Source organism: Aptenodytes patagonicus, chromosome 1, assembly GCF_965638725.1.
Source record: "Aptenodytes patagonicus chromosome 1, bAptPat1.pri.cur, whole genome shotgun sequence".
In the NCBI taxonomy this organism is placed as follows: domain Eukaryota; kingdom Metazoa; phylum Chordata; class Aves; order Sphenisciformes; family Spheniscidae; genus Aptenodytes; species Aptenodytes patagonicus.
In genome coordinates this window covers 192,197,515-193,342,661 of record NC_134949.1, presented here as the reverse complement: position 1 = coordinate 193,342,661, position 1,145,147 = coordinate 192,197,515, and the positions used below count along the sequence as shown (strand labels likewise).

Here is a 1,145,147-nt window from a genome sequence, read left to right as displayed (position 1 = left end):
CGCGCGCAGCTTCCGTCTCTGCTCGCGCCCGCCGTGGGGGTCGCGCGCGCCGTCCGGAGGCCGTTACGGCCGTTACTCGGCCTCCGGGGGCTCGGGGGCCGGCCCGTGTGCCGTACTCCCCTCACGGGAGCAAAACCCGGCTTGTGCCTGTCTGGCCGTGGGGGGGACGCCCCGCGTGTCCCTGTCAGGTCTGCCCCCCTGGATCTTCCCGGGCGCGCTCGCAGTGCGGGGCGTGGGCTCCTGCAGCGCGCCCGCAGGGGAACCTCTGCAGGCAGTCCTCGGTCCCGTCCACAGCAGCAGCGTGGGTCGGCACAGTCGGGACCAGGATCTGCCCCGCGGCAGATGGGTGGTGCGGCGCGGAGCGCGGCGCTGCTTTCCGTGCCTGGCGCCGTAGTTGCAGCCTTTGCAAAGCCCTCGGGAGGTTGCGTGCCTGCGAGGTGGGTCGTTCCTGCCTAGTCAGCCTGGGCTGGAGGCCTGCCTTCTGGTTGCTCATGAAAGCCTCTCGGGCCAGGCTTGCTTTCCAGCTGGCTGGCTGGCTCAGCAGGGTAGATGGGTTAGAGGCTAGAGGCTGGAGTCTGGTTTGAGTCAGACAAGGCACAGACAGAAGACTGTCAAGCCCTGTCTGAAACTCTTGTGCTGCTCCTTCCTTCCCACTCCTTTTTAAACTAAATGGTGCCAGATTCCCCTGTACATCAGGTGTGCTATTTACCCCAGAAAATACACAATTGACTTTCAAATCCTCATGAGTTATGGGAGATGTGTATTTAACCGTATGTGCTGTTGGGGCCTGGGGTTTCGTTGCATGGAAGCAGTCTCACGTAGCTTCCCAACATTATTCCATTTAAGCAGCAGCTCTGTCGGACACTAACCCGACAACAATGAGGACACAAATGAGGAAGTATGTGGAATGATAGGTGATGCATAGTCTAATGCAGTTGGCTAACAACTGTCCCCAAAAGAGAGGCCCAGAATCTGGACAGGTCTTTCTGAGACTCGGCATACGAGAGTCAACCTCAGGAGGAGGAACAACAGAACCAGAGTTCCGCTGTGGCTAAAGGCGCAGACAACATGGCATGTGGTTGCAACAGCTTCTAGAAGACAGAAAAGAAAGAGCCCCCAAAGCTGAATTCGGCAAGAATCCGAAACTTTGTATACTGGGGAAGGGGGTAGGGAAGAAAGAAAAAAAAAAGTCATAAAAAGATGCTAGCCTTGTAGCTTTTTTGGTGCCGGGGGGTTTCAAAGTCTAACCTGCCCACTTTACAGAGAGAAAGACAGACAGAGACTGCCCTGACTTCCTTATAAGTTCTGTTTCTCTTCTGGCTTATGAAAAAGATGGCGGCAAACTTTTTAGCAGGGCCTGTTGCGACAGGACAAGGGGAAATGGCTTTAAACTAAAGGGAGGTAGATTTAGACTAGATATAAGGAAGCAATTTTTTACGCTGAGGGTGGTGAAACACTGGAACAGCTTGCCCAGAGAGGTGGTGGATGCCCCATCCCTGGAAACCTTCAAGGTCAGGTTGGCCGGGGCTCTGAGCAACCTGCTCTAGTTGAAGATGTCCCTGCCCACGGCTGGGGGGTTGGACTAGATGACCTTTAGAGGTCCCTTCCAACCCAAACTATTCTGTGATTCTATGAAACTACATTTTAATTTACACTAAAAACTAATAAGTTGTGCGACAAAGCCCACAAACCATACACAGACTAGGTGGATAAAAGAAACAAAGGATTACTGGTTCTAAAGTATGTCACAGTGTTAGCTAAGTGGGACGAATAAAAGGTTTCTCATATTCCCAGGGACTGCAGGTCCCTATGGGATGGGGAGAAAGTAAATGAATAATAGAATCAAATTTAACTCAACTTAGGCATTATTTCAGTGCCCACTGAGACCAGCCTGGCTTGGAAATACACTGTCATTTGAGTAAAAAAATCTTAACCATTTTGCACATCTTCGGTTAACCAAAAAAAACCCCTCCTTTTGACCAGCTCCTTCATTCAAAATACTTTTCAGTTTTCGTGATAACTAAAGATTCTGTAAGAGGATTTTGTTGTTTTTCATGTATCAAGACTTACAGTAAGTAAAAAATTGCCAAAACAAAATAGATCTGGAAGCAATGTAAACACGAGAAAGCATGCTTTAAAAATAAATTCAAGCGTTTTATTCCCTTTGTTTCATAATTCCCCTTAGACTATTCAGAATAATGAGTTCCTATGGCTCCCTGCCAAAACCTTGAAAAAAATCAAGATTTACCCTCGCCAGGAAACTAGGAAACATAACCCACAGCACACCATTGTTTGTCAGAAAAAATGTTTTTTTAGACAATAATAAAAATGGGGAGGGCTTTGAAATAGTGATTTATATTTTTTTTACAATTGATTTAAATACTGCCTATGTAAAAGCACAGGGAACTTGGCTGGTTAGTCAACACTTCTTAAAATGTATATTAATTATGAAGAAATAGAGTAACCGTTTCTGGGCTCTGGTATTTTGTGTCCTGTTCAGTTTTATATTTTTCAGGGCAGGGCCTGGCCAGTCAGAGCCCGTCCCATTGCCCCCAGCCAGGGAGCAGGGACAGCCCCAGCCCGGGGCATCAGGCACCTCCCTGGGGACAGGGACGGGTCAAGGCCAGTCTGGAACGTCAGCCCATGTGTGGGGGTCAGGATCAGGCCCGGTGAGGGGCCTGATGAGGTGAAGCTGGCTGGCTGGAGTCATGCACCTGTACTGTTTTCTGCCTGCTCTTTCAGTATCAAAAATAGGCATCTTAAGAATCTTTTTGTCAGAAATACTGTCATGTCCCTGGAACTATCCTGAGTCACTGTCTGCACCTGTCTTTTAAGCTTGATATTTTCAGGATCACTGGCTTGGAGCAACTTGTTGAAAGATTACCTCAGACTGACTTGTATGTCATCTCTCTGAGGTATTGAATGCCAGTTCTATAAAAGGAGATGAAGAACTGCTCTGTGACTTTATGGCCGTTTTCCATCCATTTTCTTACTAGTCCCTTAGATTTTTTCCTCTCTACATGAAAGCTACACAGTTGCATGATTGTGTCAGTGGTTGCTTTTTTTTTAATGATACTACCTCTGAAAAATGTCCCTCTATAACTAAAGCTTTATTAAGTTCAGGCAAGACTTTAAATTATATCCAATAAACTACACTAATGTAATTTATAATAATACGGATTGCCTTCTCAAAGGCAGGTAATTTATAGTCTTTCTATTCCTACCTTGAACAGGAGACATAGCATATGCTTCTTGTCTCAAAACCTGGGTAAGCCTGTTCGTTGATACCCTCACAGCAAGCTGGGAAGGATCTGCCACGCTTCATACTATTCCCCCCAAAAAAAATCTAAAGCTCATAAGGTAATAATTTCATTAATGACTTTTAGTGGCTTATCTGTTTATAACATACCCTTCTGCTCCCCAGCCCAGCTACCTGCTTCTACGTCTGCACTGCTTCTGGACTGTGCCTGTATGAACGTTTGTGAAATCAAGCAGTTGAACTGCTTGAAATCAAGAGGTTGAACTGAGAAGTCTAGAAAACAACCTGCTTTCCTTCCTTTTTGCTGATCCAGTTCACCCGCATAATAAATGTGTCAGCGTGGCACTGAGGATAGCACACAGACAACCGAGAATGGAAACAGCTTAAATGGGCTTGTTCTGCCACCGAGTGCATACCCATGTGTTGACTGGCTTTGCCATTTAGACCCTGCTCAGTGTCTCCTTGAAAACACTCTTGACACACCTACCAACTACAAAACTGGAACTTTTTGTTTGAGTGCATGATTTCATTAGTCATCCTGTCATGAATCTTTGGCCTGGGTTCGACCATGGCGTTTTATCTCTGACAAGGGTTGGGTTTATGGCATTATGGTATAATGCGATGACATTTTCTGGTTTCTTTTCACTGAATGTTTCATGAATCTGTTGTTTCCAGTGACATGTTTGAGAAGTCATTTTTATTTGCGTGTTCATGGATATTTTAACTTCTTTTTTCAACAGTGAAAATCGAATAATCTTTACATATGTAACTATGTTGCAGCTATTATTACCACCCCAACATCTGTTGGAGGGACAACACGGCAGGGCATAAGCAATCCGGGAGGTTCCTGGAATGTGTCAATGATAGCTTCCTTCTCCAAGTGGTAGAGGAGCCAACGAGGAGAGGTGCTATGCTGGACCTTGTTCTCACCAACAAGGAGGGGCTGGTGGGGAGCGTGAAGCTCAAGGGCAGCCTGGGCTGCAGTGACCACGAAATGGTGGAGTTCAAGATCCTTAGGGCACCGAGGAGGGCGCACAGCAAGCTCACTACCCTGGACTTCAGGAGAGCAGACTTTGGCCTCTTCAGGGATCTGCTTGGCAGAGTACCATGGGACAAAGCCCTGGATGGAAGAGGGGCCCAAGAAAGCTGGGTAATATTCAAGGATCACCTCCTCCAAGCTCAGGAGTGATGCATCCCAACAAAGAGGAAGTCAGGCAAAAACGCCAGGAGGCCTGCATGGCTGAACAAGGAGCTCCTGGACAAACTCAAACACAAAAAGGAAGCCTACAGAAGGTGGAAGCAAGGACAGGTAGCCTGGGAGGAATACAGAGAAATTGTCCGAGCAGCCAGGGATCAGGTTAGGAAAGCTGAAGCCCTGATAGAATTAAATCTGGCCAGGGACATCAAGGGCAACAAGAAAAGCTTCTGTAGGTATGTCGGGGATAAAAGGAAGACAAGGGAAAATGTGGGCCCTCTCCGGAACGAAATGGGAGACCTGGTTACCCGGGACACGGAGACAGGCGGAGGTACTCAATGACTTTTTTGCCTCGGTCTTCACCGGCAAGTGCTCGAGCCTCACTGCCCAAGCTGCAGAAGGCAAAGGCGGGGACTGGGAGAATGAAGAGCCGCCCACTGTGGGAGAACATCAGGTCTGAGACCATCTAAGGCACCTGAAGGTGCACAAGTCCATGGGACCCGATGAGATCCACCCGCGGGTCCTGAAGGAACTGGCGGATGAAGTTGCTAAGCCACTCTCCATCATATTTGAGAAGTCGTGGCAGTCCGGTGAAGTTCCCACTGACTGGAAAAGGGGAAACATAACCCCCATTTTTAAAAAGGGAAAAAAGGAAGACCCGGGGAACTACAGGCCAGTCAGTCTCACGTCTGTGCCTGGGAAGATCATGGAACAGATCCTCCTGGAAGCTATGCTAAGGCACATGGAGGACAGGGAGGTGATTCGAGACAGCCAGCATGGCTTCACCAAGGGCAAGTCCTGCCTGACTAACCTAGTGGCCTTCTATGATGGAGTGACTACAGCAGTGGACACAGGAAGGGCTACAGATGTCATCTATTTGGACCTCTGTAAGGCCTTTGACAGGGTCCCCCACAACATCCTTCTCTCTAAACTGGAGGGGTATGGATTTGATGGGTGGACTGTCCGGTGGGTGAGGAATTGGTTAGATGGTCTCATCCAGAGGGTAGTGGTCAACGGCTCAATGTCCAGATGGAGATTGGTGACGAGTGGCATCCCGCAGGGGTCCATATTGGGATGGGTACTGTTTAATATCTTCATCAATGACATAGACAGTGGGATGGAGTGCACCCTCAGCAAGTTTGCAGATGACAGCAAGCTGAGTATGGTGCAGTCGACATGCCAGAGGGACGGGATGCCATGCAGAGGGACCTGGACAAGCTGGAGAACTGGGCCCACGTGAACCTCATGAGGTTTAGCAAGGCCAAGTGCAAGGCCCTGCACCTGGGTTGGGGCAACCCCCGGTCTCAATACAGGCTGGGGGATGAAGGGATTGAGAGCAGCCCTGCCGAGAAGGACTTGGGGGTACTGGTGGATGAAAAGCTGGACATGAGCCAGCAATGTGTGCTTGCAGCCCAGAAGGCCAGTCGTATCCTGGGCTGCGTGAAAAGAAGCGTGGCCAGCATGTCGAGGGAGGTGACTCTGTCCCTCTCCTCTGCTCTGGTGAGACCCCACCTGGAGCCCTGTGTCCAGCTCTGGAGCCCTCAGCATAAGAAAGACACGGACCTGTTGGAGCAGGTCCAGAGGAGGGTCACAAAAATGATCAGGGGGATGGAACACCTCTGCTATGAAGAAAGGCTGAGAGAGTTGGGGTTGTTCAGCCTGGAGAAGAGAAGGCTTTGGGGAGACCTTATTGCAGCCTATCAGTACTTAAAGGGGGCTTATAAAAAAGATGGCGCAGACTTTTTAGCAGGGCCTGCTGCGACAGGACAAGGGGGAATGGCTTTAAACTAAAGGGGGGTAGATTTAGACTAGATATAAGGAAGAAATTTTTTATGCTGAGGGTGGTGAAGCACTGGCACAGGTTGCCCAGAGAGGTGGTGGATGCGCCATCCCTGGAAACCTTCAAGGTCAGGTTGGCCGGGGCTCTGAGCAACCTGCTCTAGTTGAAGATGTCCCTGCCCACGGCAGGGGGGTTGGACTAGGTGACCTTTAGACGTCCCTTCCAACCCAAATTATTCTATGATTCTTTGATTCTGTTATTGGTTTTTCCTTCCCTGGAGTTTGATCTGTAACCTACGTAAGTCATCTTCCAAAACAACATGCATGAAGGGTGTAATCCACAGAGTCTATACTGAATTCATCCCTCAGTTGGCCAGTTATGTCCTGCTGACAAATGAGTTCTCAGAGCCAACTTAATAGGCCTTTTAATGCAAAATGGAAAGCGTCACAAACTAACCTTATCAAAAGAGGCATTGTACTACATAAAGACGGTTTCAGATGCTACGAGATTCTTATCCAAAGGCTTGGAAGGCTCTCTGGATTCACATCCTTTCTGTGCATTGTGTTTACTTAGAGGATGCGATAACACCGTCACTATGTTACACAAGAGCGTACAATAATAACGGGAGCTGGCTGGGAAGCGAAATTTTTATTCTACAGGAAATTCCAGCTTGTCAATATCTTGTTTCATCGAGTGCTGGAACAAAACATGGTGGCTCTGCAGCCTTTCTGGCAAAAATGGAACAATCTGTTTCTTTTCCAGCTGACAAGCCTGGGGAGCCAAGAAACCAACTGAGCAGTCAGCATATTGCCAGGGAGCTAGATAGCCAGTCAGCTGAGCTACAGTAAGCAGACAGCTTGGTTGGATTTCTGGCCAGCAGCCACAGCCAGATCACAGCTTAAGCTTCTGTAGAAAGTTTTGATGGAACCAGGATGATCCAGCATTTCCAGTGCCAATCTGTTCAATTAGAAAATGTTCAAGCACCCTCTCAATGACTGACTACTGTCAGAAAAGAATGTAACTCTACTGCACTTTGGATTCCTTACGGATTTCTTCAGCTTTTGCCTTGTGATTTATGCACACATTTATTGCTAGAATGAGCTGATTAAACCAATTAATTTTTCCTCAAGGTTCAATGATGATACCCAAGCCCATGAGGGAGTTTTCAGGGTTTCTGTCATTGCTAGTTTTGTTATTATTGTTATTCAAGCAATGTTGCATGCCAGCAATACCTAATAGTAGCTGCTGTGTATGCCTGCTAACCAGAAGGTACAGTTACTGTAGACAATACACTATTAGATTAAAACAAACTCTTATTTCTGCTATCAGATAACACACTGTTGCATTGTCTTCAGTCCGTATTTGTGGATAATTTTAAGTTAGGATGAACTTGCCAAAAATGCAATAGTGAGGCAAATATATCTTCTGAACTAGGTAAAAGATACTGATCTTTACATTAGTAATGTTGAGGTCAACACCGATACAGAGAGCCCCCTTCATTGCCAGAACTAGCCGTGCTCAAGTGCTAAGTTTGCTGAATATAACCTTAAATATTATGGCAGAACTCTGGCAGTGTTCCAGTTATCTTTCCCTTTTGGTGTTTTTTTGGAAAAGGTATGGGACAAGTTTGTAAAAACATGACATCTTTGCCTTCCTGCAGTTTATGATTATGGTATCATTGTGGAAGGTATCAGCTGCTTTTTTCAAATGTTTAGATAATTTCTGTTTTAGGATAAATCTCATCATTTCTTAAATCTGCAGATACTGTACACTCTGTACACTTCTCTCATTTGTTTCCAACCAGTTGCTGCACGTACTTCCTCTTTAAAGCCCAGAGATGTCATATACCATCGTTACTTCAACTGTGGTAACTCCAGGGAACAATGAATTCCGTTGTAAATGTTTAGTGGTAATTAAATTTTCTGCAACGTCATCTATTTAAGAACTCTCTAATACTCCTGCTGTGAAATCAGAGGAACAACAGATGCTTTACTGAGTTACATCTCAAATCTTGTTCCTTCCACATGTAAATTAAACCCGACTCTTATTTTGTCTCTCAAATTCAACTACTGCAGAGATGCTACAGCAGTCTTGGTGAATTCCATCCTCTTACCATCTGGATTCCAAATAAATTCTATGGCAGTTGCTTTGCTTTTCATTGACCTTTATATTTTCTATGCATGGCCCAGTTTATTGCTGTTTTTACAGTTTATTCTTGAACTGGAAATCGTTTGCATTGTGAGTCTTTTCCCACAATGAAAATAATTTCATGTACTGTTCATGGTGTGCTTGCTTCTTCATTCCTGTTGGATTTGTCATACAGTTTGCTGTGTGCTGCTGCAACGTATCTTAAAATGCGCTTTTCATCTCAGATGCAATAACTTGAGCATATGTTTAAGGTTTAAGTCAGTCTCATTCAATATGTCCATTTGGATTGCCTGGTTTTATATTCCACATACAAATAACTGCTGTCATGTGTCATTTAAGTCTCTCTGATTCTTAATTTCTTCAGTGCTGCCACATACTCGGAGATTCTTTCATTTCCTCCCTGATTCAATATATAAAAGAAATGTTCTTTAAACATGAGCACATTTTAATGAAAGTGTTATTGTCTTTTCCATCAAAATATTGAAGGGAAACTACCAAATCCTTACACTGCTTGGTGACACCTTTTCAGCAATAATAGGAGTATTCATAGCTTCTCCCAAACTTCATTTTCAGTTCTCTCAAAAAAATAAAAAGGAACTAGGAGTGACAAGGAATCAGTCACCTAAGACAAACAAGGAGTGCCTCACTCCTCCATCCACGTGGTTGTATAAAAGCTCACTGTAATACAAAGAATCCCGAAAAGCCTTATGTCAGAGAGAGGGAATTATTACCCTGAGGGGCTGCCGTTGTGAAAAATGGCCACTGTTAACACTCCTTTCCAAGGACCTCTTTGCAAATCACTGTTTGAAGACAGAAAGTGTTGGCCAGAGTGAGACGAACAGAAATGCCTGAAAGAAATATTGTGCGTTCTTCCCTACCGCCGTAAGATTTCTGAGTAGTTGTTTCTAAGCTACCTTTGCTGAAGACTATTTCATTTTCCCAGTGAAATTTTTCCAGGAAAACTTCTCAGCTCAGAAATGTTACATTTACACAGTCTATTGAGAACCAAATAAGTTAAATTTTTCAACTGTCACTGAAGCTGATCAGAGCAGAAATGTAGAATGTAAACAGTGTCTGAAATGTATTTCCAGAATACATCTACTTTAGCTGAAGTCCTGGGAGTGATGATCACCCCATGTACTCCTGATATAGGGAGTACAGCATCCCGAGTCTGTTGGCTCAGTAATGGAATGGGCAGGTAATGATGAATTACGCCTGAGTCTAAATAAGAATGATTTAAAAAATTTCTGCATCTAGAGATATGTGGATAATGATCACAGTAATGTCTATAATATTCTGTCATTGTCAAGGTGCAGCTTGAAAAAAAGCAAGTCTGGCACTTTCTGGAAGAAGCAGCTCTGTGATTTTGCTTGACCACTAAGACAGGACATGAATGGAACAGATCGTAGCTGTATATTAAAATCAAATTGTTTCAACTTTAACGATGTGTCATCATTTACAACTGATAAGACACTGTTCTGTCTATAAATTAATGGAAAATGAGAATTAATATTTGCTTTCAGATAATTGCCCAGGTCACATGCTGCATAATAAAGCAGATGTGCTATAGATAAGTCAGAATTTGATCCTGAAAGCTGTGTTGTAAAAAAGTACTAATTTTTTTTTTCCTTATTTGCCAAAAAGTTTCCAGAATTACCAGCAGCTTTGCATTTCATCGGCTTTGAATACATGGAAATGTTGAGGCCTGTCCCTGCAAGATGATTATCTTGAGACACTGCAGTCAAAAGGTTTGTTAAGTGTTTTCCTGCTACTACAAGTTAGGTAAGGATTGACCAGCTGTGATTTTCTGTTCTTTGGGGGCAGTGAAGGTGGGGTACAGGAAAGAAATTAGTGGCTGAAGCCTCTATAATACTCATATTTCTTTACTTTATGCTAAAAAGTCTACAATAGTCATAAGTGTAGAACCATCTGATCCTTTATGAGCTGACGTTAATGGTATAATAAAGTCACTGAGAGGTAAGTTACAATAATGTACTGGTGATCGATTCTTTAGTAATATACCCTCTAAAACACATCATACCAAAGGAGAGAAATGGAACTGGATTTCATTTCCCCTAGAAGCCCAACTTTACCATTTTTATACCAGAAAATGAAGCTACGTTAATCTGATTTAGCTTATTCATTGGCAAAATAATGTTGATTTTTCAGGGCATCGAAAGCATTTTTTTATGGTTGAAAGCTGATTGATATGAATGGTTTGTGTGGGGAAGAACTTCAGGGTTTCAGAAGAATCACCGAGGAATTTGCGTGCGGCTTTTGTTAGGAAATAGCCTAATGTTTTGTCTTCCCATCCTAGTTCTCTCAGGTTCTGGCAAGGCAGGTTTGCCTGAAGGCACACTTTCTCCTCCTGCCTCCTTCATCATCCAGGGAGGGGGAACCCTTTGGAGCTTTGCAGCTTTGAATGGCTGATTTTCCTTATCACAAAAAATAGAGGGTTTTTTATGAGGCACAGCATTAGAACACACAAGTCCACACCTGATAGCTGTGGGGGAAGAGCCGAAACCTGAGAATGTACTCAGGATCCAGAGTACAGATTATAGCCTTTTTGTTTGTTTGTTTATTTTTAATTCAAGGCATTTATTTTGTCCCCTTCTATCTCAGGTGTGCCAGGGGAGGATGATTTTCTATGTAAATGCACTTGAAGAGACTGCAGAAACCTGATATATATTGAAGATGTTAAGGCTGAGTTTCTAAGTAACCTTAATTTCAGTTTTATAGATGACGAGTTTTAAGATATTATTTTAAAATTTGAAATTAGTATTTATAATTAATATAAATAATAAATTGCAACTTAGCATGGCTATATGGTATATCTGCGGGCAGTATGTGTGTATGTGAGAGAAAAATACACACTGTGCTAGAGAAAATACCTTATATTCATTAAAATAAAGTGTTCTACTGAGGTCTTTAATTTTTAATGTGGGTGTTTTCCAGTTCTGTTCAGGAAAGATAATGATGCACACTGCAGGTGAAGGTGGCTTGCCAGAGCTAGGAGTGCTGCTCACATTGTGGACTGAGGAAGAGAGTACCATATAGCCAGACCATTATGGTCCCTCAGTCTTCAGAAGCATCTGGGAGAAGGCAGAAAGTGAATTTAAAACTATCGTGCACTGCGCCCTCCTCCCTCTGTGCTCCAAAGCACTTCATAAATTCTCCCCACATAGTGATCTCTAGAGCAATCCTGAGATGGTGGTGTACAGCTCTTTGTAAAGTACGTCTTGGTTCGTTAGAAAGAAAAACCTAATTTAAAAATACTGATGTACTGTGTGTACATAAAGGACTGCTGGTTTTTGGACTATATTCATTATAATTAAAAAAAAAACCAAAACCCCTCTCTGACATTCATCTGAAGTGTGATCATACACACTTCTCTTTTCATTCAACATCCTTTTACCATGGATGATACAGAACTAATGTGAGATGATCCTAAGTCAAAAGTAAAGTTCTGCCAACAGGACAGAGCACTGAGGAGCATGATTACAGATTTTTTTTGTCCATCTATGCATGTGCTATTTTTACCAGTGACAAAATACTCAGTCAGTGTGACATAACAGATCTCCTTTGAAATACCTGACAAGAAGCTGCACAAAGCGCACATGCAGTAGCATATAGTACAGTTTGCACACTGTTCTTGAAGAATGCAAAGCTTGCTTTAATATTCAGTCTTTCTGTAATTTTCTGAAATTTATGACCAAAAGAAGCTTGTTTAGACCTCTTCTTCTATTACATTTCCTACCACTGTAGAAATGTCAGCATTTCCATCCCAGATCCAACAGTCCAGCCCATATTCCATCTCTGACAGTAGTTAACAAAAGATGTGTTACATGAAGGTGCCCATTATCCAGTGAAGACCAAATATAGAAAACAGTTATTTATAACTTCTGACGTTTAATAATTTTCTTACATTTTACAGTGTGAGACACAGGGTTTCTACAAATGTTCTTGTTAGCGATACAGATTTGATCCTCTAGCTAGTGTTAAATTTCCTTTTTTTTTTTTTTAAATTAAAGTAAAAGCTCTGCATTTCTTTAAAAGCAAATTAGAGTGAGAAATTACTGATTTTTCACTTTAACTGAAAGGCTAAACCCATGCAAAAAAGGAGACTTATCAAATACATTGGCAGCCATGCAGGGCTGAATTTAGCTATGCTATACCACACACAGGGCTGAATAGCTCAGTATTTACAGTTCTTACAGATGCACAAAAAGCCCCAAACTCACCTCTCACTTGACATCACCGAGAGATTTATCCAATTTATCCAATGCAAAATTCGGACAGGATTGACCATCACCAGAATTTAGGCACACTGTGGGAAGGGACATAGGATAATTAATGATGGCAGATGGTTGGGTTTTCTCCTTCTGTCTCACTGGGAGGAGGAAGAAAGCTCCAGCAAAGTGCTGGGATGAAGTATCTTCCCGGGACACTGGTTACATGTCTAATCAGACAGCTACAGAATTAGTAACATCATTCCAAGCTATGCTTTCCGGCTTTCTTTGGAGATGTCACATTCCGGTATGGAAACTACTTAGCTCATGATTTTTTAGTAGCACTTGTGAAGGACTGGGGCTTTTTCTTTCCTCTAATAGTGTCTTGGTGTTGTTCTGGAGAAGAAGTTGTCAGTGTTTCTACCTTAATTCTGTTCTTCTTTGGTGAACCTGAGGATGCAGTTTCTGCCAGCTTGCTGATGGTGAAAGGGGAAGATCATGCTCTCTTTCCCTTTTGTCATTCCTCTTTTCCCCCAGTACTACCTCCTCCTTGGGCCAGTCCTGGTGCTAGGTCCTTCTATCACTTGATTTAGTTCATTAACCCAGCAGATCCCTGCCATGTTGTTGTGGTCGTTGACGCTTCTTGACCATGTTAGGGAGTTATGCTGGTTGACAGAAAGGTCTGACAAAAAACAGTGCCGGAGCTAAGTAAGTAGCAGAGAGCAAGGCAGGGAGCAGGCATGGCATGTGAAATCATAACCTAAAATTTCTATTCTTTTGACTATAGCGTAGTATGTCTTGAAAAGTAGGTGAGCAGCTCCATGGTTTAAAGGGAGTGCAAATGAGGGAGCAAACCAAGTTGTTTGCGGTAGGTTTCTCGCTGTGATGAAGCTCTGCAAGCAGTAGGTGGCCTGCTTTTAAAGGAAATGAGAAATCCCAGCCATTTCAGTATGCAACAGACGATTAAAAGTACAGTTTACACAAGTTATGCAACTATTTTCTAAATCATGCTATTCTGTGATGAATTCAGGGAATAGCAGTTTTTATTTATTGTGGTGCAGTGAAATCACAGAATATTGTACTCACTTCATAAATATTAGAGGAGATTTATCAGGTTGTTTAGACATGGGAGCAAGTCAATAAATGAAAACTGCCTGTGTGCAGGCTCTTGCTCTACCTTAGTTTAAACTTCTTTCATAGAGACGTAGTTGAATTACTTCATACTTCCTGTGACAGACGCAATTGCCACAGCTTAGCTGACATGGCATCCTGTGACATGATCATGAGTACGAGCCACTGGAGACTGTATTTTCAACTCAACAGCCATGGCAGCCATTAAGGATTAAATCTGTACACTGAAACAATATCATCTGTGTTTTCAGAAATGCGTTTCCCCATCCTCATATTCATACTCCAACACCTCTGTAAAACGATAATCATGTGCTTGAAGGAAGAGACACCACCAGTGTTGGTGTTGGATGCCCTCAAAGACACTGAGGGCCAAAGGAGAATGGAAGGTAAGAGATGCACCTGCCCTGCAAAGTGTGGTGTTATCAACAGGCTTTTCGCTCCAGTTTTATTTTTGACTGTCAACAGGGGAGGACAAGAGAAAAAGGTGGGATTCAGAAAGAGAAACTGCATTTTAGCTGAGGTATTGCATGTCTTCTGGGAAAGTCCTGCTAGCAGTTGTAATTTGTGTATCTCTAAAAGAGAATGACTTCTATTCTAGGCCAGTAAAAAGCGTCAATGCAAAAAAGAAACACTTCGACTTATTATAAAGGTCTTGAACCGCTAAATAAAAAAACCCCATCAGTTAATATTGAAAGCAAACCAAGCTTTGGTGAAATAGTAAGGGACTCTAACAAGAAACTGCAACAGCATCGTTACACACACCTTATGCTCAATGACGCTTTAGGCACCAGAATCACCCAGTGCCCCAACTAAGGTGCAGCAGAATTCTAGCGTGCCACGGACCCTAAAATTCTCATTTTCTCTGTTTAATGGGGGAGGTGGGAACCTGACGGCAGCAACAAGTGAGTCTGGCAGCCAGAATGGGAACATTAATGCGTTGGTAAAATGTCATGTAAAACATCTTTCCAGCACCGTGCTTCCTCCCAGGCAAACCCCTTCTACCAACCCAAAGGTAGCCTGATGGTCAGGCTCCCGCAAGTGTCAAAGCAAGTACGTCTACTAAGGCTAGGAGTCCTCTTTAAATTAAGGGAAAATATTTTTTCTTTCTACTTCCCCAGGGATTAGTCTGGGTATCAGAAACGTCCAAACTGGGTATTAGATTAGCAGATGTAAAAGAACCACAAGGATTTATGTCCCAGGCTTTTCTCCATTTAATCCAGCAAGGGAAAAAAGTCTTTAATAAAATCCCAGATTGACCGGCCATCTAAGAAAACATAGGACATTGAATCTTGCTTTCAAAATATATACATTTTGAGAGGGGATTTATGTTGAAAAAATAAGCCATGACCTATTGTTGGTCCTGCTAGCAAACGATATGGGTTAATAATTTAACTTCTATTTAAAAACCAGCACTTCATCAAACCTTAATTGAGCTTAGTCAGCCATTAGCTATGGTTCTTATTGACTGAGAAATAAATGGTGATTGATTGGCCTGACATAATTAATTGTTATTGCATTTTTCAGGAATTTAGGTTCGTTTGCCCAGGCTACTCTTTCCACAATGTCCACAATGAAGATTTAATTAATATTCCTATCAATATTTTAAATAGGCTCAAGATTCTGGGAATTACATAGTAATCGTTTTCATGGCTGAGTGGCCACAGGGAGATGAAATTATATTGAAAATTTTAATAATGAGGACATCTGATTTGTAAAACACTATATACCTTCCTAAGACAACTCTCAGAAGGTTTTACACTGAAACTGTAAAACTTACGCTGTTCATTTCTTGATGCTGTGGTGGAGCAGGGCTGGCACAGGTATTGTCTACTCCATCTCTCCCCGTGTAGCTGTCTAATTCCTTTATAAACTCTTTAAGGAACATATTTAATTTTAATTCATATACAAACTCATTCAATTGTTTTCTTCTGATGAGCTAAAAAAGATAACAAATGACAGATGTGACTTTAACTGGCATCTGGAAAAATAATTTCAGATTTCAACTGGATTTTACGAGGCAATCGATGCTGTCTGATGCTCTCCCGCCTCTTGATCTCAAGCGCCCCTCCTGTACCAACACTTCCTTGGGTTTACGGTGGTTTACGGTGTGGAAGGTGGAGACCCAGAAGAGAGGGAGCAAGAGAGACCGAATGACAGAGCAGAATCATGTAAAGCGGATTAGAAAGTCAGTGCTTAAAAAAGAAAAACTCACTTCATAACATACGGTTTTATTCAAGCACATGGGTTTTAATTTTAGGAAAGGGTTGCCTACACAACTCCAGGCAAAGGCACCCTCCTCTGAACCAGCACTCTGGCTCAGGTGAGGAGTTGGCCCCAGAAGCCACCTGCTCCTCCCAGTGTTTGTAGAAGCTGGCAAAGGCGAAAGGATGGCCTGAAACCTTTACCTACCAAGCTTTTTGTGCAGGTACTCTGAAGTAACTTGTGAACCTACTACACTTAAAAAAGCAGCTTCCCCTCACTCCAAAGAAACCATGTTTTGGAAGCAGCTCCATGGCATCTTCAACCACTCTTAAATTTTCTTCATTTTTATTCATCTGAAAATAGCCCCCTAACGTTTCTGATTGACCAAATTCATACTTTTAAGCCAAGTTAGCTGGAAAATCAGTCATCAAGCGTAAATCAGAAGCACATACTCTTATACTGCTTGCAGGCTCCTGCGTGAACACTTGCTGACTTGACCTTCAGAGAGCTGATGGCTTCAACAGCGGGTTGGAGAAGCTGTGCCCGGAAGTCTCAGCAAAGCGGCATTCCCTGAGGGTGAGGGAAAACATGCCGTTCATTGAATAGTTATGCCATTAGCAGATTACTGTTACCAGGGACGGTGCGTTAGGGATTCAGAGGTATTACATGTGTGATTTTTAATTAATGAACTGATTTACTCGGAGGATAGCGTGACTGCCAGGAGAACGTACATCTGCTGTTACACCGATGTCGCTAGGAAGCAGACAAATTTTTTCTGGAATGAAGTTGAAGAAAGGAAATTGCACTTGGCAAAGTGTATTTGGGAAATGACGGTAGGCACCTGAGAAGGGCTGAAAGCTTTGGGACACGGGAGAGGCAAATACAGCTAAAGGGCAGAGGGGAGGAATGAGTTCAGAGGGGCAAGTGCAGGCACAGCTGTGCGCTGCTGTCAGGGAAAGGAAATGGAAACTAAAGCCCGAGCAGAAACCCTGCTGCCTCAACGAGGCATTTGCCACGTCCCAGGATGTCCCATTTCATCACCGTGACATCTATCCATCTCTCCCTCTATAAAAAAAAAGATGCACTTCCGTGTAGATCCCCTCGGTTCTCAGCTAAAAGAGGAGGACTCGGGCCAGCTGCTGCTCTCACTCATCTCTTGTGCATTTGGCCGGGACAGAAGCTGTTGCGCCCGCCTTATGTTTTGTCATGCTTAGAGTACAGATTCGATCCATGACGTCTTCCTGCCATTAGATGGCTGGGGACAATCAAGGCCATGGTTCTGTTCACATAGGTTATTTTATTTTCTAAAAGTATGCTTATAAATATGATCAGAACTGCAGTTATATAATTAGAAAATAGCCTGTAATAACTCCAGAGGAAATGATACGAAGATCTAGTTAAATACACAGCCAGTTTGGGCTAACGCCATGCTCCCACAACTGCTTCCAGGACAGGGGCAGATTTTAATCTAAACACAAACTTTCAGTGGCCTGAATGGCATAATTTTAAAATAATTTTCTTTCCCACTTTTTACCATGCCCGCTGTTCTAATATTCTAATATTCTAATATTCTCGTATTCTAGCATTCTAGTATTTGAATATTGTAATATTCTAATGTTAACATTAAATAAGGGAGCTGGTCATACTGCCATCAGTTTCATTTTTGCCCTTGTAGTTTGTCACTCCATCCCAAATAAATCTAAAACATTGATTTTGTGTTTTAGACAAGACATCTATACAGCCCTTTTTGATAAACTGTCTGGGCAAGAACTCTATTAGATTTGCTTCTAGGGATTTGCTTCGGGACTTCTAATTTGAACTCCTTCCTGTCTACCACCACCTTTTTTTCAGATTTTAATGAATTTAGTTATGGGAGTTAAAAGTTAGCACAATTTCAAAGTCTTTATCATCAGCTATTCAGTGTCACTGGCATGAACGGATTGATTATACACAAGTACTAAAATATATATTGTGGTATGAAGTTCATCCATTTACCAAACTCTTCTTAAAATTACTAAAAACTTCCCTAAGTGCATCTCCCAAGTTAAGGCTTAGAATGCAACCAATTTTTTCACATTCTTTGACTTCCTATTCGCACAAATCTAACATACAGGCAAGCCTACCTTTTGTTAAGTCTTACTGCTAGAAGCAATTCTGGAGAGTTCATGGTGTCAATACACCATCATATCCAGTCCCCCCATATACTGCAGAGTGCCATCCCCAGTGATGTCCCCTACTTTGCCTCATTAGCTATTTCTCCTAATACAGTCTCCCATTTATGCCACAGCTTTGATTATTACAACCAACCATTTCCGTTTAGTTAAAGAAATGGAATGCACACAAAACACACCCAAAATTAAAGTATGGGCTTCAATCCCAAGAGATTTGTAAGCACCTGGAATTCGTTGTGTGTTAAAACCGCCAGCTCTGACCTTTAAGCATTCTGGGTTATCCATAAAAATGCCTCTCCCACGTACGATCACTTCAGGACAATAGGATCCCAACCACAAGATGACTGCCTTCATCAACCACAAGATTATTGCCTTCATCGACGGACTTAGGTTCCTGTACGCTGTGTTTTTCCTTCTGTATATGCCACCGATTGTAGTTACTCTCGCATCACATCTTGTGTTAAGTACTGGCCTAGTAGCTCACTGACCTATAACACGGTGGCTGATGACGGCCTGCAGAATTGCCCTCTGTCTTCAGGTCCTGGCATGGAGTCAACTCAAACGAGTGTTTCTCTGGGTTGGTGTTAGAGAGGTTCAGTATATATACTACTAAGGAAAAACGTGTTTGTTTTACTGCCGCTTACCTTGGAAAACACGGGCACTACTGTATATTCTAACGACTGTTGTTACTATGGATGCAGACGTAAATCTATTTTTACCTTTAATATGACGTATGCCAGCAAGACCTAGTGGAAGATCCCTGCAAATGTAAACACCTACATGCACAGTGACCTACTTACAAGTTACATGAGGGCTTGCGCGTAGCCATATAAAGTATGTTTAAAAGCTGTATTCAAAGCCTGCAATTTAAACCAATTTTCAGGCAGTGTGTGGCAGACTGAATAGAAATGATGCTTGATAGTCATTCACCCCAAATTTATTTAGTTTTAACATACAGAGTTTTCTTTTAAATTACAAAGGCTTACACTGTGCCAAGGACTTGCCATTGTATTGATTTCAATGGGGAATTTTGCTTTGGATTTGATGACATTGGTAGCAGTCCACGTTTTGAGTGGGTAACATCCAAAATTCAGTGTCATGATGTTCAAGGAGTTCCATTGATTTCCAGACACAGAAAGAATTCAAGGACTTAGGTACATCGAATGCATTCTGTTTATTTGAGAAGGAAGATCTCATACGAGTGCCCATTATGGAAGGCATCTCTTATCATGTACAATAAAATCAACCATTGCTTCCAGCAGAATACAAAAATACACATCTCAGTGACTTCCATACAATAATAAATATGTAATCATGCATCCAACAATAAAAAGGCACGGAAAACTGGTCACTTAGTAGTCATAAAAATTACTAACTATATTAACAAAGCCACCCAAATTATCTGTACAAGGAAATGTAATAATATATTCCAAAGGTGAAAACACATAAAACATCTTTAAAATAGTATATGCAATAAATACCTCAATTGTTTTTTATATATTAAAAATAAAACTGTGCCATTGTAAACAGTATGTAAACAAACAAAATTCACTGTTCCTTACCATTATTACAAGTAAATAAAGCCAAAAGTTACACCCCTGCTCTGTTAAGATATACTTCATTGGCAAGTTTTGTCAGGCAGTTTAGTTTTACTCTTTTCTGCAGCAAACAGAGCCCACTATGTGTGTGATTGTAAGTACTAGAGCAATCGCTAAGCTTCAAAACTGACTACCCAGAACGTCGTAGGTCATCAAATAGTCAGAACTGAAACCAGGAAAAGCAATTTTTGCAGTTTTACGGACAAAAGTCATTTATTTATACTACATATAATAGTGTCAGTAAAACTTAGCCGCTTATATACCACTGCTCTCCTATAGGTCTCGAGGGGGCTGTACAAAGGTGGTAAGCGTCCTTACTCCCACGGGCAGAGAAAGCGAGGCACACAAAGGTTAACTGAGTTGCCCCCAGTCTTGCACCAGCTCCGCGGCAGGAAACTAAAGGCAGAATCCAGATCCTCCAGCCACTGCCTCCTCATTTCCTCGCATACCCTCTACTCGTCCTGGCCTTTCAGACAAATAATGGTGAGTCATGAACTCCAGTCCCGATTACAATTACAGAGAGATAACGAACATGCAAAAGGAAAGTTGTCTGCTCACTCGGGTGCCCATCTGCTCCCACTAATAACCACGGAGGTTTGCCACTGACCGCAGCGGGAGCACAATAGGAGCTTTTTTCCCCCAAATCTGTAATCGGATCCACATTAGCAGACCAGTGAGCCCAGGCAGAGCCCTGCGTAACCTCCACGAGCCTACTGATTGCCTCGACTGTTTGTTCTTTTGAGGTCTGTTTCTACAGCCAACAAACTCCTGGAAAGTTCAACCAAGGTGCATACTTCCTTCCTTATTAGCAAGGGGAAGAGTAGGAATCTGAGTATGATCCTTTCTTAAACAAAATTATAGGAAAAGATTCCTGGGAGCGGTGGGCATTTGCACAGATGTCTTCAGAAAGAGCCTCATGGGGGAATACGGCTGGCTTGCTATTTCTTCAGCTTTCGATAACATTGGCATAACTACCTCATTTACAAATCCTACTGTATCCCTGGGATGACCATCTATGATGAATACAAACTTACCTGTTCCGCACACATATATTTGAAAGTGCATGATAGCTCTTGTTTGAAAATGGTATTTTTAGCCTTAGATGAAGAAATTAAGATGCATCTGTTTAGCTGTTTCACAGCCTTATGTCTTTTTACAGGAAGAATATACTTAGAGCATACACAATTGAAAGATACCCTGGAAAGGGATTTAGGAAGCGCTGCATTACGTTTTTTTTCCTCCCTGGTGCTATAAAAGAACTGATCCTTCTGTCTCTAAACAAGTGATTTCTCTTATGTCAAGCAGTTGTCTGATTTGCCTTACCTCTTAGTATTTTCATAACTCTATTCATCCGTGAAATATTAAAAGAATCATTCTACAGACTGGCTCTGAAGATACCTTCATGTCTTGACGAGAAGTTTAAAGCCATATACTATCTAACATGTTGGTTTTCGATAAGGTACTTTCGGATAAGGTACTTCAAGTGTCTCATTCCAGATCTGCAGAGCCAGGTGAGCTGTATGAAATCAGTAGGTATACAAAATAGATGGGACTACTTTTTATTCATCAATAAATAATTCTTCATTTTCACCTGCCAGGCTGCATGCCCTCTTTGTGGAGAGAGGTATGAAAGGTGATCTGTTTTTAGAAGATTCTGTATTAAATCTTACAAAAGTTATTTTAGAAAGTATTTTCTTAGATGTATTCAAGGACCAGATCAATGAAAAATTCTGTACATTCTCTGAGGCATATATTCCCACCTGTGTTGTAGTTTGCAGGTTCTGTAGAAAAATCCAAATAGCAACTGCAGATTTCACATTGGGAAAAAATAAATACATTTACTCATTTAAAAAAATTATCACAGTAGGAAAATAGCCAGTAAACAATAGATTCAGAGGGGTTTAATCTTGGCCCCAGTGAGATCAATGGGAGTTTTGCCAAGGATTTCAACAAAGCCAAAATTTCACCCAGAATCGTATACAATTCTTTAGCTGGCAACAATCATAAACATCCTGCCACTCCATTGTATAAGTTAAATATTAATAAGCATCTGTAAACATCCTGCAATTCATCTGATATAAAAAATATTATAATAAAAACAATGCAGCATCTCAAGCATTGTATAAGTTTTTTTGGCTCTACACACAAGTCGGCGTCGTTATATTGGGCAAAACCAGGGTATGTATATACATATATATGTACAGGTGTGCACGCACATACACACGACAAACTAGATACTACATATATACACACACGCACACGCAAATACTGGCAAGAGAACAACATTCATAGGTATGACATTTAAAAGCCTACCGATGATCAATCTGATGATAAGTATGACGTGAGGAGCAATTTCTACCTACCCAAATCCCCTGTGGGCTTACACACAAATGCTAAAACTGAAATACATGAGCAATCTCCAAGGGGGACTAAAGTGCAGTTTAAAGCTAAGCAGATGCCTAAGTCCCAACAGATCTATATGTTTGCGAAGATGATGAATTTTCCTGTGGAGTGAAGAGGACCAAGGGGAAACGAAGGGCAGAAGCTACCGAGTGCGCAGCAATTTTTACCTAAACCAGTATAAATCACGTTAGATGTTTTCATTTTCTATTGAATATGTTTTGAATTGAGTGGAAATCGTGTGTTTCAGCTTTTTGCTACAAAATGCTATTCAGACCCAAATATATGAGTTATTCAGAAAACTAGACAGTGTCACATCTCTGCAACACTTCCATGTGCACTTTATGCATCCACTCATGCAAGTAAGCGGATGTTACTACAGAATTAACTAACAGCTGTACTTGACTGGAATACTAGTTGAAGTGACAAGCCTGGCTAATGAGAGAAACCACCCATGTTGGGCTGCGATCCTCTCATGACCTTCAAAATACCTTTAGATGAAGTTTGCTTTTTTAAATGCCAGAACATACACTACAAATACATTCATGCAATTCCATAGTGCTCGGCATTTAAAGATACCTGCTCTGGACGTACAATTGTGACAGTGAGAAGTTTTGTTAGTACTAACTGATAGATTTGCCATCACCGTGAATTAAGACAGGAAGCTGCTAGTATTATATGTCATTAAATGATTTGTGTATGATGACAGCAACGAAGAAGGGCCAGATCTCGGGTGCAGAGATCAGGCCCTCTTCACCTCTCAGAAGGTCCTCAGCAGCTTGTACTCTTTACGTACAAATCCCATCTATTGCACGTCTCATCTTCTGCTGTGAATATTATCTTGCCCTTTGATGATCCCCTCAACATACAAGCTTCAGCAAACGAAATTACTAGGTAACTGGCAGCTTTAGGGAGGTCCCATGTTTCAGCTCTTTTAGGATTCAAAGGACATGATGTAAGAGAGTGGCTAATGAAACAAATTATTTCAGGACAGGTTCACAAACTGTGCTCCTTGAGGGGAAAAATGGTAATTTTTGTCATATATGGACAACTGCATTTTTCAAAGTGCACTTTTTAAGGAGACAGAAATCCAGGACAGAAAGTACGGACACAAGTGACAGATGCTTGTAGAAAATCCTCTGAAATCTGGATAAGCGGTACAGTCCAAATGCCTATTTCAATATATAGAGATGGCATGTTGTGAGAGGACAGTGCCACTACAAACCTTCACAGTGGGTATCTGCATGCCTGTGTGCTCATTGTAAACCTTCACAAACTGTCCAAGTAGAAAACCTTATATTCTTAAAATTCTCATTAAGGGCCCCCAGGCCCTACTCTAAGCACACACGTTCTCTCCCTGAAAAGCAAGACCAAGCAGTTTCGAACGGCTTTCCTCAACCTCCCCATTCACATAATAATTGTAACTGCAAAGAGAATTAGTCCCAAACAGAGTGTACTTCAGCTAACATGGGGAGAAAAACAGAGTCCTATCTGTAACTCTTTCCCTGTTAATGACATCCACATCAGGTTATTAATTAAACTAAAAAGTTTTCTATCCAATTAATACTTTATTTTAATAAAAGTAGGACTTAAAATGCGAATTCACTTTAAATATTCATAGTAGGGATTTGGGGCACTGTGGGGATTTTATTTTTGGCTTTTCACATGGTTTCCATCATGAAAACAAACTACCCAATTTTACTTTTAGTTCATTTCTTCCTGGTTTCATCTTCCAGTTCACATGGTCTAGTATAACATAACTATACCTGTATCAAACACAGCTTCCTAAAAGAATAGTTTCCAATGAATTTGGAAAAAAAAATAATTCAAATTACTTTAAACTTTGTACCATACTGCTTTTACCTTCAGTATCTTTTCAATCCTAACACTAATCTTTCAATCATACTACAAATATATTTTTCCAAGTGTTTGTTCCATAGAATAAAATATAGTCGCTTGCATACTTGTCCTACTAATAGCTACCAGAATTTCTAGTATTTTCAAAGTCTTACACAGGTGGTGGAGTTAGCCAAAACACTTCTCTTTCCAAGGGCATTCCAGTAGCTAGTGTTAATTGTTAGTGGTATGGCAAGCTAAATACAGCTTTCAGCGGGGATTGCAGGAGTATAACTTGAAGGATTTTAGTCCACCATGGCTACGCTAGACTTCGGAGCCTGAAGCCCTGGTCAATCTAGATCTCCTGGGGCATCCTACAGCTTTTTCCTAGCCTGCCTGTCCAGCTCTTCTGAACGGAAACGGGGGAAGACATGCGAGGGTCTCGTCTTGCCAAGCAGCCGGGAAGTCATCCAGACACAGGAGCTGGGAAGCAGTGTGAGAACATTAGTAGAGACGTGACCTGTGTTAAACATAAATTATGCAACCAGCTTCTTCTGCCCTTGCTAATATAAGCAACAGGTTATATGAACTCAAAATCCCATCAAAAAGTGTATATAAAAAGCGCTTGTGTCAACCGGGAGACAAGGTCTTCAATTATTTAAAATAGATGTTTATAATTCTACCAAGTAAATATATGAATTTTGTGTTGACTGCTCTGAAGGTGTAGGTCTTTAACCACTGCAGCTAAACTCATTACAATTTGTCCAGGAATACTCTCAGGTCTGTAATTGCCAACATTTTGTTAGTTTGCCAAAGTGTTAACAGTGCTAATACTTCATTTTTTACAGTTGATGAGGGGATAACATTTTAAGTTTAATTCTACAGGCTGAAAAAAAACCTTTCAAAAACATTTTTTTCAGTTAAAATATTGAGGGCAATCACTATTAAGCCTACAGAAGTTGCTATGCATTTTGGTATTAGCTCCAACTGGCTACAGGAATAGTCTCCTAGGAGTCTCCAGATGGCTTCCAAATGGAATATAATTTCTGAGAAACAGACTGGGCTTCTGTATGGCAGAAACGAGCATTTCAAGTACATAAGCTAACCATTAACAGAGCTATTAAACCTAATGCAACAGTAGTAGAAAAGAACTAGAAAATTTTTTTCTTTTTGTAAAAAAGATCCATTTCCACACTATATTCTATATATAAATACAGGAATTTATACAACCAGTAAAGATCTTCTATTGATAATTACCAAATAATGTTTTATCAATCCTGCTGACACTACCATTCATCTCTGAAGAGGCAGCAGAGATGTTTTAAGTCCTGTCCAAACTCCTCAGCTTCCTCAAGTCATCAAAAACTCCTCCTTTTACGTAAGACAGCAATACAGTCATGTACAGTTCCTGCAAACATTAAATCTTCGCAGTTAGAATAAGCAGCATCAAACCTGGATGATATGAAAATCATACCACAAAACATACAATCTATGAAAACAGAATCAAAAAAATGGGCGAGCCCGTGGTATAAATGTAACACTCAGGACGCTGCAGTTGAGAGGTACTTATGTGATCGGGGTGAAAAAATAAATTTATAATTATATACTTTTCTGTGGCTCTCACTTACTCAGACGAGTGACAAGATGATTTCCTGGTTGTAAGCTAAATATATTGCTCCAGCTCGGTTATCCTCAACAATATACATCGCTTGTGACTTCACCTTTCACAAAGACTTTTTGCAATGCTAATTATTAGTTACCAGAGCTGTCAAACTTATATGCAAGAACTTAATACTTAGGGGCACAGAGAGAGCAATGGAGAAACAGTAGTAAACATTAGTAATGCAATCATTAATAGGAAGCATCGAGCAAAATGGAATCACTGCGGGGGTTTTTGTCTTACATGTCCATTGTGGAATTATCTATGTATGTGTAATACGTAGTTTTACATCTTTTTTTAAAGTAGGACTATGGAACATCCTCTCATATTTGCTTTATATATTAATTTTCCATTACATGTGAAAAAGGTCTCCTGCCAGTCTTCCCAAAAGGAAGACTAGATGCACTGAAAAACACTGATAATTTTACCCTTGAAATAAGATCTGTTCATTACGAAGGCATTATGAAATTTTCATTAAGTGAATTAGCATCACTGAGTTCAATTAAAAACTCAAAACTGGCAGGTTATCTATTTCTCTACAAAAAGCACAGGAAAATATGAAATGGGCCATTATAAAAAAAATCAGTTGTTCTTGTTCGCATTACAGTTATACAACATTGCAGTATGAATTTCTTTGGGCAGGGATGGAGAGAGAAAGATGATTTCTATTTATTATTTACAGGACCAAGCACGTTTACTCCAGTCCCAAAGTAAGAAATACTGGATTGAAATAGTCTGGGAGGGTTTTTGATCACACACTTTACATTTTACTGTTCTTCCAAGTTTAAAATATTTTTCTTTGAAAGAAAGAGATGTTCAAGAGAAAAAATAGTGGTTAAAGGGAAATACATAAAAATGTATCGCAAGGAAAATTTGCAATTGCCATCATATAAAAAATTTCATTTTTGAACAAGTTTTTTCTTTAAAGTATTGTAAAAAAACCCCAACACCTGCAACCATGAGTTTGCCTGATTTCATTCAGTTTCTAAGAAGAAGGCATTAGGCATTATAAAGGCAACACTTGCATGACCCAAATCAGAGGTTGCTACAGCAATTGAATACAGTGAACTGGAAAAACCCTATTCAAAAATGACAAAACAGAAACATGCTCTTAGCAATCTGCTGCCATTTTAAAACATGCATTTCTCCTCTTCCTCTTCCTGAGGTGTAGGGCATTTCACCTATATGAATACCAGCCACTTCAAAAAAATGCCGGTTGCTCTGTATTCCTTTCAGATTTTGAGGTATGCTGACTGACCACAGAAATCAAGCGTATTCGTCTAGGAGCAAAAAATTCATCCAGTAAACTTGGTATAGTGATTTTTTGTCTTGATTAATCTAGCATGTTGAATCAGGCTCCACAAGATCTATTGGGATAACTTGTTTTCCAAAAAACTAACTACTTTTAGGGGATGTGTTTACCTTATTTTCATTGAAATATTGGGATGTATGCTTTGAAGCACTTTAAACATCAGGATTAAATTATAAAGAATTCAGTTCTTTAAAAAGGTAGCTATGTATGTCCTTAGTTCTAGGAGCTGGGACTTTTACAGCAGTAAGGAAAAAAAACAATACTTGGAAATTACAATAATCATGAGATAGTAACCCTGTGTTCAAAAGTCTTTCTGTAGAAAAGCCACATCACTAAACACAGTTACGACCCATGACCTCGGCAGAGAAACCCCGTAAAATATTTTGAGCCTCCTTGTCAGACGCATTTGGATTTGATAGCCAACACTAGTCTAAGGCATAGAGTTGCATAAAATTTGCTCTCCTGGGCATCTAATAAATACAGCATAAATGATGCTTACAATTTTTTTCCTACTTGCACATTTTAAAAAAACTTCTGCTTAGGACAATCAAAGTTAAATTCTTTGGTGGTCATGTAAAAAAAATGAACTATACAAAGACAAGTGATCAGTTGTCCTATACTGAGGTAATTTGAGGAGTGCCATAAGAACATTGCATTACAAACACCACTTGCCCATTTTCCCTTGCATAAAAGCAGCTCCCATTTTTTAATATACTCAGCGCAGACCTCTACAGCAACCCGAAGAGATCCTGTTCCATAGCCCATCTTAACGCACGGCAGATAGCAAGGCTGAAAGTTGTAAAGAGAGTGTATCCTACAATCAGGAAAGCAAAGAAAGTTCTTCCATGTATTATGTCCTTGAATCGACCAGGAAGATTAACTACATAGTCTACTGTAACATCGATGTACTAGAATGCTGCCACACATTAAAATATAGCATAGCTTACGGAGAACAAAGAGAAAAGGAAATGCAACTTGCGAAGATTTGACGGATGCCATCTGAACATTATTAAAGGGGTCAATGTCAAGTACATTAAAAAAAATATATAATCTTTCCATTGTTTGCATATGCTTTTCATACAACAGCGTGAAAATCATGTCACTTGGTAAAGGGATTTTGGCTTGTTTTTTATGGAAAACCTAATGGAACATAGCCTTTTACTTTTGTTTGTTTACCAGAATAATCAATTATGTCCACAGAGCTCCCAGAGTGGTGCTTGTTGAACCTACAGCAGCAAGAGCACATAGTACTATAATTGGATATAAACAAAGCCTATTTTGCTCCTTTTGAATTTTTTTTGCAATAAAACAATGAGGGGAATAGATTTTACTTTCCAAGAGACGATTCCCGTCTACTTTCCAAGGGACGACTCCCATCGTACTCATGAGAAAGGGAGGGCAAAACTGGGATGCAGTACTTGACGTTGGCCCCTTTAACGGGGAAAATAAGCTTTGGAAGAAACAAATGAAACCTTACTCTGCTGCCTACCAGGAAAACATAAATAGATACTAAGATACTCTTTAATCTGTAAGAAATGTCAAACCTACTCGATTAAGTAAAAGTCAAGTGTTCCTCATGCCGCAATGACGCATTGTTAGGAACAGCAAGGAGAGAGCGATTCTGTGCAAGTTTTCTGGCAGGTGGTGCAATATCATCTCATCTCAAACATTTGAGTAGGTTTTTTTGTAGATATACGCAAATTATTTTTCTACTAGATTAACATCTTTGTGAAAAATTAACCAGGAAATTCAATTATGAAGCTATGTTTTGTTTAAGTAAACTGTAAATAAGCTTACAAGTTCTGGTCTAACGCAATTTCTAAACAAAGATGTTTTTCATTTTTTAACCTGTTTACACTCATGGATTACTATCTTGCATGTGATTCATCTTTGCATGCATAGCGTAAAACCTTAGAGTTTGTTTTTTAAATTTTTATGATCTACCGATGTAGGAGTGCTGACAAGAAACAAATTGATGACTTTGTAAAGAAACGCATACAGAGACATTTTTAAATTAATAGTAAGTTAGTAATGAGTAAAAGCTTACCCCACAAAAATCAAATCAGCTGCTACATTTTAAAACTCTTCTTATGTATGATAACTAAAATGAATTTTCCTGTAAAAATTTTTCATTAGTCTTTCAACCTGCTTTTTGAATAATAGAATAAATAAAACCATTAGTGCCTAAAAGTTCAAATATGCTACAGATGTTTAAGATAACTGAATAACTACATTAAAATGCACCATGAGAAAATTCTTTATCATTTTCCATGCAGGAAGCCAATTGATATTTTTGTGAGGTACCGGTCTTTCAAAAATACTCATAAGTTAGTTACCTGATATACCTTCTGTACATGGTATATTTAAAAATCTAACTGTACAGTGTTTCAATCATATATAATGCATATAATCTGCTGAATATGGCACAAATGCTAAGTTTCCACACCCACACATCCTCTGCCGTAGAACACATTTTAGGCATAACACAACACTGAAGAATAGAAAAGTGCCTGAAACTGAAAAAAAAAAAAAAAAAAAGACACTCAAGTAGTAATAAATTAAATCTCATTCAAACCGATATAAAAGTTGTTCAAGTGTTTAAAGTATCAGATGTGTCATGCAACAGAACAACAGACGATTCAGGCAGGCACACCATGCATTATAGTTTGCATTCATGGTATCACAAGGTATCTCTCCCCCATTCTGCGTGGCCAGTGAGTGCTGGGTACCTGCGGCACTGCTAGGCTCACGTGTTGAACCTCCAAAACCTCTCGGTCTCCTGCACGGGAGGTTTTATGAAGCTGTGCCTCGGAAGGATAACCGGACAACCTCATGCTGTACAGTGGTATCTTGCTGCAGTGCAGTGTAAAGAGAGGCATACTGAGCTGCATGTAAGCAAAGCAATCATTTCTCGATTATATTTTCCAGTCAGTGCAGTTCACCATAAACCAATCGATTTACCAAAATGTGCTTATCTGAACTGGCCAAGTTTGCACACCAAGAAAACGTCTTCGCAGAACATACCACCTTTTCTTTTTTTTTGGCACAAATCCTTTTGTACGCTTGCAGCAAGCTCTTCACCATACAAGAATTCAGAGATACTAGCCTGTACAAACACACCGGTGCTTATTCTTCCACAGAGTAAACTACAAAGACAGCTAAGTGCCTGCAACAGCTTTGCTTCTCCAGCAACTTTCCCTTCGCTCTCTAGGGAGAGCACCAGCATAATTACACTTCAGACAAAGGGGTGTTCTTGCCGAGCTCTTTAATTCCCTGGAGAATTCGCTTCATATGACCCACTTTCGTTATCCCCAGGTCCTACAGAAATTAAAAAAAAAAAAAAGAAAAGAAAAAAAAGAGAAAAAGAAGAAAGTTTATTTACAGAAAAGGAAAAAAACCCCAACCCATTGATTATGATCTAGCCATGCAACAAATGTCTAGAAATGTGCTCGCTGCAATCAACGATAACCGGAAAACATTCTATGGCACTAGCAAGTGTTGCCTAACAAAAAAAATTGCTTAGAGCATACAATGAATGCCTCTCTGTCTTGCAGACAGAAAATTACTTACCTGCAATAATGACAACCCAAGGCACTGCAATATCTGTCAAAAACATCTTTCGCTTGACTTCTAAGTCCAAAAACCTTTCGCAATTTCTGGCAACAAAAGAACAATCTCCCCCTCCTCTCTAATACAGCAATCAAATGCTTGGTAGGATGTGATGGATTAGAGCTTCTGTCCAGCAATGTCACTTGATCTGAGGCCCTGTGATGTCTGTTTTAATCAACAAACGCACACATCCCCAGTTTCTCGAGGGAAAGTGGATGTAACGGCTACAGGCATGTAGGACAACTTCCCTTTAGAGAGCAATAGAAAAGGTAAGCATTTGTTTTTCATTCCAAAAGGCTTACGTCTCCTAACATGGATCTTCTCGATTAGAGAGCTGTAAGAAAAATTCTCAGAAACATGACAGTCACGTCCCAAAGGAAAATGTAAAAAGCACAAGCGTATATCTCCTTGTAGCCACCACTAGAGCAATCACATCAGCTGAAATGTTTCTAATATTAGATTCCGGGACCCATCTCCGTACGAGTGACAACAGACAAGAAATTTTTGCAGCAAACCTCTTCCAGCATTAATAACAGCTTTAGCAGCATCCTTTTTCAATTTGACTGGTCCAATGGTCAGAGGAGCCGCTGTGCTAATGATGCCCAACTGCACTAATGAATTTTCAGCTCAGTTTGGTGGAAATCTGCTTCCCTTACCTGTAAAATCCAGCTTTGAAAAACTCTTTAAAATCCTTGTGTTAGTGATGTTGAGCAAGTGGCAGATTCAAACACTACTTATTTGTAGAATAAACCTTATATAAATAGATTGTGATTAAATACAAAAACCTTAGAAAAGTTTCACTATCTAGTTTTCTGAAATAGAAATCCTTTCATTTTAATAGGAAGGTTTTCTATTATGAAGACATTAAAAGGAAGGGAGTGTAATTAAGCAGCTTGAAATAATTACTCTCATACAGAGTGAAAAATGAAACCATATATAATATTCTGTACATACTCTACGCAAAGACTGTATCTACCTTTCTACAGCCACAGAAACTTCAGAAAATCTGCACTTTATATTACTTAAAAGTGTTAGCATGCAATTAATTTCCTCCATTTCTCCAAAGGAAGAAAGAGGTGGTAAGTTGGGCATGAGTTATTTTATTGTAAATGTAGCACAGCACAGATTAAACAGGTGGATTAATTTTCAGAGAGTCAAGATTGAATTCTGATTACGTTAGAGATGGAAAAAAACCCGGGTTGTTTCTTCAGTTGAAAACTGTCAGTATTATAAATACATGACCATCCTTTACAGCACTTTGGCACAAAGGTGTCAGCATGAAAGAGTACAAGATATGTTCATAAAAGTCCCCAAATCAAGTGCTGTTCGTAAAACTATCTGAAGAAAAACTGATTTTCCACATCACATCAATTTATATTTTGTTTCCGCTAATGGTCATCTCACTTATAAAAAAAATGTAGTACTAATTTTTAAGTTAAGAGAATTGATGTAGGTAGTAGTTGTTAAACTCGTCCCACAATGACAGTAATATTTATCATTTTAGATTTGGAGAATATTTTCTTTTTTATGCTAAACTTAATTTTCCAATGAATCAAAAATACACACGACTATTGAAACTACTGAAATAGCCTAGTTGTTATGTGGAGGAAATCCTACATAAGGAAAAACCCGTGAGGATATTTTCGAAACCACAAGAAGCCACACGTGTTAAAGGTTAAGAACTTGCAAATTCTTCAGAACAAACATTTTTCATGAGTAGAGCTTCTGTTGGATAAGCAACATAGTGAGATGCTGCCAGACTTCTAAGATCAGAGGAAAGAATCATATTATGAAACTCCCAGAAAACTCAGCCACTTTTTCCACCAACCTTTACAAAGTATCGTTAACAACACCTATGTTTCAGGGGCAAGAGGTTTTGGTTTTCTTTCTGTTCCAGTTGAAGATGCTGTAATGTAGATCAGAACAGCAAGTCTCAAGAGCCTCATCGCAATTTTTGGGACCCTTTTGATAAATTCTGCCACGTTTCCAGGGGAAAAAAAAAACAACCAACAAGATAAACTCTGAATTTTTATGCTTGTGTAATAGTTTCGTTTGGAGGAAATTAAAATTTATACATTCGTGACACTAGATGCTATCTAGTATTCTCAGTTTACTACTGATGGAGGAAAGTTTGCAGAAATTCTCTCATCTCAGACTAAACCAGCAGCCTATCATGCATCATACAAAAAGCAAGATCCCCAAAGATGTCTGCATTTTTGTGCATGCATGAGTTTCATCACTATCTATATAATCTGTCCATATCTAATGAACAAAAATTCAAATTGACTAAAATATGGTTTTGAAGACAATACGCTAGCCAGAGTTTGAGGAAGAAAATGGTCCTTCTTTTTCCCCAGCTATGGCCTTAAAACTACAGGATCGCCTCTCCTTCTGCTCTCCCAACCCACTTTGCCATCTCTAGGCCTTCAGCAGGTAGGGCTCAAAAAATTCTCAGAAAGAAAAAGGAAGGTTGGGCAAGAAAAAGCTGATGAAAATTCTTGCAACAGCTTTCAGGAGTTCTTTGTCTGCATTATATTATGGTGATTGCCTGTCTGCTTAGCCAAGAACCCATTTATTCCAGGTTTGCCCCACAGATTTTGGCCAAGCATACCACCAATGTAATACTACCAAACAATTTATATAAACACCCCTTAATATTAACATCTTCCAGATGAGAAACCTACCCTACTTGCATTCCCAGTGTCAAAAGCCATCTAGCATGCCCGAAGTCTGACAAATCTTACAATACATTTTAAATGCAAACACGCTACTGTGAAACAGAGAGATGAAATGCCGCAGTCCTCAGCACAGACTTCAGCTTGACTGGCAGTGCTCATCAAGCTGACATGAGGCATGGAAACCCTCTCTCCAAATAAACCAACATTGCTATGGAGCTCTAAGGAGATGTCACCCCAGTCCTACCAAATGTGTTGCAGTTCTGATTATTACTAAGTTGTGTGCATAGGAACAAGGTTATCAATGCTAAGATGCCAGTATTTATTTCAGAAAAATGAGAGTCTAGTTTTCAATGAGTTTGCTTGTAAAAGAAGGTTAAAAAAAAATCACGACAAGCTTTCTTTCTACAGCTTCTACAGCAGAGTTCACAATTCACTGCCCAGCCCTTCCTCAAGAGAAAGATAATCACATGGGTGTAAAAGTCTAAGATTAGGCATAGATAGGTCTATGCCTAAATAAAATCAGGCATAGGAGGCTGGAAAAAGGGTATTACTGCAGGGGCTGGGTGGAGAGAATTATCTGGTTCCTCTTGGAGGTGTTCTCCATTTGCCAGTTGCCACACACAGAGCTAACCAAGAATGGGATCCACAAGCTACGCAGAAATATAATTAGAGGTGTCCAATTATTCAGTCAACGTATTGATCTATTTCAGTGATGAGTGCAAAGGAAGAGGGTTTCATCAAATCCTTTTCTGTACTGCTTTTCATCTCTACTTTTGACCACAGAAAGAAAGGTGGGCCCAGAGGATTCAATTAAAACAGGCAACGATTTTTCCTGTTGTCGACATGAGAGGTAATGGAGGTAAATCTATTGCACATGACTTAAGAGCTTGTGAATCAATGGCGAGCCCATTTAGCTTGGCAGGAAGCACAAGCCTTGCACTGGAGGAGAGGCTGTAGACAGATTACAGCTCTCAAGAGCACTGAAGACTCATCTGCACACCTCGATAGCCAAAGGGGGGAAAAATTAACAGGGCAGCTTGTGATGTGTTCCTCATTTCCTAGGTACCACATTACACTTCTTGACACCAATTCAGGTCACTAGTCAGAAAACTGCAGGCTCCCCGAGCCATCCTTAATTGGCTCCCTGCAGAGATCATGCCCCGTATGTGACAAACAGGATGAATGTTAAACTCTGCTATTTAAATTCAGCATTGCTACATAGAGTGCAAGCCATGCTTGGCCAAAAGCCTGGCCTACCTTATGAACAGCATTGCCCTGGAAGCTCTCAGCTCTGCTAACGAGCAGATGGGGCAATTCTAGAGCAAGACTTCTGCTAGCACAGAATATACCCTTGGAAATTTGCATAGAACGAATCCTCGTCCAGCTATGCTGAGCAATTTAAAACCTCATATGTGCTTTCAGGCAGCACTAGATAGAGGGGACAGTAAAAGTCTGTCTCTCTGTAGGCTCTAAGACAAGCTTTTACATATTTCAGGGCATAGGCCTTTGTGGCGGGGTTTTATTTATGCTGAATCAGCATGAGTCTTAGCAACAGGGATAACAGGTTGATGATTACCCTGCTGCAGATATTTACTTGGTTGAAGTGCCAGTCTTCTGGGCATGCAGTCAAATTGGTACCTATCAGAAACGAGGCATGGCCAGAAGCCATGTCTAGTTTAACACTGATCTTACCCACCATCATTTATTCCAACAAATTTGACATCTTGATTTTTTTTTTAAGATTTCTTAATATTTTAGCAAACCTATGCATTGTGTGATGCTGAGTTTCCCAGCTAAGTTTTAAATTTGTTCAGTGCCCATTCAGAACAGGGACTTGCAACATCCATCACTGGAACACTGTGGGGGATTGCTTGGACAGTTTTCTATTTCCAAATTTTTGCAGGGAGGGACTGTCCTGAAACTGTCCCTCCATGTCAGGAACTATCCTGAAAGAAAGGAATTTAACTTCCATGGAAAGAAGCTTAGGTGATCTAATACCAAAGGGTAAAATAACACACAACAGCCAAATAGATCATCTCAAACACAGCTATCTTTAGCAGCTGCATTCTACTGCAACAGTCATGCAATGTAAGCACTACCATATAACGTCAGGATTTCATACTATGTAAGAAACTTCACAAAAAATGGCACGTTTGTATGAAAGTATTGCCTCTATCTGGAGACCACTGCACTGTGGCTAGAGCAATGACTTGCACTCTAAATGTGAATGTTTGCGATTTATACAATAACCTATTTCCTCTCTTACGTGCTAAAAGCAGTTGCAAAACACATTATCAAGAACTCATTACTACTGAGTTCCCGGAAAAAGTAATCTAACGAATCCCCAAAGATACAGCCTCTATTACATATAATGGATGCACTTAAGTCGTTCTTGAAAAAGACCAGCAAGCTCAAACAACAGCCTCAGACTGCTAGGTAACATTTCTCCCTGCAAAACTTATCAGTCTGACCTCAGAGGAAGAAAGTTTTACAATTTTGGAGACAAAGGAAGGTGCTCTTTTTTAAATCTATACAGCTAAAATTAGGCAGAGGTTGGTCAGGGATGAGAAAACCTATTGTGAAGGTCTATTTTGACACACAAACACCAACGCTATGTAAGTCCAATGCCGCAATTTATTAAGCTGCTTATCACTCTCACACGCACTATATCCAATATATACACAATAAATCACCTGAAGCAGAACAGCTGCTCGTAGCTGCTGACCTTGCAGTAGATAGATTCAAAATTATTATCACCACCTTCAACTGATTCATACTGATCCTGTTTAATGGAAACGATGAACTCTTGAAGATAACATTGTATTACACTGATGTCAGTAAGATATCAAACGTGCTTTTCCTATGCCTTCTGACATAAACTATAATGCTATCATTCTACATAACGTGCAAAAAAAGGAAATTTCGGATAACACAGATATTCTTGGTTGCAAGTACAAGTCAGCACTTCAGAAAATCAGGCCAAAGGACAGCGTGTATTAGTTTATTGCATATTTGCACAGTGTAAGCCAAGCTACAAGCACATAACAAGTGCAGGGAAAGAAGAAAAGTTGGTTGTTGTTTTGTCAAAGAAAATGGTCAATAGCAGAAAAGTAGCACAAAGGAAATACCTTAAGATCTCGCCTTTCCAGATGTAAAAGCTCAGAGCCTCGGATGTCATGGCTGATGAAGATTTCTTTGTACTCTCCCAAACTGAGCAGATCCAGCCAAGCAGCAACTTCATCTGTGCCCCATTTTTGAACTACCAAAGTTAAGAGCAAAACCCCCTTAATTTCTACATGCTCAAATGCATCACAAGCAAAGGTTAGGCCAAAGAGAGTGGAAAACAGAGTAGAATTGCCGTGCTAGCAAGGGGAAAGGTTAGAGGTGTCATTTCCACAAAAACTGACAATTTCCTTTTTACATGCAGGTTACAGGTTAGCAGTTAACATGAGAAAGTATCTAAACAAAGTTGGGGTTCTTTGCTTTGCAGCCATGCTTTCAGCTTTACTCCACTTTCTTCAGTAAAGCCTTTAAAACCTCATGTCCCAACAAATTCACATTACACCATCTTAGGATCAGTGACGCAAAGTCTGATGTTGTTCTGCTTTATACCATTAATTTATTAGTAGTCATCCAGGGAGAGGAGAAGCCTTCAAAAACTAATTAACATGTAAAATTAAAATATCAACCATACCTCAAATATAGCAATGGCAGCAAGCAAGTCCAGTTTTAATTAACATTTTCTAGTATTCTTAATTAATGCAACAAATATTCTTTAAGCTACTGTGTTACACAGCCCATTAATAAGCTCTCTGTAAAACATTGTTCTCTAAGGTTAGTTGCCCACATTAGTTCTAATAAGACCACATTTATTGAAAAAAAGATAGTTATGCTACTTATTGCTATAATTTTGCAACTTCATTCAATGCTGATTAGTTTTACAATGAAGTGAAAACTGAAGTCTAATCTGAAATCTAAAGTCTGATCAACACCTGCAAGATTTTGACCAACTGTCCATTAAAAAGACAAAGATGTAGAAACAGTTTTAGGACCATCTGATCACTGATTAACTCCTGGACATAATCTTAAGGAAGTAAGTTCATAGATAAGAGTGGGAAGAGAGGAGAGTGGAGTTTGTTCAACTTCTTCTAATTAAGAAATCAGTATTGACTATCATGGCTTTTTATTTGATTTGTCTCAGTTGCTGAACTTAAAACCCATCTGAAATTTAAGAATAACTGGTTAATAAAACCAGTGTGATAAAAGCTATTGCGCACCTTCTGAAACTAACTTGAAAAACCTGAATTGGAGCTTCACAGGGAAACGATGTGCTTACAACTTGTATTGCTATGAGTTAATCAAATGTAACCACAGCAAAGACACAGGTCCTGTCACATGATAAAACTATCTAAATATTTTCACAGTAGTTCTTTGGTTCACTTGGAAGTCTTGGGGTCCTACTGAATGCTTTCTAAATGCATTGAAAGAAATCTTCATCCTAATGAAGATGCCAGTTAGCTCAGTTGCTTTTCGCTTTGACTCTACTTTTAGGTAGAGTGCATCATTTCAGCTCTTACCAAAAACCCCATAAAATCACATTGTCCCCAAATGCTACTATTTTTCTTGTAATGTCAAAACACATACCAGGCTGAGGGCTGGTCTTATGCTTCTGAACTTTTTCTTTTTTAAACTTTGGCACTATGCGAAACACTGTACTTCTGTTGTTTCTTTTAGCATAATCCAGAGGGGGGTCCTGCATGAAAGAAGAGACATAGTTACCTTTAATTAACAGAAAACAACAGTGAAATTACATGCTTGAGACGGTAATTCATAGTTAACCTCAAAAACTAAGACCAGATTTTACTTCCATAAAGAATAATTTCAGGATTTAACTCTATACTTGTTTCATTTATTAAATAACCATTCAAAACCTTTAAATTCACAAAAGGGAACAAAACACAAAAAAAGCAACAAGCTTAGAAGCTTGTTCACAGCAGACAGAAATGATCCACCATCACTACTGAAATTGCCTCTCCAGATTCTAACTTACTCTTCCCTATCAAAAGAAATTAGAAACAAGAAGTATTAACCAAACTCACCTCATCATCATTTGGTTGAAAAACGTAATAAAGCCATGGTATCTCAGCAAGTTTTCTCAACTCTATTTCCACGCTGTGCAAAGCATCAGACAGCAGCTCTTCATGGGGAGCTTCTAACTGCTGTTTATAAACAGGCCAGAAAAATAGTATTTTTAGTTTTGTTAACATACAGCATTTAAAACTAGATACGTTGTTACCACACACAAACAGATGACTGCTTCATGGTGAGTGTAAACAAACAGTGAAAACAAATAAACTTACCAAATTAAATTTTCCTTCAGAGATGTGTCAGACCACTCTGACACTACACTTAGTATGGTCCCAACCACAAAGAGATGACTGAGGCAGCTGAGCCTTTCGGTGCAGACCAGCTGGACCTAGCTGTCAGTCACTGTCATCATTCACTGCACTCCTGAGTCTTCACAGAGCAAAAGTTATCTGATAACACCAATACTAGAACACACTAGAAGTAGAAACTACTAGCACAAGGGAGATAAAACCTGACCAGAAGAACAAGAGCCTGGAAAATTTTTGTATGAAAAGTGGTGTAAAAGAATTGAATAGATGGTAGTAAGCCTGAGTTAGTATTTGCAATTGTCTTCATATGATAGATCACTCTCTCATGGTCAAGTAAGAGGAAATGGATCTTACCGAAGATGCTCCATTCCCAAAGGTCTTCCAGTGGTGATACAATACCTGCACTACCCCTTCTAAACTGGTGAGACATGGAGCGATAGCCACTGCTGCTGGCTGGGGGTGGGAGGAACGGGGACCAGGCATGGAAGAGGGACACGACTGCAGCCACAGGCGGGAAACAAAAAGCCAAAGACATCAGCGAAGGCCAAAGAGGAAAAGAAAGTGGCAGCAGTGTAAAAAGCTTAGGACTTGCTGACCTACGGGAATTTGGCTCCATCAACACTTTGAGAACCCCATGGAGGTACCAGTTTTCCTTAAAACCCTGGTCTGAAAACTATTCTGCAGCTGTTTTGTGAGTCGAACCTGTGAGGAAGAGGTAAGGCAGGCCACTGATCCCTGGCAAAGCTGTTTTGGCCTTATCGGGGGTTGCTGAAACACCATTTTGAGGTAAAGAGTTGAATCCTGGAACGAGTTGCTTGGAATCACTAATAAAGCAATCTGAACATCTATTTCTCTCTTTGAAGTAAAAGTAGTCCCAAAGCAGTGCAGAATATCCTTTTGAAAGGATCTAATTAAGTTGTATCCTAGTGAATGCATTTTTAAAATGGAGTTGTAAGAAAATCTTTGATCTCTAGTGCTGGAAAAAGATTTTGATGTTGTTGGAGTTTGGTGATAAATTACAAGCCCCCTTTAATTTATCCTACCTAACAAAAACTTCTTTCCTTTGCTTCAATAGTTTGCATATGTTACCACTTTTCAAAGGAGAGACATCTTTAGTAAGATATTGCTGTTTAGCATAGTAATACTGTAAATATAAGCTCCCTCTTGCTATCGTGTTCTTTTCTCTTCTAAAGCTCACAGAATTCAGTGCCCATAAGGAGACTCTGAGCTTTATTTGCCTTCCCTTTTTTTTCAGTTTGAACAGTTCAATTAATTTGGAGCACAGTGGAAGACCCACCTGTCTTTGAAGAAGTTAGAACTTTTCTCTCGTTTTCATTTTTTAAAATTATTTATCTATTTTATATAAATGAATGAAGCAGAGAGTTATCCCTTTCTCAACAAGCACTTATCTAATTGCTTGATTCTCAAAGGAAAACATTGTGCTTGAGGACAAAAAAACTCTCATCTGATGGTGAGAAAGCGTATGCATTGGCAATATTGCTTCTGAAATAAACCCAAAACAATAGTGAAATTCTGGTAAAGGAAGAGTCAGCAATTTAGGGTAAATTCTCCTCCTACAACATCTTGGAGAAGCTTCTTATTTCCAAGATGGAAATTAACACTATGAATGAAACAATGAAAAGAAATTATTTTTTCAATTCCTTCCCAAAGGAAATTTTTAATATGAAAATATTTGATTTCAGTGGGCTCAGATAATTTCATTCAGTTGAAATGAAACATTCTGTCATACTTCTCCCTTAATACATTGGAAAACTGTAGTATATGCAACAAAGCCATCAATTTACTGCTATCAGGGCTTTGATCACAAAAAAGAGGCGTGAGAGAGAACTGAAGAGGCAAAGAAAAAAAAAACAGGAGGAAGATATAGAAAGAAGGTCCATCTTTGTCAGAGAAAGATAATTTGGAGAACAGTGTATGATGGCAGCAGCTGATGCATCAAGCAACACCTTACATTTCATCTGTCTCTATTTTAATAGAGTGAGGGGCCAACATACATGTAGCTTCAGCATTTATAAAATACATGGCAATAAGGTTAACCAGGGTGCCTTGTTGTTGTGAGTGTGAAATACTGTTCTAAACAAGCATGATGTCAAATGAGTGTAATGGACACCTCTGGAAGATTATCTCAGTATCTTTCAAACAGCCTTTTTATTAAAAAATGGGTTTGATGTAGACTCATTAAGACATTTGCACAGATCATAATGAGAAGCAGAAGTACAACATGTAAAAATCAGAAATGGACAAATGAATCAAATTAAGCTTTGGAGCCTGAACAAGGGACCAGTTCGACAACACAATGAGATCACAACTGGCTACAGAAAAGGTAATGTTTCCATGGGAAGGTTTCCATAATAACATTATTTCCAGACTGCCTTGATAAATTACACTAGTCCTAGTATGGCATCACCAACTTAAATCTTTTCTTCTAATTCCTCTTCCTAAACTATTTTAAAATTTAAACAAATTTCTCTGTTTTGATTCCCCATTCAATCTGAAATATGGGGGATTAGTAATAGCAATTTGAAAAAAACCAGCAGATATTTTTCCCTTTTCTTGGACAAAAACATCTAATGAATAACTTTCCCTTCTAAAAACTCATAAAATAGATCATATGAGTCTGATCTTTGACTATTTCTAGAACTTATATGGTTATTAGCCTTTAGACCATATTAACTTCTTGTTACTGTAGAATAGACCCATACCATTTATCACTTGTGTAAAAAGGTATCTGAACCTGCACCAGTAAGTTTCATACGATAACTCAGCTAAATGAAAACATTCCTATTTATATCCATTTTTAATTATAAGACTTAAATAAACAGTAAGTTAGTAATAAATCTGCTTTTGAATCCAAAGAAAATGTAACTGTTCCTACTGAGTATCTTCTTAATATAAAAGTGGACCAGCAGAGAAAACCTGACATCTTTCTTCTCTTCACAATGTCACATGTAGAAATTTTCTAATTATACATCAAGGTACAACAATTCTTGAGCAGTCTTCATCATTTTAGGCACAGAAACACTAGCCAAAGAAAAAGATGCAAAGTCTTCAGTACCATCAGAGGTCTACTGAACACTTATCAGTTAGAGGTTATAAAATAATTCCTGACAGGTGTTAGAACAAGGGTGAGATTTACTTGCCCAGATTAGATCTGTAGAAGTTGAATGTATGAGTCTGAACAGCTCTCACCCCAGGTTCTCTTTAAACTCTGAAGATGGTCACATAATAGAACTCCGGAAGTTCTCTTAAATGCTAAACCTCCAGAAGATGATTTATCTTTTTCTAAGATAGGCCTCCAAGACAGTTGAGTGTGTACCAGCCTCAACAGGGATACTTATTTCTCTCCATTGACTACTAAAAAGAAGAGCCCAGGCAATGACCTTTTAGATATCTGAAGTGAGGTAAAATGGATGCCAATCTAGGACAAGAATTCATAACTCATTCTGATCCAAACCACAAATGCAGTGTAATATCCTCCAATTGGCCTTACAGAGCTTCTTGTAGCAGGTCATAAATCCTGTGTCAATTTAAAAAATCAGCAAAGAACAAATCACAGATAATCTCAATGAGGGAATAAAACCATGTATTTTGTCACCTTACCAAAGGAACTCTTCCTACTAGCAGAGATTCAGTTTCATTATGCAGGGCCTTCACATTGACAGCTATCTCCATGGCAGTGTTTCTGGTGAGGCTCTGGGGAATAAGAAGCATAAAAATTATTTGAAGTGATGCAAGTCAAACTGCAAATAAGTACTTTGGGCTTAGAGCAGAGATCTTAAGCATCTTCTCCTAGGAGAAATACATCAATTCAGCTCTACACTGACAACTTCTTCAGCACTGAGAATAGAAAACAAAAATGTAGTATCTATTTACTGTCTTTTCCCCAACTTCATTTAATATGACCTTATACAATCCTGAAGATCATCAAGTGACCAGCCACCTGTGAGATGAATCTACGATTTTTATGGATGACAAAGGCCAGCAGAAAAGTTGTGGGCCTCATTTATTAACAACTGTTGATCCGAACTGTTCACCTTATCCTTAGAAGAAGTAAGCCACTAGCTGTATTTTAAGAAGCAAAGGTTAACTAATATATTTACCATATGTAAATTTAGGTCAGATATAGGCAGCCTCTACCTAATTAATCTTTTTGGGGTCCAGTCCTTGAAAACACCCAGATTGTCTAAGTGTGAAGAGAGAAACCAGGAAACTCATTTCCCCTCACCCCCTTTACATTCTCTGCATAGCACTTGGATAACAATTAAGCATGAAAATGTCTAAGAACGCATCCACAAGAATTGACCTGTACGTAGTAACAGCATTTGTTCAGCCTTTGTCATGCCTCCACTCTGTGTCTGGGAACATGCCTACACAGTTGTCTGCAAGCAGATGTGAGCTTACTTGGCCTATTGTTTTTGCTGTTTGCTGACACGAGTTTGATTTATTCATGCTCAGAGCTACATTAGTACACCGCCTCACTTGATTTAATAAGCACTGCTGCATCACTTCAGGATGAGCACCCCTGGCTGTGGACCTCCGTTGCAGATGAAGCGAATTCTTGGCTGCTTCCGAAAGGCAACAGACATACCCTTACCGTGCCCCTAATCCAAACTCCCTATCTCCCTTTTGACTGCTCACTCCCCCCTGCAACACCACCCAGAAGGTCTGCATTTTAAGTGTCGTTAATGTCCCTTTCTAATGTCCCATGTTCACAAAAGAGAGTAGCAGGTGGGGAGGACACTGATAAATGCAGAAACTGCATCTTCTGCCTTCTCAGATATCGTATTGATCTAACATCAGGAGGGGACTCTCCTCTTTAATACTCTTCTGTAAGAAGGCAGTTCTCCTAACTCCCATTCCTGGTATTATTAATAAATTTCAGAAACATTGAGCATGATCTCTACCGAATTCATCAGCTGTGGGGTATTTCCCTATGCACGTGAAGGGTTGAGACCCCCTGCTGCTATACAGAGCAGCACCTTCAGAACCTGAAGTAACTTTCCCTTTACTTTCACCTTAGAAAAAGTGGCAAGAAAGGGGAGAAGATACAGCATCCATTCATCTGTTAAGCAATTTCATTTAAATCTGAGCATGTGTATGTATATTTAGAAGTCTTGTTTATCAAAAACTTCAAGAATTATCATCCAACTTGTTTTAATATGGGGACAAGGAGTACAATACAGCTCCCATGTCAGAAGCTTAAGCATACAGATATTATAGCTTATTTACTTATACATAGATTTCTGTTCTTCCTTTACCTCAGGAAACCTTGGGTTGGCTTTATTTAATGCATGTGAACATGCATTAACGGCATGAGCAAGCTCCTGCTCCAAGAGGCCATGTATTTTTGCTGCTTCACAGATCCTACAAAAATATAAAGAGAGAGAAAAATATTTCTTACCTCCTTTAAAGACTAATTCTTCCGAGTACACAACATTATCAGATGACAAAATATATAAAGATATGTTTCACAAAACACTTTTAAAAAAATATAGTCCTTTATAACAGAAGTTGAAATACAAGTATCTCTTCAAGCAATACAGCGCCTCATATAAATCATATCCATAACACAGAAGATTTATTCTGCTATGAAATACCGAGACACATTTATTTGTCTTAGAACACAAATGGTATGCAAAAATTGTACCAAAAAATGTTGGGGCTATTAATTCAAATAAACTATAGAGGAAAACCCTAGCACATTAAGATAACTTACTTGAAGTTATCTTAAAAGCCATTACACCTATTTCACAAGGCATATCCTTCAGACGTGACATTAAAATTGACTGCAGTCATTTGAGATTATGGGAGGTCTAGCTGTAATTATAACCTCAGGACCATCTCTAGAACAGTAAAGTTTTTAAGCTGTCTTGGCTAAACTTCACTTTGGATAATTTATAACCTAAATTATTCTTCTATGTCTACTTAAGTCACAAGTACAGTATAAAAAGAATATGTCGTTCTTCAGTTCCTTTCTTATGTTATCAGTGCAACTCAACAGATACTCCAAGAATTGATTTTGATGCTTAAGATAATTTGTTATCATGATGAACTGAATAGCAGCTTTATAAAATGTTCTGATTTAAAAAAAATGCTTTTCTTAAAAAAATCTAGGCTTTTTTTTCTGTGAAAATTGAAGTGCCTTTTTTATTAAAGTACTTGCATCTCAGGAAGTAAGTACTTCTTGAAAATAAGCAAGGCTGTGGGATCAATTTTATACCATCAGCCCACTATCATCTCAACTCAAGTAAATTACTGAAGTGTCCAGGGGCACAGAGATGAGGATTTTGAGCATTAGGAATGAAATAGAAAGCTGCAATAACAATGAATGAGTGGGTGAATGCAAAAAGGTATGAAGATTTTATCCGGCAATTTGGGCTCCTTGAATGTTGCTGTGTTAACTGTTTACTTGTACAATATTTTAAGAAAACTTTCCATTCTATTGAAAAGTGCTCATCTTTTTGAAATTGTGAGTAACAAGGCTTTAAAGAGAAATAAGGTCAGGAGAAGTTAAGGTCAGGTGGATACATCCGCACTGCTGACTTCTAAAGTTGACTTCTAAGGGTTTTTTTTCAATAAAAATATATTTGCTCTTGCATAAAATGAGAATTTTTAATCAAAAGCCTCTCTGCAAAGAAGCTTTCCAATTTTCCATTTCCACTGCTCCTTCAGAAAGTCAGTTTTCACAAGAAAAAAAATACATAAACACACAAAAATAAAATTACAGAAATACATAAGAAAAGCATAAATAAACAAGTTGAGCCTTAAAAATAAAGTAAAAAAAAACCAAAAAACAAAAAAACTGATAGAGTGGCAACTAAACATTAATCAAAAAACAGGGAAAATATACACTTCTAAGTCTATGTATGCATTTGCATGAATAATTCAGTCTCGGTGTCTAGGTTGCCAATCCAAACTTATTAATTTTACTGTACCTGGTAATAAGTTCTTCTGCAGCTTGTGAGCACAGCTGGATCTGTGCGACTTCTTCTTCTGTAGCCAACTCAACAGCCTGCTGAGGGTACAAGGGAGATCGAATGACAGGCTTACAGGAATCATACTTCTGTTTGTCTTCCCAAGACTTCAGGGTGTTTTCAAAGGCCTAATCAAAATGAATTATACATTCAGTTCACAGCATTTGGAGTATTCTTATTTATTTTAAAATTTAATTTTATATAAATTTTAATTTCTATAATATTTTCATTAAAATTAATTTAACAAATTAATTTAATTTTAATTTTATATAAATAATACAAGCTCTATAAATAATGACATTAAATTTAACTTTTTTAAAACATAGTGTAGAGAATAAGTCACTTCTGAAAGCTTGCTTTCTCTTTCTCCCTCCTTTATCCTCAATAAGCATCTTTCAAACTAAGAACACAAAGACAGTGATAATACAAGCATGGATAGTAAGATCCAAATCTGAAAGTAATATAAGATTCAAACCTAAAAAATGGTGGGAAAAAGTAACAAATTTACTAAAATGTAGTTCAAATGCCATTAACCGCACCCTAAATTCACCATCCAGTTAGTGGATGGAGAACTGAGGGGCAGATACGCCTTTCACACAGTAATCCTAGACAAGCGTGAACTCTCCAGTGGCTTTGTGACTAGGTTCTGCACGTGCCTCTTCTGTCTGAGACCGGGTGGTGGGGGAGAGGGAGGATTAGTAGAACAGAGAGAGACAGGAGAGAAATCTGCAGAAAGTTATTCTGAAAAATGGACTTCATAGAACTTTGGTATTTATGCAACTGTGCCAGAACCTCCAGTATGTGATTGTGTATTATACACCTAGAGAAGAAGAAGAAGAAGAAGAAGGAGAAGACGATGGGGGGGAGAAAAGAAAGAAAGAAACAAATATATATAAAATTTTGATCATTCTTCTTCTTACTATATATTAATAAGAATACAGGAATAGCACTAGTAACACTGATAAAAGCTGACAAAGAGCTGTGTGACATACAAAAGAACAATTCTCTATCTATCTGGCTTATAGAAATTATGCAACTCTAAGTAATCATGTAAGTTATATAGATAGTTATAAAACATTTTTATAAGCACTGTTTTGTTCACGTTATAACTGAATCAAATTGTTACAGAAACAATGTTAGTAACAGTATTTCATAACATACTCTGTCTCGTGTTAACATCTGAGCTCTGTTTTTATGTATGATCTTAATCACTCCCGGGGGCTGGATCCATGCCTCTCCATCGACTTGCACTGGAACCCCTTCATCACCGAGTATGGTGATCTTTACTGACCGACACTGGAAAAGAACAAACACGTTATTTTACAGAGCAATAAATACTAATGAAACTGACGGGCCACCTGAAACATGTTGATTACTAGGAGCTGCGGCTTCCCTCCAGGTTTGTCTCAAGGATGAAGCACTTTTACACCTCATTTATCATTGAACACAATTTGTTACCCGTTAAAATTAAAACAATGTCAGCACTTTATTAATGTATAGGGTGGTGGTCATCAAGAGTACCGCTACTTGCCATCATCCCAAACTGCTGCCAACCATGTTGCATGCTTTCAAGTAAGAAACAAACCTGAGCTATCCTGTGGTGCTGCAGTTTGATGACTCTTGAAACTGCCATCTGCATGCTGCCAAATACCGCAACAACTTCTAAGATTTTATCATCAAATGATGGAGCCCCAAATATCTGAAAGGAAAAGAAAATATTCCATTTTTGATGGTAAATCTAGTGCTTAGATTGCATTTTTAATGAAACAGATTAATTTACAGATTTGTTTTCAACATTTAAATGCTCTAACTTATTTACTGTAGAATAACTACACTGTGTCTCAAAAGTCATAGGAGTGAGATACCGTAGACAGTAGGCAAATATTATTTTAAAACAGCAATGCTAGTAGCATTTCAAATATCTGAACAACAAGGCATATCCTTATATAGGAAGGATGGCAAGTTTCAGCGTGCCGACTAAGAAATGTTTTTCAAGGCAAGATGAAAGGCCAATTCAAATCTCTGCTTGGTTAATGTACTTAATATCTAAGAGGTTCTTGAAGTTAAGAGGAATAATGGTGGTTTTCTTCTCAGAAGTGCATATCTTTTTATATTCTGAATTCTCTGGAACCAACATCCGAGTCCGTGCTTGGCTTTGTTAAACAGAGCTTTCATACTGAAGAGGATCTTGCGTGCGCTGTATACAATTATCCGCTGTAAATATGAAAACCACTTCTGTATGGAACAAACGTCCTGATATCCAGCCAAGACACTGAATTTCCATAAGCTTACACAAAGCGCACGAAGTCTCGTGTGTGCCATTGCCACCTGGTGTCCTGCAGGGAGATTCAGCCATGCCACACAGCAAGTCTTAGGCTGGAGTTCAGCTGGGTCTGGCAGGAGATACCATACTAAGGTCACTTTGAAGCTTGACCATTTCATCCTGATATGCAATAGGGAGCAATGAGGGAGAAAAACCAGCAGGAGAAATCACTCCAGTAAGAGTTTAACGGGTAGAGAGATCACCTCTCTGAGTGGTACTCAGACTACCTCATTTGGCACCATGGGCAGAGTAAGCTGCATCAGAGGCACCTGAGAGAGGATTTCCTGGAGGTGAAGAATAAGAGGGTGCAGATCCAGGACCGCGTAATCCAGATAGTGTCTGCAGCAATGGCTCAGGGAGGGAGAGAATGGGGAACAGGGTGAGGGACTTTGGTCCCCGCTGCCCACCAAGCCAGTAGGAGCCTTCACCCCAGTGCAGTGAGCGGTGGCTTTGGCCAGGAGGCTGAGGAGGGCTTCTCAGGGAAAGGGCTGCACAGCACAGTTGCCACAGTTTAGTGCCACATCCAGGTGGCACTTCCCTTCAGAGCATCGCAGCATTGCACAGATATGTCTTGAGCAGATGAGTGTCAAAGAACAAAAGTGCAATTTTACTGGGTCTAGACTGTTTTGAAGCAAAAGGTTTCTCCATTTTTCCAATTTCCATGGAAATTTTTCCATTTTTCACATGGGGATGTGAACGTCTTGAAAAGAGCAAAGACAGTGATTTTGTTATTCCAAGGTAAAAAGTATGGAGAGTCTGTGATCCAGCTTTAACAAGTATAACTGACATCTACAGGGCCAGTTCTGCATGGGTTAAGAAAAAGTAGTTGTAAAATTTCATTTATTTTGTGCTTCGATTTTAGCAAAAGGATAGGCAAACCACAACCCAGTCTGCTGTGTCTCTCCGCCAGTAAAACATGTCTGTACTGAAAACCAACCATACTTTTTTTTTTTAATAAAGGCAAACAAATCTCTACGGACCAACGTTCAAGAAACAATTCCCTCCTTCCCTGTTGCAGGTCACGTTTCCAGCCTGTCTTCTGGACACCAAAAAAGCATGCCTAAACAAGCCCCGCTCAAGTCAGTAGGCGTGCAGCTGCCCTGCTTGGCTCACTGATAATGTTTCAGGAATATTTGCAGCTGTCAAGGGAACACCTTTTTTGTGTCCAGGTAAGCAGAACCAGCAGCACTTCAGACCACCACCACCACCTCTGATGATCAGTCACTCAAGACTGCACTAAAGCAGTGAATTACGCTCCTAACTGTCCACAACAAACATGTCACTTTGCTGGCCCATCTGATCACCAGAAGACTAAGAATATCAGTAAAACCGCTCTGAGACACACACACACACATTTGCTGTATACTGGTATGACAGCTAGGACAGATCTTCTCTCCCAGTGAGGTAGTCCAGGGAGAAAAATAAACTCCTGAACAGGAGCTGAGCAGACACTAGAGATGCTTTCAAGTGATGAATATGAACATGGAGTATATAAAAACTTTAGATATCCATAGCCAAATATAAACAGAACTGCCATCCTCTGACATATACCAAAAATAAGAACAGGACATTGAAACATGTTTAAATATTTTTTGTGACTTTTATATATGTGTGTGTGTGTGTATGTATATAAGCAAAGGATAATAACTCACAAGAAACCAAAAGCATTTTGGAAAAAAAGGTCCTGGATTGTCTACATTAAAATCACAAGCTAATTTGCAACTACAGTTTTAGGTGATTCAGACCTCACACACACTAAATCAGGACATGCAGAATTAGCATAATCTGCTAGTAATTACAATTGTTGCACTGTGCGTGAAGTGGATGGCAGCAGTAAGACTGCTCCAAGTTGTAGGACATTTAAGTATCTGAGTAGTGTAATGTTTCTTAGGAGATGTGAGGAAGAAGAGAAAAAAGATATCTTAAAATATTTTAGAAGCTCATTGAAAATAATATTTAAAAAACAGATTACTACCCCCACTATATTATCAGTCACTAAATGCATCAGTCCTCGTTTTCTGAATCACCATCCCTTAGTCCAAAGCTGTTTGAAGAACAGGTGGAAAATTCAGGTATAAACTGTTGAGTGATTATCCTTGTCCACCTTGTTTATTGTTAGAATATAGCAAACAGAGGAATCTATGCTTTGAGAAACCTTATTTACAGGAGTTTGTAAAACAATATAGAGAGAAACTATTTGTGTCTCTGCTTATAAAATTAGTTTCTAAAAATACTGTCTCATAGAGCCATTGTTTAAAAAAATAATTAAGTCTTATTATGAACATTTTGCTGGAATGGACACGACAGAAGGCAATAGACAGTGAAAAATCACGGGATATATTTTCAATTAAAAAATCAAATACAAGACAACACAGTTTAAACTCAAACAGCCTCCCTGAATAAGAGTTGCTATCCAAACCATACTCTACTACTATTAAAATTAAATGAGAAGAGCAGCTCATGGTATTTATTGCTGGTTTTGCCCAGGAGGTTACTTCTCTTTAATGTTACTCACATCATCTTCTTTGGTTCCACCCCAAAAATTAGTCCCACCAGCATAGCTGGGAATGTTTAGCACAGCTATGCCCTGCAGACTTGGAAGGGGGATGTACTGTCCGTCACACTGTAATGGATAAAAGCTCATTCAGTATATAAATAATGTGATAAAAGTAATCAGCCATTTTTAATACATGATGATTCAACAGAGCTGGCAGAGGAGGATGGAGTCATTAATAAGTTGACACAAGCCTATTCTATCCATGCTGTGAAGCAGCTCTAATAGAAACATCTTCTTCCCAATCTTACCACCAATTTTTGCGGAGCTGAAAAAATACTAGTATCTACGGCAGAGGTGTTCCATGATTTTTCAAAGACACATTTTCACGATTTCACATTAATTAAGTCTATTAAGCAGGGGAAAAAAAAAAAATAAAAAAAATCCCAGAATATTTCTGGCATAGCCACAAACATGAAGTTAAACGTAAGTGTTGTTAGCACTTGTATACTTGCCTTCCTGTAAAAATAACTCACTCTCCTCCTAAAAGTGCAAAGGCAAATCTAGGAATGACCCCACACTTGTTACCCTGGCCATGGCTAGGTGTTGTTGATTTTGCAGGTAAGAGATCGCTCCTGTGACTGACCATTTATTCCCTCTTTCTTACGTCTTTATCTTCCGAAACCCATAAGCAACTCCAAGTCCTACTCAACACGATCATGGGATGACGTAGGTCAATCTCACCTTACTTATGGCCAAGAGTAAATTTACAGACTTCAGTGAAATCACCCTTGACTTACAGCAGTACAACTGTCTGCAGAGGTGAGCCCAATGATCTCAAACCATTCAACTGGGAGTCAAAAGTGCGGTCCTGCAGCAGTGCCACAAGCGTGGATTTCAAGCAAGTTGATCATAAATGCTGGATTCAGGTGTCACTTTGGGGATCATGAATTTGCAGGTAAAGCTGCCTTTAAAGAAGACTGCTAGATTACTGCAAGTTACCAGTCCCACAGAAGGATTTTAAATTTATACAAATGAAATAGAAATCCTCAGGAAGTAAGGACAAAATCTGTAGCAATTTTATCAGGAGGAGAGAGAGATGCAAAATTATTTCCAGAATGTGCTTAGTGCTCTCTTTTTATGATTTAATCTCAGCGACAAGACAGAATTTAACATTTTAATCAAAATGTGACAGTATCCAAAATATGCTGTGATATTAATAGATGCTGCACATCCATTTGTATTATAGTAGAGGTCTGCCTCCAGTTCCTGAAATTGATATTTTTAATTTTCCAATGCCGTGCGCCTCATCACATGTTTTAACATGAGGCTAATATTATGCAAAGCAATACTAAATATGAAATTTCTACTTGCTGGTTTACTTCCAGAAATATTCAAAAATAATTATGGAAAGGTCAGGTTTGAATGCCTTATTGAATCTTATTTGAATCTTACTCAAAAGATCCTTAAATTAGAATTCTATCTGCAGCATACATAATGTTCTTTCCTGTCATTATATTCACTAACTACTGCATAATTCCTTGATAATTACTCGATCTTTAGATAACAGCAATCTGCTGCTACCAGACAAAATCTTCCTTTATCTCAGAGGAGTGATAAAGAGTTCCAGTAACTTAAAATTATTCTTTCAACTTAACAAGTTATCTTCATATAAATATGAATGAATACACTTCCATATGAAATGGTTAGCATGAAGTAAAAAGAGAAATTATGTATGTTCTTGGTCAAAATCCAGCCTAGATATTCTCTGGATGAAAACAACTGTAGCCATCCCACAGTCCTTTTTTGCATTTGGTAATCATTTATATCTCCTTTAAGCTCCCAGTATCATGAAGAAGACTTAGATTTTATGTTGGAACTTAAAAGACAAAAAATAACTATGTTTCGATAATATACACTTAATTTCTTGTTGCTGTGGTAATACCTTGCTTCTTTTGTGTGACTGTCTCAAACACCTATTAGAGAATGTCTCTATAGATGTAGCTGGGCTTGTTGTGATGCACATTCAGAATCTCTCCTCTTATGTCAGGAATTTTTGACTAAGATCATCTGTGTGCTCTTCCTATACGTGTAATCAAGCTTTCAGATAGTTTAAAATGAACCCGAAGGATTAAGACTCCTTATCTCTTTCCTTCTGTTTAGTGTATGATCATTTCTGTTATTCTCCTTAAAACCTGGTCTCCCCCTTTAATGCAGTAAACATTAAGAAACATATCCTATCTATACAAGAAGATTTCTGAAAAAACCCACAGTAATTACAAGAAACATTATACTGGGTATGTTGGGATATTTAACTACTGACATTTTACTCCAAAAAAACACCTGGGGAACCACCTCTTACATAGCACATTTTTACACAGTGCCTTTGAGGTCAGCTTGGGTTGACGTAAGAACTCTAAAAGGTTTCAAGAGGAAGCCCAAATTCTTCACTACACATTGCGGAAGCAAAAATACTCATTCTGCCCATAAATAAAATTTACCTCAAGTTGAACTTTTTGTTCTAAGTTCTTGTAAGTTCTCTGCAGTAGCTCTTTTGTGCCAAGAACTCCATACCACATCATGTTTTTCGTCCGACTTCTGAAAACGGGTAAAACAAGATTCTGTGATTCTACGATTAAGATTCACATATTGATATACACACACTATTATGTCTTGTATTTGTAGGATGAGAAAAAGTTAAGAAATTCAAATAAAGAGATAAGGAAAAGAAAATAATGGAAACGTCTTGGCTCTGTTACTGACAATTATATTACCTGCACTTTTCAGGGTGCTCTTCTCGCTTGTTATTAAATTCTAGTGAAATTTTTGCATCTAACCCAATTCCAAAGTAGTTGTTCATGACACATTTTTCTGAATATCCCTCCCTGTTAGAAGAAAAGAGATAATTAGGTGTACATTTGTATAGTACCTGGACACACAGAGCTTTGACCAAGATTGTGGTTGGTCTCAGAACAGATACATCAATCAAAAGACATCAAGAGATGTTTCCTCCGAATCTCCCTGAGGAAACCCAACTGCAGTCGAAGAGACAGATTGGCTGCTAGCTCCTTTGCAAGTGCACGTTACTCCCCGTAGGACAAAGAAGAAACTGTAACACCTCCCCATCTTAGCACTAGCTCCACCATACCCAAAATTAACAGTGGAATATGAGGAAAGAGCTGCCCCAGGCACGGCTCTGAGACAGCAGCACCACAGCGGGCCGAGCACCCAGGCTGTGTTTAGGCATGCTGGTGCTAGATGTTTGACTGATGCTGCTGGCACAGCAGTGCTTTGTTTCAGGGGAGCCGCGGCCCACAACCCAGACACTATCCATAAGTCTCTGCCAGTGCTACACCCAGTTCTGGGAAGCCGAGACAGCTTAGGACGCAAAATTTCCACCTCACTGCTGCAGTCCTTAGGGGAACACTCTTCTTCTTCCTCCACTACGATGTGCCCAGACCTGCTTCAACATCTTGCTGGTGGCTGAGCTTGTGTTCAGACCAGCAGTTTGGGCAGGAAAACCCAGCTCTGAAGGACTGCTGGCCTCCTCCTCTCCGAGCCAGTGGGCAAGGGGTAAGTGAGCAAACGTCTCATTATTTCTGCTGCTGCAAGACAATTCTGCACTACTCATATCTAAAATGGCACAATCCAACCTGTTTTCAGACCTTGAAATGGTCTGAATTCCATTTCAGACCTACTGCCAAATGACAGCAATACAGAATTTCATGATGAAAAAAAAGATTACAAAAAAGTAAAAAAAAAGCTTAAGAAAAGCAAACTAAAGCAAAACAGTAAATTTGGAAAAAAAAAAAATTCTTACAGTGAATCTGGATCTGGGTCAATAAACGGCGTAGCACCAAACGGATCGATGTTTGCTAGCAACATTTTGCTAATAATTGAACTTCCTGCAATAGAAGCAGCTAGACCAGCCCTCAAACCTGATTAAAAAAACCAGAAAAAAATAACAAAAAAACAATTTGTATTGGATAAACAGAGAAACATGTATTGTCATAATATAAGCCACATATTGCGAGACATTTTATTAAATCCATATAGGGAATGATTGTGTTTCTATCTCAGTTTTTACCTATATTGGTTATCTTTTCAGGTCTCTGGCTCTCTTGAGCAGAAAGGCAGCTATGCTGCGGTGCGGTGGCTGACTCTTCAGGTACCACCATTGAGAAAGAAAAAAACAAAGAAAATTCAGGATTTCAGGCCAACACTCACTGGCTGGCATAGTAACCAAATGGGTGACCTAATGTCCAAAAAGACTAGTAGAGCTTTTTATTTAGTTTAATCTTCACCTCCAAACTGACCATGATTTTCCTTTGGTCCTTTCCTTTGGAAATATTCCTAAGAAATACCCTCACCTTTTTTACAACTGCAAGACTCATAGTTTAACTTAATTTGTGGAAAGGTCACAGCCTTGCCATGCCTACCTTGACTAATATCAAAGTCACTCTGCAAAACACTGTGTAATGCATGTAAACAAAGAAAAGTTCTTTTGAAAAGCATTCACTTAAATTGACCTAAAGAGAAATGTAAGCTCAGTTCCATTATGTTTTAACTATACTAATGAAGTTAATTAAAATAGTGTTTTACTGATGCCCCCTAGAATTAATTGCATTTGCATAAGAACAGATTTTTTTCAACTGTTTTTACTGCACAGAAGCTTTGTGTAGTTTCAGTTACCCATTTCCTGAGAGGTATCTACAGATACCTCTTATTCAGAGGGTTGAACTTTAAATGGCTCTGTCCCTCGGCCCCTTCATAGCCTCCACTGATTAGGATGAACGATAGAAGGACTTGGGGGTACTGGTGGATGACAAATTGGACATGAGCCAGCAATGTGCGCTCGCAGCCCAGAAGGCCAATCGTATCCTGGGCTGCATCAAAAGAAGTGTGGCCAGCAGGTCAAGGGAGGTGATTCTGCCTCTCTCCTCTGCTCTGGTGAGACCCCACCTGGAGTCCTGCGTCCAGCTCTGGGGTCCCCAGCACAAGAAAGACATGGACCTGCTGGAGCAGGTCCAGAGGAGGGCCACGAAAATGGTCAGAGGGCTGGAACACCTCTCCTATGAAGAAAGGCTGAGAGAGTTGGGGTTGTTCAGCCTGGAGAAGAGAAGGCTTCGGGGAGACCATATTGTGGCCTTTCAAAATATAGAGGGGGGCTTATGAGAAAGTTTGAGAGACTTTTCACCAGGGCCTGTAGTGACAGGACAAAGGGCAATGGTTTTAAACTAAAAGAGAGTAGGTTTAGATTGGACATAAGGAAGAAAAATGTTTTACGATGAGGGTGGTGAGACATTGGCACAGGTTGCCCAGAGAAGTTGTGAATGCCCCATCATTGGAAGTGTTCAAGGTCAGGTTGGACGGGTCTTTGAGCAACCTGATCTAGTGACAGATGTCCATGCACATGGCAGACGGTTGGACTAGATGACCTTTAGAGGTCCCTTCCAACCCAAACCACTCTGTGATTCTATGATTCTAAAATCCTGAATTTAATTTTTCATCCTCCAGAATCAAACGCAACACTTCTGCTACATCTGGTGGTGTGCCAAAAGATCAGGAATCTTCTACATTATTTTGCATTTCCTACTATGTGATACAACACAAAGATGTGTATGTTGGTTCAAACAAATTCAGGGCTCCTGGCATGAAGTAAAAATTATTATTTGACAGCAAGCAGGGGAACAGAAGGCAATATTAAAGTAGTGTAAGGAACAGCAGATTTCAAAATCATAATTACCTGGACAGATAATTCTAGTGTTAAGCACTGGGAGGTTTTCCTTGCTTGCAGCCAAAGCTGGAGCAGAAAAAGAGCCCGTCTGAGAATGGATACCTCGGCTTGTACGTCGATCAGGAGATCTTGGTGCAGTTTTAACTGTGCAGAAGAAGTAAAAGTAAGAGCACTAATTAGACCTATTATGACATTACCAAATACAGTTTTTACATCCGTGAAAATACTTCAAAAGCATTAATTTGATCTGTTACCATTCCGTGACAAATGTCCTTACCCCTCACACCACAGTTTTTCTTCTAAATACAGGGAAGAAAACTCAGAAACAGATCAAGTGACAAGCACAAATTAAAATGAATAAGTGTACATGGCATTCAATGTGATGAGTTCCCAATTTTGCTTCAAGCTACTAGCAAAAATTGAATTATATCCACCTTAAAATGCAACAGTATTTAATGCTCTAGTAAGCTTCTGATAAACATGTTAATGAATTAATACAAATTTAAAGTTAAATTCAATGTGTATTTACTTATACCTATATTATATAGTGCATTATTATTTATAACAATTTTAATACAGATAGCTATTCTAACCCATAGGCCTGATCAATAATACCTGATCAAGAGCCATGCTATTTGCTTCAAGCAGCTAAAATGGACCCCCTGCCTGCTTCACGTTTCTGAAAACCTCAGACAAAACTCTGACATCTTTATCTACAGCCAACCTGAAAACTGCAAGGGAAGGGAAAGCCATGTTCAGACGTTCTTGTCTTCTGCAGTTAGAGAGATCATTGGGGGAGATCGATTTACCATCATCTTTTCTTTTTCACAAGAAAACCCAGCAATTCCCAAAATAATTGAAAAAACTTATTTGTTAAAATTGTCCGGAAGATGGATCAATAAAACCTTGTGACAGATAGCAAAGTTTGGTAGCTGATCAAATTGTTGGTAGCAAAGGCAGGTAATGGCTCAGGAAAAAGAAGGAGAAGAAAATCAAAGGGAAAGAGAAGATGTTCACAAAGAGGAACTGGTAGCTCAGTGAGGCCAGTTATCCCCGGGGCTGCCTCTGGAGGTGATGAAGAAGGTAGGCTTTTCAGAGGGCAGACCTCAGGTGCTTCAATTTACTTTCCTGGCAGAACTTGTTTCATGCAGACTGAGAGAATATGCCAGTGCCTGCTTTAGCCTGGGGAAGTTAATCTTTGTGAAATTCAGCCCCGTCAGACGTAGCCAGAAATTGGTGCCCCAGGGAAGAAAGTTTGGGTATTACCGAATGCTTTGCTATAGCATTTCCATGCGCATATAGAAAGCTTTTACACACCAGATGATCATAGACATTTCTTGGCTACCTCCGCTCCAAATTATCTCACATGTTAAAACTACTTCAGCTTAGGAAGTCAACCTTGACCATCTGAAGAAGCTCAGAACAAAAAATGAAATTATTTCAAAGTGATCTGATATACTCCTCTCAAAACCTGAAAACTAATTCAGTAAAAATAGAATGATTAGGAGTAGCACCAAGAAAGCAAAAGAAAAACACCACCAGGAATGTGGTGGGAAGGATAAAATACACCCTTTTATGTGGCAGGAGGGGCACAGATCAGTTCACGTCAATCATGATAACTCAGCCTGAGAGTAACGTGGGTGTACTGTATGAAGACATTAATGGAAAGAAAATGCAGAGTGGGAAAATCTAGAGACAAAGGTAATAACAATAACCAAGGTTTAGAAATTGTGTTCAAATCAATTCAGGCCAGGATTTGGGCACCCACTTGTTTTTTTAAGTGATGATAATCTAGTATGGAACAGTCAATGAAATGGCAAATTCTTCACCCTCTTGTATCCCAGGAATAAGGTTTCACACCTTTCTAGATGACTTGCTTAAGTCAAACAGAAATTATTAGATGCAGGACAGGGATAAGTGGGTGAAATTTTCTGGACTGTTTCATATGAACTGACCAAGTGGACTAACAGCCCCTTCTGACTTTAACATCTGTATAACAGCCCTAGCAATTATCACAAAATGCTATAGTATTGCATGATAACAATACAACACAATGATTTGTATCTGTGCACGACAAAACACTGTAATATAAAGTTAAAAAATGAAAAGAAATAAAAACTGCAAGTGATATCTAACAAGAGTTATTAAATATTTAGAGGAAGGTAATTAACATATGGAAAAATACTATCTTCGTCAAATGACCAGGAAGATCCTCGGAGGGTAAAATATAATATTCAGAACAAAATTAACATTGATTTTTCATAACGCTACTGAAAAATTCACAATGCTATTCACACAGTCTGTTCTCTCTGTACTTGGGCACAAGGCAGTTACATTAAATAGGAAAATCAACAGAGCAGCTGCTCTTTATTTGACAGATGAGACTCATGGGGATAACTGCAATAAAGATAAACTTTTGCTGTTCATGCTCTGATAAAAACAACAGAGTCCTAATGAGTAAAACTGATGTTTCATTGCAGATAATTGAATTCATGTTTCATGCTTTGTCCCTGAACACCTATCTTCCACTGACAGCATTAATATGCACTCTATTTCACACATATCAGATGTAGGAAGAATAATACAGCTTCCCAATAAATGCAGAAATTGTATCACCAAGAAACAAGAGGTTTATATATATTTCTACATATGGATATACATATGGGTGTATTTTTATTTTATTATATATCTATGGCAGTAGGATTGGGTCATCCGTAGGGCCAGCATCCTCTATGAGCTACTATTAAAACTGGACAACCAACACACATTGATTCCTATAACCAAGGGAAAAGGAGAGGGGCCAATGAAGAGACAGTCACTGGAGAAAGTCTGAAATCCATTCCTGGAGAAAAGGAGATGTGAGATTCTGAATCAACAGAAGCCCCAAGAGACTAATGTTGTATTTCTACGGTAGGTGCCACCAACACAGGCACCAGCTTCCGAGCAGAGCCTCACGAGGACACCACCTTTTGAGGATGTTGGTGTGGGTTAAGGTAACAGAAGGAGATGCAAATCCCAAACAACTTTGCTCATTTTGCCACAGGAAGTTGCTCAACAAATATCTAGAGGATGGCTTTTGCTGTCCACCAGCTACCACTGTTTCTCCCTGACTCGCACATCATCTCGAGACCTCACCTGCAGTGCATCACTGTCCACTTTGGTAATATGGCAAAGACTGAAATTTCCACCTATAGTAAGAAGCAGCTTTCCTAAAATTACTATGCAGCTTGAGACTCTTGAACAACCCTGGCACATGAACTACCAGTCAACACAAAATGCAGTATTGACGTTTGTGATGGAAAATGTCCAAACATGACCTCTGGCTGGATTGGCTTGGTGACAAAACCAAGCAAGGGAGGAGGTAAGTAGAGTCCCTTATAGACAAATTGTCCTTCCTTCTTCCACTGCAGCCACTCACTGGCAGATTTCATAAAGGACACATGAAGGAGATATTTTACCCTATCATCTGAATGTGGGAATTAGTACTACGCTATTTCAGGACATGACTATTCTTAAATACTGTTTTATGTACAGTAACCAAACACTGAATAGCCAAAAGGAAAGCTTAGTGACAAAATGGGCTGTTACTTTATGAAAATGCTACCTTCCAAGCAAGTTGTTTTAAACTCAGATCATTCAATATTCTGATTGCTTTGTACAACTATCGATAAAAATAATACAACTGCGCTCTTTCTGCTGCATTTGAAAACCCAGCATGGGCTACCCACGCTGTCTTCCTTTTTTTGGAGAGTAACCTGCAGAGCCCCACAGTGAGGGCACGATGATGCTCCTACAGGAAAGCAGGTGCACTCAGACAGCAGCAGATGATAAAGTCCACCCGACGAAGGACAGAGCAAGTAGGGGGCTCTACACCTCGGAAAGCAAGAGTAGCTTGGTATAGTGGCTTGCTGTATGGCTTGCTATACAGCGGCCAATAGCTGCAAGGAACTAGCTGGACTACTGACCTGTCTTTGGGACAACAACACAGGAATTTTTTCATGGGAAGGAGCCCAAGGATATTGAAGACTTTAGTTCAAATTCCTGCTCTGGATTAGGCAAATAGAAGGGGTGACCTTAGTACTGCAATTCCTCAGGAGACTTCCATGCTCCAGCTTCTATTATATTCTTTCCCGCTTTACGCTGTTCCACTTCATATAAAAGACTTAAAATTTCATTCTCTCCATTCCAATAACTGTCTCCAAGTAAGTTCCCAGCTGAGACATCAGAATTTCATTGTCAATACAATGAATAAATATGTCTGTTTCACACAATTTGAAATCCCTTCAACAGAAATGATTGACAGAAATTCCTATAATGTACCCTAAAACGCCTACAACTGAGACACGCTATTGCCACCATGACCCAGGCTCTAGTCCCTGCTCAGGTTCACGTAGAAAGGTGTAAACACTGGATTAAATGCAGGCACTTCTTTCCCCAAGTACCTTCTCAGCTTTGTACATCCATTCCAAAAGACTGTTCATCTCATCTCCCGCATTTTTCCCTCAACTTTTATTTATCGAGATCTATTAAAATTTGTGACTAGTTTCCAGTGAAAGAGCATGCTACTGTTTTTAATTATGGAGCCAACGATGCTCCATAATGCAACTATAAGAAGACTGAATAATTTGAAATTATTTTATTCCTAATTTACTCACTTGATGGCGACTCAAGTTCCTTTGTATCTTCCTCTTTTTCCTCTTCTTTGGATTCATCCAATTCTTTGCTATATTCTAGTGGGGACTGGTTCACTTGTTCTTCACTATGAGCATTCTGCTCATCCACAACTGCTTATTAAAAAAAAGACAAAGTTTCAAGATCTTTAAAGAAAATCTGCAAAAATGGAAAATTAGCTTCTTTTTTTCTGTAGCGTTAACTTTCAGTTTAAAAATATTAACAAAAGATTTCTATTGCCAATTCAGTGAAAAACAGTCTAGCAATCCTGTGCCCATTGATAGAGATTTACTGCCGGAAATTTTCATTTTGTGGAGGATAATAGTTACAAAAGAAACACACTTTTACATGTGCACACACATGTATTCATATATGCAGACAGTCATCACCATCCAAACAAGCTGCATTTCTTTTCCTTGAAGCTTGTAATAAGCACATAATTTTATCTACATAAGAATGTAGAAATCAAGCTTTAAAAATGAAAATTTATGCTAGTTTAAAAAAAAAAAGGAATCATTATTCTATCAGTAAGGATCAAAACGTTGCTGATGTGCACCTTTTTCTGCTTGTTCAATGATCTGCCTCACAGCCTTCTTCAAGCTGTTTGCCCGGAGCATTAACTGTTCCCTCGGTTTGAAGAGTTTCTGGGTGGAAGACTTTGAGACACACTCTGCTAATTGCTCTTTACTTTCAGACAAGGATTCTTCACTTGAAAACTCCTCCGCTTCTTCTTCCACAATGGGGGGAGAGATAGCTGGGAGGATGGGAGCAGCCTGGGCTTCTGTGTGAAGAGCCTGGAGCAATAGGTCTAGCTTCTCATTTAACTCTGAGCACTAAGACAAAGTGGAAAAGAATACACACACACAAAAAGCATTTGAACGTGCGAACATTTTCAGGAAATTAAGTGCCAGATTATAGGGAGGGATCTAATTTCTCCATGAGGCAGAATTTAAAATTGTCTGTGTCTAAGTGTCTATGTCATTGTCTCTGCAAAATCCAAACCCAGGCTCCATATTTCATAATATCAGATTATCAGTAGGTCTGCATGGGTTTTTGCAGACTCCGTGACACCCAACCAGATTAGAGCAATTATAACAAAAACCCCCTACACTCAGACTAACATAACACACTGTGCTAAACTCAGCCTGCCACATAACCAGGGTGCAGATGAGATCTTACTCTTCTTCAGATGGCCTGCAGCACAGAGAGAACGAGCACAGATTTGCCCATATCATGCATTATAACAAATTACGGGTGCTCAGTACCCCAATTTGAAGAGATAACCTATGGGGACATGCCTAGCTGTTAGACTGAAAACACATGGTCATGTTGGGGTTGGGTTTTTTTTTTGCAACACAGCTGTACATTTAAGCAAGTGAGTTGTCACAGAGCAAAGAGGCTCAAGCCAGAACCAAACACTGTCAAACACCTCTACCCCTGACTGAGCAGTTGCTCTCTAGGTACACTGGAAAAGAGGTGTTTTTCTATGCTTAAGGGAAAGGAAGCCAACACTGTTTGGCCCTGGAACAGTAAAAAAGAAAATTCATTTTCTAAAATGTGCACTGAATAGAAACGTGAACCAGGAACTACCATTTAGCAAGCACATTTCCTGACTCTGGGATTGTTAGTGATTTTGTTTTCTTCTTTTCTTTTCAGCTTATGTAAATTTTGTGCCTCAGACCAAATCCTTCTGGGTTTTTTTCAATGCTTTTGCAACATGATCTCTACAATTTACAGCTTAAACCATTATTTTTAACACTGTAGTCTCTCTTCCCTTCATTCTCCCAGCATACTCTTTCTTCATTATCCCATTGTTTTCCTGCAGTTAACTTAATCCCTTTCAGAGAAAAGTGTAACTCCTAATGCAGAATATTTCCATTTATCTCTATGTACTTTAGCATGTACTTTATCCTTTCTGAAGGAAAAAAGTGTAAACAGAGTTTATAGAGATCTTACAGTTTAAAGATAGTTTGGAAGTAACTGTTCTATGCACTATGAAGAGAAGAATTTTAAAGTCACCAGTTGAAATGGAAGTCAAGCTGGGCATCCTGGAGAGGTTTAAAAATTAAACACCCATGAACTATAACACAAAAACACAAGTTTAAACCAGAAAATAGTCATTGTCTTACTTTAATAGCCATGGCATCAGCTTCCTCTGCATTTTCCATCGGTTTTTCATAAGTCTTCCCTATTTTGGCAACAAAGTCCTTTACAGTTTCACATAATATTCTTCAGATAAAAATAGGAGAGGGGAGAAATCAAATTAAATTAAATAGATATGTTTTGAATATTAAATTCTTATGGCAACTGGTTTATGTGCATACTGCTATACACCATTCTTGTTGGAAACTGAACTCTGTGATCATACTTGCAAAGCAGATGATACTGTTTTCCATGGCTTGCCAAATTCAAGCGATAAGCTTTAAAACAAAAAGTCTTCCTCCCTTTTTATTTAAGACTTTGCACACATTGTATGTAAATCTCTTATTTCTAAGAACTGAAATAAACATGACTAATTTTATTCATTCCCTTGCTTGTACACCTTCCATACCAGAGTTGTCAGCAAACTTGCCTTCACTTTGTTAACTTCAGACACAGTCTTGCAAACTCCCATGCGAAGATGGAGCCTAGAAACCATGGAGAAAATCTCCTGACTTTAATGGAGCACTTCTTAGATGAAAGCATATGGCCACACGCGTCCCATTGCACCACTCATGCTTTTGAACCATAGCTGACCCTGAGGCGTATCTATGCAAACTACAGTGGCTGCAATGAATTTTCATGGTGTAAATCACAGGAAGACTTGGTTCTTATTCCCTACACTGCAGACAGACGGCAAACTTACTAACGAGGTGTGGATAATTGCTTAGTACTGTTCATTGGTTGAAATTTATTTGACAGAAACGAAACAGATTTAACAAGATACAGACCCAATTTAGAATTTGGAGTTAATTTTCAACATGTGCTATGTATATTTTATAAATGAAATTTTATTAACTTGCTTTTGGCAGAAAAAAAAAGAAATGTAATGACATTCGGATGTATTTTTGAAGACTCTGTGACTGGTCTTTTGCATATCGCAAAATACAAGATTTTTTTCACAAAGAAGGTATACACAGAATACTTCGATTTCAGATGATGTCCATGATTTGTCAAGTAATGATCTCTCATTTTTAAGTGTTTCAGTTTGGGGAAAAAACCCTGTTGTCTGAGACCACTATTTATTGAATTGATATAGACAGAGCCATGACAAAGCTACCTAGCCTGAAGTTTGCCTTCACATTGGTGAAGTTGTTTGTCCTCTTAATGATATGGATATGCATAAAACAAAACAGAAAAAATGTAATGTGAAGTTGATCACATATTTGCATTGGTAACAGTAAGTTTCATATTTAAGCTGCACGCTGATTTGGAGTGATTTAAAATCACTTCACATTAATATATGTGACTTTATTTTTTAAATGGTGATGTATTTAGAATTAAGCTATGCATTACAATTGTACCATAGAAAAAATTTGCAGAAAAAACATCCACTCTAAAATATATAAATTAAGATATATTAAGCCAAGCAAGCGAGGCCAGCCATAAGAAAATCAGGCTCACACAGAAGGTTATTATGGTGATGATGTTACACAGGGGATTTATCCCACACATTGTACATAAAAAGGATCAACTCACTTGGCAGATGATATGACAACTGAGTGCTGATCAGAATTGAGAATTTTTGCAAGATGAGCAGCAACTGAGTCCTCATAAGCAGATATCTGAAAACAGAGAAAGAAGACTTCGATTTCCACACGTTTCAGCATTTTAACACCTACTAGTGAGTTAAAACACCTCAAAAAATAGCAGGATTTCCATTTCAGATCTAATAAGAGGACATGCAGCTGGCAACGCAGATTCTACCTGCATACTGTATTTTATGTACCAGATTTTTAATATTGAAAGTAACACTGCATCTGAGAACTTGATGCACAGCTCTTTTGCTCCTGTAGACAAAACAGTAGGTTATTTCTAGGCTACAAATAGTCCACAAGGCAGAAAAAACTACTTTCTTTCTAGATTTATAACAACCTCAATTATTATAATCTAATATCTTTTATTTCTAAAACAAGCGAAGTTTCCCTCAGACTAAGCTGCTCAACTAAGAATAAATCAAAAGTTTGCAGTTATAATCCTGAATTTTCTTTTTACTGCCAAGTGGGATCTTACTCCCCAAGTACCCCTACTGACAAAGGCTGCTGAACTGGTATAATTTTATCAAAACCAATCCTTAAGGAGCAAACCATTTAGGGCTTAGTCTTTACAAGAATGTTTGGGAGAATGAACATGTCCACTGTCCGTCTTTTCTTGCACAGAAGAATTATAAATCCTGAAATACTCAGGCAAAGATTTGGAATGGATCAGATTCACATCTTCACGTACTATGTAAGGAAGAAATTTTTTACACTGAGGGTGGTGAAACACTGGCACAGGTTGCCCAGAGAGGTGGTGGATGCGCCATCCCTGGAAACATTCAAGGTCAGGTTGGACGGGGCTCTGAGCAACCTGCTCTAGTTGAAGATGTCCCTGCCCACGGCAGGGGGGTTGGACTAGATGACCTTTAGAGGTCCCTTCCAACCCAAACCATTCTATGATTCTATGATTCTATATCCCATCTTAAGATAGGCATGGATCCAGACCTCAGTTTTAAAAGAAAATTCTAACCAAATTCCAAACCTAAAGCTAAAAATAAATGCAGTTCTGAAATTTTCTGATGGCTTCCTTTAAGAATCTCTTAAAATCTCTTAGTGTGTTTTTGCCCTTGATATGGAGCAGGTAGATATTCCACTCTTTCTTCTTCCTAAAACGCAGCCTTAGTTGTATAACTCTGACAGTAAATCAGTTTTCATTTCAAGGGAAAAAACAGTATGTAAACATCTGATCTGTAAGAACGAACTACTGTTGTTCAAACATCAGTATAAGACTTCTGGAACCAAACCAAGTGAAATGGGCCAGTCAAATCTGGCGAGTCAACAAATGGTTACAGGGCTGGTGCCAGAGTCAGGGGTTCGGCTACTTCGACCGTGGGACTCGCTTTGAGAAACCTGGTATACTGGGGGCGGACAGGGTCCATCTGTCAGAGAAAGGGAAGAGCATCTTCAGTCATAGGCTTGCCAAGCTGGTGAAGAGGGCTTTAAACTAGAGATGCTGGGGGAGGGGAACCTCAATCCATCCCACTCCTACCAGTTTGATGCCAGGGCCAGCAATAGATGCCCAGAGCCTGGAGAAGGAACACAGGTCAGCAGGAGAGCGCCTGAAGAGCAGCACAAAGGAACTCCAGCCAGTAAGACAGCTTCATCGGGGGCCCAACTAAAATGCCTCTATGCAAACACACGTAGCATGGGGAATAAGCAAGAGGAGTTAGAGACGTGCGCACGCCTGCAGGGCTACGACCTTATTGGCATCATGGAGACGTGGTGGGATGACCGGAGTGTTGGGATGGAGGGATACAGGCTCTTCAGGAAGGACAGGCAGGGGAGATGAGGAGGGGGTGTCGCCCTCTATGTCAATGACCAGCTGGAGTGCATGGAGCTCTGCCTGGGGATGGATGAGGAGCCGACCGAGAGCTTGTGGGTCAGGATTAAAGAGAAGGCAGGGACAGGTGACATTACAGTGGGGGTCTGCTACAGGCCACCCGACCAGGAAGAACGAGCGGCTGAGGCCCTCTATAGACAGATAGCAGCAGCCTCACGCTCACAAGCCCTGGTCCTCATGGGGGACTTCAACCACCCTGACATTCACGCAAGCATACAACATACGCTGCCAGATACAGCCTTTTTGCATCTCTAGCAAGCTGTCAAAGGTTATAACCTCCTTGCCAATTAAAACAGTCTGAATTATTAAATTATTCAAGAACCTGCTGATTAATTATTTCTTCTCAAGTACTTTTGAGTTAAAGTTGATGTGCATTAACTTTCTTAGGCATATATTATTTTCTCATTTTTAGTCAGACTTTTCATTCCAATTAATTTGATTAAAGGATTTCCCTCTCCCTCAAAATCAAAACCTCATCAGATAGTACAAGCACAAATCTAGTCTGAAAGACAGACTAAGCTTTTCTTTGAGGTCACTTACGATTTCGAGCTCTCTGAAAAAACAAAGAGAAAGTTGGGTGGTATCACCTGATCTAGTCACTTTTACAAGCTGCAAAAAGCTTCTTTCTTTCTTTCAGAATACAACCCTTGCCTTCGAAATATTGGGGTTTTTCAATGCTTATTCCAAACTCAAGATAGCCAACATTCTGCTTTTATATATGTATTAAAAAAATATTTTCATATATTTTCATGTATTATTATAGTATACATAGTATTATTATAAAACATAACACTATATCATTATAGAAAAAATAAGTATATTCTTATATAAAAATAATTATATAAATATGAAATATTTTATTATATAAGGATAAATATATTCTTATATAAAAATAACATATACTATATATAATATATAAGGTAATATGTAAGATATAAATGTATTTTTCAGGAAGAAATTTTTCTGACTGCTCTGCTGAAGACTCCTTACCTTCATTCATTTTTGGCAAATAATACAGAACTGGAAACCCTAATTATTTGAGGTACACACCATGAACAGACATTAACTCAGTTCAGTTAGCAGATCACAAAACATCTGTTTCTATTTTTCACGCAAGTGCTTCAATTATAAATATTGTCATGCCAGAAGCTCAAAGTTCAGTATATGGAGCAACAAAACAAAAGTAAAATTTCACCTGGCATTCCTCCGACTCTTCTGTAGTCACTGGAAGAATAGAAGGCTTTGCTGGTAATTTCAGTTCATACGACATTATACTCCACCTAAAAGAAACATAACAGCTTTTAAGTTTCCAGATTATTAGTTTTATCTTTTCTTCAACATATGAACAAAAAGAAACTTCAGTGTCACACCGACGCTTAAAAAAACCCCAAACAAAGCATCTTAATTTTTAATTGTATGCTAACTGAATATGGCTGAAATAATTGAGACTGAAGATAATAATTGGTTTTATTGCTTAGATTTTTTGTTAGTGATTTGATGATGAGCCTTCTTTGTGAACAAATCATGGGACATTCAATGCAGGCAACAAAGGTTTTCTAGCAAAACATTCACAGTATAAGAGAATTCATGCAAACTAATTGCAGAAGTCAAAGGAAAATATATGTGTTACTAGAGAAAAAGCTCCAAGGTAACATTAGCTTTTCATCTCAACTAGGGGAGGGAGGCATGAGAACAAAGCAAATGGTGAACTATCTTCATTGACATACATATATTTTTTCCCCTGGTAAAGGACAGTATTCTACAGCATAGATAGTATGAAATCGCTAATAGCAACATCCTTCAAAGCCTGCTGAAAAGAACAAGTAATCACTGCAGATGGCCTTGGGGAGCAAGTCTACAGAAATTAGAGCAAAAAAAGACACTGGGCTCTTTTCAGTACAGAAAAGACAAACATGATTTAATCTACAAATCTTTCAGAATGCCCAGGCCAACAATTATTTCTAAGGATCAGTAACAAGCATTTCTCTATGTACTTTGCTGTAAAATGATCAAGTAGTATGCAGAAAAGCTTAACGTAAAAAAGGACTTGTTTCTCTATCTCATAAAAAAACCCCTAAAATAAAATCCTCTTTGATCACATTCAGGTGTTTGTAACTACAGCAAGAACAGAAACACCCATGAGAGAAAGGAACAGAGTAAGAAATACTCCTCTCAAAAACAGTGTGTTACACCTTCATTGGAATGACATGACCACCACCTTCTCTGACTTTTTGTAAATTGGGATTGCTCCTTTGCTTTATGGATGGAAACGACACAAAACAAGGAGTGGGAAGATCTCTTGTTTTTGACTAAGAAAATGCCTCCAACAAAAATATTAGTAGTGGATCAAGCCAAAGATCCACTTAGCCCAGCATCTTTTCCATGAAAGCACATGATGAGAGTTCTGCCCACATCCAAGGACAGAAAGCTCAGGTGTTTCCTAAAGAAAGATGCTACCTTTAACAGTATTTAATAGTGTGCATGGAGTCTGTAAAACTGCCCTAAATGGTTTTGAATCTATACAATTTCTTAATGCTTACAAATTCTTGTAAGAGGCAGTTATGCAGCTTCACCAGTTATGCAATAAACTGTCTCCTTTGTTCACCTTTGGACAACACGCTTCCTAGATTCATCAACTGCTCCCCCCTCTGACTCTTCAGTTTAAAAAGGATGTTGAAGAGCTGTCCCCATTACTATTTCAGCTTCCCTCATGATTATGATCTGCACTCTAAAAACCAAAACCACTGAACATTAAGTCTCTAGGATGGATTTAGGCCATCAGAAACCCAAACAAATACAATTTGAATCTCATTGTAAATCATGTATATGCACATTTAGGTTTACCTGTCTAACATTTTCGTGCTGGCTCGTTCTAGTTTCTCCAAAATCTGAGGAAGTTGTGTATCATCATCACAGGATCCTCCCCAACCAAGGACACGAGCAAGGTCATTTCCAGTACCAAGGGGTAACACTCCTAACTGACACTGAAACACAACACAGGAGCAAATCTACTATTGAAAACTAGAAAGAAAAAGTACGAACTATTACACATGCTTGTTATTTCAAGCAACACATGTTAATTATACAGCTGATGCCTAAAGCTTGTAAATCAAATTGTGTAATCCAGATACAACCTGTCCTGTTTACGCCAGTGAAAATTTTCGTTTATGAGTAACTATTGAGTTTGGCCCATATCCACATACATGACAAAGAACCAAGTCAAGGAAAAGTAAGGGTACAAAATTAAGTCTAGTAAGTATAGTCAAGGAAAGTAAGTATACACACTTGCCTGTTTGTGCAAGCTGAGCTTATCAATTTCTGACAAGACCCAACCCACGCTTCCATCGCCGCCACACACAAGAATCCTAAAGTTGTCAAACTTCTGAAATAACCGCAAACTGCAGAGAAAATGCAGCCTGTTAGGGCCAATTATGTCCATTAGCAAGAGAGCAGTTATATTCATCAGCAACTGTTACATGAAAATATGCTGCATGGCACCTTTATGGTGGTTCTTTCCTTGTTCTGGGGTATGTGGATACAACCAATTACTTAATAAACCTATCTGAATTCCATCTATTGCTGTATATTCCACTTATACTGACATTTCTGATAAATAACATGCCGAGCTTTACTTTAAAAAAATTTCCCTTGATATTGTTTTCAGGATTTTATTAATATTATTTTATTAATTTTATGACTAATAAAAAAAAGTCTTTCTAAGCTATGAAATTGCAACTGCTCTATGCTTCCTACTTCAGCCAGAAGAACAAGGCACCATGGGGAATTTTTCACGAGAGAAGGTTAAGACACAACGACAGGATGTGCTCCACAATACGGATAGGCTTTTGCCAACGTGTGACTAACCAAATGCAAGGACAGTTGGAGGCAATTATTACACGTAAGGTGATCACAACAATGTAAGACAAATAATACTAGTATTTCATATTAAATCCTTAAAGCCGTATCCTGCTTTCGCGTCCTACAGCTCTTCCTCCTGTTCTCTGACTTTTAAGACTTACAGGATGCAACACTTGGGCACTACAGGAAAGGAGGACAAGAGAGACAGAACAAGCAGAAAGGTGAGACACAGAGGAAAGGGGAGTGAGATGTGAAGAAACAGCCAAGAGGTAAAAACAACAGGGATTTAAACTAAAAAAAAAAAAAAAAAAAAAAATTAGAAAGTAGAAGCTCTTAAAATAATAAAAATAAATGTTTATTTTTAATGCATGTTATTTTCCAGAATATGTATAATCTCAGAAATATTTCTAAAAAGCAACACATTAAGATCACAGATTTTTGAAGCATTTATATTTTTTCTAAAGAAAATAATGTCATTTATATATGATAAATAATGTCACTTGTATATGATAGGCAGATACCTATTCAGAACAAAAGATGCAGATATTTAAGGAAAAAAATGTCGATACCAGAACAATTTCTCCTACCCTGAGAAAAGAGAGAAAAACCCCTAGAAATTCACTATCTCAAAGAATACAACTCTGCTTTTTAGATCAACTAGAAAAAAGAAGACATCAGCACGACCTGATAGAATAACTGCTAAGGATCTCTCCTTGGAAACTGGGAAAAATATTTAAAAGCAACCAACCTGACCTACCAAAGTGAGCCTCCTGAACCATGCTGCTGCTAGGTACAACTAGATGAAACAAGAGAACTTGCAAACAGACAGACATATTTTTTCAGACTGTCCTCTCTCAAAACTTGTCTCTCCAGTTGAGATGAACCTTCTTTACTTTTATCCGTCATTATAATTACATGTACGAAATGTTAGCCAAAAGGGACTTTGATTGAATTCGGATTTAAATCAGGGTTATAATGAAAAGAATATTACAGCTTAAAGAATTAATGTAACATGTCCATAACATAGTACTAACTATAAAAATCCACATCTGTATTCCCTTATATTTGTATTATTTGCCCACTGTTTGAACTGAATTTTTGTGCATTTGTCTATATTTTTATCATGTAAGCGTAATTCTGCATCTTTAAGAGTACAAAAATTAGTGTTTCTAGTTGCTGTAACTGATATTAATAAGCCATTTAACCAGAATGCTACATCTGTGTGGAATTAAGTTAGGCAACAGAAAAATATGCATGAATTTAATCTTTATAAATGTGCAAAGATGCTTGGGTTTGTGGCCACCACTATGCAAATTTCATCCCTATCTCTCCAATAATCAACCCTTAGATTTTGCAGAATGCCTGATGGTTTTAATTGTGTTCTTGCTCCAAATTTTGTGAGATGCTCATTTTCTTGACCATTTGCATATGTTGCCTAAACCATATTTTGAATGTACTTTTCAGATGACAAAAGTTTTAGTGTACTCATCCATCACCCACTGCAGACTCCCCCGCTGACATTTGTGTTCAGAATTCAAAAAGATACAGAGTACATTTAGACAATAGTTTTATTCCATAGCTATTCACAACAAAGTCACAGGAATATCTGAATTACACATATGAAATGGAAGAAAAGCACCTGGGCAACTGTGCATAAAGGCCCTGATTCAGGAAAGCATCTAAACATTCGTAATGGTTTTGAACCTTACCAGTTAACAGAAGTCAAAGCTAGCCAAAAAGCCACAAAACACTTGGGCTGATAGGTTTTGGTTGGAATTTTCAAATGAGTTTTTCTAAAAAGAAAATATTATCCTACAATCCCTTCACCCACCAGAATTCACCCTGAAATTCTGTTATCTCTTAGATTTTAATTAGGAAGTCACAGGTAGATATTGGTGATAGAATTATCACAATGAGGGGACAACACAACACTATACTTCACACTAAATTCCCTTGCGGAAAGGATTGCTCAAGATTTCCAAGGTCATTACCCTAAGTGAGGTCCTCCATTCATTAAATCGAACACCTGAGCTGGATTTAACGACTGTTTGAATCGACGAAGAAACTTTACTCCCTGATTGTCTCCACTCTTTGAGTTAACAAAAACTAAAAGAGGACTGGCACAGGATGGCGGGCATGTGGCTTTCCAGAAACCTGTGAACATAGTTAGAAAGAATGAAATAAATAAGGCTTTCTAATATGAACAACACAAAAAGAAATCATGGGAAAGAGGAAGAAAGGGATGAAGGACAAAAGGCGTACATTTTATCATGCATAATGTAAACGCTAAACTGAGTATTAGCCCTGCAAAGAAAACATAATTGCTCAAGATTTAGCAGTTCATTTTTTCTTTCCAGTATTCTCAGTGCCTAGATTTAGTAAAATCCTGAAGACAATAGCTTTATTGTTTTTCCACAGTGAAAAAGTTTATTAACCTTTTAGAATACTTCTCAAATCTCATCTTCACAGATTATCACATAATTAAATATATATTTCAGTTACAAGTGTTTGGTTTTTAATCTGATTTTTCATTAACCTTACTGGGTTCAACTGGATCATCCACGTCTGTATGAGCTTTCTAAGAGTACTCACAGATTTTAAAAGTTACTGTACTCAGTTGCTCCCAGGTGAGACTTTGCATGAGAACTTTTTTCTCAGACTGAAGTTATACTATTAATTATAATAGAATCACTGAACAGCAGACCTTCAGCTGTGATCCAAAGCTTATTAAAGTAAATGCAGGTCTTAACTAATTACAGCAGGCTTTCTATAAGGCCCTTAGTAAGTAGTACTAATTGACACTGTTGTCACTAACATGACCAGTCCATGGAAGTAGTGGTTTCTCAGCAACACTTCAAAATCAGACATCACAGGTATAGGCTTTGACATTTGTTTCAGGCAATATTAAAATGACTATGTTGTTTTCAATTACTAAAAAAATTACTAAAGCTACAAATAAAAAATTGGCATTAAAGGATGCTAATTGAATTCCACATTATCATAATGTATAATTTAAAATAAGGTTTGATTAATTTATTTAAATGCCAATAAAAATAATTTCACATATGGAACAATCTTTCTAGCATGAATAATAAACAGCAGCATGACGCTCTGGTCTAAGACACCACATAGCAAGTAAATAGAGTGAATATATACAACATAAACAATCACTTTTACTGACTTCATACAATAAAATTCATTAAATTGTGTTAAAGTTGTTGGTCTACATTTGCCATCAACACAAACTATAAAATTAAAGCAGTTAGATTTCATGATACTCCTTATTAAATCCACTCCCTGCCTTTAAGTGCAGTCTCCCACTGCTCACGCGTCTCTTATTCTGAGCCACCAAAGAGCACCTCTGAGTTTTGAACGTTTGCTGGATTTTTATCTGTGCGTTGCAGGATTCTTACACTGCTTATATTTAAAAGAAATTTAGAGAAGCTATGGAAGCAATTCCTCTCTTTAGCCTGGTAAAGTAGTTGTTGGATCTGAGACATTCAGCTAGCTTACCTCTGCATAAAGCCAAGTTATCCAAAATTTGAGAACTCACAGAATGAGTGATGCATGCCAGGCAGGCATCAGCCCACTTCGTCTGAGGACTCTGGTCATTCACTTGAAAAGTTTCCAAGGCTCATAAATAAAACGGGAGAAAATTTCTACTGGGGAACTTTCAAAAACGTTTTTTAAATCATGTCGGTTAAATAATCCTTTAAAAAGCTACACGGAAAATTATACTTTTCTCTAAATTTGAAGACTGCATTCACCTGCTCAGCAGAAGGATTTTAGCCTTGTTTAGTTATACAGATCTCACTAGGCACTGCAAGTCCAGAGCTACCACTGAACACACTACAATACTACGTACCATCAGAGTCTATACTGTTTAGTGCTGTTGGAGGTATGATCGATACCTTACATTGGCCAAGTGGACATTTACGAGGATACAGATCTTTACAGGCAGTGTGAACCTACAAAAGAAACAAAAAATTATTTCCCTACAGTGGAATTTTGGGGTGAAAGTATAACTGATACAGTATCTATGTAACAAAAATGGGCTAACATATAACATTTAGGTGTAGAGGGAAGAGGAGTGAGACTGGAAAAAAAAATGTGTGAGTGTTCAACCACAAAGGCTTGTTACTCATTGCACAAAACATAAGTTTGGAGTACTTCACCTTCAGCTACCCCTATAGCAGATATGAATTGTCCTTTCAAGGGAATCGCTTACCTCCATCCACGAGCAAGGGAGGACCAAGTTTCCAGCAGCCAGCATCTGTGCTGGGGGCAGCAGGCACACTGTGCACATGCAAAGCAATAGCTCTGTACATGCCTGGTCCACCTGGCTGTTCTGGAAGATGTTATCTGCACTAAAGCTAGCACACCTACCAAGCCAGACCAACCTGCCAAAGGTGGGTCCCATAAACGATGCGTTGTAGAGGTCTCTTCCATAGTTATGGGAAAAACAGGCACATGCAGAGGGTGCTGCACTTCACCTAAATTTCATATCACCTCTGGAGATGGCAATCATTTCCCACTGCCTACACACAGAGCCTCAGACATCTATATGCCGAAAGCTTCAACAATAAAAAAACCTGCTGACTTTCCATTTCTATACCCTAGCATATGAAACCCATCTTTTTAGACAAGTTAAAAAAATGAAGAGAAAACTATATTTTGGGGAAACAGCAATAGCATGTTCAATCAGCAACCTACAGAGTGTCTTGAAGAAGAGAACGTCAAGATTTTGCAGTAATAAAAATGTTACTACATTAATATTAGTAAATATTAATAAATATTAATATTACTAATATTACTAAAATATTATTACAGCAATATCTACAATAAAAAGACAATAGCATATGATTATGAGGCATACGGAACAGGCATTTGAACCTTCAGTTATCAGTTAGGAGAAGGCAGAGAAAACGCATGGGATGATAACACCTATTAAAGAAAAGCTGCATCTGTGGGCGTATTAAAAATTAACTGAAGCAAGTAGGACAGTCATGAGAAATTATGAATGTTAGAGAGACCTGAGTTTGCAAAAGCTGCCTGCTCCTACTTAATCCAAAAGCACGGTTATGAAATGACAAAATAAAAATAATGGCGAGCAATAAAGCTGGCAAAATCCTAGACGCTTGGACGTGGTTCATTGCACCTACCATAGCTTTACACCAAAGGCACTTCCAATCTTGCAGGCGTAAAACACTGCCACAAGTCTTGTCACAGACTGCGCATTTGGCACTGACGGGCAGATTACCCTCTAACCACTGGTGAGGCATAGCTATCTGTGAAGAAGTAGTCACAAAAGTTAAATACTCAGAAACAGAAATTAGAGGGTTTTGTCTCTCAAATGTAGGTGGATTTAAACTATTTCCCACAGCTCTACCCTTTCATCAAAGAAGCACGTATGGCTGACCAGGATAAGCGACACTGATGCTTGCAAGGCAACAGCTATGAATGTGGACTATGGTGGTGTTTCACATGCTAGGCAGAAAACGTGACAGCTGAAGAAGGGAGACACATCTCATTCAACTATTCGTGGTACTAACCACAAAACAACAGGGCAGTTAAATCTAGAGACTCCGTAATACAAATAAGTACACATTCACTTAATGTTAACTACATGACACAAACCAATTGAAATAACTAAAATTCAGAAGAATAGGCAGGACAGCAGAAAACCTCTGTGGATTTACGTACCCCCTCACCATGGCTGGTAAGTCACAGCTCCATAAAGCAGTCCCTAAATGCAGTGCAAAGCTTTACTCAGTGCACTCTTTGTCCCGTTAATACCACGGGCAACTCAGGACACTCATAGGTATGCAACTTAGTACTAACCTTCTAAGAAGAAGTTTCACGCCAGTGGCACATACACAGTTGTGTTTCTAAATATAACCCATCTATCACAACAAACCTCTGAAAAGCTTTTGTCATTTCTCCTGCTAATTTTAAAATTCCTGCTTTCATCAGTAAAAAGCCCCACACACATCAGTGAATTCCAAACAGGCCTCCTGGGGAACAGCTATTGGTAAGGAGGACACAAAATAGATTGCCACAGCACGGTAACAGTATAAAATACCACCTTTGCTTAAGAGCAGTAGGAACTTCTGGGAGCAATTCTCCAGCTTCAGAGTTTCTCTGCATGCGGCCTTTAAAATCTTGTAACACGGCTGCAATCTAGTGCCCACAGATACTAAACTTGTCTTGTGAGATAAGAATATAACTTTTGTTCTAAATACCACGTTAATCTTTGAAAAGTGTTCAGGAATATAGCCACCTACCATTAACTTCAATGGGTCACATGGCAATATTTCTATGCTTAGCCTTTTTTTTTCCCCCCATAAAGAAGAAACAGCTTTGGAAAATACTGTAAATATGAATAGTACTTACACCATCTTCATCTTCAATGATGTCTTTTCCAATTGAGGCTAATGTAGTCCATTTGCAGTTATTTGTTGCTCGGACAGCACATCTTTTATGTGCTTTAAACTTACACACTGGAAGGCACACATAAACATGTATACTATGTTATTTGCTGTATTTCAGTGATACATATCTTTAAAAAAATTACAGATATTCCATAAAACAGCCAAGTACACGTCACTTAGTGTTGCACACATGACACAACCCAACTAAAAGAAAATTCAGTTCATAATCACTCCAGCTTTAACTCTCTAAACTGAGTTTAACTGCTTAGCTGTAGCCCATTTCAGCCCATGTGCCCTGAAATCCACATCGGTTCCCATTTTTTCAGGTACAATGCAAGGTACTAAAGTACAAATATATCTTTAACTGTGTTTTTGCCTTTTCTATTCCTCCAGTGACACAACTCAGATACCTGGTTTAAATTTGCACGAGGTGATGGGAGAGTGTTTCACAGAAGTATTTTCCTTCAGGAGCTCTGTTTTTTTGCTTAAAGGATCCCTTTTGGGCACCATACTATGCCTGTTTTCCCAGAAGCTGAGGTAGTGAAGGGTTAGGTGGTGATATATTTATTCAGGATACTGGTGGTTACAATATTTTCCAAGAGGTTACATTAAGTGAGGAAGAGCCTGACTTCTTACTGGATCGTTCATTAAAAATCTTACTAATTGGAATACTCAGCACCAGTGTGTAATACAGGCAGACATTTTGACAATCTAAATAACTATTTATATTTTGTTCAACTCAATTACTATGACTAGTTAATGATATCATATTAGACCAAACAGACTGACGCACCCAACTGTGGGTATTTCTGTTACTGGAAGTGTATGAGATCATACAATTTAGAGTGCATTATATAAATTATTTTGGCAAAGACCATTAAAGGTTTATGAGAACTAGCCAGCAGACCAGAAGTAGTAGTCTCTTTTCAAACAAATATTTGACAGGAAACTATCAAAAGCTTTGGCCCATCGCTTGTCCACCATTAAAAAACATTAAGCCATGGTACAAAAGGTCTTGTGAATCATACATTTCTCATTTTAATTCTACTGATCCATTGCCAGATCAATTTAAAAAGTGAATTGAGACTATGTAGGCAACATCTGAGTTTGAGAGCAAGCCTCATTGTTCTGGGAGACGTGTGAAAGTATGTGCTTAGCTCAAAGAAAGAGAAGGAAACAGAAAAAGGAATTTTGTTGCTTTTACAGTAACTCCCCTGGTCATTTCGAAAAGCAGCATTCATAGACTCAAAGGGTGCAAATATCCCATATTCCTCAACTAACAGGGTAGGCTCGCATTTTCAGAACAGATCAGCATCATATTGTGTGTTTGCCAACCTAAGCTGGTTCCAAGCATCTAAGGAAATCAGCTCTGACAGAAGCACAGAAATAAAGGCTGCATTTTCAAGTGATGGGCCCTGAGCAGTTTTGCCACTTGAATGTTTTGGAGAAGATATGCCACTGAATTCAGCTTCCTACTCATAAATGATATGCATTTGTCTTTGCCACACAGATCAAAGTACAACAAATCAGGGATGAGGGGCAATAGGAAATTCCAAATTACGAAGGCATTACAAAGTAAGGGAATTTTCAAATCCTATTGAGCTACAATTCAACTAGATCTCAGGTTTAACCTCTGCTCTCTCAACAAGGCAAGGACAAATTCAAACCCAGGATCTGAGGAGCTGCAGCAAGCCACACCATGGATGGCAAGTGACAGCTAATGTTTGCTTTGTGGGTACAGTATATAACTTACCAAATCTCAGATCAGACTTTCTGTAGGTCAACCCCCTGCAACCCCAATATCATCAAACAACAATTCATGTTACTCTGAGCATTAAACATTATAAAAAAAAATGACCTTAAGACACAGATGTAACTTTCGAGCAAAATACATAGCAGTACAGAAGAGACGGGTACAGCAAGGAAACTTTTAAATCAAATCTCAACCTTAGAGTTGAGATTTAGTTATAGTTTATAGATATAGTTACCACTACCCCCTAATTTCTTTTGTCTCAGATGACACTGCATCCCATTCATGAATCAGTCTGATCTCTGAAATCTTTTGGAAACGTGCAGACATACTGCTAGACATCAATGGCCATTACTTCGCCAATGGAAGTTAAAAAACAAGAAAAGGAAAAATTTAGCCAAACCAAATCTAGAATTTTCGTAGAACATTATTTTAAATTTTAATTTCCCGTGTAAATGTTTCTAGCTGGAATACGAAGCAGATCTCTCAGAAAGCCAACCAAGAGAACCACTGAATGAGCAAACAGTTGTCACACTGGTACCAACATCTGCTGTCAGACACAGTGATTAAATCTAGAGCTATTATTATCTATAATGAAGAAAAGTCAACATTACTGAGTGTTATCATAGGATCTCTTGCTCTGAAAATATACATCTTTGTTGTAGAACACTTCTGTTTCAAAGGCCTTTCATTCTAACCACCCACCAATTAATTCAACTACATTGGCAGGACACTCAATTTTTTTACCCCCAAACTTACCACTCTACCACCTATTTTATGATGAGTTTTCTCTTCTGTGTTCTTCAAAGAAGAACTGGCTCAGACTGTTCTTTTCCAACTTCAAAGGCCAAAGCCAAAGTTTTGAAACTGATCTGAAGATCCCTGAGCTGGAATCTATAGTTTAAGTTGTCAAGATAGAAGGATTTGTCTTCAGGTATTTCAAGAAACCTGCTGTTTTGTTTCCAAGAATACTATCACATGACAGATGGACAAGCCACAGTGAAAACAGTGTGACTCACGTGAAAACAGCAACCTAACTTCACTCCCATTTGAAGTTTATGTCTATGTTACAAAGGATAAAATTCAGCAGTTTCTCACTAGTTTTACTATTTTCACCCCAATAAATAACTCTCTAAGTTAATTTAATATTACAAACAGTGTTAAAAGAATAGTCATATTACAAAGTCAAGTACTACAAAGTTAAGTTACTCGTGCAACTTAACTTTGCAATATAGCTTTGCAATACAGCTTCTGCATGTAGGTGTAAAGTCTTCAGTTATACGATCATACATTTTTGAGACTAGGACCCTCATTCACTGCATGCAATGGACGGTTCGTGATAAGTATGCAGCTGTGCCATACTCTGGTTCATAATAATTTTCAACCGGTATTTGCCTTATTTACTAAAAGCTAATGAAATACTGCTTTTTAGATATTCATTTCTTCCTGGCCTTTTAAAATTATTATTATTATTATTATTATTATTATTACGCTCAGTACTACTACAATTAAGACCTTTTTTTCCAATACTGTATATCTTCAAAGTATCAGTGACTTCAGAACAGCTTCAACTGATTTTTGCAGTTATAGAAAACTCAGCATTTCTGTGATACAGGTCCCAGTTTATAAACAACACACAACTACTGATTTGATCAAAAATCTTATTTAAGTGATTTCCCCAGGATTACAGAGGGGCACAGTGTGATTGATACAAAGTCACAGAACACAGTTTTCTATTACTCCTTAATTCTTTAACAATGAACATCCCTTCTCTTCCTGACCGTTTCATTCACTATTCACTCTTCAGCCTGTGCAGAAAATGCGGCAAAAATCCTGGAGACAATGACTACCCAAATAGTGCATGTACAATACCCTGTGCAGTGGGTAAGAAGAACAGGGGTTTTGTGGATGAATGTTGTGGAGATCAGTCCTTTAGAGCTAGCTAGAGCAACGCAACACACAGACAGTATTTGAAAAGTGGATTATCTTTTGAGAAGACATGCATCTCAAAGGAGTGCATGATTAAATTTTTTAAAAGTCAATTGTTTTTTGAGCAGTAGAAAGAATGAAGCCTGGTTTGATATGAATTTACATCTTCAGTTTGATATACATATCGATTCTTTGACTTCTAAAAAGACACAAGTTCACACTACAGTCTTTTCCCTAGCAAAGGTATTAACATACCCTCTTTTCCTACACTGGCTTCCACAAAACTTACAGGAGTATCTTCAGGGTGACCTGCAATTAATTTGGTCAACCTTTGCCGAAGGCTACTGGGAGGGAAGGTGTCCTGAAAAAAGAAGGCACCTATCTTATCTCCAAAAGAAATGAGGCTTGTTGTGTGGTCAGGCTGAAAAAAACAGTCGTGTAGCGCTGCTGGAGACCAGCAGCTCTAAGAGAATTAAATATTACAGGACTGACCTTCTGAAGTATTGTAAGTTGCAAAATATCAGCAATGGGATTTATTTTTATTTTTACCTACTGTTAACAGTCAAGAATCAGACCACAAAGAGTACAAAGACTCTAAGCTACTTTCAAGATAACTTGGTGTGCCAGTAACCCAAACCACTGAGAGGAGGAAGAGCTCCAATATCTCTTGAGAAGAACATCTCATGCTTCTCAATACAAGACATAATAGAGTAGCCTGGGATCAATGACCACACAAATAATTGAATTTAGTATAGATATAAATGGATTCCCAGCGTAAAGCAGTGCTGGAGGTTTCAGATACCAGGCATGAATATTTAAACGTTTTAAAGATGTAATGAGAAAAAGTAGCACAGAACATGTCTGGGGAATCTTAAGACTCCATACTTCCTACATCATCTCCTCAAACAGTGTATATTGCTAACACAGGGTAAGTAAAAAAAAATAGGTGGTGAAATGCATTAGCAGTGCACATGACAGAAGCAAGTAAATATGAACTCAGTCACATAAGAATTTCAGAGAAAGAAGTAGTATCAAACCAAAATACACTTCTTAGATGAAAAAATTAAGGATGGTTAACACGTGTTTTTATACAGAATCGGGGACAAAGTATGAGTATTCCAGTAAGACAGTCAACTGTCAAATGATTTAGATTAGATGCATAATTAAAGTTCTCCTTTTAGTTTTAAAAAAACTTGGGAAAAAAATAAAGAAAATAGATGTAAACTAGTATCTAAGAAGTCGGAGGAGGTAAACTTATTAATAGATAAAATAATTTCATAGTATCTATATCTAAACCAATCCAGGTCATACACATTTATGAAACTGTGGACCAGTGAAAACAAATCCAAACTACCTTCATGAGCGATTCGTAAAAACTGCTGAAAGATCAACTGGCATCAGAAATGTGGATAAACGTAGCATTAGTTTGTAATAAGTTATGCAGAAAGGTGACAAAGTCCAAATCTGGAAATTAAGGAAACTTCCTTAATGTAAAGTTAATGCCAACACCTTGGAAATTAAAACCATATGTAGAAGCAAAATAAGACACTGAAAAAACAGAAAACTATGAACCACCACCATTAACATTGATAATCTTACAAGAATAATTCTTGTTAAACAGTGTTTTAAAATAGCCATAATATTAACTTATGAAAGGATAAATTCTTTATGAAAGGAAAGAAGTCTTTCCTTTCCTCTGCCTGAGCAAATATAACGGTATTTGTACACAGAGGCAATACAACTGCATTTTAGTTAAGCACACGATACTTCCATCTGCCAATATCAGACATTGAAAATACCATAATTGCCTTAAAACTGTCCAAACAACTTATATACAGTGGAAAACATACACCAGAGAAGCTGGAAGTAACTATGCTACTCCTAATTTCTACGAAATGGGTTCGTCTCGTTCCTTGGCAACTGCACCATTAGCTACATTAAAACCATGGACAATTTAGGACAGTGGGTTAATGTTTCCTTTGTAAGATTTCCTTAATACACATTATTATGCTCAGACCTCAAGTATTATAGCAGCATCAATAACAGAAATGCATTTGCAGTTGGGTAACATGCATCCAAAAAATCAAGTTTTGAATGGTGTAACTGTAACTCTTTTCTGGACAGTTAGCTATTTTGGTAATTAAATATCTCTGCATTTCATATATATCATAAGGTCACACGGATGCTTTATTTTCTGCTGGATTCTAACACAAGCAGACTTGTTACCACTTTTTCACAGAACTTGCAGCAGAAAATAAATAAGCTGTTTCAGATTTATTATAAATAATTGATTGCGAAATACATTTCTCCAGATAAGCTTAATGCTGAAGTCTTAGCCACACCTCCTTTTAGTTTGTGCTGGATTTCATCTATTGAACCATCAAAATGCAAAAGCGTCTACATCTCTACTCCCTCACTACATGAGAGAATTTTTAAAGCAATAAATCTGTCCTCATCTGTCCTGCTTGTACTGCAGGATCAGGCAGCAGCAACAGAGCAAACAAGAATTGGAGGGGAAGAGGTCGTAGCACTGAACAAAGTGTTAAGAATTTTTATAGATTTTGGGCAGAAACTACCATTATGATTTTTTTCCTGAGGAATGCCGATTCTGCAAACTAGTAAGACTATTTCGTTTCACATTTTTGACGGGCAAATCAAATAAATCCTATCTTTTCTTGCAAACCGTCCACACAGCACATTCCAAACTGGTCGCTGCAGCAGAAGGAACCGCTTTATTGAGATGAGTTAGAAAAAGGCACCTGGAGCACGAAGAAGGTGAGCCAGATCATTAGCAGTCCCTCTGCCCAGAAGAAAGTCGCTCTAATGAATAGATATCTCCCTTCAGGCTTTTTTCTGACTCGTTATTTTCAGAATCATTACTCGTCTGAAACTTTCAGCCATCTGTCTACATACGCAGCATTATAAACAGGGGGAAGAACGCGTTTATTTTACCTTCACAAGACAGGCCGTGAGAAGTGACTCCAGAGAGGCTCTCTCTACACACGTTACAGAAGGTAGGTCGGGCATGGGAGCAGGCGTACCAGTTATGCATCCCTGAGAAATGTTCCACATTAAACTGTGCGGTCTAGTAAAGGAGAAGTTAAGACAAATTTGCAAGTACAGAACACAGCTACGGTGACTGAAATTACCTATGGTTCCATATTACAGGGGATGACAATGCAATGTTCACCAAAAGTATTTTCCAAAGGGTATTTAGCCTGCTCTCCCTCCAAACTTCTAAACAAAAGTGTGATAATAAGCTCTCATTTCGCTAGTAAAGGTCTTAACAAGAAGCTTCGCTCTGACATTAGACACGCTTTTCACACTAAGGAGGGTGAATACTCCCGTTCTGTGTCCTGTAGCTTGATCTGTTGAGGTAGAACAGGTTGCACCAAGAGGGATGTCAACTTACCTCATAGTGTTCTCTGGACTGAACGGACTTCAGAGAGCTTATCCAGTCCTCCATTTCTTTTCTGTTCTCAGCACACAATATTAGCCTCCTAAATGGAGTGATTATCTGAAAAAGATAACGCATTCTGATTAATCCAGATATAGTAAAAATCATGATAGGCTATAATAGTTCCAGTACTCTTTCCTGCAAGATGATGCAAAAGGAAGACATGCCCTAGATCACAAGATATTAAATGCTTAAAAATATTTTCTTTAATACACTACCAACAACGAAGGAGTTTGCTTTTCCTTTTTCAGTTCCCAAGATTCGAATCAGGCTTCGGTATAGGTCCTTACAATCTATATTGATCATTCCTCCTTCTCAGCTCTTTGTCTATGCACTGAGATTGAAATACTCAAATGGCAGGCACTGAAACTGCTAAAACAACCGTTCTGGAAATTACTAATTGACTAAGATTGCAATCCTATTTCATAACAGCATTATAGCAACTGCAAGGTCCACTCCAATTGCTAGAGACAAAAACACATCAAAATCAAAAGCCTGGAAGCATTAAACAACAACAAAAGCTTTCATCATGTATATTGGTATTAAATTTATACAAATTTAAACATACATAAATTTAAAACAGAACTTTCTATATAAAACTCAGTATAAGAACACATACAGATCTTTATAAAAAGACACAGAGAAGAAAAACAAACAGCTGAAATCACATCCTGCTAGGATGATTGAATGGATTCCTGGAACGAGTTGATGCTGGGGATTTTTCAGTGGTCTGGAGTTGGATTCTAGAAACCTGCATATGCTGTATCTAGGAGGTTCAGAGTATAAGCTGTTTTCCCCGCTCCCTCACCAGTAGAAAAATAATGAAAATAACAGGAAGGCACCACAAACTATCAGCTAACTCCCACTGATATTATTTTGAGCACTGCACTAAAATAGACGAAGCAGTTACTTACATAGCAAAGAATTTAAAACAAAATAAGTACATGAAATTAAAAGAAAGTTATTTGTTTTGTTGTAGGAAGTCTGAAAAAGAAAATTAAATCCTTTATCAGTCTTATGCATAAATCTATTGCATAGTATGTACCACCCACACTTGCAAATTACTTAAGTAAAACAAAGAAAGGACCACCAAAACATGATAGCTGAGTATTGTTTTAAATGCTACAGGCTAGATATTGTAACATTTGCACAATATTAGTAAACACTTATCTACATTTAGCTGCATTTACTTACCCAGTCTCTGCCGTAAATAGTCTCTAGCCTTGATTTGTCCTATCCACTTCTTCATTAAACTGAGCTGCACTTTAACATATCTCAGAGGCAATGTAACTGAAGTGCAGCAAGCTGCAAGTCACATGGAGGGGAGGCAAAAACCCCGTGGGCTTGCTTTTTTTTTTTCCTTTTTTTTTTATGTACTCACTTCACATGGAATGGAATAGTTTCTCTGTTTTCTATTTCCTTCAATCTTGCTTAAGCTTTTTAATAAGGTTTATTAGTAGCTCTCCACGGCTCTTCCTAAAGAACAGTTAATGCAAAGAGCAATGCTTCTCTCATTAGTTTGGAGCCAAACAGACGCTTTATTACTTCAAAATGTTTTTCTAGGCCAGGTCATCAAATGAAGCCCAGAAAAGCCATTAAATCATAATATAACCCTGGCTCCAACAACAATCAGCATTCTGCTGGAATTTCCAGGTTTCAGTGGACTCAGAAATCTTATTTGGGCAAATACACCCACCAGATTACTTCCTATAATATAGCATGACATTATAATATGGATTAAGTAAGGACAAGTCCGCCCAAAACTCTGCACTTTGCGTCCATCCTTCCCCCACACTCATTACCGATGCTAACCTGTAACCAGATGTTGTGAAATGCCATTAAGCAACAACAGCTGCATTTATTGCTGAAGACTCCTGACAATCTTGATCTTTTCAAGTAATATTTATTTATATTACTCATGTCTTTAATACTACTGATGACAGAAATCCCTTGTGCATCCCCCCACTCTCCCCCCCCCAAAATCAAGGCCTTAGTTCAGTTGTTCACACGTAGTTATCTAGTGCCAATGGAGATGCCCTTTGGTAGCCAGAGCATCGGCACGGGGCAGGTAAGTATGACAGAGGACTATAGCACCCAGAACGGCAGCTATAAATAAGCCAGGTGGGACACCAAAGGCTATCTCAAAAGGTACTACACACCCATGTATTGGCAACCAAATCACGTCACCAAACATTGCTAACTAATGCATGTAAACATACCAGAAATTCCTATATCCCAACTTCTTATTAAATTCAGAGCATAATGAACTTAATAAAGTTCAGAGCATTTCAACAGTCTAAAAGTTAAATTATATACTGACGATCACATGAATGTAGGATCAATTATTATTAGTGCTATAAAAATAAAGTGGAAAGTTGGAAGACATACATATTTGTAAATATAGGATCTATAACATGATGGTTAAACTACATATTCTCTTTGATTTACATATTTTAACAACAAACTTCACGAAGGTATATGATAACATGAAAAAAGACAAAATGCATTATATACAAAAAATGTCAACAATGCTTGATTTTTTCTTAAAAAAAAAAAAAAAGAGAAACAAAGCAGTCCATATAGGTTCTCATCTATTTCAGTCTACAAAATCATGGAGAAGATGTACTCTCATTATTTATTAGATATTTCACGCAACATAAGAACTCAGGAAACCAAGGAAATTATTAACAAACAACAAAAAGTGTTTTTTCCTAAATGTAACACATTATTTAGACTTGAACAGTATTCCCAAAGGATACTGAGGACACCAGAAGTATAAGTGTCTAAAAAGGTATTTGACAAATTCATCACGAATAGATGCATCATATACAATAACATACAATATCCGAAACCTTCAACTTAGCAAGTCTTCAAAATCCAACAAGAAGTGAACGTTGGGAAGTTACGCAAGAGGAAGAATCACTGTATGTGCTCTGCTGCTTATACTCCTTTCTTGAGTACCTGCTACCGCTATTACACTACTTTGGTTCAGTATGGTTTTATGAGCTTTACGCTAACTCAGTATAGCTGTTCTTGCTTGTCCTAAAGTGAGAATGACTTCCTATACCTTCTTATTTGCATTTACACAGAAGGCATGCTTTCTTATGGATGTTTACAGAATGTTATGATTAACTAACTTGTGGGACATTTAGAGTGCATTCATTAAAGACAGTTGAACCTGTATGCAGACATAATCAAAATTAAAATGGATTTAATTGTCCTTAAAACTATTTTCCAGCCATGTAAATTTGGATGTTACTAGTAATCTTATCTCATTGCATGTAGTCGTATTCAAAGCCCTGTATCTTTTCTTCTACTGACCAAAGTCAGTATCTTTTCTTCTATTATATATTACCTTTTTTTAAAATTAATGCTCGCTGCCCCAAATATTGTTATTTATCTATCACTCTGAATATGCTAAACTCTCAACAGACAAGAAGAAATTGTATAATACAATGACAAAGGAAGTGTCACAGGAACTACTGGAAGACCATTGAGGTAACATAAGAATAAGAAAACTCTTAAATCTTGGAGGAACTCAGGTGCTAATGGTTCACACACTGACAAAGCAGGAGACAAATCAAGAAGGATGAAGACAGACAAAAGGCCTTAAAAATAAATAAATCAAGCAGATTTAATTTAGAAGATTAAGTTACTTTGAAAATTTTCACTGTTGTCAAGTAGCCAAGAAGAAGTCATTGCCGATTTTGGAAGAGAGAGTTATCAAAGCCAGATACTGCAGTATATTGGAAAGTAATGAAATTGAGGTAGTGGGAATAAAAAACACTTTTAACGCAGTAGGTATAGGGAAAGAGTGAGCATATACAGTCTCAAAAGTTGAAGGCAAACAACACAAGTCCTAAAACATCATAGAGAATAAAGAATGTCTGGATAGGAAGAAAAATGGTCCATTACTGTGATAATGTTCCTTTCTATTCAGAAAAATAGGGGACTTTTTGAGTGGGGAATGAAGGAGAGAACAAGAAGACATTGTTCAGTCTGCCACCATATAGGTCTTGCCATAAATTGGGATTTTTGCACATGTTGACACTAGGATAATTTGGCTTCTAAAAATATACACATACTCATATATATATATATATATGTACATACACATCTGGAAACTACTTTGATGAAAATTACACAGTCAAGTTTTGGGCCACTACTGCAACTTTTCTTTCAAACAACACCTATTAGGAACAAGCTTAACATCTTGAAAGGAAATAAAATTGCCATTAAATTTAGTGTAAATCTGAAAGCACCTTTCGCTTTCAAAGGGGCTAACTTTACCAATAACATTCTATATGCCTTCAACCCAATGGGTTTAGATTTACGATCTGTAAAATAAACTCATAGAGAGTTCAATTAAAGCCTATTGCCTAATTTTTAATATATTTAATATATTTTATCATATCAGCAATATATAAGAAAATACAATTCCCAAAGCTTGGTGGCTACATTTCTGGTTTCCTTTACCGATTCAAAGAAAAATGCAGACACTACATTTGCTAATCAAGAAAATAACGGTCTACATCTCAGCAGCAACACAGCAGCTATTGTAAAGCACCCTGCTTCCTGCAACATGATATTTGCATTAAGGCACCTTCTGCTGCTCTAAACTATTATCAGGCATTACACTAATAGCACTTTCTATGGCCGATCTTGAATTGACTTAGTAATGTAGAAACATCACTTAGAATCCGAAATGGGCAGGGAAATGGTTTTCCTGTTCTTTGAACAGATATTTTTAAAATATCTTTCTGGAACTAATGAAGAGAGGGTGATATAAAGAGAGCGAGCACCCCCACCTCTCCTCTTAGGGACCGCACCCGATGCCTGGGGCATGAACGTAACAGATTTAATGCTGTGTAACTTCTCAGTGCTTCTAGACATTGGCGAATGAGTTCTGGCAAATACCAGGATAACATGTTAATGCCTTGCTTGCTTTCTGTCTGCCCCTATATTTCCCTGTCCTCATGCAGGTGGGTCCATATGAATGCGACGTATGAATGCACCTCCATCACAGTGGTGGGAGTAGACCGCTGGGGTCATTGATGCTCCCGTACCTACCAGAACTTGTCTGCAAAAATCACAGTGCTATCAGTTGGGCAGCTTTCTACAGTACTTTAATTTCTTGGATTCAGGATACTAAATGAATTATAACAGTACTGTCACTGTCAAAGGTGTAGTTGGTGCTTTATGGTGCTTTATGGTGAATCGTCACTATTATTTTTCAAGATGAGCCGAGCCAGGCAAAAGTATAAACTACAAAGGCTGTGGAAGATTTAAAAGCAAAGCGAGTAATAAATGGCTATTATATTTGCCCAAGTACAATACAGAATTTATAATCAGAACAATTAGCTCTGTCTACTCCACTAAAACGTTGCTTCCCTCTTTTTGCTGGCCTTCTCCTATTTCACTGTTGCCAAGCTCACAAGTAATGGAAGTAATGTGCGGTTTGGGCCCCCATGATAAAAACTCCTAGGAGGGGGAAGAAAAGGGTTAGTCCCACACAGCATCTCCTGCACCAGTACACCAGGACAAATGGGCTTAACTAAAAGGTGGGACAAAAGCGGTTACATCGCAGAAACAGGTATAAGGTCTACTCTGACTTCACTCTGCAGTAGAATCCAGCCCGGATAATTTAGCAAAAATAAAGGAGCATCTCCCAGAATAGATCCAGGCACATGAAGGACAAGAAAGTGATCGGGAGTAGTCAGCATGGATTCACCCAAGGGGAAGTCATGCTTGACGAACCTGATAACCTATGATGAAGTGACTGGCTTGGTGGATGAAGAGACGAAGGTGGATATCGTCCACCTTGCCTTCAGTAAGGCTTTCAGGACTATCCCTTAAGATCCTCATAGAGAAGCTGATGAAGTATGGGCTGGATGAGCAGACAGTGAGGTAGACTGAAAACTGAAAACTGAAAACTGGCTGAATGGCTGGGCCCAGAGGGCGGTGATCAGTGACACAAAGTCTAGTTGGAGGCCAGTAACTAGCAGTGTAGTTAATACTGTGCCAGTCCTGTTTAACATCTTCATTAATGATCTGGATGATGGGGCAGAGTGTACCCTCAGCAAGTTTGCTGATGACACAAAACTGGGAGGAGTGGTTGATATGCCAGAGGGCTGTGCTGCCATCCAGGAGACCTCGACAGATTGGAGAAACAAGCTGAGAGGAACCTCATGAAGTTCAACAAGGAGAAGTCCAAAGTCCGGCACCTGGGGAGGAGCAACCCCAGGCATCAGTGTATGCCGGGGGCCACCCAGCTGGAAAGCAGCTTGGCAGAAAAGGACCTGGGGGTCCTGTTGGACAACAAATTGAACATGAGCCAGCTACGTGCCCTTGTGGCAAATAAGACAAATGGTACCCTGGGCTGCATTAGAAGGAGTGCTGCCAGCAGGTCTAGGGAGGTCATCCTTCCTTCACTCAGCACTGGTGAGGCCACACCTGGAGTACTGTGTCCAGTTCTGGGCTCCTCAGTACAAGGGAAACATGGACATACTCGACATAGTCCAGGAAAGGGACACAAGGATGATGAAGGGGACTGGAGCATCTGACATATGAGGAGAGGCTGAGAGAGCTGGGACTGTTTAGCCTGGAGAAGAGAAGGCTCAGGGGGATCTTATTTATATAGGTAAATACCTGAAGGGAGGGTGCAGAGGACGGAGCCAGGCTCTTTCCAGTGGTGCCCAGTGACAAGCTAAGAGGCAACGGGCACAAACTGAAACACAGGAGGCTGAACATCAGGAAACACTTTTTTATCGTGAGGGTAACCAAGTGCTGGCACAGGTTGCTCAACGCAATTGTGGAGTCTCCATCCTTGGAGATATTGAAAAGCTGTCTGGATATGGTCCTGGGCAGCCTGCTCTAGGTGGCCCTGCTTCAGTAGTGGGGTTGGACCAGATGACCTTCAGAGGTCCCTTCCAACTCCCAAATCACTCTGTGATTCTGTGAAAACAGAATCCAGGTAAATCAAGTAATCCAGTTACGACATGTCCAGCCTCGAACTGTAAAACAGATGCAAAAAGTATCCAGCAAAGGTCACTTTGTCAGAAATCTACAGTTCCCCAAATTTGACCTCATGTATCCAATGTCAACCAACTGCTAACAGAAAAATATTATTCCTTCAGAATTATAACTTTAAAATGAGACAGTGACAAGAAGCAGGGTAGGAAAGTTTCATGAATTTGGACTGAAGAATTAGAAATTTATCTTAAATCAGTATTTAAATATAGCAAAAACAATAAACCATTCTTATAATTGTAAACTGGAAACTGCTATATATAGTTCAAGGCCTGCACGTTTCTTTAAAGTCCTTACATAAATATTTGTTAAGCACATTACTTTGCACTGCTGTGCCCTTAGCTCCGGCTTCACCAGCTCATTACACGTCTATCAGATGGGATGGCTTCTGTGCTTAAAGGAAAACATTTAGTTATATATTTAATGGCATTAGGTGCAGTTATACAAAATAAAACAGCACGTGACTATTTTTTCATCTGTAATAGCAGATGCCTGTTTAAACGTCATCCAGCTGCTTGAAGCCAGGGATCCTTGTTCACTAGAAGCAGGAAATTTATTCAAAGTTTACACCAATGGCTTTGTTTATAAAATTATTTGGTATACAGGAACTGCACTAAGGGATACTTTTTAAGGTTTCTCCAGGTATTTTAACCACTTTTAAAGCAAGAAGAGAAAGAAATGTCAGAGAATAGGTAAGTGTAAAACTGCAGGAAGAATGAAATCTGACAATCCTCAGTGCTTGTTCTCCAAACACCCCAACTGCTTCACCGGTGCTGTACCATGAGTTCAGACAAGGAAATAAAATATGGTTTTAATACATTTACTTCTATGCAAATCTTATTGTGTTTCACAAATTAAAGAAACTGTTAGAAAACTAAAGGAAGTAAAAGAGACATTTTCTGTGAGCTATTCTTGAAAAATTTCTGCTTAAGCTCAAAATCTGTAGAAAACAAGCTCCAGGCAAATGTAACTAGAACCAAAATGTACAATATAGCCCAGAATGGTCACATTTTTAAGCATCCCCTTGTCTCCCTCTTCTGAAAAGTGTTCAGCTTTCTTGTAATAGCTCAATCCCAAGTGATTTATCTATGGATTTTAGCCTCACAGCTGAAATACTTTATTGCTTTTTCATAATGAAACTTAAAGCTTCAATGTCTCCAGACACTCTAGGGAAAGGGAGACAGCGCATCAAGTCCGAGATAAGGAGCTTAAAACTTGAAAGTCACACCCAAAGCTACCCAAAGAGCTCTCAGCTTCATTACATTTTTTTGTCACTGTCAGAGGGCGGGGGAAAATGAGCAAATGCTAAATGGAGGAAAAAAACCTAAGTGCATCACAAGTGCACACTAATTGCTTTTGTCTAATTTTTTTTTTCCTCAGCATATTAATTTGCTATTTCAGTTTTGTTCTGTTTCTAAGCTGCCTGAATATAGAAGAAGAAAAAAAAAAAAAGAAAACCCTGAGTGGAAAATTGAACAAAATGGAATACAAAGCACTTCCCCTCTCTTTCTGTGGTTTGGGTATTGCTCAGGCTGGGAGCATCAAAAAGCCTTCGTCATTTAGAGGCTAATCAGCATCTGTATGAAGCAGCAGATAGTTCACAACTAGGGAAAAACTAAATCCATCCCAAGAGTTAAGTTACCCGTGCAAAGCTGAGTCACGCTGGTGAGGCCAGCACAGGAACTTGAGCTGTTTCCAGCCATATTCTACCTCCCAGAGATAACAAGAGGCCCCGAGATCTTCATGGATGTCACTCCAGGACCTCTGTCAGCCCTGTGCTAGACTGCAAACGGGGCACGGGGAACGTCTGGATATGCCATTCCCCCATCTTGAAACAGTGCCACGCACTGACCCTTCTGATAACACCAAAGGCAAAATTTAAAATGCAATGTTCCTGGGAGTGATATTCAGCTCAGAGAGGAAGGCACTTTAAGTAAAGACATCTACAAATGTGTCTGAACTCCCACCATCATCACTATATACTCTTAGCAATGTTAACACTCAACTGGAATGCAAAGGAAATTTCAAAGTGTATCCAAACTCAGGAAATTATTGCACATTTGAAGGATAAATCTGATGTAAAGTCTGCTGAGAGGAATCCTAAAGATAGCACCACACACAGTACAGAGCACTTCACTGATACTTCTTTTGTTTTCCTTCACACAAATAATTTCATAATACTAACGTAAGCTCATTATCCATATCTGGATATTATCGTCATCATCATCATCATCATCATCATTATTATTATTATTATTGTTGTTGTTGTTGTTGTTGTTGTTATTATTATTACTGAAATTAGTATGCAATTGAGTTAAGATACACCTATAGCAGACGTTCATGCAGACTAAAGAGTGTTCACACAAGACTGTGTCCAGTTAAGTAAATTTAATGTGTAAACTATTTGAAATTTGGTTTATGTAAATTCATCAAGAAACAGAAACATGTTTCCAAACACAAATCCATTCCTTTCGTGTCCCTGTGGTTTATTAAAGGGAGAAGTCAAGCAAGAGTGTCTCCCTTCAAGGGAACATCAGCAGAAACTATATGTAGAAATTTACTCAAAATACATTTTTCACAAAGAAAAAAAAATGCAGATAGCTGTGCTCCAGAGTTTTCCTACAGAGCAAACCAGAAAGTTTAATCATCCAGGCTAAGAACAAGGCAGTGAAAAAAGCTTGCTTAGCAATAGCTGAAACCAGGGGAAACCACCCCACACCTGGAACAAGCCAAAGCCTTGTGAAGATGGTTGCTGACCCCATGATCCCAGGTGTCTCCCAACACAGGAGTAGCAAGATGATTTCACCAAACTACAGAAATAAGAAAGACGATGAAAGCGAAGCAGCAGAAAGCCCAGAAAAGGTCCGTGCAACCTTTAGGTGAGTGGCCCTCGGAAAAAAACAGACTGAGGTAGAATAGTGTCTGAAAGAGGCTTGAGGCTATGAGTAAAGAAACCATCTCCTGATGTCCGCTGAGACCAAACTGCAGTAAATTGCATTTTGTAAACAAGCGGGACAGCATCAGAGAAATACCTCCACTGGCACCCATAAGCTTTTCTGCACTTAAATACAGCTCAAGACCCTGAACTTTGGGCAAATCAAGAGCCAGTAATAAAACTGAATTGATGTTAGATTATTTAAATCGGAAAAAAACAGTATTGGGATAATTATTCCAACTTTGGGACGATCTCTCTTTGTCTCTGACATTCAAAAAGACAGAAGACTCAAGTGCCCAAACCCAAAGATGAAAGATTTTAAACTCCTTTGGGAAAAGGCTCTTCTCATTTCCTCTTGATGTAGCTTGGGGAAGGTTAAGCAGTTCTCACATTCCCTTAAGTTCTCGTAGTCCCTGAAGAAAAGTCTCAATAACAACTCCGAAAAAATCTGGGTGGCAAGAAAGTAAGCAAAATATGTCCAAGCCTAAGAAATTAACACTATCTCTCCAACATACTGCAAAAGTCTGGCAATGCAGTCTGTTTTCCAAGCCCATCGTGAATATTAAAAGTTAATTTTCTAAAATCGATTAGAAGCAGCTAATCTCAACAATGAGCAGAGAGCTGACTGATGTCAGAAGCAGCAGGGCTGAAATAAACTGCTAAAAAGCAATACACCCTCAGGCCCAGTTGTAATATTCAACTTGAAATTCCGACGAATCGCAAGAATTGAGTTTCCAGTACAACTGGGCAACCTCCCATTAAAAACAGCGGCTGTACAGGAGGATTCGAACATGAAAAGAATTGGTTTATGCTTTAAGCTGGTTCCACATAAATTATATGCCAGTAAACTTTACAACCCCAGCCAAGACGCAGGATACGGTACATTCAGAAATATGGATAGGAAATAGGGTAATCAGAGTTCTGGAAGAAAACAATATAAACTGGAAGAAAACAATATAAATTTTAACCACAGTTGAAGCACAGTTGCTCCAATGGAGTATTTGGCTTCACTAACCTATAAAAATACCTAACCATCTCAAAATAATGGGTCAAAGGAAAATCAGCAGATATAAATGTTTAGTTTTTCAAAATCTATCCAAATTTACAGAATATCAAGGAAATCGCAGACAACTGGATAAAGATTTTTTTGTTTAAAAACATACTAAGCAGAACCCTCTGCTTTCAGGTCAAAGTGAACTGATAAGTCTGACCAAAAAAGTGGAAATTGGAGAAAAAAAACCTTTAACTTTTTGTGACAAAATTACATTCAGGGATTAACTTTAATGAAATGCCATTCATGTTTTGTTTTTTTCTTTATATAATATGAAAAAAATACTTTACACCAAAATTTAATCCCTTTAATTTGAACTAAATTAAGTACTTCTGTTCAAAAAAGTTAAAACATCAGGTTGACCCATAATTATTTTTAGTTCAAGTCATTGAACTGAAAAGACCAATTATTTTTTAATTCCCATCATGCGATGAAATGAAAAGCTAAGGGACATAAAAAAAGTAAGAAGGAATAATAGGAATTTTTAATATGGGAAAAGATTAATAGATAATAAGCACCTTATTATTCTCTTACAAAATTTTGTGGTGCAATTCTTAAACTGGAAGAGAAGTGTAAAGTAGCGATACGGGAAAATTTACAGACAGCACAAAATTTTGATTACTTAGTTCCCCCCCTTGATCACCAAGGCACTTCAGAGCGAGCCAAGCAAGGTATTAAACAGACAGTACAGTGACTTGAAAATCATAGAATCGTAGAATCATTGAGGTTGGAAAAGACCTCTAAGATCATCGAGTCCAGCCGTCAACCCAACACCACCATGCCCACTAAACCATGTCCCTAAGTGCCGCATCTACTCGTCTTTTAAATACTTCCAGGGATGGTGACTCAACCATCAAAAGGTTCAGTGTTAGTAAAAACAAAGAAATACACACCAGAGAAAAAACACAGAAGCATAGAAGAAGTATTTATGAATTACAGACAGCTCCAAATTAACAGGAAAAGGATCTTAGTATCATTACAGAGGATAAAAAAATGCATAATGCGTTGCTGCTGCAGAAAACAGACAAAATGTGGGATCCATAAGGAATGTAAATGAGCATTAATTTAGAAAATAGTCCCAAATATCCATGACTTGTGCTCCCTGAGTGCCAAATTGGTCACTTCACTTACAAGATGGTGCTGCAGAATAATAGTCAGAAGAACAGCAAGAATAGGTAAGAGTATAGAAAAATGTTTACAAAGATTATTTACCTTGGAAAATAGTCAAATCAAAAGGAGGTAATAAAAAATATAAAATACAGAACAGACAGTTTATAGGTTTCTGCTGCCTTTGCCTCATAACACTAGGTGAGAATACTTAATTAAAGCCCAGCACATTAAGAGTTCTCCAAGGAGGTACTTTTCCACAGAATAAATAATTAGACTCTATGGTCTACAGCATCTAAACTAAGCACTAAAACCAAGAAATCAGCAAAAATTTATGATATTAGGCATTTTTGCAAGCATACCCAGAATCCTAGTAATCAGTGTTATTGGCTGGAATATAATCTCTCATTTCCAGCCAATTTCTAATTACTAAGAATTGCAGTAGGCTTTCCAGGACAGCAGATCTGTCTAATGCAGCTTCATGCAGATGACCACTTTTGGAAGATGAATATTCCACAAAAAGCATTTGATTCAGCACCTGATTCAGAAAGCTGAAAGCAGGGGTCTACATTTTAGGTGCCCTGGATGACAAAGCTCCTATAGTAGCTAAGGGAGGATTAGTTAATAATCAGTGGAGTTTATACCAAATTGAGCAGTAACAGGAATCTACTTTAAAGAACTACTAATTTTATCCTAGATACCTAAATTTAGAGATCTATAAACCCATCATTGAGTCCCACCCTGAAGTTAGGGCAAGCTGAATCCCCATCCTGAGTATCATCTAGCACGTTAATTCTCATATTCCTGCAGGGCACCTTCCAGAACAACAGTGAAATTATTTCCTCTGTTACTCTCAGATGCAATCTAGCCAGGATTTTCACTTTTCTGAATATACATATAGTAAGAAATGGAGTGTCCGTTGCTTTGTGTAATTCTTAGGTGCATTTGCTTAACCCAAATCAAATGTCTAAAGCCAGCTATATGAAGTAATGCCTCAAAGCCAGTAATTCTACCCTAAAATTATTATTTTCCATCACATTTATCACAAAAAAACATAACTTAAATAAATGTTTCAAACATCAGTTTGGATGGATTAAATATAGTTGCTGCCACACGATGCCTGTGCATTTCATGTGAGGCTCTAGGATAGATTTATAACCCTGGGCATTCTATATATCCACGTGGCTCAACAACTGAAAGGCAGCATGGTTAACATCTACAGATTTTTCTCCTCAACAATATGCATCAGTTCTTCATCATCAAAAGCAAGGCAGAGGTAGAAACCTAAGCCAAAAGCTAACCTGTCAAAACCTCCGTTTAAATCACAATTCATAATCACCTTTGTTGCCCTGAGGAACTTTGTTAATTGAATATGCCTGTTCAAGAATTATTTTAGTACTTAAAAATCCCATTCCTTATACCTATTAGAACAAAAGCATGCCACCAATGTTCCACATGCCCATGCTTGCATGCTGGAGAGCACTATTCAGCCTCATTCAGTCTCAAGTCTTGTTCTGAGAACAATAAAGAGATTTTTCTAAATGCACTTGAGATATCAACAAGCCATCTTCCATCCCTGCAAACCAAAACGCATAAGGAATTACAGCTCTCAGCAGAATTGGTCACTGCCCCATCTGCTTGCATGCAATAAGGATGGGAGACTGATTCATCCCCAAAGTCTCCCCAAAGAGGTGACATGCTGTGCAACTACACTCCTCAGGTTGTGCTGAGACAACATAAACCACCCCCTGAGGCAAAGCAAAGTGCTGTGGAAAAAACGTTCAGCAGAGTACCCAACACCATTACAAGGACTCAGCGCCCACCCACGCCACTGAACTGTAGGCATGGGGTGAGCAAAAGCCTCTGTGGGCTCCTGATGTGGCTGATGGAGAGGGTGATGCACATCTTTGATGGGTTGAATTGGCTTCTTGAACCTCTTCTCTCTCTTCCCACAGATTTAGGAGACTGGTACCTAACAAGCAAGTAGGAAGAATCTGGCCTTGAGGGTCTCATATAACGACTCTGAAGTCAAGGGACACCTTTTCCTCTATTTAAGAGCCTCTAGATGAGGATGCTCAGAACTACAAAACACCTATAATCTATTACAAGGCACCCTAGTGCAAGCTTGTGCACTAGGAACTAGTTGCTAGAAATGAGTTGGTTGTTCATTGAAAAGTAGTATCATCAGCAATAAAGAAAAAACTGAAACAGATGAGCTGGTTTAAGTTTAGCAGCTCCTCATTTTAATTAGCAGATATTTATTTATCTCAACTTTCCCGTTAACCTCAATTTGTTTGTAGGAAGAAAGGAAAAGTAATTCTGGTGCATAAACACTGATATTTAGTTACATAAAATATTCTGCAAGCATGCGCATTACAAATAAACTCAACCTTAAATCTGTGTGTTATGACTAATTTTAGGACTTGAGTTTTATCCAAAAAAAGAGCATGGAAAATCTTGACACACACACCTCTGTCTCCAAACAGACAAACTAGAAAGGGCAAAAGAAGGCAAACCAGTAGCTTCTACAAGCTGGGGGTAGGAGATTGAGGGGAGGGGGGGATTTAAGTGACATGACAAAAGGATTTGTAACAAAAAGAAAAAAAAAATATAAATTTTTAAAGGTGTGTTTTCCTGGAAAAATGGTCATTTTGTGTATATCCCATCTACATAAGTTTGTGTTAAAAATATTCTCTATTGAGACAAAGAAACAAGAGGGGTACATTAATTAGAGAAAGCTAAAGTTAAGGATTTAATATTTGCTTTTTTTAACAAAGAGAATGCTAACAGAGCACTTAGAACATAAAGGAGAAAAAATAAGTAATTCTAAGAAAGGCTGGATTATCTTTTTTAAGATGGAAGGGGAAAAAAGGCAGACACACATGTTTCTTTTTATTTATAAGGACTATTGCTGGAAAGCTAACCACCCACCCCACCCTGCCCGACTCCAAACCAGTGCAGGCAAGGCCAGAGATGTCTTACTTCACTGAGCTGTGTTGCTGGGAGACTAGGTTAGGCAAACACAAAGAAAGAAGCCAGAAGATTAAGCGAGATGACGACTATTACCATATTTCACAGTCAAATCAGATGACACTTCAATCCAGGAGAGCTATAAATCCAAATGATTTTTCAAAATGAATTTGAAGACTCCTTAGAGAAAACACTGTTTGCCCTAAATTACCCAGGACACGAAAATATATAGTGTCTCCAAAGCTGTTAAAGCTGTAGCCCCTGAGATTTCTTTTTGCATTACTGTCTTCCCCAGAAGTCTTGATACTAGATACAAAACATGCCTTTGGTGAAGAATGAGATACTGAGTGGGCCTAAAGGATTATAAAGGATACCAAAACACCAAACATTGTAAGGAAAAAAAAAAAGAAAAAAAGAAAGAAAAAAACCCCAAAACATGCCACTCTTCTTCCTCACACAAAATTACACCAAGATCATAGAATCACAGAATATCTTAAGTTGGATGGGACCCATAAGGATCATCGAGTCCAACTCCCTGCTCCTCACAGGACCACCTAAAACTAAACCATATGACTAAGAGTGTGATTCAGACGCTCCTTGAACTCTGACAGGCTTGGTGCCGTGACCGCTTCCCTGGGGAGCCTGTTCCAGTGACCGACCACCCTCTCAGTGAAGAACCTTTTCCTAACTTCCAACCTGAACTTCCCCTGGCGCAGCTTCATTCCATTCCCTCGTGTCCTATCGCTGGTCACCAGAGAGAGATCAGCACCTCTCCCTCTGCTGTCCCCCTTGAGGAAGTTGTAGCTTGCGATGTGGTCACCCCTCAGCCTTCTCTTCTCCAAGCTGAACAAGCCAAGTGACCGCAGCTGCTCCTCATTAAGTCTTGCCCTTAAGACCTTTCACCATCTTGGTCACCCTCCTCTGGACACATTCTAATAGTTTGATGTCCTTCTTATATTGAGGCACCCAAAACTGCACACAGTACTCAAGGTGGGGCCACACCAGTGCAGAGTGGGACAATCACCTCCCTCGACTGGCTAGCTATGCTGTGCTTGATGCACCCCAGGACACAGTTGGCCCTTTTGGCTGCCAGGGCACACTGTTGACTCATATTCAATGTGCCATCAACCCAAACACGCAGATCTCTTTCTACGGGGCTGCTCTCCAGCCTCTCATCTCCCAGTTTGTACGTATAACCAGGATTACCCCGTCCCAGGTGGAGAATCCAGCACTTGCTCTTGTTAAATTTCATACGGTTGGTGATTGCCCAGCTCTCTGGTCTATCCAGATCTCTAGACGAATGTCGTATTTCATGATTCAGTGATCAGTAGTAACATTATAGCTAGAGTTTTCTTAATTTTCTTTTTCCCATAATGGAGGCTACAGTGCAGGAAATTTGGGTCTTTAGGCTGAGCCTTATATCCTGTCTTGAACAGTAGGTGACTGTCATGACTGCTGGGATCCTCAACTCATCATCTTTGTATGCCTCATTATTCCTCAGCTATCCTGATGCCTGCATGACAGCTTTACTTCTGGCCAGGAGCAAGGCAAAGCTTCTAAGCAACAGCAAGAACCTTTTCAAACGGCAAGCTGGTACCTCACACAGCCACCCCCTTGACTGAGACCTTCCGTCAAAGTAGTCTTTTTAATTGCATTCTTAGTCAAAAGAAACTTAGACTGACATAACACACTGGACTGTCCAGTCCAACGCGAACACGTCTTTGAAGTGCTCTGACTACTCCAGAAGCTGCCTGGCAGGTACCACAGCAAGGAAGACCTGATGAAGCTTTCAGGAGGCTTGCGTTGGACTGCCTTGGAGAACAACAACCAACACTGGTAACATGGACAACCTGCGAAATTAAAATCCTCAGGAAAATGGAAAATCAGCATTTTAACAGAGAATAACGGGATTTGCAGGTTAAGAAAAATGATGCCATTTCAGTCAGCAGGAGAACTCCAGACCTTCAGAAGGACAACTTTACCCACAATCTTCCTCATAGCTAGTTCTTGTTCAAAAAATTTACTTTTCCAGAGGTTAAGAATCAGCAGAGGAACTGTATCAGACGTTATCACTTAGTTCCAACAAAGCAGCTGAACAATTGTCGTGGTTTAACCTCAGCCGGCAACTAAGCACCACACAGCCGCTCGCTCACTCCCCCCCAGTGGGATGGGGGAGAGAATCGGAAGGGTAAAAGTGAGAAAACTCGTGGGTTGAGAAAAAGACAGTTTAATAGGTAAAGCAAAAGCTGCGCACACAAGCAAAGCAAAACAAGGAATTCATTCACTGCTTCCCATCGGCAGGCAGGTGTTCAGCCATCTCCAGGAAAGCAGGGCTCCATCACGCGTAACGGTTACTTGGGAAGACAAACGCCATCACTCCAAACGTCCCCCCCTTCCTTCTTCTTCCCCCAGCTTTATATACTGAGCATGACGTCACATGGTACGGAATATCCCTTTGGCCAGTTTGGGTCAGCTGTCCTGGCTGTGCCCCCTCCCAGCTTCTTGTGCACCTCCAGCCTTCTCAGTTGGTAGAGCATGGGAAGCTGAAAAGTCCTTGGCTAGTGTAAGCACTACTTAGCAACAACTAAAACATCGGTGTGTTATCAACATTGTTCTCACCCTAAATCCAAAACACAGCACTGTACCAGCTACTAGGAAGGAAATTAACTCTATCCCTGCCGAAACCAGGACAACCATAAATGGCAAGACCTGTGTGTAAAACACACTTGTGAAGTTACAGAAATAGGGATTTATGAACATGCTTTGTTTCTTATACCAGTATCAGAATCAAGGTACAACTGTGAAGACAGCTTTTCCACATGACTTGGAAACATATAGGGTTATGATCAGCAATGAAAAAAATAAAATACACTTCAATATGACAGAAAACCAAAAATGTTATCATAAGAAATTAAAACAATAACACAATTACATTTGAATCAATTCAGCATGTCACCTCAAAGACAAACTACAGCAAAAAACCAAGCTGTACTAATAAGTACTAACGAAGTACTAATACTGAATCTTGCTAAATTTTTAATGCCTTGTATCATCATCTTGTGAAGCAACTGTTATCTAACATTCTTACTTCTGCTAAAAAAAAATCACAGAAACAAAATTATTAATAGCTGATGTGATATTGTTCTGATGCGTTATACCATTTCCAAATAAAGGACATTTTATTTCCAAACAGAGGAAAATAAGAAGCAATTGAGAGAATTCTTGATTTTCTTAGTAACAGTCTATCCACAGCTTTCAAGACCAGTATTATAATGGTTCCATACCGTGAAGCTGTTGTTGACATTTTTTGTGCTCGATTCAGCTACGCTGGCATCTGACAGGTCAACTTCATCAAATATTAGAGACTGTGAATGGAAAAGAACATAAAAACATTAAATGTAGTCTGAGTCCACTTTCAGATATGCTTACAGTCTGTGTTTTCATTTCCTTGTGTCCATTCCAATTGGAAAATAAAAATAGAGAAAAAAAGTGGTGAAAAAATAAGAGAACACTGATGATGTGACAAAACTTCCTATTTGACCCCTAAACACAGTCCTATTTGCTATCTAAGTGGTACATGAGATCATAAAAAAGTGGCTCCAAAAAATATATATTGCTTTAAAATCTCTTTTAAAGATTTTTTTTTTAAAATAGATGCAGCTTTGGGGTGTCTACTGTGTAGCATAAATGTGGTGTCAGAAGAAAAAGATTCACACTTAGTGAAATACAAATTAATTAATCAGTTTTAGGATGGAACTCTAAATTCATGAAGGGGAATCTATGATACGGTATCCATACAAGAAAACGAAGCTCAAGGGCCTGAAGAGATCCCTTCCACTCCTTTGTTTGATGTTTGTTTGATGTTCCAGAAAGAGAAATGTATGTCTTCTTTAAACACCCCAGCCTCTGGCAAGGGATTCATTAGGTTCTGTGAAACTCATGATGGGTTTTGAAGCACAGAAGGGAAGACCAACAAAAATGCCTCCCCCTTTTTTTAGCCATACCATGTTCTTCCTCTTCCATGCCATGGGAAGGAGAATCGATGCTGGGGGAGTTTCAGCATGTCTGGATTCAATGTTACAGAGTATTTGTACAGTTGCCTACTCATTACACCTCCTTTTCTCATCTTTATGACACAGATGATGTTGCCATTCTCAGAGCTCTTATCTGCCATGTTTATTAAGTCTTTACATAAACTGTTCGTGGTAGTACCATGTGCAGAGAAGTGTGATGACAGAGGTACTTCAGTGCTGCGCTCACTGGAGAGAGGATGTTTTCCTTGATTCATCACAGCCACACAACTGTGCACCATGCAATTACAGTCATACAGTTCTAGAAAGAGAGGTCTCCATGCCTTAGTAACAGTTTTATTGAGAAGACCAGGCTATGGAAGATGACAGAAACCTGAAGCGCCTCACCTACAGCTCCCATGAGTCACTGCAACCCCACAGGGTAAAGAAAAGTAATGCCCACCGCTATGGAGCAGCACAATCTGAGCCAGCCCAACAAGCCAAAATGCTCTCAGTCCCGACCCTGAGGGGGAGGGAGGAAATGCCTTTCGGAAAGAAGACAAGTATTCCCCTCTGCCCACCCCCAATTTTCCCACCAAAAATTTCAATTGATGGGAAACAGCTTCTTCCCTTATATATCAGTTTTGGCAGAAAATCTTCCTATCTTGATTTCACATAACCATTTCCACCTCTTTAACGGCAATATGGGCATCAGAGTAGAAGAGTTTTAATGGAATTCAGTTTGAGGGATAACTTCTGAGCATTATCCAATTTTTATTTTTTTTTTTTAAATGTTAGATTTGACTGCCTAAGAGCCACCCACCAAAACCACCACACAACTCCTTAAGATGAATTTATTATTTGTCTGAATAGTCAAAAAGGTTAAAGTAACTGTCATAAACTTCATTAAAAAAAACCAAGAGAAATCACCAATCTTCCTTAGTTAAAGTTAATTTAACACACTACATCTTATATACAGCAGTTTTTTAATAAAACAATCACTAACAAATCATTAAATAATTATTATAGCACTTATAAATCTAAACAAGATTGGAGTTACAAGTATATGGCATTAGACACTAATAGCATAGAATTACCTTTGAATCCTTAGCATAGTAAAGGGTACGACCTCGAAGTTTGAAATAACGCTTTTTCCACCTCTGAAAAGAACTGGTTTGCTTCAGTAGTAATCCTTCTTTTATACTGGTCTGAAAAATATTAAAACACAGGAGACAAGGTAAATACGTATCTAAATAGCTACGCATATAGATGAAAGTTACGCTTTTTAACATTTACGTTACACCTTATATTAAATTCACACACTGTGAATTTAAATTTGTATCTATTCACATTAAATTGAGACTAATTCTCTGGACAACCAGACTTTGCATTGCTATCTTTTAAACAATGACGGCAAAATGCTAATTTTACATGTAAACCGAAAAGGCAGTTGAGAGGCATATAATTATTGTGAAGATGAACGCAAAATAATTCAACTGTCTGGATAGCTGCAAACCCACAAATATTAAAGTAAGCAGCAACTGATGGTGGCAAAATTCAGAAAAAAAATGCTAAAAACCATCTACACAAGGTCATTTCCAATTCCAAATTTGATTATGTGAGGAGAAAAACCATTTCCACATAGGCACTAATTCAACAAGGTACTTAAACGTGTGTCTGATTCAAGCACATGAACTATGCCTTTAAAATAGAGGGAATGATCCAGTATGATGCAAGTCATGCATGACTTCAAGTGCGTTGCTGAACTGAAGCCTTCAGCATGAAATCAGCTTACCATTAGGAATAATTATTACATGGAAAGTGTGAGAACAGTAACAGCTAGGGATATTTTTACCAGGCAAATATTTTTAGTCAAAACCCGATCCAAACCTTTCCACTGCAGACTGAACCCTGCCTACATAAAGCCCATTTTTTGAAATGAGTAAGACACAAATTAGTATATTTTAAACGTATATGCTGCTTTTGCTAGCGTGTGTGGGATTCAGATGAAATGACGTGACACAGCATACTAATTGTATGAGTCTCGAAACTGATTTTCTTTAGCTTTGAAGCACACAAAGGGTATGAGAAAAAGCAAGTGCATTTGGATATTGTATTCCAAAATGGTCTCTAATATTTCCAGAATATTTCCAATTTGTAGTGTGATAATGTGATGCGAATCTTATAATACAATTTCTAGACAATGTGATATAACCATCATTTGAAGTTATTCTAGACCTTTTCGAGACTTAACCAAGACCTGACCTAAAGTTCATAAACATCTTCTTCTGTTATCAGACATCAAATTGTCTTTAACTTTAATGCAAGTAATAAAAATACAGAAAAAGCAGAAAGCACTTTAGTGTTCCTACCACTCCCTTGAAATGAGAAATATCACTCTTACATACATACATCGCACCCTTTATTTAGATGCTCCTAACGTCATGAACTAAGAACACAGTCCAACAATCACAAAGCAATTGAATTAATGCTCTCAAAAAAGCAACCCTCTCAGATGAAACGTCACAGCTGAAAGTTTGGCTTTATCTCACTTTACTTCACGTGCCAACAACCTGGACCGACACATTCGGTCAGCCCTCCTGCTCTAGCTAAGGGGTAGCAATTCCCAGCTGAAAGTGTCTGCTCACCACACACCATTTTAAGATTGCCTGCAATTTTCTGACCAGACCCTAAGATAAGCTAGTTTTACACGTTATAAATAGATTTAATCAGTTAGCAAATACAAGCACTTATTCAAAGCTGTTTGTTGTAGCTGTGCAGCACTTCTCTTTCATATCGCTCTCTGAGATTTCGGACGCTCATCACATGGGATGGGAGTAGATGACTTTTGTGTTTATCAAGGGTCGGAAGATGTAAGACCAGAGAAATTCAGTTCCAAGGAAACAGTACTCCACACACACGGCAGGCATTGACTTACTGGAAAAATTTCCAAAATGGAAGGAAATCCACGTTCCTTAAAACGCACTATGTGTACTACGAGACACAGAACAACGTTATACTGAATATTTTCAGGAATTTTAAAATCTGTTCAAAGAACAGATATCTCCCTAAACCTTGAGCCATTACTCATTAAAGAATTAATTCACTCTTTCATGTCATTTTTATGCCTACATAAGCCATTTCCCCTTATTTCTACTCACACCTTAAAACACCAGTATCCCTAAAATCAAATCAAAAACTTCAAAATTAGACCTATTTTGCAAATCAGCCATTTAAAATTAACTCCCTAAAGTTGGCAGTAAATAACCATGCAGGCTCTACAGAATGTATTTTTGTATCATCAAAATTATTAAAAAAATACTAGACTGGTAAACATTTACCCAAGAACTGTAAGCACTTCATGAAGTATACATGTGAAGTTTACGTTTTACCACTAATAGATATACTGGGCTGAGATCTGAGCATCTTAAATAGACAATTCCACGGCTGCAGGCATCAAAATTGAGCATAAAGCTTTGGCCTGATATCCTTCATTAGCTTCAGTTAGCCTTTAAAATGTGCAAAAAACTTCCAGCTGCCAACTGAGTCATTAGGTAATCTGCTAATAATGCTTTCCTGAATCTACACACAAGTCACAGGACTTACAGTAATACAAGATTGGAAGGGACCTCTCAGGTTGTTGAATTTGGGTCCAGATTATTGCCTACAACCAGGTCACGTAAAGTTTTTCAAAAGCATTGATCAGGCTATAGCTACACCTTAAGAAAGCGATCAGTACCTTTCCCTCTCCCAACAGCAATTCAGACAGTGCTCCAAGATCTCGCTGTTCTCAGAAACCTTCTTCTAATTAATCTCAGCTGGACGTTAAATCTGAAGCATAAGCAATAATCACTGCCAGTTATATTAACTACTTTCCTACTGTAATTTAGGAGAAACAAGTGCACATCCCACAATCCCACGCTACCTCTCACTTTTACAGAATCACCTCTCATCTGCTTGCCAAAACGTCTGACTTCCCCATACAGCATCTTGTATCATCTAGTAATACAACATCCCTCCAAAAGTATGAGACTACAATAAGAACAGAACAGAACAGAACAGAATAGAATAGAAGAGAAGAGAAGAGAAGAGAAGAGAATCACTATTATAGAATCACTAACAATCCTGACTACTTTAGCCATTAACAATTAGGAAAATAATTCACAACATTACAATCACAACGCCACAGTGCTCCATTACAATCACAACACCACAGTGCTCCACAGTGGTATATTTTCCTGAAGAACTCTAATTATAAAAATCATAGCCACATTTCATAAAATTAAGAAGGTGTGTACATATGTGTTCAATTATCCAAGAATCTTGAATACAACCCTACATCGCCACAATCTAAATGACAAAAATAAATGGGATTTGTGGGTATTCTGATCATGAAAAAATGAGAAGCATCTCCTTTTATATCAGCAGAATTTTAAATATTCAGTATATAACACTTGAAAATTCAAAACTAACAGTTTTAATTTCAAAGACAACCAACCACATTGCCTTACTTCTCATTCACTCAGTTTGTAAAATCCCACATTTGCGAAAAAGTCAAATTTTTTACATCTGCTGCTGCTAGAAAGACCCAAAGAAAGGAGAAAATATTCTGAATTTAGAAAAGAAAACAGTAAACTAAGTATGGATACATTATTGGCAACTGCAAACTAAAACACTGAATGATTAAAGATAAAACTCTCCCCTTGTGCTGGTTTTGACTGGGGTAGAGTTAATTTTCTTCATAGTAGCTAGTATGGGGCTATGGTTTGGACTTGTGCTGAAAACAGTGTTGATAATACAGAGATGTTTTTGTTATTGCTGAGCAGCGCTTACACAGAGTCAAGGCCTTTTCTGCCTCTCACACCACCCCACCAGCGAGTAGGCTGGGGGTGCACAAGAAGTTGGGAGGGGACACAGCTGGGACAGCTGACCCCAACTGACCAAAGGGATATTCCACACCATATGACGTCATGCTCAGCATATAAACCTGGGGGAAGAAGGAGGAAGAGGGGGATGTTTGGAGTGATGGCATTTGTCTCCTCAAGTAACCATTACACGTGATGGAGCCCTGCTTTCCTGGAGATGGCTGAACACCTGCCTGCCGATGGGAAGGAGGGAATGAATTCCTTGTTTTGCTTTGCTTGCGTGCGTGGTTTTTGCTTTACCTATTAAACTGTCTTTTTCTCAACCCACGAGTTTTCTCACTTTCACCCTTCTGATTCTCTCCCCCTTCCCACCAGGGGGGAGTGAGCGAGGGGCTGTGTGGTGCTTAGTTGCCGGCTGGGGTTAAACCACGCCAGTCCTTTTTGGCGCCCAACATGGGGCTTGAAGGGTTCGAGGTAACGACAGGTTTGATTGGAATGTGCTAGACTGAATTTATAGCTGTTATAGCTGTTTAGCTATTAATTGGCAGGCTCCTATGCTTGCCATGGGGCTTGCTTGCCTCACTGTATATTAGAGTCTAGTGCTCGTTAGTGGCTGCTTTTTGCTTTTGCTGCTTGCTGTACTGCTGCACTGCTTATCATCTTACTCTGCTGTGCCTGGGAACATTTTGATAACAGCAATGGCCACGCGCCTGGGCTGGCAGATGGCCAGGGCATCGCTGCTTTTCTGTGCTGCTGTACTGGAAAGGCTGGAACTCCAGTGTGAACTCGAGTCAAAAGGACTGTGACCTGTGGACGAGTCCACGCGGGAGCAGGACACCCCGAAGCGTCTGTGGCCGTGGATAAGCCCACGTCAGAGCAGGTACATCCTGAAGCATCTGTGGCCGTGGTTACGTCTGTGCCGCAGCAGGTACTCTGAAGGGATTGTGGCCCAAGGATAAGTCCACACTGGAGAAAGTACACCTCGAAGCATCCATGGCTGTGAACAAGTCCATGCTGCAGCAGGTACACCTTGAAGCATCACTAGCTGTGCATGAGGTCATGCTGGAGCACCTCAAAGCGTGTGGCCATGGATAAGCCCATGACAGAGCAGGTACGCCCCTGGAGGGACTGCAGCCATGGGTAAGGCCATGCTGGGGCTGGTTTACTTCTGAAGGGACTGTGGCTGTGGGTAAGGCCATGCTGGAGCAGGTGTATCTCTGAAGGCATGTGCCCATGTTCCTACGCTGGAACAGGTGCACCTCAAAGCAACTGTGGCTGTGGATAAGTCTATGCCACAGCAGGTATACCCCTGGAGAGACTGTGGCTCATAGATGAGGCTCCACTTGGAGCAGGTACTGCCCTAAGGGACTGCAGTCTGTGGATAAGTCCAAGCTGGAGCAGGGGCAAGGGGAGGAGTTTCATTGCAATGTTAAACCCTATAACCTGGCCCAAAGGGACCATGGGTGGAGACTGTAATGCAAAGACCTTTAAATTATTGTAACCCGGGATTTGAGTTGCATGTTACAGGAATTACTATAGCAGGAACCACCTGAACCACTGGAGGACAAGCCTTACAAGAAGCAGTGCAAGTGCAGCAGTGATCTCACCTGAGCTGGCTTTGGTGCCCAGTAACTCTGCGCAACACACCACCTCTCCTGTCCTGAGTGACCACCGTAACAGATGGAGCCCAAAGTCATGGACTAAATGAAGTCAGTAGACATTTGGTGGACATTTGTGGACATTTCACAAGGGTGGTCCACAGACTAGGGGAATGGTATCTCTGTAATATATCAAAGGATGGGAAGGGGGGTGGTGGGTAATGAGATTGTATTGGATAGCGTGGGACCTGACCATGACATAAATGGCATGGAATAAGGGGTGGAGAATGTGCTGGGTTTGACTGGGATAGAGTTAATTTTCTTCATAGTAGCTGGTATGGGGCTATGTTTTGGATTTGTGCTGAAAACAGTGTTGATAACACAGGGATATTTTTGTTACTACTGAGCAGCGCTTACACAGAGTCAAGGACTTTTCTGTTTCTCAACACCACCCCACCAGTGAGTAGGCTGTAGGTGCACAAGAGGTTGGGAGGGGACACGGCTGGGACAGCTGACCCCAACTGACCAAAGGGATATTCCACACCATATGATGCCATGCTCAGCACATAAAGCTGGGGGAAGAAGGAGGAAGGGGGGGATGTTTGGAGTGATGGCGTTTGTCTTCCCAAGTAACCGTTACGCGTGATGGAGCCCTGCTTTCCTGGAGATGGCTGAACACCTGCTTGCCAATGGGAAGGAGGGAATGAATTCCTTGTTTTGCTTTGCTTGCGTGCCCGGCTTTTGCTTTCCCTATTAAACTGTCTTTTTCTCAACCCACGAGTTTTCTCACTTTCACCCTTCTGATTCTCTCCCCCTTCCCACCAGGGCGAGTGAGCGAGTGGCTGTGTGGTGCTTAGTTGCCAGCTGGGGTTAAACCATGACATGAAAGCATCTGAATCCCATGGAAACAAGCAGAGAAGGCATCAGAGACAGGCAGCATTTAAGTGATAATATTTGCAGATGTCAAGATAATAATTGGACGTGCTGCTCAAAATGTGTCAGGAGAGTGAAGAAAAGAAGATCAGGAAATTTCTGAAAGTGAGGAGAATGAAAATGAGAACAGCAAAGTCCATAAAACAGGGCAGTTCAAATGTAAACAGGAAATAAAGAGGGTGAAGAAGAATTTTAAGATCTCCTTGCAACAGATGCTCACACTAAGACTAAAATGTTCCTTAAATACTTTGAAAGATGAAAGGCTGCTAGGGGGTTGGCAGGATCATTTTTCAACGGAGGTATGAAAACGGTACTCAAGGATGAGAAGATCACAGCAAAGAAGTTCATCAAATTCTTGGCATGTGTCTTTACCAATGAAGATGATGAGATGGTATCTCACACAACATGTTCTTCGTAACATCAGAACAGCTACATCAACATGAAGCAAATATACAGGAAGTACTAGATCAGCCAAATCATTAAGTCATGTGGACCAGATGGCACTGACCTGAGAGCTTTGAAGGTCCTGAAAGGACCACTGATACTAACTTCCAATCCTGCTAAGACTGTAGAGTCCATACAAAAGAATAATATTGCTGAGCCCATACACATCCGATGGGAAAAAGTCAACAGAGCTTTTGTAAAGGAAAATACTGTCTTGCTACCTGCAGGGAGTTCAGGGGGTGGAGAGGAAGGCATGTGGATAAATGAAGATCCAGTGGACCTGGATTTTCAGAAAGCCTACGACGAGACTTCCCACCAAAGACTACTGAAGAAATTAAGTTAGAATGGAATTGGAAAAAGGGGTTTTTTGTGGACTGAAAGTTGCTCGAGGGATAGGAAAAGCAAGTAGGACTTAACAGTCACTCTCTCTTCTGGATTCCCAAGGAATCAGGTTTATTCAAATTCAGTGACGCAAAGAAGGATCACACAATGAAATCTTCAGATTTGCAGAAGATACTCTTTGTAGACTACTCTTTCCATGCCAATGGTGAGGAACTCAAAGGACGTTATAAAACTGAGCAAGAGGGCAAAGAGGCAGAAGATGAGCTTCAGCCCAGGTCAATGTAAGATGCTCTGCTTCGGGGAAAAAATCGAAACCTCACTAACATTCTCACATGAACTTTGAGTGGAGAAGAGATCTGGGAGTCACAGTTCACAGCTCTCTGTGCTCAACCACAGCCAGAAAAGCCAAAAAACTTCGGCTGCCACCAAGAAGAGTAACAAAACCAAGGCAGAGGATGTCATTTTGCTGTTATATAAAACACTGGTGTACCAGAGAGTTCTGGTCTCTCCAACTCAAGAAACAGGGTTAAGAGAAGGTACAGAGAAGGGCAACTCAAATGATTCAGAGGACAGAGCAGCTGCCTTACAAAGAGAGACTAAAAAAGCTGGAACTCTTCAGTTTGAAAAGCAGAAGACCAAGGGGATAATATGATCAAAGTTTATAAAAGCATTAAAGCAGAGTATGGTGAATGCAGAACTATTGCTTACCAAATCCCACAATATTATAACAAGGAGGAATATGATGAAACTATATTCAGATCAGCTTAACAAAGATAAAAAGCAGCACATCTTTACATAGCAGGTAGTGATTTTATGAAGCTTGCTCTCACAAGAGATTGTAGAGGCAGACAGCAACAGCAAGTACAAAAAAAGGATTAGACAAATTCAAGAACACCACCTCTATATGTGGTCCCTTTAATCCACCATGGGGCAGTACCAGGAGAATGGACTGGAGCCAAACTCACGTGCTGCTCCTGAACAGCCTTTCCTGTTCCACTGTTGAAGATGAATTATTGTCTGACCCAGCAAAAAATTTCGCAGGTTGGATTTTTCCTGCTATGTTGACGGTATCTCTTTTGCTTTAAGGTCTGATGTTTGTGTTTGTAAGTGGTCCTAGGCCCTCGTTTACCAAAATAATTAATATTTGGATTGTTGACAGACCAGGCCATTAAAAAAAAAAAAAAAAAGAGACGATAATATTTGATATTGTTTAATGCCCTCCTGTGATACTTCCTATTCGTATGACTTTGCAAAGTTGAGTACTGAAATAAAACCAACCCTCTTCTTTTTAGTATTATGGAGAGTTTGGTACATTTTCACCATCTGCACAGGTATGGCTTTAGGCAGACAGAGTCTTCACTACGTTACAAGGTAAAGTCTCACAGCTCATATTAGCTCAGAGCCCCTTAAAATATTCCGTGTGTTCACGGACACACTGTCATGTGTTCAGTAGATCGAAAGTGACTTTTATTATTAAAAAATGTGAGAAACAAACTCTTGATTTTGATTAAAATTATGACCCGGGAATTCCAAGCTTGTGATTTTCTTGACAATCTCTATCTTGACAGCAGCTTCCATTACTGTCACTTACGCTGACAGATTTTTCACTAGTTATGTCAAAATAAAAAGAGACTTTTATCTACCAAGAATAAAAACTTCATCAGCTGCTCAGTGCAAGGTTACATTTTTATTGAAAATTCCTGATCATAGTGAAGGGAGCCTGACATCTGAAAATTAAAACCAAACCAAGAACTATGTTACACCTATGAATTTATACAGCTAAAAATGGTCAAAATAAACTTGAAAATCAATATGATCATGATGACTATATAACATTGCTTTAACTTCAAGAAAATCTTAATAAAAAGAAGTACCATCAAGAACTGATCACTCAGTGAACATGTGGAGCCATATCGTGGGGTACCTAAAGCACCATGCTTGCCTCAACTGAGATGCCCCAGACTGCTGCTGCTAACGCATTCTCCAGGTTACATTAGTGACAGAGAAATCACAAAAAGTGGCAAGTTGCATACGCTCAGTCTGCCATTGTTGATGACAGTTGTCCCTGTCCCATTAAAGAAAAAAACAGTCTAGCCAGCTTTGAGAAAACAGCTTTCCAAAATCTCGGAATGAAAGCCAGCCACACTCCCCTCCCTCCCTACCACAACACTAACCTGTGATTAAGCATTATCATTTTTGTGTAATAATAAAACAGTATGTTCTTCCAAAGTTATTCTTATAATCCATATTTTTGGGGTCCTTTATGTGGATAGACTCTAGCCTAAGTGAAACTGTAATTCAAATAAATGCAATTATACAGCTGCATACAGTGCACTTTTTCCTCAACCTTGTTCTCCCTTCATGTTCCCTTCCAGCCTATGCTGAGGAAACAGATCTTGCATTATTGTTGTTAAAAAAAAAAAAAAAAAAAAAAAGCGCAGCTTTCAGCTTCCTCTATTTGGAATATATGGTAGTGTAGTAAAACATGAAGTAAATATGAAATTGCAGAGAAATCGCCATAATAAAAATATCTTGGTAGAAAGATGAAGTTCAATTAGCAGATTGATTTAAAAATAGAGGTTATAGCATGTATCAAAAATGAATAGGATATTGCCATATTAGGATGAAACATTACACCGGGAATTAAAAATAAAAAAAACCAAAACCAACCTATTTTAGATATAAACTTGATACTGGATTGAGAATCGGAGAAGAAACTTTATCTGCAGTTCAAGTATTTAAACTGCTAACTTCCACCCATGTACAACACGTTGATCTCACTCTGTGTTCTCATTAATCAGGGCACGAAACAGCTGTAATACACTGAAAAAGGATAAAACACTTCATAGGGCTGTGACTTAGTGTGAAAGATTTAAGGGTCTTGGTGTTATTACACAACTCAGCTAACTTAGTCTTAGAGTAGTATTTTACAGCTACTGTTTGGAGCTTCAACAGCTGTTCCTTTTAAAGTACACATGCTCTGAGGAGAGAGATTTAAAACAACTAAGTCTAACTGGTTTTGAGACAGAAGAATATAAATGGTACGTATCTCAGAAAGAAAAAAAAATAAAACCCATAATAAACAGTCAAAGCACTCAGCTGGCAAGATTTTTCTTTACCAGGGTTATTTAGGTCTTGGTCTCAACTAAATAGGAGGAGCACTGAATACACTTCCCGCTCTGTAAACTATATGCAGTACAGGTCCAAAACAAACCATTTTGCCACCTCACACAGCAAAATGCGGAAAAAAAAAAAAATCCCATTACATTTCCACAGAAAAGAGCAAACTCTTCCTCTAGTTCTATCCAGTGGTAATACGCAAATAACAGTTGATCAGTTACTTCAAGAAATTACAAAAGCATCATATAACAAAAATATATTAAACACCGCTACAAACTTCTAAGCAATCTTTTCTTGAAAACAAATTCTAAGTTAAGCTTGTCGTAACAACCACTCTGTGTTTTACTTCTTGCAGTTTTAATTTTCCCCCCTCCAAGAATGTTTTAACAAATTCCAGTGATGCTGTCAGACTTCCTAGGAGCTACACTGGGCAGAAAGGAGCCTACGCAGAGCCACTTAGAGCTTGTGACTCTCCAGGGAAAGCTGGGAACAACTCATTTCCTTCTTGCAGGCTTTTTCCACACCTCTATCTGTCTTTCACCGATGAAATTACGAAAGAGAAAAAGCTTTTAGCAACAGAAGTCACACAAGGCCAGGAGGAGTTGTAGAATAGAATAGTTCGGTTGGAAGGGACCTACAACCATCATTAGTCCAAAACATACACATTGTAAACATACAATTTCAGGAAATCTCAGTATCATACAAATGTGTTTAAAAAGAGTAAGTTCTTAGAATCTTTATATTTATTCACTTCTTCGAAGAGATGAAAAATGTAAAAATACCATCCCATCCATTCACTCCTTAACCTTTTCTGAATTACCAGTCAGTTAGAAAGTGATCGGTCATTGCAGTTGGTATCTCACTCAATACTCAAGTCTATAGAGACAAATAGACACCAATTTCACAGATGCTGTAGCCCTGTGATCTGCAGATTCCTGATATGTTTAGAATTACAAACAGAGAAGCTGATTAACAGAATACCCAAGCATTCCTGAATTTTTATAGTGTTTCTGATTGCTGCAGATACAGAGATTACATGCTTTAACCTAATTAAGTGGCTGCACTCCATTGCAAGTTTATATTGGCCCCAATTTTGTTTTACTGGATGGCACATAAAATCCTGGATACACATTAATCATGTTTTTAATTACGTTTTCTAGTATTTTTCCACTAACAGTCTTACCTTAATGCTCTACTTCTAGAATAGTTAAATCAATAAAACCTTTAATTCCATAATAACTCAAAAGCAAGGATCTCGCTTACCTATACAACTTTTCAGGCGTGGGGAGACAAATAAGAATATATTTCCTACTATTGAGAAATTCATCTTGAAGTGAGAAGGCTGGGAATCTAATTTGAGTGACTATGGTAAAATTATACTAGTGAAATATGCAACAAAGAAAAAAAAGCAATGTACAGCAACAGGCACTTAGAAGAGCTCATGTATTACAGATAGTGAAAAATCCTTTTGATTATGATCAAAATTATTTAGAGAAAGCAGAAATACAGGCTAGATATGCCACAGATTGGAAATCCATTCCCAGTTTGACCACAGATTTTATGTGTGACCTGGGACACATCAGTTACTGTGTGTTCTTTGGTCTCCACACTGCAAAAAAATACCTTCTTTATGCTCCTCCACAAGAGTCTGGTTGGAATTTCTTACCATTTTATTGAGCATCTCACTAGAAGTGGCATTTCATTTTAATAAAATTTGTTCATTAATGACTTTTTGAATGATGGGGACTTCAGAAGTAATAAAAATGGAACTAAAAAAATTCACAATCCCTATCCTTTATGATCAGAATGATAGAAAAAAAATGTTAAAAAGCACAGAACTGTAAACAAAGCTGCAGGATAAAAAGCTGCATTTTGAGACAAGGAATAACACAGAACTTTTTTAATACTTGTACTCGTAACTAATACTGTTACAGTAGGTTAAAGTTACATATATTCACAGTGCAGGAGCATAGTTGTTGCAGAATCACAGAACAGCTGAGGTTGGAAGGGACCTTTGGAGATCCATCTAGTCCAGCCCCCCTCACAAAGCAGAGTCACCTAGAGCAGTTCGCCCAAGACTATGTCCAGTTGAGTTTTGAGTATCTCCAAGGATGGAGACTCCACAACATCCCTGGGCAACCTGTTCTCCAGTGTTCAATCACCCTCAAAAGAGAAAAAAAAGAAAAAAAAGGCAAAAAAAAAGCTTTTTCTTGTGTTTAAATGGTATTTTCTGTATTTCAATGTGTGCCCATTGCCTCTTGTCCTGTCACTGGGCACCAGTGAGTCTGGCTCTGTTTTCTTTACACTCCTCAGATACTTACACATATTCATAAGATCCCCCTGAGCCTTCTCTGCTCCAAACTAAACAGTCCCAGCTCTCTCAGCTTCTTCTCATATCAAAGATGCTCCAGTCTTTTAATCATCTTTGTGGTCCTTCACTGGACTCTCTCCAGTATGTCCATGTCTCTCTTCTACTGAGCAGCCCTGAACTGCACACAGCACTCCAGGTATGGCCTCACCAGTGTGGAGTAGAGGGTCACCTCCCTTGGCCTGACGGCAATACTTCTCCTAATGCAGCCCAGCATACTGTTGGCCTTCATTGCTCCATGGTCCTTCTCAGCCAAGCTGCTTTCCAACCAGTCAGCCCCCAGCCTGTACCAGTGCATGGCATTCTTCCTCCCCAAGTGCAGGACACAGCAATTGCCTTTGCTGAACTTCATGAGGTTTCTGTTGGCCCATTTCTCCAGCCTGTCCCTCTGAATGGCAGCACAGCCATCTGGTATGTCAGCCACTCCTCCTCATTTTGTATTGTCTGTACACTTTCTCCGGGTATACTCTGTATTATTGTCCTGGCCATTAATGAAGATGTTACATAGCATTGTCCCCAGTAACAACCCCTGGGGCACACCAGTAGTGGTTGACCTCTAAGTGGTCTTTGTGACACTGATCACAACACTTTGAGCCTGGCAGCTCAGCCAGTTTTCAGTCCATTTATCCAGCTTGTACTTCATCAGCTTGTCTATGAGAGTGTTATGGAAGACAGTGTTAAAAGTCTTGCTAAACTCAAGATAACAACATCCACTGCTCTCTCCTCATCCACTGAGCTAGTCACTTGGCTGCAGAATGCTATCAGGTCAATGGCTTCCTCTTCATAAAACCATGCTGACTCCTCCCAATCAACGTCTTGTCTTTCATGTGTTTGGAAATGGTTTCCAGGATTATTTGCTCCATCACCTTCCAAGGGATTGAGGTGAGGCTGACTGGTCTGTACTTCCCCAGATCCTCCTTCTTGCTCTTCTTGAATATGAGTGACATTTGCCTTCTCCCAGTCCTCAGGAACCTCCCACAGTTGCTATGACCTTTGAAAAGTAATGGAGAACAGCCTTGCAATGCCATCAAGCAGTTCCCTCAGCACTTGGAGATGTAGCCCATCAGGTCCAGTGGACTTGTGTACATGCAGTTTAAGTGTTCCCAAACTTGATCCTCCTCCACCTACAGTAAGTCTTCTTTGCTCCCGACTTTCCCATTGGTCTCAGGGACCTGGGATTGCAGAAGGCTGGTCCTACCAGTAAAGACCAAGGTGAAGAAGGCATTGAGTATCTTGGCCTTCTCCATGTCCTTTAGCACCAGGTCCCCTGCCTCATTCAGCAGCAGGCACAAGTTTGCCCTAGTCTTCCTTTTTCTGCTGTTGTACCCGTAAGAAGACCTTCCTGTTGGCTTTCACATCCCTTGTTAGATTCAACTCCAGGTGGGCTTTGGCTTTCCTAACCCCATCCCTGCATGATTGTTTCTCTAAATTCCTTCTGGGTCACCTGCCGCTGCTTCCACCTTTTGTACGCTTCCTTTTTATGTTTGAGTTTTTTCAGAAGCACCTTGTTCACCCATGCATCAGACTGCTCTTAAGATTGTAGGACTATCACAAACAGCCAGATTCTGTCTCTCTGTCTTTCACTCTACCTTTTGTTAGTTCTAAAAGTGAAATTCCTTGTAGCAAAACCATACCTTTTTTCTAAGTTTGCTTCTCCTATAATTCCTTACAAATATTATTGAGGTACCCCTTGCACAATTTCTCCAAATCAGGATTTTCTTATATGAAAATCTAGCAGTTCTAGATAATGTCTGGAGCCCAAATTGGCACCAAAAATCCCAGTTCCCATTACTGTATTTTAATGAATTTGGAGTTACTAAATTTAGTACGTAAATATTTTATAGCTTGGTGTATTTTGGAGAAAAATAAAAAAAACCAGTTTGTGATATAGTACTGAATAAGTGCCAAACAGATCTGAAGTTTACTTTCCAGGCCACTAACAGTCCTCTGTAACCTCTGGTAGGTGGCTTATTCATTGCACCTCAATTCTGAACAGGCAGAAAAGGAATAATACTTCCTCACCTCAAAGAGACATTATGCTGATGCATTCACTTGTTTGTGCAGCTACATATAAACATTACCTGTGTACCTACTGAACCACTATAAATTTAGGAAACAGATTATCACCACCAGAGTGCTGACGAATTCCCCAAAACAGCAAGGCACTTTTAGTAAAGGACAGGTGCTCAGCTGTTTCTAGCAATTTTCATGGTAAAATCCTATTTTCCTTCCCAGTCTTTAGTAGCAGCCCTGGTGGAAGCAGAATACTCATATTACAATGAGAGGACGAAATTCTCCCTTTTGAGACGACCAGACTGGAGAGCAGAAGAGTAACATACATCGGACCCTCCCTTCCCCTCTGTTTACTGATGGGAAATAAGAGCCTGTAATTACTTTTGAATTCACATTCCCTTTGTGACCAGGCTCATTCATGCACATGCTATTTTCTCTCATTCAGAAAACACAGTAAAGCTTCTTCTCCCAAAACACACATCTCTGACCAGAACAGGGCAGAAGAGTAATTCTCAGAGTTTTATACAGCATGGCTCATGCTTGTCTATCCATCAAGGAACCTGCCTCTTCTCCATCTCTATATAGGGTCCGGCTCTTATTCTGTGTCCAAACCCTTGAGTTGTGGAATACAACGCAATGCCTCACTTCAGTCCATGGGAAAATCAGGGAGTGGATCCTCTTGAAACATAGTCCTGGGCACATGAAGGAGAAGGAGGTAACTGTACACAGTTAGCATGGACTTACCAAAGGTAAATCATGCCCGAACGTCGGGGAATCTTTTCTAAGACCCCTGCATCAGACAATAGCACAGCACCATTCCACTTGTTGTTCAACAGCTCTTATTGCTAAAATATAACAAATGTAGTCGTCACTCACTCTTCTTTTGGTGAGTTGAGCAGTTAAGTATGGACTTTGCCTTTTCAGTTTTAAACAGCTTGATGGTAATATTTTCCATTTAAACAGTTTAAATTGCTATTAACAAAACAGCCCTAGTATAAAACCAAGTAAAACTAGAAACACGGAAATAAATATGCTAGAATAAAACTTGACTATAGTTGTCGTTGGATTTTTTTAATTGAGGAAAGTATTCTCCATATAAATAAATTCTCAGTTTTATAAAATATGTCACTTTACATATCCATGGTGTAAGACGACTTGGCACCTTGAAGGTAAGAGCATTTATGTGTGTTACAGTGTGCTTGCTTTCAGATTGTGATGCAAAAGCTACTTTCCAGAGGAGCTAAAAAAGGCAAATTCTATTTCAGCTTCAATAAAACCTCAAAAATATTCTGAAATGTTTGTTTAACAGTGTATCCTCCATACCCACTAACAAAATCAGAGACTCATAAAGGACCTAGAAGAGGCATTAGAAGATCTTTTAGCCCACACTCTCCTCCAAGGTAATACTAACGGTATACAGATTTGCAGAAACAGGTTATCTATCATCTTATTAGGTGTTCCATTTTTTCACTTGAATTTTTTTTCTGGCCCATTTGTTGGCAAAAAGGCCACTATCATCCAACATCTGCATCAGAAGACAGAAACACATGAACAGTAGAAGCGCTGCATCTCATAAGCCTGCATTCATTGCTTCTGCAGAGTTAATCTTCACATGTCCAGCTCCCAATCACAGAATCCCTAGACAGAATGATAGGGGGTCTAAAATCTGGCTTTTCACATGACCTGACTGTCGTTACAAAAATACACCATCCTTCTTCCCTTTCTATTTAAATGAGGTCTGCATCTGCCTTTGTCAGCCATCCTTAGACTATTCCCATACAACATTTGCCTAAGATGTTCTTAAAGCCCCCAGTTACAGAGATCCTCTACCATTAAAATGTTTTCCCTTGTGTAAACTTCCCTTGTTGCACTTTAAACCCATGAAGTGCTGTTGTAGGACAATAATACAGATGTAAAACGTCAATAAATGAACTCAAAACTCAAAGGCCATTCCTAATTTACAGTACTTTGTAAGGAGAAAAACAGGGAGAACAGCAATCACTTGATAGGACAATTGTTATTGCTCTTCGCTTGGCATGCCCCAATTTTCTTTTGTTCAAATCACGCTAACTTTTCATCAGGAGAAATTATTATGAACATGCAGTTATTAAACGAGTCATAAGGTTGTTCTGCTTTTTGACCAAACCAATAAATTTACATCTAGAAGTATTTTTAAACAGAACAAAGACGGAGAATTGCAAATGTTTTTCCACAGAGGATATAGGTTATGAAAGTCTTATATCCTGCTATGTACTAAGATTAGGCTTAGCATACAGCCCTTGAAGTAGATATGATTATGCTGTGTGAAATCTCTCAATGAAGTACCATCTTCAAGAGCATTTATGAGTGAGAAGCTCTACTCTCCTCTGGGATGTGGATCGAGTGTCCTATTTATTTCGCTGGCCTTTCACATAAAAGTGGAAAGCATGGAAAATATTTTTTAAAAATAGATGTGGTTAATCAGATTTCCTCTTATGTTTCCTGATCATGTTTCTTTGGTATCTACTCTCTTCTGTTTAAAATACTTTTATTCTCATAATTGCTTACTTGTGTTTAATACAGGTACTCTAAACTTTTGAGATTCATCCAATTTCTAAGCATTAAGTACTTAAGGAACGTCTGCAGTTGCTATCTTTTCCCTGTGATAAGAGCTGGAGGACTTTGCCAGATAAACCCTAGAAAATCTTACCCATGCTTTCTCCTATGCTGTGACGGAAACAGAAGGGAAGGTGCAGCCACTGTGCAACGTTTCAGGTTAAGCAGCCAACAATAGTTAGTCTGAGTTGAGACACCACCATTAGGAGCTTATATGACTGAGGCACAAGCACGCATGTTTCAGGACCAGTAATTTGGAGCAGAAAGGCAGGGCAGGTGCTCCTTAGCACTAAACCCACCAAAACTTCCAAGCCAGAGCATCCCATTTTCTTTGCACACTTGCGCTGGAGGCTGGGTTACGTTAGAACTTTCTCCATGCACAGAGGAAGTCATAGAAAACAAGCTAAAATCATTAAAAATACATTAATCAGATCTAAGCTGCATGATGAAAATTTTAAATCTACAGAATGATCTTCAATCTTCTTTCAAACTAGCTAGGCTTCAAAGAAAAGGCTAGGTAATTATAGTCTTATTCTATCTTAATTCCAAGAAAAATAATTCTAGCTATTTGTTATAATGCTTTTCTTGTTAAAAAATGAAAACCCCTTTAGATGGAATATTTTAAGAAGAAATGATTAGTCCAAAATCTCATTTGCACAAAGATACTGTGAGTTTATTAATTGGTTCCAGACAGTAGTTAGAGGTGCTGATCACAAGGACCTGGATGAGAGAAAGGTGACAACAAAGTCAAAGCACCCACATCAAGAGTAATTTCTGAGTCCCCCGAATTTATCACTCTCACTTCTTCCTACCAGATTCCTGATATGGTCTTATACTAGCAAGAAGTCTGGGAATAAATGTGATTAATACTCCTTTTTTCTTCTTTTTTTTTTTTTTTTTTTTTTACACCAAAGAGGTGCTTCTCAAACAGTTAAACCATTTGTACACGTCATATCTTGCTATGCTAGCCCCCCTGATTCGTCTGGGGAAACAGAAGAAAAACTACACTTGCCTATTTATATGTATGATACGCTGGCTTTATTTATCTGGGCTGAAACTACCATCACTAGCAATTCTAGAGACACAGCAGTTAACACCACAAAAAAATGGATGTTTCCTACAATCTAAGACAAGTTTCAAATCAGCAGTGCTGATTTTAAAGGCGTTCCATTGATTTATCCCATCAGCTGCAGAGACTGCAAGTGTTTTCCTTTAACACCACAGCTACTAGCCAATTTTCAGGTTGCCAATTGAAAGGTGATCAATCAGTGAAACTGGTTAACAGCAGCCAGGGATTTCAAGAGGGCATTTGATCAAGCTTCATTGAGCAGCAGCCTCTAAGGGTGCTCATGTGCTCTACAGTTACTCAAACTGATAGAGGATTATTCATCTAATGACATAGCTGCTGCTTTCAAACTATCGTTCAAGACGTTGAATAGGTTTTCCATACAAATATGAGCATACAGCAAAAACGTAAGGTATTTTATTTAGAAAAGGGAAAATACTTCTCACCAGACTTTTCTCTCTAAACTACAAATCAGAATTGCTAAACTCTCAGAGACTTTCACTTGCACTTCAAACTGTAGCTCCATACCCTCAGAGAGGGCAGAATATATCAAGGTCTAGGCGTACATTCCCTTCCATTAAAACTGGCGTGGTAAATGGCCTGTCAACATAATACCATGGGCACCATTGCCAACAACACCCTTAAACCTCTTTATTCTCCGCTGGAAGTCATGGTTTAATTTATATACCTGTTAGTTAATGAAGGTTTTAAACTCACAAGAGAAGCCCATGGGGGAAAACGCATGGACAGGCGCTGACAAGCTAATAGATGATGAGAACAGCAGGAGGCCTTGAGGTAGGCTGGTTATTGAAGGCTAATGGGCTCCTCCATCTTCCTAGGGCCCACCCCACCTATCTGGAATGCAGCACCGAGCCACAGAAGCCCATTTAATTAATGGGTCCTGCTAGGCACCAGGCCTTTTGCTTTTTATCTGCATTAGAAACTGGTTGGGTATAATTCTGAATGAGAAGGCTGAAGGTTTCTTCATGTGTTTTCTAATATACCTTAAGGTTGACAGAATGAAAACACTAATTTTCTATATGTAAAAAAAAATGACTGTCCAAGTTTGAGACAAAGATCAGGGATGTTGTAATTTTTAGATTTCCAATACAGAACGTCTTTTTAATTATTATTTATAACCCTCTATTTTAAGACTCAACTTCAATGGGGTGGGAGGTTTATGAAAAACATAACTAAAAATAAAAATTCTGACACATGAAGCACAGTGACTGGAGGGGGGGAAGTGTTTTCTTTGCAGGTTGGGGTTTGTTTTTTTTTAAGAAGTTTTACAGTAGTTTTACTTTATGCTGCCTTAATCACCAAAGATGAATGCAAAGCCTGCTGTGCTGTGGAGCATCCTTTTGGTGCCATTTATTTTTGGACCAAAAATGGGCTGAATCTGGTCCAGGGCACAAAACAAGGAGTTACCACCCCAAAGAGCCTGCAGCTTTAAACAATCAAGATACAAAAAGGATGCAGTAAGAAACCCTGAGGAAGGAATACGTCAATTTTTAACTAAGGAGCAACAAAATTTATATTACTGTTTGAATACCAAAAGGAGATGAAGGCGTTTAAGTGGAGAGAGAAAAGTGGCATGATATGCATGAAATGAGAAAGAGGATCCTTAAAGCAGCACTGGCACAAAAAAAAAGACAAGGAAAAAAAAGACAGGATTATTACGTCTAGCATCATTGCCAATGATGGGAAAAGCCACACACAAATCAGCAAGGGTCTCTTGCAGTGTGAGCCTACATCCTCTGATTTACAGTAACCATTCACATATGCTATGAATAATCAATAATTATTCATATGAATGATGATATTCATTATGAATAATCAAGAACTGAGAAAAACTACACTTTGGAGCCTCTGCTTAAATTTGTTAACAACATTTGTTATCATTTGATACATGGTGTCACTGAAATCACAGAATTGAGTTTAGCTGTTTAATTCACCTACCTAGAAACCTTCTCAATTGGATCAATATTGAAACAGAGAGAGAATGTGTACTAACATTGCTATCAAGAGGGGGGACATCTTTCTGGATAAGCAAGCCCCAGCAGTATTAAACAGGAGAGTGATATAAAGTACATCTCCTCACCTACTGGTAAGCAAAGTAGAATATTCTTGTTCTAAGGATATCTGGAAACTGGTTCTAACCAGTTATCTGAGGAAGATCCACAAAAAAGTATAAATACAACCAATTTTAAAATTACACTAACATATCTCTAGTATGAAAGAGAAATAATCTATGAGCAGAGTCCAACTAGAGTATAAATGGATATGTTAACAGTAGAAACTGGGGAAAAAATGAAAAAGTGGAAACCACTGTTTACTTCAGAAAAGATGTTGGATAATATTAATACAGAAAATTTTTATTTTCTGTCTCTTAAGAATGATTCATGTATTGTTATCTACAAATTAGGATTTGAACAATAAATGATAACCGCTGACCGCCTTTTTGTATTTAGTGAAGATCGAGACAGGTTCTTGAAACTGATGGAAGAAAAAGCCCTCTCCACCCTGAACTGCCCTAGCGTACTACATGATGCTAAATTTTACATAGAAGATGCAACAGAGTTACTCCAGGTCTTGATGGTTGGCAAAGACTGTAATTAATCCTAGAAATTACTTGCTATAATTGCGCCAGTAGTGAGGATGAAGATAATATGGAAGTTGTCTATATAAAGGAACCACATATTAACTTTCCATGGGACCCACATATAGGTGAGAATACGCAATCGCAATAACCAAATGAGTTAGCTTACAATGCAAGACACAAAGACAGCTCCACTATCAATTTGGTACTAATTGTAAGGAATTCTGATAGAATTTAGAATTTAGATATGACAGTGATAACTTTGACTTTAAAGGTACATCATTAGCATGCACGAAAATAAATTGATCCTTTATAAGTTCTAAAAGATATCGTTATGACGCAATAAATCATTATGAAGCAAGTTTTCTGCAATGTTTCAAAAAATACATTGTAATTATTTCTAAAATTTATTACATATTGCGATGACACAAAATTATTAGGAAACAATAAATTTTTTTTTTTTTAATTTAACGTGAGCATTTCACACTCCGCATAATTAGTACCTGCCTATACTTCCTGAAAAGAGATAATAAACTGGTTTATAACTAGTAATTCTGCTTTCTACAACAAATAGGCAAGTCAGACTTGGCTACAATAAATAGCCAAACAAAGAGTATTTCCACACCTTCCCAGAAGTTAGCCGTTGCTTTGAACCAAGCATTTATTTCATTAATGTCTCTTGCATTTCCTTCTGAGCACTCTTGTTCTTTACACTACTCTTTTACATAGCAGGATGTCACGGACACTTCCAATGCACAGACTGTTTCTGGACATAAAAACTACGTTGGAAATAAATACTGCGCCTAATATTTTAATACAAAATAGCTGATGCCAATGAAATCTCATGTTAATCTTCTTCATATACCTTCCATTTTATGTTTTACAGGTTATTAAAATGATTGTAGATTCTATACCTGAAATTTCCAGGTGTTGTTTCTCTAATCAAGCCATAAAAACTGTTGGAGAAGCTAGTTCTTATAGCAACTTCCTAAGTAACTCTGACTTTGTCACAATATTATGTGAAAAGGAGAACACGTACTGATTTTTATAATCTCCCAATACTCTACATCTAATGTGTTGAACAAATATTAAGATAAAATGCAAACACAGTGTCCTTCTAAAAATGGTAATTTCCTTTTAAATGAAAATAAACCACAAAAGCTTTTATTCCTTTTTATAAAAACTGGATTATAGCTAATGACCACGCGGGGGTAGTAGTGTGATGGTAATGCTCAGGTACAGTGTCTTGCGCCCAGCAGCACACAGCAACGCAAGCATAGTGGCTGTGTGAAATAACTGCATTTCTGCAGCCGGTTTTTGATTCTTTATAGCATACATACTTTAACCATAGGACATACATACATGTGGCCAATTGCAGTATCAAAGTCTGAAATTTGGGAGACTCAGGAAAGAAGTGTTCTAAGTTATCCTTTCATTCTAGAAAGGATTTGTTGTAGAAAAACAGAACAGTCACAAATTAACATTTAGTGAGAAAATATATAAAAGAGTTTTGGCAGTCATTTACTGAAAGCTGACATTTTCAATCCCTAAGTTACAAAAGAGTAAACATTTTTGCTAAGGCAAGTTGGTAAGTTATCAGTGATTAGCCACTTCTGGCCTTAAACATAGATTTGAATTTTCTATACATAAAAGAGGATGCTCAGGCTTTACTCTTATAAAAAGAAAGGTTAATTCCTATTCTCTTTTTACTGTAAAATAGGGTCAATCTTTTTTTCTCTTACTTACATCAGCCAGTATCATAAATAACTCACAAGAGTTGGTCTTGTGAAAGTCACTTCTCTTTTTTAAGTTTATAAATATTTATTAGATTTGTACTGCATGCAAACATAATAGAGGAGAAAAAAGGCGAAAATGGTTACTTGCTATATAAATAGCTGTAAGTACACACAAGATCATACAGTGCAGCTAAGCCTTATAACAAACTGGTTGTGCCATATGATTTGTCCTTATTCAGCTATGTTGATTCACAGACTTATTATTTTACTCACATATATCCTATTTTTGGTATATAATAACATATATTACAAATGCGTATTATTTTTACACATATAGGGGTCCCAAATGCATTTGATAGCATTGTTATACACGGTCAGAGATTGCCAAGAGAATACAGGCAGGCAAAGAAAGAAGTCTTGAAGTTGGCAAGCCAAGCTGAGCTACAGGCCACCGATTTGTTCCTCTCCAACCTTTTTTCCCCCAATGCTTTTGCAAGCAATATGTTGCAAAATCAATAAACTCCAGCCTTCCTGCAATCTGTGTACCGACAGCATTTGTACTAATATCGAAAGAAGTATTGTTAAGGGCTTGCCCAGACTTGAAAGTTGATGCAGATTATGGGAGTCTGACACCAAAGCGTAATAGCCAGTCCATAACCCAATGTGCAGTCACTCTTACCCTCCAGCAAAAGCATCACATTCCTGTTTTGCTTAATCCCCAGCTAAAGAACTTCTTTGCTGTCAGGATGATTCATTAAATCAACAGCTACGTCTGAAATAATTCTTCAACAGAGCAAATTCAGCTCTGACAACCCAAGAAAAACACAGGAAGACAAAAAGAGGTCAGAATGGGGCAAGGCATTTCATGGTAAAAACAGATAAAGTCAGGGTGGACAAGTGAGGGCAGCATCACCTTCAGCAGTTACCACTAAACACGACAAAATTCAAGAGCACGAAACTTATTTGCCACACCAACTCTCTCTAAAGAAGAGGAGGTTGCTTTTAAACAGGAGTTTCAACTGCCTGGCTAAATACGATGTCATCTCGCTTTATCTGAATAATTTTACCATTTTATAATAATATATTAATTAATATTAATTAATATAGTATCACCACTGTAATACCTAAGGGCTTCATTTGTTAGTTAATACCCTTTTTCCTAAGCCAGACAAGGCTGAGCAATTTGTGCTGGCACAACTATGTTGGTAACTAAAATGCCTGTGTTAAATAGGCTTAAAATGACCATAATCAAAGGGGATTAGAAAAGCTATTCTTGTTTTTACCTTGTGTGTTTGCTAAATCTTTTACAAAACAGTTGCTTTAATTGTAAAATACGGTAAAGAGTCAGTTCTTCCCCTTTGTAAAGCTCTCCACAGTGTAGCAGAGAAAGACATTGCAAAACAGTAATAAAACAGGAAAATGCAATTTAAAAAAACCACACAGTGTTTTAAGAACATGACAAGTATTGAAAATTTCTTTGAATTATTTAAAGTACTTCTGCCCTTTCATCTGCAACAGTCAAAGCTTGCAGGCATTAAAAGAAGGTAAGAGGAATAGTGTATTTTTAGGCTGAGCTGCTGATATGCAGAAAACTTAACTGACTTGCGTAAGGTCACGGTGAGTCAGCACCAACAGAACAGTGAATCGAAATCCTAATCCCGTTCTCAAACTACTGGATTGACTCATTTCCCACATCCAGTTACTCTGCTTGTATTTTATGCAATACCCCGCTCAAACCATGAAGTTGCTTCTGTAAATGGAATTTTTCGTGTTACAGCCCACTCTTGAAAATCAATCAATGAAACATTTAATTACTTTTTAATGAACTTCTGTGATCTTGTTTCCCATGTCATATTGTATATCCTTGCTTAATGCTAGATAAATGAGTCAAGTTGGGCATTCCAGATGACTGATATAAAACAGTTTTAATGGATCTTCTTAGGAATGTTTCTACAAAAAACCCTGATCACAAAATAAGTACGTTAAAACCTAGATATCATCATATCTGTAAATCAATGCACAATATTCTTCAGGAATCAGCTGCTCTGGCTTAGAGAAAAAAACAACATACCTTAAGATTTTTTTCATACGGAACGACCTGACCATTTCAAAACGCCAAAAGGTACTAATAAACGATGCCAAAGTTCCTAAGAAAGTTCGCTCTCCCAATCTCATGAAAGGTCCCCTGCAGAAAAAAACACTTAAGAAGAAGTCTGAAAGAAAACCAGTTTAGCCTGGATCTGATCACTGAAAGCTCCAGCGTTATCTGCTGAAAAGAGAGCAGTGTCTTACTCTGCCTCCAACTGTTACGGACAACATAGGTCAAGAGTCTATGCAAATACCGAGGGCTTCCCCTCTGCACTTCATCTAAATCTGTAAACCTCCATGTTTCAAACTTCACTGAGAGGAGTGAGAGCTGCTTCTCTTGTTTTGGGGAGCTTTGCGGGAGTCAAGAAGAGTGTCATAAATGCAGCTAATCCATTCCTGTACAGCAGAAGCCACACTGGTCTCAGGGACGGGTGAAGGCAATTCCACTTGGTTGGTAGGTACCCAAAGGACATGCCCAGCCAGGTTAAGGAAGAACCCAAAACTTGACTCTGATGGGCGCCAGGGAGTCAGATAGCCTTTCCTGGCATTACCTCAAATGCTGGCATTTGCCAGCCACGCTCCAATTTCAAAATTCTTTTTCATCTCCTCATTCACGAATGAACCAAAAGGAAGGGACAAAAAAACTCAGTTGTTAATATATTAACTGCTGCATATAGGAAATAGTTGAATTTCTTATCGTTCTGTTGCAATTTCCTCATACCTCCCAAGGCTCCAGCAGCATAGACTATCAGTCGCATTATGCGAAGTAGGAAAGATGTGAAATTCTGCCTGGAGATAGTCATCACACAAAGATTTCTTAAGCCGTATGTTACATTTCTAGAGCAAAAATCAGATGCATGATACACCTGGTTGTGATAAGCAGCCTGGAGACTATGAAATGGTTAGTTCACTGTTTAAAAGAACATCCTCCTGAATGTGAACCCCTCTAAAGTACCTGAAAGTCTATAATAACATAAATAATATATTGTATTTACTTATATTTATATATTTTAAAATATTTAAAGCAAACCCAGTATATCTGAGAAAATTCAAACATATAAAAACAAAAAAAGGTAAAGAACACAAAATTTGGAATAGAGAAGAGCAGACAGTGGCTATGGGGCCACTGGACGCCCTTCCTACACATCACCTCTTTACTCTTCTAAAGCTACCAATGTGAAACCCTGTTACCAATTGCTCAAGACCTGGAAAATTAGCTGCTACCTGGGAGCACATGAGGTGTTATGGGTTACTCCTTGAAAAAGGCTGTGAACTCATGGGTGCTATAGTAGAAAACATTCAAAGCCCAGAAGAAAGAAGAGAAACAGAAGAAAAATCCGCTGACAGTTTCCACTAAGGTTTTTAAGACCGCAAACTCAGAAACACTCTATTTTAGTTGCATTAGAAAGTGGTAGAGCTGTAATGACACACGTCTGTATGACAACAGACTTTCACAGATGCTGTGAAAGTCAGACAGATATATTAGCAAACTGAATTTTTGCCAGCATAAGTGACATCAGTTGTCTGAAAAATTATAAGCTGTACTAGGAAAGAATTTTAACAAACTGTACTAGAAAGCTTTTGGTGTTTTTTTTCTATAGTTTGTTTAGATTCCTGATGAAAAAATAAAAGTAATCACACTCCGACCCCACACTCACAATGACACAAGTTTCTCTTGGGTTTCATAGAATCATAGAAACATTAAGGCTGCAAAAGACCTCTAAGATCATTGAGTCCAACCATCAACCCAACACCACCATGACCACTAAACCATGTCCCTAAGCGCCTCATCTACACGTCTTTTAAATACCTCCAGGGATGGGGACTCAACCATTTCCCTGGGCAGCCTCTTCCAATGTTTAACCACTCTTTCAGTAAAGACATTTTTCCTAATATCCAATCTAAACCTCCCCTGGTGCAACTTGAGGCCATTTCCTCTCGTCCTATCGCTTGTTACTTGGGAGAAGAGACTGACACCCACCTTGCTACAACCTCCTTTCAGGGAGTTGTAGAGAGCGATGAGGTCTCCCCTCAGCCTCCTTTTCTCCAGGCTAAACAACCCCAGTTCCCTCAGCCGCTCCTCATAAGACTTGTGCTCCAGACCCCTCACCAGCCTTGTTGCCCTTCTCTGGACACGCTCCAGCACCTCAACGTCCTTCTTGTAGTGAGGGGCCCAAAACTGAACACAGTATTCGAGGTGCGGCCTCACCAGTGCCGAGTACAGGGGCACCATCACTTCCCTACTCCTGCTGGCCACACTATTTCTGATACAGGCCAGGATGCCATTGGCCTTCTTGGCCACCTGGGCACACTGCTGGCTCATGTTCAGCCGGCTGTCAACCAGCACCCCCAGGTCCTTTTCCGCCAGGCAGCTTTCCAGCCACTCTTCCCCAAGCCTCTAGCGCTGCATGGGGCTGTTGTGGCTGAAGTGCAGGACCCGGCACTTGGCCTTGTTGAACCTCATACAGTTGGCCTGGGCCCATCGATCCAGCCTGTCCAGGTCCCTCTGCAGAGCCTTCCTACCCTCGAGCAGATCAACACTCCCGCCCAACTTGGTGTCGTCTGCAAACTTACTGAGGGTGCACTCGATCCCCTCATCCAGATCATTGATAAAGGTACTGAACAAGACCAGCCCCAAAATTGAGCCCTGGGGAACACCGCTCGTGACCGGCCGCCAACTGGATGTAACTCCATTCACCACAACTCTCTGGGCCCGGCCGTCCAGCCAGTTTTTGACCCAGCGCAGAGTACACCTGTCTAAGCCGTGAGCCGCCAGCTTCTCGAGGAGAATGCTGTGGGAGACAGTGTCAAAGGCCTTACTGAAGTCCAGGTAGACCACATCCACAGCCTTTCCCTCATCCACTAGGCAGGTCACCTGCTCATAGAAGGAGATCAGGTTGGTCAAACAGGACCTGCCTCTCATGAACCCGTGCTGGCTGGGCCGGATCCCCTGGTTGTCCCGCTCATGCCTTGTGAGCGCCCTCAAGATGAACCGCTCCATAATCTTCCCCGGCACCGAGGTCAGGCTGACAGGCCTGTAGTTCCCTAGTTTCAGATCCCAAACCCCTGTGCAGATGCATAAACACTGACTGAACGAATTCCGCAAGAACACTTGTCTAACCCTAACTCTGAAGGAATCAAGTCCAAAAAGGTTCTCCGAACTGTCAAATTTGACAAGTTAATGTCAAATCTATGTTAGAGAGATCATCAGAATGCATACTCCACTCACTTCATAATTCTAAAGCTGGACAGAACGAAGGGTTTCAGTTAGTTTGAGCTAGTATCCAAATTCAAGACCTTTATGTTCCATTTCCAGGAGAACAACTCCAGTATCATCTGTCCACAAATCTTCAAGAAATGCAAGGTATTTAATGTGAAAACATGGAAATAATGAACTCTATAAAATGCTAGTCCAGACTGCACTCTTCTGCGCTGCCTTCTGACACACAGACAGAAAATATTGCTGAATTAAAGACTACTTTATTTAATATAGTGGTAAAAGCACTCCTCTTGCTTAGAAAATATATACCTGTTTTAAAAAATAAAGTGGCTCAGAGCACAAAATACCCTAGACCAGTAAACCGAGTATTGATGTGATTACATTATCCATTGGTTGGGCAGGTGCAATTTTGAAACAAGTCTAAAAAAATTATGTATTTCCAATTATTTATCTTGGAGTAAAGAAATGTTGGGGGTTTTTTTAGAAAACCAAGACTGGGATCAAGCTTTCCAGATTCAAAAACCCTCCCCACTGATTCACTAAGTAACCTTGGAAAGCTTTTAACATCTTCCAGCACCCGAGTTTCCCATGATATGAAGTGCGGACAATGCCTCCGCCATCAGAGAAGGCGAGGAAGTCATTATTTAGCCCGTGTACACAGTTTGATCTCCACGTGTTTTACAGTGTGCCAGGTTATTTTCAATGCATCCTGCAATGGATATAAACCAAATGATCATAACTCATAGAGAAAGCACTACTTTTTGCTTATTAGAAGACCCAGCTTTACAGTCATGACCTCCAGAAGCTGAAGTATTATCCTTATACCTTCTCCTTCTATGTTTTTCTAACATAGAACACTACCATATATTTTAAAAGGAATGTTAAGATCCACAGTTTACCAAAATACGTGCATTATCCATTGCTGGTTCAAAATATTTATGATCAAATGTTCTAAAAATGGGACTATTCATACCACAAGACTGGTATGTTTCACAAAGTCTAATGGAAGATCAGTTTCGTAAGTAGAAAAAATCTAAAAACATTATGAGAAGTGTGTGGGGTTTTTTAACTGAAACGGAATAATCTCAGGAGGATGCAGAGGTGTAATACAGTCATCACTGTAATTTTAATATCTCACTTGTGCAAAAACTTCATATTCTGGCATATCTAAAGAAACAAGTTTTTTGCACAATTTTTCTGCTCTTGTAGAGCAACTGTCTACAATAAAGTAGATCCCTGCACTAAGTAAGGCTAGTTAATAAAAGCCTTCAAGCATGTAGAGAACAGGTTTTTTTCCACTTATGTATTATGTCTCTAACTGTGGAATATACAAATCAGTATATTCTATTTACTGCCATCAGAAACTTGCATCTCCATCTACACAACAAAATTAGAGGTGCAACTGCTTCTCTGCTAAATCACTTCCTCCAGCTCTGCTTGATCCAGAAGAGAGCTAGATCTACCTTTTGCTGCTGAAAGAGTATATTCTCAGGTTATCCATCTTCCCTCTCTGCAAGTAAAAGGAATGCTGATTGCAAGGGAAGGGCAGAGGAAAACTCCAAGTACATCCCCTCTTGTGGAGGACTTCGTATGAAGTTTGCTGAAAGTATTTTTCAGCAAAGACGACAAGAATGAGGAGGAACTACATTTGAAGTAATATCACCTTCTCAAATTGCTATGTTACTCGTAACAATAATGTGGAGCAGCAGGTCCCTAACACTGCTTTTGCGGATTTTCTAAAACTATGTGCCTATGGCACTTCAGGAGCCTAAAGACAGATACTATGGGTGCCTATAAATTAAAATCATACTGCAATGCAAAAGACACTCAATACCCACATTCACTGAGCCCTCTCCCGTTGCCTTAGAAAACAGAGAAAAATAGATGCAAGTGGTTCCTCTCCTCATGCAAAAACTAACACAGAACCACTCCCTGCTTTACAAACATTTTTTTTCTGATTAGTTCAGCCAGAGCACACCCAAACTGCAGCCACGCTCTCCCCAGCAGCATGACCTCTCACAACCTTCCTGGTAGGCTTATGCAACCAGGAAACCAAAAGCAATTCTGTGTAACTTGGCTAATTTCAACCCATCAGGCCATTTTAAATTCAAAACAAATAACTGTCCCCAAATTTAGAATCAGCAGGAAAAAGTGATTTGGAAAATGAGTATAAAAGCACACTGGGAATTCTGAAGGCTCTGACATTTCTTCCCATTTTTCAATCAAATTCACAAAAGTGTTTTACTTGAATTAATTGCTCCTTTCCAGTTGTGAAATAGAGAATATTAGAATTCAGTAACCTGTTAAAAATGGAAAAGTCTGGCTGCTAGGTGTGCATTTCTGTCACAATTTCAAATGAAACTTTCACCCCACACTTGCATTAATCAGATGCTTTATGCCAAATTATTACTTCAATAAATCTTCAGAAATTGCATTTCATTGGTTTGACTTCAAACTTAAGGATATCCTTCATCAGAAGACCATTTAAAAATTAATGTTATAACAGCTTCCTAAGGAAATACAGTCTTTTTGAACATTTACACCCAGACTAAAAGGCTTAAGTAAAATTCTGACGTATACATGAGTTGAACATAGAGAATAGTTTCCAGTGTCACTGAAGTATGGAAGAAGAAGGTTTTCGTATGGATACGTGAGCGTGAGCTCGTGAGCACCAGTGATACACATAATGCTTACAAAAATCTTCCGTGCTGCAAGCTATCTGCATACAGAGAGGCCACATCTCCATCTCCTCCTCCGCAGGTGACATCAGGAGACCAGATTTTTTCGGTCACACAAAAGAATATCTTCTCTTTGTGGCACCTGTCTTTGTCTGAGATCACCAGGCTCAAACAACCCAACAAAAAAGTGTAAGTGGGAACTGGGACAAAAATTGCCATCTGTAAACAACTTCATGGGAAGTTTGAGGAACTTCCTGGAAGTTTGAGGAAGCTGTACACAACTTCATGGGAAGTTTGAGGAACTGCACACCACGTACATGCTACTGCTACAGAAGGCAGGGAAATTACGTTTTGAAGGAAGGGATGAAGGGAAAAATCAGAGCCAGAACATTCCTCATTATATCACACACATTGATCCCTCTTCCAAAAAGGCAGATGAACAGGAGAGGACAGTGAGTTTTCTACACAGCCTAAGAGGGGGAGCATGAAAAGAAAAAGAAGGGCCATCATCTAATTGATTCTACCTAAGTGATCTTACCACGGCAAGAGATAAGATCTCTGGCAAACAGCTAAATTTTGCTATATTTTGCAACTGCAGCTCATCTGAAGCACTGGACAGCTGAAAAATGAAAATGTACTGGTTTTTTAAGCGGAGATGACTCCAGATACAAGAAACTTGGCTTCACCACAGCCTGGTTTACTTTCTGTCTCCATCTGCTGGTACGTCATATTGCCATGTTAGATGAGTTGATATTTTAAAACTCCGTTAAAATGTCTTTAAAATATAATAGGGTGGTGCAGCATCCATTAGCATCAGCAGAATTACATCTGAAAGTTTATGGGGAAAAAAGTCCATTAAAAGTTTCGCCTCTGCAATGGCATTCAAAATCGCTTCAAGTAGAACAGTCAACGATGGATGCCTGGAGCCGAAACAAATATACACTCTCCAAATGGTTCATTTTTATCACATTTAAGTAATGATTTACTTTAAAAAGAGTAATGAACATGATTTCCTTTGGCCTTAAGAAAAGCTTTCACTTTTGCCATCATTTCTAGTCTACTCTTATTTTCTCACATAGCTAAAAACGATTTAAAGAAAATCCTCACGTTTACACACCGAATTATCAAATAATAACAAAACTGAAACTTTTATACACACATACAAAGTAATTGTTTAAAGAGTGACTATAAAGCACCACTGCTCACCGCTTTACTGTTACTTTAGTACTCAAAGACAAATAGAAATCCCTGGCTGGTCCTCAAATCGCTCTGTACTCAAACTTTGCAAGATAAAACCTATGTCATAAACCTGTTCATAAGCAAGTTCCTGATAATGTTAAACTGACCTTAGATTCATTGCACCCGAATTTATCAAACACCTATTTTTGTCATGACCACATTTATAATAATCATACCAGGTTATGGGAGGACAATACAGCAGGGAAAAAAGGAAAACGAAATCAATACACTCAATAGATACACATTAATATACACAAGGTAGCCACTGGAAGAGATGCCAGCTTGTCCTAAGTTTTCGGTTGAAGCTGCAACTCCAAAGTTACTAAAAAAAAAGTCTTCCTTTGGAAAAATTGATTCTCATTTACAAGCCAGTCACTGTAGTTTTGCATCAATCCAATTGTTTCACTTCAAATTACTGAAAGACAATATAGAACAATAATTATTTGGAAACAGATAGGAAGCTAGGCAATTTGTGTTTAATATAGTGAAATAATTGCAAATTAAAAATATAATTTATCAAAATTTGCCTTATCTATATGCAGCTTCTTGTCAGGGTGTAAGGTTTGGTTCAATAGTCTTCATATTAAAACAGAACTGCAGAGAGGAAAGGGTTTTAAAAAGACTCCATCCTTTAAATATAAGAAGAAAAATTCTGGTTAAGATAATTATGCATATTAATTTCTAATGACACTGAGTGACAAAAAAATTAACAAATATTCACTCTGTGGTCCTGATAGACAAGTAGAACATCCATTTTTATATTTTAAAATAAAATATCCCATTTTAGTTTCTCTCCAACTACCTAACAAATGGCTGATGAAGCTTCCAGAAAGGCTGAAGACAGTTAGTTGAACATATTCTTCTCAAAGCACAGTCCAGGGCCAGAGAGGGAAGGATGTGAAAAACCTGTTTCTTCCGTCACTTAGTGGCATTTTTCAAGAAACTGAGGCAGGAGACAGTTTTATTTTAAGATCTGGATCAATTGCTCAGCTGGTGAGCTAAGATTTACCAACCATGAGCCTGCTCATCAACCAGCACGCGATTTGGCTGCCCACTTTGCCACCCAGACCCAGCTCACTCAAGCAGTGATGCGCCCGTCTTTGACCACGAGAAAGTATTTATGTTCAGAGAGAAAAATATTTCTTAGTTGCCCCCATCCCCTCCCCAACACCTCTGCAAGGGCGTACACCAAGGCAGGGACGCTGTTGGTGGCCACCTCTGACTAACATTCCAGTTTCTGACCCAAGTCTCAGAGGAAAAGAAGCTTCTGAAGACTAAATACCCTCCTCGTAAAACAGGGTTTGGAACCGAAAGCCAGGCAAAACCACTTCTTCCATCAAGCAGAAGCCATTTTACTGAATTTTTGCAATGCAAATTTCTTATTTCCACCCCATGTACCCAGGAAAAACACCTGTAAGGAAACCTTGGCTGTATCACATTGATACAATTTGCGGTAGTCAAATCAGACAAGCAGTCGGCAGCCCTCTACCTTCTCGCATGGCGATGGGAAACTCTAAAACTGCCTGTTGCTACCCATGTCTAAATTGAGAGGGCTTTGCTTAGTGTTAGCTGTCTGCTGTAGAAAAGTTAACACAAAAAGAAACATAATTTCATCGATTCCTACTCAACTAAAATGCGTACCCTTTGGTAGCTCTACATTAAAAACGTGTTACGTCAAAACACCCGTAGAAGCTACATAGCACCAGGTTCTTCAACCCTGACTTTCCCTTTTGCAGATATACCGGAGAACATATCGCATCCACATTTTTTCATTTATGTTTGCAATATTACAGATACAAAGAAAAATAACAGGTTTACTCTTTGTGTTCAAGCATCAGATTTTTGGTGGCTTGGGGGAAAAATGCAAAAATTTCCAAGTAATTTCTGAAGAGATTCTCACAAGTAATAACCTTGGCAAACAAAGCCTTACTTCCAAGTATGCATAATGACTTGGTAAAATTAATTACTTTCCTTTTTAACCCATTAATCACCTGGTTTTCATTCTGGAGGAAGCCCAGAGTTTCATCTTCCTTTGTACTGCAACATTAAATCAAGAAAATTGCCAGTGGCAAAATAAACATCATAATACTTCATGTAAGGTTTCCAAGATTCTGGTGGGAGCTCTGTACAGAAGTATTTCTGTACTCCGGGTTACGACATTCTGTTATTTAAATATTAATAAAACAGTGATGTAAACCACATTAGAAAAAAAAAACAAATCTTTTCAATTAAGTTTATTTTTAGAACAAGTCCTAGGATTCCGAATACAGCAGCGTTTTCTGAACACAGTGTTTTTCCCTTAAGATTTCTCACTGGCAAGACTCCATAATCTACTTGGTTCAGTGGTGGGAGGTGAACTTTTGTAGAGAGAACAGAGGCAGTTTAAAGGGCACCTCAGAACATTTCTAAATGGACAGTCAACACACTCAATAGCTGCTACAAAGGTTTAACACAATAAAAATTGCGATTAGAAGTAAAATTTAGAATTTTTCACAGCATGAAACACCGACGTATAAGGAGTTTTTTCAAGAGCATTTAGTAAACTAAACTCTGAGGGATACAACAAGGAATATTAACTCACAGCACAAGAGAAATGGGGATAAGCAGTGCTATAACAAACCTAATTTATTCACCAGACTGATGCAGTCTGGCCTCGACCAGATTGTATTGTCACATCTCTCAATGGAAAAAAAAAAAATTCAAAAGTTGTTATTAGGGGAAAAAAATATTTCTTTAACATTTCTGGATAATAGCCAGCAGTACAGGGCTATGTCAAGATGATGGAATAACCCAACCTTACATCTCTAAGCATCACGGTCACAGGAAACAGAGGCCAAGGCTAAAATGTGACCCATTGTGGGAGGATTTAGTTAATCTCAGGCTTTAAGCAGAGCGATTTATTTCTTAAAAAAAAAAAAAAAAAACAAAACCATAATTAAAAAAAGAAGACATCGATAGTTAAGTACACGGGTCACACTGTTAGTTTAGTAACTATAAAATATCCATTCGCGCTCTCCATGTCACACTTCCATGAGGGGAACGATATGCGTCTCTCTCGCGTACATTCCCTCGACAGATCAGTCAGAAGTGAGACGTAGCTTTGAACTGTGTTACTCAAGAAGAGCAAACACCTCCAAGAAACCACCGCTCCGTTCACTACCGATTGGCAAAGGCTCTACTGTAGTTTTCTTAGAAACGGGATTTTTTCATTCCTGCGAAAACACCTGCTGCTGATGGACAGCTGTCATTTTAACAGAAGTATTAGTAACGCTTAAAGCTTAATACCAAGCTTTTCAACAGAGGACCCGAAAGTGTTTGCTTGTACGCATTTACAAATACATTTAGCACGGGATATGGGGGAGCAGGAACCCCACTGCACAGTTAGGAGAAACGGCAGAGTCCGTGCCTAGCGTAGGGTTAAAGAGGAAGGCTGGCAGGCGGGAACAGGAGGCGGCTGCCAAAACCTCCACTTTACAAAAACCATTCCTCCTCTGCAGCTGTGCTGCTCCCAGCGCCCCGTTAACCAAAGGTGCACGCGCGGGCAAGCATGATCAGAACGTGGCTCCGTAAAGGGAATCATAAATACTGCACTCCCAAAGAATGAGCAGCATGTATAAATACTCCAAAATAAAAACAATCTGTCACTAGCAATGTAGAGAGGTTTCCTAGTGGGCAAAATTCTGACACTGTTAAGGGTCAAGCAGGCAAAATGCCAGAGGTAAAGTGAAAAAAGGCAAAATAAAAAAAAAACCCTCCCCCCAAATCCCTAAGCACCTCTTAAGTCTATGTAATGCTCATGATTCACATAATCACGCTTCTGATTACACTGACGTGCCAAGGTTTCCTTTCTCAAGTGACAAACTGGACAAGTTACTGGTCCCAGCTACTGTGCACTGGGAAAGCCAAGCATGAAAAACAGGTACATCGGGACCTATTGGAAGAATTCAGTGTTTAATATGGACCTTTTCTTTTTGCGGGTGTACAATAAAAGGGGGGTGGGTGAAAAAGGAGTTGAATTTTTGACACAAATGACTTCAATAAAGAAATATACAGAAAAACCTCATATTTAACAAAACAGAGCTTAATATTCAGGTACATCACTGAGGACACTTCTTCCAGGAATTCTAGTTGTCCCATACAGACATACCTGGAAACATTACATCAGTAAACAGCCACAGTATTTAACAAGAATCACAATCCCATTTAGCAAAGATCAAATATAGGGATAAATGTCAAAAATAAGCATAAGAAAAGCTAGCTTTTCTTCATACGAACTATATAGTAGCTGCAGTATACAGGCTGCTTACATACCTTACATGCACATATCTCTCTAAGGGGAAGGAAAATAGCAACAGACGTGATACTGGACTTCATCATAGGTCTGGAAGATAAGTGAACAACTAACAAACACGGGGACATACAAGAAAGAAGGAGAATTAATACCCTCTCAAAAAAATGCCCAAAGGCAAGAACAAAGTTCCTCTAATCATCCTGCAAACAGTCCCAGCCTGGAACACACTTTAAGACAAACCCCATGTACATATGCTTCCTAAATACGAAGAACTTGAGTAAAAACGCTGACTCTCAGCCATGGACATAATTTCAAGACATCCTTGTAATAATATAATAATAAAAAAAAAGGGGTGAGAAAAAAGAAATAGTACAGAAGGTGCAAGTCCACTGCACAGGTCTGCACTGCCGCCCATCCCAGTGATGTCTGATTGCTCACCACAGCACAAGAGCAATTAATGGGGACAAGCAAAATCAGCGGTTTCATGACAAACTGGGGAACCGTGCTGGGAGGCAAAGAGGTTATGTTCCAAAAGTTTTATTTCTTTATTGTTCTTTCTAGGATAGCAGGAGTGCAAGAGGTAAAGGAATAGACTTTTACAGTCGTTGAAAGCATACCTGCTACCTTAACATATCTAAAAATACAACAACTGACGCAGGTACTGTTTTGCACTTTTGAAAGTACAGTGCCTGCTTGCAGTTCACCCCATCAATCAGCACTGAAGATAAATAAGGAGCACATCCCTACAGATTTTAAATCCTCTTACCCTAAGTACCATACATTTCTAAAGTCTATGTTCATTAAAACACATTGTCCAACACAAGTTTTAAGAAGTGCCTTCCTTCTGCTCTCCTCACCTCCACCAAGCACGGAGAGGGGCATACAGAAGCAAACCTTTCTCAACAGAAACTGTGCCTTTAGGTGAAAAGTACCCAAAAAGTGAAAGCTCTTCTCCCAAGAAAACCAAAACCAAACCCAGAGCATGATCCTCATAGGTGACAAATACCCTCCATAGACATTTAAGCTGATGAAGTACGAAGCTGATTTCTCTGGATTGGGACAAAACAATTTCTATGAAGTATTTAAGCTCCAAAACATGACTGCAAAGAAACAGTGCCTGGTTCTTCAGGCTCCTCAGTTTCCGAATAGTAAAGTACTGTATAGGGGACTAAAGCTCTGTTTCTACAAGCGTCCAGATTGGGCTCCACTTTGGCAGCAGTGAGCGGTCCAGATGCTCCCTCACATCGAAACGTGCTTGGGATTCTCATAATATCTCAGAAGTGTCAGATCTGGCAGGTGTTATCAACATAAATGTGTGCAAAACCTACACCATATCAGCAGGAAAGAGGTTTTCACAAAAGAGGCAGCACAATCACTTCTATTGAGGAACACACAAAAGCACTGATGGTCCAGTAGGTCACAGTTTAATGTGTTGGTCCATGATGCAAGAAACCTATGATTGCACCCCCTTTTTCAGCTGGAGAGGGCCCAAACCCATATGTCCCTTTTGACGACAATAACTTCACTAGGAGCTGTTTAGCCATGAAGCAATTGCCTTCAGCAATGCTGAAGGTGCACCACTTGGCAAAAAATACTTAGCAATGTTCAAAGGGCTTCCAAAAAATCAGCATGACTCCATGCGCCAACAGATACTTCCCCAGAAAGCATCCGACCTAGGTTCTGACCTCTGCTCCGTCAACCGTTTATGCAGTGCATATTATACAGTCACTGGATAAACACAGCTATGTATTTTTCGGCATTGGATGCATCACTTTGCGGATTTAATACTGTGATTTTCAGGCCATGACATCATAATAATGTCTTTTGCCACTTAACTCTTGAAGGAAGTGAGCTCGATGTCTAAAACATAACCAGAGCAAACTTTTAAACCAAAATCTGCATCTCTGAAGTTATAAGAAAGCCAGTAATTTCTGCTGGCTTTGTCCTTACTTTCCTTCTATTTCTGCAGAAATATGACCTGACTGTATTTTTTATCCAGAATTGTTGAGGCAGTGCTGTAGTACTTCCAGAAATGCTACTTGACCTCTATTGAATCCACAAACTTTGACTGAGTCTACAAAAAAAAGCACAATTTTATTTCCAGAATGAAATAATAATAATGATCTGGTTTTACAGATGTATTTAGATCACAAAATCTTGTAAATTAGCATCTCAGTTTTACATCTGTACCTTTTTTTTAGTTTCCTGTCATTATTGTTCTTACGCTGTCAACAAGCCAATTACCTTAAAATAACCACCAGTACCCAAAAATAACTATTTTTGAATGTGCAATGCTATATTTGACACTCATTCACCAATTAATATTCTGGTTTTAGCACGTCAGTTTACAAGTTTTCAAATCTATTTTAATCTCTACAAGTACTTTGGTTGCTGAAATTTTATTTAAAATGAACTATCACAGAAAAAACCAACCCCCTTCCACCAGGTTAATGCTCTAATGTCTAGGCTGCAGATAATCCCAAATAGATGCTCTCATGAGTTACTGAGTCATTTAGCGCCAAGGCAAGTGAGAGGATTACATTTGTTTAAGACACAACAAAAGCACGTGATATCCCGTGCTATACATCCGGATACTACTGTCATGAACAGGGAAGCAATTCTGAGTACAGCTGCCAAATTACGCTTTTTTCCAGCATGAGCTCCCAACAGGGAGCACAGCTTCTTCCTTTTCTGCATTGATACAGCGGTCCCAAAGGCAGACGCGGCAACCTGTTATGCCCGGATCTGATTCAAGGTCCCCTCCAAGTCAACAGCAAAAATTCCTTTGTTTTCAATGGGAGGAGGATTAGGTTCCCAAAGAACTTGCAGTTCAGCTTCCCTTGTAAGTACCTTTTCACCCCAGGACCTACATGGCTTTTCACAGCATCCTATCTCACCTTCCCCCTCCCTATTCTCAGCTCAACTGTACGAACAGAAAAATCTCTGTGCGTGTTTGTAATCAAATGAGGTGCATACTCCATTTAGATGCACATTTGGGAGCACTCCAGAATTTTATGCTAACTCAGACACACATGAAGAATTAACCGTCTGTGTTACCCCATCTGTTGCCTACTGTACTTCAGAGCAGCCCAGAACAGAGTTTGGCACATCTCATTTTCTTGCCACCTAAAGCCAGAATAATTTTTTGTGACAAAAAACAATGCGAGAGACTAAAATTGTACGGTTTTCTATACTTTGGGATAGGGACTGCTGTTTCAGACAATGTTACAAACATGTTTTCTTTGGCAACTTATTGGTTTGCAAATCGTGTTTGTTAAATTATTTGTAGTCTGCAAGAACCGAATAAAAAGGAAGTTTTATGCATTAGACCAATATAAAAGTAAAAATAATTGTATTTAAAAATAACTATTTTTTTTTACTCTTTCTTTAAAGAAATGGAGACAATAGACGTTCCACACTGCATATTTAATAGCACTTTAGATGTGTTAACTCTTAAGAAGTAAAGTAATATCTGTCTCCTGAAATACATTTTAGTTCCGTCTAAACAGTAAGCAACCAAAACTGAAATGCCAGTCATAAATATTTAGTAAATACAATTACCCATTATGTTACTTTATTAGCATTTCTGCCAGAAAGAAGAAGAAAAAAAATTAGCACCGAAATACAGTGATACTATTTAGGACCGTGGCATTTTGGCTTTCACTTATAGACAACAAAATACTGATCAGAATCAGACCTGATCCAAGAGCCCATGAGAACATCAAATGTTGATATGCTACGGCATTTGGTTTTAGAGAACAAAAATTTCAAAAACAGCCTGTGAAATCTAGATTAATGTTTCAAATTTTGCATCAAAAATCGCCTGCAAGTGCAAAAAAGGTTTCTGTATTTCACACCTACTTTTCTTATCTTGTATTTATCATAGTATTTCTAAAAACAACACCTTACAAATGCTCACATGGGCAACTACGTTAAAGTCAGTCTAGAGGCTTCGATGACTCTTTGCTAATGTCATCTCAGAAAAGAGGAACCTGAAAGACACAATGGGTGAAAACGCAATTTATACCCTGACCAATCTTATGTCAAAACTGAAAGTAAATTAACAAGTACAGACTTCTTACAGAATATAGACAGTACTGAAAAAATTATGATTTTTACAAAACACTATAAGGCGGCCAGGAAAAACAGCTTGGCAAAGGCATGACTTGTGAATCAGGGATGGGGACTCAGTTCCTACCTGCCACAGACTTCCTGATGATTGCATTATGCAAGTTTTCACTTCTCTTTTTTACCTTTATTTCACAGTTGGAAATAGCAAAAATACTTTTTTATTCATAGAAGAGGGAAAAGCTAAATTTAGTTATTTTGATGATTCATTCAGATACAATTGCCATGGGAATCATTCTAATATCCAGAATAAGTTAGGCAGACGTTACTGGCAGAAGTTTCAAATAATCCTTATGCAATATCAAATCATACTGCGGTCTATCGAACAATCAGAAGGGAACCATCTATTCTTTTAAAGAGCATTCACACAACATTTCCAGATAAGTGAAAAGACTGTATGACATGATGAATTTAACACAAGTGTTAAATAGTACGTTGTCCTATTAAATGTTTTTAATATACATCGTCCTAAATAATTTAAGAAAGTGGTTTTATACTTATATTTTCTGGAAACATCTAGAGTCAGTTCAATGCCTGCACAGATGACAACAGCTTCTTAATTTACTTCACTAGCCTACCAATGTGGGAGCACTGCTTGCCTTTATGCAAGGGAGAAAGTATAACTCTAATCAGGGACTTTCTAGAGTAGAATACACAGTTTATTTCTAAATATAAAACCTTTCTCTGTGTACATTTAAAAAACTTTACACAAAGCAGTCAATTTTGACCTGAACTGTTTAGATGAAGAGCATGATTTTAGCTGCAGGAACCCTAGAAAGAATGTTTTGAGACTGTTTAGGTTAATACCCGCAAAGTTGTTCAAGTCTAATCAGAAATTAAAAATGATAACAAGGCCAGATACTCTCACCTAGGTAATAGATGGAATGAAGCTCAGATAGACAGAATCTCATAATAGAGTTTTAATGCAAAGCAAAGCATCAAGATCAAGTACCTGACTTGGGGATGTTCCCAGTAGTACTTACAGCTTAAATTAAAGGGTAATCTACACTTCAAAAGTACAATCACTCAAGCTAACCTGCAACACAGTCATTTGAATTTACAATTTTTTCACTATAAAACATTTGAGTTTTTACACGTCGTTATATCGATTTTGAAAGTGTATTTTGACACTGAAGTACCTTCGCCAACAACTTCAGCAAAGTAAATGTGTATATCTAACTGTCCTAAAGTAATGGTTGGTTATCTGCCAAGTCCTCCAATTATTAGTCCTCATGCTTTTCTGGCTACGTGGACAGCCCAGCTTTTTATCTGAATATCATAAAAGCTAGAGAATTTATGCATTGTATTAGGTCATCATGGACCCAACATTAGCTTGCAATTTAAGTGTGAGCACACAGTCGGTGACTATGATGCAGAATTCATATGCAGTGTTACATCCTTTATTATTTGAGTATCAACATGGCCTCTTGACCACCATGCCATTGGGGAGAAGTGTTTGAAAGTCTATCTGTACTTTGTCCTGCTTTGTTGATAAACCTCCAGATCACTGTGTAGGACCAGAGTACTCAAATGCAGCTCCATGTCAGTGGTTTTCAACCTTTTTTTTACCTGGAAGCCCCCAAAACAAAGGTATAGACCTCTGAATAGTGGTTTTACACTCTCTGACAATAGGCTTGCCCTTCTCTACGACTTTTTGGAAGCCTGTGTCCCTAGACACCAATTAAAAAATGCTGGTTTTTGAGAAACACACTCCAACAAGCTAGAAGATAACATTCCAGTTTCCAATATAGCTCTTGGGGCTGCAGTATCTATGAGACTATTTACTGTAAAAACATCTCACTGCTCAACCAGTCCATTTTCTGGGAAATTCCCCATCAGTGACAACAACAATAAAATTCTTGGATCTTATCACCAAGAAAAACAAGAGACATAAATCCATGAAGGCCATGAATCTGAATGCAAATGCTGGATGATACAACACAGTATCAAGGGACAAGGCTATGAGGCAGACCATTCATAAAGTTCACGCATCTGGCCAAGCATACTTCTTAAGGGTCACCAGACTAATGCAGTAGGATCCAGATTCCATTTTTTTATAAAATCAACTCCAAGTCATGATATCAGACACTCTCCTGAGCGCCAGCATTTCTGGTGTCATAAGACAGGTGAGTGCAAGTACAACCAGTTTCCAACCCTCTCTTCTTCTTTTCCCTATGGCTGCTGGCACTTCCTTAATATCAGGTAAATAATCTACGAAGAATCAAACATGTTCAAAGAATTCCTGGGATCTCCAAGGAAGGAGAGAAACTTTGAAGGGATGGGTTCCCAAAGGAAAGACAAAGGAACGGATAAGGAGGGACAAATTAACGAGAGACAAAAGAACAGACGATTCTTACAGACATGATTTTTGGAAATGGTGGAGATTGGCTGGAGGATAACAAGAAGATCACGTGGTTAATGATTGTCACATACTTTATATGTACTCTTGCAGTCGTCAGTCTTTCAGCACTTCTGAGGTACTAGATGCGTCCCTTAATGCTCTCCAAAAAAGTCTTCTTCTGCAGCTGTGGACAATAAGATTCCCTTTCCTCCCTTAATCCATTCCTGCATTGATGGTGAAAGGGAAAAGCATTAAAGCAATGCAGAAGGCTCTACCATCACGGATCTTAACAGGCACTATATTAGTATATTGACTGTGTGGCAAGGTTTTGGTAGTGGAGGGGGCTACAGATGTGGCTTCTGTGAGAAGCTGCTAGAAGCTTCCCCTGTGTCTGATAGAGCCAAAGCCAGCCAGCTCCGAGATGGACCCGCCGCTGGCCAAGACCGAGCCAATCAGCGACGGTGGTAGCGCCTCTGATAACATAATTAAGAGGAGGGAAAAAAAAAACCTGCGCAACTGCAGCCGGAGAGAGGAGTGAGAGTATGTGCGAAAAACAACTCTGCAGACGCCAAGGTCAGTGAAGAAGGAGGGGGAGGAGGTGCTCCAGGCGCCGGAGCAGAGATTCCCCTGCAGCCCATGGTAAAGACCATGGTGAGGCAGGCTGTCCCCCTGCAGCCCATGGGGGTTAATGGTGGAGCAGATATCCACCTGCAGCCTGTGGAGGACGCCACGCCAGAGCAGGTAGATGCCCAAAGGAGGCTGTGACCCTGTGGGAAGCCCACACTGGAGCAGGCTCCTGGCAGGAGCTGTGGACCCGTGGAGAGAGGAGCCCACGCTGGAGCAGGTTTGCTGGCAGGACTTGTGACCCCGTGGGGGACCCACGCTGGAGCAGTCTGTTCCTGAAGGACTGCACCCCGTGGAAAGGACCCACGCTGGAGCAGTTCGTAAAGAACTGTGTAAATCTCACATAAAGCATTCCAACGTTGCACAATGCACACACCAGCATGGGCAGTGTTGCCAATAAGGCTTCACACACAAGCAAAGCAAGATGTTTCCTGGCATGTGATCCTCAGAAAGAGTCCCTCCTTCTGCTCAAAACATTCATTAAACAGCTCATTATGCTACCCAGCTCTCCCAATATCCACAGGCTTGGACTCCTTGCTCTCTACCAAAACAGAACAAAAAACAGAAGGCATCCAGGGAAAGGCAGGTATTTTCCCTCTCCTTAGAGTGTGGCCATCAGATATCTCATTTTGCCTTTCAGTTTTGCAAATGCACATTCCGTTCTAATTCCATAACTACTCAGAAAATAGCTGCAGCACCTTTCTCCCACCCATGTGTCCTCCCAAAAAGGCTACAGAAGCAAAATTTTGTCACTACAAAAGGAATCTAAACCATTCAAAACTTTCACCTTGAGATTCCTTTCCAGGAAAAGACATGCTGATGGTGCCAATAGAATTGGAAAGCTCAGCCTTAATATCCTACCAGTAAAACTTCCCGTATGGTACTTCATCTTGTGATCAGGAAAGAAAAGTATCTTTTGATAACAGCTCGGAGTTCCTCAATACAGTAGCTCTGAATTTCCACCTACCAACATCAACCTGGTCAGCTCTTCATCAGAAGCACATGGGAAGTAAACTAGATATGTTAAGGTGAAAAGTGATAGCCTGCTTCTGTATTTCCAAGGCGAGTTCAGATTTCTAGGAAAGTGTTTCTTATGACTGTGAAAGTCATCTCATATTTTCAGGACTACCCACTCACTACTAGTAGAAAAACTCCAAAGCAGCATCCACTGACGAACTGCATGCTTTCTGCCAGTCCCCTGCCACTCTGGTTCTCATTGCAGAAGTTCAGTTAGGGCTCGCAGCAGCCTGGTTAAAATCAGCACTGAGGAGATTAATGACTGGCAATTTTTCAGCGCTGATGGTTCTTTACCCACTCTGGGTTCTTCCTCTACCAGCCAACATATACTACACTGATGTCCTGAGCGTATATTGAAATTTTTAAAGGTGACGTTTCATTTAAAGTGCAGGGTAGTCCCTAATTTGGATCTAGCCAAGGATGCATACTGGTTTAAAATGTATCCACCCTGTTCATACCAGTAATTTTTACTAAGATAAAACATACTGAAATGAATCTAATTTAAAATTAATTGAGCACTGTCACACAGGATTGGTTCAAGTTCAACTAAATTGTTTTGAAAAGCTGTTTTGCATTAATCTGGACAGCTTGTCTGCAAGTCCAGACATTGGGACTTTAGACTTCTGCGATTTCTTTTTCTTTTTTTCTTTTTTTCTTTTTTTTAAGCACAAAAGTAAGACAAATTAGGGGTCAGATTTGGTTTTAATGAAGCTGTATTGAAAAAATTATGGTACAAGGGACAAGGGGCAATGGTTTTAAACTGAAAGAGGGTAGATTTAGATTGGACATAAGGAAGAAAAGTTTTACGATGAGGGTGGTGAGACACTGGCACAGGTTGCCCAGAGAAGTTGTGGATGCCCCATCATTGGAAGCGTTCAAGGTCAGGTTGGACAGGGCTTTGAGCAACCTGATCTAGTTGAAGATGTCCCTGCCCATGGCAGGGGGGTTGGACTACTTGATCTTTAAAGGTCCCTTCCAACCCAAACTATTCTATGACTCAATGATTCTCCTAAAACTGGTTCAAGACCTGCTCAACTCCTCCACAACACATAGCCATGGGAAGTGCAGTTCTGTTATCTACATACATGGAGATTAAGAAAGAGATCAGATTAAGAAGGGGAAATGGGAAGATTAGGCCAAGGAGTCTTTCAGACCTGAGAACCCATTCTAAAGGTCCCCGAGCAAATATTTTTTAAGAAGTTGCTGGATCCACTGGTCATTTCAAAGACTGAGGGAAAAAGGGATGAGCCCAAAGCTGATGTTTTTTCTTAAAAGCCGTGACAAATTTTCTTCAAAATACAGTAGAAAATTGAGCTACTATTCAACAAAATACACCAAGTCTACAGGATGAAACATTAATACAAGCAACATATACAAATGTTTACAGTTAGCTGACCAATCTGTAAAGAGTCATATAAAAATCAATCAACTCAAGGAATGACAAAACTTCTTTCCATACTACATTTTTATCAAAACACAAGGCTTACTTGCATTTGGACTATGAAGTGGTAGACTGCACATCACCACCTTTCTTATGTACTCCAGACTGTCACATGAAATGTTTCAAGAACTGGGGACCCACCACATTAGTGCTGAACACAAAATAGGATGGCAATGCGTGTTGAAGTTTTCATGTTGTAGACCAGGCAGAGTCATCCGGGGTTTAAGAAATGGGCATAACCCTCCAGAACAATTCATGTAGCACCCAGCTTGATGGGGGTCAGCTCTGTTTGTGAGCCACCTTCTGGCCACCACTCTCACTATGGGAAGGGCTTTTATGTTCTTTCGGGGATTCTCTCTCATTGCATGAGTAGTTTTGATACAAAGGCACTAGCACAAGATGGGCAAAAAACCTCAACAGATTCTGGATGCCCAAAGTGAGCCATAAGAGTGACTGATCTCTCTGAAGAACTCAAGCCCATGTGAAGTGCAGCAAATTGAGTACTACTCCACAAAAGGAAAAAATAACAATCAAGGAGGAAACATGCATTAGTTATTCATAAAGTCTAGTCTGGAACAATATGTGAAATTAACTGGGGCTTCTTTGTAAATGTCATTTGTCACAACTTTAAAATCTCAGAACTTACTTAGCATCCACCAGCAGCCCTGATATACAAAACCTTCCTCCCCAAACCTGCATCTAGTAAGACAGCTGTGACAATGTGTGTGAGGTTTACACTCTACTACCAACAACCCCCACTTCCTACTCAAGACCAGACAACTGAAAAGGGCTATTGAGAGTCTACACACTGACACAATCAAGAAACTCAGGTTAAAGTGTGATAATTTCAGTGTTCAGCACTATCAAGGTGAAATCAATTAAAAGAAGGGCATTCTATATATACACTATGGGCTTGAAGTAATTTATTTCAAACTCAATTAAGCTACTGGTATCTCCATTTTCAAATATTTGTCTGTCATTACCCTTTATTCATATAATTGTGAGGAAAATCTGTTTTAGTTGATATTTATCCTGGCTAAAAATAAGTAAGCACTTACTTCTCAGCTGTTTCAACCTCTAATTAAAACCAGTTCTACAGCCAGACACAGACACTATGCTAAGAAGAAACAGCCTCGAGTAACACAATTTTCATTGTTAAAGAAAGTGGTTCATAAGCAATTATATCTTGTCAGCTCTAACAGTTAATCTAACCTCTTCAATGACACCCAGTTATTTTCACACTCAACATCCTGCCACGAACCAGTAATTATGGCCCATATTTGCTATCTCCGCTGACACTGATTTCCAGACTACAGAGACATAGGCAAATGAACTTATAACCTTAAGATAACCAAAGGACACTAAAAAGGTTATTTTTTGCAACATGACATTTATTCCTGAAATTGTTTGACCATTAAACAACAATCATTTCATCGTTTAATCTGATTCTAACCAAGACTCTGCTTCAAATGGAAAGCTTTTCCACTGTACCATTTTTTTCTATTTGCAGCAACTCATTAAAACAAAATTAATACATGACGAAAAAACTGCAATGAAGGGGAAAAAAAAAACCCTGTAGATCTTATTTTGCTCGAGGGAGATTAAAGATTTCTCTTGCTGGAGAAGGCAGAGAAGGGAACATTAAAGTTGTCAAGCAGTGGTTGCACAAGTATGGACTCCAAACCCCTTCTCCCACCTTCCCAAAAATGACTGGCAAAAGACATCAGTTCTCAACGTTTGGTTGCAGTCTGACAGAACGCATGCCAGAACATCAGCAATAACCTCTGAGAAGTCAGGGAGTCAGGGAAGTACACCTCAGGAAGACCAAAGAGAAAAACATCATCCTTGTCTTTAAAAAGAGGTAAAAGGGGGAGCCAAAGAATAACGGCCAAAGTATTTTTCCTAGGAAAATACCGAAAAATACATTAGGGTAACAAACCTGGGGGTACAGCAAAAGCAACATGTTCTAAAACTTTTTGACAATCCCTCGTGACATTCTCGTCACAAGATATGAAGTCAGTCTTGTGTGGTTGTAAAAGTGGCTGGGAAACTTTACTTGGGGAAAATATAAATGGAAACACGACATTTTAAAAAGTAATATGGGTTATTTACAAACTTCATGAATTTGAAGGTCATAATTGAAAGACGTGCTCTCACAATAGCAAGTATCAGTGGGTATTTGAACAGATTTTTCAATTAACCATTGCAATCTCAATAGTAAGTATAAGCAAAATACACTATAGGTATATATTTCTACAGATTTGCCTGAGAACACAAGGTATAAGGTGTGCCTGCAGAGATTGCAAAGGAATTTAAGGATGTTAAGCACTAAAAGAAGGAACTGAAGAGATTGCATGATCCTATTCACCTGCTGTGTACAGTTGATTCTTAAGACACAGACAGTGTATTACATCAACAGAATGTGGTACATCATCTGTGATTTAAAGTGTTTTCTCTGGTGTCCTCTCCTATTTACAGCTGATAACCCAAGCCACAATACAGCTGATTTTAAAACGAATGATACTTTTAGTAGTTACTCAAGTGGGAGGTTGTTAGAACTAGTGCTACTTTGCATGTAATGTCTGGTCCAGCAGTTTTGCTGGAGTAGGATATATCTTTGAAAAGTTTTGCTTTAGGTTATTGACTAAAAGTTTCATGTATGTATGTCACGTATATCGAATTTAACACATGTAACTACTATCAACAGAAGTCTGAAGCCTGTACACTGGACCAAGTTAAGCAGCACAAGAATTTTGTGTTCTCGTGAAGCAGATCTTCCAGATCTCCTTGGTCATAAAACCAAGTAATTTTCTTTTAAAAGAGCTGAGAAATTTGAATAAAGTCCACCCAATAGGTTACAGTTACTTAAATTTTCCTGATGCAGCCTTCTATACAAGGGGGTCAAGTGTTTAAGGAAAGAAGGAAAATGCAGAGTATTACTAAACAAAAGGAAGCTCTAGGACATCACCCTAGTCCAAAACATATTTCATTAATACACTTTTCTTTTTTCTGTGGCTCAGTGATGTTATCAAAAGTCCAATTCCAAAGGACCAGCTCTCTTGGTTACCAAACTGCAAGATTTAAAACTTTTCTATTCCATCTTTTATTTTCCTTTTCCTTTCCCACATCCACGCTCTGTAGTTTGCCAACTGCCCCTCAGTGCCCAAATTTCCACTGAAAGAAAGTTCTAACTCAGCCAAGAAAACTGAAAGAATTTGGAGGCTGCACAGATGGGAAATCATTACATGAAAACTTTTAAAGACATTAACTGCTCTCTCACTTCCTCTTACAATGAGGAGCTCTTCCAATGTGCCATAGACAGGATGTGCCAGGAGCTCTTCTAAGGTGCCATAGACAAGGCCATATCTAAAGAAACAAATTCTATTTTAAATCAGATTAAAATTCATTTATCCTCTCAATACAATGTAAAAAATAAAATTAAACAAAAAAAATCCCCAAAGAAATCAACAGACATAAAGACAATATTCTCCCCCCTCTGCATCTTCAGGCTATTGGATCATTCTTATTATACAATAAGTAACCAAACTCAGAGAGGTTTATGAACAAATTTAGTCTAGTCAAACAATAAATGGTGGTTCAGCAGCCAAACAGGTTTGGATATCCATGTACAGCTTGGAGAACTGCCTTGGACAACAATTCTTCACAGTGCAATGTCCCAAACACAGAGATTCACTGTAAGAGCGGAAAGTGAATTAAATCAGAGCATGATTTCCAGTATTTAACATCTTTTCCCTTCCATAGAAATTTTCTCTTCTTTTCTTTTGCTAAGCAAAAGAGTTATTTTCTGAGAACAAACTAAATATAGATAGAAAGAGGATCAATCCTACAATACAGAGCACACTCTGGAAAATCCTAAACCAATGACACCAGTCACATTCTCCAGAAAACTGAGAGAAAGGAGGTCATGAGTTTGTAACTGGAAGCTGCTCGTCCCTACTATGCCTTTTCTGCTGAGTACTCAAAACAGGTGATGTCTTCTTCTCAAAATAAACAGGAGATAAAACGTCTGTTTAAACATTCACCATATTGTACATAGTATATTAAGCAGCCTGTATAAGGAATACTTTGGTAGATGTACTTTCCTTCGTTCCTGAAGCTCTCTAGGAACATAACAACAAAAAAATACGGGAGTACAGAGAGCTGAGCTATAAATAGAAATTTTTCCTACTAAAATTATTACTAGAATTTCTTGGTAAACAACTTTAGCTGAAAGAAGCCTGAGACAAAGTTTGATACGATCCTCTTGCAACCCGCAAAATAGCCACTTTTAGCCAGACTTTATAAAAAACCAAATAGAGAAGCTACCGCCTGGAATAAGACAGGCCATCAGAGACATCTAATTATATGCCGCAACACTTTGCAATTTACACAAAACAACAACAAACAAAATAAAAACCACTCCCATTTGTCATACAGGAAATTAAAAGCCCTAATTATACAATCAGCGTTAGCAACACAAATGTTACTATTCAGGGCAAGAGAAGCATTTTACAATCACAGGGGAAAAAAGAGGAACAAAGAAACAAATATTTATACTGGCTCTATCTTTAGTTCCAAAGTATGATCACACTACATTCATTGAACACTTTTTTTAAGTGACAAAGTCAAGCACTCGGAAACTAACTAAAACCAGAACAGTTTGGCTGAGCAATCATAATTTAGCTCTGTAAATCACATATATATTTTTACAGTCCTGTAATTACAAAATGATACGCTATTTCTTCCCACTGGAGCCTCACTCCAGGCAGGTGAAGCAGTGAGCGGGATATAAGATGTTCGAAGAGAAAAAAAATTGTGTATTTATTTTTATCCTGATCATTTGGGGATGCCACGCCACCCAGTCTTTATGTTGGCTTCAGAACTGTTAATTTCCTTTTAATAAGACACTTTCCACCATCATGTCATTCAAGCATCAGTGCATGTTATCTTCTTATCTAACCTGTGGAGTAAGAACATGCTACCTTTCTCCTTTTATAAATAAGGACAGCGAATCACTGATGGAGCCGAGGGCAGAACTTCACAACTTGTCTCCAGTCACAGATTTGCAGATTGCTCATTCCTGTAGATCACAGATGGACTTAGCATTTAATGTTCCCACGGACCTCAGGAGAAGTGAGAAGAGTCCAGTTCTGTCATACATACCATCCAAAAAGGGGATGACTTGCAATTTTAGTGGCCATGCATCCTAAAATTGCTTTAACTAATCCTTTAAAGAGGAAGCAAGGCTCATATACAGCCTCTTCTGTACATCATTCATCTAATTCATAAGAACACCCTACCTGTCCTTGTAATCTCTAGCTTCATTCCCTACACGCATGGTGATCTATCAGGTGAGACACGGGACCTACAAACTACAGCGCCAGCGGCTTGCCCTCACCCTTACCGAGTTTCTTGAGCCCTGCCCTTCTGTTAAACACGTACTATTAAATAAAAAATCTGCCCTTCTCGCAGTTTCTTCTTCCCAGTGTTACCATTCCCTCCCTCCTTCCCAGTAATGCCTCCCTGTGCACTGCTGACAGCAGTGTGGGACCAGATTTTGATAAGAATATTTGTGCTCAGGCAGTGTTTTGACAAGCTGCCAAAATTCTGCAGACAACAAAAGCAACAAGAGAAAAGAATATCTGTTTTCAATCTTTTGTAACTGAGCTAAAAAAACACTCTAGGATTTCAAGCAACAAATAAAAAGCACTTTTTTTGGCTTTGCAGTTATCTCTGCTGAATTCCAAAGACGTGCAGTAAATAACAGATTTAATAGAATGTCCTTTAAAAAATAATAAAGGTACAAAAATCTTTCATAATGAAAAGGGTTAGGCAACCTAACCTAGAATAAAAGGACATCAACTGCAGACTCATGGAGCCCTTAAAAAAAAATGAAAAGTGCAGTTCCTCAGACAGCAGCAGTAGCCAAGGGCTAGATAATGTGCAAATCCCAAATTCACCTCAGTGAAATGATACTTCTGCATCCGTGCAACGTTGGCCTCATTTCTTCCTTTCCCATCCCACACTCTTCCTGATCTACCAACTACGTGCAATTAAAATAACGTTGCCTGAGGCCGTATCACTTCTTTCATAGGTTTTTTTTTTTTCCCAAAGATAAGGCAGGGGAACAAGAGGGAACCAACTAGGAGCTCAAATTCAGAAGAGAAGAGAGACACAACCCCTGAATCAGTAGCTACCAAAAGCACAGGCCCTGTCACAGAAAACCATCATAATTTTGATCCTAAGTGTTGAACTACAAAGTAAACTGTACAAAGAAATCTCCATGGAGGTTTCTATGGAAAATATCCTACAATGCAGCTTCAAACAGCTGTGGGGAGAAAAAAACCAGTCCAAGTCCCCAAACTCTGTGTAACCTACAACACTGAAATCTCCTTGTTCTGGTGCTCAAAATATTAAACCCAGTGAAAAAGCAGACCTCCTTCTTCAGCAGAACTACAGCAAGGAGTGTTGTAAAAGTCTAAAAATGTGGACTATACAGGATTATGACTAATTGTTTCAAAGCTGTGTGAATGGCTTAGTTTTCAGTGATCCTGTCAAATCATCCTCTTGGCATTCACAAAACATCCACACAGAGGCATCTTTCTTCAAAACTTTCATTATTTAAATGTATTCAACAGGTTTGATTTGGCTCTGAATTGCAGGAGATTCATTGCTCCGAAACATCAATATACCATTAGATTTTCCTTCAACAGCTCGCACCGTGCTGCTAATGACTCAACAGGGAAATTACATCTGCGTTCCTCTGCACATCTAGTCTTCTCTTGGGACGAGGACAAAATGCACATCCTTAGCCTAGAAACTCCTTCTTGAAATTCAAGCACTTTCCCCCCCAATGTCCGATTAGCTTCTAGAATGAAATTTATTTTGCTAAGCATAGACAGAAGGCAGTCTCTGATACAGCAATGACTTGGTCCATTAACGTCTTTGAGAACTGCGATCAAGTTTTCAGCTGTCCCTAAAAACCAGTTGGGGATGTAACAGGAATTGCAGAGCACAGCAGTGACACAGCTGGATGCAGACACAATGTGGACGTGGAGAACCGCTATAGAGCTGTTCCCCCTATGGTGATCAGCGGTCCACGCGCTAACAGTGGCAAATGGACTAGTATGTCCTTTGTCCCCCTCGTAAATCTGCCCCAGCAGTGGTATGGGAAAGAAAAGCTACCCAACACTATGCAAGAGGAAACCACCTCTCATCCTTCAAATCAAGCGTAGGAATAATTTAGTCAATAGATTATTTGGTCACAAAAAAGGCGCAGGCTCTTTCTCTAGTCTAATACACTCAAGAAAAAAACTGGCTGATGTTTAACTGCGCTTTCAGCATGGGCTTGGTAAACACCCTGAAGAGTACAGCTGGATCCTCTTTTGGAAGGATGGGGTGAACTCTACTAACAAGATGAAGTTGAAAAATGCTATTTCAGCCTCTGTCATCACTTCATTAGGTTTCTCCCTATTGTTGGAGGCTAGAAGACTTTTTCCTCTAAATAGTTTCATTTTGTGTCATTAGGCTGCTTCCTTTGTAATTCAGAATCCTACCTGTGATTATACCACAAGTTTGACTTTAAGCGACACAGTAAAAATCCTCTGTGAGCAAAGCATCTTTTTTGATACCCTTTTGTTATCCTTGCAAAAGCTGATGCAAGTAGCAGGCAGTACTGTGGGATCCATCCCAGCCAGTCCCCCTAGCCTGCCTGGGCAGGCAGTGGAAAAAAGGTTTTTCTACCATTTGATGCACTTTATCCTCAAGTAGGCATCTAAACCAGGCCAGACATCAACCTAAAGGTGCCCATTTCTCTCCACTGATTATAAAGTGGAAGTGACCGGCTCAATATTAGGAAAGATGAATATTACCTCTGCCTGTCATTTTTCCTGGTCTAGACTCATTTCTGCTTTGCGGGTTTTTCTCCTGTTACTGAATAGCATAACCTGTACACTTCTAATTTCTGTTTGCTCTTCTTTGCCAATTCTCTCTCTGGGTTACAACTCCAATATCTATTTTCCACCACCAAAGATTCATTCTTACCAAATGTCAGTTGGATTCTCTGCATGAAAAATACTGTATCTTAGCTAAAATAAAAAAAAAAAAAAACCACACACAAAAAAACCCCAAAACACGAACCAAACACCCCCCCAAAACCAACTAATGAACACAAGAGCTGACTATAAATGTAATATTTGGATTCAGGGTTTTGGTTACTGGTAAACGTTGGGATTTACTTTGATCAAGGCAGATGAAAGCCAATCCTGACAGTGAAAATCCAAGCAGATGACTTGTTTTTGCAGAATCCTCTCTGCATACAAATTGCCAAAGAGCTTGATGATGCACCCAATGCAGGGATTAGAGTCACTGCAAAAGGGTGATAAATAGATAAAGACCTAGGCTTTATCTATTACTACCCACTGTAGGTTTTCATCATTATTTTTCATACTCCTGGGATATTTGCATGTGTACATTATACATGTATACCACTATGTTCATTCCTCTTCTGCTTCTAGCTTGCCTAGCTACCTCTTCCCTTTGGACAGGAATAAGGAATATGCTCCATAGGGAACATCAGGCTCAAACAACTTATTTCTCACATTCTGCTTCTTTAATAAAGTATATTAAGATTAGGACTCAAGCAGCTGAAATAGTCTTTGTATGTATTTTAGCAGTCAGGCCTCAGCAGATTGCTAACAACAACTGTAAGCTGCTGTTTTCTCAGTTTCAGAAGGGAGGGACTATGTCAATTCACACATTTGATGGTTAATAGTAAAGACAGAGAGAACAAGAACAGGAGATTATCATGGTCACCCACAAAAACACACACACACAGAATTAACAGGACTAAATTAGACCATTCTGAAGAAAGGAGTATTTTCTGCTGTTCTAGATATGCTTCAGTGCTTAAATCAAATATGTCTGAATTATTTTTATCAAAAAAATTAATTATCATCTACAAAAATCTTAACATCAATAATTCTGAAGAGCTGGAAATCTCAGATTAACTTGGTCAATGATAAAAAAAACATATTCTCTGATTTCTTGCACTTTTTCTTCATTAGAAATATTACATTGGCCAAGCAAATGAGCTGATGGATTGACTATTTCAAGCAATGCAATTTTAAACTCTTTTCAAAACGTACAGTCATACGTCTAACGAAGTCAAGAATGTCAAATACTCCTACTGGGGACACTCAGCCTTTAATCTCATGCTTCAGATGACCGCAGGCAAGTTTATGAAATATGTCAGCCTTCACATACCCTCACAAGCTGGAAATAACGGTTGTAAGCTCTAGAGAGGAGGTATCTGGACATTCAGCATACGAGAGCAATGAAGAGACGCACGTAAAATGTCACAGTCCAGCTCATTTGGTAAAAGTTGCATCTAGCAGGATGTTTAAAAATGAAATGTTTGTTCCTCAAAGTAAATCACTGAAACATTAAAGCAGAGTTTTAAAAATAGTTTCTTCTATCATGAGAATTTACATTTTTATGTCACTCTATATTTACAAGCAGCTTCTCTACCCAAACATCAATTTGACATTAAAAAAGCACGCATATCAAAGGAATGATATGCAGAATAATCACTGAGCATCAGTGAGTAGAAATTAATTTTAAAAATAAGCCTGTTTGAATAGATTATTTGAGCAATTTAAACATGTGCTTTTTCTTAGGAAAAAAGTAACAATATTACATGAATGACTTCCCTCCAGATTCTACCAGTTGTTAGGTAAAAGTATCTCTTGCTGTGCGTATACGAACGTAACACAGAAGACACAAAACTAATATAGAAGATAACTCAGAAACAGATCATTTATTGAACTGTTGTACCCAAAGACAGTTTTTAAACTTCATATAGTTATTCTCATGCAGTCTAGTGACCAGTTAAAAACTCACATATGAAGAGATTTATGGCTAACGTTTTTCTGCCTAATTCACTTTCTAATTCACTTGTCTAATTTCACTTTTAACAGATATGTTAAATATCTACAGATCCTATGAATTAAAAACTGAGATAGGGGGTTCCAGCACTTCTAGGGAAAACGGGAGATATTAAAAAAAATTACTTACTACTGAAAATGTTAACCCGCGCTTCCTCCAAATAACAAATAACTGTACCAATTACTAACTCATTTCAATCACAAAGACTGAGGATAACTGGCAATACAGCCCTACATTAAAAAAAATCTCGAGGCTGGAGACTGAGCAGGAGGGAGATCAACTTACTTTCACTTTAATTAAGATGTACTAGCTACTAAAGGGAGGAAATTTAAAGGGTTTTTTTAATCACTGAAAGTTTCAACTAAATTTCAGCAACACATTTCAATTTAAGTAAGTGAACTGCAAAACAAATAACTAGAGACTAAATAATTTCAAATTTTATGGTTATTAAAGGTACACCTCTTTTTTACCCAAGACAAACATGCCTTAATTGTAGTCTCAGTGCATAAAAACTCCCTAGCAAGTTAAACAGAGAATTATAAAACTCCATTAGCTTTTCAGCAGAAATTTAGATTAAAAATGGAAATTTTGATGCAAAGTTGCGAAAACTAGGTGAACCATCTCTGACTAATGCTAAAAGTGCATATACTGCCTTACAGTTCTTCATACAGCACTACAAAAAGCAAACAAAACCAGGTGCCGATAAAACCAAGTTTGTAAAGCTTTTTTTCTCTACAAATTGTCAAGGTAGATTATGAGCAAAATAAATGAGCAAAATCAAGATAGATTATGAGCAATATTATTCAGTAGATTATGAGCAAAATAAAATTAAATGAGATGATCAAAAATATACCACACAAATTATCTTCTCACACCATCCAGAATACATTGCACAACAAATTTAAGTTTAAATCTGAGCTAGAGATCAGACCAAGGTTTGCATATCTTTTAACTTAGTGCACAACCGGTTTTGGAAAGGATTGCGGGCTGGAGGTAAAGGCATTGTAGATGGAAAGCAGGCACAATGCAAAACTATGAAGAGTAGTTAAGCTGGATCGATTATGGTGGAACACTGCACTAACAACCTGACAAAAATACTACGTTAAAGGCTTACAGTTTCTAGAATCATTAAAATTATCTGAGATCCCTAATCAAGTAGATATATGAAAAGGAAACGTCCGTTTAGCAGTCTGATTACTCCACTGACTCCTTCACTGGATCTTGTATAGGTATTCATCAGCAGTTTGTTTAAGAAAAGGCATTTGCTCTCAGACCCTCTTTACTGGTTTTAATATTTCCTTACAATGAACTGACAGCATCCCAGTTAATACAGCGAGACCATTTGAAGCCACGATTCCGTTTACTCTTTCCCTTCCAGGCTCAAAGGAAAAGTTAGCCCTAGGTTCTCATATTAACATATGTAACTAGCTATGCAGCCCCCCAAAAAAGATGGAAAATGGGTTATTACTGAGTAGTATCTAAGCCGGTACTTATGTACAAAATATATGCATCTACAAGCAAAGTTAAGAAACTTAGGGGACAGTTACATGGCTAATAACTCAGCCCTAACCACACCAAAAAAAAGGCAAATTAAATTAAATTAAAACACAAGATGCTGGAAATGGATAATTAGAAAACATCCATGATCCAGAAGATCCTGTCAGCTTGCAGCTGTAGTGACTGACAGAATATTGACAGAAAGCAGCCAACCCTGTGCACCAATTACACATCTGTTTAAAAACTGCAATGAAGACATGGTCTTTCAAACCAACATTCATGTCCAAACAATTTTCTCTTCTTTGAGATAAAGCAGGGATGCCACTACATGTTGATTCACCTCGATGGCTTTTGGGGCGAAAAAGAAGAGTGGGGAAAACATGAAACAATACCAAACACATGCTCCTCTGCCGGGAAAACATGTCCAAAACTCCTAAAACCCCTAAACCCCCTAAAAATGTCCATGCATGTAAAATATACATATATAGTGTGCACAGATATATATATGTACACACACATATGTGTGTGTCTGTGTACAGTGTGTATATGTACAAAAATAGTTACGTATGTATATAATACAAACAACATCTCAAAAATATACAAATATATGAAAACTATGTATATTTGTATATATATTTCTGTATATGTTAATATGCATATATGTATATACCTTTATATATGTGCACACACACACACAAAATCTCAGGCACATCTCTTTCTCAAAATTTACATCCCAAAAATAAGATTAAGTTTGGCTGAAGAGAACCAGATAATAAATAACACATTATTTATTAATATATAATTAATATAATTTGGACTGTTACACGTTTCCACAGCAGAGTGCATTAACCGCTTTTATTTCCAGTCCTCTTTTTCGTATTGCTGCTCTGTACTGACAAGCCTGGAAATGAGGAGAGCTACTATACCGTATTCCTGTCTCCAAAGCCCCAAGAGGCACTAATTAATTCATAGGCCATAGCTTAGAAATTTATGAAAGTGAGTATCTGAAACTTAATTGAAGCAAAGGAAAAACTTCCTTTTTTGACTTGTAGGAATTACGTACTGGCCTCTCTACATTTCTACGTTAACCTCTATATTATATTACTTTAATCAACTGTTAAATTTATGTAAAGCTATCAAACCATATGAGAAAAATGTCAAAACTGAAAGTGCTTACAAAACAAGGAACATCAGCTTTAAGTACTACTTACACCCAAAGAAAATTAAGCTCTCAGATTCTACCCCTACATCACGCTCCCCACCTCATCCTTTAGAATCGCCTGTTTCTTGAAAACACCGGCTTTTTACTCCACATGTCAGGTGCCGACCCCCTACTTCTCATCACGAACAGGCAGTAGGTAAAGTAGATGAGCAAAAGAAGAGCATAAATAAACTATTTTTTAAAAATGAAAGTAAGTGGATTTGGGGAAAGGGTGCAGCACCAGGTTATCTCCAATTCACTAGACCATCCCATCTGATGCACTTCAGAAGTGCTCCCACCCTGCGGGGAGATGGAAGGGTTATCACCGCCATTTCACAGATGCGGAGTTTCATCCAGCTGTGTAACGCACTAAGGGAAGTCGAGCAGAGTCTGGGGGCTTCATCTGAATCCTACCCCATGGTTTCCACTAACTGCACTGGGATTTTATTCACTGAAGTTGAACAAAAAATTCACAACGGAAGTGGCAAAACATAACAATGGATTCGTTCTCATCAACTTAACATCTGGTTTCTGAGTTAACATGGAAGGAGTTATAATTATCAAACCAGAGTAATCACAACAAATAGCAAGAGCTCCCCGTCTCCAGAGTTACTGACTTTACTTCCTACAAGTTACTGCTTTTTGCTTGCATCTATTTATCACTTTTTTTTTTTTTTTTTTTTTTTTTTTTTTACAAATTGCAAACACTCTCAATTCTATCTCAAGTGATCCGTCTTTCTAGTTTTTATTGATCAGCACGGTCAACTGGCTCAGTTCTGTGCGTCGAAATTTCATACACTATAAATTGCCTCAGTACAATATGAATTTTAGGTACTGTTACCATATATATGGTCCCATGCATACAGGTGTTCTCCTTCTGGACAAATAAGCAAACGCTCCTTGGTAATCTGGTCAGGACAAGTTTTAAATTAAAAAAAAAAATCTCATGAGAAATAAAATATCCCAGTCCCCAAACATCGTCTGCTCAATGTATAACAGTCATCTAATCGGCAGGTTTTTTCTCAATTAGAGAACAAATTTCCCTCTATGTTTTATGTCATGTACAAGCTGAAATTGTTCCCCTGAACAGCAGGTCAATATCCTATAAAAATGGGTAAATGAAACCTTCTTCAAAAGTTGTTTTCTGAAAGAATCAGAGATATTAAAACTGTTGGCAAAAATTCTTCCTTTTTTTCTTGTTTCTCAAAAACCGTTCACATTTACACAAGCAGAACTGAACCGAGTGGTGAAGACTGATTATACTATCAAGAGCCCCAAAGTAAGGAGGTATGCTTATTAAACCGTGAATTAAATTAACAGCAGAATTCAAGATATTGGAATCTACTCCAGCCAAAATACTACATTATTTTGACGGAAATTTTAACCTCATCCTTGCTCGAGTGGCAGAGCAGGATGGCAGTTAAACCAGGCCTTTGTACAAATTTCAGCGCTTGGGTTAAATGAAGCGGAAAGATTGGACTTTATTCCCCTTCCCACACAATTCATGCTCTACAAATAATTGATTTTCACTTCCTGGTGCACTGCAGGTCTGTCCCAACTTGCTCGGTTATAACAGCCAACACTGGTAGGGCAGATCATGCCTTTCCCTCTTACTCATTCCACTTGGTCTTCTGCCCTTTGCCCAACAAAATATATTTACTTCTTACTCATCTTTTTTTTTCCCCAATCTCATTTCAAAACAGATTGTTTCTTCTCTATCCGACCTTTTTTAGTTAGACTTAATAATCCAAGAAAATACTTCTCAGCACAAGTGGGCAGAAAATGCTGTATCTAGATGAAAACATTTGCATGGACAGAAAAAAGGGAATTAAAAAAAAAGTATGTGCAAAAAGCATAAAAAACGGAATTAAAGTATTTGCTCTGATGGTGCAGTTGTACAGGCATCATGAAATCTCCAATTTATTTCCTGAATTCCAATCACTCAACTGGAGATACTCTGTTTAAGTCCGCCAGTGGGCTGAGATGATGTGAAAACGATAGATATACAGACACAGCCAAGAATCCCGGCTTTCTTCTCACTTGGTTCTGGTTCCCAATTTTTTCCCAGTTATTTCTGAGCCAGATCAAGTTCACCACGCGGGCTGCACAAACCTCCCTCTTCCTTTCCCCATTTCCTTTCTAGTTTTAGACTTAATAGACTGACGTAGCTCCCCTCCTCTGTTAAAAGGCTGTGTTTATCCCCAGTTTAACATAATTCTTTTTTTTTTTGTAAAATTAATCTCCAGCACGCTCAACGGAAGTTTTCCACATGTTCTACTTGGATGAGCGTGTATTAGTTAGTGGGTCCTATTTTTAGCTGTTTTGCCTTACTTTACAGTTTATTTCCTTAAATAGCAATCTGGATATCGACATAGAGCTACGCGGATGAAAAATAAAACATATTCCCTGTTTCACATACATTTAGGGCCATGGAATTTTAAGTTTATAAATAGGAATATCTGAACTGAGAAGGAGTGAAATTTAGCATCGTAAGGTTAAACTAAAAATTTTATTATTATGATTTGGCAACTTACACAGATTTTTTTCATGGGAAATCAATCCACTTAATTTTAGATTTTTTTTTTAACAATGCAGCTGCAGTAGCTGCTACAGAATTTACTGGTAATCTTAATTACACTATCAGCTTTATTCTGAATCTCCTTTAAAGTTGAGGCACCTCAACTGAGGTGGACAGGATCTCCCTCTGGAGGCCTTCTGAGGCATCTTCCTCTCTCTCCTGACAAGGTAGGAAACTTCACTTGGTTGCAAAACAGGTTGGCTCCGGCATGCAAACTCAGCCTAAAGATGCTCATTCTCTCCTTCCCATTCCCATTCCCCATCACCCATATACTGACCTGTATTTCACCCCCTTGCAACCTGGATCAATGCAATGACTGAGGTAAAGAAATTTTTATTTTCTTTTTAAAAGTTATTTTCAGCCCAGATCATGTCAAAAAATCTCGTTTACAGAGCGAACCACAAAACTGCACCAGTGTAACTAAGAGGAGCAAATGGCAACACCAAAAAAAAAGCCATAGGAGGAGACCACCGTGGCAGGCATAAATTTCTTAACAGGGTTTCATCTCTGAGCAGTGATACCAATGGTGAAGAGAATCAGTATGGCTTCACCATACTGGTAGTTTGAGTGCGAAACACTGCAATGAAGACACAAAAGGAAAAGAGCTTGCAAAACCTCACTTCAACTCAGAGGCAAGTGCAATTCCTGGTGGTTTTGCAAAGCTCTGCCCAAGCCAGGGAAAGATGGTAAGCTTCCTGATTAAAGTATCCTGTTCAGTGAAGCTGAGATGAGGGAAAAATCAGATGGTATTTTCAAACATGTTAGCAAGTCGTGTAACCACATTAGTTAACAACACTGGAGTAACTTCTTCTGCAAGGCAGACATATCAAACACAGGACCGGGAGGAGCTCCATCATATAATGGAGCTTGCTGGTTTTCATAGCTTTGATACAAGTTTGAATTAACCGAAATCCCCTTCCGCAAACAATGCAAGGCATTCACCCATGCACTTTTTGATCGGTTCGTTTCAGGTTTTTCCCTTCTTTTCCTCATCTGCATTTTCACCCTACATCCTAGCAAGCTAATCTTCCATAACCACCTAAGCATCCCAGTGACAACCCTAGCACTTAATCTACTTTAATCTTTGACAAATCGGTCCTATCATCTATATGATAATATATAACAAGATATGATAAAATAAAATAACCCCCTTCCTCTGTGGGGATACTTCTGTGCTGCCAGTAACTTCCAGAATGTACTCACTGGGCTACTCCAAATGGGCTTCCCATTTTCATAGTACTTTTTATAGTACTTAAGTGGGAAACTCACTTAGTCAAGACTGAGACTGGAATTTTTTTTCTTTGACTTAATTTTATGTTTAGTATTTTACAGCTTTTTACTAGAACCATTTAATGAAATGAACAATTTAAAGAAGTTATTTTTGATGATGGTGATATCCAGAGCACGCTTCTGCTTCATAGCAATGCAGACGGTGCAATACAGATTATAATGGAAACATCAATAAATCAAACCTATTAAATTGTTTAATACTATACAATGCTAAAAGCTGCCATTTAATAGTCACATTTAAAAGTAACTTAAGTAAAAGAAGAAAGCAGCTGTGTGTTCAACAGGCAACTGTTATCTTGCTTCTTTGTGCTTTGAAAATAAGGTATTTAAAACTATCAATTTATCTACTAGTACATACCAGTATGTATTCAGCAACACGGTATAATGCTCTCCTTGATAGGCTCTAAATACCTGTTCCTGCAATGTCAAGTACATAGTTATTTTAGTAAATTAAGGTTCCCAAGTACCTGTCTTCCGAGTAAAAAGCTTCAAGAGGAAGCTGATGATCTAGCTGTTGCCAAAATGTATTTTTTAAAATTGACATTATAATTAAGAAAATTAGTAAGAAGGCAGTCACAAACCAGTGAGTGTTCCTCTTGTAATAACTCATTATGCGATGTTTTACACTAAGTGTTCATAACTAATCATTTTCATCTTCACAGAAATGGGGATCAAAATAAAACTAGGATAATATTTTTGTACTTCCAGCAGCAACACAAAATCATAAGTTTGGTTCCCGCACGGCAATATTCTGGATCTTTGCTATTGTCAGTGAATGTGAAAAGTTTGAGAAAAAAACATTATGAGGAAGGCGGGAAGATGGTTTCAGCTAAGTGAAATTTATATACCTCAAACTAAAGAAAATTTAAGAAGACAGGTGCTTCACTAGGTATCCACTGCATATTATTAAAATAAACCAGTTACAGAAACAGCATATATTAGAAAGAGAGAGACAGCTGTAGGTTAATAAAAAAATATAATAAAAAATGAAAACAAAACAAAAGATACAGCATAAAGAGACACAAGACCAGAAAGAGCTGAGAAATACTGAGACCAGCTCCAATATACTGATAATTATAGAACAAATCTATTTTAGACGAAACGATGCTCACTGCAGAAGTTTACTGAACTTAAATGCTACTGCTGATATTAGCTCAGTTAAAATCCATCATTCTTAGACACATTTGCCTTTACATAGCAATCTGGTTTTACAGATATACACTTATAGTTTGCAGGCTTACTTTTCTTACAATACTTACTGCTTCACTGATTCTCTAGAATCATGTCTTCGACAAAACCCAGAGTCTAGTCTAACTCTTCTTTCCCAGGAGTTTCCTCACAAATCTGCTAAATACAAGATTTCGAGTATGTACTGTGGCTGTTCTGCCTCTCAAGGTTTTTATATGCCACGGCCCTCATTCAGATTTATTACTCCCCACGTAATCTAATATAGAAAGAATTCACCCGATTGGCTAAACTGCACAGCGAAATGTTTCTATATAAAGCAATATTTTGAGCTTCCAGTTTGGGATGTTCCATGAGCATGACACTTTGAAGGAAAAGAAAATTTCCATCCACAAGTAAATAGAAAGCTACACTCCAAATATTTTCAGCTATTTGAGATATTTTTAAACATCTGCGTTTCTTATCAGCATCGGTGCGGTTCAAACTGGAGAGGAACGTGAGACTGAACCAGTGCGGAGCTCAAAGGAGGCAGCAGCCACTCCTTCTGCTCCTCCTTGCTGCCTACCCAGGGTCAGGTAAGAGACGGGGGCTATGAAGGGAAGAAGTGAAACACAAAAAAGAAAGCACTCCTGCTCATCTCCCAGCACCTTTCATGTTCACACAAAAGCCTTCTTGCAATGGATGACCTCTATGCTACAGGTAATTTAAGGACTGAAATTGAAAGGCGTTAAGTGATACAGGTGGGAACCCAAAATACAGAACCAGGGCAGCAGGGGGTGGGCACGACACGACAGAAAGAAGAAAGCGGGGGTGGATGCAATGGCACAGGTGATTGAAGTGCAAAAGCACTGGAGTGAAGGATGGAGGAGAAAAAGCAAGGAAGAAACGTGAAGAAGTGGAAATACCAGAACCTTTACTGAACAAAAGCCCTCTGCCTCCCAAGGTCACCTCAACCAGTTGAGACCTGACACTTTGACTCATCTACACATCCTAAAAACTTCTACTAACATCTTTAACCAACACCTATATTTTAAAAAAATCATTTTTCCTTGTCTAAAACAGCAGTCGATTAAAGCAATCTTCTAATAAAGAAAAATCAGTTATTTATATTCCAGCATCAAAGAGCTGCACTTGCCTTTGTTCTCATTAAATGCCCCTCATCTACACACATTATCTATTTACTTATCTATAACATAATTGAAACGGCTTAGGTGTTCATTACAGGATGCATCTTCCCTGTTTTGTGAGCATCCTTTTTTAATGCCTATCATACAGTGTGTGCACTCCTGCCAAAGTCAGCTGAGCTCTTGTGTAAATTCAATCCACCAATATACTTAGTGAATGAAAATACAATTCACTTTCCCATGCTATTTTGATTTATACTTTCCATGAAGATATTAACAAAATCAGTGATGAAACGCTTGACACTTCATACTTCTACACAGCAGTCTTAAAGTGGTAGAACTGCCCTACCAAAAGTCATTTTCATGTAGTGGAAAAGGGCATGGGAAAGATTAGATCTGTGAGATTTGCCTTGAACAGTGAGTGAAACCATGAGCATTCAGAGAGTTATTTGTGAGTGAATTGTTCTTGCTACCCAAATACACAGCTACCTTATTCAGGTTCTTATTTAACCTGCTCTTCTAAGGTAATTAATACAGCATTTCACCAGGTGACCTAAATGCTAGGTAGGACTTGGTAACTCCCTCCCTACCGAGCACCAACACAGCCACCTTTTTGGGAGCAGAGCAGATCACCCCCAACTATCTGGAGAAATTCTGTATATTACAGCAGAAGAGAATGAATGCACCCCAGAATGGCTAATGCACACCCGAAAACTAAATTACTGGGAAGAGGGAGGAAAAGGAAAGCAGTCATATCCTACAGAAACCTCTGGCATCAACAGCAAACTACTCCATCAGGCTCCGTGTTAGCAAGTCCCACTGCTGACTGATCGTCATGTGGATAAAGTAAAACCTGACCAGATAACAGAAAGTGATAGAAAGGAAAAGGGACGCCCAAAAGACGAGGGGGAAATGGGACAAATTGCTTTGGAGAGGCACCTTTTTCTTTCCACTGGCTATAGAGGGAGTTTGCGTGACAAGGTAGATGACTAACCTTGGTATCAGTGAAATGAAGTTACATGAATCCCACCTTACCTACTCCTTTCAGAGGTTATTAAAAAAGTTATTATAGTCATAATACGAAAGCTAAATTTCCCTCTACTATCCCGTTAGCTGTATGTATTGCACAATTTTTATGTAAAACAATTTCGTTCAGCAAAGTAGTTCATTTAATTAATTTTTCACATAGTTTTCCTGACAATCTATTTTCACGTCAAAAAGCACTACAGTTTTATATTCAGACTGATGGTTAAAAGCATTTCATTTGACAGATATCATCTATATTTATTTGCATCATAAAGCAGTTTCTTGAAGGCAAAGCATGATAAAAGGAGTATGAATTCTCTAATGAAATAGGTATTAATATTTGTATTTATGAAATTGTAAGTATTTAAAAGTAATTATTCAAAGATTGCTTGAGAAATGTTGCATGGACATCATACGTGGACGATGTGAGCCTAAGTGGCAAGAAGATCTAGCTAGAAAATTCTATCGATCTCAAAAACCAAAGATCCCTTTCCCTCAAAAAAACCCCGTAGTTTAGACTCTTTTTCCACGTTGTCTGTAACAAAACAGATGAAGATCAGTCCATTATTACCAGACACTTTTCCAGATACATCTGCTGTACCTCAACTCTGAAGTTTATTAGTTCATGACTCTATCAGAGAAGCCCAGGAGTAACCAGGTAAACGGAACATAGTTCATTAGCAGCTCTGAACAGAATACATGCTAAGTCGGTGTTGCAACATGCAAACTGAATGGAATTAGGGAAAGCAATTTTAGGTAATGAAATTTTAAGTACTTTATATTCTATTAAGTTGCTTCCAGACTCCATTGGACAAAAGACAGACAGACAGAATCAGCTACAGAGTTAATTATCCCTCTTTTAGATCTTTCTAGTGAAATATCCTGTTCTATTGATAAATTGATTCACCAAACTAACACTGAGGTTTAAAACAAAGAAGTTCATTGAACTGCTGAATTATGGCCGCATACAGTTTTTTTCTGAGAAAACTTGTGGTACTGGCTTTGATAAAATTGTTGGACACAATAGCTACAACGTGTAAAAAAAAAAATAAAGGTGGTGCGATCATTAAAGTATCCATCTTATTTCAAGATCATCCATGAGTTTTTATTGCCAGCCAGTCCCTGCAACCATTGACACATTCACTGGGAAAAAATGCTGGGCACTGCCAAGGTATATTGTTTATTGGCATAGAGACCAAGCGCTGAAATGAGTAGCTCCATCAGGTATGCATGCAGCATAAACCAAACATCACTCGCAACGAAATGATGTAACAAATGTAAAAGCAAAAAGAAAAAGAAGCTGTGAAAGAGAAGCAAGCATGGCGCTCCCAATAACGCGGGGATGGGAGGAGATTTCTAGGGCACTAACTCCAGGCACAGCAATAAAATACCGATTGCGGAGTCCGCTGCTGTTTCTTGAATCGTTTTTTTTTTTGACGCTGTCAAAGGTTGGCTGGCACCCGCTCTTGACAGGTGCAGGAACGCCACGGCCGATGCCAGTCCTGCCCTGCTGACTCACTGTGGCAGGTGCTGCCCACCAATTCCCCCCCGCCGCAAAAAGGGAAGGTGACCCCTCCAGCCATGCCACCCATAGCCGAGAAACAGAGAGAAACCTTAAGCGCCCGGCGGACGCCCAGCCAACGTGCTGCATCCAAAGGTCGTTCTCCAAGGTCACCTTCTTGAAAACTCACCGACAGTTTCTGTACATCCTTTTCTTCTGGTTAAACACATGCGATAAGAAAAGGCGCCTGTGGATGCATAACCAGGACTGCAGACATTTCACAAGCCCCACGGTAAAGAACTACTTCAGCAACTGAGCTTTCAAAAAGGATAGCCGGTTCTTACCCTGTACAATAAAACATTTAATTCTGCTGCCTTTGTTTGTAAGATCAAAGTTCTCTTAGAGGCAACTATGCTCATGTAACAGAAGCGAACTTTTTTTAATTGGTTTTCCAATTAATTGGTTTCCAAGGCTTCCCTCATTTCCTACAAGGATAAAAGGGCCATATTCTCTATCACACCCAAGATTTTGCTCAGAATAAGAACTTCCATTTACTTCACTCACTAAACTCACGAGAAGCTGTTCCCAAGAAAGGATTAAAGCTTCAGGGTTTGAATCACCGGAGCGGATCTACTGAGATCTTTCACTGGCAGTCTGGGAGCTCAAAACAAAACAGAAACCATCCTGACACCCTTCCCAGCAAGAAGTCTTTTGATCTTCCTCCCATGGAGCAGTTCAGAAGCTCCGCAATGAGGCAGAGAAGACCTCTCTTTATTCCATGCCAAAACCCACGTACATTTGGCTACCTCTCCCCCTCCCAAGGGCTTCTATCCTGCCTCCAGCTTATCTCACAAATCATCAGATAAGGCAGGCTTGTCTGTGCCCTGATGGAAAAACAGACAGTTCTTCCATGTAATAGCCTTGTAACAGCCTCCCTAGACATGCTGTTCTCTCTTTTGGAGAATGGTTTCTCTCTAGAAGGGGATCCAGGTGGTCCTTAGGGACTCCTGAGTTTGTCATAGCTGCTTCCTCTTGCCTGGGAATGGATCTTAGCCTAAACAGTCATAAACCGAGGTTTGGTGGCGTGACAAAGCCATTAGCCAGCCGGCCTCCTCCTTCTTTCCCTTCAGGTGGGCATAGTAAAAGGCACCAAACAACTCCGAACCCTGGAACTAATACTTTATTGTAACATACAATATACCTAAAATATTGAAAATTCAGAACTGCCAAGTGAAACATTTAAAAGCTTTGCACACAAACCTCCCCCTAACTACCTACAGCCTTAGAGGCCAAGTCTCTGCTTTGTAGACCAGCAGTTCTCAGTGCTTTCCTCAATTGAACATGTTCTTCAGAAGCCCCTCTGGGTTTCTACAAAGTCTCTCCTTCCATCTCTTTCCATCACTTCTATGGTTCCCCTGCGAATTCCCAAAAGCTAAAGGTACCAACTCCCCCTCCCTCCCTCCCCTCTCCTTGCCAGAGAGGCAAGAGGCAGAAAATGGTAAGCAAGCTGTCTTCTACCCTGTTTCCCACACTCCCGCTCATGTGAAGAAAAAATAGACAACATTTGTACAGGTAACTATGAATAAATCAATTTAAATACTTCTACCATCTGTCATAGTGTTTCTCATTTCCTAATGCAACAAATGATCTGAAAACCTGGTATGAGGTATAGTTGGCTCTTCTTGGAGGTCCAGAAACTACTCGTGAGAACAGAGTAGAGAGTATGCAGAAGGGGTGTTAAGATGGATGTTAAAGTCTCCCAAAGCAATAAGTCTTGTACCTTCATTTTCACAGCAAGCAAAACCTCAGCTCCTAAGAAATCACTGCTTTTTGGCAGCCTATATATTAGCAGGGTGTGTATATTGGCCTCGTCCTTGAACTTAGATTTCTGTTTAAGAGAAAATAAAAAGTTACCCAGGCCCTTTGTTATTCTCCAACTTCTGCTCTGTTCATGATAAAAGACTGCTTTAAATACCGTCAGATTTTCAAGAGCATTCGGCATCAACAACTCCCATTTAGGCATGTAAATAAGTCACTTTGGATTTGCTGGATGCTGAGTGCTCTTGAAGAGCTGGCCTATCTACTACTTCTGTACCACTTCACGCACCACTCACTGGATTTAAAGATGACACTGACAGACAGACAGAGCACTACTCAGGAGTAACTTTGATCGTTAGGCACACAGGGAGAACGGTTCTGTCGTGGTACAAAAATGCATTTCATAATGATACACTCTTCCTCACAACTCTGAACTTAAGTGTTTAAATTACATACTTTGTACAGATGTCAACACTGATAATAAAATGAACTTCCCAAGTACCCTCACTTTTCAAACACTTGCACAATTCATCCTAGGTTGTAGCAGGTGATCACAGAATAGAGACTTGCTCTTCTCTCAGTGCACATGGATACATGTGTTTTAATTTTGCTTGTTTCACATTTTCTTGATACTAAAACACTTGGGAGAGGCTATCATTGAATGGCTGAAGGGAATATGCCATGATTAAATTGCACAGCTTTTGCTTCCAGGCCTTTCATTAGGAAGGTAAGAATTCATATTCTTCTGAAAACTAAAGAGGAGGCATGGACATTCCCAGTTGTTGTCATGGATACAGCTGCCGAGAAAAATGTCATTGTACCCCTGCAGATAAATGCATGTGCCAACTGCTTGGAATACGCAGCGGCAAAACCACTGCAGATGTTAAACATTCTCACATGGCCATCAGGTTCCTCTCGAAATGTGCACTAAATAAAAAAAAAAAAAGTTATTTTTAAACATAAAGGTTATGGCGTGAAGGAAGAAAAGGCTAGGCAGTTTAAAAAAAATGTTGGCACTTTCATAGTTCATGATGTCATGGAGGAAAAAATATTATGGAACAATAGTATGAGTAAAGGATCAAGTGTCAGCCCAACTTCGAGTTATCTGGATTTTGTCAGTGTGTGTTATAACAGTATTGTTAACTACAATAACTGTATTTCTTAGGTCAATGGACGATAAAAAAACAAACAAGTAAAAAAAATAGCAACAAACACACATTGGAAAATTCTGAACTGGGGAAGCTCTGATCCTGATTAGACCATCTCATAGTGTCGGCATTCTTCCTTGGACTAGGGCACTTTGAATCCCTTTCCGCTTCAGCTTTACATTAACTATTTACTAGGGACACAGATCACAAAAAATTAAGAGGTTGAAAACATGAGACTGTTCTTCCTCATACCGTTTTCCATATCCACGGATCTAGGTCCTTGAATGAAGTAAGGCAATTACCAGGATGCTCCTGGAGTTTTGCTGCACACTGGTTAGCAGTATTTCATTGCACCATGCAGGTGGGAAAAAGCAAGTAACGTCCCTACAGAGAGCAGGCAAGGTTTGGGATTCTCCTCTCCTGGTAAAGTGGAAGCACACAACCCCCTCTCCCTCCTCATGTAATCCTTCAGATACCGTGCTCCTAAAGAAGCAGAGAGAGAAGCAAAGGCAGGCTGCTCTAGGGCAATCGTTACCTTGAGTGAGCGAAGCACCGAGGGCTGGTTAGGATGCGGAAAGGTAAGTTTGATGTGAGGCACACGAAGACAAACAAGACAAGACTGGCTCCCTGCGTGCAAAAAGAGGCCTTCAGCAGTGTGGAAGAAATCATCCCAAACTGAGGAGCTAATTCACCACTGTACAAAGACCAAAGAAATAAGGAAGCAGAACTGAGCACCCTGTTATAAATCTCTCCTTCTAAGTATTTTGGGACAGGCCTAAACAATACAATGCCGTGTTCTGCAAAGATATGTGAGCTATCGCTAAATGAAGCACATTGGAACTGGAAGCAAGATAACCGCTTTAGCATGATGTAACACCCCAGCTAATTAGCTCTGTTAGGAACAAAGCCCAAGAGGGCTGCACTGGATCCAGAAGGCAAGCAAGTTCATTTAGGGCTAGCTAGGGCACCTCAGTACGGCACTACTGTGCTCCAGACAGACACCTCCTCGATCTATCAGCTGAAGATGTAAAGCGTGATACAATAAAAATAATAGTAATCATCATCATCATCACAGGAAGAGGCACAGTTTCACTGGAAAAGCAGTTGTGAAGTACATGCTGTAAAAAAGAAAGGTGAGAACACACAATTACACCCCAAAATGTTGGAGTTTTTACCAAAGCTGGAAGGTAACTCCCCCATTTGACACACAAGCAGGCAGAGCACGGATCCTGCCTTAGCACAGATTCCTACACTGCTGCTTTCACAACACGTCATGACGTTTATCCCAGCCAAGAAAATAGCTGTTGATCAGTGTTCTGCCATATCTGATCATCACTATGGCCCAGCACCCTACCCTGGTGTCCACTGCAACACAAAAGTCCTTTGAAGCTATCCAGTTGTTTTAGAAAAGAAAAGCCACAAGAACAGAAAACAACTTTAAGCAGCTCACTCATGGCAGCCATCCCCCCTTCCCACCACTGTAACCAACAGACTTCACAGGCATTTGACATAATGGCTAAGTGTTACGCAATTCGACTAAAGAAAAAAATTAAAAGGCATTTTAAACAAGTGTTCAATAGATTCTCTAGTACCTGTCTCATCTTAGGAGTTGTAACTTTCTCCTCGGGAATTAAAATGTCTTCTGGAGAATCCCCAAGCTCATTTGGCAGGGGAAACAAAAAAGAAGAAAAAGAAAAAAAAAATAATCTGGCCTTTCTAGTTTGACATAGAGGCTTTAAAATATAAGTTCATGTCATAAGCATAGATAATTACGGCATGAGAATACACATTTCAGAACACACATGCCTTGCAAAATGAAAATTTCATCATAGTTACAGAAGGGCTTCCAGTTCCTGCATCCGCATCCCAGTCCTCTGATCCCACTAGCCTACTACGCCTTCCACGTTTGTGTAGCAGACAATTAGGGAAATAAATGTTTTTAAATTAAAATAAGTTCTTATCCTTAGAAGACATACAAGGCTTAGAACATCATCATTTCACTCCTGAAAGATGGAAGGGGTTAGCTAGATTTTTAAGAAGATAGACAGTCATGTTTTACTATTTGGACTCCAACAGAAGTAATTAAAAATATACTCTTAACTGAAATTACATCACGAATTCACGGGTAGGGACCCACCTGAGGAGAAATAAGGAAAACAAAAAATGGAGTGCCTCAGGAGCTACAGTTTGCAGAAAAATAACGAACAATTTCATAGGCTGAACGCTGCCCTCCAGGCAACATCCTCCCTTTTAAGATCCACCCACAGCATTAAGCGTGTCCCATAAGCATCACTAGCTTCTGGGAGAAAAGCTGTTACAAAGCCATTACGACAGGCAATATCTGATACGGTGCTAGAGATGAAACACCCACAGGTCACCTTACTGATCAAGCCGCCCCACGATATTTCTAGGCACACGTGTGCAGCGGCAAGCACAATCACAGGCACTTAAATCCTGTTTCTTGTTTGCTATAAACTTCCTCAGTGTGATCTGCTTACTAAGAACGCAGAAGGTTAGGTGTGCACTAAGCATAGTGCACAAAGCACTAAAATCACACTCTCTCTCTCTCCTACTCCAGAGATACTCCTTATTTTTTTACATCTGGTTCTCAGTCCAGAGCAGGAGCTTACACACAAGTGGATCACGTACTACGTCCTTCCTTGCTGATGCACTGAACACCCTCTCCTCCACTGGGCCTTCATTTAGGCCTCCGTTGGCTGTGACAACACGTGAAGACACTCTAGAAGCTACAACAGTTCTATCTGTTGGCAACATTATGTCCACGTCCAGGCCAAAAAAAAAAAAAAAAAAAAAAAAAAAAAGACTTAGAGGTCACTGAAGGAGACAGTCAAGCTAAGCATTCACTGGGATGTGTAGTTTCAGGTCTCCAAGACGTTCCCCAAAAAGCCGCTCCCAAGTTACTTGGCTGTTTGCAAACAATCCTCTACCTCTGCTTTGATGAAGCTTCAGAAGGAAGCTGTCCCACGCGTTACATTTAAACTGCCCTGATGAAATGTCCTGGCTGCTCTCTCCATCCTTCACTCTCTTCCGCGGAAGCTTTTAGGAACACTAAGCGTATCCATCCCCATTGTCCAAATCCCAGGACGCTGACATTTCAAATCGTACTCTTCTCTATGCAACTCGCGAAAATAACAAAGAAGATAAAAACCTCCCACCAATGCTCAGGCAGCTGCTTGCCTATATGCAATGAACCCGGCACAGGTTGCCAAGAGACTGCAATGATGAGCAGCATTTATTCTTGAATGCTCTCAAATGGGCTTTCACTATATATTAACTCTAAGCAATAAAACATCAAGACCACATTCTTGTTGCAGTTTAGAATTAGTTTTTATAGCCGATATATAAAAGGAGATAGTTGTAATAGACATGCTATGATGTTCCTAACTGGAACTATATAAACAGTGCTTCTATAATAGGCGCTACTCTGAACTTTGTCAGGGAACTGCCTGAACTTCAGGCTTCACGCCTGGCACTGCTTTTCCTGAATTTTAAACCTGAAAGAAACATCTGTAAAGATGAGAATAACCAAGCTATACGCAATGGTTAAGAGCAAATAAATTAAAAAAATAATACTAATCTGAGAATAAGCAATTTTCAGATAGCATGTATAGAAATTCCCCCTGTAAGCTCCATTCCCTAGGGAAAAAATTAAGTGCAGATTCAGTCAAATTTAGGAGGCTCTAAAGAACAGAAAACTCAGCCTATTATACCACTTAGCAAGACACTGCTACTGATATTCAACCTTTCCATCTAAAAATAAGGTAATTTTGCAATTAAAACAAAAGCCACCATTGAACTTCAGGTGTCAGAACATTTTTCTTTATTTATACCTATCAGATGAATAATAATTTTATACACTGTGTAGCTACCTAGAGAACAGAAGTTCTATTACACGTGTTTCTAAGACAGCAGTACTACAGCCTTTCACTATTCTTAGGCATTCATCACTGATCAAATTTTTCAAGCAAAATTCAGCACTACCAACCATTTTTCTCTGTGGATACTGCATATTATTTTTGTCAGACAGCTTAGTATAAATTTCTTTTTGTATAAGTTACATTACATACCTCCCCAATGAAAGAAAAACACAGAAGTGCTTTTCTGTACGCTGCAAAATTCTGCACACATCAAGAATCAGAGGGTTAGTATTGCTTAACACCTTGGGGAGAAGAGTTGCAATCGGTATTTCTCCATTGCCATATGCTGTAGTAAAACTAATCAGTGGTATTAGCAACAACCGACAAAGTTTAAGTGGTCCAAGGTCAAGTAAAAGGGAGGACCAAGCTTGGGCTCAAACAAGAGATACAGTCTTTCAGCTAAACTGCATAGTTTGAGAAGTTTTATAATCACTTCCACGACAAATAATTTACCAGAGGGAAAGCATTAAAAGTATATCCCGGACATGAAAGGTCAAGAAGCCTACGTTTTATCCAGTCCCTGTGCCAAGCGTTTCTTTGCTGCATTTAGATGGGTCGTATTCTGTACCATACTCATGACCTCCGAGTCATCTGTCACCACCTGCAAGAGGTGCAGAATCACCTCCAGTGATGTGGAAAGAATGCTGAAGATGGTGCAGCACCACCCAGACACCCTCAACTGCATCTTGACCAACTGCATCTCTGTCAAACCCTAGGTCATCAAACGTGATGCAGAATGACATCAGAAACAAAAGAAAACATGTAAGTTCTTGCAATTTCCTTTTGTAGGAAAGTTTAGTTTAGTTTAGTTCCCAGTTCCCCTGAGTGCCTCTTAAAACTCTAGCTTTCAAATTTTAACTAAAGCGGCATACAAATAGTCTTACGGCAGATAAAGCACAGCTATAGTAGGAAGACTATTCAAAATAGCAATCAGTCCAGGGAGGTTTAATTTAGAGAGAGAAGAAAGACTTTAAACCTTGATAAGGCATGACATGATTCCATGCCATTGATCTGCAATCGCATAGCTTCATCTGTAATGCAAACAAAAAGTTATTTAGAATACTCTTAATTAGGTATCATAAGTGTACACTGGCACATTACTGAATCTATAAACAGACAGCAACCACACCATTTCACTCCTGCTCCATGTTATAAGGGTATGGGACGGGGGGAGAAGAAAGGCACTTTCCTTTTTTTAAGACCTTTCTTAAAGTTGCACTATTGAAAAGAAGTAATTTTTTTGCTTCTGAAGGTATTTAACCAGGCCTTTAAATACTGACAAATCTTCCTCAGCAGACACAGGTTATCCTTGACACTTGTGTAAAAGGAAGAAAGAGAATACTTAATTTGAAATAAATCAGGAACTGTATTCTAGTGATCTGTTAAGACATTCAGAGGGACATGGCTCTGGGCAACCCAGTGTTGCTCTGAAAGTGTCCCTCCTCTGAGCATGGGGGTGGGACCAGATGACCTCCCAAAGTCTCTTCCAACCCAAATTACTATTATGATTCTGTAACAACCCCCATAAATATTTTTTTTCTAGAAGAAGTCCCTCTCTATAACCTCTCACACCTACACACGGTAATTTAAACTGTGGATTAGCTATAAATAACCTTGGTGTATATTTCAAAGAAAAGGTATAATCATCCTTAGCATAAAATTCAGCAGAAGCTCATTTGCCTCTTGCTCTGGCTGTGACTTACTTTATTTTTTTTTTTATTCAAACAGAAAACCATCAGATTTCCCAGTCATTTCCAACTCCTCACTGTGAGACAACCTCCCAGGGACACAGGTTTATCACAGGCTCAAAGGGTAATTTGAAATAGGAGCCCTTTGTAAAACTGTTGGCGGCAGAGCCCTGGCTGACGAGGGGTGGAGAAGGAGTAGAACCTGTGTTGTTAACTCCTTTTATCTCCTCCTCAGTGGTGCACACAGCAACCAACTGAAAAACTGATTTTTTTTTTTTTTTTTTACCCTAAACAGTGTAAGCAAAAAAAAATTCAGTATTGGTTCGCATGCACACACACATGCACAGGACTACTGGTCTCTTTATGCAAGAAGTAAGACCATCTGAAGTGTACATATAACCAGAACTATGGAAAAATGCAAAGCTTAAAGAAACTGGAATAAAGATTATGTATTCTTTTAAAAAAAAAAAACAAACCAGCTGTTCACTGTAGTTGCATTTACCTGGCAACACCAGGTAACATGAAATAATACACAAAAGTACTGACTGTTTTTTAAACTTACAGCTTGACATTGCCAGCACATTTAATAGCTTGCTTTTGACAAGAGCTCATCAGAAGTTCTGTACTTATTAGGATCTTCTTTTCCTTTGAAATGCTGAAGAAGCAGCAGAACAGAGTTTTGTGATGCAGCACCAGGGACATAGATAGAAATCTGACAACCCTCTGAAGCCCAGAGTATATTTTTTAATTTATTTTATAAAATTACCAAGTAGGGCAAGGGAAAAAGCTTGTCATCTACTAGACAGGATACAAGCACAGACCTTCACTTGTGTAACTGCCTTTGAATTTTTGAAAGCTTATTTGCCAGTGGATTGAGGAAGGTTGGAGACCACCAGCCTAAGCAGTAAAGTGTCTCAGGTATAAATTTTATCTTGCCTGCACATAGTTTTGAGGCACGCTGACCAAAATGTTCTCTCTACAAAATGTTAACCAGTGGACTCAGTACAGGTAAAAGTCCTTTCTTTGCTTCCTAAAGCTTGCCTGCTTCTAGAAGCAGGCAAGAAGCAGCATACAAACGTGTATTAGCCCAGCATTCATTCATAACCAAAAAAACCAAGATGCAGTCAACTGAGCATGAAGACATGAAAGTTTTCTTAAATTGTTTTCCCCCTACAAAAGCATTATAATGCAGACTTCCAGGTTATATGCAAAGTTTGCTTAAACAAGTTCACTCACTCAGGGGAAAGAAAATAAAGTTTAACAACATCAGATAGATGGCTCTGAAGGTTATTCCTGTTTATTTTGTCTGTAATGAGAAGCTGTGTAAATGAGAAAAATATTTTTTATTTCCTTAAAAGCTCTGGTTTAATCGGAAACGTTGGCTCTTCATCTCACACCCAAGTAACTCGCTCACACTAGCTCCCCGTTGCAGACCTGCGTCCTCTCAGCATTCTTCCCAGACAGAATCCACGTGTTATAAATATATCAAGTTAATATACAATAGAAAGAATTACTGTTTACACCACGAACACTGCCATATTCTTTCAGTGATGGGATCCTTGACTCACTAAACCCCCTTTTACCCTATGTGCTCTCTCTTTTTTCACTTTAACAGACCTCTGAGACTGAGGCCAATCAATGTTTGTCTATAGAGTAACTCGTGTGAAGCTCCCCGAGACATCGGGCAAAAAATGACAATAATAGCTGAAAAATCAGCAAAAAGGGTGCATTAGTTTTCAATAGCTCCCCAGTGAACCATCTGCTCCCAAGATCCATCAGTACCACCGAAGGAGAAGGCAGTGCAGAGGAGTGAAACTATCCAGAGGAGCAACCTCATGTATCTGCACCCTCTCCAAGACTCCATGCCCAGCAAACTTTTTTGCCTTGGGCAGTTTCTCTCTTTATGGGGATTATTGGGAGAAACCTTGCAGAGGCACAGGCTGAAAGGAAAAGGGATGTCACCCTTTCTCTGTTCAAATTCCTGAAGAAACCATGACAGCAGCAGGCAGGAAAGGAGGGAGAGAACAAGAAGCAAGATGTCTCTATGGGAGCATTAAAACAAACACAGAAGTATGTGCCCATCCTCACAATCAACAGAGAGTGTGCACAGGGAGGGAAGAACTCTCTGCCCTACAGGTGGCTGGGACTGCTGGTTAGCCATGCTGATCCCTCCTGACATCCTTAGCTGAACCAGAGCAAGCTACCCTTCGCACCAAGAGCTGGGAAGACACCGACCTCTCTCTCACTCCGGAGCATCACAGCGGCAGTAAGGACTACCGGCTGTCAAACTGAAGCCAAACTCGGTTGCTAAATTTAAGCAACCACACAACAGGACATAACTGACCAGAGCAGCATGAGAGCCCTTTAGATCCACTTAAATCTCCGCAGGCATGAAAAACCTCAGCAGATCTTCCCAGCACGAAACTATGCCAGAAGTGCAAAACGACACCAAGGGCACGGCTGGCTCTTCTCAGTGAGCACATCTAGAAAGACCCTGGCATGGGCTGGACATGCATCCTCCCGGTGGCTGCCCACAGAGGGGCTCGTGTTGCTTCCCACCCGGCAAATACATAGGGAGACTCTACACCCACAAGCTACTATTCAGCTTCAAAACCCTATTAAGGTTGCTAAGTGACAATAATGTAGCGTGATCTCACACCATTTGCAAACCCCAAACGTTTAAAGGCAAGGAAATGAATGGTTCAGGTCATCAGAAATCTCATGCCGCCCATCTAATAAACAAATAAATTCTCATCAAGTGTAAAACCTTGCCAAATTCATTACCATAACGTTAACTCTCCCAGGAGTATAGCTCAGGGTTTTGTTATCGTGCTTTCAGTATCTAAGCGGTGGAATATGCCTAAACAGGAACATTAGTCAAATGAAAAACTTAGCTGGAAAAAAAAAAATTATTTGCTCTTTCTTCATAATTGTGCAATATATCAGGATAATTCCTAAATGGTAAAAGTTTTATAAGTCAACTACGTTCTGACTTCGTGTATAAAGTTTTTGTGGCCCACATCCAACAAGCACTTAAGCGCCGGCTTAATTTTAAGAAGTAATTAATCATATAAAAGTGTACAGGACTGAAGTGTTTCAGTATGTGCTTAAATGTTTTACTAGAATAAATCTCTTATTTCATTTTAAATAGCATCTAATGCGGTGGTCTTATTTTTAGCATATCAATAAAATAATAATTTATTTTGGGTCAGCATTAAGCTTGTTTGCTGTGATAAATGCAATGTTTGCATTAAGAAAGAATGAGGTTTCTTTTTATTATCATGTGGAGTATGTAAGTTATGGATGCCCCCGAGCTAGGCTTTTTCTGCCATTGCTAGCAAATTGAGAGTTGTGGCTTGAACAGAGCTACAGTTACTGCACTGTTATTTAGTAGCCTGTTCTTAGGTTTTTAAAAGAAGATTTTGGACAACGCAAGTTACTTTTTGGAGGCAGGAGGGGAAAGGATAAAACAGTAATACAAGGCAGTGGCAAATACAAAGATGAAAGAAAGAGTTATGTCTCTTCATAAAAGACAAAGTCCAGGTACCAAAGTATCAAACTGAAAAAAATGAACAAAGCTAGCCATGCTGTCAATAACTGTATAACATCACATCCACCTACGTTACAAATAACTATAAAGAATCTCAAAAACCTAACGGCCAACCAGAACAAAATATTGGTCTTGTGGTTCCTCTGCAAGTGAGCTACTGAACTGCCTTCACAAGACACCGAACTGTGTCTTAATTATCCCTATCAGAGGAAAACATCTAAAACATCAGAATGACTACAGCATTCTTTTATACCCAAAACTCCGTATTCTGAGCTTCAATGAGTCCACACAAACACACAACACTTCACATTACCTTCTTGCTGCGCTTAGATTTTGAGGTCTCCAGACTATGTATGTTCTCTAGATCCCTTACCAGAAGCATGGCTGGTCAGAGTTCAAAGAAAATGGGAGTAACATTGTTTAAAAAAAAAACTTAGCCTTTTGGAGCGTTCCGGAGGAAGAACTTTTTGTCATCTTCAGTAAGTCAAGAGGATTCAGTATTTCCCTTCAGATAAAGGCTTTGTGATAGCCAGACAGACTATTCTTGTGATCACTACTTCAATTACAAAATCACTGTAGTTCTACGTATTCTGCTGCAGATATCCAGACTAACTTGGCTAGTCCAGCTAGTCATACAGCAGTCTTGCATCTTGGATTCTGATGTAACTGCTGGAAACAATTCAAAATGTCCACAAATTATCTATATAGCCTTACATGGATAAAGACCCAACTATAGAATAGTCCTTTCTTGAGCTCTGGCATGGCTGTTATGTGTCTTTGGGACTCTGCGCATGACGTTCACAAGATAAGGCATCTCGGAAAGGGATTCCCAGTTGTCATTCGTTCTTGAATTAGTCTCTTCTTTTGCTTCTTAAAACCAGAAATTCTCTCTAAACTAAACAAGAAGCTCAGTGTGTTTCACCTGATCTTTTTGACAGAAAAGCGTTCCCCAGCTCCTTGGAACAAAACACAAAATAATCAAAATCTCTTATATTAAAGATGAGAGTCTGATTATCTTGTCTTTTTTCACATTCACAGCTCACCAGCTGGCTGGGGGGGGAAGTATAACTTGTTATTTTTCAGTACAAAATAGCATTAATCCTTTAAAGATTCTAGAAAGAAAGAAAGAAAAAAAAGACCAAAAGCAACATTTTCTTCGAAGACCTGCTTGCAAATATCTACTAAAAACATTACAAGCTTCTCCTTTCTGGTACTTAGCTAGCAATTTAAGCTTTGCCAATACATGCATCACTAAAATGCCTTAGCAGATTTCATTTCAGTTTTATACAAACATGTGTCAGGATTTGGAGTGGTAATGACCACTGTGCCTTAAATAGTGTAACTCTTTCCATTCTAAGCCTGCTCGCTTCTATGTAGCGTGTTCAGTCATTTTTAACTTCCCAAAACTATCATGTCTTTGGCTGAAATTTTCCATTAATGGACCCTTTTTTGAAAGCTTATGCAAAGACAGAGCAAGTATGAGAAGCAATAAATATTGCGCACCATTTCACGCTAAAAACTGGTTTGCTTCGTCCAAGCCTACTCTAGAACTGAATAATATATATATGTATATGAAACCTGAAATATATTACTCTGTGCACGAGTACGTGTGTCTGCATGTATCAGGAGCATTCACTGATGAACTGATTCTGAGTATTTCACTTAAAAATTAGGTTAAAGACCCCAGGATGCGGGGAGGGAATCAAATTTGCCAGAGATTTTACAACAGTTGTGAAAAAAAGTTGGTGAAACATTTTACTAAGGATGGATATACAGTGCATGCACTGAACAAACTGATTTAATTGCAGAGCAAAAATGATGGAAAATACGAATACTGCAGCAGACAGATATCCTGCAGCCTTTTCTGTAGGCACTGCCAGGTGCCAAGAACTTGAGGACGATTTCTATGCACCTGGTCACTTTAGTTCTGCCCCATGCTGTTTATAATAACATGATAAAGTTTAGTGACACTATACGTGTTACTGCCGTTGCAAAATAAATTGCGAATTACAATGCATTTTGAAGCTGTGCAGATTCAGACAATCCTAATGCACATACAGGATCCCCAGTGGGGTTAAATTTGCTACCGTGGCATTCTCCTGAGAACTTCTAGTACATAAAAATCATGTTTCCTTAACCAGAAAGGAATCAACCACTACTTAGCTGAGTAAATCAGGAACTATCAAAGCTAGAAAAAGCAGATTGCATTGCAGAGTGTGATGTTCATGAAGTCTAACGCCGGTATCGACCACAGCACTTTACACTTAGGTGAATTAACAAGCGATGGTAATTGGAGAGAAATGTATACCAGAAACAAACAGGAAGTGACTACTGGGGCTTGGCACTGTCAAATGTCACCATATGGAAGAGGTTAGAAACTTTTTGAAGGCTCAGTTCCTAAATGGCTGGTGTTATCCACTAAGGCCAATAAAAACACAGTGGGGAATTTAATTAATTTACTTTTATTACTCCATAATGATCTAGGATATCTAAAAAAATATATTAAGACCCCAGATAAGATAATTCTAGTAACAACTCTTGCCATTTAACTAACAACACTGTATCATCTCCACTACTTATAACACACTGGTGTTTCTGAACATCTCCCACGTTACAGTAATTTCGTTATTAACAAAAACCACTGGGGGTGAAGGAGAGGAAGAAACCATCTCCCGGATACATTACAAGTGTATTCATCTCACTCAATACACCCTATTTTCTTACATTTCCCAATTTATACTTTCTGCTCCAGAATGTCTGCTTCATCCAAAAACAAACACAAGCCAGATACCCAATCACAGACTTGAGAGCAAAACATGTATCCAGCAGAGCTTTCCCATTAACTGCACACGGACCCATTAAAGTAGGAAGCCAGGTCAGCGATGAAAGCGCTAGTCTTTACGTCCACTTTTTAGCACAGAGTACTCAAGAGAAGATTAGGAACTATAACTGTGCTCATCTGACAACTCTACTTCCAAGTATCCAGGGACCATTTCATTTATTAATCTTGTGCTCGCCCCCAAAATGAGCAGAATTTAAAGAGAAAAAGTGTCAGCTCTAATTTGAACCTTCCCTTCTTGACAGGTCCCAGCTATAAAGAACTGAAGCAAGACCATCTTTTTAAGGAATGTACTTTGCACTACACTGATTAACTTTAAAGAAACTACAACCCAGCTGATGACAGGCAGAGTTTTCGGGCTGCAGCCCAAAGATCTGAAGTCATCTGTTTCATTTAAGAAAGGCACCGACGCTGCCTGTCTTAACCAGCATCTTTAAAAGTGAAGACGACAAATTTAACGCAGACGCATGGAGAACTTTCCACGACTTAAATCCCCAATATAACACTGTTTGTACAGCATCATATATACTACTTCAAAACTGCCTGACTACAGTTTTCCAAAGCCCTCATAAAAACAAAATGTATATTCCAAAAATGTTTTTTACCAAGACACTTTTTTATGTGCTAAATATTCAGGTCTCCCAGAGGGGAGCAAATTGCGGGTAGACATCACGAAGTCAAGAATTGTTTCAACACTCTCCGTTGGGGATTTCAGCTCAAAACTGCTCGAACTTCACAGGGTACCTGCCACCTGTTTATTCCCTTGCATTTCCTCCAAGGAACACATACGAACTCCACAGATGCAACAGCTTCCAGAATGAGGTTTAAAGATGCTGGCTTTAATCTCACAGAAGTACTAATTAATTTTGGTCCTGACTCCCCTAAAGACACCTACTGCCACCCACTGTCACTCGATAACCAAGTATGGGGCTTGAGCAAACAGCTCCTAGGTACAAACAAGGTGTTGGCCCAAAGAACAGTTTAGTTCTTGGCACTGCAACTTGGTCCCTCCTCCTCAGGTTTGCAGACACCAAAACATGTTGATCTTCAAGTTTTCTGTTTGGGGAAATTAATAATGGCATTATTTTGACATAGACATGCCTTTAAAGTACTCTGAAAATGTGAGGAATACATACGCGTAAATTAAAAATACACCCATAACAGAAGTTACATAAACATCTGGCCCTGTCACCCATCCGTTTCTCGTAATGATTTACTGTAAAAGTAGTTCCACTGAAATCAAGCGAGCAGTTTGCAGAGGAAGTTGCTATTCAACGTGGGCAAGTGGTGGTAAAACCGGACAACAGATTTCTAAGTAGAACTGTAAGCATATGATTAGCGTATCACAAACAAGCAATGAACTTCAGTATAATTACATCTGCCAATATAGTATTCTTTTTTTTTTCATTTTCCCATTCTGTTTTTCACCCCCTGCCCCCAGCCACATACTTAATTGTTTTTATTTAGGAAGAAGAAGGCAAAGCTTCAAAACTCCCTTTGAGCACTACAGGTGTTAGAAATCTTTAGACTTATCTTTGTGCTAGCGAAAAGGGTTTGCCCCTATACATACATTTGCTAAATCTTACCATACACACGTTAAAAAAAATCCACTCCTGAGTGATTCTGTCTGCAAAGTATCACCATATGGTAGCTTTCACAAATGACCAACTGTACCAAAACATCTAAAAATAACATCTTCCTTAAGTAAAATAAAAACAATTACCAGCAGAGACTTTTGGGTATAGTTCTGAGCTAAGGAATCAATACCACGTTGCTGAAATGTTTCAAGTAAGTATATAAGCAACCTCCGGAGAAAAATAGCACAGCGTTAAACAGCCCACAAGCATCAATGATAAATGTAATATACATGTTTTGGGTTCTTTCAAAAGTCTATTCTTAGCTGTAAGACAAACCCAATCTATTTAATTAAAACCTTAGCTTACAAACACATTCACCGAGTAAGTGAAGCTTAACAAATCTAATATGAATGAAAGGGACTAGCTGGGTAAAAGAGCAGCTCCCTGACGTTCCTTGCTCTAGCGGTTTCATGTAACCACTGATCACCAACTACTACAACAGCAAACATACAACACCCTCAAACTAAATGGGAGTTGTCTGTCTAAATATAGCTACTTTTAAATAATGCATCGTGAGTTATAAAATAAAGTGCTACTGAATTATTTAACATGGGTCTCATCTTTAACAAAGATCACTTTTAATTAAATGGAAAGAAAGATGTTTATATTCGGGGTTGCATATTGTTGTAAATGGCAACCAGTAAAGCAACATTTTATGACTCCAATTACGTCAGCAGTCAGTTTTTCCTATATATATCTGATTCACAGAAATAGAACTGAGACACTAAGATAAGCAAAAGCATCACTTGTAGACTTGTCTTAGAACTTCAGGCGATCCCAGCTTTGCGTTCATTCACAGCCCTCAGATACAGAATATCCCACCAACCCGTAACAGTTGGTAAGAATTGGCTGAGATCTCATGCTCACAAACCTGTTTCAATAACGTTCATAATCCACACGCTTTCCTTACACAAGCACCAACTAAGAGAGCAAACTCTCGAACACACTTAACACCGCTACAGCTAATAAAGCATCATGCTCTGTCACTTTTAAAACATTTTGAAGACCGCCAGACAGAAGTGGTGTTAAAGCTGAAAGTTTGTGTAGGACTATGTTTTCAACACGATGCAATCGTCTTACGTTATTTACTATAGTAACCCTTCAGCCAGGCCTAACATCTGCAAATGCAAAATCAGCATTTAGCAATAAAATGGGATGACATGTCGTGTTTAGGAGGTTTCAGGAAAAAATTGCTTTCCACCTCGCATAACGGGATACTGCTACTGTTTAACAACCAATACTTTCTGTTTAAAGGTGGCTGCCTTTTGGACGTAGTGTGTGAAGCGAAAGCTCGAAGGAAGAGCAGCAACAACCCAAGAGGACTCCACAAACAGCTCCTTACTAACTTTAATGGGTGCTCTGTAAAGGAAACAACAACACATGACCTATTGTGTGGAAATCAAACCCTAAGTGTGATCTGTCTGGGCCTGCATGGACTCACTTTGCCCCTCAAACCAGACGCTTACAGCAAAAACCCTGACCTTGATGTCACTGCACCCATCGGCTCTCCCCAACGGGGTTTTGTGCAGACCCCATCACTGAATGCGGCCCACGCTTTGTAGAACGTCATAGGATCCTTCTACACAGAAAGTAAGTCAGGTCTCATTATTTTTGTACTTTTAAATGCATGCTTGTTGAAGTTGATTTTACAGGGAAAAACGTGCTGTAAATACACCATCCATCAAAAAGTTAATTCCACCCGGATGACTTCGGCAGCCCGAGCCAGCCAAAAAACTGCATTAGCCCGAAATTTTGACAGCTGCTTTACGTATCCAGCCCCACGAGCGAGGATGTATACCGGTTTACTCCTGTCCCACGAGATGCCTTTCAAAGCGGCAACCGCGTTTCCCTCCTTCGCGGCACTCCCGCTCCCAAACGGGAGTCCGATGTGCCGCCGCGGGCTCCCCGCCCGCCGCTGCCTGCCGCTGCCTGCCGCTCCGGCGGAGCGCACGGCGGCGGCCCCCCGGGGCCGGGGGTGAAGAAGGCGGGGGGGGGGGGTGGGGGGGAAGAAGGAAAGTTGGTGAGGAAAGGGCTCGCTGAAACAGCCCACCCGCGCTGTGGGGAGGCAGGGCGGGATCCCCGCGGCAGCGGTGCCCGCCGCCGAGGAAGAGGAGCCGGAGGGAGGCTGCCCGCCGCTTCCCCCACACCCAGGACGCCAGGCAGGGCAGGGCAGGGCGGCTGCCGGCCGCCGGGGCGGTCGGCTTCCCCTCCCGCCCGGCGAAGCCCCGCCGCCCCGGGGGGCTCTTCCTGCCAGCCGGGGACAGATGTGGACGCAACAGCTGGAGGGGGAGGAGGGGGGAGGGAAGGAAGGAAGAGGCACGGCTGCCTCCCCCCCCACGCCGCCGCTCCCGAGGATGCGGGCGGGATGCAGCGGCCGCCCCCGGCTCCGAGCTGGCCCCGCTCTTGGATGAGGATGGAGAAACTTGCCCCGAAGGCAGCGGGGCTCGCCGGCTGCTGCCCCCCTTACCTTGCTGCGGATCTGGCCCGAGGTGGACACTTTCCGGATGAGTTTCTGGGGGCCCTCGTGCTCCCCTTCGCTGTCCGACGACTCGTCCGCCGGCCCCGCCGCCGCCGGGGGTTGGGGCTGGGGCTGCTGCGGGATCCCGGCGCCGCTCATCCCCGACTCGGCCCCGGCCATCTTCCCGGACTCCTGCCGAGAGAGAGCACACGAGCCCGGCTCAGCCAGGGCAGCCGCTGCCGCTCCCCTCCCCGGGGAGGAGGAGGAGGAGGAGGTGGCGCGGGAGGGTGGGGAAAGAGGCGGCGCGGGGGGGAGGAGACGGAGGCGGCGGGGACGGAGCCGGGAGCTGGCGGAGCGGAGCGGACCGCCCGGCCGCCATCTTCCGCCGCCCCCTCTGACGGGGAAGGGCGGCGGGCCCGCCCCGGACCGGCCACGGCGGGCGCCGCTCCCCGCTCGCAGGGGGCTGGGGCGCCGCCACCCGCCGGCGGGCGGAGCCGGGACGGACGGGCCCGGCCCCCTGCGCCCCTGCCGCCGGGGAGCCGCCGGGAGCGGCCGCCGGCTCCAGGGGGCGCCCCGCCGGCCGGGCCGGCTCGAAGGGGGGCCGCGTCGCAGGTGAGCGCCGGGGCGGCGGAGTGAGTCCGAGGGGCGAAACGGGCGAAAGCGGGTGGAGAGGGCCCCCGGCGCCCCCCGCACCTGCCCGGGCTTCCCCGGACGTCCCCGCGTCCCGCCGCGCCCGCGTGAACAGAGTCCCGCGTGGTTCGGGAGGTGGGACGAGGCACGGGCAGAGAGCGGCCCTCCGGTGTCTGAGCACCTTCCGTTCACGCCCCTCGCTGAACCCTACCGTGGGGTTTATAAACCCAGGCGGCCGTCAGCGGGAGCTGGAAAGCCAAGTTTCAAACGCTTCACGCAAGCACCGCGAAACCGTCCGGCTCTGAACGCGGGTGGCCTTCCCGCGTGCTGTCCGGCCGCGGTTGAGGACTCTCTGGCTCTCCCTTGGGAGCACAGGATGTACTTTTTGGGACTGGATGGACGGCATCTAATGCAATGGGTTCCTTATCCCCACCTCCAACCAGTCAATCCCGTGGTATCCTTCAGCGTCAAAGCGTTGGGCAATTTTGGCAAATGCATACATTGTTTTCCAGTTGTTTTCTCCTCTTAGTTCAATTTTCTTACTACTCTATTCATTTTTGTCTCTGTAAAAGAGGAGCTTTTACTCAGAAAGGGTCAGTTTTCCCTTTTAACCTCAGATCTGGCAGCTCACACGATCTCGAAATGTCACCACATGTTCTGAATTGTGGGACTTCAAAATTATTGTGGCTTGTATGTAGTCAGTGTTCAAAATAAGCATTTAAATCACAGCAATACTAAATAAAACACACAACTCCTAGCTGCATGGACCAGATTAAACATAAGAAAGCAAGCAATACTTGTGGCTTCTATATTCCCACAATTCTATTTATATTTCTAGAAAGGGAACTGACATCTCTTAATATGCTAATATAATGCCGCAGTACCTAAATACAAAGCACTTAATGAGAAAGAGAAACAAACCCATAGTGTACAACCTATCGTACACTGCAGACACCTTGCCATGAACTTAGTTTCACTCTGGAGTATACCAGTTCTTTTATTGGGACCTATTCGTAGTAGGTGAAATTAAGTATTTCCATGAAGCCTTGCAGGTTTTGTGTCTCAGTTCTGTGTTACTGCATCAGGTACTTCAAATGAGATTCTACTACTCTCCTCCACATAGGACCGCTTCTGATAAGTTGTATTGAAAAAATTGTCAAAAGTTACATTTAAAAAATGTCAAAATTTCTATTAAGTTATATTTTAAAGGAATTTTGATCGTATTACCTACATTCCCTATTAGAATAATAATAGGGCCTAAATCCTACCATTAATACCACATCTCAAAATAGATGTTCTCATATAGTCCCTTTTCCTTACAGGCTAATTGTGAAATTAAGGGATGACTGTCTTGTCTCACTCCTCACCTGAGAACGAGTTCTCCTCTTCCAAAAACATGGGATCAAACTTGGGCAAGCGCAAGTGTGTACTGCTCTCAGTGAATTAATTTAGGACACGGCTAGGCAGAAAGATAGGTTAAGAGCAAAGTTGATGGACACTTGTTCTTTCCACCCTCCTTCCTTCCTCTTCCCGACCTTAATTTCAGGACTAGCAAATTACGCCAGAACACGTCTCACTGCAATTCCATGAGCCTTTTGAAGGTAAATGGATGATTGAATGTTGCAAGAGGATGACAAGACAGAGTTTGCTAATTAATGCTAACATGTATTACATGTAATTGCGACTGTGATTTGAGAAATATTTAGTGCTAACAGAACGCCAGCAAGACTGACTAACCCCATTTAATTCAACTGAATTAAACAGCGCTAGCTGAACAACACTAGTTACTGTTAGATATGTTCCCATACTAAAAAAGCATTCAAAATATCAGCGCGTGTGACTGTCGTGTATTTGTATCACCGGACTAGGATCCTGTGCAAAGTTATGTGCAAAACTGTTTACAAGTAGACATTTCACCCACAGAAAATACCTTTCCAAATTCAGTTGAAGAGGAGAGATGAGACAGCAAGGGAGAAAGGCACACAAAGACAGCGTATTACTCAAGTGTATAATTTGGGATTAGGACGTTTGAACTCGGGGAGATCATGAAGTTGACTCTGTTGATGACCCCAAATTTGCACCTTTGGGTGTTTGGGCTTTTTTTAACAAAACATCATCTGGTTGCTTGTTCCTTATGTATTTATACCTCAATCCTAAAAACAGTAGGTGGTTAAAGTGTATTTCCAAAAACAGCCTTCCACTGAAGTTTTGGAATAATAAACGCACAGCACCAGTATCTTCCAGAGCAAGACACTAATCTGGTTTGTTTTCAACCTGCTTTCACAATTGGTTACACTGCAAGCTACTTTAAAAACTTGTCTTCACTTTTATAAAACATTGGACCATTTAGCAATGGATGTAAATACATTGTTTCATCATCTAGTGCATGGAAAAATAGAAACAAGTTAATAATTTGGTTTTTAAATATAACAGCTCCTGTGACATCCAATGGCTATTACAGTGCAAGCTCTAGAGGACCTGGTGATCTTCTTGGGTGTCTGTATAGACAGCTCAGATTTCATAGAATCATAGAATCATGGAATGGTTTGGGTTGGAAGGGACCTCTAAAGGTCACCTAGTCCAACCCCCGCTGCAATGAGCAGGGACATCTTCAACTAGATCAGGTTGCTCAGAGCCCCGTCCAACCTGACCTTGAAGGTTTCCAGGGATGGGGCATCCACCACCTCTCTGGGCAACCTGTGCCAGTGTTTCACCACCCTCAGCATAACATGTTTCTTCCTTCTATCTGGTCTAAATCTACCCCCCTTTAGTTTAATACCATTTCCCCTTGTCCTGTCACTACAGGAGCTACTGAAAAGTCTGTCCCCATCTTTTGTACAAGCCCCCTTTCAGTACTGATAGGCTGCAATAAGGTCTCCCCAAAGCCTTCTCTTCTCCAGGCTGAACAACCCCAACTCTCTCAACCTTTCCTCATAGGAGAGGTGTTCCATCCCCCTGATCTAGATTTCATCTCAAATGCATAAACACTGGTAAAAGACAATCTGTAGGTGAAATGGGAAATAAATACAATTCTTCAACTTCCGTTCACCTTCAGAGCTTAACTATCAGCCCTAGCTTCTGCACGCTTTCTGCACCGTGTGGACGGCATTGTGCATCCTCATGTAGGCTACCCCGTTGTCATCTCCTGACTGCCCGAACACAAAAATTGGGTTACAAGGAGGAAATGCACCAGCCTTTCACTTCCAAGCGAGTCTTACTCATCATATCTTGATAAACTTCAGAGTGCTATGAAAAAATTTTGAAGTACTAGGAATGTTCTCTCAGGTCACCTAATGTGAAGATTTTAGTAGTGACGACCTGCACATGGTAGGAAGTGTCCCTCAAGTACAGTTCAATGAGAATATGGTTTTGACAAAGTACGTAGTGGAATCTGTAAAATTATGGGCTCTAAAATCCACAGTCACCTAATATGTACAGTGTTCTTCAAAATGGGGACACTAAGCGGGTGTTAAGCATTGTTGAAAGTAAACCCGAGTTATTCATTCATGTTAGCATGGAAAGTTGTTTCTACAAACATACACGTTGTCCATGCATAAAGACGGTTTTAAAGATCTCACTGTTTCCACTTGTTCTTCTTTTCAGAGGCATTAGTAGATAATCAGGGTCCAGTTCCAGCCTTTACTGGCTGCTGGTAAAGCTGCCAAAGATAGCCATGAAATTTCACCTCAATAAGGACTGCCAACCTGACTTCCATCCCTTCATCTCGCAGCTGAAATTCTTCCAGGTGATCAGTGTCAGACTCGATATGAAAAATATTGAATAGCACATTTCAGCTCAGTGAATATAGCTATGAATACTGTGGTACAAATGGTACCACTAAAATCCCCTAGACTTCTGAGCAGGCTCTTGAAGAATATGGGGCTATATGCAGCCATTAAAAATACATACGATATTGGCATGCGCTGTGTCTTTTATTTAACACACTCAGTTTCACGCTTCTTAGTAATTGCCTTAAGTTTCCTAACTGAAGCAAGGGAAGACTGGTGAAAAGCGTGAAGGAAGTTTGGCATTTAAAAGGAGATGCTCAACTGATACAAAACAGCTCCGCTGACATCATTTGTGCTCCGGCAATTGATATCAGCTGATGATCTGCCCTTTATATTCAAGGAATCCCAAAGTGCTCGATACATACATGCAATGTGAGAGCGTTTTAACTCAACCACATCCAGTCCCAATAATAGAATGTGTGTCGCTAAAATGCATATGCAACGTAGAAAAAAAATCCAAATACATATGCACTCTAGCTGTGCCGGAGATTATAGTTTGTAATGCAGATTAATGCATTCTTTGATTCCAGGAACATAAATGATTCCAGCTCTAATATTGATTCCCTTCATAACAAGCGTATTTACCTCTTTTTCTCTAGGTCACTTTGGCATCTATAAGCTGAAGGGTAATAGATTTTTTTCCTCCACCTCAAAAAGTTGTTCTCAGGGGATCTGGGTGAGTAATGGTATATGTGTCAGGTTAACAATTCATCATGTTTAAAAGATTTTATTGAATCTTTCCTAGTTTTGATGGTTAGTGATAACTATAGTTTTTAACTGGGCTCCCCAAACTGAGCAAATTAATTTCAGATCCGCCTGTCTGAACTCCCTCTCGCAGCTCGAGTCAGCGCTGTTATTCTTCCTTGGCTTCCTTACTTACCAAAGGGGAAGCCAAAATATAACAAAATGTATGCATACCACTGTTAAAGAGAGTAACTACATCGCTCGTGGCTGTTTCAGGAGTAGCCGAGGCAATCCTGTAACCTGTAGGTTACAAAAGCGTGTTGTATGCTTCAGAGTGAAAAGGTATGAACCAGTGTAGGTCATCAAAATAGAGAATCACTTTGCGAATGTGTGAGGACCCATCTACGCATTTCAAGGGAAAGGTGAAGTCAAGACTCGGGTCTCATATAAGAAAGTCGGGTCTAGAACTTTGTAAGACATATATTGTGTATATTTTGAGTACAAAGCCACCGAATCTCTATTGGAAGAATGCAGGATGAGCCTTACATTTTCTGTTACTTTTATTTAGCTCCATCATGGAGGGTCTAATGCAACTCTTACTGGAGTCAGGAAGAGGTTTTCCATTCAAAAGTGAGCTGTGAATTAAGGGAAGGATTTTACAGAAATTTGACATCCGACACAGACAAGTCCAACCCTGACAGCCAAAGGAGAAGTTGTGGCTCCATTTGATGTCCATTACTTATTTCTCAGAACAGCTATAGGAACAGCACTTCCCAATGCCTTCTGACAATTTGCATAGATAATTAACTTCCACAGATTCAAAACCTGCAATAAATAGCTTCCCCTATCCTGCTGCTCTCTTGCTGTGTTTTGAGAGCGAGGGAGAGGTCTGGGCACTTTTTTTTCCCTTCATCATGCCGTTCTTCACCTAAATCTCCCTTTGCCCCCATTATAATATAAAGTCCTCCTATGGGCAGATACAAAGAAGAACGATGTGGCTTTTGCCACAAGGACTATGTGTTTTACCAGCAGGTGACCAGGTAAAGGATTGAGTGGCTTAGCTGAAATTAGAGTCTTGTGAAGAAATCAGTGCAGTGGTTAACCTTAAAACTGCATTCATGGATGCACTCTTTAACAAATGCAGCAATGAAATGATAAACATGACCCAAATCCTGGCCCTTACTGGGGGGAGGGGGAAATGGAGAAAAAAAAAAATGTGCTTCTTGTTTATCTGAGCCCTGCGCACAGAAGGAAACGGGTTTGGATGCTTCAGCCAGGACTCCGCATTTCCAAGCGGAGGGGCTGCAATCCATCTGCCTCACGAGTTTCAGCTGAGTTTCGGATGACGGCAGCCAATTTAAATGTCACTGTTTAATACGATAACGCATTCGCGGGAATCAGCTTCGCTGCCTTCCTCCCACGATGTCTTCATCTCTCCGGGCAAAAATCTCGGGTTTCCCTTGCCTGATCCTTTTGGTGTCAGCTCCATGTTACCGGAACACGCATACAGCTGTTTTCCCTATCACAGCTGCATCTCCGGCAGCAGCTTCGGGGCTTGAGGACTGCAGAGGGCAGTGAAGGGGGATGTTCAACTTCACAACAAAAATGAGGCTAGTAAAAATGTATTTGGGAGGGCTACAAATCCTAACAGGGAAGGGGGTGAACTTAGTTCACTGTGGGTATCTCCAGGGCTGGGCTGCTGCTTTCCTGGGGGCGAGCACACTGACCCAGGCAAAGCGTGGCTCTCCCCCGGCTGCTCTTTAAAACTGGGCTTACAAGTAAAACCAGGGGCCCTGGACCAACGCAACGAGTTAGCAAAACATGGCACAGCCATCTAAAGGGGAGCTTGGCAGTAGCATGGGTCCATGTTTCACGTCGCCTCACCAAGTTCAGGGCCAGAGACAGCCTAGCCTTGACCTCTCAGCCTGAAATCTCCCAAGCAGCTACCCAAAGCCTATTTTTATCCCTCCCTGCCTGATGTGTGTGTGTGTGTTTGCACAATGGAGAAAAGCCCAAGAGCGGGACCAGACGGCCCTGAAAAGGGAAATCTGATTTTATCGCCTGCTGAGGATGCCGGTGACATGATTTCCTTCGGTTGGAAGGAGGGTCTCCGAGTTGCTTAAACAAACCGCAAAGCCACCGCACCGCAGCTTTCCTCCCGGCCGGTTTGGGCACTCCCCTTCCTTCGTAGCAGCCGAAAGGCACACACTTTCCCCGCACCCCACAAAGCAGGGTGGCAGCGGGGTACCCCAGCCCCGACCCGCTTTGCCGCCACGACGGGAGCGATTCCCAGCCTGGCTACAGAAGAAGGAGGGAAAAAAAAGTGTCTCTTTCTGGAAACTGCCTCCCAACGCAGGACACGTTGCTTTTGCTGTGCTAAGAGAAGGCGTTCAATGGTATCAACATCCAACCCCCCCGGCAAAGTTGGAGGCAAGGCTCCCGGTGCTAATCCCAGGCTTTCCACCCGGGCAGTGAAACTCAGAAAGGGCGATGAGCTCCCCGTCCCCCAGAGGATCGAGCCCGCCAGCAAATGGCCGGACGCGGCGGGGGCGACAGGCTCCCACCCCCCCCCCCCCCACCCACCCCCCCGCTCCCCGCGGGGAGAAGACGAAAGCCGGCGGCCGGGCCCTGGCGCGGAGCGGGGTCGGAAGAAGGGAAAGGGGGGGGCGGGGGGCACCGATAAGGATGACAGCCCGACCCCCCGGCTAAACAATACAGGCAGGAAAAAGGGTAGGAAATGCCTGTGCGACTGCAAGGCACGCATGTACCTACCAGTTCCTCCCAGGCGGGGCTGCGGGCGCTATAGGAAGGGTACCCATGCTCCTCCATCACCCCGCAGCAGGTCCCCTACCTCCGCGGGGAGAGCGCCGACGGGCAGCGGAGCAGGTTACGCCGGGCTGCGCCTCCCTCCTGCCGCTGCCGCTCCTCCGGCTGGCAGCGCTTCCCCAGCGCCGCTCTTCCTCCCCCCCACCCCCGGCCCCGCTCCTCCCTTTTTCTCCCCCGGCCCCGTCCGGGCCCCCTCCTCCCTCCCCGCCCGGCTCCTCTCCCTCCCACGGCCACCGGGCTCAGCCCCGGCTCCCCGGGGAGCCGGCCTGCAGCTGCCGCGCCGCTCACATCACCACCACCGCCGCCGTGTCCTCCGGTGCACGGCGCGGAGCCCGCCCCCGCCGCCCCCTGCCCGCCCGCGGCGCCGCCCCGGGGGCTCCCCGGGCGCCGGGCACACCCGGCTCCCCTCTCCGCCCCGGGAAGCCCAACGGATTACGGGCAAATCGCCTTGGGCATAAGCCGGTTTACAGCCGCTTCGGCGTCGCGGCGGGGCCGGCGGGCGAGGATGCTCCCCGCGGCGCGGCGGGGTCGGGAAGCCCCCTCGGTGTCCCGGGAGCCGCTCATGCCCCGCCGGGGTTATGCCTCCTTCCCTCTCCCCCGGCCCGGCCCGGCCTTGCCGGCATGGCGCGGGGGCGGAGAACGGGGGTCTGCGGCCCCGACGGGCCCGGCTGGGTGTCCCGGGGCGCCGCGGGGGGAGCGCGCTGCGCTGCCCCTCGCATCGCTCTGCTCCGAGGCGAGCCCTCTCTGGGGGCCAGGAGGCGTCAGGGTCAGGGTCCTGGTGCTGTGGCAGCCCTCTGCCCCCGCACCAAGGTTCTGAGAGCGCGGTACCGCACATTTTCACCCCCTTGGGGCAGCCTCTTTCCCTCACAGAGGCACCGGCTGGTCCCACGCGTACCTTAAGACAAGCAGGAGCTGGGACACGGCATGGCCACTGTGGAAAAAGCAGCACGGATGCGTAGGCCATGTCTGACACGGGGTGCCTTTCATTTCCAGGGCCACCACGCCTGCCTTACGCAGTAGCAGGATTTCTCAGCCCTCCATCACGCCTTTTATTAATACACAGTGTGTATACTTCAATCTTCTCGGTTTACTAGTTACCAGCATACCCTTGAACACCAGCCAATGTATTACAACTCTTCAAGTGGATGTTGTATCTCCTACAAACTCAACACTTTCACTCATTTTTTTCTCCCCTTTGTTGCAGAATAGCGGGATACGTGAAAGAGTAGGACTAGAGGGGAGAGTGAGAAAATGAAGCTCAGTCACCATTCAGAATAACGGTGTTCTTCATCCCAGTTTTTCTATATTCCTTTTCATTCCAGCCTGCCCTTCTGAATTTGCAGCTATCATGCTTGATTACAAAAAGTAATCTCTGGGTCATCTACTCGATAAGTGCAAACATCAGAAAAGGAGTTGGATTTCACAAGAAAGAAGAAAGGAATTTGCATTTATAATAGTTTTATTTAAAAGCTATGTTCGTCGTCTTTGTGTTTCAAAGCTTTTTCATACCAAAAAATGTCACACTGCCACCTGAGCTCTAGCTTTTGCAAAGTACTTCGGCAATTTACAAAAAGTAGCACTATTGCTGAAAAAAGGTGAGGTCTTATCTATGCATTTAACTAAGCCTATAGAAAAATCCCACAAAGTTAAGACGGTGTACCCCTATGCCAGGCCCAAAGAAGTGCCACAGCGGTATAGCTCATTTGAGGAACTGAAATTGCTGTATTTTTTCCAGCAGTAGAAAAAGGAACTATTTTTGTTGATAGTAAGTTTATCAGCGGTCTGTTGATGAACTGCTTTGATGGTAAGAGTGTAACCTCAGAAGGAAGCAACCAAGATGACTTAGAGCATTTTGCTTTTTGGAAGACAGCTCTCTAAAACTGATGATAAGCAACAGTTGTCCAAGGATGTCTGGTCTCCTTCCCTTTGTCCCCTGAGCGTGAGATACTGCTGAAGAATGTCATACTATAAAGGGCTTTACACTAAGAACGAGTGTCAGAGTAAGATTAGTCAGCTCCCCTCCTTTCCTCCTGATGCACCAGAGGATCTCACATGACGGTTGTTTATACCTCTCGACATCTGGCCTCTTTAGCCTTGGCCATGCTGGGGCTTTGTGGCAAAAGTGGCCTGCCTTGCATTTCCTTGCTTGCTGAACCACAAAAACTGAAAACTCATATACAGGAACTTTAAGTGCCTCGAAGTTACTTTGTCAGCTCAAGCGCTATACATACCCTTTTGCCCTGAAATTCAGAGAGATTCTTGCTGCGCCTTCAGCCCCATTTTCTGTTTCATGTGCCCTGAATCTTATACCTGTGACTAGAAATGCAATTGCGTTCACCTCATTTCATCCCCTGGAGTTCAAAGCTTGGTTGGCATAAGTGGAAAGCTAGTATAGGCCCCAGAAGATTACAACAACCTACTTAGGTTGAAGGTATGTTTCAAGGTCTTGTTGGATAAGGAGGACAGACATCAGCCGCTGCACAGATCCTGCTAGGTCTAAATGAAAACCGTGCAATGCAGCTTCAGCTCAGCCCTGCCCTTTCGGGCTCCTGCATGCCAAATTTGATTTTTCACTTCTTTCTGTGAAGGAGACAGATTTTGGCCCCTGCTGATGAGCCCTGCCCTGTATGATTTCCCTGGGTGTGACCCCTGCTCACCAGGTCGAAGAGCGCAGTTTCTGCCGAGACCAAGGTCTCTGTGCTGCTCGGCTGAACTGGCTGAAAATCACAGGCAAAGCATTTTGCTGAAAAACGTAATTCTGTCAAAGCCAACACAGAATTTGAGGACAGATGTCAGAATCACAGGACTATTTTTCTTTCGTTCAGGGGTGTGCTGCCACATTTACAGAGGGGCAAGGGAACTGAAGTCAGGCCCAAGGCAAGGATAAGCTTCGTTAGCGAGGGGGTAGAGGAGCTGCCTGCTAAAACAAGGAACAACCAACTGTCCCCTTGAGAAGATGGGGACGTTGGGTTGGGAGAAGAGCTCACTGGAGGCAGCTCTTCATAGCCGTCTTGGGAACAGACAGTGATTCTCCTAGCTGGTCTACCAAACTGCATCAGAACATCCCCAACACATCCTGGGGGTTGGTTTCATTTCATTCTGATTTTTTGATTTTGTTCCAAGTCGTGTTGCTTGTTTGCGTTGTTTGGGTTTTTTTTCTTTTCAAGTTTTTCCACTTAGTCTAGACATTTGGGGTTGAATTTCTTGGTAGTCTGCTCTATCTACAGTGTTCAAAGATGCCTCATCTCCCTCTGTCTCTTCTGTTCCCTGCCCTTAATGACTCAGTGAAAACTGGATCAACAAAGTGAATGTTTCATTATTGACTTTTTTTTACATGAAGCCCATTGAAAATAGTAACACATGCCTGCCTTTTCTAAGCAAAATATTTTGGATATACTGGACACACTGAAACATACAAATTTTGATTCCAGTGTTGTGTTTAGACATTCACAAGAAAGCCCCCACCTCCATAAGTATTTCCCTTCCCTGGGGGGAGGAAAAGGAACTTCCCATTTTTTTTCCTAATTTGAGGTAGAAAGGCATTAAAAGGATGAGATTTTTTACGGTTTTCTGTATTTTTCCACCAGCATTGCCTTTAGCGTATATCACATAAAGAGTATACACTGATTTTCATCAATTTATGCTAACATGAAACTTCCTTCTTTTCTTGGCACATAGTATGCAAGCCTAACTTGAGTAAATTCTTCAAGGATATGTTGTTCTTCATTCTCTCCATTGTAAACGTGCCAGTTGACCTTTTTTTTCTGTTAAAGAATTTTGCATAACATTTGAAGGTAGGATTTCATCAACATGGTAGTTGGGTAGTTCCTGCCAGACAGACAGGTAGTAACAACCCGCAGTAGGTCATAAAAATGATAAATGTATTAAAAGCAGAGCAAAACGCACATACTTCTCAATCTGGTAACCCAGATAGAACTGAAGTAACAGAATGAGTTAAGAAAAACATTTAAAAAATAAAGGTATATTTTTTCAGTAACATTTATAGGCAAAATCAGATATCAGATAGCTGCCTTGAAACCCACTAATTTCTGTTTGTGAGACCATCCAAACTATTGTAGAAATTCTGCTTTTCTCCCAGTTTACAATGCCTGCTGCTTGGGACTGTCTCACACATGGCACCTGAGACATGTTTTTAGCCTACAGTTTTCGTTCATAGACTTTCTCCACCATGTGCATTCTCTCTTCATTGTTATTATTCCTCTCGTTACTCTGATAGCCACTTCTGCGCGTACCTGTAAGAGACAGGATGCTTTTAAACAGTTCCCTGCAGTTTTGGGTTTCACAAGGGGGAAATTATTTATGCAGCTGGCAAAAAGTTGTCTATTTTCTAAACAAAGAGCTTTAAGGAGAAAGAAATCACAGTGAGAAGAAAGCTTTGGGAAAAAGTGTTTTACTGGAGGAGCAGCAGAGCTGTGGAGGGACAATCCACCAGCCCCTTCATTGCTGTCCCACCAGTTTTATTTTCCCTTCTCAGTTTTCCGCCCCCCTCAGTGTCAGCATCTCCTGTCTTCACCTCAACACCTCCTTCTGAGTGGCAGCATCAGGGGCCAACGGGGCCGAAGTGTGTTTTCCCTTACGGACTTCATCCAGAGACATCTGGTTGGTTTGTCATCCCACCCCTTTGGCCACCCTGACCTGCTGCTGTAGTCACAACAGGTGCCCTGAAAGTCAGCAGAAAAATGACGTAAAAGCACAGATGGCTGCAGGTGGCGATTCCTTAAACTGCTGCTAATCTTCACTAATGACCTCTGCCAGTCCTCCTGGCTGAGGGCATGTACTAATACATTCAGTTAAGGGTATTGCTGAACCAGATTTAAGGCATTCTAGCTTGCCATGGATGGTTTCATAAAAATACCTTTGGAAAGAGTCATTCACTCCAATCTCTTGGCCCGAGGCAGCACCAACTGTATCCAAACTCTCCTCCAGAGGCATTGCCTGTTCAAACCCTGATGACCAGGGCTTTATATCCTTCCTAGAGGATGTAGTTAATGAACGACCTAAATCTGCTGTGCTCCAATTTTCATCTCATCCCCCATGAATATGGAGAACCCATTCCATGCCTACTCAGTGATAACTTTTGGTGCATTTGGAGACTGCTGTCACACATTTCTACCCTAAACCAGCCCAATTTCATTCTCATCACTGAACTCTCAGCTCACACTTCCAAAGGTGTTGCCTGTGCCTCACTTGACATGCAGTGCCCATCGGGCACCATGCTCCAGCTGAGGCCTCGCCTTAAATAACATCAGCCTGGGTTTGTCCAGGTGTGATGAACATGCTCCTTGGCTGATCATCCTGACCATTAATGAGGATATTGAAACATCCTTCTAAGCTTGTATATGAAGCAGGGCTTCCTCCCAACGGCGTGTCGTTGGATCTGTGAGCTCCAGGGAATATTTCAGTTGAAACGTGGTTTCCTAGGAAAATGCCACATCAGTGTCAAAAGCTTTAGTAAATTGATGTACATGACATCTACGCCATCCACAGGCCTGATTTGTTTGACATTATTTGTCCTTGAAAAACCTGTATTTGTTACACCCTTCCCCGTTATCTTCTAAGTACTTACAAACTTTTTTATATTGTTATTTTGGGGAGAATTTAAGTTTATGTGATGGATCAGTAATTCCTGAGTTCCTCCCTTCTCTCCCTTTTTAAAGTTTCACTTCATAATACAAGAACTGAACCGATAAAACACAGGATGTATCTTCACCTCATTTTTACATATGAGCCAAATACCTCTGATGGAGTTTTGCATTGGTGGTTACAGACTTTGGGAAGCCTGGCACAAACTTAAATATCTGCTTTGAATTCATTCAGACCTTGCAGGTGCAACTTTTTGACAAACATTTATTCTAAAAGAGAAACAAATAGTAAAGCATAAGGGTTACTAATGTGATACTTTAAAATCACATACAAATTAATAAATATATTACTTCTGAAATGCTCAGAACAAAAGTAAATGTAAACAATCTCTAAACCACTAAAGGTTTATAACGGCAAAATTGGGGTGGGGGAAAAGAGCTTTGTCTCCCTCCTGACACTTAAAAAGGAGAAAACAAGTGGCAAAACTATTTGTATAGAAAATGGAAAGAGTTTAGCCCACCCAACAACTTGGCACTGAGATGAAGCCGTTCCTTTTATCTTTTTATGTGTTCTACTAAGCACAATATTTGAGAGCTTTCCAATTACAGCAAATTAATATGTAAAATTCCTATTTTGGTCAGTTTTCTTCTTGCAGTCTATCACGGTACATGTTCAAATAAAAATTAAAACAGATCTTTTTTCAAAAAAACCCCTGCTTAATACAGGAAAGAGACAGACTGATCCCAGTGGAGTTTTTATTGCTTGCACAAGTGAAAGGAAGAAGTGACAAGATGTGTGTGAAGTGGTGCGGGAGTACAAATGCAGCCATGCGGTCATCCTGAATAAGTAAGATGGACTCGTGGCCATGGTCCTGATATTCTTTGAAGATGAACTGGAGAATACTGAGCCAAATACTGTTGTCATAACAAAAAAAAATTAGTTTTCACAACAGTTGGTGGATGTAGTGCTGAAAACCGCAGAGCATTTTTGTGGCTAAGCCAGTGAGGTATATGCTTACTTTTAAGCATGCGGTTTGTCCCATTTATTTCATTTCCAGCTGTGCTAGTTTTAGCTGGGATAGAGTTAATTTCCTTCATAGAGCTAGTACGGGGCTATGGTTTGGATTTGTGCTGAAAACAGTGTTGATAACAGAGGGATGTTTTGTTTTTGCGGTGCTTACACAGAGTCAAGGCCTTTTCTGCCTCTCACACCACCCCACCAGTGAGCAGGCTGGGGGTGCACAAGAAGTTGGGAGGGGACACGGCTGGGACAGCTGACCCCAACTGACCAAAGGGATATTCCATACCATATGACGTCATGCTCAGCACATAAAGCTGGGGGAAGAAGGAGGAAGCTGGGGACATTCAGAGTGATGGCGTTTGTCTTCCCAAGTAACCGTTATGCGTGATGGAGCCCTGCTTTCCTGGAGATGGCTGAACACCTGCTTGCCAATGGGAAGGAGGGAATGAATTCCTTGTTTTGCTTTGCTTGTGTGTGTGGCTTTTGCTTTCCCTATTAACCTGTCTTTTTCTCAACCCACGAGTTTTCTCACTTTCACCCTTCTGATTCTCTCCCCCATCCCACCGGGGGGGATTGAGCGAGCGGCTGTGTGGTGCTTAGTTGCCAGCTGGGGTTAAACCATGACATGAAAGCATCTGAATCCCATGGAAACAAGCAGAGAAGGCATCAGAGACAGGCAGCATTTAAGGGACAATATTTGCAGATGTCAAGAAGACCGAGGGGATGGTAAATCATGAAAAGGGTAAATCATTGAAATAAATTATTTGGATTGGCTGGTGAGATGAACATAAGCAAATATATTTCTAAACAGCCAAATGCAAAGCTCTGCACTTAAAAACAAAGTCTGTAGGAAACACTTATCTTTATGAGGGATTCTTTAGGGGCTGCCTTGCTTTTGAAAAGGTCTTAGGGGTCATGGTGATTAATCAGCTATATAAGACCTACAGCTAGAATGAAATGGTAAATTTGATTTATGAGTAGAATTGGATCTGTGAACAGAAGAATTTCTGGTACTTTTAAGTGAGTGATATTGCCTCTGTGCTTGGTACTGGGGTACACGCAGCTGCTGTATGGCATCTGGTGCTGTTGTCCACAGTCCAAGACGGATAAGTATTGTTTAGGAAGGGTGCAAGGAAGAGCCTGCAAAGCACCTGAAAGATCACAAAACATTCTTTATAGTTAAAGACTCAAGGAGTTTGTTCTGATTAAAAAGAGAAGTTGAGAGACGACTTAATCAAAGCTTGGAGGTCACAAAACAGGAAAGAAGTCAAGGGGGTTTTTCACGCTACATATGAGCTATCAGAAACTCTACCTATTATAAGTTTAAAATTAGGGCTAGGAAAAAAGACTTTAAAGCAAGGATAAATTAATCATTGGAATAACACACCAAGGTTTGTGGTTCAAAATTTTTAAACCAAAGAATGGGTGTTGTTTTAAAAGAAGTTCTCATTCAAACTCAGTTGTATCTTATGACTTGCTCTATGGAGAACTAAATAATCAACCACCATTATTCTACGCATGTAAAATCTTCTATAGTATATATAGTGTATAATCTCTACTGACTAGATAATCACCAGGGAATCTTCTGAGTTTATAATCATAGAAATAGGATACATCTTCTGTAGGTTAGAAAAAACAACTATTTTATTAGAGCAAATAGGGGCATACAAATATCCTCATCCTGCCCCAAAAGCAGTATTTTTTGTCATTAGAGGAGGTCTGGGTCACTATAAAAACCAGAGCTTTAAGAATCCTACAGCTGAGGCACGTTTTCTGCATCTTCCATCTTATGCTCCCAATGACATCCTAGAGGGTAATGATTGAAGCTGTCTATTTATTAGATATGACAGCTTCCACTGATGAGGGTGTTTGTAATTCTAAGCGAAGAGCAGATGCTAAGATGAAATGTCTTTAATTTTCTAACCACAGAGTTGTTGCTTTGGTAGACTACTGAGACAGCGGTTCTGTGATCATTTAATACCAGCTCTGTGCGGTTGTACGTCATGTAGCAGTACAAATTTGATCAAAATCAGGCAAGAGCATATGATTCCATTTTGGTTGGTTTAGCCAGAGCACACAGCACAGTGTTTACATTCACTTTATAATTTTATGTTGATTTTATGCTGGCTGCAGGAAGACAGCATGAAGTTAGAGTTGCCTAGACAGAGAATACTTGTTCTACATTAAATCTGCTAGGACAAAATTATCTCTTCCATATCTTGTTAACAAATCTGAATCAGTGGAGTGTCTCTGTACCAGTATATTGCATTCTTATGATTATAGTGGCTTTGAGATCTGACACTAAGTGCCCCAAAAAAACAGATTCACTGTATTGTCAAACCACAGCTTGAGAGCCAAGCTGAACTGAGAGTTAAAATGGAGACACCGAAGAGTAATCTCATTGTGCCTGCTCTCCAACCACAAATGGTAGTACTGCCAAGCCCTGGGATACCTTTGAAATTGCCAGTGATTCCTGAAAAGAAAAAAACAAGCAAACAAAAATCTCCAGCCAAAACAGGAACACTTTCATGAAAATAGCCGGAGGTAAGGATGGTTTACTTTGAACTTCCTGTTTCAAAGTCAAGTTGTGTCTCTTTAGATGTAGACCATTATTTGGAAGAGGTTAAATTCCCTCACGTTTAACCTACATTGGATTCTTGGATTTGGGAGGGTGCTGTGTGAGTTGGGCACGCCAATTAATTTTAAGGATGGTAGTAGTCATAGTAAATTAATGATCTGCAAGAATGAATAACTTCTTTGTCAGCTGGCTGAACAATTTTAGAAGCTGTAAAGGTGAGCTGGTTGGAGGTTGGGCCACAATGATTATATTATTTTTCAAAGCTGGAAGGAGGCACAGTGACAAAGATGCACTTTGAAATTAGCTTGGGAGGGAATATTCCATAAAACCCAGCAATATAGGCATTAGTACAGGAATGAATTCTGGTGGACTGATTCTAAGGATGAATGTCTTAGTCTGGAATTACAATATCAGAATTTACAATGTAGGTAGCATGAGAAACAAGGACTTCAAGATGTCTGGACAGATAGTGAGCACAGCCTTTGTGGTGGAAATCTGGAATGAGACACTGATCTTCATGGCAGTAGAGGAACTTGCCCCTGTGAAAGCCAGATCAGGTTCTATCTCATTACTCTACATTTTGAACATTAACTTTAAAAACATGTTTCAGGGCATGGAACAGCCCCAGACAGGGGAGTGTCACCTTCTGATCTGCTGAATTTCACACGGCTTTTATTATGTGAATCCACAAAGGCTCAAGTCTTTATGAAGAGGCATTAACCTCCATGTAGCTAGAACAGTTGCGTGCCAAGTCCTCAAAGCACAAGATTCACAATGTTACTGGGTAGTTTCTGAGGTATCGTTTTGAAGACCCCTGAAAGCACCACTTAATAAAAATACACAGTAAGTCTGATGGCCTTTTTCTTCTTTTACTAGGAGGTCCAAGGGCTCCCATTCTCATGCAGTTTCAGAATGCAGAGTCTCTCATACAGTCATACAGTACATAGGATACATCTTGCCTATTTTTTTTTTTGGCTTATTTTCATCCCACATTGAGAAAATACATAGCTAAAAATACTTCAGGATGCTTTCCAGGGAATACCACCCATGTGTCCCTCAAGAGACTCTTCCATAACATTCATTAACCCACACGGTATTCAATGTTTCCAGTGACAGACTGTGCCTCCATAAATAAGCTGCATAAGTTCCTAATATGAGCTGTGCATTGCATACGGTGGAATGATTGCCTTAAAAGAATGTTGAGGCTACAAAAGGAAGCAGTCATAGAGGTAAGAAATGCCAAAATCAAGGCAGCCTCTGCAAACTCAATATGGTCCTGTTGTGCAAATGCCCAGTCTGAGCCAGTCTCTCATTACGGCCTATTTTTTCCTCCTGGTTCATTCCAACTACAAGTACTTGCTATTCACCGGATGGGAATCTACTTGGTATTTCTTTATATTCTTCATTTGTAGTAACCCTTCTTAGTTGCTTGACATATTACCTTTTACTTCCCATCCATATGGACTAAAAGTAGAGAAGTCAGTCAGCGTGAACACGGCTTAGTTGATGAACAATGCTCTGATCCTCTCTGCATACCTTCCCCCTCTGGTGTGGCAAAGCTGTGTTCAGATCTTCGTGGGACACGCAAAATAACTCATCTGTATTTTAAGGAATTTCCCTGCTGTGTTTCCAAACACCTCCTTTCAAACAACAAGGCCCTGGTATCCCTAACAGTGGAAAGCATTATGCAAGCCAAGCTTAGAGATACTACCAGCTCTTTTTCCGCCTCACATAGCATCACCCTCACAACTGCCATAGGAAGGAAAACTTGATCCATACATCAGCAGTGTCTGTTCATGAGCCATACGCCTTTGAACTACTGGGTGGAGTTATGTTCTTGGGGGAAGTACAAAATCCTGCTTCCCGATGCACTGAAGCTCTTCAGTGAGTATCCCTCCTTCCACCATCCTTCTTGGTTTCAGAGAACCAAATCCTATAGCACGGGTCCCAGGGAGAAGCAGACTTTCATCCAAATGCCAGGTCTGCATTTTTTCCATGAGCAGGCACCTATCAGTATCAGGCTGCAGAAAAAAATCCCACCACCCAAACCCCTTGAACAGGGAAGAAAATAATACATTCTGACTGAGAAATCGTTGGAAAGCCAGATGTCTAAAGGGGGGCAAAGTGTTGCTGCTGCTCTTAACAATGCAATGATTAATGATTCCAAGAATTTGGGATACAGTTAACCCCTTTCATCAACTCATCTAGGTGTATAAATAGAACTTGCAGGATTTGACTCCTTCCTAAGAGCCACACAAATAGCCTATTTTGCATTGGGTTACAACAACAGATTCAGGGACAAATATGACACTGACATGCAGAACTTTGCAGAACCTCCCTTACCATTAAAACAGGCCAAAAAAACCCTGCTAGGCTAACGGGGAAAAAAAATAGCACCATAGCTCTGAACAGCCCCCAGGCACTCTCTTCCGGTTGTGGAAATCTTTCTGTTTGGCCTCTGGAAGGGTGAAGGAGCCCTTACTCACATCTTCCATCTGTGTGTGTGTGTGAAGAAGACGAGCCCTACCAAGCTTCTCTAAGTCCAGTGCCTTCAAGAGAGGGGAGGCTTCTCGGAGCGGGGAAGGAGAGCTGCCAGCTTTGCCTTGAGCCGGTGTTTTCTACCTAACATTACTGAATGGGTCTTCAAACAGGGCTGTGCAGAAGCTGTAAGATGGTTTTGGTTTTTTTTTTTACTATTTTCGTAAGCTGGTTGTTTACTATGAGATCACACATGTTGCTTACTTGCATCTTACGATCTCAGATACGACTACTTTGAAGTGGACCTGTCTAAAAAGGTTATCCACATGTAGCCTCCACTTTCGTGGGGAGCCTTAGTAATCCGCAGTTACAGGGATAAGATCGGCTGTCTCTGAGATCACAGGGTAAAAGCACGCAGAGCCTGCCTAGTGCTGATATCAATTTTACACGCTGAATCGTTGGAGCTGAGGAAGCTGCAGCTGCCAAAAAAATGGGAACATTTTTAAATTAAGGCACCACACGGACCCAGGAAAATTCTTGCTTAGCAAATGAAATGAGGACAAACAGCAAAAGAGAGGTACTTCATTACTGATTTTATCAGCTAACTTTCCCTCAAGGGTGCATCAAGCTTCCTTTTTTTTTCTTTTTTAATCAACTCTCCTGCTAAGTGTAGAAGGGAGGAGAAGTCCAAGACCTCAGTCATCTGTTCAAAGCTGGTTCAAACCAAAGGTGTGCATGGGAAGATCAGTCCCATCACACCAACCCCTGTTTTGCCCTAAGAAGGCAGACTTCAGCACTCTTCACCTTCTGCACTTGCGCAGAGTGGCATCTCCTTTCCCGCTTCCTCCTGCTTCCACGTAGCCAGCGGTTTTGAGTTCTCCAGGGCAAAGTCTATGCCTGAGCTGGTGAGTTATCACAGGGGACTGGGACTACAATGTAAAAGTGGCCAAGGCACGCAGTTATTCAGCTATATTTATCCCTTATGGGAAGGGAAGTGGAAGTAATGTGGAGAGGTATGTTGGTGGAACTGAGCAGCAGGAAGGAGATGACATTTGAAAGGAGGGAAAATGCAAATGGGAATCTACTGAAGGCTAGTTATAGGGAAGGGAAGACGGGAGCTCAACAGAGGAGGAGCGTATGTATCCAACAGTCATCGTGCTGTCAATACATATGTTAGTTGGTGTCGTGCTCTATGTGCCTCCGCATAGCCTTCCCATCAGCAAAGAAGTGAAAAGAGTATATAGGTTTCTTTTTCACATACAGCTTTCTCATTCACTCAACCATACTGATTCCTTTCCACCTCAAGTAAGCAAGTGGATACAAGAAGACAGAAATAAATGAGGATGCAAGAAAGACACACTCTTTCACACTCTTACAATCATCAGACTAAATGTATCGTTTCTGCAGCTCCGTGGAAGGCAATGAAGCTGAAATTAGTTCTTCATGCGTGGATTACGGTATTGCACAGTGATTTTTAGGCATCCATAAAATGCAGTATAAATAGTTTATGCTCCGTCCTAAGGGTGAGGTGTTTTCATTTGTTTACTTCTGTTAGATCTTTCTGCAAGCTCAAGGAAATAGCTGATTGAAAATTTTAGTACACAAGAGAATTATTTTGAAAAAAGGGTGGAAAAGAGTGATAAAATGAAAGTTAAAAAGCACCTCCATTTGAAGAAAGCTGGAAAAATAGTTTAGAAAAACACAGTAGAGGTGTGTAAGCCCAGAAACTACAGGAAAAACAAGCAAAGTTATTATACCCATTTTTATTTGTTCAAGACACAAGAAAATTAGAGAGACATGAAAGGCAGCAGAGGCATCACACCAGACAACTTTCTGATGGATAATGGTCAATCCAATCTTGTTATTTTGTGTTCTTTCTTTGCCTATGCCCAGCATCCATCTGTTAGGTTTTGCTGTACGTCACATCCACGTCTTGAACGCAACCTCAGGTGGACTCAATTCTTAGATTTTCTTCCTGAAGGAATAAAAAGTTCATCGAGGTGGAGGAGAACTGGAAGTCAGTAACCTTTAATACAGAACAGACTCCAAATTCAGGTTGTTTCATAAAAAGTAATCAAAACAAAAAATTGCAAAAAATCAGATTAGCAGGATAGAAACATAAACATTGAACACAATAATAACTGATTTAAATTAAACGCAAGTACATAAGGAGGCTGAACCTTTCAGTCACAATCTGTTGCATTAGTGCACAGATACACAGACTAGTGAATTCTGTTGTTTCTGGTTCTTAAGGAATAAATGTCACTTTGTGTCCCCTGACTGCATCTGAAGTCAATAAATCCATCTGCTGCCTTTCACGCATGCAGAATGCATTTTCATCCCCTCCAATCCATGTTCGTTGGCCAGCTTGATATAATTAAATGGCCTGCACAACACATTCAGATCCTTGAATTTAAGCCATTAATTTAAGTATGCATATTGCAGTCTCTCCCAGGTACTGGAGGAAAGGGGAGCACAAACAGCAATAGTCCTAAGGTACGTCCCTTGCCATTACAGGTTGTCAAACGTGATGTTAAGATATTTGGCAAATAATAAATAAAGATAGCAGCTAATTTCAACAAGTGCAGCCTATTTTAATTTCTTTTTGTAAAACCCTCTCTCGGTGTTCTTGGTAGTGCCTCTGCAGACTGAGGGGAGAGTAGAGAATAACGTATATCTCCTTCCATTAAATAAATATAACACCTTTATTCAATGGCAATATGTTAACTTGTCAAAACTCATCATCTTCATGCTACACAATAAAACATTCCTTAATGCGACACAGTACTATGTTGTCACCTAGCTCACCTAGAAGGAAAATTCCACATAAACTATTTTGTACCATCTGTTGCTTTGCCTAAGCAAGTTTTCCCGTTAGAAGATAACCCCTGTGAGATGTTAAGTAACATCGTGTTTGGAAAAAGTCTGAATAAACCTCTTGCATTGAACCAGTCTTAACATACTAAATTATTTTTTATTCTTCCTCATCTACATATTTCAAATCATATTTTTTCCTTTTTTCAGAGAAGCTTGAATTTCATTCCAATTTTGGGAGAAATGCAAGCCAACCAGCTGTCAATAAAGATTGTCCCATCTTATTAAAGACTAAAACTAAACAGAATTAGTGGTCTTTGATATTGCTCCCACAAATACCATCATTGCTTTTCATCAGTTCATGTGGACACGATTTCTTTTTTAGAGTAACGCCATTGCTAAGGTACCCACACAACTCCACACCTGACTTGCTGAATCCATAACTTATGTTTTATATCAGGTTGTTTGGCATAGAAGTAGAATGAAAACCCTTTGGAAAAGAGAATGTTTTTAAGAGAAGTGCTTTTCTCAATCAGAAGAATAAAAGCAATCTAGATACATTTGTGCTGCACGACTGAAGTTTTGTCTCTTTATTCACATTTTTGGCTAGGTCTGACATATCTCCCACAAGAAACTGTGGATCTCGAGGGAGAGAAGAAGGGAAGAGACTGCAACCTATTATTCACCTGGATGTTACAAAAATATCTTTCATGTGTCAAGTGGTACAATGTAGGTGGTATAATTTGACATTATCGTGCATTGCTACTCGTCTACCACCACACTTTTTAAAACTATCCCTGTCATTGGTATGGTGTCTACACACAAAGTGATCGCACTTTTTCCTTTGCTGCAAAAAAACCCCAGATTTCAAAATACTAGAAGCAGCTCAGAATAGGACTGACTAATCTTCACTAAAATTTATATACCTATATACAAATATACATTAAAAATGTGATTTCCAAGTTTTTATTTTATAGGCATTTATAGAAAGAGAGGTTTCTATTTTATGGTTTATTTTATTAACCAAAAGAATGAGTTTGCAAATCTTTGCAACACGGATTTACAGCAAACCCATGCAGTAATATGGAACTAAATTCTGAGGTTTAAATTAGATTATTAGCAGAACTGACTATTTTACAATCTACTCGGGAAAGTACTAGGCAAAAAGCTTTCATGGCACTTCGCCTTTCCATGAGCGATGTAGCAATATGGGCTCTGGTTACTTGGGCAACTGATCAACAACTTCACCTTGGCTGTAAATGCAACGCTGGGAAGAGATTAAGAAAAGGAAACATGAAGGAGGGAGCTAATTTGAATAGAAAAAGAATAATGCCTAGGATCATGAGCAAGCAAGTAATTTTAGTTGGTCCTAAGTACAAGAAAAAGGACCCGATTCTTACAACATGACAGTATAAAGTTAGGTGGCATTTAAAGAAGAGGTGCCGAGAGAATTTCAGAGCCCTTACCCATCGAGTCTTACTGAAAATGCCAGGTTCTAATTATACACAGGATGAAGAATGAAGGGAATATTTTGTACAAGTACAAAATAAAACATGCAGATATTATCCTCTTCTGGCAGTAGGGAAACTTTGAACTTGAGAAGGTCTAGGTTGCTTATCTGGGGCACACCTTACTATTGTGAAAATACATAGTATTTATTCTAAAATTACTTGGTAGCACTGCACTAAAACCTGTTTTTCCACCTTATAATAGTGACTGTATGAGTCAAAGAGACTGGATACACATACATTATATATCTAACTTGAATATTATAAAAATTACATAGATCAGGGATACAGTTCTATTTTCATTTCTCATTCTCTCTGTCTCCAGTCCACAGTGTGGATTTTTTTTTTTTTTTAACTGTTTTTCAGCAGCAAAGTCCATGGGAAACTGCTTTTTACCTTGCACCGTAGAGAACCTTTCAGCAGGAGGACACAGAGGTGTGACCCTAGGAAGAACCAGGTCAGTATCAATCCAAGTCTCCAACACTCTCACACACTGCTGGGGAGACTACGATAGGAAACAAGACAATGGCTAGAAGTAGTGTGGGATGCAGTCTTTAAACCAAAAGCTCATAGAGTAAGTGTGGATACGTGTGCATATTCTGTAAGGCGTCTGATCTGGTACCTCTTGGCAAGTTAACTGAGGATTTAGAACAATCAAAAATTAAGATAATAAACAGTGGTTTAAAAATCCACTAATTGAAAGGTGCCTTATTATCATTAAAGGGTTGCTTTATTAGGTCCTAAAGGGATTTGCTCTTATTCTGCAGTATAATATTATCATCAGTAATTCCAAAGCAAACAAGCATACTATATTATAACTGTTTCCCGATGATACAAGGTTTGCAGGAATGGCAAATAATGCAGAATACAGGTGACCGAGCCCTCTCAATCATTTGATACGCTAACTATGAAAGTTTTAGGGCAGCCATGTACAAAATACTTTGGAGAGCGAAGCAAAGCGTCTGAGGTCATGGAAGCTAGAAACCAAACATATGCTTTCAGCCTCATCCTCTTAGTAAGGGTGGACACAATCTTTACGGTATAATAGGAAACTGTATTATCTCTAACATTGGTGCAACTGTCACTATAATATAGTGGCCAGCCTTGACACTGGCCTGGACACTGTAAGTGTCCAGTGAAGAGTCACACAAAAGGATCAAAAGGTTACAAAGCTTACAAAACAATGTGAAACACTGTGAAAGTGAATGTGAAACACTGGCACAGGTTGCCCAGAGAGGTGGTGGATGCCCCATCCCTGGAAACCTTCAAGGTGAGGTTGGACGGGGCTCTGAGCAACCTGATCTAGTTGAAGATGTCCCTGCCCACGGCAGGGGGGTTGGACTAGGTGACCTTTAGAGGTCCCTTCCAACCCAAACTATTCTGTGATTCTATGAATAAATTGTTCCACCATCTAACTAAGTTAGCCTTAATTTCTGATCACTGGAATTTCTTGCACCTTTCTCTGTTGGAAGAAAGACTAAATTAACTAAATTGCTGTTCCCTGTAACGGGGAATTAGAAATTGTGATCAAACTAAATCAGACTTTTGCTTAGGCAAGCTAAGAAGATTGAGCCCACTGTTTTATTTTACTGCAATGCCTATTTTTTAATCTCTTGATCAGTCTAGGCTCCTGCTATATGCTCTTAGTTTTTGTGGGAGGCAGAAGGGTTGAGGGGCTCTTTTCTGATATTTGTGTTTTGGCTACAGTTAATGCAAAAGGATCTCCTTGTGTCCTGAGCGAGGAGGAAAATTGTGACAAAAAGGCTGGGCCTGTTGCTGAAAATACTGCTTATGTGTTTCTTTCCACTCTTATTAATCCAATTATTTTAGTGGGTGTGCTCTCAGACACAGTCAGACATCTGACCTCAGACTAAGGATTATTCTGTGAAGGTTTATGCACAAATTTGACTTCATGCACTGCAAATTCAGAGATGAGATGTTCCTGCTGAGTAACACCAAGTAAATGTCGGAGTTCTTTGAGCCCAAACTTCCCATTGTCTCTCTGCTGAAACTAGAATGCAATTGCAAATACTGGTATTAACTTTAAAACGCTTGCAATATCTCAAAGTGAGCTTTGTCCCTTCTGTGAAGATTAGTTAGGAAGTTTTTCTTGGGTGGGTTTTTTTTTTTTTTTTTGCAAACTAAGCCCTGAGGGCAAAACTCACTCCTTTGAGGAACGCAAAGCATGGAGTTGACTTCTGCCGGTTGCCTGCTCTGAAGCTGGGGAAACTTCAGTGCATGGACACAAAGCACTGTCAGTTGAGAGCTCATCTGCAGGATCCTCTCTCCTTTTTAACTCTGCTTAATTCTATGACTGAAATAAGGACAACAGGGTCTATTTTTGGTTTTAAATGTAATTTATTATGTAATTGTTGCTCGGTAAACGAGTTTACGTGGGATACAATAATACAGAATTTCAACCTCACTTTAAAATCTGTCTTACAAATCAGTGTCATGTTGCTACTGGTTTAAGATCAGTGCCGTCAAATATTAACAAAATACAGGAAATATGTCCTTCTTTTTCAGGAAATGCTTGTATCATTGAGTCAGTAAACTGTTTCAGCTTAAGAGAATCAGATTTAAATACTACTTACAGACATGCCTAACATCTTATAACAGCAATAAATATTACTGGTATATTAAGTGTTTGCTTAAATTCAGAAGCTAGCAGATGAACTAAATCTGTGTTAGGTTTTCTCTTCCTGTATATAACATTATATAAGAGCTCGATGAAGCATTTGCTATTAAAACATTTCTGAAAATATTTTCAGGAAAGGTACTTTCTGTACAATATACCAATTTCGGGTCTTGTGCAATATTGCACATAATACATGTATCTTCTGTATATATTACAGGTATGTATTCATTGATAGCTGAAGGGAGGAAAACAGAGAAAACTACGCTTCTTTTTTAAATGGGGATAAACAACACTATCTCATTTTCACATCAAATAACTCATGTTATTTGGTTTTGAATCCTAAACTACTTTATTTTAAATTTAAATTTATTTAAATAATGTGGTATCACTAAACTGATGAAACTTCTGATCATAACCCTATACCTCGACTTTTCCCGTCTTGTAACTGGAGGCAGGTTATAAGATACAGGCTGGATTCCTCATTACAACTCAGCTTTGCCGAAAGGAAGAGGTTAATAGGAATGTCACACTTTTAGTTCCCGTCATTAAGCCCACAAGTTATTTACTCTAACTGCTCTTCTCCTTTGTCCTTCTTGCCGTGGTCTAAAGGATGATTCTGGTCCCACTTCCCACTACCAGCATTCAGCCCATTTATGCCTAGAAAACTATGAGAAAAAGAAATAAAGAACAACGATGCTGGATCTATGGCAGCTAGGGAGCGAGCTTTATGCTCCAGCCACTTTTTGGTGATCGGTGCAGTCACCTTTATTGCCCCAGCAGGTCTTTTCCAGACCTAACATACAACATTTCATGTCCTCCTCTTGCTTTGTAGAACTTCAACAGTAAATTTCCAAACATTATTTCCTCCTTGCATCTGTCTGTTGTTTTGCCTCTCTCTCTTCCAGTTCATTTCACATATTCTGACATGATCCAAGAAAACAACAGATAGCAACTTCATCCAAGTGGGTGTTATTCATGAGCGACTGCAAAACAAGAGCTTGTTTTCCAATAACTTTGGAAAACCTTTAACCTGCCTTTCAGGTTAAAAGTTTCAGAACCTACTGCAATTCTCTAATGTGAGTCTCAAAAGCGAGTTAGGATAGAGTGGTTGGCTTAGGCAGGGAAAGATCTGCTGTTGACTTCAGTAAGCTGGCATTGAGACCTACCCTCAAACAAAATTTTGAATCTAACCTCTACCGACTAGATTTGGATGTGGGATTTCTAATGTGCAATGCATGAGTAGCAATGATAATACAGTCCAGCAGGAGAAACAGAGGTCGTATAAATAAAAGTAGGAGAATGAGAAGTTGGGTGGTTATGTGGGAAACATCTGTTAAAAAACAGTTAGGAGATTAAAAGGCTTGGGCGAGAAGGGAAAGAGGAAAGGAAGAATGAAGGAGAGAAGGAATGAAGGAGGAGAGGGGGATGGGACAAAGGAGGGAAGAAGTAAAGAGAGAAGGAAGGAAGGAGAGAAGGACGGGTATAAAACACAGGAGGGCATATTTAGTCACGCAGTGGTTTTGCTGAACTCCTTCTCCCGAGCACAGTTCCAATTCTTCAAAACTTCAGTTGTGCCAAAAAACCCCAATGAAAACAAATGCTGTAAAAGAGTTACAAACAATGAGACAGATTTTTATTAGATTTCCTTGGGTAGAAGCGGGACAGTATCTGTGTCTTGTCCTGACAAGAAAGTAAGGAAAATTTTCCTTCTGTTCCTCAACAAAAAATACCCTTTGGATCAGCAAAGAAAGAGGAGTGCAAATACTTTGGGCTACATATGGTGATTAGCTATGAAATGGGGAAGTAAGCATATGAGGCATTGGAAAATTTAGCTCAGGTCCCAGATGAAGTTTTAGCTTTTTCTTCTTTTGCTAGGCCTACTCAGCCTACAGCTTAATCAGTACAGCAGGCAACAACTAATATAATTAATAGCTGCTACTAAAGAAAGGGGTACATATTATTAAAAATAGTGTCAGAACATAGAAAAAATACTGAGCATGTAAAAAGCAAAAGTAGGGGATAATCTTTAATTCTGGGATAAAGGGGGACACAACTGAACTAAAATACAGGACATGTCTATTGACACCACTGAAGAGGTTTCAAAAGGCATACAAAAAGGAGTAATTCAAATCAGATAAAGACGTAAGTAGTTAGTTGGCTTTGTCTCACCTGCCTTTGGGTGTCTGAAGTAACCCACTCAGACCTGAGCTAGTGAGGCAAAGTTCCCATTAGAAAAAATAGATGTTTCAAGAGAACAATTCGTGTGAACACAGATAACTGCCTTAGGTCAAGATGAATTTCCCTTTCAGGGTGTCTATTTTTTTTTCTCTGACTATAAGGTGGACTTTCTGTTGACTGCTCAAACTTAGATGACTAATTTCTATTTGCTTAGGTTAGAGCAATTCAAGACAACCCAGGATATAAACTGTCACCAAATAAAGCATCAAGAACTTTGTTGAAATGAGGAAGACTTTTTTATTGGGTCTGGAAGGACTGTGGTGGGTTAATCCCAGCCGACAGCCAAACACCCACACAGCCGCTCACTTGCACCCCTCTCGCATGAGACAGGGAATGAGCAAGCATCTGTGTGGGTACTGGCTGTTGGCCAGGGTCAATCCAGCACAACTTTATGCGTTGGCCAGTCTTGTACTAAAATCCTTTATTTTGCCTATTCGTCGGGAAGACTTTGTAAGTTGGTCAATCTTGTTGAATTAAAGGATTGCTAAATAATTGTTTACAAAACCCTGGAGCTATAAAAGCAATCTGAAATACTGCTATCATTAAACATATTTTGCACTACGCATTCCTTCTGTCAAAAAACAGCAGGAAACTAAACAATGGCATTTTCACACGGACTTGTTAATAATGAGAAATCCTTCCAGTACCAAGAAATAGTGTTTGTGAAATACAGATGTCATATTTTTAGCGGCAACATTTTGCCTGAGCTAACACAGTCAGCAAGAAATTAAAATTAAAATCTAGATTTACCAATACTGACAAGAAAGTAAGAAAAGTAAGAATGCTGAGTAAATTACTCATTAAAAAAAAATACGGATTACTGTGTTTAATTGTACATACTCTTCCTATTTCTTCCACTTCATTTTTTTGGTGATTTCAGTGCAATGGTTTCTTCAGTTTGTCTCCCTCTAGTGGTTTACCCCTTCTGTGTGTCAGCAGAGTCCTTAATCTTGAATTTTTCTTTTTTCTTCACTTGTACTGTGTGGCTACAATGTTATTATTATAATTGAATAATCTATACACAGCAATGCCTCTATTCCATCCCTGATGACTACATCTTTCAAGCTTATATTTGTTCCTATTGCCCCAGGTATCAGCTGTCTGGGCTACAATTCGCACAAAGTATTCTCAATCCTCTTCTCACTTGAAAGAAATATAATTATACCGTATTGGTTTTCAGTCATTCTTTTGTCTCCCAAATCAGTTCAGGGACTGGCTCAAAATGGAGGTCTGTGTACAGCAGCCTTTTCAGTGGTCTAAATTAGGACCTGGCGAAACAGTAAAGCTAGGCACAGTTAAATCATGTCACAAATATGGAATGCCTTTTCTAAGCCTCCAGCAAGTATAATCTTTCAGCGACATAGATATATTCTAGTGCTTGATGGATAAAAGATAACAAGTCCTACTCTGTTTTTCAAAGGATCTCTCTGTAATTTGAGGAAAAAAATATTTAATTATAACAAACATAGAATCTGTCTTGGGCTTATTTGTATTAGCTGTATTATGATCTTAGAGTTTCTGTGATTGATCAGAGCCCTTCTATGTTTAACACCTATAAACCACAAAAAAAGGCTATTTCCTGCCCCAAAGACCTTACGCTACAGAAGGCAGGGCAGCCAAAGAAGTGGACTCAGCAAGCAGAAGGTGGGAATGGAAGGAAGTGATAAGAACTGACAGCAGTTGCTGAATATTATTAGTATTAGCATGGGCTGCCAAACGCCTTTGTGACTGCAGTATTTTATAGGCAGAGGAAAGGTTTCAGGTTTACAAATGCGGATCTGAAGAAAGAAAAGCTCATGACCACTGGTACTGCTATGTCCAAAGGGGCACATCTCTTCCAGAGCACAAGTTTTTTCCTGTGAATACATTCAAATTGTACTGTTGATTTTCTTGCCTTTTGTGCTCATTCCAGATGGCACTGCTGTTCAAGTAGGACATTAAATAGATTCTGGTGTAATTAGGCAATTAGCTGCACAATTAAACCTGAAGTTAGATAAATGCTGTGACCTGCACTCCGTAACTGCTTGTGAAGTGACACCCAGGTTGTTTGTTCCCTGTTCACCGGACTCACACCTTCTCTTCTTCAAATCCCTTCTAGTACTAATGGGAATAATAATAAAGAACGTTAACAATAAAACTCACTGTTAAGTTCCTGCATACCGAGTTACTGAGCCAGCTCGCTTTTACTTGGATGTGTTGCCTCGCATGGCAGTGAGCTGATTCATCTTGCACCAGCTCAGAGAGTGGAGAGAGGAGCTCATACCTATTCCCACTCCCCTTCATATGTCTACCTAGGAAGGGATTTCAGGTGTTGATTTGGCATGGCAAATAGTGTAAAAGGGCATTAGTGCCTTCCCCTTGTAACCAACTGTACTACCTGCTTCCATACCACACAAAAAGACGGTGTTTGGGCTGTCAGCCACTCTTTGTGCAATATAAATCAAAGCCAAGCACACGCAAATCTTACAAAAAAAATCGTCCCTCCCATGAACTAATTTATTGTTCTGCATGGACCAATTCTGCTAACGCCTACCCACTTGAATAACTGTACTCATTCTTTGAAATCAAAGTATGACTGACTAGTTGCATGCAAACTAGGTTAAGCCCTTAAAATCTGAGCTTTTGAAGACAAAACTGCATCTGACATGCTTTGCAGTGCTCTTGAACTACTTCAGCATACTATGAAGTAATAAAATAAAAGTAGAAACGAAGGCAAGGTTTTTAAGGTGTCCTTAAATTGACGTTCAGACAAAACCAATGTTGAACACTGAGAAAGGAATTGTGAATGAAGAAGAGTGTCCCCAGTGTAAATGAAAGCTCCACAATCCCATTTAAGCATTCTTAGAACATTAATCCATTTAGGATACTAGGACAGCAAAGGACCATCGTTCAGGACAGCAAGTGAAAGTCGAGATGGGCTGGGTTACTCCTTCCAACACAGAGAGATACCATATTTCAATTCTGAAAATATATTCAAAAGAATTTGAGATCTTTTATTATTTAAGATGCTCCACTGGGGGCTTTAAAAGTGTTTCTTTTAATAGGCAAAAACCCTACAGCCACTCATAAAAGAAAGAAAAAAAAAATCTACCTCCCAACATATGAGCTAAACATGTACTGCATTACTTTAATCTTCTCATAATTACCATATTCACATTTCTTTCACTTGTTATAAAATTGAATCTTTCCAGACAGACTGTCTGATAAAATTATATAGTTAGCTACAGTACATCAAAGAGAGCAGGTGAAAGTAAGTTGCATATTCATAGATGCTGAAATTCTGGTTTACCTAAAAAGAAAGAGGTTTTTGTGTCTCCTGCCTCTTCTTTTGGAATCTATCCTCACTCAGTGCAGTTGATGTTTCTAATTTTCAATTTGAACTGTTTCATCTGAACATAATGGAGAAGCAAAACAAACAGCTGAAACAACAATCAGATTGTGTAAGGTTTGTCTTTGTCTAGTTTGTAAACGACAATGCTGCTCTACTGAAAACACTAAGAGAATTCTAATCAAGTCGGAGTTTCCCTGGAGGACCTGTGTTAAATAGTCTTGTTCTGAGAATATAGAGATTGTACTTCACTTCAGATACGGACTTTATGAGAGATGAGTATCAAACATTTTCAAGGTCTTTTCTTTTAGAAGGAAAATCCCATCATGGCCTCATGACAGCTGGTTTGGATTTTTTTATTCCTTAAAGATTTTTTTAGGTCATTCTTTAAATACAGATTTAATCAATTTTCAGTTTAAAATTCCCAGAAAAAAATAATCTCATTCTTTCTAATTTATATTAAACACAAGAGATTGTATCAGTGCAAGTCTGTGTGAAATTTCAAATCTCAGACCAGGTCATTTAGAGCTATTTTAAATCTGCACTTTGTGCATGCATAGCCTGTGAAGGTTTTCACTCGGTGTTCATGCAATGCTAATGCAGTCATGACGTGCAGGCCATAACACCTCTTCCTACAGATGACAGCACAGAAGGCACAATTTTGTGTATTTTATTTACATTGACAAGGTCGAGGGGTCAGGCTGCTGATTATGAACTCTTCTGTTAGACGGACCTAGAACATACGCCAGCAGGGGATTCACTGGCAGCTCCCTTAAGCAAGGATTTAGGATATTAGTGTCTAAATGTTGGGTGCTCACCTCAGCCTTCATTCTGGGCTAAATTTTTCACCGTGTGTCACCCACAGCTCTACCCCATGGCCAGCCAGCCAGGTTGACGATATTTTGTGAAAGTAATGCCTACAGAGAGTTCAAAGGTTCAGGAATGAGGCAATATGTATTTTCATCTTTTGAGATTGTGTAAGCCCCACAAATGGCCTCAGGCCCTACTGAACTAATGTTGCAAGTTCCGCAGCTAGAGTGAAGTTAAGTTTTGTTCGTTAACAGCAAACATGAGCTTGTGAGATTGCCCCACAATTTACTGGAATTTAAATAACCTTTGTGATACATGGAATTAGCCTGCACTTAACAGGGATGACACTGAATTATTAATCCTGTCTTCAGGAACTTTGGCATTTTACTGATAATGTTGTGTCACCAGCACATGCTGCCAGTGACACTTTAGAGATTATTCTGTGCAATATTCTGTAGATAGCAAAATGCAATCCATCAAGACATAAACGTTAGGAAAAGCCAGCGTGTTTATAACTTAAGAAAAAAGGAAACCTACCATTTCAACAAAAAAAGGATAAAGATTTCAGGCAAACTTTGATCAGATCTTTTGCTTAACTCTTAATGCAACAGCTCCACTAACATTTTGTGGCTGCCTTTGAGTTGTGGGCTGAGTCTGGAAAAGCTTTAGGGTAAGCGCACATGGGACTGGGATGGAACTACAATGTTTTACCCAGATACTACCCATCCACTCTACTAGCCCACCCCAGTTATAAAGTAAAACACTAAATATGAACCAGTGAAATTTATTCAGCAGACATTTTACATCAGCGCTGGTGTGAGTGAAGAGCATACAAGAGTTGTTTTAGAGGATCATGACAACCATGAAGGACACAGGGAAGGACACCGGAAATCTTTGCCAATGAGCATATGCTTGATGCAAGTACAGCTAAATCAAATAAGCCACAAATAAGCTGATACCCTACACTGGCAATTAATTTGTATCAGAAACAGTGTGGCCAGCAGAACTAGGGAAGTGATTGTGCCCCTGTACTCAGCACTGGTAAGGCCACACCTCGAATACGGTGTTCAGTTTTGGGCCCCTCACTACAAGAAGGACATCGAGGTGCTGGAGCGTGTCCAGAGAAAGGCAACGAAGCTGGTGAAGGGTCTGGAGAACAAGTCTTATGAGGAGCAGCTGAGGGAACTGGGGTTGTTTAGCCTGGAGAAAAGGAGGCTGAGGGGAGACCTTATCGTGCTCTACAACTCCCTGAAAGGAGGTTGTAGCGAGGTGGGTGTCAGTGTCTTTTCCCAAGTAACAAGCGAGAGAACAAGAAGAGATGGCCTCAAGTTGCGCCAGGGGAGGTTTAGATTGGATATTAGGAAAAATTTCTTCACTGAAAGGGTTGTCAAACATTGAACCAGGCTGCCCAGGGAAGTGGTGGATTCACCATCCCTGGAAGCATTTAAAAGACGTGTAGATGTGGTGCTTAGAGACATGGTTTAGTGGTGGACTTGGCAGTGCTACGTTAACGGTTGGACCTGATGATCTTAAAGGTCTTTTCCAACCTAAACAATTCTATGATTCTAAAACACACATTCCCGAGTTCCTCAGATTGAAGTAGTCACTGCCCAGGTGCTGTCCTCTTCAACACGACAACACGCATCTTCAACAATTGATGCGTGGATTTTCTGTCTCTCTCTTCTTGAAGGGGTCATTGTCTTTTCTAGTGTTAATGCTGTGCTATGTGTTCCCTAACTCCATTAGCTCCTACATACACATTGTTAATGCACGCTAGGCTTTATCAGGCTATGAGTGCCTGTGAAGCCAATGAAATCACAGTTTCTGATCATCTCACTAGTTTTGTATGAAAATTTTCATATCAACAGCAGTTTAATTTCAATAACCTAACAATGCCATTTTTTATTTAATTCCTGAACATTTGACTTCATGCAGTTCTGAAATCACTAAACTGCTATATTAGTTTACTAGAAATTTTGTAGTTTTCTAGAGTTAAAAGAAATAACAATTATGGAAATCCAATAGAAGCAACCCTCCTGCCCCAGAGTCCCAATAAAGCATCAGCAGGACAGCAGAGATCTCCCTACCACTCAGACTAACAGCAGGAGTGAAGCAGGTCAGCATATTTTCAGTGGGTTTCACGACTACTTCTATCAGCAGCAGAATACTGGGGGTTCCAGTGGTGTCCAGGACTTGCATAACATAGTGGTCATGGTGCTTTCAGCCCCTGTCTTAACCTCATCCTTCATTACTTTAGTCCATGTAGCTTTTTACTCTCAGCCTACATCCATCTAGTGGCTTCGCCCTGCCCTCCCTCCACTTCCCCTTTGGGTTCCTTGTGCTTAATTCACCATTTTCTAACTGTCCCTTCAGGCTTGGCTCCTCATCTCTCTACTTCCTCAGCCTGGGGAAAGGAGGAGCACTGAAAGCACATCAGAGTGTCTTTGTCTGTAGTGCTCCCTGGCCTTGAAGGAGGAAATAAGAGGGGGAAGTCTGGCTCAACCCATGCAGTCTTATCCTAGGTCATACTTCATACAAACAGAGTATGATGAGTTAGCTGTTAAACTATAATACATTTCCCCAGTTTTCAGAAGCTCATGATTGAGCAAAAAATTGGGGTAATCAAAAAGCATCTTTCTGAAATCAGAATGACTCTCTTAGCAGAATTCTAGTCCTGGTTCTAAAGCACGGGAACGGTGAAGCTCCTAGTTTAAGAACTGTTTTCATGTGGGTAAAACCAGATGCAGATTTATCAGGCAGGACAGAGGTTTTAATCTTCTTTAGTCTCCCCTCAGCTCTCCAATAGCACCAAGGAAGGTAGTAAGCATTTCCCTCATGTGATGCGGCTGCTCAGTTGTGTGGCCTTCCCAGTCACGTAAGGGTTATAGCTGCTCCTGAGTAAAACACTCTTTTTTCTTTTCTGAAAAGTGGCTAAGCTATTTTTGTTCAAGTTTTCAAAAGAAGTCTTCAGCCTGAGGCAGAAATTCAGCATGAGAAATTTCTGCCCAAATTATTAAAGAATGGTGGACTTACTTACAAACTACTGAAAACAGATGGAGTTTGGCATAAGAAATTACAGATGCCATCACTTATGGCCCTTATACTCTCTGAGCATTTATACTGTAACACATATATGAATGTGAATATGCAGTACCACTCAGCAGAGTACTTGTTTTTCTTCTATGTTCCTTCAAAAAAAATTATATAGGTTTTATGGCTGCAATAACGATCTTCAAGAAATGTACTTCCAAGTAGCTACAGGCTGTAAGGTCAACCTTACAGTGAGCAATCAGATGGCAAGAACCTCCTTACCTTGATGTCATTATTTCTTACAAAAATGAATAATGACTTTATCCTTACTTGCTGTTTTAGTTCAGCATAAGAGTGCAAACAGCATAGAATAACACAGAGACAGAGGGGTCTGAACAGATACTAAGAAAGCTAATGGAGTCGTCTTTAATTTCTTGAAAGAAGTTGTCATACAAACAGAGAACAAAAACGTTTCAACCCTTAACTAAAAAGGCAGTAATCATACATTCTTCTGGGGTAGAAAATCTATTATAAACACCATTTGTAGACCAAAGTTTAGCTTTGACTCTTGCCTATTTAACAATAGTGCAGAAGGAAGAGATCATTAGATGCAAAGAAATTATGACTGAAAGCCAGTTTAGGAAGAACCAGGAGATAAGACAGTTTACATTAGAACCTTGGTATCTTATTGGTGGATCCATTTTTTAAATCAACTTGGATTAAAATAGGGGACAAATTTAGGGTTCAAGTCAACAAAGGGACAGCTGTGCATTTCCATTTTTATTTGATTTATATTGCTCCCAGTCGATTCCATACAAGAGAAGCACCTTCTGGTATTACAAAGTCTCGTTATACTGAATTAGAGTGGCTCCATGGAAATCAGTACTTCTATTTGTTCAAAACTGATACACAGCAGAAGAAAACAAGCCAGACTCTCTCTACATCTGGTATCTAAAGCAAGCCATCAGCGGCTACAGATAATTTGGGAAAACAACTATAAATTTTAAACCAAGGAAACTAGTTTTGCCTAACTGAAAAAAGATACAAAAGTAACCTCTTGATCTCAGGAATGAAAATTAATTGGTAAGCAAGGCCTGCCTCTACGGCTTGACTTTCTCTGTTAGTATCGCCAGATGGAACCCACACCACTAGGGAATTGTATGAATTCTAATAGACTTCCTTTTTTGCCTCTTCACATTTTCTGGACATAGTTTCAAAGGGGTTTAATGTTAGACCTACTCTCTAGACAAAGATTTAACAGTAGATGAAGACTGACTGACTTCTATTACTGTAGTTCAGCCAGGACATTTGGGTAAAATTCAGGCCTCGCTGCATTCAATGGGAGATTTCCTACGAACTTCAGATGAAGCCAGGATTTCATCTTAGCTGTCTTCTCTGTTCTTGTGTAGGAGAACTGACTACAGCTAGGCAGAGATGATGCATTGTTCTTTACAGTCTGCACCTGTGTCTAATTTAGTCTTGCAGCTAGAGCTACAGAGCGAAGTAGTTGACAGCTACTAGAGAGAACAGTCTGGAAACTGTCAACTCACAGAGATGCTTTTTGAGCTCTCACTCTTTGGAATAAGCTCTTTTCTGTTTAATCAAAGGAAAAGTATTTTTGTTAAGAAACTTCACATTCCAAATAAGAATGCTGTTAAGCCAGGGAATGAAAATATGAAATAGCTGTTTGTTACCAGTGCTGTAAATCATCTGTGAAAGCCTTCACAAACACACCAGATGCAGACTGCTAAATCCTTCCACTTCATGACAGCACTGAACCACTGACAGAATCGTGCTTTCCATAGAGGAGTGAGCAAGTACCAAATATGTACAGCATATATGCATCAGTTATGATTAGCAAGTGAAGCAGATGCCATATTCAAGCAATAATGTAATATTGTATAGCCAGATAAAATTTCACATGTGAGTATACACATGTATATACAAGAAAAACTGGGTTCTTATTAAATTATACTAAATTTTGAGTGGTGTCATGACAGACAGTATAGCATAAAAACAATGCAACATTCAAGTTGTGCATCCAATTGTTTGTGTATGCATGTATACATGTATATATTCAACAAAATTTTCCTCCCCATAATTATGCACAGAGATAACAATGTTTCCATTATAACTTTCCCAGCAATGCTTTGAAAATCAGTAAATATAGTTTTCTTTTGCTGCAAATGGAAAGTTGGAGGCTGAACTCAAGGCTGAATTTAAAGTTTTGGAAAAGTTGACTAATTCAGAATTTTAAGACAATGCTTTAAAAAGCAAAACATTTTATAGATACATGACTCAGAAAGGGATGAAATTTAAAGCATTTAGCTTGACAGGTGTATATATACACACACACAGAGGTAAAAGGAGGCTTTGTACATTCACAGTATGAAATTACTGTGAATCTGTACAAAATTTTGAAATGTCTCATTATTTCCAGCATAGCATAAAATCTATTCAGTATTGAGGTTATGCATTTAATTGCTTGCATATCTGTTGCAATCTATTTATTATTTTTTCTATAGATATGACAAGAGGATCAACGTAATCTTCTAATTTAATATCCCAGATTGGTAAGATATATTCATAAATGATCCATTGTTATTTTGCCTAACTGAAAAAAGATACAAAAGTAAAGATACATTAAACCCCTTTGAAACTATGTCCAGAATCATAAATGATTCCATTGTTATTTTGCCCCATTGGCCTTCTACTCTTTTCCGCCAGACCTTCTTGTTACTTAGCCTATCTTTAGCTTCCAGCATTTGCGATCTTCAGCTTACAAGAAGTTAGGGCAATATCCATAAAAGGATGTTTCAATTTAGTTTACCGTGCCTTAGATCCAGAAAGCAGGTTCATAGACCTATATTAGGTACTAGGAATAGAACTTGTACCCAACCAATACCCTAGCCAACGGGCAACACTGAAGATCATGAAATCTCACCTCTCTTAAGTGTTCAAAGCACCTAATACTGAGCTGCAGAAATGCATCTAGGACTAGATCAACATTCATAATTCATATCTTTTGGGGGCTTAGAAGTCTAAGTTGTCTACGTTTAAACAGATGCTTAGCTCACTCTTTAGTGGTTGTCCTCTGGGATAGTTGTTCAATGCTGAAAACATGCAGGCAATGGGAGATTTACTGGAGAAAAATTCTCCCAGCCTCATGGACACTGAGATACCTAAAAACTGAAGTACACGTGATGAAGACAGTGACTTGACTCTGGCTTCTTACCTTCTGCTAACCTGCCTCACCATCTTTTTACCGGTGCTGAGATCCAAGTCTTAACTGGATTTTGGCTTAGTTCATTATCGTGAAAGCTTCAGCCTTTCACAAATTATTCTAAAATTTACTCCCGAGCTTTTACATATATCCAAGAGCAGTAACTTCAGTTGAAACAAGCCCATTTTGAAATGTTTCAATAACACCATCTTTTACAAAAATCTCACATCTAAGCCATGCATGTGCAAAACATCACTCCTGAGTAACTTGGTTCAAACTCTTCTTAAAGTATAAAATAACTTCATCTCAAGAACACAGGTGAGGGGTGGCACTGGGACAGAAGGGCCCGTGAATTCAGCAGGATTTAAGAAATCAGAGGTAGGAAATACCTTCGGCGCATGAATTTACCTCAGCCACCGCTGCCCGCGCCTTGTTTTCCAGGGGTTTTAAACGTTTCCAGCTATGGAGTTCAGCCTCTTTCATATAAAAAAAATCACGTCGTCCTCGGAGCTGACGCCCCAAGCCTCCTGACTGAACACACCGGCGGTATCAGCCCCCTCGGCGGTCCGCGCCGAGGGGCCCGGAGCGCCGCCCGCCATCGCCTCCCTCTCCGGCCGCGGCGGCCCGCGCTGAGGGTGCCCAGGGCTCCTCCTGCCATTACCTCCCCTTCCGGCCAGGTCCCCCCCGACTCCATCCGGCACAGCTAGGGGCGAAAGGAGCGGCCCCCCCCGCCTTCCCCAGGCACCCCGGCGGCACAAGCAGGCTCGGCCCTCGGCCGCCACCCCCGCGACCCACGCCGGCCCCTACCCGCCCCGGCCGCCAGTCGGCCCGGCGCTAGTTTCCGGTGGGACTTTGTGCCTCGGCATTTCCCTTCCCCTCCTTGGCTTAGCTCGGCCCGGCCCGGCCCGGCGGCGGCGGCGGTCTCACCGCGGCCCATGCAGTCGCGAGTGCTGTGCCTGGGTGGCGGGGCCGGGGGCCCCGCTGCGCGCAGGGTCCGCCTGCTCCTGCGGCAGGTGCTGAGCGGCGGCGCGGCCGCGGCGCGGTCCGGCCGCCTGGAGGTCAGGGCGCTGCACGGCTCAGGTAACGACCCGTGGTCCCCCGGGGTGGTCCGGCCCTGGCCTCCCTACAGCATCCCCCTGGCTTCCCTCGCCCCGGCCAACCCCCAGGCCGTGACACCGGGCCCGGGGATGTGGGCAGCCCCGCTCTCCCCTCAGCCAGGCGGCCCGGGGGAGGCCTGGAGGCAGGTTACCACCTTATGGCCTGCTGGTTTGTCCAGTTTGCGCTGCCGTCCCTGTTTCTTCTTATGCTCGTGAGTATTGCGTGAGAGGAAAGGGCAGAGTTCAGCCGCAGACTCGCAGGGACGCTTAGTGTGGCTTTCCGTAGCTTCTCTTTCGAAGTGTTTCACCCGCAGTGAAGCAAGGAGCAGCCCCGCAGCCTGTACCTGTGAGAACTGCTCTTCTCCATCAGTGGGCTTATTACCATCTTGCAGTGCTTTCTGTTTCTGCGTTGCGTGGCTTTGTCCTTCCGCTAAGGCAAAGCCATACCCATATCAGGGGTTGCCAAGGCTGATTCGTGTTTGAGTGTGCCTGCACCGTATGCTAACGAGATAGGGGTTGACCTTGAGCTTGCACATGCTAGGAAGGATGACCTGAACTGTCCTGGAATATCCTCTGGCGACCTTTGAGACAGATGATGGGCCTGTGCAGAGCAGAAGTGGCATTTGGAAAAGGTGACATATGCCTGTGGTAGCTGGCACTTCTGTGGATGAATGCCAAAAGCAATAAAGCTACTAAATACAGAGCGAGTGATGAGCAGCTGTAAATTAGGGAGATAGAATGACAGGAGGTGATTCTGATGGTGGGGTACTCGCTAAAGCTCTTAGTTACACCCCTTTAATACCATTTATCTCCATTTTTTTTTTTTTTTAAACTGTTTATTAGTTGATCAGTTCATTTCTTTAAATATGTGTTTGGTTTCTCAAAGAAGAAAGCCTTTCCTTTCTCAAGAAGGAAGCTTTGAGGAATTGATAACCATAAAATTCCTTCAAGAATTTTTGAATAGAACATATTTTATTTGTGAAAAGCACTAAAAAACCTAGGGTTATTTATCTTAAAACAAATAGGAATAAAAGGGCACAAGTTAACAATGTGTGAAACAAGCACCTGAAGAAGGTAGCTCAGCACTTTTCAGCCCTTTGTTGGGATGAGTAAGCTTAAGAACAAGAAGAAATTCAGCAAAAGGAAAATGGTAGCAAACGCAGTATTACTAAAAATACTTAATAATTTCCATGTGATATGGAATGTAACTGAGTGTAACTTAGCAATATTCATGAATACGCTGTATATGTATATGAATAATAGGAGTATTCCCAGTTACAATCAATGATGGTATTAGTTTTGGTAGAAAGATTTAAATCTCAAAGCTCTAGACAATCTTGTAGTTTATTAAAGGCAGGCTAAGAGATAATATTAGGGATATTTGACCTCCCAGCACCTGAAACATCTCATTCATTATAGTGCTTCCTGTGCTTCTGTGAATTTGGGACCTTGGTATTAGGAATACTATTAATTTTTTGCTTTTTGTTGTGTTTTTTTTAATTAATTTTATTTTAAAGATGATTGCATGTGCTCTTGCAGGCCCTATCACTCCTCTGAGGTTACTGAAGTTACAAAGAGAGATGGTCTGAAATTTTGTGTGCAATACGTGTTTTTGCTATTTTTGTGCAGCTGCTGTAGTTACAAGTCTTGTTGTAAGCAGTGTTGAGGTTGCATGTCTTTTCCCTACTGATAAAGAAATTATTTCTGGAAAGGCTGGAAGCTGTTAACAGACAAGTGTTGTCTACCCAGTAATTCGGATCTGACATCCCTGCCAGATCAGATTTACTGTCTGTGATGGTACCTTTTAAGTGTAAAGGAGAGACTGTTGCCTGATTTTGTCCTGTTACACATGAAGGAGCCATGCTTAGCTTTCCAGCTCTGTCTTTGTAACGCGAATATGGCTTGCTCGTGCACTGGGGCTGTGGAAGAACTGCTAGAGTATCTAGTGGTAAAGTTTAAGAGACATCTCAAAGTGAAAGACAGAGGCACTCAGTGACTAAAGGGTAATGAGGAATATCTAGGAAGGGTTTGGGTTTGCACGATTTATTTAATGAGGGAAACTTAATTTATATGAACAAATGTTGTGGAAGGATGACTATCAGATTAATTTTCAATGCAGGTTTCATGTTTCCTTCCAAAAGACTGAAAAGAATCAAGTTTTTGTAGACTACAGTGCTATTTGCGATGAATTATTATTTTAAACACAGTATGAGCTGAACGAAGTGAAGTTCTATGTAACTCAGTTCACTGACGTTTAATTATTTGAATCTATCTATATGTAATATGAAATTTTTTATAAAGTCTGATGGAATACTCAGTATCAGAGATGCTTTAAGGGGTTGGTGGGAACAAATGCTGAATTTGGTGAAAACTGAAGAGCTGGAAAAATAAAAATCATTGCCAGTCAGATAGTACAGGCAAAGGAAGGTCTCTCGTGTGCTTTGCTGGTCAATGTACATAAAACAACTTACACTTAGTTTATATTATGGTCTACACAAGTAACAAACTTCATTCACTGTTTTCTGCAGCTCTGCCTGTCCAGATTCACTTCCCATGCTTTCCAAAACCTGGTCAGTCCCAGTTCCTAATCAAACCTGTGTTTAAAGCCTAAAAGATCTCAGTAATACATACAAGAGTATCTGCTGGATATAACACAGTCAGTTGTGAAAACTATATCAGGCTTCAGGATCCTGTAATGTTAATCATCAGTGTACAGGATCTAAGAGTGATTGTGGCAAAAATTTATAACCTGAAAGAAGACTATGAATGGGACCATGTGTTTAGAAGGGTTTTCGGGTGGTTTTTTTTTTCCGGGTCTATCACTGTCCAAAGACTAAAGGACTGGTTGATGATGGATGTAAATGCTTTCCAGCACATTCCCTTTTCCGACTTTACCTGTGTCATTATCGTGTTGAAGTTCACATGTTGACAGCTGTGAGTGTGGTTCTAGCAATATTTTTTTCACTGGCAAAACCTATTTAAGAGACTTCGTTCTTTCATCTTTCTCTTAACGTTCCTGCTATTGTTCATTGCCTCCGTAGTTGTACTTAGGGGGCTGCATTGTGGTGACTGAAACGATTCCAGTGATTTGATTTACAGCAAGGCCTTACGAACAGTTGTTGCGTCAGCACAACTGAGGAGGCAGCAAATGGAGATGGGAATTTTCAAAGCCAGTTGTTGTGAAAGTTTGCAGAGTTATGCCTGAGTTATTTCAAATTATTCTAACATTTAAGAGAGAAAAGGTTGGTGGCAAAAAAATAGTGTCATTTATTAGACACACTGATATAGTTGGAAGAAAGGGATGAGCTGTCAGGCAGATAAGCTTCTGTACACTCTTCGGTAGGGTTTCACGGTTGTTCCCATGAGTAGATGTCAGTAAATAGCTTCTGAGTTTTAATATTTGTCGGGTGTTCAAAATTTAAATTTTCCTGTTTAGCAACTGTTACAGTCCTGATACGTGTTAATGTGTTCTGCAAGTCCTGCCCATTTTAATACATAAGGCTGAAGTTGAACCTGCTTGGCAAACTCAGGGAGTCAGGATGGTTGCATAGCAGATGCCATAGTGAATTTAAAGCTGTTTTGTCTATTTTGGTTATCTTTTCAGTATATGGGAAGTTTTAAAAACAGTTCTGTTGATTTTCAGTTGTAGTTTCTTTTTAGTTGAAATACATTATTGAAATTATACTAATGCATTTGATCCCTAAGCTCAGTTTAGAATAGACTGATAGTCTGGCTTTTCTGCACCAAGCAAACTGTACTTCAGAAATCTTCATACAGTTTTACAACACTGTGAGCTAATTTTTCACATAAGTAGCACTGGCCACAGAAGATTTGAAAGGGAACACTGGGGATGTGGTGGGCATCTGTTACCGTATGACTACGAGCGGGTAGTGGATATTGCTTTCTACAGACAGCTAGCAGAAACCTCCCACTCATGGGCCCTCATGCTCATGGGGGATTTCAACCATCCAGACATCTGCTAGGAGGGCAATCTGGCATTGTGCTTGCGCTCTTGGTAGTTTCTAGACTGCTGGTAAAAATTTTGTAATGCACATGCCAGAGAGCCTGGTCAGGGATAACTCTTCACTTCATTGGCTGCTCACAAGTAGGGAAGAACTGTGCCGGTTTGGTCATAGATGGCAGCCTGGATCTCAGTGACCATAACATGACTGAGTTGTGGATCTGCAGGAAGGCTGGGAAGGTGAGCAGCAGAATTAGGAAGGTGAGCAGACTTAAGAACTGCAGGCTTTCACTTATTCAGGAGATTGGGAGGTAGAATCCCTTGGATAACAACTATGAAGAAGAAAGGTGCCCAGGAGAGCTTGCAGATTTTTAAAGAAAACTTAATGACAACTCGGGAATGAACCATTCCACAGTGCAGGAAGATTTGGTATGTCAGCAGGAGGCCTGCTTGGCCAAGCAAGGAACTTCTCAATGAACTAAAACACAAAAAGGGGGCATACAAAAGTGGGAATAAGGACAGACAACAGAAGAGGAGCATAAAAGTGGTATTTAGGGACAAAATCCCTACCATCTGACAAACTGCACATCTTTAGTCCAGAAGGACCTCGATAAACTTGAGGACTGGGCCAACAGAAACGTCAAGAATTTTAAGAAGAAGTATGAAGTTCTGTTACCGGACTTAAGTGTTGCTGTATGTCACTACAGGCTGGGGAGGGACTGGCTGAGTAGCAGCTTTGCTGAAAAGGCTATGGGTTTGCAGTGGATGTGTGGTCAAATATGAGCCGACACCTCATAGCAAATAAGGTGAACCACAGACTGGGCTATATTAGGAGGAGCGTGGGCAACGGTAAAGGGAGGGTTCATCTCTAGAAAGCATTGGTGAGGCTCTGTCTGGAATGCTGTGTCCAGTTTCGGGTTCCCTAGTTCTAGGGAGATATTGAGAAACTGATGGAGTCCACTTAGAATCATAGAATCATAGAATCATTGAGGTTGGAAAAGACCTCTAAGATCATCGAGTCCAACCGTCAACCCAACACCACCATGTCCACTAAACCATGTCCCTAAGTGCCTCATCTACTCGTCTTTTAAATACCTCCAGGGATGGGGACTCCACCACTTCCCTGGGCAGCCTGTTCCAATGTTTCACCACTCTTTCAGTAAAGAAATTTTTCCTTACATCCAATCTAAACCTCCCCTGGTGCAACTTGAGGCCATTTCCTCTTGTCCTATCGCTTGTTACTTCGGAGAAAAGACCAACACCCACCTCGCTACAACCTCCTTTCAGGTAGTTGTAGAGAGCGATGAGGTCTCCCCTCAGCCTCCTTTTTTCCAGGCTGAACAACCCCAGTTCCCTCAGCCGCTCCTCGTAAGACTTGTTCTCCAGACCCCTCACCAGCCTCGTTGCCCTTCTCTGGACACGCTCCAGCACCTCAACGTCCTTCTTGTAGTGAGGGGCCCAAAACTGAACACAGTATTCGAGGTGCGGCCTCACCAGTGCCGAGTACAGGGGCACGATCACTTCCCTACTCCTACTGGCCACACTATTTCTGATACAGAAATACTTGAGGGCTACCAAAATTGTTAGGGGCCTAGATCACCTGATGGCGAGGAGAAGCTGAGGGATCTGGGCTTGTTAGGTTTGCAAGGAGAGGCCTAAGGGTGGAGAAATCTGTGGGCAACTTATAATTATAATTACAGAAATGATTAACTCTACTTAATAGTGGCAGATAATATATCAAGAGGCAGTCATCACAAACTGGGGCTTGGGAGGCTCAGACTGGGCAATAGGACAAACCTTTTTACTAGGAGAGTAGTGCAGCAGGGGAAGAGGTTGGCTAGAAGGGCTGTGGCACATCCATCCTTGAAGGTTTTTGAGACTCAGTCAGCCAGAGCCACAGCTCATCAGATCTCGTCTTGGTGGTAAGCTGATGTTGAGCAGGAAGTTGGAGAAGATGACCGGTATTTCTAAAGTGTTTTGGTAACTGATGAAATGGGCAGCTTAGCACTTCTTTGACATATTAAGCATATTACTAAGAGATATTCTGAAATTCCTATACCAAGTCCGTGTGGTATTAAACATATTTAAAACTGACTTCACATTGTAACACTTTTGTAACTGGGCATCATCAGACTCCCTACCTTCAGGGTATGCTATTGGCCCAAACGAAAAATAGCTCTCTGCGAAGAATGATTGTAAGCTTCCTACATGACCAGGTGTCAGATAAGATTCCATGTTCATGTTGTTGATCTTCTACTAATGCAGAAAAAAGTTCACTTCCTGGGGTAAATACCAAGATTTTGTTTTAATGACACTTTGGACTTTAATCAGTAAAGAAAATCATTAGCCTAAAGTAGACAATTGAAAAATCAAGCATTAGCTTCAAAACTGAAAATTAGAAAAATAGAAGGTGTAACAATAATGTTGAGTAGAAATCGAGTAATATTCAAATTTTATGTTTGAAGTAATTATTTTGGTTTCTTAGAGGGAAAGACTTTCTTTCTTTTGCTCATTAAAAACAAGGGTGACTTAAGTGGATTTTTTTGCTTAGATTGGAGATGGGTTTTGTTGTGTAAACATCCAACTATTTCAGTCAGCAGCAGCTGTCAGTCTGCAGCATCCTGTCAGCAGCAGCTGAGCTCCACCTCATCTGTATGTGAAGGCAGTGGTGGTCACGGAGCAAACCTAGTGAGTGCAGGGAATGGGTTTCTGTCCCTCATACTCATGTGTTTGGGAGGCTGCCAGTACCGATATAAGATGCAGAATAGGTTTCAGTGTTACCCAGTGACTATGTGTAATGTTTGCAGCCATGAAGATGGCCAGTAAGAGCTGGTATGAAATGAGAGAAATAAGTAATTTGTGTAGATAGGGCTGATTTTTTTTTTTTTGTCTGAATAATGTATTCAGAGAAGTTGAGGAAAAAGAAAAAATACATCCTGGGAAGTGTCATTTCTCTTTCTTCAAAATAAGTTGGCTCTTCAAGGATGAGGGCCGACACTCTTTTCTGTGCCCTTATGGAAATGTGCTGGATAAATATCAGTTAAAAGCATCTTTTTTTTTTTTTTTCCCCCTCCTTTCCTTCACATTAGAATTAAATTAAGACCTGGAAATATACATTTGAATATAATACAGATTTTGAACTTTCCTCTAACAGGTGTGATCTTATCACACAGAAATTAATGTTAGCAGAGCTTAGCACCTTCACAGTTTTAATATGCTCTTGCTGTTACTGGCTTTTGAGACCAGATAGATGGTTTGTGTACAAGTGAATGTGTAATACACTAAGATGACTGTTGGGGTGTGTTAATCTCACATAAATTAAGGACTGAAGAGGCCAAAAGGCAATAATTTCAGTCACCTAAAAACTCAATGTTACTGAAGCTTCACTGTAGTGTCTTATGAAAACCCTGATAATATAAAGATTTACACATGAGATTGGAACTGTTTCTGTTGTGCACTCAGAAAACTAAACACACGTATAGCTCTGTGCAGGGTGTTTTCTTTTGCTGTAGGATTTCTTTATTTAAAAAATAGCCACTTCAAATTATTAATTTCCTTCTTTGTTCTTAAGGTGTTATTTCACCAGAAAAATGGCAAGTAGGAGAAATAAAACTTCTTTGTGCTTCTTAAGTTCTTAAACAGATTGCATCTCAACTACAGTTTATCTTCGGATATGACCAGCGTTGCTGTAAATAATTTAAACAGCAGTGGCTTTTTCTTCTCAACATACAGGAAAAAATAGTAGGATTAGGGAATAGTTTCTTCTTGGGAGGGGGAGAGGAGAAGGGGGATAGTTGGTGTGATACTAGCTTTTTAATAGAAGACCAGTCAAAGGTGCCAAGTGCACAATAAAGCTGCATCTTCAAGAAGCCTTCTTACTGAGATTATAACATAAAAGCATCCACAGTGGGTCAGAACAAAGGTCCATCAAGTCCTATTATTCCATATCAGAGAACAATGAGTAGGAGATACTGTGGGAGAATACAAGCACAGGGTGTTCATGCAGGGGTGCCCTGCCAAAGTGCTCTCCCAGCCTCCAGGTGCCTCCTCTGCAGCTCAGGGGCTTGGAGCTGGAGGTGGTGTCTTTCTATTCAGTAGCTCTCAGTGGACTGAGTGGAAGAAATAGGCCTGCTCAACTGAAGAGCCCTTGTCAGTTATCGTAAGAAGCAGATTTAGGTATTAATATTGTTTTCTATCTAAAATGTAGCTCTAAAGAAGAGAGCGTATCGGGTTCAGTGCATTGCAGTTACTGGATAGCTGTATGTGCACGTGAGAATTGCCATTTTGCCAGAGATGCAATTCACACCTGTCTATTCCAGATGCAGTAGGAAGAGCTCGTTGCACGTATTGAGGCTGTTTTCATATCTCCTTGTTTCAGAGTCTCTTCAGGGTCCTGTTATTGGGTCACAATCTTTATGTGATGCCAATTTCTGACCCATATTGCAGGGGCTCTTAAATGACCTGCTTTGTCTATATGTTGTCTGCCCCCTGAATGGGACATCCCCCTTACTTTTTGGATTCTGGCTTATTTGGCACTTGTTTTGTTTCAGCAGCCATATCTCTCTGTGTACATCGGGCACTGCTTGTATCCCACTGTTTTCCCCAAAGACTGTGGTACCTAAGATTACTGTTTTCTGTGGGGGAGATAAGAAACCGGGGCACATCTTCACTGGTTTCCTAAGCAAACCTGATACAGGCTACAAAGTCTCCATCGCAAACCCCGTGTGTATAGCTTTTGTCCACAGTAGCTTGGTAGTAGCTTGTGAGATGGGTTGGAGTATTCATGGGCTATTCCATAATTTTTAGCGGAGTCAAATAATTTGGGATACATGTTCTCAAATTATGAGTCTTGCTGATTTAACACCACCATTTTACCAAGCAGGCTGTTGTCAGTTCCTTGCCAGCTGGTGAAACACTGGAAAGAGTCTGTCCAGGATGACATCTCTGTTCAAAGAGTTTGGAAATGCAGTGGAAATGGAGTAACCAAACATAAGATTTTAAACAAGTACAGAAGAAACAAATGAGACAAGAAAATACAGCCCAGGTGGAAGTGTGTGATAAGCTTAGTGGGCTAATCCCCCCGTGCTCATTTAGCTAGGAAAATAGACTCTGCTGTCTTGGTTTCTTGTTGCTTAAAGTTCTATTAAACACTGCTAATATTTTTGCGTTTTGGACAGATGCAAGCTGGAGGCAACATTTGTCTCTAGGCAGCAACAAACCTGTTAAAAGCTGAATGCCCTGACTGTATGCTAGGGATTTTGTGTGCTCAGCTCTCTCCACATCTTGCATATAGTTCCCTCCCAGCCCATTTTTCATGAAAGTTTGTAGGGTCTATTGATGCCTGGAATATTTGTGGAATTTTTGGACATGATTAGATGTGTTGATCAAGGGTTAGCATGTTATGGACTGACATAAATACCACCAGAAGAGATGCATTTTCCATTTTTCACCTAGACCAAACTCGGTTGTGGGAGGTTTTTTTAGGAAGTACAGGAAATCGGCTAAGGCTTTTCAGTACTGTGCCAATTAAAATTCTCTCCTGTAGATGACATCATGATTCCAATGTATTGAAAAAGTCTGACACCTTGTTGTTTCGGCATCTTGTCCCTACTGTGTTTTGGAAGACTGTATGCATGAAAGAGTATTTACAACTTAAGCTGAGGTGATTTAAGCTAGGAGCTAATTAGTCATATACTCTTGTCTCATTGCATGTTGGCTGGGGAATGGTGAGAAAATAAACTGGCACTAATTTCTGAAGGATATATCAGGCAACCTGCTCTTTTTAGAATGTTAAAATTCTTCCTAGTTGAGCTAATGAGATAGGTGTCAACTTTTGCAGGAAGCAGTGGGCTCCTAGGAGGTTTTCATCAACTTGGAGGCATTTTGGTCAATCCTTTGGCTGTTCCCCAGTGAGAAAGAGTGATTGGAGCTGCAGCAGAAGAAAGGGAAAGGGAGATGATGCTTAGCCAGTAAAATAGTTTTTCTTGCTTTAAAACTTAGAGAAGTGGGCAAGACCCTGGGAGAGCCAAAGCCTAGATTTTACTCCCTGCAGTGGTTGTGTCTGTTGTCCAGTGACTCTTTAAGTTATACAACAGTTTCCAGAATGGGGACCAGGCCCCTAAGCTGTTGCGGGACTTCTTTTTGGAGTGAGCTTGAATGCTTCAGGCTGAAGAGGGCACAGTACTCTTAGGTGCATTTGAACTGCAAATTCAACGAGGGCCAGGAAATGAGCTAAAGCTGTAGACTGCTGCCTAATCATTCGCTTAGCCCCAGCTCTGTTTGGGACCATTCCACTTGGCTCCTGCACAGATCTGCCAGAGAAGGGTGCTTAACTCTAGCAGGGAGGGTGGGAACTGTTTGGTGCTGCTTGTCCTTAGGACCAGGGATGAACCCTTGGCCACCTTTTATTTGGCAGTACTACTGTTGCCTAAGTCTCCCACTTTCTGACAAGCCATTGAAGCACTGTATTGTTGCGTAAAATGTGGGAACAACCACCAGCTTACAGCCTTCTGCCAATATTTTAAGGAAAAACTGGGGGGCTGATTATTTGGATTTCAGGAGCAACATAAAGACCCACTTGCAGGCATGTATGTCAGGCTGCGAATCCCAGTCTCAGCATCGTTAAGACCTTAAATTTGGGAGGAAATCAGCTATAATCCTTTCTTCACCGCTTCCTGTTCGTTGCTGTAGGTGTTTCTCGTCTGCTATAAATCTAGTCCTAAATGGGTAACCTTTCCCATGGGTTGTGTGAGTCATGTCAGAACCGGGGGATTCTCAGTCCTGTGAGATGAGCATAACATCTGGGTATGCTGGAAGAGAACTGCATTTGCAGGCAAAACTAGAGTCACTGCTGACTGAAAGGAGAGCTGCTGTATGTATGGGAGGAGTTTTAGTTGCCTCTGGACAAGCTGCTTCTTCAGCATCTCCCTCTCTGGTTCCTGCATTGGTCTTCCAAACTCTTTGACTCCTTACACGGTGCTGGAGATAGGCAACCATAGACTGGGTCCTCTTGGATGGAGTAGGACAAGGTGCAGATCTACAAAAGGATTTTTAGAGTTGGATCTTGTTCGTGGGCTATGTACTTTCTACATCTCGTTTCTGAGAAAAGCACAAGCACAAGAAACAGTTCCAAAAAACTTGGCCTTGATTCATGGAAAGGTAGTGTAATCAGAGTGCTGTGGCAGAACTGCACCCCTGTGCAACAGTCTTACTCCAGTAATCCTCTCCATTCTCATGCATGCACTACAGTGCCTGTTGGGCAGCGGAGGTGGTGTTATCTTCAGCAACAGTAATGGAAAAAACATAATTTTACTAGAGTCATCTTCGTTTCATGGTCTTAATACTTGTGAACTCATTTGCATGGCCCAGATGGTCTCTTGAAAAAAAAATACTTTGAGTTTGTTACCAGTCTGCAGCTCATTTTCTTGGCTTCACAGGTTTTGGGTGTTGTGCTGTTTTTCTGTGTGACCACCGCTGCTTTGGTGCTCACCCATTTCCTGCCTTCAAACTAGATTTCACTTCTGATTTCCACGAGAAAGTATACAGGGCATGCCCTGCAATTTAATTCAAGCCTGTGGTTACAGAAAGACAGATAAGACAAGCAGGTCCTAGTAAGAGACCAGTAAATAAAATGGCCAGGTGCTCTAGTTTTGGTGAAATCCAGAGCAAGAAATGCTTGAGACCTCTCAAACCTTGGAAAGGTGCCAGGTTCTGCAGCCACACAGTCAGTGCAGGAAGGGCCCACTGACATGAAGATGTGGTTTTATACCTCCAACAGATACTGTTTCAGGCTGCTTGAAAACTCAGGAAAATCATCACCCCTACAAGTGTTTCTCACTGCTAGTTCTGCAGACAAACATGCTGAAGTTTTAATTTCAATAAATCGACTATGGTAGCTGGAATGGGATTCTACAGTGAGCTTGAATTCCATAGCTCCCAACAAAGTAAGTTATGGTTATAACAACAGCAACAAAAGAAAAAAGTCAAGGAATATTAATTAAATGTAAGTTGTCCTGGTACCTGATCTATTGAAAAGCAGCAAAGCCTGATTAGTAAACTAATAGTTCTCAAACACGTTAGAGGCTGCTTTGTGACCATGCAGTCAGCCTTACCACAGCAGGCCTATGATTTAAACTTTACTATAAGGACATTAAACGCTTAAAAAGTATCTGGGAACTAAAAGACTTCTTTTCTCTTTTTTAGGTGATACTGTCACTATTGGAGATGTGTCTTTTAAACTCAAAACACCGAAGAACCCAGAACTTGTTCCGCAGAACTACAGTAAGAATCTGCTTTCTTTTTGAATGAGTTTCAAGGCTTTATTCAAAAAACTTTTACTCACGCAAGTCATCCTGACTTTACTGAAATTATCTAAGAAATATGTTTTGAAAAAGCATGCAATTTGGGGAAGGCTATCTTTGCTGAGTTCTTTACTGTATCTCTGGTTCAGCTGGTTATACGGGAACCTCTTAACTTTGAATGTAACTTGGCCCATTGGTCAGTGGGACAGTAAAAGGATCATTTGTGTACGTTTAAATATTTTGTTCAAAAGGGGTCTCATCCAGCAATTGCTTCTAAAAATAATACAGTAATCTCAAACTGTTTGGTCATAAAACTGTGGCAGTTTAAAATTATCATTCAATTGCAACATGATTATATGTCCTAGGAGTTTTCTGCTGTATGGCAGATGTATGGTGTTTTTCTACTGTGATATTTAGTATTCCCAGATTGTCACGTTATTGTTGTCAGCAAACATACAGATCTTTGCAATCCATCAAGTTAATGAGAAGTCAATTGCATAGTGATAAAAAATGCTATCAAATACTTAGAAAAGACACAGCCAATTATGCACATTAACAATGCGCATACATGTACTTCCAATTAATTCGCATTATGTTTTGATACCTTATTAAAAATGCCACAGATATGCAGCCATCTGTATTTCCTGTTTGTTTGTTGAGAATACCTGCTTCTTGAGCTTTTCTTTTTGCACCCTGGATCAGCAAGTGAGTCATGTTTTTATTGTGGCATTTCCTAGGACAGTACAGGCCAACTATTTCCTGAGGATCCAAAATGATCAGTTGCCATTTGTTCAGCACTTTCATATGTAGGCTGCTGGATGTCCGAAATTTAAATTAAAAAAAAAAAAACACTAACGACTGATTTTTCCACCCAGAAAAATTTTCAGACCAAAACCAAGCACGCATGACTTTCTGAAAGGGTATGTAAGTCTTATACTACGCTTAGACAGGGCCAAGCATTGAGAACTCCCAGTGACTGTCACTGCTGGGCTTGCAAGGTTCTACAGCTGGAAACTGAGTGTAGTCATTCACTTCCAGTGAATTTGCTTTCCAACATGTCTAAATTCATTCCATGACATTTTGAAGCAGACACCAAGAAAACTGCTGGGGCGCTGGTTTTTTTTGGTTTTGTTTATTCTTTTAGAAGGATGGCATTGGTAATATCAACAGTAGACTTGCCACTACACAGCTGGCAGGATGGCAGGTAACTGCTGGGAGAGAGATGCTGAGGGCAAGAGGGATGTTACAGGTGTACAGGGGGTGCTACTGGTACAGTATCAGAAAGGGCAGGAGCTGTTGCGTGAAGGTTTATATTGTTGCGTTCCTAGGCAATAGTACTTCAGCTCATCAGACAGGCTTTAGGTGGCCCTGCTTGAGCAGGAGGATTGGACAAGATGACATCCAGAGGTCCCTTCCAACCTCAGCTGTGTTTCTGTGATTCCTGATATTGTAGTAACTGTGGGATAGTAGACCTGTGTTACTATTGACTTGTTTAGATTACTGTTTCTTAACTCTATTCTGACATGCAACATTTCTTCTGAAATGTTTGTCCTTCGAGAGGTGTAGCAGGAATATAGAATCATAGGATAGTTTGGGTTGGAAGGGACCTTTAAAGGTCATCTACTCCAACCCCCCCTGCAATGAGCAGGGACATCTTCAACTAGATCAGGTTGCTCAGAGAGCAATATAGAGAGGAAGATTTTGTTTGCTTTCAGTCTTTGACTAGTGTGAAGTCTGCCAGTAGTTTGGCAGGCCAGGTCATTGATCTGCATCTGGATTGTGGGCTGCTTAATTCCCATACCCCAGTAGGCATCGCACTGTGACACTTTCCTACCAGGTGATCCAAGGTACCAAAGATATCCAATGCCATGTGTCAGCCCTTGCTGTTACGGGGTAGCCCGTGAGGAAAGGGTTTCTGTTTTAGACTGTAACAACACTTCCCATACCTTGTGAGTTCCCTGGGAATGTGGCCAACCAGTTGAGAAATGCTGCTCTGTATTATTACTTTTTATAGCATCTTAAATGATAGATTTTTGCTTTTCATAATCTATTTTGTATGCCTATTTTCTCATTTTGATCATGAAGTAAGGACATCATAGAATCATTAAGGTTGGAAAAGACCTCTAAGATCATCGAGTCCAACCGTCAACCCAACACCACCATGACCACTAAACCATGTCCCTAAGTGCCTCATCTACACGTCTTTTAAATACCTCCAGGGATGGGGACTCCACCACTTCCCTGGGCAGCCTCTTCCAATGTTTAACCACTCTTTCAGTAAAGAAATTTTTCCTCACATCCAATCTAAACCTCCCCTGGTGCAACTTGAGGCCATTTCTTCTCGTCCTATCGCTTGTTACTTGGGAGAAGAGACCCACCTCGCTACAACCTCCTTTCAGGGAGTTGTAGAGAGCAATGAGGTCTCCCCTCAGCCTCCTTTTCTCCAGGCTAAACAACCCCAGTTCCCTCAGCCGCTCCTCATAAGACTTGTTCTCCAGACCCCTCACCAGCCTTGTTGCCCTTCTCTGGACACGCTCTAACACCTCAACGTCCTTCTTGTAGTGAGGGGCCCAAAACTGAACACAGTATTCGAGCCTGTGCGGCCTCACCAGTGCCGAGTACAGGGGCACGATCACTTCCCTACTCCTGCTGGCCACACTATTTCTGAGACAGGCCAGGATGCCATTGGCCTTCTTGGCCGCCTGGGCACACTGCCGGCTCATGTTCAGCTGGCTGTCGACCAACACCCCCAGGTCCTTTTCCGCCAGGCAGCTTTCCAGCCACTCTTCCCCAAGCCTGTAGCGCTGCATGGGGTTGTTGTGGCCGAAGTGCAGGACCCGGCACTTGGCCTTGTTGAATCTCATACAGTTGACCTCGGCCCATCGATCCAGCCCGTCCAGGTCCCTCTGCAGAGCCTTCCTACCCTCGAGCAGATCAACACTCCCGCCCAACTTGGTGTCGTCTGCAAACTTACTGAGGGTGCACTCAATCCCCTCATCCAGATCATTGATAAAGACATTGAACAAGACCGGCCCCAAAACTGAGCCCTGGGGAACACCGCTCGTGACCGGCCGCCAACTGGATGTAACTCCATTCACCACAACTCTCTGGGCCCGGCCGTCCAGCCAGTTTTTGACCCAGCGCAGCGTACACCTGTCTAAGCCGTGAGCCGCCAAACCTAAACTAACCTGATAGCAAAAAAAGTTATTAAACATGGAACTGTACAGAATGATGGGATCTTAGCTAAAATCTGATACTACAACTAAAAGTAACATTTATTAGCACATATTAGGTGTATTATTAGTTGTTTCTCTCTGGGTTTTTTTTTTTTTTTTTTTTTTTTAAATATTCGTGACTGAAAGGAGCCTATGTCATGCTTGGGATACTGTTGTTCATCAGTATTCATGTACTTACAGTAGGATTACTTAAGGTACAAAATTTTGCTTATAAACCTAAATAATAAATTAGTTAAAATTAAGTAAGGCAGAATACTCATGTATTTAATAGCAGAAAATCGATTTAAAATACTTAAGTACAATTTCTTTGTATATTTAAATTTCGGAAATTTTTTTATCCCTTAGTGCTTAAGTTCTATGGTTGTTACTATGGAGAACAAAGTTATATTCCTTTAGTGAAATTAAGTAGATTGTATTGGCTTCATGTCAATTATCTCCTCTTTGTGAGGCATTTAGAGAGTATGTGCATTGCTTAACGCGTTTTTTTCTTGTTTTAAGAGTACTTTTTGTTTTGCTGTGTGAATGACTGCTGTAGACATAAGATGTTTTGGTATAAAATAGATGAACATAATTGCATATTTATACTAATCTATAAGCTGAAACATTATATATTTTGAAATTTTATTATATAACTAATATTACATTTAAATGACTAAGGTACTTACCTGATTTCTTTTAAACTCAGACTAGAAATAATTTGGTCATCCACTTCAGTGGGAAATACCCCTGAAAAGGTCTCAGACATTGTAATGTTTGCAGTGGAATAAGAACTAGGAGGAGGGAATTGAAGCAGTTACAGTTAATTTACTAATACTGCATATGATATTGTTTTCTAGCTCATCATTTGTGTAGAATAGAATGTTTCTGCTTTTGTTATTTTGCCAGATAAAAGCCATGTTAAAATGCAGTGATGTTGAAAGTGCATATCTATAATTTACAGCAAATTTTAGGGACGTCATAACTTATTCTAAACTTAGCATTATTATTCTAGGCTTAAAAATAGCCATAAAAATCTGAAAAAAATTGTAACACAATAAGGAATGTAAATGTATTAAGTACCTACAAAACTTTACCTTTGTCATTTTGTCACATAATTGATACCGAAATATTTCATTCTTTGTGTTACAAAATTAAACTGATTTTAACTCCTTTATTGAACCTTGTTACATTTTGCAGAAATGGATAGGATAGTACTGCTGGTTACCTTATGTTTTCATGTCTTTGCTTTTCAGGTTTTATGCTAGGTACCTAGCAAGTTCTATATGAAGTACTCCATTTTGTGTACTAATGTAAAATATTAATTTGTTTTGCTGTTGTTGGCAAATGGCTTTTTCTTGGAAGATGACAATTAAAGGTACATAAAATCTGAATTGTTTTTATTTTTCTTTTTATAAGTGACAAGTAAAAATGAGTCATACACAAGGGAATTTTTTTAATGGGATTTCTGTCATAACTGTGTCTGACACGTTTTAGACAGAGGGCACTTATTTTTGCACTGCTTGTTCTTTTATCAGTGAAAATAGAACCTACATTTTTAAAATCTCACCATGCCTGAAAAGCACGATTGTTTCTTTAATTATACTTTGGAGAAGCTTTGTACAGCTTTCCATGATAGTTTAGATCTAAAATTGAATTGTGAGTATGCACATTATTTTTTTTTTTTTTTTTTTTTTTTACTTTGAGTTCATGTCAGTGCACTGCTTTCATTAATGGTTTCTGGAAATTTCATGAAAATGACAACGTACTTGATATTTCATATATTTATTAATCTTGACAAAACAATTCCTAACATAGCTTTTCCAGGACACTTTGTTCAATGACAGCAAATCCTCATTAAGGCAGGAAAAGGGATGTTCTCTTGCAACACCATGTCAGCTCTGCAGCTCCCTGAAGGTGCAAGTGCATTTCGGAGTTTGGCTGTAGTTATGTTACATGCAACTGCATTGAATTGTGGAAGATTAATTTCAAACAGTGTGTGGTTTTGTGCTCGGTGTCCTGAGTCTGAGCACCCTCCCCAGTGTGTGATCGGAAGTGACGTGCATGTATACAGGGGTTAAGTGATAAATCCTGTTAGTTTTGTCAGTTGAGATATATAGAAGACTAATTATCGTGAGGAATTTAAACAGAAGGTTTGCGCATATAGTAATGAAATACAAAAAAAGTAGCACTAAATGGATTTCTGTGCTTGAGAGGGAATTGTTTTAAAGTTGAGGAATTTGGGGTTATTTCTCTGCAGTAGGCTCAGTGGTGCCAGCAGTTCCTGTTATTTATTCTTCACCTGAAAGTTCAGTAAGACGCCTCTGTGTCCTTCTCCCAGAATGGTATGCACCACGTGCTGAAGCAGGAGCGACAAGCATGTGTGTTCAGTTATTGCTCACAGTAGGTTCAGATTTGTGCTGGAACGTGTGTTCGTTCTTCTTTCCATTAACTTTAAATCTGAGTGTCAGAGTGCAATACATTACAGAGACGGGTTGTATTGCAGGATGATAGAATTAAGTCTGGCCAGGGACATCAAGGGCAACAAGAAAAGATTCTATAGGTATGTCAGGGATAAAAGGAAGACAAGGGAAAATGTGGGCCCTCTCCAGAACGAAAGAGGAGACCTGGTTACCCGGGACACGGAGAAGGCAGAGGTACTCAATGACTTTTTTGCCTCGGTCTTCACCAGCAAGTGCTCGAGCCTCACTGCCCAAGCCGCACAAGGCAAAGGTGGGGACTGGGAGAATGAAGAGCCGCCCACTGTGGGAGAACATCAGGTCCGAGACCATCTAAGGCACCTGAAGGTGCACAAGTCCATGGGACTCGATGAGATCCACCCGCGGGTCCTGAAGGAACTGGCGGATGAAGTTGCTAAGCCACTATCCATCGTATTTGAGAAGTCGTGGCAGGCCGGAGAAGTTCCCACTGACTGGAAAAGGGGAAACATAACCCCCATTTTTAAAAAGGGAAAAAAGGAAGACCCGGGGAACTACAGGCCAGTCAGTCTCCCGTCTGTGCCTGGGAAGATCATGGAACAGATCCTCCTGGAAGCTATGCTAAGGCACATGGAGGACAGGGAGGTGATTCGAGACAGCCAGCATGGCTTCACCAAGGGCAAGTCCTGCCTGACCAACTTAGTGGCCTTCTATGATGGAGTGACTACCTCAGTGGACATGGGAAGGGCTACAGATGTCATCTGTCTGGACCTCTGTAAGGCCTCTGTTGCAGTCCCCCACAACATCCTTCTCTCTCAACTGGAGAGGTATGGATTTGATGGGTGGACTGTCTGATGGGTGAGGAATTGGTTAGATAGTCGCATCCAGAGGGTAGTGGTCAATGGCTCAATGTCCAGATGGAGGTTGGTAATGAGTGGCGTCCCACAGGGGTCCATATTGGGATGGGTACTGTTTAGTATCTTCATCAATGACATAGACAGTGGGATCGAGTGCACCCTCAGCAAGTTTGCAGATGACACCAAGCTGAGTGGTGCGGTCGACATGCCAGAGGGACGGCATGCCATGCAGAGGGACCTGGACAAGCTGGAGAAGTGGGCCCGTGTGAACCTCATGAGGTTTAGCAAGGCCAAGTGCAAGGCCCTGCACCTGGGTTGGGGCAACCCCCGGTCTCAATACAGGCTGGGGGATGAAGGGATTGAGAGCAGCCCTGCCGAGAAGGACTTGGGGGTACTGGTGGATGAAAAGCTGGACATGAGCCAGCAATGTGCGCTCGCAGCCCAGAAGGCCAGTCGTATCCTGGGCTGCGTGAAAAGAAGCGTGGCCAGCATGTCGAGGGAGGTGACTCTGTCCCTCTCCTCTGCTCTGGTGAGACCCCACCTGGAGCCCTGTGTCCAGCTCTGGAGCCCTCAGCATAAGAAAGACACGGACCTTTTGGAGCGGGTCCAGAGGAGGGTCACAAAAATGATCAGAGGGATGGAACACCTCTCCTCTGAAGGAAGGCTGAGAGAGTTGGGGTTGTTCAGCCTGGAGAAGAGAAGGCTTTGGGGAGACCTTATTGCAGCCTATCAGTACTTAAAGGGGGCTTATAAAAAAGATGGCGGCAGACTTTAGCAGGGCCTGCTGCGACAGGACAAAGGGGAATGGCTTTAAACTAAAGAGGGGTAGATTTAGACTAGATATAAGGAAGAAATTTTTTACGCTGAGGGTGATGAAACACTGGCACAGGTTGCCCAGAGAGGTGGTGGATGCGCCATCCCTGGAAACCTTCAAGGTCAGGTTGGCCGGGGCTCTGAGCAACCTGATCTAGTTGAAGATGTCCCTGCCCACGGCAGGGGGGTTGGACTAGGTGACCTTTAGAGGTCCCTTCCAACCCAAACTATTCTATGATTCTATGACTGTAATTTTGTGCTAACAAAGACTTTTGTCATTACATTTCTCCTTTCCTAGCCTAAGGAAAGATGTCTGTTGTCAGAGATGGTGACTATTTCAGCAGTTTGAGTTTTCATGTAGGCTTGCAACTGATCTGCTACTTGGCTGTTACCACCTAATCCAGAATTTGAGATAGTGGGGTTTTTTGTCAGTAGAGCTCTGAACATTTCACACCATTACCCCCGTTTTGTCTATACTGAGAGTGAGCACAGGGAGACACGGGGACATGGAAACCTTCAGTGAAGGTCTGGGTGGAGCTCAGGGAGTTGCCTGCACTGTTCCTTGTATCTCAAAGCTGGGGCAGCTGAATCTGAATCGTTCCCGAGAGATGTTTGTCCTCCTTGTTCTTAAAATGTGCTGGTGATGAAGATTCCAGAACCTCTCTGCACACTTTGCTCCAGTAATTAATGATTCTTTTGTGAAAAAAGCTTTTTCTGATGCCTCATTTAGATCTTTTTGGACAAACTTTTAGTTCCCTGGGGCTTGTTCTATCTAGCATAACCGTGATGTACAGGTTACTTTTTTCTTCACTGTGATTCTGTCTTGCATATTGGAAAACAGTTGTTATGATTTTTGGTCATTTCTTCTCTGGAATGAATTCCAATTTCTTTAACTTTTCCATGTCTTCCAGACTTTTCGTAATTCTTCTTGCTTTTTTCTAGAATCTCTCAAACTCATTTGTGCTGGACTGAGCTGTTGCGCTCAAAAGCAGACACAGTATGTCCCTCCAGTTGGAGTCTGAGCTACAGATAACTGCTCTGGCTATGTATTTCCCTACGAGTTGTACATCTAACTAAGAATAGTTTCATTTATTCCATGTTTATCTGTCACTAAGAGAAACTTAGTCTTCTGAATCCCATTCATTGTTCCTTCCAGAAAGCTATTTGGTTTTACGTGATTCCTTTATATTCTCTTTTCATTTATACTCACATGGAGAAATATGATTTACCTATGTAGATCTTGTACTTTCCTGTGAAGCAATCGACTCGGAGGAATTAATGATAAATGAGTTTACGGTCTTATCCAAGCAGTAACTTCCCCCTTTCTAAGCCCCTGCAAAGACTTGCAATTTGTGTCCTTACCACCGCAAGAGCAAAAATTGTTGGGATGAAGACCGTTTCTATGAAAAATTTATGAAGAAAAATAGTATTCCAGTGAAAACTGTCTGTGATGTAACAGCATTATGAGACTTTGAAAACTCCTTGGGCTCTGTGCATCAGCATAAAATTGGAAGAGCAGCGGTGTTTTACTTGCGAAGTGCTAAATGAAAGCAGCTGAAAGCAGGCCGCACAGGAGTGCCTCCCTCTAAGCCTCGGCCACGCTGCCTCCTTCGTGGTGTGCTGGGCAGCTCGCTCTCTTCCTTCATTGTCCCCCAGCCTGAACAAGCTGTGAAATAAGTCTCAGTGAGCTCAGAGTTTTGAACATTTTAACTACAAAGACCTCCCTCCTTGTCACCTCCTTCCTTAACCATATTTTACAGCGGTCACCCCCTGTGCTGGATGTACTGCAAATTGCTGTGGAAAGCTAAAGGACCCCCTTGGTAATCTGAAGAGAGGGAGATCTTTTTTCTCCTCATGAACTTTCACCTCCACTGATGAAAGGAACCATTCTCAGACTCTGAACATGCACTGTAGCTAGGGCTCAGGGTATGCAGAGGTCTTTTTTTATTCTGTTGAAAATTATATGTGTTGGTGTCCTCCAAGTTGCCTGTTGGTTATTATGATATTGACCAAACTATAGTCATACAAGGACATGAGCTCTAATGTATGTTGTACCGCATCTGGAATAGATATTCTTGGGAATCGGTTCATTTAACTGTTTGCATCTGAACAGTGGGAAGAGGTAGGTGTCTCCATCATTTATGGGATTTCTTCCGTAGGTGGGACACAAGGATTTGCCAGCAGATACTGTCTGCTATCTCCAGTGAATCTTACGGCTTCTGTGAATGTAGCATGTGCCAAGAATTCAAGTATAAATGAACTGGAAAATTTCCGAGGCTAGCATAGCCATTTCAGTCTTGGTTTTATCAAAAGCTGATTTGTGGATCAAACAAGAGCAGCTGCTGCATTTGCTTCAAAATCTATCTACAACAGTTTCGTCTTTTCTTATTTGTGGATTTCTCCATTCAGCTTCAGCTGCTCACTTTACAAAAAGTTTGTGCAGATTCTGCTAGGTGTTGTCCTACTTATCACATATTACAAAGCAATAGAATGCGGTTTCTTTTGCTGGCCATCCTTGATAGATAGGAATAGCAAATTGTAGCGCTGACTACTCTCCTGCATGTGCCAGATGGTGTCTTTGAGAATACGCTGTAGAGGCTTCCTACGCACCATCCTGCAGATTAAGAATATAAGGCCAGCTACTCAACTAGTGCAAATCAGCAGAGTGCCACTAAACAGATTGTGCAAACCCAGTTTGCATTAGATGCTATCTGACTCATGGGATAATTAATAAAAATTCCTGACGCTTTTTTCAGCTAATTTGTCCTGTCTTCTAAATGTAATAGAAAATGATTATATGCTGCTTGTAGTAAAGCTAATATACAGTACTTGAACAGAGAGGAATTTTTTTCAAGTCATGTTAGAGAAAACAAAAGCTTTGCAATGCAGATGCCACAGTAAAAGTAGTCTAAATATATATAAATAATATTCAAGATACTGTGTGCATCTGAAGTTGCTTTTGAAAAGCATACTGTGCTTTGGAAGCAGTTTATGCAGTATAGACTGCATGTACAAAAAAATTTTGTATTCTTCTGATTTTAGGACATAACTGGGAAACTGAAGTAGGCTTAATATCTGGAGCGATGTACAGATATTACATGTTAGAATAGAAGGAACTGACAAGTGGAAGCTGCTGTCATGACAGTTCACCTTAGGGAATGCTTGCTTTGAATTTTCAGCATTATTTCTAATAGGCTTCCTTTGAGTGAGTTTGCAGATGGTCAGTGTGCTGACTTTGTGATTGAAAACGTATTATAATTGATCCAGCTGTAATCTGTATGTGAGGAGAGTGGTGTGAGTGGTGAAGCAATGAAACCATTTTCTAGGAAATGTATCAATAAGGAATTGTGTCTTTCATGTCCTTTTCTCAAAAAAAAAAAAAAAGGCAAAGTTAGGAAATTATAGGAGATTTTTAAAAGTTGCATTTTGCGTATTAATATTTCGGAGAAAATTTGGACTGTTTAAACACAATGACAATTATATATATATATATATATATATTCCTTAAGGCTTGCAGGGGGATCACATTCCTAAGATTTTAGATTTTTTTGAATGCTGTACACTCATGTTCTCTTTTACATGACAGTTTGTCTTGCAGATGCTGCTGAACATTCTTAAATCCTGTTTCTATTTATGGTACTACTTTTAAGTCTGACCTGAGTTTTTTCTTGAGGCCATCCTAAAAATAAAAAAGATAGCTACACATATTAATGTGAATTACACCAGAGGCGTTTGTAGTCATGCTATGTCAAAGCTGTTTTTGCCATGCTTCTAATGCATGACTTTTGACATGAAAGAATTCAGTGTTTCAGCAAGATTTCCAAGCTTATTTGTCCACTTTAAGTAAAGTAACTTTTTTTTTTTTTTTGAGAACAGCTATTATAAAAATACACTAGAGGCACATTGACACGTTCATACAACAGGTAGGAGTAATAACGAATGTTCCTGTCAGTGAGATCTCTGTCTTGCAATTTTAATGGTACCTTTAATATAATACTTTTTATTTCTGTGGTGCTTTTCAAATTACCATACCTGTCCAGTAGCAAAGTTTGGACAGAGCAGTTCTTCTGGTGTGATGTATTACCCTTTATTTCCCAAAGAATATAGATGATGTGAACTTCCTTAATGTTCCTGAAAATCTCAGAGAAAGGAACATGTTATTCTCTGTGAGGAATTTATTTGCATTTGGCTTGTTGTGCGTGGTACGTGTGATGTGCGTTGTTTTTGGAAAACAGTATTGCAGCAAAGAAGAGGAAAATATTCTTACATTCATATGATCTTACCATACCATATATGACAACTGATCCTGGGCACACTAATGACAGTTGTTTAGAAAACAAAACAAAACAGCACACCTGAAATATTTATTTACAATTAATCTGATAATCCTAATGCATAGATTGCTCACCTACATGTGTATGTTATTCCTGTTCATATTGGTGGTAAGGATATAGTAGATTTCTCTGGAAGAAGATTTCAAATGGTTTTCCTGAGTGCCAGACCAAAACATACAGTTAAAATTTTTGATAAAAGTTTTCCTTAGCCACCTTTATGCTTGAAAAAATCTTCCTTGAATCTCATATAGTCATTTAATACTGTTTCTGTGATCTTACAAAAATGAATTTTAATTCTGGTATACAAAGATTCATCAATGAACTGAAACCCCTCAGAACTGGGGGGCACTATTGCTTGCCATCCTGAACTGTCCCGCACGTACTGCCTCCCCTGTCTAAGCAAAGCTGATGTAGAACCGGGGGTTGGTTTTTAAAATTTTGGCTTCTAATTGCAACTAGTAATGACACTGAAAAACATAAACACCCAACTATTAATTTGAGGATTTCATGGCCTCTTGCTCCTTTCTTACAGCACTTCAGCATCCCAGACACCACCCTTGAGGCTCCAGCTTCAAACCCCATCATTGGTCTTGTCAGATTGTTCTGAAAGCAACCGTATACGTACATGCATACATACATCTCCCTCCTGGCTTGCTTGTGCTCTCCTTCTCCTCCTGCACTAGTGCTTTTTGCTTGCGTCTGAGAAAGGGCCAGGCTTTTCGGGGGGGTATGTGAGGGAGTATTCTGGGATTAGAGCTATGTATGGCAATGGGAATGGTACCCCTCCTTCAGTGTGTTCTTTCTGCATGGTGCTTTCCAGTGCTGCCAACATTTGCATACATGTGGTAAGGTTTTTAGTTTAATTATAATCAGGTTATTGCTTTTTAAAATAATGAGGGGACAGTATTCTTAATAGAAGTAAGTGGATCTGCTTTGAGTTGTTTTTTGTTATGATTTTGGAAGCTGCCTGGTATTGATGTAGTGATATTGCAAAGTTTGCATTTCCTTGATAATTTAATTCTGTGTTTTATTGTGTCAAAATGTAAACAGGAATGCAGTTGTCTGTTAAGAAAATAACAAATTAAATATATCCCTGCACATTAATTATAGTCTGATGCAAGCAAAGTTTTTTTTTTTTGAAGTTCATGATTCACAGAAGCATTGGGATGTAGGCTGGATAAATCTTTTACAAATTATTAATAACATATCTATATTATATTAACTGATGCTGAGAAGTCCACTCAACACTGGGTAATAAAAAACAGTCTTTGCATTGATCAGTTTAATGTAAAATGGGAATCAACAACATTTTTTCTGGTTTTTGTTGGTTGGTGTTTTTTTTTTTGAAGGATGAAGTTGGGCAGAGAAAAAGGCAATGGGTAAGACAGGTATATAAACTTACATGTAAATTGAGTAGCCTAATATAAACTGTGTGTGGAATTCCCTGCTTTTCAGCTATCCAGCTTTAGGACAGCACATCTTTGTGTCTTTGTTTTATTTTTGGAAATAAGAACAAAAAGATGTGTGAATGGCCAGGTATCTAACACTTTTCAGAATTAAATGATGTGTTATCTTTGTGTTTCTTTCAAAGTGACAGATTCTTTGGCCCAGTCTGTAGTCCACCATTTAAGATGGATAATGCAGAAAGATCTTCTTGGCCAAGATGTCTTTCTTATTGGTCCTCCTGGGCCTCTCCGGCGATCTATTGCCATGCAGTATCTGGTAAGTATGTTGGTTTAATTTCTTGGAAACATAGTCATTAATGTCAGTTAGTCATTCCTCTACTAGCCAAATTGTAAAAGGTAGTCCTAGAAAATCTTACAGCAAGCTACTTAGGGGGTAGATAAGTTTCTCCATAAATGTGTTTTCCAAAGTTCAGTTTTTGTTATAGAGGAGTAGGAAGTACAGACATTTTAATACATATTTTTCTGCTTAAACTCCGGGGGGGGGGGGGGGAGAAGGGTTGGAAAACTGTGTTACCATATGCTATCGCAAATGGAGAAACAGTTTGTTCTAGGCATTATGTATGTTAGAAGATTAAGATATCTGACTACTGTTACAGACAACAAATCGTTTTTGCTTCGTTGTATAAAAAAAGAAACGAAGGAAAGGATTTGGGAGAGGAGTGTTCTGGGTAACATTTGGGAACAGTTATTGTGAGTGATTAGAAAGAGTAGATGCATGTATGATCCTCTCTTGGAATGTGGGAAGGACTTGCCTACGTCCATCTGCATAAACTATGGCAGCACCATGTGCAAAATTTCACATTTAAATAGCCGGTGCCCTTAAATGATCAGAAAGAGGGGGTTGTCTGCCCCAAAAGGTGATGTGGGGAGGACTTTGTCAGCCATGAGCTCTATCTAGAATCTGGTTGGGCAGAAGGATCACAAATGGAGGTGTATAAACAATTGTCATAAAGATCAGCCATTTCTTTAAAAATCACAAGATACTCATTCAAAGACTAGCTCTCAGAGGTAAAGCTGCAAGATTTTGAACTTTGGAAAGAAGAGCAAAGAGTTCTTAATTCAGCAAACCAGATATGCTACTTGATAGCTCGATGCATTTCTTGAAATAAATGAGAAGAGTTGGATATAACCTAAAAAGAGGACTTAGAAAACGCCTGATATCCAGGCATGGAACACAGAATGTGTCTTGTTATTTATACCACTGTTTGTATGCACCTGAGCTATATTAGAAAGGCTGCAGCTTACTGTTTCAATGCCATGCCAAACAATTACGTGAAGGCTGGTCTCTGCATGTGAGCTGATAGATGCTGTGGTCCCTTTAATGAAGCTATGTAAGCCTGGAAAAATTTTATCTGCTCTTGCTGAAAGCTACTACTATGTGTTCATACACAGGGCTAATTGTTGAAGAAAACTCTCCTGTATTTCACCTTCTGTTTTTTTTCCTTTAATTATAAGAAAGTACAATTGTATCTACCTGCAGCATAAAGGAATTGGTGGCTTTGTAACCAATAGGCACTGAAAAAGTGGAAAGGAGATAATTTTCATAGGTTTTTATATCTTTGCTTGATTTTTTTCATACAACTATAGTTAAAAGCTGCCTCTTAAGAGAGATCTGTTAAATATATCATACCTTTAATTGAGGGGTAAGGGCTAAGAGCATTTCAGCATGGATCTGTTTCCTAGCAGGTTGCATGATAACCCAGATATGGAAGTAGCAGGAACATCAGGTATAAATACATGTTGGGGTTTTTTTTCCCTTTAAGATAGAAAATTCTAAGTATATCTCATATCGAATCAAAATAACAAAACAATAACCCAAGGGTTCTCATTTTTTAAATAGTCTATAATTTTACAGATGCAGACTGCATCTCATGACATTAAAAGGAGAGAGGATAAGAACAATGTAGTTCACCGGTGTACTGGCAAAGCATGTACAGGTCAAAGCATGTACACAACTACGTCAGTATAAATGTTACTGAGCAGTGAGAGTTGAAGCTTTTCAATCTTTTACGGAAAACTTCTGATTTTTATTCATGATTTGTAGATGCTGATTGTTTTTCAGAGTCCAGAACCAGAAGATTAACTTACAGGATGTTACAGATGTTCAATGGAAAGAATATATAGCTGGTTATTATGTTTTTAGAACAGGTTTGGGGAAAATAAAAGTTTATTGAGCAGAAATTCAAACCATTTTGTTTGAGGCAGAATACACTAAACATTTTAAAAATAAGAGATATTAGATTTTGTTCAGAGTTATTTCAGATCACTGTGCTGCTGCCTAGAGCTCTTTTGTACAATTATACCACTAGGCCTGTTGTTAAAGTTCACTTACTGGGGTTATAGCCTTATTTTTGTAATAACTTCAGACTATTGTCCACAGGAGCTAACAAAGCGGGAGGTTGAATATATTGCGCTATCAAGGGATACCACAGAAACTGACCTCAAACAGCGACGAGAGATCCGAGATGGTAGTGCTTTTTATCTTGATCAGGCAAGTTGCAGTCACACACCACCTAATTATTGTTTACAGGTAGTTTGAAGGAAGTCATGGTTTATATGGGTGGGTGTCGGTCTCTTTTCCCAAGTAACAAGCGATAGGACCAGAGGAAATGGCCTCAAGTTGCACCAGGGGAGGTTTAGATTGGATGTAAGGAAAGATTTCTTTACTGAAAGAGTGGTTAAACATTGGAAGAGGCTGCCCAGGGAAGTGGTTGAGTCACCATCCCTGGAGGTATTTAAAAGACGTGTAGATGAGGCGCTTAGGGACATGGTTTAGTGGGCATTGTGGTGTTGGGTTGACGGTTGGACTCGATGATCTTAGAGGTCTTTTCCAACCTTAATGATTCTATGATTCTATATGATGAAAAATTAGTATGTGGATTATAGACTGACATGTTTCTGATGCAGTTAGAAAGTCTTATATAACACTCTTGATCTCGTTACTACCAAAAATGTTATCTTTACCGAAATCCAAGATTACTCTGTCTCTTCAGAGTACTACAGGGTTGATTTAGGCAGACTATTTTTGATACGCTTCTGTAACGAGGAGTGAGATCCGTTCTGTGCAAGTTAGACAAGCACTTCTCTTGGTATGTCTCTTCCCTAACATTTGTAGCCCGTTAGACGTATTCCTGAAATGAATCTTCTGATCTAGTTTCATTGAAAAAGAGTCTGGTTCATGTATTTTAAGACTGCTCTGTGTTGTAAAACCCAAGCACAGTAAATGGAGACAATTGGGAGACTTGATTTGAAAGCTCACTGCTGATCTGGGCTGAAAGAATGATTTAAACACTCCTGCCATCAGTATTGCCCCAACCCATTAGCTGATTTAGTACAACCATAGAGTGACTTAGATTAGTTAAGGTTTCTCTTTGTAAGTTATCAATGGCATGTCTCCCTTTTGATTATGCAGGTGAAATATACACCTCATTTAGAATGTCTGTTTTCCTAGATACCTAAAATTTGTATACAAGTTAGGTTTCTAATTAAATAGGATGGGTCAGTTTCTCTAATGCAGTGTGAATTTAAATATGTTATCTAAACCAGTTTTCAGTTGGTGGTGCTATAGAGGTTAATGATATCACCATCATACAAGCGATTTGTGGGTGGAAAGGGAGATGGGAACAGGAGAGGAAAAAGAACCTAAAAGCTTTGTTCTCTGTTTTAAAGAAACATTCCCCCCCCCCCCCCCTTTTTTTTATTTCCCAATAATCTCTTTTTCAGCCTCCAAACTTTAAAGAAACCTTTAAATGGATTTTCTTGAAACCATGATAAATGACTTTGAGTGATGGAAGATCCTCAGAATGAAGGATAACAACTAATCCAAATAATTTTTTTGTAGTTATTTCTAGGACTTCAAATTATCTCATGCTTATCTGGAAAGATGAGGGTTGCACAATATGAGGTAATTTAAAGTACTGTACCGTGGATTAGGGCTGTAAATGGCTCCTCATTTACCAGAGGATAAGAGCATTTGTGTAGGCTGTGGGGTTAACTCATAAACTCATGTTAGCTCCATGCCTAACTGCTGTTATGGACAGCCTTATCCTCATGCTTGCTACAGGATAGTCACGGTAACTTACCCCTGGTGTAAGAGCATTAGTTAACTAACGTTTGTAAGAGCTGTATCAGGGACTGTAAGAAGCTCACCGAGATGTGAGATGGTCTGTTAACCCTGTACTTGTCTGAAGACTTTGATCCCAATGTAAGTATGAGGCAGCTTTATTCACTTTGTACAATCTATTTTGAGTGATCTCACTCCAGTAAGAACACTCTAGGAAGATTAGCTTTCTAAGGTAAAGGTCTAAGATTACCTTTCTTCCTCGGTCTGTTGGAATTTTTCAGTTAAAAGGTTTTTACCAGAATCCAGCGCAGCAGTACTTCAGACCAAGACTTTCTTTTAGCAAGATACTAAAATCAGTCAGAATCATGATGTCTTTTCTCAGCTCATGTGTTACTCATCACATGTATAACCAAAGTCTGTTTAAGCTCTGAAGGGAAAATAAGAAAATAAATCATTGGTATTTAGATGAGCACTTTTAAAATATTGGAAAAATGAAAGATGAATCTCATAGATTGTGATGTTCCAGCTGAAGTTTTCTAACCCTGCATTTTAGTTAAAGACACATAAAATATGGTACATGGTTATGTTTAGAACCATGACAGATCTAATTATAGCTCAGTAATAAAAGGGAATAAAGTTTTACAGGTTACACTGGGGCTTGAATTTAATTAATTCATTTAATGATTTTGAGGTTTGCAGATGGCTGTACCAATTCAAAACATTACACAGGCCAGACACTGCTCTCTTTGAACCCCAGACCATGAACTGTTTCAAGACAGAGAAGGCTATCAGTAGGTAGCCTTAACAAAATGCTCCCAAAAGAGCTTGGATTGCTCCCATTGCCATAGGTGAGCTAAAGAGAAGGTGAACTCATATGAGGGACTGAAGATACAGGCTGTGCTTTTCAGATTTACATAGCATTTCTCTTCCTGTGGAATCTCATGTTTGTTCTTCATGATACCCAAGAGAAGACAGCAAAGCTTGAAAGTGTGATTTCCAGAACATCCACTGTATGAATTCTGTGGGTCAAATAAAACTTAGCTGTTGCTTAAGATAGATGAGGCTCTTTGCATGCAAGTCATAATATAGTAATGTAGTTATCTTAAACTTTGAATAATAATATAGTGTAACAAAAGCTGGCATCTTGTCACCAGAAATAACTTCAGGATAGTGAATCATCAGGTTTGCAGACCCACAAGGGTTTGCAAAGTTGTCTGTGAGTGATTGTTAAGATGTTATGGTTGTTTATAGCTCTACATTTAATAGTGACAGATTAAATACTGTAAATTGATATCTCATAGGTTTCAAAACATCGGATATATTTTAATACAAAGTTACTGAATATGATTGCAGTTAGTTATTTAAGATAGATCTGGAAGATAGTGATTTGGAAGCAGTGATTGAAATTCCACATTGAAATATATATTGAAGGGCCGATGTATCAAATATCCTCGCATATTGGCATTTCTTAGTACTAGAGTGAATCAAATGGGAGAAGATTTGGAGTTAGGAAGTTAGAAGAGATATCTGACGAGGGGAAAAAAAAAAGGGGGGGGTGTTATTTACCTCAGAAATAGGGGACCATTAAAATGAAGGTAAACGTTGAATTATCAAATTCATTCCCAATTAAAATCATGTAAAATAAAGGACTTATAATGGGGTAATGGTGAATTATTTGTTTTCTTTCAGGTACTGACAGCAGAAAATTCTGTTTTCTCGTCTTTACCTTGGGCCACTAATTTTGTTTTTCAGCTGTTAATTCACTGTTAAAAGCCTCAGAAATGTCATTATTGCTGTTATTGAGACAATTAAGTAACCTCTTGGTTTTACTCTGTAATTTGTAATTTACTTTGTAATTTTTTAATCTGCATGGGTTAATTATGTTGCGTATCAAGTAATTAGTTAGAATAACTTTATGTTACTTAAATACTTAAATGGCAGCTTGAAATTTTGCTTTTATTGATAGAAGAGCTTGTCTTGCAGAGCGGCTTTCTGTTTCTGTAACTCTTTTTAGTTGAACCACCAACTTGATGGAACCGGTATGGAGATTCTAATATCAGCCTATTGTATTTTCAAAAATTAAGGAATTAGGTTTGATACTTTTATGTCCTTTTTTTTTTTTCCTTCCCATTTCTGATGCAGTTTTGCTTTTTATTGTGTGTTTACAGCTATAAAAGGCACACCTCTGATTTAAACTCTTATTACCACAGCCTCCCACATTTTTAATTACTACATCAAAGGAAATCCTACATTGTTTTAATGTAGTGGATGCAATTGGGAGAGCAGCTAAGCCATTTTGTTAGTGCTTGAGAGGTGTATTGCTCCAGGATTGTGCCACAAACCATGTTGCCTGGAATGCCTGTTTCATTTACATGAAACAAGCTTCCCAAACACAGGCCACTTCATTAAGTGTACAGTCTTTTCTGTTTGGGACAATCAAACTAGCTGAGGTTGGAATAAGTAGAAAAATATTGTATGGTTATGTGCTGAAAAATTACAAATACAGTGTCATGTTTTTGAGGATTTGCTGACTAAGCTGTATCCACTGAGTGGATAAGTATGTATATCACTGTCATTTCTGTATATACAGAGTTAGACTCAGTTTTGGTGTATCTTTGAACTATGTGAACATACTCATTTTAATAGAATACTTTTGCATCCCTAACTGCACCAGCATCATAAGTTGTACAATGATAAAATGTGAAATTGATTGTCAAGATACCAGAAAAATTACCTTCTACCATGGCTTGAAAGACTTCATGTAGTAATCAATTGAACATCCAGAGTAACAGAAATGACAGCTTAAATTGTGCTGTCTGTAAAATGAACATGACATGAAATCCCCCGGAGTAGCACTACACAGACTTGAGTTTGGTTTCTTTTAATCAAAAAAGATTAGGAAGAGAATTAGAAAATAAGACATGAGATTAATTGAATGAAATTATAGTCATATTTGAGAGTGCGTGTGTATACATATGTATATATGTTTGTGTATACATATCAAAAAAATTCTATCTATACTCTAGCAAAGAGATGGGTAAGAATAATTCAGCTTTTAAAAAAATTAACCGGTGAGTGCAAATTGTGTAATTTTGTGACTTATTAACTTCCTACCTTGGAGGTGACAGTGGATTTTTGATGAGCTGGTAAGTTAGCCACAGCAAAGGCATTGTCAGAAGGTATAACTTAGTTGACCGACTGTCACTGAAATATCTGTCTGTCTGGTACAGGGAGCTAGATAGCAAAGTCTGTAGAAAGAATAGGCAAGCAATGTTCTTGTTGTGTCCAACGTTGCACAGAAAGAGGGAAATATTAGGTAGAAACCAACAGTATTTGGATGAAGTTAATCTTTATTGACGTTGACACAGTATATCTTGTCTCTAAAAAGAAAATGCATGATAAGGACCCCTATATAGTAGCCTCTTAACTCGTAGAAGTGATTTTGTTTTAATAATTCGCAAAACTTCTTTTATGTTTCTAAAAGTGTCAGCATTTAACTGGATTTGTTAGGTTAGCAGTTCAGACTCTGGTATCTTGTTCTGATGTAGAGGGCATATAGATGAATGTCTGTGATGTAATGTGAGGAATATTAGGACTGTGTATTTATAATTCCTTATAGATTAAAATCAAAGGTGTGGGCTTCTTTTTTCTTATGTTTGTGACTTACAGACATATTCCACTTTCTTTTCAGCTAGTATTTCCTACAATGCGGGAAGGGGCAATACTTTGTAACGTGGTGTCATAACATTCATAGGCAATGTGGACTCTATGGATGGTGCTCTGAATCAAAGTGATTTACAAGTGATAATTAACTTCATAATCTTTAGATGTCTGCCAAGTACTTAATTTCCTTTTTATTCTGCTACTCATCAGGAAGAAAAATTTAAATAACCCATCTCCCTTATTCTTGTCCAGAAGACAAGAGTTGTATAGAATTTGTTTGTAGATATTTGTACTGGCAACTCTGTTCAGAAACTCAGATTGCTTGCTCCTGGGCCTGCTCTCTGCCAAAGATGCAAAATGTTTCACATACTTGATGTAAATGTACTGTTGTACTAATACACCTGGTGTAAAGTAGCTAAAATGGCCAGAACCTGCCTAGGTGGGGACATAATCTCTTGTAAATACAGTTTGCAGGCACTGTTGCAAAAACATCTGACTGTCATGCTAGGGGAAGGGGTGATGGAAATAAAACAGGTCATTTGACATGTGGTAGTTCAAAAATGGAAAAAAAAATCGTGTGAAGGAAGCTGAAATCAATGGCTGGGGAAGCTAAAATCGGTGACTATGAAATAAAAGACTGTTCTAGTTCTTGTCACATTAACATATTTATGATCTTATCATATGTCGATTCACTTCCTAGGGTAAACTTTTCTAGCCTAGTTTTCTGATTCAAACCTCCAATAAATTCAGGTTGTTTCTTTTTTAGTTGCTTGTCTTTCTGTCTTTCTGTCTGTCTGTCTTTTTTTTCTGTGCCATGGCGTTGCATCATGAATTAGATGCTCACCAGTTCAGGCCATTCTTCCTCACTGAGATGTTAACTACTGCAGACAGCTGGAGTGTCTCTTTGGATACTAACTAGCCTGGCTGACAGTGCTCTGGTATACTGTGATTTCTCTGTCTTTTTTTTTTTTTGTTAATAAAAAAGGATTGAATAACATTATTAAATGCAACTTGCCCTGTAATTTTCCTAACCTCACGGGGGAAAATTAGCTATAAAACCCACCCAGAAAACATTTGATTAACTCAGTGGGGAGGTAGGCTGAATAGTGAAGACGTAGCCCCCCGCCCCCATTACAAAGGGAGAAAAAGGTTGAATTATTTAGTTCTTAAGTTACTTTTTTAATTTGACTAACCACATTAGTTACTATTATATTGATTTTAATAAAACCTGAACATCACATTTGGAATATATATAACTCAGTATATTTGTGGCCTAAATTGTAAAATGCAAAACTATAGTTTATCATCATCTATAAAGTGAAAAATTTTGTAACAAAAAATAGAATACGTATTTTAGGTGAATAGTAGGTCTGTTTGTAATTTCATCTTTGAATGGCATTATATATTCAGAACTTTTTTATTAAATACACTTTATTTTAAACAACTAACACAAGATTTTACAAATATTTAAGGAAAAAGAGAACAGTAAGTTTTTGTAAAAAGTTGAGATCGTTGCTTTGAAACTGGTTGAACATGGCTTTTAATAGCCCTTTATCTTACTACTTAATTTTTGACAATACTTTTATTTTGAAGGAAGTATATTATCACTTCAGTCCATTAAATAGTCATCCATGTCAGCGTTGCTCAACAGCTTTCCTGTTTGCTGAACTCATGAGAGAAAACAATAACTAAGGAATTAAGAGGCCTAAAAACTGAACAAATGTATTGAAAGATATTCTTTGGTAGAGGCATACCATTAGACATGCTGTTTACAGGTATTGTTAAAATCTAGCAAAGTAGATTCCCCAATAAGAGACAGCCTTATATGCTTCACTGCCCTCAACATCTGTTTGTACATCTATCTTTAGACTGTCTCTAAATTTCTACATAATTTGCTATTTCCATATAGGTATTATAAAAAACTTGATGATCATATTAGTTCTATTGCATTTTCTTAAAAGAATAACCTGAGGCACTTACAGTAAATTACAAGTCTTGGTCGATGTCCTCTTCCTTTCCTGGTAAAATGAGGAGTAAAAGCTCATAGCGTACTCCATTCTGCATCTCTGTCATTTGTTTTCCTAGTATCTTTTACTTATTGGTTAGTTTTAATGATTTAAATTTGAAAAAAATTGCTTAATTGTACTATAACCTATGGAAAGAAATTTAGAAGATATCAATTTCCTCTGAGTTTTGTGATATTCAGTAGCTCGGTAGGTTCCAGGGACTCAAATTAATGTCCACTTCCCATCCCTGGAAGACAGGCTGCACCATGGACTTAACAGTTCAAGTTCTGTTAGCCTGCTGCAGCCAGTCAGCATCGTGTTAGCTCAAAACCAGCCAAAGTTTTGTGTTGTCTTTACCAGATGGTCATTAAGGATCTCTTTTCACCATAAGAGACATCTGGACATATCATTGTTGGAATGATACAGGAGTGAATGGAAAGACTTGGGTGGATGAGTTTGCGTGGGATATTGTGCGGGTGGTGGGAACGAGATACTATGTTAGAAGGGACATCTGAAATGTAGGCTGCAGATGTAGGGAAACCTTACCTCATTAGTTCTCATGTTCACTGAGCTACTTGTTCTGTTGTTTTTCCACATCGTAGTTTTGGTTGCTATGCTTGAGTTGGCATTGCAGGGATCCAGTTTTCGGACCGGGGGCAAGTCATCTTCTAAAAACAACTTATCTTGAGGTAGCTCCTTAAAAAAAGACACTTATTACTGATTACATTTGAGCAATTTCTAGCAGCATTTTTTTAATACGGTTCTGAAACGTAGCCTGTACATCATATTTAGAATGATGCCCAGGTCTGAAAAATCAAAGCCCTTTAGAATTCCCCGAGAACCTTCTTCACGGATTTCAGGGCAACCAGAATTTTCTGGTTTATGGTATGCATTTTCCTGAGAAAAGAGAACTACCATTTCAGTTCTGATATTTTAAACTATCCTGTTAAAATTTTTTGTGCCTTTACAAACTATTTTGATTAGCTTTATAAAAATGTCCTCCTTTCTCTGGTGTTTGTGCATTTCAGTATGTGCATTGTGGTGAGCTTTTTTCTGTCCTTCTTCCCTTTCTGACACTGTAAAACTTCATCCATGCGCTTATACACTGTGATTTATGCCAGAATTGGGGTTTACAGCTTCCTGCAGTTGTCATATTTTGCACTGCTCAAGTGGAGGAGCTCACCATAGTTCAACTATGGGAAAGACAATGAAAGTCCGCTTTGGGTTGTTTTGTTCCTAAGGTGTTTTTGCCTTTAAAGATAAAAATACATTTTTGTAGGTGCAGTGTGAAACCAGGGTAAGCAATCTGCATTAGGTATTTGTTGCATAAAGCCATTACTATGAGAGCAGCACTGTGTGAAGGGTTTCTGCTCCCAGCCTGCAGTAGCTGCAGATATTCCCTGGAGCAGGTATCCAGGTTACCATCCTCCCAGAGCCCTAGGAGCATGGGTGGGAGGCAGCAGCGTCTGTCCTCCTCTGATGAGCAAAATAGTCCCTCGCTGCAGTTACAATACATCTGAAAGTAAACATTTAACAAATCCCTCTCGGCCTTTTAACAAGAATTAATACTTTTAATCTCAGGTTTATCATCAAGGTTGCACAATATAAGCTCCCCCCATCAAATTGTGTTTTATGTTAAACATTTAGAACAAACAAGGCTAGTGAGAGAGAGAGGCAGCATAGCTATTTCTGGGTTTTCATTATAGAATTATGAAGATTTGTTTCTTGGAAGCATTTTTAAAAAATGATTTTCAGTGACAGATTGCAAACTGACTTTGTTCCTCTGATTTTTTTTTAATGCATTTTAGTTTCCATACCAATCCATCAATACACAGATAAAACTGAAATAATGATACAGAGGATTCCTTGTAGTATGCCTAGCTTATTGCAAAAACTTATTACCAACCAGAACGCAGAAATATCATAGTTCAGCCAGAGATATGCAGCTGTTTTGGTCCTAAGAGCAAACTTTATGCTATTTAACACAAGAACTTGAGAGGTAGATGAATCATGCATTTATTTAATTGTATTTTGGAGAACAATTTGCAATATTTCAGATATGCTTTGAAGATATTGTACTCATAGTAGCACAATTTGGAAGAAAGCCAATCAGAGTAAAATAGCACCCAGGTAGTGATGGTGTTATCGTTGTCATGGGGTGTCTTTGATTAAGAAGTGAAAAACCATGGTTGTGCATTCAGCCATTCCTGAAGCTGATTACAAAAGGTACATATAGGTAGGCAAAGACCGTGTGTAGCATATCTTTTGAAATATCATTGTACTGAGCAATAGAATTTTGAATAAAAACTTTAAATAGTTTCCAAGCTCTGGAAACTGTGTGCTTTTTAAATTTTGATCCTGTAAGCTGACGATCAGCAGGCAACATAGTGTAGTAGGCTGCTTCTCAAGATTGCACTGCTAACGGAGAGCAACTTCTTTCTTGAAGTTAATGATTATTATATACTTCCTGATATTTGCTGTCTACCCCTACAGCAGATTGCCTTCATGTACGCGTTCAGGAGAGAGATTTATGCTGATACTGGAAGCCTGTTATTTCAGCAAGCCTTCGTCCATAGTGTGCGTGTCTCAACATGAGTTAACAAGATTCTATGGATACTCAAAATGTTTTGAAACCATATGAACAGAATGTGTGTTTTCCTCTGGCTAGTAAAACTCGGTCATAAAGTCTTCATAGACTTATAATATGCAGAATCCAACCAACTTGGCAAATAAATTGTTTGCTAAAGCATATTCTGGCTGTATCTCCAAACTGCGTTTAGCCAAAACAGCATTTTGTTCATGCCAGGTATTGGACTGGCTGCTGGAGACTCAGGTTTTCTATTCAAGCAGGTTGGAGCAGATTTTTGACTTGACCAGTGACCTTCCTGGAGAAGAATGTCAGTACAAAATTTGTCCTTTGTACAAATTTTATGGGATGAGGAGAGAAGAATTTTATATTGCCTGTTAGTAGAGTATGATGTCCTGAATTAACAAAAAAAAAAATCAAATCAATTCACATACTGATTGCTTTTGGAAAGAATTGGTGATTCAGTAGAAGAGAAATAATCTGAGGACTATAAATTGTTTAATGAGATTATTCCAGGTTCCTCAGATACTGATTATGAGGCTAGGTATTAAGAAGTTATATAGAATGACTTTCAGAGAAGGGAACTTGAACTGGAGATGTGTACCAGGATTTGTGAGGGCCTTTTTTCAGTAATGTTTGCTTGAATCCAGATTAGATACAGGAATTATTTCCATTTTAATAACAATGTGAAAAGCTTACGTTATGGCTAATTTGCCAGTAGTTATTTATGCTTCTATACTGTACATAAGAAGCATCTAAATTAGTTAGTCTTATCATTTAGTGTTGTCTTTATCTTCTCAGATGGATCTCTGATTCTGTTGTATGCTTTGTACCATGTAGCAATTCATTTGTTGTGCTGAACTGTTCTTTGTTTCTAGTTTATGCTTACGCTTATACATCTGCTTTCACATGTAATTCTTGTTTTTGTTCTTGTTGTTTTTGTATTCTGGGACCTCTTCGCTACTCTTTCTCATATCTTCCTTCTTTCTCTCTGTCCCAGTTTTTGGCATCTATTGTATTCATCAGAGATTTCCATCTAGCATCCTATGACAGGTTCTTCTGTAGGAGTTTATAGGAGACATGCTGGGAAGAGATTTCATTTGTTTTCCTTTGCAACTGTGCTTGTGTCTAAAATTGTGTTAAAATGTAATAGGAATGCAAAGGAAGACTCTTTGGTGCCTCTAAATGTTGCCTGTGCCTAAACCTGCCCCATTATTATCTGATTAAACTTTTGCAAATTGGAAGTAGACAAGAATGCATTGAATTTCAGAGTCTTTTACTGGACAGTAATTGTGAATATTAGATATGAAGTGTAGTTAATTTACCTGAGTGAATGTCATTGACTGCAAGAAAGTTGCACAAAATTACCAGCACCGGAGTTTGGTTTTACATTTTGGCTCCACATTATGCACTTAAATAAACAGCCACATATATACAACTCTTAAAGTGAAATATAGAAAAGAAAGAACTTTCTATCCCAAAGGCTCCAAAGGATTATCAAGTTAATGGCTACATTTTTATTCTGGTTTTGTAGAAGACCGTGTTCAGTCAGGGAATATAATTCTAAATATTTTTAATTTTATCACATTTTTTAACATCTGATTATTTATAGCACTATTTTGTTTTCATCATCCATGTTTGGTTTCAATAGACTTATGTTCTAGTCAGACTAACACAAGGTACTGAGGATGAATTACACTGGTGCATAACCAGAGCAATCCAAAGGAATACCTGACTTTTTTCTAAATATTTTAATATAATTGTAAACATGTAAAACCACCTTGATTGTATGTTTTCTGTATAAATAGCTGTCCCAGAATTGTTAGATGGTGTTAAAATACCTGAAAAATACGAAATATTATGCAACATCAAAAAGAAAAGGTGCCACATACTAATATATACTGGGTATACACTAAAATGTCTGCAAGGTTTTACATTTTATTCTGTTGGTACAAAATACTGGAACTTATTTTTGTCAATCCCTGTAATAGTTAGGAGATAAAAGTCCAGCTCATGAATGTGTAGCTGTTAAGGCAGTCAGCTGTCACTCTTCCTGATCACTACTGATGTGAATCTTACTGATTCTTACAGAAATGACTACTGTTTTGGGAAGCACCTGGAGGTTCTTTTTCAGCAGGATTTCATGAGATATGTAATGTCTATTTCTATTATAATACCGGTTTTTTATTTTTGAAAAGTGTGCAGTTCGTGCGGCTACCGAAGGCAGAATCCTTGTGCTGGAAGGTTTGGAGAAGGCTGAGCGGAATGTCCTGCCAGTGTTAAACAATTTGCTGGAGAATAGGGAAATGCAGCTTGAAGATGGGCGTTTTCTCATGTCTGCAGAGCGTTACGACAAACTTCTGCAGGTATGGAAATGCTGTTTGGATTTTCAATTTTTGTTTTTGTTGATAGTGCTGAAATACCATTGTGAAGGGGAGAGTATGTATGAGCCAAATGGGGGAAATCTCAACAAGGTGTTTTTTCTGGGATGTTCCATGGGATGAAATAGGCAGAGTGAAAACTATGTGAGAAGTCAAACTACTGCTTACAACAACAAAAAAATATTCTGTATCTTGTCTGTCCACATGAAAAAGAGTAGTCTGTGTTAACCTTGTATGAAGCCTGTATGTTTCTAAAATGTGAAAGCCGCAATGTGAGAGTAACCAAAATATACTTGTGAAAAGAGATTTAAGTTGAAATTGTTCCCATGAAATTCAGATAATGTCTCAACACTGCAATTGCCTTGTTGCTAAGCTTTTAAAATGATAGGATACCAAAAAAATGAGGTCAAGATAAGCGACACTATATTCATCAGTGCTGTCTTGCTTTTAATTTACAAAAGTATATGTAAACAGCCAATGTAAATTATAGGAACTGGTTAGAGAATTTTCTTTTGATAGGAAATGGGATTTTAGTGTCTGCTGCCATTGCTACTTTAGCCATTTTCCTTTTTTTCAAGATTTGAGTCCTACTGCTTAAATTTGAGTGGATACTTTTCAGGCTTTTGGGCACCTCAGTAAATTTCATCAGACAGTTTCCAGTAGTACTCCGCATCTTACTCTCATGTGCTGTAGTTTCGGATCACATACCTGTCAGTCTCCCGTAACAGTCTGTCCCCTGCTCACTTATGTTTCTGTCGGTCATACCGAACTGTGGTTAGGTATATAATTCAGGCCCATGTGGCACAGGAAGGAAATTTGTAATAAGCCACCTGGCATTGATCCTGATTTGTACGAAGTTGCTAATTATGCTGAAGTACTGTAGTGGATTTCTGAAAATATATAATGATTTCTTATGCCTCTCATCTGTGGTTACAATTCTTCTGATCCATGCCTTTTCCAAAAACATGTTTATGATATTTAATTAGTAGATGCAGTTGTTGGAAGCATTATTATTATATTTTAAAAGTAGACTTTTAAAATGTTAATTGTATTTAAAGACTGAAAATGAGAATTCAAACTTAGACAGGACTTGGTTGCAATTATGCAAAGCATCTTCCTCTTTTCTTTTCCTTTTTAACACTTTTCTAATGATAAAATGTTTCAAAATGAGTGCCTCAGGCACGCTGCTAATAGTATATGAATTAAATAAATCTCTTGCTACAATACTAAATCTAATATTGTTGTTTTGTTGTTTGGGGAATATTGTATTATATAAGCTAACGTTCATTTTCTCTTCTCCTGTGTGAATAATTACTGTACATCTAGGTCTGCAGGAAACGTACTCAAGTATGGTTTCAAGGAAGACTCAGCTGTGATGTGGGAAGACTAAAGAGTGCATTTTTTGTATGCAATGGATCTTTTACATGACAACAACTGAAATACAACATTTAATGTCCTCATGAAGGAGTCTAGTTCTGTATTATTGCCTATAATAAAGCTTAATTTGTAAATGAAACTTTTTAAATGCAGATTATAAGAGGGGGAAAAAAGAAGAAAAAAAAACTTGATGGTGACCCACTTCTAATGTTTTAGAACAAAATAAATTTTGTGGTCTGTTTATTTTCTATTCTTTGTGAAAACAGTGTTGTAATGATACCTTTTCAACTTTAACCATCTGTGGGGTCTTCAGTCAAATTGCTACAGGCCTGAAAGCTGCACCTAATCAAGCATTCCGTCTATGTTCATTTGGGAAAAACTTGGTTTTACCATCCACAAATTTGACTGGTTCCATGCTTTCTAGTCCCTCTGAATGAAATATGAGAAGATTACCACATTTAGGCTGAAGGACCAGGGCTGTTAGTCAATCTGTAGCTTAGTCATCATACGTTTTTAATGATGTAATGGTTTTTTCTTCTTGTTGCTTTATTTTAATTAATTTAGGATCATACAAAATCAGAGTTAGATTCATGGAAGATTGTTCGGGTTAGTGAAGATTTTCGAGTGATAGCATTGGGCCTGCCGGTACCTAAATACTCTGGTAACCCTTTGGATCCGCCCCTTCGCTCTCGATTTCAAGCTAGAGACGTTTATCATCTGCCCTTTAAGGTAAGTACCGTAGCTGTCCTGGGTTCGGCTGGGATAGAGTTAATTTCCTTCCTAGTAGCTGGTACAGTGCTGTGGTTTGGATTTAGGATGAGAACAATGTTGATAACGCACCGATGTTTTAGTTGTTGCTAAGTAGTGCTTACACTAGTCGAGGACTTTTCAGCTTCCCATGCTCTACCGACTGAGAAGGCTGGAGGTGCACAAGAGGCTGGGAGGGGGCCCAGCCAGGACAGCTGACCCAAACTGGCCAAAGGGACATTCCATACCATGGGACGTCATGCTCAGTACATAAACTGGGGAAAGCTGGCCAGGGGGGGCCGCTGCTCGGGGACTGGCTGGGCATCAGTCGGCAGGTGGTGAGCAATTGCATTGTGCATCACTTGCTTTGTATATTCTTTTATCATTATTATTATTACTTTATGTCAATTATTAAACTGTTCTTATCTCAACCCACGAGTTTTCTCACTTTACTCTTCCGATTCTCTCCCCCATCCCACCGGAGGTGGGAGGGGGGGCAGTGAGCGAGTGGCTGTGTGGTGCTCAGTTGCTGGCTGAGGTTAAACCACAACACTAGCAGAAGAGTTGGATTATCTGTACTGAGTAGAGCTAATATTTTGACGTTATGTTTTACTTAACCTCACCTCTGAAAAGAATCCTTGAGTAACAAATTGATCTTAAAGGGTATTTTTCATACTGGGGCCTAATAAATTCCTGAAAAGCAGGCTTAGAGCTGCCAAGGAATGCTGCAGCAGAATAACTTCCGTAAAACATATAGCCCTAAAAGAAAGATTTTATAATCTTTCTTCTTTTTTTTTTTTTAAATAAAATTAATTCTGTGTCAAGGAGCGAGTAGACTCCTCATGTCTAAATTAGAGGGAAAAACAGAAAATGCCTCATACATCATGAGCTGTGACCCACAGTATGATCCCAAAATTAATTTACTCTGTGATTTTATGTTCTATTTTCAGGACCATCTTCAGCTATTATATTCAATTGGATCAAACATTTCCACAGAGAGGTAATTTTTCATAATTAAAAAAAAAAATTGAATGAATGAAGAAAAGCGATGTCTTTCAGGATTCCTTGCTATTTTGTGTCTTCTATCGCTGCATAGAGACCAGAACTGAAGAAGTTTTTTAATATGTGTGGGTGTATGCTCACACAGCTTTTTGTATGCAGCCTTCATATAATGAATCCTTAATGCTTTAGAACTTCAATCACACCTTACTTATTTGCGTTCAGAAATAGTTTCAGCATCTTACACTTTATTTAACTTTTTAGGCTTTAGTATTATAAATATAGACAGCATGTATAAAACTCTGTAATTACTTTTTCCTATGCAGAATTTCTCAGCTCCTGTCTTTTGCTACAACTCTCTGCTCTCAAGAATCTTCTACATTGGGACTTCCAGATTTTCCTTTAGACAGCTTATCGGCTGCAGTTCAGATTTTGGTATGTGCATACACATGTGCTGTGAAACTGTATGGGCTTACAATTTCTCAAAATTAGATCTGCATTATTCGTGTTGTTAGAAGAAGATTAACATGAACATTTAAAAAATAAACCCAAAAAAACTAAGGATGGTTTGAGGGAGAAAAGCCCCAGGTCAGATATCTCTGGGTAATAGTTTAACCAAGTATATAGCATAATACTGAAGAACAAAGTATGGCATGACACAAGATTTGTGATGTGATTAAATTTATATTAGGGCAGTCTTTCTGCTTTCCCTGACAGGCTTTTGTCCCTTGGACTTTGTAATTACATGGTAAAAGGTCAAAGTAAAACCAGAAGGTGCCTCCTGAAGGAAGTCAGGGAAATGAGATCTGCATAAAGAGAGAGAGAGGGGTTGGTACCCTTTTGCATGAGGGAGGATATGGTCAACCTAGGAGGCTAAAATACTAGGACAGCTTCTCAAACCCTCTCTCCAAGGTGCAGGTGTCTGTAGAAAGGACTCTTAGGATTAATTCTCTGTTGTCTCCTGTGCAATCATTTTACCTATGGTACTGCTCAGTGGCAGGTTACTTCTACGTATGTTATTGGATTATATATATTAAAACATACCAATTACTTGTGTTACTGTGGTGCTCAGTCCCCTCAGTTGTGCTGGGTACTTACAGACGTAATTTTTTTTCTGAATTAGTGATACTACATCAGATGTTAAGAAGTGATTAAAATTCAAGTTCAGAGAAATGAAACGGTATTTGGAGGGCTTTAGGAAAGAAATACATGTTGGATTTTAAAATAAATTGCAACTTTTTATTCTTTGAGCCCTGTAGTGAATAATTATTTTTAAATGAATGCCAGATGGCTTTCAGAGTAATGGAAAGAAAATGAGCCCTAAGCTATTATCTAAACTATGGAATGAAGGAAGCATTTTATTTTACATTAGAGAATGTGAAGTGTTATCATTGTGTGACAGTGTCTTTTTTAGGTAGATGAGAACTGTTTCTTTTAGAATTAGTTTTAATTACTTGGTTTTCTAAGCTGACTGTTATCAGTGATTCTAGCTACAGTATTTTTCCTTTGCATGCTGTGTCACTGCCATCGTCTACTTCTAGCTTGGTTGATTTAGCCGTTTAAAAGTGTGGAGGGAATGCATTGTAATGACTAGCTTCTTATCTTCTAGCATGGATTCACATAGTCCCAAAATGTATTTTTTAGGTTGAAAACTCCTGCCTGCTGAAAGGGAGAATTTTTTTATAGGGTGCTGTTCTGAAGAGGCTAATTTCATACATGCCACTGTAATTATTATTAATTTGAGATAATGTAGAGATATTATATGTTATGTCTTTATATATAGACAGAGGGCTTTTAAAATGCAATAAAGGGCTCCCTGATCCTTTAAGCAGTACATTTACTACAGTGCCTTAAATGGTTTATTTTTACTGATCTTTTTTTAATATGGAATAATATAAATAGTATTACTGATTATAAGTATGAATTGAATTATGCATTTCATAAAATATGCATCTCCTGATTTCATTTCTAAGCAACTCTTCTTTCAGTTGGGTGCCTATGTAAATCCAAGTGTATAACTGAAAATCAGTTGATTTTATTTGAATTATATTATTTACTTCTTACTTACTTTGTGGAAGGCTTAAAAAAGTAGTGCCAGTCCACTGACTGTTTTTCACTAGTGTTTACACACAAGTAGTGCTTAAAAATTTGCAAGTCTTTTTTGAAACAAACAAGCAAGCATTACTTTAGGGTTTTTGAAACACTTTTTTCCACTGTGAAAGGCTTTATGCATATATTTCTTGAGTATTTATAAATGCACTTCCATTTCTTTCTCTATTACTGCAGCAAAATAATTGAATCTTTGTCTAGTTCAGACAACAACTGACAAAAGAGTTAGTACTTAGAACTAACACAAGGAGATACTAAAAAAAAAAAGTTGTTTTCAATTTTGTGTAGAAAGTGCAAGCATACTTAGTAACTCATTTCAAAACAAAACAGTTTTGAACAAACTGTTCAGAAATTTCTAGGAATTGATTTGTTAAGTAGAATCTGTACAATGTAATAGAATCAAAATTAAATACTAGAAATTGCTGTGAATGACTAGATCATTATTGTAATATAGATTTCTTGTCATATTGATTCTTTTCTAGTAGTACTATGAAACTCAAGTTACCTGCGGTGGGATTTGTCTCTCCTAACCTTAAGTGTCTTTAGGTATCTGAGCCAGTCACTGTAGCTTCCATTTATGCACAGAAAAGTAATTTTTAGGACATAGTTCTTCTAATCTAATTTAGACTTTTATATTATAATGAATTGCATCTGAGAAATGCCTGTTTTGACATTTGATTGAATACTGCATGTAGTGGTCATTTGTGTATTGCCCTTACAGTTTTATTTTAAGTTCAGTGCTATATAGGATTTTCAGGTTAATGGCTGATGATAGAATGAGCCAATCATTTTTTTTAAATTTGTATTTTTTTAATTTGAATTAGGATTCCTTTCCTATGATGTCAGTCCAGCATGTTATTGACCGGCTTTACCCCTATAATGTTTTCCTTGGCAAGGAAGGCAGGACTGCAGTCAAAGATGCATTAAAAGTAAGTATTGCACATATATATTATAATTCCAGGGAGCGATGGATTATGACAGTAGTTCTCCTGACTACTGTTACTTCACTACTTCTGTAAAAAAAAAAAAGAAATCTTAAGTAAACTAAATGGCTACGTTATTGCTAATGCTAAAACAGTATTGAAAAAAAAACCTAAGCTGGTAGATTCCCTGGAGGTATTTAAAAGACGTGTAGATGAGGCGCTTAGGGACATGGTTTAGTGGGCATGGTGGTGTTGGGTTGACGGTTGGACTCGATGATCTTAGAGGTCTTTTCCAACCTCAATGATTCTATGATTCTATGATTTCATTATAGTGAAAGGTGAAACCTCTATGTTCTGTAGAATATTAAGACCTCAGTTTCAAGACTACAGAAAAACCCTCATTACTTAAGTGGTTAATTAACTTGAAAGTAGCTACTTACATGGTTAAGGTAGTCACATGCTTAAAAAATACCTTTGGCATTTGACCTTTAAAAGGAGATACTAAAATGACAATAGAGCTCACATGCACAAAATACATTCAGTATAGCATGATTATAGATTATATTAGTTTCTGGGTTTGGTCTGTGTTAGCCTTTTGTTACTTGTTATTGGTCAGATCTATTTTGTTGTTTTGTTCATGTTTAATAATAGCTTACAAAGCCTATAATTATGCTGGGTTATTCCATTTATCCTTTTAAAACTTTAGCACAGTGCTGGCTTTCTTTCATTTTTGAATATGTTGTAGGAGTTGTGTATGTTGTTGAAAATTAGTATTCACAGCTTAGAGCATCTTACCCAGTTCTTTCAGTCCTGAAAATTAGAAGTTATTTGCACATGCAGATTTGAAATAACCAACTTTGTAGCTAGTGAATTTTTGTTTTTCCTAAAACCAAGCCTACATGTCAGGGAAATGTTTGTAGCCCATCCCTGCTGGCACCTCCCATATACTGCCTTTTTGCATTGAAGCTCAGACCTGTATTCCCTATTTAACCGGGCTGGTCTCCTACTTGTCTTCCTGAGTTTTGGGAGGGACAGTCCTTGCATTTGAAGGAGGTTGTCCTGAATGACCTGCTAGCTTTCATGAACCTTCAGAGCTGCTTCCTGTGGTGTCCTACCTACCACTTCTGTGAATAAGCCAACCTGGCCTGAAATCCAGGATCAGTAGTCTGTTACTTGCCTTCATCACGCCCCCTCAGGATTTTGAACTCCGTTATTTCATGGTTGCTACAGCCAAGGCTGCCGTTGATTGCCACATCCACAACCAATTGCTCCTTGTTTGTGAATAGCAGGAGCCATCTGTGCATCACTCCTGCCTAGCCTGTGCGGCGCTTCTGTTGAGACGTTATTCCAGGCAGCCTCAGAAGCCTAGATTGATTGTGTTGCCCTTCCACCACACGTCAGGGTGATTGAAGTTGCCCGTAAGAACCATGGTCTGGGTGGAAATAGAACTCTATCTGTTAGCAAAGCAGTAACAGTCACTTCTGTTCTTAATATGCCTTTATTTTAAATCCTTTATGTCATTTTGTTTCCTCTATCAGTTATAGATGGTGAATGATTTATGTTCAGTACCAGCAGCTTCCTCCATTTTCTATTTCTTTTATTTAATTTGTGCATGCTTTTGCTTCCTGTGTAAGACAGGTTGATTTGACTAGTAGAATCTTCTTTCTCAATGGTCGTCTACCTTTAAATACCTCCTTATCATTTACATTTTTCTGTGTTAATTTTCCTTTTTTTTTGATACTCTTCCTCATCACTACTTATATGAACTTGTCCCATTATGTCAACAAGTATATGTAATCTTATTTGGAATTTTATTCTATTTGCACACAACAAATCTTGTTAAGCAATGAACCTTAAGAAATACAGAAAATAACTGCTTGTACTGAGGAACTTCTGTTTATAATAATATTTTAGTAATAGCAGCACCAGAACTGTATTAAATATGGATAAGAAATGATTTTTTTCCGTTCCATAAGAATTGTGAGGGAGAGGAGTCTGGCAGAAGCAAGGTGATTTCTTACTCTACCTTCCTACAGATTTCCAAAGAGTGTGCAGCTAATATTTGCCACTGAATACTTCTCTTTGTGTAACAGAATACAGTTAGGAAATACTAATCTTTACTGGGAGGTATCGAGAGTTGAAAAAATAAATGCTTGAAGTGTATTGCAATTGATGGGTTAATTTGTGTGAATTGAATCACTTCTTAACGTCAGCTAACATTTAAAGAAAACAAAAACAAATTTCATATAATAAAATGTAAAGTGTAGACATCAAACTTGGAGACAGATATGGGGAAGTAGTAATCTAGCTAATAACGTATCTTAATTTAAGGATGTCTTCCCTTCCAGTCAGCTGTCGGAGCTGAGAAGTGAGGTAGCCAGTGATTAGGCTAAACAGCTAGTTTTGGCAGCTGTTAGACCCTGTGCATATTTCTTGAAGAGGTCATATTCTCCAGGCACTGTCTTCCCAAACATTATCTTCAACTTAGGTAAATCTTTTCCTTATGGGCCTCCTTGCTCACTGAGACTCCACTAAGACCTAGGTATTCCTCATAATCCTTATTCTCAATAATGAATTAATGTGAAATACTGACTTATACCTTCCCGGTGAGTGAAAGTAGTTAATTACAGTGTTAGTCTTGGATGTGTAAAGATCCTTTGAAATGCAAATCTCTTGTTGAGTAGAACTAGTTGGAGTTAAAACCTGTCTTAGGCTTAACTCTGTCTATCAACCAACTTTTTCATTTGATACAAATGTTGCTCCTTGTGTCAAACTAGTTAGCATCGAAAAAAGTGTTGCTGGATTGCACACTAATCCAGCATCAGCAGTGATCTTGAGAGTTGCTTATCATACAGAACGTTTGTACAAGTGCTAGTTTGCAGCATTCATTAGTTCATTAGATTGCAACAGACAGGACAGAAGTACCAAAATAAACTTGAGAATGATGTGCCTTTGTGTACCCTTATTTGAAGTTTCTGCAGTTTGGAAACGGTATCAATTTCTGTTCTGATTCTTAAAGAAGATCTTAAACTTAGAAGATCTTGCAAAGGAAAATATGACTTGGTTTGAATTCTGGCCTTTAAAATTATTCTGTACTTGCATGAAATATTGGCATGACAAATTATTTTGACTGACAGATGAACATTTGAAATATGATTGCAAAACTTAAGTAAAAATTTATTTAAGCTTTTTCTCTACAAGATTTAGCTATAGAGAAATCATTGCTTTCAAGGAAAACAGCCTCCAGTTAAACATTCCCAAACAATAAGCTTAAGCACATATGATGTCTCCCATAGTATTGAAATTTTCTTTCCTGTATACTACTGATAGGCATTTATAAAACTGGTCATCTTCATTTAGGCTGAGTTTGGTGGCTCATCTTCATTTAGGCTGGGTTTGGTGGCTCATAAGAGACTCCAGCTGTTCTGTACTTATTTCTTCATTGTTCCATAAGCTTTTGGTATTTTACTTAAGATTCATCAGAGATTTTGGGTTTGCTTTTTTAATTCTCGGATGCCTTTTGCGTGTCTTTTTTTCCCAGTGTTCAAAACACCCACTGTTTGGTGTTTTTTTTAATCTTCTAATCAGGAGAATCTTCCCATCAGATTTTAGAAACAATCTGATATAAATCAGACTTGTCTTAATAAATGAGCAAGTCCCTTTTAGCTTACTATCCAAGTGTTTAACTTCGCTGAAAGACCCTTCTAGAATTTTTCTTCATTTTTTTCATGTCTTGATTAATTCTGTGTTTACTGTCTTGATCTTATATCAAATAAAAGCTTCTTTGTCCCCTTTGACTCTTTTTTTTTTTTTATTATTATTCACACACCCACTTTAATCTTACCTGACCTCCTCCTCGAAAACTCTTTCCCTGCCTCGCATTAGGGAATCTTCAGACTACGTAGGCACTCTCTCATAGAGAGTGGGCTAATAGTTCAGAATACTGGAATTTTCCTTCTTGTCCAGACAATTCTGTTCACTTCTAAGAGATTTCTGTTGCAAATTTTGGTCTAAGGAAGGATTTGTTTCTTTTATTCCCCCCGAAGTAATTTATAATCTTTGGGGTTTTGCATTAATGAATGCTCTTAGTGCCAGTACATACCATTGTAGTAGAATCTGTCCTTCAGACTTCATCTGTCTATCCCATCTTGCACTTGCAGTTCCTATTTTCCTTCTTGTGGAACAATTCAGTCCTCTTGTTCCTTGAAAAATTCTTTCCTTCCCATGCAGAGAATCTTCAAGAAAGACCAGTTGCCTTTGGATGCCTCTTTTGGATAGCTTAGCTGACTTGTAGGTTCAGCATAGTGGTTATTTGCAAATATATCTCTTTTAAGCTCTCTATTCCTTTGACCAGCTGGATCACCAGTGTATTGTTTGCAGTTTCCATGCTGAGACATTACTGATCATTAGATACTTCCAAGTAGTCAGAATTCCTCTTCTTCCTTTTTTATAATTTTTACAGTTTGCCTTTTCTCACATGTTTCTAGGCTTGCAGAATGTGGCCTGATGATTATGGACTGCCAAACCACTTCCCTTGTTTTTGGCAGCTAATCTTTTTTTTTTCTTTCCTCTTGAGTCTGAGGCAATGAGGCTGCCCACTTCTGACTCTCCAAGTATCTCCCAAACTTTCTGATACTGAATGTGCTCAATAGTTGTCCATCCAAGCCACAAATATTTTTTCCTTTGCAGCTATCAACTTGGACTTTGAGTAGAGGAAGTTGCTTCTGGCTCAGGCAGAAGTATGTTTAACGTGTTGTACATCCATTTCATGCCACTCTCTGATTCCATATTTAGCTATCATAATTCTAAATGAAGAGCTGCGTCAAAGAGATCTGTCTTACTCTGAAAGCCACAAACAGTTTTGTTTGCTGCTCCTGTCCAGGTATAAGTGTGGTAACTTGTTTAATTACTACATTATCCAGTTCAGCAGCATCTCCGTGCTTACATGTGATGAATTCAAATTGTACAAATTCAGTTAGATGAATTCAAGTTGTATGAATTCAGTAAGGATCTGCATAGAGATATACAGTCCTCTTTCACTGTCCTAGTTTAGGGTCTAAAAGGCTAGCTGCAGAGCCCTCAACAACATTTTAAGAAAACACAAAACGAAACAAAAAAAACCCAAAAAAGCCCAAACCAAAAAACACCTTAGAAATTTTAGACTCCCAAGACCTTTGTGTACAAGGTCTGCTGCTGCTGTCTCCAAATCTTCCTTGTTTGATACAGAGGCTGCTGGTGCAGATAATCTTGCTCACTCACAGCTATTTTCTTTTGTTGGTATCTGATTAAGGGATTTTAGTGTACAAGCAGTTTGCAATTTTGTGTATGAGCAGCTTTGGCCCTATCCAAAATGTCATTAACTTAGTAAGAATATTACAATTTACTAATGAACATATGAGTGAGAACATCTGTAGTTCATTTCACAGAATTGTAGTTGGAGCATTTCTTAGAACCATAGGTTGAGATACTACTCAGTAGGCATTCCTGTCCTCCGTTGTTTAAACGTTTAATGGTATCTGAAGTAGATTCAGCTGTTACAATAAGAATATAATTTGGTGCAGCCCTTTACTACAGCACATTTATCTTAAATTCATGTTTAAACATGAAATTTTTGTAGGCTCTTGTTCCAGAATGGGAATTTACGAAGTGATGAAGAGCCAAAGCGTTTGTATGAATGCATCTCAGTTTTCTTTCTAAACTTTAATAGGCGGTGCTGTGAGTACTAGTAGTAATAAAACTACATGCTTTTTAAGAATGATTTTACATTAGTGACTTCTGTTTAAAAAAAATTTTTTTCTAAGAATTCTAAGGAGTTGGATAATACTTCTTTTTCTCTTGTTTACTCAGCTTTCACTCTGTTGAACAAAATGGCTCTATGAGTTCAGTAATTTCAGTTAGTGGCATTTTTGTGCATAAACCCCCCTGACATGACTTTCCCTTTCCCAACAAAATAGACTTTTTACAGGATTTTTTAGATGGTTTTCATGCTTTCTATATACAGCATAAAATAGAGAGTATAATGCTCAAAAGAGGATTGGGAAGACAAATGTCCTGGGTTTTGTCCTTGATATACCCAGAACATGCTGAAGGCTTAATTTGTACAGGTTGACCTCAATTTTCATTGTATGATAAGGCTGTGGAGTTAAGTAAACATAATGTTTGATGGTTATTTTTATTGATGGCCAGATGTTTAAATCTGCAATTGGTGATAATAACCTGCAGAGATAGGTGATCTATTATTACACATGCTGAAGGCTATCATCCGTTTCTCTTATTATTTTGGACTGTCAGGCTAAGACTTGGCAAAGTCACCATATGACACTTTCACTTTACATCTCTCACTACAGTCAGAATAAGTAGATGGTATACAACCTTTTGCTTTGGTTTTAAATGTAAAATATATAGGCCATCAAGAATGGGAACACAGGTATGTGAAGTAAAAGTTGAAGTATAGTAAATGGATTTAGGACTTCACAAGCAATTAATCTTCAATATACTTCTGCCTTTGTTTTCAGAAGGAACAGTTTTAAAAACCAGAAAGCTGTATTTAATAAGTAATTTCCCCCACCCCCTAATTCTACAGCGTTTTGAGCTTCAGGATTCAGAAAGCCACTTGCTTCCCAGAAGGATTACAAAAGTAGAAAGTGTACATCGAAACAAACCCTTCAAGGCTGATGTAACTGTCCAGATTGGTGAAAAAGAAGTGACATTCCAGGTATGAATTTATATATTCATAAAACTATATATGTTTTTAGATATCATTAACTTGTTTTCATCTCATTGAGAATTTGACACTTACACTTGATACTAAAACTCATTTGCACTCAATATTTTTTGGTAGAGTAACACATGATATTTATTACAAAAGCATTTAGATACTGGAATATTAGATTATGGATACACAAGATTTTATTTCTAGATAAACTCATACTTTCCTACATGTGATTTATTTAAGTTTCTTGTGTTCAGAGAAATGCTAAAGAAGGAATGAAAGAAAAGCCTCTAAATTTCTTATTTTTTTATTGGATTAGAATAACAGAGAGTACTTATGATGCTCTTGGTGCTGTTTTCCCTTTTTCTTTTAATAAAAACAATAGTCTGTCTTTGTCTACACTTCAAATAAAATCTAATGAGTGCTTGGTAATGTTCCGACACAGGATGTTGGGAAAATGGAACAAAAGTAATCACATCAAATATGATTAGTTTGAGTTTCTTCCAATGAAGTTTATGACCTGCTAGGTGGTGAAATAAGGTCTTATTCAGGAAACAGATGCTGATCTGAGAATTTGAAGTTTATGTTGAATTTGGAGAGTCTAGAGAGTCTGTAAAGAAGGTGAATTAGTGGGAGTCAGAGAGAGATCATATTAACATTGGTGAGGAATATCCTCAGAGAATTTGCACCATGACAACGTGAAAAGGGGAACAGCAGCAAATGGGAATTTGTCAGAAAAAGGTGAGTCTGTAGGGACCTGATTCAGCTTTTTTCTGAGGGGAAGATTTTTGCTTTTGTTTGATGTGTAGGTGATACCTTCTGAAAATAGGTCTGCAGAATGTCTCTTTGGGAACAGGGGGGCATAAGGAGTTTGCAGATGAAACAGTTCCTAGACTAGAATGGGAAGTGGAAATAGAGCAAGTGCCTTAACGTGGGGAATGATTGAAAGTCTCCGAAGTTCTGGTCAAAGTAGCTCCTTCAGATTTTCACAATACAAATTGCTCTTTCTCTTCCATGTTTCTCTGATGAGCAATAAATATTGGTGATTTTTATATTTTGTCTCTAGCAGAAACAGCCTCAAGTTCTTTTCAGACCCCAGTGCTGTAATTGAACTGGTTCACATTTTGTTTTTTTTTTTTTCCCGTGAAGAATGGGTGAAGGAGGTGTGAAGGAGGTTGTCTATTAGAAATTATACAATTGAATGTTTTTTAAGCGAAAGATTTAAGTTTGATTGGTGACAATCATCAGCAAAATATTACAGTAGTTTTGGAGAAGCGTAACCAGTCCACACAAGCTATACTGTGATAATTCTAGGCTTTATTTAGCATTTTAATTTTTATTGTTTTTTCCTTATAGGTTCCAGCTGGGACTGGGCTGTTAAAAAAGCATCCTCGATCAGATACCTTCGTAAGGACTTCCAGTCATAATCAACTATTGGCAGAAATGATGCAATCCCATATGGTTAAAGATATGTGTTTAATTGGAGGAAAAGTAAGAATTTAAATTTATTTTCTCCCTCCTTCTCCATGTTCCTTAGAATGTAATCTAGTTCTTATTTTTTAACTTTTTAGGGCTGTGGCAAAACAGTTATTGCTAAGGAGTTTGCTGATATGCTGGGATACAGCATAGAACCTATCATGCTGTACCAGGTAAGTAAACTATCTGCTGATGGTCATGCTTTTTAGATACGATCTGAAATATAATACACAGATGTCGATTCTTTGTGTATATTCTTTCTCTCTCTCAGTGATTTTAAAAGCTGCAGCTATGTTCATATACAGCTGCAGCTTTTAAAATCACTGATAATCACCAATACAGGTTAAAAAAATAAAGGATAGAGAAGATTTCAAAGACAGCAAAGTTTTCTGATCATTATAGAGCATTTTTTACTCTCTCTGTTAGAATGCTCATCTAAAATCTCTTCTTATTGCAAGCCTAAACAGAGGGGGTACTGTGCAGCAATATAGATAGTACAATGTTGTTATATATAAACTAGCCCTGATACTGCTTTCCTTCGATTTTATTGACTTCATTGTGAATGTGAAAGAGAGGTAGTCTAAATAAAATGTAAGGAGAATCGTTTAACACAAGTGTCTTTCTCCTAGCCACAGAGAATTGACAACTCATTCTGTGATTTGGCATGACTGAGTGTCATAAAGAAAACTTTGTCTTTTGTGTCTTCTCCTTTTTGGATTTTTTTTTTTCCCTTTAGAAGTATCTTTCCTGCCTTTAGGTCAGAGTGGTGACCACTTATAATTCATGCAGGTTGAATGCCTCTGCAAGACCTTTTGTCGTTCCTTTTTTTTTTTTTTTTGGGTCCATATGCTATTTAATCTTATAATGGAATTCTTCATTATCAACATTATATTTTTTTATTATTATGGAAGACAGTTTCTTTATTGTATTGGGTTTTATGTTTCTGGGGAATTTTTTAGAAGTTATTTCTCATGTTCTGTAGGCTTAATCTTTCTTCTGTTTTTTTGACGTGTTTCTTCTGTCAACATTGCCTAATATGCCTAATAACTGATGCCTAACACGTGGAATTTTAATCAATATTACAAATTCTGTGCCTTTTGCTTATAGTTGTGGTAGGACTGTGTTGCAGTAGAGATTAGAAGATAAGGTTCCATGTTCAAAAATGTTGCATCCTAGAAATATAAAATGAGGGCTGGTGTTTAAATGTGACATATACATATTACATTCAATGAGTATTAACTTCATTATTCATAAGTGCTATAACAAACAGTAATCTTCTTCCGCCCTTAGCCTAATTGTTGCTACTTTATTTATGTTGTGTCTTAGCACAGATGTGGCTTTAAAGATAAATCTGGGGCAAAGTGTGCATTAACACTGTTTGAGACACACACCGGCAGTTGACATAGTTGCCTTAAAATGGCAGTCATGGGGTAAAATGGCAAGAAGGAAGAACTGGAGAAGTCGTAAGGGCGTCCATGGGCTTTGAAGGTGGTGGCAAAGAGCTTGTTGTTGTAGCTGCATTCTTCATGAGTTGGAAGAAGAAGTTTACAGTAATTGAAAAAGTAAGGGCAGAGTGAATGTTTTTACTGAGTAAAATATAAAGTTTGTATTTAAAAAGATTAACACAAAAGTAGTAGTAATGGTTCCAGGAGGGTTGGACATGCAGAATAACAAGGGAACGAAGGTTTTGGAGCTGTCACTTGTCTCGGAGTATGGTAAACATGGCACAGTGGGGCTGCTGTACATTTAGGGTTTTTCCCTTTGATTTCATCCGGACAGTGCTTCAGGCTTTCTCACAGCACTAGAGTTTTTTTGCAAACCCCAAGCTCTGTCATGCTTAACAGTGAACTCCCATAGCCAGTAGTCACTCAGTACGTGTTTGGAAAGAGTTGTCAGTCTTAAATCTTGATACACTCTAATCTCATGACATAAACTGAAAAATTACAAGATTAAAAAGTAGGATGAATTAATTTGCTAGTTTTTCACAGTAGAGATCACACATGTAAGGTTTTGTCCATAACCTTGAGGAATGAAAACACTCTCAAAGAAAATATGAAGTCAAGAGTCTCCCATGACCTTGTGAGTCAAAATACACCAAATATCACAGGATTTACAGTTGTAAGTGATAATTGGCAATGCTGCAGGGGAACATTAGCATCAGATTTAATGCAATATATTGGTCTGTTTCTTCCATCCCTTTGCTGCTTTAAATTTTTCCCAGGCAGCATGGAGACCTCCAAAGGAAGAAATGGCAGTGGCAGCTGATTTGGAAGTGCTATGGCACGTGGGGAGAGAGAGACACTGACAGAAATGGGTGGTGAGGTTGAAGGGTTGAAACAGACAAAAAGTGAGAGAAAATAGAAAAGAGAAATATTACCGATGATGAATAAAGAAAGACAGTCCATTTTATGTTTTCCTGCACTGTTGAGAACCTCCCCAGACAGGATCCCACTGCTTTTCCTTCCCCCTGTATGGCTTCAGCTGATAAAGGCGCAGACTCTGAAATTGTGTCTGCATAGATGAGGTCAGACAGATGACTTGTGCCCTTTTCTTATGCTTTAACATAGCCAGGTGCAAGCAGATTTGGGTTCCAAAGCTACACAGCCTCATCAGTGCAATGTTACGTTCATAGTAATATACCTGGATTCCCAGCAGCACCTATTACCTTCTGTACAGTGCTATATTAAGATAGGTGTGTAGTTTCTGAGCCAGAACTGAGTGTGTCCAGCTAGCCAGCATACTTCTCTCTGCACTTGTCACTGTAAACTTATTTTTAAATCATCCCAGGAAAATAACTTTTGCAACTTGACAAACCTGCTTAAGGACAGGCCCACCCTAACCCTTGTTTTGTTGCATGCAATACAATATTGGGTACTTGCCAGCAAAATTAGACGATTATTTAGTTAAAAACGTGGCCACTGTTCTTCAACATCCTACCTTTAATTAGTATGGCGTGGCTGAATAGGAGCAGAAGACTTCCTTTTTGGAGGCACATGAGAAGAGCTGACAATGAAATTAGTTACTCAGTAAACATCTTTCTTTCAGAGGGATCTGTAATTCCTACAGAAACAAAATCAAGGCGAAGGGGTTTGAAGTATTTCCCACTGAAGTGAACATTTCCTTTGGTTTCACCAGGGTTTGATCAAATTTATAGGGCAGAGGATTTTATAGAGAGGCTTTTTGGTGATATCAAACAGTATCGCTAAGGCAAATAAATGACTCTTTGTGACCTCATTGTCCACTATAAATTCCTGTGTAGACAAGTCTACATAAGATCCACATGTCTGTCTATATGTATAGATATTTCCTATGTACAATGTCTTATGTAATCTCAAAAGTTTTTACAGGAAGCAGTGTATAAAAAAAAATGATTGAATGTAGCTGACCTATACATCTTCTGATAAATTTTAAGAATGCATTTGTTTTTCTTAAATTACGTAATAACATATCAAGGGCTTTGCATAGCAAAGTAATAGGATAATTTAATGACAGAACAAATGTTAAATGTATTGATTCATACAGTAATTCAGCAATGAAGGGTATGAGAAGTTTGATAATGCTGTAAATCTAGCAGATTTGTCTGCTTTGGTTCAAAAAAGTGTCTTTTTGGGTTTTTTTGAGAGACACCATATTGTCCTAAATCCATTTCTAAAATTAAGGAGGTTTTTATTTGTCCTGTGGTTCATTTTTATTTTCCAACAATTTCTGCAGGCACAGAAATAAGTAGTGAGGCACTTATCCTTGGTCTGAAGCAATAGCACTGTTTTTCTTCAGGCTCTGTGAAGAAATGAATTCTTAGATTTTCTTTTTTTATATATATATAATGTTTACTTTTAATACTTGCTTTATCATTCTTTCCATCTGAAGTTGATTTAAGGGCTTGAATAGTGTGAAAAGGCATAACTCTTTATATTGATTTCACAGAAAAAAACCTCTCAAAGCTTTTATGTTGTGAGATGAGAATCAAATTTACCTAAACCAAGGGTTCCCAAACCTTTTGAGCACATAAATCATCTCTTATACTAACAGTTGGCTCAGAGAACAATTCCTGTCTCATTTGTGATATCTGACATCATTATATGGATTTCTCATTATATGTAATTCCATGCAGGCAAATTGCTGACAAAGGAAACTCATCCTGATTAGGAGAGGTTTGTTTTTAAGTTGTCTCTTAATACAGTTAAGCAACAGCAAATGAGAAGCAGCAGCCAGCTGGTTCTTTGTGGACTGTAGTTAGGGAACTTTTGGTTTAAATTGTTTAAAATAAAACATTTTCTCCCCCCAGAGTTCCAGGGGGAAAAAACCCCCAATATTTGAAGTGATGTTATAACAGTTTTCCAGCAACTTACTCCTTTTCTTCCCCAGCAAAAACAGTCTTTTAAGCACATCACTAGTGTTTGTGTTCTGTGATGTTTTTGTTTCTAGGATTTCTTTTTTTTTTCCTTTTTTTTGCATGACCTCATAATTTTTCTTTACAAATTCCTTCCATTTTTTTATTTGAGAAATACTAACAAAATATGAGTCCAAATTGGCATGAAAAGCAGGAAACATAGGTTTTTCACCTCATAATTGCCAAGAACATGATTAGCACTGCGAGCCATGAAAAACGGCTAGGTTGGAGGCTTGTATTGCTATAGCTGCTGAAGGGAGTGGAATAGAAGTTATCCTACTTGTTTTCTCTCCTAAACTTCTTTTTTCCTGTATGCAAGATATTATAGAAAATAAACAATGCAATGCAAAACACGTAAGTTACAATGACTGTTACAAATTGAAATAAGCGTTTTGTTTCACAAGGCAATATAATGTTGCCATTGCCTTGCCCAAAACAAGGGGAAAAAAATTAATTCATATACTTCTATTACCTCCCCTCCAAAGGGAGGGATTTTTAATGTTAGAGTATTATAACACTATATGTCATAATGTTATATTTTTAATATCATACATTAAAAATTGGTTTAGAGTAAATAAATGGAAACAATAAATCACTGGGCAGGTACTTAGCCGTAGAACAAATCCGTTACAGAAACTGCACAGGTGTTAGCAACTGATACTTTGTTTTAATGCATCACTAAATTGAATCTCAATCAACTATTTAAATTACAATATAAACGTTCATTTTATATTTCAGAAAATACTTTGCAGCAAAATACACTTCTGAGTTTATGTCCAGAAAATTAATGTATGGTTCTCAAGTGGTTGTTGGAATTACAGATGGACATTCTATATAGTATACTAGGCTCCCAATCAATTCATACTGTATGTTGTTTCATTCCTCTAGAGGTGAATTATCAGAAGGTGTGTTAGTTAAATATTCAGTTATACAGCATTTACCAGCTACTGAATGCACACTTCTGATGCAAGTCCTAAAAACACATTTTTCTCTGGCTTTGATAAAAATGTTCCACATTCTGGTTTTAGTCTAATTCCCTAATAAAATAGAAAAGAGCAAACACAGCAGTAAAAAAAACAGAAATACAACAATAAAAGTATGGTCTGGCTTTGTGGATTTGAATGTGGGACTTTAAATTATACAAATGTGGAAGCACTGAAGGAACCAGACTTTGTCCTGTTATTTTAAGGCTTTTAAGGAAATGTAGAAAGAGGAAATGATTCAGGCCATATGACGTAATGTGTACTATTTTTATTCTTTAAAGTTCAAAGGGTTTATAGTTGTGAAAAGGACATATGCAAAAGCAACAGCTACAATAGAAAATATTTTTCTCATCTGATTTTAGGTTAAGTTATGTTCACAGCACAGCCTGAGGAAGGAATTTCATTTTCCAGGTCACAAAATGTCTATTTTGTCTTTGTTGCTCTAATGCTTACCTGTTGTAATGGAACATCTAAAATATGTGTGCTGGAGGATATGCTAGATTTTGCCTTTGGTTTTGATTTATCCCTTAAGCATTATTTTGTGGTATGCTATGTAGTTTTGATATTTTGTGTGTTACTGGCTTCTTTCTTACTCTGTCCTTTGTTCTCTGATGCTTCCACTGCATTTTCCTGCTGAGAGGTGGAATGTCATGCTGATTTCTGTTCAAGATTAATGGTGAAATCTTTGCTCTTTCAGGTGACTTCTACATGAAATAAATGACTCTTGTTTGTTCTAGGTGTAAATTGCTGCCCCCTTCTGTACGCAAAGCTGTGTACAAGTTGTCATATGCTTGCACTATGTTTAAGGTGGGGGGGTGGGGGGGGGAAAGGCTTCTGTTCTGGTTTCAAAGAGGTGATATTGGCAAGTCTAGAACTTCCAAAGACTATTTAACATAGTGTGTGTGTAGATCCGTGTGTGTATTTCTAATACTCTTTGGAAAAGTAATTGAAGATTTCCTGCTAATCTTCTTTGGGTATACTCTCAGGAAAAACAGAATGCAGTTTTTTAAGGAGAAAGCATGTACTTGTAGATGAAGAAAATAGAGTGTAAATATATTCTTCTGATGAATTGATACTTACAGGATATGACGGCTAGAGATTTGCTACAGCAAAGGTATACCCTTCCTAATGGAGACACTGCTTGGAGACCATCGCCACTTGTTACTGCTGCCCTGGAAGGAAAGCTTGTTATTCTTGATGGCATTCATCGAATTAACCCTGGCACTCTAGCTGTACTTCAAAGGTCAGGATGTGAGCATGGATAAGTTGGGTGTGCGTGATCTGTTTATTGAGTGCATGCATACTGAGAAATTAAGTTCCTTCTGGTGAATATGACTTTATAACTTCAAGAGTACTGTAAAGATCACGCTGAGCATTGAAGTTTCATAGAATATGTAATGTTCGGTCTTTACATACTTAAAAGCAAAAGCAATTCTTTCATGTTCTTTGTAAGTCTATAATAATACAGGAATTTTCAGCTCTTTGTAAATACATAATGTAAGTCTGAATTGAAGAATGAGCTAGTTTTTACTCTGAACTTATGAAATCTAAAAATTAGTAATATTTGCACAATGATTTGAAAATGCAAGATGTCAGAAAATGTTTAAAATACTTAAATGCGTTCTGCATGTAAATAAAATGCGATCATTGCAGTTATGTAAAAGCATACTTTATATTGATTGCAAAGAACTCTTTCTAAACGTTACTTCATAATTCAATAAAAAATAAATTAAACTTTGCAGAACAGAAGTAGTAATAGCAAATACTACATTAATAATAATCTATATTGTTAGGTCAAATTTTACTGCTATTTCATGTGCCTGCATCGTATACTGCCTTTTGCAAACTTAAAGGACATCACCAGCTTTAAAAGCAGGTTGTAGCAAAAAAATTTTCAGCCTTCTTTTATTATATATGTACACAGAAGGGCAGAAGAGAGAATTACGTTTGCCTGTTTTTTCCCTTTTTAATCAGTTTAGCTTTGCCTTCCGATTTTTCTTCTGACATGTGCATGTGTTATATCTAATCAACTTCTGCCTTAAAAAAATAAAAGCTGGGTCTGTATGTATGTTAATCATTAAAGCCAACTGAAATATATTGCTTCAAGAAACAAAACAGAAGTATATTACTTGGTACAAGTATAACAAAATGGCTGCTTCATGCCATTTATGCACACTCTACTGGTAAGACAGAATTTTTTATTTTTCATTTTCTTACCATACCTATTTAAACTAAGTTGACTAACTGACTATGTAAAGTCGGTTAAACAGCTGAAACTGTTTATTTATGCATATTATTTTACCTCCACACCTGGATGCATCTTAAATTGGTATAACTTTTTCTTTTTACTATGGCCCATGTTGACTGAGGTAGCTTTTAAAAAAAGCATAGTTGATATAAGTATTTTAAAAAGTAATCAAAGACTAGATTAAGCTTTTTCTTTATTTTCAAACAGACTAATACATGACAGAGAACTGACTCTCTATGATGGCACCAGATTGTTAAGGGAAGATAGATACCAAAACTTAAAAGAAGAATTACAGATCTCTGATGAGAAACTACAGGAAAGGTAAAGTGTCAGCTACGACTACAGAATGCAAACAGCATTTAATCCTGTGAAGAGCTTAATTCTTTTTTTTTTTTTTTTTTTTTTTTTACAAAGGCATCATGCAAAATGCTTCCCTATTGAATTGATACTTTCTAATCACTAAGAGAAACGTATTTTAAACGTCAGTTTCCTCATGAGCTTTTTTTCTTTTTGTGGCATGGGAAAATTATATCCTGTTTAGAGTGCTTGAACTAAAAGGAAAACATTCAATATCCTTTAACAGAAGGCGTTAGAAATTGAAGAGAAATTATAAGTACATAAAAACATAGATATAAAGGTATATAATATTTAATTTTGGAACAGTTTATTAAGAGTGTTGGAAATAAAGCTAAATTGAAGTTAAATACAACTTGTTACTTTCTTTTGCCTCATTAGCTAGAAAGCTGGTATTTAATTTACAACTAATATGGGGCAGGAAATCCTAAGGATGGGTTGGGACCCATTATGCTTATTCTTTTTGTTTCTCCACTTCCACTTGTCTGCTAGAAACATTCCACAGATAGAAACGTTTTCTAGTCCTCTGAGGCCATACTTGATACATAGTCAAACACTGCTGACCAATTTTAATTAATGGGAGGGATATTATTGAGTGTATGTCAAAACAAATGCAATCTAATATTCAGTAATATATAAGGAGCTAAACATACTGTGATTCTTACATGGCTCTAACCTCTGAAAAAACAGTTGATGTTTTATGTCAGATGTCTGTGCTCATATTTACACTGCAGGGTGTGCATGTGCCCAAACTTTGAAGAGGCCTTATCGGTTATAGTAGGGGTGCATTCATGATGTGCCACCCTGTTTCTCTCAATTGTCTCGCTGAATGTGATTTTTTTTCTTTGACCTCCCTCGTAGTCCACCCGTTAGAAAAGCTGTTTCTCTTTTACTGCCTGGTTGTTTTGTTATTTCTGGTTCCCTTTTGAACCAAAATACTGTGGTTTAAAAAAAAAAAACAACAAACAACAAAACAAAACAAACTTCATTTTAAGTTTTCCATAGCATTTATTTTGATTTTTTTTGTAGGTATGGTGTAATCTAAGCCTACTTGTTGCAAATTGTATCCATGCTGCTGAGGCCATACACCCAGCTAGATGGGCATTTCCTGCATTTGTTTTATTTGAGTGAAGAACTATGTATCAGGGAAGTGTTCTGTTTATCAGGATTTTAAGCCCAGACTTTGAAAAGAGAAGCAAAAAAGTTCCGAGGATCCACCTTGGATGGTATCCCAAATTTGCATTGGACTTTGTGCTTCAAAATACATCTAGTCATTTTGTGAGTCTCCTCCCTGCTCCGTGTTCATGGTCTTGTCCAAGGTGCTTTCAGGCAGAATGGCTGTGCTGTTTTGCTTACTGCATGGTATCCTTTAGTTCATGCCAATATACTCCAAAAACCTAGACAATTCATCACACATTCATGTTCAGTACTGCCTCTCTTCCTGGATCAAATCTCTTTCCCAAGAATAGAGCTTTACATCTGGATTCTATGTCTCCAGGTTTGCTCTAACTATGTCTGTTTTGGCAGTGGACTCCCTTAAAACTTTCATCATCTGTTAGACCGCGAGAACTGTCCAAGCTGTCGTCTTTAATGACTATTCTGCAGACCATCTTCTTATTGTGCCACCTCTGTACACACTTTTCTTCCCTTCAGTGTCATTGAGTAACCTTTTGGTTCCACTGTTCAGTGCTAATTGTGCATTGCTTTTGACTACTTTGGAGGCTCCAAAAGCCTTTTTTTGGCTTTCCTCAGAAGGCTGTCCCCCTTTCCTTCAGATCACAATGTACTGCTTTTACCTAGCCACCTTAATATTTTGCAACATAGTGTATTGTGAATTGCTAAGCTCTAAATTCTCTATTTGACTGATGGTGAGCTTTCACCCTCTAATCCATAAATGAGGGGTATCTGTTGTCTTAGACAGGAATACATTTCTGATTAGTACTTGATCTTAAAAAATAACAAACAGAAACCCCACTGTGTAGGCATTCTTGCATCTGGAAGCTCAGTGTGACCATTTAGCACCATCTTGGATACAGATGAAAATTCTTGGTACCGAATTAGCTGAAGTCCATTGTGCTGAGATCCCCCCTTCTCCTAGGTGAAACGTTCAATCTGGCCCTTGCTGAACTTTCTTCTGTACTGATTTAATTCAAAAGAAGCCAGGGTAAAGTAATGCAAACATGTATCCGCTTCTTTGGTTTTGGCTATGGGCTTCTTTGGCATCAGTGAACCACTCCTCTGTAGAGAGGGCACTGTTCTCATCAGCCCTTGAGGAACTGAAGGTGTTCCAGGACCTCGTCCTGGTTTTGGTCCCTTACACATTCTGAAAACATCAATACCTTTCACTGGCTCCAGGATGCGATGTCGATAGTTGCTGTTTGATTGCAGGACTGCATTCCTCCCTGCTACTCATCCTTTTCAGGAGCCATTAGCTGTCACTGCAAGCTTCAGTACCTTCCAGTGTTGCAGAATGGCGTGCAGAATTAGCCCTTCTCTCCAGACACCTTCTCATGAAATGATATCTAGGGTACTGACAGCTGATTTAATCACAGACTAAGAAAACACGATGGTGCTAACCATCCCTCATTTGCCTGCAAAAGATTACCTTGTGGAGATGTTATATAGAATATGTTGTACCTTGAATTTATAAGCAGATTGTCTGGGCAAATTCTTACTTCTAAATTATGATTGGGGGATGCTTGCCATATTGATGAGAAATGTTGTCTGTTTTGCTGTGTGTCAATGGCTGTGACTAGTGGCCTTAGCTATATTTCTGATGTTAGAGTAAGATGAAAAGAGAGCTTTACTTATCCTGATTTACTGGATTTGACTAATTTCAGTACAGTTGCTCTTTGCCAGGCCTGCAGAATATACGCTGTCATTCCCAGTTCTGCTGGGACTGAATCTGGGATGTTTGATGAGTGACGCATTAAGACTACTGTTAATTTTCCAATAAGGGAGTTCCCTATGGAAAGTGGTTTCAAGTTTTGTTTGAATCAGGAGATTATTCTGACTTTTTTTTCCTAAATCCTGCTCATTCAGCCTCGATTCTCATTTGTATATTGGAAATCAATATGGGACATAGAACTCATATTAAGTTACAAAAGTAATTTTTTATTTTGTTATTAACCTTTTTATTATCTACCTGATCTCATGTACTAACGTAGTTCTTATGAGAAACAGAGGAAGAGGAAGAAACATACTGAGAGGCACATCAATGATTCAGTGGAAGTGCATGACAGAGTTTTAAATGTCTAAGCAGTCAGGCAGGACCTAAATGAAGTAGCTGAAAGTAGTCATAAACAGAGGAGATGTAAGATCAAGAGGAAAAGGAATATTTCTGAAGGACTAGAATTTGAAAGAAAGAAGCCAAAAGCTTCCTTAGGAAATCACTAGATTAGGAGAGGGCAAGGCCATCTTCAGGATTTCAGGAAAAATGGTAGCTGGAGACTGGAAGGCAGCTGTGATAGAGAAGAGCTGATACCTTACTGCCATATGTCAGAGAAACTGAGAACATGGAGTACATACTTCTCTCCCCCCCGATTCAGGTCAGCTTTGGTGTGCATGAGTGTTGACTGTAGTGACTATTTGTAGTATAGTTTGCAGTTTCTGTCTTCTGTGCTACTTCTAATGATTCATAAATACAAAATAACTCACTGTTACTCTCTGTTCCCTTAATTTAAGACTCACTAATGAGGTGGCCAGATGCTGTTGTAAGTTACATAAATACAAATATGTCTTTCATAATGGAGAACAACTGATAATGCTTTTTAGTAGACTACTTGGACTCAGTACTTTGTGAATGGAATTTTAAAACAGAATTTCCCTTTAAATCTGTTTTAGAGAAAAGGAATACTATTCCTAACCAATGAGCCAAAACTTGTGTAAACATTTTATTTAGTCTGTGTTTGTAAAAGGATTTGACACACCTAAAAATTTTTCCCATTTCTCAGAAGAGAAAAATTTGAGATGTTAATGGAGAAGTTTTAGGGGATGCCTTATTCAGACAAGCAAGACACATTTTGTACTAAGCATTCATGCTCCTATATGAAAATATTTGATAGTAAAAAAAAAATTTTTTTTCAGTGTTAGTGCCTTTAATTTTTAGTGCTTCAATAGTAATAATACTCATGTGTAGTAGAATAGAAAGGAGAATACTGCACAATCCATCACTTAATTTCCAACCCTGATAAGTCAAGAGGTTTTTTTTTTTTTTAAATAAAGGCATGGTGTTTCAGATTACACTATAGTCTAAAGAAATCACATGCCTCTGTATAGGAATGTAAACAGTATTACAGTGGAGAATGTGAACGTGCTTAAGCCATGGCAGTGTTGTTAGCAGTGCTGGACAAAGAGGAAAGTATTGTTTGGTTTTCAGATTGTTTTCAAGTTTTGCAGGTTAAATTATATTTTTGGACAACTTCATTTAAAAGTTTTATTACCTTTGTAAGAGCTAATAAAATATATTCTTATTTTAAATGATGTTAATTATTGTCATTGAGTTATATGTTCACTATTATTTCATTACATTTCTACATCTGTCATGTCTACTGGCATTTTTCTGAGAAGGGCTTCAGACTGATGGGTGCAATAGCTCTGTCAGGACCGGCAAGTGCAAGCAGTACGTTTGCCCTTGTGAGATTTTGGGATACTCCTTGGCCTGCTGAAAGCCTGTAAGCTACAGGGTAACTAGCAGTGGGCACAGAGTACTTTTTTCCTCTATTCTTTCTTGTGCCAGTTTGGCTGTGGAGTTAAGTTAGCAAACAGTCACAGTAAGATGACATTCACTCATTTGAGGACACTAAGTATTTTTGTTTGAGTTTGAGGAGACGAAAAAAAAAATCTGCCCTTGAGAAAGTGACAGATGGTCCTTAAAGATCTTTTACATAGATGGAAATTATAGCTGCTGATTCCTTATTCATTTAATGATTGTATGATTCATTTTCCTGAACAGGTTCAGAGATTAAGAGAAAGTACGTTCGAGTACTGTACATATCCAAGATTTCTGCATAGAATTTCTTCTGTAATCATCCATTACTTCACTGAGACAGATACTGTAAAGGTAGCACACAGCCTTTACAAGACGAGCAGTGAAGTGTTGGTTTGTCTTATGATGCAGTATTTTAACCTGTTTGGGTGCATATCCCCCCCACAACACAGGCACACACACACACAGAGGATAAGTCCTTGGTGTGGTGAGCAGAAAGGCAGCTATTATAGGAAAATCTAGAAGTAGGTATATAATAGGATTGTTCAAAAGCTAAAAGAAGTCAGTCATAATGCATGGGTGGTTTTAATGCCCTCCAGACAAGTGGATTATTTTCCATGCGATTAGGTTGAAAGGGAACACACAGTAGATGAGACAAATACAAAATGTGGCAGGGAGTGAATTTAGCAAGCGATAAAAGTTTTAAATTGCTTACATTTTCTAGCTTTTACTTCATTTTTTGTTGTGTGGTCTGGTTTTTTTTTTTCCCCCCCAGTTTAGTGAATTTTCAGATAAAGTAATCTGTTAATTTTAGACTGTGGTGAAATCTAGAAACAATAGGTCATTGTGGTCCTAGTATTATAACAACTCCCAACTCATAAAATTTGATAGAAACTGAGATTTATTAAATTATGTTACAGGAAGAGACAACCAGAAGTAGTTTGGTTTTGCAAGGTGGCATTAGGAATGCCGTTCTGCTTTTTTGTTTGTTTTGGTTTTGTTTTTTTTTTTTTTGTTTGGGTTTTGTTTTGTTTTGTTTTGTTTTTTTTTCAGAAGAAGCTTCAGTTGTTCAGAAACATGTGTCAATAACAAGAAAATCCTTCCCTAAAATCACCCTGAACAGGCTGTGTTCTGATCTTCCTCTCAAGAGTGGTGGCGGTAATCCTTGGTTGGAATTAAACACTGATGTCAAAAGAAGGACATGCATATTATTAGGAGAGTGCTCTGCTACCTGTGTTGTCAGTAAACGTTTAATAGAATGATAGAGATTCTTTGTATCAATCAACTAACACCAAATCTTCCCACTGTGTTTGAGGCTCATTAATTTAAAAGGTGTCAAGTTTTTAACAAGATACGCTTACTTGGCCTTCACCTGCAAAGAACACAAGATGTCAAGGATTTCTTTTTTTTATAAAATATAGCTCCATGTAGGAGCTCTATATTATATTCCTTTAGAGACTTGATCTGTAATATGATGGAACAACTTTGAAGCTCTTCAGTTGCATTAATGGAAGCTGGGAACTTTCAGAGCATTGCAGGATTGAGTCATTTGTGGCATTTGTTTTAATAATACACTTAGCTTGACATTTTCAACATTGCAAACATCAGTCCAAACAATAGGCTTTTGAAGTAGCCAAATAGTTTTATTCACGTTTACAAACTGGAAACCTACAGCAGTGATGTTGTGATATGTCCAAGTCTAGAGAGTACGTCAGTGACTTTAACTGATATCACCAAGTTAGCTTGCCCTGACTTTGCATCCTCTCTCCTCCCACTTTTCCCCGTGCCCTCCCTGGCTGTCCCCACCATGCCCTTCGAGTTAGGCAGTGACATGGAGGTGGTACAAGAGAAATGTGTTCCCTTTACTAGGGAAAGCTGACTGCTTCTTGTGTTCTCTTATGGTATTGCAGAAGGACCAGAATTGGTCCTTCGAATTCGGTGGATTTCTGGAGGAGGGTTGTTTTTCTTCTTAGTAATGGGGGGTGTGGTGAGAGTCTGGAAGTATATGTATTTATCCTATCTAGGAAACATCTTTTTCTATAATAAGGTTGGCTAATGTTCCCTGACCTTCTTCTATGCTTAGTGACAGTGACATTCCCACTGGTTCCTCTTTCATGTGATGTTTTCAGGCATCTATCTCTATCAATCAGGGAGTAGCTTCTAGGCTTATGATTTTCAGCTGAGAATAACTCATGCCACCCCCTGTGTTTGCTTTGATACAAGAGACTGTTTGCTATAATCACTCTTTTGTATCACAGGTTTATTGTTGTGATGAACAGATAAGCCAACTATGCAGTAATTTGTTAATTTATGTTTAATGGTCATAGCCTGTCTTCAGGTTTTCTTGCTTATGCCATCGTTTCCCCCCTCATTTTAACCAGGAAGAATACTTGCCTCCAAGTGTTCTGATTTCAAATGTAGTAATTTATATGGAAAATGACATGATAACAGGCATATCTAGCAATATAAGCTGTCTAATTAAATTTCACTTGTTTTTTCCAAATTAATGTCTCCTATTTTTATAATAAGAGTACTGTGAGATTAATTGTTGAAAACAGGCCATCCTTGCACAATTGGACTGGCTTTTGTGTCTGACTTGTTACTCTCTATTATTTCTGCTGCTTCTAGAGATCACGCAATTGTGCTGATTGATGAGTGCAAATGAATTCCCAGTCCGAAGAGGTGATAATATTACATAGATAAGGGAGACAAAAGATGTGAAGAAGACAAGGATACCAAAAACCAAGGCAGCGGTCTTCTATTGCCCTAACACACACATCTAAAAGTTGTGTATAAAGATTTAAAAAATAATAATAATAAAAGTACCTTTTACAACCATGAACACAGCATGTGTTGCCACAGGAAGTTGTGGAGGCAGATAGGATGAAGAAGTTCAGAAAGGGATTAGATGAATCTGTGAGTAAACAGGCATTAAAGCAAATAGAGATCTATCCTCCAATGTCTTTGAAGATATGATTGTGGGTGCTGGGAGAGTATGAGGGGGACAGACCTGGTAGTGGCTAGGCTTACGTGCCTTCCTCAAGGAGTATCTCCAGCTGTCGTAATCGGAGACAGAACATGTAGTGAGATGGGTAGATTGAAGGACCCAGTAGGGCATTTCTTAAGTTTTTGTAAGTCTTAATCTGCCGTTGGAGGGACCTGTCTCCCCATGCTGACTCTAAAATGAGCCAAGGGTGAGGTGGTTGGTTTGGTCTTTGAAGTATAACTTTCAGGAATATTATGAAGTTAGGCATATTAATCCCACCCCAAGAGTCTAGGTGATTTTCCAAGGGCCGCAGAGAGCATCAGTAAGGGGAATGTTCCTAAACTGTTACTAAGTCCAGCTCTTCATGGTATCTAGGCCAATCTCTACAGTGTCATTCTTTCTGTCAGTCTAACTGAGTAAAAGAAGTTACTCATTACTGCAGCTCCGGTAGATCTGGTTCTCTCCCTGGTTTGCCTGTGAGACATCCTCCTTTAGGTAAAGCACTTTTAAAGTCCGTCAGATGAGTGAGATGTGTCCATTTCAGACATACAACGCAGTAGACTGTAGCTTAGTTGCTGGTATTTGTTCATCTTGAGGCATGCGAGTCTTGTTGCAGATGAGAAAAGGAGACTTGGGTACCCTTCTGAGCATAAAAAAAAATTGTAAATTTATAAAATTGCAAGTCACATTATGCAGTCTTCGTCTTTTTTTTTTAAATAAAGTTGTATTGCAAATGATCTGAATAGACTGTGATATGATTCAGTACAATAATATAATTCGTTTTTTTCATCTGTTGTGAAAATTTAAATTTGATATTCACTGCTTAAGCCAGGTAATGCATTTTTAAACTTTTTTTGCAGGTCTATCTTTCCTATCCATCCTTCTTTCAGAATAGTGGTCTTAGCAGAACCTCCTGTCATTGGAAGTAGTACCCAACAATGGCTGGGTCCAGAGTTTCTGACGCTGTTTCTTTTTCATAATGTTCGATCTTTAAGCAAGAGTGAAGAAATTGAAGTTATTAAAGAAATGGTAAGTACGTTCAATATTTTAGACGCTTATCGACTATTACTACATAAAAAGTATTTTGCTATTTCGGTGTAGCATAAATGAGTCTTCATTTTGAAAGCTTATCAAAGCAGCATATCTGCGTATCTTCTAATGATATTGATATAAATTAGCATTCTTACTGTGATATTAAATGATGCTGTAATAGAAAAATGCTCTTTGTCAAAACTGTATTCCTTTTTGGTTGACACAAAGCAACTGCAGCAACTGTATGCTCATTGCATCTGGGTGTAGCTGTATACGGAACTTGCATATCTTGCAGTAAGACTAATACTGTTTTTCTTTCAAGCAGATTCCAAATGTACCCAGTGTTGCTGTGGAGCAGTTGTTGTCATTAACACACAAGCTTCGGGAGACAAATGATGCCACGGTGAGCGCTTTTTTTTTTTTTTTTTTTTTTTTTTTTTTAAATTTACTTTCTCCTACTGTGACTGTTTGTTTTAACAAAGGCTGGGTGAAGCATGCTAAGCTATAGTGTTATTACAAAGGCTGCCTGATTGGAAAACCAGCCCCAGAAAATTATTGCTGTCAATTACTGCACCGCATACTGTAAACTTTTTTGATTTATGATGTACGTTAGAATCTGCATAAGTAAAGCTTTTAGGAAATTGCCCAAATCCCAGAGAAGTCGGGCAGAACAGTACACATGGTGGTGGTGGGTTTAGATACATGGCTCACAGTGAAACATGCTTGAGATGCCTTTTGAACAGGTATGGATGTAATCATGCATGTCCAAATATTTTTTGGTAACCTCGCTTTAGTCATTGGAACTTTGGTAGCTGAAATTATTGGGGCTTTTTGGGCAATGGGAACTACCTAGCCATTATAAAATGCCAATGGGCAACAGCAAAGACTCAGAAAAGGGAAAGCTACAGAACTCCTGGCTGCATTACTGCTACAGGCTATTCTATTAAAGCAGTCTCGTCAAGAAAAATAAGTTCTGCTGACAGAGTAACCACAAAATTCTTTAAAAAGATAGTCAAATCATGGTGAAAAGAAAAAAAAATTATTGCTATGGCAACTAAAGCACTGGATGTTTTTAATGTAACTAAAATGTAAAACATTTTTAGTGGAATCCAGCAGTTTAACTGGTATGCAAATGTAATCCATTCTCCTTAGTTTTCATGATTTTAACATGGGTAATAGTTTTTACAGTATTACTATTTAAGAAGCTGAGAGAGACTGTTATACTCTTCTGAGCTTAAAAAAAGTAAGTAAAAAGGTTGACTTTTAGGTAACACCTTTGGGACAGTGTTGTTACTACCTATTTAGCTTCCTACACCTAATGTATAAACGTATTGTTTTTGACATACTTGGAGACATACCATGCCTGAACAGAGCATTACAAAAATCCTTTCCAAATATGTGGATGTCTACAGCATTGTGAAATATTTAAATGAAGTATATGATGTTGACGCTCACAAGTCTATGGGGCCGGATGGGATCCACCCGAGAGTGCTGAGGGAGCTGGCGGAGGAGCTCGCCAAGCCACTCTCCATCATTTATCAGCAGTCCTGGTTAACGGGGGAGGTCCCGGACGACTGGAGGCTTGCCAATGTGACGCCCATCTACAAGAAGGGCTGGAAGGAGGATCCGGGGAACTACAGGCCTGTCAGCCTGACCTCGGTGCCAGGGAAGATTATGGAGCGGTTCATCCTGAGGGCACTCAGAAGGCATGAGCGGGACAACCAGGGGATCAGGCCCAGCCAGCACGGGTTCATGAGAGGCAGGTCCTGCTTGACCAACCTGATCTCCTTCTATGAGCAGGTGACCCACCTAGTGGACGAGGGAAAGGCTGTGGATGTGGTCTACCTGGACTTCAGTAAGGCCTTTGACACCGTCTCCCACAGCATTCTCCTTGAGAAGCTGGCGGCTCACGGCTTAGACAGGTGTACTCTGCGCTGGGTCAAAAACTGGCTGGACGGCCGGGCCCAGAGAGTTGTGGTGAATGGAGTTACATCCAGTTGGCGGCCGGTCATGAGCAGTGTTCCCCAGGGCTCAGTTTTGGGGCTGGTCTTGTTCAGTACCTTTATCAATGATCTGGATGAGGGGATCGAGTGCACCCTCAGTAAGTTTGCAGACGACACCAAGTTGGGCGGGAGTGTTGATCTGCTCGAGGGCAGGAAGGCTCTGCAGAGGGACCTGGACAGGCTGGATCCATGGGCCCAGGCCAGCTGTATGAGGTTCAACAAGGCCAAGTGCCGGGTCCTGCACTTCGGCCACAACAACCCCATGCAGCGCTACAGGCTTGGGGAAGAGTGGCTGGAAAGCTGCCCAGCAGAGAAGGACCTGGGGGTGTTGGTCGACAGCCGGCTGAACATGAGCCGTCAGTGTGCCCAGGTGGCCAAGAAGGCCAATGGCATCCTGGCCTGTATCAGAAATAGTGTGGCCAGCAGGAGTAGGGATGTGATTGTGCCCCTGTACTCGGCACTGGTGAGGCCGCACAGGCTCAAATACTGTGTTCAGTTTTGGGCCCCTCACTACAAGAAGGACGTTGAGGTGTTAGAGTGTGTCCAGAGAAGGGCAACAAGGCTGGTGAGGAGTCTGGAGAACAAGTCTTATGAGGAGCGGCTGAGGGAACTGGGGTTGTTTAGCCTGGAGAAGAGGAGGCTGAGGGGAGACCTCATTGCTCTCTACAACTCCCTGAAAGGAGGTTGTAGCGAGGTGGGTGTCGGTCTCTTCTCCCAAGTAACAAGCGATAGGACAAGAGGAAATGGCCTCAAGTTGCACCAGGGGAGGTTTAGATTGGACATGAGGAAAAATGTCTTTACTGAAAGAGTGGTTAAACATTGGAAGAGGCTGCCCAGGGAAGTGGTTGAGTCCCCATCCCTGGAGGTATTTAAAAGACATGTAGATGAGGCGCTTAGGGACATGGTTTAGTGGTCATGGTGGTGTTGGGTTGACGGTTGGACTCGATGATCTTAGAGGTCTTTTCCAACCTTTATGATTCTATGATTCTATGTTGGATGAGAAATGAGTCACAGTATGGATCGAGGGAGGATTCTTCTAGATCAGCAGTGACATGAGACATGTTGGGAATAGCACACCTGTGCGGAGAGCTGGAATGTGTACCTTAGGTATGTCAGGCTATTTATAGAGTTGCCTAAGTAAGCCAGCCTCTGCTAGAGATTATCCTGAAATATTAACTGTTGTTTAAAGCGATTTTGTTAACAATAGAAGCATACCTGTAACTATTCAGCCTGTGGGCGTTGTCTGCGTCATTGTAATTGTTTGCTTGATTTACAATAGAATCTAGAGACCACAATCAAGATCCTGTTGAATTAGATGCCTCATAGATATATATTACAAAGACAGTTGCTAGCCCAATTTTGAGTTTACAGTTGTTCAATATAAAATAAAAAAAAAAAGGTAAGAGAAAAGAGGAAATTTTGTTCCTAAAACTTTAACTGCCAGTTGCAAATATTCAGAAGATGTGATACGGCTTTTCCTCTGTGGTCCTATCCTCTATGCTTATTTATTTCAGTGCAGGATCTGATGATATATATTATTTAGACTTTAAAATGCCCGTGTCCTTTGAAATTGGACTTATAAAGGTGGCACAATGTATGAAATACACTACCTCAGTTACTATGCCCAGCTGCCATTCTCCATCAGTGCAGTCCCATAGGTTGTGAGTTAGGAGGATTGCTTACCTGCGAAAACTTAATCAGGAACCTTTCAGCCATTTAAGATACTGTTGAAAAGAGAATATAATCTCCAAAGGCAGCGAGGGTTCTGGCTAGTGAGCAGGGATAACAAGGATACAGCACTCACCCCTCTCTCCTGCCCATGCTTCACACCTGGCTGAGTAGGTCTTGAAATAACACTTGAAATGCCATCGTTTACATCACAGTGTCCATAATGCTGGGTGGTAAACTACGATGGTTCAGAAGATGCTTTACAATTTTCCGTCAATGAAAGCAGGAGGAGCAGGAGTAGTAATCTTTGCAGTTAGCCCAATCTAAATCATTCTTGCTCATTGCTCAGAGCTATACTAAAAAGTATTATCTTTGCTTTCTCAGCATTCGAGAAAAGTTTTGTACAATTTCGTAGAACTCTCTTTTTTTTTTTTTTTTTTTTTTAATATTAATGCCTGTTTGCCAAAACTGCAGTTTTCCAGGAGAAAGAATTGGTGTTAAGACATTTCTCATGCTTAAAATTATTAAGGGGGGGAAAAAGGCTCTGAAATTCATGAAGTGTTGCTTTTCTCTATTTTTTTTTTTTTTTTCCCCCCCTGGATGGCAAATTTCAGGATTTTTTTTCCAATTGAAACAGCATAAGCTATTAAGATAATTACAATAAAGTTAGAAATCATTTATATGAACCAAAACAAAATGTTTTGAAATTACCTAATTAAAATATTTCACTTGACCCAGGCAAAGCATGGCGTGACTTATCAGATCACGCTCATTGTTGTGTGTTTCCTGCTAAAATAAGGAACCTATTTGTATTAGATACCTTCATTCGGTAGATATAATTATAGAATGATTTCTTTCACAGTCTTTATATCTCTCTTTAAATACATGGTCGCTTGTTTTGGGTTTTTGTTTGTTTGTTAAATTTTGCTGTGTTTGTTTGAGGTCTGCCTTCCCAGGCATTGAATCATTTTTGTAACTCTTTGCTGAATCATGTCCAGTTTTTTGCATTTATTTTAACATGTGGACAACAGAAAAGGACACCGTGTTCCAGTAACGGCCCGCCCAGAAGGCGTGTGCAGAGGTGATACAATCTCCTTACTGCTGCCCAGTGTTGTCTTGTTTATAGGTCCAAGAATCCTGCCAGACCTTTTTGCCAGAGGATTACATGTGGAGCTCATATTCAGTTTGTGAAGAGCAGACGAGTTTTTAGGACATTGACCCTTTTACAGTGGCTAACCTCCTTGTTACTGTTAATATTGTTTAGTGTTAGGTTTTATGTAGTGAATAAAATTCAGTTATCAGCACATTTTTCTTCCTGTTGCTTATCAAGTGAAATCGTAAGGCTAATCTTTTGATGACATCATGATTTCCATGGCAGTGAATTACTGCAACAAATACAGGATTACAAGCTTGCAGATTAAAAAGCACAAGCTGTTGTAGGAGGCAGAAAGCACCTATGAATTAGGAGAAAAGTTGAGATAATTCCTTTTGGATTATTTTTTTCTCCTGACTGGTTCGGTTTAAGTCCCTGAGATCCAGTCCCAGAGATCAAATAATTAAACTACCTTGTATTTTTTGACAGGCACAGTCACTGGCTTCGTCTTTATCTACTCGACAACTACTGCGAATTTGTCGTCGCCTGTCACAACATCCAGATGAAAACCTTTACTATGCTGTTAATAAAGCCTGCCTTTCCAGGTAGAAGTGCTAGTTTTGGTGGAAGTTCAAGAACTTCTTGGTCAGTTGCTAACGTGCAAGATAGCTTTTAATGTGTTTTAGTAGATAATGCAATTGCTGTCTTGCTCCTTAAAGTCTGTCATTTCTTTAGAAGTATTTCTGTGGTATTCTGAAACCTAGGAGGTAAGTAGAAATGACTTTGTACTATTTCGTCATCTTTATGAAGATATTTCATTTTGTTATATAAATTAGGTCACCATTATCAGTATTACTTCACTGTCTCAAAACACTCAAAGAGGAGTTATATTAATAACTAGTATGACTAGATGTTTGTTGGAGGATTGGTTTCAGTTCTAAAAGCTGTATCTAGAAAAGTTATGAACATCTATATTTTTTGTTTGTGTCCCCCCCCAAAAAAATGAAAGCTAATTGTAATTATCAAAAGGTTTGGAAATCTGAAAGGGCCTAGTTCTGGACACCTCAGAGCTTACTCTTTCTCTTTGGAAGCTGGGGTCCAAGTGAACTGAGTCAAGAGAAAAGGTATTTCTGAAAAAACGTTGTTTCTGTTGTAGCTCTTACTGGCAGTGGAATGAGGACATTACATACTTCCAGTCTTAATCCATCCTACGTTAGAATCCTGTTGCAATATTCGATAACACTGAAGCCTTTTAAAATGAGCACGCAGCCACAAATATAGTTCATCACCTATGGAAGAAGCTCAGTTTCTCTCCTTAGGGATAGGTGAAATGTTGAAGACTATTTGAGTGTGAAAGGAATAGACATTCAGGGTTTGGAGGTCCAAGTAAAGCTTCATACTGATTTTAGATTACAGAAAATACTGAGAACTTTAAAAAAAAATCCTTAAAATACAACCTCCCTATTACTTTTCTTCATTTAGGTTTTTACCAAACCTTGCCAGATCAGCTTTACATAAAAATCTGCAGGATTCTCGTATTGAGAGAAGTCCAGATGACGTGAAGAAACTAGAGGAAAAGGATTACACGTGTAAGCTTCTGCCATCTTTTGTCCTGTTCTTCATGAATGTTACTCAGATGGTTGAGCATATAAAGGTGTATTAATTATCCTCAAAATTAAATGTAGTTTGCTCCACTTATATCCCTTTGACTTTGTTCTATCCGAATGCAGTGCTGCTCTCAGTAGGTTGATACTTTTGTATTGTCTGCTGTATTCCCAGCTCATGGAATTTTTTTCTCCGTCATGTTTAAGTGTTTCCCAGTCTATAAGATCCATGGCCTCAGGCTGCCTTTTTTGTTTGGTTGGTTTTTTTTCATCACTGATAACTACTCTTCTGTACAGTTACAGCCTTGGTTTGATCTTAATATTTCTCTGTTCTGTTTTTTATCATTGCTTCTTTCTCTCCACTGTTAAAATCAACCTTTTTCTCATTGAGACTCTTGTAAAAGTCTTGGGTTATGTTTTGCTTTCATTCTGGCATGCAATTTTTTGTTAGTTTCCCTTCTTTTTATTCTCTTTAAATTGCTGTGGTTGTTACATGTCACCTTTATTGAGCAGGTCTTTGTTTCTTTACGTCATCCAACTTGTACTCGTTTGCAGTAGCCTTCAGTGCTACGCATATATTGCTGCTTCTGCCATTTTTCTCACTTCTGCTTTCTCATTCCTGCATGACCCCTGGTCTTCATGCTAGCTGTATATCTTTTCATATCTTCTGTCAGGCAGCACACTTTGAGCAATTTGCCATTTTCCATTCACTAAACTTTTCTTTTACTCTGCTGCACCAGTGTTATCTCTGCTGTCACTCTTCTGTATGTTTATTCTCAGTTTTGTGATGCATTTGACTTCTGTGTTTTTACAGTTAGATCTTTGCAGTAGTAAACACATCTTTGGTTTTAATTAATATGGATTCTGTTTTTATATCTTTTATTTGTGTATGTGTATATATAAAAATATATATGTAAATAGAGATATATTAATGTTTCTATTATATACAGTATAATATATGTATGAAGCCATATGTATATGTATATACATATACATATGCAGCCATCCATGTATTATTATATCTGTATTTGCATTTTTTGTATATATAAAGAACTATATATATAAAATAATTTGAACTCTTGCCAGTTGTGTGATGCTACCTGCTTACCATTCTCTTTTTTATCTGGACACATCCCTTGAATTTTCTTTACGTTTCTCTGTTTCATGCCATAAAGATAGAACCATCTAGAATAATAGGTGAATAACTAAAAACATCTGTCTAGAAATTGGGCTATTTTCAGTTTTACACCATACCAGATTAAGAAATTAGTGGCAAAAAATTACTACCGTTTTTATTGCACAATATTATTGTTTACACTTAACTGTTATTTTCCTAAGGACAGAATTTATGATTCTTTTGATCTCAGAAATTTTTCTAATGTACTTTTTCTCTCAGAGCTGTAGTTGAAGGTTATTTCAACGAGTGCAAATTCAGCCAGTTTTCACCAAAATGTTAAATGTGTCCAAGTTCTGGCCTTAACCCATTTGAGCAAAAATGCAATGCTGAAAGGGAGAATCAACAGTGACTCTATACTGTTGTGGTAGGTTGGCCCTGGCTCTCAGCCAAGCACCCACACAGCCGGTTGCTCGCTCTCTTCCGCACCCCACTTCCAGTGGCACAGGGAGAGAGAACAGGGAGAATGAGAGTGAGAAAACTTGTGGGTTGAGGAAATGTAGCTTAACGATATGAGTGATATTCCGATAATAAAATGAGAGTATGAAATTGAACCAAGACAGCGGTCACAACTTCTAGTGTTTCTTGTGGTACTTTTCCCTTAAGATCACCTGTTCATCATTTATTGTAATAGACGTCTTTGCAATTTTAAAGACATTTCAAATTCATGATAATGCAACCTTTTGTTAACGGATACGCTTCCAAGCATTCTCTTTCTTTAGATAGAATTCATTTACTGCAACCCACAGCCTTGTTAAAATTTGTAAATCATCACTTGCAAGTGTTGGGGATTGATTGCATGTCTGCTCAGAGGATGCTGTAAGTAATGCATTTGCTTGCTTCCTGAAAAATGTCTAGGTGAAATAAACAACGGGATTCTGAAGATAGGGTCTGTGACGATGCCAATTTATAACTCAACCGAGAAAATGAAAGTGCCTGATGTTTTGTTTTATGAAAATGCACAAGTAAGTATGAATCTCTGGCTTCTGAGGTACAAAAAGTTTGTTAAACGTGTACTAATGTGCATGCTCATATATACTAAATAATGTACTAACTAAATTTCAAGGGTATATTTCTTAAGTAGTTTCTTTAGGATTTGATGCTCATTTCAGATGTGTCTTCACCATCCCTTTGTGAAGAGATTGTAAAAATCCTGTTGAACATTAACAAAATATGAAGTAACAGTGACTGAAACTGAATTTTATTTAGAATTATTTGATCAGATGTTGGGTTGAGTGATTTCCCCCCCCCCCTGCTGCTGGACTGATCCACTCTTGGGGCTGGATTATCAATTCCATCCTGAGACCGTGTTTTACAGGCTTGTCGCATGAAGTTGTACCTGCCTTTTATTAGAATTAACACTGCATGTTTGAAAAGCAAGGCAAAGAGTAATTAGTTAATTAGTTATTAGTTAATTGGGTATTATTTATTTTAATCAGTTTACCTTATTAATTAGTCATTAATGTTATTAGTGTTAATTAGTTTGTAGTAGTGAAGAGTAGGAATAATTAGTGAACACAATAAAAGGGAGTAATTAGTGAACACAGTAAAAGGGAAGGGCTTGGTGACTGTGGTTTTTTGGGTTTTGTTTCCTCCCACCCCTTTTGTCGAGGTAGGTGTACTGCAGCTTTCTTCTCCATCTAGCATGGAAGCCTCAAAACTGTCAGACAAGCGTATCCTTAGCAAGAGAGTTACCCTCTGAGTTACCTTTAGAATATTTTGCCTCAGGAGGGCAACACTGATAGCATGATCTTGTGAAATATTTTTCTTTTAGGGGCCTGGTGTGGGTTTGCTTACTTTTCCTTTCCTGTTCTTTTTTCCTCCCTTGCTTGCAGTTTCTCCACAGAAAGGCTATGGTACATAGGTATCACCTACTGAAGGTGATGACAGGCTGTGCAAGGGGAACAGATGACAGTCATCTTCTTCCCCACTAACATTTTATGCGAGATTTTGTTCTGTGTTGCCATTTCGGTGAAGTACTTAATTTGGGTCTGTTGGAAATGAAATCCTGAGTCTTGCTAGGACTTACATCTGCATTGGTTTTTCCACCTTCTTGCTTATAGCTTCAGAAAACTGTATGCAACCTGTGTTCAAATATTATGCATCTCTTTTATTTAGGCAACATCTGTTAAAAATGCTGCAGAGAGCAAACTGCTCTGTATCTGTCCCTGGTAGCTATGCATCCTGAATGCTGAAGGAAACAACAACTAAATACCAGTCAGGATAGCTGTTCCCATTTCTAAATGAATTCTACTCTTATGTTCTTTATTGCTAGTTTGTAGTTTGGTCATTCAAGTGCTGTAATGATCGTTTAGCAAGACCTGCTGGAGAACAAATTTGATTTATGAGTCTAGTGCAATACTTCCTCTCCGTTACCTAAAACCTACAGAAATAAACCGAAGCAGAGGAAAAAATATATCCTCAGCCCTTTGCAGTGCTGCACAATGTAATGAAATACACAGTTTTTGCCTCTGTGTGTTTGGTCTTGAAACTTTTCATGTTCCAGTGGAATTCAGCATTGCCATGGAACATTGCTGTTGGTCCACAACAAGTGGCACAGGGATGGAAATAATTTTTAGGCGATATGCCAAATGCCACTTTCAGGCCAGGCTTTGGGGAACATGGATTGATAAAGTTGACACGATATTGATGTGTCTACTTACAAGTCCTTTGTGTAAATAATTTATCTGAAATGTCTGCATGCATCCTAATACAATGCTAGTTTATGTCCTGGTGAAAAAAAAAAAAAAAAAGTATCAATACATAGTATCTCTTGTGGGAAAGCTGTTCTGCAGGGGAACTCTAATATACACATATTTGTGCAATTTAGGATAAAAAAGAAGTCACCAGGAGGAGAAGTACTCATGCCTTAGCAATAAAATAAAAAATGTAATCAGTGCTTGTGGTAAAACTGACTTCCTAGAATTTATGCTGTATCTGGTCAAAGTTGTTCTCATCAGTTATAAATTTCCAGTGTATACGCATGCCAGAAAATATAGTAATTTGCCTTGAAGTCCTCTCCTTAAATTGTGCATTGAATATTCAGTAGTCTTTTGACATGCCTGGTTAGGATTTTGTGGTATTAAGCTGTGTTTACAAGATTTTCTTTCCCCACCCCCAGCCTCTGTTCTGGAGAGATTTGGAAATCTAAAACGTCTTTCACACAGTTAGAAACTGAGCATTTCTATGCTCAGAAATTACAGGCAAGCTACTGATTTTTTTTTATTTTATTTTTTTTTAAATCGGATACTAGAGAAGAGATGATAATGTGAAAAAATATATATATTTATCTAACGGCAAGCATTCATTTCTCTAAGTAGGTTGTCTGACCTACTTACAGATGACCTATTTTTACTAGATACAGTGGAGAAATATACACGACTTTATTGCGAGTAAAGTAGTCTGCATTACCACATTATCCTTAAATCTTTTCAATCCTTTTAAACAAATTATTTGTGAGGAGCAAGATAAGGTTAAATGATGTACAGTGTGGGTTTCCTTTTATGATATGGATATATGTAAAATACACCTCAAGCACTTTGGCTTCAATTAGGCAGTCTAATTTAGAAGTTGTAAGACACGTAATAAACGCTTTTAGATTTGAGCTTGCATTTTCTTATCTTTGTTTCCCTTGAAAATAAAGTTCGATTGGAATAGAAAAGTGTATTTGTCATTAAGCTAGACCTGGTATTTAATCTTTAATAAAATAAATGTGTATAATTTATGTATTCATGTCAGCTGCCTTTTATTCCCTCTGTTTGGTTTCTGTGAAGTTCTACCAGGATACATTTTGCTTCCTGCCAGTACAATTGCTGGAAAATTGTCATACACATATTAATGAAAGTTCTTACACGCTGGGTGACAAGCATTCAGCTAAGCTAAAAGGAAATGCATTAGGAGTGATTATGGAGAACTAAATATATTTAGGGGAATCAGATACCCACAATCAGTTGGAGCAGAGGAAATACATAAGGAGAGTTAGTATTTTTGTTTTATTGTTTTAGTCTGGATAGATTGCCTCTGCTATTATTGGCTGAGAAGAGACTCTTGCTATGAAATAACTATGAAATAGCTATAAGTATAAAGTTCAAAAAATTTTGGCCCCAAATCCTGAAAGTAAAGTTCCTGTTGTACTACTATCATTAGTGAATGTATAAACTTGAGAGTATAAAAACAGGGGTGAAAATTGTGTTTTTGTTTCTCTAGCACATGATGGTAATGGAAGATATGCTAAAGGACTTTCTGCTGGGAGAACATCTTCTTTTAGTTGGCAATCAGGTGAGTTAAACATCTCTTACAATGCATGGAACAAACTCATTATTTAATAATGAAATTAAGTCTCTGTTTTATTTCATTGAAATTGCATTCATTGGTACTATGAGGTATTTCACCTGGTTTTTGATTCTTTATCTACTAGTGTCCATGTGTTTTATGGGCACATATCTGTGGAAAATATAAATGCCTTAAATGTTTTTTTAAGGTCTTAATAATGTTTTAAAGTCAAAACATTAATAGTTATATGTAACAACATTACCATTAAAATCTTCACTTAACGGCTTTGGTTATCCTTCTTGGCTATGTATCAAACCTCTCCTTTAAAATATCCAATGGTACATAAGAGGTGTACACATAAGTATTATCTAAAGCTTATTTGTTGGTAGCAAAATACTAGTTTTCTCTAAAAGAGATACAGATTTGCTTTATTCTTTGGCTAGTATCTTTGCTGATGGAGACTTTATTGGTGAGATCATGGGGGCTGTTGTGTTCTTTTAGTTGGTCCTTGCTGTTTGGTGACACCTTCTAAGAGTTTATAGGCTCCCCAAGATGAGGTATGGGCAGATGTTCTCCAGCTGGATATGTTTGAAAGTCTTCATTCTTCAGAACCATCTTAAAACTATTACTGGAACTGTTAGATGACTTGAACAGAATTACACACTTTGGCAGTTAGCTCTGGAAAAAAAAAAAGCTTTTGTTATTATTTCTGTATGTTTGAAGTGTTCAGGAAAGTGATACTTCCCAAGCTACCAGGTTGGTTTTGCCCTCATAAAATAATCTCCCTTTAGTTTAGCTTTCCCTTTGCAAGGATACGATAATTTTCTAGCAGATGTTTCTCTTTATGTTTTGCAATAGCCTTTGGAAAAAGTCTAACACAAAACACTAATGGTCTAACTACATGGCAAGGAATATAAAATGCTAATTGTTATTAATATGCATATATTAAAAGTACAGTGTACAGTTATATACAGTCTCAACTATTTAGAGTCCTTGTTAACAGCTTGAATTTACGAAGTTGTTGTACTTGAAACCTCTGTAGACTTTTGCTGGATGATGCCAGATGAAACCTCCCAAAAGGTTTCATCTATTCATAAATAGAAATTAATCTATTCATAAATGAGATCTATTTGTTCTATTTCATAAACAGTGCTCTTTATGCCAGCTTCTGAGTTGGTATTGAAAATGTTATATAGTACAGATTGCCTGCAGGACCTGCTGTCAGGGAATAGCAAGAGTGGGCTGCTCCACGGGGGAATGGAGGCAGGGACAGCATCCTTAATAACAAGGTTCACAGTCCCACAGTGTCCAAGCAAGAAGAGCAGGTCTGGGGACAGCAGCCATGGTCAGCCAAGTGCCTAGTGGCTGCCAGACAGGTGATGAGGCAAGTTTGAGGTCAAGCTGGGAAGTCAAGTCAGCAGGTCCAGGCTGGGATCAGCAAGGTACAGGGCCAGGCACAGCATTGCCGCAGTGTAGGTTGGGAAGGAACCGAGGAAAGGGCCTTTGCTCCCAAGCCATGGGGGGCAAAGGGGACCCCAGTGAGGCAGCAACACCATGTCAGAGCTGACCTTCAACACAGACAAGTAAAACCCTAGGTGGGGGGGAAGAGCTTGCAGAGCCCGGTGGTACACTCAGGGCCCAGGCACGTGCTTCATATGTTCTACCAATTTGGCAAAAAAATTTTGAAGTCTATGCGAGTATGATTTCTAGGGTATAAGGTATTTTCCCAGCAGTGGTATAGTCATCTTTAATAATTTAATGTGTGCCACGTTTTCTCCAAGCTTATGAAACTCTAATTGAAGACAGTGTTAAAAGATTTAACTGGGTTGAAGTATTGGAACATACTGCTTTGATTCTAGACATCAGCTCAGCTGTACCATTAAGTTGGAAAATTGATTTGCTGTGATTTCTCTTTGGCAAATCAGTAATACTTACAGGTTTTGTCTTTTATTTGCTAACATACTTCTGAGTACTTCCGGGTTTACTCTTTACTAATTTGTTCCACTGTTTTTATGTGTGACTAAGAAAACGCCAGCTGGCCTTTGCTTTTTGAAATACTATTTTTAAGTTTGAGCACTGTATTTGTCATTCTGCAGTCTTTTAGGACCACACCAGTCATCCTTGATTTCTCAGGGATGATCACTAACCATTTAGAAATTGCTTGGCTAATTCCTTAAATATATTACTATAAATTTCTGCAGCATGTGATGAATCCTGTTGAAGTACTTTAAAAGCAACCATATTACATCAATATGCTTTCATGCTATATATGCAGATACCTTCCCATTGAAGATAATAGAGTTTTCATCCCTTTTTTGTAAAGCAAATCATTTAAAAACTAGGATTTTTTGCTGTTCAGTTACTTTAATAGTTCAGTCTGTAATAAGAAGGTAGGGTTTTATGATTGCTTGATACATATGTCAGTGTGTACCCGTGTTTCGCATTTGGAAGAAATAGATAATGTTTTGTGTGGAGATACAAAGTGCTGTTTTGAGTTCTTTTTTGTTGTACTAATTGTTGGTGAATGAGTGAATCATGGAAATTCAGTGTAAATAACTGACGATTCAAATACTCTGAACCTGGGTATTTCAAAATATATGACTAACATCCCTTTGATGTTGTGTCATTTCCTAGATATTTAAATGGGTTGGCATGTACCTTAGAACGTAATTTGGTCCATCAAAATGATGACTATATAAGTGAGTATCTCCGTTCAACTGTGATTCAATGTGCAAGGCTTGACCTGTAGTCTTTCTTTTTGAGACTGGATTTGATTTTGCTTGGTTGACTGAATGTGGTTTTCCTCTTTTGCCTCTTTTGTTTTTGTAACGCATGTACACACACAAAATTCCTGTTAGCTTAAGACCTCTCTCTTTATTTCAAAGTCTCTCAACGTAGTCTCTTTTGTGTATTCTTTTTAGTTAAGAGCTGCCTGGTGAGAGTCCTTTTACCAAGATTGTTTTCAAGATAGGAACTTTGACAATTTGTATTTGAAATTCAGTAAATTAAAATTAAATTATCTTGGTGGATGTTAGGGACTGGTTTTCTTAATGAAACCGAGGAGAATTTGAAGACAAGTGTTAGATACTGACAGATATCTTTAGAAGTGTTCAGCTTCTGAAGTAAGCTACTTTATTACCGACTTCATTCATGTGTGTTCCCTGGAGCTTATATGGCCCAGGATTTCACAGCATAAATGTATTACATGAAATACGGCTTCGTCTAAATATTTGTTTACATTGGTTGTTGATTTATTTTGGATGCTAACTGGAATATGCTTCCATTTCATATATAAGCAAACAGGTTTCTTTGGGTCCTTGGGAAGGGCAGTGGATAGATACGAATTTTCAGCTATGAAATAGCTTCCAATTAAAGGAAGTGCCAGTACTTTAAATATGGCTTCTGATACTGCTTTCTGAATGAGCCTGTAGTCTGAGTGTGAGTGAGACTGACTATGACCATCGATAGTTTTTCAAAGCAGCTATAAAGCAGCTTCTTCCTTGGCTGAGAGTAAGCAGCTTTTTATTACTCTCAGAGCAACAGGCAAACAACAGCAAGAGTCCTGTTTAGTAAAGGTTACTTATTCCAAACTTTGCAGTGACTGTTTATTTAGTCATTACATATAGCTCTTACAGCTGCTTCCAAGCTTCATGAGACAGACTGGAGTATTTATTCTTACTGCCAAGGAAAATTTTTAGGCTGTGTTTTCGTGAAATTTTGCCTGATGGACACTGTGCAGTTCGTGGATTGGTCACTACTTGGTATCTTTTACTGTTTCTTTGAATTTCCTATCTTTGGCAAATAGGAGAGAAGCTATGTTAATAAATAGAATTTGTTTATGTGGAAAAACTTGAAAAATAGCAGTGGCTAAACCACTTTTATTTTGTCTCACAATTTTAAATTTTACATATAACATTTCCCAAATTGTTGCATTTGGAAGTTGTGTAAAAAGAGGTGTTGGATGTTTTTGCCTTTATTGGTCATAGGTGAAGTCTTGGCAAACATCAGCTGTCTTTGAAGATACAAAACAAAGTATTGATAGTTATAAGGGATTTGTGGCTTTCTGGAGAGACAAGGCTCACAACCTTGTCACTTCTGAATTATTTTATAGCCCTGAAGTTCTAAAACACCTAACCACATGTTAAACAAAATTGAAATATTTTATTTGGCATTATTCTGTTGCCATGATTTATAGTATGAGCTGTTCAGATAGCTGGTCTCATAAATTAAAGAGGTTTTGTCGTAGCAACGAATCCTGAACATTTCTGGGTTTTGGGCACTGTTAGTGTACAGGAAGTATTTAATAGCAAGTTGTATTCATTTTGGCTTTTAGAGTTACTCTTGTCATTCACTGTGTAAATACGGCATAACTATAAATACTTTAAATTTGAATATAGTACATAAATATCTTTAAAATACACTTCTACCATGACCTACTATGAGTTATCTAAAACAGCACAATTGCAATTTTATGTAGCAGGACAGATGCAGCTTGTACCAGGTCCAGGAGTTCTGCTGTGCCTTGAGAACTGCATGTGATCCCTGGCTATGTCTTCATCAATGCTTCACTAGCCTTTTTCCATTCCATAATGTGTCTTTTAAATAATATATATGTTTTATATTGATTCAAGTTTCAGTACATACAGCCAATATTCTTAGGTGCATTTTAGTCAGCTTGTGCCCCTCTGCTTGACTGTACCCTGTCAGCTTTGGCACACAGTGCTTGGCCTTCTACACTTACATCACCTATTATAGTCTCTGCACCATTTTCAAAGTGTAGAGCATAGCAATGAAAAGTGGCTGAGTGGACATTACTGTCCATATCGTATAAATGTAACCAAAATTATAAGGAACATTCTCTTTGTCAATCTTCCTGAAGAGTGGACAGAGGAAATGCAGTGTACGTTGGGATAGCCTCAGTGTTCATCAGGACCATTCCCTATTTGTCATCTTCTGCTTGTTTTTCTCTTTCCAGAATTCCCAGTTTCTCTTTTGTCTTGTAGTTTTCTTCATTGGCAACCTTTATCACTATTTCTAAGTATTTGGTACTAGCTGGTCTGCCCTTGAAAATGAAATACTTGAGTTACCAGTATCCATCCTGCTTTTATGGTAAATTACTTAATAAGGAAGAGCTACATTTAAAAAAAAAAAAAAAGATAATAAATAATGTATTTCTTCTCTTCAACAATTATTGTTAAGGCTTAACAGATGCTGGAGTTCCACATCTTGTTCTGGCTTTCCTATTGCTTATGTTCTCTTTTCAACAAGAAACACAAAGTTGATAATCAGTAAGAATAATCAGAAATGCCATGCAGTTTATTAAATTACTGCTGAATACAGAAAGCATTTAAATTTTGTCCTCCTTCATTTGATGGTGTGGAAATTCGGATTGTACTTCTTGTTCAAAATTGCTCCCCCTCTACTTCCCCATGTACAAGGAAAGCACTTTGCAAGGTGATAAAACAAGCCTGTTCCTGAATAGCTTGCAATCTAATTAGACAATTTCTAGATAAGGGAATATCAGAAAGAAATATGAAGTAGAATAAGAATGAAGAATTCTATAAAGGTGCTAAATATTGTTCTAAATAGTTTGAAAGAAGACCGTGACAGAATCTCTGGCAGCACTTAGTAAAAATGTTGATGTGAGCCCACAGTAAGCAGACTATCACAAATATATTAAAAAAACTTAGAAATGTAATGGCCTTTTGGCACATTTGGCGATTTTATTTCCCTGATAGAAGAATGTAATTTCATCCTTTCTGCTGCCTTTCTTTAGCTGAGAGATCAACTTAAATGAACTCTTGGGCTCCCACTAGGAATTTATTTTATTCTTGAATAATTTAGTAGGACAAATGATTGAGTCTTTCTTAAAGTTATTTAAAAGGACATGCTTGAATAGATCTTTCCTTCTAAGATAATATTATTCTTCTTATCCCATTGTGAAATTGAATTAAGTAGATACTGAGAGTGTAATAATATCAGTCACCAGAAAACTTAAAATACCAAGCATTTGCTGTTTCAGGTTTTCTAGAAATAAAGGACTATGTTTTCCTGCTTAAACTTGTGTAAAAATGGACAGCTTCCTCTGCAAGGCAAGAACGTGCTATCCTAAACCAATTTATTATTACGAGCATGAAGAAACTGACCTCCAAATGAGCTAAATTGGGCCAAATACTATGATATTTTTTGCTTAAGGAATTCTTTGTGACAGTTGTGGAAAACTTGGAAAATATTTCTCTTTTACTTGTTACAGTCATAACAGTACATGCACATATGAGAATAAGCATGCTCTTTAAACGTGTCTCTGCTTACATTATTGCTTTCTGCCTTTACAAGTTATGCTGAAGAACCAGAATAAAACAAGAATCAATGAATTTTCTTTCGGATGTTCCTTCCCACAGATTCTTTCTATTGTAAATTTTTCATATGCTCCTCTCCATTGAACCACAATTGTCTTACCTTGCTGGAAATGTGAAGATTGTGTTTAGCCTGACAGGGCTCTGGGTTGAAGGTTGTACTTCAGATTCAGAAAAGGGCATAAACTCTACAAGCTTATCTAGACTTTTAGTCAGAGATTTATCCAAAGCATTCAATTCATTACTTCTATCAGGGAATTAAGTTTATTTGTTCTTACGGTGAAATTTTATTATTTTACCATCACCATAATTTTTGCATGCCCCAGATGATAAACTCAAAATAAAATAATGAGATCCTAAACCACAGAGCATTCACTGTTGTGACTGACAAATATATATGTTGCAGCTGGGGCAAGACTTAAATCACCACTGCTTTTGCACAGCTATTTTCCTTTGTGACTAACATCCAAGCAAGGTAGCAACAATAGGGTCTATTGCAGTGGTCCTCTGGTAGCAATGTCTAGCGTCTGCTGGTGACACATCTTCTGCAATTATTACACTGCATTATTCACATTCGTTCCAAGCAGGGAGTGATGAGCTTAATAACACCTGGAGTGTTTGAGAGAGTTCTGTATAGGTGCTGCTTGTTGCTCTGGTGATAACGGTACTTTTTTTTTTTTTTAAATCAGAAATACATCCTCTGGTGTAAAAATAGCAGGCTCAGTCAAAATGCATGCATTCTTGCAAATGATTTTGTTGGCAGAAACAGGCAAGCTGTGGGCATGGAAGGTGCTTCAGTGCCAGACCCAGTGTTAGAAACCGTACATTAGCAAAAGTGTTTTCATTTTCTTCGTTTTCATTGTTCAGCCATAAGTTTCTGTGATAATGATGCTACCAATATAACTCTTTCTATGAAGTCACAAACTGAGAACTCTGACATGAGGGTTCTGTATACTAAAATTTAATGAAAAGTCAAGATTCCCTAGTAATACAATTTTTAAATTAATTATGAAATAAAATCTCCTAAGGTGAAAAAGTGATAAACTGCTTTTTTCACCAGTTTCAAAATTTGTTTCATTCTTTTGTAATGAAACAGGTGCTCTGCTATGCAGGACGGCAGTGTGCTGGAATGGAAAAGGTGGGATTGCAGTGTCTCAGCTGAAGGGCAGTACTGAAGAGCACAACATGGCAACCTCTTTAACTGCTTCAATATGACCTGCAAAGCATTTAAAAGAAAATAAAAATGAGGCAGCACAGTTTAGATCCCCCCCCCCCCAGTGTTTTTTTTCTAGGAGGCAAACTATTAATTTCAAAAACTTGGGTCCAGTTCTTTTGGACTATAACTTTATTGACTTTACTTGGGCTGTGCAGGGGAGAAATTTGTCCCACTACTGTAATAGCTGCATCCTGAATTGCAAAATGCCTCCTGGGACCTGTAACAACCTTGTTTATATTTGAAACTGCAGTTACTGCTAGAAGATTAAGTCATTTTATCCTTGGTAACAAGTGTTTACAATGTCAGTTAGGAGAATTTTTAACTAAGGGATTATTTTGCCTTCTAATTGCATAATTTCCTTTTTGTTATTCACTAGTGCAGATACTTACTTCCCCTTTTTCTACTTCAGTTGTCCCATATGTCTGATGGAATAAAAATTGTCTAATATTTGCTTTCTGAAATATTTTTATTCAGTTCAGCTGAAACACCAACACAGATGTTCTTTTCTCTCTAATTAGCATATGTTTATACTTCTGTTAAATTAAGTAACTGCAATAGTGCATATATAAAATAACATACAGCAAGTGTTAATGGCAAACTGGTTTGTCCTCTGAATGTTACCTTAGGCTGCAGTAATTGCAAATTACATGAGATTACATTCTGAATCCAGTCCAAGTTCAACTCAGTCTTTTAGTATGTTCATATGAAAGGTAGTTCTGATTCTTTCTGCTTAAATAGTTGACTGCTAGCTACGTGGGTGTCCAGAAGATCCAGCTTGATCCTTGGCAGTGGGTATAGACTCAGGGGAAAGGAGGGTGACTTTGTTGCCATTTTTGTCATTTCTTGTTTCTGAGGTGCCAGAAACTAATTTCAGAGGGTTTTTTTCCAAAATGGGTTAGCATTTTCCACATTTCTTCTTCACCTGAAGAAGACTACCAGGCATATTCTTCATCCCATGAAGGTCAGGTGAACTTGGCATGAACCTACTTTTCTTGGCCTTACATTAATGAATAGAACTTAAGGAAGGAACTCATCCAAGCTCTTTTTTGCAGTTTTTTAATGGTGCTAAAGGGCCTTCTGAAGAGCTTCCTTTCTATTATATCGTGCCTTCTCAGTGGAGTAACTGAGACAAAGAGAAGTGGTAACTTGTCATGAAGTAGGAATGTGGAGGGATGGAATCAAAGAGCTTTGACTTGAACTTTGCTCCAGCTACTGTTGCCAACCGAGGATTTTATGTGGTACACCACAGCCTCTATGAAGGCACATAATGTACTCTCTGAAGCAGTGCAGTCTAGAAGTTGGGCAATGTTAACATGTTTATAATAGCTAAAATCTGGTGGGAATGCCTTTTGGCTTTTGAGTACTGCATGCACCTTTTAAAAAATGTATCACGTTCTGAAATTGAGGTATACTTAAAATGAAATAAAAGGAGGTGTGCAGGGAGTCTGGTGAGATGCACAAATACAAATGAAGAAAGGGTGAGCTGTGGTCATGGCACAGCTCCCATTGACTTCACTGTGTTACTTTGGTAACTGTGCTCTCTTCATTCCTCCACAGTGGTCCTCCACCATGCTTGTGTCCTCTGAGCATTCTCTCAAAAGTGAGATGCACTCCTGTTAATACCCTTGGTGATAACAGCATGGATAGAAATACGCAAAACCAGCTATTTGGTCTTCTTTCTGTTGGAACAGGAGAGGGAGAAAAAAATCTAGCGGTGTTATTTTGTAGTTGGGAAAATATTCTTTTCAGGCATAATTTTAAGAATCTATCATAAACATACAAACCACACGCTCTTTCCGTTAATGCACATGAAAGCCAGTTTTTTTAAATTACAGTAACCATTTTGTTTGATAGTAAGTATGTTTTACATTGATTCAATATGTTGATCTATTTCTTCATCTTTGTACTTGCCACAGCTGGCTGGAGTCCCATTCTGCAGAGAAAAGGATATGCAATCCTCTTGGGATTGGTACAGAAAACTGCATGCTGACATCTGCCCAGTCATCTTTAGCTCTCTTAGGAAAAGTAAAGGAAGCTGCTTTCAGCATGGGTGTTTTGTGCTTGACATTAGGAGTATTCCTGTTTATTCACCCATTTATGATTTCAAGTATCTGATTGCAAGTAGTAGGAAACATATGGGAATAAAACTGCCTGTGTGCACTACTAGAGGATTCTTACCCTGTTTCTGGTTACTTTTGATGTTTCTGATGCAATTCCTGAAGTTGTGTATTTCCCCCCAAATGGGTACGTTCTTTGAGTTCCTGGAACAATCTGTTAGCACAATTTCATTCCCTGTTTCAAAGCAGTGGAGAACTGTGTTTCCAGTGACAGTTTTCAGAAGTGACTGGTGATAGATATTAAGTGTGTTGCAGCTTCTTACTCTACCTGTGTGTAAAGCTGTAGATTCTTCTGAAGAATCAGATGGAAGAAAGTTTGTGAGGAGGTGCGTGGCAGAGCACTAACTTGAGTTGGCTTTCCTGTGTTGGAGTCGAGTCCTCAGTAGAATCTAGGTAGTTCTATTTTTGTCAGCTCTGCGGTAATTTTTTCCTCTGCTTTCGTGGCGAGAACTCTCCTTCCGTGATTTCAACTACTACACATATGTGCACGATTCTCCCTTCTCATAAATGTAGTCAGATGAGACTGTGGTCCCATTTTGAGAAGTTTAAACAGTTTGCAGTTCTGCAGCTGGCAGTTACCATCTTTCAGCTAGACCTTACAGTCATAAATGTTATAACTTGCAGCTCTGAATGCTCCTATTCTGTTTCAATGCCAAGTGAAACAGATTAGCGTGTCTCAAGTTGGTTTAATCTAATCTCTTTAATCTTTCTGTGGGTTATATTTATCTGCTTTACTTTACACTGGTGTGGACTACTAGATGCGTTCATGCAGTCAGAGTGAGAATCTCAGCAGAGGGACAGTGTCTTGTCAAACAGCTTTTGGCTGGGTTACAATTGAACTTTTCTTTCTACTAATTATTTTTCTTTTTCCTTTGCAACCCTTGGCAATCTCACTGTCATTCTGAGCTCCCAAGTCTGCAGCCACATCCTTGCAGGAGGGATAAGAATTTCTGCATCTGAACTGTCATCTTGGTCTGCATCTACATTAGTATTTTAGACCTGATCAGGAATGTACTTTTGAAAGGAATCTTCTTACTGCAGTTTGATACATGTGAAGGGACGTATGACCTGGATTCTCTTAGGATGAGACTAAAGCGAGGATGTTCTCCAGCAGCACACCTAATTCATGCCCTCTGGTAATTCCTTCCATGGGACCAGGCTAGGCCTGGGCTGAAGTACCAGCTCCTAAACTGCTTGTACAGGACACACCAGGGTTTCAGCAACACCTGATACACTTCATAAATCCATTGTCATCATTCTGCACAGCTTGCTAATGCAGACATCCTGCAATAGGAGAGTTATAGATCAGTTTGATCTCCAACCCAATTCTGATTCCATCTGGGCCTTTTTTGGTAACTCCAGTGGAATGGGATTAGCAAGTACTACCAAGGCAATGCTCTAATTCCATGTGACAGTTACAGGATGTTTCCTATGACCACCGAGAATTACCTTTTCCTATTAAGTGCAAGCCAACTTCCTAGCATTCACAGCCTCGCAATACCTTTGTGAAATAAAAGGGCTGGAACAAAATGGTGTTAGTTAAAAGGCATCTGTGACATAACTCTAGGGATGCAATCCTATTTTTGGTTATTCCTAGTAAGACAGATAAGTATTTTGCAAATATATATATATATAAAAAAATATATATCATTAAATTGTGTTCAGAATTCTTTGATGTGGATTGACATTGTATTTGCCTATAAAGGAATATGGAGAGTATTTTAACAGTTTTGGAAAGTTATCTTTTCTTTGTTTATAACTCTTAAATGTGTACATCTATATTATGTCTTAATATTCTATTTATTTACTGCAGGGTGTTGGGAAAAACAAGATTGTTGACAGATTCCTTCACCTTTTAAACAGGCCCAGAGAGTATTTACAGCTGCATAGGTAAGAATGTGTTACATTTCCATACTTTGTGTTTATAATCTGTTTTCCCATGTTTTAAAACTCATCTTTCTGAAGTTTAATTTGTTCTTACTGTTTGAATAAAGACCCTCTTATGGTAGGTGGCACACAAACCACAGGAATGCATCCATTTTATAGGCAGAGGCAATAAGCTGACAGGTTGAGGAAGGGGTACAAGAATCTAATGCAATGACATTGCTTAGTATAAGAGGAAGCAGAAGTCAGAGCGTGCTGATGTTAAACCGTGCTCAAGAAAAGAGTAATGTTTTACTGTAATTTCTGGAGAGGTTTCCCTAAGCATAAGGTACTGTGTGAGGGGAAAAAGTTCAAAGGTGCTTGTTTGAATATATCATTCATTAGACAAGAAACATTTTACATAGTAAAGGCTTTTTGTTTTTTTCCTTTGGCGCTCCTGCTATAAGCACATGTGTGTGTTTCTTACCCATAAACATTTGATTAGAAAACTATTTTTTTTTTCATATGCATGCTAAAACGCGGACTTCAAGACAACAAACCAATTGAAAATAATTCAAAAGCTGAAATAATATCAAATGATCTTCCTCCTTTTTATGACATGAACTTTAAATCAATAAATTGAAATCAAGACTTGAATATGTCTAGAAGACTCAGTTTCAATTGAACTGCATCCTTTTTCAGCTTCATTCCTAATCTTTACCTCTCTGTCTTCAACTTCCTAGCTTCATCACCCTGTCTCTTTCCATAATCACTGTGTTTTAAATAGTGCTAATAAAAACATACATCTTTGATATTTTGCCCTTTAACAACACAGTCTCTGTAACACTTTCTTTCTCACTTTCTCCCCCATCTTTTTGTCTTCAAATGTCTTGTACTTGTATTCCTGATACTTGGATAGCTCTATCTCATCACTTTTCTATTGCTGTTTTCTTTTATACTACCTCTCCTAAACTTCCATCACTTCTCTGTGAAATACTGCTTTTGTGACCTGCTACTTTCAGCTTTGTGTTAACTTTCCTGCCGTCTTCCCTGCTTGGAGCAGCCACCCCCTCCTTCTGGATAAAATACACTATCATTTTTGCAAATCCCAATTATTTCACAAAATACTACAGTATTTTTGTCTTTCTGTGTGTCTCTCGCTGAAAAATTGTTCTCCAGTGAGGTCAAGCAGAACAGTACTTTTACATAAATTCAGATAGCTCAGGAGAACGCTGTCTAAGCACGATGTTTGGGGGCTGATGGGGCTGTAGAATGTATTAGTTATAACATGCTAGTTGATGCATCGCTACAGGAAAAAAAAGTGCCTTTTTTGTCTAGTCAAGACAAACTTCTATGGGCTCTGTAAAGTACTGTTTATGGTTACAGGGTTTTCTAGATAGATTGAAGTAGAAAGTGATGAGCAGTCCTATGAAGTTCTACAAAAATAATTCCTGAATATAGAAAAATCAGAAATTTCTATTTCCTGGGTAGCATTTTGAAATACTTTGTGAAAAACTCAGTCTATATAATACCTTGGTAAACTTTATAGGGCATTTAAACAAGGATTATGATATTGTTAGTGTACACTTTTGGATTGCAAAACAAAATAAGAGCAAGTTTACAAAAAAACCCAAAACAGTTCACTACTAAGCTTTTAGATACTTTGTGGGGAGAAATGCAGTCAGTAGCTTATGGCATAGATGTATTTTATTAGAAAATATGCTAGAATGTGCACTTCATCTTTGATAGAATCATAGAATAGTTTGGGTTGGAAGGGACCTCTAAAGGTCATCTAGTCCAACCCCCCTGCCGTGGGCAGGGACATCTCCAACTAGATCAGGTTGCTCAGAGCCCCGTCCAACCTGACCTTGAATGTTTCCAGGGATGGGGCCCTGGGTGTTTCTGCAGATTTCCTAGCTAGCTACCATCAATACCGTTAAGCATGCGAACAGGAAAGTATTTCTAAATACTATACTTTTAATGGTGCTCATATACCTGAATTACAGATCTTGAGAAATTGAACATTCAAAGCATGCATTTTAGTTTGTTACCCTGTAAGGGAAAGGAATAGCATTAATGCTTTCTTCATGAAAAATGTGGAGGCGATTCAGCATTAGATGAAGGTGGACATTCTCTGCCCTTTCAGAAATGTGTCTGACAGATGGTAGGTACCTCATTAGTCCTTGGAATTTGGGTTGCAGACTCTCTAGTTCCACTTCAACTAGTCTCTCTGGAAATGAGTGTGCACTTGTCAGCTGCATATCCTGAGGCTCTGAGTTTCTAGTGAGGTGGTGCATCTTGTCAGAAAATGGCTGACGATGACATCATGAGTTCTTGAATTTGCCCATATCAACTGTCACTTCATATAATTAGCTATAAAACAAGTAATATGCATGTATGTATAATAATGCCAATACAGATTGGGTGTTGCAACTGAATAGTATCTGTTCTGGAGTAGAGAGATACATCCTTAGCTATAAAATAGCCTTGTTGGTGGCTATAATTAAGATGTAGCCAGAGAAGAAACTGCTGGAGTGGAAAAAAACTGTAAGAAGAGCTTTAAAATGAATATAATGAAGATCTTTACTAAAATGTAGTGTTATGTAATAAATAAAAGCAGTGAATAAATAATAGACAAAAATAATTAGACTGAATTTCAGAAGTATTCTGATTTATGAATCTAATTGCCATTTTTCAAAAACTGTTTTTTTTTTTAATGGTATTAAGTGCCAAAATCATTAAGATATTCCAGAAATGTTTACTTTCAATAGCTTGTGAGGTAAATAAGGGGAAATACACTGTGATGTAATGCAGTACAGTTTGTTATGCAATGTAATTGATGTAGGTGTCTTTTATAGAAGAATACCTCACCCTTTTTGCCAACAAACAGGAACATAAAAGAACTAAAAATGCCATTAAATCTGGTTTGGTTTTGGTTGTTGATTGTTTGGTTAGGGTGGGGGTTTTTGTTTGTTTTGGGTTTTTTTTCTGTTTTGGGGGGGGGGGGGTTACTGTTTTGATGAAACAGTATAAGAAATTATGCTGATCTAACACTACATATGTTCAATAACATTCAAGAAGGGAATGTTTGCCTTAGAGGCAACGAGCTATTACCAGGAGTAATTTTAAAATCTCACATTTTACGTCTTATACTTCAAGATGATGAGAGGAGATAGAAGACAGAAAAAAGAGAGTGCTTTTCCTTAAACATCCTTTCTGACATCTGTATTTACTTGCTCTACCACTGATTCACATGGGAAGGGTCAGCCTGACCTTAAGGTTTCAATTGCTTATGGAGGTTATAAATCCTTTTTCTTAACCTTTCTTACAGCACCTCATTGAGAAATTTTATTTTCTTGAAATTGTTAAGTCTTATAAATCATTTTGGAACCATAAAACTGAAAATCTTAACTGGAAGGGAGCTGTGATTAGATTTAATAAGGAAAGAATTTAAGAAAAATGTTTACTTATAAATTATTCAAAAAGCTGGCTGCTTCATCTTGCATACTTCCTAATATTAGGAATTGATCAGGAATCGACCAACTCTCTCATCGCATTAATTGTGGGGTTATAGGATTGTTTCTGAAACAGGTAATTTGGTGTAGGCTCTACAGGGCCTCTCTTGAGGATTGTGCTTATGAAGCATCCTGCTGCTTTTCCGTGTTAAGGAAGAACTTTCCTCTGCCAGGATTTCCCAGTCACTCCTTCCCTACAAGAGTAAGTTTCAGCAGAGAAATCCTAAATTTTGTTTACCCTTCGGGGATGTTTGTCTCCATTTTGTGCACCCAGGACACCAGCTACACATTACAGAACAAACAACAGCATTACCTTGCCTAATATTAAACTCTAAGGTTTTACTGCTTTCACCTTGAGTGTGCATTCATTGTGCTACTAGAAAGGTGAAAATCTATGAGGTCTGTGCAGTCACAGGCCAATGAGAGATCTGTACAGAAATTAAACACATACCAGCCGACTTTCTAAGAAACTTTGATGTCCTCCAAATATATGTAACACAGAGTCAAGTATTTGTGTTGCTCCTAACTACGTGAACCCTGGAAAGCCCCATCATTTTATGAACCTTGCTGTTACTACTTTTGCCATCTCTCATGTGAGTGATGTGGAAAGAAATTGCCAGTGGTTCTACACAAAAATCTGAAGTTAGATTTGGTAGACTAAATTGTGGATCTGTAAAACAAATTTCATCGAATCAGGAAAAATATTTTCATGGAAACTGATAATATCTTGCTTTAAATTATGAAGTCTCTTGGACCAAGAAGATTCCACAGAAGGAAGAGAAAAAATGTAAAGCTTTAGAGAAGACTCAGGCAAGAATACGCACCCTGTTAAGACTATAAAGTCCTTCTTAGCACTGATGAGAGTAATAGATAAATATAAAAATGTAAGCTCCCAGCTTTCTTGCATGAAAACGTCGGAAGAAAGTATCATGGACTTTAGACTGTTGGCTCCTTTGATGTGATCAAAGAAAAAAGATTAATTTTACTTCTCTTATCATCACATTAGTAACTAATTGCACACAAAGATTGGTTTTGCTGGAGTAAAATGTCCTTCACCTGTCATTTAAACGTTTAGGTTTGCATCTATTTGGAATTCAGTCATACTGTCAAGCTGCTTTTTAAATTTTAATGACAATGATTTCTCCTCCTTGAAGTTACTATTTTTGTGTAGACTGTATTACAAAACTACAGTATTTATCCTTTTGTTTCCAATGCAAGCTTGATTTATGGCTCCTTTTTTTTAATTATGAAGAGACTTCTAATAGAAAGTTTCCTAAAAGCTTAGGTTCTCACTAGGAAGATGTAAAATTCAGTGACTCACTTTTTATAGTAGTTTCTGCTAGTATAAATGAGGCGCTAGGTTTTACATGCTAAAGGCATTTGGATTAATATATATATAAAGTTTTTAGAGTCATATGGTGTTATCTGATCTTAGCTTTCATTAAAATACACTTCTAGTCTTTAATATATGAGCTTTAAAAAAGGGGAGAAAAAGATTTACATGTAATTTATTCTCATCTAAAATCTTAATTTAGGCAACTAAAGAGAACTGGAAAAATACTGTGGAGAACACATAGTGTCAACTCAAGACTTGTGAAAGCTGCCACCTCTGTTCTGCTGGGGTTGGATTGGCTTTAAGTCATGTAGCCAAAAAGAGCAACTGGCAACAGAAACTCTCTGAAATTATTATCTGTCATCATGAGTTGTGCTCCTAATAGCTCTGATAGCAAACAAAAGCCTCTCTGTCTTGGTAGTCTCTTTAAGAAAAATTAATTGTGGAAAGAACATCTGTGTTCCAAGCAGCACATTTGCTTGGTACAGAAGGCAGAATTTTCATTTTTCTGTGTCAGTACCTTTTCTTTAAAATTTGGTACACATTACACTCCTTGATTTTTGAGATACTCAAAAGCTGTCTGGACACGGTCCTGGGCACTGTGGCTCTAGGTGGCCCTGCTTGAGCAGGGGAGTTGGACCAGATGACCTCCAGCAGGCCCCTTCCAACCTCAACCACTCTGTGATTCTGTGATTTACTAACAATTTCTGCAAGGTAGCAGCTGGATGACCCCAGCTAGCTCTTATTCTAGGTGTGTTGTAGTAACGTCTTGCTAAATCAAAATTGTTCAGTAGGAGAAAAAAAAAAAGTTAAAAATTAGTTTATCTTACTGTCATAAAATTAGATAATCCAGCAGTGGTTGTTCCGTGTGGGGAGTCCATTTGCACTGTCCTTAGCTGGTACCCAAATGTGTCAGTATGGAACAGTAGCTAAAGTTGAGGGAATTAAGAAACAGCTTCAGACTCATCACTGTTTTCAGAACAAGAAAAATAAGAACATTTTGTGTAATGAGATTGTTTGATAACTTCTAGAACATTTATTTATTGTTATGATATTAGTGTAAATAATGAGCAGTTGTTAAGCAGAAATTTCTCTGAGATGTTTTCTGGCTTCATACTGTCTCAGCCATAGATCAGCTGTAGGAAATGCAAAAATTGCAGCCTACCATCTCCTCTGCAGAGTGTCTATCATAGGCGTTCCTCTACACAATTCAAAATGTTCAGGGACGAAAAGTACTGATCCTTTCCATTGCGATGGGAACTTGGTTACTCTCAACTAGTGGGAGAACCAGATCCCCCCTGAGCTACTACAAATGCGGCCACTGAAGTCATGATAAGTAAAACTAGTCAGCCTCAACTCTGAGGTCTTCAGTATGTAGATCTGCAGTTATTTAGTTGTGTAAGAACGTCGCCGTCGCTTACAGAAATAGAAGCTTTTGATGAGTAGACTGCAGTGTAATCTACGTCAATAATTTACTGATGGCTTACGAATGGATTTTCTGCCGCTCGGAGCCTCAGTGAATCTGCAGAAGATATGAAACGATTAGTTCTGTTCAAGTGTTCTCTTTCTGTGTATCAAGAAAAATAATCTTTTAGGAAATTAGTTTATTGTCAAAAAAGATAATACAAATCTTCATAAAGTCATATGACAAAAAGAGGGAGTGTTTTTTGGTGTACGAGAGTTGTTCTCTGTAAGGTCGAAAAAGTTAAAACTGCTTATAAATACAGTTTGATGCCTTTTCATGAAAATAGAGAAAGTAGGAAGTTTTCTTCTTTAGCTTTTAAATAAAAGGGCCTGTGCCCTTAAATTAGCCATATTAAGTCTTAGTTCTTCATGTGATATCTTTTCTTACAGTTGAGATAACTTGTTTTCCACTTCTAGGCATTACCATATATGCTAAAGCAATTTGGCTTTGTTGTAAATGTGATGTTTCACCACTGTCAACAGAATACTAACTGCTGTAGAAATTCTATTTGTTATCTGGTAATCTTACTATTATTTTAGAAGATATTCTACCTTATTCTGTTTTTCTAATGTACATTTCCTTTCAAAGAATTTACCTATGGTATTGTATCTGCCTGTCAAAGTTACTGTGTTTGTTCTAGTGACTGGTGATTGGAAAGCGTGACACAGGGTTCATTTTAAAAATCTACTACATTTGTGTGTGTGTTGTGCCTTTTCTAGTTCCCTAATAAATTACAGTAATCTGATGATCTTTTCTTCCAAAGATTAACTGAGTTTACATATGTTATCCTTTTCAAAATAAATGTAATTTTGCTGTGATCTTTAACAATCAAAGTAATGGAGAGGTTTGGGGTAGGAAAATGAGTTTATGGTGTCCCTACAAGCAATACTTACTACAAACTGTCCATTAATCTTTAGATGTTAATTTTCTTTCCCTCTTTTTCAGCACATGTAATCAGTATATAAACTAATTACCTGTTTCCCCTGTTGAGATCATTTAAAACTACCCTTTCAGCTTTATTGACTTCAGATTTTTTAAATTCTAATTAAAAAAGTTGTTTCAGAAGGAATAACTTCCTTTGCCCAAGACACCTGATACTGTAGAATTATAGCGTACCTGTTCTCAGAGTTGCATTTGGTTATCTTCTCTTGAAAGACTATAGGACCACGTAAAACAATTTAAATGCTGATATAGCTCTGCAGGTCTGTTTTTAAAAAAGAACAACCCGGAAAAGCTATCTCTGTATCAGACTGTTGTTGAAGCAAGTGCTCTTAAGCTGCACTGGTTTATTAGAGGGATCCATTGAACACAGTGAAGATGTGTGTGTGTGTGTTGTGTATTTGTATGTTGGTAGCCACAAAAAAAAGGCTAGGTAATTTTTCCTGATGATTTTGAGTCATGAATGTATACGTCTAGAATATTTTCTTTTAATGTTGTACAGTAACCTTATAGTGTGCTTTATTCTTTATGCAGCACAGGTTTGGAAATAAATAATAAGATGACATTTTTATTATGAAGATTTATGTTGTGAAGCACTGAATGTATTGGCTAGCATATAATAGGTGTCTCTATAGTTTTTTACTCTTGTTTTTTTTCCCCTTTTCTTAAATATATTTTCAATCAACGCAGAGTTGCAATGCAAAGCTTCCAAGTGTTCATGCAAGCTAATGGTCTCTGCTTCCAATGTTAGCTTTTCATAAGCTGGCTGACTAGCTCTGCTATTGTCAGATTCCAGGTGTTAGAGAGCTACTTCATTTGTCTTTTTGTAGGAACTGAATTCAGCTTGAATATCCTGCTGTGTGGCTGTTACGGAGAAATAGCTTAGGTTAGAAGACCCCATTGTTTCGTTTTCCTCTAAAGCCGAAGTAACAGTTTCTCGCTGTTTACTCAGTGAAATGTATTCTTCTACACAATAAGGGGAGCTGTAGGGTGTCATGTTTCTTCATTTGTGGATTTTACAGTTAGGGTGAGTGAATTTCTTATGTTATAATAAATTATGTGAAAACATTGCATCTCTTTTGAAAGATGGATCACGTATAAGTAATTCTGTAACTTGATTTAAGCATATAACCTGAATTAAACATATAATTCCCTCTGGCCTTTGTTCTACCACCCACAGTCGTACTGAGTAATGAGTACCTTTATACTCCAAATAATTTCTTGGATTTTAAACAAATATATGTCCTGCTGAGTACCTATAACAGACTAGCAGAAAAAAAATGAGGATTTAATTATCAGTGCATACAGATAAGTTAAAAAGGCTTTACAATGTCATTTTTACAGAGAAATGAGACAGCTCGTTGGCTTTTTGGATATTTCAGAATTTCCTAAACATAGTGGTCAGATCATGCAATGCAATGGCTGTATGATAGGTTGGCTAAAGAAATTCATTTGTATATGTCAAAGTAATTGCAGATTCTTTCTCTGTGTTAAGATCGCCTACTCTTCATCAGGATAATCCATGAGTGGATTAGCTAACCAATTAACAGCTTCAAATGGCCCTTGGCCTAATTATTTTTCAAATACTCTTAAAATTAGGTCACAGCAGATGGGTATATTCATGTCTGATTGAAATGTAATTAAGAAGATATATATCTATGTACATAGGTATTCAGATAGATAGATATCTCACAGGAATGAAGAACAACAATTATTAGAGCATATATTCTGTGTCTCTGATTTTTCCTTTCAACCAGCATAAAGTTCCATTTGGAGAATAAGAGGAAGGCCAAACCTGAATCTGGTTTATCAAAGCTTGTTACCATGAGCACCAACCCTTACAACACAAGGTTGCCATCTATAGATACTCTCTTACCCTTTCAGCCTCAGTGTAAGTACATACAAAAGCCAGGACAGTATTCTTCAGCGCTTGTCAAAATGAAGTAATTCCAGTGAATATGGATGTTTGTAATGTTAACTGAGGTCCTGACACTGTGTCCTGTATTTGGGCATAAGCCTCCTTGAGGACTCAAGTCTTAAGATAAAGCATTGGAATACTTTTTCTTAAGTTAGATGATAATGAGAAAATTATACAATGGATCAAATTCTGTTTTGCTGTTTACATTTCAATGTTCTGGAGAGGACAAGTGTCAAAACATACAATGAATATTTGCAGGTGTGTCATATAGACAACATTAACATTTTTAATGAAGAATTTCATGCATTGATTTCATTTCTCTAAAGAAGCATCTTTCAGTCAGGGAGTCTTCCAGATGAACTAACACAAATTTCCTAACACAAATTTCAGGAGAACAACAACATCATTCTCCTTTGTTCCTTAATTTTTCCTCCTGGCTAGTTTCAGCTCCTGTTTCTCACCACGGGATATCCAGAATGCTTGGAGATTTACTTTCTTTCCGTCTTTGCCTCCCATCCTGCCCTGTTTCAAAGTTTATCGATAGAGGTATTCAGCTCTTTCATTTGCGAAGAGCCTTGGAGAAAGTTTCTGTCTCCCATGAATGGAATAAGAAATGCTGAACTCATTGATTGGATTGTGTAGAGGAGAATTCTGTTCTAAACAATAAACAGCTATCAGGTGCAGTTCCTCTCCTCTCTTTTGGAGTCCTTTTTTAAATTCAATTATTTGATAGAATTTGGGTAAATCTTGAAAATTGACAGGGACAGGATGGACTGAACTGTCTCTGTGGTTGATGGAAATTTCTTCTGCCACATCTCATAGTTCTTCCTTGGAAAGAAGGCATTGCTGTCAAAGAAATAGTAACTGTCACAGACTAGCATGTTCGAGTAAGCCTATAGACCTCAGAAAAAGCTGCCTTTAGGGTAAATAATGCACCAGTAGCAAAAAATAAATAAAAGACAGTGATGTGAGCTAATAAACAAAAAAACATCAAAAGAATTCTCAGAAGTCCTACTATGAATTGAGTGGTACTGTCAGAAGAGTTGCTGAGTTTCAGTATCAGATCTTTTTTTTTTTCCTTTTTTTTTTTTTTTATGGAGAGCTTGTGAGGACGGCTTGCTTCACAAAAATAAAAATACATCCTTAGGAAAGACATTAGCGAGCTTTTAATATTTTTCTTTTACAATCAGAAGACAACAAATCAGTTCAGTTGAGTAGGATGACAGTATGTCAGACAGCTTTTCTCACGCACTTCTACATTCCCACAGTCTTGCTTCTTTGTGTCAGAACTATTTTCATCTTGGGTGCCAAATATGATGAAATTAGGAGGTTTTGATATTTGTGTCTTTGTTAGAGCCTAGTTAATATTAAGATGCTAATATTAATAAGTGAATGTGAATTACAGTTTTTAGCTTCTTTCCTGTGGGAGTGAAATTCTACAGTCTAATGTTTTGAGTGCCAGACATATTTTACATTTAGGAAAATCTGCATACCGTATTGTTCAGAAATATTTCAGACTTAGTATATTTTTATTATTCTATATTTCAGTGTCTTTACATTTACATAATTCATTACAAAGTGGAAATTTAAGAAGAAAAAAACCCTAAGGAGGCAAATTATTTTTAGCCATTCTTTACTGTGTTTAGGTCATGTTAGGTTTCTGAAGAACAGAAATTAATGACATCTAATTGCATAGCTTATGATTCTGAAAGGAAAATAATATTTATTTGTACTAACCCTGGCAAAATCATTCTTATATACATGGCTGAATGTAATAGCCTAAGCAAGTACAGGAGTTTTGCATTCACTTATGTCATCAAGCCAATGGAATTAATATTTGGCTGTATTTTCAGCTTCTAGAATACATTGCAAATCCCCTGACATATTTCCTTAAAATATTAGGGCTGAATAACAACAAAGTAAAAGAAAGGAGGGAACCACAGATAAAATAAGAAAAAAGTTAGAAACTGGATTTAGGATGTCAGTTGTTCTTTCATTTTGATTCCTTCTGCAAATTTTTTTTGATTCATGCAACTTTCATACTAGCGCTTAAATAAACTGTAAACTCTTCTAGTGTTTATTTCCCCCAAAGATACGGTCAATTCTGTCTTCTCTGGAGAATGAGATCATCCTAAGGATTTCTGTGGGCTGCTGGTGTTAGTAAGCACAAGTTAGTATTCCATATCAGGGGACTGTGAGTAATCTCTGCAGAGCCAGAGGGTTAACTAGCTCACCAGAAGTAAAATACGCTATTTTGTGTTACAGTAAAATGCCATTTGACATTTGTGTCTTTTCTTCCGTCGCCACCTGTGCCCATCCACGCCACCACTAGAGATCTTCCTTTCCTGCCACTCTGTTCACTTTATTTTTTTCATGCATTGGCTGCTAAATGCAAATTTATGATCTGTAAAGCATCCTGTAATGCTTCACCTTCCTTTACCTTATTCTTGTCCTATGCTTTCCTTAGATCCTCACGTTTTCTCTTTTCTATTATTTAAAAGAGATCACAGTTCAGATTTGACAAATCCTTCTTCTTTTCTCCTTGGATTAATTCCCTAAAATATTTTTCCATGAATTATTTCTGACTAATTAGTAACCTGTGAATGTGCCTTCATACACTCTAGGGTTTGGTTTACACATTGTAAAATTATTCTACATCTGTGACTGTATAGTATTGAACCAGAAATGATAACTGCTAATGGAGGTAGGCTGATATATACAATCTAAGAATTTAGTCCCTAAATAATCTGTGTTCAAGAAACAATGGTCGTTGGTTTGTTATTTTTGCATCCATTATTGATTTCTCTGCCCAATGTAGAAATGGGGAGACAAGCAGGATGACAAGAGAAGCTTTGTTTTTATGTCCATGGTAGGATTTCTAAGATAATAGATTAATGCTACTGCTTAGTTTGGTAATTTCAAAAATTATGTGTTGCATGTGAATGCAATATGAATACTACTATTTTGGGGAGTGTTGCTGCTTGTGAGAGGCCTCAGTTGACAGGGTTAAATGAAGTGAAGGTGATCTCAGCTTTGTAACCTTTCCCCTCCTGGATTAAAGTTCAGATGAAGTATCCAAGTATTTAAAATCTCTTTTTCTGCCCTATGCTTTATTCCTGTGCATGGGAAACACTGGGATAAATCAATCATGTTTAAAGCTAAACAAGAAATTATTAGTTGTTAGGGACAGAAATCCTGCTGACAGCAGTTTCAAATAAAGGAAATTTGCATGTTATGCTGTCAGTTTAAAACTGTAATTGGAAGCTGGCCATTTAGTAGTTTGCTGCAAACAGTACTGTGTTTGATTTCCTGTACCCACGGAGCTTATCAGAATATTGTTGGTTTTTTACAAGGTGTTACAAAATTAAAGATAGAACTAAGGTGGATATTTGGAACAGTGAGTCAGCTTAGCTTAAGCAAACACTTTTGTTACAGGGCATGGCTGTGAAAGGTAAGAGATTTTTGTTGCATCAAATCTCACAAGCAGTGCAAAGGTTACCAACCTTACCTATCAAGCAGCATAAGTGAGGCTCTCCTGATGGGTTGTGTCATGTGAATAGTCCCTCATTCTGTTGACGCAGACTAATCCAACTTTGGAAATACAGGAGGAAAGGGATGGCATAGCCTACTTGGCCTAAGATTGAATTGGATATCCCATTGCCCATGAAACCATGGGAATCATGGGGATCTTCTGCCATCACCCATCTCTGGATTATTCCTTAGCTCATTGATCCCTCTGAACCCCAAGGTAAATGGGGTTGGTTTTACGGATCTTGACAAAGGTTTTGACAAGTATTTAGTAGAATCAGGAGGGGCTTTCCCTAGGTTACAGGCATAATTTATATAGGTAAATCCAGTGTGGCAATGTCTGTTGCTGGACCTTTCTGAATTGCAACTGTTTTTTATTTACCTGTACATTCAGTGGTGGTTGAAATAGATGAAAATAGTGTAGATTAAGGAATATTCTCATTACAGATTTTAATTAACACTATTTTAAATTTGAAGGGGAAAAAAAAATCATTTGAGCAATTAAAACACAAATAGAGGTTGAAAAATAAATACTATGCTAATAAAGCCTCTGTCCCATCTAAGAGCTTACACTGTCCATGATGTAAAATGTAGCAAGTGCTAGTAAAAATTATTCCATCTGGTACGGTTTAGATAGAACTAAAACCAGTTGATTTTTAGAATTCCACATGAGTATTTTTAGTCTTTTTTTTTTTTTTTTTTCTTGGTGCTATGTGGAGAAGAGCAACTAAAACATTAATGATTTGACTATGATACTGCAAATTCCTGTTTGGTTCTGGGGAGATTCCCCTGTTTGTCATGACAGTTTAAGCATGCTTAACTAGAAATAGTAGTAACAGTAGTAATGTGCCTACATGCAAAAGATATAGATTCACTTTTCAGTGTTTTCATTTCCAGGGTTTATAAGAAATTGAGAACTACCGTGAAAGCCCTGGCAGAGACAGGGATACTCTGCCAGGGATACACCTTTGACCACTAAGCTGGCACAGCATTGTTCTCAGTTCAAGTTCTTCAAGAATTCTAGAGGAAAGGAAAAGAAAAAAAAAAAAAAAAAAAATTTTCCTCTTAGAAAAAGAGAGCCTTCAGTTTTTCATTTATTCATTTTGCATTTTATTGTAACTAAAATTCCTGTGTATTTTTAATTAATACTGTCTGTTTTTCCACATTTCAGGGATACCACTGTACAAAGCCTTACCCTACAACCTTCTGTAAAAGACGGTCTTATTATATATGAAGACTCACCACTGGTCAGTAGTAACATTTGGATTGTATATTTGGAAATGCTTTTCATTAAAAACAAGTAGTTAAACATGCTGGCTTTTCAAATCAGAAAATTCTTTGTGATTTGATTACTTTCATGGCATGGTCAGTGAGCTTGGTAACATTTCATTAACTTTTACTTTGGTCACGTTTGTCATGTTTGCTGTGCCAAACGCTGAGTAAGATGATAGTCTTGAGAGCCTGCATGCACAAAATAAGTATGGAAAATAATTTAGTGTTAACCTGACATTCTAACTGATAGAATGGTATTTTCCTCCTCCTCTTTTGTAGCATCTCACACCTACCTGCTAAGTTGGACTCCAAACAGCTCTTGCAGCCATTCTTTAGTTCTTTCAGCTTCATGTTGACAGTCTAGATGCAAACTGCTTTTGCACTTCTCTGTCAGCACTCCAATTCATTCTCAGTCAGGCTCCTCACTTCCCTCCCTAGCGCAGCCCTGTCTGTCCCTATCCTGAAGAAATAGAAACGCCCACGTTTCTTGTCTCACCTGCTTCCTCTTCTCTCTGCTACAGTTTGGTCGTAGCTTGTCCCTGTTCTGAGTCCCTTTCTTGTCTCAGTGCCACCGAGATGTCACTAATACTGACTGAGAAATCAGTAATGCAGTTTCTTGCAGTTATTTTTGGGGGGTTGTGATGTTTTGATTCTTTTCTCTTCTAGGTAAAAGCAGTGAGGTTCGGACATATTTTGGTAATTGATGAGGCAGACAAAGCACCAACAAATGTTACCTGTGTCTTAAAAACTTTAGTAGAAAGTGGGGAAATGGTTTTGTCAGATGGAAGGCGAATTGTTGCCAGTAAGTAGATAGAAAGCGTTTTTGATCATTTACAGTAAAATGTAATGTGTTGAGTTACTAAGTAGAGACCCAAAAGAGTCCAAATGGAAAAAGTACTTGATGCTAAAAGGTTAACAATTAAAGAATTTACAGTCATTTTCTTTACTATTTTTGCAATAGCCACAAAGGTTTTCTTAAATTAGCATTCTCATGAATTTTGCTGAAAAATGGGGAAAAAAAACCCACAAAACCCCAACAAACTGTAAGTTGACCTCTCTGATTCTCATTCACCATAAGAAATAAAGATCTAGTTGACCAAATGATGATCTTGTTATGCCCATCTGGAGAGCTGGGGTATAATTTGATCAGATCTGGAATTGAAGATAGGAGTATATCTAAGGTTGAAGTGTAAAGGGTTTCATCTAATCAAATATTGCATATGCTTTTATTATTTAAATATATCCTGCAGGATGAGAGTATTTTGTAATTTAATGGAATTTAATTCATGTGAATTGCAGGAACTAAATATTTTTCATTATTTTTCAAAGACAGACCATGGTTGAAATGCCCTCTTGATGGTAGTAGACACTGTACTTTACACAATGAGTTTCTTTTTAACGATACTGGGAACAATAAGTATGAGTCGAGCAATCATTCAGCACTCGCATGGCACAACACTTGAGTTTTGCTTGTCATTATAAACTGTAGGTGGGCATTTTTTAAAGTATCTTGCTAGCCAGTCTCAATTATTACTGTAGTTTTTTAGAGGAAGTAAAAGGATTCCCAAACTCCACATGCCACAGGAAACATGCTGCAAGAGAACAAGTGGGGCCAGTCTGACTCATTTTGGAGAAACAGAGTCTTCACATGTGTGAAATCATGTGTCTATGGCTTCTCAAAGATTTTTGTAATAACCAGGAGGAATTTCAGGCCTGTGTTCCCAGATCAGATAATGTCAGACCTATAAAAAACCACATTTTATTCACCATTGGCTTCAGCATTTTGGTGACATTTAATATAAACAGGACAGGTAGTCCCCACCCCAAGAACAGTGGATGCATTTTTATTTTTTTAAATGAAACACTTTGGTTAAATTTTCATGAAACAAATTATGAAACTTTAAAATGAAACCTAGAACACTTGTACTTGAATGACATGCTAAGAAGCTATTGAGCCTTTTTTTGTAACTGTTCTTCTAATTCTAAGAGGAACATATTTAGATTAGAAGAATTCTTCTTCTAATTCTAAGAATAATTCTTCTAATCTAATTATGTTCATTTAATTCATTCATAATGCAAAGCTTAAATATGCAATTAATAAATTTTATTTCTTTTCCAGATCATGCTCATGTAGAGGGGAGAGAAAATGTAATAGTTATTCATCCTGATTTTAGAATGATAGTTCTAGCAAATAGACCTGGATTTCCTTTCTTGGGTAATGACTTTTTTGGCACATTAGGTAAGTTATTCATATTAAATGGTGATCTTTAATAGAATTGATTAATAGAATGACTGTCTTTATTAGTTAGATTTCATGTGGAGAAGGGGTCTTTATGCACATTGATACTTTGTTTCACATAGGACACTCAGGGTGAGGTTCAGCCTCAAGACTAACATGTAAATTTACGTATCTTAATAAAAGTGCCCGAACTTGCCCTGAAGTGAACAGCTATATGTGGTCATCTGTGTTACAACTAATTTGTTTTATGGGACCTGGACAAGCAGAGCAGACAGACAAGGTTACAAGAAATCTTTGTTAATGAGCGTATATTGTATACAAATATAGAAAACCATGAGCTGTAAGCAGCTTGATACCCGACTTCAATGGTTAACACAACTGCTCACCATTTTTTTTTTCCCCCCGTATCAAACAAGCCACAGGCCAGGTGCTGTCCTCTTCAGTACAAGAGATGGGAGCTTGATGGATGGTTCTTTTCTCTCCTCTCAGCAGTGGAGGCTACTGTCTTTTTTGGTGTTAGCACTATGCTACCTGCTTCTTAATCCTCATTAGCCTCTCCATGCCCATGGCTGAGTGTAATAGGCTTTATTAAAATAGAATCATAGAATCATAGAATCATTAAGGTTGGAAAAGACCTCTAAGATCATCGAGTCCAACCATCAACCCAACACCACCATGACCACTAAACCATGTCCTTAAGTGCCTCATCTACACGTCTTTTAAATACCTCCAGGGATGGGGACTCAACCACCTCCCTGGGCAGCCTCTTCCAATGTTTAACCACTCTTCCAGTAAAGAAATTTTTTCTCACGTCCAATCTAAACCTCCCCTGGCGCAACTTGAGGCCATTTCCTCTCGTCCTATCGCTTGTTACTTGGGAGAAGAGACCGACCCCCACCTCGCTACAACCTCCTTTCAGGGAGTTGTAGAGAGCGATGAGGTCTCCCCTCAGCCTCCTTTTCTCCAGGCTAAACAACCCCAGTTCCCTCAGCCGCTCCTCATAAGACTTCTTCTCCAGACCCCTCACCAGCCTCGTTGCCCTTCTCTGGACACGCTCCAGCACCTCGATGTCCTTCTTGTAGTGAGGGGCCCAAAACTGAACACAGTAGTCAAGGTGCGGCCTCACCAGTGCCGAGTACAGGGGCACGATCACTTCCCTACTCCTGCTGGCCACACTAGTTCTGATACAGGCCAGGATGCCATTGGCCTTCTTGGCCGCCTGGGCACACTGCCGGATCATATTCAGCCGGCTGTCGACCAACACCCCCAGGTCCTTTTCCGACAGGCAGCTTTCCAGCCACTCTTCCCCAAGCCTGTAGCGCTGCCTGGGGTTGTTGTGGCCAAAGTGCAGGACCCGGCACTTGGCCTTGTTGAATCTCATCCAGTTGACCTCGGCCCACGGATCCAGCCTGTCCAGGTCCCTCTGCAGAGCCTTCCTACCCTCGAGCAGATCAATGCTCCCGCCCAACTTGGTGTTGTCTGCAAACTTACTGAGGGTGCACTCGATCCCCTCATTCAGATCATTGATAAAGGTATTGAACAAGACTGGCCCCAAAACTGAGCCCTGGGGAACACCGCTCGTGACCGGCCGCCAACTGGATTTACCTCCATTCACCACAATTCTCTGGGCCCGGCCGTCCAGCCAGTTTGTGACCCAGCACAGAGTACCCCTGTCTAAGCCGTGAGCCGCCAGCTTCTCGAGGAGAATGCTGTGGGAGACAGTGTCAAAGGCCTTACTGAAGTCCAGGTAGACCACATCCACAGCCACAGCAAAATATATATATTTGATAAGATATTGAATTTATCCTAGTTTCAGGTAAGACTGTCCAAATTCCACATCAAAATTTTTTATCTCGACAGCAACCTCATTTCAGAAAGCTCCTGGTAGGTCCTAAAAATCCTTTCTATCAGCAAAGATTCCCCACAGCTTCATCTCACAGGAAAAGCAAGAATTTATGTTGCATAAGGGCAAGTGATGAAGAATTCATTGGCCTGTATAGTCCAGTGTTAGTCTAAGTGGGCCTCTGGCAAGGCTTTGGCAGTGTTACACTAGGGCTATGAACTGAATAGCCCTCCAGACTCCACTGACTGTGTTATCTATGTTTAGCCATTTATGTGCAGGCACCTTAATTTATGTGGTTTTATCTTTAGCTTTGGCCGTAATGCTTATTCTGCAAGAAATAATAACGTACTCATAAAAGCAGGTGCAAAACCAATTCTGTATTGCATGATAGCTTTTTGTTTTTCAGATGTAGTTCCCAGTGAATGGGGATTCTGTGTCAGAGACTCATTGGCTCTGAATTTCACCCAGCTATATTGCCCCAACATATTTTAGTATAGCCTGTTTCTTTTTCATGACCTAATTTCCCTCCTTACATGGACCCTTTAAACAAAATTGATCATCCCAGCATTCTTGCTTTTGGCCCACATGGCAGAGACTTGGTTGAGGTTTTGGGGTTCTTCGTTGATTTTGTTTTTCAAGCATAGGGGCTCTTCTGCTTTTAATCCAAGTCCTTTTTCAGCAGGATCTGATCATACTTCTGCAAAGTTTTGTACAACTGTTAAAGGACTCTTTACAAATAAACTCAATTTTATAGATTGTATGATTTGGAACAATATAATGCAAATATATGGAAAGACTATCTTGCCAAATTTCTTACCATACTTCAAAACAGGCAGAGGGAAGAGATAAATCCAGTATTTCCTCTAGACCTCTCAATTGGGTTTGCATTAGGGCATATCTGCATATCAAGATTTCTCTGCATCCTGTGGTGTTTTGAAGGAGTTCACAAATTGGTCCCATTCAACCTGTTATTCTTTCTTTAAACCTTTTTTCTTTTCTTTTTTTCTGCATTCATTTGACTTGTGTTTCTTCTTAAAATTAATTTCTCCTTTGTGATCACCTTCATAAAAATGACAGGAGAGATATCCATGTTTCTGGGAACCTTGATGTTCTTCATAGCAAGTTTGTCCTTCACATTTTTCAAAGTAGTTTTTGTCTTGTTTTGTTTCAACAAGCAGGTACTCAGCGTCCTCTTGAGCCATTGCTTTTCCATTTAAGGTGCTGTATGAAATTTAAGGGGCTGTTGTGATGCTATCTCTTTATAAATTACTTAACTGTATACTTTTTTTCTTTTAGGGGACATTTTTAGTTGCCATGCTGTTGATAATCCCAAACCACAGTCTGAACTGGCTATGCTTAGACAATATGGTCCTGATGTTCCAGAGCCGATTCTTCAGAAACTGGTGGCTGCTTTTGGAGAACTGAGGAGCTTAGCTGACCAAGGAATTATTAACTATCCCTATTCAACTAGAGAAGTTGTGAATATTGTAAAACATTTACAGGTACAGTACATCAGATTTCATTGAAAACTTGATTTCATCACTACTAATTTTTAATGCTTGAAGGTTTTAGAAAAAGATGCAATTATTGTTCATGTATTTTTATTTCATTTTTTATGAAAAGTTTCACATTTTGAAGGAATCATCATATTCAGATGTTCAGATAGTCTGAGGGTAAGGAGCACAGATGTACACAGGCAGATATTTTTTTCTGTATTTTTATTTATAGATATAGAAAATATCTGAGAGTCTGTTTTTCCACTGTGTGAGAAAATATCACGTTCATACTGTGAATACAGTATGCAATGTTTATACTAGCCTACATTATAAAAATTCCATATTCGGCATACAATACTTCCAGAATAATGCAACTTTATGCTGCTATAGAATTTTTGGTTTTAATAATTTCCTGGGGGAAAACGACCCTGCTGCATAACAGTAATACATCACAGATGGAATTTTTCTAAGGAAAATGTTAGATGGATAACAACTTAGCAAACAGGTACTTAGGAACCATGATTGCTTCCTACACACATTTTAACGGCAAAATCTCAAATTCTGATTTAATGATAATTATTTTTTAAAGGTTATAGTAGAGTCTGACTTCTGTGTTTATAAATTGAAGGATACTTTTTGTCTGAAGTATTTGAAATACAAAGTATCTTAAAGCTCTTTGAAACAGTAATGCTTTTATTTTGTTCTGTATATAATCATAAAGTAGGCAATTTATTAATTTATAGAGTATTTCTTGAATTATTTAATCCTAGATTGAAAAAAAGATTAATGGAAATGTTAATGTAATTATTACAATTAGAATATAATTTCTCATCAATTCTTTGGCCTACTGTTCCTGTGCTTAACACTGCATAGTATAACAGGGTTGCATGATGGTTTTGTGTTTGTGCTCATGAACATATTCACATATATTCACCCATATACACAGACATTTAGATCCCGCAGCTTAGAATTACTACTTTTAAAAATCTTCAGTTCATCTAGATTGCCGGGGAGGATAGATTTTTGTGCTCCGCAGTCTCCAGGGTGCAATGAAGCCTTGAGACAAAATAAATTGGTGCTACTATATCAATAATATAAAGAAAAAATAATTATATCTTTATAACTTTGTACTAATGGTTAACAAAATTGGGACCTAAAAGCTGAGGAATACATCCAAATAAACATGTAAGCAAAGTATTTTATTAGGATCCAATACCAGTTGATAGGTATTCGCTTACCAAACTAGTGGGAACCTGTACCATGTTGATAGTATCACTGATATCTTTAAACACAGAGTTACATTTGAAATGAAAGAGGAAAAATTACAAACTTGAGGAACAGCTGCTGTGCTGCTGAAAAGCTGGTGGTTTAGGATTTTTGTTAAATGAACTCCTTCCTGTCTTCATACTCTGGCTGTTCTTACCTTCCACCCTAACCTCCTTCCTTCATCTTCTGTCTCCAAGTAATCTGAAGTTTGCGCTGTCTTCTGTCACCAACTGGTGTGGAAGAATATGGACTTAATTCTTTTTACTTCGAGTGTGAACAGCATCTAATTGAAGATTGGAAGAGCTGCATTGCTAATTGTCTTAAGGGCACTTACTCTCTGGTTCTGTCTCCTTCACTTAACCAAATTAGTATGGTCACTTCAACTTGGGTATTGGGCACAGATCAGCGGGGAAGTTTCCTGTCTGCTAAGTTTTCACCTCTTTCAAAGTCAAGTGTAAATATCCAAATAAACCTCCAACATGCAGCTTTGATTTCTTCTGTAACATTTGTTTTCAAGATCCCAGCCTCTTTGAAAGGATGCAACATATTGTTTACTGTAACTTGTTTTTCAATCTGAATAATAAAAAGGCTGGGAGTAGCCAAATGTAAACAATGAATATAAACATAATGGTTATTCCAAAGTAAGAAACTTTTAGGTCTTCAGGTAGAGAAAAAAGAGGAAGGAGGGAAATGAGTCAATAAAATTGCTGGTCCTTAGGAAGGAAGGAGGGAAGTTAGTCATGTTGTTAAACAATTTCCCTTACAGCAGTTCCACAGCCCCACTCTCTTTGTACTATTGTGTTGATTTCTTTCACATAATTTTGGAATTTTTTGCTTCTGCAAAAAAAGAGTTGGTTGTTTTGGAGAAAAAATTGCTGTTGATTACTGTTATCTGAGAGAGCATCTGAGCATCGGGGCTAGTCAGTTAAGAGAGTATTCTGATTACTGTGACATCAATATATTATTAGGCTAATCTCTGCACTCTGATTAATTGTGGTCTTCAACATAGAGGATTGTGTCTACAGTGTAGTTAAAAGAGCATCTTCCCATAAAGATTATGCAAGTAGGGAACCCATAGCAATTTAGTTGTAGCTTAGACACTGCATTCAGAGCTAGGTTGCCTCTATACTAACTTCTTCTTAAGGAAAGGGTTTTTTGGTGAAGCTAAGAGATACCAAAACTGGTTTGAAGACCTAAAACTACAGGGGCATAGGGAAAGTTGTCTACTGTAGCTGCCTAACTTGGTTGCTGCACCTATTTCTCTCCACGGATTGTGTAGGGAATTTGGGTCTTGCAGCCCTAGATTGCAGGTGACCTGAATATAGCCTCTTTGTCTCCCTCGCCAGCAGTTTTCAGATTGTGTCAAATGTCAGAAGTATTGGTGCTAATAGTGGCTTATGGGCAAGCTGAGAAGCTTTGCTCTCGCTCTGTTGGGTTACCAAATGCTGCCCGTAGCTGCCGGTGTATGCTATGACCGCTTCTCTGCGATCTAATGTACAAGTTTTCATGAAACCTTTTGCATGTTGTTTTGCAGAGTTCAGGTTCACCCGATGTCCCTGGTAGATGCTAATCAGGCAAGCCACGTTAGTCCAGATAAAATGGAAATAGCTTTTCTACTAACTCTATTTAGTTTGGGAAAGCTGAGATTTTTCTGATAGGCTTTCTTTCTTGTTTGTGTATGAGTTTGCTTTTTAATAGTAGGCACTAGTATAACAATTCTCAAGCAGCAAATGTCTAAGATACCTTCTGGCCCTGAAGTCTACTAATCATCAGGCTTTTAGGCCTGGTCAGTAAGCTTGTGTACTAAGATAGTACATTTTCTCTGTTGTGCCTATTCTTGAAAGGAAACTAGGCTTATCAAATCACAGTTTGTATCCCTTTCTCTCTTTGCTGCCCTACGCACATGAGTTAACCACCTTTTACCCTTTTGGCCCACCGCAGTGAATCTCAGTTACCAGTTTTCAAAGATAATTAGGTTTCTGCTGCTTTCATCAAAATCAGCGGCTGTGTGACACAGAGGAACAGACTGAAATTAGTATCCCTGTGAATGAAAAGGCAGGGGGAGAATTCAGGTGTTTTGCTTGGCAGTAGATGATAACCCGCTAAAGACATGAGCACTGGTTAATCAATTAGTATGCGTGTCGCTCAGGATGAGCCATAGATGTGGTGCTTCTTGCCCTGCTGACAGAACAACTGAGGAGACACAGAGAGAGGTGGCAGCATTCAGCGAAAAGGCATGGGGAGTACAGGGGGAAGCCAAGGGCACGGAGGAATGGGCAGGTAGGGAGAGATCTGTTAGTGTTCTGGGGGCAGTGTGGTCCTTTGGGAAGGTGCTGGCAGGACGGGAAATGTGCAGGCATCTGAAGGCACTAGAATATGTAGGGAAGTGAGTGGTAGTGAGAACACAAGGTAGAAGTCTAAAACAAAAGTCTGGACTCATTACAGACTGGATACCAGATAATTTGTCACTTTGTTTTCAGGGTAGTGGTAGAAATACAGTAGACCTCAATGTGTATAGCATATTTTAATTAAGATTCTGTATTTGTACTAGGAAACTACTATTTTGCTGATAGCATTTAAGCAGACTATAGCAATACATGTACTCATGGAAAGTTAGATCCATAAAAATGCGGATTTTTCACCAAGCCGAATTCTCTCACAACTCTGTATCAAATAAAACATTAAAAATATATATATATAAAAATATAAAACTGTTAAAAGCAAAACCTATGTTACTTACTATTTTAAGGAATAGGTACGCACAGAGGTGTTACTTGTAAGGGGAAGAATCAATGAATGAGAACCAGACAGACTGATGAGAGATCAATATTTTCTCCACTAATCTGGTTTTAAAAATCAATAGAAACCAAATTACTTTTTTAAAATGTTCAATTCAACAAAAAAAAAAAGTTGAATGTGTTTTGTGGGGGTTTTTTTCCTTTCTTCAAGTGAACTGTCGTTGCCTTTCTTCAGTAAGCAGTTGTCCAGGCAGTTATTAAAAAGTGGTTGGATTTGTTGTGATTGAAATAAGAGAGTTGTGATTTTTAAATAACAGAAGTAGAGGGCCTTTTGACAAGTAGCTTGTGTTCAGAACAGGTTTATTGACAGCAGTGATCAGTTGTACCTGAGAAAATAAATTTTTTATGATGTCCTACTGATCAAGAGGCATGGAACTATTGAGGCAATTCATTGAGGAGAAGGGTATTGATATCAGAAGTTATGCAATGATTCGGAAAACCATGGACATACTTGGAGACTACTAGTGAAAACCAGATAATATTTGAAGCACTTGACCAAGGTTTCTGCAGTATCTAGTACAGGGCAGGTAAAAGAGTAGGTCATGAGTGAACTTGGTGCCAGTTTGTTGGTTGTGCTTCGCAGTGAGAAGGAGAGAACACAGAAAATGCAGTATTCGTCGTCATAAATGTTCTAAAATAATTACTTAAGGAAAGGTTTTGGTTATATAGAGTATGCACAATTTTGGACGTGTTTTGTTCTTGTTATCAAAAAGAAAACATACTTGAAAACAGACTGAGATAGGGTCCTGCACACTAAGTAGTAAGTAGCTTTACATGTTTACATCACAACTTAACTGTGATGTACATTTTTATAAGTCTGTGGGCTTTTTTTTTTTTTTTGGCAATATGATGTTTACTTTGGCTCCAAGGTGCAATTTACATTATAGAAGTTAGTACTTTCACTACTGAACATTGTCACAAGCTTCTTGCATTTACGTTACATGTGAAATGTTTATACAGTCTTTAGTTAGAATAGCTGTTGGGAGAAATTTTATTTTTAGGAACCTGTTTCGTTCGGTAAGGAATGGACATTGTAACCAGGGTGGCACAGGCTGTAGGACAACGTTATATTATCCCATAATAACTTGTATTTTGCTAATCTGTAATAATGCAGAACTTCTAATAGGTTCCTCATGGACAGGTTTAAAAAGCAGGACGTAGTTTATTGTGCTTTTATACCAACACTAGTACTGAAATATTCTGTGGCATGTACACCACAGATTAAAAAAAGGTTTGTACAACCCTATTTCTAGCAGTGGTATTCCATTCTACCACAGTAACTAGCTAATTTTAGTATTACTTCTGTCATGGATATTTTATGTCAGAGATTAGATATTTATTAAGTTGGGAAAATGTTAAACTCCTAAGGCTGATGTTTCATGAAGAGTGCAGGACAAAACATTTATGAAAATTTTATGTTTCCTTCTGGTTTAGTTTTTATTTCAGGACTCGGATATCTTTATTTTTCATGCTTTTATGCATTTCTCTGACACTTCTGTTAAGTCTGGGTTTGAGGTTATTTGTACCAGCCATGCTCACTAATGGGGAAAAAACAGATAAGACTTCAACTCCCTAAAATACTTCTTCACATGTTTATCTTCATCACTGTCAATGTGTCATTCTGAGATAGGGGGATCCATGTCCTGGCCTCAAAGAGCTAATATTTGAACGAAAGGCATATGAAGAAAAAGTAAGAAGTTTAAAATAAAAAGATTCTCATTTCTGTCTCTTGCCAAGAAAGGTAAAATAAAGCAGTGGTGGTAAAATTCTAGGATATATATAGTAATTCGGTGATTTTTTTTTTTTATTCTTTTTATTTACCTCATTTACATCTTAGAAGGGTAAGATGATTTTTTTCAGATGTTTTATTAAAGAGTATCTCTGAAAAGACTCAGTGACTTAGATGTGTTAACATGTTCAACTTAAAACAGCTGTTTTTTTCAATGCAAATAAAATCTAAATTTTGCACAATACATATTCTGTTAAAATTACCTAAATGTACCTTAAAAAATAAGCTTATTGGAGCCTGAAATTATGGCTGCCTACATTAAGGTCCATGTTTACTGGAATCTGCCTTAATTTAAATGGGGACAAGTACATGTTTGCTATTGGAGTTTCAGGGCAAATCAAAAGACAGTGGCAGTTACTGACTAAGCACTTGGAACCAGTTTGCAGAAAGGCTAAGCCAGCTTCTGACACCTGTAGTGTCTTCTGCAGGTACCAAAAAAAAAAAATCTTCTTCATTTCAGCTTATTCCTACTGCATGAGTTTAACTGACTGCTCAGTAAAGGCTTTTAAGTCTTGCTGGCTTCTAGGTCTTAGTGGGAAATGAGAGGCAGAAAAATGTGTTTTCTTCTTGCAGAAAAGCAATAATTAAAAGATGTGGGAAGATGTGAGGGTCTGAAACCTGGAAGAGCACGCTGGCCTTAAATCATCAGTCCAGTTCAATAGCAAAAGTTTCCTTTGTTAGAAATAACTAATGAAAATTTAATAAACTGTTTTTTCTTCATCTACAGAGCACATTTCAGGTAGTAATTTTCACTAAGAAAACAAATGTTTGTGCATCTTAAGTGAATTTCTGTTTCTACTAAAATCCATCATGACCTAAAGTCATTTTTAGTAAGCAAGCAGTGTATCTTCTGCTTTTCTATATTCAACATTAAGAATCAGAATTCTTAAATGAATTGTATAGTTGAATATAAGAAGGTATGTATTTATGTCAGATATTCACGGTTAGCAGAAAGCAGTTCCAAATTTAAAAAATACATTATTATATGTTCCAGTGATTACACCATCTTGTTATATGTATAATTAAAATAATTCTTTAAAACATGAATGCTGTTGCGTATTTAAATAATTGTCTCCTTGTTTGTTTAATTCAGGTTTAGTGTCAGTAACTTCATTCTGACTTGAAGCAATGTACCTTCTTCATTCTGGAAACCAAAAAAAAAAAGATGACTTAAGCACTTGTCTAAGTTGAGCAAAGTTACTGTTATAACTATTCATTTTAGAAATATTTAATTATATGCTGTAACTTAACAGATATTCAGTAAAAGAAAATTGGGGGTCTTTGTTTCTTCACAGAAATTTCCAACTGAAGGACTGGCAAATGTTGTTCGAAATGTATTTGACTTTGACTCCTACAACAACGAAATGCGTGAAATTTTAATCAGCACTTTGCACAAATATGGGATACCTATTGGAGCAAAACCGACCAATGTACAGCTGGCCAAGGAGTAAGAGTAACATAAGATATATATTAAGAAGACAGGTCTCATATTCACTTTTTTATGGTGTGTTATCTTGCTGCTAACTGATGTAAAAACAACCTGGAATACTTGAAGTCAATCCTCCTCTGGTTCAAATTTATATTCCTCCAAATAAGTTACAATATAAATTACGTTATGATAGAGTATTTGCTTATTACTAATATTTAATCTTTAATGTTCATGTTCATACTGATAGTTTGTATGGCAAACATATCAATAAAGGGAAATACTTGTTTCTTCTCCTGTGTTTTTAATTGAATTGCAACACATTTCTGTCCTGTTATTTATCACCTAAATCGGTAGGGGAAAAAAAAAAAGGTTGTCTTCAGTGGTAGTGGGATTTTGTCTTTGATACTCACAAAAGGCTCTACAAAAATATTTCTGCAGAATAGGGCAACACATGTAAGTTCTAAGAACCATTTTTGTGTGTGTCTGTTTATCACTATTATTCTTTAATTATATTAACAGTTGACATATCACACCATATACTTTTTCAGAGGTTAGAACCAAATTACCTTTTTTTTTTTTTTTAAGACTAAACTAAATTGTGAAAGAGATTTAACTCATTCTTTTACAATTCACAGATAACAGGCTTAAGTAGATCATATTGAAAAGCAATTAGAAAACTTACTCTGGCTTGAACTCTAATACATAATTTATTTATGGAGAAACAAATATTTCCCTTTCATGAAGAAAGCTTTATGGAAAATTGACTTTTCCGTGGGACATAATACTTTTATATTTGCTAAGGAGGGACTGATTGTTATGACATGATGTCTTGATATTAGGTGTCCATGTGTAGGTTTCTCCTGCTGGAGCACCACTGTTACATCTAACATCCTACATGTAACTATTAAAAGAAGATTGGCAGTGTAATGACTGTGGTGTACCTCTTAGTTTTGAGGACAGAAGAATTACATGCCTAGGGAACCAATGCTTGAGCAACTACAGTGCCTGTCAAATTGACAGTAGACACTTGAAACTCTTGCCATAGTTTCTTTGCTAAAAGTCACTTGGTAATTTCTATTTTAAAGAACTGTGACATTTGTAATAGTTTTTGAGAAATTTGCACTTTTATATAGTTTTTACAAGTATTAGATGTGAGTTTACATGGGTGGATTGGAGAGGACTCTTTAGTAATGAGAAGATCAGAGGTTTAGGAAACATAGGAGACAGACTGCTGTAAATGGGAACTGTTCAGTCTAGAAGTGAGAAGATAGAAAAAAGATCTGATCATTTTGAGTTAGGGATAATCACCTGATCATTTTGAATCCATCACTGAGGTTTTATAGGACAGTTTACACCAAGGATGACAGACTTACAAGACCCCCACAAGATGCTCATCAAAAACTTCACTTAACTGACAGCTGTGGGCACATACTCTGTGCACTGAAGGCCAAGAGGAGGAGAAACTACAGGAGCAGTTCACACACAGTTGATAAAAGCACCTTTTTCTTAGATCTCACCATGCAAGATTGGGACTAGGCTGACCACCTGGCTTCGATGATCCAGCAATCTTGGTCTCAGTATCTCACTTGCATCCACCTCAGCTGGCATTTCAGATTATCCCGCTGCTCCATTCCAAGACAGCCTTGCTGTTGGTCATCAGATTTAACCCTATGGAGCTTGTAAGCCACAGGTGGATGACCTTGAATTACAGACACATCTTTCAGGAATGGTTTAGACATAGTTGATTCTGTCTTGGGGTAAAATAACATCTAGATAATCTCTCCAAATCTGTTCCAGTGCATATTGCAAGCTCACGTGATGGACACATTGAGGTAATTGGGTATGGTGTTTGGCCCACTGCAGAAAAGGTTCTTCCTGAAGCTGCTACATGTTTAGAACTAGAGTACTGATCTCCCCTATATTGTTTTCCAGGAAATTGAGAGTAGGATAATGGTGCTAATCTATTCCATCCCACTTCCTTCAGAAAAGATGCAAGTTAATCTAATACCTTCTTGCCTGATTTTTGTCATGATTCATGCCTGAAAACCTTCAGAGATGGATTTCTATAACCTCCCAAAGCAAGTCAGTCTTGTTCCTAAATATCCTTGCCATTAGAAAGTCATCTATAGACTAAACACATCCAGTTCACTCAATCTTCCCCCTTTTTAAGGCCTCTGGTTGTTTTTATTTTTCTTTTATGCTCCTCTTCTCCACTTTATTCAGGTCCGTCTTTATGCGTTGTGCGTGAAACTGGGCAGGTTAGTTTCTGCTAGGGCTGAGGAGATGTATTTCATGCATCGGTCCCTTTTAAAAACCCCAGTAGGTTTCCATTTCTTGCAATATTCAGTTTCCTAAATTTAGTTTTTTGCATGCCTAGTTTCCTAAACACGAGCCTCCAGATCCTTTCTGCAGAACCCTGCATAGCACTTACCCCGTCTTCACTTTATGTAATCAACTTCCTTCATGCTTGCACTTTTCTTACTGTGTTGTATCTTTTCAGACACAAAGTTCTCTAACTTGTCAAGATCACTTTCAATTTCAAGCTTGTTTTCCTGCCTACTTAGAGAATCATAGAATAGCTTGGTTTGGAAGGGACCTTTAAAGGTCACCTTGTCCAATCCCTCTGCAATGAGGAAGCACATCTTCAGCTAGATCAGCGTCTCTCACGAGTTGGCAATCTGAAGGTTTACTAGGTGTGATTTCTACAGTGTCCTAGTGACAACAGCATACCCCCACAGAGGTTCACTTCTGTGTTTGTCTTAATTTGCAAGACTTTCAAGACTTACTAGCTAGCATAATAAATTGCTCAGTGGTTCTATTCAATAACGTGAAAACTAGGATAATAGTGCAAATGTATTCTGCCTGAGGATGTTAGTCATACCTGCAGCAAAATCATTGCTATTGATACGAATACAAATCTTGTGCAATTAAGAAGTTTTGCAGTACAGAAGTGTTTCCAGGAGATTCTAGGACAGGAAAATAATTATACTGAAATGCTGACTCCTTTATACAGGTAGTCTCTGGCATGTCTTGGATCAAACAATTCGTGAATATTTTATTTTAATAAGTTTTGGAGAAGTCTGTCTGACACCTACTACTTAATCTAAAAGAAAACTTGAATAAATCAGAATTACTTAAATTGCTTCTGAAACATAATTGCTGTAAATATAACAGAAGCATAATTGCTGTAAATATAGGAACAAAAACATGAGAGACACGAGCAACACACTACAATACAGGGTCTCAATAGAAGGAACTTTGAGGGTTGTATCCAGGTGAAATTACAGGGGAAATTTAACAGACGGTACCAGTGAACCTTATGGGAATTTTAGTTTAGGCTCTGGAATAAACATACCTAGTCTTGGAAGGAAAGATTAGGTGGTGTGTAATGACCATTTAGAAAAGAATTCTTGCAGCAGTTACTGTCTCAAGAAAGAAATTAATTTGTAGATGCCAATTCATTTATTTCCAAAATTGGTATCATATATTAGACTTATATAATAATATATAATAAATTAAATATAATTATATATATAATAATATATATTACTAAAGTAATGCTTCACTTGGGCTTTTTGTTTCCTTCAGGGTTTTTTTTGCCAAATAGGATGGCCATTCTTCAAGGCACTGACATGTTCAGTATTGTCAGCTTATAACATCATGATATTGTCTGTATCTCCTGGTATCACCTGTTCAATAGTTTATAATTTTTATCAGTATTGTGTGTAAAGCAGATGGCTTGTCTATGATGTTTTGCCAAGACATAGTGGTTAAAATGGATCACTCACTGTACTGACTCATTACCTTTCTTTATGTACAATTACACTTTGTTTTTCCCATTGACATGTTATGTCACATTTGTCTGAACTCACGTTAATCTGCCATTTTGTTGCACAGTTCAGACCATTTCAGTTTCTAGGTAAAACAGCATTCAGCTCTAATTCTGGCATTTATCCTTGATGAAATTGCCATTCCATGTTTTTTCTCCTGTTGCTATCCACTTCCAGGTGCTTGCTATAACTTCAATATTCGTTTTATATGAACTGAACTTTTTATATGTAATGTAAATACGTAAATTTTAACGGCTTTAATTTTCTCTTGAGACCTGTCTCATACCATGTGTGTCTCTTGTCCATCCTGTGCATTGTGGGGGGAGGCAGAGGGGGGGGTCTGCACTTGACTGTCAGGGAACAGGAGGCCTAACGTAAGACTGTTCTGTATGTCTACTGCTTATATTTTTAATCTAAAGATGTTTAAATAAAGTACGGAGATCTGTTTGGTAAGGAATTTTCCTGGTTTCAAACTCTATCTTACTTAAGTCCAAAAAAGTTAGGTGGGATAGAAGTCTCTTCAGCTAGATAGGGCACAGGCTGTTACTGAAGTCCTTGAATAATACATTCTGTGCCAGCACTGAGCTGATTTACAAGACCATGTATTAAGCAGCTTTGTTGCCTGTCATAGTTCATGTCTGCAGCTGTACTACTACGGTAGCTGGCTGTAGAGAATTTGCATTCAGTGGAACTTTAGTCTTAAAGATTTGTAGCCATTTTCCAGTGTGTTCTCAGAAAGCTAAATGAATAACTTTATAGAGCATGTTCTACTGATTTTTTGACTAGTTGTTTGGGTCTTTTTTAATTAGCCTAAAATGAATTTATTTTCTAAAATCAAAAAGATAACAAATGAAAAGAAGTTGTGCTCTGTAGGTGTCACTTTGAAAAGTTTTCCAACACCAGAAGCCACTACAGAATTATCTTTTGACAGATTGTCTCCCTTTAGACCGCCATGTATGAAGAAAATCAGGCTAAATAGTAATTTTTTGTAGAATTGTCCCATCAACCGTAGGTCCTGTGCAATCACCTTTTCTAAACAAAATACCTGCTTATATAACCACTTCATGGACAGCAGTGACCTTGTAGAAAACCAGGATGTAAAATTAAGAGTAAATAAACATTAAAAAATATTTCTAAATTTTCCTTAAGCAACAGGCTTTAACAGATCCATAATCAAAGAACTGATCAGGAATAATTCCTTAGAACTTGCTTTTAAGCCTTGGCTTTCTTACAAGACTTCTGCAGTCTGCTGTGTAGTTTTTCTGTTCTAGAAACCCTTTCCAGCTTTTGAGGAAAGCAAAAATTACGGATCACTCTGTACACTCCAGCTGGAGAGAGCAGTGCAGTTTCAGTACCGTTCTTGCCCGGCCACTGCACTTTTTACACCCATCAGATAGCTTTGCTTCGCAGATCTTTGCCCGTGGTGGCATTTCCGTAGTATTCTGTCTGCCTTTTATGTAAATGGTATTTGGTTAATTAATTTGAAATACAGCAGCGTGGCAGGAGCACCTTGTGAAGCTTTTTACTAGTACTGTCACTTCAAGTTCTTTTCAAAACTTGCTTGTTACTTACAAGTCCTGGGAAAAGAAAATCTCCCTCCTTCGCTGCGTATCATACATATTCACTAGAGGAAAACTGTTAAGATGTATACACGTTTTCGGTGTGGGCATGTTGTTCCAGTCCTTCTGCATCCTCACTCTCTCCTGAGAATTGTTCAGGAGGCAGACTGGTTATAAGACCTTTAATGCCACCAGCTTCTTCAATACTCTTAGTCTTTCTTAGACCAGATTTATGAGAGAGCAGTGAGATGGAGTAAAAAAGAATTGTCAGGCCCTGGAAGAATAAGGTCTCTATTACTCTTGACAAAGAACTTTGTATTACGAATTCTGCTTTCTGTTTTATTCCTAAATTCTGATCTACCTTTTTCTCCTCTGCCATTCATGATGACTTGGTCTGCTGCCCCAGAGAAACTAAGTCATTCAGAAACAGGAAAGAGAACAAAACCTCAAGAATCTAGGAGAAAGGAGAAATCAGTGTTCCTGGGGGAAGAGAGGAACTATTAGCAAAGCAAATCTCCAGAAAGCTGAAACAGAGTGGAAATGTTTTGTTTCTTTGGGAATGCAATCTGTAATTCTGTTGCTATATAAAGCAGGGTATTTGGTTAGAGCTGGTTATTAACATATGTTTTGTTTTAAAATTTAATAAGTATTCATGATTAGTAGTGAACCCGTTGATTTCTAGGATGTTGTCCATGGGAGTAATGTGTAAGGAATTAAAACCGAAGTCCAAAATGGAAGTTGATGTTCCATTGAGCTAACGGGAAACAATTATTGCTGATTATAGGTATATCAGAGATTATGCTACTCGGAGTCACCATAGCAAAAAAAAATCTCGTTTCTTTTTGCACACAAGACAGTTTTGGCTCAAGACATAACAAACGTTTTGCCAACAAATCATTTTGAAACCCAAATGGAAGCCTGAAGTAAAATTCCAGTTCGTGGATAAACTGACATGTAGTCTAGTGACTTGACTGTTTGCCCATTTTCTAACTGCATGAATAAATTTATCTAAGAATTGTGTATATGTTGAAATAGTGCATCCTGAATGGTTTTTCCTAATGGTGTTGAATGTTCTAATCTACAAGATATTGTACTTGCATTTTTTTTGAGTCTGGCTTCATTTCTCTTCTTAATTTGGGAAAAATCTGGCTAGACTAGCTAGGTGTAAAGAATGGAAGAATGCAAACTGAAGTGAGGAAGAATGCAAAATAAATCACTCTTCAAACATTGTATGTATCGATACTCTTAATGAGGCAACAAACAGGCAGTGAAGACTCTACTGGTTCTTTGACTAAGAGAGGGAATTAATGAGATGCACTTTCCTCATTACATGCCCCAATGGCATATTGCTGGCAGCTGGATATTTACCTATGAGCACCAACAATTTATAGCATCCAAACCATTTCCTGTTTGCAAAAAGTGTCTCTGGCTATCTGACTGCCTTGGCAGATGGTCCAAACACAGAATGGGGATGGAGGCTGAGTGACTGTCTGCCTGTGAGTACTGGCTTCTCCAGGTTGCTTGAGATTTGGTGTCAGTATACCAGTAAGAAATGTTAATGCGGCTTCCCTGCATGACTTGCAAAGATTAGAGGATATTAGTGTTCATTCCCTGAATTTTCCTTTAAGTTCTCAGTAGACAAAAAGTAAAATTAAAATTCCCCAAGATTCATGTATAGTCCAACTGAGGTTTTTTTTTATTTGGGACCCCTTCTTATTCTGAAAAGAATATCAAGCAGAAATGAAACAAACCTCTAATATCTAGAGGGGCCAGTTTGGTTGTGCAGAGAGGGGAAATAATTGTAACAGTAGGAATGAGCATCATCAGACAGGACAGAAGAGACCATGCACAGACTTTTAACAAACAGTCTAAGAGAACTTCCTTAAAATAGGCTTTGGAGATATTTATAGAAACTGGGAGAAGGAATGTCTTCTGTTCTCTTGCCAAGTTCTGTAGCTGTACAATAAAGTGCAACGGCGTGTAAGACAGAGTGCAGTTTTGATAGGAGGTCTTTTTAGGAGCAACTGATCCCAAATAAAAGAAACTAAAAGTGGTAAGTTCATTAGCTTGAAGGTATTCATGCCAATTAACGAAGTTAAACTGCTTTCAGTGGTTGCAAATCACTTCAGAAGAACGAAATAAAAATTGTTTTGTCCCTATTTTGCTGTCAAGCTACTTTGGCATAGACCAGCATTTTCTTTTCCTATATGAATGAGTTTTGCTGTGGCCCATATATTTCTTCCCTAAATAAAAGGTACAGAAATTAAGAAATTAGACCAAGTCAAGCAACTGAGGCTTTCGAAGATGTCCCTGTCCTTTCTGTAGACTGTACTGGCCAGAAGGCAGTGGGATACTCACGTCTGTGTTCCTTTGCCTTTGTTCATGTCAGTGGCAAAATATATGGAAATAATTCGTTGAACTTTTATTGCATGGTTAACTTGCCACAGTGTTTACTGTGCTTATTCTGCTGGTTTTTTTAGATGAGTGTGCCACTGACAGAAGTTCCTTTAAGTGGTACTATCACACCCTGCCTGATCTGAATACAGCAAAGAGACTGTTTGGATATATTTTATTATATATCTCAAATAATTCAGACTGGGAAGGTTTTCCTTTTGAGGCCATATTATGTGAACTGCTTCTTTTATGATGCTGTTTAGGTTGTGATTGTATTAGTATTCCAGAAGGCTAAAATTTTTGTGATTTAAAATGTAAAAGAAATGAAATACTTTAGCAAGGAAGCATTTTCTACAAGAGAATCTTCAGATATGTCTCGTTGGAAAAATGCAGTTGTTTATTTATTCCATATCAGTTGCTGGTTAATGAACATAAAAATTCATTTGTTCTTACGTTGTTTGACAGACTGCCATTACCAGATCATAAATTTATGGGCTACTGGAAAGTCGATCAGCCAGGGAATGCACGACAGAAACTGCTGTGTCCAACAGAAACTCAAAAAATAGATGTAAAGGTTTGTCTTTTTTTTTTTTTTTTAATTCATGTAATACTGTTTTTATGTATTGGGATGCAAAGAATCTAAAATGTGATTAATTTCTTCAGGAAAAAGAGTATATACAAAGCGTGGTGCTTGTTACCTGTTCTTGGGTTTTTTATACTGACTAGAAAAATGAATGTTTTTGTATACCTGGCCCTCACAATATAAGATGTGCTTTCAAATCAGTAAGTTTGGTCAGAAGTTGTTGAAAAGAGGTTTTTATAAGGATATTGAAATAGCATATTTGAAGGAACTTTGGAGCTGTTTTGGATGCTTAGAGGTGGCTGGTTTCAGGCCTCAGATCTCAATTTTTGGATGAGATCAGAGACTGAAATGAAAGCTGTTTTCTTTTTCTGTTCTGCATGCAGCTGAACTCTTACGGGTCTTTGGTACTGCCAAGTTTGAATCTGAACCTTTGGTACAATTTGACCTGCAGCCAAAGCTTCTAAGTCCTTTTCAGCTTTGAGTTCTTGGCTTGACTTCAGTAATTATTACTCCAGTGAATAAGGAAAAACCTGAACTGCTAATGTGATGTAGGGGTGAGATTTAAACTTTATATAATAAGAAATTGCCATTGAACTTCTTTGAAACAAAAATATTCTGATTTTTTCCTTGTATGGACTGTGTTTTATCAATACATGATACCTCCTTCATGCCACTGAGCAGTAAGTTTCAAACCAATAAAAGACTAAAGAGGAAAGGCATGATGGTTTCTATCCTGTAAAGAAAATGGCAGTATGGACATTCAGAGAGCTTGCAGAAAAGCATTTCCTCTTCCCTTTATTTATTTAGTAATTGGTCTGTTTCAATTGTTAATAGTATTAACAGTCTTGAAGAAGGCTTCAAGATTTCCATAAAGAAGGGTGATTGAAATATTTTAGCAAGGCCTCATTGTTATCATTTGGTTTAGGGCCCTGTGTACTTAAATATCCAAGGATTTCCACTGGAACGACATGAAGCCAGGTCCCTCAGTTTTACAGAAGAACTTGCTTTTTGGACGCTGCCTTTGGGTGAAGTTAACTTAGTTTGCGATGTCACGGTAACAAAAGGTGCGGTAAGAAAAGCTAGTAACTTTTGTAATGATCCCCAATATTATAAATACGTGAAATATCCTAGAAGTGAGGAAGAACTAAGCTGTTGACTTCATAAGTGCTCGCCGACAGCCAGTGGCAGAATGGAAAAGGGCAATATGAGGGATTTTAAGTGTAATAACACCAGTTCAGTGCATTTACAATAGTGTGTATTTCTGGCTATGTTTGCAATGGAGTATAGGAATAATACTAAGAATTGGAATATGGGAATGGAGGATATGGAGTATAGGAATAATAATTTATCTTTTTGCACTTTTTTTAACAGTAGATGAAATACAAAAATAATCAGCCACTGAAATGGGAGCATAATTTCACTGAGACATTGTGGTCTTTGTAAGGATATGCATCCTTCTCAAACTAAGAGAAGGATATGTAATTAAAGTAGAACACAGCCACAAAATTGCAAGTCTGTCTAGTTTTTATGTTCAACACTGTATTGCTTCAGAAAAACAATTCTTTGACTTTTCCTCTCTCTCTAGGTCAATTCAGTTTTAATACAAATCTTGTAACTTGCAGAGTGCTGTGCTTTTTTTTCCTGTGCTTATACCGATTAAAATTCTTTTCACTGGATCAAGCCTGCCTTAGTTACCTATACTATTGTGTCCCAAAGTGAATTGCACTGTTGGGAACATTCATAAATGTTTTTAGGGTTCACCATTAAACATGTCTAAACTTTATTGTGTATTATAAACAGATCGCTGATGATCAGTACTGGAATGCTGCCTTTTCTGCTTGTAGCTGTAGTTTCAAATACATTAACAAACTTTTATGACAGCAAAACAGAAATTACATGGCTTTCAATTGATTTTAATAATTGTCTGAACTCAGTCAGGAAGATGCTATATGTGAAAAGTTCCATACAAAGTTTGCATTCATGTCATGTTTAATTATTAAATATATTAATTGAAAGGGAGGATGAGATAGAGAAGGAGGGAGAACCAAGTTTATAAACAAAAACATCTGGACAGATTTTGTGTATACTAGCAGCTGGCAGGCACTGCAGTCATATCTACACAAATGTGCCTTCCACTACTTGTTTAAAGAGTTAATAATGTTGTGGCAAGATTCTGCCTGTTAACGTTTAGTTAGTATCAAGAGACCATTTCTCTCTTTATCTTCATGTGTCAACGGTGGTAATTTTGCTGTACATTTTGCTATATCATCTGCCGAGTTTATGACACATATATTTCCAGAAGAGCAATGCACAATGTCAGTAGCCTTTCATTAATTTTATTTTCTTATTTCAGAAGAGGAAGCCGAAAATGTTCTTTACGTTACTACATGCAATCCTGTTTCCTTGTACTTCATGAACGTTTCTAGTAAGAGTGGATACTTTGTGGATCTTTATGACCTCTTCCCAAGAACAGTTGGAAATGTCTGGCAACCTTTTGTGACTGTGGCACTGCTGGGAAATCCACTCAAAGGTCAAGTGGTTCTACATGAAGAGGAGGTAAAAAAAAATGAAAATACAGCTAAATGTTTAGTGATGAGCAAAGTAGTATCATAAGGGTAGGATCGCTGAGGAGTCTACCTCTATGGATTGAAATAGCCTGGACAAGCCTACCCCCTTCTGAATGTTCTCTTTTTCACTATACTTGAAGCTTAGGAGTTGCCTTCAGCTTTAGTTTTTATGTGTAGATTTTCCTCTTGTGCTTTTTAGCTGGACAATGTCCTTTTGCGTTCTTGAAGCTGAGTTCTACCTGCTTATCTTATTTCTCTTACTGATAGAGGGAGACTGGCCTTCATGGGAGAAAGGGAGATAGTGAGTTGAGTTCAGGAGTCTCAGTCAAGCAGCATATGTTTGCAAAGTGCAAAGTACAAAGTAAGCTGTTTTATGCTGTGAACTTAAGTTCTGCTCCTATCTTGTCCCCTTTTTACTTTTCAAATAGTATATGAAAGAGACATTTTCTGAGTCACAAAGTAAAATGTTGCTTGTATTTGCTTCATGCCACTATTTCTGATTTGTTTTGTGAATCCTGATATTTCTCATTCTGTAACATTTGAAGTACCGAGACTAGAAAGAAGACTATGTAAGCCTTGACATCCAGTGTATCAGCAGTGCAAATTTAGAACCACTGAAGACTTCAGCGTTGGTTTGACTTGAATCCTTTTTTAAAGTCAAGTATTGCATACTTTCCACATACTTTCCACTTTCCATTACTATCAGTGAACTGATTGGAACATTTCCAATTAAAAACTTCTTTGCCCAGGAGTGGGAAGGGACAACAGTTGATACAGTCCTGCTGCTGTTTGTTTTTTAATATTAATAATAGTTTATGATGTTACCTACCAGTCATAGTGGTTTGACATGGACATTTAATCTGGTCATTATTGTTGGTTGGCTTTTCCTTTTCCTTTTGTTGTTCTTAATTTCTTCTGCCCATTTTTCAGTAGGTGAGAGACTCTGATCTAGAAGAACCTTTCCTACATTGAGTGGGAGTATTAAGTAGTTTTCAGTCATTTCATAACTAGTGTCTCTGTGATACTGTTGTTCCAGGAACTTTTGTCAAGTGTTGATGCCACTTTCTGGTCTCAAACACTACAGTTAAGCTCAATGCCTTATGAGAAACACAATTCTTCCACCTTTAGTAGAACTGCCTATGCCTTCTTTAGTTTTGCCTTGGACACTTTCCAATGCCAACTGGAAAAAATATGATTCTGAAGTTACCTGCTTGTGGTGATTGCCTGTGCGGTTGTCTTGAGCAGCTGTAGAAGTACCATTTGGGCTATTTTGGGATGCACATAACACATTTGTTTGGTTCTAAACAATCCTTGGCCTTTTTTGGCGAAGTCAACGCAGGAAACTGTAAAACAGATGACAGTCTATCTCGTGTCTAAGAACATTTAGAATGTCTCACACTTTTTAATATAAAGCCCAGCAATATTCTTTGCTTTCTAAGTCTCTGAAATTCCTACTGTGAAAATAATTGTCCTGCTAGTTTTGTTTTTAACCAAATCACAGCAGCATTTGGTGTCAGCAATGAAGTTTTTATCAAAGGTTCATCTGTGAAGCTTTAGGTAGTTAACTCTGTGACTGGTTTTGCCTGTCCTCATGGAATATACTTTTCAGTGACAGTATGAATTAAACTCTGAAATAAAGTTTGTTCTGTGGAGAGATTGTGGTAGCTCAGTGCCCCTTTCCAGATCACTTCAGTTGAGCTGTAACCTCATGTTTTTCTCTGGCAAAGCTTAAATATTGCCCATTTCAGTCTTGCCTTTCTTAGCAAGTGCTACAGGTGAACAAATCCTGTCTGAAAATAAGCCTGTTTTACACTGCTGGAAAATAATACAGAATTACAATATTCTGAATGCTTTGCATTATTTTAGGACTTTTTCCGCAGTGTTAACATTAAGATAGACCTTACTCATTGAGTGTGAAAATATGTTTCATTAAAGTACAAACTTGGTTGCAAAAAATTATTGTATACTTAGGAGACCATTCAAAAGTAATTTTAGACTTCTTGAGGAACTTAAGTAAGCATCTTGTGCAGAAGAAATGATGAAAAAGGATTTTCTTGTGTATCACATGCTCGTGTCCATGGACTACAATTTATTTGGGATTTTTTTTTTAAATGAGGTACCAAAGCACAGGTCAGACGAATGCTGCTGTTGTAGTCTTCACAGCCACTGCTGTCCTTCCTTACATTAGGGTTCATGTGTTAGGATCTCTGCATTTCTAGTTCCTACTGAATCAAAAGAAGGATTCTCAAGTAGTTTAATTTTTCCACATAGAGCTTAGGTTTTATTCCCAACTCTTCCTGCAGTGGAGCCATGGAAAAATCATGTGCTTTCTTTGGGCATCTGTGAAATGAGGTGGATATTGCTGTGTATGAAGTTAAATCCATTATTATAGATGTTAGCAGGTAAGCATATAGTCTAAGTTAATCATCCAAGTACCTTCTGTATCTGTTGGGAGGATAAAGGTGATCTGCAAGAGCAATGCATCCCAGCTAAGGTAGAGCATGGTGATTTGCCCTCTGGAGGTGCCTATCTCTTTCCACTGGCTACAGAAGGAGCCTTGGTATATAGTCAAGATGCCTACCTTCAGGTGTACTAAGGTCACTGGCAGCTGTAATCTCAGAATTTGCAGCATTCACACGTCAAGACAGGTAGATTAGTGGCACATCTGTACTTTGGGCAAGGCTCCAAGGGTTAGCTACTTGTGCTAAGGGTGCCTCAGATCTTCGAGAAAAACAAGTAATGTAAATGATGTATGTGATGCTTTAGAGGTTCATCAACATGTACTTGCAAAAAGACCAAGAAATATTAACAGTATTTATAGAAATAAGAAGTTGCATTTCTTAAAAAAAGACCACTTGACAGCTGATATTTCATAAATAATGTAATCCATTAATTAGACAATACCAAAAGCTAAAGATTTTTCCCAAATTTTGTTTTAATAAAGGTCTTTGGAGATGAATGTTTCTGACTAAGTTATAAAAAAGAACAATTTTAAATGGATTATAACCTTATTGGGAAGGATGAGATGATGATATTGTGGCTCTTCAAATAAGCCTGTGTGATTTATTTCCCAGATGACGTCCATCTGGATTCAATAGAGCCCTCCAGTGAAATAAAATGAAAAATCACCATTCCTTCCTGTCCTTTTAAATAAAATTTTACTAAAACTAAACTCCTCTGGGATTTAACTTAACTTAAATAGCACAAATCGGAGATTTATCTGCTTTTAATCCACCTTTACATCTTCTTGGAAGAAAGAGTAGATGATTCTGTTCCTCGCAATGGCCATTGGTCTTGGTGAGCGCAACCTGTTTTGACTCTATCTTTTTGTTCAGACTAAGCTGGACGGCCGGGCCCAGAGAGTTGTGGTGAATGGAGTTACATCCAGTTGGCAGCTGGTCACGAGCGGTGTTCCCCAGGGCTCAGTTTTGGGGCCGGTCTTGTTCAATGTCTTTATCAATGATCTGGATGAGGGGATTGAGTGCACCCTCAGTAAGTTTGCAGACGACACCAAGTTGGGCAGGCGTGTTGATCTGCTCGAGGGTAGGAAGGCTCTGCAGAGGGACCTGGACGGGCTGGATCCATGGGCCGAGGTCAACTGTATGAGGTTCAACAAGGACAAGTGCCGGGTCCTGCACTTCAGCCACAACAACCCCATGCAGCGCTACAGGCTTGGGGAAGAGTGGCTGGAAAGCTGCCTGTTGGAAAAGGACCTGGGGGTGCTGGTCGACAGCCGGCTGAACGTGAGCCGTCAGTGTGCCCAGGTGGCCAAGAAGGCCAATGGCATCCTGGCCCTGTCTCAGAAATAGTGTGGCCAGCAGGAGTAGGGAAGTGATCGTGCCCCTGTACTCGGCACTGGTGAGGCCGCACAGGCTCAAATACTGTGTTCAGTTTTGGGCCCCTCACTACAAGAAGGACGTTGAGGTGTTAGAGCGTGTCCGGAGAAGGGCAACGAGGCTGGTGAAGGGTCTGGAGAACAAGTCTTATGAGGAGCGGCTGAGGGAACTGGGGTTGTTTAGCCTGGAGAAAAGGAGGCTGAGGGGAGACCTCATTGCTCTCTACAACTCCCTGAAAGGAGGTTGTAGCGAGGTGGGTGTCGGTCTCTTCTCCCAAGTAACAAGCGATAGGACAAGAGGAAATGGCCTCAAGTTGCGCCAGGGGAGGTTTAGATTGGATGTAAGGAAAGATTTCTTTACTGAAAGAGTGGTGAAACATTGGAAGAGGCTGCCCAGGGAGGTGGTTGAGTCCCCATCCCTGGAGGTATTTAAAAGACGTGTAGATGAGGCACTTAGGGACATGGTTTAGTGGTCATGGTGGTGTTGGGTCGATGGTTGGACTCGATGATCTTAGAGGTCTTTTCCAACCTCAATGATTCTATGATTCTATGAAGCTGATAGACTTTGAAAAGACTCTTCAGAAATCTCAAGTCATTTCCTCATAAGATGGGAATTGCATTCATCTTTTCAATGCCTCTGCCTTGTCCTCCCCACGAGTACGTCAGGGCGTACCCCTATTTCCTGTAAAGCTTCGTGCCCACCTATTTCAGTTTTCTTTTTCTTTCTGCACCTCTTGCTTTTACCGCTCAGAAGGAGAGCAAATACAGACTGAAAAGAATTTTGATAACTTTATGCATCATTTTATATGGGATTATAGGAGGAAAATGCACACGGAGAATTGATTTGCATATAAATTAACTGCGCGCTTCCGTTTTTTCTTACAAGCACTTTGCTCTGTTGAAAGGCTACAAGTGGATGGACAGAATAATCTACAGTCTACCTCAGGGAGCACAACAGGCTTTGCCCAGGCAGTGTCCTGCCAGCATCCTTTAACTCTGCTTTTGTCTTTCTCGGTCAGGAAGTGGGGTAGGGAGGGAGGGAAGTGCTTTTCCCTGTCCCTCGTGCTGCTGGAGCTCTTTGTAAAAGCTTTCAGATAGCAAGGGAGCGAGGGAGTCTGTGGCACAGAAGCTGACACAGAGATCCACCTCGCTCGCTACATGTAGAAGATGGCAAACATCCTTTAAAAGAAGACTTTTTTTAACGGTTTGTGATCTAGCCTGAATTACAAGTGGGGACCTGCGTATGGAAGTACCTGCAACATACTAGTAGTAACGCCTGAAACCTCTAGTCCCCATAATATTCTGATGTATGTTTTCAGGAGGAAGGGTTTATTTTCTTCAAAAAGTAGTTGACATTATTAAATTCTCTTCTTTTTATAAGACTTTGCTTTTCTATAAGCACATCTTATAGAAAAGGAAAGGTGTGCTTATATAGAAAGGTGTGCACCTTCTATAGAAAAGGTGAAGACTTTCCTTTTCTATAAGCACACAGCTTACATCTCTACTTGCTGTTCTCAGTTCACTGAAATCTCTAGTACAATCAAGTCTCCCAAATCATCTGAAAGACACCACTTGCGTTAATTAGAACACCAGTAATCTACTTGCATACATTTCCCTACCTCTAAAGGCATGCAGGTTTAAGCCCCAAACCATAAATTCTTGCACGGACTTTTTTCACTTGAACCTAATGAACAATATGATATGTCTGGATCTGTGCCCAATATTTACAGCATCAGGATTGTTACGTGTGTATCACTCAAGGGGTCCTTGAGTGGCAGTAACAGAAAAAGTGCTTGTGGGACAGGAGGCAAGGAGAGTTACAGAGGGGTTACCCTGCCAAGCTAAGAATCAGCCTCATCTGAAGCTGACAGCTAAGAAGAGTCTGTGTTTGCGAGCTTGCTTGCTTGGGATGTGAACATCAAAGGGCAGAAGAGAGCGAAACCGAGAGTGAGTATGGGGAGAAGAATACAAGAGGGTTAAACTGAATTATTTGTACTGTCCCACTCTGAAATTGGAGTGTATTCCCTCCCCTAGCCTTCCTCTCTGTCTGTGAGACCATAAGGAACAACTTCCCATACCAGCAAAGTGAAATCACAGCCCTGTTTGGTTTAAGGACTTTTAAGAGGAGAATGCGGGCTAAAATAAAAACAGCAGTAAGGAAAGGGAAACTTTGCAGTAACTAAAAATAAAGGCACACCACTTCACAAGACTGGTTATTGCATCTGTCCAGAGTTTGGAATTCCAGACATCAGGGTCGGGAGGTCACCCAAAGGTTACTTTTCTCCCAGTCAAGAACAAACACAGCGGAATTGCACACCAACGTCTTTTCCCAGCCCACTTGAAGAGTTGCCAAAGCTGCTCTTGGATGTGTTTGCAAGTGACGCAAAAATCTATTCTTAAACACAGACAGAATATACATCAGTCACTTAGCACAGAAGGAAACCATTAACATCAAAAGGGGTGGAGTAGAGAGGCTTTTTATATTACCAACTGCTCTCATAAATTTAATGCTAAGTGGAAGAATGTAATTGATTTGTATGTGTTCTTTATCTCACATGGAAGGCTAATGCATTGCTTCGGTACAGTAGTGCTGTTGCAGAATTGTGTAAATAAAATATGGCAGAAAACCAAAATCCAAAGCAAATGCCCTATTTTTTTTTCCTGAACCACATTTCTGTAATTTTGGTTTGTAATACATAAGCAAGCTTCTTTTTTTAGAAGTATTGAACTCTAGCTGAAATTCCCAAATGCTCCAAATAACATGGTAATATTTTAAATGCTTTACCATATTTAGCTTCAAATGACTGTCATTATTAAATAAAGTTAATTCTCCCAAATAGTCCTAGTGAAAGTATGAAGTGTACCCAAAAAGAACAAAACCACTGTGACTCAGATTGTTTGTATTTGTCTTATTTAGGAGAATTTGTGGGAATTTATGTTTTACTCCCTTAACGTCTGTCATGCGTTATTGCAGATGATGTACGTAGACAGTTTACTTTTAATAAGTTCTTGCAGAACCTAATGTCCTTGCAGAACCTAACGTTTCCTTGAATGGCAAACAAAAAATTCAACCCACGTCTTAATTAACTTGTTCTTTTGTACCTTTTAAATTTCTTTTGATGCGGTTAAGGTTGGCCCTGAATGTTCTCTTGAATTCTTAGTTAAACACATTAGGAGCAGCTATAGTACTTTGTAAAAAGAAATGTTTAAAATGCCCCCATCATTTGACAACATGCGTGGAACCTGGGGCATCGAGTAACAAACTGAGAAATCTGAAGAAGTTCAAAATTTAGCATACCATATTTTCACATGTGATATGTGGAGGACACTTGCACCGCTCTGTTCAGTATCCTGTCTGCTTCTGATCTCCATCCTCTTGAGTCACCCTGCTGTCCTCCAACAGTTGTCCTACCTCTGACACTGTAAGCTGTTTGAGCGTGCAGGTCACAGAAGGATTGTCACACACTGGGATATTTAGTAGGCTCCACAGTATCAGCAGTATGAACTTGGAGAGAAAGTACTAAGCCATTTCTTCTCGCACCAGTTTTTCACCTTCAGTGTAACTTAAGTAATGGATACTTTAGAGGATTGCTAAGAAAACATAAAAACTGAAATGAAATATTTTAGTGACTTGACAGAACAAAACTGGCATGTCTCTCACTTGTAGCTGACTACAACTTGGACATGTGAGCCATACTAGTCTAGTTCCTAGAGCTTATGCAGAAGTGAATGTGAGATGTATAGATAAAACATTATGGAAAAATTGGAATATCATTCCAGCCCTTTTTGTGTGTACTTAACCTCTACAATTAAATTTCTCCGTGAGCTTTGAAATGAACCAAGAAGATTCAGCCTACGTTTTCCAACAAAATCTAGATCATCTTTTCAAAATTTCCTAAGTTGTTAGAATTGTGCTTCAGATAGATTTGTTGTAGTCTCTTAAATGGGCTTGAGACGTACATGGATCTGCTTTTCATTTACAGAGCAATGTTGTGTTGTTGCTGGATACAAACAACGGTGCCCTTCGCCGACTTTTGCTCTTACCAGATGCTCAAGAGTCTCCTAAGAGAACATCTTGGTGGAGCAGCAAGGAAGAGATGGTGAGGAATAGCACCTGCCTCTATCATACTAAGGCTTTTTTTAAATCAAAGCTCAATATTGGAAAAACTGCCCCAGGATCGTTTATCTTTCTGTTTTCACGGCCCAAGCACTTAATTGTTTACTCTTATGTATGTTTAAATGCCTTACAAATAAAATAGCATTGTTATGGAATAGTGATAAGAAAAATACAAATAAGTTGTATTGTCTGAGGATATGTATCTTTAAAATATCCCTCTTTGGAGCTAGAACTGGGAATAACGGAACATTACAAGGAATTATGTCCAAAATAATGAACTCAATTATGATGTAATTATATGACTTGGGACAAGGCAGGCTAGATAGCATTTTGAGAGGTAATTAATGCCATGGATTATTCTAAATAAAGGAAAAATGTAGTACACTTTCAGGGGAGTCAGGGAAACTCCCTGGGACAAATCTAACAAACATTAATTGCTGTGTGATGTATTTATACAGAGCAACTACAAAATGTGCCGAGAGTTTTCACACAAAAACTGGCTGGTGTTCTACAAAGAAGCAGGGTGAGAGTAAATTATATCCTTGTATTATATTGATTTACAACAGATCTCCTCGTGTACATCCCTATCTGACTATTCTTTTCTTGGCTTCTAATTTTACAGAAACCGCCTTATTGTACTGGATGTATTAGAGGGTCAAACTCATACCATCTCGCTTCCGATCAATCTGAAATCTGTCTTCCTGGTGGCTGAAGACCGGTGGCTCTTGGTGGAAAATGAAACAAATCAGTTAGTTAAGCCTAGTTTTCTTGATGGCATTCTTTCTTGTTTGTGTCTTGTTTATGTTCAGGAGTTTCACGCCTGGTTTTTTCAGTTTGTGAGACTGGCTAGACTTAAACAGTTGGTGTTTAAGATGCAGATTTGCTCTGGTGAAAGTGCAGGTAAGCTTTTAGAGTAGAAAATGGACAGGATATGCCTGCATAAGTTCATGCCTCTGAAAATCTAGACTAGCTTTGATTGTTTGCATGTTAATACTGTTTTTACTGAGGTGGTATTGATCTTTAGAAATGAGAATGTTGGTGGACTTAGCTTCGGAAATAGAGCCATGTCGTCCAGAGTTAGTGCCTGCTTGCTTTACTTTCATGGTCCCGTGAAAGAAATATTACTCTGCTGTCTTATTTTTATAAATGCACAGCAAATAAAAGTGTGTAAATAGTTACCAGAGGACAAATCTGCCACTTGCTGGCTTACCCTTTACTATCTCACAGTTGTTTGGTAAATCATATTTAGTTTCAGCAAAAGGTGTTGACAACCTTGTTTGTATAAATGTAGAATGTTTTCACTATTTCAGAAGATAAAAGTCCTTGTTTAGAGTTACAAGCTTAATCAGGAATTATTATAAATCTGTATCCTTTACAGGAAATTTCTTTTAACCAAGCGTGCCCATGTGGAAGCTGAAGACAGTGATGTTTGCCAGCTGTATGCATTGAGTGAAGAGCCAGCTGACATGGGATTTGGCTTAACAACGGGTATTGAATGCAAGCTTGGCTTGTTCTTTTTTTTTTTTTTTTTAATCATTTCTGTGTTTGCAGCTGCACAAACAAGGCTCTTTTACTTTAAAGGTCTGGGTAACCTTCTCTCTGATTCTCTTTTTGTCCTCCCCTTATCATGTTTGGTTAATAATAACTTTTTACAAAACATGGCAAATTCCATGCTCAAACTTCAGGTTGTTTGAATAAAACGTCTTTGTTTCATTGTAGCATTTAAGACCCTTAGTCATGGATTTTCAGGAAACATACAAGCATACAGAATGGAAAAGGAAAAAAGATGACTAGGCAGGAATTAGAACATAGGAATAGAAGGAACCAAATATGTTGATGAATCCAGTCTGTATGCTGTTGCAGGTCTGTTACACACACTCATGAGCAAGAAGACATTTCCCAACACTTACAAAAATACAAAAGACCTGCTGTTAAAACAGAACAGAAGTCACAGTTTCTAAAGTTCTGTAGATAGTGTGCAGGAGGCCATTGAGGCCATCACACTTGTGTTAGAAGGGGGTATTTGTTGAGTAAAATTCCCAGACGGTGCTAGGCATTGAGGCATGTCTTAGCTACAGAAGAAGGCAGAAATCTCCAGTGGTCATCATTCTGCCTGGTAAGATCTGCCTATCTTCAGATCTGGTGACATTTTCAACCCTAAGCATTCGATCACGGTGCACAAAATCTTTAGTCTACCTGGTTTAATAACACTGGAAGTACATGTGCATCCCACCTAACAGTTTATAGGCTTTGGCCTATCTCCAGTGTGTCTCAGAGAGACAGAGGGAAAAAACCTAGAGAAACCACTTTATATCTGTTAAAGAGGGAAAAAGTTTTGTCCCAGTCCTTGTGGCTAGCATAAGTATGAAGAATGAGATTAATACAGTGTAAACATGATACAAGCAAATGCTATTGACAAATAACAAATACAGCTTATTTTACACAAACAGTAATAAATTGGATACCAAAGAGACTAACCACAGCTTAAATATGTAGGATCCTTTTTATCTCTTGTACAGTTTACTCTATCAACTTATCAAGCTCCATCAGAGCACAGTAGTTTCCTTCCTCTTACTACCTCATTTAGAAACCATTATAGAGTATCATTCCTCAGATGGGTAGAAATGTTATTATAATTTCCAGTCTCAAAGTATTTGTGCACAGTTTATTGCTGCATGCTTTTTGTGCTATTTTTATCCTTTGTTATCTTATTTCTTCTCTTCCGATCTAAAAAGTTATCATATCCCCTCTCCACCTTTTTTCCAAATCATCCAGCAAACCCCGAATGTAACATCTTCAGCCTGTTCTCATTCTTTGAGGCAGAACCTGTGGCAGGAGAACTAAGAAAAGGTAGACCAGTGTGGGTTTGCCACTGACCCAAGCCAGTAGCCCATTCATCCTTTGAGGGAGGAAAGATTTTCTCCCGCTGCCAGGTAAACGAGATAGTCTGCCCATTGAAGTGGAAACAGTGTATGCTGCAGAACTAAAGATAGCAGGTTCTGACTGTGTTGATAATTTGAGGCAAGGTAAAGGGCTGTTGCAGTTGCACAGAATAAAATTTAGTTTTCCTTAGCTTAAAGAAAAAGAAAACTAGACCTTTATTTACCAGAAATGTGTTACAAATAACATTATTTAAATTGCCAAGACAGCAAGACAGCTACCAAGAAATGTCACATTGACACTTAACCTGTGCAAACCTACATTTTGCCTTTTTGTGCATTTGCATAATAACAATCTTCACTGAGATCGCATGCTGTTCTATTCCATAGGCTTCCTGCCTCATTTGCACAGTAGAGGGCAAAATTAAGTGATATAAGCAACTACAAAGCTAGTATTTCCTGATTTTAAGTACTTAACTTTACAAAAATAACATTATTTCCTGACTTCTTTTCTGTGTTACAGTATAGTATAATCAAATCTTCTGCTTTTTAGTAATTTTATGCTCAAAGCAATAGCAATGATCAGTGCTCAGCACTCTTACAGTTAATATTGTTTCCTATTGCACATCTGGATTTAATGACTTTCGTTTTGTTTAATTTCCCTATTTAGTGTCAGAACTGTGTGTGCCACATGCAGTTTCAAGTGACCAGCTATCTTCAGAAAACCTCAGTGCAGCTGTGGGACAAAAGATCAGCTCCCCCAACAGGATTTTCTCAGATGAACATAATTATGCTACTATTGTTATTGGTTTCCCAGACCTCTTGGTAAATACTCAGCATTATTATACAATGAAGTAATATGATCTCATTTGTTCTGTAACCAGTTAAGTACCTGTTTACCAAATGATATGGAAAAAGAAGGGAATGACAGTAAATGACAAATCCATGTAGTGTACACCATTTGGTAGGGTAGTCTAATCTAGAGGGATTTCAGTGGACTTTGAAATAATAAGAAATTGGACAACATAATGTCTAGCACAGACAAAATTCATTGTAGGTAAGTTCTGAATAGTACTGGGTAAAGGAATATTTTCTAAATCATGTCTTTTTATAGATGTTTTGATTAAATATAACCACTGAGGAAAAGGATATCAGTACCATTTTGGGCTGTTCAGCATGAACTACTTGCTCAGTATGCAGCAGCTAGCAAGACTAGATTTAAGAAAAAGAAAAAAGATACAGAAAATGGTAACAAAACTGTACAGCCCCTTCACTATTTAATAATGTAGTTAAGTGTAAACACTGCATGTAATTGTGCTCATTCCTGTGATGCAATTAGAAAAGGACCAGAAAGGAAAGTGAAACTTAACAGTGTAATGACTAAGGCTGTTGCAAGGAGTGGAGGTAAACACAGGGAAAATAAAAGCAGTATGTTTAATTCTTTGGATTTATTTATATTTACTACCTATTGATACGTAAAAAGGGTGGTGCTTATGGAATAAATAATTCTATGTCATGTTTGCTTAATAAATTGGGGCAAATTAGAAAATTTCACTGTTAACAGACATGAATTTTGGGAAAGCCAAATGACTGAAGAAAATACTCTGAAATCCAAAATGATTCAAAAATATGTTTTTGTCAATAAGACATTCCCTGTCTTTGCAATTAGCTTTTGAGTTTTACTTGATTTGGATTTTTATTACCAGACTGATTATACTAGCTTTTCATATTATTTGTAATAGATGTGAGTTTATTGCTGGAAAAGGGAGGTAGTCTAGAGGAGGGAGTACTAAAGATGCTACATACTTCAATACCAACACTGGTGATGAAGCATTTTGCACTCCCTGTTTTAGACTGAGGCCCTGTCTTTCCTTATATACCGTTTTAAATGTCCATGTGAATGTCAAAGAGGGAGTGCTAAAGGTGAATGTGAGGGTGGTGGGAAAAAACTTCAGATGCAGTGTTTAGTGTTAATAGTGTAGGTGTTTAGTATGAACAAGGCATCTAAGCTCTTACTCATAGTAGCAATGCTCAGCTGACCAAACGTAAAGGCCTTCTTCAAGATGAGATGATTTATTCTGTAGGCTCTACTGACTATAGTGGGAGATGAAGCACCTGGCTCACATGTGGACACCTACATTTATGTCTCTGAACCTGGAGCCAAATCCCAGCCTTAATGCCTAGCTTTGAATTCACTACTGAAATATCTGTTTGCATTTATCTACATTAGTGGAAACTTAGATTATGGTAACAGTTTGTTACATAGTTTGATTCCAGATTAGGTTATTTCAATGCTTTCTGTTCCTGATTCAACATGAAAAAAATTGTTGATTCAACTTCAGATCTTCAAAGAGTCTCAATTCCTAAAACTTGTGTAGGTGGTCTGTTGTTTTTCACTCCTATAGGAGTTTTTAATGACAAAATAATCCAGGTCTTTTCCTTGTCATGTGGTGACATGAGAGGTAACCACAGTAGCCACATTTGATTTGAAATTAGATAAGAAGTGGAACTTACCAAGAAACGTTTGTTCTTAGGCTCAATAAGAGTAACGTTTTGTTCAGTAGACTCCTTCTCTCTTGCAGTCTCCTAGTGAAGTGTATAGCTGGAAAAGAAACTCCTCTCTGAGTGGCAAACGTGCTTCTCCTTCTGATCCATTTTATTACGGAGCCCGGAGGAAAACAGGAGCTGCAAAACAAACCAATTGTGTAACTTTATTGGCTTCTAATCAAATAGTCAGAATTTTAGCACCTGGAGATGTGCCTTTGAAAGACATTTACCCAAAAGGTAAGAGGTTCATATACTTGTGCTGCAACAACTGTACACACTTGTTTTTGTTTTATAAACTGCAATCACTCATCAATTTTTCCAAAATGTTTTTAAAGAATCACAAAGCAAGCATTTGAGGAGGAATGAGGGTAGTTGCACTCATTTTTAAAATTATTTGGATCTCATTAACGTGCTGAATTATACTTCTGAGGAATTAACAGGCTACCTAAACTGTGAATATCCCAGTAGATGGGATCTCCCCCTGTCCGCACAGGGAACCAGCTACAGGAACATGATCATTCCAGTTCAGCAATCGGCCTTCACCAGTAATTCCAACCTCTGCTCAGTGCCACACAGACATGCAGTGATAAGACAAACCTGTTGTCCATCTAGGTCAGTATTCTGTCTCCAGCAGGGCCAATAGGAGAGGTTATTTCAGGAATGCATGTGAGCCTGGCCACTTCTGTGTCTTTCCCTTCATACTTCCTCAACATTTGCAGTTGTTTTGCTAGGGATGTTGCAGGGGACATCCCTGCCTCAATCTTGAAATCTCCTTTTATGGACGTGTTGCCCACAAGTTTGTCTGGTCCCTCTCTGAACTTGTGTGTCTCCACAGCAAGCTTACAAGTTCACTACTCTCTGTGATCAACTGATCTCCTACCAGGTTTATCAAGTGCCCCTCATTCTAGCATTGCAGGGTTGGGTGCGTAACAGTTCTGCATTCACCTTAACCATCACCTTCATGACTTTGTAAACTTCAGTCACATCTGCCTTCTCTCCAGACTGAAGAGACCCAGGCTTTTTAGTTCTTCTCTTGTCCAAGAGAATGTTGCATGAGCAACATTCACATACAGCAAAACCATCCTCCACTTGTACTCTATTAAAGCAGGAATAGACTATAGACCTTCAGACTTTTTTGTGCTGCCATGCCAAGCTTTCTGTTATCATTGTATCTTTAGCTTCTTCAGCCAATAACTGAAAATATACCAATTAGTGCTAAATAACAGCATTTGTGAGTTTTTCATTAATTACCTCTGGAAATCTCCAAGGAAAGGTCACTATCAAAAGGGAAAACCCCCAAAATATTTGTACATGGTAGAATGGCAGGTTTTTGGAATTCATCATCACAAGAAGCTATTCCTGATTTGTTCTGTATGTGAACTCTCTGTCCCAGAATAAATGCTTTATTCCAAATTAACTCCCTTTTACAAAATAAATTGTCTAATGTCTGTCCTCATTTAATGCAGATTAACTTCCCTGTGTAGAGAAATCCTTTTATTTATTACTAAAAGGATAAAACATTTACTTGACTAAAGAAGCAAAGTCAAGGATATAAACAGGGTAAAAAACTGAAGTTACCTACATTTGTAAAGAAGAGATTAGCTTTTAAAAAGATTAAACTTTAAAACATAGTTAGAGTTAGCATGATGATCTTGGAACTAATTATACTACTTCAGGCTGTAATCCTCTCATACTTTATAAACTGCTAAAGGGCCAGACTGGGTCATTTTTTTTAGGCCTTCACGGTAAAAAAAAAAAAATCTGACTCTGAAGTGGATGGTATAAAAATTCAGAAGGTAAATCTTCTGAGCTTTTGTTAAAATTAGTTTATTAATTTGGGAGTGAGGGAGGGATACAGTGCTTCCAAATGATACCTAAAATTGAGATCTTGACAGTTATTTCTAGAAGTCTCTTAAGTTGCTGTGGTATATAACACTTTATAATGCTAGATTAGTATAATTAAAAACCAGGGGACATTCTTCATGAATCCTGGATACCAGTGACCTGAGCAACTTATCTGTCTGAGAATTGGCTTCTGTCTGACCGAGCAATTTAATTTATATCTGTTGTTATAGCTGAACAGGATACTAACTTTTTTTTTCCTCAACTATGGTGAAATATATTCATGAATAGTGATTGATAGCTTTAAATTTGTAGAAAATTTTATGAGGTATAGTTTGTACAGTACTTTATGGCCATTTAAGCTGAAAGACTTAAGGCCTTCTTGAAGATCATTATCATTGATTTTTCTTTTCTAAATGACATTTTAATTTATGAATTACCAAAATTGACCTTAACTGAATCACGTTTAATAGGACCTTAGTGATACAATTAAATTGGACCTGAGCAAGACTCTAGGTTTTCTATTCCATAGCCTTTTTCAGGACTTCAGACATTTCCATTTATCACTTAATGGTCAGTTTTTCTAGTGGAGGAGGAGCTATGAGTGGAGTCCTACAGAGACCTGTGCTACTCAGCATGGTCATGAAAAAATGGAAAAATGAATGAACAGTGAGGTGACAGTGTTTGCTGATGATACTGGTTATTATTCACGGTAGAAGGGATTCACCATGGGGGATTACAGAAGGACTACAATGCTGATTGCAATAGAAATGGCATGTGAAATTCAGTATAGATAAATATAATGTACATGAAGGAAGAAAGAAAGAGTCCTAATTCTAGATCTAAAATGATGGGGCTGATCAGTACATCTAAGGAGCATTCTTTTGGTGTTACGATAGATAGTTTCATTAAAATATCAGTTCAAAACTCAGTAGCAGTCAAAAAAAGCAAATAAAATGTTAAGAATTACTAGGGAAGAAACAGAGGAAAAACAGATAACGTCTTTGTGCTGTTGTGTAAATCCATGTGTCCTTAACACCTTGTAGTTTTCATTTCAAGGTGGGAGAAGACTGAACCGGGATAAGTTCAGAAAAGGGCAACAAGGATGAGCAAGATTACATTGGCCAAATCTCTTGCACGTGGAGACAAGATCAGGAAAGGGATATATGGTGGAGTTCTACAAGAACATGTTTGGCATGGAGATGTGGAAAAAGCAATTTTACAGTTGGTACCAGAGTTAGGGGGCAGCTAATGAAGCTAGTAGGAACTTCATCAAAACAAACAAAAAGAGGTGGTTCTTCACAGAGCAGGGAACCAAGCTGTGAAACTGCTTCCCAAAGGATGTTGTGAATGCTGAAACATGGATCCAAAGGACAACTGGACAAACTCATGGAAAGTATATAGACATATAAATATAATAAATATGTAATAAATAATATATTAATAATAATACATTAATAATAATATATAATAAATATATAGACATAAAAACATAGACACCACATCCAGCTTAAGAAGCCCCTAGATTGGAACTGGTTGGTGACTTGAGGAAAATACTATGTATGCTTGTCTATCTTTACACTTTTCAAGCATCTAACTACTCTTGGAGACAGGATACTAGATTAGAGGGACCTAGTATTGCCATTGTTATGGCATGAATCCAAAATCTTTCCAAGTGAAAAAGGGAAGACAGAAGAAGAGAGACATGCATTCATGTACTCACTTCAAAAGTGAGATTATAAGGTACTAGTCCGTACTATGCCCATTTGAGATCCAGTATTTGCAACCCTCTCTGCTGAGCTATTGTTTCTTCTGGAGTTTGGCCCTCAATCTCACTAATTGACAGAATATTTAATTTAATGCACATTTAACTGCTACCAGTAGCCGCTTAACGGTCTTGGTCCCTTGGAGATTCAATGTTGCTTATTCCTGATTGTGCTGCATAATTCATGGGGGCCTTTGGACGTTTGGTGATTCGTCTGTGCTGTTGTTTCTCCAATGGAAACCTGTAGTTACTTACCCACAAAAGTTGTATAAGGCTTCATTCATAAGTCTTTGTATCCTTTCCTGGGAGATGGTATAGTGAAGCAAAGGCATCCTATTACAGAAAATTGAGTATGTGGCAGTCCCTTGAAGTTCTTGCACTAATGTCTTATGTTGCCTTTGAGAAGTTGTTTTATATTTTTGCTTCAGTTTGCGTATCTATCAGGCTTTCTCTCTCATCTTCGTGGACAACTGGTCAGTTCTGACACACAGCCTTCCATTTCTATTAATTATTCAAAGTACTCAGCCAAACTGTAGCATGCTCCAGAAAGTATTACCAAAACTGTTCCAGGAACGACAAGCAAAGAAATAATTTCCTTTATGTTTTATTGGAACTGTAAACCAGGGTAATAGTTATGTTTGAAAAGAAACTATAACAAGTAATAATTTCCCCAAAGACTGACAAATAGATATATGGCCACAAAATATAAACTCAGACAGGAGATCATGGCAGAATCCAGCAAATAAGTATTAATGTTTATTCTAAAAACAAGGCTATAGAAATGAGGGCTACTTCAGAGCAAATATTTACTTGGATTCTCAGCGCTTTCTATATATGAATATAAAGTAACAGTCTAATACTGAGTGCGTATCTCTGTTAGTGTGACAGTAACTGGAACAACATGTAGTGTCACACACAGTTACAGGAATAACCTCAACACATCATCTGGTCCACCTATTTATATAGGGACAGGATGACATTTTTAGACTCTTCTTAACTGATGTTCGTCAAACAATTGGCCTATTGCAATGCTTCACTCTCCTTGTGTAAGAAAAACTTTTCCTAGTATCCAGGTTTTTTTGCCTTAAACAAAACTGAATACTTCATGTCACCTCCATTCAGTCAGGATAATATTGGTCTCTTTATAAGGATCTTTTTAATATTATGGGACATGTGTTTTTCAAAAAAAAGTCTCTTTTTAGACCCCCCCCAAAAAAGTTAATTCCTTATATTTGTCCTTGTAGCCCATCTATTCTAATCCCTTTGTCACCCCCAGGACTATCTCATGTGTCTATGTTTTCCTTGAAGTTTGATGTCTAGAGCTGTGTATAGCTATTCTTCTCCGTCGGGCTTCAGCAAAAGAGGAACACACTGCACTTGTTTAGGTCTGATGTTCATCATAAGATTCTTGACTGCAGGTCTGGGGCCTGGCCAGTTGTTCCTGTGTTGCGTTTAAGTATTTGATTACCTTTTCTTCAGCTTCCTACTCTGCAATCCTTTGTCTTTTTATAATTTAATTGGGTTGATTTGTGTTCTTTCTCTAATTTATTAACTTAATTTTTAATTTTTATCCCATAGTTCTACCCCTTCCAGTTCAGTATCAGCTCTATGTTCTAGATCTTCATCAGAATTTTTAATGTGTATCTTATTCTCCATTACTACTGAAAGAGAGAGCACATTTTAAAACAGAAACAAAATCTAGGCAAAAGAAAAAGTGCTCTGCGGTCCATAAACCTGCATTTTTCCAGACTTTTTCTTCCTATTTCCAATGTGTGTAATATTTCCATTTTTATGAAGATGGGTAAAGTCAACAGATGTGCTACTGTAGATATGCATACTACAGATAGGTAGATACAGTAGATACGCATGAAGTGCTGCTGTGGCTTATTTTTTGTACTCATTTCAATGTTAGATCCCCTTATACTGCTGATCTTACTGGTCTTTTCTGTGTGTGCTGTATGCAAGCATCAACACTTCTGCAGGTAACATCAGGCTCTCCTTCATTTCAAGGAGGTGAAAGATATGTTGTTTTAGAAGGAAATCTAGAGTTGCTTTCATCTTGTGACAATGATATTTTGTGCCCATACTATGCAATGTAATTCAGTCTTCTGTTTTCTTTTCTGAAAAACTTAAGTTCCTCAATTTATTTCAGGCAGATGAAAGCCAGCTCCTAACTGGAAGCCACTTCTGAGCTCAGGCAGAGTGTACTCGTACATTGGCAAAAGCCAATGTAGGCACACACACACACACACACAAATTTATTTCTGAGGGAGGGACCATAGTATTAGCTGTATTCATTAAACTGTCTATGAACAGAATATTAAATGCCTGATAGTCTAGGGCTATTTACTATGAAGTTATAAAATCTTTGCATACTGGGAAACTACGTGCAAAAAGAGTGGTTCAATTTAAGGCAACAACATTTAGGTTAATATTATTGGAAATTTTCAAGTGGGAATCATAAGCACAATGTTGTGAAACATTCCTCAATATGCTTTTAAAGTCAGATATACAGCTGACATTATCTTCAGTGGCAGATAAAAGCAGTGAGTTAGGGACTGCTTTAATGTCTGATCAGTGCTTTTGCGGGTAGGGCTATATTTGTGTGTAATTTTGACATTTGCTATACAAATGCATTGTTCTTTTATATTTGTGCCTGTCTGGTTGCTCACTATCATAATAGTAAAACAATTCTGTATTTGCAAGATATACTCCTGTGTTGAATGTGAAAGCTTATCATTTTCTGACAGGTACTGTATAATGAAATGTTTAAATTTAATCTACTAAATGCAAATGCAATAACCAGTTAATCATGCAGCAGGAAAATAACATGTTTGTTTATTTTCAGATGTCACTCCTCCACAAGCTGCTGGATACTTGGAAGTAACAGATCTTAACTCAAAGAAAATCAAATACATTGCTATTCCTAGGTAACTGATTTTATTAATTAGAGCAGCCTCTGTCTTACAGGAAGAGCAAAGAGAATTTAGTGTGTATTATTACTTCAGGATAAGCAAATATTTCTTCTGATGTGGAAAGTAAGAATAATTCATACTTAGTGTGTAAAATTCTGCAACTGTTGTAGCATATTTTTGTCAACATTTTTTATCTGTTTACTAGGTGATACCAATGAAAATGTAGCAATTAATTAGTAAATATGAAAGGTAGCTTTATCTTCTGATTTTCATTCCCTTTGCTCTTTCCCCCTCTTCACCGACTTTATCCTCTACCCTCTTTCATTTTGTTTTGCTATCTTTATTTTCTTTTCCTTTCTATCTTTAGGGTCTAACTAAGATAGGCAGAATGATCCAGTTCTAGGTGTTAGGAAACCAGGAATCTAGTTCTGGTCCAACATAAAGTTCATCTTGAAAATAACTTGAGCTTCTCTGTGTTTTGGTTCTCCCTTTGGAAAATATACATTCCCTCACAAGTATCTTGCATGATACACAAGTATCTCATATGATATATTAAAATGGTCAGACTACGTGGCTTCTGTATGGTTTTAACATCTATCTCTCACCATTGTAGAGCGTATTTGCAAATAATTTATGATATAAACGTATATTTTGGTTACAAATTGTTATTTTCCACTGCAATAATAATAAAGTTTTTTGTTTTAAATAGCAGTCTCTCAACTTTGCATGTTTAAATAGCACATGTATGAAACTCGCACATCAGGAATTTTATACTTTTTTTTTTTTTTAATTCTATCCATTTGATGTTGGTTTTGACAATATTAATGAATTCTCATTTAAATTAATTCTGCTTCATTAATAATCTGTGGAATTTTTGAATTAATAGAGAGTTAATTTTGGACTGTTCACCATTTTATAATTGATCCATTGGCCTACGTCTTACACAGTCATTCAAAAATGTAAGGCATTAACATAGAAATAGTAGTGAATCACACTTTATTTTACACTAGGATTTTATAAGAAATTACAAAAATTACAAAGCCAAACTTCAACACCATGACCCTTAACCTAATATGAGGATTTAAGCTATTTATGGCAAATCTGAGAAGTACAAATTTAAAAATGTACTCCATTAAGAACTGATAAATAAAGTGACTTTTCATATATATGAATAGTTCTATGCTAAAATTTAACAGGCTTTCCTCCTTCTGGCATAGTTAGCCTGGTCAAATGCTAAGATAACTCTTCTTCAGTTGAATTAGTACATGGTGATTTCAGTCTTAGGTAGAAACGTATGTGTTACTGCTTCTTTTATCTTTGAAGATTATTAATTGTGGTATTAGTGCACGTTGCCAAGTCATTATGCATGTCATTAACGGTACTGAAAAAATGCAGAGAATCTTTCCTACTTTATCTAAATTTCCCTTCATATTATGTAGCTATTAGGCCCTCTGTTTCAGCAGTAAATTTTTGTCTGCAAGTTGACTGTTTAAAACGGTGCTGAGATTCTCTGTGTATAAAGCTGTGCCATCTTTAAATGAGTGTTAAAATCTTCATTTTTTATTAAAGCACTGGAGAAAGGTGTTACTTTAAGTTGATGGAAAGGGATTTTCCTCAGTGCCCAGGTCATGTTCTCTCCTATTTCTTTTGTAGTTTCGTATTTTTCTATAATGTATTTTTAAATTCTTTATAGTTTTTTGTAAAGACTGATTTTCTTCAGATAGATGAGATATAGCAGTGGGTTAGGCAACACATTCCCTTTCAGCCTGGTCTTTTATACTGCTTTTTATACTGACATGTACCTTTCAATCATACCCACTTTCAGTAGGTGGAATGTTTCAGATGAAATAGTGGGTCTGCAGGGCTTAGTTATAGTCTCTCATGGAATGAGGATGTAATTTCATTTAATTGTCACCTTAACTACAGAAATACTTATGCTCTTTTTAATTGCAGCTTCAAGAAAAATCACATTAATTATTGTTTTTCAGATCACAATCTCTCTCTCCATATACATCTTGGCTCTCTAAGATCTCGGACGCCGATGCCCTGTTGGCACCACTGGGCAAAGTAGGTTTGGTTAGTGTGGACATGGGAGGCGGTGTGAGGCTTTGGGAGACCGGGCTGGACAGTCTCCAGCAGTCGCTGCAGGACTGGAGGAACATGATTGGCCAAGAAGATGGTCGTCCTGTGCAGGTAGGATTTCACAAAGTTGAAGTGAAAAACATTTAACAAAATGAGTTGCAAATGAGTTTTCAGCTGGGAAGAGGGGTCAAGGGAGAGCTGTGTTGAAAAACACTGTGAAGTAGAAATATGCCTGCAAGAAAAATTGAATAGACGTCTTCACTGAAAAAAAAAGACACAATAGCTTAATTAAAAAGCTTATTTGTGACCCCTGTAATTATGGTTACTGACAGTCTCTTTGTCTTGCAGTGTTTGTATTTTTGCCAAATTCCAGTACATTTAAATGCAAATCAATTCTTTATCTCCTGCTGATTTTTAACTGCAACTTTCAACATGTAGAATAATGAAATTAATTTTTAAGGAAAGCATACACTTTTCCAGAGTTCAAATACTTGGAAAAAATTCTTGTGTTTATACTTTAGAAAAGAAACTTGAAACCTAGGTGGAAGATGCCTTGAGTTCACCATAGTGCCTTTGGCTAATTTTGAAAATTCTCCCAGCTGAGCAGAGTTACAAGGGTCTCCATACAGCCATGTTCTCGTGTGGAATGTTTAGGTAGATGTTGAAAATATACAGCATACACATGAATGCTATGTGTGCACGCAGGTGTGTATACACAAGTGTTAATGTACTGGCTAATATGTATGATCACCATTGCAACACAGAGGGAAAATTCAGGACTGTTCAACTGCATCTGTAATTTCTGTTAGTGATTGGAGAAGTTATTCCTTTACTTCGAATAACTAGAGTGTGCTTTAGGAGGACTTCTCCACTTTTGACTAGGAAGATCCTGTCTCTATCTACCGTTGCAATTATTTCTGTTTCATGAATTTCTGTAACCAATTTCACAGTACATTAGAATGGGAAAACAGGATGAGTCTTTTCTAAATTAGATCTTTCTATATTTTTGTTTACAACGTGTCCGGGTATCTCAAGTGTGAATAAGATTTATTAGGCCAGAAACATAGCTCTTCTTTCACTTTCTTTTCCCACTCTGAGCTCCCTTTCTACAAGATGTTCTGCAGTTACAGAAACTTGAGCAAGAACTGACATGTTCTTGTTACCGGACCTCAGCAAATGCCTTTCATAAAAGTCATGAGAAAAGGAAACTGTTACCCACTAGCACGTTTGTGTGGATGCTTTGTTGCTTTACCAGTGCCATTTTTATTACCAATGCAGTAGCACTAGCACCATCTTATGGTCAGATATAGTCGGTTTACACCAGCCCAATTTGATCTACTGATCAAGTTGACCAGTAGAAATGAAAAGAGCCAGGAGGAACAGTTAGAGTTTTACTTGTTTTAATAGTTGGTTGTCCTTTTTTTTTTTTTTTTTTTTTGATAACTTGTAGTTTTATTCAACAGTATTACTGTACTGTCAATCATAGTCAACTAAATACTAGAGAATACTGGCTTGGAAAGTACACATCATCAGAAAATTTTAACTCATTTAACTAGTAATGTCAAGTAACCATTTTAAAAAAAAGACTAAGAAGTTTTCCCATAGTCACAAACCAGTTTTCAAGATCTGTTACAGAATTTCTCTCTCCTGACAGCCTGCCTCTCTAAGTAGGCACATGCCAGGGTAAAGTTGTCTGAGAGTATCTTTCTTCTTTCCTCTGTCAACACGGTATATAGCTCAAGTCAGTGGTTTGTCAGAACTCAAAATGGCATACTGTTTGATTTGAGCTAAAGGGCTGAAACAAAGCCTCCTGTGTGATCTTCAGACTTGCATGATTATCACTAACTTCTGTTTCTCTACTTTACACAGTTTGCTTTAAATGGAAGGACAATGAGGCCTAAGAAACTTTGTTTACAAAGGCATTACAGAGCAATAAGCAATAAATTAAATCTGTTATTTTATTTATATACAACTCCAATAAGATAATAGATACGTAGTTGCTGTGTAAACTCTACACTTTGCTATTTGGAGATGAAGGCCTTCACCTTTCCTATTTAACTCAGTTTTTCAATGGACATAGACATAAAAGCAGTACTTTATTAAGGCATTCATTTCTGGAAATGAAAGGATCCTGTTAGCTTGAAAACCTATTCATGTAGATTCCCTGTATAAGGTAAACGTAGCAAGAACTCCAGTGTTTCCTGTTCTAGAGGCAATTACTTTGCTAAGAAAGCTGCAACTAAATATTTCCTGATACCTGTTTTTACAGAATTGGAGATATTTTGCAGCCACGTGTTGATCTGTTCATTCAAGTGTATGAAAATCACCTTCTTTTGTATAATGTTTCATGCTCATTTTAAGCATCTTGGAGTCTAATGAGGCATCTCTAATTCCTTGACTAAACGCATCATTCCCAATCATTTTGTAGCAGAAGCTCACTTAAGAAAATTGTCAGTGTTCCACATATCACATATCCACCCACCCCCAATTTCCCCTTCCCTAAAAGTTGCCATTGATGCAGCCCACAAAGCTACTACAGGCTTAACAAAACCTATTAGCCCTTCATGGTGAAGTTCTTAGACCAACATGAGACCTGTCTAGGTGGTTGGGAACCACTGTTCTGCAAAACAACACAGAATCTCTCTGAAGCTTCCTGACCTTTGAGAGAAAAAAGAGCTAGAGGGCTTTCAATATAAATACAGATTCAAAGAACTGGAAACAAATCTTCGACCAGGCTTCAGCTGGAACTATTGGTACTATCTTCTAGGGCTGCATTTCGGCTTTCACAAACACATTAGATCTCAGAAACAGGCTGGATGTACATAAGCAATGAAACAGAGGAGAACAAACAGCTGTTCCACTAATAATCAGTAATTAGGCTCCCTTGATAGAATGTTGTGGCAGTCTTCAAAATAGTCAACATTTGTTTTGTATTGTTGATATACTCAGCAGAGTTCAAACTGCTGAAGTCTTGAGGCTACGAAAATAGTTTCTGGAAATACGGTTTATGTTTACATAAGTTTGCATTTATATAGGCAGGTCAGAAATTTTCTTCGTTTATTGAAGTTTTTAACTCAAAATATGACTACAGTATTCTGAAATTATTAAATTGGAGTACCTAAAATACAAAATCTAAACAAAATACTGGATTTTCTAAAGCTGTGAACTCTACTTGAAATCCAGAAATTGTTGAGCTTTTTCATTGTTTGGTGTTTCTGAGAACAAGGTCACTTCATTATGAAATATCTGAAAAGAATTTGAAAGACAATTTATTTTTAAAATCTTGCCCTAAAAGTTTCATGGCAATAAGCAGACATTGATAAGTTTGTGTTACTTTTTGCATCAAAGGGTTATTGATAGAAATTAAATAGAAAAAACACTGATTACATTCTGATATAGTTGGGCTGTTGTTTTTCAGTAAGCATTGTTTGCTGTTATGTCTCATTTAGATAAAGTACAATGCTTACATAAAAATAATTAAAAGGTGCATCATTTAGAGGTATTTCAATAGATGGTAAAGCATCATGCCCTTTAGGCACCTGAAATCTCTGCAACAAAGTCTTTTTTCATTTATCCATGATTATCAGCAAAGCCATTTATTTCTGTATTCATTCCACTTAATGTTCTCTTGCTGTAGACTGTTGTCCAAAATGTTTATGCTATATAAAGATTATACTCAGAATGTCACTGTTTTCAGAAGTCCCAGGACATAGCCAAACCTGTTGAGTGCATAAAAGTGTATTTGGTCAAAGATTACAAAAGTGTTGGCTTGTAATTAATGATAATATCTATCTGAACCTCAAAATTGAATCACAACATTTTTGGCAATCCTTGTGTAGTCTTGATCTAGACAATATCACCATGCAAAATGATATCCCAAAGCTGAGGATAGTCTCTTGTTATTTCAGTACCAAGATTGTCCAAAGAAGTGATGTGATTGATCAAAAAAAAAAAATTCATTGTTGTAATCTGAGAATTCTGAGGTGTTTATTTTGGTGGGTTTTTTTGGTATCTGTGTTGTTTGATGTATGTGTGGAACCTTCAGTAGATGCATCATCTCTTACGTGCATGAGATGAGTTTTTGAAATCGCATTGCTCTGTGTTTGTGGCTATATATAAAGGCCTAATGAGTTAAGTAGTTGCAACTCACCCTCACCCTCCCTGGTGGGATGGGGGAGAGAATCAGAAGAGCAAAAGCAAGAAAACTCCTGGGTTGAGATAAGAACAGTTTAATGCTTGAAATAATAATAATAATAATAATAATAATAATAATAATAATAATAATAATAATAAAAATAATAATAACAATATTGTAATGGAAAGTAAAACAACGAGAGAGAGAGAAACAAAAAAAAAAAAATAGGGAAAGGAAAAAAAAATCTACGCAACTGCTCACCACCCGCTGACCGATGCCCAGCCAGTCCCTGAGCAACAATCGCTGCCCCCTGGCCGACTCCCCCCAGCTTATATACTGAGCATGACGTCACATGGTATGGAATATCACTTTGGCCAGTTTGGGTCAGCTGTCCTGGCTGTGCCCCTTCTCAGCTTCTTGTGCACCTCCTCACTGGCAGAGCATGGGAAGCTGAAAAGTCCTTGACTTAGTATAAACGCTACTTAGCAACAACTAAAACATCAGTGTGTTATCAACATATTCTCACGCTAAATCCAAAACACAGCACTGTACCAGCTACTAGGAAGAAAATTAACTCTATCCCAGCTGAAACCAGGACACTGCTGCAGTCCTTAAACAGGGTCACGATCTCCTGGTAGATCCCAGATCTTAAAGCTCGAGGCCTCGTGTTCTACAGTACACTGCTTCTTCAAGGATGGTTATTGCTTACATCTCTTTGGCCTACAACAGAGGCCCACTCTACATAGGTGTTTTGTATAGTGTGTCTTTTCCTCAGAAACTTAAAAATCTGAAATGTTTGGCTCAGGTTATATGCACTATAAGAGCTCAGGTGGGTTTCTTAAATGATCCAGACTTAGCCAATATAATGTCAAGATCACATACTGTAGGACTGAACAGGAGAAAGATACAGCAAATGTGAATCGAGTGGGCACCAGCCTTGCTAATACCAGCTGTTTAAAAATAGCTCAGCTACCAGAATTTTCTTCTGCTTCAGGTAGTAAAATTACACCTATACTCACCCATGAGCAAGTGCATGCACTGTGTAGAACCTGAAGAATAAAACACCTCCATCATGCCAGCTCTTTAGTCTCAAGACTGATGGGCAACACTCGGCTTAAAAATTCATGTACTTCTTTGTAGGTGGGTCAATCCAAAGGAAGTGTGTAAGAGAGACACTGACACCTGCTCAGGACAGGTTTCTACCCACTGGGTCCACAGCTCAAAGCATTTCGACAGCCCATGTCACTGAAGAGGATTCACATAGTGTCTGTCAGTAACAGTTCAGCTACTCGGGGCAGACCTTTATTTGGACAATTCCTTAATGTGAAACCAGGCCCTTCCAGAGACAAGAAGCAGCCTGGAAATGTTCTCTCCCTTTTTTTCCCCCCACTTTGCTTTTGTGACTTGACCTGATCTGTCTGTTTTCTAGCAAAAAGCCAACTGAACAGTTAAGTCGCGTTAGAGTTCACAGCATCACAAAACTGAGATGTGGAATGAATTTAGAAAAATGCATGAATGAGAAAATAATCTTTGTTTGCTTCTCACCAGTGGTTTGAACAACAAATACACTGGGGACAGTTCTGCAGTAGTGTGTAGAAATTCGTGCAGTACTGGCCCAGATTCATTCTGTTAGAATTGGTCCTAGAGGTGGACAACTCAGCATGACACTAAAAGGAGACGTGAATGAAATGGATGTAAGAATAGGGGAGGCTTTAGATTAAGGTTTTGGGAGATTTCATTCAAGATCTTCTGCCCTGGGGAATTGACTGAGAGAATAGTTTTCTGTCAAAAATGAATGCTTTTATCTTAGATTGCAATTCCTTTTCCCAGTACCGCTAGAGGCATGTATGTTATTTTGGTTTCTGCGGTGACTAGTTAACATTTTACTGATACAGTGTTTCCACAAAGCATGAATCATTGTAACTAGCTAAATGAAGAAGTGAAAAAAAATTACTTCAGCCATCCATAACTGTTTCCCTTTAGACGCCCCTGAACCTTTAAATACGTAATTATTACAACATCTGGAGCCAGTAAGCATTACTATTGCTTTCCAGAGGAGGGAACTGAGACATAAGGAAGGTAGGTCACTTGTTTGAGTGCACGCTGTATGTCTACACTGCAGTGTCAGAGGTGGGATAAATGCAGCATACGCCCATAAGGATATATAAGCATACTTTGTACCTGTGTTGCCAAGCTGAGTAGCTTGAATGTCCTTGAATGCTGCAATCAGTACAAACATACCTTAAATTGGGCAAAAAATTGCATATAAATGCAGTGTAGCCACCTAAGAAAACAAATGTCAACTCTAGGTAGCTCAAGGTTGAAACATGCTTAGCTGAGTATAGACATATTCAGCAAAACTCAAGAAATGCAATAAATAGATATTTTTCTCAGATTTAAATGGCTGTCTTCACAGTCTTATAGCAGTGCTCAAAAATGATGACAGAACACATAAGTTATCCTATGTCCTGTGAACAGCTAGAAGACATGAACATACGGTTCATGTCAGTAACATAAAAGAGCAATGTATGTGTTCATCACCAATAGCTAAAAAAATTAAGGGTGGGGGTTTTTGTGTGTCTTAACTGCTCAAATCATCCATGATGCAAGGGCTTTTTGCTAAAAACAGCATTTTGATGAGTTCAGCAGCACTCAGTAGTAATTCCCAACACTCAGACTTTCTTCTGCAATCCATCAGTTAACCTTCAGATCTGATGAGGGCAAAGGCAAACACTAAGTAGTTATTATGGGATGCCAGGTCCATCATTAGAAATGTATTTAAAATGTGTTACTATCCTACCTAGACTTCAGGTAAAGCCTGTGTTGAACTAGAGTCAAAGGTGAGTACATTTTAAAAGTAATCATAACGCCAAAAATGTCAGGTTTATTGTTGAAGTTAGAAGAAACACAATCATGTTAAATTAGGTGGGAGGGGATATACATATGTAGTTGTGTGCATATATATATATTCACACACACATATTTACATACACACATTGATGCACACACACACGCAGAAGTTCTTTTTTTTGCCCAGATGTCATACCTGGACGTCGACTCTCTTGATTCTCTTGAATTAGAATCACCTCAGGGGATTGTCATAACTTTGCAGGTACCAAATCCCTCAGGGACTGTATTTAATAATGAACAGGAATTGGAAGGAAGAGATTAGAGGAAGAGATTTTAGAGCAATTTAGGAAAAAGATCTCGGGATCCCTGTGTTACACATGTACTTAGCCATGAGGAATGCAATAATACTTCTCCCTCCTTTTGTCAGGTCCTTGTCTGTAGTCAGCTGGTTAAAAGGCCTGTTGGCACAAGTCCTGCCCCTTGTCTGGCTTTTGCACCTGAGGGGTTATTTTAGCTGGTGTATGCCTGATACAGAGCTAGAATATAGCTGAGGCACCTACCTGGACTCAGAAAATGAGAAACTTCCTGTGGATGTATTCACAGCCTCCTTTTTCCCAGGTGCATTTTGATCTCTTAGAATGGAGGGGGGCGGACACAGTTGGACTGGCCTCCAATTGCAACAGCGAGAGGTTCAGAGCAATCATCATGAAATAGGTAGGATCATCAGGAATACAGGATGATACAGTATACAAACTATCATCTAGTAAAATGTACAGAAGAATTTTTGAAAAAATGGAAAAAAAAAAAAAGAAGTGTCATGGTTATGAACAATCTTTTGCAATTTGACTTGTCCATTGTATGGCCAGAACAAGGGCGAAGGGAAGGTGGCTGATACATAGTAGTGCTTTTAGTCCTGAATTAATTATAGTTGATTTTTTGGAAGGACTCTTACGTTTGTTTCTTTCATTCCCTCATAGTGCTATTACAGAACAAAAGAAATGTTGTGTAGCTGCCTTTCAATTTCCGTAATATGATGTAGGTGCTTTCTTTAGAGGGTTTTGGAAATCACCTGTATAGTTGTTGAGGAAATAAAACATTAATAACAAAAAGATCCAGAGAGTCTTGCAAATGCTCTAATTTATATAAAATGAATGGCTATGTTTTCCTTGACAGCAGTCATGCCTTGGTTTATTAATGGCTAAACCCTTTGAAAACATGCTTCAAGTTCAACTAACTTGTGGGTGTTTGATCAAACTGTCTTATTAAAATCTTAGCTTGTTTAGAGAGAGTCTCCTTCTCTTTCTTACAATTTTTCACCGAAATCTATGCTCACTAAACACCACACAGCCTTCCATGAGCCTTGCTGGAGTATCAGGAGATGAACATTTACCTCCCAGAGAAGGAGACACATGGTCAACTATACCTTTTACCCTGCTTCTTTTTGAGACTGTATTAGATAAAAAAAAAGCAGCAGGTATATTGTACTTAATGAATAAGGCTTAGTTTTTACAGGCAAAAGCAGTTCAGTTTTCATTGCTTTAAACAACATTTGCATGTACTTGCGCACAAGCAGCTCAGGCAGGTTGCTGTGGCTGTGCTTGGAAATACTGAAGAGCAACAGCAAGGAGAAGGAGTAGGGTCCAGCACCAGACCTGTGGGCATTTTGGTGTCTACTTCTGAGCTAAGCGTGTGAGCTCCCATTGTAACCAAGAAAGCCTGAAGAGCTCACCTTGAAGGAGACACTGTGTGGCCCTTCAGACACCACTGCCCGTAGTGGCACCTCAGACACCTGGCTTACCTGGGAGATTCCTACCTTTAGCTGTCTGCAGTCTGGATCCGAATCCCATCCTCAATGTGCAAGGCATTATTTATGGATTTAAGGAAATGGATTCTTAGAAATGGAAGGGGGTTTCCTTTATGCCTCTTTCTGTTATTTGGGCTGAGACCAGAAAATCCGTAGTTTGATTCTCTGCCATCTTTGGGTGGCGATCATCTTACTCCCTTCCTTGAATAGTCTCATTTATTCTATTTGAATTCCACTCAACTAATCACACAGAACTCTACATGAATTATTCACCCTTTAAGTGAATTGATATTTTTGGTTTTATTGAATGCATTCTTTTTTTCTTTTGATTTTCTGAAGCCGCAGTTTGTAGTTGAAAGTTTAGGGTAATGCAAGTTAATCTGATGAAATTTATTTTTTATGTTGGATGTTTATCTGAAGAATAATTGATTCAGGAGTTTCAGTGATCCCAACTTGTTTCTATTTACTGCTCAGGATCTACTTTAATCTATGCTGATGATTTTTTTTTTTTTTTTCCTTTTTTAAAAGTGACATTTTACTTTATAACATTTTAACAAGAATCCAGCTTTTCTTGATGTTAAGACTGAACTGGGCAAAGCTGAAGTTCTTGATTCGAGATAAAAGCATGACCTTCAGCAAGAGTGGCTAGTCCTTCTCCGGTTTTGCATTTTCTACTTTAAACCAAGTAGTTTTTCTGACCACATGGGGGCATCGGTGAGCTAGTAACAGTGACTTTGCTCATCTCTTAAATACTGTCGGTGCAAACGCCATAAATTATGAAAATATATGCAGTGGAGAGTTTTTGTAAGTTTGGAATAACCATATGATGGCATTCTGTAGTCCTGCATGGGATCCTGAAAAACTTGAAATACTGCAGATTACAAAGTTACCTAGTCAATAAGTGGATTACAAGGTATAGTTTGATAGCGTTTGCAGTTCTGAGATCCGTGAGCCCCCAAATACACCGTTTAGGTCCGTGACCTTTTCCTGGACTGCATGATTCATTTTAGCAAAATGAGGAGTAGCAGACGTATACCGCCCCTTGAAGCAAGGCATCTGAGTATGGGGAAGCATAAGACTAGAAGGCCACGAACCTGCAGAGCTCGATAAGTTCATATCTGTAAAAGTCTCCACTAGGTAAAGCAACTCAGATAAAGATCATCGGTTCTCTGTCAGATACTTTTTCTCACATGAATGTCCTCAGCTGAAATGAGGCCCTTGTTGGAAGCACTATACAAACACGATTAAATCCATTCCCTTTCCTAAAGATACTCCACTCTAATTAGAGCAGGCAAAGAGCAGGAGTGGAAATAACCTTAACTTTCTATTAGAGCAGTCTGATCCAGCACAAAGTTCCTCTTTCTTCCTCTGACCTTCCTGTGAAAGCCCACAGTTCTCATGGGAGAAAATATAATAATCTCAACACGCTGTATTTCAGATCTCAAAAAGCCTGCAGCAGTGCACATTGCTGATGTAAAGGCTGCAGCTCCTAACACCGGTGAAATCCTGCTGTCCCAGCAAGACAAATGCATACTAATAATTCTGCCCTTATGAAAGTTGTTCCCTGGTTAGTGAAAGGACAAATGTAGTGAAAATTTAAATCATCTGATCTGTTACAATAGTGAGGCTTTCCTTTAGAAAACAAAACAACATAGTTGATCTTTAATGACTTATGTCTCTGCTTCTTAAGGACAGATTTGACAAGGTCCTAGGTCTATAGAAAATAGAAAAATTCTGCTTCCACATGTATTTTTTTTTCAGCTTTCTTTTGACCGTGCAATGTCCCTGTGGTTTTCTGTCCAGACTATTCCAAATTGTCATAATGTGTTCATTTATCCCATCTTTCTAGCTGTTGATTATTCAGGGTACTCCAGAAGAAACTGAATTCAGTGTTTCCTGAGTTCATTGATGTTAGGAGGCATGTAGCAGTCATGATAAATAACCAAGCTAGACATTGTTTGTCTGCTCTGATGACATTTTGTAGTGGATTAGCATACTAAAAAGATGATGACTCACATCTTTTAGTTGAAAAGAATTGACTAGGCAATTTTTAATAATTACAGAGGAAAATTGAATTTACATAGGTGTTAACATAGCGGAGGATCTGTTAGATGGAAGCAAATCTATGATATTCTCTCATTACTTCATTTAGTTTATCCAGCTTTTAAGCCACAGAGTGCATATTCATAGGCAAAAGACTCTAATGCATCTACTGCTGCAGAGTTTCTGAGTTGGATCTTAGAGTGACAGCATTTAGTTCAAAAGAAGACCCACAGCAGCAACAACTGCATCTTATATAGTGGTTTGGTTTTTTTAGCTGGTGTATGAAAACTTCATTTGCAAGCCAGATACCCCTTTTTATGTGTTTCACTCTAAATCTCTACCTCTTTCCCCACCCAGATTCACTTTTCTAAAATTCCTTATAGCTATGATGCTTTGAACAGTTTTGCTATTTGAGACAGAAGTTTAATGCCTGTATGAACTTTAAAAGCTACTTTTAGAGAGAAATGTTCACCGGAGTCAGATAATGCATGAAGCTTCATTAGTTCATTTTGAATTCTTGCAAAGTTTTACAGACAAGATAGAAAATCAAAATGAAGCCAAATGAATAAAACCTATTAAATGTTTTATACTGCAGTGCAACAAATGTTTCTTCATTTCAGGATACAATTGAAGAAACAGAATGTATTTTATACATTATTATTGTCTTGTCTAATACTCAATATTCCTTTCTGTGGAAAAATGACTTGTGGGCTCAATTTTGTGCTGTTGATGTGAATAGAAATTGTACTATTAATTTTTAGTACATAGGAAAAAGCTGTAGATGATACGGTACAAGTAAAAGTAATAGAAACCATTAGATTTTTTTTTGCCTCTTTTTGCCTTTCTCTCACTAGTTTGTGTAAGTAGATTATAAAATGTTTTCTTTCTGTCTTTGGTAGAATCAGTTTTACAATAGAATGTAAAACCACCATGGAACAAGCACATTTGCCTTTGATTTGCCTGATGTGGAACTTTTATATACTCTTTGAGAATATAATGCATATATTCATGCTGCTGATAAAGAATGTGTTGGAGGAAAGGATGTTCTTGTGACCTGTTAAATGCAGCCTAGGGTAATACTGAGGTTTTAAGGTTGCTGGTGGGGAGGGAAAGGGATAAAAGAAAACGATGATTTTGTTTCAGGGAAAAATCAGTCTTTTGCACATCTGCTGAAATACATTCTGCATTCCGTGGAATACATTTCTTAATCCTTTGTGCCACTGTGGGTTGGATTATTTAATGCCTTTTTCACCTGGAGAATAGTCATGTTTTGTTACAGCCAAGTCAATCTTCTTTCATAATAATGTATGGTTGTGAGAAAAGATTTTTCACCTGTAGGACAAATGTCTAAGATGTTTTCATTTCTTTTCCTGCAATGATCTTCTGACACATGCCCAATCTTTGTCCACAGTGCTAACGAAGAAAGCAAGCTATTGAAGAAAACATCGATATTTTAACTTTATAGTATTTGTAGTGTTTTTATATTCATGTAATTCATATTTTTCAATAATAATTTAATGCATTGTATGGAAAATAACACATATTCTTCGTTGACTGTAAACTGCCCTGTTTAATATATTGTATATTAATGAAAAGGCAAAGTAGCAGATTAATTCTTTCCCTCCATGTCCCAGGTATGTCAGGATAAGAGCGGATATCTTCTAATTTACATCTTAGCAGGGTTCTTTCCTTTATGGTAAAAAGAGTAAATGAAGAATGGGATCATGCCAGCCTAGATCCTGCCTACATCTGCCTACTTTCCAGGACTGTCTAATCATGCAACTAATTAATCTATTGCACACCTTCTTAATTTATATTAGACTAAGCACCTAAATCGTGTGAATTGTATTCTGCCTCAAATCTTAGTGCACACGTTCTTTGTCCTATTTTCTTCTGATCAGTAAGAAACACCCAATAATGCAGTATTATTGCTAATACTAGAATAAGTGCTTGTGAAAATAGTTATTGTTTGGGCACCTTAGCTTTTTCTTTTTAAAAATCTTCCTACATAAATATTCTCTACAGCTGTAAATACTGCAGCTGTGACCCTGTTTGCTTGTATATTGTAAAATGATGTTTTGCCCATTTGTATGTGTTTATTAAGTTGCGACACATGAAATCATACTGGTTTCAGTTTTAGTAAATGTGTTATATGTGGAATGATCCTCTGAATGCTTAAAAGGGCTTAGTAGAAAGGTTGGTTGCTTGTCTGTCACCGCATACAACAAGGAGGAATTCCATTTATTTCTGTTATGAAGTTGTAAAATCCTATAAGGAATGGCCAGCTCTGTTTAAACATACCTGAAAGGATAAGAAAAATGTGATTTGGAGGGGGGGAGGTTGGCGAATGGAAATACAGTCCATTGTTTAAAGTACAAAATGCATCCCTTTATACCTGCAGGATGTTAGCCTGGAATTTTTTCTGGTTTTTTCCCCCTTTTTAAGGTTTATCCGGAGTATTAAAATAAGAATTGTGTTTTGTGTAAGAGGACTAGATATGAGTTAGTCCTGGCAGGGCCAGATGTATTAAAACTAAGAGGTGAAAGGTCTGTTCCCCTGTACATGAGGCAGCTCGCCCCCATTGGAAACGAGTTTCTTTGCCAGTCCTCAGGCAGAAATTTGCTTTTGTTGCTGTAAGCACGGCAAAGGAGCTTTTCTGGCAAGCACTCCTGAATGGGAGGCACTGACACATCCTGCGCCCTTCGGGAATTTTAATGAAGTTAACCCAATCAGAGTACAAAAGTAAGCTGCTGTATTAAAAGACCATCTACTCTCTAGCCAGCTTGCTGTGTTGAACAGAAGTCTGTTGTGCACACGGTAGGATGACAGGAGTATCTACGACCGAAAAAATGATCTATATCAGAGATGCATCCCAGACTGCATCAAGGAAAAAGTCCTTTGCATTTTACTGGAAGCCATCACTCATTTATTACTTTTCTATTCAAAGCTAGAAATATTTTCAACCTCATCTGACTTCTGCTTGCAAAGTCTAAAAGATATTTCCTAACCTGTAACCGCGAGTTCTTTTTCTGCCAGCGGTTAAATCTAAGTACGTGTTCTGCCCCTTGTTTTAGAGAGTCAGCTTTTTACAAGACTGTAATGGAGGTATGAGCGTGTAAGACAGCGAGAGCCATTGGTTAGATCTCCTGCATGAAACTCCCAGGAATAAAGAGAATTTCAAGTGGGAAAATACAGGAGGAGATGAGATTCCCTCTCTCTTTCCCTGTCTCCGCAATAAAGAGAACTCCTGGAATTTTAGTTTTCAGTTTATTGTAACAGACTTGAACAACAAGGAGTTGATGTATGGGCTTAAAACGAAAAGGTGAAAAGGTGGCAGTGTTGAAGGTTGTGAATACTCTGAAATGTGAATGATTGAATAATAGATACAATTAAATGGTCGTTGCAGTTGACTTTGCTGAGTGTCTTTTACTCATTAAATTGGATACTGTTATAAACATGTTAATGATAGAGATATTAATATATATTCAGTCTAGATGTACTTCAAATAGTTCCTTAAAAGCATCTCATAAAAAGTCAGCCAATTTAATGATTTTATTGCCATCAGACATATAAATGTGACTTGCTGAAGACTGGCTATCATTTCTTTTATTATATTTATTTGCTTGGCACAAGCAAATTGGGGGCAACCAGCACTTGTTAAGATATGGAAGTGCTGCTTGGGACTGCCTTTGAGGTGGTGAAGCTTCTTTTTAAAGATATTTTTTTGTTCTCGGTTTCATTGCAATGTACTATTAAGATTTCTGGAAGCTAAAATATTGTTAAGCTCACTTGTATGAAACCAGCTGAAGCTAAATTTGATAATGCTTTTCGTCAGTTTTACTCATAGAGCCTGAGAGATTTGTTTGCAAGATATTAGAAGAAAACGAATTTTGAGCTCAAAAAGGAAGTCCTGTAATTGTAAAAATAGCTCATATATTAGAATTAAATGCTGATGTAAGTGTGAGACATAAATCATTTTAATAATAGAGTACAGCAGCCCTCTCCATAATTCACACACTTTTGTTAATGGGTTATTGCAAGCTCCTTTCTTCCCATAATTGTGTCAGTGTATTGTAGAGGCAATGAACATTGTATCTGGGTCAGCTGGGTGATCCTCAACATATTCAGCTCCTGTCTTTTACTGAGGAATGATAAAAGTATCAAAATGTGATGTATGCCTGTGCATGGCATGTGGCACGCCAGTGGCATGAATGTGGTTCTAGATCCACTGCCAAACGTGGTTAAGATTTGGCGAGTACACGATATAAAGGACCCTTACCATAGTTTGCCTGACCAGCTGAAGTCTAGACAAAACTACCAGCCTCTGACTCATCTTCAGAGTGCCCCCTGTTATAGATTGGTATGTATTTAATAACTGTTTGGCATAAATATGACACAGATGTGAAACACCTGGTTTCATTGTGTTGTTGAGTGCATTAAATCATGTAACTGGCTTCTCTGAACCTCTTTATCTTCTTTACATTACTATATGAAGGATGATAAGATCACTTAGTTTCCAAACTGAAGGTGTTTGTATCAGTTTCCCTTAATCAGTTGGCTCTTAGAATCCCAGTGTTGTCAGAAAAAAAGAATGAAGTGTAGCCATGTAAAACTATTTTGGCATCCATTCATGTATCTCAAGGAACTGATATAGAGCGAGTTATTCAGATACCGTGTATGTCTCACTGAACGTAAAATGAAAGTTCAGTTCTATTCCTGTCTGGCTGCCCTTGCTGTCAGGAGTGAATGGATGTGTAAGAGGCAGGACCAGAAAATTAAGTCAAAGCATTAACAAGTCTCGGTATTTGCTGTTGTTTCTTCATTTCCTTTTTTTCTCAAGTGCTTCCTTCATACCATTGCCTCTTCAGAAAAGCACATTTCTTTAGCATCTTTCTGACCTGCAGTCTTCCATGTTCTTCTCGCCTAAAATTTCTGTTTGTTTGCTTCACTGACTTTGGAAGACCTACAGAGTCTCCATCCAGAAAGTCCTTTCGAATGCACCCATTACCTATTGGTGTAAGTGCCTGAGAATACAACAGAGTCAAAGAAAAGAAGAGAACAAAAAGATTTTATACCAGGGACTAAGATCATTGATGGTTACTGAAAATTTGGACTTTATAGAGAATAAAGTAAGAATCACGTGTATCCCAGGAGAGGATGGCAGTTGTGCTTCTTGTGTGGTGAGAACTTTGAAGAAGAATCTGCCCAAACAGACAGTGGAAAAGTGCTTTCATGCTCTAATCGTGAATCACCAATATGTATAAACAAGTTTAGATGATGCACAACTGACACGTGTGCCGTGTGTTTTGGAAATTGTGGTTATTTTGGAAATCAAAAGGAAGTCTTAGAAGGAAAATTTCACAGTTTTTCCAGCTATTCTACTCCGACCTCATAGCTGAAACTCAAGGCTACTAGGCTGAATTCATCTGTTGTTTTACAAAGCTGTGATGTGCACACCAGGCAGTATGAAATCTTCACAATAATGCAGTAATGAATAGCACCTTTCAGTGCATGCATAGCTAGAAAGAGCACAGATATCTCTCAAAAAGAGATGTTTAGTCAAAACTCTTGCTGAAAGAAACAAAGTTGATAGAAGTCTTGCAGTAGATTCAAACGGAAAGTATTCAGGAGGGGACAGATCAACTTTTGAGCAAGCAAATTATTTATATATTTGGAAAATATCCAATATACAACAGTATATTGGATATATATACTATATCAATATATATCAGTATATATCCAATATCACAACAGTAAGAGAAATTTCAGTAGGTTTAGAAATTCCAATCAGACAAGCTTGGAAAAGTTACTACGGATTTCTTAGATTTGTTTGAGCTTTTTCTCTACTTTCAGTACTTGCTTTTCTTGTCTTCCTTCTCACTCCAGATAAACTAGATTTTGCCCACTGACTGTCTTTCAGTTTGCCAGGTTCATAATACATCCAATTTTGGATCCTCCCCCTTAAATCTACCTTTCCAACAGTTTCTAACATCAAGAATTCCTCCAACCCTCAGAGGGGTGACTTATCTGTGGCTCTTCCATCTCTTTATATCTGTCATGCTGAAGAATGTATCTTTGTCCAAAAGTTTTTCTCTGCAGTTTTTTTCCTCATCCTTCCTCTGATTTCACGTCCAGACTCAGTGATTTACCGTTTACTTCTTTCTAAAATATATTTTCAATTCTAGTCTAGATATTTACTAGTCTAACTTCTACTTTATAGAGGCGCCTTCAGAGCAGAGTGAAGTTGTTAGTTGTAAAATCACCTTGAAACACTTCCATGGAGACAGGGATGGGGAGGAAAAAAGCATAAGTCACTAATGAAATAATCTAAGCTCAAAGAAAAACCAGGAAAGTACATCCAGAAGATTTTCTTCAAAGGGCCCTACATTGTGCTAATCTAATGCAGTTTCTAAGTGTATGGTAAATTTAAAAAACAATTACCCCAGCAAACCAGTGCTAATAAAAATTGGTTGTTCAAGTATTCAGATGTAGCAAAATTCTACTACCTTTTGTGTGCATAGATGTTACTTAAAAAACAAGTAAATTAATGAAACTGCTGCAATTCACTGGCATGACTTTTACACATCTGCTGGTGGCGTTCCATTCTAGTATCCTTAAGTTTTCAATTATTTTACCTAATAACCTATTAATGATATATAAAAAAATTAGTAAGGAGGTCACATTCTTAAGCTATGATAGATTGTATCACTTGTCTCTTTTTCTCTCTCATGCAATTTTTTTCAAAGTTTTAATAGAAATCAAATGTTGGCTGTTCTGCTGTCCTTTTAAGAACAGAAGTCACAAATCATTATAAAATAAAAGATTTTCTGTTAGCCGCGTGCTGTTTCAAAGTTACAAATTACTTTAATGAGATCAACACTATTGTAAAATAGGTTTATATTAGAAACTTATCTAGTACATATGTACTAGAAATATTATTTGGGAACAACTTACTATATGTGAGAAATATGTGTGAGCAGCAAAGCTCTTGTCTACAGAACTTTTCACTAAAAATTTAAACAATACTTGTATTTAAAAAAAAACATTTTTTAATGGAAAAACTTGACAAAAATAGAATATGGTGATCACATTGGATCACTGTTTATGGTTATGTTTGTCTCACAGCTTCCTGTTGCAGAATTTTGAGTATTTTTCTATGAAGAACCCAGAAGGCTGAAAACGTAAAGGATTTTCCGTCATTTTATTGTTTCTCTTTACAGAATAATATTTTGTTTTGATTCATGAGGCTGACACTACAGTTTTGGTTTTATGATTTTATTTTAAACTAAGTTCAGCGATTTTTGTTGACCTGTGTTTCTGATAGTTTTGAAATCTACCAGTTACGCAAAAAAGGAACTGTTTATTTTGGAGGAAATCTTTTAAACCAAAAATGTACATAACCCTAAGGGTAACGTGCTGTTGTGGTTAACTGTCTTTCTTCCTATACAAATGTTAGATTAATGTAATTTATCAGATTAGATCTCGATTTTACGCTAATGACATGGTTCACAGAGGATGTATTGTACCTCTTTGAATTAATATAAATTCTATAAAGAGAAAGAAAATGATATTTTGAATAGCTGCCAAGACACTGTTCTTAGAGCACATGTTTTCAGTTCGAAAACATGTATGGAATTCATGTCAGCATAAGGTTGAGTCTGCAAGACAGTGAATTCAGGGATTAAACTGCTCTACAGTCCCAGTGAAAACCCTCATAATGCCAGTGAACTTCTGAGAAGGCAGTAAATTGTAGTTATTGGGGCACATAAATTCATCAGAGAATTAAATGTATTTTGTTAGATGAGAAGAAAGTTAATTTGTAGAGGTTAGAGACATCAATTTTATATCTCTGTGATTAAGTTTTGTTAAAAAATAAACTGCCATTAAATTAAAGAAAATTGGTAACTGAAGGGCAGTTTACACATGAATCATTGCTTCACTAGATGACTCAGAGTTGGTAATGGGAAGAAGTATTTTTACCTTCAGTCACCCACTTAAATCCAACCCTAGCCTGAAGTGACTCAGCCCTGACCATCTGACAGCTGTTGGGTGTTCAGCTGTGCGGTGAATCGATGGGGAAAGTGCAGTCAGTAGACAAGTGTAGAAGACTCACCGCTGTAGACACTTGCGGTCATGGCAGGGAAGTTAAGGATTACGTGAGCATGTCATTTGAACTAGCTATTTACTGACAATGCTTGGAGAAGAGCATGTCGTTTCTTTAGTCCCTGTTCATAAGAGGAAGGTCGATCTGCCCATCAGTGAAGAATGCGGAGCTGTAGTTGGGTGTGCTTGAAATCTGTGAATGGATGTACAGCCAGGTGTTGCCAATACTATGAGAAGCATTCAAACTGCAGATGATCCTGTCTACAGGAGGATTTTGAATTATGTTGGCAATTACCAGTAAGCACTTTTCTAGCACGGATAAGATTTGAAAGCACTGGGTGGTTCACATGCGGCAGTAGTCTTAGATCTGGTGTGGGTCTAATGTGCCACTCAGGAGCCCTGGTTTACTCTCCTTTATCCTGTTGTCTTCAGCAGGTGGGATGTTGCATTTATTGAATTAATTCTGGTCCTACAGCTCTTCAGCAGACCTAGTATATTATTGTTAGGTTGTTAGAGTGGTTTTCCTTGCTATAAGAGAGACTTACAGCTCTATTTTTTATTTTACAGATAACCATTCAGAGGGACAGTGGTTTGGATGTTAGTTCCCCCAAACATGGAAAAGTGGATCCAGACAACATGCCGCATGTTGGTGGAAATACTTGGGCTGGTGGAACAGGTTTTTCATTCTTTTTTTTTTTTAATGCATCATTGAAGGACGTCTAAGGGAGATGCTGTGCCAGTTAAAAATGGATTTATACAAGGCCACCCTCTGCTTAGAGCTATTTTACCCGATACAGGGTTGCTTTATTGCCAGTGAAAAGAAGTATTTGCGGTATCTAACTTATACTGTGTATAGCGGATCTCCAATTACATTTTGTTGTTGTTTCTTTTCATTGGCCATATAGAGAACCAGAAGCTTGCAGCCATAGAAACTAGGCTGAGTCATTTGCCATTCTCTTAGATGTCTCTGTAGCCACAGCAATTTAGGTAGTGTAGGCAAGAGGCACACAGAATAGGCAAAGTGCATCCAAATTTCAAAAGGGCCTGATAGTGATCACTAGATAAAGTGTGTAAACCAACAAATTCTAGGGAGAAGACAGAGTCTGAATGAATGGCTTTAAGGACCAGGAGCTTTGAGGAGATGTACAAGACCTATATGATCTATAGTCCCCTTTGTACAAGGGAAAACATGAATCCAGTCTCAAGGGACTAGAAACACAAGTATTCCATTGGAGTTCTTAACTGTGGTAGCTGTTTGGTTTTGAAAATCTTTGGCAATAAATATTTCTACTGGGGATTGTTGGCAAATTTGTTGGAACATCTGTAGGTATGACAATGGAAGCTCTAAAGAAAATGCATTCTTATTTATTACTAAATGCATTTTTATCTCAATCATGCTAGGTGGGAGAGACACTGCTGGGTTAGGTGGCAAAGGTGGGCCATATCGACTGGATGCTGGCCACAGGGTTTACCAAATATCTCAAGCCGAAAAGGATGCCGTTCCTGAGGCGGTTAAGAGAGCTGCTCGAGAGATGGGTGAAAAGGCCTTTAAACAGAGGTAATGTGAGTGTCTTTATTTTCCCTTCCATTTTCCAGAAGAATTTGAAAAAGATGGCGAAAAAGAATTTTCTTTCTTAATTGCATTTATCAACTATCTTACCCTGATCATTATCATTTAACAGAGCTTACCAGCATGTGTTTAACTGTTCTGAACAAGATGTATAGAATGTTTTATTGAATTAAGCCACACTTTTAAAATGACTGTATGATTCTATGATTCTGTGATTTGGTAGAGTAAAACATAGCTAGGTGGATAAGGAGACTGATGTGAATATTTATCTTTTTTTAAAAAGGGAGCTACCATATGAAAGTTTGTTTGAATTATGATGAATCCAGGTTGTATGTTGTTAGGAATTCATCACCTAACAAATGTCATAGAATCATAGAATCATTAAGGTTGGAAAAGACCTCTAAGATCATCGAGTCCAACCGTCAACCCAACACCACCATGCCCACTAAACCATGTCCCTAAGCGCCTCATCTACATGTCTTTTAAATACTTCCAGGGATGGGGACTCAACCACTTCCCTGGGCAGCCTGTTCCAATGTTTAACCACTCTTTCAGTAAAGAAATCTTTCCTCATGTCCAATCTAAACCTCCCCTGGCGCAACTTGAGGCCATTTCCTCTCGTCCTATCGCTTGTTACTTGGGAGAAGAGACCGACACCCCCCTCACTACAGCCTCCTCTCAGGGAGTTGTACAGAGCAATGAGGTCTCCCCTCAGCCTCCTTTTCTCCAGGCTAAACAACCCCAGTTCCCTCAGCCGCTCCTCATAAGACTTGTTCTCCAGACCCTTCACCAGCCTCATTGCCCTTCTCCGGACACGCTCCAGCACCTCAGCATCCTTCTTGTAGTGAGGGGCCCAAAACTGAACACAGTATTTGAGGTGCGGCCTCACCAGTGCTGAGTACAGGGGCACGATCACTTCCCTACTCCTGCTGGCCACACTATTTCTGATACAGGCCAGGATGCCATTGGCCTTCTTGGCCGCCTGGGCACACTGCCGGCTCATGTTCAGCCGGCTCTCAACCAGCACCCCCAGGTCCTTTTCCGCCAGGCAGCTTTCCAGCCACTCTTCCCCAAGCCTGTAGCGCTGCATGGGGTTGTTGTGGCCAAAGTGCAGGACCCGGCACTTGGCCTTGTTGCACCTCATACAGTTGGCCTGGGCCCATCAATCCAGCCTGTCCAGGTCCCTCTGCAGAGCCTTCCTGCCCTCGAGCAGATCAACGCTCCCGCCCAACTTGGTGTTGTCTGCAAACTTACTGAGGGTGCACTCGATCCCCTCATCTAGATCATTGATAAAGGTATTGAACAAGACCAGCCCCAAAACTGAGCCCTGGGGAACACCGCTCGTGACTGGCCGCCAACTGGATGTAACTCCACTCACCACAATTCTCTGGGCCCGGCCGTCCAGCCAGTTTTTGACCCAGCGCAGAGTACACCTGTCTAAGCCGTGAGCCGCCAGCTTCTTGAGGAGAATGCTGTGGGAGACGGTGTCAAAGGCCTTACTGAAGTCCAGGTAGACCACATCCACAGCCTTTCCCTCGTCCACTAGGTGGGTCACCTGGTCATAGAAGGAGATCAGGTTGGTCAAGCAGGACCTGCCTCTCATGAACCCGTGCTGGCTGGGCCTGATCCCCTGGTTGTCCCGCTCATGCCTTCTGAGCGCCCTCAAGAAGAACCGCTCCATAATCTTCCCCGGCAGGTCAGGCTGACAGGCCTGTAGTTCCCCGGATCCTCCTTCCAGCCCTTCTTGTGGATGGGCGTCACATTGGCAAGCCTCCAGTCATCCGGGACCTCCCCCGTTAACCAGGACTGCTGATAAATGATGGAGAGTGGCTTGGCGAGCTCCTCCGCCAGCTTCCTCAGCACTCTCAGGTGGATCCCATCCGGCCCCATAGACTTGTGAGCATCCAGGTGGCATAGCAGGTCATTGACTGCTTCCTCTTGGATTATGGGGGGTTTATCCTGCTCGCCGTCCCTGTCTTCCAGCTCAGGGGGCTTTTGAAATGTCTTTCAAAATGGGCCATTACGAGCAAATTGCTTCTGTTTGAAATACCTATAGCCAAATGGTGAGCTGATTTGAACTATTAGAGCTCAGCAGAGACTTTTACGCAAACCACAGATCTTCCCAGCATTAGTGTAATGCATGGTTACTAATCAACCATCTCCCAGACTCTGCACAGAGATTCAGATTTCTTCCACCGACTGATCTCTCAAGTCAAACTCTGGTACTTGCATAAAAAAAATCAAAGTGTATTATTGACAGTCATTCCAAATGAGTTTTGTGTTTCAGCCCAGGACATACTGCAATGTGAGTATCTGTCTGAAAGTAGAGATTACTAGACACAGGTTAAAACATCAGAGCAAATAAATTTTTATTTATTTTTAGAAGCAGCTTAATCAGCTCACATTTTGTTGCTATTAACAAAGTGATTCCCAATAGGGGGCAAATCTGGGTGCTCTGAGGAGCAGGTGAGATTGCCATTTGCTTCAACTGATGTATAAATAATTAGGCTGTTAAGCATAGAGCACACACTGGACATGAATCACTGTATTTAAAACCAGCAATTTATCTATTGCATTCAGATCAAGTTTATTTTTTAATTATGTTTTTATTAGTAAATTACCTGGAGCATTTAACATTGCCATTAGAGCATTAGTGATTAATCAAGATGGGGAAAATGTATAGATTATGTCAGTGCTTCAAAGGAAAAGACCCTGAAAGGCAAAATACCTTTTAATAGTGATTTAATTTACACAACTAGCACACAGAAATTTAAATTAAAAATAGTCACTTAAGGTTTTGTTTTCAGGGGGAAAGGAGAGCTTGTTTTGTCTTTTTTCCTGCTGCTTTATGGTGAGGTGGGTGAGGAGGACTACTTTTAACTCTTTCTACATCCCCATTCTTCAAAATTGATTATCAGTTGCTTCATAATAGAAACAATCGATATGTATGGTCTTGGATACTGTACATCTCTTTGTGCCTATGCAGATATACACACATGGCATGCTTTGATGGGTTTCTACCTGTCTGTATGGGGGTTTGCAAAGTTCTTGCTAGGGGAAGTTCCTGGATACTGCTACATGTTGTGGAAACAGTGCAGCTGTGTCCTGTAAAATCTGATTATCTGTACATGAGGTAACAATTCATGTCCTGCTAAAACCAGTGAGCTGGCATGTACCAGTTGTAAATGTAGCCGATTCTGAAGCCGTATTTGACTTGGATTATTATTCTGTACCTCTTGGATGGTTGTGGGAACTAACAGATAAAAGTTAAGAATAGGGAGGTTGGAGTCCTCAGGCTGAAGAAAAGAAATAAGGGGGACTGCAGATTTCACTGCTTTGTTTATACATTATTATCTGGAAGGGAGAATTTTAATATGACAGCTATTGATTGCTTTCCTGGCTAGATAGTACTTCTAGTGGAAAACATTTTAAATTGCCCTATTTCACTTAAATGAAGTTAGCAACTGCTCTTGAATAGACGCAGTATTTTTCATGGTATTTTTCTGAACTAGCTTTCACTGTGGATTGATGTAGGGTCTAACAAAGTAAAACTGCACATGAGATATTTTTTTTTTGTTTGAAACAAAATGTTTTCTTCATTGATGTGAAGATACTAAACTCCATTGGCAGGATCCATGAAATAAAGTGTACAGCACTGAAAGTTACCTTTTCCTGCCTCTAATGAATAATAGTTGGCTATAATGACTATAGTGTCCATGCAAAATTCAAAATAGAAAAAGCCATAGTCATACTAAAGACAACAAAGATTTGATGTTTGATTTTAATATTATCATTAAAGGGCTAGTCTAAACAGCAATTCTCATGTATACTGTATGTTCCAGGCAAGTAACTTGTGATGGTATTAAAAAATTTGTCATTAGAAGTATAACTAGCCTATACATACTTTACTATCCATTTATAGTTCATTTTAAAATCGGTATTTTCAAAACAATGTGAGTGAGGTTATGCTGTTATGAAGTGCTTGTTTGAAATGAGCTGTGCACAGATAGGCCAATATGTTTTAGCTCAGGACTGGACCCAGCCACGTGCTGGATGGTAGGGTGGCCAGATACACAATTGCTGCCTCGCTATATGATGCTGGGTCATGGAAAATACCAAATGGTGCACACTCCCAGCATATCCACCTGTCCCCTAGCTTGTTCTTCACCGTTAGACCTCTGTACTTACATTCCAGTTGTGAGCTTCACCAGTTTAAGAGTATCTGCTTAGGTACAATGTTGAGAAGACTGGTACAGAACTTTAAGTGGGCACATCTTAACTTATAGAAAAAGTATATACCTGGTTTTATGGTGCAGATGTTACATTCTCTGTTAGACCTCTGGACAGGATAGTATTCAGTGACATGACTCATTTTTTTGTGGGAGAACACATTTTTGTTAATGTTCATTTAGAACTTCTTTGTTTCAAGGTTTCATCATTTTATGAAGCACAAAGATAGGTATTTGAGACAGAGTTACTAGTTGTAGGTCTTCAAGGACAGATTTTATAGTGTGTCTTTACTTGACCTTTGTGTTAAAGCATGGATCGTGATATGTTTAAAATACTCCGACGGTGAAGTAATGAATAGACACTCATGATTCTTTTATGTGCAGATAGCAACACCTGAGCCAATAAAACCTTTGGAATTTGATCACAGTTTTCAGAACATCTGATTTACTTCCCAAACATTAAAGCAGATTAGGAGAGAGACAAAGGATTAGTAACTTCAATAAATTTTAATGTAATGCAATCCCTGTAGACATTGGTGATCACCTGCCTTTTCAAAAATTCACAAAAGCAGCTGCCACTTCTTTGATTTTTCTCTTGTGTCTGGTTATTACAGTCTGAATTTGCCTGTTATCAAGTAAGCTTGTAATTTATATATGTAAATGGATGATATGCTTGTTTCCTAAACTGTTCTTAGCTCCCTGTTCTTTGCTTTAGATTGAAAGAGATTCAGATGAGTGAATATGATGCATCAACTTACGAAAGGTTTTCTGGAGCAGTCCGACGTCAAGTTCAGTCACTCCGCATCATCTTAGACAATCTGCAGGTAATCTTAGATACACTGATAAAGGAACATGGTGAGCTCATTACATTAGGTCCCAAATGCTATCCTGCTAATATCCTGTTAGCATCTGACGATCATACCTTTAAGGGCTAAAAGCAGATTCACATTATAATCATGGTTAGGAAAAACAGTCTCACATTACTGTTTCAAAGGCAGCTTTTAAGTGGATCCCAGTGCTCATCTCTACAAGTTAGAGTATTCCCATACCGCAGCTTACAGAGATTACTTATTCGGGAGCACAATTTTGTGAAAGAAAATACTATACATTATTAAAAGAATATGTGGTGGTGTGTAGATCACAGCCTTTGTCTTTACCTCCTGTCCAAAAGACTTTTTTAGCTTAGAAGTGCAAATGCTATAGATGTTAAAAGAAATACTCACTCCAGGTCATAGCTTTACTGCATATGCAGCTGAAAACATGAATTTTTCTCAGGTTTGGTTTTAACTCTTGCTAATAAAAATAGGTGTAGCCCAAATCTAAGTGGAAGCAGACCAAAACCACCAGTTTGCCTTTCTTCTAGTAATTGGTCCTGTGGTTGTTCCAGATTTTATTAATACTAGTGTTCATATGCAGGATAAAAAGTGCGTTGTTTCTAGGAGGAATCTGCTAATCTTCAGTGAAAATTAAAGGAAAATTAATTTTATCCTTATAAGATATCTCTGATTAAAAATATTTCTGTTGAAGGCTACCAACCACTGGTATACATATACCTTAGTCTATTACTTAGTCACTGTGCTGTGTCTAATCTGTCTCCTTACTTCAGCAAAAAAAATGAAATATAGAAAGAAATTACTTTGTACGACCAACAGACTCCTCCTGGGTCAAAAAATCCAATCCCCTGGTATAGCAAGTAAGAAAGGTAACATTTTTCTTTGCCTTACTTATATCTTTAAGCCATTGTGACTACAAAAACGCTGCTATAATCACATATATACACAGAGAACCATTAGCCGGTTTTATTATGAATGTCAATTCAGAGAGCTCCTCATATAATGAACATTTAAGATGGTCATGATTAGGTGATTCTGCACCTAATATGTGTTTCAGTTCAGGACATAGGCTTTTGGCTTGTAAAGACAGCTTTCAACTGAAGAATTTTACATATAAACCTCAGTTTTTCCTACATCATTTATATCTAGGTGCTTTTTTTACCATGTTTCTAGTAGACATGCTGTTGGAAGCACACTCTAGGTGTGAATAAGTGAATCTTCAGTTTAAAGTCTTTTTTTAGTCTGCCTTATCTATTCCTTGGAGCCAAAATTCTTACATTCAGGGATCACGTTAATCATAATCAAAATATGACATATTTTAATATAAGGAGACATATCCTGTTGCTTTGTTAAAAAGGTCATTTTAATATCAAGGCAAAGTCTTATAAGCCTCAGTATTTTATGAGACTTCGCTAACTTCCTGGCAAAATCTATAACAGCTAACCACAGAGCTAGTAAATGTACTTCACGATGAAAAAAACAAACTCACTGAATTTGGAAAAGCTAGCTCATAGAATAAGAGCGATATTGAAAGCAAATTTTTAACTTCATGAATTTTTATAGAGATTTTGGTAGGTTTTCTTATTAGAAGATGCACTAGGAAAATGAAGATAAATGGTAACAGGAGTTACCTAGTTGCAAAATGCTTTCTGTTAATTGGGAAGCTGAGTCCAAGCACGTTTCATGTTATCTTTTTGAGAAAAAAAAATTTATTTGAATTCTTCAGCAAGTTAAGTCATTCAGCCCTGATGAAGGACTATGCCTCTGTCTCCCCTTTTTTCTGGATAGTCCTATGTACACCATGGGTTCTCAGCTAAAACTGTTTTCTTTCTGTTATCAGTCAGACATTCCTCATTTCTCAAATAAGAAGTCAATGGCACAGTCAGTTGCAGTAAACTTTGCAGCTCAGATGTCTGTGTGTTTTTAACTTTGTGCAAATCCCAAATTACCTTCTCAGTAGAGAATGCTTTTGGCTTTTTAAAAATGTTTGAGTTTGCTTTGTTTCAAACTCAGCGTGTTCACATAATGGAAATATATTGTCCATGTTTACTTAACCTGGATTTTCTTTTCAACATATGCCCTTTTATAGTTATGTTTGTGGGGTTTTTAAAAATGTGTTCCTTTGATTAGACTTTACATCCCAAGAATCAAGAGGCTGGGATTTTTACTTTGCATAACTCACTGATCTCTGTCAGCTCTTTGAACAACATTAACAAAACATTATGAGTTGTCGTTTATCTTCTGTAGAAGTAACAAAGCCAGAAGTCCAGGAAATCCGGTCAATTATGAGCTTTCTTCTCTCTCCTAATGCTGGCCAAACCCTGAATAAAGTTTGTCCGTCTGAACTCCACATTCAAAAGCTCATGGTCAGTCAGTCACTCAGAAAGGCCTTCTTAGGTTTTAGACGACTTGCCTTCCAGAAAGTACTTCTCTTTTTATTTATTATTATGGAGGGAATCTGGGGCAACTGTCCCTGTAGCTTCTGAGCATCATTTAGGCACCTACATTTAAACTGGGCAAACCTGAGCCTGAGTCACTGAGCCTACTGGGGCTCGCTCTGATTTAGACCGTGCGGGACCTGTCTGGTCATAGCAGCAAGAATAAAATAGTGGCAGTCCTATAATAAATATGGCTCAGAATGCTGACGATGCAAAAAACCCTGTGCCCTGTTAGTAGTTTTCTGATTTCAGCAGCTAAGGGAACATATGCATAATGTTTTCCCAGAAACAAATGCAGACCACAACTGGCAGTATTTCATACCATCCTATACCATTACAAGTTACATATTTAGATGTGATCACTTCACATACACAACTTTTTCTGTGATATTTACAGACATCACCGTTATATTTTGCGGGGTTTTTTGTAAATATGCCTTTGATATCTTTCAGTGAAAAGAATTACTGCAGTGGTGTATTATGATCAGCCATTGTCATGCTGATAAGATATGGTATCTAGCACATTTTTCTAATTTCAAAAGCAACACAACGAATATATACACAATATTTTTCATCAATATGGTCGCAGTATATTGCAATAGTAATGGGTTGTATGCCCTTTCTAGTAAAATATCAAAGCAAGGTATATATGTAATAGTTCTGGTTTTCTCTTAAAATTGTAAATGCTTTTAAACTTATGTTGCTTTTAACCTTATGAAAATTATATATATAAATGCTTTGAAGCTTTTCTGTAATATATATGTGCATTGTATGATACACGTGCTTAAGAGGATTTTTTTTCAGCTTTTATAAAAGGAAATAAATTCTTAGGTATTCTACATGGAAGAGGCAGATGCTAAGTAGTCTAAATAATTTTAGCATTATTTTGGAAAGAGGTTAGGTCAGATTTTGTCGGCATTCTTTCCTATTTTAGGAGAGAATGTCAACTCTGTGTTCCTCCAATAAAGTTTCAGCTCAAATACTGGCTTTTGTTGCATAAGCTTCAAAAGGTATTAAATAGTTTTTAATAACCATTAGTCCATAGTTAAAAGCAATTTTCTTCTCACAGTACTATTCCTTGAACAGCAAATAGCCACAAAGCTAAAGCATTGTCAATGTCAATTGACAGCCGGGCCCAGAGAGTTGTGGTGAATGGAGTTCAATCCAGTTGGTGGCCGGTCACGAGCGGTGTTCCCCAGGGCGCAGTTTTGGGACCGGTCTTGTTCAATACCTTTATCAATGATCTGGATGAGGGGATCGAGTGCACCCTCAGTAAGTTTGCAGACGACACCAAGTTGGGCGGGAGCATTGATCTGCTCGAGGGCAGGAAGGCTCTGCAGAGGGACCTGGACAGGCTGGATCAATGGGCCCAGGCCAGCTGTATGAGGTTCAACAAGGCCAAGTGCCGGGTCCTGCACTTCGGCCACAACAACCCCATGCAGCGCTACAGGCTTGGGGAAGAGTGGCTGGAAAGCTGCCTGTTGGAAAAGGACCTGGGGGTGTTGGTCGACAGCCGGCTGAACATGAGCCGGCAGTGTGCCCAGGTGCCCAAGAAGGCCAATGGCATCCTGGCCTGTATCAGAACTAGTGTGGCCAGCAGGAGTAGGGAAGTGATCGTGCCCCTGTACTCGGCACTGGTGAGGCCGCACCTCGAATACTGTGTTCAGTTTTGGGCCCCTCACTACAAGAAGGACGTTGAGGTGCTGGAGCGTGTCCAGAGAAGGGCAACAAAGCTGGTGAAGGGTCTGGAGAACAAGTCTTATGAGGGGCGGCTGAGGGAACTGGGGTTGTTTAGCCTGGAGAAGAGGAGGCTGAGGGGAGACCTCATTGCTCTCTACAACTCCCTGAGAGGAGGTTGTAGCGAGGTGGGGGTCGGTCTCTTCTCCCAAGTAACTAGCGATAAGGCTAGAGGAGATGGCCTCAAGTTGCGGCAGGGGAGGTTTAGATTGGACGTGAGGAAAAATTTCTTCACCGAAAGGGTTGTCAAGCGTTGGAACAGGCTGCCCAGGGAAGTGGTTGAGTCCCCATCCCTGGAAGTATTTAAAAGACGAGTAGATGAGGCGCTTAGGGACATGGTTTAGTGGGCATGGTGGTGTTGGGTTGACGGTTGGACTCGATGATCTTAGAGGTCTTTTCCAACCTTAACGATTCTATGATTCTATGAAAACAGTAGTGAAACTAGTTGAGAATTTGCTCAATGAAGCCGAAACTTTATAATCTGTTGTTTGTCCCTCCTGCCTACTGAAAGGAAGCAAATGACAAAAATTTGACAAAACAGCAGCCCTAAGGAGGCATTAAGGCTCTACCTCTGTTCCAGTACTTACAGTGGCTAAGATGACTAGGAACACAGTCATCTCATCTGCATCATCCTGGAAGGTGCATGATTTATTTTAGACAGGCTCTACTCGCTCAGCAGCATGTTGTCTCCAGGAGCATTTTTTTAATGGTTAGTTGGAGTGTTGTTGAAATTTGCCTTGGGTTATCCTACTGTGTTTTTCACAGCAGGAAAACTCCTACAATGTGACATTTTGGTGGAGCATGTAGAGGTCACCTGGAATTTGCAGGTATCTTTTTATGATGTTACACAACTCTTCAGGCAACAAAGGAATTGATGATCCTATGGAAGAAGGGACTTCAAATTTCATCCCAAGAATATTTAATGATAGTGGAAACTACTAGTTGGTGGTACAAACAAACTCATGCATGCCCCACTGCCAAAGTGGGTTAAAGCTAGGTTGACTGTAGCACCATGAAAATGTATCAGAGGGCACAACTGACTGAATTCACAACCTAAGAAATCTTTTCCACTTAATCCCTTCTGTGATTTACCAAAAGGCTGAGGTTTCCATGTATTGGCATTGGGTTTGCCTCCCATCAGGAAGCATCTGTAAAGCTTTTGACACTGCCTAACTAAAAAAAACTGTGTTTGTCACAACTATGTAAATTCTATACTGTAAAATTAATTAATCAAAACATTTTCCTTGTGGCTTAGTGTTCTTTCTGCCCACTTATTTTCATAGGTAAGTAGTCCATTAGTCTTGAGTAACTATAGGCAATAGATAGTAGTCCAGAGCTCCTTCTTCCATACACACCAAAAAGAAAAACTCTCAAATTTTGACAAAAGCAAAATTAAAGATTCTCTGAGGCTTAAGAAGCCATCTTCTGACTGCTCAGACTGTACAGAATTATGAAGATTCGTCCTCTCAAATCCCAGGCCTGCAGTTTACTGGGGATTTGTAATGTAACACTTTCTGCTCATCAGAGAGCAACTGGTTTTCATTCCTGAGAACCAGTGTTTAAGGCAGTTTGTGTCCTGCTGGATATTTGATTTGCCTCCAGCTGCTGACCAGCAATTTGCTGAGAGTGCAAAAGCATTATACATATATAAATTTAAAATCTTCTTTCCTTGCTGGGCTTACTACTTGGATGAGCAACTTCAACCTGAAGATTTAAGCAGTGACCTGGTTTCAGCTGGGATAGAGTTAATTTTCTTCCCAGTAGCTGGTACAGTGCTGTGGTTTGGATTTAGGATGAGAATAATGTTGATAACACACTGATGTTTTAGTTGTTGCTAAGCAGTGCTTACACTAGTCAAGGACTTTGCAGCTTCTCATGCCCGGCCAGTGAGAAGCTGGGAGGGGGCACAGCCAGGACAGCTGACCCAAACTGGCCAAAGGGGTATTCCATACCATGTGATGTCATGCTCAGTATATAAGCTGGGGGGAGTTGGCTGAGGGCCAGTGTTCGCTGCTGGGGACTGGCTGGGCATCAGTTGGTGCGTGGTGAGCGGTTGCATCACTTATTTTTCCTGGGTTTTGTTCCTCTCTTTCTCTCTCTTGTCATTTTCCTTTTCATTACAATTTTATTATTATTATTATCATTTTATTTTATTTCAATTATTAAACTGTTCTTATCTCAACCCACGAGTTTTCCTACTTTTGCTCTTCGATTCTCTCCCCCATCCCACTGGGGAGGGGGGGAGGGTGAGCGAGTGGCTGTGTGGTGCTTGGTTGCCAACTGGCATTAAACCACGACAAGCAGAAATGAAATAAACCATGAAACCGATATATGCAGACTTTACTGTCTTTAGATGGATATTATGTATTATGAACCGTGATGAAGCTATCCTTTGAAAACATTCTTAAATGTGTTGCTTATAATATTAAAACACTTGAGTCTTCAATCTTAAGTGCTTGCTTCTATGTACAGGAGTTCCATGAATATTTGAGTTCCTGGACTGTAATGCACGTTCATCAGGTCAGGCTGTAGATAACCAGTGTCCTTTCAAATAAAACAAAAGAAGCATTTAATGGACTATCTCTTGAGTATCACAATTTTCAAGGTTTTTATTTTAAAATAGAAAATAGTTTATTGTTAACACCATTTTAAAAGAAACTACTTACCATTACCTAAGGTGAATACTTTAAGTCACCCGATGTTTTTTTCTTGTGCTGCTTGGTTGGAGAACACATAACAAATGGTCGGTTATGCATGTCCATCTGGTTGTATGTATTTCTGCACAGGCTTGTTACACAGATTTCCAGCATGTTTGCAAGAAAAAAGGTTAACATTTAACTGCAGTCCACAGTTAAACTCCCATATATGAAACAACTTAAAAAAGACAAAATTACAGAGGGAACATGTTCTTTGTCAGCGTTAATTTTTCTTTCAGAGGAAAAAGAACAGGACAGCTATGAAAATGTGTTTGGATTTCTTTGACTTATGCCAAAACTATCACATCATTACAAAGACATTTCATGCGTATGTCATGGTCAGTAGGTCTTAAATTGTCTAACATACACTCACGTCACTGAGTGAATTAAGGTTTCTTTTCTGTTGTAGGCCAAGGGTAAGGAAAGACAATGGCTGAGACACCAAGCTGTTGGAGAACTAGATGATGCCAAAATCATTGATGGGCTGACAGGAGAAAAAGCCATATATAAACGACGGGGAGAACTTGAGCCACAAGTAAGTATCCAACAAGTAGCAGGGAAAGGTGGGGAAGAGCTTAACCGGTTTGCTGATTTCATAGTGGCTGTACAATGTCTGTGTTTGGAGTTTGAGTAAGTTATAGGGATGAGAAACTCAGAAGAATCATCTCTGGCTTGGGAAGTCCCTGATACAGAGGCAGCCGCAGGGTGGAAAATTTGCTTTACTGCTTCTTATAGTCTTCCATAGGTATTTCCTGTTGGCCACCCTCAGAGAGAGAATGCTGATCTAGGCAGTGCTTTCTTTTGATCCAATGCAACAGTTTTTATGTCCTTACTTTATATTTTAATGAGCTGACGGCGATTAGCAGAAAATATTTTGTTTGTTTTTCTAAGAAAAAGGAAAATATTTTCTCACTTATTTAATTTAATTTAGTTTTTGTTAATAAATACCCTGATACCCTAGGAGGTTTAAAAAACAAAGTGTTTTACAAATGTGTTCTCCTTATTCCATGATATGCAAAGAATTTCAACTTCCACAGATATTTGGATTTACAAGAATAAAAATTATAATGGGGAAAAAAGTGTGAGGAAAAGCCATTAAGATACAATAAAGTTGTCCATCCTATGGCTCAATTCAGCCATTCCTTAGAAGACATTATGGTTAGGCCTATGTGAGTCAGCAACAGAGAAACCACTTGAATCAGACCAACAAAACCTGGCCAGAACTGGTGGGGCTAGTCCGTAATATTTAACAGTAATACTTAATGACAGATTGCAATTTTTAACGACACTAAGAATTTTTTTAAATAGCTGAGTACAGCATCTTTTCGCATGTCAGCTACCCACATCTGATGAATCCCTGGTATTATTTGTTATGCTACTTGGTCCTGATGTCTGTTGCTTTGAACAGTTTATGGAACTTGGCACTGCCTGTGTGAAAGATTAAAAAGGGAAAAGTGATTAGATCTTCATTTCTCATTTTTTTCAAAATGTATTTACTCAGTGTATCAGTTTTAAGGCTTTGTGAAAACAGTTCAGTTAGGAAAAAAAAGGGTTTGAATAAAAAACAAAATAAATGTAGGATTTAATGGGCCCTCTATCTCCCTTTGTTTTTGGGAGGACAGAGATGCCACAGTCTTATTAAGAGAATAATTAAAAGAATAAAGCACACAAATGCTTGCAACCCTTTACAGGTAAAAGAAACATTTTAGTTACTTGTTTTTAATGTGACTGTTTTTTTGCCAGATGATCTTTAATAGCCTTGAATCCAGACTCATCTCATTGCACACTAAATAAAACATCTCCCTTGAATGTACTGTGCCAAAAATTGTTAAAACAGATGGGGACTGTTTTCAGGAAAAAATAATGGTTTCAGCATCAGAATGAAGAAGAAGCTAGTAGTTAATCAGAACAAGATTTCAAACATTTTTGGAATGTTATTAACCTCAGCAGACGAGTTTTTACAGTCTTATATGGGTCCCTGCTAGTACCGTAAGCCGAGGAAAAGCATTTCCATTATGAGCCTTGGCAGAAAGAGCAAATTTGAGAGTCTCTTTACTGAAATAAAATGTGAAGAATCAAAACTGAGACAGAAAAAAGTATTTTCCTGACAAGCATGTGTGGAATTTTTTGAGGTATTTTGTTTCCAGTCATTGAAGGTGAGGGGAAAGAATGAATTGAGGTATCTGTTATGTAACTGGTTAGAAACAGTTAGAAAATAGGTTAAAATGTTTTTGTTCTTTTTTTAAAAATAATCGGTGTTTGCTGGATAAAAGTTTCTTGCTTTGCAAAGTGCATTGGGTTCTTTTTCTGAAATGTTTTATCCTTGCTGATGTTTAGCTTTCCCATTTAGTTTGGGGTTTTTTCTGCTGTGTTTCTCTGTCAGCCTGGGAGCCCCCAGCAGAAACCTAAACGCTTGCGCCTGGTGGTGGATGTTTCTGGTAGTATGTACCGCTTTAACGGGGTGGATGGACGACTGGAACGCTCCATGGAGGCTGTCTGCATGGTCATGGAAGCTTTTGAGAATTATGAGCACAAATTCAAGGTAATTACAGCTGGTCTAGAAGCTGTGTGGTTATTGCACAGGCTGTGTGGAGCAGTGGAAAAAGTGTTTCAGCAGTCAGTCTAGCCAAAGAACATTATTCATTCCCGCAAGGAAATAAAGACATTAATCTGTTTCTAGCAACCTGAAAAATAATACTAGTGAATGGATAAGAAACATTACATGCTTCAGCAGGGGAGAATTCAATCTAAGACTTTTAAGACTTTGATTTAATGAAATATGCTGCCTTTTTCTGTATTTATCTGTTTATTTGTTTCTTTGAGCAGAAACACTTAAGCCTACAGAACACAAGTAAATATGAGGTTCAGGACATGCAAAGATGCCCAGCCTTTCCATCTGCCCAGAGTACAGACAGTAGTGCTTTGTCATGGGAAAAGACCAAACTTCTTTGCCCATTACTTGTGTTCTCCAGTTACCTGAAAGCAAGAAAATAATTTCTTATACTGAAAGATATTAGGTTCCAAATGTTATTTAATGGTAGCCTGCAAAGGAAATGTAAATAAATTTTATACCCTTTTTTGTCTCAGTAAGCCTAAACAAGGTCTAGGGTATGTTTCTTTAACCTTAAAAAAAGACAGGAATAGCTAGTGTCTAGTTAATTCTTGACAAACTCAATGTTTAATGGAAGAATAAAGATGTCCAGTGCCTTTACTGAAGAGCATCTCAAACATAAGACTTAAAAGACGTCTGAACAAAATGTAAAATCTCCTAAACAGAATTAATAGAAAACTTAGTCCAGATCAATTCAGCCAGGTCTGCTTCATGTTGTTCCTCTGGCAGCATAATCCTACAGGTTTCTATTCTTCCGTAGAATCTCCTGTACAAAAACAAGCCATATTGGAGGCATGTACTTCTAGAATGTCTTCTAAAGTACAATCATTCAGACTTCCATTTGTCAGGGAAAAGGCTATAAAAGGAGACAGGCATTATGTTTTTAGCCTACCTTCCTAAGGAAACGAGGCATGTGCTACCATACTCTCTGGCAGTCATGCTTTCTCCCCTTTAAACATGCTTAAACAGAGTATGTTGCCCAATTTCAAACAGATTTGAAACAGTGGTTTTGTTCCCAAAGACACTAAATTCCTGCGAATGTCATGAAAATAGGCCAGATAGAGAGTTTGTTTGTATTCCTGTTGGAGAAAAATGCTGTAACCATAAGCTTAGACCTTAGCCCAGAGAAGCCATGTGGGAACTCAGCTGTAATTAAGAAAGTCATGGGAAATGCGGGGTTTATTGGTTCAACTGCTCATGTATCTCCTGCTGATAATAGAAAAGCTGATGACAGATATTAACAGGGCAGTGTAATTACACAACACAATTTATGTAGCTTGGTAAATCGGGCATATCTGAGCAACACTCATATTAGTATGGCCCAATGCAGGATCATCCACAAAGGCAGATGAAATAGAAGTAGTGGGCACAAGGATAAATATGATATATCGGGGTATAGTCAACATGGCTTTTGTAAAGGGAAGTAATGCATTCTGAAGAGTCTATATGTATGTGACAAGCAAGGTTGGTTGATGGAGTCTCCTTAGTCTCTCACCAGAGGCTCATGAAGAAATGATACTACTTTGGGGATAAAAGGGAAAGCCTTCAGATGGATGAACTACTGCTTAAAATATAGAAAACAGACTAAGTGGTCATTTTTTAGAGTGAAGAAGTGAAGGAAGGTCACTGGTGGAACTGCGTTGGGATTTGTGCCAGAGCCCATGTTGTTATGTTGTTCTGTATATTCATAAGTGATCTGTAAAAGGGGATGGATAGTGAGGTGACAAAAGTTGCTAGTTGTATGAAGTTATTTAGGAAAACAAAAAGGGAAATCCAGCTGCAAGAAGTTGGAGAAGGACCTGGCCATAAATGGTGACTGGGAAATAAAATGGCAGATGGTGTTCAGTGCTATTAAATGTAAAGTCCTGCAGATGGAAGAAAACAATTCTGATTTTAAATACACAGTGAGGAAGTCTCAGCTACCTGTTAGTGCTCACTCTCAGCTATATGTTAGTGCTCAATAAAGAAATCTTGTAATTATGTTGTATGGTTCTTTGAACACTCAGTGTCCACCAGCTGTCAAAAAAGCTAATTGAATGTTAGAAACTATTAGCAAAAGAACAGAGAATAAAGCAGAAATCATCAGGGTGTTGCTGTAAACATCCATAGTGCATTCACATCAGGAGTAATGTGTGCAACTTTGGTCCCCCCTCTCACAAAAGTTTCTGTAGAGCTGAAAAAGAAGAGAGGGTGACAAAGATTACAAAGGGTATGGAAGCGTCCCCATACAAGAAATGGCTAAGGAGGCAAGAACTGCTCAGTTTGGAGGAGATAAAAATCAAGGAGCTGATAAAATCTTGAGTAAAATGGAAACGGTGACCAGGGGACAGTTGTTCATTCTATTCTACTACAGCCATTCTGCTCTTGTTATGAACAATGAATTATTTTACATTTACACAACAGAGGAGAGTGGCTTAGAAGGTGATGACACTGAAAAAAGATGTAGCGCAGTGGCAGATAACCAGCTGTCCTTATTTCCAGTGCAGCTCTATAGCTGAGAACCCAGACATGACCCTCAGGTGCATGGTAAAGGAATAACATGTAGAAGTAGACAGCCAGCCAGCCCACTGTGCAGAATTAGTAAGATTATTAAGAACCGTCTTCAGTTCTGGGATTTTAAAATCCGTTTCATTACCTTTTAAATCCCTCTGTGTCTATTACAGATTATTATATTTTGCTTGGCAATAGTTGCTATTGGCCAGTGTTTTGCCCCGCGCATAGATGAAACCCTGTATTTGGCCATGCAAATAGCTCAAAGTGCAGATAGTTGTAACAGTAAATGTGCCTCTCTAACAACCACTTGCCATTCATAAAAACACTTACACAAAAACCACGTGCAGTTATTAGATGTGAAAATTGCCACTCTTTAATGATAGTAAGACAGGAGTGGTAATGTTACCCTTACAATCTCTGAGTCAAGAGAGCTGTAAGGCCCGTTTTATACTTAAAATAACAGTGGTGAGGAAGATGCTGGAAATTTTAGTGACCTACTCAGGAAAAAAAGTTGTCATCAGCTTCTACATCTGTTCAACTTCAATTGCCTCTAGGGTAACTCTCCTCCATTTAAGGGCTTCTTCCACTGGACAGAGAACTTTGGGGTCCAGTAACAGCCCCTTGATTCAAGGCTGGCCAGATCCAGTGTGAACCTTGTCAACTTCAGAGCTGCTTTTGCCCAAGGGAAGAAAAGTATTTTTCTTCCTCCACATCTCTCTGTGCTGCCTCATTGGGATTTGATTCACTCTAAGCATAATATCTACAAGAGTAGACCAGAGATGACTAGGACAGCAAACAAGATGTGGCCTTATGTTTCACTGGCCACTGAAGTCATCCCCCAAAATGAGCCCAAACAGAGGCATTTATTAACTAGTCATGTTTGAACCATATTCTTAACATGATCCAATGATTAGGCTGAAGTATCTCTTTTTAACCTCCATTTCACAGTCTTCTCATATGAGAAATCTCTCATGCATGTGCCGATGGACTTTTTGAGTCATTCCTTTGATAAAAATAAATAATGTTTCTGAAATCTCCAGCTCGAAAATACAGATTTTTGTGTGTGTGTTTATAATCTGGTATGGCAGTTGCTACACCTGCATGAATGCGATCAATAACCAAAACATGTGCCAGTTCCTCAGTTTCTAATGAGCATAATTAGGTCTTCAAAGAGTAAGAGAGCCAGTGATTGTTTTAAAATATCAGTGACTCCAGTGTGTAAAACACTGACGCTTTGCAAGATGCTGCTAGTTTTTCTCAGGACAAAGCTGAAGTTTGGGTATGTCTGCAAAAATAGCATACATTTCTCATGTCTAAAAGAGGAACCATATGAAAAAAGAGAAAAGAACACACAGCTGTGTTGTGTGCAGTGAGAAATCTGCAATTTATCACTTTTTTCTTTCTCTTCCTTATCCTCTTCTTGCCTTCCAAGAGTGGTTTTATAAAAATAGACCTTTTTGGCCTTTAGATATGCCTGTTGTTATCTGTTCCTGTTGTAGCCCCATCTGCAAGGGTCACAACAACATGTGCTGCAAATTTGAGGGGTTTCTTGTGCAACATGTGTTGAACCTGGGGGACCATCAGGCTTGTTGAGCAAAGCATTCAAAGGGGATTTATATAGTAAAGTTCCCTTCTGCTACCTAAGTGCAGTGCAAACTTTGGAAACCAATTCTTGGTTCAGGATCACTTTTCTGCTGGTGGTTGGTTTAGTTCTCTACTAAATAAGGTTGTGAATGAATCAGATGGGCTTTTCCTTGGTTGTTTTATCCTACCGGCTGAGCTTTCCCCATGTGTGGTACCCCTTGGTATCACTGATGATGTTGATTGTCTGACTGGTCTTTAACAGCACTGAATGAAGGTAGAGAATACTTTCTCCCTGCCGCCTTATACAGAAGAGCTAAGTATTGGGTATGTGACTGTACGGTAACAAAGTTATCCTTCATAAAAAGTCAGACAAGTGCCAGCAGGTATTTGTCAGCTTTTTCTGCTTGTGTGGGACAACCTGCCTGCTTCCATTTCCCATAAGTGCAGGCAGTGAATCATTCCTTGTCAAGGGGGAAATGGGAGGCTCATCCCACAGTCGGGAAATCAGTTTAAATTAACAGCCATGTTTCAAAGCCCTCCTCCAATGTCATCTAATCCACGCTTCCTCTGAAGTGCTTTATTAAAGAAGAGAGTGGGAGTGACTGAGATAATAGAAGCCACATTCTCAGTCTCATCCTAATAATGGAAGTTAAATATGTTCCTACAAATGCCTCTTGACCCCTTTAAATGTGTGGATGCATCACTTACACGTGTAAGTTATAAGAAGCAAGTTATTTTGCAGGATTGAAGTTCTTATATCTTTTGTACATGTCATTTTAGGTGCCAATTATTTGAAAACGTACAGAAGGGCAGTTTGTTCTTTGTTTTATCTGAGATAGTATTATGTCTGTCACACAAACCATATGGTTTTATATCATCCCTAATGACCGTCATTTGCACACCTGATGGCAGATTTAGGAGGCATGTCCAGTAAATTATCCAACAACAATTTTATGAAGCCTTTAAAATATTGTAAGTGGTTCAATAAATGGCATGTTATGTAACTGGTAGGAAAAGCCCAAATTGTTATTTATAGCAATATGAAAGGGATATTGCAGATTTTATATGCCCATTTCAGCATTCCCCATTTGTAGAATTTACTATGGAGGCAGCACTGTTAATTCAGGAAAAAAAGCAATGTTCCACATGCTTGGCAGAATAGTTTCTTTTAATAGTAAACAAAAGGTTTGAAATAAATTCAGAAAAAAATAATGTTCAGTGTTGTCCAATGAAAAGATGAATTTATAAAGATCTAGCCCTCCGGCAGAGGTCTGTCTAATTCACACTGCCTTTTACATTCAGCATGCATCTTCTCTCAGCTTTTTAAATGCCTTCAGAAATTAAACCTTTTGGCATGGCAGCTGCAGAAGACAAAGTCTACCACAATAATAGATTAATTCAATTAAGCCTGCACTGTGGCAAACAAGTATTTTGCTGCTGGATTTGTTCTAAGAGCCTATGCTTGCAATCTATTTTGTAAAACAAAACAAAAGTCAGTTCCGAGTAAGATCATATCAGAGCTCTTCTCTCACTTTTAACTCCATTCACATAAATTCTCCTGGGGAATTTGAGAAAAATGCATCGGGTCCCTGCTTCTCAGAGGCCCTTTTTCTGTGCTTGTCTTTAGCTCCAGCGGTCATGCAAAGGAAGGAAACTGGTTTTGACAAAGCATGCATGTGCCTGCATGTGTTGGGTTTCCTAGTTGGCCAGGGCTGTGGAGCTGTCTGCACCTTTTCTTTAAAATGAGCGCACTAAGATAACATCAAATCACTAAGGGTTCATTTTACTATGACACAAATTAGAAGGAGGTAATAATTTACTGAAAGAAAACCTGGATGAGAGATTTAAATCCTCCTTCTTTGCCCTTGCAGAGTGGGGTTCCTCACTCCAGTTTTACTCTGTCCCAAACTCTGTTTTGCTAAGTTGTGGTAGATTCCATACATTCCCGTGGGGAAACATCTCCCTTCTGTCACCTCTAAAGCTTGGCTGTGAGCCTGCTCCCATCCCTCCCTCCCAGGGAGGGTCTCCCAGGCTGCAGTCTTATGCTGACTCAAGTCAATCCATGTCAGTGCTGCTACGTTCCTGTCCCCACCTTTGCTGGGGCACAAGTACTCGTCTGACCTCGCAGTTTGAGGAGCTAAACTGCCCAAAAGCAGCCTCATGGTCATTAGCTTTTGGCCACTCCTGGTCCTTGACTTGACTTCCAGGGGATCAAAGGACCATGAGGACCAGCGCACCAGGGCTGGTGACCACAGCACTTCTCTTCCGCAGCGCAGGTGCTCAGGCACAGCGAGATGTCACCCTGCTTTTGGGGAGGCCCCACTTGACCCAGAATGCAGCAGCCAGGACAAAGCAAACAGGCACTTCTTCCCTGCTGCCTCACCACACTTTTTTAATCACAAACAGCGTAGTAAACTGTTGGCAAAGAAACAAGGAAACTGATAACATCTTTTAAATATCAGCATATGTACTCTGGCACATGCATGGGCCCACACAAAGAATAATAAACAGCTAGCCGAGGAGGGAGCAGACAGGACGTGATGTTCCCAGGTGAATGGCTTTACGTGCCTGCGATAATTTGCTCAGATCATTTCAGCCTCGCCTTACCCATACCTGGATTGCACATTCCCACCTTGTGCAAGAATGTGGAGGGGACCCAACCGTAGGGTCAACCTCTGGTGTTTCATCTAGGAGCTACAGCAGTTCCCTTTGCACAGACTGTCACAATGAGTTTACACCCAGCCTTTTTGAGATGAAAGGTTGGTCCGTTATTACTGTGTGCCAAGAACCAAAATGATATTCCCAAATAGCAAAGTTTGTCCTATTCCCATGAACTCAGTATGGCAGAGCTGATACCAGGACACCCGGTGGGAAGGGTCCGTGAAATGCTGGGAAGGAGCTCGTTATGAAGGAATCAGGCTTCTTTTTACACAGGAGAATGACAGCATTTTGCTTTACGTAATTAGGTTGTTGATTTAAAAGTTATACCAAATACAAAACTGCTCAGCAAAGGATGTGCAGGGTTTCATAATTAAGAGCCTAGCCTGAAGATCTGTGGACATTTCTGACATTATGCAAGAACCACATTAGTGCTGTATATTTTCCGCTCCATTAAACCACTGCTTTGTTTAGTTCCTCTGATTTGAATAATCTCTAGTTTTTAAAACAATACACATGCACGCTCTCTTTGTGTGTGGTTCTCCTTCTGGATTTATTCCTGTATTAATTCAGAAGTATGTTGAATGTAAACCTCAACATTATGCTCAAAATTTGTGTATTTTCATTTGCCATGTCTTTTCTCCAGGAAAGATAATGGTTTGGGGAAGACAGAAACACCAGCTAAATATTCATCAGGAAAGAAAGAGTCTGAAGCATTATTGGTGATAAGAAATAGGTTCTGAAGAGAAAGCATGTGTCAAACTGGAAGGCTTACGTGAGGCTGGGTAGCAAACACAAGAAACGGAAGAGCTGAGGAGAACAGGAATGGGAAAAGCCAACAGAGCAGAACGAAATGGGAATACATGGGGACTAGGTTATATAAAGATTTCCTAGGGGAAGGAAGTCTGGGTTACGTGAGGCTGTCATAAAATGATCTGACCCTGGGTGAAATTATGTGGCACGTTTGCTGTTTTGCAGAGGGAGGTATCACCTTTAAAAATGTTCCAGCTGCTATAGCTTTCTTTTACTCTTGATATATTTTTAAGCAAATTAGTGGTATGGAAACAATTAAAAAGAGCTTTGTTGGTAAAGGATGCCATTTCCTCAGTCTCTAGAACCCGACTGATACCAAATAAAGTAGTCTTCAATAGGAAAGAAAATTTAGAAAGTCTTTGAGGGTGAGACCCACCTTTTACCCAATGATTATGTGGAAATTAGGGATGGTGAACCCGGCAGGGACCTGTAGGCAGTACTTGAATAAAAGATAACAGAAGGGCAAAATATTGCACAAGGGCTCCCTGTCAACTAAAGACAGGTCTGTGCCAGCTAGTCAGGGGAAAATACAGGTATGTTCATGTTGAGGAATTGCCAGCTCAGGTCTCTCTGGGCTTAGGATCCATGCCCTGTGCTCTATTATTTGGTGTAGACAGCTCTTAAATCCACTTTTGTCCTGCTCATGAATTTTCCCTGGGGTGACTGCCACATCCACAACACAAAGGGCAGGTCAGGACCTTGCCATAACTCAGCTTGTCTTGGTTTTCATGTATCAACAATAAAAATCTCACATAAAACAAAGGCCTTCCCAATCTTACATTATTTGTTCAACAAGATATTTGAACTATTACAGCTCTACATGTCATGTTTTTGCAGCATCTTTCACAGGAGAATGAGGTACACGCCATCTCCTTTGAAAACGTAGAGACTCATGGAATTCACTTCTCTACATACTTTCAGCAATTACTTTGATCTGTTACGCACAAAAATAAGGAGTGCTGATTTTCAAGAGAGAAGGCTTGTAACACTTTTTTTTTCAGAGCAGAATAAGGTCATAAAAATGATCCATCAAACATGGGAGCTACTCTCAAACAATGCACTTCTTGTTTGTCAGACTCAAGAGGATGAAAATTGCTACTTTAAGAAAATAAGCGGACAATGTGAGAGGGCAAGGTCTTGATCTTATGCATCACTGCTCTGCAGTTGGTGGGATGATGTGGAAAACAGACCATGGAAATAAGTAACTGTTCTTTAATTTCATTATTTAGCAATTCTTTCCCATGTTTTCATGTCGGTGAGAAATTGCAAGTAGTTCCCTTAAGCAGCTCATAAACAGAAGCAGGGAACAGTATTTGGGTTTTCTTGTTGAAAGCAAATTGCCTTTGGTCTGTCTTGTGTCATTGTGACCCAAGGGCCATTCGTGACTAACAGATGACTGATGAAGTTTCTTTCTTGCAGTATGATATTGTTGGACATTCAGGAGATGGCTTCGACATCGCCTTGGTTGGGAGTGACAAAGTCCCCAAGAACAATAAGCAAAGATTAGAGATTCTTAAGGTAAATCCTACTGATAAGTGATGATGGATAATTAAGGATTTTATGACTGCAAAGATAAAATTGTAGGTCACAGGATGCAAAACATAAGGAGAGTGAAATAAAAGAAAGACAAGAAAGCAAAATCTGTGTATTTGCATAAAGCTGAAACAGGACCTTTCAGAGACTTGCAGAAAACAAACTGTGCCAAAATAGTAGAAGCTAGATATTCCTTTTTCTGGACTGCAGTGTCATAAATGTGTCATTTTGACTGCCCATCAAAAGATATAGGAAGTTCCAAACATTATACAGTGATATAGATAGTTCTGCTTAAATAATGTGATGATATTATTAGTGCATAAGTGACTAATTTAAACTGTAGAGGGCTACCAGGTCATTGATTTAGCCTGGTACCTTCAAAAAGTGATGTGTCACAGTAGCAGTGGGAAAATGTGTCCATGTTAGACTCAAAATGTGTTAAATCACAATTGCAAAGTGAGTGTATTCATCAAGACTTTACTGCAATAGGATGCAGAAGAATTGAGTATATTGCAGGATTTACTTGGTTGGCAGCTTGATAGGTTAGAACTGTGTATTTGAGCTGCCTTCAAAAAGTATTTTTAAAAGATCAGCATTTGGGTTAGAAGGACTGGATTTTCAAATGTCTAAAATTCCTTGCCTTCCGTATAGGAAACAGCTTCATCAGTGCAAAGAGTGTATTTATTTCATAAAAGCTCAAACAAACCATTTCAGCATTTTTAAACCTTGCTGCTGATGTCAGGAGTCAAATATTTGATAACAACTGTAGCACTATTAGGGTTTGGAAGTCTAGTGCAAATTATAAACAGGCAGGAGCCGGTCACAGTATTAGGAAACTAAGCCCTGTTTTCTTCCTTCAGTAGATAGGAATGTAGCTACTCAAACTGCAGCTGATCAAAATATTTTACCTTCCTTAAGGTCCAGTCTAATTCTTTCCATGCATGGATTTTGTTTGTTTGACCCGTTGTGTTTTTAAGAAGTGATGCCTGTCTTGAAATACGATGTATTATGTACAAAAGGCTGCATCTTCTATAGTATCTGGAGCACTGTCCACATTTCTGAAGCATCCCCTAGTGTAGCATAACTGAATATTTGCTCCCCCCTATGCCAGCCGAAATGAATGTTTATTCATAAAGTCATCTTACATATTTCCACTTGGTTATGCTGTGCACACAGATCATGCATGCCCATGCTCAGTTCTGCATGAGTGGAGACCATACCTTGGAAGGGACAGAGCATGCCATTCGTGAAATCGCCAAGGAAGAGGCTGACGAGTATTTTGTTATCGTCTTGAGTGATGCAAATCTCGAGCGGTACGGTATTCAGCCATCAAGGTTTGCCCAGGTCTTGACCACCAATGCTCAAGTCAATGCTTTTGCCATATTTATAGGATCCTTAGGAAACCAGGCAGATAGGTAAGTATATTTGTTTTATCCCTAATATAACTTTCTTTGTTTCCATTCATCATAAATCTAAACCATGCTTTTATTGCAGTGAAGTTAGGCATAGTTGCCCATGCTGGTGTTCTGCATTAAGGTTTTGATCATAGAATCATAAAATCATAGAATGGTTTGGGTTGGAAGGGACCTTTAAAGGTCATCCAGTCCAAACCCCTGCCGTGGGCAGGGACATCTTCAACTAGAGCAGGTTGCTCAGAGCCCCGTCCAACCTGACCTTGAAGGTTTCCAGGGATGGGGCATCCACAACTTCTCTGGGCAACCTGTTCCAGTGTCTCACCACCCTCAGCGTAAAACTTTTCTTCCTTATGTCCAATCTAAATCTACCCTCTTTCAGTTTAAAACCATTGCCCCTTGTCCTGTCACTACAGGCCCTGGGAAAAAGTCTCTCTCCGTCCTTCTTGTGAGCCCCCTTTATATATTGAAAGGCCACAATAAGGTCTCCCCAAAGCCTTCTCTTCTCCAGGCTGAACAACCCCAACTCTCTCAGCCTTTCTTCAGAGGAGAGGTGTTCCATCCCTCTGATCATTTTTGTCCTCCTCTGGACCCGCTCCAACAGGTCCGTGTCTTTCTTGTGCTGGGGACCCCAGAGCTGGACACAGGACTCCAGGTGGGGTCTCACCAGAGCAGAGGAGAGGGGTAGAATCACCTCCCTCGACCTGCTGGCCACGCTTCTTTTGATGCAGCCCAGGATATGGTTGGCTTTTTGGGTTGCAAGAGCATGCTGTCAGCTTGTGTCCAAGTTTTCATCCATCATTCTGGTTTTTTTATATACTATCAAGAAGCAGTAGCTTTGACTTGTGTCAGGAAGGAGACTGGTTCGTGGGTCCTTGCAGTTATGGCCAGCTAGTTCAGAGCATTCTGAGCATCCAAAGGGAGCACCTGAAGCCATCCTCCCACTGGAGGATGAGCACTATCCCCGTATGTAATATCACTACATAATCATGATGGAGACATGGTGCCTTTGCCATTGCCCAGTATGGGGTTTGAACATGTGTGGGCCTAAGAGGAGAGATTAAAGCAAAAGAAGCTGGAGTTTAATGGTCTTTAAAGCTGCCAAAAATTTGACTCAGATACTCCCCTTGTGTTAGAGACCTAAATTCTTTGGAGAGTCTGAGCCAATATGCCTATTTTTAGTGCTAATACATAATATTACTTTAAATTGTTTGGGCACAGGGAAAAATAAGGAAATTCTGTCCCAGATGATGTTCCATATCCACCGAGGACCAGCACATGCAGCAAAAAGCTGGTATAGCCACAAATATCAACAGTGCCTTTTCTGCTTCTGTTCGAGTCTTCAACTAGAGCAGAATGAGAGAAGGCCCAAAGGGAATTGGCCCCCGTTATGTAGGTTTGATCAGAAAAGGGTTGAAAGATACAGCTGCACAGCCAGCGTTAGTCATGTCTGCAGGTCTGTACATCAGAGCTGCGTTATGCATGAAAAAAGAATCCATTCTGAAAGATTATAATTACAGAAGGTCCTTTTACTTCTGCTAGGAATAAAAAAAAAGCGCTGACCATATCCTGCTGTGTAAGAGGAGATCTTATAATTGCCTAGTTCACTGGGTATGGAAAATGCACACAATGCTGTCGCTGAAATGCATTTCTATGTACGTGGAAGTGCAGAATTAGACAAAGCCTTCCTGTAGCTGCTGTGGGGGAAGGAGAAGGGAATGCTCTGTTGCAGCTTTTTTAAAGCTCACTGTAAAAGTGAGACTTAACTTAGCATTGGAGAAACGGTGTGAAGCATAAACTCCTTTAAAAAACAGTGAAAAAATAAATTCCAAGCTTGCTGACTGGACATGAGGGAGATGGGGTTTGTAACGTGCATCTTGTTTAGCTTTTTCAAGGGGGGTTAAGCTGTGAATAAAAACGTGTCAGGCTAATATTGGCAGAAAAATATCTTTCCATCTAATCTGCTGCGATCTCAAAGAGGAAATACAGAGAGCATATTTAGAATCACTGGCAGTGTTGAACTGAAAGAGCTAGGGTTCATGGTAATCTATTTAGAGTAAGTAAATATCTTCATTTCCAGACTAAATCTCTAGCTGCCCTCAGAAAACCAGTTGTGGTAATACCTCACGGGGTCACTGGTACCTTGATCAAAACGGAGCTTTTGCACGTCAGAAAGAGGACGTGAATAGAAATCTCTAGAAACAGTCTTGATTGTCTTGCTGAAAGGACCTCTGTGACTTAGCTGCTCTCAGTGTTTCCTCCCACTGCTGCTTTCCCAAGCCTTCAATTGCATGGTGACAGCGACGTGAAGGGCATGGATTGGGAAGGTATTCAAAAGGAAAAACATCCATTCTTAAGGAACCCTGGCTTGTGGTAGGGAAGATAATTTGAAATGGTAATTGTGTCTTGTCCCTCATTCTGCTCCTTAGGCTGCAGAGGACGCTACCAGCAGGTCGGTCTTTTATTGCCATGGATACCAAAGAGATCCCCCAGATTTTGCAGCAGATCTTCACATCTACCATGTTGTCAAGTGCCTAAGCATCGCTGATGTCACGGTGCGTGAATTCAAAGAAGAAACCCACTCCTGCTGGAGATATAAACCCTAACGCTGAGGATAAACACAGTTATTAATAAAATATGTACTGTAATCAGCAAAGCAACCCAAATCTGCACGACGGCCGGGCTGTAAAATTTCACCCAAAATCTCTCATCTGACTTAGTGCATTCAAAGAATTGCAGCGGGGCAGAGGTAAATCGCAGGATGGCAACAGAGCGAATGTTTTTCCGGAGGGACAAATAAATAAAGGGCAGTTTGTGATCATTTCTTTGCCTGCCGTGTTGCCAGCACTGCAGTGTCATCTCACCCTGTTTTATTAAACATGGTTCGCTGGGATTTGATAATATTATGCAAGGCAGAGCCAGGCAATCTGTTTCAGTGTCTTGTGTGCATATGTTTGAATGGGTAGTTAACGCCATCTCTGATTTAAACAGGACTGCTCTTGTCAGGCAGGAAACCCTTCCTTCCTCTGCTGTTGCTTTCTTGTCCTGACGGGCATCAGGGCTTCACCGCTGGATGCTGGGAACAATGGAGCAGTTTGGAAACACTGACTGTCGCGTGTAAACATTCATTATCTGATCAGGCACGGTGCTCAGAGTTGTCAGATCTAGAGAAAGTGGCTGTTAAGAAGGAAAACAAAACAGAAATAGATTCTTTCAGTTTTGCCTGTGAAAAGTAAGGGGAAAGGGTCAAAATGGTCTTAAGAACCCAACAGCCAGCGTTTCCAAGGAGGGAACTACTGCTGCATCTCCTTTGCATGACCGATGATGCTGTCCCGCTGCACTGTTGCCCAGAATCCCTGGGATGGCCTCAGTACGTGGAGGTGCCTTTTCGGTTGGGAGACAAAAAAGTTACTAATGCTTTGCTAGAGCTCCTTCATGATCTGTTTTGCTTGGGTCTTTTGAAGATGAAACTGGAGGAGAGATCTAGGCATGAGAAAATAAGTTCTTCTTTATAAAGGAAGAGGAAAAAAATCTATTTTTATTTTAGCAAGATACCTGTGTTGGGGTATATTTAATATCCAGGATAGTTATAAAGACTTATTTTATAATTCAGTTGGCTGGTGTTTGGCTTGTCCCATGAGGCGATAGTTCCTCTTTATCTACTAAAAAAATAGGTATCTTGTAGTGCATCAGGAACACTGGAATACTTGATGAATTGAATGTATGATTTAATTAAGCTGGGGTGGGGTGGGGTGTGTGCATCATCACTTATACTCTGCTGATACTCATTTGAGGGTAACTGAATAGAAAAAAGTCAAGGGAGAGTACTTACAAAAATCTGAAGGAGAAATTGCAGTACTTCACTTCTAATATTTCTCTTAATCCCACAGTTGCTCAAACCGCACCGTGAGCAGTATATTTGGAGGGGAGGAGGCAAATTAATTTGATCTTGTTAAATACAACCATTGGTGTTTTAAAGGGTCCAGTTTCTAGTGGTCATTCTCTACTCCATTAGTCCTGCAGCAAAAACCTTTACCAGAGCATCAAAAATATCCCATATTTAGGATGTGTTTCGAAGCCTGGCCAGCTTTGAAACTCTTCAGGGCAAGAGAGGACGGAAGACGTTTTTCAAAGGCTTGTTAGTATTGTTATGATAACTATATATGTGAAAACAAAGAGGTTGAAGATGCAATTCCTGTTTGGAGAGAAGGGAATTGGGAGGAGAAGGTTGAGAAGTTTATCCCTGGCTGGGACAAATGCATGTACACGCACATAAGCACAGACATGGCTACTAAGGGGAAGTACGCTTCAAAATGTAAATATCTTGGTCCTGTAAACATATGATGAGGTACTAAATGCAATAAAGAATTAGCATATTAATAAGTCTGTTAGTAAATGTGTTTTTACGTGGAAATTCTTTCAGCACCTCTGCTTTTATTGCCAGCCGTCCTTCAAAAAAGCATTTTATTACAGTTAATTAGCACATGAACTGTACACTTTCTAGATTACTTGGGTGGATAAACTTTCTCACCTCAGATTTACAGGCAGTATAATACTGTTACCTTTATCATAAAAAAATAGTGTTATTTAAGGGAAACTCTAAGGTAAATCCATTTTTTAAACTTTTCGTTTGATTATCCCTGTAAGTTGTATTTCATGTCATGCTATCTGACGTTTCCTTTCTGTAGTGTTTGGTTTTATTCTTTGTTTCAGGACACGTCTGTTGTGGTTCAGTTCACGTTTCATAGGCCCACAGGATACGGCCATGCCCGGGGCCAGGCCCGGCCGGGAGGGTGGCCGGGAGAGCGTGGAAGCAGTTCCCAGTAGGTTTTGAGAGAAAGGGAGAAGAAATGAATGAAACTTCCCCCCCGCGCAGTTCAGAGGGAGGGGGGTTGGGTTTTGCTTTTAACAACGCTTCATTGCAGAGCATGTTTGACCCAACAGTGTCTCTCTAAATTGTAACAATTCAGGGCAAAATTCTCCCCAGGCCGTGCATCTCTCACCTGCTTTCGTGCCCATCGCTACCCCAGGGAAATCAAAGCAGCAGCTGTGCTTTTCCCTGTCTCGCAAGGACTGGCAGCGTTATTTCACTGCTCAGAAATTCAGCAAACACTCTTCTTTCATGTCCCTGGAACTTGCAGAGCTTCTTAATATGCATTTATTTTTAATTAGTAGAATGCTTAAGAGTAATGTGGCTTTGTTTAACTAACAGCAGCACCAGTGACTGCTCTCGTTGCAATGCGTGCACCAGCGTTGTGTGTTACTCATTCCCTCTGAAAGCGTGTTAAGGTAGTTTTCATCTCTTCTCACAGTTTATTAAGGCACTTCCACGCTCATCGTTTTTCATGAAAAGGCACTGTTTTGGCGAATGAATAGAGCTGCCGGTTGGAGCAGGTCCTGACCTATCGCTAATGCTTTAATAGCATTAGTCACATCAGCAGTAGTGATTTTAACTACCTCTTATAATGCAGATTTTGGTCTAGTTCTGTTTATGTATGTAATATGTTCATACTCACTAGGCAGTTAGTAACAGTACGCAGTCATTTAGGGTTATCATTTAACTGAGGTGCAAAAAAAAAAATACAGAAAGCCCAGGCAGATGCGATTTCAGTCAGAGCAACACACATTCAACATTTAGAGACAGAAGCAGCTTCACACGACTACGTGTGAAAGTGATGGGTTAGCGTGAAGTGCAGGGAGCGTTAGGAGGGACTCGTAATCTTTGACTCCAGCAGTCCTTTCCCCCCCCCCCCCCCACTTTTTTCCTTTACCAACACTAGGTGTCAAACGTGATTGCGACTGTCGTGCTAGAGCTTATCCGTTAGCCTGATAAAATTAAGACTAAAGATCCTAATTGCTGATCAAATATACTGATGTAATATTTGAGCAAACAAGCATACAACAGGAGATTTAGATGCTGTATTGTATGTGCAAAATCAAACAGAAATAAGAACCCTGATGCCTAGTTGAGAGTATGGTAAGAGATGCAAGAATACCAGAGATTTTCTTTATCTATACAGTAAAGATTTTTTTTTTCCAAATTATTACAAAACAAGTATTAAAATAATTTGGACAATTAATTTAAAAAAACAAGCAATTGTGCTGTGTTGGCTATTGCACATTATCGTGTTTATTAATAAATAATATTCCTATAAAAATGAGAATGTACAAGATAACTTATTGAGAAATAAAAATACAATTCCTAATCATGTATCGAATCCGGAAAGCTGATTTGAAAATGTAATTGTTGTACAGAACCTCTAGATTAGAAAAGGTTCAGGGTTTAGTTAGTTCTTTAAATGCTACTGTTTTAGTGAAAATAGGTAAAGCTCTTCAGTTGTCTGCTGTAAATATAATGGAAGTTGTTGTTCAGCTCCTAGATAATTCTGCTTCTGGGGCAAATGTCTATTTTGGCCCCATCTTTAATTAAAAAAAAAAAAAAAAAAGACAAGCAAACTTACATTTTATCATTTACTATTCTTTCTGCCAGCATCTGGGGAGCGCAAACACGCTCTCCTGTCCTGACAATGAACCTTTTAGAAAAGGAAAGTCAATGTTTCTCCCTCTCAGCCCCTGCGTATCCTGTACAGTAAGTGCACGCAACACATGGACGCATCTTACATCGTCCATTACGTGTGGAAAACATTTTATCCAATGTAATAGGTGTCCAACAATCCCTGAACATCACACGAGGTAAGTTACAGTCTTTAACCCTGGATTGGCTCCGGGTGTTATAGTTGGTGAATGATAGATATTGATGCCCAAAGCATTTGAACGTTTTGGAATTGTCCAGTGCAGTCAGGACCCTCCCGTATCGGTTGAATTAAAATGCCTCCCACACCGTATGGGATTGTGCTATCAGGGATGTTTTTTCCAAGACAATTCTCGGTGTAGCTGTTCGATGTGACCATGCTCTTTGCTGGAAATGTTGGTGATCTCTAACTCAAGAATGTGTGATTGTTTACAACAGTTTGTAGCGAACAAATTCCCCTAGAAAAAAATATGCTTGCAAAGCAAACAGTTCAGCTGAAGGATTTCGTCTTCTAGGAGACAGGCTTTACACCAGACATTTTAATCCTTAAAACCAGAAAAGGTCTGTCTTTATCACCAGTCATGCAGTGAGTCATAAGCAGGCTATTTTAGAAAATCCTTTTGCAAAATTGCTGCATGAATGCGACTCTACCAGTGGTTTATTTCTCAGTATGCACATTGCTGCAGTGTGATGCACAGTATCTATTCTGCACCAGCAGTCCTGAGAAAGAGGAAAACTAAGTTATTCTCTGATATTACAAGCATTAAAAGGTTATTTATATTGTTCAGTCTTCAAACAGATTAAAAAAACCCTAGAGTTCACGGTGTCATCAAAATAAACAGGCAACAAATTGCCTAACACAGAAGTGCTTTTGCTTTTGAGATTGTTGTGACAATGTGAACAGCATTGTCACTGAATAAAATGTTTTAAAGTCAACCACATTTTCTGGGAAATAAGTGTATGTGGGAAGATTTGAGGAAGAGATTCAACATTCTTCAGGATGAAGGTGATGGTGGGTTTTTTTCAAAGATGAGGTCAGCATTATAAAATTTGAATACCTTCTTTTTCATGACTATCTGTTCTCCGAATTTTGACAGGATAAATAAGCATATGAAAATCTACTTTAAAAAAACAAACAGATATCCTTAACATTACTCACAGCATCATTAGTCTGAACATCTGGCATGATTGCATGCAGAAAAATTCTGTGTCCTCCACGCTACACCTGTAGCGTGATCCTATTCAAGAAAAAAATAATCGCAGTAGGTATACTGTTAGTTGGAAATGTAAAAAAAAGAAAATCTCAGATTTTGACCCAGGATTCCCCAACCATCACATACAGTTTTGCTTTGGACAGGCTGAGCTGTGCAAAGCCAAGTAGGGCTGGAAACTAGACCCTGATCCTGCTTGCCCGAGGCTGCAGATCCCTACCGGCTGGGTGTAATCTGGCACCAGAGCTCCCGAGTTCCAAAACAACCATAAGGGAAGAGAGCGGGAAGGGGAAAAAAGGACAAATTCCTCATTTTCAACCTGCCCAGCTTCCTGAACTGGCTTGTCTTGAGCGCCAATGCAAGCACGGGCAAGAGAGAGATGAAGGAGCAGGGCTGGGAAGATCTACCAGGCATGGCCAGCAATAAAATTACCCACAATAAAAACCACATCCCATAAGCCAGGAGAGGCTCGGCAGAGGAGGCACGTTCAGCTTACAGACCAGGAGTGAGATGCTGCCGCATCGTGGCCAAGACCGCTGCGGGGACCACGCAACGCAAAACCATCCTCACACAGGGCAGGTAGGCTCTGAGGCAGATCTCTGCTTCTAAAGGCAGCACCGCGTCAGGGCCATTATGGTCCCATTGGCTTCAGCCCTTCAACTCTGTGCTTAAGCATCCTCATCAGTAACGGGCAGAAAATAAACTCCCTCCCTACCCCAGGCACGTGTTCAGGATGAATTGAGGCTTGTTAACATCATCAGACAAACAGTCACATGGGGACTGGACTAAAACATGTATGTTCCCTGAACAGTAATTTTGTGAGTTTTTCTCCTTTTTAAATGCCTACAAGTTAGTTCCTTCTAGCACAAGCCAAAATTTTAAAGTCCCTGGAACCTCTTACTGAGGGTGGAAACATTCACTGAGCACCTATAAACTAAATACATCTCACAAATATGAAAAAAAGAAACCGCTTTTTATACCAGGACTTGATACAAAACCATTCTTAGCACAGCCTTTTCAGTTCAAATCATTAAATGAGTATTTTATGTTAACTTCTCTGGCCAGGCTCTCTGAGTAAGATGACAATATTATATGCAGACGGTGGTCTGGAAAAAGTCCAAAAATAGCATTACTTGGTTAGGAAAATGTGTTATACGGGAGAGCGGTATGAGGAATGGTGTCCCAGATATTTTTGCTGTTGTCATGACTAAATCATGCTCCATGCTATCTGTACCAACATCTGCATTTCAGTTTGGATTGGTTCGACATCCGTAAGGTCACCTACTATAGTTTCCAAATTGACAATTATAAGTAAGTTTGGGTTTTTTTAAAGAAATGCATTTGGATAGGGACAGGGATGCTCCCTGCCATGATTTACAGAGAAGTGTTGAAGCAAGGAACACGCCTCCCTGTTATCACAGTGCTGCACATGCTGCCCCCATCCCAAAAATATTTGGTGGTAGCAAAGGAGCAACCTTAGCATTGCCTCATCCCCTCCTCCTCCTGCTCGGGTGGTGCAGGGAAGGGTAGTGCAGGGACAGATTTAGTGGAGGCAAGGACATCTAGGCATCTCCGCTGGCCCGCGCAGCTCACGCTCCTCCATCCAAGCCAGTGACCCCACCAGCTGCTTCTCTCCTGCCCCTTCCTTCCCCCCAGCTGGGGGTTGTGTCCGCCTGGGACTCTGCCAGCCTAATTCGCTGCTTCTGGCTCGTGGGAAAGCCCAAAGGCCATTTTAATGAAAAGACTGCAAACTCTGCATTCAGCAGCAGAAAGTGCGGTGGAAATTTGATGCACCAAAATGACTATATATTTTTTTCCATCCAAATTATCTGAAACTGCTCTGCAGGTCCCTCCCACTCCCTGCTGTCCGCAACCCCCTTGGTGTTCCTCACCATACGGAGGCTGAGCAGGGAATGCTGAAACTCCGTGTCCTCTTTCTCTGCTGTCGCAGTGAGGGGAAAGGACTGAGTACCTCACTGCATCCCTTTAGCAAGAAGTCACATAATGTGCCCAAAATGAGCAAAATCATACTAGAGATACAGCTGCCGTATTCCTCCTCACTCCCTCAATTTTCTGACACGACCCACTTTCAATGTGGCACGGTTCCAAGAGAGCAAGCCAAATGCAAGAGGAAAAACAAGACCTTACGTTCGTCAGTGTATTTGCTATAAGACCCTGGCTTAAGCACCGTATTTATGTTTAAGCACAGACCTAATGGTACAAGGGCTAAGCATGCAGGCGGCCAAAGACTGGCAAGCGCGCCCGTAGTGGGGAGGCATGCCAAACTAGCTGTAAGCTGACATCTGGGGGCAGCTATCATGTTAGGAAGAGCAAACACTGAAAGAGGCCCCCACCTTGCGGTCCATGCTCGCTCGGGGCCATGCTGACCTGGTGCATGTGGGGCTGCAGCTGCTCCCCGTGGCATCACCGCCTCCTCCTCCGGTGTTATCTTCTCATTTGAAGAGGACAGAGGTCATTTCCCACTCCTGCTAACGTAGCTTGTGACAGGGAGGAATGCCAATTTGCTGTGATTTCACAAATTCACTGCAAAGGTCATAGCTGAGCACTGAACGGGCATGGACTGATGGGGCAGTGAAATGGGGGTGGTCACTGCAAGTGCCACCAAGAGAATTTTTTAACAAGTCACCTTATTTTCCCTTATTCTGCCATTTTTAAGTCACCTCATTCTGCCATTTCACTCAAGAAGGTCTCCATGCCCATGAAACAGCAGGTTTCCCTCTTTCTTATGGTGCATTTAAGAACTCGAAGCTCTCCTCTCCTTTAGTGCCAGCTCAGAAAACAATCTCACCAACCCCCCAAATCACTCCTCTCTCTGCTGCAGATAGTCCCAGCAGACCAAGGAGCCTCTGTAGGGTCTGGTCTTTTACAGGCAGGACAGGTTGGAAGCAGAAGATCTTAAAATACACAAGATCTGGATTAACACAGCACAAAACCCACGCCACAACACTGAAGAGCCAAGCCCTGAACTGCAGCACACATATCCAAACATGGGCCGGCGTTAATGCTGCTTGTGTATTGGATGCCGAGAAGTACAAATTCTTTTATTTAGGTTTTTAGAATGTGATATTATAGCTCTAATCTCATTAATAAGTTTTGTAATGCAATGAAAACATAGAGCGTCCTTTCTCTTCTGCTTTTTAATTCATCAACTGTGAATTTTTATCCACGTGCAAATGAATAGATAAATTATGCAGTTAGAGAAGAGCTAGATACTGCCAAAGGCCAAGATACCATTTAAAACTACTATCTTATGTTGTTAATCCAATACTTGGAACCACAAAATACAAGCAAAACATCTCTATAAATGCAGCTCAGTGATTTACAAAGCAGTTGAAAGATTCTGGTGCTTTAACTTGTCAAAAGCAGGTCAAAGCCTATTAGCCTTTTTTTTTTTTTTTTTTTGTAATCATCCTTTCTTTTTAGTACAGGATTGATAGGCAGATGGACAGTTACTTTATACACAAGCTGAATCTCAGCCACCAGTATGTGCAAGTCCCCTAAATGAGACACACGCACCCCGGCCCATTCCTTTCTCACCATCATCCAGATGGTTTGGCCAGAAGATTTTACAAACGATTTGCTAAAGCAAGCCAGTAATGTACACTAAGCGTCTGCAGCAAGTCGTTACATTAACGCCTAAGCATGACCCTTATAACGAACTATCACGTTAGCCTTTTGAGATGTTATTTGCATACTCCACACAGCACACCTGTGATAAAAATCCGTTACAGAAATTGTAGTCAGCGTGTGGTTTTTAGAAGCTTCCTACTTCTCTAGCACTGGTATGCACCCTCATCAATGTGCCTCAGTAATGTGATTTGCAGGGTGAAAAAAAAGGAAGCAGCTATTCTCCAAAAAACCCAAAAAGTCAAAAGATCCTTCCCTCCACCACCACCAAAAATGATGAAGAGGGAAAAGGGAAAGCAGGAGAGAGAACCCATTTTGCTAAAATAAATGAGAGCAGAAATAGATGTGAGAGGGCTAGCTAGAAAGAGGCGGGAAACGATCCAATGACAAGCTGAGGCAAACAAAAGCAAGTGGCCAGGAATAAGTGTGCCCAGGCACACATCGAGACAGAAGAGACCCTAAAAGAGTTCTTCTCCATCTCTATTTAAGCCTCTGGAGTGCAGTGGAGAGTGGCTCTGAGTAGGTGTCGGACTCTAGACTTGGCATCTCCTCATCCCACCCAGCAGCTCTTCCCCGGCTACCCTCACCCTTCGAGGCCAGGGCTTTGCAGGGCAGCGTCTCCCCGTGCTTTCATCTGAAACCCGCTCAGCACGTACTCCAGAAACCAAATGCACCTCTTCAGAGGGCCTGGGGCATCCTGTCTGTCAGGATGTCTTCACAGCCTGCAAAGCCTAACTTGAGATGGTGGCAGACAGCAAACCAAAAGGTCACGGAGCTTTTTCCATTATCGTGGAGGAGTCTGAAAGCAGCATTATTTAACTCAACCGGTTGCTCTTAACAAAAGGCACACTGTTTCTCTGGATGATTTCTTCTAGGAAAAGCATGTGTGTGAATGTGAGAAACTCAGGCTGGCAAGGCAGTGAATGTCAAAGTTTAGTCATCTTTCCTCAAAACAGGAATCCAACATTTTATGGGTTAAAAAAAAATAAAATCAACCCCCTTTGAATTGCTCAAGTTTCACACTGTCTGAAACTAGGTAAGTGTCATTTGCTTGGTCCTTACATTTTTCTTAACCTCCAGAGTTTTGGATGGACCTGGACCCACACTGTAAGGGACCAGTCTCCAGGCCTGAATCTCCACTTCCCTCTAGGCAGCGATACTCACTGCCGCCGGCTTTCCACCCAGCTAACATGCTGAACCACCCGGGTACCTAACTAGTGATGTAGCCACTAACGTGGCTAAAAATGCTAGGGTATAGCTTACGTCATATACCATTTCTTCCCATTTCTTATCTCCTGCTTGAGTAGGATCACTGCAAGTGGGGAGAATTCGTTGGTTTTAACCCTGTTATTATTTGGGATATTTTCTTGTGGATGCTAATCAGCCAGCCTTGTCCACACCAGGGAGGATATACCGGTACACTCCCAAACCCCTGTAAGGCAGGCATGCCTCCTACAGGAAAGGGTGGGGGAAAATGAAACAAGCAGGGGCTTTCTCAGAGGGCATTGAAGTGTTGTGGTACAGGATTACATTAGGTCAAGATAGGAATTAAGATTCTTGCAACTAACCCGTGATTAAGAGAGTTTTAATTTAACAAGGGCTAGCGCATACAAATATTTGAGTATTTGAATATCCCTTTCTAGTAGCTCAAACTCCCAATATCTTTGCATCAGTCATGGAGCCTTGGTTAACGCTGAAAGGCACCAAGATGAAACAAACTCTTCAGGGAGGCAAAGGCAGAGAAAATTTACCCATAGGCATGAAATTAACTAGTTCCATTACACATCGCTGGGGTTTGAACATTATTTATTTTCAGTTCAGATGCTGTGGTGTTTGTGAAGACACAGCTGGTAGTGCGGTTTAAGCTTATTTTTCTGGAAAGCTAGTTATTTTATCACTATTTCTTCGATCTCTTGGTGATTACCATAAAGCATGCCAAGAGATTTGCAAGGATCATTTGCTTATGGAGAAAACTTAAAGCAAAGAGACATCCTATGATCGCATTAGCCCTTGCGCAGCCAGATGCGATGCTACCTACGTGCCAGACTTGGCACAACCTGATTGTAACAAAGGGCTTTAGGAAAGGTCCAGCTCCATCTTGCATGCCCACCTGAAGATGACTCTCTTCATTGAGGCTGATGAGCTCTGTTAATTTATGCTATGTGTACCTCACGCATATTAAAAAAAAAGACCAAGGAGAGAGCGAATTTTGAGGGAATATCTTTTCTCTCCCGGTGGGCATGGCAAACGTGTTGGCTCCCATCACTCAGGGGCCACCAGGCACAAAAAGGCAGCAGGATGGCAGCCCTCTGGGTCAGATCTGAGAGGGTCAGCTCCACCTCCCGGCATGCAGAAAAGCAGGAGGAACCTAAGGACACAGACAAATGAGCAGCTCAATAAGATGCCCAATCCATCGTCCAAGGTCCTGCTGGCTATTCAGCAGGGTGCCAGCACACACTAACCTGTTTCTGGGTCTGCCCAGACTTAGACCCCACAGTCAGTGGCTGATTCATTTTTATGTGTTCCTCCATCTTTTTAGCGCAACCCTGTCATAAAACCCTTAAAATCAAAAATTTCCCTCCAGCTCCTCCAAATGCAAGGATAGAGTTTGGCATTAAAACCCCAAAAGTTACAATTTGCAATCAGACACCCCGTTGTGCTTTCGTGGTCACCGGCTCGGTTTTGCGAGTTTTGTCCCTGAAAAGAAGCTCCTTTGTCCAAATAACTGGAAGAATAGGGAATATAACAAAAAATACCCAAAAGACCCCCTGCCTTGGAGGTAACCCCATCCTCCTCTGGGTGCAGACCACCAACTGTTTCCCCATGGCTGCCAAGCGGGCATGTGGGCCAGGCCAAACGGGGGAGCTCACCCTTCCCTTGGCTGGGGGAGCCCCGGCACGGTGCAGAGCCCCCTGCCAGGCACCTCTTCCTGCAGGGAACTGGGTGGGCGCTGGGGCGGGGGAGGCTGGTGGTGGGCACAGAGCAGCCCCTGCACCCGCTTCCCCCAGGCAAACCGTCCATGTCTGTGTTTCTAGCATTTCCTAAGCCCCATGAGTCCAGGAAATCCCAATCGCTAACCAATCTCTCATTATCTTAAAACCAAAAATCCTGTTAATGGCTTTACCTCATACCCTGCAGCTCTGGAAACCTGCCCAGCTCCTTCTTGAGTTACTTACTTCAGCTGATGATTTTGGCAGGTTTTTCCCCCAGACCTTGGCTACTGTTCCTCGGAGAAACTGCGCCTAACCCTCTTGCGTTGTGGTTGTCCATCCTCAGGCTTGGCTCTACAGGGCATCTATTCCTGCACCATTCATAGACTAAAAACTGAGCAAGCAATTAAACAGTGCAATGTACAGAGGCTTGCAGGCACCTAAAACCAATTAACGACTTCACTGTGTGTTTATTAGTTAAGAAAACTTTTCCATGCATACCAATATAATAAAAACACTGACAGCGTTTAAACCTGCTTTCTGTAGCCTAGTTTAAAAACTAAGTAAGTTTTACTGCAGTATCCCATGATGAGGCTGAAAGGCGCAGCCCTCGCTCCTGCGAGTACTTTAATAAAGTTTAATAAAGTTCCCATTTACAAACATCTCTTGTGCCGTTATCCGGCATGTGGTACACGAGACAAAAGCCTTCAGAGCCAGCACTTTACCCTTATTAAAAACATTGTTAGGGTTTAGTTTGGGGCTGTTTTGAAGGTCAGTGGGTTTTAATGACCATCCTCGTTTCCAACACTGAAAGCCGAGCAGGGGATGCGCGAAGCTGAGGCACAGCCGTGGACAGCCGGGGGGAGAAAGCAGCTCCGAGTTTCAAGCTGAAACATCTTCCATCCAGATGGAAGACAGGGATGTAGGACGGGGTCTCGATTCCCCAAAGATGTGCATTTGCACCAGATAAAACATAACGGGCTTCTACAGTTGTCTCGTGTGTGTTTGGGCTCAGTTCAACCATCTTTTATTAGGTGACACCTTTGGGGAGTTGCATCCAACCGAAGTTGCCCATGATTTGCCCTTCCTGGCATTGGGGTATAACCACAGAGTGGTTTCAGCTGGGCTCAGCACTAACCCCATCAGTGCCTGTTGCTTTCTCAGCTGCATTTTGAGCCAAACGGCTCAAAAAGGGCACTAAAATACTGTTTTCAGGAGGGGTGGACAACCTACAGGTGGGTGCCCCGTTGCATCAGCTGCCACCATCCCCAGTGCAAAACCCACTGGCAATGGTGATAAGGACACCGGGGACCAAGACGTACCTCCTAAGAAAAAGAACTGGGATTTCTTTATCCCTCCTGAGACAACACAGAAACATAATACTCTTTAGGGGGCTCAAATAATTTGCCCCTTCCAAATTTTACTTGCAGACCTGTTCTTTACCCTACCACATGTGTCCTTAGAAGACCATTGCCCTGTTGAGCTAAGTGGGTTGAAGGACTTAGATCTCTCTTGGACCCCGCTCACAGCCCGTTGCTATTTCCTCTTCGTCCTGAGTTAACAGCACAAGCAAATCTGGGAGTTGTGCTCAAAGTATGCCAGCTGCTGCATAATGGCGTACGAACAGAGAAAACCCGTGTTCCCAGGCCTGGCATCTCCCAGCAGAACAGCCTCCTCTTTGTGGCTTCAAAGAGCCCAGTGCTATTTGTGGCACTTCTGTTTCTATTCTTCAGCAATTTCATGTTCATTGAAAAACAACTTTCTAATTCTGTAATGCCACACAAAAAGCACAGACGGGATGGATTTGTCAGCTGCTCCTCCCTGTAAAAAATGGAAAAACCCAATAATTTTACCACCAGGTCTTCCATCAGCAGACTGTTCCTCCCTCTTCCCCAACACAGCTCTCTCTCCCACCAAAGAACTTTTTCAGGCTCTACCTTTGCAGGTGGATGAGCACCTCACCTCTGGCAAAGCACTTCCTCGAGGGCGATGGTCACGTTGGGAAGAAATGCACAGGGCAGGACTCACAGAAGGTCATTTTACATTTCCAGGCTTGGAAAGAGCTGCGAAGCCTGATTGACAGCTGGGGTTAAGGTTTTTCAAGATGAGATCAGCAGACCTGTTGCACTCTTGGGTTGTCCCAGCTCACCACAGCTCTGCTTACCCATACTTCTGGCCATACTTGTTTTGCTGTGCACAGAGAGAGTATTTGATTATGCCTATGTGATATACGGGCTTGTACGACACCATCTCTGAAACCACTAGTCCCCGCATACACAGTGGTACAATACAAAAGATGGAAAATGGCACGTTTGTGTCCCTTCATGTTGGACAAAATCATTACATAAGTGGCTTGCCCTTATTTGATGAATATATCTGGGGGCTTGTGTGAGATGACAGTGCAGCTCCTGACCTTCTGGGAAGCTTGCGAGGGACATATTGGTTTGTATTTATGGTGAATGCAAGAAGGCGCTGCATGTCATTTGCAGCATAGAATCATAGAACGGTTTAGGTTGGAAGGGACCTTAAAGATCATCTAGTTCCAACCCCCCTGCCACGGGCAGGGACACCTTCCACTAGGTCAGGTTGCTCAAAGCCTCATCCAACCTGGCCTTGAACGCTTCCAGAGAGAGGGCATCCACAGCTTCTCTGGGCAACCTGTGCCAGTGTCTCAGCACCCTCAGAGTAAAGAATTTCTTCCTAATACCTAATCTAAAGCATATGAGGCCAAAACTAGTGTCTTATCGTTGGGGAATATTTGAGGGGAAGGAAGGTGAGAATTGGTTCGTAATGCTGTGAAAGACATACAAAAGGGCTACAAAAATAGATGGAAATACCTGTATGGCTGTCATTGCTCACCATGGACCTACATAGCTGTCATTGCTCATCATGGACCTACGTAGCTGTCACAACATCTGCTCGAGAGGCCCAAGGTGAAATCAAAAAGCTTATATAAAGTCCAGAAAGACTTACTGACCAGTTCCTTAAATCTCAGGCTAGAAGAGAGCAAACCGAGAAATTCCTACCTGATTTAACAGCACTTCAGAAAGAAACCTGTCTAGATAGTTGCTCTACACGGCAACAAAGACAGTGGCACACAGAGCACCTGGCAAAGCCATAGCCATCATGCTTAACCCCGATGATAACTGAAGAAGCACTTCTTTTTTCCCCTTCTGAGCTCCAGCTTATTGATTTTGGAGCTCTCAGTTTTTATTCAGAGATCATGAAAGTCTTTTTGGAGATCACATTAGGTGAAATTTCCCCCTTCTTTTTAAGTGAAGTTTCCAGCCCTTCTGGTTGCAGGGCAAGTTTTAAAAATATGACACAAGTCAAGCAAAGGATTAAAATGCCATAAGGCAAAGAAAAGAGTAATAATTTCTGATGTCTTCTCTGAAATCAGGTTTGAGACAGTTTGGAGTCTCACTGATGTGTTTTGAGTACTTGTCATAGCTTTAGCTTCCCAAAATGTTCACGTCTAAGGAAGGCAGGCAAAAACATAGATGACTGACCTGAGCGAATCAGAGACACCATCCTGAAAGATAGTATGATTTTTGGCTAAGTATGCGTGGTTTGCTATTTAACCTTTCTTACCAAACAGCACTTCAGTGGTAGGATTAGGAGCTATTCCCCTGGAAATTTTTTGAGCCACTTTGTCATTATTAAATATTTTAATATCCTTTGAAAATTCTCTCCAGATTTCGTATCATCCACCATGACGTGTTTGCTCCTAGTTAGTTGGGCATGTCCTCAAAGACTCCTACTTGCTTGAGTCTCATTACCACTGAGGGGCAAGCCTTGGGCCACCAGTTTCTAAGTCTTTCAAAAGTCTTGCAAAATCAGTACAAACTGGTTCCAGCTGGGCTGCTGGGAAGGTCAGGAGAGCTTTTTTTCCCCACTTCGTGATGCCTCAAAGTGCAGTTGATGGGGCAGGGGGGGCTGGAGAAGGTGCTGGAACATTTCTGGCCTTCTGTTCACAAATGAGGAAGAGGAGAAGCTTGAGGCCGAATCTGCCGGCAGCCTCATGTTTCCAAGGCCAGAGCATCATTTATATTGGACTCAGTGGACTTAAGACAATATCAGCTTTCACCAGAGATAATTTGGGATCTTGGTGTAAAAGAACAAGCATCTGGCGTCCAAGGTTAGCATGTTATTCAGGCAGGAGCAGGGCTCCTTGCAGGCCGAGCATCAGAAGATAAAAATGAGGGGACATACTCAGCACAAAAAGCTCGGCAAAGGCAGCAAGGTGTGCCATAAATTAATGTATCAATCAGACTAACTATCCAGAAAGACACAATTAGATGAGGTGTGTTTACTTAAAGTCACACAAGTGTGCAGGAACAGGGGTAGCAAAATAAGTTACTGGTGTCGATCACCTGTATGTGATACAAGGGAGATGACCAGGTTCTCCATTAGCTGGAGTCCCCTTCATGTACTCTTAGCACTGTAATTAATGATGTTTTCCTCCTTCTGCAGGATTTTCCATGTTGCCAGAAATCCTTCCAGAGCAGGATATATAACTCTTAGTCTTGTCCCACCAGTGCTGCCCCATCTCATCAAACCAACAGCCACGAGTCCCGGTCTGGGGCTCTCTGCAGCCTGACTCGGATCAGGGGCAGCTCTGGACCGAGGGCTCACTGAAAACAGAGAGCATGACGAGCCACATCATCCCTCGCCAGACTCCAGCCTCTCAGACAGGGACGAGGAGCAGCACTGCAGCCCCTCAGCGCTGCCGCTTGGCCAGCGAGCAGGGATTGATAACCACCCTCAACCCGGGGCCAAGGACCACCAGGGATCCCCCTTCCCACCACCCCAAGGCATTTCCCAACATCCATGTCAGAACATGTTTTTTTTTTTTAAGCATTAGCTAAGTACAAGAATACAAGTAGCTGCAGTAACTATACCACAGATTTTTTTTCTGCCTGACAGTATCAAAATTTGTGTATTCAAATCTAAGCCACAGATGCAAATGATGGAGCAACGAGCTGAACCGATATCCCACCATTTGCTTGGCTCTTAATGCTTCAGCAGCGACAGAGCTCAGCCACACGCATCCCCCTCTCCCTCCATGGACAGAGAGAGGAAATTGAGCTTTTCATCTTCTTCCGTGCCTCAATTTGTTTCCCAGCTGAGGATGAATCTTCACACGAAGTTGCAGCACTGCCTGAAAGGAAGGGGACATTTCTCTTCCCCTGTGAAAACGCTCTGCTGTGCCCAAGCTCACTTGGGTTTCAGGTTGTAAAGTCACAGCCAGCGACTGCTGCTTCTCCTGTGGTTTTGTTTAATTTAAAACCAACTTCAGATGGTTAAACATTTGTCATTTAAACGGTTTGCAGAAGGATTAGCTCTTACCTCACTATAGTTTCAGATGGGGTTATTTAAAAAAAAAAGAAGAGAGAAAAATACTCCTACTATGGCCCCACACTCATCTGATGTTGATCTGGTGCACCTGCAGGTCCCTGGCAAGTGGGAAGAGGTGAGGAGTGGTCTCACTCCTGCCCAGACATAGCCCCAGCTCCAGCCCCAGGTGACTACCATTTCCCTTGCAAAACCAACATAGGGCCTCTGTGGGGCTGCTGGGCACGCTGAATAAGTCAACAAACCAAACAGAAAACTAACCCCACCAAAGCAAAGCACAGCCTGGGGGTACCGTGTGCATGGGTTGTCACTGGCTCCCACCCAAGGGCCAGGAGAGGACACGTGGGGTTGGAGAGAGGGAAGCCACCCTTTGAGCTGCAGCCCACAGTTGCATCAGATTTGAGGGGGAATATGAAACCACTCCATCCTTCCACTGCAACCTTGAGGACCCACCGTTCCTTTGGGAAGTCAAGAGGATGCTGCATTTCAGAAGTGAGCTAACTTGTTCTTGCTGTTTTCCAGAGCATGCCCGAGCTTCCTAAGGAGACTGTTCAACACGAACATCTCAGCCCCCATGGGGCTGTTCTGCCCGAGTCTGCTCTCCTTTCTCAGTGGACTACATAAAGCAACGGATGATAGATTTTTCAACCTCCTTTGTTCACACTGTTGTGTGCTGCAGCTATCTCCTTGACGGATGCAGCAGTTCAGTGTGAGGCAAAAAGAGACTAAGATGTTATACACTAATTTAACATGGTTTTTTTCCAAACCCAAGCCCTGTGTTTGTGAAAAGCCAAGACAAAATACTGTTTTTCTACAGCTGCTATTCCCATGCAAAGTCAATCTGAAGCTAAATCTTACATTTCTGTCACAGAGGTTTATCTCCAGAGGCACCATTAATGTTGGTAAAAGTAGACTGGAAAGACGCCCAGCCAAGCCACAGTGCACATGTCCAGGGTGAGAAGATATCGGTTTCCTGGCTGTAATTTACTGCTGAGTCTCCACTTTTTTGCAAGGAAAAGAAATGTCTACAAGTACTGATTCTTCTGTCACCATTAGTGACACTTTATGGAGTGAAACAGTATCTTTTAAGCACCGATTTACAATTTTTTCATTAAAACTTCTGCATTGCAATACTCAACTTTTAAAAGCCCAGTGGTCATGGGGCATCTTTGAGCACCAAGGAGACCCTTGCCTTTGTGCAATAGCGGACACCTCAGAAGGGATCCTTGGAAGGCAGCAGTGAGAAAGGCACTTCACTGGGGATCAGAGAGGCATTCGGGAACGGGGTTGGGTTTAGGTGCTGACCCTGGGCCAGTGCTTCCCTCCAGCAAGGTCCTGGGTCTCAGAGCCTAAAACCAGCTCATTGCTCTGCTTGTAGGCAGCTGCGGGTCCTTGTCTCAAGTGTCTTCTCCCTCTGCCCGGTTTCAGCATCCACATCTTGCAGAAACAGAAGTCTTTGTCAGCGAGAGCAGCAATGCAGTCAGTAACTTAAAAGCCTTGGAAGCCTTTCCAAGTGCTGGAGAACTTTTATGATCAGCTGCTGCCAACATTCGGTCACAGAGACAGGCCCCCACCTCAGATCTTGGCTGCAGATCTGTGTCCTCGACCAGCCACAGACTACGGGCTTAGAGCAGAAATACCAAAGAAAATCCTAGGGTGTACATTAAGCACAGAAAATCAGAGTAAATGTTCACAACACTGCCTTTTAACCCTCGTCTGACACGTGAACTCAATCCAAAATGGAGAACTTGGACGTGGCCTGCAGGGGACCGAGGAGTAACTTGGCCCACACATGGTACACAGGAGCAGAATTTTGCCAGGAATGTTGAAATCCGCTTCTCAAAGTCAGCAGGTGTTTTGGGGTGAAAGAAACCCAAAAAGGGCTCTGAAGGGTATCACAGCTGAGGGCTGCAGCTGAAAAGGGAGGAGGCACATCTCCAGTGAGTCACCTCCTTTTGGAAGAGGGATGCTTGTTTGCAAGGCGTCTTTATTTCAAGCAAAGCTAGTCACTCCTGGGTCATGCCAAAGCAACACTACATGGCTGACCAGACGGAGAAAAATGTTCACGCAGCCTTTCCCAAGCAGGGTGGGTGGCAAGCGCCGTGCCAGGGCATGACGGTGTCTGTCTGCAGCCCCAGTCCCTTTCGGAGAGCCCTTCCTCCTCTCTGAATCCTAAAACCCAAAAGTGGATGGGAAAGAGGTGGAAAAGGGCCTGGAGTTCAAACTGGAGAGGCTCAGCTCCCCGGGAGGGATGTGGTCACCCCCGGCACCCCCCTGCAGTGAGTCAGGGGCCTGGAGGACACCCAAACTGCACCACCCCGGCTCTCGCAGCTGCCGAGGCCAATCCCTCCGGCCACAGGAGAGCCTGCCAGCCCCAATTCCTGTTAGCGAGAGTAATTCATCGGGGGGGTGCGAGGGGGGAGCATGGGAGGCAGGAGAGGAGAATATGGATGGGGAGGGAGAGAGTAGAAAGAGGACATCTCCCAGGAAAGCCAGAAAAGCACCTACACATACTATGTAAATAAATACTACTTTTCTGTCCCTAATTTTGACACGTGAAAATAGACCCTTTTGCTGTGCCTGCTGATGGATGCAGGGGGGATCTCAACGCCTGCAAGGGGTGTCCCCAGGGGGGACAGATGCTCCTCATAGACCCCCTTCACGTCAGGATGGAGGCAAGGAGAAAGCTGCAGACGTCCACCCACTGCCCCTTCCCACAACCCCTGCAGACCCAACAGCCAAAAAACCCCAGATATTGGGCAACTTTAACACCCCCAAGGAAAAGGCAGGATTCCTCCCCATGCGCACCTCGAAACTCTCTATTTCCTTTCACTGAAGCCCTCAAGGTTGCAAGCTTACCCAAAAAACATAAACGGGAGGGACTGTTTCTGTATGGTTTATAAAGAGAGAATACCTGTGTTCATACAGGAGGAGAAACCATCCACTCAAGCTTACTTGCCCAGGAAAAGGACCCCTGTGAAGCCTGTTATTTCAAACCACCATCATTTCCCTAAAATTGCTAGGGACTTGGGTTGGTTTAGCTTGCAGATGGGGACCGCCAGGAGAGACTTTCACATGGAGTCAGGCGTAGGAGCTCGGGGTCTTTTGAACATCACTACACAACAGCCAGTAACTTCAAGCACGACGCTGGCACTAAGTCACATCAGCTGCTTGCCCGGCTCGCTGAGGTTTCCAGTACGGAGTCAGCAGCTTTCTCAGCTCTGGTTAAAGCAAGTAGTAAGCTAAATAGGAAAAAATGGTCTGAAGCCAAGCCTTTAAGAGCTGAAATGACTGTGGTTTACACATAATCCACCGCTAAAGCAGGTCTTGATTTTCATTGAGCTGGCTTTCTGGTGCACATTCCTGCATCGGCTGCTTCAAATTGCATCAGGCAGGAGCGTCACACTACGACTTGTTCTCAGCTTGGACTGTGGCTTGGTTTCTGAAGGAGCGATCCAACAAGCCAGGTAGCTTCAATCTTGCCGTGCAGCAACAGCCTTGTGTCAATATTTGGGTGTTGTTTGGGCAAGCTTCTGTTAAAAGCAGTTTATTTTTCCCAAAGCTTTGGCCAGGAACTAAATATGCTAGAAGGGGCACGACACACAAGGCCTATCCATCGGCTTCTTTCCTCTGGATGAGTGACAGTATTATTAACACTATAATCCATCTATCCAGCATGTCTGAACGTGGTTCAGGATCCATTTCTGCCAGCCCTCCTTTGATGGTACCAAATGAGGGTACCCAAGGCATGAGGCTTTTAGTGGGTTTTCATTCTACCAGTCCTACCATTTCCTGAACCTCCCTTTACCTACTGCTAGATGGAGGAGGAATGGTTTACTTCAGCTGGTAGAGTTTGGGGTCAAACTTCCTTTAAACCAAGAAGTTAATCCCCAAAAGGGACGGACACTGTACCCAACAACTTCAGCAAAACTTAGAAGCCATTAGTGATGCTTGTCTGAATCTTCAGGGAGCTTGACACAGCAGCAGATAGCTGTAGGGTCCCAAAACAAAGGCACCTTTGCTCCCTTTGGGGATAACCAAGCATCCTGGGGTCTTTTCTTCACACAGCCCAAGAGAGGATGGGATCGCCCGGGTGGCAGAGGCAAGGTCCCATGGGGACTGCAAACACAAGCAGCAGAGAAACACTGACCCGATGAATATATACTTTTTTTTTCCTACTTCTCCTCTGGTTTCATGAAGTTAGATGAAGGCATCAAACCAGGCTCTGCATATAAGCTAGCAAATCACTCACCACGTGAACTGGGGCCGTCTGGAGATTTTACATCTTTTTTCCATTAGGAACAAGAGACTGTTGTAATTCTGGCACTGAGATGAGCTGAGGGCATCAATTTCCATGCAAATCCCTATGATATCAGCCTGATTATGGGGAAAATAAAAGTTCAACAACACAGCAGTTGGAGAAAAGCCAAAGAATAAGCAAAATGAGAGGCCGAGCCCTTGTTTGAGCAAAGCTGAAAGAGGTTGTTTTTCCTGCCTTCTCCCTTTAGCATGCTCAGTTTGCAACCACACTTCGCTACCATATAGGAGTGTTCCTTCTTGATAAAAAGTCTACATTTGCAAGGCTGGCAGGTCTGTCATCTTGCCATTTGGCTCTCACAAAAGCCAGGGAAAATTAATATTTATCTTGAAAGTATTTATTACCAGAGGCAAAAGATACAATGGAACTGGATTGGCTTTGGGAAATGGTCTGTAAACTGTAGAGGAAACCATCTGAAATGATATCAGTGATTTAACAGACAGATATTGCAAATGCATTTTCACACACTGATGTAGAGCAGGAATTACACTTTTGGGAGCCCTGTTTCCAGTCTGTTAGCATGGTACTGCATGCAAAGACATACCGACTCGTGTAGCTCTGGCTCTGGAAGCTCTTCACCGAACTCTGTTTTATGGCAGAAGCTGAGAAAGCAAACCATCACAGCCCAGCGCCCTCAAAATCCCACCTGCCATTTCCCTGCTTCTGCAGCTTCACCTCCACTACTGAGCTCTCACTTTCAGGATCACCACTGTCATATTTCAGGCCAAGCTTTTATATGTATATACATATATACGCATGCCAAACCCCGTGGCTTTCCTTGAGGAACTGGATCGATTCAGAGTCTGTTCCCCATTTTGGATATCGTCATCACCACACCAACTGCTCACCCCTGGGTGGAAAGAGAGAAGAAGCCTGAGAAATAAGAGCTGCCTGAAAATTTTTCGTCAAAAGCTAGATGCGTCGTTACGGTGAAGCGGTTTGAAATGGAGGCACTCTGAAAGTGAAAATTCCTGCATTAAAAAATAGCTCAAGGAAGGTTTCCAAAAATGTTTGAGTGTTTTTATTCTCCCTCCCCTCCATTTCATGAGGTGCTAATGATGGCATGTCACAAGATAGCACAGAAGCTCAACTGTCCTATTGTATTTTGAGTATCAGCCAATACTCAGCACCAATTTAAAACACCTTTTTTTAATGTCAGGCTTTCCTTACAGGGGAGCCAAGAGACATTTCAAAACAAAGATGTTATTCAAAATGCATAGGAAGTCTGCCTCTTTGGCTTGGTAATGTAAAATTTATTTTTAGTCAAAAAGAAGTCAGGTTTTGGAAAGGTCACTGAGAAAGCACAATTGGCAGATGCTGAGGTTAGCTGAATGACTCCTTCTTGTTTAGCCACCCAGCCATAAGGACTAGGGAAGAGTGGCAGATGGCCCGGCCATCACTGGGAGAAAAGCTTGTTTTAGTCTTAAACACAAGCCCATAGACTCCAGATGTGAGCCATTGTGGATGCGTCATTTGAAAGAAATACTAAAACGGATCTGACATTTTAAATATTTAAATATTTTCCAGTCAAAATTGCCCACTATTTTGGTGCATGTTCCCTTCCCCTCCATCCCCATCCCTGATAGGGATAAACAAAGCAGCCCATACACCCAGGGCCCATCCTCTGAAGTTCAGCCATTTAATCACAAAGAAAAGAAAAACACCAACAACAGACAGCAAATTCCAATAACTTGGTGGCAATGCTCTTAATTGTAGACATCTGTGTGGGAGAAAATCCTCCCAAAGATGCAGATTGAGCTGCAGATACTGCCGGATAATTTTTTTTCCTAAGGGGTAAGGAAAACAAAAAGCCCAATAAGGGTAAAATCTGGCTGTCGTTAGGTGCACATTTAAGGTGACTGTGTCTCACAATAGGAGAATTTAATGATCTGGGGAGAAAAGTAGGGTTTTTCCCTGCCACACAGTTCTTTTGGGTATTTTTTTTTGTGAATTTGTGTACCATGGGAGTTTACAAAATCAGTTCCTACACCCCCCACACGCTCGCACTCGGCTCAGGATCATCACAATCCTATTCCCACTCCAAACCATGGGCAATGCTTTGACGTTCATCTTCAGGCTGGAGGGATGGCAGCATTTTAGCATGAGCATTTCACAAAGATATCCACTCTGAGATCTGTGGGGAAATGTGATTTTATGGTGCTCTAGCAAGGCATTTCACCCGAGGGCGAAGCAGGACTGAAATGTGCTGCTAAACGCAGATGCTGAACAGAGATGATTTAGAATCATAGAATCATTAAGGTTGGAAAAGACCTCTAAGATCATCGAATCCAACCGTCAACCCAACACCACCATGACCACTAAACCATGTCCCTAAGCACCTCATCTACACGTCTTTTAAATACTTCCAGGGATGGTGACTCAACCACTTCCCTGGGCAGCCTGGTCCAATGTTTGACAACCCTTTCGGTGAAGAAATTTTTCCTCATGTCCAATCTAAACCTCCCCTGGCACAACTTGAGGCCATTTCCTCTTGTCCTATCGCTTGTTACTTGGGAGAAGAGACCGACACCCACCTCGCTACAACCTCCTTTCAGGGAGTTGTAGAGAGCGATGAGGTCTCCCCTCAGCCTCCTTTTCTCCAGGCTAAACAACCCCAGTTCCCTCAGCCGCTCTTCATAACACTTGCTCTCCAGACCCCTCACCAGCTTTGTTGCCCTTCTCTGGACACGCTCCAGCACCTCAATGTCTTTCTTGTAGTGAGGGGCCCAAAACTGAACACAGTATTCGAGGTGCGGCCTCACCAGTGCCGAGTACAGGGGCACGATCACTTCCCTACTCCTGCTGGCCACACTATTTCTGATGCAGGCCAGGATGCCATTGGCCTTCTTGGCCGCCTGGGCACACTGCTGGCTCATGTTCGGCTGGCTGTCAACCAGCACCCCCAGGTCCTTTTCTGACAGGCAATTTGACACTTCACCCCAGAAAACAGAGAGAAGGTAGTGTTATTGCTGCCAACAATGAGGTTTTCCAGAATTGGCTCTTTTTTGAAGAATTTACCTATTCTAGTAAGATGAGGCCAACTGCACTCCTGTGGAAGTGAAATATCTGAGGGCATTGGGATATTTAAACAGAATTTTCTGGTCTCATCCTCTTCTAGCAACGCTGGTGACCAGCTGAAGCTGAAGATGGTCTTTGCTGGAGCTGAAGGAATGCCTCCTCAGCAGCCAGCTTGCAGGTCAGCTTTGGGACACAACTGAAAAAGAACAACGTGTGCCAGCATTTCTCAAAGACCCACAATTAACATTTATCAAGAGCTGGAAAGACTCCTCAAGTCAAAGAAGCCACCCAGGCATCTGCCTGTATGGGACTGTGGGGACTCTGGCCTTGTGGACATGGCAACAGTGAAAAACCTCCGTGGCAGAACGGCTTGAAGACCTCAGAGCCCCCCAGCGCAGCGCAGCACGTGTCTGCTACCCACACCAAGCACCACACGGCGAGGAAGGATCCAAGAGCATCCTTGGGAGAGTTTGCCAGCACCAGCAGAGCCCTCAGACTGCAGCTACCGGGAGGACCAGGAGATACAGAAAAGCTACAGCAAAAGGTGAGTTTGAAAGCGTCTGTGATTGATGTTTAAACTGACACACAGCAGGCCAAAATGGTACCGAAAATGACACCAGCACTGAAAGCAATAAAATGTAAAGAGATAGAATTCAGGGTACGTATGGATCAGCTTATACCCGTCAGCGTACATTCAAAATAAACATATGGGAGAATATTCAGCCGGCACATGAGAGGATTTGGTGAGTATTAAACAAAATGGAGACAGTACTTTGACCTGTGAAAACCAACAAAAGTGTGACCAATGGCTCCAAGCAGCTCTGTGAAAAGCCAAAAACACTAGACTAACGCGAGGCAAAAATGGTACTTCTCTGAGGTGCAACAAACACGTTTTACATGCGAGGTTAAACTCAGCAAGCAGCGCAAGGAGGTGGCTGAGAGGATGGGACCATTCCACCACACCCCTCACCGAACTCATCACAAGGACTCTTTGCAATCAGTTTTGCTCTCATTAATTCTGATGCAGGTACTTGGGAAATTCGAAAAGCTGCCAAGAAGTTGTGCGTGCTTCCCACATGGACGTGCTGCTTCAGAAAGCAGGTGAACTTCCAGGAGAGACACTGGAAACCGGAGACGACTTGTCAGCTCATCCGCTGGACAATCCTGGGCAACCATGCCATGGACCAGCCTTTGGATGAAGTGACCATGGTCACTTCATAGAGGAGTCAGAGTCATAGAAGAGTCACATAGGAGTCATAGAGAAATCATAGAGTCATAGAGGAGTCACTCATAGAGAAGGCATAGAGGAGTCAGCGTAACTACACTCACGTTATGAAGCCAGGGTTATGCGTCACCAAAATAATATTTTTCAGGCCAGCTACCAAATTCTGCTACCCAGAAACCTAAAAGCTGGTTTTGGTGAAGCTGATGGGATTCTCAACATCAATCACAGGTAAATCACCAGAAAATACAATGTAATTTACACATAGACTTAAAAATGTTAACACGTTGGAGTGGCCGACAGATGTATCTTTTCGTAGCACAGATTCTGTGACAGCAAAACCTTACATTTTTATCAAGTGCATTAAATGAAGCATGCACAACGGGACATGCCAAGATTTCCTCCCCCTAACACAAGAGCCAAGTGTAAAATGAAACCTTTTCTCATCAGCATGAAAGAACATGAATTAAAAATCCTGCAGTTAAAACATCCTGCAAAACAGAAAACTACATGAGCCAGGAGAGAAAGTGTGAAATCAGATCTCAGAAAACCCTTACACAGCCCCTTTCTTATTTTATTGCTTTTCAGTGCTCGATGCTGCTCTAGTGCAGGCAAGGCGCGTGCAAGGCTGCAGCTCAGCCAGACGTGCCGGCGGGGGGCAGGAGCAGGGCCACCCCACAGCCCCATTCGGCCACCGAGAAGGGATGTGACGAGGGAGCTGCCATCCCTTGTTACACAGCGAGGCACCAACGCTGCTGGGGAAGGCCAGAGTCCAGGAAACAAGAGTCTGAAGACTTGTTACGTATGCACAATATTTACTCCTACACTTTTCCTATGGCTCTACAACTCAGGGGGATGGGGCCAGCTAGCATACAGGAGATTTGCAATCCTGGAGAGATGAGCAGGGTCTCATTAGCTCAGCTCTGGCTCTGCCTTCTTTCTACCTCTGAGGCGACAGGAAAGGGGCTTATGTCTCTCGCACTTTCCCACAGTGTGAACATTGAGACACAGAAAGGGGGTGAGGGAGGAAAAGGAGTCTGCAACCTCCGACTTGTCTCTCTCTCTCCTTTCCTCCTGCCTTTCCACGGATGTACCAGCTGCTGGGTGGGTTGCGATGCTCATCTTTTGGCCAGATTTGAGAAGGGGGCACTGGAGGAAGGGATTTTGCTAGGTACAAAAGAAAGCAGAGGGAAGAGAAGAGCTCATGGGAAGCATTTCACGTTAAGAGGTACCTTGCATAATTGGTGAAGGTGTGAAGAACTACATGGTCCCTGGTGAAACGCATTACTGAAAACACCAAGCAAGGATACTAATGCTTTTTCGACAAGTTTCTGGAAAGCACTGAACTCCGTAACTTCCTCCTTGCAATCAACGGGGCTGGAGCTGCCCGGTAGCAAGCTCAGAAAAAACCACCAAGTTTCTTCTCTTAATTTTGTTCAACACGGGCTCAGGAATGCCAGAGACACTTGCTAGGGCAAGGCATTTCCTATGAGATTATTTAAAGCTGCATAAGTGCTGCGAGCAAGAGGCCCTAATCCTAAACTCAGCGTTAATGCAGGCTTCAGACCACTGACACCACTGGTTTCCTTTGGCCAAGCCATTGGGCGAGTGCCAAACTTTCACCATCTCCCTCTAAGTTAGGGCTGCTGCATGCCGGAGAAATCTGCCTTGTGCTTTAAAGTGGTATTTATTAGAGCATGCCAAAGAGCTTTGAGACAGCGATGTGTAGCTGCTAATGTGTAATAAACTACTGTTGTATTAGCAGCACATTGTACCAGCTGTCAACAAAATAAACTATCTGGGATGCTATTTGGAGACTGAGAGCTGAGCTGTTGTGTTTGGCCTCTAAGAAAAACATGCATTTTGTTTCACATCATAAACTCTATACATAAACAAACACAAAGCTGCTGCTCATAAATCAGTTTTCCAAGAGCATAAAGCTATTAAACTATACACAGCCTTAAGAACTAGTCTATGAAGACAGATTGCCAAGATCAGAGTTTAACGCTGTGCGAGAGCCCACTGAAGTCACAGCTCGAAAGTGCGAAATATTTGTGGGTATAAGCTCTTAGCGCAACCCTGCTGCCAACACTCACGCGGGAACAGCGACAAGCCCCATCCACCATCATGAATCGCTCTACTTCTCAGAGAGAGTGAGAAAAAACAGGGGACAACACGATCAGTCACTCAAGTTTAACCTAGATATTAAGCTAAAGGTCTCCCGAGATGTTTTAAATAGTGTCCAGAAACTCCTAATTGCTTTGCGTGAGAAAGCTGACCCCCCTCACAATCCGTAAGACTTTCTGGAGCACTGATGGAGCCATCAGCCCAACTACGTACTGACACAGAGTTAAATCCCAGCCCGCCTGCAAATTCTGCCAGGGACTTCAGTGGCATCCATTTGGTCCTCAGCCATTAAGCCACTCATTATGGATAATTAACCTAGAAATTATCTGCAGTTGAGATACCTAATGGCATTGCCCTAGAATACTTTTAAAAAAAGAAAAAACAACAAACCAAAGCCTCCAGACAACCTGCTACACCAGCATGGCTGGCCTGGCTTTGAGCACGAGGTGGGGAGGCAAGGCGCGTTAGCTGGGCTGCTGACTCAGAGCACCGGCGCGGAGCAGTGCAAGAGGAGAGCATGCTCGCAGGGTGCCTAAAGCCAAAAAGCAAATGACTGGAGGTCGGCGCCGTGATACCCAAGCACCAACCTGGGGTTCCCCTTTGTTACCCTGCCCGGCATGGCGGGGGGGACAGATGCCCCAAGTCACAGGGCTGAAGCAAGCTGTTGTGCTTGCACAATGTGATGCAAAGCCCCCAAAACAGGTCACCCTGGCCAGCTGGGTAGTTTTGCCTCTGCTCTTCCAGCCCCACAAACTGTTATACTCTAAGGCCAGTCATAGGCAGGTTTACTTCGACACGCAAACTTTTCTTTAGGCAGTTGATTAAGAAGCCTAAGTGAAAAGTCTGCTTGTCCACAGTCTTGCAATACTTGCTGTAGCAAAGGAACATCATCAGGGGATTATTCAGCCTCCCTCTCCTTGTAATGGCTATTGAAGGAGCCAAGGGCAACATCCTAACTTCGGTGTTTTATCTAAGAGCCTAAGTCAGGCTGGATTGGTCCTGACTTGATATGACACACTAGCAAGATTTTTTTTTTTTTGAAATGTGAAGACTGCATATATACCAAAATACCGTGATTTGTTTTTTGAGACAAGGGCATCATTCTTAATTATAAATACTGATCTGAAATACATTATAAACAGAACCGAAGGATAGTGGTCAGTATTACAGCCATACGCTATGGAGAAGGCAACACTCGCTTCCAGCTTGAAGCCTATTTAAGCATCCTCAAGCCTCCCAGAGAAGCCAGTGAGCTCTGCATGCCCGGGAAGAATGGAGGTGCAGGCCTCTAGTCTGTAGTTTTTAAGAGCTGAACTGATAAATATTTTAGTTTCCAAAACATAGACATGAAAGAGCAAAAGCAACCAAAGCATTAGCATCCTTTTGTACTGACTGGCCTGCTTTAATCCCACAAGCCAATCTACAGCATTTAACTGATAGCTTCAAATCTGTAAGAAAGAAAAGGACCTTGAAAAGATCTGGTTTACAACTCTAAGCCGATGAGATATAGCAGCCAGGATCATCTTACTTTATTGTGAAGTTATTTAGACAGCTAGAGCTGTTAGCCAGGCTGCAATGAAGTCAGTAATGTAGAAAGTAACATAGAAAACCGGAGTTTTCCCCGTTGAGAATATGGAGTTCGTGCTGTTAGTATGCAGAGCTGGATTTAGTTCAAGAGCTGCTGCCGTCATATTGGCTTTATGATACTCGCTTTGCTTCCAAACATCACAACTTTGGAAGTTTCTCTCCAGCAGTCTAGCAGATGTCATGTCTAGCACATTCAGGCACCTTCAGATAAATGAAATCTCACGTAAGATGGGCTCCAGTGTGGTGCAAATACCTCTCGGATGGTCAACCGGGTCCATCCGAGCTGAACACCACCCGAGATGAACTCCGAGTTCCTCTACAGAGACCCATGCTGGGTGGACCTTTCCCACCAGTGAATTCTTTTCACTTCACGCAGGGTGTGAAGCAGCTGGACAATGATCTAAAAGCAACAATTAATGATACAAACTAAAAAAAAAAAATCTGTGTTTGCAGGCACAAATGTTTCCCAGCAGGCAGAAGCGCTCTGTGTGGGTTTTCTCTTTGCAAGCGTCCACTACTGAAACCAAGGCTTAAATGAATCTGTGAAGCTGTGAACATGGTTTCTCGTCCCCTCTCTGACCCTTCGCATTAGGCAACCCTGCTGAAAATCAGTTCCACGCCCAGCGTGTACTGCAAAGCAAATACCGGTAACGAAGGAGCGGGGGAGGCACTGGGACAACAGGCTGTAGGAGCTGGCAGGGGCTGAGCCCTTCCCTATAAGCAAGCTCCGTCACTGCCAACGCAACTGTTTTCCTCCCTCCCATAAACTCACCTGGCTGTCAGTGCATCAATAGCGGCTACAGACACACATGCAGTCAGGAAAAAGAAAAAAATCCCTCCTTTGGCTCTTCTCTCTATTAAGGGCTCAGAAAAATGAGCACGTTACCAAGCTTAATGAGTTACCACGTATCAGCTGAGCCTGGGTGACGGCACCCAGGGCACACACAGTCAACAGCAAACCCAAGATAAGACACATTAGCTCAAGCCTCAGTGATGGAGGTTTAAAGTAATCCATTTAACCTTGAATTTACAATAGGTAAAGAGCATACGTGCAAATAATTGTTGCACCTCACCTTACACACGTTAAGCTGCAGCAATACACCTGCTTAGTCTAAGCTCCTCGTTTCCATTTCTGGATGAGTGGTGTTGACACGACAGGGCCGAGACTCTCTTCTGAATCCAAACTCAGCATCACAGCACAAGAGGGAGGTCAAAACAAGGATTAAAAAGTCAGGCTGGTCCATAAGGACAGCGCTGCCTCCAGCAATACTCACTGGGGATAGAGTATTGCAGGAACTTTTCTCAGTAATGCATTTTTCAGTGCCGTATGTAATTAGAGGATGAACTTAAGTCATAAGCATACGCCAGTGAAATGACATCTACATTAGTGTCTTCCTTCCGACACAGCAAGATGTTCAAAAATGAGCATAATAAACTGGAGGGAATTTAGCTCAACAGCTCCGCACAAGACACTCCCAGATTTTGCAGCCGATGATCTCCAGAACTGCTGTATAAGCAAGCAGAAGTCTCCACCTGTTCATGCATAAATAAGATTAAAAAAGCCAAACAGATGGTGACCTAATCCCCAACTTCATCCCCAACTGATGTTACACAAAGTGAGGAACACGCCTTGCTTTAAGCCTTTGCTTATACCGGAAAAATCTTCAAAATTGGGTGTCTGTAAGGACAAAGTATTGCCATTCCAAAGTAGTACTGTACTAATTTGGTGATATCACTCTATAAAGGGAGACATCCAACTTTAAATACTGATTATAGGGCCAGAGTGTTTGATGGGATCGAGCGACAACTAAACGTGCAGAGGGGAAGTGGAAAACTCACACCAATGCCTCAAACAATCCGACCTGAGGAACGGAGGAACAAACAGCCATCCATCTCCCCCATACCCCGCGATCGCTTGAGGTGGCCTCCTCTGAAACTCGTGGCTTATTTAACACGCGCTTAGTTGGGGTATTCTGCCTTTGGGACGGTAACGTCCACCATTCACCACCACTCCATCGTTCACCCTAGCAAAGAGCATTAAAACGCAGAAAGCCAGCCAAAACTGCTGCTGCTATTCAAGTACCTTTAAAAACATGCCTTATGCCAAAGATGTTTCTTAAAAGAAAAGCGTGAGCTTGTTTCATCTCTCCTGGTTCCCCTTCCCTCAGCTTCTACTGAAAGGCACAGTGCCTCTCCCTCCCCACGTAACAGCAAGTCCTACACCAGCCAAGGGAACCCCCCTCCCTGGCTTCGCCCAGCAACACATCCCTTTGCATCCGGGACCGGGGAGAAGGGCCAGGCTCCCCTCTCAGTTTCACAGAGGCAGCCAAAAGGAGGATTTGCTCGCGTGTGTTTATCATGTAGTAGCAGTGAATTTCCAAGCCTACCTTGCTGCTCAAAATGGGTTGCCTGCTGTGCAGGAGCCTCTGAGAATGACCCAGAGCATGCAGAAGCACATCACTGTCTCGAACTTGAACCATCCCACCTTCCTTCAGACTTTACAGTTCACCTACAGCAACAGGAAACTTCGCCCTCCTGAGCCAGTTCACTCCATTTCTGTTCTAAGGGACAATTTACCACCTAAATCTACGGTAGGAAACGCTGAAGGGAGTTCTTCCTCTTCAGAAAAATAATCCACCATCTTACATTGCCCTTCTGCCTGAAAGAAGGAAAAAAACCCACCCAACCACCTCAAGGTTGTTTCAGACTGATTAAAACATACCCAGTTCAGAATTTCATTCTTACCAATGAATAAAACTGGAAAAATCATATGGTGTTTAACAAGATCCAAATGTTTTGGTCAATTTTTAGAAAATCCAAAGCAGGAAGATGGAGTTGCATCATCCTCCCGGTGTTCCCATTAGCAAATACACAGTAGACTTTCCCCTAGCTGCAGAACACAGGTCCAAATCCATCCTTTAAGGTCCCTAAGCAACTGGCTGGTAGCTGTGCCACAGCCACACTCAAAGATGGTAACAGACCAAGGGGGCACAATACCTGAACCACTCATGCAACTGCTCGCTAGCCTGCTTTGGTCAAAATAAGACCTGGACTTCAAACCAGCCCAGCTCACTCAGTCTGAACAGATCAGAGAGCAATGGCATGAGAAGCTCAGACAGCAGAGCCAAGTGTAATGCCTGCAGCAGCTGTAATGACATCTCCAGTGCCTAATGCATATGGGAAGAATCAGGTTCCTTGTGAAAATACAGGTTCACCTTCCACTCTTTCAGCGTAAGACTGATGGCCAGGAAGTCTTTTCAGAGTGGTAGACTGTTTTGGACCCAAGGGTCTGGTACCAGAAACATCCAGACACTTAAGTATTTTCTTGGTCCTACAGGACCTCCATACCTTTAAACCCATGGGCCTAAGTGTCTGACCTCCCAATCAGTACTTCTTGTAGAATGCTATGGAATTTTACAGCTAGCTTTTACATAGGGTTTGAAATAGGTGTTATTGTTCAAATCTGTACTAAGTCAGTATTATTTCATTTGTATTAAAGCAAATCTGAAGTCTAACCAATTTTATCATTTCCCTCATTGTATTAATTTTACATAGTACAAAATTCTCTTATTTAAGCAATTTGAAAAGAAGAATATGAAGTTCCACATGAAGCCAGCATCACACATTTTGCCTAACAGGAAATACACCCTTATCAGATATTTTAAAGCTTGACGTTTTCAATAAGAGCTTAATTTGTACTTAATGTTTCAGAGTTCACACGAAGCTTTCGGACATCTGGATTCCAGTTCAGGGTTTATTTGCATACAAAAATATATTATAATGGAAAAAAGCATTGAAAGTTCTCAACTATATAAAATTACAAATATATTTTCATAAAAGCAACTTTAAATTAAAATTCAAGCTATGTTTTAAAGCAAAATACAGCTGTAACACTGAAGTTATCTTATTCCATCTGCTGCAAAGTAACAAAACTGATGTTGCCAGTTAAATACTTGTAGGAGTTTACAAAGGTTATGTTCAGAAGGTGAATATCTGGGGTAGCAAAGTTATCAGACAAGGGCAGCAGTTCAGTGATTGATGTCGCTTATCCTTCAGAGGACATTCATAGGCAAGCACAATGCCAAAGATTCATTTCACATACCTGGAAATACAAAACAAGATCATTAAGTCCTATATTAAACAAGATTGCATGTTGTTGACATACCAGACACCCTATCTACACTCAGCTTGCTAGACTGCCTGACAGGCCAAAATTATGCCTTTTTTTAATTAACACAAGAGCCAAAAGGTTAGCATGTAAAAGTTTGAGGCGATTACTGTTCTAACAAGTGCATTAGGCTTGAAAAGACATCTGTACAAAGTTCAGTGTAACTTCAAGCATATAAATACAACAACTCCTTAAAAATGTGATGATAAATATCAGATGGAAGTTGGTCTCTTTCCTCAGAATTTCCACGTATAATAAAGATAGCGTATCACTGTAAGACAAGTGACACTGTATAAATGAGACTCTGCTGAAATAGCTCGAGATTTGCTTAGTTGGGAGAAAAAAATACACCAAAACCACTACAGCAGGTGGCAATCCCTGGCTTCACCTTAGATGTGCCTTGCAAGGGGACAATGAAACCAATACACTATAGGCAGCCCCTGAAGAGTTAGCTGCAACACGGCTGTGCAAGACACAGCAATGTCAGTATTTGGTGGTTTAAGCGTTTCACTGTTCTACACAAACCTTCAGACTCAGAAGTTTATCAGAAGAGCAATCAGTCAACGAGGTTTCAGTGGTAAAGATGGAGTTAGCTCAAGCATGTGTCCATGACAGAAGTCAGGAAACTAGAAATATATTTTAAGTAAGAGAAGTGAAACCAGGATTAAGATACAAGACAACAGGGAAGTAGGAAGCTCATAAGGGCAGCTGTCTTGAGTTAAGTCCAAGGCAGATGGCCAAGGCTTCAAGAATTACAGGGAAGGGAAAATACCTAATGAATACAAGAAACTCTCAGTTCATAGTTTATTGGGGGGGGTTGTGCATGCTGCTGTTTAGGTCTAGTCCTACAATTTGTTGTTTTGGGCTCTATAGTCTGGTTCCATACAAAAAAAACCCAACCACCAAACAGTATCATGTCTGTAACAGCACAGGAAGAGGCAGAGAGAATAGGCAGAGTACATGGTTGGGAATAGGAGGGCATTTTTTTAGTTTTGATTTTTTCTTTAAAAATCATAGTGAAGAACCTAGTACTGTAACCGGAAAATACAATTTCTAGATAGTGACAGAAAAAGTGATCTAAATTCCATTTCTGGTAAAGACAAGAACAAACAGGATTTTGACATTTAATCTAAGTCAATAGATACAGATACCTGCTCCTTAATTCTTTCATAAAGCAAAGTCTAGAATAAAAAGGTTTCCCTCACCTCCAGTTACTCCTCCAGTTACCCAGCTTTATAATAAAGAAACAAAGCCCCACTTTTTAGCTGAGTTTTGAGTATTTAAGAAAGTGATGTTTACTTGATCACTACACTGTCAAGGAGGGGTGAATTGCAGCTGCCTCAGAGGTGGGGACAGAGGTTCATCGGAGTACAGCCTTGGTCACATAAGCTAAACTGCATGCCTTGAACATTCAGGCAAAGACCAGAATTTAGTCCATTTTACCTTCTTATCCACATAAAGATCCATAGGACTAGCAAACTAAAATGAAGCCACGTTATATAAAACTATTGCTACCCTTTTTCCCTTCTCCCTCCTCCCATACATTGGTTTTCATCACTCTTTGTGATGTGTTTTCATCACTCCCCAAGTGAGATGCAGCCTACTAATAAAAACCTACTTACTTGCTAGTGTCCTGTCAAGATCAGCAATGAAGTCTTCCAGTTCTTTTGTGTCTCCAAGCTTTGCTGCAAAGTAAGAGACAGCCGATACTGCTTAAACATGACATATTTCTCTGGCCAAAAGAAACACTGGAACCACACAATCCCCCAAATCATTTTCAGTGGTATCAAACATGCTGTGGATTATTTTCAGGTACGTTCAATAGGGTTGCTGCAATGTCCAAATACATTCTTAGAAAACAGGGGAGACTGAATTAAAATTCTAGTTTATAGTTTTCCATTTGACAGAAGCAAAGCAGAGCAATCCTCTGTTTAGTTTCCTTAAAAAGCAGAGGCTGAAGTGGAGAAAAAAAAGCGGTATGTCAACTAATCCATATCCTTGCTAGTGTGGGAGTCTTCCTTATTGCATGTATTCAGATACTGCATTCACAGCCCTAATCAAACCCCACCCAGTCAGCTCCCAGTTCCTACACAAATCTAAGCCTCTTAAATCATGTCAGTATCACTGGTTTGCTGTGATGTCAGATCCTTTGATCTTGGTCCATACACTACAAATTTGGATCCAAACATCCACCTAAATTTCCACTCCTGAGAACACCACTGCTTCCATTCAATCTAGTTTTACTGCAAGTGGCTTCCTTATCTCATTTCTGTGGTCTATTCCAAGCCGGTTTCAACTCTATTTCTGTCTTTTTGTCTTCTCATCAGGAAGAGCATCTTAACCTTTAGTGTAATTCCTTGCCAAGTATTTCCTGCCAGTTTAACTGAACTCTTTTTTGCTACTTCTTAACTATTACTCATTATTTCTCCCTCGTATCGTGCTGATTATAAAGAAAGCATTTAACTTGTTTTTTTGTGACTGGTCACCGTGGAAAAGACATGAAAGCATGAAAAGGTCTTGAGCATGCATCCGAAAAGACTAGTTGTAACGAAAGCACCATGTAGTACATATGTATGACTGTTCATTTATCAATACGTCTACTCCAGAGTTAATTTAAGTTCACCTGAATGAAACAAGCTCCTGGGGAGTTAGATCAGCTGCAAGACAGAAACCACTTTGAAACAGCATAGCTGCAAAGGAGGAAGGAATTACTAATACACGGGTTGTATCAGCAGTGCAAGGTCTGTATGGATCTAAGTAATCGTGTTAACTTGAATGGCAGCATATAGCTTCGGAGGAGTCACCTACTGCACCCCTGCATTCAGGCTAAGTATTTCTGTATATAGATGGGACACTTAAGCTACTTAGGTGCTTCAGTAAGAAGTAACACAAGTTAATTGTGAAGAATTCTGTAAGGTGTACCACAATTCCTGATCAACCAAAAGAACTCTAACACAGTTGGGTGTTTCAAAATCAGAATAGTTGCTGGGTGACCTGTGAAGAAGTGTGGATGCAGTGTGCTATCACTGTTTGTGATCAACGCAATAATACTTGCATCTGTAGTCTGCTTAACAGCAATCCTTAGTTTTGTTGTCATTTTAAAAAAAAGAGAGTCAACACATGCATGTGAATCCTGGCTCACAGAAAGAAGCCTGTAGAGTTGAGAATTAGGAAGAAATGTCAACAGTTAAAATTAAGTTTACCTTTACATGGAGTTACTGATGGAGATGGCAAGCTTGGAGTAGATGCAGTTGGAGAGTTAAGCTTTTCATCACTGAGGCTGAAACTATTTCTGTAGAGCGAATCTGCACCTGTAAAAAAGTTACATTATAAAGTAAAATTAACACCTTCTGCAATTTTGCAATAGAATTAAAAAGAGAGAAATGGGACATTTCCTACATGGGCTTCAACATCTGGAGAACTCAAATTTACAGACTTTAAAGCCAGAGGGACAAATAATTCATCTATTGTGTGAAGGCTGTTGTTACCACACCTACTGTTAAAAAGCAAGCAGTCCTAGGCCCAATCCTCACCCCCCAGTAAGGAAAGTGTCAGCTTTCCCTGCAGTCAGCATCATTTGGAAAATATTACAAGAATGGTAATTATCCCACATCCACTAAATTAGGCATGGTATGACCTGCCTGATTCACAATATTCTGGGAAATTCTGGTTACCTGAATTTTTCAAAAGCTATTAAAAAAGCTGAATAAAGAGCTCCAGGACAAGGACAGTCCCCGAGAACAGGGAATATATTCAGTGTTGTCCTCATCCCTGAAGCAAACTCACCCATTTCTCCATACTCTGCTGCTTCAGATCTTGTGTTCTAGATAAATTGTATGGCATTTTTAAATTTTCTTTTATTCTGTAACACTCTGGAGTTCAAAGCAGTAAATCTGTACACAAGATGTTCTGCAATCTTATTTCAGGTGGTCTTTCAAAGAAAGCTTTTATATGCCATGGAAAGCAACGGGAAAGGTTCCAATATCGTTCTAATGTTCTTGGATTTTAGATAAGGCCTTAAGTTTCAAAAGTACCAAAAAAAACTTATTTTTATCTTGCCTCTTTTCATAAAAAGAGTTCCACAATGCACAGTGCACACAAAGTTATTAGTCATGGCTCCACTGGAAGGAGGAATTGTCATTGTGTTGGAGACACTAAAACTGCTGGTTCCTGTAGTTTTCAGCCAGTGACCTGAAAACTGTAGTTCTACAAAAAGAAACCATTGTAATATGAACATGGCAATGATCTCCCTTTATTTGGCACATTTGCTAGGAAATAAATTTGCATCTCATTATATGGGGTGGTGACTACCACTGCTTGCCATTGAGGCCAGCAATTTTGCCCACCAGCAGCACATGTACCATTTGTACTTGGAGCCCCAGCCTAGGAGGTGGTTACACTGCATTTAGTCCATCCAAGTCAGAAGTGTCACACTGCCTTGGATGCCTGTCCCATTTGCTATGCCAGGAGATGACTGCCTTAGTTAAATTAAGGGTGTCTTGCTGAATTAGCAAAAGGGGGCAGGACCACAGCTCACTCTGCCAAGATCTGCACATCTACACCTTCACTGAACACCGCCACGATGTTTGCAGATATCAAACGCAGAGACCATCCCCCAGCTGACTACTCCTCTACCATAAGTTCCCCCTGTCTTTGGGAAGAAGAGCGTGTCTACACCCCATCTCCTCTAGCCTGCAGTCCTTACCAGCATAAAACCACCTTCCACAGGAGTATACAGGTACAGTGACAAATCAGACCAGACAGGACAACTGCATCCACTAAGCCTATCAGATGTTTCCTCAGCCATAGGCTGATTGTCTGTTTGTTTTTCTGTGCTAGCTTCCAAGCCTACCTCTGTTGCAATACACACTGAAGCGGCCTGCATGAGAAGCTTCAACCTGGAATATTTTCCTCTTTTGCATGCATGTTGGCCCACCACAGTACTGTTATCTTTCACAGTTTACTCTGCAATCAGCTTGGATCCTGTTCCAGCAAACGCACATGCTACCTGCAGCACCGTGCAAATGTGAGCGATGACGTGAGTGACATCAGTTACCTGGGACTATTGCTTGCCCGAATCAGCCACCAGTTGGTATTTCTTGTTTAGAAGGAGGGGTATGCTTCTTCATGCTAGCTTTTTATTGTAATTTCTTTATCTTCACTCTTAAGTGCCTGTTCTCCTCTCTAAACCCGAGCAGATCAAAACCAATCTACTTGAAACATCAGATGTAAGAAAGATTTGAGGAATACAATGCAGAATTGAGATAATTTTAGATAGAAAAATGGAAAAATAACCTATTTTAAAATTAGCTCCTAAAACCATAAAAAACAACCTAAGGGGGCTAAAAATCTGACACTGCTCTGCAATGATGTGTGTCACCAGTACTATACAATATTGTCCTGGTTTCGGCAGGGATAGAGTTAATTTCCTTCCTAGTAGCTGGTACAGTGCTGTGGTTTGGATTTAGGATGAGAACAAAGTTGATAACACACCCATGTTTTAGTTGTTGCTAGGTAGTGCTTACACTAAATCAAGGACTTTTCAGCTTCCCATGCTCTACCAACTGAGAAGGCTGGAGGTGCACAAGAAGTTGGGGGGGGGCACAGCCAGGACAGCTGACCCAAACTGGCCCAAGGGACATTCCATACCATATGACATCATGCTCAGTACATAAACTGGGAGAAAGCTGGCCAGGGGGGCCGCTGCTCGGGGACTGGCTGGGCATCAGTCGGCAGGTGGTGAGCAACTGCACTGTGCATCACGTGCTTTGTGTATTATTATTATTATTTTATTTCAATTCTTAAACTGTTTTTATCTCAACCCACGAGTTTTTCCTCACTTGTGCTCTTCCAATTCTCTCCCCCATCCCACCAGGGGACGGCAGGGGGGAGTAAGCGAGTGGTTGTGTGGTGCTCAGTTGCCGACTGAGGTTAAACCACAACAGTCCTTTTTGGCACCCAATGTGGGACTCAAAGGGTTTGAGATAACAACAGATTAACCAGAACTTATTAAGGAATTTATATCTCTTAACAGTTGTGGGTGACCATGTTGGTTCCTCTGTTCTCAATATTGATTTGTCTAATCTGCATCGTGCTCTTTTTTTGCTGTACATGTTAGAGATTGGTGTTGGCTTTTGCAGTTGGCTGTGGTCTGCAGTGATTAGTGATGTTTTGCCTCGGAGGTTTATTTTTAACACACTGACCTTGGGCTTAAGTTGGTATCTGAGTGCCATACTGAAGCCATTACTGTACTTCAGATACCACTTTGTGGAGACAACTAGCAATTACAGTTCTTCCTCTGAGAATTTTTCTATGGAAGAAATACAGAATGGCAGTGTCGCTACCTTCTTCTATGATGTTTCCTCCTTCATTACAGTAACTTTTCAGTATCTTGAACATCCTTGGGTAGTTAAGATACTTCTATTGGTATTTCTTTGGAATATTGTTTCAGTTTTGTCTAAAGTTAATAAGCAATTTAAGAATATCATCCAGAGATCTGCCCCAAGGCTGGATAGTTATGAGTGGCAGGGTGTGTGGGACAAGATGGGCAAGTACCTAGGCCAATGGGCACCCCCAGTGTTTTGGAACTTCACCCCTGAGCAAGTGCAGAATCCTGAAAAGTTAGTAGAATATTTGGACAAAGTATGCTGTCACCCTGGCAACTCCAGAGAGATGCAGATCATTGCAACGTGCTGGGGCCTGGCCCATGCCTACCGAGCCCTGTTCAACACCATTCAGTACCCTCAAAGGGAAGAGAAGGTCTCTGGCTCTGACGGTAAAACGACACGCACTGCGGCTACTCTGACTCTGGCAACAGGCCCTGCAGCCACTCAGGTAACGTATTTGAAAAGAGCAGAACAAGAACTTTCAAATTATTTCATATTTTAAAGGTTTTAGAGCTAGTTGAATTAATAAAAAATAATCCAAAGAACAATGGTTACAAAACCGAGTGTACTTTTGATGTAGAGTCTATGCTACTAGTACCCAGGCACCAAATGTAGCAATGCTGGGAATTTATATTACAAACCAATCCTTCTCATACACCAAATCCAAAGCTCCAGTTGCTCTTATATACAGCTGGAATAAAATGTTCTTTTTGTGAATGCTTGTGAGGGCAACTCAAATTACAAAAGTTTTAATAAGCCATTTAAATTGGTTGCAAACTATTCAGACAATTCTTTTTATTTATATCCATGTACACAACCGAGCTAGCAGTCACCTTTGATTCTTTTTGTGGTTTTCTCTCCACATTCCTTCTATAAGCAGTTGAAAGTACTGACTGCTCACCTCGCAATGTATTGAAACCAGAAAATGTTACTTCATTCTGGCTTCCACAAACCTTATGCTGGAAAATATTTACAACTGGGCAAAGAGAAAATAAGACAGAACTGTTGCTTTAAATATCTGAATGTTTTTCATCCAGTTTCAAAAGGTGAAATGTTTTCACAAAACAGTGTTATTTTCTAATGGGTTGCAATGTTAACAGTTTCAGGAAAATATCAACATTTATCTTTCTCAAAAAGCAAAGACATATTTTAGCTACTGGCTTTGGCTTACACATGCCACCAAGCAGCAGAAATTCTGGTGATGGAAGGAGGAATGCATTGACTCCCCTGTCAAGGTCATTATAACTGCTGAAAACAATGTACTGCTAAAAAAAATACTTGTGATATCTATCGCACAAAAATATCCGCTTTGGCAGAGCGTGGCTGTAGGGCAGAAAGCTCTGGGAAAAGGACACTTCAGTCCTTGCTCTCTACCAGCTGCCACAGCCAAGATTTGCTCATGCACCTCCAATAACGGCCCTTGGAAGAATTCCACTGCCACACAAATACAACACCCCCTGCAACCCAATAACCAGAGGCTGAGCCAAGGATCTCTCATCGCTGCTGTCCTTTCCTCATCCAGCCCCTTCTCTCCCACTGTGATGCAAGTTTATTTATCATTCATTACTTATTTTTCACTTTGTATTTTGATTCTGCTGCCTGTGCACATATATAGACTATGCCCCTCTGGCTGTTTAAAAAAAAAAAAAACAAAACACACCACTCAAACTGTCTCTTTGAAAAAAAGACCTTAAAATCGGAGAGTTAAGCTACTGAGTTGATTTACATGAGTCAAACTAAACCAATAGCTGCAAAATTAGGGGGTTGGAATAAATACGGGTGTATTTTACTTTGGCAAAGTAATCTGTAGTTAGTATTGACCTTTGCTGTTCCATTATATGGTTAAACCACAAAGAAAAACCACGGCAACACCATGTAAATATAGAATGTCCCCATGAAATGAGCAATTGAAAGGTTCTAGGCAGTAATTAACTGGAGGAGGAAAACCTCAAACTTTTCATTTTAGAACAGACAATGCAAGAGTTCAGCTGTCTGACTTCTTTAATGTTAGGCTCTTTCTAGTACCATAGTTCAGGATACAATTTTAAAGAGCACTGGAGTCGGCAAAATTTTTACTACAGTTTTCAGTGGGGAAAGTTTTAGAGGAAAAAAATAAATCACACTCCTGAAGTTCTCAAACAAGAGCTTTAAAATTCCACTTAAGTCTCTACAAGCTGTGAATTTATTATAAAACAATAGTTCAACATTTAATGAACAGACTGCACAACTCATTCCTAGTCAGAACATAGCCTACTTGCTAAAATAATAAAAAGAGAAAATCAGGAATTTCTAATGCCAACAGTAGAAGTGAGAAACATTCATGATGCAAAGAGCTTGTTTCACAATACATAAGTTGCAGCCCTCGAGGACAGTGTTTATTTTTATCATAATCAGTTACACTTGGCTGCATTGTGTATTTTTTGTGTTTTTTGCCTAGCTAACAAACATCTGTTCCAACACCAACACAAAAGTTACACCTTTTCACTATCTACATGTCTAGGCTTCATAATTTAAAATATTTCAAATCACGCAGTTACATGGAAGTTATCTAGGAAGCCTGAAATTCAGATGTACAAGCGTGCCTTCTCATTATATACAGAGCTTACCTTTCCACTCCCCCACCACACTTACTATCTGTGAGGCAGTGTTTCCAACCCCAACCTTCCCCTTTACTAATGCTTCCTTTCTAAAGTGTAAGAGAAACAGGTATGCTTGAGAGGTAAGAACAGGAAATCTTACAAAAAAGCACATTTCTCATTGAACTTAAATACCTGGAGAGAAGCCTATGCACCTGAAACTTCTGGGTTTCTTCCTTTTCAATGTATCAGTAATTTAATAAAACATTATTTCTCAAATGATTTAGAAAAAGGTTATTTCTCCATGAGAGGCTTGCTTCATTTTTTCATTATAAATACTGTATTGCCTTCTTGTTACAGACAGGCCATTAGAAGTTCGCAGAAACAATCTACCTCCTTAAAATGTTCTCCTCTTCTTCATATAGGACTAGGATTTGCTGCTAAGACCAAAGGCTCGCCTACCTCACATTCTATCTCTCATAGCGACTCATAGCAGATGCCTATAGAAGAGTTTAAGAGTGGTGCAGCCATACACTGACAGTTTCAAGATAAACCCTACCAAGTTCTAGCGATGCACAGATCAATCTTTTCTAAGACAGCAGTAGCATCTTAGCCTACAGCAGTCCCCGATGGCCCCATCCCTCCCATCGTAATTTTATCTAGTTATTTTTTGAGTATGTAAATTTTTAACATCCACGATACCTTAAGGCAATGTATTTTACAGTTTAACAATACACCATGAGAAGAAATAGCTCCCCTTATTTCTTTGAAACATGCTGATTTGAATTCCTCATACTGGGTAAGGTAGCAGTCACTTTCCTAATGTCACTTAGGATTTTCTGGAAGACTAGCTTGTCCCCACCCAAGTCATCGCTCCTTTGGGCTGACAGTCCCAGACTGTTTAGTCATTTGGAAACTATTTTATTTCTTCGGTCATTTCTGTTGCCTTTTTCTGTACCTTCTCTACAAAAGATTGCAAACATAAGCAGGCTTTTCAGGATGAGTGCTGCAGTATTAACAGTGGCTTATGCTTCATCTCTAGATAGTGGAAGCATTAGCACAACCACACAGAGACATCCATGGCACTTAACCACGAATGCTTGCGCTACACCAGGCATTGGGTGCTAACGGACACTGTGCAACCCCTTAGGAAACCTGCACCTGCTTGATTTTGAAATTATAAAATTAAGAGTTCTAGATGCACTCAAGGTCTTTTGTTGTGTATAAAAGCCAGGAGGTATTTGTCAGAAAGCATTTACACACTCCTAACAAAAACTATGAAGATACACTGCAAGCTGTATGAGTGCAAGAATTGAATCCATACATTTATTTTGCAATGCTTTTAACAGAGACTGGAAGCTGAACCTGTCTCAAGAAAATGCATCCGGAGCTAGAAGTGTGAAACATTTCTGAAAGCACAACAGATTATCGTTCTGCTTTTTGGTGTTGTTATAGCTGTGCCACAAGAAATGTTAAAGTGCTTCCCTTCACAACCTCTCATGAAGTCCAACTTTCTATTCACTACCCTAAGTCTAAACTTGGAAGACTGTCCTGACATTGCCATATACTGTACTAGCACAATGCACTGAGTGGACATACAATTTACACAGGCAAGCCTGCACTTTTCTTTGCAAGCTTATTCCAACACACAAGAAGCAAATGATATCTGTAGGAGTTTGTCAATATACCTGCATCTACACTAGTGGCTTTTGCCAGCACAGCACTCTAAACAAATCCTGTTTTATCACAACCAACATATGCTGTAAATAGCAAAGAGTCATAAGGTATCCCTCAACTTAGAAGTTTCAGCACGATTAATAACCTGAAGTACGAAGCCGTTCTACTTCGATTCGGTTGAATACATCAAGTTGAAACATAATTGGTACTCACTCACAGTCCAGCAACTCAAGAGTGTCTGTTGGAGTAACTCACCAGTTGCATCATGATTTCCAGCACTGACCCAATCAGCTGTTGTGTTAACGTAATACTTGTGGGCCAAGTACTAAGATCATCGTGAACATCTGCATGAGAGCCTTTCTATTACTGTAAGGTGTCGAGTCAGTTGTGTTATGCACAATACTAAGCCATGGCCAAGACAAACCTTGCCCAAAGATCATTTACTCAGATAACAGGACAAGATGTGGGAGAGCCAAGTAGTATCATGCCCATTTTCCACAGTACTGTCTTCAAATCCTTATTTTTTTCTAAAGAGCCTGAAATATGCTAGCTTTTGGAGCTAGGTCCCTCAAGAGGAGATTTTAAGGTCAAAAGCAATATTTGCAGGATTAACAATATTGATAAAAATCTACTGTAAATACTTCTGTTAAATTAAATGGGCTCATCCTCATGGCAGAAGCCCCAGGAAAGGAAAGGCTTTCCCTACCCTACTACGAAACAGTATTGTCTGAGTACGACCACTTGATACTGGCTACCGGCTTCTCGTAAAGTTGAATTTAAGACTGATCCGGGGGCCCCAAAACAAACAGTTGCAACAGTTTAAAATGTTACCTCCCCTTACAGTCCCACCCTAGGCTCAAAAGATATCCCTGCAGGAATGGCCAAAAGATACATATGCCTAACCTTCAGCCACACCACATCAGTTAGGAGGATTAGATTAACCAACGAACAAGAAGAGACAGTACTAAAATAGGATAGTCTGAACTGTTCTGTACACACACGACAAAGTGTACTTGCAATAGTCTTGGCACAGGATAACAAGATTTTACAAAGACGTAAAGAGTCTTCATGAACAAGAGGATCGTTCAAACTATCTGCAGATAATATTGTTGGAATTTCTTTTGCATTCCTACAGATTCGTGTTGTCAGAACTTGCTCTTTCAGCCCAGTTTCTCCTTGATCCTGCAGTGATGTTTAACCTAAGCATTACCATGGGAAAAGCAAAGTCATGAATTCAGCACTGCATTTGCACTAAATGATAGAGACCAAAGGAAATGTGAACCTAGGGGAAAAGAACTTGAGTTTGAACAGAAAGAGCCTGGCTAAGTATTCTATTCTTAAAATAGATCTAGGGAGTGTATCTGTATTACATCAGACACTGGAGCCTGTTTTATAAAAGGAGCTCTTTATAAATCTGCAACTCCTCTCCAATCCTACTATAGCTTAAAAATAAGAAGTTGTCTGCACTGAATGATGCCTTTAGGAATAAGAGTTTTACTGGGTCTGCTCTGAGAAACGAGGAGAGCCAGCTAATTTTCTGTCTCCCTTCCCTTAAACATATCCTCATATGCTTGACACTGCTGGATGCCAACAGGTCACTCTTAGTGCACCTCCTGGTCCAGTATATGCCAGTCTCCAGAAGACTGTGACTTCCGATTTCTCCAGAGCCACTTTTCACATGATGCATCACCTCAGAAGGAACCCCAGCACAGGACAAGTTCCTCATACAAGATCCTTGAGGACCTTTTGTATAGAGCCATCAAACCCTGTCTATCCTGCTATCCTCTTAATGTCTTTAGCCTAAATCAGTGCAGGTTTCTGACACCGATTTTTATTTCCCAGATCTTCCTGAAGATCTGGTCTGCCAATTTGTATGAGCACGCTGTTTCTCACTAGGCCTCCTGCCCTGTCAGAGAGCACCATCTTCCTCAAAAGGCCCTTCCTGTCCATCCTAAAACAGCTATTTTAAGCACTGTTCAAGATTTAAGTTTTCTGAACCACAGCAGATATGCTAAGCAACTACAGATGTCTTTATCCATGCAAGAAGAGTAAGTTCTTGATACTGTTTTGGTTTTTTTCTTGTTTTCTCAACAGTGGATTATTTTACTAGATAGAGAATCTTCACTCTACCAATTTAAGTGTCTCATTTCTGGTAAAATTATGTGAGAGGTTAATATATTACAATACTGAACACTGCACAAAAAATAGTAACACTAGGGCTGTACTGCTGCAGATAATAATAGACTTAGATTTACAACACGGCTCACGTGTTGTAAATCAGCTTGACTCAGTAAAGGCAGACCTCACCTTACGCACCCTCAACCATCCAAAAGGCTAGTGTCCAGCCTAAATCAGGTGTGCATTTCTAAGCCTCTCTCAGAGGGAAAGAGATACTTGCAAGGAGTGGTTCAGCCACTACATTATGAAACAACAGAGCAGCATCTGGATCCACATGCCCCCACTGACTACAGAAAAAACAACCTCAAAGGTACTGCTAGGCAAGGTATCGAAGTTCAGGGCAGGTAAAACATTACCTGTCAATGAAATGAAATGAATCTACCCATGATGATGATAATCTCCATGATAATATGGAGAAACTATACTCTCACAGCTTAAGCACTAGGAAGATTATATTAATGTTTCAGCGCTAAGTCAACAGACCTGCGTGGTAAACCACTGAACTGATAAAGATGCACAACAAAAATTAAAGGAGCAATTTTATTTTAAGTCTCTGAAAAATAGATAAGCTTCTTACAATTGCCTGTACAGTTTAGGAACTAAAAAACTGGGTATAGCTTGTTTCTAGCAGAACTTACTTCTGACAAAGTAGCCCTTGAGCCTACTGCTCCCAAGGAGAACAGCAGTTTCCCGCCTCACTGTCTGGAAAAGGAAAGATGTTTTTTCTCCCTGACTAGCAAAAAAATAAGAGGGGTAAAACTTTTTTCCAAGTTAACTAGAAAAAACTTAGTTCCAATTCTATGTTTTCTTGCTCACAGCAGGTCATGAGTCAGTATCTGCTTCCCACCCTTCTTTTGCTATGTTCTGCACACACCGTTCATATACGTCCAGTATACTTGGCGCAGGCTAGCTTAAAATTATCACCTCCGAAACAGTGATAAGTCTAAACCAGAAACCTGGATGAGTTTCAATCTCTTCTGGAAAACGCACTTTAGTTCAATCTCTTTCAACTGATACTTCAGCTACCGAGATACAACGGACGGTCCCTGTTAACCGAAGAGACACCACACCACACCACACACACACCCCGCTCAAGACGCCGGGATGCCTCGGCGTTTCAGCAGCCGGCTGGCAGCTTGACCTTCTCCTGCAGCGAGTTCTCCGGCCTTATCTGCTCAGGATCCGACCTTGGTGTGGCTTCCCTCCAGCGGCTCCCGCCCTCCCTCCCTCCTCTGCTGTTCAACACCAGGAGAATAAAACCAGCGGGGCCAGACTTCGCATCCTTGCGACTTCTAACGCAAGAAGTAAATGAAAGAGCAGGTATTATTAAAAAAAAAAAAAAAAAAAAAAAAAAAAAAAGCCGGGTTTCTCGTTCGGTGATCCCTGCCTCTCTCAAGGAGCGGTCGTGCTAGTTTAACACCCGCTTTTGACACCCCCCCCCCGCCCCCGCCAGGGACGGGGCACGGCCGGGACAGACGGACCGACCGACGGACACTCACTCTCTGAGTCGCTGAGGCCGCTGCCGTCGCTGACGCTGGCGCTGCTCCGCCGCTTCATGCGCTCCAGGTGCTCGCCGTAGTGGAAGCGGCGCCGGCCGGCAGGGCAGGAGAACTCCGCCAGCACCGCGTCGAACTCCCCCAGCGCCTCCGCCAGGCCCCCGCCGCCGTCCTCCCCCAGCGCTGCCGGGCGGCGGCAGCAGCGTGAGGGCTCGCCGGGCGCTGCCCGCCTCCGAACCCCCGCGCTGTGAGGGCAGACCCGCGACCCGCCGCCCGCCCCCCCACACCCCTCGACGGCCCGAGCCCCCCACCCCGGCGGAGGGAAGGGGAAAGGGTCCCGCCGCGCCCCCTCAGCTCGCCGCTCCCACCTTGACCCGCCGGCCGCTGGGCCTGAGGCGATTTCATGGCGGCGGCGGGCGGAGGTGCCCCGCTCTCGCCCCTGTCTCCCGCCGCCAGCATGGGCGGCCTGGCCCCGCCGCCGCCTCCTCTTATAGCCCGCCGGGGCTGGGGGCTGAGGCGGAGGGGGCGGGAGGGGGAGGCGGCACCGCGGCCCGGCCCGGCCCTGCCCTGCCCTGCCCGCCGCGGGGGACCGGGCGGGCGGTGCAGGTGCGCCCTGGTGAGGCGGGGGGGGCAGCCCCACGGCCTGCAAGACGGCATGGATGCTTGGCCCGAGACTGGGGTTTTCAGACAACTTGAGGCCCTCTAGCAGTTCACCGCTACCGCAAGTGGGAAGTATCGCCCCTCGTCCTCTGATCGTCACTCCCGGCAGCGCGATCGTGTCTCATTCTGGCTGATTTTGGTTTGCTAATCCCAACTATTTGTGGTTCAGGAGGGGATGTCTGCACTGGCTTTGTGCCGGGCTGCTGGTGGAGGGTACAATGAGCACCAGAGCCAGCTGCAAGGAGGGAATCACAAAAACACATGACCAGACCGTCCTTGCCCAGCCCCATGGCTGCTAGTCGCCGTGGGTACAGAGCAGGACGAAGAGGCAGCAGCCTGCCTTCTGTTGCTTGATTTACACTTGCAGTGAGCCTGTGGCTTCGCATGCAGCAGCAGTGCCGCGTCAGCCATCGCCGGGAGCCGGTTCCCCATCGCCATCGCCGCACGCCTGCCCGCCACCCCGTGTTGTGCTGGCATCTGTCTGTGGTTATTGCTCAGCTCGATCCGTTAGCGAGCTGTGAACACAGCCATGGGGGCAGCTGGGCCGGTTTGTTACAGAGGGTGACCTGAGGAGAGGAGCAGATGGCGGGGGTGACACGGGGAGCTGCTCACGCACAGGGAGCCGCGGCCCCAGCTGCGTCAGCCAGGGCATTCTCCAGTGGAGAGGTGTCCTTGTTCTTAGGAGAAAGATATTAGCACTTGTCCTGAAGTCAGGTTAACCTGATGTTTATACATGCCATAGCTACTGAATATTGCTCTTGTGCTGTCTCTCACTCGTTTTAAATAAAAGCTGTCTGAGCAGCTAAAATACCAGTTCTGTTAAATACCCATTGGGGAAGGCTGTCACATTTAGTTACGGCCAGTAATACTGAAAACAGACATCAGGTGCTGTTCCATGCATATGCGTCAGGAGCTATGATTATGTTTGTGTGTTGATGAGAACATTTAGAATTAAAATAGAAGAGTCGAGGACAGGGAGAGGGAAGAAAAAAATCTCACTGAAACTTCTTGACATTTTCAGACATGTTGTCATTGCTCCTGCAAGATACAAAATGAGAAAAACAATATTCTAGACAATAAACGATCTGTATCTAACAGATTTGTTCACCTCTCCTTACCGGCTGATACGGAGGCATTTATTTATTTTTGCAGCGGATCAAAAGAAGTTCTCATGGTGAAGTTCAATCATTATTTATTCTGCAGCTTCCTCCTTTCTTGTGGTCTTCCTCTGTTTTTCTTTCTGCTAATAAAAGTGGCTACAAACAATCCTTTTTGAAGACAGTAGTGACATAGATGGAAAGCGAGGATAAAAAGTAGGGAACAAGAAGATACGAGGGCATGACGTCAAGAGCACGAGCAGGATGAACAACAATAGACGTAAGGCAGAAAGGAGTACTGTCGAGTATGTGACTAGGTAGAACTCACAGCCCGAAAAGACAAGGACCTGGCCCTGCAGCTGACGTCAATTCTCTTTTGCCCAAGCACCTGCACATATGATCAACCCTACTGTCCGCACACATCCCCATCAAGCACTGGTTATTTAGTCCCACGCTTGTTTGTATAGCAAGACATGACTTAGAGGCAAAAGATGTTTCAGATCAGGCTTGAATCTGTTTTGTGAGGAATACAGGCAAAATAACCAAAGGCTAAAAGTCCTCCTGTGCCCTCCCTATTATTTCTCCTAAAGATGGTCAAGCAATCTCACAGCTGTCTGGGACAGGGTCACTTCATCACGAAGAAAGAGCACACATGTAGCACATGAAGCTGGACAATAAGGCTTGAGTTGTTCCATGGCCTTGCTGCCACAAAATGGGGAATGACCTGTCCTACTTCTTCCTTCTCATACTCCTGGCATAGATCTCTTGCACGTCTTTTGTAGCGGGTTTGTCTCATCTTCTGCTGAGCCAATTCAACACGTTAGAACAGCAGAAAACTAATCCAGTGAGAAAGAGAGTAGTTTTCTGTTGGACTGAGTTGAATGGATTCAGCTCGGGTAGGTAAGCTCCAGAGCTGATAAAAGGAGAGAGCGGATGGGGATGTGGGTACGTGAAGAGAACGACGGCTTCCCTGTAGTGATACAAGAGTTTATCCCTGGCCTTCTCTTTAATTGTTATTTTACACTCAAATATACCATTTTCAGAATAATTTCTAGGCACGCTGAAGAAATGTTTTCATAAACTTCCCTTCTTTACAGCCATGTGTTTGGGAATCTTCTTTCCTTAAGAAAACCTGGGCTTAAAAATTCTTGGTCATGTTTACTGCTCCATAGACAAGTCTCTTAACATTTCTTCCAGTAAATACTTACGTTTTCTACTGCAGCTCCTTCTTTCTCCTAAGCAGCCTGTGATTCCATTGAATGCAGCTGAGATTCAGCTTGTGAATTTTAATCTTCTGCATAAACCATTAGCTTATACATGAGGGAATAAAGATTGATTTTTATGCCTATCGGTTCTATGTTATAGACCATGTAGCGATGCGTCTCCATAAATATTCTTGAAGGACCCCAACATGCTCCCACTGAATTGGATGCATTTTTGCCATTGATGCCAACAGGATTAGCCCACATCTGGCAAAATGAAGAGGTCACTTTTAAGCGCAGTGCCCTGAAACACTGCAGACTGACACGTCAGGCTACTCTTGTTTATCGGTGGAAACATCCAATGCAACTTGTAATGTAAACCTCAACTACTGAATCCCTCCCTTCTTCTAGGCAGCCGTCCAAGGTGTATTTAAAGTGAATTTCTTCTTGATTGTTCGACACGGTGTCTCCAGATCCTCCTCAGCTGGTGATGCAATGTTTACAGTGGTTCCTACTGCATTTTTAACCTCACAAACTTGTGAGCCACATAACTATTTAAACCAACAAATCCTGCCCGTAAATATGCTTCAGGGAAAGACTTTTAAAATGTTAGCAGGTAGTCTGATATAGCCAAGTTGCAAGGCTCACAAAGTACTAGTTTTCTAAGTGAAACATGGAGTAATTTGGGTCACAAAACCTTGTGTAGCTACACCGAAGAGAATCCTAGGACTGTTTTACACAGGCATTGGTGCTGCAGGTTGACTAATCTAGTGGTTTTCAAACCATGGCCCAGACATGGCTACAGATCCATGAACAACTTCTGAGGCATTCATGTAAGACAGGAAAAAAAAGAAAGGCAAATTTACTGGAAGTAGGTTAAAATTCACAGTACTTATGCAGCCCCATATGCGCACATGCAGAAGGAGAGAATTTGCAAGTCAGAAATGGTGGAAAAGTTCTGGTCTAATCAATCATTTCTTTTCACTACTTCAGAGATCAAGAGTACCCCAAAATAGCAATCCTCTTGAGTAAGCACCATGTTCCCACAGTTAAAAGGAGGCGTTTTGTGAAATCTCATCCCGTCTTCTCACTGGTATTGGTGCTAGACAAAAGCTAGAGTGATAGATCCCTGCCCATGGAAGCAGCCTAGAGTTTTGAACATACAATTTCCAGGTCTCTTCTAATATTTTTCAGTCTGTGAAAATAATAATTCTTTACAACAGTAACAGTACCAAGTGGCTAAAGCAGTGCTTCATTTAAAACCCGGGAATGACAAATATAAGCCCATCATCGACAAACTTCTAGATGAAGGAAAGCAAGGGAATGCAACAGACAGCTGTGGAGAAGAAAAATGAAAGCTGCCGGAGGATGAAAAAGCACAGGTGCCAGCCAGACTGACACGCGGAGAAACCCAACTCCTGGAGCCACAGAGCAGGAATAGACCAAACATCATCGGTATAACTTGCCTCCCAGTTCAGTGCATCACAACCCTGCCCTCGGGATGCTCTTTTGGACGGTGAGGCGGTGGTTAACACTCCAGTCTATTTTATCCTTCACGCTGCAAATGGAATTGCCTATGTGAGTGAATTGCTAAACTTGTTCTGTAATGAGGACAGCCGCCTAATTAAAACTTGGCTGAGATGAGCCATGCATTTTACATAGGCTACCTAACTACCATCGGAGGCGTAACAACCTGCATTTGCTGCCAGCCAGGCTAAATACAAGCCTGTGACCAAGCTCAATCCACGACATCAGTGGGAAGAGCGTGTGACTCACAGCAATACAATTAATCTTGAAAAACTGCAAAAAAACCCCAAACTTTTGCCAGAGATCTTTCACAGGATTTTTCTTCCTCTTCTCCCAACCTTTTCTGTAGACCTTAAACCTGAAGCTGAACTTACTACAAACTGATGCAATTCATTTTGTTTTTCTCTCTCACTCTGATTGATGCACAGTGGATACAAACCCATGGACAAGCTCACTGCCACCCGTGACTGTGGCCTTGCGAGCAAAGCGTACATCTTCTTGCTGAATTCTGCCAAAACCTAAACTCACTTTCTCCAACCCATTACACTTCTAAATTTTCTGCTTGTCAAATTAACCTCCTAAATGCGAACACAATATAGCCCGTGCAGTTTTCTCTTCCTCTGTCTTTCAGTCATGAAGCAGAAGCTCTTGGAGTTTTGAATGGATATATTTAAATAAGTTATTTACTCTGAAACGTGTTTATGGCAGTTTAAATGTAATCACTATTGTTGCAGCTGGACTAAAAGTCATTGAAACTGATAGGTGTAATTGTAACCTATATTGACATCGCTGGAAGGGACAGTTTAGTGTGAGCTTCTGTCCACAGCAGAGAGATAGGCAAAACCACTCAAGAATTTGAAAGTTCTGGGTCAGGGGAATTTGGCTGAGTATTGCATGGGAAAGGGAAAGGAGTTCAGGTACGGAGAGGGATGGCAGTAAGTAAATAAGAGATAAAGAAGTTTCAAAATAACTCAATCAGATTCTGTTTGGTGCCTTTTTGAGAGAAGATGAAAGGAATAGTGTCGCTTAACGAAAGGTATGTTTATATTATCAGTCTGACTTGGGGCAATAGTAATTTTGATGCAGATCTGCTATTGTCTCCAGCTGCCTTCTGGTGGTTTCAGTTTCTAAGCATTTTTCTTGTGCATGAGCTGATTTCTCTTTCCGAGGAAACTTAACTGGAAGACCAGACCAAATGTACTCTAACTCTACATGAGACATACTGGTCCCAACCAAAGGCTTGGACCTAAAAACACGGAGATGGTCTTCACTTGTTTGATTCTTCTGTACTGAGGAAAGTACTGTCTGCATGTTCTCGGTACAGAACTGCTGGAGGTACCTAGTACCACCTCCTTTTCTTCTTCACATTGGTGTAACTTAAGATACATTTTAGCTGTTTGGGTCAAAAGAGACAACTGCTGACAACCTAATTCCTGGTCACAGTTGCAGAAACACTTCTAATATCAAGCTGCATGACAAGACCTTTTCTTATTTCCTCATCGGTCACCATGTTTTTCCAATGATGCCTATGTTTGTTTTGCTAGTACAAAACACTGGTGATATCCTGAAAACAGAATGTCTACGAGCAAAGAAAAATGGATGGAGTGTGTTATAAAACCAAACGCAAGAGATACTGAACTTTATTACATATTACAGCCAGGTTTCGGGGAACCTTCAATCTTGAGTTCACTAAAAGTCACAGCAAAAGTTCATGTCCATCAGAAAATCCTCAAAATCCAACTGCACAGAGCATGCACTGACCGTAAAGTATATAGGCAGTACATCATAGAATCATAGAATATCTCAAGTTGGATGAGACCCATAAGGATCATCGAGTCCAACTCCCTGCTCCTCGCAGGACTACCTAAAACTAAACCATATGACTAAGAGTGTCATTCAGACGCTCCTTGAACTCTGACAGGCTTGGTGCCGTGACCGCTTCCCTGGGGAGCCTGTTCCAGTGACTGACCACCCTCTCAGTGAAGAACCTTTTCCTAATGTCCAACCTGAACTTCCCCTGGTGCAGCTTCATTCCATTTCCTTGTGTCCTGTTGCTGGTCACCAGAAAGAGGAGATCAGCACCTCCCCTTCCGCTGCTCCCCTTGAGGAAGTTGTAGACTGCGATGAGGTGACCCCTCAGCCTTCTCTTCTCCAAGCTGAACAAGCCGAGTGACCTCAGCCACTCCTCGTAAGTCTTGCCCTTGAGACCTTTCACAATCTTGGTCGCCCTCCTCTGATAATAGATATCCACAGATAATGCTACAGTGGTAGTGGACAGATATAAGAAGTTCTTTTTTAGAGTGAGATCACTTCAGATGCAGGAGAAACCAACCAAAACACTGCTTGAAAGCTGTACTAGTCTTTCTGGATCTTAACGCAAGGAGATGGATGCTGTCTGGTAGTTTTTTCCCCTGTAGTGCAAAGGAGCAACCAGAGAACAAGCAGAGAGAAGTGGTCAAAAAGCCAAGACAGCAAGAGAAATGTAAGCAAAGGGGTCATGGCAGTAAACCAGGAGGGGGAGAGAGCCTGGCGGCTGGAGTGCTGTGTGGCAATTGGAAGTGAAGAAATTGCCCCCTTTTGACTCTATTTTCAGGAAAACAAGGCTGTGCATGTACCCTCTGCATGGGCAGATTGCACACGAGACTCTGCACAAGACCGAGTGAAGGCAAGGGTTTGTTCTTCTTCCATTAAGTTCTCCCCCAGCAGAAGTCATCCAAAAGAGTCCAGTGGCCATAAATGTCAGTTTAAAAGGGTAATGTGAAAAAAATGGAAAAAAGCATACATATGAATGCAACGGAACAACTTTATTTTCTGTGTCATTAGGTTGCGGGCTCTAGCTCAGGGCAAACCACTGTTTCTACCTCTACTTGATGCTACTGCCACCACAGTGGGGTTGGCGTAAATTGATGTGCTGGATCATGAACTGGAGAAGTTGAGTTCTCTACCTTTCTGCCAGTTTTGCTTCAAAACCTTTCATGACTACCGCTCCATCAAGAAACTTGTACCATTTCAAATGCAACCAAGAAACAGTTGTTGTTTTCCACGTACTTTTGCTCTGAATTGTTGAGAAATTGAGGAGTTAAGGCGGTTAAAATTACCAAAAAAATGGTAATTTTGTCAAGAGGAGAAAGAATGTTGACTCAACAGTGGACGATTATATACAAGAAACAAATGGGAATTTAAGGCTTAAGGTCCTGTATTTCATGAAAAATATCTGACACACAAACCACATTGGAAATAAATTTTAATTCTTGTGAAGTGAAACGTGTAAATGAGCTCTTAGGTATTAAAATACTGAGACATCTCTCCTAGTTCATCTCCTCCATAAGAAAAATAAAAGGCAATGAAATTTTCAGGCAGATGTATTTTACCTCAATGCTATTTACCCCGACTAAAAATTACGCATTTTATACTGTTTCTATTATGATATTTCACACAGTCACATACACATAGCCTGTTTGGCTTAGTCATCTTATACTTCACATCCAGCGTTGTTTGGGGACTGTCTGTTTCCAGAGCCTTAACCCTGGCCAAGAAATATAGGCTCTAAATTGAAGTAATTAATAATTACAATGATAATAAAATATACTTGTAGCCAAAATACCTGGCCAAAAAAATACTAAACATAACCAAAGAAAGAAAAATGTTCCTTGCTCAAGAAGAATTCTTAATAGATTTTCCTGGGAACACTGAATATCCTCTGGGCTTTGTGGTGGTGTTTTATTTTTTTTTTCTTTTTAAAATTTTACATGGGTTTCCATTTTGTCTGTTTTACTTGCCCTTGTGACTAGACCAATGCTTTGGTTTTTCCATGGTCCAGAAGCATCTTTCTCTCGTATTGCACCAATTTCAAGGTAACTCAGACCAGTCCAGCCACAAGAATAGGGCAAGTCAGGAATGGCAGGGGATGCAGGATGTCATTCCCATCCATCCTACTGAAGCAAGCTACTAAAGCAGGCTGAAAAAATCAAGTCTTCCTCTCCCTTCCATGCTCTGTTGGCATTAAGGCAGTAGGAGGCAAAAGGAGAAGCCAAGACCGCTTGTTTGCTGAAGGCATGTGGTTGCATATGTTAGAACAGAAGTGGAGCTCTTCATTTATTTGTGTTGCAGTAATGCCAATCACGGACCGGGACCCCATCGAGTCAGTCGCCATACAAATGTGGAACAAAAGCAGTAATCCGTGCGCTTTGGTTAGCCACTAAATCACCCTCCTTTAAAGGACGGGGATTTGCATATTTATGGTTGGGAAATAACCATGCCTTAGTCCGTTGGAGCCTCTCTTGTTACGAGTGCACAGGGGGTTGTGTAGATGAGAAGAAAAGAATCAGTGTTACAGTCAGTGACCACGCACCGCATCCAGCTCTTTCCTCTGACTGAGACAACTGATTTCAATTTAAGAATAATTATTAAAGGCCCTGGGATTTTTCCATTTTTCTCCGCCTCAAATCATTTTTGTGACAAGCCATAGCAGCATCCTGTCTTCCTTACAAATGAAAGTTAAGTAAACCATGCTCTAATTCTCCCAGCCAGAGGGAGGATCTGTGACAGCAACTTCTTCCATATGCTCATTTTCTATTTCCAACTTCTATTTCATAAATAACAGGCTTTCAGAATTGCCCACTCCATACTGCCCAGCACTGATTTGCTAGTTGTATTTCTACAGCAGAGGATTTGCATACAAAACTAGAGTCAGAGCATTTACACAAGAGGACAGCAGTTTAAAAAAATAACGGAACATAAAATACCACTGAAAAACGCAGGCTTTGCCACTGTAGACACTTAAAAACCTAGCTCTGCACATCCAGGTTTATCCTGCCATGGTATTGAAAAACATGTGTTATGCTGTTTTATCCAGGGTTACTTAGGCCATGAGTCTTCCTGAAAGCACACCTCAAAGAGCACACACCACCTTAATACTTACCTGGCATTGTGCTGGGCTTAGCACTTCACACAGACATGAATTTCCTGTTGTTACAGCAAGTTTACAAGCCTTCAGCAAGTAGGAGGAGACAACAGAGGGAAAGAGCTGGTCAGCAGAGATAGAAATAGCTTATGGAGAAAAAAAGGTAGTCAGACCTCCATAGCCACATTGTGTCCTGGTAGGTCACGTACCTGGTCAGGCCAGCGTGGCCACCAGCCACTGTGGTCCTCATTCCTCAGGAAGGCCAGGGCTTCTGTCAAGATAGGCAACACTGATGAGAGGTTGTCTAATAGTAAAGAGCCAAATGCAGAGGCAATCTTCTTTTGATCAATTATTTGTTGCTGCCATTTCCCCAATGCTCCCCCGCCTTCCCCTTCTGCTCCTCAGAGACGGCCGCTATTGTGAGATTGTCCATGAAACGTGTTAGGAAGAACCATGCATGGCCATAGCCAGGTTCTGTTTGAGCAAACCCAGAAGGAACACAGTTTCTTCCAGAAAAACATACTTCCTATGTTGGGAGGAAATTGAGAGGAATTGATACCTTCCAAGAATGGAAGGCCATGAACAAAACATTCATAGCCTGATACAACTGTGTGTGGGCTGCTCCTCAAATATTTGATTAGACATCGCTGTCTTTTCACTGTCTATCTACACGTAATTGGTAGATAACCAGCCTACATTTGCCGGGTTAGGTTCCTGCTAAGCTGTTGATTTGAATCTGTTCACAGAAGCGAACAGCAAATGAAGCAGGGAGAGAGGCTGGAGAAGTACAGCGGGGAGAAGACAAAAAACTTTTAGCAACAAATTGTCGGATAAGCTCAAGAAATCCTGTGGAGCTACATCTTTCAGCGCAACGTGTTACAGTCTGGGTGGCACATCAGGAGCAAAAAGGATATCAGCCTTGCAGATCTCAGTATTGCAATAAGTATTTTTAGATGTTTGACATCCTGAGGTGCCCGTAGTTTTGAATTGGATATAGGGGTTCCCTGGCAGCAACCTTTTGATTTTTGAAGAATTCCCTGCTTACTAAAAAGGAAAGTCTCTAGTGAAGCCGTAGGCTCCTGAAGAGAAGATTTACAGCTATTGATGTCACTACAGGCCTGTTTGTTTTTCATTGCCTCTGTGTCACAGAGAAGCACCTTGTGGATATACTTCAGCGTTCACAAATCACACAGCTGAGTGCCGTAGTCCTGAACAGCACAGTAAGGCACCTGCTGACATTTCTACACCGGCTCATGTCCGGATGCTCTGCAGTGCCCCAGCTAACCACTGGTACGTATCCTCACCACCTGGATTAGCACTCTAACCCCTGAGCAAACGAATCATGGTTTCTCCTGTGGATCCCAAAGTAATAAATCTACCCATGGCAAATCTAACTGATTCAGTCCGTTGGTTTGAATTTCCCTAGAAAGACATTTAGACGTGCAGGGAATGTTATTAATAGAAATAAAAGTTCCTCCAACTTCAGGTACTCTCTGAGCTCATTTCATATATAATCAAGTGCGTAGATTAGCTAAAATTGGATTAAACATCTCTAGCGACAGTTAAGAGACTCCTTTGGTGCCTGATGCCTTTTGTGGATCCCCGGATATCTTTTGCACTACTACTTACAGAGCCACGCCTCAAGCAGGTATAGTTCGCTTACATTTATAGATAGGTTTTAGGACAGTTTATTACTTGTGGTATAAACCCTTGTCTTGAAGTAGGACTGATCTGTGCTAGGCACTCTGCACGGGGAACAGGAAGACAGCTCCTGCTCTGGTCCTCGCTTCCTGGTTTGCTTTAAGTTCGACCATTTATCATCTGAAATCAGTCCTGGAAATACCATGTATTTCCTTCTCCCGCCTTACTGCATACCTAAAATACCTCTAGGAACCTCTCAAAACCCGAACCTCCTCTTAAGCGTTAACAGCACGTTCTCAAATATTTTGTCTAGACTTGAAATATGTTTAAGCAGCAAAGTCTGAGTGGTGAACAGACAGTGTATTTAGTCCATGATAAATTAACTGAAGCAAAGGCTAATCTTCAAGGCCAATACATTCTTCTGCCTCTCAACAGCCTGAGGAGAGTAAGGCAGGAGCTGGGTCGACCGACACTTTCCACATATGACACGGGATCCCCCACTAGGCCAGTCTGATTATCTGTGGGCTCAGGTATCCTTTCCCAGTGTCTCCTGTTCTCAGCTGGTATGAAATAAGCTCAAGCAACTATGCTCTCAACTTCAGATCCCCAAATCAATGCCTACAAACAGCTGGGTTATACAAATACGAGTCTAATTCAGCCATTTAAGCACATACAAAACACCGATGACCTCTCTCCACTGCCTGAAAGAAAAAAAGAAGATAGGCATTTTCCTATGCTCTTACTACAAAACCAGAAAACACCTGAAAATAAACAAGACTGCAGCCTTTCATTACTATGAAAATATTCTGGATGCAAGGCTTCCCTCTAGTGGAAAACCCATAAACTGACCACTTTTCATTAACACCTGCAGTTCAGATGTGAAAAAAACAAATGCCAAAAGAACATATAACATTGCTGCTGAAACACTAAGTGGCAAGTGCATTCACACATGAAAACATGCTTACACTTGAATCTTTTGTGTCACACTTAAAGCTTGACCTCTTCCTAGCTGAGGGATTCATTATTTGGGAAGTCTGGAGATACTGGAGCTGAAGAGACATGAGAAACTGCGCCTTCCACCATAATTGCTAATTCTGAAGTAAACTTTTGTTATCCATACGAATATCAGGTACAGGATTTTCCATTAGGGCCTGGGCTTTTGGAACAGGCTTATTCCCTATGATAAGAAGTTTGACAGCCTTGGGGTATGCCTCTCTGCCTGCCCGCTTGTGGGAGCAAGAAAAGGAAAGGGAGGGTACTCGTGTGAGACAGCAGTAGTACTGCAGGACCCTACGTGAGACTGGATGCTGGGTCAGTGGGTTCTCGTGACATTTATGTTGTTAACGCAGTTATTTGGTTTGTGCAGGGATAAGCGCTAGGGATCTATGAAAGAAACCCACAACAAAACAGCTCAAAACAAAAGGTTTTCAAAGACCGACAAAACAAGACAGGTAAGTAAACTTATTTACTGTAATTTATAGCAACCAAAATGAACACATCAATAGTTTCACATCCAGACTATGCAAAGCATTTTGAAGGTTTTGCTAAGACTGGTAATGAGCACATGAAGCCTAACTAACCTATATATACACACCATAGCAGAATACTTAATGTAATCATATAGGTGCTATATGAATGCAGAGACTGAAGAACATCTGTTGTAGACAGCAGCAAATGCACCTAACCCAAGTTCAAGTCAGAATTGTGCCTATGCCTCTTTGTTGTACACATACTCCAGTGGAGCTCGTTACATACTTAAGAAGGACTGCTGCTACTACCATCATCTTCAGCTCCTCCTAAAACCCTTTCGCAGGCCTCGAGGAAGGGCACAGCCACAGCTACGGCAGATCTGGGCCGAGATGCCCAGACACGTAGGCAGCTTCTTGTGTCAAAGGAGGTGCAGCACTTTTGATACCCAGCTAATCAGTGTGGATAAATCATAAGCCATGATAGCTCATGGTTCAATCTGCTGGCACTGAATCCCAAGAGGAGGCACGTACGCTACCCAGCGACACGCTTGCATTGCGATCGAAGATGAGCTGGCCTGTCTCAAGATTGCTCCTTCTCCTGCACTAGTTCTGGCCATCATCTGATGAATTCATTAACCACCAGAAATTTGACCAGTCAAAAAAATAAAGTGGAAGGTTTCTGTCAGTTCAGCAAGCTGAACTAGCTCTTCACTAAACGATGCCCTGAACTATCCAGGCACATTGAGATAGGCAAGGTCCTGCATTCTGCAGGCAGCCTTTTGCTAGACTGTTGCTGCATTTGCATGTTTTCCTTCTGCCTGGACAGCAAATCCCATCTTAAGGTAGCTACAGGTCATTAGGGCACACGCTGCGCCATGCCCATCTGCAACAAAGATTAAACAAAGGTTGTGAGAATGCATTGCAAGATTGTGAAGCATTTGAATACGGTATTAATAAAAACAATGGATAAAAAAGTGTAGTGATATATTGATAAAAAACATTTGCTAATCTATTAAATGTGGCCTACATAGAAATGTTAATCTGCCAGAGGAAAACAGTATGATTTCCTTGATCAGTCAAAGGCTTCTTCCTTTTTGTTAAAAAATACAAAACCAAACAAAACAGGGTAAAAATACTCAAGCGCATTACAAGACCTGGAATTTGTTTTGGTCTTTAGCAATTCTTCTAGACTTTTCAGGTTCGACTCAGGAAAGAGTTTCCAAGACTTAGCTATAGCTCCAGTTGTAGATGACCAGGGCTTCACTCCGTGTCTACACTAGTGACTTTTCCTTAGCAGAACCACTGCTACAGTCAAACAAAACTTTACCACTCCTAACCACAAAGACTGTCTCCAGTTGAAATATACTATGTATTAATGGCTTCATTGACAGAGGTCTGCTTGTGGGTGGCCACAGAAGCATCTTAAAGCAACTTACTTGGGGCCTGATGAAATTGCTGCCTTGCTCTTTATGCATTGAGGCCAGGCCAGAGTCACAGAGGAAAGGAGATGTGTAGCATAAGTAGGTCCCTCCTTCCACCTCCCTGTGTGTGAGCGGAATAGATGGTGCTGAAAATAGGAAATAACCCTGGTCTCCGCCATCACGTGTTCTCTCGGCTAACCTCACTTGAGAGAAAATAGCTGGTCTCAGACTTGAGACCTGAAGAGATCAGGTATAGGGTGCGACTGTGCTGGGGTAAAGGAGATCTGAGGCTCTTCAACTTCAGTCACCCCCACAAACTAACTCGATCTGGATTGTCCACAAACTCTTGACGCAGCCAAGCAGTTATTTTGATGCTAATGGACTGATACGAAAAGATAAGCTACCTCCTGGGATGTCACATTTGCTAGAGGAGGAAAAGTTTAGGGATGGGAGAGTGGAACAAGAATGACTATGACTGTCAAAGTGGATTAAATTATTTTTGAGATGACAAATCAGGTCAAACTGCACAGAGGGAAAAAAAGCAAGAAAGCGATGAAGAAAACAAGAACGAAAGAGTATGAAAGAAAGAGTAGAGCTGGGCCAGCAGATATATTTTAAAGTTTAAACATGTAAATGTGAAGTACTGATTCTATGACATGTAAACAGTTAGTATTTATATATTAACTCATTCCAAAGGAAACGTGCTATAACAGGCCTGTTAAGTTTGATGCCTTTTCTAATTGAAGTTACTGAAAGACACCAAATCTTTTCAGAATAAAGAAAAACACCTTTCCTTGACATCTGTTGTTCTCCATTATTTTTGTTACCCTTCCCATACCACCCTACTCGCTCTTTGTCAATAGTCTACAGGATTGCCAAGCATCCATTATCCCAAGCTGTTCACACCTGCAGTGACAGCCCTGAAGAAAACTCAGCAGCTTATGCCTCCAGCAGTTCCAAGAGAAAACCAAACCACACGCTGGGTGAAAGAAGACTCAACTTTTTTATTTTCAGAATTCTCAAAAGAATTCCTACAATTCTTAGTCTAGAAATCAAAACTATTAATCTACTTTCTCAAGGAATAAACTGCTGAAAAGACACCCCAGGTATTTTCGCTCAAGTCTGATTTGAAGTGTCAAGCTAAACAGGTGCCAGAGAACTGGATCAGCAGTCTCATCTACAGTGCCGCAACCTTCTTTTGAAGGCCTGAATTAAATCTCTAGCAATGCAAGTGTCATCACTATAAGAGACAGAAGACCACCGTACCACTTCTCGTCTTCACCTTATGCGGGCTGATAAAGTGCTTCTAGGGTACTGCCGAGCCAAAACAATACCATAATGGTCAGCTACCTCTCCCTGCTCGAGACATCTTTGAGCAAGTTGTTCCACAGCAAACGGCACATGGTGAATACAGAAGACAAAAACATCTTGCCATATATACAGTAACACAGTACCCTGAGAAATAGAGAGCTACATGTCTCGCTGTGCTGAATAGTTTGGGGTTTTTTTTTCCTTAACTACTTACAGAATTCACGTTAAACCAGTGAATGTTGCAACTGAATGGAAAACACCTAATGAATGCGATGGGCTGAAGTTTGATGTCCATAAATACACAAAAATTCCAAACCAAAGGCAAGTGTGTACAAAATAATTTATTACAGCATAACATATGTTGGCAATATTTTACAGTGAGTTTTCCATTCAACAAGTTTGAATCTAAACAGATGACACACAAAGGAGAATTTTAATTAGAACAGTTTATTTGTCTTAATAAAATCCCCTCTTCGTGAACTTATATTTGCCTTTAAGGGGCTAGTTAATATTACTGAAATTATTTACATTGCAGTGAAATAAAAACAAACCAAGATTGAATGATTCCATTACAGTTTCCAGAAAACTGATTTTCTGTACAAGCCACAGTATAGTTATGTTTTGATAGCAGTTCTTATAGAATGTAAAGCTGTCATATGCCATTTTGTCCAGCAACACTATGCTTTAAATAGGTATATTAGATTCAGACTTCCATTTTGATGTGTTGTGTATTTAACAGTTAATGCACCAGAATACAAAGTAAGAAAAAGGTTCATTATGATTTGTAGTCAGCCTCTTTGTGCTCCCTTAAATACTTTTTAAATGTAAAACATACTCCTCATACTATTTGCTTTGCAGCACCTAAAGCAGTAGTATTTAGGCATGAGAAGTACTGGAGTATTGGCCATAAGTGGACAACTAAGACTTTTAAATGGAGGCAATACAGTAAACTTACCAGTGAATTTCTATGGTGTAGAGAAGAACTGTATTCCCCATTACTGTACCTTCTGCATTTGCCCAAAATTGGAGCAGCTTTTTCAACTTAAGTGTCAATAGGTGAATAGATGGGGAGAAACCAGAAGGACGAGGAGGAAGGGGAAGATGGAACAAAGGACAAAAAACAGTATCAAATTTATTTTGTTTTCACAGGGAATTGCTTCAGGATACTCAAACTTAAAAATGTTAAACTGACCATAAACTTAAGGAAACAATAGCTGTGGAACACAAGGTAGATAGAATAGTTTTCAAAAAGCCTTAGCTTCTTTACACAAACCTAATCTTCATATCCATCAACACTGGTTCCATGTAAGACACACACCTGACAAAAACATGCAAACCCCCAATGCTTTCATTGTCACTGTGCTTCAAAAGAAACCAAACTGACCAAAGACTAAAAAAAAAAAGCCCAGAAAAAACCCTAAAGAACAGTAAAAGACGAAGAGGGCAATTCAAGCAGCACTTCAGTCTTAATCTGCTAAAAACGCTCAAATGATAATTTATTAACAAGATATGATCACATTTATCTGTATATGTAATGACACTTACGTGAAAGCAGTCTTTAACATCCATATTTTTTGTGAGGGAGGGCTGATGGATTATTAAAAGACTTAAAACTGTACAAGTATAAACATGAAAAATGCTGATTAAGGATAATGTTTACATAAATATTGGCAGTTCTTGTGGGGAGGAAAAAAAATAACTAATAGCATACTCCATTTCATTTAATTATCCAAATATTTTGTTTTATACCTGTTAAAGATATTAAAATACAACCTGGAAAAGTAACCCTGATCTGTATCCAGCCAGCATGTAATGAGAGTCAGAGTTTTGTATGCATGTGTGCATGTAGGTATACACACACACACGGGCTTGCACACACTACTTCAAATTTCATTAGACAGCAAATCATGGTTAATGGCTGTATGATTCACAGATGCAATGCTGCTATCGTCCTCGTTTGTGGCAGGCATAAAGGCAGACGTAAAAGGAAACAGTTTATGACATGCTGCTTGATATTCTTCACATTGAGTGTGGCAGCTTCCAAAACTGCCATCAAGCAGTGCCTCAAAAACCTTTGTTAATGTCTAAAGAAACAAAAGTAACAGTTAATAAATGTGATTGACAATTGTTTTATTACTAAAAAGATGTACTGTTAAACAATACTAATCTGAGCAAACACAGGTCCTCTGTTGGTATTCAGGTATCTTATAGTCACTCAGAGGAAAAAATTCAAAACCTTGTTCAAATAATATTAATTTATCATGATATATGAAACATGTACATTATCCTGCAGTTAAGTATACATTATTTAAGATCCCACACATTTTTTGGCTTTAAATACTATCTTTTACCTTCACATTTTTGTCTCTCATGTTTTTATCCAATCTAGTAGCAACAGCGATTGCTTTTTCTTGTCTTGATTTGTCCAGGAAGTACATCATCTTTGCACCTTATCACAAGAAAAAACACAACATTTAGATAATAGCGTTCCTAAATGCAATACCACATATGCAGACACACAATCCAAAAACTTAATGTGAATTAGGACTTCTTACAAGTTTTAATAAACCGTATTGTCCTCCCTTATTTATAACTTAAAACTAATGAAACTAGAGCTATTTTGAAATTTATTAGAAGCATAAGGATTGAGTAACACATGCGATCTGCTTCTGCGAAAGTGAAATGCCTCACTTTACTGAAGGCCTGTCAGTCAAGAAATACACATAAAGAGTGCATTGATGACTAAGCCCTTCAAATCAGCAGGCTAAATGAAATCCATCCTACAAATGTAGAAGTGAGTAAAAGACGTTCTCAGAAATACCTCCAGTACTTTTCAAAAGAATTCAGAGTAAGTGAACAATACAGTTACTAAACAATGGTGGAACACAGTCCAGAAGAAATTCAGACCAGTATATGTCTGTATGGCAGAAAGTAAGGCCAAGCTGGGCTACTGACCTGGAGCTGAGTGAAATAGCTTAGGTACAAGGAAAGCGTAATGTAAGTTTGGTGCTCTTCCTGGACTAGACTACACTGGTGAGAAGTGACATCGCATTAATGTAACTATGCGGCTTCTTGGACCACATACAGTTTATCAAAACTGGTCTGGGCATCTCTGCAAAATACTGCATTGCTCCTCGTATCATAGCTGCCTTAATTTAAAATCTCATCTTAATGAACGTGTAGGCATTTCATATACTTCCCTTTTCCCAAAAACAAAGTCCAGACACACCTCATTACATAATGTACTACAAAAAACAAAAAGCCTAAGAAATCATTTTACTGAAAAAGTTAAAAACCCACATTCTGAGTGTATTGCCTTCTCTTGCTCAACTCATTTCCTCAATTATTAAATTTTAAATTAAAAAAAAAATTTCCTAATTAAAGAAAGTTTCCTAATTCTTACTGCTTTTTGTATCCAGAAGGTTTTAGAAAATAAATTGCTAGACTGAATATATTTGGGTTTGAGTCATCATTGTTAAAAAAACTTAACCTACATTTGTTTAAAGTCAGGGAGGCTATGGCACAGAAATTGAAAAGATATTAAAATTCTGCTTATAATTTTTTTACTAGTAATCATTTTAAGCTAAGAAAACACTCATTTGTACTCTCAGACTTAAGGTTTACGCCTTTCAGACCTTTACATTTTCAGACTTGAATTAAAGATGGCAGTTTAAAAAGTTGTAAGTTGTACAGTAGATAATCGCTTCAAACCTGTTTCAGCATGAACAGAAGACTGGTACATAGGTGAAGACCTAAAGCTACCAAGGACATGGCTATGGTTAGTTCGCTCCTGATTTCACTTTAGAATCCTAATCCCACGTTTGTTCCCACTGCCTGTAAATTGATACACTGTTGGATCACAATGATCCATTGATTGACCCTAAGGAGCTTTTACATATTTAAGCCCCTCATCTCCACTGAATGTGAATAGGCTCACCTTCTTCAAAGGGGTCCCTGACATCTCTCTAACATGGGTGCCAACACTGTCAATGATCTAGCTTGGGTTCATTCTCAAAGGCACTAAAGATGTAGACAGCGTGAAGCCAGACTCGGAAGTATGACAGTCTTAGCCTGTACAATTACTATGACAAAGTGACTGTACTATTTTCTGTAATAATGGAGGATCGGAAAGTAGAACCTGGAAAACATCCAGTTAGATGCCCAACAACAGCAAGAGTGGAAGAACACACCTGTAAGAATCAGGAGCAATTGCCTGCTGAGATATCTGTACTTGACTTCCCAAATCTTGAGCCTGCCCACAGGAAAGGGGTACAAGTATTTCTCTCAAGATGCTGTCCTGAAACAGGGATCTTTTAATGGCCTCTATAAGTTTGGGGTAAGTTACCTAACCTTCCTTTAAGAGAGACAAACAATCTCTTTAACTCTGAAGTTAAATTTCTCCAGTGATTCTGGACAGACCCTGGGTAACTTTTACAAACTAGGTGAGATTAGTACTGTTCCAAGTACTTTAAGTGCCTGATAAATCTACACTTATCTTTGCTTCCTAACTGCTGGAGAGGTGTTTCGTTTTCTCCTCTACTAGCTTCTCAGGTGACATCAATTTTTATTCCAAAACTTTCTGTAGTCAGTAGACATGACAAATTTCAATTCCAACTTCCTTTGACTTAACTCCAGCAGCTACTCGTAGCTCTTCTACACAAATAGCGTAAGAGTGTCCTATTTCAACATTTTCGTTGTTGACCATGAAGCAGAAACGCAAAAGTAGCATAACAAGTTTGTCATGATATTTTTATTGATGCTGCTGCTACGTGACAAAGCTATAAGTAGGAACAGAGACATTCCAGCTGATAAGAAAACAGGGAAAAAACACTGCTTCTAATATATAGGATTTTTTGGTTTATGTTTTCTAATAATTTCAAAACTAGATGCTGCAACAGAAGGGATGACAGTGCTTCCATACTTTAATATCTGTGGTGGTTTGATCGCACTTTTTGGAAGTAAGAAGCAGGTTCCTTATGTATCTAAAAAAAGTGAATGATTTTTTTTTTTAACATGGTAAAAGCAGGCAGAAAAAAAACAATGTAAACATGAATTTGTGGTTCATTGGAATTTATGTATGAATTACGGACTGCAGATAAAGATTCTGGATTTAAATCACTTAATGCTCTTGAAAAGGACATGATTTAAAAAGTTAAACAAACCTGACAGCTGGTGCTGAATGGAGGTAGCATTGTGTTTGAGAAATTCTTCATTAAAACTTTCCAAGTTTTTATTAACAAAGATTTTCTGCATTTCTTGAGTTAGGACCTTGCTCACAATTTCTGGGAGGTTACTATGGTCAGATACTAGAAGGGGGAAGGTAAGAGGGAAAGAAGCAAAAGCAGCCATTTAAACAACTGAAAAACAATATGAAACCATAAACATCACTGCTAAAATTCCCATTTTTAAAATTTGGGCACAGAAAGAAACAAGTTTCAGTTCAAAATAGGTCAACGCAAGCATTACCGATGTATTTATAGATGAAACATTCACAAAGGGCATTCTTGTCATGTAAACTTTCTGCTGCAAGTTCACAACACATACTTTGCTTCAGTCAGAACCTTTCTCTCATATCTGCCACTTATTTTCTTAAAACTTAAGAATTTCAAGGATCTTTGGAACACCTACTCCTCTGTGAAATCTAGCCAAAATGAGTTATTGCGTCCACCTGGTGGATTAATAGAGGAAGGAGTATAATGTAATACACACAGTACCCTGCATAGCACAACCTGTGTTTTCTTGGGTATTAAAATGGAGAACAAACCATTTATTTTTTTCTTCATATCAGTTTGTGTTTCAAGAGTATTTATACATTACAAAAATATGTAATTATGTCCTTGCACAATATAACTTCCTGTATCTTTATACATGCATACGTACTTCCTACACACATACCAGCTTTAGAGAATTTAATCAAGCACTCATGTAGCCATGGATTATTACTGTTGATTGCAAAAGCTCTTTTGACAGACTGTAACATTAACAGAAACTTTCCTGTGGGAAGGAGAAAAAAGAAAAACATACCAAGATTAAGAATACAGAACTTTTTCTCTTGATATCAACTACTGTTTTCTTTAGTAAATCTAATACAAACATTAAAAACATCAATGCCTACACAGAATTAGAAAGGAGATTTACTCTTCCCATCCAAATTGCTTAATAAAATAGAAATGTGTGCTGCTCAAACTCTGGCAACACTACATACATGATGTTCCCCTATCTGTTTGGCTTTGTTTTCCCCTAGATAACTAAAGATCACACTGCAAATACCTTTCTACAGCATTTACTAGCATATACTCAAACTTACTTTGCTCTTAGGTTTTTTGTTTGTTTTAAGGGTGGCTAAACAAAAATGCTATTTCCCCTATTATTACTGGATATGATGCAAACCCCAGCTTCAGTCAAGTAAGTATCTATTCCAGACCATTTCAGGCTACACTCAGATAACAGGCTGCAGTGAAGGGTTAAAATTTTGTTGAGCAAAAATAAAATGATGCAGTATTTACCTTTTCTAAAGTATATTTCAAATGCTAATAAATGTGTTTCTATGTCATCTCCAATAAGATTCTTAAGTGGTATAAGGAACTTAATGGCTTCTTCTAATGGATTTTCTACCTGTTTTAATAAAAACACAGTGAAATTTAAAGCTTAAAATAAACGTCAAATAAAAACCACCAAGGATAGTTCCTGTTATTCAGAACATTTAAATAATCAGAGGCCAAAGGTGAACTGTAGACAGATTTCTGAATTAAACTGAACCACAAGATTGTTATTTGAACAGCAAGATTTAAAGGTGTTTACTCATGATTTCATGTTGACAAAGACAACATCATTGCTAACTGTAGCACTGCTTATGTACTGTACTCAGTGTTGTAATTTAGGAAACAATTAAATAAAACCACCTTAGACAACAAGCTTAAACTTCTGAAGTTACTGTGATAAAGGAGATAGTTCTTAGTGCTTTGAGAAATACTGGCTCATGTCTTCAAATTCTGTGAACTGCAATCACGTCTGTTAGTTTTTCTCTATTTACTGTATGAAAACCAGAGTTCTTCAGGGCAAGAACCATCTTTTTGTGCAGTATCTATTTTAATGAAGGATGGCCTACTGTTTGAAAAACAAGCAAAATTTAAAGAAAGTAACAATATTATTAACATAGAACTTCGATTTATTAGAGGAAAAATAGTACTTTTCTTTAGTGTAAATAGAGATAGTCTATAAAAAGGTATCTTTGCATGCAAAAATGATTTTATAAGAACCCCTGGATTCTTTTAGGAGAACCTGATAGGAATCCCGTATTATAAGCTTTTTATGATAATCACATGAATTTAACATGAAAGACCATGCTAACCCTTTCCAGTTTTTCAGGAACTAGCTCTTCCCTGGGTCCACTAGTTTCCTCCTCCTCTTCATCTCGCTTTTTCTTTTGATTCTTTTGTTGTCGCTCTCTTTCTGCATGTTTTCTTTCCTCTTCAAGTTTTGCTTTCTTTTGTGCTCTTCTTTGCTTGCTAAGCATTTTCTTCAATTCTTTGGCTGAGAGATTTTCTACAGATTAAGGTAACAAACAGATAACTTACATTAACAGAATATTTAATTAAAAATCTTGCTTCTCTTAAACAACACTCAGACATGCCACTATGCTCCTCCCCCATATCAAAATGGCACACTTTTACCGCGATTTCCATAAATATCAGCACTTGCCAGACTATCATCACTACATAGTCCAACATTACTACTAGATTACTATTTACAGCATAACACAACACTTGATCTTGCATATTTTCTCTTATGTAGTTAGAGAAACCCCAACTATTTGAAAGGTTAACTACATAAGTTGTTGCATCTATGACAGATTTTAACTTAGAAAACGGACAATGGTTTTCAAGGGTTATACTAAGCTCCCATATTGACTGTAGCTCAGTTTCCTTCTAATGCTAACTAGAAACATCCAGACAGATTTATGCTCCATCTTAAAACAGGCTTATCTTTCATTAAAGTTTCTGAACAATACACAGCCATGATAATTGCATCAATTTTCTGCAAATGCCATGGGATAGCTAAATGGATGCAAGCAAAAACTGACATTGTTTAGGGTGAGGAGAGGTAAAGTATTCTGGTATGTATTAGCAGGACCACTATATGAATCTTCAGGCTGCTTACTGTGTTCAGATTTTTAGACTGGACTAGCATTTACATAAACCAAGAAGGTTTAACAGTTGCATGAAAAGCAGAACACACAAGACATGGTTTCCTACAGGTTCACATAGAAATGAGGAGCCTTCAGCCTTTCCACTCACCCCGCTTTTTTTCCTTCCCTGCTGTCCCCACTGAGCTGACCAGTTTAGCCGGAATAATACTGTATTTTCCACTGTTTACTGTTGTGTTTCACTGAGAACAGGATTTGTGCTAAGAATAATAGGCTACTGAGGGACTAACACATCTTTTCTGTGGCTATGGCACCATGACCTCTCTGCTGGGGCCAGCCATCATCCTGAGATAGGGAAGCAAGGAGAAGCAAGCATTCTTTTTACCCCATTCGTACAGTGCTGTCTTCCCCTGTGTATGAGCCTACCGAATCCCAATGCACACCAGGCAAATGAACAAACATGACTTCTTAGACTCTTCCCCACCTTAGTTTCTACGACATATTGCTATCAAGATCATCTGTCACACACCAATCTTGCATTATATAGAGAAACAAATTAAAATTGGAAAGAAATTGAAGATGCAAGTTGAACTGTACTGTGAAGTGTGCCTCTTTTTATATGTACTTCATTATACGTAGGCAGATACGGAAAAACTTATTCACCTCTGAATGAAAGGTAAGATTGTACTGGCAATATTAAGTGGCTTTTTTTGGTTTGACTTTTTCCCCCCATGTCAAATATTCTTCCCTTTGCAAAGAGCTAGACATTAGTTTCACCCCTTTATTCAACAGCCAGTGCAGTGCTAACAGTAGCTGCGATTCCACAAAAGGAGAAACAACTATTTATCTTAAAGAAAAAAACCTCGTAACTCATTTGTCACTGAATCCTCAGATTGCCAAACCACACCCCACTGGTTTCCTAAGAAAGTCTGCTTCCCTTTAACACTAGTTTTGAATCATTTCCTAAATGTGTTACTTTTGCTAATACATACTTATCCATGTATTCTTTGGTCCTGAAGTTATGTGAAAAATGATAAAGTGTAATGCAGTGTTAACTGGTATTACTAAGTAGTAAATTAAATATACTGGATCAAAATTAAATTCTTACAATTCAGATCACTTTCCCACAAAATCTATCCATTGTTTTGTAATTCATCTGTTAATGACATCTGTCTTTTCTTTAAATGGACAAATAGCTGAACTGAATTTGGTTTTCCCCTCTTAATATTCTGAAATACCACTCCTCCCCAAGTACTCCAACTATAGCTACATTCATTCATATACTAATTTTACAATACGATGAGCGGAGAAATGTGCTGGTTTTGGCTGTGAGAGAGTTAATTTTTGTCATAATAGCAAGTATGGGGCTATGTTTTGGATTTGTGCTGAAAACAGTGTTGATAATACAGGGATGTTTTTGTTACTGCTGAGCAGTGCTTACACAGAGTCAAGGCCTTTTCCAGCACAAGAAGCTGGGGGGGGGGGGACAGCCAGGACAGCTGACCCCAACTGACCAAAGGGATATTCCACACCATATGACATCATGCTCAGCATATAAAGCTGGGGGAAGGAGGAAGGGGGGGACATTTGGAGTGATGGCGTTTGTCTTCCCAAGTAACCGTTACACATGATGGAGCCCTGCTTTCCTGGAAATGGCTGAACACCTGCCTGCCAGTAGGAAGTAGTGAGTGAATTCCTTATTTTGCTTTGCTTTTGCTTTACCTATTAACCTGTCTTTATCTCAACCCACGAATTTTCTCACATTTACCCTTCCGATTCTCTCCCCCTTCCCACCAGGGGGGAGTGAGTGAGGGGCTGTGTGGTGCTTAGTTGCCGGCTGGGGTTAAACCACAACAGTCCTTTTTGGCACCCAACGTGGGGCTCAAAGGGTTCGAGATAACAACAGGTTTGATTGGAATGTGCTAGACTGAATTTATAGCTGTTATTGCTGTTTAGCTATTAATCAGCAGGCTCCTATGCTTGCCATGGGGTTTGCTTGCCTCACTGTATATTAGAGTCTAATGCTCGTTAGTGGCTGCTTTTTGCTTTTGCTGCTTGCTGTACTGCTTATCATCTTACTCTGCTGTGCCTGGGAACATTTTGATAACAGCAATGGCCACGCGCCTGGGCTGGCAGATGGCCAGGGCATCGCTGCTTTTCCGTGCTGCTGTACTGGACAGGCTGGAACTCCAGTGTGAACTCGAGTCGAAGGCTGGAACTCCAGTGTGAACTCGAGTCGAAGGGACTGTGACCTGTGGACGAGTCCACGCGGGAGCAGGACACCCCGAAGCATCTGTGGCTGTGGATAAGCCCACATCAGAGCAGGTACATCTTGAAGCATCTGTGGCTGTGGTTATGTCTGTGCCGCAGCAGGTACTCCTCTGAAGGGATTGTGGCCCAAGGGTAAGTCCACACTGGAGAAAGTACACCTCGAAGCATCCATGGCTGTGGACAAGTCCATGCTGCAGCAGGTACACCTTGAAGCATCACTAGCTGTGCATGAGGTCATGCTGGAGCACCTCAAAGCGTGTGGCCATGGATAAGCCCATGACAGAGCAGGTACGCCCCTGGAGGAACTGCAGCCATGGGTAAGGCTGCACTGGAGCAGGTTTACTTCTGAAGGCATTGTGGCCCATGGAGAAGACCACACTGGAACAGGTGCACCTCAAAGCGACTGTGGCTGTGGATAAGTCTATGCCACAGCAGGTATACCCCTGGAGAGACTGTGGCTCATAGATGAGGCTCCACTTGGAGCAGGTACTCCCCTAAAGGACTGCAGTCTGTGGATAAGTCCAAGCTGGAGCAGGGGCAAGGGGAGGAGTTTCATTGCAATGTTAAACCCTATAACCTGGCCCAAAGGGACCACGGGTGGAGATTGTAACGGAAAGACCTTTAAATTATTGTAACCCGGGATTTGAGTTGCATGTTACAGGAATTACTACAGCAGGAACCACCTGAACCAATGGAGGACAAGCCTTACAAGAAGCAGTGCAAGTGCAGCAGTGACCTGACCTGAGCTGGCTTTGGTGCCCAGTAACTCTGCGCAACACACCACCTCTCCTGTCCTGAGTGACCACCATAACAGATGGAGCCCAAAGTCATGGACTAAATGAAGTCAGTAGACATTTGGTGGACGTTTCACAAGGGTGGTCCACAGACTAGGGGAATGGTAGCTCTGTAATATATCAAAGTATGGGAAGGGGGGTGGTGGGTAATGAGGTTGTATTGGATAGTGTGGGACCTGAGCATGACATAAATAGTATGGAATAAGGGGTGGAGAATGTGCTGAGTGAGCAAGTGGCTGTGTGGTGTTTAGCTGCCTGCTGGGTTAAACTGTGACAAGAACAGAGAAGAAAGCTGTAGCACATTATCTATGATCTCTTTTCAGTTATCAAATTGTGGCAGAAGAGGAAAAACTTGTGTATGTTACAACTTGTATTTATTCTATAGCACATAACTTAGCTTAATAAGCTTTTACATGTGTCATACACGTATGAGCCTCTGTTGTGGTCTAGATACCTGAATTCACTTCTTGTTCTTTGCTTTCATTGGTAAGAGGATTATCATGGAGCTTCAAGTAGATTTCAATTGCTGATCGAGCAGCCTTGAAGTAGAAGGCATGTTTCCTGAGCACATCTTCTAATCTCAAAAGGTCTACATAGGCACGAAGAGTCATCTTTCTCATGCAGTATGTGTGGAAGTCAAATTGATCATCTGTTATCTCAAAAAAATGCTTCAAGAAAAAAGAGAAAAAACCACACAACTTATGCACTTCCCTTACTTAGTCTATTTTTTTTGTTTTTAAATTAGATGGAGCTGAATAAAGTTACAACTAATACTATTTACAGGCAATATTTAACCGGCATAGGAATATTCACATAATACTGATTGTCCAAGAGAACGTGTCAGTAGGGAAAAAACCCAACCAGAAAAAAAAAAAATCTTATTTTGTTAACAAAAACTATAATGTGATTGTTCAAAGACTTAGGCACTCTTTAAAAGTCAAGTGAAATGCGATTACTCTGATTAAAAAAACCAGTCGGCAAAAGACAGCATAAAGTTAAAGTACAAGTAGTTGTATAGTTAGAAGACATGGTATTTTATATTGAATCCTTTTCACTTCAAATAATAGTTTGTCATATAATAGCTAGGGATGACATCTTACCTATTACAATAAATCATCAAGTATTAACCTGTTTTTAAAAATCATTATACTAGAAACATTACATGCAAAGAAAATCATGCTGATAACATCAGCAAATATCTTCATTAGTGTGTGAGAAACATTGGGAAAAAAATTGGTGGTGTTTGCACCTACTTACCCTTTCTACTTCGTGGCATTTTTTCAAGGCATCACCATACTTCCCCAGCCTTTGATAAGCTGCAGCACATTCAGTCTGGAACCACATACACTGCATCTCATTTAGGTTTTCCATAGCAGAAGTTCCTTCCTGAAATAAGTGTCATTATCACTTTTTGCTATTATAACTCACCAGCTGCTTCTTTCAACTATGGCTAGTTTCGGGCCATTAGTAGGGAAAAAAAATATCAATCCTTCAACTACTTGGAATACTATAGAAAATGGATATAACCACCCAGCAACTGAGAATAATGCTTCTGATACCCTATGCTCCCCAATATAGAAGGGAATAGATTTAAATGATTTAAAAAAATTATCTGAGCAAGATTACTGTCTCAACAGATTTTTAAGATTAACTCATGCTTGTATACACAGTCTTACTTTTACAATTTGGAGGCAGAAAACACTATTTTTAAAAATCTTAAAGTTCAGCAAATACTTTTCATTGTTTCCCCCCCCCCATCAGGTAAGTGGCATCTACTAGTCTAAAAATCCACCAATATATTTACTGCTTTATCACATAGTATGAATAATTACAAGTTTCTTAGAACTTGTTAGTCTAAATAAATGAAGATTTACACTTCATACTTTTACAAGAAAAAATCCTAGGATTTCTTCTTTATAGTTTCAATGCTCTAGAGTAAGAATAAACAAACTGGAAGCACGTTCCACATATCATGAATGCTAGCCACCAAATTTTCAGAACAATCTTTATACTAGAAAGAAAACTCAGTTAAACTTAAAATATTTAATTATTTAGGATCAGATTTATCCTATCTTACCACAGGTACCTATGCTAGAGTTCTGTATTTCTTGCTCTAACACTTCCAGCAAGCATACACGATGAGTTTTAGTAATCAAATTTTCAATTGTTCCTAGAAATATCTAGAAAGCTTGGATTCACTTTCAAGTGTTTTCACACCTAAAATGAAGAAGAATTAAGGGGCCTAATTCATTTATGTGCTCCAAGAAATCCCACCAAGTGGCTATCTTCCTATTTAGTTACATAAATAATATGGAAATCTGGTCTTTATGAATCTAAATTTTGTTCATGTCAAAAATATAGAATTTAAAGTGCTTACCCCATCTTTAAGGATAGGATTTACTTTAACAAAATTTTTGTCTGTAGTACTAGCTTAAAGGAATAAAAGTTCAAGTGCAAATTAATTTATGTTAATACTAAATCACAATGAATATAGTGCACATTCCTATGCAGTTAGCTCAGATGGTATTACTGGGAAACAGCAGGTTTTGCAAACATGGTATCCATCAGATGCATTTCCAGAGAGGTACTTAGAAGTATGGCAATAAAAAAAATACTTCTGGACAACTACCTTTGAACAACCATTTTTTCCCAGTATTTACTGGGTCTATACAGCTGGAGTACTGTGTCCAGCTCTGGGGCCCCCAGCACAAGAGGGACATGGGCCTCTTAGAGCAGGTCCAGAGGAGGGCCATGAAAAATCAGAGGGTTGGAACACCTCTCCTGTAAAGCAAGGCTGTGAGAGTTAGGATTGTTCATTGGGGTTGTTCAACCCGGAGAAGAGAAGGCTCTGGGGAGACCTTATTGCGGCCTTTCTATTTGTAAAGGGAGCTTATAAGAAAGATGGAGAGAGACGTTTTACCAGGGCCTGTAGCAACAGGAAAAGGGGCAATGGTTTTAAACTGAAAAGGAGTAGATTTAGATTGGACATAGGAAGGAATAAGGATGGTGAGACATGGGCACAGGTTGCCCAGAGAAGTTGTGGATGCCCCATCATTGGAAGCATTCAAAGTCAGGTTTCTCAAAGCCCCATCCAACCTGATCTAGTGCAAGATGTCCCTGCCCATGGCAGGAGCATTGGACTAGACGATCTTTAAAAGGTCCCTTCCAATCCAAATCATTCTATGATTCTATATAGTTATTTACCACTAAGTGTAAGAGCATTATCTTAAAAATGGACACTAAAAAAAGATATTTTTTTATTTTGGTCGAAAGTTACATGAGTGAAAAATAAACTGCCAGAGACAAACAAAACCTTTCTTCATTACCCTCGTGAATTTAGAGCACATCTCCTCTGCATCCTTCACCACATTTGCTCGCAGCATATATTTAGCACATTTAGAATTGATAAATCTGTCTGCAGTATCCAAAGACTGTGCTTCATCCATCCATTTGGCAGCTTCCTTGAGGTTACCTACATGCTGTTAGGGAGAAATTAAATAGTTAACTGTCAGTATAAGCCTGCTATTGACCAACTCCTGAAATCTATAGTTACTGGTATTTCTCCCTCAGAAATAACAAAAGGCAGTATTACTGTTCCCTCCCCCCCCCGCCCCCAGATTTTTTCAGAATGACAATTTGCTGTAAGTTGTGATTTGCTTTGCAAAACCTAAACATGAGTTTTCATTTTCTTCCTGACAGAACAGTGCCCAAAAAGAAACCCCCATGAAAACCAATGCCCATAACCATTGCTAACTGAAATATTATGCACACATTCACACCAGTTTGATGGGTTGTTGGGTTTTTTTTTTTCCTAATAAACTAGGCACTCTACATGTCCAAATTCACTTTTTACCTTGTAAATTTTTGCTTTTAAGTAGAATAGTTCTATTAACGTTGGAGTGCTTGCAATTGCAGCATTAATGTAATCCAAGGCCAAAGAACACTGGCCAAGTTTGTCAAAGTGCTGTGCCAAGAAATATCGAACCCAAAGCAGTGTTGTTGGGGGCTCTTTCTCTCCGTTTTCTGCAAAATGGAAAAGTTACAGCAACTGGTAAGGTTGAAGACTGCATTTGAAAAACAAACACAAAAAACAAAGCTTGGGAAATTCAGCAAATATTTCTTGTAATACATTAATTTACTAGAAGGTATTACAACTATTTTCTTGCAAAAAGTGTATCAGCAATTCAACAGTTCTTGATAGCTGCCATAAACAGTATTATTACAGCGTAATTAATATAAGACCATAGAAACTTACCACATGTACTAAAAAGGTCACAAGTTTTCAAAGAGGCTTCGTAACCAGTAACAAGTTCTTGGATTGTAGAAACCTGCATATAAAAAAATCAACTTAAGTTACGCTTTACTATCATGTTTACATAAATTAACACACTGAAAAAAAGTACTTGGGCAAAATTAGAGAAACTATACTAAAATAACTACTTAATTTGGAAAAAAATTGGATGTGTCCTCTTAGAGTTTACTTCACCTTTCACAAGCTACCTTTGATCACCCATTTTAACTGGTGATACAGCAGGGAAACAGGTGTAATCTTTGGCAGCTTACAGCAGAAAGTAAAAAAGGATACTAATCAAATGTACTTGATAAGTCGTATTTTGGAATTTTTATTTATTTATGCTATTAGTTTAAGTGTCCAAACTGAGCCAACTGAAGAAAGGTGCTTTGGAAAAGACTCTGCGTGAACTTCCCATAACAATGAAGATATAGAAGAGACTTCTGTGGTTTTCTGGCAGGCTGATGTGTACTATTTAAGGTTTGGTTTTCTTTGTTAAAAAGGTACTGTTGCCTAGAATACAGGCTGTATCTTTTTACATGAAAATTTATGTTGATTGATTTAAGGCTAATACTTTCTGAAATCAGACCTTGTCAACAATATTGTTGTTCATTCCAAGGCTGAAGAGTCAAAATTCACTCATACAGTTTTGAACTCACACTATGCAAGTTCAACATCTACAATACATACAAATGTCAGTATCTGTCCATTTCACGACAATGAACTATTCCAATACCAGGTCCATGGCTTACAAGTACCATGTATTATTTCTAAGCATTTTATAAAATGCTCAACCTGTTTTGTTGAGCTACATTCTAACCATGCCTGCCATATCCAGCAAGTAACCAGCCTCTTAAGGAAACAAGAGCAATAGTAAAGAACAAAAAGAAACATGATCTATGTATATATACCCGAAACACAGAAGAGACTTAAAAAACAAGATCTGACTGTAAGCATAAACAGGATAATGGCTACATTCACCAATCAGGTGAAACCTATAGCTGGTAAAAACCTAAAACTTCAATGGTTAAAAGTAACATGATCCTACATTAAAAAAAAGTTGTTTGCATGAGTAAAATAAAAAATATCACAGATAGACAGCAAAATTTAAAAAGCAGGATTTGACAAAGCACGCATCCACTTCAAGATACACTTTGGGAGAGGAGGGGAAGGGAATAAACTTTGTTCTAAAAGATCAAAGTATGCAATTTGAAGGATACTACTTTATTTAAACTAATTCAGCACAATAGGCAAGAAATGTCAAACATTTTGTCTCAAAGAGAGCAGAGAAGGTGGCACACCCGAGTCATACACAGCCAGTGTAAATGTCTCAAAAGTGTAATAAAATGTATAAACACACACATTCTGGAAAGCTCTGCACAAATCTCTTAAGAAATGGTTTCTAGTAGCAAAAATCTCAAATACAATAAAATGTTACTAGACTTCAGATAACTATGAAGTGATAAAAGAATGTAAAGAAGTCACAAATAAATAGACAAAGGCAAATAAATGCATTAAAGCTGTTCTCTGGCCTCAGACATCTATTTACTGAAAGAAACCTTCAACCACCTCAGAAAATCTTTGAAGATTCTCTTCTCTAAAATGAGTTTAAATGCAGAAGTAAGCATCTGCTTCAGGTAGCAGGCTTGCAGTGTATATGTGCAACAGAGTAAGTGTTATTTCCGTGCTGCTTTTCACCGCAACTTCAAAGTATTCCCAAAGTTATTCTCATCTGGCTGTTAGTAAACTCAAATTCCTTTGAGACCAGCCAGCTTTGCTAGACTGCAAGTGAACTGTGTGTAAAGGGAGAAAGACCCCTTCATATCTTTAACAAACACACTCCACCACCAAACTCTACGTGTAATTTTTTCCACTACTGCACACTTGGAGTATGGCTTCACAGCTGGACAAAGACCATGCTACCACCAAAAGAATGGTGCCACCATCTCTGAGCCACACATGCCTGGTCCCTGCTTTAGGCCAGGGCTAGTGGCTGCATCCAGACTTACAAGTGATTTACTCCCTGCTCCACCTCAGCATACAGATGCCCCGTTACTAGTTCCATCATCAGTGGGAGCTGGCAGTGGACAGGCCTGTGGCAGTGAGGCAGTAAGAAAGCCTCTCTTCCTAGCAGGAGGGTCTTCAATCAGCTTACAGCAACAGTGAAATCAAATCTGCTGATCTTGAGTTGATGGAGAACACCAAACTGTACCATGTTTTAAAAGATGCTAAGTTCTTCCAAATTCAGAACTCTGCAGTGGTTTTGGCTTCTACAGTCCAAGAAACTACACTGGAATTGTCATTCTGAAAACTACTTTAAACAATACATTTGGAAACAAGTATTCAGTGAAAGCAACAGCTACAAAAATAATGCAAATCAGGTGGTTAGGTTCTTGCAGACATTCTTGATGAAAGTGACAGTATCTTTGTTTCTCATGACTACTCAGAATCTTTTTCCTCCCTTTCTATGCTACTGTTTCAGTCTCTTGCTAGTAATTTAGGAAAACAATTCCCAGTTCATGTGCTACTTCAGGGAACAAATGATCTGGAAATATGAACCCTAATTTCTGTGTCTGTATTAACTGCAAATTTAGTAGTAAAATCTCTTGTATTTACTATCATTTATTATCTGTATTCTAGAATCACCACTGCCATCTTAAAGGCAGTAATATTTTACTATTTCTACACACTAGGCGTTCTTCATAAAGGTAACTTTACAATTTCTAAAAATCAAGCTGAGGTATCTGGAAATACCATGACACTGACCATAAGTTAAATTCAAATGGTATTGTTCTAGGAAAAGAGTTTCCATTACTCCCTTGCCATGGATCTGAAAAAGCTTAAAGGTATTACAAAAGCATTACTGAAGTCATCAACAAATCGCAGGTTTTGTTATGACAAGAATGAAGCCAATTCTAGAACTGGGGCCACCAGTTTCAGGAGCCTCTTAAATAATCAAAATGCAAACCTCAAACCTTTTCATAGGTCACTACCTATAACTTCAATTTCATTACAAAAGAACAATGAGCTAAGAAGCATGAATCCAAGAAGGGGGAAACGGGCTTTAGCCTTCCCCATTAGAACAGACAAGTGAAGTGCTTGTTTTCCCTCCTATACCTTACATAAAGATTAAAATTGCACACGCTCACAAACCAGTACAGATTCTTGTCAAGTGTAATAATCTTGAAAGTTAAGAAAGCATCTTCCCCACTTGGTACTACCTGAAGCAAAGACTCCACAAAGGCCAGAACGGTCTTTTCTTTCCATTCCTCTGTTTATTTCCACTGGAAAGGATAGTTTCATAAGTAAACTTTGAGTAAATGCCTTAAAATGAATATTTGAGAAATACAAACTGAGACTGGAATAAATGTCATGCATACACATCTTAATTTCTTTTTAAACTGTAAACAACAGGAACACAATTCACCTGAACCCCAATTCTGAATTCCTTTTTCCTGTGAGCATTTGTTTTTGCTTATCTAATTATACTGAGAAATATTTTGTGTCCTCTTTTGTAAGGGACAGCCTAAGGGAAAGTTATTGTTTTCCAGGTAAATGGCTGATGGCTAGAATTCTTGTATCATCACTTGTAGCTATTACAGCAGCACCTATGGGCCAGTCATAAAATAGAAATCTGTGCTGCATGCTATGCCGTATACCAAGGGACTCCTGCCATAGAAATTTTTCTTTAGACGAAGAGCAAGAGAGGACTATCCAAGATAAGAACAATAATATGGGGATCCAAAATGTGATGTTAGGGCTACAGTAGCCTAAATCCTAGTTTGATCCCCGCCCCCCCATACTCCATGTAGGAGGTAAGTTGAATGTAATGACAAAGGAATAGAAGTAAAGAGAAAAGCAATACAGAAAGGTTTTTAAGAAACTTATGTAACAAAGGTGAGGTACGTAATGGAAGATGAAATCAACAGCCTACTAGCACAAAGCAGGGATGCAAATTTTTCAAATAAAAGGCTCAAACTCTCTAGTTCATTACTACGGAAGTTAGATTACTAAATTGATTGTATATCCTATTATTACAGCAGTTGGGCAAAATATTTTATAATAGACTTCTGTTTCAAAGACAGCCTTTAAAACACTAATACTGTATTTCCTTCTTCAACGAAACAACTGCAAGAAAAGGAGCTGAATTATCAATACCAATCATATAGAAATATTGTAACGTACTATAAACTGGTCAGGCTCAAGCTGTACCAATAGCCTTTTTTTTTTTTTTAAAGGATTCGGCCTGTTAATTTATCAGTCACAATCACTATGTTTAAGTATTTTTTTCAGTTGCTGCCATTATAAACCAGTAAGAGGTTACCAGCACTCCCAGCACACAGATTAAAAGCTACTGTAGGCAGTTTCAGAAGCAATCCATATGTTTAACATTTGGCACAGGTTTGAATCCCTGCCTTTTGAATTCCTGCCAACATGTTTAGTATTATCTACACTGCTCTCAAAGGCAAACAACCAAAAGGCAAAGTTTGAATACTGCTACTGAGATATAAAGTTTCAAGGTACATCTATAAAGCTGCCCAAACAAGAAAATATGCTATTGACCTGTAGATATAGATGCAATGGTCATCTTAAGAAAATTTAGTTATGCATTAGTGTAGAAGAATCTTCAGGCAAATCCCAGAAATACTTTAGAAAGATGTGCTCTAGTATGTACTTTTATAAAAAGATTTAACTCTTACAAAATTCATACATATGTACACTACTGAGATACAGGCAAGGGGTACATTATCTTGCCTTGAATACCATCAGCAATGAAAAGGATACAAAACAGTGGGGAAGAGTGAAAAGACAGCAGACAGGAACAAGATCACACATTACTTGGCACAAATATGCGCAGAGTGACATTTAAATCACCAAAATGGCCCATCATCATGCATCAGATGGATCACTTTGGGAATTACCACACAGCAGGAGACTGATGCTTTAGAAAACCACTCTGTTTCCTTATGGCATGCCTAATAATCATACATACCAGAAGCTAAGTATTTGCACATTATTTTCTAAGAGAACTGAAACTTTTTAAAGACTAGCTATTCACAGTTCTGTACTGCATCCAGAATAATTTTAATTATTCAGTTACTTTAATGAGAGTAACTTTTTCTTCTCCTTCAAGCAGCTGCGCACAGTCTACTGCAACCCATTCCAAAACAGTAAGTGGCATCTTTAAGAAGAGGATGCTGCTGTCTCAGAAAATAGTCCAACCTCGCCTCAGTGTCAAATCTACACACCTCTGAAATTTCAGTGTCTCAAGTAGTACCTTGTTATTCAAACAGATTTCAATGGATACTACAAGTTTGAGACCCCCATGACAGAGCTGGAGACTTTTCCATGTGGGGACACTCTGCCTAATCCCTTTCACAGCCTTCCACAAAGGGCAGGAGGAAAAAAAATTAGCCAACAGTTCTTCAGCTTCCAGTAGGTGACCCAATGGGGCTTAAGAAACTTCTGGGTATTTACTTCTCAGTAATTACAGCAAATAGGTATTAAAAAAATAGAAATTTCACAAGAATCTCACCTACTCAGATTTATCTGTCTCAGAAAGCTCTTGAATTAAACTAAGAGAAGGATGATGTAGAAGGATCACTCTATATTCAAAAGCCATCTAAGTATCAGTACTTAGACTGGAAAAAACAAAGTTAAAAGCGTGGGTGCTTCTTATTCTCCATCTACACAAACAGGCTCACACATACCTCCTTTGAAGCACCCAATCCTGAAGCAGTATAGAAAACCTTCAGTTGCAGGAAAAAGATTTGTAACATCCAAGAATCAGAACTGCCTTGGTATTACCAAGCAGGTATCTTCCAAAGAGTTAGCAGCCTGAAAGTTCAAACACTAACTGTATTTTGGCACAAGTATCAGATATATCCTATGCGGGCATTCCCTTCGTTTCAGAGGCAGCTGTTAGATGGAGCATTACCTTTCTGAATATCAGTTTGCAGACAGTTTGAGAGACAACTGTAGCCCTTCCTGAGGAGGGGGATAGGTTGCTGCCAAACTTTTCTCCTTCCTTCAAAATAAGGGAGTAATTTCACAGGAACATCTTCTCTTATATTGATAAAGCACTCCTACTGCTCTAGCAAAAACAAGTCTACTGCAGAAGGGCCTGAAAAAGAGAGGGAAAACAGCAGGTAGAAGGGGATACCCTTCGTGAACTTGGTCTTCCATGCTGGATGAAGGTCTTCCATGCTGGAAATGAAATAGGATGTTTCCCAAGACAGTTCTCAATTCTGGGAACTGACAATTTGGCTCAGATGTCAGACAGCTGCATTTTCTTATGATTCAAAGTGTCAACATGGGTGGTCTTCACCACTGGGAAGCTTGATTTCTCAGCTGGTTCTGAAGATCTAGAGTGGGAGAAGGACTGCAAAAACCAACTGCAAAGGCAGTATTTCTGCATGTCACATTTTCATTTAAGGTGAAAGGATGCATACAGGGGGAAAAGAAAAAAAAAAAGAAGAGCATGTGTTCTTGCCCTTCCAAGGAAGGTTGTGCTGTCTTTGAAACTTGGAATTGAACAACCTTTCTTCTTAAATAGAAAATTCTCCACAGTTTATTTCCTGAAGAAAACTTGTTTCTTGCAGGTAATGTGCATGGTGCTGACAACAGTGGCCCTGCAGGTCACAGAAACTGATCCCGAAGCACCACGTGATTTGCCATCAACAAATCAAACATCTGAATCAGATGAGTACTTATTTGAAAAAACCAACTCCTAAAGATGCAAGAATTCCACTTTAATAGCAGAAAAGTATGTCTCAAAGCTGAATAAATGAATCCCTTTGTTTTAATCTCAAAGTACAATTGAATTTTGACAGTAATTCCCATCACCAGTATCTTAAGTAGTGGTACTTGAACAAAGCTTTCTGGTTCCCTGAGTAAGAATAGTACTCTTTATTCACGAGAATGAGGTGTAGTTGAGTTTGTGACACCACTTTTCCAGCAGAAGAGACAGCCACTAGACATGGTAAGAATCCTTATGTCTGTGCGAGATATTGAAAAACAGTTGTACTTTCCAAAAATACCTAGAAACCATTTGCAAATTGTTTTGCTACAGAGTACCCAAAGGAAATTGCTGTTGTGCAACTTCAAAACAGTCCTCATCACCTCGAAAAGGTGGGATACCTAAAGATTGAATGACAAACTAAGCCTTTCAACAGCAGCCCTGGCAAAGTGTTTTCCTTGGGCCAGAAGAAAATCACATTGACATTAACAGATAAAGTCCTTGTGGCCAAATTATTTGGACTATCTTTCACAAGACAGAAAGAAGTATCCAGTACATCTCCTGAAGCAATACTCTAAATGCCTCATGGGAAACGGAGAAGCAAGAATAAAAACAGTCTATAAGAGTACTACATCAATACTTGAAGTCTTCGCTACGATGAGATGTTATTTAAGAGAGAGGTAAGAAGGTGCTCACAATGTGCAGAAGCAGTATCAATGGATCCTGAAAAATATTAACTTAGTACCAAATAAGTTAAGACAGAAAAAACAGAAAGCAGTTGCTGGCTCAGTTTTGGAGAAGGCCTTTGATGACAACATTTTGAACAGGGCTTGTGGCTGGTCTGTGGCACACAGTAACAGTACTAAACCACACTTGTACCCCCTTCTCTAGGTCCCTAGAGACACTGTACAGGAGGATCCTGGGTTCAGAGCCAATTAAGCTCTGCCCACGTGGTAAATTTGCAACCTGAAGTCCCCATCTCTACAAATGCGGATGCTTAGATTTGAGCTTTCAGGCCTGAAAAGTATTTATGAATGGTAGCAGAGGCAGACTTCTGATGATCTAGCATGGCCCTATCACATGATTAACACTCTTTCAATCCAGGGCACCCTCACCATACCTTTCTGGATGGAAATACTGATAGGAAGGAAGTTTCAAATAATGAAGCTGCCAATCAACTAAAAAAGAAAAAAGCTCAAAAATTCAATTAACCACATCAAGGAAAGGGGGGGGAGGGGGAGAAGGGCAGCTACGCATTAGAAAAAAGGTTTTACTACAGCCTAACGAAGACGAAAGCATCTTCATCTATAGCCAAGAGGCGATTGGCATGAATTGCGATGTGCTTTTTATCGAGGCAGCAAAGAACAGAGCATGCCAAACACGTGAGCCAGCTGGCACACTTGCACTGCACAAGAGGTCTGAGTTCAGGCTCTTCCAGTGTATCTACACCAGAAGGTGTATACGGGCAGCCACCTAAAGAAGTTCCATTTCCTATGGCGTACTGTAAGTTTAGCTAAAAGAATATCTAAGATTACAACATTTATAAGTTTACACAGTTCACAGAAGAACCAAAAAACCTCTTCAGCAAGGCTCACACTGGTTGATTTTGGTTTTTTTAAAGCAATGCTCCTCCGTTATTTAAAAAATGTCCCATCTAGCTACTTTGAAACATAAGATATTGACACTCGTTTATCAGTGTGAAAAGGAAAAGGTATAGGGTATGCAAATGACTGAATATTTCCATTTTTACTCAAGGCAGCTATACGCTTACTTGCAACAACTAACTTAGTCTTACTTGAAAAGTTTCTGCTTCACAACTTAGATGCATCTAATACAGATTTACCCCACCCAATGGGGCATGAACCACAGAACAAGCCCATAGAGAATATTCAAATAAATTACTCCAATTGTGAAAGGCTATTCAGCCTCATACAGAGAATTTCCATTCCTTACATTTTAGTATATGGCTAACATTTGAACGCAATAAAAATCACAATCAATTAAAAGTTATTTTACCTCCTCATGCCATGAAAGTATAAACAGGAAAACATGGCAAGCAGCCTTCTACTTAACACAAGTCTCCTTAAATTTCTTGTATATCTTTGACATACATAGATGCCAAGTTGGTTTCTGTAAGAAGCTTCACTATTTTGTATAACACCCAATGAAAGTGTTGCTTTGGAACTAACAGCAGTTCAGAAGTAGGTGCATCTCTATTTTTAAATTTATTCAACTGAGCCATCAATACCCACTCCTGTTTCCTTAAGAAAAGCACTGTTAGATGTGTGCATATGCTCATGCACACACAAGGCAAGACAAAAATCTGTCGCTTGCAGTAAAACATACATATAAAGGGAAGTTCCACAGTCATTTTAAATTGACCTAAACAAGTCAACTGCAAAAAAAAAAATCAGTGGGTTTTCATTGATCTAGTTTGCTAAGCAGCTGCACAGAATCTTACACCTCCTTTCAGTGGAAACCTAGATATTGTACAGTCAGCTTCCTAAGTACCTGTAAAAACACCTTTCCAGTCAGCTTGCAACTGGCCATCTTGATGCAACTAGTAGAAAATTTTTACTATTTACTTTTCTATAAAGCTAATCCTATGGTATCATGGTTAGCCACTAACTTCAGCATTTCTCAGTGTGTGGTGGCTAAGCAGACATATTTCTCAGGAATTTCACCGAGGAGCTACCAGCTTGTAAGGACTGGCTAGCCACAAAGCATTGTCTGCAGTACTGTATTTAAAACAAAACATAATAAAAAGCAAAAAAATAAGCCACTCCATAACCCTGGAAAGTTATACATTTTCTTTGTTCTCTGACCATCTAAGAAATCAGTTACATGTTTTGTAAGCAGTAGAGAAAGTAGCTTTCTATTAGATAAGTTTCTTTAGAGCTGACCTATACTCTAAGGAAGTTCACACATTTTGGTTTACTGTATATTTTCATAGAAAGAATGAGATACAAGAGTTTAATTAGCTTTTAGATTTTTCTTTACACTTAGTTCCTTACAACTAAACATCTCCATTAATGACCTCTAATCACTTTCAAAAGTGAAATACATCCAACGCAGTGTCAGATACACTCAGAATTTAAAATTTGCTAAAAATCAAGCATAGCTAGACCTCCTTTTTGCCCTGGATTAGGTTTGGAGGTGTGCCTTACGATACACATCATTGCTAGTAAACCGCATGTCTTCATGAACAATACAGCTGCACTGCAGTAAGTTGGTGTGTAATCTGTACACACTTGACTATATACACCACCAAATCCTACTCTGATTTAGCATCTCAAGATAATGCTAACTTGCTGGTAAGTGAAGATTACTGCTGTCCATTGCTGCTAGCACTGATAACAGCTACTCCTGAAATAAAACAAGTGATACTTTTTTCTAGTGTCAATACCACCAATGAACACACAGGCTATTTGAAATACTAAACTCCAGGAAAAAAGCTTCCTCCATTTATCTAAGTGAGTTTAGTTTGTATTTGTCATTCAAAGAGTAACTTGTAACATGGTGTTTTGTACACTTGCTCTGCTGAAACAGCATTATTTCTTTTTTAGGGCATGCTATATACAAACATAATGAATTACCAAGTTTATAGTACAAGTAGTATTTGATAAACATTGCAATTGTTTTGTAATTTTGACAGAACCATGCAGCATTTCTAGTCACATGACTGCATTAACCAGTTTTTGTCTCAAACATCTACACTGGAAACACATTTTGTCCCATATGTAACAGGCTTTGCACTTCCCAGTTATTCTTAGAGCAGAGAACTCTCAGCTAGGGGAAAGCTTCTCAGTACACCAGCTTCGCAGAGAGCAGACTACTCAAACAGAATGGCAAACAAGTCAAAAGAAGAACATTCTTCATTAAAGAATTTACTGCTGCTTTGGAAAGGTCTAGCACATGTATGTTTACACATTGAAAGTACAACTGCACAAGCTCCTTTGTAGCTGTGCAACAGTATTAGAAGTACAAGATCAGCCTCCTGTTAAGCAAAACAAACTTCAAGTACAACGACTGTAATTCAAGAGCCAGCCATGAATTTTAAGTGCTTCAAATGTAACAAGTTGAATATTAAAACAACTCCTTTAAAGTTATTTTAAAATAACAATACTACTTGAACATCTTTATAAACCAACTGCTAGGCCATCTGGGATGGAAAAAACATACGATTCAGCCAGACTTGGAAATGAGATTGCTGGGAACTGTCAGAATTGTTCAAATCTTTTCCATCAAGTGTAGCATCTTTCCATTCAGAAAATAAGTAAAACTAGAGTAATTAAATAATTTTTCAAGTTCAACTACACATCTAGCTATGTTATCAATATAATATAAAGTTTAACTTCCCTCAAAAACTGAGGGAAACTTCAATGAAAATGTATATTGACTATAGGTGCAGCAAATACACTGCCTATAGTAAAGCTACAGAACACTTCAAAGTATGAACAGTGTTCAGCTGTATCATAAATATTAACTAATTTGACTATGACTTTCATATCAGATTTCTACACAGGTACCTTTTTTGGAAGTGAAAGCTAACACAGATTAGCAGTTTACCAAACTGTCAAAAGTTACACAATTTAGAAAACTTTTGTGCAGGAACCTAGAGTTCAGGACAGCAACACCACAGTCAGAACAGACTTACTGTCCCAGGAAAACTCTCCCACAGTGGTGAAGCTGTAAAACACAACACAAAATTAAAATAAAAACCTAGGGACCGCACAAAAGACTATTAAAGGCTTGATTTAAGTTTTTCTGATTTTACGCTTCCAAACACTGATCTTTCACTGCATTTTCAAAATGAGCTATAGAAATTTAACATGCCAGTCCACTACTGAAGTCTGCATATAATTCAGAAGAGCCTACTCATTTATCTGCTACTTCCAATTACACAAGGAGACACCTAGAAAAAGCACATTGCTTAAATGTATTAGATATCTTTCATCCAGGAATTAGCTCAAAAGAATAAATGGACTATAAATGGGCTATTATTTCTCCCCAGACATACTGTTACAGACATGACAGAGCCTTATGAAACAGACTTACAGTTAGATAGTCGTAAATCGGAAAGTTGTACTAGGAGAGCACTTCATATGAAGGACCGAGGATCTGAAGTTTACCCCTTTTTTTTAATTCACTCCACCCCACCCCAAATTAATCTACACTTAACAGTGAACTGCAAATATCTTAAGTTAAAAGAACTGACATTTTCTTGATATGAGTGTAGTACAGCAGAAAAACAAAACTAAAATTTAGAGGTGACTGGCTAGCTCAGACTTACTGTTCTAATAGCAGTCACGTATCTGAATTACACTAAAGACAACAGGTTGTAAGGTACAAATCAAGGAGCCACTCTAAAGCAACAGAAATACAGATAACCAAGCAACATGATATAAAGTATTATGTTATATATTTTTTCCTGAAGAACGCTTGCCTCATTTAACATACAGAGTGAATGAAATAGGAAAGAAATGGAATAATGTTCTATGAGAGTACTGACACGCACAAAACAGATTTTTGCTTTCATTTTCATATTGCCTTAAAACATCTAGAACCAGATTTTCTAACATGCTGAGCATTCATCCATTCAGCATTCATCAACTGAGACCAGTGAATGCTTCTGAAGATAAACATCCCTGAAACCATAACTCCAGGGCTACATGATCAATGCCTGCAGAATTTGGCCTTGACATCTTACTGACTCTTAAATGTGTCAAGTATGGATAATACTTGCCCTCTTTATTGTACTGTGTCAAGACTAATAACTTGTGAGATGTGACATAAGCAATAGCATATGAGAAAACTGCCAAACAAAAAATTTCCATTATACCACAGTATGTAAACACATTCAGAAAAACAGTATTCTTCATTTTAGAGCACTTGACTTTCCAGTTTTACTATTACTCCTAATGATCCAGTCATAAAACTGTTGACACAATGGAATAAGTTAACAACAGCAGTACAAGTTTGTACTGAAAGTTTTAAGACACTCGTACAAATACAAATTCAGAGCAAACCAATGCTCTAAGATGTCACTGTGGTCATCACACAGCTAATTCATGAGCAACTTTTTTTTTTTTTGAAAGCTTTTCGGCAAGTTTGGGGACTGCACAAAAGAAAGCAAATAATTTCATATGAGCAGAGCATCAGTAGGAGCAACTATTAGCAGAGATGTTCAAAGCATTTCTCATGGGTCTTCAGATGGAGCTATTTGGAGCAGTTATTCCCAATGTAGACCACTCAGACTAAAGAAGCTCTCCTGATAAAGTAGTTTGTAAGTCAGTTGCTACACCTGTCAGCTCTTGGCTTACATGTTACCTCAGGGACCCAAATTATCAGCCATCAACATGTTTTACACTACCCATTCTCATTACAGAGTGGAAGCATCCTATCCTGGCAGTACCTACAGTGAAGTTTCTCATCCTTCTCCTTCCTCCACTTAGTTGAAAATTTCCTTACTCCTCCTTAAGATACAGTTATATAGCAGAAATTCTATCTTTTGCTATGAATGTACCAGTTGTTAACCAGATCCTGAGCAAGTCCACTTACCAGATTTCCCCTCCTGGAATTCTAACTCAGAGACACTACTTTCTAAAACTTGAACTGACCGAGTCAGTATGAACACAAGGCTGTCCATGGTTGATCTTACAGAGTTATTTCTTCTTGAAATGTAGAGATTCCTAGTGGAACTAATGTTTTTCACTTTCTTACATAATCCACCAATAGTTCACAGAGGGCATCTAGCTACAAAAACAGCTGCAACTTGCTTTAGATTCCTTTAGCTTTCCACATCAAGGAGGGAAAATGCCTTCTTTCCTGAAAGAGTTAAAGAAAGATCTTCACTGGAGACAGCCTACCTTCCTGTGTAGACCATCTTACACCTTTTTTTGAGACTGTTGTTTCTGATGTTTCTTCCAGCCAGACATTTTCTCTCATCCAGTATTTCCTCACAGTCTCCATGTTTTTAGTTACTCAGAAAAAGGACACATGTGCACTAATGTCGAGCTTCAATGGAATCAACCAACGCACCTGCAACACAATCGACGCAAACCTTGATATTGACTAATTGAAGATCTTCACTCTTTGGATTTTTATCTCATGGATATAGAGACCAGCATGTATGGGGAACCAAAGAGTATTTCTGAATATCGCTCAAGTACAAAGAGAACTTTTTTGGAGTACAAAGAACTTTTTGGGGGGAGGTGGGGGTAGCATTTCAAGATCGCTCTCTTGTGAGGAACAAGAACAAATAAGGCTGTTCACAGTTACTTCTAATACATCTGGACAGCAGCTTACAGAATGTGAAAATTACTATATCCCATGCAATTGCTTATACTTCAGGTTATTAGCTTCCAGCAGAAACATTCTGCCAAGAGCCACAGCTACACTCACCCTGAACAGTAACTTTGCATGAACAACAAAACTCATAATCATGCAGTGGCACTCCTAAACACAAGTTTTTGCTTCTTGAATATGCAAAAAGGACTACAGCTTCTTCCTGAGAGAATATGTATTGTGCCAACTGTGTGAATTTTATTCAAGTACGAAGATATCAACATGATAAATGTAGTTTAAATAGCCAAGTATACTTGCTATTTAGAAACTAAAAGAAGCCTGATAAAAAAATTTAGTAAGCCTTCGTGCTATATAGCAGGCTTTTTAAATTAAAGGTTCAGCATTATAGAAAACTCAAGGAGAATGGCTACTTTGCTGATACCCATTTTTTAATAACAAACTTCATAAAGCACTAAGCAAAGAATAAAAAGTATAAAACCACTTGTAGCATAAAAGAGGAAGAGCCCAGTAGCAAGATAGTAAGTCTCCTAGACTAGAGAAAAGGATTGACACTCATTAGCAAAGTATTTCCTGTACACAGACTGTATTGTGTTGAGACATTTTCCTTGGAAGTGCTCCATGTTTCTTAGCATGTAAATAAAACAGTCACATTTCAAAACCTTTCATACACATAGCAGTACTTTAAATGGTCATTCCAAAAGGCTCCACAAACCATGAAAGTGAAACTTCTCATACTATTTTAGAAGTATCAACCATAAGTAAAAAATGCCACTATATTCACATTTAAAGCCATTTTTTGTTTAGATAACATTTCAAAGTTCCAGAGGAAAGCAGGATAACTTGTTAGTAAAAAGCTCCAAAACACAAACCCACAAGTTTCCTTATGTAGGATGAAGCTGCCTTTTTGTTATAGCCTCCCCTGCTATCCTTCCATGTATCTCACTTGTTTAGAATTAACTCATTTTAGTTAGTCACCTACAATTCTTATGACTTAGTCCATGGTTAAAAGTGACAAAGACAACAGATTCACTTTAAAATGCAAGTTACCTCCACAGTATGCTTATGAATTGATGATGCAGAAATTTAGTATTTTATGGCAAGATCAAGAAAATTGAGTAAGTCTCCAAAGGCAGTATGAGAAGTACATGTTTTAAATAATGTTCTTAAGTAAAAGAAACTACTTTTTCCAGAAATAACTACAGTTCTTCAAAACACTATCAACACCGGCCCCACTACACACAAGCACCTCTCTCACAGCATGTGAATTTTTTCTAAATCATGCAGGTGGATTTTTCAAATGAGGACAGCTAGTGTTTATTTTCACATGTTCAATCCAACCATCTTTCAGAGATTGCCACTGCAGAAATGGCTTGTTAAGCAGCTGCGCTTTTAGCTAAATAACACAACATACTAAGAAAACCAAAAATGAGTACAAGTTTAAAGCTGTACAGATTCAGGAACTGGTACTCAAGACACCTGTGCTGTTCCTTCAGCAAGAGTGGCAACTGAAGGACAAGGGTGGAATGGACAATTGGGAAAGTGAATCACTCTGTCAATGAGTCAGGGCCCTTAGATAATCCATTTTGAATTGCACGACACACACACTCATGAATCAGTTCCCCGAGTAGCATCATCTGCTGGAGCCCTACAAATTTGTGCCTATTATTCTCACCTTCAACACACAGAGTATGCAAAGATCATGAACTTTTAATTTATATAAATTCTGCATCAGAAAACTCCAAGATAAAGACAACAGATCATGGGACTTGTGTTATCACCTCTCAGAGCAGGCTATTTTAGGGTAAAAGTCCGTTTTCTCTTTAAACGTATGTCATTACAGTTGTCACTGTGGAGTATGGGAAGGCAATAGGTATTCGGGATAGTGAGTGTAAGTAACAGTCACTAAAAATTGAAGTACTGATCTTCAAAATACAGCACTTCATTTAAAGCCTAACATAGGGCATTTATCAAGCATTAAAGACAACAGCTCCACTGAGCACCTCCCAACAGTTGTGCGTTAACACAGGAAGTCAAGAGTAGGAGCACAGCACACTATGACCCCACCACAGTGTCACACCAATAGTCCCTGCTGTATAACGTTACAAACATCAGCAGGTTTGCTGGAACAAACTGTCTCCATCAGCAGGCAACTACTCAAGGTGAACATGAGCTATCTGACTTGAGAAATAGTCTGGACGCAATTATGACTTTACTAGAATTTTATCAGTATCTCTTCCTCCACTTTTCCTTCACCACTGAAGTTGTTTGCCCTCATCTAGTTGAGCATCTACATCAATAGCTTGGTCAAGTGACTGCTGATTTCTAGGAAGTTGAAAGTATTCTTTATATAACTCTTTCCCTCTGCTTGAGACAACAAAGAGATGATCACTGACAAACACCAAATGCACAACTGTTACACTGTCTATTAGAAGTTGCACTGTGGAACATCGCAGAAATAAAGAGGGATGCCATACATGCCAGTTTGAGGGCTCCAAAAATCAAGAATGATGGATGAAGGACTGTACTGAAACAATAATTAAATCCCTTCGTATCTATAGGTAGCATCCTCAGCCTAATCCCGTTTCACTCTTGAATAAACAACCTGCTCTTTTGGCAAGTGCCTACCCTGAAGCAGCAGTTATAGATGCTTCACCTGACATGTGGTGAACTATGCACATACTCACCTTTAACCTAATACTAAGCCAAGTCTGCAGTTAGTCACCTGTGTTTTGAAGTTAATTCATTTCTAAAAGGCAGATTCTGTGACAAGTACCCATTTTTCCCTTTGTGAATGATCTGAGAAGGGAGAAGCAAGAAATTCTAGGAACTGATTAGGAGAGCTATGCTGGCAAATGGATATAAAAATCACAGCTACAGATTCCACATCACAGTATCTGGATTAGGGATCTAAATGCTTTTGTATATAGGTGCTCATGTATATAGGCATATCCATCTTTATTGTGCCTTTCTGCACTGTCTACTATAGGATCTTAGTGTTGCCAGACTTGCATAAAATGCACTTGTCCCAGTACTTAAGTACTAGCTGCAGACTAGCTTGCTGGCTAACAAGTCAACGGCTACAAGCTCATCCTAGACTTGAAGGTGAAACCCAGTAAGAATATGCTATCACAGAATCATTAAGGTTGGAAGATACCTCTACAGACTGCCTAGTCCAACCCCCCTTTACAGAACAGGGTCAGCTGAAGCAGGTTACTTCTGGCCACATCCAGTCACATTTTGATTATCTCCAAGGATAACAACTCTACTACCTCTCTGAACAACCTGTTCCCATGTCCGACAACCCCCATGACAAGTGTCTTTTCTTTTGCTCAAATATTCTCTTGTATTTTAAATCGTGCACATACCACCTTGTCTCGTGCCTGGTGAACAGTGAGAAGCATCTGGCTCTCTTTTTTCACTCTTGCCTTCAGATATTTATACATATAAGATCCCACCTGAGGCTTCTCTTCTCCAGGCTAAATAATCCTAGCTCTCAGCCTCTCCTCATACGCCAGACACTCCACTCCCTTCACCAATTTCATGACCTTACTCTGGACTCTTTCCAGTATGTCCATGTGGCTCTCATACAGGGGAGCCTAGAACTAGACCCAGCACTCCAGATGTGCCTCAACAGGGCTGAGGAGAGAAGAAAGATCACCTCCCTTGACCTCATAGTGGTGCTTTTACTAATGCAACCCAAGATGTTGTTGACCACCTTTGCCGCAGGGTACATTGCTGGCTCATGTTCAGTTTGCTGTCTACCAGAACCCCCAGGTCCTTTTCTGCAAAGTTGCTTTCCAGCTGGTCAGTCCCCAACCTATACTAGAGCATTGGATTAATTCCTCCTAAGGTGCAGGACCTGGTATTTCCCTTCATTAAACTTCCATTCAGCCCATTTCTCCAGCCCATCGAGGTTTCTCTGACAGCACAATCCTCTCTCATGCATCCGCCACTCCTCACAGTTTTGTATCATCTGCAAGGTTGTTGAGGGGTACAATCTGCCCCATCAACCAAGTCATTAACAAAGATGTTACATACTACTGGCCCCAGTGTTAACTGCCTGGGGACACTAGTTGGACTTCATGCTGCTGATCACAACACTGAGCCTGGCCGTTCAGCCAGTTCTCAGTCCACCTTACTGTCTACTAAGCTGTACTTCAACAGTTTTTGTGTTACAGGAGACAGTGTCAAAAGCCTTGCTAAAGTCAAGATAAACAGTATCAACTGCTCTCCCCTTGTCCACTGAGGTAGTCATTTTGTCATAGAAGGGTATCAAGTTAGTCAGGCATGACTTCCCCTTCATAAATCCATCCTACCTATTCCCAGTCACACTTTGTCCTTTGTGTGTTTGGTAATGGTTTCCAGGATTATTTGCTCTATCAGCTTCACAAGGATTGATATGAAGCTGACTGGCCCATAGCTCCTCATATCCTCCTTTTTGTACTTCTTGAAAACAGAGTGACATTTGCTTTCCTCCAGTCCTCAGGAAACTTCATCCATCACGATGACTTTTCAAGGATCGAGTGGCAGTGCAGTGACATTGTCCAGCTGCCTCAGCAGTTGTGGATGCATCCCATCAGGTCCAATGGGCATGTGCACATCCAATCTGTTTAAAAGTTCTATAACCTGATCCTCTGCTACCAAGATCTATGTATATAAGAAAGCAATGAGAGTGATACCCATAGGCCCTCAAAAAAAAAAAAATCACAGAAGTTGTGTACATCCTCTATTGCCTTGGTATACCAAACTTGCTACTTTTATCAGCAACTCTCAGAAGGCTTTAAGAAGATTTACCGCAAGTGTTGAGCTTGAAATGAGAATCTCATTAGGAAAGATGACAAAAAGCATTATCATGAAAGGTTTTTGAATTTCTCTGGATTCTGCCTCATGAAGAAGTCTGGGGTTTTGTTTTGTTTGTTTTGGGGTTTTTTGTTTTTGTTTTCATTTTTTTTTTTTAGCACAACAGTGAAAGTGTCAGTGACTTCATTGACAATTGGTATCTTCTGCTTTTCCTTGATACGTAACAGGAATCCACTCTTGGACGCGTAAGAGCATAGACACAAGTATAGCCACAAGTATTGTCAAGACAGCACTAAGGACACCAACTCAGTGTCAGTTGAGCAATCCACTGCCATTTTGTTGCACACAGTCAATTACAGAATATATGCAGATGCCTTACCTAGAGTCTCCTGATCTAAGAAGTGTCCTATCAGAGGAGTGAATGATACCTAGAAGATCAGAATAAGAGTATCACCATGTCCAATGTTTGTCTTGGTGCTAGTGGATGTCGGAAGATGCAGGCTGAGAAGGAAGAAAAAAAACTAAGCACCTGCTTGGGACATGTCTTCCTCCCAGGAAGACTAAGCATCTGCTGTATCTGCCAATTAAAGGCACAGATTCAATGCATGAAGGGCACTGTTTAAACTGCGGATTTAGTGTGAACGCCACCATGATGGTGTTTAGCACAAAGTACCTTTCTAGGTAACTCTTCCGCAGAGTTCTTTCATTTTGTGATAGAAGTTATCCAAATAAAGTTAACACGGGGGAAAAAAGTCCTAAGAAACAAACACACACAGAATGAACTTAAAGAGTTTCGCAGAGCAGTAGGACATTCACGGGGTTCCCCTCTTGGTGTCTTGAATGATAGCCAGAACCAAGAGTGTGTTTCAAGAGGAATTGTACAAATAGGCACAGGCTGGTATTTGAGAAGGTGACTGAACTCATAGCCAAGGCACATGTGTTTACTGTGGAATCTCTGTAATAGTCCCATATTCTAAAAGCTATTTTAAAAATCAGATATTCTTGAAGAAGAGAACGAGAAGTTGTTAGCATTTGTTTTAATACACAAAACAACATTCAACGAATTGTAGAAACAGTTCAAGTCTATACTCATATTTTCCCCATCTTAGTTTCTTCCTTCAGTTTAGCAGCCATACATTAATGTAGATGACTAATTAAAGTTTTGATTAATGTAGTTTAATTACAACATGTTCTTCTGAAGACTGAATTTTCTATTTTTGACAGAAAACAGCAAATTGTTTCTGAATGACAGATAGCAACAACCTAAAAAACACCACAAAACCATCAAGAATATTCTTCTTTTATCCATACTTTGGTAAAATCATGCTTCATAATACACACTAATGAAATTATTATGAACTCAATCCAACATGCACAGCTACAGTAACAACTCATGCAGAAAAGTGTGTGAACTTAATTTTCTAAAGAGATACCCATTTTTTGCATTTTGCTTGTGACTGTTTTGCTACATGTAAAAGCTATTTCCCTGCACTTGTTCCATATGAGAAGAGTTCCTCTAAGTGATATTTAAGAGCCTGCTAGCTGTTTTAGCAACCCAGGAGTTAGCTAATTGACACACCAAGTCAAACACACTGTCCTTACCAGGCACTACAAGATCAGTTGAGAAAAATAAATATTGAGCTCAGAATGCAGGTCTGTTCCTTAACACTAGTAATCTGCATAGCTCTTGTTCAGACCAGCCATTTCCTTTCCTTTCTCCAACCCTAACAGGTAAGTAGAACCTGGTACAGAACTTTTTACATTTGTGAACTTTGTCTTTTATGTAACCACACTCACTTCACACTACTTCATCATGACCTACAGCTTTCACATTTATAAAGCCCCAGTCTGTATTTACAGCATTCCCTCGAGGCTGCCACATAATGAATAGAAGGAAGATGTAGGCAATTTCTTCACAACATACAGTGGCTACTTCGAGAGTCATCCAAAACAAACATACAGTAATGAACATTATTCTTGCTGACTAAATATTTTTTTAAAAATAAGAACAAAGCCATCAAGACAATGTTTCAAATGATTTCTCTAATATGTTGTAGGCAAAAAGTGATCTATGACTATCAGCAATGATGTACCACTGACCATGGTCTATATAGCATTATAAACTTGCTTTGAAAGAGACACTGGAAAATACAGTAAGACTTGCTCTGACAGTCTCTATCACCCTCTAATCCATTTTTTTTGTTCGGTTGGAAAGACAGACTCTACCTGTGTACCAATGTAGCAAGTTAGGAAGTGATTAGTGCATGCCTTTGGTATCTGCAAACAGGGAGCATAGTAACAATTATCACTTGAGAAAGAACTCAAACTCTTTACATAACATATCCTTACACATCCACATTACCTGTAGAAAAATCAGTTGCCAACATTATAGAAAATGATAAAACAAACATCTCCTTTTCAGTTGGCCTTTGTCTAACATTTCGTCCTGTAATTCAATGCCCCCCTCATTTTTTTTTTCTTATTTCAATATTAGAGTAACTTTATGCTACAGCATGGTATAGAAGTGCACTCAGGATACTGAACAGCTGGTGTGATTTTTTTTAATTATACAGTATTTTAATAATCAAAAGCTCTATCCACAGCACAATACATTTGATCAAGTTTAAATAGCAGTACAGTTTCTAGGCAAAAGACAATTGTTAGCTCCATTTCTTCAAGCTTCTCACCCTTCAGTCTCTACTACTTATATCTCCTCCAGTCTAGGTGGCTTGACAAAGAGGAAGAAACAGCCGAAAAACAGTTCGCATGCTACATATCAGACTAGCATAACAGCACAAAACCTAAAGAATCACAACCTCATTCGAAGAACTTTGAAGGATTACACAATTCATTGGGTAACTACCTTCTAAAACTAGGGAGAAAAACATTAGTCACATCACTGCTTTGCAAGCAGTGAAAGACCACAGAATCTGCAATTAGATCTTGTTGCAATGTACATACAGTAATCTACGGCAAAGCAAGCTTAACACTTTCTCCCCCTCCCCATCAGCTTCCAGAGTTATTTTAAAGTCTGCCTAAGTACCTCTGAAACATAATCATCTCAAATCTCAGTGGGTTAACAACTCACTCCTAGAAGGTAACAAACAATATTGCTGAGATTGTGATGAAACATCCAGCCAACCTGCTTATCCCAGGTTTCACTATACTATCTCTGCCACCTTCCCAAGCGTCCAAGTTTCAAGCAGTTAGCAAATCTTGAACAGTTTCCTTTTCAACCCAGTTGTACAGACAAATATAAACTTCTGCGCATCACAAACTGAACACAAGGCCAACACATAGATGATTTTTTCTGCTCCAGAATTTTAAGGAAGACAGATTGCATAACAAAGTATACTTTAACTCATTAGAGACTTATTTATTAGGGAAGATTTTACCTCAAAAAAAGTCTGAGAATGCCAAAAAGCAACAAAGCTATACACAAACTTTCTTTACTGAACAGATTTCAGATCCTCATTCCTTTGGGTCTGAGACTTGAAGAAAGTCTCTTCCAGCAATAACCTTAAGATAGTTTTTTTTTCATGAAACAAATAGCTTTACATTATTGTACTATGATGTCTTACCCACTTTTGGTACCCTTCTGTGACTTCACCCAAAGGATCTTAAACAACAGTTCTATTTTAAGTGTGAAGGAAGATTAAACACATCTTTCCTCCTTAACCGAAGTAAAGCATATTCTTTAGTGAAGTGATGAAGAACCAGTTGTACTCCACACATTTATCCACCTCATATTCACACAAGTATGTAAACAAAATCCAATTTGGTAGCTGAAAAAGTGACATCCACTCCACCTAGTTAGCACTTCAGCTATTTCAGTTTTGGTTTTTGGTGGGACATTCATTAATTCTTTCTAAAAGCAACTGGTAAAGCTTGCTCAATGTTAGTTTCATAGATACAAAGTACTCATATAACAGATACTTTGGGAACAAGTATAAACAGTTCCCAACACACCCCAGTGAAACATATGGGACACACAGTAGGTACCTTCAGGTTCAGACATCTATACTTAGATAACCATAATATAGGTGCCTGTGCTCCCCCTACAATCTAAACAGATCTATCAGATGTACCTAGCACAGCCAAAATGAACAGCTATCAAGGCTCAACTGATCCTATGTAGGAAGCCACATATGGTGGTGAGCTGAACAGTCCTCTGTGTCCACTGACCGACATTCACATGCCTGAATCTGGAACTTAATGTCAGTCCTTGACTGTTAAAAACGTATTCCAGAGAATTTGGGAGACAACCAACCAAACTGAAAGTTTTTGAAATCTGAACACACATCTGCCTAAAATAATTCACCTACCCAAAAAAAGCAGAACCAAGAAAATGGAGCTGAAGAGAACTATTTCAGCCATCTTTTTACTGGATGACAGTCATGCCAAATTTTTTATTTTGTCAAAAGTTATGCTTAGCATACAAGAACTATACTTTTTTGATTTAATTAAATACACTGAAAATGATTATTTGAAAGCAGGAATGTACAGGATCACAATATACCCTTTATGATAAGCTATGCAAAGATAATTCTCTGTGTTTTTTTTCCTATTCCTAGAAATATTGAAACAACAAAAAGACTACCTTCTCTGTCTTCAGGATCCTTCATTTAGACACAGCTTATTGATCTCCAATGAGGTCTCAGATTAGATTTCAAGGAACAAAACAAAAAATTCAGTCAAGTATCAGACACACTTCTAGTCTCCCTAAGACAACTCAGAGCATAACAAATATGTATACCAGAAAAGGATCTTGTCAAACAATTCTCAAAACGAAAATGAGTGTGGCTGAAAAGAAAAAAGTTAAATGTAATATTTGGCCAACTTGTAAATTACTCCAGTGTGTTCTTGGTGGATTTGATTACTCATTTGTTAAGCAATTTACCTTTTAAACTCCTTAACTGCTTAAAGGATCTTTGATCAAGTCAATGCTAACATACTAAAACACTGCTAGTTGATCATCATAAGACACAGCTGAACTTCAACTCCTTAAATAGAAAATAAGGAGAAATTCTGGTTTTTGGTCTCATGTTACTTGCACAACTTCCACAAGTACAGCAAATCTGGTTTAGATCATTATCACAACAATGTCTGTATTGGAATACAAAGCATAACTTCTGACCTATAACCTTGGTATTTTGAGTCTTTCTAAGCAGTGTAAGTACTGAAGAGTTTCTAGAACTTCCCCAAATAGTCTTCACTTTGATCTGTGCAAGTCCTAAAGCTTTGCAGCTCTGTGTACCTGAAGCTAGATTTCACCCAAAACTGTTAACTAATGTTAGTAGACTAGAATCTTTTTTTAAATCAAAATATGGCAGCAATTTTTATTTACAGCATTTAGTACGAAATACCAACTTATAGCAACTAGGTAACAAACAACATTTTCCTGAACACATTTGACAAATGTTTGCCTTCTATACAACCAGCTTTTTTCCCCCCTTGCCCTCTCCAAACACAGGGCAGACAAACATTTTTCCTCTAGAATCAGCTACTCTTTACATTACCTTTTGGTCTCTCCACTCAGGTGTAAAAGGTGTTCTTAACACCAAAATGTTAAGAGCTACTTACTGAGAAATATAATCCTCATCTTCACTGAGCAAGTAAAGCTATATTTTTCCCCACTATTCCTTTGTATTCTCACAAGTATTGAGTTAAGTAATTCACATTTTCCTTTCCTACATAAAAAAGTTGCTGCAATATTTTCTATCTGAGTTAAGTACATACAAATAGAAAGCTTCTATTAATATAAATATAGCTTATTTCACCTTTTTCCCAAAACTATGGTTTATGAAAGATCCTGGACCCACCTGGAGTTCTAGAAAGAAGGAACTTTCTAGGCTTAAATACCAACTCTTTCATAAAATCCTCATATCTATGCCATTTTAAAATTTAACTGCAATTGACTACACCAAATTACACCTGTTTCTGAAGAAGTAAGTGGGGAACTGTTCATTCCCAACTTGTAGGGAATTCAGTAATTTGCCAGGTATTTTATAGCAGGCATAACACGATCCTAACTACAATGCTTTCTATTTTCAGTCAAAATACACCAGTAATTTATGCGGGAAGCTAGTGTTAGGCACCAACTTAGAGAAGTTAGATACCGAAATACAACATTTTCCTGCAAGGTATAGCACACATTAGCTCACCACAATTTTCTGCCCCCTAATCCTTAAATTTTAGCAATTCTAAAATTAACTGTCAGAGACTAAAATTAAAGTTTCTCTTAGTTTCAGAGATCCTTCTGTTACACTATAGTTACATGAAAACCCAACCAAGTGAAGTGTGAAAGAGACCCTGTCTTGATAAGGGAAGGACAAGAAAGAAGAGGAAAAAGCGTTTGCAGAAGTTAACAGCACAAACAAATCCAAGCATATTTGGAAATTGTGAGGCTCTTGATTTTAATTTTAATAACTTTTTAGGATTAAGCTGGCAGTTCCAAGTGGCACTGATTTGATACAACGAAGATAACTAGCAGCAAGGAACTTACTGGATAAGTCTGCCCCAAAACATGGTAGTCCTCATTTTTTCTACCCATCAGGTCAAAAACAATTAAGTGCTAAAAATCTTTTCACACACCAAATGAGTTTATATGTATCTTTTAACTTCTAGATTTTCATACTTCAAACAGCAGAGGTAAAACTTGCACAGCACTGACTGTATTTCTATCTAGATAGTCAGTGTATCATCATCTAAAAAATTTCAATGCCATTTCAAAAGCTTACATTGAAGAGTACGCATTAGCAATAGGCACTGTAGAAAAGCTTGTACTATACATGATACTGGAATTTACTAAAATTATGTCAACCATGGAGACACAGTCCAGACTACAATCTCCAAAGAGAAGCGTACTGAAAATTTCATATTAGGACAACTAGCAAAGAGACTCTTCAAAAGAATAATTTTAGTCCAATTAAAGGAATATCCACTGCTGGTTGAAAAGCTGCATCATGTATTTAGGGTTTTTCCAGATACAAAAACCTCTTCTTACCTAGTCATGAATGGATTAGAATACCCAGAGTTTTATTGCTTGTAGCAAAGATAGCAACATCTGAATAGACTGACCTTTATTTTATTTTCTACACATTTTAGTAACATGCTTTAGTTCAAAAATTTATTTCCACTATACCTTACTGACGAGCTTGGAATGAAGAACTACATTTGAAACAATAGTTCTAATGTGACACAATTTTGCCAAAACTGTGAGAGTTTAGACGTGCAAAAATTAAACACTAAAGTTTTAGCTAAAGACTTAAATGGGAAACAAGCCTTTGTGGTAAATTCTAATGTGTTCATGTATTCATGCAATTCAGAAGTATACGTAGAACAATGGCCATCTGTGTGATATTTTAAAATCATGACTTCTGGTGACATCATAAACCATAAGGTAAAAGAATCCTCACACGCTTGCACTCAAAGTACACAAAAATAAAGTTATAGGTTATCTTTGATTTTAAGAACCTCAGTGCATTCTGCACCAATCCAACTTCAAGCATTTTGACATCAGCTGTCTACAGAAGTGAAGTTTCATACATATTAAGCATCATCAAGTGATCATTCGTATATGACAATATAGCACATTAAGGAGAAAAATGTTCAGCAACAGTTATTGGTAAATTACAGGACAATCTATATAAAAACAGATAATCTATTAGAAATTCAATATAGAAGACTTCATTAAAACCAAATAAATACTAAATTTTACCTTTTCTGGATTGTAATATAAAGATTTCAAAGTGGTAAACAAGGGTGGGCAGCCTTTACTGAAGTTAACCCTCAGGAACTTATCCATTAGTTCTCTAAATTTTTCACCTAGAAACAAAAGTGTAGTTGGTTATATGTCAGTGATTCCAAGTGTTATATAAATACAAGCACTAATTGCTGTGCAACTCTGGATAATAGAGTAACTGAGAAACTGCAATTAAGGGTTTTCATCTTTCCTGTTATTTAAGAATTATCCGGAGCATATTTGCATCTTAAAAAAGATCTGAATAAAATGCTTAAGTTGCTAGTGTTTAGGAGACTGCTGACGAAGACATGGTAACAGTCCTCAAACCTGTAAAATCTATTAAAAAGAGAAAGTGTTAAAGTGCTGGCTACAGAGAATGTAGCAAGGGCTATTTAAATGAACACTGGAAAAAATTTAATGGTAAGAATAACTAAGCACTGGAATGGATTACCTTGGAGATCTTGTAAAAGCTCCATCATTAGAAGTTTTTATGATTAAGTTAGACAAAAGTGTGTTAGGAATAGTGCAGATATAAGTTATCCTGCTTTGAGGAAGAAGGATGGATGAAATGAACCCTCTACCTCTCTTCTAGTCTTATTTTTTTTTATGAGTAGGACATGACTTCCGATGGCAATAGGATTGTTTCTGGAATCAGAAACAGAATAGAAGACTGGGTTTCAGAAGGAAAAGCACCATATCAGAATCATCTTTATCAAGATATACTGGCAGAAAGCTAAAAATCTGATTTAATTATGTTTTCAGGTAAAAATTACAGTACTTGCAATATGCCACTTTTCTGAGAAATGCTGTTTCACAACAACCCACCAAACAGGACTTCAAGGAGAAGATATCCAGTCAGGAAAATAGCTGGCTTTCATGTTTTTATTCCTATGATGAAAAGTGGTTGTTTTCAGTTGTTTCTATTTTTTTTTATTTTTTATTGGTTTTATTTGCTTCGCATAAGGATGAAGTTGCTAAACTTCACTGCCTACTCTGTTGTTCTCCAAGTCTTTAAACAAGGAAGTAGTACACTTCACATACTAACATAGATGCATAAAGCTGTTGAAATAAACTTCAACTCATTAAGAACACATTACAAATTTGATGAACAGATCGTTTTATAGATATTCAGACAATGAAGATACTACTGGTTTGTATATAACATTCTTATATACTTCCACCAATTCTTAATTGTCCTACACTTACTGTTATCAGCACTGTTACTGAGACTAATAAAGGTAACTCATGTTCTTGCCTCGCTGTACTAAAACAAACTGCTGTATATAGAAACTCCTACTACCTGTGGATGGGGATCCATAACTGGGCTATAAGCACATGCTTTATTACAGGTGCATTAATTAAAACTTGTTTTCTCACACTACAAGAAACCCTCCTATGACAATCCATCTCAGTTTCTCAATTTCTTCTGTCGAATTATTCTAATTTATATTCTTGATGGAAAAATTGTAACTCTGATTTTAAGAAAGCAAGATTCAAGTTTTCATTCAGTACATATTTATTCATAAAAACCAGAACAGCTTTAAAACAAAGTCTGAAAAATGCAAAACACACAGCTAGGCAACCACCTATGACATGAAGCCAAGCTCAAATTTTAGTCTGAAGCACAGAAGAGACCTGACCACAGGAACAGTGAATCCACAGCAACATAAACAAATCCAAAACTGGATGGCCAGACTCCAAGCCGCCACCCTTGATCAGTCTGAAAATTAATTTTAAACAGCCTTCTTCCATAAAGGTGGTATCCAGTTGGATCAAGGAGCTGATTTGTATCAAATACAAGGTTATTAAGATGCAATGCACGACAAGGTCTGGGAAGGACTGCCCTTTTAATACTAGCCTGCACTTTAGAGTATTTTAAGCCAATTCTGAATCAACCAGTGTTGGTTGCAAGCAACTAGTCAGTGACCACACTGGAACAGCAACCTCACTTAACCAAAAAAATCTGTCCTCTTGAAATTTGCAAATGTGTTTCTGCAAACAAGTTTGTTTCTATGCCTTCACATTCTCACTATTAACTTCTGCCAACAGGAATTCTTATCTGCTCTACTTAGAAACAGAAGAAATAATTTAGTAAATAGATGAATTTCTAGGGATAAAAAACAACCTTATACATCCACGACTTATACAAGCTGAACAGGTTAACAGAAACACAAGTTTAAATTTAGGAAAATTCTTATTTGTTATGAAACACTGCAGAAAGTAGCCTACTGAGAGACTTTTCTTGACTGATCTGATCATCAATTCTGCTTTCATTTAGACTATTATTGTTATTGCAACAACTAATCCTTGTTACCAAACATATTCCCATTTAAATGAACATTAGCTGTGAAACTACACTGTCAGATATGATAAGGTAACCTAGTGCAAAACATACAGAGAAATGAAGTCAACAGCAAAACACACTATTAATAAAGATATGGAAAAGCATTTTACAGGTTATTTCCTTGTTTGCTATGTATTACCATAACAATTTTATTACAGGAGAAAAACAATTACTTGTCACCTAACTTTTCAAATCTAGCTGAACTGCCTTAAAATTTGCCCTTGTATCTTCAAAGAAACTGAAATATCTGGATTAAGTAAGGCACAAGTGTTAACTTCAGGCCTAAATCTCTTACGAAGCAGTTAAAATCTTGTGATTTTACACAGGAGAGGTATATACACATTCAGACTCCTGAGCAACAACAGAAAAGTGGACTAGCTATGCTCTGTAGCATTACCGGGAGAGATATGACTTAGTTGCCATCACAGAAACATGGTGGGGTGACTCTCATGATTGGAGTGCTGCAATGGATGGCTATAAACTCTTCAGAAGGGACAGGTGAGGAAGGAGAGGCGGTGGGGTGGCCCTGTATGTTAGGGAGTGTTTCGATTGTCTAGAGCTCAACGATTGTGATGATGATACGGTCGAGTGTTTATGGGTAAGGATGAGGGGGAAGGCCAACGAGGCAGATATCCTGCTGGGAGTCTGTTATAGACCACCCAAGCAGGATGAAGGGGCGGATGAAGCATTCTACAAGTGGCTGGCACAAGTCTCTCAATCACTAGCCCTTGTTCTCGTGGGGCATCAACTTCCCAGATGTCTGCTGGAAATACAACACGGCAGAGAGGAAGCAGTCTAGGAGGTTCCTGGAGTGTGTGGAAGACAACTTCCTGACACAGCTGGTAAATGAGCCTACCTGGGGAGGTGCCTCACTCAACCTGCTGTTTACAAACAGAGAAGGACTGGTGGGAGATGTGGTGGTCGGAGACCGTCTTGGGTTTAGTGACCATGAAATGATAGAGTTCTCCATTCTTGGTGAAGTAAGGAGGGGGGGGCAGCAAAACCACAACCATGGACTTCCGGAGGGCGGACTTTGGCCTGTTCAGGACACTGGTTGAGAGAGTCCCATGGGAGACAGTCCTGAAGGGCAAAGGGGTCCAGGAAGGCTGGACGATCTTCAAGAAGGAAGTCTTAAAGGCGCAGGAGCAGGCTGTCCCCATACGCCATAAGAAGAACAGGCAGGGAAGGCGACCAGCCTGGCTGAACAGGGAGCTCTTGCTGGGACTCAGGAAAAAAAGGAGAGTTTACCACTTGTGGAAGAAGGGGCAGGCGACTCAAGAAGAGTACAGGGATCTTGTTAGGTCGTGCAGAGAAGAAATGAGAAAGGCAAAAGCCCAGCTAGAACGCAATCTGGCCGCTGTCGTTAAAGACAACAAAAAAAGTTTTTACAAATATATTAATGACAAGAAGAGAGCCAAGGAGAATCTCCATCCTTTATTGGATGCAGGGGGGAACATTGTCACCGAGGATGAGGAGAAGGCTGAGGTACTCAATGCCTTCTTTGCCTCAGTCTTTAACAGGCAGACCAGTTATCCTCAGGGTACTCAGCCCCCTGAGCTGGAAGACAGGGACGGCAAGCAGGATGAACCCCCCATAATCCAAGAGGAAGCAGTCAACGACCTGCTACGCCACCTGGACACTCACAAGTCTATGGGGCTGGATGGGATCCACCTGAGAGTGCTGAGGGAGCTGGCAGAGGAGCTCGCCAAGCCACTCTCCATCATCATTTATCAGCAGTCCTGGTTAACGGGGGAGGTCCCAGACGACTGGAGGCTTGCCAATGTGACACCCATCTACAAGAAGGGCCGGAAGGAGGATCCGGGGAACTACAGGCCTGTCAGCCTGACCTCGGTGCCAGGGAAGATTATGGAGCAGTTCATCTTGAGGGCGCTCACAAGGCATGAGCGGGACAACCAGGGGATCAGGCCCAGCCAGCACGGGTTCATGAGAGGCAGGTCCTGCCTGACCAACCTGATCTCCTTCTATGACCAGGTGACCCGCCTAGTGGATGAGGGAAAGGCTGTGGATGTGGTCTACCTGGACTTCAGTAAGGCCTTTGACACCGTCTCCCACAGCATTCTCCTCAAGAAGCTGGCGGCTCACGGCTTAGACAGGTGTACTCTGCGCTGGGTAAAAAACTGGCTGGACGGCCGGGCCCAGAGAGTTGTGGTGAATGGAGTTACATCCAGTTGGCGGCCGGTCATGAGCGGTGTTCCCCAGGGCTCAGTACTGGGGCCGGTCTTGTTCAATATCTTTATCAATGATCTGGATGAGGGGATTGAGTGCACCCTCAGTAAGTTTGCAGACGACGCCAAGTTGGGCAGGCGTGTTGATCTGCTCGAGGGTAGGAAGGCTCTGCAGAGGGACCTGGACAGGCTGGATCCATGGGCCCAGGCCAACTGTATGAGGTTCAACAAGGCCAAGTGCCGGGCCCTGCACTTCGGCCACAACAACCCCATGCAGCGCTACAGGCTTGGGGAAGAGTGGCTGGAAAGCTGCCTGGCGGAAAAGGACCTGGGGGTGTTGGTCGACAGCTGGCTGAACATGAACCGGCAGTGTGCCCAGGCGGCCAAGAAGGCCAATGGCATCCTGGCCTGCATCAGAAATAGTGTGGCCAGCAGGAGTAGGGAAGTGATTGTGCCCCTGTACTCAGCACTGGTGAGGCCGCACCTCGAATACTGTGTTCAGTTTTGGGCCCCTCACTACAAGAAAGACGTCGAGGTGTTAGAGCGTGTCCAGAGAAGGGCAACGAGGCTGGTGAGGGGTCTGGAGAACAAGTCTTATGAGGAGCGGCTGAGGGAACTGGGGTTGTTTAGCCTGGAGAAGAGGAGGCTGAGGGGAGACCTCATCCCTCTCTACAACTCCCTGAAAGGAGGTTGTAGCGAGGTGGGTGTCGGTCTCTTCTCCCAAGTAATAAGCGATAGGACGAGAGGAAATGGCCTCAAGTTGCACCAGGGGAGGTTTAGATCGGACGTGAGGAAAAATTCCTTGACTGAAAGAGTGGTTAAACATTGGACCAGGCTGCCCAGGGAAGTGGTTGAGTCCCCATCCCTGGAGGTATTCAAAAGACGAGTAGATGAAGCACTTAGGGACATGGTTTAGTGGTCATGGTGGTGTTGGGTCGATGGTTGGACTCGATGATCTTAGAGGTCTTTTCCAACCTCAATGATTCTATGATTCTATAAAGGTACAAGTGCAGTGCTCAGTAACTGAGCTAAACTATAAACTAACCTCACAATTAAAAGCATGAGCAAATACATTGGCAATTTGCAGCTGAACTTAAATTTGATGACATTTGGTATTTATGTACTTTATATTTCTTCCCAAAGGTTTTCTACTGGAGTTACAGCAGTTAGACAGCTACATACCAAGTGTGTATTTTTATGGGATTTACCATTTCATTTAGCCTCCTTCCTTCTATTTTGGAACATCATAGCTTTCTGTTTTAAAAAAGTATATACATATTCCCTCCAGAACTGAGGATATCTGCACACTGTATTTCAAAACTTCTGGAAGAACAGAATCACTGAAAGAACTTGGCTATAAAATTAAAAATAAAATATTTCATGCTACATAACACTGCAGACCTGCTTTTTGTTCCTATTCTTATTGAATTATCAGCACAAAGTTAGTTTATGTTGTAGATTTAAGTTCTAATGGTTCTGCAACAGTGTTGTACACCCAGTATGATATTCAGAGTCATAAAAAAGATTTGGTGTTTTCTGTACAGTAGAAAAAACTGTACAGTACAAAAATTGTTACGAAGTTCAGTCCTATGCTATTGTGATTGTTATATACATCTTTTACACCTGGTTTCAGTGTTTATAAATTATAAGTTTGCTTATATATGTGTGTATATTAAAGATATAGGAGGGGATGTGTATATACACACCCCTATACCTTTAATTCAAGTGTACTATACCCCCTACCTTTTAACTTATGGTTCTTAACTCGCATGATGCAGAAAAATAATGTACAATGCCTACAATCTATATACCATTCTGTACTGCAGTTTTATCAATACAAACATTACATAGTTCATATCACCGTATTAGAGCACATGAACTTTTTCTATCAACTCCTAAAACATAACAAAATTTTGTCTATTCCAAGAGAAATGCATACATCCGATTTGTGTACATGTACTAATAGGTATTAAATGCACAAACAGGTATTAAATGCACATTCAACAGCCTGATGAAAACTTAAGGAAAAACACAGTAAAAAACTATTACAGAACAGATATGCAACTTGTTACCTGAAACAAAGTTTAAAGGTAATCTTCTAGGTGAAACTGCTCTGGGATGTCTTTTACTAACTTCTTCATAAATCTGAAGCCTCTCTTCTAAAGTGCCTATTATCAGTAAATATAATAGATATAAGTAACAGAGAAAAATCTATTCTTCTAAATGTTTTTAAGTGTTGAGAATTAATTTAGCTAGACTTCTTACACTGTTTGGATTTGGAACAATTTAAGTATTTCAAGCTATTTTTTCCAGTTAATCATAAACATTACTGTGTAAAACTGTGTATTGAAAACACGCTGTATGTACATTACACAGCTACCAGCATTAATCACTAAGGACAAACTTCAAACAGGACAATTTCCTTGTATATTCAATCATTAGTACTAAAGTTTGGTTTCTTTCAGTTACATGCTGTGCAGACCCATTCATACAGTAGTTTGACATTCATAGCTTCAATTAACTGTTTTTTCACTATGCATCCATTTCAGACATACTTAAAGCGTTCAGAGAAATATATTGCATTTCTAAATCACAGGTATACAAAGAGCATACTATACAAGCATGCCTTATTATAGGTCCTCTGGTGGCAGCAAAAACAGGGCACAATACTGCCAGTGTAAGTACTGAGCACCAGAACTCTTTATACATTAATGTTTAACAAAAATGAAGCTACTTAAAGATTTTCTTCCCACTCCTCCCCTTTCCCCCATAATATGCTTTGGAGCTCCAATGTGGTTAGAACTTTAATAAAACTAATCTCTTGCTTTCAAATGCCATTTTCACATAATCAAGATCAATTTTGCTTAAATATTATGGAATTCATCAAGCAATTTAAATAAAACTGAAGGTACAGATCAAGACTATGACACAACATATTTAATAAATATATCCGTTTTCCTTTCAGAAGAAAAAAAATTATCTTGTCACTGAGCTCAGATGTTGGGGAGGGGGGGGAAATATGTTACCCAGTGGCTCCAAGAGATGTAGAGTTCTAAAAGTTATGCTAAAATAATGTTTGGATTGGAACTAAAGCATATAAAAGCCCTAATTGAAGTCACAAGTTGGAGCTCCAGAACTTACCATGGGGGAGGAAATAGTCCTAAGACCACCTAAAAAATAAAGTAGCATTATTAGTTTTATAAATTAGTACAGTTTTAATCTACATAGGATTTTAATTTGTCAAATAAACAACTGGATTGGTTCTTTGTTAAGAACTACACATTTTCATCAACATTTATTATATCGAACAGAATAATCAAGTTCTTGGGTAATTTATTTTGAGACAATTATCATGACCTTCAACTCTATGGATATACTAGGAAAACCAATCAAAGGGCAACACTACTCTGCATAAATTTAACAAATGCAATCATTTTCATTTCCCAATCACAAGCCATATTCCCAGACCTTATGAAACCCAACTGTAAAACTTTCTAGAAGAAAGCTGGTTGAGAAATATAATGCAGCTATAATCTCTACAAATAATAGCCTTGTGGGCTTATGATTTATGATGTCATCAGAATAACTCAAATCTTCCACTAATTAATGAACAGTGAAATACAAGGAAACCATTCCTGTGTAAAGGGAAACACTTGGGACAGTTACAACTGCAAAACACTTACAGTATAAATTGATGCAATATTGTAATTAAAAAAAACAAACAACTAGCTATTTTCCTGGAAAGACAACAGCAGTCATGTGAACTTGCATTTGAATAACAGATTTATTCACATTTATCACCTTTTCATCCAAAGAACAGTCACCTTAAAAAAAAGATTTTTTTTTTCAGATGGCCTAACTTTAAAAGGCCATCTGAAATATATATTTGAGTATTTCTCTACAAGCCCATAGAAAGAGGTACCACCTAAACAAGATTCAGAATGACAATTTTACATTGCGGTGTATGATAGTAGTCTGACAATCAACTACTAGACAGGAATGAATTGCAATTTGGTTTCCAAGTTCATGTGTGGCAAGGAAATGTTCTTCGTGTAAGCACATTAGCAAATGCCACCTTTAGCTCCAAGCAAAAGACTTCCTGTTGGTATTTTCATGCATCAAGTTTTTCAGTGAACATTTTTAAAATGGATAAACACAACTACATCATATTCAAGATTAGAAAGTACATAATTTTCTACCAAGTAAAGCTTTTTAATCTAAAACATAACACAAACAGGAATTTTAAGTACATCCTGTATCATAACGTATTTTCAATGTATCTGTGTATCTTAACTTACTAGGTTGCAGGGCCTTTTCCAAGCCTTCATAATAATACCAGTTTTCCGCATTGCGCTCAATTAACTCTCTGTATACTTCACCAGCTTCTTTCAGTCTTCCCAACTTCAGTAACATCTCTCCTAAAAACAACGCAGTAATTACATGAGAGAACACTGATGACTTGGGAGTGAAGTTTACAAAACTAGATACATAAAATTGGGCTTAATCATATGTAGATACTTAAAAAGAGGCTTTATTTTTCCAGAGGCATTTACTGTGTATTACAAGTGCTACCTGAAGCTACCACACATATAGCTCAACACAGTTTGGAGCATTCAGTACCTGTGAAAACAAAGATTATTCGAAAGTCTGTATCCAAGTATTTAAAATAGCTATTGGGATTATCAAAGAAACAAGTAACTCTTCCTTCCAGGACTCCAACACATGACTATTTCACTTCTTATCAGGCTGTTTACTTAACTACACCTGTATTTTTCACACCAACTAACCAGTTTTTAACCAGTTAAATCACACTGGTTTGCTACTGAGTAAATTGTTCTACCAGGTATGGCTTGCATGGAATTTGTTTTCTTCACAGCAGCCCATACAGTGCTGTGTTTTGGGATTTGTGACTAAACTTTTGATAACACACCAATGTTTTTGCAACTGCTAAATGGTACTTGTAGAGCATCAAGGCTTTCTCTTTTTATCCCCACCCTGCCACCCAGCAAACAGGCCAGGGTGGACAGTAAGTTGGGAGCAGACACAACCTGGACAGCTGACCCAAATTGGCCACATGGATATTTCATGCTATATAGTGTCACACTTAGTAATAAAAATTGAGGGGAAGGCGTGTCTGGGCAGGTGGCCATTGCCTGGAGACTAGTGAGCATCAGTCTGCTTGTGGGAGGTGGCGAGTGATTGCCTTTGCATCACTTGGAGATCTGGGTTGTTTTTGTTGGTTTGTTTTGGTTTTTTTTTCCCCCCCTCCTTTTTCCTTCCTCTTTCCTTCACTTAATCTATCTTTATCTCAACAGATGAGTTTTCTTGCTTTTGTTCTTCCTATTCTTTCTCCTGTCCTGACAAGGGAGACTCAGGGAAGTGAGCAAGCAGCTGTGTGGGGCTTACCTGCTGGCCAGGGTCAACCCACCACAATTGTGCAAGCAAGGAGCAGCTGAAGAGTATGTATTATTACACTATATAATTGCACATATTCAGAACTCAGTATTAGTATTTCAAATCCACAAAACAACTGTGGATTATTTTTAATCAAAAAATTCAACTTCAGTATTCACTTAAGTAGGGCAATACAAGTGCACTAGAAAGCTTAAGAAGGAAACAAGAATTTGATACTTCAGTCAGAAAAAAATCAGCGTTTGTACTACAAATGTGAGATTAAAACTGGATTTATACTAGCTGATTTACAGAAAGCTACTCTAGTATGCACCAATATAATAATCTCTGAGGTCTCCTCTGTTCCTGTGTCAACCCAAGTTAAGCTATCTGCATCCACTATCCACTTTGGTAGGCCAAGTTACTTGAGCACAAAATCATAAGTCTCGTTTTACCGGTTTCCTCTATAGTAATTGTTTTAAATAAATGCAAGATTTCACATGTTTTTTCTTTTACTGCTTTATCATATCTGAAAGCCAGTAGCAAAAGTTTAGAACAAAATTGGCTGAGGGAAGAAGAATGACTTACCTTTGATTTCTTCTACTATTAATTTATCACATATTTGCTTTTCATATGTCTCTATATGTTCTAAAGACTCCTGAAATAGATCTGCCTCTCTCATCACTTGATTTTGATATAAAATCAGTTCACTATATTCATAATCTATTTTATTAGGAGGAATCTGGGGGGAAGAAAGCAATAGGTTAGTTAACATTTACCTGTACCTCAACTGTATGCAATATTACAGAACACAAGATTCAAGCTACAGAATATATCAGGTCTATTTATATACCCATCCAAACATTCAAAACGTAAAACTCCCATTATTCACAATCAAATTCAATTAATTCAGGATATCCTTTGTTAGAGAACAGTTTAAAAAGAATTCCTGTATTTCTCTTGTCTCTATCACTGTGGCGAGCTAATTAAAAACAGAATCCTTGCCTTCTCTCATACAATTCAATAAAATTTGCTAACATCTTGGTAATCTTCTCCTGAAGGACTCGTACTCCACAACAATTTTGCCCAAAGTTTCGCAGCAGATTGCTGGGATATCACAACACTGATTTTCAGCATACCAAAAATTCTGGATCAAACTATTTCCAAGAGCAATAAACCACCCAAATACTGGCCATAGCTTGACAACTAGAATTTTTGAGACAGGTAACTTACACTATTTTCCTCTAACCAAGTGTTCTCTGTACTACACTTCAATCCCCCAGAAAGTACAGCGCACAAGCATGCAAAGAGTGTTTTCAAGCAACAGATAATTATTTTGAGGTCTGCTGCCAGTTGCATACCTAGGACTTAGTTTACAGGCTATAGTAAAACTAGTGGGTCATTCACCTTCCAGTGATACATCAGCCACTGAAACAGGATGACATTCAAAAGTATTCCTCTCTAGGGATAACTCCCTGAAGTGTATTTAGGCAATGAAAAGTCTTGCCAGAGCTATAATTATTTCATACTAAATGCTCTTCAATAATATACACAGAAGCTACTTCAATTACGAGTAGATTGTAAGAATTTCAGAGACCAAATGCAGAAGTCCGCAGACAACGCCCAGCAGATCTATACAACAGTTTATTATGTGAAATATACTGCCTCAACAGAAATTGTAGGAGAGACAGTTATAAGTCCAACATGATTTTTTTAAATAAAAATAGATAAGAAGCAGCTGAGCTTGATAAGTGTTAATGATTTTCTTCCTCATGACACTACATTTCTTCCTGAGCAAGCAACACTTCCAAGTCACACTGGTCACCAAACAGTTTACTGTTACTTTTCTGTTCCCTGAGTAAAGCTTTTCCTCTGTCTTCTTTAAAGAACAAAGTAATTTAATAAACAACAAACACCACCCCAAAACATTAAGCTGGTTAAAATTAGCATTCATATTAAAAGAATCTTGTCCTTAACCACTACTTCCAGCCCTTCCTTAAGGGCAGATCAATTTTACAAGATTTAACATTTCTGTTTACATGCTCTTTGAATTTTTTAGAGGCAGCTTTTATAGTACTCTGAATTTTTAAAAGGAAGATTTCCTTTCAGATAGAAATGTTCTGAAAGACAGCATAACTAAAAATATTGGAAAGAAGTGTGTATGTGACAATGAACATCAGTTTTGGGGCTGAAAATAACAGCATTCAAGTATTTTTAGGATCTGCTAATATATTATAGCAAGTGATGGCTAACGAAACAAGACTAGACCTTGCACATACTAGAGTCAGCAGGTAGCATGGAATTCTACCCATTTCTTAAAGTATATTTCCTCTATCTGCAGCTCTATTTCTGTTTCCACCTTTGCTCAATTTTTAGGCATATTAAACATTAGAAGTCACTAATAAAAATATTGTTACCTGAAAAGCATTTTTAACTGCTTAACAAAATTGACACATGCAACAGGGGTTAAGCATTTAAGCATGTCTTCCTGCTTATCCTTACTGCAATATCACATAACTGAAACCGCAGAGCACCAATTTAGTTCTTTCTCTTTCACTTCCCCCATAAAAATATCCTCCCCTCCAATACAATACACATCTAAATTCCACAAGTAGCACAGCTTTTTGGCACATGAATTGGTTTTAGGCCTTCAAAACATAGATTACCCCAAAAACCTTTAATATATAAAAGGCAAACCAAATATATAAGAGACAAAATCAATTAACCATCTTGTAGCTCTTCTGGCTTGGCAGGACTAACAAAAGAAATTACGAAATGTCAAAAAATCAAAATTAACTCCCTCTTACACACAGGGCAAATCCACCAGAAAGATACCGCGCTTGCTGTTGCTCTGTTTAAAAAGCCATTTTTAAAAGTAGTTTTAAGAAGCTCATTTTAAAAGAGATTTTGAAATCTCATCAGGTTAATGATTTAAACATGCTGTTCATCAGAAGGCAAGCAGCTTATAACCCCAGTACTTAATCTGAATAATCAGATTGTCTTATAAAGAATAAGATATTCTATAAAAAGTTTTTTCCACACCATTGTTATTGCTGCACAATACATCTTTACTCCTCCCTCCCCCCTGAAGAGTTATGATTCTTGTATGAGATGTCCAGCTTTCTCTTGAACTCAATTCTGCTGTTTCAGAATAAATTTCTTCCTCTCCTAGACCAAAAAAAAGAATCAACTTTACAACCATAGATGCCCTAACATAACTGTCACTGAAAGAATGTGACAAGATGCAGCCAAAACATACCTAAGAGCAGACCCCCAAAACTCCAGAGGTTTTCTGTCCATATCTGTAATTGTGGGCCTGATGCAGAAATTAGGAATAAAATAAAAATTAAGAATAAAAATTTTGTTCTGGAAAAGAAGAAAGGAAAAATGGGACATACAACAGTAAAACAAATTGCATAGTTGTTTTACACCTTGGTTCCCAAAATTTAAATTCTGAAGTGACTCTTAAATCATGTTTTAACTTGGACAGCACAGGCTGTTACATTTCCTGCAGCGATGTCTGCATTCAACCTCATAACCTGTTTTTGACTGAAATATCGTGCATCTGGTTAATGTACAGCTTTCAGATGACAGGCAATGTTGATCTGGATACACTAAGAGACAGAAAATTCACCATTTCCAATGATAACTTAAGCCATTAGAATAAAACTGTCAGTGATAAAAAGTGATTTATCATTTGAATTTGTTGCTCAACTTCCTGCCACTACTTGTTCCTTTGTTTTTCCACACTAAGCAATCTTCCTAGCTGTCATTCTTCCCAAAACCAGTATCTAAACTGTACTAGAATCACCTAGGTTTTTTCTGCTTACAGTAAACAAAGAATCTCTGCCCTTCACTACACAGCATTTTCTCTAGTCCTCTTATCTTTCCATGTTGTTCTTTTCATTTTCTAACTTTTTATAAACAGGGTCATCAGTAAGTCTTGATCTCTCAGTAATCAGTGCTCTATAGAGAAAAATCCCTGCTTCTTCTCAGAAATAAGGGTGTTTTTTGCTTTTCACCCATAAGTCTGCCCTGAGGGACCATTTTACAATAAGCTAAGTCAATCTAACTGCAGCCTGGATCAACAAAGGCAGTTCACTTCCCTCTATTATTCCCCTTCCTCTCTCGCCTCTCACCTCACAGTTCAGTTCAGCCAATCAATCCTTCAGAAAAGTGATTATTTTTCTGTCACTTTGGCTTCCTGAACCAGCCCTCCACAAGTCAACCAGTGCTGCACAAGGAAGCAGTGGGGGCACACAGGAAAATCAGACTGCTGGCTTTGGCAACAGCTTGTAGCTAGATTAGCTCCATTATTTTGTAATACTGCATCTTCAGATACTCACCTACAATCACTAAAATGACAGTTCCTTGATCTTTTCCTTAGTTTTACTGCTTGGTTTTGGCTGTGTAAATTCACATCTGAATGGACAGAGCTACCTGAGTAATCCAAGTAAATGAATATGATCACCCTACACCACCATTATTCACCAATTATTACAACAGCAGCATTTTACATAACATGTTACATTTACTTCTTCATTCATTAACAATAATGGTAAACAGTATCAGGCCTAATACAGATTGCCATAAAACTCCTCAAAAACATCAGTTTGTTGAAGATTCCCATTCACTAGTGATTTGGAAGTCCTTCAGTCTTTCAACCCTCCTTTTAAACCTTGAACAACATCATGCTTTTATCACAGTCACATGCAATATTCTATCAAGTCAGTCACAAAAGTTCATCTACTGAGCTGGAGTGCATACGAAGTATACAGGGCAAGAGGGGAGATTTGTAAAGTAAAGTAAGCAAGAAGCATACCTCCTCCAAGATCAATGGAGTATCCTGAAGTCAACTATTTTAAGTGCAGGACTGTTAAATATCCAGAGACCGCACAAACAGTACATTTGGGGACTATTGTGGAAGAGCCAAAGTGTGGCAAAATTGAGCTGCGAGTTTGCTTGGGCTCTCCTGACTGTTCTGGACACAACTCATTGATTCTCTCTTCCAGTGGTTGGGGCTCTGTATGGGCCTGCACTCCTCAGGGAGCTAGCACAGCAAAGCACAAGACTCTCTCTATTTGCAAGAGAAATTAAATTAATATGGTCATCCTTATTTTTAGCATTTTGGGGGAGAAAACACAATATATCACTTAACTGTCTCTACCAATCTCAAAAAAAGAGGAAAGGCTTGATACTACTAATTTTCCACAAACTCATGTTGTCCAACATTTGTAGCATATTTCTATCCTTTAATGCTTAACCAGCTTTTCTACCATTTGCCTGTGACTGACATGCTAATCAACAGTTAAATAGCTCATTGTTCAAGCACAAACCTTTTTCCTATTTATGGAAATTTCCCAAATATTTCCAGTTTTACTAAAAAAAATGGAATCAGAGCTTGAGATCTTCTCAGGATTTCTTTGTTTTAGGGTGAGATTTAAGATTGTGATAACTTGCGCAGCAGACTCAACTGATTTAATATGTTCATCTATGGCAGATGGTATTTAAATCTGGCTTAGTCACTAGATTGAAGAGCATTATCATCATGACTGCCCTCAAACAAGCATATTTACATACAACCTTTTAGAAAAGACAACAACATTAACAGCATCACTTCCATTCTCTCCAAGGGGCCAATACCACTGTTAAGCCCTCTTAGTCCTTGAAAGAACCTCAATTTCTTACACTACATTTGCAGTTTTTCCATCTGTTATATATCCTAATTTGAACAGTCATTTCTACACTGAACTCAGATTGGGTTCTGCTGACTCATTTGAGAATCATGACTTTTTGGCTGTCAAACCCAATTTTCATTTAAACTTACTGTTTTCAGTTTTATTCAACACTGAAGTTACAGCTCTTTTGAAATATCAAGCTATGTATACCTGGCTTGCAACATCCCTTCGATGCATGATCAAGACACAAACACTGGTCCCTCCTAGCAATTTTTAATTTCCTTTCTCACAGTTAGTCCCATTCTGGCTGCGTAAGATCTCAAATGCAGTCATCTCAGAAAGGATGCGAGATTTTTGTTTTTAAAAAAAAAAAACCCACAATCTATAGGTCAGGTAATATCTTAGTATCTGCACATGATACTTCCAGCACACCTCCCAAGCTGAATGCATCTATAAACAGAGTTTTTCTTTCCATGTTACAGAATAATCAACACATCCACTCTGTTCTGTTAATTCAGACTTTAGTTCTGTGTTACCAATAACAGAACAAGGGAATGGTCTCTCTCTTAAAAAGGTTATACTCAGTGATTTTTAGCATTGTACCATTTGATTTACTCCAACAAGTTTCAGTAACACTAAATCTTCTCAAACAAAGAATTTTCAGCTATGCTTTCATGTTACTTTGACACCAAGCACTGATTTTAAGTGCATAATATACAGATGCATGCAAAGCAATGAAAAAGTTTTTCACATTCTTTGTAGAGATGCAATAACTTCCAGGCTATGGCAGGAGAAAGGGCAAACAAGCACATCCAACACTAAGCATTATTTTCTAAGTTTCACCTACTGTAAAGTGACAGGATCATCACAGGTTTTCTTTAGCTACAAGCCTCACAAACGTTAAGTTACTCAGTTGCTCCACATCAGTCTACCCTTATATCCTTAACCCTAACAGCCTACTGCAAAGGGAAAAAGTATTCTTGTATAATTTGCATCAGCTGCTAAGCTCCTAGAAATCTTTCTGCTCAAAGCAGAAAGCTCCACAGATAAATTTCTTCCTAACCGGTTCCTAATTAGTTCTTCCTAGTTACAAAGAAGTAACTCCTCAGATTCTGTCTCTTATACAGAAAGAGTTCTCCTTCCAGAATAGGAAGTCTTACCTGTTGGGTTTTCCTAAACTCTTCAAGTAGTTTTAAGGCCATATCGTAATCTTTTAGTAAGTGGTATGCAATGGCATATCCAATCCACGAAGCCCGTTGTGTAGGGCGCAGCTGAAGTAGCTGGTATCTTGTCTCCTTCAGTAAAAGAAAAACAATTTAAAAAATAAGAGATGTTAAAGAACAGTTACTACACCTTTATCATGATTTACCACCAGTACAGCTAATATTTTAGAAGATCTTTTAAAAGCCCTAGGCAATTTTTGAAATTCTAACAGCATGGAGAAAAGCAGGATGTCTCAGTCTCGTAGATCTGGAGGCTACATTCTAAATATAGGAGTCATGGTACAAAGCACGAAGTCTATTTGTTGGGACACAAACGGTGTCATTTTCAAGAGTACTTCTTAAGGGCCTAAATTATTTCCAAAGACAGAGCTTTAAAATCTCAGAAAGGGATTTCCATTAGAAAGCATGAGCTCACTGCCACCGAAAGAGCAGTCCTACTCTCCTCATGCCCAGGTACAAGGTCCTCATACTGCTGCAGTACTTCTCAGACCCCTTCCTGAGTCAAATCATACCCCTAAGTCAGTTATTCCCTTTGCTTGCATTAGCAAATTCAACATCCTCAGTGAAGGAGACCAACTAACGCTGAAGCCCACAATCCAGTCTTCTACTTCACATGAAACAGAGGATGAAAGAGGAACCGGACTTCTCCCTTTCACAGCCAAATCAGTGCAGCCATTTTGAAACCACAAAATTTGTCTAAAAACAGAGTTAAAAGTTTTATTTATGATAAAATCAGTACTGGGATTCAAGAAATCAGTCATCATGGGGCAAGTTTCCCATATACTCAGAAGAAACATGATAGTGTATTTCTCACAAAAAACACCTTCAGTATATGCACCCAAAACACCATTTGCAGTACTTCACAAAACCACAGTTAAGTACTCTTACTTGCTAAGCTTTAAGTCTTATCCTTTTTATTTTCATTATTTTAGTGAAAAATAAGTTGAGAACTAGTTTTACAAGGTGATCCACAAGTCAAATTGTACAGAATAACTGTACTTTTAGTTCTGTTCTCAACATCATATGGAGCTTGGCTGCAATACATTTTCATGCTTTCCTAAACAAGAGTTTAACACACTTTTGAAACAGCAAAAACAAGTAGCAACAGAATTACTACCAACAAGAGACTTAATAATGGAATAGAATAACAAGAGAATGCTAACAGCAATAAATGGGAATTCAAAGAGAATACTTACTCTATATCCTTCTAAATCCCTCATCTGAATCTGCAACAGAGAGAGATCTCTCAAGATCTGTAGATTATCTTTATCTAGTTTAAGTGCATTCCGGTAACACTTGATGGCTTCATCGTATTTCTTATCAGAACGTTGCAAGAGACCATAGACATGCCAACCTAATGCACGTTAAGGAAGATACATTCACAATTTTCACAAAGTAACTGCAGCGCATTTGTGTTACAGACCAAACAACTTGCCATCTTCCTTGAAGATCAGCACCCTTATAAATTAAGTTTGATTACTGAAGCCAGACTTTACTGACACATTTTAAAATATTAAATGCTTCCAAATAAGCAATAAGTCTCATTTAAAAGTCTTGTCACATTCATAACCCCCCAAAACATTGTTATACAAACTAAATGATCCAAACTCCACAAGACCCAGAAGAGTTATTCCTGCAGATGTGTTGTTTAAAACATACTACTGTAATTACAGTAGGAATTCTTACCCCTAGAAGTGTCTAACAGTACAATTGGTGTAAAAGTTTGACTTTTCCTCACCTGCCTATCTGTAACCTCAATTAGTCTCCATATTTTACAGTAAGGGATAAACATAGAGCTACACTTTATTCATTGACAAAAGGAAATCTTAGCATTTCTGTGTGTCAAAAGTCTGTCACATTCTCAGCATCTCAGATTTCCATCAGTAGTGTGTCATTTCAATAGACTTCTCACAAGCATCCTTTTTTATCCTGGAAAGATTCTGAATTCAAAGCATGAAGCCAACATATGTCATAATGACACACTACACTGTGTGCGCTTACATCAGTCTCCAAAAGTCATATTAAATGAAAGGTTACTTGACACGATCTACTTTTTGCTACTCCAGGTTACCAGTAGCTCATTGAGGCAACATCTTCCACACTAGTAAATCTGAACTTACTGTGATTTTCAAATTAGAAGTGGCTCAAAAGTTCTCTCAAGAAGCTCTCCTATGTGTCCTGGAAGCACCAAAACCCAGCAAATCTCGGGGAGAGGTATATGCATCCTTCACCCACTTTCAGTTAAGACGGCACAAATAACTCATAGTGCTAATAACCAAAATATTTAAGACTTCTTATGTCATTGAATTGAAACAGAAGCAACTGTTCCCTCCAAAGATTAATAATTTCTAAGCTTCACATCTCAAAAAGTTGATAAAGCACAAAAAATTCAATGCGTTAACCTGGTCAAATTAATCAAAGAAACAGAACTATAAGTTCCCTCTTTCTAAGAAAGACTCAGGTCCTGAAGTAAGTTCTACATATTAAGATAGAAAGCAGGTTCATCATTATCAGGAGTAAGAGATATAAAACTCCAGCCAAAAGACTTGTGAGAATTAATAGTCTGAAGGAAACTTCTAATACGCAAGCAAGAGACCCTGTTTTGCATTTCTACAGAAACACCAAATTAATTTCAGCCAGCTGAAGCACACAAACTCCATATGCCTCCGAGACTGCTAGGAGAGCTGCTACTGCTGCCATCATGATTTAAGACTGAACGGGAAAGGGGGATGAAACAATTTTGGATACAATTACAGCAGTTGGCCTAATACTGCTACTTCGTTCTATAAATCCTGCCTTGCCTATTTGAGTTCAGGTATTCAGGACGTGGATCAAAGTTAAATGTAGCATCTTCATATACCTGCCTCAGAACTACTGGTATTTTAGATTCTCACCTATAGCAAGACAATTCAGTCCAAAAGAATTTATGTGCACTTTAACAGTGTACTTAGACCAAGATAATGCTTTCAGTAATTTATCAGGCATCATTACCATTCCTGGATTCAATTGGTAATCTGGCTTAATCTTTCATAAATCATATTCTTTACCAAGCAATCAAGTAAAGAAAAGCATAAACCCATTCAGAAGTAAGTGTGTACAGTGGTCAAGACTAAGCATAAGAAATTTTAACAGTTGACGCAAGCCAGTAAAGCACAGTGCCACCAATTTATTATAATAGACAGCTCTAGGCAGTCTTGCACATGCTCCTACAGTGTCCCGCGTATAACATGCCACTACCTGAAACACTTCTTGAAATAAGTGTAGATCTCTGACCAGATCATTACTCAAGTTATACCCAAAAATGGGTCAGAATCCATTTGTAGTTTGACCAAAAAATTTCTGGATTTCTAAACAATTTTACAATGGCCATTTTCCCCCAAACCTTAATATGGGGAATCGCAGAAGAATCAAAATCTTCTACTCCTCCTTAAACAAGTCAGAACACTGAAATGACCGGCTGTATTTTAAACACCCTCTACCAGGTGCTGTCTAAAAAGCACAGATGACAAAATACATCAAAAGCACCTTCAACTGTTACCACAAGAAAATAAGAACACATAGATGTATTGCATCTCCTCGAAACCACCTACTGGAACGAAGTGACTTTAGTGTCTACCCCCCACCTCTCCCTTTAAACCAAATGACAGGCATTAAGCTCACATACAACGGGAAATGTAAACATTATTTTAGAGAACCTCCCAAGCTCTGCTTAAGTAGCACTGAGGATCAACAGGCCTTCAAGCTTTCATCAGAACTTCATGGCTAGTCACAAGCCTTTGCAAAGGCTGTAGAAGGAACCTTTATTAAAAAGCTCAGCCACAGATCTCAGTTTCTCATGGGCTAGAATATACATTCTCCTAGCCTTGACTCTCCCCATGTACTTAAGCCCCACCATCAGGAAAGATTCAGATATTTGGGTAGTGACATAATGATAGCACATCAGGTGGTCTTAAAGTGTGCTAATAGTAAAAGAGGTTTGCTATTTCTTTAGAATTTACCAAGAGATGACAACTGAAAATACTGTGACAAACCTGATGCCTAGTCTGGAATTAATTCAGTATCAGCTAGCTTATGCTCACTAGAGAAGTAATCCTGCATAAACAGATTATTCTAGGGGATTCTCTGTAGAGCTGTAACAATACACTTGAATGGAAAAAGTTGGAACTTCTTGCTTTGTCAGAGCTAGTTCTACAGATGCAGCTTAAAAAAAACCAACACATTTGTGCCTAACAGGATTCAGGTGAGTTGACACTGTCTCTGAACTCAGAAAACAAAAATATCTTTGTAGTCTTCTTAAGGCAAGGTAAGTTTAACAAGTCAGTAAAACAGTGATAAAAATGCACTAAAACTCAAAAAAATCCATTTTTTTTTTAAACTTGTCCAGGAGGAGGGTCCCTTTGAGCACCCCACCACCCAAATTAGATCTGAAAAAGCACAGATCCCTCCAGCATTTGTAGGGAAGTCTTCTAGACAGTTTTAAGAGTCAGCATGAATTGCAGACAAGAATGAGCGAGGCTGATAAATCTCACTCTGGAATTTTGTTTAGCAATCAGAATCCCCCAAAACTCTCCACTAACTCGTCCAGATTCTTTTGCTCCCTGATTTAAGGTGCAAGACTTCTTACACATAGATTAAAGTTGCTTTTAAGATCAAGAAGATACAAGTTAGCTTTGACTGTTTTATGGCATACCTCTAGTAACTCTGATAACCTCCATACACTTAGAGGTTTTTCCCAACCCTCAAGCTCCCTGGACTTTTAATATACGAATGCTGTAAACAGCTATCCCTTTGTCTTAACGAGATGGCCATCAGAAAGTGTTTCCTATGATACTAAAGGAAGAGGTTTTTTTAATGTTAAAAACTTAAAAACTTAAATATTTAATGGGAAATTTGCCCCTTAACGAGCTACTCAAATGCATACAGAACAAGTAAGGCATTCTGTGCAAACCTGAAGTAGCCTCCCACCTGTGGCTTAAACAGAAGACAGCTACTCCCAAAGCTCTTGGGCAGCTGTTAAGTATTTCACAGGTATAAACTTTTGCAAGACAAGCTTAGAACAGAGTAGTAGTCATCAGGCCAGTAGACCTAAACTATTATCTCAAATTTAGTGGCAAAATAGGTATTTTCAGAATACCGCTAGATTGGATTTCTTATACCTTTAAGAGAGAAGAAAACTTTAGAAAAGGCCAGCTGTACCTATTCTATGCAGAAAGTAAACATCATAGATGGTCTTTCCCCCCCCCCCAAGAGACAAATGTAGAAGGCATTTTTCTTAAAGATTCTGCAAAAATTGTAGAAAGGAAAATAAAACCTTATTTCAAGTATTTGACTACCAATTAATATTCACTGTACACACCTTATTTTAGACTTTTTGTCTACAGACCACATTATGGTACTTCAAAAGTATGTACTGATATAGCAACAAAATCATACACACAGAAGTGAGAGCTCATAACAAAAAGATCAGGTTTTGTATTACAAAGGATACAGACATGACTCTTTACATCATTACGAAGTCCTTTACGAACAAATTCATATGCTTCTTCCTTCTTCCCTAAGCAGTTCAAGGTCAGTCCTTTCATCGCAAGCGTCTCTGTAAGAAATATCATATACTTCTGTTTCTCACTTCCCATATGCCAGTTTCACAGCACAGATATCCTTTGAAGTTGTTACACAGTGAAGTTCCCCATTAAATGATAAATTTAGATCAGGATAGCAGCCTAGCACAGCTGAAGACTGTATATGGTAGCATTTCCTTTCTCAAAATTGGTCTTAAAAAGATCACTGCAGGGCATCATACAGATGTGATGAACACAGACAAGCTTTACTAATTAAAAAATACATTTAACTGGCTTTAAGGGAGTTAACAATAAGCTAAAGCAATTTTAGAGAGCTTCTCAATGTGTGTTAAAGTTCTAGGTAGGCAGAACAAGAGAAAAATTCATTAGGTTGTGTCATACCGTAAGAAACAGATCTGTCACAGTCAGCTCCACTATTGCAGGTTGCTTACGAAGTATTAGTTAAGAGGAGCATATTTCCTGCTACAGTATTTTGAGGGTAAAAAACCTTCTCAAAGTAGTAGCATCTTAACATTCTGAGAGGCAGAAGATTCCAAATAACACATTGGTATGACTATTGCTGCCCCTTTTCCCCCATTCTTCAAGTAACACTGTGGGAAACAAGCTGCATGTAATGCATGCACTATGCCTGAAAGCTGTTCGATTCATATTTCAGTTTTTTAGCTAAATAAGAGACCACTTAGTTTTGGCCCTTGCCAGAAGATTAGTCATATTTTCATCGTGGTACTCTGGTTATCCTCCAGTTGCAAACTTTTCCCCAGTATTAGTGGCAACAGCTTATTCTCTCAAGGTCAGTCATAACAGCAGTTTGGAGTTTCATTGACAGACCTGTTTAACACCATTTTCTGTAAAAGTACACCTCAAGTGAATGATGACCCAAAACAAGCCAAGGTTTTTGGTTTTGAAGTTGTCCTACATCCACACTGTAAGAACAGAGAAAGCTAGAATGATACCTTCCCAATAACATCAGGAAGCTTGAAAAAGAATATCCCTACTGCAGGAAGGAGAGCAAGCTACTCCTACCTTCCCACACCAGGGAGATAGCTGTCCAGCCACAGCAATCCATTTGTTTGCCACCTTCTCACTAAATTTTTCAAATTCCTTGTCTCTGAAGCTAAGTGTGACAACAGTGCAGCTTCTCATCAGATCATTTCATTGGCTTAGTTTTGCTTCAGCTGTTCGTTCCAGGCTTTGCTCCCAAGCTTCAAAGCCTTAGTGGCTCAGAGCCCAAGTAGTATGCGGACTGCCAAGGCAGCTAGCTGTCCTGGAAAAGTTTAAGAGGCAGCAAGAGCAGATAAGACAGAGATGTATACTGAGGTGTTATAAAAACACAAGTACTAGTAGAGACAAATGCTTCAAAGCTAGAGTGGCTTGTCCAGCTCTGACTTAATGCAACAAGAAAACTGTACTTTTATCTCTAGGGAAGTAATGAAGACAATGAAGAAACAGCAGACACTGATGGAAGCATGAAAAGGATTAGTTGAACATTTTGCCGAGATTTGACAATATCAAATAGGAAAACAATTTTACTGACACAGTACATGCACACTCAGTGTTACGTTGCTCAGCAGCAGACAAACAAGAAAAATTCACTGTATCAGAAGATTGGCTGAACCATGCAACAGAAACCCTGTAATGCAGTAAGACTAGAGTATCTTATTGAAGATTAACTTCTGACAGATGTAAATAGAAGCAACATTTTGCTGTCCCATTTCCTGCAATATTTATCAGAACAGTATCTCCAGATTCTGTCTTCAGCTTCAAGTCTTAGTAGCAACAGGATTACACCTAACTTTGCTCCTTATAAGTAGCAATTTGGTATGCAGTACAGGAAATTTAAGAGTATGAAGTTGACAAAAAAGCAAGACTTTTAATTCATTGGCAGAATACCTTCATGTAATATTCAAGAAAAGGCTGGGCTTGCTATTAAATAGGAATGTAAGAAAAACCCACACTGGCATTCTGACCCAGAAACCTAGAAAGGCAACTTACTTGGAAGCTTCACTGCAGTGTGCTTCCACCATGTATTTTGATCTTCATCATCCCACTGCACAGGAGTGTTTGACTGAGCTAGGGTGGAAACTTGGTCTGAATGCACAAAGACTGAAAATCCAGAGTAATTATTCAGTCATAAGGACAGAATCATACTCAGCAACAGGCTCCTTTCTTTCCCAACAGTATGGAATAGACTGATTATACATTTAAGCTCACAACAGGAGAAAAAAAATCTTTTGAGTCTGCAGTTACCTCCATGTTCAGCAAATTTCGGGTTAGAGAGGATCATCTTGCAGAACTTGAGTCCATTTTTGTACTGTTTTTGTTCGTAACATTTCTGAAAAAAAAGGTGGAATACAATCACTGAAATGCATTTAAACACAGTACTATTACAAATGCAGTAGTTTTCAGTAAGGTATGGTAATCAGATCACTGACAAGCTGTAGTTGAATATGACTATTCATATTACATTGCCTTTTTTTCAGCATTCAGAACAGTATCTGCCTTCATTTACATGCAGCCAATGTTCTACCTCATGGTGTCCTTTTTATAAAAAGTCAGTAACTCCTTTTCAACAGAAATAGGAAAGGCAAGTCAGAATGTTTACTTCAATTCAGAAATTCTTAAAATAGAGAGCCAAGTTAGAAATCTTGATTCAACAGAACTTTTGAGAAGAGTTAGTCTTAAAGAGTCTAGATGCTCCTTCCAACATCCCACTTCCCTGGCCTAGTGACCTCCCAGAGTAAGAAATCTCAGACAGAAGACTTCCCTTGTTGCCAGTGTACACTTTTGGGAGGAAGAGAGAAACCATGAAATAGGATAGACCTATTGTAACCTCAGAAGTCTATATATAGATATCCAGGGAGGGAGAATTTACCTGGGAATTAAAAAAACCCTAATTTCTAGCTGGAATAGTACAGCTAAGGGCTACTTTTAGATTTATTTAGGGTACCATTTACCTAATCACTAGGTAAACTGGCAAACAATGCAGTTCAACTGTGGGAACACAAGGAAACAAAACCAAACGTGAACCTGGGTCCCTTTTCTTCTTTTGAAAGGATATTACCTGATGTTAATAAGCCAGTAAGGTCTTAGTAATTTAAATCGATTACTGATCACTACAGTTGATCACTTTAAAACAAGTTTACTTAAGCCAGTTAAAGGCATGCTTGTGTCAGCAAGCATGAAAATTATTTAAGGTCATTTAAGCTTCTTAACTTGAAGAAAAAAAACAAACCAGGCTTAACTTGGCACCATTTTCAGTTAATAAGGTGTATTGTCCTGCTGTAATTTAGACAGCTATTCTCAGGAGAAACGATGTCATTTCAGTTATGTGCTTGAGTACTTCATCTGTCTCAGATTTTACCTCTGTCCCGAAAGACTGATGGAGTGGGAGTGATCTATGTTAAATTAATGCAGAGTGTAGTAACTCCTTTCCAGTCATAATACATCATCACATTGCTTCCCAGGGTACAAGCAATACATAAACAGGCCTATGCTCACTTTTGGGTAATTGGCCAAGGTGCCAAAACAAGGGTCCTCCTGTAGTCTGTGGGAAAGGGCTTAACTGCAGACAGTTTTTAAGTTTTTGTTGCCTGAAACTCAAGACACTTGCAGTTAACCATGATTAAGTGGAGACTAAATCATAGAATAATTTAGGACAGCAGGAACCTTTGGAGGTCACCTAAATCACCCCTCAAAACAAAGGAGAGCTATCCTTGATACTAGATCAGGTTGCTCTGCCTGGCTGACTTCTGGCAGGATGGCCAGGGAGTTCCCATCAGAGACAAATAGTTATACTATGGCAATTAACATTTAAGCAACAGCAACAAAAAAGATTTGAGAATTTTAAACTGAGAACTAGTTTCCACATCTTTATCTCAAATAACCCAGGTTGCAGCAAAACTTGGAGTCCCCTCTAGGAGAAGGTCAAATTCTCCCATTCATCTATTTTTTCCTTTCTCAACATATGATGCTTAGTATCATTTTTAAAGAATCATAAGAAAATACCAACAATGCTCTAAGTATGCCTTCTAAATTTATTCAGGTATGCTGAAAAAAGTAACAGAATAGTGAACATTCATCGATTCTACAACTCTTGCAACGTTGAGTGAAACTCCAAATATACAGCAATGCTTAACCATAGAACAGAACCTATTTGAGTCAAGTGTGCACTTAAAATAGATAAACTACTTGAGGAAATCATATCTATTATCCTTGTTCTGATATTTTTATCCTAGAGTTCAGTCTCAGGCCTAGAATAAGAACTGAACTTAGATAATTATAGACAAATTTGAGATTTTTGGAGGACAAACAAGATCACATTTTCCAAAGGCCAACAGATGGATGGAAGAGAGAAGTTATTGCTGAGAACTAAAGAGAGAAGTTACACTGAGAGAGAAGCACAAGTTCAATATTCACAGTTGTCTAGCTTGCTGATCAGCAACCAGCATACTTATACTTGTCAATGAACAGGTTAGCTCAAAACCAGACACAACCAGAGCATTTCTTGCCCAGCTGCTAGTTACTAGACAAAAGAGGGGCTGACGACAGAAACATAATGAATCAGTACAAAATGCAACTTTATGCAATTCCACTGCTTATGGGACAAGCCTTGCTGGTCAGTCAAAAGGTGACTTCCCAGTCCCACTCCCTCCAAATACATACATACAAACACACAGGCACTTGTAAATACGTTACATATTTATACCAGTACATTGGCTTAAATGTATACCAATATAAGAGAAAAGGACTTTGCTCAGCAATACAAATTATTTGACTCTCATCAACATATATAAATATACTGAAAGGCTTACAGATTCAGTTACATGAACAAGCCTGGGGCTTTAAAGCATCCAAACTTCATGAATGGACTGCTTTTAAACTTCTGTCTGGCCAAAAAACTCTGAATGAGCACACCATGCTCCACCTGTATCTTGTTTACAGGAGACCAGAGTTCCATGCCATATGATACCATCTCATTTTGTAGTACAGATGGGAATTTCATAGTTGAGAAACCTGATGTCTCCATATGTATTCTCAAGTTTTGTACTAATCAGGACAAATATAGCTGAAATGCATTCATTAGTATCTGTCCCACTGCATTAAGTCTTTAGTATATTAAAAGCTCAAGCTGGGTTGTTTTTGTTTTTTTCAAACAGCCTTATCTGTTGTGCTTAATGTGAGGCTCCCTATCACCCTTTTATGGCAATAATTTCCTGCCAAGGAAACTAAAAGTAAAGCCAAATCACGAATGTTTACACACTTGAAACCTCCAAGGGAGACTTTGGCAAGACCAAAATGTTACCCAGAACTTCTGCTACCAAATGTTCCCAGAAGGATGTTAACTCCTCTGGCAAACATCTCATCCTGGTTTATTCCTTTTTTCAACACTAACTCAAAGATATAATCTGCTTGTAGACTTTGCCATACAATTAAGCTAGACATCATTTTATGAACTTCAGGTAAGTATCAAGTGCCTCTACACAGAGGTTAAATAGGCACAGCATCTAGGAAGTAACTATAAGTGTAAAGAAAAAATACTAGTAACTAGGCTACAACAATGAAGAGCACAAGGAGACTTCAATCCCATATTACAGTGCTGTGCTGTTTCTACTTAAGGAACTGCCATTCACAAATTCTAATTTATTTTTTGTATCATGCCATCTTTTTTTAAAGAGACAAAACTCCTTCCACTACTAAATATCAACAGAATCAGGGATCTGAATGGTTCGCTAATATTACTTATAAAACAGAAGGACTTCATGTATCACTACTCAATTGCATATGCCATTTACATGTAAATTATGTTTAACTATTTGCAACATCAGGTTAGTAAAGGGATGCTTTTACAGACTACACCTCTCTAGACAATGCATTTGCCACTTAAAAAAAGTCTCGTATTGAGAGAAGAGCTACGTTTTTCATATATTGAAGATAGAGTTTAATACACAGATCAGCAATTTTATGGCTGAAGAACATCTCATTATGGCCCTCAGACATTAACACTCACTTCTGAGAAGCCATCTAACAAAAAAATCTCAACTGGCTACTCAAAGAGGGACTGCAGTTGTGGCAAACAATTCCCTTCCTCAATCCCTGTCCCTAGTGCCTCTGAATGTACTGAAGTGACATATTATTTCATAAACCATTTTCATGTGAAGGCTGAATAAAATGTATTATCACATTTGAAAAACAAGGACAGGTATTACATCAAATGAAATAGCAGTGTTAAGCATAGCAACCAGGCTTTCTTGATCAACTTAAATGTTTTAATAGTTTTAAGTTGTTTAAGATCATCTGTGACTAACAGACCTGCAGCAAAGAAGTTCAATCCACGAGACACACTGACCAATCTCATGGTAAGCGTATGTAACTTTAAGAAAGATGGGGACAAACTTTTTAGCAGGGCCTGTAGCAATAGGACAAGGGGTAATGGTTTTAAAATAAAAGAGGATAGATTTTAGACTAGATATAAGGAAGACATTTTTTACGCTGAGGGTGGTGAAACACTGGCACAGGTTGCCCAGAGAGGTGGTGGATGCCCCATCCCTGGAAACCTTCAAGGTCAGGTTGGACGGGGCTCTGAGCAACCTGATCTAGTTGAAGATGTCCCTGCCCACGGCAGGGGGGTTGGACTAGGTGACCTTTAGAGGTCCCTTCCCACCCAAACTACTCTATGATTCTATGTGCATTTTTCTTTAAAAACAATACTGCAATTTGGAAGTTGGTTTTGCTGTCTCTTGACAAGAGCTTGTCAAACACTAAATCCAAACCACTGCCACCAATTTAACACCATTCTCACTATTCACACTACCTGTGCAACCCACATTTATTAATACACATCTGCACATCAATAGGCTGCCTTGCCAAAGACATGCTGGACCATCAGAACCACCAATAAGAAAAATAAGCATTTCAACTGATTTAACTATTTCTGTGTAGCTGAATAAAACCAGCTTCAAGCTTTATTAGAAGAACATCAACTGTTTAAGTTTAATAGTCTTCCCTGGTACTGTATTTCCATATAATCCTGCTTGCAGACCTCTCAGCACTCAACAGTTTCAACATTTTCTTGCCAGGTAGCATCTTCTCTCTCATTGCCAAGATTTTGGTGCAAAGCTTTGGGGTTTTTGGCCACACCTAGGACTCATTTAAACAATTAGTCTTATGTTCTCAATGCTTACATCTTCAATTTTTTAAACTGCGTGTCTGGGTAAGGAAGGAACCCAAGAGCTACATGTAGAACATCAGAACCTAGAGAAAAGGACAAGGCTTACACATCAAGCCCTATGGAAAGAATGCTGGAAGTCAGTTGTGCTGGAAATCTGTCCAAGCCACAATGGTGATCAAGTTCAGTAATAAAAAACCCTCAAAGTTATCACTGACTGCAATTCTGATCAGCAACTTTTCCTGGGAGCTATCTGACAAGTATTTAGGGGCTGTTCAAATTATTGATACACATTTCTGACCAAAGCCAGGCATAATCAATACAGGCACATCAGCATACTGTCAGTATTACTCTTAATTGGCATTTAACACTTGGACTTTTAAAAAGCCTTCTTTGTTTTATTGCACATCTATAAAACAATGTCATCTGCATCTAACAGACAATATGTTTCTCACAGCAGTTGATGAAATTAGTTATCTAAGTACCTTAGTCAGATTTTAGGCAGAACTCTCTATCTACTGTCTCTATGCTAACAAATAATAATTACTAAATTATTCACCAGTTCGATAGCAAGGTCTGACACCATCTTGTTTGAATGATAAGATTAAGTTCCAAAAGAGTTCAGTATCTGTGTTGAAAATGCTCCTTGTATCATGAAATATTTGGATACTTTGCAATACTGATACAGGAACAGAAAGCATCATGATACTATTAAATTTCAGAGACAGACTGGGGACTTCTGCATGAGGTTCCCCAAACAGCAACCCTCTCTCCACACTGACTTCAGTTCACTGATGTTTGAGCGAATGGGGAAAGTATCAGCTGGAAGGGGCTTCAGCTCACAGAGGCCAAGGAAAAAGTTCATCACTGCTTTCCCACTCTCACAACATCTTAGATTTCCAGTCCTAGGACAACCCTTCCAGAGTATCAACGTGTTCTTCTACCCTTTCCCCCAAGCCCGACTGGTATTTTATATACACATGGCCACCCCCACTCTCTGCTGGTAAGAGCAGTTAACCTCATCAGCTGAAATAAAAAGAAGAGGAAGACAGCCTAGCTCCAGCCTTGCTTGCTTCAACTGTCAAAATGGACAGGCCACAGAGTTCTTCCCCAGACCTGGGGACTTGGCAATGCAGAACGGTGCTGAGTCAGAGCACAGATGGTGGTGTACAGTAGAACAAGCAGCCAGCACCATATATAGTTGTAACGTTTTGATCAAAGTACTAATGTCACAGTAGTATCTAAGCTTTCACTATCATGATTCTCTGCACACAACAGCATTTTTTCCTTTAACCAGCTTTTTACAATTATTTAAGTCCAAATTTATAGAATATACAAAACGTATTTCCACCTGCATTCTGTACAGTAACAGTTGAAATCAATAACAGTTGTAATCATTGCTGTTTGTATTCTATAGTATTAGCAGAATAAAACTGATATTGTATTTATTATCAGAAAGAACATGTGATAGGAGAATGTTGTTTCAACATTTGTTGTCAGAGACATCTTTAACAGCCCTATAAACTATGCCCCTTAAACAGGGAAGCTCATTATTAAAAAGCTTGCCTTAAATTAAGACCTAGTCTAATTCCGCGCTGTGCACACACACTCAATACAACTTGAATCCCTAGAATAACCTTTGCTTTGAAGGGACAGAAACAAGAGAACATGCAGTAGAAAGAGTTCTTGCTTACAAGTACTTAGCATGTGTAACTTCTTCACTATTTTGAGTTAGTAGAGTTCTCTACCACTTATGAACATGTGTATGTCTCTGCAAAGCAGAAACTGTAACAGCAACACTAGAAATTAGACAAGTCATAGTCCTGTCACACATTTGCAAATAGTTTTTGATCTGCACTTTGTGTAGAAGTACTGAAGAGATCAATCTGCCACATCTCCTGGGATGAAACTGCAATTCGCCTAGCAAGAACTCAAGACTGAGCAGGTGCTCCACAAGCTAGTGGAACTGCATCTGTGTGCAGTTAGGCAAATGAAACTATGAACATCAGCACTGTTTTGTGAGACCCGATACACACACGCATATAAGTCTCAGGCTTTAAAAAAGTTATGCTTTTATCTTAAAGCAAGTTCAAGGCAATTACCAGTACAAGCCTTAAACATTAACTTCATCTCAACATTCCATGAAAGATTTCACAGTGATTCAGACAAATAAGTTGCCTGAGTCATAACAGATCAGGCCAGAGAGATCAGACCCACCTGGTACAAGCCACTAGAGGTAAGATACAAGCATTAGATGCATGGGGAGAGGCTTATGAGCAAGACAAGCATTATTACAGTTCTCACCAGAATGTTCAGCCTGGAGTTATTTGTGCCTCACCAACCCTCTGAGCCAAAGGGTATATCACACACACAAAAAAAGTAAAGGGCTTCCCCCACACACACACACCCAAAGTGCGTAAAGCTTTTCATAGCTACATCTTGCAGCAAAGGGTTCCACAGTATAACTACCTTTTGTTAAGAAATTTTTGTTTGGAGCTTGCTACTTTGCAGCAACCATTTCTACCAAAATGAAAACTAGGCATGATAGCTTGAAAATAAGCAAGTCACTACTTAACCTCTCCAGATTGTTCATAATTTCAGAATCTTCTATTAAGTTCTTTCTCCTTCAAGAAGGCCATTTCATACTTGCATCCTTCTTGTGACGAGGCTCGGGGGTGGGGGCAGGGGCAGGACCAGGGGAAACAGCAATGCACACAGCATTGCAGATGTAGACTTGCAGTGTACTTCAGCAGTGGTATAACAGCATTTTTCTTTCCCCAGGATCCACCAGCTTTCAACTACTGTACAAGGAAATAATTTTAACAGAATCTCAAAAATCCCTAAAAGTCTCAAATCTTAGGGGCAATCCAGCTCACAGCCCATACTAGGTTTACATTAAATTAGGATTTCCAAATTTAACATTCATCTACAAACAATTTTACTTGCTATGACTCAACTTACTCCAGAAACATGAAGTACTTCTGCATGTTTTCAGGTGGCCTTCACTTCTTGTGCCATGAGTAGTTCAGTACAACTGAACTCTTCTTGCTATTCATCACTTGTTCTGTTCAATATAACCACAGGCAATTAAGAAGAAGTTCCAGCACAAAACACAACGGGACTTAACTCTGAAAAGTTATCATTTATTCACACAGGAACTTTCCTTAAAAGAAGTCCAGAGTGAATAAACAACCAGCACCATTCCATGGAAGCCTGCTTTATGAGCCTTTCACAATGACATCTACAAACTCCTTTTGAAAAATTAAAACAGGAATATTTATTTGGGATAAAGTCTTCTCCAGATCAGACTCCCTCAAGTCACCGACAAATGTGAAGCATGATTTTTCCCTTATGAAAGTCTTACTGACTCTTACCATTAGTATATTACCTATCCTCCACAATTCTGTCATTTTAGTAGTCTGCAGCTGGCCAGGCACCCTCACCACCTCTTTTGAAAGTCCACATCAAGGAAACAGCCCACATTCTTCCTATGCTGCCCCTCCCTCCTTAGCAGCACAAGTAACAACTGCACCACAAATCAGTCTTATCAGTTACACCAGAAGATTTTTACTGACAGCTCCATACTCCTATCTTTAAAGGAGGGGATCTTTAACAGAGACTTCAAACATCCACTACTCCAGTAGTAGATTACAACAGCTACCTCAGCTATGTTATTCACCTCACTTGGGAGGCATTAATTAACATAGCACCATGCCTTCCCAATTGAGTTTAATAGCTTGGTAACTCCCCCACATCATTACTAGGAGACTGAGCATTTGCATGCTTATAATCCATTATTATGTCATTAAATAAAATGAAAAAACTTTTAGAGTTTTATGAATAACAATTAGTTGAATTAACTCCTACAAACACTTGCATATTTATCTCTTATCAAAGAAGAAATCTCTTAAGGTTGTTGTAGAAGTCAGGGAACAAGAAGGACACTACAGAGAAGTTGAACTACTCCTCAGAGATAGGGCACTTCAACTTCTAAGATTGCCTCACCCGGAAAAGTGGAAGACACATGCCTGAATGAACTAAGCAGCAACAAGTCACTGCTACAAAGGGATATACTTGCAGACTTTTTGTGTTTAATTACTTGAAGTCAAACAAGAGTAAGTGGCTAAACTGGTCTCAGTAAGAGTAATGCCTTGCATCTGAAGAGGTACTAGGACTCAGCTCCCTCATAACAGGATGAAATATTCACAGGATAGCCCTTCCTCAAGGGAAACACATTTGCAATTAAAGCAGCAAACCTTATTTTATACAACAACAACATGTGGAATTCACTAACAAACCAAAAGATTAATTATTTACAGGCATGATACTATCCACAGTTATATTAGGCATGAAACAAACAGCAGACAATACCTTACACTGCATGATACTGGGCAGACACCAGTAGTTATTACAAGACACTAAGCATTTCTTAAAAACAAAAACAATTTGTCAAGTAAGCCATGAAAGTATGACAACAACCCCATGGCTTTCCTCTAAACCACTCATAAGAACTACTACCACACCCTGTCCAGACAGAGCTGAATTGATTCTATAAAGCCAAAGCTTAAAACTAATTTTAAGATGAGACATAGTTTATAATCTGGGTTCTCAGGTGGAAGGGAAAAAAATAATCAAGGCTGCTTGAACAGAAACATACTCTGAAGGCAAGCTTACAACTCTATTTTAAATACACAAAATGAAAGATCCACCTAAGCTTACTAGAAGTAAACACCAAATGCACATTACCAAACTTCAGTGTAAACAAGAAGCATTTTTAAGTTACCACGTGTACATGTTTATTTTAGATTGCATCTGCCCCATTCACTTAAAAAGTCACATGAGCTGAAGACTGATTTTAAGTGGCAAGAAACACACCAGCATTCCTGTATTAATTCTTCTTTATGGATGCCTTTCTCTCTTTCCATAAAGGGGGAGCCAGGAAGCTTTCAAACACTTTCTCCATGCCTTCTGTGAGATTGAGAAGTGAAAGAGAAGAGCTTGAAGTTGCTCAGCCCCTCCCTCCCAAGCAACATCACACCTATAAGCACCATCAGAGCTCCCAGGGGAAGAGCACTAGTCTGAGAAAAAGGCCCTGTAGAAGAGCAGAAGTAAGGCTTAAGAAACAAAACAGACCTGGAAGTCAGGACAGCAAGAGAAATGAGCTCTAGCACTACCTTACAGTAGCACTGAGAAACTAGAACTATTACCTATGCTGCAATTGCTGTTAGTTCCCTAATCACATCACAGCTAGTTTTAAGTCAGCTTGTTCAAGTACTGCCAAGCATGCAGGCACACAAATTGATGTGGCTTAAAAACTATTTACTCAGCTTCCTGAGCAGACTTCACAGCTTACACTGAACTCCATGAGGCCACACTAGTTTGGGCAGCTCTGTAAGCTTGCTTTGCTGTTATGTGGGCATCTCATTCAGACTGTTGATAACCTGTCTTACATGTTACATACACATGCCAAGTCACTGACTTTGAGTAACTCTCATGAGCTCCAAACGAGTTCCCCATTTCATAACTGCTAATTCTCCGCAGAGTGTTTGTAAAAATACTTGGTCTTAATGTATGAGTATAGTTTCCTTGCATCTGTTCCAAGTGATTAAATCACTACATGCTTGTAAGGTCTTATTATACAGCCTCCCACATAATCCCATCCCCCCCCCCCCCCCCCCCCCATTTTTAAAATGCCCATAGCACCCCTAGTAACTTTAAGTATTCTGGCAGTGCCAAAGTACACAAAAGCTGCTTCAATTAAAGAGCCTTTAGCACTACAAGCTACACTTCTACACTAAAATACTCTGAAGCCTGTCAAGCAACAGAAGGGTTCAATTTGTACTATGTAGACATTAGTATTCCAGAAAGAGTGCACCATGAAAAAGACAAAGGTGGCTAGAAAAAGCAATAAGAAATTAAGTTTCAAGAAGTATCCATATATGAAGTTACAAGCCAACAAGTTTGTGATTAACACTTTAGGAACTGTGACTAGCCACTACACAGCACCATTAAACCTCCTGAAAGCTTTAGAAAGCAAGTGAATTTCCCTATCAGCTTCACTGAAGTTTTATGCATCTCTTTTTTCCTTGCCTAAGCACTTATATTTTGTCCACTACTTAATACAAAAAAAAGGTTGTCTAAAATATGATCTTCAGAAAAGGTCTTCTATATTCCAGTTGAAAAAACTTCAGAAGTGACTGCTACTGTGAACTTGTTTGCTACTAGTAAGAATAATCACTTAACTGTTCTAATATTAGTCATTTATTTTTAGCAGAGAGAAAGAGGAGTGCTAGAATGACTTACGAAGATGCATGCCATATGCATGCAGTAAGCAACAAATCACCATTAAGAACCATAAAGTCTTAAAATCTGCACACTACCCAAAGCAGGTAAAAGAAAACAGCTCTGAAACACCTGCTGAAATGCACCAGCTACATACAGAGTACACAGGCTTACACATGCTATTTGTTTTGCGCTCAGCCTCCTGAAGCCAAAATGCACACCTCTCCACCACAAAGTTATTGAAACTAGCCTAGAAAATTCTGATATAACTGAAGAAATTCATGCCTGCCAAGAAATTACCACTGTGCTGCACAGACCTCCTCTGCCTGCAGACTAGCAAACTGGCACAAAACACCACAACTTTGTTAAGGCTGGAACTCCATTACTATCACACTGAAAAGTTCCTGAAAAGGGGAGTCTGGTGTTTTGTCATGGGTTGTGTTTTTTTCTTGGGGGGGGGGGGGGGGGGGGGGGAGGGGGGGGGAACGGGGGACGGCATGGCACTTTTTTCTTACCATAAAGAGTTAGCATTATAAAATATGCAGTGATTGAGTAGAAGCTTACAGTTAAAGTGAGCTCTTTCTTTAAAGTTAGCTCACAAACACTACATGTCCTTTGCACCATTAAGTCTCAAAGAGCTGAAGCAGCCCAAGATAATAATTGAGTCAAAGTAGCTCAGCACATAGAAGTTGAGACAAGTCTTCCAAAGGACGTACAGAGTCAGGATACTTTAATCCACCAGACGTCTTCAACTACACTGGTTTGCTCAGTGAACTAGCTTTACTCTAGTCCCTATACTCAAACTGACGTTCTTACTGAAAATGAAGTACCTATGGAAACAAACTCAGCAACACCAAATCCCTGCTACGCTTGCACGCTTCGAGGTCTTCTTCCACTCTCCCGAGCGCGGTGACACGGACAGGAAGCGACTGCGGTGAGCAGCACACCAACCCCTAACCCAGACCCACAGCGTACGGCAGGCAGGGGTGGGATGACAGCTCCCCCCAAGCCGCCGCAAGACCGCTCAGGGCGCGGGTAACGGCCCGCCTCCGCCGGCTGGGCCGCCGCCCGCTTGCGGCGGGAGGGACGGGGAGGACGGAGAGGCGGCGCGCTGCCGAGCCCCGCAGCCGGAGCTCGCCCCGGAGTTACCGTCGCGGGCGGGGAGGAAGGAGAACCGCGGCCCCCGCGGGGACGGCGGGCGGGTGGCTGGCCGGCTCCCTTCCTCCTTCCCGCCCTCGCCCGGCCGGGGGCGACACCAACCCTTCCCGGCCCCCCACACGAGCGAGGGGGGCTCGCCCGGCCTGCTCGGCGGGCCCCAGACAAAGAAAGGAAACGGGGACGAACCGGGACGAGGAGACGGCTGCAGCCCCGGCTCCCCCCGGGCGAGCGCGGCCGCCGCATCCTTTTTCGTTCAGCCGGAGCCAACTCCGGCAGCGGGCGAAGTAACCCGCGCCACGGGTCGGAGGGCACCGAGCAAGGCCGGTCTGCGAGAGGAAATAGGAGGGAGAAGCGCCGGCGGAAGGGGGAGAGAGAGAGAGGAGCGGGGCCGGTGGCTCACCAGGATCCGCTTGAAGAGGTTGCTCTCCTTGGGCGGCAGCGGCACGGACGGCATGGTGCGGGCGGCCCCAGGGCAGGCACGGCGGGAGGGAGGGAGGCAGGCTGGCGGGGGTGGGGGCGGCCCGGGAGAGGCAACCGGGCAGCTGTCGGTACGAGGGAGGGGAGGGTAGGGGGGAAAGGAGGGAAGGAAAACCCCAAACTCCGCGGGGCGGCGGCGACGCGACTCCTGCCCGAGCGGCGGCGGCGACTCTTTAACTCATTGGCCTGCACCGCCCTCCCCGCCGGCTCCCCTCAGACGCTGCGCGCGAGCGCGGCCCCTCTGCGCAGCTGCCGGGGAGGCCTCGCCGCCCGGCTGACGCTGCAAAATGGCAGCCGGGGTCCCCTTCGCGCAGGCGCATCGCCGCCGGGCGCCCCCCCGCCCCCACCCCCCCCCCGCCGCGTCGAGTCGGGGCGCGAGGGGGTCTTCCGCGGCGCCCTCCCGCTTATCCCCTCTACCCGCCCGGTCTGAGGGGAGGCTTCGTTCTTTGTCGGTTGTAGCTCTCCCCTCTCGGGGGCCCTGAGGGGTGTTACCTGCCGTGAGCGAGGCCGGCGGCGGGCGGCCCTGAGGAGGGGAGCCCTCGGCAACGCCCCGAGGAGAGGAGGGGAAAGGGGGCTCCCGTCCGCGGAGGTTGTCAACAAGTAATAACCCGCCCGAGTCACGGCTGTTTCCAAGGCGGGGGCTGTGGAAAAGGGGTGCGGAGGGTTTTGCAGCGTTTGGCCTGCCCCGGCCGTGGCTGGGAGGGCAGAAAGTCTCTTGTGTGTGCTCGCTGCCCTGCTGCTCTGCCCCTAGTAACCTACTTCTAGTGGCCGCCATCCCAACAGCTCGCTTAAACTGGTATTTTGGAGAGCCAGGCTGCCTGAAAGCCTGGGAGGTATTGTTGGAAGAGAGCAAAGTCTCTGTAAACTGCAGAGCTTTGAGAGGCTGCGTGCTTGCAGTGCCCTGGCTGGTATTTAAGGAAACAACAGCAAACTTAGCAGTCAGACTTTCAGTGAGCGGGGATGTCATCTATTGCATTAATGCGTTTTTCAGCAGTTGGTTATGTAAAGCTTCCCAGCACTATCGTGCAGACTTAGAACAGTAAGTGTTTATTCATGGCTTGGCTCCTTCGCCAAAGGAGGTTTAAGGTCTTTTGAAAATAATTTTTTCTTCTTGTTATTCCCAGAAATAGTTCTTTGAAATGAATCTTTGCAAAAATTTTAAAAACAAACAAACAAAAAACCAACCAGAAACATTAAAACCACATGGCCTGGGGCATTTACTTAGAAGGAAAACTGGTTAAACTGTCAAGGTTACAACCATTTAAAAAGACCATCTTAGAGGGAAAAAAATTAGGCAGCTTCAATTAGAATATCTGTTTATGTAATTGCCCTTTACAAATAGTAATTATATTTTGGTATGTTTTAAAAGATACTAATTTTGTAATAATACCACCTACCATCCCAGATGATGAACATGCTAGATATCCGCAGTAAAGCAAGTGTGTGGAAAATAGTATATGACAAGAGCCAATTAGAAAAGCTGCGTAGTTAACATATTTTATTTGGTTACACATAAAGTAGGTGACTATGCGACTGTGACTGAGGGTCCCAAGCAGCGTGTCTTTGACTTGTCGCAAGCCTTGCTGAAGCTGATGGACATGATAGCCTTTCAGGCTAAAGGAGGGAACAAGAGAGTGGACAATTTATTGGAAGAGAGTAACCTGGATGATGGCCTAACTTGGGCACTACTAATTAGAAAAAAAAAAAAAAGTGTTAAGCTTAGGAAACCTCCTGACATGAAAATGGCAAAGGCGAGGAGAATACTAAAGAAGTACAGCGTATGCTTTTCTACTTCTTCTTAGCTGAGCATCAGTTTATGGCCACTGCTTTTGTGGATGGTAGTTGTTTTCAGTGGTGTTTTGTTAATTTGTTTAGATGTATGGTCTGTAATAAGTTTCTTTGTAGAAGGAAGACCTTTATTGTGTTTATTTCTCACTTTTTTGTTCCGGCATGCTTCTAATGATGTCAGTCACCTGGATCACCAATAGCAGTATGTGTTTTTTCCACATACTGTACCCGATTCACTGTTCTTTCTGCTATATGGTGTAGTACTGGCAGTATTCGGTGTCTGATTTTTTCAAAGCAGGAGTACTGTTGACAAGGATGGCCAACTTGACTTTGCCCTGCTGCATTGTTTTCAGAGCCTGTTTATATCACAGCATGTATTCAGCACTTTTTGTAACTAGCTGAAGCCTTGACTTTATGAACTCTAGTTTTCTGTCCTAGCAAGAGGCATGTTATGCCTCTGGTTGGGTTGAGTGATAAACAGATGCATCTCCGAGATGGTCAGGCAAATACTGTGCTAGGTGGACCTTTGGTCTGAAGCAGTAAGGCTGTTCTTGACAGCTAAAGGTCTCTGTTTCCTGCTAGTCCAAATACTGGAAAGAACGCTGTCTGAAAATAGACGAATTGCAAATAAGAGGCAGGGGTTCGATTTGCGTTTAGACATGTGTCTCTATTAAAAATCTGTGTTAAAAGCAGCAAGAAAAGGAAAGCAAGGAGGCAGTAAAAGAAACATTTGTGGAATAGCTGGGAGAGAATAAACAAACGAGCTTTTGGGGGAGGCAGAGCTCTAGTTGAAAGTGAGGTTTGGGAGCACAGTCAGGAAAACTTCTTGTCATTTAATCCCACTGTGCTGGGCAAAACAAAGCTCTTTCTACAGGCTTTGTTAATAAACAGGACTGTATTCAAGACGCGTATGATTCTGTCACCACTTTTTCCTTCAAACAGCAAGAATTCAGAAGTCTGTTGACAAACTATTTGGGTCAAAAGGGGGGGGGGGGGCAATATTAAAGTGATATATACACTATAACAAGCTTGTGATTTTGCCGTGTCTCACTTTACTCCGTGACCTGTCACCATCAGTTGGTATCTGTAGAAGTTGTGGCACGATGCTTGCAGATTGCTAAACCCGGTTAGGGCCCCCGGAGTGAAAAAGGGCCTCTGTGTGGGCAGGGAGCTGCCTTCAAGCCAAGCACATTGTAAGGCCCGGAGCCTGTTTTGTCTGATGAGCCATTTCTTTGCCTCCAGTTTCTAAAGCAATTGGCAGTTTAGGATTGCCAGATTTTAAAGTATAGAACCACCATGTCTGTCCCGAAGCCCTGAAGCCTCACTGTACTTCTGCTGTCACCCGACGTCCCTGTGGGCAGCCGTGGTGGCTGAGGAAGGCAGTGGCACCCTGCCCCAAGCAGCCTCCATCCCATAACCTGTGGTCCTCACCAGCTCCATAGGCAGCTGCTTCGGCCACGCAGGTTTTAAGGCATCAAAGCAAACCATGAGGGAGGTGGAAGCACAGATGGCAATGGGATTTCCCATCCTTCATACTCAATTCCCATATTGCATTATAAAAGCATACAGTAAATACGGGGAAAGAGTGTATCTTATGTTTTGAATATGAGATGTATGGACTAGGTCCTGTGGTTGATGGTATATCTGGGAACCCTGCTGACAGTACAGGGTCCAGCCCTTGTCTTTGCCATGTGGTCCCTGCATAGTCTGCTGCCTGCTGGGGAGGGCTGAGAATTTGTTACAGTCTCTATTTTCACACTTAGAGTTAAGTTAAAGAACTCACCGCCAAGGCATAATAAAAACTGAATCATGATCGCTTTTAATCAGAGGATTTAATGTAAGAACCATTACTGGCTGGAGTAGAAGCTGATTTGATTTTCCTTGGCCTACCCTCTTCTTTTAAAATCACTTTTTGAGTGTGTGGTCTGCTTACAGTTTCCACGTTCTTATTAGCTTCTCGGTTGTCCTCCCATAGATTACCTTCCCAAGATTTTTAAGTATCAGATTGCATATTTAGAGTCCCAGTGCAAGGATAATTTTATTACTTCCTTTCACTGAGGTCTAAGTCCTAGTGGAAGAAGAGGGAGGCGTGGTGGGGACGGCGTCTGGACGATAGCATAGCGTGTGGGCGATGGCATCTCTCACGGCGCAGCACAGCAGGCTCAGGCCTGGGGAAGCACCTTTGAGGTTTCAGGGTACTGTTTGCTGCGGGCCCCTTTGTAGATTGGATCAGCCCTGGGGTGGGTCCTGTTCTCTGGAAGAGCCTTTTAATCTGTCTGCCTTGCCTTCTGTCCCAGGGGATGGAGCAGAGCCTCAGATCTAAACAAGCAGTTAGTTGTCATTCATGTGCTGATGGGGTTTGATCCAAATCCTCCTGATCGATCAGTCTCGTTTTCAGTCTTTTGGAATATTTACCTCACCAAACCCCGCTGATGTTATATCAGCCAAATACCAAATTTTTACCTTTTTTTAATCCTGTTAAATGACAGGAGCTGGGAAGAAAGAAACTTCAGAACACAGTGGGTTTTAAAGCATTTGCAGCAGAACTGGATTTGCTCAAATATAAAAGAGGTGGGGAAAGTTACTGCAATAAATCAAACTTCAGAAGAAAGAATGACTTTCCAGTGCAAATGGTGCACCTAAGGGAAACGTAAAACAGTCTCAAGCAGCAGAATTTTTCATCTTAGATGTCTGAATACATTTCCCTCCTATAGCATATATAGCAAAGAGTAAGTAAATTGAATTTTTTGGTGATTATAGGTATAAAAACCCGATGTTACTTAAGTCCTTTTAATTAGACTACCTCCCTTTATAATTAGGGAGGTAGTTGTATAATCTGTTTAATATTATCTATTAAAATGTGCATATACATAGTATGTTTTAAAACATACTTTATTAGGAAGCTTCAGCCTATTAGTGTAATGATAATCTGAATGGTTCTGTTTATTAATATTTTATAACTGATGTTTGTCTTCGGTAGCATAGTAATAATTCATTCTAAATATGATTGAATAGTGAGCTTTGACATAAAGTGGAACTTAACGTTGTTTTATGCAAACTTCTCCGAAATTAACCTTTGAATAACCAGATTTGAAACGACATGTATTTTCAGCCCACGCTTTGGGAAAATACATGGGAAAGAGTATGTAATATAACAGCTTAGGAGTTGGAAACAGAAGTGACTATTTCCATTTGTTGTTACTCTTGCCATTCCTCCCAAAGCGTTGCGGAAGTCAGAGTGTGTCACTGTGCAGCTGTGAGGAAGATACCAAAAATGAAGACCTATTTTTAAGGTCGCATTCCCCATTTTTTATTTCGAGGCTTGTGTTTCACAAAATAAAGCAAAGTCTGCCCTTTACTGATAGGGCAGACCTTTGGCGACGGTACCCCCGTGCCTCCACGGGCTGGCCGTGCTGCGGAGGGCTGGCCAGCCACACGGGCCTGAGCCGAAGCACGCCGGGAGTCATGTTTTTTAGCAGGCATGCTGGGACTGGGAGTTTTTCTGCTCTACTTCCCGTCTGCCATGGCCTCGTGTTTTGAGGCAGGATCCGTCCGGCGCCGACCTGTGCGGACGGTGAGTGCCAAAGCTTCTCGGTGGGTGCTGGGGAGCAGAGTCCCCCTCGCCCCTCACAGCCGCCCTCCGCTTCCGCACGACGCAACCTCCGGCTGCTCCTGCCAGCTCCTGCCAGCTCCTGCCTGCTCCTGCCAGCTCCGGCCAGCTCTTGCCAGCTCCTGCCTGCTCTGCAGCCCTGCCTTCCCCACAAACCCGTAACCCTTGCAATGGGGGAGGGCTGCCAGGGGGACTTCGTGCACGGCTTTCGGGGGGTTTGCTCTGGGTAGCTGTGGTGCGAGGCAGCGGTGTATGAAAGGTGGTCACGGAGGCACGGCCTTGAGCTGTTCCTGTTACAGCGTGCATTGAAATACATGCTCCTTCCTTATGCCTACATATTCTTACATGTCTGAATCCAGTTGCATGGAGTTAATAGCACCTTTGATTGTTAGAAATGATTTTTAAAACCTCTTAAAATGGTCACAACATTGATAACTGTTTCTTGTCTGGAAATTATATTTTTTTTTTTTGTTTTGTTATATAAGTAACATAAATAAGTTATTGTAATAAGACAATTACAGTTGTCACTTTTGCTTACTGGTTTTGATTTGTGATGTGCACAGGGTAATTTTGTCACAAAAAATACTAAAATCTGGTTTGGAAAGCAGTTAATAGGTCATCTACTGCTCATAGCTCTGTAAAAGTTTTATGTGTGCTTATGTCTGCACAAATGTAACGTGGCAACATCTCAGAAAAGGAGATACCTTTTTTATTTAACGTAGCAAAGTTATTTTGAAATTTCTGACTTCCTTGAAGGTCTGTGTCATGCCATTACTTAGGCTTTTTAGGCATTTAAAACCAAGAATTTTATTTTTGAGAGCTCAGGCAGAACTATAGTACAAATCTGTTATTATCTGAGTATATCACTTCTTAACTACACCAGTAAAAAAAGAGTGAGATGGTTATGTTTAATATAATTAATTAATTTAAATAAAATGTAACATTACGATTTTAAAAATGAGTTAATGATGGTTAGCACTTGACCAAACGATGATGGGCCATGCGGGCCTGGAGCAACTCCAGTACCATCAGCAGAATTAGGTCTTTTGGAATTGAGTCTATATGTGCCCCTGAACAACTATGTCCAGGACTGTAGATGATGAGCCTGATTTGTGCCTTTTGCTGTGTTCCTGGTGAAGGGAACATGATCCCTCTGCTACAGTCGGTTTTAGTCACTAGAACAATCCATGAGGGGTATCGTTGGCTTTCTGTAAATTAAAGCACTCCTGAAGTTGCCGCAGTGGGTTCAATAGCACCTGCTGGCTGGGGAAGGTGCAGAAGTAGAATAAAGGTCCTTCCCTCCTTCTGTAGGCAGTAAAACTGACATCCAGGCAAGCGAGATGCAGTACTTCTGGTTTTACTGCATATTGCTCTTTCTTCATTGTGGACAAATGGATGAAAGTAAATAGGTGAGGGTAATGGGTGAGTTGAGTAGTTAGAATGTCATGGCAACTTGTTAATAAAATGCCTGAAGATGCACAGAAGGTCTTGTCACTGATGAGTAAAAACTTTGAAACTCAAGTGTATGTTTCAAGGAGATCCTGTTGCAAAAGTTTCATGCTCTCATTTTCTCTGAATGCACTTTTTTGTAAAAATGAGTAGACAGATGGGATTGTGGCACTGGCAGAGATATTAAGAAGTGCTTCTTTATTTGCTAAACCTTCTCTGTGTGAGTAGTCCTAGAATATGAATGATAATTTAGTCCTCTTGGTAGACCCTTGCACTCCAATATAAATTTTTAGAGCACAGTAAGAATTCATAGCATAGTTTGCAATGTTGATATAAAATGAAGAGGACAAAGGTCTTTCCTAGAACAACAGTGGTGCTAAGGGGAGTTTCGGTCCTGCAAAACCGTAGGCCAAGCGTCTCAGAAAAATACAGGGGTTGTATTTCAGAGTACCAGCTTCTTACTCACTTTTTGGATAGAAAATGTTTATAACACTTACATGTAAATATATCATGGGAAGAGGTACACAGGGGACATAAAGCACTGCACCCATGTCTTACAGAGTACATATATGGGTGAGTAATTTCTTGCAAGTGTATTGTAGTCCCATTGACTAACCTGTCGCAAGGTCAGCTCGATGTTACTAATGTTCTCCTGCCAAAGTTATATCCTGTTATGGTAGTGGGTATAATTTTGCACATAATTCTGGACATTTCATACATTCTCTATATAGAATTCTGTACCTCTAGTATAGATTTGTCTTCTCTCCGCAACATTTTTCTTTCACCAGTAAGGCATGAAATGGTTGGATTTTTCCAATGAGTCATATGGCAAAATGAAGCTGTTGTCTGTAAAGCTGCATCTACAGTAGGTTTTCCACAGCATAAATAAACTGTTTGAGGAGGTGGAGGAAGAGACCTTTTCCAACCTTCAGTCAGTACAGTAGTGCTGATAATAGTTTCTGGTTTAAACCACGCCTAAAACAGGAGTAGTTTTGTCCATGACAGTTGCATTTGTGTTGGTGTAATCTAGAACAGGATTTGGGCTTGATACGGTTCTTGTGTGTGTTTGTTTTTGGTTGTTTTTTTTTTAATAGAATGCTCTCTTTTTCATGTACTGTCTACTTTTAATTTCAGGTGGTGGAAAAATAAGAAACAAAATGAAGCCTTTCCAAAGTGTCTGTCTTTTCAAGAGCCTGCTTACCAATTGCTACTGTCATGGTCAACTTCACAGCTGTCTTCTCCCTCCTGTTGCAAAGAAGATAGGTTATGTGGTGGGACTGCACAACTGTGGATTTTGGAGGCCAAAATCTTTATTGGACGCAGCTAGATTCACTCTGTCCTTTAACAGTCGGCATAGGAAAACACATCAGGATTCTCGAGCATTGTGGAAGCATGAGGCTGTGCAGAAGTATCTGGAGACTCTAAGTAAGGAATACCAGCAGGTTATTCACCTGTTAAATGCTGACTCGATAAACGACTTTGAGCAAAGAACCCTGAGGAGAAGATGTGCCGATCTGTCCCCCATTGCAGCTGCATTTCAAGAAATCAAAGAGGCTGAAAGAGAAGTTCAGGAATTAGAAGCTATGTGCAGAGGTAAGGAGAACATATCTACTTACTTGTTTCAAAACAGTAGCTTTGCTTGCGATAAACTTCATTGCCCAGCCTTTGAGGAAAGCTTTGAAATAAGTTAAGCCAGCCCTGGAACACTCTCTGGTCCTGCCTGCTCCTGGAAGCTTGTATGCTGCTAGGGCTTTCTGCATCCAACCACATCCTTCCATTTCTCATCTTAACTCACTTCAGTTTGAGGTCTTAATACAGCCAACTTGGGAGAGGAGGGATTGTTTGGAATCTCAGGGCTATCCATCTAGCAGAAATAGTTTGGAAATGTTTGGTTTAAGGTTGTTTTTTGATAGAACCGAGAGCAGTGTGAACCAAGAGCGGTGTGAACTGAAGGAAAAAAATGTAGTGAGCCTAATACATTTGACAGATGCAGACTTCACTCGTGTTATTTAAAATGGGATTCCAGCCAGCCAGTCCATTGATACTTATGGCGCAAATTACATGAACTTTCATTAGGCCCTGAATTGTCAGCTTCCAATTTAAATGGAAAAAGCTAATATTTCTTTGAAAATATTTGAGGAGTCCTTCAAGGAATAAAAATTGATGGTTGTCTAAGAAGCTGCTGCTTTTCAATACTCTGCTACAGTAGAAGTTGGAGTAAAAAAGAATTAAAAATTGTCGCTCTTTTTGATACTGTTCAGAAATAAGGAAGTATACAGGGAGTAAAAGAATTTACAAAATAAGTAACGGTGTAACATTTTGAGAAAAAAAAACATTGTTAGAAGTGTGAGGAGGAGCACACAGTAGGAAGGAAAAAATGTCATCCGTTCTGCTACACCAATAGGTATCAAGCCAAGAGAGGGAAACATTGGCCTGGAGAGGATGGGGCTTACACTTAAAGAAGTGAAGCAAGAGAAAAGCAAAGGATAGGAGAAATTGGTAGCCAGTGATGTAAATGGAGGAGAGTGCTTTTCAGAGAGAGAACCAAGAGGTGTTGACAAAATGGTAAAAGCCATATTGAAATAAAGCTGGTAAAAATGTAACTTGTTTAGAAAGGTAGAAAACATTTGTATTTTTTAGTTTTAGAAATAAATAGATGTTTGTGCTTTTGGAAAAAATGGTTATTGAAAAATGGTTATTCTCTTCACTGGAGAAAGAGGAAAAGGAGTGAAGGTGAGAAGGAACAAAAATTTAACGCTGAAAAAGAAATGTTCTTGGAAGAATTGGAAAGTATTAAGAAAACACTGGCAAATTCATACTTCAACTTAAAAAGGCTACATTTGGATCAAGTAAATGAAGAATTTTTCTAATTCCATAAATTATGATGTGGATGAATGGAGTGAGTTCTAGTTGAAAGAAGGGAAAAGAAAAGAATGAAAGAAAATTACAGCCAAGAAGTTAATTAAATGGAGCCAAATTATTCTATCTGTACTGTTTATCATGTGGCCAAGTTAAAACACAGGTGTTCCCTTCATTTGACTGTTCTTTGTTTTCCGCTTAGCTCCCTAACTGACCCTCTTCTCTGTAGTACCTGAATTCCTCACAATTGCTATAGGATTTTATATTTGCAACACTCAGTGAAGCAGAAAAATACTATTTTCTGGTTTGCCACTGGTGATGTGAGTCACGGGGTAGATTAAGTGAATTCTTAAAGGTCATGTTTGCAGGGAGGTAGGACTGGGACGCCAATCCTTTGAACCTTAAGCTTGTTGGTCACCACCAGACCATTCTTTCATCTCTGCTGACAGTAATTAATTTAATACTGTTTATCTAACTAATCAATAAAGATGCTTTTTGGACCAGCTAGAAGCCTTTGATTCAGTACCGGCTTTGGGTTGGAGTTGTGACATACCGGTAAGGAAATTTATACAGTTCTTGCCTTATGTACAGGGGATGCCAGGTTCTAGTGTAGATCTAACATCTTTTATTTAAGGAAAAAAACCACAGAGCATAAATTAAAAACTGTGATACGGAGGAGCTGCTGCTGTCCTTGCCCAGTATACAAAGCTGGTTCAACATCCCAGCCCATTTAGCTCTTAAGACTCGCTGCTGAGGCCACCAGTAAATGTGTGTGTGTGTTAGCTGCTGTGAACGGGGACCAGGCTGATCAGATGCCCAGAGATGTGGAGCCCACGGTCCTTGTGCCCGCCTTTGAGATACCCGATTCCTGCCGCAGAATCCAGAGCTCAGGCAACTGGTCATGCAAGGCAAAGAGGTGCATTCAGCTATTGAGTGTCCGGTTTTATGCTGCATCTGAGGCAAGCCTATGGTTTCCATGCTGGCCAGAAGGTGGCATAATACTTTCTCCTCGTCTTTGTTGCTTTCTTCTTTCGCTCTCACTCCCAGCTGTTCAAAGCTGTCTTCCCCCATTCCCCCATTTGTGCTGGTAATTTTCCGGTTGTAAATTAAATCTAGTTCAACTTGGCATGGTAAAATACATGCACTTATTTAACCAGACCTGTTGTTTTCTTTCAGTGAGTTGAATGGGTTTACTTTCTGATGAGATGAGTGACGGAGCCAATCCTCAGCTGGTAGAACAGTGGGGAGAAAGATGAAAAGGAAAGGGTGCTCCCTATTTTGGCAGTGGCAGGTTTTCCACTTGACTCCAACTGTCGTCCAAGTTTCTACTTAGTGTATAATCTAATGCTAACTGATCAGCATCTTTAATTATTGTAAATTGGAGCCTCCATAGCAGAAAAGGTTTTGAGCTTCTGCTAGCTTTGCCTAAGAATGTTTCCTAGTTTGGTAGTAAGCTCTAAAATGTGGGAAGGGACAATCTAATCACAGAATCACCGAGTAATTTAGTTTGAAGGGGACCTCTGAAGGTCATTTGGTCTACTCAAAGCGGGACCAGTTAGAGCAGGTTGCCCAGGGCCTTGTCCAGTTGAGTTTGGAATATATCCAAGGATGGAGATCCTACAACCTCTCTGAGCGCCTGTTCCAGTGTCTGATCACCCTTAGGGTGAAAATAATTTTCCTAATATCTAATCAGAATTTCCTGTATTCCAGCGTATGTCTCCTTTTAGCATGAAATACAGAGTCTGTCTCCATCTTTCCAATGTCTTACTGTTAGGTAGTTGTACACAACAATAAAACTTCCCCTCCGCCTGCTTTTCTTAAGGCTGAAAACAGTTTCCTCAGCCTCTTCTCATATGTCCTTTGTTCCAGCCCTTGATCATCTTGGTAATTCTCAACTAGACTCACTCCAGTATTTCCATGCCTTTCTTGTACTGGGGAGCTCAAAACTGGACACGGTACTCCAGATTGTGGTCTCACATGCTGAAGAGAGGGGAAGGGAATCTCCTTAAGCAAGACAAAGAGTCAAAGTGAGGTCTCCCACATCCTGATGACTTGCATCCATAACTCCCACATCTCACTGATCTCTTGAATAGCAGGAAACAGAAGGTTAGAAACCTCATTATTATCATCATACCTATATTTGTAATGCTGACCTTAATGAGGTGGCTACAAATTGTTGAATATATGGGTGTTTCTGGGCAGGTCTAGGAAGAAAAATTTTGTTGCATGAAAAATTGTAATAAGGGAAACTGAGGCACTTCTCATCTCCAGGCATGTTTTTGACGTATTTTGTCAAATCCATTTGTGGATTTACCCCTGGACTGTCAATCTGTATGACATAACCATCAGTATAACTGAGAGTTAGTAACTGTCAGGTGGGACTGGCATCTGTTTGATGCAGACTTTGAGCCATAAGCTGGAGATTGAGAGGTAAGATATCCGCTACTCCTTCCAGCACCCCTGAAAAATATGATCGTTTAGTTAGCAATATGCATCCTGGCTTTGGCTGCTCTTATTTGATATTTCATGCTGGTAGAATGCAACTGCAAGCTTTTATGTGCTGCGGTGCATGTCTTTGGACAGCTGTATTACAATGTGCTCTAAGCTAGGTGAGATTGGCTAACATCTATTCCTGTTGTTGGAATTTAGAGCTAGACAGCAGAGATGAGAAACAACTTCTAGAGCTTGCCTTAGAAGAGAAGGAAACCCTGGATAAAAAAATCAACATGTTGTGCAGAAAGGTGAGCGTGAGGTAAAGTTATACAGCTTTGTAAATAAAGATGTCAGAAAAATGTTCCTTTGTGATCTTACCAATAGACACTAACACTTGCGTTTAATGAAACAGAAGTCCAGCTTCTGTGTTCTCCCTGAAAAGAAGTGGCAACATTAATTATTAGTAAGCTTCTTACTGACAACTGTGTCTTAGAAGCTTATTATTTTAGTCATTTTTGCTTGCTTGCTTGTCTGTCTGCAGATGCTGAAGGGGATTAAAAAAATGGTGAGCCTGTGCTATTGAGACCTGACATGACATCCTATGTGGCAGCAGAGCATGCATTCTTGAAAGATTTCTGATGGGGACTTGCAGTCTTTCATTTTCTCTTCAGCTGACAGCACCCCATGAGTGGGGAAATTAATTATAAGCAGAGAAGCTGAAATGATTCAGTTGTGAGCTCTATGTTTGGTCTCATTTCTACATTCAGATTGAAATAATATGAAACGAGACTTTCTGAAAAATAAGATTAATGTACAGATTGGCTGGGTTATAGCTAATAACTTTGTTTTCATAGGTATTTGGGACTGGAGTGGGTGACCTGGCACCTGACTTTGCAGTATCAAATTGTCAGCTAGCTTTCCTGTGAGTGCACCAGCACATCCCATTTCCACACTGACTGCACTGAGTTGCAACAGCCATTGGATAGTTTTTAGTCCCACTTACTAGTTTGCCAAAAGAAATCAGTAGTTGTGTGCGCTCAAGCTGTGGCAATTGTGAAGGCTGGCTGTAAATTTGATTAAGAGGAGACACGGAGTCATGAAGGAGATAATGACATTATTTTTTTTTTTTTCCTTTTCAGCTTTTCCAGCTTCTAGTGCCAAAGGAAAAATATGATAGAAGTCATGTCATATTAGAAGTGACAGCTGGCAGAACAACTGGAGGTCAGCAAAGTCCCCACAGTAACGATTACTTCAAACCTCCATCCAACTTTATTAAACCTCTTACGTGTTATTCTTAATGCCTTTTTATAATTTAATGGTATAAAGTAATACTTTCTGAAGAAGAGTATTAATCTGTCTAATGACTGTGGTTAGAATTGCAGCTAAATCTAAAAACTGGTGGCTGCCATTTTGTGAACTGCTATTTATGTTGTAGCGCCTTTATATTTTTAGGAGACATCTGCCAACAGTTCACTAAAGAAATGTTTGAGATGTACCAGAACTATGCAGACTATAAACATTGGACCTTTGACATTGTGAACTATATGCCGGCTGAGATAGGTACAGTAGTTCTTCAGAAATTCCACCAAGACAATGAAATTAAAAGTGTTTCTGTGCTATATTTGTCATGCTATATTTGTCATGCATTATTTGTCTCTCTAGGTGGGTTGCATCATGCCGCTGCTCATATTTCAGGAGATGATGTCTACAGGCATCTGAAATACGAAGGAGGGACTCATCGAGTCCAGCGAATCCCTGAGACGGGTCTGTCATCAAGAATGCAGCGTATTCATACTGGGACGATGTCAGTTATTGTCCTCCCTCAGCCAGAGGAGGTAAATTAACTGTTAATCAGGGTGGTAAGGCAGTGTATCCCTGCTCACCCATTTTGGCATTGGAGTAGGTGTTATTTAAAACCACGTTACTGTTACTGTTTTGGGATTTTATTGATACCTAAGTGCTTTGTGCAAGTCCCAGCAAGTGAACCACAAGTTCTCTGACTCTGGAAGGCGATAGTCCTTGGCACTGTACCTTACATGTTTAAATGGGTCATCAGAAGCAACTTTGCAGAGATTTGCTATTGCCTGAAATGGCATGTAAATCAGTGATTGTTTCAATGAGTATTCCAGCCCCACCACTCAGAAAGCTGACTGCTATGAGTACGCCAAGTTTAAATTACATCATGTATTAAGACAGGGAACATATCCAAGAAAATATTCAGTGTTGCACAGTAATGTGATTATGCGGGTCCTTTTGATTTTTTTGGTTTCATTTAAATTATTGGTGTCCTCTGTTAAATCAAGGACGGTCTGCTTTGAATTTGAATGAGTGAGTGTGTTGGCTAGTCTTTCTGAGATCTCACTGATACCGCCAGTTCTCACTTAAACCAGCCATTTACACACAAAATAAACAAAACCAGATCGTGTAGGCTTTCCCTGCAAGTTCTCCTGCTTCCTTGTAATGCTTTCCTTGCGACATTGATCAGATCTGAATGTTCCTTTCCCATCCACTGAGCTCAAACTATGGTCCAGGTCATCATGGACTCATATTTCCAATGCTGCAATCCTTACTTGGATCTGGATACACCCAGTTTTTCCTCAGTTAGATGTTTTTAAGCACTGTTGCAAGAATCATTCAGGCTTGACTCATGAACAAGATCCTTGCACCGCTGTTCAGAAGTAGTTTTTGATTACTTGCTTATTTCTTAGTCTCCCTGCCAAAGCTAGTGTTTTTACAAAAAGTTGTTGATTTTGTTCTGTTTCACACATACCTTGTTTTGTGAAGGACCCGGAGTGAGAGTTTGAAAAAATAAGTGAAATATTTAAACATCGCTTGCTTTGCAGAGATATTTGACATTGCATTTTTTTAAAGTATAACAATTATAGCTGTTACTCAGGGACAGTTGTAAAGGAGCAATTTTTTGAGAAGTGATTTTTTTTTACACCGAGTATCACTGACATTCAAAATATTTTTAGAATGAGCAGAAAGTAGTGCTAATTTTCTTTGATTCTAGGTTGATGTTAAAGTGGATCCCAAAGATTTGCGTATAGATACATTCAGGGCCAAAGGAGCAGGAGGGCAACATGTTAACAAAACTGATAGCGCTGTGAGAATTGTACACCTTCCCACAGGTGAGTCTGGCTGTGTTTCGTACTTCTGATCACCCTAAATCTGTGTCCTGAAGAGAAAGCTTGTGATCCTGCAAGTTGTCTCTTAGAGTGAGTTTGCAGGGTTGGGCCTTATACCAAAAAAAGGAGGTAGCCCCTTCTTGTTCTGCCCCTCTGCTAGCAAGGCAACGTGTGAGAAAAAGGGCTATGTACCGGCGGCACAATGGTCAGCATGTTGCTATTATGCCAGTTTTGTCTTCAAAGCGAGTGTTTAATGAATACACTGTCTTTGAAGGATGAAAGGACAAATGGAGGGTGACAGGGATGGGATGGAAGATGTAAATAATCCGTGCTGTGTGCTCTGTACCTTCAGGAATAATGGCCATTGGCAACCGAGGGTGCGCTCTGCCTAGCTGGAACTTGTGTAGTTGCAAGACTGAGAAAAAAGGGGACTTGAAGATTTTCATTCAGTACCAGATAATGCTATCATATGTTGAACAGGAAGGAAAATGTACACTGATGGGAATGTAGTGTACATACTGGACCACTCTGTCTTTCTCTGGATTTGTTTTTATTGAAATTCAGTGGGCTTCTATCTGTCCAGACACAGAATCTCTTTAGGCACAGGAAATTCCAGTAGTGACCTGAAAACAGCTGTTTCCTATATGCCTTTTTATTTCAGAAATCAAATGAGAAGTAAAAATAAATACTAAATTTCTTTTAGAGACCTTTATTTTACTTTATTTCATTATTCATAATTAAGTTCAAGACTCTCCGGTGTTGTTTACACACCCTTCTCTGCTTGTATGATGAATTTTCCAGTCTCCAAGAGCTTATCTGGACTAAGACTTCAAAAACTTGTGTTGCACTGTTTTAAACATGCTTCCATGGACTGTGCAAATTACATTTTTAACATGTGATAGCTAATTGAGTGAACCCGTTTTCTGGAGGCAATGTCAGAGACTCGTTTGCTTCATGAAATTTTAAAATATCCCTGACTTTTCTGTGGCACTGAACAAAGCCCCTGGTGCAGCTGTGAAGAGTTTAAAAACATACTAATGGTTCTGGCCAGCGTGTTAAAATGACTTTTTATCCTACAGCTGAAAGGCCCTACAAACCAGCACTCTAGAAGGTTTCATTTGCCTAATGCGTTAGAATTAATTTAGCTTATTTGTTCTTTGTTATAATGGGCTTTTGATCTGAGCTCTCTTGAATCCCTCTGTGAAGGACTAGCAGTTGAGTGCCAGCAGGAGCGATCACAGCAGATGAACAAGGAAATAGCTCTGCGGACACTGAGAGCTAAGCTGTACCAGCAGATCATTGAAAAACAACTAAGTCAAGAGCAGAGCGCCAGAAAACTCCAGGTGAGAACATGTGATTGCTGAAATTTGGAGAGGGTGCTATGTTGTAGATGTGTTTCTGATCTTTTTGAGTGACAGTGCCAGGGCAAGTGAGCGTGTGTGTCTAACCAGGTGTGCTTACAAAGGAGAATCTTGTATTTTAAAACAGTAAGTCTTTTTTTTACTTATCCCAGTTCAACACTAGTTTAGACTTCTCGGGCAATGAAAAAGAGACATCAACTGTAGCTGGAAAGAAAAGAGTCAAAAGACTAGCTGGAATTATCCAAAAGGCAGCGCTCAACATAATGGATTGAATCCCCCTGTTAGGGCCAGAGTTACACATATAGAGCATCAGTAAAAAGTTATTTTCCATGAAAACTGGGATCTGAAGTTCTCAAAGTTGTATTTTAACCTGTTTCTAAACCAGAGTATTTTTAAGATCATCCAGAGCTTTTGAAAGAAACAAGTATATAAACAATCCTGCCACTTCGCAGTTAGGTAGCCGTTTATCTGATACGGTTTAGGGAACCTTCTAAGGAAGAAACAGCTTCCATAGAAGAGTTACCTCAAGTTATGCTGCAAAGTGTGCTTTTCTCTTGAAATGTGCGATCATTCTTTTCCCATTCTTTGAGTATTTTCCCATTTGTGGTGCAAACTTCAACAGTGATCAACAGGGATAAAAATACTTCAGAATTACAGAATTATTCAGTACTCCAAAGTTTCCAGCTTAGCTATTTAATCACTAATTTAAGTTGCATTTTCAGTGAATTGTTCCTGCAGATTATTAACCCAGTCGTTGTAAGCGGCAAGCCGTTTACCTTTTGTTATTACTTTTACGTTGGGAGCCTTCAAAGCTTCATAAAGGACTTAGATGTACATTTATATGAATACTACAGAAAACTAGGCAAAAGTAAATTACCTTTCCTAATGTTTCAGAATATATTCAATGTAAGTTTTGAAATATACATGTGGGTGCAGATGAAATTGTCAAAAAAGCCCATGGAAGCAGACACCCATTTCTCTAAGCAGTTTTTAGCATTTAATTCTGCATTTTAATAAAGGGTTTAGCCACACAATGCTACATTTGGAGTTCAGTTTTAAAACTTAGAACTGCTTGCACTCTTGCGCTTTACCACTAGAGGACTACTCTTCATGTTCTCAATTTACTCCTCTTTCAGTGCTAATTTCTGACAGCCAAACATTAGTGGAACTGCTTTGCCATGCGTTGACTGTGCTGCTTCTGTTATTAATGGTGCCTACGCTCATTATTTTTTTGTGGGAGCTACAACCCCCCCCCAAAAAGAAAAACACACTTACATTTTTGAACTAAGGGCACGTGTAGACGTATCTCTTGCCTTACATGACTTTTAAGAGTTAGGTAATTCTTCCAGCTGCAGAGCTGGAACAGAAGCGTAGTGGAGGATGTTAAAATTGGTCTGTGATACAGAGTCACAAATAATACAGTTTAGTAATGCCACAATATTTAAAAAAACCCGTATGCTAAGCCAGTGACTGCTAGGTTTGTAGGTACAACAGGCTGATCCATTAAAGTTTATTCTGTTTTAGAGTAGCATTTGATATTCTTTTTAAAACATGATCTAGTAGAATTTGTTTTCTGCTGCTTCACTACAGTTGGGAACGAGAGCCCAGTCAGAGAGAATTCGTACTTACAACTTCACCCAGGACAGAGTCACTGACCACAGGATCTCGTATGATGCACGCAATATCAAGGTAATGGTTGCTTGTGAGGGTTTTTAGATACCTATGTGTACCATAGGAAGAAAAAATTAACTCAGTGAAAACAATTAGATATATATGAGGAAATCAGATAGCCAGTTGTGCTCTGACAGAACGTCATAGATTTAGAAAGCTTAAGCTTTCTTTTTCTGCCTTGTTGTAGGGTAGTGTTTAAGATGACTGGCACAGGACATAACTCACTGGCCTACTTCTCCGTGTGTGTTTCTCCTACTGTATGAGTGAAAAATGACCAAGAGTGTAGTCCTCATCGTGAGCTCAGTGAGTCCCTTGGCCAAACCGGACAAGTGAAATTGGAGATTCTTGAAGCTTAGCACAGCCGACAAGAAGGACTTTTTTGTAGTTAAGCCGAGTCTTTCCTTCTCCCTTTAATGCTGGAGTGAAGAAAGATAAAAACTTTTCTTCATGTTTGCCTCGCAAGCCACAGTTAAAAGAAAGTGAATCTGAATGCTTTTATTTTAAGATTACCTGATACTTTATTTCTGAGTCAATCTCTACATATGGCTTGAATCTTTTTTTTTTTTTTTTTAACAGGGAAAAGCATTTTTGTGTATTAAATTTATAGAAAATGTTTTGAATTTTAGGACAAAACTTAGGGTGACCCTTCGCTATTTTGGCTTAGGTATCCAGTTTACTCTAAGTGCTGTTGCGTAAGAAGCAACACGTTTCGAACTGTATCCGCAGATGTCCTGGGTAACTTCGGAGAACACGGGGCGTGCTGAATATGGAATGGTTCATAGTTAATAGAGTGGGGAAGAGGTACACAAATGCCGTGGTGGAGGAGAATGGGAAGAAGTTCCACGACTGTATAAGAATGACTTTGTTAGTCAAGCTTTTCCATTACTTAGTGTTGGGAACTTGTTGCTTTTCTTGAGTGAAACTGAAACCATAAACTGTCTAACAAAAGTTAGTTAAGCTTTGCTTGCAAAACAAACTAGTTCTTGGCATGAGCAACAGTGTTTGAGTTAGATCCTTCAATCCTTGATTGATCTTGCTAGGGGATTTTCATGTAAACGCATGGGTTACACGAAAGCATGGCAGGAAGGCACCAGTAGCTCCTTCTGTTGCTGCCAGAATCGATGTGCTTTTCACAGGCGGCCAGCAGAAGTCCCGCCGCGGTGCACCACGCCGTGTTGCTTTCACACGGGGGAGCCGCAAAGACGAGCGGGTGGATGCACTAAGATAAGTCTCCAGGCAAAGTGCGTTCCAGGAGCTCCTCGTCCGAGTAGTCAGCCTTTCAGAATAATACTGATGTACCGTCAGTAACGCTTTTGTCTGTTGTTACTTTTTTCATAGGAAATTCTAAGTGGGAAAGAAGCACTGGATAAGTTAATCAACAGACTACTGGAGTTTGCAGAGATAGAGGCTGTCACCGAATATCTAGAAAATTTGCAGGCTTTAGAAGGAGGAGGCTGCTGAAGACCTTGTGTAGAGTTAAAGCAGAAATGTTGTGTTCAGTACCAAAATAAAACGGATGCATTTGTTAGACGACAGACTGATTAAAATCTATGCCTCTGTTTTTCAGTGTGATACTACCTTTTTTTATATTTTGGTGCAAATGGGTTGAATTTATTACAGCAGCCCTAGCAGAAAAGAACAAGCTTAGAGTACCGTGTGCAGATACCTTCTGTCCTGGCAGCATGGCTTTGTTAAGCCGGTCCTTTTCTTGACCATATTGCAGCTGGAGAGAGAGAGAATCGTGGTGGTGGAGCAGAAGAAATACCACGTAGTGCAAGTTTTGTTTTGGGGGTGGGAGATGTTCCTCTCCAGCTGAAAGGACCTAAGCTCCCCAAACATAGTCTAGAATCTGGCCTCACGAATACTACTTATTTTTATCCATCGATTGGGTGAGCTTCCTAAATGTAGTCCTTTAAAAATAACTCTGTATTATGATGCCTTTTTTTTTTTTGAGTGATATATTCAAAAGCAATTTGATACAGAGCAGACCCCCTTCTACTGGAGGTCATTGCCTGCAGCGCTCTGTTTTACTAAAGCCAGATATATTTGCTTCTCCGCATCGACAAAACATTATTTAAAGCTGTTTTATCCTAACTTACAAAATATTATTTGAAGCCATATTTTATTCTAAGTTCTTCCAGCCCAGTCTTTCTGTGGGATGTACGAGCTGAGAGATTGTGATGGGGTTGGGCTGTGGGCTGGCACTTGTCCTTATGGGAGGGATGTGGGGCACAACGATGCCATCTCTGAGGCATTTTCAGGGTGGAATACTCTGAACTTGAGCTTTTCAGTTCCTACAAGCAACCCTGATTTTCAGCAGTGAAACCACTAGCAGGAAAAATTACGATAACGAAGCACAGGGAGGAAAAGGAAAAGGAAAGTGGCTCCTTGGAAGGCAGCGAACAGCCCCTGGGGAGAGCAGGAGTGGTCGTGGGAAAGCAGAGCAAGAGCAAGGTTCATCTGGTAGGAACAGCCTTCTCCTGCAGCTTCGTATTTCGTTGTCAAACAGCATCACGACAAACAGAACAAAATACCACCTGTCCGCCTGGCTTCCCCTCATGATCATCGACGTGCGTAACAGACCTTACGCGTGGATGTGATGTTGCAGCTGGTGCAAGGCACCAACTTCATCTCTCTGCAGCTCCTGGTGATTGACATGAAACATAGTTCCTGGGTCTCTTTCATTTCCCTGCTGAGGTCTCGGGCGGCAGCGCCTCACCCAGCCAAGAAGGAAGCCAGGCAACAGCTGAGCCTGGAAGTAGCCCTTTTTATGACAGTGGAAAGAGGGATGCTTACCCTCTGCGTAAGAAGAACAGCCCTGGTACCTTACCTACCTTGATGACTTTCATTTAATCATCAACAGAATGCACAAGGGAATGTCTCGGGAATCCTGGAACTACAAAGGAATTTATTCACTTAAGTAGCAAGCTGCTTGTTCTCATTTAGCTAAAAGGAAGAAAAGAAGAAATAACCCAACGCTGTTAGCAATGAAACGTGTTTCCTGGTCTGGCAGAACTGTTTGCCCGGATCGTATCTTATTTTTTTCTAGCTGCTTAGTACAGCTGAAGAGTCTTTTCACTTTCTGTGAAAAAAGTTGCCAAAAGATCACACTGACAAAAAGATTTTTTTCAGTAAAAGAAATGTTATGAAATGATTTACACGCATTCCTCACCTTTTAAAAGCGTGTATCTTTACCTCTCTGGGCATTGCTCATCGTTCTTAAGGCCAGCAAATATGAAGACTACTGAATCACAATCTGTTACCATCAGAAAGTTTATATATTCAGCTATATTCTAAATGTTACTAAATAGTAACTTCAACAAACATTACCTGAACTCTGTTAAGAATTCTAAAATTAACAATTTTAACCCAGGTCATTTGTTACTCATAACTGATGCACAGAATAAAACAATTCCCAGTAACTGCTTAGTGCGCTACTGGAAGGCACCCAGACACTATGCTGGTGACCACAAAATAAAAGCGTTTCTTTTAAGAAGCATTTCCATATTTACATACCTATTTTGGTTTATATTTACCCCGAGCCCCATTTTTAACAGAACACGCACCCATAAATCTCTCAGGTTGTCCTAAAACCCTTGAATAGATGAACGACGGTAATACGGATTGTTCAAATGAAAGCTTTATTCGGCATTTTCATATAAACTCCACTTCAAGAGCTTGCAATATTTTGTAATTGCAACTGAGAAGCTGTTAAAGAGAAACCAGCTATTTAACTTTGCAGACAGTACTTACAAACTAAAACAAGCGCTCTTCAATCACCCCGCTGTTCTTCACTGTATCTTCAGTTAAGCAAGCCATTAAAATCCACTGTCTTCAGCCCATGGTCTGTATAATGCTGTCTGCTGGTTTTTAACGTAGGCTATTTCTGCTTTTACAAGTAAAATCAAATCTGCGTTTGCTGACACTCTCTGGGAATCCTCTTGGGCAAATTTAGCCTTTTTCAGCTTATTATTTGCAACACTTTTTGCTTTGTACAGAAACTTTTGTTCAAGCTATATCCCAAAACATTTCACAAAGCTACATTTGTTAATCACACAAACGGCTAACACGATTTCTAATTTAAATAATTTAGCGGGTAGAGGGTAAGAGGACTTAAGAGGTAGATACAAGAGAGACTGAAGAGAGACGGCTGACAAAACAGAACCAAAGGGTTGCCGCAGCAGAGAGCAGAAGGTAGACAGACAGCTTTTGTACCAACAAGCGAAAGGATTTCAGGGCTGCAAACCCCGTAGGAGGAATGGAATGAAATCTGTCGCAGGAAAACGAACTATCAAGAAAATCAAAAGAGCACATGTAGTCGGTCTTGAAATAGCTTGCGTGTTGTGTGAAAATAGGTAAGGTTGTACTTCTTCAGGGCATGACGCAAACAGGCAGCAGAAGCGCTCGGCACAAGCTGGGATCTGGAAACACGGTGGCCTACGTAAGACAACGTGAAGCTTTCCAGAGAGCTCAGTAGCGCAGGGGGTAAGGTGAAGGTGGACGCTAGAAACGCGGCACAGCGGTGATACGTAGATTTGCATATATAGGAAAGATGGAGGAAGACGGTTTGAGGAAGACACTAATAATAAGTTCTAAAAAGGGGAGGCACAACTCAAAAAGCAAATCAAGGAAACCAAGCAGCATGAAAAGTTTTTTACTCCCTTTCTGAGATGCCAAAATATGCACTGAAATAACATCATTGGGGGGGGGGGGAGGGCGAGAAATGTTTTTACACATGCACAGGTTAGTGAATTTAACTCAGATCCACGTCATGACCAGGCCTCCCACCTTCTAAATCTGAATATTGGGATTAGATGATGCTGCAGCACAGATTTTGTCTACGAGGGTCAAACAAAAAACAAACTTTACCCTATTGGGAAAGTCTGGATTTCAATCTACAAATTCCCAGGTGAAGGGTTAAAATTTGGCTTAGCCTAAATAGGAACTAGGATTATCCGATAACCTGGGTCAAATCGAGCAGGTCTCTGCACAGGTCCTGGCATAACAAACATCATTTTGGCCCAAGAAAAGAATTTTCTTTTTTAGCATATGCAGTATGTTTGCTTCTAAAAGCATCACCAACTTCAGGCAGGCCCTACTGTAAAAACACGCACACCAAAGATGAGCATCCTGTACTGCAAAGCTCTTCTAAACCGACAAGACAGGTGAAAGATGAGGCAAGGAAACAAAAATACAGAGCAGTGAACTGACATGCTCAAAATCACACAAAGGAAATCATCATCAGAAATTGCAGTGACTCCCCTTCTCTCCAACTCTCCTTCTCATATTGCTAATAATGTCTATGACAGCCTATAAAACCAAGGATGTAGTCCTCACTCAAGGAGCTTGCAATAAAAGCAGGCAAGCAGATAAAAACATGCAGCGTGACAGAAAATGGGTTAGTCAGCAAACAAAACACTCTTCTTCTGAAAACACTGTTCTTCTGAAACAGTAAAAGGAACATTCCTTTGTCAGCAGCCTGTGCAGCCCAAGGAAGGATTAGCAGATGAGGAGCGTAACTGTGGTAATACCTAGAGGATTCCTACGGCAAATTCCAAAGGCAGAAGATTTTGCAGGGAGATAGCGCAGAAGGGAGAGAGATCTGTGCAGAACAGATGTCCTGGAAAAGCAGCGTCTGCCTTAAATCTCACACAAGACAGTATTTTTGTATAGAAGAGAAAATATTTGGTTTAGATACACAATAAGGATAAGGAATGACAGCACGGTGCAAAATTAAACAGTGGCTTTGGATATATCAAATTTGAGTCAACTGGCCCTTATTATAATTTACACTTAGGGACAAAGAATAAACTGGTCTCTCCTCAAACTGACTTTCAGAGGTAGTGGGGAGCGAAGCGCTGTATTTCTTTGTGAAATGCAGGCTTCAGAAGTCACATCAGCAAAAGCAAGCCTACCGTACTTAAACCAACTTTACTAGCAGTGAACAAAGAAAACATTTAATCTTTCTGCGTAATGTGAATACTTGTTTTGGTTTGTCCGTTAAACACAGTACTTGACAAAGATCTTTGGTTCGTATTACAACTAACAGCAGCTCCTCAAGGAAACAAGTTTTGAACACTTATTTTCAGATGTTTTTAGACATCTGCTTGAGCAATTTAGTTACAGGTATCTTAAATCACTGCCTATGACCACTTCAATGGGACAAAACATTTTTAAGGAAAGATGCGCCACTAAAAGAGGAAAGACGTCCTCCTCAGAGGATATTAAAAGTGCAGCCCACAAAAAAACTATACTACTGTATAAAACTGTACGAATAAACAATAAAATCATTTTACAGAGATCATAAAGAAATTAATATACTTTAGGCTTGGAGTAACAGAAGCAGGATGAGTACAGCGGTACAAAACAAATTTGTAAGAAAAAAAAATCATACTTGAAAGGAAAGCATGATCAGCTGTTAACTCAGCAGTTGGCAATGGCAAAGGAGCAGAAAGAGCTAGTTGTACGGGCAAATCACAGGGCACCCACGGCAGACAGCATGATGCAGTCATGTGAAAGGCTAATGTGGTTTAGGGACGTAGCAAAAGTTATTTCCAATACGCTAAGGAAGTATTAGTGACATCACGTGTGGCCTTCATCTTCCTTGAACACTGAGCCTAGGCAAACTCAGGCTGGAATGGATGAAGAGAAGTGCTGGTGGAGCACTGAAGGTCCTGTCACACAAGGACGCTTTATGTGATTCAGAAAAGATGTGACGGATTCAAGAGGAAGAAAAGCTGCTTAGCTGAAGGGCAATGCTTGTGTTAGTTGGGAGGAAATGAGTGTAAACTGGTCGCAAACACACGGAGGCTTCAAGTTAGAGCAGGCTCCTAGCTGCTGGAGTAATGTTTAAATAAGAGTAAGAACAAGACCTGAAAAATCTGCTTTTTAAGAAACCTGACAACCTCTCCTCAGTAGAAGGGACGTTTCTGTTCCAGCCTTGCATGTGAGGTCCTTCATGCAGAGTACACGTTGTACATCCCTGCATCTAGGACTGTGAGAGCATCCAGCACGCATCCTGCATCTCTAAATGACAATCCAGGGCTAGATATTACAGGAAACTTTCAAATTTCTCAAAACAAACATCAGAAGAAATACAACCGCCCTGATGAAGCCAAAGAAGCACATGGGATTAAATGCAATACTTAATTCTCTTCTACACACAGAGAAAACGTCGCAGAACAGAAAAAAGGACTTCAGCTTCCTTTGTAATACATGATAAACCAGATTTCCTGTCTTGTACTCCTTCCTCCGCTGATCTGACAGATTAACAGTTGTTTTCTCAATGAAGTTCAAGCTCAGCAGTTACCAGCTCTATTTTGCCGTAGCTGGACTCTGACAACTGTCTTAACTGCACCCTCTGTTTTTGACTTAGACTCTCCTGAACAAAACATTGTGAGCTTTAGAAATAGAGACATATTTTGTAATGGATTCATGATTTGAACCTTTATGGTCCACTGTTTGATACCTAGAGAAGCAGTAAGCGTAGCTGTATTCTTACGCAGCCAATGAATCTTGATGATGCTAAATGCAGACCAATCCCACCATCAAATCTACAATCCTTAAGAAAATGTCCAAGCCATCTTGGACAGTACAGCCATCAGCTCTACTTATCCATCTTTTGCCTTCCTCTCCTATGGTACTGAGAGCGATGAAGCTTCAATACACTTAGCCCCTCTCAGCTTTGCGAACACTGCAACTATTCAACGCACTCCTTTTATCAACAGACAAAACCCATCAGCCTCAAAAAGCGTGCTGTGTGCTGTAGCAGGGCCAGGTCTTTGGAATATTCTTTCATGAAAATATCAGGCAATTGTTTTTTTACAGGGAAAGAGACAAAAAGAAAACAAGACCAAAAAAAGAAAACTTGATGTGTAAAAAGGAAGCAGAATTCAAGTAGAGACAATAGTAAAGCAAAATACAACAGGAAGACACCGCAGAAATATCTAGTCCTACAGGGGTGGCTCTGATGCTGTTACTAAAAGTTAAGATTCAACAGGTTTAAATCTTCTGCAGAGGTTTACTACATTTATCATGCATGTACACAAATAATTTCTTTCAGAACATTATTTGAAATGAGTGGCACTGATGTGACTAACTCCTCTAAAAACAGCTTTCAGATGATCTATTTGAAATGTTGGCACTCTCACCACCTACTCTTTTGCAAGCGATTAGCCAAAGGTTAGTAAGCACAATCTTTTTACTCATTAGTTGGGAAACTACTCCACATAAAACAATCTTGGGGGATGATTTTACTCTCTAGTACATGCCATTGATTCAGTTCCTCTGTAAAAATAAAAGGTCTGCATCATTTTTGCCAGATTAAGGATTACTACATTCTCCCGTACTTAGAAAAGGAGTAAAAAACCTTACACAATGTATTTAAAACAGCATACATAGAGCAAATTGAACTTAGATGGCATGGTTAAAATAAAACCCAAATGTATTTACAATATTGCATAAGTAATATAACACAAACTTCCATTCCAAAATCAATCACATCAAAATAAAATAAAAAAATATTACAACTCACATATGTTTTAATACCTATAAATCCTTAATTTCTATCCAACATTTTCTTTATAAAAGCCTGTTTAAAATATTAAACTTTTGATTCACTCTAGCTTAAACAGAATCTAAAATTATTTGTTAAGTATTACTGATCACTTAGTCTTTGTCTTAAGTTTCTAGATTTCCCATTTTCAAATTTCCTCTTTTTAAATGTTGGCACCCCTTCTGTCAGGTCTCCAAGGGAGGTGACTGTCTTCTCTTTAAATATCAGTGTCGCATCTTCTGGAACCTCTAGCACTGGAGGTGGTAGATTGTCACTCTCTGTACTAGGAAGCTCCAGGTCCACTTTTTCACTGGGAGAAGAGAGGAGAGGAAAACATAAAAGGGTCAATCTACATGGAGAAAACAACATGGTGTACTGCAGACAGTAACATCCATATTTGTCAAAGCAGCTTTGAGCTAGATGCAGTCTTCTAGCCAAGATCATCATCATGACAGGGATCAAGAAAAAAAACCACGTTCTTTTGTTTCTTCTGTGTGGGCTGGTATGAAAAGTAAAAAACTAAGACCTCATTCTCTACAGAGCTTATACCATGGCCCAAGCACTCATCATGAAAACAGTCCTGCGAAAGACAACAGGGCTGCATGTGTGTAAATCTAAGAACGTTGGAAGACAGTAGTCAGTGAGTAATTAGCAATGGTTCACTGCCAAAATGCTGTCGAGTAGTTTTCTGCAGGTGTCCGTCCTTGAGGGTCTGCATGACAGAACAGAGAACAGGCTTACAAAATCAGCCACTGACCCCAAGTTGGGAGAAGAAGCTCTGGAGGACAGGATCACAGCTAATACTGATCTGAACAAATCAAAGTCATTGTGTAAAAATGACCAACTGGTTTTAGGAAGTCAACAGCAAAACACTGTATTCTACAAGAATAACCTGTGGCACAAACATACGATGGAGAACAACCAAACAGTTCGCAGAAAATGATCTAAATCACAAGTCCATCAGGAATCACACCAGCATAACACTACTGCAAAGAGATACGCATTGTTCTCCTGGCCGATCCATACAAGAAATCTTTCAGTATTACTGAGTGTTAGTCTGATGTCAGCTCAGTTTCAGGTCCTATGCTTCAAGGAAGATATGGATCAGCTCAAACACCCAAAAAAGAGCCATGAGAATGACTGCAAGTCAAGAAAATACGACTGCTGCAGTATCCCTAAAATGTAAACTTCCTGAAAGTGGTTGGCACTGTGCCTAGTCTCAATTTAAAGTAAATAATGAACAACTGCATTTGTCTCATTTACATGTGTGTATATATCAAGCCTGTGTGTTAATGTACAGACTGAGACATAAGGTTCAGTAGCTGAAAGCACTTTTTATTGGACAGTGCTTTCCAAAAACCTGAAAGAATTTATCAGCTCTGGAGTCAAGGAGTGGTTAGCTGGTCCAATACAGGAGGTGTTACATGAACTGATCAAGTGATGTTATCATCTCCAAGGAAGTGTATCAGTGCTTAATTTAGTTCAAACAGTGTCAAAACTGTATCGGCTGAAAAATTTGGAACTAAAATGCTGGAGAATGGGGTGAGTATGAGGGAAAAGACTGATTTCATTCTCCTAATTTTTCCAGATTCATAGAGTTCCCCATAACAAAAAACTGGCCATAAAAGACAGCATGCTTCACAAGAAAATGAGCCATCTCACCATTATGCAGTAAAACAAAACAAAAAAACCCCCTCCTGATCAGATGCATATCATGAAAACATCTGCAGTACATCAGCTGGACATGGGAGAGAGAGACAGCTTCCAGATTTAAAATTGGCATAACTAGATTACATGTTTTGTCATTCATCTTATTTAAATCATTACAGGAAGTGTCTCACACCACATTATAAGAGCCTCCAGGACTTACCCATAGTGACAGCAGAAAAGGTTGTAGTGGATTTTGTTTTGTTTTTGCTTAACTTTGTTTTCAAATGAGGGAAATTAGGGAACAAGAAAAACAGTTCAACCAGAAGTCTTGTACTGCAATACTGGGTGAAAGTAAGACAAAAAATCTGAAGTGTCTTTTAGGCTGTGTCCTTCAAGTGAACAGTTAGAGTCAGTACAACACCACAAAGTGAGAAATAATTCACTGCTTGTGGAAGTAACTCAGCCAAACATACGGGGCTTGGGTAGAAATGGCTCGGAGTCTAAAAAAGCATACTCATTATGTCAGCAACTATTGATCCTACAGGGAAGGAATTCAAAGCAATGCTAACCCAGTACAATCAAGATCAGGTTGCTGCTGGCCCTGGAAGATCAAGATAGATCTTGAACTCCAGGCAGAGTTAGCCCAACTAATTACTCATCAGAAAGAAACAGAATTTAGCCTGGAAGCTAGAGGCCCTGAGAAAGCTGCCTATGCTGTTCCAAAGCTGGAAGCAGTTGAAAAAACAGTCACAAGAGCTCCTGAGGCAGCTGAACCAGATTGTTGAAGGAGACGATGTTAAGGAACATAAGCTTAGAGTAAGTACATTTAAACAGTTGATACTCAGCCTCCGAGAAAAATGATGATGACAACTATCCCTTAAATCACTTTAATTGACTTTGTACTCATGGTGAACTTCTACACTAAAACCAAAACACCACCACTATCTGTCATGGAGAGCTATTACCTAAAATAATCACTGCGGAAAGAACTGTATTTGGGCTACGTTTCCAATCACTGCTGTGCTAATTCTGCTAGAATTCAGCAGAAAAAGCTTCAGCTCTGAAAACAAGTATTCTGGAAACAAATATTATGAAAATAACTACGGTAGAAAGATCCTCACCATGGTTCTTCCTCTCCTCCTTCTTCTTCTTCTTCCTTAATTGCTTTCCATTTTCCGTACGGGTTGGTCTTGTTAGGTGCATCACTGGAGGTTTCTTGGGAAGCTGACGTACTCCCCTCTTTATCAACAGTTTCTTCTGGCTTAACTTCTCTCCATTTCCCGTAAGGACTTAACTTTTTAGCTTTGGGAGATTTTTTCCCTTCCTCTGATTCTTCACCATTACCTCCTTTCCTCTAAAGAGGAAAAAACCCACCTTAAGCAAAAATGCCTAAATAAAAACACAATGTAGCTTTATTTTACATCTTCTATTTACTATTATCTACTATTCATACTTTTCAACCAAGAGTAACTTGAAACAATAAACTCATACTGTAAAAAAATCTTTAAATTTCTCTCCTTGAGCTTTCATCACATGCAGAGTTGAAAAAAATCTTAAATGTTACAAAAAGTTAAAGTTGGAAAATCCCATCTATCAAGGCTGAAGTTAGCAAGGAGTACGCAATAAAAACTTACTTAAAAACAAAGCTTAGCATGTTTAAAAAAAACAGAAAGAGGCAAAAATTCAATGCATGTAGATACACACACTTTACTAGTAGTAGTTTATAATGATGCACGATAGAAAAATATATATTTTAGAATTAACACCTGTCTATGAATACATTTTACATTTAAACTGTCTCTGTGTGTTCTGAACTACCAGTTTCAGAAACAACATCTGACCCAACCAGAGGCATAATCACACCCTTTAAGTTTTAAATCTAAAAACAAAAATATATAATTGATACAGGTTTTGTACCATGTGCTGCTAATGTTTTTCTCAATTAATAAGGAAACTACAACCATGTCATTTTCAGTCAAAGGCATTCCCTGAAGGTCTCTTGGCAGTCACATTTACCAATGAAGGTTAGAAGTCTCATCCTCACACTGAAACCCAAATCATTTTGTGGATTATTTCAGAGAGATGACAGTGACCTTTCTCAGAGAACATCACATTTCCTGCAGAATTCAATCTACTTCTGGTGGGCTGAAGGAAAGATGATGCTTTCTATTCTGGAACAGTGCCACTAATGGGCCAAATAACTGAATAAAGATTCATTTTACTATTCAAACAAGCGCAAACTTCTACTTTGACTCATATGGTTTAACCTCATTACAATGAGTACAGCCTATCACAAGAGAGAAAAGATAAATCATCTTATGCTAGAAAATTAATACTGTATGTAAAATAAATCTGAAGAGAGAACTTACCTTAAACTTTGTTTCTGAACTCCGTGCTTCATTTTCACTATCTTCCGAGTCTGATTCAGACGCTTTGGAATCTGTTTCTGCAAGCTCTTCAGAATGCTTCTCACGTTGACTCTTATTTGAAGATGAAACAAAACCATCCGGTTTCTCCCACGTGGATACTGTCCAAGATATTTGAATAACCACATTATTTATGTTTTTAATTCTGATCTGTTACTGCTTTGACAACATTACCTTTCAGAAGCAGTGCTGCCTTATGCAAAAATACAGCAAATAATTTAGCACCAGGCTTTTGCCTTTGTTCGGTATGTTTGTTTTAGTAAACATAATCAGAAAGATAACGTTTCACTTCTCAGCCGAGATACTGTCATGACAGCTGAGTTCACTGTTGATAAAGCTTGTCATAATTAGCGCTTAAGAAAAATATCATGCACAGTAAACTGCAGGCCACAAGACTGTGGTCCCTCTCATCCTAACACAGGACAGACAAACTGCCCTCTAGAGGTGCCTATTTGATTTGAGTTGTCCGTTGATTACGAAGACAGGATAAGGTAAAGAACACTAACTGCAAGCCTCAGCTCTCCAGGCAGATAAACCCCTTCCCTGTGCTACTTGGCTCAGTAACATTAGGTCTCTAAATTAAATCTCTAATTTAGATCTCTAAAATTAAAGAGCTGTCAAGTAAACAAGGAAATACAAACACTATTCTGAAAAGACATGAAAGTATCTACAGGATATGACCTCATTTTCAATGAGAAGGTAGTATTCCAGCAAATATATTGAGAGAAAATATTTAAATAAAAGTTGACTCAGTGGTCTTAAAACTGCTTTTAGTAACAATAAGGCAAAAGTACACTAACTTTCAATCTATAATTTTATTTAAGCTTTCAAATGTAATAAACCTACTATTTTTCCAATTATTTTATCTATTTCCAAAGAAAACCCTAACTGAAAACAACGTTTAACAGGTATGCTTCTAGATGTATCTTGAAGAAGTAAAGGTGTAAGACTGGCAACGAGTGGCTTTGAACAAACAAACCAGTCTCTTAAGGGTACTGCTGTCATGTAGCTTTAGACCAGTAACTGAGAAAGTTCACTTTCCTAGGTGTCACATATAGCCAGTGGAGTAAGGTGCAGCCTCCCAAAGTATGACTCATAGCAGGAGCTAAGCCTAGAGATACCGGCCTCTTAAGTTACATGCTTCAGATGAGACACTACGATCAGTCTCCTCGGCTAACAATTTGTCTTGTCTTCAGAGGATGGGATTAGCGTTAACAGAACTGACAAGTAATTTTCAAGCATTTCCAAGATACTTGCAGCTATGTAAAAGTAAGGGATCGCTTTAAAATCTCACAAGCCAAAATTTTACCAAATACAATGATTACAAAGACATTCTTCACGAGTGTCATGTGTCCATGAAGAACTTTAAAAAACAATACAACCAAAGGCATAAAATGTATCTGAACTTACAAGGCAATGTTTAAAAATAACCAGCATCTCATTTCCCTTTCAAAAGAAAAAAAAAAAATCGCAAATCATTTGAGCAGGGGAGTGGCATGCTGAAAAATGGAAAGGTTTTGGGTTTTTTTTTCTATTCTTGGCATCGTCAGGAATGCCACTTCATACCCAACAGCAGAAGGAAAACTCATAGCCAGCATAAAATCACTTGCTCTCCAGAGAGGCATCATTGACCTTAAAATGATTCAAACAGATTTAGAAAACAGATGCCTGCTCTGGGGGAGTTACCACTAAGTTCCCCATGTAGGAAAAAAACGGGGAAAAGAAGTAGGAGGTAAGAGTCTGGACTCTCTTATCAACGCTATGTCAGCAAGAGGAAAAGTTTAGGAGATTCTTATTCAGTCCTACATACTTGTGAAAACAAAATCCTGCCCCTTTCTGGTTTCCAAACTGTAATTTCAATATATATGTAGAGAAGAACCACCCATATTTTAGAGTTACAAGTTGAATGTCTAAAAAAACCTATGAAGCACAAATGCATACACACTGACAATACAGCTATAAAGCCAGCATTGACTTAAGCAACAAGTATATTTCAACTAAGGTAACAGATTAAAAAATACAAAACTCAGTAATGGCCTTAAAATGCAGTTATTTGCAAAATAACTGAAACCCCTCTCTTCTGAAACAGCTTAACTGGAAAACAAGCTCTCCTTACCTCCTGTTTGTGTGTTATAGTAATAGGTATGACCATCTTCAGTGACACCTTCTACCCACTCTGCTGCCTGAGAAAAAGATTCAGGAGCTAATTAAAAAAGAGAGTTTTAAGGATCAGCCAAAGCATCACTTATAAGACTATTCAACCCTTGAGTATTTTTTTTCATGATAATTTTACTGTTTTAAAGCTTGAACCCCTGAAGTTGTTAGAAAGTATCCCCTTTGACTCAAATGAGATTGAATTGCTTAACTTAAAAGTACCACAAATGCACAATTTTTTCAAACAGTGGATAATTAGTATGAGACAGTATAGTAAAGGTTGCCATACCGTTCAAATTATGATAAAAGCCATAAAAGCCATTATTTTACATGGTTTTTATTTTGCAAAGCATTCACACCTGAAATTGACATTTCCTATTTTTTGTCATTGTCTTCAGTAGAGACCAAGAAAAAATTTCTCTGGAAGACTCAGGGTTTTGTGAGGGCTATACAAAAACAGTACCAATAAATACTATCACAAATTAAACATAAGCAAACAAACCCGAAACTTCTAAAATTTGTTCCAAAATAGATCTTCACCAAAAGTATTGCAGAAGCAAGCTTTGCAGGAATGCATGCCTTTACTTACTGAGTAAAGCACCGATTTCAACAAAGCACTGTTTTTCCCTACTAATTAATAAATACATATGAAATGTGGCAGAAGTTGCTGGTTATGTCTTTTGTGGATGTGTAATTAAAATAAAAGATCTTTTGCAGAATCAGCCACAGCTAGATAATCAGTCATTACACGTGACTTAACATCTTCCTTAAGAACCTGATTTTCATCAACACTTACACATACACTACTTCACGGCTCCTAAGTACTAACACTGCCCATTCCCCTGTACCGAGCAGAACTTCTATGCAGCTTCACCATACATGATTTTTGCATTAGTAAATGTCTCTATGTGTACACATATACACACACACCCCTAGATAGGCTTCTGCACACACATACGTATGCATTTGCTTAATACTCTATTATTAAAACTTTGTGCTTTTTTAAAAAACACAAAAAAATCAGGAGTTAAAAGTTCTCACACCTGCTCTATAGAAAGCTATATATGAAACAGAAAAATTGTATCAGTAGGTTCAGAGCAGGCAAAAAGCAAGAAAGCCTTCAGTGAGCAAGTTTCCTCAAGGTTTTGCTCTCAAAAGTTTCAGTGTGCTAGTTTCAACAAAAGAAGCAGAAGGCAAATTTATTTTATGTAAGTAGAAAGAGGACAAAAGGCTAGTCTTAAGTACAAACTGCCCTTTTTGTTAGAGTTAGATCCTGAACATTTTAGACTTGGTTCTTAGAGGTTTTCAGCAGATATTTGACATCAGGCACACTGAGTATCCTACTGCATAAATGCTAACAGGCATGATGTCAATCTAACCGAAGTTGTAGGTAGTCTTCAACATGTCTTTTCATTACTCTGTTCTCTCCACCTCTTACGAAGTCTGAGCAGCAAGCTAACAACATGCTGTAAAACAAGGAGGGCCTGTGAATCTCACTTGCACTACATATTGCAAGCATGCCCTTTAATTTCTGGGCAGAGTGAGTCCTTGTTAGAGATCTCGAACATTCCCAATATCTTTAGCTCAGACTAAATAAGGGAGCGATCAAATGCTTTTTTTTTAGCAATAGCAAAAATAACTCAAGACACCACAAAGTCACCAAGCAGGGTGAGGGAGGAATGGCAAAATACAGCCATGTGGCATTAGAGAGATATCCAAGGCTGAAGGTGTGTGTTTATGATATAGCTGAGATGAGCTAACTTCAAATTGTTGCCAAGAAGGGAGCTCCTTCTCTCCTCCATCTGCTCTCCCCGCACCAGCACTTCTCAGATTACCCAGAGAGCTGATGCAAGGACATAAGCCCACAAAGCACTAACCTAAACTCTGATGTCTTCACTCCCTGAACTAGTTCAGTGTCAGGGCAAATATGCACCAAGGACCATACAAGATTAGTCACAGGACTACCTCTTCCAGTGGAAGGCTACAGTAAGACTGGCTGATAAATACTGCAAAGCTATGCCTTGACTGAAAAGATAAAGTTGAAGTGCTGGTTAACAAATTGTGCAAAACCACAAGATAAAGGAATCAGAAAGCCAGAGTAGCATGTGATGGGCAGCTCTGACACAAAGCGTGCAGTCTCTTGGGAATGAACACTGGATGGAAAAAGTCTGCATTTTTGAGATAAAACACTGCCTTAACAAAAGATGGAATACAGACAAAACTTCATGTGCATTTTGTGAATTGATTCAATTGCCTAAAAATATACACAATTATAAGCATTTTCTCCTCTGACTGTAAGTAACCTAGTACCAAGCATAGGCTACCCTCTCAAATGTGACAATATAGAGCTACAGAATGTCAAGCACTCTGAAAAAGCCAGGCTTTTTTGATCTCTAACATAAAATCCAACATTAGCAAACAACACTGACTTTAAATCATGCTGTACCTATGACACCTATCTTGAAAATGGGGAAACGTAACATCACTTCACAGGAGTGTTGTGAAAATCCTATTTTTAACGTTGTGAAGCACAAAAATCCTGGAGTGGTATCAGGGGAAAGCCCATTAATAATAATAATAAATCTGCCTTTGGACTATTTTGCAAGTTTTCTGGTGCCTTAAATAAGGAAAATAAAGTATTACTCTAAAAGATTGCTTGCACATAGGTTCCATGACCATAAGAAGTCCATGAAAAAGACAAATTATCACATAACCGTACCGTAACGCAAACACAAAAAATAGGCACTTTTTTTTTTACTACCTGACCAATCTCAGTGTTTCCTAAGATAAAGGAGTCTTAACTATTTCAGATGTGTAAGTTCTGAATTTATTCAGAATTTCCCAAAAGCTTTCCATTTTATGGGCTGAAGCATCAAAAAAGCATATTCTGTAAAAACACAACCACCACTATCGCTTCTCTTCCCTTGATAAACAAATTAGCCAAAAAAGATTTGTATAGCAAAATTTCAGTTTTCATCAAGTATATCATAAAACATTCCATACATTCAAGTTATGTTTTCCTAAGTTTACTAAAAGCAAACAATTTCTCTTCTGCAGAGGACTTGCAAATTGCTTAGCTTATTTCTGGTAAGTGTTTACAAGGACAAAGGAAAGTATGAATAACAGTATTTTATTACCGTTTGTGAGTTTTGAGAGTTGCCTTGGAATCCTTTAGGTTTCTCCCACTGTGATTCTTAAAAAACAAAAACATGTTTCACACATCATTCAATCCTGTTTATATTTAATAATATTTAGAAAAAACAGATCTAAAGGGTATGACACTGATGTATGCACATGTACAAACAAGTAATACAGATATACCTCACTGGAATATAAAAATCATCCTTGATCAAACTAAGGTAGGAACAATAAATCAATGTATCATAATTACAGTTGGCTTTAGCGGGACTAACCATCTTCCAGACTCTATTAAACTACAGCTGATACACAGATACTGGAATTTTGGTACAAAAAAGGTGTTTGTTTTTTAAATGGTAGCATAGGCCAGAGGAAACTAAACACACAAGATTTTTATCTTTTGGAAGTTATCTTGTATGAGGAAAGACTACCGTAATTACTAATGTCAATCCTTAAATTTATAAGAAACAGTTCGTAACAATCTCATTAATCATAAAAGAGGGTTGCTTTTATGCTCTAAAGTAGATCATAACACATAGCTCCTCAACAGAAGTCAGTCAGTTAGATAAATCCTGTAAATGTGGAAAGAAACAATCAGACAGCAATCCATAACTGCTCTCATTTACTTGGGCACAATCAATTTATTTCACATTCCTGATAAGAAAGCTTCTTTAGGAAGAACACAGCTATCTTTTGTATACTTAACCTCTGAAAGGCTAAACATTTCCAGAAACTGTGGAATTACTGCATTCTCCCATTATTAACAGACATCAAAACCAGTCTAAAGTTCTGGATGCCTAAGCCTTGAACGTTAAATATCAAAACTCCATCTAATTGTTCACATTTTAATAATCAGCTCACTACTGAGAGAGCAGAAGAGTAAAGAAATGCAGGTAGTCTTTTCTCACTTATATCCAATAACTATATCTGCATTTGCTCCTCATTAGTTTTTACCTCCTGTTTTTGTGTTGTAGTAATATGTATAGCCTTCGGGAGAAAATCCTTGCACCCACTCCTTTGTTTCAATTTTTGGCGGCACTGAGGTGTCCTGAGGTGTCTTTTTCTTCTTTTCTTTCTTTTCCTTCTTTTCCTTCTTCTCTTTCTTTTCTTTCTTTTCTTTCTTTCCTTTAGTTTCCACTGTGGTACTCTGTGTTTTACTCTGTGTCGAACTGGGACCTACATCATCTTAAAGAAAATAATACTGTCTTTTAAAAAAAGAGTAATAATCTGAGCTTAAACATTAGTCACTCCTGAGCAACAGCAAACAGAAAATTTTGTTCTTAAGAGTACTTTCACTCATTAGTATTATGGTCATAGCAGCTAAACTTAAAAGATTATATTCAAAGAATCTTGCATTGTAGCAATACGATAGTGTCATAAGAAAGTCCAAATATCAAAAGATGAATAACATAAAGAGAAAAACCGTAAGGACCAATGAGCTCTAACTAAACAACAAAAAAGAAACTAAGAGAGTTATGAAAAAGATAGCTTCTACAGGAGCTTGAAACTACAAATTTTTTAAAAGGATAATGCCTTTACATGGACAGAACAAAGGTACTTGCTGAACTGCAAGCTGAGTAGGAGATTCTCATCTCCACTGTTTGACACCAGTGGGAACCCAACCTCTCCTACTCAATAGGAACTTTGTCTCCAACCGGCAAAAATGAAACATAAAATTAACTAAGGGAAGCGGCACTGCTGATTCAAAGCACCAACTACAGCCTATTTTTTGTTACCATATTGTTTCATTTTTCTACTCCAAATTGGATTGTTCCATGGACCAGAGGACACCATAGCTAAAAACATTCCGTACTGCAATTTCTACTACTGGCAATTTGCAGACTCCTTTTTTTTTTTTTTTAATGAGCAAACACAGACCTGGAGGCCTCCTCTCATGTTCCTAAAACCTAATTTAAGAAAAAACATTCCTATTCAATATTCTTTCAATTCTGTTTTTAATCCTTTGGCAGCTATATGAACTACCTGGCTTAATTCCAAGCCTTTTCAAATCCTCTTGATATGCTTTCATTGCAGCCTCCTCCATTGCTGCAAATTCTTTTGACATGTTTTCTTCTTCTTTTGCTTTGTCCAAGCTTTTCTTTTTAATCTAAAACAAAACAAAAAACCCAAGACCATAAATTAAACAAGTCTGATAATGAAAGAGATTAAAAATAAGTATTTGTGCAAATAAGGTATTTGAGTTACCTCACTAATTCTTTTTGCCACATTTTCTTTATGATTCTTTCCTCTTTCATGAAACTCAATGCTCTTAAAAGTGAGAAAAAACAAGAAAAATAATATGTATTATACAATTCTAATTTAGTTAATTTTAGTTAGTTAAAATTTAGTTAGACTAAACTTAGTTGAACAAGCCTAAATGTAACCTGTTCTGAAACACTTTCAGCAAACACTATAGCTATAAAATGGCTACAGGAATTCAGGAACACTGAGAAACACTCAACATAGAAATTATGAAAAATCAGTAACACTCAGTAACACTCCAAAATGGTATAATAAAATTTCATAGCCTGTATGTATAAGATTTAAAATTTTTCAAATAATACTGTTCAGCACACAGATTAGACAAGTAACAGGGAATCTGGGCTCCCTCTCCATGCTATCCTTCCAAGTATCATCCCTTGATTTTTTTTTTTTACCCTCTCTGTTTTCATGCAAACTTTTAAAAACCATATGGCTTATTTAGAGTCCCAAATATTAGCTATGGTCCTTAATTAGGTTATGCTATGCTCCACAAATATCCCATGAACTTAAACTAGTCTGCAGGTCCACAAATCTGAGAGAGAGAGAGGAAAAGGCAAGGTGGGAGAGTTGGGTAACTGAGGACAACAGAATAGTCTGCAAGCCAAAAAGCTGCCAGAAAGACTGAAGCCAGTAGGAACTGGAAGGAGTTCAGAAGCTCTACAGGTACAACAGTGGAAGGCCTCATGTGGTTCTCACAAAAAATATCTGAGCTTGTTTAGGCGTTCAAATGTTAGGTGCCTAAGCCTGACCTAGTAACCCTAGAATTTCTTTGCACAAACCGATGTGCAGAGGATGCACATCCAGGGGATGATTCATCTCATTTAAAGACAGGCTTATAAGTTACCCAAATCCCCCCCCTTTAACGTGTATTTCTCTTCACTGACTACAAGAAGAAACCTAAACCGATTAGCTCAGATTTGTCATTCTGAACTGCAGGTATCTAACTGTAAGCCAGATGAAGCTCAACTCCGGGAGTACCCCGGCATCGAGTCAGGAATGCAAAACTTAGTCTAAGTAAGAAACCAATGGGTCCAGTAGTCTACAAAAGGCATCTGCAAGTTACCTTTCTGTAACACAGTAATGTTTCTATGGGCTATGTGAAATGAAAGAAACCTGCTTTAAACGCTTAGAGCGCTGGCTGTACCAGGCCTCCCTAACAGCACATATGCCAGGTTTTGCTTTCTACTTGCATACAGGTGCGGACAAAGTTTCAAGACAGATCAAATGTGAAGTTACAGAACCTGAAGAAAAAGCAGGGTCAGATATTTTAGTTCTTATCTGTACTGCCAAGGAGAACAGCACACACCATCTTGTATGCAGTATCTGGCTCTCACGTAATATATTTTAAATATCACAAGTCTTACAAAGGCATTTTTAAACCACAAATTTCATGCATCAAGAGATTAGTATCAAAAGTGATGTTAAAAGCCTGTAATTCAAATTCCTAGTATTTCAGAATCATTGACATAGTACAGTAGACCATCGTACAGGTCTGTTGTCTGCTATCCAGCACTTGCAGTAATCGCAGAATTTTTTTGGCTGAGATTTCCAGTAATCGGCCCTAGGGAGAGAAAAAAAAAAAAGATGTATCATCTGAAACAATAATCAAAGCCACAGGGTGGGTTTTTTTTATATATATATATATCTATATCTATATCTATCTATCTCTCTTCAGAAACTACATTTAGTCTTCTTTGGGTGATCGAGTGCTAAGAGTTTGCTTTTCTTTCTTTTTTTTGTTTCAAACAAAGTGTGGGGAGCAAGCAAGAGTAGCTATATTGACTACTGTGTCCCATAAAGCACAGTTCAGTATTGGGATTGTGCCCATCTGACCCCTGAAGACTGCAAAATGTTTACAATGGAGGTGATGCTGTAAGAACTAGAAATACAAGACAAAGCAAGCCAGAGATAAACAAGCAGCTCCAGATACCGTTATTAAACACAGAACTGTCAGAAAAGTGCAACTTGCACTATTCTTCATAAAAATGCATACAATAAATGTTTCTAAGTGTAAAACTTCAGATTTAATGTCAAAGTCTACTTTGGATACTGTATGCAATGAGCTTAGCAACACAAAGATGCAGTTCTGGACCATGTGAGCTACTGTGGGGAATCCTAGAACAGATTCTGACCTGTGGGGTCACAGACACAGCAGTAAATTGTTCGGATGTTTCACTGTAAAAACGTGAGTATTTCTGAACCATGCAATTTAGATAAGTTGCATATGTGCGAGGAATCTTGGGGAAAACTCTTTGGAGCTCAAAAGTTAGTACATAACAGTATTTAACAATAAAACAAACAACCCCTCCAATGGCTGTTTCTTCATCAAAAAACGCTTTCTAATGCCAGATGAGGCTTGTGCAGAAGTAATTCCATTTCTTGTTGGCTTGCAGCAACAGATGCAATGCTTTGGTTCAACAGAACACATTCCAGCAACAGACTTCTATGTTTTTAAGTTAAAATGAAAAAGAATGAGGGACGAAAACAAAACCAATTCAAGATTACACTAAGAACGTTAGAAAAAGATCAGTCCAAAAAATGAATCTTTGCCTTCCGTCTGAAGATCAAAGTACAGAGTTCAAGGAAAATACTTCCTGACATTTTTATTCAATAAAACCAAAACTTCTTCCATGCATAACGACAGCACCCTCAAACCTTATGATATGTGCGAGCAGGTCTTTCATAACAGAAACAGACCTGATTGACTCAACTCTTAAAATTTAAGCAGATACCAAAATGCGCTCTCCTACCAGTGCTTAATGTAAAAATACAATTTCTAAGAGGCTACGATTCTTTAAAAGTGTAAGTATGAAGGATATGCTCTGCAAAAATACATCCACCTATAAGCAGTACTGTGTTAGCAACATGCAGCTTTTCAAGCAATTTTCTGGAAAGGTAGAAAGAAGCAGCTGGGCTTCCCCCTGTTTAAACAGAAATCTGCTCATCCCTAAATGGTGTACTTTAAAACTGGGCGATTACTTAGTCACACATTTAATTAAAAGGCCTTTGAGATTTATATATCAAAACGTGCTAGGGCCAAAGCCTGGGAAATCAAACACTCCGGCTGGAAAACCAGCTGAGTGGGAGGGAGAAATTCAGAGCTCAGAAATACCTTGAGGCCCTTTTTCCTATTTGAGCTACAGTTCCTAAATTGTCTCTAAGTCCTTCGACATCATCTAAGAAAAATCTCCAGCTAAAAGCTGGGTTAACCTTCCTAAGGCAATGGACCAATTCTGACAGAAAACACATAAATTGTAAGAGCGCCTCACTGCATCTTTCAGAGGTGCGAGAACATCTGTGTATTTCCAAGTTTAACCTAACGGGGCTGGCTCTTTCTCTTCAACAGAATCAAGTGCAAGTGCTAAAATTATGACTGTACAGCTGCACCCACCAAAAGTCAAGACCTGAGAGTGCGATGAGCTGTATTTTCACAGCTATATTTTCCACTGATTTCTTTCCTAAACGCTACTGGACATCACATCTGTCGCAAGCCACTGTAGCTACACACAGACTAATCCTGCTGGAGAACCTGAGGGCACACCTGGGGCTTAAGTACAAATCCAGGTCTTGACGACAGAAGCCTTTTGTCTTATCTCCTATCGGTTTTGATAAAGATTAGAGCTGGCTTTCTGTTGTTACATATAAAATAAATGTTGTGCAGAAGACCTGATATCCTGGGAACCTTAAATCCTGCATTTCATGATTAATGAAGTTAATTGTGTAAATTACGGTCCTGATTCTGCGACTTATGAGCATGAGGAGTGTTATACGCTGAGCAATTCTCTTAAAGATTTTCCACTTGAGTTCATACCACTCAAAAAAAGAGTAAGCTCAGCTGAAATATCCCCCAAATAACATCTGCCATTGTAACAATGATGGAGCCTGCAAAGCACAACGGTGCTGCAATGAGAGCAAACCAAAGAGGAGTGTTTGGAAAGGAGCAGCAACTGAAGCGAGACCCCACTTCAGTGAGATGCAAGTGCTTCACAGGCTCCGGTCACAAGCCTGAAAGTTAATCCAGATCGATGACAATGTTTAAGTATGTAATTATTTTATTAATCTGCCAAATACAGGTTTGAGAGTAAATGCTGTTAAAGTGGTACAGAGGTCTTTCATACTTCAATAATTGTGTACAAATCAAGGGAAACATAGTTATTTTAAAAAGTCATTGCAGTCAAAACGGTACAGGTTTTAAGACTCCTTATCTTCTGTCTGCACGTACATCAGTAAAGTTAAGGTTGATTCTTGTTCTTAGCTTTACAGCTGGGCCAACCTGCTAAGGACCAGAAAAGCTGACCAGCTAGCCATCACCACCACAACTACCTTTCTTCCCTTCACTGAAAAGAAGAGACAGTCCAGAGTGCATCAAGTCTGGCTTGTCCAGGTTTGCAGGGTTGAGGTTCAGCACTGTACACATTTACCCAGGTGTGGCTATCCAAACAGGAGCTTGGCGACACAGACCCCGAGAGGTGTGCAAGTTTTACTGTGAAGCTCTACCTCCCGGGAAGGGTTCTGACAAAGTCCACTCGGAGCCCGATTTTCCAGAGCTGGCTGAGCAAGTCAGCTTGGCAACCTGCTACCGGGCACACGGGAACAGAGCGGCGCCGATACAGATGGGTACTAGGCAACTTCTGGACAAACTGCTGTAAACTTCCAGCCAGAGTTGGAAATCCTGTACTAACTTGCAAGAAATTTGTGTCTCCTAAAGAACAGTGATTTTCTTTCAACTTTTACTGGTCAAACCACTCAGGGGCAGAATGTGCAACAGTTCAGAGGGCTAAAGGGGAAGGAGGGAAAAAGAGGGAGTGAACATCAAACTGTTTCCTTGAAACTTTAATGAAATGACACACTCTTTGCTGCAAACAGCTGTAGAGTGCAAATAGCATCAATGTTAAAACCATTTTCAGACTTCTGAAATTCATTTAAAACTTCAGAGGGAGTGAGAAGATGGAGAAGAACAAGTAGCAACTCTGCATTAACAGCGCCTGCCACATTCACTGTTTCAAAAGGTATGAAAATGCTTAAACTCGGAGAGAAAACTCCATAACTCAGGTATTTTTACTTCGCATAATTCATTTCTTGAGCCATGAGAATCACACAGCCTGTGCTGCAATGGCCGGGTTACGCATGCCTACTGCACGTGAACCACGTGTTTGGGAGCACACGAAGGGGACAGGTTCTGTCAACAACGTTCGGGAAGCAACCCATGGAGTAACTCCAGCAGCACGGGAGTCCAGGGTCCCGAACTGTCAACATGCGAGCTGCTTCTCCTAACAACTCACAGTATTATTAATCTTTTAACAGGTGGTGCAGTCAGCCTTCCTTATATAGGGAAGCTTAAGAAACCCTCATAAAGAAGCTATCTTCAGCTGAGACAGCTTTGCCAAATTTTACTTTGGGACTGGGTTGGAGGGTTTGGTTCTTACCACATACTGGCCAAAATTAAAAGGTGGGGGGGAAGGGAAAAAAAAACAGAAACAACTGTTTCAGGTGGTTCTGAATACAAGAAAAAAATAATTTGGCCGTGCAAACAAAATCTGGAAGCATTTGCTTTGAATAGCTCTGTTCTAAAACACCAGACTTGAAATTTGGCAGGGATGCCGGGGGGTTGTATCAGGGATATATCTGTCCAAATTATAAGCCTTCAGCCTAAAAAACATCATACACATGCTCAGCAGTCTTCTTTGGTTTTAATATCTACAACCTCTGAAGACTTTATACAAAGTTAGTATCTTCCAGCTTTCTGCACGTTTGAGCACTGAACAGCTTGTGCGTACATCATCTTCTTGAATACAGATGTGTGAAGTAAGAAATACACAGATTCAAGTTCTTGACTACACAGGGAAATGAATTCAGATTAGCTATTGTGGCTGTTCTGTAACAGCCACTCAACAGGACATAGTATTCAGAAATAGTAATAAATTGTATTTGGGAATACTGTGTACTTCTAAAGAGAAATAATACTTCTGTAATGTAAGCAAGTAGAAAGAACGAAAGAAAAAAATCACATCTATTTCACAATAGACCCTCCACATGGGAAGCCATTCCAGAACAGGTAATTCTAATTCAAATATCCCAGTATTGGCAAGACCTAAGAATGCAACGCTAAAATCGGTAGGGAAGGAGGCCAAAAAGGAAAGGGTTTTCATGGACCATTAAGTAGGTGCCAGTGCCATGGCCCTAACGACCCACACTCCCAAATAATTCACAGCAACTCTATTCATTCATAGTGCACTAATCCTACCCTAAAAACTCTTCTTAAATACGTGCCCTTAATATTTATTTTTAAAAAAAGGGTATTTAAAAATAAGGACTCAAGAAAAAAGCATCCCTGACACACCTAGTATACGGGGGTGTCCTTCTACCTAACCTTAGCTTGTTGATCTTCTAATATATCACAGAATATACATCTATATGCGGGCTCCTACAGAGTAGTACCAGATGGGAGTTTCACGTACATGAAACAGGGGAGTTCTGTGAACTTCCAGGTTTCGTTCTTCTGGCTTTCAATTCGATTATATTTTTGGCAATCCTTCTGTAAATTCTAATTTACAACCCGAGTAGCTGCTTCTTTTTATTACTATATTAGCCCCCTCTGAACAACATACCAATCATAATGTCCTGCAAGACAACCTGAGCAGACAGCAGAATCCGCACAAGCTGCTCAGTCCAACCTGTATTGGTGCAGAAAATCATTTCCATGGATCTGCTTTGCCAGATCTCTTTTCTAAATTGTAAATTATGTAACTTGAAAGGTAATGCTACACATATTTTTAACAATATACAAGAATGCACACGAATATGAGGGCAGGCAGCCTTCTGCATGTATGGAGCTCCAACGGACCTCATCTCCCCTAATTTCAGTTGTCTAAAAAGGGAGATATTGAGTTGTCCAAGTTCTCCATGTCAATAGATTGAGACTGACATCTCCAAAATGCCACTCTTTCCATCCTAAAGAGGCATCTGAGAAGCAAATTGAACTCCACAGGTGCGTGCTTCTTATACAGGGAACCTAAAGTGAACTGCCTGAGTCAGCCTTCAAAAGTTAAATATCTGAAGTCAAGGATATCTACTGAGAGCAGCAGTCTGCTGCTGTAGATGCAGAAAAAGGATATGGGCTAGGTCAGGAAGAATATGATAAGAATTATAAGAGAGAGGAAAAAACCAGCAACATAAATTGGGTCAACAAACTGTTCAGGTATAATTTTAGCAATAACTAAAATTAAGAACACTGCTGTATGTAGTATCAGTCTGCAAGACAGGCTCACACAACCTAACCATCAAATACTTCCCCACAGAAGGATGGCTAAAGAAATTTTTGATCAGGTTAAGATTTTTTTTTTTTCAGCAGGGAAGTTAGGATATCTTGAAAAGTAACAGAAACGAGCAAATGCCATTCGTATGACATTCTCACTTAACAAAGACCAAAGCTTGGATTTTTACCCCCCGCAAATGTAGTCAGATATTAACACAAATTTTCTGATTAAACACTTAAAAGAGGTAGCGATGGCCAGCAAAACCAAGGCACAGAGGCTTTCTTCCACACGCTCCACCCAGCACCAGAGGCGCCAAAGGAGGCCTCGGTTTGAGGGGGCAGGGGGGACGGAAGGACGGGCTGCCCTCCCCCGCAGCGCTCCAGGACGCGAAGTCCCCCGCAGGCGGGAGGCGAAGCTGCCCGGCGTGTCTGGGAGAGATAAGGGGCCGAAAGCGCAGCAGAAACAAACAAACAACCCGGGGGGGGGGGGGGGGGGGGGGGGGGGAAGGACGGACGGGGGCAGAGAGATCGGAGCGAGAGGGAAATAACTCGGTCAGCGCGGCGGGGGTCGCCGGCCGCAGCAGGGGCACAGTCGCAGCCCGGCTGCCCAAGGCCTCCCCACGGCCTGCGGGCACCGCGGCCGGGCCCGGCCCTGCCGCCGGCGCTCCCACCCCGCGCTGCCGGCCCTGCCCAACCCCGGCCCCCGGGGCGGGGGGCTGCGCGCGGAGCGCGGCCGGCGCTGCTCGCTCCCTCCCGGCCCCCGGCACTTACATCGCCGCTGCCCCGGCAGCGCCGCTGCACCGCGCCGGTCCCCTCCGCTCGCCGCCAGCCGCGCCGCGCCGCTGGGGCGGGCCGGGGCGGGGGGAGGGAGCGTGGCGACGGGAGCCGGGAGGGCTCAGTCCGCGCTCTCCTCCCCCGCCCTTCCCCACCTCCTGCCTTCGCCCGCTCCTCCTCCCCCGCCCCCGGGAGAGGAGAGCGCTCTGCGGGGAGCCGCTCGGCGAGGGAGCCGCCGCCGCCGCCGCCGCTCGGTGAGTGCCACCCGCCCGCGCGCCACAGGTTGCGGCGAGCCCCGCGCTCAGGGGGACGGGGAGGCTCTCCCCCCTCCCCCGCGGGGGCTGAGCCCCCGCGGGCCACGGGTTCGAGCCCCGCCGCCGGCAGCACCCCGTGCCGGGCTGTTCCCGCCCCGCCGCGGCTGTGGGAGACGGGAGGTGCGAGGGGGGGTGCGAAGGGGCTGGGGAGGCGGCAGCGGGCCCCCTGCGCGCGGGCGGCGGTGCGCGCCCTCGGGCCGCGGCCAGCGGCGCTCCGTCCCGCCGGACGCCCCTGCCAACTTTCTGAGGAGTTCAAGCAGCGCGTGTGCCGCGGGGTCCTGCGTGCCGACTTCGCCGCCGCCTCCTCCTCCCACCCCTGCCCTCCCTGCCGGCTGCCTCTCCCCGGCGGCTGCCTCTCCCCGCCGTCGTGGGGCAGCGGCGGCTCCGCGCTGCCGGGGCGGGGGCGCACGCGCGCGCGGGACGGTTGGCGGCCGCGCGCCCCTGCGCGGGGAGGCCGCGGCGCGTGCGTGCGCGCCTGAGGCGGCGGGGGAGGGGGCCGGGGCCAAGGGCCGGCGCCGCCCCGGGGCGGGGGGGACACGACACGGTCGCAACACGGGCGACCCCGACACGTCGGGCCCGGACGGGCCGCGCTGCCGCGCGGGGGTGTTTGACCCTCCCGTGCCTCCGGGTGGCCGGGGCTGATGAACCGGAGAAGCCCCTCAGCTGCTTCCCCCCGCCACCGAATAAAAGTCATACCGGGTTTGTATTCCTACCCCCCGCCAGCGCAGTGTGACTTATTTCCCGACGGTGCCGCGAAAAAAATAATGTTAATTCACCGACTACAGCTGGCAACCTTTTTGCTATAGTCGCGCACAAGGGTGGAGGAGAAGCCTGCGGAGTGAGTCATGGATTTAGGAGGCCCTCTGGTTGTTTATGGCGAAAACGGGGTGCCTCATTCAACACGTGGGAAATAAGTGGAACAAGAGTTGCTTAAATTCATAATAAAAGGATAAGATACAGGTACCCGTACATACCGCACCCCCCCACCCTGCCCCAGCTTGCTATCGAGCAGCCTTAAAAAGGAGGGGGGTAGTAAATGTTGCTTTTTCCTGAAGGAGGACTTGTGGTCAGACTGTCATAGCTAACTGCAGTAGTTATGCATTTGTCAGCATTTCCATTATAAGTGTAGTTTTTATGTAGTTTACAGCTTGGTTATAAAAATATGCACTGGGTTGAAACTTGGTCGATGGCCTCTTCTCCAGAAACATCTTTTAAGCGAATTTTGAAATTGCTTAGATGCTAAGTAGAAATCCATGAAAAATACTGGCTTTTTATGTTCCTCTGAACTTTAAAACTTAGCTGCTTACGCACATGGATGCATTTACAGCTGTTAGTCCAAACCGCCCCCCCCCCAAGTTTGTTACATTGGGGAAGAGTTCAAAGGCTTGGCCTCTGCAGGCATTGCTCTTCACGCATTAATTAGTGCAGCAGAGACTCTCTGGAGACTCTTGCACAGTCCGTGCTGCCTCGCATTGGGGCACCCACCTACAGAAGTGACGTGGGGCACCGCGTATCCGCACAGCTCAGACCGTCGAGTGCCAGGACAGTTTGAATGCCTCAGTGCTGCGGACAAGAAGCTGGTGTTAAAATGAAGTCAGGATGTGTTACCTTTGCTCTGTGGGATTTTTTTTTTTTTTTTTTACCGTGTCTGTTCAATTGCTGCTTCTGAGACAGGGAACAAGCACAGTATTTAAGAGGTTTTGTCTGTATGTGCATGTATCTGGATCCCGCAAAACATGCCTGCCACCCAGTGAATGTATATATACTATATATACATTCTATATACTCTGTATTCTATACATTTACTACCTCTCTGCCCCGCCCAGGCCTACCCCATCGGTAAGTTTGCAAAGCAAAGTGCTCAGGAGTTGTAAAAATGCCAGGCTCATCTGGCCGCGCTGGACCTGTGTGTGATGATGGTGTCTGTTGTGACGTGATCCGCCATCATCCTTCCTGGCCAGCTTGGGTGATGAACCAGAGGTGCATCTGTCAAGGCGGAGCAGCTCCCCGGCTGGGCAGCAGTGAGAAGAGGTGACGTGAATGAGGTAGATGATTATATGCAGAGGGAGAGGCAGTTTCACGCCTGAGACGGCTGGAGAATTGGATTTTGCAGCCCCTGCCTTTCCCGTAGGATTTCCATGTAAATGTAAAGGTTTTCGCACATGGAGAGTTGGTTTTTCTGGGTGCCTGGCCTGAGTCCCTGGGATCTGCTGTGCAGTTATGCTGGGCTTGTCCATCTGGGACAAAAGTCAACGGCTGTTCGCTCTCGACATACAGAAGATGTTTTGTAGGTCTAAGCATGTTAGAAATACAAGTTTTGAGTGTCAGAATTGCTCGCTCAGTGTCCGTAGCTTTTTGCTCTAATCTTTTCATATCTTAGTTTCCCATCTTTAAAAGAACATGGATAACAGTACCCTTTATCTTACGGATTACAGTAGTGATGAGAACCATAAAAGAACCTAGGAGAAAAGAAATAATTCCCTCTGTGGTTTGAAAGTGTGTAGTGATGCTCTAGAGAACAAGGGCAAAAAGAGGAATTTGTGTGTTAATTATAGCAAAGCTTCTATGGGGAAAAAAATGTGACCAGGTCAGTTGCAATTAGAGATTGACCTCCATGCATATAAGCACTAGGAGACGGTTTTAATAACCGTAGGCCACTTAGTTCTAATAATTCCTAAATTCTGCCATGTTAATCACATTTTTAATACTGCTTTTTGTGTGTAATTTCCTAGGTTTTCTTTCCCTTAGGAAGAGAGCCGAAAAGCAGATAGGCAGCCTAGGGTAGCGTACTCGTGTTGCCATCCTTCGTCGGCCGGATTCCTAATGTAATGCCTGGGACTCTGCTGTTGGAACTCTCTGTTGAGGATAACTGGTGGTGGTAGGCCATGGCTGTGGTCTGTGTTGCTGCGAAGACCCGTAGGATGGAGCAGGGAAAGGGCAAGGAGAAGCAGGACTCCTGCTCATGTCCCACGTACCTGGTGCCGTCATGGCCTCCACCAGCCCCTACATAGGAAGCCTGGAGTCTGCTGCTGTTCCCTGGCTTGGAGCACGGTTATTTGAGCTGCAGCCCTGCCCTGCACGGGCGCTGGGGGAGAAGTTGCTTATTGCTGTGGGGATGGCCTATGTCGTCTGATTGGCATGAGGAGTTGAGAAGAATGTGGACGTGGCCTAGCAAATGCCTACTGAAAATGCACAAAGTGCAGTTCATCTTGGACGTTTGACCAAATGCAGGTGGATTTTTCATGGGGGCAGCACAAAGGACACCTCCGATAGAGCGCTCCAGCCCTCATGTCAGATTTCAAATCTGTCACCAAGAGCTGGAAGGGCACTATAACCTTCCGTGTTTGCCAGAGATTTCTATTAACATTGAAAGACAGCATTTTCCCTGATCTTGTTCTGAAAACAGCTGAAGTATTTTGGCTGAGTTCTAATCACAGTCTACCTCTTTCTGCACCCCTCCTTCAGAGGCAACCTCTACAACACATGGAACAAAATTTAGCCTGAGGCAGACATTCAGCTTGGAAAATTTCAACCCAAACAGTCAAAGTCTGGCCAAGTTACAAGCAGCTGGAAGCAGCTTCTTGCACTGGAAGGGTTCAGCAATGGCCTAATAGGCGGTGCTACAAGCTTCATCAATACTGTGTATATATTTATGTACATGGAAATATGCTGCCGAATCATAATATTAATTAATAGGTTACCCAGCTGGCTAACTGGCACCCAGTTGTTTCTGAATTCTTTTAAATAGAGAATCAAACCTAAAAGTCTTTGGTTAATTGTATGAATGCCTTTCCTTACTCACATTATTCATTGTTGTTTTCCTGGCTGAAAAATTGAAAACTTCAAAATGGAGCCTCTGAAATAAATGACAAGCCAGGGCTTACTCGTTCTGAATCTTTCAAAATGACTTAACAATTCTTAAAGACCAATTTACAGTAGAACTAGAGCAAATTGCTTCCCAGCATTTTGAATTGTAAAAAACCACATCTCCCAAATTCCTAAACTATTCATCAACTGTTCTGTTGTAGCAGACTCACCCTATATTGTGTCCCTGATATATCTATTAACTCTGCAGTGAAGTGTGAGTTTAAAACAATTGTGCCATGGAGTCACTGTGGAATAAATACCACAAACATTGGCAAAGTTGCTTCATAAATCTTTCTTAGTTTAGAGAGGAACTTAGGCGTGCCTTTCTTCTATGAGAGTGCAGCTGTTTCTTGTGGGGTCCCCCGGGGGCTGGGTCTTGGTGTAAGGCTGTTTAATACCATTATATTCGCAGTTTTTGTGATGATATCTCATTACCAACAGATTACATGCAGTTTTGTGTGCATGTGGAATGAGTTACTAGTACGGCGTACTCCACATCACTTTTTTAAATGGTTAGCGTCTAGCAGAAGGCATTTTTCATGCAGCCAGATACAAAGGAACCAGGAATGCGGTGACACCAGCAGGATAGGAGACTGTCTTCAAACTGGTAATTTGAAAGAAGGCTTAAGAATTTGTGCGGAGAATCATCTCAACAGGAGTTTTCATTGTAATGCTGTGACTGAAGTGTGGTCTTTGGCTGTATAGCAATATAAATATTGCACAGAAATAGGAAAGTACATGGCATTAGTAAGATCACGGGAATTCTGTGTCTGGTTTTGCTGCTCACACGTGAGGAAGGATGTGAAATATTACTAAGAGCGCAGTGACAAAAGTGATCCAGGGTTTGGAAACCAAGCTTCACAATGCAGGGTGTACAGAGTTTATTCAGCTTAGAAGAGACTGAGAGGGGAAATGATGCCTGTATATATCGTTCGTATGTGTAAGGAAAATACATGATACTTACCTGACCCTACTGAGACATCCAGTGTCTGGGAGCTGAAGTTAGGTATGTTGTACCTTGAAATAATAAGTAGCAACGAGGGCGATAAAGCATTGTAATGGATTTGCTGTTGCTGGGAGTGTTTAAAGTGAGATGGGGTTTCCTTCTCAAAGATGTGCTTTGGCTTGGTTCGGTGGAGGACATTTCCAGCGCGTGAGAAGGGGAAGGACTGTTCTCTGTTCACCTACGTTCTTCCCTGGGTTGAGAAAACAAGATTATTTGTAGTGCCTTCCATGTATTGTAGCACATGTTGCTACCTTGGACAAGTTTATAATAAAATGTCATGCTTCACAACTTGGCTGGTTTTCTCTTGGGTCAGGAAGAGCATTTTTTCTTGGTGCTTAATTTGACTTCTGGGATTATGATTAATTATTGTATATTATTCACTTTCCTCCAGAGCATCAACATCTGGTGGCAACTGGAGACAGGATATTGGGTACTCACCTTCCTCACTTACTTCTCTCTGTCAGTACAGAGTCCCCTCATATTCCCAGGTTGGTGTACCCTCTTCCTTTGCTCAGGATACTGACAGCTACATTCAGGGATGAAGAAATTTCCTCTGCCATTAGGTAGGCAAGGACGTCGCTCATCGTTCAGAAGTCAGCTGCTGAGGGCTCACGGTACCTGCAAGCCCAGTCTCCCCTTAACCACCTCTCTGTCCTTTGGGCATGCCTCTCCTGCTGCCAGATCTCCTGCTGCAAGCAGACACCAGAGATGGGGACGGGGGCACGCGTGCGTATGGCTTGGCAGCGTAGCACCCCTGGCAGTCACTAAAACAACAGAAGTTATGGCGGAGAAATAATTTCGTACCCTGAAACACACGGCTGACTGCTTGAATCAAGTTGAAGCATTACCTGCAGAGTTCCTTTTCAGGCAGCTTCACAATAAAGCTGAAGGTTTAATTTGGCCTGGGAATTTCACTTGAGCCTAGATAGTTATGAGATGATGTTTTATAATTTCATAGTTCATTCTTTTTAATACAACAAACAGACACATTTTTTCTTCTGGCATCTGAACTAGAATAAATATACTTTAAGTGTTAAAGTATTTCTTTCTGTAGAAAATTTATTTTATTGTACCTACTCTAGGGTACATGGTACGCAAAAGCGTGCCAGGATCTGATGTTCAATATTTCACACAGTGGTCTTGATTTGGGCTTTTTCATTCACACTTTAAAATACCCTATGAATGTTTTAAGGTAACAAATTGCATTTTCTATACAGGATGACATTACTGGAAGTTTTCCTGTTGAGAAGAACTGAAACTTGAGGAGCCTAAGTTCTTGTAAATCAGTATCTCTAGGCTTTTCGAAAACATGCATATAAGTATTTCTGCTTACTTGGAAATACTTAAGTGCTAAAGTACTCCTCTCAAACATGATTTCTAAAACCACTTTCCTCAGCTGCCTTATTGGGATGTGCATGTTTGAGAAAATAATGAGAGTACAGCCTTCTAGAGTTTGGCCCATATGCCTATCGCTACGTTCATTGGAGTTAATGATAATGCTCTATTGATTTCCAGGATCCAGGAAATACAGGATCCAACTCACTAATAAAGTACAAATCAGGTTGGATGTTTTCAGTTTTTATGAGCTCTAGTCAGGTTATTTAATAAATTTCTTCTCAGAAAATGGCAAAATCAAAGAATCAACAGCAAATTTTGAATCCTATTTTGATGTTCCAGTAGTTGGATAAAACTTGGGTTAATATGGAGATAACAAGTATCGCCACATGATGTCTGTTTTGACAGTGCAGTCATGGGTTGTAGTTTCCCACCTCATGACATCTTACTGCGTTTGTAATCTTTAGTGAGTTTTATTCTCTTGCTGGCTGTGAAGTGAAACAGTGTTTTAGGCTGAGATTAAAATTTACAGAATTGTTAAGTGACCTATGTCCATCTCAGGGGCATATCAGATTTGAACATAACACTATTAAGTAGCTGAGCTATATAACTGACTGTTTGTACGCCTAACAGCACAAATTGTGTGTGTGTAGGATAATTATGCACCCAGACAACCGAATTAACAAGGGCTAGAAATAGTAGTAGGACTGAGTTCTCTGCCAGGTTTGGTTTTCTCCCCTTACTGGTGCCAAATGTAACTAATCGAGATAGTCAAGTTAGGTGTTTTTATTGAATGTATTATGCTGTATCTGCTGTGTATGTGCAAACTTCCCACACAGTCCCTAGTCCAGCACATCTGTGGCCAGTGAAGATGTAATTTTGCCTGCTCCCCAGAATTAGTTTAATTTCCTTCTTTTATTTATGTGTGTGTACAGAAATACTTTTTTTCTCATTAAAACCTACTATTTCAGATTCACCTACGTGCTCTAGGCAGCGTGATATTCCTGTGTCTTTCCTCCTTTAATACAATAGTGACATTAAGCAGTTACAGTGTCTGAAGTACCTGGTCATACAGGCATCGACGAAATTTAATGAGGTGTTTCAGCTTGCTTGACCTTGTTCTGCGACTCATTTATGCTTCATGTATTCAGGTAGAAAACCGAGCATGCTCCGAGCCCTGGCAGAAGGTTGCTGACATGGTATCTGCTGCTGCAGCTGCTGTTTCAACATCTGCTGCGGCTCGGAGAGACGTTGCCACTGTGTTAGTTCCAGCAGCTCATGCGTTAAGCATGTATTGGATGCTTTTGGGGTGTGCTTGGGATCTACGGAGGGGGGACACGAGCTGGTGGTTGAGAAGTGGAACTGCTGGTGGGAAAGTTGTAGGATCTGCAACTTGCTGCAGACCTTCAGAGACCTTTTTTGGGCAAGAGGGAGTTGAACAGCATCCTGGCATCTGTTCTCTGCTCTTTAATTTTGTTAATAGGAGAAGTTCAATGAGAAATTGCAAGGTCTCTTGATGTTGGTCAAGAGAATGACAAGCAGGTATGTTTGTTTTGAGGGAAACTGAAAGAGCCCACTTTGTCACCAGTTTAAACAGTTGAAGAGGTGAGGAGGTTATGCTACCCTGTGGCATAGGTTTTGCTATTTTTTTTAAGATAAATGACAGGGGAAATGGTATTGTGGGTAAAAGGACAGCAAGACTAGCGACAGTACTTAGCATTCATATACTGCTGTAGGAACACTGACTGATCCAACATGTCATGATAATAATGTGTCACCTAAGGAACAATAAATCTCTAGGAAAAGAGCATAGTCCAATGCAGTTTCAGAAACGTCAGTATTTTGGGGACATAACTGATTTAAACATCAAAAATGTGCAAACTGAGTAACTAAGTACAGATGACTGAATTCATGCATGCATCAAAATATGTTTCCCCTTGAGCCTAAGGAAGACCATTCCTTGTCTTCGTGCAGCCATTTGTACCGAGTGAAATGACAGTGGGAGACAGAGAGCTGCAGCACCACCTCGGCCTGGACCCTGGGCTTCCTCCCTCCCGTTCTGCTTCCTGGGTTGCAGATGAACGCAACAGAAATGAAGCCGCTACCAAGCTCCAGAAGAAAGTCCAGTGCTTGAATATTTCTAGCAGTAATTTCTCCAAACAGATAGGCTGCCTCAGAAAAATAACTTCGATGCAAATTGGCCTTCAGGCAGCTTTTACACAGTACTCTTCCTTGCTCTCCCCACACGTCCCCCCCTCGCACATGCACAGGAGAGAAATACCTAAGAGCCAGACAGCAGTGTCTAATGAAATGGCTGACCTTTAACTGGTATGGATCCCAACTGCAGACAGTCATCTTCCAAGTAAAATGCTGGGCCTGAGGGACAGCGGTGCAGGCAAAGGCACCGGCTTTTTCGTGCTGTCGCTGGAAGTGGCGGTTTGCATGGGCATCCCGAGGAGGAACAGGGCTGCAGCATGTGTAGGAAGTACAGGGTGCACAGCATCTCCATGCCCATGACTGCCATGGCTGTGATGGCTACCACTCTTCTCCGTTGGTCACCCTCCCAGCAGCTTGTCGCTCATCTTCTGTGGGCATTTACTGCCGCACCCCGACCTGCCAGCTGAACATGGGAACCCTTCTGTTTCTGCCAAAATTACTTTGCTTAACTTACGTGGTTTAAACAGTGGCTTTATTTCAGTTGAAATGGACTGGAGAGCTTAGGTGGCAAAGCTGAGGCAGGTTCTGGTAACTGTACTGAGAAGCTGCTGGGGGATGGGTTGAGGAAATCTGTGGTGTGTTAGTGGAGATAGTGGAAATGAGAGCGTCCGCAGTCTATTGAACTGTAAACCTTTCTCTAGCCTTGTGCCAGCAGACTGGTGCCAGCATTTTACTTTTATGTTTCCTTCTGGGAGAGGGGAATTATACCCACGTGTAATTGTGTGCAGAGAATAGGTACCCCAGCACCTGCCTACCTGCGCTGAAGTAGTGCTGAGCTTTTTTCTTACGTATTTAGGTATCTATCTGCTCTGTGCAGCTGTCTTTCACTGGATGCCTTTTCAAGTGAAACCTTCATCTTGAGCCATCCAAAACAAACCTTTAGGGTTTTTTTAGGTTTTCCTAGTTGAACAAATTTTATGGGTTAACAGATTCTGTCTTTAGGGTTTGTAAAAATTTTACTAAGGCTTTTTCAAATTCAGTTTTCAAATGTTATGTTACAGCGTAGTAAAACCTTTCAACCATTACAGGTGTAATATTTTAATGAATGAATGAACTGGCTTCTGACCATAAATATATTGCAGCCAAGATGGTGAGAGCCAGAAATACACTTTTATATTCTTGGCAAATGACTGTTTGTGAAAATTTTCCAGGGCACATCTATTGATGTTAAATATTTTTCATTTCTTTGTGATCAAATTTACTGGTATACTTTTATCATTTTTGTACTCCTTCAGGAGGGGAGGGGGTGATTGCACCATTATGTACCTCATTCAAGGTGAATTATTGCAAATATGTTACCTGAAGTCTGATCTAGCTACTTGCTTTGCCACTGGATGTAGGTTCTGGGGCAGCCTAAAACAGAGGTCAGACAGCTGAACAGTCACAGCGTGTTTTCCGGATGTTGTTTGCTTAAGAGGTCTCCCTATTTTTTCTGTGAGAAAACCAGTACATTAACTTTTGTAGGTGTTGTGTGTTGTCCCTCTGAAATAAAAGCTGCATCAGAAATGGGGGTTCGTAGTCTCTGTTTTATCATTGCTGTGTGACGAGCAGCTGCAAGGTCAAGTCCTGGCTGTTACTGTACAAGCCCCTCTCATCATCTTTACTAGCTAGGTGTGGGGTTTTTGTCTTTTCCCAAATTTGTATGCATTTGTGAAAGAAAACAACTCATTTCATGTTTTTCTGAAGAAAAAAGGTAATTATACAGGGAATTGCCTTTATTGTGGAGAATTAGTGATAAATACTGTGTACTTCTTCACATACTTTAAGACTCAGACTAGGTTCCAGGTCTTACGTCTTTGCTTCAATACCTGTGAAGAATATTGCTTACTTTTCTGAATTATGATGTCAAGACATGTAGTGACATTAAATATAGTTAGAGACTGCATAGTTCATTGGAGCTTTTGGTTTAAGACATGTGGTGGACAACCATATTAAAAAATCCTTTTTTTTTCTGTTTTTTTGAGGTGGAGAGGGATCAGTTATGTACATGTTCAGATTTAGGTTTCCATTCTGTATATATTATTATCAGACTGAGCAGTAGTCTTATTACAGGTGTTTCAATAGGCACAAGTATTTGTGCAGGTGTGGTTTAAGGGAGAAAACGCGTAATTCTGGTTCTTTTGTATAGCACTACATTCATGTTTGCAGAACGACTGCATTTTAGCAGAGGAAGCTATTCTAAATGCGAAATATTAGGAAAACCACTGAATTTGGAGACTGTGTTAAAGAAATTGGAGGACTGATGTGAGAAGGTGGCTTTATGAACACTGTCACTGGTACTTTTTTGTATGTGTGCTCCCTCTTTCTTATCTAGTCAGGTTTCTAAATTATGTTCTTCAATTTTTTAGTAAACTGAAGACAAGTGGAAATAAAAATCCTAAAGGTGTTTTTTCAGCATTCTGGGGAAAATCCTTTCTTGAGATTACTTGTTTTATCTGCCAGAAAAAGAACCTGCTTACCAGTTCCAGATATGCAGGTGAGGAGATGACTGCCGTACCTGGATTCTGGCTAGAACAGGGTCACAGCTTGAGTGGCTTAAAACCAGACATCTCTATGCTTTTGCTCTGTGGAGCCACCACAATCAAATTCTTCCGTCTTTATTCCAAAATGTATCTTGAATGTTCGTTCATATGCCTGAGGAATAGGGAACAGAGCTGGGGGTGAAAGAAAATCAGGTAAAACAAATTAGAAAGGGAAGGAAATAGAAGAAGGTAGATCCAAAGTAGTTTTCTCCTTCTGTCAGGATATGAGCCAGGGAAATGAGATGCAGAAGAAACTCTGAGTAGTCCTGCTGATAAAATTGAGATAATTTGAACGGCTACAGAATAACTGGGAGCTAGATCAGTGCGTACAGAAGAATGTTGAGTTGAATTCGTTACCCATAGTGAGAAATTTAAATTCCTCTCACCCAACTTAATGTGTGGACAGTTGTTTACTGAAGGATTTTTTTGGGTCCTTTTTAAGAACAAAATGTTAGCTTTTACTAAACATGAGGAAAATGGACTCAAATCTGAACGCTGCTACCGAACAACATTGAAGAACAATCATCTGTAGTTACAGCTTAGATTTCTTTCCCCTCCTCTCCCAAATACTGTGTTAGCATGATGTAGTTTTGAGGAGATTAAGAGCATGAAACATGGACAGGCAGTTTTTTCACCTAATTAATGATCAGATTTTCTAAGTGAGCTGTAGCCATCAGTGAAGCGCCAGAGCTTTCCCAGTTGGGTATGACCAAGAGCTCAAGCTCAAGATCTCCCAATTCCTTTTAGACAGTCTGGGCTTACTTTGCTGTGTTTTACAAACAGGGAGGAAGGTACAGAAAGCCCTGAACAACTCTGTGGGGAGTCAGGTGCTGTTGATAGCTTGGGATTGGTGCCAGTGATCAGACCCAAGGGGAAAGTGATGGGGAAACTGAGGCAACAAGGCCTCATCAGGGATGTGGGGGAAAAGAGTATATGAATGAGTAGCCTACCACCAGCTCCATTTTATCTCACTAGTGATGTTTGTTTTTTTCCCAGAGGATTTCAAGTCTTTATGCCTTTGGTGTTGAATAAAAATGAAAATAAATGGATGATGAGGAGACATCTTTTTGGGGCTTGTAGAAGCACAGCTAGCAGAAGTGTATTTCTGCTCTGCTCAGAGTCAGAGAGATGGTGTGGATGAACAAGTGTTCAAAGTCAGGTTGGATGGGGCTTTGAGCAACCTGGTCTAGTGCAAGGTGTCCCTGCCCATGGCAGGGGGGTGGACTAGATGATCTTTGAAGGTCCCTTCCAACCCAAACCATTCTATGATTCTGTGATGTTGGATGATGTGTCAGAGAGGAGCTTCGTAACAAAACTGAACCTGAGTGCGCCAAAATGTATAGGGGGTGGCATACAGAAGCCAAGTGTCCAACTGTGGTGTTTCAGGTTAACTGAGAGATGTCAGTCAGATCTCCCCATGATTCCTTTGCAATGTTTTTCTGAATATGGCTTCCCAGCGCACCGAAAGCTGTAGAGTGTATGTATAGCCATATACTATATTGTATATACAGCCATATAGTGTATGTATATATACACCATATATATATGTGTACTCTATATAAATATCATGATTTTGGGAAAAGTCTTGATACTTGGGAGTCAAAATGTTAACCAATTTATAATGGTGTATTTGTGTCTACCTTAACTATGTTCTGCTTATTTCTGTTTGCTTTGTAATAGCATATTTAAGTTATCTTGAGGGTATTGTTCTTCAGTTATGGTCTTGCTTTGACTTTATTCTTTCAAGTGTCTCTTGGACTGACATTTGACAATATTCGCATAAAATCGAACCTTTATGGGTCCAAGTCAGGAAAGAAAGGGAAGGATTTCATTGTGTATTTTGACCTTTCCCATAAAATGTATAGGAATTTAGTAACTTGACTTCAGGGATGTTCTGAATACAACATCAAATGAAGTCATGAGTGGGACCCTCTTATCCTCTCCCCTCCCACTCGTGGATTAAACCTCACCTAACACAAGTCTTCTCATCCAGAAATACTGGCATCCAAATCCTATTAGGAGAACTAACTTAACAGCATTTTTTGACCATTTGGGATATAGGGGTAAGGGGAATGACCTCGTTTTAGTAAATGTCGTTCCCTTTGTTTAAGACTTGTGTGGTTATGCCAGTAATGATGTTCTGCCAGGTGGAAGGCTGATGGGCAAAGGGGTGAGAGCCTGTTTATAATTTTCTTTAGTTAAGTAGAACTAGGAAGGAGAAGGCCATGTGTTTACACCTTATATTACACACACCCCCACCCCCCGTTTTAAGGAACACAGAAGTGTGGAAGAAAACAATCCTTGAGCCAACACAACTACTCAATGATTACATGCTGTTTTCCCCATTCTTCTGTTTTGTTTTGTCTGTGTAGATTAAAAGGTCTTTGTTGTATTAACTTTGGCCTGCAGATCTTCAGCCTGCTCTTTTCTGCCTGTAAACATGAATTGTTCCCTGGGCATTATAAGTAAAGAGCCAGGTTTCCTGTAGATTTGTATCCAAAGCGTGGTGCTCCCTCCTCCTTGTTTCCCTTCCTATACAGTATCCCGCTGCCATTTCACCTCAAAAATGCAAATGTGCATCTCCTGATGATACAGGTGGTATCTTTCCTGTTTGCTGTCTGGTGTTGCTAGTTGGTGCTTAATGACAGAAGTGAATTTTCCAATGTATTGTATAATTTTGTTGCATAATTCCTGCCCCTCTAGATCTGACTTGTGCCGGAATGGTGCACATATGATATACCCGTGTAGCTTTGAAAACGCTCACTGGATAATGTAATTTAATCAAATAGGATGGAGGGAAAGTAGTATATTTTCAGAAAGTAAGTAGAAATAATGTACCTAACCCTGTTAGAATCACCTGGAACCAAAACCTTCTGATAAGTTATTTGGGATCTTATGGTGAAGCAGCAGCCTGCTGCATGCAATTAAGGATTAGCAATAAAGGAATGAAAGGATGCTTGTTTAGGGTAGGGGAGTAAGTTTTCTCACAGAACAGAGAGTAGCAGGGAGGAAGCTGCTCCTAGTTCCTGCAAAGCAGCAAGGGCTCATATTATAAAACCAACGGGCCTGAGGATGTGGGTAATCAATTAAAAAAAAAAAGTAATTTTCTTTACTCTTTCTCCTTCCTGAGTGAGATACCTCTTCAGAAAAGCTGTTTTAATTATTCTTATTCTGAATATTAAAATTAAATTAGTTTGGTGTTACTCTTCAGTAGTGGTGGAAGTAAAGGAAGATTTCTGTGACCACAGTCACAAATAGCATATTTTTGTCTGATGTGCAAAGCTGGAAAACATTTCTAATGTGTCTCGCTAAGAAGGGAGAGCATTAAAAGTAAAAGTTCAAGAAATAAAATTGGTTGCAGAGATGCAGTGGAACACTCTGAATTTAGGCTACTGTCCTAGAATGTGAGCACTCTACCCCCAAATTTAGGTCTCTGTCCCTTGATGGTAGAGGGAGTTGAAATCATTCCACTCTGGCTAGTGGGATGTTTTCCGGAGCACAGACATTTAAAGCTGATGGACCCTCAGTAAATCCAGGACAAAATGGGTTATAAGGTTAAATGTATATACTGAAATGCTAAATTGACAATATTGGACTAAAATAATAAACAAATGTACGCATAGTACTTTGGATGGAGCATTCAGAATACTAAGTCTTTATGACAGATTACTCGAGGAGAATATTGAGCTCCCTCTGTTAAGTAAATGACCTCTGTTAGTGGAAAGCAGGAGAAAAATCACATCTGTGAAACCACGCCTGCCATAATGTCCTCCCATTCTCTTAGCTTCTGGTTCCCGATTTTGTTTTCAGTGCTCCCTAAACCACAGAGTCGGGAAAGATGATTCCTGGGAGGCTTTTGGAAAACACATTGTAGTAGCAGCAATTCTCTCTGGAACTGAGCCTCTATGCGTGTGTGCAATGGTATCTTCTAGGATATGTCTGACTGCCGTACCTTGTTTTTATGGGCAAGTGACAATAGCAGAGGTGATGGTTTGGTTTCTTGAAGTGATCCACAGGATCGTAATCTTACAGGATTTGCTGGCAGGACTGCTCACCCGGCCAAAGATCAGCATCGAGATGCAAGGCTGCTGTTTGTGCAACTTGAAATGTACCCGAGAGATCAAAATGTTTGCCTTCCAGCGGCCAGTTCACCTTCCCTGCAGCCCCCAGCTCCCCGACACCCTTCCTTTGTGTGTCCTGCAGTCTTTATTTTTTTTCCCTCTTCTCCATGATTTATGTATTCACCAGTTGGTTAATGTAGCATGTATTTGCATAGGTAAGCCTGCTACTGAAAGTATTGATTGTTTCCTGAACAAGCACGTAATGGGGTTGTGTTTCTAGCTAACTGTTCTTTAATAGCCAGTTCTCTGTCTGAATGAGTTGTGATAGCAAATGGATTAATTCACATGAGCTTACTTTTTTGCACAACTTACTTTTTTCTCCTGCCTCTCCAAGGTAGCACTTTTATCTTTTTCCTTTAATTAGAGCAGCTAGAAGAGCAGTAATAAACACACTTTCCTTTCCTTTGTGTTCACATCCTGAGCAGTGCAGAAATACCCTGTAGCATTCTCATAAGCATCTAAAATATTTGTGGAACTCTAGCTCAACATTTTTCTAAAAATGATGTTTATCTGGATTTCCTTTAATTCCATAAATTTGGCCTGCATCCGTACAGGGAGTCAGCACAAGTGTGCGAGGTAGGCCATATGGCCTGCCTGGGGTGGCGGGATTGAAAGTACAACAAAAATTGGAAGAGAAGCAAACAGGTTTTTCATCTGACTGGAGCAGTGGAAAACCTTGCAGCAACCATCCCAACATGTGCATATGCTAGATGCTCTTTGTTACTGCCTAAAACACAAACGTGAATAAATAATTCCCTGGTACTTCTTCAAGATATCAACAACAATTTCCTGTAGCACGGCTGACTTTCTGGGACTGCGCAGTCTCCGCAACCTAACTCTCTAGCCTTTAGAAGAAAATTAATTAAAAAAAAAAAAGCAGCTGCAAAAGTACAGCTTTGGGTCCAGAACTGTCTAGCTAAGGGCGGTGCCTGGCTGTTCTCCCTTAGGAGAGGGTTTGATGGGGAACATTATGATCCCTCCCCCTATCCTCTGGCTCTGTATAAAGGCCAAACAATAATAGTAATACTAACATTGCCATGCTGTAACTTCTGTGCATATCTGTACGCTTGTCTCTGGCTATACCAAATACTTTGTCTGTGATTAATAGCATTCCTTGCATAGAAACTTCTACAAATCTCAGCTTCATTCTTGATTTGATTTTTATACTGATAAATATAGACATAAAAAAATCCAGTGTGAACACTGGGTATTTTTTTTTCTTCTTCCCAGTATGTGTTTATTATTCATGAATGTGTTGCAATGTCCAAAAATATAATGAGTGACTCACAGAATGAGAAGAGGAAAAATATAGTTATAGCTTTTTAATGAGGATTCCTCAGCGGACTACAGAGTGTCCCAGTTAAGAAACCACTGTTTGACTATGTAAAACCGACCCAGTCCTTACTTTTATGTTCCTTCTGTGTGTATTTGCAACATAGTTTAACTTGGTATATATTTCTATTCATTCATTTGCCCGATATTTTTTTTCTGTCTTATATCAGGGATGACAAAATTCTGACATTAAAAACAAAACAAAAACCACAGAACAACATGTTTACAAATAGTTCTGGATTTTTTTTTTTTTTTTTTTGTGTGTGTTAGAAAGGAAAAGAGCAAAGGCTAAGTTTACTGTTACTGGCGTATTAACATCTCTAATAATTTTAGATTGAGCTTGTATTCTTAAAAATTATCTTTGCAAGGACTCCAGAGCAAATATAACCATCCCGTTAAAGCAGCAGAGCTCTGAAGGAGTATAGTAGTGGGGGATCTGAAGCTCACCTTGTGGGATGATGTCCAGCGCTGATCTACTTCAAGAATGTACATTGACTTTCTTTCTGGAAAGATTGTTTCTTGTTCTTGGAAAATCTAACCTTTTCTTTCATATGTATGTTTTTCAATTTTAACAGTGTTTATCAATTTCACTTCATGCCTAATATCCCCTCACCTTTGTGCCTTTCTTGCACAACAGCTGAAAACCCATATTTGCTTATAAAGCTTTGTTTTGAGTGCAAATCCATAGAAATAGATAGGCGACCTAATACTTGTTTTTCAAACCAGCTGTACACCCAGTTGATTTCCTTTGGAAAGCTGTGAATCTAGCGTAATCTTACTGCAAGCAGGATTGTATAGCCTTGTATGATTCATTATATTTTTAAAGAATTTTCACGGCTGGCACACATACTGCGTGAGAATTTGGGATAAAAACATCATATTGCTATGCCCTTGCTGGTTCTCTTGGGATATCCAGGAATTATTACCATACAAAATTGAGGTAATTTTGGCTTTGTTTGTTGCAAATATGTTGTAGTGAGGTGTTCTGTACATAAAATAGCATGACTGTTACAGTGCATAGCTATACTTGGGCATTAATTAGAACTACACTATCTTCCGCCTTGTTTCAGAAACTGTTTCTGTCTTTTCAAGCAGTAAGCTCTTCTAGATTTAAAAAAAAAAAAAATCCAGATAGAGTTACTCATTTGTTGGTGTAAAATACATTCTTGGCCCATTTACTTCCCCGTCTTTCCATTAGTTGCCTTATTTGTTTTAGGGCCCGTGCTGAAACAGGGTCTAGAGATGGTATTTAAAGACATAAGGGATGTTGGCCTTTTTGGATGAGTTTAGTGATCCCGAATGGAGGACTGAGAAGCAGCAATTTGTAAGTGAGCTGGGTTTCAGGATGCAGGAGCCGTAACTGCCTATCCCAATGTGGTTAGTGATAACATTAGGTGAGGCACGATGATTTCTCCTGTCACCTGAGAAAACCAGGTGACGTTGCATGTATTTTACAAACATTTGCAGATCGTGGTTTAATTCTTTCAGTTTTGTGATTTTGGGGGAGGTCTAAAGCCTGCTGAGAGTAGTATCGGCTATAAATTTGTCCTGTCCTTATTTTGATTTCTTTGTGTGACTGCCTCAGAGCTGTGGGTTTAGAAGTGTGACTTCTGCCGCACCTACTGGCAGGTGTATTTATAGGATGTTAAATGACTTTCAGTGCACTTTCCAGAACAAACAGGCAAGTAGCATGCGGAGGGAGGGGTGGAACACAGCTAGCTCAGGTATGAGAGCCGTGGGTTAAGTGGCATCTTTGTCCCTTCTCTCTGCCTGCAGCACCGCCCAGGTAACATGCCTCGAGCTTTTTTTTTTCAGCTATTGTGCAATCATGTGAGTCTTAGAGTGAAAATTTACCTTAGTGCTGGGCCAGTCTAAGAAGTTCATTACCACTCTCCGAGGGAGGTCCTATGTCCTTTGCTGGCAGTGCTCATCACAGCCAGCCTTTCTGAGCTGATTCAAGGGCTGCCAACGCTCCCCACCCACCCGGGTCAGCTTTCTGCCACATTCATGTGTTTAATGGGATCAGTGGACAGTTTAACAGGTGGACCAGAACCGGTGCAAGGAGAGGATGGGGAGAGAAAAGTGTGGTCGGGGTTGGTAGAGAAGTGTCAGAGAGAAGCTGGAGCCTGCAGCTTCTGGCTGAGAGTGGATCAGAGATTATCCTGTGTCGGAGCTGTATTTACTACCTGGATTTTTGCAATTCTTTCCCTCCGAAGCCTGCTTGTCAGTAGAAAGGAGGATACAACCACATTTTAAACCATTCTCAGAAATACTGAGAAGCCTACTTCGCAGCAGAGGCAAACCCATAACAAAAGGAGGAAGGAAGGAACTTAAAAGAGGAAAAGTGACTATATAAGTAGATTTTCCTAGAGGCTTGTCATTTTTGGGATGTGACCTAGGAATACCTTAGAGGTGATCCAAGAAGAGTTTGTGCAAGGCTGTACAAGGTCAGGGGTTTGTAGCTGTGTGGGATGTTGCTGTGCTGCTGGCAAAGGCAGCCACCTTGCCAAATCTGCCTTCACTAGGAAACACTGGAGACAAACTTGGAAGTGTAAAATGGATGAGGTTAAAGCTGCCTGGTGCTCGGTTGTGAATCCATTTCATTTCAAACACCTCTCTCGCCCCTTCTGCTACCAAGGCATAATTTCTGGAGGCTTGGGAGTTTCCTGACCGCAGACTTGTGAAAGACACTCTTGTGTATTTTGAAAGAAGATGACATTTACTATCTGAAGGATTCCAGTTAAACACAGGACAGCTGGGACACCTTCCCTCCCAGCTTTTGAAAAGAACAGTGGCCTGTTCATACGCACTTTGTTTACTACCACCTTTCCTTTCCTACAATTCAACTAAAGTTCAGAAGACGAGCACAATGAAAAAGTAGACTGTTTTCTCTCAAATTCATTGTGCTCTACTTTCAACCTATACTCAGCGTCCACTAAAACATCACTGAACCATACCTTTAAATTCCAAATCAAGAACTGATAGCTGCATGAGCTGCGCTCCAGGTATCCGAAACCCTGGGTTCCACATTTCTCCTTTGAGATGCTTTTTTACTGAAATCTCTGAAAATGCAAGAGGTTTGTAGACGGCAAACAGTCGTCTTAAAAATATCGGGAGTATATGGTCTGAATTTGTGATTAAGTTGTTAAATAACACAGTGATGAGAACTTTTCCATACCTAATGTCCTGTAGCAGAGGCTTCCTTTGGGGATAGGACTAAGTTACCTTATAATCTCCTGATGCAATTTCTCCATGCGTAAATATTTAGGTCATTATGCATCCGGCAGTGTTAGAAACCCACAATAGTTTCAGTCTGTGTTTTATGTGGCACCTACCACAGCAGGAGGTGCCAGTCCACAGATCCAAAGTACCGGGACAGTAACACCGTGATAGATATATATTACATTAAAAAGTTGTAGCAGTGCTACTACTGTATCTTGGTGTTTTATATAAGGAGAAAGGAAGGTGCAGGAGTTTGGGTGCTAACTCAAGACTTGGGTGAAGGCTGGTTCAAGTGTTGTCCTTCCATACACATACAGTGTGGTCTTGGGCATGTCCATTGCTTCAGGTGTTCTTCCCTGCCATGCTTGTGAATGGGATTATTAGGATTTCCTTCTTACAGGGATGCCTGAGATCCAATACATTGCAAAGCTTGAGATACCAGGATCCTACAAAAACAAATAGGAAATGGAAGTTCCTTAAATAAGATTTTTATCCAGTCTTGAGCCAGAGTTTGAGGCCCCAAGCCTGTGCGAGTTGAGTGTGTGCCCAAGCTGAGAGCAGGGTGGTGGAATCTCCTCTTGCAATAGTGGAAGAGGAGTTACAGCATCTTGAGCTGCTTTAGGAATGGCACCGCGGGGTCCCACCTAAATGGGGCTTGCTAGGCTTCTCGTGTGGTGACCTTGTGTATAATACAGCAGGAAAATAAAAACCAAAGAGCTTTTAAATCTAAAGTCTGCTTCCTTTCCTTCATCAATATAGTATTTTCTCCTACCCAACCCCCATCCAAAAATGAAAGCTGAACACAGTCACAAACATCCCTTTCGGCCCGTTTTTATAAGACTAAAATGTATGTGTCTTTCAGGTGGGCAGCATACCTCCAGAGCGCATCTCTCTGGTCTGTCCTCGCGTGGCTTCAGAGCCTCATGCTGTCCCTTGTGCAGGCAGGTTGCCGTGGTCCCCTCCTGTGCCTCATGGGGAAGTATCCCATCCCACTCTCATAGGCCTGTAGCTTTCAAAGCCAGTTGAGAAGGAGGGACAGCGATTACCAAATCAGGGTGTGAAAAGAGAAGCGGCTTCCTCGGGGTCACACGTGAGGCCAGCAGAAGTGGGAGCAGCATCCAGGTCTCTGCCACCCCAGCCGGTGTGCGGCCCGCTGGGCTGTGCTGCTCCCCTCGGGGTGTAATTTGGCATGCGTTTCTCTGGGAGCTGGGGCCAATGGCAACGTGAAAATTGTATTATGCATTATTTATTTATTTGTGCAGCCTTAACTTTTCCACTGGTGGGTTCCACCCTCTGCCGCGCTGTGTGGCCGCACAAATATTTGCGCTGGGAAACTGGGGGGAGTAGCTCGGTGCAAGGAATATGCAGCCAGGATGGAGCGGAGGGCTGTTTAAATTGGCTTAAGCCGTGCTGTTGGTCAGTGTCTAGCTATGTCTTTTGGGCAAACGATGATCTAAGTTTCATAGAAATACTCATCCCAGCAATGGGCAAGGTCACTTCTTCTTTAAGGCGAAATTATAATTAGCAAGGAACCTGATACAGTTCCAGGGATGAACATCCACCTGCATTTTCTCGCTAAATATGTTTACATTTTACATATGCTTTTAAAAAAATACTGCTTCCAGATTTAGCTTAGAAACGGCGAAATGTTTGCATAACTTGTGCTCAGACATCACTAAGAAATGATTTTTCAATTTAGTTGATTGCTGGATAAGACTGTGTTGGTTTTTTCCCCTGTAAAACATAACTGTTAGACTTTCTTTAATAATGAAAATGGCACTCTCCCTGTGCCAATGTTACAGTTTCCTTGTAACCGCTGTGCACCTGGGTCAGATTTCTCCCCTCAATGCCCCATGATTTCCAAAGGGTTTTGCAGCACAAGAAACAAATACTTTTAGATATAAGACTGGATTAGAATTAAGTTGTTGGAGAGAGGGAAAATACATCTGTTGGGAGAGGTGGAAAATATATAGTGGCTAAAATAACATTGCAGTGTTTCTTCCACATGGTCTTTTTTTCAACCGAGAAATATAACTGAAGACATATTTTGATAAAGAGCTGTAGCGAAGCTACTTTAGTAGTGACTTAATTGATACCTTTAGTCAGTAGGTCATAAAAAATGTGCTGCTGCTTCTTTTCTGAAGATCTTCCGCTAAAGCAGGCTGCAAAATAACATGATAAAATACATCTAATAAAATTGTACCTGGATAACTGCTCTTTAAACAATAAACTGGGAGACAGTTTTGCCTTTGAGTGCCAGGCAGGTATCATAGGGACTGAATTATTTGGAATTAAAACCAAAATTTTCTTCTTGGTTATTAAACTACTCCAACCAGTAGTTGGAGATATTAATGTCCATAAAACAGTAAGTTTTGCTCAGCGAACCACTTGTGGGACTACTGTTTAATTATTACTGGGGGGGTTAATGACAGCTGCACTTAATCATATTTGGAATTATTTCAATGTGTTTGCTAGAAGTATCTTCAGGTTTTTACTCACGTCATCCCTGCTCATTGCAAGGTTGCCTCTGCTGCTTTCTTTCCTCTCTCCTGCCTCCCAGCTCCTTGCCCTGCAGTTAACACACTCCCGTTGTCTGCATGGGCTTGGGTCTTTGTGCCGTGCCTTCCCTTACGGCCAGCGGGCTGCTTTGGACTCTGCCCTTCTGGAAATTAGTGGAAAACGAATGCATGTGCCAGCCTGCAAACAGAGTGTGCGCTTACCCTTCCCACTAAAACAAGGCAGAAATAATTCTGTCCTTACCCTCCGCACCGTGTTTTTTAAGACTAAACTTCTGTTAGGCCTTTTGGTGCACCTGATGAGTTTGTAGAGCCCATCCGAAGCGCTTACGTTGCCCTCGTCTGTGCGCTGGGTGGCTTTCGGCATGTTGTTTGTTAGGCACAACAGTTGGGTTGAAGAACATAAGGAGCATACTGGAAAAATTTACTGGGGATCCTTGAGAGCCCTGGCTTGGAGTTAGATGCGTGTCAGCGCTTCGTTGAACACTGCACATTAACTAAATTTCCCTGAGCAATTTGGTCCCTCCTAAGTTTCGCTTTTTTCTGGGGTTAACCAGTTTAGTGTGAGATAGACGGCATGGGTAGAAAATACCAGATGTTCCGCAGAAACGTGTTTAATTATTTGTTACTCATGAAGAGGAGCTGGGTGGGATGTTACATAAGGTCTCCTAGGTTCGGGCGCGCAGATGCAGGCCGCCTCAGAGTCCAGAGCGATGGAGAGGGGAGCAGGGAGGGAGCCACCGCCATGAGCCCACCGCTGGTGTAAGCTGGGAGAGCGAGCCACGCTTGGACTGGTTGCTCACACGAGGGAAGGCGAAGCGGGGCGCGAAGCCGGCCAGCCTCTCTCCGGTCGCCGAGCTGCCCGTTCCCCCACGCACCCTGTCAGCACAGCCCGGGGAGCGGAGCGGGGCCGCCGCCACCTGCGGGCCGGGCCCGGCGGAGCGCTGGCCGCCGCCCGGGGCGTGTCGTGTCGAGCCGAGCCGCGCCGCGTCGAGCCGCCCGGCCCCGCGGTGACTCACCGGCTGGGGCCCGGGCACCACTTCCCCCCCCCCTCGACAGGAGCCATTTTAGCTGCACGAAGCTGCGGGGCGGCCGGGGCGGTGCCGCAGGCCCCGCGGCGAGGCGGTACGTGCTCCCCGGGGAGGGAAGGGCGGGCGGCCGGCCGGCCGGCCGGGCAGGGGGGACGAGGCTTCCCCGGGCTGCTGGCCTCCGGTTGCCTCGACGTGCTGCCCGCGCCTGGAGCAGCCTCTCCTCAGCCGTCTGGGGAGGATTGCGGGGGAAAAAGGGAACTTCTGGTAAAGTGCAGGACCAGGGCGCGCTTGGGAAAAACAAAAAATAAATTGAGCCGCGAGTAAAAGCGATGTTTCGGGGCAGCAGCACTGTGAGCTGCCTGTAGCTGAGCATGTCGCTCCAGGCAAAGGGCACTGCGGCCGCTGCTGTGCTGCTCTGAACAGCACACTTCATCAGTGTTACAGCTGATTTGTAATTTTGCTGCATTTTGTAATTTTGTCGCCTTTGACGCGTGTGGAGGTGTCAGGCAGGCTGCTGATCTGACCCCTTCAGCCGCCGCTCAGCTGACTGTACGATAAACGAATATTTATTCCGAATCTACATTTACCTGGACCTGGTTAGCATGTAGCAGAGCATGGTCCAAAGCGATTTGGGCAAAGTGTTAGTAATCAGTACTGTGGCTTTGGGCACCTTTGCTCTGCCACTGCCGTTCGCCCGGTGTGGTCCCGAGCGACTTTAAAATGGCAGGTTTGTCGTTTCAAAGATGGATCGCTCTCTACGCCCGTGACCTTAAATTGCGGTTCTGTTTCTCTCGAAACAAACGCATTCAGGGGCAGCCGCCGCGGTGTCATTTTAAAATAGAGGGAGTTGAATTGTTTTGTGCAGAAAAAATGGGCAGGTACTCACCTTTTCCTGAAAATGATTAAGAAATGATAGCAATGGGGATGGTGTACATGGCAGAGGGACAGACCAATTACAAAATGGGCTTAGTGGTAGTTGTAATGGGAGAAGAAAATCCTGGAGGTAATTGCGGTGTGTCAAATTGCTTTTTAAACTTTCAGTGCATGAAAACTAGCTTGATTCTCCTAATTACGTACTTCTGAACTCTAGCACAATATTTTGAAAAAGAATGAGTGTTTTCACCGTGTTCATAGTTGAACAGAAATGCAGGCTAATATCTTTAGAAGTTTTGTCTGAGTATATAACTTTGGACCCTATATTTCAGTCTTTCAGTTGAGAAATAAAGTTGAATATCTTCTTACTGAAAATGAAATGACAGGGAGCTCAAACTGTTGCGCACAGGGGAATACTCTCCCGTGTCATTTACTGTATGGAGCCTATATCTGAGAAGTATAATGGAGTCTTGCTTAATACTGTGATCGGTTTGCAGGGGAGGGAGAGAGGGAGGCAACCATTAAGTAAATGGTCATGTTTTGGGTGAGGCTGTCTCTTGTCTTCAGCCTTTCCAGTGTTCGCCTGTATCTTCCCTCTGCAACTTACGGTATGGTGTGTTTTTACCATCTTTTGATTTTATGTTTTGCCTTTTTTCTTTCTAAAAGGAACAGTTTTGCAAGGGCTTGGGAGATTTATTTGGTGCATTGTTTCGTGTTGAAAAATCCACAGAGGAAATGATAAAACTACAGAGGAACCACTTGGAAAAAAATTGTTTTGAGTTAGTGATAGAAGTTTTTTACTGAAAAATTCTTTAAGGTATTTGCATCTTCCTTTTTTTCATCATGAGTTTTATTTTCAGATCTTAGGGCTGAGGCAACAACTGTCTGCCGTGCTTGCAACTGGCAGAGCACGAGCCTCCCTTTCCTTACCTCTTTCCTCCTCTTCTTTCTGCTGTACCGAACCCTGTCGAGACATCCAGCCTTAAAAACTTGAGTTATCCTAAGTCGGCTCCCAAGCTGCAGCTGCTTATCTTGGCCAGAACACTTTTTGTGTGCTAAAGGGTAAGTAGCTGCTGCTGCTGCTTTCTCTCAAGCAGGGCTTCACAGAGGAGCAGTTCCTCTTTGAAGGCAAAGCTGCCATGTTCAGCCTCTCTTGCTGCTGCGCAAGGACTACGCCAGGGCTACAGAAGCATCTGGGGTGCAGTGGTGGAGCTAGGATAAAGCGATTGGAAAGTCCTCCAAGCCTTACAGATGACAGCTTGGACAGATCTTCTAGAAGGCAGAGAAGTGGATTAGAGGGGACAGAGAAATGGCATTAGTTTTTGTTGATTTTTATAGCTGAAGCCTGTGTTTGTCTCAAAAAAAAAAAAAAAAAAAAATCTTTGCTTCCCCCCCCCCCCACCCTAAGGCAGGGATCTTTCAGTTTGGATTAAGTTTGTGATTGTTGATAGATGAGCCATGGGAGTGGTATCATTAGATGCCAGTTAGCTTGAACATTATTTCCAGACCCATGCTTTTACAGAAGTGCCTGTTTTCTAATGTGCTCTTTCTTTTATCCGTTGAATATTAGAATTACCAAGTTTGTGATCTTGGCACTCAAATGAGAAGAAAAAAGAAGTAGACGTCCAGATTTGAAGAATGTTGTTGGCCTGGTATAGCCTGATGTTTCAGTATTGCTGCAAACTCATACTTCAGTGGTGTGCGTTACTCTTTGGACACTTCTGTGTATATAAAAAAAAAATACATGAGGTGTGTAAGTGTACCCTTTTCTGTCTTTCCAGCACAGTTGTATTCAAGGGAGGGGACTACACTAGGACTGCGTTCGGTGAGTGGATAGAAAAGACTTTGTAAGAAAAACGCAGGATTGCCCTCTGTATCAGAGGAGGAGCATTGATATCCAAACCAGCTTTCGTTTCTTGCAAGCATTAGCAAAAGTTTCTCAGCTTTCGCTGGCAGATTTTGTTGTTTTCACTGACAGTTTTGGTAACTCGCTGGAGTTCTATTGGGTGTGCGAGGAGTAGCAAGGACTTTCCCCCCTCCCGGAGTGATTCAGCACAGGAGTGGCAGGAGGTGGAGTTCATGTTTCCAGCCTTGGTTACAATCCGCTCTGTAAGCACTGAAACTTTGCTACCATACGCCAGTGGTTTACTGTGCTTATCCTTTTAATGCCACTGATGTGCTTTAGAGATTATTTGCTTCCTTAAATCTTACTTAAATATTGCTTTCTTAAATCTTACTTAAATGTTCCTTCACAGATAAAGTAGTTGACAGAGACTATACATACTGAAATTTTAAGTCTTTTACTTATCAAAAGTCTGCAGCAGCCATGTGAAAGGCTCTAGAGGTTCTCACTCTCCTGACCTGACGGGGCTAAGCTGTGTAGAGCTAAAAACGATTTATTCTTCAATATGGGCCTGTCCTGCGGCAAAGCTTCCCACTGTGTCAGCCTTTGTGCTAAAAGGATCCCATTAGATAGGGACTAAAGTTTATGCATTCTTACCTTGATGTGCTTTAGGCCTTAACTACCTACCAGCTATCTTCAGTGATGAATCGGATGGCTAGAGCTCAGGTCATTTATTTGTCCTTAAAGAGATCAGTCATCTTGGGTCACGGGTGACTTTGTACTAGGTTCAGGTTTGAATGTGAAAATGATAGCTGTTTTGTTAGCCCAGAAAGAACCTCCAATTCTTAAACTTGCATATAAAAATTATTTCTTTCTGTATTGGGGGGGAAAAATATTATGGTTAAGATGATTTGCTAGGAATAGGAATACTAAATACATAGGTTGGAAACTGTGGGAAAGGGTTGTCTTTACATGGATTGAATGTCACTGTCTGCTTCTATAATTAGACATTTTAGTCTATTTCTAGAACACCCTATATTTAACTCATCGTCAACATTTCTGTGTGAATATACCAAATAGATTTTTTATTTTGAGGGGAATGTTTTGTGCTTCTTGAATGGTTACCGTTAGTGTACTATCAGTCTCATCACTTCATTTGTGAGCTCCTTCCGCCTTTGCCTCACTTACCTTCTTGCATGGTAGTGGTTTGACTTCTTAAGCGGGCCCAGTATAAATGTCATCCCACACAAGACTGGGCTTCAGAATTGGAAGAAAGGGGTGAGCTTGGTTGATTCAAATTGTTGTCTGCTGTTGAGAGAAAAAAACATGTTAGTATATATTGTGGCTGCATATACTGTTTTGTCATGCTGTATGTTCCTCTAGAGTTACTTGTGTTTTTCATGGGATCTTTTGACGGAGTTAATAAAGCTGACAGGTTAGGAGAAAGCTACCTTGCTTTTATGAGCTTTGTATCAAGTCACTTCTGCTGTTCTCTGGTTCCTGGCTATCTCGGTGTTTATTCAGTTCTATATTGCAGCTAGGGAAAGAAGCAGCAAAATGTGATTGTGAAACTACGGTTACAACTTGTGATACGCAGGGCTGACCGCTGTCAGAAAATTAATGTTTAACTTGCTCTTCCAACCAGACTCAATTTCAAATTAAAAGCAAGTTGACAAGGATACTGTTAGTTTTCTCCTCTTTGCACGTGCTACCTGTGCTGCACTAGATAATTTTGGAGCTAACAAGAATAGTTTCCCAAGGACGTGATGGCATGGTTTGTTTTTAGTGGAGGCTGTCTTTCCGACTAGAAGATGACCCTCTTAGGAAGAGCTTTCATGAAAACTGTATCTTCAAGGCACCAGGGCTTGCACCTTGTCTGCTGAAGGCAGAATTTTGCCTGACATTGGCCTCAGAGGTGGTGGTTACGTTATCCACTCCCATCCTCTTGTTATGTTTGCTGTTTTGTGCTGTTATTTTCCCCACCTCTCCAGAGCCTCTGTACACTATTTACTCTCTGTAGCTATTCAACCTTTGTCACGGTACCTGTAAATTAAGCATGCGAACGAGGGTATTAGCTATCAAGAAAATAATTACAGAAAAGAAGCTTACATGCCGTGGAGTGCAAAGGGTGGCAAACCTGCACAAATTGCAAGAATTTACTTCCCTGTCTCGCGGTGCCTCTGAACCAGCTTGTCGAGAGCTCTGTGAGCCCAGCAAGGGGCTCCAGGTGCCCTTGGTGGTGTGCTACTGAGAGGCTGCCATCCTGTTTTTTTCAAAAAAACAACCAACTTTTGTTTATTTCAAAAAGAGAAAAGAAGGAACTGTAGAGAGGAAGTGTCTGTTCGGGGACTTTTTTTCTTTACAAAGGTGGTTTAGACATATGAATGAAAATGAAACTTTCTGTGTTGAGAAACAGTCTCAAGTTTGACTGCTAGGGATGGCTTGTGGCATTTTTAAACATACTGGCTCTTTTCTATTAAAAACCAGTATATTTCTTTTAGTATCAGCTAAAAGCAACAATGAAGTAAGTTGCTTTTGAAGCAACTAAGTGAAATACAATTTTAATTTGTCTGATGGGGCCATAATATAGAAAGCTGTTAATTTAGACCATTTAAAAATGGGCTGTGGAGGGATTTCCTGAGAAGAAAACGAAGAAGAAAGTTACTGTTGGTAGAATATTTTCCTAAATGTGCACTTCTGAAAGACGTATGTCTGATTATGAATGCTTGATGTAGTACAACGTTCTACCATTTGTTTTTATAAAAAGCTAATTATCTTTTAATATGGTCCTTCAAATGAGCAGTGTTAAATGTTGTTTCAGTGGTAATGGACTAGAAATAATTCTCAACAGTAAGAAATGTCAGAAAATTTTTGCCAAACTACAAGATAAGGGCTCGGTCCTACAAATGTTTTGCTTAAAAATAATAGGGATATTTGCAGAAAAGGTTTAATACTTTTGAAGCCACGTTGTTAGAAAGGGTACATTTTGTGTCTAGATTCTAATATTCGTAATGTTTAAAGCTTCTCTTATGGTTGCCCTGCGTTCAGGTGGACTTAGGAAGCATTTTGTTAATTTGTACTGCCAGGCTTTGTAAACAAAAGAGCTGTGATGACATTTTATTGATATACTGTGATTTAAAATGTGTGCATTTGAGGAGAGAGACGGTAGCAGTTATTAGTTGCAAATAGCTAGCTGGGTAAAATAGCTGCTGCCCTGAGAGAAGAGACCCAGAACCACTGATCCATACATGCTGCACGGATGCAGCATGTCTGGGGGGAAAGAAAAAAAAAATCAATGGGAAGTTTTGTGGGTTCATTTTTGCTGCCTTACATGAGGATCTCTAGGTGGGGTGAAATCAGGAAAAAAGAAGACTGCGTGGAGAAAGCAGCTTGCTTTCTGACAGAGGCTGCCTTGGAAGAACCTGTTATGCTGTCTGTCGTGAACAAGCCTGGTATTTACTAACTGGATGGGAGAATGATGCTAGTGCCTCGATGCTGTCTCCGGTATCTCCACACACTGTGTGCTTATACAGCTTACATGCACACTGAAGGTGCTTCAGCCTCACCCCAGCTGCTCATTTTCACTCATAAGTGAAGGTTGCATGTGTAACTGTCCCGGTTGCTTGGTGGCACATCCTGTTAAACCCATGCGGCAATGGTTTACGTGGATATGCCCTGGAGCACAGAAGGGAGGTTTGGACTGAGCAAGTTTTACTCTGGTAATGAACTGTCCTGGAGGTGATGGGTTGTAAATCCTTAAACGGCTCATTTAGCACGTGCCCAGGCCCTTAGCTTGCCCTTAGGTTCTTGACTCAACAGTAAGCTGCACTAGTTGAGCTAAAGTTGCAATTTAAACTCTAGACATACGTTTTTGTGAGCATACGAACTTGCACCAGTCTAATTTAATTTAAAATGTACCCTTAGTGAAACAGTTAGAGGTGGGCATGATTGTTCCTAGATGTTTCCATGGCGGGAGTACTCATCCAGCGGCCTCAGTGCTGCTTGAGGGGTGCCACCCTCATTTTTCCTAACTGACAGCATAGTTTTTTCCTAGTGTTCTATTGCCCTCCCCTCCCACCCGCCATCCAAACTGTTTGTGTGAGCAACGCCTTGTCTGGTTCTGCTAAGGTGAGCCACGTTGGCAGTTCAGGTGTCCACACCATGGGAAGTTGCTGGGCTGGCTGACTGAACCAGGTTAGGGATTGATTTTGGAGTGGTGGAGCTGGGGAGCTTGTAAGAGCTGGGGTTGAGAAATAAGGGGGAGGATGAAGTAGCACAGTTGTCCTTGGAAGAAGACCATTGTCCACGGCCAAAGCTTCGACGAAGTGGTAATTAGGACAGTTAACTCTCTTCTACAGGTCACATCTAAACTCTCTTGAAAACTTGTTTTCCAAATGAGTTGTCTGAACACCACAGCTAGATACTTCTGATTGAGGGGAAGAGTGTGTTAACTAATAAATTAGATTTTGCCCAAAATTATGTAGAGGCTTAAGTCTTTTTAATATAAAACAGGAGGAAAAGGTGTTTGCTTGTTGGTTGGGGAACGTGCAAATAAAAGCTTTTGGTGGAGGGAGAAGCTTGGGCTTTTTTGTTCTTTTTCCTTCTGGCAGAAGAGAGGGAAGGAAACGTAGGGATGAGAACTGCACCGCTGCGTCTTTTTGAAAGAATGTTAACTTCTTGCTTTGTTTAAAAATATTCTAGTTATTCCTGTCTGCTAAATCAGGTTATTGAAATGAAATGATGACCTTTGCTCTGAGCCTGAAACAATACAGGAGGAAAGCAGGTGTTTGGGAAGATTAAACCTCTTACCTCAGCTAGAAAATGTTCAGATAGAGCTGAAGCTCTAAGGATGCCATATTCTTGCTGAGGCTAAAAATGTAAGAATGAGGAAGAATTTTATAAGTTGATTATGGTCAGTTGCCAAGAGCAATGCTGTGATAAATTATTAACTCATTGCACTGTACTGCCTCGTAGTGCAAACAGAATAGCTGGTTATTGTCAACTTGGTAAGTCAACACTAAAAAATTCCTTGGTTATCTGGAAAATGTCTTCTTTGGGGTGTTTATTAAAGGGACACTGTAGGATTAAAAATCATGTTCCCCTCTATTGAAGCTGGTTAAAACAAACAGAAATCCGTGAAGGCAGTTTCTTTCTTGCTGTCCAGCGAGCCTGGTCACAGTGGGTGTCGATCAGCTCGGTTTTGCTTTTGCTCCTCTCTCTATATGGCGCTTCGGTGAGGTGTGATCCCTCCTACCTCCCCAGAAAACACACCGGTAGCAAGGCAGTTAGGCTTCTAGTTGCAGAGACATGAGACAAGTTGACTCATAGCTGTTCTGCAGGAAAAGCAGTCCTGGGGAGACCACTCCTCCCCTGTTAGCTGTAACCGAGTCGGAGGAAGAAATGCAGGGGGCAGGCTGTTCAGAGTGTGCGGGTGCCTTGCTGATGCCACGCAGCAGCAGCTTCGAGGAATAAATTTTCAATTTTGTAAGAATTGAGACATCCTGATTTTTGTTTTGCTTTTATAAATATAAATACCACAACATTTACCTTTCCATTTTTGCTTAAAATATACAGAGCTTGAAAACTTAGACGATCTTAAGGTGCCTCAAAATAATTTATAAAAGAACACTCCCACCCTTATTCTAGCCCTATGCTTGTGTTACATTAATTCTTTGGCTAATTTAATAGTGTATAATCAATATAATAGAGATGATTATGCTTGTAAATAAAACTTCTTTGGTGTTATGCTTAGAGCTAGTACAACAGTAATACACCATGAAAATAAATACATATGAGAACTTTGAAATGTTTGCTGTAATAAAATCTGTAGTTCATTAGCAGGACACAGATGAACTTTCAGGGTTTAAAAGAATATCCAGCTTGAGAGTAAACCATTTCTGCATCAGTGTCAGCATCTGCCACCCTGGTTTTCTTAGGAAAACATTGAATCCTGCCAGTACATGTTGCAAGATATGACCAACGTGACTTACAAACTAAGAAGCAAATCTACAGAATGCTGTTGGCCACATAGCATTGTTGGAATCTGAGATGGAAAACACTTTTTTTTTCAGTTGTAAGTCCTTTTGCCAATCCAGCAAAATTTAGTAACGTTCAGATCATGCTGCAAGGCTTTTTTGTCCAGAAAGGCTTTTGAGCAACCATTACTTTGTATCTTTTTTTAATTTGTTGGCTGCTTGGGGTTACTTGAGTATTTGTCAAGGGTGGGACTTGTGTCTTAAGTGGACGTCAGAAATGCTGCAGAGGCAAGCTTCTGCTACAAGTTCTTCCACTGGCTTTCTGTTAGTGTCTGATGGGTCCTGGTTTAGGGCTTTCGTTCAGACTTTCAAGGCATGAAGGGGACAAGTGCCCAGTGACATGGAGGGGCATAGTTTGTCTGTTGAAGCACTGGACAGCTGCGGTTCTCTGGGATAACCCAGATGGTCACAAAGCTCAGATGGGAGCATGTGAAAGCATGCTTTGTTGGAGGAACCTAGTTACAGAATTGGTTTCTGGTTAGAAATGAGGAGAATTTGGAGCCTGGTCATTTTCAGGAAATTGCAGACCACTGACTTTGATATGGCTGTTCTATTAACAGTGCCAGTCACCATGTGAAGGCATTTTTATTCCCAGCTGTTCTGGGATGGGGATGGAGAGCACCTTAGGATGGAGAGCCTCAGTTCCGTAAGGGGTAAAATGTGCCAGAAACTCTATGAAATCCAGTGAAGACTTTTTTACTGCTTTTAAGTTTACGCAGAAAATGCTCCTAGACTGTAGCAGTAGATGATAGTGTTAAATCTACTCGATACCTACCGGTTGATATATTTCCCAAGTTAATTACACGAGTGACGTGGCTTCTGTTGCTTTAGTTGGCAACCCTGCAGATATAGCTCAAAACTGGTTTTCCTCAGTTTTATACCACCAGTTAGCCGTTGGTGGAGGAAGGATACGAGGCCATCTTAATAATTTTTCATCCTACCTGGAAGTACAGTTTTTAGGCTGGCTAAGGAGAAGATGTTTTCTGACAGGTGGCATTATGGGGTAATCGATGAGACTGAGCAGAAGACTACTTAGAGAGGGGCTGAGTATAGCATATTGCTTCTTAGATAGATACCGTAGAAATTACAGCTATGCTGGAGTTTCTGCTTTTCACTGAAGTTTTGCTTTGTCTAGCAGTTGATTCTTTGCTTGATTAAGCCATATTAATTCTTGTGCTTATCCTGTTGGTACTAAATGCTTCTTCAGCGTTTCAATTTTGTGGTAGACTTAACAGGTGTTACTCTAGGTATTAGTGTTAGAAAACTGTAGGTCATCTAACCTGTCCCATTTTCTAGGACAGGGTGGTCCTGTTAGGTAGACGTGCTGGTGCCATATTGTCAGTGTGGTTTCTGCCAGTGGTTGTGGTTCATTTCTGAAGATTTCTGCTTGTTTGCTTCTTCATCTGTTAAGTCAAGTAACTTGGTTTCTTGGTGGTGTGCAAGCCCGTTTGAGGAAAGCCAGACTCTAAAACCTCCAGAGCTGACTTGTGTGCTGTCCTGGGTCATGTTGGACGAGAACATGCCACCAGCGTTTTATACCCCGCTTTGGTGGCCTTCTGGGGCCACATTTCAATGCACTTGACCTGATTACTTTTTATCCATCCAGCTGGTTGGCTTTCTGTGCGTGGGCCTAACTTATTTAAATTTTTTCTTTTTTTTTAGAAGGTGTCACGGAGTTTCTCCCCCTCGTAGGAGGCCACGGCCCATGCAGGAGGACAGGTGCGCTCAGTGACAGGCGCGTGGGGGGGAGTCATGGCTGTGCAGGCAGGAAACACTCGTCACTGGGTCCTGGTATCTTCGGCTGTGTTTCCTGTCGGTTAAACCACGAGTAGGGGAGCAGATGCACCCAGAGATGATGACTCCGCTGTCTGCCCCAGGCAGCCATTGTGTAACAAACTCTCTTCTCAAGAACGTACTCGTGCCTGTATGCTTTTGACTTTGTTATCCGTCGGAGACCCTTCTTTAGATACCTGAGAGTAAAGGTCAGAATTTAATTAGTTCAACAGAAAGCAGTTCTTGAACTCTTGAAGCATGAACTGTAAAAGAGTAACCATGGGAGTTATCCTACCGCAGTGAGAGCTGAGGTCCAGTGTTACTTTTTCTACTGCTACCAGTGTAGGAGTTTTTAAATGCATATGAGAAACGGACAGATTCGGCGTGAAGTCATGCAATTTCATGAATATCTTTCTGGGCAGATAATTGCCACGTTACTTGACCCGGTGAGTTTTTATTGTAAGATCTTGTGATCTTTGGAGTGAATTTTTTTTTTTTAAATTATTACTAATTTTTTGCATTTTAATCCACTTGTGGATCTGTGTGTTTCTGAGGCAACTCTGGCTTTCAGTTAAACAACTTGTAACAAGTGCACAGAAAAAAGCACATAAAACCTTCTATTCTAAAAGATGTAATGTTTTTTAACTGGGTCTTATGATTTCTGAAGATATGCATGTTATTACAACATAGTTAATTTACTGAAGCTAGAACTCTAATAATACCTTCCCCAGCATCAGATTTTAGAGAACTGAGTACTCTGCACATCAAAATTATGTTAGAACCGAAACTGTGTGGATTCATTTCAGCCTTTTTGCTTGATTTGATGCTCTTTTCTTTCTCATGTGACAGCATAACTACCAGAATATTTTTTTTTTCCCTTAGACTGTTTATTCATTGACTAGCTAGCATTGAGTAGAGATGTCTTTGCTGTGTCATAAAATGTTTCTGTACTACATGTTCTTTAAAATAGAGGTGCTCAGCCTGAGGGGCACATCGTCTGGATGGGGAGGAGTAGAAAGGTTGTAGGGGCAGTGAGATTGGATGGGTAAGGGGTTTTAGGTTTTTTTGTTTGTTTGTTTGTTGTTTGTTTTTTTTCTCCTGACTTCCCTTGGCTTATGAAACACACTGTGCATCGCACCCTGCGCGAGAGGTGGGGAGGAGATGGTTCTGCGCTTGGCAGAAGAGCTGCTTTTGCAGAGGCAGGCACCGCTCATAGCTCTCAGCGGTGCCTTGACCCCGAGGGAGCAGCTCCTGGTCCCCCCGCATTTCTGCAGGGCCAGGAGCTGGCACCACAAGGGCAAAACTCTGCATTTTGCCTCTGTGAAAGGCACCAGCTCTCGCATTTCTAACATAGCTGCACTGGAAGCTTTTCACAGCGACAGGATGCTTCTGCTGACCTTTCTGCCTTTCAGTTTTGAGCACCGTTTTTCTTAGTACTGTCTTGTTTGAGAGAGGAAAGGTGCAAATGGGGCACAACCCTCTGGGGGGAACACACAGTAAAACCTCCACACAACTCTGCCTGAAGTCTGTCGCATCTTGAAAAAAAGGCATAGTATTGTTTTTTTTCCCCCACCCACCCACAATTCTGGTATTAATTTATTGTATCTGTGATCACAGCAAACCACTAAGACTTCATGGAAGTAGGTAAAATGTTAGGCAACAGAAAACAAGAAAAAGAAAGGAGGCTGGAGGATAAATGAAGGGATGGATCAGAAACTAGGTAAAGCAACCTCTCCCTGCATTACCTTGTTTATGGTACTAGTTAATCTTCCACTTTAACCTCAGCTTTCCCTTGTTTTTTGGTTTTTAGGTGTTTTTTTTTTCTTTTTTCTCCTGACTGTGTACAAGTTGAATGTCGTGCTGGGAGAGGAAAGGGTAGGGTAGAAGTGGTAGATAGAACGTTTTTTATCTCTGGTTTCTATGATAATTTGCAAGTTTTCGTAACAGAGCTGATGTCTGCTGAGGAGCTTCTTGCATGATGAGGCTGTTGTGCTGCGAGAAAGGCTGGAGTGCTTGCTTCAGCCACACCGTACACTTGTTTTCTGAGACCTAAATGAAAATGGTCAGAGGGCTGGAACACCTCTCCTGTGAAGAAAGGCTGAGAGAGTTGGGGTTGTTCAGCCTGGAGAAGAGGAGGCTCCGGGGAGACCTTATTGTAGCCTTTCTATTTATAAAGGGAGAGAGACGTTTTACCGGGGCCTGTAGTGACAGGACAAGGGGCAATGGTTTTAAACTGAAAGAGGGTAGATTTAGATTGGATGTAAGGAGGCCGTTTTTTACGATGAGGGTGGTGATACATTGGCACAGGTTGCCCAGAGAAGTTGTGGATGCCCCATCATTGGAAGTGTTCAAGGTCAGGTTGGACGGGGCTCTGAGCAACCTGATCTAGTGGAAGGTGTCCCTGCCCATGGCAGGGGGTTTGGACTGGATGATCTTTAAAGGTCCCTTCCAACCCAAACTATTCTGTGATTCTATGAATTGAGGCCTGGATAAACTCCTGATAATTTAGGCAAGTCAGATAAGTGACTCAAGGAAGGGCCTTTCATCTCCAGGAGATGCAGCCCACCTTTCCTCCCACTGATTATAGGGAAAACTTAGAGCAACCAAAGTCCTTTCTTATGGAGGTGTTTGAGGTTCTTAGAATTAATCTGAATTTAGAGGACTTGATTGTCAGGAAAAATCCTACTTTTGTAGGTCAAAGGGGGAAAAGCTGTCATAGGAGGAAATTGTTTCCTGACAGTAGAAGCTGTGTGGGTGCATGTCTGCTCGACCCATCTCCAGTGTATGACGCTGTCAGGGTTTCTCTTTTGGGAGGCACAGGTGGACTTGTGCAATGGCCCCATTCAGACAGCACCTGAGAGAGAGGGCAAGTGGATGTGTGTGCGTGGGCGCATGTTTGCATGTACATGTTTGCCTGAGTGAATAAGGATGTGGGATATGGTGGTGCCTTTGCCTTTGAAGTCTACATAGCAAGAGTGGTCATGAGCCAACAAGCTGTATATCAAAATCTTTCTGAGCCTGGGTGCTGTAATATCTGTATTACTTGCTCTGCGGAGCCGAGGGGAGGTAGAAAGAGGTCTCCAGGTTTGTGAGCCAGTGGCTGCGGCAAGGTTGCGCTGCTTTCTGTTGCAGGATGAGACCAAGTTGGGCACAAAACTCAGTCCAGGGTGACCGGGCAATTTTGTGTTTTCCCCAAGCGATTTGGTTCCCCCCAGCCCTGCTGCCTTGCTTCCCCCTGCAGCTGTGGAGTCAGGCTGGCACGTGGAGCCCTGTGGTAGGGGCTACAGCTGGATGGCACAGGGACGCGCGCAGCAGCCACCTCTGATGCCTGATTTAGTTCTGCAAAAGACACAGGAACTTGAATGATGAAATGAGGAAGAGGTGAGGCTTGAATTTCTCTACACCTGCTTTGTGGGGGCTCTGAAACTTTCCAGAATACCCTGATTTTGTAGGTCTTTTCATGTAACACTCATAAATTCTGTGTTTAGTTCATTAGCAGTGAATTCCTGTGTTCCTGGGAGCAGGTGTGTGCTCATATGAGAGTGACTTAGGCTTCAGTGCAAACATTTCCCCAGACATTACGAAATGAGAAATACTGTCCTGTCCAGACGCTGCCTTCCCTGGAGGGACCTTTGCAGACCCTGCTCTTTTTCCATGTCACTCTTAAGAGAAATCTTTTTGCCTTTTTTTATTAATCTTGTTGGTCTTCAACTCATGTTTCATCACTGTTTGAAACCCCATGGTGGGAATTGTTAGTCTAGCAACAAGTCAGGAGATAATTTATATTCTTTTAATAGCCAAGTTCACTGGTTTGAAATTCCCCAGACAAATAGTCTCCCTTCTTAATCCCACCCCATGCAAATACTTTAGAACATAAAATTTAAGCTACGCTGATCTGTAAGAAGAAAAATGTACAAATGGCATGGGAATATTAGTTTTTGACTTATTCTACATAGCTGCAAGTTAATGTATTTATTACTGTAATTACGGTAAGCATCATGAAGCACACACATTTTCAGAATAATCTGAGTGAATACATTGCATTTTAGACTGCATTAAAATTGGCAGCTTAAAAAGTATTACCTAACTTTAATTATGGCTTGAGTGAACGTTCTCCACTGTAACTGTGTAAATGGTCTCAGGCCTTGCAGAGGTTTTCAAGGCATGATTTTAGATGCAGTATTCTCTGTTTGGTTCTTTACCTAAGATTTGTTTTTCTGCAGACATTTACATGAATCAGATCTGTTACATGTTACGTCCTGGATAGATGTTCAGTACAGCAGAAATGCCTGTACTCTTCATACTGTTAATGCTCCTTCTCCAATTTAGGCAGCCTTCAGCATGCCATTGATCTAACCCAGCAGCAGCTTTTGGTGAAAGGTAACACTGAAGAAGTAGGTGAAGGGCATCGTTTTAAAAAAGGCAGCTTGTCGGCTCGGGAGATGACTACTCTTGCTATGCAGGCTTAAAAGGCAAAGGCACAGGCACCGGCACCATCATATTCCACATCCTTGGACTTGGGGTACTGGTGGGTGAAAAGCTGGACATGAACCGACAATGTGCGCTTGCAGCCCAGAAAGCCAGCTGTATCCTGGGCTGCATCAAAAGCAGCGTGTCCAGCAGGTCGAGGGAGGTGATTCTGTCCCTCTACTCCGCTCTGCTGAGACCCCACCTGGAGTACTGCGTCCAGCTCTGGAGCCCTCAGCACAGGAGAGACATGGACCTGTTGGAGTGGGTCCAGAGGAGGGTCACAAAACTCGTCAAATGGATGGAACACCTCTCCTATGAGGAAAGGCTAAGAGAGTTGGGGTTGTTCAGCCTGGAGAAGAGAAGGCTCTGGGGAGACCTTATTGCAGCCTATCAGTACTTAAAGGGGGCCTATAAGAAAGATGGGGACAAACTTTTTAGCAGGGCCTGTAGCAATAGGACAAGGTGTAATGGTTTTAAAATAAAAGAGGGTAGATTTAGACTAGATAGAAGGAAGATTTTTTTTTTTTTACGCTGAGGGTGGTGAAACACTGGCACAGGTTGTCCAGAGAGGTGGTGGATGCCCCATCCCTGGAAACCTTCAAGGTCAGGTTGGACGGGGCTCTGAGCAACCTGATCTAGTTGAAGATGTCCCTGCCCACGGCAGGGGGGTTGGACTAGATGACCTTTAGAGGTCCCTTCCAACCCAGACTATTCTATGATTCTATGGCTGTCTTAGAAAACTCACAAAGACTTCTTCCCAGGGCCTGTAGTGACAGGACAAGGGGCAGTGGTTTTAAACTGAAAGAGGGTAGATTTAGATTGGACATAAGGAAGAAATTTTTTTACACTGAGGGTGGTGAGGCACTGGCACGGGTTGCCCAGAGAAGCTGTGGATGCCCCATCCCTGGAAGCGTTCAAGGCCAGGTTGGATGGGGCTTTGAGCAACCTATCTAGTGCAAGATGTCCCTTCCCATGGCAGGGGGTTTGGACTAGATGATCTTTAAAGGTCCCTTCTGACCCCGACCATTCTGTGATTCTGTGAAAACAGCACAACCGTTCAGTGAGTGTCTGACTTGGCAAACACCTGGAACCTGGACGTAGATGATTACCTTTTGAAAAGCTGGCTGAAATGAGACAAACATATCCAAGAGGGAAATAAGAGAAACATAGAAGCGTTTGCCTCTGAAAACAATATTCTTAAAGTATATCAAGTGAGTTAATGCTGAAGATGCCAATAGGGGAAAGAAGGAAAGATCATGACAAAGATTGGGAATGAAAAAACCCAGACCTACGGTCTCTCTGCAGGGGTGAGGAAGTCATCTCAGGAAGGTTTAGAGACGAGACAATTCTGTTCCTTTTTCTGGGTGCAATGGAGGTATATTCAGTGTGTCTACATTAGGTGAGATAATTGGGATAACCTGCACATAGAGCTCTTTGTGCTGTGCACTCCACGCCCATAAGTAGTTGGCTGTCTAGTAACAAGGTGGTTTGTGTACCAAACAAGTTACAGCGAGAGCCTAGGGTTCGGTGTTTTTTTTAGCTTTGTTTTGTTTTTTGAAGTCCCTCTGGCTATATAATACCTTTTCTAACAAAGGCCACGTCCCTCTCTCCTTGTCTCTGCATGCGTGTGTTGGTGCTTTCTTAAAAGTTTCCAATCTCAAGTTCAGTTTTAAACTAATGTTTTGAGAGTATTCTTGAGTTCAGAGCAAACTGGTTGGTGGGTGACTTTGCTCCCTTTCCTGCATGCTGCAGGAGAGTTTACTAATTGTGTTTACTTGAGCATATCTGGAGTATTTTGTTGCTTCTTGCCTTTCTCCGTGGTGAGCTGTGACCAGGAACGCCGGTACGAATTACCCATGCAGAAAGCACGTACCAGCTCAGAGCTGTGACTTCTTGTGCTGAGGGAAAATGTACAGTCAGCCTTCTACCCCAAATGAGCCTTAGCCCTTCTGCCTGTGAGTTTAAAAGCTTAGCTCCCTCATTCTATGATTTTCAATAAATTTAAATATTTTTTTTGTTAGGCCTGTAGATGACACGAGTTACAGCTGCAGTGATCTGTAAAATATGATAGACTAGAAATCAGGCAGAAGAGTTCACCTCAGAAAGGAGTAACAAACCCCATGCCTTGATTTGGGAGACTATCTTGAAGGTGTGGAGTTTGTTTTGGTGTCCCATTTAAGAGAACAAGTCTATCATGGCCTACATGAATTCTTCTTACATGAAAGCTGTCTGAGCTACAGTAAAGAACCTGATTCAGCCAAAAATAAAGTCGAATGCACTCATACTAAAAAAACCCAGTTACATTAGCAAAGACAAACAGTGGGGAAAAAAAAACCAGACTGGTCAGTCCTGGAGGTTAGTGGGAGGGTGTTCATGAAGTCTGACTTCCCTGTCTGCAACTGTACCTTATCAATCTGCCTGGCTGTAGGTACTTTGCACCTCTTCTTATATTACCTTTCATTCCTGTTTCTACAGGCTTTTTTGAATCAAGTATTTCTGCTTGTGAAATGTTAGGAGGTGTTGTCACTCACTTTTGGGTTGGGCTTTTTTGTTGCTTTTGTTTTTTTTTTTTTAATCTGTATGAAAGCTTAGTGCAAACGTCAGGTTTGTGATTTTGATGAAGTAGGAGATTTGTCTTAATTTTTCTGAGAGATTTGCTGATGGAGATGTGTCTCTCCTGTCCTAACCTCATAAATAACTCCCTGGCTGTGTTAGTAATAGTATTGGACTCTCCAAGCCCTTAAAACCAAAAAATTCACAGTACTACTTGTCTTAGTTCACTCATCAAACAATTTCAGAAAGAACTTAGAAGAAAAAGTAATCTTGATGGTCGTGGCTGAACAGGTGATAAAGTGGACCCTTGGGGATGTATAAGGAAGGTGAGGTGTGTGTTGGGGCACCATATGGGCACTGTGCTCTGTCTGATTACAGACTGGAGAAAACAGGTCACCTCTTGCCTGGTGCGAAAAACCTCACTGATGAATTCCTGTGGTATAACCATTGGAAATGCGTGACTGAGTACTTCATTTCTTATATTTGTGGGTAAAGTTAAATTGTGATTAAAAAGCTTCAGGCACAGTTTGCAATAATGTGTTTTAACTGATAAGTTTTATAAATAAGAAAGACTGAAAATCTGATGTTTCTGTCTATATTTTACCTGCGCATCATTGTTAACCACAATGCTAACTTAAATATAAATGTTAGTGCTCTTCTAAATCCAGAGCTAGAATCTCTCAAAGACCGAAACACTTGTTTAACGCTGTGTTAAGAAAGCAGCTTATGGTAAGTGTTAGTTGCATTGCTCTGTGATCTGGGCTGTACCATTTCTTGACACGAGCCCTCTTAGCCATTTATTTTTTGCTTTTCTTTGATTGGGTCTGTGATTCTTGTCTGAAGGGTTAAAAAGTTAGTTAAGTAAAGATTTAGGTTAAAGCAGCATGCAAATAAAACTCTTCTTGTGTGTTTCATCCATGCTCTCTGAGTTGGCTCGCTTTTATGAGTGTAATGGTGTGAGTATTACCTTATATTCTCAGCTTTAGCAAAATGGACCCCTTGTCCCAAGAAGGAGGCTGCCTGAACAACCCTGGGTGAGTTGTAAGAATATACATACTTATTTGTTAAGTCTCCGTTTAATTCCGAGGTGTATGATGTATGTGTAGGAAAGCTAAGGTACCTGTCATATAGGAACATGTAAAATACCTTATGTAGTCCTCTGAAGCATCACCATCACAGCTGATGTTCACAGGAATGGCCACGTATCTTGCATGAAGAGAGAAATTGCTGCTACTTTTTTTTCAGCGTTGTATGGTTTAACTCGCCGCTGTCTAGACTGCAGACCCTAGTCTGTGGAAACAGGATTAGCAGCACACCCTCCAGAAAGGGAAGGTGGGCTAAAAGCCGTCAGGGAGAAGGTGGAAGAGCCAAGCCCAGGGTATCACTGTGTCCTGGCAGGCAGAGGGAAGCCGGTGGAGCTGGGAGAACTGTGGGCTGGAAACGCCATCTGCTCGTGCTGCGCCAGACACGTGCTGAAAACGTGCCTGGCTGCCTCCTAGTCTAGCAGCGTCTGAAGGGAGGCGAGGAATTAGTGTAATTAGATGATCTTGAACCCAGAATGAGCCATTTGGGGTTTCTGAGACCTGCTAAAATAAGCAGCACGTGCTTCCAGGCCATGGTTTTCGTTGGAGGTAGGAGAAGTCTCTCTGCTGCTGGGTCTCCAGGTTTGTTCTTGCGGGCATCTCAGGGCCACTGTTGTCGGCGTAGCCTGCCTGAGTCCTCCAGTTTGTAAAATGAAATCTCACGCCATCCTGTAGCTGTCAGGTAAGAAGGAAAAATGACTCCTCTGCTGCAAACGTTTTTTAGGTGATACGTTCTAGCATAAAAGTTTTTCCTGTTGGTAGCAAGGGTTAAACATTGAGGGCAACAGGTATAGGCAAACTTAGGTATGTGATATGTTCGACTGTTTTGCAAGGTGCTATAAATGTTGGCTCCGTGTAATCTGATACCAGGGTAGGACAGGCTAACTTAATGAAGGAAAATAGACAGCAATGTAAAAGAACTGGAAATTCAAGTCTAGCTGACTAATACCAGCCTGCTCCAGAGGCTTTTGACTGTTCATATTGCTGACAGCTGACAGCAAATGAGAGGCAAACAACAGAAACATTGCCTAATCTGCTCTATATTAATAAAAATTCTTTAAAGACACTGCAAAGGTAAGACCCTTTACGTTTCTCAACCTGGCGGAGTTGCTGAACGCAGCCTTGAACATACACATCATCGACAGGAGTAAAGTACCAAACTGAGGCTTGAAGTCTGTGTCTGTGTGTGTTTGGGAAAGGGGAGGCTTCAGCAAGTTCTGTGTGGATTAGTTTGTGCCCCTTTCTAGTTGGTGCACATGAATCAAATTCAGATTTCTGAAACTGCTCAAATACTCAAACGTAGAAATGCAAATCACACAGTATTTCTATGGCTACAACAGAGAGTAATTTGAACTTATTTAAATGTTTTGTTCGTTGTGCTTGACAGTCCAGTTGGAAAAGTTTAAATAAATTGCAAAGGAAAGCCACAGAATGGTAAAAATCTGTGTTGCAGAAGTTGTAACGGGGATTTTTACTGAGCTTGGTCCTGTAGCATCTTCTGCAGAATGCTGAAAAAATCCTGTGGGAGTTTAACTCCGTGATCTAGAATTACCGATGCTTGGCTGGAAAAGGTCACCTGGAATAAGAAACTTTTGACTCAAACCCGATGTCCGCTGGCCTTTTTTTCAGTTTCCCCCTTTAATGTATATATTTTGTGTGCATTTATATTCCAGTTAAAAAAAAAAAGTCTACGTCTTTGGCCAGCAGATTTTTCTTTGGTAAACTTAACTTTTACCTGCAGGTGATTTAAAAATAATGACTGTGTTACTAATTTGTGGGCAAACTAATTTTTAGAGAACAGTTGACAGTTTTATATCAGTATTGGGTACAGACTGGCAACTGGTAATTTGTGAAGTCTGGCACCTAGCCAAAACAATTCTATTTCATTTCCCCTGATCTTTCTTCTTCCCACTGCCACCACTTAATTCTCTTGTGTATGCGTTATTCAAAAGAGCAAAACCTCTCGGGGTCAAGCCGTTCTTCCCCCCTCCACCCTCTTTTACAAGTTTCCTCATATCCTGTTCTAGCTGTCTTGGAGCTTAGCCCTTCAGCTGTCTCTGTACTGAGACCCTTTCCCTTTGAAATCAGTGAGATTTGACTTACCTGCAGCTCTCTTATTATAGTTGCTTAGAGGATCGTGGTCTTAATGCTCCTTAAAAGGTGCTATTAAATGCCAGAAACCGCTTGAGGGTGCCTTTTAAAACATTTATTCTATGTCACTGGAATAATTCACTTGGTTTACAGAAATTTCTGAACAGGATTTGGGATTTTATCAATTTAGTTTTCTCTGTATCTTTTTTAACCAGCTGTTTGAGATTTTGTGCAATATAAAAAATAGTAGGATATCTTTGATACTAATGTTATTTATTAATGCTGGTAATTTGGTTATCTTATGACAACACATAAAAACAACCCTGTCTCTGCAAATTTACTATTGGATAAAATAGCATATACTGAGTGTTGTAGGAGAGGAAATAATGAGAGATCTTTTGTTTTCCTTTCTCTCCATAATAAGTATCACTTACTTCTTGATGAGCTAGACTATGTGGACACTTGCAGGGTCATATCAAATTTATAGTCCATCTATTCTGTTTTTGGAGTGTTTAATATTTTTTTTTTCTGGTGGAGAATACGTGAGTCCAGAAGTGAGCAGTTACAAACTAAAAAACTACAGCAAAATCCTGCCTGTAGAGATGTGTGGTTGCAATCTGTATTACTGGGGGTTTGTCGTGTGTTATGACAGGTCTTTTCCATTCTGTTTAAAAAGAAATCCTTGTGTAATGAGGCTAATTTGGTCTAATTACATTGAGCTGTTTTTAAAACATTTTATAATTTTCCTAAGCTTTTGACTTCTGTCATGTCTGTAGCAAGGAGTTGAGCAAGTACATCAAGGCTGATGCATTTTTAATTGCTTTCCTTTCATCCTTTCAAAACTAGTTGCTTCTCGACTTAATTGAATGTCTCCTTGTTCTCATTTTATCAACTGGGAAATATGAGCACCTGATTTTTTTCCTTCTCTTTACCAATAGTCATGAATTAACTACAAAGGCAGAATCAAAGGACAGACCAAGTTAGTGATTCCCAAGAGTTTTGGACCAGCAAACTGCACTCCCCAGCCTCTGCATTTACTGGAGATGAGCATGCACATGTACCATTACGCAGTAGCAAGAAGAGAAGCAGGTCTTTGCTATGAATGTTACTTTTTTAAGCTGGTCCTTGGATCCATATTATACTGCTAAACAAGGCCACGCTTTTGGAAATGTTCTTAATGACAAAACCTGATGGTTGGTAGGATAAGAGACCTTTAGGTAGCCCATCACAGAGAAGTTCTTAGAAAGACTGGCAGTGATGCTGTCGGTCGCCAGGAAGCTCGGTGTGATGGTGTGCTTGTGGCCAATGTTTTTCAGGTGGTGAAGGCCTGACTTGCACATACGCTTCTCCCTTTTTTGACAGTAACTACGCACAGATGTTATTTTTGCAAGACCAAGATGTTAGTGCTGCTCTGTTCCCCAGGCTGGTAGACCGACTGCTGAGTTCTCGCAGGCTTGGCAGACGTGCGAGCTTACTGTGCACTGCCTGGGGGTGACTGTCCTTTTTAGGGGGGGGTCCAGTTAATCTCATTTGTTTGGCTTTCAGTGGATGAGGGGAAGATCAAGCTAAATATTCTCCCAGTGGTAGTGAGGTGGTGATGAGCAGCAATGGGTGCAGGTGACTGAACTGGAAGCAGAGGAGGAGCACTTCTGCATATCCCCTTGTTGTACAGGGATGTGGGAGGTTGTGGGGTTTTTGCTGCTTTGGTAGCCTAAACAGCTACACCAAAAGTAAAAAGTCAAGTCAGTAGAAGGGCACGCATTTCATATATTTATTTTGGGGTATGCATATGTGTGTGTATGTGCACATACCCACACAAAAATGGGGATAAAGTGTGTTTATGTAACTGCAACTGATACGTATATGCATGTATCTGTGCAGGCATGTAGAGTAGGTGCTGTGCAGTGAAGCAACATTATGTGGCTTTTATCTAACTGTAGTTGAAGTAATGCAGCTTATCTGTGAGCTGAGGCTTTAGTAACCCAAATTCGATCTGAAAAGTTTCAAAGCCCTACGGATAGCCAAGGCTGCTAGGTCACATAACCACTTCTGAAAATTTACCCTCATCTTCTCTTTTATGTGTCTGATGTGCCAAAAAGTGCAATTTGGGCAGCTGCAACATGGTGTTTGAATCCATTAAGCATTTTTGATTGGAGTTGGGGGCAGGTGGGGAGGGAAGGAGGTCCAATCTCTGACACGATTTGGGGAGGAAGGGAGGGCTAGCATTGTGACGTCCCATCTCCCTTCTTCTTATACCATGCACCCAACCTATGGAAATGGAAGATGAAGTTATTTTCTTCTCAGGGGAATGGGGAAGTGGGGGAAAGGATTTGGACCCTTGCTTCCCCCTGGAATGCCCTTGCTCCCTTGCTTTAGGGCAACTTACAGCTAACTTTTCCTGTTGAGTTGGCTCTACTTTGCAAGAGCAAATGCTTCGCGGAGAGGTGACTAAAACCCAGCGTGGCCTTTCTCTTGCCTGATCAGATTAGGGAGGCTTGCTCTTTATCTTAGCAGATGTTCAAATACTTTATTCAGAGCTCAAGAGCTTCAGTAGTAGAGCTGGGGAGAGCCTTCCTCGCCTCAATATCTTTTAGCTTGCTGTTTAGGACTGGCCTTTCGGTGGTAGCCTGATCTTCTGTTGCTGCAGTGTAAATCAATTATTTACAGTGCTCTATGTCTACACACCTACACTGATTTGGGGCTACCTTTACACATCGAGCATGCTGGCAGGAGAGGATACAGAGGAAAAAAAGCCTCAGCCACACTGTAATTTTCTTCAGATTTCCCGGCAGCGCTCTGCCAGGTTGCTGTGTTTGTGTACAACAGCTGTGATATATAAATGTGCTAAATAAAAGGGACTTAAAAAGTATCAGGGAACATGGGAGATAGGAAAAGGAAGGTTTTCAGTGGTGGGGGAGTCTGTAAACAGTGCTGGAGCTCTTACTGTTAATAGTCTGGAAAGGAATCTTGCCTCATGTTAAATATTCAGGCTAAAAGAGGTAGTTACCAAAAAAAAAGAAAAGATGAAAATGTGATTTTTTTTTTTTTGGTGATGGCAAAGAAGAGCTTGTTGCTTGCATTTGTGCTTTTGCTCTCTTTGGAGTAAACATGTGCTTTTATGTGAGATTTGGGGGAGGGGGGGTTCATTTAACTTCTTTTGTATTGACTGAATTGTGTGCCAATTTTTTTTTTTTTTAATGCTTGTTTATATTTAACAGATGAACCCTCTTGCTCTCTCTCTTCCTTGCTGTATATGTAGTGAGAGCCTGTGGTGACATAGGCTGGTTTCTAGCCTGGCTACAAAACAGGGATTTATTGATACCGATGATTTCTTTGTCCTTAACGAAAGCTCAGCAAAGGTCACTCTCTTGACTTTTATTATGTCAGCTGCTTTTTGCACAGTTTCCCCGAGGCAGCATGGATGCTTTCAGAAGATTTCAGGCTGTTCCTTACGTTGTTTCTTTCCTTCACTGGTGATACCCCCTTACCATGTTGTTTTCCTATCTCCTTTAATTTTGGGGAGCAGTTGAAATACTGAGCCTTCAGAAACTTCTTGTGCCAAGTAACATATATTAACTTGTTCTTACTGCTTGTCATTTTGCCAACTACAGATGCGCCAGGTCTAAGGACGTGGTTCAAAGCCCCTGTTCTCTGCAATTTCTTAATATTACTGAATAGGAATAATATGAAGAATGCCACAGTAGACTATATTGTTAGCATTTATGCTTAGTGTGGACCATACGTAAAGATCATCACGGGTTTGGGATTTCTGCATTATGAGAAATGTGGTATCATTCAGCTTTTCCCCCCTTTTTAAGAAAACCAGACCCTACAATGTATTACTTGTACAGTATCTTAAAAAGATGCACCTCTGCAGAGGGCGGACTGGCTCTGGCTTGATCCATCCTTAACCTCCACTGGTAGAAAGGAGTTAGAAACTTGAGTGAAATGATGCAGTTACTATCCATGTGTTTGACCTCACCTGGGATGGTTTTCAGTCCTTCAGTCCAAAATTTCCAGGTGATGTCTTTATTCTTCCCTTTCCTCTCATTCATGCCCCTCTTCCGCATCCAAGATGGTGTTGAGAAGGGGGTTCGGCTTTGCATTTCTGTTAAGTCACAATTTGGACGCTTCTAGACTAGAGCTAATGCTGCAGACTGTCTTAGAAAATCAATGGGAAATTTCGGTTGCAAGTCATTTGTCCCCATGCTAAGTGAGTTGAGCTGTTTCAGCAGTAACTCGGGATTCAGATCTGCATTTGAATCTTAAAGCAGCTAAGCTGGTTCTTAATTTTAAATGTATGAATGATCTTACTAACTTCACAAAAAAGGCAGTGCGGGCTGATTACAGTCATCTTCAGTAACCCTAAATGGGACCAGATCCAGTAGCTTGTTGGAGGCATCTTTCAGCTCAGCTGGGGTGCTCTCAGTACCAAGACTTGAGCCTTCCAAGTTTATAGCTGAGCTTCTTCAGCAAATTTTTGGGTTTATGCCTGCTACACCTGCTGTGGTGTGGTGCCGCTGTGTTATTTCAGTGTTCTGCATTACACTGCTTGAATGCTAAGGCAGTACGGGCTATACTGGCTCATACTGTCAGGAGTTGAAGGAAAAATTGTGGTTTTGTTACTTCCAAGTTGGAGCCTAGTTGCAGTATTGCAACTTCACTGTTGGGACCAAAAACGTTGGTTCTGGAGGTATTTCTTACGAGCTTTGTTGAACTGCCTAAATAGGGCTAGGATTAAGTGCAGGGTATATATGGTGAAGAGTGGTGGGGAAAAAAGTTGTGATGTCTAGCTGGAAGGAGTCCTACGATCTATCTTCTGGGATACCAGAGTAGCAGTGTACTAAGGGTTAAATTGGCTGAATGTGCTTTTTGACAGACTGATTGAGGAGGTTGTTTCTAGATGTTCAAATCAGTAGAGGAGGGGAATTTTCAGAGGGATTGAAATAATTTATTTTTACGTTCAGTTTCAAGGATTAAGCAAAATTAAGATGTTTATTTATATTGCTGTGTCTTAATATTGCTTTTTGTAATAAGTTTCTACAACAATTAGTTAAAATGAAAGCAAAACCTTACTTACTCTGTAGTTCTGAAAATTTGATGTAAATTTCATGGTAATATATACTGGGTTCCCTTTCTCTTAGGACTATTTGTATGTAGTCAAGCATATTGTGCATGTGAATACAATTTATGCATTTTATGCTGTTTGCAAATAACTTATTTTCTACTCACAGATGTACGTAAAATCAGGCAGGGAGATGAGTGACATTATATAGCAAAAACAATAGTCATGTTTGTGTTAGCTTATAGACAGCAGGATCCTGTGATACTCGGAATAATGAAAGCACAGTTTTTAAAAATAGATGTGGAGGAAAATATAGCTGGTTTAGAATTGTGCTGGCTTCTGTGAAAAGCTGCTCTTGTTTTCTATATGTCAGAGAAAGTGATACGGGTTAAAGGAAAGCACTTTTGCATTATTTTGCCGTGCTGTTATTGCCCAATAGATCATTTGCTATTACTGTGTACCGCTAAAGAAGTAATGAAAAATTTCCTGTAAATTATAATAGTTTGAGTGCCTAACCTTTATAAGGTTAGATATAAAAGCTCACTAAAGCCTGTTCACTCACTTGTCTTTGACTCTGGTCGTAATGTTGTGGTTAGATGTTTCTTTTCTTGTGAGAAGAAGGTCTTATTTGACTTTATTTATAGATTGCTTGGTGGTTTTGGGGAGCGGGGCGTAGGGGGGAAGGAACAGTCTGCTATGTAGTCTTACATCACTGCATCACTGTGGTGCAAAATTCGTAAAACAGCTTTTGAATGTCTGTTCCTGCAACGGTATCAGATGATTAGGATCTTCATGTTACCATAAAGTGTGACTGTTCTAAGTAGTGTTTGTGTGGATCCCTTTGGGAACAAATGCGTTACGATGCCGCAGTCTCTTAAATTATATTAAATCATGATTGTTAGTTTTTCATTGAGGGTTTTGCTGGTTTTTTTGTAAATAAAAAGTAAGAAAAGATTTCTTTATGGCTTTTAGTAGGTTTGCTGCCACAGCTTTTGGATCTTATGCATTTAGTGTGCATCTTGGTATTGTAGTATCTACTGTAAAAATATTAATATTTTACAGAATAATGAATGACCTGGCACTAACAGAATAATATGCCAGTTCTCAATGCACGCAGGGAACTTTTAAAATCTGTCTTATGGTGGCTGTACTTTCAGTTTTCCTTATACTTCATGAGCTTACTAGGTAGCCCGTCTCCAACACTTCATTTATCCTGATGTTACATTGGTGCTGTTAATAGTTACTGACCTTAGAAAGTTACTGGACCTCAAGAACTTGTACTCTTTGTTCATACATGTGGCTTCAATTAGTGTAACAGAGATGATTATAAGCCCTTGTTGTATTCTGGCTCTGGTTCTCCCTGGACAATTAGCTTAACCCCCGTTTTAAAATAAGTCTTCATTTGGAAGCTATGAAGGTTTTCATATTTGCCCAGTGATCCTTTGGAGTGAAGTTACTCTTCACTGATTAGAGGGAGTGACTTAAAATATTATTATTTCATCTTATTGGAGAGTTACAATTTATTTCTAGGCAGTAACCAAAATAGAAGTTGTACTTAAATAAATTTCCATACCTGTCCTCTCTTCTGAAAGAGCTGGTATGTCCCTATTGACACAGATTGACCCACTTCAATCACTGTCTGTAGGAAATATTAAACTGTATATTATATGGCTATGTACTTTATTTTCAGGCTGGCACACAGGATGGTAGGAATCTGGGATGGGACAAGTTGGTCTTAGTCGCGCTGTGCTGGCATGTGTGTGTAACTTCTTAATGGTGTTTTTATCTTCTAAAAGGCGAAGCCAAATAATTACATTTAGGGAAGTTACCCAGGAGTATATGGTTGCATGTAAAGCTTTCAGTACCATAGCCCTGCTGAAGTACGGAGAAAGCCTTGTTAACTCTTCAAGTCTTCCTGCAAAATGGCAGGGGCTGAGGTTGAACAGTCATGGTTCCCAAAGTACATCCTTCTCTGCTCATGCACGTAGCTCTCATTAATGCAAATGTTCTCTAGTTAGGGTTGTGGCTACTCTTATGAACCCTTTGACAGCTAATTAAAGCACGCTTTGGAAGTTGGGGAGGTTCTCCTGTTTGCATAATCTTGGGTTTCCTGGTTTCTTAGAAGGGTAGGATCTAGTGGCTTAAATGCTTGAATGCTCTGCCATCACTACTTAGGAATTTGGGAATACCACAATCTATATGGGAAAAACAGCTGTTATATTTCCTAGAGTGAGGGAGTACGATCCTCCCTAATTAAATTGCTTGGCATTGGGGAGAGGAAGATGCCCTTCATTTTTTTGAGTTTCAGCCTACTGCAAAAACAAGGCGAAGTTAAACCTCCTGTACAAAGGCAGATGTTAATCCTCGCTAATGGCACTGAAGTCGCCCAGAGGCTTTCCTGGAGGTCTCAGTCTGGATGGGTACGTGTTAGACCTCTGCCCCTTATTCTTCTGTCACAGCAGCCCTTAATCAAAGGCAGTTTAAAGAATTTTGATCAAAATGCTAGATACCACACATTTTGCTTTCCTAAAAACATACAGATTTAAATTCCTAGGCACAAACATACTCCCCTAGGTTCCTAATTTTAGACACCTGTTTCTGTTACTCTTTTGAAACGATAGATTTTTTTTTTTTTAATTAATGTATTGGTCACGTTAGTTGTATAGAAAGATTATGTTTTATGCTTGCCTTTTCCCTGGAAGTGATCCAGCACACCTCTTTGTAAGCTCATGTTAACCATAACTTTGGCGCTGATGAGTAAATGAAAACTTGGGAGCTGTAGGCACGCATCCCTCCAGTGAAGCTGTTTACATTCTGTAGTTTGGGATTTTTTTTTTCTTTGCTATTGTACTGTGCAGTTTTTTTGCCTGTGCTAATTTGCCGTGACGTGGTCAGCGCTGTTTCCTTCCGGCTGCTTGTGAGCCTGTGGTAGAGATAAGGATACGTTTACAGTGCATTTTTAACAAGAAGCTGAAGATCTGCTTCGTGTAGGAACTCGGGGACTCTCTGGATTGTACATAGAATTTATTTACTGGTTTCATCCGTTTGACACTGTGGGAATCAAGATCTAGAGCATTTTACTTGCAAAATAACAACTTTGCTAAATTTGAACTTTGTGTGAAGAAGAAAGGTGATATACTTCAGATATCCTGCAGCTGAGTAGGTCAGTCTGGGTTTTGTATTTTTACTTTGAATATGCCTTAAAGACGAGAGTTGCTAATGAATGTGAAAACTGCATATATGAATCAAATGAAAAGATGGATTTTCTTTTTGTTAACTTCCGTAACTTTTTCTTAGTCTCATGCTTTTAATATGAAACACTTTGAAACTGATGTCTTACTTCCTGAAACAGTTTTATTTTTAAGGGAATGAAAATTTGCATGTATTAATCAGTAGAAGTAATACCTCTGAAGATACAAAGGTGTCTGACTTCCTTGGAGTTAGATAGAACAGTTATAGTTTGGAGCAAGCTTTATTGTGACTGCTACTATTTCACATAGCTAAAGCGAATATTTCTTAATTATAACTTTATTTTTTCCCTCCACAGTGATAAAGGCTATCGACGTGGGAAGAACAACTCAGGAAAGGATTTCCCTTGGTTTGTTTCCCTTCGAGAAGAGAAGAACCCGGGAACACCGATGATCTAAGAAATACGAACACTGATACTTGATTCATTTCGTGATCCTGCCTTTCTGCCTAGCTGGATCTTGGTGACGCTCTCCATTCTTTCACATTGGAGAACATTTTTCTTTGTATGTGGAGCTGAGACCTGGGAATGCGTTATTATGGCAGCAGTTGTACAGCAGAATGAGCTTGTCTTTGAATTTGCCAGCAACGTCATGGAGGATGAGCAGCAGGTAATGCGACAGTGTAAGAAAGCATATTTGTACAAGTTGGTGCTCGGAATATTATGAAAACGTGAGGAAAAACTGTGGTGTAAAACAAAAAAAGCAAACGTTGAGGTCATTATTGTTGCAGCAGATCTTTGTGCTGTTTCAAAAGCTTTCTGTTGCTTCCTGTAACTTGCATGGGCGGAACAGAAATTGGTTGAAATGTTATAACTTCTGCAGTATTGCAGAGACATCCTCCTCTGAAAATGTTTTTCCTGTGTCGCTGATTTGTGCCAGTAGAATCCATCCATTTGTGATGCAGAATTCCTCAAATTCTGGTATTTGACAGTAGTTTTAATTTTCCTAGTGTGCTGGCATAAAATTCTGAATAACAGTAATGGTCACGCTACAGATGACTAGACGGAGCAGTAGGTACCTGCTCACTGCTTTTTACAGATTGGTTTCTAAATTGTGTTACTGTATGCTGGCTATTCAGAAATACGCTTCAAAGTAATTTAAATTGGTTTCTTTCACACTGCAAGGGAAAATATGTCTGTTTCTGTCTGAGGCGGCTCTCAGTTAGGTGTTGATTACCTAAACCACATCCTGTGAGTCCTGAGGCTTCAGTGAAGGATTCCTATTGTAAAAATCAGGTAGCTCCTCTATAGGTGGTGGTTAATAGTAGGGTTTTGCATTTATTAACAATGAATTAGGTGTCTGGGTACTGTGGAGAGACAGTTCTTAAAAGGCTGAGAAGTGCCACAACAAACTATTCCTCTTTTTGTGAATGTGAAAAGCATTTATCCTCCTCTCTTTCAAAAATACTTTCGGCTTTATAATCTTGTCTCTGGGTTTTCTGTATGGCCTAGTACCTGGCTGGGTCAGTGGCCTGTTTCTGCTGTCAGAGTCATACGATCATTTCAATGAACTGAGCGTTGTCTGTCTAAAGTGCTAACTCAGTTTTGGGTGGAACTAGTAACGTAACTTCCTTCCCTGTATTTTTCCAGAGCTTGTGGTAGCCTGGGGATTTAGATATGGGAATTGCACAAACATAGTCGAAAACGAGCCTTATTTATTACCTCTGTCTGTTGTTCGTTGCTGGCTTTACTTTATAAGCCAATGGCAGAGGGGAGAATTGAGATGAGGGGGCTGCTTCAGTGTGGTTTCTGGAAGGGGTAGTGCAAGCAAACGTGGTTTTGTTCAGTCAGCTGTGCATTCTGCCTCTTGCAATTTCTTCAGATGCTCACCTGAAAAACTTTAAAAATACTAAAGAGCACTCAACAGGGCAGTAAAACCTCCCTAAACAGAGCTTTCTCCAGCTCCAGAACAAACTCAACTTTGGCATTTATCTCATGACCCTAATAAATCCTACTCCAGATGAAGCCTAAGGAAAGAAGGCGTCCTGTAGCATACCCTAAAGGTGATCAAATCAAAGATGCGAAAGGCCAAAGAGAGAGAGTGCATAGCAGAAAGTCCATCGCTGCAAACAGTCGGATGCGAGCTCCTCTTAAATCACTGGGTTACCTTAGTTCGGATATCAAAGATGCAGGTAGCCAGCTAGCTGGCTGCACGAAGGTAGATATTAAATACTCGGTTGTAGAAAAGGAGTCCTGCATAAGGAAAGATCCGGGAAGCTGGAGCAAGATTAAGCTCAGACAAGGATTTATAGTACAACGTTAACCCAAAAAGATTGCTTATTGCTTATACCTGGTTGATCTGTTTCTTACAACATAGGAGCTATTGCTATTGCTACTCCTGAAGTTTTTAAATTCCGGACAGATTAGTTGTATTCAGGGATGGATAACACGATTTGTGTACTTTGCAAAAATTTTAGCTCTGGAAGTGCTCTGTCTTGGTCAAAAGCATTTTTTGAGCTTCATCAGTATACAAAAGGTGACATATTTATACACAGGTGTCATTTAACTGATCTTTGGATAATTATTTTTGCGATGCCCCCAAAAGCTGGCATTGCAAGAACTTTGGTACTTTTTTTCCTGTCAAAACTTTGCCTGGAGCCGTGTTGTGCCAAGAGCTGTCAGGAGATGGAACAGCTGCAGGGAGAGGTTCGGGGTCTGGATGGCAGCTACACTCAGTATTTCACGGAAGTCATAATTCATGGCTATTTTTTTAAATTTATTTTTTTTTTAAGTCTTGGTTAAACAACCGTAAATTAGGAACAGTCCATTTGCAAATGTAAGCATTTAGCCAGTGGCAGATGCCAATGGGAGGGACTCGATCACATGGCCCCGTGTGAACGGGAAAGGCGCTCTCTTATCAGCTTTATCCTTTTCAGTTTAGAAACTAATGAATTTTTTTTTTTCTTGGAGGGTTCATTTATTGCATTGTGCACATATGGTGAGGAAGAAATGAGATTAAAATATCCTTGTAATTTTGAGAAGGGAACAAGTGGCTTGCACTAATGCTACTGCTAACCTGTCTGGCTGCTGCTACGTGTCAGAGATCCTAGTTAAATAGAAGGTTTGCGCTTTTTTTTTCCCCTCTCTTCTTTTTTTTTTCGGAGAGAGAGAGACTACACACGTAAAACTGGGCATGAGCCCCTGGGGGCTTTGGCTGAGTCAGTGCTGCTGCCTAAAACTGCTTTACTTCATGTCTGCAGCTTCTCCTCTCAATGTCTTTTCATTTAGTCCTTTTGTTAACTTACAGTTAACGTGATATTTGATCAGGACATTCTTAATTTAAAAAGCTGAATAGAAGCAGCCAGAGGCTGGAACCATACTAGGAAGTTTTAAACGGTGCCAGGGACACGCTGAATCATTGCAACCATTAAATTGCTAGCATGGTCCCCAGCATGACTGCTCTGTGCCAACAGGTGCTCTCTCAAGTGGCTCTGACACGTGTAGTAACCTGTGCCTGAAGACACCTTCTGTATCTCTGAGGGATGTTTCTCTCTTCCCTTCTTCTGAGGAAGAGGGGTCCAAGCCCTTAGGTTGGGCCATGACTTCTGCACCGTCTTCTCATGCCTTGGTTTGCTCTTTCACGTTCCCTGGTGTTGCCATGGGCCTTCTGAAACATTAAGTCACCTGGTCAAGGCCAAGGTGTACTTTTTTTTACTATTTCCATCTCCTTCAGAGGGTCCTCTCCTTATCCAGTTGCAGTTTTATGAAGACTTTAAGGAAATGATTGTGAGATCCGTAATGAGGTTGTCTCCCCAGGAAAGCAAGCGGCATTTATCTGCTTCTAGCATCCCTCTGTGAAACTTGGTAATTTCTCAGATGCTAGCCATGGGAATATCTTTAAAGTCAAGAGCCTGCCTCTGCTCTTGGCACAGGAACCTTCAGCAAGAGAAAACCGAAGCCCATTTTCTAGTCACCAAGGTCCCTTTGCCTAGTTTTGTTTAGGTTTTTTTTCCAAAATAAATGTCCAGCTGTATTGCAAGTCTGAATTCTGTTGCTCTGTTAAAAAGCCAGGTTTCTTTCACGGAGGTTTCTTTCTCTTTTTTTTTTTTGCCCCCATGTAGCTTTTCTGTGCTCCTACCTATTGCATGCCTTTCTTCCCACCCATCACTCACTTGCACAAAATTTATTCCACACCAGTTAGAAGCCAGTCACCATATTCCTGGGACAAGTTTTCTTCCTTAGAGGACCTGTAGTATGAGAAGACAGTACCTCCAGAGCAGAAGAAATCCCCTTCCTTACTTTCCATTTCCGCAACCAGGATAGTGTTTTGATCTTCTGTCAGTTGGTGACAGCTCATGAGAAAATTCTCAGAGAAAAAAAGAAACACCGTGTCAGCATGTCAAACACCCAAGGATTTGAGAGCAGGAAGGAAGACTGCTGCCTTTGGCCCCCGGAGGAGGGCAGGGTTCAGTTTTCAGGGGATCATGGAGCATGACCGATGCTTTAAGGGACCTGCTCATGGGACCTTCCATGGACTTCAGCATCTGTCTGAAGCTTTGCACTCCTCCAAATTGTTAAAGGTCGGTCTACAGGACTGGTTTGTAGATAAACTATGGTGAGGAATTTGGTGTCTAAGACCTGGGAAGATTTCAGCAGTAGCTCAACTCCTTTATGTGTCCAGCAGACATGGGAGATGTGTTGAAGCCAAGCCAAAGCTTTGGCAGAGCTAGGGTGTCATATTTTAACTATATTTAGCATAAGAAAGATGAAGCTGCAGAAGTAGGCAAAAAGAAAAAATACGTAAATTGTTCTTCTATGGATTTATGTATTGATTTCTGGAAAATCATTGCTGACACTTTAATTTGGGACTTTGTTTTAATTTTGGGATACTTTGCACTCTTCCTTTTTTTTAGTGCATGTAGAACCACCTTTGTATTAGAAATAAATTATTTTGTGATCTTGCTATTAGAGAGGTAATTTAATTTGTCTTAATTGAATCACTACCTTCTAGTCCTTAATTTAATGTTTTCCCTGTGTGTAATTCTCATTACACACTAGCATCAAAGGGAGCCATAGTAAACACGGGCTCTTCTGCAGTTCTAAATGTGTACGAAGTTATTCTTGTGTCTTACAACAACAGAGCTACAGGAAGCTTTAGCTTGGCTCTCAATTGGGATTCAGGCGCTTTCAATGAAATCAGGAGCATTACAGAAGTATTGAGGTGAGGTTTTACCTCTCAATAGTCATATAAACATCAGCATACATTAGTAGTAGCTTTTAAAACTGAATGAGATGCTTGTTAATGAAATCATAACCAATTGCAATTATTGTACAAAATGTGATGACGGTTTCTGCAAAATTAATTTCAAATTAGATTTGTTTGCAGTTACGTGAATGCTTTTCTCTCTGAAAGCATATTATATATTTGTTCGAGCCTTTTCACAACTGTGGCAGGAAAGAAAATCCATACGTTGTACCTCCGTAAGGTATGAGTTGGAAGCAGGTGTAACAATGGTTTTAAAGTAAAAGGCCACAAGAAGTGATATTTACTCTGACTCTTCCAGTTCAAAACTGTTATTAATTTAAAGAAAACCACATTTAAAGTGTCTTGCCATGAGTGAATGCTTTTCTGTTCATCTCTTGCCTTTTGGAAGCGTACTGTGTCAGCAGGCTCCTCAGACGGTCCAGTGTGAGTTCAAGCGACGAGGTATTCCCCTGCCATGGGGGTTTCTCTGCCTGTAGACAGACGCAGCGACCGTGTCGGAGTATGTGTATGATGGTTGTTTCTAGGCATGGTCAAAATACAGTTTAACCTTGCAGAGCAGATCACATCTGATCATACGGATCAAACCAACTGCTGCTGAAATGCGTGACAGCAGCACTATTCAGTACCACGGGAAACATTTTGGTCAGCAGTGAAGCGTGTTTCAGTAACCCATGGATTCTTGGGCTTTTGTCATTAGGTTTCACGGCAGAGTGACGAGTAGGGTGTAATATAAATAGGGTGTTGAGTTGAAGACGTGTGACAGTCGGTTGGTTTTATCTGTGTTTCATTTAATATTCTGAAACAGTTTTTTATGACTTGTCCCCACTAGAGAATAACAGCAGTGCTGGATGGAGGTGGTTTTGCCTCTCAGAGGCCAAGTCAGTGACGTGAGTGTCAGTCATTAGAGAAGGACGGTGCTGAGCCAGAGTAATTTTTTTATCCAGAAGAAGCTAACGTGAGGCTTATCCTAAGCACAGGCAACTCGATACGTTGCCACAGACACTGCAGCTATCGAGCTGGTGCAGCGGCGGAAGCAGGGAGGAAGGAGTGCCTCGCTTCGAAGACGTGGCGGGGAGGCAGCTGGACGTTTGCCGATGAGCATGTAGGAGACAGACGCCTACATCAGAAATAGACACCCCAACGCCTCCACCCTTTTATAGTCAACAAAGAGGAATAGGCGTTTTTAGGGCACAATTCATCCTATCGTAGCACAGAAGCCTAAAACTGGGCAGGGAAACTGTGCCCTAGAAACAGCCATTTCTCTCTGTTGGCTCTGAAGGAAACCTGGGGTTGCTAGCTCAAGTCCAAGCGTTTACACCACAGCTGTGTGAAGTTAGGTGAGATGTACTTCACCCCTAGTGTCTATGAGTTAGAGCAGGATGAGAAGACTGAAATGTCTTACTTGCATCTTCCCTACCTAAAATCCATAGTTTTTACCTGCTCAGGAAAATACTGAACAGGTACTTGCAAAGCTTGCAGGTGACAGGAGCCTGAGTTGAATGTCGTATGTAATCCTTTTTAATTTTTTTTTAATGTAGTTACATATATGGGCATACAATATATGTAACTTCATCCCAAAAGTTATATACAGTGGCATATTACTGAAATTGGGGTGTTTAAACTATTTTTGTAGCATAAATTTTATCTTGGCAATGAGGCTGCAACAGACCATCTTCCTTCTAGTTTCTGGAACATATTGTTGAAAATAAAAACTTTTTTAATGCACACAGTATTTTATTTTTCTTTTCTCTTTACAGTGCTTTATCTTTTTTACTGATCTGGCTTTTATGTAATCAAATCTATTTGTTTACTCTTGCCTGGAAGCAAATAGGATCTGGGATGTTAGGGTCAGTAAACAAACAGGATGCACAATGTGAACACGATGCTTTCTGAAGAACAGCAGGGACCTCTTGGCCACCAGTGGTTCCTGGTTTCTCAGCCCAAGCAAGATGCAGCCTTGGAAAGAGGTGGCCACAAAGGTGTAGGGTAGAGGCTGACCCATTGCTTGACTTGATGTACGGCCAGTCATCTGGCAACGTGATCGCATGAGAGGGCTTTAACTGGTCTGCCCTTTGTTCATTTTTATTGATCTCGTACCGTGTTACTCTATTTTGAAGCTTGTGTTTGGTAGAGTAGGTAGGTTATTTGTGGGGATTTTGCATTTGGTTTTGTTGGGGTTTTTTTTTTGTTTAGCAGGCTGACCATGATGGAAGCCCATAGAAATCCTACTTCTGTTTCTTAGTTCTTCCTTTTTTCATGATTGCCCTTTACCACAGTTGTTGCTGAGACATGTTTTACAAAACACAGAGCGATTTAAAGTGGTAATTACTGCCTTTTAAAGCTTCTAATTGCACTTTCTACTTTCAGTATTTACATTCCAGACTCTTCCCTAGGAGAGGCTGACTCCCATAGCTGTTGTCCGCGTTGAGCCAATAGTTCTGATACCATTTTCTGTTGGTGGTGGTGTGTGTAGTGGCAAGATTGTGAGACATGAGCAATCCCTAAGCAAGCTCATAATCATATGGTTGTTTTTTTTTTTTTCTTGTGTGGTTAAATAAAAAAACCTGCTTGATCCGTGTATATCTGTGCTCTTCTGTGGAGGGTAAGACAAAATGTACATATGCTGGTTTTCTCAGAAGCAACGTTTTAGCAACTTTTTGGTTTGTTTTCTTGTTTTTAAGCTTGCCACATTCATAATGTGATTTATTTTTACAGTGAGAGAGCCTTAGAGTTACACTAGACTTTCTCTGAGCCTGCTTTCCTATCATCAGCTATGGCTTTCTTCCTGCAAATGACATTTCAAAAGACTCGCTTTGGAAAATACTGTGTCTGTAGTAAATGGTATTTTCTGAAAACCTCTTCCTGTTGAACGATTACCTTTTCAGAGAGTGTGCATTTTATTACTATTACCGGTCAGCTTGATTTCTGTTTTCCCAGCTGCCTCTTTTCTTTTGTATCTGATGCAAAATAACTATCGAGTCAGAAGGATGATGTCTGAAAGCCGACTTAGGAAGGAAAGCGGGGGGGAGTAATGTCAAGTGACTAAAGCCATAAGAATTAGAGAGGGAAAGTATTACGGCATGTATATCGAGCACTCCCTGTTACACCCCTTGTTCTTGTAGCAAGTGTTCCTTAAAATAGTGATCTTCAGCTAGTGTCTTGTGGGAAACTTGGTGCCTGTGAAAGCTTCATCCAGTCCTGACAGCTACAGGACTCCTCTGCCCCCAACTTGACGGGAAGAGCAAAAGATTAAGGTGCTTGCAGCAAGTTGCTTGCCCAGTATTATTGCCAGCGAAGTTTAGCATTTACTGTGCTGTGCTCCTCCTCTGTATTGTCAGCTTTTATGCTGCAAAATAGTGTCATGGGAGTCTGGTATTACCTACTGGACTAAAGTCAATATGTTAGATACTGCAGTGATATTCAGCCTCTGGCCCATAGTGGGACACGGCTGCTACTTGGTTTTATGTGCTAAAAATCATCTCGTTCTTTGGTACTCTTTCCTGACGGTGTAATATTCAAGTAATGTAGTATAGGACTCTTGACGAAATCAGTAAGTGGTTAGATTGGATGTAGTCTAACTACCGTTATTTTAATTTTCTTTTTTCTACCCCCCAGCTTGGTGATCCATCTATTTTCCCTGCTGTCATCGTGGAGCATGTTCCTAGCGCAGACCTCCTACACAACTACTCTGGCTTAACCTGTGTGGATGAACCCAGTGACATGATCACTGAGAGCTCTCTGGACGTTGCAGAAGAGCAAATCATAGAAGATGATGATATCACCCTCACAGGTTGGCAATAAAAACATTTCTGTGCCATGTTTTTGCACCGAGATGGCTGTGGCTAATGATGGAATAAGCTTAATGACAAAAAACAACAGGAAACAAAATTACAGTAGTGTTGAATGCTGTTAATTCTGTACAAGACAGAGAAAATAGCATTAATACCATTAGCAGGTGGCTTGCAATCCCAGCTGCACAGCTGATAATGGTGAAGAGTTTCATCCATCAACAGAGTTTAAGACAGAGTCCTGCTCAGAGTACCAACAAGATTTTTCTTTGCTCTTCATAGGATATGTTTGCTCTTATTTAATGGTTGGTACGTACCTAAGTAAACGTACATATCAAAAAGCAGGAATATGCAGCTTGAGTAGATGTACTGCTTTCAGCTTCCTGAGGGTATACAATTAGCCATAAAATGTTCACGTTAGTGTGACTTACTAGTGTAAGTATGCTCAGCATAGTATTCATTTTGGATCTCTAATAATGATTAACACCTAAAATACAGATATCCTGTGTAAATTCTGTTAGAAAAGGTAGCCCCAAAGAGAAAACAATTCTCAAGAGGAAAGCTCAAAGATAGGTCACATTTTTTAAAAAACAACCCCTCACTGAATGCATGCATTTGAAGCATTTTTGCAGAACAGGTCTGAAAGGTAGGGTAGACACTTCACAGAGTGAGGATGTGTTTCTGTGTCTTCTTTCAGCCACTAGGTTCCACACCTGGCCTGTCTCCAGGGCTAGAGACAGCTTGCTGGTTTCAATCATGCTTTTGACATTATTTCCAAAGGCACACTCTGATAAAATCTTTTACCACCAAAAGCAAAACAAAAACTCAACAAAACTTGACATGAGGAACAGTTCACAGAGTAAATTGACATGAGCTGTTCTCAGTAAATGGCTTTATCTGATAAATGTCTCCTTTTTTTTTTTTTTTTTAGTAGTGAATTATCTGTGAACAGACTGTGACCGTACAGATAAGTTAGCTGATTATTCAAGAAGGTTTTACGTGCTTAAACATTATTTCAAGTCGAGACCTCTTGCCAACTATTCACTTGCTATTCATATTAATTATTCACACTGCAACTGGCATTTCCTCAGTGTGTTACTTAATGCAGTTGTGTGAATTTTTCATAGCAGATCATTTTTATGAATCCATATTCACTGTAATATATTGTGTGTGAATTTTTACTTGCATGAGTAACTGTGAAACTCCACTTTTGTGAATGCTCTTGTTAACATTTTTTTTGTTGCTGGTCACATGAGAAGGGTTTGCAAATTGCTGCCAGTGACTGAAAATATGTAATCCTTGTAACCGATGGGCTCCAAGGGTTTCTGGGATACTTTGGAGGCAGACAAGTACGGTATTGTTCCCATCATCCATTGTAGTTCAAGCAATCTGGTTTTCTTTAAAGGCAAAGTCCTTAGAAAACCGGAGCTGCCACTTTGCAGAGATGATTGTTGTGAAGGAGACATTAACTAATTATCTGTTTCGCACTCTCCATCCTGCTAGCTACTGTGCCTGCTGTGGGTTTCCTTGGAAAGGAAAGTGCCTGGTTTTGCAGTGCTGGATGAGCCCAGGCCGGGCAGGGACCAGCACCGCTGCTGAAAGCTCAGGCTCAGGATGCAAGGCGGGCAGCACTGGCAGCTCAGCCCCCGGTTTCTGGCAGGGAGCCATCCTGCCTGACTCAAGTGGGGCAGAATTCGGGCGCCCAGGGGTGCGAAGGCACCCCACAGGAGGTGAGGAGAGGACATTGGGGAAGGAGCCCCTTGTCACCTCCCTGCCTGCTGCAGGCAAGCATTGGCTGTGGCCGCAGCTGCCCACTTGAACCGCGAGGCTGCCGTGGAAGAGATCCGGTTCAAGGACAGCTTGCTGTAGGCTGCCCCTGAAATGGGGCTAATCGTAACTGAAATTTCCCACCTACTCTGTTTTTCAGCTGCTTTTTTTTCCCTCCCTTCTTTGAAGTTCCTGTCTTGATTTTTTTATACGGGGTGTGTTTGGTCTCAACAGTGAAATGCATTGTTTTGTGCTTTGAAGTTTGTACCAGTCTTTTCAGTCATTTCCTTGTTATGCCTTTGAGAAAGGAATCAGACATTATAAAGACTGTACTAATTCCACGTTGAAGTATTCATAAGACTGACATTCACAGAAAAATGAAACTGAAACCACCATTATTTGTGACTAAACATTGCAGAGAAATGGCTGCTTAATATGCAGGATTTGTTTGGGTTTTTTTGAAGTTGCCAGTTTTTCAGTACTGTTTTATGACTGTCATATGTGAAGCTTCTCTTTTCTCCTAAACTAACAGAAATTAGCAGTAGGTGTCATGAAACTGAAGCAATTAGTTTTTAGGGATCTATCTGCAGAATGATGGACGCTGGTAGGTTTTTCCTTTATGCTTCAGCCCTTCAAAACCACAGCTATCACACATTGGTGATTACTTACCTGTAGTATAAATTATAACCTGCAGAAAACTAAGAACAGCATCTGTTTCATGTGAAACCCTGCTGAGAGATGGCTGACAACCAGCTTTTTAGTTACATTAATGCTCACACTTTAATTTTTTTTTATAATGAATAGGCAGACTTGTCTTACCACCCTCCTCTTTTCCAGGGAAAAGTACTTTTTAAACTGTGATGGCAATTTATGTGGTCAGTTTGTTGCCAGTATTATGGGACTTAAAATGATTAACCGTCATGTAGTAAAGGGTGATTAAGAAAATAAATTGGAGCATTTGGCTTTGAATGAAGTTTTATCTCTAAAGGGAATGTTGAATTGGTTTTTTTTCTCTGAAAAATACAGGGGATAATGTTTTGTGCAGAATAAATTCTAGGTCAACTTGCAAGATGGTACAATTTGCTACACTTTGTTTACCTTCTTAATGTGACTAATTATGGTTATAAGATGCATAGGAAGGAGGAACTAATTGGATAATGTAACTTCCCGAAAACTTTAAAAAAAAAATTTTTTTAAACTTTGCCATGGCTGGCCAGTTTAATTTAGAAAAATAATGGTTAATCAAACTCTGCCATGTTGCGATTCACCTGTTCTGGTGTTGTTTTGATGGGATCAGGGAAGCAGCTGCACTGAGACGGTTTATGGGGATGAGGGAGGAGGGACAGAAAATTTGCACTTAGATGCTCTGTGCCCTAGTCTGAATTGGGAGCATGGAAGTGTGCATTTTCATAGATTGATAACAGTGCTTAATAACCAGTTCAGAAGTTATTTTACAGCATTTTGAAGTTTGGTAGGATTTGGCTTGTACATTTGGTGAATCTAGCGTTCGTGGCACAAGCCAAGCTGGTCAGGTAGGAGAATGAAGGCAGAGAGATGTTAGGTGCTGCAGTCCCGCACAAACCCAGTGTCTTCGGTGATCATTTATGATGCTACAGAGAAATCCAAAGGAGTAGTTGGGTGGAAACTGAACTTCATAGTGTTAATCCGTGAGGATTTTGAGTTGATGAGATGCCAACTGTAAAAAAAACAGGTACGGTTTCAGTTACTTTGTAAAGGAATTGTTCACTGCTGCACGTAGCACCTGGTTAAAAACAGTGAGGGTTTTTTCATATAGCTTCCCAATGAGATTATTTTCCTTACAAATTTTAAAACCTTATTTAAAAAAGAAAATTAAGGGTGATGTGTAGGTCTCCTGAAATACCTGTGCTCTTAAACTCTGTTTCCCAGTGTCAGTTAACAATCAGCTCAGAGCTGATATTAAAAAGCAGTCACTTAAATTTAACAGCCAGTTATTCTGCAAAAGGGGGCTCTGTCCATGTTTAATGGATCTCTTTCTACTTTTAGCAACTTAAATTTCTTCCAATGTGATTTTGAGGCTCTGCGGTCCCTGTTTTTGTCTATAGTAAAACTAGTACTGAATTTAAACACAGCTGTGACTAGCACAGCCCTTATCTTGGCCCGGACAAGGACTCTCGTTGTCCACTCTCCGGAGCTGCTGGCCACCAGGGAAGCAACGGGAGCAGGACGGGATCGCTGAAAGCGGTGTAAAGCTTTCAGAAAAGACGCTAGGCAGGAGTAGGGAAGGCAGGACTTTGGACTGAGGTGGGGAGCTTCCAGCGCGAGGCATAGTTTCTTTCTCCACCAGGTGAGAAGAGCAGAAAGCTGTGTTTGGGCAGGCCTCGCGCTAACGGTGAGCGCTGATTCATAGCGAACCTGGACTCGCAGTAACTGGGCTGTAATTGGCAGGCAGATACTGGGGCTTACATTTGTGGCTTGCTCAGATAAACAAGAACTTGTAGAGTACCCTGGGAAAAAAATGAAGTTACTTTTGGGTGTGGTTTTCCCTCCTCCCCTCCCCCCCCTTTTTCTTTTTCCTCCCCCCTTCATCCCCTTTTTTTTCTTCCCCCCCTTTCCTTTTTCCTTCCCCCCTTTTTTCCTTTTTGCCTTCCCTCTTTTTTCTTTTTTCCTTTTTTCCTTCCCTCTTTTTTCCTTTTTTCCTTCCCTCTTTTTTCTTCCCCCCCCTCTTTCCCCTCTTTTTTTTTTAAAGTTTCTACCTATTTAAGATAACATTTGAAATCTGATGCTTCTCAGAAATTACCTCCCCCACCACCGTTCTTTCAGCTCTGACTTTGCCAAAGTGTAACAAACATGCTATTTTCATCCCAATTCTTAAATTTGTGACTGTATCATAACTGCCAGTGATTGGAATACCTTTCTGCAACATTAAGAGAAAAGCTAAAATAACAGACACCAACTTGCCTTTGGTAGTTGAGTTGGTTATCTCTGAGCACTGTCTCAAGTTAAGTAATGCAAATTAGCATCTTGCTGCTAGTAGGACAGAGAGGTAGTGTTCCATCTCCTCTGTGCGGTACCCCACACCTTGTTTGTGTTAGCTCTTGAGTTCTTGTAATTCAACTTGCTAACCCAGCAAAACCCAAAAAACTTCTTTTGAGCCATTTTATAAAACTAAATTGTCTCGCTGCATGATCAAAAAAGCATGAAGCCTGGCTTGTATTAAGTGACAGGAGTTTGGATCATGAACAAGGGGCAGAGATGGGAGGAAGAACCATAGCCCTTGGTTTTTTAGCAACAGGGAAACATTAATTCGGCTCAGACCACCTTGTGAAGTCATCATCTAAAGACAAGGCTTGAAGCGTGTTAGCAAGGGCATTAATGTGGTTAAGAAACTTATTTTTGCCATTCTGTGTCTGTGGATAGACAGATAGCTGGCACTCCTTACGTTTTTTGTGAGCATCAAATTATATTAATTTCTATGTTTATGTTATTTGTATGACTATTGTCAGTTCCTTTCATTAGTCTTGGATATGGATGGTTGATTTTTAGCCACATGGTGTAACAGTGATGGAAAGCTGGCAACCTCTGCCTCACCTGCCATTATTCAGGGTGAAGAATTGACTCTGCTCTGTCACCTCAGCACCTGAAAGCAAGTGGGAGGGTTTGTTCCTCGTACAGCTCTCTCCAGGGAAAGAGCAAACAGTGGCTGCTCCCTCCTCCCCACCTGCAGCACTGAGAACCACGGGGTACCACTGCTGGCTTTTAAATTGTATGTGACAGCGTAAACCAGCGCTGCTCAATGGCTTTGGCTGAGCTGGATCATGGCGGGTTACCTTCCCGTCCATTCAGACAATGTCAGAACTGCTGACAGCTATATTGGCAGTGCTGTGTGCCTGTGTTTAGGGTGACATCCTTACTGTGGTCTTTGTTATGCTGGTAGATGATATGGAAAGTTCCCATCCAGATAAAACTTAGAAGCAGAAGTGATCAAGTCAGCACTGCTGGGCCAAGCAGGGCATGCCTGCAGACTGCATGGGCTGCACTTGGTTCAGTCTCCTCCTCAGCTGGCCGGGCGTTCCCTAGGGATGCTCTTCGGCTCTTGGGGCTGAGACGCTCTGTGGCTGAGCTCCTGAGCCTGCAAGCTGCACAACAAAACTGTGAGCAGTTTGCTGCCCCGTCTCGCTCTATGGCTTCCTAAGCCAGGACCGCAGTTCATACTCACTACCTCCCCTTGTCTCTTTTCATGCTGTTCACCTCCCCAACTCCACGTTTCTCATTTCTTAAGCCTGTTTGAAGATGTCAGCTAGAAGGTACAGGTCCTGAACTGGCTGAATGTGCAAGATGAGGGGTGGAGGGGGCCCTGTAGACAACAGGGTGAGTTGCTGTGTGGGTCAGGGGTTCCCAACACCTGAATCTAATGTGTGTTGGCGTGAACCTCTGACACTTGGGGCATGGTAGGACTAAGGTCAAGAAAAAATCCAGAAGGTAAGGAGGCTTCTGAGCTCCACGAGCCTGTAAATCACAGCTAGATGGAGGAGGTAGGGCTGATGCGTGAATGTCTGCATTCATCTTTGCCCTCTCCTAATGATACGATTGCTGAAGCTGTAAAGATTTGGGGTAAAACTGGTTGATTGGTTGTTTGTTTTTTTAATTATGTGATTGTTTAGTGCTAGTGAGCTGGGTGCTTTGTTGTTACTGTGATTTTTTTTTTTTTTTTAAAGTATAGAAATTCTGCTTTCTGGCATAAACCTCTTGCTTTTATGTGAAGAAGAAATGTTCCAAGATCATTGTGTTGTGTTTTATGATGCATTTTTGCTTGCTCTGTCAGTTAGTCTCCTTTTTTTTTTTTTTTTTTTTTTTTTTTTTTTTTTGGTGACTGCTCCACCCAAAATTCCTGAAAGCTAAGTAAGGAGAGAGGGCTTGAAGCTGACTCATTACTGGGCTGAGAAAGTAATGGAGGTTCATTGGTGTCCTAGGGAGGGGAATATTAATGCAGACCTTTGTACCACTTTGATAGATGCAAGCGAATTCCCCAACGTGGCTTCAAATTCGTGGCAAAGGATAAGGAAGCCTAGCCCATGCATTTCCATCCAACAAAGAGTAATTTCTGAAAGAATGTGTTAAATAGTTCTAAAGGTTTACGGTACCAGGTACTGGAACTAACATCTAACTTGTTTGTCATGCTACAATTACTTTGAAAAAAATCCCCTGGTAAGATACTCCTCCAGTCAAACCAATATTATCTTCTCGAACAGCTGATATTTTGCAAATCTGCTTTAGGTATCAGGAAAGAAATGGTATTTTATTGGATTTTTTTGGTGTGTAGCTTCACATGACCTTAATTATTAATTAATGCTCAAGAGCTTTGGATTTGTCTAATGACCACCCTCATGAAACTGATGAGGGCTTGTCTAGTAGTCAAAATTTTTGAAAAGTTTGTCAGCCCTCTGTATTGCTTTTCGTGTTTTATGTTTGCTTTCCAGTGTGTTCCTGGAGCCTGTGCTGTTAGCCCTATGTATAATCCCCACAGATTTGAACGGTTTAGGATTCAGTTAAACCTTTAGATCATATGCTCTCTAATAGAAGCTGTGGAATATTTTCTTGTCTGTCCTCCAGGCTAAATGACAGGATATTTTTGGTGAGCATCTCTTGATTATGGAATTCACTTCCTTTGGACCACCATAAGAAGAAATCAGCAGGTTTTGGTTTTTTAAAGGATACTGTCTAGAATGTTGTTTGTGGTAGTAATATTTCTTAGGGTTGTTGTGTTTTACTGCATGTGCTTGATCAGCAAAGGGAGTGGTTAGAAAGATGAGGCAGAAACAAAGGGTTTGGGTTTGTTTTGGGTTTTTTAATACATACAATCTGAAAAATGTAGTGTATTAAATAAATGGCATGATTGCAGTGTGCATTTCCTTCCCAGATAACTTGTTACTACTCATCTAGTAGAAGACCGTGGTTACCGCTTTTTTTTTCCCTAGAAATGAAATAGGAATAAATATCATGTTAAGCTTTAAGTCCAGTTTGTAGCTTGTCAAGAATTAGTTATTTTCTCTTGCTTTTAGTTGAAGCATCTTGTCATAATGGAGATGAAACAATGGAGACAATTGAGGCTGCTGAAGCACTTCTCAATATGGACTCCCCTGGTCCTATGTTGGATGAAAAAAGAATAAGTAAGTTTTTTATGAAATTTGCCTTGTTTATTAATGAAATGAGGAGGGATACAGTGCAGCATGGTTGTGTGGAAGGGGTAAGATGATTTTGCTTCCAGGTAGACTTTATGTCCGTAGTTTGGATATCAGAAATCCAGTGGTGTATGCAATGAAAGATTTCATTGCCATGCCAGAGTTGAACATTGACAGGTAAGGAAAGAATCAAAAATTACAAAGGGAAGGTGTGAATGAAGCAAGGTTGTTTAGACGGCTGTGTTTTATTTGGCTGATAGAGGATGAGTTTGTTTATGTTGCCAAGATAAAAGAATATATGCTTACATCTGCAGATTGTCTCAAATATGAATAAAAATGCATGATCACCAAATAATTGTGCTTTTTTGGGGAGTGGGTTATGTCATTAAATTGTTGTATTTTAATACTGCTTCTGCTTGTGTAGAATGTTGTGGGTGGATATATTCCATTATGAACTGGTCTTCTGTCCCAGGAAGGCCTTAAGTGTCATAGTTTTATTTCATTCTGTGTTTTAAAATTTGCTGTAAAATGTAGCTTTTAAAAGTCCTTGTGGCTGTGTGGTTGTCCCTTTCCCTTAAGCAACTATGTTTGGCACAACTGAAGATGATGATATGGTGGCTCCTATTACACACGTGTCAGTCACGCTTGATGGGATCCCTGAGGTGGTGGAAGTTCACCAAGCCCCAGACCCTTACGCTGAATCACCAGAGACTCCAGAATTTGAACAACCAAAGAAGAAAAAAGGTAAGATGCTACTGGAGAACAGTGGTGCAGTGTAGGAGAGCAGTGGGTGGCATGCTCACCTCCCCTGTGGGTGTCTGGAACCATTCTGGGTGTCAGGTCAAAATAACTGAGTGGGCTTAGCTAGAAATACAGAGAAAGCGTTTTCTTACTGGGTAGTGTGAGCACAGATACTGGTGCTTAGATACTAATGATGTTGGAGAGGTAGCAATGATGGCTTATTCCACAGGAAACATGGATCTCTGCTTGTTCCTATTTATAGTTTCTTCTTCAGAGCAGAATTGCAATACAAGCTATAGAGCTTTTGTTACCATGAATGCTGAAGTACTTTAATTAGCTCCTATTTAGCTTCAAATAAAGATACTTGGTCCGTTCAGAATATGGGATGAGAATGTTTTTTTTTTTTTTCCCCCCTCTTCTTGAATATGAACGGTTTAAATCTTCTTTTTTTTCTAAAGAGCTGCATGCTATAGTAAGCATTAGTCCCATTTGCGGTAGATAAAATTTACACAGTGTCCATTGAGTGATGTTCCATTGGAGTCGGTGCCGTGCTAAAGAACAGTGAAGTTTATGTGGTGTTAGTCAGACCTTCTGCTCCTGTTTTCCCACCCTGCTTGAGCATGGACCCTATCAGAGGTCCTGAAGCTGATGTCTACAGTAGAAGAGAGTCATGGAGTGCAGGCAGATGTAAGGTGCTGTTGCAATGAATTTAAAAAAAAAAAGAATAAAACGAGAGTTATGTTTCTGGAACTAATCCTAGGACCGAACCAGCGCATTAGGACTTGGACAGGTTCCCCTGTGGAAAAAAAACCTTCCAGAACAGGACTCCTGCTACCCAGCAGTACTCCTGCTGAATGAGAGTGCATTTTTGCTGCTAATGCAACCATCATACTCCCAAATGTTGGGAGTCATTATCTGTGAGAGTGTACTGTCCTGTGAGAAACCTTGGGGAAGCCTCCTGAGCCCCATGTGTGTCACAAGGTCTGGTAGGGACGGGTGTGGGTCGGGAAGTCTCCGATTCCCGTAAGAAAGCTGAACTGAAACCGCTGTGGAGAGCTTTACCAGCAGCTGCCCCAAGAGTGCTGCGGGGGAAACTACCGTACTGTGCACACTACTGTGAGATAACCAACCGTAAGAGGATTTTAAACTGGTTTTATGGTTTTGTTCTTTTCTTTTCTTCTTCTTTTTAATGTTGGCTGCTATGTGGGTCAAAACAAGGAGCCGCTGTCTGCCAGACATTTAACCTCTTTGGCTTGATGCATTCATACCCTCTTTCGTGTTGTGCTTCTGCTTACTCCCACTCCTTCCTCCTCCCTAGCTGTAGGTTAGAAAACCAGTTGCTTCACAGCAAATGTGTGTGTTTGTTTTTGACAGTTACATTGGATAGAAAAAATACCAGAAAAGATGCATCAGCTTAGTGTTTCATTAACTGCAAGTTTTTGATGAAGTTGAGACTTCATGAGGTAGATGGTCTGGTCTGAGCGATGCTGAAGTGTTACTGCAAAATGTTATTAATTTTGTAGTGCATTTCAGGATGACGTGCAGTGTGTGGGTGGGGTTTTTTTGTTTTTGTTTGGTTTTTTTTAAGTGCAATCTGTTTCCCTTCCTTTGGTCAGTTTTGTGGCACGGCAAAGGACTACGGTCATTTTGCCCTATCCACACCACTCATGATTTTATAGACTTCCAGCATATATAACCCATCAGCTAAACTTGTAGGGTTGCATTGTGCAGAGCATTGCTAGCTAACTGAGCCAGAATGGCACTGCCAAGTAGAGCTCCTCCAAGAAAGTGTTCTCCAGAAGTGATGGGGTGATTTCACTTCCTTTCCTTGTGGGCCTTATTGCTGCAGCAGGAGAGCTGTATCCACCCATCTGCTCAACTCCAAAACTGTGTTTAGCATGATGTTTGTACTCATGAACATCTGAGCACTGAGGTGCCAAACTATGGATCAGAAGGACAGGAAAAACAAAGGGATGTCAGAGAAAGAAACTTGGAAATTTGCTATACTAGTACCTTCAGTCCCGTTTTTGCTATGGGAGGTATCTGGCAGTAGGTGGTCACATAAGTCATATACACATTATATTTTAGATATATACTGTTCATTATATTTTTACATACTTTTTTTTTTGTTTTTTTTTTAACAAAACCCACTGAAAACAGTGCAAGAAAATGTACTGAACTTTTTCTGGTGTGGTATAAAACGTTTAATCAGGATGAGCATCTCACTTTCTAAATATCACATTAATTTGTAGCATGAATTTCTAACCGGAAGTCTTTTTGCAACCATGCAAATAGGAAAGTGGAAATACCAATTATAAATTCAATTAGCTATACAAAATGACGGTAGCCCCAGATAAGTCTTAGCTCTTGCACATTCTTCATCCTTCCTCTTTGTAAAATTCTCTCCTAAAAAGGAATTTAGTCGTGTGCTCTGAAAGGTAACAAATTCATGCTCTATTGAAGCAAAGGAGGAAGCGTGCAAATGCTTAATGTGCTTTCAGAAATCATCTTCTTTTAAACAAAGGAAACATATCTTGTGTGTCTCTGTTAACTGTGTTTTTGATGGTATCAGTCAGCGCCTGGAGATTATAGCTCACAGTGTAGTCTAAAACCATCATCTTAAGTATCTCTGGCCCAGATATAGAGCAGTAACATCAACACCTTTCTGTAAACAAGTTTCACATTCTTCATTGATTTCTAATTTTGGATGGATTTCTGGTAGAGGATTGTCCATCTAGGATGTCTTGAAGTAGGCTAGGCTGAGGTAAGAGAGCCTAGAATTGCTGTAGCAAGTAGTATTCGTATTTAGTAGCCTAGCTTATCCCTAATCAGAAGTGCATAAATTATATGTGATTGGTACTTATGTTTCCTGAAGTTGACCAGTAGTAGTTCAGTCATGACCTAATTGAGCCCTCATCCACTTCATTTTCTTTTAAGACCTGATCTCATTTGGACACAAGGTAATTAATTACATCAAAATAACACTCCCCACTCCTTGATGGCATACACTTAAACCTGTACAAGAGGGAAAACGAGATGAACACCCAACAGGGTCTTCCCATGACACAACTCTAAGGGGAGAAGAGCACTCAGCCAAAGTTACCCTGGCGGACTTCTTGTGCAGTAGAAGCTGATCTACACAAGAGTGACTTCATCTAGATATTTTAGGGAAAACAGACATTTCTGCAACCAATAATGGTGAGTGGAACAAAGCTGCTAAAAAATGTACTCCAGTAGTTCTTTATCCCTTCATATGATGATATATGAAAAAAAAAATTGTAGGATTTCCTCCCTCCCATCTTCATTCAAATCAAGGAAGGCATTACCAGCCAAGATGATGGCTGAACTTTGTGTCCCATCCTCAGTCATGAATCCTGTCTGAACAGAAGCAAGAAAGTTAGAGGACTCCAGGCATTACTAGAGTTTCCTCACTGTAGCTCTCTCAACTAGCTAGCCATCCTCCCCCATGCCTTGTCAAAAAAAAAGAGAAAGAAAAAGGTGCAAAGGTGGACTTAGCAAGACTGCTAATATCAAAAGGTGAGTGTTCAAGCCAGTGTTTCTTATGACTTCTTTATAGATACCTGGAAGTCTAGAGAACAAAGCAGACTGTGCAGGCTGGCACTGAGCATTTTTTTTCAGAGCTAGTGAAAAACCCTCACTCTTACTCTGCAGCAGAGCCGTTTCCTTACTAAAGCAGCCCCTAAAAACAGAACCAAAAAGTGGAACGTCATAGTGTACGGGATTGCACAGGCCTATTGGTCTTGCCTCCGTAGAACATAAACTCTTTGGAAATGCAATAACTAGAGAAAAAGAAAAATACTTTTCTTTAGATCTTTAATTATGACAATAGGTTATTTGGACTAGAAGTATGTTTCTCTGAGTCCTGTGTCTGCTTGGTCTATTCTGCCTCTCAAAAGAGCAGAGGTAGTACGTGAATAATTTAGGTATTGTCAATGTCCTAAGGGGTCGCTGCAAAACCTGGTAAGAGGAATTTTTACTTCATAAGACAGTTCTGAAGGTTTCTGATTAATTACATTACCTGTAAAAGCTGACATTGCAGGGTATGAGAACTACTAAAGGAATAGGTTCAAGGTTGTATACTGAAAAATACTCCAGCATGACTTACATTTTTTTACTCCACTTACGTTTAGATAGTTGATTTTTCAACATTTTCAAATCAATGCTCTTCATACTTGTCATCGGTTCTAACTAGCTTCTTCCTTTCAGTCTTCCTCACCAGATAGAGCCACCATACTTACGACTTTAAAAACTGGTGATTTTTTCAGAGCCTGTTACTGGTTCTGCTGGTCTTAACAAGCAAACAAGTGACTTTCCTTTACCTGTAGCACTGTTGAGAAAGGTGTAAAAGACAATAGGACTGAAAAATGTCTTCTTCACATGACAGTATAGTTTCCTGCTGTCAGTGGAGACTTCCAATCTATTAAACAAGCAGACAATCTTGTTTTATCCGTAAGTTCCATTTTGGTGATGAGCGAACAAGATAGTGCTCTATATTTTATCTAGCTTTTCCTGTTTAAATTCTTGTCCACAGTTAATAGCTTATTCTTCTCATCTCTACTGTTTTAAGTGCTCTTAAAAGTATCTAAAAAGCCACAGAAGTTTCCAAGGTACGTGGACTTTGGAAAAGTGAGCATAACCTTTACCAGAAGTACCCTAAGAGCATAGGGGGTCCAATCCTGCTGTAGAAATTGAAGAAGTTCAGCACAGAACTGAGCTCCTAACTTGCTGGAAATTGAATCCTCTCTGAATTGGGGAAACAAATCTCTTCCCTTTTTAGGTCCTTGTTCTTTTTTATTTCCTTTTTTTAAGCTGCAGTTTGACTTGCTGGTGGTTTATTTCAGGGAAGAAGCCGAAACCGTCTCGTCCTGAATCCCCTACTACAACTCCAAACATATCAGTGAAAAAGAAAAACAAAGATGGAAAGGGTAAGTCAAAGAGTTGTCACTGAAGTTTTTAAAATAACATTGTTTCTGAGTGACCTGTAAAAAGAAAACATTTGTGATGTAAAAAGAAAATGTTCGCTAATTTTCTTGTGATGTAAAACCAGGTCTTATGCTCAGGGGTAGTTAACATCTCATCTTAAGGCAAGTAAAAAAATTAGTGCATGAGATTTCTTGGTGAAATACCCAGTTCCCGGGGGGAATAACGTATTTGTCACTTTAGTAGCAAGGGTTCTTGGGAACTCTTCAATCTCCCTCGGAGGCTGCTGTGTTTTGAGTGAAGTCCTGGGGAGTGCTTTGCATTGTATTAGGGTTTCTTGGGCTGTGGTTATTTTGACAGATGATCTTTGAAAACATTTTCCATCTGTGTGTGTCTAATTCTGCATGAGGAGCTAATCAAGGCTGCCAGTTGGCAGCAGGAAGTACCAAGCCCTAAATTTTGAGGGAAGCTATAACGCAGCTTGAAGACTTGGGCAGAAAACTTGCGTTTTTGATACTTCTCTCATTCCTCCTGTGTTTAAAGGGAAGAAAGAAAAGAAATACCACATAACTGATACAATAAATCATTTCCTCCAGACTGAACTGTTCAGTAGTGCCTGTCAGTTTTGTCAACAGCTCGGTTGCTTTGCTGTTGGGTCCAGCACCCGCACCCATTCCCCGGGCTGGTGTTTGAATGGCAGCCTGATGTCCCGGCCCCCACCAAGTTCTGCTGTGCTCAGCGGGAGCTGGAAATGAGCCTCCCCTGTGTCACCACAAGTGCCTGCATGCACGCCTGGGGACTGATGTGCTTGCATGCTGTGCAATACTTGCCAGGACAGAAGCCAGCCAAACCTGGAAGGTGGTGGCATAAGAATGTCAGACTGTCTTGAAATCAGAAAAATCGCTACACTGACAAATGAGTATGTTTTTTTTTTTCTTTTGAAGAGGGATTTTCTGCAGTAACAGGAAATAAAGACTTGTTTGCAAGCAATAAATATTTAACAGGTTAATGCCAGCAATTTTGAGTATGCATTGTTGCTGCTTTTTTTTTTTTAATTAAAACCTGATTTTTAAGTAAAAATGAAAGAGAAGTATCAGAGGAACCTCTAGGTAGTGCGCAAATGAAATAATAGAAAATATTAAAGCAGGTAGTCACAAAATTAAAAGGCAGAAGAGTCTACTGTTTCTAGCAATGATAGCAAGGATACAGCATATTTCACATTTGTCCTTTGTTACAAAATTGCTAATTCAGAAGGAATTAAAAAGGAGCGAGTTGACTGAAACCACGGCCTGTTATGAAAAAAGCTACCACAAAAGCATTTGTTTAGCATTTTGAAGAACACAGAATTGAAGTAAAAGGGGTATTAATATAACCGGCCATGGCAGGGAAGCAGCTAGAAAATTATGAGAGTTGCCTGGCTCTCAGTATCCACAATGTTTCCCTAAGGAGAACATGTATGCTAAAATACCAAGCCCTCCATATAATTATTTGATGTGATGCATGGAGAAAACTGAGTTTTCTACATATGTCATCTTCTACTGTGACTCAGAGGAGGTTAAAAATTCTGCCTGTGAGTAAAGCAGACGGTTTTCGCAGACAGTCCTCTTCACAGTGATTTTCAGTGGCTAAACAGTGACAAATTTTCAGACTGCCTTGATGCCACTGAGCATTTTTAGTCTAGACTACAACAAAAGCACCCTGGATTAAATCGTAAGTGGCTGGGAATGCTCTCACTCCTGGCTGACGTTGTGTCTTGCCTAAGCAGTCTTAACCTTTGCCTTCGGGGTATCCGAAGGCAAACAGGCTGACCGTTTCATGTTAGCTGGGAGACATTTGTTGCAAAGGCAGTGGTTTTTTTCTAGGGATGCTCACTTTTCAAGTTTCCACCTGCCAAAGGAGCTGTTAACATTTTGTACTGCCAGTGCTGATGACTTTGCTGAATATTTGTGAAATACAGATTATAGTACAGTAGTATGGGAGCTTTAATTTGTAAGACACCTCCTCTTGTTGAAAAAAGTTCAGAGTGGTGGTTATTAAAGTTGAAAAAAGTGCCGGGTTAAATTGAAGCTAACAAAATAGATCCTGTCACCTTCTGATGCACTGGGCATCATTTTTTGTGAAACTTAAGAAATCTGCACATGTTGTCCTTGCTGTGTTTTTGCACAGCTACTTGTGGGAGGTGATACTTTCATACAAGAAGTTTTTTCTTCCTTTCTCAGACTAACAACAGATCACTAAGAAGCTTATGTGCAGCTTCAGGTGTCCAAAAGAACATCAGACACCAAAAGCCTTAAAAAAAGCAGGAAAAAGGGTCTCATTAGTTATATGTGTTTAGACTCCTTAAATGTGCTTTCGGAAAAAAACAATATGCAAATTTTGTAGTAGTTATAAGTATTCACAATCTGTGATTTTAATACTGTTTCTTTATATGTGGTAAACACCGAACAGATGTGATGGATTTCCATATATAGGTGTTTGTGCCTGCTTGTTTGTAAAATGAAATTTGAAAGTTGTCTAGCAGCAAGTCCAAGCGCTCACTGGATTAAAAAAAAAAAAAAATCTTTTTCTGAACTTTATTCTTGAAGGTTTGCCTACCTCAGCATATGCCACTGATTGCCCCATATAAATCTAATTGTTAAAAGTAAGGATTTTATTTAGCCTTTTAAAGGATTATAACACTCACCTCAATTCAGCAAAGTATTTAAGCAAGGGCTTAATTTCCAGCATTTTCAGAGGATGGACCTGAACATGTTCCTAATTGAGGTAAAGCAATAGGGACTGCTTCTGTAACTGGATTAGGCAGGAGGGAAGTGTGCACATAGGTGACTAATGGTATCTAATGGTGGTGGTTGGAACGGGGTGACTGTAGGTTGACTGGTACCTGACTCTGTACGTTACAGACAACGGCTAGGGTGTTTGGGCACCCAGATTGTAATAACTAACAAGAATCCCTTCCTTTGCTTTTCCATCACTATTTCCTAGTCTTGATGATTTATTACAGTGTATTCATAAAGATACCAGCTTCTTAATTTTTACATTATTTACATCATTGATAAAATATGGTCAACTAATATTTTTTTCTTTTTTTTCTGTGTCCTGAAATACTTTTATCTTAGGAAATACAATTTATCTCTGGGAGTTCTTACTAGCACTGCTCCAGGACAAAGCTACGTGTCCTAAATATATCAAATGGACTCAAAGAGAGAAGGGCATTTTCAAACTGGTAGATTCCAAGGCTGTGTCCAGGTTGTGGGGAAAACACAAAAACAAACCTGACATGAATTACGAAACAATGGGTAGAGCTCTCAGGTATGTGCATTTTTAATAATAGACTGTTTCTGTTGCCTTAGTGTTTGCATGCATTAAATGCCTCATCTAATTTGTGTAACAACAGAAAAGAGTTAGTATTCTGTCCATTTGGGAAATGAAGAAGTTATTTTGGCAAAATAAATAAGCTAACTAAAAGTAACCCTTACTAACCTCAACCCCAAATCAGTCACCTTCAGTCTCAGCTCAGACATCTTCAGTGCTGCTGCAAAAACTGCATCTTCACAGTCAGCCACAGACAAAGTAAGAGACTGAAGATTTCAAGTGGGGCAAGCCTTTTACATAAAATTCGAATCTCTTTTCTCCAAAAAATCCTCAGTTCAGGTGTACTAATGAAATTATTTCTACTTGGTGCAAATGATCCCGTTTCCAGTGGAAGATACAGTTTTAGAATTTAGGTCTGGTTGTGCTTCTCTAAACTTGAATATACAGACAGTTTTAGAACATCTTCTCATATGCTTCTGCCTGTCAGGCTGGGATTTTTCTCATCCATAAAAGACTGTGCAAAATAAGCAGACATCCATGAAGATTCAATCTTACCTGCTGATTGATAATTGTCCAACTGAGCAGCTATGCATTTCTTTTCATTTCCCGTCACCCCTCACCTTGGTGTGCATGATTTCAAATTGTCATATTAATTTGTAAATATAACAGAAGTAGTGCTCTCCTGTCCTATTCCCTTTGCTTTGCTGTAGCTAAAATGTCTGCCTGTGCTCACTGATGAATAAGCGTGAATTCAGGTAACTGAAAGAACTGTATGAGTCAAGAGGAGAATTACAAGTTTCATGCAACTTTTAAAGAGTATGAGTTGATAGCAGAGCTGCCAAATCACGGAGTTCTTCTCTTTCTCCTCAGAGTTATCTGAGGTTTAAATTAAAAGGTGACAGGAAATACCAGTAAAAGAAAGTTGTTTGAGGAAAAAATACGCTATTAAATTGGCCACTCCTTTATAATGAAGAAACTAGGCACTTAAAATATTGTTTACTTGTTACTACTGGTCTTATTTTCTGGGGGTTTTGTTGCCTTTTTTTTTTTTTCCTTTTTTTTGTTTCGTTTGGTTTTTGGCAAAAAACACTGTGTAACTTGATGTGTGTATGCTTTAAACAGATACTATTACCAAAGAGGAATACTAGCTAAAGTAGAAGGTCAGCGCCTAGTATATCAATTTAAAGAAATGCCAAAAGATCTCGTCTATATAGATGATGAAGATGCGAGCCCTAGCACTGAATCATCAGATTCAACTCTGCTCTCAACTCCTGTGGCCAATAGAAACCAGCCGAGCAGATCTAGAGCGTCTGCAAACGCGGGAACAAAGGGAGGATCAACCACAGTGCTAAAAACAGGAAACTCGAAGCCTGCTAAGCTGAAGGAGCACGTAGAAGTTGTACAGCAGCAGACACCTGGCTTGACTTCAGAAGTTTTGAGGACAATGCAGTCTCCGCAGCCAGTACATCCTACTCAGCTTTTTCGGACAGTTCACGTAATGCAGCCATTGCAGTCCCTCACAGAAGGACATGCAGCTGTAACCAGTAACGTTCCGGATGAAACGTTAAATCCCTCGGTTCAGAATATAAGGTAAGAAAATGTACAGGATATAAATGTATGAATAATAATAAATTCACTGCATGATGGCTAGATAGACTAGATTCTTTGTTGCGCTTCAAAAAAATGCTCATCTCCCAGTTTGGTTGAAGAGAAATGGTGTCTTTGTGGCTGATCCTAGGAATTGGGAGTTACTACACCATACTGCGACATGTACGCTCATAAATGCTCTGCCTTTGGTGGAGGGAAGCACATCTTTCCTGCGGTATTAGGCCTGATGCAAATCCTTTAGAGAGGAAAAATGCACAACTTCTCTTTTAAATTGGTATCATCAGTTCTGTCCTGCAGCAGAGGCAGTATTTTCATGGCTCTGCTTTTTCACTGACTGTTTGATGTCTTCACTTTTGAATTATACATGGTGTGTCTGCATGATCCCTTCAAAAAGATTTTCCTTCTTGCTTCTTAATTTTTTTCCCTAAGAATTTTTTGTCATTTCTTTCATCTTTTGTAGTGTCCCCAGTTACAACAAGGGAAAGCTCCGTGTTATCTACTCTAGCATTTTGCTGCTGTTACAAGAGCATGTTCTTTTGATTTTAGAAAACAGTTAACAGAATAATCTCATGGGAGCTGTGTATCTGCAGACTATTTTGGGAGACAGTCATGCTTCCACGCTTAATTTGTAAGTCAACTGGCTAACACTACACAGAGTTCAAGCATCATGACTCCTTTGCACCTACCCCTTAGTAGCAGCATCCTAATTGAAGAGGCTTTAAAAAACAATCACTTAAGCCTGGTTTCACCCTAGCCTGAGGCGTCCCCTGATGGACCTTGTTCATCTCCACTGACTACAAAAGACCTGAAAAGAATAAATGTTCTTGGAATCTAGGCCTAGGCCCCTCACACACATTCTTAAAGAATTATGAACATCACTTTTTTTTTGAGATACGCTGTGTTAACATCACTGTTATAATGGTTGTCATTTTGTGCTGCAAAATGGCAATAATGCTATTTCCTGCTCCCTTCCTCTATTCGTTCCTTTGAAAATTACATCCAGAGCCACCAATAGATTTGGAGTGGTACTTACTATCTGGGGTTAACCATGCAATTTTGTCAGAGAGAAGTAATGACACTAATGAGACCAAATAATTTCTTTGTTTCCAAAAAATAAGTTTTGCTCTCTCATCTCTGCTACTAGAGGGATGCTGTAAAAGCTAGCCAGTTATTAAAACTCCACTTATATAAAAGGAAAATCCAGAATAGCAGTAACAGCTAGGTTTTTCAGAAGAACTGAAAGAAGAACTGAAACTGTTTAGATCAGCCTCCAGTGACTGATACAATAGAATCAATGAGAAATGCTTTAGGAGATAACCAAGTAGTTGAGGAAGCTGAAGATTTATATATAGGAAATGACAAACCAAGACTGCAGCTTCAATCAAGAAAAAAGTTATGTCTTCTTTCCTTGGGGTAAAAAACCCCCAAACTTTAAAATTATCCCTGGACTTCCTAGTTTGAATCCTTTTTTTTTATTACTTCCTTAAAAATTATGAAATGTTTTCATTCACACTGCAATATGAAAAATTCACACTGAAAAGAGAAATTCACTGGTTAGTAAAGGCTGCAAGGGAATAAATACATTGGGCCATGAAAGCAAAAATATTTTTCATAGTTACTGGCAGGCACTGTAAAACAAACTGGAAAGAGTTACCATTTTTAAGTAGACAATGTCTGTTTTCATTTGTCTTCTAATTCTAAAATGCATGATTTGAAATCAAATTGTGTTTTGCTTATTGTTCTAACCAACTAGAATTAGTTCGAGATGCACATAGGGGAGGAGGGAAGAGTTATATTTGATCAGAAGTTTATGTGAAAGAGAATTATGAGGAATTTGACAAAAAAAAAAAGAACCAGTTTTGGAATTAATTTAGGAAATTAATAAAAATCTGCATCAAGGTGATGTCTTTTAAGTTTTTGAAGCTTAGGAATGAAGCTACTCTGTACAGTGCAGTCCTATGATTTCAGGGTTGATGAAGGGTTTAATTACTTGTAAAAATTGACTAGGGCAATATAGTGAAAGGAAACAAGTACAGACATAGTTGAAGCTATACAGTACCATTTAACTCAGTAGAATTACTGAGTTAATTAATTAAACATTAATAGGGGCAAAGTTCAGCAATTTTCAGAGTTAAATAGCTCCAGGCTAGACCTACACTAGATTGTATATCAAAAACAATATAAATAGTATAGATGGTATAAAAAATGGTAGCAACAAACAGAAGTATCTGTAAGACCTAATAAGGCAGGCAGGCAAGAAGTCCAGCCTAACATTTGGAAAGCTGCTCAGTGACATTATGACATCCAGTTATTGCATTACATTATTTCACAATCGGACCTTGGGCAATAAGCTAAAGGGAAAAATGTAGTAGAGATGATACATGTGTGACGTTCGAATGAAGTAAAAGCCTTAAAGCCTTAGGGTTCTGTATTGCATCGGTTCTAATCCATTGTTTGTAACTTAAAATGTTATTCCACGAAGTCTTCAGTTGCACTTTCCTTAGCCAAGATGACAAAGTGTTTCAGATGAAGGAAAAAAAAAAAAAGACCCATCGGATCTTTTCAGTACAGTACATAATTACTGAATGGTATAGAAGTATTGCTAATTAAGAAAGAATGTACTAAGGTGTCTGAGCAGTTAGAGTGAAAATAAAAACCACAAGCCAGATTTTTTTTGGTGTGCTTTTAACCAGGATGGGCCAAGCTGCAAACCAAGGTGCTGATGAGTCCTGTGCAGTAGTCACTGCCCATTCCAGGCTCTAAAAATACAACTTATGACAGATAGATTTCTGCTCAGTTTCAAAATGCAAACTTCAAATAGTTTGGTGAGGTAGAATGGCATGTTGAACTTTTTTTGGAGCATATGTTTTAGGTCTTGTTTTATAATAAGGCTAAAACAAAGGAACTGGATTTTGTGTTTGTTTGTTCAAAGAGCTGTAAATCTCTAGCAGTTTAACAAGTTTGTGTACATGTTCTGAATTGCTGCAGTGGGGCTTCCATAAGGGTTGAAATGAATGGTCTACGTGATTTGAAAATGTACAGCAGGTACGATTGCCATTATAGAATAAGAGCTGACAAACCTTCTGATGTATGCACACTCCCCTTGGGGTTGTGGTTGGAGTCACTTTATAGTACTTTTATAAGGAAGCATGAGGACAAATAGCAACATTGGTTGCCAGTTGGTGTTCAGAGGTTGGGGCATGTAGATAGTCAAGGTCATTTGGGCGAAATGGCAACCAGGGTTTGGGAATGATCCTCAGAAGGTTTTCTGATACGTACTGGTTAGTGGTTGGGCTCTGCCTTGAAGTGTGAACATCTTGGACCCATATAATTTGTCTTGCGCAATGTAGCTTCTAAAGTTTTATTCATGTAAATTTTCTTCCCTCTTCTTCATGGAAATAAATGGTCTTCCCTCTGCAGCAATTTGCTTCTGTTGTGTTGTGAGAAGAAAAAAAATATAGAGAAAATACTGAGGATTTTTGAGGTCAAAACAACTGGCTTCTTAACACTTAACCATATCCTTCAGAGAAGAAGTCTGAACATGTGTCTTTGCTGCTGAGGTACTTGGTAAAAGAATCCTGTTTGAAGAATGTTGTGAAGGGCTCGTGTCACCATCCCTCCCCTGTGCTAGGCAGCATTGACTGGTAAAGTCTGCTCCCAGAGCATCGCTGGGAGAGCGTGACAGCCGTTCCCCAGGGCCTCTTTGCGTTTCTCAAAGAAATGGGCATGCCAGTGAAAATCAGGGGTTGGTTCTTCACAGTAGACAGGCAGTGGCTTCATTTATAGCTGCACAAAGCTCGTGCAGAGTTTTGTGTACTTTGAGGGGAGGGTAGTGTTTTACTCTGAAGTGGAAAGGTTTTGGATGGCTTTTGATGGGCTTTTTATACAAGTTTTGGTGCTGCTGTATGCAGGGGAGACAAGGAGAAGTGTTGCTCGCCAGGGATAGATGCCTCTTCTTCAGCCCCAGTGCTTAAACAGAAAGGCTGTGATGTGGTGCTAACCCAAGCTTGGGAAACGAGGCAGGAGCAGGGTCAGGTCATGCAAATGGGGTTTTGCTGACGGGGAAGACATCTAGTATCCCCAGTGGGAATATTCAGAATTGCAAACTCACTGCTGTTCTGCGGGTGTAACAGCTCTGGCTCAGTGGATGCAAGCACAGTTACTGCAGTCTCCAGTTGTGTAACTGGGAGCTGAATTTGGCACCGCATGTTTCCAGTGATAAGACAAAAATAAAAATGCCTCTCTGGATGAGCATTTGATTTCTAACTTTTTCCAATGAGCCAGCTTTTTTAAGGAAGGAAAAAAAAAGTCTCTGAATTTAGCACTTGTAAAATTGTTCTGTTTAAACCAGAATAACTGACACAGGTTAACCAGAATATCTGGTTTATTGGAGTAATTGTGTTTTAGCTTGGAATTCGGAGGCACTGAAGTAGTCCTGGGATTCAGCTCCATGTTCATTGGGTCATCCTAAGTGTAAAGGGCATCTTTTCTGTTGCTCCAGAAAGTGTACCTCTCCTGTAAGGCTTGGAACTTACCTTGTCATGGGTAGTCTAGGACATCATACAGGGCTCTAAGTTGCCTGCATTTGGGCAATTAAATTGCTCCCTTAAATGACTAGGACTGCAGATAGAGATACGCATTTTCATTTACTTTTAATCTAGAGTAGTAGTGATTTAAGATGGAGTGTCTTCTGGATGGAGTGAGAAGAGGTTCTTGTGTTACTAACGGTTCAGAGAAGATCATATTGTGAGTAATTTAAAATTATATGTCTCTATTTGTTATTGACTGTATGGGACATATCTGAATCTTCTGGCTGGCAGCTCTGTATACCAAGAAACTTGCAATTAGCTGATTGCTGACAGATCCTGTGCAATGCTTTAGCAGACTTCAGGTTTTAAACACAATTTTTCTATCAAAATTCAGTTTATTGTTTCTTTTCTGTATTTTCAAGTTGTCATTGTGATAGCTTGGACATGTTAGAAGACCAGTATCCCAATTCTGTTCTGTAGCTGGGGGAAAAGCTAATACAGACCACAGAGGACCAGTGGGATATGCTTTGTGTGTTCACTTCTGAACTGGAGAACTGCTACGTGATGAATCAGCCACAGCTTTCATCTTGACCTTTTTGCAACCTTTGGGGTAGAAAACGTTGCACTAATTCATCCTGAAGGTGACACAAGTGTGGACCACAATGGCAAGATCCTCATTAAAGAGGAGAAGGAAGTAGCTGAAGGTGAATCGTGTTTTTTCTGGGCATGAGCATTCTGTGTAAGAACAGTGATGAAGCGAACAATATGCCAACACAGTGGATTGTCCCGCTACGCAGAGGGAATTATCTTTGAAAGTCATGTCTACCCCAAGCAAATACGTATGCTTTCTGCTGTTGTTCCATAATCTGTTTCTGTGTCCAGGCTATGATGTATTGGTGGTCTGACTGCAGCTATGCTGATGCTGAAAAATACAGATTTGTCTAGCAGCATGAGTTTATCAACTCTGAGAATGTGAATACAGCTGCTATTTCAAACGAAGTGTCTTCATCTCGTGCCATGTATAGACGTTACCTTGTGTAAGTTGTGCAGTGAATGTCACTGTTACGTTCTGTAATCATACTTTACACCCTATGTATATTGGTTTTGCTCGAGCTTGCATAACCACACAGACACAGGGAGGCAGTCTGGCACTGTCCTTCTGAGATTTTGCATTGACCATCTCTTCCTTTTTCCCTGAATAAGAACGAGAGTCAAATCTGCACAATGTCAGCTAATGTAGCTCATCACTCCTCTGCTGTTCCTATAGGTATGCTGAATATAAACTGTCACAGGTGTCAGTCTTGGTAAAGAGCTCACTAGGGCTCCCTGGGACTTGATGGGGAACATGAGCGAAGGAATACGATGCCAGCTGAGGACTTCTAGATAATTGGAAACAACTCCTGGCTGATATTTGGAAGGCCTTACTTTGATCGGCCAGCATCGGTGCACGTGCTTTGCTTCTGTTTGCAGTTAGACAGTAGTCTTCCGTCAGTGCAACAAGTTGGGTCTTCATGCTCCAAAGGAAGGCCTGCAGTAGAAGCTCTCCAGCACACCGACTGTGTGTCCAGCAGATACTGTTGGATCTCACTCACCGCTGCTGTAGCCTTCCCCAAAGGAAGGGAAGCAGGTGATTGTTGCGAAGAGCTGATCTCTCTCATCTCTTAAGTGAAGGCTTGACTGCATTTCATGTTGCAGGATGGTGAGGAAAATGCTCTTCCTGAGGGAGGAGTTGGTCAGAAATAGGCTGATGTGATCTCAATGGGCTTCTACAAGAAACTCTCATTTAGCTTACAACAGGGCGTGTTTCTCAGAACACATTTACAATAGGGACAACTTCTATCATAGCAAAGACTTTGGTTATAACCAAACATTTTGATTTGATTTTCTTGCAGCTGAGAAGACCTTTTCTTAAGCCCATTTCTGATTTAATTTCTGCGGTAGGTAGGAAGAAGGCTGCTTACGGCAGAAGGGACTTCAAAGTCGTCTAGACAGATTAATTTTGTTTCTGCACAATGAGAAGCTATCCACAGGAGCTCTCTTTACATGTCTTTGGCACTGTCGAAAGAGGTGGGGTTTCTGCAGGTCTCTGTTAGTAGCAAAGTTTCTGAGTTCTAATTCAGGTGAGCGTGCAGTTTTGAAAAATTCTGGAAAAAAGGCTGTAAGACTATGTGGGTCCGTAAAAAGGACACCAGACTTGAGAGTTGAGTCTTCTGTCTCTGTCTTCATGACATAAGAAATTATCTTGTTCAGGCAAAGAGCTAGACAAGAACAGGCAAGTTCTGCCCTCCCTTTGGAGGAGGCTGTGTTCAGACGGCATGAAGGCATCGAGTGCCTTTCTATCTCTCATGGACATCTGCCCCTAGACTGCTTAGCAGCTCCTGTCTGCATGGCTTGTGCTGCAGAAGGGCCAGTGGCTATGAGGCAATACGTTGGGGTGAAGTATTGACAAGATTGTTGATGACTCTGAGGATCACGTACTCGAGCGCAGCTGTGGAGCAGTTTGCAGTGATGGTAGAGCTCCTGAGTTGCATTTGGCTGATGCTTCCTATAGTCACTCAAAAGAGATTGCCTCTCAACTCAGGCATCTGAAGTGATTCTAACAAGCACATCCCACCCCTTCACCTCCCTTGCTCTTCCTAGCTTGACTGAATGAATTGTTTGCACACAGTTAGTTGAACAAATGGGGAAAGTCCCTGGAAATTTGCCCGTTTATCTCAAGGCCATCATTTCCCCTATAGCTGTAGGTTAAACAATGTGTATGTTGGAGAGGGAATTCTCCTCTGTTACCTCTCTCTATGTATTTCTTAATACTGCCTTGTTACATTTTCTTATTGTGCGGTGAAATACTTTGTTTACCTTGGCTTGTAGCTTCAATATTTTTTTGGTATCTTCTCCCTTTCTCCATTTCATAAATTTCACATAAATTACCATGAATAAGCTTGTTTTTCCTGCCTGTCACTTATTGTTTGCTTTATCATTAGTTACCTCTTGATGAGCTAATATGATACTGCACAATTCTGGGCTGTTAGCAGTACCAAATGGACCAAGAAATAGATGATCATTTTCTGCCAAGCTAAAATGACTTCAGAATTTTTGTCATTCTGTTCTCAGGTGTAACCAGATTGTTTTATGGCAGCATTTCCTTTTCATCACTGTTGCTCAATGTTCTTGTTCTTCTTGTAACCTCAGCAGGAACTTTTAAAGTAATCACCCAATAGACTTATACCTTAGAGTAGGAAGGGCATTAGCAAATTGACAGTGAAATTCAGAAGCATAGCAAAATACACAGTTCAAAGCACCTAAATAATGTAGCCCAGTGTTAACAGATCACCTTAAGTAGTGTGTAGTTGTTTGGGGTTTTTTTTGTAAAACAGGCAAAACAATTAAGCAAACGTGTATTTTTTTCAATTATATTCAAGGCAAATAGTTTGTGCAGATAGATTTTTAGTTTGTAAACAGACGCATTTATCTGTAGTCTTACCAATTAAGGCAAATTGCTTGGCCACCATCAGCATAAACAACGTGTATTTATGGTGCTGTGTGCTACTTAATCCTGTGCTTGTACAGACATCTGCTGCATGCTTTCCCTGTAGCAAGTTCACACTCTCTGTGTGTGTATACATATATGTGTATATACATGTTTATATGTGTGTGTATCATATATGTATCTTGACTGATGGTGAAGATAGAGCATCTGGAGTAAACTATTAGTCACAGTATGATGTACAGGTATGGGACTTGCTTTCAGGAGAAATAAAATGGCTTAACATCAATATGCAACTACTAATTACAGTGTGCTGAGACAAACGATCTGGTTCTGTCCTCTCAGAGCTGTTGCTCCTAGTGCTTTGTAGAATACCTTCTGCACTGATTAGATCCAGTTCACACTTTTTGAGGTTGTCCTTCACAGCCATTTAGCAGCTAGAAGCTTTTATTTTTACTATTTTGTTTTAAAACAAAACAGCTAAAGAACAAGAAAGTAGCTTCAAAGTAATACTTGGATGGCATACAGGCTAGCAGCTTCAGCTGCTGCTTTCAAAACTGCAACTATTGAGTTGATCTTAATCCTTCAGGCGCAGGTAAGTTTCTTCATGGATTAAAGAGCTGGCTTGGTATCTACTCTGATACTTGTAATGCTTTTCTGATGGCAAGTGTCAGTTGTCTTTCCTTCTTAGCTGTTCCACTTGCCTTGCTGGTCTCTGTAGACTTTCCTGGGTTGAGCTGTATCTATATGACATTTTGATTTTACTGCAAGTTTGTTTAACTGTAGGTAGTTTACTTTTTTTTTTCTTTTTTAAAAAAGCTAGTGGATGCCCTCATCCTGTTACTACTTCTGACAGTCATTTATGATTTTTCTGTCAAGGTCCCAGGGGAATTGCTGGGGCGGGGAGAGTTAACACCGATAACCCTTAGCAGACTTGGTGTGAGCCTTGCACTTTAAGCTTGGTTGTTGGTATTTGCTGTGCAGCACCAAGTTCTCCAGAAGTTGGAAAGAAAGAAGTGATCACTCCAGCTGATGCTTTACCTCCAGCCAACCCCCGTTTCCATGAGCTTCTTCCTTGGGCTGTCTCCAGTTGTGTGAAACAGGAGCTAAAGATTGACTGTGGTGCCAGTCACATCAAATTTTGTGTCCTGGTTATTATGGCCTCTGTGATGAGACCTGCATGGGAGCCTCATGGGCAAGGATTTGTTTTTTTTTTTCTATAGTAGCATTCCTGGGTACTGCAACCTTCTTTCTTGTGAGGAAGAGAAAGCTACAGATGCGGATTTTGTTCCTTGTATTACCAAGCCACATAGGAGGTGGGGAAAAGATTGCCTGCAGCAGGGACTGGCAGCTGGAGGATGCTCAGGGAGTACTGATGTGCTCTGAGCCTGATACCAGCTGGGTTACTGGAGCTGCTCTTGCTGGAGCAATCTTTGGAGATCAGCTAGAGGCCTTTCCCAGAGGACTGAGCTGAGAGGGACCTGGGAAATCCTCTACAAATACTCCTTCGCTTGTCTCTGCTGCTGCATTAAGAAAGGGGGAATGCAGCTCCCTGGGCGGTTGGACTACCGCCAGCAGCGGCATCTGCATCCACATTGCCCCATAACTTCAGCATCGCATAAGTCCTGCTTTGGTAAGCTTTTTGTTGTAACTGTGATAGCCAGAGCATGGTTTTAAATTGAAGTTTTGAATATGCTGAGTCTGATCTGGCTGGTCAATCGCTAAACGCTGGCAAGTAGGATTTCACAGAGCTGTAAAAAACAGGTACTACATGGGTAGAAGGACTATAGAGAGGAGGACATTCCATGGTAGATGTATAGTAGGCAGCCCTTACAGCATATATGAGGATCGGTCTTCAGAAGGAAGAGCATGCAGTATTGTGCATGGACTTGAAAGTACAAATGTTGACAGTAACTGGCTTTCCATCGAAAGTGATTTCAGCAGGGGTAGAAATAAGCTAGGAGGAGGAGACAGTTATTTTTGGTTTTGGTCAGTGTCAAATATGTTCAAGAAAACACAAGGGAGAGCTTAAGACTTAAAAAGTGGAGGAGGGCAGGCAGGAGAAAACACTGAAGAGAAGCAGGAAGGTTGGAGAGAACTTTGCAGGACAAGCAGAAGGAAGGAAAAAGGTTGTCAGAGACTGCGTGGCATGATGGGCTGGAGCAAGCCGTGGGAGGGCGTCAAAGCAGTTGCCCTTCCCTTCCTCTTTCCTTCCCCTGGAAATCATTTGCTTCACCAGGAGTATGTTGTGGTTTGGGTTTTTTGTTTGGTTTTGATTTGCATGACTGGAGTGTGTGTGTTTCAGCCACATCTCTAAGTCACCATTGTCCATTGTAATAGTTGTGTACTTCAGCAGTATGGCTGTTAATCCTCTAATGTTGCCCTCTCAGCTGTACATATATAGAAAGTAATGTGGTACCCGCGTCTGTGAGCCTGCAACTGATGGAATCATTCCTAATTTAAACTGATGTTTTGGGAGCAAATTCTGTTCAGTTGCTTTACCAGAAGGAGCATACAAGCCTGGCAGACAGAGGACTCTGTGTCCTGGGAGTCTGAGAAGGTCCTGACCAGACTCACTGTTACAGTGCAGATACTTTTGCATACAGGTAAATGTATATACAGATGTCAGGAGAATTGAGGCCTGACTTATGAATTATTTAGGTTTGTGACTTATGAATTACTTAGGGTACCTCATGAAATTGATGGCAGATGTGTAGTGGGTCATGCTCGTGATGTTGGTTGATGCGTGAGAAGGAGATCTTAGATGCGATTCTCAGGTTTTCTGATGAACTACTGAAGGTCTCAAAGGCAGGCTGTTCAGTTTGGCAATGTTCATCGCCAGTACTGTTCATGCAGGGTACCTTTACTTTGGCAACTGTGTTGCTGAATTCAGGGGTCAGGTCCAGTTCTTGTTTTATTAGGAGAGCGACTGCCACCTCCTTCAGAACCTTGGGTAAATGAAATGTTTATGAAGCCAAGTGATTTTTTTCAATAGTAAATCTATAATTATTTTTCAAAACTCGGCGTGGAAGTGTTCTGACCCTATAATCTTTTCTAATCTTAATAGGACTTTACAGACTCCAACCCAAGTTCCAGTGGTTGTTTCTCCTGGAAACCAGCAGCTGCATACTGTAACACTCCAGACGGTGCCTCTTACTACAGTGATAGCCAGCACAGATCCAGCCTCAGCAACAACGCCCCAAAAATTCATTTTACAAGCCATTCCTACTTCACAACCCATGACGGTTCTTAAAGAAAACGTTATGCTACAGTCTCAGAAGCCAGTCTCGCCTCCTTCCTCAATTGTGCTGAGCCCAGCACAAGTTCAGCAGGTGCTCACCAGCAGCGTGCAGACAATTTGCAATGGAACAGTCAACATGGCTTCATCTCCATCCTTCAGTGCCACTACCCCCGTGGTAACGTTTTCACCTAGCAGCTCACAGGTGGTAGCTCATCCATCAGGCACGGTGATCACTTCGGTTATTAAAGCACCAGAAACGAAACAGCTTGGCGTAAAAGAAGAAGACAGTGACAAATTAGATGATACTGAGCAGTCGGAGCAGAGATTCCAGCAGCAACCGTTTGTGATGGTAGTGTCCAGTTCGAATGGTTTCCCATCTAACGTGCAAGTGAAGCAAGAAAATGAGCCATTGGAACCCAATTCATATTAATAAATAAATTAAAAAAAGACCCTGTGGATGATTGTTTTCATAAATGTGATGGGACCCTTTCAGTTATGTATATATGATTTGATTCTGAAGCAAGATGTTGCAAAGCTACTTAATTTCTGCAGTTGTTAGAATTCATGCTTTAGAATGGATTTTGATTTTCTGTTAATTGCTAAATGTTATCATATAAATAAAATTCTATATTACTCGTTTCAAAATACAGGCATGAAGGAACATGCTTTTTACGCTATGAAGACTTTCTCCTGAGGTTGTTGGCCTCAAACTTCTTTCTTACTGTACGTTTTCAGTCTGTTGCCGATTTACATTGCAGTAATGTTATTATAACCTTTTCTGTTTAATCTGTACGTGTATCACTTAACTTTTGAAGCAACAGTTACTTTTAGTGTGGGACATTTTCATTCCATGTGTATGACTTTTTATGATCAAGTATCTGAATTACACCAGTTTTAGACTTGGATAACCAGGTATCCTCTTGCGTTTTTTGCAGCACAAGCTCTTGTGTGTGCAAAATGGAACATACACTCCTATTGAGAGTATACGAAACATTTATTCCAGTAATGGACAATGCCATGTCTGTATTTTATATGAAAACATCAGATATATTTAATTACAGAAGCTAACGGCATCACTACAGGTGCAAACGTTTCATGCCATTTTGCGACTATGAAGCTTAACAATCTTGCTTTCTACTTCAGATTATTTTGTAAGGGGGGAGGGAAATGAAATATATACAATTTATGCAGGTATTTGGAGATTAATACTGCTAAGAGTTCTTTTTTTTTTTGATTGTAAATAATGTACATTCAATGTCACAAGGAAGTTTTTTCAGCTAATTTGTTTCCATACAAATTTTTGATAGATGCAAATAAGATCATTATGTTTAGAGGTCTAATGTTATATGTATTCATATTACAGAGTGAATTTGTATTTAAAGACAAATTTTTAAATGATGGAGCCCTCTGAACCTTGGGTCCTTGTCTTTTGTATTTTTAATTGGTTTATTATGAAAATAAATCAAGTGGAAAAACATTTTTCTGTATTTACTCTGAAATGTTTTTATATTATTATAATGTTTTGACGACCATCATAAATAACCAAAATACACTGAGAAATAGGACAACGTGATTAATCAGTGTGGGTCTGTGGTGGGCCATGAGCGATTCACAAACCACTTCTGAACAGACTCGAGCGCACCTAACATGCTGCGGGTATCCTTTGAAATAGCAGCACTGTACGTTTTTGTAGCTCAGATGAAGGTTGAGCTATGCCTAAGAACGGGACTTAAACTTCTCCTTTTCCATCACTTCACAATATCTTACGGACAAACAAGCCAGAACTTTCAATGTAATTCTGGGGTGCCATTGATCGCAAAGGTCTTTGTAGCTTGTATAACACAACTGTTGGCCCAAACGGCTAGGTCTTCAAAACCTCGCATATTGCAGTGTTTCAACAGAAGGTGGATTAAAAATAAATACGATGCCTGGTAAGATTAGTGGAATGTAAAATTAAAGGAAGTATGACTTTCTGTGATTGAATTCATGCAGGAGTTTTATTGATTGGTTCATAAGGTTAAATTTAACTCCAAAGATAAGCATACGAGTCCTAGGAAAACTAATGGGAGTAGAACCGTGGCAGAGAGAGTTCAGTCTAGTTGACTAGAAGTAACTCTACAAACTGTATCAAACGAGCAATTCTTTGCCACAGCTTCCCCGTTTCTTGGCAGTTGAAACCGCACTGTTTAATTCAGTGTTTCTTCCCTCTGTCTCCCATGCAGTAAGGCTTCCACCTGCAAATCCAATGCGCCTCACTCCATTTCCAGGAAGGCTGGCCGTTCCCAAACCGGAGCAATTGCTGCCCGCTGACCGGTGGATGTTTATCTGGCAGTGTTCCCCGCAGCTGGGGAGCGCTGGCAATATTGCTAGGAATGTGGGTAAGCGTTGCAGAAGCGTATCTGATACAGTTCTCATCCTGAGGGCTATTTCAGATTGACGAAAGCACTGGAGAGGGAGGCTAGTTCTTTTAATCAGGCTATAAAATATGGACTTTGTCCTGTAATACAAGTATTTCATACTACTAGGAAACCTGAAGTGATAATGCTTGACTGACGTTAGTGTTTTTAAATGTGGGGAAGTTGTTTAGCTGATTTACTGGAAATGCGAAAAAAAAATCACACCATAAGGTTACAACTTCGCCAGCAAAACTTCTTGCCATAGATGCAACTATTATAAAGGGAAAATGATTTGTCAGCTTAGTTTATGTCAGTTGGAGAAACGGAGAAAATCTCCAGCAGACAATAATGGGTCTCCAACAGCAGACCCTGTTGTGTAACCAACAGTAAATGAAAATCACTCCCTTCCCATGTCCTCGAGGCTCCAGTCTACCAGCCGGGTGTACCCGTACTCCTAGCTCCCCTCAGTATGACAAAGGGAGGGAGAAGCTGGAGTAAATCATAAAACGAGGGCTCACATCTGGAGTTGGAGCAACTCCTCCCCTCTCACAGCTGCCTTTGTGCCTGTGGCAGCGGCCAAGCAAAACACACGATCTCAAATCCCAGCCGCTGCCGACTCAGAAAAAATTGAGGCCGCAGTTCTTTTCTCCACGCGTGCGAGGCTGTGGAGGAGAAAAAGGCACCTTTTTTCTGAGGCGTTTCACGGAAGGGAGCCCGGGAAGGGGGGGGAGGAGGAGGAGGAGGGAGGCAGGCAGGCAGGCCTCAGGCTGCCAGCACTGCCTCAGCGCCGGGCCCGGCCCGGCCTGGCCCACCGGCCGGGACGCAGCTGTCCTGCCAGGCGGACGGAGGTGCTCGCTGACACACAGTGACAGCGGCGGGTGCCGGCACCCTTCAGGCTGGGGCGAGAGGAAGCGTCTGACCTTCAGTCAAGCCCAGTGCCTCCCGGGCGGGCCGCCCCGGCGCCCGCGGCCACGAACGCCTCAGCCTTCAACCCCGTTCCCCTCAGGCTCGCACCCCAAATGGCAACTGCGCGGCTTCGCCAGCTGCCTGCTCTTTGCCGTGTCTGCGTGTACCCCGTTTGGGAAGCCCCGCCCGCGATCCGGGGCAAGTTTCGGCAAGGAAGGAGCCGCCAACCGCCACAGCGCCGCCATCTCCCTCAGCGCCGCCGGGGGAGGAAGAGGCGGGCGGAAAGGGCTTTCGAGCCCCTCTGCCCCGGCCGGTCCTCCAGCTCTGTGGCAGGGGGAGGAGGCGCGCTTGCCTCGGTAGCCACGGCCGCCCCGCCTCGCCCGGAGAGGCGCGGGAGGAGCTTGCGGGGCCGGTTCGCCCCTCCGCATCCCGTCAAGCCTTGCGCGGCTGCGGCCTTGGGGTTTGTTGCGCGGGTGCTTCAGCGTCTCCAGAAGTTTCCTGGGGGCGGCGGGCGGCATGGCGGCGGCGGCGGGAGCGGCTCCTCCGCGGTGAGGCCCCCTCCCGCCCCTGCCTCCCCGCCCCGCGCCCCCTCCGCCCGCCTCCGCCTCGCCCTCTTACGCCGTTGTGTTTCCTCGGCAGGTTCTCGGACGGGGACGTCGACCGGGACCCGGGGACAGCGGCGCAGGTGAGGGGCGGGCCGGCGGGGGCTCGGAAGCGGCGGGGTGCGGCGGTGGGCCTTGCCCCTCGGGTGTTCCGAAGTTTGCCGGCCTGCCGAGCCGTCGGTGTGGCGGTGCTGGAGGGAGCCGGGGCTTGCAGCGTGCCGTGCCGCTGGTAGGGGCGAGGGGAACAGCTGAAGCGCCGTGCGGTTGCCGTTGCTGCGAGCCGGGGGCTTGCAGAGTTTCCCCTGGAAACCTCTCTCGTGTGAGGTCTCGCTGCAGAGGAGTTCAGCGCAGTTCTGCCAAAATACTTGTGCTACTTGTGTTGCAAAGAAGGAAAAAAAAAAACCACCCCACCAAGCCAACTTTCTCTTCCATGTGGGTAGATGGTAGTTCAAATAACTAAATCAGTTGTGATTTGTGGTTAAAAAAGCCCCAAGCTTATTGAAGAAATGTATTCAACCTTTATTAGTTTTTATTCTGCCCTGATCTATTTTTTTCTCTTTCTATATTTTGTGAGACCAGAACTGATTTTCGTTTCATCTCGACATAGAAATAAATTTTTTACAGTGAGAACAATCATTCACTGGAACAACCTCCCCAGGGGTGTGGTAGTCCCCATCACTGGAGGTTTTCAAGACGTGACTGGACAGGGTGCTAGATAACCTCATCTGGGCTCCCTTTCCCACAAAAGGTTGGACAAGATGATCTTTCGAGGTCCTTTCCAACCTGGCCTATTCTATGATTTTACCCATTAACATGTATTAATGTGCTTTCAAAGGTTATTTTTACTTAAAACAGAGAGTTAATGAGAAGACAGAACTGGAGGGTGGATGAGTAGTTCTATTTAACATACTTGGAAGGGGAGAGGATGTAAATGGTTAGTTCTGCTTGAATAGATTAGGTGGCAGAAGCATAAGATGATGCTGAATTATCTTTCCATAAAGAAAACGGTGCAGCTAAATCTTACATTTTTGGGGGGTTTAGGCTGTAGCTTGTAAAAGTTTTTCAGAAGATGAATGACATCTAAAAAGCAATTTGCAAATATAGTTGGCGTAGTAAAACTAATTAAAGATCTAAAATAAAAAAGTAAGTTTCCCATTGTGGGGGGAAAAAAACCCCAACCAACAAACAAACCAGAAAAACCCCAACACCAAAAGGTCTTTGGAAGTATTAAAGAATACTATCAGAATATGCATTTGTTTTTTTTTTTCTGTATTAACATAGTCGCTTTGCTTTCCTAGTTTATATTTCAGTTCTTTGTACATTCAGCACTTCAATATGTAACACATTCTATAGGCATTATTTAATATCTGATACAGTAATACTAGCGTCACTTTTGTAGCCTTTTTTAAAAGTACTGAATTGAGTAGGCCGATTGTGCTTGATAATCTCTGAACTGCTAAGTCCCATAGTGCAGTATAGCATTTTGCTGACTTAAGCTTGGATCTACAGGTAGTATACCACGTTTGCATGATCTTAGGTGTGCTCTTTTAGCTCATGTACTTAATATTTCTGATCTGGGACATGATACCGTACAAATGTTGCTGTGTAATGCTTCCACACCTGACTGGACTTGTGTCCAGTTGGCATGGCATTTCTGCACTGTGTCCCCAGGACTTGTGATTCCTTTAACTCCTGGAGAGCATGCTTCGGCTTTCTGCACTTGGGTCTGATACAACTGAAAGGTCATCATCCATCTTTAAATACTGTCTGAATGATAAAGCTGTGAACTCTTCAATGACTTTCCTATCATTTTAAGTTGAAAACATAGTTTACTGTGTGGAATAAGGATGTTTTCTATTTGCTTTTCTTTATAAAATGCTCTGCAGTGTGAGTCTTGATGATTTAGGAGAGAATCAGAACTGTATGTTAAAACTGTAACTGCTGAAACAAACATTCATTGACTTTGTTTCGGTGAGGGGTTTTGGCAAATGATAAGCAAGGGTGGTGACCCTCTTAAATTCAGGCACAAGTGATTCAGGAGACCGAAAGCACCTTTAATTCATACAAACTCTTATCATTAGCATGGAGGGACTCGAAAGGTCCCAATGTATTTAGAAACAGATTTGCAACTTAGTTGCGTGGTAAGGGCCTTTAGAGTAAAAGTATGTAGAAAGCACGTACTTGAGTGTTTGTGAGGACAAGGTCTAAGCTTGTTCTAAGTAACTGTTGCTGATGTCCATAATCTGGAATTCTTGGTGCTAGTTGAGTATTTCCCAGCTGCCACTTGGCTGTCTTCTCAAATAGCTGTGTTGTAGGAGTAACTTCTTTTCGTGTGTGTCTGAATGCGATGTGACAACTTACTGACAAAAAGCCAACGAAGAGATGAGTTTCATGCTGTTCAAGATGCTTGGGTTTGTTTTTTTTGCTTTCCTGGGGTGAGGGCTAGTTCTGTAGAAGAATCCATTAATGTGTTGTGCACTGGTTCCAATCGGTGCTACTGTCATCAGCGTAAATCACAGGAAATAATGTTCGGAGTGAGAGGTGATCTGTCACGGAAGTGACTCTGCTTGTGAAGTGCCTGTAATGTTCAGTGTCAGAGTCAGACCCCACTTGGTTTTGAGGATCAAAAGCTGTACTTCACCTCTCGGCATAATATGCACCTATTTTAATACATGCGTTACCTCATGTCCCTCCCATGTGGAATACCTGTAGCCATTAATATTTCTGTAATATCTGCTTTTGCATGGCTTTAAATCTTATGAGGGCATCTGTATAATTTGATCAAGTGTTGCTTGTTAGAACTGTCTACTGCCTGCCACTTTCTTTAGAGACCCCGAAGGTTTTAGAATTGTATGCTACACCTATTCGTATCTTATGCTGATAAGAACTCATGCTACTGCTAAAAGAAGCTGTTGTGGCCACTTAAGTCCTAGTTGGCGTAAGTGTTTTATGTGACAGCTGTGAAACAGAACAAGGTACTGATCTGAGTTAAAACTAAGGCAGGTCCTTCTGCTCTTTTTCTCTGGCTTGGAGGGACAGTGTTTTGGCAGTTGTACTGTACTAAGATTCATGCAGGTTTGAAGCCTATATCTCAGCCACCTTCATGCTTGCCAAATTCTGAGTAGGAGTCCAGCCAACTTAGCAAACAGAGTTACTGTACTTAGCAATGTACTGTAGTGGCTTTTGGAAGACCTACTGTCTTCTATCAAGGAGAAGAACTTACCTCACTAATAAGGGGAGAATTGGAGATGCTCTTTCCAGGTGTGTGCATTGAGTCATTGTGATTTTATTCTGTTGTGCAACAGTCATAAACTTTTCTCACAGCAAGCATAATATAATTATTTCAATCTGTTTACCCAGTGATTCCCCCAACAAGGGGTTGCTTTATGCTTATTTCCGTTGCGCAACAATATTTCCTGTGAGCCCTGTGCTGCATAAGTCTTTTGTTCTCCTGCTTTTGTGCTCAGCGTAAATCGGAACAATCTCCTATGCTCAGTAATATCATGTAATATGGTATTTCATCATGTGTTGCAACGCTTTGAGCATGTTATCCCCACACAAGTATTTTGACATACTGCATGTTGATTTCCAAATTCCTGATACTGCAGTGCTTCCTCAGATCCAGCAGACCTGTATGCAAATATGCTGAGAACTGTAGGAAGGTCTTTGGAATGTAGAGGATCACCTGTGCATTAGGCTTCATGTTGAAGGCATTTGAAAGTCCTGTTTCCTTCTCAGTAAGAAACAGGCTCCTTGAATTTGATATAATTGGCAGGTTCCTTGTACTTCAAGCTCTGATGTTTAAGCTTTGTGAATGAGAACTGAGCAACAGCTAAACATTCATACCAGTTCAGGATATTTTCTTCTGAAGTGTCTCTTATTTGACAGGGTTTGGTATTGTATTTTTATGGGGACTTCTGAGGTGCCATTTCATGTTTTTCTATGTGTCTTTACAGGAACTGACAACAGCTTTGGAGAAGAATCCAGATGATGCCGAATATTATTGTCAACGAGCTTATGCTCATATTCTTCTACAGAAATATGCTGGTAAGATCTTCAGACAACACAGAATCCTCTTAAAAGTGTATTATGACACGTTCTTTACAGAAGATGTCTTCAATCTGCAGCCAAATATAGTAATAACAGAAAGTGTTATCTGTAACTTAATATGCTGCTTCTACAGTTAGGGTATAAATTTATAGTTTTCTTTGTTTTGTTTCTGCAAAACTTCCAATGAATTGGGTACTCTGCAGTCCCAGCTTTCCATTTGATTTTAGCCTAGTATTATCTTGGCAGCTTTTTTTTTTTTTTTTTTTAAGTAGACTTCTTAAGCAGATTTTAAGCGTTGCGTTGTAAATATCTTCCATCCTTATGTTTTTGGTAGAGACTGAATCCTGTCGTGGTAGGGATGTGATAACTGAATAATAACTGGGAAAAAAATTAACTGAATAACTAAAGATTTGGTCTATTTTTTCTTTCCAGTAAAAAACAAACAGATTCACACTTTCAGATCCAAGTAGAGGATTTGACTAAATGAAAGTCATGCTTCATCTTACATAGAGCTCTGTAGCTGAATGAAAGGTTCATCCATGGCGGTTGTGACTAGATCTAATTCAAACAGTGTGATTTGTGTGCAAGCTAAGAAAGCTAACATAGTACACCTTAAAAAATTTTCACTACTTAAAAGACCCACAGTTCACTGCTTTTTGTAACACATTATTATGTTCTTCACCTTTAAATTGATTTCTAACAGATGCAGTTGCAGATGCAAAGAAGTCCCTAGAACTCAACCCCAGTAATGCTGTAGCACTCCTTAGAAAAGGGTACGTATCATATATTGTGCTTTGGGAATACTGTGATAATCTGTACAGCAATACTGGTATTTGGATTATGGCTCAGTACAAACTTCTTGCAACACCACAAATGAATAAATTTAATGCCATACTGCTTCTAACCCGTCCATAATAAAGCTGTGGTTATAAGAAACAATTGAGTTTGGGGTGACTATCTTAACATTCTAGCCATTTCAAAAACACACCTCTTGGGTGATTTAAATTCTTACACGTGTAATTTTAACCAATATAATGTGTAAACTAAGGATGTTGTGATCTTCAGAATGTGGATTAAATTGAAAAGTAATTACTGTTTCCTTGTGTTTTTCTTTGTTCATGTCAGGTTAGGTGAATATCATATTAAAAACTATGCATCTGCTTTAGAGTCTTTCAGAGAGGGACAGAGGTTGGACAGTAAGTATTAAAGTTTCTTGTGTGCACAGTAGTCCTTTGCTAATGAGAAAAAACTCCTAATGTGTTAGTTGAAAGTGAAGACCAAGGCTGCCTTTTTTTTTTTTCTTTTCCCCTCCTTTTCTCTTAAGGCTAATGAGTTAGGTGCCTGACTTGAGATGTCTGGTTTTTGGGAAGGTGTGTGCAATCACTGCATGAAAGTGTAAAACTGCTTAAAAATGTGTATCAAAATTCATAGCAAGTAATATATGATTTTTTTTTTTCTTTATAAAATGGGAGAGTGTTTTCCTGCTTCCTGGAAGTCTTATGAATAAATGATCACAGTGGTGTGGTATTAAGTGTTGTAGAAATATTTCCGAACAGAACAGGCTCCTTATACATAGCTGGAATTTCTTGGTTGTTAAGCCATTTGATAGACTGGTCTTTAGAAAGAACATGCAACTTGGTGGGTATTGAAACTGACAAAATGGATTTTTACCTCACATTCATTATCACTTAATTACAGAAGCATGTTTATTATCTGTCTTTTTTTCTTAAAGTGTTGGCTTCCTGGCTGGATTTGCGCACTTTTTAGTTTGGGGAGAATTGGAGCTTTTTTTTAAATCTGAATTTCTTCTAGAAGCAGGAAAGGAGTAGTTCAATACAGAAAGCTTTGGTAGAAGACATTGGGAAGCATACAACAAAGCAATTGCAAGATGATTGTAACTCCTTGCTCTTCCCTCCTATACGCCATTTAAAACAAAACCCTTTCCTCATTCCGTTCCCTCCTTCTCAACAGCAGAAGAAGATGGTAAGAAAAGCACCTTGAAAAGTTACACAGAGCAAAGTACACTAATCTGATAAGCGTTGTCATGGTCTCAGATCTTTCTAGTATGTTGTCTTATCTGTAACAGTGGCTGGGACCTGAAGGTTTAGCAAAAATGTAATTACTTTGCCTCCCCCCAGTAAGCGATCTGCTCCTCTGATGTAATCTGATCTAAAAACTGGAGTTTCATGGGAGAGTGTTTGCTTGCTGCCAAGTGATTGTGCTCCCTCCCACTCTTGTGCTTGTTTAGCCTCTTCTTTCAATGCATTAAGTCTGCAGAAAACTACTGTTTTTAAAATATTTTCCCCCTGGATTAATGTGTTGAAATGGAGCAATGAAGGGTCTGAGTGCTGAAGCCAGCGGAAGTGAAGCGGCAGAGCAGTATTGGGGCAGTGGTAATGGTGGTGGAAGAGGGATGTGGTGGAATTGCAGCAACTGTTAGTTGTCAGCTTAGGCTGCTCTGGAATAGGCGTTAAAATATAAGAAATTTCCTAAGTTGTTTCAGTTTTGGTAGTTTGGATAACTAGGTAGTCTCCACTAGTTTGTACACTAGAAGGACAAGTGTGTCTTTGCAATCTAGCCAAGTTCTCTAGTATCTTCCTGTGAAAGGAAGTGATTCCTCCAATGACTTCCATAGCTTTCCTTACTTGATAGGTAACTTTTCATACATCTCCAAACTCATCACTCCTGAGTTTAACTGAATAAGTAATCTATATTTTTTCATATTCTTGCCCCACCCCAAGCAACCACTATCAATTTGAGGCTTTTCATGTGCATGGATTTTGTCACCTTTCTAGTTTGTCAGTTGGAGTTCTTCAAAATACAGATTATACACGAAATCTCCTCAGGCCAGAGCATCTGTTTGGTTTTTTTCATTCTGTTTAACTTCACATCCTACTTACGTTGTAGGGTGCAACAACACACAGAGCTGCAGGTATCTTTTTAGATAAGTCAGTGAATACCAGGTCTCTCTTAGCTAATTCAGAATCCCTGAAATACAGTGCAACCTTTTCCTGTGTTGAATTGCTTGACTTCTACCTGTTTGAATTTAATTTGCTATTGTTTTGCTGCTTACCCAGTTGAAGTGTTTCTGAAGCTTCCCAGTCCTTCCTGATTATGCTCGCATCTGAAGATGGCTTCCGCTGTGCTTCCCGTATCTCATTACAAAATTCTGTGACCCACTGTGAGATGAGAAATCTCCTGAAGGCCTTTTTAAAAATACAGATTTTTAGTTGATTCTCTCCCATATATTACCTAATTTGCTGGCAAGTTTATGTCAGTAACAGAATTTGCCTTTGTAGTTCTGCGGAATGTTTGATGGATCCCAGGTGAAAACAATTGTGAGCATAAGCATTTTGGCAAAACAATTAACTTCCAGTTAAATGCAGCTAGTGCAAAATGAACAAAGCACAGAGGGAAAATTTGCCACATGCTGTTAAGCAGGTGATAAAGAGAGAAGACTTTAGCTGTTCCTGCCTCAGAGAGGATTGCTGTGGTGGGGAATTCTTTGCTGGCAAGGTTGGTTTCTTTGCCACGCAAGGGGGCAGAAGTACACTGGTACGTGTTTCTGTTCCTTGTTGATGTAAGGGCTGTTTTAAATCTTAATCTGGAATGCTAACAATTAATTTAAGTTGCAGGGAAGCTCTGGAGCTCATCTAATTCCATGCCCTGGCCAAAAGCAGTATTAACTTTGAACTTGCATGTGTTTGCTCAGGTCCTTCTACTGTTGATTTCCAAGTATCTCCAAGGCTGAAGATTCCACAGCCTCTTTGGGCAACCTGCTCCAGTGTTTGACCGCTCTTTTAGTAGAGAATTTTCCTTATCTAATCAGAACTTACTTTGATGCGTCTTGGGTCCTTTGCCTCGCTTCCTTTCCCCATGTACTTCTGCGGACAGTCCGTGGTCAGTCATCTGAATACCTTAAGTGTACATTAGGTAATTGAAGACAGCCCTTGGATCCCCCAGCATAACCCTCTGACAGTTAATTTTGGAGAATTCTATCTGAAAGTAGGTATCTTCTTTTCAGGATTTGCTAGGAACATAGAAGACTGCAATCAGTGACTGATTGTATTGTAATATCAAGACAGCCATATTATTATTTGCATTTTTAGCTTTTCCTAACAGCAACTGAAAGGTTACATAAATGTTATGTAGCTTAAAATTTAGATACCTTTTAAGACGACTGGTGGGGATGGCAGAAGAAAAGGGAAGAGGATATGGCTTGAGAAGTGGGGTAACAATTTTAAGACCTAAGGCACACCTTAAAATTTATGTACATTTTATATTTGAAGGGGTTGGGGTGAATACTTTGCATAACTGCAGTGGAGTCACACTTGGTGTTACATGCATGTCTGCTGGGAACTCTTTTGTCGAGCCTCTTCAAGCCCTCTGCTGGATAGTTGGCTGCGTGAACTCCCTCAGTGTGAATTCTCTAAGTTTAGCTATTCCTAGTAGCTGGTCAGTAACATTGCTACTTTTTTACTTTGTGACCGAAAGATGTTTCTGGGAATTTTGTTGAAATAAGATGATTACTCTGTCATTACACTACTACCATTTGAGCTAATTTCCAGTGAATTCACTTCTGTCTGGGGAGCTTGCTTCCTAGAATATAGAGGTGTTACTAAACTTTTCTATGATTTTGATTCATAGAGTGGAATTGGCACCTATGTATTCCTAACAACCCTGAAGCTTCAGCTGTGTTTGTAAAGTTTGTGTGAAACCACCAGGAGAAGATACTTGGTGTTTGTGAAAACTTGTGCAACTTTGGGTTGTCCTCAGAACAGACTGTCTCTTCTTGATACTTCTCTAGAGAGGAAGAATGTGACTGAGTGTTTGAAAAAATAATTTTAAGAATAATGGAAAAATGTGTAAAACTGTACTTCTTGCTTTCCAAACAATTATACCGAGCTTGAGCAGACTGGAAAGCAGTAGTGTATTTGGGTCAGTTCCGACAAAATCTGGTGTCCTACAAATTAATTTAAGTTAATTAAATATAACAGAGTTAAATAGTAGAGTTGTATAAAAATACTTAAAGCTTAACTGGCATGACAGAGATTACAAGAAGTTACTAGGAAATACCATTTTTTAATAAATTGATGGGAGTTTGGGATGAATTTGTTCTGATTGGCAGTTGTAAGAGATTGTTTATGCAATACATGTAGTGCTTGAGGAGTTTTAATGTTATTGTGTTTGATCTCTTTTAGATGTAGATGATACCTTTACTATTTGGATTAAAAGATGTGAGGAAACACTAAATGGTAAGAGAAACCACATTTACTTGATAAGGGATTTGATATGCCCCGTGCTTTGAAGCTGTGTCATGTTTTTCAAAGATTTACAGCTTATCTCTTACTTAGAACAAAAGAAATTTATGTTTTAAAAAAGTCACTTTTTCCTATCTCTTGTTTCTCTGAGTGTACATCCTGAACGCTTCTATACTTCAGATTTAAAGGAACATTAGTATTGGGTTTTTAATGTAATAATTAGCTGTGACAGAGGAGTACCTGTTTAAAGTTCAGACGATCATAATTAATTTTAACTTGCTTTCATATACAGCTGCTAGCTAACTTTAACTGTGGAAGCATGTGTCAACTTGCTTTGTAAAAACAGCATCAAAATCAGTTTTCAAGTCTTGCAGAATATAACGTTGGAAAGAGAGGTGGAAATTTGGGGATTTTACTCTGATTCCACTGATTTTTCCACATTTTACTCTGATTGGGGATTTTTACTCTGATTGCTGCTCTGGTGTCTTACCCGTTGTAGTCAGCGTGTGTGAGTATAGTTTCCTTTCATAACTTCCTACAACCTGACACCGCTGGCAATGAACTCATCCACCGTGCTTAAACTGCCTGTGGATTTTAATGAGCTATAACCCAATAACTGCTGTAGTTTTTTCCTTCACTTGTTGTGACTTCCTCCCTCTTTGTGGTGCACACTGGAGAATGGGGTAGTAGACGTAATACAAGTTCATGTCAACCTGTTGACTAAAAAACAAAGAGGAGAACCTTTTTGTGTTGTGTAGGAATGAACAAGCTTCTGCTTCATGATACATTTTTGCCGGGTTTATTTTCATTTGGAGAACTTAGATAAGTGATTGACATGCATGGTCTTATTTGCAAAGAATTACCTTGGGTGACAACTTTTTCTGCCGTTTCAAGGAAAGAGGTTATAATACAGATTTTTCTCTAACATCGTAATTACTTTTTGCAGTGTTTTGTCTGGTTCAACTCAGTTATCCTGTTTTATCTTGAATATTCATCCCTGTCTTTTCTTTTTTGAGCCATTATCTTAATTCTCTGATACTCCAGGAAAAAAAAAGAAAAAACAAACAAACAAAAGAAAAACACCCAACCCCAAAACGTCTTAATTACAACTTAATATTCTTTTTTTATTAATCTTTATCTCTTTTTAGCAGTATGCATTATAAAGAAGCAAAAGGGAAGTTTGTTTCTTTTCAAACATACTTAACCTAAAATATTTTAGGAAAAAATATTTGAGTACTGAGCTATAATTTAGATCCAAGTATTACAGTATATTTAAGGTCATATAAGTGAATTTCTCTGCCAGATTTCCATCTCATTCCCCAACTGTGTTTGCCTAGCATGAGATACAGATTTGATGAGAACTTTGTGCTATTCCTATGGATGGATGATAAACCTAGTACAGACTCGTGGGAAGTGATTTTTTATTTTTTTTAAACTTTTGTTTGCTGTGATGTTGCTTTCATTAAAAAAGGTCTGTATAGGTTTCTGATAAGCAAGGAAAGTAATGGAAAGTTTGTTCCTTCTGTTAATCAGAACATGCCTTATATTACAGTTGTTCCTTTGCACAAGTTGCTGATTGAAGTCTGATTAAAAAGTAGAGTGTCATAAAAGCAAAATACTAGAGGTAGAACTGGCACATTTTTAACTCTTCTACTGTTGAGACTGGAGTAAATGCAGAATGTCTGGAGTAACTGAAGAAAGCTAGAATAAGTATATGCCTTGTAAGTTCAATGTCTTTTTCTGAAAGTGCAACTTTTTTCTTTCTGCAGCATCACAGACAGAAGTGGTAAGATGTTTTCCTTAATATGTTTACTGTTTTGATTTCTTTGTTAAGCTAGAGCATACTTAGGCTTCACTGGCTTCTTAAAACTTTCAGGCTTTAAAAATTATCTTTTCTATTGCATGCAGTTCTGAAGGATTTAACTTTCCTTCTAAACATGTGTTCTTTCATTTGAGACCAAGGTTGCAAAATTTGAACTCTGAAAACTCTTAGGAATGGCATACAAATCTGGCAATTACTGTACACTCATTAAAGTAAATTTTAACTTTGTTGCTTGCAGTCTGTGGCCTAATTCTACAAATTAACCAGCTCATCTTGTCAATACTAACTTGCTTGTGACTGCTAAGAAGTAACCTTTTTTTCCCCCAGTAGCTTGCCAGTGGTTTGTGTGGACTTTTTTCTTCTGTAACTTGTTCAGTTTTCAGTTTCCTTTTTTTAATTGGAAATCTTCAGAAGAAATGTTGAAATTGACACCCCCCTTTTTTTTTATTTTTGAGACAAAAATGGGAATTTGCATTGGATGTTCTGCTCCCTCTTTCATAGTTACTTCAATTTTTTAAATTTTAAGAATAGGATAGAGGAGGAAAGTGTACAGAAAACATGGTGGGTGTACGGAAAGACAAATCTTACAGTTAAGGTTTTTATGTTTAACAGTTATACCCTAAGTTCTCAGATCTGTTTCAGGCTTCCTTCATGACTTTTAGATTAGCAACATAGCCACTGTGTGTCTTTCAGGTATACTTCTTATCCAGGAAGAAAACGAGTTAAAGCTGAACTGATTGCTATTTATAAAATGTCTGACCAATGCATTCTAAGTTACAGACTGACATATTTAATGTAAACTGAAACTTTTTAATAAATTCTTAATCTGGCATAAATGGCTAGGAGAACAGTGAAGAGCTTTACCTGTAAGTTAATGCACAAACATAAATCAAGAGAAGGGGAACAATCAGTATGAAAATGATTTGTGTCTTTGAAAAGTACTTCATGGTATATTTTCACTTACACTGATGTAATTTTCTTTCCAATGGAATATGCTTCAACTAGAATACACAGCAGCAGCCTCTGCCACCAAAGATCAAGTAAGTTGACTTTAGCTTTACTGTGAGAATTAAAATAATTGACATATAGCTGTTCTTTGACTTGGGGATTGGAGAAGCAAAATAATGACTGTAGAAATTCTTTTTCGGTAACTTTAGAACATGGCAGTCTAAGTGAAATGTTTCTCAAACAGTGTCCTCGCTTTTGTTCAGACTGAATTGTGCTTTCAGGAGATAATGCCTCACTTGGAGAGTGGGGAATGGAGTAAGTATTCTGGCTTCTGTTTCTAGTTCTTGGGCTGAGCTTAATTCAAAGACAGCCCCATTATGCCTAGTATAGGTAATGTTTTTCAGAGGCTTTTAAGACCCTGAACTAAAAAGTGCCATTTAATTTATAGAAGGCAAACAATATTATGAATTGGCCAAGAAAGTGACTTAATTTTTATATGCTTCTTGATTAAAAATGATTCTTTGTTCTTTAACCACTGATCTTGTCAGTTCTGCAGCTGCTCTGTTAGAGGAAGGGGAAGAAATCTAATTTTGTATGTCTTCTCTCCCCCATTAAACTACACAACGTACTGTTCCAGCTTTTGGTGGTGTTCTGTACCTCTCTTTGCAGTCAGTTTTTTTCCTCTCTTTTCCTTTTTTTTTTTTAAGATATGACTGGTACCAAACAGAATCTCAAGTAATTGTGACCATAATGATCAAGAATGCGCAGAAGGATGATGTCAGTGTGCAGTTCTCGGAGAAAGAGGTGATTTGTATTGGTTATTGATACGCATCCCTAGATTCCCTAAGATGAAGTAATTAAACCAATGAACATTATCTCCTGCAATAGCTTGAAAAAACTGTTACAAGAGGTCTTCTGTCGGAGGGATTTTTTATGTACAGCTACATTGTAGACGTGTGTATGCTCAATCAAGTGAGGATTTATTGCCACAGCAGTGTCCACATAGGATTTATACACAAGCGATAGTGTGGTGTGCATGCTACAAAGGGAACATCTGTTTTTCAGCTGCTTGTGTGTTTGGAGGGGTGAGGGAGGAAGTGATCTGGACTTAAAATGTTTGAGTATGCATGCATCTGGAGTAGGAATGGACAGAGGCAAGGTGTTCTAAAAATAGGTATGAATGAGTAATATCTTGCTTTAGGACAATTATAGAAAAAGAATGAATGTTGGTGGGTGGGTTTTGGCATTACTAAGATTGTTAATGGCAGCAAAATACATATTTCAAGGAAGTGCAGTAATCTTTTTATTGTAATACCATATGCAGTACTGATGATGTTCATGTTTAATTTAGCTGAGAATAGTGAAGAGTTAGGTTCTTATTCTCAACTAAGTTGCTACTTCGTGAACTACGGGAAGTATTTGGTTGTTACTGTCTGGTTTAGATTGTTAAAATTGTGTGAACACTTGCCACGTAGTTTGTGTGTATTGGAAGGGAAGTTGCAAATTGTTTTCATGTTCCATTATTAATGTGTTGATACTTCATTTGCTGTATAATTCTTTCCCCAAAGAATGCAGATCAAACTGACAAGATAATAGGCTTTTTGAGTACTTGCTGGCTAAGAATTGAAATCTCCTGTTCATTTTCTAGTGTACTTTAGAAACACCGTGTTCAATAATTCAGTACTGTAATGGCGTCGTCTGAAATTCTGACGCCTGATGCTTTAAGTGCCCTAGTGAAGGGTCATTAATTTAATCACTTAATCTTGGTGCCAAATGACAATCCTTTACTTGGAAATGGAAAACTGCTCTCAAAGATGACCAGAGACATGTTTTCAACTGTTAACAGATGAATGCATCAGTGAAACTTCCATCAGGTGAAGACTACAACTTAAAGCTTGTTCTTCTTCATTCTATAGTGCCAGAGCAAAGTACATTTAAAGTGCTTTCAACAAAGGTAAGCTTCTTAAAGTGTAAATTATTTCTTTGACTGTTCCTGATGTTGAAAACATTTCTGCTCTATTGTCTTGTCTCTCCGCAACAGTCGTAATATCTTGCTTTTCATATTGAATTGCTTTTTCTTTCTTCAAGGTGCCTTTCAGCCAGTGGGAGGCTTTCTAAACTTGTGCAAGTATCAGGAATAGTAATATGATGGTGCTTACTGAAGAGCAAATGACAGTTATGTTGAGGATGCTTTTACTTGTTGCTGTAGAAAGAAGACTGTGGTCTTCACTCTTAGAATTCAGGTATTAGGAAAGTATCAACACCTTTCTACTAAACTCTTAGGAGCTAATATTGCTTTATGAAGCATTGTTATTTTTGTGTGCCCAAGAAATAAAAGTCAGACTTTGAGGATTTCAGTGTTGAAATAATTCTTTACCCTTTCATGACCTTTTCTTGCTGGTAGAGGTTAGCCATACGGTTAACTGTTCTTGGCTTTTCAAGAGGGTGTATTCCACACTGTTCCTGGAAATAGTACTTGCTTGGAGACACTTGAAAATGGCATGGAGTGAGGGAGAATGCTTTCGCCTCAGCATTTTGTTTCTTCTATATTACAGGTATAGAAAAGCAAGAAACTGACTGTGGTCTGGCATAGTATATATTGTTGGTATAACACATAGACAGACATATGCTTTGTCCATAGAGCCAAGCCTGAATCTCTGAAGTAGGAACGTATTGTTGGGTTCTTTCCTTGTATTTCAGCAGTGGTTCTGCAGAGCTTTTGGAAATTCCTTTGTGTTCTTATGTTCCATTTTACCTGTTCCCTTCTCAGAAAGGTACCTATAATTGTTCTTGCATCATTTCAGGGAAAAGGGACTTCAAGATGACACGAGAGGATTGCCATAGAAAGTTGGTCTTGTTTTTCCACTCCTCGCACTAAGGAAGCTGGGCAGGTTATGTGATTGAGTCACGTGAGCTCTTACACTGTGGGAGATAAGCACAGTGCTCAAAGTATGTAGAAAATCTGCTAGTCCATTAGTATTTATATAAATTTGAGTGGAATGGGCACAGACCTTGTCAAGAGGAGTAACTGTGGGGTCCTGTTTGCTTTATGTTCCTATCTAGCTTATGTTATGCTTTTCACTTGTCTTGAAGTTTACCATTATTTTCATGAAGCATCTGCATGCTACTGAGCACTGTTGAAATGAACTTGACTTTGTCTTTCTACGCTACCATCTCTAGCCTGGGTTAATTGCTGGAATAATCTCCAGTAGTCTAGGAACCTCAGTCTAAACCAGGCTCTAAAGTGGTGTGAAAGCTTTAGTTATGTTCAGGCAGTGTCTGACTTGTAAATATTTTGCATGTGTTTCCAAATGTTACTGTTCTTATATAATTATGAGAGAATATTTTTGAGACAAAATGGGATTAAGAGAGAACACAGAAAGTGTTCTAACAGTAGAAGTCGGCGCTTCAACACGTTCTTCCTCTTGCAGAAAAGAATAGTATGAGGACACCTGTGTAGGTATAGTGAAGGAATACAACTTAAATGATGTCCCAGCTAATTCTGGTTCTGACCAGCAGATGGAGTCTGGCTGAAGAAAAAAATTTAAAAGCAGGTCTACGTTATGCATGCAGACTTCTTTAAAGGCCTAGAATATTTTACTTTGAAAAACATTAAGCGCTTTAACGGAATGGTGCGGCCTTAATTGTATTTGCAGAATTACAGATTCTAAAATAACTGCGAAGAGCAGACAGAACTTACAGACTCTGGGATTGGTTCTTTCAGGGAATGTTAATAGTGGTGAAAAATGCAATTGATACCTTAAGAGTTGTTTCTTTCCTAGCAATGAAATAGAAATTATACCTTTCAGTAAATCCATGCTGTGTCGAGCTCTGAGATACGAAGTCTCTGTTTGGAAAAGAACAGAACTAGCAAATGGTACGGAAGTAGCATAGATAGATGTTTGGAGGTGTTTGAATGGTTTCTGTATATGCAAAAGTAAATTAGTGTTCATAATCTGCAGACTTTTGACTTCAAGCTGTGAGCTAGAAGAGGTAAAACACTTGACTGTGACTCAAGAACAGCATGTGTGGGTGAAGTCCAGTTTTGAGATAAAATCTTCATCTCTTTATGCATCCTAGTATTGTATATTCTCTCATTGTCAACAGTTTTGCAGATGATACAGACTGCCTTTAATAGTGCCTGTATGTATTACTACCATGCTTGGAGCCATTTTTTTACCTAATTTAAAAGTTCATTTGCTATTTAATAGAGATCACTATGTGCAAATTCAGCTTTGAGTCGATTATGGTTCCTGTTCACATTTAGTTGCAAGTTACTTAGAATTACCTGGTGTTGTTCAGCATATAATTCTGATGATTTAAGGCCTCAGCTTAATGTTCATGTGAGAAAATGCTGAATACAACTGTATTGAGTCCTTCTCTTGAGGGAGTTGCTATGTATGCCTAGCATTTTTTTTTCTTGTACATGAACAGCATAGTTGATAGATCATAACTGGATCAATTGCCATTATTGGTTATACTCCTCATCTGTCAAAGGTGACTGACTGGAGTAATCTGATCAAGCAAAAAGTAACAGCAGCTCCAAAAAGGACCATGTGAGTTTGAGATTTGTGTCTTACAAATGGCAGCTGATCTGGTCTTTGTACGTAGCATGACTTTGTACACAATAGGTAGGATTTTGTGTATTTTGGTGGTCATCCTCAATTGTGTCCAGGTGTCAGGTGAAGTGGGGGGAAAACTGTGCCACGCTGAAAACTGCATGTTGCATTCAGCATTTAACAGGAGGAAGGTACCATTTAGTGGTGCTACTTGGTTTTTTTACTTCTTTCCAGAAGAGGGAGCCAAAATGTAAAGGCTGGACCAAGTTTGCTCTTTGGAAGTTGCCTGTGTGCAGTTATCCTGTAGCTCAGTGTGCATAATATCATTGTGCTCCCTTCATAAAAGGAAAAAGGCATAAAAACTTAACATGAGTGACTAAACACGTTTAAAGCAAAACTAGCTGATCTGTCTCTGTCCAGAAAATATGTCAGGAAAGTAGAAATGCACAAATAGTGTAAGGATTTCTAATGTTCTGAAACAGTTCTTTGTGCACAATCAGCCTCGCTTTCTTTTCCCTCTTCTGTTCAGTCTATCAGTCAGTGTATTTGGGATTCCAGGGGAATGTTCTGCCATGTTCTGTTGGACACTTGTGTAACGTGAGCAGTTTCTCTAGGTCTTCTGTTGTGTCCTAGGTGATGCGGAGGATTTTCTTCTCCTTAGACCTAGAAGAGGAGAGTAGGGATGAGTATGTGCTTTTAGCACGTGTGGTTATGAACTTGAAGGAAACTTGAGCTAGTGCTTTCTCTTTTTCTTTCCCTCTGCTCTTGCATCTGCAAATAGCCTGGGGACAATTACTGTGAGTTTTTGGTTTTTAATGGTTTGGGCTTTTTGTAAGCGACGACTTGCAGCAATTTAGAGCCGTTTGAAAAAGTGGTAAAAAGTGGTTTCTTTACCCCAGAACTGTCCTTTTATTAGAGATCAAAGTTGTGCTGCAGACAGGGGAGGTGTTAGAAATCCTCAGCCTCTTTTACAGTTGACATTTGTTACTTAATAGAGATGTCTGAGGTAGAAGCACACTCTCAGCAGCTTCATGCCAAGAATATGGTAGTGTGCATCAGTGGAATGTTTCTTTTTCTCAAACCACATTTTGCCTTGCAAACTCTGAAATACTCTGTGCAGCTTACTGGAAAAGCACACCGATGCCTGTTGCTAAATGTAAAGGAAAAGGCAAAGAGTGAAACTGTTTCACATACTCTTGGACTGTCGTCAGAGCCTCTATTCAGAGGCAAATGTACACAAATAGATAAACGAGGAACAGATTTATTTTAACTGAAGTTGGTTCTTACTGTTGCAGTCTGGTCCTTAAAAGATACTTTCTCGTTTTGGATATTTTCATTAAATTGCTTGCAGACACTTGAATGCAGACTTCCCTGCTCTCATGTACTTGTTTTCTCTGTGAGGCTTTCATTCAGATTCATATCTCCCATATATATTCTTGAGTATTTTCTGTAAATTATAAACTGATATTTAAGATATGAGTTGGATACTCTTCAGAAATTTCTTGCATCTCTTAGGCAAGGCTAGTTGGAGCAATTTCCTGGCTAGACCATAGAGAAACCTTCCCAATCATTGGCATGATATTTACTTGGCTTAAAATAAGTTTGATTTTTTTTTTTTCCTTCTTTATGAATGCAGATGGGTGTAGGGCAGATTTAAACTTGTTAATACTGTGAGAACTATATTTTAAACAAGCATGTAAGTCAGTGCCCATGCTTTATATAAATACATACAGGAAAACTATGTGTAAGGGTTTTTCTCTGTCTTGAGAGAAGATGGATTTAAGAACTATTAGAACAGCGATGGTTTACATTGAGGATGCAGTGACAAAGAGCTTTAGGATACCTAAATGATCTGTATTGCTAGCTCCTTCTCTAAAATTCAAAGTTTTAACAAGTAGTTGCTATGTAATATCAGTGAGGTGGAAACTGACCTTTTTGCACTCAGTTCTCCATAGTACATAGCTGGCAAAGAAACTGAAAGATGCACGCTGAATCCCTTCTGTTGCAATATATTTGCTACAGAATAAATTTCTTAATTATCATTTATTTGTGATAAAACTGTAGAGTTATTTTCATCTCGGTATATTTTGTTTAAAGTTAAGGACCGAAGATCGTGGAATTTGGAATATAAGCAATGTATAAAAGGTCTTTGAATAACTAGGATACCAAAACTGTACATGCATATGATCTTAGAGGTAGTTTGAATAGGTCATACATTTTTAGAAGACAGTGCTATTTTGTCCTACCCTTAAATTTAGGTAACAGAATACGTGAGATGACTGCAAAATGACAACTCTAAACACTCTAAATTTAGAACTCGGACAAAGCAGTCAGTAGTTCAGTAAATAACTAAGTTGATTGGAAACTCTGAATTCTTGTTTTCGTGTGTTTAATATAGCAAAACATCAGAATTTAAAAGGGTATTTTTTGATGCATCTTAAAATTAATGGCTGAACTACTGCCTGAGCTTTGACAATTCTGATTTCCTTCATCCATCTGATCAGAGCTTGACACAAATTTGCCAGTGGTAAGTGAACTTTCCCTTAGCATGGACTGTAAAATATAAAACACAGTAGAAATTAGAAAAAAATTCTTGTAACTTGTCAGTGTGCACCAGAATCTTCTTTTAGGGAAGAAGATAAAAATTCTTTCCTTTTTAATGTTTCTCAGTTAAACTGGCAATGTCTGTCCCAGAACGTAAGTTCAAGTGAAATCTAGTTCATCAAAGGTTTGGGCTTTTTAACAGCAAGCTTCTACCTAGAAAATTAATGTTGGCTAACTAGCGTTGTGTTTAGCTAAGGGGAGAAATTCTTTCTTAAAACTAGATTAAATGTTCTTTTATGCCAGTCATCTTAAAGTAAGGGGGTTTTGTGTTCTTTTACTACCAATGAAATAGTTTAGAATAGCTTCTGAGAGTAACTCTGTTGCATCTTTTCTGATAGCTAGCGCCTGGATTAAGCTGCAGGCAAACTCGGTTAAATCTCTGATAGGTTTTTAAAAATGGATTACTTTTATGACTAGAAAATTCTGTGAGTAGAAATTTCTCTGTATCCTTTCACTGCAGATGGGGTTTCTTCTAGACGATGAATCCCCCATTCGACCCTCTTCTCAGAGGGGCTGGTTTCTCTCAAGACGGTATTTCAAACAAGTAGTGCATGAATTACTGTGTCAAAATTCCGTATTTCTTTTCCTTTCTGCTTTGCTCACTTTGAGCCCAAAGTACCAGGAACTTAAAAATTACAACAGAACGTGGATTATTTCTGCGTTGGAACTTTTCCTACATCTGGAGTACTGTGTCCAGTTTTGGGCTTCCCAGTGCAAGAAAGGCACTAACGTAGTGGAGCAAATCCTAGTGGAGGGCTACTGAGATGGTCAGGTGGCTGCACAGCATGAGCTACAAGGACAGGCTGCGGAATTAGGCTTGTCCTTAAGTGGCATGCAAAGCATTTAATTTGCAATGAAACTTTCCTGTCTCTTATTCTAAAGTTGGCACGAGGCACACAGGCATGCGTTTTATGAAATATAAATGTTAAATCAAAGTAGTTGGCAAAGTGTTGATGTATTTCTCTTGCCCAAGTACTGAATTTTTTTCAAAGGAGAGGAAAAAGCTAACCGTACTTACGTTAGATGTGACACAAATGTCCGTACTGATATGTTACTTGTCTGTGTGATAGCTATCAGCATCTGCCATAAAATGTTCATTAAAACACATTTATTGCCGTTTGTGCACATAATTGGGACTCACAAAGTTGATTCTCCTTAGATCAAATAAAGCTCTCAAGTTGAAGAAATATGCGCCTTCACAAGCAGAATTTTATAGCTTTATATTTTTGGAAGATGCGGTTGTATAATGGTATACAGCTAATGATTTCCCCAGTTTTTGCTCCTGCCTGCCGCTTTGCCTAACGAGTAACTTCAGTTGAAGTGGATGGAGTAGATGGGGGAGAGGTTTAATCATGTCATAAATACATTCTGTCTCAATTCTTCAGCTGTCTATACTTTAGCTTGGCAGGGTTGAAATGGTTTATATCTAAGAAATCTGCATCTTACACTGGGAATTAGTTTGTAGCATTTCCTTTTCCTTAGGGATGTTTGTCATGTGGTACTGGCTTAGGGACAGTTTCAGAGAGGAAAATGTAAGAACTAGCAGATTGAAAAAAGGAGAGGGGGATTACTGGAGCAGCAAAAGTAAAGATCTTCCTTTTTTTCTTCTTTTTATACATGGGCAGAGTACTCTGATGAATAGCCAGAGGTCTTTATAAGGGTTATTTGAGGAGGGTTGTATTCCGAGAAGAAAAAAGTCCATGTTTAGTAGCTCACATCAAGCATTATATTGCATTAGAGGTCATTCTTGGTGTGGATAAAATAGTGTGTATTTGAGATACTGAAAGATATTGGTGGAAAGCCTGAAGTGTAAGGGTAAGAGGAGGTAGCAAAGGAAGAAACAAATGGAAGAGAAATTGAAGTGGTATAGGGTTGAGCAGTCTCAGTATCAAGCATTTACTCTCTGTTTTGTTTTGTTTTTTTAAATAGATCATATTGGGGGGGGGGATGCACTAATAAGCAGAGTATAAAATCTTAAAATTAAGGCCTCCTCAACTTAAATGTGCAACTGAATTGATAATACAGTTTCCTCAGGTTGAGAAGAGTTGTATAGGAAGCAGAGGAGAGACAAGTTGTTTTAAATTAATACTTATGTTTCACTTCAACTAATTAGTGCCTTTGTAAGTGGCTGATTAACTTAAATGTTTGACTCAGGAGATCCAAATCCACTGGGGGGAAAAAAAAACCAAAACAACCCTGCTAGTTCTGGCACTCATGGAACTACTTGTTTGTCTTGTACATAGATATACAAATATTTTAGCTTCCTTAAGCTAATCGCAGAGCATTAGATCTATGAGCGTAGGTGTTCAAAAATGAACTTTAAGGTTGTAATTTCCAAAGCGTTTTTAGAAGAGTCCAGTGAAGGAACCTTTGCTGCCTTCTTTAGTTCTACTGAAGACTAATCATTGGCATAGTTTGAATGCTGCTTCTGCATAGTTTCAACAGAAATCTCTGTGTCCGTACAGATTGTAATATTGAACTCTGGGATACAGGCCTTCTTTAGAGACAGTAGGTTGAGCAACTAGACTAATACAGTATTTTATTGTTATTTGATTATTTTTGGTTCTGTGACTTTCACTATTTTAAAAAGTGATACCCTGATGCTTAATTTGTGACTTGTAAAGTTGCTAAAAACATTGGAAATCCAACAGACACAGGGAGCGGGAAGTCAAATACATGTGGGTGTTGGACTTACAAACTTACTAAAACTCTCCCCTGCCTTGAAGGGCATTCCATGCCTCATGTCTTAAGCTTTTTGTTGTTCTCAGTTAGTAGAAGTTAGTGGTAGAAAATAAGTATTTAAACTTGTCTGGGGAAATGGTAGCTTGTGGGGGGGGTGGAAAAAGTAATCATAATTAAATATTCTGATTCTTAAAATGCAGCATGATTGCAAACATGGAAGCTTTGAAACTTAAATGAGCTCATGTCTTTATTTTTATAAGGCATCTCAGTCTGTTGCTTACCAGTGACTGATTTGAAGAATGGGTTAAATAAAGTTCAGATTTCAGATCAACGTGATGCTGTGCAAGGAGCTTGCTGTTAGGATCTCTAGGGTTAGCTTTTACAGTGGTGCCTTTGTTCTTGGGTCTGCAGGGATCCCCAGGTTGTAGTGGCTTTAGGTGGAACGAAGAACTCGCTTCTGCTGAGCTGTTCACAAATAAGGAACTACTGAAGTTCAGCAAGCACCGATTTCAGTTAATTAATAGCATCATATGAACTTCGTGACATTTTTGTAAGTGAATTTGTTGTTTGGAGTGACATTAGGCAGTCCTTGTTTTGCAGACATTGTTTTACAACTTTGTAACCCTGTGACCAAAGGATAAGGCTAATTACAAAAAAAAAAATTCAGTATGGTTTTGTCTAACGGGACTGTGTGTAGTTGTGAATAGGGCATGACATACTTCACTTAATTTTGTTTCTCCTATGATAATTGCAACCATATCCATTTTTAATTGCCAGTTTTGTCAATGAATACTAGACAGTTTTCTCCATAGCAGTGTGTGTTCATTGAACCAAATGAATACAGCTTCTGAATTTCTCCGGTGGGAAGATCTGCATTATCCCAGGGTGTTTCTTTGGCTTGTGTACTACACATCAAATAGGAATTTTTTTGGTGGATGAAATGTAAACCTAGATAAGAGTTGGATTTTGCAGTCCTTCAAAAGTACTATTTAATTATTAGAGCTGACTGGCAAGAAAGGGATGCTTGAAAGATAATACCGTGGTGCCTGGCAGCGTAGAGACATTGGGACTGGCCATTACTTTTGAGATACCATAATGTACAAGAAGAGTCAAGTGAATAGTAAGCAAAAGAAAGCAAGTGGTACTAAACAAAAGGGTAAAAGTCTGATACAAGAGCTATGCAGCCACGTAAGAGCTTAGTTGACATGTGACTTGAAGTCACGTAACTTCATCTTGTAAGGTAGGTAAATTTTGTTAAAATACAGGCTTCGTATTAAAGACTGTGTCTCTAAAAACAGGTTTATTTTCGTACTGCTACAGGATCCAACTAATTCAAACCCATTTGGCAGAACTGTTTGCCATCTGGATTAATTTGTTCTTTGCCTTGTGTTTTGTAGGTTGAGATAAAAATGAAGAAGCCAGAGGCTGTAAGATGGGAGAAGCTGGAGGGGCAGGGAGATTCTCCTAAGTTAAAGCAATTTACACCAGGTTCGTTCTCTGAACTATTAAGTATTAAATGGTTTGTTTGTATTAAGTTACTTGCAGTTATTAGTATTTTTTTTGTGCTAAATATTGTTAATAAAATCACAGCTTCATTTTTACAATGAAAAGCCTAATAGTCTTGTTTTTACTGCCAAGAATTGACAGAAAAAGTCTGCAGGGCATTACTAAAACTTAGGTATTAAATTTAGTCATAACTTCCATTAATCTGGTGGATTATTAAAGATATATGCTTGTCATTAATTCCTCTGGGCTTATCTGTTTTGGTCACTGCTTTGCAGTTCTATGCATTGTTATGCCTCTATTGTTGCTTAAATAATTAAGTATTATTTACTAAAGTATTCTGTCTCTCTTGGAAAGTAGTACTTTTGCAGTTTTTCAAGTCAGATTAACAATCTATCTTTGAGAGAATTTGAATTTCCTGATTTATTGATTTCGGATATTTTTTGCAATTTAGCTCAAATTTTCCTATGGCTCTAGGCTGCTGGCTTCCCCACTCCCCCCCCCCCCCCCCCCCCTTACTGTCAGCCAATATCTCCTGCCTCATTTTGACTTTAATTATTTGTGTTGCTGTTATCCAGCATTTTGTTGTTGGATAACTAAATTATGTAACTGTGTTTACTTAAAAGTAAACTTTTGCAGCTGGTGAATGTAGTCTCTTGCATTTCTTCGTTTCCTTTATTTTTGTTACTGCAATGCTTATATCAGTAAGGAAGAATCCATTTGCATTTTCAGATTCATGTTCCATTATCATCTCTGATTCATCGGAAACATATATGTCTGTGTGTTCCCTGCTGCTCTAAAAGTCGTGAGAAAATGCTTAGTTAACTAACACTTCTGTTTTCAGATACCCAGCACTTATATCCATCATCCTCTCACTATACAAGGAACTGGGACAAACTGGTAGTTGAAATCAAAGAAGAGGAGAAGAATGAGAAGTTAGAAGGAGATGCTGCTTTAAATAAACTCTTCCAGCAAATTTATTCAGATGGTACAGATGAAGTGAAACGTGCCATGAACAAATCGTTTGTAAGTCTTTGCTCTTTTTCTCTGAAGAAATGTGTACCTTTTGCACGTTGGCACAATTTGCTGAGCTTTGCGTGAACCGGGAAGCCTCTAGCTACCAAAACCTTGGGCCTATAATGAATGGCACTGGTTCTGTTGGAGGTACTGGTATAACAAGTCTCTCTGAAAGCTACAGTGTTGTACGCTAATGAATGTGACTTTAAATCCAAGTTTGTGCCTCATTGAAGCTTGTGCTTTGTCACTGGTCTCTTTGTTTCAATCAGTGTTATCAAAGGAAATACGGTTTTTGGCTCATCTAGAGCTTGAAGAGTTGCCATGAGTGAAAGGATCAAATTCCTTTTAATTGTTTATATCTGGTTCCTTTTATTTGTAGCCCTCATATTCAAGAACCTGACTGACCTTTTAAAAGCTTCTTGTTAATGAAGTGACATCTGATTGTGTCCAGTACTGATAAAAGTGTCGTTGGGCTGAAGATTATGGAATGATGGCTTTGTCAAATTTCATTCTATATATACACAGACTTCCTGTGTGACTTGCTTCTACGTGAAGCTAAATTCTTCACCTTTCTTCAGAATTTGTTAATCTGCTGTAAGAAATGTGGCTTTTGTATTACTAGAATTCCTCTAGCAAACTAAACAAGCTTTCTTTCATATTGCAGATGGAGTCTGGAGGCACAGTTCTGAGCACCAACTGGTCTGATGTTGGTAAAAGGAAGGTAGAAGTAAATCCTCCTGATGACATGGAATGGAAAAAATTCTAATCCCATTTTTAATCTTTTACCATCTATGTGTTGCCATAGTCATGTACTGACCACTGTGTATGGACATAGCATTCTTGGATTCAAAGCACTGAATGTTCCCTTGGAAACAGGAATTGTCTTTGCATTTTGCGTGCTTTAGAAATTCCTTCATCTGCAGATGTTAAAAGATATATTCAAGAGTGGAACTCCTATTTTCATCATCTCTGTCTAATTTTTGGAAATTGAGTCAATCACAGTCTAAATTTTCTACCGCCTTTATCAGCTCTGCTCTTTGGGGATGGGGTGAACTCTAATGGGCTGGTCAGGGTTATTACTTTATGCCCGATATGTCTGTTCAATAACTTATTAGATCTTGGCAACTCCGGTAAAAACACTTTTCAACAACAGTGTTAAAATTGTTTGCTCTTTAACTCTGCTAAATAAAACTGTAAATATAACTTTTTCTATACGGAAGCTGCTTCTTTTCATTTTTAGTAATCTTGGTTTTTGATGGGGGGAATCACTTAAAGCATATAGGTAAGGATGTGAATACACTGCTTAAAAAAAAAAAAAAGCTGGCATGTATAGGAGCAAAACTTGCATTCAGTGAAGAGGATGAGATTGCTATTCTTGATGCAGACACAAGCTTTTGACTTGTAGAGTCCTTCCACCTGGATGATAAGTTGAACTGCAGTCATATGATGGAAGGGAGAAAGTCAGTTGTGGCTGGAAATTTCTACAGAAAAGTGGGTCCTGTGTCTGCCTTCTATATTCAAAAAGAAGGATCTATTGCAATTGCCTGAAATCAAAGATAGCAAGCAGTTGCTTTAAGTTCTGTTATTTCAGAATATTGGAAACTGTTTATATTTTAGAGGAGAGCCCATGTGTCCTTAATTGCTTCCATCAGTTCAACTTTTCCATCATGATCAAAATTTAAATAACAGTATTTACAGAAAAAGAACTGAGAAATGTAAGAAACGCTGTCTATGCTTGGATACAAGTCTGCAAGGGTCTATAGATGCTCAAAAGCTGTCTGGACATGGTCCTGCGCACCGTGGCTGTAGGTGGCCCTGCTTGAGCAGGGGGGTTGGACAAGATGACTTCCAGAGTTCCCTTCCAACCTCAACCATTCTGTGGTTCTTTGAAGGGGTTCTTACAAAGTTGTGGTAAACTTGCCTAGTCCACGTGCCGCTGTCTCTTGGGAATTCAGATACACCTGAATATTTTAAGATTCTAGAAAACCCCATGAATTGCAAATATTGGCAGCCCCCTGAAAGCCACTTCATTCCTTGCTAACCAATGGGTGCTGCTCTAAGTTTGCTACTTTTCCTTGCATTCCTAATTATGTAGGCTTTTTCCAGATTGTTTGTTATTCTGTCTGTTTTCTTCGATATGTTACTTTACTACAGTGAGAATTGGATTAGCTTGGTAAAATATAAAGGGTATTAGAACAGGTGTTTTAATAGGACGAGTGAAGTCTGCAGCTGTTACAGTGATAAATGTATGTAAAAGATGATTGAAGACTGAGGAGGAGGAAGAAAGGATGTATTCTGTTCCTTCTGTGGACTAGGAATTTAGGTTTTGCAGTCATGGCGGGAAAGTGCAGTGTTTTTTTTCCTAGTATTGTTACTATACCTGTGCAGTAGATAGATACCAAGATTGTAAAATCTCACAAATCTTAGGGAGAGCTTGTTTTTGGATGTATTGCCATAGCTATGAACCTCAGAATGTCACACTTGGCAGCTGTAGACTATGACTACAGTCTTGACGTAACTGCAGTTTCCTCATGCGCTCAGATCATGATTATCCTATAGTGCAAGCTGGACAGTGATTTCTTTTTGACTCACTTTTAGCTTCAGAATGGACTCATGTTTTCCAAAGCTCAAATTTGATGACCTTCAGAACTGGATGTTGTCCTGGTCTTTGAATATGATGAAGGGAGATGGATTGAGTTTAGCAAGGTTTTTGCGTGTGCCTTATCTCTTGACTCTTACTAAACAACATTTGCTTCTTGGAAGAGTTTCTCAAAGGGAATACTTGTGGTATATTTCAGTGAAGCTTTGTTAGCTTCAGTGGGGAATTTCTTGCCCTTCGGAGAATTCTGAGTAGCTAGTTGCTCAATATCTAGAGCATTTGCCATCCATATGGGATGCTAACGTTAAAGTTGACTTGATTTGGAACGGACTTGAACTTGATTCTCCTAGATGAGTGCTTTGCTGCTTTTTTTTTTTAATTTATGCTCTGAAAGGCATTTCTTCCTTTCTAATGTAGAAGGAAGACAAATGTCTGAGCACTTCACTTTGTCGCAAAATTGGGTTCTTGTCTCCTGGCCAGCCTTGCTTTATAAATGTCATTCAGAGCGCTTAACAGCACTTAGCAAAGACTTGCTATGGGAAAAGCCTAGATAAAAATCTCTTAAATAGAAATGAAAAAGTAATTTGAGGATGTTTTCTGCCAATCAAGTTGTTCTTACTTACCAAAGAGAACACAGTAGGGGTTCCTCTGTCTACTTTCACTTACAGAAAGTCCATGGGAGTATTTCATCAGATAAGCGCAATATGTTCTTGTATTAAGTGGGTACTGTTTCAGTGCTTTGGGATTCAATTCACTTAGCTTAAAGCAAAAAGTAAAATAAAATGCATTGCTACTTATGTACTCTTGAGGCATATGTAATGCAAATATAATGCTTTAGCTTCAGGCTAAAACTTGTAGCAATCAAGTGTTAGACCTCCCTGTCCATTTCAATCCTGTGAGCAAAGTTTGCAGGTCTAAACATAATTCCAGCATGTTTCTGAGCACAGACAGATAATCTGTGTGTGTATATTCCACCCTAAAATTTAGGTGAACCAATAATGGCAGCTCTTGTCTTATGGGGGTATTGGGGTTTTTTTTTGGGGGGGAGGGGATTGGATTAAAGCAATAGGTAAAACTTCCTTGTAAAGTTGGGGGGAAAGTGCTTCATGAACTTTGTGAACAGTATATGTTTTGTTCTTGACAAAACACACACACAAAATGGTTCCAGAAGCCCTAGGTCAAGGGAAAGATAGCAGGGAGCTTGGAGGTTGAATAGAGGCTGTGAAAGATATCAGTGACAAAGGGAATTTCCTTCGGGACCAGAGAGGATGAGCAGAATTTGTTGCAGCACTGGCAATGAGTTGGCTGGAGACAGAGAACTGCCTGCAAGGACAGAGTGGATGATGCTTTAATTGTGTTCAAACTTCTCTTGAGGTTTTTATTCCAAGCCTTTTGGTCATCTGTAGATGGTACTGCCTAGAAGACCCAGGCAGTTTCACCTCAGTGCTCTGATTTGTAGTCCTGTTGCAAATACAGGAACAGGACAGCAAGAGATAACAGTAGCTTTCCTATTTAATACCACAGATGGGATTACTCTCTGCTACTGTTCTTGGGGGTCACAGAAAATGCCTGTCTGTTGTAGCTTAAGGCTGCCTCTCTCACCTTTGGTATACGTGCAGTGCTTGTGAAAGATCAGTTGAGCCTCTCAGAAGCAGACGATGGTGGTGCAACTGGTTCAGTTGCAACTCTTGCCCTTTCTGAGCAAAGATTCTGTCCACCCTGATGTGGCAATCAACAATCCGTTCTTTGCCAATTGTAGTTTTTAGCTACGTTACTAGCCACTTTACTAGCCACAGACCATGTAAGTGGTGTATCTGCTTCTCTTATGATCACTGGAGCTTTCTTGGCATGGTACGTACAGAAGAGTTCCCAGGACGTACGTGCGGTACGTGACAGTTTAATGCATCCATGAGTAGGATGCTTTCTTTACTACTTACATGCTTTGTGACTGCCTTTAGAAAACAACTGATACAAGCCTTTGTTTAGGAAGAGTTAATTTTGTTAAGAACGTGTAGACATGGAAATTGCCTACAAGATCATTTTTTTAGCGTCTTCTGAAGAAGACTTTTCTTTTTTTTACTGGTGGGACACAGGGAGAAGCAGGTCATGGGTTGCCTCAAGATGGCCTTAGATGAAGAAGACAGCAACAGTCTAGTTTGTATATACAGTCATACTTCTTTCTCTTTGCTTTCAGTGTTTGACTTCTGATCCCCTTGTTTTCCTCTCCAGACAGTTCTTGAACATGTATGTAAAGGTACTGTTACACTTTCTACATTGAAAAAAGCACAGAAAACGATTGCCGTTTTTTAACGTATTTGTTTATCTGCAGTAAAAAAAAAAAGAAAACCGACTTTTCTAAGCATATGAATGACGTACTTCTAAAACAACATAATGATCAAGGTCATTTTCATTTTAAAAAGCAGAAACTCAAATTGAACAGGCCTTGAAATCCCACTTTAAGAAGTTTTAAATTTAAATATTTCAAAGCGAGTCTGTTCTTCAGATTAAGGGAAGGTGAAGCTTATATTAAAAAAAAAGCTACAATAGAACAAAATACTGAATTCTATTCTCATCTTATTCTCATTTAACACTTTGCTTTTTAGATATGCAGTTTAGCATTCCACATGAGGTTGTCTTTATTTTCTTTAAGCCACGATTATGTCAAATTAATTCCTCTTTTCTGTGTGTCACGCAGTGTTAATAACATTACTAGGCTTGCAACATCTCAAGAGCTGTTCAGTCACAAAAATGAATAGTCCAGAAAGTGAACTTTTAAGAAAAATTGGACCATTCTGTTTATAAAGCCAATGTAGATGGCTCTGTAAACTCACTGGTAGGGTTCAAGGCGTATAGTATGGATGAAGGCAGTGTAATACCTCTGTCTTTGTTTTTCAAGTCTAGAAATCCTAAGTCATTCCATCTTTGTGAGTGTTTCAGCTTAGTACCTTCCTTAGAGACTTAATATGTAATAGGATCAATCCCAATAATTGCAGAGTTTGCCTAAGCAAAAAGGGTTAGAAACCCTTTTTTTTTCTTTCTTTTTTTTTTTTTCCTCCTTACTGGTAAGCAGTTTCTCTTGCAGGGAACGGAGGTTAGCTTCAGCGAAGCTAAAGGAGCTAGTATGAATGGCTGCTATCCATGTGGAATAAAGAGGAGTTGTAATCTTGTGTCAAAAGTGTCTAGTTCAAGGATTTATAAATACAGTGGCTCTTGTAGATTCTGAAGGGTCTTGACACTCTTTGGTCTGCAACTGCATGTAAATACTTTTGCTGTAGAAGCTGGATAGCAGATACTTGTTAGACACTACAGTGGTATCATGGATACAAGATTCTTGATGCTGGGGCTTCTTTGATGTTGGGATGTGCGAAGCGTTTTGATTCTGCAGCCACGCACATTCCCTTCCGCAGCCCCTTTTCCTGCCGTTTGTTTCCGATTTAGCACAATGTGCACTTTCCCGTGTCCCCCGGAGCAGCTTTGTGGGAAAGGTATGCTGTAATTGGTTTATAACCATTCGTAATGACCCGGCAATTCGGTATGAATAGCAACGGGGAGCAACTTGTGATTTATTTAAGTAAGCTACATGGATGAAAGGTACTCCCAAGTGTACAAGTTGAGCTAGTTGCCTAATTGGACGTAAATTTTCACATCTAGCGCAGAGAGAGGGTTTTGCTATGAAAGGCTGAATTTGGATTTATGAGCAAGCTTCTGGACTGCTAAACCAGTTTGTGAGCAAAGTTTAATATTGTCTTTTTTTGGGATGTCTTAGTTTTTGAATTCAGTAAGTACTAGTATACCCTTGTCATTTGTAAAGCTAATGGAATATTAACTTAAGATTTTTATTTACAGTTAGAATATCTGACCTTGCTTTTGGTGCAGTAACCCACACTTTGATTTAAAAGCCAGGATTGGTACTGCTGCTTTGGTTGTAGTCTTTTACCAGTTTGTCGTCATTGCGTTCCTGCTTATTTTGTCAAGGCTCTGATTGCTTTTTCTCACACAACACCCATGATACGGGCGACCCACCAGCTGCAGGGCATGATGATTCGGCAGGCAGTACGACAGCCTTGGTAGTTGTACGGCCACGGGTAGTAGCCCATGAGAGGCTCGCAAATTCTCTGGCACTGTGTGTAACTTCGTCTGCATTCAATGCAGCACACACCTAGGTGATCCAGCATGGGGTCAAAAGCCATCCCTTCACCTTCCAGTTGCTGAAAAGTAAAATAGTAAATGTCATCCCGGTGCCCTCATTCTCAGAGAATGTAGAATATACTGATGCTCATGTTAACCCTACAAAGGGCAAACAGTGAAATCTTGGTCCTGTTGAAGTTAACAAAACTCCCGCCGACTGACCCGTGCATCTTGCTTTTTTTTTTTTTCCCCCTTTTGTCTTGCTCTGTTTGGTAGAAGTGTAGAATTGGTGCGATCACCCGTGTAAAATGGAAAGAAACAACAGGGAGCTCTAACTTCATTTTTCTTCTACAGTCCTTGCAAAAGATCCAGCAGCAGTAAACTCCCAAGTTTTAAATATTAGTGATGGAAAAGATTTTCAAGACAGTTATCTGGGTCTTTTATGTAGATGACCGTGTCTGAAGTGTATGCTGTGTTTTTAATGTTTTGCTTTAATTTTTGTATTTTAATGCTTTTTACAGCATTCCCAGGAAACTATTCAGTAAGCCTGAAGTTTTCTGAATATTTCTCCCTTGTCTTTCAGTCTGCTTTCTTCCCCTCTGCCACACTTAGTGCATTGTGGACAGTGAGAATTCTGCCTGTTCTGTATCTGACAGTAAGGAGTTACATGGAGCAAGGCACGCATAAAATATGTAAAAGCAGGCTCTTGCTACTGCCTTCACCCTTCAAAATTCCTTTCCTCCTTTCTGGGAAAAAAGTAACCTGAATATTCTGCTTTTTGAAACTCATTTGTTCTTTTCCCATTGGTGTTATTTCAAGAAAAGCAGCAGCAAAGAGCAAATGCCAGAGTAACACAGCTTTTTACCTGAGCATTTTTCATTCAAAAAACTAGCAGCACACTGAAAACATGAGGCACAGAAAGGTGCCATCTCTTGTCTGGGCTTGTACAGGATGCTAGTGACAGCTCGGTGTCGTTCAGGCCCCCAGTGACCCATTCCCAGCCCTGAGAGCAGGGAGGGTGTAATTCCCATGGGCAGGATTCATCATCCTTGAATTCAGATACCTGCAGTGTCAACTTCTACACCTGAACTCATCGTCCAGGCTCCACTCATGGTGGGTGAAGAGAAATAGCTCTAGGGAGGATTCATTTCATCCTACAGTAAAGACCTATGGTATAATTAATGGTCCTTTTGAATTGAATGAATCGGTTTCTAAAGAAAGCTTGGATATAGGCATCTACGCAATAACTGTTAGTGAAGGTGAATCCCTCCCTGCAGGCTGAGGGAAGTCTGGTGACTGTATCTGACTTGGACCTTCTCCGTTTGGCCCAGGGGCCCTCTGGCTGGAAGAACGGACCCGTCGCAGTTGTCCTGCTGTTGCCCTCCAGAGACAGGGCAGCTCAGACCCCATGGACGTGGTCACGATAGTAGCTGTGAGGAGAAGTTACACTCTAAGTGCCGCTGCTGTTTTACTGACCTCGTGAGAGAGTTGATTTAGATCCACTTTATTTGGAGTGATTAATTTAAGTTTAATTAAGGGATGTCAACTCGGAAGAATGCTGTCACAGTATAATGATCTCCTGCTGTTGCATAAATGTCAAGTCAAAGCTGGGACTCATTTCCAAAGCAGGAGGCATTTATCTTGTGACAGCGTTGTATTAAAATGACTTACTCCTGCTGCACCAAATGGTGGGTGTAAATTGTCTGGCGCTGGTGCAGTAGACTGGAAGGTGCCTACTGTACGGTCGGTTTTCCTGCAGCACGGCAAAGGTGTTGGGACACAGCGGGGCGGCTTCTGTGCTCTTTCTGTGGGCTGCTTCGTCTCAAAGAACGAGAACAAGTTTTGCGATAGTCATCCTCCACCCACTGCTGCTGTCTCTAAACAGGTTCTCCTCTGAATTGCTTGCTAGACTAAGGCCATTTACTCTGATAGAGAAGAGGCTGAGAAAACAGATGTATTTGGCCTAACCCTAATCTCTTTGCAACCAGACACTACTACTGCTTTCCTCTGTTGTAGTCACTTCTGATACTAACTTCTATTTGAGGGCAAAGTATGTTTCTAGCTACTGGACTCTCTCTTTACATTGTCAGTAAATGATGGGGATCAGCTGTCTGATGAAGAGCAGCTTTGGTTTGTTTTCAGATGGCATTATGCTTCTTGGATCTCTCCAGTGCTGCTTCTGTATGGACCTGAATCCTGAAAAGCAGCTCGGCATCAACTTGCCTTGATCTTGCCACCTCAAGCGCTTGTGCTTGTTTCAGACTGAAGTCTAATGAAAACTGGGGTGAGGGAGGGAGAAGAGGATGAGGGAAGACTTTTTTTGAACTTCTTAGGTGTTTTATAAGTCTGTAATTTTGGAGAAAAGCTCAACAGGCAAAGACTGCGCAAATTTAAAAAAAAAAAACCCAAACCCCACATCACCAGTATTACCTGTCCACAACAGTCTTGGGCTCCGAAAGAAGATTACAGTGCAAATACTTACATTATATGGATTGTCTGGATTCAGTGTTTGATCAGTTTCTTGTCCCATTGGCCTGGTTTCATTAGATTGGCGATCAAGCTCTTGAGTCAGCTGTGTGGTGGGCGACCTGGTATTTACTTCTTCAGTAGCAGCTTCCAAGTCTTCTGTATCAAAGTTTGATTCTGATTGGCGTTTGTTTCTCTTCATTTCTCTCCTTTGGTTATCTGAAGAAATAATCACGGGGGGATAATCTTATCTTCAGTGTGTCCTTGTATTTATCCACACGTTATCTAAGGTTTCAGTGATTTCTTTAAATATTAAAAAGGGGGGCGGGCAGAGGGAAGGATGAAACTGTGTGGGGGCAAAATTGATGAGCATCCCCATGGGAGCTGCTTGCCTTCCTGTGTTGTATCTGCAGCCAGTGTCAGTGCAAAGGGGTGTGAGATTGCCTTCCCCCCCCGCCCCCTTCCTCCGCTGGAAGCAAAGCGGGTGTGAGGAGGTGCTTTTTGACCCACTGTGTCGTCACTGATGTTAACCCAGCAGCAGTTGCCAGCGCTAGCAAGACCAGTCATATACATCTAATTTTTTTTTAAGTGCTTTTGTGACAGACTGGTGCCCTGCTCCTAAGGGCAGCTGGTGAACCTGGTGGAAACAGCTTCTGGACTGCTTTGATACTGCTTTTTTGTTGCCCAGTGGGATATGAAAGCTCATGAGAAAAGTGGAAAATATTGGCAGTTTGGATCCACAGGTGCTCTAAAATGCAAATTTTTTTTCCCCTCTTTTAGTGTTCTAATATTAGCTGGACCAAGGAAGAGTAAATCTTTTCAAGCCTTCTCCTCTCCTCCCAGGCCTGGAAGTTACTTGGAGAAGTAACTGGTGACTCCCAAACACCCTTGCTAAGCTTGGCTCTGGGTGACAGGAGTACTTAAGTTCTAGGACTGCCTCCAGGACCTCATAAACTTCATCTACCAGTTGCCTAACTAAAGTATCTTGTCCCTCCACTCTAGTGAAATCCTCTGGAGAAGCAAGGTGGGAAACAGGACAGGTTATGGTCCCAGATCAGGAGCTTGATATTCCCCAACTATTGGCCAGGTATGGTATTCCTGCTACCTGGTGTCAGCTGCCTAAAAATTTTGGAGGCTAGTTTAAGGTGTTGTCTTGTTCTTCTATAGAAAGAGGCTGACCTCTCTGGCAATGCTTCGTCTTGTTGTGTAACTCACTCACGCTGGCTCTATAAATTGCCTGAGGAAATGCAGGTATGGAAGACCAAATGTCTAGGTAAGTGTGGATGAACTCCAAACCCGCAATCTCAGCACCAGCCCACGAGGGCTTGGGAAGATAGGCTGGGCGAGGGAGGAAAGGATCCTGGTTTCCCTGATGTGCAAGTCTCGGTGGCAAACCTGATTTGGGGGAAGGTGTTCAGATGAAGGGAGGGATAACGTATGTTTCAAATATAAGAAGTGTTACCTTTGGGATACGTTGGTCGAAGCCAGAAAATTGGAAGATCCCTGCAAAGCTCTAAAATTTTGGGGCTTAGGAAACTGTTATGCTTGATAGGCTCGTCTGCAGCCACCCAGATAAGGGAGTTTTCGTCAAATCTCACAGGCATGATTTCATCTTCCTGCAAATAGAAGAGCATAAATCCTTTGCTAGCTCAGTGAACACTCATGTGCCTGCTTGCTGTTAATTCTTGGGCATCAAACTGTATAATCGTCTGCTGCAGCTAATACCAAGCATCCTTGTATTTCATGAATGTGAACTGATTGTACGGAGCCAAAGCCTGAGTAAAGGTTGCCGCCACTGAAATGAATGGCAAAACTCCTGTCAGCTTTCCTGGGGCTAAGATTTCACCCGTCTCTCTCTTGGAAGGCTTTTGCCCCATGTACAAGGACTAGGTGTTGGAGATCTTTCAGCCCGAAGCGCCAGATTTTTCAGGTGGTAGAAACTGTGAAGACGTACCACCTTCAGCAGAGCAGCAATGAAATACGCCAGCTAAAAACAAGACCCTGATCTTCTATCATGCCCCGTTCTCATTTGATATACTCCCAAGAGATAATTGTATTTACAATTGGGGGTGGGGGGGTGGGGGGTGGGGGTGGAATCTTGTTCAAAAGTTTTAGAGAGGATTATAGCTTGAGAACTGCTCCAGCTTCCAGTTTTAAGTCAACGTGATTGGTCTGATTAAAGGTCTCGTTTGGTAAAAGCAATTCAATTGACCAAAAGCTTGAAGTGCGAGTTAAAGGAGCCTGCCTTTTTGAAGTATACCCTGCAGGTTTTTGGTTCATATCTTCAAAGTAATGTAGAAAAATGCCAGTGATTGATTCTTTAAAGTTGTTAGTTCAAAGTATTATTTTACATAAAATATGTAAGTGTATTATAGCAACAGTGAAATATTAAAAGAAAACCAACTTGTGAATCATGAAAACCAGTATGATTTCAAAGTTAAAATTCTAAATTGCTTCCATAAAAGTCATCAAAACTTGTTATATAACTGACTAGATCGATTTATTCCATTGAGTTGCTGTTCCTTTAATGTGTTTATTGATTTCTTTTGTAGGTCTCAAGTCATTTAAGTTCGCTATCCAATCTGTCTAGTGAGAAGTGCTCTTTATTTATATTCTCACACTTAAGCGTTTGTCAGCATCAGAAATATCTGAACCTAGTTTTCCAAAATAAAAATATCCTTTGTTTCTGTTTGAGATGATCCTGACTTGTGAGCAGGCAGAGTTTGGGTATCTATAAAAGCTTATTTTAATCAACCATTTTTATAGGCAGTGTTGGTTATGATACGTGTTGTAAGAAAATGGCATACGCATACTTTCTCCTAAATACATGCGTATCAGAGAGAGGACTTGCTCCAGAAAAATAACTACTACGTTGCCATTTCCCGTACATCTAACCTGGAAAGTTGAGCAGCAGGAAAAGGTTAACATCCCAACGGTAGCACTAAATCGGCTGCTTGTTTTGGCCTCGGTGCATGCAATTTATTGCAGCGGTTGTGTAGGTGATACATCTTTGGAGAAGGTACACAGAAAACAGGACAAGGAAAGAGGTTTACTGTAGCCAGGTAGAAGACTAGAAATAACTTTTTGACTATTTTAGGGTAATGTCTTCAGGACTGTGACTTTATTCTTACAAAAAGATGAAAAATTGAAACCTTGACTTTAGGCCATAGTGCTAATGAAGTCAAGAAGCCCAGCCTGCCTTTAAAATAAGGCAAGGTGGGAAAGATCTAGGTCTCTGCCTGGAATTTTGGCAAGATCTCTTCCCCATCATGGGGAAAATCCCACCAACTTCAGGGGCCTTTGTAACATCCCTGGTGCCTTGCTGATTGGATTTAGAGAGACCTTTTTTCCCTTCATTTTAAAGTAGATGGTCAGTAATCACAGCAGCGCTGCAGGTAGGTGCAGCCTTAATGGTGCCTCTTTCCCAGCTGATTGTATCTGCTTTTATTTTCTCGGGAGCGGAGCAAACCCAGGGGAAGGGGTTGTGGATCTCCTGTGCTCTCCTGCCGGTGGCTGAACCCCTGCCAGCATCCAGGCTCAGCTGTACTTAAGTCACTGGAGCCACTCCTGTGTGAGCGATGGGCTTGGGTGTCTGAGCTCTGAGGAACTCAGGCTTTGCGCTCCTAAAGCGATAGGCTTTTTTACAGATGTGAGGTAAGGAGAGGTTTTGGTGGTATCTGGGTGAGAACTGCAGCTTTTGTGGTGGTTGCGCTGCAGATTCCGTGAAATTTAGTTAACACAATGTCCTAAAATGAAGTCTGATGCCGTCTAAGAAGGCAAATTCTTAATTTTTTTAACTATTATTTCTTCTGAGTTAGCTGAATTTTTGCAATAATGTTTTCCAAAATTCCCCTTTATCGACTATTTCGGAGGACTTGAGTGATGGAGTCCCTGCTTCTGTTCAAGAGCATTCATAGAAATGTCCTTGGATCTACCACGATCCCTCTTTGCATTGACTAAAGCAGCTGCTTCTTCCATACTCTCCCTTCCAGCCTTGTGCACAGCCTGATCTCAGGCGGATATGCTTGTCACCGAGGCCTCCTACAGATCTGCTAGACGCTGGTCTACGGCTTCCCCCAGTCTGCAGAGTCCCGCCATGCCCCTGGACGCAGCGTAATAAGTACATCTCTGGCACCAATCTTGCTTTCCTTACCTTTCAGGGACCCCTCGCCATCGGTCAATGAACCCTCAGCTCTCCACAGATGACTGCTCGTTGCAGGGGGGTTGGACTAGATGACTTTAAAGGTCCCTTCCAACCCAAACCATTCTATGATTCTATGAATTCTTCAGTGGTTTTTGTATGTCATTTTTATTTGTATTTAAATACCCCCTTAAGTCCCTCTCCATACAAAGATTTGTTTTAAAAAAAATTACCCCTTACCAGCTCAGATGAGAGGCTTGCTTTAGTCATAGCATCAACTTCGGGGACGTGAGCTTTTGGCTGAGCTTTGATGTAACACTTTTCTCCTTCAGCAAAACGGATTCCAGTTATGCCCTGCAAAAGCAGAAGGCAGGGGGTTGAGCGCAGCCCTCCAGCTCCCCACCGCCCCCAAGAAAGCGCTCAAGCTCTGCTGAAATTGCCACTGAATTTTTAGTCTGAAGGTTGAATCTTATTTAAAAACAGATGCAATAAAACACTCTTTCCTCATCATTTTAGCGTTACAGTTTTGGTCAAATGGGTCTAGAAGTTTTTGCTCAATTTCTGAAAGATGGGGGTGTTTTATATAAGTGCTTCCATGCCTGCTGTAGGCTACTTGAAGTAGCTCTGTTAAGGAATTAGTTGACACGATTTGAACCGTAACTTAGCACCTAACGTAGGCAGCCTTGAAATTGCGTTAGCTGGCGGTGCGGTACCCTTATGACAGACTTACAAAAATAGGGGGCAGCTTGGTCCAATTTATACACATAAGTGGCTGCGACAGCAAGGGGAAGCTTGTGAATGGGGAATTTGGTGCAGAAATCTGTGTGTGGGACTTCTTTCATCTGGCCTATGAGGGTGAAATGCAGTTGTCTAAACATAGATGTCTAGTTTTAAGCAAGAGAAGGGTACGCCAGCAGCTCCAGAGGTCTCCTGCAAGTCCAGGGTCGTATCTGCCAGCTATGTGCCAGCACCTTGGGCACCAACGTTTGGGCAGGAGAACCTTGTCTGTAGTTTCTGTGTTTCTGCTGTAGGTTTTTGGGTACCCATAAAAGAGCTCTCTTTTCCATTATGAATTTAGATACCTCATTGTAGATGGCAAAACATCTGTATTTTTCATAGGGTTGCACAAACTCCATTCAACTGCCTAAATATAATTACCTAGTACCATTTGAGGTGTGCTGTTTTTTTGCCTAGCTTCTAGCTGTCAGGACAGGGGGGCATGAATGTCATCATGACCCCCCTCACCTGCCTCATATGGGGATCGTAGATGCCTTAGGCATCTAGTGCAGCTTGAGATGGGTGATACTGAGGCACGTGAGTCTCGTCCTGTGTGCCTGCAAGTCCTGTACAGTTGGACGGACACCCATCAAAACAAAATGACTAATTCTAAAGCAGTGAGAGAGGGGATGGCTATGCAGGGATGAGTGCAAAAGGGAATGAGACTTCGTGGTGCACCGAGCATGCTAGGAGCATCCTAATATTGCCAAATCCAAGTCTTCACCGACCGTGCAATCGTTCGAGCGGTGCCAGTCAATCCAAAGCTGCTAATGTAAATACTTGGCCGTTGGAAGCGCATCTCTTCAATTTCTTTCTCCTTTATGTGCGTTCTTGGCTCAAAACCCCACTGGCAGCATCCCTTTGCTTTCGCTGAGCCTGTCCCCAGCCCTTTGTAATTGCAAGTGGGCGCCGTCCCTGGGAGGTCCCTCTAGCTGGTTGGTGTTGGGAGCTGATTTCTGGCCTGGTTGTGACAGGCAGTAGCTTACCAGCAGCACGCATGGAGGCAGTGTGAATTCAGCATCTCTCCAGTGGGCTGGTGCTTTTGTGCAGATGTGGAATGGTAAAGGCAAATGAGAAGAGCTTGTTGTGGGTGCTCTTATTCAGCTGCTAATAATGTTGCTATGGAGATCTTAACAAGAGTTTCATAAAGGCTGAACCGTAGCTGTTGGGAAAGTCGGAGTCCTGGGTCTCCTGGCGTGTTTGTACTTGCTGAAAAGCCAAGGAGCTGAATTTCCTTGCCTTTCTAGATTCAGCAAGGGGAAGGTGGCTGCTCCAGAAGCCCTGGGCAAGTCTTCCTGGCAGCAGCACCTTTATTTTAGGTGCTGCTTTGACTTAGCTCTGAAGTTAAGTGGAGTGTTTCGCATCTCAGAACATTAATTGCAGGATCTGGGCCCTGTAAACGGGTTTCTGCAACACCACATAGATGTGCCTTTAGTAGCTCAGAGGTGGTACAGCTAAGTGAACCGCTGTATCCGAGTTGTTGAGCTCTGCTGAGATTCGGCATCTGTTAGTCCAGGCTCTGTGCTGAGCAGGCACAGCCAAGTTGCTGGGGTACCCAAATGTGTTTGCTGCCAGCCCAAGTGGCCCAGTACCGTGCATTTGGTGCACAGATGCATAAGCTATGCTAAATGCCTCCATCCCCTCCCCTGGGGATGAACCCAGGCCAAGCCATGGAGAGCAGCTCCCATCTTTGATCTCAGGGCAGAGCAAGCTGCCTGGGTCCAGCCCTGTATAGTGGTCTCTCCTTGGTGTCTACTTGGCTTACAGTGTTGACCCTATGCTCCTAAAATGGTGATGTTTTGGGGAAGGGGAGGTGGTTTTTCCAGTTCAAATATGAAATCATGCAGGGGCTGTGTCACAGCCTGCCAGAATGTTTTTCTAGCAAGACCCCAAGGGCACATGTTGTAGCTCTGTTCAATGGTTTGAAAATGCAAAGTGTTACGTGGAGCCAAACCTGATGCAGCCTAATCCATACTGCTTCCCGGAGTGGGATCTGGCATGACCTGTCCCCAAAAGGCACTTAGACTTTGTTTTGGAGGAAACTGCCCAGCTCGCTGTGAAAGCAAGCTGGGAGAGCGTGGAAGCTTGTGTGGATAGTTGGGGGCTGGAACCTGAGACCCACTGGGGCAGAGAAGTCGTGGCAGGGCAGGCTATGCTTGGAGTCCAGCACTGGAGCATGTTACGTGAAAGACAAGGGTGGAGGTACTTACAATCTGAAAATCATGAACTTCAACAGCCTCTTCACTCCCGCTTCCTGTTTTGAATGTCTCTAAGTTGTTTCCAGCATCTATTTCCATCGATCCATCCTGTACTTTTCCATTAATGCTCATAGTATAGTGAACATTGTACACCTGGAATCGATCAAAGAGCAGTAGCACACATCAGTAATTGCTTATTGCCTTCCTCCTACACCAGGCGATGGGTCGATCTGACTGTCATATCCCTATTCAGCTCCTAACTTTTATTTCTGTAGGCATTTGATAACCCTCTACCAACCAACACCACCCTACTGCAACACTTCACCATCGGGGCAGGCCAGCAATGGAGCAGGTTGCCCAGAGAGCTTGTGCAGGCTCCATCCTTAGAGGTTTTCAAGGCCCAACTGGATAAAGCCCTGAGCAACCTGCTCTGACCTCACAGCTGTCCCTGGTCTGAGCAGCAGGTAGGACTAGAGACCTTCTGACATGCCCCCTCCGGGGCTGCACAGAGATCTATTAGTGCTGACAGTTTTACTTCAAAGCAATGTGGGATGAGTCCGCATCCAGGCTCACTCCAACTTAAAAACCTTCTTCTAGGTCGTATTTTAGGAATCGCTTCTTATGCTGGCATGATTCCCAAAGGAGAGCAGGAGCAAACATTCTACTCCGGAGGAGGCCAACCCCTATTTATCTCTTAGGATGTTCTGCTGAGGCACAGGAAAACGAGTTCCTCTTGAATATGAACATGTTTCTCAGCTTGCAATGGATGTGAACTTTGTTTAAATTGGATGTGAAGCTGTATAGACTTGTATTTTCCTTGTCAGCGTATTTGCTCTTATCCTATTTTCAATGAGGAAAGCTGCAGCGTGGTTTGTATTTGCTGGAGGACCACAATCTGTGGAGGGGGTTTTTGATGCTCTTGTGCAGTTCTGCTAAAAGTGCTGCACAAGCAGTTTACTTTTGGCTTAAAAAAGCCTTACAGCATTTTAATGAAAAATTTACACTGGCAGCTAGAGACAAATTTCTTCTTTCCTCACCTTCGCTCAGGAAAGTCTAAGGTGCTAAAGATTTATGGTTCCTCAGTTATACAGATTCAGTCCCATATTCTCCACTGTCTAGGACTCCTGTTGAAAGTGGTCCAGAAAACCAGACGGAAGTACGTGGTCTCCCCTGCTAGGGGCTGAGCTAGAGTTGAGACTGTTACCCCTGTCAGTTATGGGAGAATTTAAAGATTTAAACTAAAAATAATAATTTAAAAATTGTCTTAAATTTTTTCATGAATGACCCTAAATATAACTTTTTACAGTTGCTTCCTAAACATTTGGAAGTCAAACGTAGCTTTCTGAGTTTGAAGGCAGCTTGGAAAAATAACTCTAAGCTTTCCCAGTGTCTTCACCTGGAGCTCAACTTCGAAGCTTAATGACAACTACGAATGTGACACATTTTGCAAAGCAGAATTTAGATGATGGGGGCAATAAAAAAAGGGAAACTTTGTCCTGTACTCCGCAAATGCACCCACCCGGTCAGAGCTGCATGCGCCGTACCCTCTCCCTGCCTACCTCCCCATTGGGGTCCCTCTCCCTTTTCAAAAGCCTAGAGAAGCAGATGGCTCTTACAGCGCGTCCTGAAGGTCAGCGGTCTGTCCTGTCTTTTTGGTGTAAAACCTTGTACTTTCTGATTATCTGAATTATGCCTACGTGCCCGGGTGTATCTCACAGGGGGACCTCTGCTCTGGCTGCTGGGATTCGCACAAGGCTCTCCTTGACAGGCACTGGTGCGTGGCTGGAGGCGGTACAAAATTCTTCCAAAGTAAATTCAAAGATACTAATTGCACTTATGGAGCAAGTCACATTCAAATGTGCACCATCGTGTTTCAAAATATGTTCTAAACCAAAATCTTATGTAAACAGAAAGGAAAGTTAATATATAAACATGTTCTAATGCTCTGAAGTTTGGTTCTTAAACTGATCAGCAGCTTCTCAGTTTTGTTCTTTGCATACAGGATTCTTCTTGTACCCCAGAAAAAAAAACTTACACGACTTTAAAAATTGTTCCACAGCTGCTAACCATAAATGCCTATGTGTATGCACAATCATACAAATCACCAGAGTGAAATAATGGTGCCTATTAATGGGTTAAATATAGCATTACATATTTGAGGGTCCAGGTAGAATCTGGACCAAGAACGTGGATGATGTGAAAAAGGAATTTACACATTTCAATGGTTTTTTTTGTCCTGGAAGCTGGAGTTTGCCCAGGATATGAATCCCCAGGGACTTGTTGGGGTTTGAGCTTGCTGAGGATTTGCGAGCAGAAATCAATGTAGGCTCTGTGCTCTCAAAGATACGTTTCATGTTCATTAAGAAATGTGCTTCCAGGAGTCTCCATCTGAACAGCCAGTAAAGATAATGATTATGGGTTTGTTTTTTAGTTGGGTTTCTTTTTTTTTTTTTTTTTTTTTTTTTTTGAAAGCATGGGAAAAAATAAAGACCTGCTTAAAACCTCTCGCCAGGAGAGTTTCCAGCCTGTGCCTCTCCTTACATGAAACCAGCTCGGAAAAAGCCCTGCTCGATGATGTGAGGATGTGCTTCCAGGCTCGGCGGCCGCCCGCGCTCACCTGCCGCTCGGTGGCTTTCCAGAAGTAGAAGGCGCCGATGGCCCCGGCCAGGAGCAGGAGGGCGCCGGCGATCAGCACCGCGGCCCCCGCCTTCAGCAGCCGCCCCGGCCCGGGGGGCGCCGCCGCCGCCGCGTACGCCTGCGGAGAGCGCGGTGCTGGGTGCGGGGCGGGGAACCCCCCCCGGCCGGCAGAGCCTCCGCCCCCCGGGGCCGGCAGGGACCCCCGCCCCGGGACTCCCGTTCGGGTCCCGACCCGACTCGTCCCCGGCCCGGCCGCGCGGACCGCGGCGGTCCCGTCCTGACCCCCCGTTCCGCCGCGTCCCGGTCCTGACCCGACCCGACCCGACCCATCCTGATCCGACCCGATTACGATCCCTTCGGTCCCGATCCGATCCGACCCGACCCGACGCGTTTTGTCCCGATCCGATCCGTCCCATACCATCCCGACCCGACCCGTTTTGTCCCGATCCGATCCGTCCCATACCATCCCGACCCGACCCGTTTTGTCTCGATCCGATCCGTCCCATACCATCCCGACCTGTCCCGACCCGACCCGACCCGACCCGACCCGTTCTGTCCCGATTCATCCCATCCCGACCCGACCCGTTTTGTCCTGATCCGATCCGTCCCATACCATCCCGACCCGTCCCGACCCATCCCATTCCGTCCCGTCCCGTCCCGACCCGACCCGACTTGCTCGGTCCCGTCCTGTCCCGACCCGACCCGTTCTGTCCCGATTCATCCCATCCCGACCCGACCCGCTCGGTCCCGTCCCCTCCCGCCCGGTGCCGCCCGCGGCGCCCCGCCGCCCGGCAGCACTCACGGGGGGCAGGTACTGCTCCACATCGTCGGGCCCCGCGCGGGCGATGGGCACCTTTTCGGAGCCCTCTGCCATGGCTGCCGCGGGAGGGAGAGCTGCCCCGGGCTTCGCCACCGCCCCGCTCCCGGCCCCGGCCCCGGCCCCGGCCCCGACGGGGGGCAGCACCGCCCCGGCCCGCCCCGGCCCCGACGGTGGGCGGGGGGGGGGGGGGGGGAGGCAGGACCGCCCCCTCCCTGGGCACAATGAGCCGCTTGAGTTGCCGTCGGAGCTCCCCGGGGCTGTGACCCCCGAGCCCAGCCCCGTACCCCCCTCGCCCCAGGGGCTTGTCTCCAGCTTTGGAAATGGGGGAGTCAGGGAGGTGTAGGGGATGCACACCCCCAACCCCGCATGCCACTGCGGAGGGAGAGGTGCCCCGGCAGACAGACGGCCATCGTAAAAAGCAGCTTTTAAAATAGAACAGCATTTTAACTGCGTTTTTACACTTGCCACAGGAATTCACAGGCGCTGGAGCTGACAAGCTGCTGTTCGGTGACTGCTCTGCAAAACACCTCGGTGCGTGGCACAAGCAAAGAGTCCTGCCTCCAGCCGAGCCGTGGGTCGAGGCTGGGCACAGTCTGGGAAACAGAGCAGCGAGCCCAGACCTTGAGCAGGCTCGGTGGGGGCAAAGCACGGGAGGAAATTTCATCATTTCGTTTAAAAAGGTCATGGATAACTCGCGACGTGACCTCTAAAGTGGGCATATCCCTGGGATTTCTTCCATTTCCTCGTGACTCATACTGCTCAGTTTGGTTTTTTGAGCACCTGAAGTATAGCAGGATCATAGGGGAATTTGGATTGGAAGGGATCTGTTTGCTCGTTCTAATATTGTACATGGGAAGCTTAAACTCAGGGCTACAACCGGCTATGTGAGTCTGTGTTCCCTTCATGCACCGTACAGACATCCTTCCTGCACATGCTTGTGTCCAAGTGTGCACTCTTTGCTGCTGGAAAATAAATAGTGCTGGACCCCTTTGGGGCTGATATCGTCAAACACAGAGCACAGTATCCTTTGTAAGGCTGGAAGCAGAGGAAAAAAAAAAAAAATCAACTGCAAAAAGAGCCTGAGGGAGGCAGTCTGGGTTGTGCCCTGCCCTGCCCTGCTCTGCCCTGCTCTGCTTGCTCAGTGGCCCAGCTCCAGTTTCCCAGACAGGCAACAGCACTGGAGAGGGGGCTGTTAGACTGGGGAGATCCTGGCACGTGGGGCCCCATCTCACTCCGGAGCAGTGCCTATGCTAACCAGCTCTGCAACAGCAAATTTTTTTTCAGAGTATGCATCTCCATTTACATTTCTCTTCCCCTCTCTTCTCCATTTTGCTTATCTGGCAGGTTTATGTCTCTTTGCTTAGTTGTTGCACGCTACTGACATGTTCCCCTGTCTTAAATCTTCTGGGATGTTGACAGCAGGGGCCAGGCGATGGCCCTGTCCCACCGTGCCTCATCTCAGCTCTGCGTGCCCCGAAGAGGCAGGTTTGGCCCCTGCAGTTGCTTTCCTACACTTGCCTCTCCTCTGCGCCCCACGCCGTAACTGCAAAAATCTTTGCTGTTTCTCAAGTCTCTGAATCCCCTCACTGATGTGACCAGTAGCTTAAAACCCATCATCAAGCAACGCAAAAGCGGAGAAAACTCAGGCCCCGCTGACTGCCTTGCCTCCGCGTGCTTGGGGACCAAATCCCAGAGACATGATTCCCATTTTCCTTCCCTTCAACCCAAATTCATCCTTCCTGTCGATTACTATTGTTAACGATCAGACCTTAAACAAAAATTTAACGGGCATAGTTGCCACCGAAAATAAACACAATCACAGCTTATTAAATCAAAAGCGAAGCCTACTGTGCAACTTCCTAAACTAGGGCATATTCTAGCCTGCTCTCGAATGACATACTGTTGTAGGTTGCGGCTAATAATAAGATTATGATCCTCTTCATTAGCAAGTATTTTGTTACACCAAAAATCTCGTGAATGGATATGTCTATCTTGGCAAAATGTGAGAATCCCAGCCTTTGATCTCAAACCTCTATTTAGCATCGCTGCTTTAAAAAGACAGATTTATTTTAAGGCCCCTGTGCTCGTCTCCGTGGGAAAACGTGCCAGGGAGGGAGCGCTTGCCCGGGAAGAGCTGCTGCTCACTAGGGTTCGACTCGTTTGAGATGCATCCCTGCGACTGAGGTGGGGGAGCAGGTGCCCCCCCATCCTGGTACCCATCTGAGCGCCCGACGGCTCCTTCCCCGGGATGTGAATGGAAGGACGGAGGGAGGCTGCGCCATTTTGGCTAGCAAAAGGGCGGCCGGGGGTGCAGTGTCGAGGAGGAGAGTTAGCAAATACACTATCGGTGCAAGAACGGATAGGTGCAATTAATACATCTGTGCTGCATATTCGCGGAGGTACCTTCACTCCAGGTGCTGTGTGGTGAAGCACAATATCACCCCCAGGAAGGTGAAGGACGGGGTCAGAGGGCTCGTCCCTAGTGGGACCCCCACCCTACTGATGGGGCAGTGGCGGCCCTGGCAGATTTTGGCTTGGGCGGACTCCCGCCATCCCAAGCAATGGTGCCAGCCATGAGCCAATCCCCAGGGATGGGTGCCTGGCTGCCGGTCCTCGGCGGGCTGGGATGTGAGCTGCGTCCTGTTCGCATGGGGTGTGGGAACTGGTCCTTTGGGAGGGAGCCGCTCTGCCCAAACCCTGGGAGACAAGCTGTGCAGCGTTTTCTCCTCAAGTCAAGGTGCAAATCCCCCGAGTAATCCTCCAAACATATTTTTCTCATGCAGGGAACAATCCCAGATTTTTTTTTTCCCAACTCGGAGCATCGCTGCCTCTTCTGCTTTTGTTCCACAGGCAGAAGAAGAGCAGCATGAAATTTCAAGCAGACGGAAGAGAAAAAAACTGTCCTGTTATACAGCTTGCAGCTTACCACCTCTAGTTAACCCCTATGCTCATGCTTTGCCTTTTGTGTGGGCATATATCTGTTTTCCTTGGAGGGTTGATCTTTTGCTGTTTGATTGATTAGATGACAAGAGAGAAAACGGGATTTTTTAGACAGATGCAAATCCGTACAAACAGCCCAACATTCAGCAGCTCCAGACCTCGCTGCAGAGCGCAAGGACGAGTGCAACAGCCAGTGTTTGCAGGGCTTAGGACAAAAAAATGTGACTTGCCTTTCACCAGCTGAATTCTTCATTTGCAATAAAGATCATGATCATACTAGTGCCTGAGCTCAGTCTCCTCTCTAAATAACATGTGTGTGCTCAGCTGGATTAAGGCAACTTCTGAGCCTGGAAATCATCATAACAGTCTTTTACAGGATAGACTTTCTGGTCGTCTAATACTATTATCCTCTGGGCTGAAAAGCATTCCAGAGTACTTGGAGTGCTACGAAGAATGTGAGGTTGCTTAGCTGATAGTACTGGCTTGTCTCAAGGAAGCACATTTTCTCATTATTTTTCAGTTTAAAGATAAAGTTTAGAAGGAGAAATGGAAATATTAAAACCGAGAAGGATTTGGTGATGCTGTGTGCCTTTCTGTAAGTCTCTTGTGGTGCCTTATGCGTTTTATCTTCATTTTCTAAGTGTCCCAAATAGTTATTTGAACTCCGTGATGGCCTGAACAGAAATTCGTGAGGGCTACTGAGACCAGGCACCTTATTCACCGCTCTGCTTTTCCATGGGTTTACACCACCATAACACGGTGATGATTCAGGTCCCACTTACTTGACATGTCTTCAAAATAACCAAAGTCCTTTGGGGAAAAAAGTCCTACAGAAAAAGAAAATCTTGTTTTTGGTATTTAAGCCGTGACAGCCTGAGGATTTTGAGAAACTCTAAGGATCTTTGCTGGCAGTGAGACCAAAGGATGAAAAACCACGTATGTATGTCATCACCACAGCTCTCATCTCTGCGGTGGCCCTGGACATTGCGATGCCCCTGGGATGGTCCCTTTACCTCCTCTCCCCTCCTCCCCCGTGCGCGGGGTGCGCCAATGCCGTCCTCCCTTCTTTGACCAGCAACACACAAAATTTCGAGCACCAAAACCATTGTTTTTCCTGGTAGGCTGTGAAATTCTCCCTGGAAAGCCCTGCAATGTCCCTTGCTCTGATGCTACTCTCTGGAGAAGATGGGCATCCCCGTTTGCTCTGCTTGGGGTGCATGCCCAGCAGGACAGCACGGTGCAGCTGAGCTGGCCCCGCTTGAAAGGATGGCCTGAAACGTGCTCGGTGCAGGACCTCGCTCATCCCGAATCCTTCCTCTTCTCTCCTGCGGTCGGCTGAGGACATATGGCCCATCGCGGTTTGCTCTTCCTCACCCCAGGACACTAAAGGCCGATTTGTTTTTCCCCAGGGCTGAATCCCATCTATCCATATGTCTTCATCTTTTTCTTCTTAATTTAGCTAGTGGCTGTGCCTTCTGTTTTCCTTGAATTAAAGAAATAAAATAAAATAACTAGCTGTCATTACATGCTTTCATTCCTAACTTTAACGATGTGGTCTCTTTCGTAGCTATTCTGTGTAAATTGCTCATAGGCTACTTTCTTTCTTAACCTCCAACCACGGCTTTGTGCTTTGGAGGTAGTTATTATCTTAAACAACTTGGTAGCATCAATCTGTTTCTTTCCCAGAGGCTTCTTTACACTTGATGAGAAATCTGCTAAGGTTCTTTTTGCTTTGTAGCAAAGGCCGAGCCTGGCTTTTTTTTCCCCCCCTCATCCAAAAGCACCCATGAATCAACTATATTTCTCTTTTTTGATCTATGCACTGTTCTTCTAATAATTTCATGACCCAACTTTAGAGAATATTTCCAATGAGATTGCCCCAGAGGCACCTGCAGCGCCAGAATGTTTTTCACAAATCCAATCTCTTGAAACGTATATTTCACTCGCCCTTCTGACAACACTTTAAACATTTTTTTTTCTACTTTCATTACCTTTGTGAGACATTTGCGCGGGCCGATTCCAGCAAGTTTAATCCTTATTCACCTACGCTCTGTTCTTTCATTTAGCCTCTTACATCACACTTTTTTTGATCCAATCTATAATACTTCTTCCCCCGGATTCAGATTTCTACTTTAAAAAGAAAAAATTCTTCCAAAAAAACCTTCCTCACATCAGATTTAAGAGACTAAACCTGGGAGAGTGAAAGAACCAATAAACAACCATGTCTTCTGCTAAACTTTAGCGCTGCATTGATTTTTTTCTGTTGCTTCACATCCCCTTTCTTGAGATTGCTGGTCCTCAGAATTGACCATGGAGACTATGACATGTCCATCAAGGTCCAGGGCCTCTCTGTTCCCCACTGAAGGCTGTGAGAGCTGCATTCCCTCTGAGGACCTCTGTGCTTAGGGTGGGACACGGTGAAGAAAATGGGTAAAAGTTCTCGCTGGAAAATCCAGCAGACAGTGCCATGGCTCAACTGGAGCCATGGACCACTTGGATAAATATTTCCCTGAGAGATAAAAGACAGGGTAGAGAGAGACCAAGAGCAACCCTCATTTCTGGGCACTCCCTGTCCTCCCTCCATGGCTTTCCTTACGAAATCAAGCTGTAGCAACAACAATGATAGTAATTTTGGCCTGGCTAGGGACAAATCTCCTTTCCCGAAGATGTGATTTGATAAGCCTGGAGCAGTGGGATCCTCATGTGTGTCCGCTGTGGACCACTGAGGGGAGAAAATTCTTGAGAAATAGCATGAAAAAGCTGGGGACCTTTCACCTTGGACAGCCTGGAAGAGCAAGGGATGGAGGGAGGAATGGCAGCCCATGAACCTGGAGGCCAGGTGAGGTGGGAGAATGGATGACGAGCTCTTGGGAAGACCTGGCTGCCATGGGGCTCACAGCCGTGGCTGCCCCCAGGACCCCCAGCACAGCCCTGTTTCTCAGGGCTTGCCCCATGGCGCCACAAGCAGCCATTTCCATGGCGTTCTCTAATCCCAAAAAGGGGAACTGTCAAATAATTTAAGCTCCACATGTTATAGCCCGTCTGCTCTGGGCCATGCACGGCATGGGGGAGAGCTGAAGAGCCGGAAAACACCACCGCAGGAAACCGCACTAATTGGAGAGGGGATGGCAGTGGCCTCTCTCCACCAGTTCGTCCTCCATGGGGTCCTGCAAGTGCAGGGGCGAAGCCCAGCCCCACCACCAGGCTGGGGGGATGTTGGGGAGGGCTTAGGATGGGCTTGGCCTTTCCCTGCTCCTCGCTGGCAAGGCTTTCTCCTTGCTGACAGACCTTCTGGTTGCTGCCTCAAGCTGCTCGCCTGTCCTCGCACAGCCTGGCAGAGACAGTAAGGACTTGTCTCCAGGCAGTTTTTGGGCTGTTTTGAGGGAAGAAGAAGAGTTAGCTTTCAGAGAGCTAGATAAATGTTCTGCAGTATTATGCTAGGTGGAGAGAACCACCTCGCAGCTGCTCTGCCTTCCTCTTTGAAGGTCTCCACCATACATGGCCTCAGTGGCCCAGAGGAGATGCTCAAGGTAGCCGATTTCCTTGCCTCTGCCCACAGAAAGCCAAACTTGTCCCCGGTCATGACCACACATGACTCCCCCCTCCTGCAAGGACGTGGCTGCAGCTGCCCCAGAGCATCTCGTTGCCATAAGGGAAGCCCGCCCTTCCCGGCCGAGACCAGCAAGTGGCTCTGTGGGAGCGACATCTTCTGTGCAAGCTTGGCCTGATGAAAAGAGCTTTGTTCCCCCACTGCCTGTGCTTGTTGGTGCTGAAGAAACCTGGCCTCCAGCTGTGGCAATACTGGTTTTAAAGATGGAGATGACTGGCATAGCCTTTGCTCCGTGGTCGAGATGCAGCTGGGTGGTCCCTTGTGCAATGAATTAGTTAATGTGTGAAAAGGTCAGAGGAAGGCATAAAGGACTGAGCATTTCTCCAGCCTTCTGAGGATAATGCATTTTAAAGATCAACTTGGGTTTGCCTGCAATGTGATTTGTTTAATTATTTAAAGCTTGTTAGCATATTTTCCTCAAGGGATGGAAAATCCTCAGCGAAAGGATCCTTACACCAGAAGAGAGATCTCTGTTGTATGCTGAAGGTCTGGGCTCACACGCAGCCAGCCGCACCGATCCCAGCACGTTGTATGGGGGAAACACTGTGCAAATACCCACCTTCCCAACTCCAGAAGACGCCTCATGCCAGCCTCTTCTCCACACCTACAAGTCACCAGTCACTAAAGGGCACTTTGTAGGGCAGCTGGGGTTATAAGTGATAGCTACCTGGTACGGAGAAGGCTTTATAAGACAGTTCTCAACCTCATCCCTTTCCAAGCCTGGGCTTGGTTGGGTATGTCTGCATGGTGCGAGGTGGGATAATGTTAAGATATCCAGAGAAGTATATCTGGGACTCTTGTTGATGCCCAAGGAAGAGCTTTCTGGTTCAGGAGTCTCATCTCCACATGGCTGCAGAGTGGAGGACTGTATGAGGAGGTGCAGAGAAGGTGTGGGAGTGAATGGCCTTGCCGCAGGACTGGATTGACTGGATCCCAGGTGCTCTTGCTCTGCCTGAAAACAATTTCTTGCTCCATTTTACTAAGCCTACCGTGACGAACGCCACGTGCAAGGCTGACCCCACACCACTCAAATCCCAAGGGATGGTGCCTCTCCCTTCTTCACTGCCCCCCCCGAAGTGCCAGCTTGCCAGCTGTGGCTCCTCTATGCCACCTCTGAGTCTGACCTGCGACCTTCCATTTAAAAGGGAAAAAGCTCTCAATTGTTTTCAACTTTGAGAGAAACCACCGTGTTTCATGTGAGTAGACACGTGTGTGTGTCGGGCAGGGTCAGATGGCTGAGGCAGGACTTCTCTTCAGCATCCCCATCGTACCTAGAAGGTATCACACAGCAAACAAACTGTACCAGACACGAGCTCTTCCTTTCATCTCCTTCTGTTGCATTGAGCAGTGAGTGCTAACAGAGGTGCCAGCAGCTGCAGCCATACTGGCTGTGGGACTGGTTGGAAATGTTTTGGACTTGGTGTGAGGGAGCACTAGGGCTTTCTTGTCCTTGGCACGGCTCATGCTGGTTTCTCCATGAGGAGCCTTCCTGGAGAAGGGGTGGGCTGTGGGCTGTCTCGCAGCTCAGAGATTTAGAGAGTAATGGGGACCCCTCTCCCCCCCGGCTGGGGGACCGCATCCCCACCTGGATGGGCGCATGCCACCCAGGTTTTCCCAGCACTGCTCAGTGCTGCAGGTGCTGATGTACCTGGGTACCGGAGCTGGCACCACATTGCCTTGTCTGTGCTGGTGTCTGCAGCACCTTTTTTTTTCACTGCAGCACAAATCACAGGGACACTACTTAGATTTGCTCTGACATTGTAATGGGGGACCCCAGAGACTGTTGCTGCTTGCACTGGCAAGGCCTGACATCCTCGTGGCATTTGAGCTGGGTCACCGCAGATTCAAATTGTTGTTGATTTTTATTTTGTGTTTACCCATGAAACCTGGACTCAAGGCTCAACTGGGGCACGGTGGCTGGTTTCCACGAGGTCCACCCTTCAACCAGTTTTACAGCTGAGCTGGCTGAGGTGCAAAGAGGTCAAGAGCCCCGAGTGAAACATGCTGAACGGGTGGCTCATTAAGGGCTGAACTCCAGACCCATGTTCCCAGCCCTCTGCTCTAATCACCAGGCGAGACGTGGGAGAGCCTCATGGGGCTGATGCTGATGAAAGAAGAGTCAACAGCTTTATTTTGCAGCTTTATTAGCAAAACGAAGTAAAGCCAACATGCCCGACTATTACTGAACCAGTAATCTCTGCGTGCTTACACCCAGAGCTTCCCAGCCGTTTAACTAAGAGGCTGAACAATAAAATATGTTAGGTCCAAAATGGCTAAAGCAGAGGCAAAGCAGGAGATAAGCCGTCTAATTGGAGAAGTTGCAGCGGGAATCTTACCCCAGGGGTCTGTCCCTTGGGATTAACGGTTTGCTGACATCTGGGTTGCATGGCACTGCTGCCTTGCCCCGGGTCCCACCAGGGCTGATGGCAGGGAGCCAGGGAACAAAAAAAAAAAAAGTCTTCAAACTCGTACAACAGGGAAGATGAAGATTTTTCTGCTGTCACCGTGGAGGCCTTTGGGAGAAAGAAACTGTCAGCTTCTACCCAGAGACATACGGTTGTGACTTCTCTTGGCTTGCAGAATCACAGAAGGAAAAAGCGGGGACAGGGAAATACAGTCTCTTCTGCTGCTGCCGGGGTTGTCCCAACAAAGAGATCCCCCACTGCCTTGTCCCATCCAATTTTAAAGGCTTACGTCAACTACTCGCCTGCTGCACATCACACCCTCTCCTGTTTTGGCAAAGCGGTCCCAGGTCCATCTCTGCCCAGGCACGCACCTACGTTTGCAGCGTGCCAGGGTCTCAGGGGAGGGCTCCTGCTTCTGCCTTCATCCTTTCCTGGCTGCAGGCAGTACGGAGCCCTTGGCCACTACCGGGAACAGATAGATTCATTTTCCCTAAATAAGGTGCCTGAACTAGTTAAGAGAAAGAGGCAGCAGCTAGAAGTCAGAGGAATCGCCAGTTGGAGACATTTATTTCTTTCCCTCTTCCTGTGAATGGGACACTGCTGGTTACTGGTTCAGATGCAGACCTTTGGGGGCCACCAGATAGGTGAGATGCCTCCTGCTATCAGCCAGTTGTCATGAACTGGCACGTGCCTCTCCCTCTGGTAGTCCATCAAGATGAAACCAAGTCACCACCCCAGCTCCTGTCCCTGTGCTTCCTCTTCCCCCTGTGATCCCATTGGAGCCATTTGCTGATGCAGATGAAAAGCGAAACATGGAGAAGTAAGAAAAAAAGCATCCAGCTGTGAAATGTGCTAGAGCCAAGGGACTGAATTGGGCACATAGGTTGAGGACACCTTGGGAGGGACACCATCAGCTGCTCCACAGCAACGTGCAGAGTATCACACAGGCTCAGAGCCTGCCATAAATCTAACTAAAGTACTCAGCCTGTTCTGAAATCCACCCACAGCCTTACTTTTTACAAACTCAGGAAGAAAATGGCAAATTAATCCTTTTTTTAAAAGGATGAGTCGGTTTCTTGTCATTCTCCGTGCAGCTCAGGATATGATAGTTCCTGCTGCACAAATACAGATTGTTTCTTTTCACAACTTCCCTTTCATCAAACTGCTAGGAAGGCCTGGAGGTTGCTAAAAAATGTGAAAGAAACTTGCTTCCCAATTAAGGTCAATTGCTTTTATCAGAGCCTTTGCATATAAACCTCACTTTCTGAAGGATTTCTATAAACTCCATCCCCGGCTCTGACAAACTGGGAGATGCCCAAATCTCCGAAGGAGCAGCTGACTTCTTTCCCGGCTCGCAGCGCAAAACAGGGATCTGATCTGTCATGATGACTGAGAACATGTCACAACAATCTGTTTGCGTTCTTCAGGAAAGAAAAACATCTTTCTCTCCCGGAGCTGTAAGCTAATTTGGAGACTTTGCAAGCTGACATGCAACCTGATTAAAATGACCTCAGGCCAACAATTCTTCTTAGGCAACTCGACAATTAAAGTCTAGACCTATCTGTAGCCCAGTTTTCCTTTTGCTTCAAATCCCTTTTAGGGAGGAAAGAGTTCTGTGTTTTTATTTTTAAATCTACATATTTGGAATTGTTCTTTTACACTTTGCTTCTCCTGTAGCGGAATGTGCTAAGGGGTTCTATATTTTTTCACATTTTGAGCAGATGAAACTCGTACACAGAAGCCCCGGTTTCTTGCCTGCTGGAAAAATATACTGACTATCCGAGGAAATAATACATGAATAAACTCGAGGACTCTAAGGAATACCCAAGGCATTTTGTGGCCTACATAAAGCTGCCCTCCAACAAAATGTTGTGCCCTCAATTTTCCAAAGTCAGTGGATATTTTTGTAATGACCATCATACTACTCAAATCAATTTTTGGCTTTTCACAATTAGTTAAGCAGTGGGATCAGTTTATTAATCCACTGAATTTTTGTGAACGCAGTGATTTGTCAAGCAGCAAGCAATGAAAAATAAACGGCCGCCTTCTGGCAGGACGTTTGTCAGACCATGAGCAACCCCTGAATCTAATTTGGTGGTTTGGGGACACTTGGTAATTTGTCCATGAATGTTTTAATGCCCGTTTCTTTAAAAAAATCACTGTCACGGTCATTCATCCAAGGTAAATCCAGGAGAGATTTCTCTTCTGCTTTGCTGATTTGGCTCAGCCTGGACCATCGGCTGGTTTCTAGCTTGTCAATTGGCTAAACTGATTGACAACTTGTGTTTTGCTAACACTCTTCACAGCACAATGAGACCACCTAAAGGGCTTTATTTATTAATTCAAATTATATACTTTTGAATTACGTACTAAACCGGAGTGACTTGCAGACTAACTTTTCAGCATCACTGAAATATCCTGTAGAGCTATGGTTATCTGACATCGGTTCCAGGCCACCGAGCCAGGGTGGGAGCTTTCCTGGATGCAAGGGTGAGATGGTGGCAAGGGATGCTGGTGGCTTTATGCTGGGGACCCACAGTGGGTCCTTGCATGCCTGTCCCCAGCCCAGGTGGCTCATTGCCTCGGTGTTTTTAGCTGCTTGGGGGGGTTGAACGCATGGGCTTTTTTCACCTGATTGCACGACCCTGCCTTGGCTTTATCCCTTGCAAGGCTTTTCCTCTCGGACCACTTCGAGAGAAATTTGCCTCCTGGCCCATTTCTTTCTGCAGACACCGCTCCAGCTCAAAGGTGGAAATCTTTCTGCAGACACCACTCCAGCTCAAAGGTGGAAATTTCCCATAAGGAGGTGCAGGAGATGTCTCCCGGGGGCATAAACCTGGGGAAAGTTGGATGGAGGCTGGCTCCCAGCTCCCAGCCAGGCTGAGCATCCCTTCCTGCTCTCCCCATGCCCCCGGGGAGCCCCTGGCCCGGCCTGCCATGCCCTGCTGTCCCCGCCTCTCACGAGGCCTGACGCTCCAGTCCCGGTCCTGGGTGGGAGCTGATGGAGCCCACTCAGCTGGCATCCCTTTGGGGAATAATACCACCTTTGGTGAATTTACACCAAGCGGGGAAGGACACCCTCCCTGTCCCAGCTTGCCCCCAGGACCCTGGCCATGCAGGAGCTGGGCCAGAAGCTTTTTAGAAATTGGCAGCTGAACCTTGTAGTGGGTGTAAAGTGGCTGCCGACTTCATGGCTGAGCCTCCTATCCCGCACCGATGCCCAGGCTGGAAACCCCATGAAAATAAGGAGCTACATTAACCAGAGAGCTCCTAAATCTTGCAAGACATCATGATTTTAGCATAACCCCCTCCCCCCCCCCCCCCGCTCCGCTTTCACGGTGGAGGATGCCGGAGTCTCCTGAATCCGCTGCTTCCACTTATCACTGATGTTTCTCGAATCCCACCCCCCCCCAGCCCCAGTTTGGGGCCCTGCCCCGGCCGCTGCAGGCAGGGCAAGGACTGCCGGACCCGCACCCCCATCTAGCGGCGGCCCCGGCCGGAGCCGGCGGCAGCGGCCGGGGGGATGCGGGGGTCCCGCCGGCAGCGCGGCTCCCCGGGGGGGGGGCTTTGCCCAGTCAGAACCCCGTCCATCCCCCTTCCCCAGCCGGGAAATGCTGGAGGGTTGGTTTAAAAGAAAGCAAACTCCGACTGGAAGGAGCCCTTCAGAAAGATCATCCCCCCCTTCCCCCCCCCCCCCCCCCCCGGAGGGCGGCGGATAGGGTGGGGGTAAACGCTCTCGGGGACCAACCGAGCTTTGGATTAGTCGATGCACTTTGATTAATTTGCGTGTGAGCTCCTAATGACAACGCGGCCTGCCGGGGTGCAGCTTCGCCGCAGAGCTGGCACCAGCTGCAGGCTCCGGCGCAGCTACCGGCGGAGGCAGATTCCTTCACTATATCTCATTTATCATCATTGCTTCCAGTCCAATTTTGTTCACGCCTTGCATTTTTGATTGTCTTGGATTAAACATTACCAGAGGAAATAATACTAATAGCTTTTCACAGCGAAAAAATCAACTTCTAAGGCATTTGTTATGGAAAGGATTATAATAAATTAAATGCTTAAACTAGCACTGTGCAAGCATTTTTGTCTTGGATCAAAATGTTTGCACTGGCTGTTTAAACATTTAATTTATTATAATGAGAAATATCATTGTAAAAATAAGCATGTTAATTAAACTTGAGTTTTGCAAATGTGAGTCATCCCATGTGGACACAGTATAATGAATATAGACAGGTAGAGTCTGCACGCCCTTTTTCTTCTCATTAAGAAAATGAACATTTACATCTTTAAACCCTGCAGCTATTAGTTATTTTTAATGAACTGTGTTGCCATTTCAAAGTTAAGCTCTTATGTGATGCAATCAGATATTGCTAGGTCAGGGAAGAACTTTGCTAATTAAGTTGCAGAGAAGTTCTTTGCCACAGATAATTGATTAAGGTTGTTACATGGATAATCAGTTTACGCAGTTAAATAAATAAAAATAAATAACTGCTAAGAAAACCCAGGTCACATCAGGGTGGTAAAGCGAAACAGAACCCCAGCCATCCTGGGGCCCAAAGGAGCCGGGAGTTTGGAAGCGATGGGCTGAACCTCTTTGTTATCACGTGACAGGGAAGCGAGGGACCATGGGGACCTTTACAAAGGCAATTTGGACAGTGATGGTTTGCTGCTGGAGTGGGTGAGAGAGGGTGGAGGCAAGATGCTCTTTCCCTTTCAAGCGCAGTGACTGGAAGCAATTTTTCTGCCTTCTCCTGCCACCGGTCTCTGGTGCATCCAGCTGGTCTTGTCCTGGATTCATCGTGTATGCCAGGTTGTATGCTGATACGTAAACAAAAAGCACTTGGATATACTCCCAGCTCTCTCACAGATGTGTTGTGTGGCCTTGAACATGTTCCTTTACCTCCTGGGCGTTCATAAAGTGCTCTGAGCTACGGCCCTGCGAACGGTAGAGGTAGTGCTACTCTGTTTTAATTAACAACCTGCCAAGCTGTATGTTCGGACGTATCTCAGATCTCTCGTTATCGTGCATTACTCAAACAGGCAAAGGTCACAACAGGCTGCCAGCCCTGGCTGAATCCCATTTCTGAAGTGGTCTAGCCCCCAAGGGAGGGAGGAAGAACATCTTTGGTACAGCAGTGAAATTAAACTCTGGAGAGGGAGGAGACCTCAGTGAATTATTTTCCAGGAGCCACAGCAAAGAGCTGGGGATGGGATGCCCCTGCTCAGGGGATACACGCCAAATGCACCATTGTCCCACATGCAGAGATTCGGGCTGTATCAAATTTGTAGGCAAAAGCAATTTTAAGATCTTGATCTGCGGAGGTGCTTCTTCGTGCTATTCTCTAGCCAGTCGTCCACTGAACCTGCTCTTAGTCTCTGCAGCAGGATTTTTGGAAGGTCAAGATTCTCAAATTTCTTCCAAATCCAGTGGACGTGATTTGAATAAAAAGAGAGGATGAATTAAGCTGAGGATCCTCTGTACATAAATTGATTATTTTACGGGGGATTGTCCTCCAAAACCATTGTGTGTTTGCAGCCTCTAGACAGCTTAGCCCCACGTCATGTGGGTCCCTCTCTCCTGTCTCCCAAAACTCCCTGCTTTTTTTGTCTTCCTCTCACTGTGAGTGGGAGGGAGAAGAGTTTTCCAGGTGAAGGGAGGAAGCCTTTGCCCTTTCTTCTTCTCTTTGTGTCTCTCTGTCCCTCTGATGGAGTTTTACAGTTGTCCATCATCATGGCCTCTGCTGACCTCCTGCAAAACTCCCCTCTTCTTGCAAGAGCAAATTCAAGTTATCCTTGAGCCATTTTGCTTTAGCCATAAGGAGTATTTCTACACAGAGCATGAGCCTGTGGGGACAGGGAGGTCTTGTCTGCAGAACCCTTTAAGGCTGGTCATTTTTTGGTGAGCTGCCCCATCCCAAGGGGATGGAGCACATGGTTGGAGTTACAGTGACTCCACAGAGCAGTCAATCCAGGCAGGGCCAGGGCTCATCACCCTGGCAGAAGGCTACAGCTAGCAGGCAGGTGGGCGAAGGGTCCCAGGAGCCGGACTGCAAAGGTGGGCAGGGGCTGCCTGGCAGACAGCTGCAGGGACAAATGTCATTCCTTGCACCCAGCTTTAGGCCATCCACCCCAAGACCTTGGGAAGCTGTGAAAATGAGGGTGCCCAGCTGTGGTGGGCACAGAGGCTGTTCCCACTATAGATCCACTTTAGATCTGGAAGAAAGCCTAGAGGTGATTTTGCTACAGTGGGAACTGGGAGCTCTTGCTGCCACCTGCGTGCTCATGCCAGGACAGAAATGCCCAAATCTCATGGCACTCAGATAACCCAGAGGACAAGTGTGACCATAAAACCTTATTGCTGAGGCCCAATACCTTGACTTAAGAAGCACCCGTAAACTGTGAGTCAACTGTTTCATGGCTGGAGGTAGCTGGAAAGTGGATGTTGCGTTGGGATCTTAAGCAGTTGCCCAGGAGGAGAGAACAGGTAGGAGGCAGCCTCCACGTCTGGCCTTCAGCAAATTCACCCTGTGTAGGTTAAGGCAATGGAACACAACTAGGCTTGGAACAGAGACCTGCCTTCAAAGCTGAAAGATAGAGTTGCCACAAAAATGTCTGCATCCTTAAACAGCATTCGACTATAGCACTACATGAGGTTGCTTCCCTGCCTCGCGTGCAGGGCCAGTAGGTCCTCCTTACTCAAAAAGTACCAGCAGGGCACAGCAGCTGGCTGCCCACCACAGCAGGAGTTGATGGGCAAGCGGGGTTTGCCTACTGCAGGCTAAAATGGGTGCTCATGCCTGTGACCTCGAGGATGCTAATGCCCACTCAAAAATAATTAATAATTACCAACTGAATGAACCCACTGGCTTCTCACAGCCAGGCTAAGTCACTGCTTTTCTCAATTTGGTGGCCATCTGCTCCCTTTCCAATTCAGCTCCCAGGATTTTAACCCTCCCCAGGCACTGTGGCACAGGGGGAACCTACCAAAGCCAGCCCACCTCCTGATCCCTGCATCCCTCCCTGCCTGTGCCTGGGTCTCTGGCTCCCTGTGAACTCTCCCAGTATGATTATCATTGGATGGGCAGCATGCTCCAGGAGCCCCGAGTGTGGTGGGGATCTCACTGCCATGGGCATCGTGGGCATGAATGCAAAACCAGCTTTTTGCATCCATCAGGAAGGATGGGCAAGCAGAGGGATCCTTATCACTACTTCAGGAGGGGGAAACCCAGCTCCAGGGAGCTTCTCCAAAGCATCCTCTTAAATAAGGAAGGCTTGAAGACCTTGGCATATATGGTGGGAAGTAACACTTACTTCTCCCCAGTTAGCAGTCCACATTCTTCAGCCTAAATTTGGGCTTAGGTGACATTTGGGGAGTGAGCTGGCATTATCAGTAGTGATGCCAAGCCTTCAAAGCATCCAAAAGGCATTAGGATCCTCCTTGGCCAATTTTGAAATCGTCTAGAAACCTCCAGAGGTTTTACATTACATATAGGCTGATCGACTTGTTGGCTGCTGCCCAAAAGCACAGTCCTGCCTTCTTCCCAGGTCCTGGGGGCCTCCTCTCTCTTTGCCCCCTCTCTGACAGCATCTGATATTTGCCTGACCTCTGGTTGAGCTAAACCTGCAGAACTCTACCCAGTTTTGGTGCTTTTGTACATCTGCCCATAGGCAGATGACTTTTCTGGGTGCTGGTGGCAAAGGAGTCATGGGAACATTGTCATGGTTTAACCCCAGTTGAGAACTAAGCACCATGCAGCCTCTCGCTCACTCCCCCCACTGGGATGGGGGAGAGAATCAGAAGAGTCAAAGTGAGAAAACTCGTGGGTTGAGATAAAGACAGTTTAATAGGTAAAGCAAAAGCTGCACACGCAAGCAAAGCAAAACAAGGAATTCATTCACTCCTTCCCATCGGCAGGCAGGTGTCCAGCCATCTCCAGGAAAGCAGGGCTCCATCACGCATAACGGTTACTTGGGAAGACAAACGCCATCACTCCAAACATCCCCCCCTTCCTTCTTCTTCCCCCAGCTTAATGTGCTGAGCATGACGTCATATGGTATGGAATATCCCTTTGGTCAGCTGGGGTCAGCTGTCCCAGCTATGTCCCCTCCCAACTTCTTGTGCATCTCCAGCCTGCTCACTGGTGGGGTGGGGTGAGAAGCAGAAAAGGCCTTGACTCTGTGTAAAACATCCCTGTGTTATCAACACTGTTTCCAGGACAAATCCAAACCATAGCCCCATACTAGCTACTGTGAAGAAAATCAACTCTATCCCAGCCAAAACCAGCACAAATGTGAAGCTGGAGATTGAGAGAAGGGTGGACCATTCCCTTTGGTGACAGTGCACCCACCTGAATTTCTATATCCACAACGTGTGTGTCTATGTGTAAGGCAGGTGCTTAATCTGCTGTCATATACAATGACAAGATAGTCAATGCAGTTATGGGAGACTAGAGAGTGATTTTGCTAAGTGAATGCAGGTGCCTACTGTGAGATGAACCAGACAGCCATCTAGACCCCACCTGACCAGACCTCGTTGTCTGCCACAGGAGCGTAGATGCCTACCGTGCATGTAGACATCTATGCATTGGCCACAAAAGGCACATCTGTCTGAATCTTCAGCTAAATCCCACCCTGGTTTCTCTCTGCTTTCAGGGCCTGGTCCAGGCAGCATTTTCTGAGCATCTCTCACACATGTTGAGATCACAGGATTAAACCCCCATCCCAGAGGTCACAGCCATATCCACTTACAAGCATGAGTGCTGCCACCCCATTTTACTAGAAGTCCTGCATCTAGAACATGCACTGCAGAAACCAGAATTAGGCACCTCACGGTGGTGTTTGACTCCATCACGCATCATTAAACATAAAACAGCCTTGAAGGCATTCAAGAGGCACAGGAGAGAGCAGGTCAGTGGGAATTTGACTTTTTTTTTTGGCTAAAGTGCCACAGAAGGCATCTCTGGGACCTTGTTTCCTTGGTGTGTGTGGTAGGTTGACCTTGGCCAGCAGCCAGACCCCCACCCAGCTGCTCACCCACTCCCGCTCCTCTACAGGACAGGGGGAGAAAATCAGATGAAAAATCTTGTGGGTCAAGATAAATATAGAGAGATTACTTACCAATTACTGTCACAGGCAAAACAAACTCGAGAGGTTACCTCCCGCCAGCCTCCCACAGGAGAGCCTAGGGACCTGCTGTGGAGGTCTTGCAGTACGTATCCCAGGCTTTCAAACTAGAGGACACAGAATCAGCTTACGAGACTGCCCTGCTTTTTTGACAGCGAGCCTTTCCCTCCCCGTGTTCAGAGTTATGACTAATTACTTCACATGCGGGCTTGCTGCTCTGCATCACTGATGATTAGCCGGCAGGGAGGCTCCCAGTCTTCCTTCTCAGCGCCCACCCTTCAGCCCCAACTTCAGCCCTAAATTTAACCAAGACGACCCTCTTAGTTCATTAGATGCATCACGATTTTTACTACCAGGTTTAGATGAGTCGCCAGAGACACTCACCTATTTTCCTGACCATAAAAGCTGTATCACAGCTGTTGCTTCTCAGTTGAGTCTTGCATCAGCCTGATTTCAATTCTCTTCAAGTACAGTCTCTGAAGCTCTCTGCCCACCACAAATCTTCACGCAGAGGCTTTTATGAAGCCCCTGCTAAAACTCAGACCGTGTGTGCATGAAAACTTGGTCAGGCTCTGCCACTCTTGCTACGCGGGCTTGAGAAAGCTGGAAGTTGGGGGAGAAAGGGAATTTCTGTCGGTTAAGGGAGATGCAGGGAGGGATACTGTTTTCTACTTACATTTTGAGACACAAAGTCTAATAAGGCCTTGTTTATGTCTAAGAAGGCTTTATATTTTCTTTGTGAGTCATCTTCTATATATATGCACCATACTAATTAGACATATAATTGAAGAATTCACGATAAAAACCAAAAGCTTTGTCATGTGCAAATTTCTAGATTCTTGATTTGTACAAAATGCAAAATTATATACTCCAAGTGAGTAGCAGTTCTTCCTTTTGGAAAAGCTCAGTCCAATATTAAAACTCCAGTGTAAGTGTTATCTCTGTTGTAAAAATTTTTTTGAACACAGGAAGAAATGCTCACGCTTAGTTTGTTTCATTCAATGCTATTCTATACCTGATTTCAGCAGAGGGATTTGAGATGTGCTTTTAACCTGAAACCTTGAGGGGAGGGAATTTCAAAGCTCTATATGATTTTTTCCAGGCCTTTGTCACTTCTGGAAGGAGGCAAAATACGTAGCTCTATTGGGTCTGGCTGAGATGGAGTTAATTTTCCCCACAGCAGCCCTCACAGTGCTGTGCTTTGTATTGGTAGCTAGAAAGGTGTTGATAACACACCGGTATTTTGGCTACCACTGAGCAGTGCTGGCACAGCGTCAAGGCTGTCTCTCCAGCATTCCCCCCTCACCAGTCAGCTGGGGGTGGGCAAGATCTTGGGAGGGGACACAGCCAGGACAGCTGGCCCAAACTGACCAAAGGGATATTCCATACCGTATGACGTCTGCTCAGCAATAAAAGCTAAGAGAAAGGAGGAGGAGGGGGGGCATTCGTTATTAAGTTTGTCTTCCAGAGCAACCGCTACGCGTACTGAAGCCCTACTTCCCGGGAACTGGCTGGATATCGCCTGCTGATGGGAACTACAGAATAAATCTGTTTTCCTTTGCTTCCGCGCGTGGCCTTTGCTTTTGCTTTATTAAACTGCCTTTATCTTGACCCATGAGCTTTTTTCCATCTTATTCCACCCCCTCCCCCTGTCCTGCTGAGGAGGGGAGTGATAGAGCGGCTTGGTGGGCACCTGGCGTCCAGCCAAGGTCAACCCACACAGTAGCACAGACAATCTAAACATAATCAACATCTATTCTTTCTCTGTTTTATGCACAAATATAAACCTAGCCTTTCTCTTGGTGTATAAATACACGTACAAAAATGCAAGTTACTGTCCTCTAGTAAGGCTGCCTTAACAAGGAATAAACATATAAGCACATACCTATGCAGCTTGACTCAAATCAACGTCTCAGCTAGATCAGAAAGCAAAATGCTTGAGTGGCTGCTGATGCAAAGGTATTTGCACAGCATGAACACTTCAGCTGATGGACATAGTTTCATTTGCTTCACTAAAATTACACCGCTTCCCATCAGTGAAGGATGGGGCGAAAGAGCTCAGACCAGGTAGTTAAAAGCAAAGGCCAGCTCCGTCACACGGCCCTCCCTCCCACCCTGCAACCCGTCATTAAAATCTCTAGAGCTAAACCTCCAGTGAGGTATCGCCAGAGATGAAGGATGGGTGAGACTAAAAGTAGCATCGTTCATGCTCCTCCCCACTGCGTTTCTCTGCACAAAATACTTCTGTTGACCTGTAAAGACCGCTACGCTCTGAAGCATGAAATCCGTGAACAGATCCCTCTGACACATCACAAAACCTTTATTAGTGTTTATCAGTGACACAGATTACAGGAACCAAAGGCAATTAAATAACATTTAAGTTGACCACAGACTCAAGAAATACAAGTCACATTTGGCAAGGCAAACTTCTCAGTACACTGGGTTGCTTAGGTTATTATTACACCATGAAAGAGGAATTTCCCTTACAAGGTTCTACATATTCAGGATATTATGATTAATTATTATTATTATTGTGTCTTTCAGACAGTTCCTTTGGCAAGAATTCCCATTTTTTAAGCTTTTATTATATAAAAATATAACCAATTTTCATTATGTACAAACATTACATTACACAATGTACAGGTTAAAAACACTACAAAAAATGGCAGGCCATGGGTGAACCAAAAGCAAAAAAAAAACAATGTAGAAAACATGAAAAAAAAATTTAAATACTGCACATTTCATAAAAATTACATTAACTACAAACAATTTTTTTTGTTTGCAAATATCAAACAGTACTGACGTGATTGGAAATCTTTCCCAACAACTTCATTTTTAAGGCACATCTTGCATATTTACATGTATGACACCGGATCTGGTCAATAACTTAAAGGCTCTCGGGAGTGACCTAATCGTGTGCGCGCAGGGACGTGTGTACTCAGGTGGGGAGCGTGTTGGGCTAAACTTTCTCAGCTGTGTCAGTCTGGGGGCCCAGGTATCTAGTCGAGGGGGCTGGGTAGAGGGGCACCCCGATCTCCTGAAGGTCGGGGAGCCGTGCGGGGCGCGGCGGGGAGAGCAGCGTGATCGTCCGGTCAAAGTCTCTGTGCAGCACTTTCTCGTAGACGCTCTGAAGCCCCACTGTTTTGGGCAGCTGGGCTTGATAAAAGTTGTCCCTGCGAAGGGGATCCCTGGGCAAGGATGTGCTCTTGCAGAAGGTAGAGAGGGGTGCCGAAGGATGGGGAGAGGGGTGAGGGTTGGCTCGGCCGCAGGAGGGGCTCCAGCAGCGGTCCGAGTGGCCCAGGATCTTGCACTCGGCCGTGCATGCCCACAGACCTAAAGGGAGAGAGAGAAGGAGAAACCTGTCGTTACTGCAGCAATAAATCCACATAATTCATAATCCTCAGAGTTATCAGTCACGGGATGATTCAATGCACTAACAGTGGGAGTCGGGAGGTGATGCTCTACGGCACAACAAAAAAACACGCTTGGGAAGGTTATGTCATTTTGCTAGGGACACTCCTCACAATCCTAACTTTAAGGGAAGCTTTTTGGGGAGGAAAAAACCCCAATACTACAGTACTTCCAGCATCTGCTAATTTATGCTGGGTGCTCAGTGCAGAGAGAAACCAACGTCTAGCAGCCTGCTGCAAAGAGACTGGCAGCTTGAGTCACGCAGCATCAGGCTTCCCCCTCCAGCTGCCCTGCCTAATTCCTGTGCCCCGGGGATGGGTCCCTCCGTCCACCTCCCTGTCCACCTGTCCACCTCCCCGGAGGGGCCAGCTGGGAGCAGGGGCTAAGCCCTTACCATTCTGCATGTGCGTGATGAGATCTTTCTTCAGGGCATCTCCACTGATATCCGAGTCACTGTCATTAAAATCGCTGTCACCTTTGCCGCTGTCTTTGCCACTGAACTTCTCTGCCTCTCGGCCGGAGATGGTGTTGAACGAGTGCCCCTTCCAAATGGCCACGGGGGGAGCAGGCTCCTTGCTGTAGCTTGGAGCAGCAGCGAAACCCTGCTGGGGTGGGTGAGGGGATCAAAGGAGAGATGAGAGGGGAAGTAGTGAAGGGTAAATTGACATCAGAACCATATCTCTGCAATTCACATCCTCTGAGACCCCCCAACCACCCTCTGACCCCCTTCCCCGTGTCAGGATCTTACCTCCCCGCTCGGTCCTCTGAGCCTCTTCTGACCTTCGTAGAGGCAAGTGCTGTCGCTGCCGCTCTCAGCGGTGGAGAGCTCTTCAGCAGCTGGAGAAGGGTCAGGGCTGGTGAAAGAGGTTTTGCTGGGAAAGGTTCGTACCTCAAACACATTCCCCCTCTGGCTGCCCTCCTCCTGACGGCCCTTCTCTAGGTGGGAGATGTCTATTTGCTCCTTCAAGGAAGTGTTGTTTTTGATCTCGTTCCCTTTCTTGCGCCTGTTGCAGGTGGTGGCGATGGTGATTATAGCCACCAGGAGGAGGGTGCAGCTGCCCGCCAGGACGATGATCACGATCAGAGGGATGTCCCACTGCAAAGCCTTTCCTTCCCAGGAGCTGGGCTTGGCTATCTCCTGGATACTGGAAGGAGCAGTGGCGGTCACCAGGAAGTTGACTGTGGCGGTCGTGGCCAGGGGGGGTCTGCCGTTGTCTGTCACAGTGAGGATGACCTTGAACAGCTGACCCAGCTCTTCAGAGAGGTCACCCCTCAGCACAATGTCCCCAGTACTTGGGTTGATGGTGAAAAGGTCCTGCTGGGGCTCTTCCAGGAAGGCAAAGGTGAGCTCGGCATTGGCCCCATCATCTGCATCTCGAGCTTTGATCTGGGCCACCAGGGAGTCACGGGAGGTCTTGCTGGACACACCGATTTCCATCGTCCCATTGGTGAGCACCGGATGGATGATGATGGGAGGGTTGTCGTTCTGGTCCACCATCCTCACTTTGACAAGGGTGCTGCTGGAGAGCTGCGGGGAGCCTCCATCAGTGGCCTGGATCCTCAGGTCCAACTGCTTGAGGATCTCATAGTTGAACGTCCTGAGGGCATAGATGGCCCCGGTGGCGGGGTCCACCGAGACATAGGTGGAGATGGGGGCCCCCATGACCTGTGTCTCCAGGAGACGGTAGGTGACCTTACCGTTGTGGCCAAGATCAGGGTCGCGGGCCACCACAGTGGTGATGTAGGCGCCTGGGGGGTTGTTCTCTGGCACAGCCACCTCATAGAGGGGCTTGGCGAAGAGTGGCGCATTGTCATTCTCATCGCTCACTCTCACTGTGTACTGGCGGACAGTCTTGAAGGGCGGTGAGCCCAGATCCTCAGCCACCACGGTGAGGTTGTACTCGGGGATGCGCTCACGGTCCAGTGCTGCCGTGGTGACGATCATGTAGCTGTCCTCATAGGCGCGCTGCAGGGCAAAGTGGTCGTGGCCGCGGAGGCTGCAGCGCACCTGCCCGTTGGCGCCTGAGTCACGGTCTGAGGCACTGACGAGGGCCACGAAGCTCTCGCTGGCCGCCGCCTCGCTGACATAGGCCACGCCAGCAGCGCTGGCAGCGCCACGGAGGGCGCTGATGCTGATGCGTGGCGCGTTGTCATTGACATCAGCGAGGCGCACGACGACGGTGCAGGTGGCGGCACGGGGGCTGGCGCCACGGTCCTGGGCACGCACATCCAGCTCGTAGGTGCGGGTGCGTTCGTAGTCCACGGCGGCCTCCAGCGTGAGGCGGCCCGAGCGTGGGTCAAGGCGGAAGAGCCGCCGTGCCTCGGGAGGCACTTGGCTGCCGAAGGCGTAGACCACCTCACCGTTGGGGCCCTCATCAGGGTCGGCGGCATCCAGGTCGAGCAGCAGGGAGCCGGGTGGCGCGTCCTCAGGCAGCTCCACTGTGACTGAGCCCTGGGCGAAGGCAGGGCTGTTGTCGTTGGCGTCGAGGACACGGACGTGCACGGTGGCCGTGCCCGAGCGTGCCGGGCTGCCGCCGTCCTTGGCCACCAGCTCCAGCGTGTAGGAGGGCTGGCGCTCGCGGTCCAGCTCCTGGAGCAGCACCAGGTCGGCGCAGCGTGCCCCATCCGCCCGCGTCTGTGCCTCCACTCCAAAGTGGCTGTTGAGGGAGACCTGGAAGCTCTGGATAGAGTTGGAGCCCACGTCCTCGTCCACAGCCACCTCCAGCGGGAGGCGGGTGCCAGGTGCGGCGCTCTCTGACACCTCCAGTGCCATTTGGGCACGGGGGAAGCGTGGCGCATTGTCATTGATGTCGCGCACCTCCAGCTCCACGTGTACCAGGCGGTAGCGCTCCCTCCAGCAGCTCACCACGTCGAAGGCCAGGACGCACTGGGGGGCCTGCCCGCACAACCGCTCCCGGTCCAGCCCTGCTTCGCCGATGCTCAGCTGCCCGTCCTCCTCCCGCACCCGCACCAGCGAGCTGTTGCTGAACTGCCGCATCAGGCGGAAGCTCATCTCCCCCGGCGCCTTCACCGGCATCTCGTCGGCCAGCGTACCGATCACGGTGCCCGGCGCGCCCTCCTCGTCGGTGCGGTACCTCACCGTCTTGCAGCAGGACAGGGCCAGCAGGCAGGCGACGGCCAGCAGCCGCAGGGGGCTCATGGCACTTGCGCGGGGCTCAGCCCGACGGTGCAGTGCGGGGTGATGGCGACGCCCCGTACCCGGGGGGGGGGGGGGCGATGCGCGGTACCCGGGTCCGCGCCCCGCGCCCCGTCCGCCGCCGTCTGCGCCCCTCCGCGCCTCCGCACGGCCTTTAATAGACGGCGGTATGCAAATGAGCGGGCGGCGGAGCCAATGGGAGGCGGCGGGGCGCGGGCGGCCCCCCCGGCGGTCCCCGAGCCGGGGCGGCTCCGGCAGCCGGCGGGAGCGGGGGCGCGGGGCGCTCGCCTTTGTTTTCTGTAACTCTCCGGGGTTTGGGGTTTTTCCTTTTTTCCCGGCTTTATTCCTTTTTTCCCCCCTTTCATTTCTTTCTTTTTTTCTTTCCTTCCTTCTTTCTTTCTTTCTTTCCTTCTTTCCTCCCCCTCCCGCCTTTTCTCTCTCTCCGGAGGCGCGGCAGCGGAGCTGGCGCGGGGAGCGCGGAGTAAAATGCGCGGCGGGGTTTATTAATTGCGGACACAGGTCGGACAGGTGTCGTGCCGTGTCGTGTCGTGGCATGTCGCGCCGTGTCGCGGCGTGCCGCGCGGGCGCGGGTGGGTGCGCGGGCGCGGGGCGGCGGCGGGCGCGGATTAGCGGGGTGCCCGGGGGGGGGGGGGGGGGGGGCCGGCGGCATTCAGCTGCGCGCCCGGAGTGGTGTGTTACTCGCGTGAGAGCCTGTGATCAGCGCCGTAAGTCGCCTTTCAGGAGGTGTCCCCGCATGCTTTAGTATGCATGTCACCGCCCGGGTTTCTTAAGCCTGGGGCACTAGCAGGCGAGGAAAGGAAAAAAAAAAAAAAAAAAAAGAAAGAAAAAAAGTTCCAAATAGGATTTAGCATAAGCTTGAGGAGATTTGGAAAGGTTTCAAAGATCAGGCTGTATCAAAGGCTTATGAAGCCCTCGTTAGCTGTAGAAATATAATAGCATGGCAGGCTATCCCATTCGAGGAACCAATGTCTGTATTATTTCACTATGACAGGCTAAAGGGAGAGAAAGTTGAACAGTTTCCACAGAGGAGTTGGACTAAGTTGAATATAATGAGCAAACGCCACATGTATCCATTATGTCCCTCTATTCATTCCCAATCACTGCCATAACTCTTTGACTAAACGATGATGAGCGCTGAATTACACACAATGCCCTGCTCATATTAAAATACATTTAAGACCTATCCCTCCTGGTGCCCTGTTACGCCTATTCACAGGATTTTCTTTTTGTCCTAATAGGGCCTCTCTGGGAAGCAACACCAGTCTCGTTCCAGAAGAACAAAATAACAGCATGAGGCTGAAACCTGGCACGAACTGGGGGGAATGAAACCATCTGCCCCGCAAGGCACCAAGGCCCCGCGCGGAGCCCGGCGCAGCCTCCCGGCCCTGCGGTGCCTGGGCAGCCATGGGGAGGGCGGCCGCAGGTCCCGGCCCGCAGGGAGGAGACCCAATGGGGAGGGAAGCTGGGGGTCCTGACGGGCATCTGGCCCTCTGGGAAACGGCATGCCCTTCCTTCCCTCCTTCCTTCTTCCTTCCCTCCTTCCTTCTTCCTTCCCTCTTTTCCTTCCTTCCTTCCTTCCTTCCTTCCTTCCTTCCTTCCTTCCTTCCTTCCTTCCTTCCTTCCTTCCTTCCTTCCTTCCTTCCTTCCCTCCTTCCCTCCTTCCCTCCTTCCTTCCTTCCTTCCTTTCTTTTCTTCCCTCTTCTTCCTTCCTTCCTTTCCTTCCTTCCTTCCTTCCTTCCTTCCTTCCTTCCTTCCTTCCTTCCTTCCTTCCTTCCTTCCTTCCTTCCTTCCTTCCTTCCTTCCTTCCTTCCTTCCTTCCTTCCTTCCTTCCTTCCTTCTTCCTCTTTCCTTTCATCTTTCCTTCCCGTCTTTCATCTTTCCTCTCCTTCTTTCATCTTTCCCTCTTTCTTTTCCTCCTTCCTTTCCCTCTTTCCGTTCATCTTTCCTTTCCTCCTTCCTTTCCCTCTTTCCTTGCCTCCTTTCCCCTCTCCTTGCTTCCTTCCTTCCCTCCCTCCCTCCTTCCCTTTCCTCCTTCCCTCTTTCCATGTGTCAGGGAACCTAAGAGGTGCGTTTTAAAGGAAGAGGGGGGACAAACTGAACGGGGTCCGCCCCCCGCCCCGGTTTCCTTTGGAAACCTCGGATAAAAGCGCTCCGCTCCGCTGGGCACACGAAGCCATGCAGCATCCCGGGGGGCTCCATCCCGGGCTCCGTGCGGGGCCGCTCCTCTCGGCAGGGGTACCCCGGGGCTGCGCGGAGCGCTGCGCGGAGCGCTGCGCGGGTCGTTGCGCGGGGCGCTGCGCGGGTCGTTGCGCGGGGCGCGGCGCGGGGCGGCACGCGAGCGGGGGGCGGCGGGCTGCCCGCAGCGCCGGCTTATGGAAATGGGATTTAAATCGCGCCTCGGCGCTGACTGCGGGGACGCGGAGGGGGGGGGGACGGACACGACGACGCTCTGCCGCCAACAAAAGCTCCCCAAACGCTTGGTTTCCGTACGAAAAGCCTCCGCGCAGCTCTTTTCTCCTGCCCGCGGGAGCTCCGCGGACGGCTGCCTGGCGGGGCGGGGAACAGCCGGCCCGGGCCGGGGTCCGGCCCGGCCCGGGGTCAGGGGTCTGGGGTCCGGGGGCGAGCTGCGCGCCTGGGAACGGGGCCGCCGGCCGGGAGCGGGCAGCGGGCAGCGGAGCGGCCCCTCGTGTGTAACAGGATTATCTTTGCCATTTCAAGTTCCATACAGCATGTAATTTATTTTTAATTAGGATTAGATAGAGCAGGGAAGGAGACCAGACCTTTCCCTCCCCCACCTCCCCCTCCCCGCAAAGGCATGGCTATTCCACGAGGAGCTCTTATTCTTTATAAAAAAATCAATCAATCGATAAACCAGGACCTGCGTTCATCTCCCACGCGCTTTGCAGGAGACAAGAGTGCAAAGGGCTGTATTTTCGATGTGTGCTCAAGTATCTGCATCATCCCCTTTCCCATCCACCCGGTCCCCATCTCATGCGCTTTCGATCTGAACCCATTCTTAAGAGGGTCCCGGTAGGGTCTCGCTCCTCTTGCTTTTTTTTTCAGAGAGCAAATGCACTTTCCGTCTGCCTGGATTATTCTTTTTCCACAGTCGTGACTTTGATTTAAAAAAAAATACGTATCAGTCGCTCCGCTGGAGCAAAACCTTCTCCCCGATAGTTTGGATAGAGTCCATGACAGAAATGTTCTGAAAGGCTAGTGAAGAATCCCGTTTTGCAGCTCAAAAATAAACATACGGATCAGCTGCATTAAAAGCACTTCTTTGAAATATTGTGGTTAAACAGCCCAGATTGGTTGATTGCTCCATGCAGGGACATATGTTCTTGCAAACTGTGCGTATTGTTACTAATGGGGATTCTCACACCACAGCCTTCCCTTTGAATCTGAGGCGCTGGTGGTTTCTCCGGAGCTGTTGCAAGGTTGTTTTAATAATTTACCAGCTCTCTTGCACTTAGCGTTGTTGCGGAGACTCAGAGCCTGCTAAGAAGGAGGTGTTTCGCAGTGTCCAGAGGTCTGATCTCTGCTGCCAAGCTTCTTCCTGTTCCTCTTAGACACAGAAATCAAAGCTGCTCCGAGAAGTGGGTGTCAGGCAAAGGAAAAAGCAAGGCTCCCCGCACCCATCCCCGTGAACCCGAATCCCTGGGTAATGTGTTGCACCCAAGGAGTGAAAGCACTCCTAGACCACCAGCCTGATGCCAACAGCAGCCAAGTCAGTGACGGCCAGCAAATCACTCCAGGTACTTTTTTTTTAGCTTTAAATTTACTTTTCCCCCTGATTCTGATCCAGCTCTTAGAAATAAAGTTTGTGGGTGCTCTTCCCCTCTCCCAGGACAGTTACTGGCTTACTGAGAGTGACAAAAAAACAGGATCTCCTCCTCCCCTTCACTCCTCCAGCTGAGCACAGGCACTTACGGCTCTGGCCCTTTTCACCATCACCTACAGCACAGTGAGTTTGCATATGTCCCAAGGTGTTGGTGTCCCCAGCGCAGCGGGGTAAGACTTTCCTCCTCTCAGCAGGTGCTTGGGACTCTCTCCAGGGATCTCTGTCGATGGAGATAAGCTAGGAGGTGTTATATTTTGGGGCTGTGAGAGAAGGTCAGATTCCCATAGAGATCCAGCCCAGTACCTCAGGACCACATAGACCTTGAGGGAGGATGTGCAGCTTAACGCACGCACAGGGCAGTGGAAGCAAGCCAGGCTTTAGCAAGAGGTGGCTGTGTTACATGTGCTTCCCCTTTCCCAGGAGATCTTGGGGGCACCAAGTCCTGGCTATTGAAGTTCCCCCTCTCCCCTTGGCCCCAGTTCCTCCCAACATATGCTGCATGATGACTGCATGCCCTCGGGGCGGTGGGCTGGGATCCCCTTGTAGCACAAGCCCTAGGGTGGTATGACTTTGCTGGGGCTTTGCTGAGCCTGGCAGGGAGATGCCAGGCTATCTGGGCATGGTGTCCAGCTGGTCCCGCTCACCCACATATGCAGAGGGTCCGGCTGACTTCTCTCCAGCCGTGAAGTTGGGATGCAACATGTCCCCCCACCCCTCGTCACTGAGCCTGCAGAGGGGTGGCACGACCTCCCTCCCTGGAAACCTGTCTCTGCGCTCAGCCTCTGCCTCTTTCTTCTTGGGCATCCCGGCGGGCTCGGCTGCCTTGGAGTGATCTACAAAAACAAAGGAATTCTTTCTGCTTCATGGCCTAAACAATCCCCCCTGTTTAATCATTTCTGCCACAAGCAAGGAAGTGTGGGTTAACCTGTCAAGCTCCACAAGCCCAGGCTGACCAAAAACCCTGGAAAACAAAAGAGTGGAACGAAGCGGCAAAGGGTTTTGTTGCTCTATGACTGTTTGTGTTGGAGGGTAGCACGCGCCATTGTGCTTCTGTCTCCGGCCATGCAGGCTATAGAAGACAGAGGCTGTGATCCTTCCCGTGAGCTGCGGGTTGGTACCAGGGTTATAAATCATCCCGATCATTTGTTTGTTGTATTTGCTCCAAATGCTTCCTTGCTTGTATCTCTCCTCTGTGAAATGTGGGTTGGAAGAAAGAGTTTGTTTTGCAGAAGAAAGAAATTGCATGCCCATACCCCCCACCCGGCAAGCAGTTTTGATTCCACAGGGAATTTATTTTTTAATTGGATTAATTTCTAGCCTCTCCCAGAGTAGCAGCTGGGGTCTTTGATTCAAGAGGTTAAAACAAAAGGGCGCGAAACAAAAGACCAGTTCTTCACATTCCCCACACAGTGTGGGCCTCGTGTGCGCTGCCTGGAGGTATCCCTGGAGCAGCGCATTCCTAAAGGTCCCCCCATGTGGCCCTCAGCCGGGGTCTACTGCAGGCTTTTTGGGGTGCTCCCTAGTGTGGCTTGCCTGCAAGGTGGCTAGATGTGAGTCTTTCCCTCCTATCCCACAATCCAGCTTGTGGTTCCACATAACCTTACCCCTTAGTGTCCCTCCCCTCTTCTGCCCCCCCTTTTCCAGCTCTCTTTACCCTCTACCTTTTCTGCCCCGGAAGAGACAGATGAGGCTTTTCAGCTGTTAAACCCCTAGGCAGGTGCTGACGTTCAGTTCTCGTCACTGTCATCTGGAGCAAGCTAATGAGGCTCAGCCCCACCAAGGTCTGAGGTGTTTCAGTGCTCAACTGCCATTGAACGCGATGGGAGTTGGACATATTTTAGCCTGGATGAGGGCTTGAGGCTCTCTCAGACTCAGCCCTTCATGTCCACAGAGCACTTCTGTACCTCGCAGTGGTGTTGTGAAGACAAATGCACTGCAGACCATGCGAGTGTGTTGGACAGATGACAGCCCAAGTCCTTCTGTTTGCCCACCATCAGGACCGTTAGGAGATCAGAGATGCCCTTAGAAGGAACAACCTTTATTACGCAGGTCCTTTCTGGCTGTTTTGCCTCGTTGCCTTTGGTTTTAGGGGGTGCAAGTAACAGAGTAGTTATTCATGCCAGGCTCCGATGCAGACCTGAAGAAATGCCTACCCTCTCCATAGCTTGGGGTCTGGTCAGATTGCTGGGATGTTAAAGAGGGGAGCTACACGGCTTCTCTCCCTGGCTGTTGTGAATTGGTGCTCCCCCTCCGTGGCTGCTGCCGTACACCTGGCTGGGATGTCTTTCATACCACTTTGAAGGTGTCTGGGCTGGTATATTTGGCTTTCCTCCAGCAGCTCCTTGTTTCCTCCTGGGCCTCGTTCACACTCTCCTCCTTGAAGGACTGTTTGGGATTTCAGACTCTTACGAATGATGAATGGGCAGAAGAAATCCACCTCTTGGCTACCGTGAAGATGTACAGTCCTCTGCGAATACTTACGTGTGGCAGTTGTGATGGGCTCCACTGATTTCTCTGAGAAGCAGCTTCCTTGCTATTTGGCATACAAGGTCCCTTTCTGAATGTCCTTCTGCTGCCCCTGGCCAGCCAGTGTCAACCACCCAGTGTCACCCACCCAGTGCCACTCACTCAGTACCGCACTAAACAAGCACGGCCACGTCACTCCTTGGGCTCTGCCTCCTTCCTACTGTTTCTGAAGTCCTTCCCAGTAAGATCATATCCTTATATAAGCACAAGGATACTTAGATACATGCCAATATATTGTTACTATGTCAATAAAAATATCCTCCCCATTTCTCTGCTGTCTCTATATTTTCAGTCTTACCCAGCTCACGTGATTTCTTGCCCCCCCCCCCCCAGCTGATACATCCACGGGGCAGGCGGGGACACTGGGAAGTGATCCTCATTGAGGTCCTGGAAACAGAGAAGTTGCATTAGCGTGATGCCATGCTCGAGCTAATTAGCCCAGTGTCACAGCGGGGTTAATGAGCTTGGGCACAGCGCCACAGCTTCTGATTCCCAGGCTGGGGGGGCTGTGCAGGTTCATGGCCCGAACTGGTCCTGGTTGTTTCCTGGAGAATGATGGTGAGGGGCAGCACGGGGGAAAAATGCCATGGAGAGGCAGGGACTCAGCCTTGTGCTGCGAGTCGGAGAGTCCCTTCCTCCATCTCGCCTCTCCTTCTTCCCCCCTCTTCCCCCCCTCGTCCTCCATCTTAATCGTGCCTCAGCTTGCAAAGTCAGAGCCCCCCAGCTGTGAAGGACTAAGTCTCTTCTTCTCCCAACCTCCTGAGCGGCAGCAGGCTGCGAGCAAGAGTGTGCCTTGTGTCACTTCTGTTGAAGAGGCTGAGAGAGCAGGGGAAGAGCCCAGACGCAGGCGGCTGCCGTGCTTGGCTGCCTGCCAGGCCAGGAACGCTATTCACTCCCGGGGAGCCGGCGAGCATCCTCCCTCAGCCGGCTGCCTCCACGGGCCGGGAGTCTGCCCAGCCCAAGGTTTTATTTCGGCATGGCAAGGAGCCCCCCGGGATTGAAGGCGGGGGGGGGAGGGGGGGGAGCGGTGGTGAGTTCCATCAGGCCGCCTCTCCTTCATCCTGAGTTTGGGATCATCTCCCTTTCCTATCTGCAGGTGGGGCTCAGAGTTAAACATCCCTCTCTGTCTCCACCTTTAACGTGCTGGGTTTCTCATAGGGACCGATTTTAGCTTCGATAACTGCCAGCGTGTTGCTGCCTGACATGCAGTTGGCTCTGTGCAGAGCAAGGCAGGGAAATGGCACACAACAGTAAAGAGGAGGGTGGAGAGCAAACACATCCCGTTACAAGAAATTTGGAAAGGCTTTAGATATTCATACCGAGTCGACGAGAAGTAAACTTTTCAGAAGCTTGGGGACTTGTGGAAATTTGGTTCCTAAATCATTTAGGTACTCTCGAGTACTTCACCTAGGATTTTTGCTTTAAGGTTTTCTACTACTGCATTTTGCTGCATTTCATGAGTTTGGGGTGTTGCTTAGGATTAGATCAGACTGCTTTATGAGGCCACGGGAAGACTTCTCCCTCCTTTTTTTTCTTGTCCAAACCTGCCATTCTTTGACCTCCGCAGGACTTTGACCTCCAGAGATACAAAATGTTCCTGTACTCACTGCCCGTCTTTCATGCACAGTGTTTGCTCATTCTCCACGTATGCTTTGCTGAAGGGGTCTTGCTGAGGAGGCACAATGATGGCTCTGGGTGACGTGACCTGGGACCGGCGCTGGTGGCAGAGTGGAGAGGAGCAGAGCTGTTTGTCATGGCTGAGGGACACATCCGCACTGTAGTCCAGAGCATCGTGTTTGCCTGTCTTTAGGAGATAGCCAGTCAGTCCCCAAATGTCACCCATCCCTCCTGCACCTGTAAATGTGTACCACAGCAGGATGATGAGATGATCTGGAAATCACTGCAATCTCTATGGCTACATCTATAACACTGAATAAAATGCTCCGTACTCTGGCTCTGATTAGTTTACTTCTGCAGACGTATGATGCTGTGTCCCCTTTCCAGCTGGGGAGGAATTACCTGTTTGTCTTTTCAAGTTTAACCGTCTGGTGCATTCACTTATTTAATTCACTTTAAAAAGAGGTGCACAATTTTACATGCCACCCAGTATCTGTGGTTTTTGCATCTGGAAGTATAGACACCAGCACGTATTTCACACGTGATCCCCAGCAAAAAAATTCATGTGGCCCCAAAGTCTGCAGAATTCTGTTCTGAAAAGTTAAATAAATTGTTGTTGCTTTTTAAGTGCTGTAATAAATGTGTGTAATGATCTCGCAAAAAAGCTTGAGGCTTAGAGAATAGGTGCTACAGAAATGCATCAAATTAGACCAGAAAAGAGGCATAAAATCTGTTATCCCAAAAAATAAGGGCTGATGGCTCAAATGATTTTTCTGTTTGCTGCGGTACTAAACATCAAATTCATGTTTCTGCCTAAAAGAATTTGCGTCTCTGCAGTGAGCAGATCTGAAAGCTTTGTTTTGCGGGAGAGGTATGCGGTGCTGGGTGAGAGGTAGGAAATGATACAGTCAGGAACAGTTTGTAAGCAAAAGGTTGCAGATGGGTGAAGCCTCGCAGAAGTTAAAACTGACAAACAAGCGTTCGGAAATGCTCCTGGAGCATCCTGAACACTTAGAACTGGAGAGGTTTGACTTTGCCTCAGCAGCATTATGTATGTATATGTATGTGTCATATATTATAATGAATATGATAATTATAGGAGATAATTTATAATATATGTGTATTATATGAGTGCCTCCTCAGTAGGCTAAAACAATGCCATGAGAGTCTAAAGAAATGTGAAATCTAATTACTGTAGCTGTGTAAGTGAAGTAATGAGGAGCTTGAGAGTGTGACTGATAAGCAATTAGATACTAGACTAATGAGCAAGCTGTCTACAGTCCATCAAAAGAGTAAGGGAAGCTTGTGTAAGACACCCCTGGCATTGCAAAGAGAAAGATATACCTTATCCAAATGCAGCTTTTCCGAGACACAACACGAACACATGATGCTGGGTAATGACTGGAGACTGTGTGCTCAGCTCAGGGATAAAGCCATTAACCAGTTAAAAAACATGTGGCAGACCCACAGGAGATAAGGACAGCAAAAAGTACAAAATATAAGGAACCGCAAGTATGTATAGAAGAGCTGGAGCTTGGATTGAAGGTGCTGGATTAGTGACTCCCCAGTATTGGGTTTGTTGTGCTATCTTACCCTGGAGAAAGCAGCTGGGGTGAGAAATTGGTGTTGGGCTGGCTCGTACAGATGGCAATGTGAGTCTGGTCCTGGCAGAGCCGGGCTGGGAAGGGGCAGCGGAGAGCCGGGCAAGGGGAACAGGGGCAGAGGTAGCGGGTGCGCTGGGGAAAGGCACTCAGGGCTCTCTGTGTCCTATAGGGAGCCCTATAATAACAATACTTAACATTGTATAGAAGACTGTCTCCAGGAGCTTATTCTTCAGCAAGTATTAACTGTTTAAGCTGAAATTTTCCATGCTGGGTGTCCGCTTCAGGCTGTTGGTTCTTTCGAAGAGAAAGTTTCAGCTGAAGCAGTTCAGCTATCTCCAGAAAGGAGGCTAAGATAAATTTATCCTAGGCTTTTTCTATGGTTGTTTTGCCTGTGGGATAAATATTCAGGCTCTCTTCTTTTTCTTTTCTGGTTTGTTTGCTGGTTTTTTTTTAAACCATGGAGTTTTCATGGTTTCATTTGAGGATTTGAAATTTTGCAAGAAGATGCCCTGCTAAAGCAGGCAGGTGACTTGTGCCATATTTATGAGCATTCAACCAAACTGGGCCATACATTTGAAACACTGCAGCCTGCAGGGGTTAAGTAGAGTAGAGATTAAGCAGGGAAATCCCCCCCCCAGGTTCTACCTGCAGTGAGTACACCATGATCTTAGCTGGGACTGGCTTTTGTTTTAAGTACAGGCTGGGCAGATCGAGAGGCCTGAAAGCTGTCTGCATCTCTCTGTGGTCTCAGGCAGGTGGAGAAGGAAACTGCTGGGTTTGAATGAAGCAGGGATGAAGGTTTGGGGAGAGAAAAGTCAGAAGAGTTTGTTCCAATCATAGCACCTTCTTTCCTGGTCTTCCACAAACTTGGATTGCTATTCCAGGTATTTGTGACACAGAGCCAACTGTTCGTCTGCTATCAAGAAACAGCTGCCAAAACCCACTAGCAAACCCCCCTTACCCTCCTGATTTCAAGACAGGTTGGCCATGATAGCCCAGTGCTGATCTTGTCTCTGTGCTTCCTCAGACGGGGCATGGTCTATGCGATGGACCTGAGGCTTGCAACTCTGGGGATGACTGCCGGAGAGCTGGTGGTGAAATTATGCTTTTCCAGTATCTGTACCTTAAAGTCTAGGGAGATACGCATAGAGCATCATGGAGTTTGCAATGTCAGGCCCTCCAGAGTGAGGGGAAAGCAGGCCTTGAGTGTTTCAGCTTAGTTGTGCAAAATTGTGGATATTAATCTACTAACCTGCATCTCTTTATGTCTCAGCTCACCAGCTGTAATGCGGAGTTAATGATACACCCTCCTTTTACGGGTTCATTATGGAAATAAGTTAATTAACATCTGTGAATCACTCTAATTTAAGAGTGGGGAAGGCCAAAGAAAAGTCTATGAGAAAATTATTGCTTCCATCCCGAGCAGGACTTGAGTGGTGTGAGGAAACTGCAGCATGAGGCAAGGACCCAGAACACGCCACTGAAGGGAACGAGGGCTCTCGGGTCTATGGAGCAGAGCAGGAGGCCGTTGGAGAAATAACACTTCACTGTGCAAATGAGGATTGTATCACAGCATGACTGGGGCTGCAAAGACCACCTTAGGCCCCATATTTCCTCGTTTAAGTGACTGACTTTGCAGTCTTACTAAGGTACTTCCAGTGCAGTTCTCTTGGGTGCCATAGCCGTTGAAATATATAGGTCTGTGGAGGGAAAACTGTGTCCTGTATGCCCTGTAATCATGCAAGTTGCCTGTGGCGTGATGGGGGTTTAGATCAGTGATTGCTCATTAAGCAACAAACTTTGGCCACCCAGGTGGTGACTTCTTTGTTCACTGTCCTCCAGGTATGCAGTGACCTTCTTGGCTTCCTTTACCCTGCAGCCGTAAACCTTCTCCACTCTTCCCTCGGTGAGGAAGGAACCGCTGCATGGTGCTCCCTCGTTTTGCTGCCTCAGGAACGTGGTGTTTGAGAATAAATAGCACCGAAGCATTATAGAGGGACTGCAGCTTTTTGAGGAGGAAAATGGGCTTCTGAGGTGGTCAAAGGCTGAAGACCCTGGTGAGCCTTGAGGCTGGGAGGAACTCATTTTGGGCAGCCTGGGAGGAACTCATTTTGGGCAGCCAAAAATGATACTCAGGCACAGTTTATTTAAGGTGTGCCTTGTGAGTTTGAAGATCTAGGTTATACTGCCATGCCATGGCCTCTCTGTGTGTTCTTGGGCAAGACAGTTCCTTGTCTTACAGTTGAAATAGTACTCCACAGAGAGCAGTCTATGGTTAGGTCCCTTAAAAATGCTGCAGTGAAAAAAAATCAAAGCTACTGATTTTATTTCTCTAAAACCCTTCCAGATACCTAAAGTCTCAGTGAAGTCACTATTGATGGGAATTTCATCCAGAATGACCCTTTTGGAGAGGATGCGGGTAGGGAAAGGGGGCTGTGGGTTTTCAGCCTGTGGGGGAAGCTGAAGGACTGTCCCCGTGGGACGTCAGGGCTGTCAGCGGTGTGGCAGTTATGAGCGGCAGGGATGGAGGCAGGTAGGACGGTCTGTATACGGAGAACATATTGGGGAGATGGTGGGGTGGGAAAACTTGGGGTGAGTGAGCAAAGGTGGGAGAGGGGGACAAGGTGGGGGGACTGGGTGGTGAAGGGAGTTGGTGGGAGGATTTGAAAGGGAAAGAATCAGTCGGAAATGTGGGTAGACCCTAGAGGGAGGAAAGAGGGTCGTGAGATGGAAAGTCCGGGGTGCAGGGTTGGGGAGTGTTAGGGGATTTGAGGATGCCAGGGGAGCTGAGAGCTTGGGGGGGGGAGGTGGTGGGGGAGACATGGTGGGAATCCTGGGGTCCCAGAGGCGTTGGGGCCAGCAGCTGGAGTGGGGGACGCTGGGAGGTGTGGTCTGGGAGTAGCTGGGGAATTTGAGCTCTGAGATGGTTTAAGAGATCTGGGTCAGCAGAGGTTGGGTACGGGCACTCTGTGGGAAGCTGAGGGATCTGGAGTGGGAAGGGCTGAGGGAAAGGGGCTTTGCTCTTAGGGGAGAGCAAGGGCATATGTAGGGCTGAGTTTCTGGAAGAGAAGGGATTTTGGGATGGCCACCAATAGGCATCGTAGTGTCCTGGGGTGCAGGCAAGGTCATGAGCTGGGGACCGTTCCCAGAAGGCTATCGCATGCCTTTTTGCTGTCAAAAATATGGTAATCCTAAGCGTGCTGGGAGCTTCATCTGAGCATGCATCATACAGCTGGACTCTCATGTTTACTATATCACCTGCACAAATCAATTACCTTTAAGTGGGGAACAGATCCATCTGGATGTGTCCATGCCTTGAGCGAGTCACCGGGTGATCCTATTAATATAACAAATTCTCACCACCTGTCTCTGCTCCTCCTTCTGTGGCTTACCCCACTTTCTTTTCACCTCTGAGACAGCACACTCCTGTCTTTCCAGTCACTCCACGGTGTGTCTAGCTTGCTCTCAGAGAGTAATCCTGGAAAAAGCAATAGATACCCTTACAAACAAATGTGTACCGCAGCACAAAGCATTTCATGGAGAACTCTCTTAGGTTGCACAACGTGTTGTTTAGGGGCATGGTGTCAGGGCATGGGGAATGGTTGTGGGACGGCTCTCAAAAGCATTTAGAGCTGCACATAGGCAAGCTCAAACCACGCGGAGCACGTTGGCTGCCATCCTGTGTTGAAGCCCAATGTCCGACCTAATGATGTTGGTAATGTAAGCTGTCCTCCTCGCCTGTCCATTTCAATTTACAATATTTCACCTGAAATCCCTCTTTAATCATAAGCAGATAGGAAATTACTTATTACAGAGTGCCATAGGTGTACATGGTGCTTTATGAACATATGAGGAGACAGATCACTGCCCTGAAGAACTTACAATTGGATTTAGACAAATACAATAAGAAAGAAAAAAACTATGGGGGTTGAAACTTTGAGCAGACAAATAAATGCCTGTATACAATTACATCAGTCGCAGTACATGGAAATATTCTCTTTTTTTGATTCAAGTGTTCAGCTGTGTCACATCTACTGCTGAAGCTGACAGACTGTTAATTCCTCAGGTAGAAAATGCTTATATTTTAATGCTTGTTATGTCATGAATTATTAAACCAATTTAAATGTAAAAATCAACTGAAAGGACAAACTTATGTTTAAGGATGACCTGCAGCATCTAAAATGGAGACACTGACCAAACTAGTAGACGCAAGGTCAGATTTTGTTTCGTTCAGACAATTTATGCCCAAGTTGTAATGCTGATGTAATTTATGTTGCATTTAGTGCTTTGTTTCCTATGAAATTTGACTGTGCAACAGTGTGACATGAGTAATATTTTAAGACAGGATTTTTATAGATGATGCTTGTAGCTAATATACACAGAGCTTTTACTGGTCTTTCTTGTGAAAGGAAGAAAAAGAAGAAGAAGGAAGGAAGGAAGAGAAAAGAACAAGGCAATAGCCATGTAGGATTGCATCCTTTATATCAGGGATAACATTTTGCTCACTTTATTTTTTTGGGTGTGTTTTTCCTGAAAAAAAAAAGCAAATATATTTTGGAAATTATAGACTGGCTAATATAGCCTTAATATCCAGAGCAGTCCTGAGGTAGCCCTCCTGTCCTCTGCTCCATGCCTTTTTTTCAGGCTTTTTGTTTATCCATCAGCAAAGAAGTCCAGCCCTTGTGCTACAAATCAGCTGGAAAAGATCCTGCTCATGTGCTGTGAAAAAGTGCTGCCGAAGTATGCCCTGTACAGCAAAGGGAATGGTCCTTAAAGGCAGTACGTGGATACATAAAGTATGACAGCAGAAATAAGATGCGTTGGCTATCTTTTACGGGCAGTCATTAAAAAAAGCCCTTATTTATAAAATCTGAGACAACGGTCATATAATGGGTTTCTCGGATTCAAGGTGAATCAAAGGGAAATTGTGTCCAGGAGGACAGAGATGCTCAGCCAGTACCACTATGGCGTGGCCACATGACATACCCAGCGGCAGGCACGGGGCTGTGAGTACAGCTGCCCACGGACTCTGCCAAGGAGCCAGATGATGCTGGAAGAATATCTTTCACAGCTCTGGATCTGGCTATTCTTGGCTTGTTCTCTGGCTGCGGGAGCTGGAGCTCATTGCTGGGCAGATAAACAGAGAGACTAATAAAGGAGATGAGGAGCTGTTGATCGTTTGAGCAAATCAGAGATGAGCTGTTAAGCAGAGGAACGTGGTGATCCCTGTGAAAAATCACCTGGTGGTTGACACTTGATCCAGGATGAAAGTGTGTGTATAACTCTTGGAATAAAACTCTCCTTTCCCCCCAAGCAGTCCCTCTCCCCAAATGATTAAATCCTGTGCATAATTGCAAAAGTGTAAAAAACTCTACCTCTTTCAGACACTGATTTTTTTCTAATTCCCATAATTGGCAAGCGGGTGTACATGGGGGAAAAAAGGGGAGAAAGCTTTGATTTTTTTTTTTTTCTAGGCTGAAAACGTGCAAGCCCTGTGTGGGTTAGGTCCTTTAGATATTTAAAAAGATTGAAACAACTTCAAAGGAGACGTTCTGTTCTATCAGGTTCAGTATATTTTAATATTAGCAAGTCTTTTTTTTTTTTTTTTAAGAAAAGAGATCTGTTCTCTTGAGGAACTAAAACATTCTGAAAGATTTTATCCAGAATGGTTTTTCATTGTTTTTAAAGAGACAACACAGTATTTCAAGCATGCTGAAGCTGGTAAATGTCCTATTTTCTGCTTATCAGTGTTGGCTGCTCTGTGTTATCAGTTTGATAGTTGCTGGTTATGTAAATCGAAATTTTCTATCAACAGACTGCTGTTTTTTGGAAACGAGAAGGGAGAAGCATTTGGCAATAATGTTTTTATTTACCTGTTATGAATGCCAGCATGTTGTGGATGAACAGGGTACGGAGTGCCAGCCGTTTAGTTCAGAGACACAAGGGACTTCTCCTAAGGAGGATTTGCTGAATTCCCTGCATGTGGCCCAGAACATGATGGATTACCAGAAGACAGAGCTATTCTCTCTCCAGTGCAGGTGTCTGTTTGAGCTACCTCTCCTGCCCTGCCTGGTGGACTGAGTGCATTTCTCATGGGAAGTGTACTTTAAATACAGATTAGAAATGTGTGCTGGGCAAAAGGGAAGGAGAAGATTTAACAGAAGGAGGAGGAAAAATCTTTGGAGGAGGGTCACCGTGCCAGCTCGAAGCAGCAGTGTGGGGAGTAAGAAGTTGTGAGATGTGAATGGGGGTGGGGGCGGGCAAGGCACTGCAGCAGTTCAAGGCAAAGGCAATGCAAGGTATGGGCACCGCGGCCCCACAGCTTGTGGTCCTCATGGGACTGCCTCTCCGGGTCCACTGGCAAGAGCTGGTGTAGGTGGCGAAGGTCTTCTCCAAACCCTGAGGGACATGGTACCAACAGGGATATGGGACTCTGCAGAGCGGTATCCTGGGTAGCATTTGCTGTGGGGAATTTGGGCTGTGCTACACATCGTTTAGTCTCCTTTGGCAGCAAGGGGAAAGGTAGAGGCCATGTCCCCATCTCCTGTTGTCAGCCCTGGCTTTGGCATCAAAGCCTCTGTGTGGGGTTTGTAGCCAGCTGGTTTAACATCTGGGAAAGGAGTCTGCAGGGGAGCATCTGCCTCTACCCTCTTTCCTCTCTTTTCATTGTGATCCAGATAATGAAAGCAATGAGAGGCTGATCTGCCCCTTGTGAGCCCCGAGGAGATCCAGCCGCCAGCTTCTGAATATTCTAGTTATTTTAGATTAACCCTCTGGCCTGTGTGCCTTTTGGGGTCTCCAGACCAGAAATGAGGCAGCGAGACTGTGATGCTTGAGCAGGGTTGTTTTTTCCCTTGCAGTGCATTCACCTACCCACTGTCTTCACCTGGTTCAGACTCCACATATTCTAGCTGGGATGCTTTAGTCTGGGAGAAAGCCTGGAGAAAGGCTCCTTGCTGGGTCCTCCCAGCTTGGGGAGCCAGGGACCAGGAGCACGGGGCAGAGGGCTGCTCCACAGGGTTTCCTCTGTCCCATCCATCACAGCTGGAAGGATAGGGAGGAAGGTCTGTGTTTGGTGAAGGTGCTCCCAAGTACAGCTGTCCAGGGGATGTGGGATGGTGGAAATGGTGACTGCTCTCCCACTGGGTGTCCTCCCTCGGACGGTGGGAGGGCAAGCTGGCTCAGGGCATTTGCCTGCCGGGATCAACACAGCTAGAGGACAGAGCATCCTGTCTTGTTAGATCCTGTCATTACTAACAGTGGTTAAACATGTGTTTTCATGTATAACGTAGTATGTCTGTCCTCAGTTATCCAGACTCCTGTAGCTGAAATAAGGTCATGTCCCTGATGTCTATTAACCACTCTGAAAATTCCCTCTGTATTTGATGCCCCCTTGTCCTTCAGAACTGTCGTGGTTTAAACCCAGTCGGCAACTGTACCAGCTACTAGGAAGAAAATTAACTCTATCTCAGCCAAAACCAGGACAAGATCATTGGCGGGGGGATTTTATTTTTTACCACTGGGGTGATTTTAGGCTAGAGTGGTCCTGAATGAAGTCTTGATGCGGCAAAGTAAAGAAGGAAAAAAATAGCAGTCTCCTAGCTTCTGCAATGCTCATGTGCATCTTACGATCTCTGCATGAAAAGTGTTAATGGTGCACAGCAATGAGCAGAGTACATATGCTCGATAAAACAGATGCAAGACATGTTTCCTTAAATAGATCTTTTGCTAATTGAGCTCATCGTTGGCTCTCTGCTTGCTCTGGGTGTCCGGTCTGTAACTCCCCTGCTAAAGAACTTGCTGGGGAGGCTACAACTTGGCCCAGAACTGTGACCTGGGACATTAGCTTCCCTCACAAACAGCCAAAAAGGAAGGCCCCCAAAAAGTAGACTATCTCTAGGTGACTGCAGGTAGCCTCAAGCCATAGTTTTCATTTAAAGGGATTTGAATGGCTTCATTCACACACTGGATCAATGCAGCAACTGAAAGTTAACATTTCACGTGGCAAAACTGTCTCTTTTTGATGCTTACTTCTTAGCAGAGACATCCAGGTAGTACCAAATTTACCCCGTTCTTTCCTGGATACCAGGTTATCCCAGAGGAAGGTGCATTGGCAATTCTGGTGATGCAGACACTGAGTTAGCTGCACAAAAATTTATGGCTCATTCTGTTCTGGAAGTGGTCTGATATATAAAATATGTAAAATGATTTAAAAAGTCAGATAAATAACAGAGTGTGTGCTCTCATTATTCATCCTCATGTTTAATTTAACAACATCCTTCATTTTTGTAATGAATGTGATGCTGCTACAGAATTTCCAGCCCAGGGTACTGCAGTGCACCAAACCAGAGGCAAGATCTGGAAGAAGTTCTCAAATCCATGTGCTTTGCTGCCCATCTTTCACTTGCCCAGCCAGAGCTCTCAAACACAGCTATGGGCTTGGCTTCTCAGAGGGATGTCCGTGGCGTGGAGGGCTGACCAGACCTGTGAGCTAGCAATGGGTGGCAAAGGACTGTGCAGTGTCCAAAGTCCTCCCAATGAGGTGTCCACCTCCTGGCTGTAGTGAGGAGCATCTCTCATCTCTCAATAGGGCCTTTCCAAACGTTAATTTAAATTTTTCTTAAAGGATGAAACAAGGCTCACTCTTTTGCTGCAGGAGACATCTGGAATGCGATGGAGTCTGTCTCTTGCATGGTGGCCTCCTGGTTAGGGCAGTTATCCAAGCAGTTAAAGACCCAGGTTTGTTCTCTGCTCTATTGGAGAGGGTTTGAATCCGCAGGTCACAAAAGATACAACTACCAGGTGATGGGCTTATGAGGTGGGGAGGGACACTGTGCAGGAAAAAAATGACTTATACATGACTCCAGGAAGAAGGGACGAAAGAGGGACCAGGAATGTAAGAGGCAAGATAATTGTGTGAACCTCTATAAAAGCCTCTTCAGGCTGTTATATAGAAGAAGGGTACCCTCAGCATCTTGTTTTCCAGATCCTTTTTAAAAGTAAGAGGCCTCAGGGTGCATTTTGTGAGGACTTGAACCGCATCAGTGTAAGGTGTGCTCTGAGAATACTTCTTGGAGAGGGCTGCACAGGCAACCTAGTTTTTTGTATATATTGTTTCTGCATCCTGACAGTCTATAAGGCTAGGCTCCCTACCTGGAGCAGATCTAGGCTTGCCAGGAAGCAGAACTCTAATTTTTAGAATGTTTTCTAATGTTTTCAACTGGAAAGAGAATGTCTACTGAATTTAGGTATTTCCAGGGCTAAATAGATTTTGAATGGGGTGATTTGGATATAAGCACCTCAGTTTCATTGAAGTCCCATTTTAGATACCCAAAGCCCTAAGAAAATGACCACTGCATTGATGGACTTTTCTGGTCCTTGTGTAAATAGTGCCAATAAAAGCAGAGAGACTCATTAAACACAATTCTTTTGCAGTGTAATGTGAGCTATAACACTGAGCTTGAAAAAGTTTAAGCTATCTACAGCAGATTCTGTCAATCCCTGTTCCTGGTATCTCTCTTAAGAAAGTGCAGCTGAGGGTAAGCAAGCTTGTGGTATAAATAGAAACAACCCAGGAAAATAAAATTGTAGACAGTTGAGGCCAGCACCTTGAAATCCTCCATTGCCTCACCAAGCTTGTACATGCCAAAGTATAAATGGATGAGGACACCAAGAGACTAAACCAGCAAAGTGCTCGAAGTGAGCTGCCCCAGCAACCAAATAGCAGCGTGGCGACCAGTCCAGCTATACAAGCTTCTTACCAATATGTAACTATTTTTTTCAGCTTGAATATCAGGGCTGGAAATAGTTGTTTTCTGATGTGGCTGTATTCAGTTAAGGTTTTCTGTTAACACAGCTACGGACCATATGCCACTGTGAGCATCACTGGAGCATCACTGTGAGCATCCCCCGCGTTATTGGGCAGCCTTTGTAGCACCACATGAGAGACAGTTGGCTCAGAGTAGCCCTGGAGCATTAATTGGTTTGTGACGGTTTTGTCCTGCTAAGATGCAAGACTGGTAAGCAGTTAAGAAGATGCTATATTGGAATATCATTCCCAATTCTGATCGTGAGAATTTTAGGGGTGACCCAAATACCTCAAGATTTTCTTTTTCAGTTACAGTGAAAGACTTTATGAAATGGAGAGTGGTGTTTTGGGGTTGGGGGTTTTTTTTGGTCCTTTTTTGTCTCTTTTGGGCTATAAGAAGGTAATTTTGGGGCTGTTTAGAGAGAAGTGAACTCCTGCTTTCAAATGACCTGCTAAGAATTTAGTGTGCCTGTGGCCATTGCCAGTAAAATAGAAAGAAAGATTTGCAGAGGAAGAGAACAAAATCTTAATAGTGGGTAATGGAGCTGGAAGTCCTGATAGCAGGCTGTTGAGATGCATTAATCCCATTTATTATAGGGAGATTCATCAGGAGAGAAGCCTAAATGGGCAAACCTGGGAAAATGTATTAAAATAAATCATTGAAAAGATAACTTCTGACTTACTGTGTCCACAGACTTAGTGTTTCATGGAATAGAACAAAAAAGAATGATTTTCCAAAAAAGTGTGCTCACAAAGCAGTGCTATGAGTGTATGTGTTATGACTCCAATTTTTTTTTCAGCCTTTGAATTAATTAGCTACCATGTTGAATTCTAAGTGCAATAATTAAGCAAATTAATGCTGCAGTGAAGTTATTAATGAGGCAAAATATGCTAATATGCTTTCATAGAATCATAGAATCATTTAGGTTGCAAAAGACCTTTAAGATCATCAAGTCCAACTGTTAACCTACCACTGCCAAGTCCGCCACTAAATCATGTCCCTAAGCACCACATCTACATGTCTTTTAAATACCTCCAGGGATGGAACTCAACCACTTCCCTGGGCAGCCTGTTCCAGTGCTTGACAGCCCTTTCAGTGAAGAAATTTTTCCTCACATCCAATCTAAACCTCCCCTGGCGCAACTTGAGGCCATTTCCTCTCGTCCTATCGCTTGTTACTTGGGAGAAGAGACCAACACCCACCTCGCTACAACCTCCTTTCGGGCAGCTGTGGAGAGCGATAAGGTCTCTCCTGAGTCTCCTTTTCTCCAGCCTAAACAACCCCAGTTCCCTCAGCCGCTCCTCATAAGACTTGTGCTCTAGACCCTTCACCAGCCTCGTTGCCCTTCTCTGGACACGCTCCAGCACCTCAACATCCTTCTTGTAGTGAGGGGCCCAAAACTGAACACAGTATTCGAGGTGCGGCCTCACCAGTGCTGCGTACAGTGGGACAATCACTTCCCTACTGCTGCTGGCCACACTATTTCTGATACAAGCCAGGATGCCATTGGCCTTCTTGGCCACCTGGGCACACTGCCGGCTCATGTTCAGCCGGCTGTCAACCAGCACCCCCAGGTCCTTTTCCGCCAGGCAGCTTTCCAGCCACTCTTCCCCAAGCCTGTAGCGCTGCATGGGGTTGTTGTGGCCGAAGTGCAGGACCCGGCACTTGGCCTTGTTGAACCTCATACAGTTGGCCTCGGCCCATCGATCCAGCCTGTCCAGATCCCTCCGTAAAGCCTTCCTACCCTCGAGCAGATCAACACTCTGCCCAACTTGGTGTCATCTGCAAACTTACTGAGGGTGCACTCGATCCCCTCGTCCAGATCATTGATAAAGATATTAAACAGAACTGGCCCCAGTACTGAGCCCTGGGGAATACCACTTGTGACTGGCTGCCAACTGGATTTAATTCACCACAACTCTTTGGGCCCCACCATCTGGCCTGTTTTTTACCCAGCAAAGAGTATGCCCATCCAAGCCATGAGCAGCCAGTTTCTCATGGAGAATCTGACTGCTTTCGATAAAGAACTCCCTTTTTCTCTCTTGCCAAAAAAATGGAAAAGCTCTTTTATTTCAGGCCAGACACCTTATTTGGAGTTCTTAGAGTGAGGGTTCGCAGTCATATGCTGGTGAACGAATGTTTAAAGCAGGGGTTAATATCTGCATTTTAGACACATGCAAAACCTTGCAGAAATGTTGCGGTGACAATGAATTTATTAGCCTGGTTTCTTGCAGCATCACTAATGAGGAAAGGAAGGTGTTCTGTGACCTGTGCTTCCATTATGGGAGAGGATAATACCTATTAAAGGATTGCTATTTTCATGATGATATTTTAAATATTCAATTCATATAAAGCAGTGAAGGCAATTATTACCATGACATAATCAAAAATACATTTATCTAGTCAGTGTGTCTGTTGCGATTATGTTTTCAGATTGTAAAGAAAGATTCTGCACTGAAACGTGATGGTAATTATTTAGTGGCTTGGAAATATGCGCATGTAACAATAATAATAACAACTAATAACTGGTTTCTGTAAACCTTGCCCAAGCATTTGGAGTTGGGCATGTAATCCATAAAGCCATTTAAAACATGTTGGAAAAATGACAATAAAAGACTGTTCCTTGAAATGCTAAGAATACCCATCTGTGAAGGAAATCAGCCATGTGATAACTTAGAGATCCCTTGTATGGCTCCTGCTTTCTCTGGCTCTGCCTAACAACCACTTCTTTTAATCCCTGACAATCTAATGGACGTTGCACTTTCCCAAACGGTCTTCTTGTTTATAAGCAGCTTCTATGACTTTTAGTTATTGTTTCTCTGCGAAATCCTTTTAGCCTCTTCTCATTCACTCCTTACCTATCACTTGCTGTATTTTATGCTTCTTGCTATTTGCATCAGTTTGGTCAGATTTCCAAATGCTGAAGGGTTTCTAACTGGTTCAAAGAGGCCCTTGAGCCAAGCCAGGCAGCTGTGTTCATTAGTTTCTTGCTTTTGTGTTTCATCCTTTTTTTTATAATTTTATTTTTGTGTTCAGCAGTATACATGCCTTGGAGATTTTCTTATCAATTCCATGAATAGATGTATTCTTGCTACCACTCAGGATTTCATATCCTTCCTTTAAACCTTCAGGATATTTTCCTTCTCATTTGCTGACATGTCCTTGGTTTTCAAATGTGGTGTTAGCAGGTCCCTAGGTACCCCAGGTACCCTAGGTACCCAGCTAACCCCTTGGACATATTTTAGTCATTTTGCAGTCAGTAGAAGTGATTCAGGTAACATTATCAACTGTTTTTTAACCCTATGCCAAGTATAATCTGTCCTCTTTACATGCTTATTTCTAGAGCATTGAACTGCTGAGAAATCGTTTCTCTAAATCTTCTCCCCACAGGTAGTTTGACCGGTTTACTGGACAGTAGTTGAGGTTCTCTGTTAATAAAAATTTGTTAGGAGTTTGCTGCTGCTTTGATCTGTAACTGCGGCATCTATTTCTTCCCTTTTTCTTGATCCAAGGCTGACAGTTCATCCATATATTTATATCCTTACGGGCTGGGATCTGTATCAGATGGTCTCTGCTGTTTGGATTTCACTACTTAACATTTTTGCATCACTGGGGGTGCTGGATTCCTTTAATTACAGCACTACTCACCCATGTCTTTAGTCTCACCTGCCTTTCTGGTGCATGCTGACTCAGAGCATTATGGATCCCCACTCTTCCTTCTTGCCATTTCTGCAGTGCTCTCTTCTGCAGGTCCTCATCCAAGACAAAACTTCTTGCTTGCTTTTTGCTTTTGGATTGCTCTCATTCACGTTTTGGCATTCCCAGGGTTGATCCCTGATGAGGAGCTAGCTCCAGTGAAGGATCTGTGTGTATACATGTTTGGAGGCACATTGCTGTTTGGCTCCCAGCAGCACCGCCAAGAGGTCCCCACACTAACCGGACAGACTCCTTTTGCAGGCCAGAGTCTTGGACTGAATAGCCCCGCACATTGGGTCCTCAAGAACCAGTCAGCCTTGAGTAATTTTAGTAAATTAGCTTTCAGTGGATTTTTTATGGTATGACAAGGTTGTTGTTGGAACCTGAGTTAAAGGACATGGGAGGGTGTAAAAAAGCAGGAGGAATCTCTGGTGACATCTGGTGACATCTGGCAGGCAAATTGAACAGGGCCAGGACACTTCTTCCTTATGGTCTGAGTATGAAAATACTATTTGTGCCTTTGTCTGGCCTTGTGTATGTGGCTTGAGGGAGAAGACAGCCAGAATAGGGTCTGGTGGAGGTTATCAAAGCACACAGCTTCTGCAATTGCAGGGGATGATGTAGTTCCTAAAACCATGTAGAAAAGAGGTCACTTTCCAAAGAGATTCACTTCAAGAAGAGCACCCAGCTACAGCATTTAATGTTAGTTTCAGTATGGTCATACCTGAGTTAAATTTGGACTGTTGGTATTTGTTTGTGTTCCTGAGTGCCTAGGAGTCTTTGGCATGGATCTGGACCTTGCTGTGCTCACACTGCACAATTGCAGAACGAAAAGGTCACCTCTGCATTAAAGAGTTCACACTGTATGGAGCTGAAGTTTGCACATATCACCCTCTTCCCCCTGAAGACTGTCCTTTGGTTAAACATGAGAGCTCTGATATCAAAGACTGAAGGTCTTGCAGTTCAAAGGCCAGGAGGTTTTGCTATAAAGTAAATAGTGCCAGCGCCTAAAGAAGGTCTAAATGACTTAGGAGGAAATATGCCAAGAATGACTGCAGCCCTTTGTATATCAGTTTGCTTTTCTGTATGATTTCCTTTGATCCAAAATGTGTTGCTGCTTCATTTATTGTGGAGGTTCTCACACGATTTCCTTAGTCAACAGCAGAACTCCATCAGGAATTCATTAGACAGTGTTTGTACAGATGTAAAGCTCTGCCTAAGTGATCCTATTATTATTTATATTGGGCCTGATCCTGCAAACCCTTAGTCACATAAATATTTCACAAGAAGGTAGTTAGCGAATGTGATAGAGAGGACTGCAGCAGTGAATTTAAATTTGCAGTGCCAAGGCAGCAGTCATAATTTTACATGTAAAAATTTTCCTTGGTACATGTGAGTTTCGTTATTCATCTTAAGTTTTGGTTTTCCCTATTTTTTAATTTATTATAATGAACTACACATCTTTATTATGCACTATGCACACTCCTTTGAAAATAATTTAAAATAAGTAAGGAACGCCTTGTTTTTGGTGTTCCAGGAATTGACTATTCTAAACCTCCATCTCTGCTTCATTTTATATTGTCTGCAATAATTCCCTTCTGTAGCCTCAAAAGATAGAGTATCATGGTGAGTGATGGTCCAACACAGATGTCAACCTTATGTGATGCTGTTGAATTTTGGGTCATAACTGTAGAACATAGCATTTCTGAGGTCATGGTTCCCAACGGTTTGGCTGACAATGCAGAGAGAACAAAGATATGTTCTACAAATAGGGTAAAAAAAGAAGAAAAAAAGTTTATTTTTCATCTTCAGAGAGCATAGCTGTAGACATTTGGAGGTGGTGGAGTCAGAACATATCCTCTCAGTTGAAATGGAGTTAGTGGCTTTTCATCTCAATACCAGGTGAAACAGCCTAGTTGCAGTGGATGTTGAAGCTGGTGAGCCATTGGTTGCATGAGGTGACTCCAGAGGTCCCTTCCAGCCTAAGCCTCTCTATGATTCTATGGGGATTTATTCATAAGTCAAGGTCGGAAATGACATTAGAAGTTTCTTTGGCTTAAAAAAATATTGCCACTCTGTGTGTGTGTGTGTGTGTGTGTATGTAAAAATGGGAATACTGTTCCTACTGCAACTAGTGAATGTTTTGGAACCATGTACATGAGGTACCATGACACTTGCAATGGATAAAACTTCCCTCCGAATATGTACCAAATCTTTGCTGGATGCAAATGCTTTCCAGTGAGGAGGGTATGGTATGACCAACAAAGACTATTTCTGTTCTTCAGAACACACAGTTCATCTTCTTACAATATTCAGTCTGAGGCAGGTGGCATAACAGATTCACAATGCTACTGTCTCACTGCAGTGTTGAGCTGAAAGCTTTGTCAAGCACTGGAGCATTACCACTTTGGAGAAGAAAGCTAATGTGCAATAGTTATGATAGAAGAAGTCTCACTAGGGCTATAGAGGGACCTGGCTTCCATATGTCTTCATAAAACCACTTGAAAATGGTCCTCTCGATTCTGAGTTCCCGTAAAACCATATTCCTCACATGAACGTAATGAAAAAAAAATCATCTGTCAGTCTGCAGACGCTGAGTAGCACAGAGAAGAAGTGAAGCATTAGGTCTTAGAAATGCACATCTTGCTGAGGAGCCCCTGGGAAGCTTGGTCCGTATATCAATGCTGAGTACAGTTGGCGTATGAGGCCATACCAGTGATTTCCCATCCCAAACACCACACATCTTTTGCCCATCTGGAGCACAGTATGGTTGAACTTACAGTGACTGAAGGACCTGTGAATGAATCTAAGTACATGTACTTAAGGTTCCTCCTTAGACAGCTATTTGCTTCCCACTGTCAGGATCCTTCATGCTAGCGATGGATGCCGTGCTGGCAATGACAAACTTGCACTGATGAAGCTGCACAGTGCATGTGGACTGTGGCTGGCTGTGCCCTCTTTAACCTGATTATTTTATACGGCATGAGTGCTTGCAGGCTGGTGCTTTTATTTTAGCACAGGCTGGTCTGCATTGGGCCTACTGCATTTGTCTTGTTGTCTGTCTCCAGCACAGTTCAGGGCACCTTAGGAGGAATATCTGTTTGTGTTCCAACTGGCTGAGACATAGACTTCAATTTTGTGTGCTCCTTTGCATCTAGGCAATAAATCTTGTAATAGCTTAACTTTTTATATGAATGCTGCCTCAGGCAAGGACTGTTGGCCTAGAAAGCAGGAGGTTTAATATTTTATAAAATTTCCAAATGCTGTTTTGCTGCTACCTCTCCTTGAGTGAATGGAAGCCACAGTGGTTTGATAGACCTCCAGACTCTGAGCTGCATCAGGGAACAGAAATAATCATGGACCATCTCAGTTAACTGACATTACACAGAAGTCAAACACTGGGGAAAGATGGTTTGAGTGGAAGCATTTGAGGAAATCACAATCCACTTGGGGAATAAGCAAAATTAAAAAAAAAAAAAAGACTATGCCCTGCGGGTAAGTAATTTTAGTGAAACTGGTCCCTTGTCTCTAATAGAAGCGGGGCTGGAGTGTGTATTGAGCTGGGCAAACAGTTCATGTGAAGGTAAACATGAGACAAAAAGCAGTGAAGTCAACAGCCTGGCTCAGTACTTCAGTGGTGTTAGAACTTTGATTTTTTCTCCATTTTCTGGGAAATCCTGGGGGGACATTCCTGCGGCCACTTTAAGTAATTCTAGTAGGCACTATCTTGCTGCAAGCCATTGCGGGGCAGTTGGCTTTGTTATGCTGGAGTAGTACCTTGCATCCCTCAAACCAGGAATAATTCCGTTGTTGTGTGTGGGTTAGGACTGAACTGTGTGATTGTGGCACTTGCAGGGCTCATCAGTGAGATTCATCGATACTAACTTAGGGCTGCTTTTGGACTTTGATGCAGTTGGAGCCCTTTTGTCTTCCTCCACTGTCTCTGTGGTCTCAGGATAGAGCTTTGATTAAGTCAAGTGAAAAACAAACCACGCAGAATGAAAAGAAGCCAAGAGGCTCCATGAAGAAGCTTGAGACCTTAGCAATTTGCATCTTTCCAGGCATAACATGCACCTTTCTTAAGGTAAAAAGGGTTTGTGACTGCTGCTCTTGGTATCTTGCTCAGTCTATTCCCAGCAATGTCCCATGATGTAGTCCAGTGCTTATATCTTGGCTATGGGCTAAAGTTATTGTTGGTAGGACTTGGGTCAGCAGAGCACTTATGTGTGCTCACCCCGTGGAAGTCCATAGGGCTGAGTGAAAGGGAGGGAAGAAGTAGGGGGTTGTGCCTTCCCCTTTGTTGCTTTTTGGTCTGGTGGGCTGTGACATGTCACATGATGTCGTTGCATCCTCCCCCCCAACTTTCCCCCTCAAAATTACCCAATCCAGCCAGGAAAGCCAGTAGGGTTCACTTCAGTGCTTTAAGTGAATCACAGGATTAAATGGTTAGTAGAACTGGGTTTGTACAGTCCCTCTGGAGACTGGTTTGAGTGAGGAGCTCACATTGCCATTTGCAAGCCCTGATTGGGATGTCTCATTTTAGGCATAAGCCGTGGTCAGGGAGGAATCCAGTGGTGCGGAACCTGAATGCATTTCATCCCTATGGGACTTTTTTCGTTGAAACAATTGCTGTTCTCACCACATTTTCAACCAGAGCCACGTGATAGTGGGCTAAAATGAACAGAATGGCTTCTTGGAATTTGGCATCTCTGGGTGGTATTACTTACCAGTTGAGAAAAATAGGAGATGTGACAATTTGTATAGATTTTTCTCACAAATTTGCCATCTAGGGAAGAGATAAATGATAGCTCTTGAACATGCTTCACTTATTCATCCATAACAACTGAATGGGCTAAAACTTGGAAATGTGTCGGGGTGGGGGTGGGGTGGGGAAGTGGGACTAAAGTCTTTTACAAAGGTTGGGGTAGGGCACCTTTGGAAAGACACTTTGCCCTTCTCATGGGTGCCAGATGAGGAGTCACCACGAGGCTGAGCAGGCAGTTCAAAGTGCTAGGGCTTCAAACTCCTTTTTCCAATACTTCCTTCCAACCTGCTGTTCCCATTTTGTATTTTCATGCCGGTGCAGCTGCCCAGCTTGGTTCAGCGTTGCCCCAGCTTTTTGCATGTCATTCCTGCCTTTCCTTCCTGCACAGGTCCCTCACTCCTGGCTGTTTTGCTTCCCTCCAATGTTCACCTCTTGCAACAGAGACCTGGGGATACCAGTCGTACAGAACATCCTCCACAGAGTTTGCTGCCTGTGTGCAGTAGTGGCAGGGGGTTGCAAATGGCACTGGACAGGAATCCTGGACTATTAACAATGCAAGGAATAGTCAACCTGGACTCTGTCTAGTCTCTCTCTCTTCCCTGCCCCCTCCTTCTCCCTCCCCGCTTCTTTCTTGGGGACTTTGTCTTCTTTCTGGAGCTGTGCTTGGCATGTTGATGCAGGTCCAGTGTGTGAAAAAACAGGCTGGGTCTGGGTCTGCATTTAAGGGGGATTTCTTTAGAGCCATCTGCCATCTCGAAAATTAAAGCAGGGAAAGGTCATTGGGATAAACCGATTTGCTAAACAAAATGGTTAACAACTCATGAATAAAACTTAAAAAAAAAAAGAATATCCTGAGGGGAGGGGCAAACTTTATAACTAGAAAGAAACCCACCCCGTCAAACCCACAGCCTGCCCATGCTGAGCTCCACCCGCCCCTTTCCAGTTCATTTCCACCCTTTTGGGGAACAGACTGCTCCCCCTCCTTCCTTCCCAAGCTCCCCTCCCTCCCCCTCCTGAGCCCCCCATGCTCTTGCATATGCCTTGGGAGAGGAGGACTTGCAATCTGTGCTGGGAATGTGGCCGTGAGCTTCCTAATGACTTTACAGTGGTAATGTCCAGGGGGTTTTGTGCCTCCTCTTAGCAACTCCTGCAGCAGCAGCAGTAGTGACCAAGTCACTTTTGTCCCTTGCTTGCTTCAGCGATGCCTCCTCCTCCTCCTCCTCCTCCCTTTTGCTGGGTTTCCTGCAGGTCACACACAGGAGCAGTGAGCCTGTCCCTGTGCAGACAAGAAAGAAAACACAGCCCTACACAGGCACAAAAAGAAGCAAAATCCACTTCTGTCCCCTCCCCCATTTCAGCTCTAAAGAATAATCAGGATTATAGGGGAAGCTGGCTGTTGAAATAAGGCATGCTGGCCATGCTGGCCACAGCCACCGTGCTCACCGAAAAGTGAGCAAGATGATACCTCAGATGGAGAAGAGGAGGTGAGGGAAGCTCACCACCCACCCACTGGCTGCTTTTGTTCCTCTCCCCAGCAATAAGTTCTCTGTATTCCCTGATGAGACCTTAACACAAAAACAAGCAGTAGATGGTTTTGGTGTTTGCCTACCGCTCTACAGGGCCTGCCCTAAGCACCAGGTCTCAGGGGTCCCCTAATGGAAGACATACTTAAGAAGTTTGCAGTCTGCATGACCTATTGGAGGCTACGGGGCTCCTCTTGGAGATGGCTGAAGAGAGGCCCTAAAGACCTGAATAAAGCTCTTGCAGAGAGCACCATGAGACTGTTCAAAGGGAAGCACCACAGTCTTAAGGGCAAGTGCCACAGTGCCCATCTACCCACATAGCCTTGCTCTGGCTCCTCATCCTTGTCCTGCCCTCTAAACCATCAGGGCTGTGATACAGCCCACATCATCTTCTTCCCCTTAGGAGTGCAGGAGTGATGGGAACTGCCCCTAACCTTAAGAAAAGGGGCTTAAAACATCCCACACATCAGGGGTGCAAGCCCGCATTTTAACAGTGAGGGTGCAAAGGGTCTGGGTTTGGTTTTCTTCCATTGTGTTGTTCTTCTCACTCACAAGTTTCTGATGAGGGAAAATCTCCCCCGTGCTCCGGCGCTTGACAGGGAAACTGACACCATTTTGTCCAGTCAGTGGGGTTTTGTCCACGTGTGGACAAAAAAGCTATAAAGGTTTTGGGGTGGGAGCTCTGGAGTCAACTCCTTGCTTAGACACAACAGGCCACGCTGAGAGTTCCTGGTAAGCAGCTATAAGGGTTCATTGCTCCCCCAAACCTTGCGGGGACAAAGCTACGTGCCTACCAATGCTGTGCGAAGATGGTCTGAGAACCCTAGGGTATGGAAACAAGAAGCTGAGGTGTCAGAAGATGAAGATGGTGGGGTTATGGTGTGTAATCAGGCCTGGATCCCATCCGAATCATGCAGTTACGCCATGGGTAAAAAACACTGGCCCTGCTCCCATGGTCCAGCTGTGTGCTCATGGCTCGCCAAATAGCAGTTTGAGGTGGAGAGTGCTGCCTTACCTTAGCTGCTGAAGGAAAAATCCACGTGGGCCTATTATGTAAGCTCTTTCAAAAGCTACTTTTTGTTGGTATGTTGGGAAAAGTAAGAGAACGTTAACATAATTTCCCATTTATTTATCCGAAGTCCACTGACATCAATTGAAAGACATCCATTCAGCCGGTTCTTTTATAATGGCTTTTACTGTGTGCTCTTTTCTCTTTCCTTTCTCAATTTTATTTAGTTTTAGAATGGTTAAAAAGAACAATATTAGGGGAAAATGGAAGTCCTTGGCTGAAAAGAATTAATTAATATTGTTATAGCTATTGCTATAGCAGAGTTCAATTATTCTGTTGGTCTTGCAAGTGAAAGCAACAAACTGCCAGAGCAACCGAGGAAGGTCCCCCTGACCATGCAGCTGGCTTTGTCATCAAACTCAAGTGGGCAGAAAGGCATTTTCCATGCTTATGTTTAATTTTCTGGTGTAAATGAAGTTGGCCTACATTGCTGATATGCCCCTATATCAAACTCATACTTGACTTTATGAATTGTTTATAGAATTCACACTATGAATTTTGCATAAAATAGTTGCAGAAGAACTGTGCCTCGACTACATTTGCTTTTCCATGAGTAAGGTGGTGAGTACTTAATGTTTAATTGATTAACAAGCAAGACTGTCCAATATATTTCCTTTCTAAAATGCACAGTGTAAAAACAAGAATCTGTAGCAATTATGGTCAAAACACCGTCAGGAGAAAAATCTCAGGAAGCTTGAGCTGTAGGAACATTTATAAGGAGAAAACTTCGAAACAGGTGATAGAATTAAAAAAAAGTTATCTCTGGATCAATTATTACTTATATTATGTCTCATTTTCCTTTAACTCTTCCTACAAAAGAGCATATAGCTGCTGCCTGCTGTTTACATGTCTAGGTGATTTTTCATTTGGTTTTGAGAAGTAGAATATGCATTTAATATGTTGCTTACTTGCTTCGATCTTTGATGGTCATTAATACAATTTTAATTTTTGGACTTCCTTGCTTATATTTAGAGTATTAACCCCGAAACATCCTTCTTCTCCAGGGAGATGATTGTTCCTGACTTGATCTATTTAGAGTTAGAAAGAGCCCTACAGGGTTGTGGCAAAGCACTCGAGATAAGTGTTTTCCCCCCATGTATTACTTATTTATTAAAGCTGGTGGAGCATAAGTAAAAGGGAGGAAAAAGACCAAAGAAATACAGAATACAATGGCCTGCAGATTTTAATGGGAGATATGGCTGGAAGCAATTTCTAAATTATTAAATAAATCGATTTTATTCTTGCAGCCACCCTCCAAGGTGTATTTGTCTGCCTTATTATATTCATCTTCAGTGCTATTCAAAACCACTTACAGAGAAACATGTTTTTCCTGGCCACGATTCTTCAGCCCTCCTAATTAAACATGAGATCTACATTATAGGTTCAGCATTCTTTCCTTTTCTTTCTTTTTTTCAGCCTTCATTTTTTCTTTCCTCAGTCAGTTCTCCCCATGTTTGGTTTGTAGGCCCAAAGACGAGTAGGCGTCAGGCTGACAAACCTGGAGGTAGCCCTGTCCCCATTTAAAATGCAAGACCTGTTGGCTACAAAAGAGTTTTAAGATAATGTGTGCAGCGCAGTCCTGCTTTTTCTGTTCACAGGTGATGACAGGGCACAAAGCGTTAAACAGCGTATTTGTGACAGCAGGGTTGCAGATAAAAGGTTATTGCACAAAGAAAAATACTTAAAAAAAAAAAGATTTGATTTATCATTTAAGTGATTCTGTGCTCTCTCACTCTCTCTCTGTGCAGACGCACACTACACAAAATCCATTTGCTCAGCTTTTCCCATGAGTAATCCAACCACAGTGGTTTGGAGCAAAAATCTGAAGAAGCAATTGAAAAAATTCCGGTATTGAAAGTTATTATTAAATGCCCATCAATAAACCAAATGCGCTGGCATGCTGAGAGTGGGAGAGGAAAGTAGTAAAGTATTTATTTCCTAAAGAACAACTTTACAGTCTCCAGCAATTAAAAATGGATAAAGGCAACGCATTCCTTCCCTACCCCCCCAATTGTCAATAGTGCCTGTGCCTGTGCTCAGTGCACTGAAGCGTGGAAGGAAATTGGGAGCAATTTTTGCTGCTCCCTTTGTAGAGGACTGGGAAGATGCTCTGCTGAGGATGAACGCTTCAGAGCCGTGGCACGGGGTGTAGTTTTTGTGGCCATTCCCTCCACCGGCATCTCCGCTTGAGTACAGATTGGGAGACGTCTGTGAAGAGACGTCTGTGAAAGAGAGTTTACAGGGCTCAGAGGTGAGGTACTTCACGGCATGTGCCTAGAGGTTGTGCTTTTAAAGGGTCCTTTTGTACGTGCAAAAACATCGCTAGCATTCTGCTGCTTTCTGTGTGGATTTACCACAGTGAAACAGAGCACAATGGTACTTAAAATAGATGACTACCTCTCTAGAAAAATATACACTCACTGTGTAGTGTTCTTCCGGCTGACTTTTTGCTCATTGTTTTTTCCAAGATATGTGATTTTTATTATTACACATTGTACCCACAAATAATATGCAACTCGAGAAAGAATGAAAACATTCCTCAGCTCAATTAAAAAGCAGGTTATCTCAAGGCTAGCGCCGTTGCCAAGTACATAATGGCTGTTTCACTTTACTGCCACAATCACTTTATTGACAGAGCCAGGCTCATTACTTTGGGCTAGTGTGCATCTCAGGGCTTCGCTCTGAGCGATGCAGAAGCTGGGTAGCTGCCTCATCTCAGGAACTGCTCTGGGAGACACTGTGCCCCTCACACACCTCCCCGCTTCATCTTTCCTACAGGGGACAGTAATTTACTGTTAACCTACGGGCAGCAAATTACAGCATGCCTTGCCACACTGACCAAGGTGTTTGGGAGCAGAGCCCGTTCCCCACTTCTCTTTATTCCCTCCCTGCTGCTTCCCCCTCCCACAGCCCCCCCGCTCTGCGAGCTGACAGATGAGCCTGTGCCCACTGGTTTTCGTCTTGTCGGTCGCACAGTGTGATAAGCCTGGGCAAGGCGTAGCCTGGGAGTTCCTCTTCTCTTCTACGATCCCTTGGCTTAAGTCACAGTTGAATCCTTTGTTGAGGAGGCACTGGGTGGGGTGGCCACAGGAGCAAACCCACACCACTTGGCGAAATACCATCTAAAACTTTTTGACTTAGTAAGGCTGGTTTAGTGGGTGGATAGTGATTTTTTAATTCCAAGATTTCCATTTTCTGACACACAGATGCACGACACACGTGAATCAGAGCCCCAGCTCCGCTCCAGTCTAGACCAGCACCCTGGACCCTTGGGGAGAGATGCTCACGCCGGCAGAGGGACATGTTGGGTCCTCGGTGGCAGCTTGGCCCCTACACAGGGTGGGTCCACCTTGGGCAATAGTTGTTTCACCGTGTCAGCCATCCTCGTACGTACGTGCTCCTGCCCCAGGAGACTGCTGTTTTAACTATTTATTACTTTCTAAACTAGACTGTTGGCATAAGCTGCCAATGACTGCTAATTATGTTGCCCCAGGCCAATCTCTTTGACTTACTCCTTACTGAGGCCAATTAGCAGTTGCCAGAGTGGTTTCTGTCACCCGCTGGCCTGCCCCCCCCAAATGTGAGTTCAACGACAGTTACATAACAAAGTTTGCCTAATGCTTTGTTTTCTGGCTCATACTGAATTAATGCAGTCAGTTAGAGTCATGCAGATGCAGTCAAGGTCTCATCTGGTGTTTTCGGGTAGGCTACAGCCTACCTGATGGCTGTAGCCATCCCCATGGCCTTCTCAAAAGAGATCTCATCCATGGTATTGAAAGGAGATGTCTAGAACCCAACCTGGTCCACTTCTATTTCAGCCTTCCCATGACTTCTTTTGAAAAATACTTTGAAGCTGACTTGAAAGCAGACACAGGACAAGCTCCATCTGCCCTGTGCATGAGTGCATGGGGATGCAACCACTTGTCCATGACACATGAGGTCACGTCACACACATTGCTCTTGGTGATTGTAACAGAGAAGCTGCTGGTTCTCCTGCTGGTTCTCCTGCTGGTTCTCCTGCTTCCATGTAAGTCTGTGCAGGGGTAAGGAGATACATGAAGATAAGGCACTGGCATGGATCAGGAGAGGGAAAATGTGTGTTTTCACCCTCTCCTTACAGTCCTTTAATAGTACCGTGTCCCTGTTCAGAGGTGAAACGGCTGGTGATGTTGACAGTGAACACATTCATCAGTCTCATTTTTCAGTGGGGCACTCCATCAGAAAGCTAGGGCAGGTATGTGGGGTTGTTGCAGAGACAAGCAAGCCTTGTGTAACTCAAACTCAGTGAAGAGACTCGCCTGGTTGGTAGGCTGAATGGTGCTGTTTTTTTAACCTTGTTCTGTTTTTAAGCTCATTTAAGTTATGCCAATGCAAAGGCCTTTGTGGGCCAATTAGTCAAACATTGCTGTTGATTTTAATCATGGAAATTATACAAGGCTGAAGCTCTTCTCCTTTGGTTTTCTCATCTGCACTCCACTGCGGAGTGTGATTGCACTGCTTATGTTTATAAGTGCCAGAGCTAGAGATAAGCTAGCAGATATGAGCTAGATATAAGCTAGCAGATATCAGTGCCAGAGCTAGATATAAGCTAGCCCATCTGGGTACTGCTAGCAGGGTAGCAATAGCAGCAAAAACTTTGCCCAGGGTTTGCGTGATCCTCACTGTAACACTACAGACCCGGGATTTGCTTCCATTCATATTTACCAGTCACCTGGGGTGAGAAAGGAGGCATAGTCAAGACTGGGGAAGGAGGCAGCTGGCAAGCATGCCCCTTTTGCCCAGAATATGGGGAAAAAGGATAAAGGTGGGACTAAGGAAGAGAGTTGATCTAGAGCAACATGGCTGTTGCCCGAGAGGGTGGCAATGGAGACGGTTTATCGAGGTTTTCAGGTGGTTGGGAACTAGGCATGATTTCAACAATTGCTTTGACAGAACCAGCCCAAAGAGTCCCATTGCACTCACGTCTCTGGAATGCAGTCTTTGCATATTAGCAGACAATTAGCTCTAAGGATATATAGCCTAGTCTCACCAGACCTTTCCCAATTGGAACAACAAAGTGGTTGCTTGGGATATATAATACATTCCATTCCTTCAGGACTGCAGTGCTGGTAACTAGTCCCCAGAGGTTCACTTCACCTTATTGCTTCATGCAGTTGTTTGTGTAGGCACCATTAAAGTCTTTGCATGTCTTTGAAAGTAATTTACAGTAAGCACTATAGTGTTCGCTAAATATTCCTGGTGCTAAATTCTTTACAGTGAATCATTTGAACATGATGATATCCTTATCCACTTTCAAAGGCAAAATTGGAGAGTTTTTAATGATAGCCACTGTCTACGCATTTTATGCATTTTGGCTGAGATTTTCAAAGCATATAGGTAATGAGGACATCCAAATCCCATTAATTTTAGAGGCACCTTAAAAGGCTTTATAAATCTCAGCCTTTATGCTCTAGCTTAAGCTCTAGCTTTCCTTCCAGAAGAAGGAAAGATTGATTTCCATACTGAGAAAAATTTTAGCAAATTACTGATAACGTACTATAATAATTTCCATGATAGCTCACAGAAAAATTAACCTCATTATCTGCACCATGTATGAATTTCTCTTCTTAGTGTCTTACCTTGCATATCAAGGTAGTTGAAAGTTATGATTGATGGTGTGGTCAATGTTACATTAAGACAGGCTGCTAAGTACTTATCTTTCCTTCTGCTATTCTCCTGGTCTCATGAAGTTGCTTAGATTGCTTTACATAGCAATGACACTGGGGTTGGACTAAATTTTTTCTAGGAAACAGCTTCCTATTCCTAGGGTTTCCAGACATCTTTTGTAGGAACTGGGGATTTTTGGCAAGATTTTTTCAGTTCAGATCAGTTCAGCTTTGATTACTTTTGACCATTCTTTCTATGGTATTTTCTTCTTCCCCTTGATTTTTCTTTGCTGTCCTTTTGATTGAGTGGAATTTGTGCTTTATTTTGTAAATCTGTGATCCTTAAGCAGACTGGAGACTTTATATAAATTTCTGTGAACTACAGGTTTATATATAAGCTAATATATTTCAGCCCTTGGATTGCTCACAAGATGTTTTCCAACAGGTTTTACTTTATGTTCATAATTTTGAATTTGAGCTGCTTTGGTTGTACATTAGGGGTAAAAGGATGCCTTTGCTAAAGCCAGTGATGTGGGAGAGGGAGACAGTGCTCTTAGTTCACATGCATGTGTTTGTGTCTAATGTGCGAATTTGTTCTTAATTCAGAAATTGCATGCTGTAAATTGCAATTGATATACATATCTATACCTGTAGAAACATGCAGATATGGAGATCTATCAATGCAGCTCTCACCATTGCTGTCTCTCAGTACCTGTGGCTTCACCCCACAGAACTCCCAGTGCTTCTTACCTTACCTCCCCAGTCTCATGTGGGTGAACTGAGGCCCATGTGGTGCCACCTGGAGCGAGTGACACTTTTTACATGCACTGTGTAATTTGGTAGGTGGGGGACTTAAACACACACCTCCTGACATACAATGGTTTTGTCTAAGTGGTGGGACCTGATAGTTCCTCCCAGCTTCTGGGTCTGGTTACACAGCATGGCCGTGTCCTGCCTGCTGATGTGGGCTGGAGACTGGATGTGGGCAGCCCCTTCTGTGTCCTGATTTCTGTGTAATTCTAGCCCCTCCCTGCCTCCTGCACCTACCTCTTCACTGACCAGAAGCCTTTTGACTGGGCCTTGATATAGGAAGAGCTACCACAGATAATATATATAATGTACTAACATTATACATATGTTGTATGTTATAAATACAGGATTCAGCTGACCCACCTTTAGTGCCACGTGTGTGCTGAGTGTCTGAGCTCCCGTTATTTCCAGATGAAGGCAGAATAGCTCTCCAGGCTCCACTGAGCAGGTTGAGACAGGGGATAATATCAGATGATAAGGGGAACCACAACACATAGCCATGGCATATGCACTTAGCTCATACCTATGTCATAGGTACCTCATGGCAGGGAAAACTAAACCCACCCCTAGAGACTACATTGTGCTCATTGCTGTGTAAATGTATTGAACGACTATCCTTACAGTTCGGGAGACAAGCTATATAAACTCAGTAGCTTTATATGGAGAGGGTTTACCGGGATATGTGGTGTTGTACTGCGAGCCAACATGCACCCAAAGCAGAGCCCTGCATCCAGCTCCTTTTGTGGAAGTTTGCATGGGAATGAAAATGTGAATTATGTGGCTCGGGTCAGTCCCTTATTATGTGGCTTGCTGAAAAATGTATTGGTTTCTTACAGGCAAAGCTATTCCCATGAATGCACAACACTAAATTCATCCCTGAGTCAGTGAGTTACACTTGGGCTGAGTTTGGTCCAGAATTTTTATAGGTATCAGAATTACGTAAAGCCATAATTATTAAATGCTTCCTTTTTTTAGAGCTGCAATATGTAATTGTCATGTAGGTTGCTGTGGTTTATGCCTTTAGTTACATTGCCAAGGTACTTAATGTTTAATAAAATCCTTTCATAACCCTTTGTCATTAATACACAACTTGAAAAGAGCTGGGACAACAGTTGTGGAATCTAAATGAAGCAGTAAGCTAGGCACTTGTAGTCTCCCTCATTATCTATCTTTCAAAGTAGGCTAGAGCTAAAACAAACAGACTTCCTGGAAAGTATTATTAAGACACATACGACTAGTGCTATTGGAAGGAGCTCTGTGAAACAATTGTATTTGGGGTAATTTTGTTGATATTGTTTATTTTTCTGAAAAAAAAAAAGAAAAGTTTCCTGATAGAACAAAATGTTCATTGAAGTGTTTTTTTCTTTTTTATAAACTTACTCCATATGCTTAATAAAGTTCCTTTATTGAGCAATTATGGCATTTTGTTCATTATGCATTGCACCGTGTCACATCCGATGAAGGAAACAGCAAACTCTGTCCTTGAAAACCAAAAATGTAAATAGTGGCATTACTCCCGAGGGAAGAGCTGTGTTAATCGTGGAGCACTGCGTTAGAAACCCTGGATATTGTATGTCCTCATTGTTCAGTTAGCGCGGGGTGGTTACTGTGGGATTTAAACCATATGTCGCTTGAATTCCAGAATTGGTCCTTTCAAGTCAGCTGTGCTCTATCATTCTGTATTGATCACAGATAATATGCTTTGCAAATTAGGGGTGGTTACAGTGCCTTTGTCCATAATAGATGTTGTCATTCATGTAGAATAGCCTGAAAGTGAAGAACATTTTAAACAGGGCTAAAGCTTCTATGGTCATCATTAATGAATTTTCTAATGCTGTCCGGATTCCATAATCGTGTGAAGATCAATAGCTATTACAGTATAATGTAAACAAACAGAGAATCTATTAGGAAAGGAGGGGTTGCGCTGAAGCATTTTACTTCTTGCCTACAACGGCACATTAGTTATTATCAGGGCAAAACTGAATAATCAAGTGTATAAAATATAGTTTGAATGAGGTGGTGATTAGCGAAAGTGAGGCTATTGCTGAAAGAAGACAGTTTTAGTACCTTTTATAAGTGAAATGAATTTGAACAAATTTAGCTGCAATAACAGGATCCCATTTAGGTTTTGCTGTGGTACACAGGAATACTTATGAGCTGGATGTTTGAAAACAGTGAAATAACAAGATGGTTTTGTTGTCTCACACAAACACTTACACTGTGAGAGCGCATAGATGCTCCGCTGGGGTGGGACCTGCATCACCACAGGCACAGGAGAAATATAGAGGAAATGACAGTTCTTGTCCCTGAAGGGCATGGTCTGAAATATACGGCATAAGAATAAGAAGCAAACAAAGAAGTGAAGAGATGACAGGAAGAGGGGCTGGTGTTGAGCTTCTCTCAGACTGTTTTAGCATAGTCTGGCTAGCTGTGAATCTCTCATCCAGCTGGCGATAGCAGCCTCCCCTTAAGTCCATCACTGAGTTGTGGCATTGTAAGCGTTTGCTGTTGCAGAATGACTGAATGTTGAACCCAGATGCCAATGCAACAAAATCTGCTACACTGGACTCTGATAAAGTGCATTTCTTTTGTATAGTCTGTGCTACTGGGTCATATGTGCAATTTCAATGCTTCATTAGCTTGATTGCAATGACAAACTCAGATGTATCTATTGTCCTTATTTGCAAGGAGCTGTGTATTTCTTATTGCTGTTGCGTGCCATTTCACGCAGCTCTCCTTAGCAGATAAGAGGAGAGCTCAGACCTGGGAACTTCACAGTGTTTTGCAGGACTGAGCCTGCGGAGGCCTATTGGTGCTCCTGTACAGCACTTTTACAAGGCTGTGACAGTGTATTTGCACGGATGGAGTGTAACTGCCTAAGGCTGAAACGTGTTTCACACTCTACCTGCCAGCTTTCAGTGGGGAATGTCACCTGGAATATCTGCCATGCTGCAGAAACTGCTCCAGCAGTTACCAGCAGTCATCATTCAATATAACTGTTTAAAGAACCCACTTCACCAGGAAAAAAAAAAAAAAATTATCTCATCTGGTGAAAGATCATCTGTTTTTCTGTCTCCCTGGTGCAATGGGTGAACTGTGTATTTCCCTGTCTGCTTTACCTACCTTACAAGAGAAATGAGAGTTGCTTGAGCACAGGATATAACACAGCCCCATTATTGTTTCATGGTTGGTTGACTTTTTAATAGGGACTGTGGTGTGACACCAGAGGATCCACAAGAGAGAGAAGACTTGTCTGTGGTACAGTTTCTCAAGCATCCATTGCAGTGCAAACCCCAATGCGAATTTGTGATTTGGACATTCATAAACCCACACGCCCCTTTTAGATTCTCTGGAGTCTAATAAGAGCTGACCTCACTCAGCAGTCTTTCCTTCCGCGGTGTCATTAATGTCTCCACCTATTTTAATGAAATTTCCAGGAACTTTGAGACTGCTGTTCCTCTGTGATGTATGAAACAGCTTGGAGAGAGGCCGTACAGGATTAATGGAGCGATTGCACCTCCATAAGAATCTGGGGAAGAGAAAAGGGACATGAGATTTCCATCTCAAAGAAGTTTCCACTCCATAACACACCACAACTGAAATACAACACAGCATGTCACTCACATGAATATGAGGGTACATTACCCAGAAAAACAAAGGCTACTTACCTCTGGCTTAATTTTCTCTTAATTATCTCCCTGATGGTGTTTCTCATGGTGCTCCAGCAAAGAGGAGGAGTGCTCAGCCCAGATGGGCAGCAGACACTACAGCCACCAGGACTACCTCTGTGCTGATTTCGACAGGGTGGTGCAGCACAAGGCATGCAAGTCCAGAGCTCCCACTCTTACTCCTGGCAGTGGAACTGTGTGACGGGCAGCAAAAGCAAGAGGAATGAATTCAGGCAAAGCCTTGGCATGGAGAAGGTCATGGGAATTGCTGGAGAACTTTCAAAGGCACACAATGCAGCTGGGAACTGAGGGTGAGATTAAAAGAAAAGTATTTAGACACCTCAGTACAGCTTAGGTGGATTTGAAGCAGATAAGCCCTTAAAAACAACATCGAAATCACCTTATGTATCTGAATGACTTAGCGTCTAAGAAGTCACAGGACATGTGGATTTTACCCAGGAAGTTTTCGTGGTTACATTAAGACAACAAAAAAAGTTTTTACAAATATATTAATGACAAGAAGAGAGCCAAGGAGAATCTCCATCCTTTATTGGATGCGGGGAGAACATTGTCACCGAGGATGAGGAAAAGGCTGAGGTACCCAATGCCTTCTTTGCCTCAGTCTTTAACAGGCAGACCAGTTATCCTCAGGGTACTCAGCCCCCTGAGCTGGAAGACAGGGACGGCAAGCAGGATGAACTCCCCATAATCCAAGAGGAAGCAGTCAACGACCTGCTACGCCACCTGGATGCTCACAAGTCTATGGGGCCGGATGGGATCCACCTGAGAGTGCTGAGGGAGCTGGTGGAGGAGCTTGCCAAGCCACTCTCCATCATTTATTAGCAGTCCTGGTTAACGGGGGAGGTCCCAGACGACTGGAGGCTTGCCAATGTGACACCCATCTACAAGAAGGGCCGGAAGGAGGATCTGGGGAACTACAGGCCTGTCAGCCTGACCTCAGTGCCGGGGAAGATCATGGAACAGTTCATCTTGAGGGCGCTCACAAGGCATGAGCAGGACAACCAGGGGATCAGGCCCAGCCAGCACGGGTTCATGAGAGGCAGGTCCTGCTTGACCAACCTGATCTCCTTCTATGACCAGGTGACCCGCCTAGTGGATGAGGGAAAGGCTGTGGATGTGGTCTACCTGGACTTCAGCAAGGCCTTTGACACTGTCTCCCACAGCATTCTCCTAGAGAAGCTGGCGGCTCACGGCTTAGACAGGTGTACTCTGCGCTGGGTCAAAAACTGGCTGGATGGCCGGGCCCAGAGAGTTGTGGTGAATGGAGTTACATCCAGTTGGCGGCCGGTCACGAGCGGTGTTCCCCAGGGCTCAGTACTGGGGCCAGTTCTGTTTAATATCTTTATCAATGATCTGGATGAGGGGATCGAGTGCACCCTCAGTAAGTTTGCAGATGACACCAAGTTGGGTGGGAGTGTTGATCTGCTCGAGGGTAGGAAGGCTCTGCAGAGGGACCTGGACAGGCTGGATGGATGGGCCCAGGCCAATTGTATGAGGTTCAACAAGGCCAAGTGCCAGGTCCTGCACTTGGGTCACAACAACCCCATGCAGCGCTACAGGCTTGGGGAAGAGTGGCTGGAAAGCTGCCTGTTGGAAAAGGACCTGGGGGTGTTGGTCGACAGCCAGCTGAACATGAGCCGGCAGTGTGCCCAGGCAGCCAAGAAGGCCAATGGCATCCTGGCCTGTATCAGAAATAGTGTGGCCAGTAGGAGTAGGGAAGCGATCGTGCCCCTCTACTCGGCCCTGGTGAGGCCGCACCTCGACTACTGTGTTCAGTTTTGGGCCCCTCACTACAAGAAGGATGTTGAGGTGCTGGAGCGTGTCCAGAGAAGGGCAACGAGGCTGGTGCGGGGTCTGGAGACCAAGTCTTATGAGGAGCATCTGAGGGAACTGCGGTCGTTTAGCCTGGAGAAAAGGAGGCTGAGGGGAGACCTCATCGCTCTCTACAACTACCTGAAAGGAGGTTGTAGTGAGGGGGGTGTTGGTCTCTTCTCCCAAGTAACAAGCGATAGGACGAGAGGAAATGGCCTCAAGTTGTGCCAGGGGAGGTTTAGATTGGACGTGAGGAAAAATGTCTTTACTGAAAGAGTGGTTAAACATTGGAAGAGGCTGCCCAGGGAAGTGGTTGAGTCACCATCCCTGGAGGTATTTAAAAGACGTGTAGATGAGGTGCTTAGGGACATGGTTTAGTGGGTGGTGGTGTTGGGTTGACGGTTGGACTCGATGACCTTAGAGGTCTTTTCCAACCTCAATAATTCTATGATTCTATGATTCTATGATTCTACTTGGACTTGTGGCGTTGCACACAATCAAGGCATGTTTTCACCTTGGCTGTACTGAGCCTTCACCCAGCCAGGTACTTATTTACCAGCACCCATATGCTCAGAGCAGCCCAGTCAGTTGGGAACATTTACTGGGGAGCCTTCTCCCTCCTGTCTGTGAAGTTGAGATCCCCTATGCTGTACCAGTCATTTCGTTGCTTCCATTTCTGCAACAAGGCACAGAAGAGCATTTGGCTTAATCTTTCCTGAGCTGACAGTTTGCTATTTGTGGCATTTTCTCAGATTACATACTCTGTGTAGCTGACAGTAGCTTGTGATTTTCAGCAAGTGGAATGCAAGGGAATGACACGCATCCCTGGCAGTCTGGTAACGCATCCACAGTAGGTTATTCCCAGAGCCCTGAAACATTGAGCCTGTGTGAACAAATGGCCTGGAGAGCCTGCCTCCACTGGTGCCTCCAGCCAGGCACAATTGTCCCTGGGTTCGCTATCCAGTTTCTCAAAATATTGCTTCATTTTTGTCTGAGTGGAGATTTGCAGGACTAAACCCAAAGAGTTGATCTTATTTCAAGCCTGAATTTTCTTTTTCTGTGCATCAGAAATAGCCCTGCTGAAATTACCCTGGTTTAAAATTCAGCAGAGCGGAAAAAAGGGCCAATGCGTTGTGTTATTTTCTACTGTTTTTGACTCCTGAGATCTTTCTGGAGCCTTGAAATTCTGTGCAACTATCGTGTCTCTTTGAAAATTTTCCTGTCGGTCTAAATTGTCTTGCATTTGCTCTACGCTCTCGAGGCTAATTGCTGCATAGTGGTACCCTTAGCCCTCCGCTATCCACGTCTCCGGGCTGCGGACTGATCACATGTGGGTGCAGATCCACCATGGCTGACTCTGAGCGCAACTGGTTTGTCCTGGCTGGGCTTATTCTTTCAGACACAGCACTGGGAGAGCAAGGCTATGTCGTTTCCTGGCCCAGCAGGGCTAGGGAAGCATTTTAGCCATTTTTGCACAGCCGAGGCTATGCCTGTACACTGCAGGCATCTCAGGCCCATGGGCACTGTGCGTCCATGCCCCGGGAATGCCAGGAGCGTGTGTTTGGCTCTGCATGGAGCTAAGCCCCATACAAAATGGGTCAGCCCAGCTCTGCTATAAAATAAGACAGACCCCATGGACCGAGTGCTGGCTCTGAGGTGAAGTGGCACAGCCTGGCTTGTGTCCATGGACCTCTTCTCTCCAAAACAAAGCAGCCTCGTGCAAACTGCCTATTTAGGAAAATCCAAGGTCTGTGCTAATCTCTTAAAGGTGCCTAGGGATTGTGTAGGAGACAGTAAGTTGTTATGGGCCAAAACCCTACCAGTGAGTGTGCTAAGAATTAACCAGTATGGACAATTGCGGATCAGGGCTCAAGCCCTCACCCTGGCCTTGGTTTATTTTCCCGTACAGTCTGCTGGAACCAGGGTGGCTCCTGCAAACCCCCCAGATTTGTTTGCACTCTGCAGGTGTGAGCTCATGCTTGGCAGGGCTTTGCAATGAGGTGAGCTTGCTCTGCCTGCATTTTGAGTGGACACGGTCTCATTCTGCCTCTGCTGAGAGCTGAAAGCAAGCCTTGTGATCATGATAGCATGCTGCTTTGACTGAATAAACTCTGCTGAGTTCCACAGTTTATTACTTTTGGCTCAGGGCTGGGCAAAGGTGTTATCAAAGCTTCATTTTGGCCATAAGTAAACTTGGTGCTACATCCAATACCTGGGGTCAAAGTGCCACAGGAGGTACATATCGTGTCTCCCAGTGCGCCGGTTTGCTGAGACGCTGAAGCCCACCTGAGTTAACAAACTGTCCAGAAATGCTGCACCTTGGGGAAGGATGTAGGGAGATACCCCAGGAAATTTGCATGAGTCAGGCTGGAAGCAATGTGGCTCACTAGCTCTGGGTCTGTGCCAGGTCCTGGTTTCCCAGGGAATCATATGGCGTGTCTCCATGCTTTTTTCCCCAGTACCTATGTTTTCCAGCCTTTCTCCATGGCTTCTGGTATTTTAAATTCCCATTTTTCTGAAAACAGATGAAGAACTAGGTATGTTTGTCGATAATATGTAACAGTCAAATGGTTCTCATTCAAGATCTGAAATTCCTCAGTATCCTGCACAGATATGAACAGCACTGTACCCTTTAAGAAAGAAGTTTCTGAGGAGGTGCGGTTGGATACACTTATTTTCAGTAGCTTTTATATTGAACGTGCTTCAGGCTGATGTCAGATGACCTTGGGACTCCAAAATACTATATGTTACTGTACAACATGACTTTACATTTCATGCCTATTTTCTAGGATTTTTTTAAACTGTATTTTACATTGCTTTTAGTTGCAGTCTTAAAAAACTAAAGAAGAGTAAGGTCTGAGAAGGGAAAGCTACAGGTATCAAATTGCATCTGCAGTGTGGGTTTGGGTTTGCCTGGAATGGCAGCACATGGAACCAGGACTACATGAATATCTACTGAAGTGTAAACATTCATACTGCTCACATGCCATTCTGAGCTCGGACTTGCTTGGGAATGCAAATCTCTTTTGTTTAAAATAGAACATTCTGCTTTTAGGAAAACATCTAATTGAGACAAGTTTCTGCATCACAGCTGATCTACAATAAACAAAGACAAAATTCTTCAAAAGAGATTTGGAAAAAAAAAGGAAAGAAAAGGGTGTCCCTTAATTTCTGGGATGTGAAGATGTAACTTCTTTCAGAAGCGAGAGAGTGAATGAGGGACGTTGTAGCTACTGGGTGTAATTAGTTTCCAGATTATATCACTTTTGATAATTAGATCTACATGAAACCTCCAGTCAAAGACTTCACAAGCATTTCTCGTATGTCAGCCTGGATATGTAATAGTTGGTTTGATAGATCTACTGGATAGATCTAGGCTAGTAGATGCTTTGGGAAACACCTTCATCTTTCTTTTAAGCTGGCAGATGGTTTAAGTCCAGGCTGGACCGCCTGCTGTTGTTTTCAATGAAGGAGTGTTACCTTTTTGGATTCATGAAAGGCTCTCAATCAAAGCTAAAATGGCAGGCCAGTGCGGTGAATCAATAAAATCTCTACTTTCAGCTGGAGTGTCGGATAGTAATTCTTCTCGTGTCACTGCCTGGTTAAACAGTCATACTCCCACTAAAAGCCCTATAAGACATAATAGATTCATGTGGCATTAGTCCATTGTACTGCATTTACCCAGAAAAAGGGAGAGAGGTTACTGTTTCACTAAAACAAACCAGACACTGATGCATTGTGTATCAAAATGTATTCACCCATTTCGCTCTGCCTCATTAGAGCAGGGGGTCTTGTTTTCTATACCGCTTGTGGAGCAGTGTTAAGACATCTGACATATTTATTGCAAATCCTAGTTTAATGATGACTTAGACATCAAATCCTAAATGATTTTACATGCTGGCTTTCTGGTTTCCCATTACAGCACATATCCATGTGCTTTCTGTTTATTAAACTACAATAAAGATGTACAAACTGGATGTATTAGAACATTTTCCAAGAGGCTTTAGAATAAATCAGTTGGCCCTGCGGAGCACTTATCCATCTGTATCATTTCTAATTGCAGGAAATTAACTTGGTGCATCTGATTTGATGTATTAAATTTCCTTGTATGTCATGTTTTAGTAGAAAATGTTTATGGGACAAAGAGGTTTCATTCAAAATGAATCTGAAAGTCCTTAAATGTTAAATGTCAAGGCTCAGAGCATGCAAGAAGGAATAGTGCTTTGTGCCCTGCAGCTGGAAGCTGGTGGCCCTAAACCAGCCTTATTCAGATGCAGACGAGTTCCCCAGCCCTTGGAGATTCCCCAGTTGCATGTATCAGCCATGGATACCCTTCCCCTATTCACTCCTCAAGACTGACCTTGTGTCAGAGAACTGATTAGCAAAATGCATGCAAGAGGTCTGAGTTAAAACTCTGTTTGGAGCCCTCTCATGAACTACATCTCACTTTTCTGGGACAGTCAGAAGTTAGATCCAAAGTTAGACCCAATGAGCCAAAGACAAAACAGTCAGTGTCTTAGAGGGGGAAGGTTCATGTTCCAAACCGTATTTACCTTCCTTGTGGAAGAGACCTGTTCAAGCAGTGGAAGTTTTGCTTCCTAGTACTCACATGTTGCTCACACATCTGCCATATCTACTCACCTCCCTCCCTCCCTCCCTATCTTCATGCATATTACTCATGGGACTCATTGATTGTTTTGAAGAAAATCCTTAAGTGAGTCTTTTCATTCCTTATTTTGGAGAGAGTCAGATTACCCTTGCTAGTATACTTAGCAGTGCAGCTTGCTAACATTGGAATTCAGAGGTGATGTGCAGGATTTTTATATTTAATGAGACCCACACACCACATTATCTCACCATCTGTGTACATCCGGGAATGGTTGTAGAAAGTTCCCATTAGTCATATTAACATCCATCATGCCTTCAGCTCACTGTGAGGATACAACCATGGAAATGTTTCTTTCACCATGGAGGTTATTTTCCTTTGAAAATCCATTGAACTTTGCAACTTGGACAAACTTAAATATCCCTCTCTGCTACTAGGCCAGGTATGACCCTGGCTACTAAACAAGGGCAGACTGCAAAATATCAAGGGTCCCCCTCCTCCACCTCTCTGAAGCAAACCTCAGCAGATGTAGACAAAATTTTAATAGCTACAAAAAGAGAAATGCATGACAACCTCATTAAGGGAACTATAATAGGCTGTCAGAATATCTCCAAGAGGACAATATATCAATGTCTAGTTTGTTGCAGCATTGCTAACTATGGTAGTTTGCCCCTCTCATAATCTTTCATTCATCTTCTATTGGTCTGATTTCCAATAATACTTCACCACCACATGCATCCTCTCTCCCTTTCAGCTGCCTCACAATTGCTGACATAACTCTTTAAGTACAGAAGAATCGGGGCTGGTAAGTGACAGTAATAAAAAAGCAGTTAGTGGTCCACCCCACTGCTAGCCCTGATACGGTACATTAGAAGGGTTTTCATTTTCTTCCCCTCTCTACCATCCTGAGGACCATTTTGTCCCATCCCAACATCTGCAGGAGGTCAAGGTCCAAAGAGCCCAGGGATTTTACACCATCTGCCACCAAAAAAAAAAGAAGAGGGAAAGGAAGGCTCTAAACATTGCTCTAAAGAGCTATTTAAAGTTATTTATCACTGTAATAGCAAACCAATCATTATTAATTGTACCCGCCCATTGTCTTTCATGTACACCGCAAGGCCGTGAGACATTATTAAAATAGATTTAAACCACTGCAGCTGGAGTTCTCCCCCCCTCCCCTTTCACCTTCCCCGACCCTTTGGGAACATGAAACGGAGTCAAGTGATTTTGTTCCTTTTATTTCACGGTGAAGCCGGCTCTCCTGTTCTGCTGGGGATCCAGCATTCCTCCGAACTAGGAGCGGTCCGTAAGGGTCATGAGCCATCTCACACGAGACTGTGACAGCTGCTGAAACTGCTTCTGAAGCTGGGCTGGAAACACAAGCAGAAACTCACACTGGAGACCCCATAATATTGCTTCCTCCTGTATATTTAAAGATTTTCTTTCCCCACCTGCCCATCAGTGGCAGTCAAAAGGCAAGAAAACGACAGTGGACTTCCAGGCTTTTCTGTTCATGCGTCAGTAAACAGCACTTTTGAGGAACCTGATTTTGTACATCTTAGGCAGCTGTGGTTACAATAATATGTCTTGAATGAAGTGTGCCAATTGGAGGAAATTATCAACTCAGTATTGTAGCTAACAACTGAGATACGAATGTTTCAGTCAGAGCAGGAGGCAATTTTGTAAACAAGGAGTGTTCCTAAGGGGATTTTTATAGTTAAAATCAGTATGAAGTAGACCTGAAATAATTGTAGTGACAAAGGGTACAGCTCTGCTCCAGCTGCAGTTGATGACAACCCTCCATCTGATTTCCATAGGGTCAGGATCATGACCTTTCGGGAAACACACCTAGCACTGGTCTTCGCTCTGCAGTGTTACTCACATGTGCCCAGGTATAACCTGGAATTCAGGTCAGCCAATTTAAACTAGCTTATTAGATGGTCCAATGCCCGCGTGGATGCTGCATTCCCTCCACTGGTCCAAACAGACTTCCAACAACAACCCCCCACTGCTTGTTGGCTGTGACAGCTCTGGGCACAGATCTGAACTCTGCTGCCCAGTAATCCCAGCGACCAGACGCTGCCTGACCTACTTTTAAACTCTCCAGTGTTGTTTTAGAGATGCCTCTTCTCTTGGCTTTGCTGATAATTGTGAGCACATGTGCATGGCTCCCCAGAAAGCTACTCTAACACTCGTGTCCTTGTGGAGGCAGAGGAGACTGGGCTGTGTTTGGCCAGGAGGGTGAGGAGGAGGATGAGAGGAATGGGACCATGAAAGCTTTGAGTCATCGCAAGACTGAAGTTGCCTCTGGGGACATGGCAGACAGGAGAAGCTGAGAAAGGCCAGGCAGGAGGAAGGAGCGGTGGCAGTTGCGAGAACAGAGAAGGCTAACAGAGAGTTTAGTGCTGTCTACAGGCTGTTTGACACAATTAAAGGGACATTCATCTTTATCTTCTGAAGGTTTATGTTCTCCTTGGTGTGGCATAGAGCTGAAGAACATTGGTCCAGAATGGGGACAAACAGCGGCATGGGATTAGTCAGGGGCACAGTGTCTTACGCAGGGACTCCACAGTCATCCTGGAAAGTGGCGGACACTTGGAAGAAAGACTTTTCGAAGCACAAACCAGAAAGGAGCTTGCTGGGTCTATAGAGAGAGGGGACAGAAACCAAACTGAGGCCCGGCAGCTCTTTGCAGTTCCGCTGGAATAAAAAAATCCTAAGGAAAAAAAAACCCTGTCTGTTCTCTCAGAGCCCTTCTCCCTGTGTTTGGTCTTTCTTAAGAGAGTGGCTGTATGTGTAATGATGAAGTAAGGAAGCTGAAAGATACCTGTTTCATGATGAAATCATGTACTTTCTGTCATTAAATAAAAACAAAAAGAGCAGAATGAGCAACCTTAAATCACTACAAAGAACAAGCTTTCAAGTAGGGCAGGCAAATATGAATTTCTAGTTGCAAACCTCCATGAATAACAATCAAGAAGTGCCTTACACTAAGACTGATGCTTCAGCATTCATCCATAGCCTATGAAAAATTTAACATAATCTTAGCCAGCAACCCAGTAACTGGTCATCTGTATTCCATGAGTTGTGGAACAACCCAAAAAGTAAACAGGTAAATGCTGGATGCTTTGTTTTTCCTAGTCCAAGCCCCAAATAGGTCATTTGCACATTGCAAAGCCTGCAGCTGGTGCTTATCACAAAATGAGTCATGTTTCAGTGTTTGAGCACACAGGTTCCTCCGCCCAGATGTGCGGCTCCAGCCTGTGCTGCCGCTCGGGGAACACACTCAGCACCGGCGGCTTTCAGGCACCCCTGCTCTGTGGTCTGTTTTTCACTGCATCACAACTGGCTGCAGCAGGAGATGCTGAAGCTCCCCAAAGGCAGGAGAACTGTCCCTGTCACCACAGTTCACTGACACATGTGGCATCCAAGCCTCTGCTAAGAGAGAGCTGGCAGAGGCATTGAGTCTTGGCAGCTGGATAAGCAGATTCTGGGATGTACCTGGGTGGGGAGGGGTAGTGATTGTGGGATGGAAGAGAAGGAACTGTGGAAAGTTGTCCCTGTGGTCTCACAGTTCCAGGAGAGCAAGGCTGGTCTCCCACAAAGCAGACATTACTGTCCCACAAAGCAGCAAACATGCCAGGGAGCGACGACACAGATCAATGCATCCTTTTCTGGCAGAACTCAAACTGAGGTCACAAGCTCCGATAAAGACCACATGTGCCTTTTCTAGTGAAACGGCAATTTCAACCAGTCTGCATCAGCAGAAATACTTCTGCCCTCTGAGGTAGGAGTGAAAGCACAATATCTGCAATGGTATGCCTAAGGGAAGACAGGTTTGGGATTATAGCCATCCCATTAACAAAAAATTGGCACACTTCCCTGCACTGCCTTCTTCTTCCCTGTAGAGATGATTTTGTCCTTCCCCTCACCTTTCTGCACCCACCCTCCCCTTTTAGTGATCCACTTGCCTCAGAAAATCCTACCCATGCTATGGGTTATCTCCGGGTTCTTTACAAAGAAAGTGAGGCTGTGGTGTCATGTGACATACAATATGCTCATGCAACAACTTGCTGCTGCCAAACGGTGAGGTTTCTTTTGCTCCTCTGCTCTCTTGCCTGGTTCCCTTGTGCCTACTCCTGTTTGTCAGACCGTTCCCGTAACCAGTTTAAATCACTGAAATTATCGGAATCTCTGCATTTCTTCTGGTTTTGTTTTCTTCCATTTTCATGAGTTAGTTCAGTTTCTGCAGGGACCCTTTAAGTGACAAGCCAGGTGAGTGAACAGGGACCTTTTATACAGGGCTAGGCAGTCACATTGACTGGCCCAGCCTTCTAAAAAATTATTTTGAAACAAAATGACTGCAAAACTTCATTTGCCAAGATGCTGAGCAACTGCCATTCTTTGCGGAAGCCGATTCTGTTCTGGTGCTGGTGCTGGTGGAGATGCTTAATGCAGTGAGTTCCCAGGCCTTGGCACTGAGGGCAGGCAGTTGTACTCACACCATTTCCAGGGATCACAAAATGAAAAGCATCAGCAGAGATGACTGTTCCTTTTATAGAACTATACACACACCTGGACACATGATAGCTTGGTGAATGGCTGATAAAAGATTTTATGAAATAAAATGGAGATGAGTGTTTTCAGCTCAGGCACCTGGCAGAAATAATGTGTGTGATGTGGGAAATAAACAGCAGCCCCTCAAATCATGTCCAGTATAGGTGGCTGTGAGCTCAAGAAATCGGGATGAAAAGCTTGACATATAGCCAGTCAAAAAAATCTGGTCTAACTATTTGGGAAAGGATCCATCTCTATAGTGTGCACGTATGCAGGCAAATATAGCGGTCCTCCTTCTGCAGTATGAACGTGAAAAGATCTTAGATGTTTAAAGGGCTGTTTGTTTCGTACCGGTTTTTCTCAACCTAAATTACAATCTACCTTCTTTCCTTTTGGGCAGTTCAGTATCCCTGATTCCTTCATGTGCACTTCTAGTTCAAACAAAGGTAGAAAATAATGTCTTTGAGGTCACGAGCAGGGATGTATATCTGGGATGAGATTGCACCTTGTTGCTTCCTGGAGGGTCCAAGCAGGTGGTACCTTATGGGGCAGTCTGAGGAGGCTGCTCAGACCAAGGTAGGGCTCTCTGCACCATGCTGCGTGCCTCTCTGAGGAACAAGAGCTTCAAAAAGCCACAGATATGGTTTGTAGCCCTATCCTGCCCCATGTTGTTTGCTTCATTTATCCGAGACACAGCACAAACCCTTATTTTTAGATATGCTAAAATGCTGTATTTTAAAAAAAGATTTCATTCTATTTGATCTGTCATTTTAAAGATGAAACTGAGTTTTACCAGTTCAGGAACATTTTGTTCTGTTTTTAAGCTCACTGTTTTACTAAAACTGTTTGAGAAGACACACCAAAGAGAGATCTGCAGACCTTGAGAGGAGATTCTTTGTGTGAAAATATTGATTTTACCTGACACATCTGCAGTAAATGAACAAAATTGTTCCAGTCGTATACAAGTAATCTCTATTGAAATCAGTCTTCTGACCTGAACTGAACAATTGCTTTTCTAAAATGGAATAACTTCCATTTCTTTTGGTGGTTTTCCTAGTCAGCTGCATTATTTTGCTTTTTTGCAACTATGGTGCTCCTATAGATAGAATCAGGCCTCCCTCATTTGACATGGCATGAAGGGTGTTAAATATTTTCAATTTAAAGACTGTCAGCATTAGGAAAGTTTGTGGTTAATATGAGTATTTATTGCTCTTCACTAAAGACATAGTGCAATAAACCCCCCTATTTTCTTCAGATACTAATTAAACAGGTACATAATTAAACAACTTAAATAATGAAATAGATGCTCTGTAAAAGGTTAAAAATATCTGGCCATAAATTAGTCATTCAGCCTATATTAATAAATAAGTTCTGGATGTCAGCTCACAAAGATTTCCTTTCTGTAATTTGACCACCAGTATGCGCATTGCAAACACATCAGACTCCCCATCTAGACACTGCTCAGCTGCATTTCTTTGTGCTCCTGGATCACTGCACCTTGTAGAGCTGGAGGGTTTTGTGTACATATTGAGTCTGATCTGATTCTCGTATGGACATCTTGGCATGTGGACTTAAACAGAAACGGCACACCGCCATTTATATATAGTGGAGACAGGGAGTGAAACGGTACATAGTGAGGCAGAGCACACTCTTTGGTAGGAAGGTTTGGGGAGAGGTAGGTTTGTGATATTGTCACGCACATCTGGGAATATAGACGCAACATTTGTAAAATTTCATTTCCACTTACCTGAAAGAATGACTGACTGGCTTCGTGGCAAGGGCTTTGTGCAGAGGGCTAGGGTGGCTGTGTCTGCAGAGGATGTGTACGGGGCTATGTGGCAAACCTTTCTGAGTGCTGACCCGCCTTGGTGTCAGCGGGGCCAGGATTTCATCCCCAAAGCCATCTGAGAAATCTCAGTGCTTGCCTGTCATAGATGCACTGTGTTCTTGGGAAGCTAATCCCCTTCACCTGCTTCATTCACCTTTGCAGAGTGAAGACTGTGTGTATGTAACCTACCCAAATGAACTGCTGTGAGGCCTCACTAACTAATATTCATACAGGACCAGAAAGGGTTTATGCTCCAAAGGAGTGTTAGTGGTTATTCTTAGCCAGGTTTCCTAAGGAAATTAGACTGCCGTGATCCCACTGTCTGTGTTTGCTTTACTGTTGTACTCCCTTTAACAACTATTGAAATGGTCATTTTAAGCAAATTTGACCCAGCAGTAGAGGCTTTAGGACATTGTGGTCCTATAACTTCCGTGAAAACAGGCAGGTAAATAGAGGAAAGACAAGCAGACTAGTGCTGCCACCAAAGGACTACCTGCAATGAGAGCACAGCCAAGTAGCAGGCACTGGAGAATCCACTTAGGAAACAGACCACGGTGACTGGAAAAGCTGTGAACAAAGCTCACAGTTTATAAAACAAAGAAGTCACGCAAACTGTGTAAGCACCCTTGCACAAGAAGGTACTTGTTTAATTTGGTTAACTTAAATGATAGGGAAAGGGCAAATTGTTTTTGGAAGAAAAAACCCACCCCACTTCTCCACTGGCCTTTTGCCCTTTTCTAAAGCCTTGCTCAGACTGAATCTTTGTGAAGGTTCTGAAATATTTAGTTACTGCCTTTCCTTTTCTTCGCCTTTTTTTCTTGCGTGTTTCTGGACTGTGGCCAGAATGAGAAACAGATTGCTGAATACAGCAAAAAAAGCTGTTCTCAAGGTACTTCCATGCCATCTGAAAGCTGGAAAAGTTGTAAATCTTGAGCTAACCTGCTCTTGAAACCTTGAAACTTGCTGACGGTGCACTTCCCTAGTCTGTGCTACCAGGTATAACTGCTGACTGTTCTTGTATTAGCAAGTCTCACCTTACCAGGGCTGGCCTGCAGGTACCAAGGTAATACTGCTGTTCTGTGTGGTACCACACAACTGCAACAGCATTCAGTGCTGCTACTTTGCAACGCGCAGTCCTAACATCAGCCAGGCTCTGCTGTAGCTCTGCTACATAGTCTGTGCTCTGCTGTTGCCTCCATCCGTTTTATCCCCTGGTGTCTTTCTTAGAGCTGAAGTGGCCTGCACGCTCTCACAGATTCAGCTTTGGGCACAGGGGATGGACTTTTCCTCCTACTTCTCTGCATCCCATCTCAGAGCAAAGAGGTGCAGCAGAGCAGAGCTGCTGCGTATGTGAAACCAGTCCAGGACTATGCCTGTGTTAGGGGCATGCTTGGAAGAGGGTTTTATAATCCCATAGAGAGGCATGGAAGCTCCTGCGATGCTACTTTGTGTTGCAAACTCTATCACCACGTCCTAGAGACAGGTCTTTCCTTCTATCGGACAGCAGGATCAGGTGAGCTGAGGTAGAAAGAATTGTTCGGCTTGTAATGCTTGTCCCCTCAAACTCTCCTAATCTTGACAATTCTAGCAATGTGTCATGGTTTTATTACATTACAGTACTTGATGATATCGTGTTGCTTTTTTACCAGTGTTATGAAACTACCAAATAATACTGCCTAAAGAGTCCTGTTCACTTATTCCTTCTGGTTGTTTGGTACATCTTACTTTGATTTAAATGTTCAAGATACAGGCTGTGCCTTTGCTAGGTTTTTGCAATCCTCAGAATAACATATCCCTGAGGACTGGCAGGATCTCAAGGAACTGCTGTAACACAGACAATGTTTTTATTAAAACTCCTGCACAATTTCTAGCCAACTTTCAAGATCACATCAATAAAGGTAGTTTAGATAAGTCGCAGAAAGTCACAGTTTCCTCATACCCCAAATGGACATATTTTCCATGACTAACATATATTGGGTTATTGATTTCTGTTTTTCAGAGGGTACAACCAAACATAACAAAGGGAAAGGATGAATGTTTTTGCATCTATTTAATGAAAAATAATGAATTATTACAGAGTGCAAGTTGATTCCAACTATGTTTGCTAGGAAAAATTCTAGTTCTTTTGTTCTGGGTTTTATTCTTCTGGACAGTCAGCCTCATAAGAGATAGGCTGTGTAGTCTTTACTTGCACAGATAAGCTTGTATTCACACGAGAGCTCCATTGATTTCCTGGACGACAGCCTAGGGAAGTAAGTCCTGCCACTTCTTCTGAGCACTTAGCAGATGTGTAAATGACAATAAACATAAATAAGGTATGTATCACTCAGGTCTGTACCGTGTATTCATTTGGAGTGCCACTTGTTGATGTGAGTGTGTCAGCTGATCTCAGAACAGCACGTGCACAAGAACGACTGCTCAGCAACAGGAGAACAGCTCTGGAAGCAAGGGTAAAAAATGCCACAGAAAACTATAAAGAGACATTTCGCCTCTGATTGTGGAGGAGGCACAAACCATTTATGACATGTGGTGGTTGGGGGAGAGAGAGAGAGAGAAAAGAAAGGGCTGTTCAGACACCTTGAGAAAGCCACTCATGAAAAGTTAGAGTTTAAGTATTCCACCTTAGGTTGATTGATACGTGTACCTTCGCTGAGCGCAGTGTACCTTCTTTATGCCCACAGTCCCTTCATAGGCTGACTACACATTTGATATTCTAGTATTTGATTAATTCTGTAACTATGATTCTAAAGATTGATGCCCTGCTGATGAGGCTCCCTGCACATGGACACTTCCCGCCCCAAATAACTATCTTTCTAGAGAAGCAGGCAAAGGACAGGATGGGGGCACTTTATTTTCCCCACTTTAGAGATGAGGAATTGGACATAAGAGAGATTAATGGGCTTTCCAAAGGTTACCAAGGAAGCCTGTGTCAGAGCCGGGAACTGGTTTCATGTTTCCTGATTCCCAAACTACAGCTTTAACTATACCTTCCTCTCAAGTAAATGGAAACTTTTACGAATTAGTGATGCCAGTGAGGTCATGCAGTGATGGAACATAGGCCAGCGAGTGAGTGGGGATTTGTAGGTAGGGCGTAAACCTAAACTATACAGATAACTCTATAATCTCTGACCATAAATCAAAATTGCTTTCTTTCTGCCAAGGAAAGATGTATGCCTGCTTTTTTCTTTCCAATATTTTAGTAAATTTGCTTGAAAGGTTACTTCTCACCTCTAAAGGACATGTGTTAATATCTACAATCCAATCCTGTATCCCTTTGGGTTGAAATAATGCTGGGTGAACTATATGAATTCAGGTGAACTCTCAAGCTCATGACAGTAGAATTTGCTACTCACTGTTGCCTGTCCCTGAACTTTCAGAGGAGAAACATTTCGGGGAAGGGAGAAGACAATGGAGATGTTCTCATCACATAGTTTTCAGAGGCTGGACAAAATTAAAAAAAAAAAAAAGAAAAAGAGAGCACTCATGCCAAACACACTGCAAATTTTCGCATAATTTTGGTAAATGAGTTGCATTAGAAGATTCAACCATTTAAGTTACGCAAAATCAATATGCTGTCATCCATGGATATAAGCACGTCTCAAGGACAGTTTCATTTCCACAGAGGGGGGTGATGCTAGTTGGGAAATGCATGTTGAGGGTTGGAATTAACCCAGAAGAGCCTGTTGTACATATGAATAGAACAGAGGCCCAGTAGGTGAATGATTTACATAGGGGTAATCAAATCTAGGAGAACTAATGGTTTACCTCAATAGCCATGAATCTTCATATAGCCTTTTTTTTTTTTTTTTTAACAGAATAGCATCACACTAATTGGAGGACCCTCACAAACAGAATTGCTTTTACCAAGTTTTGGTGAGAAACAGGGTTTTGGTCTATTTCTTCCTACAATCCCATTGCACCTGATGTCATTGTCAATATGTTTCACGGCAAATATGATTTCCAAGTGTTATTGGAATGTATGTATTATATTTGTATTTTTTTATATATATATATATATAAAATTATGTATTCCATGTGGTAAGGCCATCCTGATCTGGTGGTTTTGTTTAAAAACCACAATGTATTCAGAGGAACTGAATTCTCATAGGCATGGCATGACTGGCAATCAGGGTTGGCTCATCCTCTGTTGTAAATGTGTGTCACTGTTCGTTGTTGCTCACAGGGCAATACAAGTTCTTACCCGCAACAGAGTTGGAATACATGGCACTTGCTCACCATTTGCATTTCCTGCCAGCAGAACAACAGTTTTTTGAATCTCAAAATCAAACAAATCTGCATTTTAACATACCAGTCTCCTTTTATTTGTACAAAGCTTTTTTTTCTTTCTCCTGAAAAAAAAAAACCATCCCAACAATCCTTACTTGAAAATATCTTAAATAACTTTGGATTTACTTACTGGGAGCATTGAGATTTATTTTAATTTCATTCCTGTCATTTCTTAAAAGAAAACAAGGGAAACAGAAAACATGACATTGGAGAGTATGAGGTTCTGGCAGCTTGGCATCTCTTTCATACTGTCATGGAAAGCAGCTATGATTCCAAATATTTTCTGCATTCGTCTGAGCCACATTCTTATAAAGCAGAGGCAAAACTGATATTGGATGGAGATGGTAAGGCTGTTTATGAGGGAAAGGAATTTAGTACATTCATAAGTTTGAGTATGTTTGGATGAAGGAACCTGGAGTCTGTATGTCAGGAATTCGGCAGGAAGCAGCAAAGAAAATGGCAATGTTCTTGATCATTTTGCCTCATCTGGTCCACTAAGAGTGTTTTTCAAGGAAAATGAGGACCCAACATATGCTAGTAAATCTTTGATTTCAGTGAACAATTGCCAGCTTTGTGACAATGGGGGTGGCAGTATTTTGTACAGTGATGATGCTGTTGCTCTGTGCTCCCTTACTGCTGTATACATTTTTATGTGTTTTTCATAAAAGTAAAGTCAATGGGGGAGGTCAGCTTTGTCCCACAAAAATTGCCATGTTAAACTATGACTCTGGTAGTCAGTGGATGGACTTTTCCTTCCAATTTAAGTAAATTCTAATTGACTGCCCTTTAATGTGCACTAGATTTTTTTGTTTATATAAGTTTGTAGCTTTTTGAACAGCAGCTTTGCAGGTCATGCTTGCAGGTTGAAGTCACCTTCTTGCTGCCTTTCCCCTCCTTCAGACCATAAAAGATTTCCACCCAAGGCAGGGTGCAGCACCACCAGTCCACTTTCACACCCACTGCCTGACTCCATGAGTTAAAGCTCATAGAACTTGCATTTGCGTCCACTTCACATTTCTGACTGTTGCACAATGCTTTGCCCTCTTTCCTAGGGCTCTGCCCATTACCCTGATGCAGGCTGGGGTTATGCACATCTTATGATGCTGTGGGCAGCAGAGTAGCCCTCCTGTTCAGCAAGAGTTCGGTATCTTTGCTTTCCATCCCTTTTTCCTTATTGGCACGATAGAAAGTTGAGGGCGATTCAAGGCTGCTATAGGTTGATGTTTGCTGATTCAGAATGGACAAGGTTGAACCTGAAGTTCAGACTTTAAAGTCTGGGTGATACACTAATCAATAACCAAGCCCTGGAGCATTTGAGAGAGGTTCAAATTCTGACCAAGACATACAGATAAATGAGTGAAAGCAGTCATTCCTCAGGTCCATGTGGGTTGCTCACATAAGCACCACACAATTTTTCCAAGATGAGCAGTATCACGGGCAGGATCTTCTAAGCCAAGTCAGCAGTCCAGCTATACCCACACCCCTTTCTGGTCAGTGGCTAGTACCACCATCGTTGGTGCTAGCTAGTGCTGGGAGTGTCTCCTATACAAACAAAACTTGTTCATACGAGAAATTCCTTCCTATTTTTATCTCTATCAGTAAATTTCTAGCCTGTCCCCTGAACCAAGAGTGATTTTCTCCCTCTTTCCTAATTCTACCCATTGTAATTGGAGAAGCTGGTACTATTCAGACATCTTGGATCTTTTAAAAATCAGTAAACTACTGTCCTCCGAGATGTCTTTGATAGTTCTGATAAGCAGCGCCTGTTTTTGTTATGGTGAAGGATTAATGCACAATTTATATTTCCCTCTATCCTTTGCTGTTGTATATTTTTATGTGATGTCATTTCTTATTAATTTCCTCCCTAAATTAAACTTCCCTCGTATTTTCTCCTTGCTTTATACAGCTTTTTCTCCACTTTAAACAGTCTTACTGATATAGCAAAGCACTGACAACATTGTACAAGACTCCTGTGAGACCTCATCTGGAGTACCTCATGTAACTTCTGATTGGGAACTGACAGACTCTTGCCCAGGTGATTGGGAAAAGGGAAAATTATCATATGAGAGAAAAACAGAAGATCTTGGCTTGTTTAGCTCCACAAACTGGAGGCTGAGAGGGGATGTAATGGCTCTCTGTGCATCAGGGGGTTAAACACCAGCAAGGAAAAAAGAACTTTTTATGTAAAGGCTGATGTTGACATAAGAACCACATGGGTGTAGGCTCGCTATGGATGTATTAAGCCTTGGAGTTACGAGAATGTCCCTAATGGTTACAGCAGTGAGGTTCTGTAACTGTCTCCCCATCAGAGTGGGGAAGGACTAACTGCTTCCAGGATGGAACTTGATAGTTTTATGGAGGAAGAAAGCATGACGTGGTGCCTGAGGTAGTAAAGGACCGAAGTCAGTGAATTCAAAGGTTAATTCCAGTTTCTCTATCTGGGGGTCCCAGGTCCAGACTGTAAGTTTAGATTTCTAGAAGACACTTAAGTGTTTTGTCTCCCATTATATCCCACAGAGAATGGAGAACAATCCAGCTCAGCCGAAAGTAGATACCAGCATTTGATCAGTCTCCACTAACTGTAATGAATAGACACCTACTTTTAGACACCTCAATTTAGATGTTAGCACTGGAATCTCACTGTACTCTGAGTTAATTAATTGCATAGGCCACAGGGGCTTGACTCACCTGGCTAAGGAAAAGTGTCTTGTCTCATCTGAGAGGCCGGTAAGAAATCTGCAGGGGCAGGCAGATATGGCATAGGACACGCAGAAGACCTGCTCTCTTCTGAAGGAGCAGCTGGGGGCTCAGCAGACATGAGGGCATCTTAGAAAGCACAAGGTGCCTATATTTAGGCAACTGAATTGGACCCCGGACAGGGGGGAGCAATGAATTGGTAGTCACAACCTTGACAGCATTCGCTCCTCTCCTCTCCTCTCCTTGTGTCCTCTCTTCTTTTTCTGGTTTTCTGTTGTATTTGTCTTACGTCGCTACAGAAGTTAACATACTTCAGAACAGACTCCAGAATCTTGAAAAGCAAACAGAATTATGCATATTTAAACTAAAAAGAAATTAACTAAGAGTATAACTTTCCTTCCCAAGTAAAGGCTTCCATGTGCAACGGACATGTGAATTCTCTCTATACAGCCCCAATCTTTCTGCTGATTCTTCACTGATGTTCTCAGCACAGTAAACTGAGCATTTTAAGATTTACTACCAGGCTTCTCAATGACACCAGTTAGTTTCTTCTTAGCCAGCAGAAGTCTTTTCATAATGTAGGGCAAGAAAGAACTTTAAGGAAGGGCAAACAGCACCAAAAGGTAAAGTGCTGGTTCGCCGCAGGATCCCAGTTGCCAACCATTATTAATATGCTCATTTCTGGATTTGTCTTTGGGGCTTTCCTTGCACAGTGATGTTAAAAGTCTTGGCAGATGTTAAAAGTAAACACATTCTGCAGTGTTCGTTGCCTCTCTGTAGGGAAGGAAGGTGTGAGTGATCGCCGCCTTGCAACCCCTTGATAAAAACAATCAGTGTTACCGAGGCATGGGGAAGGAAAGAAACCCAAGCTGGACTGTAGTGAGGGCTTCTTGAGGGAGTAAGATGGGAAGGAGAATAAGACAGAAGATTTAAGAAGAGGCAAGAGATTATGCAAATATGAGCTGTGAATAAAATCCTGGCAGTACAACCCCTCCAGAGATAACTTGCCACCTGCATTTCTCTAACAGGCACCTCCAAGTCGGTAAGAAAAATGGAGCAGCTTTTGAACAAAAAGGCAAGAGAAAGAAAGAAAAATCAGACTAAGTGCTCTTTAATTCTAGCCACGTCAAACTCTAAATGCTGCCAAAAAGCTGGTAATAAAATTTAATTCTTTCTGAGGACATGACGATCAGTCATCCGACCAAGAATCAAAGTCTCCTGGGAGCGTTTCTTCCATCGTGGGGCTTGAGTAGACTTGACCCTCTCAGCATTTCATATTTCATAATTGAACTCAATGTCCCTCACACTTTTAACATCTTCCTAGATTAAAAAAAAGCATTAATCACTCTCGTCTCAGAGCAGCACTGAAGAGGGAAGTAGGACACCAGGCGCAGTTTCAGAGGCCTGGGGGATTAAGGTGATCGGTGTCTCGGTGCATGCGTTAGTATGTGTTTATGTCTGTGTCACAAACAAACAAAAAACTTCTCGCAGGTCCGTTACAGACCCCAATATATTGCTCCAATATATGATCTATCACCACCTTAATAGTTTCACTCCAGAGACGGTGGCATACAATTGAGCACCATGCTTCTGCAGCTTATCTCTAGAGAAGTAAAAAAAATAAAAAGCCCTTTTTAACTGGGTGCTTTGTAATGATTTATACATTTCTTTTTTGAATAGCTGGGGTTTATCTTCTTCAGCTGCAGGAACTTAGAGCAAGTGATAAACGAAAACATCAACCCAGAGCCTGCACTAATGCCTGACACAAACATGTCACTCGATATTTAAGTATTTATTTATTCATTTATGTTTTTGTAGTCTCTTCTTAGGCACAGAACCTTTGTATTTATTATAATAATGGTGACAAAATGTGGGAACGGGGCGGGGGGGGGAAGAACGAACATAAATGGAAGCAAAAAAAAAAAGCAGTGACACCAGAGACGGAGGAACGGTCCTCGCAGAGGTGGGGCTGTCGCTCCTTCTCTTTGTTTTTGCTTTAACTGAGGAAAACCCAGTTGGGGAGCGGGCTGGCCCCCCAGATCTGAAGCTGTCAAGGCCTACAGGGCATTTTGGGGCCTGGCCAGGAGGAGAGGCTGAGAGAGAGCGGGGCCAGAGGAGCCTGAGGGGCCCTGGGGCAGCCAGAGTCATCTGAGAGGAGCGAGGCTGCGCCCCACAGACAGTGGTGAGGCCGAGGCCCAGGCAGGACCCAGCCGTCTGGGGGGTTGCCCCAGGCCCAGCGACGGGGTGGTCCTGCCACCAGCACGGCTACAAATTGCCATAGCTGCAGCCCGGCACAGAGCGGGGAGGTGTTGGGAGGGGGGGTCCCCTTCCGCTTGGTTGATCCGCAGGGAGAGCGTGGGGCTGGGGGGAGCGGTGGAGTGAGAAGGGGACAAAAGCGGTGGCCGGGGCTGGCTGCCGGAGAGGGGTGCCCGGCTGAAATCCTTCACAGCGCCAGGACACAAAACCTCCTAAATCTTCATTGGAAAGTCATTAGAAATCTGTTGGAGGGGCCGGGCGCAGATTGCCAGGGGAGGGGACTCAAAAGCCCCTCCGGGCTCCACAATACCTGAAGTGAACTGGAAGGGATGGGGTGGGGCTGGGAAGCAGATTTCCTGCCATAACTAAAGCCCCCTTTCAGCCTGCTTTGCAACAGTTTTACGATGTGTTAGAATTTACATTCACGTGTTGTTAACCATTCTTTGGCGCAATGAAACGTTTTATCTGTCTGACCTCAACCTTTGCCATATGCTGGTGCAAACTGTTCAACTTAAGCCCCCAGGAGTTTAAGAAAAGGAGGAAAAAAAAACAGGGGGGAGAAAAAGGAGGGTCCGAAAAGCACATTGCTGGGTAGGCTCTGTTGTTGCTCTTGATAGCTGCCTTCCTCTCTGTTTTCCATGGAAACGTTTTGAAAGCCAATTCCAAAAAAAGAAAAAAAAAAAGGAAAAAGAAAAAGATCCAGGCCGATAAATGAATAGTGGCTCAGAACATGCCAGCTCTTCACTATTTGTCCACTTTACATATGCTCCTTCATGTCTGGCGATTCCTTTTATATTGTGGAGAGACAGCAATGAAACTTCATTATACTGCGTTAAGGAGAGGCATATGGAATGCATTTGAAATTGATCAGAATGAGTTTTATAAGGTTTTTATTTATTTTTTCCTAATTTCCTGATTGCTTTCTCAGCCCAGTTCGTTTGAAAGAATAAGAGATGGGGATTATGGAAGGAGAGTGATAATTTTGTGAGACAGCCTGGTAATTCATAATGAAAGACCCCATTTTGTGCTTTTGAAGATGTGCCTGGTTAACTTGCAAATTCCACCCTATTTCTCTTAGGGACCTGCACTGTCGCATTGCCCCAGTCTTGCTATTCAGTTCCTCTGAAACTATGGTTATGGCCCTGTCTCTGCATTTTGCCACCGGTGTCTAGATGTGGTTAGGTGTTTCTCACCTTGTGTTTTGGGTGGACTAAGCAATCCAGAATGCACTTCCTAATATCTTGTGTGATGGATTTTCAAGGAATTGTGTTATTTCTGTACTGAGAAACACCAGTTTTCCTTCATCCCACAGATGCCTCTGGAGTCTAGTAAGAATGGTGGCACTGAGGAAACCTGGCTTCAACTCAGCCTCCTGAATGGTCTTGGATTAGTTCCTAAGGAGGATGTCCACAAAGGTGCTGTAATGTTGTCACGTTCAGCAGCAGGAGGGCTTTGGGATGAACAAAGCTTGAGTAGCCCTTGTTCAGCTGTGAAGCCCATGCCTGAAGAAGGTGCTTTAGCACATGCATGGAGTTGTTTATGAGAAGACTTTGAATGCGTAAGGATATTAGATTATTTAGGGGTTAGGCAAGTCCTTGGTGAATCAGCTGGTAGTACTTAGGTTCTTGGAAGGCCCCCAACTCCTTTTGTAAATCTCATTTTTGCTTTGTGAGCCTCCCACTGTAAAGCCACGGTGGCCTTGGGGGCATTCAGTTAAGAGAACTCTCATGGCTAGGTAAGGCTCATATACTCACTGTAATAATGAATCCCCAAATGAAGAACCTAATTATGTATGTTAGAATTGTGAGCTGATACAGCCCATCAGTAATCCCTATGCTGGACCAATCATTGCTGCAGCCTCTTGCAGTATATATTGCTGCATTTCATGGTATGTGGCATGTCTCTCGGGGAAATAAAAATCATTGCTGCTTTCTGTGAAACTCTGCCAACCCATCTCGCATTTTTATAAGTAATTTCCATTCTGCTATGGTCTATTACACATGATGTTTTGAAAGAGTGGGAAAGAGTTAAGCCAAATGAAGACCATTAGCAATATTTTATTTGTTACAGCCGAAAAACTACATTTATAGGTCAGTTCATTGCAATCCATTCATTGATTCAATACTCAAAGCCCTTCAGGGAGTGTCTAAAATCCACTGACGTTTCGGAGTGCTAGGTTTTGTGTTTGGATTTCTGATAAAACTGAAAGATGTGTCAAAACCATGTAACAGGCTCTGGATCTGATTTACCACTGTATGCTTCCAGTCTCTGCTGGTGTTAACTCCAGTGATTTCATTGGAGTGGAGCTGCACGGTATTGTTTTAATTCTTATGCCGATGTGACCCTCCAGAGACATACTTCCCTGCTCTTATTCCCACTGACTTCAGTTCAGGAACATAATCAGGATCATAATTACGAATGATGACCTGATTCAGCCAGGCATAGAAATACAAGCCAGTCTTGAAGTTTCTCAGTAATGCTACTGACTGTATTGGGGCTACTTTCTTCCTTAATGTCAAGTGTATGCTTACATCCCTTGCAGATGGTAACCTATGTATTTAGGTTTGCTCTTGAATTTTGTGAAAGTGGAAGTCTTTTGACTGGCTATAAGAAGCTTTGGATCAGGTCCATAAATAGAAGAATCTTGGTAAGAGATTTAAGGAGGCTTAGGAGCTAAACAGCGGTTGCTCCTCGATCCCCATCTATGCAATTCCATTTGCTTCAATTAACTTTTATGTTTGTAACTAGAATGGATGGGATTTGATCAAAGTCCCTTTCAGAGTACATTCATGGTATTGTCTACAAACCTATTACGTTCATAAAGCAGAGTAGGATAATGCACTTCATTCTGCAGATTGCGTTGTCTATTCTAGCTGCCATTTAAATATCTGGTGCCTCAAAAAGCATACCCAGCAGGGCTCAAATGTTTTTGTTTATGTGTATTTTTCAGGCAAAACCTTGCCAAACTCCAGTATTGGTTGTGGGCTTCTGGGGAGAGAACTTGGCTTGGCATTAAATACCCTGGAAATGGACTGGATCCAAGAATGAGTAAAATCTGTAGCTGAGGTACAAACACCTAATTATAACCATTATCCAAAAATTCGATGTAAAAATAATAAGGGAAAAATTACCCTTCATATTAAAAGGTGACTTTTTCTAATGGCATTAAGAGATTTTAAAACCAGACAAAATATCAAAAGTTGAGTAATCAAATTATCTATGATCAATATTTATATTCAGGTCAAAGTGAAGAGAACTGAGACAATGAAATTTAGAAATGCACGTATTGTAATTTAATTTGAACAGTCAACATTGGTAAAAAGCCTAACTGTTTGTTTACTATAAGATTATTTTCTGATTCAGCATTACCACACAGAGCTACATCTGTTACTCTTAATTTGAATACAAAAATTACCTCTAATCTAATTAAAAATAGAATAAAAGCAGGAGCTTGATGTCCTTTGGAAGTCCTCAAACTTGTTAAAGCTAAAACTAATTCAACAAATTTAAAGAATTAATTGAATTAATTAATCAGGGGCTAGATTCTGGCTAGTGAGCTCCAGCTGCAAAGGTAACCGGGAGAAATAAGAATTTTAATGCAACACCAACAGTGTTCTTATTGCTTGGTGGTATTTAATAAGTACCTGTGATATACCTAAGTTACCTTTGAAACAGCTAATTTGACCTACGTTGCCTTTGAAACTAATTTGAGTTGGGCTAGCTGATAGCTGCAGCAGCACTGGGCTCAGCGTGGGTTGTTTCATCGTTCTTATACTGCAGGGGACTAACTTCTGCAGTTAGACTGCTAGCACTTCAGACTAGCTTAGATCTACAGATACTCTCTCTAAGGAGTAATGGGGTAGGCAACAGGAAGAGAATGCAAAATCAGATAGGCTGATTTGTGTCTTGCCTGGTCCCACCTTCCTTCCCTTGCAGACCTTTAAACTGTGACCTGAAAAGGGCTTGCATCAGAATTTCCCCTCCAACATAGTAAAAGCATTGTTTCTCTTAAGTACAGTAGATTGCCTCTAAAGAATGAACCCAGCATCCTAGCAATAACCTGTTGTGGTTGGTTTTTTTTTTAGTGTAGTAATCCTTTGCTTGGAAAAGCCTCAACTCCACAAAAATGGTCCTGATTTACTTTTGTTCCTGAAAGCCTATGAAAACAAACACAGGCATATGCCAGGGAACAGAGTGAGAATTTTTGAGTGTTACATCTTATGATAAGTGACTAACTAAAATAGGTAGAAAATTAGTAATATTAAGTATTTATGTAACATTTTATGTTCTTACTAAAGGTCTCCACTTTCTATAACTAAGAGAGGACATTGATTTGTCGTTTTAATGTGGAGATGAGTGAACACAGAATAATAAATATAATATTCGTTTCTGGTCTTGTAGTAAATCTTGCTGAATTGCTTTGCAAATTTCAGGTGGGATTCATCTCACCTAGCTTTAGCTGTTCAAAAAAACCCCAGAAAGGCAGCTAGCATAAGGTAGCCATCTAGGCTTTGCTGTTAGTCAATGAAGAACAATAGAGTTCTCCAATCTGTGGTGTATTCTGTCCTGATGGAGGTACGTAAGAGAAATGGGGTCAGTAGCCTTTGATGAGCACCAAGAAATGTCTCTCTTCAGTGACTGTGGAGGGAGGAAGCCAGAGGGCAACTGGCTTACACCAGATGCCTCATTCTTTGGCAGTTAGAGTCAGCTGAGGTAAAGCTCTCCCACTATGGTGCTGTTGCACGTCTGTGAAAGGGGAAGGCACTCTGGTGGTTTTAGTAGATCAGACGTAGATGGTCAGATTGGTAAGGTGAATGCTGATTGCAATGTCTCTGGCATTCCTGAAAGAAGACCTTTATTTCTTACTGTCCTTGTAGGGAATGGTTGTGGTGCACTACAGCAATTTCTCATTCAGCAGTCATGTGGCATGTCTGGATGCCGTATCAGAAGTGGGGTCAGTGGGTGGTTGGCTGCTAAACAGAGCTTTGAGCCTGTAAATACAGTCTTGGATGTACCTAAGGCACGCTGCCGTCATAAGCAAGGAAGTGTGGTATGCCATCCTGCTTGCCAAAGGTAGATACTTGCAGGATCTCTGAGAGAAGCCATTTGGGTAGGAGTGAGGTGGGACATACCATAGATGTGGCTGCTCTGCAAACCTCTTCCACTTCAAAAATGTTGAGCACCTTGACCTAATTCCCCAGATAAATTATGTATCATTAATATTAGATTGTCCTTTTGGAAAGAGTCAAAGCAAACAGGTTTGATATTACAGGGGCAGCTTTCGAAGAATTCAGGTCCAATTGTTTAAATATATGCCATAGGATTCATCTTACCTGCCGCTAGAAGTCTGCGGTTTAAATGATGTCTATTTCTGAGCTAGTCACCTTTGGCTCCTGCTACAGTCAGCAGAAAGAAACTAGCGCTGCCAAAGGGCATGTCTTAGGCACCTGCTGTATGGGAGGCGACTCACCCAACCGAAAGTGCTTAGCTCTTCCCACTGACGAGGCTAGCCTGGAGCAACGAGCTCAGACTAGACACCTGGGTTTTAGACATTCAGCATTAAGTGGGATGAATCCTGTTCTTAGCATGTAGGTACTGCTATTTAAAAATCACAGATAACGTTAATGGAAAAGTTGCTGCTGATTTGCATGAGAAATGTGATCTTCCAACCTCAGGGGACTACTCACATGAGTAAAAACCATGTGAATGTTTCACTGCTCACAGGATCTAAGCCACACTTACTGCTGTTTAATTAAAAATAAAAATCTCTATTGATTTTAACTGGTATCATGTTAGGATCCCACTATAGATCCTTCTTCAGTACAACCCCTTGTGTACCAGGATGAGTTTTCTAGTTTGCCATTGTTACTTTCCATATCAGAGCATGTACAGGAAGATCTAGAAGTCTACATTGCAGCCATGGAGTGCAGCTTTAGACAGAAGGTAGCTTTACAGTAGCTGTATGGCGTACTGTGGCAGGTACTCTGTGTGCAGCTGGGGGCTACACGGCCGCAGGCTTCTGTGGCTGAAATGCAAGATCTGCTTCGGTCCACAGGATGTGGTTCCTCACCTGGGCTTCTTGCAGCGTACAGCTGCCACTGTCCTATTGCTGCCTGCTCCTGTCTCCTCTCCAGCAGCCCCTCTGGCTCCTGCTGCTTTGCAGACAGCAGGCCGGGGTATCAGAGGTGGCTTCAGATGCTGAGGGCTGTGACGTGTGTATGAAGAAGAAATGGAGAGAACTGCCTGTCCCAAACAGCCTCTCCCTTGTCCCTGACACTCCTCCTTGGACTCCTGTTGCTTCTGCTGCTGCCTGAGGTTGAACTGCCACCAATGGTTACTCTGAGTGGCCAGAGGAACATGCAAGAAGCTATGTAGTGGAGAATACAGAAAGATGGCAGTTACCCACCCACAACACACCTCCCACTTACACATCCAGTGTAAGTATCTATCTCTCACTGTCCTTGCTAGGCCACCAAGTGCAGAAGTGCGTTTGCACCAGTGGTCATCCTGTTCTCGTCATCTCTTTCATGAGGAGTGGCAGTATACAATGCAGAAAGGAAATTGTTTTGCCATTTTGGGATTTCAGGGCATATGTCTCCCTTCTTTAACCTCCTGATGTCCTTCAGGGAGTGCAGGGAAATTAACCCCATTCACAATGTGGACTGCTTGTAATTAGAATTCTCATTCACTCTTAATAGCCGCTGCTATCCATCAAAGGCTTGATTTCCAGGTCTGTTGCATAGCACAGTGAAGAAGAAAACAGCTGAAGGTGCTAAGCATGTTGACAGAACGTAAGTGGAATGGGGGGAACTGCTGTGCTGACTCTGAGAGCAGGTTTGAGAAGTCCCAGCTATGCTTGGTGTGCCCCAAGGTGCTGTGTGGTCGTGAAAAGCTGGTCAGAGGAGTGAGAGTGGGGCTTTTAAGAGCATTTTATTGGGCACTAGGGGCAGGCCAGGAATGGGTTTTTTATAATCTGTTGTCATGGTTCAGCTGACAGATGGCAACTGGTGAGCAGTGGTATCTTGAATGCTTCATGGGATTGAATCCTGTGCTAGCTACTATAACCTGATGGTAAGCTGATGAAAGCGTCCCTGTGCAGAGAAGCTGTGCTAGCTAAAGGCTGAATCAATCTGAAAAGCAATTTTAATTATACTAGTGTAAATTTTGTGAGCAAGCACACAATCTCCTTGGCGGTAAGGAGAAAGATGCCATTAGTGGTGTGTAAGACTGGTCCATGCTCTCTAGACCAGGCTAGTACATACTGAAAAGAGTATCAGAGACAAGGTAGTTGCCATAATATAAAGGTAAAAAGTCCCTTTATATTATGATGGTACATGTTAATCTGTCCCTTGTTAACAGGATCTGACTGATGATCAAGCTGTAATTCAGACCTCAAAACCAGAAAAACCCCACACAATAGTGCTCTGTAAGGTACAGGAACATACAAGGAAGCCTGCCAGATTTGCACAGTATCCTAAGCTCCACCATCCCGTTTGGCAACCTTCTCTTTATAGTGCAACAAGTGTCACCATCACGAGCTGGCCGCACGCTGACACATTGGATCTGTGACCTCGCGTTTCAGCCCTGCGCTCGTGTAGTGGCTGAACTGACCCCTGCAGCCAGGGATCAGATGGAAAGCCATTAGGGGTGATTCCTCACCAGCACAATGTCCAGACTCATGTCACTGCTGCTTCGAGTCATCCTGGGAGCAATCATCCATGAATTGATTTTATGGCAGTGCTGACAGTTGCCTTCATTCTTTCGGAGCCGGAGAGAATTGCTCTTAACCATGCCCCCTGCCGCCTCGGGATATAATCTCAGGAGCATAGTTTAGGGGCACAGCCAGCTTCAAGGATCATTACTTTGCTTCAGTGCATTTTTATGTGTTTTCTTTTCCCTGCAGGCCTTTTTCTGTTAAGGGGGATATTTGGGCTAGTGAATGCACTTTTTTTTTTTTCTTCTTCTTAGTAAAGCAACAGTCAAAAAGTCTATGTCTGTGTGCTGTTGTCAAATATACAATATACTACTGGGTAGCATCTTGGGCTTATGTCTTAGCTTCCAGCTTGGTGATGATATCCTCCCTTAACAAAGGATTTTACAAACAAATGCACATATCAAAATCAGTTCATCAATACAACTGCAGTTTTGAAGCCCGCGTTTGCCAAATCCACAATCCTGGGAATATGTTTTAAGGATAAAGCTGCAGTGAGATTATTTATGCAAAGAAAAAGGTTATTTTTAGCATCAGGACCAAAATAAGATTTTTTTTGGTAGGTCAGAAATCCTTTGAAGTACTTTCATTTTTTTCCCTGTAATTCTCATTAGCTTAATTAATTGTTGCTCTCTTTTGAAATTAAGGAGAACAAATTGTTCTCCTGGTACTGAAGGGTGCAAGAAAATAATTGCAAACAGTCTGTTTGTACCTGAGTTTTTATTACATTTCTCTTGAACGGAATCTCAGGAAAAAGGGAGGCAAATTGTTCACAGAAAAAAACCCACTATATTAAAGCCAGAAATATATTTGTGTGGTGATTTCTTGTGGATGCATATAGCATTGCAATGTTCTGATAATGGAAACAATTTGTTTTAGAAACAGTATAAAGATTGCTAATTTCCAAATAATGGAAAATGGTCTGCTTGACAGGTTTTTCTTTTTGGTATTTCTACTGCAAATATAGTAGCAAAATAGCAGGAGCAGAGGCAAAGCCGGGCAGGCACGGCAGGCTCTCCAACAGCTGCTGCGACCTCTGCTGTACTGCTGCCAAAGCCGGTGCAACGGGACAGCGACAAGGACACGGGCTTTTGGGGATTAGCCCTCTCCCTTCGGGGTGGAAAGGGAGAGGATTTTTTTTTTTTTTTTTTAAGAGGAAAATGAAGGCAACACCTACATGGGCAGAACTGGGTGCGTTTTCCATATTTTTCTATTCCATGAACAAATATCTCTGAAAAGCAAACACTATTTGGAAAGGTAACCTGGCTGGGGAGCTTGCAGAGCTACAATTCTGCCAAACTGTTTTTCATTTTCCTGTTACATTTCATGCATCTGAAACACGGGGAGGGAGCTTGTGCTTACTTTTTGCTGTTGTATAAGGCAAACGGGGTTGGAACTTTGTGGATTAATAGGATGGGAGGTGGCTTCCTGCCTTCTGTTGGTGGCAGATAAAGGTGCCTTCTCACCTCACAGGTCTTTTTGAAACAGTCCATCAAGTTAGGTATTAGAAAAAAGAGTTGGTGAAGTGGGTGGAGAGAAGAGAGTTTCTGGGGCAGAGTGCATACATTACACTTACTGACTATTGATCTTATGAGTGTATTGGTCATATTGCTCTGTCAATATTTGGCTTGAAGGGCAATGATGGACTATTTAGGCAGCTGGAGCTGATTTTTGGGAAGAGTGGTTAGCCTGGATCCTATTTAGCTGAAGAATGACCTGGAATTGGGATGGGAAAGCATGAAGACAACCACCCACGCGTAGCTTCTTTACAAGATATGAAGGTTGAAGAAAGACTGTTTTATCTGCTGCCTTTGCCAGCTCATTTCTTCCCCTGTCTACATGGGAAAGCAGTTAGGAGGCAAAGGACTGTTTCCCTCTCGATACATGGTAAGAATATGTGATGCTTGATACATAGTAATAATATGTGATGGCAGTGTAAGTCACAGAAAAACTTCACAGATTTTGATAGAAGATGAACCGTCTTATGATACTCTGTACAGATAAGGTCATGTTTTCAGTCTTTTGAGTTTTCTACTGAATTCCTTAGCAGTGACATGTTTTTCTAAAAACTTTTAGAAAAGTTAGCGCAGTCCCTTAAGAATCCTATAAACTTCTAGGCTGATGACAATAGGAGATATCCAAACTTACTGTCTTTTGGGGTTTTATACTCACTAAATCCTACAAGGCTTTACATATGGCCAAAACTGCAAATATTTAGAATGTAAAGGGTGGGACTCGCAAGCCCAAAGAATGTGGATAGCAGAAACGTGCAGAACTTCCCTCAGTGGGCTAGCTGAATACCATCTGCTCAAGGAAGGCTAGAAAGCTACATGGTCAAAGAAGGCTTAAAAGGATTGAAGAACAATCAAAAAAAGTTAAAAGAGAGTTACAAAATGCCCATGAGAAAAGGAGGAGAACTGAGACTCCTATGAAGTGCTGCACAGCTTCCTTTCTCATTTGGCTTCTACATCATGTCGTATGTGGCATTTTAGGTTCTGTGGAGCAAGGGCCAGCCAGCCATCTTATACACTGTTCACAAGGAATGATATACTGCCTTGTACATGCAAATACACATAATGAATCTTATTATCAGTCCTGATATGACTATTTTGATTATTCAGTGTATTGTGGATGAGAATGAGTAATTAAAATAGTATTTAAATGTAGATTTTATTTGCACAGATACTGAAAAATATCCCTCTTTAGCAAAGCCTTTTGCTATTGCTCTTTGTACCCTGGGGAGACTTCAGATGCCTGATCATTTCCCTTGGCCCCCCAGCTCTGGGGAAATCATATCTTTTTGTTGGCTCCCTTGGCTTCCCAGGCAATGCAAAGAGCTGGCTCAATGTGGGACCTAAATGACAATTCATTGCCAGGAGGGAAGTAATTTTCAGGCCTTCTCCCCTTCTTCTTGCCATGAATATAATAATATGCTTTGGAAACATTACTGGGGTAATCTGAAAACAGCAACGCTGTCAGAAATCAGAAATGCCTGATAGAACCCGTCGTTCACATAGCTTACCTATGATGTTTAGAATCACTGTACATCATATTTCACTCTTCACTGACATCCTGCTGGATTTTTCCCCAGTGAGAAGTCGTCTGCATTAAACCACTGTAAGAGCACTATAGGTTGGACATTGTTGTTATTTTTCTTCTCCTTCCTCCCCCCCCCGCCCCGTTTTTGTTTCTTTTTTTCCAGAAGGCTACTTCATGTTGCAAAGATCATCAGATGAAATGAATGCAGCCCAGCTGGGATTTGCTGGAAATGTGTTCAGCTTGGCAACACCTCTCACAAAGTGGCTGGGTCCCTAAAAGCTTTGTTTAAAATGGTGAAATGAAAACAAAAGAGACATAATTAGCTGGTGTGTAATAATAGACAAGGCTTGTATCCAGCTACTGTAAAAGTCATTTAATGAAGGGTAATCTGGACATAAGCCTGCACACTATAGCTGTAAAATATTTAAGCTCTTTAATGAGAGGGAAAATGGAGAGAAGGGTTTGCTAACGTGATTAGGAAAAATGCCTTTCATAACCATTTTTACAGGGACTTGCAATTCCTAAACTGAGGTTTGTAGCTTTCTTGAAGTCAAAGAAGCAATAAAACTTTTATACCGCAACAACACTTAAAAGCTACATACATCACATTGGTTTTATATGTCTGAGTGGGAACATCAGCGTACTGCTTTTTATGTCTGCAGAGGGCTACACTGGCTATTGAGTAGCATCTCCAGTTTTTTCCACTTACCTCAGATTGTAGAGTGCTTGTGGATGAGCCATCATTAATCTTAAGCTGCAGTAAAAGTTGCTTTCAGTGATGTTCTTTCTCATATCCCCCTCCTTGTTCTGTTCTTCCTCTCTATGTTCCCTGCCTCCCTTTCTTTCTCCTTCCCAGAAAACTCCCTTTTCTCATGCTCTCTGTACTCGCCACTACTGGAACCAAAAGAGATGCTGCTTGGTCTGAGGTAGACCAGTTGCTACAATGTGATGAATACATACCATTATTTTTAGTCCATTCACAGGTTACGAGGCAAAATGCAGAATGGGGATTTTCCACGATGAGACAATCATAAATTATGTATAATTAATAAATAATTAATAAAACATTATTGTACCCCTGTGAAACATTTAGAGGTGGGATCCAGTATGATTATGGTATTTACCTAACCTGAGTGCAGATGTGTCTAAGTTTTTGTTACCTATGCCTGGGAGGGAGGGATAATCCTGTCCTCCTGCAGGGAACACCTTCTCTCTAGTCAATGGGGAAAGGTGGACACCAGAGAAAGGCAGGCACCTCTGAAAACCTCCTGGGTTATAGGCATTCCCTCTTCAGTCAAGAAAATGAATGGAGACTCACAGTGGTACACCAGATTTCCCAGTCTTTTCTAAGATACAGGAACGGCTGAGAAGGGCCACATGATGCTGAGACAGTGTGTATGGTTTTGCATGGCTGTCTGAGACCTAGGGGGAGGAATAATGGAGACAGACTGTTTTCCACCCTAAACCTCTCTCTGGGAAAGCCCAATGCCCGTGGATAGCAGGATACCCACTGGTAGAGCCTTCCCTGCAGTCTCCTGGGCCAGTGACCGGGGGGAAGGAGGAGCTCGCTGGGCAGAGGCTGGGAGTTTTGCCACTCTGAAAGTTTTCAGGGTGAAAGGAAGAAAGTCCTGGGAGTTCATGTGTCCCCATAGTGCCAAAACATCGCCCAAGCAATGCTTGCCTGGCTGGCTCATGTGTGCTGCTATTGTTTAGCTGGCTTCAGCTGTGCTCTTCCCCTTGTTTCCTAGCTGCCTGTTTTCAAGGGCTTCATGGATTGCACTCATTGTCAGTACAGCCAATTAGGGGAATTGTTGCCATTATTTCAGTGATATCTCACAGAAATAACACATTCATAGACACGTCTTTCTCACTCCTTCAAAGTCATCACTGCACCATCAGAATTTTAGCTCAAAGGTTTTGCTTAAGCATATAAATAATATTTGTAGGTCTGTCCCTCATGTTCTTGCAAATTCTTCGTTTAAGCTTCCATGTAGGAATGGAGATAATAAATATTCATGTATTTCTTCCTACCTTGATATGCTAATTCTGGTGTGAGTAGTAATCAAGAAGCAGCTGAAAATGATGACTCGATTCTGGTATTATTTATGAATCCTGCACTGAAGTATTGGACTGTGGGTGTGTGACAATGCCAGTTAAGGGTGATTTAACATGAGTTGCTCCCTGGAGATATCTTCTTTGCTTTGTTCATTGGATAAAATCATTTAAGATTACTAAATTCCCTATTTATTACCTCAGTGAGTTGTCTCAAATTAAGTGAAATTGGTTCTTTCTTTCCCACCTCTTTCCCAGACTTCTTAAATAAGGTGCTGAACTCAAGTGCTTTCAGTTGCGCACCTAATAGTCCGACTGACCTCAGTGAGTTAGTTAAACAAAGCCTAAGTGTTTGTAAGAGTAGTGGATCTTTTATAGTTACCAGCTTTTTAGTATAAACTGAAGAGTTCATTTCAGAGCAACGTGGATGGATGTTCAAGTTGATTCATTTAGTGTTTCAAGCAGAGTCGCAAAAATACTTTCAGAATATTGGAGAATTAAAGATATGCCTAAAATGAATCTCAGACACTAAGACCCCCAGACTTTGTTTTGGAAAGCTTCATATTTGAAGAAACTGGGACAGAAATGTAAACTTTGTCACTTGTCTTGAGCAGAAATCCAAGCAGATGCACTATACCTGATATTGGTGAAACGGGTGGCAGTTTGGATTTAAATTTTGCATTGGGATTCTTAGAGGTGGATTCATCTCTGCACAGAATATTAGTGTGCAGGAAGGATTGGGAAAACATATAACCCTGCTATAGCTAATTTCCCATGTCACGAGCTGGCCTCCATTTTTAATAAGTATGAAATGATGTTTGTCATATCGACAAATCTTGACTCTGCTGAAAGATCAAATGACCTTTGAATGTAAGGGGTTAAAAAGACCAGATGCTCTGAATTGAGTTAATTGTAGATTCAAAGTGCTTAAAGCTAAAAGCTGAAAGACTGAGTGTTGTCTTTTCTCATTTGATGTTGCAGGTCACCGAGGTTACATGCTCTGGCTATGTGAAGACCCTATGAATACGAAGACTTCTTTCTTTTCATCTAGCTGCTTGGTAGCAGAATAACCCATTATGGTTATAAATTACGATTTTCTTTTGAAATGGCTGGAAAGACAAGAAGGGCTAAATTTAAAACCCTGATTCAAATATGCCCAGTTTCAAGCTCTTTAACATGGGAACTGTGGGGATTTTATTTAACGGGTGGTAGATGGCACTCAGTTATAAATAGTATCAATTTGGCTCATGAGCTGCAGCATCACCAGATGTACCCATAAACTGCAAACATCCTCTTTATTCTGTTTCCCCATCAACACTGAGTAGGTTAAGGAAGAATATTTGCCTTTGTAAGTGGTCAAAAATTGTCCAGTCCATACAATGAGAAAAGTTAGTAAAAATGATGTAAAACATATAATATGAGTAAATACAACTTCTTTATGGTCTCCCATAATAGGCTTACTGTAAACATATCATTACAGTTTTCAAACAGTGTTTTCTGTTTGTGAGATCAGTTGTTTATCAGATTGATTTTATCATGGGGAGGGGGTGGTTTGCCAAATTTGACACGTGATATTTGTTCTGGGCCTAGATTAGCTGGACCCAAATCATGAGGATGATGGTGGCTGCAGGATGCAAAACTATTTTTGTGCTTGCTCTTGAGCAGTCCTAAGCAAAGTGATATTCACTGCATCAGAGATTTATTCAGTCTCATTATTGCTATTTCACCCTACTACGAGGAGGGCCTGAGTGGGGAGGACTCTGAGAATGTGAGAGTTTAATATTTCTCGTTAAGGATGTGCAGAGACAATAGAAGGAAGAGTGGGACCTCTGCCAGAGGTGTCAGGGGGAGAAAGCGGGTCATTGATGCCTTCTATCAAAATGACAACTCCCAGTAGGAGTTCCTCATCAGGGACTGCTTGGGAGCAGTGGAAAGGTAGTCAATTTTGTTGGCGACGGGGGTGATCAGGAGCTGGCATTGTATCCATCGCACCCCCTGAACTGTACTGCTGTATGACCTGCTGGTGGGAAACGCACTGTACAAAGACAGAGGCACCGCTGGCATGGTAGGAGTCCTGCAGAAGTTTAGAGATGTCAGGAAAGCACTGACAGCCTGTGCTTTTCAGATTTGGTAACCAGCTGATGCATGGCTTGTTTAGCTGTGCTATGAGGGTAGCAGGCCTTTACATGCTGTTTTGTGGTGGTGAAGCTAGTTAAATGTGTGCTTCTCATATTGGTTTGCCTCGCTACTGCTGAAGTTTGCATGTGTTTTTATTACTCTTGTTTCAGAAAGCAGACTGTAAGAATTACTTCTGTTTCAGCAAAACACACGTCTCTCAATCTTAAAGATCCTATTTTTGCTCTGGCTGGCCCTCAGATCCAGGTGAAAATCACATATGTTCCTGGCTGACTACCCTTTGAGGAACCTGCTCTGTTCTGGTGGACTAAGGATGAAGGGCTTGCTTACCACAGCAGGACCAAGAGGGGAACTCTGCAGGTGAGGTAGCAAGGAGCTAAGTTACCTCCACATAACCAACTTCATTTAACATTTCAGCACATCTTCTAGACCTTGGTGCTTTAGGGCTATTCCCTGCTGTAGGCTATTACCTGCATTGGTCTTACCTAAACGTAACTGTCTAAAAGTTAGATGTCTAGCCTAAGCTAGTTAGGCAACTTGCCTCTAGACTCTACTGCCAGTGGGAAGAGAGAGAGAGGTGATCCATCTAGCTTGTTTTATATAGATAGACCTGACCCTCTCTGAACCATCTCATGCTTCTGTTCTTTATGAAAGGATTCAGTGGCTGCAGCATTTATAGTTACCAGAGCCTGAGCCTCAGCTTTGTCATCTGTGTTGACCAGACTAAAAAGATGTACTGTCCAACATTGAAGCACTCCACAAAGATTCAAGTGTCGCTACTGAAGATGGACTCAGAGGTGGTTCACTGCCATTCTCATGTCAGGGAGTGGTAGCACAGATGGAATTTAATCTGTAAACATTTTTTCTTAAATGTAATCTAGGCATGCACATTTAAAGTGCTTTCCAGATTCCAGCCTCATTGCTGTCATTATGGGAAATTTTTACACTGCAATTGTTTTCTCCCTAGACACAAAAGGAATGGGTTCTCTGTAACGTATGATGACACATTTCCCTAGAGGGACAGAAATGAGTGTTTTACTGAAAAAAGACCCTGTTAAAAAACATCCATCTTCCTATTTGCAAAACGGGCAGTTATTATTCAATTATTTCTGTGAATGTCCCTGCAATAATGTATTTTCTTTTGCATTTAAACTTGGTCAGTAGCTCTTTATTAGTGCTGTTAGATCCTTAGGAAGAGCAATCCATCGTACTAACTGGCTGGGATGCCAGATACAGAAGCTGGCACAGAATGCAACTCAGATGGTCACTATCTGCTTACTACACAGCCTGCCAGGAGTGGGATTCACCAGGAATATGAGAGTTGTTTAACACATCTTCAAAAAGGAGTACATCTTTTCTGGGTGCTCATACCTGTTCCCCTCTGTTCACACTTGCTTTTCACTTTGTCAAGAGTGTGACTGCTCCCTTTGCAAAAGTTTGTTGGCCCTTTTAAAGTCTCTGCTCAAATACCTTATTCTTGGTCATGAGGGGTCATGCATTTTGACACAAAGCCATGAGATTTTTGGGTGCTGAATATTGCTAGATTTCAGCATCTACCAATGCTGGAATTTTTGAGTGCTTCAATCCAAAAGAAATACGGAAACACAACTGTGATGTAGGCACGAAGAAAAGGATTTATTTAATCTCTAAAAGTCAGGTGTCCAGTTGAAACTAGTTGTCTTTCTTCCTCTCTGATTAACAGAAAGAGAATCATATCACGAATCTTTCTAAGACACTTACCTTAGTGTCATGTAAGTCACAGGTAAGTCATTACCTTTCTCTCTACTGATGTAAGAGATGAATCCCACCCCTGCTTCCCATTGTTTTCCCCTTGATGTCAGTGGGAAGTTGGATGTTGACATAGAAATTAAACATCTAAATATATTCATGGATCTAGGGCTAAGTTGAAAAATTTTGTTTGATGATGTTTCTGTCTGTTTCTAAGTTCACAAGTATGATCTTACCTTTTATTTTCACAGGGCAGAGGAGAAAAATCTCTGCATAAATCCTTTCCTCAGAAAAATACTACAATCAGCTGAACACCAGTAATTGTGTTCTAAATCTTTATAGCCTCAGTTCGAGTCTTTAAAGTATATTTAGAATAGCATATTTAGCTATATTTCTTCTGTTGCCTTTAGAATGCCAGGCACACCAATAGAACTATATGAATAATAAATTATAATACTGTTTATCATCTAAATAGTTATCGTTTAGAATTTTTCTCTCAAGTGTTTCTTCTAGAAATCTATTCAACTCTCCCTGATGACACATTTGGATGAACATTTCAACTGTGAATGCCTAAAGTTAGTCATCTAGATCTATATTTAGGCACAAAAATGAATGACCTGATTTTCAGAGTTGCTGATTACTTATTTTGATGCATTAATATGAATTTAACAGCTTAGCTGTAGGTGCCAAAGTCTTAAGAATGTTATTTTTTTCCTGTACACAACTTGTCTATCAAACTGCAGAACACATGCAGAATTAACTTACTAATGAGTGATGACAATATACCATATAAAAACAATGTTGCATTGATTCATTTATTTGTTTACAAGATTGGGCAGGCTAATTTTATGCACAAAGTCCACCATGAAAGCTGATTTATAGTGATTTGAACAGAAAAGCATATATTTCTCTCATTTCATATCAAGACAATGGTGAATTCTGTGTGAAGAAAACACATCCTCTGATTGTTCTTTGTCATATACTAAAGAGAAACATAATCTGAAGACATTTTGCTCATTCTATCAGAAAAGCAAACAGTTTTTCCCAGTGACTTTCATTATGTTAAGAATTGAGAAAAACTGGATACTGCACAAAAAACTGATGCATATTGTAAAACAAAAGCCTTTCAGAAAACATTAAGAGCCATATGTTCATTTTAGAGATATACGGTGCCACTTTGAAATATGGCTTCCTTGTTGTTTAAAGACCCAATTCATCAAAGCACTTTGCTACTTACATTAACGAGTCATAAGCATTTGCTTAAGGGCATTGCTGAATAGGGGCCTAATAGGCTGATTTGCTATACCTTGTCTAGCTGAGTTTGAGAAGGTCCCTAAACTACTTTGGGGATGTCCAGGACTACTTAGAGAATAAGGACTGTTGAACTGTAGTGTGAATGGCAGGACCTAGACTTTAAAGATAAGGGTAATAAATATCTTTTTTTTTAGTGTGTTGTCCTATTCTCTGGTTTTACATTGAATTATTCTTGATACATAGGAAGGCTTTTTGCAAAGAAAGAGATGAAATGAGGATCAGCTGCTAGGTTTCCTCACCTTTAAGAGTTAGTCTCTGGGCCCTGATCCAACAGTGGGAGATTCCTACGAGCCACAGGGGCGGTGGGTGCAGGATCCCATCTACTGCACTTAATTTGCTTGAAAAAAACTTGAGGAGAACGGCTTGAAGTAAGCTGAGTGAGAAATACACAGCTCCACCTGACATTATATTGACAGCAGGTGGTAAATGTGGATGGAAGTGCCTGACTATTGCTGAATAAAGCACGCAGTCCCTTCAGCATCAGCAGCTGTGTGATCGCTGGGGAGTTGTTCGGTTACATGTGTTTTTTTCACATCTGTCATTTTAACTAAATTGGTGGTCTAAATGAATAGTGTCATGCACAGGAACATTACATGGATTTATGACAGTTGAAATGTATAGCACCTAGAGGATTTGGGGTCCGTGAAGCAGTGAGTGTATTTCAGAAAGGCATGATTTTCATCTGTGGTAGATATAAGCTTGATCCATTATTCATCATGCTATGCAAAAGAGAATTGCACACTGGGTTCACAGGGCAGTCTTCTGGCATTTCAGAAAGAAGAAAAAGGAATTTAAGAGAAAGATTTATATGTTTATGTTGCCTCTGTTTATGATGTGAGCAAAAGAAGCCCAATTTCCTCCTAATTAGATTATAACAGGTGCAAGCAAATCCAACAGAAGGGAAGCTGTTTGTATAATATCTATACAGCATTTGGTGTGGGTGTAGCAGGGAAATGGGAAGCATCTCTCAGCCGTGCTTTTCCCCTTTTATGGTCTGACACCCGCCATGTGCTCTGCCGTCGGACAGAAGTGTTACTGGGCTCAGCGAGGTGGCTTCACCCTGGTAGCGCAGCTGAGTTCAGCTGAACCAGCTGGGGAAGCAAGTCCTCTTTTGAGACTCATTTCACACTGCGCCTTGTTCTTCTGAGAGCTGTGTTGCCTCATGCGCCCCCGTTCCCTCTCTTGCATACCCTGTTTCACGCAGGCTTGGGTCCACTGCTGTCACCCATGTGGGAGGCATCGCAGTCCTTGCCGCTTCTCCACTGTTGGTCCTGCCTCATGTTCTGCTTCACCCCCCCCAGCCAAAGGGGCAGCAAGCAAAGGGTAGGACATCCTGCGCGTGGACATCGCCTCCTCCAGCTGTTTAAGCTGGGATGCTGAGATGTGAGCAGAGCAAGCCTGGGGAGTGCCACATTTTCTGCTGTGTTACTGCGCGGTACTACCAGCACAGCAGTGGACAGTTGGAGGCAGAAACCTCCAAAAATGTCATGCCAAGAACTGCCTGAACTTGCCTATCAGTGATTTCAAGTTGTCTTGGTATCTACAGATGGTGATGGTTATTCTCCTTTCTCCTCAGATTTGCACTGGTGAAGCTGTATGGACATCCCTCTGATATACTTCTGATGATGAGAACAGAGTCCAGGTGGGCAGATACTGAACAAGGTGTGTAAGAAGATGGATGATTCACCCCTGTATTTAAGCAACCCAGGGAGCAATGTTACTTCAATTAAAATCAAAACTAGTGAGTCGAGAAATTTTCACTGCATTTTAAAGGAGGGGCAGACTTTCTACTTTCATTTTGAGTTTATAACCTAATATGTAAGAAAGGTAAAGATATACTTTTTAATTAAACAACTGAAGAGATCAGAACTGAAATCCTGTTTGACTAGGATGTTAATGCTGTTCTTTAAAAACTGCCAGTGAAACAGAAAATCCAGAGGATTAATTTATGATTATTATAGAGAAATGCACAGAATCATTCATGATGGTGGGCTTAATCATTTTCTTGTGGGCAAAATGAAGTATTCTGATGTCATATAGTGTATTTGCGTGGAAACAAGGTCTATTTCTGTGTAAACACATTTTATCATTGTTTCAGACTCCTAGTGAGACCATAATGATAAAGCAGTGCAAAAACTGTCACAAACTGGCAGAAACCAGCCTGGCAGGAAATTCCAGACCCAATGGCAAACTTCCACAGGCTATTGGAAATTAGCTGCTGTTCCGCTAAAACAGTGATTGGGGGTATGTCTTACGGGAAGAGGACTGAGTTTTTAATATGTAGATGTGCAGATGGGTCCTTGTCAAGTTTATGGTGTGACACTCCTCTACCTTCAGGGAGAAGCTCAAATCCAAACTGTAAAGAAAAAATAGGTTCCGCAGGCAGGATCTGTGAAAAAACATATTTTTTTTCAGATACTGCGCTTGACTATTCAGAAAGGTGTTGTGAAGAAGTGCATTTACAGCAATTAATGGCTAATAAGTGAACATTTTAATTCTGGGGGTTTTTATTCCTGGATTTTCTCTCTGCTTCTCTTTCCTTTTTACCATCATTTCCTCTGGTGCTACATTCTTACCTGTTTTTGATATGTGTTTTGAGAAATTGCTCCAGACTTGTCTACATAGAGATCTATTAATAGCTATTCATTCTCTAGGCAGGTGCTCTAATTCCATCAATACAGTGTCTTTTTTTGAATTATCTTAGCTCAAGTCAGAGTGGACTTAAACTTATTCAGACTAAGTCACTCTTATTTTGAAATGAGAGAGCCTATCCAGAAATTGATTGAGGAAAGGCTTATTTGTTGTGTAAACAAGCCCTCAGGAGCATGCCATGTGTTCTGAATTACATTTGAAAGCTTTTGTGAGTACTCCAACTCATGTTCATGTGCAATTCAACCTACAGCAATTCAAGATGTTATCACTTCCCCACCTTCGCTGCTATTTATCACAGTGATTCTGTCAGAAGTTCCTGCCAGGGTGGCAGATAGCAGACTGGAGCACCGGTTCATTCAAGTCTTACTGCTCCGGTTTAAAGGGTACTGCCTTAGCACAAACCCAGTTTCACTCATGAGTTACAGTGGACTGTGAACTGGAATGTGGTTGAGGATGCACGTTCTGTTCCTTTGACTTTGTTTTGGGGATGCTAAACTGTTGCAGGGTGGCAGCTGGATGCAGCACCATCTTCCGCTGCTGCAGTGAGATTAACCAGGCACAGAGATTTGTTAGAAGATGCCTGAGAGGTGGTGTGGCTCAGTAGCTCACCCTGGGGTCTGGGCATTATAGACTCGTGTTCTTTCCCCCATCATTGTATGAGTGACCTTGCATAGTGTCTTTGTTATTTTTCTATAAAAGTTATAAATTCATTATAAAAATGAATTTATAACTTGGCCAAATTGAATCAGATTTTTTTTTGAGGTGAACAAGGAATATTTTTCAGCCCCTGCACTAGGTTCATTTGAATGTCAGGTTCCTCTGAAAGCCAGTGAGGCTGTTCAGAATTCTGCCAAAAAGTAGCATTCAAGAGAACTGTCTGTTCTCCTTTAACCTTGCTCTCAAAGCAACAGCAACAAAAAATTGTTCTGGTCCTCCTGAGTCTTAAAAAAACATTAAGGCAAGCACTGAGCTCAGACAGTTGAAATTTGGCTCCATTACAAAGGACTGAAAATGAGGCATTTGCTCTGGTAAATGCCTTAATAGAGGTGTCATTACCTGTGCTCTCTCTACGACTGGATTAAGCCCACTGCAGCTGAGGATGGATTGGACTAATAAACTCCAGAGCCTATAGAAAGCCTGCAGTAGTTAACAGCAGGGAAAGCAATCAGTGTGCATGTTACAGTGTGAGCATTATTGTAGGAAAGCTTTCCTTGCTCAAGGGTCCCCAGAGCAGTGAGAGAGGGTGGGCTGCTTGGGCCACTCTATTTTCTTCAGACTCTCTTGCTTCCGTTGTCTCAAAAGTTGAAAGTGGGTATGTTAATTTGTTCTGAGAAGCAGGCTGAGTCGCATAATAGCAACTGCAGGTGACGCAGAGCCTATCCCATCCTGAGACTTGCATAAATCTGGCTGGCCACTATAGTTACAGTTCAGGTCAATCAGCTGCAGAGAACATCTCTAAGCGTGACTCTCCGTGCTGCCCAATATGCACGTTCTCCTGTGGTCCATCTATTTCTAGGAGAGCAGGGCTGCTTTGGCATTGCTTGCAGTTACCATTATGCAAAGTGCGTATCTGGTCGGAATGGATTATCGTGTCCGTTGCAAAGCCCAAAGCACACATGTCCATGTCTGCAGGTACAGCAAAATAGAACATTTGAATAGTTTATAAAACCAAATGACTACTTTTTTTCTAGGGTCAAGCGTTATCTGGGTGTGAGCTTTCTTTTCACTGATCCCTGAGTGATGAATGTAGCTGAAGAGAAGGGACTACTCATGTGAATAGCTGCTCATCTAGTCTGTTCGATCATAGTCAAGTCCCTATATAGCCTATTTCACATATGAATGCAGCATGTCTATGCCACACAGTGTCAGGCTGTTTGAAGATACAATGGCCACACCTTGATCCCAGATATATTAATGCTCTGATGATGCAATGCTCCAAGGAGGCTGAGTAGGTGTAGGGTCGGTTTAACTCTGTGTGCATGCCACAGGAAAGGCATGAGAATATTCTCCTTGCCTGGGGGCAATGAGGCCTTTGAGATACATGTTATGGGCTTCCTTAGGGATATCTAATATTAATGTGAAAACATTCACAATGCTAATGGCTAAATAAAGCTGCAGCTGTAGTCTATAGGTTTCCTCATCTCTTATTCCAGCTCAGATATTTTCCATATCCTCTTCATTGTGATATCTGTCTGAAGATGAAGACCTGAAGGAGGACCTTTTTGCTGCCATGCCAAGCCCAGAGGATTTTGTCTTTTGAAGAGCAAGTGGTCATTAATGTTTTTGGTGCAATTGAACTTATTGCACTTTACATTGCTTGGCCCATATAGGGGGAAGAGATCCTCTTTGTATCTATGAGAAGGAAAGTATTAGTAGAACTGCTGTGAAAACCCATTTCTTTCATCACCTCCTTAGGCTGGTCAAGGCAATCCTGGGCTGAGAATCAAATTGGGTAGAAAGAATAAGAAGCAGAGGACCACATCATTCAGATATGGGTGTATTGTGGGGGAGAAGATTTTTTCTTTCCCGTCCCTCAACTCTGCACAACACAGTGTGTGCACATTTAGTCTGGTGGTCACTAAATGCTTGCCACCTCCTGGCTGGGCTAGCTCCATTTCTTGTTCACGTTTAGTCCGGTGGTCACTAAACACTTGCCGCCTCCTGGCTGGGCTAGTTCCATTTCTTGTTCATGGAGCAGCTGGGGCTGTTGATGCATGAGCTTGGTGCTGCTCTGTGGGTTGACAGAAGCACCAGTTTGCCTGGAACGCGCAGAGCCATAAAAGCAGCTGTGAGCCTTTTCCCTCTGGCCAAGTGGCTGTATTTATATTCACCAACCAGAGACATGTGCAGGCATTAGAGAAATGGCTTTTGTTTTTTTAATAAAGGTCTTATTGTTATTGGGACCTGTGATATGGTGGTATGTGGAGCAGATGTTTCAAGGACCTTTCTGTATTAAGTCTTTATTATATAGGTGCCTGTAAGTGTTGGGATTGGTATTAATGACCCAGACCATGTCCAGACCATGTTCCTCTGTTCCCTGGGACTAGGGACATATGTATGAAGGACAAGTCTTTCTGAAGGAGTAGGTATTCTCATCATTGGATGTTTAGGGGAAGGGACTGGAACTAAATGTAAGACTCTGAGAGTTTCAACTGCAGTGTACTGAAGTGCTAAACAAATAGCTGCTCAGATGAGAAGACAACCCTTATTAGGTTGGGGTCTTTCCTAATTGTGTGTCAACTTTTACTTTTGAAAATCAATTTATTTGCAACATAATACCAAAGTAAATCATTCCTTTCAGCGTCATGCTGGCTCTGTTTCCGAGCTGTCTTTTGAAGGAGCAGTTATCTCTTGTCAGAAATAACATGCCCCCTGCCTTGTCATTGCCCCAGGTTATTGTTGAGCAATTATTCTTTCTTCTTTAAAAGCATTTGCATGCAGGTTTCTCTGGCCTTTATACATGTGGCTAGCCATCCGTGCAAATCTATCATAATCCCAATGCAATGGTACACCTCTTTCCTAGCCTGACTGTCCTATGACCTTCCTTCTCCCAGATGTTTTCTTCTGCCTTTCTTTGCCACGCTGTATGAATATACCCTACTCTCTGGTTTTGTTCTTGTTTCTTTTAATGAAATGGTTATTACTTTTCCTTAAGTGTCCTTACAATGGGATTTCATTCTTACTCACCACCCCAGCATATTTTGACACTGCTGTCTGTGTTTCATATATACACTCTTACGCCTCCTCTAGGTTTTGCTTTTCATGCATTTTGATATTCTCTAACTAAGTGTGCCAGTTTTCATCTATACTCTCTCCTTTTTGCCATCCTCTCTCTTCTGCCTGTTGCCTTCCCATTCTTACAGACCAGGACTATACTTCCCTGATTTCTTTTGGCTTTGAACTTGCAGGCAGATTATGGCTAGACACAATTAATTTATCCAAGAATCTCTAGGTTGCTTTGTTTCAGGGTAACAAGCTCTTCTGCCAAGCCACAGAATCTGTGGTTAAACATTTCTCATCCTTCTACCTGGCGTGTACCTCACCTGCTGTCTTCTTCTTCTTATGTCTTTCTTACTGAAAGTCTTTCTTTTTTGACATTATGGATAATTTTTTTCTTTCAGTTTTGGCAGCTGAGTCAGCTCAGTTTGTGTCAGTGGCATTTTTAAAGCTGTAAAGGAAATTTTGTCCTCTCTGCAAATAGTACTCAGTTTCTCATTCTGCTGCAGAAGGACACCCCTTTCCTACAGTCTCAGAAAACTAGGACTCACCCTTACTAACACCATTTTTTAAACTAGGTGTTAACATTTCTCATATGCTTTCTTATTTCGGACATAGCCGAGAGGGATGGTTTTTAAAACACTAACCTGACATTCTACTGATAAAGGGATTAAATGAAAGTATTTGCATGATGTCTTCCAAAAATATGGGCTTTATGATGGATGACACCAAAATATATTGCATAAGAACGTGAATCATTTGGAGGGGGAAAAAGTGCAAGTGATTTGTAAAGAGATTAGCAGAGTAGAACAGGGCTATGTTGGACATTGATCTTGTGAAATAATAGGATTTCATGATGTCCATCGTTACACAGCATCTTACCAAAGAGACCTGCCCACCCTAACTTCTTTGTTTCACTGCAGGATGATCCTGTAACCAAAGAAGCCCAGACTGGTTAGCTTCAGAAAGAACCATTTTGCAGCCACCTTTGGAAAAAAAAGGAATATTAGCTGTTATGTTCTTGTATCACAGGATGAATTTGAATTCATATTTTCTCCATCTTTTTGGCTTTACTTCAGAAATACATAGTTTGGTGGGAGGGGGGATTTAACAAGCTTTAGGCAAGCTTTGCTAAATCCACAGTATACAGGGTACTGGACGACATGCACTGGAATACTGATTCCATGAGGCTCGGAGTCTTATCGCGTCTGCAGGCAAAGAGTAGAAGTGCTTTTACATTAGACTTGCAAAATGTAACGTGCAGTGCGGTACTTTCTGCCTGAGCCGTTCTGTCAGGTTAGCATGATTAGGTACTACACCCCATTTTGAATCTTCTTTTTGTTGTTGTTGTTTTTGTTTTAAGAAAGTGTAAGAAGTCATACACGTCTGTCCTGGGAATGTCCTGAAGAGTTCAGAGAGAATTTGAAATTGTCACATCAGCTAGAATAAATATATTAGTTGATGATTATTTGATAGATAGAACAAAGATACATAACCTACATTCAATTCTTCATCCTGTCATTGGCCTACTAAGCTGAGACAAGTTATTATACCCTTTCTTTTGCTTTTATTTTTGCATGTTTAATGTGGTCCCTGTTCCTGTAATAGTTGAGTGCCTCTTATTCTTGTTAATGCATCTAATCTCAAAACATGACTCTGAGGCAGGGAAATACTGCCTTTTCCAAATGTAGATGGGAAACTGAGACGTAGAGGGTTATGTTCATACTACCAAGCATGATCAAATAATATTTGACTCCAATGACTTTGGATAGAGCCAGCAGCTTTAAAGAGCAGATGATCTGAATCACCTATCTCTCTGTTGAATAATAATCACAATAATCTCTGCTGTAATAAACACAATGGTTAAGTTAGGCTGGGTTTCAGAAAGGCTCTGCTGAACAGACCTCTGAGAGACAAAGTTTTTTTTTTTTGCGAAGACATTTTGATATATAACTCCCACTGAAATCGAAAAGAAGGTCTGTGCCCCAGGGACTTTGCCCTGGATTGCCCAGTAGGTCTGTTGCAAAACAAGGAAGTACTGGTGGGTGCAGCTCTACAAAGAGAAAATCCTTGTATTTTGCTGTTTTCCTAAGTGGAAATTCCTAATTAAGTGCAACCTTCCTGTATGACATATAAGTAAAGTTTCTCTCCTCTAAAATGCAGGCAATGAGTCTGACTTATTTTTCAGATAAAGGGCTCTACATAGATCTAAAGAAGATATTTTTATTTAGTAATAATTATGCTTTGACTAGGAATAAAAATGTAGGTCCCCATTGCCTCTGTGAGGTCATGTGCAAACAGAAATACAAGACAAATTGCCTAAGCAACTGATTAACTACCATTACATAGCTAATATTTGCTTCCTATCTCGGAACTGGCTTTTAAGCATAAAAGAAAAAACGGTGAGAAACCAGTGTCCTTTGTGGGTGATTTGTAGTAGCAGCCTCTGGAAAGAACAGAGACTCACTGTTACGCTCAGAAAACAGGTTTTTCTCCTGATTAGAGACCCAGGCTCCAAACTCACAGCCTGTCTACGCTGACTGCACAAAGCTGCTTTCAAAACTGCACTTGCTTGCTACACACTGGAGCCCGCGAGTGTGGCCTCGTGTGCTGCAAGGTTGCCCTCTCTGTAGCCGGCAGGACTCCAGGTGCCCTAGAAAGGCCAGTGGACTTGCACGTGCCATAGCCAGCTGCCTTCAGGCAGTTTGCAGGCTGCCAAGGTGCTGCTGCATGGATGGGGCATGGAGCATGCTGCTCATTTGGGGTCTGCATACAGATGCATCTGTACTGTCAGGTTGGTTTCCCTACTTCTCTGTGTCAGGCTTTCCCTTGAGGCTGCATCTATCCTGCTAAATGCATCCACTCTGGGAATGACGCCTGGTCCACAGGAAAAGTGGCCTGTTTGCTCCCTGCTCAGAGCAGGCTCCTTTACAGCAGCCTAATGGTCTCCCTTGCATCCACATGATGAAGCACTTGCCCTTTTGGGTCTCTTCTGGGCCCTTTGGCTCTAAGGTGTGATCATTGCTTTTCTGTGTGGGTTGTTTTTTTGTTTGGTTTTTTTTTTCTTTTTGTTTGGAGCATTAAAAATAACCTGAGACATGGATTGCAGCCCACCAGAGTGGTATTTCCATAACAAGGGATGTGCCAGGAGGGCTTACGGCAGGTGTTTGTCAGTATGAGACCCGGGGAGATATTGTTGGAGGGCTGGTTAGGACCAAGCAGGGTTGATAAGAAACAAACCCTCATCAATGCCACCTTTTGGGAGTGATATGTTTCCAGGACTTTCCTTGGTTTTGTATGGAGAAGATCAGTTGGTTCACTCCAAAAAAGAGGCTGGGAAGGAAGTGACAATTTTGCAATATCAGGATATCAGAACCTGAGAGTAAACTGGGAGTTAACTTGGTGGACAGCGTAGGCTTACTGGTTATCTGCCATATGTATGTACTGGTTTGCACCTGAACTCTGCTCTGGAGTGGCCAAAGTGTTTTTCTTACAGTGCAGAGGATAGTTCATAGCCTATAGCTGCTCTGATGTGGGCCAGTCTGCTCTTCTTAGACTGGAGCTCGGGGCTTAAGCCCTTACAAAGACACTGTAATTACAGCTTCAGTCTCTCCAGTCCCTTGAAAGTACTGTGATTTACCCCAGGAAAGCAGACCACTATAACCTGGCAGGAAGAGGCCTGGATTTGTTTTCTTGCTCTACTGCCATGGCTCTGGTTCTTTTTGCTTAGACATTATCACATGCCTTCCAGGTCTTGTCTGTCTTGCATTGAATTATCAGCCATGAAATCCTCCAGTGGAGATGCAGCTTCTGCTGTGAAAAAGTGTTTTTGCAAGAACATGTTATATCCATTCCCTACAAAATGAGCTACTCCTCAAAAAAGATGCTGCTGCCAGCCTTGTAAATCTGTCAGGACGCTTATGCTTATGTGAAGCTGTGGTAAAAACACGTTGCCCCAATGGACTTGACCGCTCTGAAGAGTTTTCTAGTATGGATCTGTCCTAAGCCTCAGTTTTCCCATTTGCCACCTGGAGTTGATAGTGCTATGGGAACACAAGAAAGCCTTCTGAGTTCCTCAGCTGGGAGACGGGTTTTGTATGAGGCAGTACTGCTGCTCCGAAGTACCGCTGCTCCTGCCCTTTCCACTGCCCTCCAACGTTGGAAGGGAATAAGGGTCTCCTAACTACTTTCTCCGCTTACACACAACTGAAGCCATTTGCTGCTAACCTAGTAGAAGAACTAAGTCTGACAAAATGGAGAAGGAAAGGGCAAATGCTGCATTGAGGATACAGGCACAGGAAAGGACAAGAGATGACACGTTTTGGTCTGGGGACTTCTTGACTTCTTTTACAAGTGCACAGACATGGCCATCCCCTCAGTCCCGACTGGAACCTTCCTCCCAAACACCAAGCTAATTTTCCCAGTGATCCACAGAAGTCTGGAGAGAAATTTTAATTTCTGTTGCACCGGGTGGAGGCTTGCAGCTGACTCCACCATGGCGGTAGCTTGTTGGAAGTGGGGAACTCCTGTGGTGGGCTGGATGCCTTGGGAACTGCAGGCAAATCACTGCCTGTTATACTGTAGTGTGGTACACCTGGCGAGTGTGGGGGCCACACTAGACGTTACCTGCAGCCTTTTTTAATCTCTTTCTGGATCAGTGCTCTAGAGACAGGACAGTGAATCATTGTGGTCAGGTGGCATGAAGCTCCGTGAAAAGAGAGCAAGTAAGCAAGCATTAATGGGTACATAGTGTTAATGTATGAGACATAAGCCTACTGGGAAGGAAATGGGAGGAGATTGTTTGTGTCCCACCTGTGCTACGTGAGAGTTGAGGGAACTGAAAAGCTGTAGAGACCCCTGTGCATTTTACTTATTGTCAAAGGTCTGTTGGTCTTTGAAATAAGGGGAGGTTGTTCCTGGTGTGTGAAAAGTCTAAACTGACCTGCTCTTCTCTGTACCTATACGAAGTAATAAATACCATCCAGACCTGTATTGTCTGCATAACTTAGAAGGGATCTATAAGAATTTTTGTGATTGAGTCACAGTAAGAGGAAATGTCTATCTACCTGTTCTAGCAAATAAGCACCCGATGTTCTGTGTAACCAAGATTAAGATTAGATACTGCACCATATACATATGGGAAAGCTTTCCTGTTAGGAAATTGGATTAGTTAATTTCTGATGGTGAGTAACTCGTATGTTCTTTGTACGTTAGTATTTGGCACCTGTTATTATATGACTTCATGATATCACTTCTCCAAAAACTTAAAAAAATATCATGCAAGTTCCTTAAGGTTTGGCTTGGGAAATCCCCAGACTCTACTATAAAAGACCTGCTTTGTCCCTCTGCTGTCACATCTGCTGGCTGAGAAGATGAAGCACACACAGGTGGCTGTGCTGCTCCTCATGCAAAGCATGATTGCTCTGGCTGGAACAATGGCAGCAACAGAAGTGGTAAGATGGGGGTCTCATAACCTGAGCTTTAGTGCCTTCTTGTCTTCTCATGTAATTTAGATTGCTGAAAAATCTTTTAAGGTTACTGGAAAACTATTAGGCAAATGTTGAGATCTCTGCATGGAGAAAGTTTAAAGTATTCCTTCATCCTCCCCCCAACTAATGTATAGGGACCGGGTAATAAATGTAAAATTGAGGCACAGGTTTAAAATCAGAGTCAAATTCTGCCTTTGGTTAGATGAGTGCAATTCCCAGTGAGGGTCTGATATTAAATGCTCTGTGTAGCTTCTAATTAATTAGCAAGGGCTTATAGCAGGAAAGGATCCACATCAAAGATGGAGTTGGGAGGTGGGGACTTTCCCAGTTGCATGATTGCTGTCATACTCTGTGACCAGGCATATGAAAGCCATGCTGGGTGGTTTTTGTGGGGTGCTCTCCCTCTTCCCCATAAAACTGTATCTGTTTGGGCAAGAGAGAAGTTCAAATCAAAGCTATTAATCAGGATCCCCCCCCCTCTGAAAACCCCCCACCAACAAATCCAGGGAGGAAAGGAGAAGAGAAAACTTGGAAAAAAAATGTAAAAAGTAAAAAATACATTAGTGAGAGATTTGTTTTTATTTTGTACTGCCTCATTCTTTTTAAATTTAAAACTGGGCTTAAATTATCAGAAGAAAAAGTTTGTGAATAGCTTAAAAGCTCTTCCAAATGAAACAAAACATTTTGGTTTTGTTTGACCCAAAGTGACTGCCTTTTGGTATGTTTTAGTTGAAATTTGGAAAAAAAAACCCTTTTGGCCCCAATGACTATTTCTGATTTGTCTGGTTTAGTCACCAACCAGAAAAATCCTGCATGCCCCTAGTTATATTTTTTGAAGTTTGGGAGCGCTGTGGATGCAGGCAGTGAAGTCAGCGTCTCCTGGGAAGGTGTGTTTATCTACTCAAGGAATGGAAAGTTGCAAAAGTCAAGATGGAGGTATAAATATATGTTGATAAGCTGAGGGTAGAAAGCTTAATATGTGAGACATTTCTCCTCAGTCTGCTCAGCTTTAAGCTAGTCCTCAGTTTGTGTAATTTACACAGTTTGTGATGCTCTTTGCCCTACCACTGTTAATTGCTACTAGCTGCCCCCCCATGTTCAGTGTAATCATATGAGCACACAAATGCTTGTTCAAATGGGTTTATTTGACAAACTGTCCCACAAAAGCTTGTTTACGCTATGCTCTTTAATACACCTGCCCTTTGCCAGCCATTTGGAGTTCCCCACCATTCCCTGGCTCAGGAATGGGGCTCCGGCTGGGATTTGGGAAATGCAGAAAGACCCAGGGGTAGGTGTCCTGTTGCGGGGGAAGACCATTTGATGCTCAGTCTGTCACACTATTTGACATTGACGGTGTCTTGCTGCAGTTCCCAATTTGCCACAGATTTTGGTGAATCCCCACTATGGGTGACAGTGTGCTGCATCATGGCGATGCATCGTGCTCTGCACCCTATGTGGGGATGGAGTAGACCTTTAGGGACACACAGTACAGTGCCAGGGTGACAGCCACTCTCCTTGCTGCAACAGGAAGGCAGGCGCCAGCCACAGATGAAAGTTAAAGGGGATGTATATTGTCTCACTACATAAGACTCCCAAGGTGGACCTGGCTGTATCCTTGGCAGTGTGGTGGCTTCCCCCGGTGCTCCCTCCCCGTGGTGGGATGCTGCCCCATCTGTGGTGCTAGTAGCAGAGCAGGATGCGTGCCCCAGACGTCACAGCTGGCAGCCTGACAGCTTGGCGTGAAAGGGGCAGCGAGTCCTGCGCCAAGAGGCTGGTGTGCGAGCCGGGCAGCAAGGAGTGGACGTCCCTGCTGGGAGGACAGTAGTCTCCAGATTTAGGGCAGGGGGGCACGGTACTGTTATTTTAGACTGCCATGCAATCTGCCAGGGCTGCCTGTCAGAGCCCTGGCTCTCACCTCCCAGGCAGGCTGAGTGTCCCCTGCCTTGCACTGGTCACACAGAGCCTTTCTTCAAGAAGAGGTGTCTATGAAAGTGACACTGTGCCCGGGGAAATGTTAGTTGCCTCAGCAGCAGATCAGAAAAGCCAATTAATTTTACAGTTGCTGGGAATGGCTCCCATAATAAAATCAAAGTGCTTTGGAGCTGCAGGATGGGGGCTAGCTGGTGGGGAAGGGATGGTGCCATATGCAGGAATTCACACTGAAAAAGGCTTTCCTTTGCTTTTTAGACGCCTCTTCTCAATATGACGCTTCCGTATCTGACTCAGCCTAGCAAGGTGACTGGTGACCTGCACACTCCCCCAAAGGTATGATCATTACTGTTCTTCAGTGAAGTCCAGAAAAAACAAAATTAGGAACTTGTGTCCCATTTTTTAAATGCTACACAGTCACTCAGAGATTTAACCTTGATACATGTTCATCAGTTAGGCTGCCCAGGAAAAGGCATTTAGGTGTTGTGTGTCCAAGATTTTAGGCAGTAGGAATTCCCAAAATCATCAGTGCTGCTGCAATGTCATTGAACGCCTTAAGTCACATGCAAAGCTCTGGCATTGTCCTTGTGACTACTGAACTGGACCCCAGACACAAAACAGCTGGTGGGGTCATGGGGATTTGATGGCAATGTACCAAACAGTTTGGTGGTTACAGCCTCCCTGGAGGAAGGGGAAGACTTCTTTTCAACTCTGTCTTCCCATGTAAACCAGAGCAGGGCCTTGAAACAATCTTCTGAGAAGTGCCCACTTGTGGTTGCTGGAGGTGAGAAAATCTTGATTCTTCCTGTTCTACTTAGCTCAAATTTTATTCAACTATTTGCTGATAGAGGGACTTGAATCTGATTTCCGTGCCTTCCGGTACAGTGCTCAAGTCCATGGTCTGCAGATTTCAGCGTTTGGCTTCTTTTCCTCTTTCTGTCAGAGACTGCTTAATAACATGTTTGCTTTGGAGCAGATTCAATGGGATCCGCTTGCTCTGCATGGTCCTGTAACCTAGTATCAAGAACAGCGTTTGTCCAAAGCACAGCTCCAGATCAGGGGTCAGAGATGGTAGACAGCTTCATGGCAGGCCTTTGCTGTCCAGGCTAGCCCAGTGTGGCACCTGGGATGTGTGGAAGGACCTCTTCTGAGAGATCCCATTCAGTCTTAGGAAGAGCAAGTAGCTAATTCGGAGCTGTGAATGCCACTAGGCTACAGTGTAGCTGGAAATTAAGCACTGAAATGGCTAGGCTGTTTTGAGGATGTAACCCTACGTCCACATTTAGGCAGCTGAATAAACTTCCTGGTTTTCAGGAAATCAAGTACCTGCTGACTCCTACCCCTTTTCTTAAATTGAAGGGATGTGGAAAAGGAACATTTCTCATAGCTTCAAATATGTATATGTAACAACTTAATTCTACAGAGTGAAATGTTGCTGTCAAGTCCTTGCTGTAGGCCTGGACAGTTTGCTCTCTTTTAAGCATTCAGTGTAAATTATTAAACTTTAAAAACCATACAACTCCATCAAAAGTAACAGCCTATCATCTTGTGCATTTTTCTACAGGATGAGGGAAGACATTTTTGTTATATGGTTACCATTTGACTGTTATTATATTTTGATTGAAGCACTTACTGACCCAAGGGGCTTTTAACTAAACAATGCTTCTTGGTCCCGTGAACATCATGATCCCAATGTTTGTAATGTCAATGGAAGAATGGAAGCAGTTCTGTCTGCTCAGGCTGTCTGCTCCTTTGGGGAAACTGTCTCTTGGCTTAGATATAAGCTGCACTTACTGCAATGAAGCTCTGCCTGCAATTCAAGGCTCTCTCATAACACAAATGTTAAAAGATAATGATTGTTTTTCACAGGGAGTTTAAATGCACAAGTTGGAGGTTTTTTGGGAGATCATCTGAATATATTTATGAATGGTTCATTTAGCACATGAAGTAAGCATGGTACTTCTAGATAAACTGATAGCTATATATAGTCAGGACTGTGCTTTACAGCAAAGTACACAATGTGTATTTTGCACTATACTATATATGGAAACATATATATGTATAGTACATACTGTGCTATACTATGTATAGTATACTCTCTCTTGGAATACACATATGTATTATATTTGTGTTATATACAGAAGGGATAGAATACAATACCTTCTACACAAAAATTAGCATGTTGGTGCACAACATTCTTATAGAAATTCCCATGTACTCACTAAGCCACATTTATTTCTTATTTTGTTTTTTTCCCCCATCTGTTTCTTTTGTTATTGCTGAGCAACTTTCCATCCCAGCCATGCCCATACGCAGAGAACTCAGAGGTGCAGAAGCATCTAAGTGATTTAGAAACCTATTTTTCATAGTAATTTAGGTACTGATAGCCATATCTTCAAAAGTACTTGGAAACTTAGAAATAGTTTGCAGTACGTTCTTAGTGGGATATTCAAAAGTGCTTTGGTAACCTACCTGGCAGGGAAATCAACAGAAGTTATGGGCTGGGACATTCTGGAATGCCATGAGATACTTCTCTGCTTCCTTTCATGTTAAATGTCTTCAGCAGTCTGGCTATGAGTGAAGTTTTAAGGTCCATGGTGCTTGAATAACACAGATAAAACGTCTTTTCATGCTTTCTTTCAAAATGAGATGCGTGCTGTTTGATATGGCTGCAGTAAAGACACTGCCAGAAGTGTGAACCAGGATCATCTCTGCTTGCTGCTGTTCTCTTCTTGGGCTCACAGATTAAGACAGCTTTGCTGCTGGCCATCACTGCATGTTCTGGGCTGGTTTAACAGTGAGGAAGTTAGTCGAAATCACTGTGAAAAAGTGAGGGAAGAAGTGCTGAAATCTCAGCTTTCAGTAGATAGTTTTGTTGTTTGCTTGTTTATTTTTAAGAGGGAGAGAGAAAAACACATGAATAACTGGGATTTCTGCAAGGCAGGAGGAGAGATTATAGAAAGAAGTGTATTTAAAGAGTAAGCCTGTAGTTTTAAAATATGCAGCCGCATTGAAGTGTGTGCCAGAATATTTTAAAATAACATCAAATATCTTTATTAATAAATTTGTGATAGGTTTACGAACTGGGAAACATTTTGTGTACAAACAAAAAAGGACTGCTTCAAACACACTCAGTATTCAGCCCAGTGTTTGTAGGAAATGATGTGCTTTGGCTGTAAATTATGGCAAGATCATGAATTGCCAGCCCTGACCTTTCCATACACCATACACATTGCTCCAGTGGTGATGCTTTGAACATGCAGACAGCCAGGACAAGGCGATTCATGCTAATGGTATGGGCAACAGCTTTGCAAACTATCCACAAATGTGGATGAGCGGGCTGTGATGTGTGGGTGTTACGTGCAATATTTTGTAGCAAAATAATTATCTCCACCTTAGGCTGAGCCTGCATATTTAATTCATCACCTTTCAGTGGTGTATAATTAAATGCATTTGTCTGTTTGCTGGGTCTGGCTGAGAAACTTCAAATGAAGCATTTTCCTTTTCAAAACTTTCCCTGTTACTAGTTCTATTTCAGTACTTTCATCTCTATGGATGGAAATGACTAGATGATCTGATCAATTCAATTCAAATTGACAGAACAGTAACTATAAGACCTAACTTGTTAAGTTATTATTTTCCTGCTGTTGTGTGCTTTTCCATCTGCTGGAAAAGTTATTTCATTATCTTAGGAACATTGTCCACAAGATTGGGAAAGTAAGAACTAGTATATGCCTCTGTTTTTCCAATGGTAAAAATCTTTACAGCAATATTTAGCTATTTTCGGACAGATTTGTAAGGCTGAGTCACAAAAATTGCTAGATATTTTGAGTTCCTTGGAAGAAAAAGGTGAAAGATATCTAGTAACAAAGTAGTTGATCTCATGATTGTCACAGCTCGTGTTATTGTCAGGCATTAGCTACTGATTCCAGAGAAGGATGTTAACACTTTTTTCTTCACTGATTTGTTATTGCAGCTCTTTGCCAATGTCTCCGGCTCTGTGGATGATGAAGGAACCTGTCAGTGCTCTGTGTACTTGCCGGATACCACCTTTCCAGTACAGAAGGCTGAGCAATTGGAAATTATAGCTGCAACGCTCTCGGAGAAATTTGAGAGAGAGCTTTCTCAAGTAAGGTGTTCTCTTCTCATAAATATAACAATTGTATCTTTGCTGAAAAATGGTTGCCTGTGAAAAAGTACAGCAGTCAGTGGTTTTCTGTGACCTGTCTTTCAAACAGCGGGAAAGAGGGCTCTGTAAGAACAAGGAGAAGGGTAATTAAATCTCAAATCTTTGACATTGTAGCATGTCATACATTTGAATATCTTTAGGTCTCTTTTCTAGGCCTTTGCAGCTAGAGGCATATGGTATTTTTGGAAGAATGGTTATGTTTTTCCTCTTTTGGCTCAGTTTTATTGGTTTGTGATTGCTACACAGAGCTATAGGAAGCCAGGCCTCCTGCTCTTTCATGTGTTATTATTTGTATCAAGCCAGCCAGATTGTAAGAGGGAAATGAAGGGAAAGAGGAGAAAGGTCACCACAGCCCAGAGTGAAGAAGTAGGTGAATATTTGCCCCTTCACTTCTTCTGCTTTCACAGATTAAAAAACAAATTAAAAAATCAAATAACTTCCTTGTCAACTTCTGAAGCTGTGGCAGTGAGACTGCTGAATTATGCATTGTTGTTGAAGACAAACACACCTTACACTACTTTGGCTGCTTGTTGCACAAATTTAGATCCATTTTTTGAGGAACTCGGGCAAACCTATACATGCTGCAGTGGACCGGGTGAAGCTGCCTGTGAAGACAGAAATTTGTCTTTGACTTTTGATAGTGGATAAATATTCAGGATTCAGATTAGGTGTCCAGCAGAAAGTGTTTGCTTCGGGAACCAAGCATCTTAAGAAATGAAGTGTCCTTGAATTAATCAGCAGAAAAGGCACAGCATTAAATTATAAATTCTAACCATAAATATTCATAACCCTCCTCTGGTATAATCAAGAACAGATAAGAAGTTGTGCATAAAAAACACAACAAGGAAGATCCTGTGGTAAGATCTTTCAGTTCAAATCATTTGTTTTGAAAGAACCGGAGCTAACAATGAAACACATTCAGCTGTCAGCAGGGGTATGAAGGGCAAGCTGACAGAAGTCCCACTGCCTCCAAGCACAGGAATTACCTGATCCCTTGCAGCATGGACGGTAGCTCAGAGTTAATGATCCATGAAAATCATTGAGATTTCAGGTCCCCATACTGTTCCCACTGTGGTCAGTGCCAGCATTTTAAGCTAATTGCACTGGGACAGGATCAGGGGCTTGATTCCCAGCCAGAAAGTTGGCGTGATTCTTCAAGGTATTTGTGTACCACCTTTCCCAGTCACTTGCCCTGGTGTACCAGTACTTTCCTCAGAATGGTGCATGTTTCCTTTAGGATGTGTGACTTACCTGCTAGTGCCATGCAGATCTGCAGAGCATCTCAAGTGCTGCTTGGCGTCTCTGTGTGGACAACCTCAGATCTCCATCGAGTTCAGATATCTTGCTCATATAAAGACACAGGTTACTATAGATACAAATCTGGACACCTAATTTTAGGTATCTGAAACTCACTTCTAAATTCAGGGCAAGCTGAATCCCCACCCTGGACTTTAATGTCTAGGTTGCCAGCTGGTGTCAACCGGTGTAACTGTGTTGTCATCCTTAGGTGCCCAGCAGTGTACCGCAGTGTAGACACTGAACTTGGCTTTCAATTGTCGCTGCAGACAGTGAAAAATTCTTGACCTAACTCAGGCTTCACTGAATTTCATCCTGTCGAGACCAATCAGCCAAGCAGTGTTACAATGCATCTAGTTAGATAAAGTGTGACATATACTTTGGTGTGATATAGGCAAAGAGACACTTTGGGTCAGAAATGAAAACGAACAGATTGCATTTTCGTGTAACTCTATGTGTGTAAGATTTCTCAGTTATGATGTTGTTTTTCTGTAGAAAGAAGAAAGCTGTCGAGCATTGCCCTACTGATATCTGAACTTAAGTAATCTGAGATCTTGTGGTGCATGAGTCTCCATGCTTAAAAATTTTTCACCTTTCCAGTTGTGGAAAAAATCCTCCTTATACAATCCTGTATATTACTTTAGTCATGATAATACCCATGGAAAGAAGGAAATAATGAAATGGAGGAAAGCCAAGCTCTCATTATTGATCATTATTAGAAATGATCCTGAGGAAATTTCTAGGGAATCATGCCCAAACATAACCTAGTCTCACCACAGGGGTGGGAATTTCTACTGAGTGCTTCCTTTTTTGACTCTGAGAATCCATGCTTTAGTCGCTCTTCTAAAACACCCTTTGAAGCTCATGGGAGCTTTTTCTGGGTAAGAGCTGCAGGATTGGACCCTCTTAAGGATGCTTTCCATGTGCTAGAAGTCCCAGATAAACAACCTGATTGAATCGTTAACCTTTTGCCTGATTGTAGGCTAATTCAAAAAGCAAGGGGGTCCTTTTATAGAATCAGCAGGCAAGGAAGCTTGCAGATAAAGAGATGCTCTCATGTGCCAAATGAGTACAAACGGTAGGCTGAAAATACCAGACTAATTTTTCCTCTGTCACATCAAACTTTGCCAGCATAATTATGATTGCAGAAGAAAATTAACCTTTCAAAGCAAAGCGGGAATTGGCTGCTCCTCTCAATAGGAAAGGGGAGAGGACACATCTGTAACAGGGATGGATCAGCACGTGATCCCAAAGAGAGAAAGTGCCATTCAGAACTTGATTCACAACAGCCACAACATTCTCACGTAACAAAAACAGGAGAAAAAAAGCATGCCCGCCCTCTGTCAGGAACAGCTGTTTTCAAAATATGTTGACCTGCAGTGGAATTCTTCTCGGTGTCAGTTTGCAGACTGCTTGCCAACCTTGCTCCTTATGGGTCGGTCTGTAGAGGTCAGGCCCGCCTGAAGCCAGCATCCTGGGCTGAATGACTTTATAGAGTTGCTGGTTTTGTTACTTCTTTCTTATCTTCCCTCAGTCCTCCCACTTTTTTTCTTTTACATCTTCATCTTGCACCTTTGTTCCCCCTTCTGTAGTCTCCAAATGCGTGCTGGAGAACTGTCTGTTTGCATGCTGCAAAACCTGTGTTGATAAATACCAATTGCAGGTAAATGACACAGTAAATGAGCATCGCAGATTTTTCCTGCCCTTTTCATTCCATGAGAGTGACAATGCTTGGAAAGGAGGAAAAACTGAAACTGAGGAATTTTTTTCCTACATATGCCTCACAAGGCTCCATTCTCTTCCTATAAAGGGCTAATACAGGCCCTATGCACTCATCATACCCTACTTTAGGCTTTTACGACAAATGTGGCAGCAATCAGTACTAGTTATTGGTCTGTATCCCTAAATATGGATATGCACAGAACTTCTGTGCCAGCCTGTCAAGAGACAACAGCCAGTCCCTAGCAGGTAGATGCAGTAGAAGAGCAAGGATTACAAGCTGCTTAAATCTATCTGCCAAGCAACAGAGCTGTCATGGTTTAACCCCAGCCGACAACTAAGCACCACACAGCCGCTTGCTCACTCCCCCAGGTGGGATGGGGGAGAGAATCAGAAGGCTAAAAGTGAGAAAACTCGTGGGTTGAGATAAAGACAGGTTAATAGGGAAAGCAAAAGCCGCACACGCAAGCAAAGCAAAACAAGGAATTCATTCCCTCCTTCCCATCGGCAGGCAGGTGTTCAGCCATCTCCAGGAAAGCAGGGCTTCATCACATGGAACGGTTACTTGGGAAGACAAACGCCATCACTCCAAACGTCCCCCCTTCCTTCTTCTTCCCCCAGCTTAATGTGCTGAGCATGACGTCATATGGTGTGGAATATCCCTTTGGTCAGTTGGGGTCAGCTGTCCCGGCTGTGTCCCCTCCCAACTTCTTGTGCACCCCCAGCCTGCTCAGCGGTGGGGTGGTGTGAGAAGCAGAAAAGGCCTTGACTCTGTGTAAGCGCTGCTCAGCAGTAACAAAAACATCTCTGTATTATCAACACTGTTTTCAGCACAAATCCAAACCATAGTCCCATACTAGCTACTATGAAGAAAATTAACTCTATCCCAGCCAAAACCAGCACAAGAGCAACATCATGTTCCTTTTTCAACTGATAACTCTAAACTACAGAAACTCCTAAGCCAGATCTGAGCAGGTGGGAATGAACACACAGGGCATCGCAATGCTTGACATATGTGCTGGATTTTTCTGCAAAAGCAGTATAGACCTGTTAGAGCAGCGCTGCTGAGAAAATGATATTTGTCCAATAATTTGCCAGCAGAGCTATTAGCTTAAGTTCATTGCGATGCTGGTGTGGCTGTATAGAGCACTGCAGAATGCTGGGGCTAGTTCAGGCTCAACTTGTGTGGATATCTCTCAGCTGTACTCCACTGGATGGTGTTGATGTGTCCTTAAATGACCTAGATGGTTAACTGAGTGAAAAAACCCTCTGATGTGGGAGCTGAACTTCAGGTCTGTGTCCTGTAACACTCTGCAGTCAGGGCTGAAATAACTATGTATGTCTTGTTCCAGCCCTCAGCATTTTGTCCAGGCTCTCAGAACCCTGGAGAAAACTCCACAAGTTTCTCACTAACGAGTAGCCATCACTAATTCCAGCAGTCTATTTCAGTGGTTTGTAAATTTGGTCTGTATTGCATCATTATTATTATTATTATTACTACTATTAGTATTACTGTGAGAAAGGTTACTGATACCTAGATAGAGTTCCAAATATCTCTATGATGTACGTAGCTTCACACAGCAGTGCAATTTTGTTCAGACATGGGCTTGCTTTATATTTCTTAGGCTGTAATCGTACATGCTTTCTTTTTTGTTGTGCAAACTCTAGACACACAGTTTAAACACTGACCTTTGAAGAATTTTTTCAGAAGATTTTTTTGAGGATATCTTCCAACTCCAAACTGATTTTTGTGATCAGTGAAAGTGTGAAGTCCCACTACATCTGGCTTTTCCAAGAACATTGTCCATTCTTCCTACTGTTCCTTCCTGAACAGATGATGGTGACAGCTAGGACAAGGGATCCCAGCTGTCTTTGTTGTCAGCCAGATAGAAGGAGCTAGGTCTAAGTCTTCATATGCTATTATTTTTTTTATTCTTAATTGTAATAAATAGCTTAGTTATTCCTTAGCTTGAAGTTACCCAGACTTGACCTGGGAGGTCTAGAGCACCCAGTGTTATGAGTCAGGGTGCTTCTGCTGCAGCGTATGGAGACATGCCAGTTTATATCAGAGCAGCTCAAAGTCTGGCTGCACACATTTAGAACAGAAGATCTGTTTCAAACCCTGATTTAAATGTGCAGGATTGAGCAGCCTGTTTTTGGTGTATGTTATGTATGTGCATGCAGAGGGGCTTGTTCAGATTTGTAGTGTAGTTGTGCCACTATTGAAAATCATACTTTTGAAAAGAGGGTCTTCTCACTTATGTTTCTCCTTCTTAAGCCACATCACTGAATATCTTATGATCTGAAAGGATCCTTTCTGCCCTTCATGAATTTCCATGCCATGAGCTCCCTTACCTCCTCTTTGGTACACAAGGGATTCAATCAAAATTGAAAGGAATTATTTGATAAGTGTGTTTGTTGGGGTCCCCATCCCAGGGGCTGCTGCCAGAAAAGGAGAAAAGGGAGTCCATGGTCTTCACACCATGACAAGATTTTAGAGGCTGTTCCAGAGCCAATGGGGAAAAATACTGACTTTCATTTTATGTTAAGATAATGCAAGAATGTTTGAGATGATGTGGGCTAAAAATCTTTTAGTCAAAGAAGAAATAGTTATGGAAATCATAGTGCTGTAGAGAGAGGGACTCATACAACAAACACCATCTGATAGTATAAATACGGAGTTACCGGTGCGACAAACTAATTATATTTATTCCTACTTCTTACCTTTTAAGGGAAAACAGACATGACTTTTATGAAGCATATAGGAGAGAAATTATGTATCCTTCCCAAAGTGTTAAATTTCAAGGAACTAATATTTTCCAAGGAATGTCCCAAATCCATATAATATTCTTAACATTCTGCATCACAATGCTTGTGCTGTGACCTTTACCTCAGCAGATACATGTGTGAAAATATATTTATCTGGACAACTGTTTAATGGTTCGAAGGCTGAAGAGGCTGCTATGTAAATTACTGTAGCTGAAGCCTGCAATAAATTTTACATTTTCATTTAAACAAGATTTGATTTTTAACACTGTGTTTAAACTTTCCCCCCCTGCCCAAAGACAAACTCCAAACCGGTTCTGCCAACTTTTGACACAATTCAAATGTACACAGGGTAAAATCCTATTTGGATTCAGAGTTAATAGGAAATGAAGTTGAAAAACTTGGGAATCCTTTATTACATTTTTCAGCCTCCTTGGGATGCTTTTGTGAGATAATACACTGCAGATTTCCTAACAAAATTTTTGCTAATGTAAGTTCTTGGCATACTGAGGATAAAATTAGCTCACAGAGACAATATTGGCAAAGAATTAAAAAAATGGAAGACTGCAAGTAAAATTCTGCCTTCAGTTATCCCCAGGCATTCCTGAGAGGACTTTGTGGAACTGCCAACAATAACTGAGGGTTAAATTTTACATTTTTTATGTATGTGATGAAAATTTCATTTATGGAGTTTATGTGAAGAATATATATGTCAAGTATGTGGAAGTTATGCATGGGGTACTCAGAAATAAAGATGTCAAACAAGCTTGTTTTGTTTGCTAACATGGACTTGAATGTGTACCTTTTTTTTTTTCTTTAAGGTTAGAGAGTACTCAAAAATGATTGAACTGTATCAGCAGCAAATCCTTAATCTAACCATCAGAGTGGAGCATATGGAGAAAAGCAGTGTATCTTACGCACAACTGGACTTCCAGTTACTGAAAGTGGAAATCAGTGACCTAGAGAGACTGGTCACTCAGCTGAAATCCAGCCTTGTTGGAAGCAATGTCATCGTTGAGCAAATATATTTGGAGGTATTGCCAGACTCTTAATTAGCCACAGAGGGTTCAAATATACAGATAGTCTATTCTCTCTTTAGTATTTAGGTTGAGGAAATGTAGCCTGTCTCTACTGCAGCCAGTGGAATTATTTTAGCATTTCATCAGCATAAATTAAAATAAAGCTTGACCTTAAATGTATTAACAGCTTTTTCCTTGATATAGAGCACAGAAAAGCAAAGAAACCTCAAAAGAAATGGGGACCTCTTTATTTTTGCCAACTACCTGCCTGAAAGTTAACAGTTTTGCATAGTGTTAAGCGCAGAGCTGATTAAATTATTATAATAAATATTAATTTATAGACCCCCATGCTTGAAAGCCTCTGTGCTTTAACTTAGATAATTAAAAAATCAGCTTCTGGTTGCTAGGGCAGTGGCCCAATCAATATGAAATCAAGAAGTGGGAAAGACTATCACCTTCCCAGCAGACTATAAATCACATTTTCAAAACTGTAATTAATCACTCACCTAGAGAGAATAATTACTTCAGATGGAAAGTGAAATATAATTTTCTCCATTGTCCTCTAGATCATCAAGTAGGTGATTGAGAACATTATTTATCTTTGCAAATAAAATTTCCAGATACTTTTGTAAGGCTGGAATAAGTACTTTTTATATATAATAGCTAGTACTTGCCTAAGACTTACTGGATATTTTTATGCTATGTATAAAATAACACTATATTTTTACATTATGGTATACAACGGAGTGTTAAAGCATTTCCTTGTGGTCACATACCTCTGCTGGAAATGTAAAGTTCAGGCTAGCAGGATAAGGTCTATTTTTAGGGATATTTCTTAAAACCTGTTCTGTAGCATCTTCTATGGTATGACCAACCCTGCCTGCAAATATCTGTAAAATAAAGTTGACAGAAATTTAAACTTGCTCTCTTTTTTTTTTCTCTAGATCACAAATCTGACTATATTGGTAAATGAACTAGAGTCACTGGACAAAAACAATGTCCTTGCAATTCGTCGACAAATTGTGTCTCTGCAGAATCGATTAAAAGAGTGTGAAGAGAGCACAAATAAAACTACAGTACCCCCTTATTTCCCACCAGGTAAGAATTTCTCTTGTATATCAGATAAGAAACAACATAATACATAGGTAGAACAGTAAATGCAGAGATTTCCCTTTGTTAATATTAAATACAATTATAATGATACAACTTAGCTCTTGAAAAATCGAGCAGACAGCTCCTAATGTTTCATCAATGGGTTCAAAAGGAAAATGAGGGCAGGAAGCAAACCCAGACACAGTAGCTGTTTTCAACTGGAAAAACTTGTAATTTTCCTCTCACCTGCAGTGCAAAAACAATTCTCTACCCCCCTTCTCTTTTTCAAAACAATTACCTTTTTTGTGGGAAACTATGTTTTTTTCTGACCAGCTTTGATTTTTAATAGTTCCTGTGAAAGTGACCAGTGTCATGGCAATTTTGCTCTAATGCTGCTTGGGAAACGTATGAGGAACAGTTGATGTACTAAAGCTGTTGGTACGCAAGCTCCAGAAGGTAGCTTTGCATGAAGATTACTTTTGCTTCACAGGCAAAAGATTCTTCTAAATCAGAAGGTCAAGAACCTTGGGGGGAAATTCTGGTCTCAGGGAAATAAGTGGGAGCTTTATTACTGATTTCAGCGGAACTAGGATTTTATCATTTTCTTAACTAGGAAAGGTTATGTTCTGGGTCTTAGATTAGTGGTTCCCAGAGTGCAGTTCATATAAAAGTATGAACAGTCACAGGGCATGTGGTAATCAGTTTACAACTGGAATAATTTTTGTCTTGACAGTGTGTTCAGTTTGAAAAATCACATTGTGAGTGAATCATAGTCTGAGAAATTTTGAGAGTCAGATATGATACACTGGAGCAAACCATTTAGGAAACACTAGTTTAGGTATGCCAGGTCAAGCATCCCACTTGCTAACAGACAGGAGGATTTATGGAACTGTGTTGATCCCCTGAGTGTTTTATACACTGGGAGTTCCTTTTGACAGAGTATTGTAAGAGAGAAAGTGCTCTGTTGTATACAATACCCAGGGGAAGGATCCTGCTTTGCCACATAAGCTGGTTAACAATCAGCTAGAGGAGCCCCCAAAAAAGGAGGAGTGGTGTCCTGCTTGCAAGGATCACAGATTTGCACCTACTAGCATTTACCTCTCATCACCTTGGAGTCAGCTAGTTGAAACATCTCGTTGGAAAGGTGAGAGGCAGAAATACAAGCTTCCCTAAGGGTCAGCCGCCTTTCCTATTGCGATCTCCTTAGGGCTTCATGGCGGTGCGGGCAGCTGCTGCACTTCTCTGACAGGATGCATGAGTAACACCTTGTCTGGGGATCAGGCAGGAGAGAAAGCTGAAACAAAAACCTGCATTGCAAAATCTCAAGGCCCTTCTCTGCTCCTTAAGGAAGGGCTTAAAATGTCTCATTGAAAAAAAAGAAGAAGCGATGTTTTAAAAGTATTTGAAGGGCATCTCATTGATTTATTGAGGGTGACGGCGTGTGGAAAGAAACAGCCTCTTTCTCTTCAAGCCTACAGCAAGCCTTTGTTTCAGTGAGAAAGTACTGGGCTCTGGAACAAGAATACTGTGTCCTTCCATGAGTGATGGAGGAAGGGGCTGCTTTTACACCTGGGTGGTTGGCGTGAGCATCTGTGGGATGTAGGAGCTTTCACAGAGTTGGAAAGGGAGGTCTATGATTCACAGTGCAGCTCCATGCAGGGATAGGCAAGTCATGCCTAGAGCAGGATAATAGCTCTGGGATGGGTAAATGTAACTGTATAGGATTGTGACCATAATAGAATTATTTAGCATTGCTTCTTAGGGCACGATGGGGAGATGGATAGCATTTATCTGGGACCAAAATGGCATTGCTTTAGCGTTGCCTTACTCCTGACTGGTGTGCCAGCTAGCTCAGGCACCTTTGCATGTCACTGCGTTGTGTGGGAATGACAGAGAAGAAAATAACCTAGAAGGCCAAGACCCCGGGTGGTATGAACAATGATAGCTCCATTGACTTCCAGAGAATTACCACCACTGACATCAGCTGAGGACATCCCCTGGTGTTATCTGTGAGTTTATCTCCTGCCCACAGCAATAGGAATGCCGGAAGGGTTTGAAGATGTGTGTGGGTGTATTGTCATGGCCACCTTTAGGGTGAGGGTGGTCTCTGAGGCTGGCACAAAGGAATGGCAGAGCAACTGCGGAGGGCTGGCAAGTTTCCTGCGTGTTGGGAGATGCCAGCTATAGATAACCCAGGTGTTATGTAGGCTCAGATCCCTGCTAATCCATGCAGGACTGGCGTATCCTGACTTTGCGCGCCTGGTGGGGAGCAAATATTCTCTGGGCAGAGAACTTTGCAGAGCAATTACATGTCCTGCAGACTGTACCTGAAAACAAGTAGTAGTAGGAAGATGTTATTTGTTCGGGAGGTGGAGTAAGTATGTGGGAGATCTGCATTTCCTAGAGGGTCATTTTGGAGGCTTTGCATGGATGCTCACACCTAGGCCTCTGAAGCTCTCTAGCACTCATTTACGCATTTGAATGCAATTTCCATACGTTTTCTGTGCAAGCTTGAATGACTTGAATTCCTGCCAAACCATTTGGCCTTGCCCTGCTTTTAGTTCATATTATATTTATAATGTTTGTATTAAACTGAATCTTTGTCCTGTTTTCAGACTGCATTTTCTTTCCTCCTTCATCCTCTCTCCTGCATATTTTGGGTAGGCAACATGAACTAGAGAGAGCTTGGCTAATCCCCAAGCTGTCTAAGACCATGAAGTCTAAAGGCAAGTTTAATTAAAGCTTCTTGCTTCTCAGTGCTGTAGTACACAGCCCCTCTGACTCTGTCCCCCAAGGCTTTTGCTGCTGTATTTCTCAGAGTGAGCAGACCTGTTCTCAAACAACATAGCAGAAAGAAATCACGGGTCTCCATTTGCCTTTCTCTCCGACTGGAAAGGTGGGTGTCTGAGTATCTGAGATGGGGCTCGGTAAATATATAGTTTATCATCCTCATCCTCATCACTGGCTTTCCTATCTGCAGCAGTTCCTTGCATCTCTCTCCTCACCACTCTGGTAGGAAGAAGTATTTATCCATTCGTTTTTCTTTTGCGCTGATCTCATCTGGCTGCATCAGGACAGGTATAGAGGGAAAAGACCCCAGGATGGTTCTTTGAGGACTCTGCAGCAGATTCTTTGTCACATCTCACTGAAATGATCTGAGAGAGGCAGCAGGGAGAAGTGAGTCAGATGAGACTCTCAAAGGCAAAGAAAGAAAGAAAGGAAAAAATAAAAAAAGAGAAAAGCTTTTTTTTCTGGCTTTTATACATTTAGAAATTAAGGATTTCAAGTTACTGGTGAATAGGTCTCAGCAGGAGGAAGACCTGGTGTAGCCTAATGCCGAAACTCAAGTAATCCTATTGGAGTCTTATAGTGACTTCACTTTTACCTTATATTTTACCTCCTATGTACCCAAGATGTCTGTGTTTTTGAAGTGTTTTGGGTTGTGTTTTGAAATGAATACGTCCATACACAAAGAGAGAGACATGCCTACAGGCACCTGAAAAGAGTTGGCCAGTGCCTCCTCTCCAGGACTGCCTGAACTGCCCCTGGAGACACATGTATTTCTCCACTGGCAATGGAGGGAGCTCAGCTGAGGCACCTGAACTTTTAGTTGCCTGAAGGTAGGTCAGATGAACTCCAGCCCTCCACCTCATCCCCTGTTAGATGCTGACAACATAAGTCTTCTCTGACACAGCGGTCAGCCTGCGTCTGTGCCCCATGATACTGGTGAAGACTGAGGTGTCTGTGTGGGTCTTCCCATGTCAGTGAGACAGCAGGAGGCAAGATGAGCCTTTCCCCTGGCAGTTCTGTCTCCTGTGTCTCAAGCCGTAGTAAGGCTGGTAACAGCTCACACATCTGGATGCGGTGGTTCATCTGATGGGAGAGAAGGGTGCACATCTGGTGCTTGGGAGCATGTGTGAGAGTGTAGCACCAGCCTGCTCCTGGTCTCTGTGCCCTTCATGGGAGTTCCTTTAAATGTGGGTCCCACCTTGTCTCATGACCTTCAGCTGCATAGGCGAACTATGGTCCCTTCTCTGCAATCAGATGCAGCTGCTTGGTGGGGGGAGGCTGCTGGAGTTTTTTTGGTACCTGTATTGTTGGAATGAGAAGCTGATGTGCTCTGCAAGTGCTTCAGAGTGAAGTGGGTGAAGCGAGACCAACGGGATGCGTCTCATGCTCTGTTCTGCAGCCCGTTAGCCAAGCAAGTCAGGCTCCCTCCAGTCCTGACAACTAAGTGCCAAGCTCCTTTTCTGATGAATCAGAAGGATTAGTAAACAACTGAGCTGAGATACTGGTTCTTTATGTAGGGAGAAGGAGACGTACATGTGTATGTACCTATGCTAGTCCTCATCTCGCCTATTTGCTACATAAGCATGAAACAAAGGAAGGCAAGAATACCAGGGCGTCATTTATCAGTGGCCCAAAACAGTGGAGAAAGGAGTTAAAAACTTGAAAGTTTGAATAATGCATATGGATTTATTTCAAGTACCTTCTAATATTTACAAAATTACATGACACTTTGTTTCCTTTGTGCATTTTTTTCCCCACAAGATCCAGACAGGGAGGCAAGTTTAGATTAAATAAACAACAATGAATTCTTCTGAACCTGTGCAGAAGACAGATCACCCCCTGACTACCACAGAGTTTTTTGGTAAAAAACCCAATAATTCTGGGAGAGTTTTCAAGGAAATAAAAATCAAGCACATACTCTATAGAAGCCTCAGACAATTTTTGATGTCATTAAAATGGAACACGCTTCTAACTTTATTTTAATAATTCATTGTTTCATAAATAAAAACCAAACAAGTGTTCAGCAGAGAGATCTCTTTAAGGGAAGAAATAATAATTTATTATTTCTTTTGTAAAAAAAGGTCTCTCTGCTGAACACACGTTTGTTTTTTATTTATGAAACAATGTATGAATTATTAAAATAAATCTGGAATTGTGTTCTGCTTAATGACATGAAAAATTATTTGAGGTCGCATATAGATGAGCTTAGCAGTGCTTCACTACCTGCAAGCTTCGGTGCTATATTTTTCTAAACAAATCAAGAGTTTTAGAGCATTTAATAACCATTTAAATCTGAGATAAGTTTATTGTGATTTCAGCACAGTAATATATTCAATGTGTCACCAGCTTAAAAGAAGCCCTCATGCCGGAGGTAACAATACATAATAGAGATATAAGAAAAAAACCAGTTCAAATTGATTTATGGAGTTGGCAGGCTGCAAGCCATTTCGCACTGTCTGCCTTAGCTTTCTTCCTTTGCATGAGCTGAGGTATAAGCACCTCCAAACGTTGGTATCTGCGCCAAGTGCTGAGGCCATGTTACTAGCCATGCTATGTGCCATTTCCAGAGATACAGCCTGGCTAGCCATACAGCAGTGCCTTCTTTGTGTGCTATATTTGGAAATGAGGTTTCTGCTCCGGGGCCTCGTCCTTTGTAAAGAACTTAAGTGCATGCTTAAATGCTCATCTGCTCCGAGCCAGGAATGCTGATTCGCATCTATTCTTGGTGGCACGGAGGGAAGCAGTGTTCTCCCAGGGAAGCATTGTTCACCCAGGGTCATCCCACGTTTCAGCCGCAAGAATCCCGGGACGCAAAAGCGGCTGGGGGAGGAGACGGGGTTGTTCACAACTCGTGTCACCCTCTCTGCCATGAGCTGGGCACTCAGTGATGCAGAGGTGCTCCCATGGGCAATACTGACTCCAAGGAAGTTGCCAACGTGGCCTGGGGACACAGGGATTTAGCTCAGCATAGTGATTTATATTTAATATAAAGCTGCTCCCCACCTTCCTCACAGATGTTGAGAGGATGCTGCAGATGAATCACATGTCCCCCAAGTCACTAGTGCAAGACAGCACAAAACTGTGAGGGGTGAAGGTGTTATGTAGTGGAAGGAGACAAATACTACATTTTGAGAAAGGAGGAGACATGGAGAGTGTCACTGCCCAAATCAACTTTATACATTGGCACAAATGTTACCCTCTTTCTTGTACATTTCTAACATTCAGGCCACAGGTTTCCTCATCCCAGAGGCAGAGCACCTTCCCCCTGGGCAAGGCAGATCAGAAAAAGATTTCTCTGCGTTTGCAACAGTCCATTTTTCACAAAATATCTTGTTTCCCACTCTTTTTCAAAGTAGACTACTTCAGATTGGTCTGTCTCCACATTTCCCTCTATCTGTGGGATAGACTAGGATGCCTTTGAGAACAAGATACCTCCTAGGATTTTTCTGTCAGTGGCTTTAGGAGTTTTCAATTCAGCTCCGTAAGTATTGTCTGGCCTTGCTTAGGGATGGCCAGCCTTGAGGGCAGAAGGTAAATTCTCTCTCTGTTATTTCTCTTTCTTCTTTGTGCTAAGACATAGGTTGTTTATATGCCAGACATCCTTTCATATGACTGAGCTTATGAACAGCCTTTCTTACAGGCTGTAAGCAATCGTGACATGGTACCCACGCAAAGTATCAAAACCTCAAAAGATAAGTTTGACTTTCATCATTGACGCCATAGCTGGTGGTGCACGGAGTTCCTGTGCTGAGGGAGGTATTATTAACATCAAACAGTTGTGGCCATTAATTTATCCATTAATTGACATGTGAGACTTGGGTCTATTCATATTATACTCCATTTTTAATAAGGAAAGCTGTCTGGTGGCTAGAGCACCCCACTGAACTGGGAAACATTGGAGAACCACTAAGCGTGTGAGCTGGTGCCAGTCACTTGACATCTCTGTCTCCATTACCTCAGGTGAACATATCCTTACAATGAAAACTCTGGGACACTTCTGTGGCAGGAATACAAAAAGCTAATGTTAACACTTGGAAAAAAGCATGCTGGTTTTTGCCAGGGGCAGCTTCAGACTCATCAGAGGCCCACAGGCATTTCTGAGTGGAGGATTTTTTCCACCAGTGACTTACAATATTGAGAATTTATCAGGAAGCAGGAATGTCACTGCCATTCAGCACGAGTAAAAGGAAAGTATTTCTTGTATCTAAATTCATTTTTCCATGATCCTGAAAATGGCTTCGTAGTTGATATGTGGAAAACAGAGCTGTTCTGGTTCAGCTTGAAGTCATATTCTCTTTAGAGTTGCCTCACGTGAAAACTCGGAGTAATATCTGTCTACATTTCCTAGGCTGTGATTGTTACTGTCTGCAGATTTCTTTGAGGGCCTGAGCCGGAAGGCACCATGTGGCTGTGATGCACTGTGATTCTGACAGCAGAATGCTAATCTGAAATGTGACTCTGGAATTACTGCTGCTGCTGCTCTTTCCTTCCCCTCCGCAGTGAAATACACAGAAATCAGATGCTCCTCTTTCTTTTTTCCCCATCTCCCATGCTCTCAGTTCCACTGAGGTAGAAAATAACCTAAAATGCTTCTGAAATTGTATTTTCCAAGGGATTTCCTAGTGCATCAGGCTGGCATGCATCAAATGGGTAGAAACAGAAATCTGTCCCTTGTCTGGAACAGCGCAGTGAGCACTTATTTTCTGAGAATTAATCCTGACTGAGGATGGATGTCCCTACCTTTTCTCCACCCCCTCCCCACCCTGATAGCTGTAATAATATGTACTCTATTTTTTTTACTAACTTTCTGAGTCAACTTGGAACACTTAGTGCCATCCAGTTGCTGACCTTGGCCCAAAATGAGCCTTTTACACATGAAGCTATGCATTTATGTCTGTGCTTTGCCACAAAGCTAATCCCTAGTAAGCACACTCTAGAGCCTACAGTATGCAAAACCTCTCTCCTAATGATGACATTTGGAAAACCTGTTTTTTTTCTCTTTAATTGCAGGTAGCTGCATTCACCGTGGACTGCTGAATGTTAGCCAGCCCTATATTGTAAAGCTGAACTGGAGAGGATTTTCCTACAAATATGGTTCCTGGGGTAGAGATTACTCTCCCTCTAACCCAGAGAAGGAAGTCTATTGGGTTGCACCACTGAACACAGATGGGAGATACTTGCAATACTACAGAATTTATAGTTCCTTTGATAATTTGCTGCTGTTTAAACCCATGTATGAAAGTACAATAACATATGGGGAAGGAAGTGGTGCTGCCCTTTATAATAATTATTTGTACTATCATGCTTATAGTTCAAGATATATGGTAAAGCATGATTTAAAAACAAACACCATGGTTTTGCAGAAGGAGCTTCCAGATGCTGTTACCGGTAACCGTTTCTCTTATGCAGGTGTATCATGGCAAGACATAGATTTTGCCGTGGATGAAAGTGGGTTATGGGTAATATATTCAACAGAAAATAGCATGGGCAACATTGTGATTAGCAAACTCAATGAGACCACACTTGATGTGCTAAATACTTGGCAGACAAGACAGTACAAGCCATCTGTTTCCAATGCTTTCATGTTATGTGGTGTTCTGTACGCCACAAGGCCAATGAGCACTAGGAAAGAGGAAATCTTCTACACATATGACACGAGTACTGGCCAAGAAGGTCGTATTAGTGTCATTATGGATAAAAAGTTAGATACAATCCAGAGTATTGATTATAACCCCACAGATCAGAAACTGTATGTTTACAATGATGGTTACCTTCTAAGATATGATATGACGTTTCAGCCTTAGCATCTCAGTGACATAAGCATGCGGTAAAATTGGCAGCAGCTAAAACGAGAGATCCGATACGCCTTTAGACAATGCTATTGCCAGTTTAGAGTTAATTTGGTCTGATGTACTGTATCTGTGGGTGTTATATATATTACATACAATCTTTAAAGGAATTGCCCGCTCTGGTCAGTAGTATCGCTGGCAGCAGTGTTTGGCAGTACTGGGTTCTTTAGGTTTTGATCGGTGTTTATTGGTGCTCGGTGCTTTACAATTGTCCCGCCTCTAAGGGTAAATTTACTGCATAGATTTAGTGCATTTTGTTCACAGAAATTGATGGGCACAGCCTATCTACTGACCGAGAAGCTAATTACCCACTGATGTGCATTTGTCAGTGTAACACAGGCAAGGCACCCAGAAACTGAGAATGAATTTCCACTGATCTTCATCAGAGTGAATTGAGGTCTCAGAAAAATTAATTGAAGGATTAAAATAGTATAGGAATTGGACTTGGTTGGAAGACAACAACCCATTTTTTAGGTGGAAGCAGTAGTATCTGTCTCAAGGCGGGAGAGTAGAAATGCACTTTCCTGGTTGAAGTCCTACCACAGGGAGGGAAGAGAAGGCATCAGGGCAGGGACAGAGCTCACTGTCCTCGCCATCACCGATGCAGTGGGACAGCTGCCCCTGGCGCTCCACCTGTAGCTGCCTCCTAGCTCAGCCCTCTCCCAAGTTGCCACAGCACCAGGCTGGCGTCTCGGAGTGACTGTGGGGGCAAAACTGGCAGCAGGGCTTTCACCAACTTTCCCTCTGTCCCACTCTGCTGCCCTTAGCAATTCTGTGTGCCTAAATGTGGCCTTATGAATGGTCTTACTGCAATCTAGCCATATTTTGTGGTCACCATGGCTCCATTTTCCTGGCAGTACAGTGCAAGAAACACTGTTTTCCTTTCCTTTATGCTTTTGTAAGCTGACGCAAATCCTCCCATTGACTTTATTGGCTGCGAATGGCTCTTAGGTGTATATCATGCATTGCCATAGAATGACAGCCCTGTTATTTAATGTGCCTCTATTCAACATTTTTGCCATTCTGTGATTAGATTTCTGAGAGCCTTGTTAGTGTAGGGTCCAATTTGTTCCCTGGGTAATTCTGTCTTACAGCAAGGTAAGAGGTCTTGTGGAAAAAAAGTCTGGTCAAACTATTTGGATATATATTTTTTTTTAAAATGGGTATTGTGTAATACAAAACAATAGTTTTTGAGTGTATGCACTATATCAATGTTTTACCTTCATCATGTCAGAAAGCAGGCTGAAATACTGAAATTCAGAGCTCTACAACGATGAAGAAAGCAGTTCATGTAGTTCATTTTCTTCTGTTACCTATGCAATCATGTCTGTGTCCTCTGATAATCAAAATCAATACATATGCAAATGATTGCTTTTGTTTTAATAAAAATAATATTTCAAAGAATCTCAGCTGTGCCATAGAGCTATGTAAAGCTGCTTGTGACAAGTAGGTAACTTCTGGGATGCAACGGAAAGCCAGGGCACCAAATGTTTGAAACAGGTTCATTGCCTTCACTTGGGCTCCGTATGCTTAAATAGTTCTGGGAACAAGGCAAAGGTGTGAATCGGTATGTCAACAAGTACATAAGAGGAGTTTTATTTCCCCACACAGAAATATGTTAGCTGGTTAGGCTAACACTTATCCACCAAGCTGAGATGTTACTCGAGACGTTGGAGGCTGATGAACTGATGACACATTTTGAAGCCAGGTGCTGCCACTTATCAGGTATCAGCATCTGTTTCTTGGAAACCTGTGAAATGAATTTGAAAGCCATGGAGGCATTGGTACAGTAATCTGATCAGTCAGCACAGGCAGGGCTGCTGTGTGAATAATCCGTAACAGCCCAAGTAAAGATTTGGCTGAGAAAGGAAGAAGAAAATACTGCAAATTTTTTCCCTCTACATCTGTGTGTGTGTGTCACGGAAGGTAAGCAACTCTCCACTTATTATCAAGAAATGCCATCAGCATGGGCCTTGAGGCTCCTCAGCTCACCACCGTTTAGGGAGGGAGTTGATGTTAGCATGTATGTGACCAGTTCTGGAGAACTGTGATTCTCAAGTCCTTCCTGGGGACAGGTCTCCTTGTGGTCTAGCCTTCTCCCCTTCGGAAACAGCAGTCGGCCTGGACTGGAGGCTTCCACGGTGGCGGTGGAGGTGGGGATGCCGTGACTGCCCACCATGCTCAGTTGCAGTGTGGCCCAGACCCTGTGTGGCCTGGCACCGTGCTCCAGCTGGACCTCACTGAGGTGGCCCAGAGGTGGGAAGATAGTGGCAGCAGCCATCTCTTCAGGGTACCACACAATGTTGCTGCAGAGAAGATAAAACGCAGTCGGGTTAGACCTCGGTAGCTCAGTACCAGAAGGAAAGCAGAAACATCCCTGCACTTATAAAACCTTAAAATATCTCATGTGGAGGGGCTGGGTCAGGATGTTTTGGTCCTGGCAAGGCTGAACTTGTCCTTGGATTTTTGTCCTGTCCTAATATTTCTCAGGCAGCTGCTGCCAGGGTGCAGCAGGGGGTCCCCCGGGGTCTATCAGGGCAGGGCTTGGCAAGCCAGGGCCCATCCCACCACCCCAGACAGGAGCAGGGAAGCTGGGGGGCACCAGGGCAGCCCCAGCCCTGGGCATCGGGCATCTCCCTGGGGACAGGCTGAGGCCAGGCTGGGACATGGGCCCATGGGTAGGCCTGGCTCGGTGGGACCCATGGCTGGGCAGGGCAGGACTGTTGGGAGCTGGAGACCGGCCCTGCTACGGCATCGCTGGGGCAGGGGCTGATGGCCCTGAGGACCTGACATAGGGTCCTGGGCAGGGTGGAGGCAAGTCCCAGGGGGGCGGGCACGGTGGGCAGTAAGGCACATAAGTGCCCCTGGGGCACTGGCAGCTGGAAATGCTTCTGTTAATGTTATAAGAGGCTTTGCAGAGTTATAGAAAGACCGTTGTCCTTTTAAAAACAGAAAAATAAAGCATGAAATGACTGTATTTCAGCTCTTGGCCTATTGATTTGGCATCTCCCCATGGAGGTTTTGGGGTATATAAACAATATTGAACATAAATAGTACCTGCCACAGAGCCCGGAGGAGAGGACATCTGTCTGCGCGGTGACACCGGGAACTGCAGTACAGGGGCTTCAATGCAATTTCGTTGATGAGTGATTTTCACACCACCTAACTGGAGGCACCTGAGGCAGGAGACTCGGCTCTGATCCATGCAACGATTACACGTGGGGAGAGAGGGACGTTCTGCAAAGGAGCACTTCAAGTAGAGGGAGTAATACATCTTTTCATTTCTTCCTTTAGACTTGTCCTTTCAGGCCTTGGATGAAGGTGGTTCAGTAGTGCTGGTTGTTAAAATTAAAGTGTGTTCTTGAGCTGGCCACAGCACACAACCTTGGGCAGGCTTCACTCGCTGTCCCTGTTGCCCCGTCTCCTGTAGCTGGTGCTACCTCCACCTTGTTTGGGGGGTGTTTCCTCCTCTCCTTCCTCCTTGGACATGGAGAAGACCTGACCCCCATGCTTCCCAGCATGGGCTGTTACTGGTTTGGTGGCTCCACGCCATTTCTTGACATGGCTTTTGCCTGCAGTGACATAAGTTTCACTCTGACCCTTTTCACCCAGACTTTCCTGACACCCACTGACCTCGTTCGCCCCGTCCTGTTCAAAGTGCAGTGACAAATTCATCCTTTTTTGCCTTTTGCAGTCCTTCTTGGTCCCACCCTCTCTTTAACGAGTTAGACACAAGCTCTTTATTCTTTGGTGCAGGACTTTCACATCCTTCCCTCTCAGCAACTGTGTTACCTTGAGCCTCCCTGCTTTGCTGCCTAAGTGATGCCAACCTCCTTCATACTCCTGTTCCCTTGTCACACACGCTTCCCTTTACCCCACACTGACACTTTTCTCTGGGATGCCTTCTCCAAACTGATCTATCAGCTTCCCTGGACTCCTCCAAGTTTCTTATGAATTTCTTCGTGAAGCTCCTGATAAATTGCCAACTGACTACAGATAACTTGTTGCCTTCAGTAGGCGACTGGTATTTATTTGCATCATGTATTCAATTAGCTGGCACATGAGAGCATAAAGCTGGCACATATAAACTCTCTTATTCATTCCCGTATGTCACTCCCTCGCTCTCTGTTACATTCACTTGCATCTTGTCTTAAACGAAGATTGTACGTTCCTCAAGGGAAATACCTGTCTTCTAGTTTGGGGTAGTACAGCACCTAGCACAATGGGCTGCTACCTTCCTCCTCTCTCCTGGGTACTTTTGAGCAATGAACAATAAATAGCAGCAAGTGCTGGCCTGGGATTGTTGCATGCATCTGTGTTTTTGTCTGAATTTTCATGCATGCTGCTACGTGTGCTGCATATAAATTGGCTTTGAAAAGTAGGCAAACAATATGCTTCCAGACAACTGTGTAAACATTCTGTTGGAAACTGTTTCAGTAGCTATGTGCACATAATGTAGCTACAATGCATCCCTAAATTTGTACCATGTGGGGTAGGATCACTTTTCCTCCTGTAAATATTTGATTTCTTTCCTTTCTTTCTTTGCATTTTTGTGACTGCACAACAGTTGCTCCCTGAAAGCCAGAGACCGATGGTACAAGTGTGCACCACACAGAGCCTGCAGCCATGATCTTTTTCATACTGCCAAACAACCTGTGATTTTGCAGGGCTAGGAGTTCTCCTTCTAATAGGACAAAATGCTCGCTTTGTAGCTGAGCTGGGTTTGGAGTGATGAGAATTAACGAATCGCAACACTATGGTTTGTAAAAGTGAGCACGTGTGAGGGCAAATGTGTGTGTCTAGCAGGAATCCTGTCTTCCCCTCTGCTTGCTGGGTTGGTGCCAGTTTGCAAGCTGTTAGCCACGTACAGGGAAGCAAATGAAGTGAGGGAAGCTGCATGAGCAACCATTCTTTCGAGTCTTTAGGGAATGGCTCCTGCCACTGGCCTACATTGTCCAGGCCAGTTGGGCTGTACTTGGCCTTGGGCCACGGGTGAGGACAAATCTGGCTTTAAACCATTGCTCTTCCTCAGCAATGAGGCTGGAAAGCAGTGGCCTGATCCCCAGCGCAGCAGCTCCCAAACTTCTTTATCTTTTGCCCGCTACATGTGATTCCTAGGGAGTAGCGGGACACAGCCATATCCCACCTACATCTTTCTTCTTTTGGTACATGTATTATGCTGGAGAGGGAAAGAGATGGACAATACTGCTATACAGCTAGTGGATCCACCGATGGGAGGTGTCACTGGAAGAAGACATCTGGGTGCGCTGCTTTTGGCTGGGGCTGTGCAGAAGAGTGGCAGAATCCTAGACAGAGATCCCAGGAGATCTCCTTGTCCACCCCTCTGCTTGAAGGCAGGATCACATATATCTGAGCTGCCCTTGACAGCTGTTTGTGTAATCTGTTCTTTAAAACCTCTAATGATGGAGATTTCACAGTCTCCCTAGGTGGCCTCTTTGGGCACTTAACTACCCTCAAAACTAGGAAATTTTTCATAAACCTTCTCTGCTGCAAATTAAGTGGATTTCAGAAGATAAGCATGACTGTGTTGCTGAGACCAAAGGCTCAGCTGCCCCAGCGTCCTGTACATAACAGTGGCCAATAGCAGAGGCTTCAGAAAAGTGTATAGGAGCAGGGAAAGGATGCAGTGATAATCATGCCACTGGATTTCCTTAGCCTGAAGTTTGGGAATGTTTTCTTGGTCTGTCTGCAACAGATTCAAAGTGCAGTTAACTCTCATCTGTGTAAGAAACAATTATGTAGTGGAAAATGCTTTTCATATATCTGTGACGTCTTCTCTTTTCTAGGTAAAGAAAGCCCAGTTTCCCACCCCTTCCTCCTAGATCGTGTTTTCTAAACCTTGTAAAATTTGTGTTGATCTCTCCTTTCAGTTGACCTACAACTCTTTTCATCATCATTGAGGAGAATGGACTGGTTACCTCTAAATCTGGTAACTGAACTGGCACCATATTTTGTATTGCTGATGGGGTTGGGCCCCATCTGGTTTGAAAGGAAAGCACTAAGGAGCCAGGAAGAGAAGAAACAAGGAGAGTAACACCCTAGCCCAAGCAACTTCCCTGAACATGGAGAGTCCCAAGGTCTGCCTCCTGCGCCTATGTTCATGAATGGTGTGCATGAGATATGCATATAGGAGCCAGCCCTTGCACCCTTTCATCAGAGAGGCACAGAAGAACTGGGCTGTCATTATCGCTCAGCCTCCAGGGATATTGCATTCCTGCCTGCATGGTAAAAGAGTTTTCAGAGGAGGGATGGAGAATTTGCACCCAAACCCCACACCCCAGCCCCTGTATTATTCTCGACTGTAATGAGAGTTGAGGGCTATACGGATTTGTACGCAGTTTGGCTCTGACTCCTAGTGTTGCAATGGCAACTAACTAGGAGATTTCAGTCTTTGGCATTTCCTTCTGGCTGGCTCAGTGTGTCGGTTGTTCTGCATCCTCCTCTTAGAAGCTCAGGTCCCTCACCAGATTGCACAGGGAACCGAGGATACGTCTGTGCCCTGTGGCGCAACTCCTTACAGTGACACTTGAGTGCTGGCCCTAAGCCTAGATGATGTAAAGCCACCAGTGCCTCTTGGACCAAGCACAGAAATCTCTTCGCCGTCTTTCATTTGGCAGTATAGACAGCTTCTTTAAGCTGAAAAACAGGATAGCTGTTTTAGCACGACGCTAACATGAGCACTTGGCTAGCAGGCTATGCTAATGTGACTAACTTGCTTCCAGAGCGCAAGCACTGTGCCACAGCAATGACCCAGCTTGTTTAGAAACAACCTGTTGACCTGACAAACCCCTCTGTGCAGTGTGGTGTGGGTACACTGACAAGCACTTTCCTGAGTGCTGGGCACTCTGCAACTGGATGTGGGAATACTTTTTGTGGCTCTACCTAGTGAGCCATAGCTTTGTTAACCTACTGGGTTCTTGGCTAATTTTACGTGCATCTGTGCGGCTCAATTAATTAACTCCTGATCTGTAATCAGGGTGGGCCGAAGAAGGCTCTGAAAAGACTGAGGCAATGGAGGATTGCTGCCATTGCCTGTGCAATGGAAGACCAGCGTTTGAAAGATTGGCATAAAAGAACTCATATTCTTGATATTTATGTGGGAAACACGTACATAAGCTGCACAAATCATTACCATCTGTATTATGAACAGACCCCAGAGCATTAACCTGTTCTATTAGTTGCCTGTGTTGGAAATACTGTTTATGTTAGCAAAGCTGAAGTACAAACCTTCTTATGCATAATGCAGGACATTTTATACATTTGACAGGAAAGCAATTTGAAACATTTTGAATGGAAACATTCTCTGCTGAATCATTTTATTGTGATGAAAAATACCCCCAAGAAACAGTGACGTTAAAGATGCTGGGTCTTTGGAACTCAGGAAGTTTGGAGTGATCAAACGCACCTTGATTTAACATTTTCTGCATCTCCCTTTTTGGTGTGTTTTCAAGGGGGAAGAGACTCGTCTGGCTTTTTAAATGGGAATAATAATGGTTAGCTCTTCGTATAGCGTCTTTTGTCTGTTGGCCACAGAGTCTTTCACTAACAGTAATTTAGCATGGAAACCTCAATGTGAAGAAGGGGAAGATATAATAATACTCCTCATATTAATGCTAAATTCCATGCCTTTATAAATAGGGAAGGAGAAAAAGCCAGCTGGAAGTTGTGAAAGATCTCTTTATCTGCAAAGCATTCCTTTTACAGCTTCCCTCCCCTTGAGGAATGTGTAGCTTTGCAGAATGGGGGACAGTCAGGTTTCTGTAGGTCACACAAAGTGTGTACATCTGAGCTTTCGTCTCTGTGCTGACTACTGGGGTCTTTTCCCTTCGAGCAACCTGACTCCCTCAGAAACTTTGAGGTGCAATCTGTGCAGCTTCACACTGCACCCTGCCATGCAGGACAGGAACCAGGATGGGGATTGGTACTGCTTCTGGCATTGCCAGCTCCTGCAGGGATTTCTTAGTGCAAATCTTTGGGAACCGGATTATGTTTTGGAAGTGATTCTTTGATGTCTTCTTATTGAGGGCCTGGAGGCTTTAACTGTGTGTCTGTTCTCTGTGGGAGATGGGACGTATTTTCTCTTTTCCCTAGCTCAGTCTCATTTCTGCTTTTCCCTTTGTATTGGCAGTAAGAGAAGTGGTCCAGAGAGATTCAGAGGTGTGTCTGGAGGCACAGAATCAGGCTCAAGGAGGATGAAAATTATTTTTCTTATTCTGATCTTCTGGAGTGATGCCCAGAATCTGGGGTGATGGTCACAGCGTAAGAACCTCAAGACGCAAGAATGATCTTCTGTTGATTTTAGTTTTATCCGATGTTAACTCTTCATGTTTCTATATGGAGAAATATGAGCAAGGAACTTCTTTCTGTTGCAAAGCAGCTTTCCTAAAAACATTTAAATATAGTTAGATTCATAAATCAATGGCTTTTTAAGTGCAGCTATTCACCTCCTGGAAATGGAATTGTGGATTCATAAGCAGATCACAAATATATATGTCTCAGAAAAATAACTGGCACAGTCCATATTGTAAGGGAAAAAGGTCTGAGTCCAAGTGGCACAGACTGATGCTAGTCCATACTGGTGAGAATTCCCAGTTCTTTTATAGCTAAGTCTTGAAGAAATCTAGTTAGAGAGGTTCAGAGCAGAGCCAGGGAGTGAGGAAACACCATGTGGATGATCAGCAGTCCAGCATGGTTCCTCATCCTCCGTTATTTAGTAGCATAGATCTTCTCTTAGTGCATAGCTTCAGCTTCCAGCACGGGGATTTCTATGACTCACAGGCAGGTCATGGATATACTTTTTTGCAGCTCGAAAAACTAAGTTCCATATGAAATACATCTGAAAAACATGAGCTAGAAGTTTTTCCACTGCCAGCCTATGGTGGGGTTTTGGACAGGATGTCCTAAGTAGTGTGCCCAAGGTAGTCTGAAGATGATATTAAAGGGATAAAAGTGGAAGCTGTAAATACAGGGATGTTACCAAAACAGAAAGAAGGGTTTTGAATAGCTTGGCTTTGAAAGGATTTTGGGGTGAACAAATAACAAGGACAGACCACAAGGTTTCTGGACTCATAGTCTTCAAGAGAAATAGTGCTTGACCAAAATTTCCTGGCACTTAAATACTTTACTAAGTAAGCATTTAGCACATTTTCCTTTAAATAAATAGTGTGTGTTTACAGCTTGTAAAATATGTTCACAATGTACCTTTGGCCAAGAATTATTCTATACCCATAAATCACACAAGTTTATTTCATGCAGTGAAAAATGATGTTAATCGAACAATGCACTGAACAGGGCTTAGTGGTAACATCTGTGGAGCATTCCAAGGAGTTAATCCTTCATGTAACTTGGTGAGGAATTATTAGTAGTCTGCAACAGGGTGAAAATCATCCTGCATTAGCCCACATTGTAAAAAACCTTCTACTTTCGGGAAGAAAACACAAGATAGGTGTTATCATAGGTACTAGTGGCTGTATTGACAAGAGCTCAGTTTTACTGCTGAAATAGGGTGCTCCAAAGAGCACCGCTTAGTTTTAGACATTGCAGACATGATCAGCAGAAAAGTGGTTAATGTGCTGAGAGCTGAAAAAGAGATGATGGGTAAATGGAGCAAAAATTGCCATTTTGTACCTGACTCTTCACAATCCTGCCTTCGTTTGCAGCTGTATTGTGTCATCAAACCATGTGCAATCCATGGGGTTTCAGCTGCGTGACTCCCATTAACTTTAATCAGAGTCAGGAGAAAAAACTGCTGAGCAAAGCACTCTGAAAACGTACCCCTCCATTCTTAACCATTATATTACTCTGCTTTGTGCGGTGGGGAATCTTTAGGAGGCAGAGCTGAATGCTCCATCATTTCAATACCTGCTCTTTGTGCATAATGAAATCAGCACTGTTTGCAGCCTGCTCCCTACTATGGTTGACGACTGATTTCACTACACAAATGACCGAATGATTGACTTCAGCATTCTCTACATGAAACAGATAAAAATCTTTCAGGGTGATATCAGTCGTGTTCTGTGCATGTGAGTGAGGTTATACAGGATGGAAAGGCTGCTTAGGAAAATTCAGTGTTGTTGTCCTTTAATAAAAATTGTTGCCAGGTTACTGTCAATTCATACAGGATAACTGTGACTGTGGCAGTTCTAGCGTTAAAGAGATGAACAGATATCGGCGATCAGGACCAGTACCACATATTTAAGGCTAGAGCAGAGGTCCAGGTGCGAGGTGATACATCCCCACTGCCGTATTTTCATGAACTATGGCAAGCATGCAAACCGCAGGATGGTCCATGCAAACAGCCCTACAGCAATCATGCCTGCGAGATGCTGAAAATCCTCATCCCTCATGAGTGTCAGTGACCGAGAGATACGGCTGCTCAGAAACCCAGATAGGCAGCAAGCACGTAGAGCTGGCATCTAGCCCTCTCGCTGCATATGTGCTTCCTGGATTTTATGCCCAGGCTCAATTGTTCTGAGTAAGTAATCACACTCGTTTACAGATCTGCATTCTGAATAATTTCTTCAGTGTTCAAACACGCCCCAACCTTTTACATGACCCTCAAAGTGTGGATAAAACCGCTGAGATTTCCTGTGGGAACTTTAAAAAAACAATAACCGCAAACTCCTCTGAAGGACAGATAAAAATGTGGTGAAAGTTTAATTAGCAACAAACTCTAGCCCTCTTAGTTGCACTAGCAGCCATATTTTTTGTTTAGCGGGACAGTTTTTGCACAGATGTCAAGTTTTGCTACTTGAGGAATGTGAAAATGAGAACAGAGTTTTCAATGCATTCGGATCAGTAGGCATAATCAGGTCTCAAGACTACCCTTCCTTATCCAGATAAACAGTAATTCTTTACAATGATTTCTGAAGTGTACCATGTTCCCATTTACTTAGACACGCAGTGTTTATAGTGGGAACCATTGAAAAGCGTTGTCCTGCATTATATGAGGGATTTTGAAGGAAATGAAGCAAATCTGCTTTACAATACATTGTTCCTGCAAGGAAGGATCTCACAGAATCTAATCTTTTTTTCATTCATTTTTTAGTGTAGCCTGCACAACAGAGGCAGCTCTTCAGCATCATTTGTATGATAATAGCATTATTTTGTCCCAAATATGGTGCACATCTCAAGGACCTCCACAGTGACATCAGGGGAATTGTTCAGTCCAGACAAGGGGGAGGCAATTGTGGCGGGAACAAGTCCAAACACAGTGAAGTGAACTGAATTTCAAATATTACTGTTAAATCATTACATAACCTTTTTCGGCTGCCACCAAAAAGCTTTTTCAGCAAAAGGGATGTTTGGCTTCCCGTGGAATTTCTGCCAGACCAGAATAAACTGAGCTTTTCCAAGAGACTTAGTCTCCTGAACGTCACCTGTCCACCTAATCCTGGATTGTAATAGAGCTTTAGGCAGTCAATAAATGCTTAGCCTCAAAACAGAGGTCCTTTTCAGTGTGCATGGGTAATTAAAGATAAACTTCTGTGAATTTTGAGGTGAAGTGGGAAGTTACTTAGACCTTAACGTAGTTTAGGTCTAGAGCTGTCTGAGGTGCTGTGTCTGGCCCCCACAGCCATTCCAGAGGGGTCTATGTTTCCTATCTGATAGCCGTGATACCCCAGGGTATCTCGCATGGTCCTAAATACCCATGTGAGAGCAATCAAAAACTAATTTATTAATGATATTAAGCATCTGTAGGGCTGGGAGGGCTCTAAAGTCTGCAGAATGGACTGCTGTTTGAGATTTAGGTAGCATTTAGGGAGATTGGTTCCTTTTGTTCTTTCTCTGTGGATTATGCAGGGAGCCCCGGGAAATTGGCCTCCTGATTTAGGCCCTTCATTGGGAAGCCTAAAGCTGTCATTGTGAATCCCCAAGTGCCAGTTAGAACACTGCCCGGGCTTCCACAAGTGAAACTACGTGCTGTCTATGACACTATAACGAGTAGTTTTATTTTAACAGAGCAAATGGTTTGGCATGGATGCTTTAATTATAGAACGGAACCCACTTTTCCTTTTTGCAAAATGTTAGCGAATAGCTCAAGAAGTACTTGTTGTGACTGACTGTGTTTCATTCATGGTCCTCTCAGTGTGATGAGTTTGCTGTGAATATTCGAAGTTCACACTTGCTATTATACTGCAAAGCCACATGAATCAGATGAAACAGAATTTATTTCATGCATCTTTATCAATCTACAAGATGTATTTACTCTAAGCTAGTTGTATAGGCACTATCCATAGAAAGTTAGACACTGTTCAACTGTGATTCACCTGCTCCTTAAGGAAAAATATGAAATAATAAAAATAGGTAGGCTGGATAACACTCTGAAGTATTGTTGCATGTTAAGTGGATTAGATTAAACATGTGGGGTTTAATTCTGTGGCAAACTCTGACATTTTTAGGGCCATTTGAAGTGCCTTAGGTATACTGCCTTGCCTCTGTCTGGTGTAGCGAGGCACATGTCCTGTAGCCCCTGTGTAATATGTATCTCTTCTAGGGCACCTCAAATGGCCCTAGGTGCTTACAGTGTGTGCAACTGAATCCCTGAACGTGTGTCCCTCAGTCATCATGGTCAATGAAACTAGAGATTTCTTTATCTGATCAGATGTACGTGTTAACTCTAGGTTGTGCTCAGTACCTTTCTAGACTCTGTTGGCTGTATTCACTTTGCCTCTTGGAGGAAGCCCACCTCACATGTAGAGACCTGCATCCTGGACATCTACATGTAAGTATCTGAATTCCACTGTTGCATTTGGGGGGAATTAAGTTGGATGAGATGAATGCGACCCAAGGGTTTTGTTTCTAGTGAGAAAATAACAAGTAATAGAGAGTTTACTATTTGAGGGCTGAGACAAAAAATTGTGAGAAAAAACCCTAGCTCAACTCACATCAAACTAGAATGCCTCTTCTTTTTTTGGGGGGAGATGCAGGGACCCAAAAATAATATCATTTGCTCCATACTGGCATAACTAAAATGTGTAGTCAATGGTGTAGTCACCACATTCCATATGTGTGTTCCAGCAGTGTGCCCAGGTGGCCAAGAAGGCCAATAGCATCTTGGCTTGTATCAGAAATAGTGTGGCCAGCAGGACTAGGGAAGTGATCGTGCCCCTGTACTCGGCACTGGTGAGGCCGCACCTCGAATACTGTGTTCAGTTTTGGGCCCCTCACTACAAGAAGGATGTTGAGGTGCTGGAGCGCGTCCAAAGAAGGGCAACGAAGCTGGTGAAAGGTCTAGAGCACAAGTCTTATGAGGATCGGCTGAGGGAACTGGGGTTGTTTAGGCTGGAGAAAAGGAGGCTGAGGGGAGACCTCATCGCTCTCTACAACTCCCTGAAAGGAGGTTGTAGCAAGGTGGGTGTCGGTCTCTTCTCCTAAGTAACAAGCAATAGGACAAGAGGAAACAGCCTCAAGTTGCGCCAGGGGAGGTTTAGATTGGTTATTAGGAAAAACTTCTTGACCGAAAGGGCTGTCAAGCACTGGAACAGGCTGCCCAGGGAAGTGGTTGAGTCACCATCCCTGGAGGTGTTTAAAAGACGTGTAGATGAGGTGCTTAGGGACATGGTTTAGTGGTGGACTTGGCAGTGCTAGGTCAATGATTGGACTCGATGATCTTAAAGGTCTTTTCCAACCTAAACGATTCTGGGATTCTACTCTATATATAGTTGAATCCCCTTATTTTTAAACGAGGTCAATTTTGGTATGAAAAAGCCATTTCAAAATAAAAAATGCAAAAGATTCCTTTTGAAAACATTGAAATGAAATGTTGTGCCATTTTGAAAGTTTCATTCCTGTTTTTTCAAATGAAATGTCAAATAAATGCAAATCAAATTTACATAGTTTCTATCGTGTGAAAACAACATATTTTATCAAATCTATTATTCACCTATATTTTCAGGATAGCTCTATTTCTGATGTGTGAGCAGACAACTTATAAAACTAGCACAGTGTGAATTCAGTTATAAGAAGAAGATGACAATTCGTTCTCTGTGACTCTTAATGTTGTAAAAGAATGAGTGAAAATTCAGCTCCCACAATACTTCTGTTAAAAAGGTTGGCTATATAATGATTTTTACTGAATAGACTATGAATGGAAACTAATTTTGATTTCTAAAGAAATAATTTTGAACTATGTTTTTGCTTGGATTGAAAACAAGAAGAAATTGAACTTGGCATATAAGATAAAGATAGAGTCTAGTCCTCCTACTTTATTTATGTATTTTATGTATTTAACTTTACGTACTTTATGTATTTAACTTTAGCTTACATTTTAAGCTGCTTGTTAAATGATCCGTCTATAGTAATTACCTAAGTTTTTATATGGGTGCCCTCTGTGTAGATACTTGGGAATGATGTGTTTCTGAAAAAAACTCTGAAAAGTTATGTAGTCCATTTACATTTAGTCACTTGAGTTGGACACATAATCTCCCTGTTGAAGCCTTCACTTTTCCATATTTGCTGTGTAAGGACTGAAACGCTTAATTTGGGAGGACTGCCTCATCATAAGCCTAATATTTAAAGCTTAAATTAGGGGCCAAGATCAGTAAGCTGTATTCTATCTAAAAGCCTAACAACAACATTGTTTCCAGCCAGCTGGTGAATGTTAGAGGTAGAAGGACTCTAGACACCTATATCATGCATGTTGCTATAGTGGTAGCTGAGTCTTCCATGACTTATGTAGTCCCTTTTTCTCCTTGCTCTAAAAAAACCCCAAAGCCAGTGGAAGTGCAGCATTCATTTATGGGATCTTTTTTAGGGGAACATTAGTAGCTTTGCAGGGTGCAGGTGAATTTTTTGCATCATGTGATGTTGCCAAGATCAGGAGGAAAAGAAACTGAAATGAAAAGTTTCTGTTGATGTGTACACTGCTTCTTAACTGTGGCCTAAAACCTCTGCAGGCAGGGACCTGCGCAGGAATTAGGTTCTTATTTTTGGCAGTGACATCTTAAATTATGGCACCATAAGGCTCAGGTTCTGGGCCCTTCCTTCAAAAGCAGCCCTGCAGCCAAATAGGTTAGACTTTCTGGGCAGTGGCTCTGCAAGTCTGGAGACTCAGATGGAGTGAATCCACACCCCTTGCTCAGGAGCTGGTCTTACTGCATGTACAGAGAGTGTCTCTGCTGCACATGCCCACAGTACCCATGGCCTGCAGCATCCTTAAGACACCACTGATTTCTGGAGTGAGTTTCCTATATGACTTTGGACAAGTCACGCTTTAGTTTCCTCATTTGTAGGCTGGGGATTATATTGCTCGAATGAATGGAGGCTAAAATCACTGATGTTTGTAATTTGTGTTGATATTCTCCGAGGGGAGGCAGGCACAATAGAAGTGCAAATAAATTGTTGTGACTGCTTAGTATTTCAGTAAATGGAAAAGCTCTTCAAAGCAGAGTTCAGAGCAAGTACAATAGAGTGGAAAATTACATGTGCAGAGCTAAGAAAGACGATGGAAAGACACGAGGAAGCAATTTCATTGCAGTCATTCTAGGAATCAATGAGATGTGTACATTTATTTGCCAGTGTGGATTATAATATTAGCAATAAGCCTCTCAAGAAGAACAATATTGGATTTGGGCAGACAAGGCAAATTTGAAGCATCAGAAAAGTGCAGGTCCAAGCTTGGGCACAGAAGTCCAAACAGGTTTCCACTTCCCCCTCCTTGCACGTTGTTTATAGTCAGAAAGTGGAGCTACACATTTCTCTGGGGAGGGACAGCTGAGCAGGCTCATGGCTTTAAGATGGACCCACGCTTTCCTCATGGATCTGCCTACAGTGGGACCAGGCATTTGACAGCTCAGAGCAACAGGGGATGGTTGGAGTCTGGTGCTGGCTAAGCACAGGGTGGACATGCTGAGCTGAGACCACCTCTATGAGTGTGGGCGGAGGGCATATGGATCATGGAGCTTGTCATGACTACCTCAGGTCTGCCCACCTCAGGAGGGGTAAGCATGGACTTTGTAGACACTGGAGGGGTGAGCATAGCTCTGCTGAGTGGGAAGGGGGAGGCAGCTCTTTCTTGGGCCGTGATGTAGGAAGTCATTGCCACTTGGTGAGGAGGAACTGCTCCAGTGACAATGCAGGAGGCACGTCCTGAGGGTGAATTATGAGAACCAATTCCTTGTGGGTAAGTTATTCGCATTTGTTGTCATTGTTATTCCTCTCCTTAAAAATAGGGACAGTATTTATAATTTTCTAACAGGGATGAACAGGGTGTTTGTAAGTGTATTTTGTATACGAAGGCCTCCATGTACATACCATGGGCTGTGACTGTGGAAATGGCCATTTGGCAGCTCATGGGAAACGAATTCTTTTTTAGCCTGGCTCTTAGAGGAACAGTTATCCCCATATCAGCATTGTCACCATAATGCTCTGCATTGTTGGTCACATCAGCAAAGATGTCAGGGCACAATGAATGTGTATCATTCCTATGGGCATGTTCCCTCAAACTCGGCACTGGTGCATACGATGAACTGAAGTCCTTGTCATGTTCCTACTTATGCTATGTCATTTTTGCCCCTGAGCAAGTCTCCTAAATTCCCAGACTGTCATTCTCACACTTCTAACAAGCAGTTAATTCCCTTACAGAGAGACATGGCATTGAACCAGACCCCAGACGCAGACTATCCTCCATTCTGGGAGGTGGATAGAAGTGTAAGCGAACGTGAACTTAGGGGTTGCAGTTGGGTCTATGTAACCAGCAAGCTCTCCTTCCTCGGTTCAAATGCTCCTGAATGTTGATCTGCTAGGAGTATTGGTTAGAAGCAACTGAAAGCTTAAGTGTCTCCTATATAAAATACATTCATATAGGACAATATTTTGAACTGGGGTAGGTTATATAATTTCTAGTGCAGTCGGAGGATGATGGTACACAGCAGGTCATGATATGCACTATTTTTTAATATCTATGTATCATACAAATGATAGGAGAGAGAGAAGCCCTGGGAGGAGAAAAGATGTGGAGAGGTAAAGAATGGAAAGGATAAAGTGAATCCTAAAACCCTAGAAGGCTCATACCTGAAAGCAATATGAAATGGGAGAGGAGGTTAGCTGTCTTGAAGAATGAGTACAGAAATAATCTGAACCGTGATAATACAATATTACTTTATTTAAATAATCTGTTTAATTCTTTTTACTTTGTGGGATCTTTTTCTTGGAAACCGGGGTCCTTTTGACACTGAAGGAGTGTTAGCCCTCCTTAAAAAGCTGACCCTGCTACAAAAGGGACTGCTAAGAAAAATTGAAAACAGCCCTTAACAATGGGTGCTTCAGTTATACTGCGCAAGTGTTGGAAAAGCATGTCTCAGGACTTCCAGAGGGCTGCTGCATAGAGCTGAAAAGCGATTAAGGCTGGCAAATCACTGTATAGTTTTGCACTGCCAGTCTTGAGACTGCCTCAGTAATGGTGTGACTTACTCAATTCAATATAGCCTTGAAAAGGGACCTCTTGAGCTCAGAAATGCTGTTGTGTAGACCACTCATTTGCCTCGAGGGGATTGTCACAACATTTCCATGGCAATTGCTCTTGTAAGCTGAGAAACATTCAGGAGGCTGCCATAATATAGACACTGGATAGTATGTACTGACTTGTGTGTGTATATATGTGTGTGAGAGAGAAAGACTGTCTAATGGAAGGTCTTTCTGACCTACTAATGTAGCTGAACTAGCTGAGGTGTTTCTCTCAGTGCTGTAAAGATCTGTTTTTAGACCAATTTCTGAGCTTCAAGTGGATACATTTGCAGAAATCAGGATTGTTTTGTGAATTATTTGTCAGCAGAAAAAGAGGGCTAAATGCATGAGATAATGTATTCATAATACATAATTTGACTATTTTAGAAGCAATTTCACTTTTGAAACCATCAGCATAAGCTTAATACAGACAAAATGGAGCTCTTAGTAGCCCCCCTGAAGCCGTCTTCCTTTCCTCTGCCACTGGGCATCATATAACCTTTTTTTCCTCACCTGAACCCTTTCTCCAAATCCCAACATACAGGTCATGTTAAAATCTTTCTGTTTCTTCCTATACAATATCAATAATATTGGTCCTTTCCCCTCCCCGCCCCTCCCCCACCCCCAATTATTTCCCATCTGGGCCCTTATCACGTCTCATTTCACAAACCATCACTGTGTTTAGCCACCTCAAGGAGATTTCTGAAAATTTAGTGTAAAAGAGGTGCTGGTTTGGAATTTGGGGCCAAATTTTCAGCAAAACCTTAGCCACGCCTCCAGTTTGCAGCTGTGCAGGTCAAATAGCAGCATTACTGGAATGTTGCAGGACTTGGTTTCTGCCTACCAACTGACCTTAACTATGTGTCACCACTAGTTTGTGGCTGTGGCTTAGCTAAAAAGGCAGGGAAAAGAATGAAGTCTTGTGTGGTGGTAGTATCTGTTTCTATGGTGCTCTGTATGTACAATATATTTGTCCCCTTATTGATGCTATTTGCCACGTGCAAAGGCTATTGTCACCTGGCTATGGTTTGTGGCATATCACCTGCCTTTTCTTTTGATCTGGTGACCTGTTGTTTGTTTGGCAAGGAACAAAGAGCTGGGGTGTTTGGCTACCTTCAAGAAACTTCTCTGCTATTATTTTCTTAGCTCTGTGCTGGGTGCTTCTTTCCACTTCACCATGCACAACTGTTACTTACTGTGGCCCACTTGGCCAATTTCAACATGTCTTAACTGCGAAAGTGGGTGAAAAAACTCCAATTCTATCAGTGTTTTTTCCTTTCTGGTGATGGATGCTGAGAAGAGAAGACTGAGGGGAGAAGTAATTAAGCAAAGGGCTGTGTCAGCTGGGAAAGGAATGAACTGTTTCACATGTCTGCAGGACATAGGACAAGGAGTGACACACTTAGATTACAGCAAGAGAGCAGTATGATCAAGATTTGGAAAAGTTTTGTAGCTGGAAGGACAGTCAAGCATGGAAGAGACTGACTGGGGATGTTTTTAAGGCTGGACAAATATCTGTGAAGAATGAATGACACAAAGTCGGTTGATCATGCTGTGGTGCTGGGACTAGTCTGAACAGCCTCTTGTGATGTCAGAGGGCCTGTTCAGGTCCTGTTTGTGAGTCCATCTCCTGTCTGGTAGCTCAGCAATAAGTTTTTCCTATTCTGACTTACAGCCATGACTTTAAATTCTGGAATTAGACTTGATACTGATCTCTAGCTTCACTCCTGAATTTTGCTTGTGGCCACTTAGCCTCTTGTTATGCATGTTCATGAGGCATCTTGCTTTGTTTTTTTTCATCAGTTTGTACCTCTCAAGGGTCTAAACAGTAGCAGCCTGACTAGTTAGGATGCTTTTTACAGTGACCTACCTTGGTTTTCTGTATTTCTAACCTTGAATCCTTAATCTGTCCCAATTAGCTTTACATATGGTTTCCCAAGGCTTTGGAGAATATTTCAGAATTGACCCAAGCAATCAGATGTGTCATGTAGAGCTCAGATTGTTAACAGCACATTGACAGTTGAAAAGTATTTCAACTCTCCTTGGTGACTACAAAGAAAATTCTTCAGAAAAGGAGTCCTGAAGTATTTGTAAAACTCTTTAGGAAAGCAGTATGTTCCTGTTATTTAACCAATCTCTGGCAGATGACCTGTTGTCCCGGATCAGAGAGCAGGATAGAATTTCTGCTTCCTCTGCTGACATTTGCAGAAACTCGTCAAAGGTAGTTCATTTTCGCATCTGCTTTCTCTGCTGTGATTAGAAGAAAACCGTCTCATATCTCATCTCTCCGTCCAACCAGTCTGGATTCACATGGTGTTTCAGGGTATATTGACTCTTCGCTGTGACATCCAAACCACCTTCTGAGTCAACAGCTGATTTATTTTCTTTTAGTGGCTCAGACAGAGTCCTCCTATTTGAACCCTGAACCTCACTGTAACATACAGAGTATTTTCAGTTAAAAAGTCTTTTGATCTTTCTGACTGAAAGATGCAGTCTGACAATCCTGATGCTTCTCAACAGTTTTCCTGAGATCTGTTATCTTGTTCTTTTTATATTCTTTGTGGGGACTACAGTCACTGTGACCACTGAAAGAATTTCATATGCTTTCTGTGTTCCTCTACAGCTTTGAAAAGTGTGCACATCTTTTGTATGTGTGTGTGTCTGTGTATGAATGCATATGTATATTTATTTCTGACTAGAATCAAGACAGTATAAGAAATGAAAATCTTATATGATGAGCCCTCAATTGCCAGTAATGAACACAAAATATAAAATCAAATTAAAAACCCGTATGCTAGAAGATAGCATTGGGAACAATTTCACATTTATTGAACAACAGATGGTGATTAAAAGCATAAAACCTTGATTGTCTTGCTAAAAACCAAACCTCATAGTTCTGTCTAAGGAATGTCTAACATTTCAAATAAAACACTCAAGGCATCAATGAAATCATAGGAAGATCAATCTCAAAGGGGTTCTTATATATGTTCTTATCAGAAGTGCAGTTAAAATCTCCCCTTTAAAAGTATCACATTTTTAGCTTGACAGTTTTCTGGAAATGAATCTTCTCCTTCAGGAGGAGGTCACAGATAGTAAACACTTAACAGAGAGAGCATGCACATTAAACTAATTTTATTAAATGGGGGGGGGGGGAACTGAATACTCTCTTTCCCTTCTACCTTGTTCTTTCAACATAGCCCAGCTTTCAGTGAGTTGTATAAGGACACAGCGTACCATCCTGTTCTTCAGAGTGTGAACCCCATGGCAGTAGGGATGTGCCCCTGTCAATCACACTGGAGCGAATGTGGGGGCAAAGAGAGACTCCAAAATTAATCAGTAGTCTGTTTTGTCTTCTTTCTCTTGCACCACGCAATTAGATACCGCACTTCATGGGGTGCCTGTGAGCCACCTAATAAAGGTGTTCTCTCTAATCCGTAGCTTTGAGTCACAGATCCCTAAAAGTCTGTATCCTGCATGTGAAGGAATTTATGTAAGATGAGTAAGAGAAGCAGTCTATTGTCAGCAGATTTACATTCACTTTCTTGTGGAAAGAGGGTGGATGCGCATCATACAGGGTCTTAGGCAGGTGGTCCCATTTTTACCTCCAACCAGTGCATCTTGCCTGGCTGACTGCACTCAGAGATCGTCTGCTCTGAATGCATGTTCTGGCTGAGTCTGTTGGTGGACACAGATTGAGATACGCTGAATTTATATTTATAGGATCAGTTATGAACAGTTTTGCCTCGTCTCTTTCCCTTTATGTTAAAAATTTTATCACTTCTTTGTGCGTAATCACAGTCATGCCCTTAAGAGTAACATACTGATAATTAGCAATAATTGATAGACATATTCAGCATAATTGTTTCATTGTTCTGACTACCCATCCTTCTCTCCATGTGCAGTTGTCATGTCATCCATTGAGGGATGAGTTTTGTTTTATTCTCTGTATCTAAAGCCATTCTGCACACCTCAGACTTGTTTGCTGTCATGTCCTTCTTTGCTCAGACCATGCTGCTTCTCTGCATTGGGCATACTTCTTTTTCTCCTTCAGCATTTTCACCTTTCTTTTCCCTCCTGTCTTGGCCTTGCTTCTGTCTTCTCTATGTTTCACTGACTGCGCATAATGAATTTTCAGTCTTCATTCACACATATTTGCTCTGCCAAGCCTGTTTCACAGATTGCATTTGCTGTGTCTAGGAACAATAGCCAACAGCATGGTCCTAGAGACTTGAGGATGCAAGATATTTCCTGACAGAAATATCCTCTAAAGCTCTTTGGAAGTCAATGGCTATAAAACTCAAAGTACAGGGGCAGACAGTAGGGTCTTAAAGGGGATGGAGATTCCCATGTCTGGAGACAGGGAAAGAGAAGCATATGCAGTAGGTAGTTCATCCTATCTTGGGACAGGCGTCATAGTAAGATGGCTGAATCTCTCTCTGAGGCAATTATACCTTTCCACTAACTATCAAGGTTGACTAAATGACTGCCTTAGAGTAGATATTTAGGTAATGGGAAGTAGGTTATGGTCATGAACTGGAGCATGAGACATCTGGTTTTTAACTTCCGTGTGCCAGCATCTCTGTGTTTCATCAAACTATTTACTTTTTTGGTTAACATTATTCAGATTTTGATTTTTTGGTCAGAAGGTTGGTGGGTTTTTTTTTTTCCCCCATAGCATTGCAGGCATTTTAAGTCAAGATCTAATTGCAAATTATAATGTAACTTGAAGAATAAGAAAGGTTAATACAAATATGTGGTAGTTTAACACCAGAAGAGAACTCTAATGAAAAATCTGAATGAGGCATTAGAAAGTTAAAGTAGAGGTATTCCAACCTTGATCTAAATGGTGTGAAAGATGTCAGAAAACCATTACTTCTAGCTAAGGAAATTGCAGGTAGTATATACTTATTAGTGATACAGAAAGCAAGAGACAAACAGTGAAATTTGGAGGGGGAATACCAAGGACTATGCATGATGAGACAAATGTGAGCTGGAAGGGATAAGCAGAAGTGTTGGTGAAAGGAACATCTGAAAAGTCTGGACACTGAATACAAGAGCTCTGGGTCTGCTTCAGAAGGTGCAGGATGGCTAGTGAAAGCCATCAAAGGAAGACAGAGAGAATACATGGAGAAAGATGGAGAAGATGATGTTCTTGCAATGCTCCATGGGAACTTGAGGACTGTCTGTCTTTGGAGATGTTCAAATCTTGAGTGCATAAAGCCCTGAGCAACCTGAGCTAAGCTGACCCTGCTTTTAGCAGGGTGTCAGATGAGATGATTCCAGAGGTGCCTTCCAACCTCAGCTGCTCTATCATTTTGTGCCTCCATTCCAAACTTCAATCATAGAAACACAGTATTTTTCTTGTGTTTGTACATCAATAAATGCATAATTTCTTTTCATTGCTATTGAGTGCACAAAGACCTTCTGCTATTGTCCTGTAAAATTTCATACTGAACACATGGACTAAGGAAATCCTCTTCTTTACACATTATTGCATTGGTAGAAAGGAGTAAAAGAAAGTAGAGAGCAAAAAAAAAAAAAAAAAATTATTTTGCTGATGCTTGCAATAGGTAATGAAAATATCAGTGGTAAGAACCTATTAAGCTACTTCAAACTAGTATGTGATCTGCTTTAAAAAGACACTCATTATCAGTTAATTCATTAAGGATATTTGCTGAGGTTTAAGACATATGAAACAAAAATACCTTATTTGCAAGTAATTAATACAGAATTACTTAGGCAATACAGTTTCACAAATGAAATACTTATATTTGAATTCCTTTCAATCCACTCAAAAGAGATACTTGGATCTTTAATCATCAGATAAATTAGATATGTTTTATTAATTACCTATCAATCAATATTCCAGTTCAGCATCTACATTGCTCAAGAGAAGGGCACACAGTCAGGACAGGAGGTTTTTTCATTGAACATTCTTACTTATTTATTTTCTTTGTGCAGCTGGCATTGAGGGTATTAACCAATTCAATTGTTCAATAATTCAGGGGAGAATTACTGTGTTTATTTATTTATTTTTTGCTGTGTAGTAAGTAAAGCTCCCAGGAGATTTGGTCATGTATTTCTATGCAGTCAAAACACATGCTTGAGTCAAATAGTTTACCTTTTCTTCCCCTCCCCCCCCCCCCCCCAAGACTTCAAGAGTAAATGCAGTTTTATTTAAAAACATTATCACAAAGACACCATTGCATTTAATTTCTGATTTCAAGCCTGAATTGACTGGACTGTGCTGGCAGATGCGTGGATCTATTGAGTTTGCAGAGCCAGCTCCCTGTCCAAGGAAGGCACACTCTTGCGTTTGAGTGGTCCACTAGGTCCTCAGGTTGCGTAAGGTAGAAGCACTCAGCACCTGCAAAGGTCAGACTTTATCATTCATTATTCTTCTGGCATATTTTGGAGGAGGACTGGGAAGAAGAGATTCTGCAAGAAGAAGGTTGCACCACCAGGAGAAATTGTGTGGGCTGCAGTTTAAGCTCCAGCACTCAGTAGAAATCCTGCGATGTTTCCCTGTTCAAGAGCAAAAATGGATCTTCAGATAAAAAGTGGGCCAGACTGTTTCTTTAAAAATTATTCCAAATGATTCACACCTAAGTTGAAAATATCTACCAGCCAGGGATGAGAATTGTTTTAATGTCTGACTTGAAAAACACTGAAAAACCAGTGATAATAATGAAATGCTGACACAACTTTATCTATAGGCCTTCTAGCAGAGTGGTTATAACATGAAAAAGTAAGGTTCAATAAAATGCAAGGCAGAAATAGAAAATTATATTAGATGTGACATATTAGCCATAAGGCCTTTTCTAAGCTACAGTGAAAAAACTAGGACAAGGGTATGGTAGTATATTTCTCCCCAAAGCATGAGAAAGGCCTAGCCCCCAGAGCATTCCCTCTGAACTTGCTAGCATGTGTTTTATTAACTTTTATTTTTGTTTTGCAGGCTAGACACACAGCACCAACCTTAATGTCAAATTAGATAATGAAAAGCAATAGTCATCTTAAGAAAAATCATTCAAATAACCGTCACGTTGCATTATAGTTTTTGCTGCTAGCGAAAGCCTTAATTAAGTCTGCAGAGTGGTTTCTTTTCTCATCTTCTGATTTCAGATGCTCTGAACTTCCTAAGCACTTTTTCTTAGAGCTGCATCTTTACGTTCTTATATAAATCATCCTATGTATAGAATAGAGCAATATCTTAAAAAAAAAAAAAAAAAAGTAGGAGGGGACAGTTTCACATAGAATTGTGCCATTTATCAAGTCGTAGGAAAAAAGTGAAAGCTAGAACTTTGCGTGTTGCCAGATTTCATCTGGGATGGTGAACACAAGCCTAGCGACTGCTGCTGATGTATAGCGATTAACAAATCAGAACAACAGCAAATGACATATTAGTATGATAACCTGGAAATATGCTATGGAACAGATCCTGTCCTTGTCATGCTGCAGTGAGGTTACCCAAGCTGGTAGTAATCTCTGGCTGGTGCAGAACCAAGCTTACTCCAAAATAAACTTTCCTAAAGGAAAGAACACTGGTGGATCATTACTGCTTTGAGCAATCTCTGACTGAAACAGTAATTTCCAACAGAGAATCTAATTATGCCAAGGGCTGAAATGATAAGTACAGGGACCAGAAAGTGCAAGGAAAATTGAGCCATCCTTGGATGCTGAATCAAGCAGAGCACAGCCAGATTTGGAGGAATGGGCCTAATGAATGCATGCATAATAAATTGCAATTAATACCACCAAAGGAGCTATTGTTGTAATAGGCATTACCTACTGTAAGTGCATTATTGGAATTAGTAAGTTGGATGTATTTCTACTGCTTTATAGACCTCCAACAAGTTTCCTTAACCTTAAGAGCAGACCCTTCCCCATTTGCTGTGCTTTGATTTGTATCATGAAGTGGTCTTAGCATTCATGAACTAGAGTCATTTGGGTTGAAACTAAACTGGAAGCGATGGCTGAGGACATCACCTACTGCACTCGAGCTGCAGATAGGCATTCAATCCATAGGACCAGACTAGAACTATTATGAAGTTAAATACTCAGAAATGTTTTTATTGAGATGACAGAACTTCTGCACCAACTCCTGAGGTCTGTAGATCCACGTCTAGTGGTCCAAACTGCTTGCTAAAGCAGTTGGAGAGATCCTCTGGCTCCAAACACAAACTTTGGCCATGAGGGAACCACGTTCTCCTCTATCTGGCACTTACATAATGCGGGTGTAAAACATTTCCAGATCAGAATAGTCCACTGTCACATGTTCCTATTTACACAATGTCCTTTAGAAATGAAAGTGATTGCATGAAGTAGCAAGCCATGGTGAGCCAAGCTCCCATTTTTCACCGAGTCTCCAGATTGAGTTTCCCTTGACTTTGTTAACTCCTGAATTCAGTCGGGTCCATTGCTCTTTGCACCAGTGAAACCAACAGAAGTATTGCTGTCTGTTAGGGCTTGACTGTGAAGCCAGGTATCACTCATATCTCCAGGCTATCTTGAGACTATGATATTCTAAGATGGCCTTTAATTTTGGCCTAAATTCCCCTTCTGCAAAATTGAAAAAGTAAAACTACGTTTCCTGTGTACTTTGCCCTCTCTACGTCAGTGGTAAGCACTCTGTAACATAAGAACATAAAATTATCGGGCAAGTCCATCCTTTTGGGATCATGTACACCAGGGAAATAGTGTCCTCCTGGGAATACATCCAGAGTTTGACAGGATGCCTGACTACCTTAGTACATAGAGAGGAAAAACAACTTGAAAGGAAATGCAGAAACTTTCCACAGAAAATGAAAAGGTGGTCAAATGGAGAAGGAAAGAAGAAAAGTAAAACAAGCAAACAAAATGTTTTTAAGAATTCTTTATATCTTTTGAACTTGGATGTTATCAAAATTTGCTCATGTTTTGACCAGCTCTACAAAGTCACAGTAGAGTTGACAGGAGGAAGAGAAGGTCAGGATATGCCATGCCAAACTGTAACAGAAGTATATGTCCCCTAAATGTACTCATGCTTGCTGCATTCAATAAATGGTTTGTTCATAAAGACCTGTGGCTAGTGTTGTCTAGTTCTTCTTCAGATTTATGACCGGTTTGCATGGCAAGAATAAGCCAGATTTAAACCCTTTTGAGACACACAGGCACGTTTGCAAATTCCTCCCTTCCTCCCTTCTTTCCTTCCTTCCCCTGCTAAATCAAAACAAAAACTATTCCCTTTACATGGATATGTTACAGCTTTCTCTGCCAACCTAAACAGCAATAAAAGACTCGGTCACTTATCACTACATACATGTAATAAGTGACTAGGCCACCTCCATATTTTACAGTGCTGTTTAAAAACATTTGTTTCTGGGAATGTAGGCACTGATTTCTGACCTGGAAATGGGAGAGTAAGGAAAAGCATATAAGGAAGATTTATACAGTGAATTAAAGGAAAAACTTTGTTAAGCAGAGTCTTGGTGGTTTTTTTGTGGTTTTGATTTTTAGTTTGGTTTGTTTATAGGTCTTGCAAAATCCATCGGATTAAAATACATCAGAAAATCCCCAGGAAACAGGCTGAAAGTGAACAAGAATTTAATCTTTTTCCATCACTGTCAACTGAAATTCGTTCCTCCTGATAAATATAAGTAGATGCTGTTTCTGCTTCTTTATTGATGCTGGTGATTTCAATCCAATAGCGCAGAAGAAAGTGGAAGATTAAGATGTATAGTAAAGCAGTACTGCAAGATTATTGCAATAAAATGGAAAAACTGTCAGTCACATATTGCCTTAAGATGGAATTTTACAATGCTTTTGTGGTTAGGAAAGGTTAAAACTCTTCCAAGAATATCTTTCTTACTGATAGACTTTCCCCGGAGAAGACCTTGTAGTCATTTAAGTCCTTAGTGACCTGACTATAAATCTTATATATCGAAAGCACAAAAATAAACTGACTTGCTTAAGGATCTTCAGCTGTTGAAATTATACTCGCTGTGAGTCGCATAAAAGAGGAAATTAGAATCTAGCTAAAAATCAGAGTCCATGGTGTTTTCTGTGCTAAAAACAGCATTTCAATAATATAAATTAATTAGATGTTAAGAGTTACTGAAGAACAGGATCTATGTGTTAACCAAGGAAGCCAGCTGGGGGTGAGATGAACAGTGACTTAAGCCAGTATCCCAAGGAGAAGCCACTTAAATGTGACCAAGGTTATTTGGACGAATTGTAATTGCTCCTGAGATTTTAGCAAGGCCCAAAAAGTGTCTGGAACCGGCTCCTTGGAAATTGGATGTGATCACTGTAGCAGAGGATTTTGTGCAGGGGAAACCTGTGTCATCTGGTGAAGGCGTGAAGTTGCCTTTACAGAGGCACAGGGTCTGGAAATGTGCTGCAAATCTTATCACCACGGGATAATTTAAGCACAGCCCTTTCTGAGCACAGGGTGCTAAAACTGAAACCTTACAATAACATCAGGCATGTCCATGTTTTTTCACATACCCTCTGCTTGGATGTTTTGTATTGTGAAAAGGACTGGGCAGAGTATCACTCCCATTCTAGCATCCTTTGACACTGAGTTGAAAATATTTAAGCTTGCAGGGAGATTGGTGAATGACCCTTTTGAATATGTTTTCATCTAAATCATTAGGCACATGGGTAGTGAGGGGGAAAAGTCCTGACAACGTTGCATGGCATATGTCTTAACATTTCTTAACTACAGAGAAAGAAGTGACCAAAGAAAAAGTTGGTCTAAGGGCCCAGTATGTCAAAGCATTTCCAAAATGCTTGCGCTCCCTATTTACACCCCTCTATTTGCATGTGAAAGGCCTGTATTTGCAGATGTCAGGATTTCACTAAGGGTCAGACTGAGCTGAAACCTTGACAGTCAAACATTTCAGAAGGCCTGAGAAGGCTTGTTTTCACGGCTTCGGTATATGTCATTGTTGGAGATAAGAAAGTGAGATGATTCAGTGCAGAAATAAATCCCTCCAGGGTTGGTGTGTACTTTGGTTTCAGCCACTTCTGTCAGATGGCATTGTCTGGTGGTCTTACTTGGCTGGCAGTGCTTCATACTTACACATTTTGCTCTCATGTGAAATGGAGCTTATTCTACTCTTGATCAAGATACTTCAATTTGCTAGAGAGCTGTCCTACAGATATGCTCTGGGGCACTTTTCAGCATGATCAGCCATGTCCAGGAATGGGATGGCAGCAGAAAAATCATGCCAGGAAAGCAAAGGAAAGCAAGAGACATTCTTGGGGTCACAGTGGCTACTGGACTTCTGAACTTGACTTATACTGGATCACCCAAGTCAGGACAAATTGCTCCCCATAAGCGTAGTCCTTCCTGAGTAACTGGGGATGCCATGACTAGTGGACTTCCATGTCCCCACCAGTCGGTAGCCATGATGCTACTGCCTGCATGGCCATCCCTACTATCAACCCTCCACTGCACCAGCTGCTTTGCTGCTGGCTGTGGCAGGGGTGGAGCGTCAAGAGCTATTGCAAAACTGCATTTCCTTATCCAGTAGTGAGACTGCAAGAATTTGTCCTCATTCCTGGGATAGTAAAATTTGATTTTGTCTATGCTGCTGCGAATCCTTGATCTTTCCCTGAGGACTGTTCTTACAGAGCTCAGAATGAGACTATTATTACATTACCATTCAGAGCGGGCTTACCAACATAGTTATTTCCTATTAGAAGTGCCCGCATAATTGGAATTTCAGAGTATTGAATTTGCATTACACAAAACTATAGGTCAAGATCTTAGCTGATGTAACCCTCATAACTTTGCTGAAAATAATGGCACTCCAAGCATTTGTAGCAGGTGGGGACCTGGCTATATGCATGTACATATCTGTATATATAGATCCAACACAGAAATGTTACGGAACACATGACATTTGTAGGAAGAATCCTTCCTCATATTCAGTTTGATGCTTCTGTGATAGAGATTACACATTGAGAACAAGTTTGATTTTTCAGATAAAGAATGGAAATTGGTCAGTTTTGTCTTTTAGTAGCATTAAACCTTGAATTATGTACCGTAAGTCTTCAAACAAAACACTGCAATTACCTATCTATTCACTTTTCTGTTGAGAGACTTTGTGTCAGGGAGTACATATGCAGAATGGGAAGGAAAATAATGATCAGATTTAAATGAAACTAAAAGGAATTTTCTCAGCTGGAGGTTAGAAAAAAGTGATTCCATAAATGCAGAATTTTGTGAGAAGTCCCTGATGATGTCTGGAATAACATATCATAGAGCATAACATAATAATGAAAAGAGAAAATGAAAAAAACAACCCCTGCTTTAAACTTAGTTGATTCAATGCATGTACATCTTTCATTTTGGTGGTGTTTCAGTTTTACACAAAGTGTATTTTAAAGATGACTTAGATGTTTAACTGCATTGAGATCATGCATTATACTCTTTGTCCTTTACAAAAGAGAGCATACCTGCCAGGAGCACACAATTTAATAAAGAAAATATCATTATAACTAGATTTTGGTGACATTATAATCAGGAAACACAGGCGAGGGGTCAGCCAGCCAGATTGTTTCTACCGGGTATTTGAGAACTGTGGGTTGCTGTTATTTTCAGCTACACCATAATTTTATTTTATTGTGGAGAATAAATCAAAATTTTAAAGGGAGGCTATATATATATATTTTTTCATATCTAAAAGCTACAGATGTTGGCACTAGAATTCCTTGTTGCCAAAACTAGCTGTTAGGTATATTTAGTCTGAGAGAAAACTATCAGGTTGATAGCTCAGAGGTCGAAAAAACACCCTTATGACAATTATGCGTTGTTTAGCATCAGCGCAGGTTCTTCTACGCTGTCCTGTCCTCGCTCCTTCATTCTCCTTTATATTATTTTCTTGTTATTGTGTCCTTTAGGGAACAGGCTTTACGGGCTGTTCAGTCTCTGAATGGGTTCAATCCTTCGCTTCCGCGGAGACTGCTGAGAAGGGTGTCACTTGTGAAGGCGGTTTTGTGAGGAGACAACTCACTAATAAGACCCATACTCAGACAACCAGCCTGCTCCGTGCAGGCCTCCGGGCAGCTATCAGAAGCTAATTGTAATGCTTATTAAAGACAGCTTAGCAGGGATGTGAAAATGGCAGGCAGAGCTTTGCTATTATCTACACCAGCTCGCAGCCCTCTTACTCAGCAGCTCTGCTCTCTGGATCTATTCAGGGGCAGAGATGCTGCTTTTCTAAAAGGAAAAAGAAAAAAAAAAGATCCCAAAGCAATATAACTTGGCAGTTCTGAAAAACCATCCCAGCCTGGGAAGGCCGATGGAGGCTCTTTAGATTGCATTTGCATCATGTGCCAGTTTTTTGATGGAAACCTGTCTGCAGGACCACTAAGCAGATTGTACCTTCTTCACAGTCAGCAGGTGAGCATGACATAGGTGTTTCTGAGGAAAACTGAGATGCACAGATGTGCCTAAGATCCTTTATTAGTGGTGATAACAAAGAAAACAGAGACCCAGAAAAGTACAGCTTGACTTAAAAATCCCAGTTTAAGCTTTTCAGTGTCATCTCTTATCATTTGCAACGTCTCCTTCCCACCTCCTCCCACCTCCTTCAGTTTTTCCCGTGAAAACTAAGCAAGTATGGTATGGAAATCAGGGACACAATGAATATCAAACTCAACATGCCATATCCTTAAACTCCCTGTCAGAGTAAAAATACAGTTTGAGGCTTTGCATCCTGTTATTCCTCATGCAAACTGCCACTGCAGACAAGCACTTTGCCTGTGGTAAATGCTCTTGTTCAGAGCAGATGTTTCCCTCAATTAGAATTTTTTCAACTATTTAGCAAGTACATTCTATTAAAATATTTTAATTTATGCAGAAATTATGTTATTAAATTTACAAATTCTTTTTATAAGACACATCCTGTAGTTTCAAGCTAATAATTTTCTGTCAGTAACAGTTATCATGGGCCAGAGAGTATTCCTCTAAAAAGAAATCTTTGCATTATTTTTTCCAAAAGTGAGGCATTTGCTTCTTTCATGTATTCCTCATAGCAAGATGATTGCATTTTTTATATCCTCTACATAAAGATACTTAATGTTTAAGACACTTGACAGGTTTCTGAAAACATGGGGATACAGATTTCAGTTTTGAAAGTTCTGCACATATGTAATAACTCTTTTGTTCTTATTCTATTAACTTTCCTCCTTCCAAAACCACGGATAGACAAGACAGTCTTTTTCTCCTTATCTTTCCATCTGTTCAGACCATTTTCACACACCCTGCCAATGCAATGCTGCCTTAATGTTACTTTTCCCCTGAATATTGACTTAAATGGACAGCGCAGCTTAAGTAGTCCATATATAGGTCAGCATTATTTCTGAAAACATTTTCATCTATCAAGAAAACATTTTCATCTATCAATTAAAATTAGCTATAGCAAAGCCTAATACAGTTTTCTCCTGGGAGGCTGAATCGCTCATGTGGTTGATGATGAAACGCAGGGCTTTTTTGCATCTAGGTTGTCGGCAGGCATCCAGCTCAGGTTACTAGTGACCGACAGTTGCTACCATCTACTGGCTGTTTGCAATCCTCTGTGAAACAACAGGGCACCTTGATTCCTTCACATCGTGGAAAGGTGGGTTCTGTCTTGTTGGCAATCTGACCAAAAGCTTGTTGGGCTTGGCAGCTAACAAGAGGGGTAGCACTTTCACAAGTCCTTTTAGCAGGTCTTTGGCTCCAATATAATTTAAGATTTTTTTCTCCTGCTATATAATGTAATGCTAGTTGTTCACTTTAGACGATGACTGCTGTGTTTAGGAGTGTGCCAGCTAATTGCTGCTGAACTGTGATTTTACGCAAAGCAGTCCTTGTCTACCCTGGATATTAACGTTCAGTGTCCCATTAGTTAACCTGTGATTATCTGTATATTTGTAATGGCCTTTCTCAGTGCTGGCAAACCTACAACGCTTAAAGACCTATTGGATAAAAAAATAGCATCTTTTATCAAGGTTAGACCTGAAGGGTACTAAGTGAAGATCCTGAAGTGCCTAAGCAGTAAGGCAGATAATCTCCTCTTTTCATAAATGATAAATATATGAACTTTATAATGAACATAGAGTAAAAAGGTTTACTGCCATGACACTATCTGTGTTTCACGTTTTTCAGAAGATTCAATGCAATTTAATTGATTTTTTTTTTTTTTTAGTTCCTTTGCAGTAATATGCATAGCTTAGCTACATTAAAAAAAAAGGTCTACTCTGGATATATGTATGTTTATTCTTCACGCTTATGATTTTGGGGATAAACATTGGGGATTAATAATAATATCACAAATGGCTTATTGTACTAACTCCACTCTTCCTTCTTTCTAGCTTTCCTCCCTCTCCTAGCTCTCAATACCAGAGGAACTGAGGAGAACAACACGATTTGGCTTTTCCTTTCACACCTCCTAGGCGTAGCCTTCCTGGTCCCCAAAGTGGAATGGCTTTGACTAGTTTCCCAGTCCTTGTCAGCTACTGTTGAAAGAGAGGTTTCTAAAGTAGACTAGCAAGTGACAGTACACTGGCAGTGTATTTGCAGAACATAATAGATTAGAGATCTACTTATCACCTAAAGCAAAGGCACAGAAGCAGCAATGACAGAATGACAGTAGAGTTTGCAGAAGCCAAAATTCCACAGAGCAGTGAAACATTTAACGTTCCCAAAAGCAGTGAACTCCAGCAAGATGGAAAGTAACCTCAGACTTCTTGTAAATTTAGGTCACAAACAAGAACAACATGAAACTTCTAAATAACCAGAGTACTACAGTTGATTTGATGCTATGAATGATGATATTCCCCTGTGTCTACCTGGCCATGGGCAGTTATGTTAATAATGTAGGAACTTTAGTGCAGCTGTAGTGCTGTCCTAGCCAAAACACTGATAATATTCGCCACCATAATGGAAGAAGTAATCTCTTCTTGACAAAAAGTATTAGGTAGAATTCTCTGGCTTGTCCTCTGCAAGAGGTCAGACTAACGATCTGACATATTTTTACTTGACCTGAATCTCCATGAAATCTATGGAAAGTAAGCAGAGCTGATATCATCTCTAATTAGTTTGTTCCATCTCTCCAATGAGCACATACAGGTCACAGTGGGAACTGTTGTGGAGTTGAGATATTTGTTACCCATGTGGTGACTTCCAATTTATGCAGTTTAATAGTAAAATAAGAATAGGAAGGGAAACTGTGTCCTCCTGATATGTGGGTCATAAACTGATTTTTTTTTTAACCAGTTCAAGATGAAAAATTATAGTGAACTAATCATTTTTACTGAGCATTGGGGTGATTTGCTTTATTAGTTACTCTTAACTCTGTGGTCAGCTGAGGTAAGTGGTGTGGTCACCACATAAGTGGTCAGCACTGTGCAATCAGTAGGATGATCTTCATTACTAGTTCTGTTTAGAGCTATTTAAGTGACTGGGACTTCAGTGTCTATATCTATACCACTCTGACAGAGCTGACCCTGGAAGCGTATCATCCTTTTCCTTTTCCTTTTCCTTTTCCTTTTCCTTTTCCTTTTCCTTTTCCTTTTCCTTTTCCTTTTCCTTTTCCTTTTCCTTTTCCTTTTCCTTTTCCTTTTCCTTTTCCTTTTCCTTTTCCCTTTTAGAAGGACACTTTACAGCCTAGCTGTCCAAGTGTGCTGAGCAGTGCAGTAACCCAGAATTTGTCATTCCATTCCGGAATAAGGCTGTTAAAAGGTGAACGGATTTGATCCTGTGTCTGCTCTGACTGCATCTGTCTGATCGGTAAGATGGGATTCAGCTCCAAGTAAAGATGCCTAAATGCAGGTGTCTAAATGAAGGTATCTGCTACAGTCTTATTAAAGCCATATTGCAGGTTTTCAGCATTATCTGAGTCACTTTCCAGGCACTGCTGAATGTACTGAATGGCAACTGAATTCAGATGCCCACACATGGGCTCAGTGATGTTTTAGATTCCCTGAAATATCCTCCCTGGTTTTCACTTGCCACTATGGAAAGTTATTGCTCTGTTGTAGGTCCTCTGTCATATCTGTCATCTTCATGAGAGTCTTCCACACTATAGGGCATCTAAAATGTAACTCCATGTGTATGTATGTGCAACTGAATTGAGTGAAGATCTTCACTGACTATAATGGAAGCTTATATGTACAGGTCACATGTAAACATCTGAGGTACCTAAATATTAGAGTTTGCTGACATTAGAGATACCTTAGGATGTTCCACCTGACTGTCCTGGATACTGCAGGCTGCCTGAAATGGCATTGTGTTTTTGTTTAGTCAACTGAATCCTGCTCCTAAATTTAGATGTCTTAGTCTCAGATTGAATCTTACCCCAAGGGAGTGATACAGGTGCCTTAAACACAGGTTTTCTTTCATATTAGATACCCAAGGGTACCCCTGACATCTGCAGAGGTATAACAGATGCGCCGCAGAATTTATAGACCTGAGCGGTGTTGGAGTAGCAGCTGGAGAGATACCCTCAATGTCTCATGGAGAATAAGGACAGTGCTACACTGCTGGGTACTGCCACAATAGTTCCAAGCAGGCCGGGTTAGATGTGCATCCTGCCCATGTCCCAGGCAGAGCCGGGGTGGCTGGAGCCCCGTGAAAGTCTGCCAATGCAGACTATGTAGGTGCACGTGCGTGTGCGTGTACAGGCGTTTTATCTGGGTCACCTGCTTCACTTCAAAGGGAATATTCTGCTGCTTAGACTCTGGGAGGTCAGATGTGTTTCATTTGCTTCAGAGACTAAGCTGGTCCACCCGGTTAGGCAGTGAACCATCAGGGGTGCCAGCACTGCTGATGGAAGTGCTGCTTTGTTTTTTGTTTCTTTAATGAATTTAATCTTTTCCTGAGCCTGGCTGACTGGGATGAGCAAATTAGGTAAGATAGAAATGGTTATGGAAGTATCAGGAGAGCTGGATAATGACAGTGCCTGAATCATCCGTTGGAGGCATTTTCTTCCTATTTACTATATGGTCATCAGTTAAAAGCCATACTTGACCTGTCACTCTGTGTCCATTTCCAGAAAAAATTGGTAGCTCATTGTGTCTTTTGAAATCTGTTTGGACAGGGGACTGAAACATTTTTTTTCTTTGATGAGGGGCTTGTCACACTTACTCATGTCTTTGTCGTTCCAAGCAAGATTTCTGCAACATGTTCTGCTTTAAAGGGATTTATTAATATCTGCTAGAAAGGGAAGTCAGCAGCTCATCTCCTTTTTGGGGTGGTCACTAAATACCATTCCAACATTGCTCTCCTTGCATTTCACTCTCCCTTCCAGTTTGCTTCCAGGTGAAACTCAAGAGAGTTAGTTATGACCTTGCAAGTCCCATGGATACAACAGCTTGAGAGAGAAGTCTTTTTCTTGTGAAAAATCCTGATGGAACAGAAAGTTGTAACTGAGGACATATTTATTTGTGAGGAGGCAAATGAAAGATTTTGGTTTTGTTTTCCTGATGAAAATTGTGGTTTTGTCGGTGTGTGTAAGACAGGGATATTTTCCCATAGAAATAGTTTTTGTGACAATAGGAGCATCCTGTCTGCGTACAAATGCTAGGTCACCTTGTTAATGGGAATTTGCTACACATAGAAGTGTTCAGCTACAAAACACTTTTTGGGGATATGTTTTTGTTCTCTGATGTGCTTTGCTTCCACTATTAGAATTAAATCCATAGTTGGTGATAGGAAAAATTCTTGCACCTAGTGTGTAGCAACAGAGCTACATCAAACTTGAATGACTGCCAGTAATGGCAGAGTGCCACTGGACAAAGCAATTTTTCAATTCTGCACTTTAAGGAGAGGTAACCAAGTGATGGATTACTTGGTAGAAAGTGGTTTCCACCTGGCAAAATTTAGGGGGAAATTTTCCAATGAAGTTGAAGTCAGAAGGACGGACAGACAAAAAGAAAGCTTGTGAAGGGATAGAGGAAGTGGGGAGACATGCTTCATAGCAAAGGTGCCAAGGAAGAAATTTGGCTGTGGGAGTGGAGGTGTGATTCTGAGAAACTCTACCTATGAAAGAGAAAAGTGCAATTCTAAGCAGATGTGAAGCTGAACAGTCAAAGATGAGGACTCTCGAGGCAGAAAAATACTTACAGATAGGTTTTCTTTTGTGTATAACTATATGACACACCCTTTTCCTTCAGAAAATCATGTTGATGGGAAATTTTCAACAAGGTCTGCCTGGTTAATTTAAGAGAGAGGAACATTGGCACCTTCTGTGCCTGTTATTATGCCCAGTCTTTTATCACTTTAGGTGATGATGCCAGAGATATCTGCTCAGAAATATGTGAATTGCTTTCCTCCATACGTCTTGACTATGAATGATGCATTTGGAATGATTTTTACTGGAACATCTTTGGCAGAAATTGCTCTCCCTATGACACAGATATCATCTGCCCAGTCCAGGGTACTATGCAAAAGATGCTTATATATGGTATTTGTTCTTTAAAGTACTGCTTTCGCAGTTGTCACTCTCCATAAACTATTTTGTATGCTCCTCCATTGCAGCAATATTATGTTCAAATAGTACGGTGCTGAGTGTCAAGTTAAAACATACAAATAAGCAAATTAATTATCCTTGGTTATTATAAAATTCTGCCCTTAGTTCTCCACCAGGGAAAAAGAAGATTCACAGAGTTCTTTACAGAGTAAAAAATGCCCGTATATTTTATGAGAAAACATTTTCCACTTTCAAAACATTAAAAAAATAAACACTTGCATTAAACCTGGCTTAAGGTTGATAACATATGACAGTCTTTAAAAGAGGAATATATCTGGAGGTTTTCTTAACTTCATAAAAATACCTAAGTTACACATGCTGCACATTAGATACTCTTGTCTTGGAACGTAATTGCCTTAAAGGTATAAAGGAGGCTGAGTCTACTAATTCCCCCAGCGTGTCTATTCTCCACTTCTGTTCCACAGAGGAAGCTAGAAGGGTATGGTATCATCAAAGAAGCATGTGTTGGGAGAGGGGAGAGCTAATCCTTAAACAGTTGTGCCCTGCATCTCAACTAAGGAATGAAAACCTTGCAAAAGGATTTCCTGAAGTCTTACACACACTATATCCCTTAACCTATTAAATGCTATAATTGTTGCACTAAGATAAGAGATGCTTCCAAAGTAATCCATACTGGGTGGCCCTAGGTAAAAAAACTATTTATTAATATCCCAGAGTTGTGCCATGCAGCGATAGTGATGGAAATTTGGCAAACCAGTTCTACTTCTGTCAGATGAGTGAAACAGCCACTTCACTCAAGACTGGATGACAGATAGATGTAGAGATCATTGTACTAGGGAAATCTGAGGGGATGGCTTATGATTAGGATGGTGACAGAGAGAGATGACAAGAAAAAGAGAAGACGGTAGTGAGTACTTTCTCATCCAGACCTTTTTACAGACATAAATAAGTCTGAAACCTCTTTCTCTTACAATTCATATTGCCAATATGGATTGGCTGCAAAATGTTGTTAATTTAGATTATTAACATTTGGCACTGGTTTTGAATTTGTGCAAATGATTTGGGGTGGTGGATTGGTTTCAAAGAATCTCTCCAGTCTGTTTTACACGGGCTGGTATGATTTTCCATACTGTATAAATGGGAAAAGTGTGAGATAGAACTGAAATAACTTGCTTAAGTGGAACGAGTAAAAAAGCTAGGTGATAACTGGTAATTATTTTCGTGACTAGTTAAATTCTTTGGAAAATATGGTCCTAGTTGTCCTAAAACTAGTCATAAATTTGGGTTAACAGTGAAAATCTGGCAGAATAACGTGGGAGGCAGAATAACGTGGGAGGCAGAATAACGTGGGAGGTTTAATTCAGGAAACAACTTTTACTCAGCAGTATAGTGGGGTGCAGCATTTGCTCAGTTTCTGGGAGATTTGGGACTGACTGTCGCAGTTGTACTGAAATAATTTTCATTTATCCTGATCCACGCAGGGAAGGTCCCTCCTGTTAAGCTACCTGGGGCTGGGTAGTTCTCATCTGCTGTGGATAATGTCTCATTTTTATATCATCACCCACGCATTCAAGTGCTGCAACTGTTAGGACAGAGGATGATTCCTCTTGCAGCTTGGAGGAAAACCATGTAGGAGACTCTGACTCTTGGTGATTGGGTTGTTCATTGAAGACACAGAGAGTCTTGGATCATTTCCTTGTGATAAATCCATCAGAAGGTGGCCTGCTGATTAGATAGCCCTGACCAGCAGGGTTTTAGGGAGGCATGTGCTGTTGAGTCTCCTTCCTAGAGCTGTTCCACTTTATGAAGCAGACATGAAGATGGTGCTCTGCTACCAACACATGGAGCAATGTTGCAAGGGGAGCTCTCAGCCCCAGCCTGGCCCATGCTGTGGGTCTGGGAGATGTGGGTTCAAGGACCACAAAGAAGAGCAGACTCTTAAATCCAGGCCTGCAAAATCCTGGGTCCTGGCCTTTGTGCTAATGAGTAAGAGGGTAAAACCACATCATTAGGAAATTTTGTGAATTTGGCTATCTCACTTCAGTGGGGGAGAGGTTGTTTGCTCCTTTTTGGTGTCCAAAACACTCTTATTCTCTGTTGAGTGGAATATTATAACAGTGGAATATAATATTATGCACTGAAAATACAATTTTCATTTAATTTTTTCTTCCTCTAGAGATGAAGAGCTGAAACACATTCCAAATAGTCTGAAATGAGGCTTGTTTTGTTTTATTTTCTTTGTTGGCTGACCTGAGAAATGAGTTACTCACACTGCCTGCTTGTGGGAGCTGCCCCAGCTCAGGGCAGCGCAGGGACAGAGACAAGAAGTCCCACTGAAGAAAAGTCACTGGAATCGTAGTACATTTCAGCTGCTGCGAAAATCCCACCATGCCTGAGGTCAGTGGCATCACTGCACTTCCTTCGTGAAGCATTTCTTCACATGCTTTCGGTGTACTCTTGCTGCTTGGACCCATGCCAAGTTTTACTAAGAGAAAATAGATCAGAGGATCTAAATATTAGAGACAATAACATGCCAGTGCACAAAGGCTTTATAAATGTCTTGGTGTCAGGGCACAGACAGGGCTGCTCAGCAGGGGAAGGGTGTGGAGGGTGGTGGTGAGGCAGACTGGGACAGTGTCCTCCCCTTCAAGGGCACTGTACCATGGTGCTCCAGTGAGGCCAGCGGAGCAGGGACAGGGACTGAGGGTTGTCCAAGAGCCCAGTGACCACCAGACATATCCACAGTGACAAGGCATGTCACTGTGACAAGGCAGGTTTGAGTTCAAGCCTGTCTGCTCAGGGCAGTTCAGCGCCACTGGGGCACTCAGGGCCCTGAGACTTGCAGCAGCTTTGTACCATGGTAGACCTTGTTCTTGTGAACAAAACTTATGACCATTAATACATTGAGCTCGGTCCCTAAGATGGCCAACTTACCAACAATGAAAATAACTATGAATGAAGTTAGTGAGAGAAAACATTTAAATGTGAAGATGTATAAGAGAATTGCAATTTTTTTACAAGTGCTTCTGTAGATGTTCCCCTCCAACCCCCAAAATCAAGAAGCTCTGCCAGATAGAAAAAGAAGACATCACTGTATTTTAGATATTATCAAAATGAATGAGTAATAGAGAAGTCCATAGCTACATATATAAATTAGCAAAGGAAACATTCAGACAAATGACATACTAAGTTAAGGGTGTTTGTGAAAGCTCTAGATGTACAGCAGCAGAGAAATAAAAATAGTAACATTACTAATCATGATTCAAAAAGTAGACGTATATGATCATAATTCTTTTTCATACTCAGACAGTCTGGATGATGTGTTAGTATGAGATGGTGAAAGACTACAGCTTAAACAGGAGAAGCCAGATGTTACTAGATATTAAGTGTTTGGCCCTCATATTGTACTCCACAATCCCCAGGTGGACGCGTAAGCTCCCTTCTCTGTGTGTGAGGGAAGCAAAATGCCTTGGGCTGGAATCCAAACCCGCCCATGGACTGACGGAGTGGGGGAACTCTGAGCAAAAAGAGATGAATGAACTCCTGCCCTTCCCCATGCTCGTGAGGTGGAGCCACAGATTTCAGGGGGTCATCCTGTGCTCACTTTGCAGTGAACTGAGCTGGAATTCCTGCAGCTGTAAACACCTTATTCTTGTGTTGGGAGGAAAAAAAACCCACACAGTCAAAAGATGTACTATCTCTGCCAGTTTTCTACATAATAATGTAGTGGTTAGAGCACTCATTTTGGAGAAAGGGATGTTCTCAGAGCTCTCATCAGCATGAAGGAATCCTACTCACACCTTCCATCATTCTGAAGAGCATAACCCGAGCTGCTGATTATGATGAATTGCCTCCGATAACGTTTGTGAATTCACAGTCAGTGAGTAAATACCATCTAAACACACCCTGGGTGTAAATGAAGAAGGAAGTAGTCCTGAGAGCAGGCTACAGCCCAGAGTTTCCCCTAAAAGCAGGTGAGCTGCCTACTAGCTGGGTTACCTAAGTTCATGTCTCATTTTCTTCCCTCTTCCTCCCTGCCACCTTCCATAAAGGTTTAATTTCTTTCTGAACTCTGCAGGGTGAAGAGATCCTGCTCCCTGGGATGCTTACCCAGCATCCTGACAAGTCCATATTCTGGAGCTAGGACATTTTAAGGATGGTAGGAGATGTAGCCTTGACGTTAATGAATAAGTCTATGCTGAATTCTTTGCCTGTATGAAATCCCCTGGTGGATTGTTTCCAAGCTGTTTGGAAGCAGTGCCCACTTGGGTACTTAGGATTGCACCAGAGCACAGCAGAGGAGACAACTGGAACGTGCTCCAGGAGTCAACCCTCTCCTCACTGTACATCCCAGTGATGATGTGGGTCTCACTAGAGATACAATGAGTGTGGCATGAGTAGGTAACCAGTCTCTGAGAAGGAAGGGAGTCAAATCCTCACTTGCAGTTGCCTCTTTTGTGGCTGCCCATGTAGCAAGTTGTGCTGGTTTTGGCTGGGATAAAGTTAACTTTCTTCATAGTAGCTAGTATGGGGCTATGGTTTGGATTTATGCTGGAAACAGTGTTGATAATACAGAGATGCTTTTGTTATTGCTGAGCAGTGCTTACACAGAGTCAAGGCCTTTTCTGCTTCTCACACCACCCCACCGCTGAGCAGGCTGGGGGTGCACAAGAAGTTGGGAGGGGATACAGCCGGGACAGCTGACCCCAACTGACCAAAGGGATATTCCATACCATATGACGTCATGCTCAGCACATAAAGCTGGGGGAAGAAGAAGGAAGGGGGGACGTTTGGAGTGATGGCGTTTGTCTTCCCAAGTAACCGTTCCATGTGATGGAGCCCTGCTTTCCTGGAGATGGCTGAACACCTGCCTGCCGATGGGAAGCAGTGAATGAATTCCTTGTTTTGCTTTGCTTGCGTGTGCGGCTTTTGCTTTCCCTATTAACCTGTCTTTATCTCAACCCACAAGTTTTCTCACTTTTAGCCTTCTGATTCTCTCCCCCATCCCACCTGGGGGAGTGAGCAAGCGGCTGTGTGGTGCTTAGTTGTCGGCTGGGGTTAAACCATGACAGCTCTGTTGCTTGGCAGATAGATTTAAGCAGCTTGTAATCCTTGCTCTTCTACTGCATCTACCTGCTAGGGACTGGCTGTTGTCTCTTGACAGGCTGGCACAGAAGTTCTGTGCATATCCATATTTAGGGATACAGACCAATAACTAGTACTGATTGCTGCCACATTTGTCGTAAAAGCCTAAAGTAGGGTATGATGAGTGCATAGGGCCTGTATTAGCCCTTTATAGGAAGAGAATGGAGCCTTGTGAGGCATATGTAGGAAAAAAATTCCTCAGTTTCAGTTTTTCTTCCTTTCCAAGCATTCTGTCCCCCATCCCACTGGGGGGGAGTGACTGAGTGGCTGTGTGGTGCTTAGTTGCCGTCTGGGGTTAGAGCACAACACAAGTGAAGGTCTTTGTCTTTCCCCTCTCTCCCCACAGACTCGCCTGTTCCTCAGTGTTGGTGAGTGCAGACCCGGCTGCCTCATGGTGATGGCAGCAGGGCTGGAGGAGGTGGCAAGGTCCTCTGGGGCTGTGCAGGGAACAGCTGTGCCTGCTAGTGATAAAAGGAGGCTATGGAAAGAGTGATGGTCCCCATGAGCTGGATGCAGTTGTTGTCTAACTCCAGGCACTTGGTAAATGTAAGCAGCCAATTTTGGTTATTTTTATGATTGCAGTTTTTATGTAGATACTCCGGATGTGCTTAAGCCATTATTTGTGTCCTGCCTGTAATGAAATGTTTTCTGTTCTTCCAGTAACTGAGAATGGGGCATGGAGAGGATGAGCATAGCTGACTTAGAACAACCTTGAGGTTCTCAGCATGGCCATGGATGGGGAGAAAGAAAGATAAACTGAGGGGTGCTGGTTGACAGCTGGCTGAACATGAGCCAGCAGTGTGCCCAGGCAGCCAAGAAGGCCAATGGCATCCTGCCCTGTATCAGAACTAGTGTGGCCAGCAGGAGTAGGGAAGTGATCATGCCCCTGTACTCGGCACTGGTGAGGCCGCACCTCGAATACTGTGTTCAGTTTTGGGCCCCTCACTACAAGAAGGACATTGAGGTGCTGGAGCACGTCCAGAGAAGGGCAACGAGGCTGGTGAGGGGTCTGGAGAACAAGTCTTATGAGGAGCGTCTGAGGGAACTGGGGTTGTTTAGCCTGGAGAAAAGGAGGCTCAGGGGAGACCTCATCGCTCTCTACAACTCCCTGAGAGGAGGTTGTAGCGAGGTGGGTGTCGGTCTCTTCTCCCAAGTAACAAGCGATAGGACGAGAGGAAATGGCCTCAAGTTGCGCCAGGGGAGGTTTAGATTGGACGTGAGGAAAAATGTCTTTACTGAAAGAGTGGTGAAACATTGGAACAGGCTGCCCAGGGAAGTGGTTGAATCACGATCCCTGGAGGTATTTAAAAGATGCATAGATGAGGTGCTTAGGGACATGGTTTAGTGGGCATGGTGGTGTTGGGTTGACGGTTGGACTCGATGATCTTAGAGGTCTTTTCCAACCTCAATGATTCTATGATTCTATGATTCTATGACTCTATAAATTAGAGCTACCGTTTGCTAGTCTGCTTCTCTTATCATCTGCTTTTTTTGTGCTGGCTCTAGCTGCCTCTCCTGTGCTTCAGACATTCAGGAACCCCACAACAACTGAGGCTTTTTAGAGTAAAAACTCTTACCCACAGGCCATATTCACCTGCTCCAATCTCGGTATTTCCTGTGGACACCATGAAGACGCTGGCACAGCTCGACTTAGCGCTGGAGGGGTAACACAGGTTCCTTTATTTAGGCCATGGGGCAACTAGGAAGCATAGCACTGTCTACTCTTGGTGAAGCAGCATACAGTGGATCCCACACCACACATCCAAAGAGTCAGACATGACTCACCTTCCTGTACAAATAATTACTTCATTATACATTGTGTCATGTGTTCTCCTAATGAATTTCTCTCATGCCTCTATTGTGTAATTGGTTCATTACTTTAGCCCTGTGCTCGGCAAGCACTCGAATGCCAATCATTACCAGCACCATGTGTTCAGTTCAAACTATATATTTTTGAGTGCTATATTTGGTTGTTCTCTGGTCCCTATGTACTATTTATACAATACCACATATGTTTTGTGGAGCCCTCTGATGAAATGCAGACATACTGCTTGTTAAGCTATTGTCTAGCTGCTAATCAGTAGCAATTCCCAGATGCCCTTTGGTGGCAGAGTTACAATAATTGGGCTTCCTGGTTTTCAGGTCTATATAGTCTATGACTTTACCTTTCACTGATGCTGGCCCTTGGCCTGCTGAGGGAATCTGGTCCCATGAATGAAAAATAGGGTGAGGTTGCAATAGATTGTTTAATGGTTGTAATCCTCAATAAAGGTTTTATGAATTGACTGGCGCTTCACGAACACACAGTAAGTGTTCTAATGAATCGAAACTAAATATTTACGGGAGACAAGTAATTAGATGTGAGCGAATGAAAGAGCCTATTAAACCATCTGGACAGCTCAAAGGATTGGTAATTCTCAGATAAAACATTGAAGGGTTAAGGACACCAGTTAAAATCTGACCCTTGTTAATGGTGATTAGATATTACTACCACCCGATTGCTGCCTGGGAGACTAAGGTGAAATGAGTCAGGGATTGCTTTTGTGTTTATGGCTAATTTTGGAGAAGAGATTTTCAGATTCTTGTAATATTTCCAATAGGTCCCCAGCAGAAAGGTGAAATTTTAGATTATTTTTGTCTCCATGAGTGTTCATTTAAATTTAAATTGGGATGTGTTAGGTGTGGGAAAGCTTGTGTTTCTATGACAAATTATATGTGTTCTAATAATTAAAAGAGAAATTGAGATTCCAAAATAGATGATTTTAAAGGAAAAGGGAAAAATCCCATGAAAAAAAATCTGAAATCCACAAGAATGTTTTATACGGAGCATAGACAGACATGGAAGGTTAAAAAAAGAACAGACTGCTAACTGAAACCTGCTTGTAAGAAATCTTCGGCAGCAGAAGAAAATGAATTGAAATATTTGAACCCTTAGCAATTAAGAAACCAAGGCCTCAAACAAGTAAGAAACTGCGAAGGAGGCAGGCATTACATAATTAAGTTTTATCTGAATTAGAAAGAAATTAAATTAAAGTGGGTGGAGGTTGACTCTCACTTTGCAAAAACTGATGTTTACTGCTGCAATAGCTGAGAACAAATTTCAAAGTCGAAGACAGCTGCATTCAACTACAGCCAGTCTAACAAGCTGCTAATATATCTCCCAGCTGCTTATATGACCCAGTACTACGCTTAGCAGGAAGTTACCTTAGTCAAGAGACTCTAAATGTTTTGCAGTGGTGTTATTCCCTCCTCTTTTTGAAACTTCTACTGATTCAGCAGGGTTGCGATTAAGCAAAGGAGGAAAGTAGCATTGGGATGCTAGAGCCTACTTTGGTTCCTTGACTTATGAAAAGAGCAGTGGGTTTCATCCTCCAGCTTATATTTAAGATATGATAGTGATGACAGCCATAGAAAAGCCCATGAGAAAATTAATTCTGTCTTCATAGCAGGATTTGAATAGTGTGCCGTAAATAAAGCATTGGGGCCACACACTGAATGTGGAGGATAAAAGAAAATGTTGAATAGCTTACTCATTAAGTGAGCACCATCCAGCATGAGCACAGAACGAGGCAAGAACTATGTGGAAAAAATAGTATGTCATCAAGTAATTAAAGACTGTGGCACAATGCATATGTATAAGGGACTGAATTAATGTTTTCAGGAAATCTTAATTTTGGCATTTACTAGTACTGGAGTGCTTGACTTTGCAATCTGAGCAATATTCTTTTAGTGTATCTTTTTGTGTAGATAAGCCTGACATAAAAAGGAATTGAGGGAGCCTCACAAAGCCTTAAAAAGCCTATTCCTTTTTCCTCTACCACAATTGCCTCTGAATGAGAAATTATGGTAGCTGGCTGAGAATCATAATCAAACAGTGAAATCTTAGTGTCGTTGATAATTATTACCATTGCATTTCCTCTGTAGGAATTATTTTCCTCATTTTTATTCCAAGCATTCTCTACTTCATAACTTTGCAAACTAACATGTAATGAATGCTACCAACAGGAGGTTTTTACAAAAACCTCTGCCACTACAGCTGAAGTTAAAGAGGGAGGGGGCGGAGGCATTGAAAGGGTGAGGTTTCAAAGAAATCAGTTAGAATAGATGGCTAAATAATAAAAAGTAATGAAGATGGCAAATTTTGCCTGCTGTTCTGCTGATGAATTTGCCCATGAGCAGATTGGAGTATTTTAAAAACATATTAGTTATTCAAAATCATTTGTCAAGGGTCAAATTCTTTCCTGGTTACTCATACTGAAGCAAGAAAAACCTGTCTGTGGAACAAGCTGCTGCTGTGTGTGAATAGATGTGAGGAAATCTGTTCTCAATTAATTTATGGAAATAATTCTCCATTTCATAAGCAACTCATTGTGTGTGTTTGTTATTCAGAATGTGAATGGTTTTGACTGATCTTGTAAGTAATATGGCACGTTACAATGTGTCACAACACATTGATCTGGGTTTCTAGTACAAATATTTGGCTATATGTTGCTATAATTTAATTTCTGTGATTGTTTTCTGATATTCATAGATAGTTGTCCTTCTCAAGAGTTCTCCCCTTTCCCCCTGGAAACATGTTCCTTAAAATAATCAGAGAAAGTAAACACAATAAGAGCTGAAGTGAATTCATTTAACCATCTACAAGAACATGTGTGATTTTTATTTGGGGGGGGGCAATATTTGCCTAGTACTAGTGATTAATGACTGAGGAAAGGATTACATTTAGTTAAACACATGAGAAGAGTCAGACAAGAAAACACACACATGATACTGCTAAATTCTCTAATAGTTGTATAGTGAAAAGATAATGGACATATAAAAACTGCCTCTTGTAGATAGCTAAAGCAAATTAGTGCGCTGTATAAAACCCCTTTATATTGATTTATTGGAAGCCTTTTACATTTTAGTAGCTTGCCAAAGAGTCATTGTGGCACAATATTTCTCTTAGTCTGTAGTATACATTTGTTTCCACTTCAGAAAAAGTACTTTTAAATGTGACATTTGGGTGAATTGAGACACCCAACCAAATATCATTAAAAATTTTTGCTGTCCTGCAGGAGTTCTGAGAGTCTTCAGAGTCTTTCTGAAATAGAAGAACAACAAAGGCTAAAACTGGGTACTTGTTTTATCTCACTTGCACTGAAATGACTAACTCTGGAAGAGGAGATGTGTTCACAGCCTGTCCAAAGCACAGAGCCTACAAGGAATGCATAGATATATTTTGTTTATTAGCTGAGTTGAGTACCAGGTTTCTCCTCATTTCTTTCTAGACTGACTTTGTAAAGGGGATTGCCACTCAGCCATAACTAGAAGGGAGTTGTGAGACCCAGTTTATATAGTTACAGGTCAGTTTGAGTTTAGCAGTCGCATTGGCTACATGAGGACGTTTTCCTTGTTGAAGAGTAGAATGTTTTTTTTGTCATTTTGGAATTTCAGGCCAAATTATGCTACATGCTTGAGTTTACCACTAGCAGGGTAAAAGACAGCGAAGCCCTTTGCTACCAGACCTGCCAGGGCAGGCTCAGAGGTGTGGACTTTGGATGCTTTTGACCTGTACATCAGGATAGCAACAGCGACGAGCCTGCTGATTGCATCTACAGGTGGTTATTGCAGGCTCTTCAGGCCAGGGTGTCCTGCACATAGGAACAAATATTTATCTTTAAAACACAACGTATCCACATTTAGCCTCTGAAATGTCATATCCTAAGCACCTTTCAGAGATTTATTTGCCATAATTGTGCCTTTGTAATGGAAAACTATTTCTATATATGTATTAGCTGACATGTTAAGCTTGGCACAGCTGAAGTGGAAGACTGGGCATCTGAAAGTGCCTTTTTTGTTCAGTTTTGGACCCAGCTGGTTTAATTTAGAGTATCCTCTGAGTCAAGCTGGTGGCTGTTGTGTTTTAACTGGGAATAAAGATGCCATTTTTTCATCCAAGAAGGCCATGTATGACTGTGTCCACCTTGCCACCTTGCTATAGAAAGACAGCCATAGGTCAACCCATGGTCCAAGATTTGCATGGCACAAAGTGGCTCATGTTCACACAGAATAAGGGCTAGCCCCTCCCTAGCAGATTTGTTTTTGGAATAGCCCAAACTGAGCCAGGCCGTATTGAAAAGCTGGTGTCCTCCACTCACTCTTGCTTCCCAATCCTCTAGTGCCAGCGGTATGGATGTGCCTGTTTTAGGACCTAAAAGGTAAACAACAGTAGACACTGTACATTAACAGCCATGGATTCTGCTTGCAAAGGCTGAGTCAGGCTGCAGGTTTTGAGTGTTGCCTCTCATCTCCTTTGCATAAACAGGGTTCAAGAAATGGGCCTGTTGCTTTTGTGTTCATGAGGAGTATAGATTAGCACTTGAGTATCGAGTCATGAATATACCGAATAAATTAATGAACTGCAGTGTGAAATGAAGAATATTCTTCTTTATTGTAACGACTAGTTCCAGTAGAAACTGAAACTTATCTTTATTCAGAGAGTAGGTGGATACAAGCAAAGGAAATTCAATTTTCTCCTACAGTAATGGCAGTCCTAACAAAGGGACAATACCTTTGATGTGAAAAGATACCGCAGAATCACAGAGTGGCTGAGGTTGGAGGGGACCTCTAGAGGTCACTGGGTCCAACCCCCCTGCTCAGGCAGGACCACCTAGAGCCAGTTGTCTAAGAACATGTTCAGCTGGCTTTTGAATATCCCCATGGAGGGAGACTCCACAACCTCTCTGGGCACCCTGTGCCACCCTCACAAAGACAAAGTGTTTCCTGATGTTTAGGAGGAACCTCCTGTGTTTCAGTTTGTGCCTATTGCCTCTGGTCCTGTCACTGGGCACCACTGAGAAGAACCTGGCTCCATTGTCTTTGCACCCTCCCTTCAGGTGTTTATACTCCTTGATAAGATCCCCTGGAGCCTTCTCTTCTCCAGGCTGCTCAGTCCCAGCTCTCTCAGTCTCTCCTCATACATGAGGTGCTCCAGTCCCTTAATCATCCTTGTGGCCCTTTGCTGGACTCTCCTCACCAGTATGTCCATGTGTCTCTTGTACTGAGGAGCCCAGAGCTGGACACAGTACTCCAGGTGTGGCCTCACCAGTGCTGAGTAGAGGGGAAGAATCGCCTCCTTCCACCTGCTGGCAATACTTTGTGCAACGCAGCCCAGGATACCATTAGCCTTCTTTGCACCAAGGCACATTGCTGGCTCATGTTCAATTTTGTGTCCACCAGGACTGCCAGGGCCTTTTATGCAAATCTGCTTTCCAGCTGAGTGGCCCCCAGGATGTACTCACGCCTGGGGTTGTTCCTCCCCAGATGCAGGACTTCGCACTTCTTGTTGAACTTCATGAGGTTCCTGTCAGCCCATTTCTCCAGCCTGTTGAGGTCCCTCTGGATGGCAGCACAGCCCTCTGGCGTATCAGCCACTCCTCCTGGTTTTGTGTCATCAGGAAACTTGCTGAGGGTACACCCTGCCCCATCATCCAGATCATTGATGAAGATGTTGAACAGGATCTGACCCAGTACTGACCTCTGGGGTACACAGCTAGTTAATGGCTAGACTGACTAGACTTTGTACCACTGATCACCACCCTCTGGGCCTGGCTGTTCACCCAGTTTTCAACCCACCTCACTGTCTGCTTATTCAGCCCATACTTCACCAGCTTCTCTATGAGGAACTTATGGGAGACACTGTTGAAAGTCTTACTGAAGTCCAGGTAGACAATATCCACTGCTCTCCCCTCATCTATCAAGCCAGACATTTCATCACAGAAGGTTATCAGGTTGGTCAAACATGACTTCCCCTTGATGAATCCATGCTGACTACTCATGATGATTTTCTTGTCCTTAATGTGCCTGGAAATGCTTTCCAGGATTAGCTGCTCTTGTCACTAAGTCCTGTGTCACTAAGGCCCCTGCCCCATTCATCAGCAGGCCCACGTTTTCCCTGGTCTTTTTGCTACTTATGTACTTATAGAAGCCCTTCTTGTTGCCTTTGACATCCCTGGACAGATTCAATTCCAGTTGGGCTTTGGGTTTTCTAACTGCATCTCTGCTCAGAGAGTGTCTCTGTATTCCTCCCAGGTTACCTGTCCCTGCTTCCACCTTTTGTATACTTAATTTTTGTGTTTGAGTTTTGCCAGGAGTTCCCTGGCCATCCATGCAGAACTTGTTGGGATGGACTGCTCTTGATATTGGAGGAGGCAATCCCTGAATATCAATCAGCTTTCTTGGACCCCTTTTCCCGCCAGGGCCTTATCCCATGGGAGCCTTTTAAGCAGATCCCTAAATATTCTTTGGTAGTATCCATGCAGGGACTAACCTTCCTTCTAAATCATATCTATTATACCAAATGTGAGGATTTTCAAACATGCAAACCTGCCTCTGGTAGGACAAAAGTGGAATATATTGTGCTGGTTGCCGAACAGCCATTCACCACAGTGTTTCCCAGCTTCCCCTACTCTAAAAACTGATGTCCCAGAAGTAAATATTTCTCTAACACAGACTGATTTGCTACATCTGCATCTGTAAATGGAACAGAGAGGTGATCATCCTTTGGCCCTGTGACTGCCACAGTTTGTACCCATGCAGCTAAAATTATCCCCAAAACCAGGCTGGCTGTGCCCAGCTATCTGTTGGGAATGGCCTCAGAGTGGTGCTAATTTCTTAATAGTGCTGTGAAAGGAAAGCTGCTCTGAGCCAAAAGTGTGCCAGAGAAACTGCTTACAATTTAATATGCTTAGGCCCATGCCCCAGTCCTCTTTCTTTTACTGGTATTGATGTATCCATGTAGTCTGAGCAGTTGCTTTCCCCAGGGAAGAGTTTCACATAATTTGCTGCTACATGAATTTGTCTTTTTGCCTCTGGCCTTATAAAACCACCTAGAACTTAAAACATGGCACAGCAGCTAGCCAGCCCAGACAGCCATCGTTTGAAACCTTGGTGTCCCATGCCTCCAAGTCTATAAAAGCTGGAAACTGGTCTGGGAATGGAGATAGATGATATTTTTTAATAGATCAAGAACAACTGTACTTAATTTTTAATTTATAAAAGAATTGACTGTTTGCTCAAGAAGGGATTTGAAGCCTTTTGTGTGTGTTTGTTTATTTTTTATTTTATTTTAGATAAAGGCAAGCCAAGCTGTTGTTCTTAAGCAAAGTAGTTTTACAAGCAAGCTCTCAAAGGAATGAAGAATTACTCCCCAATGCTTAAGCATTATTCTGTATAATTATGGATATTTTTTCCTTCCAAAAATATTTTTTTTGAGAAGCTGACATTTCAAAGGCTTTCAATTCTGTGTGTCACTATCAAATAATCTTTTTTGTACTTGGCTGTTTATTATTGGATTGCAACAACGATAAAGCTCTAGGGGTTTTGTCTCCTTTGGTATGTTAATTAGCTATTTTCCCTTTGATCTTTTTCTTACTGAAAAGAGTGAAAAGCTATCTCGGTAGGGAATCTTACTGATGTACATTCATCCCCTCATCTCCATAATCTCAGGATCAGAGGGAGACAACAAATTTCACTGCTGAGTGAGGTTGCTATAGGCCTTAGTTATAATGTACTCAGTTTCTAAATAATCCCACCACCATTTATATCTGGAATATTGAAGAGGAACCTCTGAGAAAAAGAACTGCAAAAATAATTAATTTTAAACTGTGAACTACCTTCATTAATTTAACTTTTTCTTGAAGTTTTAAGCTCATGCATATGCCACAAGCTCTTTCTTTCTTGTATGCTTCTACACATTTTTCCTTTTTTTTTTCCTTTTTTACTGTTGGCTTTTGATACATTCTCAGTCCTCACAGAAATAAAATATAGGCTAGGTACAGAATAACTGTTGAGTGAACTTTTAAAGTATTAAATGTTAGAATAGCTTTCCTATGGAAATGATGAAAGTCCTGTAACTTGGGACAGTTGAAAGCGATGGGGCAGGACTGTGGATTGGTGGGGAACACACACACAAAAGCTTACACATATACACATACACATTATATGTGTGTATTTCTGTCTCTCAAATTCCTTCATCAAAAGCTGTCATCCTCATACTGTATTTCTTGAAAAACCTGAAATAAAAGCACTTCAGTGAGAGGCAGAGGCAGATAGATCTGCTTCATGGGGCGGTCCAGCAGGGGCAGAAGTGTAGGCAAGATTACCTACTAGAGACTTTCCAAACAGAGTTTCTTTGAGCCAGTTTATCCATTTCCACAGGAGATGGACAATGCACTAAGCAACCTTGCTGTTGAGATTCTTAACTTGTGTCCCGCAGTGTGGGATGTGATCAGATCTTGATGTTCACAGTGGAGACATCTGCATTTGAACTGGTCATGTAGACTGCCTTGGCAGTCAGTGGAGGGAAGCTGGCACTTACAGAGCAAGAATGATGCCATTTTAAAGAAGATATTTAATATAGGTCAGGTGAACTGTGCCCTAATAATATCCATTTCTCTCCAGTGGCCAGTTCATATCTGTACCAAATTGATACTGGTGTTTTCTGAAATGGGATGGGACAAATTCTTCCTCTCCCGTGTTACCTTGCATGTGGAAGGGTAACGAGGACCTAGTGCAGAGGACCTAAGGTACTCTTGCCAGTATACAACCATTGCTGCTGTTGCAGCTCACCATAATAATGGCTCACCTGTGTGCACTGTCACAGATGGAGCTAGACTGCACTTCACTCGTAAGAGAGAAGCAACAATACACTCTATTGATATAAAACAGTGAGTTAACAAAGTTCAATGGTAAATGCGACAGTGGTTTAACAAGATTCAATGGCAAGGTATGCTTGATTATTTACTGCATAGAGGACAGGGTCAGATGAAACTGTCAGGGAGACCCTCCCGTTGAGGTTCAGAAAGGACCCCCTTGCTTTCTAAACTCCTTCTCAGAGAGGAGTCTAGGTGTGACTGGATCCAATCCTAGTCCCAGACTTGGTCAACAGTTTATGTCTAAAGGATTATATATGCACAATTAATCCTTTATATCACTTAGCTAAGATTTCAAAGTTAAGCATGCTATTAGTCACTTACTGAGGATCTGTTGTGGCAAGGAATCTCTCAACCTCGAGGAGTAACCTTGAGAGGTGGCCCTACTCAAGGGGAGATCCTGCTGTGCAGCCTGCTGCCATGCAGGACAGCTCAACGGACTCTATTTATAGAGTAAGATGATTGACTTATAGTCATATTTGCAAATCAGCAAGACGTTTGGGTCACTGCTCCAGACAGCGCTTGGCTACTATGCTGCCATCCGTCCCCAAAGTCCAGCATAAGCTGGATGCAGCCATCAGACCCCCACTGGTGGTCATGGCTTACACGGGGAAGGGGGGAGCAGGCCGCCACATGCACGCACAGGAGGAGGTGCCAGGCTGTTCACATAGCATAGGTGCATCACTTGATGGGGGATGTAAAACAGTATTGGCATTCTCCTGGTGTGAACCCTGGGGTTGGAAACCATCCCGTTAACTTGCAACAAGTTCAACTCAGTTGTTAAAATAGGGGTGGCTAATGCAGTCCAAGGTGCCCGAAGGAATCTCAGACAGCTGTATGGGGCTGACTGGATGCATAACTTATGAAAGGCACGTGTTCTTCTGGAGCAGCTGGAGGTCCTATGCCGTCTTTTATAACATCTAGGCAACTGAATGCCACTCTAAAAGTGGGATTTAATGCCACATTCTGACACTGAAATTTATGCGTCCGCATGCAAGCGAGGTGTCTAAGCTTCCATTACAGTTGATGAAGATCTAGTCAATGCAGTAGAGTCTAGAGAGCTAATAGTCTCATTCTAAAAGAAACACCTACATGTGACCAGCTGATTTCAGATGTCTAATATGCTTCTATGCTCTGGACCTGAATTCCATCCCTGCTATGTAAAAGTCCAATTCATGTGGCTACGTTAATGTGGTACCTACTGCAGTTTGAGATGCTCTTGGTCTCCCATTTGGCTACTAGCTCTTATTCCAGGAGGGCATAGGTCCTTTGTCATATCTGACAGCCCCATGTAGATACTACTGGCACCCTAGGACACCTGAAATGGCACTAGATGCCTGTTTGTGTGCAATTGACTTGAGCATTAAGTGTCTGCTTTTTTGTGAGCTCAGAAGTTCCCTTGAAAATACATCTTTCTCTTCATTGACTACAGAGGAAGCCTAGTTCAAATGTTGAGACATCTGTGGTAGATCTCTAGATGTGGTCAAGTGAATTCCATTTCTGGTCTCCTGGGTACACGCGTCTCAAAGACTCCTGGGAATCCTGTTGTTCCCAAGGTGGCAGTATGTTGTTTGTTTCCCTAGAGCTCCTGCATGATATAGTCTGTGTGCTGGTCCTTCTGACACAAAATAAAAAATGAGTGAAAATCACGTTGGAGTGGCTCTGGAGTGATTTCAATGCTTATGCCTTCCCACATGCTCTACAACCACAGGATGCAACTTGTGACTGATGCAGGTTGGTGCTATGATATGAAGAGCCAGAGATATTTTTTTGGCCATAGTGAGATCTGTGGTGTTAATTTTCTAAATGTGCTGCTTGCACAACAACATCTCCCCTCAAGCTTTTCCCCACTATCTCTAAGACTTAATATTTTAAAACAGCATCAACCAAAGACAATGAGAAAAGGCAGACAGGAGGATTTAGATCCTATTACAGTCTTACGCAATAACAATATGCAATAAAAATCTTGTTCCCACAAGGATCAGCTGTTCTGAGTAAGATTCAGGTGGGATCCCCAATGGTCTGTGTAGTTACAGGAGGAAGGATTACTGCTTTCTGCCCTGAGTTAGGCAACTAAGTCTGAGCTAGACACATGACCTTCCCTTCATAGAAATTGAAGAGAGAAATTGAAGTCTCCAGAAGAGATTCAGCATTTAAGACTGCTCTAATAAATCACTCTCGGGATGTGCTCATTTCTGTCTACTGACTGTAAAAGGAGTCTCAAATGATGAGCTCACCCAAATGTAAACATTTATAAAGTCAATGAAATAAAAATGGCTTATATGGACCTGGGACCAGTGGAGGATTTGCTCCTGCTCTTCAAGATGAAATGTTCTGTCAGCCTTTACATGAATACATGGAGTTGTATATACAAGACCATTATTTTTATGTTTATAAACCTTTTACTGTTATACTACTTTTTCAATATTCAAATGGTGACCTTCAAATGAAAGTCACCGGTGTTTTCAGGAAAATTTAAGAAACTCTGCTTGGTAATCACATCTATCCTTAAGCCATGGGGACAGTCAAATATGCACTGAGTTAATGCTAACTGAATCAGGTATGGTACAAAACGCCCTGGACATGGTGAGTGGGTTTCTATTTGTCCTGGCTGACTATCTCTTCAAGCACACATTCTGCTTCTTTATTTCTGACCTCTTCTCTTCACTCTTAGGTTTGGCTGTTTTCCCCTCTCTGCTTTTTCCTTTTCATGTCTTGTTTTTCTGTGTTTTTCTTCTTTGCCTGTCATTTGGTTGTTAGTCAGTTCCTCAGTTCTCCAAGCTGGGGATCATCTCCAGGAGATGCTCAGAGTTCCTTGACCCACGTGGCTCTTCTTTGTACCACCACATCTGCAGTGAGGTTTATCAATGCTCTGTCCTGAGACCTGACCTGTATAACATCTTTATCAATGACCTAGAGGAGGTGATGTCATCAAGTCTGCAGATGACACCAGACTGGGGGGCACCAGTCGATGCACTCAAGGGCAGAGCTGCCAGACAGATAGACCTAGACAGGCTGGAGGAACGGGCTGACAGGAACCTTATGAAATTTGACCAGGATAAATGCAAAGCCCTGCACCTGGGAAGGAGAAAACCCTTTGCAGTGATACAGGCTGGGTACCGCCAGGTTGGGGAAGGCTCTGTGCGGAGGACCAGGAAGACTTGGTAGACAGCAAGCTGCACATGAGCTCTGCAGCACAGAAGGGCAAAAGCCTTATGGGCTGTATGACCAGGAACACAGCCAGTAAACTGAGGGAAGTGACCACCTCCGTCTACTCAGTGCTCACTAGACCACATCTAGATACAGCAACCAGTTTTGTCACCCCAGTACAAGAAAGCCATTGACACACTGGTGTAAGTTCAGCAGGGCCACCATGATGGTCAGGTGCTGAAGCACTTGCCTTGTGCGGAGAGGCCGAGGGAGCAGGGCTTGTTCAGGCTGGAGGCAAGCTGGCTGTGGGGGGACCTCACAGCAGCCCCCAGCACCTATGGGGAGGTCACTGAGAAGACAGAGCCAGGCTCTTCATAGTGGTGTGTGGGGACAGGATGAGAGACAACAGGCCTATGGTGAAACAAGATAGGATCAGACTGGATATAAGGAGAAGTTTTTTCCCAATAAGGACAATGATATTTGAAAAGTCATGGCAGTCAGGTGAAGTCCTTGGTGACTGGAAAAAAGGAAACATTGCACCCATTTTTAAAAAGGGTAGAAAGGGGGACCCTGGGAACTACCAACCTGTCAGCCTCACGTCTGTGCCTGGGAAGATCATGGAACAGATCCTCCTGGAAGCTATGCTAAGGCACATGGAGGACAGGGAGGTGATTCAAGACAGCCAGCATGGCTTCACCAAGGGCAAGTCCTGCCTGACTAACCTAGTGGCCTTCTACGATGGAGTGACTACAGCAGTGGACAAAGGAAGAGCTACAGATGTCACCTATCTGGACTTCTGTAAGGCCTTTGACACGGTCCCCCACAACATCCTTCTCTCTAAACTGGAGAGGTATGGATTTGATGGGTGGACTGTCCGGTGGGTGAGGAATTGGTTAGATGGTCACATCCAGAGGGTAGTGGTCAATGGCTCAATGTCCAGACAGAGATCGGTGACAAGTGGCGTCCCTCAGGGGTCCGTACTGGGACCAGTACTGTTTAATATCTTCATCAATGACATAGACATTGGGATCGAGTGCACCCTCAGCAAGTTCGCAGATGACACCAAGTTGAGTGGTGCAGTTGACACACCTGAGGGACGGGATGCCATCCAGAGGGACCTGGACAAGCTCGAGAAATGGGCCTGTGTGAACCTCATGAGGTTCAACAAGGCCAAGTGCAAGGTCCTGCATGTGGGCTGGGGCAACCCCCGATATCAATACAGGCTGGGGGATGAAGGGATTGAGAGCAGCCCTGCTGAGAAGGACTTGGGGGTACTGGTGGATGAAAAGCTGGACATGAGCCAGCAACGTGCACTTGCAGCCCAGAAGACCAATTGTATCCTGGGCTGCATGAAAAGAAGCATGGCCAGCAGGTGGAGGGAGGTGATTCTGCCCCTCTCCTCTGCTCTGGTGAGACCCCACCTGGAGTACTGCGTCCAGCTCTGGAGCCCTCAGCACAAGAAAGACATGGACCTGCTGGAGCGGGTCCAGAAGAGGGTCACGAAGATGATCAGGGGGATGGAACACCTCTGCTATGAAGAAAGGCTGAGAGAGTTGGGGTTGTTCAGCCTGGAGAAGAGAAGGCTTCAGGGAGACCTTATTGCAGCCTATCAGTACTTAAAGGGGCCCTATAAGAAAGATGGGGACAAACTTTTTAGCAGGGCCTGTTGCGACAGGACAAGGGGGAATGGTTTTAAACTAAAAGAGAGTAGATTTAGACTAGATAAAAGGAAGAAATTTTTTATGCTGAGGGTGGTGAAACACTGGCACAGGTTGCCCAGAGAGGTGGTGGATGCCCCATCCCTGGAAACCTTCAATGTCAGGTTGGACGGGGCTCTGAGCAACCTGCTCTGGTTGAAGATGTCCCTTCCCATGGCAGGGGGGTTGGACTAGATGACCTTTAGAGGTCCTTTCCAACCCAAACTATTCTATGATTCTATGACAGTCCAGCAGTGAAAGAGGTTTCCTGGGAGATTGTACAATTTCCATCCCTGGAAGTTTTCAGGATAAAGTCTTCAGGACTGGATAAAGTCCTGAGCAACCTGCTCTGACACCATAGCTGACCCTGCTTGGAGCAGGAGGTTGGACTAACAACCTCCTGAGGTCCCGCCCAGATTGAATTATGCTGTGATCCTATGATTTAGGCTCAGTCCTTGCCCTATATCCTTGCCTTAGCTAAACTGTAGTCCCTGTATATTGCTGATCCCGACCTTGCTTTGCTGGCTTGACTTCCTGGCTTGACCTTGTTGGCTTCAACGTTATGGGCTTGATGTGCAACCACCAAACCTATGGTGGAACTGGTTACTGCTGCCAACCCAGCTCTGCCTGACAGTCCCAGCTGCTAGAAACCTCATTCTTTCTCAGTCTGCAAGGACTCACTGTCATAAAAAGTTCTGAAATTTCAGATATCACTTTAAGGATCTAAAAATCTCCCTGAAGTTTCCTTTTAGGACCCAGATCCTGAAATCTGATAGGTCTATATAAGCCTCCTTTATGTCCCGATTTTGGTGGGGAGGGAAGGATCCTTTTTTCTTTCTACCAAGAAGATATTCCACACACTCCATTTTTTCATATCTCCATTTCACAACTTCTCCTTGTTCTTTTTTCTTCCTGGGAATGGTATCTACATCAGCCTGTCACCACAGTGGGCTGAAGCACAGGCAGGAGCCAGTGGCATAATGGTTGCAGTAGAAGTATGTATTTTTATTAATAACATCCTGGAAAGGATAGCGAAATTGCAGCACCACTTCTGGATATAGTGTAGCCATCATTATGTGCTTTGAGGAAAAATAATTAGTCTACCTTGGGGTGCTGTTGAAGAAATACGGGGAAAGAGACATTCCTGAAGAATCACATGGTGGGAGAAGAGAGTAAGAAGCTAGAGTGCATATAGGATTTGCAAGGAGGGTGTAGCTATAAGTGGTAGGATAGCTGTGGGGAAGTACTCTGACCTTTGAGTTAAGAAAGATAAGAAAGAAAAAAGGTCTGGTTTATTTATTCCTGTGGTTTATATAAGCAATGATGCACAGCTATTAAATTTTAAATCTGTTGTACACCTTGAAGCCGTGTTGCAGGATTATCCAGCTTCTGATGTTACTGCTGGAGACAGGAGGCATATAGTTCTTCTCACCTTATCCAGTAAGTGTCTGTCTATGTAAATACTAAAAAATGCCAATGAAATTTTCTTTGCTGTTCAAGGTCAATGTCCTAGCAAGAGTGTTCATCCTTGAGTACGCCGTGCCAAACAAGACCAAGCATATCTACAGTCTGTTGATTGCAGTTGCTCCTGCATCCCTCTAGAATCAGGAGTTGCAAGTTGTGTGGTGGTGGTGGTGGTAAGAAATTTATGAGGGAGATGGAGGCTTTCTATGTGACAAAGTATTTTGGTATGGCTGTGCTGGATTTGTTCCATATGGTATTTGGGATGCTGCTGTAAAATTATCTGGTGAAAGTTAACAGTGGATTTTGTAATCAGAAAAGCATGCAATGCTCAGCGACTAGCTGCAACTAGTCTACTGATTAACCCTCCAGTTCTCAGAGCATCATGGAGAAGCTGTCCCCATATGTTGTTCTTCAAGTTCCTGACAGCACAGACTTCTCACAAATTGCATTGCTGCAAGCATATCTTGTTCCCTACTTGCTACCTTCTACTGTCTGCTTGTCCTTGTTAAACAGATCTATCCATCCTACTTCCCTGCAAGGCCATATCCTCTGAGTTTTATGTGGGCTTGGAAGGAAAGTGGGCTACTGTCATTGTTTCTGACATCCCCTGAGGGTTTGGAGACATTCATTAGGAATTTCTCCTCTTCGCATTGATGTTGTGTAGGAGATAGTCGCTTTATTTTAGTGGTGACTTTGAATTGGGTTGGATTCTGTTCTCAAATGTACTGTGGAACAAGGGGTAGGAGGTGTCACAGCTGAAACTTCATGCTAAATTCATCAGGATCAGCTAAACAGACAAAGCTCACAGATAGGAGGATGATAAAATGATAGACATGTTTGGCTGGAAAGGTCCTCAAGAGATTGCTTATTGCCACTCTGCAGTAAGGCAGGGTCAGGTGTACCTAAACCTTTGGTGACAGAGCATTGTCTACTCAGTTGTTACAACCCTCAGTTACGCAGTGTAGATTTCACAACTGCCCCACGCAGCAAACTCCAGTGTGCAACTACTCTTTCAGTTGCAATGCCTTCTTAACAGCGAAATCAAATAATCTTTTCTGCAAATTAAAAGTCTCTCTTTTTATTCTTTCCTTGGTGGACAAGGAGAACAGTTGATTGCTATAATGAGCAGCAGAAAGACTGGACCATTGAAACAGGGCAGTCTGTCTCCAGAGGTTTTGATCATATAGGGTTTACTGGTACCTTTCTCGCTTTCCTTGCCTGAAGGACAACACTGTGTAGATCCCAGATGTCTGTTACCCATCTATGATGGCTGACAAAAACCATCAGCAGAAGAAAGGAAGTTTCCCCAGGATCACAGTGAGCTCTAACCAATCTTTTCTGAGGGTCAGAAATGGCAAACTTATAAATGCAAATGTCTGGTGTTGCAGACAATGTCCAGAGGATGGTAGTGTGAGAAACTGGATACAGCAGAGAGGAGAGGAGCTGGTTATGGCTGTAGTATTCACTCAGATGCTCTATATCTGGTCCAGTGTCACCTTGTAAACTGAGCCAGTGGGGTGGAGAAAGGCAGCTTTGAGCTTTCGTGTGAAGGTGGTAATGCAGACACCTCTCCCAGCTGCTTCCCGTCTGCTTCACTCGCACCAAATGCCCTTCCATTTGCTCAGAGGCAAACAGGCAGGAGGAAGCCAAATGCTGCATAAGCTTCATGAGGTTGCTAATTATGATGGCTGCCTGGAGTCGATGTGGTAAATAGAAATACCACAGCTGAGTCCAAATGGACATGCTGGTGTTTGTTTTTACCTTGTAGAAGCAAACTGAACATGAGGGCTTGATAACATTTGATCCAAGCCCTTGGAGCATACCCCGACATACGGTACCGAGTGATAAGGGGCATGTCAGATGGACCATTTGGATAAAGAAAGTGACCCAAACTCTCTCGCAGACCACATTTAGGAGATTTTGGATCTATGCATAGATAAATAACACAGCTGAATAATTTTCTCTGTATCACATAGCTGCCAGTGACCTTGTATTTCCAACCTACCCCAAAAGATACTTATCCTAGAAAAGTGGTAAGTACATTTGTATAAATACAGAAAGTGATCCTGTTTACATTTTAACATACACATTTAAAGAACAATAAGATTGCAAGGTCAGTATTTAGGAATAACCGATGTTATTATTAAGCTTATTCATGTAATAACACTTCTGCCCCTTTGCATATATCTGGTATTTATAGCTATATTTACCCCTAGTTATAGTCTTTATTCACATCTGAGAAAAATCTAGCATTTTCTGTTGCAGTGGAAGGCTGTATCCTAAGAGTGCTAGAAGGTCACAGGAGGAATTTTAGAGCTGGCATTTTCTAAATTTACATAGCCATTTCTTCTTATACAAGCTTATTTTCTGCTTATTTGTTTGTGTGTGCCTGTGAGATATATATGCAGTTTATTCTGTATATATTCATGTCCACATCCTCTTATTTTTTATTTCTTTCCATTATAAAAAACATAATAAGGACTGTATTTCATTTTTAGTATATCCATGCTACAGTGCAGGAAAATCAATTAGTTTTAGCCATCTCAGTTCCTTTTCTGTAAAACTGGGATTTACAATTCAGGTCTTTGCAGTCCTCCTATGGAAGAAATGTGTTGACTAGCATCTGGATGTTGTTATTATTGCTACGTACTCTCTGTTATCTGTTGAAGGTGTTAATATTTTTTTTGCCCAGACATTTTTGAGCTGGGACTGTGGAAGCCAGCTTAGGTGCAGAGGTTTATTGCCCCATGTGCAGCACTGTGTATGGGTGACTATACGGCATGCAGGGCCCATGTGGGCTCTGGTATTTCACCTCCACTGGTAAGCTCTCGTGGGAAAGAAGCACTGGAGACACTTAAGCAGGGCACTAGCATCTGATATGCTACATAGCACTATCATTTTCGCAGTACCATTTTTGGGAGGGCGGTTAGCTAAGATGGGGACTTTAGGCATGAGTACAGAGGTCTAACCCCTCTTATAGTGCTGCAGTATCCAGCTAATATTGCTCGGGGGTGTCTGTACGGCAACAGGTGTATTTCGCTGTTCTAAAATGGCAAACAGCAAAGCTGTAGCATGCATTTTGCGCTGTGCTCTTAATGAAATGGAGCTGTCTGCATGCTGGGCTGTGTCATTTGAGCCTGCTTGTTTTGTGGTCAGTGCACAGAAACCATTTAATGTAGGTCACAATATGCTACAATGCAAATAAAGCAAAATCTGGAGTAACTGCACTCTAACATATGCATTCTTACACACTGTCTTAAGTCATGGCTTGGAGACTGTTTATTTGCAAAAATAATTTCCTCTCTGAGCATTTGCAAGGGAGACAGCTTCTGTGCTAGTTCAGTGCTGTAGGACGCACCAAAATGACAACCTCTCTTCCCTTTCTGACTTCGCAGTCTCCATTTTTATCGGGAGCCCTACTGTGAAGTACATCCTACCTTTTTTTTTTTTTTTAAATGCCCCCTCCAGCATCTCCTCTCTGACTATCAAAGAAAACCCTTTTGCGAGTGCCTCACTGAAGTCTAGGTGCAGTTTTTTTCCTCTTTTTTTTTTTTTTTTTTGTGCCCAATGATGAGTGTTTTGAAAAGGAAAATGGAATCTGAATGCCTGAGCAAATCTATTTGGGCACCTGCTTCTTGAAAAGACAGGAAGACAGAGAAGAAGATAAATGGCAGAGACACTACGCGATTGCTGGAAACAGCTCTTTTAACATCCATATTTTTTTCAGACCAATCTTTTCTTTTCTAGTGGTAACAGTGCTTTTTTTTCACTCTTGCTTTTCCAAAATTTGCTTTTACAAATGGAAATTAGTTAAACCTTGTGGCGCTCTTGTGAGATAAATAATATGGTATGGTCCAGCTTGGCCCTGTAGATCTGTTTGTATATAGAGCTACAAACGTGCCCACCAGCAAAATATTTAAGGTTAGGTTCTGTGCCAGAAAAAGGGATGTAGAGAAGGGTGTGCGGTCCACCCAGGAGGCTGATGGTGTAAGGTGCATGAGCTTATGCCAGTTCTTGAGCAGAGAGCCTTTCCATCCTGTGGAACTTGCACCTATTGAGGTATCTTATGGCATTTCTACCTTTCTTGGTTTCTGTATTTTTTTTTCCTACATGTATTTGAGTGGCAATGAAAGGTGAAGGAGATCAGGAAGCTGCAGAGGAACCTAAATCTACCCATGAGATGACTCCAGCCCCTGGCAGATCTCCTGGGAGCCAAATGGCTGCTGGGTCTGTCATAGTGGAGAGCTGACCGTGCTGGTTCTTCAGGGATGGGGAGGACAGCTCTGACGTGTTCCCCCAAAAGAAGAAGTTAAAGGAAACATCATGTCCGTTCTCTTCCATCTGTTCCATGTTATTAGTTTTCCTGTGGGAATGGTTAAGCTTATTCATGACTCTATGCTACCATGGCAGTAGTGGAACATGGCTGCTACTTCATAATGTCCATTATAACCTGGTCTAGGCTGAGTCTTGGAGTCCAGGTAGAGCAAATATAATTCTAACTGTACTGCTGGCTTGACATTCAGGTCTAGCTCTGCACTGTCATGGCAGCAGTGCTCCACTCCTTAACAAAGGAGTGATACTACCTACTTCCCTATGCAATATATTTAGATTTCCGTGACAAACAGCCACACCTAAATTCAAAGTGTTATTATAAAATCTTAGCACCAGTAATAAAGAAAAGCACTGCACCCAGCTGAAACTGTAAAGAGAATTTAAATAGTGTTGCAATTATCTCATTTATAAATTGAGCAGGACGCTGCTGGTAGCAAATTTTATGTAAAGTGTTGTAGGGTTTTTAAATGACCGTAAGTAGTCAGGGCATTTGCTCTGAGTGTATTGTGCAAGATGGAATAAATGGCGGAATGATTTGGGCTTTTAAAACTAGGCTGAATAAAATGCTACAAGACATCCTGCATGGGTGGGCTCACTCTGACAGGCAGATGCATTCAGGAACATAATGTGTCTTGTATGGCTCTGATTTATATGACTCTGTGAAGGTGCCTAAGGGCTGGTTTAGACACAAGCTTGCACTGTTTTAATTAAACCTGTTTTCAGTCTAGGATTTTCAGCTCAGAATGAAAGTTACTGTCATCAAGACAGCTAAAAAATGTCAAGCTCTGCTTTATGCATCTCACTGTAGGTGTCTGAGTGAAGCAGCACAGCTCCGCAGGTATTGTACATACGGAAAATAGAGAGGTAGGCTCTTCCAGAGCAAGTGTCCTGAATTCCCTCAGGGAGGGGTTTAATTCTCTCCACTGACTCCAGGGCATGAGGAGATGAAGTCCATAGCTTAGACAACTGGAGTGAGAGACCCAGAGTAGATGATGTAGACAGCATCTCCTCTCACTTGTGCAATTTTCTTTTTCCTTTCTCTGGTTGTCCTTTCAGTGTTTATACCCAAATTGCCACTGTTGGGTGGAAATCAGAACCACAAATGCAAATGTTCTGGAAAAGACATGAAGAATAGCCTGGATAAGAAATGAGGAATACTAATAGCTTACTAAAATATCTGTAGAGAAATTCAAGAAAAAGTGGTGAAAAAAGATAAAATAAAAGAACAATGAAAAGGTGCAGATGATGACTTCAGGAAGATGTGGGTGGAAGTCCTGTGAATGGTATATAGAGGGGTTTTTGACCACATTTGTTGGCTGAGCCTTGAGTTTTCAGAGAATTCAAAGGGAGTGAGACAGGCAACTTAATGTGATTTTGGCACATAATTTTCTTTCAGAAAATCTTGCCTTAGATACCCAAGTGAGAAAGTATATTCTATTCATGTACATATATATTAATGTATATATGCACATATACCACATGTATATATGCATACACATATATACTTATGCATGTATATACACCACATGCACACAAATATAAAATGTATATTCAATAGATTTATATGCATAGTAATTGGGTATGCATATGCATATATACCTCCCTCCCCTTTATATAAGTACAACCCTAAATTGACTAGAGTTTCTAGGAAAAAGAAATAAATAGTAGTTAGACACCTAAAATGCCACTTGGACTATTAGCACTGAACTCTTAACAGAGGGATTCAACTGTCCCTCAATCTCCTCCTCAGTTTGTTTGACTCTCTGAGAAGCTGTGAGCTCACTGTTTTACTCAGTGGCTTAAATTCTGCCTCCCCAGATGCCCAAAGGCTCCGGGTGTCCATCTCCTGCCTCAGTCTATCTAGGATTTGTAAATGAAGTTGCATCCCTGTGTCTGGTCTGGCAGACATGATGTGAGCCACCCAGCTGGCGGGACGGGCTTCACACAAAATACAGAGCTCAGAGAGGTAGAAACGACATCGAGATTGGAGCACTAATCTCAGAATCATTAGACTTGGATTCAATCTTCTGTTTCAGAGATTCAAATCTATGTTGCCTCATAGAAAAAAGCGGTAGCCAGCACTCCTGGAGAGCTCTTTCTGCTCCTGAACTGAGGTCACAGCAGTGAGCGGTCAGCCAAACTGAGTGACACAAGAGGAAGTCTGTTCCTACCCTTTCCACCTCCAATCCTGGGCACACGGTCCCACGACTTCCCTGTGCAAGCACAAGCATTTCTGTGGCTGTACAGTCTGCTCAATCAGCAAGATGATAACCATATGGCTACCTGAATGCTAATGACAAGAAATGTGGGGCACAGGCCAAAATCACTATTTTTGAGAGCAATGAGGCTTTATATTGGCTTAGACCACTTGTGAAAGCATGTATACCATCTCTCATAACATCTAATTACTAAGCATGCTTGGTCCAAGATGAAGTTGTTTGGATGACACTGATTTCAGTTAAGAACTTGTGGTGTTAGTGATCATTTATACAGTACATACCGTGTGGAGCATTTGGTCAGGAAGTGGAAGACCAAGGATTTTAATTAATGTTCACGGTGTTCAGATTAACATGGAGGATTGTACAGCTGAGAAGGATATCCTTGCTGTAAGTCAAAGACATATTCTTAAGAAGATCCCCTACATCCTTCCTGTTTAAAGCAGGGGTGAAAAAATTGCAGAGTCAGAAGAGGTGAGAGAGAGTGTATTTCCAGCTTAGACATCAGGGGCCTCAACAGAGGATGGGAAAGCCTCTTTCTTTTCCCTGGATGATTTTTTTCCCTCCAGTGCTGATGTAGGGTAGGATGTGCACACAGTATCCTGTAACTGCAGCTGGGTACACGGTTGTCCCTATTCCCAGGTACAGAATTAGGCTCTTTTACTCTTCTTTCTTTGGGTGCCATGAATTCTGCATGCCTGGCTGCACAAAAATTCAGGTTGAACAGATGTGGAGGCATCTTTCTACCCAGGTGAGCCTACAGATGGCAGTTCATGCACCCTCCAGTACTTCTGGGAGATATAAATTCAAACCCTGTTAGTCTGAGGAAGACACTGAACTCCGCTTTACCATTTCCTGGATAAGTTGTGCAACAGAGAGGCCTTCTCCTCAAGGGAAATCCAAAAGCTTAAGCCAGGATCAGGTTTCAGGCTCTGAATTGCACGCTGACAGCTATGTCTCAGATAAGTGCTCTAGTCTAAGCAAAGGGCAATGTTTCAAATGCATCCTTCCCTTTGGCTTTGTCTGTCATGGCAGGCTGCAGTGTAGGAACCAAACCATCTCTTGTTTTACTCAAAGGGAAACTAAGCACCTGATGCATCCGACTGGAGTGAGTCACCCGGGCATGCCACCGCTCAGCCTTGCACTACGAAACTGCCTGAGCTGAATGCACACGAGTGTGGTCTGCCAACATGGGCCCATTGCTCACACAGGAGGAGTGGAAGAATTTTAATTTACCAGATTCTAGTTACTGTAACACCCAAATCCAGGTCTTAATTTGGTCTTCAGTGTGTCCCCTTGAGTGCTGAAGGCTACAGCCTGCTCAGGAAAGCCCTGTGACTGTCACTCACATAGAAAGAAGTCCTCGACTGTATTAGTACATGTGGCAAGTCTTCCCAATAATTGAATGGGCCTGTGAATAAGCTTCCAAAGAAATTTAATTGCATGTAAGGTGTCCTGGTTTCGGCAGGGATAGAGTTAATTTTCTTCCTAGTAGCTGGCACAGTGCTGTGTTTTGGATTTAGGATGAGAACAATGTTGATAACACACCGATGTTTTAGTTGTTGCTAAGTAGTGCTTACACTAGTCAAGGACTTTTCAGCTTCCCATGCTCTACCGACTGAGAAGGCTGGAGGTGCACAAGAAGCTGGGAGGGGGCACAGCCAGGACAGCTGACCCAAACTGGCCAAAGGGACATTCCATACCATGTGCTGTCATGCTCAGTACATAAACTGGGGGAAAGCTGGCCGGGGGGGCCACTGCTCGGGGACTGGCTGGGCATCGGTTGGCAGGTGGTGAGCAATTGCATTGTGCACCACTTGCTTTGTATATTCTATTATTATTATTATAATATTATTATTTTATTTCAATTATTAAACTGTTTTTATCTCAACCCATGAGTTTTCTCACTTTTACTCTTCCAATTCTCTCCCCCATCCCACTGGGGAGGAGGGACAGTGAGCGAGTGGCTGTGTGGTACTCAGTTGCTGGCTGAGGTTAAACTACAAGATAAGGCCACATATTTACCCAGAAAATGAACATAAAGGCAAAGAAATTTAAAAAGAGCTATGTATTTTTATGTTAGGAATAAAGCCAAGTTCAGCAGTGTAGTGAAGATACTCCTGTAGCTCACTTACAGGAATTTAAAAAAAGACGGATGTCTATTTGGTTGATATTTATACTTTTTTAAATAATGGTAATTAAAACAGTAAGAAAAGAGGTGGTGGGAGGACATCATATACCTCCTCCTATTCCTTGGATGAAAATCACAAGCTTCAAACACTATCATCAAAGATAAAAGACTTGTTGTGTTGGCAACTTTACAGTTGCTTTTCAAGCCTGTCAGATAGTCATGCTGTGGCATTCGGGCATTGTTCTTCTGGACACCTCCTTCTTCTCTGACTTGATGGGAAAAAAATCTGTCATCTTTTAAATGATATTTCCTTCCCAAATTAAAAGGAGGGCAAGAATTGGCAGATCCCTCTTTAGGTGAGAGAAGCCATCTATTATTTATATACCTCTTTTAACCCTGCTGCTGTTACATCTGATTGCAGAAAAACCCAACAAGCTGCCACTCACCATAAAAAAAATAAATAACGTTGAAAACGCTGCTTTGTATTGAATTAAAATATTGGAAATGCAAAGCTCCACCTTGATGTTGGGATCAAGGGAGATGCATTTGTGTTGCTGCAGTCATGAGACAGAACCCATTCTTTTCAAAGTAATTGGCTGCCTGCTGTCAGAAGTCCCGAGGAAAGTTTGGCATGTTTGTGCAGAGCTGCATTGTCTTGCTGTATTTATTTAGAATAGAATGCTGCCTATAGCTGGACCTCTTCAATCAGAAGTAAATGTCTACCCACAATCCAGCTACTGAGTTTTGAGCACGCGCATGTGCGTTTGCTTATACCGTGCAATATATTTTTTCTGGTTTTGTGCCTTTAAGCTGTTTTGGTTGGGAAGACAACTAAAAAACTCTGTGAACATGGAACAAACTGAATTTTAAAAGATTTCCACTTCAAAATTTACAACAGAGACTTCTGAAATCCTTGTTTAGAAGAGTTTTGGAGGAGAGATGTGGCCTCAAAGCAGCTCAAATGCCTCATCTCTGTCTAGAAGCTCAGACATAAATCTCACACACCATCTGGCAGGGAAAAGTAGCAGACTTAGACTGTGGAGAGGAAATGAGCCACTGACCAACTGTTTCCCACTTAAGTATCATTCAATGGATATTTGCCCCCTTCTCACCCTGAGAGCTTAGATTACCCACTGAACCTCTTTGCCGCAGTACGAAATGTGTGCGTATCAAAGATGCAAGCTTTCAAGCAAAGCTATTGATAGCTGATAGTTAAAAAAAAACAAGCCAAAACAACACAGCGAAACAGTGGGCTAGTTCCAGTAAAACTTCATATGATGAACAATACAGACTAGAGCTGAAGTTTTGCATGAAATCATGAAGCAATTATAATCAAAAGGAGCTTGAAGAGGTATGGTATGAAATCCTGGCGTTCCCCTGGGATAAAATAGTCCTTCAGGGCTATTCCTGACTCATGAGTCTGTAGTGAATGAAGGAGGAAAATAGGACATATCAGCTGATAAAACAGATAAAGAAGTAATAAATTCTTAATATTATGGACCAACCCGCCTCCTGCTGTAAATGTGTTTCTCATATTGAAGGGACATATTCTGCCCTCATCTCCACCCTGAATCATTGGATTTTTGAAATGTAGCCTAAAAGTAAAATGAAAACCAAAGGCTATGTCTGATATTATTAGCATCCTACTAGCATCCAGATTCATTTTTCATGGTGAGACAAGGAGAATATCAGTATTACTGTTTTTTGTACATACACAGTTGGGTTTTTTTCATATTATGAAAAGAGTTTCTGAATTTTAAGCTCTAGAAATTCAGGAAAAATATATTTATCCAACTTCTGCATATGACAAAATTTCCCTCATCAACCAGCTACTCTGTACTTTTCCCTAATTTCAGATATCTAAAAACAAATAGTCTAACTCTGGGCTAGTAATCTAGATACTTCCTCTAATGGAGAGAAATAGGCATTCCAAAATACGACACATCTCAGACTATGCTAACTAACGTGGCTGGGTGAATCATTCCCTGTCATGCCCATCCCGGTACAGATACTTTCTAGGAATTGGATGGACACCACTAGGCACTGAAGGCTGCACAGCAGACATTATAATTTTGGTTCCAAATTCAGGTCACTACTATGAACCTGGTCTAGATCCAATTAGTGACCTGCTATAGAGGTGAAAGCCTGAATAGCCCATTGGTAATTCCCTGAGTTATTTGTCTCCCAAAGCAATTTTGTTTAGCTTGAAGCCTGTTCTTCCAAACTACTGATTTATATTTTAGCTGAGTGCAAGCAGGATTTTAATCATTAAATGTAATAACAGCATTTGTTCTTATAGGGTAAAATCAGCTCAATCCATATCCAGTAAAGAAGTCTGAGTAATTGAAATAGAAGCACGCTACTCATCACTTCAGGCACGTAACAATAATAGCTAATAGTAAAAGATGATATATCTCATCCCCTTAGAGACACTTGAGTAATTGGTAGGCCGACAAAAAAATCATCTATAGCAGCTATTCAAAGCGGGCAAGATGGTTTCTGTCTATTTGTATCTTTTGATTTACACTTTGGATTGTATTACTAATCTCTGTGCTGGGGGTAGCTTTGCACAGGATTTCTGTAACTAGGCAAATTACACATACACACTCACACACCCTCACTTGTGCCCACACTCACTCACATACTTTTCCTCTCACAAAGACCATATTGTAAAATCAATTTTTTGTGATAATAATTTGAACTCTATAGAGCAGAACACGTCACAGCAAGGATGTTTATTTAAATGCTTGAATTTCAAGATGTCACATCACTTTTTCACTTTTGCGACGGTAAATGTATCAAAGCAAATGTCCTTCTGCTCAAAAAGAAAAAAAACACAAATCTGGTAAGTGCTGCTGGCAGAATCTAACTGCTGCTTCTGTGGTGAAAATAATGAAACCAATGTATTACGAGAAATAAATCACTAGCTACCTAGATGGTAACAGCCCCCTCTATATAAGAATAAGCTTTGTTGGACACAGCTGAAAGGTGGGACACAGTTTGCCTGAGTCAGGCACTGATTCACACAGAATCTTTAGTTGATTATTTCAATTGTGGTGCAGTACGTTTCTAAAGAGCGCTGTATACTCCAAGGGCAGAGGTAGATGACCCTGAAGGTTTCAGGGGCAGAACAATTCCAGCAAACTGAGTTGTCAGCAAACAGGTTTCCTCCTCAAGAGGTCTTAACTGGCACCTACCTCTCTCCAGGGAACATAGAAACTTCCCATAAAAAAACTGCTTCACCTGGCAATTTAAATGTGGGTACAAATGAGGCATCCAAGTTAGCTGGATTAGATCACTCTCTATTATGAAATCAAAATACTCAGGTGAGTTCGTGACTTGCTGTAGATGCTTGGCTATTCTGTGGATCCATACAAGCAAAAGTATTTCCTTTTGCCCAATTAGATTGTGGAAGCTTTTGGAAGATTCCTTTTCTAATTCAGAGATGTGCACCATGTATTATTGGGTTCTTTGTTACCCATACTCTTATCTAATAGCTTAATTAGTTTTCTAAGAGACTACATAAACAGCTTGTTTCCACAATACCTTGTTATGCCAGCATGGGAAGGGAAGTGTGCTCAGGCTGCATGTGGATAGAGGAAAAAAAATGACTCTGAGAGTGCAGGCGTATAGTCAAGAAACAGATAAAATGGAATAAAGAGTGATTCATTTGGGGAAAAATAAAAAAGCATGTAGTCAATGAATTCAGATGTCTAATTTAGGTGTGAATGAATGCAAAGAAATGAATAATTTCAAAAATACTTGAAAATACAAAGATGAAATGCTTTTTTAGGTTGTATGTAAAAAACCAAGACTATGGCATGGAGATAGCAGTCTCTCTGGGTGAGTTTCATGTCACCTAATTCTAGGGGTTGGGTACAGCTCCAGATTAAGTCACTTAAGGTTAGGCTTGTAAGTATGCCTTCCACATGCAGGTGAGGCTGCCTGAGATTCATTACAGGCAATGAAGATCTCTTCTTCTAATCAATTGTCCCCATGCAGGTGTCTACTACCACTTGAGAAGCCCTAAGGTATTGTGCTTGGTCTCCAGCTCCTCTCCAACAGACAATGGGTTCTCCACAGGTTCTGTGTCTAATTTGCTATCCCCATCTGAGAATCTCAAGTATCTTAGGGCATCTCAAATTGCCACGGATGATGGCTTAATATAGGTAGCTGAATCCTACTCAAAAAGTATTTAATACTGGTGGAACCAAGTGTACTGAAGCAATAGGCAGGACAGTCTGCATGGAGGAGTCCATTTACCACCCTATGACTATGAGAGAAAGAAGGAGTGGTATAAGGAGCAATGAAATAATTAAGAAAGAGAAAATTCTGACAAAATTTTCTGAAGAGGGAATGCTATTAGGATTATGGAAGAGTCTTGCTAGGGAAATTTCATCAGCACCTGGCACTTTAAAATTTTGATAGCATAAAGCAATAGCAAAAGTATTTTTCAACTAATTTGCATTGTAGATACTCACTTTACATAAAGGTCTTCTGCTACCCCCTCTGATAACTGTATTTGTCCAAATTATTTATTGCACATGAAATACGAGATGAAATAAACTATTTTTTCCTGTTTATAAATCATTTTCAAGCTCATCTTAATTTGTATGGAAGTATTCATTGCGCGTAAGTATTTGCTAACTAGTTTATGAGGACAAATTACAGATGACAACTTGTTAGTGAACACTTATTTCAACTCTTTATTACTCCTGAGTTGTGATTAGTCATCCATATCACATGGTATTGAACTGACTGTTACTTTTTAATCAAGAAAACAATGATTAATGATGGCAATTAACTGATAATGAGAAACAAGAATAATGTGAAGTTCAGGACTCACAAACATTTTTAAATAAACCAGCAAGCATTTGAAGACACACAGGCAACCAATGCTAGTTTCCTGTAAGTAAGAGCATGACTAGCTTAGTATGTTCATTGCTGAAACACCCATCTCCTCCAGGTATCATTCTTACAAAGTCATACTCCCATTGCTACAACCTAAAAGTAAGTTTGGGATAGCACTTAAGTAGTTTGTTGTTCCATGCTGTATTTGTTCACTTTCCAGGTGAAGAATTTTATTAACATTGTGTTTCCCGCTGTGGCCTGCAGTACTCTTTGATGTAGTCTTTTGGGGTCTTTCTGAAGTCTGGTCCTGCACAATATGTGTTAATCCCCAGTTTTGATCCTGGCTGGAGCTAAACCAAGAAAGAGAAAAAAAAAAAAATAATCAACAAAAAAAGACAAGAAGCAGCTGTGCGAGTTGCAGACAAATACTTGTTATTTTGAATTTACTTGCTTGAAAGAGCCACTGGGAACCCTGGAAGAACCTTGTTCTGGGCTATAAGGAGCAGAAGGTGTCACTGCTCAAAGAGTGACTGATGCTTCGTGGTTGTGACAGAAGCAGCTCCAAGCACAGTCATTTGAGTACCACTGCACTAGCAAATATGTGGTAGAAATAAACTTGCCTTGGCAGCAAAATAGACGGCAGTACCTTGTGTATCTTTTAACAGCTCTTATTCCTCTGATTTCAGAAAGAAACAATACATAAACCACTTATATCTGTGAGATTTCTGTTAATGATGTCTCTTTTGATGAAGACAGCTTTGACCTTATTTCAAATTAGTTGGGGGGAAAAGTGGAGCAGAATATCCATTTACAATCTCTACAATCTCTCTACTTACAAACACAGAATCTCCTCTGATCAGCCAAGCTATGAAAAAACCCCAACCTGATTACACTTGCTAGATGACAAAAATCCAGAAGAATATGGAGCCACCAGAGAAGCAGTGGAGCAATTGGCACTGGGAAAGCAGGATGAAGTCCCCCTCTCTCACTCCCTTACTGCCCAGTATATTGGGATCAAAACCCTGTGAGAATTGACAGATGAGCCGGCTGGATCATGACTCCATTGCAGCTGATGGAGTTCAGCTGTTAGCAAGCTGCAAAGCCAAACTTTTGATTGTTGTCTGGCAGCTTCAGAGAGTAATGGGCAATTTAGGCAACTTCATGAGCAGCAGAGCAAATGAAGCCTGTTTTCCTAAGGATTTGTTCCATGAAGTTGGATTCACTGGGGGCTAATAAGGAGTGAGCACCAACTCAAGCTTCTATAGCAGCTAAGGCATTCATAATGGCTCTCTCCCAGGTTGATTCTCTAGTGTGTAGAAATGTATGTGCCCATGCTGCAGCCTCTTCCCTGCTTTCAAGCTCTCCTTTCAGTCCCTATTTATTATAAGAATATAATGTTTTGGGACTTCCACTTGATTCTCAGATGTAGTTGCAACTGATGAATGGATTTGGAAGGGACTGGGAAGGGACAAAAAGAACACACGCCAAAAATATAAACAAAATAAATGTAGAAAGACAGCCTAAAATCATGATCAGTTTACATGTATTTTCATGGGCAGGTAGTATTCTGTGATCATAATTATAAAAAGACTTGGTTTAATTAGGTAAAAAAAGAGATACATACACTTTCTTTCTGTAGATATATCAACACTGCAGTTTGGCTGTGCAATTGCTGTCACCCCAGGCAGACAGAACAGCCTTAAACACAATCCCTCCCCCACAAACACCCCTGCCCTCAAAAAAACAAACCAGAAGCCCTCAATACCACTACAGTGGAGATGCTATCATATAAATGTTCATATGGGCTGAAGTAACCCATAGGAAGTACCTGAGTACCTACTTTGCTTGCCGATAAATTTATCGTGACATCCTCATTACTATACTTATTCATGGTAGAGTACACGAAATGCTTCAAACAAAAAAATTGAAGCCCAGTTGCAGAGAAGGTATTTCTGAAGCATCTCTCCTTAAGACAGGCTAAGGAGTCAAGTACAATGGACCATGAGTCATGAGTCAGACAAGCAGGTGTTCATAACCACCTCTAAGCTATGCAGAGGACATACACCTGGCTGTACGGTGTCATGGCTCTGCCCACCTGATCAAACCAGTTCAGTAGTGTGCTGATGAGAGTGGCTGATGGCAGGAACCTAGGGAAGATTATGAGATTGGGATAAGTATGTAACTGATATTCCCGAATGAATTCACTTAGGCTCCACCAAGTCAAAGTGCCAGGACTTCCTCCACTGAAGATGGGAGTGCTGTGTTTAACAGCTCTTGGTAGTTTTTTCTTCCATGGATTTTTTCTGTCAGTTTTTGAAGCTTGCTAAACTTTCAGCATCTGTACTATCATGTGACAGGGGACTCCTCAGTTTACCTACATATGGCTCATAGAAGTATTTGTCAGGGCCTTGAGTGCATCACCAGAACTTCTTCCCTGGCCCTGGCTTGCTGCCTTGACTTCCCTCAGACCTGCTTCATCACCTGCAAACCTGTCTGGCAGTCACTGGGATCTCAGATGACCCTTGGTCCCCAGACCTGCTCTGCTTGGGTATCAAGGCACTGTGCCCCTGTCAGTGAGGACACTGCCCCTGCCTGCCTTGCTGCCACCCTCTACTCCTGGCTGTCCTTCCCCTGTGGAGCAGCCCTGGCTGTGCCCTGGCAGTGTCCCACTCGGTCTGTTTTGGACCTCTTATACACCAGTTCCCCTGGTTGCCCTTCGGTTGTTGTCTTGGAAAGGAGAGTAATCAGTCAGTTCCTCTTAATCTTCACAGAATTTTACAGACTTAATTTCTATGTGTACCTCAGTTTCTCCATATATAAATTAGGAATAAAGTCCTTGCTTTCCTCTGTAAAATCGTTTATGATCTAAAGATGAAAAGTGTTATGAAGGGGCTGCCTAGACCTTGAGGCATCTCCCACTGGAACCAGTAGGAGTAGACACCTATGTACTGTGTGGAACTGGCTCCTACTATAGCTATGTTATCGTGATGGGGAGTTAATTTTCCCTAGCTTCAGTAGTCTAAATAACAGGCATTTAATATAAATTAGTCAACTGAGATACACGAGTAGTTTCAGCCCACCTTATAATCCCCATGGTGTCCACAAGGAGAACCCAAATTAATTACTTAGATGGCCAGACCTAACTGGTTGTTTTATGCTAGGTCTCAGAAAGTTAATGGCTAATTTACTGGTGTCCAGACTGATGGATCCAGTATTAGCTTTTGCTAATAAGTAAAGTATTTGGTTATAAATCATTAGAATAACAAATATTGTCCTGCTGCAGCCTTATAATGCTGCCAGTTTAGCATGTGTCTGAAAAGGCACTTTGGGTAAAAAAGGCTTAAAAGATTAGAGTTAAGATGAAGGTGATGTAATTCAAGAAATCATCTTCTGCATCTAGTCCAGATATCAATTAATTCTGATTCTTCCTTAATTTCCACCAGGTTAAAGAAAAGATGGCTTTGAATTGATGAAGATGATTTGTTCCTACTCTGCTGCGCTTTAGTAATCTCAACTATATTTTGACCTGCCATGAGGGTACTGAATATATGGCATATTTAGCTCTGTGCGAACCTGAATTATCTTCTTGGAAAATACTTTATTAAAGAGACGAGTATTTTTACTGATATCTTTCTTTTTAGCAAGCTGAACCCTCTGGTCCTAATCACAAAAGAATGTAATATCAAAGATTTTAATAAGAATGAGATACTATGACATTGAGACATACCTCATTTGTATGCTTTTGGGTTAAATTATTAACCCTGCTTCTTTTTCAAGGAATGATTACAAAATTAAAACAAACCCTCACAAAATCTACCCTTCAGATTTATTCCTCAAATATATCAGTTCCTTCTTAATGGTTTCAGTACCTGGTGTTTAAATCTTGAAGCTATTGTACACAATAACATACTGCCATAAAATCTACAAAATGTGCAGACGGTTGAGAAATGCAAATTGTTTTCAGGTTTTACAGGAATCTGCACCAGGGATAAAATCAAACAGAAATTGTTTACCTCATAGGGAAAACAAAGGAGTAAAAGAGCAGAAGTTTTCAAGGTCTTGCAGAAGTTTATGCTCCCATTAAAACCAGCCTTCTCACCGCTCACTGCATTACATTCAGGGAGTTTGAAGCAGCCTCCCTGCGGTTTCATTTGTTCGCAAAACATGCTAATGACGGTTTCACGATTAGAGCTAGCGAATTTGAAATGTGTAGAATGAGATTTGGAGAAGACTCGAGGAGGCAACTAACTCTGCGGTGTATAACCCTGCATATTCACAACTCTCTCCTCCTTCTGGCAGGGCCTGCCCGGGGGTCTTGTCCTATTATTTTTTCACAGAGAGGAGAGGACGGAAGCCTTAGGTCGCACCTAGGCTGGGTTTTTAACCGCTGGCGGCTGCGGGGCGGGTGCCCCGGCGTTACCAGCCCGCCGCGGGGATCCGTGCCGAGCCCCCGCCGCGCCCGGGCGGCCGCGCCCCGCATCCGCCGCCCGCCCCTCCGCTTTCTCCAAAGCAGAGCCCCGGGCTCCCTCTGTAGTTCAAGCAGGGAATTATAGACACCCCCAGGAGCCGATTCGTCCTAAAAAAAGGGAGGGCGAGCCATTCGTGTGTGCGTGCGTGCCTGTTGCAAGCGGGGCGACAGCCTGGGGGGGTCTTGGGGGCGCCCCGGACCACCCGACGTGGAGAGGCAGCAGGTCTGTCTTCTCCAGGACTCTGATGGGGAGATCTACCCCGGAGACTAAAGCGGGTCTGGCAAGCTGTAGGGTGTGTGACCCACGTCAGGTCAAGGCCTGACGCCCCAGGGGACACATCTACAGTGTCTGCACTAGACTGCCTGTCACTTCATGGGTGTAGCTTTGGTCTTGCCTCAGAAAATGTCTTTCTTTAAACTCCAGATGTCCTTCATTAGCTCACGCTGCTTCGTTCAGACGGTCGGTCACGACACATGCAAGAAAATAACAGGATGACCATGCACCTATGGCAGTCAGCCTGCGGGGGCATGACGCCCAGAGCAAGTGTGATCCTAGAGAGAATCAAAGAAAGTCCCAGAAGAGCTAACAGAAAACATTGCTACCTCAGGCTTTATTATGAAAAAGTAAGACCAAGAGATAAGTCATGCACTGTTGGCCACTAATTGCTAAAACATCATTGTCAAAAGCATATCTTGAAATGCTACAGTAGTTGTCAGCCCTGGTGGGCTAAAAGAACCCTCCTGCCTCTATCAAGTAAAAAAGACATATTGGAAAATCAAATCATTCACAGATGGGAGATTTTCTGTACAGAGCTTATCGGATAAAGAAATATTCATGATTCCTATAAAAAGGATTTGTTCAAAGATAATTTTGCCACTGTTGCTAGGACCAGAGACCGACAAGTGGAGCAGAGCAACTGCTTCCCAGTAAGTGCACTAGTGCATAAAATCAGGCTGACTCAGAAACAGCCAGACAAATACAGAGGGGCTGCATGACTCCTTTTGGCATCACTTCATAAAACTAAGTTTCTGCCACTTCCTAGCTGTGACCAATCTTGCCAGTCCCATTGGTCATCGGTCATTTGTGTTTCAGTACGAGCAGGAGAGTCCTCTCTGAAATCAGAGTAGGCTAAAGCTTCTCTGCAGTTTTTGTGCTCTTTCCATGGACCTTATTTTTTGCCACTTTCTAAAGAGAAGGTTAAACAGGGTGGCTTTGGTGGCAACCTCAGAAACGGGCCACTGGCACATGCTGTTTGAATGGGTGAGAGAGCCCCTAGCTTTTAAAACCACCCTTGTATTTCTCCTTTTCTGGGACTTTAAATAAACACTCTTTGCATTATGTTGCATGCTCAGAGAAAGTTAAAGAAAGGGCTTCATAACATAGATTTAAGCTCTCCTCCTTGATATCTCTGCAAATCTCTTCCAGCTGTATCCTTAGTTGGCAGTACTGTCACTAATTAATGTCTTTTAACCTCGCAAGATTTGCCCAAGAGATTCCTGCTGATCAGTCAAGCTGAGGGGGAAGAGAAGGACTGGCCATTTGTGCCTGCTTTGCTTTAAGCACCCTCCTGGCACAGTCTGCCCTGGGTATGCCAGAAGTAGCTAAAAGCAGCTCACAAGGGACTGCTCCTGCCTGATCGACCCTGGGCCATGCTTCCCTCTCCCCTGTCCCGTTGCTGTCCTGAGTCACCTTGACAGCCCCTTCAGCATGGAGGTGCAGAGCTGCACTGCATTGACCTGGTGCTTGCTGCTCCAGAAGCTGGACAGCGAGCACAAGCCCGCCTACATGCTGGAGCTGGTGGCCAAGGATGGCAGCATGGCCACCATGCACATCCCCTCGACACCAATGACAATGGCCCTGCCTTCGCCCAGAGCTCGGTCAAGGTGGAGCTGCCTGAGGATGTGCTGCCCAGCTCCTTGTTGCTCAACCCAGATGCCACTGACCCCAAGGAAGGCCCCAATGGCGAGGCTGCCGAGTGCCCAAATGACCGATTCCTCTGTGCTTCAGCTTCTCTACCTGTAAACTGAGAAAACCAGATTTGTTCATCCTATAAATATGCAGGTTATACTGCAGCTAAGTATTATGCAGATGTTCGTGCTGTGTTTACTTTAACTTATTGAACTTTTCTTTAGTTTCTCCACTTCAGCCTTTTTTTAATCTGAAACTCTTGTTTGTGCCATGCTGATATTTAAATCTATGCAAAGGAATAGGCAAAGATATTTTTCTCCTCTAGGAGAGTCAAGTTCTTGTTTCTTTTCATCCTTCATCTCTTCAGCTGGAGGAAAAGTCTGCTTCCAATTTAAGGTAAATCTGTCTATTTCTCCAAATTAACAGTTGGAAATATCGTACTTCATATTCTTGTGGTGCCTGGAAGAGAAAGTTTAATGGTTTCCTTTTGTTTTTAGTGCCCATTCAACTCCAGATCAATTGAGTGTGAAGGACAGTGGGAGAGGAGACAGTGAATTTAATGACAGTCATTCCGATATCAGTAGAGAAAGGCTAAAGAAGCCACCTTCAGAGATGATGGAAAACCAGGTTGGAAAGTATAAAACTTAACATCTCAGTTTTGGAGTGCAAGACATAAATGGAGGCAACGAAGTGAAACCAACCTTATCATTCTCCTTTCCAAAGACCCTGGATGAAAAAAGGCAGGAATAGATTGAAAAGTAGGGGAGCGTGACCCTCTAGTCACCACTGTCCCTGACTCACCAGTGAAACATCTCAGGCATGAAATCGTGGAGGAAGCTCAGTCCCATGTTAAACACTGTCAAACCCCGAAGTGGCTTCTGAGTGCTTCGTTTTTGGATGCTCGCTGTGGCACGCCGGAGAGAGGCTTGAGAGTGAGCAAGTGCTGAGCATTGCTTTGTTAAAGTTTCTTGAAGCTGAGCAGCAGAAAATGCAGGCATTAAAATCATCATTGGTCTATGTCCGTCCATGTGTGTTATAAGGTGCATGTCATACATGTGTGTACTGTAAAAAAATAAATGAGGTATATGAACAACTGACCTGCTGAGTGTTGAATCACATGTATTACATAGGTATATGTTTATTACAGCTCACTTCATAGAGGTGCTTGTAGGGTACTAGCATAATATCTAGGATCCTAACATAATTTTAGGATGTATCTTATTTCCTGCAAAATCAGCGCAAAGAAATGTAGCTATACTTATTTGTAAACATAATAAATTGCTTTTTTGGTAGAGTAAGAACACCTAAGATCTTCCTATTGTAAGTATGATATTGCTGATCCAAGCATAAGGTTGCTAAAAATCAGCCGTTGCTATGAGAATATGTTATTTGTAATTTAGTAAAACATATCAGATTGCTGAATTTTAGAAAAATACCTCATATTAAGTTGAAGGACTTCAATTCAAAGGAATTTTGCTTCCTTTCCAGGTACCGTATCCTCTGCAGAGGAAAAGATGTACAAGGATGCAGAGAGCTATCACAGTTCTTATGCCCAACAGCTGAAAACAAGGAAAACACTTCCCCTGCATTACAAAAATGATTACACGATTGCATATTCTACAATGCCAGTTTATCAGCACATACCTCAGTTTGGAAAGTCTAATTTTCATCCCCAGCAGCCAAAGCTGAAAGAATATTATTATCCAGTGAATATTCGTAAACCCGAAAGACTGCGGAGTGTATATGAAAGATTTCTAAGTCATGGGCAGACCAGCCCAGGAATTGGCCTGTCAAGACAGCACAGAGGATTAAATCATCATTCACAGAACACTTTACCCCTAAGAGCCTCTGAAAGAGGAACATCATTCTGAAAGAGCAATGAAAAGATATCACAGAGTATCATAAAAATGTACTTGTGTCCTGGTTTCGGCAGGGATAGAGTTAATTTCTTTTCTAGTAGCTGGTACAGTGTTTTGGATTTAGGATGAGAACAAAGTTGATAAGGCACCGATGTTTTAGTTGTTGCTAGGTAATGCTTACACTAGCCAAGGACTTTTCAGCTTCCCATGCTCTACCGACTGAGAAGGCTGGAGGTGCACAAGAAGCTGGGAGGGGGCACAGCCAAACTGGCCAAAGGGACATTCCATACCATGTGCCATCATGCTCAGTACATAAACTGGGGAAAGCTGGCCGGGGGGGGCCGCTGCTCGGGGACTGGCTGGGCATCGGTCGGCGGGTGGTGAGCAATTGCACTGTGCATCACTTGCTTTGTGTATTATTATTATTATTATCATATTATTATTATCATTTTATTTCAATTATTAAACTGTTTTTATCTCAACCCACGAGTTTTTCTCACTTGTGCTCTTCCAATTCTCTCCCCCATCCCACCAGGTGGGGGGGAGTGAGCGAGCGGCTGCGTGGTGCTTAGTTGCCGACTGAAATTAAACCACGACAACTTGGTACTTTTGTCTGTGTTTATGAGAAAGTGTTGCCAACTGAGATGTGTAAATAAAATCCCAGCAAGATCAAATGTTACTTTAAATTATGGCAAAACCAGTCAGTGTCTAGACAAATCATCCTTTTAAAATAATCTTCTATCCTTTATTAATGAATCTAAGTGAAAACCATGCAAAGGCATGTAATTAGTGCTGCTAGGAATTAAAAAGTAAATGAACCCACGCCATGTCTTTATACTGAAATGCTTACATATGTCAATAAAAAGATCTAAGTGTACATCTACAGTCAAACACCCTGAAGTACTTATTGTCTGATATATCAGATGGCCTATCTATATTTTTTTGCTTTTTAATAATAGCATCAAATTGGCCTCAGGTCTGCATCTAAAACAGCGCAGGTAGACTTTTATGCCCACACGGCTGGGTGAGTTCTGTGCTACTGTATGAGTAAAGGCTCCTGCATTAGGACTCCAAGAAAATCATAAAAATAGCTGTGCTGGAGGGATAAGGAATGTAGGTTATTTAGGAAACTATCGTACGCAGACATCTCTGTATACATATAGCTAAAACTTTTCAGTGTTTCTTTTATTGATTGTACGGGGTCTGGCTGGGATGGAGTTAACATTCTTCACAGCAGCCCTTATGGTGCTGTGTTTTGGATTTGTGGGTAAAACAGTGTTGATAATGCACCAATGTTTTGTCTATTACTGACACAGCCTCAAAGCTTTCTCTTAAATTTTGTCACTCTGCCCCCAAAGTGATTAAGCCAGTGGTGAGCAAGAAGTTGGGAGGGGACACAGCCAGAACAGCTGACTTGAACTCCCCAAAGGGAATCCCCAAAGGGATATTCTGTACCATGTAACATCAGTCCTACCTCAAAATGTTTGCTCTCAGAAAATGCTAAAGGACTAATTTAGCACCTGTTTGTAGTCATTTCAGATAAGGTTAACTCAGTTTCCAATGAAAAGCAAAATTTGAGAGCCAAGTTTAATAGAGATTTTAGTTAAAAGAGATTAATTAAAATTGGGTACTGGGCAACAAACTGCTGTTATTAGGCCAACTGACCCAGGTGAAGATAATTTGAGGACAGGCTTGAGGATCTCTACAGTCGAGCTAAATAATGAAGGAATAGAGCAAAGATTTTCTGTTTGAAAATGCACACTTTCTCCCAGTAGTTTCCTGGATCATTTTATAAGGAATTGCTTTTCACAGAAGAAAGACATAATTCAAGCACTTCACAACACCAAAAAAAGAGAAAAATATCCCAAGTATAATATAAATGATCAATGATCTGGGACCAGTAAGTTATTTTAGTGGATGAGTTAGGATGCTCTTTATGCGCTACTTGGATAGCTTAAAGCACTCCAGGAGGTACCTACATTTTGGCTGCATATTCTTCTAAATTATATTCTTTTTTAGCTTTTAGTTACATTATATGTACTTAAAACAGGCACTTTAGATTTGCTTTTTTGAAAATTGAGATGATTCTTGAATTATGGAGTTAAATGCTGGCTCGTAACTTCAGATGTGCTTAGTAGGGTGATATACAGTTTCAGAAATTCTGAGATTCAGTTCCTAACCAAAACTTCCCCAAACAAACACTAAGGCAGTTTGAAGTCTGCTTCTCAGGGAAAATATATACATACCTGAATCTTAGTCTATAGTCAGAGGTTCGGTCCATGTTCCCCACTAAATTTTTCTAAGTCATTGTGAAAATTAGATTGCTGTTAAATGGGCTATTTTTTTAGTGTTTTCAGTCTTCTTCCAACTGTGTATATATGAACCCCCTTTGATAGGTTATGTGGATGTTAGCAACCTGTATGGTACAACAGAGACCAGGGCAACGATAATGTGGCTTGGTTGATATGTGTGTTCTACCCCAATATCAATATTAAATAAGATTTGATTGTCACAGGTGTCAGCCTAGTTTATTAAGGGAAGCCAGTTCACCTGAACAAGCACGTGAAGTATGACAGTTTGGTTGCTGCCTCATTTGCAGTTGCGATGTCCCAGCTGAGACATTCATGCGCTGAGAGAAGGGTGGGATGAATAACCAGGATTAAGAGCTACTAGAGTCATCCCAGGGGAAGCAGCTGTCACTCTAGAACAGAACCCTTGGCTTGTTTGAAGCATATATATAACATTTACTTTAGGCTGCTGTGGTGGTTTATCTTAGCTACAATTTAGAGACCAAAGGTAATAAGTAAGGCTGGCAATTTCCACGTACAGCCAATGACAAGAAGTAGGATCCTCCGGGGGCAATTCAGAGCATGCAAGTCAGATGCTAAAGTAGCTGAAAATGAATGATGTGGTTACCTCCTGTACCTCATTTTCTTTTTCCATTAAGGGAAAAGGGAATAATAGTATTTCTTTTCTTTTCTTTTCTCCTCCTCCCCCACTCTTTCCTTACAAATGAATTGTTTTTCAGGTACAGCTTCCGCCAGTGGCACAAAGGCAATTTAAAATCCTGCATTTCCCACACATCCTGTGAGCAATGTATGCTGGGAAGGAATCCTGCTCTAGTATGCACGTCTCTCTATATCTTAGTATCACTAACAAGGATACTAGTTTTCCACTGCGTATTGTATTGATATGCTAGCTCTCCTGTTTGACCTTTGATGGTTGAACTGAATTGAACTGATCTCTCTCGAGGAAGAGTTCATTTCTGAGATTTGTTGACCATGCATACGAGCCATAAAGACCTGAAAAGAGACTCTGTGGTTCAAATCCACTCCATAAAGCCCATATCATTGGGCTCAGCGTAAAGGTGAGGGAATCCATTCTTAACCAACATAACCAGTGCATGCAGGCTCAGAGTTGGCATGCTAGGTACTATGGCAACTATATGATAAAAGCAGGGAATCAACTGCTGCCTAGCCTGTCAGCTGGTTTGAATAAAAGACACTAATTGCTAAGTGTCTGTGCCTTCACCAGATGCTCAAGGGCTCATTAACCTCAATAGAATAGCAGACTCATTAGCAGGCTTGTCTATGGATTAACTCATTCAAGGCTGATAGAGACTTGCATTTGCCCAGGGTAGCTTAAATTAACTCCATACCTTCACATTAGTTTTATATTTTATAGAAACCGAAGGATCTTTGGGAACACAGTTCTGTAATTTTTCTTCTATCACAGCTCAACTGGGTTTTAGGAAGCCAGGAAGAGGTTTTACTGTGGCTTAATTACTGTGTCAAAACTGGCATCAAGGTGAATTTTTCTCTGAAAATATCAGGGATGCAAGTTGTGGTTTGGTAGTTTTGCTCTTTTGTCCATCCACCTTAAATATTGGTGGATAATCCAATGACAGTCTGGAAATGCATCTGAGATGATTGCTCTTCTGCAATTTCTCAGATCTAGAGCTGAGTTCTGGCAATTACTCTAGAGCCAACCCTGAGCCATCCTTATCTTTGAGACACTTATAAAAGAAGCTAAAAATGGAGATAAGGTTGAAAAGAAACTCAAACCCATGTCTTTCTTGATTCTTTTCCTCCCAAAGTATGCCAAGAGGAACCAAGAGCATCTTTCTTGGAGGTAAGAATAACTCTGTGCTGTATGGTCTGAGAAAGAAAATACAGGTTTATTTGCAGATATAGGCCTGAGGCTGAAGCCTCCTTTAAATCACTGAACTTGATGCAAGTCTGAGAAATAAGCAGTGGTCAATTAATTATATAAATGAGGTTTGTTTGTTTAATTAGAAAATAAATCAACAGATTCTTATTACTTGTTGCAAGTGACCGTTAAAATAAAGATTAAAACAAAACTTGTATAAACTCATTTTTTTCTTTTTGGTATTTAAAAAGAACCGTTTGACTTGATGTGATTTTTATTGTCTTTATTCTTGCTTTGCACAGAACTAGGTGGTGAAGAGTCAAGCTCGACAACCAGCGCAGATACAAATTCAGTGCCTCTTTTGGGCAGAATGGAACCTCTGCCTGAGATACTGAATTCACACATACACTTTGGTTGCCTCAGAAATCAGGTGTCCTAAGTTCTTTACCTCACGGAAGGAGGCAACTGTCTTTGAAAGGCTTTAGAGAAAGATCTTGCCTGCTTAATTTTGGATACCTCAATCAGCCAGGCAGGCTTTCTGTTTGGAGGCCTTCAAAGGGACCTGCCCATCCCTGGTGACTATGCAGGGAACTTAGGCATGTGCTTTAGGAGCACTCCTTCACTGAGCACCTGGAGCTTAGGTGTAAATAAGATGTTAAGGTTGGTCAGATTGGCTTCTCATCAGATATCATCTGTCTGCAGTCATCTTTTGGGACACCAGGATAACACTGGCAGTAATTATTGAAGACCGAAGTTGGGTTGCAATTTACAACTAAATTTATGTATTCTAATGTAGCATATTCCATTGCACCTTTTCACTCTGTGTTAATCATCTCAGTAAATCCAGCATAAGTAATACACACAGAACCCTGCCAAGGATATAACAGCAAGTGATATCTGCTGCAGAAAGCTGACCTCAGGGGTTTAAGGTGGGTGCCTTAAAGCTGAAGGGGAACTGTTTAGAAAAAAAGCTGAAATCTGTGCTGGGTTGCAGGAGGAAAATGTTGGATACATCTTTGCTGGTGAATTAGGTGGTGTCAGAGTGTTTTCCTGGGCTTGGCGCTTGACCATCTGTATTGTCAGAGTGGTCACTGGTAGAGTTTTGGCCCAGGCCTGGTAGCAGCCTTCCACATAGTTCCTGAGCACTGTTTGGAAATTAACATAGGCCAGGGGTATTTCCAAGAGGCACATTGCATGGGACCAGCCTGTTTTGGAGAGCAAGAGAGCTGAACTCTGGGTGGATGCAGGCCCTTTCGCACCAGTTGGCCTCAGTGCTTGAGATCAGTCCCAGATACTTTTAGTTTACTGAGGTGGACAGAGGCTCTTGGGGACTGCGGGTTTAGAACCTGAATGGTACAACTATCCCTAAAATGATGCTCTGCTTTAGTGCAAAGGACTGCACTGATCCTAAAGTGACCCACAATCTTTTGCTATGAATTTCAGAGCCTTCAGCTTTAATGCTTGGTTGATTTGTACACCTCTGCTCCTGCACTGGTATGCCAACAGAGCACTAGCTGTAAAATCCCCCGGTACGGTCCTCTGATTTGAGCAGACATTTTCAGTAAGGAAATCACAAGCTAACTAAAGCCACAGATAGAAGTTTTGAAAGGGACAACAAGTAGTAGCTTTTTCAACTTTGATGTTGCTTACAAGCAAAACCATCACTTTTGAATAGCAGCGAGTCAGCTCTCTCGTTACAAGTTCTGGGTGACACCTGACAATGTTTGTCTTTCAAAAAAGGCAGTTATATATTTCTTACAGTAGGATATTTGTTTCCTGGTAGTAAAGCTAATGAGGGGTTTAGTTCTCATTCTTGTGCACAAGTAAATATGTATAGGTAAGATTGTTTGTGAATGATACCGCCTTCATTAACTAAGACAGGAGCAACCTCTTGTCTTAGGAAATGGCTCTGAAGTGTTCTCAAAAGTGTAAACGATGACTGTGCTCTACCCACCTAAGGAGATGGCTTCTGTCAAGCCATTGATTTTCCTCAGCCCTTTGAATGATGGCTTGAGAGTTTTTGCTGTGTTGTAATTAGCCAGGGAGGGAGCAAATCACTTTTAAAGTTAGCCCATACATGCATTTGCTATTTGTGATATGCATGAAAATTAATTACAGTTTGAATTTACTCAACACAAAGAGAAGCTAGTGAATCACAATTTGCAGTTCATTGAATAAATGTCAGTTATTGATTTCTGTGGTTGAGTACTAGTGAGGTAATACCATGTTTGCTACTCATTAGAGGTGGCACAGCACAATATATCATAAAATGTAATTAGGGGAACATCAATCATTTAAAATATGCAGCTAAGATTAAATATATTGCTATGCATGGAGAAATGAAAGGGCTCATTAACAACATAGTGTAATGTGACAGCAAGAGAGAGCTTGATTTTCAAAAAAGGAATCTTCCACTGTGTTGAAGATCGTGACAAGCCTCTTCTTCATATTTTAATTAAGGTTTTAATCTGATTTTGCTTCTGCTGCTAGAACAGATGAACTTTCATGCATGCCATTCTGTCAAAAATATTTATGATAATGTTCGTTAACTGTTGATTAGTAGAACTTCTCATTAAGGCTCTTTTAAGACTGGGCAAATGTCTTTTTGAATGGGGTATTCAGTTCATCTGTGCCAAGATCTGAAATGCGGTTGTTTGATCACAACTTACTCCAACAAATCTTCATGATTTTTTGATATCTCACTTCCGTGGAGAGACAGTGAGTCAGGACAATGAGAAGCAGGGAGGGAGGGACAAGTCAAAGCTTTAGCTTGCTGTGAGGGAACTTCTTAAAGGTGCTAGTGGGGGCAAAAAAAAAAAGGCAGAGGAAAAGCTAGCATCCTAACATCCTTCTACTTCTTTCTTTAGCAATGCAAGTAAAATTTCAGTAAGGGTTGTTCTTGCAGCTCCATAAAGCACTATTCTAGTCTGTGAGCTGTTAGAAATGCTTGAAAAGTCGAAGGCCTGTAGAGAAGGCTAATTTTAGCTCCCTATGCAGCGGAGGGATCCAATTCTTGTGAATGGTGTGAAAGTGATCTTTTTACCCCCACCTGCAGAGTCCCTCATCTGTTCTGTCCTAGGCTGTACTTTCATCTGGGCTGCCAGGCTGAAGCAGCAGCTGAGAAGAGAAGTCACCTAGGAGGAGAAACACTACCAAATAGCTTTGCTAATTCTGCCACTTGAAAAGCTTTAAAATTTTCCTTACCTGAGGGAGCAATGGATTTTATAAGTAATCTAGTTCTAGGAAGTGTGGCTCTGTGAGCAAGGGCTTCATTATGCCATGTGCTGAATAGGAGGCAAAGATCTTCTCTAGCAGAGACTTTCTTTGTTTTTGATGATTCTTAGGTATTCAGACCCTGATTGTTATCCTAATATGATGCAAACTATACTAGCATTTCCATTCACATGGGAAGTTGTTAGTTTTCAGATATCCTTACTTTTCCTCTCCCTTTCTACTTTTAATAAAAGAGAGAAGAAATCTAGCCACAATAGAATGGCTAAAACATGAATTTTAGTTGCATATATATTCCTTCTCTTTTTCTCTGTTGCTCTTCCCTTATCTCAGGGCTACATCTGTGTTGGCAGCTTAATTCATTACTGAACTCCAAAAAGTTCCTTAAAAAGGCTTAGTCAATGCCCCCGTGCCCCAACCCCTACCCCCAGGGTCCTTTGCTCAGTTAAAATTTAAAGCCAGAGTTAGGACTCATGGCACCAAGCCTGTCAGAGTTCAAGGAGCATCTGGACGATGCTCTTAGTCATATGGTTCAGTTTTAGGCAGTTCTGTGAGGAGCAGGGAGTTGGACTCAATGGTCCTTATGGGTCCCTTCCAATGTGAGGTATTCTATGATTCTATGACTCTGGCCCTCTGGGAACACTTGGGTTGATGTCAAGCCTGGAATCCAGGCCCCTGCCAGAGTTTTTCTGTGGATGCAAAAGCATCCAGGACTTCAGTCCTAAACCAGCTCATCTGTAGATCATCTTTAATTCACATGAAATTCAACCCTAGTAGCCATGTCTGTGCAAAAATGCTATTCTACCAGTACCACCGTGCCCTTTCTACACCCTTTTAAATGAGCTGTCTTCCCACTTTTTCTATACCAGGTTTTCCAGAACTCTGCTGGTTTCTGTTGATATGCCCATGTCTCCGAAAAGGAGGTGGTACCAAAGTGGGAAGGAAGCAGGACTGTAGATTGTAGGACTGTAGGCATGCAGCACTCTCAGGCCATTCCCATCCCAAGCAGCATCAGTGAGAAATGGTCTTCTCTAGGATAACAGGTCCTCTTGACTATATTGATCACAGACATTTGACTCTAAGGCTATAGGTCTATTAACCAGATATTTACCAGAAGCTTACACACCTATCATGCTTGTAGATACCTAGGTGGAGGACTCATGGGTTGAGTCACTTGCCTGCACATGGGTGTGTAATGCTACTTCAGGTAGGTTAGGTAGCCTGCTTGGTTTCTGGCAGACACTTCTGCAGGGCATGAATCTCTTGTACCTCCCGCATCAGGTCTGCCAGTTCCTTGTAGGTACCTGTGATACCCTAGGGCCTCTAAACTGACTTCAGATGCCAATGTGTGGGGAACTGAATTAAGTTCCTAGAGTTAGGGTGAACTGAACCCTACCCAGCTCTTTGCTGTGTTGATGTATTTTGAGCTAGTCACCATAGGCTCCCTTTCTAGTCACAGGAGAGGCTCATCTGACCAGTTTTAGATGCCTGCTTGAGATGAGACAAACTTTGGAAAAGGTAAGTCACGCTCTAGCAGTGACTGTTTTCTACCGCTGATTATTTAGGGAAACCAAATGACTGGCTTTGATACACAGGGCTTACATAGCACACGGCTACATTCAGACAGGGGAATCCCTGCTTGCAAATAGTTATTATTACCTCTTTTTTTTTTTTTTTTTTCCCTTGCATAGCCACCTTTAGAGACTAGGGTAAACAAAGAGACAAAAGTACTCGCACCGCTCACAATCTGCTCTGTTTCTCTCAGAAAGAGAGAAAAGGTTTGCGAAAAGCAAATGCCGTGGCAAATGAATCCAAGGCCCACAGCGGTGCTGCAGGTTCTCCTTCCATGTCCCCACTCCTCCCCAGAGCTTACCTTGTATGTGTTTGGATCCTTTTATTTTAAAGAAAAGCAGAAGGAGAGCCAAAGTAAATTGCAGATCCCAGAATGTTTCTTGCGATTTGGACAGTCTTATCATGTGGTAGGACATAAATTAGTGATGCTTGATCCTACACAAAGACAGAGCTCAGCTTCAATTTCTCAAAAGCGTGTCCACTTAGACATAGCTTTCACGTAGGTGTGTAGGGCAAGGACATGTGCATTTAGCTCTCATTTTCAGATGTTACTGCAGAATCTCAAAAATGGTTTCTGTAACAGTGGTAACTTTGTGTTTGACAGGTAAATAATACAAAGCAAAGAAGCTTTTTAAGTCTTGAAAAACCCGTTTTCTGTGTCCTCACAACATACTACCCAGAATAGTCTGAAACAAAACAAAGTGTCCTTTATCTGCAATTCATTCTCTGCACTGTAGCTCGTCCTCTTTCTGATGTCTGTGGCTTTTCACCTTTCAGATGTTTTCTCAAAGATTTACAGAAATGCCAAAGATCAGTAAATACATAAGGCCCAGACACTGTGGATTTTTGAGTTCAGTCCAAACATGGAGCTAGACCTGAATTCAAAAGGTACCTTTGCACCTACAGTAAGATGTCGGTTGAGTCAAGGTGTCTCCCTTTAGAACTGCAGTTTTTAAAATGCCTTCTCAGGTGCTTTCTGACTTAGAAGAGCTTAAGCTACAAAGGCACCTCAGTGTTGGACGTCAGCAAGTGAAGAGGACTGTTTGGAAGTATTGCAATCTTGATAGGGCTGATGAGTTTTTCTTATCCCTTCCTTTTGCTTCTGGCCAGAGCTTAATCCTGTGGTGTTCTTGGGTTGCCTAACAGGCAGATCTTAGCTGAAAGCATAAGATGAGCATTGGATGCCAGTGAGTTCAGTGGCTCCTCTGTTAGGAAGAAACTGAATCCATGTATCCCAGCACCCAGTAAGATGCTTCTAATTCAAATGAAAAAGCATTTAAACATTTAATAAGCGTTAAAAAATAAGCATTTATTGTTCAATAAAAGGGGATAAGAGAGATAGGGTCTAGCCTCAGAGTTAGGAGTCTTGAGAGTAGGTCGATCAGATTTTTGTTTGGACTAAAAGGCACGTATGGGACATGACTTGTGTGTAGGGTTACTTGAGGGAGAACACGTCCCAGCATGTTCATGCAGCACAAAGCAGGAGTAAGAAATGCCACTGTGTCAGATCACAGGGCAGAGAGTTGGGTTTTGTAACGCGTTGAGGAACACTGGCTGTTACTGAGGTCTTTATGTACTTTTGTCGTAGCACTGAGATTGTGCACATTTAAAGGGTAATGGCTTGAGAAGGAAAGCTAGAGAAATCTCCATATCTTGGATATAAACTAGGATTGTAATAGCATCCTAGTGGCTCTTGTTAGAAGACTAGGTATGTCCTGGGACCACAAAAAAAATCATTTTTCCCTATTTTTATTCTAAGCCTATTTTTTTTGTCAGATTTTCTGGAATATTTGATGCTGAGACAGTAAAGACATTTTTAAACAAAATTTTTCAAGTTGAATAAAGTAAGTTTTAATATTAGAAAGCATTGTGCAAGCAGAATAGGAAATGCTGCAAGCTCTGCCTTTAATGTATCTCTAATAGTATTTTACATGCATGTGTAATGTACATCTGTGGCGTATTGGTCAATAATGATGCAGAAACAACGAAGTAAATTGATTGCCTATATAAATTCAGACCCAAGGCAGTAATTGCATAATTAATGTGGATTGCATAGCTTTAGCCAAAAACTTACAAACCTCATCTACTTAGCAATATACATTTAAATGTTTCAGAATTCCAGGGAGACACTACGGTGTATGAATAAAATAGCATTAATCCATGCCTAGTTGAGTTGAAAGCACAGCCAGAATATATGAATTTATTTAAAGCAATCCACAAATATGCCCCAGTGCTTTCTTACAAAGTTAGCCATGTAGAGAACCTTTGTTAGTTTCCTTTTTATCTTTATTTTCAAGTGAAAGGAACAATTAAAGAAAGCATTTAGCTAAATAAAGAAGAAAAGGGAAGGTAAAAAAAAAATCGTGAGTCAGCCAGTCTTTCTGTATCATTCAACAGGCAGGAGACAGAAATTGGCAGCAGGCCATCTTTCTCCATAGGTGAAGGCAACAGTCTGAGCTCCACTGAACAATGACTTTTCCTAATGCATCAAAATTACAGTGACAACTGTGCTAAATAACTTTCTCTTGGAAGAGTGTGGAAGCTTAAAATATGTTATTACTTCTCACAGTTGTTCATTTGGTGAGGTAATCTACTGGTTGCATATTGAGCTGCAGTACAGTGAACATGAATGCAGTTGGCCATGGACTTGAGAGTTTTAAATACATAGTCTGACTTTTGGAAGGTTTAGTAGTTCTTAATGTCTCTCTCTGTATTGACAAGTAGATGAATTTTAAAGCATTCATTCCACTGATAGACATAGAACCAAAACGGGAGAGGTGTCAAAGACACAGGTTTTTCCAAAGTGCGGTGTTGACTTTGGTCTTAGGCCAAGAGCTCAGAATTTGCCAATGTCATGAAAGCACAGGATCACAGGATAATTCAGCTTGGGAGGGACCTCAGGACATCTCTAGTTAAACATCCTGTGGTTGCTGAGGCTGGACGCACTATTTTTAAAGTAAGAGCCTCTCCTGGTTGTACTCAATTAAAACGCTCATACTTGAAAATCACATTTTCATGCTCTACTCACTTTAACTGTTGCAGCTGTACTGCTGTTGTCTATACAGGCTGCAGGGTTTTGGACCTCCTAAACATTTCAGGCTTTCCAAAGGCTGAGAGAAAATTTTTATATACACAAAGGCACCCTAACAAACATCCTCATAGTAAATGTGACTTCAGAAAGGGATGAATACTTTTTGAGGGTAGGGGTGACTGAATTCTACCTTCTACATCAGGATAAGATGCCAGTTTTCTGGGCTCCACTGGGTACAGAGTACTTTCCATTGCCTCTAATGGAAGCTTAGACACCTCTCACATTTACATGCCTACATTTAAGTGTGATGATCTTGAACAAAATCCAACTCCTGACGATCAATTCAGTTGCTGAAATGTGGGTGCCTAGTGCCATTTAATATGTTATTGCATGTCCTGTGTGTCATCTAGCTTCCTGTATTGATGACAGAGGATCTCCTACGAGTTCTGTGTCATACCTGCCATCTCCATCTGGATGCTGCGAATATGCTAAGGCATCTCAGATGACACCAGTTCCTATGTTCAGGCAACTAAATCAAGACCTTGATGTCTACAGACAAACCACCTGGCTAGCAATCTGTGTATGCGTGGTGTGAGTAGAAAAAACTACCAGGCTAATTTTTCCAGCTGCATGGCAAGTATCGGGAAACATTCTGAAGAATATCAGCTTTGGTTTGGGACTTATTTTGTGCTTTATCAATAGTAACAGGTGTCCCACGCTCATCAGCTGCCACTTACACCACAGCTCCAAGCAGCGTGTGTCACTAGAACTGACTGAGAACAGAGGCTATCCTTGCTGTAACTGCCATGAATAAGATGATTAAAGGATATGAATGAAAGATCATGTATACCTATGGCTAGAGACTTGTGGTAAAGTCCAGGTTATCTAATTTCTTATTTACTAGCAAAGTATAACCAACTGCATAACTTTGACTTGCTTTAAAAATGCTCAGTGCTGCACTATGTTTGAAGGGAGAAACTAGGTATGAGAGAATTTGATAGGTATTAGGCAAATTGTTTTAAGTATAGAGGGATTAATCTCAGGTAACATTAGCCACCTTATGATTAGCTTAATTTTAGCTAGTCACTCATGTTTCCTCTTGAGGGAGTAGAGATTCTTCAAGAAAACAGTACATAAATATTAAAGACAGATTAGATGAATCTTCCAGATCCTCAACTGATGAAACCTAGGTAGATACCTGAGCCTAGCTGCCTAACTTTTAGATAGCCAAAGTCAGGTGAGGTGAATCCCATGTGTGATATTAACCTTCAGTAGCATAAGTGAATGGACACTTTCTGTGTCAGCCTAATTGGCTGGAAAGGAATCAGATTAAGTAATAAATAAAAGAGAATTATTGACACTAAGGTCGATGATGTTTGATTATTTAGGGTCTGATAAATAAACATCTTTTTCTGGTTCACAGTATGAAAGCTTTTTGGAGGCTGCTGTTCTACTGGGTATTAATTTGAAAATTACATTCACATGATGACTAGATATTAACCCATGGTATTCAGATTTAATTGCCATTATTCTCATGCAGAAGCAAGGCAAAGAGTAGTCAGGCAGCTTAGTTTTAAGAGGACAGAATGCTGGGCTGAATGGAAAAATATTATTTTTCTTGTTGTCAGGTTTTAGAACAACAAGAGGAGATGAGAGACAAATCAATAAGTCTCACAACTGTGGTCTACAATCTCCCTCCTATTCTATTCCTTAGAATGGATTTGGCACCAGATACACAAGCCTGAAGTGTGCTAAAAAAAGGCCACGGTGACTGGAAATGGTAATCTGTGTACTTTCTCCATTTTTAGGGCACCAGTGCAAGGGAATATTTCATCTGAGCTGGAACTGAAGATATAAGCTTACAGGCTTACATGATCATGTGTCAAATTTGCTGAGTCCCATGCTGAGATGTGGACAGCTTTCTCTGTTATATGATGGAACGCAGAGGGCCGGGAGCAGAGAGAGTTTAGGCCTTTCTCATTGATATTTTGCAACCCAAGCTCAGTGACAGCCAAACAATGTTTTGCATAGCTTCCTTCTCAGCATGTGGATTTTCTTTTCTTTTTTTTTTCCCTTTAGTTTTATTTTTCCTTCCTGTTTCTCAACAATTGCCAATAACATATTGCTTTATTTAAACTGAATGAGTTTGCTATTAGACATGTCATTATTACCAGCCTCAAAAATTAAAAAGAGTAATTTGCAAGTCAGTCTTCAAACCCCACAAGAATTCCTTAAGATAAAAGTCTTCTATTGTATTCTTATTGTATTTTGTTTCGTTCTATTATATTATTGTATTGACTTTTGATATTTTTTTTTTTTCAAATTTTCGGAGAAAGAATGTCATCCAGTGTCCTAAATTTCTGTACAAAGGTGAATTTCCAGCTTCAAGTTTGAGTTTGCTTACTCTCTCACACTCACATTAACTTCTCCCAGTCATGCTGTTTCTGTCCTTATATCCTCTGCCCACACCCTGACTGGGAATCAAGTGCCCAGATATCCACTTTGTTCTACCCCTCCATTCTCGCCTGTCCCCCCCACCAGCGAATTCATTGTGCTCCCAGGGTTGTGCTTCCATTTCAAGCCCCACATTTGACCCTAGATGCTCTGATCACCCAGTTTGGGATTTGTCTAACCAACTGTAGACTTCTACAATGTACATGTTGGTACTGGAGCTAGTCAGCCTCTGTGGCCTTTAAAAACAATGGAGAGAAATACAAACTGCGTCTCATCTTAAAGCTGATAGCAAAAATGGGTTGGATGAATCTTGTGCTGTAAACAAAGTTTTCTTGTAATTGTCTACTAAGAAAGCCCAGAGTGACAGGCTCAGATGAACAGGTCTGTACTGCAGAAGTCTAAGGATAGGCGATATAGACCCCACCTTTGTAACTTGCAGGGCTTCTTGGTCACTGTTTTTCCCTTTTGGCATTGGATGTAGAAGGAAGACACCAGGAATGATCAGAATAATTTCTTTTTTATGAGGGAGGTGACAGGAAGAATCAATAAAGATTTTGTGATGATGTGTCTGAGGAAAAGTGTAAGAATTGGTTAAAGAGAGTTCTGAATTTGTATGGGAATAAAGGACTGGCTCCGTTGAAACCAGAGGGGCAGGTAGAAAAGACACATAGGAGTCTGGAGGTTGGGCTTTCTGAGAACAGAGAGCTTCATGACTTGTCTGGAAGTGCTACATCTCAAAGAATTGATAGAATCAACCTTAAGGAAATAAGAAATGTCCTTGCCTTGGAGCGTGATCAATCAAGAGAAGATAAATGTCATGTTATACTGGATGATTGGTCCCTGCTGAGAACTGGTCTATGGACACCAGGCGTCTGCAGATGAGAAGCAGACTACCATTGTTCTGGCTTGAGTGGATTGCTTACTGATCTGCCCCAAAGACAAGAAGTCATGAATTTGATGTGTTAAGATGTATTCATGTGACATTTTAAAGCATCGTAGTGTTTTATTCTGTGTTAATTAGGGACCATAGATGGCTCTTGGTCTATTCAGCTGGTCTAGCTGGAGCCTGAGACAAAACAATGCAGAAAGCAGTGAAGTGAGATACTCTCACTTACCAAAAATTAGTTCTGAGGGCTGCAAGGAGGAGGAAGCTACACTGATTTTTTTTTTTTTTTTTTAACACGCTTTGTTTTCTTTCTGATTAGCCACCTAAATGTAGGGGAATTCTATAATTTTATTTTTTCATGACTCTACGTGTGCCCTTCATGCAGAGATCCACAAACATACTTACACTGGTGGGCAAGCCATGGTACTCTCATATTGCATCTGGCATAACAGGTCATGAAGTACAGTGATTAGCAGTACAAATCTTGGGAAACTCAAGAACAGAAGCCCTGGACTCTTACGTCCCTTTGCTCATAGAAGCTGTTAGTTAGGTAAATAGATGTGCTTATTTTGAAAGGCATCACAGAAATATTTGAAAGAATTAAAATGATTTATTGGACGGGCAAGGATGAGAATGTGCAACTGATGTGTCTCAGCCATGCTGAAAATGCCAGAGCAGTCAAATATCCTGGAAGGCCTGTATCAGCTGCTCTTTGAGGCCTGTCTCTCATGCATGCAGTTATTCAGGGTTGGGTTTTTTTTTTTAAATAGCTGGGAAGCTTACAGACATGGCTCCCAACATAAACCTGGCAGGTACTCTCAACAGCTGGGAGGGGGAATGTAAAATAGCATCTACCCAAATCCCTAAATCGCGTGAAATTCAGGTGCTGAGGAGAAAATCAGGTGCCTGATGATTAAACGTAGAGAGCTGTCATTGCTGCATTATATTAAAATAACTTGCCCCTAGCAAACCGCACACTATTTCTTCCTTTAAATCTGTTACTCCAGCTGGCTGCATCAGTAGCTTTGGAACTATGTAAGTTTTACAGTGAAGAGGTCACTTATAGAGAGACTTTTCATGAACAGTGGGGGGCCCATTAACCACTGAATAGCCACCACGATGTGCAAGTAATGTTTTCCTGTGACTTAATGGGACTCAGCACAATCAGAAACTTAAAGCAGAAAGGTCCTCAGATGCACTTTTAAGCCACAACAAGGCTCCAGGCAAAATGGAACTTATTTGTTTATGGATTGCTGTCATTAATAAACAGATCAGAGACTTATTACTGCCTCAAGCCACAGCACTTTTAATGATGTCCAAAGCAGATAGCTATTAAAGCTGTGAACAGCAGCGCAATGGAGTTGGCCTGAATGAGCAGGAGAAGGAAGAGGAATAGCACGTCAATGGCAAAGTCTGTGACACTCGGAGAACGAGCAAAGGTTTCTCATTATAAAGACTGCTCTTTCTTTATGCCCGTTGTCTCTCTGAAGCAGACTTCGGTGTCATAGAATCATAGAATCATAGAATCATTGAGGTTGGAAAAGACCTCTAAGATCATCGAGTCCAACCGTCAACCCAACACCACCAGGCCCACTAAACCATGTCCCTAAGCGCCTCATCTACACGTCTTTTAAATACCTCCAGGGATGGGGACTCCACCACTTCCCTGGGCAGCCTGTTCCAATGTTTCACCACTCTTTCAGTAAAGAAATTTTTCCTTACATCCAATCTAAACCTCCCCTGCCGCAACTTGAGGCCATTTCCTCTCGTCCTATCGCTTGTTACTTCGGAGAAAAGACCAACACCCACCTCGCTACAACCTCCTTTCAGGTAGTTGTAGAGAGCGATGAGGTCTCCCCTCAGCCTCCTTTTCTCCAGGCTGAACAGTCCCAGTTCCCTCAGCCGCTCCTCATAAGACTTGTGCTCCAGACCCCTCACCAGCCTCGTTGCCCTTCTCTGGACACGCTCCAGCACCTCAACGTCCTTCTTGTAGTGAGGGGCCCAAAACTGAACACAGTATTCGAGGTGCGGCCTCACCAGGGCCGAGTACAGGGGCACAATCACTTCCCTACTCCTACTGGCCACACTATTTCTGATACAGGCCAGGATGCCATTGGCCTTCTTGGCCGCCTGGGCACACTGCCGGCTCATGTTCAGCCGGCTGTCGACCAACACCCCCAGGTCCTTTTCCGCCAGGCAGCTTTCCAGCCACTCTTCCCCAAGCCTGTAGCGCTGCATGGGGTTGTTGTGGCCGAAGTGCAGGACCCGGCACTTGGCCTTGTTGAACCTCATACAGTTGGCCTCGGCCCATCCATCCAGCCTGTCCAGGTCCCTCTGCAGAGCCTTCCTACCCTCCAGCAGATCAACACTCCCACCCAACTTGGTGTCGTCTGCAAACTTACTGAGGGTGCACTCAATCCCCTCATCCAGATCATCAATAAAGATATTAAACAAGACCGGCCCCAGTACTGAGCCCTGGGGAACACCGCTCGTGACCGGCCGCCAACTGGATGTAACTCCATTCACCACAACAACCAATAGTCCTCCAATAGATCTCCATTAACTTTGTGTTTTTTTTCTTGAAGCTAGAGGCATACTCTCTTCTACTTGACCTCTGGGATTTTTCTTTACTCCACAAAGGGCAGCTTTAATACATCTTTGTGAGAAGCAATTTTCCTGTCCCATGAAATTTTGTGCCTTAAAGACCGAACAGAACTCTCTTTTCTTTCCACAATGATTTTTTTGTGTGTGTTTTTCACACCCCAGCTGTGTGACTGGACAATGAGGCTATTAGATAATTTGGAGATAAATATCTGCACTTTTTTTTATATAGGTATGTGACACATGCATTTCTCTTTCTTGTTTCCCCAGTGAAAGTGCTCCTAAAAATTGTAAAAATAGTTAGCTTTTTTTAGTACATCAGAGAAGCTGTTTCAGTTGCCAGGTTAATTTAGGGATCAAGGGGATTCAGGTTCAAGACTCTCATCCATTGAATATTCAGCCTCTGTTACGTGGTATGGAGAGCAAGACAAGAGCCCGATGCGCGGACTCTCTCCTTTTCCAGAGATTTCTTGCATCTCATCCTCAGAAACAGCCTGTCCCCAGACATTAGTGTCCTACCTCCGTCTTCTGCTCATGTTTCCTGTTGAATTGGTGGGCGTACAAGGAGCACGTCCCTCCTTCCAAGCGTGCAGATTTCCTCACAGCCTGGAGCTGGCTGAATGGCTGTGAAAACTGTGCAGGTAAAATTTAGTCAATGTAGAAATTATTTGCATGCATTTTGAGGGCATTTACATGCTTGATGTGTATTTGTGCTTGTGAGAATGTTTGTCGCATGGATAGGCATGTCATATTCATTTAAATAGCTCTTCTTTTGGAGGCAGCTGTGAAATTAAGTGCCCTTAGAGTTCACCAGTCTGGCTAGGGATGGGCTAGAGGAAGTATGTGCAGGAAAAGGAAACCTGAGATGGGAAGAAGGGGAAAAGTAGAGGAATAAAAATGTCTCTAAAATGTGTAGGGTTGTATGGTAACAAATAAAGCTTGTGCAACTTCATGACGGGTAAAGGAGTCAGGAAGCCAAGGGGCCAAAGGGCAGGGCGAGAGAATCTGTGAATTTATCTTACCATAACAGAAATGAGTTGAAGGCCCTAATGAAGAAGCAGCTATGCCTCCTCTTTATGGCCTCCCCAGGTGAGAAAGTGCACAGATAGGACATGGAGCCACAGGAAGGTCTGAACCATAGGCCAGCCGCTCTTTTTTCCAGAAACCCTTGTGGGTGTACTCTCCCCTAATGGGAAAAGGTGACCAACAAGTCTGAAAAGCGTAAAGCGGGAAATGTAATTACTGAGGGTATGGTGAAAAGGGGCAGGTTCTCCTGTGGCTAGTTTTTCTGCCTTCAGCAAGTGTCCCTGCTCCTTCCAAGATGCTGTTTCTTCTGTTGCCAGGAAGGGGCCATTGCTGGTCTCTTCTTCCTTCACACTGAAATCAGGGGACTTTGCTTTAGGACTTTTCAAAAGCCTGTGAAGCACCATGAGTTGTCTCATAGAAAAAATGAAGCAAGGGTTAGAAGAAGAGGTGTGAGGTACCAATTCACACCTCATGTGAGCTCTGAATGGGGCTCACGGGACCTATTTACAAATTCTGAATGCTTTTTTTTAATGCCAGTGTTTATAAAAATGTTTATGTCAATGAAATTCCTTCTAAAATATTGCCATCAAATTAAAATGAAGTTGATTTTTTAAAACAGTTGTGACTTAAAATGAATATACTATGTGCATGGGAGCTTGGGATGCTTCCTGCATATCTTAGAGAACCCTCAAAACATGCAGGTGGAAATAGAGGTATCAAAAATGCATCCTCTGGTAGTGTGTTTCTCCTGGAAAGTGTAAGTATCCCCAGCCATACACAGTGCCTGAATAGGAGACTGTGCCTAAACCCTGGATAAATAGCCATCAGTTGAGGTGTTGTGGATGGGTGCAAAACAGGAATGAAATTACAAGCTCCACCACTGTTAATGAATGAAAGGAAGTGGGGAAAGGAGGGGAGAAAAGGAAACATCCCAGAAAATGCTAAAGGATGGATACAGTACCACTCGTCTTAAAATCAAAAGTATATGTGAAATATATACGGTACTTCTCCTACATCTTGAAAAATGATAACAGCTTGTGACTTTTCTTGTTACGTTTGATCTTATTAACTCTTTGAGAGTGTTTCAGTTATCTACTGAAAATTATATCATTATACAGTACATGCCTTAGCCTCTGCCACATAGCTTGTTAGGAGATGGTAGTGGCGGTTTGTAACTAATTAATGTGTCTGTGTTGTATTTTCTAGAAAATCATATCCATCTGTGTAGATGATTTCAGTGAGTTTTAACAGGGTCTCTATAAGATGTTATTACTTCTGTCACGCAGAGACAACTATATAATGATTTGCATAATTATAGATGGAGGAAAATGTTAGCCTGCATATTTAAAACTGTTATATACATTTCCACCTCATTAAAGAAAATCACTGGAGCTAGGTAGCATACTCAGGTTGGAGATCAGATGGCAAAGTATATAGATTACACAATCTAATTTTCTAGTGCTAAGGAGTTCCAGCTGAACAAAACCAATAGAACTGACCTTGCTCGCTGAAAAAGTTACAAAAGAAAACTAATTTAAAGAGTGCTTCTGTGAAAACACACACGTCTCTCTCTGTCATTGTAACTCTAACCTTGGGTATCAGTCACTTTGGATGTGCTAAAGAGATGCTTTCATGAATAAGTGATCATAGGCTTTAATATAATTAGGGATCTTAATAGGCAGAGCGGAAAGAAGGTTACAGTACTTGCAATGTGAAAGCATAGGGACAGATTCACAGAGGGGATGCATGCACTCACATCTACAATTTAGATCTTTTCTTCCTCTGCCTAAATCTGGTATTGTGTAAATTTTTGCTGGTGAGAATCTGTGGAGTTGCTCAAGCCTTGACAGCTCTGGGTATCTCAGCACATATTACATGCCATCACCCTGGCAGGACCTGCAAGGAGGCAGATTCTGCCAATCGCACACTTGGGGTCTAGCTCTGATCTTGTGGGTGCCTCAAAACACTTCTGAAGATGGTCCTACATATGAAAAAACACATGTACTTCTGGCGTGCTTATTCAAATTGAATGAGTGGGAATACAACTTGGCCCCGAAATTAATTTGGGTAAGATGCTTGTCCTTTCTCCATGTTTGCTTGATAAAAGCACAAGAACAACTTTTAGGGGTGGGTCTAAATTGGTATATAAAAGAGTGCCTGAGAACAAATTAAGGAAATGAACCTCGATTTTCCACGTTTATTAGCTTACTCTCTGGTTCTGCCTTACATTGCTCCAGCTGGTTCTCTGCAGGACTGATCTCCTGTAAGAGGCTAATCCAAAGCAGTGTGAACTTCATCCTTGACCTTGGGGTCAGGAGTGCTTCCTGTTCCTTTTTAGTTTGATATTACAGACAAAATTTAGAGTTCTTAACAAATTCTTCCAGAGCAAGGATTCTTACAGGCACTGGGAGAAATGGCCTATTCATCCTTGTAAAGTGGTGTGGGGGGTTCCCTGCCAAGGAGCAGAGTCTGAGCTGTGTGAGGTCCTAAAGGACATCCCTAGCAATGTCCTAATTTAGATAGAGTTGTTCAAGTTCTGCAGGGGGCTTTTCCAGTTCTCTTCACAATTTTAGCAGTGGATCAGGAAGATACGAAAGATGCTTAGAAGTAGAGATCTCCAGAATAACTTCAAATGGCCTGGCGTACTTGAAGGCTGGGAATCAGCGCTGGACAGAGATACACACTCAAGACTCAGAAACTAGAAATCTCTCTGAGGGTGATAGTCTGTCTGGGCTTTCAGTTGCATATAGCATATAAACTAGCAGAAGTCCATCAGTCGCAGCTGAAGGTACTGGCTTTCTGTTTGGGGCCTCCATCATCTGCTTGCTGGACCACAGCTGCACTAGAGATGTGTGAGAAGATGATTGCAGTTCCCTACCTCTTCTGAAGATGGCAGAGAAGCTGGCTGAAGATGTCTAATAAAAGCATGTCCAAGTCCATCATCTCAGCTTCTGGTACAACAGAGATCCTTCAGTGGTTTCACTATTAATTTTGCATTGAGATTTAAAAGTATGACAGGAATTCTATATTTTTTGTTTACGAACTGTATATTATAATCCAAGTTTAAAGGAAACACGCTTTGACTATGCTATGATTTAACTGAGAATGTACAAGACTATTTTAATTAAGAAATATTTGAAAAAGACTTTCAGGTTTTCAGTATGAATAAATTTCATACTTTTCTCTTGGTGAAGAAGGTGGCTGGAATAAAAAATTTTGAAGTAGGCTCAGCTGTATATCTTCACCTACTGTAAGATTTGGCAAAATTAAAATTCAACACACCTTAAACTATTATTTTGTGATCACTAGTTCTCATAAATATTTCTATTAGGCTGCCATGGTCTTCATACAGTCCTACTTACATCAGATGAATTTGATAAAAAATGGGTATGACAACAAATATTTTTGAAATTTGCAGGTTTTGTTGCAGGGGTGGAACTGGTATTCAAATAAACAGTGCTATGCAAATGGCTCAGTGAATCATGGAAAGTGATGAATTGTACAACACCTAACTCATTACACCAGGGGAAAAAAAATAATCAGTTAAAAATATTTGACATGCCAAATTTCTTTCAAAACACCCGATTGCATTTACTATCCATTTAGCACGTTTTGTACATGCGTCATTCAAGTATTCCCTTATGTGCTAAAACATTTTTCAGGTAAGAAAGCTAGAAAAGGAGGGTTTTCCAGTAACTGTTGACACAGGCAAAGTAGCAACAGTGCAACAAGTTGACACAGGAAAACAAAAGATTGGGTCACACTGAATTAGTCATAGTCCCTTTTATTTGCCAGTACTACTTTCCCTGGTGATTTTAGCAGAGGCCTGTGAAAAAATCCTAAGTCTCTGCAAGGCAGTGGTAATTTTGTCACTGATTCAGTCCCATTACATTTTCTCTGCGATACTTATCATTAGATAAAAGCACTGACTAGTGGCAAGCTGATTGATCAAGGTCACTGTAGAACTATTTTTTGAAATGCAGGCAGCAATGTCCTAAAATGACAAGCAAGTTCTAGTTCTGTCATTTAGATGCATGAGCAAAGCTTCAATAAACAGAAGGAACGGTGAACATTTATAAAACTCCTGCCCTGGGTCTGCTGGCGGTAGTCTCATTTGTCAATATGGGGCCCTGAAAACTCAATGCTAAGATGCTTCCAAATGAATTTTGATTCTGCAAGGAGCTACTCACCACAGGAATGATTTGTCTTTACTCTGACTTGCTCGGCTTTGTAATGCTTCATCTTTTTATTTTGTAAGCTGGCCCCAAGCAAAATTGTGTGGAGTCCATTGCTGATCCTCCCTGTTTCATGCAAAACTGCTTTGAAGACAAGAGAGGTGATAACATCAATTTGTGAAAGAAGACTATCTGCATCTTTGGTTGTGTGCCAACCTTCTTTTCATTTCAGAGTATTCAACAGATACGGATGAACTTGATGTTTCCATAATGTCCAGAATGACAATTTTATATCTACTGATTCATCAAATGCTCCCCTCCTGGGAGCTCTGCTCAGGGACTTGGATTCACGCATACTGCCTGCAATACAAGCACAGAGCAGAAAGACAGCCCTCCCCCAAACACTTTTCTATCTAAAAAGGAGAAAAGAGGTGGATAAAGTCAAGTGGGAAATACAAAGGGACAATAAGATAATCCTGAGAGAGAAGCTTTGAACTGCAAAGAGGCCTTGCTAACGTTTATGGGGATCATTTCACAGTCATGGCGGAAGCACAGGTGAAGGTGTGACAGCTGCTGCTTGAAAATGCAGCAAAACTGGGGTGGGAGCTCTGAGACTGAGCATCAGACAGGGTGGTGGTGGTGGCTGGTAAGAAAGGAAGTACTGAGGGATGAAAAGCGCTGTTTTACTCAGGTTATGCCCCCTCTCAGGTGAGACTCAGGCTCTTCATTACTTGTTCTCCTTCTGGTCCAAAGACTTGCATTCTTGCCCATCCAGTGGTGCAACTTCAACAACAATTAGGGAGGCTAATCCTCTGTGTTCAGCTCTCACTGCTGGGCAGTCCACAGTGCCTGGGATGCCCTCCAAGGATGTAGGGTTTAAGATCCCCCAGGCTGAGGCTGTTTTCCCTCCAAAATTGTGCAGAGACTTGCTTCTGTTGGTGCATTGGTTTTAAAAAAGTGCCAGTCCTAGAGGGTCACTGAAGAGAGGCTGGAAGCTAGCTGCATTGCCTTGGCTACCTGAAGGGGTCTATCAGAAAGGTGTCTTGTTGCGCTGTTCGCAGCAGCAGGCAAGCATTTTGGAAGGGCTGGAGCTCCGGTCAGACCTCCCTTATATGCCAGGGCTAAGCACCTGATATTAGACACAACCATAACTCACTCAGTTGTCTTAGTGGCATGCATTCTGGACCACAACTTTCTGATGGAACATTGTGTGAGCACTTGAAGCATGCAGACCATCAATGTTTTTTTTCCTTCACATTTTTGGTATTACTTACTATTACATGTACAAACATCCCTCCTCCTCAAACTATGAACTGCTGATACAGTTCACATCCTATTTCTTGACCAGTACATTCCACCAGTTCATTCCGAATAGTTTTGCCCATGGGCTGTGCCTTTGTGAGACCACATTTTAAATGGCTCTGACACCATTGTCACTGGTGTCAACAAATGCATGACAAATTTCATGTGAGTGTCTATCGCTCAAGAGTGAAAGTATTTCCTAGGATGGGACTGGTGAGATGTATGAAAAGAGTCCTCACCCCCCATATTGCAGCTGTGTCAGTCTGCCTGCCTGGTGTGAGCTCAGTAAAGAATTGTTTTCTACCAAGGTCATCTTTGGAAGGTTTCCTTTGCTGTCTTGGGGCAGAGCAGACTAATTCCTTTGCATATGCGGCTTGGAGTCTGCAAATGCTGATGGGCTTTCCATGGGAGTGAAGGCAGCAGGCCACATAATCTCTTGGCCCACATAATCCCCTCTGTGTTACTGAAGCATTGCACCTGTTTAAATGACATACAGTTTTGTCAGGCCCTGTGAGTTTGTAATGTCTTTCTTTTTGATAGTGGAATTAAAGATGCACTTTTGCTTTGTGTTGCATGAAAGTTATTTTTAATGGTAAGACAAAAATGCTTTTTTTTTTGTAGGCCTCTTTGACTTTCCCAATGAGCTCCAAGGGACATTCAACATGTTGGGCAATTCCTACTGAGGGAGCTATCAAGTTTTATACCTTCTGTATCCACATAAACACTGATTCTCAAAATAGAGACTCCAGATTTTCCGTCTAGCATCTAACTGGAGTGTTTGTCTCAAAGGAATCATTCCCAGGAACGTCAGTCCCCCATGTATAACACTGAAAGATTTTGGAAAGCAGTGGAACTAGCCCAGACTAATGCTGAAAACTTGTTAAGGGCAAAATGAGTATCGTTATTTCCTGACAACAATTAGGTCGATGCCCAACTCTATCCAGAAACAGAGTTTCACCTGATTGGTTGTGACTGTCTAGAGATGTTTACCCCTGAGCTACTGCCTCTACACTCTCTTGTAGTTGATGGGAGGTAGTAAGCACCTTTGTGGCTCAATTCTCTTCACCTTGAAGGAGAAGATATCTAAATTCTAAAAGAAAAATGCCTCAAAACTACCTGTTTATTTTCTTAATTATTAGAAGAACCCTTAGGTGGTCGGATCAGATGTGGGCATCTGGCTCTTTGCAAACCTAAAGCTAGGGAAGATGAACCCAGTGAAGATGGGTTCTCTCTTGTCATGAATGTAAAATGGAGCTCACACCATCTTTTTGTAAGCAGTGAGCCTCTCTTTCTGATCAGAGGCACGCTACGGAGTAATGTGAATTCTTCATATGCCTCTAATTCAACACATGTATAGAAGGCTGTCTTCAAATTTGATTCCACGAGGAAGCATTACCAAAGTATGTTTAAAAGACCTGTATCATCAGACCTGAATCTGAATTTGTTTGCCCTTAAGCAAGATGGCCTAAATGTTAAAAGCAATTTTGAAGGTGAGTATCTGAAAATCCCAGCGATTGACTAGCTGATTCTTCAGGTACTTAGGCATCGAGTCCCAGAGGCAGTCCTTGTCTATGGCAATGCCTCTTTTCCCTGTCTTTAACAATGCATCTGAAAGTGTGGGACTTCTGTATAAATAAAAATTACTCTCTTCATGTTTACTGAGCTTGACAGGACGTATTTGTGATTTTGAAGCACTACTCATCGAATGGTGGAAGAAATATGAAATTGAGCAAAACTGTAGATACTTTTTATATCTTTTGTTTGTTATTGTGGCATACTATAAAGCACAGATCATTTGACTTCACAAATTATATTTGATTTTGTAAAAAAGAGCTAGGTTTCCCTTCTTTTAAAGCAAGCTTAAAATAATCAATATTTTTTTAGCCTTTCAAAAATCCCTGAAAGTTTAGATGATCCAATAAAGGACAGATAAAAGTAGAAACAAACCAAAAGTATAAAATAAGCAAGAATGAAGGGTGCGTTTAACCTGAAAAGCAATTTGCACAGTGTCTTGTTTTTTGTTGCTGTTAAAATAAACTACAAATGAATGTACAGGTTTATATGTCACCTCAGAGGATAGCTGCAAAGATTTGTATGGAGTCGTAGGACACTAAGCCTATTGAATCCATTCCAAAATGGCTAAGTAGCTTGTTGTGCAGCCAGCAGCAATAGATATTTTGATAAATATTGGACTTTTTTTTTTGCCTGCGTAGTCTTGGAAATAGCCACTAGATGGCACTGGTTTTGCATAGCTGGAAAGTAAACAAGATTTTTCCAGAGGAAAATCGAAATGGCTGGTTACATTAAATTCTACTTTACATCAGTAGGTGGCAGATTTGGGCTATTTATGGAAAAAACAAAGGCTTTAATGTTCTGTGTTGCTTCTTGCAAAACTATTTTCATTTATTTTTTCTTAAGCCTTCTATATGTAAAATATAATACAAAAATAAAAATTATTAGCTGAATAAAAAGGACTTTTATTTAAAATCTTTGTTTCATCTTTTCAAATTACAAGCAGAAATATAGTAGAAAGTAAGAGCCTATTAAAGCCATTAATAAAAAGGGAATCAAAACATAAATGAGTAAGAACACAGTTCTAAAAATAATTGCCAGAGTTTCAATGGTAATAAAAGAAATATTCTAACATATAAGAATACTTAAAAGGCAAAAACAAAGACACATCTCGATTAAAAAAAATATGACAGGGATCTTTTCACTTCTGTGATGCTTTCAGTCTAAGATCACAAAAACATCAATTTTTTGGTCTCTGTGAGCCCTTTTAAATACATTTACAGAGGTGAGTAAAAAGGGGTGCAAAGAAAATGATTGCCTCGTAACATTGATTTCATTTTTGGATGCTTGTGCTCTCTAGTGCAAGAAATCAGGAAAGTAGGTTTGGCTCCCCTGAAATAAATGAAAACTGTTTTTCATGGAGCAACAGTTTTCAGCCTAGCTATCTTGAAGATCCTAACAATCACACCCAAAACTTATTTGTCAGGAAGGAGTATGTCTACATGGTGCAGGTATAGTTCCAGCTAGAGAGGCCTGGGCTAGCGCCAAAGCAACAGCAGAGTGGCCACAGTTCATGTGATGCTTTATCTGGGTAAATTAGCTTTCAAAGGGTTGGGTGGTGATGTTGCTCCCAGGACCTGACCATCTCTGCAAGCAGTGCGCTGTGAACCAGCCAACAGAGACAATCTTGAGGACAGGAATCAATCTTCTCCCCTCTAATATACTACTATGGCATCAGGTGCCTCCATCCACTTGGAACCCAGAACGTGATATTTTACTCTCAGAGTGTTTTTACCTTTCTCTCCCAAAGTGGTATACAGGTCTCACTCTTTTTTTTTTTTTAATTTTATTTTTTTAAATCCAGATATACTGTTGAAACCGTGTCACCCTCTTATGTAACAGCCCAGTGCCGTTACCCAAGAAGCAAGAGCCTACACTCAGCTCCCACCTTTCCCTGGGGAGACTGCAATCCACGCCTCACTGCTCCTCCAAGGTACTGTAAACATCTGACTGCGGGGTGCTTGAGTGTGGGAGCTCTCTTTTCACTTGTCCTGCTGATGGTGCACGGAAAAGACATCACTGGGGTCAGAGCAGAAACTTGAGTGCATCCCCTGAGGGATGTGGGTTTTGGTGCTCTTCTAAGTGAGTGCATGCCAGGCTATGGAGTCAGGCTGCTTCTTGCTCTCTCTTTCTTTCTGCTCCCAGCACGTACAAAGTTAACTATTTCCTATGCCGTGGAAAACCTTCAGTAAGAGGTTGAGGACTATAAGCAGCCAACCACCTGAGCATAAAAGCCTATTTTTTTCAGAGCCTCCTTTGGGAGGCTCTCAAATCCCTTCAGGCAATGGTGGGGGTTGAGTGCAGGTCCCCTCTGTGATCTAGGCCTGCTGTAAGTACTGTGCAAAGGCGGGGACAGAAACCTCCTCTTCTGGCTGCCTTTTCAAAGCAAGCTGTGAAAACCATGGTGTTTGATAAAGGCCCTGATTGTGTAGGTGTGTTAGGTGAAAAAACATGAAACTGAAGGGGAGTTAGAGTGGGTTTCTGAATGCTAATTGGGCTTGGGCGTAAGATGGAGCTCAGCAGTGCTGTCAGAACTGAAGGTTTATCTGTGCACACCCAGAAGATCTTTAGGCACTGAGGGAGGTTTGATGTAAAAAAGCATGTGGGTACTTTTAGGACCAGGAGCATCTGAGCAAAGGTTTTGTCCTTGCACCCTACAGCCCACGTTCTGCTTCTCGCAGACACCCAACAGCTCTCTTTTGGATCAGTCCTAAATGGTCAGCATAAGAACTCAGCAGAAATTGATTTATATGCTTAAACAGAACTGAGCAGACATAATTCATTCCCTCCCATACCTCTGGAAGCTGACGAAGCTACAGGAGACTCCAGTGGGGCCTGAGTCGCATAGTCTGGCAGAAGGATAGCAGAGATTAGACCAGCGTATTACACCTAGAGCAGACAAATTCCCTAAGGGATGTGTGTGTAGGATGGATTGGGGAAACCTGGATGAGAAACATACAGTGCACAACTCCAGGCACATTACACTGATGCCTGCTGCTTGGGCAGGATAAATGCAATTAGTTATACCTGCTGTGCTAATCCTGCAAATCCCATCCCAGCCAATTCACTGAAATTGCATTCTCTAGCTCTCCCTTTACTTGTTGTGCAGGCATTCCTGTGCCTAATTCTGGGAGCTTAACCAGGGCGTCACTCTGCACAGAGTTGCTGGAGGGGATCATAGCAGGAGTCATGCCCTCACATGTTCTGCTTTTTAAACTTCTAGCAAACACCGTCCCTGTCTCAGAGTGGCTCTGAGCTCCTGCAACTCCTGTCAAAGCCAGTTCAGTACCCTGATTAAATGCAAGTATGAGATTAGCCAGCATCTCCCTCAGACTTAGGATAGGACTAATTTCTTTCAGCTTTAGCTGTGTAAAAGGTACATGCTCAAGCTATTCATCTGAGCATCCTCTCTCCAAACAAGAGACATTGTCACCTCCAAAGTGATGGTGCCTATCCATTCCCCCATTTCAGACCCTGTCTCATGACAAGATGAATTTCCCATTCTTCCCTTTGACTATCGAGGGGGCTCACAGAGCTGGATGAGACTGGAAGTCTAACTTTGAGGGTCTTAAAGGTGAATCCCATATTGTCTCAGTGAAGGAATCTGAAAAAAATCCCCTAGCTGATAGCTCTACTCCAGGGCTATTAGCACTTCTGTGGTGCTGCCCTCTGCTTCCCAAATCACCACAAGAGCAAATCCTTCTGGAATTTGATGGGTAGGTTATAAAATCATTCAGATTGGGATGGACCACAGAAGGTCTCTAGTCCAACATACTGCTCAAAGCAGGGCCAGCTGTGGGTTCAGACTAGGTTCTACAGGACTTTATCCAGCTGGGTCTTGAAAACCTGCAATGGGCAACCTGCTCCACTGCTTAATTTGCCTGAGAGCGAAAAACACTTTCCTCATACCTACTCAGAAAATCTTCTTCGGCCATGCGCTGCTGTGAACAGCCTGTCTCCATGTTCTTGCTGACCTCCTCAAAGGTGCTGGGGTCTGCTGTATGGTCTCCCTGATGCTCTCTGCTCCACGCTGAACAAGCCCCATTCCCTTGGCCTCTCCTCACAGGGCAAGTACTCTAGCCCCAACAATTGTGGCGGCCTTTGCCGAACTTGCTGTACCAGAGTGGGAGTTGATTAGTGGTTCCCATGCCCAGTCTGTGAGATATCATTCACACACCTCATTAGGAACTTCCTCAAGCCTGGACTCCCAGTAACCCTACCCAGGCTGCTGTAAGGATCACAGATCTCTCCCTTGGTCCCATGGAGGAGCCGTGCAAGAACAGCAGCTGACAGACTAATTATTAAGGCAAGTATCTCCATGTTGGTAAGACTTCTGTTTTTCCTCCCCCTAATTTTCAGGTACGAAAAACAAGGCCAGGTGCTCTCCCTGTGCCGTGTGCCCCAGTTGTGAGGAACCATGACTTTGGCCTTGAGCAAGACCAAGCTTTGGGAGCGTTCTAGTGTCAGGCCTCTAAAACAGTTAAGAAACTAAAAAAGAAGGTAGAAATGTACCTTGTGAGCTTCTCAGGGGATATCAATGCCCAATCCATGTCCTCTATAACTCAGCTGACTCCTAACTCCATTCTTCACCAAACTGTACACCTATATACAAGCTGCCATATTCTTTTGTTGACTCTGGATAGCCTCAGGTACTAAGAAACTGTTACTTCTAACAGGGTTCAACATGCATGGCATTTCTCCTGTGTTTCAGCAAGGCTAATGTTTCTTCCAGCAACCGGTCTCATTACAGTGAACGAGAGTATTTTTTCTCTCCTTTTGTGTTCCATACAAAGCAGAGTGGTTCTGACATGACTGTGTTTAAAATGAAGCAAGCTCCAGCATCTGCATTTATGAAAGAAGCTGCAGTTTGTTCTTGCCACTAGATCTATACGCAGCCCAGAGAGCTGACTGCAGCCAGACTGCAAACGAGATGCCTGCACTGGTATTGTTTCAATTTAGAGGCTACCTTGATTTTTCTGGGGATAGTAAAGACAGCTCAAGTGTCACACCTGCATCTGCAGCCTCTCTGGGCAGAGTCACTAGGAAAAGGTCACAGTTGCACTATCCTCCTTGTTGTGCTCTAGACTGTCCTATCTCTATCTTTGGTAACAAATTTGCACAGTTGCTCTAAGCTATATGGGATGTATTTCTGTCTGCTGTGCACGTCTGTGTATGTCCCATCCTAGCTGGGGATGGGAGGCAACAAGGAATCCGGCTCCCCTGCTTGTCTCCACAAGCGCCTTATCAGCAGAGGAAAAATTCCTCCCCTCGTCTCCTTCATTTGCTATTAAAGCAGTCCCAGCCTAGGATGTTAACAAGGACTGGGTTTCGTCTCAGTTTACTTCTTTGACAAATGTGGGATTCCACTACTGCCTTGGCATTAAGCACTTTTTAAAATGTAAATTTCTCAGCTGCAAGGAATCACATTAAAAAAAAATATTCAAAAAGCAACTGTCTAAATCAAAGACTAATTGGCTGCCAAATTATGGGTTTATGCAACTCCCTCGTTGCAGCTTGTTTGGCTTTTTTACCCGAGGTAGGTAAAAAAGCATCAGAAAACACACAGAAAATATTTTTGTTTTCCTTTCATAATAAAACATGTGATGTCAACCCATTTACTTTGAAAACTCTTGTGCCTACAGTGAAAATCCTGCCCACCTGAGATTGCCTGTCCAGTCTAAGATTGCTTCCACAGGGAAATGGAAACCACTCCTGTGATCAAATCCTGACTAAGGGGAAACTGAGGCAAGGAGCATGGTCACCAGCAAACTATTGGGTGACTCAGGAATGGCAGTAGGTTCCTCAAAGACCTCGCCATCATGCCTTCCTGCAGAGGGTTCAAAGAAGCAGCACTGAGATCATCTTCCTCTAACTGTGTGGCAAAGAGTATGAAGATTCACAGTCTTCTTGTACCTGGGATTTTTCTTGTGAATGCCCTCTGGGAGTGGGGCTGTTTGGGGACTGAATATGCAACTGAAAACTCTTGAAATCAAAATGCAGCAGTTGGTTAACTTTGTTGCTCAGGTCTCCATGGTGGCCTCAGTCTCACACCCAGGGAACTTCATGGGCGGAAGAAATTGCTTCCTTGACAGATGTTCACAATCACACAGGTGAAACGCTCTGAACTATGACCCATGAGGCACTGGGGGTAATGTTAGACCTGAGGTACATTATTCTGGGTCAGTGTCTTTGTGGTTGACCCAGTCCCGGTGTGGAATTTGGAGACAATCTCCCCCGGACGTAATAGGAGTCAGATCATATTTTCCTTTCTTCTTTCTTTCTCTCTGTGACAGTTCCTCATCCTGCCTCAAGCTCTGTTCTTGCCAGCTTCTCAAAAACATCATATGCAGCAGACTACCTGGATGCAGTGATCTTCTTCTCTATATGACCTTGCAAAGATGTTATTCTTCCCCAACTCCGTGCCAGGAGTTTTATCTTAATCCTTTGTTGCAATCTCAGTATGTGAATTCACACTTGCAATGAAGAACAAGGATTTCAGGCAAATTACAGTGAAGCAATGGGAGTTTCTAGTAAAGCAATTTGCCTTGTTTCTTCAGCTTTAATGCTTACCTTTTCCTCTAAGTTTTCTCAGTGATTCATGTTTAACAGGGTAACAAATCCACAGCCACTGGGGAACCATACACCTGACACTATGCTGCAGACTGATTACTCAGGAATTCCCATAAATAGTGGGATAAGAAATCTGATTCTCCTGCTTCAGCTATGCAGTACCTTACTGGAGGACTGGGGGCGTGGGGAATAGAGTGTCCCTATTTTAACAATATATGGCCTCTGTGAAGCAATGAGGATTTTATCTAGTAAAAGGCTTGTGGTGTGTATGTACATACACTAACCAGGGTGGGAACTTACCTTCACCTTTGAAATATGCTCTCTGGTAAGTAACAACTTAGAAAGAGAAGGGTACAAATACCATTCCAAGAGCTTTTCCAACTGTACTGCATCTTTGCTATGTCAAAAATAAACTGCAAAATGAAAAGATGAAGAATGAGCGTACCATTTTGCGTCCTCACCTCTTAAAATAAAAGAGTAGTTTTAAAACGCATAAAAATGTTCTGCCATGATGAATTACACATTTATAACCCTATTTAGTGAAGTATTTTACCTGTGTAATTTTAAAACTTTCATTTTGACAAAAAATATAGATGAACGAGTTGGCCTTTCACATTTAATGTTTTCATTCTTATTTGCAATTCACCAGGTTCAGCTTTGATTAAAGAAGTGGTATAAATGGAATGCATAATGATGAGGACTTGAAGAACATACTACTCTGACACTGCAGGATAAGACTTTTTTCTTTGTATAAGCAGATTTGGTTTCCTCACCTGAGAAACTTCTTGAGCCTGGGCCTGCTGACTTTATTACATCTGAAATGCATCTTGCCTTCGGCTCCAAATTTGCATAGAAAAAGATGCTTGATTTAAAGAGGAAGAGACAAAAGTCAGTGGATAGACATATTTATAACCCCACGCTTTCTTTTTAACAGACTTTCAGTGAATGAATCATCTTGTGCAATCTGACTTTAAGCCTGAGATGAGGTGTGGCTGCTGCAAAAGATTTTAGGGCCAACGCTAACTGGTGATTAGAAAAGGTTCTGCTCTGGACACGGCACCTCCTATTAATAGGGGGTTTTCTCCACAGCAGCTGCTGTGGGTGCTCAGCATAATGTGACCCTGAATTAGCTCAGAGGAAATATTTCATTCTCTACTACTTGTCAGAGCGACATTTTTATGTCTTCAACTCATTTTCTCTGGGAGCCTCAGTTCTTCCAGGTTAAGTTAAAATCTGTGGGAAAAAACCCAAACACCAAAACCAACCAACAAATCACTAGAAAAGCTTTCTTTTAAAATAGGTACTCAACTATATTAATATCTTCTGTTTTGGTAAAGACATGTTAAACACAAATTCTCTCCTCCGTGACTTGCTCTAATTATTATGCATTGCATTCCAACATCACACTCAAAATATTTTGTTGGTTTTGTAATGGAACAACTCTGTATCAGTATTTACTGACTGAGGACAGTAAATCCAGATGATCCTTCTGGAAAGACCTTAGCTATGTAAATGAATTAGTTACCATTAAAGCAGGTACCTCAGGAGTGAAGTAGACAGCCATTTAATGGCTAATAACAACGTCATGCAATTATCTATGGGTCCGTTATCACCTTGGCAAACTACTGATCTTACTCCAGATTTGTACTTTTTGTTTAGTTCTGTTTGATTAAATGGACCCCCCTCTCAAGGGTCAGTGACAGCAGAGTTTGCTTTAGGATCCAAGCTTACCAGCTTGGATAAAAAGAATATAAATAAATAACTAAAGAAGACGACAGATGTGAGAAACAAAGGAGATAACAGAATTCAATTACACTATTTGGAGATGGTCCTGACAGAAGGCGTGAAACATCTACATATCTAGGAAGGCCAATTTTAGGAACGAGAGTAGTGGTACACTGAAGCATTCATTCTTCTTTTTTAATTTCCTTCTCTGGATGTCAGTTTGCAGCAGACCACTCGGCAGCATCTTTGAGCCAGCAAAAGATCTGACACCTGGCTTCCAGCCCCCATTCCAGGGAATTTCATAGGCAGTTTATGCAAAGCTGAACAGTATCAAGAAGAGATATTGAGCCCATAATTTTAGATAATTTACCCTGTGTTGTTTAGTAACCTTTCTTTAGAGGTAGAAGCTGGGGGTTTGAGTCCATTTTAAGAACTCCACATTTTCTGTACCTGGGTTGGTGACAACTGGAGGAAAGAAGTGGCTCTTTCAGGTATTTTTTTATGACAGTCTAAGTTTGAGAAAGCCTTCCCAGCTGAACCTATTTGTCAAATTAATGTTGAATTCATAAATTGTTTTGGAATGGATGAAATTGCTTTTTGGGGATATGAATAGTTCATTCACAGGAAGAAAAATGTGCCCAGCTCCAGCGGATTATATTGGCAGAGATGCACCCAAATGTTGCTAGAAATGACTTCCAGGCTGAGGAAGGGTGACGAATCCCACATTTAACCTTAAACATTCACTTAAAAGCTTTCCTGAATGCAAATACTTTCGTTACTGGAAGTGCTGGGCTGAACTCTGCACTGCTCATGTACATCCGGGCAGGCTAAATGCCAAAAAAATGCAATATGCAACATGTTTGCAGAAGTGTTTGCCATGTCCCCACCTTTTTCCAGAAGTGTTTATGCTTATGCAGGTTTCTTTGACAGCAGAGAAGTGGATCCAGTTTTCTAAAAGACCACATTTTTTATATCACTCTGTCTCATTCGGTTTGCCTGCAGAGATTGTTAAACAGAAAGTCTCCAGTGAGGTAAATGAAATCTTTTGCTAACTGTCCCTTTTTACATCAGGGCAGTGAAGGTATTTAAGTCAAATATGACTGTTCCAGGCTGAGTGTGACACATTCGCTGTACCTTTTCTTCCTTCATTGACACTTATCCCACTTAACGGTGGCTTGATTAGCTGGCTAAGTGGAAATGCTGAACTGTAGCTGAAATTCTTTCCTTTCCTATCGTTCTTGAAAGGCCAAAATGATAAATGGAATTCAGATCTCAGAGCCTCAGTTGTATCACAAAATGTCAAACCAACCACTTTGTCTGGGTTCAGTGTTTCTTAAAATCTACTCCCTGCTTGCTATGTTTATCTTCCTATGCATCTGTGTATGCGCATGTGACAGCACACGTGTGTGTATTTAAAGGCCAGCCTCTGGTTGTCTTGAGTTGTAGGCACAGGGAATGTGGCAGATTTTAATATACATCTTCAGCCTCCTCTACTCATCAATATCCAGCAATACAAAGATCTGATGCATGAAGGTAAGAAAATGAAAGGAAGGAAAAGGAAAGGAAAATATTTTGAAACTCTGGAACTGTGTTGTCCCTACATAGAAAACCTGGAATTTGAGTTTCTCTGAAATCGAAGAGCAGCCTAAGGCTGTAAAGGAATCCTGTGCTCTTTTAACATCAGGGTAACTTCATATTATTACCTTTTTCATAGCATGAGGGAACTACAGGCAAGTTCTGAGGTTGGCATACTGGGCTGGGCGGAACTCATTGAATTGCCAAGCCTTTTTTGGTATACCTTTCCTTGGAGAAGTCCCTTTTTTTCTGACAAGAATTTGTGTTCAGGTAGAATTTGAAGATTTTTGACAGCTATTTATTATAATCTTCTGATTATCTCTGTGGTAGATATGCAGAGAGGTCGACAGGATGTCAACTCTACTTGAAGCTCCTGTTGACCATAGCCAAAAAGCCATTTCCATAACAAAAAAACCCACCACACCCACTTCCAAAGCAAGCTGTTAACCTATAGTAAAAGATCGTAAATGGTATAATATGTCTCTGGAGAAACCAAGAGAGATCATGGTCAAACATCCCAAGGTCCTTTTTGATTCCGTGTCCTGGTTTCGGCTGGGATAGAGTTAATTTTCTTCCTAATAGCTGGTACAGTGCTGTGTTTTGGATGTAGGATGAGAATAATGTTGATAACACACTGATGTTTTAGTTGTTGCTGAGCAGTGCTTACACTAAGTCAAGGACTTTTCAGCTTCTCATACTGCCCTGCCAGTGAGGAGGCTGGAGGTGCGCAAGAAGCTGGGAAGGGACACAACCAGGACAGCTGACCCAAACTGGTGGTGAGCAATTGCATTGTGCATCACTGGTTTTGTTTATTCTTTTGTCATTATTATTATTTTCCCTTTCTTTTCTGTCCTATTAAATTGTCTTTATCTCAACCCACGAGTTCTACCTTTTTTTCCATTTCTCTCCCCCATCCCATTGGGAGGGGAGTAAATGAACAGCTGTGTGGTGTTTAGCTGCCTGCCGGGTTAAACCACGACAGTCCGGAAAGCAAAACGTTTATCAACATAATGAGAAAGGCAAGGAGCCTTAAATAGCTCCAGCCTGTCAGGTTTTGATGGAAGTACCTACCTGCCCCTGAATCTGTGATTGTTTTCAGCCTGAATATGTGAGTAAGATGCAGTTGCACAGCACCTAAGAGAAATTGGTATTACAAGGAGCACTAGTGTGTCCTGCCCTCTGTCTGTAGCTGCAAAATCTATCGTCCTGGACATTACAATGCCATTGTATTTTACAATTACAATTTTATCACCTTGTGTGTTGCGCACCTGTGACTTTTTCAGGCTTCTAATTGTACAAAGCTCATTCTGGTGGAAGGATCATGAGCATTTTCAAGCAGTTTATAATGAGGATGTCATTGCTTTTCATAGTGTTAACAAGATTACCATCATGTGTTCATGAATACTTAAGCATATTCAATAAAAAGGATGGGATGTGAAGAGGATGAGCTATTGCAGCTCTGAGATTGTTAATCAAGGTTGTAAATTATCCATATCCTTTAAATTCATGGTGGGACAGCAACATCAAAGCACTGTTTCTCCAACTGGCTGCAGTCAGAAAACAAACTTTTTCTTTTTAGGGACATCACCATATTCTGCAAGCTTTCAAGGTAGAAAATTAGCTCAGAGTCCCAAAGTACATGTGGTCATGCGTTCTTTCTGCATTTGCTTGCTTCTGTCAGCTGATTACTCAGTGATAAGAGCTAGAAGAAACACTTTATTCAATGTATTGGATCTGGGGGAGGGTGTGATACAGGTCTAATGTTTTACAATGTAGGCCATCAAATGTACAGCTTTGTTTCCAGGCAGCTCCATTTATTTACTTACTGATTTTCATATTGAACCTCCTTCTGCCACTTAATTAATTCTTGTTAGTTCTCTGGAGTCTGCTCATTCACACTCCCTCACTCACCTGGAAAGTTCCCATTGCTGCACAACGCCAGGGACACAGGACCCTGCTCTCACAGTCACTGATGGGTACTTCTTGGGTACATCAACAGGCACAAAAGAGGGTCAGGGACTGACTTGTGGCCCAGAAGTCAAGTGTCATTGACCAGTTCCTGTCAACACTACTTAGGCCTAACCCCCTTATTAAAAAATTCCTCTTGGAGTTAGTTGTCATGGTGCAGCGCCAAGGAGTGACTAACAGCTAAGTAATGTGGACAATAAGGTGGACACTCGGGCTCAGTCCTCTTTTTCTCAGCAGAGTGGACAAAGCCTCTGAGTAAGAGTGATGTTTCTGGCTGCCTGCTTGGGTCCTTACCATGAAAGCAGATTGTCTGTGAAATTCTTTTTAGGACTACAATGTCTTCTAGTGAACTGTTCAACTCTGAGGACCACTAAACTACCAAAATCCTCTCTTGCTCCTTACCTTCTCTGTTCATAAAAATAATTTCAAAAGATCTTCTGTCACCCCTAAAACTAAAATACATTGCTGTGTAATGAATTATTATTGCTGTGATATTGTGATAATTCCCAGAGGCCCAGTTATCAACTGAGGTGCTGGGATCTTGCTAGCACTCAAATGCCTGCTTAAGTGTTTTGAGTACAGAGGGGGAGTCTTGAGTTCTGGGATCTGCTGAAAAATCCAGTATTTTATCTAATATGGCACATTAGAGGAAGCAAAGACAATAGATAGTTCCTATCTACGGCATGTCTCGAGCCTCTATAGGCTCTATACTAGAGTTTCACTCTCTTTTTATGTTTTACTCAATTTAGACCTCTGGAATCCTTCTTAGGTATATGGTGGGTCATTGCAGGCAAGCAGAAAGGCAAGTGTAGATGAAGCACTTAGGGATATGGTTTAGTGGACATGGTGGTGTTGGGTTGACGGTTGGACTCAATGATCTTAGAGGTCTTTTCCAACCTTAATGATTCTATGATTCTATGATTCTAAGTGGCCCCAGCTCTTTTCAGCCTGCTGTGTCATTTGGTGGTTAGGACACTCTTGTAGAAGGTAGAAGAAAGAGGTGTCTCAGAATCTCCTCTGGCTGAGCAGCAAATTAAAACTAGGCTTCTGCGTGACCGCTAAAATGACCAGATTATCGAATAAAAGGTTGCCACAGAACTGGTGATGTTTTTTCAGTGCTGTCAGAGAGTGTTAGGAGTGTTCTGTCTAAATGTGCTTAATTTGCTATTGAGCAGGGTGTTGGAAGGCACATTGACCTTGTTGTGCCCTGATGTACTGTGTTGAATTTAAACCTATGCAAGACTCAATTAATATAAGTTTATTTGTAACCATCTGAGAGACGAGTCTTTTATATGACACTCTGCTTGATGCAGGGGAATATAATCTCTAAACCACTTACCTGCTCTCAGTCAGGTTGGTGTCAATGTCAAGTGGCCATATGAGGAAGACACATCTCCCGAGCTTCTGAATTTGGTCCCTAAACTGATGCCTCCAATGTTTCGACTGACACTAACAATAATAAAAACATTGTATCTAGCAAGCTCCCATTTAGGCTAATTACCACTAAGTTTTGATGGCCAGGTGTTGGTCTAAAGAAAGCAACCTGTCGTACCTGGTGGTACTACAGGAGCTGGATTCTCCTCGTTTGCCTTTCAAGAGTAGGGTGAAACAATAGAGGAGGCAATCTTTGCAATTAATGTGATCGAGTTATACAATGTAAACCTTTGACAAATTAAAACAGACTCTGTTACAAACAGGCTTTGTACATAATTTCTGCTAAAGTTGACATGAAAATACACTTTTAATCAGAAAGCTAGAGAACAAAATTCTTTCATGTTATTATTGCACTATGTCTTTTTTATCTTTTTTTATCCTCCTTTTTTTTTTGCACTGTGCTGAGCCTCTAGTATCATAATTGAACTGAACAGATTTTTTTCATTAAACACCATGCATCTTTTCTGTGTCCCTCCTCAGATCCCTTTGAAATTCCCAGAAGTATCAATCTGTTTTGCTTCATATTCAAAGCTTCCTTCTTGAGAGGACAGTAAAAATAGGTATGATTGCTTTAAACCTTAGTTGAGGTAAATGCAATGTTCAATAACTTCATCAAATAAAGCTTAAATTTTATGGTGCAAATGCCAGTCTTCATGGTTCAGTGAACTTTTTCAAATAGTACACAGCCTTCCTATATCAAATTTGTAGAAAGGGATTGATTTTGTTGTTGTTGGAATAAGGCCATTTCAGTCTAGTTGCATCCTTTCCTAAAATAATAACGCTACATTAAAAGATAAATGATAAACAGATTACTGTTTTTAAGAATTATTTAGAATGTTAACAACAAATATGACAGACTTTCTGCTGTAAACTTAAATGGCAAGTCTCAACCTGATTATTAAAGTTCTGTTTTCCACAGTCATGTAGGATTACAGGGCAAGCATTTTTGTCTGCTAGACAGAACATTATGCTTTCAACTATAACCGTAGACTGTTGTGATTATTTTTTCCCCATCTATTTCCTTAGTTTTGTGGTGGTATTGATAAGATAGCTATGAGAGACTGCAAAATGCTTCCTGTGCATAGCTAATGTTACTAACGGTGGTAGTGGGAGAATATGCAATGAAAGCAGACACATTTAGAACATTATCCATTTCCAGACTGATAGTCAGTGACAGGACAAGTGGTAGCTGTTTAATGAATTATTTTGAAACCTGGCTAGTGCAATGAATTCCCCTCGGATTTTTCTATCCATGTTTTCTAAGGCCATTTGTATGTAGCTATTTTTTTCCTGTATTTGTTTGCTTTTATCTGTAGTCAGACGATGAAAGGACTGCCTTTAGCATACACAGGCAGCAGCACGTTTAAAAGCATCTAAAATGCAAATATACCTAAAATTTCAGTTAGGAAGTATGTAGTATCAGCTCCTTAACTGGTGTCGGTGAATGTAACTCCATAAAAGCCACTGGCATAGTGCTAATATGTCCAAGCTGAGCCCATATCTGTCCTTAGGTCCCTGTCAAAGCAACACATGATCAAAGCTTTCTTTGTTCGTTCTCCCAAATAATTTGCAATCTAACATTCAGTTCTAATTGGTTTATCCTATTTCCTTTTTGTCAGTGCCTTTTTGTGGCACTGGCAATTTTAAGTGACATGCATCTTGGGATTTCACAGGCAAAATTTATGCCAATAATAATTAGATCTCACTGAGGCCTAGGATCTAAAGAGGAATAGGTTCACCTAGTGAAGATAACAGCAGTATTATCTGAACTTCTCAGTATTGTCTGAATGCCAACGACGTGGTATCAGGTAGTCTTTGGTGTGCAGTTGTCCAAGCAGTATGGAGAAAATGAAAGCTTATTTGCATTAGTACAGAAAGGGCCAAAACCAGACAAACCAAATTTAGCTCTGTAAGCTAAATGTAAAAATTACATGATGGTGGTAATTCACTCATTCTATATTTGGATACAATGGGGAAAAAAAAATCTGCAATTTAGGAAAGTCTATACACAGGAGCTTTTATGACCTTTTAGTTGGAGGAAGTAACTTTTGGCTAAAACTAACAGGTACAGTGGGGAATGGATGCTTACTTTGCAGAGAAATATATAGTGGGCATTGTTAGGCAAGTCATCTGAAATCATTGCCTATAATGACGATCAACTCTCTCACGTGTTTTCCTTGCCTTGTGGGGCTTTGAATGCAGCTGCCATCTGCAATGTAGTCTTTGGGTCAGTGATTCCTTTTTCTGTTTTCCCCCAAAACCTGTAACAGTGAGGCCCTGTCTTCATGAATTTTCACTTTGATGGTACAAGGAATCAGTAAAGCAGGGTCAGATGAGAAAGAGGAATTACGCAACAACCACTAGAGAAATCCAGATTGCTGAACTCATGCTTCAAGATTGGGATAGGTTTTTAAACCTATATGATATGAGAACCTAATGCCCTTAGGCTACTTTGAAAAACCTGGTTGTAGGGTGTGCTTAGTGTAGCGAGAATGTGATTTGTTCAGTTGAGGTGTCCATTAAGTCCTTGTAACCTTGTTATCCTAGTCCTGACAGGTAATTGGTGCTGACCTGCTCAGAAAGTAATCTGAATGTGAAACCAAGTCAGTAGTAGATACGAGATGTCAAGAAATAGGTAGATAAATATTAGGGAGCTAGAGAAAGCGCTTCATTAAGAACACAGTGTTCAGGCAAGGTTAGAAGTAAATTACAGATTCAACCTGCCTCTAGGTTTGTTGGGAGCAAGGCCCTATGTGCTGAAATCTCTTGGGTATGGCTGTCATCAGCTATAAAATGTACGACCAAGGGCTTATGTGGATTGTTTTTTTGGCTGAACATGAAGGGTAGGGACAAAAAAGATGGGAAAGCTTAAAAAAAGAAAGAACAGAACAGGGTAAGAAAGACTGGTAAATACTGGTTAAAACAGTAGGAAACTGAACTTTGACCCATGGTGCAAGGTTGATGAGGTTAAGCTGGCATTGCACATTGAAGTGTTTAACATATTGTTCTGTGCATCAACATTTTGATTTCATATTCATTTGATAAATAATGCAGTGAGAACAGGAAAAGGTACATATGAACCTCCTCTGACATTGCTTGTAACAGTGGAAAGGAGTAGACTCGCAGTGCCTGGAATGTCAGTTGCCACCCATACTAACAATTATGCAGAAAAACCCCTCAGACAGCAAAATGCAAAATTATCTTCTTACAAGTTACCCTGCTGCTGTACTGGAAAGACTTAAATAAACTTGCATTCCATTTGCACATGCTCCAAAGTAAGAACTGTATCTCTAGTCTATTTATTTTGTGTGGCATTGGAATTGGGCATTTTCAAACCTAAGACAAATGAAGGATGACCCTCAAACTGAGACAGAATTTGCTTTCCTTATGTGTATATACACACACAAACACACACACATATTTATATATATAGAGAGACATATATATATAGCAAACAGCAGCTGAATATCTGTAGCTCCTCCAAGTCCCTGGGGGGAATCTCACTGGAGACATGCAGTCTCAGCTACCAGGACAAATTAAAAGCACCTTCCCTGACTCCAAGTGACACTCCTCTTTCCCGGTGCCTTTACTCCTTCCTTTTGGGTGCGCTTTGCATCTTGTTTTCTGAGTGAAAGCAGCCAGTATTGTGAGAGACCAAAGAATTACACACACAATCAATATAGTGGTGAAGCCATCTTTAAAGTATGAAACCCCCCCACGCTTAGGAATAAGAAAGGAATGAGGTTAAGGTTAGGTTCAGTTTAATCAAAAGCAGATTTACCATGTTGTTTTCATAATTGTATGCTGATAATGGGAGTTAGAAATAGTTAATGGCATTTCCTCTTTTGTCAAGTAATGAGGCTGATTGTTACTTTTGGCTTTTATTATGACTGGCAATCTGGTTCAATGAGCAGTCACATATAGTATGTGTAATTTTATTATTTATTGCTTTGTTCACTATTCACTTTACAATTTGGCTTTAGATAGCTATCATTTCAAATTATTTGGTTCAGTGCTGCAATCAGACATTCGATAGTTGGTCCTAAGTAATGCTTTCTTCTGGCACATGGTAATACTTGAAGAATAATTCCATTCTCCCCATCCAGACAAAGCTGCCGAGAATTGTGCATTCAATTTTCTCCTACTCCAGATTGGCTATTTGAGTTACTGCAGCTCCTGAACTTACGCAGTTTCAGCTGCTTACTTACCTGCAATAAAACTGTTAGAACTAAGGAGGCTTTGAAAGCTCTTCTGATTAACAGGCTCGATGCCTTATGGAGTGCATTACTGCTGTGGTGAGAACTATATGGGAATAAGTTAGCCTAGTAGCATTGGTACCCCAGCAATATGAAGGAGATTAAAAAAAAAAAAAAGTTAGTTAATTGGGTTCATTTGTGCTTGAATGGGGTCTGGGACAGCAAGTTGCATTTTTTCCTGTGTGTTGGCTCTATGAGGTAGCCCTGCCGTGGAACAAAGAGAAAGTTCTGCCAGACAACTAAAGATTCAAGTTGTTTAAAGGCTTTTACATAAGACAGAATGACTATAAAACAAAAAACCAATATTCAGATGATGTTAGCCGGCTGCCTGTTTCCATTTTTGCTACAGTCTTTGTCCCAAATCCGGGAAAAAAAAGTGTTGTCAGGTTCTGTTTTTGTTACAATTTTTTTCCTCAATAATGAAATATCAACATTTTCATGGTTTGTACGCTACATGAAATATAATATTTTGCTGGAATCCTTTGACCTTTTCAAAAACCTGTATTTTGACTGTCTGGCAATTCTGCTATTTCCCTGCAGGTTAGAGAGGAAAACTGTGTTTTGTGGAGGAGGTGAATTTACAATGGCGTTGCACTGGGCTCTGTGGCAGGTATTCAGAAGCAGACTGGATAGTCCATTGGATATAGGGGTGGCGGTGATTTGTAATGATTAGTCCTGCAAAATGCAATGACCTGGACAGATTTTTTTTTTTTCCCCTGAGTGTCATTGTAATAGGATCTGCTCTGATGAAAAGAAAAAAAACTCTTCAGAAAATGTCTAATTACCCAAGATGAAACTCAAGTCAGGCCTCCAGGAATGATACCCAATTATGTATTGCACCTGAAGCCATCTTCTTTTTTCCCAGCAACACTGATAAACACCACTTTTCTCTCCAGCGCAGAGGCTCCAGGCTGACAAAATCCTCTGCATACTGTTTTTTGAAAAATGTCAGGGTTTTGAAAACTGTTTTCCTTTTGTATCAGAACGAAAACCTGACTTTTCAAAATATTTTATGAGAAAGAAAAAGAGTGATGATCCCTTATTCTCTACGGTGGTATGAAATGGGTAAGAGACATATATGCAAGGATGAGAGAAGCAGAAATAGACCTAAGCCAAATTTTTTCTTGGACCAAGTGAGGATGCTGAACAGGAGCTTAGTGCTTCTGATAGGGTCTCACCTACCCTTGGAGGTTAAGAGATGGTTTTGACAGGCTGACACAATAGCCAAAAAGGTAAAGGTGCCTCACTTAAAAAAATTCTGCCCAATCCTACCCGCAGCTGAAGCAGTTCTCGGAGAGCCCTGTGTCTGCCAGCCCTGCCAGGTCAAAGCACTGCTAGCTATCTCTGTTCCCAAAGCCCTGTAGCTGCTGCTCCAGTGCCTCGTCATGATGGACAGTCCAATATTTTCATCTTCCTTTGCAGCAAGGAAACTTGCTTCCACCTGTTTCAGTCCAGCCTAAAGACATCATGTAATTATTTTTTCCTCTCAGGTATTACAGGCCCCTTATGCACCTGGCTGGGTCTTTTCATCAGTTTCCCCTGCACCCCTTCCCTTTTCCTCCTTCCTTACTCCAATTTGTTTCATGTCTTTTTCTAACCTGAAGCATTCTCTCTTCATGTGGCCAGTGTCCCTTTTTAAATTTCTCCATAAAAGTAGTTTAATTTCCTTTTCAGGTTTGTGCATATCATGCACTCATGTTTCACACTGCATAAAGTCCTGCCTCAAGTCCGTGGACAACCTTTCTTTGTGTGTGGGCCTTTGACTGAAGTCCCGTGGGCTTTATCGGCCTTCAGGTAGGGTGTGATACAAACAACAGCAGAAATGATATAATCACCGTGTTCTGGAAGTACAAATAATAGGGCTGTTTTTCAGATGTCCGTAAGTTACAGGAGACAGGAAAATACTCATATCACCTTTATACATCTCAGCTCCAGATGTAACAGAGCTTTCAGACCTTTAATGTTAGTGGTGGCAACCTGGACACAACCTACTGAGGACGAATTTCTTCTTAACTATGATATGTGATTTAATCTGCCATCACACAATTTTTGAATAATAATTTTCCTGCCTCGTTATTTTCAGATTTGACATTCACTTAAACCTTTCTTATATTGTAAAGAAAATAGCTTTGATTTAGGCAGTTATAGTGTAATTTAACATTTGCGTCTTCATTACTGGGGCATTTCAGTTGTATAACACATCTTGCTTATCCACCTGATCCCTCCTTCCCATCCATCAGATCACAGTAAAACTATTGGTATGAGTGAAACTTTCACTTATTATTCTAGTTATGGAAAGACAGAAGATTTTCAGGATAACATGCTGTCTTACAAAAAATCTCTTTTGATGACAGTATTAGATATAAGAAAGTGACTGATCTTAGAGACTTTGTAACAAAAATTTCCTCGGTTACACCAGATCTTTTATTAGATTTGATAATATCGTATTATTGCAGGGAAAAGATACAATCTTTTGCATAGATAGCTTTTTCTAGAAATGAGTGTATGTGTGTGAACTTCAGTTAGACTTGTTTGACTTTTTCCAAGGTAAAATCCAGTATTCTGTGTTAGATCTGCCAGGAGATACTTATCTAAATTATAATTTCTTAAACACAATATTCAAGATTTGAATTTACACACTGCAAAAATACAGCTTCAATCTTGTACAGAGGCAGAACTGCACCGACCCAGTCCTTCACAGAACAAGAGCATGTGTTACAGTAGAAACCTGCCAAGATTTCATCATACATTGTTTTTACAGCAACTGTTACGAACCTCTTCTTGTATAAAAATGCATTATTGAATGTTGATCATGTAATGAACATTCTGGATTTTCTTTCAGGGATTAATTTTTGGATCAGATTACATGGGGGTCTGAAACAAGAAGAATTGTTTTCCTTTCTCCCTCTGGGAAAAATCAGAGAATGCAGGTTTCTCTTGCTAAGTTGTGCTACATGGAAACCCTGTATTCACATGAAAAATATTCTTCTAAGCTCTGCTATTACTGCCTGTCCTCTTTCTAACATTTGTGGAAGTGCTGTAAAAGGAAGAAATGCAATAGGTGTAGTCAATAAAAGAGAAATAAAGTCTGCCATGAGAAATTGCATAGCAAGCCTGTGCTTTCAGAGCTTGGGCTTAGATGCTGCTGCATGGAGGAGGGCTAACAAGCTCCATTGCTCTAGTAAAGCTTTCTAAAGCTTATTTGTACAAACCTGTATACTCGTTTTAAAGGGAACAGGATAAACCTTTCCTTTTGCAACTTCACTGAAGTCTTTTGCAATTACCAGGTAGGTTAATTGAGCCAATGACTACAAGACTTAAAAAAAAGAAAAGATAATGTTCTGTACACAATTATATGAATTTTAAACTCTAATTGTTAATTGGAATGGATTTATATGCAAGTTTTAGCCTTGATTCTGTCATGGCGTTTCTGCAGACATAAGGATTTTTTTACAAGATCAGATTTCTTGAACCCATACCTTGGCACAAATGAGTCTTTGGTTTACTGAATATTTAATGAATTTATTTTCTTTATTTTCCCAGAAACTCATTTTCAGGTCTTTATACTCTTAAAACTCCTGTTACCTTTAATAGAGATTTTCCCAGTGCCACAACTGGCTGCACCTTTAAGATTTTACCCACAATGTATTTAATTGTTAGAGTCAAATTGCTGCAAGACTTGAAAGGCAGATGTAGTCAAATGTCTCCCTCCCCCTTTTATTTTTTATTTTTAAACCTCATTTTCTGAGAAACACTTGGGCAGTGCAGGTCTGATCATATGTGAGGGACAGCTCAGGGTGGAAGGACGAGAAAATAGAGAACAGCAACAACAGAAAATTCCCCTCCAGATCCTACTCTGCCTGTTCAATTTCTGTTCTGTCCGGAGGAGCTATAAAACAGGAGAAAGGTGAGTAATAGATTTGAGAGTCATCAGAAATATAAATTATAGCTAGACATTTCCTATCAGCAACCCATGCAGTTAATGATAAACAGTCAATGAGATGTATGCACTTCTAGCATTTTTATAATGAATCTATTGCTTCTATGACAGCTTACTGTCAAACATTATGCTTTGGAATTTATAACTTTTGATACTATTTTAATAGATAGTCTAGATATGCTAAAATCTGTTCTTTTTCCTTTTAGGAGCATGACACTTTTACCTAATGAACCTAACGAACGTACCTCATGAAGTCCAAATGGCTCTGCAAACACATGCACATACACACACAGGGAGGATTTTCTTTCTTCCTTCTTTCTCTCTCTGTCTCTCTCTTCCCTCTTTTCTCTCTCTCTCCCTCCTTCCTTCTTTCCTTCCTTTTTAAATGACTGCCAATCAAAAAAGAACAAACAATATTCTTAAAGACTAACAGTTCAGTGGCTCAGAGGAAATGAAAAAAAAAACAAAAACCAAATGGGATTATTTAAAATCTGTAATTGCATAAAAAAGTATCACTTCTGTACTTACTGCCTGATTTATTATTGATCTTCCTACTAGTTCTTTGTGTGTTTACAATATTATATGCTAGCTGTCTTCAAAAGCATTGAAATGATAACTGCTCTGCAAGCCTGGTTCCTCTTTGCATCATTCCAGCATTGTTTGCCCAGGAATCAGTGATCAGACCAGATTCAAAAGGCAGAAGAATGCAGTCTCTGATCTCTGTTACCAGGAAAGCAAGTTTCACCTTTGAAATTATGCTTGAACATCAACCTTTTCACTCATCGGTGTTTGATTCTGATTGTTTGTAGAGGAAATATTTGCATTAAAACTTTCCTGCCCTTTGCAACCAGCCTAGCCCTAAGGAGGCCATGATTTTAGATGACAAGAAATGTATCAGCTTTCATCAGGTTGAACACAATTTTATTTCTGCTACAGAGGTCTGGTTCTCCCCATGCTACTTTTATGCCAGTTTAACTCTACTGATTTTATTAGCTGCCAAGGTAGGTGAGCTGTTCATGAAACACTCTCCCTTCCCTGCGCTGCCTGCCAGGCAGTCGCAGTCTCCTTGCCCTCAGACGTCTCTGCAGTGATGGCTTTCAAAGCTGGGTCAGGCTCCTTTTCCTGGCTTTATTGCTGGCCTGTTTCTTCCTCACAAGTTCTTCTTCTTTTTTGTTACCATGGGAGGGATGTAGCAAAATAGTTTTGGAAAGAATGGATGACATATTCAAGTCATGTCTGGAGGTGAGTTGCTTATTGCAAGATAAATAGCACTGGAGATCAAAATGTATGAAAATGGCAGGCTAGGCCTTTTGTTTATTTTCATACAATATAATTTGAATATTAATCCCTTCATTTAGACCAGTATCACATGCTCACTCATTTTTATAAATACAGGGAGGGTATTTTTACATACTGTCTTATAACAGAAGTCTATGCAGTTGATAATAAGCCTGGTGTTTCTTAACTAAATCCATGCTGAGGTTGAATAAACACAACTTTCTTTTGTCTTCTAATAGAAAAGCTGACAATTTGGTTCCATCTCGTAATGTATGCAGGCTTCATGTATGTTCATTACCTAGAGTCTAGGAATTGCTGCCTAATTGCATAGTCAGACTAGTAGTTATAGAGGAACTGGTAGCTAATATAGCTAATATCACTAATATCTAGCCCCTCAGCTACGTATGAAGGTTGCATATAAATGTGACAGCAGTATGTATGGCTATCCTACTTACTGAAGTCAGGATGAGAACAAATGAAAACATGAAGGGAGAGCTTGACAGAAATGGGTACAGAGCAGTATAATGGACAGGCTAAATGGCAGAGGTAGTGATGTCGCAGCTTAAAGGCAGGAGAGAGCGATGAGAAGGAGAATTTCTAATGAGTGCTATGGACTCTATAATCAGATTTTCAAATGTTATAGGGCACTTGGAGCAGGGATGTGAACAACTAATAAGGGCTGTGAGCAAATTAAGATGGAGAGTCCACTGGGATAGGGGGGTTGTGAGGCAGGCTAATTTTCCAGGAGATAAAGCTGTTGCTAGCTATCTTAGAGACTAGTATAGGCAAGATGGTTGTGAATTGTTGTGGTTTAACTCCAGCTGGCAACTAAGCACCACACAGCCGCTTGATCACTCCCCCCGGGTGGGATAGGGGAGAGAATCAGAAGGGTAAAAGTGAGAAAACTCGTGGGTTGAGATAAAGACAGGTTAATAGGGAAAGCAAAAGCCGCACACGCAAGCAAAGCAAAACAAGGAATTCATTCCCTCCTTCCCATCGGCAGGCAGGTGTTCAGCCATCTCCAGGAAAGCAGGGCTCCATCACGCAGAATGGTTACTGCGTTAACGGTTACTTGGGAAGACAAACGCCATCACTCCAAATGTCCCCAGCTTCCTCCTTCTTCCCCCAGCTTTAGGTACTGAGCATGACGTCATATGGTATGGAATATCCCTTTGGTCAGTTGGGGTCAGCTGTCCCGGCTGTGTCCCCTCCCAACTTCTTGTGCACCCCCAGCCTGCTCAGCGGTGGGGTGGAGTGAGAAGCAGAAAAGGCCTTGACTCTGTGTAAGCACTGCTCAGCAATAACAAAAACATCCCTGTGTTATCAACACTGTTTTCAGCACAAATCCAAACCATAGTCCCATACTAGCTACTATGAAGAAAATTAACTCTACCCCAGCCAAAACCAGCACAGACTGGATATATTGAAGAGGAAGCTGATAATGAAGCCACAAGTATGGATAAGAGAGAGCAAAAAAGAGAGAGAAGATAAAATGTAGGAGACCATGGTAGCTGTTCTGGAGAGGGATGGGAAGCGAATGGAAGACCAGAGGATGTGCTGCATAACCCCACATTACAGGAAGAGAACGGACCTCAGTACAGTGCTATGTAAAGGGCTTTTTTTTTTTCCCCGATTCACTCACAGGGACAACTACAGGCTGAATTCTGTAATTTTGTCTTTTGCTATATTCTCTTGAAGCAAATTATTTTAAAGTCTTCTTTCTGGTGAGTATCTGAACAGTTCATAACAAATCATCCCTTCCAGGAGATCATTCATTATTAGACATATTGATGGCATGTTTGAATCTCTAAAGTGGTAATTTATGCTATTAGCTGAGTTGTCTTGATGACCTTCACTACACTAGTATTTTACTCATTCTTTCATATTCTTGTACTTCATACATACCAGAGAATAATTCATATCCTTGGTAACCTTTGCAAATGATTTCCCCAGAGGTTTTTCTTCATCAATACCAGAGGAAACTAACCCATTGTCATCATCCTCTAAAAAGTAATTAGCCATGAATAATTGCTCCTTTCTGACATCTTTCTAACTTTGCACTGAATTGATTTTTTTTTTTTTTTTAAGTAGATCTATTAATTGTAGAAGCATTAGGCTGCCTTCACACTTTTATTCTCCCATTCCTTATTCTATGCTTTTGTTACAAGTGCTCTGGATTACATTTTGCTTGTCTTGTTTAAAGTTGCTTGCACAGTTCCCTAGCTTTATGATACTTTGAATTCCAGACTGGTAGAATAGATTTTTCTATGCAGTGTTATTAGATTCGATTTTGGAATACTTTTACTCAGTGAGTTATTTTCATGGAAGTCTTATCCACTTTCATGGGACATTATTTCTCTAACTTGCCCAGCAGGATTCCCAGTGTGTCTCTGCCAAGCAAGATCCAGGGAAGAAATATTCATCAGATCTGTGGTCCCCTATCTTTTTGTAACTGAGCCTTGCTTGACGTATCTAGCAGTTTGTGCTTCATGGGGTCTTCTGGAGTTAGCTAAACTACTCCCCAGGGCTCAGGGCCGTGGCCTACCTGTGTTACGCTTATGTCTCATCCTAAAAACCTTAAAAAAAGATGTCTCAAAAATAAAAGAGAGGAAGAGAAACATGCATTCGCATGCATTCTCAAGGTATTCCCCTGAAGGCAGAACCTCTTTTCATCAGTTATGACTAAGGCTCTCCACTTTCCATGGAGGTCTTTTTGTAAGGATAGGTTATGCTGGAAATGTTTCTTCAATGAACTATGAGGGAGAAATGTGTTTTCCTTCAATGTAAGGGAACTCTTCAACCATACAGCTACACAGGGAGTAAAACTCTGTTGTTTTAAACTGCTGCAGCTCCACTGACTTTAAAAGACCCATGCTTTTTTTAATAACAAGCGATGTCGCAGGCAATATAGTGTTTTGTGTTCCACATGTCTACTCCTGTACTTCTGCATATGAGTAGAAAATTGCCCTATTTTTCCCTACTGTCTGAAACCTTTCTGATTTTGTCTGAGACCTGCTGCACCCCAACCTCTCTTTCATATAATGCAGTGGTGCTCAAAGTATGCTTCAGAAAGCTTTGCATCCATTTTAATAATTAAAATATGTTTTCATTTTAATTTCTAAAGAAATATCTTCTTGGAGATTTCTACACATTTATTATTTGGCCTTCTGTATTTGTGGGCCTCTTTGCAGTATATCGTCCCACTCACCCAATGTATTTTTAAAGGTGTTTTTTTATTTTTCTGATCAATTCTGCTATTTAACTTCTCTGGTTTGTTTGTTCTACACAATTATCTGACTAAATGACTATATTTTTGTTGGTTTGCTTTCCCATCTCTTATATAATAGATTTTTTGTAACCTCCAATAATTGTTTGGTCCATCTGACAGTTTATTCTCCATATGCCTTCTTCTTCTCATGTAAGTCTAGAGGATCTTAATCACTGTGGAGTTGGAAAATGTGGTGGATTTTAATGCTCTCTTCCATTTTTTCCTGGTAGCTTCTTGTTTTTGTAAGCCTTCTGTGTGCCAGGTCCTCCTTGATTTCCATTGAAGTGCTGCCTCTAGGACTGAATTATTGTTTACTTAAATCCTTCAAGTGCGCCTTTCCAGAACTGAAAACCTTTACACTGCTTTATTACATGAACTCATTCTTTACTCTGTTGGATACAAGCATCCAGTAGTCACTATTTTCAGGTTTCTCTCTTTTTCTTTTCTCTTTTCTTTTCTTTTCTTTTCTTTTCTTTTCTTTTCTTTTCTTTTCTTTTCTTTTCTTTTCTTTTCTTTTCTTTTCTTTTCTTTTCTTTTCTTTTCTTTTCTTTTCTTTTCTTTTCTTTTCTTTTCTTTTCTTTTCTTTTCTTTTCTTTTCTTTCTTTTTTTCTTCTTTTCTTTTCTTTTCTTTTCTTTTCTTTTCTTTTCTTTTCTTTTCTTTTCTTTTCTTTTCTTTTCTTTTCTTTTCTTTTCTTTTCTTTTCTTTTCTTTGTTTCTTTTTTCGTTTCTTTTTTCGTTTCGTTTCTTTTCTATCTGTAAACATTACCGTAGACTGAGGACATCTTAGCTCCTGACTTTGGTAGTTGCTTCGTGAATCCTAAAGTTAAGTTCACAAGGATTTAGATATTTGTTTCTGTACATATATCAGTGGACATTCCCCCAGAAATACAGCAACCTAGCATGTTAGCCCAGGAATATTTTGTACTTTTCCTTTTGCATGTTTTGAGTATGCTTTCTTTTTCTGTCTTTGAATCCCAACTTGTATCTTCACTGTAGAACTATAGCTTGTTGGGATAGTGAGTATTTCCTGGACCATAACACCACGCGGCTTATCCTTGTTTTTCTGTCTCAGCCTTGGAATGCAGTACTTTTAGATTGAAATGATGACTGCTTAGAAGGGAGATTAACGGACTGCCAGGGAGATACCCAGGGACAGGGAATCTGTGTTCTTATATAGGGAAATTCTAGCTATAGTTACAGATTCTGGTTATACAGTTGCCATCCTAACAAGATTTTTTCATATTCACTAGTGAAAATTTGTCATGTTTATTTACATATCTATGACTGAGTAGGACCAGCTGAAAATGGACAACATTCAGATTATATAAACTATATGTATATATATATAGTAGGGAATGGAAATTGCCTCAAAGAATTTAAAAAATTAAATATGATTTTCACTTTTTTTTTTTACTTATTCTTATAAAAATGTACTGGACTGTATTAATAATGGACTTAAATACTACAGCAGCATCTTCACTGATTTATAATCCTCTGGCATAGCTCAATCTACAAGATGTCAATAAACAGAATGTAAATTTTCTACTGAATGCACGATCCTTTCATGCCACCACAGGCTCTGAGAGACCCCTTATTATTACTTTTGATTTCTGTAGGTCTCAATATTAGGAAATCCTTCTGTAAACTCAGCTGCATGCACATTTCATCTGTACAGAAAACACTTAGGTTGACTTTACATTTTTTTCCACCTCAAAATTCTTTGTTCCTGTCCATGCAATGTTAAATTTCTCAGGGGAAGAGGGATTGAAGCCTCAGTAGAATAGGAAATTGTGAGGAAAATCCCCTATTGACTACCGGGTATCAAAAAGACTCATAGGCATCTCACTGGGAGTGTTATTTAGCCTCAGATGCTTCTGTGCTGCCTTATATATAATCTGATATTTTTCATTTGGAATCCAAGTACATCTAATTATTTTTACAGAAATGTAAAATAAATGTGCATATAAATTATAGATTAGGAATGAGGATACCCTGGTAAGTAATTCCATATAGTTCAGCTACTTTTTTTTTTTCCTATTACATTATTGGTTTAAGTTTGAAGTGATATAATCCTTTTTTAAACTTCTTTTAGAATTGCTTGCATTATTCCTTATTTGCTCCTTCTGAAGCCTCCCTATATGAAAGGTTATTTACTGTGGCACTAGCACTTGCTAAAGCTTAATAGGAAAAATTCTTGTAAGCGTCACCATGGTATCTGTCACAGTTGCAAGTAATAATTTTGTTTCCAAAATCTGTCAGCTCCTTCTTTTTTTTTCAGAAAAGATGCCCTGCTGATATGAAAATTGCCTGTGCTCCACTCAAATGGACAGAGAAAAAACACACAGGACCAAAGTTTTTCATAGATGAGGCTGGTGAAATTCCTTATCCAGGTGAATTTTCACCTTATTCAGGTGAAATTACTTATGTCAGCAATTAATTTGGTCCCAGATTGTTCTAGAAGGCATTTCAAAAGTTAAAAATGTGACTCTTACCGTACCTAGAAATAGTGCTGACTCTTCCATGTCACTTCTGGGTCACAGTATTGTCAGCTCCTGCTTTTAATGGAGTCTCATGATATTTGTTGTTTTTTTTCTTGAAGTCCCAAATTCTGGGGGCATATCTCATATTTCATTTTTAAAAGCATTTATAAACCTTTATAAAAGGTTTATAGTTCTCATGGTACCTCAGAAACCCCTGATAACTTGACCTGAGTGCACCCTATGGTCACAGAAACTCAGAGCTAAATAAAAAGAAACAAGCATTCATAAGACTTAAAATTTCAGAGGTTTTTTTTGGCAAGTATTATTCCTTGGAAACTGTAGTAGAGATAATTTGTGACTTTTGAATGCATGCAGTTAGCAGTGCAGAGACATTAATAGGAAAGAATAGTTTCCCTTCGTTTGCAGTAAAGCATGCCTCTGACTGGTTTGTGCTCAAAGCTCAGCAAAGCCCGTTACATATTCTGACTAGCAGCTTTTCTGCAGAGAGGGTACTTTGGCCATCTAGGCTTGGGCAAATGACGGACTGAGGTTCAAACCACAGACATCCTCCAGGTTGTCTCGGTAACTACGGGCAACCCATGTGTGACTTCATCTCTGCCACAACAAGATGGGGCTGATGTTATTTTGCCCTTTGCAAGGCTGTTTTGAGCATTGACTCATTAACGTTTGAAGCATGTTCAGTTACTGTGAATGGGGGAGGGGGAGGTAGAGGCAGGTTGAAATTGGTGGGCAAAGTATGTGCTGAAGCAGAATGAAATATTGTTACTTACCTTTCATAAAATTGTGGGTAAAATTACCCTTTTTGGATACTTCCAGCTACATGGAATATATTTATACAATATGTATATTTTATGTATTTATATATACCCCTGTATATTTAAAAAAAAAAAAAAATTCTTTCTAGTTAGCTGAATCTCTCATCCCTTTTCCTCCGAGGCATGCCCTGCACAGTGTATTGAGGGTTGATGCAAACTCTGCTCATGCCCCGAGGTGACCAAAATCTGGGTGACTGGAGGAGTGTACTGCAGCATGCCAGTGACGAGGACCTGCTGGAGGCTCCTCTGGAGGTGTGCATTCCACCTGCAGCTCCGGCAAAGCTCCCACAGTACTGTGAAGATGCATGATGGGCAGGAGTGCCATAGCTGGGGTAAGGACTGATGGCTAACCCAGTCCCTGGCTGCAGGAGTAGGTAAATCAGTGAAGATAGAGGGTAACCCAAAGGAAGGAGGATTTTAAAATAACACAGGGCAATTTGCATGTCTATCTTACTTGGAATACTGCCAAATGCTGGCAGAGCTACTAAATAGGCATCCTGTTCACTGTCAGCCCTAATGGCTGTGGTTAGGGCTATAACCTCTGTCTCCCTCATCTGCCTGTGAAACGCCTACCCCCTTCTGCAGAAAGAGTTGTATTTTATCGCAAAAATCTTTTGTCATCTCCCCTTCCTGCATTTGTAAAACCCCCACATGTTTGCTGAGATGTGTCTTGTCTGAGGTTGTTTCTTGGCTTTCCTCTTGGTTTCCCAATTTCTGTGTTGATTGCACACAACAGCTTTTTCCAATAAGCCATGGAGTAACTGGGTCAAAACGTGGTATTTGGGAATTAACCCAGAGCCGCCCCATTTCTGCCACAGTCTGTTCCAGTGTTACAAATAGTCTTTGGGCTTTTGGTGAATACTCACTCCATTTTTTATGGCATCTGGTGAAAAAAAGAGCCGCTTTAACAATCAAGGCATTATTTTATAGTAAGCAAAATAACATTTTACAAAGTAAAGGCACGGTTGCTAAAAGCTTTGAAACAGGTTTTTTTCACCTCTCCAAAATGCACGATTTCTTTTCTTATACCATGAAATATTTGGACAAGGGTTTTACCGCAGCGATTCCCACTCGGTAGTTTTGTGAAGCTATGATACTGCCGGAATCAGAAGCAAGTATGACGGGAGAAATCCTACTCCGGTTAGAGTGTTGCTGTGGACTTAAATTAAGCTAGGGCTTTGCCTGAAGTTTCTGCACAGCAGAAAGCCTGCTATAGGCAGAGAGGAGAGGATTCTGATATAGTCTCCTTTCAGCCAGGGCTGGAAGTCAGCTCATCTAAGTTAAGCTGCCTGGAAGTCCAGTATCTAGTCTAAACCAGTTTCCCAGGCTACCCTTATAATTAATGGAGGAGATAAGCTCCAGAGGGCAATTCATGCCGCTTGTCTGAGACACCTGCTTTAGCACTGGATCAGTCAGTCTCTTCAGTGTTTTTCTTTCTTCACTGACTACAGGTGGATGCCAGACAACTAGCTCAGACCAGACATTTCCAGTTAGGGAGGTGAATAGCACGCTTGTTATCTGCATGGTGTCGTGCCTGTGGAGTGTGAGTACAAACTCCTGGAGGATCCCTGCTCTCTTGCTTCTTGTGATTAAAAAGGGAATCAATGTTTGGAAGTGAATTTGCCCCTTACTGTTTGCACAATGCTGTCCTTAACTGTGTAGCAGTAATGGCAGGCTTGGTATGGAGTAGGACACAAATTAAAGCAGACTGCAAACATAAACCACAGATGCAACAGCTTGTAACCAGCAGTGCCTCTTGCGGTGGTTACCACACTCCACTCAGGCACTACGACTATTACAACATCGAAGTTCAGCCCGCAGATCAGACTGCTGATCACCGCCAGCTGCTAGTCAAGGAGGAGACATAAACATAACATCCATATAAAGGACGAGCTGTATCTATACAGCCTGGGTGAAATCAGGGATGTGCAGCAGTGACTGTGGTGCAGACCTGCCCATCGGATGCAGAGGCACATAGTAATGACGAGTTTGTAAGGCAACTGGCTTTTTTTTTCTGTAAGCCGTGCCGTCCTCATGCATTACTGCTCTCTGTTACAGTGGCATTTGTGGTAGGCATTCATTGCTCCACACGTTGCTATTTATAGAAGAAGAACTAAAGGAGAAGAGGACTCGCAATAGCTGTCTAAACCCTTGTAAATGGCAAGGGGGCAGAGGCAGAGTCTGCAAATGGCAGAGAGAGAGACAGTTCTCGAGTTTGACAGGCTAAAACAAAGTTAAAAAACAACCAAACAACCAAGCCTCTAAGTAGTGTTTGTCTAACTATTTTCAAAGACGGCATTTTGAGCTTTATGTTGCTTTAGTCAGTGATGTGTTTTAGCAGAGAAACAACAGGGATTGCGTTGAGCTCATCTCAAACACACATAAAATATTTTAGTATCTTTTCTTTTATCTCCCCTTTCAGATACAGCTCAGGAGAAATATGTTCCAAGTGACAGCATCTTTGACAACATGTACTTTTTGTTCTACCTTTTGTTCTTCTTCCTGTGAAAAGCCGTGTGATAAAGATTGCTAGAGAACATTGATACCGTCCCTACTTATGTAAAAAAAAAAAAAAAAAAGAAGTAACCGTATACTTCCCAGAGGGTCAGATTGAGCCTTTAACTGCAACATCAAGTGAAGGGCTCTGTATCTCTGAAGCTGCCTGGGGCAGGACGTATCCTTGCCAGTATGTATCAAAACCATGCAGTAGAACACTGAACAGAATTCCTCACACTAGTGTTAACAGAATTCCTCACACTAATCATAACAAAATTCCTCACAATAAGCTAATAAGCCTACGCAGCACCATGGAAATGCCTTAGACTGAGTTTTCCGAATGTGCTTTCTCTTTTGTGCCAACAAATACTGCAGAGAGAGAGGCAGATTCTGAAAATGTGGGCAATGTTTCTTAACCTCAAAGTTATTGATTTCTTGAATTGGAACATCACCTTTTCATTTTAAGAATTTTAAACTTTTGATTTTTGCCTTAATTACATCTGTCTTGACCTAGGTCCAAAGCCAGCAAACACTTATGAATGTGTTTAACTTTACTCATGTGACCAATGATAAGCCCAAGTGCAACTAGTTTTTGAGAGGCTTTTCCACAACCCTTATCTCTGGCAGTAGAGCCTCTCACAAGAATAATGAATTTTCTTCACAGAATCCCAGTGAGATAAAGCAATGTTATTATCCCATTGTACAGCTAGGAGAAGTGATGACACAGAAATTAAGTGCTTTACTTGAAGTCCCATTTTCAGTTAAAAAAGAAGTTAGAACTCCAAAAAAATTCATTGTATTATTTTAAGTTAATTGATCTTGCTGTCCCAAGGAGTTTTTCTGTGTATCCATACACAAAGTAAGTGGTACTCTTAAGTGCTAGTGATCATTTATGATGACAGAGCTTTGCTGGAAAATGAGTAAAAACTGTCTTATAATGTGAGCCCTTGTGTCTGTATGTGCACGTGTGCCTGTTTGAGTGCACATTTTGGAGTTCAGAGCTACTAAACTAAAGTTTAGATCCTCTAGGTCTCCCAGCAGGGCAGAAGTTTCCAAGAATGCTGAACACAGTAGAAATCAGCAGAGAACACAGAGAAGCAGTGAAGAAACACACACTGTGTATTTTCAAAGCAAGGTCATTGTGCATTAATATTGCTATGGAGAGCTTAGCTACACACTGAGTCCTTCACAAGCTCAACTTATCAAACTGCTTGATACTCCAAATCATCGCCTGCTTGTAGAGCAGCATGAGTAGTCATGCACTTACAGAGGTGGGAGAGCTGGCTGAGATTGTGAGGACCTGCCCTCAGCTTGATGCTGTTTTTCTTTTTGGAAGTAACATGACACTCTTTGAGAACTGTATCCCACTGCAAAAGCTCAGGAACGAGCTGTCTGGTGCATCTGGAGCAGAATGCAATTGATTTTGATGACAGACAACTGGAAAACAGGATGAGGGGCATACCATCCGCCTGGCGTCTGCTGTGTAAATCCACCCACTATTATCAAACTTGAAGTTCTCTCCAGATTACGAAGCAAGTCTGTGGAGAAGTATCTTCTTACATAAAAGAAAGGTCAGTCCCAACCAAATTTCAAAACTCTGCTATCCTCTTAGACAGGAAAGGGATAAATGAGACATGGAGACGTAGGTGGAAATTAGAGGTGCATGAACCCCATATGGAATGCAGAAGACACAATGGTCTCTGATGTACTGGAAGCAGAGTAATGGAGAGATCCATAGAGGCACTGGGATTGGGGAAGATGGAGGAGGTGAATGAAGCCATGGGAGGAGAATGGGGAAACTTGGTGCAGAAGAGTGGATATGGAAGCATAAAGAAGCCATTACTCACTAGAAGGAAAGGATGACAGATCCTTGGTATACAGGAAGGAGGACTGCAACAAGTTCTTAAAACAAAAGATAGGGGAAAATAGCACACAGAAGCTTTCTGGAGAGGTGAAGGAATCAAAGACTGCTAGTGCCTACAGTAAATCTAGGCTGCAGAAGCAACAAAGCGTTTACCAGTTTATGAAGCAGCACATCCTTGGATGTGCCTGTTCAGTTTCTAAGCTGGCCAAGTTCCCATATTGCCTTCAGGAGGATGGAACAAGGACATCCTAAGTTAAGCCTCCTCTCTTAGATGGCTGTGAACACTGAATAGGTCTGAATCTTGATGCCTTCACTGGGAGGAGCCTTTAAGGTAGCTCTGCAAGGCAAATTTGATGTTAAATGTTGGGAGCAGCTCTCACAGACAGGAAACTACAGTATTTCTATTTCAGTGCCCAGGAGTGATCACAATGTAGTACCGTCGTTAAGTGAGAAGTGAGCATGACAGTTAAAACTGAATAGACAGTCAAGATCTGAAGACAGTAAAATTTTATTCTGGGAGAAAACTACAGGATCAAATGCTATGTTACCAATATTGCAAGATATTTATTTATTTACTAACAAAAGCCCACTTGAATGTATTGCATAAGTCCTCTCTCCCTATTCAGTTAAACTTAATATCTGAGGTTTCCCAGCTATAGGTATTTCATTTCTTTACCATCTTCTGGATGCAAAACATCTGCAGAACAGACAAGAGCCCACGATAGGTCTAATTTGCAAGAACTGTTCAGATATATTTTTTCCCTTGAGCTGAAACCTCACATATGGAAATTGTGTGAAGGTGAGAAAGCAGATAAAGGCAGCGTGGACAACTCAGTAAGGCCAAGGAGGATGTTTTTTTCTCAGTGTTTTGAACTTAATTTAAACTTAATTTAAAACACCGCTCCCAGCTACAAGAGAGAAAAAAAAGATGCAGACCATTAAGCTGTAATGGAGATACATCTTCAGATCTCTTTGAAGTATAACAGAAGATATGTGTAAAAGCAATAGTTAGAATGTTTTAGTGCTTTGTATCAGAGATCATCAAAGAGTTTTGAAGAGATAGACCTCCCAGACTCCCTGCAATGTGTGTATGAGCTGTTGTTTCCATTTTACAGAAGATTAAAATGAGTCCTAGAAAGATTCATAGGACGAAGGCAAAATAAATGGGAAGCCCATGACAGATTTTAGTATACTGCCCCATTCCCAGGCCTATGCTTCAGCTGCATGGCTGTCTTTGTATTTGCCTGCAGCAAAACAGAGGTTTAAAATAATAGACAAGTTGCTATATATGTATTAAAATTCCTTTCAAAATACATTTAATTGTATGTTAATGAGAAAATTCTACTTTGAATGCTTTCATCTAGGTCACAGACATAGGCAAAAAGGGAATGATATTTATAGGCATGTTCTTAACAGACAACATTGTGTAGCAGGAAAGTTTGTTTTCTGTGTGTTAGAGTTGCTGTAATCTTCAAAACACCTACTACAGCAGTCTGCTTTAGTAGCCCCAAAATTCTTATTTCTCTCTGTCTTGCTGCTACTGCACATTTCATGGAGCCTATGATTTGCCTGGCTTTTAATAAAACTAGGTGGCACGTGGATTAGGACACTCTGGGCCAAAAGAGTTTCACGTGCTTACAGCTGGACTGGTTTTTGGCCCGAAAAACACTTTGACCACTTTTCAACAGAAGAAATAATCAGAAGGACATGCAGCTGCTGCACAAAGGCCAGGGGAAATTAAAATGTTTCCCATAAGGAAACAAATGAACAAAATACATATGTGGCTTGATTAGAATTTGCATTGTAACATCATTAATTACTAAAAAGCCACAGGTGGGAATGACATGAGGCATGAAAATATGACTGTGAAGGGGGAAATGATGATTCTGTGTCAATAGCACAGTCCTAACAAAGGGACATCAAACTGGTGAACGGCTAAGGGTGTCAGAGCAATATCTTAGCAGATTAAATATTTCATAAATACAAACCAATGGAATGTTTGTAATGCTTAATGTTTTTTAGTCCTTCACAAATATAATTTAATTCATTTTTTTCAACAGAAAAGTGTGTAAACACTTAGCAAGATACTGGCCTTCTATAGACAATAACTAATCCTGACAGATTGTAATTTTACAGTTAGGGAAATGAAGGAGAGAGATACTCAGAGTAAGGCAATGAGTTCGTCCCAGAACTGAGATTAAAAAACCTTGCATTTGATTGACAACACAGGGATGTTCTGGGCTCTCTTTGATTGTGATTTGTCTCGTGCTACTCTACTCTCGTTCTGGTAATTCTGTATAGATGCTTCTGCCTGGAAGCTTTACTCTAGGACTTAAGTCATTGGCATATTCCAAGCTTTAAAAAGTTGTTGCAAAACTTACAGAAGCGTCTGCAGCTTTCACATTTTTTTTTTAATTTAACTAGTAAATTGAAGTAATAAGGAAGAACACCAGGAATAGATCCAACTCATTATGTTTACAATTATTTTACTGCACAAAATTTTAAACCAATTTTACTGGACATGAGGCTACATAGGTAAAGCTAGTTTAGCTAACCATTATAAATGTCGGAGAAGCTGCCAACCAGCAACTAATCTGTTCTTTTGTGCTAATCTTTTCTTGCCACAAATTACAAAAGTAATGCAGCAAGATTTTTCTGAACACAAAGATCTGTCCCCTTTCAAAGAATTCAATAGTGGAATTGATAACTGAATTAAATCTTCCTTCAAATGCTGAGAAATGGGTATTGATGCCTGTGTTGCTAACAAAATGAGTAATATTCAGAAAAAGAAGCCTTGCCCACCTTGAAGATATGTTGAAAGTCTCCTTAAAGTACAGGTTTGACAGCGAAAATAATTTTAGATTAGTGACAAAAAGCACAACAAAAATTCTGAAGTTTGGGTTGTGGCCGCCAGGCCAGAGCGCCATGATTATACAGTTTCCTCTTACTCCTATCCCTCATCTGCTTGCGACATATGAGGTGCAAAAACAGGAATTCATGGATAGGGCAATTTGGGTAGCTGACTCCAGTGAACACGCTGCTGTGCTTTCTATTCCTGCTGGATGGCTTATATTAACTTTGTAATGGAAAGCAGCTTAGTCTGGAACAACTATAGATATATCTATGCAATTGATTTGGAACACAAATTCTTATATGGGATGAATCAAGAGCAGGAACAGAAGGTGAAATGAGAGTCATTGGCAGCAGCGTATGACTGTGCAGGAATACAAGTCCTTACATGTAAACAGCAGCATGGATGAGAACGCAGCCTCTGAAGGCTGAATAAACAGTCAGTATGAGCCTCAGCCTATCTGTAGTGCACTGAAGTCTTTTCCCTCCTTTCCCTTTGAAGTAGAGTATGAATTTTTTTTCATTCTTTTTCGTATTTTCTACAAGAAGAGGCTGCCCACTGTGCTTGAAACAAAACAGTAAAAAGTAAAACAAACAATCTGAAATGAAACCCAACAACTTTTGTTGTTATATGATTGTTTTCTATCTCAAGTAAAGCAATAAAAATATTGATTGGTGGAGGAAAGCTTAAAAATCAAAATGATTTGTCTCAGTAGTAGTCCCTAGAAGAAGAATGAGCTCCTCAGCTGCTGTAAATTGGCCTACTTCTATGGACTTAGATTTTAGTGCAATCGTCGCATGTGTCTGAAACGTCACAAGAGCTATGAAGCATTAGATATTAGACGGTAATAAATAGAAAGTAAGAAGGTTTGCCTTCCTACTCAAGCCCTTCAGTCATTCTCTGCCTTGCTAGTTCTAACCTAAGTAAAACCAACAGACTTCACTTTATTCCTGCTACCACAACTCAGCAATTGCTTATAGCCATGGAATGAAGCTCCCCTCCATCACCACCTGAATTTAGATCAGTCAACCCTGCACAGCACAAGCCTCACCATGTAATTATCAACAGCAGTCAGTTTTCTCTGCTTGCTACGAGACTGTGCCTTAGAAAGGGGTAGTATCCCCAGATTCCTTATAAGTGAGACCAGAGGGTGGTCTGGAAGCCCTATCAGTGACACGCATGCTGCACACAAATTGTCATCCTCTCTGAAGAAAAGGTAGATGCACAGAGGTTCATTTTGCTGGGGGATTCGAGGAACCATGGCACTGCTGCCACACTTATGCTTCGGGGACTCGGGTCAGCAGAGGCCGGCTGGGAGGGCTGAGTGGGATCCTGCCTTAGAAAGAACTGTATAGTACTGCAGAAGTGCAGCTACTCATTTTAATTCTTCATCCTCAGGTAAACTTGTCCTTCCTGGACTTTCTGTCTCATAACATTTTTCACTCGCACCATTTTCCCTTCTGCCTTTGTATATATCCTCCAGTTATTTTTGTGCTCTTTCTGTGTTGTGAGTCCTCTGTTTTCCACTGTTGCTGCTTTAGCATTCTGAATCCAAACTCAGTAAGCTTTGCCTGTGGTCTAATCATTGTGCCAGCTATGTCTTGCTATTAGAATTTGCCCTCTGTCTTCTCATCTGTTTCAGTAATTGACCTCTTTATTTGTTAGTTTAACATTTTCATTCCTTGCTCTAGTTATTGTCATTATTCTACTTATATGGACTTACTAATGTTTAACTCCATAATCATTATATGGAGAGAAAAGCTGCAAGCAATTTGGAACAGTAAGTCCCTCTAAAAAGAGAAAATGCTTTAGAACAATTTTTTCCCCCTCTCCAAAGAACTGTTTTTCAAAGCTAATCAACTAATACACCAGAATAAACTGCTCCATCTAGAGAGTCAACACATGGCCCTCTGTCCAGTAAACAGGGATGAAACAGTGCCCCATAAATGCCTCAAGGAGAATGAGGTTTTCTGCATCTTCCACATTCAGAAGAGAGACAGTGGCCAAAATATTTACTGTTGATAGTCTTTAAAATGCCCCTTGAATGTTGCACTAGAGAAGTTGTTTTAACATAGGCCAAATCTCCAAGTATGTTTCCTATTCATGCTACTCCTACAGTTTTAATTAGAGAAGTTAAGCTTTTCTCCTTAAACTTTGCAGTATGGTTTTAAAATAAATACATCATATTTCACTTCAGAGGCAGCAGCTTGGCTCATAAATCTAGGTTCAAATGACCTAGACGGGCCATTGCAGCCATCCTCAGCCTCAAGGTAGAATCAGCTATGAGTAAACATTCTCTCTTTCACATATCCCTTTTAAAAAGCCTGCTGGTGAGACTCCCCAATATACCTCATCCAATCTTTAACATTAGGAAGGTTTTCCTAATGTCTGGTTGTCGTGGTTTAACCTCAGTTGGCAACTGAGCACCACACAGCCGCTTGCTCACTCCCCCACCCCCCCCGTGGGATGGGGGAGAGAATTGGCAGAGCACAAGTGAGAAAAACTCGTGGGTTGAGATAAAAACAGTTTAATAATTGAAATAAAATAATAATAATGTAATAATAATAATAATAATAATAATAATAATGCACAAAGCACGTGATGCACAATGCAATTGCTCACCACCCACTGACCGATGCCCAGCCAGTTCCCGAGCAGCGGCCCCCCCCGCCAGCTTTCCCCCAGTTTATGTACTGAGCATGACATCACATGGTATGGAATGTCCCTTGGGCCAGTTTGGGTCAGCTGTCCTGGCTGGGCCCCCTCCCAGCTTCTTGTGCACCTCCAGCCTTCTCAGTCGGTAGAGCATGGGAAGCTGAAAAGTCCTTGACTAGTGTAAGCATTACCTAGCAACAACTAAAACATTGGTGTGTTATCAACTTTGTTCTCATCCTAAATCCAAACCACAGCACTGTACCAGCTACTAGGAAGGAAATTAACTCTATCCCTGCCAAAACGAGGACACTGGTCTAAGTCTTCCTTGAAACTGTCTAAACTTATATCTTCTTGTCCTACCTATAATGAATATTGAGACCAATTTATCCCTTTCCTTTTGCAAGCAAACTTTTACATGTTTGAAAACAGTGGCCCTTTAGTCCTCTATGAGTAAATGGACCCATTTCTTTCCATCTTTTCTGCTGGACTGTGTTTTTTAGACCTCTGGCCATTTTTATTTTCCTCTGAAGTCTTTCACATTAGCCAACCATTGTCTTGAACTACGAACGTCCAGTGATTGACATGACATTACAAAGTTGGGGCTTTCTTTAACAGGTGCTAAGCAGCGTATGAGGTTTACCTCATATGCCTTATGGATAATTCAGCTATTCATAGGTTCAAGTACGATGCTTACTTTTTTTAAAAAATTGGTTGGGCAGAATTGTTCCCTTACAGCAGCACAAGCAAAAATGTGGGTAATTAGCTCAGATACAGAAGAAGCTGCAAAATATTAGAAAAAGTATATTTTAATGCTTGTCCTTCACTCCCCTTCCACACCTCCCTTACATGTGCTGCAAAGTCTCTGACTAGTAGAAGACTTCGAGAGCTAATAAGCTGTTTAATACAAGCGAGTTTTTGAAAAGGTTTCTCTTTTGAGAAGCAAGTAGCAGTGCTGATTCCTCTAAAACTTGCTCACTCTGCTTTCCATGTACAAGATTACTGCTTCCCTTCCTCTGCCTCTTAGAGAGGACTGGGCTGATCCTTCCCTAGCAATTCTAAAACCCTTTTGCATACATGTGGCTACTTTTGGAAGATGGTAAAGCCTTATGTAATACTCAAGCTTCATTAAAAATGTGCTTTAACTCCAAAGCTTGTGAGCTAATACAGTGTAAAGAAGGACAGTGCAGGGTGATATTGATCAATGGTATTTTTCTTTGCATACGTCTTTTTGTCCTCAAGCCACTTACTGAGTTATCTTGACCCTAATCTTTCTGGCGCTCTGTGCACTGAACTCTAGCTGAAGTTAATGGGAAAGCTGCATGCAAACTTCCAGGTTCAAGCCCCCTCTTACAAGCAATCTCTCCTACACTTGAAGATTCTGTGATACCATGAAAGCTTTACTGTGCGGTTGCTTTCCTCTTGTAAACAGGATCAAAGACAGCATGTCATTTATTTTATTTTATTTTATTTTGGTCTGCTGTCTGGTTGTTGTCATCTCTTTCTATTCTGGCTCATTGTGTATCGCACCTTGAACATTACATCTCACAGCACTTCACAGTTTGGTTCCACCCTTTCTGTGTGGTACATGACACATTTTAATACTTTTTCCTATCAGTATGGCATTTTGTATGATATATGCTACTCTGCTAAGCTAATTGTGATAAGTCATGCTGCTAGATCCAGTACAAATGTCCCTTTTTCAAGGTATCTCTTATGCTTACATATCTTTCACTTTCTAAGCATGCAAGTTCTGGTTTCCTAATTGATCTATTAGTATGACAATTTGATAATGTAAACTTTGTTGCCATTTTCCTACAACACAAAAATACAGGCTTTTCTGGATGATACCTCAGAATAGTCTTGAGTATCTATCACATGGATGATGTAAAGTGTCTAGGTTGTAAGTGCCCTAAATGTCTCAGCATTGCAACTGCGAGTATTCAAACAATATTTTTTCCCCTTAGCCCTTATTCATAACCCTTTGGCAATACTAAGCAGCTGAAGAGAAAGCAACCTCTTCTGAGCTGAGGAACCTCTCTCAAATCCCAAATTACACTAAGCGAGGTCATTCCTGCAGTTCTCAGCAACTCCAGGAAAGTAATTGCAATCTTTCAGTCAAAAAGGAATCCTCAAAGCCATTTTCCTTGCTTCTTTCACATCTGGATTTAGACTCGTGCCTTTCAGAAAGCAGGCAAAACTTATGAGATGAAACGCTGTCTCCTGAAAAATAAATTACATTGGGGGTACATGAGCCTAAGTCATCAGAGGTGGGTGTAAGGGGTTGCTCTGAATAATTACAGAATACTATGCAATGCTGTGGGGGAAAAAAAGATGGGTTTGTATATGTAAAAAGGGATAACTGAGCGGAACTAGTGGAACTGGAGTGATCTTTCCTCTGTACACAGCACTGTTAGGGGTACTATGAAAAGTTGTCCTCAGCTCAAGGAGAATGTGGAAAATCTAACAGGGAGAACAGCAGAACTTACCCTCTTCTATTTACTGAAAAAGTGGTGGAGAGGCAATCACTGGATTTATTTACTTTTCACTGGATTTAGTTACTTCTCTACAGAAAAGAGTTCTAATAGCTGGGTGGGAGTGATAGAGAAGGGCTCACCCTTGTTGACCCACACCAAATGAAGCATCGCATCTGAATGCCAGCCTTAGAAGAGCTCATCCATAAATAACAAAATGTAACTTTGTAGCAATGAGTTTTAAATAAGATCAGGGCAATTTCTAACTACACACAGGGAATCAAGAGTACTAGACTAGTTCCACAGATTGCTAGCACTTGGGGAGAACATCATGCTAGATGAGTACCATGAAGCATGGACAAATTCCCCAGTCATTCCATCTTTGCTGAGACCATAGGGAGAAGTAGCTGGCTGTTCCCACTAGCACTTGCAGCCCTGTGTTAAGACAGAGATGAGAAGCAAACAGATTTTTGTCTTCAAGGTCAAGAAAACTTTCCCCCAGGGCAGAACTGGACACTGCTTCTATGTGGTACAGACGACCCTCACGGTTTGGTCATTGCCCATTATGCCAGGTTCACATGCTCAGAGGCAAAGGTGGCTTCTCCCTCATTCAGAGCATCAGGGACTCTGAGTTTTTACTGCCATACAAGAGTACTGCACCTCTTTGTTCTTTAGCATTGCAAAGGCCTTGGGCATTTGTGGTAGCTCTGTTTCAGCTGATCTCTGTCTGAAGCACTTAACAGTTAGGTCTCAAGGGGGCTGAAATGTTTTAATTTGAGTAAAGTTACTGGATTTACTTACAGGGGAGAAATGTAATGGCCTGTGATACAAAAGAGGTGACCTTCAGCTCTGATTTTAAATCCTGTTATGAATTCCTATGCATAGATATTGCTGAGGGAAGGTTTTGGCTCAATATGCATTTAATTTAAGAATCTTGTTTATTCCAATTGTACAGAGGTGTTCTAGCGTGCATGAAGAGTTAAATCCAGAGAAAATAATTTTAACCAAAGATCAAGATGAAAAGCCAAGTTACATTATAAAGATACTTAAGCAAATGTACCATATTTAATCTACTCTCTTCTTAAAGCAACTTCCAATTTTCACTTTCACTTACATTTCTAATGCAGTGGTATTTATTACCTATTGCCTACCTTACCAAATGAGCAACAATCTCCAGAGATCTCTTCTCTCTGATTAGAAAACTCTCGCTGCAAAATAATAGATTTATGAAAAATACATGAAGAAACTTTTATTAAAATTACATTAATAGCCAAATTCTGCACACAATTACACTTGGCCATTGTGAAATCAATGAATTGCACCAGGATAATAGAGAGCAGAATTTGCCCCGACCGAATAATTTTAGCCAATTAGAAACAATGAAATAAGATATTAATATTGACACTCCCATTTTGAAATACCCTCGTTCTGTGGACCCAGGATTGATGATTTAGGGCTCTGCATGGAAGAACAAAGCCACTCTGCCAGCCAGCCCTGACAGCAAGACCATATATACTCAAACAAATGGTCTCATATATAACTCCAATTCTGTGAGGTAAAAAGGAGGAGAATCTTATTCTCGCCTGTTTTGCACCAGGTCACAATTATTATTCCCCCACAGTAGCTGGTAATACATACCTGAGTAAGGTTTAAACCTGCTAGCTCGGGTGTTGAGAGCAACGGAGCTCCAGCAGCATAGAGTTCAATAGAGGCTAAGCACCCAGATATTTACTCAGTCTGTTCTGTCACTAGCTAGCTTTGGTACCTCTTTTAGGTTAGCTACAATATGAGACTGGCTGCAGTCCAGCCAGTGGGTTTATTACCTCCAATGCAGAGCCGGGTTTATTAGCCTGGGTAGAGCACTGGGCTGATGTAATATATATGATACTGTATAGATAGGGAAGTAAAGTGGTTTTAATTCTTCTGGTCTCCAAGCTAGCTCATGGCTCTGCATTGTGTTTTATACTCTGAGGGAATTATATTCCTCATCTGAGGGAACATCTCGCCTGGGGGAAAAAGAAATCTGGGGCTAATGACTGTGCTGAACTGTTTGGACATTTAGTTAGGGCTTTGTTGCCAGTGTTCAGACTTTCAGGCAGAGGAGCAAAACGGTGCCCACGAGAGATGCAAACTTAGACAAGGACTCAGAAAGCAAGGGTTGTTTGAGCACACAATGCTACTACATGAGCAGTAGGTACTGACAAGTGCTGTGCGCCCTCCCGATGCCAGGTGGAGCAAAAGTGGGCTCAACCCTCTGTTCCCCTTCTGTTTTGAACTGGAGGGTTATGCTGCAGGGGGGTTTCTGAACCACGTGAGCACTTCTTATCTCTTACAGCTGTGAGATCCCAATGTATTTTAAAGACACCTAGGGATTTTGCACAGCTGCTTTGGATGGACTACGTACCACCTCAAACAACCAGACCTCATCAGGCTCTGCTCTGCCTGACTTTTACCACAGCATCCCTCTATGTTCCTGTACCAGTGCTGGTGACTAGGTGCAGAACAGAAACCTATAATTAAAAGGAGATATAAAGACAATGTTTAAAAAGCTGTGTTACTCACAGCTTCAAAGGTGTTAAATGTCTGCTTCCAAATCAGAGTGAGTTGTCCTACTGAAGGATAAATACAACAATAAAGAAGGGCTAAAACCTGAAAACTGCTAAGAAAAAAGAAAGCGTTTGGGTACACTGACAGGCTGAGAAGACCCACACAGAAATAAATTAATTACACTTCAAACAATGAAGGCTGTTCTTCCTGACTAAGGTATTAGGGACCTGGAGAGAGGAAGGAACTGTAATGAGATACACCCCTACTCTCTTTCTCTTCTGTTTTATGCCCTCCTCCCAGGCAGTTTGTTTGTTGGGGTGTAGGAAAAAGCTGTGTCTTCACTGGAGGAATCTGATTGTTCTGCCACTTAATTTGGCTCCAGTCACAGGCCCCAGGTAAGAACATTTGTACAGTTAAAATGGGACTTGGGGGCTGCAATACCCAGAGCCTGGCTTGGGAGCAGATGAGCGGAGGAGTTAAGTACCTCTGAGCGAGTTCCCTACCAGGGGTGCCACTGCAGATACCTACAAACTGAACATTTGCCTCAGCAGTAGGCTGGCAGAGAGGTGTATTCTCCAAAGACCACTCTGGGTGTGCGACACGGAGTGGCAGGAAGGGGCTGGGGAACAGGACCCCCACATCCCTCTCATTGTGTATGCTGAAAGGAGCAGCTGGATTAAGATGCCTCCTTCCCTCTGCAACTCTTCTTATCCGCGCTGAAATCACCGAGGCAATAATATGTTGGATGTCTGGGGACTTCAGAATGGATGCCCTATTATTTCTTTCTTTTGTTTTGTTATAATACGTGTGACCTTCAACTGCTTTCACACACTTTTCACTCTGTAGAGAAAATACCATGCTGAATGGCTTAACTGTGATTTCAATGCAAAACCGATCAACAAAAAGAGCATTTGGGACAAAAGCAACAATGCGGGCAACGACATTGAGAAGTGTTAGAAGTAAATCTAACTGCACACAAACCAGAGTTCAGCTAAGTGTCACTGCCAAAAACCATCTTCTGTTCTCAATGAAATGAAGCTGGAAAAGAGCTAAATTGAGTACTGAAACTCACTGGGTGCATAAAAAAAAACACTGAGAAAGGGGATGTACCTGCTCTGGAGGACAGCAGGCACCTGTTTTGCATCTATGCATATTTGACAGATGGGATGGAGAAGGACCAGTCTTTCAGCTGGTGTAAAAGCATACAACAATTTGCCTGTGCAGAGGCTCTGCTCCATGGCCTGTGCTTGATTCTCCCAGGCAACACTTTAGGAAGTAATCAGTTAGTCCTTCATATCTGATTTTGAGTGTACACTTGGAGGGAAATGCTGTAATTCCTCCCTTTTGAAACACATATCGGTAAAATAACCATCTATTTTCATTTGCCTCCTTATCTTCACCTTCTCTTCTGTCTCAGTTTTATTGCCATTTGGATTAGTCCTATGCATCAGGGATGGAAAATGTTGCCTGGTTGTGCTGAAGGAATAGGGGAAGACTCCCGTTTTTCTGAACGAGGTTATGCTGCGACACACAAGTTGCTTTCAGATGCAAGGGGTAATGCATAAGCTGATGCTTCATTTGCATGCTAAGGAAGGTCTGAAAGCCTGCTCATTCTCCGCCTGGATCACAGTAATATGCATGAGTGAGAAAGGAGGATAATAACCAGTAGAAGGAGTTGCTTTTATTAACATGTAAAAATGCTTTTGCATGTTTTCTTTTAGATGAAAAAATTTGGAGGCAAATACTTGCTTCCTTTGCTTATGTGTAAGAAAACATGCTTTTTGTGTTTCAAATATTAAAAATAGGAAGAAAAAGGTTTCAATTTTAATTTTTTAATTAGATAAAAGCCGAAAATGTCCACATGGGTTTGATAAGAGGCTTAAAATGCTCCCACAGAAAATACCATTTTGTTGCCAGCTGCAGTGAACAGGGACCTTAATATTTACCTCAAATTGATGCAGTGGCTTGTGCTTAGAGCTTAGCCTTACGTCTGGTTGTATGGCCTCTGCTCAGGCTTGCTTTTGAGTACATCAACCTCATTGACCTCTGCTGTGTACGCTATTGAGCATCAGTACTGCAGCGCCGTGTGCGACACTTCAGGTGAGATGTTTGGCAGTCAGCCAGTCACACCACCTTGCCCACCTTGCACAAATAAACACTTAAAGGAACCGGTCTTTGTCTGATGAAGGGTTTTGTTTGTTTGGGTTTTTTTTGTTGGCTTTTATAAACTACAGGAATTCAGGAAGGATTTCAGGCTGTCAGGGAGAGGAACTGTTAAAATGTTCCATTCTCAGCAACCTTCGTATGTGGGGCACAGAAGAACAGTGGTCACTATTCCAGTCAGCTTCACCGTTGCATATTTTCCTTCCCCAAATCCAGGAAACATGCGATGAAGGAGGTATTTTGCTTTATACAGAAAACATGGGATCAAGGAACAACAGACGGGAGAAGTAGCAAACATTCCAAAAATAAGTGCTCAAAAATCAGAAGGAATTAGAATACCTTGTTCATCTATAGTTTGCAGCAGGAAATGAATATTTATGTCTCAAATGTTATGTTAAAACATTCTTCCTTAATATGTATTTATATACAACCTTCCACAAAAAGTCTGCCTTCAAAAGCAGCAGGCGCTGACATCCTGTCTTGCCAAAAACACAACATCTCATCAGATGCTCAGAAAGAATTTATACGAGACTTTGTGAAGTGCCTAACAAATAGCAGGCATTCTACTGAAGAAAGCATCGGCATTTCAAGATGAAGAAGTAAATCTGTTCAGTGCTTTAGGAGTTTGAAGCGACTTTAGGATTTTAAAGTGACGACTTTAAAAAATGTAGACTCCCAGCCTAATGTTTCCTCTGGACCCCTCTGGCTAACAAATGACTTGTTTATAACATTTCTAAGTATAGATCCAGGTAACTCAGATTAAATCTCATTCAAAACCCACTTTATTTCTAGGCAAAAATAATAAAGATCTTATTTTTCTTTGTTATAGTTCTTTGTATGTAAAGAAAACCTCTGAAAAATTTCTTAAGGTGAATGTACTCGTCATTTTCATGTAATCTGAATATATCATCATTTTTCCAAATAAAAAACAGAAAATCTTTTGAACACTTTTGTCTTTTCTGCATTATTATTGACAGCCCTACCTTATTCATTTAGGAGAAAACCAGCACCTCTGGCAGGATTCCTTACATTTGAATTTTTTACTACCTACAACTATAACATCCCTTGCTTTTTACTTGATTCTTTTTTTTGTTTCCTTAATCAGTTTCCCAAACTTTCTAGCTTCTAAATTTATATCCATTTCTGTCATGTTGCCCTTTTTTTTTTCATTACTGCCGCCCCCCGCCCCGGCGCACACACAAAGATCACAAATATATTTTAGCTTTTGTAGGTGCTTTTGTTCTCTCTGCTGGAGTCAAGTTGTTTTATAACTAACGTCACCTAATTTTTCAGCTGTGGGATGGTACCTTTTTGGCCATCAAATAAAATATTTAATCAGTTCTCCCAAATTATTCATACCTTTCTCCAGTTCTATCAGCCTATAGTTGTTTTCAGCTTTATGAACCTGTCTCTTTTAAATCACCAACCATATTTATTACTGATTTGAGCTTTTTTCCTGTCTGCACATAATGAATGTAATTAAGTCATGATAACGTGCTCCTAAAAAATCTTTGGTTTTAGTTCTTAGATCAGTGCCCTTTTATCTGTCAAGATGAAATCAAATTTATTTTTCCATGACACTATTTTTTGAGTTAGGCAATTGTCAGTATTTTTTTTAGAAATTCCAAAGTAGTTTTTGAACTGACAGATCTCTGATATATATCACTCATGTTGAGATGTCAGCTTCTCAGGTTTTTTTCCCTTATAGAGGACAGGCAGGGTTTTAAGGAGCTGTTGATGCTGTTCTGAAGTGTGATATGACGGTGGGAGCTGCCACAAGGTAACTTGTGCCCCACCTTGCACTATATTGGCTAGAAAATTGATCCATAAACCTTCAAGATCCCTTGCACAGGGCTTTGTCAGTGGCTCAGACATGAGTATTTTGTGGAATTTGAGCAGGTATATAAAATGGTACCCTTGTCCCTTGTGCTACAGACCCTGATCTGTCATATAGCTTGTTCCTTATGGGTGATGGGTCCCTGCTGCCTTGAATCTGCAACAGTGATGTTTTCCAGATGTGTTTTTTCCAAATATCCCTCCTGTATGTTATGTGAAGTCACTGTCTGTCTTTCTGTTCTTCCTTCATCTGCTTGGTTCCAAAGCACACCAGGCAAATGATTTATATATAAATTCTCGCTGCAGTCTCATTCCCTCGGTAATCTGGGAGGGATTAGCTACTTGATGATTTCAAGCACTGACTCTGATCAAAGACCTGCTAGTCACGGCCAGATGGGTCTCTCAGAAGCACCGACAAGACGATCAGTTGGCCTGATAGGAGATGGAGAGACTGTCCCCACAGCCTTCCCAAAGGACAAAACTTGAATAGATAATGCACACACGCACGTGCATGCAAATGCTCTCTCGACTCACCTCCCGCAACTGCACTACCTCTGAGCACAGGGTCTGCAGCTAACCCTTCAGAAACTCCCTTGTTAGCTGCTCTGTTTGCTGGGCTCAGCTGTTTCATTCAGCTTTTTGATTCTGAGTAAAGTTATTTCAGCGGCTAAACAGAAGGAACGATGCGTGCAATGCCCTTCTGGATTATCCCAAGTTATGAACTATGAGTGATGGTGCAAACAGTAATATACATGTATCATGCTGAAGTGAAAGATAGTCCCAGTGATCACAACAGAGAGGCAGAGGATAAACAATCACCAGAAGTAACCTTGCTGGCTGAAAGAAACGTCTGATTTTTGCTAAAGCCAAAAGTACAAAAGAACGTTTTCAAGTTTTCTGAAAGACAGACGGAAATGTCTTAGGGAACTTGACGCAAAGCAATTATGGATGCTCAAACACAACAAAGATTTTGAACATGAAAAGAGAATACTAAAAGGATTTTTATACTTGACAGTTCATTTCATTGTATTCTCTTTTTATATTAAATTATTAAAGAGAGATATATCAATGTGTGTATTTTCAGTCCCTTTTTGCCAGTTTAGCTTATTGGAAAAGTTTAACATTTCCCAACAAAATATCTTCATAATATTTCACAAATGTTACAATTTGCCAAGTTTTTCCCTCAGTAAATTATTATTGGTCGTAGCCTCTGATGGGTTACTCTTCCTCTCTCAAATGAAACTTCCTTCTTAATTTAATAGAGTACTGACAGTGGGATACAGATAAGAGAAGTTGTTAATCATCTTTGAAATATCTTTGAAATATCTTTGAACCCTCATCTGTATTATACCACTGAATTCAACAGTACCATGATTTTCAGAAGGTTTATGCCTCCAAGAGCTTTAATTGTGTATTAGAATATAATAGACATCTAATTCCAGTACCGATGATTCTTTCCTGTTGCTGAAGGTAGTTAGAAATGTGCTGGAGCTTTGGGGGTTACAAATCAATTTTTACACTGCTTAATGATTACCACATTTTTAAGTTCTTATAGATCACTTTATGTAATATAATATGTAGATCACAGGCATCTGTTCTGAGCTGTTCACATGGGCCACTGCTATAATGTATTGTCATGGACCCCTTGAGAGAAAGCAAGTCATCCCACTTCAAGATAAGTGCCTAAGTTAAGAACACTAACATTTACCTGGAAATACCCATCTCTCTCCATTGAATGTAGAAGCAGCTTAGAGACTAGCTCAGCCAAGAGCTAAACATTTGGATTGCTAAAATTAGGTGAGATAAATCCCACTGCAGGAGCTCAGGCTTGCTGCACAGTCAGTGAAGAGGCAGGAGACAAGAGCCTGAGTTAGGAGTCGGTGTCTCTCCGTCAGCTGTGTAGAGACTTCACAAGTCTCACTTAAGCATCTACATGAGATGGTGTAATTTAAATGCCCAGAGTGGGATACCTATGTGATCAAAGCACTTACGCACTCTACCAGGACTCACAAAGAGGCTTAAAATGGCACGTTGTGCTGAAGTTATCCAATTCTCCAGGAATTCGGGTTTGCAATGTGCTTACAGGACAGGTTTGCTATATATATGTACAGAGCCACAACAGAGTTAAAATCAACTCAGGTTGTCATGTGATACTATTGGGGGAACTATTATCTGCTCTCCCCCACTCTATGAGTTATTATCTTCTGTCTAAATGCAGATTATGTGCAGGAACCAGAACTTTTATTTGACTCAGAGGTGCTGTGTACTTTCCTGGCACTATGATAATATGCAAGGACTTGCATGCAGCCAAAATATGTCGATACTGCTAACCAATACGTTAAATTCTCTGTAGGAAGTCTGCATGTAGCTTCTTCTCACAGGCACTCCCATCTCTGTCACACAGATCTTCACTGTTAACATGGCTTTAAGCAAGAACAAAAAAAGACCTTGTTTTAAATTTACATTTTCTCCTCCTAGCATCCTGGCCAGCTGCAGCTTCTGTTTACTGCTTGACAAACCCTGGGAGTACTGGAGGAGCTGCTGAGCTATCAGCAAGAGCTGGAAAAGCTGGACATTACTGTGACTCACAACTTGATGTATGCTCTCCGTGGGTGGCTGTTCACCAAAGAAATTTTGGGTGGGATGTGTACTATTTGCAGAAACTAAATCATCAGCGAAAAAAGGAAGTTTACAAGATGTGAGTTAAAATCTCTCTGACTGCCTTTCCAAAGGTGTTTTGCTAGCTTCACTAGGAATTAGTTGCATGACTAAAGTGAGCAGGATCTGGTCTTTTTTTTTCTTAAGTAAACAATTTTCTAATGACTATTAGTTATGGGTGCTACCTTTGCAGTGAAGAGAAATACTGAAGCAACATAAGTGAACCCATCTCACCTATAAATTAACTTTCTTCAACATTGAATTAGGGTGTTGGAGGGGCAATATGTGATGTACATTATTGCTGATCTTAGATTCTGTCACCGTTCTTTGCCTAGAATAATCTGAAGCATTGATGAGAATAAAGAGGTGCAAGGGAATAGAGGGAGAGTTAGTAAATGACTACTCTTGGAGAGTAAGGTGCAGGTAGAATCACACCTTCTGTAGTTGCCACTTTGGTAATCTTTCGCAAAACATTTCACTTTTCTAAAACTAAATGTGTGAATTCTTATACAGTATCACAGCTAACTGCAAGGGGCAGCCTGTTCCCACCTGCTCCTCTTCCTTTTTTGAGGATGGAGACTCCACAACCTCTCCGGGCACCCTGTGACAGTATTTGACCATCCTCACAACAAAAATGTGTATTCTTGGGTTCAGATGGACTTTCCTGTATTTCAGTTTGTGCTCATTGCCTCTTGTCCTGTCACTGGGCACCACTGAAAAGAGCCTGGCTCTGTCTTCTTTACACCTTCCATTGAGGTATTTATATGCATTGATAAGACCCCCCCCCGACTTCTCTTCTCCAGGCTGAAGAGTCCCAGCTCTCTCAGACTCTCTGTGTATCAGAGATGCTCCAGACCCTTAGTCATGTTTGTGACCTTTTGCTGGACTTTCTCCAGTATGTTCATGTCTGTCTTGTACCGGGGAGCCCAGGACTGGACCCAGCATTCCAGATATGTCTCATCAATGCTGAGTAGAGGGAAAGGATCACCCCTCTTGACCTGTTGGCAACGTTCTTCCTCATGCAGTCTGGGCTGACACTGTCCTTCTTTGTTGCAAGGGCACATTGCTGGCTCATGATCTACTTGTTGTACATCTATGTCCTTCTCTGCAGAGCTGCTTTCCAGACAGTCATACTCCAGTGTGTACTGGTGCATGGGGTTATTCCATTCCAGGTGCAGGACTTGGCAATTGTCTTTGCTGAACTTCACGAGGTTCTTGCTGGCCCATTTGTCCAGCTTGTTGAGGTTCCTCTGAATGGTAGCACAGCCATCTGGTGCATCAGCCACTCCTCCCAGTTTTGTATCCTCTGCAATCTTGCTGAGGGTGTGCTCTGTCCCATTGTCCAGGTCATTAATGAAGACGTTACACAGTTTTGGAAACAGTATTGACCCCTGGGACACATTGCTGTTGACTAGCTTCCAGATGGACTTTGTGCCCATCATCACAGCACTTTGAAACAGGTAGTTCAGCCAGTTTTCAGTGTACCTCACTGTCCATTTATCTAGCCTGTGTTTCATCAGTTTGTCAATGATGATATTATGAAAGACAGTGTTGAATGCCTCGCTAAAGTCAAGATAAACAGCAACTTCTGCTCTCACCTCATCCCCCAAATTAACAATTTCTTTCTAGAAGGCTATCAGGTTGGTCAGACATGAATTACCCTTCATAAATCTATGCTGATTACTCCAAATCACCTTAATATTTTTGGAAATAGTTTCTGGGATTATTTGCTCCATCACCTTCCCAAGAATTGAGCTGAGGCTGACCAGCCTGTAGCTCCCTGGATCCTGTTTCTGCCCTTCTTGAAGTGACATTTGCTTTCTTCCAGGCCTCAGAAACCTGCCCCAGTCACGATGACCTTTCAAAGATAATTCAGAGTGGCCTTACAGTGAGATATCCAGGGCAGCTCCCTCAGCACTTGTAGGTGCATCTCATTAGATCCCATGGACTTGTGTATGTCCACTTTGTTTAAATATTCCCTAACCTGATCCTCCTACACCAAGGGTAAGTCTACCTTGCTCCAGACTTTCCCAGTGGTCACAGGGCCTTTGGATTGCTGAGGGTGAATCTTACCAGTAAAGGCTGAGCCAAAAAAGACACTGAATACCTCAGTCTTTTCTGTGTTGTTTGTCACCAGATCACCTGCTCCACTCAGCAGCAGGCTCGCATTTTCTCCACTCTTCCTTTTGCTGTTGATATACCTGCAGAAGCTTTTCTTGCTGCCCTTCTTGCCCCTTGCCAGATTCAAATCCTGGTTGGCTTTCACTGCCTGATTTCTGCATGATTGGGCAGTGTCTCTAAATTCCTCCTGGGTCACTTGCCCCTGCTTCCACCTCTTGTGTGTTTCCTCTATATGTCTGAATTTTATCAGGGGTTCCTTGTTCATTCATGCAGGCCTCCTATTGCTTTTACTTCATTTTATGCTCATCAGTATTGACTGTTCTTGTGCATGGAGGAAGAGACGCCTCTCCTGGATCCCTCTTCTCTCCAGGATGGTCTCCCATGGGATTCTTCCAAGCAGATCTCTGAACAGGTCAAAGTGTTCCCTCCTGAATTCCAGGATTATGATACTGCTATTTGTCTTGCTCCCTCCTCTCAGGATCCTCATCTCACAGTTACTGCAGACAAAGCTGCTCCTGACCTTTATGTCACCAACCAGTTCTTCCTTGTTTGTAATATCAGGTCCAGCAGAGCTTTTTCCCCTCTTGGTCCCTTCCCTTCCCTTCCCTTCCCTTCCCTTCCCTTCCCTTCCCTTCCCTTCCCTTCCCTTCCCTTCCCTTCCCTTCCCTTCCCTTCCCTTCCCTTCCCTTCCCTTCCCTTCCCTTCCCTTCCCTTCCCTTCCCCAGCTACTGTATTTAATCCAATGTAGAACATGTTTTGTTGTGTTGCTTATATTATTCATTTTTGCAAATTAAATGAACAATGGAGCTATTTGGCCCAAGGAATTTTCCAAGTGAGTCTTTCCTAAGCCGACTTGAATACCAGGGGCTACGAGCACAGACTTTTTACATACTGATTGGTGTATTAATCCATATTTACTATTATTATTTTATGAATTTTGAAATCTGTAGTCGTATCTCATTCAGATAAATCTTCAACTGAAGTGAATGGAAGTTTAGCCTGTGTAACAAATGGGTAATAAATGAGTAAGACCTTCAGAATCTGGCATGCTAATGATTATAATTTAACACTACTATAGCTTTTTCCATCTTCAAAGTGCTTCATGAACATTAACCATTCTAATTAATTTCATTTAGAGATGTTCCTACTGTATCTTTTTCTCTGATGAACACTGTAGTACACTTACTGCTGTATTGTAATTCAAAGGTTGTTATGGTAAAGACTTTGACAAGAACAGTGAATCCCTTGTGAAAATTTGCAGTTGTGCTAATTACATCACAGATTGGATGTCAAGATTATCCTTGAAAAGGATCCTAGTACATACCATAAGTAGGTACCAAGTCTCTCAGTAGAAGAGCTAGGTTTGGTCAATCCACCACTTCTCTGGCATGTGCCTGCTGTAGGATAAACAGATTCAATAACTTGCAAAACTGATTGAAACCCATGTTAATGTTCAATCTCAGGCTGAGAAAATGCAGATGAGGAAACAAAGAACCCATGCAAGTATCCTACCACTACTAGTCAACTTGTCAAAGGCAGATAAAGTAGGACAGAAGAATGACATATGATTGTAAGACAGTGAGGCATCTGTGTTTCATAATTTTCCTATCCTGAGATGCATTATTCAAAGTGTTATCTTGTTAGTCTATCTTACTGGGAGTTACAAAAGACAGTTTAATAGATGCGTATAAGTCATTTGACAGATTGGTCCAACTTCCTCACCGTGGGGAACTGGCTGTCAGTTTTGGGATGTTTCTTTGCAAGCCTCTTGCATGTGGTGGGGGTAGACTGTGAGTGTAACCGCTGGGCCACCCAAGGGTACAATAGATGCCCTTCTGCCGAGCCTTGCTGATTGTCTGAACAGCTTTTCTTCTTGCTGTTTTCTCAGGCAAAGCTGTAAGGAATCACCTCTTGGAAGCTGGGCAGCCAGCATGATGACATTGTAAGTGCCTGCGCTAGGACACTGTGGAAGTGTCCACAGGGAGGTACCCACAAGCCTTGGAGTAACCATGTGAGCATCTTGCGTGTGGAAAATGTCATTTGAGTGTCTAACTAGAGCATCTAGAGAGATCAGTACAGTTTTGCAGGTACAGCTAGTGAAAGTGAGCTCAAAATACACTGTTGTAGGTATTGAGGAGGATATGACAAGAAGGTAAACATCCCCAGCCTATGTGAGATATCTAGAAAATTCACAAACAGGTAAGGACTTTTGGGATATGGCAACGTTACTAGTTGAAGGAAGTCCAGACTCCCAAGGTCAGCTGACACCTACTGCTTCCCAGTAACACTGCTTAGCATTAAACCCCTTCATAGGCTCCTTGGAAAGTCCTAGTTGGAGGGATACAAAATAGAGCAAAGGGACAAGCTAATAACTTGGGGGTGATCACAGAGCCAGCGCTCAGTCTCCATCCCAGATCTCTCATCTGTAACAGTTTCAGCTGAACCCTACTGAATAACCCCATCTCTTCCTAGCAAGCTCAAATATTTCCCTGGAAATTGAGAACAACGTTACAAGCTGGAGGATGACTTGAACCTTTGAGAGAAATTCATCCTCTATAGAAATCACAGCTCTGGTCTACACTGATTTATTTCAATACTGCATCGTGCAGACATCTGTTTCTATGGTAGTGGCATATATCTGGAATGACCAAATACAGAATCATCTGATTAAGTATTTTTCTATGTACCAATGGATATCTGATGTTTAGTAGCATACAGCTGTAGTTCACAGGGGCTTCTACAACAGCCTTTCTGAGTTCTCTTTGTAAGATGGGTGGAGAATCACCCAGATGTTCCTGTAGAGAAAAATCTGAATTTAACATTGTTTTTTAATCATACAGTGGCATTTAACAGATGATTATATTCCTGAAATGGCCAATTCAAAATAAGGAATAATTCATTTAATTATTGATTATCATTATTAAATGACAGATGTTTCCAGAACAGCTTCTATAGAATCTTATTACATTTCTAGAGAATCCTATTATTTTAGTTGCTGTTCCTTTTCTTTTTTTCCCATTACTGTTAAATTCCTTAACTAATGGTGGCCACTGTGGTCAAGGATCTTAGGCTCCTGCATTTGGGACCTGAATAACACTTTGTCTGTTCATGATTTAACACTACAGTGGATTTCTCCTTTTTCATTTATTGATATTTATCAGTTTACAGAATATGACTAAATCACAGTTGCTGCTGTTATATAAATTTCTTAATATATCTACCCTTTCTCCTGAGTTCCTGGATGCTTCTGAAGCGTGACTTTATAGAAGTGTGGTTTTAACCAGCAGTATGTAGCCCTTCTGCACTGCTACACACACTTTTCCAATGAGCCCTGTCACAGTTAAAGACCAAATGACAGTATGGAGACTGATTTTTAATGACAGATACATGCATTTTTATGAATCGCATGGCTTCCCTACTTCATGGGAGCGATGAAGTGGGCTGGGACAAATGCCAGGTGGGTCAGTGCAATGGTCCCAGCTGTGTGGTGCATGGTCCTGGGGCTGGGCCATGGCATCCCCAAGGTTCCCCAGAAGTCTCTCAGGTTCTTCATTTTCCTGGGTTCCCTCTGGGGTCTGTGCCCCTGGAGTCCCTCCGTAAATTCTTTATTTTCCCTAGTTACAGGACTGGACAGAAAATACCTCCCTGGTGACTCATTCCTACAAATCCCACTGTCTTTTTCTGAGTTGCTGACTTTCTGACACTGTTGGTGCTCACAGTGAGCTCCTGTTGTTCGTACTATTCGGGACACTTCTGGACAAGTTTGAACCTTCTTGATTTTCAACAGGTGGTTTGCGCATCTTGGCTTTTTATTTTCCTTGAGCACACAAAAAACATTCAATGTTCTTTTTGGCTTTTTTGGAACAAGGGGTTCATCTACTTCTGAAACGGAAAGTTAACGTTCATGGGTTTTTGCTAACAGTTCTGCTACCTAGCCCCAACTCATGCTAACTGCTGCAAGTTCTCAGAACAAGACTTGCTGTTGCCTACAAGTTGCTGACAAGTTCCATGGCTTGCCTGATGCCACAGGATAAAAAGGCGATAGAAAACTGGAACTCAGGAATGATGTTCTGTAGTTGAGAAAGTACAGCACAAATAGAGAAAAAGGTTCAAAAGGCTAAAATCCACCTGCATGCTCTGGGGATCCCATGATACAGGGGGAATTGGTGCAGTGGTACAAAATAGAGAGATCAGATTCCATACTGTTGTGTAGAGTGACTTTAAAGCAATGAATTTGATCTATGTTAGTATTTTCCACACCCAGCTCAATCTGCTTGCACCAAGAATTTATCCTCAGCTCCTTAAGGGTTGTTCTCAAGGCCTACAGAGCATCTTGAGCGAAGAAAGCACCATCCCCAGAGATCAATCAGTCCAGCTTTACTAGCACTAAGTACACTCCCCACCATTGCCCCTTCAGGATCCTGAGATGATTGGCATTTTAATGTTTCACCCTGATTCCTCTGAAGCTGTGATTTAGCATATAGAAAATATAGTGCAAAATTATGTTAAAACTGTAATAAAAGCTGTTTATTGTACTTAATTGTCGTAAGTCATTCTATTAAACAGTTAAGGACTATTAACAAGGGATATGATAATATCACCATATAAAATTCATATACATTTTTTAGCAGTTGTAAAATGTGTTATAATTATTTAATAGCTTTGCAACTGGTTGTGTTTGATAATTAACTGCTGTGGGTAAGGAACTGTGCTGTTATTTCAACTATCTGGAAAAGACAGATCAGCCTCAGTTTAAGCTGACAATTACCCACGAAAATGAACAGGTGGCAAAAAAGTTGTCTTATTATTATTTTTTTCCCCACAAAAGCAAACATAAGGCAAAGGTAGCCTACATCTTCCAAATGTGCTTGTTTATTTTGTCTCCACAAACATATGGATTAGATTACCGAAATGCTCTCTACTGAGGGACTGCATCTAAAAAACCCTTAAAAAACAGCAGAAACAGGTTTTATAATCCTCATTACCTGCCAGTTAATTGGAAGTTTTGTGTAGGAGAGAAGAAATGGGTGGAATAATATTGGTCATGACCTATGAATCACATTTTCTAAAGTATTTAGATGGGTGCTTAGGTGTGAAGTCCCACCACGGACAGTGAAGCTCCCTGCTTTTACATCCTGCAAATCAAAAAGACACTGGTACCTCCAAGGACAACCGGCAAAAATTCAGACATCAAAATGTGCAACCTGAAAATCCCTGCTCAGCTCTCATCCAAACCTTAAAAAGCTTCACAAGCTGCCTCTAGAGGTGTCTCCGTTTTTAACCTTTAAACTCCCTGAGAACCTCATGTTCTACTTCTGTGCCTGTCCAGAAGTAGTCTGGAGAGGATGGATGAAAAGTGCTTAGTTCTCACCTAAGTCCACACAGACAGTCCCCCCCGCCAAGGGGCTCTGCCTAATCAGCCGCTCTTAGAAACTGGTTATGGCATGCCTAAAATATATCTATGACAAAAGTACAGCGGTGGCTGCTGCTTTCTTTGAAAACGTGCACAGAATGGCCTCACGTCTGAGCATTCATCCAGCTAGAGGAGACACAGATTCAACTCACTTCCCCAGCTGAAGTAGTTCAAGCCCACCTTCTTCCCCCCCCCCCGAAAGAATGACAGAAGTTCTCAGTATCACCTTACCTCTAGCACTCAGACATGACCGAAAGCCCATCTGAGATACCAAATTCTCATTCTGAGTGTAGGGCTGAAAGATGAAAATCAATGATAATTAAAGGTGGAGGGATGCTTGATAATCACATGGGCTGTTTACTTGCATTTTGGTGCCTAATTAATTTTGACAGCCCATTTAAAACAGTTGAAGAACTGCCTATATGGAAGATCATTCCTCTTGCACTGCCATCTTATTGCAGACACTTTTGATTTCAAGTTCTCTCTGCCAAGCTAAAGGAGACTTTCTGGAGTAGATATTTTAGTCATGGGCTTGTGGCTCCGTCTGTACACATTGGAAAAGCTGACATTCAGAACATAAAACCACTTTGGGGTGGACAAGTATGGGCATGCGTTTTGGGGAGGAAAGGGCAATTTAGGGATAATGGGCTCTCTGCTTCCTTTTTCCGTGAGAGCTAATGCATAATGGCTGGACAAGATGGAAGCTGTGTTTCCCCTTGTCTGTGTGCATGGTTTGTGTTTTTTGAGTCATTGTGAAGGTCACCTAGTATGCAGCAGTGTCTATTTTAGCTTGCTATTTGGTATAAAGTAATTAAATAAAATAAGCAATACCAGACTATTGAATAAAAATCTGACAGCAAACAGCCTAAAACCCTACTCTCCCTCTTTACATCTAGCCCTGCCACCAGTTACACTTTACAATGGATCAAGTCTCTAACAATATGAGCTGTTCGTTCTTGCTTCCAGGGCTTTTTCTGAAAGGACTAAATTTTGCCTTGCACTTGCTACCTGACCAAAGCCAGTGATGAACCTCAGAACAGAGTTTGACCAAAGAAATAAAAGGTGAATCAAGGAAAGACAGGGGGCTAAAGTCATCCTTCGGCCACCACCATCAGGGACATTCCTTTGCATGACACTTTTCTGGGCAACCATTTCTGTAGCTGATCCTAGCACTGCCTCTATCCTTCTTTGCCTGCCTGCCAGCGCAGCTGTGATTCAGCCCCGTAAACCAAAACTGAGACTTTAAAGCAGCTGGTAGACCCCTTTGTAACAGGAGAGGGAGCTCTCACAACACCGATGGAAAATTTTTGAGGGTGCTGTTTACCCAAGGCAAGCAGAGGACAGAAGCGTGTCTTTGTTTTTAACAAGGAGGAAGGAGGTGCATACACATGCCCCTGTATTAGCTCATGGGAAGCACTCATAGTTTTGGTTGCCTACACCACAAAGAAGACTTGGGATTTGAATATATTTAGGAACTACAGTTATCCACATATACAAAACCTGTAAATTGATTGGCCCCTGTCTAGGTTGTAACTCATGGGAAAGTGTCCACGTATGAAAGGAGAAATCCCATGACTTTTTTCCTGGGGTCAGCCGAGCTGCTCCGATGCTGCTGGTCACCATAGCACAATGTGACACCCAGCACATGAGTGTCCCAGCTGAGGTCCAAAAGGACAGTGAAACACAAGTGAACTCCTTAGCTCACTGGCCTTGTTTTGGGAAAACTTACTGAAGGGATACTAGCAGAACTGTCGCTTGCTTTCCCTAGTCCTCTCATTTCCTCCAAAGCCCCCACCAAAAGGCTTATTTTGCCTTTCTAGAATTATGTCCTCTGTGCTTACATAGGTGGAGAGTTAACCTAAATAGTTAATTAATGTTTCCAACAAATTAATATATTCAAATCCCCCCTTTTTTAAGAAAAATGAAGAGAGAAGTTCTATTATTTAGTAAAAAGATCTTAGGAGAACTTATGTTAATCTTCTCATAGATTTTATTTCCAGAAATTTCCAAGAAAACAACAGACTCAGAACCATTCCTAGTCCATGTTGTGCTTTCAGCCACTGACAGAACCTTTTTCTGCAATCAGAAATCCCTTTGTATTTAAAATAAATGTCAGTTGTGAGCTAGCTTTGATCTGCAATTACTGCAGTACCTTTGCTTTATTAAGGAAGAGTATTTTTATTACTGTTTAATATTTTTCAGAATATACAGTAGTTGAATCAACATTTAGCTCTTCTTAGAAATTGTCAATCTTTCTGTAAAATCTTTATTTATTTTCTGGAGACGTATGTTAAAGCCCCTAGGTGCTTTGGTAACCTGCAAGAAAACAGATGTGCACCTCTTCCCTGTTCTTTGCCTACATCCCTTCTACAGAAATTTTCTTGAACAATATAGACATTATTCCTTTTTTCTTTTTATTTGTGTGCTCAGATGAAAAAGACAATAGTGACAGCACAGCTACAGGGAAACGAAACCATAAAAATTTGTAAGAACTGATCCTGCTGTCACTTGTTATGATGCAAATAATGAGCTTCTCCATTTGCTACAGTGAACAGACTACTGACTTAGGCCATAAGCTTGCACCAAAATCAGTGCAAGTTGAAGACTGTGCCAAAAGACATCATTATTAGTGTCAATGAGGCTCTCCTTGGATACCAAGGCTTTTTCATGGGGAATCTCCGTATAATTTCCAGAGGCCAAGGAATATGTCGCTAGAAAAAGAATGAAGCTGAAAATCTCCAAATGCTAATTTGAAACTAACCCTTTTCACTTGTCTTCCTAGATGACAGGAAGAGCAGTGAGTCATAATCTGTCATAAATCTGAGGAACGTCAAGTGAAGTCAGAGGGATTCTTCAAATGGAGATCAAGAGCAGAAACTTTTTGTAAATTTACAAAGTACACAGAAACATGATGAAAATGGTATATGACCTGATGAGACACAGAACCACATTTAAACAAGAACCTGAAGCAACAGAACATCACTGTGGTGAGTAATACTAATTCTTAGGTAGTTTTGACTAGATCACCACTTTTCCAGCAGACAGAAAATTCACTAAGGGATATGGTTCTCATTGTCCTAGTGACACAGCCAACTTGTGAAACTGTTTTGGCTTAAGAAAATGTTGCAAAATTACAAAAGAGTTATTCTCATTTACCAGTAGTGCAGGAGTCAGAGCAGTTGGTTGAAATGTGGAAGAAAGTATTATCAGTTCCTTCTTCTATCCGAAAGGCTTGAATCCTTATTAGAAGTTCCTAAATGCCACTCCACTAGTGATTTCCTGATGCTGTTTCATCCTGTAAAAATAATTAAATACAGGCTGGAGAAGGGATTGGAATCTGTCTCCTGTGCTGGTGAGCTGCTCTCTGGCTGGAGATCCAGACTCATTGCTTTGCCATTCCTCTCAGTAGTTTTTTATATGTGGTATATGAAGTAGAAGAGCACCAATAAAAGGAAAAGAGGAAACCTTGTTTCAATGAATGCTTCATCCTAGCAGCCAAGGACTTCCCTGTGGAAAAGCCTGATTCATAACTTTTCCGTTCAGGAAAAGGTTCTGAATCAACGAGAGATCTTCATTGCTGGGTACTGAGGATGTAACTCAACCCTCTATAAAATACATCACCAGTTATTCGGTATAACTGTCTAGCCAGGAGAGGAAGAGACTCGCCTGAAGGGAGTGGGCCTACAGTCCCTACTCTAGTGTCTTCTTACTTGGCTCTGCAAGGACAACAAGGCAGCCCACTATTTGTCCAGCCTGATGGATGGTAGATTATGGTGTTTCTAGTTCACTCAGAAGGGAGCTGAGTCACCCACACTCTTGACCTATGCTCACAGAACTTAAGTTTTGGGTAAAACAGAGATGATGATCTTTTCTGATCATTTTCTAAATGTAGGTCATCATCACGTTCGCTTCTTACCAACTCTGGGAATGAGCTGCTTGGTGTCAATGAAATGACAACTTGGCAAGAAAAAACAAAACATTTTAAGTCTGTTTCTTCTGGAATATTCTTTCCAATTCTTCAATTTGCCAGTCAAATATAAAAATCAGTGATTTCTATGGCTTTAGTTTTGATTAAGTGTTCTTCCACACAGACTCTCTTAGAAAAGGGAGTTTAGCCTGTTACCTTGTCGTAAAATAGATGTCTGATCTTAACGTAGGGAACAGAGCAACCAAACTGAGTGAGGAGGTGAGAAACTAAAATGTAGAGCAGGTGAAAGGTTAGAATTTATTTAAGCTTAAAACTGATTGTTAAGAGGGAATTTATTAAACCTTATAAAATCCTCATTGCATGCATAATGTCCCTGTAGTTTACTGTTTCCTTTAATATAAACTAAAGAATTATAAATATGGAACAGATGGTAAGAAACACGTTTTCCATACCAAGAATGATAAGTGCATCTTCCTGCAGAAAGGTTGTTGGAACAGTTTCTAGAGGGAGTAAAAAATTCTAACCTGTATTTTATCTGTGTGGAAAATACAGGTGGGAAGTTTTGACCACTGAAGTGTGTATTAATTTCTGAACTGCAAAAGCCACCTCTGCCTACTAGATTACTTGGTGGGATAGAGATGGTTGGTTCTTGAAGAAATAAGTAATTGTTCTAGAATTACTGCAGAACTGGGCTGTGGTGAATGCTGAGGCATGCCTGGTCCCTGGGAAAAGATGCTTAGCAGAACCCAATGTGCAATCTTCTGAAAGACAGTCTTTTTGATTTCTCTTTGTATATTTGTTTTTACCTTTATAATTTCTTTTCTAGTGTGTCTGAAATCCCTTTCTAGCTATCCCCTAGGATGTGTGCATTTGCAGATCCTATTAATATTCCTGAGATGGCATTTTCTACACATGGAAAGTTGTCTCTGAACTGTCTATCTATACCTCTCATTCAATAATGTTGTTCAGACCTACTTCTGGGGAGATTCACTGAGGAATTCTGCTGGCTGATGAGCTCTATCATGTGGTCATAGGGTATGAAAAGAGGAAGAACTTTTGGGGAAGAACCTAAAGGTCTGCAAGATGGAAATGAAATTACTCCCAAACAGCTGCATAGTCTACGAAGGTGGGTAAATACCTCTTCTGGTTGATTCAGTCCATTTAGGAGTTAAATTCTTCTCTGGAGGTATCTTTCTCTCTCTCTTCATCATGTATGTAGCCCCATGGCACAGAAACTTGTCAAAAAGCCTAATCCTGAGCTCATTTACACAAAATTATTTCAGATTTATGTTATTGTAATCAAAAAAAGAAATGGTGATAATCAATACAGTATTTCCAAATGATTGATTACAATCTAATAATTGATTACAGTCTAATTCTGCTTCCTATTATGTCAGGGTAAATCAGAATGTTTTTGTTAGTGATTTTGGTGGCATTACTATGGATTTCTAATGGTTTAGTTGAGACTAATTTGCACCTGTATCTCAGGAACTGGTGTTGTATGTGTATTTTAAATAAAGAAGGATGAAGAAGAGTATCTCAAAGTCATATCCATGTTGGGGATTGAATGACCATGTAATTAGATTTAGATATCACATTCCCTTTACTTAAACCATTCTTTACTGACCAATTTCTTCTTTATTGTTACTAGCATCGGATTGTTTCCCAGAAGCTTGCTTTATAGACCAGTGTGCCCAGTGCTAGACACTCTACAAGCACAGAACAGATCTGCTGCTGTGAAAAAAACATGGCTTAAGCCAAAAACTTGGTACAATCTATATGTCTGTAGATGTTAGTCATAGGTAGACATGAATAACTCTTTTCATCCTTTGAACTGGTTTAATGTAATACTGTCGTAGTCCAGAAATATATAACAATGTTAAAATGACACTGTGCCTCTGGATGTATTGATGGAGCATAGTCCTTTGGACACAGTGGTGTCCTAACAAGCTTATATCTTTTATGGCATCCTGCCAGTTTGGAGCATGGACAAAAGATGCTGGATCTATATACCTATCAGTAAGAGGCATGCACAATGAGGCAAAGGCACTCAGTATGGAAGCCAAGAGATGCTCTCCACCTCTGTGAGATTATGGGAGAAAAGGATCATGGTGGCAGAGAAGGAAGACTGAGTGGTGTCATTATGGACCGTCTCAGACAGAGTGATCCATAAAGTAACATAGAAAAGCAAAATTCCTTATTTTTATCTGCTTCCAACTACAGCAATTCCCTACTGTTCTCCCTTAATGCAAGTGCCATTTGCTTACATGATATATTCCTCTTTTTAGTCCCACTCCCTGTATTTATTAACCAGATAATCTGTCTTTACCATACAACCAGTGCCACGATTGCAAATCCTACAGGTTCTCAAAATGGCTATAAAGTAAAACTCTTTTAAGAGCCTCAGGATGGTGACTGGTTGCATAAAGCAGATTATTCCTGTCTGGGGTTTCCAGGAAATTGTTGTATTCCACTTATTACCTGTCTTTGAAATGAAAACATCGAGATAGTTTATCTCTGAAATGCTACATTCCACAGTATACGAGACCAAAAACTTAATAGCATCATGAATTTCATATAAAATGACAATACATTTTTCGAAGATAGCTTTCTCCCTATTCCACATCATGAAATCATAGTCAATAAACTTATACACCATTGCACCATATAAATGTATGAAAATCCTTGACTGACTGAACTAATTTTTTTTCAAAATAGGCTGTAAATAAATAAGCATGGTGCGGGATACAAGCCTTGGCTATATGCCTCTCATGAAGGGACAAGTCCAGTCAGGTTCTGACATTCAAGAACAGTATAAGTGAAATGTTAACAGGCAGAAAGCACTCTTGAAGAGCCCTGCAAAGCGCAAGTAATCCCAGCAGTCCTTAATGGTCTTCCTATCTATTGACTATCTTTTGCTGTCACTTAGGTCGCAGCAATTACTTGGTCTGCAGCAGAGCTACAGGGAGGTGCAGATTTAAATTGTGCATAGGCATAGAGGTGTGGATTCATTCTACTTAATTTAGGTACCTTGCTGAGATGCTGGAGTTAGGAAACTGGTCACCCTAAACTCCATAGTCAATGGAGAAAGACAGAAACCTCCAGAGGGTGATTCAGCTCTTAAGTGGGCAGAATTATCCTCTGGAGGCCATTGTCCCTCTATATTTACTGCAGAGAAAGCCTTGGGCAAAACTGCTTTTCACTTAGGAGCCTCAGTTAGGTTGGATTAATCCAGAGAGCATTTTTCTCATGTAGTGAAATAAGTAAATTCACTGAAGTCATTGAGTTTGCACTGAGTTAAAATACATATAAGTGAAAGAAAAACAGCTCCATCTATTTTAGGAAATGGACATAACCATGAATAAGTTGTTCCTTTTAGCTACTGGGGGCTGGACAGAGGGGAAAACCGGCACATTCACTGGACAGAATAATTTGGGTATTCCACTAATTAACTGCCAACTACTTCTTCATGCTCATCTTCATGTCTTTCCAAAAGTTCATTTCTGCCAAAACTTTATGCCTGGGACCCAGGTACCTTGATGTTACATCTCATTTCATTGACCTTTAACTGAGCTGATGCTGCAATGGCATCTGAAGATAGACTTGAACTCCCCGTCTCTGCCCCTGAATCAGCAAGAAGAGAGCTCTCTGTGAAACAAAACTAAGCAGCAAACTCCTGAGCCTGTGGGCTCAACAGCACAGTTCCCATGGACTCCCCTGAGCCCAGGGTTTTGCTCAGTGACCCTGCAACAAACATAATCACTGCTGTCGTTTTGTCTCTCTTCCACACTCGTTTGTCTGTAATGCTGTTTGTAATTTTCATGTTTTAGATTTTAAACATTTCATGTAGGGACTCTGCCTGAATATGTCTGTAAATCACCTATCACACAGCTGGTGCAGTAATACAATAATAATAATTAATTAATAATGGGCCTGTTCTTTAGAACTATTGAGTACTGGCAACTGACATTGATGTCAACCCCTTTCAGAGGAATCAAGTCATTAATAATAAATAATAGTAGGAAAATAATAATATCACATTCTGTTTTTTCTCACTGCTGTGATGATCAAATCTTTCTTTCCATTTGCTACCTACGTGCGTATAGATCAAGTTACATATAGGACATATACCTGCGGTCACACTAGCTAACTGCCCTACGCAAGCTCTGGGCTGTCTTCAGATATTTGACAACTTAGTGAAATTTGCAGAGTCTCCACAGCCTGGAAGCAATATATCTGAGGGACCAGAACTCCAAGTGTCCTGTAAAATAATGATGTGAAGGTTAATTAAGCACATAGCTACTTATATAGGGCAATTTTAAACTTGTTTCATTTAAACACCAAATAAGCTAATATCTCTACCACCACTATCTTCTCTCTCTTGTTAGAATTTGGCTACTTTCACATGCCATTGAACTTCCCCCTGTAAACCTGTGCATCCAGCCTGCCTAGAGATAACCTTGAAACCTAACCTAAGGCACTAGTGATGCAGGGAGAGTATTTGTTTCAGTGCTGGCCGCAATGAACTTTCTCTGCTGCTACACAGAGGACTTCACTTGAAGCTGTCAATCAGTCATCTTTCAAGCGTAAAAATCACTTTTGTAACGAAGGGGTTATTATCCACATAATTCTCTGCTTTTCTTAACTGCTGTTTTTCTGAGTCCCTCATGCTAAGTTATTACATCAAAGTTGATTGAAAGCAGTTAAATGGTAATCACTTGATTTTTAATGTTGCTGGAATCTCAAAGGACTGTGTTACTTGTAATTACAGCATTTTTCTTTACTTCACTTTGAATCTTAGGAGACAATGCTTTCACCAGTATTCCTGGTTAATCTGCCTTTAGAATAGCTTTGTTACTTCAGCTCATCAATTTTCGTAATGCTAGCCAATAAAACACAAAACAGGGAAACTGCATAACAGTTCCTCTGCTATGTAGCAATATATATACATATATACATATATATATATATATAGCCAAGACTGACTAAAACCTTAGGGGATTTCTGCATCTTTGTTTACAAACACGTGTGAATGAAGTCTCTGTTGTCTGAATTTTTAGAATAATTGGCATTCTTATACCATGAAGTTAACAAGCACGATTATGAGAAGAAAAAAGAAAGGGAAAACAAGAGAATGCCATATATATTAGAAAGAACAGATTACAATTGTGGATATTACAATACATTTTGGTTTAGGATGTGTTTTACACTGCTTTTGTTGCATTCTATTGTGCTGCAAGGCCACTAAATTAATAACCTGGCATCCAGAGGATAAGCAAGGCAGAGACACCAGCACCAAGTCACACAAAGAAGAGAGAATATCATGGGAGCCATGCTTATTCGTGGTAACAATACAGAATTCAATCCAAATACATTTACTTCAGAGTCAGATTGCTGCATCTTTGAAAAAGAAAAAGAAAATTATAATTTAAAAATTATAATTATAAAATTATAACCCATAAAATTATAAAAATTATAACCCATGCAACACTACAGGCTTGGGGAAGAGTGGCTGGAAAGCTGCCCAGCGGAAAAGGACCTGGGGGTGCTGGTCGACAGCCGGCTGAACATGAGCCGGCAGTGTGCCCAGGCGGCCAAGAAGGCCAATGGCATCCTGCCCTGTATCAGAAATAGCGTGGCCAGCAGGAGTAGGAAGTGATCGTGCCCCTGTACTCGGCACTGGTGAGGCCGCACAGGCTCAAATACTGTGTTCAGTTTTGGGCCCCTCACTACAAGAAGGACATTGAGGTGCTGGAGCACGTCCAGAGAAAGGCAACGAGGCTGGTGCGGGGTCTGGAGAACAAGTCTTATGAGGAGCGGCTGAGGGAACTGGGGTCGTTTAGCCTGGAGAAGAGGAGGCTGAGGGGAGACCTCATCACTCTCTACAACTACCTGAAAGGAGGTTGTAGTGAGGTGGGTGTTGGTCTCTTCTCCCAAGTAACAAGCGATAGGACGAGAGGAAATGGCCTCAAGTTGTGCCAGGGGAGGTTTAGATTGGACATGACGAAAAATTTCTTTACTGAAAGAGTGGTTAAACATTGGAAGATGCTGCCCAGGGAAGTGGTTGAGTCACCATCCCTGGAAGTATTTAAAAGATGTGTAGATGAGGTGCTTAGGGACATGGTTTAGTGGGCATGGTGGTGTTGGGTTGGTGGTTGGACTTGATAATCTTAGAGGTCTTTTCCAACCTTAATGATTCTATGACTCTATGATTCTATGAGCATTTTTTAGGCAGCATGTTTTTCCTTTGGCAGCTGAATTCGAATGCCTAAACACAGACACCTAGTGCCACTTTAGATCCTTCCTGGACACTTGCTGCACTCCCCATGGGCATGGACCTCTGGTAGGTCCTGTGTTACCTCTGCTCGCTCCTTGTCGCCTTCTTGGTTACAGCAGGCATTTCAAGAGGCATGGCAGCTGGTGTCTAGGCACTCGAGTCCTATCTAGGGTACCATTTTATCTAGAACAGAGTCTTAAGCTTTTTACGTGTCGCTTCAATCAAGAAATTATTCACTTTCACAATAAATTTTCACATCTTGGAGCAGGGGCATGAATTGAGATTTTTGGCATGTATGTGGGCCCTAGATAGAGGAGTGACTCTTTTGGTGCTATTAGAGTTTGTAGGAAGCCTAATGAGTTTTGTGGCCATTATTAATATTGGGAAATTATATCCTTATGTTTGCAGATGTAGCATGTGCTAAACTGAAAACTATTGCAGAACTGGAGCTGAGGGTTCACATACAGAGTTCCCATTTAAAACAGAGGTTATATTTTTTGGTTTTGATGCTCCTTAGCATGAGGATGCTGAAACATCAAGTAATTATGTTAGCACCTGAAATAACAATTTGGTTGTAACACAGAACTGTTGGTTTAAAGCTTTTAAATATTTTCTAAAGGCATGAAAGCCCACAGTTATTGTCAGCAGTTGTGGCCTAAAATTGATTCATTTAAGACATATTTGAGAAAACTTGTGAACGTTATGTAGGTCCTATGCTAACACTCACAAATTTTAACCTGGCAGAAAAATTAAATTCTCACATAAATTTAGGACTCTGCCAGCTCAATCTTTTATAATTACGGTTTGCTTACATTTGTTTCCCACTTCATCAAGGTGCTATTCGGGAGTTCTAAAAAGGTGCCTGACTATTGCAGTTCTCAGACCATGTTTTCACACAGCGAGAGTTTGAATGTGTGCATTTTATATAAGGTATTTGATAGGAGGTGTAGGCATCTCTTGGAGTGGGAGCCAGAACTCCGTCTACCTGTCCCCCAAATAATGCCCTTTATGAAGGAGTGCAGAGGTAGTACTCACTTTCTGGCCTAGTGAAGCTTGTTTTTTTCCTTAAGTCACTTACTCTTTATAGGGCTTAGATAGGGCTTTCTTCTGAAAAAAAGAGTTTTTAACTCTTGCCTTTGGAATACTGCTTTTTATAACTGAGAAAAAATTTTATACTTTGAATTTCTTCAAGAGAATTTCAGTATTATAGAATATATTAAAATAGATATGTTCCCACACCTTAAGCTACACTAGTAAACAGAAAACCAATTTGTTTTGAAATGATATCTTTATAGTTTGTTTCATTACACTTACTTTATTCAGTTTTTAAGGGGCTATGATATTCACTGTGGGGGAATAGCTGTTTCTTGCCCTCTGATACATACTTTCAATATATATTAGATGAAAATGCGTAATCAATGTCGCCGTAACGTCCCTGACAGTAACGCTTCCAGGGAGGTCTATCCAGACATGATTTATCAGTACAGGGCTATTTTAGGGTGCTAGTGAATGATGTATCTTTGAACCCCACAAACAGGTCCATTCTCAAAAGTCAGCTGTTTGTATACACTATTGGTTATGTAGATTTTTAGGGGAAGGAGAGGATTGAAATTACTTAATATAAAAATGGGAGAAAATATAAATATAATTCCCATTTTTTCAGTGAATCTTTTGTAACAGTTTGGATATTATGATCTCCCATGTTGTCATTTTCCTCAGCTGTAAATCTGTTTCCCTGAATGAGATTGTACCTGACTCACTTCTACCAATGGAGACAGACAGAAAAAAGCTTCATGCCTGTCAGTCAGACAAACCTAGCTAACTGAGTGCAGATAACGACAACAGTTGTGTCAATCAGTTCAATGCAGAAGAGCAAAAAGGTGTATGGTGTTCGCTGCATCTGGTGTGCAACAGCCAGTATCACTGCTGGAAGAAGAGAAGACTTGTCACTGGTGTTAAGCTGGCCTTTGAGTATCTTGTAGGCACATCAAAGGTGAGCTGTGAAACCTGAATTGCCTTCCTGATTTTATTGGGTATAGGATACAAGTGCAGACCAGTTGTAATAAGGACATCACAGAATTAATGTCTTTTTTCAGAAACTTTGCTGTAGAATACATCCCTCCCCTTGGCAAAGGTTGTCCTCTAAACCCCTGGCTCTGAAACTGAATATGAAGTGTTTGCCCATTAAATATTGCTGAATTATATTTTGTGTTTCTGAACTGTTTTATTCTCTCGCCCAAACACAGTTCTCTTTGAAAAAAAGGAGCTCTGATTGTGGGATGCTATATTCTCTTCTGCTTCATACATTTATACACATAATGCTATTTAATTTTTCTTATCCAGTACTTCAGTGAGACTTCTGGTGTGACTAAGGACAACTTGCATGAGTAAGAGTTCTTAGGATCAAAGGCTTTAAAATATGCTGCTCTTGTTAAGTCGCCGATGGCAGTCAGTGAGTAGCACAAAAAAAAGAAGACACAAAGAACTGCTTATGAGCAAGCCTCATTTGAAAGCAGGTGCTGTTGTAGTTATCCAGCAGAAGACTCGGTTCACAAGTTGTCCGCAGACTACAGAAGAAAGAACGTTTAATACAAAAGGATTGTTTCATTGACCCAGCTTGATCTGTGTTTCAAAGGCAAAGTTGGAAGTGTACTACAATGAGCTTCACATATTGATCAGTACAAGGAAAGAATGACATAGCTCAACCCATGCCATTGTCCTTTTTTTACCTTTTATCTCCTGCCCCTACTTCTTTTCAAGGTAAAAAAAGAGTTGCAATTAATTCATCTTAAAAAGATTAAACTTCCTGCTCAAAATCTGGAAAAGATGCTGAGAAATCACAGGTATCCTGGAGGGGTTTATTTTTGCTTTAAGCATTTTTGACTTCACGCAACAAATAAATATTTCTAAATGAAGAGAAGGCAAGAAAGAGAAGTGGAAATATTTTTTTCTTTCCTTTCCTCTCTCTCTTTCTCATGCACACATATATGCATGCATGCACACGCACACACACACAGACACAAACTAGTTTTGCAAACTGAAATGAATATGGACATCACTGCGAATAATCTCTCAGCTCCTTGTTTTCCATTTTTGTGGGGATAATGAAATCAATTTAAGAAGACTAACAACAGACTGTTTTCCCATGAGTCAAAACTAATTTTCTGATATGAATGAAGGAGTCCTAAACAGCAAATAGTGTGGAGTATTGGAAAAATTTTAATGACTTAGATTTGGGTGGTTGTATTACTCACAAGTGTCAATGTATGAATTACATAGGTCAACCTCAGCAAAACCAGATGTCTTAGCTACCAAAAGTCCCATTTACAGAAATCAGAAAAAGGAATTATAGCTTATAATTGGTTTGTAAAAAATCTCTGATGGAGCTGTTGCCTTGTTATTAAAATGGCTGAATGTTGACTCAACTAACCTGTATGTGTTCATCCACCCAGTGGAATTTGCATCACCCACATTAGGTTCCTTAGACAATGCAGAGGAACAATCAATTAAGCAGGGGTTGTACCAAAGCCGGCATGCTGACTGCTTACTGTCAAAAACAGTTACTAGAAAACTCAGATAGTTAGTACAATTATATTGGCTACATCTGGAAAAAGAAAAGATGTTTTAAGCCTTGTTTGCATTTAACAAGCTGCCTTTGGCCTCCCAGAGCTGCTTCCTACTGTGGAGGATGCCCAGATCTTTATCCTCCCTGGGAGTTTGACAGAATATCTTTGAAGGACTAAGAGTAGTTCAGGCCTTTACAACTGCAGTGCAGGAGAAGAAAGAGATGCCATCCATTTTTATACTCCCAAAGTCTAGTATGAAGTCACCATCCTAATTGATTTTGGGAATAGGTTCAGGTTTTCTTAGACAGGTGCAGAAATTGAATTAAAACCTCCTAAGTCTGAAGGAGTGCTCCTGGTAGAGCTGGTAGATCCTTATAAAGCTTGCAAGGGAGGTAGGCAGAAAACTCTTCAGCATGGTCAAGGCTAAGTTGTGCTGGGCATGCTCAAAAGCAGAACTTCGGGTGCCAAAGGAACTTTGTGTGTGAAAATATGGATGGTTCAAAAGCCTAAGGACTATGCATACCTCCCTGTCTTCAGGTGGAAGGCTAGAGGACTTCCATTTGGGGACATGAGATGTTTATACCTTTTATAAATCTTTTTGTGGAGTTATTGCCTAGTCAAAAGTGACCCCAAGACTCTATAGAAAGATGTCTCCATATATGAAAATACTGCCCTTTCCATCTGTGTTTTCATGTGCGGTAAATGTACCCACCTGTGCCAAAAAGCTCTTTTCCATACATAAAAAAAATCTTTTCTTTGGAACGCAGGACTCGAACTAAATGGGAGCTTGGGACCCCCTTTGTTTCCAGTGCCATATAGCTTGGTTTCTAGGTCTGCAGGTCCACCAGCCTTTGGGCATGAAAGCTGTTACGTTTCCATTCATAGTAATTTTATTTGGCTTATTGCTTGCAAGAAAAACAAAGCTATGCATTTCAGTCATTATAAAAGGCCATTATTAATTTATTCCTGTTGTGCTAGAACTTGATAGTCTGTCTGTGTGCTTAAAATGCCTTTGTATCTTGTTCTTTGTTATCTCCTAGGCATGTAATTTAATTAACGCATGTACACTTCTTTGAAGATGTAAAGTGATATATGAAAGCGCCAAATTAAGGCTTTCACGGGTGAAATTGTGGGGCAGCAGGCAGAAAGTACAACATACAAGCAGCAGTGCTTGAAGGTAATTACTCCTGCAAAGGGCAGGAGCAAATATAATGCCCCAGAATTGCTGTGGAGAGCAAAAAAAAACAATGTTAACCATTGAAAAAGCGCCTGGCTTTTGCTACCATCCAGTGATGAAGGATCAGGTGCCTGCTGCTATTCAGTTCTCTAGTTCCCCTTTAAATATGATGGATTATTTTTCATGGTGACTTCACCATGCAATCGTGGCAATGAGGAAGGAAGGTACCACAGGGGAGCATAAGACCTAGCAATTTAGGCCTGTATTCTGCCAACTGTTAAAACCAGAAGAAAATGGATTAATTAAGTTCATGTGAATAAAGTTAAACAGATTCATGCCTGTCAGTTATGGATAGTACTGAGTAACGGATAGGCTACATTATATCATCTTAGGCTACATTATATCATCTTGCTTAGTCAGGGGTATATCTCCTCAGAGTTATTTTACAATGAAAGGTCACACATAGCAAAACTACTTCAGGACTTCAGCTGGGTCAGTAGCATTAGTCCCATAATACCACAGTAAAATAACACAGTGTCTTACATATGGGTATGCAAAGAGCTCAGATGAGAGGAATGAACTGGCTGTTAAAAGAAATTTGTGGGCTTGGGACCCAGAAGCTTTCTGATAGTTTACAGTTGTTAGGAGCCAATTTTCGGCAGCAAGGATGGAGTTCGTTGCCTAAACAAAGACATCTCATGCCATTTGAAATGCTGTATCTGAGCCTGGGATAGCAGATACGGTGCAAGCCCTATGGGGGGGACATGCCCTTCCAGAGCAGCAGCTGAAGCTCAGGAGAGCATTGATCTGCCAGTCCTGCCTGTCAGCCCTCCATGGATGTTAGAAGATGTTAGGATGTTTCAGATGGCATTGGCTGCCTATGTTTATGCAACCAAATCCCATCCATGCAGTCAAGTGCCACCGTTTGGCATCGGAAAGAGTGATAGTGTCATGGCTTCTATTCAATTGCCATGCCATTAATCTCTCTTCTTCTGGAACCTTTGCATGCAGCACACATCAACCCAGTACCACAACTGTTAGTTGCAGACTACATTAAAAAGGTTAGATTTCAACTAAAAGAAAATAAAATTGTTCCAATGCCTTTTTTAGGTGGAGTTCCCTACCAATGGCTAAGTTCATCCCATTTAGGCTTTGTCAAGCACTTTGCAGTTGTCATGACTTCTTATGGCACCCCACCCCAATGACCAGCCAATCAACACGGATACCATGTTGTAGATTAATACAGGAGAAGCACTTTTTTTGTCTCAGTTGAAAATTGTTCTTTGTGCATTTTATTGAGATCTTAAAATTTGTTACTTGGTGTGGGAACATTTTCATTTTTTCTATATGTGCTTTTTCTTGTTTTGGATGGAGGTGGGGAAGAATCAGCAAATCAACATATTTATCACTCTGATTGACACATTCACTTTTGATGGGTTTTATCTTGCACATATTTATTATATTATTCACAACAGGTTCCCTATTATGAAGTGGATGAATGTTACTATTCATTCAAAACAGGTGCACATTAAGTGACAGTTACTGAGACAGCCTTTTATATGTCAAGGAAATCAGTACAAAGTTGGCTGTCGCTTGACACAGTTACATCAGTCAGTTTGCTAAGGATAGCTATCCTTTAGTGCCAACAATGCCATGTTAATTTCTACTGTATAGCTTGCTGTTGCCATGCTGTCCTACCTTGGTTTTGTTGTTGCTGTTGTTATTTTTACAACAGCCACCAGATATTGTGAAGCAAAATTCATTATCAGCTTTCTTAGGTTGCAGCGCTATATCTCTCTCTATTTCTTTTTCTGATAAACAGTGAACAGGCAGAAGGGTTCATCTTTTATACAAATATCTAAAGCTCTGTTGCCACTAGTCTTCCAGTTCTGACTTTCATTCTAATTGACCTGGGAAAACAATTTACAGATTTTAGCTTTTTTTTCCTCTAGAGATGTGTAAATTTTCAAATTCAATCATTATAATGATGAACACATGTTGAAGAAACATACTGAAAGCAGCATATACCTGTCAGGGAAATTTTTTTTCAGTATATGCAAGTAAAATCTATCCTAATCACTGTATCCATTTTTCAAAGGCAACAGAACAACAAGACATTTCTAGAATTGCAGTTAATGATGACAGCTGAAAGATATAATAGTGTGTGAAAAAGCCTATATGTAGAGTCACATTTTTCTTTTTATTGCTAGTTCAGTGTATCTTGTACATTCTCTTGATGAGCCTGTGTAGTCTTAGCTTCTGTAGAGGCTTGAATGAAATTAAGGAGGTGCTGTCATGTTGTTATCAGCAAAAAGTTTAGATTTTTCTAAAAGAAAGTCCCCTCATGCCAACATATCAGCTTTTACAAAGCTCTGCTTTGCTGTCCTGTACATGACTGAAATTTGACTCTAGCAGTTCACAGAATTTAGTTTCTTTTTTGCTTCTGTAGAAATAAAAAGAGCAAATGCATGTACATGATCTAAAAGTAATCCATCTATATTGCCTACTGCCTGAATAGGTTGACTAATGATAACTGATGATTATCTGCTTGGAAAATAATGGGCAAATTTCCCTTGCTGTAACTTCACTGACTTCAGGCTGCACTGTGTTTTAATTATAGCATGTTCAAAACAGACTCAACAAAGAACTAGTAGATGCGCTAAAGGGAAAAATCCTCCTTTGCTCGGGTGTCAGACTATTACTATTATTTATTTAAGTGCTTCTAACGTGACAGTCTTGACCTACTCAGTCTTTTCTTCTGCTAATGGCTGTGAAATTGAAACAATTCACTTGGCATTTTAGACTGTCATTAAAAAAAATGCCCAAGAATGCCAGAATGGAGACATTTCTTGTCCATTTATGTCACTACAAGCTGCTTAAAAGAGTTGCTTTGCTGCACTGTTCACAGTGAAGAGGACATAAAACCCTCTTGCGACAAATTATAGTACTTGGAGTATAGAACCAAGGTAAATTCATTTCAGCCATTCTGTGATTAGTCGTTTTTGAAGATATCAGACAAAATCTTTAACCTTAACATAAGTGGAAGGCTTCTTCAATGGGGTTATACTTGAACTCATAGTGCCCCCCATCACTTTTCTTTAAAAAATCATGAATTGTCAGTTCCTGCAGTGAGAAACTCAGCCGATGCAATAGGAACATTGAATAGCTATGGGGTGTCTTGTCATTGTGAAAGTGTGTTTGGGGAGCTGTACAGAGTAGTAGAGAAAGGAGCTGCAGGTCTTGACTCTGACATGAATTTCATTTGGGAGCTTTTGTAGGTCATTTCTCCTGCCTCCCTTTTCCTTTTTTTCTTTTTTTTTTTAATTAATTTACGCTTTTAAATTTTCTCTTTTCAATGAAAGTGATGCTATTTTGGGGTTTAGTCAAGCATTTGTCAAGTGCTTTATTGATGAAAGACACAATATAAATGCTATCCGAAGCATATGCAGATCCACAGAGGTAAACATTTAACAAGCAAACAGTCTTCAAGGATACTGATGTAAGACAGGGACAGGAGCATAGGTGCTAAAATCTGCTCAGAAGTGCAAGGAGCTATATGGGAGGCATCTGTACACAGAGAAAGCAAGGGCAGACCCTTTATGCAGCTACTCCCAGTTCCCCCTTTGCTCTCAGCATCTCATCAGACCTCTCCACCTTCCTCCCGCCTCATCCTCTCTGTTCACTGGGGTCCCACTAACCAGTACAACTGCAGTCTTTCTCAGGCTGCAGGCTTGCAACCGGCATTGGCTTCTCCATAGCTCCCTGCCTCCTTTCCCAGCCTGGTTGGAAAGGCAGTCTGAAAAAGATTTATGCTCTTGGCAAAAGAACATGGGGAACCGGGAGAGAGGTGCTACGCTGCTGGAAAATGGACCAAGAGGCCTCTCCTCAGCAACAACCCTTCCTCTCTAGTCCCTTCAGCAGCGGTGACAACTTACCCTCCCTCCCTCCAGCTGCAGATCCCAATTTCGTGCTCCCCAGCTCTCCAGCACCCACCTCACTTTCTGTTGCAGCCCATAGGCAGGTGGAGGAGGATGAGTCCAGCTTGATGCGCACACAGTCACTCCCTGTTTGTTCCCTGGGTCTGTGGGATACCAGATGGACTACGGTGGTTCACTTCCTCACATATTCACATGTCCAGCAGGGTTGAAGAATTTAGCACAAGGTGCAGAGGGCTGGGCATTATTCCTTTTAACAACCCAGAATAATTTTTCAATTTATTCAAGCTGTCCTCTCTGCAAGTAAACTGAACAATTAAAGGGCATTCGCTTATTTTTCATGCACTGAAAGTATGAATTTTTCATTACGTTCCAATTCACATTTTATTTTCCCAGCTTCATTAACTGTCTAGTGTGAACTTTATTGTCTACGCATTCATACACTTTAACTAGCTGGTGTGTTTGGGGTAATATCTTGCAGACTGTCTTCTCTTCCTCTCTGCACAAGTCTTGTTATTCTCTGAAAGGGAAAAGAGAAAGAAAGAGAAGAATAAATAATAATTAAAAACCACGTTTCTTTTCAGGCAGCAGCACTCAGCATTCCGCTGCAAACCATGCTGTGTAGGATCTTGTAAAGCTTGATTGGAAACATATTATCGTATTAAAAATGTGTATATCTCTTCTCTCCCCCTCCCCCCCTTAGAATTAAACAAAATGTGGGTTTCAAGGGGATTTTGCTCTGACAAACAACTGTGTTCTCTGCTAAGGTTAGTCTTTCCATAGAGCCTCAAAAAGTGAGTTTTTAAGACCTTATTAAAGACAAAGTTGGAGCAAATAGACTGGCAGTGTTACGGCCATTTCAGGTGAAAAAGATAGGACTTTTCAGAGACTCCTCTGAGGGCGTGTAATGAAAACTATTTGGGAGATATCCCCATCGTGAATGCCCAGCTGCCTAACTCAGATCTATTGCAGCAGTTCAGGGATGAAATAGAGAGTGACCTGACCCAATTAAACCTTGACAGCACCCTGCTACCAACAATATGCGTGCCTAAGTGCTGCCCCCGTTCACAAGTGTGCGTGCGCGTTGTTAATGTCTTGGGCTGTGTTTACAAAGTCATTGAAGTCAGCGTGATGTTGGACAGTGGCAAGAACAGTCTATTCCAATCTAATGCACAAAAAGGCTGTCACACAGGAGGAGAAAGATTACATTTAGTTGCAGTGTAGCTGTGAAAGTGGACTATTAACTTCTAATACAGCCCTTTTTTTTTCTTCTGGAAAGATACAGAGACATGGCATTAAACCTGTGACTGCCAGAGAAAGCGAGAGCAAGCAGAGGCGGATTGACGAGGTCTCAGGTCAGGGTGTTGTGTCATGAGTGCAAGCCTTCCCTCTGGAGCCAGCGACTGGCTGCCCTCCATCCTTCTCCACCTTTTAATGCTAATGCTATGGGGGCTCGTCTCAGACAGACACGTGCATACCCCATTGAAAGCCTAGCCCTGTGTGCTAGCAAGTAGGGAGGGAGAAAAAAGAAGGTTTCTGAAATAAATCCAGGTGACAATGCTGAGATTTGGGCATAAAATATTTTCCTTTTGGCTGTTTAGGATGGCGGCATCTGTCTAATTAGGCAGCATCAATGCTACAAGGACTTGGACTGTATGAATTTAGCATGCTTGGTCTGGGGCTGTTTGAATCTTGATCTGGGTCTACTTGCTCTCCTAATATGTGCCTGTCATTTTAATGTTTGTGGCTTTGTATTTTACTTAGGTAACAACTTCTGAAGTTTGACAAAAACCCGAAGAATTGATAGAATTTGTTCCTCAAATGGTCCCTTTTCCATTTCTTAGATGTTTCATAGTACTGATTCAAGCTTTAATGTCTGTCATGAGGGAGGTGGAGGAAGCATTTAATGACCAAAGCAAAGCCATCCTAAAAACACTGGATTTGTTTTGGACCACCTAATTCCAACAAGTGCAAACTTCGTTGGACTTTAAGCACCTGCCTCTGGTGGCACTCCAGAACAGCAACCTTCAACCACACATCAACCTTCAACCTGAAATCAACTCAGCTCATTTGGGACATGCATTTTGAAACACAAAGTTTCCTAGCATCTGAAACAGATAGTCTGAATCAAACTGTTCTAAATGCTACTTAAAAGAGTAGAAAAGTTTCAAGTTAAAAAAAAATTGTGATTCATTATCCTGTCATAGCAATGTTTTAATAAGTCTCTGACCCAAGCCCTCCTCCTAATCTAAGGTCCACCAAGTAAGAGATGGCAGAAGGTGACAGTCACGTAGCAAAGTTGTTGGCTTTTCAGGTATTTACACTGGCATCAGCTTTTCTTTCTTGCTTAAATATCACTTGCTCTTTTATATGGGGTCTCTGCGATTTAAAAGGTGTCTCTGATTTGCCAGGATTTAATCACACTTTATGCGGATCATGGTTCCAATGCAGAGAAATTGTACATTTTGGAGTAAATCAATGAAACTTTGGAGGTCTGTTCTAGGTCTATAACAAAATATTCACTTGTTACCTTTAATATTTCTATTACCCCCTAAAGACATCAGCTGAGATGAGGATCTGCAGTGACGGCTCATCTACTTACCTGTTGGAAGAGAGAAGTTTTAAACATTTTTGATGAAAATGAAGTGTTATTGTTGCCATTTTATAGCAAAATACTAAGTCCATGGAAGTTAGAGGTAGAACTAGGCACTGAATCCACATCTTCTGAGTCATGTTTTGCAGAAATATTATTCCTCTTCAGATGTATAAATAAACCCTTTCCACTCGATGCATAAATTCCCTGAGAACCTTAAAGCTGGTATTTTAAAGGCTGAATCCACGTTTCAGAGTGAAGTTGTGATAAAGAGGGGGAGAGAACAAGAAAAAAACATGTCATATCAACTGGAAGAGTTTACCTCTGACATTTGTGGAACCTGTCTCTGACTCAAACACTCTCACGAATGAATGAATATTTACGATTTAGGCAAATGTTGGGAAGCCTATTTGTATCACAGCGTATGGTGAAACGAGCAGTTTCCTACGTGCGCTCAGGATGGGGCAAGAAGAGCTTTGTGAGAGCTTCATTCCAGCCAATGACACAGCCAAGGCCCCTGCCTGCTGCAGAACTGAGCGCTCGCTATCCCTTGGGATTGATCTGTGCAGCCATTACAGGGCATTTTTATGTTTTCAGTTGGGTTGTTCAGATGTAACTAAAGGCAAAATTTGGGCTGTGGTATATTTATTACTGGAAATGATGCATGGTGTGGAAAGAAGACAGATTTTTTTTCCTAGCTCAGGTTGAATCTGCAGGCTGGCAGTTGGAACAAAAATATGTTTGTGTGCAAAATTAGTGAATTTCCCTTAGACGTCTCTGGGGGAAAGTAAACACAGAACCCCCTGAATCCTGAAGCTGTTTTTACAAAGTCAGTTTTAGAGTAGAAACACACTTTAACCCCAAACTGGTATAAAAGACCATGTCAAATTACACATACACTATCTGAATAGGGGAGTTGTACTCTAATTGTTGGGATATAAGCTTGACTGCCTTTGAATTAACAGTTAAAACTGTATTCATTAATCTGAACAGGGAAGAGCGGGCAGACTGTCACAACATATCTCAGTTCAGTAGTCATGCAGAGCAGGTGAGAGAATGCTAGCCATTTACAAAGTGAAGCAGCTGATCTCCATCAGCCCCATCACTTAATGATGAAGAAAAAAAGGCAACCAACTGCAATTTCCAGAGAAAGATTTATGATTTATCTGAAAGTCCAGAGTCCCAACAGGCAATGTACAACCTACAATTACCCAGAATGATTAGACTTAATGCTTTTAAATGCTTTACCAACTCAAGAACTACTAAAGACACAATTCATAAATGTATTATGGTCCATTTGCTGTACATACAGCTTCTGGGGAAACAAAAAAAATACTTTGGGAAATAAGCCTGAAATTCACTACTTTTGAAGAAAGCACTGGGAATGAGAATACCAATTCAGAAAGAAAAGGAACTGACCCCAAACCAGGGATGAGGTAAGGTGAGATGCAAATTTTCTCCAAACAGGAGCTGATTAAGGGAACAACTCGGGTTCATAAAACTGTGTTGAACCCAATTTCAGTGCCTACTGAAATTTTAACTTCCTCTTTACCTTTTTTTTCTGCTTAAGAGACAGGTTAAGAGTTAATGGATTTGCCACTGAGAAATCTGGATATTTAACTTTTAGATGGTTTTGTTGTTGAATGGAAACTGCTGTTGAGTAAGAACTGTAACATAAAAGCTCTGTCCAGTCTTGCGGGGGTAACTTAAGATGTTACTCTCCTCAGTTGTCTGTCCTACCTCTCTGCCAGAGGATACCACCACCCTCATGGAAGTGGGTATAAAGGAATTGCCAGCGCTTCACCTGCTCTGCTTTACATTCTGGCATTTTAGTTAAAGCCACCTTCACCAGCAGTGTGAGCTAAAACCAGTCAGGCTAAGATATTTAAGCTGTGCCTTCTTTTTTTGCAGACTTTATTACTGAGGTGATATCTGCCAGCAGAGAGGTAGGGGTTGGAGTTATTTGAGTCAACAATGTTTTAAACACAGCCAGACTTACAAGAGCTAGCATATAAAAACCCTGAGCTTTTTTTGTTTTTGTCTCAGTCTTGCCTACTGACAATATTATGGAGTGGGACACAACAGAGGCAGCAATTCCATAGATAATCGTTGTGAGAAAGAGCAGCCATCTGAAAGAAATTAAATTGTTTCTGCAAGTGTATCTCAACTGGAAGTGTAGTCACATTTGGAAACAGCTTGGAAATTGCTGATCATAACAGTCTTGTAAACATTACTTTTGAGGGGTTTGTGCTGACGCGAGTTGCTTGTCCAAATCACCTGGGACAGGTCTTCAAGTGACCATTTCATCGTGCTACCGCTGATTCTCTGAGCTGAAGCACACCTTTAAAGAGTGATACTTACAGTGAGCCCTGATAAAACACATAGTTGTTTGCAGGTTTCCCACCTGGATGATCCTAGTTACCTAATCAGGGACTCTGAGCAGTAGCAGCTGCACCATGCCTCTCATATTTTTGTGTGAAGCTCACCTGGGAAGAATCCAGAATATTGGTGGAAATTAAATGTGCTAAAAGACAGCTCTTGGCGATGAGATGAGGAATGAGAGATCTCACACAGGGCAAAGTGAGTGGGATCAGCCATGTGGAATCACCATTTCGTCAGTACAAATTAAATATTTTCTGTCTTCATTTCCTTTACAAGAGAGACACTGTAAAATTTGCTCTCACTGACAGAAGTTGGTTTATAGTTTCTCACTGTAGCTGGATCTGGATAGCCTGGAGATAGACATTATATGAAAGAAAGGAGGTTTTCCAATCTATCTGAATAAAGCACTGGTGAAACTTTCATGAGAAAACCTATGCTCCTTCATAAGAAATTTGGATATATCTCAGAAAGACTGCCTGCTTCTGAATGTGAAAATGACACAAGTAATATATACTATGCTATTTTCTGTTTTGAGATTAATAGCCCAGAGTCAACATGTAGCCTAGGATCTATTTTTGCGCACAGAAAAAGACACCCTCTTGCATGAAGCATAAGGCATGAATAGTCTTGCTTCTTCTTGAGATATTTTTTTGCCCAGTGGCATAGAATTCCCTTCCCTAGCTGTAAAAAAATATTGAGCTGTGAGGCAGATTTGTTATTGATGCTGTGCCATAGTTAGTCTGGAATACCAAACCTCCAATATCAGATTTTGTGGACATTGGATCTGCCTAATCACAGATGTGTTGGTATTTTCTCTATGACTTTCCACAAATATCTGCTAAAACCAGACTTATCTGTACTTGTCACAGAACATAATTCTGTGGTGTGCAGAAGACTATGACGCCTGAACCACATCTCTCTACGGCAGCACCCCGGCTTCTTACATACTGCCGCCAAAAATTAATGCTTATTCTGATACTCAGCCAAGCTGTGTTGTATGCCTTGAGATGCCTGTGACAAAGGTAAGTCATCTTTCAAATATCTATTAGGTAGTTCAGGTTCTCAGTACTTAGGCAATATAAATTCCTTGAATTAAAATTAGTAATTTAACTTGTAAACATTCATACTGGAATCAAAATAAAGTGAAGGATGACTAAAGTGTTGTCTACCTGTTAAATTTGTAAATGGTGTCTCTATATTTTTCATACTTGTTTATATTTCTTGATTAATTTTTTGTTCCAGAGGCAACCTGGGATTTATAAGTCTTTGTGCCTTTTCTGACTTTTTTTCAACCAGTGACAACTATTTTTACTTCAGGCCTATAAGGTGCCATTATGTCCAAAGTGTGCTGACTGAGCAATGTTCACACCATGAAGATGAGAATGGTGAGCATGTCAGGATCTAGATAAAAATAGACTGATGCATTTGCTAGTCTTGTGAAATACATTTCTTTCTATGTATATGTGCCTTGGTCTCCATCACACTTCTGCTCTAAGGGTACTCATATGGCTCATCTATGAATTGACAACACAAAGAAAAAAAGAGAAAGAAGCACATGTGCTTATTCATTTTGAAAGCAAAAGAGATGAGTTAATTTCTTAAGTCAAAGCCTAGGTGCTCAGCTGTACATCATATATTATCTTCATTAATCTACTATAACAGAAAAGGAGCAGAGCGGTGAAACATACTTATTCAAACCTCAGATACACTTCTTGAGCATAATGAGTGAACACAGCATTTAGTGCTCCCATTTGTATTCCTGCCTGTTAGTTGGAAAGTAGGAAAAAGGGGTGGGCATGCTTACATGAGGACAGATGTGTAAGCATCTGCCCTGGGCATTGTGTGATTTAGAAAAATGGCAAATGATGCCAGTGGTATTAGTCAAGTCTTTGCATGTATTCCCATGTAATTTCTAGAGATCTAGAAGCAACATGTTGGTATAGATTTTGATTTCCAAGCTGAATGGCGAGTGGATGATGGATTCCATGCTGTGCTTGGATACAGTTCCCAGCTCCCTCCTACTCTGTGAGAAATGACTGCAATCATAAACCCACCACATAATGAAGACTTCAGTAGGAGCAGGAAGCACTACCACACCAGGAATTTGCAGGACATCTGGTAAATCAACAACATTATCACAAACATCATGGCCAACAGTCTGAGCTGTAGCAACAGTATATTCATTTTCCAAATGTTCCAACTGAGAAAGCTACTCAGACCATTCCCACTATACACCAGATGGTTGACTGATAAGCCAATATTTTCTCTATACACAGAAGCTTACTCTTCCATCATTAGGAAACATTTTGCATAGGGACCAGATATTTTATTAGAGACAGGATTTTCTCTGGCCCATGTTCTGCTGAAGAAATAGATATACTGTACAACATACACATCATGATATGGGCAACTGCAAGATACCAGAAGTGTCTCGTTCATTTATTCTGCTGCAGTCCACAGCCATATGAGAAACCTCTGTGACAAACTGCCCCCCTTTCATTTTGAATGATGGTAAATACATTTTAAGTGAACTACAATGCACTAAATTGTATTAAATATGACACAATATCAAATCCATATGAAAATGAATCACTCTGCAATACAGCAGTGTCAGGGAGCCACAAAACTAGTCTAGTTATATAGTAGCTCAGACTAGTGCTTAGTAGTAAGATAATTTAGGCTCCAAGTAATTAGCATAGCACAATTTCTAGTGCCTTAGTCAAGTAAAACTATCTGCAAAATCAGTGGAAGTTTTGCCTTATTGAATGTGTACTTCAGATAAAACTTAAGAATAGAAAGCCGAATTGACTTTGTGTGTTGACTTTGCAAAGTGGTCTCCAAATTGTAATAGTGACTTTGCCTACAAACAGACAGAAAAATCCTTGCATTACTAAAACTTCCAGTCTCGCTATTAGTTCTGTTTATCTGTGCTATAGCTGTAGTTGTAAATCACTGGATGGGTTCCTAGCTCCATTAATCCAAGCTTTGTCAAATGTCCAATAAAAGGCAGGAATTTCCTCAAAGGTGTTCCAGTTTGATAATTGTTTCTTCTATGAAACCAAAGAGAAATATAATCTTTATATATGATGAGGTGGTAGGGCCTATAATCATGATTAGCTGGTATACTTTTTAAAACACTAGGTTATCTTTTCCTTGCAGCTTCACCAAACTCTTACTGTTTGACCCCAATATTTCCATGACTAGTGTGTATGTCCGGCTGACGTTTTCGAGGAAACATCATCAGCAATAGTAAAACTTCTGCAAAGGGCTAGGAAAATATGTTGCCCTGTTATTTTTAAATTCTCCTAGAGTTTATCAGGGGAATTTTAGTACTATATTTGAGCAAAGATTTGAAATTAAGCAGCAAGATTAGCCTAGATGTTGGGACATGCCACCTGCTTAGTTCTACCTCCGTAAGAAAAATCAAGAGATACTTGGTAGACATTGAAAGCCACATTCTCTGAAGCGTCCACACCTTGTGAGCATTATTGATCAACATATACAGAGGGTGAGTTGGATTTTTCCTGAAACTTCTCTTCCTAGCAGTTAGAAGTGGCAGGTTGGTCATTGGAGCTGGATAATGTAGTGACGTATTGCAGTCAGCACTCACACACATGTGCGTTCCCACTCATAAAATATCTGAATGGACACCTATGTACGTATACATTTTACTCAGAACCTGTGCTTCCTTTCAGCTTCCCAAATTTTTCAACTTCTCCACTTCATCTCTTTAAACCCTGATTGTGCAAAGCCATATTCATATGCTTAACTTAAGAACAGTAATACCACTGAAGTCAACAGAACTCGTGTATGTGAAATTTTAAGTATGTTTGCAGGATTTAGTGTTAAACTTTAAGTCTGAGATCTCTGAATTTGGAAGTTTAAGAGCTTCATGACCTTTCGAGCACAGATTATCCTTATTTTCTACAGAAATGGTGCTGAACACATAACAGGGGCTTTCTAGGGGAGTGCTGGCCTCCTTTGGATGGAAGTGTGGTATTACTTTGGTTGAACAACAATAAATAAAGGTGAATAACAGAGACAACACAGAAGACTCTCCAGGCTGGATCAGTCCAGGCAAAGTAGTTCAAATCCTGGTCTCAATACAGTAAATGGCAGCTATGCCCTGTGACTTTAACTGTCAGTGAAGAGAAACGACTGTGTAATTGTTAAAATCTGATACTGAGCTGGTAGCAAAGAGACTGCATTTCACAGTTACAGAAATGTTTGTTTTTAAAAAGAAAAACAAACCCCAAAACCAACAGGAAAAGGCAAGCCGATGCATTAAAAGAGGATTTAACAGAAAGAGTTAATTCTGGTCATAGTTGCTTTAAAAAAAAAAAAAAAAGAGAGAGAGATTTAATATACTTTTCAATCATGTCAACTGAAATGCAACTTTCCCCAATGATAGACTTGCCTACATCTATCACAAGGTAAACAATCTGTGCTAAAAGCATAAAGACTTATTTTTCCTTTATTCTTATCTCAGTGAAACAGTCCACTGACAGAAGCGCCTTTTGTCTGGAAGAGATTTGGTCGTGTTTCACCCTAGACTAATGCAGAAATAGAGGCGTATTAGAGAAGTTTTGACTGCCGGTGGCAGTGGAATTCATCAGCCTTTACTTTGCTCTCCAACAAGTAAACACAACTTACTGTTGCCAAATAGCTACATGGAGATTTGCAGTTCCTTAAAAGTAACTTACTTATCAGCTTTGTCAAGAGTTAAAAAGTCATTAATGACAGGCATTTGCAGAAAGAAAAGGAAAAAGGATAAAAAGACATTAACCTAGGAGACTTCATTTTGACAAAACTGAGTGATAGGAAACAGTATCCCTGGAGGGGTGATCATCCAGCTGTTGAAACTCTAAGACAAGAAGTATGTGGGAGTTGTTAAGGTGTAACATTGGTCTGAAATCAGCGGGGTGGTATTTTAGGTTGGGGGGTGTTGGGGTTGTTTTGTTTTTCTTTAGTGATGCAGAATTGGGTCTCTTCATACCAGACTTCCAAGAGTTTGGGCAGGTGATGGGTAAAGAATATCCAAAGCAAAGCTGTCACATCTTGATGTCTGACAGTTGGAATCTGTCTCCAGTGACTGAAGTCTGGAAGAATCAGGATGGAGCTGAACAACTGAGTTCCTCTTGCAACCCCTTGCATGAGCATGAATTGTTCATAATAGCACATCTAGGGGCATCCTTAACTTACAGAATAAATTTTTTTGGCTTATGTCAGTGATCTGCAGAATGAAAATACATTTACATTATTCTTCAGGCCTTTTCCATCCTCTTAAGAAACATAGCTCACCTGTCTTCGGGAATCTCATTTTGGTACAAATGGCATGAGATTCTTCTGTTTTGCACTTTGTACAGTAACTTTCAATTGTACATAGTCACTTAGTGAAGTAAAAAGAGTAAAAATTCCAGTTTGGTAGTTTTTGTACTCTATTTTATCAGGTATTAAATGATCAATCAACTGTAGACATGTAAGCTATAGCATCACGATACAAATTTTTAAAAGACTGGAGTATTACAATATCATGTGCATGACAGATTTGGCTAAATCATCTGAATACATTTATGTAAATATGATGTGCTCTGCACTGGAAAGAGCAGAATAAATTTAATGGAGCCACATATTCTTAAACTTAAAAAGTAAATTTGTGTTGGTAGTATAGTAATAAAAAAAATTCGATTGCCTTGCCACTCCCTGTAACTAGAATATCATGAAATCGAGTTGCATGCCTACATTTGTCCTTAGCTTAATGGCGGTCTTTGACACATTCTTAAAACACCCCTTATTTCTAGCCTTTCACCTTCTCCACGCAATATCTTAATTACTGTTTCAACAAGAAGATTAAGTATGACCGCCTTGACCTCCCTCTTTTCTCCCCATTCCTCACACTCTTCCTAAAGATTCATTACATTTCTGGATGCATCTTCCGTTTTGGTATTCTCTCCTTTTGTAGGGTATTTTGATTGTTCACTGTTGGTTTTCCAGTCACTTCTCTGGCTGCTCTTCCATTACCTTAGTGAAAAACCCCCCCAGACCTTCTCCTTTCCTTTGTTAGACACAAGATTTTGTTAGGGACTAATATCTCTTTCAGAGATCAGCTGAAGACAAAATTTCATTTACTATTTTTACATCAGTCACTCTAATACCAACATCTTAATTGTCATCTCTCCCTTCATCAAACTTGCCTGCCTTGTTTCCCTTAAGACTTTCTGTATGTTCCATCTCCCTTGAAGTGTAGTGGAAATAAAAGCAAATTCCTTACCCTTCTTCTGAAAGCCTGTCAGCTGCCAATTCCCTGCCAGTGTCACTAACAAAACTCATTGACATCTTTTGTAACTGTGGAGGTCATTTTAGACCCTCCCTCTCTCTTTCTTTGCACACAAGAAAGCATCTCTTTCTGTATACTGATACTGCTGTTATTGCTGCTTTTATAAAAGATCCTTCTCTTTCTGAACAGGCATTCAAAACACCCCTCCATTCACACAATTTAAACAGTTTTGGCTCTTGTTATCTCTTCCTTGCTGAATTCCTTAGGAAGCATGTCATTTTTTCTGCAAAACATGCAATCACAACATTTTCCTCAACAACTATTTTCTGTGTTTGGGTCTTATTGACTCACATCATTGGTTCTCTGCTTCTCTGTCTGCTTCAGACTTTTGTTCTCTTAATCCTTCCTGAATCTAATCTCATTCCAACTTTTAGGCGAATGGTGGAGGATGGGTAAAGCACCTTTTTTGGATTATAGGAGTATTAGGTTTGTATGTGTAGCTGAGATCCTAGCATCCAGGTCTCACAGTTTAAGGGTGGGTGGTGTAAGCACCTGGATGAAAGCAAGCAAACACTGAGGAAAGAAGATACACTTTGAATACTATTTTTGCAGAGGTGTTATTTTTCAGTTCAGATAGCTAGCTGAAGGAGCAAATCCAATGTAAACAACAGTTTGCTAGTTGTTGTGATTCCCAACTGGATAGGTAATTTCCCCCCATTTTATGTATTCGATCCCCAGGCATCTAATTCAGCTTTATGTGTTACACTGCCAGAACAAGATGTCTAAACCATTCTGCTTAAATGTTTAAGTTAATCACACTAGATCTGCATTCTGAACCTTAAGATCCTTAGAAATAAACATTTCAACATTTAAAGCCCTTTCTTGAAAACCAGCCTAACAGCCTAGCTTTTGGAGTTGTGCTACCAGACTGATTTCATTTTCCCCCTCTAATCTTTTCAGAACCATTTCTTTCCCCATGTCTCTTCCCATCCCAGCTACTTTTAATTGTCTGAAAGCGGGCTTCTAGATAATGGCCGGAGATGGGCACAGATATCCAGAGATGCTTTCCAAACTGAAAAGTAGTTAAGTTATGAATGAAGAATCATTAGGGAGACAAAGTAAACTAGACAATTAGTTTAGACTAGACCCCTATCTTCTAGACAGCTAGAGTCAGATGAGTTAGATGAACATCATTCTGAGGCATTAAGATTATTTCAAAAGGAAATTATCTAAAGGAACTCATCCAAAACCAAGAAGAAATATAACTCCATTACTATGGTAATGGCACTATGGTATTGGTTCCAACTCCGCTAATGTGCTTTGTGTCTCCATGGGGCTAATGAGCTTAGGGGTAACTCCACTATGCCTTGTGCCATACCTATACTAACTTTCTGGATATGACTCTGTCAGTAGAGTGGACAAATGCACAAGACACAAGCACTGGTAGATGATTCTCTATACTGTTTAACAGGTAGCATTTTGGCTTGGGCCAGTTAGCACTTCCTAGACAATGCCCAAAGAGTTCCTAACAGACAGTACTGTATTTTGTCTTCAGGACCAGAGAACGGGGCTGGATCCAATTTCTTTAATGATATACCTTGGACTCTGCTGCTAGCTAGCCTTCACAGCACAACATTTGATAGACACACTGTTAGTAACCTTGTAAAATTTTGACACTGGGCACTCCTGAAAACATTACTGTCTTTAACAATAGACAGATCTCTTTACCATGGGGAGCCGCAGCCAAAACAAGATCTTGGTATTCCTGCACTGGTCTTAAAATTCACATACCATAACAGCAGATGATTACTGATGGGAATGAAATATTGACTGTTTAACAACTGCAACTACACTAGCAGCTCATAGGTTTAAGATGGAGATCCTGAAAATGGTATAAGTAATTTCCCTGAGACTCTGCGGTTCCTATCGAAAGCTTTAATGGCAACTGGGTCTGACAATCTTCACAGGCCAAGATGTAAACCCTGTGATGGCTAACTAGGAAACTACAGGCAGCAGCGTGACCAAATCACCATTATGTGGTCTTCTCTCATCTCAGCTCTCGCTGTCATTAGGAGATAGGGAATTTTTTATCTAATTGTCACCTTTTCTTTTTTTGTGACTAAAGGTTTTTGGGGAAGATGATTTTGTTATGAGACCGCACAGCAGAGGAGGGAGGAGTGATAAAAAGAAATTATATTCCTTGGAAACCAAGGGAGAACTATGAGTTTCTCTTATTTAGGACTAAGGCAAAAAGGCAAAATTGATTCCTGATCTCTCTCTAAGTGTCACAGTCTAACCTGATAAGGAGTTTTAGGAAGTCTCATTAACTCAGTGTTCCTCTAACTAATAACTTTTCTTGCAAATAGCTTAGCTTGTTTTGCTAAACCAAATGTGAACAACCTCCAATAGAGTCGTTTGGAAGGTAATTCTAACTGTCTTTATTTATATTTGTATAGATTGGCTTCATGGTAGGATTTCTTACAATAAAATGCAGCATAATAACTATCTACTAATGATACTTTGACTTGAAATATCGCCAGGAAGTTTAAATTGGTATCCACCTATTTTTAGCAGAAATAGCTGCAAACAGTTCACAAAATAAGCCCCAGCTGTAATAACAAGAAAAATTGACATAAACCAAATGCTCACCATGGGTGAATTTCCACCTACTCTTCACAAATAGAATGAGATCATAAACAGTGGGAGGCTGGCCTGTCTCTAATTTTAATTGTTTTATTTTTCAGTTCACAGTCTGATTAGATTGAGAATGGTAGGCAGGTATAATTTAATTTTAGCACTGACCCCCTACAGAATGGATTACAAAAGTGATGAGCCCTAGTAAGAATGCATGCGAAGAACTTGTTACACAATTTATCTTCTGCAACTTTTTGCAGTGAAACTTCAGTTTGAAGTGAAGTTCACCAAGTAACATAACATAAACTGACCACTGATATCAGCATACAGATATCCTTCATGGATTTCACAGTGATCCAATGAAGTTTTCCCTTACATACTGCGTGATATATTTGTATAATTGGCACCATCTAATGAGCAGATTGTTGACATGTTTTATGGATTGGTAGGGGAAATAAAATATGGAGAACAATAGTCATTCCATAGTTGAAATTGAAATGTGACTTCCATTGTAAATCTGATTCGGAGCTTCCATTCAATTTTGTAAACAAAGGCCTACCTGTCTGACAATAGATTTTTTCTGCTAAATTTCAAAACTGTTTACTTATGTATTCCTAAAGCTGATACAATAAAAACAGTTGCTTGTCTTAACTTAAAAGTAGGAAGGAAAGCAAGCTGCTTCTGATTAAGATGCAGTGTTTACTATAGTTACAACAGTCTTCTGATAGTTTTTTTCTTTGACAGTTCAACAGTGACTTGTCAATGCTTTTATTGGATTCTCATAAATGATGATACAATATTAGCTGTTCTATTCTACCATGTGCTTGACTCAATACCTTCACCATCTGGTACCCTCCAAAGGACACATCCTTCTTCTGGACCTTAGTAAGTCTATTAAAGGTCAAGGGAGGAGTGAAGAACATAAACTGTACGGAGGTAAAAAAAAAGGTGTGGAACTTCATTAGACCAGCAGGACTTTGCAGGTCCTTAACAGTTCAAGTGTGTAAATAATTTTTGCATTTGAAAACAGGGTAAAACTGTACTGAGTGTAATAACTAGTGTGACATTTTTTGATTTCCCTCCACTTTTGACCTGCTGAGATCTGGACTTGAGCACAAGAATGATCTCACATCTGCCATCCATACAGAATCTGTCTGCAGAGAATGATTTAAATATTGCTTAGAATTGCTTTAGAATTAGAATTAATTACAAATCCCCAAGACACCTTAGCAAACTACAAAAAGGTAACTAAGGATGTAATTTTTTCATAACAGGACAACTTATCTGGGTGTGCTGAAGAGTGGACATTGAAGGAAGTGAAGACCCCAGAATATGCCCAATGCCCTCCGTTTACATGCAGCACAGCATGACATATTGTGTATGTGAACTGGAAATAATTTCAGATGGTGCCAGGGATCTGCAGAGCTAAAGCACTCTACAGTTTGACTAATCTGCCAATGTCTCAAATAAAAGCTTCGGCAGAGCTGTTGCCGCAGTGCACAGATTCATAGAAAAAGTGTTCTGGAATAAACATAAGCTGTTTTATTTTCTACATTTACAAGTCATTAAAAAGAATTTCCTTTCCTTTAGATCACAAATTTTATTAACTTGCTTACCTACTGCCATGCGACTTCTACCAGTGCTCAGGTCTGAATTTTCTTCCACTATTGTTTCCTTTTGTACTCCTTGGTTTTGCATTTGTACAGTAAACAACACCGTTCTCACCTCACAGATTATTTGGCAGAGAGAAATGAGAGTGATTTTATGCAGTAGCAAAGTGAACTTTGTAAACATTTGGTTTCATCTGAGATATTTCCATATCCCAAATACACAGCTATCAGAGCTGTATTAAAGGCTGAATACATTGCACAAGAACTGAAATGTAAAGATGAGGTTGACAGTATGCTTGAGCTCATACCTTTAGGGAAATAAGGTCCAACATCATAAATTAAAGATATATTCAGGCTACATTTTGAATCTCCTTGGAGACATGCCTTCAGCAAAGAAATGGAGGAAGGCCTGCGTGAAAGCTTTGGAGGGGACAGGGCTGTTAAGAACTGATAGTTATACAAAAAAGGTGAGGGCTAAAATATGCATATAAGGTAAAGCAGTTTAGATTCCTTTACACCCAACTTCTTTGTAAAGCTCTTACAATTCCTCTGCTGATGTGTAGATGCGTCCCTAATCGTTTTACTGGGATGCTGAAAAACTGGTCGCTGCATCAGGCTTGTAACTTCTGGTTATATATCTCTTTGGATTTGGCTTACATTCTTAGTGGTTTCAACTCATCCTTCCTCTTGAAGTGTGCTTCATTAGCCCTAAGGTCTTGGTCTCCTGATCATCCAGAAAGCCTTTGAAGTACATGGGCATCCCCATCCAGGGTGCACGCCTGGCTTTCCTCTGGGTGGAGAGAGGAAGGACGGACATGGTGGTGTGGCTGTGAACACCATGGGACCCTTTACCTGCAGCCTGGGCTCAGCTGCTGCCCAGTCCTGGCTGCTGGGACGTGCTCTCAGGAGAGAGTATGGACACAGCCTGTAAGAGGAGAACAGCAGCAGACAGATGCAGTGATTTTAGCAGAAGAAGAAAGGGACTTAACTGAGAATCTCAGAAGCTGTGAGAGCTCTGGAGGAGGGGGTGCCCTGCTGTATTGTCTGAATGCCGCTAGAAGATGGTTATGCTCACATGTGGCATTGGTCATGCACAGCCCTACTGGGGAAACACCACACTGGGGTCTTCTGGGGTGAGTCTTACACACATGTCAAGCCAGGATTGGTCTGGGGGTTCAAGGAGGAGGTGGTGAGCTACCTAGCCAGGCAGCAGGCTTTCTGGGGCTCAGCTGACCTATGAAAGGAGCTGGCAGACCACCATCACTAGTACTAGTGTTCAGAGTGGCTCACATCTTGCTGCAAAAATGTTCCTTCCCCTCCAGGAAAGATAACTGCTACTATAGGACACTGTAGCAGCCTCTGCTCCAGGCATCAGCCTTCACACAGCTTTTGGTTTTGAGAGTGCTATAAACATGCAAAAAATAACCTTTGGACCTGAGGAAACAGAGCTGGAAGCATCCTGCCTGTTTTGTGGGGCAAAATTTTAATCAAAATTATTGATTATCTCAGGTAGTGAAGAATGCTTTGTGCTCTTGTTGCCTAAATGCAAGACCTTAACTCCTTGCCTGCCCTAGTGCTGCTAAACGATACCTCCTTTAGGATTTTATTTATCCTGTTCTGGAGGGACTATTTTTCTAATGAGTTTTACAAAGGTAGATTTTACAAAATTATTTGAAAACACAAATTTTCTCTTATTTAGGGACTGCTACTAAAAATCTTCGTTCCCTGCCATAACAAAGCTGCCAGTGAATCCACCAGATCATTCCCTTGCTTCTCCTCCTGAAGACTTGCTTTGTTCAAGCTGAAATGCATGACTGACAATCTCAGCACATCCGTGCTCTTTTAAATGCTGCAATACGTTGTTAAAAAGAGACATTCTTTTTGCTGCCACAGCCACATTTAATAAGGCCGTGGGAGACATTCAGAAATAGGCAACGATATTGATTCCTAGGGTTTTTTTGAGGAGGAAGCAGAGCGCACCTAAAGCATTGCTGATTAATTCCAACAGATGCTATTTTCCATGGAGGTGCCCTACACCCAGTGGGCATCCTAATAATAGCAGCAAGAGGTTAAGCCAAAGAACGAGGGAAATATTCAATCCGTACAGGTATTGGACAGGTTTCCACATTTGGTTTTACATGTCTCCTTTGTAATTGTTCAGAAATAAAACTTTGCAGAGTACGGCAGCACACGCTCTACATGTTGCATTCTATCATTTTTTTGACTGTAAGTAGCCTACGCTTGTTTCATCCCAGATGAAAAGCATTAGATTTTCAAAAGAGGAGTTGATTTTAAGTGTGTTCATTCTTCTGGCGGAACTTTTTCTAAAGCCAGGCTGAACAACTTGCAAATGTGAACTAAGTTTCCTGTCTTTAGAACTCAGCAGGCCAAGTCTGAAACATATTTTTCTGCAAGTGATAGCTTTGAAAGAAAAGTATCTGGGCTTTCTGTTTTGCTGCCCTTTGTTCCATCGGTAAAGAGATCTCCTTCAACCTCTGCAACACAGCAGTATGAGGGAGGTGAGGTACAGTGGTGTTGGCATGAGGCAGGGGACCTTGAACTCCAGCTTTCTAATCCTGCCTCTGAGAGAAATCAAACCAAATTAAAAACATCTCTGGGCTAGATAGTGCATAACATCACTGCTTTGGCTTAGAAGTAGTGCTGAGGTGTGCAGCCCAGCAGGAGCTCCTGGAGGCAATGTGCTGTCATTTAAACCACCACAGATGCTGTTTAACGCCAGCAAGCAGCCTGACGTGGGGCTCTGAGGATGGTATGTGTCCCCTTTCTCCGGCAGCAAAGCCACAGCTCCTTCCTTTGCACCTTTGGAGAGGGAGCAGCATGCATTTGCCCCAAAACATTGCATTTTGAAATGCAGGAGACACAGTCCTTTCAGTACTTTTTCAGTTTCCTTTCCCTTTTCTCATCCCCTGCCTTTGTCTACCACTGACCCACAGCCACTTACACCCACTCACAGGTTTACAACGGTCCTTACATTGCCCTGGAGTTTCAGCTTCTGGCTCAGAGCTTCTGCCATGGTCAAAAAGTGCAAAGTGTATCTGAGGAGTTGGACTGAAAAGGTGGAATCAAGCTAGTCTCGCACTCCCTTGATCTGTGGTTGTTTGAGTACCTGACTGGTACCCTTGGGTATATGAGAGCAGTCTGCAGGCAAACAGCCTTAACTAACTTGCAGCAGATGTCAATGGCAGCAAGGGCAGCTGGACATTGCCAGTGCATGAGGAGACCTTGGATGCAACCCAACAAGAACTTCTTTCCCAGTTGTATGCCACTGGAGGATCTTTGTTAGCTTGGGTGATTCTTCTGCATGATGGCTGCAGCACAGCCAGGATCTGAAGCAATGTGTTAGCTCTCCTTTTCATGATTATCATGCATTAGACTGAACAGCTCTAGGACACAACTCTAAGATGCAAGAACATTATGTTTAGGTGCTATGTTTAATTCATGTATGTGCTTGCAAATGTGACAGGCAGGTTTCATGGTCAAAAGGAAAATGATTTTGTGCTCTGAGTTCTAATTGGAAAGCAATAACCTGAAATGTTCATATATGTTGCATATCTACCTGTAAATTTCAAAGGCTATGGGTGGTGCTTACTTCTACTTAAAAAGGCTTAATTGGCCACTACTTAAATGGAAATCAGGGTATGTCAACAGATATTTGCAAGAGTAGGTTCAGCTCTGTACTCATTTGAGTTGAGTTGCTGTGCAAGGTAAATAAATCTAATCACTTCTAAATATAGAAAGTATGATGTGATGGAGTGCAGGAGGGAATAGAAAATATTTAGGAATCTATTTCCTGGATCAGCTTAGAGAGAAATGGACCCATGTCCCAACTTGAGACTCTGCTCTAAACTAAAAACAAAACAATCTCCCCCAAACAAACAAACAAACAAAAAAAAAAATCTGTCATGGATTAAAACTATGAAATTTGGGATAAAACTTAAATACCTACATTTTCATATTTCTAGTGCTGGCTGTAAGAAAAATTAGAAGGGTCAAAGAACATAGGTTGCATTTTGCTACCTTTATTTTCCTTGTATTTGAATACAAGTTTCGGTGGGATTAATTGCTGAGCATTGCTAGTAGTGAGCAAAATTATCAGAATTTGGCCTATTGAAACTACTTCTAATCTAAGTGGAGTCAGAAGGTCTTAATGATATTTCAAGAAAAATTTGCAAAACTTAAGAGACCTGATTCATTCACAAGACAGAGATGAGCCTCTAGCACTGAGTGTTTCATTGAAACTCTGAAAATTGCCTGTTAATCGCTAATGTTGATACAGTATCGGTGGGTGGGAAAGTGTTTGTTCATACTCCTTTTTCTTTACTTCTGTATTTTCCACATACAGTCATTTAGATGAATCTGTCCTAGAAAGCAGTTATGTTTCCTTGGCTCCTACTTTTCTTGAGAGCTTGCACTGGCCTGGTATATATATTCTCTACATTTAGAGCCTGACATGTAAGTGGAAATTTACTTAAAAACAACGTGACAGAGTGGAGGTTAACCAAAGTGATTTAAAAAAATAAATGGGTACAACTTAAAAATCTACAACCCTGGGCCATTTTGTCGCAGCAGCTCTTTCATTATTCCAAGGCTTGTCCTCGGGGGCTTTCCCTATCAGCTGCCGTGACTGAAACTGGATGCTGAACAGTGACAACTCTGAGAATTTCCTCGTGGAGCTGAGTGTAAAACAGCCTCCCTTTCACCTGCTGGACATAGCAGCCACCCTGAGTGGAAACAAATTAGGAGCGTGCTTTCTGCTGCTATATTTCTATCCAGAGATACAAATTTTTTCACATTTTTTGGTGCTTGAAGCGTTCTGTTAAAAACTCAGATGTTTCTAATGAATCAGTCTGATGCCTCTGAGGTCAGAACTAATTTGATATCAGTTATTTCTACTGGGGTAGGGGAGAAATCTGTGCTTGAATCAAGGGGGCATGAGGCACTGTTTCTGTGCTTACTAAAACAATTCCCATTATGTGAAGGGAATCTTTGTCCCTTTCCTTATTTTCATAAAGGTTTTAAGTAATTTACTTGTGGACTCAAGCTCCTTCCATTCCTACTGCAGATCTAAGAAACATTGTTTTCCCAAGCAGGATCTGCTGAAAGAAACACACATTTAATCATGCATCTGACTCTATTTGCAAAACAGATTTTCAGAGAGAAGTTGGTATTTCAAAACCTGCTTTGTTAAAAAGACTTGCTAATAAGGCGAGGGTACGTTCTGCCTGACTGAAAAGCAAGGGTCTTCATTTTTAATAATGGACAAACTGCAGCATAAGTCCATGAAGACAGATTTAACCATTAAAATAACAATATGGAGGCTTTAGAAGAAAACAGCTTTTTAAAAATTCAAACCTAGTCAAATTTTTTTGGCTATTCTAGATCCAAATGAAGGCTTTAGGAAGGTAATTTAGTATGTCATCTCATAATTTACTATGTCTTCTGTGGCACTACCCAGACATTTAGAATGAGGCCGGTACTTAAGCTTGCTGAATCAGGGTAAGAAATAGAAAGTGGGTTGCCATGTGCTGCATTAAGTGTCTGCAGAGTCTGTGGCACCACTGAGAATGTTTCCTAATAAGATTGAACCCCCTTCTCCCCCTCATTCACCCATTAAAACCAGAGGAAATGTTATTATGCTGCAGTCTAATTTTCCAATACACTTCACAAAGCGTTTATGCGATGTGTTTCTTACCAGTTTAGCCTTTCTGAGCACAATGGGTACCACAGTTGCTTTCCTTTAAACAAAGTCTTGCTAGCATTAAACACGCAAAAGAAGTCAAATTTCTGTCCCTTCTCAAGAAATAAACATGGGAGCCTAGTGAAATACATTAATACGCTCTCAGTTAGCACACTCATTAAGAAGTGTTTTGAGCAAACTAATGAACTTTTTGTTTCTTGCACAAGGTAAAATTTACAATGGAAAATGAGTAAGTAAAGATGGTGTATGTCACCGAATTATAGAGCTGTGTGAATGGCTCTAATAAAAACCATTTTCCCCCTGCTCAGAAATGATGGATTTTATTCTGCTGAACTTGAATAATAGCGTTCGCTGTAATGCACTCCTTAGCCCTCTAAGTGGCTAGTAAAAATTAATCTTCAACAGCAATGAGCAGCACTGGGGTGATTCTTCTGCTCTAAGATTGAATTACTCAGACTTTAAGTCCTTGTAAAAGGGAACGGAATATGCTACATCCTGTTTACCAGGTGTTTCAGGAGCAATCAGCATGAAGGCACGGAAATTTAGTCATCAAAAAATATGAAGGCATGCTGTGAAAAACCAGGGGGACTTTTAATTCATAGCATTAATTTACAAAGTTTTTTTTTTTTATTATCCTTTTGTTTTGTTTTAATAATAGAATAAAATTGAATATGAAGCAATCACTCTCAGGCATTTTCCTACTACAGTTGCTAATATAGTCTAACATCTGGGGAGCTTTCACATCTTCTCTTGAAGAAGTTGAGGGTGCCCGTAGTCTCTTGGACCTGTACTATAATGATAGTTTAGAAGTGCTTATGTCTTCTCAGTACATGGAGCTTAGGACATCTCTGCTCCTGTTCTAGGCACCTCTGTTGAGGTTAGATGGGATAAACCTGACTTCATGCACAGAGAGGACAAACTATGATTTTGGGTGACATCCTCCCATGGCACTCTGAAATAATGGTGACTAGACATAATATAGTGAATACCAAGGAAAACTGAGACCAATTCATGCTGGAGCTAATGGGATAATGAAATTATTTGCATGTTTTTTTTTACTGTTAAGGTCAGGGCTGTCTTACACAGTGTTCACACATCAGAAAGAAAAAGGGACCAGCTATGTGAGTTTTTCTTTAATTTAAAACACTGTCTTCAGAGCTGGATGTCCAGGTTCATAACCTGGTTGCACCATGGCTGTTTGAGCAGAGATTTCCTGGCTCACCCCACACCACTGAGTCTGAATGAGCAAATCTTAGCTGATAGGTATGGGAAGGCAGAAAGGAAGGGAGTAAGTAAGGGAAGGGAGGAAAAAGGCTTCAGTGGAGTTATGTAACTGATAACATAAGTAGCCATCACTTGAATAAGTCCCTCTGTGAATGTGTATGTGAGAGAGAAATAATTCAGCTAGGAATTATCACTACTGTTTTCAGCTGGTTTATTTTTTCACCTCCCTTCTGCTTAAATAACAATATCCTTTACAATGTTAAGCTGGAAGATGGGAGACAGGGATTTCTTATTGATACAATGGCTTTTAAGAACAAAGACAATGAACCAGATTTAAAAGTACGTAGAATGATATGCATGCTGCCAAAATATCCTGCCCAGTTGCTATATTGTGACCACTGGGTAGTTAGCTGTGCTCTGTATCTCACGTATAAAGATAAATACCAATCTACCAGTCTGATGTCTCATTAGTAGTATCTGACTCAGAATTTCCAGTTATTCTATTTCCAACAATCATTTTTTCAGTTCTGTAAAACCTTTCTCCTTCTCACTTCTTTTGGAAAAATAAGGGCGAGGGGGGAGAAAGTCTGTTTGTATGAATTTTCTCAATTTTGCTAAAAAAAGGCTGTCTCTTCTGCGATCACTGATACAGTTATTGTGAAATGTTCTGTAGTTATAATGGACTTGTTCCAGAAGTTTCACTGAGCTGGTCCAATCCCTAATCCCTGCTCTAAATTGTTTCTTTTGGTGCCACATCACAAAATTAATCTTTCAATTTGTTTTGCACCGAATCATTTAGCAGTGTGTGAATCCATATAAAGAGCCATGGGGCAAAGCTTTTGATAAAAGTTAGCTAGAACTAAACCAGCTTGCATATCTTATTTGGGAATAAGAAAATAAAAGTTTCAGGAATGACAGGTTTGACTGCAACTTTCAGTTGTTCTCCTTCCCTGCTGCCAGAATACACAGTCCATTTAATAGTTTCCTTTGGTTTTAATATATTTTCTGTGCAATCAGGTGGTTCTGAGAGATGACTGAACACTGGTCATTCTGGGCACTTGTTTATTCCAATGATTTGAAATAACATTATGGTAGCAATGCCCCACATGCAGAAAAGCAATGTCAGGAGCAAGATTTCTACTGAGGATCTAATGGTGGGTTTAAATGACATGTCATGTCAGTGTTCATAAAAGTACTCTGGATACAGAGTCTTTGGGAAGAGGTTTATAGTACAAGTAAAGAACATCTTACTAGCCCTTCTAGTCAACTCCCACTAGAATGGTAATAGTAATGATAAAACCTGTTGCTTTCACATAGCCACTCAATGGTCTATATGAAATGAATAAAGATGGTCTTTGTTGAATTATTCCTCTGTGGGACCTTATCTTAGAACTGCTGCTGCAGTCAGAGGGACTAAAAGCCCCGTCAGTATTGTCAGTAGGAGAATCTGGGGGGGAGCTGGAAATGCAGCTCCTATTCTGGGGAAGTTAGACTAAAGAATATGGGCTAGTCTGCAATTTGAATAAGATGCAGTAAAAAGTCTTAAATGCTGGAAAGTTTCTAACCAGATTGTCCCAGCAGTTGCTTTATATTAACTAGTCTTGTATTAGCTAGCTTGGTTTTAAATAAAGAAAAAAGGAGAAAATAACTTGTAGTTAATATTTGAAGTGGGAATCATCTTGTCTAACTTTCAGGGTGTGATTCACTCCAGAGCAGGACACCTAAACTCAGTTGCCCATTTCATGTCTATACGTCAGTGAGATGTTTAAACTCCCACTCCAGTCAGCATAGGACGTATACCACTAGCAGAACTTCACAGCTTCTCCCAAGACCAAAAACTCTCCTCACTCTTATGCTTAGGTCTGACCCTGATCTTTCTTCTCCTCCCTAGGAATTATAGACGGAAAACATTGTTGATTCTAGATCCAGAGCATACCAAAACTTTTGAAATGTTGCATTCTGTTTACCTCTGGCAAAGTGCAAGTGCAAGATTATTACAATCAAGATTTTTTTTTTTCCTCAGCTAGCCCAGTTCAGGAAGATTTTATTTAACTTCCTGTGGAAGAAATGACAATGTAATGTGCAGAATGAAATATTTATTGAAAATATTTTAAAAATATGTTGATGTTGGCAAAAGTTGAGTGTTCCTGTGACAAAACCAAAGCAAATTATATTTTACAGTTTGCAGAATCCTAACCACAGTGTCAACACTTCCCTGCTTGCAATTGAACCATGCTGAGGGAAATCATATAAACATGGAGTGAATTCACACTTAAGCTAACACTCTTGGTTACCTGCAGCCGGTTATCTTCATGGTTGGGTTATTGCAAGGCTGGGCCCCAGCTTGTGAGTTTACAAGCTTCTCACTGCACTAAAAGGAGCTAGAAACTAATCTTAAGATGCAATTGTCCTCCTATGACAGAATAACTCAGGATGAGTTTTATCATTATTGTAGTCAGATGGGTGCACACCAGGAAAAGAGTTAAGCATCTGCTTTATGTAAAAATTTAATCTTATTGGCTGCATCTATTCATTTCTTCAGCAGCAGTCCCAGGAGCATGGGAATACGGGGTGGATCTGACCTTTCCTTCTCTTTTTCCTTTTCTCCTCTGTTCTGTCTCTATGAACCTGCAGAAGCTCACAGATTTTGTTTGTTTGTTTGTTTGTTTTCCGATGTGCCTCACAATACAGTCACCTAATTTGGTACTAACAGCGTATGAAGTAAGCAGAAATCCTGAGACAGCCTGGACCAGCTGTCCTCCTGGGGCTGCTCTTACAAGTTCAGCTTGTGGAAGAAAAGGAAATCTGGTCTTAAGAGCATGACTTGGGGGAGGTGGGGGTGGAGAGTGTTTATGAAAACACATCTGAGTTATTTTTAATGACTTGAATTTATAACATTGTTGGGTTATATTTCTAGGTTGTTCTCTATAAATAGGGTAGCAATATATTTTAAAATTCTGAAATTTTCCTATTCAATTCCAGAAGCTGGGACCCCTAGATCTTATGATGAAGCCTAATGTTATGAGAATAACTAGAATTTGAAGCAATACTGCAACACTGAGATTGGGAAGACTTGAAGTAAGTTTGAGAAGGACTTTATATGAATGTCTTGATTCATGCCAAAACTTGTTTGATCTAATTTAGTATTAAGCATCCTTCACTAGTAGAAAGCTTAAGCCAGTGGGGGAGAATTCAGCCTCGTAGATGCTCGGTGTGGAAAAGAAGGTATCAATGCTTAGATCCTTTTTAGCTCTTTCCCTTATAGATGCTAAAGCACCTGTGAGAGATTGTCTGGAAAGTGCTATGTTATATTATTTTCTGTTTAGAAATGAATTTACGTAGTTAAAGCCTTGTCTGTTGAGCTGAAAAAGAACTCCTTGGGGCATACATCTGATGCCAGCAGGAATGAGTAATTTAGAACTTGAAGCCTGTATTTCTTCCCCAGAGGATGAGGGAGAAATATAAAAGTGTTTTAAAAATTATCCTTCACATTTGCATCTAGAGGAAAATACAACAGCTCCAATTTATTTGATTTGTTTATTAATTGCTCAGTTAATGCTTGGAAAAAAACACAACAGGGACAAAATGTAACCATGCAACTCACCAGGTGGTATTGTGAAAAATTTTGAGCCACCAAGAGAGTGTATGTAACACAGAAAATTGCATATTAATCCAAAAATATACAAGAAAGAAAAGCCAATTCACATTTAGGTCTGTAATCTTTAGCAGTATTACCCCATAGCATATAGGAAGGAACATGAAAAAGTGTGCATATGTGGAACTGGAATGGACAGGAATTTTATGAATGTATCCCCTATGTCATAAAATGCATTTGATCCATCAGCAATTTATAGCTAACAAATTTCAGACAAATTTTTTTTTGTATAGTCTTGCTGCTCAGATCCAAATGTGAGTTCGAAGGTGTGGCAACACTATCCAAACATGTAGGGTGGACTTACTAGTTGGAAATTATCAGACAATCTATTTTATTTAAACCAATACTTCTGAAGTTTTCTTCCAGAAACCCCACACCTAAGTTTTCGAGCCCTACTCTCTGTTGCTTGCCTTGTTTCTGCAATTGCATTTCCATTTAGCTTGCAACCATATGTTGCAAGCTAAATGCATAACAGACTAATTTGGGATCACAACTAGCTGTTTCAAAGACCCTTTACATAAGGGCTACATCACACAAGTTTGTGAGTTGTTATCTAAATGAAAAAAAAAACAAAACCATTTTCTAGTTACCTTTTGGTTATCGTTGAAGAATAGATCTCAGATCGCTTATATTGTGGTAATCCATTGGCGTCCCTGGCTCCACTGGCATTGATTTACATTAACTTGGATCCATCTACCTCTGTATTACTCGACAGGGATGTCTTCACCTCTGAACAACACAGGAAATAGTACGAATGGCAGATACAAAAATTCTCAGTCAGAAAGCCTCTATACATTGGTAGACTTGTCAAAGTAAGTTGTGACTCCATGCACTTGTCATATGCAACAAGTTGACTGTGTCCCAGCTTTCTGGGCACTGGGCATGGCATCTGGGCTGATATCTGACCAGCTAACAGCAGGTCTCTGCATTTTTATATCTTTAAGGTCTTTTGCTTTACCCCGGTTAGAATCCCAGTCTGCACTATCTTAGACCTAGAGGAAAAACAACTAATTTATAAAATCTTTTTTTATAATTAAAGATTGTTTGTTATCGGCTGCAGGATCCATCTTTTTTTTGTTTTTTGGTTTTTTTTGGCTACTATGAAACAAATGTCTTTCAGTTTAGAGAATTATCCACAGTATATATAGCCATCCAAATCTGTGTCAGAGAGACAAGGGACAGACTGAAAATAAAGATAAGCTAACGTCCTCATGCAAATGGAGCTGTACACCCATGTAGAGGAAAAGTGAGTTTCAATACTAGGAATGTGTTGTACTTGATTTGTATGGTAGTCGAATAATCCAAATATATTAGGGCTTCAGCTGGATGTCTGCAAGGGTCAGGAAGATTTTATTATCTTCTTGTGATGAATAACTTTTCTCTCACTCTCTTTCTTAGGAGCACCAGAAGCTGGCCACTTCTACAGACAGATTGTGGTCTTCCCTGTTTCAACTGAGAAGGAGGCATCTTCCAGGCCCTGGTTGCTTACTTCCTAGTTTAAAAGTTTTGATCACCAGCTTCACATCAAACATTTTACCAAATTTGAAGTCAAGAAGAAAATTTATCCTAGTCCGAGGCAGCGCTTAGGAGGTTTTTGCTCTTCTCTTCTCTAGGGTGGAGTGTGGTCTGCATCCTAGCATCACCTGGGTATTGTCATCCATCACATTTCCTGCTACAGGAAGGGCCTAGGATATTAGTGGCACATATAACGTTCGTTTTTTCTTCCTGTAGCAAACTCTAGATTCAAAGCTTTTGATCCCTTGTACTCAAAGTCCCTAGCTGTGGCACTTTGGGGTGTCTTGTGGATTATGTTATGAAAGGAAACTGAAGCTGTGATGTTTGCCATCCTGTGTTTCCACCTTCTGAAAAGTCAGAGGAACTTAATATGTTAGACTGAGGGTGAGAATTGCCTGGCTAAATGACCATATCTGCAGTGAAGGCATCTAAAAGAGAAACCCTGGCCTTCATTTATAGTCAGTGGAGAGGAATACCCCTAGAGGGCAATTAATTTTACCCTAAAATATATGTATAAGATAAATCAGATGAGTCACCTTCTAAAAATGCTTATTTCTATCTCTTCGCTAAGAAGGGAGCTACTGTTGGCTAAAAAGGGTACTACTAGAACTTTAATGCATAACTGTTATAAGCCTGAAGTCGGTTGGGATGAATCCCACGCTAAGATATGTTGGCTGAGTTATCCTTAAAGGTATTTTTTTTTTCCATTGCCTCTACAAAGGGTTTAGACAATTTAAAGCTAATTTTTGGGTGACCAAATTTAGATGAACTGAATTACATTCAAATTGAAGCTCAGATTTTAAACGCATGGATGACCTTTACTACATGTAGAAAAAGAAAGAAGAGAAAGAAGTAAATTAAGCATGTTCCATAATGTTCCATACTGTCCAATCAGAATTCATGTCATGATATGTTCTTACAATAAAAATACAGATCCGCAAAACATAATAACACAATCAATGTACATTTTGCTTGAAGTGAGAAGTTTCCCCAGCCTTAGATCCCTTACAAAGTATTGTTCAAAACCAAATACTCATTAAAAACCGCTGAAATAATACATCCATTGTATCAGGGTTTACATGCCTATGACAATGTTAATAGTAGGTGCTTGGCATCAAGACAAAGGAGTTCAGCATTACTTATGTCTGACAGGAACTGTGTAACATATTAAGTTCAGTATGTCAGCAAAAGAAGTATGAACTTTTTTTTTCATTAAAAAGGAATTAAATCTTCATTCATGAATTATAGCTTGTCATGAAACATCTAATGTATCTTAACTTGTGCTCAGTAAGCAACTTGAAAAGATTTCTAACAGCTTCTGATCAGGTCAGTAGAGCTTCCATTTTTAAATGACAATGTGGTGCTGTGTCTGCCACTTCCCAGCTTCCACCAGGGTTTCAAGACAGTCATGCTCCCTCCCTCCCTCCCTCCCTCCCTCCCTCCCTCCCTCCCTCCCTCCCTCCCTCCCTCCCTCCCTTCCTTCCTTCCTTCCTTCCTTCCTTCCTTCCTTCCTTCCTTCCTTCCTTCCTTCCTTCCTTCCTTCTTTCCTTCTTTCCTTCTTTCCTTCCTTTTGGAGGTTGGAGGAGGGGAATCTGCCACAATAAACTAGAAAAATCCATTCTGTCAAATTGCATGCCCTGCTGCTTCATCACCATTATTATACTGAGGTTTTACATTAAAGTACCCTGGATTTTAAATTGAAAGTCAAATATAATTTGCCACTAGAAGCATGAAGTGAGTGACTAGAAAAGCTGATAGCTAGGCGCAGCATGACAAATTGGTATCTGTCTAATAATGAGCTTTACAAGGTCATGGATCACTACAAACCTCTCAGTTTTATGTAAGTAGAACTGGACTACATTGTGTCAATTGTTGTTTCGGGGGAAAGGGCAATATATTTTAGATCAGCCCATACATTTTCAGAGCTAAAGCTAGACAGGTACAATAAGTCCCTTTTTGATAGAAAAAAACAGAGAAAGCGACAGAGAAAGGGAGGGAGAGAAATTTTGTAGTTCCACACACCCACTTTCAGGATAAATTGTGGACAAACAAACTGCTCCAGTGTGTAGGTTTAAGTTCTAGAGAGGAAAAAACCCACAGATTTATAAATTATTTAAAAAAAATCTTTAAGCAAGTAGTTATTTAAATGGGATATTTAGGGTAAATCATGAAATTGATTTTGTGTCTACAGCTGTATCAACAAAAAGAGGAGAGGAACAGCTGTGTTCCTGCACCAGAAGTAATGTTATTAATAGAAGACCATTACAACATTTGAAACATTCAAATCACTTCTCAGCAAGTATTAATCAATAGGGTCCTAGTGGAATTGATAGCGGTATGACTATTTATACCATGAGGTAGATGGTCTGATAACATCATCCCTTAATGACATATCCACAGAACTTGTACAGCTGGCAAATGTTGTCATTTGAGACTTACACTCAGCTGAGATCATTTACTAGGAGTTGCTCTCTGGGACACAGAGACCTTTATCAGTTTGTCTTATGACATTATTTTTATGTGCCTTTATGAGACACTGTGTAGGATTCATGTACCATAACTTTGGCATCTAAAATGTAGTTCATCGTTCTATGTTCCTTTGCATCACTGTAGTGGAATAGATGGATGTCATCTTTTGGAGATGTTGAACTCTAGACAGAGATTATTTTACTGCCAAATAGTCCTCTGGGACAGATCAGGTTGTCTGCTAGAAGCTAGAAGGGCTTCTGGCAATAAGGGGAGCCTAGAGTGGAAATTTGGTCCTCATCACCTATCCTTTAGATGTCTGAAGCTGGATAAGACAGTTCCCAGAATATCTGCCTCTCTTCTCATCTGTCTCACCTAACAGGATAATTGAAAACCAGTGAGAACTGGAAGCTCATTGTAGAAAGAAATATGTATCTGTGAAGGGCAATGGCTGGAAGATGGGGGCAGAAGTGTGACACGGGGGAGAAATATGTTTTAGGAAACTGTGGAGCTGACACGTAGCTGGAGGGCCCCGTCGGGTGACTGCTGTTCTGACCCAAAGCAGAGGATGAAATTCAGCAGAACTAACCCAAATGGCCCACATGCCTCATTTGGCCAGACCAGTGGCCATACTACTTTTTTACAGAGGACTTACAATTTTACTGGGAGATTAGTTGTGATTTGCTGTTCCTCTATTGTCTTAGAAATAAGAAAGTAGTAGCATTGCTAAAGTAACACACAGTGAAGATGTCTCCCTGTAAAGATGCTGTCTGTTGAAAAGCAAAATGCAGAAACTGTGGTCATGTTAACAGTTCTAGCTATGGAGTTTGGGTTTATAAAGTATCTTGTTTAATCTATTTCCATGTTGGAGGTCTCTTGTTTAATCTCTGCTATGTCAGGTAAAAGGGAGACAACTGCAACAATAGTGGCCACAACAACCTGCAGCATATGCAATGGTTACGATTTTATTTCCCATGCAATGAACCTTTCAAAATGCTAGGAGTCTGTTAGCTGGAAGTGGCTGATGTTTTTTCTGTAATTCAAAAAAGGGACACATTGTGCTTTGTCTGTTGATTCTTCTGGTTTTGCTGGTTTTCTTTAACCCACAATAAAAACACAGTGTGATACATAATACATGGGAGAAATAACCCAACCTTTGGTACAATTATTTAACCTAAGGTTCACTGAAATAAATAGAAAAGACTCTTGCTGATTAGTGCTGGATCGGATCCCTAACCTAGTACTGGGCCCCAAGAATAACATACTGCTCAATGAGTTTTCTTTTCGGGGGGCAAGTAGTCAAATCAGAGTCAGTGTGTGGAAGAACTCTCCCTTACAGGCACAGCATGGCTCTCAGAGGATAAGAGAACCATGAGTAATAAGCAGCATGATCTATGAGAATAAATCTTATCAGACAAATTTGATTGCTTCTTCTGATAACATTACCAAATAAGCAAACGAAAGGAAAATGGCAGACCTAATATGGTTTGACTTCAGTAAAGCATTTGATATAGCATCCATGAAATCTCATACAATTAATTCAAATTGACAAATATGTGGACTGTCACATGGATTGAAGATTAGCTCAAAGGCTGTAAACAAAGAATATGGATGGATCAAGTTGAAGGCAGATACATAGTCATTTGCTGCAATGCTGGTACTAAATCAAGACTTATTTAACATCTTCATTCCTGATTTGGAAAGCAGAATGAGTCAGCTCATTAACAAAATTTACCAATGACATAAATTGGGAGGAGCTTTGAATGTCTGTATGGGGAAAGAATAATACAATGTGTCAAAGTTTAATGTGATAAAGTAATAAATAAAAGATAAAAGTACAAGGCACCACCGCTGGTATAATTTGAAGCAAATATTGAGTGAGTATTTAACAGTCTGGAAAAGATGAGAGAATAAAATATAATTGTGGCAGATAATGGGCACAACTTGAAAGGGCAACAAAGAGGGTAAGTGAAGTTATAGGTGCATATGTATTATTGCCTGAAGGAATAAGGTGATACAGTAATATCTCAGAAGACTAGCTTAATTTTGAGCACAGAAACAGACCAAGTCTATACAGCTCTGACACTCAAAGCACCAAATTGCATTCTTGGAACGATTAATGAAAGGAACTATAAGAAACTGAAGTGGTAGCTAAATGATCAGATGCAGTAAAGAAAGATTAAAATGGATAAAGTATAATGGGCTAGATTAAGAAGACTGAATTTGTACATGAATTGAAATACCTTTCTGCCATAAATTTAATGATCAATATGAAGTAGCTTAGGCTACCTGATAATATAGCTCTCCATGTATGCTTAACAGACAAATAGAAGTGTACCTGGTAGTCTCCAAATATCAAAGGAGTACAAATCTTAAGGATGGAGAGGAGTTTTGTGTGATGCAGAAAAGTATAAACAAGAACAATGGAAGGAAGTTGAGAAAAATACTGTTAAGATGATTACAAGCGACATTTACTTGCCATATTAGAAATGTATTGTGAGAGAGAAATACTGCATGACTAGATATACACTATAAATATTTCTTTGCCTTTCACCTTCATGGCAGCATACTACACTTGTAATGAATTTTGTTTGTTTAAGTGAAAGTTTCCTTTAGTGGGAAGGGTGGTAGAGAGAGAAAATATTTGGGACCATATCATCTCCCATATGCAGAATCTTTACCACCCCAGATGGTACACCAACTGCCAAGTCCTAGAAATACTACTGAATTATTACCTTCCAAACATGAAACAGACTAAACCAGCACTGCATATAATAGATCCTCCTGCAAATACTTCAAAAATTAAGACTAGGTGCCTCTTTTTATACACAAAGCCCAGATGGTACATACAAACCAACTGTGAACTACATCGCTGGTGTGGTGTTTAAACCTTACAAAAATGTATGCTGGTATAACAAATGACCTCTATTTACAACTGGAAGACAGAATAAATGAAAGAGATGTAAAGTTTTGCAGCTTGCATTGAAGATGTTTGGCTAGATAGACTTTGGCTATCACTCTGTATGGCCATTCTTATATTAAAATTAGGTGCAGAACAAGTTTTGCCCAAGTAGGAATATTTAAAATAAAAATATAGAATCTAATGTCTAAGCTTGTGGAATTCTAACTTGAATTCTTGCAGTGAGAACCCAACAGTAGAGTAACCACCCAATACACCTGAGAGAAATATCTCTGTTTATTGAGTAAGTAGAGGAACAAAGAGTAGAAGCAAGGAAATTACTTTCAGTCTAACATTTGAAGAAAATGAGGGCTTTGTGTTTGCACTAGTTTGTCAGACTTTCCTCTCTTCAATATCTTTTAAATCCATTAGCTAGTTTCAAGCAAGAGATGGGGAGGTCTAAAGACTAATGCTAAAAAACCCAGGAACTAGGCAGATCCATGGCTTCATCACAAGTGGCACTGGCTGATTTCATGGTAACAGGGGACTGAGCAGATGAGGAAGCTCCTAACACTACTTTTGCTGAAGGAGAGGCTTCATCATGGAAGTCCTTATAGCCTTCCCCACTGAGAATGCAGGAAAACAATGTTAATGGAATCAAAAGTTTTGTGAAATAACAGGGAATTTATCTGAATACCAGCATACCTTAGACAGAGGTGGTTTTCTCGTACAGATTCTTTGTAGCCATCAATGTGCAAACTGAAAATGAAGCTTTTCCCGTGACATTCATAAGTTGTTTCTCAGCCTCTCTCTTTCTCTTTCTCTCTCTCTCTTTTTCCTTTTCTTTTATTTCCCTTCTCCCAGCTGTTCTTGTGGATATTCTGATGCCCATTATTGTGTGAAGTCACCCTGCATCCATAAATGCAATTAATTTAAAGAAGTCAGTTACGGATAAGGCAGCAATTCAAAGACAGCACAATAGTCAGGAGGCTGGATTGGGTAGTTCTCTTCCAGCCTTAGAAGAAAACCATGAAAACAAAAAGGTGTTATCTGAGCTATGGAAGAATTCAGTGAAAAGTCAGCATTCACTGCCATATCATTGCTCTGCCTCCGATATTAGATGTGGGAATATATCAGTTAGAACAGCCTCTAGGAGAGTGAGTGGTGCATTAGTAGCCTTTGCTCTTTGGTAGACAAATGCAACTTTGTAAAAATAGAGACATACATATTGCTGATACTGTGTCAATAAACATGACAAGTTCAGATGATCAGGTTAGAATTTTTTTGACTCATTTAGGAATATTTTCAAAAGAAGAAAGGTGTAACAACATGCTATGGTCATCAGGCTGTCACTGTATAGGAGGCTGCTAAGGGTGGCTGTAGAAAAAAAGACTAGATTTGTCCTCTGAGTCAACATTTTTTGAATTACATATATTCAGACATGTGGCAGCATATTATTGACTTGTAATTCTGCAACAGGTCTAAATAGGTAGGAAAGGTACCCCATACATGATATACATTTAGTTCACACTTTTCTGTACTTTTAAGTATATCAGCTTAAATAACTTCAGCTTCTCTGAACAAATTTGAGCCATGTGTCATAACATCTGATGTTACTGGAGCACTGGCTGCTTACCTAATTGCTGAACATTTTGGGTCCTTTGAGCATAAAGGTCATATCTTCATGCAGTGACTTCAGTGGAGGTACACCAATTTACACCAATTGAAAAAATGGTCTTAAAGAGTTCTGTGGCCAGGATTTCTCATAATAAAAGTCTTGGCAAATCTGAAAGTCATTATTTTAATGGCACTGCAGACAGCTATTGTTAAACATGGGGCACAGTTCTAGGGTAATTATGGTATTATAACATTACTTTATAATTCAACTATTCTCAGCTTAAATTACCATCATTGAAATGTAAGTGTTTGCCTTTCTCCCATCTAGTCAAGTATCCTGCACAGAGAGCGCAGAACAGGAAGAGAAGCTCTGCTAGTCCGGACACCCTTTCCTTTTAAAAGTCTCACCTAGGAATAAGGCAGTGGACAATTCTGTGCGTATTTATGGTGATAGGATTTTCAGCATTCCGCACCCTGTTGCCCTGGGCAGCATCTGGCTTTGCCTATGTGTAAAACTGCTGTAGCTGAGGTTGAAATTGATGGATAGGGTAAGGGAAAACTTGGAAAACTTTCATTTCTGGTACCTATTCCAATAGAAGTTTAAAATGGAGGCTGCAGGGAGTGACTTGGAGTATACATTGAACTCCTAAGACTCACGTTTTGAACATGAGTCATGCGTCAGCTGGCACAGCGTCTCTTTGGCTTGCAGACTGCATTTTACAAGACATGACTACCCAGCTCACACAAGGGTCATCCCTAGCATTGAAGTCCAGGCATGTCTCTCCCCATAGAATCATAGAATCATTGAGGTTGGAAAAGACCTCTAAGATCATCGAGTCCAACCGTCAACCCAACACCACCAGGCCCACTAAACCATGTCCCTAAGCGCCTCATCTACATGTCTTTTAAAAACCTCCAGGGATGCTGACTCAACCACCTCCCTGGGCAGCCTGTTCCAATGTTTCACCACTCTTTCAGTAAAGAAATTTTTCCTTACATCCAATCTAAACCTCCCCTGCCGCAACTTGAGGCCATTTCCTCTCGTCCTATCGCTTGTTACTTCGGAGAAAAGACCAACACCCACCTCGCTGCAACTTCCTTTCAGGTAGTTGTAGAGAGCGATGAGGTCTCCCCTCAGCCTCCTTTTCTCCAGGCTGAATAGTCCCAGTTCCCTCAGCCACTCCTCATAAGACTTGTTCTCCAGACCCCTCACCAGCCTCGTTGCCCTTCTCTGGACACGCTCCAGCACCTCCACGTCCTTCTTGTAGTGAGGGGCCCAAAACTGAACACAGTATTCAAGGTGCGGCCTCACCAGGGCCGAGTACAGAGGCACCATCACTTCCCTACTCCTGCTGGCCACACTATTTCTGATACAGGCCAGGATGCCATTGGCCTTCTTGGCCGCCTGGGCACACTGCCGGCTCATGTTCAGCCGGCTGTCGACCAACACCCCCAGGTCCTTTTCCGACAGGCAGCTTTCCAGCCACTCTTCCCCAAGACTGTAGCGCTGCATGGGGTTGTTGTGGCCGAAGTGCAGCACCCGACACTTGGCCTTGTTGAACCTCATACAGCTGGCCTGGGCCCATCCATCCAGCCTGTCCAGGTCCCTCTGCAGAGCCTTCCTACCCTCGAGCAGATCAACACTCCCACCCAACTTGGTGTCGTCTGCAAACTTACTGAGGGTGCAATCATCTGCACCATCTACAGGCTCAGGCTACATCTTCTCTCTTGACAGGTGATCCAGTCAGGGGAGAGGACATTTCAGGACAGGGTCCACCGAAGGAAGTCTGGGGTACTGAACAATGAAAAACTTTGAAGGCTCTGTGGTTTTCAGAGGTATATAGGAGGGCAGAGCTCCTCTCTGGGCTCTTTAATACTTGTGTGTGGAGCGGAAATGCAAAATCACAGCTGGTCATGTAATTCCTTGTGATGGGACTGGCTAGGATTGCATCTGCCTTTTTTGTCACCGGTTTAGGTGTGATGTTTAAGGATTATCTGAAACAGCAACTAAAGTCATAACCACCACAATGAAAAAAAGGCTCAGAAGGAGCAATGTATTACTTGGAAAATGTAAGGATGTGAGAATTTGAGTTTTACAGGAAAGCTTTCAGGTTTGGTTTATCTGAACTTATGGGCTCAAAATGGGTCAGCTTTTTTTTTATCTCAGCTTCTGTAGCTTTATGGAAAGATTTATTTGTCTCAGCACAGCTTTACAAGAGTATAAACTGAATTGTTGCTTGTTCATGCATCCTGATTAAGGGTCTTACCATCAGTTCTGTTTCTCTCTGCTGAGGCTTGAAGTGTTGATACTGAGTACATTCTATATCATCATGGTACTGTTTGTCTGAAATTGAGCTTGGAAAATGCGGAAGAAACTGACAGGCATGCTGGCAAGTCCTGAATTGCTTTTCAATTCAGCTGTGTTCACCGCCAAAGGGAGTAGTCCTTGGGGGGAGATATGATTAGCAGCAAAATATCCTGGCTTGTCTTAAACATAGGAAGAAGGGCGGTAGGTCCACGACAATGTGGGATTCGGATGAGGACTGGGCTAAAGAGACACATGTTAAACCTGCTAAAAGGACACATGTTGAACCCACACTGAACATTTGGCCGGTGTTCCTGTGCAGGATAATTTGGGAATGGCTCTTCTCCATTCATTTACCAATAAACTTAGAAACCCGAAACCACCTGCTTATGAATGCAGATATATGTTATTTGTCCCAGCTATTCTCCCACTCCATTTATGAACATTTAGAGCTTCAGGCAAATAGTGAGGGAAACTGCCATGAAACTGAGATGGCCAATCACACCCTTTGAATAACAAATAATGCATGCTGAATAGTCAAGGACATAATTAAATGAAAAGTTTGCAACAGGCAAGCTGATTGAAAAATGTTTGTACAAAGTGCTTCAACGATTTAAAGAAATTTACGGGGATCATAATATTTTTGCTAATAATCTGCCAACCAAAAAAAAGGGTCTAATTTTTTAGCTAAAATGTTTCCCAAGAATAGTTTGCCCAGCTCTAGCGTAAAATGACATATTGAATTCAATTCCATGCTGAATCATTCCTTTGAAAGAAAATGGTTTGCAGCTAGTAAAATATCCCTGGATAATCACAGAGGTCAGAAGCTGTGACCTTGTTGTGTTACATCCTTATTTACAGTTCGCTCCCACTGCAGGTTGTCAGGGCTTCAAGTACCTGCTTCACTTGAAGTACAAAAAAAGAAGCCTCCATATCTGACACTGTGAAAAACCCAACCATCCCCTTTTCCTCCTCATTTAGTCAAATTGTCTTCTTAACATGTGAAAAGATCCTAGCCCATTCAATGATTCATGCACCTCCTACAGTGCTGAACTCTTTATGATACCTAACTGTGTCACTTGCCACATAATTTCACCAAACTTTTCCCATTTTCTGCATATTTGTTCCTATTTGCAGAATTTGTCAAAGTTCCAGTACAGAAGTATTGAATCTAAGTGTATAAAAATGCTTAAGTTACTCTGGGAGAATGCATTATGGTCATTTCTCTCTTCTAGTCCTCCCAAATCTCCTCAGGGTTGGTAACTCTTTTCTTTTTTTATTGAATGTGCTTTTCTTTCCTGCTCCTCCATTTAATTTGAGCAAATTTGATAGCCGTGGGCATTTTATTTTATTTTTACCATCTGTTTTCCATTTTTATTAAATAGTTATAGTTTATTGTTAATTGAAATTGCAAATTGGCCATATTATGTTTATGCTATAATAATAGCATCTGGATTTAAAACTGTGGGAAAGATTGCTTCCCAACTGTTCTCACTATGTATGGGCCTAGAGCCTTAAAATTCCACCTGTCCTATGGGGGATTTCCTGCCCTTCGGGTTGAGCTCTTAAATAGCCAAGGATTTGCTTGGAAAATAAAAGCTCTCCCTTTCCATTCAGGAAGAGAAAGGTTGAGGCTCCAGGACAGTAGCCTCAAACAGTTTGAAATAAAGAAGTCTCTTGTAGTAAGATGGGATCTTTCAGGGCCTGATCCAAAAAGTCCTCCTTGTTTCTGGAAAAAAACAGCTATACAAGAAACATATGCTGAATTGCAAATATCTTCAACCAGGCTTGACAGTCCAGCATACTATTTCTAGAGACATTAGAGAGGTATTAGTATGTCTTGGGGGGCTGTTGAATACTGTAAACTTCCCCAGTGTATCACAATTACAGGAACACCTGTTCTAAGTAACATTTTGCTGAGCCACCACGAGAATTTGGTGCTCAATAACCCTCAAAATTTCTCATTTCTTTCCTGTGGTGAGGTGCTTTAGTGACTTCTCTCTGGATCATAATAGAAAACTCTTAAGGTCAATGGTTCAATACTTCTTAAAGGACATCCCCCCCCCCCTCCCCCCCCCTTACTAATAGTGCCTTCTCGACACACTTGCTTACCAGTGTCTATTTCTTCATCTCTTTATTTTTGTTGTGCAGAGCTGAGGAAGAAAGGAAATAAGTAGCAAATTAGTTACTGGTATAGTCTACATTAAAGTACACAGGTGCTATAAGGAAGGAAGGAGAGTTTATAGGAGTGAACAAATGTACAAAGATAATTGTGAAAAAAAGAAGTACTATGAAATAGAAGCTCAATCCTGACAAACTTGGACAAGTCCTGTGATGTGGGTGAGAGCCCTGGTTCTGTATGAAGATGGTGGGAGACACCAATTTCCTGCATACAAATGGCCAAGATTAACCCCTAGATTCTAGATATATTCTGTGGTGCTCCATGTCTCATTCAGGTCTCAAAACAAAGGGCCAAGCTTTTAGAGAGCAGGATGCTAATTGCTGAGTGATATTGAAAATCTGAGTCTTTCTATCTCATATGTTTCAAATTCAGTTCCTGCACTGAAGTACTCTGGCTCATGTCTAGAGCATTAAATTAAGGTTTGACCTTGTCCTTTTTTTGGTATGGGGTAAAAAGAGAAAACTGGTAATAAAGACATTAATCAAAGGCACTAGGAAAAAAGTCACCATAAAACTGTCTATAAAGAGCTATATGGGATGAACGAGACTGGTCTCTGTTTTCACCAATATTGTTTCTGTTCAATGTTATCTTGGACGAGATGTTCTGCCTTTTTTCCTTCCTATCCTTTGTCTTGAGCTTGTCTATTTGTGCTAAAAGCTTTGGGGATAAAGACTGACTTTTTCTGTGTGTTTGTGCACTATCACACATAAATCTTACTTGGTCTCATGATGCACTTTTGCAGTTAGTATCTTATATTACTAGATGAAAGGCATGAGAATGGATAATGGGAGAAAAATGAACCAAACATCGAAAGATGCAGTAAAAGCAATAAACAGGCACCCTTGGTGGGTGCAAGCACCTGCTTCTTCTCCAGTGCATGACAAAAATCACTTATTCTGCCAGCTGTAACTCTAAACATAAAGTAAATGGGCCCCAAACTGGAACTGGATGAGGTAAAAATAGCAGTTTATCCAATGGATATCACCCTTCTTTCTCTTCCCAGATGATCTCTGGACAGGTCTGGATTTGAGCTAAAGTATTCAGTATTTCTAATTGTGTGAGGAAAGTTTTTTGTGTGTGGGAACCTTTGAACCTACTAGGGTGTGAAGCGTTGGGTAAATCACCTTGCCTTGTTCTTTTAAGGAGGCGGGAGCATATTAGGTGAGAACACTGATGTGTAAACATCTGCTAAGTTCATGTTCAAAAGGAAAATAGATATCTTCTTGGACGTTCCTGTCCATAAATGCTCAAGGGTGAAGATTATGAAGATATGTCCCTCCTAGACTGGAGCAGGGATAAAACCAAGAAGTGTGAAGCCTTAAAACCTTGTCTTGATAACAATGATTCCCAATGCATAAGCAGTAAAGAACATGATATGAAAAGAAGATGTTTTCTCTAAGTTTCTATGAAAAGCTACCAGACAGATTTACCTTGATTTTATAAAGTAATTTGTCATTTATAATGTTAATGAAAAGATTTCCCTCTGTAACTATGAAGGAAACAATAGGTATTACTAAGTTACTGTGCTTTTTTTGCAGTGCTTCAGTTATGCAATGTGCCACTTTTGTCATCTTCAGTTACAAAACCGTAGTCATTAAAGTGTAGCATGTTTAAGACTACAATCTCCTGGAATCCACTGATCCGTGCAATTGCTGTCACACTGGAGAAGGCAATCTTTGACTTGACATTAGGTTCTTGTCCTTCTATGTTGTATACGACATACTGTCTTTCCCTTTGCATTTTACTTGCAGGATCATGGCATTTTAAAGAAACAGGAAAAATCCTGTTGGACTGGCAGTCATTGACCAGTCTTGGAAGACTTTTCTTCTGTTTAGGGAATCACAACAGCCACCATTTCAGGCATATTGGCTTTTCAAGCACTTCAGCATGAGTATTATATGAAGTTTCATTTGACTTCTCAACATGGAGCAATACAGGAGTGCAATGGAAGTCCTGCATGTGTAACTCTTTGCAGTTGAGCTAGTAGTTAAGATCTCAGTTAGGCTTTTTAATTTCTGGGCTTGATTTTTACCTTGTACACACATTTTCTGTGATACTATCATGTCCTGCCTCTCAGTGTTTCTGGAAGAGATTAAAAATCCTATAATTCACAATAGAAAAAATTACTCTCACAACTCCTCTCTCTAAAGAATAAGGCGGTTATCTGATGAGTATTAGTCTTTATGGGGATGAATAAGGGATCCATGACAAAGCTGCCTTTCTTTCCTAGCCTCTGTAACCTGGGAACAATAGTTTCCCATGTTAGAAAACACTATGATGATAAAAGCTGGGATCTTTATAGAGCCTATGTTGCATTCCTTGTTAGTTTCCAAACTCTCTTAGGGTTCTGTAAAAATCCCAGCCAAATTCATTAGTGTTCAGGTCTGCTCAGAAACAATAGTGATGGGAAGTAATATGGTTATAATTCAACATGTCTGGGTGGGGTAGGGAACACTTTTAATTTCCCTTTACTGCTGGTGATGGATTTTTGCAGCTTCACCTTTCTGTGCTACCGATCCCAGCAGTCCCAGGCTCTAAACAACAAACAGCTTGACTTGCAGAAACTTTCCACTCCCTCTGGGGAGGACCACAAACTTACAGCATATTTTAAGCTGTTGTTCGATTTTCTGAGGGGAGAGAATTGTCTCTAGGCACAAATTAGTGCTACCAGTGGAAGATGGAGTTCAGCTGTTTATATACTAATATGCAGCAATTATGATAAAACAAAACTCATTCTGAAATTCTGCTGTAACTATGGTTACCTACATTCAATGTATTCCATTAAAAATATAAAAAAGGCTCCCCAGCAGGAGAGAGTAAATATTATCTATTATTGATTGATGAAGGTTCCAGACTGTGAAAAGTGGTTAATATATTTTTTGTGATGAAACACATTTGTTAAACCTTCTTTTTTATTGATGGTTATTGTCTGTTTAAATAGCATCAGATAGTTATCATTATTTTTTACATCTATTTTGAATCATTTGCTTCCTTCATTAGAAGGTCTCCATTTTACAAAGGGTCTCTGAGAAATTCCTTTATTAACTTTCTTTTATCTGATTTCTAGTCTGGGACATTTCCATTAGTATTTGACTGAAACTTGACAAAGAGTTTACAACCCCAAATGCAGTTGGTATACTTGGATCATTTTAGCTTTAATAATAATAAATCCTCAAGGATTCGGCTGTTTAATGAGGAACAAACAAGTTACGCAGATATTCTGTTGCTTTACTCGCTAGTTGTTATGGTTTCCAAGTTATTTAAGTCAAATGTTGCAAATTACCCATGAAACAAAAACTTTTGAAATTCAGATAGCAACAATAATGTCAAAGCATAATGAGATGTGTGTGGCTGGGAATGAGAGAGAAAAAATTGGTAGCACTGTGTAGGTACATTAGCAAAATGCTTCCTATGCCTGGAGAGGCTGCCCTGCTCCTTGCAGCTCTCTGCAGAGATCCATGGACGGAGCTGCTAGAGGGGGAAGCGGGATGGCCATGCTGCAGGGCATCCCCCCAGGCTGACTTAGACCCAGGACTTGAGCGTGATCTTTTCCTATCAAAACTGTTTCCTATACAGAGCTAGTTCAGCTGTCTCCACAGGACTCTTCTTCACTAGTTTAGAGAAACTGAGAAGGATTCGCTTGGAGATTTGAACCACTAAATGTGAGCTTTGTGTCTTAGCTCACGCTGCAGTCAATAGAAATTTAATCCATACAGTTAACGGAGCCTAGAAAACAGTTCAGCTGACTGTCAACCCGGGTTGCAATTTAGCTGCTTGAACATGGCCAGTTAGAGCTGTTTGAAAAGCCTTCGGGTGTCTCACCCGCCAGCTGCTGGTCTAGCAAAGCATTTCTCTCCTATGTATGTTCTGACATATTTGATGAGTCTTTGCAGCTATCACAGCTACCCTAAACAATTTTAAAAGGAATTGGATACCTGTATGAACTGTGAGACTGACTGGAGCCCTTGATCTCTGCTCAGTATAATGGGAGCTTAAAGATATGGGTGACAGATGACAACCAGCTAAAGATACTTAATTTCAAGCCAAACCCCACTCATGCTATATATTCCATAGCTTCGTGGGCATGACACAAGACAATGAGGGAGATTTGATCTATACCTTTGCGATTTCCCAATAGAGACAATATTCTGGCTTCTCTTGTCTGCATTTAAACCAGACTTTTCCTTCACTTGAAGTGTCTGTGGGAACAGAGTTTAGTCAGGTGAGGCAGAATCAGAGCATTACACCAGTGATAACACGTTACTGCATTAGCTGATACGTCCTGTAGGAGAGATACTAAAGGAGATCAAAAGCAATATTGAAAAAATGTCATGGAGAATTACTTTCTTATTTTTAGATCAAGACTGAAATCACTGGTAGGACTCTGTAAAAGACACATATTGATATTACTTCCCCTGTGGAAAAAAGCTCAGGTCTGTATTAGCAATGTATCCCACAACTATTCACTGGCGACAGAAAGGGGTCTTCTCTGAGCTATGCCTACAGTAGTACAACATGGTGATTCTTATTCAGATCCACTTAGCTTTATCTGTACCATTTTGTTTTCTCAAAAGGAGAGAAAAAATGGAAAATAATGATGATAGAATGTGAAAAAAAAAAGAGGTATTTTTACTTTATTCACAGCCCAAACTATCTATCTGATTGTTTGGTTTTGTTGTATGAACTCACTCTGAAGTGATGATACGGATTACCAGGCTGTTATCCTGAATAAAAAGTGCTGTCGTTAATTCTCTTTTGCTGCAGCTATGGGCCATTATTTCCAATAACTGTAGCTGTCACTTCCAGTACTGTGACCCATCAGGAAATCTCTCAGGAAACTGAAAAAGTTTACACAATGGCCTGGCAAGAATATAATTTACAGGGCAGCAGAAGGTGCAACTGCCTACTGGTCTCAGATTTATTCCTCATTCTTATTGCAGACCTTAAATAAGTACAAGTAGATGTTCTTTTCCTGCTGTTGAGCTGTCCTCCTGCCGCTCCACTGTAAGCTCGAGTGCCCCGAGACAGTATATCCTCCATCCATTAACTGCCTGTCGGTGTTAGAGCTTGTGTCAGGATTGCAGCCTTCTGCGGAGCACCGGCAGCATGGTGGGGGGGCAGGAAATGTCCATTGCCCCAGGGGATCCAGGCGTGACAATAAAGCTGGAAAGCAGGTACCACTTCATTAGGATGACAGAGGAATTCGTATCTAGTTAGTAGCAGGTATGAAGGGGAAGAGGAAAGGAGAGAAAAGAAACAGCAGTTGGTGGTGAATGTCTGGGACTAGATATTCCATAAATTGACTGTATGCTTTATTCTTTTTCTTTTTCCTTGTGTACTTTCATTTAGAACAAAATCTTTTAGGTCTCTGGCCTTTTGTATCCACAATAATAATTTCAAACAAGACACATATCTTCCAGAGCTGCTATCAATTTGTTTACACCATTGGGAAATATTTAGCTACTACATAAGAACTTGTGCTGCTCATACTTAGATTAACACAAGCTGAGGGAAAGAGTACTTCTTCTTATATCTGTCCTTCAAATGCTGGGAGATGATCGTCTGAAGCTGAAAGCCAAGCCTATTGCTATCGGGATTCCTGGAGCTGGGCAAACAACTTGTGATTAGTATCTTTCTTGTGAAGCTTTGGCTTTTTTCTGTTTGAAAATAATCTTTAAAAAAGCTGTGGCTGGTTTTTTTATTTTCCTCTTCCTTGCCTCCCCCCTCCATGTGTATTCACCATTCTGTCATTTTTTGAGTAAATTCAGTGACTTGTAAAGAATTTGTGAATATGCGGCAATCGAAACAACATCTCTCAACTGGTCCATGCATCACCATGTATGTTTTTGTCCCTTAAATCCAAATGCAGCTGTTAGAGTCAGATTTCCAGTGCAAAACAAAAATATACTCTCCATAGGTACTTCACGAATATTTCCTTGGAATACTCCTTTGTATTTCCTATTAGTGCATTAGCTGAAGGTATGCAGAAAACAATTGCAAAAGGAGGAGTAACTAAGGACCAAATTAGTTTACTCTATAATAGTATTTGCAGCCCGATTTTTTTAAAGCTCTTTTTTTGACCTATGTATATATATTATGGCTGTCATGTAATGGCTGGGTCTGTATTGATGGTTTCTGGTATCCTCATGGATTTAGTTGGAAGAATGGAACCTAAGATTGCTGGCCTCCTTATTTTTGCAGAACTTCCATTGATTTGGATAACGGCTCCATATAGCTCCTCAAATGTAAGTAATAGCTGATAGTGTCTGGGCCTCTATCTGTGTTTACCCTTACCTCCTTCAAAACATATTGGATTTCTTTAATAGATATGTTTGGTTCAGAAATCAAAATGTATCACTACTGGAATTAACTACTACTTACTAATCTAATTCTACTAGCCTCATTTGTTTCCCCCTTTCCACATTATCCAGTACATTTTATTCTGTCTCTACAGTGCTTCTGCTACAGATGAAGAACAATCAGCAGCTATGCTATGTTATTGTACTATTTCTTATTACACAAAATTAAGAAATTAAGAATTATTAAGAGATGTTCCAACGTATTAAGAAAGCAAAGAGGAAGGAACAGAATTAAAAGTATAAGGAAACTTTGCAGTGGATTTCCACAGCTCTTGTAGTAAGCACAACATACTGGTCCTGACAGACTACAGAATAGATCATTAATGAGATAGTACACAGGGAAAATAATAATTTACATAGCTGTTACAATATTTTACATAGATTGCAAATTCCTTGAATCAGGGACTGTCTTTATTCTTCCCAAATAATGCCTGACACCTCGTGTTACTTACAACTCTTAAAAAATAGTGTATAACATCAGAGAAAGAAAACAAGTTATAATAGGATCAAATTTATAGAAAAAACAGATTATTAATCTTCACTTATAAAAAACACAAACCCATAGAAAGCTGAGTGCTTCTGCCCATCTAAACACCTACAAGAACTGCAGAGGAAGTGAAATTAACATTTTTTAGGATATGTCAGAATTTTAACTTTTTTAAGTCACATATAATACAACTTCAAATATATTTTGCTTTGCAGTCCAGTTTAGTTTTGAAGTTTTGCACAGCATCTAAAATTAACATTGTATGAGAGCCACTTTTGAAACAGAAATAAGTATTATGTTTGAAATGGTAAAGAATTTCCATTTTGTTCTTATTTGAAGGCTTTCCATCTGTCAATTTATAAGGAAAGGCAACCAAAATTTCTGTGTTTTCACAAAACATGTTGCCTTTTTCCAACAGGCATTTTCTGATGAAAAACAGTTATAGCAGTAGATTGCCAGAAATCTTTTCCTGCAGCCTTCACCCGTCTAGAGGTTTAAGGAGCGAGGGAAGAAGCACAAATCCCCAGATAAACTTTCTTCTTATTCCTACTGACTTGAAAATAAGATGGTATTAGCTATTGTGTTTCTATTCTAAACAGGCCATGTTTCACAACCAAACAAAATTTAACCTGGAGAAACAACATTGTTGGTGTGGAATATGATGGGAATGATCAAAATTTCAGGAAGGAAAGCCAAGCTATGAGAGGATCCTTCTATTTTTTTAGCACTGTATAGTTTTACAGGTACATCTTGCCACTGGAAATATTACCCCCGAAGCACTGTTATTATGTTTTTGTCATGAAAGTGAAAGAGGCATAACTCAGAGAGCCTCAGGCAACAGTGAATTACCAAGGACTTTCCTATAAGTGAGTGAAATATAATTACACTTTTCAATAGGTGAGACAAAATATATTTTGGGTAAAGAAAGGAAGGTAAAAAAGTGTATGAGACAAATTGGCTCTGCTGTATATTCATCATTAGGAAGGAAGGTAAATGAATGCATATGAAAGTAGGAACCCAGCCAAGCTTTTACTGCACAGCTGAGGACAAGCCTAGTTTGACATTTAAAAAAAAAGAAAAAAAAGAACAAAAAGAACTTTACTTCTGCTGGTGTTGTTATATTGGTGATTACTAAATCATCAAGTAGATTGCTGATGAGAGACAGTCTGACCATGCAGGCATGTGGGTGAGCGCACATGCACGCGCACACATACACACCCCTGAAGATGCACCCCCAAACCTAATTTTTATATGCAGGAACCATTCCCTAAGGCTGAGATGTAAGCCAAGCTACTCAGCTTAACGTGTTTCACCTAAGGCACGGTACCTGACTCTTTTCTTACTCTTTGCATGTCTCTGACTGGGTTAATACACAGAAAAATAAGCTTCTTTCACTAGAGCATCCATTCACTTCCCATGGTTTAGCTCACTGTGGTATTCAATGGTAATTTAACCATGTCTGTGCTACCTTACCACAGCTTTTGGTGCTAAAACATTTTCATCCTGGCATTTAGACTGATACCGTCCTCTTGTTTAAACTACCATGGAAGTCAGTGGAGCTTTCACATCTTACTGTTTAGCCCATGCAATCTCATTTCTCCGCTTCCAGACACAGAGTGGAAAAGTAACTCCCACAGACATTAACTGAGGTTACTGGGCTGAAGTCAGATCTATTTGAACATCCCGCAGTAGGAGAAATAATTCACAGGTTAGTAACATGCTGGCATTGCATTCTACTACGGACGTGATTACCTTTGATGGTTTTGTCCTTGCAAAGATAAACACGACAGAGCAGTTAATGTAATTACCATACGGTTAAGCACAATTATGATAAGAAAGAAAAATAAAAGAAAATTCTATTTAAGGATGACTGCATTTCAAAGATTTGTCATTTTTAAGTAAAATTTACATCAGAAAGTAGTATGTAAATATAAAGTCTTAAAATAAAAATTAAAAAATCACTTGAAACCACTTAGGAAAATGAATAAAATTTAAGAACTGGGATTTAATGAACACATATTTTTCTCAAATGCTTTTTCAGTGCCAGTAAAAACAGTGCAGGCTTCCTACTGAATATAATTTGAATCCTAGAACCCCAGCTGAGGGGAGAAAAATCTTCTTTCTGACACACATACCGCATAATTATAGAGATCATATTCTTCAAACTGATTTTTTTTCTTCTCGACCTCCTCCCCAAATAATGACACAACAAGTAAAAGCTGTGGTGAGTGTGTGCATGCAATCTACTCCTGAGCATTTTTTTCTTCACTCATGTATGGGAACAGTTCATAAACTATTTGTTCAAACAGGTACTGCCAAAACCAAAATCTTTGAAGACATTACAGGTATTGCTTTTATCAGTAGGGAAGAAATAGGTCAGTAGCTCATCTGGTCCAACCCCCCTGATTGAGCAGGACCACCTAGAGCCAGTTACCCAGGACAATGTCCAGACAGCTTTTGAATATCTCCAAGGATAGAGACTCCACAACCTCCCTGTGCAACCTGTGCCAGTGCTCAGTCACCCTCACAGTGAAAAAGTGTTTCCAGATGTTCAGGCGGAACCTCCTGTGTTTCAGTTTGTGCCCATTGCCTCTGGTCCTGTCATTGGGCACCACTAAGAAAAGTCTGGCTCTGCCTTCTTCATTCCCTCCCATCAGGTATTTGTACACATGGATAAGATCCCCCCCGAGCCTTCTCATCTCCAGGCTGAACAGTCCCAGCCTTTCCTCATAGGAGAGATGCTCCAGTCCCTTCATCATCTTTGTGGCCCTTTGTTGGACTCTCCTCACTAGTATGTCCATGTGTCTCTTCTACTGAGGAACCCAGAGCTGGACACAGTACTCCAGGTGTGGCCTCACCAGTGCTGAGTAGAGAGGAAGGATGACCTCCCTCAGCCTGATGGCAATACTTTATCTTAATGCAGCCTAGGATACCATTTGCCTTCTTTGCGGCAAAGGCACATTGCTGGCTCATGTTCAACTCGGTGTCCACCAGGACCCCCAGCTTCTTTTCTGCCATGCTGCTTTCCAGCTGGGTGGCCCCCAGCATGTACCGGTGACTGAGGTTGTTCCTCTCCAGGGGCAGGACTTGGCACTTCTCCTTGTTGAGCTGCATAAGGTTCCTGTCAGCCCATTTCTCCAGCCTGTTTAGGTCCCCCTGGATGGCAGCACAGCCCTCTGGTGTATCAGCCAGCCCTCCCAGTTTGTACCCTTGCTGAGGGTACACTCTGCCCCATCATCCAGATCATTAATGGAGATGTTGAACAGGATTGGACGCAGTACTGACCTCTGGGGTACACTGCTAGTCACTGACCTCCAACTAGACTTTGTGCCACTGACCACCACCCTCTGGGCCTGGCCATTCAGCCAGTTTTCAACCCACCTCACTGTCTGCTTATCCAGCCCATACTTCATCAGCTTCTCTATGAGGATCTTATGAGAGACAGTGTCAAAGGCCTGGTAGACAGTGAAGACACTGGACTGGTGAAGTCCAGGTAGACAATATCCACTGCTCTCCCCTCATCTACCAGGCCAGTCATTTCATCATAGAAGCTTATCGGGTTGGTCAAGCATGACTTCCCTTTGATGAATCCATGCTGACTACTCGTGATGATTTTCTTGTCCTTAATGTGCCTGGAAATGGTTTCAAGGATTAGCTGCTCCATCACCTTCCCAGGCATCCAGGTGAGGCTGAGTGGCCTGTAGTTCCCCGGGTCCTCCTTCTTGCCCTTCTTGAAGATGAAGGTGACATATGCTTTCCTCCAGTCTTTGGGCACTTCTCCCAGTCTCCATGATCAATCAAAGATTATTGAGAGTGGCCTTGCAATGACATCAGCCAGCTCCCTCAGCACTTGTGGGTGCATCCCATCAGGGCCCATGGACTTGTAGATGTTCAGTTTGCTTAAGTATTCCCTGACCTGATTCTCTTCTACCAAGGGTACCTCTTTGTTCTTCCAGCCTTTCCCCTGGGTCTCTGGGATTCATGACGGCTGGTCTTGCTAGTAAAGACTGAGGCAAAGGCAGCATTCAGTACCTCAGCCTTTTCCATGTCCTGTGTAACCAGGTCCCCCATCTTGTTGAACAAAGGGCCCACTCTTTCCCTAGTCTTCCTTTGGTCACCTATGTGCTTAGAGAAGCCCTTCCTGTTACCTTTGACATTCCTGGCCACATTCAGTTCTACTTGGACTTTAGCTTTCCTAACTTTGTCCCTGGATGCTCAGACAATGTTTCTGTATTCCTCCCAGGTTACTCATCCTTGCTTTCACCCTCTGTATGCTTCCTTTTTGCTTTTGAAGAGGCCAAATTCTGCTCTCCTGAAGTCCAGAGTTGTGAGCTTGATTTTCACCCTCCTCCCTGCCCCCAGGGTCCTGAACTCCACCATCTCATGGTCACTGCAGCCAAGGCTGCCTTTAAGCTTCACAACCCCAACGAGCCCCTCATTGTTTGTGGGCATGAGGTCTCGCAGAGCACCGCTTCTTATTGACTCCTCTGTCACTTGGAGGAGGAAGTTATCTTCAATGCACTCCAGAAACCTCCTGGATTGCTTATGTTCAGCTGTGTTGCCCCTCCAGCAGATAGCGGGGTGGTTGAAGTCCCCTGAGGACCAGGGCCTGTGAATGTGAGGCTGTTCCTATCTGTCTGTAGAGGACCCGATAAAGTAAAACTGATTGAGTCCTCTGGGTAGTCAACAGAGCAGTTCAGTGCTCCCCATTAATGATATATATGAGTTTGGAGAAAGGGCACATTGACAGAAAGTTGCTGACTAGGAGTGAGAGACGAAATGTTCTCTGAAAAACGCCGTTCTCTATAAGGCAATTCAGTAATTTAATTTTGTAAGTTTCAATGTCATTAAGACACATGCTCTACTCATACTACAAATAGGTTTCACACTTTGACGAAGAAAACATTACTTTTGTGATTTAAAACCCCCCTAAACCCCATATCATTCATGTAATTTATTCATTCTGGCAAGGCAAATAAGAAAACAGTCTTTGAACTTCAGTGTAGTAAGAGTGGAATCCAGTGTAAAAATAAATTGGAGACAGAATTTAATTATTGCTTTTCTCTGCATGATTTGCTCCCTAGCCTCTTTGTAAACTTTCTAACACTTATTTAAAATTCTTCTTTTATCCTTCATCTGTTGACATTATTTACATACAGAATTCTGATGTGTTTACCATACAATTAGAATAGATCTTCATTTTAATTAAATATCAATTCAGGATCACAGCTTCAAGCTATTTGTCAGCACTGATAGTGATCAATAGAAGGAGATGCTGAACAAAGAAGACAAATAGATTTTCTAAGTAGTCAAATATTTTTCATTTCTTCACGTACACCATTTTTTAATAGAGGAAGAAGAGATTAAATTTCTTGCATCCTTTTAGTTATTCTGTGGCGCATATTTAGAAAGTTGAAATCAGAAGCTAATTGCCACATCATTATACTTAATTGACATGCTACCTTTTTCTCTGTAACTCACCATGACATCTTCGTTTAACTGCGATGTGGTGACTGCCTGTCCCAGGAGTAAAACTTTCAGTAGCTGTGGGCAAATTCCTAGAAATAAAACAGTTAGCAGCCTAGCATTCACACCAGACCCCTTGGGGCCGTGTATCCACTGTCTTGCTATTGCAAACTCCACATCACACAGCCTTGTAATTTACAGCTTAAGTATATACCATACTCAGTTTACACTCGTTTGTTTTTATGCTGACATCATTTTTGAGCTTCTGCAGTTCTTTCACCCATTGGCATCTGTCCCTTCATTACATGTTTATGGTCATATCCCTTCTCAGTCTTTTTTTAGTATACTGAACAAACAAAGCTCTTTCATTCTTCCCTCTTGAGGTAGTTTCCGGTTTCTGCTCAGCATCCTAGTAGTTCTCTGCACCTCTTAAATTTACCTGCATCGAACATGGGTGAACAAGGCTCAATGGGCGTGAGCCCATTCAAACACATGGCTACTTCCTCATCAACAGTGAACATGTTTGCATCACTGTTGCCTTTTCACATTTGCATCAAATTGGAGACATATTGGACATTGTGTGATTGAATATTATATCCCATACCTTCCTTTAGGTAATTTCTAAGTATTTGGTTTCATTACACTATAGAAATTCTCACTTTTGGTCCCAGAATATATCATCTTCCTTTTATATTGTTAGATTTTATCCATCTCTTAGTCGTCCCTCCCACCCTCTCTCCCTTCTCCTCTCCCTCCCACCTTCCCCAGCTCCCCCTTCCCTCCTCCCTCCTGCTATCCCTTCCTTCCTTCCTACCTAGTTCCCCTTTGTTAGGCCTTTGTTTGCCTGTCCATATCTAACATCAACATCCATATGAAAAAAAGCAGTAAAAAGCTTACCTTGTAATGAAAATTTTGTGCAAAGGGAATTCAACTGAGGAGAATCTTAGTGCTGAACAGCTGCTTCATGGATTTTTGCATTCAAAGTATTGCAAATAGTGATTACAAACATTTGTATGCATGAAAGATAATTCTTCCACACTTTGTAGGACATTATTCCTCAGCAATTAAATTACATATAAGTACTAAATTTTAAGTCTCAACACTTCTTCAGTTTGAAATCTTAAATTTCAAGATATGAAATTTAAATAATTAATTTCAATTTTAAAATGCCTTTATTTTGCGAGAGAAATGGGCTGAGGAACAGAAGAAAGGGAAACACAGCAAAGGTATTTTTAATAGCACCCCATTGGCCTGTCACACTGGGGTAACAGATGGAAGGAGACTATAGGTTTGTAGAGAGGTTGGGAGATCAAACAAAAATGAAGTTCACCAATAGAAAGGTCTCTTTTTCTTGTAGGAAATTCAAATCTGTATTAAATTTCTAGACTGAGTTGTTTTAATACTGTTCTTGCCTTTAACAGGCCCAAATTTTAACAGAACATTTCTAATAATTTATTTGTATTTTACTTCTGTGTCTACTGAGTATCAATTTCTGTTTCACGTATGCTATTCTAGTAGTGATACCTATATATAGGTGCTATGTACCTATGTACAAATCTATGTATAATTTGTGTGTGTGTAAGTGCATGCATATACATGGATGTGCTAAGCGATGGTTATTTAGAAAGTTCCATATTTTTATTATCAAGGGCTTCAGGTAGTGAAAAATGAAATGGATGTGAAAGAGGACTTGAAAAGACAGGTGAATGAAGGGGCAGAAATGGAGTGTCAGTTAGTAACTAGCCAAATTTTCATTTAGTAAAGCTCTGGCTGAGGAGCTCAAGATCTTGTTCTGCTATGCCAAAAAGTATTTATTCCTTAAAAAGGTATATTTGATGTAGCATATGCAGTGAAGTTGTGATTGAGACTCACTAATATGTGTATGGTTCACTCTAGCTGCAAAGAGTATGATTGAATTTTTTTTCTGGCTCATTAAATAGTACCTACAAACCAGCTCTTTTATCTGTGTCAAATGGTATTCCCCTTCACATATAAATACCATATTCTTATGTGAATATTTGCATGTCCATGTTTATCATTCAAATTTCCATGAGTATCCAAGCATGTGAACTAATAATTTTCCAGTACAGTTTCTTACAGAAAGCAGATGTCGGAATTAGAAAGTCTGAAAGAATCCAGATAAGTAAGTAAGACCATAAGAAGTTAATTTTTAATTTTACAATATTTGCCCAGATTCAAGAACAATAACACTTAATCAGACTGCACTTTGATTCCTACAAAGTAATTATTTCTTAAGATGTGCTAAATGGACCTGTTAAAAATAAGGTTGAATCAAAATCCATTTCTTCATGTAAAAAAATTACTGCAAAGTCATACCTAGTCGTAACACTGTTTGTAAAGATCAAAGATGTGTTGCTACTGAGTACTGTTAAATGTATTTTTAGGCACGACATGATAGGACGAGTGATTAGGAATGTTCAGTGTTTAAAAGTTATGAATGAAAATCCAAATGATAATCAAGTTGTCTTTATAGATCCATATGAATTAATTCAATCAGAATTTTATCTAGTCACAAATACTCTGGAGACTTAATTGCTAATTAAATGTTCACAGTAGAATTTTAATTTATGTTAACTTTGTTATTGTGAAATGTGCTGGACCAAGACAAATATCCACATAGATTTTAAAATAAATAAACTTCTTTAAATAAACAGAATCATATTCCCATTGTTAGCCAACTGAAAAATACCAGCAGGTAAACACAAAATGAGACTTAAACACCACAGTTCTTCATTAAAGGCATTTACTCCAGATTTATAGGTTTTGTAATCTTGAAACCCCTCTGCCTTCCATCTTGGCATTTTTCTTTTTTTCTCCCCCCCCCCCATTTTAATATGTTTTGGCAATTTCAAACCTGTTTTGAGAAGGATTTTCAGGGCTGCCTAATTTGAGACTCATCAATATCTCTTCCTCCCCGCCCCTCACGTCCCTCAGCTTTTCTACCTTCGTTTCGTTGCCTGTGGTTCAAGTAACGTATCACAAATAGCATTATAAACATGAATTGAAAAATCACTTGTTGATCTATCTAATATAATTCAAGGACATGGGCACCGGTCCAACAAAGTATTTAGACTCCTTACTGTTATTTAGGCTTTGAAAGTTCTTCTGAAATCTCTTTCACTGACGTTTATTACCTCACAATTGGGGTGGACTAAAAGCATGCCCACAGGCAATTAAGGAAATTCAGCTAATGGCTGATAATTTATTAGGCCACTGTAATTCAATTCCATCCCGTTATGTGCCTTAGCTCTTAGCAAGCTCTTTCAAATGAAGTTAATTCAAAGGCTTTACTTAGTATGTTTATGGTGGCATAGACGGGCCTTATCAAATTTCTCAAGGATATGTTATTACATAATGTTTTTAACAAAATTACAGCCTTCCTGCCTATTCAAGCAGACCAGAAGTATTACCTAAAGCTATTTTAAAAAATAAAAAAAATCAGAGTTTCTCCATTGTAAGGGCAAACGTGTTATATATAGGGAGGGTGACATTTGAAATGCAATCTTCCCCACACATGGTGAATTCTAGGCATGCTAACTAAGCAGTCCAAATGTTTTCCAGAGTTTCTTGTGTGGTTGTATGTACAACACTGGGTCAGCTGGTGGGTAACAACTGCCAGGTAATAATGTACTTTGGGCCCAGCCTGGTAAACTCTTGTTCCCGTGAGTCACCCTTATGTGTCTGACTGTTCCCATGGCTGCTGAAAATTCCTGCACACAAAAATCGTACAGATTGGTCCTGACCGGTTTTTGCTTTGTGTGGAAGACAACTTCCTGACGCAGCTGGTAAGTGAGCCTACCAGGGGAGGTGCCTCGCTCGACCTGCTGTTTACTAACAGAGAAGGACTGGTGGGAGATGTGGTGGTCGGAGGCCATCTTGGGCTTAGCGACCATGAAATGGTAGAATTCTCGCTTCTTGGTGAAGTAAGGAGGGGGGGCAGCAAAACCGCAACCATGGAATTCCGGAGGGCGGACTTTGGCCTGTTCAGGACGCTGGTTGAGAGAGTCCTGTGGGAGACGGTCCTGAAGGGCAAAGGGGTCCAGGAAGGCTGGACGATCTTCAAGAAGGAAGTCTTAAAGGCGCAGGAGCAGGCTGTCCCTGTACACCGTAAGAAGAACAGGCAGGGAAGGCGACCAGCCTGGCTGAACGGGGAGCTCTTGCTGGGACTCAGGAAAAAAAGGAGAGTTTACCGCTTGTGGAAGAAGGGGCAGGCGACTCAAGAAGAGTACAGGGATCTCGTTAGGTCGTGCAGAGAAGAAATGAGAAAGGCAAAAGCCCAGCTGGAACGCAATCTGGCCGCTGTCGTTAGAGACAACAAAAAGTGTTTTTACAAATATATTAATGACAAGAAGAGAGCCAAGGAGAATCTCCATCCCTTATTGGATGCAGGGGGGAACATTGTCACCGAGGATGAGGAAAAGGCTGAGGTACTCAATGCCTTCTTTGCCTCAGTCTTTAACAGGCAGACCAGTTATCCTCAGGGTACTCAGCCCCCCGAGCTGGAAGACAGGGACGGCGAGCAGGATGAACCCCCCATAATCCAAGAGGAAGCAGTCAACGACCTGCTATGCCACCTGGATGCTCACAAGTCTATGGGGCCGGATGGGATCCACCCGAGAGTGCTGAGGGAGCTGGCGGAGGTGCTCGCCAAGCTGCTCTCCATCATTTATCAGCAGTCCTGGTTAACGGGGGAGGTCCCGGATGACTGGAGGCTTGCCAATGTGACGCCCATCTACAAGAAGGGCCGGAAGGAGGATCCGGGGAACTACAGGCCTGTCAGCCTGACCTCGGTGCCGGGGAAGATTATGGAGCGGTTCATCTTGAGGGCGCTCACAAGGCATGAGCGGGACAACCAGGGGATCCGGCCTAGCCAGCACGGGTTCATGAGAGGCAGGTCCTGCTTGACCAACCTGATCTCCTTCTATGAGCAGGTGACCCGCCTAGTGGATGAGGGAAAGGCTGTGGATGTGGTCTACCTGGACTTCAGCAAGGCCTTTGACACCGTCTCCCACAGCATTCTCCTCGAGAAGCTGGCGGCTCACGGCTTAGACAGGTGCTCTGCGCTGGGTCAAAAACTGGCTGGATGGCCGGGCCCAGAGAGTTGTGGTGAATGGAGTTCCATCCAGTTGGCGGCCGGTCACAAGCGGTGTTCCCCAGGGCTCAGTACTGGGGCCGGTCTTGTTCAATATCTTTATCAATGATCTGGATGAGGGGATCGAGTGCACCCTCAGTCAGTTTGCAGACGACACCAAGTTGGGCGGGAGTGTTGATCTGCTCGAGGGTAGGAAGGCTCTGCAGAGGGACCTGGACAGGCTGGATCGATGGGCCCAGGCCAACTGTATGAGGTTCAACAAGGCCAAGTGCCGGGTCCTGCACTTCGGCCACAACAACCCCATGCAGCACTACAGTCTTGGGGAAGAGTGGCTGGAAAGCTGCCTGTTGGAAAAGGACCTGGGGGTGCTGGTTGACAGCCGGCTGAACATGAGCCGGCAGTGTGCCCAGGTGGCCAAGAAGGCCAATGGCATCCTGGCCTGGATCAGAAATAGTGTGGCCAGCAGGAGTAGGGAAGTGATGGTGCCCCTGTACTCGGCACTGGTAAGGCCGCACCTCAAATACTGTGTTCAGTTTTGGGCCCCTCACTACAAGAAGGACGTGGAGGTGCTGGAGCGTGTCCAGAGAAGGGCAACGAGGCTGGTGAGGGGTCTGGAGAACAAGTCTTATGAGGAGTGGCTGAGGGAACTGGGGTTGTTTAGCCTGGAGAAAAGGAGGCTGAGGGGAGACCTCATCGCTCTGTACAACTCCCTGCAAGGAGGTTGTAGCGAGGTGGGTGTCGGTCTCTTCTCCCAAGTAACAAGTGATAGGACGAGAGGAAATGGCCTCAAGTTGCGCCAGGGGAGGTTTAGATTGGATGTAAGGAAAAATGTCTTTACTGAAAGCGTGGTTAAACATTGGAAGATGCTGCCCAGGGAAGTGGTTGAGTCCCCATCCCTGGAGGTATTTAAAAGACGAGTAGATGAGACACTTAGGGACATGGTTTAGTGGACATGGTGGTGTTGGGTTGCCGGTTGGACTCGATGATCTTAGAGGTCTTTTCCAACCTCAATGATTCTATGATTCTATGCTTTGGGTAACAGCTGAAGTAGAAAATCTGTCTCCAGGTGGCTTTCTCTCGAAAAAGATGAACTTGCTGGAACATTTAAAACGCCAAATTCTGCAAGAAAAAAGATATCTCTGTTGGTGAGTGTGTCTCAAGTCCTAAATTACTCACAGTGAAACAGGTTGGCCGTGTCATTTACAGAAAAGCAGGTGTAGTGTTACAATTAAAATACTTCACTTCCCAGTCCTACACACCACCTTTCTGTGAGAAACCCACCACCTCCCAGCTCCCAGTAGGGCTGATGCTTATAAAATAAAAAAAATACAGTGAGAAAACCAGAAACCGAGTTTGTATCAGACTTATTTCTCAGGAAAGGCAGGAAAAGATTAAAGCAGGGAAGCACCCTAGGTGGTTAGTATAACAGCGATACTTTCTAGAGTCATCCAAAAGATGGGACTCTGATGTGCCCCGAGTTGTAGGACAGGTGGTGGATAAGACTGAATTTTGTTTTCGGAATAAAGAAAAGCCAAAAATGGCTGCTAGCACTCACAGTTGTAAACAGTTTCAAAGTACAGAAAAAAAAAAATCAGTAAGGAGAGTCAAAGCATCCATATGTATCAGAAATAAACTAGCACAGTAAATTTTCTGCAGTTTGCCCTCCTCTCTTATTTGTCTGAAAAGACATTTTGCTACAAAGATTGTTTCCTTCTTTTTGTGAAAGTCAGGAAATAGAGCCTGTATCATGAAAAAACCCCACCCTGAACTGAGGTCTGAATATGCCGTGTACACTTTCCTCATAGGGAATCATGACATTAAATAATCATGGAGTGAGGGATAAGATAGGTGTCATGTACCCATGACAGAGATCGTATTTCAGCAATTGTAAGCCAGACCAAACAGATCTCATTAAAAGAAATGGTAGCTGAGAACACTATAGCTATATGAAGGCCATATTGAAAGCTGTATTTCCGTTGCCCATGTGGCTGTGTTTTAGAGCTGAATTTTTTGTGCTGTGCTGTTATGTGCATCTACTTGCGTGTGAAAGAAAGAAAAATTTAAATGGATAAAAGAAAGAAGGGATGACAGAGTGAATCAGTTATTTAATATTTGCAAACAGAGTTTTTTCAACAATTTGTTTCCAAACAATGTGTTATTCCAAATATTTTTCCATTATTTTTCCAGTTCAAATTGAGAGCCAACTGATATATTGATCTCTTGAAAGAGCTCAAGATTTGAAAGATAAATAAGACTGTGGTGGCACAAAAGACTATAAAAACATATCCATTGTACAGTGAGGGACAATAAAGAGATGATGAATTTAATGTTGAAACTGTTTTAGAATGGAAAATCAGATTTTCAAGAAAACCTGCCCCCTCAAAGATGATTGAAAAGGAGATGAACCCTTGAAAAAACAGGTTTTAATGAAGTCAGTAATTTATTAGCTTAGGTATGCAGCTGAAGTGCCTCAGGAAGCTACAGTTACCTGGAGTAGGACTTAGCCCTTACATTAAGATATCATGCAGATATCGACATGTTGAGGAGGCTTGATGCAAGTGCCTAAACATAAACATCTCATGCTGCGCCCTGTCCTCCATCTGCCAGTCCAGATGCACATAGAGCATCTCAAATGCAGATGTGTATTTGTGGAAGTGTTGCCTACCCTGGGTGACTAAAGCTTCATTATAGATAAGGGAGATTTAGTCAATAAGGTCAGTGGAGCCTGGAGATTTGGCTCAGCAGATGCCACTAACCCTGTCAATTAAGATTTCGGTTCAGTTTCCTGAACACAGGTGTCTTGTGCCACTTTCAGATGCCATAAAATATCCAGAATATCCACATACAATACAGCACCTCACAGAAAAGGGGAGGGGAGCTGGAGGTCAGACTTGATTGACACAAGTGCTTCAAATACCACTAGATGTTTATGCTAAAGTGACCAAATAGATACCTGGAGTTCTTCTGATTAAAATAGGACCTTAGAAACCTAGCAGATGTGTCAATACCTACATGTAGGTGTCTACAGTCCAGAGCTGAATCCTGCCCTTGTGTTTTGGGGTTTTTTTTTGGCTCTGCTTCCAAAACAGACCATATCTTCCATGGTTTATTGCCCTTGTCGATGTGAAATGAAAAGAGAGCATTTTAAAAGATGGGGATTTTGGGCCCGAGTTCACAAAGGATACTTCTGGCACAGCAGTTTGCACAAGGTTGCTATTTACACAGCACTCAAGAATATTGTTTATTTGAGTATTGATTTTTCTGCTCATAGCTAGCTTTTAGTTAATTGACTTTTTGCAATGTTAAGATAACAGCAGTGTGAACAGGTAGAATTGAACCCTGGTCATAGTGCATGGGCTATGCTTTTCACTATACTACTCACTACTGTT

General features: G+C 40.8%; 11 protein-coding genes and 1 long non-coding RNA gene across 23 annotated transcripts; 5 read left to right on the top strand and 7 right to left on the bottom strand.

Moving 5' to 3' along the window:
* Positions 1-19,270: 19,270 nt before the first annotated feature.
* On the bottom strand, positions 19,271-191,059 carry DGKH (diacylglycerol kinase eta). Of its 3 annotated transcripts, XM_076363380.1 has the most exons (31): positions 190,939-191,059; positions 190,107-190,289; positions 104,026-104,136; positions 102,203-102,283; positions 83,782-83,886; positions 83,322-83,454; positions 76,653-76,759; positions 75,422-75,547; positions 74,125-74,227; positions 72,251-72,413; positions 69,691-69,799; positions 69,246-69,385; positions 67,597-67,681; positions 64,503-64,588; positions 62,954-63,053; positions 61,381-61,657; positions 60,809-60,937; positions 56,163-56,297; positions 54,237-54,354; positions 53,191-53,301; positions 52,918-53,014; positions 50,438-50,545; positions 47,185-47,298; positions 46,761-46,895; positions 45,561-45,727; positions 43,884-43,989; positions 42,226-42,318; positions 38,308-38,427; positions 37,853-37,961; positions 36,337-36,467; positions 19,271-30,239 (listed from the first exon to the last, which is right to left on the bottom strand). In XM_076363380.1, exons 2-31 carry the CDS (start codon positions 190,275-190,277, stop codon positions 30,150-30,152), a joined length of 3,660 nt encoding a protein of 1,219 aa, XP_076219495.1. In that variant the 5' UTR covers positions 190,278-190,289; positions 190,939-191,059; the 3' UTR covers positions 19,271-30,149. The 3 variants fall into 3 exon arrangements, with proteins under 3 accessions (XP_076219495.1, XP_076219505.1, XP_076219514.1); XM_076363390.1 differs by lacking the exon at positions 36,337-36,467; XM_076363399.1 differs by lacking the exons at positions 102,203-102,283; positions 104,026-104,136; positions 190,107-190,289; positions 190,939-191,059 and adding an exon at positions 85,021-85,073.
* Positions 191,060-211,453: 20,394 nt separating this feature from the next.
* On the bottom strand, positions 211,454-229,934 carry LOC143173204 (uncharacterized). Its single transcript, XR_012997489.1, has 2 exons — positions 229,703-229,934; positions 211,454-211,680 (listed from the first exon to the last, which is right to left on the bottom strand). It is a non-coding gene; the product is annotated as an uncharacterized LOC143173204 (long non-coding RNA).
* A 164-nt stretch (positions 229,935-230,098) lies between these two features.
* VWA8 (von Willebrand factor A domain containing 8) lies at positions 230,099-434,552 on the top strand. Of its 3 annotated transcripts, none has more exons than XM_076363301.1 (45): positions 230,099-230,138; positions 242,555-242,632; positions 255,898-256,028; positions 258,153-258,263; positions 270,290-270,457; positions 272,414-272,578; positions 273,547-273,596; positions 273,922-274,030; positions 276,529-276,633; positions 283,211-283,342; positions 284,696-284,830; positions 284,911-284,988; positions 291,271-291,431; positions 292,644-292,757; positions 301,345-301,513; positions 301,842-301,919; positions 306,770-306,885; positions 307,763-307,869; positions 309,917-310,023; positions 313,265-313,336; positions 324,833-324,909; positions 338,752-338,827; positions 339,519-339,654; positions 340,972-341,091; positions 344,231-344,436; positions 351,579-351,730; positions 359,961-360,069; positions 361,004-361,142; positions 362,432-362,634; positions 370,464-370,580; positions 371,056-371,120; positions 371,220-371,345; positions 371,976-372,085; positions 374,147-374,301; positions 376,059-376,260; positions 382,479-382,560; positions 384,534-384,738; positions 404,130-404,238; positions 404,964-405,120; positions 410,077-410,185; positions 417,475-417,600; positions 419,449-419,607; positions 428,644-428,742; positions 429,934-430,172; positions 432,599-434,552. In XM_076363301.1, coding segments are annotated over exons 2-45 (5,496 nt in total). In that variant the 5' UTR covers positions 230,099-230,138; positions 242,555-242,631; the 3' UTR covers positions 432,708-434,552. The 3 variants fall into 3 exon arrangements, with proteins under 3 accessions (XP_076219416.1, XP_076219408.1, XP_076219426.1); XM_076363293.1 differs by lacking the exon at positions 230,099-230,138 and adding an exon at positions 230,230-230,374; XM_076363311.1 differs by lacking the exon at positions 230,099-230,138 and adding an exon at positions 230,569-230,603.
* Positions 434,553-465,824: 31,272 nt separating this feature from the next.
* Positions 465,825-481,030, bottom strand: RGCC (regulator of cell cycle). Its single transcript, XM_076363280.1, has 5 exons — positions 480,967-481,030; positions 480,602-480,781; positions 469,489-469,596; positions 467,908-467,970; positions 465,825-466,219 (listed from the first exon to the last, which is right to left on the bottom strand). The coding sequence occupies exons 1-5, from the start codon at positions 481,001-481,003 to the stop codon at positions 466,212-466,214; spliced, it is 396 nt and encodes a 131-aa protein (XP_076219395.1). The 5' UTR covers positions 481,004-481,030; the 3' UTR covers positions 465,825-466,211.
* A 15,121-nt stretch (positions 481,031-496,151) lies between these two features.
* Positions 496,152-575,438, bottom strand: NAA16 (N-alpha-acetyltransferase 16, NatA auxiliary subunit). Its single transcript, XM_076363324.1, has 20 exons — positions 575,329-575,438; positions 562,571-562,655; positions 560,233-560,337; positions 555,941-556,098; positions 554,682-554,816; positions 548,432-548,585; positions 546,751-546,870; positions 544,525-544,620; positions 537,899-538,005; positions 511,296-511,368; positions 510,894-511,063; positions 510,367-510,519; positions 508,298-508,426; positions 507,495-507,708; positions 503,181-503,374; positions 502,336-502,444; positions 501,725-501,823; positions 500,992-501,135; positions 498,181-498,278; positions 496,152-497,913 (listed from the first exon to the last, which is right to left on the bottom strand). The coding sequence occupies exons 1-20, from the start codon at positions 575,380-575,382 to the stop codon at positions 497,713-497,715; spliced, it is 2,598 nt and encodes an 865-aa protein (XP_076219439.1). The 5' UTR covers positions 575,383-575,438; the 3' UTR covers positions 496,152-497,712.
* Positions 575,340-595,265, top strand: MTRF1 (mitochondrial translation release factor 1). 4 transcript variants are annotated; one of them, XM_076363347.1, is made up of 10 exons: positions 575,340-575,383; positions 583,387-583,845; positions 587,761-587,852; positions 588,684-588,765; positions 588,997-589,104; positions 589,207-589,379; positions 590,558-590,675; positions 591,879-592,015; positions 593,624-593,722; positions 595,043-595,265. In XM_076363347.1, exons 2-10 carry the CDS (start codon positions 583,410-583,412, stop codon positions 595,163-595,165), a joined length of 1,368 nt encoding a protein of 455 aa, XP_076219462.1. In that variant the 5' UTR covers positions 575,340-575,383; positions 583,387-583,409; the 3' UTR covers positions 595,166-595,265. The 4 variants fall into 4 exon arrangements, with proteins under 4 accessions (XP_076219462.1, XP_076219456.1, XP_076219473.1 ...); XM_076363341.1 differs by lacking the exon at positions 575,340-575,383 and adding an exon at positions 580,647-580,767; XM_076363358.1 differs by lacking the exon at positions 575,340-575,383 and adding an exon at positions 580,944-580,961.
* A 2,063-nt stretch (positions 595,266-597,328) lies between these two features.
* WBP4 (WW domain binding protein 4) lies at positions 597,329-621,973 on the bottom strand. The gene is made up of 10 exons (XM_076363266.1): positions 621,915-621,973; positions 615,377-615,449; positions 613,832-613,894; positions 613,610-613,733; positions 612,581-612,811; positions 611,626-611,681; positions 608,451-608,517; positions 606,278-606,435; positions 605,030-605,262; positions 597,329-602,568 (listed from the first exon to the last, which is right to left on the bottom strand). Coding segments are annotated over exons 1-10 (1,215 nt in total). The 5' UTR covers positions 621,917-621,973; the 3' UTR covers positions 597,329-602,360.
* Positions 621,974-622,121: 148 nt separating this feature from the next.
* On the top strand, positions 622,122-714,687 carry ELF1 (E74 like ETS transcription factor 1). Of its 4 annotated transcripts, none has more exons than XM_076363242.1 (9): positions 622,122-622,171; positions 674,733-675,042; positions 683,254-683,428; positions 691,235-691,342; positions 691,934-692,098; positions 696,958-697,041; positions 700,153-700,345; positions 701,471-701,938; positions 713,037-714,687. In XM_076363242.1, exons 2-9 carry the CDS (start codon positions 674,971-674,973, stop codon positions 713,638-713,640), a joined length of 1,869 nt encoding a protein of 622 aa, XP_076219357.1. In that variant the 5' UTR covers positions 622,122-622,171; positions 674,733-674,970; the 3' UTR covers positions 713,641-714,687. The 4 variants fall into 4 exon arrangements, with proteins under 4 accessions (XP_076219357.1, XP_076219340.1, XP_076219349.1 ...); XM_076363225.1 differs by lacking the exon at positions 622,122-622,171 and adding an exon at positions 645,442-645,494; XM_076363234.1 differs by lacking the exon at positions 622,122-622,171 and adding an exon at positions 674,156-674,348.
* A 2,252-nt stretch (positions 714,688-716,939) lies between these two features.
* Positions 716,940-742,770, top strand: SUGT1 (SGT1 assembly cochaperone of MIS12 kinetochore complex). Its single transcript, XM_076363212.1, has 13 exons — positions 716,940-717,060; positions 717,152-717,197; positions 721,071-721,161; positions 721,868-721,937; positions 722,290-722,360; positions 726,366-726,419; positions 728,195-728,211; positions 729,253-729,287; positions 729,903-729,999; positions 731,042-731,149; positions 740,438-740,528; positions 741,388-741,569; positions 742,225-742,770. The coding sequence occupies exons 1-13, from the start codon at positions 717,029-717,031 to the stop codon at positions 742,324-742,326; spliced, it is 996 nt and encodes a 331-aa protein (XP_076219327.1). The 5' UTR covers positions 716,940-717,028; the 3' UTR covers positions 742,327-742,770.
* Positions 742,771-746,462: 3,692 nt separating this feature from the next.
* On the bottom strand, positions 746,463-761,380 carry CNMD (chondromodulin). The gene is made up of 7 exons (XM_076339168.1): positions 761,309-761,380; positions 760,487-760,624; positions 757,882-758,022; positions 755,135-755,248; positions 752,216-752,369; positions 750,770-750,972; positions 746,463-748,367 (listed from the first exon to the last, which is right to left on the bottom strand). Exons 1-7 carry the CDS (start codon positions 761,378-761,380, stop codon positions 748,152-748,154), a joined length of 1,038 nt encoding a protein of 345 aa, XP_076195283.1. The 3' UTR covers positions 746,463-748,151.
* Positions 761,381-781,698: 20,318 nt separating this feature from the next.
* On the bottom strand, positions 781,699-786,008 carry PCDH8 (protocadherin 8). Of its 2 annotated transcripts, none has more exons than XM_076363193.1 (3): positions 783,567-786,008; positions 783,213-783,423; positions 781,699-782,740 (listed from the first exon to the last, which is right to left on the bottom strand). In XM_076363193.1, the coding sequence occupies exons 1-3, from the start codon at positions 785,976-785,978 to the stop codon at positions 782,367-782,369; spliced, it is 2,997 nt and encodes a 998-aa protein (XP_076219308.1). In that variant the 5' UTR covers positions 785,979-786,008; the 3' UTR covers positions 781,699-782,366. The 2 variants fall into 2 exon arrangements, with proteins under 2 accessions (XP_076219308.1, XP_076219317.1); XM_076363202.1 differs by having other exon boundaries at positions 783,213-783,420.
* A 92,167-nt stretch (positions 786,009-878,175) lies between these two features.
* On the top strand, positions 878,176-902,524 carry OLFM4 (olfactomedin 4). Its single transcript, XM_076363179.1, has 6 exons — positions 878,176-878,435; positions 880,659-880,736; positions 884,377-884,529; positions 891,192-891,404; positions 892,334-892,487; positions 900,282-902,524. The coding sequence occupies exons 1-6, from the start codon at positions 878,355-878,357 to the stop codon at positions 901,073-901,075; spliced, it is 1,473 nt and encodes a 490-aa protein (XP_076219294.1). The 5' UTR covers positions 878,176-878,354; the 3' UTR covers positions 901,076-902,524.
* Positions 902,525-1,145,147: the final 242,623 nt, after the last annotated feature.

Coding starts and splice junctions, on each gene's coding strand:
- DGKH (XM_076363380.1), bottom strand. CDS start 190,277: ATGGCCGGGGCCGAGTCGGGGATGAGCGGCGCCGGGATCCCGCAGCAG. Junction 74,228..75,421: donor GCCTTTGGTGTAAAGCTATG/GTAGGTGCAATG, acceptor TTTCTTTTGTAG/GTTCACACTGCCTGTAAAGA. Junction 45,728..46,760: donor AGATGTTAACACGAGACAGA/GTATGTTATGAA, acceptor CATTTTGATTAG/GCCTTTGAAAACACCCTGAA.
- VWA8 (XM_076363293.1), top strand. CDS start 230,230: ATGCAGTCGCGAGTGCTGTGCCTGGGTGGCGGGGCCGGGGGCCCCGCT. Junction 339,655..340,971: donor TGGAAGGCGAATTGTTGCCA/GTAAGTAGATAG, acceptor TTTCTTTTCCAG/ATCATGCTCATGTAGAGGGG. Junction 428,743..429,933: donor AAAGATTAGAGATTCTTAAG/GTAAATCCTACT, acceptor CTGTGCACACAG/ATCATGCATGCCCATGCTCA.
- RGCC (XM_076363280.1), bottom strand. CDS start 481,003: ATGAAATCGCCTCAGGCCCAGCGGCCGGCGGGTCAAG. Junction 480,782..480,966: donor CCAGCGGCCGGCGGGTCAAG/GTGGGAGCGGCG, acceptor GCCGCCCGGCAG/CGCTGGGGGAGGACGGCGGC. Junction 469,597..480,601: donor CGGCCTCAGCGACTCAGAGA/GTGAGTGTCCGT, acceptor ACTTTTTTACAG/GTGCAGATTCGCTCTACAGA.
- NAA16 (XM_076363324.1), bottom strand. CDS start 575,382: ATGCCGTCCGTGCCGCTGCCGCCCAAGGAGAGCAACCTCTTCAAGCGG. Junction 511,369..537,898: donor TATATTACAATCCAGAAAAG/GTAAAATTTAGT, acceptor TTTTATATGCAG/GTTTCTACAATCCAAGAACT. Junction 501,136..501,724: donor GATTAAATTCTCTAAAGCTG/GTATGTGTGTAG, acceptor TCCCCCTTCTAG/TATCTGACCATAGTAACCTC.
- MTRF1 (XM_076363336.1), top strand. CDS start 583,362: ATGTACTGTCTACTTTTAATTTCAGGTGGTGGAAAAATAAGAAACAAA. Junction 587,853..588,683: donor TCAACATGTTGTGCAGAAAG/GTGAGCGTGAGG, acceptor TTTCCTTTTCAG/CTTTTCCAGCTTCTAGTGCC. Junction 589,105..589,206: donor CTATATGCCGGCTGAGATAG/GTACAGTAGTTC, acceptor TTGTCTCTCTAG/GTGGGTTGCATCATGCCGCT.
- WBP4 (XM_076363266.1), bottom strand. Junction 606,436..608,450: donor CTATAACACACAAACAGGAG/GTAAGGAGAGCT, acceptor TATCTTGGACAG/TATCCACGTGGGAGAAACCG. Junction 602,569..605,029: donor GGAGGAGAGGAAGAACCATG/GTGAGGATCTTT, acceptor CTCTTCTCCCAG/TGAAAAAGTGGACCTGGAGC.
- ELF1 (XM_076363242.1), top strand. CDS start 674,971: ATGGCAGCAGTTGTACAGCAGAATGAGCTTGTCTTTGAATTTGCCAGC. Junction 675,043..683,253: donor TCATGGAGGATGAGCAGCAG/GTAATGCGACAG, acceptor TCTACCCCCCAG/CTTGGTGATCCATCTATTTT. Junction 692,099..696,957: donor ACAACCAAAGAAGAAAAAAG/GTAAGATGCTAC, acceptor GGTTTATTTCAG/GGAAGAAGCCGAAACCGTCT.
- SUGT1 (XM_076363212.1), top strand. CDS start 717,029: ATGGCGGCGGCGGCGGGAGCGGCTCCTCCGCG. Junction 717,198..721,070: donor ACCCGGGGACAGCGGCGCAG/GTGAGGGGCGGG, acceptor GTGTCTTTACAG/GAACTGACAACAGCTTTGGA. Junction 721,162..721,867: donor TCTTCTACAGAAATATGCTG/GTAAGATCTTCA, acceptor GATTTCTAACAG/ATGCAGTTGCAGATGCAAAG.
- CNMD (XM_076339168.1), bottom strand. CDS start 761,380: ATGGCAGAGGGCTCCGAAAAGGTGCCCATCGCCCGCGCGGGGCCCGAC. Junction 758,023..760,486: donor GGAAAGCCACCGAGCGGCAG/GTGAGCGCGGGC, acceptor GATCGATTCCAG/GTGTACAATGTTCACTATAC. Junction 755,249..757,881: donor AAGTTCATGATTTTCAGATT/GTAAGTACCTCC, acceptor CTGCTTTTGCAG/GGCATAACTGGAATCCGTTT.
- PCDH8 (XM_076363193.1), bottom strand. CDS start 785,978: ATGAGCCCCCTGCGGCTGCTGGCCGTCGCCTGCCTGCTGGCCCTGTCC. Junction 783,424..783,566: donor TCAGAGGACCGAGCGGGGAG/GTAAGATCCTGA, acceptor CACCCACCCCAG/CAGGGTTTCGCTGCTGCTCC. Junction 782,741..783,212: donor CATCACGCACATGCAGAATG/GTAAGGGCTTAG, acceptor CTCTCCCTTTAG/GTCTGTGGGCATGCACGGCC.
- OLFM4 (XM_076363179.1), top strand. CDS start 878,355: ATGAAGCACACACAGGTGGCTGTGCTGCTCCTCATGCAAAGCATGATT. Junction 878,436..880,658: donor CAATGGCAGCAACAGAAGTG/GTAAGATGGGGG, acceptor TTTGCTTTTTAG/ACGCCTCTTCTCAATATGAC. Junction 891,405..892,333: donor TTGAGCAAATATATTTGGAG/GTATTGCCAGAC, acceptor TTTTTTCTCTAG/ATCACAAATCTGACTATATT.